Source organism: Elephas maximus, chromosome X, assembly GCF_024166365.1.
Source record: "Elephas maximus indicus isolate mEleMax1 chromosome X, mEleMax1 primary haplotype, whole genome shotgun sequence".
NCBI lineage: Eukaryota > Metazoa > Chordata > Mammalia > Proboscidea > Elephantidae > Elephas > Elephas maximus.
Genome location: NC_064846.1, coordinates 48939655 through 50093087, shown reverse-complemented (window position 1 = coordinate 50093087; position 1153433 = coordinate 48939655). Strand labels below are relative to the sequence as shown.

The 1153433-nt window shown below is 40.0% G+C and overlaps 10 protein-coding genes and 1 long non-coding RNA gene across 22 annotated transcripts; 8 read left to right on the top strand and 3 right to left on the bottom strand.

The window, feature by feature from the left end:
- The first annotated feature begins 1740 nt into the window (after positions 1-1740).
- Positions 1741-2313, top strand: NCBP2L (nuclear cap binding protein subunit 2 like). The gene has a single exon (XM_049872850.1). The coding sequence runs from the start codon at positions 1741-1743 to the stop codon at positions 2236-2238; it is 498 nt and encodes a 165-aa protein (XP_049728807.1). The 3' UTR covers positions 2239-2313.
- Positions 2314-36225: 33912 nt separating this feature from the next.
- On the top strand, positions 36226-143876 carry MID2 (midline 2). Of its 5 annotated transcripts, none has more exons than XM_049871745.1 (10): positions 36226-36431; positions 50576-51291; positions 66567-66662; positions 119619-119726; positions 121113-121261; positions 131558-131685; positions 132925-133158; positions 140574-140735; positions 142198-142405; positions 142975-143875. In XM_049871745.1, exons 2-10 carry the CDS (start codon positions 50632-50634, stop codon positions 143375-143377), a joined length of 2148 nt encoding a protein of 715 aa, XP_049727702.1. In that variant the 5' UTR covers positions 36226-36431; positions 50576-50631; the 3' UTR covers positions 143378-143875. The 5 variants fall into 5 exon arrangements, with proteins under 5 accessions (XP_049727702.1, XP_049727703.1, XP_049727704.1 ...); XM_049871746.1 differs by having other exon boundaries at positions 132925-133068; positions 142975-143874; XM_049871747.1 differs by lacking the exon at positions 36226-36431 and adding an exon at positions 36504-36577 and having other exon boundaries at positions 142975-143876.
- A 9898-nt stretch (positions 143877-153774) lies between these two features.
- LOC126069651 (NACHT, LRR and PYD domains-containing protein 12-like) lies at positions 153775-209187 on the top strand. Of its 2 annotated transcripts, XM_049873262.1 has the most exons (15): positions 153775-153859; positions 155813-155880; positions 176057-176085; positions 184225-184312; positions 185610-185654; positions 189089-190748; positions 192182-192271; positions 198156-198326; positions 198441-198611; positions 200322-200501; positions 201150-201320; positions 201428-201598; positions 201890-202060; positions 202181-202351; positions 206695-209187. In XM_049873262.1, the coding sequence occupies exons 3-15, from the start codon at positions 176080-176082 to the stop codon at positions 206774-206776; spliced, it is 3177 nt and encodes a 1058-aa protein (XP_049729219.1). In that variant the 5' UTR covers positions 153775-153859; positions 155813-155880; positions 176057-176079; the 3' UTR covers positions 206777-209187. The 2 variants fall into 2 exon arrangements, with proteins under 2 accessions (XP_049729219.1, XP_049729220.1); XM_049873263.1 differs by lacking the exon at positions 176057-176085.
- A 74039-nt stretch (positions 209188-283226) lies between these two features.
- VSIG1 (V-set and immunoglobulin domain containing 1) lies at positions 283227-320166 on the top strand. The gene is made up of 8 exons (XM_049871432.1): positions 283227-283278; positions 296939-297102; positions 300593-300700; positions 306970-307168; positions 313086-313241; positions 313594-313713; positions 316438-316579; positions 319776-320166. The coding sequence occupies exons 1-8, from the start codon at positions 283227-283229 to the stop codon at positions 320164-320166; spliced, it is 1332 nt and encodes a 443-aa protein (XP_049727389.1).
- Positions 320167-321243: 1077 nt separating this feature from the next.
- Positions 321244-333257, bottom strand: PSMD10 (proteasome 26S subunit, non-ATPase 10). Of its 2 annotated transcripts, none has more exons than XM_049873267.1 (5): positions 333016-333257; positions 330305-330403; positions 329017-329163; positions 328757-328923; positions 321244-326390 (listed from the first exon to the last, which is right to left on the bottom strand). In XM_049873267.1, the coding sequence occupies exons 1-5, from the start codon at positions 333127-333129 to the stop codon at positions 326237-326239; spliced, it is 681 nt and encodes a 226-aa protein (XP_049729224.1). In that variant the 5' UTR covers positions 333130-333257; the 3' UTR covers positions 321244-326236. The 2 variants fall into 2 exon arrangements, with proteins under 2 accessions (XP_049729224.1, XP_049729225.1); XM_049873268.1 differs by having other exon boundaries at positions 326303-326390; positions 328836-328923; positions 333016-333256.
- On the top strand, positions 330422-393491 carry ATG4A (autophagy related 4A cysteine peptidase). Of its 3 annotated transcripts, none has more exons than XM_049873264.1 (13): positions 330422-330544; positions 370445-370555; positions 374150-374221; positions 376308-376406; positions 378834-378935; positions 379116-379188; positions 383040-383119; positions 384023-384210; positions 384332-384410; positions 388528-388673; positions 389968-390024; positions 391840-391948; positions 392445-393491. In XM_049873264.1, the coding sequence occupies exons 1-13, from the start codon at positions 330523-330525 to the stop codon at positions 392513-392515; spliced, it is 1209 nt and encodes a 402-aa protein (XP_049729221.1). In that variant the 5' UTR covers positions 330422-330522; the 3' UTR covers positions 392516-393491. The 3 variants fall into 3 exon arrangements, with proteins under 3 accessions (XP_049729221.1, XP_049729223.1, XP_049729222.1); XM_049873266.1 differs by lacking the exon at positions 330422-330544 and adding an exon at positions 333324-333442; XM_049873265.1 differs by lacking the exon at positions 330422-330544 and adding an exon at positions 341279-341397.
- Positions 393492-394618: 1127 nt separating this feature from the next.
- COL4A6 (collagen type IV alpha 6 chain) lies at positions 394619-753497 on the bottom strand. Of its 2 annotated transcripts, XM_049873259.1 has the most exons (46): positions 753230-753497; positions 752985-753036; positions 580599-580682; positions 465961-466095; positions 465250-465294; positions 456262-456378; positions 454278-454346; positions 452557-452592; positions 448930-448992; positions 448077-448112; positions 447858-447899; positions 446761-446853; positions 444254-444307; positions 437567-437626; positions 436335-436379; positions 435781-435834; positions 434861-434930; positions 433690-433800; positions 432611-432769; positions 431583-431687; positions 429658-429818; positions 428377-428556; positions 427654-427837; positions 424841-424894; positions 421943-422014; positions 421569-421676; positions 420232-420453; positions 419704-419865; positions 417658-417828; positions 416795-416938; positions 416233-416358; positions 415596-415777; positions 413593-413656; positions 412868-412942; positions 412266-412373; positions 412063-412170; positions 411379-411450; positions 410930-411055; positions 406406-406522; positions 405936-406097; positions 405656-405754; positions 403983-404129; positions 403158-403274; positions 401584-401775; positions 400613-400899; positions 394619-396265 (listed from the first exon to the last, which is right to left on the bottom strand). In XM_049873259.1, exons 1-46 carry the CDS (start codon positions 753238-753240, stop codon positions 396005-396007), a joined length of 5142 nt encoding a protein of 1713 aa, XP_049729216.1. In that variant the 5' UTR covers positions 753241-753497; the 3' UTR covers positions 394619-396004. The 2 variants fall into 2 exon arrangements, with proteins under 2 accessions (XP_049729216.1, XP_049729218.1); XM_049873261.1 differs by lacking the exon at positions 424841-424894 and having other exon boundaries at positions 394620-396265.
- Positions 671024-671624, top strand: LOC126069654 (60S ribosomal protein L17-like). Its single transcript, XM_049873269.1, has one exon. It carries the CDS (start codon positions 671061-671063, stop codon positions 671613-671615), a length of 555 nt encoding a protein of 184 aa, XP_049729226.1. The 5' UTR covers positions 671024-671060; the 3' UTR covers positions 671616-671624.
- A 1991-nt stretch (positions 753498-755488) lies between the features above and the next one.
- Positions 755489-1056933, top strand: COL4A5 (collagen type IV alpha 5 chain). The gene is made up of 51 exons (XM_049871358.1): positions 755489-755846; positions 873808-873867; positions 898360-898449; positions 904197-904241; positions 909696-909740; positions 909826-909888; positions 912215-912268; positions 912603-912629; positions 914348-914428; positions 916473-916535; positions 918800-918835; positions 918924-918965; positions 919136-919228; positions 928181-928234; positions 928330-928386; positions 928666-928710; positions 930249-930302; positions 932069-932110; positions 934363-934495; positions 947325-947498; positions 947853-947936; positions 952240-952332; positions 953802-953872; positions 954151-954342; positions 955214-955382; positions 957357-957449; positions 957540-957644; positions 958591-958688; positions 960104-960254; positions 974594-974707; positions 992124-992291; positions 993022-993111; positions 993759-993908; positions 998314-998412; positions 1000247-1000336; positions 1000902-1001041; positions 1017490-1017616; positions 1025270-1025350; positions 1029040-1029138; positions 1029676-1029726; positions 1031082-1031267; positions 1040073-1040206; positions 1044248-1044320; positions 1044454-1044525; positions 1045232-1045360; positions 1045931-1046029; positions 1047512-1047724; positions 1052174-1052351; positions 1054248-1054362; positions 1054709-1054881; positions 1055706-1056933. Exons 1-51 carry the CDS (start codon positions 755766-755768, stop codon positions 1055785-1055787), a joined length of 5058 nt encoding a protein of 1685 aa, XP_049727315.1. The 5' UTR covers positions 755489-755765; the 3' UTR covers positions 1055788-1056933.
- Positions 1056934-1068090: 11157 nt separating this feature from the next.
- On the bottom strand, positions 1068091-1086496 carry IRS4 (insulin receptor substrate 4). Its single transcript, XM_049871359.1, has 2 exons — positions 1082587-1086496; positions 1068091-1070541 (listed from the first exon to the last, which is right to left on the bottom strand). The coding sequence occupies exons 1-2, from the start codon at positions 1086494-1086496 to the stop codon at positions 1070537-1070539; spliced, it is 3915 nt and encodes a 1304-aa protein (XP_049727316.1). The 3' UTR covers positions 1068091-1070536.
- On the top strand, positions 1086028-1091410 carry LOC126068633 (uncharacterized). Of its 3 annotated transcripts, none has more exons than XR_007515749.1 (5): positions 1086028-1086518; positions 1087423-1088067; positions 1089358-1089400; positions 1090494-1090607; positions 1091211-1091410. It is a non-coding gene; the product is annotated as an uncharacterized LOC126068633 (long non-coding RNA). The 3 variants fall into 3 exon arrangements; XR_007515750.1 differs by lacking the exon at positions 1086028-1086518 and adding an exon at positions 1086682-1086746; XR_007515748.1 differs by lacking the exon at positions 1086028-1086518 and adding an exon at positions 1087231-1087295.
- Positions 1091411-1153433: the final 62023 nt, after the last annotated feature.

Below are 1153433 nucleotides of genomic sequence, written 5' to 3'. Positions count from 1 at the left end.
TTTCTATTGTTTTATTTTCCTTTGATTGTGTTCTGCCCTTGCACATGTTTTCTCGGCCTGGTTCATTCCCTAAACTCCTACACCCCCCACCCACAACACACACACACACACACACACACACACACATCTCTTTGTCCTTTGAGAATCAGTACATATAGTTCCTTCTCCAGAAACCTTCTCTGATGACCCAAGGTGGATTGAATGCCTCTCCTCCTGTGTGATGTAGTGGAAAGTGCACACAGTGCCTGTCACGAAGTAGGTCCCCAATAAATGTTAGTTCACTTCTCCCTTTCTCCCATGCATACTTCTAAAATAGTATTGATCATACTATATTGTGTTTACTTGTCTGGCTTTATTAGTAGATTTTGAACTCATTTGTTCATTCATTCAACAGATATTTATTGCATGTCTACTGGGTGTGCAAGGTGCTGTTCATGCTAGGTGCTGGGATACAATGATTTCTGAAAATCGTACTTTCACTGTGACTTTTTCATTGTTGTGTTCATAGCACCTAGCATGGTGCTTGGCAAATAAAGAGTACCCACTAAATGTTTGAGAAACTTGAACTAATGCCTGTTTTTGAATAGTGCTGCTAAACCAATTGAATCCCTTTTTAACGTCTCTGCCTGCTGTAGAAAATTTAGTAAAAGCAAAAGGGGCATTAGTTAAAATTCCCAGAGAAGAGTTTAAAAATAGGCTTGGAATAATCAATTCAATAAAATTCCTTCAAAGGGCAGTGGTGGTTCAGTGGTAGAATTCTCGCCTTCCATGCGAGACACCCAAGTTTGATTCCCGCTCAATGCACCTCAGCACAGCCACCACCCAACTGTCAGTTGAAGCTATGATAATGAACAGGTTTCAGCAGAGCTTCCAGACTGAGATGGACTAGGAAGAAAGGCCTGGTGATCTACTTCCAAAAATCTGCCAGTGAAGACCCTATGGATCACAATGGTCTGATCTCATTGTGCCTGGGGTTGCCGTGAGTCATGGGATGACTCAAGGGCACCTAACAACAACAACAAAGTCTAAGAAAACAGGTTGAATTATTGCTGATAAAATCCAATCTTAATTTAGGTCAAACTTATGATAGCACAGACTTGATTTTTATAGAGCTACTTGTATACTTGATAGTATATACGTATCCTTTGTCTAACTTAACAGTGCAATATATTGATTCCCACGTTATAAACTTGAATCACACATTTATTGTTTTAAACTGTGAAAGTGTGTCATAGCTATATTTGTGCTTGGACACTGATTTTATATGTGATTTATCTGATGCCTAGTCCTTGGTCAGGAATGGCAGTGCTGGTTCTCCATGAAAACTTGATCCATTTTACTGTTTTATGACATGTTTTCCAAGAGCAAGCTGTTACTAAAAGTGATCTTTGGTAATCAATTAAGTATAAAAGATCTGAGTCAACCAGATACAGCCCAACTTCCCTTTCAGGAAGATTCGAAAGGTTGGATTTTATGATCACGTTCCTGGGGCCCAGAACTATCCGTTTTTAGAGCTTGCCTTGACATGATCCTCATGGTCAAGAGCTGAGGTGATTCTTACTGGTGATCCTTGCATCTGGACACCAACGTCTTAAATATCCACAGGTTTGTACTTCTGTTTCCCTGTTTGTAACTTTCCTTTTTTTACGCCCCCCCAACTTATTTTAGGGTTTTGTTGTTGGTGTCACTGCTGCCAAGCTGGACCACGAGCTGTATCCTCCACACCGCCCACTTGGCACCATGTCTGACGATCTGAGAATGCTGAGAATGCTCCAAAGCGACTCTGCTCTGGAGCTGAGCGAGTACCGAGACCAGCAGTTCAATGGCAATAACGATGAGCAAGAGAAGTTACTGAAGGAAAGCTCTACGTTGTATGTGGGAAATCTTTCTTTTTATACAACCGAAGATCAAATATATGAGCTCTTCGGTAGATGTGGTGATATCAAGAATGTATTTATGGGCCTAGATAAAATAAAGAAAACGGCATGTGGTTTCTGCTTTGTAGAATACCACACTAGAGCTGATGCTGAAAATGCCATGCGGTTCCTCAATGGGACCTACCTGGATGACCGTATTATCCGTACGGATTGGGATCTAGGCTTTAGAGAGGGCAGACAGTACGGCCGAGGCCGATCTGGAGGCCAGGTACGAGATGAGTTTCGTGAGGACTTTGATGCTGGCAGAGGAGGCTTTGGAAAACAGGCTCAGGCCTGTAATAGGAAAGGAACGCACCAGTGAAAAAATCTTCAGTGTTAGCTCCTTGAACACCAGGTCTGCAAATATGCCATTTCATGACGAGTTCAAATTACTTCACTTGAGGAGCAGAAACCCTTTTGATGCATTTTTCTCTCTGAAAAGTTATTAAATGGCAAAAGAAAAATTATTTTGTTTTTGTCTTAATTTTGAAGCTGTTTGTCAGATTACCAGTATGACCATCATGCAGTTAAAAGCAGTGTTCTTTAGAAATAAATTATATTTGTAAGATCCGAGCCAACCAAGGCACAACTTCTCTTTTAAGACTTGAGTTGGATTTTATGACCGTGTTTTTCTGGGGCCTGAAACTATCGTTTTTTTAGAGCTTACACAAAATAAAGCTGAATAACTGAAATTAAAAAATATATATGTATATAATCTCAAAGGAATAAACCAAAAAAAAACTCACTGGCATTGAGTCGATTCCAACTCATGGCAACCTCATAGGGTTTCCAAGGCTGTAAATCGCTATGAAAACAGACTGCCACGTCTTTCCGCCGCGAAGCTGCTGGTGGTTTCCGACCACCAGCCTTTTGGTTAGCAGTCGATTGCTTTAACCACTGTGACACCAGGTCTCTTATCAAAGGAATACAAGCATATTATTTTAAAAAAATATGGAAGAGTTTATAATGAAAGTGAAAATCCTGCTTGACCCCTTCCTACTCCAGGCAACAACTTTTAATTTTTTCTTAGCATTTTTTTTCTTTCTTTCCTGGTAGCTATCTCCACATCTTTAAATAACATTCATGCTTATAACACTATTTATTTTCATTTTAAATATTATCTATCAACTTCCTGCTATGGTAAATGAGGATTTATCTCATTATACCTCTATTTTTATGTCTCTCCATTCAGTTATAACACTTTAATTTTTCTATTGTTACATAACACAGATTAGGTTATGCTGCAGTAACAAACAACCCAAAACACTTTAGTGGCTTAACATAACTCAACTCTAGCCTTCACACTACATTCTCATTGCTGATTGCCTGGGTGGGCTCTGTTCCACGCCATGATCATGGGCAGACATGACTGTGGCAGCATGCTTGTCCCTTTTCCCATTCTTGCCTATTCTGTAATATTCTCTGGACTCGGGCAGACATGGCTGTGGCAACGTGCTTGTCCCTTTTCCCTTTCTTGCCTGTTCTGTAATATTCGTTGGACTTGAGCAGACGTGGCTGCAGCAGCGTGCTTGTCTGTTTTCCCATTCTTGCTTACTCTGTAATATTTCCTCAGATTCGGACAGACATTAGCTCTGGTGGCATGCTTGCTTGCTTCCCACTTTTGTCTTTTTGCATATATGCCAAATAGAACTTTCTTTTCTCTTTATTAAAATAATAATAATAAAATTAATAGAGTATTTTATTATCGTGGCTATGTAAATGTTGTTCCCTGCTATGCTAGGAAGAGTCCAGTGATTACACCCCCGCTCTGGACTTTTGATTGACTTCTCTATTTCTTAAACTAAGGAGTCCTGATGGTGTAGTGGTTAAGTGTTCAGCTGCTAACTGAAAGGTCAGCAGTTTGAACCCACCAGCAGCTCCGTGGGAGAAAGATGTGGCAGTCAGCTTCCATAAAGATTACAGCCTTGGAAACTCTATGGGGCAGTTCTACTGTCCTATAGGGTTGCTATGAGTCAGAATCGACTCAATGGCAAAGGGTTTGGTTTTTTCTGTTTTTTTTTTTTTTTTTTAGACCAAGGTTTATCAACTTCAGTGGCAATTTTTTTCTTGTTGGGATCTTTTCTGTGCATTATAGAATGTTTAGCAGCATCACTGGCCTCATCTACCCATTAGATACCAGTAGCAATGCCCCCCACCACAACTTCTGACAACCAAAAATGCCTCCAGACATTGCCAAATGTTTCCAGAGTGGGCGGGGGAGGGAGGCAAAATCACCCTAGATTGGGAACCATTGCTCTGTATACACTTGTCATCTTGGAACTTTACTTCACTGTGGTCCTAGGTGGGACTGACTGTTTCAAAGATTCTGTTTACTCACTTGTTTTGCTGGAACGCATCATCAAGGAGCTTTCTAGGATAAGCTAGGTGGTAAACAGATTTTCTGAGTCATCTTTATTCTGCCCGCTTTCTTGATAATTTGGATTGGTATGGAATTCTAGGTTGAAAATTGTTTCCGTTAAGACTTTGAGTTATTGCTCCATGGTCTTCTAGCATATATTGTCCATCAAATTTTTCTTCCTGTTTTTTCTCTGTGGGAACTTTCAGTCTTCTCTTTATTACTGATGTCCTGAAATTTCACAACAATGTTCCTACGGCTGTGTTGTTTTGTTTTAATTTACCATGATGTTCTCTCAAGGGATGATTTCAATCTGGAGATGTGTGACCTTCATTTTGGGGTAATTTTCTTGTATTGTTTATTTGTAATTCCCTCCCTTCCATTTCTCTGTTCTATCTTTCTAACCACTATTAGCTGGATATTGGACATCTTGCATTGATTCTTCAATTTTCTTGGGCCTCGATTAGTGTAAATCAGTTATGGTAATCCCCTCCTTCTTGCTGGTGATTGTTTCCAGAACCCAGATTAAAGACAATCTGGGGTCGATGATCCCATGATAGTTATTATTTCAAGGGTGGAAAATGACCATTGTGAACCCCAATAAGATTGAAATGAAGACTTTTTAGTTTATGCTTGGGGGAGAGGCTGTTTCTCCTATTGGTTGTAAAAAAATATGTGTATAGTGATTATCACAAGTAGCCTTCTTACAAGCATAGGGGAAACCAGCCCTTGGGTGCATCTGACAGTTTAGCTGGCAAATAGAGGTACTAAAAGAACTTGTGCCCTTGATGAGATTATTGAGTTGCTGAATCAACTAAACTTCTAGCCCACACTATATCTAGATGTCCTGTGCCGTAATACATTATTTTACCATTTAAGCCACTTTGAGGCAGGTTTTCTATTAATGTGCAGCTGAAAACACTCTGATACAAAGGTTATACTTTTCCCTCTTAATTCCATCTTTGTGTCAATCCATCTCCTTAAAGATCTTCCCAGCATGACATCCTTCTCCAGGGACTGCTCACTCCTGACAACATGTCCAAAGTATGTGAGACGAAGTCTCACCATCCTTGCTTCTAATAAGCATTCTGGCTGTACTTCTTCCAAGACAGATTTGCTCGTTTTTCTGGCAGTCCATGGTATATTCAATATTCTTCGCCAACACCATAATTCAAAGGCATCAATTCTTCTTTGGTTTTCCTCATTCATTGTCCAGTTTTCATATGCATATGAGGTGACTGAAAACACCATGGCTTGGGTCCTTAAAGTGACTTCTTTGCTTTTAACACTTTAGAAAGGTCTTTTACAGCAGATTTGCCCAATGCAAGCTGTCATTTGTTCTTGACTGCTGCTTCCCTAGACGTTGATTGTGGATTCAAGTAAAATGAAATTCTTGACAACTTCAATCTTTTCTCCATTTATCACGATGTTACTTATTGGTCCAGTTGTGAAGATTTTTGTTTTCTTTATGTTGAGATGTAATCCATACTGAAGGCCATGATCTTTGATCTTCATCAAACAGGCACATGTTTCTTGACTTTAAACCACGCAGTATCCCCTTGTTCTGTCCAAACAACTGCCTGTATAGTTTCCTTATGAGCACCATTAAGTTTTCTAGAATTTCTATTCTTCGTAATGTTATGCATAATTTGTTATGATCCACACAGTTGAATGCCTTTGTATAGTCAATAAAACACAGGTAAACATCTTTCTGGTATTCTCTGCTTTCAGCCAAGGTCTATCTGACATCAGCAATGATATCCTTGGTTCCACGTCCCCTTCTAAATCCAGCTTGAATTTCTGGCAGTTCTCTGTCGATGTACTGCTGTAACCACTTTTAAATGATCTTCAGCAAAATTTTTCTTGTATGTGACATTAATGATACTGTTAGATAATTTCCGCATTCTGTTGGATCACCTTTCTTTGGAATGGGCACAAATATGACTCTCTTTCAGTCAGTTGGCCAGGTAGCTGTCTTCCAAATTTCTTGGCATAGGTGACTGAGCGCTTCTAGCACTGCACCTGTTTGTGTGAAGAAATTAAACTGATCCCTCATGAGGCCAAGTATTTATCTCCATGATTCATGATCCTTGACTTGGAAAGCTAGATAAAATTACCTTTTTGTTTCTGATTCCTTCACCCTGTGACCTGAGGTCATTCTCTCTGGGCAGTATCATTCCTTCCTGAATGGGGGAGAAAAGGGAATGACCATTTTATAGAGTGTCTATAATGCACTGGGCACTTTGCTAGAGGCTTTTAAACACAGTCTCATTTACTCTTAACAACAATTTTGTGCCTGTTATACAGGTGAGGAAACTGAGGATGGGAGAGGTAACTCATTCAAGGTTACCAAATAATAAATGGGAGAGCTGGGTTTCAAATCCCGGAAATCTACACCAAAGCTGGTGCCCTTAATCAATGCACTCCATTGTCTCTTTCTCTTACTTTCACTCAGGCCACTAAGTTCAAATCTCTTTTTGAGGTTCCCTCTCCTCGGGGAATCATTCCATTGATTGCATCATGTCCGAGCTCTCCCTCCCTCTAAACAGTTCAAGTACATTCTCTTTTCTGTTTTGACTTCCAGGATCACTCAGACTCCACATCTAATGCCATTCAGTCATAGTTATCTTTATTGTCTGGGGGAGAGTGGGACATCTGACATGTTTCTCTGACAAACTTAGCTTGCTCTGCATGCAGCATCTCCTCTCTGCAACTTTCTAAAAATATAAAAATGGGTTTTTTAAGGGATGGGATTAAATTTTATTTATTTTTATCTTTTATTACATGATGTTTCTTGAGCGGTACCTCAGAGTATCTCTCAACCAGTCCTCCAAGTACCTGCCCACTTGGCCCGTTCCCAAGGATACCTTTTTCTAGGCTCAGAAAAAGAATTAAAGCATGTCTTGTGAAGCATACTTTCAGTTAACTAAAGGGACTTTCATACTGTATGGCAAGATGACTCCTCTAGTAGTTCTTACAACATATTCCTCAAAATAATGCTGAATATATCAATAGAATAAAGGATAAACACCACATGATCATTTCAATAGACGCAGAAAAAACATTTGAAAAAAATTCAGCACCTTTCACGATAAAACACTCAACAAACTAGGAATAGAATGGAACTTCCTCACCCTAACGAAGAGCATCTATTGAAAATTTCACAACTAACATCATACTTACCGGTGAAAGACTGAAAGCTTTCCCATTAAGATCAGGAACAAGACATTTCTATTTAACATTGTGCTGTTTTTTTTTTTTTTGGAGGTCTAGTCAGGGCAATTAGGCAAGAAAAGGAAATAAAAGGCATGCAGTTTGGAAAGGAAAAATAAAACTATCTTTATTTGCTGATAACATGGCCTTGTCTATAAAATCCTAAGGAATCCACAAAAAAGAACCTTTCATGCTAACAACAAGTTCAGCAAGGTTCCAAGATACAAGATCAGTAATCAAAAATCAATTGTAATTCTATGCACTAACAATGAACAATCCAAAATGAAATTAAGGAAACAATCTGTGTGGGACAAAGAACTTAGTTAGGACTTTGCTTTTGGTTTCTGAAAATAACCCAAGCAATCAAGATGTCTTTGTTTTCCAAAATAGCCAGGCAAGCAAGGGCTACACAGGCCCCATGCCTAGGGTACTAACTTTGGAAGGAAAGGTAGTACAATGGATTGATCATAACTATGCATTAAGGCCCCAGTCATGCATATTCACTGAGGCCTCAATGACTATAGGACCCAGGACCTTAGAGCTTTCTCTCTGGTGACCTTCTGGATTGGTGAGAACATCTGTGCATGGGAGAGCATGGCACTTGCCTGGGGACAATTGAACAATGGGAAGTCTTGTGCTGTGACTTCTCCCGGACCTTGTTTGATGCCTGTCTTCGCTTGTGTTCTTTCTGCTTATAATAACAGAGTAACTGTAAGTATAGGTAATACTCTCTGTGATTTTTATGAGTCTGTATAGAGAATTGGAAACCCTGGTGGTATAGTGGTTAAGAGCAACGGCTGCTAACCAAAAGGCCAGCAGTTCAAATCCACCAGGCACTCCTTGGAAACCCTATGAGGCAGTTCTACTCTGCCTTGTAGGGTCATTATGAGTTGGAATCCACTCGATGGCAACAGGTTTGGTTTTTGGTTTAATATAGAGAATTGGAAACCCTGGTGGCATAGTGGTTAAGAGCTCAGGCTGCTAGCCAAAAGTTCGGCAGTTTGAATCCACCAGGTGCTCCTTGGAAACCCTATGGGGCAGTTCTCTGTCCTTTAGGGTCGCTATGAGTCAGAATCGACTTGATGGCAATGGGTTTGGTTTTGGGGTTTGTTTGTTTGTTTGTTTGTTTAGAGAGAATTAGTGGACCCACAAGAGGCAATGGGATTCTGACTTAGCTCTCAGGGTGGCTAATTCAGAGGAGGGCTGCTCAGAAAGTTGTAAAGACAAAGTCCTAACTTGTGAGGAACCAGCTTTGGGTGGCTGGGTGACAGAAAAAGCCTGCACAGGCAGTCAATGAAGAAAGACAGGGTCTTTCTAACTTATGATCTAACCTCAGGGGACTAGAGAGAAAGAGAGAGAGAGAGAGAGGGAAGGAGGGAGGCCACTGTCTGAAGCGCAAGGAGTTGTGTAGACTCCTGAGCCTATGGCTGGCACAAATAGACGGGCACCCCAGACAAGATATATAAATGGCTGAGAGAAATAAGTCAGGCACAAAAGGAAAAACATCGTATGATTTCATTTGGATGAAATGTCCAGAAGAGGCAAATCTGTAGAGACCGAAAGATTGATTAGTGGTTGCCAGGGGCTGAGGATGGGGAATGGGGATTGATCACTAATGGAAATGGTTTATTTGCGGGGGGAGGGGTTATGAAAATGTTCTGAAATTGACTGTGATGATGGTTGCGCAACTCAGTGAATATAGTAAAACTGTTCAAAAAATTGTATGCTTTAATTGGGTGAATTGTATGGTATATGAATTCTGTTTCAGTAAAGTCATTAAAAATCATGCTGACTTCTGTTGGCTCAGGACAGGAACCATTCCCGAAGACAACTCATCACAAAATGGAAGGGACTGGACAATGGGTTGGAAAGAGATGCTGACGAAGAGTGAGCTACTTGTATCAGATGGACACTTAAGACTGTGTTGGCATCTCCTGTCTGGAGGGGAGATAGGAGGGTAGAGAGGGTTAGAAACTGGCAAAATTGTCACGAAAGGAGAGACTGGAAGGGCTGACTCATTAGGCAGAGAGTAAGTGGGAGTATGGAGTAAAGTGTATATAAACTTATATGTGACAGACTGACTTGATTTATAAACGTTCACTTAAAGCTCAATAAAAATTATTTTTAAAAAATCATGCTGAATAAAAAGCCTGTGCAGGAGGAGAGGGGAGGACAGAGACAGGGAGAGGTGGACACTTTTATCTCTGTGTCTCCTGGTAACACTGAAGGCTCGCCTCGATTTAAAAAATTGTCACATGGACTTGCCTACTTATAACACCACTTTCACCCCCAACCTATCTCCTCCCAATTTGTGTTCCCAGATGAGTTTTTCTATGGTCTGTTTTAAAGCAGCACAACCCGTAGGCAGCTGACTTTGACTCTTTTACCATTTAATCAGCAATAATAAATAAATAAAGTGGCTTCTAAGGCACTGTCCAAGCACCGGGTTAAAGCAACCAGGATATGCTGAGGAGCCTGGAGAGATGTTCTCTACTGTCTCAGACTGGTGCTGGGGGAAGCAGCAGGAATGTTCTGACATACTTCTCAGCACTCCCACCACTTTGCTATAGGTTGTACGTGGCAGAGTCAAGACAGCATCAAAATGCCAACTCATTTAAACATGTTTAGGTTGTGTACACAGCCATCTTCTGCTCAAAATGAGTAAAGAAATACATAAATAACTACGTTATTGAGATTTTAGTATGTGCCAGGCATTTTGCTGATCTCATTTTATCTTCACAATGACCCTATTGGCTGGGTACTGTTGTTCCCATTTTACAGCTGAGAAACCGAGACTCGGAAAGGTTAAACTAGTGTGTCCATCATATAGTTAGTAATGATGTAGCCGAGATTCAAGCCTGGGTCTGAGTGGCTCCAGAGCCCATGCTCTTCCCTGGCAGGGCACACTGCCTCACTGTATGAATCAGCACCCCTGGGGACGGCAAGGAGAGCACTTACCGGATGCGCTTTCTAGTGCCACAAACGCCTTCCTTGGTGGGGAAGGGCATCTTGTATTAGTCAGATGTTTGGATTCTTTACTGTGTTCTGTTGTAGAGGAGCTGTCTTTTTGTCTAGGTAAGGATAGGGCACTGGATTAATTTCTGTTTCAATCCAGGGGTGACTGGAGTGGACACATAATACTACCCTTAACTCACCTCATCTCTAAAGGACAAATTCTCTTGTCCTCTTGTTGCTTTGGATTTCTTTTTGCACCTGGCCAATGAAATTTTCATCTTCACTAAATTTTCAGATTAAAAAAAAAAAAAGGAATTCCTCTGGAACTTTAACCAGTTGTTCCTAGCTGGTGCTAATTGGGTACAAGGTACAAAATAATGAGGTGAAAAAGGCCTTGCCAAGTGACCCAAAAGACTTCTCTAAACTCCCTTAATGAGATAATCCATGCTTTCCTACACAAAGTTCATCGCTTTATTATATAGGTTCATGCTGTTGGGCAAATAGGACCTGCAAATAACAACTTGTTCAAGGCTTACCAAGACATCAGTGAAGTGAAAAGTGGAGAAAACTAGTGAGTTAGAAAACCTTTACTATGCTCATAGTAGGTATATAAATACTTCAAAATAAACAAAGTGGTTCCTTTATTTTCGAACTCCTATTCATTAAATAAATAATTATTGAGTGCCTACTACGTGCTAGCCACTCTTCTAGGAACTGGGAATATGGCAAAGAAAAAAATGGACAAAAATGCCTTCCTTCATGCAGCTTGCATTCTAGAAGGAAGAGGTAGATAATAAATACATAAATCATATATCAGATGATGATAAGCCCTGTATAGTTAAAATAAAACAAAGTAGAGGGGTAAGAAATGTGTGAGGTGGGATTACAAGTGGTAAGGATAGGCTTTACCAAGATGGTGTCACTCGAGCAAAAATCTGGAAGAGGTGAAGGAATCAGTGTTTGGATATTTGGATGTGGTAGAGTGTATAGCTGTAACAATTCTGAAGAGGTGTAAGTTTTTTCATTTGTTTTTTTCTCTACTTAAGTCTGGGTTTGCCCTGTGATTTGTTTTGACTAATAGAAAGTGACAGAAGTGATCTTGTATAACTGTTGAGGCTAGGCCTTAAGAGGACTTGCAGATTTTTGTTTTCACCCTCATGGAAAGCAGCTGCTATATAAAGTAATCCAAGCTATCCTGCTGGAGAAAGGGACCCTGTTGAGGAGAATTGAGGTGCCCCAGTTGACAACCAGCACCAAGGCCCCAGTCATGAAACTGAGGCCATCTTGAATCCTCCCATCTTAGGCAAGCTGCCCCAGCTGACACCACATGGCAGATAAGTCATCCCTGCTGAACTCTGCCCAAAGAAGAGACAAACCAAAAAAGGTAAATAAATAGAATAATTATAAACACTAGTAAGTCCTACAAAGGAAATAAACAAGGAGCTAAGAAGGAGAATAAAGAGGGGGCTTACTTTAGATGGACTGACCGGGGGGCAGATCTCTAAAGAGCTCACGTTTGAGTTCAGATTACAGGATATAAAAGAATGATTCTAAAAGAATTCTAGGCAGAGAGAAGAGCACATACGAAGACTCTGACTCAAGAGAGAACTTAATGTGTTTCAAGCACTTAATTAAGGAACACCAGAGAGGCTAAAACAAGGGGGAGAGTGTCCTGACATGAGGCCAGAGATAAACAGGGACTAAATTACACAACATCTAGCTAGTTGGTAAAGAATTTTTATTTTTTCTTAGGTGCACTGAAGGGCTTTAAGAAGTGCAGTGACATGATCTTTTCATTTTAAGAAGCTTATTTTTGCTGCTGTGGGGAGAATAGATTGGAGGGGTCAAGAATACAGGTGGAGAGATCAGATTATATAGCAATCTAGGCTAGAGATGAAAGCAGCCAGGTTAGAGTGATGGCAATGAAAATGGAGACACGTAGTTAGCTTTAACATATGTTTTGAAGATACGACCTGCTGATGAGTGAGATATGCAGGACAAGATAAAGGAAAGGGAAGAATCAAAGATGACACATATATTTCTGGATTAGGCAATAGGATTAATGGTGGTGCACTTTACTGAGGCTAGGATGGTCTGACGGACGTAACTGGGAGGATTCAGAGTTCAGTTTGAATATATGTTGTTGCTGTTGCTGTTAGCTGTGGTTGAGTCGGCTCCAAGTCATAGCGACCCTATGCGCAATAGAACGAAACACTGCCTGGTCCTGCGCCATCCTTACAATCGTAGTTATGCTTGAGCTCACTGTTGCAGCTGCTGTGTCAATCCACCTCGTTGAGGGTCTTCCCCTTTTCCACTGACCCTGTACTCTGCCAAGCATGATGCCCTTCTCCAGGAACTGATCCCTCCTGATAACATGTCCAAAGTATGTAAGATGCCATCTCGCTATTCTTCTAAAGGAGCATTCTGGTGGTACTTCTTCTAAGACAGATTTGTTCGTTCTTTTAGCAGTCCATGGTATATTCAATATTTTTTGCCAAAGCCACAGTTCAAAGGCATCGATACTTCTTCTTCTGTCTTCCTTATTCATTGTCCAGCTTTCACACGCATATGATGCAACTGAAAATACCATGGCTTGGGTAAGGTGCACCTTAGTCTTCAAGGTGACATGTTTGCTCTTCAACACTTTGAAGAGGTCCTTTGCAGCAGATTTACCCAATGCAATGCATCTTTTGATTTTTTCACTGCTGCTTCCATGGCTGTTGATTGTGGATCCAAGTAAAATGAAATCCTTGACAACTTCAATCTTTTCTCCGTTTACCATGATGTTGCTCATTGGTCCACTTGTGAGGATTTTTGTTTTCTTTATGTTGAGGCGCAATCCATGCTGGAGGCTGTGGTCTTTGATCTTCATTAGTAAGTGCTTCAAGTCCTTTTCACTTTCAGCAAGGAAGGTGGTGTCATCTACATAATCCAGGTTGTTAATAAGTCTTCCTCCAATCCTGATGCCCTGTTCTTCTTCATATAGTCCAGCTTCTCATATTATTTGCTCAGCATACAGATTGAATAGGTATGGTGAAAGAATACAACCCTGACGCACACCGTTCCTCACTTTAAACCAATCAGTATCCCCTTGTTCTGTTCTAACAAACTATGGATAACATTGTGAAGAATGGGAACTCCAGAACACTTAATTATGCTCATGAGGAACCTTTCTCTCCCCCACGTGTCTGTCAGTTTGTCGTACTGTGGGGGTTTGCATGTTGCTGTGATGCTGGAAGCTATGCCACCAGTATTCAGATACCAGCAGGGTCACCCATGGAGGATGGGTTTCAGCTGAACTTCCAGACTAAGACAGACTAGGAAGAAGGACCTGGCAGTCTACTTTTGAAAAGCATTAGCCAGTGAAAACCTTACTAATAGCAGTGGAACATTGTCTGATATAGTGCTGGAAGATGAGCCCCCCAGGTTGGAAGGCACTCAAAAGATGACTGGGGAAGAGCTGCCTCCTCAAAGTAAAGTCGACCTTAATCACGTGGGTGGAGTAAAGCTTTCGGGACCTTCATTTGCTGATGTGGCACGACTCAAAATGAGAAGAAATAGCTGCAAACATACATTAATAATCGGAACCTGGAATGTGCGAAGTATGAACCCAGGAAAATTGGAAATCGTCAAACATGAAATCGAACTCATGAGCATTGATATCCTAGGCATTAGTGAGCTGAAACGGACTGGTATTGGCCATTTTGAATCAGACAATCATGTAGTCTACTATGCTGGGAATGACAACTTGAAGAGGAATGGTGTCACATTCATGGTCAAAAAGAACATTTCAAGGTCTATCCTGAAATACAACGCTGTCAGTGATAGGATAATATCCATACGCCTACAAGGAAGACCAGTTAATACAACTATTATTCAAATTTATGCAACAACCACTAGGGCCAAAGATGAAGAAATAGAAGATTCTTATCAGCTGCTGCAGTCTGAAATTGATCCAACATGCAATCAAGATGCACTGATAATTACTGGCGATTGGAATGCAAAAGTTTGAAACAAAGAAGAAGGACCAGTAGTTGGAAAATATGGCCTTGGTGATAGAAACAATGCCAGAGATCGAATGACAGAATTTTGAGAGACCAACGACTTCTTCATTGCAAATACCTTCTTTCACCCACATAAACGGCAACTATACACCTGGACCTCGTCAGACAGAACACACAGAAATCAAATTGGCTACATTTGTGGAAAGAGATGTTGGAAAAGCTCAATATCATCAGTCAGAACAAGGCCAGGGGCCGACTGTGGAACAGACCATCAATTGCTCATATGCAAGTTCAAGCTGAAACTGAAGAAAATCAGAGCAAGTCCATCAGAGCCAAAATATGACCTTGAATATATCCCACCTGAATGTAGAGACCATCTGAAGAATAGATTTGACGCATTGAACACTAGTGATCGAAGACCAGACAAGTTGTGGAATGACATCAAAGACATCATCCATAAAGAAAGCAAGAGGTCACTGAAAAGACAGGAAAGAAAGAAAAGACCAAGATGGATGTCAGAGGAGACTCTGAAACTTGCTCTTGAGCGTTGAGCAGCTAAACCAAAAGGAAGAATTGGAGAAGTAAAAAGAACTGAACAGAAGATTTCAAAGTGCCTCTCCAGAAGACAAAGTAAAGTATTATAATGACATGTGCAAAGAGCTGGAGATGGAAAAACAAAAGGGAGGAACACTCTTGGCGTTTCTCAGGCTGAAAGAACTGAAGAAAAAATTCAAGCCTCAAGTTGCAATAGTGAAGGATTCCATGGGGAAAATATTAAAGAACGCAGGAAGCATCAAAAAGAAGATGGAAGGAATACACAGAGTCATTATACCAAAAAGAATTAGTCGATATTCAACCATTTCAAGAGGTGGCATATGATCAGGAACCCATGGTACTGAAGGAGGAAGTCCAAGCTGCTCTGAAGGCATTGGCGAAAAACAAGGCTCCAGGAATTGATGGAATATCAATTGAGATGTTTCAACAAACAGATGCAGCACTGGAGGTGCTCACTTGTCTATGCCAAGAAATATGGAAGACAGCTTCCCGGCCAACTGACTGGAAGAGATCCATATTTATGCCTATTCCCAAGAAAGGTGATCCAACCGAATGTGGAAATTATAGAACAGTATCATTAATATCACACGCAAGCAAAATTTTGCTGAAGATCATTCAAAACGGCTGTAGCAGTGTATCCACAGGGAACTACAGAAATTCAGGCTGGTTTCAGTAGAGGACGTGGAACCAGGGATATCATTGCTGATGTCAGATGGATCCTGGCTGAAAGCAGAGAATACCAGAAGAATGTTTACCTGTGTTTTATTGACTATGCAAAAGCATTTGAGTGTGTGGATTATAACAAACTATGAATAACATTGGGAAGAATGGGAATTCCAGAACAATTAATTGTGCTCATGAGGAACCTTTCTCTTTATAGCTGAATAATATTCTATTGCGTGGGTTGTTCCCACCTTTTGGCTATTGTGAATAATGTTGCAATGAACATTGGTGTACAAGTACCTGTTTGAGTCTCTGCTTTTAATTCTTTTCAGTATGGCTGTTTTGAGTATACAGTACTTTCCAAATTAGGTACTTCATCATCTCTCTTCTCACACTTTGTAGATGATTTTGCTCCCTATTCCACAAAGAAAATAGGCATTCATTAGGAAAAATCTTTCTCCCCAACCCCTTACATACAACCTTACATACATCTGCAGTGTTCCATGCTTTATTCCTTCTTAAGTGAGATAGCTCTGCGTTCTTCTGTCTAAGGCTAACGCTCCACCAATGTGGTGATGCTTCATGCCATCAATCTGCCCTCTCTCTTGTATCTTTACCGTATTTCTACTGGGTGTTTCCCCTGAGGGTATAAAGAGGAGCAAGTTTATTTATAAAACAGCCATGACTGTTCTTCTGGACTTCCCTTCACAGTAAAACTTGTTGCAAGAACAGTTTTCTTGATGTCTCCACTTCTTTACCTCCTATTCACTCCTTTTTTTCTTTTGAAATAATTTCAGATTTATATAAAAGTTATAAGAAGAGTAAAAAATATTTGCATTTTGCCTTTCACTACCCCTCCCCCAAAATCAAGCCAGTTGCTGTCTAATTGATCCCTACTAATGGCAATCCCATGTGTTTCAACGTGTTTCAGAGTAGAACTGTGCTGAGATGTTTCAGAAGTAAATAGCCAGGCCTTTCTTCTGGGGTGCCTCTGGGTGGATTTGTGACTGCCATCCTTTCAGTTAGTAGCCAAGGGCTTAACTGTTTGCATCACCCAGGGACTCCCAACCTTCACCCAAATTCCCCAAATGGTGACATTTTACCACATTTGCTTTATCTCTCTCTCCGTCCCTCCCCTCCCCCCACCTATCCAAGGACGTTGGTGGTTCCATGGTAGAATTCTCACTTTCATGCAGAGGACCCAGGTTGGTTCCAGGCTAATACACCTCATGTGCAGGCACCGCCCATCTGTCAGCAGAGGCTTGCATGTTGGTATGATGCTAAACAGGTTTCAATGGAGCATCCAGACTAAGACAGACTAGGAAGAAAGGCCTCGAAACCTACTTCTGAAAATCAGCCAATGAAAACCCTATGGATTACGATGGTCCAATCCCATTGTGCATGGGGTTAACTCAACAGCAGCTAACAACAACAGCACACACAGACATATACACATACACACACACTCTCTCTCTCTCTTTTCCTGAACCATTTAAGCGTTCATTGCAAGTATGATGCCACTTACCCTTAAATACTTCAGCATGTACTTCCTAAAAATAAGGACGCTCTTATATAACCAGAGTACAGTTATCAAAATCAGGAATTAACATTTATATACTAATATTATTTAATCTACAGACCTAATTCAGATAGCAAATTCATTATCCCAATAATATCCTGTATAGCCAAAAAAATTATCAGTTCATGAATTGCATTCTGCTTTTGTGTCTCTGTTGTCGTTGCTGTTAGGTGCCATGGAATCCATTCCTACTCATAGTGACCCTATGTAAAACAGAACAAAACACTGTCCGGTCCTGTGTCAACTTCGCAATCGTTGTTATGCTTGAGCCCATTGTTGTAACCACTGTGTCAATCCATCTCATCGAAGGTCTTTCTCTTTTTCGCGGACCCTCTGCTTTACCAAACATGATGTCCTTCTCCAGGGGCCGATCCCTCCTGAAAATGTGTCCAAAGTAAGTGAGACAAAGTCTTGCCATCCTTGCTTTTAAGGAGCATTCTGGTTGTACTTCTTCCAAGACAGATTTGTTCATTCTTTTGGCAGTCCGTGGTATATTTAATACAATGTTCTTTGCCAACATCAAAATTCAAAGGCATCAATTCTTCTTTGGTCTTCAGTTTTCTTTAATCTGGAATACTTCTATGGACCTTGTGTTTCATGAAATTGACATTTTTTAAGAGTACAGGCCAACTATTTTGTAGAATGTCCCTCAATTTTGGTTCATCTGAGTTTTCCTCATGATTAGATTTAGTGTATGTAATTTTGGAAGAAATACCACAGAGGTGATATTGTGTCCTTCTCAGTAGGCACATGATGTTGGTTTGTTCTATTACCGGCCACATTAACTTTAATCACTTGGTTAAGATCCTGTTTGCCAGGTTTCTCCACTGTAAGGGTATGTTTTACAAAAAATGTTTTTCATTTTGTATTAATAAATATCTTGCAGGGAGACACACTTTGAGACTACATAAATATCCTGTTACTCCTCAAATTTTCCTTCACTAGTTTTAGCATCTACTGATGAGTCTTCAGTGAGTCCCTGGGTGGTGCAATTGGTTAAGCGCTTGACTATTAACCAGAAAGTTGGCAGTTTGGTCCACCCAGAGGTACCTTGCAAGAAAGGCCTGGTGACCTGCTTCCAAAAGGTCACAGCCTTGAAAACTCTGTAGAATGCAGTTCTACTCTGTACACATGGGGTCATTATGAGTCAGAATCAACTTAATGGCAACTGGTTTGGGTTTGGATTTTTTTTTTTATGCTTTTTGACTGATTCAGTTATTATTACGATGGTTGCCAAATAGCAATTGCTAATTCCATCGTTTCTTCTACATTTATTATTAGTGTAAGGACAGCCTTTCCCTTTCTCCCATTTGTTTATTTCTATCAGTGTGTTTTTTTTTTATCAGTGTGTATTCATAGATACCTATATTATTCAATGGATCATAATCATTTATTTTGATTCTTTATTTTAGTGTTCAAATGGTTCCAGATTTGGCTGGTGGAAGCTTCTTGAAGCTGGCTCTTGTGTCCTTTTGACATGCCCCCATCATTCTTTGAGCACTTTGTTACTTTCTTGCACAAAAAAGATATTTCAGACTCTGGGGTCTTAAAAGCTTGCAAGAGGCCATCCAAGGCACAATTGTTCTCTGATTTCCTGGAGCATCAGAGGAAGAAGGAATAGGAGGAGGATATAGAATGTGTGGCTAACTGCCTCCATAAACTACTGCTTCCTTTGCCATTGGGCCCAGAAGAAGTGGGTGGTACCCAGCTACCATTACTGAACATTTCAATGAAAGATTCTGCAGAAGAATCCTGATCAAAAGGGGGAAACGTAGAACAGAATTTCCAATCCTCATGGACTCCAGACTTCCTGGAGCCATGAAAGTTGGATGGACCTCTGAAATTATTGCCTTAAGATAACCTTTAAACCTTAAACCAAAAATATTCCCTGAAGTCTGATTAAAACCAAGCAATAGTTTAGTTTAACTGGTAAAAAATACCTGCCTTGAACATTATGCTCTTTTAAGATCTGTCCATATGGGATCAAACTGACAACAGCAACTTGGAAGATTAGATAGGAACCAAAAAATATCATTAATATCACATGTAAGCAAAATTTTGCTGAAGATCATTCAAAAGCTGCTGCAGCAGTACATCGATAGGGAACTGCCACAAATTCAGGCTGGATTCAGAAGAGGCCGTGGAACCAGGGATATCATTGCTGATGTCAGAGGGATCCTGGCTGAAAGCGGAGAATAGCAGAAGGATGTTTACCTGTGTTTTATTGACTATGCAAAGGCATTAGGCTGTGTGGATCATAACAAATTATGGATAACATTGAGAAGAATGGGAATTCTACAACACAAGAGGCAGTTGTTCAGACAGAACAAGGGGATACTGAATGCTTTAAAGTCAGGAAAGGTGTACGTCAGGGTTGTATCCTTTCACCATACCTATTCAATCTGTATGCTGAGCAAATAATCCGAGAAGGGGGACTATATGGAGAAGAATAGGGCATCAGGTTTGTACTCTGCTTTCAAGGCTGAGCTTTTCCTGACTTTCCCTGACTACCTTTCGCCCACTTCTAATGCTTATTAGGATCCCATTCTACATGCTCCTGTAGCAGCCTATATTTATCATATCTCAGTATTGAAGACAAAAAAAAAAAAAACAACCTTGCTGTTGAGTCGGTTCTGACTCATAGCAACCCTATAGGACAAGGACTCTAGAATAATTAGTTTAATTTACATAAGACACAAATGAAAATCCCCTACATTGCTTTGTAGTCACAGACTTGTATCTTATTTTATTGTATAGGTACACATTGGCAATTTGTTGAAACAAAGTATAAGATTTATATGTTAATTGTCATATCTTTTTGCTACATTTGTTGATCTTCTCGTCCTGTCCATTTGGACTCCTTTTTTACTCCTTGAAGCTTCTATTTCCTTAGAAGAAAACTTGAAGTCTCTTCAAAGTGATTATCTTCAGTGACCAGGTACGTAATTTTCGACAGTTGCACATAACTAAGTCCTTCATCCTCTCCTGGGTAAGCAAATTTATCAGGAATTAGAGACTGTAAGGGTTGAGGAGACTTTTATAAGTCCCATTTTCCAATGGTTCCCAACCGTGACAGCTCATCTGAGAGAGCCTGTTAATATACAGATTCCCGGGCCTCACTATAGCAGTACTATTCAGTATAGTCTGAGATTCAGACCAGGAATCAGTATTTTCTAAAAATTTTCCTCAATTAATTCAGATACCTGAGTATTGGCAGAGCATAAGCAATTCTTTTCAAACCTTAATGCACAATCTCATTCAATATATCTGAGTATGGGCCTGAGATTCTGTATTTCTAGCAAGCTCTCCTATGATATGTTGCTGCTGTTCCTTGAGCCACACTTTGAATAGCATGGGTGTTAAAAGCGTGTAGCTGGGGAGTCAGAGATACCTGAGTTCAAATTCTGTTTCAACTACTTACTAGATGTGCAACTTGGGACTATTTGTTTTACTTTTCTAATCCTCAGTTTTCCCATTTTTAAAATACTTATGCTAGTGCCTCATTCATAAGGTCATCCTGAGTTGAAGTTGACTCGATGGCAGCTAACAACAATGGTGCCTCATTGGGCTGTTGTGGAGATCAGTTTTTTTTTTAATTACACTAATTGAAAGACATGATTGCATGTGATATTAATGATATTGTTCAGTATTTCCACATTCTGTTGGATCACCTTTCTTTGGAAGGGGCACAAATATGGATCTCTTCTAGTCAGTTAGCCAGGGAGCTGTCTTCCAAATTTCTTGGCATAGACGAGCGAGTACTTCCAGCACTGCATCAGTTTGTTGAAGCATCTCAATTGTTATTCCATCCATTCCTAGAGCCTTGTTTACAGTGCAGCTTGGACTTCTTCCCTCACTAGCACCGGTTCTTGATATGCTGCCTCCTGAAATGGTTGAATCTCAACCAATTCTTTTTGGTACAGAGACTGTGCATTCCCTCCGTCTTCTTTTGATGCTTCCCACCTTGTTCAATATTTTGCCCATAGAATCCTTCACTATTGCAACTTGAGGCTTGAACTTTTTCTTCAGTACTTTTAGCTTGAGAAATGTCGAGTGTATTCTTCCCTTTTGGTTTTCTAACTCCAGGTCTTTGCACATTTCATTCTAACACTTTACTTTGTCTTCTCTAGCTGCCTTTTAAATCTTCTGTTCAGTTCTTCTACTTCTTTGAACAATATCATTAATACCACATACAAGTAAAATTCTGCTGAAGATAATTCAAAAATGGTTGCAGCAGTACATAGATAGAGAACTGCCAGAAATTCAGGCCAGATTCAGAAGAGGACATGGAATGAAGAATATCATTTCTGATGTCAGATGGATCCTGACTGAAGGCAGGGAATACTAGAAAGATGTTTATCTGTGTATTGTTGACCGTGTGGATGATAACAAATTATGAATAATTTGCAAAGAATGGGAATTCCAGAACACTTAATTGTGCTCATGCAGAACCTGTACATAGACCAAGAGGCAGTCCTTCGAACAGAACAAGGGGATATTGCATGGTTGAAAATCAGGAAAGGTGTGTGTCAGAGTTGTATTCCTTCACCATACTTATTCAATCTGTATGCTGAGCAAATAATCCAAGAAGCTGGACTATATGAAGAACGCAGCATCAGGATAGGAAGAAGACTCATTAACAACCTGTAATATTCAGATGACACAACTTTGCTTGCTGAAAGCAAAGAGGACTCGAAGCACTTACTGATGAAGATCAAAGACTACAGCCTTCAGTATGGATTACACCTCAACATAAAGAAGACAAAAATCCTCACAGCTGGACCAATAAGCAACATCATGATAAACAGAGAAAAGATTGAAGTTGTTAAGGATTTCATTTTACTTGGATCCACAGTCAGTGCTCATGGAAGCAACTGCCAAGAAATCAAACGTATTGCACTGGACAAATGTGCTGCAAAAGACCACTTCAAAGTGTTAAAAAGCAAAGATATCACCTTGAGGACTAAGGTGTGCCTGACCCAAGCCGTGGTATTTTCAACAGCTTCATATGCTTGCGAAAGCTGGACAATGAGTAAGGAAGACCAAAGAAGAATTACGATGTTGGTGAAGAATGTTGAATATACCATGGACTGCCAGAGAATGAACAAGTCTGTTTTCGAAGAGGTACAGCCAGAATGCTCCTTTGAAGGAAGGATGTCGATAGTTTGTCTCATGCACTTTGGACATACTATCAAGAGGGACCAGTCCCTGGAGAAGGACATCATGCTTGGTAGAAGGTCAGTGAAAAAGAGGAAGACCCTCAATGAGATGGAATAACACAGTGTCTACAATGTCCTCAAAATTAGCCACAATTATGAGGATGGTGCAGGACCATGCACGTTTCATTCTGTTGTTCATGGGGTCACTATGAATCGGAACCGACTTAATGGCACCTAACAACAACAAGAACAATTAAAAGACATAATCTTTTAAAAGTTCAAGCAATACAAACAAATGGAACTCTCTTCATCTTGAGTATAACAACTATTTTGGGGAAAAAAAAAAAACCCGTACAGGAATACATATATTTATGTAGTCTTTTTAGGTTTAATTTAGGTAACATAATGCTTTTTTTTTAATGCTTTGAAAGCACTTAACATTGTTCCTGGCAACTCATTTATGCTCAGTACATGGTAAAACCCCAAAACCAAACCCAGTGCCATTGAGTCGATTACGGCTCATAGTGACCCTATAGGACAGAGTAGAACAGCCCCATAGAGTTTCCAAGGAGTGCCTGGCAGATGCAAACTGCCGACCCTTTGGTTAGCAGCTATAGCACTTAGCCACTACGCCACCAGGATTTCCCAGTACCAGTACATGGTAGCAGGTAGCTTTTTTTTTTTAAGTTACGTTTGCTTATAGAACATTTCAAAAACACTTGAAGTAAAGATGATATAATGAACCTCCATGTACTCAAACCCAGTTTCAACAATTATCAACACATGGCCAATCTTATTTCATTTTCACACCAAGCCATCACTCCCTCCTCTGGATTATTTTCAAGCAAATCCTAGATACTCATAGCGTTTCCTTCAAAAACACTTCAGTATGTATCTTTAAAAGATAAGGTCTTGAGGAGTTAAAATTATCCCTTTTTGAAGATGACATGATTCTATATATAGAAAACCCCAAAGATTACACACACACACAAACCTATCAGAGCTAATAAATGAATTCAGCAAAGTGACAGGGTACAAGGTTAACATGCAAAAATCGGTCTGGTTTTTTACATCAGCAACAAGCAAACTGAAAAGAAAATTATGGAGACAATTCCATTTACAGTAGCATCTAAAATAATATGGTACCTAGGGATAAATTTAGCCAGGAAGGTGAAAGACTTGTACACTGAAAACTATAAAACATTACTAGAAGATATTACAGAAAACTTAAATAAATGGAAGGACATTCTGTGTTCATGGATTGAAAGGCTTAATATTGTTAGGATATCAGTACTACCCAAAGCAGCCTATGCATTCAATGCAACAACCATCAAAATTTCAACAGCCTTCTTTGCAGAAATGGAAAAGCCAATCTTCAAATGTCTATAGAAAGGCAAGGGGCCCAAATAGCCAAAGCAATCTTGAAAAAGAAAAATAAAGTAGGAAATTCATACTCCTTGATTTCAAAACATACTATAAAGCTACAGTAATCAAAATAGCCTGATACTGGAACAATGACAGACATATAGACCAATGAAATGGAATTGAGAGTCCAGAAATAAACCCATATATCTACGGTCAATAGAGTTTCGACAAAGGTGCTAGGTCCATTCAGTGGAAAAGAAAAGTCTCTTTTAATAAATGGTGCTTGGAAAACTGGGGAAACCCTGGTGGCGTAGCGGTTAAATGCTACAGCTGTCAGCCAAAAGGTCGCCAGTTCAAATCCACCAGGTGCTCCTTAGAAACTCTATAGGGAAGTTCTACTCCTTCCTATAGGGTCGCTATGAGTTGGAATCAACTCGATGGCAATGGGTTTGGTATGGGTTTTGGGAAAACTGGACATTCAAAAGAAAGAAGCAAGATCCATACCTCACACCATAAACAAAAATTAATTCAAAATAGGTCAAGGACCTAAATATGAGAACTAAAACCATAAAACTGTTAGAAGACACAACTGTCAATGCACAAACAGCAAAACACAAATGAGATAGCTGGAACCTCATAAAAATAAGCAGAGAATATCAGAAGGATGTTTACCTGTGTTTTATTGACTATGAAAAGGTATTCAACTGTGTGGATCATAACAAATTATGCATAATATTGCGAAGAGTGGGAATTCTAGAACACTTAATTGTGCTTATGAGGAACCTGTACATAGATCAAGAGGCAGTTGTTCAGACAGAACAAGGAGATACTGCGTGGCTTAAAGTCAGGAAAGGTGTGTGTCAGGGTTGTATCTTTTCACCATACCTATTCAATCTGTATGCTGAGCAAATACTCTGAGAAGCTGGACTATATAAAGAATGCAGCATCAGGATTGGAGGAAGACTTGTTAACAACCTGCGTTATGCAGATGACACAACCTTGCTTGCTGAAAGTGAAGAGGACTTGAAGCACTTACTGATGAAGATGGAAAACAGTGTGGGGCTTCCTCAAAAGACTAGAAATAGAACTACCTTATGATTCATCAATCCCGTTTCTAAGTATATATCATGGAGACCTGATAGAAGTGACACGAACAGACATATGCATACCTATGTTCATTGCAGTACTACTCAAAATAACAAAAAGATGGAAACAACCTAAGTCCCTCTCTATGGGTGAATGGATAAACAAAATGGGGTACATGCATACATGGAACACTATGCAGCCATAAAGAATAATGATGGGTCCTCAAAGCATCTTATAACATGGATGAAGCTGGAGGACATTATGCTGAGTGAAATAAGTCAATCAGAAAAGGGCAAATATTGTATGATCTCGCTTTTATTAAAAAAACAAGAATAAGTATACACACAGAAACCAACGTTCATTGGTGGTTATGAATGGGGGAGGGGGGAGAGGGGGACTCACTCTCTAGATAGTAGACACTTGTTATTTTTGGTGATGGTAAAGGTAACACCAAATGTGGAGGAGGTGTGCACAGCTTGACCAAGGTAAATGATGTCATTAAGAAGTGCACAAGAACAAGGGATCTTTTTGGTAAATGATGCTGGCTCAGTGGTTAAGAGCTATGGCTGTAGCCACAGGATGGCAGTACAAATCCACCAGCCACTCCTTGGAAACCCTATGGGGTAGTTCTACTCCGTCCTATAAACCAGTGCCTACCCAGCGCCCTTGAAAACCAAAACCGTCGCCGTCAGGTTGATTTCAACAAATACCGGCCCTATAGAACAGAGTAGGAACTGCCTCAGAGAGTTCCCAAGGAGCACCTGGTGGATTTGAACTGCTGGCCTTTCGGTTAGCAGCCATAGCACTCAACCAGTACGCCACCTGGGTTTCCGTTCCACACTACAGGAGACATTAAAGGAGAATGTGAAAGCTGAATGTAATGTGTGTTCCTAGCTTGATCCTGGGTGGGGAAGGAAACAGTTATGAAGGACACTATTAGGACAAATGGAGAAACTTGAATATGAAATGTCCATTTTTATTAGATACCTTATCAACATTGAATTTCCCCGGGTTTTGATAATTATACAGTGATTATATAATAAAAGGTCCTTTTTCCTAGGTATAGATATTCACATATTAATAAACAAAAGTATAAAACTTTACAAAGTAAATATGACATGTACAGAGAGAGTCCTATAGGGTTGCTATAAGTTGGAATCAACTCAACAGCAACAGGTTTGGTCTTTTTTTTATAACATAAATAATTTTGCGACAACAACCAAAAAATATGTGTGTGGGTACATATGTTGGTATGTATGCATGTATGTGTATAGGTAAAATAGGTAGGTATATATATATTAAAAAAAACCCTTAGACGTGTCCCATAGGGTTTCCAAGGAGCAGCTGGTAGATTCGAACCGCCGACTTTTTGGTTAACACCTTGAGCTCTTAACCACAGAACCACCAGGGCTCCATATGTGTGTATATATGTGTGCATGTACGGGTGTATTGCTACCTGATTAGGGTCCATGCCCTGGAGCAGTCAAGCCAATGAAACATACTCCAACTCAGAAAGAGTGAGGAAGTTGATTCAGGAGATGCATACCTCACCGGGGACCCGGCAGCAACACAGCCTGTTTCTATGGAGTCCCGAAGAGCAATATTACATTAGAGTTTATATAGAATCTTACAAGTGTCTTTGTAGTCACCTGCCAGAGATTTCTTTATTAGGCTAAAGATATACATATCAGATACCTGGGCTTTGAATTTCCTGTGGGAGTTGTAGGCCACAGGCAGTTGGACCTAACAAAAGGTTATTTGCATCAGTTTAAAACAAAAAAGTCATTAACATTTAGTCAAAACAAAGTCATTAACAGAGGTATGTGAAGAAGGAGGCAGGCAGGCTGAGCAAGGAGAAGAACTTAAAGGTTCATCATGGCGTTAGTTATGTCAACCTCTGAGTCACCCATTTTGAAAAAGGAGAAAACATGCTGGGGAGTATTGGGGTCACAGTATCTATAACCAAGAAACCAAAAGCAAACCAAACCCACGGCCGTCGAATCGATTCCGACTCATAGCGGGCCTATAGGACAGAGTAGAACTGCCCGATAGTTTCCATGGAGCGGCTGGTGGATATGAACTGTGACCTCTTGGTTAGCAGCTGTAGCACTTAACCACTACGCCACCAAGGTTTCCATAGTGACCCCATAGGACAGAGTAAAAGTGCCCCGTAGGATTTCCAAGGAGCAGCTGGTAGATTCGAACTGCGGACCTTTTGGTTAGCAGCTGAGCTCTTAATCACTTTGCCACCAGGGCTCCAACCTTTTGGCTAAATGACAGATTGGCACATAAGATTAACAATACCACCCGTAAGTACTGTGCTCCTTTAAAAAATCATCTGTATGAGATCAAGTGGTCAACATTTATTCTAAAGCAAAGATGAGAAGGTAAGGGGGTGGGGGCCAGAGACTCTAGATTACTGGAAACAGAACAACCAGAACAGAAATAATGAAATTTTGACACATCATGAAAAATGTGACCAACATCACTAAAAACTTGTAAATTTGTAGAGAAACGGTTAAATGGGAACCTAGTAGCTTTAAACAATTCTAAGCTGGTCAAGACTGGGTCAATGTTTAGGTATGGGGGGGCGGTGAGAGAGCATGAGGAGGTAAAAATGACTTTCAGGTTTCTGGTGTGGGGGCAACTGGGTGATGCTGTCTGTTGAGACAGGGAACATAAGAAAATTAATAGGTTTGGGGAGGAGATAGTGAGTTTGGTTTTGGACATGTTAAACGTGGGATTTTTCAGGTGGCAAAGTTGAGCATAATGTTGGATATCCTAGTCTGAGGCTTGGAGTAAAGTTCTGACCTGGAAGTATAGATTTGGGTGTCATCAGCATGAAGGTAAAAATGGAAACAATGGGAATGGATGGGATCATCCAACAAAATTTGGAAACTGGAAAGAGCCAAGGACCGAGGATAGAAAGCTGGGGAACATCCACATTTTAGGGATTGATGGAGGAGGAAGATGACGTGAAGGAAAAAAATAAAGAGTAGTCATAGAGGTGTTTGGGGAACTAGGAAAGTGTGGCGTTATGGAAACCAAAAAAGAGGGAGAGAGAGAGAGAAAAAGAGCATCAGCTTTACGTGAAACTGAAAGATCAAGTAAAATAAAGGTCTCAGGAATACCCTGGTTAATGCTTTCAAAGAAATCTAAAATTCTGTTCCCATTTCCTTGTTCTTCATATCCATTAACCTCATTAAAGGAGAAAATCAGGTTAACCTGAGTCATTCTTAGGGAACAGTGTTTCCTTACAGTAATCTGTGTGTGCCCTAGAATTTTTATTAAATCAAGAAATACTTACGGAGCACCTACTATGCACAAGGCATTTTTCTAGCCTCTGTTCTGGCTTCATCAGTAAACAAGACAGACAAGATCCCTGCCTAGGTCCAAATCCTGGGATCACCACCTGCTAAGCTACATGGCCTTGGACAAGGTACTTAGTTTCCTCATCTATAAAATAAAATTGGAATAACAAGGATTATTGCCAGGAGTTTATATTAATATTGAGTTAATACACGTTAATTGTTTAGAACAGTTCCTGGCACATAATAAAACCTCGGTAAATTCTTTTAAACCAAAAACACCAAACCCATTGCCCTCAAGTTGATTCCGACTCATAGCGACCCTACAGTACAGAGTAGAACTGCTCCATAGGAGCAGCCTGTGGATTCGAACAGCTGACCTTTTGGTTAGCAGCGAATGCTTAACCACTGCACCACCAGTAGATGTTACTTATTATTATTCTGGTGTATGTGTGTGGGGGAAACCCTGTTTTTATGTGTGTGGGACAAGTCAATAAATCAGAAAATATTAATGATATTTGCAATGGATATCATTAACAATAGGGAGATTTGAAAGTAATTGAGTACTTTAGGTTGGGTGGTGGTGTAATCTGAGACAATGAAGTTTGAGCTGAATTCTGAATGACAAAAAGGAATTAGCCATGTAATGATCTTGGTGAATTACATACATTCCAGGCTCCGCAGGCCTACAATACGCATCCTGTTTTTGTAAATAAAGTTTTATTGTATTATCTATGGCTGCTTTTGTAATACAATGACAGAGCTGAGTAGCTGCCCAGACTGTATGGCCCACAAAGCCTAAAGTAATTACTGTTTGGCCCTTTACAGAAAAAGCTTATCCACCCCTGCTCGAGGTTGTTGTTAGGTGCCACGGACTCATAAAACCAAACCAAACCCATTGCTGTGGAGTTGCTTCGGACTCATAGCAACCCTATAGACTGCCACATCTTTCTCCTGGAGAGAGGCTGGGGCTTTCGAACCGCAGATCTTTTGGCTAGCAGTCAAATGCTTTAGCCACTGCGCCACAAGGGCTCCTCCCATGGACTAATAGTTATCCAATATGACAGAGCAGAACTGCCCCATAGGGTTTCCTAGGCTGTAATCTTTACAAAAGCAGATCATCATGTCTTCCCCCCTGCCAGCCCTGTGGAGCCAAACTGGGAGGGTTTGAACCACCAACCTTTAGGTTAGCAGCTGAAGGCTTAACAATTGTGCCACCAAGGCTCCTTGCTGTAGGCAGAGGGACCAGCAAATGCAAAAGCCCTAGGCAGGGATGATCTTGGAGAGTTCAAGTAACAGAAAAAAGTACTGAAATCGGTGAGAGAAAGAGTGATATGAATTTTGCCACAGTTAAATATTAAGCCCACTGGTCTCTAGTTTGCAGAATTCACCTTCTTTCCCCTTTTGAAAATTACTTGGGAGATCTGATACTGATACCTGGCCCATTCTGTATGATTTCCCAAAGACCGCTGACAATGGTTCATTGATCTTATTTACATGTTCTCAGTAGCCTAGGGAGAAATTCATTCAGGCCAGGAAATTTGAAGTAATTCAGAGCAGCTCTCTTAATCTCTGTAGGCCAGTACCCTCCTAATAAGTTGATATTAACAGAAGACTCTATCTCAAATCATTGCCCTATTTTAAGCTTGAATCCCACCCTACCTCATCTCACTGACATCTTTGAGTTTGAATTTATGGTTATGGATCTAATTTAATGCTGATTAATAGCCATGATACGTATCTATATCTATATCTTATCTGGCAGTGTTTCCAAAACTATATTTTCAGAGACATTAGTGCCCTGTGAGATATTAATAGGTGAGTAGAACATAAAAGTTCCACAGTCAAATGTTTGGAAATGCCAGATAAAGCTTAAATAGATTTTATTTCTGGCAGGACTTCTTAGAGCCTTAATATGCTAATATCTGCTCTGAGCCTCTGTGAGGGAGATTCCGTAGGCTGAATTTCCTAAACTTATTTGATCAAATATCCCTTTTTTCTCAGAACTCCAGTTAATATCTTGAGGGACACTAGTGTTTCTCAAATCAATTTGAAAATTGCTGGCATATAGGCAGTTGAGGCCCTGAGAATGTGCCTGGCCTCCAGCGTGGACCTGCTATAAATGAACTAGTTCTGTCAAGATGTCCTCTCCGTGTATGATATTCTCATTGCGGGTTGAAGATTGAGGTAATTCTTTATCAGAGCTGTGAAGGTCGTCTCTGAACCACATTCTTTCTTCTATTTATTGCCATTTATTCAGCAAATATTAGCATTTACTGTGAGCCAGGCCCTGTTCTAGGTGTTGGAGATACACCAGTGATGGAGACAGATAAGGTTCTTACTCTCATGTGTTGCTCTCATATATTCTAGTGTCTGTGTTGGGGAGGGGCATACAATAATACATAAGATAATTTTTAGCTAAGAGTAAAAGTGCCCTGAAGGAAGTCAATAGGGCATTATATTAGAGAATAACGTGGAGGGGTTACTTTAGATACGGTGGTCTGGAAAGGTGATTTACGTAACTTGAGACCTGAAGGATGAGAAGGAGCTAGGCAGCCATGTGAAAAGTGGAAGGATGAACACCTCAGGAAAGGGGAAATAACATGCAAAGTTCCTGGATGGCTAAGAGCTTAGTGTGGTTTCAAGGAGGGTCAGAAGGCCAGTGTGTTTAGATTGTAGTGAACCAGCTAATGCCAGGTCTTACTGACCATGACCATACTAAGTGGTAATTATGCTCATGAACCTCTACATAGATCAAGAAACAGTTGCTTGAACAGAACGAGGGGATACTGCATGATTTAAAATAAGGAAAGGGTGTGCATCAGGGTTGCATCCTTTCACCATACTTATTTAATCTGTATGTTGAGCAAATAATCCAAGAAGCTGGACTATATGAAGAACAGGTATCCGGATTGGAGGAAGACTCATTAACCACCCACGTTATGCAGATGACACAAACTTGCTTGCTGAAAGTGAAGAGGACTTGAAGCACTTACTGACGAAGATCAAAGACCATAGCCTTCAGTATGAATTACGCCTCAACATAAAGAAAACAAAAATCCTCACAACTGGACCAATAAGCCATATCATGATAAATGGAGAAAAGATTGAAGTTGTCAAGGATTTCTTTTTATTTGGATCCACAATCAACAGCCGTGGAAGCAGCAGTCAAGAAATCAAATAACATATTGCATTGGGCAAATCTGCTGCAAAAGTCCTCTTTAAAGTGTTAAAAAGCAAAGATGTCACTTTGAGGACTCTGGTGTGCCTGACCCAAGCCATGGTGTTTTCAATTGCCTCATATACATGCTAAAGCTGGACAGTGAATAAGGGAGACCAAAGAAGAATTGACACCTTTGAATTATGGTGTTGGCGAAGAATATTGAATATAGCATGGACTGTCAGAAGAATGAACAAACCTGTCCTGGAAGAACAGCCAGAATGCTCCCTAGAAGTGAGGATGGCAAGACTTTATCTCGTGTACTTTGGACATGTTATCAGAAGAGATCAGTCTCTGGAGAAGGACATCATGCTTGGTAAAGTAGAGGGTCAGTGAAAAAGAGGAAGACCCTCGATGAGATGGATTGACACAGTGACTATAACAATGGGCTCAAACATCGCAATAATCCTGAGAATGGTGCAGGACTGGACAGTGTTTCATTCTGTTGTACATAGGGTCGCTAGGTGTTGAAACCAACATGACGGCACCTACCAACTACTGAACAAAAAGTGTTAACCTGACTGTCCCAAAAAATCCTTTGCCTTCGAGCTGATTCTGACTCATAGCTACCCTACAAGACAGAGTAGAACTGCCTCATAGGGTTTTCAAGGCTCTAATCTTTATGGAAGTAGACCACCACATCTTTCTCCCAGTGTAGTTGGTGGGTTCCGACCACCCACATTTTGGTTAGCAGCTGAGCTTTTAACCGTGGAGCCACCAGGCCGGTGACACAGAAGGAAAACATGGAGGATGTGGTGCCATGGAAACCAGACTCCAGGTGACCTGGTGCTGCTGGTTAGGAATGTATGGTCCACGGTAAGGTTTAGGGTTGGGCCTAAATACTAATTAAAGCTGCAGGAAAATATTTTACCAATGTAATACAGATAGCAAACGTACATTTTTATTGTAACAGACACAACAATTCAGACAAATTACAAAGTCGATAAAAGCATTACTAAATTGAGACTGTGTTGGCATCTCCTGTCTGAAGGGGAGATGGGAGGGTAGAGAGGGTTAGAAACTGGCAAACCGGTCATGAAAGGAGAGGCTGGAAGGAGGGAGCGGGCTGACTCATTAGGGGGAGAGTAAATGGGAGTATGTCCTAAGGTGTATATAAGCTTATATGTGACAGACTGACTTGATTTGTAAACTTTCACTTAAAGCACAATAAAAATTATATTTAAAAAAATTAGTAAAATATAGGTCAAAGGAGAATAAGAAGTACCAGAAGCTTGCTACCTCTCCATTCTGGGAACATATTTATTTTGAATCACTCTCTTAGGCAGCCTACATGGCCCATTCACAACTAGTTTTAAAACAATGTGCTATTGATGACTCCATGCCAAAAATGCTTTTCTTCTCACCATCCTGTTAAGAGCTTCTCAGTTAGAAAAGCCCTTGGTCATCCTCTTTGGATTTCAGACAACTAGCTGCTTCTTTTGAGAGCCGTCTGAAGGTTCCCTTTTGCAGAAGCAAGGATTCTCTTGTGCAACAAAATCACCCTTCTGTGATTTTTTCCCTTCTGAAACAGACTGGTCTCTGTGCTTCTCTCTGTAGAAAGTATCTGGAGCCGTCCCCCCACCCCCGACATTCTTAGCTGGAAAAAGTAGCCCATGAGCTGTCCCTTTCATACTGTAGGCCTGTGGTGTGGCAAGTCGGCCTCAGATTAATTCAATTAAACACCTCAAGCCGAAACTGTCAAAAGTCTTTTTTTCATGGGCCAGGTTTGTTAATACGATTAACATGTTGTATACAAAGGTAACCATTAAATAATTATAAACAAATAATTTCATCACATAATCCCAGCCGATTTTACATTGCCTGCCAGATACAAAACATTTACTTTAATAAATTTAGTCGGTAATTTACATAAAACATCTGAAAGTGAGGATATTTTTCAAAGCAGCTGCTTATGTGATGTGACTAGTAAAATCTCCCTACTCTCCACCCCTACCCACACACACTATTAGTCATTCTTTTGACTTAATATATTGAAGGCCTCTGTTAAAATTAAAATACCATCTACTAAGGGGGAAACAATGCAGCTATTAAGGTGTTAGGTTGAATTAGTTGACTGAATTCCTTAATTATTTAGTAAGGTCCTGTGTGAAAGGGATACGGAAGCAGGTAAATTTAGGGGAGGGAAAGGAAAGTTTCAAAGAATGGATTGCTGCCTGGGGACGACAGGGCGGGTAAGGCATCCAGGATAGATCTGTGGAAAGCCAGGGGCTATCTTGAAAGCACTGGAAGCTCAGGTCGAGGCCAGACTGCTAACAAGTGAGGGATAGGATGCTTTCTAAAAGACGATAAAGATCATTAGAAGGGAATCTCTCTACTCCCAGTTCTAGCTTTGTTCATGGGTGTTCATGATGAAAGCAGTTACTTCTTCCCATTTTAGAAAATTCTCCAGCTTTCTGTGGGAATCATACCCAGTGAGCTTCAATAAGAATTCTCAGAATTCTGACTCAAGTTTGGGTTCAACTTCTGTCTTGGAGAAGTACCTTTTTCTGATTTTTAAAAAATTAAAAAGCAATGCATGAAGAAATTCTCATTATAGAATATTCAAATAATTACAAAATATATAGAATTAAAACCAAAAGTCCCCTTCCACACGCATTCCAATTCTAGGGTCGCACCATTTACAGTATGCTGCCAGGTTCTTTTCTTTTTTTAAATAATTTATTTTATTTTTGTAGTTGTCGTTGAAAATATACACAGCAAAACACAGACCAACTCAACAATCTCTCCATGTACAATTCAGGGGCACTTATTTTCTTCAGGTTGTGCAAAGATTCTTACCCTTCTTTTCCAAGTTATTCCTCCATCATTGACATAAACTCACTGTCCCCTAAGCTTCCTATCTACCGGGTTATTTTCTATGTATTTTCCTGCATATGTATACATATATATGTGTGTGTGTATATATATATATTTTTAACATGGAGTCCGTGAGTGGTTCAAAAGGTTAGGTGCCTGACTGATAACAGAAAGTTTGGTGGTTCAAACCCACTGAGAGGTACCTCAGAAGAAAGGCCTGATGACTTGCTTCCAAAAGGTCACAGCCTTGAAAACCCTACAGAGCACCAGTAAAACTGAGTACAGAGTAACACATGGGGACATTATGAGTCCAAATGGACTCGATGGCAACTGGTTTGGTTTTGACTTTCTTATTTTACATGAATAGAATAACCTGTATTTGTTGTTCTGTATACTTCATTGTTTTTTAAAAAAAATTTTGAAAAGATAATACATGCACATCATAAAAATTTCAAACAATATAAAAGAGCATATACAATGTGAAGTATGTCACCCTCCTGTGCTTAACCCCCAGGCAAGCAATATAATCCATTTCTTAGAGTCTGTGCATATACAAGCAGATAGGGACAGATCCTCCCCCCTTTTTCACACAAGTGGTAGCAAACCATACACAGCTTTGCACCTTGCTTTTTTTCATTTAACAATATTTCATACATATTATAAATATATGTGTATAAATATATGTGTATGGAGCCCTGGAGGCACAGTGGTCAAAAGATCAGCTGCTAATGAAAAAGGTCAGCAGTTCAAATCCACTAGCCATCCCTTGAAAACCCTCTGGGGCAGTTCTACTCTGTCCTATAGGGTCACTACGAGTAGGAATCAAGTCAAGGGCAACTGTTTTTCTTTTTTTTTAATAAATCAAAATCGGCTCTAGGACAATTTTTTTTCTTTTTTGAATCTTTATGAGCAATGATCACCAGTTCTTTTCTCCCGCGGACCGGCTGGGTGGGTTCGCACTGAAAACCTTTGGGTTAGCAGCATTGCGCCACCAGGGCTCCATATACGAGGAAAGAAAAAAAAAAGAATCTTCGTATTATAATATATATATTGTAATATATATGTAATTATAATATATATATTGTAATATATATGTAATAATATAAACATAACCTTCTTCAGAAACGACAATATTTATTTATCCATCCCCTGTTAGGCTGCATCAGCTGACTTCTGACTTACTAACTTTTACTTCTCTTAGGGCTGGACTTTCATCAGGAGGATAGCTGGCTGTGATTTTCCCCTTGGTTTCCACCTTAGTGTTCTCTAGAACATTGTTTAACAGAGGTATTGGCTGATTACTATTGGTCCCTGACGGGATACACCCAGAGCTACCTTAACTTCTCTGGACTTGTTCCCATCCATGTACAGTAGTGGGAGGTCTATGTGTGTGGGGGTTGTTTCCTTCCATTTTCTCTCCCCCCCTTCTCATTCTTTTGTTCCTTCTTTTTTTTTTCTTTGTCATGTTAAGAGTCTCCTCTTCCTTTCCTCTCCTATCCATCCGGTGAGTGGGGGCAGCATCACTGAACCAACGACAGGTCAGCGGAGACTCTGACTGCAGACCAATGGGGTACTCCCAGGTTCCAGATGGACCAATCAGCTTATTAGGGACATCAAATACCTAGATAGCTGGCATCTGCCCCATTGTCCTCTGAGTAACGACCCTCTTGTGTTGATGGTCAAAGATTTGAAGGTGCAAAAGAAACTTTTTTTTTTCTTTTTCCTTTGGTGGCTTTAATCCATCTCCACAACTTCTGCCCAAGGCCAATAAAACACAGCCATTCTCCCTTTGTAAAAAGAAAGAGGGGTTGGGTTTCCTTCAATTGTCTGCTCCTTTCTGTCTCCTCCACTATTTTTGTTTTATGTACTTTGTAGTTAACTTTACATAGAGCAGCTTCATCCGTGGACCTGTGCGGTGGACCCCATACACTTTCTTCTCATTGCCCATTGCAACAGCCTTTTTGTTCTAACCTGGGGGGTGCTTGTGGGGCAGGGCGGGGGAGAGGGGGGGTGGTGGCGGGTGGGAGAAGAGTTTGGCTGTTGACTTCCTTTGGCATTCCTCACACATTCTGCTCTCTCTCTGTCTCTCTCTCTCCCTCTCACACACAGACAGACAGACAGACAGACACACACCACACACCATACACACACACACACACGCCCGCCCGGGCCCCTCTCGGTGTGTCTTCCTTCAAGATGACAGGGCGCTGGAGAAAAGGCCGCTGGAATCAGCTGGTAGGTACAGTAGTAACCCGAACCCCACCTACCCGCCGCCTTTGCTCGCTCAGGTTTCACCGGTCACTCCTACCTGGGGAGAAAACATATAAATGTGCCTCCAGAGGAGGGGCTGGGGGAGAAGGGAGCGGCGAAGGCGGCGGAAGGTGAGCCTGGGAAGGTGGCCGGGGCCCTGCTTGGTCCTCCCTCGGGGCGTTAGCCCCAGCCCTGTTTGCCCCCACCCACTCCCCTTTTCGAAGGGATTGCCTTTCTCTCTCTCTCTCTGCGGCGGCGGAAATGACAGTGTGGTGCTGCCGTGGTGTCATGGTGCTGCTCCTGGACTGAGAAGCGAAAACTCTTTAAGTTTGGCTCGAGAGATTCAGCCAAGGCAGCGTTGCAGCCGCCGTGCTGTCCCCTGCCGGGCGCGCGGGCAGGCGGATCCCGGCTGCTGCGCGGCGGCGGCGGCCAAAGCGAAGGCGGTGAAGGCGGGCGGCGGCCTAGAGCAGCGGCGGCGGCGGCCCGGGAGCTAGCGCCGGAGCCCGAGCGAGCGCTGCCGAGAGAAGCGAGCGGCCGGCGCCCTCCGTCGCGCCGCCTAGGAGATGGCTGGCACCCGGGAACGCTCTGGGTAAAACGTGCCCCCTAGCCACCGTCCCTGGGGCTGAGCGCCGCCGCCGGCGCAGGGCTCGGCCCGGGCTCCGGCCGCCCCTCAGGTGCCGCCGTGGCCGGGTCGGGCCAAGGGCTCTGGGGCTCGGTGGGGCGGGCTGATCGGGCCGAGAGGCTCGAGGCGGCGGCGGCTCCGGCCCAGCCCTGCCTCCTGGTTGCGACACTGGGACCCGGGCTCCTGCCACTGCCCTCCTGGGACGGGAGTTTGCACTCGGGTGCGGGGCGGGGGCGGCCGAGGCCTCCCGCGCAGCCCGGCTGAGTCGGCTCGGACAGTGGAGCGGCTTCCCCGGCGCCCGGGCGGGAGTCTGGGAAAGGGCACCGCCGCCTTCCCACGCTCCCGCTGCCGGCAGCCTCCTCCGCTCGGGCGGCGCCCCTTGGACGGCTGGCTGCCTGGCGGTGGCTGCCGCAGCAGCCGGGGATGCTGCGGACACCCTGCCGGCGGGAAGGCCAGGCGAAACTTAATCCTTTTTCTGCCAGGGGAGCGAGCAAGCGTCTAGTCTCCGTATGGATGGTTCATTCTTTATGGCCTAGCTGTGAGACCAGGTCTTTAGGGGAGAAGGAAAACTTACATATGTCCACAGGACAGGCTGAGACTGAATTGGAGAGAGGTGGGGTTCTTCCATTCCTGTCTCGTAAGAACTAATAACAGCGGAGTAGATTTACAGAAACATTATTTGTGATGATAAGGTTTAGGCTACTTAGCTTAGCACTTCGTGAGCGGCACATTAGTTTTCGGAGGCATTTCTTCCCAGAGCAGGAAATTGGGATCCTGGGGTCGCTTGGTTCTTCATTTTCCCTCTTCTACACTCCCCTACCTTCCTTCGAGCTCAGTCAGTCACCTTCTTACGTTGTCACACACCAATTTGTCCACCCAAATCTCTCAAATCCAGCGCCCCCCACCCCAGCCTTTCCACATCACCCTGTGCACTCAAGTAACCTCCCAGCCGTGCAGCCTCTTGTTTCTCAACCACTTTGTCTTTTTAAGGATCTCTGACGTGAGGGGTGGATGGTAATAGTTGTGTGCCTCTGAGGTTAAAATAAGAGTTGTTGTTAGTAGTCACTTAGTAGGTTCCCACTCATGGTGACCCCATGCATGTTAGAGTAGAACTATGCTCCATAGAGTTATCAAGGCTGTGACCTTTTGGAAGCAGATGGGCAGGCCTGGAACAGTCAAGTTTCTAGCTACTAGTTGAGAGCTTAACCGTTTGCGCCACCCAGTTGTTGTGGTGGTGTGCTGGGTACTCGATTCCAACTCATAGCCACCCCATGTGACAGAGTAAAACTACCCCATAGGGTTTTTCTAGGCTGTAATCTTTATGGGAGCAGATCATCAGGTCGTTCTCCCTCAGAGCCGCTGGGTGGGTTCGAACCACTAACCTTTCAGCTAGTGGCCTAGGGCTTAATGGTTTCACTACCAGGACTCCCAGAGGGGCCCTTAAAAAGGAATATATTGAAACTGTACATAAACAAGTGCTGTGTGTGGGTTGATTCTTTGGGTTCTCAAATTGAGCCATAAGGGCTGCCTTTAACCCCATTCTGTTCCCTCCCAGAACTGTAGTCAGTTCTCTGGCAATGTTCCAATAATAGTAGGAAGAATGCTGAGTGGGGAGCCCCCCTCTCTTTTCTTCTGTTTCGGGAGCAGTGTTGGGCGGTCCCAGCTGGTTAGCCCCCCCATCCCCTTTACATCGCCTCTCCTTGCACCGAGGGGGAACAGTCTTTGCCATTTTTATATAGATTGCTACCCAATCAATTGACTTAATACAGATATATAAAGTAAATTAGATTTCTCCTGATTACTCCACACAATTTGATTTATGTAGTTGAAATACAGGTCTAGGAGCCAAGAAGATCAGAGAGTTCATCCCAAATCTGATGTTGCATTGGCTTTTATGGCATCCCTGTGACCTTTCTTTCATAGTTGGTGCACTTATGTAAAAGGCATAATATTGTGTACAGAGTATTGTGAGTCTTGGCTGGGTCTTTTGAAGATGAAAGGGTTCTATAAACACTCAGCATTGTACTTTTCGAAGAAAGTACTCCATTTACCTTTTATTGGGATAGTGGCTAGACTGGGTATAAGTAGGAACCCCAGTTTACTGGAAACCATACCTTGGCATTATTAACGCCCTCTGGGAGACACACCTACTGTACTTAGGTCTGAAGTCTTTTTTTTTCCCAATGAGCATACAACTGAATGGAAACATACCTAAAGCTAGACATACAGAGTAATGCAGATTATTTTAAGACGTGGTTTGAATCATTTCTAATGTACTCTGACCCGACAATCTGAGTCAGACTCATTTGAAAACATAACCTCCCCCATTTTTAGCCTATATGGGGGCAGTTAGTTTCTACTGAAAAGTGGCATAAGTAATTTTAGGCATGGCAATATACACATGATTAGCACCTAGCAGTGGTGAGTCAACCATGTTTATTAAGCACCTACAACCTGCAGCCTTCTGCTGACTAGGCTGAAGCCTCAGACTTGGCCCAATGTTTTGGTCTCCTGCTTGTTCGGGACCTACCTCCATGTTTGCAGCCTCCAGACTAAGACAAGGAGAGGCTGTGCAGGGTAAGGATAGAGGCTAGGGGCAAGAAGGGCTGATTCTTTCCCTCCCATTTACTTTCAGGACGACTAGAATTCTCATCTAGCATGTTGTACCTTGGAAGAAAGCCACCTCCAGGAAGTTCGGCTGCAAATCAGCAACTTGGGTGCTTCAAGAACATATATATCTTCTGAACAGTACAAATTGATTTAGGTGAAATTGGTTTAGTTAATCCCTGCTCTAAGTGCAGGCAACTTGCTCCAACTTGCAGATCTTAAAACAGTGCCAGTGGAGTCTCATAATTGCATCCAAAAATTGCTCTGGGTAGTGAGCCTGTCCGTTCCCTCATCCCTCCTCCCGTAGAATCTGCCAACACCATAACAACTGAGAAAGAAACTACAGAAGTGCGTCTTTCACCCAGCAAACCTTATTGGCTTGGTGAAGAGGCGAGAATGTCGTCTTTTTACCTTATACCTCAGCACTCAGGTTCCCTCTCCCAACAGGAACCCAGAGCCCTAAAAAGGAGGCAGAGCCAAGACTGAGGCACAGAATGTGTCTCCAATGGCTGTTTCCTGGAGGTTCCTGTTGGCCTCTTGTGTATGTCTGTCATTCAGTCTATGGATTCTGGTGACTTCCTAGCTGTTAGCCTATGGGACTCAGCCGCTAGTGCAAAACGAAGGGGGTGCTTCATTTCTGCTTAGCGTTAAGTTTTTGTCCTTTCTTCTGTGCCATGGGAAAAATGAGGCACTGTGTTTGCAAAGCACTTCTTTATTTAGGCTGGATGTATTGACTTAGAGCACTGCCTCATCAAAATATGAGGTGTAACATGTTGATACTGGATGCACAACAGTTCAGGGAAGTTCAAGACTGTACACTTTTTTTAAATTGTGCTTTAGGTGAAACTTTACAGCAAATTAGTTTCTTATTAAACAGTTAATACACAAATTGTTTTGTGACATTGGTTTGCCAACCTGCGGTGTGTCAACACTCCCCCCTTCTCCACCCCAGGTTCCCTGTTTCCATTTGTCCAGGTTTCCTGTCCCTTCCTGCCTTCTCATCTTTGCTTTTGGGCTGATGTGCCCATTAGTTTCCTATACATGTTTGAACTATGAAGCATGTTCCTCACTTGTGTTATTGTTGGCTCTGTAGACCTGTCTAATCTTTGGCTGAAGGGTGAACCTCATGAGTGACTTCAGTACTGAGTTAAAAGGGTGTCCAGGGACCATACTCTCAGGGTTTCTCCAATCTCTGTCAGGCCAGTATGTCTGGTCTTTTTTTGTGAGTTAGAATTTTGTTCTACATTTTTCTCCTGCTCTGTCCGGGACCCTCTATTGTGCTCCTTGCCGGAGCAGTTGGTGGTGGTAACCAGGCATCATCTAGTTGTGCTGGATTCAATCTGGTGGAGGCTGTGGTAGTTGTGGTCCATTAAGACTGTTCACTTTTTGATGAATGAAATTTTGATACCAAGATGGTGTTGCTCTAATGTACTTCAGGTCTCTCAAATACATTGGTTCAGCGTAAGTGGGTTAGCAAAGTGCCATTTGTAAGAGCTGTCCTACTTGAGTTCTTGTCTCCCTGCCTGGCCTTGGCTTTGTCTCAGTCTTTTTCCTGCAGGTCAGACTTCTCTGGTTGATGAACAGTATCCTCAGTCTCTGAATCTCCCTTTTACTGAGACCAGACGATCTGATAACAAACCTATTATATAATCTAAAATCCTACTGAAACATACCATCCCAGCGTTTACCATTTGCCCTGGTAGAAGCATAATGTATGGGTATGGTAAACAATGCTCATACAGCCAGTGCAGTGTAAGAATGTATACAGCCCAGAGATGGAAAAACTGTTTATGGTCCAGAGTCCTCGATTGGATTGTCTATAGCCCTTTGTTCAGTGCTGCTAGGATCACTGTGGTTGCGCGGAGGAGAAGCTTGATGTCAAGTAGGCCTCTGTTTTCTGTCTCTTATTTCTGACCTGAACTTGTGGTCCTCTCAGCCTAACATTCAACAGCATGCCCTACATCCATATATTGCCTGTTTTATTCTGTAGAAGAAAAGATGACTGCCTTCCAGGTGTGCCACTGAACATTTAGAAATTTAGTTATTCCATCGGATAGCAGAGGTTGGGAAAGCTGTACTGGTAGCAGTAGGTAAATTAAGCTTGTTCTTCATTTGTTTCCCCAACCTCACAACTGCCAGTGTAATCTGCATGAAGATAAAGGTGTTGTGAGTTGTACTTAGGATTCCTGTCAATTAGAACGTGTGTTACCTTGGCAAATCTGTTTCTTGGTTACTTAATCTTTTGCTTTTATGGCAGATTTAGAACTTTTAGTTCTGCTATTTTGGTCTTTGTTTTAATATTTATGATGACTATGTTGTATAAAATACCCAATGGTTAGATTTAGGAGCTAATTATTATAGAGAAAAAATAGTTCTACATATAAACTATTAAGTAGATTTTAATAACCTATTAGACAGGAACTGGCTCTAGCTCTTTCTCAGCTGGTAATCAACCTCTAGTCCTGAGCTCTCTGTGCATGATGAAAGCTTAGGAGAAAGGAAGAGAGACGGTTCATTCCTTAGGGGGATCCCAGCCTAATGGGAGAGACTTACGAGCATAAGATACATCCCAGTCAGACCCATTGTCCTTGAGGAAACTTGTGGAAAAAAAGTGATTGTCCTCCATTATGTCAACCATGCCTGAGTGAGTGATGAATTTCCAAACATTTGTGGCTTTCCTTAATAATTTGTCTTCCATCTGTCATCTGCAAATATATGATGGTAGTGTCTGTATTTTTTAAAGCAGGCTAATAATTTTATTTTATCGTCATCTGCTCCTTCTAAAAGCCTGTGAGATGGGTAGGGTAGGTATTATTGTTTCCATTTGACGAATGAGGACGCTATGGCCCAAAAAGTTTAAATGTCTTAACCTAGAATTGCTCAGCTGATTTGGTTTAGATCTAGGACTACAATTAGACTCCAGTGTGAGGATCAAATGAGATAGTGACTTTGAAACCATTTTGAAAAGTATAAAATGTTACACAGGTGTAAGGTGACTGTTATTGTTAATTATGATTACTGACTCCCTAGCTTTTTTTTTTTTCCCCGTCTTTCCGGTTTTCTATTTTCAATCCTTATCCTGTAGGGTGAGAATTCTATGCATTGGTTGCCTTTTATGTTCCCAAATGATCTTTTTGAGTTTCAAGGGGTCCTTTTTTTTTTTTTCCCTAATAATGGTGTTCTGGGATTTGATTGTCTTCCTTCTCAGTTCCAAAAGGTGTTCTCATTAGTTTATAAACCCATGGGACTCCCCCTCCCCTTTAGCTGTCCTCCGGATCATCCATTATAGCTTCCTTTGAGGTACAACAGGCAAAATCATCCACTGTACATCAGCACCTTGGTTTAGCCAAGGAAAAGCTAATACATTTTATGTATTTCCAGTTCCTTTGGTGATGATGCCCATTACTTGGTAGCCTTTCTAGTCACACTAATGAATAAGGTGTTTCTAGAAGCTTTTTTTTTTTTTTAGAAGCTAGTTTACAGTAATCCAGGGTAGCTTTCCTGTGGGGTAACAGACAGCAAGAGCTTTAGAATTATAGAATGTCAGAGCTGGAAAGCACTTTACAGAGATAGCTCATCTGGTGATTCTAGTCCAACTTGAATGGCATTTAACAGTTGAGAAAACATCAGACTAACCCAGGACTCACTCACTCACCCCCAAAGGCAGGGAAAGAATTTCTAATGTTTTAAGGAAGACTCTTGAGCATTAATGTTAATATCCTGAAGACTGTTTGTTTTCTATTAATTTGTTTTACAAAACCTACAACTCAGCTCAGTTCTCAATCTGCCAGCCAGAGGTCCAGCTTGGTTTCACTCACACTCATGGCTTTCTGTGAAGAAAGGAGACTGTGGCTTCCCAGGGACATAGTGAGAGCCCAGAACAATGCCCTGTAGACCTGGAAGATGAAAACTAGATAGAATTTTTAACTATTGAAATAAGTGGGCATTTAATCATGCAAACATTTGAAATAATAGAATTCCAACAAGTACCCATCATGCCTTTTCAATGCTGCAATCGGTCTTTCATTTTTGTAAGTGAAAAATGTGTTATTGTTTATTGTAAGCACCTGCACTGAAACTCAGCTTTTGTATTTCTGCCTACTCCCACAGCCTTCTGATACCTTCCTATAAGTTTATTTTCATCGACTTATTTTTTCAGGGATCTCAGCCCAAAGGGAGGTATGGAGTGAAGATAAGCCACACAGAAACAGTTTAATAGTAGAGTAAGGGCAAATACATAAACATACATATTTTATCTCCCTCTGTACATGACTATAGTCTGACTACACGGCAGCAGCCAAATGATTTAGAAGGGAACTAATCAAGTGTATGTGGACATGGGCATTTGTTTCTTAACATGGTACCTGGCTCTGCCCTCCCAGGCATTTCATCAACGCATTTTTGTGGCAAACCATTGTGTTTTGTGGCAAAAGCTTCGTGCTTACCTGACAATAGGTTACACCTATCAGATTCACATCCTGTCTTTTTCCATAGCACACTCTCTAATTCTACATACATTAGTGAATCACAAACTTTTTTGAACTTGCAACACTCTGCTATTTTTTAATTTTTGTCATACCACTTCCTCCTGCTAAAAGTAGTTTGTGAAGTAGAAGTCATTATTTTAGGACTCATGTTTTTTAAGTGAATAAAAATTGGGAGGTGAGAATTTTTGAAACCCATTGATCATTATAGATCTATCCCAGGGTGTTGTAAAACCTAGACAGGAAATTACCGACCTAGATAAACAATCGAAAGGAGTAAGCAATCCAATACAGTTTAGAAATACAGCATAATTATACACAGTTGCCAGTATGTATAGTGGTTAACTGTTTACACTCTGTGGAGTCAGACAGACCTGGATTTGAATTTTTTTCACTGCGATATATTTTAGATACCATAATATTAACTATTTTAAAGTGTACAATTCAGTGACATTTAGTATATTCACAAAGTTGTGCAGCCACCACCACTACCTAATTCCAAAACATTTTTATCACCCCCAAAAGAAACCCCACACCCATTAGCAGTAACTTCCTATTTCTCCCTCTCCCAAGCCCCTGGCAACTACTAACCCTCTTCCCATCTCAATGGGTCTGCCTATTCTTGACTTTTCATATAAATGGAACCATACAATATGTGGCCTTTTGTATCTTTTATCTTAGCATACTGTTTTCAGCATTCATTCAGGTTGTAGCTCGCATCAATACTTAATTTCTTTTTATAGCTGAATAGTATTTCATTGTATGGATAGACCGTACTTTGTTTTGTGTTGGAATCTGCAACTAACAACAGCGGGTGTGGTGTCTCTTTGTGATTTGGATTTGCATTTCCCAGAAGAACTAATGCTGTTGAGGATCTTTTCATGTGATTATTGGCCATTTGTGTGTCTTCTTTGGAGAAGGGAACCCTGGTGGCATAGTAGTGGTTAAGCGCTACAGCTGCTAACTAAGAGGTCGGCAGTTCGAATCCGCCAGGCGCTCTTTGGAAACTATGGGCCAGTTCTACTCTGTCCTATAGGGTCGCTATGAGCCGGAATTGACTCGATGGCAGTGGATTTGGTTTTTGGTTTTTTTTTTTCTTTGGAGAAAAGTCTTCAAATCCTTTGCCCATTTTTAAATTGGATTGTTTTTATTACTGAGTTATATGGGTTCTTTATATTTCCAGATACAAGCCCCTTATCGGCGATACGGTCTACAAAAATTTTCTTCCATTCTGTGATAAGCTGCCTCTTCACTTTCTTGATGGTGTCCTTTGAAGTGTTAAAGTTTTTAAAATTTTTATGATGTCCAATGTTATCTATATTTTCTTTGGTTGCTTGTGCTTTTGGTGTCATATCTAAAAACCACTGCCTAATCTAAGGCCACAAGATTTAGACCTGTTTTCTTCTCAGAGTTTTAGGGTTTTAGTTCTTAGATGTAAGTCTTGGATCCATTTTGAGTTAATTTTTGTATATGGTGTGAAGTAGGGATCTAATTTATCCTTTTGCATGTGGAGATACAGTTGTCCCAGCATCAATTATTGAAAAGACTATTCTTTCCTCATTGAATTATCTTGACATCCATGAATATATGAGTTTATTTTTGGACTCGCAGTTTTATTCTGGGTTTGAATGTTAGCTTTGCTACTTGCAAACAGTGTGACCTAAGACAAATCCCCATTTTTGTAATAATAGTACCTATGTCTTCTTAGAGGGTTGTTGCAAAAATTAAATGAGACAATGCATGTAAAGCATATTGTATAGTGCCTAGCACATAGTAAATGCTCAGTATCTTAAGGGGAAAGGTGCTTATATAATCAGGGAGGTAAGGAAAATGTGGGATAGTTGAAAGGATGCTGAAATATTAGTGAACAGAACAACCCATTGCTATCGAGTAGAACTTCCCCATAGGGTTTCCAAGGAGCAGTTGGTGGATTTGATCTGCTGACCTTTTGGTTAGCAGCCGAGCTCTTAACCACTGCGCCACCAGGGCTCCTGAATAAGGTGGCCTCATAAATGAGAGACGAGATGAACAGGTGTTTGAAGAAGTTGAAAAAATTGATCAGTTCTTCAAAATTGAGTAAAACAGTTACTATATGAAATCGAAAAACAGAAATGGTATAGAAAAGCTACTTAACATAAGCTATAGACTGTAAAAAAAAATAGACTGTAGCCACCTTATATTATTCTTCAGAGAGCTAAGATCAGTTAAAGTAGTTGCATTTATAGAAACTGACACAAGGCTAATTTCCAAAATGCTAAGATAACTCATATCCCCACTTTGCCATTTCTCCATCTTTGACACCAGCCACCCACCCACATGGCATTTTCTGTCTGCCCCCGTGGGTTGGATAAGTCTCTAGAATGACTCACAGAATTTATGGAGACTACTTATACTTACAGTTACCCATTTATTATAACCAGAAAGGATACAAGTGAAGAGATGCATCAGACAAGGTTTGGGAGAAGTCCAGGCACAAGACTTCCATTGTCCGTAAGACATACTCGTCCCTGCACGGCCATTCTCACACCCAAAAGAGATAGACCCAGGGTCCTTTAGTCATTGAGGCCTCAAAAAATTTGCATGACTGGGGCCTTAATATATATGCATGAACAATAAATACCTATGATTGAGCCCATCTTGCCCTCCTCCCTTTCTGAGGGTTGCTGCCAGGGTTGGGCCTGTGCAGCCCCTACTCATTTACACATGTTTAAGCATTGCCTGGCTGTTTTAGAAAACAAATAGGCAATCTTGATTGCTGTTAAATTCTAAGAGCTATTTTCAGAAACCAGAGACAAAAGGCCAAATCGAGTGTTTTGTCCTGTAGTAGGTTATTTTAGACAACTGATGCTTGACTTTTTTTTTCTTTTCTTTTTCCGTTAAGGACTCTTTTGAGAATTTTTGAGAGCTTTGAACAACCTTCTTTCCATGAAACATATGTGGCATACAACATTCTGCAAATAGTCCTAGGAGGTTCTGAAACCCCTGGTTAGAAAAATCCCTGTTTTGACCTTAATCCAAGGCAATCCTGACCCATAGCATGCTTTCCCATGCTAATTTCATAGTGAAGTTCAAGTGTCACCTTGACTCATGAACAATTTTTAGGGCTGCAGGAAAATTGAGGAGGAGCCCTGGTGGTGCAGTGGTTAAAGCGCTTAGCTGCTAACTGGAAAGTTGGCAGTTCTAGCCCACCAGCTGCCCCCTAACTGGAAAGTTGGCAGTTTGAGGCCACCAGCTGCCCCTTGGGAGAAGGATGTTGCCACATCTGCTGTTGTAAAGATTTCAGCCTTGGAAACCCTATGGGGCAGTTCTACTCTGTTCTATAGTGTCGCTGTGAGTCAGAATCTACTCAAGGGCAATGAGTTTTGGTTAGGGAAAATTGAAGAGCTTCTCCTCTGCACAGAAGAATTTATATGGGTACCCTCCTAAGAGTTAGGAAAGTGTGGTATTCTAATTGTTTTTGTACAGGTTTCAACACAGAGACATGTCTTTCAGCAATGCTCCTGACCTACTGTCATTTTTGCAGGATGCCTTACTCAAACCTCTCAGGTAGCTTCCAACACAAAAGCTGAGGGAATGAAGCTGTGCTGCTCTGGGAGAGATAGTAATAAGAAATGCAGTGTGAGGTGGAGATGGGCCTAGAAGTCATGTGATTCTGGAAACTACTCAGAATGAGATAGGCAGATTCAGAGAATCTCTGAGGGACCCAGAGAGACAAAAATAGAAGCGGAAACATGCTGCTTAGAAGCCCTCTTGTAAATAGTCAAGATAAAATTTCAGTGAAGGAGTGAGATGATTGAAATAAAGGTGTAGGGGGAAGAGCACAGGCACTGGCATTAGATTGACCCAATGCACTGCCACTTACTAGTTGTATGTCCTGGTTGATTTATTTGACGACTCTGAGCCCCAGTTTCCTAACTATAAAGTGAGTATAGTAATAGTACCCTCCTCACACACAGGCTTCCTGTAAGAATTTGATGAAGTAATGTGTGTAAAGTGCTTAACGTAATATCTGGTATATAGCAGGTGCTAGCTCCCTTCTTCTTTTAGCTTAAGGAACAATTATTTATTCCTAGTTTATGTGAGGAAACCCTGGTGGCCCAGTGGTTAAGAGCTACAGCTGCTAGCCAAAAGGTCGGCAGCTTGAATTCACCAGGCGCTCCTTGGAAACCCTGTGGGGCAGTTCTACTCTGTCCTATAGGGTCATTATGAGTCAGAATTGACTCGACAGCAGTGGGTTTTTGGGTTTAGTTTATGTGAAGCACTGTGCTATAGATAAAAGTAGGAAATAATCTATGCCATTGCGGAGCAGGGAGAGGTTGCTGGAGAAGCAGATATGTAAATGAAATAAAACAGAATGTTCTGGAAGGCACCAGGGGTTGAGTTGATAACATGTAAATGAGAGAACTCCTAGGTTTCTAGGCTTGGATGGTGATACCCGATAGTGAAAATAGGAAGAAGTGCAGATTGGACTGAGAAAATAATGAGTTCATTTATGGACATGTTGAATTTGAGCATCTGAGGGACATCAGGTGGAGTTGTTTAAGACAATATTCCTGTCGAGTTGAAATCTGGAATCTATGAAAGATTCTATGAAATATGTACATCTTAATTGCATTATTTTTTAGTCCCTCTAAATGTATGCTGATAGATGTTATAAGCTACAAAATAGAATTTCAAGTATTTGTGACTTACAAAATAAGAATACCATACGTTTCACTTTTTAAAAAGTGGCTATACAAACACCCGAACCTACTAAACCAACTGGCAGTGATTGTTCTACAAAAAGATCATGTGCTTTTACAGCCCAATTTCCTATAGATTTCCGTTAGTAAATTTAGCCAGTTACATCAGTGCACTTGAAAGGTTTTATTTAGAAACAGCTTTTAGGGATACATCTGTTATAACTATGCACAAGGTATAATTGTACTCAGTATTTAAGTATCCTGTAAGAGAGCTATGAGATAACACTGATAAATGATGATATCTGAACAAGTATCAATTACAGAATCAAGTTTCCAAGCCTTGATGAGGGTCTCCAGTGATACAGAAATGATAAACAAAGTTATTCAAAAACAAGAGATACCTTTCTTTCTTAAATAGGATTAACATTTTCAGTCAATAAGATATATCTTATACTTTTCCTCAGTGAAGGCTGACAGAATATTTATGTGCAAAGTTATTCAAAAACAAGAGATACCTTTCTTTCTTAAATAGGATTAACATTTTCAGTCAATAAGATATATCTTATACTTTTCCTCAGTGAAGGCTGACAGAATATTTATGTGTGTAGATTTTAATTAATTGAAGATATGTTCAGCTCAGAAATGCCTGTGGGAGAACAGATGGATTGATCGACTAAGAGTTTAGTCTCCTGTCAGTTGGGCGACTTCTTTTCCTCTGTGATGCACACTAAAGTGAAGGCTGCTAGCTCTGAAAATTTTTGGCTGTCAGAAATTTTTGGATGCTCACCTTGCTAGTTAATATGGAGATCTTGATAGGCATCCCGTTTTTGATTTGTTTCCTGTTTTAGGAAGTAAGAAAAGTCACATGGGGTGATGAGCTTCATAGCAGACTTGTGCAAATTCAGCAGGTGTTTAATAATAAAACCAAACTGAAGCCACGAGGTAATATGTCTTCATTTATCAGCAACTATTGTTGAGTAAGTCAAAAAGTTGAAATCATTTCCGATTCAGCTTGATGAAATGAAGGATTTTCTGAGGGCAAGGGAAGAAAGTGAAAGTAAAAACGATCATCTTTTGTCCCTAGTAACTCAGTTTACTAGAAAGGAGATGGAACAGAAATTTCCATGAGTGGAAATGGGAAGTAATTCAAGTACACACTCTGAAGAACTTATTATCCTACACTAAGAACTGCATTTTTCTAAAGCTCTCTCTGCTTTTTTTACACAGGCTCTCAGAATGGAACTTATTTCAAGAACTAGAGAGTTATTTTGAAATATGGCCTTGTTTTTCTTCCATTGGATGCGAAATAGGAACAACCCCTATATTTTACTTTTGAAGTGAAATAGAGAACAACATTGGAGAATGGAGATTGGTAATTTTTCAGGGCCTCAGGATCATCATAGTCCAGGACGAGATGTCAGTGGACAATATGTGAGAGAATGATCCATACCAATGTTGTGAGCTGGAATAGGACTGTTAATCAGTAAACTGGGGTTCATAAGTGGCCACTAGGTTCTATTTATTAGTGCAGGAAGATAAATTCAGGCATTTGTCAAAAACAAGGTTTGAAGAAGGTAAAAAGGCTGTCTGATTAATCCCCAAAATTGCCTTCCTATTGCTCAAACATCCCTGGGGAGTCCAGCATGTAAAGCCCCCATTGGTTGATGTATAATTATGCTACATCTACTTTTCCTTTGGAAATGCTTAATACCTCTTGCTTTGTATTCCTTGCAGGTGAAAGCCCAGCCTCTGTGGTTCTTAATGCCTCAGCAGGATTATTTTCACTAAAGATGGAAACACTGGAGTCTGAATTGACCTGTCCAATCTGCCTAGAGTTGTTTGAAGACCCCCTTCTGCTCCCGTGTGCTCATAGCCTCTGCTTCGGCTGTGCCCATCGCATCTTGGTCTCCAGCTGCAGTTCTGGTGAATCCATTGAACCCATTACTGCTTTCCAGTGTCCTACGTGCAGGTATGTTATCTCACTGAACCACCGGGGGCTGGACGGCCTCAAGAGGAATGTGACCCTGCAGAACATTATTGACCGCTTCCAGAAGGCTTCAGTAAGTGGGCCCAACTCCCCAAGTGAGAGCCGCCGGGAGAGGACTTACAGGCCCAGCACCACCATGTCTAGTGAGCGAATTGCTTGCCAATTCTGTGAGCAGGACCCTCCCCGGGATGCAGTGAAAACATGCATCACCTGTGAGGTCTCCTACTGTGACCGTTGCCTGCGGGCCACGCACCCCAACAAGAAACCTTTCACCAGCCACCGGCTGGTAGAACCAGTGCCAGACACGCACCTTCGAGGGATCACCTGCCTGGACCATGAGAATGAGAAAGTGAACATGTATTGTGTATCCGATGACCAATTGATCTGTGCCTTATGCAAACTGGTGGGGCGTCACCGAGACCATCAGGTGGCATCCCTGAATGATCGATTTGAAAAACTCAAGGTAAGGGATCTGGGGAATATCCCTTGCACCACAACTTTGTTCCTTTATGTGCAGTAATATAGTTAGCAAGTTCAGTAATAAAATGGGTCACTTTTCCTATATGTCAAGTGAGTTAATGCCAAGTTGTTTTCATGAGGAATAACCTACCCATCTGAAAGCTGTCACTGCAGCCTGTTAATCTGTTGCATAAATTTGCTTGCATTCATACACTTCTGGCCAGTTCTGGGGTGGGGGAAGAGCCCGTGGCCCACCACATCAGTAGTCTGAACGGGGAAATAGCACCCTTTCTCCTCTGTCAGTGACATATTACACACTACATATCTTTGCTATGATCTTTCCACCTCTTTAAGTGTGTGAGTACCTGTGTAGGTGTACTGCAATTAGCATATGTGCTGATTTGCATATGCATGTGTTAGCAATGGAAAGATTGGGTGTGTCTCTGTAGGTGTGGGTGGAGGTGTCTGAGTAGTATATCTATGTAGGTGAGAGATTTTTGTGGAGGATATTAGTTTATGTTTGTGTGTTTACTAGGTACGTCAAAGAAACAAAGGTTTGGCACTGGCCACTTATAAATTGCCATAAGCACTTAACAGAAGAGCCCACTACCATCGAGTCGATTCCAACTCACAGTGACCCTGTAGGACAGTAGAACTGCCCCATAGGGTTTCCAAGGCTATAATCTTTACAGAAGCAGGCTGCCACATCTTCCGCGGAGCAGCTGGGTGGGTTCAAACCACTGACCTTTCAGTTAGCAGCCAAGTGTTTAACTACTGCGCTACCAGGCCTCCTCATAAGCACTTAACAGGGGGCTAATTCTAAGCCTGCCTTAAAAACAAAACCAAAAACAAAAAAAGAAACATCAGTGTACCACAAAGTCAGGAGAGATAATCAAATGCCTGAACTAAAAATTTTAAACTGAAGACAATAAATATTTAATTCAGTATAATGTTTTGTGCCAGCGTTCGTTTTTGGGGGTTATAGACTGAAGCACTTGCTTGCAGTCCCTGTCTTGAAAGTCTTTTATGCGTGTTCAGTGGACACTGTTTTTTTTTTTTGGTATGATAATTTATTTTGTTTAGCTACATCTATCCCTCTTTAAAAAGAGCCCTGGTGCCTCAGTGGTTAAGCACCCAGCCACTAACTGAAAGGTTGGAGGTTCAAACCTACCAGCCACTCTGGGAGAAAGATGTAGCAGTCTGCTTCTGTAAAAATTACAGCCTTGGAAACCCTATGGGGACAGTTCTACTCTGTCTAGGGTCACTATGATCAGAATCTACTCGACGGCAACGGGTTGCAACAGATTCCCTTTAAATCAAAAGTTACTTGTAGGTGAGGCCCATGTCTCACTCTTCCTTTTCCGGTAGACAGTTTTTTTGATGATCAGTTGATTTGTGGTCATTGTTGTTGTGCGATATAATGTTTATATGCAAGTCTAAGTGCCTATATTTTAAAGCCCTGCTTTAACCTCACAATGATGTTAACAAATGCGAGATCCAGCAAATTGCTGTATTCCCATTGCCTACCTGCTATGTGGTATAAAATCTCTTAAGAAGGGATCTATTTAACAGAGATTCCAGGAAAATAAAGCGTTTAAATGAATAATATGATTACCATCCAAAAATCAGGCAGGAGTGTATAGACAAAACTAGAAAGAAGACCCAGATGGGGAGGTAGGAGGGCAAGACAGGGGTGGAAATTTTCTTCCTGACATGCTCTGGAAAATTCATTGTAACTTTATGTAAAATTATAATGTTGATAAGGGTAGCAATATTCAGAATATGATAGTTTCCTTCTGTGGTTTGTTGCAAGCAACACTGTAGTTTGTTGTTGAGGGGAGTCACACTGACAATGGTTTGTGCCTTTTTGGTTATCATTTATATCTAATATTTATAAATTTTGTACAGAATTCAGTATGGTCTGATGATTTCACTTGAAGTGATACTCTCATTCATATCCAGAGTTGAAAAAAAAAAAGAACAAACCAGTTACTGTTGAGTGGATTCCAACTTGTGGCGACCCCATGTGTGCCAGAGTAGAGCTTCGCTCCATAGGGTTTTCAGTGACTGATCTTTCAGAAATAGATTGCCGGGACTTTCTTCCAAGACACCTCTGGGTGGACTCAAACTGTTAGTAGCCGAGTGCTTAACTATTTGCAGCACCCAGGGACTCCATCAGGGCTGCAGAGAGGAATAATCTCATTGATTTCAATTCTTAGAATCATAAAATATTAGAGCTTGGACTTGGTCTAGTCCAAGCCCTACATACACTTTAAATTTGGGTAAACTGAGACTTTGATGTTAAGTGATTTGGTCAAAGTCACAGAATTGGTTAGTAGGGGAACTGGAAATAAGCCTCTAGACCCTGAGTTTTGTACCCTTTCTACCTGCCGCCTGCTAGCTATATCTTGCTGCCTCTTTGTTTTGAACCGAAGTTTTCCACATGAAATGTGATTTGAAACTTAACCTTATGCTCTAGCAACTGCACATTTCATGGGTCATAGATAGACAATAACAGCATCAAGAAAGGACATATTGTATAAACTTACAGCTTCATAATGACAAAAGATAGGGGCGGAGTTGTGGGAAGAGTGGGGGGACATGGAGAGAATGGAACAACCTCTGCCAAGTATTTGCAGGTGTTGGGACTATAATAAGACAATGGCCTTGAGAAATATTCCAAACAGAAAAATCTGTATCCATATGTACTGTTGAGATAACACAAAAGACGAGATAGAATAAGCCTGTATCTACAGAACACCAGCGATTTGAAAACATCTGAAATCATTGAATGATATTTGGCATCAAGCAGATACAGCTCTCATCTCCAGCAACGGATGGAATACACAAGTATTTTACCAAAAGATACCTTACTGAAGTCTGTAACTAATCAGTAATTTTTGGAGAAAGGAAGGCCAGATTTTAAATAGTTCCCCTTTAATTTTTTAGGAAATGTACAGATAATTCTGATTATAAATTAAGTGGGAACTTTTGTGTTTTTTTTTTTTTTTTGCTCATTTTTGGACAGAGAGTGGAAACATATGAATCATCCCTAGCCGTGTGGTTTGTTATGTTGTCTGGAACATCTTGGACTTTGGGGAAGGAGAGGGGAGGTGCTGCTTGTGTGTGGAGGTCACTTTGGTTTGTTGCCAGATGTAAAAGGATATTGTTGGTGTTGTGTGCTGTGGAGTCGATTCCGACTCATAGCAGCCCTATAGGACAGAGTAGAACTGCCCCCACAGGATTTTCAAGGAGCAGCTGGTTGATTCGAGCTGCCGACCTTTTGGTTAGCAGCCTGAACTCTTAACCACTTCACCATCAGGGCTCCAAAAAGATATTAGTTCTCCCCATTAAGCAGAGAGGAAGTCTGACTTTTAGCATCACATACACTCATTTCTTTGGATTAATTTTAAGTTACCCAAAGCAGTTATCCCTCAATTTGCTTGATTCTTCCCCGAGGAGAAAGCCATCTGTCAGAAGCTGTGGGAGAGCCTGCCTGAGCATACTCCCCTGGCCCTGAGAGATGCATAGGAGTCCTTCAGGAGAAAGGGAAGAGTGATAGTATATATCTGGGGGTTTGACCTTCTGGTCAGTAACTGACACTGTTTTATTTCTACTTTCTGGTTCTGGAGCTTCATTGTTGGGTTTTATAATTACTCTTTATGTACTAATCTCCCTGATTAAACACACAAAAAAACCGATTGCCTTTGAGTTGATTCTGACTCATAGTGACCCTATAGGACAGAGTAGAACTGCCCCATAGGGTTTCCAAGGGGCACCTGGTGGAATCGAACTGCCGACCTTTTTGTTAGCAGCCAAGCATTTAACTGCTGTGCCACCAGGACGCCTTCTGATTAGGATTAGTGGCCTCTAATATTTATTTGTTCAGTAATGATGATAGGTCAGGATAACCAGAAATCAGCCTGGCTTCTTAAGCAATACTCTAAATGGATTAGAGGGTTTGGGGTACTTAGTATAGTTTCATGCTTTTTATTTCGCTGTCAAGTCTACCTGTAAGGTTGAAATGCAGGACACATGTCCTTCAGAAGTTTACCAGTGAGTCAATTAATTCTTAAATGACAATGAATTCTTGTGTTCCTGACAGTTATTACATAGTATAAGGCCTAGCAGAGTACATTTTTTTTTCTCCATTGCCACTGTTCTCTTTTACCTTACTAGCCCCAGTGTGTGCGTGTGTGTGTGGAGTCCTGCTGGCACAGTGGTTAAGAGCTCAGCTACTAACCAAAAAGTCGACAGGTCAAATCTACCAGCCACTCCTTGGAAACCCTATGGGGCAGTTCTACTCTGTTCTATATAGGGTCACTATGAGTCGGAATTGACTCGATGGCAATGGGTTTCATTTTGTTTTATATATATGTGAGTGTGTGTGTATATATGTATATATATATCTCAGTCGATGATATGTGCTGTGTTTCCATAACACTGTTTTACGCTTTAGAATATTATCACGTGAGTTCCTCCCCTTAGAAAATACTGATATAATTGTATTAATAAATATTTTTAAAAAATTAGCTTTGTTAAAAACAAGTCAAATTTCAGTGGCTCTCTATTTCTGACAGACTTCAGCTCAATATTCAAAGGCCTCTACAACCTCACTCTCATTCTATCTTTTCCCCCTACTACTCTTAAACATACTACCTTCGTCTACGCACATGAGCCTCCCAACTGTCTGCAAAATAGACCATTCTCTTTGTATTCTTTTCTTGGCCTGCTTAGGAATCCTACCTATTCTTTAGTGGTCAGTTCAAAGCCCATGAGGCCACTCCAGCCCACCCCAAATATACCGTAAATTTCTTGAGGGCAGGCTCTATGTCTTTTATTTCTTGAGTATCACCCCCCAGTGTAATTTATTACTATAAATAATTCTTAAATGCAGTTACATTTACATCTGTGGGATCTTGTTGTTATAAAGTCTTCATAATGAATTTGAGGAAAATATACCAGCACCTATAACTTGCTTCGTTTCTTGTTTTCTAAGATATAAATCTGTCTTGCCACTATAAATACTTTAGAAATCTGAAAAAAAAAAAATCCTGTAAACTACTAACAACGTTAAAAATCAGAGTGTTAGCAAAAGTATGGGCATGTCCTTAATTTTAAGTGTGTATTCATTTTGATAGCTGGGTTTTCCAACTGTCTAACCCTATGGTGACATCTGTATAAATCAGATGTGATTATTATAATTCTCTTTCAGAGTCATGTCTTCACATTTCCATTGCCCACAGCCTGCCAAAAATATAGCTGATGAAAACCAGGGGGAATTGAGGAATTTCCTGAAAGGAATAAACAAGCACATTTTCTTTTTCTTATTACATTTCCACAAATTCATTGCTACAAATAATTCTTAAATGCAGTTACATTTACATATCAAGGGTCTTGTTTTAAAATATTACCTGGCACTAGAGTAAGCTTTCTGTCACAGGAAAGTAACACACACACACACAGAAGAAGAGTGACTGACTGAAACAGAGAGCTAGAGATCACCGGAGAAAGAGGAGAGATATGAGCCTTGGAGAGAATATTCAAAGGAAAGCCAAAATGAGAGTTAAAAGATTGGAAAATATGATATTCTAGAACCTTATCATTGTTGATTGTTGTCCTTCTTCCTACTCAATCACTCCCTGTCATCCACACACCTATTCTCACTCAGTCTCCACCTTCTCCCAGTCATCTGCCCTCTCACCCACTTGACACCCACTTATGTCTTCCAAGACAGATACCCTCTCAACTTATCTACCAATGGGCATTTGACTGTTTCTGAACCGGTATGAGTATGAATGTGAAAGAAAGAGAACTATCTTTATGAAAGACTAGGTTGAGAGAGGGTACATTTGCATACATATGTAAGTATCTATATATACACAAGTGTGCGTATTTCTGCATGGATAAGTGGCTGAGAATGACTATGTGTCTGTATATCTAAGTGTATCTATAAATGTGCGTCACAGTATCTGAGAATGAGAAAGCCTTTATGTTAATCTTCTGTGAGCATATCTGTAGATAAGTTGGGTGCTGGGGGCCATGAGTGTAATACAAGCTTTTTGTAGCCACCCCTAGGGAGGGTTAGAGCCTCAGTAAAACCTATCCTGAGCCTAGGGGATTCCCTACTTAAATGAGCCAGGTTACAAATCTTGATGATAAGAAAAAGTCTTCAGTGGAGCCAGGGTGGATTATCAAATATCACACCCTACCTAGGTAAAGGAACAGAAGAAGTTGTTTCCCACTCCCTTCTCCACCTAGGAAAAAATCACAGTACGTGAATATAATAGCACATTCAAGTAAAATTCTGCTGAAGATAATTCAGAAATGGTTGCAGCAGTACATTGACATGGAACTGCCAGAAATTCAAGCAACATTCCGAAGAGGACATGGAAAGAGGGGACATCACTGTTGATGTCAGATGGATCTTGGCTGAGAGCAGAGAATACCAGAAAGATGTTTACCTGTGTTTTATTGACTATGCGAAGGCATTTGACTATGTGAATCATAACAAATTATGAATAACATTCCGAAGAGTGGGATTTCCAGAACACTTAATTGTGCACGTGAGGACCCTGTACATGGATCAAGAGGCAGTTGTTCAGACAGAACAAGGGGATACTGCATGGCTTAAAGTCAGGAAAAGTGTGCATCAGGATTGTATCCTTTCACCATACTTATTCAATCTGTATGCTGAGCAAATAATCCCAGATGCTGGACTATATGAAGAATGCAGCATCAGGATTGGAGGAAGACTCATTAACAACCAGTGATATGCAGATCACTCAATCTTGCTTGCTGAAAGTGAAGAGAGCTTGAAGCACTTACTGATAAAGAGCAAAGACTACAGCCTTTAGTATGAATTGCACCTCAACGTAAAGAAAACAAAAATCCTTACAACTAGACCAATAAGCAACATTGTGATAAACCGAAAATATTGCAGTTGTCAAGGATTTCATTTTACTTGGATCCACAATCAACACCCATGACTCATTGCATTGGGCAAATCTGTTGCAAAAGACGTCTTTGAAGTGTTAAAAAGCAAAGATGTCACCTTGAGGACTAAGGTGTGCCTTGACCCAAGCCCTGGTATTTGCAATCCTCATATGCATGTGAAAGCTGGACAATGAATGAGGGAGACAGAAGAATTGATGCTTTTGAATTATGGTGTTGGTGAAGAATATTGAATATACCATGACTGCCAGAAGAACAAACAAATCTTATCTTGGAAGAAGTACAGCCAGAATACTCCTTAGAAGCGAGGATGGCAACATTTCATCCCATCTCGAATACTTTGGACATGTTATCGGGAGGGACCAGTCCCTGGAGAGGGACATCATGCTTGGTAAAGTAGTGAAAAAGAGGAAGACCCTCAACGAAATGGATTGACACAGTGGCTGCAACAATGGGCTCAAATATAGCAATGATTGTGAGGATGGCACAGGACCGGGCAGTGTTTCATTCTGTTGTACATTGGGTCGCTATGAGTTGGAACCGACTCAACAGCACCTAACAATAAAATATAATAAGAGTAAAACATTTGAGTGCAGATTTGAGCTCTCATAAGGTGGTGGTAGTGATGGGAGTGGATATGTGTGTATGGGGGTGGCGGCAATATCTTTCATAGGGTATCTCAGCTAAACAGGCCTTCAACTAATGATCATAAAATCATTCTTGCTTTTAGATCTGGTTTTTCTGTGGTCTCATAACTGTTCGAGACTTCTGCCCCATTACTTATTTATTAATTTTTAATATAATTTCCCCATTCCTTATAATATGCATAAATCTGCACTTTTTTCTGTATATGTGGGTAAAAATGTGTTTTATTCCATCTTTACTAAAGCTGTGGCTAAGACTGCCTTGAGCTCCTGTTTTCCCTCCAAGATTTATATTGATTCTCTGGCTTTGCTCTCATAGTATTAAAAGGTCCCATAGTCATTGAGAGCTCTGCTGTTAACCAAAGGGTTTGGCAGTTCAAATCCACCAGCTGCTCCTTGGAAACCCTATGGGGCAGTTCTACTCTGTCCTGTAGGGTCACTATGAGTTGGAATTGACTTGATGGCAATGGGTTTGGTTTGTTTGTTTGGTGTTGGAAGAGGAGCCCTGGTGGCTCAGTGCTAACCAAAATGTCAGCAGTTTGAATCGACCAACTGCTCCTTGGAAACCATCAGGCAGTTCTACTGAGTCAGAATTGACTCGATGGCAATGAGTTTGCTTTGTTTGATGTTGGAAGAGGTTTTCTATTGTTTCTGAGTTTGGGGAGCAAGTGTTGTTTTTGTTGTTGTTAGTTGGCATCTAGGTGATTGCTACTCTTAGTGACCCCATGTGTGCAGAGTAGAACTGCTGCATAGGGTTTCTAAGGCTGTGACCTTTCAGACACAGATTGCCACCAGGCCTGTCTCCAAGGTGCCTCTGGGTAAGTTCGAACTGCCAACCTTTTGGCTAGTAGTCAAGTTTAACTATTTGCACCACCTAGGGAGCAAGTTGAGGAGCCTTGGTGGTGCAGTGGTTAAGAGCTTGGCCGCTAACCAAAAGGTCAGCAGTTTGAATCCACAGCCACTCCTTGGAAACCCTACGGGGGCACTTCTACCCTGTCCTGTAGGGTTGCTATGTGTCGGAATAGACTTGATGGCAACGGGGTGTTTTTTTTTTTCTTGTTTAATGAACATTTACAATTTAAGACATTGTGGTGGGGACCTGGGCATATAGGCAATGAGGCACGGTCCCTGCCCTGAAGGGCTTTGCACTTAGTAGAGAAGATAGGCAAATAAATAGAAAATTCCAGTTCAGCATCTTAAGTGCCATGACAAAGGTTTTTGCACAGGATGTTCTGAAGCATGGAGGAGGGGTCAAGGAAAGAAACTCATTGAGCTGAAAAAACAGGAATAGATTTGTTGGAGAAGAAGGGTTAAACTGGAGAAAGACTGTGAAGAAAGAGTTGATGGAACTTAGTGAGTACTTATATTGGTTATAGAAAATGAAGAAAAAGAATTTAAAATGATTTTTGAGTAGGATGTCTTGAATGGTGGTATCAAGGACAGAAATAGGGAAACTTGGAAGGGACATCAGTTTTGGTGGAATGATTTGACTTTAAATGTGTTGAGTTTGAAGTGAATGTGGGTCATCCAACATTCTCTCATTCATCAAACATTTACTGAGCATCTATAAGGTGCCGGGCACTAGGATAGGTGTTGGGGTTACAATGATAAAGGCAGACACAGTGCCAACTGGAGCTCTCAGTTTAGCGTGGGGAGACAGACAACTAAGGACATAGTTACAAACCAGTGTGGTATGTACTATGATGGGGGAATACATGGTGTTGTGGGAGTGCATTGGATAGGAGGGACATTAAGAAAGTTGGGGACAGGTTTTTGAAGGCCCATTCAGGGAGGGGGATGGGGTGGGGTGTGTGTGTGGCGGGGAGAGTGTTCTGTGCAAAAGAAAATAGTTCAAATCTCCGGAGGAGAGAAAGCATGGGATACTCTCAGACTGAAAGGCCAAGTCCTAAAAGGAGTTGAAATGCAGGCCTTTCCAGTGGTGGAAAGGTCAGTTAAGAGAAATAGATTTGAGTGTATCTCGAGCATGAAGGTAGAGCCACGTGGTAGTGAGCTGCAGAAGGGCCAAGGAGTGAGCCTTGCAGTACACTGATGGTCTAGAAGTTAGACGTGATAGAAGAGCAGGTAAAGGAGAAGGAGGAGGGGATGTGTATGAGAGGCAGGGACTGAAGAATAGTGCAAATGGAATACAATACTGAGGCCTCCAGGAAAGTGGAGCTGGCTTTGGTTTCCTATCCTGAGTGTTATCAAAATAAACACTGGGTTTGGGTTTTTGGTACAGATTTTCTTTTAGAAGTTTCCAGTAATAATTTATAAAGCTTTAGTAATGCTGTGTACCTGAAAAGATGGAAAAGCAAAGGATGAGAGACAGTTTGTATAGCATTCCTGATAAAGGGAGGAGGAAAAGCGTGGGACTGTGCTAATTGTTTCAGAACCTTCTGAAAAGAAGGGGGGTGGCAACTAGTTTCACTTAGCTGTGCTTCAGGGTCTTATGTTTCTCTAACAAACCCAAGTAAAATAGATCTTATACATCCAGCATATCACCTGCCTCTCATTCTGGGATATAGCCTGTGTCTGTCTATGCTACAGCAAATAAATGTTTGGGGAAGGAATAAACTCTGGCATAAGGGTGTGGGCTTCAGTTTGTGGACCAGATGGTGTGTTCTGCTGTTGAAAGGCCATATGTAATTGATACGTAAAGTGACAGACTGAAGTAAAAGCAAAGTAAGTATTTTAAGACAAGCAGTTAAGAAAAGAAGGCAGAATGTGACCCTAAAAGCTTGTGAAAATTCTGGCTGCTGGCTTTTGGAAGAGCTGGGAATGTCAGTGCGTGATGTCAAAAATGGCATGTCCATGAATAGTAATGGGATCACTGGCTCAGATTATTTTTAAAGATAAAGTTGACTTATGTCCATTGGAAAACTCGGGCTTGGGATGGGTTGTCCTTTCTTTCCTTCTTCTGTTCTCCCATACCCCCACCCCCGCCACTATCTGGTTTAAGGATTTAATGCCATAAGCTCCACAAAGTTCGATTCCCACATCAGATGTCTAGGTTTAGGTAATGTTGTCCATGTATTCATACATGTGTCTTCATGAAACATGAGAAATGGAAATCATGGCCGGTTTACACCATAAGGAGAATCTCCTCTGCTTTAAAGAAGAGCTGGTGTTTTAATGTATAGCTAAGGTCCTTGAGGGAGCCAACAAGAGAGTTACCTGAAATAACCCATGTCTATGCAGTGAAAATAAATCAGCAATTATTTAAGAGGGTTAGAGAAGCCATTTCTTTTTATGGGATGCTGTCTGGATGAAGAATAGCTTGTGCCTGGTTTTCTCAGAAATGGCTGAACATTTTCCTCATTGGGAAGAGCATAACAAAACTCAAAGAGGCCGAGTCTATACAACACGAATAAAGTGGAACTGGGGTAAAAATTGAATCAGCGTAGGCTGCCAATTTAGCGAACTCAGGCCTTTTAAAATCTCAATTATGGAAATCAGCCAAGTCTTCCCCTCACTTTGTGCTGTTCAGACATATGTGCAGTTTTGTGAGAGCTATAATGATGTAGTTATCTAGATGGAGGTGAAGGTCTCGCTATTTCATGAAATAAAGTGGCTGCTCTAACCCTCACAAAAGGGGAAACACAGAAGGAACCAGAGGTAAACTCCTATAGCAGGAAATGGAAACTTCATCCTGCTCTCCCTGCCAACCGCCTGTCCTCTGTTTCCTCCCTGGCAGATTATCTCCATTCCAATCTCCCCTGCCACTTTGCCGCTCTCGTTGTCACAGTTCAACTGTTCTGAGGAAGTTAGATTAACTGGGCTTGGGCAGAGGGAGCCTTGCCCAGACATTAATTGGGCTGTACAAGAAAAGAGCAAAACAAACTAATTTTCAAAACAAACAAACAAAAAAGGGACATGCTTAGTTTTACATACGGACAGTTTGTACACACACATGCATAATACATGCTCTTTGTTTGTTCAGCCAGAGTATAGACAAGACAATTACTTGGCCAAATCAAATCATTCAAACCTAGAGTGGCCTCACATTTTTAGTTCTAAATGATTCATCAGTGCTAGGCATGATAGAGAAGGGGGTGAGGAAATAGACTGCGTAATTGCTTCAATTCTCTGCTTCCCTTTGCATATGTTCATTATTGAGAATCAATTCCAATTTGAGAGGAGGCTTTAGTTCCTTGTAAATGAATAGGAAGTGAGTAAGTAAATGTTCGGTGTTTTCCTCAAATTATGTCTACTAGTGTAAGAAAACAGTGGCAAAAAGCCATCAACAGATGGTGTTTTCATTAGCCAAAGATCTATTTTTCAAAGCGTTTTCATATTAATGAAGTAAGGTTGGAATTAGAGTCATCTTGTCAGTTCGAATTCTGTGTTAAAATGTGTTGGCATTCCGCAAATTGCTAGGGGGTCAGAGCAAAATAACCATTTGCCACTGTTTTGTGACAGTATAACTCAAGTTCCGTAGTCTCCACAGACCCAAAATTATGCATTCAGCAGCTTAATTTTTTGTTTTCAGTGGCTTTATAGAAGCCACTAGTCTCCGTTCTGGGCCATAAATGAGTAACACACAGCAGGGATCTTAGCTCTGCTTTGCAGTATGAATTATTTATAAGATATCAGCTTCATGACAAGTGTTGCAACAGGTTGTATGTGCTTGTTAGAAAACATTCTCCCCATGGAATCCCATGCTTTTACGGAAAAACATTATAGTTTGAAACAGATTTCTAAAATAGTTTCTGGTCTTGGCTCATCAATCTACATTATATTTACCTAATACGTCAATATAGTCATTTGTGATACCTGGAATTTCCATTGATCTAGAATCTGGACTACTCTGGCTAGAGGTAATCACTAACTGATTGGGTCCATTCCAATTCCCACTCTTTAACTTAAGCTGAACCTTTTCATTAAACTGCAGCTCTGACATGTTTAAGGCCAAACTTTTGAAGAGGAGTCTAGATTTGCAGCCCCCACTTCTGTCACTATCTACTTATTCTTTAAACCCAAAACCAAACCCGTTGCCAGCGAGTCGATTCTGACTGTAGAACTGCCCTGTAGGGTTTCCAAGGAGCGGCTAGTGGATTTGAAGTGCCAACCTTTTGGTTAGCGGCCGAACTCTTAACCACCATGCCACCAGGGCTCCTCTCTTTAACCCTGTACAATTTGACATTTGCTTCTAAAATTTTACTGAACTTCTTTTTTGAAAGGTCACCCGTGACCTTTAATGACCAAATCCAGGTGCTTTTTATCAATCCTCGTACTTCTTGCACTCTCCGCAGATTTGACAATGACAAATATTATATTCAAATCCACCTTTCTCTTGATTATCCTCGTAGCTTTGCCCGGATCTTTATTACCAACTGCCATGAATATTGCAACTGACTTCTAACCAGTGTTCCTGTCCCTGGGCTCTCCTGTTTCATTCTGTCCCACATATTGATGTTAGGTTAATCTCCTAAATACAGCCCTGATTATGACATTACCTTGCTCAAAAGCTGTGGGTAAACGCCCATTCCTTAAAGAAGTGTGTATGAATTCCTCACCTAGACATTCAAGGACTTCATAGCAGGTCTTCTATTTGCATTCCCATTGTAGTCTCCCAGCACCCTCTGTTTTAGCGAGATGAAACTGCTGTTCCCCGAACGTGTCCTGTACTTATTTCAAGTTCGCTCATGATCTTCCCTGAATGTGGAACACCCTGTGCCCCTGCCTCCATCCCTATCTATTAACATTCCAGTTAGCCTTCAACACCTATCTTAATTTCACCTCCTCTTTATCTGTAAATTTACTCTGCCTTGAATACATTTTTTGTTGTATTAAATCTCTGAACTTTCATTTCTTTCTTTCCTTACATCTGTTTAGCTTAGAGACCTTGTCCCAACCAATGTTTGCTACTCTTCTTTTTTCCTTCTTTACTCCCTTTGTCTTTGCTAAGGAGAAGGCCACAGATTAAGATGGTAGTAGGGTTAAAGTAGTTAAAAGGAGACACTAGCCCCAGGCAGAGGAAAATGGAATAAACAGTGAAAAATCACTTCCCCTTCCATGGGGATAAAGCCAGAAAAACTTAAGAGAGATATGGCAAGAAGGGAACCAAGGGTTAAGCTCATCCCCATAATTAAATTTGAGAACAAGTGAAATCAGACTACCCATTCTAGAAATACATATATCCATATAAATACATCCTCTGAGATATATTAATGGGAAAGTGCCAAGGAAATTAAGGAGCCACAGCTACTTGGTAGACAAGAAAGGTGCCAAGAGAGTTCTTTTCCCCTACCCCGGAACCGAAAGCATGAACTTTGAACAACCACAAACCATAAGAATCATGGAGACAGCAATGAAGCAACGGACATGACTAAGGGTAGGAATGCTAGCAGAGTATGGGCCAGGAAGTTGGGATATATTACATTTGGAACAGACTGAGTACTACTACGCCCACTCTTGATTTATCAACTATCTCGTTATCCAACATTTTTCATTTATGACAGCAGTAAAAATAATTTTACTATATGACTATTTTGTGCATTAACGATGTACATCTGGTAGTAACTAACGCCAAGGTTGGAGGTGAGAGTAATGCTGGCTGTGATGGTTAAGGTTATACGTCACCTTGGCTGGGCCATGATTCTCAGTGGTTTGGCAGTTATGTAATGATGTGATTTAGCAGTTATGTAGTGATATGATTTGGCAGTTATGTAATGATATAGTCATCCTCCATTTTGTGATCTGATGTGGTCATCCTCCATTTTCACACATAATGCTGATTTTTTGCTTAATGACCTGGTCTTTGGAACCTAACCATGTTGATAAGTGAGGAGTGGGTGTATAACTACATTAAATAAAAGATTTGCAAGCTGCTTCTAATATGTATCTTAAAGGACTATGTACCAGTAAGCAATGTTAAGCAGTAGACAGTTTATCTTGATACAGTCAGGCTTTGTGTTTTGAAGTCTGGCTTCTCCATGGACCATTCCTTAGTGCCAAAGAAGGAAAGCTGTGAGATACAATGCTAGATTTTTATTAACTTAAATACTGTCTTTTTATTTCTGAAGGTACCTACCGATAAATATGAACTTTTATTAGCAAAAACGTGGGATACTTGGGTAAAGCTGTGACCGACGGCTAGAGACCTGGGTTCCAGTCCTAGTTTTGCCACATACCAGCTATATGACTATGCAAAACACTTTACTCCCACTCTGAAGCTTAGTTTTTCCATCTGGGGAATGCTGACGTCACCTACGTCATGATTATTAAACTATTAACTGAAATTGCCTAGTATAGTGTCTGGCAAGTTTTAATCTTTTAAGAAATTATAGTTTTCTTACTTTACTTATCTTTATAAGAGATAATAATACCTGTTCTCCGTATGTCATAGGATTACTACGAGGGCAAGATAAGATTGACTATGAAACACTTTGAAAAGTTAAAAATATTGTAGAAAACATAGGATTGTTTTAATGCCATTAAATCCCTATATTCACAAAGTCCTGAATGCAATCTTCCCCTAATAATGACTGTCAGGAGCAAATGTACAGCATTATTAATTCTAGAACAGTGCTCGGCACGTCACAAATGCTCAATGAATATTTGAAATATTTGTCAACTAATTGACTAATCTCCACATGATGCTGGTTCTCGAGCTCATTGAATGTTTGTTCTTTTTTCCCCTATTCCTGTTTTCCTCTGGCTTTATACTTGATGATGGCAGCAAACCCTGGAGATGAATCTCACCAACCTGGTTAAGCGCAACAGCGAACTAGAAAATCAAATGGCCAAACTAATACAGATCTGTCAACAGGTTGAGGTATGTAACAGAAATATTTGTGATTCTTTCAGATGACTGGGATTCGGGCTCTCTTTTGGGGGAACTTGAGTTTTGCCACAGTGTAGCTTAGCCATTTGGAGTAAAGGACTGAATGGTACTTCTATAAGTCTCATTCCTCTAGGATGCTTGTTCTAAGTGGCAAATATCTATTGTTTAAAAAAAAAAAAGGAGGTGGTGGTGATAGGTTGGGGAGACAATAGTCCAAGGGGGCAATCCCTTCTCTTTTCCAAACAACAAGCAGACATGTGAATCAGACATGAAGTGTGTTTCTTCCTTCATCAAACTGGATGTTATTGCTTCTTAAAGAGATTACTGTTTTAGGGAAGTTGGGAAGCCTGAGTTGTTGGGGTAGAGATTTGTTCAGTGAAATATTGTTATCTGTCCCGATATTATGCTTCTCTCTCTTTTTCCTATCCTGTCCTCCCTTCATCCCCTGCCCATGGTCCTACCTATTCCATGCACCCTACCTGGTCCTTACTCATTAACTTTCCACTTCTTCTCATCATCCACAAAATAATATATATGTCAAAGTTTTCTGTGAATTGTAAAGTGCTATACCAGTGTAAGGTTTTCAAAAATTGTTACCTACATCAAATCTTAGAGCATAGCGTAGGAAAGGAGTCATCCTCCTCTTAAGTGAGTGTAATAGGAGAAAAAGGTTGTTATTCTTCTCTTCTTCTCAAGAGCATGAAACTTCAGCTGTAACATTTGGTTTTGTGTTGATTTTGTGGCAGAGGTGGTGATAGAGTGTAAACAGGACTGGGTAAGTTATTATAAGACTCCTCATGGTCAGTGGTTGGATAAAAATGTTTGTAATTCTATTTACAACAGTACTAGTTTAGTTCTAATCTTACACATCTGACAGATAAGTATAAGGATACAAGTTTATTTTAAGCAATAATTTAATTAGGATCTCATATCTTAATCCCACCTGGAACTTTCTATTTAAGAGACTATGGAGAATCTTTTTATAAGACAAAGAATCCTCTTATTATACGAGTAAGCACTCCTTGATTGTATTTCTTAAAAATATTGGATTTCTTTCCGTAGGGCGTACTTCTGTGATGAACATACTAGAGCAATTTAATCTGTGATGGACATTACATTTGTAGAAGAGAGAAGTGCTATACATAGGGTACATAGGGTAATGGTTAAGCTAAGGTTTGAGACTGTGGAATGGGGTGGAGGAATTAGGAAGAAGCATAAGAAATGAAAACAAAGAACACTGGAATGTGAGTAGGACAACTGGCTTCTATACTTGACCCTGCAAGTAACTGGTAATATGAATTTGAGTAAGTCATTTAGCCTCTTCGGTCAGTGTCCTTACCTATAAAATGAGGGATTGAACTGACTACATGACTTTCAGTGTCTCTTCCAGATTTCACAGGCCATGAATTTGTGAATGGTTACCTTTATTTTCTTCTTTTTTCCCTACTGTCTCTTCTCCAAAAGGGGAGAAAAAAAAATTTAGTTTTCAGCTAACCCAGATCCCTCTGTGTTCTGCTCTATCAAAGCTTCTGATTATGCTGTTAGATTACAGTATAGGAAATCCACACTGGTTGACGAGACAAGGGAGTATTGTAAGCAGGAGACAAAATAAGGGATCCTTTGGTTTAGAATTTACATGATGGAGGGTGGGGGTAAAAGCAAATAGAGAATAAAATGTGGTTAGAAATTATAATTCATCACCTTCTACATTCTCATCAAAAAGACCCTATGGTACAGAGCACGTTGTAGTCAAAATAGTGAAGTAAGCAGTTTATCTTCATTGCTTATTCATTTAAGGGCCTCCCTAACATCTCCCCATCTCTGGGAAGCTTATCACTGTGGACAGCCTCATCCAATCATAGCCTAGTTCCAGCCTTTCCCAGCTCATCCCACCAATCAAACCTTTATATTCTGGGCATTACTCTGTTCGGTCCATGATTGTGTTAGTAGAGGAGGACTCATTTTGGTCCTCTTGATAACAAGTGATATTTTAACAGTGCCTTTCTGAGTTAGTATTCCTGCATGAACTCTTAAGAAGTTACACTAGTGCTGCCAAGTAGAAGTAAAATAGGAGGGAAGAGTAGCCTCATGATGAACCAGTAAAAGAGGTTTTTAAGAGACACCCTTAGGAATACTTGTTAGATTCTATCATATAGGTCACTGTCTGCTGTGGCTACACAAATGGTCAGCCTTTAAAAATACCTATTTACATATGGCACTGTAGCAGGCACAAAGAAAATAGCATAGACGCAGTACCTGCCCTCTGAGGGCTTCCATGATACAAAATCCACCTGATGTAGATACACATATGCAGGAAATATAGACCATGGGGTAAACGTATTAACTGATGCATGAATAGTGAAATATGGCATTACTGGTCAAGTACAAGAGTGTATTTTGGGAGTTAGCTCCATAGTCTATTCAGCTTAGGATTTCTGTCTTTGACAGGGGCCCTAAGGGATGGTTTATGGAAGACCATGGCTGTCTTCTATGACATCATCTTTTCTGAAAGGTGAGGGATGTGCCCTTAACTTACTCTTAATAATAGGGTGAATCCAGGGTACTTAATATACTCATTCAACACAGAGCCTGTGTGTCCAGAAGGCTTCAGGACAAGCCCTGGGATTAGAAATGCAGTTAAAGAAGGGATTTGAGACTTCATAAATACTTAATAAAATGAAATTAACAGTAGGGTACTGCTGTCATGAGAACCAGACACTGAAAGGTGATTTGAAGTTTTCTGCCTGTATCTAATCCAGATTTGTCTACAGGGAATGACTATATTCACAATGTAAACCAGCCACTTCAAATTGGGTGGAGATGGAGGATACCAGTTAAGGCACTTCTGATAAACTGCAATGGGCTATTTTCCTGCCAAACCTGTTCCCCTTCTTTATTGTCTGCAAATGTTTTTGTCACAGATTGACTTTTCAAAAAGAGGCCGTAAATATTGCTTCTCTATCCAGGCTCTTTTCTCCCTGTCCTCTATTTGCCTCAGAAAGTAAACAGAACTGCAGTCTTCCTATTATTACAGAAACAGAGATTAGAATCACCACTGATTCGTTAGCTGAATTCGATGTTAATGTAGCCTGCTATAGTTGCTGTCCAGCTTTCAGGATCCAGTAGATGGGCAGCTGGAAAATATTTTCTGTCAGGGCTAGAGAGCATGGGAAGATGGTAGAGGCTAACCCAAGACTCCCTTTAATCTGGTTAAGGAAGGTCATGCTTTGACCTTGCTACTCTGGCCAATTGATCTCTATATATAGTTCTTTGTCCTGTCTCATTAGGCATCCTTTGTTTATATTTCTAAAGGAAATATCTGTATAATGCATAGTCAAGGGAAAATGTATACCAACAGATGGATACTTCCTCTTGGCTTCCAAGACTCCACTGTTTTATGAATAATAATCATTCCTGAAAAACACTGAGGAGAAGAAAAATAGTTAAAACCTTGGTAGCCAGTATGTCACTGCATTTCTTTTTTTTTAATAATTTTTATTGTGCTTTAAGTGAAAGTTTACAAATCAAGTCAGCCTCTCACACAAAAACCCATATACACCTTGCTACGCACTCCTATTATTCTCCCCCTAATGAGGCACCCTGCTCTCTCCCTCCACTCTCTCTTTTCATGTCCATTTCACCAGCTTCTAACCCCCTCCCCTCTCTCATCTCCCCTCTAGGCAGGAGATGCCAACCTAGTCTCAAGTGTCCACCTGATCCAAGAAGCTCACTCCTCACCAGCATCTCTCTCCAACCCTTTGTCCAGTCCAATCCATGTCTGAAGAGTTGGCTTCGGGAGTGGTTCCTGTCCTGGGCCAACAGAAGGTCTGGGGGCCATGACCACCAGGGTCCTTCCAGTCCCAGTCAGACCATTAAGTCTGGTCTTATGAGAATTTGGGGTCTGCATCCCACTTTCTCCTGCTCCCTCAGGGGTTCTCTGTTGTGTTCCCTGTCAGGGCAGTCATTGGTTGTAGCCAGGCACCATCTAGTTCTTCTGGTCTCAGGCTGATGCAGTCTCTGGTTTATGTGCCCCTTTCTGTCTCTTGGTCTCATAATTACCTAGTGTCCTTGGTGTTCTTCATTCTCCTTTGAACCAGGTGGGTTGAGACTCATTGATGCATCTTAGATGGCTGCTTGCTAGCCTTTAAGACCCCAGACGCCACTCTTCAATGTGGGATGCAGAATGTTTTCTTAATAGATTTTATTATGCCAATTGACTTAGATGTTCCCTGAAACCATAGTCCCCAGACCCCTGCCCCTGATACGCTGGCCTTCGAGGCATTCACTTTATTCAGGAAACTTCTTTGCTTTTGGTTTAGTCCAATTGTGCTGACCTCCCCTGTATTGTGTGCTGTCTTTCCCTTCACCTAAAGTAGTTCTCATCCACTATCTAATTAGGGAATGCCCCTGTCCCAACCTCCCTCCCTCCCCCCTCTCGTAACCACAAAAGAATGTTTTCTTCTCAGTTTAAACTATTTCTCAAGTTCTTATAATAGTGGTCTTATACAATATTTGTCCTTTTGCAACTGACTAATTTCACTCAGCGTAATGCCTTCCAGGTTCCTCCATGTTATGAAATGTTTCACAGATTCCTCACTGTTCTTTATTGATGCGTAGTATTCCACTGTGTGAATATACCATAATTTATTTATCCGTTCATCCGTTGATGGGCACCTTGGTTGCTTCCATCTTTTTGCTATTGTAAACAGTGCTGCAGTAAACATGGGTGTGCATATACATCTGTTCATGCAAAGGCTCTTATTTCTGTAGGATATATTCCAAGGAGTGGGATTGCTGGATCATATGGTAGTTCTATTTCTAGCTTTTTAAGGAAGTGCCAAATCAATTTCCAAAGTGGTTGTACCATTTGACATTCCCACTAGCAGTGTAGAAGTGTTCCAATCTCTCCACAGCGTCTCCAACATTTATTATTTTGTGATTTTTCGATTAATGCCAGTCTTGTTGGAGTGAGATGAAATCTCATTGTAGTTTTGATCTGCATTTGTCTAATGGCTAATGATCGTGAACATTTCCTTATATATCTGTTAGCTACCTGAATGTCTTCTTTAGTGAAGTGTCTCTTCATATCTTTTGCCCATTTTTTAATTGGGTTATTTGTCTTTTTGCAGTTGAGTTTTTGCAGTATCATGTAGATTTTAGAGATCAGGCACTAATCAGAAACGTCATAGCTAAAAACTTTTTCCCAGTCTGTAGGTAGTCTTTTTACGCTTTTGGTGAAGTCTGGATGAGCATAAGTGTTTGATTTTTAGGAGTTCCCAGTTATCTAGTTTTTCTTCTACGTTCTTTATACCGTTTTCCATACTGTTTATGCCATGTATTAGGGCTCCTAATGTCCCTATTTTTTCTTCCATGATCTTTATCGTTCTAGATTTTATATTTAGGTCTTTGATCCATTTTGAGTTAGTTTTTGTGCATGGAGTGAGGTATGGGTCTTGTTTCATTTTTTTTGCAGATGGATATCCAGTTCTGCCAGCACCATTTGTTAAAAAGACTGTCTTTTCCCCATTTAACTTGTTTTGGGGCCTTTGTCAAATATCAGCTGCTCATATGTGGATGGATTTATGTCCGGATTCTCAATTCTGTTCCATTGGTCCATGTATCTGTTGTTATGGATAGGTATGAATTTAGTGCTATCATTTTGATGTCTTTTTTGTGTGTTGACAGCTTCTTTTTCCCACTTGATTTTATGTGCTGAGTAGATTTTCTTTGTATATTGTCCTTTCCTCATATTTTTTGTTGTTGATTTTGTTTCTGCTCAGTCTGCATTTTTCCCTTGTATTTTATTTTGATGAGTAGGATAATTTGTCTCCTTTGTGGTTACCTTATTATTTACCCCTATTTTTCTAAATTTATAACTAACTTTTATTTCTTTGTATCGCCGTATCTTCCTCTCCATATGGAAGGTGTGTGATTACATTTCTTAGTCCCTCTTTATTGTTTTGATGTTGTCGTCTTTTATATAATAACATCGCCGTTACCCTGTGTTGGGCTTTTTTTTTTTTTTTTAATCTTGCTTTTTTTTTTTTTTTTTCCCTGTCTGGGTTGACTTCTGGTTGCTCTGCCCAGTGTTCTAGTCTTGGGTTGATACTTAATATTGTTGATTTTCTAACCAAAGAACTCCCTTTAGTATTTCTTGTAGTTTTGGTTTGGTTTTTACGAATTCCCTCAACTTGTGTTTATATGGAAATGTCTTAATTTTACCTTCATATTTAAGACACAGTTTTGATGGATATATGATTCTTGGCAGGCAATTTTTTTCCTTCAGTGTTTTAAATATGTCATCCCATTGCCTTCTTGCCTGCATGGTTTCTGCCGAGTAGTCCGAGCTTATTCTTATTGGTTCTCCCTTGTAGGTGACTTTTCTTTTATCCCTCACTGCTCTTATAATTGTCTTTTTATCTTTGGTTTTGGCAAGCTTGATTATGATATGTCTTGGTGACTTTCTTTTAATATCTACCTTACGTGGAGTTCGATGAGCATCTTGGATAGATATCTTCTCATCTTTCACAATATCAGGGAAGTTTTCTGCCAACAAATCCTCAAAAATTTTTTCTGTATTTTCTGTTATCCCTCTCTGTTCTGGCACTCCAATCACTGGTAGGTTATTTCCCTTGATAGAGTTCCACATGATTCTTAAGGTTTCTTCACTTTTTAAAATTCTTTTATCTGATTTTTCTTCAAATATATTAGTGCCAAGTGATTTATCTTCAAGTTCAGAAATTCTAGCTTCTACTTGCTCAATTCTGTTCCTCTGACTTTCTGTTGAGTTATCTAATTCTGTAATTTTATTGTTAATCTTCTGAATTTCTGATTGCTGTCTGTCTATGGATTTTTCCAGCTTATTAAACTTTTCATTATGTTTCTGAATAATCTTTCTGAGTTCTTCAGTTGCTTTATCTGTGTGTTCCTTGGCTCGTTCTGCGTATTGCCTCATTTCCTTCCTGATGTCTTGAAGGGTTCTGTATATTAAACTTTTGTATTCTGCCTCTGGTAATTCCAGGAATGCACTTTCATCTAAAAGATCCCTGGTTTGTTTGTTTTGAAAGCCTGTTGAGGTGCTCATGGCCTGTTTCTTTATGTGACTTGATATTGACTGTTGTCTCCGAGCCATCTCTAAGTTATTGTATTAGTTTATGCTTGCTTACTGTGTTGTAGCTGCTTGCTTTGTTTTGTTTTGCTATACCCCCATGGGTTGCTTGAGTGAGCTAGCTTGATTATTTTCGCCTTTAGAGCTCTGGTGGCCTGTCCCCAGCTGGCTAGAGCTGTTATCCGATATATCAGTCTAGGAGTCCATTCAGTTTTCTGGCATGAATTCAGCTCAGGTTTCCAGGTAGGTGATATCAAGTGTGGTACAGGCTCTGTCTTACAGTCTTAGAGGGGCGGGGGTGATTGGCGTATATACCTGTATCTGATTGCAGCAGGGGGTCACGCTGTGAACAAGGCAGGGGGCTGAGAACTGACCCCCAAGTATCTCTGAGGAAAATGCATCTCTGTTCCCTAGAGTGTGCTGGTGGGTGGGCTCTGCAGAGGGACCATGGGCACCCAAAGATTTTGCTGTAAGGACTGGATGGTACCAGTTATCCCTGGATCTCTGTCGCAGGTGGCTGGGCGGCCCAAGTGGAGCCACCAGTCCTTAGGACCCTGTTGTGGGTAGGTGAGGGCCTTGTTTAATAGGCAAAGCAATATCAAACGTCAAACACCGCCTCTCCACCGCACCGCTGAAATGGTTGGAGTTTGCCAACAAGGGCCTATTCTCCCGAAATAGGCCCACACAGGTCCATGCAGAAGGGAAAGGCAGGTGCTCAAGGTCCTGGACAGGGGCTGCTTCTGTCTTCAGTTCCCCCATTTAATGGAGGTAGCAAATTATCTTTTCCCCTAGTTGCAAATTTTTTCCTTCCCCAAGGCCAGGAGGATGGCTCCAGGTGCTCACCAGGGTCTATCTCAGGCCTAGGGATTCAGCCGCTGAAGTTGGCTTGGGGGTGTGGGGGGGCCTACGCAAGTACTTGGCTTTTGCCGAGAGCGCCCTTCTCCTCAGGTTCCGGAGGTATGAGTGGGCTGCGTGGCTGGCTGCTTCTCCCTGAGCAAACTGCGGCCAAACGCTAGGACCAGCCCATTGCCGCTGCCGCTCTGGGAATGGTACCTGAGGGTTTCCCACGATTCTGGTCCGGTGACTCCTCTCCGCTTCTGAATGGTCTCTTCCTTCCCCTGCCCCTCAGTTCGTTGTCTAAGCTTGCCTTTGATGCTCAGGGCTCCCGACCTGTCACAAATATACTCCTTTCACTTTTTTTCGGGTCTTTTTTGTAAAGAAGGCTTGACGGAAGCGTCTGTCTATTCTGCCGTCTTGGCTCCACCTCCTCAATGCATTTCTTGAACATACACTTTGTACTCAGTATGATAGGAAATTTGGGGGCTTTCAAATAAATACACATGGTTGATGGCATCCAGGGACTTTAGTCTCCCAACCCAACCCACTGCCGTTGAGTCAATTCTGACTCACAGGGACCCTGTAGGACAGAGTAGAACCGCCCCATAGAGTTTCCAAGGAGCGCCTGGTGGATTTGAACTGCCAACCTCTTGGTTAACAGCTGTAGCACTTAACCACTATGCCACCAGGGTTTCCTACTTTAGTCTAGCTAATGAAAACACAGTGTCTAGTGAGAAAGAAGGTTCTTGGGTGACACAAATGATTTGTGCTTAGCTACTAACCAGAAGGTTGGTGATTCAAATCCACCCAGAGGTGCCTCAGAAGAAAGACCTCGTGATCTGCTTCCAAAGAATCACAGCCATTGAGGATCCTATGGAACAGTTCTACCCTGAAACACGTGGAGTTGCCATGAATGGACTTGATGGCAATAGGTAAAAAAGAGAAAGAATAGGAGCATTTATAAAGCAGCATACAGTACAGGGAACACAAATGAATTAGTGAAGCCCTTCCAATTTTAGTTATTAGTCTCGTTCTTAGCTTTTAGGGCACTGAGCATTAAAGAACTTTCATGGATATTTTATATGTCACCTTCTTTTCCTCCCTTCCAGAAATGCTGCAATAAAATGGGTTAATCTATCCCAGAAGTTCCATGGGCAAGTTGATTTCTTTCTGGTTCAGGTGACACTGCTCTTCAGCATTAAGAGAAAGAAGAAAGAAAGCAGATGAGTTGGTAGAGAGGGAGAGGTTTCCCTTAGTTTGGGGAATTTCAGCTTTCTGTCTTAGTGTAGACAGATTTCAGAAATCTTTTTCTTTAGAGTTCACACTTTAGCTGGCTTGGCGTTCTTCTCTTTCTGCTGTTGTTTTCTCCTTTCTGCTGTTATCGCTCACTGGAAGAGTATTGGATTTGGGCAGGAACAAATCAAATACAAGACTATTAGATTTGGGCAGGAACAAATATTTGATTTGGAATTTATGTAAATAGATGTCTGTTTCTCCAAGCATAAAAAATAGGTCTTTTAACAGGAATTATTTTTATTAAACACTGCTATGGATGATTTCAGCAGATGATCCTTAAATGTTTTGAAGTGGTAGAACTAGAAGGGATGGAATCAAAATCATCAAAGCACAAATATGTTTGTTGGAAGAAGCCCTCTACAAGCGGGGAGGGCATGATAAAATACAGGAGTGATTAGAGTGAAGTTAGTGTAATCAGGTAAAATTTAAGGGAGAAAAATGCATTTTTAGGCAAATGTTGAAGGAGGAAAAATAAATTAACTCCCCTGCAGAGACAGAGCAGAGTATCAGTGGAGGTGAAAATGAGCAAACTGTATGGGCAAATTGGTAGGCTAAGCATTAGGTATAGAGTGATAAATAGGAATGGTTCCTGCCCTCGAGGACTTGTAAATAGGCTGAAACCCTGACAGGTAAAATGTCAAATGTAATGTCAAGTGGTAATTATTGGAATGAGAAGGTAAATGCAAGATGACAAACCAGCGTAAAGTTAGGAACACTCAAGTGTGCCTAAAGAACTTAGGAAAGGTTCAGAACAGAAAGAAAAATTGAGTTATCTGGAAATATGAGAGACTTTTGCCAACAAAAAACTGGATAATGGAGTGAAGAGGACGACATTCAAGAACACAGAAAGGTGAAACAGCATAGAAATGTTCAGGGAACCACCAGAAGTTTGATATGGCCAGAATGTAAAATGTGAAGACTGTTGCAAGAGGCATCTGGAGAAGTAGGTAGGGTCCAGATAAGGAAGGGCTTTGTATGCCATGGGTAGGTGTTTGGACTTTATTCTGAGGACTCTGGAGAGCCATGGAAGGATTTTAAACAGATGAATAACAGGATAAGTCTGCATTTTAGAATGGAGGATGGATTGATGGTCAAAGGTCAAAACGAAGGCAAAGAGACCAGTTAAGAGGCTTTTAATAATCCAGGGAGAGATGATGGCCCAAACAAGGTAAGGCAGGGGCAGTAGGATTGAGAAGGAGGGATGAAATCAAAGCATTTTTAGGAGGTAGGATCACTATTACTTGATGATTAGTTAGATGCAATGGGCGAAGCGGTGAGAATACCTGGAGGATTCATGAGTTTCTGATTTTGGTGACTGAATGGATGTGTTGCCTTTAACTAGGTTAGGAAATACAGAATATGCTCTTTTTAGTAATGCTAGGTTTCTTATGCTGAGGTCAGAGAGCCAGATAGGAAATCCCTAGCAGGCAGCTGGCTGGATGGGTCTGGAAGTCAGGAGGGAGATCTGGGAAAGGACTAAAGGCTTGGAAGTCATTAGCCAATAAGTAGCACTAAAAACCATGGAGAATGTGTAGGATGAGAAGAGAGCCTAGGACAGATTTCGGGTCCAATTGTTGGTTAGTCAGAATGCAACAAAAAACCAGCTTTCCAAGAATAAATAGAAAGATTGAGGTGCTTTAATGAGATTACTAAGGGATGGTGGACATTTTAAAAATTACATAACAGAGGTCAGTTATTTAGTTGTTGAAAGAAACAAAGTTTTAGGCATTATCTTAAAGACTATAATATTAAGTAACACTTACTGAGGATTTCCTATGGTCCAGGTAAGAAGTTTTTTATGTATTAACTTGATTTTCACAGCAACTCTATGAGGCAGACTTTGTTATTATTCCTGTTTTTCAGATGAAGGACTACAGACAGAGATTTAAGTGATTTACCAAGGTTAGGCCACTAATAATTATTTGAGTTTAGGCAGTTTCTCTCCAGAGCCTGTGCCCCTAACCCTGTTAACTTCCTTTTGTTAGTCCAAGGTACACATCACTTGGATGTCTCTTTTTTATAACCTGTAGTCCCTGAACCCATTGTAAGAATGATTTGTGATAAATAAGGGTTATGAGACAGAGATGGGATTTCTGGAGGAGTGCAAAAGGCAAATGCAAATAGCAGTCAAGGGTAGGAGGAAAACCAACAAAACACAAGATCAAAGTATCAAAGGAAGAGAGACCTTCAAGGTGTAGAAGATTTGATAGAGTCCAGTGGAGCAGAGACATCAAGCAGGAAGATATCATTAGTGACCTTTGAGGGAGAAGGTTCAGTGTAGGGGTGGGGAGGGAAAAATAGATTCAGAGAGGTCGAAGAGAAAGTAAGTTTTAAGGAAACGGGGGCTGCAAGAAGTTTGACCATGAAGGTTAAGAGAGAAATAGGGTGGTAGTTATTATTCTTTTGAAGTGCAGAACAATCAGACTCACAAACACATACATAATGCTGAAGTTGTTTATTCTGTTACTGAGTAGCTAACAATAAGTCACTAGATCCACTGACTCCAACCTCACATGCTTCATTTTCCTTCCTGACTTGGCTTCCAGCCACTTCTCCAACCCAGGGCCCTCTTGCCCGGCTCCAAAGCTTCAGTTTTTACAACTTGCTCCTATTAGAGATGCGATATAGGTTCTGGGAGGCAGTGTGTTGTGATAGCTTTGGAGTTGGACAGATAAATGTCATGCCAGCTTTACGACCTTGAACACATAACTTCATCATGTATAACATTTGAACTAATAATACCTTGTAGGGAAAAATAATGCATATAAAGCACCTGGTACTGTGCCTGGCATACAATTGAGGATCAATAAATGGCGGTACCAGTAATAGTACTAGTAGTATGGGAGAAGGGGCACTTAAAAAAAACCCGTTGGTGTCAAGTCCATTCTGACTCATAGCGACCCTATAGGACAGAGTAGAACTGCCCCATAGGGTTTCCAAGGAGCGCCTGGTGGATTCAAACTGCTGACCTTTTGGTTAGCAGCCATAGCACTTAACCACTACGTCACCAGGGTTTCTGCAGGGTACTCGTTGTTATTAGTAGTAGTACTAGTAGTATTATTTATGGGCATCACACCTTTTACCAGAGTTTTCTAGCCCTGACCTCAGTACTTCCAAAGTGTTTATCATTATCTCTGAGGGTGGGGAGGACGATCATTTCCAAATGCTCACAGTCAATTTCAAATTTAACATACATGAACTAGAACTTTCCTTGGAAGTGGGGAGCAGTAATGAAATCAAACACACATCAAATTGCAATACTAAAAATGTTGGGAATCTCAGCCATATGATGCTGTTTGATAACGCACCAGTAACTTTGCAAAGGTGATACACGAAAAAGGGTCATTATGCTCAATGTGCAGTTGGTTTTCAGTTACTCATCCAAACAAATTTTACTTGGTAGGAAAAAATTCACTACAATTCTACAAGAATATGTAAGGGATTCTTTAAGCTGATACTTACATGAACTTGCCTATTATGCTGTGCAAATTTCTCTTGATTACTGCCTTTAAGCAAGGGCAAGAGGAAGGTTTTAGAGAAGGACGCATGCTTTCATCTCTAACGGTTTTTTAGAGAGAGAATTCTTTGGGACTTTTAAATGTTTATTAGCCAAAATGTCCTGTGTGTATTTTTGTGAGAAGTAAAAGAGCAAAGGGAGCAGACTCAATAGTTCCTGGGGAGGATTTGGGCTATGAGCACTTCATAAGAATAAAATACCTATTTTGAAACAAATATGGAATTATAGGTAGAGAAAATGGTTCTCATGCACAATGAGAAATAAGTACACAGTGACCTACTCAGTCTATTCATTTATACTATCGTAATGACTAATTCAGACCATTACATTCAGTCCTGTTAAGTGTATGGCACTTGACATTTAATCTAGATGAAAAACCTAAATCAACTGTGCAGTCCAAAGCGTGGGCATAGCCTATTTTTATACTAGAAAAGAAAACGCTCTATAATTTTTAACACACCTAATGCATTTAATTCTTTTTCAAAAATACTTTGTGACAATTCTTGATATGCTCCTGTAAAAGAAAATTTTGAGAGCATTAACTGCTGTATTTGAAATATTTGCAGAGTGTGGACCCATGGCAGAGTGGTAAGGATAAAATGAGTTAGAATCAATATTGTCTTCCTTCCCCCTCACACACACGTATGTATAAAGACATAAGAGCTTTCATTTACAGCCATGTCTTCACAGCCAAAACAGTTCAGATAGACATGCACTCATATTCCATTTTTGTACCTCCTTTGGTGCAGTGGGAAACCTTGGTAGCATAGTGGTTAAACGCTACGGCTGCTAACCAAATGGTCAACAGTTCAAAGCCACCAGGTGCTCCTTGGAAACTCTATGGGGCAGTTCTACTCCATCCTGTGGGATCACTATGAGTCAGAATCTACTCTACAGCAACCGGTTTGGTTTGGAGTTTTGGTGCAATGAAACTCATCTTATAGCTTCCTTTCCCATCCATTGCTGTTGTCCTCCAGTCCTCATTTCTCAGTGTTAAAATTCCAGGTTACTCACTAAATGGCCATAATACCTGCCTAATTTTGACTCCTCTGCTTGGTTCACTGCTTTCACAATCTGCCCAAGTTCCCCATTTCTTATCTATTCCTGGGAAGTTAATGGAATTCTAATAATTCAGATAAAACCCTGTCAATACTGCCCTGCACCTTTAAATATTTCCAGCTCCAATCGTACCTCCAATCTCTCTTGCCAACAATCCAACAACAAAAACCAAATAAAACTAAAACCGCCATTGTCACAACAACAGCAGATATCCACACGGACTGAAATGTCCTTTCTGTTCCTGCCTGTCTAGAGGAGACAAGCTGTGTGGTGTGGTGAGCAGGGATTGAGAATGGGAGAGAAGCCTATTTGTAGAGGAGCACTATGTGCCAGGCACTGTGCTAGAGGCATTCTTGTTTCTAATCTCACTCAGTGATTATGACAGTGTATGATACAGTTGGTGAATTCCCATTCTACAAATGAGGAGCCTGGGCATCAAAGAAATTAGGTGACTTACACAAGGTCACACATAGGGTAAGCTGGGACTCAGTCCTGCATTTCTCTGACTGCAAAATCCATCTTCTTTCCACTCCACTATGGAGCCTACTGGAGTCCTGGTGGCACAGTGTTTAAGAGCTTGACCGCTAACCAAAAGGTCAGCAGTTTGAATCCACAAGCCACTCCTTGGAAACCTTATGGGGCAGTTCTACTCTGTTGTATAGGGTCACTATGAGTTGGAATTGACTCGATGGCAAGGGGTTTGTGCAGCCTACTGGAAAAACTTCTTTACTTGCTACATACCGATTCCTATGTGTTCAGATAGTAAGGAGACAGCTCTAGGATGCCCACCGTTTCTCTCCATTCCCAAAATAGCTCTAGAGGAATAAAAACCAGTGGCCAATGAGTCAATTCTGACTCATGGCGACGCCATGTATGTCAGAGTAGAACTGTACTCCACAGGGTTTTCAAATGGCTAATTTTTCGGAAGTAGATTGCTAGCCTTTCTTCTGAGGCACCTCTGAATGAACTTTAATCACCAACCTTTCGGTTAGCAGCTGAACTTGTTAATCATTTGCACCACCCAGGGGATCCTCTAGAAGGATAGATGGCATATTTTGGGGCTTGGAATTTCGAAGTCCACCGGTGAGCCTTTTATGTACCCCTGCCATTTGCCTGTTCTTGATAGCCCAGAGAGGGAGGACTACTGCTAGGTTTGGCGGAAGGAAGCAGTAGTGCCCACTCCCAGGCACTTGTTTGCTCAGATGGTTTTTGACATGGGATCCTTTTGGGGGCATGGTGAAAATAGGGTGGGCAGCACTGATCCCGGTCATGCAGTTTACTGTGAGACCAACACTTCCTTCCTGAGACTGCCTTGCTGGGTGCTTTCTCTAGAGCTGTGTGTGACCACATTGCACTATAAAACTAGTCTCAATGAAACATGATGTTGTCTGAACAGTTACAAAGAGTTTGGCACCAAAGATTTACGCTCAAAAGTAAATTTCATGCAATCAACATTTAAAACAGGCTATAAATGATACATGTAATACTATAATGCTTGCAGATATATAGATTGGCTTAGAAAAAGAGTGGGTACTTTGTTACTATTAATGGTGGACCCAATTTCCTCTGGTGGAATGATTATTGGGAAGTGAATGTATACCTAACCCAAAACGCAGTGCCATCGAGTCGATTCGGACTCACAGCGACCCTATAGGACAGAGTAGAACTGCCCCATTGAGTTTCCAAGGCGTGCCTGGCGGATTCGAACTGCCAACCCTTTGGCTCGCTGCCATAGCACTTAACCACTACGCCACCGGGGTTTCTGAATGTATACCTAGGAACCAGATATCTACTCCATCGGGACAGAAACCCACACCCCAGTCCAGTCCCATTACCTCCATTCTCACCTAAATCAAATCTCGGATCCAAGGTTTTACCCCATCCCAGGTGGTTCTAGGAAACTTTCATTACTCCTAAGAGCTTTATATATATTAGCTCATTTAACCCTCACAATAACCTTTTTTTTTTTTATAACCTTACACAGTAAGCACTATTATTAGCCACATTTTACAGGTGGGGAAACAGGCACAGCGAGGTTAACTAATTTGTACAAAGCCACACAGAGAGTAAGTGACAGAATGAGGGTCTTCATTCAGTTTGACTCCAGAGTCCATGCTTTTAACCACTATGCTATATATATTACAAGTGATAGACAAAGCTAACAAGGTTCATAAAGAAATGGCTCAATGTGCAATGTTTTGCAAGTTGTTGATCACTGGGCCTACGTCTGTGTAAGAACAGATGTCCATGTGATCAGTCTTGGTGGGTTATGTGAGTGTGTTCAGTGTGGGGATGGCAAGATGTGTGTCTAGAGCAGTACTGGGGCATGGCTTTCTGTGCGGTGGTAACGTCTCCATAGACATGCATCTTAATGTCCTTGCACGGGCTATGCCTCTGCCTATCCACTTCATAGGTGGCTGCCTGGATGTTCATATTCATATATGTGGAGGTGTGTATATGTGAAAAGAAAGATGTATGTCCAGTGAGAGACTTATTGTTCAAACCTGGTCATGAGGACTGCTTTGACCTTTTGTTCTTTTTCCAGACAAAGATTCTTTTCAGTCCCTTGATATTTTCCCCACATAAGGGTAGAAACTGGAACACAACTGGTGGAGGAGGTTGCCTTTTTTTCCCTCTGATTAGAAACATTGTCTCTTCTGTTCAGGGCAGGTTCTCCCTCTCTTTTCCTCCATATCCCAGGCCTGCTCAAGCTTCTCCTTAGTAACATCAAAGGCACAAGACAATCATTGGCTTTGGAATAATTTTTAAAAAATATTTTATTGTTCTTTAAGTGAAAGTTTATAGAGCAAATTCGTTTCCCATTCAATAATTTGTACATAAAGTGTTCCATAACATTGGTTGTACTCTCTACAGTGTATCAGTACTCTCCCCATTTCCTCCCTGGGTCCCCTGTTTTCTTTTCATCTGGTTTCCCTGCCCTTTTCTGCCTTCTCCTCTTTGCTTTTGGTCTCATATAACTGATTGTTCTAAGGAGCACCATTCCTGTAAGGGTGTTACTGTTTATTTTATAGGCCTGTCTATAATTTGGCTGAAAGGTGGTCCCTGGGAATGGCTTCAGATTCAAGTCAGAAGGGTGTCTGTCTTAAGACCATAGTTTCAGGGGTTCCTGCAGTCTCTATCAGACCAGTAAGTCTAGTATTTCTTTTATGAATTTGATTTTTGTTCTGCATTTTTCTCCTGATCTATCCGGAGCCCTCTACTGTGATCCCAGTCAGCCGTCAGTAGTGGTAGCCGGGCACCACCTAGTTATTCTGGTCTGGGGGTCTTGTAGGCTGTGGTTCATGTGGGCCATTAGTCCTTTGGACTTATTGCTCCCTTGAGTCTTTGGTTTTCTTTACTCTCCTTTGTTCCAGATGGGAAGAGACCAATAGTTGTATTTTACGTGGCTGCTTGCAAGCTATTAAGACCCCAGATGCTACCCACCAAAGAAGGAGAGAACATTGTCTTTATGAACTGTTATGCCAATTGACTGAGATGTCCCCTGAGCCTATGGTTTTTAGCTTTCAAGCCCAGTGATTTCGTCCTGTGAGATTTGGTTATGTCTGAGAGGTGTTTCCATGACTGTGCTCCTTGTGTACTCTGTTGTCCATATGAATATACATGCAGCATCTACAAAATATGTATGTAGAAATAGCCACTCTCAAACCTATATATGCAGGTGGGTGTGCTCGCATGCACCTTCCCACACCTCTTTAGCATACATATATACCTATGTATCTACTCGTACATTATTGTTTGTTAATCCTATTGTTGCAGGATTGTCCAGGTTATAGTAACTTCAATAGTTGCCCTTTTGTTCTTGCATTCCTCTACCTTTACCTTGGTCATGTTGTGCTGACTTCCCCCATTATTGTGTATTGCCTTTCCCTTCACCAATGTTAACACTTACCTTCTATCTAGTTAGTAAACCGCCCCCATCCCTGATAACCATCAAAGAATTTTTTTTTCTGTGTGTAAACCTTTTCTCAGAGCCCTGGTGGCGCAGTGGTTAAGAGCTCGGCTGCTAAACAAAAGGTCGACAGTTCATATTCACCAACTGCTCCTTAGAAGCCCTATGGGACAGTTCTCCTCTGTCCTATAGGGTCACTATGAGTTGAAATCTACTTGATGGCAACAGGTTTGGTTTTTCATTTTTTAAAACTTTTCTTGTTTTTTTTTAATTATAGTAGTCTCTTAAAACATTTGTCCTTTTGTGATTGACTTATTTTGCTCAGCATAATGTCCTCCAAGTTCATCCATGCTGTGAGATGTTTCGTGGATTCATCGTTATTCTTTATCACTGCATAGTATTCCATTGTCTGTACGCACCACAGTGTGTTTATCCATTCATTTGTTGGTGGGCACTTAGGTTGTTTCCATCTTTTTGCTATTGCAAAGAATGCTGCAATGATCATAGGTGTGCATATATCTATTCGTGTCATGGCTCTTATTTCTCTAGGGTATATACCTAGGAGTGAGATTGCTGGGTCATATGGTATTTCTATTTCTAGCTTTGTAAGGAAGTGCCATACCATTTTTCATAGTGGTTGTACCATTTTATGTGCCCACCAGCAGTGTATAAGTGTTCCAGTCTCTCCACAACCTCTCCAACATTTATTATTTTGTGTTTTTTGGATTAATGCCATCCTTGTTGGAGATGAAATCTCATTGTAGTTTTGATTTGCATCTCTCTGGTGGCTAATGATCGTGAGCATCTCTTCATGTGTTTGTTAGCCACTGGAATAACTTATAAACCAACAACTTCATTTAAAAGATTGTATTGTACCAGTGAGAGTCCAGGTCACACAGAACCACACAATTCCACCTTTACCACCTCCGTCCCCAATCTATATACAGGTAAATGTGCACTGGCACAGAACAGTAGGCTTATGAATGCACAAAGATGTCTTATTAGAAAAATCTCAGGTGGAAGGGCAAGCACAGACATAAGAGGGATTAGAGAAGAGGGTGAGAGAACTAGACAGGAAAGGAAAACAATAGTAGATGGAGAGAATATGAAAAGCAAGGCAGAAACAATCACAAGATTCCGGTTTACTATATAGTGCATATACAATGAAATTCTAGCCAAATTTATGGGGTGTTCTGGCATCCAAAGAGCTCTGTAACGTCCTGGAGGCTATTCTGAGATTCTGGTTGCCACCCAGCCAAGAAATCCAAACCATTTCAGGAGGATTCCACTGGCTTTGAAATGAAATGAAATTTACATTATATTGGTAGCACAGCGAGAATATTTATATTTTAGAAAAATCTTATCTCATAGGTGGATAGGCAAAATTACACATTGTCTGCATGCCAGAGAGTAGAATTAAACACCTTCATGCTTTTGCATTCCATTTCTGTCAAAAACAGGATACTGGCAGCAAACCATCTGGAAAAACAAAACACTGACCTACAGCAAGCACTGCCAAGTCCAATGCTTAACGCCAGCCCACTGTACAGCTGCTAACCTAGTGACACATCATTAGCTGGGAAGGTAGAAGCAAATTGTGTTCCCAGGGTTTTGGTGTTTATTGTTCATGGTCTTTAGGAAAAATAGTAACTACTCTTCGAGTCAGTGAAACCTCTGTCACTTTGTCTTCGGTAGACCTTTATCAGAAGGTATTTATTTAGCTCCTCTGTGTGCTTAGCACCATGCTAAGTGCTACAGGGGAATATAGAAGGTATATAAATCACTGTCCTTGTCTTCAAGGACTTCATAGTCTACTTGGGGAAACAGAACCAGTGGTATAAAGCAACGGCAAGCAATACAAAATAAAATAATTACTGCTAAATTGTGTGATGCTAACTAACTGTAAGTGCTGTAGGATTTCAGATGAGAGCGAGGTCAAAGAATCCTATCATTATCATCATCAACAATAGCTAACATTTTTGACACTTAACATGTGTCAGGTATTGTGCTAAGAGCTTTTCATGTATTATTTCATTCTCCCAACTCCTGAGATCAGCACTATTATTTTTCCCGTTTTTTTAGATGAGAAAACTTAGATATCTAAGTGACTTATTCAAGGAGAGTGGTGAAGATGAGATTAGGGAAACAAGGAGGGATGTGATCACAAAGGACCTCAAGAGTCATGTTAAGAAGTTTGAAATTTATCCTAAAGTTTGGAGGAAACCAATTGAAAGTTAGTAGGAAGCCCTTTTAAGCATGGGGCAACGTGCTTTTTAAAAAGATACGCTGCCTGGTGACTGGATTAAGAATGGATCAGGAGAATGTAAGACTGGAGACAGAGGACCAGTTAGGTGACTGTTGTGGCACAGAGCCTGGCACATAGTAGGCATCCAATACATATTTGTTAGATGGATGGATGGACGGACGGGTGGGTGGATTTATCTAGGGAAGAGATTATAGTGAACATAACTAGTGACGTACTAAAAGAAAGGATAGAAAGGGATACGTTTGAGAAGTATTTAGTATGTAAAAATATATTTAAAAAAAAACCCATCGCTGTCGATTCCCACTCATAGCGACCCTAAAGGACAGAGTAGAACTGCGTCATAGAGTTTCCAAGGAGCACCTGGTGGATTCGAACTGCCAGCCTTTTGGTTAGCAGCTGTAGCACTATGTCACCAGGGTTTCCAATGTAAATATATGGGACATGATAATTAACTGGATGTGAGTGTTGAGAAAGAGAGAAGTTAAGGGTGATGCCCAGGGTTGCTGAGGGGCTGGTGGTACTATGCAATCATTTGGGTAACATTAAAGAAGTACATATTGAATTGAAAGGGGTAGGAAGGAGGTGGGTTCAGTTTTGGAAACACTCAGTTTGTGGTACCTGTGGTTATGCAAATGAAATGTCCAGTAAGCAAGCAGTGAGTTGTTTTTATATATATATGGGTCTAAATCTCAGAAGAGGCATTTAGGATGGTGATAAAGATAATAGAGGCAAATAGGCACAAGGAATCATTTTGGACTAATGGAATTATTCTGAAATTAGATTGTGGTAATGGTTGCACAACTCTGTAAATCGAATAAAAATCATTGAATTCTCCACTTAAAACAGGTGAATTGTATGGCATATAAATTATACCTAATTAAAGCTCTTAATAAAAAAAAAGATAAGCAAGGCACTGGCATATAGGCAGTAATTGAGCCTTAGAAATGGATGAGATCACCAAGACCGAGTATTACAGAACTCTCAGGAATACTGGCATTTAAGGTACAGGCTAAGGAGATGGAGTGATCAGAAGGAAAATTAGGAGAATAGTGTTGTTCAAGCCAAGGGAAGAGAGTGCTCCCAGAAGAAGTCATTGATTTTGTTGTTGTAGTTTGTTTGTTTTTAAATGATAGGAGAGATTTAAATATCTTTAAGTGTTAATGGAAAAGAGCCAGTTGAAAGGGAGAGGGATGGGAAAATTAATCAAGAGAGGACCCCAAGAAGGCACAGACACAGGGAACTTCGTAGAGGAAAAGAGATACCACTCCTTTGTAATAGGAAAGATAGAAAGTTGAGGATACAGGTATGCTTGTTTGTTGTTGTTGCTTTTTTTTTTCTTTTGTGAGATCTTGAGGGAATTTGTGAAGAAGGCAGTAAAATCATTTCCTACGATTTTACTGAGTGAGGAGGGAGGTGGTGGGGTTGGAGCCTTGAGGACTGCAGAGAAGATTTGAATTAACTACTGCGGAGATATGGAGAAAGCTGTTAAGAGAGGAAGATAGGAATGGTGGGAAACATTAAAAGCCTGGTTGACACTACCCACTATAATACCCACTGCTGACCAGTCAATTCCAACTCATAGCGACCCTACAGGACAGAGTAGAACTGCCTCATAGAGTTTCCAAGAAGCACCTGGCGGATTCAAACTGCCGACCTCTTGGTTAGCAGCCGTAGCACTTAACCGCTATGCCACCAGGGTTTCCTGGTTGAAACTAGACACCAAGAATTTAAAGGGGAATCAATCTATGCTTGTGTGGTCAGCATATACATAGGTCACAAAACCAAGAGAATGGATGAAATTGCCCAGGGAGAAGATGTTGACTGAGGTGAGAGGAGGGACATAAAACCCATAGCCATTGAGTAAATTGTGACTCCTAGTAACCCTATAGGGCAGAGTACAACAGCCCCATAGGGTTTCCAAGGAGTGCCTGGTAGATTTGAACTGCCGACCTTTTGGTTAGCAGCCATAGCTCTTAACCACCAGGGCTCCATTTTGATTACAGAGGCTTCATAATAAGCATTTTTTAATTGTGATAAAAAATATATATAATTTTCCATTTTAATCATTACTAAGTGCACAATTTGGCAACCCTGGTGGCGTAGTGGTTAAGTGCTACGGCTGCTAACCAAAGGGTTGGTAGTTTGAATCCACCAGGCGCTCCTTGGAAACTATGGGGGTAGTTCTACTCTGTCCTATAGGGTCGTTATGAGTCAGAATCGACTCGATGGCACTGGGTTTGGTTTTTGGTTTGGTTAAGTGCACAATTTAGTTGCATTAATTGTATCCACCATGTTGTGCAACCACCATCACTATCCATTTCCAAAAGTGTTTCATCACCCCAAAGAGAAACTCAGCACTTCCTAAGCAATAACTACCCATCCCCCTCGTACTCCAGCTACTGGTAACCACTAATCATTTTCCTCTATGTATTTACCTTTTCTAGATATTTCATATACGTGGGATCACACAATGTTTGTCATTTTGTGTCTGGCTTGTTTCAAGGTTCATCTGCGTTACAGCACATATCAGGACTTCATTTTTCTTCATGGCTGAATAATATTCCATTGTACATTTGTACCATATTTGTTTATTCATTCATCTGTTGATGGATACTTGGGTTATTTCCAACTTTTGTTGGAGCGAACACTGGTGTACAATATAGTAGGTTTTAGAGTTTAATAATATCTAGTATTTTCTTTTTTGTAATTTTTTGCTGTTCTTGGACATTTAGTTCTCCATATGAACTTTAAAATAATTGTATCCACTTATAAAATACACCCAATTTGGATTGTGGTTATCACTGTGTTACAGTTATATATTTTGAACAGAATACATTTTTATGGTGCTAGGTGGTGTAGTGGTTAAGAGATACGGCTGCTAGCCAAAAGGTCGGCAGTTGGAATCCACTAGGTGCTCCTTGAGAACCCTGTGGTGCAGTTCTACTCTGTCCTTTAGGTTTGCTATGAGTCAGAATAACTTGGGGGCAACGGGTTTGGTTTTTCGTTTTTAGGTTTTTCCATCCAGAAACATGGTCTATTTTTGCATTTGTTCAAGTTTTATTTTAGGACCTTCTTTTTAATATTTTCTTCAAATAGGTACAGTATCTTTTGTTGATTAATTCCTAGGTAATTTGTAGTCTTGTCCTTGTTGCGAATGGGCTATTTTTTCTGTTTCTATTTAAGTAAGGCATCCAGAGAAATTTTATGTATTTTTTATATAGTCATCTTACCAAAGTAATAATTTTAGTTATTTTTAGCTAGAGTCTCAGGTTTATCTGAGATATTTATATCTCTTCTTTTTTTAATTGTGCTTTAGATGAAGGTTTACAGAGCAAATTAGTTTCTCGTTAAACAATTAATACACATAGTGCTTTGTGACATTGGTTGCCAACCCCACGTTGTGTCAACGCTCTTCCTTTCTTGACCTTGGATTCCCTATTTCCATTCATCCAGCTTTCCTGTCCCCTCCTGCCTTTTCATCCTTGCCCCTGGCCTGGTGTGCCCATTTTAGTCTCACCGAGCTATGTGTATTATCGTTTGCTTTATATGCCTACCTAATCTTTGGCTTAAGGGTGAACCTCAGGAGTGACTTCAGTACTGAGTTAAAAGGGTGTCCAGGTGCCAGACTCCAGGGGTTTCTCCAGTCTCTGTCAGATCAGTAAGTCTGGTCTTTTTTTGTGAGTTGGAATTTTGTTCTACATTTTTCTCCAGCTCTGTCCAGGACCCTCTGTTGTGATTCCTGTCAGAGCAGTCAGTGGTGGTAGCAGGGCACCATCTAGTTACATCTCTTCTTTACTAATATTTATACCAATTATTTCATGTCTCTCTTTTTTTTTGCCTTAGCTAAAACGTTCAAAATTGAAAACACTGTTGAAAAATAGTGGTGATATCAGACATCCTTGCCTTGTTCATAAACTTACTGGAAAGTGTCTTAGCATTTTACCATTTAGTATATTTGCTATTTTCTTTGATAGTTTTATTTTATTTAGAGTTTTTATTAGAATTGGTTGCTGAATTTTGTTTAAAACTCTTTTAGAATGTATTAATATAACCCTACATGTTGGTATATTTTCTAATGTTGAATCATCCTTTTATTCCTGCAATAAACCCTGTTTGGTTATGATATTTTATTCTTTTGCTGCCCTCTTGGGTTTCATTTTCTATTTTATTTAGGGTTTTTCTGTATACATTCAGAAATGAAATCGATCTATAGTTTTCTTATTTCTGATGTATTTTTTAGGTTTTTGGTATTGTGGTTATACTAGATTCATTAAATGCATTTAGGATCTTTTTTATTTTTTTCTGTAGTTTCCAGCAGTTTAAATAGGATGAGAATGATCTGTTCTTTTAAGGGTATATTGAACCGAACTCTAAAACCATCTGGACTTGGAGTCTTAAAAAATATACTGTAGATCTTCGGTCACCTTTCCAATCTTATCAGTCTCTTGAGGTTATGTTTCTTCTTGGGTAAAATTAGGTAATATTTAGTAGATTTTTCAACTGTATGTCATAGGTTGCACATAATATTCTTGTATAATTAACTTAATGTCATCTCTCCAGTGGCATGTTGGAACTGACTTTCACCAGCTTGCCAGTTGCGTGCACTTCTTCCCAGCTTTGGGTTCAGTGACTACACATTGGTAGCTTAAAATCCACCATGGTAGGAGTATTTACACCATGGAAATCAGCAAACAGTACAAATGGATTTTTTTTTTTTTGAACAGCCAGTTGTCAAACATTTCCCAGAACAGTATATAGTGCCTAAAATTGGGATTGTATCTCCTTTTCTATTGTTAATATTTTAGTTTTTGTTTTGTTTTCTTTTTCCATAATCAGGATTTTCAAAAAAAAAAAAAAAACCCAGGTTTTTATTTTAATTATTTTTTGTATGATAGTTTCATTTCGATTTCATTAATTTCAGATTTTAAAAGAATTAATTTCCTCCTCTTGATTACTTTTGGTTTATTTTATTAAATTTCTATGTTTGGAATTTCTTGAGTTGAATGATTAAATAGTTTGTTTTTAATCTTTATGTGTTTTTCTGAGTAGAGCTTTAGCTGTTATCGTAGATTTTGGTATTAAGTCTTTGCCTTTTCATTATTTCCTATAAAATTTGTAATTTGAGTTTTGATTTCCTCTTTGATTCCAAGGCTGCTTTGCAGTATGTTTCTTAATTTCCAAGTGATTAAAGATTTGGGATTCATCTTCTTGTTGTTTTATTCTTACTTTACTCAATGATATTCAGAGGAAATGGACTATAAAATCTCTTTTTAAAATGTATTATGTTGCTTTTTGTGGCTAGTACAAGATCAGTTGTGGCTATTCCATGAACTTAAGAGAAGGATGTATATATTTCCAGTAGGGTACGAAGTTCTACATGTAACTATTACACTGATTTATTGATTGTTTTCAAGTCCTCTATATCTTTGCTTACTTTTTGGCTACGTGATCTCTTACAACATAACTGTATTAAAAAAAAATAATTTGTCTTTCTATTTTTAAGAATTATACTTTCTAAGAAGTACAATTTCGAGTTTAAAGCAAAGACACATTTTTAAACCTCTTGATACATATTGTCAACAATCTGCATTCTTCAAGGCAATTTACACTCCCACCAGAAACGTTTAAGGGGACAGATGGGATTTCCCTGTATGCTGTTGCAGAATGCTACTGAAATCAGTCACCTACACCTAGCTTTCTGGATATTTCTCTGAGGAAAAAATTCTTGTATACCAGTCAGTAGGTGGTGATCAGGACCTCCCACTGGATTAAAAGCAAAACCAAACCTGTTGCCCTGCAGTCGATTCCAACTTATAGAGACCCTATAGGCCAGAGTAGAACTGCCCAATAGGGTTTCCAGGGAGCACCTGGTGGATTCAAACTGCTGACCTTTTGGTTAGCAATTGAAGCTTAACCACTGCACCACCAGGGCTCCCCCACTGGGTGAGGATCCCACAAAACTGGTGAATGTGACTTCATCCAGTGGGCCTAGTACACTGTTAGAGATAAGTCTGTTGAGTCTTTGGGACTTGGATTGCTTCAGTGCAAGAAGAGCTAAGAGAAATCAGACGCAGGAACAAGCAGAGCATTTGAAGGTCACTGGTGGCACAGTGGTTGAGTGCTCCAGCTGCTAACTGAAAGGTAGGTGGTTTGAACTCACCAGCCCACTCTTCGAGAGAAAAGACCTGGCGATCTGCTCCCATAAAGATTACAGCCTAGGAAACCCTGTGGGAAGGTTCTACTCTGTCCTGTAAGTCAGAGCTAATGGCTCACAAAAATACCACCACCACCTTGGTCTTAAAAGGAGCCCTGCTTGCGCAGTGGTTAAGCGCTACGCTGCTGCCTGAAAGATCTGCAGTTCAAACCCATCAGCCGCTTCCCTGTAGGGTCGCTATGAGTGAGAATCTACTGGACAGCAACAGGTTTTTTTTTTTTATGTTGGTCTTAAGTATCCACAATTCCTGCCAACTCCCTCCTTGACTTCCTCACTGTCTTTGTTCTACCCAGTAATGACCTTTTTTTCTCTCCAATATCTCCTTCAAAACTTGTTTTCTGGGAAACTGAAATTCACAGCCTTGTGTGGATGAATGAAAACCACTCGACAGGGATCTGCATTCAGGACATAAATTCTTGAAGGCAGAATTTTAAGCATCAGTAATTATGTAGGAGGTGCATAGTTCCTTCGTTTATTTCACTATGAAACAATAGTATTTAACTACACACTAGAAATATACATGGCCTTGAAAAATCAGTTTTAAATTTCTCCTCAAAACGTACCCAATTCGAACAAATCAACTGTACAAATAATTTTTTAAGCAATAGAGGACATTTAAATATGAAACAAGCATTAGATGAATGATATTAAGGAATTATTCTTAATCATTGTGATTATGTAATAAAATGCCCTTTCATTTTTTTGAGATGCAAAATGAAGTATTTAGGGGTGAAATAACATGAAGTCTTGGATTTGCTTTAAAATAACTCCCACAAAAAAAAAGGGGGTGGGGGAGAGGGGATACATTAAACAAGTATAGCAAAATGTTGATGGCTGTTGAAGCTGGGGATGGGCTCATGGGGCTTCATCATACTCTCCAATTTTAAATACGCTTAGAAAATTTCATAGAAAAATGTTTGTAAATGATAATAGTAACATATGTTCACTGCAACCAGGAAAACAATGCTAAAATGTGTAAAGAAGACGTTTTAAAATATTCCCTGCTATCTCTTCAGTCAAAAATCTTTTATGGTTGGGCTTACTTTTTGTCTGTCAGATGCATTTTGATCAAAATTCTATATCCCCACTCTTCAGGACTAGCTCAGTTTTTTCTCCCGTGCCCAATTTTTCTTCCTTTTTGTCACATTCCTTGAAGCTGCTCAATGAGGAGAATGAGACAGCAGGGAAAGATCCAGGTGTAAGATGTAACCCACATTACTATCCAAAGACAGCCTACGAGAAATTGCCTCCTAGTAGATGATGCATCCTTTATTAGAAAATGTATTTGGAATCTGGGGCTGAGGATGTGAGGTCTGAATCCTAAGAGACCATAGACCTGAATTGCTACAGATATTCAGCCCAAAATAACTGAGTAATTGAACTCACGATCCAAATATGGGCAACCCCAGCCTTTTATATTCTAGATGAGATTATTAAGAAGGGAGATTTATCCAGATTTATAGAATGGAAGGCATTTCTGGTAATAACTTAAGCCTTTAAATTACTTTAAAATGCATTTGTTTGTATACAATTCACATATACACACAAGTTAGACATTCCAAACTCATCACAAGCATAAACCAACAAAAGATGGTGGAAGTATCAGTTGTAAACAACAAACCATCAGGAGTTGAAATGTCAGCAGTCCTACTTTAGAGTAAGATGAGTAAGTATAGACATAAATTAAAGCCTGAATTTCAGTTTTCTGGGAGAGAAGTACTGCATGTTTCCAGACTGGGATTAAAAGTTTGGAGGCAGGGGAGGAAGAAAATCAGTGTTTATTTAACTGCTCTACTATTTTTGGTCCAATCTGCACCTTATCGTGGGGATGGCGCAGAACTGGGCAGCGTTACCTTCCGTTGTGCCATGGGGTCGACCCCAACTCAATGATTTGCTTCTCACCTCAACCTGCGAGATAAGTAGAATTGTTTCTATTTTACCTATCACAAAGATAAGCTCAGAGATGTTAAGTGGCTTGTCTGAGGTCACTCAGCTTATAAATGTCAAAGCTGAAATTCAGGCTCAGTTCTGCTTTACTCCAAATCCAGTGCTCTTTCCACTCTACTATTTTTCTTCCAGGAGCCCTGATGGCACAGTGGTTAAAGTGCTCGGCTGCTACCCAGAAGGGTGGCCATTTGAACTTACCAGCCACTCCACGAGAGAAAGATGTGGCAATCTGCTTCCATAAAGATTATAGCCTTGGAAACCCTATGAGGCAGTTCTACTCCATCCTGTGGGGTCCCTGAGTCAGAATCGATTCCACGGCAATGGTGTTTTTTTTTTTTTTTTTCGTATTTTGTTTCCAGGAAGAAAAAAAAGTGCTGGGAAGAAACAGAAACTTTGTGCAAAATAAAATAAAAAACTCAGAAGAAAGGGAGAGTATATTTCCTCCAAAAAAATAGTTATAGCTACAAAACGTGACCTCATGCCTGCCTTATCTATCTCACCAGGGCTGTTGTGAAGATATATTAGGGACATATTGAAAACGCTTCCTAGTCTAAACCATAACAACTTTACAGCTATAATAGCTATGCACCTGTAATTAATTTTTTTTTTTATTATTAACAAAACAAAAACAATGTATTAAGATGGTCAGCTGTTTGGAATTTTCCAGCAGGTTGAGATTCATTCCTCTTTGCATTCTATTTTCTCTAGAAGCTACTGAACTTCCCGAAGTGAGGGATTGAGTCCTGAGCCATAGGCAGAAAATAAAGACCCAAAGCAAATCACACTTTGCCCTCCCTTACCCTCACCATTTTTATATAGGTGAGTCAGGTTAAGAGAAATATCCGGGGCAGCTCTATATGGGAAAAGAAGCTCCAAAAAAGGTAGCCTTTGTCTAACAAGGAACCCTGGTGCACAGTGGTTAAAGCGATCAACCGATAACCGAAAGGTCAGCGGTTCAAAACCACCAGAGGATCCGTGGAAGAAAGGTATGGCAGCCTGCTTCCGTAGAGATTACAGCCTTGGAGACCCTCTGGGGTTGCTATGAGTCGGAACTCAGTGGCAGTGGGTTTGGTTTTGGTTATCTGTCTGAACACAGACCTACCTGCTTTGCCTTAGTGACTGTGGAGAAAGTTTATGACTTACAGGTGTTATTATACACAACACACATACATGCAGACACACACAGGCACTCATTCACACAGATATGAGCCTCAGGGCTTTTCACCCTAAGGCAGCGCCCATCAGGTTCCCAAGATAAGCCAGGGTAACCTAGGGCCATCTCTGACTCCAGTAATACATTCCTAATAACATACACTCTGTTGATATTTTTGGCAACTGCCTCTCGCCCCCTCCTCATCAATACCAACAGACAGGCTAACTGCGGATTCCCTGCTGCACAGAACAGGGACTGCATCTGGGAAGGTGCACATTCATCAGTGCATTAACAAGTATTTTAATGAGCCTCCAGGGTATAGAGCTCTACTCTGCTTGGAGCTCACAGTACGGAACAGATGGGGTCCTCTCCCTCGGGGAGCACTGTGGAAGAGACGAAAACGGAATATAACTATGGTATTATACAAGTGAGGGAATGTATTGGATATCATTCTTGATTACCCACCTATTTCTTCTTGACTTAACCTAATATCTTTGGGGCTCTGAGCCCGGGGGATTATGTTAATTATGGGGGAGGCCAAAGCAGAAAAACAGAGTGTAAAAAGCTGGGGCCTGCCAAATTCCTTCACAGCCAAGAATGTGAAATGTAATTGGTGCTTTGTCAGAGATTAGCAGTAGAACTTCCTCCTGGCATCAGCTTTCTGCTCTGAGTGGAAAGAATAGGTGATGAATTGGCTCCTGGTAGGAAGAGAGGCCATCTTACCTTCAGGGACAGTACTAATCCTCCTGTCCAACAATGAGGAGGTAACTACATTTGGGAATAAGGTGTAAGTACTTAGATGCAGGAAGAAGAATAAGAAAAAGGACACGGCACTTATAGGAAGCAATAAACCATGACCTAACACATTCCAGAAAGCAAAACAGACTATATTCATAAACAGAATAAAAATAAACCCAATGATAAAACAGTGCTTGCTTCTTTGTTCTGCAGAAAACCACAGAAGACACAGTGGTTGTAGCAACAGTAGTCACAGCCATCAACAGCCATAGTAGTTGTTGTTAGGTGCTGTCGAGTCGGTTCCAACCCATAGTGACCCTATATACCACAGAACAAAACACTGCCCAGTTTTGCACCATGGTCACAATCGTTGTTATGCTTGAGCCCATCATTGCAGCCACTGTTTCAGTCCATCTCGTAGAGGATCTTCCTCTTTTCCACTGACCCTGTACTTTACCAAGCATCATGTCCTCCAGGGACTGATCCTTCCTGACAATATGTCCAAAGCATGTAAGATGCAGTCTTGCCATCCTTGCTTCTAAGGAACATTCTGGTTGTACTTCTTCCTAGACAGATTTTTTGTTCTTTTGGCAGTCCATGGTGTGTATTCAGTATGCTTCACCAACACCACAATTCAGAGACATCAGTTATTCTTCGGCCTTCCTTATTCATTGTCCAGCTTTCACATGCATATGATGCGATTGAAAATACCATGGCTTGGGTCAGGCACACCTTAGTCTTCAAGGTGATATCTTTGCTCTTCAAATGCTTTAAAGTGGTCCTCTGCAGCAGATTTACCCAGTGCAATGCATCTTTTGATTTCTTGACTCCTGCTTCCGTGGGCATCGATTGTGGATCCAAATAGAATGAAATCCTTGACAATTTCAATCTTTTCTCTGTTTAGCATGATGTTGCTTATTGGTCCAGGTGTGAGGATTTTTGTTTTCTTTATGTAGAGGTGTAATCTATACTGAAGGCTGCAGTCTTTGATTTTCATCAGTAAGTGTTTCAAGTCCTCTTCACTTTCAGCAAGCAAGGTCGTGTCATTTGTATAACGCAGGTTGTTAATAAGTCTTCCTCCAATCCTGATGCCCCGTTCTTCTTCATATAGTCCAGCTTCCCAGATTATTTGCTCAGCATACAAATTGAATAGTTATAGTGAAAGGATACAACCCTGATGCACACTTTCCTGACTTTAAACCACGTAGTATCCCTTTGTTCTGTTTGAACGACTGCCTCTTGGTCTATGTACAGGTTTCTCATGAGCACAATTAAGTGTTCTGGAATTCCCGTTCTTCGCAACGTTATCCAGGATTTGTTATGATCCACACAGTCAAATGCCTTTGCATAGTCAATAAAACACAGGTAAACATCCTTCTGGTATTCTCTGCTTTCAGCCAGGGTCCGTCTGACATCAGCAATGATATCCCTCATTCCACGTCCTCTTCTGAAACTGGCCTGAATTTCTGGCAGTTCCCTGTCGATACACCCCTGCAGCTGCTTTTGAATGATCTTCTGCAAAATTTTACTTGTGTGTGATATTAATGATATTGTTTGTTAATTTCTGCATTTGGTTGTATCACCTTTCTTGGGAATAGGCATAAATATGGATCTCTTCCAGTCCAATGACCAGGTAGCTGTCCTCCAAGTTTCTTCACATAGATGAGTAAGCACTTCCAGAACTGCCTCCATTTGTTGAAACATCTCAATTGATGTTCTGTCAATTCCTGGAGCCTTGTTTTTCAGCAATGCCTTCATTGCAGCTTGGACTTTTTTCCTTCAGTACCATCGGTTCCTGAGCATATGCTACCTACTGAAATGGTTGAATGTTGACCAATTCTTTTTGGTATAGTGACTGTCATGGATTGAATTGTGTCCCTCCAAAAATATGTGTCAACTTAGTTAGGCCATGATTTCCAGTATCGTATGATTGTCCTCCATTTTGTGATTGTAATTTTGTGTTGAGAGGATTAGGGTGGGATTGTAACACCAGCCTTACTCAGGTCACCTCCCTGATCCAAGGTAAAGGGAGTTTTCCTGGGGTGTGGCCTGCACCACCTCTTCTCTCTCAAGAGATAAAAGGAAAGGGAAGCAAGCAGAGAGTTGGGGACCTCATACCACCAAGAAAGCAGTGCTGGGAGCACAGCACATCCTTTGGTTCCGGGGTCCCTGCGCCTGAGAAGATTCAGGACAAGGACCTTCCTTCAGAGTCGACAGAGAGAAAAAGCCGTCCCCTGGAGCCAACGCCCTGAATTTGGACTTGTAACCTACTAGTCTGTGAGAAAATAAATTTCTCTTTGTTAAAGCCATCCACTTGTGGTATTTCTGTTATGGCAGCACTAGATGACTAAGATAGTGACTCTGTATTCCTTCATCTTCTTTTGATGCTTTTTGGGTCGTTTAATATTTTCCCCATAGAATCCTTTACTATTGCAACTTGCGGCTTGAAGTTTTTCTTCAGTTCTTTCAACTTGAGAAATGCTGAAAGTGTTCTTCCCTTTTGGTTTCCTATCTCCAGCTCTTTGCATGTGCCATGATAATACTTTGTCTTCTCGAGCTGCCCTTTGAAATCTTCTGTTCAGTTCTTTTACTTCATCATTTCTTCCTTTTCCTTTAGTTGCTTGACGTTCAAGAGCAAGTTTCAGAGTGTCTTCTGACATCCGTTTTGGTCTTTTCTTTATTTCCTGTTGTTTTAATGACTTTTTCTTTATGTGTGATGTCCCCTTGATGTCATTCCACGACTCATCTGGCCTTCTGTCATTAGTGTTCAACGTGTCAAATCTATTCTTGAGATCTTCTCTAAATTCAGGTGGAGTATACTCAAGGTCATACTTTGGCCATAGTAGTAGCAAAAACAATAACAAAACACACACGCACAAAACAACCACAAAAAAATGCACTACTATTTGGCTACCTCTTTGGCATGGATTGAATTGTGTCCCTAAAAAATATCTGTCAACTTGGCTAGGTCATGATTCCCAGTATTGCATGATCGTCTACCATTTTGTCATCTGATGTGATTATCCTATGTGTTGTATGATGTTAATGAGATGGATTAGTGGCAGTTATATTGATGAGATCGCCAAGATTAGATAGTGTCTTAAGCTAATCTCTTTTGAGATATAAAAGAGGGAAGCAAGTAGAGAGATGGGGACCTCTTACCACCAAGACAGCAGCACTGGGAGCAGAGTGAGTCTGTTGAACCTGGGTTTCCTGTGAGGAGAAGCTCCTAGACCAGGGAAGGATTGACGACAAGGACCCTTTTTCAGAGCCGACACAGAGAGAAAGGCCTCACCTGGAACTAATGCCCTGAATCTGGACTTCTAGCCTACTGGACTGTGAGAGAATAAACTTCTGTTTGTTGAAGCCATTCGCTTGTGGTATTTCTGTTGTAGCAGCAGTAGATGACTAAAAAAAAAAAAAGATGACTAAGACACTATCATATACTGGAAAATGTATTAGGTGCTTTCTGTTATTTAATTTAATAAATATACACAAGACTCTAGGAAGGTAAATGCTACTATTTTCCTCATTTACCTAAGAGGAACTGAGCCAAGGAGGGGCTCAAGTCACTTGCCCAAGACCAGAGAGGTGGTTGGTAGGCAGTGGAGCCAGGAGGCTAACTTTGGGTTGTCTGATTTGAAAAACTATTCTTTTAATTATTTCCAGTTTTAATTTTGGTTTCTGATTCAGTAAGGATACGTTCCATCATGCATCTCTCAGTTTGTCACACTATGGTGGCTTGCATACTGCTGTGATGCTGGAATCTATGCCACCAGTTTTTCAAATACTAGCAGGTTCACCCATCGTGGACAGGTTTCAGTGGAGCTTCTAGACTAAAACAGACTAGGAAAAAGAACCTGGCAAATTACTTCTAAAAATACTGGCCAGTAAAAACCTTATGAATAGCAGCAGAACGTTCTCTGATACAGTGCTGAAAGATGAGCCGCCCACGTTGGAAGGCACTCAAAAGACGACTGGGGAAGAACTGCCACCTCAAAGTAGAGTTGATGACATGGATGGAGTCAAGCTTTCAGGACCTTCATTTGTTGATGTGGCATGACTCAAAATGAGAAGAAACAGCTACAAACATCCATTAATAATAGGAATGTGGAATTGCAAAGTATGACTCTAGGAAAATTGTAGGTTGTCAAAAATGAAATGGAGTGCTTGATGATAGATATCTGAGGCAATAGTGAGCTGAAATGGACTGGTATTGACCATTTTGAATCATATGGTCTACTATGCTGGGAATGACAAATAGAAGAGGAACAGCATCACATTCGTTGTCAAAAAGAAAATTTCAAGATCTATCCTGAAGTACAATGCTGTCAGTGACAGGATAATATCCATTCACCTACAAGGAAGACCAGTTAATACGACTATTATTCAAATATACGCACCAACCACTAGGGCCAAAGATGAAGAAATAGAAGATTCTTATCAGCTGCTGCAGTCTGAAATTGATCGAACATGCAGTCAAGATGCACTGATAATTACTGGCGATTGGAATGCAAAAGTTGGAAACAAAGAAAAGGGATCAGTAGTTGCAAAATATGGCCTTGGTGTTGGAAACAATGCTGGAGATCAAATGATAGAATTTTGCAAGACCAACGACTTCTTCATTGCAAATACCTTCTTTCACCAACATAAACGGCAACTATACACATGGACCTCACCAGATGGAACACACAGAAATCAAATTGACTACATCTGTGGAAAGAGACGATGGAAAAGCTCAATATCATCAGTAAGAACAAGGCCAGTGGCCGACTGTGGAACAGACAATCAATTGCTCATATGCAAGTTCAAGCTGAAAGTGAAGAAAATCAGAGCAAGTCCACGAGAGCCAAAATATGACCTTGAGTATATCCCACCTGAATTTAGAGACCACCTCAGGAATAGATTTGACACATTGAACACTAAAGACATATATGAAAAAGGTAAATGCTATTAAAAAATGTTTTAAAAAAGAGGAAGAACCACAACAAGATGGATTGACACAGTGGCTGCAACAATGGGCTCAAACATAGCAATGATTGTGAGGATAGTGCAGGACAAGACAAGTGTTTCGTTCTGTTGTGCATAGAGTCACAGTGAGTCAGAACTGACTTGAGGGCACCTAACAACAACTACAAAGTTGCATTCTCACCCCACATCTCCCAGGAAACTTTTCCTTCCTGTACTTAGAGAATTTGTCCTTAGAGCCCCTGCCCTTTCTCGCTCCCAACCCCATCCCCACCGAGATAATATGACCAAAGATCCTTCTTAGAAACCGTTTCCTCAGGACTCTCAGCTCCTTGGGCTTTCCCCATAGAAAGGCCTTAGTTCTAGTTACTTTCCTAACTTATAAGGTGTTGGGATCCCTGAAAAAATGTTACCTTTGTTACTTAATCACAGAGCTGGATATTGTTCTGAGGTGTCCTTTCCCATTGATGCTCTCATACAGAATTCTCCAGGTCCTTGTCCTCAGGGCTATTTCCTGGTTCTTTTCTGTATTCTTTCCCTACTCCCTAACCCTCGACCTCATTCCCCCACAGAATATAGAAGTAATATAGGCTCTTCTTCAGTGCTTTTTGCTCTTTCCCTTGGGTCCTTGCTTCTTCAGGTGACCATCTGCCTTTTCTGAATGTGGAACCGGGTTTTTATCCTTTTGTCATCAAAAGTCCTGTTTCAGGATAACTTCTTTCTCAGAACAGTACCCTTCGTGGCCTTAGCTGTCAGTTTTGATCCCCTCCCTCTCCTAGCAGAGATTCCTTGCTCTGTATGTATACAGCGTGTGTCAGAATGCTGAATCCATCTCCCAGAAAGAAAGGTCTTGGAGAGGAATGCTTATGTCAAACTTGATTTTCAAAAGGGGCTAAATGTGCCCTGAAGTCTGGCCTGATTCTAAAGAAGGCATTATCTTTCACTGGCTTGCCCTCCACCCTTTCCCCTTACATAATCTTGTGGTTGTGAAAGGCAGTGAAAAGCCCTGGACTAGGAATCGGGAAAGCTGAGTTCTAGTACTGGCTCTGCCATCCATTAGCTGCATAATTTGGGGCAGAGCAGCCTTTACATGCCTCTATTAACGCTGCCTACCTTTACGATAAAGGCTAATAACTGACTCTGCATGTTCCTCTCTTGTTAGTTGCTGTCTAGTTGATTCGAACTCATGGTAACCGCGTGTTTTTCAGAGTCCCACAACGGCAAACATGGCACTTGCCCTCACAGAACTTACACTCCCCCCACCCCCTTTCTACTGGCTGACTACTGCTTGTCCCTTAAGATTCAGCCCAAGCATCTCCCGCCTCAAGGAAGCCATTACTGACCCATGCTCTAGGCTCCAGATGACTTGGTTCAGGTGTTCCTCCTCTCTGTACTCTGAGCATTTTGTTCATACTTTCATCATAGCAGTTCTGTGTAACCATCAGGCTCCCCACCAAACTGTAAGCTTTGAGGGTGGGTGCTGTACCCTGTTCATTTTTTCTTTTTTATACCCAGCACAGGGCTTGGTACACAATAGTTATTGAGACAAAATAATTGAATAAATAGTACCCTCTGGTGGCTAACAGTTATAAGTACAATCTTCGATACATCATAAGGGTGAGAAAATGACAACCAGGAAAGATAACTTTTTTATCTTTTAACATTGCTAAAGAACCATTCCAGAATATGTGGTTTCCTAGGATCTAGGAGCAGCTTTCCAAACATTTCATAATACAAGCCAATATTTAAATAACAGAAGAGATAAAAGAAAGTCATTTTTAGTAATAGTGTAAAAAGAAAAATGTAAGGGAAATTTGCTTCATGTAATGAAAAAATGCTACATGGTACGCAGTTTTTCATTATACCTTTATTTCGGGGCCGACCCACATCTATTTATTCATTCATTCAACAAATGATTATTGACCATCTACAGTGATGGTGTGTCAGGCACTGTTCAGGTGTTAGGGATACTGTAGTGAACAAAACAAAGTCCTTAACCTCAAGAAGCTTACATTCTAATGGGGGGAGATGCACAATAAACAAACACACATATATATGGGGATGATAAGTACTATGGAGAAAAGTAAAGTCCAGTACAGAGTAGGGCATGTGTGTGTGCACGCGCACGCGTTTGTGTGTTGAGATGACATTTCAGCAAAGGCCTGAAGAACATTTTAGTTATAATTTTGGAAAACCTCAAAAATGTTGATTCACAAGACCTGCCTAAAACATGGAAACTCTTATCTCCAGAGAGTTTTATATCTTTCTAGGATTTATAAGCAAGTGCTATGCTTCACAAAAAAGCAGCAGAGTGAAAAGAGCCCTGGACAGGAAGTCAAAAGATCTGGCTGCAGCCCTGTCCTGTCTTTTATTAATAACATGATTTGGGAGGAAGCCCTTCCCCTCTCTAGGCCTCATATTTCCAACTGAAAAATAAGGGGGCAGGACTAAATGATTTCTTCAGTCTTTTACAGCTCCAATAATTCCATGGCTCTGAGGAGATGGAAAGGTTGTTTCTGGCTCATTTCATGTAGAATTTATAGCTATACACACAGAATAAACCAAAACCAAACCCATTGCCATCGAGGTGGTTCATACACATAGAATACTGGGCTCAAAACCTACATTGTATTTCTGCCATTTTTTCTTTCATGTTCTAAGCAGTTACCTTGTGAGGAAAGAGAACACGAGAGATAGAGTAACCTAACCCCAAGGCTATAAAAAGACTTGGAGGTCTGATCTCTGAGGAGAAAGGACTCTAAAACCAATACAGAATTGTCACATGGCACACGTTCGTTCCTAAGCCATGCGTATTGGCCAAATCATCCTCTCCTTCCCTCTTCAATATTTTCATTGGTTCGATCCAGGCTGACGCATAGAATATATGAGTGTGTGCATACACATATGTGTAAATGTGTGTATTGTCTATATTTTCTAAATATCTTACATCATCTGCATTTCTATTTTTTTTTTCAAAAGCCATGCAGGAAATACTCAAAATGTTTGCAATGCTTAACTCTAGGGAATGTGATTATCTTGAGAGGATACTCTAAGAGGAAAATAAGTACGTTTGTGAGCACGGTCTCTCTCTCTCTCTCTCTCTCTCTCTCTGTAAAATAGTGGTTAAAATGATGGACATATGGCAGACTGCCTGGGTGCAAATCTTGGCTCTGTCACTTACTAGCTGCATGACCCTGGGCAAGTTACATAACCTCTATGTTTCTCAGTTTCTTCTGTAAAATGGGAATGATAATAATAGCGCCTATCTCACAAATGTAAACGAGGGGGTTGTATAAAATATAGCTATGTAAAATGTTCCCTAATATGTAGTTTTTCATTATACTTTTATTTCTATATTCCCATAGTGAAATACAGTGATTCCACTAGCACAGAGCATAGTACCTAGCACATCACCAGCACTATAAAAGTGTTAACTAGTATTTAGTCTTCCCACAACTTGATGGGAAACTTGTCAGAAGTCAATGTCTATCAAGTCAATGATTTGGGTGGGGAGGCCTCTGACAGCATGGATCCCTGAACCCAATTCATTAGGATTCTTTACTCCTAGAGATGGCTTTCCTGCCACTTCCCCATCCACACTACTTTTCTACCTTCAACACTTCCATCCCCCTCCTACCTCCATCTCCCTACCTCTTCATCCCACCTACTCCAAAAAAAAAAAAAAAAAAGCACTCAGGCAGTAGAGCGGCAGGTTGTTTAACTATGTCTCTGTAATTTTTTTCCACCCAAGCTGCAGTTACTTCAGTACTAAGCCCGTTCCCGTCGAGTTGATTCTGACTCATAGCGATCCTGTAGGACAGAGTAGAACTGCCCCATAGAGTTTCCAAGGAGCACCTGGTTAAGCAGCCGACCTCTTAACCACTACGCCACCAGGGTTTCCGTACGGGGGAGTAACAATACTACTAGTACTTTCATATATCTCTTAGACATTTAAGCGACCATCTTCTCCCAAATCAAACGGATAAAATCCATTAAAAAAAACCCAGTGAAGCTTTATTTACTTTTATGTAAAGCTGGTGGTGTAGTGGAAACCTTGGTGGCATAGTGGTTAAGTGCTACAGCTGCTAACCAAAAGGTCGGCGGTTCACATCCACCAGGCACTCCTAGGAAACTATGGGGCAGTTCTATTCTCTCCTATAGGGTCACTATGAGTTGGAATTGACTCAATGGCAGTGGGTTTGGGTTTGGTTTTGGTTATGTAAAGCTAACAGGAGAGTCTTTGAAATGTTGCAGTGTTTTGCTTTGGGAAAAATAAAACAGATTGTCTCTTCTTCCTTTTATGTACTTGAACTTTCCTGATACAACAGGGCTGTGTTATAGTATGGTGCGTGTGGTGGTGATGGTGTGTGTGTGTGTGTGTGTGTGGCGGTGGTGTGTGTGTGTGGCGGTGGTGTGTGTGTGTGGCGGTGGTGTGTGTGTGTGGCGGTGGTGTGTGTGTGTGGCGGTGGTGTGTGTGTGTGTGTGTGGCGGTGGTGTGTGTGTGTGTGTGGCGGTGGTGTGTGTGTGTGTGTGGCGGTGGTGTGTGTGTGTGAGAGAGAGAGAGATTGCCCTTAATGTGTGACCTGGATTAATACCTCAGCTTTGATCTTTATATACCATGCCAACACAGTGGGTGCAATGTCTCTTTCACAAACATTGCACTTTTTTGAGTGCATCATTATAAGAAAGCAGTGAATTCTTTGCAGCTCAGGAAGGATTTACCCCTGACTTTTTCTTCTCATCTCCTTTGCACAGAAAGTGACTGCATGTTAAATGAAGCCCAACTCAGCCTCTTTTCTCTGATGTTATCCAGTCTGAAGGGGTCCTGGTGGCACAGTGGTTAAAGCACTCAGCTGTTAGCTGATAGGTCGGTGGTTCGAACCCACCAGCCGATGTGGCAGTCAGCTTCCGTAAGGATTTACAGCCTTACAAACCCTATGGGGCAGTTCTACTCAGTCCTGGGTCGGAATAGACTTGATGACTTCAGTCTGAGGAGGTGAGATAGCGATCACCTGAGTGGCCATGGGCAATGATGGGAAGTGCGAAGTTTGTTGTGTCCTCCCACTTCTTTGAGTACTGTGCCTGCCTTCTCTCTCCACCTTGTTCTTGAGTAAGGTGTTAAATAACAATGCCAAGGGGCAAAATGGACTTGATGGCAACTAACAATAACAAGGTGTTATTAGCAGTCCCTGGGTGGTGGAAACGACTAAGAGCTGAGCTATTAACTGAAAAGTTGATGGTTAGAATCCACCCAGAGGTTCCTTGGAAGAACGGTCTGGTAATCTCCTTCTGAAAGTTTACAGCCATTGAAAACTCAAACCCCAGGGAGTGCAGAACTACTCTGAAACACATGGGGTTGCCATGAGTCAGAATTGACAGCAACAGGTTTCGTTTTTTGTTGTTGTTGTTTAAGGTGTTATTAGTATTAAGATACCGGAAAAAAAAAAAAAAAACAGGGCTTCAAACTCCTGCTGAGAATTTGCACTTCTAACAAAGCTCCCAGAAAGCTAGACTTAAGAATGATCCAGGGATCTTGTTAAAATATTGATTCTGATTCAGTATATCTGGTATGGAAATGCAAATTCCCAGCAGGGAACTTGTTAGAAATGTAAACTCTCGGCAGGGGTTTGAACTGGAACTGGTCGGTCTGAAGCCCTGAAAGAAACCAAACCCATTGCCATCAGTTGATTCCAACTCATAGCGAACCTATAGGACAGAGTAGGACTGCCCCACAGGGTTTCCAAGGCTGTAATCATCTGTCAGGCTGATCTGCTTTACCCAAACATGTTCTCTACTTTCCTGCCTATGCTTTTGCTCACGCTACTCATATCATTCCCTCTACTTGGAATTCACTCCCTGTAAATTTCTGTCTAATTTGGCTCATCCTTCAAGACCAGTTCAGCTTCAGGAAACCTTCCACAGTTCTCTTACGGTACTTTTCCACAGGCAGAAATAGTTTTCCCTTCCCTATCCCCAGAGGCACCTTGGTAAACAGGCCTGGCCATCTGCTTTGGAAAGGTCACATTCTTGAAAACCCAAGGAGTAGTTCTACCCTGCACACATGAGTTGGATTCGTCATGGGTTTGAATTGACTCAATGGCAATTAACAACTACAACATGCTCTCTTAGACCTTTGTTTGTATTTTTGTTGCATTACATTCTACAATATTCCTTAGATTGTAATCTTCTCCACTAGATCGTAAGTGCCTTGAGGGCAGAAGCTGAAAATATTTGTCGTTGTTGTTAGGTGCTGTTGAATCGGTTCCGACTCATAGCAACCCTATGCACAACGGAACGAAACACTGCCAAGTCCTGTGCCATCGTTACAATCCTTGTTATGCTTGGGCCCGTTGTTGCAGCCACTGTGTCAATCCATCTCCTTGAGGGTCTTCCTCTTTTCCGCTGACCCTGTAATTTACCAAGCATGATGTCCTTCTCCAGGGACCGATTCGTCCTGACAACATGTCCAGAGTAAGATGCAGTCTCGCCATCCTTGCTTCTAAGGAGCATTCTGGTTGTACTTCTTCCAAGACAGATTTGTTTGTTCTTTTGGCAGTCCATGGTATATTCAATACTCTTCGCCAGCACCTCAATTCAAACACTTCAACTCTTCGGTCTTCCTTATTCATTGTCCAGCTTTCACGTGCACATGATGAGATTGGCAATACCATGGCTTGGGTCAGACGCACCTTAGCCTTCAAGGTGACATCTTTGCTTTTCAATACTTTAAAGAGGTCCTTTGCAGCAGATTTGCCCAATGCAATGCGTCTTTTGATTACTTGACTGCTGCTTCCGTGGGTGTTGATTGTGGATCCAAGTAAAATGAAATCCTTGACAACTTCAGTCTTTTCTCCATTTAGCATGATGTTGCTTATTGGTCCAGTTGTGAGGATTTTTGTTTTCTTTAGGTTGAGGCGTAATCCATACTGAAGGCTGTGGTCTTTGATCTTCATTAGTAAGTGCTTCAAGTCCTCTTCACTTTCAGCAAGCAAGGTAGTGTCATCTGCATAACGCAGGTTGTTAACGAGTCTTCCTCCAATCCTGATGCCCTGTTCTTCTTCATATAGTCCAGCTTCCCGGATTATTTGCTCAGGATACAGATCGAATAGGTATGGTGAAAGGATACAACTCTGACGCAAACCTTTCCTGACTTTAAACCACTCAGTATCCCCTTGTTCTGTCCGAACAACTGCCTGTTGATCTATATACAGGTGTCTCATGAGCACAAGTAAGTGTTCTGGAATTCCCATTCTTTACAATGTTGTCTATAATTGGTTATAATCTATGCAGTCAATAAAACACAGGTAAACATCCTTCTGTTATTCTCTGCTTTCAGCCAGGACCCATCTGACATCAGCAATGGTATCCCTGGTTCCACGTCCTCCTCTGAATCCAGCCTGTATTTCTGGCAGTTCCTGTGGCTATACTGCTGCAGCTGCTTTTGAATGATCTTCAGCAAAATTTTACTTGAGTGTGATATTAATGTCGATAATTTCTGCATTCAGTTGTATCACCTTTCTTGGGAATAGGTATAAATATGGATTTCTTCCAGTTGGTTGGCCAGGTAGCTGTATTCCAAGTTTCTTGGCATAGACGAATGAGTACTTCCAGCGCTGCATCCTTTTGTTGAAACACCTCAGTTGGTATTTTGTCAATTGCTAGAGCCTTGTTTGTCGTCAATGCCTTCAGTGCAGCTTGGGCTTCTTCCTTGATCATATGCTACGTCTTGAAATGGTTGAATGTCGACTAATTCTTTATCATCATTATATCCCTCTCAGGGAATATAGTGCCTTGCAAGTGGTTGTTGTCGTTGTTAGTTGCTGTCCAGTTGATTCCAACTCATAGGAACCCTATGTACGACAGAATGAAACACTGCCAGATCCTGCATCATCCTCACAATTGTTGCTATGTTTGAGCCCATTGTTGCAGCCACTGTGTCAGTCCATCTCATTGAGGGTTTTCCTCTTTTTCGCTGACCCTCTCTTTACCAAGCATGATGTACTTCTCCAGGGACTGATTCCTCCTTATAGCATGTCCAAAGTATGTGAGACATAGCCTCACCATCCTTGCTTCTAAGGAACATTCTGGCTGTACTTCTTCCAAGACACATTTGTTCATGGTAGGCACTGAATAAATGTTTGCTTGAAATAAAAACTCTTTCAAATGATCTTTAATGCTGGAATTGCAGAATCTCCTAGGTGAGAGGAGAAGGTCTATTTGGGCAAAAGATTTCAGGGAATAAACTAGGTTGGCATTGACTATGTAAGGAGTGGAAGAACTAAGATGGAGAAGCCAATGAGGAGTTGCTACATAAATGAATCCCACTTGAGCCTGGGCATAGGGCTTATCAACATATATATCGTTCCACCTGAACAGGAAATCTACAGTCCCTTGTGTCCTCCTGCAGAGGACTATTGGATGTTACTGAGCAGAGGGGCGTGTGTGAATGGGGAAGTTTCTCATGGGGTTGGATTGGAGGGAAGGCTGATGAACTTTAAACTCAGGAATAAAAGTCCTATGGAATAAGAGTATGGGAGATTTCCCCAAAACTATCAAATACAACTCTTTGAAAGAAGCTAAGGGTAAAAAAAAAGGTCTAGTCCATTTACATTTCAATATGTAATAGAAGCAATTACCAGATTACTTTTTGTGGCTTCTTAAACCTTTGTAACTTGTGGCTTTTGACATCTCCTACATATTTATTTCCTTGTACTGACCCTCAGTAAAACCATAAAACAGGGGACTTGTGTGCTTGTATTAGGGAAGTATGGAAATTGGGGAAGACTGGGTCTTACTTTGCAGTCTGTCTTTGGGCTGGGAGAAGAACTTCGGGAAATAGGATGGGCAGTTGGAAAAAAAATTCAAGTGAAATTCTTGCTGCCTTTGGTAAGAAAGTAAAAAGCACAAAGCAGAGACGAGGACCTGGAGACCTAACAGGAAGGTCTATGTTCCCTAGTGCTTAGGCCTTGGAAGATGGGGGTTGAGACCCTTAGTCATAAAAGTCTTTTGGGATGGGTAGATTTACACAAGTAGGATGCCAAGATTACCCTAAGGGTATTTTCAGGGAGGATAAATTTTTCCACAGACATAGAGACATTTAGTCAAACCCACTATCCCAAAACAAAGAACAAAGGGCAAATAAACAGCCGTGAAGTCTTCCACAAACCAAATGAACAAAGAATGCTTATCAAGGTAACTCCAGTTTTTTTCTACTAAGGGTTAATAAGTAAGTCAAATAACTCACTGTATTTTAAAACAAAACTGCAGGCAAATAACACGGCTTTCAATTGTCTTCCAAGCAATTTTCGCTGTTTTATTCACATCATGAAGACAGTTTTTCCCTGGAGTATTTCCTGTTCAGAAAACACTTAAGGATCCTGATCTTTTAGGCTATTTCTTGACATGGAAAAACTTTAATGTCACTGCTTTACCTTTAGTTTGGGGTTTTGTCTCTTCAACTAACTTTTCACTCTGCTAGTTATGTCTGGTTGTTTCATCTCACCCAAGGTGACTGTCCAAACCCTTCCCACCCTAGCTCCGTCACATCAACCTACATTTTTCTCTACAAAATACATTTACTATAGAATATTTTCTAATGTTTAGCATTCTTGTTTTGATTTTTTTAAATTGCTAAATCAGTCAATAATTATTTGTTAAGTGTAAGGCAATGTGCCAGTTACAGTGGGAGGTATAAAACCTTTGCTGAAGGAGCTTGTAGTCAAAGAGTTTTGAACAAGGAAGTGCTTCTCATATTTGAGCTTTCCTTTCTATTCTTGTTACCTACTTTGCTAGGCCCTGATCACTTTTCAGTAGTCTCTTAAATCATCTCTGAGCTTATTATTGTTGTTAATAGCTGCCTTAGAGGCCCTAACTCATGGTGACCACATGCACAACTGTATTGGACTGTTGTGATCCATAGACTGATTTTTTTCCAGTAGATTGCCAGGCCTTTCTTCCTAGTCTTTCTTAGTCTGGAAGCTTTGGTGAAACCTATTCAGCATCATAGCAACATGCAAGCCTGCATTCACAGACAGGTAGTTGCTGGTCCTGAGCTACCTTGGCTGGGAATCTAACCCACATGGAAGGTGAGAATTCTACCACTGAACCACCACTGCCCTGAGCTTACTATTACAACCCAACCACAATCAAAAATAATTCCAGTTCATCCTAAAACAAAACAATTAACTATGGTTATTTTCCCACCACCTGCCCTCTTTTACCCCCTAAATGTTTTCTATGATACTATATTGCCTAAACAATAAGCTGCAGTCTTGGTAAGCTTGGCTTGAAATGTCCCTTTTCCCATTTTGTATGTGTTAGACAAGCCCCACCTCATTCATACATCTCCACTTTCCCAAAGAAAGTGATCTTTCCTTTCAATTTTCTGTAGATTATAGTTTATATTACTCATTCAATATTTAATTTATGCTACTTTGACTTGTTTGTCATTTTATTTGCCAGATGCCAAATTTTTTGAGGACTGGACCTTAGCATAATGCTTTGTACACAAAAGATGCTTAACACATGTTTGATGATAAAGATGGTGGTGATTTCTCCTGGCTTCAGGGTAGAGGAGGAAGGATTATGAGGTTGGGTGGCAAAAGAAAGACTGTGGAAGTAGGGAGATCAGTAGTCCAAAAGGGTTACCAGAGGTCTCAACCTATCATGGGTTCCTTGGTCCAGATCCTTACTGAATTCCCGGAAAAACTTTAAAAAGACTGAAAGCAGGAGTTTGGAACTGATGTAAATTTATGCGGGTGATGAGGGAGAAGTAGAAGTCACAGTTAACTAAAGTCTGAACCTGAGTAACTGCAGTGATGATAATCACATTAGCAAAAGGTTAGAAAATCAGGGGTGGAGGTCAGGTTTGAAGGGAATATGATCAGCTTGTTTTTAGGCATACTGAGTTTAGGGTAACTTAGGTAAGCAAGTGGACATGTTTAGCAAGCAGTAGGAGATACTTTTATTTTCATTCAATTAAATTCAACAAATATTTACTGAACCTCTACTATGTGCCTGTCACTATGCTGTAGATAGGTACAGTCAAATAAGATACAATCTCTGTGAAACCAAATGGTTAATACCTACCCTAGACCACAAATGAGAAGGCTGGGGGTGGGGTGGAGGGAGGGAAGGTAGATTAATGGAAACAGAATAACCAAAATGGAAATAACGAGAATGCTGATATATCATGAAGAATGTAACCAATGTCACTGAACAATACGTATAGAAATCGCTCAATGAGAACATAATTTCCTGTGTAAACTTTCACCAAAAAATACAATAAAATCTTAAAAAAGAAAGATATACTCTGGCCACCAGGAACTTATGTTTTAGTGGAGAAAACAGAATAATAAATTACTATGACATAAAGCCTCACAACTGGACCAATAAGCAACATCATGGTAAATGGAGAAAATATCAAAGTTGTAAAGGATTTCATTGTACTTGGTTCCACAATGGACACTCATGGAAGCAGCTGTTTAAAAAACCAAACGACGCATTGCGTTGAGCAATCTGCTGCAAAAGATCTCTTTAAAGTGTTGAATAGCAAATATGTCACTTTGAAGACTAAGGTGTGCCTGACCCAAGCCATGGCGTTTTCAATCACCTCATATGCTCGTGAAAGCTGGACAATGAATAAGGAAGACCGAAGAAGAATTGATGTCTTTGAATTATGGTGTTGGTGAAGAATATTAAATATACCATGGACTGCCAAAAGAACGATCAAGTCTTTCTTGGAAGAAGTAAAGCCAGAATGATCCTTAGAAGCAAGGATGGTGAGACTTCATCTCATATACTTTGGACATTATCAGGAGAGACCAGTCCCTGGGGAAGGACATTGTGCTTGGTAAAGTAGAGGGTCAGTGAAAAAGAGGAAGACCCTCAACAAGATAGATTGACAGTGGCTACAGCATTGGGCTCAAGCATAACAATGATTGTGAGGATGGTGCAGGACCTGGCAGTGTTTCGTTCTGTGGTACATAGGGTCGCTATGAGTCGGAACCAATTCGATGGCACGTAACAAGAACAACATAGCATAAAGTAATAAACACTATAATTGAATTAAATATAAAGTGATAAAGTGCTTGGGAATACAAATAAGGGGTTGCCATCAATGCTAGAGGCCGTAATACACGGTATAAATAGCATATAAACCCTAACTAGCAATACAGAAACACCAGAAGATAAGCTAGATAACTGGGATCGTCAAAAGGCTTCACCAAAAGAGTAAAAAGAGAACCTACAGATTGGGACAACAAAGGTCTAATCTCTAAAATCTATAGGAAAATCCAACACCTATAAAATAAAAAGACAAATAATCCAATAAAAAAAATGGGCAAAGGATATAAACAGACACTTCACCAAAGAAGACATTCACGCAGCTAAAAGACACATGAGGAAATGCTCAAGATCACTAGCCATTAGAGAAATGCAAATTAGAACTAGAATGATATACCACCACCGACCCCCCACCCCCCTGCATTACTGGCACTAATTAAAAAAAAAAAAACAGAAAGTAACAAATGTTGGAGAGGCTACGGGAGTTTGGAACTCCGATGCACTGCTTGTGGGAATGTAAAATGGCTCAACCGTTTTGGAAAACGATATGGCACTTCCTTAAAAACCTAGAAATAGAAATACCATATGTTCCAGCAATTCCACCCCTAGGAATATATCCTAGAGAAATAAGAGCTGCCACATGAATAGATATGTGCACACCCATGTTCACTGCAGCATTATTCACAATAGCAAAAGATGAAAACAACCTTAAGTACCCGTCAACAGTTGAATGGATAAACAAACGCACTATGGAATGCTACACAACAATAAAGAACAATGATGAATCTGGGAAACATCTCACAACATGGATGAATCTTGAGGGCATTATGCTGAGTGAAGCAAGTCAATCACGAAAGGACAAATATCTGTATGAGACCACTATTATAAAAACTCATGAAAAGGTTTACACACAGAAAGAAAAAATCTTTGATGGTTACTAGGCAAGGGAGGGGTGTAGAAGGAAAAACACTAACTAGACAATAGATAGGTGCTAACTTTGGTGATGCAGATGACACAACCTTGCTTGCTGGAAGTGAAGAGGACTTGAAGCACTTACTGATGGAGATCAAAGACCACAGCCTTCAGTATGGATTACACCTCAACACAAAGAAAACAAAAATCCTCACAACTGGACCAATGAGCAACATCATGATAAACGGAGAAAAGATTGAAGGTGCCAAGGATTTCATTTTACTTGGATCCACAACCAACAGCCACGGAAGCAGCAGTCAAAAAATCAAAAGATGCATTAGATCGGGCAAATCTGCTGCAAAGGACCTCTTCAAAGTGTTGAAAAGCAAAGATGTCACCTTGAAGACAAAGGTGCATCTGACCCAAGCCATGGTGTTTTCAGTTGCCTCCTATGCATGTGAAAGCTGGACGATGAATGAAGACCGAAGAACTGATGCCTTTAAATCCCGGTGTTGGAGAATACTGAATGTGCCAGGGACAGCCAAAAGAATGAACAAATCTGTCTTGGAAGAAGTACAACCAGAATGCTCCTTAGAAACAAGGATGGCAAGACTACGTCTCACATACTTTGGACATGTTGTCAGGAGGTACCAGTCCCTGGAGAAGGACACCATGCTTGGTAAAGTAGAGGGTCAGCGAAACAGAAGAAGACCCTCAATGAGCTAGATTGACTCAGTGGCTGCAACAATGACCTTAAGCATAACAATGATTGTGAGGATGGTGCAGGGCCCGGCAGTGTTTCATTCTGTTGTATATAGGATCCCTATGATTTGGAACTGACTCGATGGCACCTAACAACAACTTTGATGAAGGGTAAGACAGTACACAATACTGGGGAAGCCAGCACAATTGGACCAAGGCGAGGTCATGGAAGCTTTATAGACACATCCAAACTCCCTGAGGGACGGAATTACTGGACTGAGTGCTGGGGACCATGGTCTCAGGAGACATTTATCTCAGTTGGAATAGCATAGTTTATAAATGCAATATTTTACATCCTACTTTGGTGGGTAGTGTCTGGGGCCTTAAAAGCTTGTAAGCAGCCATCTAAGATATACTCCACTGGTCCCACCCCTTCTGGAGCAAAGGAGAATGAGGAAAGCCAAAGACACCAGGGAAAGATTAGGCCAAAGGACTAATGGACCACAACTACCACAGCTTCTACCAGACTGAGTCCTGCACAACTAGATGGTGCCTGGCTACCATCATTGACTGCTCTAACAGGGGTCATATTAGAGGGTCTTGGACAGAGTTGGAGAAAAATGTAGAACAAAATTCTAACTCATAAAAGGAGACCAAACTTACTGGTCTGCCAGAGACTGGAGAAACTCCTAGAGTGTGGTCCCCAGACACCCTTTTAACTCAGTACTGAAATCACTCCTGAGGTTCACCCGTCAGCCAAAGATTAGACAGGCCCATAAAAGAAAACTAGACTAAATGGGCATACCAACTCAGGGACAAGGACAAGAAGGCAAGAAGGGGACAGGAAAGCTGGTAACAGGAAACCCAAGGTCAAGAAGGGAAGAGTGTTGACATGTTGTGAGGTTGGCAACCAATGTCACAAAGCAATATGTGTATTAATTGTTTAACGAGAAACTAATTTGCTCTGTAAACCTTCATCTAAAGTACAATAAAATGCTCGTAATAAAAAAACAAAAATAGGGGACTGCCAAAGAGTAAGAACGCATACTCTGTTAAAAATAAAAGCTAAGAGATTTATTGAAGTTTTAAGACGGTTTGGACCAAGGACACATTTGATCTCACAAAGTTGAAATCAAATGCTCCAAAATGGTAGAGTCACAGAGGTGTATTTATGAGGTAAAGATTAGGTAAGCCGGAGGCAGGATAGCTGGGGGGGGGGGGGGCTTTACAGTGATTGGTTGGAAACACGAATGTGGGCTATTGAGATTAGGCAGTTTAAATACATGACTAAGGGAGGTTTTAAGGGGTAGGCCCAAGATAATTATGTTAAAACATTTCCTGAGGGCCGCTGAGGGGATTCCTGATAAAGGTCTTTGGTCAAGACCCTCCCTCACGAACATTCTTTCCGTATCTTCAGTTTAACCACAGAGAAAGATGTTTCTTTTGTTATGTGCTTAAGTCCCTATAAAGGCTGGACGGTTGTATGGGAAATAAGCAGAAGCTTGGACCTGGGGCCAATCATTCTGATTCCAGTCAGGTGCCTTGAATTTTGGAACTCTCACACAGGACCAAATTAGTACGAGCCTAAATTAAGTTCAGTGAGCCCTGGTGGTGCAAACGGTTAAGCACTAGCTGTTAATGGAAAGGTTACTGGTTCAAACCCGCCCAGCAGTTCTGCGGGAGAAAAACCTGGAAATCTGCTTCCATAAAGATTACAGCCAAGAAAACCTTATCGGTCAGTTTTACTTTGTCACATGGAGTTGCCATGAGCCAGACTCTACTCTACAGCACCCAACACAAGAATAAATTAAGTCCAAGCACCAAATTCCAAGAAACAAGGTACTATACTATTGTATACTGCACCATCATCAGCTTAAAAAAGAAACTACAAATAGTAAGTTTCTATATTTCCAGATACTCTTAAGTAAGGACATAGGGAGAACTAGATGAATCTCATATTCTCAGCTGAGTGGGTGTTCTTTGAGAGGGTAAGAGCTGGTAAATTAGATTCAGTTTAGTAAAAAGGCCAGAATGTTCAATCCGAATAAGTACTTCTGTCAGAATAATAAGCTCCCACTGTGGCGTTCCCCTGGAAAGTGAAAGTAAAGCAAAATAAGGTTGTCCTCAGCAAATGTATTTTATTTCCGTTAAGTAAGAAACAGAAAATTAGCAAGCAGAAACCTTAGAGGATGAGAAAGGAGGCTGCAGAGACCAGTATTTTGCTGGAGTTGGAGTATGCGGAGAACACTTTGGGGAGGGATCCCATTGCCGTCTATTCTGACTCATAGTGACCCTAGAGGACAGAGTAGAACTGCCCCATAGGGTTTTCCAAGGAGCGGCTGGTGGATTCAAACTGCTGACCTTTTGGTTGGTAGCCAACCGCTTAACCATTGCACCACCAGGGCTCCCTGAGGAGGATAGCAATTGGAAATGGAGTCCTACCTTGCAAATGAAGCACATTTAGCTGGGTTTTGCTGCTCTCAAATCCGTTCCTCAGCCTTCTAGAGCTGTGCTCAAGTGATTTTTGAATAGACACTTAGAATGATTGTGCTTCCCTGTGTGACTGCTCTGTGTGCTGCTGAAATGGAACTGACCTCGTCCACACACTCAGCCAGCCCAGGAGTTTCAGTTGACAGAACTTGGTTTGAATTCTGGTTTTACTACTTATTAACTGTGTGATTTTGAGCAAGCCACTAATTCTCTGAGCCTCAGTTTCGTTATCTGTGAAATGGGAATAATAATGTTTCCTATGTCATAAAGTTGCTATTGATAATTAGATGAAATAATGTGAAGTGCTTAATTTTCACTTTATGCTTCGGCAACCCACCGATTGCTTGCTCTCATTTTAGTCCTTCCTGGGTGCTTTGTGGAGCCCTGGTGGCGCGATGGTTAAGAGCTCAGGCTGCTAACCAAAAGGTCGCCGGTTTGAATCTACCAGCAGCTCCTTGGAAACCCTATGGGGCAGTTTTACTCTGTCCTATAGGGTTGATATGAGTCAGAAGCTACTTGACGGCAACAGGTTTGTTTTGTTTTGTTTTTTTGGGTGCTGAGCACCATCTAATATCAATAGAGATGAGAAGAAGGAGAAATCAGTAAATTGAAAAGACAATGAGGAATGGTGGCTTTTTTCCCCCTTACATCCCACCCTGACTGTCTTGGTCATCTAGTGCTGGCATAACAGAAATACCACAAGTGGATGGCTTTAACACAGAGAAATTTATTCCCTCACAGTCTAGTAGGTTACAAGTCCAAACTGAGGGCATCAGCTCAGCTCCAGGGGAAGGCTTTCTGTCTTTGTCAGCTCTGGATGAAGGTCATTGTCCTCAATTTTCCCATGGTCGAGGAGCTTCTCAGGTGCAGGGACCTCGTGTCCAAAGGACGCACTCTGCTCCTGGTGCTGCTTTCTTGGTGGTATGAGGTCCCCAACTCTCTGCTTGCCTCCTTTTCCTTTTATCTCTTGAAACATAAAGGGTGGTGCAGGCCACACCCCAGGGAAACTCCCTCCACATTAGATCAGGGATGTGACCCAGGTAAAGGTGGTGTTACAATCCCACCCTAATCATCTTAACATAAAACTACAATCACAAAATGGAGGACAACCACAGAACACTGGGAATCATGGCCTAACCAAGTTGATACACACATTTAAAAAAAAAAAATTTTAGGGGGGCATAATTCAATCCATGACACTGACTTTGCAGTAGAGATATTTTGATATAGGAAGTATCTCAAAATAGGAAAGGTGAGCAATATCAACTATACAACTTTATAAGAATGTATTCACACATTTGTGTATCTGAAGATTAGATGGGAACAATGAAACTGAAAATATTTTTGTTAGGGTGGTAGAGATATGTTGCTGTAATGTTATTCTAATATTATTGTGCCTGTGGAGGGGAACCCTCTTTCCTTGACAACATAAATTTTAGGCTTTTTCCAAAAAAGAACAGCAAGGGGACAGGCTGCTGACATAATGGGAATCGCACAGTGGGAATAACGTGGCCCCATCTCATCTGTCCTTCTGCCCAGCCTTCCATTAACCATCACGATCTACCAGAGGCCTGGAGAGCTTCCTATCTGTGATGCTTCAATGCCCTTGCATCATTAATATCACCATCTCTACCCTTCTTCTAGGAGTGGATCTTATGAGGGAGGTATGGAAGAAGTTGTGCATGCTTAGCTGTCAGTCAAACCTTTTAGAGCCAGCAGGGAACAAAGGCAGCAGTCACTGTGTAATATTCTGGACTTTCTTGGCAGGTGAACACTGCTATGCATGAGGCAAAACTTATGGAAGAATGTGACGAGTTGGTAGAGATCATCCAGCAGAGGAAGCAAATGATTGCTGTCAAAATCAAAGAGACAAAGGTAAAGCACAGCACTTCAGTGAGCCCAAGGAAGAGTTGACTTTTCAAATGTCAGAGTTTGATCTTGGTGATCCCACTTTAAACTTTAAATCATAAAAGCAAGAAGAAATGAGGTTGTAGGGAAGTAAGGCAAAGAAACAACATTTGGCCTAGTTCTGTGAAGCCAGTAAAAATGATGGCATTTCTGGGGTATTGGAAGTGTTTTATATCTTTACCTGGTTGGTGGTTACATGTTACATTCCGTGTGCAAAAATTCATTGAGTTGCATGCTTAAGGTTTGGTTGCTTTACTGTATGTATGTTATAAGTCAATAAAAAAAGAAAAAAAGATAACGGTAGACATGTGGACCAGCATTATGGAAGAGCCATGAATGACAGTATAAGGATGTTAGGCTTAATCTGAAAGGTGTTGGGAAGCCACTCTAGTTTCTTAGGGAAAGGAGAAGACTGATAATGGCAGAGGTATTCAGGGTAGATCAGAATGGAATGATACCAGAGTCAGGGAAACAAGCTATAAGGCTTGTGGAATGATCCTAGAAATGAGTTGAAGAAGATCTAAACCAGGATAGTGGAAGCACAAATGCAAAGGGAGAACATAGCAGGCATTGCTAGAAAGGAACGGTTAGGGATCACCAGCTGACTAGATGTAAAAGATGAAGGAGAGAGAGAACAGTCAATGTAGACTTTCAGGTCTCTAGCCTGGGAACTGAAGAATCATGGTCAAAAGGTCAGGTTTGAGCCTCCATGCATCTATATAGTTTTCGGCTTTTGGCCTGCTGGTCAGTGTTAGTGATTATAAGCTCATGCTGTTATGAGAAACTGGAGTTTGCATTACAAACCCTGTGATGACCACTATTTTGTGCCATGCTGGGTGGTTCCAACTAGCACAGGAATTAAAGTTTCCAAGAAGAAATATTTATGTTCTTAGAGATATAAAATACATAGAAATGTAGATACTGTAAAGAAAAAGCAAATACTTTTTATTAACCACAAATGTGAATATATATTGACATTAAAATGTAAACAATGGTGATCTCAGGGTGGTAGGGGTTCTTTTTATACTTTTTGTTTTCTAAATTTTCTATAACGAACATGTATTGCCGTTATAATCAGAAAAGGTAATGTTATTAATAAAAAGGGGAGGTACAGAACTGAAAGTATATGACTGAGTGTGTAGTTTCCTAAGTGAATGGGCAGTAGGTGGGAGGAGAGGTTGGCAAAAGAGACATAGGGGTTAGGGTGAGAAGGTGAGTGGTTAGTACAGAGACCATGGGATATTAATAAGCCTTAATTTTAGAATCACTGCAGATCTCCTTCATGTTGTTTTATTGTTTTTAATGAAGCACTGTACATTTTATCTTATTTTCTCTTTTACTAATTCCTTTAAGGTTATGAAACTGAGAAAGTTGGCACAGCAGGTTGCTAATTGCCGCCAGTGTCTTGAAAGGTCAACAGTCCTCATCAACCAAGCTGAGCATATCCTGAAAGAAAATGACCAGGCACGGTTTCTACAGTCTGCAAAAAATATTGCTGAGAGGCGAGTTCCTTATATTCTTTTGAAATGCCTGCTTTTATCAGAATGGGCCAGCTTAAAGTCACTTAATTCTGTTCAGGCATGTATGTAGTAGCTGCCACCTGAAGATTTTACCAACGAGATAGTTATTAAGCCTCCGTGGTAGGTTGCCCTGTGGATTTCTGGAACCCTTATCTCCATCTCGTTAGTCCACCAGTTCTTCTAATGCACAGCCAAGCATACGGTTCAGCTACTGCCATAGCTCACAGCTGCTCATTCAGGGCTTGAGCTTTCTATGCTGGCGCTGGTATGGGGGCAGAGAAATTCTGCGTCACATTGATAGGTGTGTGCATGTCCTAAATCTACTTGCAGTTTCTATTATTTTCTTTTAGTTTTTCCTCATAAATCCTTTAAAGTAGTAATTCTTGGGCTTGTTTTGTTTTGTTTTAATATCACAATCCTCTTGGGAAATTTAATGAAAGTCACGCATCCTCTTCTGAGAAAGAAAATGCACGTTAGGCATATACACATAGAATTTCATTCAATTTCAGGGAACTTATAGATCCTTAGAAGCCCATATACAAACCATTTGCAAAGAATTGGTGATCTAAAGTGAAATATTGTCTAGTATAGTCACCAAGGTTTCAAGGGGCTACTATGGCCGAAGAGACCAGACTTAATCACTTTATCTCTGCCTTTCATTCATTGAAGACTTTGGCTACAGGTTCACAATCTTCCTTTGTCATTCTATGGCTGATCCATCAAATACTTTAGCCACCTAGTGTCCTGGGCCCTTGACGTTCCCTCCTCCAGTGACCCTCACCTCCACTCCACCCCACTCCATCCACCCAGTTCCACGGCCCACGTGCTGAACCTTACCATCACTCCCAAAAAACCAAAACCCATTGCAGCTGAGTTGATTCTGACTCATAGCGACTCTATAGGACAGAGTAGAACTGCCCCATAGAGTTTCCAAGGAGCACCTGGTGGATTTGAACTGCTGACCTTTTGGTTAGCAGCCGTAGCTCTTAACCACTGTGCCACCAGGGTTTCACCATCACTCAGTCACTGAAATCAAAAATGTAACCTTCCACTTTCTAATTACACCCTCTGTCCTACAACTCTCTTTTCTTCAATACAGCTCTCTTTTTTCTTCATTTCACCTTCATTGGGACTTCTAAGTCCTCTATTTTCTTTCTACCTTCCAGCTTCCTCTCTTTGGTTCTCTTCTTAGCCTATTTAGGGTCCGTGATTTCTCATTTCAGCCACTATCATTGCAATATCCCCAACTCCTTTGCTCCATTGTCATTTCGTCACACCAACTGATAAAATCCCATCCCTGAGTCAGTTCACCAGGAGCCCTGGTGTGCAGTGGTTAGAGTGCTTGACTGCTAAGCGAAAAGTCTGCGGTTCAAACCCACCAGCCGCTTTGCAGGAGAAAGATGTGGCAGTCTGCTTCAGTAAAAATTTACAGTCTTGAAAACCCTATGGGGCAGTTCTACTCTGCCCTACTGGGTTGCTGTGAGTTGGAATCAACTCAAGACAGCAATGGGTCTGTTTGTTTGTTTGTATCCTTACCTTTCTCATGCCTATATTTGAGTTGCAGAACCCTGCTGTAGAAAATCACATAACCAAAGAGATTGGTGCTACTGAGTTGCAAATTTTTTGCTTCTAATCTCACCTGGGCCCTTGGTACTGATTTGAAATTCTTTGTTGCTTTGGTCAGCTTTCTTTTTACTCATCTCCATAATGGCTATTTCAAATCTTCTATCTTCACTTCAGAATTGCAACTCCTCTACTTTCCCTCTCATGCTCAGCAAATTGACCTTACCTCTTATTCTACAGAGAGAACAGTAGCTATGAAATGATAAATTCCTCGACTTCTTATACCAACTACTGGGCAACCTACATCCATATCCATCACTTCCTCTTTCCTTCTGGTTATAGTGGAAGAGTTGTCCTTTCGTTTGTGCTTTGGCCACATACCCCCTTTTCCCCATAGCTTCAGTTTCTTCTTCTCTGTAGTTGATTTCACATCCACTTTTTAACCCATTTCTGTCCTTCAGGGACTCAAATTAAATGTATATTAGGATGCTGGAAGTAGTCCTACAGCTAACTGATGCTCTGTTTTTTTTTTTGGCTTTTTTCTCTGTGTGTTTTATTTTGGATGGTTACGATTAATAATGTCTTCAACTTCACTAGCATTTTCTTCTGTAATGTCTAATCTACTGTTAACATCTCCAATGTATTTTTCATCTCAGACTTTGTAGTTGTCATCTCTAGAAGTTCAATTTCATTTTTTGTATCATCCATATCTTTAACATATTAAATCTTTCCACTAGCTTTTTTAAAACACATTGAATATAGTTGTAGTAACTGTTCTAATGTCCTTGCCTGCTAATTCTAACATCTCTGTCAGTTCTTGGTGAGTTAAGATTGGTTGCTGTTTTCCCTATTATGAGTTGTATTTTCTTGCTTCTTTACATGCCTGGTTATTTTTGATTGGCTGCCAGGCATTGTGAATTTTACCCTGTGGAGTGTTGTAGATATCTGTATTCCTATAAATATTCTTAAGCTTTGGTTTGGAACACAGCTAAGCCACTTGGAAATAGCTTGATCCTTTTAAGTCGTGCTTTTAAGATTTGATAGGTGAGATCAGAACAGTGTTTACTCTAGAGGCAATTTTTCCCCGCTACTGAGGCAAGATCCTTCTGAGTACTCTACCTAATGCGTCATTCATAATGAGGTTTTCTAGTTTGACTGGTGGAAATAGGCACTATTCTTGGCCCCATGTGAGCACCAGGAATTATTCCCTTTAATTTTTTGAGGTCATTCTTTCCTCAGCATTGGGTAGTTTTCTCACATGCATGCACTGCTTAGTACTGTGTTGAATAGTAGAGGGGGACCTTCTGAAGATTTCTAGGATTCTCTTTCTGGGCTTCTTTTCTCCTCTCTGGTACTCTAGCCAAATTAGTCTCCCTGGTCTCTCAGCTCTGACTCCTTAGTTAGGAAGCCCGTCAAGTCCTGCCTGGATTTGCCCTTCCTGCACTGTTATGTATATTCCCTTAATTTTGCTGGAGCAAATTCTCCTGCAGCTTCCTAAAAAAGGGCACATGGGAAGTAAATTTTTGAAAACTTTTTGTCTGAAAAATATTTAATTTATTTCCACATTTGGTAAGTTGGAAATAAGTTTCCCTTTACTGTATTTTTTTTAATAACTTTTATTAAGCTTCAAGTGAACGTTTACAAATCCAATCAGTCTGTCACATATAAGTTTACATACATCTCACTCCCTACTCCCACTTACTCTCCCCCTCTTGAGTCAGCCCTTTCAGTCTCTCCTTTCTTGACAATTTTGCCTGCTTCCCTCTCTCTCTATCCTCCCATCCCCCCTCCAGACAAGAGTTGCCAACACAATCTCAAGTGTCCACCTGATATAATTAGCTCACTCTTCATCAGCGTCACTCTCCCACCCGCTGACCAGTCCCTTTCATTTCTGATGAGTTGTCTTCGGGGATGGTTCCTGTCCTGTGCCAACAGAAGGTCTGGGCCTTTACTGTATTTTGAAGGCATGGCTCTATTGTCACCTAACTTCCAGCATTGTGTTGAAGAGTTCACTGTCATTTTGATTCCTATCTTTTGAATATGACCTGTGTTTTAAAAACTGGAATCTTTTAAGATTCCATCTTTAACCCAGTTATTCTGAAATTTCATCATGATTTGCTTTGGTATGGGTCTTTTGTCATTCATTTTATCTGGGCACTCAGTGGGTCTTATCAATCTGAAGACTAGTGACCTTTAGTTCTGGGAAATTTTCTTGTATTATTTGCTAATAAATAATAATGCTCCCCTTTATTTTCTCTCTTCTCTTTTTCTGAGATTTTAATTAGTCAGCTCTTGGGTGTCCTAGATTTTTCCTCTAATTTTTTTAAATCTTTTGTTTTCTATTTCTCATGTCTTTGTCTTCTTGTTCTACTAACAAAGAGATTTCCTTGATTTTTTATGTAAAAAATTTTAATCTCAGCATTCGTGTATTTATTTACAAGAGCTCTTTCTTGATATTTGTTTATTTTTTGCATTCTGTTCTTGCTTTGTGGATGCCAGGTAGCAAACTATTTATCTTTCAGAAAATATTATCATTTTAAAAAGTTTTCTTCTAAATCCTGCATTATCTTGATTTTCTCCAAGTTCCTTTTCTCTGTTAGATTGTTTTGGTATCTGTCTTTCCTTAATTGTTTGGTAAACTCTTGGCTGCCTATTTGAAATTAAGCACTAAAAGGATACTGGAAGCCCTGAGGGTTGGGGGCTGAACTGTGCTATAGGATTATAAGCTGAACATCAGCTTTTTTATTGAGGGGGTCCTAAGTGTCAGTTCTGTAGGTCGTTTCTCTTGGAATTCTCCAGTCTCCTGCTTTTGGTGGGGCGTGGGGGGTGGAGGGGGTTGGCTGCCAGAATTCTGGAGCTAACCAGAGAAAACTAAGAGTTTTAGGACTGCTTTCAGTATAGTATCAAAGCTCTTTGGAAAGTAAATCTCACATCTCCTGCCAGGAGGAAAGAAGGGTAGCCTCTGGTTGAGTGGATCCAGGGGTCTAACTGTTCCTTATGCAAACTTTCAGCTTTTTATGGCACTAAATCAATTTGATGTTGTTGACTTCTTGATCCAGCTTTCTCTGGCCTGTTGCTGGGTTACCACACATCCATCCTTTTTTTAGTTTCCAAACATTTGTTGACAATCTCTTACTTGCTGACATCTCTTTTTCCATTCTCTTTGTCCTTGGGAGTTTATAATGTGTTATTCTTTGACTGCCATTTTAGTGGGATTTCATGACAGCAGAGATAACACTATATTAAAAAGCCATCGTGTTTAATTGTCCCCACTCATTCTTCAGCTGTCTGAAATCTGTTTTCTACCACTACCACACCATTGAAAGTGTTCTTTTCAAGGTCACCAAATGAATACTTTGTTGCTAAATATAATAGACACTCCTTTGTTTCATCTTACTTAATCTTTCAGTAGCATTTGTCCCTGCTGACCAATTTATTTGAAATTTCTCTGCCCTTAGCTCTGTGAACACTTCTGGTTTTCTTTCTACCTATCTGATTTCTTTTGCCTTTATGAGAAACTCTTTCCTGACTGTTCCTTTAATGCTGTTGTTCTTCATTATTCTGTCCTAGGCTATTCTCTTCTCTCACTACACACATTCTCTGTTGTAAGCTCATTAGTTCCTAGGACTTCAGTTAACATCTAAATGTTGATGATTTTTCAATTCTATATCTAAATCTTCTTTTCATAGGCTCAGAGATAACCTATGGTATAGGCGGAACAGATGGCCATCTATGTGATATGATTTGACAAACATCTATCCCACTGCTGTATCTACCCAACCTAAATTTCTTTCTCACTAGTCTCTAATAGTGTCTGAAATTCCTCCCCACCATTATTCATTCTGTTGTGTTAAGGCATCAAGACTTCAGTTAAAATGAGAGAGCTGGGAGAGGTGTCCCCTCCCCCTCACAAATGACATTCATTATATTTGCTCTAATAAAGATTAGGGCCTGGAAAAAGATAGCTAATGTGTGTTTTGCTTAAATGCAGAAACACAAACAGACGCACAAACACATACTCTACAATATCACTTTTAATTCATACTTACCCTGCCAGCCACTAGTAACACTTTGAAGTATAGGAGCCCTTGATTTTTCTTTGTATATTTTACAAACATAGGGTCCAACAAACATTTGAGTCCACCCAGAGGTGCCTGGAAGAAAGGCTTGGTGATCTCCTTCCAAAAAATCAGCCTTTGAAAACCCTATGGAACACAGTTCTACTTTGACACACATAGGGTTGCCAGAAGATGGAATCAACTCGTTGGCAACTGGTTATCCTACATTTGAAATTTAACAATATATTATAAACTTTTCCCATGACATTGGATATTATTGTATAACTTGATTTCTAATGGTCTCTCATAGTATTTCATCTTTTGATGTACATTACTTAACTCAACCCTCGGTTGTTAGAAAATTAGGTTATATACAATGTGTTGAGTGCCCTTGTGGCTGTGTCTTTGCATACGTCTCAATCATTTCCTTAGTATACATTTTAGGAAGTAGAACTATAATATAGAATTGAAAATCATCAACACTGAGATGTGAATTGAAGTCCTAAGAACTAATGAATTTACAACAGGGAATGTGTGTAGTGAGGGAAGAGAATAACCTAAGGGTATTTACACCTTAAAATATTTTGATATTTAATGTTAAATTGGCTTCCAAAATTTGTATCAATTTACAGTCCTAATAAAAATATGTAGGCATTAAAAGTGCCTATAATATTGTCATTATCCGTCAACTAAATGCTATCCCATTTTAATTTTTTTGATTTCTAATGTAGTGAACTTTTTAAACTTGTTTATTGGCCAATTGTTTTCTTTTTTAATTTTATTTATTTTGTTGTTGTCGAGAAGATACACGGCAAAACATACACCAATTCAACACGTTCTACATGTACAATTCAGTGACATTGATTTCATTCTTTGTGTTGTGCAACCATTCTCACCTTCCTTCCCTGAGTTATTCCTCCTTCATTAACATAAACTCACTGCCCCCTAACGTTCCTTTCTAACCTTTTGAGTTGCTGTTGTCAGTTTGACCCCGTATAGATAGATCTTAAAAGAGCATAATGTTCAGGGTAGACTTTTTTTTTTTTACTAGTTAAGCTAAACTATTGTTTGGTTTTAAGAAGACTTTAGGGGATATTTTTGGTATGAGGTTTAAATATTATCTTGGGGCAATAGTTTCGGGAATTTGTCCAGCCTTCATGCCTCCAGAAAGTCTGGAGTCCATAAGAATTTGAAATTCTCTTCTTCACTTTCCCCCTTTTCATCAGATTTCTTCTATAGAATCTTTGACCAAAACATCCAGTAACATTAGGCAGGCACCATCCAGTTCCTCAGGTCTCATGGTAAAGGAGGCAGCTGTTCATGGAGGCAATTAGCTACACGTTCCATTTCCTCCTTTTATTCCTTACTCTCCTTCCTCTGTTGCTCCAGGTGAATACAGACCAATTGTTGTGCCTTGGATTGCTACTTACATGTTTTTAAGATCCCAGGCACTATGCAATGAACTAAGAGGTAGAACAGAAAACTAAACACATTATTAGGCCAATTAACTGGTATGTCCCATGAAACTATGACCTTAAACCTCCAAACCAAGGAACCAAATTCCATGCGGAGTTTGGTTGTACACAAGCAGCCTCAGCAGCTACTCTTTTTTTGTTTTCATGTTTTTTTTTTTGAGTTAGTTTTTTTCTGTGGTGCAATGGTTAAGCACTTAGCTGATAACTGAAAGATCGATGGTTCAAATCCACCAGTGGCTCTGTGGGAGAAAAGAGCTGCCTGTCTGTTCCAGTAAAGATTACAGCCTAGAAAACCCCATGGGGCTGTTTTACTCTGTCCTATAGGGTCACTGTGAGTTGGAATTGACTCAACGGCACACAACAACAATCATCCCTGTTTTATTTGCCTACATTCTGTCACCACTTTACTTTCTGCCTATTCCTGGACGCATTAAAATCTGATTTGCCTGACTCCAATTTTGACCCCTTTCAGTCCATCCACTGCACTTGGAATACTCTTGTTGAAACATAAACTTGAGCATATCACTCATCTGCCTAAAATACTTCGGTGGCTTCCTATTGCTCTTAAGACAAAGTCCAAAGTTTGTAACATGGCCAGCAAGGCTCTGCATGACTTTCGCCTTGCCTAATTCTCATCTATCAGGCAAGAAAGAACATACCCACACACACATAGTCTTTACTTAGCTAACTCATCGTGTAGGTCATGGCTTAAAATTAACTTCCTCCAGGGAAACTTTCCTTAGCTCCCAAGTCCATGCTAAGCGGCTCTTGTATATGCACTACTCCCTTTGTAACAGCTCTTCTATTGCCCGTTTAAATGGCTTTCCTCTCCATGATCTGTGAACTCTGTGAGAGCAAGGAACACAACTAGCTTGTTCTCCCCTTGTATCTCCATTGCCTAGCTCAGTGTCTGTAACATTAGACTGTTCAATAAGTGCTGGATGGATGGAAAGAAGAGATGGCGAAGGCTAGACAGAAATTTCATGAGCCAATTTTCTGATATAACTCTTGCCCTAAAGAGGTTGTTGTCTTCTTACTCATAATATCCTGGAAGACTGGCTATTCAATGTGAGACTATAAGATTATACTGAGTTAGTCTTTCATTTGTTTATCCTGGCCTCCGGTTTATTCCTGAAATGTCTCTATTTTCAAAAACAGCCAAGAGATACTGCAGGATATACATGGATGAGGCTGTGTATTTTTTCAATCCCTCTTCTGCTTATAACAAGTTCACCATAAAAGCTTCCTCTCTGGTCTTCCTACAACGCAGTGTCTCTTTCCTTCACTCTAACATGCATATTGTTGTCAAGTTAATGCTTCTTTTCATCCTGTCATTTGCATGCTCAAGGTTTTTCATTGACTCTGATTCAGAAGGTCTGGAATAAGGCTTAAACGTGCATATTTTGATAAAATCTCCCCCAGATAATTCTGGTGTGTAACCTGGTTAAATTGCCAAAATACATAACATAGTTTATAAAGAAAATGTTCTACATTGTACTTTGGTGAGTAGCATCTGGCGTTTTAAAAGCATATTAGCGGCCATCTAAGATACACCACAGGTCTCATCCCTTCGGGAGCAAGGGAGAATGAAGAAAACTAAATATACAACAGGAGATTAGTCCAAAGGCCTAATGGACTGCATCTACCACGGCCTCCACCTACAACTAGGTGCTGCCCAGCTACCACCACTGACTGCTCTGACAGGGATCACAATAGAGGGCCCTGGACAGAGCTGGAGAAAAATGTAGAACAATATTCTACCTCACAAAAAAAGAGCAGAGAAACCCTGAGAGTATGGACCCTGGACACCCTAAAGTAACTAAAGTAACTACTGAGGATCATCCTTCAGCCAAAGATTAGACAAGCCCATAAAACAAAATGAGACTAAAGGGGCACAGAAGCCCAGGGGCCAGGACTAGAAGGCAGGAGGGGACAGGAAAGCTGGTAATAGGGGACCTAAGGTCGAGAAGCGGAGAGTATTGACATATCATGGAGTTGTTAACCATTGTCACAAAACAATATGTGTACTAATTGTTTAATGAAACTAATTTGGTCTGTAAACCTTCATCTAAAGTATAATAAAAAAAAAAAGAATTGCCAAACATACCTTTTTTTCTTTTTTTAAGAAAGGAACTGCCTAAATGGTTAAGTGGTACTGACCTTGGGATTAGATGGACATGGGTTCAGTTACACTTATTACCCTTACTGGCTGTCTGACCTTAGGCAAGTTACTTAATCTTTCTGTCAAGTTTCTCATTTACAAAATGGAGGTAACATCTATTACACAGGTTTATGGTGAGGAGTAAATTAAATAATATCTGTGGAGTGAATGCACAGTAACATATATAAAATAAGCACTCAAACACTAGCTATTGTGTTGTTGTTGTTGTTATTCATTCATTCATTCATTCATTCACTTCGCAGTTATTTATTGACTATGTGTCCTGCACTATGTTAAGGACCATGGAAGATAGAGGAGGTACAAAGTATGACCTCTGCTCTTGAAAAAAAATTGGTTTGGGAGGTAAAACTAGCATAGCCTACAACTAGAGAATAATAAAGTGAAATATAAACCAAAACCAAACCCATTGCCGTTGAGTCAATTCCGACTCATAGCAACTCTATAGGACAGAGTAGAACTGCCCCATAGAGTTTCCAAGGAGCGCCTGGCGGATTCGAACTGCCGACCCTTTGGTTAGCAGCCATAGCACTTAACCGCTATGCCACCAGGTTTCCTAAGTGAAATATAAATGTTATAAAAGATCAAATAAAAGACAATAAGCACGCTAGCTTATTTTTTAGCACAAAAAAATAGAGGGGGAGGAAAAAATATTTTAAACTGCTTTTACCAAGCCTTCAGAAGTCTAGTTTTGATGCTGCCTGCCAGATGGAAAATGATGCAGAGAGGAAAAAATCCTGTATTTACTTCTCAAAATTAAGACAGGATGGGGGAGTTTGTTTGAGGGGGGAACATATGTGAACAAATATGGTATAACCCTTAATTGGTTCCTGATGATTCAAACTTAAATGGTTTCTGTTGGAGAAGCGCAGATACATTTCTCACTTAATGAATAAACTTCTACAAGTCATTTGTTTTCACCTTGTTAAACTGGAACTCAAACACTGGGATGAAGGTTGCAAAGGTATTTTGATGTATCTTGATGTATTTTTCTGTCTTTCAGGGTCGCTATGGCAACTGCATCCTCTCAAGTTCTGATTCCAGACATCAATTTTAATGATGCCTTTGAAAATTTTGCTTTAGATTTTTCCAGAGAAAAGAAATTGCTGGAGGGGCTAGATTATTTAACAGGTGTGAATAGACTGTGCTGTCCTTCCGCTTGAATTGTTTTTTTCTTTTGGTGTGCTTTTGCTTCAAAATAATCTGAAAAGGTCAATCAATATTTATAATAAAATATTTTGTAACCTTTAAAATTATACATTCATCTTTCTCGATAGAATATATTTTAGTTCATGTAACAGAAAAAAAAAGGTGATTTGTCAAATATTTCTGGGTGCAGAATTGGTATACCATCCATACTTGAAGGTAAAACACAAAAAATTGCTAATGGGTTTCCTTTTATGAGCCTATCATTAATAATTTGTTGCATATGATGGGGGTAGACCTCAGGTGGCAATTAAGGAATATTACAGTGATGTCCCACATGGGTGCAGATGTCACTTAAATGTTTTTAAGGAAATTTAGGAATTAGCAGATTGGGAATAAAAATTTAAGAAATATCTGGTTTGCAGACAATTTTAGAAAATGAAGGATGCAACCAGCCTGTTGAAAATGCTGGCTACCAACAGGAAATCTGGTAATAGGGAACCCAAGGTTGAGAAGGCAGAGTAGAGTGTTGACATGTCGTGGGATTGTTAACCAATGTCACAGAACAATGTGTGTACTGAGTGTTTAATGAGAAACTAGTTTTGTTCTGTAAACCTTCATCTAAAGCTCAATAAAAAAAAATTTTTTTTTAATACTGGAAAAATATACACATACAATGTGTTTGTGGCTATTTTTGTTACTATGTTAAAATAACTATCATTTATTGAACACTTTGTGCCAGACCTTGTATACTGATTTTATATAATTAATCCCAACAGCAAATCTATAAATTATCATCCCCATTTTACTGATGAGGAAACTCACATTGATTTGATTATACTACCAAAAATGACTTGATTATACTACCAAAAATATGAAACTTATTTTGAAATAGAAAGAAATAAATTAAGGACCATGTAATAAGAAAACCATGTGACCACTTTGCTCTAATACCTACATATGTGTTTATACGGCAATTGTCTCAATAATTTAGGCTTATATCTTTGCTTAAACTATATTTACTGTGTTGATGCAAAAGTGGTTTTGAAGAGCTTGAGCTCTAAGCATTCTGCTTCAGGTTTTATGGTACATGCAATCTAAAGCTTTTCTATTAAGAAAACTTCCTTTCCAAGAGATGTCCAGTTAGACAGGAAGCATAACTATTGTAAAATTCCAGATCAGAGATTGTACTTTCCTTACCTTCTTTTCCATCTTTCTTTACAGCCCCAAACCCACCATCTATCCGAGAAGAACTCTGTACAGCTTCCCATGACACCATTACAGTCCACTGGATCTCAGATGATGAGTTCAGCATCAGCTCCTATGAGCTTCAGTACACCATATTCACTGGCCAGGCTAACTTCATCAGTAAGTCATGGTGTAGTTGGGGCCTGTGGCCAGAGATAAGGAAATGTAAGGAAGCAGTAAGCTGCTCAAGATTGGCCGGGGCGCCACGAGGCAAGTGTTTGTAAGACATGTTAGGTTCTTTAGTATAGTGTTGCATAGACAGTGTAAGCTCGCCCAGGGCGTTGCAAAGACCTTACTGATGGGTGACAAACCAAGTTGTGTGTTTCCTTGCTGGGCAGTCACTGGGGCCACTCCCATTTGTTTATGTAATCCTTAGATTTTCTTCAGTTAATCCATGTCACTTTACTCTCCCAAGTCAGAACACAGCTCAGAATTTGTTCCTGGGTAGCTAAGCCACCATCATTGCTGATTCTATGTGCGTGAACATCTCTCCACTTGACACTTCTTCCAATTCATTATCATGGTAAAATATATTATTTTCAAGGACTACTACTTCTTTTACTGTACCTATTTGTATCAGTGAACGTGGTGACAAGCCTCCTGCCTCTGTCTCTATCTCCTTTACCCTTTCTCCCCTTTCACCAAGAATTACACCAAATATAAAAGTATGTAAGTGGGCAACAAAATGAAAGATGTTAAAAAGCAATCATTTAGCTCGCATGTTACAGTTTCACCTTCTGGTGAAATGAAGCAAGGTAAGGCAGAATAGAAACCTAATTCATCGATTGCCAGTCAAGAGGAGTCGAGCTGAAAGTTTCCTTCAGTGGGCTGGGGAATATTGGAAATGGAAGCGGAATTAAAGCTGGATTCAAGACTGGAACTGATTTCCACCCTAGTATTTTCTTTTACCTTTGTGTTTGTACTTCTGTGTCTGAGCTCACTGGTCACACTAGAGGAGTTTTTCTGACTTAACCTTCTTGATAGGCTTCTTTTTCCTATTTTGTGACAATTCTGGGCCAGATGGTGAGATGAGAAGACATTTGGGGTCAAACTCTTAAGGAACACTTGCCTCGTGCAGCTCCAACCTAAGTCACTTGGCCCATGTAGCTGTGTTCCTGATTGTTACTTCAGGTTGTGAAGTCACAAACTCTAAGGCCTCACCAACATTCTTTTTTGCACTTGTCTGCCGCGCTCTGAAAAGTCTTAGAGCCGGCAACTGTGCTTCGCCTTCCTGATATGGAGTAAGCAGTCATCTCCTGGGAGTTGAGTACAAGTTCAAGAAGTGACAAAGAGCTAAAGGTTGTCACCTTTGTTTTCAAGCATATATAATCCTTTGTAAAGAAAAGCTTAAAGTCTAATTCTTCACAGCAATAGAATCATAACATCTTAGTATTGGAAGAGACCTTATAAGTCATATAATCTAATCTTCATGCCTTCTACCAGAAACCCAGTAAATGATCAACTCAATCTCTGCCAGAACATTTCCAGTGATGGAGAGCTTACTTCTAGCAAAATACCTCATTCAATTGTTCTGCAGCTATAAATAATTGTCAGCGTTTCCTTATAAGAAGCCTAAATCTTCCCCTTTGTAAATAAATAATAATGGCATCTCGATATCAATTTGACTCGCATTGTTGATGCTAATTTTGATCACCTGTTCAAGGTACTGTCTGATTTCTTCACTGTGTAGTTACCATATTTTCCTTACATATGCTTGGTGCTTTGCCTTTAAAAGTCTCCCACATATAGTATCACATTTAGTCCCCTCATGAGTTCTTATTTAGCCTTATGAAAGAGTTGATATTGATTCTGTTTTATAGATGAAGATGCTGAGGCTCAAGTTAAGTGAGTTGTCCAAGGTCACAGAACTACAAAATGGTGGAGTCAAGATTTGAACCCAAGCCTATAAGACTTCAAGCTCAGCACTCCTTGAATTAAACCACAGCTGCCAGTTAGTCCTAGTTCTGACCTTTTGTGCCACACTAAGGAACCTAACCCATCATCCACAAGACAGTTCTTCAGATAATTTTAGGTAGCTTTTCTCTTTTCCAGTCTAAGCATCATCAGTTCCTTCAATTACTCTTCATATTACATGTTTTCAGACCCTTTACCATTCTGGTATCCCTTATATGGACACATATTTGTTTGTCAAAGTGCTTCATAAAATGTGCTGTCAAAAAAAAGTGAATATAGTACTCCAGAAATGGTCCGACCAGCACAGAGGATAGCTTGATGATTTCTCTTGTACATTACCTGGTGTCCTCTCACACCCTTTTTTGGCAGCCACAGAACAGATTGTTGTTGTGTGCTGGCAAGTCGATCCTGACTCATAGTGATCCCATGTCACAGAGTAGAACTTCCTCATAGAGTTTTCCTGTAATCTTTATGGGAGCAGATCACCAGGTCTTTTCTCCTGAGAATCCGCTGGATAGGCAGTTAGCAGCTGAGTGTTTAACCCTTGCACCACCAGGGCAATTGAAATCCCTGGGTCTTCCAAATCCTGGACTTAAGAAACTGAGTGCCTAAACTGAAATACGACAGCATGAATTTATCCCTCTTATATTTTGTCTGGTTAGCTTTGACTCCTCATTCCAGTCTGCCAAAATCCATTTGAATCCAGCTTCTGCCTTCCAATGCATTTGCTTTCACTCCCAGCCTGCCTTCTATGTCTTACTCTAATCATTGATAGAAAAGTTGGAAAGGACAGGGACAAGGGCAGAGCCCTGGAGCGCAGTTTTGTATGACAATGGGAAGATAAGATGAAACTGTTTTACTATGAATAAAAATGAAGGTTCAAGGCCTATGTCCTCCCTGCTGGTCTGATCTGCCTGCTGTTGACTAAACCCTGAGAGCTACTTCGCATTGAGGTTTTACCACATTTTCTTTACCAGAAATTTCTTCCTTGTGGGTTAGAATTAAGTCTGGAGAAGTGGTTGCCTTACTGGTTTTTTTTTTTCCAACTTTCTCCCCACCCCTTCTAAGATTTTAAATGATCACAAGCCAGCAATACCTCAGATGGTGCTGTTAGCTGAATGAGAATTCCAGCAGATATCTGGATGTTTATCTTCTCGATTGCTGTATTGTTTTGCCACTGTTTCAGTTTTGCAATTTGCATTACGAAAGCATTGGCCATAACCTCTGTCTGGCAGGGCAGCCTGTAATAATACTGCCACAAAGATATAACTTTTATTTCCCCTCTTTTTTATTCTCATGTAAATGCTCTCCACCACACATTTACACTCAGGTTCATGGATTCACATTTTGTGGTCTTTCCCCTTTTAACAAGATGTATACTTCCATTACCGTAATTTAACCATCAATCCTATCTCAGCAAGTCTCAGTGATACGCAGAGGGTCGTATATACTTAAAAAAAAAAACTTACATCCCCCCTTTTAAAAACTTAGAAATATTTTCAAAATTACAGAAAAGTTGCAAGACTAACACAAAGAATGTCCAGATATCTTTACCCATATTCAACTATTGTTAATATTTTGTCCCATTTCCTTTATCACTTATTAGCATTCTCTTTATATATACATATATATTTTTTCTGACTCATTTGAAAGTAAATTGCATGCGTCATGGCCTTAATCCCTAAATACGTTGATGCATCTTTCCAAAGAATAAGGAAATTTTCTTACATAAACAACAGTTTAGTTATCAACTTTGGGAAATTTGACATCGATGCAATACTTTTTTCTAATCTACCATTCATACATTGGTATTCCAATTTTGACAGTTGGCCCAGAAATGTTCATTATAGCATACAAAGGACTCAATAATGTCCTTTATAGTCTAAGAACAAGTATTCCTTTAATGTGGAACATTTTCCCAGCCTTTCTTTGACTTTGGTGACAACGGCATTTTTTAAAGTTCCCTCTTATTTCGTTATTATATTATCCCTCATTTTGGATTTGTTTGATGTTTCCATATGTAGCCTTGGTTGCAATACTACATAAGTGATGTCGTGTCCTTCTTAGGGCATCATGATATCAATTTGACTGTCATTGGTGATGCTAATTTTGATCACCAGCTCAAGGTACTGTCCGATTTCTTCACTGTATAGTTACTGTATTTTCCTCTGCAACTAATAAGCATTCTATGGGGTGATACTTTAGGGCCATGAAAATATCCTATCTCTCATCAAACCCTTCTCACTCCCACCCCTATTTTAACATCAATTGATAATTCTTTCCTGCTCCAGTCTTCATTATGATTGTTGCAAAATAACGATTTTCCAACTGGGCATTCTGTCCAACATCAGGAGTTGGCAGTAAGCAAGAGCCCTCCCTTCTTCCCCATTTGCATATTTATTTATCTACTTTTTTCCAGTATGGACTTGAGAATTCCCCTTTTTTCAGTGGTTTCCAATTCTTTAGTGCTTTGTTTATTTTGGTACTCAAAATCATCCAAGTTTGGCCAGTGGGAACGTTTCAAGCTGACCCCTGTGCCCCCCTCCTTTTTTAGAAATAATATTTTATTGTGTTTTCAGTGAAGGTTTACACAGCAGTTTAAGTTCCTATTCAACAATTTCTACACACAGTGTTCAGTGACATTGCTTACATTGTTCACAATGGGTGAACATTCTCAATATTTCTGTTCTGGTTGTTGCGTTTCCATTGATATAGTTTCCCTGCCCTCTTAACAGTGTCTTTTGTTTTCAAGTTATTGTTGACCATTTGGTCACATGTAGATGACTTTTTAAAGGAGTCCTTTGACCTTTTGATATTGCTCCATAATATTTTTGAGCACTTCCTTACTTTCTGGGAATAACAAAATGTTCTGGGCTTATCTTGACCTTATTCTGCCCCAGCCTTGAAATCAGACATTTTTTCAAGGAGCTCTGATTCTTTTTCATGGGAGAAGAGATTAGAGACAAAACTCTGGGTGATAGACACACATGCATTCACATATGTATACGTATGCATAGACACATAATATACAGATATGTACTTACATGTACATATATACATATTTAGCTCACTGTAGCTCTTAACCACCGTGCCACCAGGGCTCCAGAAATCATGAGTTCACTCCAATACTTCCAATCCAATCCATCCCATAGGTTCTTTCTTGCTTTCCCCCATTCCATATTTACATGTTCCTTATACCACAATGGAAACCCTGGTGGCATAGTGGTTAAGAGCTACAGCTGCTAACCAAAAGGTTAGCAGTTCAAATCCACCAGGGGCTCCTCGGAAACACTATGGGACAGTTCTACTCTGCCCTATAGGGTTGCTATGAGTCGGAAAACTCAAGGGCAATGGGTTTGTTTTTTTTATTATTTTTTGGAGAACTCTGGTTCCCAACAATATCAACACATGTATTCATTTTCTCAATCCCGTAATATGTCTAAAATAGTTTCAAAATTGCTTTTCCCATACCATTACAAAAACAAACCTATTAGCAATAGTTCAGGATTTGTTTTCAGTTCTCTTCCCACTTCCACCTCTTTGGTGTGATTAAGTTATTCACCTGAAATGCAGTTGGGTTCCTTTGTTTCAGCTTACCTTCAGTTTAAACTCTGCCTCCATGCCCATCCTTGTTGATTTTTTAAATTAAAAAAATTTTTTTTTAATTTGTAGAAAAACAATGTGTTTCCAAGAGGCAAAACTATGCAAAAAGGTATACTCAGAGAAGTGCTATTCCCTTTCATATCATTTTCACCATGTTCCCTCATCCCCACCCCTTGTAGGTAACCAACATCATTATTTTCTGGTTTATCATTGTTGTTGTTTTGTACATACAAATATATGTATGTGTTCTTGTTGGCCTTTCTTTCTTACATAGAGGGTAGAATACTACATGCTCTTTTGCTATTTGACTTTTTCGATTAACAACATATTTTGGAAATCACTCCATATCAGTTCATAGAGATCTTTATTTTTTGCAGCTGCATAGTACTCCATTGTGAAATTTTGTTTTGATTTTTGTATATTTGGAAGTGTATATGGAAGATCATTTTCTTCTTTGTAATAAAACTTTATGTGCAGTTTGTCATCCATATTATGCATCGGTACGTAGGCTGCCAAAGCCTTAAGCATTGTTTCTGGCCCTTTTCTGTTCATAAGCCTCACTAGGCATCTTCGCCAATTCCTCTTCTGTCTATAGCATATCTGTCTGTCCTCCATTATGCTTTTTTTCCTAGTTTTTAATTTAGACTTTTTCTCTCTCCCCCACAAATTAATATAAAATCCCCTTAATCTGTTCTCTTGCAAAACATTCATGGCTTGTTATTTTCAGTGTTCAGCCTCACCTTTTTACTAGAGCAGCGTAAAGGTGACTAAATTGACTAATCATTTTCCCTGCCCTTTCCTTTCCATACTCTAGTAGAATTGTGGTTAAAAAGCAGTAAACTGACTGAAAAACAGTTAACGGAAGAGAGAAGAAGCCTGGATAACTCACAAATTAGAACGCTTTTCCCTCTTTTACTGAAAATTAGTCAAATACATGTTTTTAATTATGTGCATTTTTCACTATATAAGTCAATGTTTATGGTCTAAAGACTTTCAAAGGCAGAAACCCAGATCTCTGATCCTTCTCCTTTCTTGGAAGGGAAAAAACTTCCAGACAACAATGTATTCCAGGATGACCACCCAGCCCCAAATAAAGATGGGGATCAGAACCAGGAAGGGGTAAAAATGAGTAGTGTCAGTGAGGAGATGACATCTTGCTTTGGTTATCATGTCATCTCTTTGGCTTCCCTATTCTATCTTGGAACCTACATAGTTTTGGACGTAAGGGTGAGGATGGGATGGGAGAGTTGAATCATAAGCCCTGAAAGCCTCACTACATTGGAGTACATTGTTGTTCACTCCCATGAATTGTGGTGCAGTGGACAGAACACTGAACTAAGATTAAAGATATTAGGGTTATATTTTTAGCACCATCTCCAGCTATCTGTGGTCTTAGGCAAGTCACATTTCTTCTCTCGATCTTAGCTTCTCACTTGTAAAATGAGGGAAATATGAGCTTTAGATGTCCTTTCAGTGCTGAGATTTTATGTTTCTGTGCATAAGGCTGTTCCATCCATAGAAGGCCAAACTCAGCTCTGAGAGGATTAGACATTTGGGGAACAGACCAAAGACTCCATAAAAGTGATGATTCTGTGATTAGTATAGGTCATTCCTCTGATGTTTGGCAGAAAATTAAAATAATCTAACTTTTTAAAAATAATTTTTATTGTGCTTTAAGTGAAAGTTTACAAATCAAGTCAGCCTCTCACATAAAAACTTATATACACCTTGCTACATACTCCCAATTACTCTCCCCCTAATGAGACAGCCCACTCCCTCCCTCCACACTCTTTTCGTGTCCATTTCTCCAGCTTCTAACCTCCTCTACCCTCTCATCTCCCCCCAGGCGAAGTAATCTAACTTTTGCTAGTGGTTGCATTCAGTTGCCAGAAGTGAGGAGCCTGGCATAAGCCTTAGCTTCATAGAACAACAACAACAACAACAACAAAAAAAAACAGGGAAGGTTGATCTCATTTTGTCTTCTAGGACTCAAAAGAAAACAAATTAAATTCACATTTGTTTTGGGGCTTATGATGAATTTTCAGTGTGCTATTCATCCCATCTCTAGTACCTGCTGGTTAATGTCCTTGTCTTTTCCCACTTTACAGGTCTATATAATTCAGTGGATAGTTGGATGATCGTGCCCAACATTAAACAGAACCATTACACAGTACATGGACTCCAGAGTGGGACACGCTACATCTTCGTTGTTAAAGCCATAAACCAAGCAGGCAGCCGGAACAGTGAACCTATGCGACTAAAAACAAATAGTATGTCGTGACAATTCTAAAAAGAAAGATCTGGGTCCCGGACTGAGCTGGAGAAAAATATAGAACAAAATTCTAACTCACACACACAAAAAAAGACCAGAATTACTGGTCTGACAAAGACTGGAGAAACCCCAAGAGTATGGCCCCTGGACACCCTTTTAGCTCAGTAATGAAGTAATTCCTGAGATTCACTCTTTAGCCAAAGATTAGACAGGCTCATAAAACAAGACTAAAGGGCACACCAGCCCAGGAGCAAGGACTAGAAGGCAGGAGGAGACAGGAAAGCTGGTAATAGGGAACCCGAGGTCAAGAAGGGGAGAGTGTTGACATGTCGTGGGATTGGTAACCAATGTCACAAAACAATATGTGTACTAATTGTTTAATGAGAAGCTAGTTTGGTCTGTAAACCTTCATCTAAAGTACAATAAAAAATAAAAAGAAAGATCAGTTTCCCCTCCATGCCAGGGGAGTACACTTAACCTGAACAGGTACCTACAACCATGCAAAAGAGCAGTGGCACTGGGTAGAGCAGCTTTACTGTTGTCGTTTGTGCTTTGGGCAGTGGGTTTGTTGTTGCCCCTGGGAGATTAGTGAACACAGACATACATAAAGTAGCTATAATAGCTTGGGGGAGGTCACAGCCTTGAAAACCCTGTGGAGCAGTTCTGCTCTGCCCACAAAGGTTTGCCTTGAGTTGGAATCAACTGACAGCAACTAACAACAGTGGCAAAAGAGGCTCGGAGATTGAGTATTTAGCTTTTCTAGCCTCTGTCCCGAAAGCAGGTAAGAAGAGAAAAGGTTGGGAATGGGTGTTGTGTTAGCCAACAGTGTCTGTAACAGAAGCATTTTGTAGCGTAAAGCTATTTCCATACCTAGCAGTTGACCCCCAATAAAAAGCTTTTGTCATATGGTTATAAGGAATTCTCTGCTGTGAATGATCCTACACAAAAGTTTTCTCTGATCATTAATGATGTAACAGGGCAAAACTTGTCTGTTGCTCAGCTTCTCAGCTTTTTTGTTCTGTCACCAAGCAGCAATTGTTCACCAATTCCCCTTACTTTGTCTTACCTCAAATATTGTAACACCTGTCTCAGTCAGGGTTCTCTAGAGAAACAGAACCAGTAAGGTGTGTGTGCGTGTGTAGAGAGAGAGAGATTGACTGATTTTAAGGAATTAGGTTACACGATTGTCGAGGGCTGGCAAGTCAAAAGTCTGCGGGTCAGATGCCAGGCTGGAGATTCCTATAGTCTTTTGTCCCCAAATCTGTAGGTCAGGTGTTTGACCTCTGTTCTTATTTTATTGAAAACTGGGGTTTCTGCCCTGCTTCCTAAACAGTAGCCAACTTGCACTGGCCCAAGAATGACCATTATACCAAGATTCCCCTGGTAGTGATGGTCCTGGAGGACAAAGATAAAATTCTTAAATATTTCATTGTGCTCTTTCTTTTTTCTACTTTTTTCAGGCCAACCCTTTAAACTGGACCCGAAAATGACTCACAAGAAGTTGAAGATCTCTAATGATGGATTGCAGATGGAAAGGGATGAAAGCTCTCTGAAGAAGAGCCATACTCCAGAGAGGTTTAGTGGCACCGGGTGCTATGGGGCAGCAGGAAATATATTCATTGACAGTGGCTGCCACTATTGGGAGGTGGTCATGGGCTCCTCAACATGGTGAGTGTATCCTACTTTTCTCTTCCCTCCCCTGTTGTTAGGTTCCTGAGAGATTCAATTCTATAGCACAAGCATAATAACTGTAAGTCAAGGTTAAAAGGTACGTGATAGAAAAACCCTCCTGGGTGGAGATGAGAGGGTAGGGGGGTTACAAGCTGGTGGAATGGACACAAAAAGAGAGAGTGGAGGGAAGGGAGTGGGCTGTCTCATTAGGGGGAGAGCAATTAGGAGTATATAGCAAGGTGTATATAAATTTTTGTATGAGAGACTGACTTGATTTGTAAAGTTTCATTTAAAGCACAATAAAAATTTTAAAAAACCCTCCTGGAAAAATTTAACAGCTTCTTTATAATATGATGGAAAATATACTGGGCTAGGAGTTGGGAATCACTGCATCACTTTAATTGCAAACTTTTAAAAGCTCCAGTGATGATATCAACATTATGCACCTAGATGTAAACTATTTAAGGGAGAAACATGTATTCTATGTTTTGTATATTCTGTATGGGGTCTGGCAGAATTTGGATCATTCGTTAATGTTTATTTCTATCTTTTTTGCACTGTCTCAGGTATGCTATTGGTATTGCCTACAAATCAGCTCCAAAGAATGAATGGATTGGAAAAAATTCCTCTTCATGGGTCTTCTCTCGCTGCAATAGTAACTTTGTGGTGAGACATAACAACAAGGAGATGCTTGTGGATGTGCCCCCGCAATTGAAGCGTCTGGGTGTCCTCCTGGATTATGACAACAACATGCTGTCCTTCTATGACCCAGCTAATTCTCTTCATCTCCATACTTTTGATGTGACCTTCATTCTTCCAGTTTGTCCAACATTCACAATCTGGAACAAATCCCTAATGATTCTGTCTGGCTTGCCTGCCCCAGATTTTATTGATTACCCTGAGCGGCAGGAATGTAACTGCAGGCCTCAAGAATCCCCTTACGTTTCTGGGATGAAAGCTTGCCATTAAGTTTCAAGAGAGCATGTAACTCACTGGCTCTCCAGTCTAGCAGTCTTTTTCCCTCCCAAACCTCAGTTAGTGTTCAATATATGCGATACAAAATAAAGTTTGTTTGAAGCATCCAAAATAACTAGATATTATAGATTTAATTTTTGTGCATTAAAGCTTGTATCTGAATTAATGTATTGAGTTTCTCAGAATAAATTATCTGCATAGTCTGGTTTCAAGCCACTGGAGAAGTTTAGGGACTGCCTCTCTTGTCATTGGAGAATTAAAAATTCCCAGTGATTTAGGAGTATAAATGATATTGGAAGGAATTAGGGTAATTCTAGGTAAAAAACATAGGAAGGGGTTCTGAGCAAAGGGCTAGCCAGCTGGGGGTAGGTGGGAGGGAGGTCAGGCTTTTTAGTCCTGGCCAATTTGGCCAAGTAGAATTTTGAACAATGTCAAATTATAACATGTTTATACATAGCTTTTGATAAAAACCTACAATCGAGGGTTTATTATAATGAAAACATGTATGTGTATACATAATATATAGTGAATAAATAATATATGATATATTCATTATATATATTATATATACATAATAAACATTTTAATTTGCTCATTTGAGTGAGAAATGTACTGAAAGGGAAAATAAACCATCCATTTTTGTCCCCTAAAGAGAACAACAAAATCAGTCAACATCTCTCATTTTCCTTCATCCATCCCTTCTTCCCTCCTGTCCCAAACACATACACAAACAATCATGACGTAGGTAATGGGAAGAGCTCTAGGTAGGATTAGAAGTGATTTGGGGGGCAAGATTGCACAAGAGATGCTATTATTAGAAAATTGATTCAGGTAGAAGTGTTTGTAGCAAAACTTCACTGATGATGCTACTTAATGGAGAAGGTCAGTCTGAATTGCTGAAAATTCTGTTACAGAATATTTTAAAGAAAAACTGTTTTATGACTCTTGAATATATACAGTTACTAGAATTAGGTTTAAAAAAGTTTACATAATGGAGTTTCTTTAGGAACCTGCTTTAATTAATCAGTAAGAATGGAGCACTATATATGCAACAACTATTTGCATATAAATGTGCGTATATTTACTGATAAAACACTTCTGAAGTGCTTGAGAATGCCTGCAAACAATTTGTGTTTTCTTAAGTAGATTAGATAATCATTCCTCTTGCAATCTTGTTTACACTATTCATTGGCTTAGCCAAACCTGCGTGACAAATGCAGAGGTAAATTTCATCCCAGTCCTCACCAGCATAGTTGAAGTGAATTGAGCTTTATGGTGTGGGCTTTTGCCAGTTCCGTTTCAGGGACTGAGGATGTCTGAGAACCAGAGCCTTCTCCTTTCCAGGAGCTAAATCTGCTTCATAGAGTCTACTCTTTGGGAACTGTGAAAATATTACTGCTGTTACAAAGTGGTAGCTGTAACAACTCCCCAGATTGGCGCTTCTCCCTTCTGCATTTCCACCAGGTGGGCGAACATTCATTTATTAATTCATTCAACAAACTACAACATGCCAAGTACCGCACTACTTCTGTGGGAGTGCACATAGTACTATTCCGTAGAAGAGAAAAAGTAAATGTAAATCCCCCAAATAACAGCTATTATTAACAATGTTTATTTCTCAAACAGAAAGCAAGAATGAGGTAGATATAGAAGGCTAGATCAGACTTACATATCTAGTGACAAGGCAAGGTTTTGGGTTTCAAAGACCATGTGTACTTACTGTTAATCAGGAAGTTAACAACCTCAGTAAGATTCAGCATGATGGTAAGTAGTGTACTGTGATGGAAAGCTCGTTGCCTTTGGACTGAAATAATCTCAGTTCCTCCACCATTTACTAGTGGTGTGGCGTAGGGCAAGTCACTTCACTTCTCCGAGCCTCAGTTTCCTCTTCTGTAAAATAATACCTACCTCACAAGGTGGTTGCAAAAATTTAAAAAGACTGCATATTTAAACTGCCTAGCACAGCACCTGGCACTTGGTAAGTGTGCAATACATATTAATCCCTTCTCCCCCCAGCCCCAATACAGTGTAGTGGTGCTTCAAAAATTGTGTGTCCTTCGTTTCTAAGTTACCCTGGTTTCTCCCCTAGGGCCTATATAAAAATTCTTAAACACAACAAATGTTGCTTTTCCCTTTCATAAAATCATTCACCGCCTTCCATAAGTAGAAGGTATCAACTCCCTAGTGTCTGGCTTTTCGAGATCCTGCTTGCTTTCCCAGCTTCATCTTTTGCTACTTTCCCTTTCAACTATTTATATAGTTGTTTTCTGGGCCTGGATCAAAGATATTTTTAAATTTTTTGACGCCCAGGGTAAATGGTAGGACTTGTCTTTAAAATAAGGGAAGATTATGAAAATGCTGGAAGCACAGAGCACCCACACCCTAGTCCAATTTCTTTTCCCTTGCCCTTAGACCTTCCACACCCATGTTTTGTACCCTTTAGACTTTAGTGCCCTGGGGCAAAGCTCCAATTTCCCCACCCTTTTGGACTACCATTTCCTACCCCCACCCCTCTCAACCAGGTTAACTCCTGACTCCCTAGACTGGTTTATGTGGCACCCTGAGCATCCCCTCATCTCTGGTAGTAACTGTATTGTATAGCAGCATTTTCCAAAGTGTGGTCCTTAGACCACCTACATTAGAATCAGCTTTGGTGTTTGCTAAAACAACAGATGCCTACCCCCTTCCCTGGCCTTATTTAATTTAGAGTAGGAATTTACATTTTTAACAAGCTCCCCAAGTGATTCTGAAGCACACAAAAGTTTAATGTATATTAATTATTTTCTCTATTGGACTGTTAATTCTTTGACGGCAAAGATTGCGTGTTTCATTGTTATTGTTGTATTTTTAACACCTGGCATAATGTCTGTAACAGAGTAGTTTCCTGGCTAATGTTTATTGAATGAATGAATGATCAAGGCTTCCTCTTGTACTCTGATGTCCATGCTGGTCTTTGTTATTTCCTGGGCAGAAAAGCTCGGTTACCCCTTCATTTGGCCTGCATTAAGACTATTTCACAGATACACCAGGGCTCATACATATAAATGACCATTGCCTCCCTCAAAAGCCCTTTGGAAATTATCTTGGGGAATTGTCTTTGGAGCATGTGGCACCATTCTTTTCAATCTTTTCAAATTTTGTCTTTGAAGGTGGATTTAAGTTTTGGTTATAGCCCCCATTCAGAGCAAAGCCTATTAAAGTGGGAAATTAAACAGGATTTGGGATAAACAAGTTTGACTCAAGTCCCGGCTTCTGAGCCAAATAATGAAAAGTGCATTCCAAGATACAACATGGGGGCAAAGTACTCAGTAGGGGTGTGGTGAGTCCTAGATATATACTTCAGTAAATATAAGACTTTCAAAGAATCCTAGTAATGCCAAGGACCTTAAGAGTAGTCATTGACTACTTCTTGCTAAACCCAGTTAAACAAAGGGAATAGGGCCTGTATTTAACATCTTCAGGGAATATGACTTGATAAATATTTTTTGTTATTGCTCTACTCAATCCACTACCCTACAACCTTTCTTCTAGCAAAGCATTCTTTTCATCTGCAATTTATTTTCACCTTTTTATATTGTCTTACTGAAGAAAGCACAAAAATAATAAAAATAAACTTGTTTTGAGAATATGAAAGAAATTTTAATGCCACATTGGGGTCCTGACTACTTGTAAGAGTTACTGCATCTGGATGTGTTTTTGTCATGTAATTCCATCGTGCAATTTTGGATGCAGTGAAATTCAGATTGCAGCAAAATCAGTTATATTTTCTTTTCAGCTAAAACACATTAGGTGAATTTTTTAAAGTTTCATGGTGTGTGTGTGTGTGTGTGTATATATATATACACATCTGGCTGGATCTATCCATGGATGGATTTTTTGATAAGCTCAAATATTTGATACCTTTTCCTCCAAGGAATGGGTGAATGTGAGGCATGTATATAAGAATATATAAGAACCACTCCCACACTTATTTCTAGCTCCTGAAGCCAACTTACAGCCTCTGAGCCACTGGGCTGTATTTGGCCATGGTATTACAGGTTGTCCAGATTGGCTGCCATCAGATCAGGTAAAACTGAAGTTGGCCTGCCAACTTCAGACATATGCTGTATTGTTATTGGCTGGACTATTTATTTGACTATTGTTGGATTATTTTTTACCAAATGCTTTACCCCTTGTTTGTACTGGGAGTTTTGGTTTCTCCTAGTGACAGAAATCTGAGTATATGCGGATTACACAGTCTCACCCCTCTCTAAAATATCCCAGACCATTCAAAATGCTATATTATGAATTAAATAAATATATATGTATTCATGAGTTCTTGATTGTCTCTCACTGGATTGTAATTGGGGGAGGATTAAAAGGAAGACAGCCATGAGTTACTTGAATTGGGTAAGTGACGGGGGAAATCATCACCTAATAGGTAAAAATCTGGGTGGAGACTGTCCAGGATGTCTGGAAATTGAGATTCAGTCATGAAGACTTACAAGACCCAAGGAAACATAACATGTTCAATTTAAAGCATCGGGAATAAGAACAAATAAAATTCCACTGTTGGAACCCATTGGTTAAGGTCGGGGTAGGACTGGAAGCAAGTAAGCTGACTTGTTAAATACCTGGCCTGTAAGAGGATCTTGGAAGGTTAGGACATTCCTCAGGGCTGGAGTTGGACATAACTTAATCAGAGTTCTTTGTGGTTGTGCTGAAACTAAAGAGAATGAAGTGAAGAAGGGCAGGTCAACGGTGATACCTAGAGAAGTGACTTGAAACAGCTTGTCAGACCAAGGGCCTATAGGACCTATATAGCACAAAGCCAAAGGAATTAAGACGTAAAGGAGACAAGAACTTGGAATATAAGGGGTATAGTGGACTAATGGAGCCCTGGTGGTGCAGTGGTTGAGAACTTGGCTGCTAACCGAAAGGTTGAAAGTTTAAATCCACTAGCCACTACTTGGAAACCCTATGGGGCAGTTTTACTCTGTCCTTTAGGGTCACTATGAGTTGCAATCAACTCAACGGCAAAGGGTTAGTAGACTAATTGGAGAATAGCGTGGGCAAATGAATATAGAGGCTATTACTCACAATTAAGATTTTACATGTTTGTTTTGGATGTGATACTTGGGTAGCCAGCTCTCTTTGATGTGTCAGGGTAGAGCAGGCATAGGTTTTTTTTTTTATGTTCCCTTACCTAGGAATAGGATTGGTCCCAGAGTTTCCGGGGAAGGTAAGCCTATTGATAAGTGAGAGCTGGTCTCACTAACAAAGGTTAGGGGTAACAGGGGCCAAGTAGGTTATTACACAGATTTTGAAATGTATATAGCATGATAGCTAATGAGAATGACGCCTTCCCCACCCCCCACCCCGTGAATTTCTAGGAGGGGGAGATCAATGTGATCTGCCTATAATTTTGGGTACATATACAAATTATAATTGTTACTGTTCTGGCCTGGTCATTCATTAAGCATTTATTGATCACTCATTATGTTCCGAGTACTCTTATTTATGTGGGGCTACAGTTAAAGTATTCCTAATGTAGACAACCTAGCAAAAAAAAAACCAAACCTGTTGCCGTCGAGTTGAACTGCCCCATAGGGTTTCCAAGGAGTGGCTGGTAGATTCAAACTGCCAACCTTTTGGATAGCAGCTGAGCTCTTAATCACTGCATCACTAAAACCAAAAAAAGCCAAACCCAGTGCTGTCTAGTCGATTCCGACTCATAGCGACCCTATAGGACGGAGTAGAACTCCCCCGTAGAGTTTCCAAGGAGTGCCTGGCGGATTCAAACTGCCGACCCTTTGGTTAGCAGCCATAGCACTTAACCACTACGCCACCAGGGTTTCCACTGGCTCCAAAATTTACTCAAAGTGGCCCTCTAGGACAGAGTAGAACTGCCCCATAGGGTTTTCAAGGGGTGGCTGGTAGATTCAAACTGCCCACCTTTTAGTTAGCAGTGAAAATGCTTAACCACTATGCCACCAGGAGATTATAATCCAGTAGGGTACCCAATTTGCCAATTCTTCCCAAATAGTTTTAGATCCACGAACTCAGTGAGGTACTAATGATAGCTGAAAAGGAAGTCTTTACTAGAGACCCAGGGGTAAAAGTGGAAGCTATTACCAGGCTCAGCATGGAGACTTGTAGATGCTCAGTGTCTTAGTCATCTAGTGCTGCTATAACAGAGATACTACAACTGAGTGGCTTTAACAAAGAGAAATTTATTTTCTCACAGTTTAGGAGGCTAGAAGTCCAAATTGAGAGTACCGGCTTTAGGGGAAGGCATTCTCTTTCAGCTCTTGAGGAAGGTCCTTGTCTCTTCAGCTTCTGCTTCCTGGTTCCATGGAATCTCTATGTATCTTTGTATCTATCTTACCCCATCTCTCCTCTGCTTGTCTGTTTAATCTCTTTTATATCTCAAGAGAGATCGACTCAAGATACACCCTACACTAATCCTGCCTCATTAACATGACAAAGACAATCCATTCCCAAATGAGATTATAACCACAGGCATAGAGGTTATGATTTACAACACATATTTTGGGGAAACATAATTCAATCAATAACACTCAGTAAATTCTAGTTGAATAGAATTAGGACCTGACAAGCAGAATGAGAGGAGCCCCAGTGGCGCAGTGGTGAAGCACTCGGCTGCTAACAGGTCAGAGGTTTGAACCTACCAGCTGCTCCTCAGGAGAAAGATGTGGCAGTCTGCTTCTGTAAAGGTTTCAGCTTTGGAAATCCTATGGGGCAGCTCTACTCTGCCCTATAGGGTTCTTTGAGTCAGAATAGACTTGATGGCAACGGATTATTTTTTTTTCCTCTCTAAATTTTATTTATAGTCATCCCTTGGTATGGAGAAGGGGATTGGTTTCAGGACCCCCACAGTATTCAAAATCGTAGGATGCTCAAGTCCCTTATATAAAATGGCATAGTATTTGTATGTAACTTATGCACATCCTCCTGATACTTTAAATAATCTCTAGATTACTTATAATACCTAATACAATGTCAATAGTTGTTACTGCTTACATTTAACACTTAATGCTTTCTCAGTCTTTGCAAGCACTTTATCACAAAGCGGAGAGACCTCCACACCCTCCCCCCCAGTATTTTCTACGGCAGTTGGTTGAATCCATCGATACGAAACCCACTCATACAGAGGGCTGCCTGTATTTTGCTGTTGCTGTTGTAAATATACACAGCACACATGAGTTTGGATCGTGGTTTAAGCAGCATGACAACCAGGTCATCTTGTACATTGTGAGGTTTGTCTTAGATGAACTCCTCACCATCCTTTATAATCCTGCTCAAGTATGAGGTGGCCTGCCCTGGCCCAGCATCCCCACAACTGCTTCTTCATAACGAGCCATTGTTCCTTAAGGCCAGTCTCCTTCAAAGGAAACAATCAGAAGAATTAACAAATTAGCTATCAATAATGTGCTAATGGAGGAGTGTGGGCAAAATTCACACCCCTCCCAACCCCTCAATCTACCTCTTCCTTCCTTCTCAGAAAACAAGAAAATGTTAACAAAGACCTTTTAAAGACAATGCCCTTGTTGTCTAACTGGGGAGTGGCAAGGGGGGTAGGGCAAGCTTCAGATTTTCAGGCTTGGGAGAGTCAGCCAGCAATGCCATGGCAGGGCTGTAGGGGATGTATTTTGGACCAAAAGGACTCTTTCAAATAACAGAATACAGATGCAGGCTCTCTCAGTAGGGCTGGCCTTGTGCACAGAAACAATGAAAAGAGGATCTGTTACTCCTCCAGTCATATTGAAAGTCCCAGAAGATGAAATTTGGGCCAATTTTCACTTTGATGTACAGTGGCAGGAAAAAAACATTACAATCTACATATATTTTTATCCAGCTCAACTGCCTTAGTGACAAGGGAACTGGTCGCCTTCAAGTCTCGATTTTGACTCATGGTGACCCCAAGTGTGTCAGAGTAGAACTGCGCTCTGTAGTTTTCAGTGGCTATGACCTTTTGGAAGTAGATCACCAGGCCTTTCTTCTGAAGCATCTCTGGGTGGGGTCAAGCTGTACCACCCAGTGACTCCTAGTGATAAGGGAAGGTGATGTGATATACCAGAAATGTGAAATTCATAATAAGCAGCTGTCAAGCACACAAGATAAGGCAAGACCATGACCAAGACCAAGGCCTGATTGATTCATCCAGTAATGATAAAATGAGTTACTTTCAGATTCAGACAGTTCATTATTTACACAGCAAAAGAAAAAGTAGGCAAAGGTTCCAGCTCCTTGTGGTCCTTGTCTCGCACATCAAAAAAGACAACACCAAAAAAAAAGGGGGCAGGATAACTGCAACATGAGTTGTGGGACATTCCTAAGAAGGCAATTCTAGATCACAACTGACTGACTTTAAAGTCTGTAGCTCTATTCTGAGGGGGGTGAGGCATGGAGCCTCAGATTTCACCAGAACTGGGAGATAATGAGAATCTGTCTCATGACAGCCTCCCAGGGGAGATAAGGAGGCGAATGGGAGATGGCCTCAAAGTATTTCCTCACAGGCTTCCCATCCTCCTGTGATCCGGGAGGATCAAGGCATTCTGCCAAGACTCAGATTAGCTGTTGTTCAAGCCTTTGCCTGCATGGCCTTTGTGGATAGTGCAGTCTCTAGGGTGCCATGGTGGAGTGTTCTCTACAGCAACTAGCTGAGGGTCCAGGTACCTTCCCCTGGAGGAAGGAAAAGGAAGTGAAATCAATTAGGGTCTATTGAGGAATCTTCTCCCGCTCTCCCTTCTGCCCTGTCCTTTCATTCTTCTCAGTCTCTTTGAGGTTAGGGGGAGGGCAGGGATTAATGGAATAATGGAATACACAACCACCAGTTCAGGCCTTGCAAGATTCAGTACCAAGGCCAGAGAATTCCAAGGCCCAAGTCCTTTGCTACCTCAGGCTCTTAGTTTTTCAACTATGAATTTAAGTGTATGCTAATTTCTAAGGTCCCTTCTAGCCCTAACAGTATGTATTTCCATAAATGAAAATTTAGTGAAGGTAGTGGTAGAAGTCTGCATACTTACCTCAAGAATATTGGACATCAGAGTAGACCATCAGGAATCCTATGACTGGAGCAGAGAGGTGAATGGCATTAATGTTACTTTAGGACCACCATCAAATTTCCTTTTTACATGAGTTGGAATCAATTTAATGGCAACAGGTTTGGTTTTTCTGGTATCCTCAACCACACACACTTATTAACTTCACTAAGAACTCCCCTGCCAATCTTCCCCACTTATAGTTGCCACCATTATTTTTGAGCTTTCCACTTCAACCCTCTCCCTCTATCCTGTTGCACTCACTCACTGTGTTGTTGTGTGCCATGGAGTCACTTCCAACACATAGTGACCCTATAGGACAAAGTAGAACTGTCCCATAGTGTTTCCTAGGCTGTAATCTTTACAGGAGCTGGTCTTCAGGTCTTTTCTCCCTTGGAGCAGCTGATGGGTTCGAACTGTCCGCCTTTCAATTAGCATGTGAGCTCTTAACCACTGTGCCACCAGGGCTCTCTCACTAACTGTTCGAGATGCAAATACTGCTCTAGTCATCCATGTCTCAGTTTCAAATTTCAGGTCAGCTGTCTAGCAGTATTCCATGTGTTCATGTAGGGATTGCCAAAGACATTCCATTTTTCAAGGGCAGAGCAGGTCACCTGATACAGCAACCGGCAAGGGTCCTGTAGGCCATTTTTTTCCCATTCATGGCCTTTCTAAAACTCCCACAAAGCATCCCTTATATGGCAGAGGAGAGGCTCTTGGTATAGCCACGAATCCAAGTTATCATTCAATCGTTTATTCATTCATTCAACAAATAATTTGATAGCTTCTTTGTATCAGGTGCTAGGGTTGTGTTATGAATTAGATATAGTCTCTACCCTCATGGGACTCATAATTTAGAGGGAAGACAGTCAACAAATGAACATGTCCCTAATAACAGGAGTTATCACTGATTGATTGCTTACAGTGTGCCTGACACTATGCTAAAAAATGCACGTGAAATGCAGTTATTTATTTAATCTTCCCAGCGACCCTATGAGGTAAAGACTATTACAGCCTCCATAGAACAGGAAGGGCTAATCCCTGAAACTGTGCCCAGACCAGCAGAGTCCTTGAAGCTTGGCGAGCTACTAGCAAGGGTCTTAGCTATGTCTACCTTTGGCGCGGGACAAGCTAGCTCAAAGCCCAGAACGGAAGAAGTGACCTAGCCCGACGGCTCCTGGAGTTGGGGCTTGGTCAGGAGGAATTTCTAGGTCTGCGCTAGACACTCTCAAAACCGCCACCACCGCGGTTTTGCCACCCTCATTTTCCCTCCCGCCCCACACTGTTCCCCTTTCCAGCCCGGCCCCTCCCTCTGGGCCGCCTCCTCTCTGAGTCATTTCCCCTTCTCCGCCCCAAAGACCTTGGCTGTCTCTCACAGTCCCTTTCCCACTGGCAGGAAGTACAGGAAGAGCAAACTGGCTTCAAGAACCAGGTGAGTGCTTTCCCCAGCAAGGATGTGACCCCCCCCCCCACTCCGCTCTGATTCGGAGGGACGGGAAAGCGAGGGAGTTCCTTCAGTCTGAGCGGCTAGCTTCTCTCTCATCTGAAGGCCCTGGTGGCCGAGCGCGGTGGCGCCACACCCCGCCCGGTGTCTCCTGGGATGTGAGGAGGGAAGCGGCGGCCCAAGTCGGAAGGGCCCGCGGGGCTGCAGCGAACTCAGACCGGGCGGGCTCAGCGCGCAGGAGAGGTTCCTCACTGCTGAGAAGCTGGGGGGCGGGGGAGGGCCTGGCCCGCCGGCAGAGAAGCCAGCCTTAGAGAGGGAAGAAAGAGAAAAGGCTCCGGAGGGTGTGTGGTGTGTGTGTGTGTGTGTGTGTGTGTGTGTGTGTGTGTGTGTATGCGCGCGCGCGTGCGGGTGTATACGGGTTGGTGCCTGTGGTAAAGGGAGAAGCGTGTGTGTAGAGGGGTGTATGAAGGTGTGTATGTGGGGAGGTGCTTGTGTATGGGAATGCTTGTGTGTGTATGTGTGGAGATGCCTGTGGGACATGCATGTATGTGGTGATCTAAAGAGGTGTGTATGTGTGGAGGTGCGTTGGTGGTGCGTGTGGGGGGGATGCGTGTATGTGGCGACTTATAGAGGTGCATGTGTCGAGGTATGCATGTGGGGTGTGTGAGTGTGGAGGCGCGTGCGAGGGAATTAGTGTGCGTGTGCCTGTGGTGATGCGTGCTTGGGTGCGTGTGCGTGAGGTGATGCGTGCGTGGGGATGCTGCGTGCGCGAGTGGTGCGTGTGCGGCGGAAGGGAATGCTGACTGAGGAGGGTGGGGACTGACACTGCATGCGGGACTGAGGTAAAGATGTGAGAGAATCCCTTGCTGAGGAAGCTTAAAGCCACGATTCTTAACCTTTTTTCCTGGGCCTGGGGTGGGGGCGGTGGTGGACCTGGGCCTGTTTGAAAATCTGAGGAAAACTAGTAACCACCTCCTTTTAAAAAAAGGCACACGATTGCACGTAATCATAGAGGGTTCTTAAGCCCACGGATGGCCATCCATGGACCCCAGATTATGGTTTTAAAAAAAAGAAACCCGTTGCCGTCGACTGGATTCCGACCCATATCGACCCTATAGGACGGAGTAGAACTTTCCAAGGAGTGGTTGGTGGGTCCAAACTGCCGACCTGTTTGTTAACTCTTAACCCAGCGCCACCAGGGGAGGGCCAAATCCGTTACTTTGATATTTGTCATAGTGTCTTTTGATTCTGAGAGAGGAAATGGAACAGGTGACCGAGCTCTTGCCTAATCGTTCTATAGGCTTGTCCTTGGCTTGGTGTAGCTTTGAGGCTAGGTTTGCTGTTCCTCTGGGAGATGGTGCCCTCAGAGTGGTGTGTATAAAACGGGATCACTTCCCTGTGCAAGATCCGGTAAGGGAGCCCATCGCCTTAACAATATACAGCCCCCTCACTGTGCTTTGAGTCCAGGGTCCCTCCCTAACCTCAGATCTTGCTAGTTAGCTCCTTGCTGAGGTTGGAGCACAGAGATTTGTAGTGGTCTCATTCGCATGCTTATGTGATTTTTTTTTTCCTCAAGGGTTTCAACAGCCTTGTGTAGTGTGGGGAGTATGAATCTAAGGTTGGGACTAGTTCCGATCAGTGGTTAGAAATTGACTAGCAGACTTGGGCTCTGATTTCATCTTTATCGTTAACTGTGTGACCTTGAGCACTTAATCCTCCTGTGCCTCACTTTCCTCTTTTATAAAATGGAGATAGTACCTCAGAGGGTTGTTGAAGGTATAACAAGACTATATAAAATTCCAAGCGCATGGGAAATATTTACTACATGGCAACATACATAGAATATATACATATATGTATATATTTCTAGAGAAGGCAAAGTAAAAAGATGTATTTGGAAACAATGTATTAAACTGCTGATTGATTTTTGGTCTCTTCTAGGCAGGGCTTAGCTGTGCGGTCACCAGCCCAAGCCCACGGAATCCATCCTGTGAAGTCACACACCTGAAGTAAGTAGGACTTTTTTCTTTCTTTTTTTAATTTTTATTGTGCTTTAAGTAAAAGTTTACAAATCAAATCAGTCTCTCATATAAAAATTTATATATACCTTGTGATATTATATACTCCTAGTTGCTCTCTCCCTAATGAGACAGCACACTCCTTCTTTCCACCCTCTTTTTCTGTGTCCACTCAGCCAGCTTCTGTCCCCCTCTGCCTTCTCATCTCCCCTCCAGACAGGAGCTGCCCACATAGTCTCATGTGTCTACTTGATCCAAGAAACTCACTCCTCACCTGTATCATTTTCTATTCTATAGTCCAATCCAATCCCTGTCTGAAGAGTTGGCTTTGGGAATGGTTCCTGTCTTGAGCTAACAGAAGGTCTGGGGACCATGACCTCTGGGGTCCTTCTAGTCTCAGTCAGACCACTAAGTCTGGTCTTTTTATGAGAGTTTGAGGTCTGCATCCCACTGCTCTCCTCCTCCCTCAAAGGTTCTCCGTTGTGTTCCCTGTCAGGGCAGTTCATCGGTTGTAGCCGGATGCCATTTAGTTCTTCTGGTCTCAGGCTGATGCAGTCTCTGGTTTATGTGGCCCTTTCTGTCTCTTGGGCTCATAATTACCTACTATCTTTGGTGTTCTTCATTTTCCTTTGGTCCAGGTGGGTTGAGACCAACTGATGAATCTTAGATGGCCGCTTGCTAGTGTTTAAGACCACAGACCCCACTCTCCAAAGTGAGATACAGAATGTTTTCTTAATAGATTTTATTATGCCAATTGACCTAGATGTCCCCTGAAACCATGGTCCCCAAACGCCCATCCGTGCTAGTCTGGCCTTTGAAGCCTTCAGTTGTATTCAGGAAACTTCTTTGCTATTGGTCTAATCCAGTTGTGTTGACCTCTCCTGTAGTGTGTGTTGTCTTTCCCTTCACCTAAAATTGTTCTTATCTACTATCTAATTAGTGAAAACCCCTCTCCCTGCCTCCCTCCCGACTCTCGCAACCATAAAAATATTTTCTTCTCTGTTTAAACTATTTCTTGAGATCTTATAATAGTGGTGTCATACAATATTTGTCCTTTTGCAACTAATTTCACTCAGCATAATGCCTTCCATATTCTTCCATGTTATGAAATGCTTCATGGATTCATCATTGTTCTTTATCGATGCATAACATTCCATTGTGTGAATATACCACAATTTATTTATCCATTCATCCGTTGATGGGCGCCATGGTTGCTTCCATCTTTTTTGCTATTGTAAATAGTGCTGCAGTGAACATGGCTGTGCATATATCTGTTCGTGTAAAGGCTCTTATTTCTCTAGGATATATTCCAAGGAGTGGGATTGCTGGGTCATATGGTAGTTCTATTTCTAGCTTTTTAAGAAAAAGCCAAATGGATTTCAAGAGTGGGTGTACCATTTTATATTCCCACCAGCAGTGTATAAGTGTTCCAGTCTCTCCACAACTTCTTCAACATTTATTATTTTGTGTTTTTTGGATTAATGCCAGCCTTGTTGGAGTGAGCTAAAATCTCATTGTAGTTTTGGTTTGCATTTCTCTAATGGCTAATGATCGTGAGCATTTCCTCATGTATCTGTTAGCTACCTGAATGTCTTCTTTAGTGAAGTGCTTGTTCATATCCTTTGCCAATTTTTTAATTGGGTTATTTGCCCTTTTGTAGTTGAGTTTTAACAGAAACATATAGATTTTAGAGATCAGGTGCTGATCAGAACTGTCATAGCTAAAAACTTTTTCCTAGTCTGTAGGTAGTCTTTTTACTCTTCTAGTGAAGTCTTTGGATGAGCATAGGTGTTTGATTTTTAGGAGCTCCCAGTTATCTAGTTTTTCTTCTACATTCTTTATAATGTTTTGTATACTGTTTATGCCAGGTATTAGGGCTTGTAACGTTGTCCCTATTTTTTCTTCCATGATCTTTATTGTTTTAGGTTTTATATTTAGATCTTTGATCCATTTTGAGTCAAATTTTGTGCATAGTGTGAGCTATTGGTCTTGTTTCACTTTTTTGCAGCACCATTTGATAAAGAGACTGTCTTTTCCCCCATTTAACTGACTTTGGGCCTTTGTCAAATATCAGCTGCTCATATGTGGATGGATTTATGTCTGGATTCTCAATTCTGTGCCATTGGTCTATGTATCTGTTGTTGTACCAGTACCAGGCTGTTTGACTACTGTGGGGTATAAAAAAAACTAATAGGTTCTAAAATCAGGTAGAGTGAGGCCTCTCACTTTGTTCTTCTTTTTCAGTAATGCTCTACTTATCTGGGGCCTCTTTCTCTTCCATATGAAGTTGGTGATTTGTTTCTCCATCGCGTTAAAAAATGTTGGTGGAATTTGGATTGGAATTGCATTTTATCTCTAGATGGCTTTTGGTAGAATAGACATTTTTACAATGTTGAGTCTTCCCATCCACGAGCAAGGTATATTTTCCCACTTATGTGGTCTCTTTTGGTTTCTTGCAGTAGTGTCTTGTGTATAGATATTTTACATCTCTGGTAAGATTTATTCCTAAGTATTTTACCTTGGGGGCTACTGTAAATGGTATTGATTTGGTGATTTCCTCTTCGATGTTCTTTTTGTTGATGTAGAGGAATCCAACTGATTTTTGTATGTTTATCTTGTATCCTGATATTCTGCTGAACTCTTCTATTAGTTTCGGTGGTTTTCTTGAGGATTCCTTAGGGTTTTCTGTGTATAAGATCGTGTCATCTGCAAATAGAGATACTTTTACTTCTTCTTTACCAATCTGGATGCCCTTTATTTCTTTATCTAGCCTAATTGCTCTGGCTAGGACCTCTAGCACAATATTGAATAAGAGTGATGATAAAGGGCGTCCTTGTCCGGCTCCCGATCTCAAGGGGAATGCTTTCAGACTCTCTCCATTTAGGATGGTGTTGGCTGTTGGCTTTGTATAAATGCCCTTTATTATGTTGAGGAATTTTCCTTCTATTCCTATTTTGCTGAGAGTTTTTATCATGAATGGATGTTGAACTTTGTCAAATGCCTTTTCTGCATCAATTGATAAGATCATGGGGTTCTTGTCTTTTGTTTTATTTATGTAATGGATTACATTAATTGTTTTTCTAATATTGAACCATCCCTGCATACCTGGTATGAATCCCACTTGGTCTTGGTGAATGATTTTTTTGATATGCTGTTGAATTTTATTGGCTAGAATTTTGTTGAGGATTTTTGCATCTAAGTTCATGACGGATATAGGTCTGTAATTTTTTTTGTGTGTGTATGGTGTCTTTACCTGGTTTTGGTATCAGGGATGTGCTGTCTTCATAGAATGAATTTGGGAGTATTCCGTCCTGTTCTATGCTCTGAAATACCTTTAGTAGTAGTGGTGTTAACTCTTCTCTGAAAGTTTCGTGAAACTCTGCAGTGAAGCCCTCCGGACCGGGGTTTTTTTTGAGGGGGGAGTTTTTTTTTGTTTTGTTTTTTATTAACTTTTATTAAGCTTCAAGTGAACGTTTACAAATCCAATCAGTCTGTCACATATAAGTTTACAAACATCTTACTCCGTACTCCCACTTGCTCTCCCCCTGTTGAGTCAGCCCTTTCAGTCTCTCCTTTTGTGACAATTTTGCCAGCTTCCCTCTCTCTCTATCCTCCCACCCCCCCTCCAGACAAGAGATGCCAATACAATCTCAAGTGTCCACCTGATATAATTAGCTCACTCTTCATCAGCATCTCTCTCCCACCGACTGACCAGTCCCTTTCATGTCTGATGAGTTGTCTTCGGGGACGGTTCCTGTCCTGGGCCAACAGAAGGTCTGGGGACCATGGCCACCGGGATTCCTCTAGTCTCAGTCAGACCATTAAGTTTGGTCTTTTTATGAGAATTTGGGGTCTGCATCCCACTGATCTTCTGCTCCCTCAGGAGTTCTCTGTTGTGCTCCCTGTCAGGGCAGTCATCGATTGTGGCCGGGCACCAACTAGTTCTTCTGGTCTCAGGATGATGTAGGTCTCTGGTTCATGTGGCCCTTTCTGTCTCTTGGGCTCTTAGTTGTCCTGTGACCTTGGTGTTCTTCATTTTCCTTTGCTCCAGGTGGGTTGAGACCAATTGATGCATCTTAGATGGCCCCTTGTTAGCATTTAAGACCCCAGACGCCACATTTCAAAGTGGGATGCAGAATGTTTTCATAATAGAATTATTTTGCCAATTGACTTAGAAGTCCATTGAGGGGGGAGTTTTTTGACTACCTTTTCAATATCTTCTTATGTTATGGGTTTATTTAGTGGTTCTACCTATGTTTGTGTTAGTTTAGGTAGGTAGTGTATTTCTAGGATTTCATCCATTTCTTCTAGGTTTTCAAATTTGTTTGAGTATAGTTTTTCATAGTAATCTGATATGATTCTTTTAATTTCAGTCGTGTCTGTTGTAATATCACCCATCTCATCTCTTATTTGGGTTATTTGCTTCCTCTCCTGTTTTCCTTTTGTCAGTTTGGCCAATGGTTTATCATTTAAAAAATTTTTTTTAAAGAATCAGCTTTTGGTCTTGTTATCTCTTTCAGTTGTTTTTCTGTTCTGTATTTCATTGAATTCTGAGCTAATTTTTATTATTTGCTTTCTTCTGGTGCCTGAGGGTTTCTTTTGTTGCTCTCTTTCTATTTGTTCAAGTCGTAGGGATAATTCTTTGATTTTTGCCCTTTCTTCTTTCTGTATGTGTGCATTTATTGATATAAATTGACCTTTGAGCATTGCTTTCGCTGGGTCCCAAAGGCTGTGTTTTCATTCTCATTGCATTCTATGAATTTCTTTATTCCATCCTTAATGTCTTCTATAATGCAGTCTTTTTTGAGCAGGGTATTGTTCACTTTCCAAGTGTTTGATTTCTTTTCCCTGCTTTTTCTGCTATTTGATTTCTACTTTTATGGCCTTGTGGTCAGAGAAGGTGCTTTGTGATATTTCGATGTTTTGGCTTCTGCTCAGGCTTACTTTATGACCTAATATGTGGTCTATTCTAGAGAATGTCCCATGTGCACTAGAGAAGAAAGTATCGTTGGCAGCTGTTGGGTGGGGTGTTCTATATATGTCTTTGAGGTTGAGTTGGTTGACTGTGGCATTTAGATCTTTTGTGTCTTATTGAGCTTCTTCTTGGATATTCTGTGCTTCACCGAAAGTGGTGTGTCGAAGTCTCCTACTATTATTGTGGAGCTGTCTATCTCACTTTTCAATGCTGTTAGGGCTTGTTTTATGTATCTTGAAGCCCTGTCATTGGGTGCATATATGTTTAATATGGTTATATCCTCTTGGTATATTGTCCCTTTAATCATTACAAATCCAACCCACTGCCATCGATTCCATCCGACTCATAGCGACCCTATATATATTATATGTGTGTATATATATATATATGGCACTGGATATATATATTATATATAATCATTATTAATCATTATATAGTATCCTTTATTATTCTTTGTGGTGGGTTTATCTTAAAAGTCTATTTTGTCAGAAATTAATATTGCCACTTCTGCTTTTTTGTTGTTGTTGTTTGCTTGATATGTTTTTTTCCATCCTTTGAGTTTTAGTTTATTTTTGTCTCTAAGTTTAAGGTGTGTCTCTTGTAGGCAGTATATAGACGGATCTTTTTTTTTTTTTTTAATCCATTCTGCCACTCTCTGTCTCTTTATTGGTGCACTTAGTCCATTTACATTCAGCGTAATTATGGATAGGTATGAGTTTAGTGCTGTCATTTTGATGTCTTTTTTTGTGTGTTGTTGACAGTTTCTTTTTCCCACTTAATTTTTTAATAATATTTTATTGTTTTAGGTGAAAGTTTGCACAGCAAATTAAGTTCCTCTTTAACAACTTTTATACAAATATTTCCATGCCTTTGGTTACAATATTTACAATGTATCAGCATTCTCATTATTTGCATTTTGTTTGTTCTGTTTCCATTGATCTAGCTTCCCTTCCCCTCCTTGCCTTCTCATCTTTGCTTTTTGGGTTAACTCTTGACCATTTGGTCTCATTAGTTAATTGTTTAAGGCAGCACATTACCCATGGATTATATTGTGTATTTTATAAGCCACTCTGTTATTTGGCTGAAGGGTGACCTGCAGAAATAGCTTCATTTCCAAGCCCAAACAGTATCTTAGACGATAGTCTTGGGCGCTTCTCTAGCCTCTATCAGTCCAGTCAGTGTGGCCTTTTTTATGAATTTGAGTTTATTCTGTATTTTTCTCCCATTCTATCTGGGACCTTTTATTGAGTCCCTGGTCAGAATGGTTGGTAGTGGTAGCCGGGCACCATCTAGTTCTTTTGATCTCATGTTAGAAGAGGCGTGGTTCATATGGGCTGACAGTTTTTTTTAAATAATTTTTATTGTGCTTTAAGTGAAAGTTTACAAATCAAGTCAGTCTCGCACAAAAACTTATATACACCTTGCTACATACTCCCCATTACTCTCCCCCTAATGATACAGCCCACTCCCTCCCTCGACTCTCTCTTTTCGTATCCATTTCGCTAGCTTCTAACCCCTGCTACCCTCTCATCTCCTCTCCAGGCAGGAGATACCAACATAGTCTCAAGTGTCCACCTGATCCAAGAAGCTCATTCCTCACCAGCATCCCTCTCCAACCCATTGTCCAGTCCCATCCGTCCATCCATGTCTGAAGAGTTGGCTTCAGGAATGGTTCCTGTCCTGGGCCAACAGAGGGTCTGGGGGCCATGAGCACCAGGGTCCTTCCAGTCTCAGTCAGACCACTAAGTCTGGTCTTTTTATGAGAATTTGGGGTCTGCATCCCACTGCTCTCCTGCTCCCTCAGGGGTTCTCTGTTGTGTTCACTGTCAGGGCAGACATCGGTTGTAGCCGGGCACCATCTAGTTCTTCTGGTCTCAGGCTGATGTAGTCTCTGGTTCATGTGGTCCTTTCTGTCACTTGGGCTCATAATTACATTGTGTCCTTGGTGTTCATCATTCTCCTTTGATCCAGGTGGGTTGAGACTCATTGATGCATCTTAGATGGACGTTTGCTAGCGTTTAAGTCCCCAGACACCACTCTTCAAAGTGGGATGCAGAATGTTTTCTTAATAGATTTTATTATGCCAATTGACTTAGATGTCCCCTGAAACCATGGTCCCCAAACCCCTGCCCCTGCTACCCTGGCCTTCGAAGCATTCAGTTTATTCAGGAAACTTCTTTGCTTTTGGTTTAGTCCCATTGTGCTGACTTGTGTGTTGCCCACTTAATTTTTTTGTGTTGAGTAGTTTATATATTGTCTTTTCCTCTTATTCGTTGCTGTCGATTTTGTTTCTGCTGAGTATTTTTTTCTTGTGTTTTATTTTGATAAGCAGAATTGTTAGTCTCCTTTGTGGTTACCTTAATATTTACCCCTATTTTTCTAAGTTTAAACCTAACTTTTATTTCTTTATATCACTTTGACTTCCTCTCCATTTGGAAGATCTATGACTATATTTCTTAGTCACTCTTTCTTGTTTTCATGTTTTCTTCTTTTACATAATGACATGGCTGTTTCCCTGTTTTGAGCTTTTTTTATCTTGATTTATTTTTGTGATTTTCCTATCTGGGTCGATATCTGTTTGCTCTGTCCTGTGCTCTAGTCTTGGGATGATATCTAATATTATTGGTTTTCTAGCCAGAGAACTCCCTTTTGTATTTCTTGTAGTTTTGGTTTGGTTTTTACAAATTCCCTAAACTTCTGTTTATCTGGAAATGTCCTAATTTCACCTTCATATTTGAGAGACAATTTTGCTGGATACGTGATTTTTAGCTGGCAATTTTTTTCCTCTAGTGCTTTATAGAAGTCATCCCATTGCCTTCTTGCCTCCATGGTTTCTGCCGAGTAGTCCGAGCTTATTCTTATTGACTCTCCTTTGTAGATGAATTTTTGTTTATCCCTAGCCACTCTTAAAATTCTGTCTTTATCTTTGGTTTTGGCAAGTTTGATTATAATATGTCTTAGTGACTTTCTTTTAAGATCTACCTTATGTGGAGTTTGATGAGCATCTTGGATAGATATCTTCTCATCTTTCAGGATATCAGGGAAGTTTTCTGCCAACAAATCTTCAACAATTCTTTCTGTATTTTCTGTTATCCCTACCTGTACTGGTACTCCAATCGCTCGAACGTTATTTCTCTTGATAGAGTCCCACACGATTCTTAGGGTTTCTTCATTTTCTAAAATTCTTTTATCTGATTTTTCTTCAAATATATTGGTGCCAAGTGTTTTATCTTCATCACACCAATTCTGTCTTCCACTTGCTCAATTCTTCTCCTCTGATTTTCTGTTGAGTTATCTAATTCTGTAATTTTATTGTTAACCTTCTGAATTTCTGATTGCTGTCTCTCTGTGTATTCTTGCAGCTTATTAAATTTTTCATTATGTTCCTGAATAACCTTTTTAATTTCTTCAACTGCTTCATCTGTGTGTTCCTTGGCTTGTTCTGCATTTTGCCGGGTCTCGTTCCTGATGTCTTGAAGAGCTCTGTATATTATTCTTTTGTATTCTGCATCTGGTAATCCCAGGAAGGCACCTTCATCCAGAAGATCCCCTGATTCTTTGTTTTGAGAGCTTGTCGAAGTGATCATGATCTGTTTCTTTATGTGATTTGATATTGACTGTTGTCTCTGAGCCATCTATGTTATTGTATTAGTTTATTTTGTGTTTCCTTACTGTATGCTAGCTTCTTGCTTTGTTTTGTTTTGATGTGCCCAAATAGGTTGCTTGAGTGAGCTAGCTTGATTATTTTCACCTTTGAAGCTCTAACCTCTTGTCATCAGATGGCTAGGGCTCTTATCAGGTATACAAGCCTGGGAGCCCATTCACTTTTCTTGTATGGATTCAGCTTGGGTGTCCAGGTAGTTGGTCATCAAGTGTCTGGTACAGGCTCTGTCCTACAGTCTTAGAGGGGCAGGGGTGATTGGTGTAGTTACTGGTATCTGGTTGCAGAAGGGGGCCAAGCTCTCTGAACAAGGCAGGGGCCTGAAGACCATCCCCCGAGTGTCTGTGAGGAAAGTGCATCCCTGTTTCCTAGAGCACACAGGTGGGTGGGTTCTGCAGATGGACCATGGGCATGCAGTGTTTTTGGTTGTAAGGACTAGGAGGTACCATTTATCCTTGGACCCCTGTCATGGTTGGCTAGGTGACATGGGTGGAGCCACCTGTCTTTAGGCCCCTGCTGTGGGTAGGTGAGGACCCTGTTTAATAGGCAAAGCCAATGTCAAACATTAAACACCCACCTCTACCGCATAGCTGAAACAGTTGCAGTCTGCCATCAAGGGCCTATTCTCCTGAAATAGGCTCACACAGGTCCATGCAGGGGGGAAAGGTATTCAAAGTCCTTGGAGCTGGTAGATCATCTTTTCCCCCAATTGTGAATTTATTCCTTCTCCAAGGCTGGGAGAATGGCTCAGGGCACGCAGCAGGGCCTGTCTCAGGCCCAGGAAAATCAACAACCAGTGAAGCCGGCTTGGGTGCTGGGGGTGTGGTAAAATAAATGCAAGTACTTAGCTTTTGCAGACAGCACCGTTCTTCTCTGGTTCCAGAGGTGTGAGTAGGCTGTGTGGCTGACTGTCTCTCCCTGAGCAAACCACATCTGGAACACTACTACCAGCCCACTGCAGTCGCTCCAGGGAAAGGTGCCTGAGGGTTCCCAGCGATTCAGGCCCTGTAACTCCTCTCCACTTCTGAACCATCTTTCCCTCTCCCTGCCACTCAGTACATTTTCTAACTCTGCCTTTGATGTTCAGGGCTCCTAGCTTGTCACAAATATAATCGTTTCACTTTTGTGGGGGGGAGTCTTTGTTGTAAGAGGGATCACCAGAAGTGTCTGACTACTCCACCATCTTGGCCCTGCCTCTGGGACTTTATTTTTGAATTCTTTGTGATGTTCAGGTAGAGAACAATCCATCATCAACTCTCACCTGGATTACTGTCTTGGTCTCCAAGCCTTCACACTTACCTGCTTCTTTTTCCCTTCATTCTCCAAGTTGTAGTCAGAGCTATCTTTCCCTCTCAGAAACAAAGTAATCTACTGGTTCAGAGCCCCGACCTTAGAGTCAGAAGATCTCATTCAGATATCAACTGCACACTGTTCCACTACTTTCTAGCTATGTGACCTTGGACAAGTTACTTCACTTCTTTTAAGAGTCCTTTTTCTTATCTGTAAAAGGGGATAATGGTGATAACTACCTCATATGGATGTCATTTCGTTCTGTTGTCCACAGGGTCACTATGAGTCAGAACCAACTCGACGGCACCTAACAACAACAACAACATGGATGTTGTAGGGAGTTGCAGAGATAATGCATGTAGAGTAGCACACAGTAGTTGCTCAATAAATGGTAGATTAAAAATACTAAGAGCAGTGAGACTGCTAACAAGAGAGTGGTTGAAGTGATGCACCAAGGTGTCTAGACTCGATAGGGAGTGAAGCCATGAGTGGGTAATGAGCTGGAGAAAGGGAGAAGTCAAAAAGTGGGAGTTTTTAAAAATAATTTTATTGTGGTAAAAAATATATAACAAAAATTTGCCATTTTGTCCATTTTTAAGTGTACAATTCAGTGACATTCATTATATTCACCCATTGTGTAACCATCAGCATTATTTCCAAAAGTTTTTCAACTTCCGAAACAGAAACTCAGTACCACGATGGGAAATCTTGATGAGGATGTTGTTGCTGGGTGCCGTCAAGTCGATTCTGACTCATAACAACCCCATGTGACAGAGTAGAACTGCCCGATAAAGTTTTCTTGGCTGTAATCTTTACAGGAGCAGATCACCAGGTCTTTCTCCTGCAGAGTCCCAGGTGGGGTCAAACTGCCAACCTTTCAGTTAGCAGCCAAATGCTTAACTGTTATGTCACCAGGATATTCTGAAAGCCAAGAAGTATTGGGGATAGGAGGTTGTAGCCAGAGAGTGGGATAGTGGAGTTGAGAATTTCTGAAGTGGAGCAGCTCCATGTGATGGGTGGCCTAAGACACTAATGACATGTGGCCAGAGGTTGCTGGAGGAGAGGAGATCAAGGTACAGTGAGGCTAGAGTGTTGGGTGAGTCATCCACAGACATTGAGGTTGCTTATAAATGGCAAGGGTTAGAACCGCAGGGGTTAGTTTTGGTTCAAGGTTTAAAGAGTATCTCAGGGCAGTAGTCTTGGGGAGTCCTCCAGTCTCAACCAGTCGAGTAAGTCTTTTTTAATTTTATTTGTTTTAAGGAATTTGAGGTTCTGTTCTGCATTTTTTCCCCATTCTATCAGGATCCATCTACTGTGGCCTTGATTGGGATGGTTGGTAGTGGTAGCCAACACCATGTAGTTCTTCTGGTCTCAGGGTAGATGAGGCTATGATTCGTGTAGACTATTAGTCCTGTAGACTAGTTTCTTCTTTGAGTCTTTGGTTTCCTTCTTTCTCTTTTGCTCTGGATGGGTAGAAACCAATAGTTATATCTTAGATGGCTCCTGGCAAGCTTTTAAGACCATAGACATCACTCACCAAACTAGGATGTAGAATATAACTTTATGAACTATGTTATGCCAGTTGACCAAGGTGCTCTACTAATTTGTTCACTTTTTTAAAGATAAAATTTATATACAGTGAAATATAAAAATATTGTTTTATTTGATGAATTTTGACAACTGGTGTAACCTAAACTTTTATTAAGATATAGAATATTACCTCCACATCAGAGAGATCCTCATACCCCTTTCCAGTCAATCCCCACTTCTATTACCCACCAGGGACAGGACTGTTCTGATTTTTTTTTATTCAAGTTCTTTTTTTTTTAATTTTTCTTGTGCTTTAAGTGAAAGTTTACAAATCAAGTCAGTCTTTCATACAAAACCTTATATACACCTTGCTATATATTCCTAGCTGCTCTCTGCCTAATGAGATAGCACACTCCTTCTCTCCACCCTGTATTTCCGTGTCCATTCAGCCAGCTTCTGACTCCCTCGACCTTCACATCTCCCCTCCAGACAGGAGATGCACACATAGTCTGTTCTGATCTTTTTTGTTAGATTAGTTTTGCCTGTTCTGAAACTTCATATAAATGGAATTGCACAATATATACTTTTTCTGTAAAGCTTCTCTCTCTCTGCATAATGATTCATCTACATTATTGCTTGCATCTGTACTTCATTCCTTTTTAATGCTGAGTAACATCCCATTGACATCATTGCTGATGTCGGAAGATCTTGGCTGAAAGCAGAGAATACCAGAAAGATGTTTACCTGTGTTTTATTGACTGCAAAGGCATTCAACTGTGTGGATTGTAACAAATTATGGATAATATTGTGAAGGATGGGAATTCCAGGGCACTTAATTGTGTTCATAAGGAACCTGCACATAGACCAAGAGGCAGTCATTCGAACAGAGCAAGGGGATACTGCATGGTTTAAAATCAAGAAAGTTGTGCATCCTTTCACCATACTTATTCAGTCTGTATGCTGAGCAAATAACCTGGGATCCTGGACTGTATGAAGAAGAACGGGGCATCAGGATTGGAGGAAGACTCATTAATAACCTGTGATATGCAGATGTCAACAACCTTGCTTGTTGAAAGCAAAGAGGACTTGAAGCACTTACTGATAATGGTAAGTAGAGTATCAGCGAAAGAGAGGAAGACCTTGAGTGAGATAGATTGACACGGTGTCTGCAATGATGGGCTCAAGCATAGCAATGATTGTGAGGATGGTGCAGGACCGGGCAGTGTTTCGTTCTGTTGTACATAGGGCTGCTAGGAGTCAGAACCAACTCAATGGCCTAACAACAATAACAACAAACAACATTCCATTGTATAGGTATATCACAGTTTGTACATTCTGCTGATGGATACCTGTTCTAAATTGGGGTTATTACTAATAAAGCTTCTATAAACATTCTTGTGTAAGTCTTTTTTGTGGCATGTATTTTAAATTTTCTTGGGGTAAATACCTAGGAGTAGAATTGCTGGATCATAGGATAGGTGTATGTTTTGTTTTATGAGAATCTTCCAGAACTTTCTCAAAGCGATTGTACCATTTTACTCTCCCACCAACATCCTCACCAACATTTGGTAGTATAAGTCTTTTTAATATTAAACATTCTGGTGGGTTTGAAGTGGTATCACATTGTGATTTTAATTTGCATTTCCCTAATGACTAATGTTTCTGGGTGGCACAAACCATTAAGCTGTCAGCTGTCAGTTGAAAGGTTGGTGGTTTGAGTCCTCAGAGGCACCTTGAAAGAAAGGCCTGGCGATGTACTTCTTTCTAATAAATCAGCTGTTGAAAATCCTATGGAGCGCAGTTTTACTATGATACACATGGGATCACCATGAATCAGAATCGTCTTGATGGCAACTGCTTTTTTTGTCTTTAATGACTAATGATGTTCAGCGTCTTTTAATGTGCTTGTTGGCTGTATATCTTTTTTGGAGAAATGTCTATTCAAGTCCTTTGCCCATTTTTTAATTGGGTTGTTTGTGTTTTTGTTGTTGAGTTGTAAGAGTTGTTAATATATTCTGGATACTAGACCTTTATAAGATACATGATTTGCAAATATTTTCTACCATGTCGTAAGTTGTCTTTTCATTTTCATGATAATGCCCTTTGATGCACAAGTTTTTAATTTTAAGGAAGTCCAAATTATCTGTTTTTTCTTTTGTTGCTTATGCTTTTGTTGTCATATCTATAAACCACTGACTAATCCAGTGTCATGAAGAGATTTACACCAATGTATTCTTCTGTGAGTTTTATAGTTTTAGCTCTTGGTTTAGATAAGATCCATTTTCATTTAAATTTTTTAATTTAATTTTTGCACATGGTGTGAGGGAAAGGTCCAACATCATTTTTTCGCATGTGGATATCCAGTTGTCCCAGCCCTATTTGTTGAAGAGTCTATTCTCTTCCCATTGAATGATATTGACACCCTTATTTAAAATCAACTGACCAATCTCTCACTGTGTATACTTTCACCAAAACAGCAACAACAAAAAATTGGTAAAAAAGAAAATCACTGACTTATCTCTAGTCTCTCAATTCTATTCCATTGATCTACATTACTATCCTTATGCCAGGACCACACTGTTTTGATTATTGTAGCTTTGTAGTTAGTTTTGAAATCAGGAAGTATAAGTTCACCAACTTTGTTCTTTTTTGTCAATATTGCTTTGTCTATTTTGAATCCCTTGAAATTCCCTATGAATTTGAGGATTGGCTTTTTCATTTCTACAACAAAACTGTTGGGATTTTTATAGGGATTGCATTGAATCTGTAGTTTGCTCTGGGGAGGTATTAGCCTCTTAATATCATTAAGAATTCCAATGCTTCCAACCCATGAACGAGGAATATCTTTGTATTTATTTAGGTCTTCTTTAGTTTCTTCAGCAATGTTTTGTAGTTTTCAGTATACAACTCTTGTACCTCCTTGGATAAATGTATTCCCAAGTATTTAGTTTAAATTTTATTATGCTTTAGGTGAACGTTTATAGCACAAACTAGTTTCCCATTCAAAAATTTATACAGAGATTATTTTGAGACATTGGTTACAATCCCCACAATATGTCAGCACTCTCCCTCTTTTTTACCCTGGGTTCCCTGTGTCCATTCGTCCAGTTTTCCTGTTCTTTCCTGCCTTCTCGTCTTTGCTTTTGGGCAGGTGTTGCCCTTTGGTCTTGTATACTTGATTGAACTAAGAAGCTCGTTCCTCACGCGTGTTATTGTTTGTTTTATAGGTCTGTCTAATCTTTGCCTGAAAGGTGGACTTTGAGAATGGCTTCAGTTCTGAATTAGCAGTGTGCCTAGGGGCCGTAGTCTCAGGGGTTCCTCCAGTCACCCTGAGACCAGTAGTTCTGGTCTTTTTTTGTGAATTTGAATTTTGTTCTACATTTTTCTCCAGCTCTGTCTGGGACCCTCTATTGTGATCCCTGTCAGAACGGTTGGTGGTGGTAGCCAGGTATCATCTAGTTGTGCTAGACTCAGTCTGGTGGAGGCTGTAGTTCATGTGGTCCATTAGCCCTTTGGACTAATATTTTCCTTGTGTCTTTGGTTTTCTTCATTCTCCTTTGCTCTGGACAGCATGGGACCAATAGCTGTGTGTTAGATGGCTGCTTGCAAGCTTTTGATACCCCAGATGCTACTCACCGAAGTAGGACGTGTCGAACATTTTCTTTATGAGCTATGTTATGCCACTTGACCTAGATGTCCCCTGAGACCATAGTTCCCAGCCCTCAGCCCCAGTAACTCGGTCCCTCAAAGTGTTTGGATGTGTCTAGGAAGCTTCTATGACTTTGCCTTGGTCAAGTTGTGCTGACTTCCCCTATATTGTGTGTTGTCTTTCCCTTTACCAAAATTAACACTTGTCTACTAGCTGGTTAGTGGTTTCCCCTCCCCACACCTAATCTCCCTAGTAACAATCAAAGATTGTTGTTGTTGTTTTTTTCTGTGTGTAAACCTTTTCTTGAGTTTTTATAATAGTGGTCTCATACAATATTCGTCCTTTTTTGATAGACTTGTTTCACTCAGTGTAATGCCCTCCAGATTCATCCATGTTGTGAGATGTTGTTCAGATTCATCATTGTTCTTTATCGTTGCGTAGGATTCCATTGTGTGTATGTACCATAGTTTGTTTATCCAGTCATCTGTTGATGGGTCCTTAGGTTGTTTCCATCTTTTTGCTATTGTGAATAATGCTACAATGAACATGAGCGTGCATATGTCTATTAGTGTGACAGCTCGTATTTCTCTAGGGTATATTCTGATGAGTGGGATTGCTGGATCATATGGTATTTCTACTTCTAGCTTTTTAAGGAGGTGCCATATCGTTTTCCATAGTGTAGTACCATTTACATTCCCACCAGCAGTGCATAAGAGTCCCAATTTCCCTGCAACCCCTCCAGCATTTGTTATTTTCTATTTTTTTTGATTGGTCCCTATAATGTTGAGGTAAGATGGTATCTCATTATAGTTTTGATTTGCATTTCCTCATTTGTCTGTTAGCCACTTGAATGTCTTCTTTGGTGAAATGTTTGTTCATATCCTTTGCCCATTTTTTAAATGAATTTTTTTTATCTTTTTGTTGTTGAGGTGTTGAAGTATTTTATAGATTTGAGAGATTAGACCCTTGTTGGATATGTTGTAGCCAAATTTTTTTTCCCAGTCTGTAGGTTCTCTTTTCACTCTTTTGGTGAAGTCTTTTGATGAACATAAGTGCTTAATTTTTAGGAACTCCCAGTTATCTAGTTTATCTTCTGGTGTTTGTGCGTTGTTATTTTTTGCATTCTATTTATGCTGTATATTAGGGCCCCTAGCTTTTTTTAGCATTGTCCCTGTTTTTTTCTTCCACAATCTTTATCGTATTAGGTTTTATATTTAGGTCTTTGATCCATTTTGATTTAGTTTTTGTGTATGGTGTGAGGTATGGGTCCTGTTTAATTTTTTTACAGTTGGACATTCAATTTTGCCAGCACAATTTGTTAAAAAGACTCTGTTTTCCCCCATTTAATTGACTTTGGTCCTTCGTCAAAGATCAGCTGACCATAGGTGTTGGGTTTACGTCTGGTTTCTCCATTCTGTTCCATTTGTTGATGTGTCTGTCATAGTACCAGTACCAGGCTGTTTTGACTACTGTAGCTGTATAAAAGTTTCTGAGATCAGGTAGTGTGAGGCCTCCTACTTTGTTCTTTTTCTTCAGTAATGCTTTGCTTATCCAGGGCCTCTTTCCTTTCCATGTAAAGTTGGTGATTAGATTTTCCATCTCATTAAAGAATACTGTTGGTATTTGGATTAGGATTGCATTATATCGGTAGATCACTTTGGGTAGGATTGACATTTTCACAATGTTGAGGCTTCCTGTCCATGAGCATGGTGTGTGTCTTAGTCTCCTAGTACTGCTATTACAGAAATACCACAAGTGTGTGGCTTTAACAAAGAGAAGTTTATCCTCTCACAGACGAGTAGGCTACAAGTCCAAACTCAGGGTATCAGCTCCAGGGGAAGGCTTTCTCTCTCTTTCAGCTCTGGAGGAAGGTCCTTGTGATGCAGCATTCATTCTTCCCTTGGTCTGGGAGCATCTCAGTGCAGGAACCTCAGGTCCAAAGGACGCACTCTGCTCCCAGCACTGCTTTCTTGGTGGTATGAGGTCCCCATGTCTCTCTGCTTGCTTCTCTCTTTTATATCTCAAAAGAGATTGGTTTAAGACACTATCTAATCTTGTAGATCTCATCAATATAACTGCGGCTAATCCATCTTATTACTTCATAGTGATAGGATTTACAACACATTGGGAAATCACATCAGATGACAAAATGGTAGACAGTCATACAATACTGGGAATCATGACCTAGCCAAGTTGACAGATACTTTGGGGGGACACAATTCAATCCATGACAGTATGTTTTTCCATTTATGTAGGTCTCTTTTGATTTCTTGCAGAAGTGTTTTCTAGTTTTCTTTGTATGTCTTTTATGTCCCTGGTTAGAGTTTTCCTAAGTATTTTTTAGCTTTTTAGGGGCTATTATATTGGTATTGTTTTCTTGAATTCCTTTTCAAAGTTTTCTTTTTGATGTATAGGAATCCAACTGTTTTTTTTTTTATGTTGATCTTGTATCCTGCTACTCTGCTGAATCTGTTGGTTCCAGAGTTTTCTTGTTGCATCTTTGGGGTTCTGTATGTATAGTATCATATTATCTGTGAATAGGGTTAGTGTTACTTCTTCCTTTCCAGTTCAGATGCCCTTTATTTCTTTTTCTTGCCGTACTGCTCTACCTAGGACTTACAGCACAATGTTAAATAGCAGTGGTGATAAAGGGCATCCTTGTCTTGTTCCCATTCTCAAGGGAAATGCTTGCACCCTCTCTCCGTTGAGAATGATGTTGACTATTGGTTTTATATAGATGCCCTTTATTACGTTGAGTAATTTCCCTTATATTCCTATTTTATTGAGAGAGTTTTTATCAGGAATGGGTGTTGGACTTTATCAAATGCCTTTTCTGTGTCGATTGACATGATCGTGCGATTCTTTTCTTTTGTTCTATTTATGTGGTGGATTACGTTGATTGATTTTCTAATGTTGAGCCATCCTTGCATACCTGGTATGAATCCCATTTGGTCATGGTGTGTTGTTTTTTTGATACGATGCTGAATTCTGTTGGCTAGAATTCTGAGAATTTTTGCATCTATATTCATGAGCGATATTGGTCTGTAATTTTCTTTTTTTGTGGTGTCTTTGCCTGGCTTTGGTATCAGGGTTATACTGGCTTCATAGAATGAATTTGGGAGTATTCCTTCCTTTTCTATGCTCTGAAATAGTTTGAGTAGTACTCGTAAATGCTTTCAGCCTCTCTCTGTTGAGAATGATGTTGGATGTTAGTTTTGTATTAAAAAAGTTTTGTATAGATGTCCTTTATTATGTTGAGGAATTTCCCCAAGTATTTTTGATGCTAATGTAAGAATTGTTTTCTTGATTTCATTTTCAAATTATTCATTGCTAGTATATAGAGACACAACTAATATTTGTGCTTGATCTTATATCCTGCAACTTTGCTGAATTCCTTTATTAGCTTTAAAATTTTTTTTAAAATGGCTTCTTTAGAGTTTTCTATATGTAAGATCATGTTATTTGTGAGTAGAAATAGTTTTGCTTCTTCTTTTCCAATTTGGATGGCTTTTATTTCTTTTCTTTGCTTGGCTGCTTTGGCTAGAAATTCCAGTACAAGGTTAAATAGAAATGGCAAAAGCAGGCATCCTAGTCTTGTTCCTGATCTGAGGGGGAAAACTTTCAATCTTTCACCATTGAGCATGATATTAGCTGTCGGTTTTTCATAGATGCCCTTTATCAGGTTGAGGAAGTTCCTGTCTATTATTAGTTTGTTGCGTGCTGTTATCATGAAAGGGAGTTAGGTTTTGTCAGATTCTTTTTTTACACCAAAGGAGATAATTATTTGTTTCGTTTTGTTCTTTATTCTCTTGGCGTGGTATATTACACTGACTGATTTTTGTATGTTGAAATACCTTTGCATTCCTGGGGTAAACTGAACTTGGTCATGGGGTATAATCCTTTCTATTAAAAGGATTCAGTTTGCTCTTATTTTGTTTAGGATTTTTGCATCTATATTTATAAGGGATATTAGTCTGTAGTTTTCTTTTCTTGTGACGTCTTTGTTTTACTTTGGTATCATGGTATTGCAGGCTTCATAGAATGAGTTAGGAAGTATTCTCTCCTCTTCTATTTTTGAAGAGTTTGAGAAGGCTTTGTGTTAATTCTTCTTTAAATTTTGGTAGTATTCACCAAAGAAACCATCTAGCCTTGGACTTTTCTTTGTTGGGAGGTTTTTGATTACTGACTCAATCTCCTTACTTGTTATGAGTGTATTCAGACTTACTTTTCTTGAGTCAGTTTTGGTAGTTTGTCAGTTTTTAGGAATTTGTCCATTTCATCTAGTTTATCTAATTTGTTTGTGTACAGTTATTAATACTCTTCTTTATAATCCTTTTAATTTCTTTAAGGTTGAATTCTGATTTTAGTTAGCTCAGCCTTCTCTCTTAGTCTAGCTAAAGGTTTGTCAATTTTATTGATCTTTTTGAAAACCAACTTTTGGTTTCATTGATTGTCTCTATTATTTTTCTATTCTCTACTTCATTTATTTTCACTCTAATCTTTAGATTAGTTTAGAATTTATTTAGATTGTAATTATTTCCTTCCTTCTGCTAGCTTTGTGTTTAGTTTGCTCTTCTTTTTCTACTTCCTTAAAGTGGAATTGCTTTGAGATCCTTCTTTTTTAATGTAGGCATTTACAGCTATAAATTTTCCTCGAGCACTGCTTTCACTGCATCCCATATGTTTTGGTGTGTTGTATTTTCATTTTCATTCATCTCTAAATATTTTCTAATTTCCTTTGTGATTTCTTCTTTGATCCATTGGTTGGTTATGAGTGTGCTGTTTAATTTGCACATATTTGTGAATTTTTAAATTTTCCTTCTGTTACCGATTTTTAGTTTCATTCCACTGTGGTCAGAGAAGATACTTGATATGATTTCAGTCTTTTTAAATTTATCGAGGCTTGTTTTGTGGCCTAATATATGGTCCATCATCGAAAATGTTCCACGTACATTTGAGAAGAATATATTCTGCTGCTGTTGGGTGGAGTATTCCGTATGCGTCTGTTAGGTTATATTTTCTTCTAATACTTGAATTTTTTTTTTTCTGTTTTAACTTTTAGTTTCTTAATTCTTCTGGAATCGAATGATGGTATGTATCTTCATTTAGTTTTTCCAGATGAATGTCTCAGCTCCTTTATTTTTTAGTCTGGTCTTTTAAATATCATTTTTATCATAAATCAAAATCTCATCTGTCTGTGGGTCTTTTTATACACTTTGTTTTTTTAAATCAGTTTATCTACTCCTGTGAAATATACACTGCTTTAAATACTATTGCTATACAGTTAATTGTTTTTATATTTGGCAGCACAAACTCATGGGCAGCCCAAATGAAAACCCTTGTTGATCTGACAGCATATACTGGTTCTCATTGTGGGAACCTACCTATGGTTAGATATGCACTTGGATGAGCTGTATAGGTAGCTTTCCTTTTAAGTGTCTTAGCTTCCTGTCTCTCTTGTTGCATATAAATTACCTGGGGCACTGTTCTGCTTCTCTAATCCCAGTGCTTACTATGGTAGTCCCCATGTCAGAATTCACTTCTCTTATCTTGACCCTGAGAGCAGAGCCAGATTCATCTACCGTAATAGTGAGAGGAATGCCTAAAATGTTCTACTCTTTGATCTTGGGATTATTCCAGGGTTCTGCCAGGAAAATTTATGTGTTTGAATGTCTTCTCAGTTATTTGTATTGAGTTCTGGGTTTCTCAATTTTGTTATGTTAGACCTCAATTTGATTGCCCTGGAAATTCTTTATTATTTATAGGTAGGATATAGTCTAATGCTGCTGTAACAAAAAGACCCCTCAAAATACCGTGGCTTAAACTAGATAGAAATTTATTTCTCTCTCATTGAAAAGTCCAAGTAGATAGTCCAGGGCTGGTATGATGGCTCTACAATCATCAGGTAGACAAGTTCCTTCAGTCTTGTTTTGATGATTCAGTTTATAGCCTTCTTCTTGTGGTCCAAGAGTTGCTTTAGCTTCCTCTGTCATGCATCGCATCTATATTTCAGCTAGCAGGAAGGGGAAAAGGAGAAGTGGTGTGTACTCTGCTTACATCTAAGAACACAAACTACAAATTGAATAAAGAGCTTCTACTCACCTTTACCAGAACATAGTCATATGGCCACACACTAGCTGCAAGGGAGACTGGAAAATGTAGTCTTTAGCTAGGCAGCCATATGCTCGGCTAAAATTTCTATTCTGTATAGTTCTATAAACTTCTATATCATAGATGAAGCATGGATGTTGAAGGATATGTGGCAGCCTCTGTTACACTCTTCTGGTTTGCCAGTGATATCCAGTGGAAGCAATAAAAGGTGGCTTGGGGTGGTAGCCACCCTCTTAAACTTCCATCCAAGTCTTCCTTCTAAAATGAAAATGTTCATATTCTTTCATATGGACTGTTGTAAAATGGGAATAAAAGAATCTTGAAAGCAGCAAGATTGAAGCAACTCATCATGTGCAAGGGAATCCTCAATAAAATTAACCAATTTCTCATCAGAAATCAAGGAGGCCATAAGGCAGTGGGATGACATATTTCAAGGGCTAAAACAACCAAAGCGAAAGCAAAGAAGTTTCGTAGACACATCTGAACACTTGGAGGGACAGAGTAGCTGGGACTGGGACCTGTGGGCCATAGTTATGGGAGACATCTAGGTCAATTGGCATAACATAGTTTATAAAGAAAATGTTCTGGGGTCTTAGAAGCTTGCAAGTGGCTATCTAAGATACATCTATTGGTCCCATCCTACTTGGAGCAAGGGAGAATGAAGAAAACCAAAGACACAAGGAAAATACTAGGCCAAAGGACTAAAGTGCCAAATGAACCAGAGACTCCACCAGCCTGGGACCAGAAGAACTAGATGGTGCCTGGCTACCACCAATGGCTGCCCTGACAGGGAACACAACAGAGAGTCCCGGACAGAGCAGGAGAAAAATGTAGAACAGAATTCAAATTGACATAAAAAGACCAGACTTAATGGTCTGACAGAGACTAGAGGAATCCATGAAACTATGGCCCCCAGATGCTCTGTTAAAAAAAGAAAAAGAATAAAGGGCTGAAAAAAAAGTCAACCAAGAATTCTGTATTTACCAAATCTGTTCTTCAAAAAAGAGGGAGAAATAAAAACATCCCCAGGTAAACAAAAGCTGTGGGAGTTTGTTACCAGTAGACCTGCCCTACAAGAACAACTAAGGGAGTTCTTAAGGTTAAAATGAAAGGATGCTAGAAAGTAACTTGAGGCCATATGAAGAAATAAAGACTTTGGTAAAGGTAACTGCATGGACAAATATAAAAGCCAATATTATTGTATTTTTGGTTTACAACTCCACTTTATACAGCCTACATGATATAAAAGATAATTGAATAAAAAATATTATAAATTTATGTTATTGGGCACACAGTGTGTAAAGATGTAATTTGTGACAACATAAACAACTGCCTCAATATGACAAAAGGCATTTATGAGAAACTTACAGCTGACATCAAAGTCAATGGTGAAAGAAATGAAAGACTGAAATCTTTCCCCTAGGATGAGGAACTAGACAAGGATACCCATTTTACCACTGCTATTCAACATTGTACGGGGAGTTCTAGCCAGAGCAATTATGGAAGAAAAAGAAAAGACATCCAAATTGGGATGTAAGAATAAAAACTACCTCTACCCACAGATGACATAATCCTATACATAGATTTCCACATTAAAAAAAAATAAAGTTTGATTCCAAACCCTGTGTGCTTCACCAATACACCATCTTTCCTCTTTAAAAAATAACCAAATCTTAGAATAGTGGCTCTCTTCCCTGGCTGTGTATTAGAATCGCCTGGGAGCTTTTAAGAAAAAAAAAAATAATGCCCAAGCTTCATAAATACTTTTTTTTAATTTAATTTATTATCAGCGTGGACTAGACATTGGATTTTTTTCAAAAAGCTTCTATTTATTCATTCAGTAAATACTTAATGAATGTCTACTCCATGCCAAACAGTTTCTAAGCATTTACATTCTAGCAAAGTGTACCGGTCAGCTATTGCCTCAATGATATGTAACAACCACAGAAATCTCAGTGGCATGAAAAAATTAAGCACGTATTAAGCACTTATTCTCCCAGATATAAAGGTCAACTGGGGCTGAACTGACTAGACAGGGCTCTGTTGGGCAGTTCTAATTGAGGCTTGGGTAGCTCTGCTTCATGTATTTCTCATTTTCCTATGACTAGTGGACTAACTGGGCCTTGTTTTGCCAATGGCTCCTATCACGTTGGTGGCAAAATCACGAGAGGGGATGTATCCAACCATGCAAGCACATTTTAAGCCGTTGCTTGAGTCACACGGTGGCATAGTGGTTAAGTGCTATGGCTGTCAACCAAAAGGTTGGCAGTTCGAGTCCACCAGGTGCTCCTTGGAAACTCTATGGGGCAGTTCTACTCTGTCCTCTAGGGTTGCTATGAGTCGGAATCGACTCGATGGCAACGGGTTTGGTTTTTTTGGTTTTTGAGTCACGTATGTGTACACTCCATTAGCCAAAGCAAATCTCATGGCTGAGCTCAAAGACAAGGTGTGGGAAAATAAGCTTTACTTTCTTGTAAAACTGCAAAGTACACCCATTCCTCACTTATTGACATGGTTAGGTTTCAAAGACCAGGTCATTATGCGAAAATCAACATTATGCAAAAATGGAGGATGACCACATCATTACATAACTGTCAAAATGCATAATTACATAACTGCCAAATTACATCATTATGTAACTGCCAAACCACTGAGACTCACGGCCCAGCCAAGTTGACACATAATCTTAACCATCACAGCCAGCGTTACCCTTGCCTTACACCTCAGCATTCATTACTGCCACACATATGTTGTTAATGCTCAGAATAGTCAGATAGTAGATTTTTTACTATTGTAAATGTAAAATGTCTGATAATGAGATAGTCAATAAGTGAGGAGTAGGTATACATGGCAAAGGCTGAGAATTGGGGCCAATGATTCTAGTTTACCACATGATGGGAAAGATTGACAATGAACAATAAACATAATACAAAAGTAAATTATCAAGTATGTGAGAAGGTGATAAATAGTATTGCAAAAAAGGAGAAAATTCTGGAGGGTGGTGTGGTGATGATTCTGATGTGCAGCTAGGATTGAGGACAACCGATTTTAGTGTTAAATCTGGAAAGAAACCTGATCTAACATTCCCTCAGCCATTTTAAAAATGATAAAACAAACTCAGAAAGGAGAAAAATATGCTTAAGTTTCATGGGTAGTTAGAGAAATGGAACTAGAGGTAGATCGACTTCTGGAATGACTATGTGACAATGTGAGGAGCTCCACGGACCTGCTCACCAGTGAAACTGTTGAAAATTATATACATATATATATATATATATACACACACACACGCACACACACACACACATATATATATTTTATATATCATTTAAAGCCTCTGGAAATGGTCCTAAGGGCAAACAGCAGATCAAGAAACATCTATTCAAGAAAATTTGTGAAAATTTGGTAAGAAAGGCAAGAGGCTGTGGTATGTGGACTAAGACTGCTTCCTCCCCACCACCCTCAGCTCACTGAGGAGGAGACTCCATTCCAGACTGCTGGAGCCAAGACACAGGGCTTCCTCTCTCCCCTATCTCCCAGCCAGAGAGCTCTCTTCCCAGGAGGAGCAGGATTTCAGCATATCTCATCCTGCTCCCAGCTACCTATTGCTGAAGTTAAGTCCTGGGTGATTGCAATAAAGAGGTGGGTCTTACCTTCTTCTGTCCAGCCCTCACTTGTGGAATACAGGCTCTGACTTGTGTGTGGCTTGCTGAGAATACTGAGGCCCTGATTGTCATCACCCCGGCTCATGAGGTGGTGGTTCCATGCCAGCAGGGGCCAGCTGAGAGGACCTCAGGCTTCTGCCTTCTCTCCACTGAGCACTGAGTTCCTAGAGTGGGAGAGCTACTCAAAGAAAAGCTTGCCATTGTCCCTACTCCCGGCTCTAGAGCCATGGCTCAGAGCTTTTGCATTAGGGAAGCAGGCCACAAAACAGATAGATCCTAATCACTTCCAAAGAAACTGACTTAATTTGAAACATAACGTGGAGACGTTAAAGCTTAAAGACACTCTCACGAACAGTGGGGGTTGTGGTGAAAGGCAGTTGGGAGGAGATTGTGGATTTAATGGATACACTTTAGACTGTACCCTGCTAATTTGCAGGAGCGCACTAGAAAATAAGGCAGCTGGGAAAGGCTCTCCTGCAGTCAGAACAAGTATCAAACACTGACCTCAGAAACTGTTCCTTCAATGGAGCCACAATTTGTTTGGGTTAGTTTGTAGAGCAATTTATGCCCCAAGTCTTTGTTGAAAGCACTAGAGCAATCAGCTGGCAATTGGAGTTTAACAGCAGGCTGTGATCAGAGGAAGACCATGAGAGCTCTAACAATATCAGTGTCATCCCAGGGTGACTGTGGGCATATCCAAAGTTACACCTTTCTGAGGAGCAAATAACAATAACAAGCCCTGGAGTGGGGTGTGGTATAAGGCCTGAAATTAAGATTCAGTATTGTGTGCTTGAGATCTGGTAAAATCATGAGAGCCTCGAATGGTCTAACGGCAGGCCTTCCTACTCACTCTGCTCCCCCAGATAAGGTACCCTATCCAAACAGCCCTCCTTATCACAGGGACTGGGCACCAAACCCACTGCTGTTGAGTCAATTCCTACTCATAGTGACTCTGTAGGACACAGCGGAACTGCCCCATAGGATTTCCAAGGTTGTACATATTTACAGAAGCAGACTGCCACGTCTTTCCCCTGCGAAGAGGCTGGTGGATTTGAACTGCTGACCTTTTGGTTAGCAACCAAATACTTAACCACTGCACCGCCAGAGCTCCTGAGACCAGGCACAATGCTTGCTTGTTTCTGAGCAGTGGGCTTCCATTCTCTGCCAGCCCATGGAATTATTCAAACAATCCAATCACATTCTCCCATGGGAACTAGGGACAGCCTACGCTTTTGTTACTACAAAACCTGATTTCCAGAGCACTTGCTTGTTCACTCTTTTCCTGAATGCAACCCTCATGTGTCCCTGTGTGACACAGTGCCCTCCTTCCCTGGGCTGTGAGTATATGTGACTGACAAATTGCTGTTGATCTCATCTGACCAGTGTCATGTGTTTGGCCATCCCCATAACCTTAGGACAGGAATCCCTCCTCCACCAATGGGGTTAAGAGGAGGTAATTAAAATGGGAGGCAGGGAGGCAGTACTAGTACTCAGAGCTGCTACAATATATTATCTAAACTATTTAGTTTCCAACAAAGTAAATAATGAAGCAGGTAAGGAAACAGGAAAGTATGACCTGTACAGCAAGAAAAAAATTAGGCACCAGAAACTGCCCATGAGATTGACCAGATATTGGATTTAACGTTAAAAGACTTCAAAGTAGCCATTAGAAATATGTTCACAAAACTAAAGGAAAGCATTATTAAAGAAGCAGAAGAAAGTTTGATGACAGTGTTCCATTAAATAGGGAATATAAATAAGGATAAATTATAAAAAAGGACCAAATGGAAATTCTGAAATTTAAAAGCACAATGACTGGAATAAAAAATTCACTGGAAGAGCTTGACAGTAGATTAAAAAAAATTTTTTTTATTGTGCTTTAAGTGAAAGTTTACAAATCAAGTCAGTCTCTCATACAAAAACTTACATACACCGATGGTACTGGGTTTTTTTTATATACTCCTAGTTGCTCTCCCTCTAATGAGACAGCACACTCCTTCCCTCCACTCTCTGTTTTTGTGTCCATTTGGCCAGCTTCTGACCCCCTCTGCCCTCTTATCTCTTCTCCAGACAGGAGCTACCCACATAGTCTCATGTGTATACTTGATCCAAGAAGCTCACTCTTCACCAGTATCATTTTCTATCCCATAGTCCGGGCCAATCCCTGTCTGAAGAGTTGGCTTTGGGAATGGTTCTTGTCTTGGGCTAACAGAAGGTCTGGGGACCACGAGCTCTGGGGTCCTTCGAATCTCAGTCAGACCATAAAGTCTGGTCTTTTTATGAGAATTTGAGGTCTGCATCCCACTGCTCTCCTGCTCCCTCAGGGGTTCTCTGTTGTGTTCCCTGACAGGGCAGTCATCGGTTTTAGCCAGGCATCATCTAGTTCTTCTGGTCTCAGGCTGATGTAGTCTCTGGTTTATCTGGCCCTTTCTGTCTCTTGGGCTCATAATTACCTTGTTGACAGTAGATTTTAACTGTCAGAAGAAAGAATTGGCAAATTTTAAGATAGATCTATAGAGATTACATAAGCCAAACAGAGAGAAAAATAAAGAATAAAAATGAACAGTGCCTCAGAAGAATGTGAGACACCATTAAGTACACCAATATACACATAATGAAAAACACATAATGGGAGTACCAGAAATAGAGGAGAAAGAGAAAAGAGAAGAAAAAATATTCACAGAAATAATGGCTGAAAAGTTCCCAAATTTACTGAAAAACAATAACCTACACATCCAGGAAGCACAAACTGTAAGAAAGATAAATGCAAAGAGATCCACAAACATACATTATAGTAAAAATGCTGAAGGTCAATAACAGGAAGAAAATTTTGAAAGCAGAGAAATGACTCATTACTTACATGGGAACCCCAATAAAATGAACAGCTGACTTCTCACCTGAAACAATGGGGGTCAGAAAGCAGTGGGACATTTTTGAACTGCTCAAAAGAAAAAAGGCAATCAAGGATCTTATATCCAGCAAAGCTACCTTTCAAAAATGAAGGTGAAATAATGATTTTTCTAGCTAAATAAACTTGAGAAAATTTGTTGCTAGCAGACCCACTTCACAAGAAATACTAAAGGAAGTTCTTCAGGCTAAAAGCAAATGACCCCCGATGGTAGTTTGAATCTACGTGAAAAAAAAAAGAGTAAAAGTAATTATATAATTATAAAAGAAAGTCTGAATGCATATTTTTATCCTTTCTTAACTGATTTAAAAAGCGACTCTATAAAATAATATGCATGTCGTATAAAATAATATGCATGTAATGCATTGGTCTGTCTTTATGTGACTGTCCCCTCCCTCCTGTCTCACCCCCATTATCTTCTTGGTTATTAGGCTTTCTCTTTTCCCTAACTCTGTAATGGCTTAAGTGAGTAGTCTTTCTTGAGTTACTTTTTCACTCTGAGTTTCTGCTAGATCTTACAATCATCATTTCTGTTTTGGATTATAGTCTTCTGAATTCACCAGGATGAACAATCAGAAGAAAAGAAAAGACATGGAACCTGCTTGTACCTGGAGTTTATTATCTTCACAGAAAAGTGAGTAACTGAATGAGGTAAAAAAAAAAAAAAAAAAAAAAAAAAAAGAGGGGGGTGTAATCTAGATAATCCTGTTCATTCTCTTTCCTCCCTTCTTTTCCCCATGGCCTTTGGGATTCTTCTGAATCTGTATGATTTTGTTGGATGTGTATGTGTGTGTATATTAATATATTAAAATGGGTACAGTATTTACCCTTTTAGAATACCCTAAAACTATCCATTACCCAAAATGAAGAAAAAGACAGAAAGGAGAAGAGCTGTGGTTTCTGCTGTTTTCCGTACTCTCCAAACATTTATAGCCATAAAAGACCTTACTTCTCTCCCTTCGCTGTGACCACAGCTTTTCACAGAAGACAGAACAGAAGAGCACAGAGTGAAGAGTTGCTGGAGGCCTTGTGGCTATTCCTAAGCTCCAAGGATGTTTAAATGTAGGGTATAGAAACTGGTTATTATCAACAAACCCCTCGCTTTCCTGCCCACTTTTGTGACATTCTAATATCTGCCTTTCCAAACCCTACTTTCCCCACCTACTTGTTGAGTTAGTACCCATCTAGTCACACCTTCTCCCAAGTCTCACTTTTGCTTTAAAAGGTGTGCAAATATTTAAAAGAAAAAGGAATGTGAAGTTATGTGTGTGTGCTTGTATATTTTGTAATCTATAACCCTGGTGGCATAGTGGTTAAGAGCTACAACTACTAACCAAAAGGCCGGCATTTCGAATCCACCAGGCACTTCTTGGAAACCCTGTGGGGCAGTTCTGCTCTGTCCTATAGGGTCACTAGGTGTTGGAATCGACTCAACAGCAACGGGTTATATCTATATTTGTAAATGTGTGAATTGAGGGTGTATGCCTCTATATTTGAATGTAGGTCATTGTATATATCTGTTCAGCAATACCTATTCTATCCCATTAACAAATTAGGTTCAATAGAAGCCAGAATAATGGGCTAATATTCAATGGAAAGCAAAATACCAGAAAACAGTCACTTCAAATAATGTACACACCTTTAAATTCATGCCTAGAATTTTCCTTATTGACTATGTAAATTAAAATGTTGACACCCTAAATATATGTATGTGGGAAGTTCTTATGTTTACTTTATATTGGACGTAAGATGTAAAATATGTTTGTGGGTAAGAATAGGTGTTAGGGAGGTGTCTTACTTTCTTCCTTGTATGTCTGTTTGGGGACCAGCATGAATGACTCTATCAGTGTGGATGAATTTCTGTATATTTCATGTTTGAGTATGAATGTATATTTGTGCTACTATTAATGCAAGCTCTTTTACTCCCACAGCTGCTCCAAGTTCTCTGGCTTCATTTTCATGGAGGGAGCTTGCAGGTAGATGTCTTTTCTCTTTTATCCCCTTTGCTGTTTGGGGAATAGTGTCTCTCCTAAAACCAGCTACTCATCCCCACTCCTCTCCCACTTCCTCCCCCATATTCATTGGGGCAGTAGTCATTGATTTTCTTGGCATTATCTATGAAGCTCAAAACTGTCATGGCAGATAGGACTTCTATATTACCATTGGGGTATTGGAATGCTGGGAGGACTGCTGATGGTGGTGGTCAAGATGTAGTGACCTTCATGGCTAGAACAGACAAATCTGCTTCTGGAATGATCTAAATCAGAGGTCAACAAACTATAGCTCCATGGGCTAAATCAGGTCAGCAGCCTGTTTTTGTAAGTAAGGTTTTACTGGAACACAGCCATACCTGTTTGTTTACATATCGTCTATATCTGCTTTCATGCTACTAAGGCAGAATTAGGAAACCCTGGTGTCGTAGTGGTTAAGAGCTACTACTGCTAATCAAAAGATCGGCGGTTTGAATCCACCAGGCACTTCTTGGAAACCCTATGGGGCAATTCTGCTCTGTTCTATAGGGTTGCTATGAGTCAGAATTGACTTGACAGCACCTAACAACAACAACAACGTGGCAGAATTGAGTAACTGCAACAGAGAGACCCAATGGCTCACCAAGCCTAAACTATTTACAAACTTTCACAGAAAACATTTGCCAACTCTGATCTAGGTCAGCATTCCAAATTGAGTTGTACAGAACAGTATTTTCCAGGAGTTAATAATTGCGCTTTTGGAAAAGGATTCTGTTGTAATTTAAGACCAGAAAATACAGGATTAAACAAAAAAAATTATTTTATTGTGTGACATCTCAGAGCCCTTCATATGTTAATATGCATTGAGAAACTCTAAAAGGGGATTTCTCTAACTTATTTAACCACAGAATACCTTTTTCACAGCTGTCCTATTAATATCTTGCAGAGTAGTATTCCAAGATACTCTTATTTGGGAAATGCTGTCTTAGACATTCACTTAATAGAAGTTTGAACTTGATGACTAACTCCTTGGGTTATTTTTTCTAGTTATAGAAGGCGAAAAACTATGTAGTATAATGTGTAAGCACATAGATCGTGGCTTCAGACAGACCTGAATCTAAATTAAGGCTCTGCCACTTTCTAGCTGTCAAACCTTGGACAAGTCATCTAATGCTATAAGCAGGACCTGACAGGTAATTTGTGGGGTGTGGTGCAAAAATAAAAATGTGGAACTCTATGTTCAGATATTATTAAGAATTTCAAGATAGTAACAGAACATTAAACCACGCATGGGGTCCTCCTGAGTACAGGATCTGTGTAAACTGCACAGATGGCACACCCATGAAGTCAGCCCTGGTTATAGGTTTCGGTTTCCTCATCTATAAAGTGTGAATAGTACCTACTTCATGGAATTGTTGTGAGAATTAAGTTAGATAATGTGTGTTAAATGCCTTGGCTGCTAACCCAAAGGTCAGCAGGTCAAATCCACCAGGTGCTCCTTGGAAACTCTGTGGGGCAGTTCTACTCTGTCCTATAGGGTCGCTATAGTCGGAATCGACTCGATGGCACTGGGTTTCTGGGTATGTGAAGGACCTAGTACATGGCTAGACAATATGTAAACAAAAGGGCGTGGCTTTACTTACAAAAACAGCTACTGACCTGATTTAAGTCCATGTGGCTGTAGTTTGTTGACCTCTGATTTAAATCATTCCAGAAGCAGATTTGTCTATTCTAGCCATGAAATTCTGTACTAGGCACAGAATAAAAAACCGGAAATCAAACCTGTTGCTGACAAGTCGATTCAGACTCATAGCGACCCTACAGGACAGAATAGAACTGCCCCTATAGGGTTTCCAAAGCTGTCAATCTTTATGAAAGCAGACTGCCACATCCTTCTCCTGTGGAGCAGCTGGTGCGTTCGAACCACCAGCCTTTAGGTTAATCAGCCAAACACTTAACCACTGCACCATCAGGGCTCCTAGGCACAGAATAGGCAGTAATAAATGACTTGTTTTTAATTCAAAGACATCTCTCGTCATACCCAATAAATATTTATTGTGTCTACTATATACCAGGCACCATGCTAGATTCTCAGGGTACTTGGTGAAGAAGACAGATGTAGATGATAGTTTAATGGGAAAGGCAGACAATGAACACGTAAACAAGCAAACAAGACAGTTATAAATTGTGATAAGTATTGTGAAGGGAAAAATAGGGTGCAGGGATGGGGAATTGCTTTAAATTGGATGGTTAGGCAAGGCCCCTTCCAGAAAGTAATGTTTATGTTGAAATCTGAAGGATGAGGAGCTATTCCTGAGAAGAGCAGGAGGAAGAATGTTCAAGGCAGAGAGAATAACTAGTGCAAAGACCCTGAAGTAGGAAAGAACATGGCATTTTTGAGAAACTAAAAGTAGGTCAGTGTATGTTTTGTTCTGCGTATTTCCATAACAAAAAATAAAAATAGCCTAGTGTAGCTTTAGTGTAGGGAGTGAGAAGGAGAGTGATATAAAATGAGGCTGGGGAGGTAGGTAGGGCTCAAATGATATAATGCTTTGTAGGATAAGGTATAAGGTAAGGATTTTGGATTTTACACCAAGTGCAATGGAAAGCCCTTGAAGGGTTTTGGTCACGACGGTGATACTTTTAGAAGATCAATTTGGCTGCTACGTGGAGAAGAGCCAGTACATGGGCAAGAGTAGAAGAGTAGAAGGCTATTTCAACAGTCCAAGAGAGTTGATAGTGCTTTGGAGTTGGGTGGTATTTAGAACATAGTGATAAATAAATAGATATGAGGGGTTTTTGGAGGTATAAATGATCCACATTGCCATCCCATAGGGTTTCCAAGGAGCGGCTGGTGGATTCGAACTGCTGACCTTTTGGTTAGCTGCCAGATGCTTAACCACTGCACCACCAGGGCTCCAGGTATAAATGATAAACCCATCGCTGTCAAGTCAATTCTGACTCATAGCGACCCTACAAGACAGAGTAGAATTGCCCACAGGGTTTCCAAGGGGTGCCTGGTGGACTTGAACTGCCAACCTCTTGGTTAGCAGCCATAGCTCTTAACAACTACACCACCAGGGTTTCTGCACAAATGATAGGCGTTGCAAATTGATTGGATGTGGAGGATTGAAGGAAAAAAGAGAATGGGTCCTTACAGTTCCATAAGTAACTACGTAGCACCATTTAACTGAGATGAGGTACTTGGGGAGAGAGTTTTTTTTTTTTTTTAGTTATCATTGTTGTCAGGTGCCATCAAGTCCACTTCAACTCATAGCAACCCAGAAGGATTGTAAAAATCAAGGGTTCAGGTTTAGAGTTGTAAAGTTTGAGGAGCCTGTGAGATATCCAAGTGGAGATCGTGGTGATGGTAGTGTTATAGTTGTTTGTATTGCTGTCTAGGATTCTGTGATTACTAATTCTTGGTGTCACCTCATTAGATTACCAGGAAATATTTAGAAAACATCTAAAAGAAAAATACCTAAAAATAGGAATTGATAAATGTTATCACCATGGCAAGCATATAGAATTACGACTGCTTCTTGTAAAGGAACACGGAGTATCAGAAGAGACACCGTGTGGAAGTCCTCAACAAGAACATTTTATTGAGATGGAACATGTTTTTGATCCTGATGAAGAGGGCTCCAGCTCATCCCGAACCGTGGTGCTTCAAGGGTGTGCTGGGATTGGGAAAACAGCTGTGGTGCACAAGTTCATGTTTGACTGGGCAGCAGGAGTCGTTACTCCAGGCAGGTTTGATTATCTCATCTACATCAACTGCAGAGAAATAAGCCATATTGCTAACATTAGTGCTGCTGACCTGATTGCTGACACTTTTGAAGATATAAATGGACCAGTCTTGGACATTATTCTGACATATCCAGAGAAGCTTCTGTTCATTCTTGATGGATTCCCTGAGCTGCAGTACTCTGTAGGTGAGCAGGAGGAGGATCTTAATGCTAACCCCCAGGAGAAGAAACCAGTAGAAACCCTCTTGTGCAGTTTTGTGAGGAAAAAACTGTTTCCCGAATCCTCCCTCCTGATAACTGCCCGGCCTACGGCCATGAAGAAGCTACACTCTCTGTTAAAACAACCTATCCAGGTAGAGATTCTATGGTTTACAGAAGCTGAAAAGAGAGCGTATTTCTTGAGTCAGTTTTCAGGTGCTAATGCGGCAATGAGAGTCTTTTATGGTCTGCGAGAAAACGAAGGCCTTGACATCATGTCTTCTCTCCCCATAGTCTCCTGGATGATCTGCAGTGTCCTGCAGTCACAGGGAGATGGTGACAGGGCTCTTATGAGGTCACTTCAGACCATGACCGATGTGTACCTGTTCTACTTTTCCAAGTGCCTCAAAACCCTTACAGGCATCTCAATATGGAAAGGACAGAGTTGCCTGTGGGGCCTTTGCTCTTTGGCTGCAGAGGGACTGCGGAACAAGCGGGTTCAATTTGAAGTTAATGACCTCAGAAGACATGGGGTAGGAGTGTTTGATACCAACTGCATTTTTCTAAATCACTTTTTGGAAAAAGTTGAACGAGGTGTCAATGTCTACACTTTCCTTCACTTCAGTTTCCAAGAGTTCTTGACGGCCGTGTTTTATGCCCTGAAGAATGACAACAGCTGGATGTTTTTGGATCAAGTAGGGAAAACGTGGCAAGAAATATTCCAACAATATGGAAAAGGTTTTTCATCACTAATGATACAGTTCTTATTTGGCCTCTTACATAAAGGAAGTGGAAAGACTGTGGAAGCTACTTTTGGAAGAAAAATCTCTCCAAGACTTCGAGAGGAATTATTGAAGTGGACTGAGACAGAGATAAAGGATAAAACTTCTAGGTTACAGCTTGAGCAGATAGATTTGTTTCACTGTTTGTATGAGATTCAGGAAGAAGGATATGCAAAAAGGATAATTGATGATTTACAGTCAATTATACTGCTTCAACCTACCTATACAAAAATGGACCTTCTGGCTATGTCATACTGTGTAAAAAGCAGTCACAATAACCTGTCAGTGTCTCTGAAGTGTCAGCACCTACTTGGATTTGAGGACGAAGAACGAACCTCAGCATTCAGGCCCCCAGCCTTGATACCTAAGCAGTGAGTATATTCATGTCTTTCCTCTAGTTTTTTGGCCTTCAGAACCAATGGGCCTATTTGTTCATTTCAGGTATTTGGACACATAATCATTTATAGCATTGCCAATAAATAAAATTAATCATATCAGCTTTCCCTATTTTATGTCAATAAACACAATAAGGATTTATTGAATACACTAAGTCCCTGGGTTGTGAATGTCCAACTTCTGAACAACTCATACTTGCCTCACTTCTTCCCTCACTGAAACGATTGAACCAACCCCTGCTCACGACAAATTCATCACAATCACCTTCACTTGCTGCATGTGCAGTTTTTAAATCATTGAAAAGGCTTTGAGCCTTTTCTTGCACTAATTAAAAACCAAACCTACTGCTGTCAAGTCGATTCTGACTCATAGCAACCATACAGGACAGAGTAGAATTGCCCCATAGGGTTTCCAAGGAGCGCCTGGTGGATTCCAACTGCCGGCCTTTTCGTTAGCAGCTGAATGAACGCTTAACCAATGTGCCACTAGGGCTCCTTTCTTGCGCTTAAAAAAAAAAACACCTTGCCATCAAGTCAATTCCAACTCATAGTGACCTTACAGAACAGAGTAGAACTGCCCCCTAGGGTTTCCAAGGAGTGACTGGTGGATTCAATCTGCCAACCTTTTGGTTAGTACCCAGGCTCTTACCCACTGGGCCACCAAGGCTCCTCTTGCACTAAAAAACGAAACAAATCCATTGCTGTCCACTCGATTCCAACTCATAGCCATCCTATAGGACAGAGTAGAACTGCCCCATAGGGTTTCCAAGGAGTGGCTGGTAGATTCAATCTGCCAACCTTTTGGTTAGCAGCCGAGCTCTTACCCACTGGGTCACCAGGGCTCCTCTTGCACTAAAAAACAAAACAAAACAAATCCATTGCTGTCGAGTAGATTCCAACTCATAGCCACCCTATAGGACAGAGTAGAACTGCCAGATAACGGTTTCCAAGGAGCGCCTGGTGGATTCGAACTGCTGACCTTTTGTTTAGCAGCTGCAGTTCTTAACCACTACACCGCCAGGGGAAAAGAAAGTAAGGCTAAATAAGAACCGTATGCTTGGCCAATTTAATTGACCTCTCTGAGCACCTGCAAAATGGTGATTACTATCATTAGATTAAGGACTGAATAAAATAATGTGTATATGTAAAATGCTTACCTCATGCCTGGCACATAGTAACATGGCTTTACAGTCAGACAGACCTGGGTATTGACCTTGTTCTTGTACCTACCTATGTGACTCTGGGCAAGTTAACTTTTTTTGTGCATTAGTTTCCTTTATCTGTAAAACGAGGTAATACTTCCCAAGGCTTTTGGAAGAGGTACATAAGTGCTAGCATGAAAATAAAAGCCAAAATAAGCCTTTTGGAAAAAAAAGTTTTAAATTGTTTTTGATTCTTATCTCTTTTAGGCCCTTCAAGATGCATAATTTGCCAGTGTCTCGGCTACACTTCCTCTGCCAAGCACTGCGTAATCCGTACTGTAAAATCAAAGAGCTGAAGTAAGTTGAACTGTTTAAAACTCTTTGGCATTTGCAGGTAAAGACTGGATTGCACTCCTAGATGATCAGACCTGAAAACAAAGTATAACTAGTGCTAAGCTTCCCCATAGCAGAGCAGCAAATTAAAAGATATGCTTCAAGTCTAGAAGGGGAGGAAGGTACAAATCTCTGCCCTTCCCTTCTTATTATGTGCTGTTTTTGCTATGATGAGTGGGTGTCAGGTCATAGCACCTGAGAGATGTGTGTGGTGCCCCTTCTGGAAGTACACCCCATTCCTTTTCTTCCCCGGCTCCCACTGCCCTCCTTCTGCATTTTCTTTCAGTTGGGTCCTATCCCACTCCATGCAGCTTGATGATCCTTTTCTCTCCCTCCTCTATTCCCCATCCCCACCCTCATAGTTATTCCAAAAAGTGCCATTGCCCAATAGCCTCCACCCCACCCTGACCTCCCGTCCTCACTCTCTCAGGTGCCTCATCTGTCTACATCACGGACACGCAGGCAGGAGTCCCCTCGGTTCCCCGCCCCTGCCACACAGATCAGTGTCTGTTCTCCCAGAGGTAGCCTTTCCAAAACCACCCAAGGCAACAAATTCACTTTTTTTATTTTTGTGAACATTTAATTATTTCACTTTGCATAACACAGAATTATATAAAGATGTAAAAGCCCTCCACCCTTCTGCCCCCCTACCCTACCCAGCCTCCCCCATCACCCCACACCCTACCACTTCCCATCCCTGACCCTGATCCCACCCTCCCTTGGTAATATCTTGTGTAGTAAATGTCTTTCCAGATCTTTTCCTATGCTTAAAAAATTTTTTTTTTTTTACTCAAACATAAATCTATAATTATACATAATATATCACTTAAAGAACTTTTGGGCATTTTGTTTGATAAAAAAAGAGAGAGATCCTATTATGTGATTTTTTTCTTCTTATTTAACAACTAGTGGACATATCTCCAATACAGTATGCAGGATTTACCTCATTCTTTAACATATTCTTGTATTTTTGAGCTTTCTTCCGCTATCTCCTTCTCCATGGTTCATGTTTCTCCCGTATTAAAAATAATGCTCTTCTCAACTGTTTCCCACCTTAGTCCTTCCCTTCACAGCCAAAGGTCCTTGAAGAACAGCCTCCCCCCACAGACTCCACTTCCTCACTTCCCACTCACTCCTCAGTCCCCTTCTGCCTGGTATCTGCTCTAAGATCAACAATAAACACCAGGCCCAGTGGACACTTTCCAGCTCAAGTCTTATGGGGCCTCTCTGCAGCCCTGGGGCACTGTGGAACATGCTTTTCTTAAAAGTCTTCTCCTCAGCCTCTGTGACGCTCCCTCTTCTGATTCTTCAGTCCTGACTGCTCCTTCAGTCCCTCATTGCCTCTGTGGTTCCTGACCAAAGGTGATTTTACACACACACACACACACACACACACACCCGCTTGTTTTGATTGTTGCTGGTGATAACAATTCCCTCAGAATGTGAATGAGCTTTCCATTCAATTAATTCCTGAGGATTTTTGGGATGCAGAAATCCCCACTCCCTGCCACTCCTGATGCACATCTCCAGCCAGTTGCAACATTTTCTTTGATAGTCTGCTGTTTGCAGCTGCTCTCCTGGTACCAATTTCTGACTTGGAAATAATCTGGCTGCCCCGAACAAGAACCCACTCGATCCAGCTTAATGAAAAGGCGATCTATGTAAAGGGCATTTTCATGAAGCATAACTGTAGGAAGTGGAAAAGTGGTCAGGCAGCCACCTTCTCTGGGGTCATGGGATCAAGTTCTGCTTTTTTACACCTCTCTGTTCCCTGGGACCTCATCCTGGCATCCTCTAAGACACTTGCCTCTGTAAAGTACATGGTTCTCCTCCCCTAGTTAGGGCCAGGCCTCAGCATCCATGGCCTGGACCCTGGCCCCAACACCAGGTGCCCAACACCATCGTGACTATGGAATCTGCCTCTAGTGTGAGAATCTGCTAGGCTCAGGGTGGGTCAAATATCCACTCCTGGTCTAATCCTCTAAGGCCTACATGCGGGTGGGTGTTAATAAACAGGCCTGCCTAGGTCCACCAAAGGCTGGAGTGGCAAGGAGACACTTACACAAATAGAAGCTGTAGTAGTTCTGGACTGGCCAATGCTAATGTCCTGGAACACAAAAGGGTGGTCAAAATACAACTGTCTCTGCTCTCTCCCCCTAACCTCTGGATCTACACCCTCCCAGGCCCCCCCACCGTCTGCCCCACCTGCTACAGGTCACCCCACCCCCACCCCCACCATCCACCCCACTTCACCTCCCTGCTGCCTTCTTTACCCCCACTCCCCCTCCCTCGGAAAACTGATTTCCCATTAGGATATGTTTCTGTTCCAGCTCACATTTCCGCATTCACTCAGACTTTTGCAGCCAGATTCCCCTCCCACAGCGGAAGCAAATTTTCTGCTGTGAAAAATTCACAGCTTTACACCAAGAGCAGACCCAATCTCCCAACCTGCGCACTAATGGAGCCCTTCTCTGCTTATGGAATTTGAGGTCTCTCCTGCTTCTTTGGGGTTCTTGAGGATCTATTCCCTGGGCACCCCCCTCAGACCAAAAGCTAACATCAGAGGCCCCCCGATGGGGAGCCATCTGAGGTGGAACTGATGCTGTGAACGTGGCTGTTCGTGGGGATGGTGTGGGTGCGGGTGGGACTGGGAATGAGGATGAGGGGCAGGGGTATGAGTATGTGAATGAGGCAGGGAGTTGGACAGGAAAGTGTGCCGGCGAGGCTGTGGGCCCAGGTTTCACAGCCCCAGAGAAATAAACCTTGGCTGTTCCCAATGAACTGGGCTCGCCCTCCCGCTGCCCTTCGGAGGTGAAATTTTTCGGGTTCACAGCTCCAAGAAGCTGCAGGAAGCTTCCGCTCAGCTCCTGTGTCACCTCAGTAGCAGGGATGGTGGTAGCGCCTGCTGCATCCGTCTCCTCTCCTCCTGTGGCAGCAGCAGCAGCAGTGGTAGCAGCAGCAGTGGTAGCAGCAGCAGCCGTAGCAGCAGCAGCCACCACCTCCTCTTCCTCCTGGCCCTCTCCTTCTGTCCCAGCCCCATTGGCAGTGACCACGGTTGGCCACCATGTGGCCAACTCCTTTTCCTCCTTGCCTTCTCCTGTCCCAGCCAAACCGGCAGTGGCCACGCTTGGCCACCCCGTGGCTATGGTCTCCTCTTTCTCTCCGCCTTCTCCTGTCCCAGCCCCACTGGCAGTGGCCAGGCTTGGCCACCCTGTGGCCCGCTTCTGGGGCTGCTGCAGTTCCTGGGAAGGAAGGGGACAGAGTTGAGACCCGTTCTGGGGGTGAATGGAGGGGGCCGAGGGGTGGTGGTAGTGGGTGGGGCTAGAGGGCGGAAGAGGAGGGACTTGCGGGGCCAGGGGAGTGGAGGACCCGAACTGGAGCAGCTCTTACAGCCTGGAAGAGCTTCCACCTCAGCCAGTCCTGCTCCTTCTGCACTTCCGCCAGAGAGGCCCGGAGCAGCTGCAGCTGAGAAGCCGCGTCCTTCCGCTCCAGTTCCTGCTGCGCAGTGAGCACCTTCAGGTCTGCAGCCAGGGACTGCGCGGCCGACCTATGCAGCTTGGCGAAGTCGTGCAGCCACTGCACCCTGATCCCCTCTAAATGGCTCTGCCTGCGGGCGAAGCGCACGCTCAGGGCCAGGCCGCCCCAGGCGCAGGCTTCCTTGGCCTCGCTGGACACAGTGCTGTTTTCCAGGATGGCCCTGAGCTTGCCCTCCACCTCCTCCCAGGACGAGGACATATTCTCGATGTAGAACTCGGGGCCTTTCACGTGCCCAGCCATCTTCTCGTTGATGAAGTCCGCCACCTTGGCATGGTGGAACCCACCACAGGGGTCCTCAGGGTTCAAGGCCATGAGAGTTGAGGCCCTTAGCGGCTTTGCCGGCCCTTCGGGGAAGGATCAACCTGTTACTTTCTCTCCTCCCCTCCCCCTCCGCCACCCACCCGCCACCCACCCTTGGAGTGACGCTCTGACCAGATTGCCTCACCCGAAGACACCTCCCCCCAGCCCTCGCCTCTCCGGGCCAGAGGAGGTGCAGGCCAACCACGCCCCACCTACCACGCCTACAGAGAGAAGACACCTGTCTCTTTCCAAAGCCTCCGGGGGAAAGGAAGCCTCAGGGCCAAACCCCTGAGGCGGCTACGCTGGGACTGTTCCAACTTCCAGAGACTGCGGGGGTGGGTGGGAGTGCATGAGAAAAGCCCCCTCCCCCATCCCAGGACTTAAGAGAAGCGGCTGCCGGCCCAAAAGCTCTAGAAGTCAGAAGGAAACAAAAGTGATAGAAAAGACTTAGAACCAAGAAAATAAAGTTCTTGTAATCAAATAAATAATACGCCCCCCCCACGTAATGGTTTGTTCCACACAAAGGGGGGGGGGTCCTCCTGTTTTTGGAATGTTCCAGAACAGGAAATAGTCCCAGCCCCTCAGGGACCTCTGACAGCCCCTTGGAGAAAATAGGTGGAGCCAGGGGATAGCCCCATCCTTTCATTGGCTCAGGATTGAACACTACAGTCATCCTAAATGGTCATAAATCCTGGCCATTTTGTCTTGAATCTATTCATTTCTGCCCTTCTACACCCGCACCAGTCCAGCCGTCCTCATCTTTTCCCTGGAACACTGCCGCACCCTAACATCAGATCTGTATCCTGCCCCGCCCCATCAAAAAAGGAATCTGACCATGTCTCGTACAACCTTCAATGGCTTTTTTGAGGCATATAGAATAAACCAGACAGACCTCGGGTTGAATCCTGTATTTGCCACTTTCTATGACCTTGTGTATAACTGAATCTATCGACCTATGATCAGGACTGAATGAGAAAGTGCGAGCAAAATTAGTCATAATTTTTATGATCCTATTTGTGTAAAATGTAAAAACAAATCATATACATGTATGTATATATATATATGCATATTTTTATAATCTTGGAGAAAGGCGTGGGAGGATATATATCGGACTATTAACACTGCTTGTATCTGGGAGGTGGGGTTGGAGGGGAGGTCGGGAGAAAGTTTGTGACTTTTAAAAATACATGTTTCTATGATTTTATTTCTTATGATGGACATATAACTATATGTACGCATACATTAAAAATCTGGAAAGATACACCAAATTTTTAACAGTGATTGTCTCAGGGTGACGAGAATGTAGGGCTTTTTTTCCACCCCCCCTCTATTTTTTACGTTTTTTCTCTTGTGAAAATGATGTATTATGGTTTTCAAAATAAAAAGGAACTTTTTTCTGATAACATCTAACCTTTAATTTAATTAATTATATGTTTTATGTCCCCCTATAATCCCACCCTTCTGCCATCCTGGGAGATAACCTTGTTAATAGTTTGATATTATCCTTCTAGCCTCTTTCAGTAGGCACTTGGCTCCTGGCCATTGCACAGGCTTCTTGGTGTAGGATTTGCCCCTCAGCCCCTCCCCCTTTTTTTGCTCCCATTTTCATCATCAGCCTAATTCAATTTCTAGTTCCCTTTCATGACAGCACTCAAGCATTTCTTCCTTTTGTGATTATTCTTGATCCTCCAAACCTCACCCCAAGGTAGGCTGAATTATGTGCCACTTTTCTGTGGCCTCGTAATACCTGTGCATACCAGTTGCAGCACCTTTCACACTGTGTTATTATCCATGATTTTCTCATTTTTTTTTCCCACTGATGGCATTCCTTGAGATTAGATTCTGTGTCTTAACTACCTCTGTTTTCCCAACGTCTGGCGCAGTGGGAAGCACTCGATTAATAATTGTCAAATAAACTGAAAGGATTCATGACATCAGTAAGATGCAAACAAGTACATTCAAAGAGAGCCTCATTTTCTTTCTTTTCTGAAATGTCTTTTTCTCCTCACAGACTGATTTTCTGCCACCTTACAGCTTCTTGTGGTAGGGACCTCTCCCTAGTATTTGAAACTAACCAGTATCTGACAGATTTGGAGTTTGTAAAAAATACCCTGGAAGATTCGGGAATGAAGCTTCTGTGTGAAGGATTGAAACAGCCAAACTCTGTATTACATAAACTGAGGTAACTGATAGCTGGAGAGTTTGATGCCTGTGTTCATATCGTTTTTTGTCAATTTTTATTTGTTGGGGGGAAAGCATAAATAAAGTGATGAAGTCATTTTTCTGTTCTCTGAAGCTTCTACAGATGCCTTATTTCTCCTGCTTCTTGTGGGGCACTAGCAGCTGTTCTTAGCACCAATCAGTGGCTCACTGAGTTGGAATTTTCTGAAACAGAACTGGAAGCTTCAGCTGTGAAATTTCTCTGTGAAGGCTTAAAAGATCCAAATTGCAAATTACAGAAGCTCAAGTAAGTTTTAACTGTTAGATTCCATTCTGCAAGAATATTTTTTAAATTATGTAGCTCAAAATGGATGTTGTATGACGACACATTGCAAGGAGTCACGGAGAGGGAGAATGCAAGTGACAGTACCCAAAAAGATCCCTATGCAACAGGCTTAGTAAGAGAATTTTCATTTTAACTGTCAGTAACATCGGTGAAAGTAATAACCCAGACTTCCTGCACACTTACTTTGTACCAAACATTGTGTTGAGTGCTTTGTATACATGATCTCCTTTCCTCTGAACAACACCTCTGAGCGGTTCAGATTATTACCCACATTTTCGCAGATGAGGAAATTGAGGCCCAACATCATCAGGCTAAAAAATGACAAAGGCACAGTTTGAAACCTAGAAGTGTCTAACTTCAAAAAAAAAACCTATGGTAATTACCGTAACCAAAACTTCGTTATCATATGTGTGTGTGTGTTTAAACAAAAGCTCTTTAGGATTAACGTTTCTAAAATCACCCCGCAGTGATTTTAGAAATTGTTTTGTGATAGGGATCACAATAGAGGGTTCTTCTGGACAGAGCAGGAGAAAAATGTAGAACAAAATTCAAATTCACGAGAAAAGACCAGAGTTATTGGTTTGACAGAGACTGGAGGAGCCCCTGGACACCGTGCTAACTCAGAACTGAAGCCACTCATGAAGTCCACCTTTCAGCCAAAGATTAGACAAGCCTATAAAAGAAACGATAACACACGTGAGGAACGTATTTCTTAGTTCAGTCAAGTATACAAGACCAAATATGGCAACACCTGCCCAAAAGCAAAGATGAGAAGGCAAGAAGGGACAGGAAAACTGGACAAATGGACACGGGGAACCCGGGGTGGAAAGGGGGAGAGTGATGACACGTTGCTGGGATTGCAACCCATGTTACAAAACAATTTGTGTATAGATTTTTTAATGAGAAACTAATTTACATTGTAAACTTTTGCCTAAAACACGATAAAATGGGAAAAAAAGTCTTCTAAAATCCACTTTGAAAACTTATTTTATGCAAAGTGCCTCTATTTAAAACTTAAAGTGGGAGCTATAAATACATCTCCTCATGAGCCCCTTTCAAGACTAAATTTGGAGCCTGGTAACTCAAGAGAAAATTGAGAAATCAAAGCTTGTAGTATCACAATGATTATTGAAAATGATTGCAGAAAAAATGGATGGGAAATGGTTCAATGAATTGAACTACTTAATATGGAGAAACAAAGGTTGAGAAGACAGTAAAAACCTCTCTTCATGCCAATATTATGTAGATGATGGTGATGGGCTGGATCTCTCTAGGGATGGCAAATTAATAATGGACATTTAGCTAAGAGAAAAGGAAAGATGTTTTGACTGTAAATTTTTTTAAGGATGATTATAGAATTTTCTCCCTGGGATTTAAGAGGCTAAATTCATGCAGGGAATTGAAATGCGATTAGGTCAGCTCTATGTTTCTTCTCAAACCTTTCTTCTCTCAGGCAGTCAGTTCACATTTATTGAGTTCCCGCTGTGGGACACATTGTTTTGGAAGCAATACACAAGTCCCTCCCGTGGGGGTGAGGAATCTGTGACATACACAAAGTTGGGGACCTTGTATCAGTGGGTCTTTATTTTCTCTGCTTGTGTGGTATTATTAGTAGGGAGTTAGTGAGGCACTAAAGTGGCCAATTCTATCTCTGTATATCTTTCCTTCCAGGTTGTGTGCTAGCTTTCTCCCAGAAAGCTCAGAGGCTGTTTGCAAGTATCTTGCCTCTGTTCTCATGTGCAACTCAAACCTCACTGAGCTGGACCTGAGTGAAAATCCCCTGGGAGACACAGGGGTGAAGTATCTTTGTGAAGGTCTCAGGCATTCCAACTGTAAAGTGGAGAAGTTAGAGTAAGTCTCTTAGAACTATCTGGCATCATCTTATGACTGTTGAACTGGTTGAGTGCCTACTATGTGCCAGGCTCCATGTTTGGTGCTTGTCAGAAGTCATATCACTTCATTTACTCCTTACATTAACCATATAAAGTGGATTTTTTAATCCCCATTTTACAGATGAGGACACTGAGGCTCAGGAGAAGAACGTGACTTGTCCAAGGTCACACAGCTAAGTGGTACAGTCAGGATATAACTCCAAAACCTGTCTCCAAACCTCATGCTCTTTCCAGTATACCACAGCCCTATGTGTTTATACAAATGATACTAATTAAATATTAAATATGTGTAGAATACCTACTATACACACAAGACTGGGTGGTGAAGTACCACAAGTGACAAGGCTGCCCTTAAGGACACACAGATATGAAACAATCAAGTGCCAAACCACTGTGGAATCATTTAGAAATGCCAGATGAGCCAAGGGCAGAGGAAGAAGTCACTGTGGGCTGGGGACCTCAGGAGGAGGCTCTGTGAAGGAGGTGGGGCAGGAGCTGGCACTTTAAGGATGGCTAGGACTTAGCTAAGTGGGGAGGCTGGGAGAACATTCTCAAGAAGCCAAAATGACAGCAGTGGCTGATTTTTCTTCTCTTTTTCTCTGTGTAGCTTGAGCACATGTTCCCTCACAGATGCTAGCTGTGTGGAGCTCTCTTCTTTCTTGCAAATGAATCAGACTTTAAAAGAGCTATTTGTGTTTGCCAATGCCCTGGGGGACACAGGAGTACAGCATCTCTGTGAAGGTCTGCGACATGCGAAGGGTATAGTTGAGAATCTCGTGTAAGTGTTTTCTTGTTCTTGTCCTTCTCATGGGCCTTGGCATTAGGGTCCAGTGGGACTCCCTGCTGCCATTGTTAACAGCTACCTTTTTTTCCCCATCCCTGCAGGCTTTCTGAGTGTTCTCTCTCTGCCACTTGCTGCGAGCCACTTGCCCAAGTCCTAAGTTCCACCCGTAGTCTGACAAGGCTGCTTCTAATTAATAACAAAATTGAAGATTTGGGACTGAAACTGCTGTGCGAAGGATTGAAACAGCCTCACTGTCAGTTAAAGGATCTGGCGTAAGTATCGTGGACTAGAGTCGCAGGCAGTTTTCTGAAGTTTCAGCAAAATCCTAAAATTAAGTGAGTATTTTGGTCTGATGATTTGCATCTCCCGAGGAAGCAATAAATAAAGAGCTGAATAATTTAGGGGGAATAAAGCTTACCCTCTATACTCTGACCCAAGGGTTTGGTTGTTGTTTTAACGTGACACTGCTTTACAAAGTGCTTTTCTAATGGGCAAACACAATTGCTAAAGGGACCCTGTACAGATGAAATAATGCCAGCCTTCTCTACCTTACTTTCCGGCAGATTGTGGACTTGCCACTTGACTGGAGCGTGTTGTCAGGATTTGTGCAATGCACTCTACACCAATGAACATCTGAGAGACCTTGACCTCAGTGACAATGCCTTAGGGGATGAGGGTATGCAGGTGCTGTGTGAAGGGCTGAAACACCCCTGCTGCAAACTACAGACCTTGTGGTAAGTTCACAGGACCTCTGTGGCCATTGGGTTCTTGCTCCAGGTTATATGTGAAATGGAGGGCCACTGTGGAACTTGGGGTCAAACGGATGTTTTTCTTGAATCCCCAATCCCTCATAGGTTAGCAGAATGTCATCTCACAGATGTGTGCTGTGGAGCCCTCGCCTCTGTCCTCAACAGAAATGAGAACCTGACGTTGCTAGACTTAAGTGGAAATGACTTCAGGGATTTGGGAGTGCAAATGTTGTGTGATGCACTGATTCATCCGATATGTAAACTACAGACCTTCTAGTAAGTCACTGTGATGGGAGGAGGGGCAGGGAGATGGTCAGGGCAGGCATATTGGGTTTGGTCATAGCCCACTGCAATGGGGAAGGAGAGGAAAAGCTGAGGGCAGGCCAAGCTTAGGCAAAATAGCAAAGTAAGTGAAATTACCAATAGGCCTTTCCTCCTTGGACACGGGAGCAGAGAGAGGAGAGAGGCAGAGAACAGGCAGTGCTCTATCTCATTGCTAAGGGAAGCAGCTTGGTGTAGGAACAAAAGAGATCTAGATTCCACTAGGCCTGGTTCAAATCCTAGGTCAAGCGTTTACTAGCTACATGACCATGGGCAAGTTACTTAACCTCTCTGAACTTCAGTATCCTTGTCTGTGAAATGGGGCTAATACTAGTAACGGATCACCGGGGTTAATATGGAGACTGAATTAAGTGACACAGCAATTGTGAATGTACCTAGTACAATCCTTGGCACATAGTGGACGCTCAACAAATGTTAGGCCGGTTTCCCTTTTCCTCTTCTAACATCTGCTAAAGGACTTAATATGTGCATTCTGAGAGTTTTCGAGACTCAAAGGGATGAAGCTGTAATGGCACAATTACAGAAGGTGGCAGTTTTGACCCTCTCTGGTCCATGTCCACCTGCCAGCTCAGCAGGCTGGCATGACACACAAAGTAATTCTTAATTAGGATACAACTGTGCTCTGTAGGCAGCTAACCAGTGGCCAAATGACCATTTGTTTCTGGCATCCAGAATTGGAACACATAATGGAAAGTAAAAGCTGAGTGCAAAAATTCCACATTCCAAAGCCAATTCAATAGATTGAAGCTTAAATGAAAACAGCATCAAGGCCTGATTATGAGTCTGGCTGAAACAGAAGCTGGGTCTCTACTAGCTAAGTGAACTCTGTTTGTTTCAAATGCTCAAGAGTGCAGTGATTACTGCTCAGCAGAGGGAATTATTCACAACTTGATAAGCCTCAGAAGTCAGGGGCCTCCATGGTGTCTTTCTCAGAAAGAGGCAGCTGGAGTTTGTGTCGTCAAAAGGTTGAAACCAACTCAGCAGTCAACCCTAACGTTTCTTTAAAGGGAGAGTAATTTATTGTTCTAGCACTCCCCGGTATGCGTGCTGCAGCAAAGTTCATAAATGACAGCAAGGAGAAATTATTTTGTTCATCATGGCATGCCATTATTTGTTGTTCTATTGTAAATTGTCGCACCATTTCCTATTTTTCTGGATCTCTCTTTGCCTTTTAACCAGTATGCTTCCGTTGTATTTTCAGGCCAACCCTCAAACCCTGTCAATAGCAGTGGGCAGTAATAGCTTACAAACACACACATGCACACACACAGACACACACAGAGAGAATGAGTGAGAATAGACACAATTCACTGACCACAAATAAATTTTGAATGTTAGAATGTATATGTACGATAATGTAATCAATAAAAATATATATTTACACAAGTAAAGGTAAGAGAAAGATATGGGTCGATTAATGTGACGGTGGGCTGAAGAGTGGGTAAATCAGGAGAGCCTCCTGGAAGGGGTAGTCTTCTCTGGAAATTGAAAAGGCTTGAGGAAGGTTATTTCTTAAGAGCTGCTTGAGTATGGGCTCTGAATCTTATTCTTCATGGCATCTTGCACTGTAAACTTCCTGGCACAGTGCTTTGCATATTATAAGGACATATAGGAGAGCAGTAAGTAATGTAGAGCATCTGGGGGCAAGGCAAGGGGACAGCTAATAGTATGTTCAATAAAGACTAGATGTCCAGACATTCAAAATGTCAAGGGAAAAGAAGAGTTGTGTTCTCAGAGTGACAAAGCTTACCTTCATTCATTCAGCAGTACTTGTTGAATACATAATATGTGCCAGGCAATTGTGCCAGGTGGTGGGGAGACAAGGACGAATAAGATATGAGATGTGATCTGTGCTCTTGAGCTAGTGGGTCTAGCGGTAGCGACAGGCACAAATACCGATTATTCTAATACAATGAGGTAATCACAGGTTCTTAAGAGAATCATGGCAGGGGATGCTTAACCTAGCCTGAGATGGTCAGGAAAAGCTTCTTGGAGGAAGGGCCACCTGAGTTGAGTCTTAGGACTATTGCCAGGGAAAATGGAGGTAGGGATGGAAAAAGGTAGTTCAGACTTAGGAGATAGCATGAGCAAAGATACCCAGACAATGAACAGCATGGTTTATGGTATGCGACGGGGATAAGGGTGGGAGATCGCCAAGCAGTTTGGTGTTGTTGGAGCATAAAGTGCAAAGCAGGGTGTGTCGGGGAGGGAGAGGGAAAGGGAGCGTCATTATTTGGGAAGCATTGAGCTCCTGTTTATGGTGATAGAAAATTTTGCAATGCTTGTTGGTAATGGTTGCACAGCATGGTTAATGTAATTGGTGTCACTAAATTGTACACATGAAAAACATTGAAGTGCAAATGTTGTGTTAGGTATCTTTCTACAACAATTTACAAAATAAGACTGGGGAGGTAGGCAGTGCTATGTATACCATGTGTAATAAGAAAGACTTGCTAGCAGAATTCTGGGTGTAAGTTCAGTCATCTCTCTTTCTCTCACATACTCTATTATAGTACAATTTTGGGCCTCTCCCCACTCTACCTTTTCAAAACTGGCCCCAAGATAGGGCCAGTTTTGATTCCAAAGTTGGGTGCAGAATCAGTCCACTGCTGTCGTTTCTCACTGTCACATGGGATTGATCTTGAGAACTGATCCTAGTCCAGATCCCTGCCAGCCCTGCAGTGCCGTTATACTTTGGCTCCAAGGTCCTCTTAGCCCACACCCAAATGTGCAGCCATTGTTCTCTAAAGTACCATATATGTCATGATGACTGGGTGTAAAGGAGTTCCCAGAATCAGCCACAGGCACATGTGTGCTAAAACCTGCCTTTATCTACAAAGATGTAAGCCCTTGTGTTGATCCAGGAGCACCACTTAAGATTTCCCATTTCTTCAAGGTAATTTAATTTTAGGGGCTTTGGTACCTTTCCCAGGCACTGGGCCTTGGATAAAGCCAGCCTAGCTCACCCTGATACATATTCCTAATTCTAAACTTGGAAAGAAAGGTAACTGGCCTCTTAACTCCCAGGGGACCTCTGGGCTCCTTAAGCATATTGGCTCACTACCTCCCTAACAATGAGTTCTGCATATCAGAAGGTAACACAGCTTTTGCCAAGTCACTCAAGAAAATCTAAAAACTCCAGTTATACACCACTTCCAAGGCATTAAAAGCCTACTTGCCCTATAATTGAGTAAATAATAGGATCACTCATTTTACTTTAATAAAGATTAACTTTTCTCCATTAAAACTAAAAACTGTACCTTACTTCACACTTGAAAGACCTTCAGCCTTCTTTTGTTATCATTGGGTTTTAATCAGGGATTAAACCGAAACACATATTGAGTTTGAAGTGCCTGTGGGATGCTTTTGAAGTTTTCTAGTATGCAGGTAGTTGGCTATAGGAAGAGATCATCTATGTAGAGGTGATAGCTAAAGCCGTGACAATGGCTGAGATCCCCTAGGGAGAGTGAGAAGGGAAGAATCTCTGAGGAATATCTCTGGGGAGTAAGTCCTGGGCAATACCAACTTTTAAGAGGTGGGTGTGGGAAGGAAAACCCATGAAGTATACCAATAAGAAGGAAAGGTCAGGATGCTGTGGTGAGAACCAGGAGAGAGTGGTGTCCTGCAAGCCAAGAGAAAAGAGAATATGGAGGAAGAAGTGTTCACATGTAGCAGAGAGGTTCAATCGAATAAGTACTGAAAAATATCCATTGGATTTAGCAATTAGGAGACCATCGGTGACCTCTTCTAGTGCTGTTTTAGTGGTGTGGTGGGGCCAGAAACCAGACTGCAGTGACTTGACGAGCTAGGAGATAAGGAAGTGGAGAAAGTGAGCCGAGACTATTTTTTCAAGAATTTTGTGAAAAGGAAGAGAGATGTGGGATTGTAGCTAGCTAGAGTAAGTTGTGGGACTAGGGGAAAGAGGGAGTTGTTCTTTTTTTTTTTTTTTGCCTTTGTTTTGAGATAGACACATTTGTAGGCTGAGAGAAAAGAGACCGTAGAGAGGGAGAGGTTGCAGATACAGGACTGGGAATGAATGAACTAATGGAGCAGGGCCTTGGTCAAGGCAGGAGAGGATAGGAGTGAGAATCCAAGAGGAGACTATATATTTTAACTTCTGAGACTCAAGGAAAAGGACTAAGGATGAAAGAGGAGGCCAATAACCGAGTGGATGAAATAATTGAGTGGTGCTATGGATCTTATCCTGAAGAGCAGGAGAGCTAGTGCAGGCATCTGTTGGCTTGGCTTGACACAGACTTTTTTTTCCTTTTTTATAGCATTGACACGGATCATTTACATGAAGAAACATTCAGAAAGATGGAAGCTTTAAAAATGAGCAAGCCTGGAATCAACTGGTAATTTCTAAGGAAAGCTCCAAAAGAATTGACTGCATATACACCCCCTCTGTCTGGCACCATCTTTAACAGTTGTACAGTATTCCTGTTTCAAACCTGTTAACCTTTGCTGAGAACACTAGTGTGAAAAAAGCAGTAGTGATTTCTATTTCTTACATAGAACCATCCACTAAGTAGGATGGCAGAAGCACCTTAGCTCAATTGTCCTCGGCAATAATAACACCTTATGTTTCTATATTGTGTTAAGTGTTTATTATGCTTTTTGCAAGAACCTCTAAGGTGGTCAGATGAGGCTCAGAGAGGTTGTGACTAGCTGCAGGTCACACAGCTAGTTAGTGGGAGAGTTGGGACTGGAATCCAGCCAGATCTCCCAAGTCCCAGATCATGCAGGGGGAAAAAAAAATAGAAAAAAAGAGACGTGAATGAGTCCACCTAAGAAACAAGCTACTTGAAATGATTAAAGAACAAGAGAGTATACAAACACACACTACATCTTATGGTGCTGATTTTAAGTTAAACTAAAATTTGAGAAAGAAAGAAAGGAATGAGCTGGATTAATAGGGAAAGGCTTCATGGAAGAGGTGAAACTTGAGTCGAATTGAGATAGGTAGAGATATACTGGCCAGGGGCTTTAAGACTGTGGGGCAGCAGGGCTGTGCTTGTGCGCAGCCCACCACAAAGAGCCTAGGGAGAGAGAAATGTTTGCATCAGAATTTCTGGAGAATGTGTTTTTCAGTTTCCAGTCTCAACTCCCTTTCTGAACTTTTGGTACCACCCCAATGTGTTTGTATTTGTTCATGGTCACTCATGATTGACTGACTCCTCATGCCTGACAGCACCTCGCATAGCTTAGCAGGGATCCTACACGACCCTTTGTTTATATCTTTGCCTAGCTTCCATGAAACACCAAATGAGACAAGTGGAGAAAGGGAATGCCAGGCAAGGAAATTAGCACCGTTGGTGCAATAGGGGAGCTCTGGTGGCACAGTGGTTAAGAGTTCAGCTGCTAACCAAAAGGCCGGCAATTTGAATCCATCAGCTGCTCCTTGGAAACCATAGTGGGCAGTTCTCTGTCCATTAGGGTCACTGTGAGTTGGAATTGACTTGATGGCAAAGGGTTTGGTTTGGTTTTGGTTAGTACAATAGTAGTGCATGTAGTGTGGAATCAACAGAAAATAGGTTGACCTGATTCAAGTGTAGAGTTGCCTCTGGAAACTACTTAACTATCCATGTAACCCTGAACAAGTTACCTGGATCCTTGGAACCTCAGTTTTCTCCTCTATAAAATGGAGATAAATGACATTAAGTTTGCAGGGGCTGTTGTTGCCAACATGGTGCCTACCACACAGTACCCAAAAACACCCACTGCCGTCGAGTCGATTCCGACTCATAGCCACCCTATAGGACGGAGTAGAACCGCCCCATAGGGCTTGGAAGACTGTAAATCTTTGTGGAAGCGGACTGCCACATCTTTCTCCCACAAAACGGCTGGCGGGTTCAAACTGCCAACCTTTCATTTAGCAGCTGAGCACTTTAACCACTGAGCCACCAGGGCTCCTTTACCACACAGTAGGTACCGATTAATGGTAGCTGTTTTTATCAGTGTGCACCTGTACTATAACTCAACTGTGTAGCCTTTCAGCTCCCAGATTTTCTTCCTGTGTAGTCAGTGTGAATTGTCCATTTGAACTAAATATGTGTGCTGGAGGCAGTGAATCTAGTTGGGGAAGAGACACATGGTGAGAAGTTATTGCAGGTGAGAGGTTGTAGAAGAGCCCAGCTGCTACATTTCCTCACCCATGTTGTATATCATCGTGTATTGTTCCTCATTACCCTGGGAGATGGTAATTCTCACTAAAGAGACCAGGTCTGGCCGGAGAAGAATGGTTAAGATAGATGTTTGTCTCCAGTTTTCTCAAGTTCTTCTTTCCCTTCAGTTACTTAACATATATTTATTGAGCATTTATTATGTGCCAGGTTTTCTGCTAAGTGTTGACTTTACAGAGATGAATATGCCTTTTCCTGTGTACTTTCCCTAGTGTGTTCTCTGACTGCCCTGGTCCCTCTATCAGACTGGAAAGCATCTGATAACACTCCTTCACATTAAAAACTCAAAGATATGATGTTAAGTGAAAAATTGTAGAACTCTATGTGTGTGTGTGTGTATCCTGTTTGTGTACAAAAGGACGTATATGCATGTGTATGTATGTGCCCAGAAAATGTATGAAAGGCTATAAACAAGAAATTGCTAAATGTGTTTCTTCTGGCAAGAGGAATTTGGCAAGTAGGGGTGGTGGGGAGAAGAGGAAATGAGTTTTTCATTTTCATCCTGTAAACCTCCGTTCTATTTGATGTTTTTACCTTGTGCATGTATTACTTTTATAATTAATTAACTTGATGTTAAAAATAAAAACTCACTCAAATTAAAGTTATTTTTCTTCTTTTAAAAATGATGATTTAGAAGAAAATATAGGGTAGTCATTTATAAACATGGTATAAACCCCAAAGGAAAAGAATGAAAGATTTGATAATATCAAAATTTAAAACTTTTATGAAAAAATGTACCACAAATAAAATTAAAAGATTAGTGCTAAAGTAGTACATATATGGCACACATATGAGAGACAAAGTTAATGTCTATAATATAAAGAAGAACAAATTAGTATGACAAACACAAAACATGGAGGACCTAGCAATGATGGAGTTATAGTGAGTGGATTGACCCTTCCAGCTTAACAACTCAAAAAATAGGAAATATATATGAAACAATGGTTTTCAGACATTGGATAACAGGCAGCAAATGATAATGATTCCTAAAAGAAGGAAGACAAAATAAGGTGAGCCCTATGATGGCCCCAGCTTACTATCTGGATAGAATTTCAAGGTTATAGTGCAGGGAGAGAAACCCAAGTCCCTGAGTTTAGGAGACACAGAGTAGAATATTCAGGGATGCCAAGGCAGCTAGAATTCACAGGGAAGAGAACCACAGAGGAGAGGGCTAAACAAAGAGCTCTGGAGATCTGCAGAGGGTTCCTTTGAGTCTTTAGCTGATTACTGGTCTGTGCATGAATGTGAGGAAATGACCCATGACTGGAAAGGGGTAAGTGGAACAACCTCTGTGGCTCACACAACATTAAGGACAGTTCATGTTGCCACCAACCAGAGTGGAAAAACCTGGTTGAGAGGGGACAATAGAAAAATACTTGAAGAAAATACAGACAAAACTTTTCCAAATTTGATGAAAGCTATAATCCCATCAGTTTTAAGAGATAGTTGACTATTTAAAGCAAAAATAATAATGTATTACAGGGTTTAAGACATATAGAAGTAAAATGTATGACAATAGAGCAAAGATAAGGACAGCGGAAACAGAAGTGTAATGTAGGATTCTTAAACTATACATGAAATGGTATGATATTATTGGAAGGTAGATTGTGATAAATTAAAGATGTTTACAATAAACCTTAAATCACACACACACATACACACAAGACATATAGCTAAAAGCAAGGAGAAAAAAGTAGAATAACGAAAATACTCTTTATCCAAAACAAGGAAGAAAAAGAGGGGAAAAGGAGCGAAAAATAGATGGACAAATAAAAACGAATAGCAAAATGGTAGATTTAAGCCAAATTATATCAATATAAAAAAAAATTAGACATATTAAAATTAGTGTTCTTACAGCAACCCAATTAAAAAACTGAGATTGGAATATTGGGAAAAAAGGCTTAAAGACCCAACTATATGCTTCCTGTAGGAAACTCACTTTAAATGTAAAAATACAAACATAGATTAAACATAAAAGGTAGAAAAAAGATAAACTATGCTAACAGTGGAAACCCTGGTGGCATAGTGGTTAAGTGCTATGGCTGGTAACCAAAAGGTCAACAGTTCAAATCCACCAGGCACACCTTGGAAACTCTATGGGGCAGTTCTACTCTGTCCTATAGGGTCGCTATGAGTTGGAATAGACTCGATGGCAATAGGGTTTTTTTTTTTATGCTAACAGTAATTTTTAAAAAGCTAGAGTGAATATATTATCAGAAAAAGTAGATTGCAAAGCAATAAATATTACCAGAGATAGAGGGATTTTCATAATGATAAAATGCTTAATTCATCATGAGAATATAATGATCCTAAATACATATTTGCCTAATAACCAAAAACCAAAACCAAACCCAGTGCCGTCGCCTAATAACAGAGCTTCAAAATACAGTAAAACCTGTGTACGGTGGAAACCTGTCAGAGAAGGAAAACTTAAATATTTTCCACTAAAATGATCTATAGAAAAGTGGTACAACGGCACCCTGTCAAAGGCGTAAAACTTTCCAGACCCAGAAAAACAAGGCAGCCCTGTCAAGTTCCAGATCTCACAGGTTTCACTGTACATGAAGCAAAAAGTGAACTTCAAGGAGAAATAGACAAATATCTAATTTTAGTCAGAGATTTCAAAACCCCTCTGTCAATAATTGATAGATGTAGGAGACAGGAAATCATTAAGAATATAGAAGAATTGAACAACAATGACAAGAAGCGACCTAATTGACATTTATATAACACTCAACCCAACAGCAACAGAAAACATAGTCTTTTCATGTGCACACTGGACACTGTGGGTCATATAACAAATCTCAGTGAAGTCATGCAGAGTATGTTCTCTGACTACAATGGAGTTAAATTAAAAATTCATGACAGATATATGGAAAATGCTCAGATATTGGAGCTAACTGTTAAGTGCTTGACCACTAGTGGTTTGAATCCACCCTGAGGCACCTTGAAAGAGGGGCCTAGCAATCTGCTTCTGAAACGTCACGGCCTTGAAAACCCTAGGGACAAGTTCTACTCTGCTCACTTTAGGTCCCCATGAGTTGGAATCAACTCAACGGCAACTAATAACGAAGACAAAATAATCTATGAGTCAAATAGGAAGTCTCAAGGGAAATCAGAAATGATTAAAAACTGAACGAAAATGAAAACATGAAACAAAAATTTGTGAACTATCGCTAAACCAGTGTCAGAGGGAAATGTATAGCACTAAACAGCTATATTAGAAAGTAAAAGTCTTAATGACTTCAGCTTCCACAATAAGAAATTAGAAAAAGAACAAGTTTAGCCTAAAGTAAGCAGAAGAAAGGAAATAATAAAGCTAATGGCAGAATCAATGAAATAGAAAATAGAGAAAATCATTGAAACCAAAGGCTAGTTCTTTGAGAAGATTAATAAAATTGATAAACATCTAGCCAGACTGATCAGGAAAAAAGGAGAGAAGACACAAAATGCCAGTATCAGGAATGAGAGGGGGCACCACTACAGATTCTGGAGACATTAAAAGAATATAACGAACAACTTTATGCCAATAAATTCTATTGCCAAATTCCTTGAAAGACACAAATTCCAAAGGTCAGTAAAGAAAAAATTGAGAGCCTGAATATCTCAATATTTAGTAAAGAAATTGAATTTTTAGTTAAAAACCCTCCAGCCAAGGAAACTCAAGGCATAAATGACTTCTCTGGTAGGTTCTACTAAACATTTAGGGAAAAAATACCAATTCTACAGAAAGTCTTGCAGAAAAATGAAGGAAAGGTAACATTTCCAAGCTTATTTTATGAGGCCAGCATTGCCCTGCTACCAAAACCAGAAAAAGGCATTAGAGTAAAAGAAAACTGTAACCTAATATCTCTTATGGATGTAGAAACAAAAATATTTAACAGAATTTTAGCAATTCAAATTCAGCAACGTATAAAAAGAATAACACCTTATGTCCAAGTTGGGGGATTTATCCTGGAAATGCAAGAATGGTTCAACATTTAAAAATTAGTCAATATAATTCACCATTTTAACAGACAGAAGAAAGATATATGACTATCTCAGCAGGGACAGAAAAAATATTTGACAGACTCCAACATCCATTACTGACAAAAAATTAAAAACTAGAAATAGAGGAGAACTTTATCAACCTGAGGGAGCCCTGCTGGTGCAGTGGTTAAGCACTTGACTGCCAGCCCAAAGGTCCTCAGTTCAAACCCACCAGCCACTCTGTGAAAGAAAGATGTGGTAGTCTGTTTCCGTAAAGATTACAGCCTTGGAAACCGTATGGGGGAAATTCTACTTGTCCTACAGGATCGCTGTCTTAGTTACCTAGTGCTGCTATAACAGAAATACCTCAAGTGGATGGCTTTAACAAAGAGAAGTTTATTCTCTCACAGCCCAGTAGGCTAGGAGTCCAATTCAGGGCACTGGCTCCAGGGGAAGGCTTTCTCGCTCTGTTGGCTCTGGAGGAAGCTCCTTGTCATGAGTCTTCCCTTGGTCTGGGAGCATCTCAGCTCAGAAACTTCAGGTCCAAAGGATGCGCTCTGCTCCCGGCACTGCTTTCTTGGTGGTATGAGGTCCCCCCTCTCTGCTCACTTCCCTCTCTCTTTTAACTCTTGGGAGATAAAAGGTGCTGCAGGCCAGCTAACAGATACATGAGAAAATGCTCTCGATCATTAGCCATTAGAGAAATGCAAATTAAAACTACTGTGAGATTCCATCTCACTCCAACGAGGCTGGCATTAATCCAAAAAACACAAAATAATAAATGTTGGAGAGGCTGCGGAGAGATTGGAACTCTTATACACTGCTGGTGGGAATATAAAATGGTACAACCACTTTGGAAATCTATCTGGCGTTTTCTTAAAAAGTTAGAAATAGAACACAACCCAGAAATCCCACTCCTCGGAATATACCCTAGAGAAACAAGAGCCTTCACATGAACAGATACATGCACACCCATGTTTATTGCAGCTCTGTTTACAATAGCAAAAAGCTGGAAGCAACCAAGGTGTCCATCAACGGATGAATGGGTAAATAAATTGTGGTATATTCACACAATGGAATACTACGCATCGATAAAGAACAGTGACGAATCTGTGAAACATTTCATAACATGGAGGAACCTGGAAGGCATTATGCTGAGTGAAATTAGTCAGAGGCAAAAGGACAAATATTGTATAAGACCACTATTATAAGATCTTGAGAAATAGTATAAACTGAAAAGAACGCATACTTTTGTGGTTATGGGGGGGGGGAGGGAGGAAGGGTGGGAGAGGGTTATTTACTGATTAGTTAGCAGATGAGAACTACTTTAGGTGAAGGGAAGGACAACACTCAATACACGGAAGGTCAGCTCAACTGGACTGGACCAAAAGCAAAGAAGTTTCCGGGATAAACTGAATGCTTCAAAGGTCAGCGGAGCAAGGGCAGGGGTTTGGGGACCATGGTTTAAGGGGACTTCTAAGTCAATTGGCAAAATAATTCTCTTATGAAAACATTCTGCATCCCACTTTGAAATGTGGCATCTGGGGTCTTAAATGCAAACAAGTGGCCATCTAAGATGCATCAATTGGTCTCAACCCACCTGAATCAAAGGAGAATGAAGAACACCAAGGCCGCATGATAACTATGAGCCCAAGAGACAGAAAGGGCCACATGAACCAGAGACTTACATCATCCTGAGACCAGAAGAACTAGATGGTACCCGGCCACAACCGATGACTGCCCTGGCAGGGAGCACAACAGAGAACCCTTGAGGGAGCAGGAGATCAGTGGGATGCAGACCCCAAATTCTCATAAAAAGACCAAACTTAATGGTCTGACTGAGACTAGAGGAATCCCGGCGGTCATGGTCCCCAAACCTTCTGTTGGCCCAGGACAGGAACCATTCCCCAAGACAACTCATCAGACATGGAAGGGACTGGACAATGGATTGGAGAGAGATGCTGATGAGGAGTGAGCTACTTGTATCAGGTGGACACTTGAGACTGTGTTGGCATCTCCTGTCTGGAGGGGAGATGGGAGGGTAGAGAGGGTTAGAAACTAGCAAAATCGTCACCAAAGGAGAGACTGGAAGAAGGGAGCGGGCTGACTCATTAGGGGGAGAGTAAGTGGGAGTATGGAGTAAGGTGTACATAAGCTTGTATATGACAGACTGACTTGATTTGTAAAAGTTCACTTAAAGCTCAATAAAAATTAAAAAAAAAAAGGTGCTGCAGGCCACACCCCAGGGAAACTCCCTTTACATTGGATCGGGGATGTGACCTGGTAAGGGTGTTACAATCCCACCCTAATCCTCTTTAATATAAAATTACAATCACAAAATGGAGGACAACCACAGAATGCTGGGAATCATGGCCTAACCAAGTTGAGACACACATTTTTCGGGGGACATAATTCAATCCGTGACAATCGCTATGAGTTGGAATCAACTCAATAGCAATAGGCTTGGCTTTGGTTTCTTATCAACCTGAAAATGGGCATCTGCCAAAAACTTACAGCTAGCATCCTACTTAATGCTGAAATACTAAGACTGGGAACAGGGCAAGGATGTCTGCTTTCATCACATGTAACCAACATTCTACTGGAGGTTCTAGCCAATGCCAGAAGGGGAAAAAAATTAAAGATATACAGATTAGAAAGGAAGAAGTAAAACTGTCTTTATTTAAAGATGAAGTATTGTATGTAGAAAGTCCTAAGGAGTCTATAAAAAAGCTACTAGAACTAATAAGTGAGTTTAACAAGCAGGATACGAGATCAATATACAAAATTAATTGAATTTCTATATATTAGCAGCAGCCAACCAAAAATTAAAAGTAGTATCAAAAAAATTACAGTAGTATCAAGAAATATGAAATACTTAATGATTAACCAGACAAAAGGTGTACAAGACCTGTACACTAAACACTACCAAAACCTTGCTGAGAGAAATTAAAGACCTAAATAAATGGAACCATATGTTGTGTTCATGGATAGGAAGACACAATATTAAGGTATGAGTTCCTTATTCATCTCTAGATTCATAGCAATCCCAAATAAAATTTCAACAGGCTTTTTTTTTCCTGTGGAAGTTAACAACCAGAATCTCAAATGCATATGGAAATGCAAAGAACCTAGAATTGCCAAAATAACTTTGAAATATAAGAACACGGGATTTACACTACCTGATTGCAAAACTTATTACAAGCTACAGTCATCAACACAGTGTGATGACGGTGTAAAGATAGACATAGATCAATAGAACAGAAAAGAGAGTCCAGAAATACATTCACACCTACATGATCAATTGATTTTCGACAAAGATGCTCCAGCAAATTCTGTTGGGAAGGGATGATATTTTCAACAAATGCTGCTGGAACAATTGGATAGCCATTTGCAAAAGAATGACTTGCAACAAAAATTAACTGGAAATGGATCATAGACCAAAATGTAAGAGCCAGAATTATGAAATGTCTAAAAAAGAACACAGGAGAAAGTTCAGTTACCTTGTATTTGGCGAAGACTTCATAGAACATTAAAAATAAAAAAGCATGAACAATAAATCGATAAATTGGGTTTCATTAAAACAAAAAAATAAAAATAAAAATAAATTTGCTCTTCAAAAGGCCATGTTGCAAAAATGAAAAGGCAAGCCAAAGACTGGGAGAAAATATTTGCAAAACATATATGTAGCAAAGGACTTGTATTTAGAATATATAAACAGCTTTTGCAACTCTATAACTGATAGACAAACAATCCAATTTTTTAAATGGGCAAAAATTTGAACAGGGACTCCACCAAGGAAGATATATACTCAAAAATAAGCATATGTTATGTGGGGATTTATTTCTGGACTCCATTCTGTCCCATTAATCTTTTTATCTTTATGTTAAGACCACACTGTCATGATTGACTATAACTTTATGTTAAATCTTGAAATCAGCTTTTGGCTATTCTAGACCCTTTGTATTTCCATATGAATTTTAGAACCAGCATGCCAATTTCTATAAAAAGTCTGCTTGAATTTTTATTGGGATTGCATTGAATGTATAAATTTGGAGAAAATTGACATATTAACATTATTGAGTCTTCTGACCTATGAACATGCTATATTTCTCCAATTATTTATGTCTTTAAGCTTTATCAGCAATCTATATAGTTTTCAGTGTACAGACTTTTCATATCCTGAATCATATTTATCACTAAATATTTTAGTTTTTTATGCTATTGTAAATGGTATTGTTATTTCAATTTCAGATTGTTCATTGTTGGCATATAGAAATACAATTATTTTTCTTATGTTGACCTTGAGTCCTGCGACCTTGCTGAACTCAGCTGTTAGTTCTGGTAGCTTGTTTATAAATTCCAGTGGGTTTCTACATAGACCTTTAGGTCACGTGCAAAAAAAAAAAAATTATATGGGAAGATGCTCAACAACGTTAGTCCTTACCAAAAACCAAAACCAAACCCAGTGCCGTTGAGTCGATTCCGACTCATAGTGATCCTGTAGGACAGAGTAGAACTGCCCCATAGAGTTTCCAAGGAGTGCCTGGTGGATTCAAACTGCTGACTCTTTGGTTAGCAGCCATAGCACTTAGCCACTAGGCCACCAGGGTTTCCCATTAGTCCTTAAAAAATTAGGGAAATGCAAATTAAAAGCACAGAGAGATACCAATAGACACCCACCAGAACGGCTAACATTAAAAAGATTGACCACTTTAAATGTTTAGAAGAATGAAACTCTCATATGCTGTTGGTTGGGAATGTAAAGTTGTACAACCACTTTGGAACAAAGCTTGTCATTTTTTCACAATGTTATAGACCCACCATATGACGGAGCTATTTCATTCATTCCTGGGTATTTACCAAAGAGATCTGAAACACGTGTTCATAGCAGCTTTATTTGTAATACCCAATAATCGGAAACAACTCAAATGTCCATCAACAGGTGAATGGATAAGCAATTTGTGCTACATTCATACAATGAAATACAGCAAATAAAAAGAAGCACACACAGTAACATGGATGAATCATAGAATAAATATGCTGAGTGAAAGAAGCTAGACAAAAAGAGTAAATACTGTATGATTCAATTTTTATCTTTTTTATTGTGCTTTAGGTGAAAGTTTACAGCTTAAGTTAATTTCTCATTCAAAAATTTATACACATATTGTTTTGTGACATTGGTTGAAATCCCTACAATGTAACAGCACATTCTCCCTTTCCACCCTGGGTTCCTATGTCCATTCGACGAGTTCCTGCCCCTTCCTGCATTCTCATCCTGCTTTTGGACAGGAGCTGCCCATTGGGTTTCGTATATCTGATTGAACTAAGAAGCTCATTCCTCAGATGTATTATTTTTTGTTCTATAGTTCTGTCTAATCTTTACCTGAAGAATGGGCTTTGGGAATGTTTTCAGTTCTGGGTTAACAGTTCTTCCAGGGGCCATAGTTTCAGGGGTACCTCCAGTCTCTGTCAAACCATCAAGTCTAGTCTTTTTACATGAATTTGAGTTCTGTTCTACAGTAAAATTCCAGAAAATTCCAAGTATTCTGTAGTGACAGAAAGGAATGGTTACTTAGGGTCAAAGCTGGGGAGAGGAAAGGATGCATTACAAGGGGCACAGTAAAACTTTCGTAGGTGATGGATATGCTCATTATCTTGTTTGTGGTGATGAGTCCAGTCAAAACTCATCAAATGGTAGTCTTTCAACACATCGCCTCTGTCGTATATCTATTATAACTCAGTAGAGCTGTAAACACACGTATGTACACACACCTATACCTACACACACACACACACACACACACACAGATTCACTCACAAATTTGTCTTAAAGGGTCATTTAACAATGCCAGTCATCTAACCCCCTTATTCTACAGGCGAGGAACCTGGAATTCAAAGAGGCCAGGGTCACATAGCCAATTCATGATGAGATTGGTATTAGAACTTAAATGTCCTTACTCATGGTTTTGCTCTTCTGAGTATACCAAAAGCAGAGCTTGGAGCAAAGGAATAAATTGTAAACGGTGAAATTTCAGGTTTTGTGGCATGCCAGCGAGAAAGAGAGAGGTGCATGACAAAAAGGGGAGACTTTCCCAGGACCCCTTCAGTAGCGTGCTGGAGCAAGCTTGTATTGGCTCTTGATGGTTAAATTTCTAGGAATTTTGAAAGGCAGTTGTTAAACAGAGCCATTATTAAAAATTAAATCATTTAAATTTATGGACATCCAATTTGGTAATGAAGAAGTAAAATTGTTCCTATTTGCAGATAATATGGTACTACGGGAAACCCTGGTGGTGTAGTGGTTAAATGCTACAGCTGCTAACCAAAGGGTCAGCAGTTCAAATCCGCCAGATGCTCCTAGGAAACTCTATGGGGCAGTTCTACTCTGTCCTATAGGGTCGCTATGAGTTGGAATCAACCAGACGGCACTGGGTTTGAGTTTTGGTTTTTTATGGTACTAAAAAAAAAAATTTTTTTTATGCATAGAAAACCTAAAAGACTCCAGGAGAAAACAACTGGAACTAGTAGAAAGATTGAGCAGAGTATCAGAATACAAGAAAAACATACAAAAATCAGTTGGATTCCTATATACCAATAAAGAGAGCTAAGAAAAGCAAATCAGGAAAACAAAACCATTTATAATAGCCCCTAAAAAAATAAAATACTTAGGAATAAATCTAACCAGGGATGTAAAGACCTATACAAAGAAAACAACAAAACACTACTGCAAGAAACCAGAAGAGATCTACATAAAATGGAAAAACATACCATGCTTATGGATAAGCAGACTCAACATTGAGAGAATGTCAATTCTACCCAAAGCAATCTACAAATACAATGCAATCCCAATCCAAATACCAACAGCATTCTTTAAAGAGATGGAAAAACTAATCATTAACTTTATATGAAAAGGGAAGAGGCCCCAGATAAGTAAAGCACTACCGAAGGAAAAGAATATAGTAGGAGGACTTGCACTACCTGACCTCAGAACCTACTATACAGCTACGATAGTCAAAACAGCCTGGTACTGGCACAACAGATACATTGACCAATGGAACAGAATTGAGAATCCAGATGTAAATCCATCCACCTATAGTCACCTAATCTTCATCAAGGGCCCAAAGTCTATCAAATAGGGAAAAGACAGTCTTTTAAACAAATGTTGTTGGCAAAACTGGATGTCCATTTGCAAAAAAAAAATGAAACAGTACTTATACCTCACACCATACACAAAAACTAATTCAAAATGGATCAAAGACCTAAGTATAAAACCAAAACTATAAAGATTATAGAAGAAAAAATAGGGTCAATGCTAGAGACCCTAATACATGGCATTAACAGGATACAAACCATAACCAACAACACACAAACTCCAGAAGACAAACCAGATAACTGGGATCTTCTAAAAATTAAATCAAAAGACTTCACCAAAATAGTAAAAAGAGGACCTACAGACTGGGGAAAAAAAATTGGCTATGACAAATCCGACTAAGTTCTAATATCTAAAATCTACAGGAAAATCCAACACCTCTACAACAAAAAGACAAATAATTCAATTAAAAAGTAGGCAAAGGATATGAACAGACACTTCACCAAAGAAGACATTCAAGTGGCTAAAAGACACAAGAGGAAATGCTCACAATCACTAGTCATTAAAGAAATGCAAATCAAAACCACAATCAGATACTATATTACCCCGGCATTACCAGCAGAAATAAAAAAAAAAAAAACAGAAAATAACAACTGTTGGAGAGGCTGTGGGGAGATTAGAACTCTTAGGCACTGCTGATGAGAATGTAAAATGGTACAACCATTTTGGAAAACCATATGGCACTTCCTTAGAAAGCTAGAAACAGAAATACCGTATGATCCAATCCCACTTCTAAGAATAGATCCTAGAGAAATAAGAGCTGTCACACAAACAGGCATATGCACACCCATGTTCACTGCAGCGTTGTTCACAATAGCAAAAAGATAGAAACAACCCTAGATGCTCATCAACAGATGAATAGATAAGCAAACCATGGTATCTACACACAGTGGAGTACTACACAATGATAAACAACAATGATGAATCTGAGCAACACACAAAAAAGAAACACACAAAAAGAAACAATCTTTGATGGTTACGAGGGAGGGGAGGGGTGGGGATGGAAAAACACTAAATAGAAAATAGATAAGTGGTAACTTTGGTGAAGGGTAAGACAGTACACAATACTGGGGAAGCCAGCACAATTTGTCCAAGGCAAGGTCATGGAAGCTTCATAGACACATCCAAACTCCCAGAGGGACCAAATTACTGGGCTGAGGGCTGGGGCCCACGGTCTCAGGGGACGTCTAGCTCAATTGCCATAACATAGTTTATAAAGAAAGTGTTCTACGTTCTACTGTCGTGCGTAATACCTGGGGTCTTAAAAAGCTTCTGAGTGGTCATCTAAGATACTTCCTTCACTGGTCTCACCCTGTCCGGAGCAAGGAAGAATGCAGAAAACCAAAGACACAAGGGAAAGATGAGTCCAAAAGACTAAAGGGTCACAACTACCACAGCCTCCACCAGACTGAGTCCAGCACAACTAGATGGTGCCCGGCTACCACCACTGACTGCACTGACACAAATCACAATAGAGGGTCCTGGACAGAGCTGGAGAAAAATGTAGAACAAAATTCTAACTCACAAAAAAAGGCCAGACTTAACTGGTCTGACAGAGACTGGAGAGACCCCGAGGGTATGGCCCCTGGACTCTCTTTTAACTCAGTACTGAAGTTACTCCTGAGGTTCACCCTTCAGCCAAAGATTAGACAGGCCCATAAAACAAAAGGAGACTAAAGGGGCACACCTGCCCGGGGGCAAGGATGAGAAGACAGGAGGGGACAGGAAAGCTGGTAATGGGGAACCCAAGGTCGAGAAGGGGAGAGTGTTGACACGGGGAGAGTGGGGTTGGCAACCAGTGTTACAAAAGAATATGTGTATTAATTGTTTAATGAGAAACTAATTTGCTCTGTAAACCCTAATCTAAAATGCAATTAAAAAAAACATTATTCACCGTTAAAAAAAATTTCAGATTGTATCAAATGAGAGGTAAATTCCCCTTCAATGCCCCTCAACTTCCCTTTTAGGGGGTGGTCATTGTCCATAGTGTGTTTCCTGCACTTGTTTTTTTTTTTGTATCCTTACATTCGCTTATATAGTCTTGGGGATTTTAAAGAATAAATTGTATCATGATATAGACATAAAAGAAAAAGACAGAAAACCGATCGCCCTCGAGTTGATTCTGACTCATGGTGACCACCCACATGTTGCAGAGTAGAACTGTTCTCCATAAGGTTTTCAATGGCTGATTTTTCTAAAGTAGATTGCCAGGTCTTTCTTCTGAGGTACCATTGGGTGTGTCTGAACCTCCAATCTCAGTTAGTAGTCAAGTGTTTAACTGTTTGCACTATGTAGGGACTCAGATAAAGATAATAGATATAAACCTCTTCCTTTTTTCATTCACTAATATTTTCTGGAAATCTTTTCACTTCAGTACATAGAGATTTACCTATTCTTTTAATATCAGTTAATATCAGTATGGCCACTGGACATCCTTTTAGCTCAGTACTGAAGTCACTCCCGAGGTTCACCCTTCAGCCAAAGATTAGACAGATTCATAAAATAAAACGAGATTAAAGGGACACATCAACCCAGAGACAAGGTTAAAAGGCAGGAGGCAGGAAGGCTGGTAATAGGGAACCCAAGTTCAAGAAGGGGAGTGTTGACATATCGTGGGGTTAGTAACCAGTATCACAAAACAATATGTGTACTAATTGTTTAATGAGAAGCTAGTTTGTTCTGTAAACCTTCATCTAAAGTACAATAATAAAATAATAATAATCATATAAACTTGCAATTAAATAAATTATATTAAAATTATTAAAATCAAAGGTAATAAATACTCAAAACTCATCAGTTCTTAATTATTTTACTACATTTTACTATTGTCCATGATTTTTTTTATGCTTGAGGCTATTTACATCTATTGTATACATTTGATGGAAATATTATATAATGGTGTTTTATTCTGCGTTTCTTTTTTTTTCCACATTAAGTGACATCACTTTGATACCTTGAAATTGGTCATGGCAAGGGTACTTAACACCACAGAAATGGGCAAATGCTACTAATGGGGGCTTTTTTTGCCCTGGAGAGCTGGTCGTTAAATGCTTACCAGCACATCCCTGCCTTAAAGTATCACGTGGTCTCGCATTCATTTTAAGCTAGCCTGGAAGGCAACTCATCAGTGTCTAAGTGTGCAGTCAGTAAGTGTTCTAGAGTAACCAGCTATCCAACTTTGCCCAAGAGTCTCCTGGTTTTAGCCCTGAAAGTTCCAGGAAACCTCTCAATCTCGGGCAAGCCAGGATAATTGATCACCCTAGTGTTTGCACACTTTCTGGAAAAAAAAGAGATGGGCCAGGTGGCTGTATCCAGGTGGGTAAAACAATTGATACCCACCAGCTTTCTTGGAAAAATAGCCCAAATATGTCTCCTTCTGTGAGACAACCAGTGGCACCCTTTTGTGTAAAGCCCCATATATTATACAGTCTCAGTAGAAGCCAGAAGAGGAAGACAGGGCCTTACACACGGTAGGTGCTTAAAAAGCCTCCATTGATGGCAGATGGTTGGAGAGAGGCAGGCTTGCAGTAGAAGTCAAGGTCTAAAGATGATGGAAAGCTACAGAGAGTCCGGTCTATGAGCTGATGAGAGGGAGGGCGGTAAAGACCTAGAGATGGAACAGGGCACCCCAAATAAATGCCATCCACTTCCAAGTTTTATTTATGGGTGATTCAATTTCTCTTGCTAGCTTGTTTATTTCTTGCTTTTCCAGCTCTCTCCTCCAGGAAGTCTCCTCCAGGAAATCTTTCTTGAAATAGTTCCATTCCCTATAGTGTGGTAGACACAGATCAATAAAACAGGATTAGGAACCTAGAAATAAAAAAAAAAACAACTTTTTTTTACCCACACAAATACGCTAAACTTACTTTTGACAAAGGTGGAAAAACAATTCAATGGAGGAAGCATAGCCTTTTCAACAAATGGTGCTGGAACTATTGCACATCCATAGGCAAAAAATGAACCTTGACCTAAGCCTCACACCTTAAACAAAAAGTAACTCAGAATGAATCATGCACTTAAATGAAAATCTTCAGGATATATGGCTAGGCAAAGAATTCTTAGACTTGGCACCAAAAGCATGATCCGTAAAAAGAAAAATTGGGCCCCACCAAAATTAAAAATTTTTGACCTGTAAATGTTCTGTTAAGAGAATGAAAGATAAGCCACAGACTGGGAGAGTATGTTTGCAAACCACATATCCAACAGAGGACTTGTATCTAAAATATAGAGAGAACTTTGAAAACTCAACAGTAAAAAAAAAAAAATTAGAAAATAGGCAAAAGACATAAACAGACATTTCACCAAAGGGATACACAAATGAGAAATGAGCACACAAAAAGATGTTCAATAATGAGCTATTGCTACACACCAATCAGAATGGCTAAAATAAAAAATAGTGACAGCACCAAATGCTGGTGAAGATGCAGAGAAACTGGGTCAATCATACATTGCTGGTGGGAATGTAAAATGGTAGAACTACCCTGAAAAAGTTAGGTAGTGTCAAGGGCTGAATTGTGTTCCTCCAAAATAAGTGTCAACTTGGTTAGGCCATGATTCCCAGTATTGTGTGGTTGTCCTCCATTTTGTGATTTTCCTATGTGTTATAAATCATAATCTCTGCCTGTGGTTAAAGAGGATTAGGGTGGGATGTAACAGCCTTGCTCAGGTCACATCCCTGAGCCAATGTAAAGGGAATTTCCCTGGGGTGTGGCCTGTACCACCTTTTATCTTACAAGAGATAAAAGGAAAGGGAAGCAAGCAGAGAGTTGGGGACCTCATACCACCAAGAAAACAATGCCAGGAGCAGAGCACGTCCTTTGGATCTGAGGTTCCTGTGCTGAGATGCTCCCAGACCAAGTGAAAAGTGATGACAAGGACCGTCCTCCAGAGCTGACAGAGAGAGAAAAGACATCCCCAGCTGACACCCTGAATTCGGACCTCTAGCCTACCGGACTGTGAGGGAATAAGCTTTTCTCTGTTAAAGCTATCCACTTGTGGTATTTCTGTTATACAGCTGCCCTAGATGACTAAGACAGGCAGTTTCTTATAAAACTAAACATGAAACTAACATACCACCCAGCAATTGCACTTCTGGACATTTATTGCAGAGAAATGAAAACTTATGTTTACATAAAAATCTGTACACAAATGTTCATAGCACCTTTATTTGTAATAGCCAAAAAATTGGGAACAACTCAGAGGTCCTTCAACGGGTAAATGGTTAAACAAACTATGGAACATACACACTCTGAAATGCTACTCAACAAGGAAAAGGAAAAATATGTTGATACAGGCAACAGCATGGATGAATTTCCAGAGAATTATTCTGAATGAAAAAAAGGAAATTGCCAAATGTTTCATATTGTATCATTCCATTTATATATGGTTCTCGAAAAGATAAATTTTAGACATGAAGAGCAGATTAGTGATTGCCAATAGTTAAGAACAGGGGTGGTGGGTGGGATCTGGTAGAGAAGCAAGTGTGTTTATAAAAGGGCAATATGAGGTATCCTTGTGGTGAGGAAATGTTCTGTATCTTGACTGTGTCAATGTCAATATTCTAGTTATAATATTGTCCTATAATTTTGCAGGGGTTTGACAGGAAGATACCATTGGGAAGGGGTGGTCTTGGCTGCAAATCAAAAGGTTGGAGGTTGGAGCCCATCCAGAGGCACCTCAAAAGAAAGGCCTGGCTATCTACTTCTGAAAGGTCATAAACGTTGAAAACCTATGGAGTACAGTTCTACTCTGTCACACATAGGGTTGCCATGAGTCAGAATCAACTCTACATGAACTGTTTTTTTTTACCATTGAGAAAACTGGGTGAAGGATACTTCTTATAACTGCATGTGAATTTACAATTATCTCAAAATAATAAGTTCAATTTTAAAAAAGTCAAGGGAGGAGAACATTTCAAGAAAGAAGAAGTGATTAGCTGGGTCAAATGTTGTTGAGAAGTCAAGTAAGATGAGAACTGAAAAATGGCGCTAGGTTTGACAAAATGGAGACTATCCTGACCTATACAAGAACTATTTTATGTAGTAGAGGGGGCAGAAACTAGACAAAAGTCAGCTGAGGGGTAAACAGGAGGCAAGGAAACAATGACAGCCAAAAGAGACAACACTTTCAAGAAGTTTGGCTATGAAGAAGAGGATGGTTAGCTTGAGGGAAGTAAGCGGTTAAGCGAGTTTTGTTTTCTTTTTTAGGGAGACACTTCAACATGTTTTAAACCTGTTGGGATAGATCCAACAGAAAGGGAAAATTTGAACAAACTGGAATCGTCAGGGGTCATCAATACTGTAAGTCTCCTAAAGATAGGAGCCAATGAGATCCAAAGTACCCCTAGATGGATTGCCATTAGAGAGAAATAGTAACACCTTTTCTAATAGGAGAGAATAAGAAGAGGATGGGAGCAGACGTAGGTGGGTTTATAGGTTTAATATCAGGAAGCCGAGGGAGTTCCCATCTGATGGCTCTACTTTTCTCTGTGATGTAGGAAGAAAGGTCTTTGGTGAGAGCAGGTGTGGATATGAAGGAAGAAGGGAGGTATATTAGGGATGACTGGGGTCTGAAGAAAGAGAAAAAGATTTGAAAAATTTGTTCTGAAGAATGAGTTAACCAAAGAAACTTAGGATTGTCTGGAAGTGTCTGGTCCCATTTAGGGTTGATGACCTTGACTGTCTAGTTGTGTAAATTTTTCTAGCGGTGTTCAGGTGCGGGTACAGAGAAAACAGAGATGGGTTTAGTGGGGTAGGAGATTTACAAAACAAGTTTGAGGCGAAGGACCTAAGAGTACTGGCAAGAAAGCTATTGAAATGCTGGACCATGGCATATGAGCTAAATGACGAGGGAGATTTTAAAAAGCAGAGACCTGATAGTTTGGAAGAAAGTGGAGGAGTCAGTGGACTTGAGGAGTAGAAGAATGATCATAATGTCAGTAGTTGAAAAGCTGGGAATAGAGGGTTGTGGTAAGAGATTAAAAAAAAAAACTCAAACTCATTGCCTTCAAGTCTATTCCAACTCACAGTGACCCTATAGGACAGAGTAGAAGTGTCACAAAGAGTGGGAGCACTGGTGGTACAGTGGTTAAGTGCTTGACTGATAACCAAAAGTTGGCAGTTCAAATCCACTAGCTGCTCCGTGGTAGAAAGATGTGGCAGCCTGCTTTTGTAAATATTTACAGCCTTGGAAACCTTGTGGGACAGTTCTCTGCATTATAGAGTCACTATGAGTCAGAACTGAGTTACCTCTTGGTTTTTAATCTTTACAGAAGCAGACTGCCACATCTTTCTCCCACAGAAGCCTGGTGGGTTTGAACCCCCGACCTTTCGGTTAGCAACTGAGCACTTAACCACTGCACCACTAGAGCTCCTTTGATTGGAGATTAAAAAAGAGATTAGGATGCTTGAATTAGTGCTTTTGGGGTGAAGCAGTTTCAGTTACTAACAAACTCCTGGTTGTGGCTGTGGGTGTGTGTGGCCAATTTAAAAGAGAAGGTCACTTGAGATGAGGAAATCAAGGAACTGAGTGACAAGATGTTGGCTGAGTTACCCTTGAAGATGTCAAAATCACTAAGGATAGTGACAGAGTTTGGATTGGGAAGAAAGGCTGTGAGCTAAGAGCCAAAGTCATTGATAAACAAAGGATAATGGTCCAAAGTTAAGTAGAATAGTGACTAGGAGGGGAAGAAGGGATGTAACTGAATGGCCTCAAATGACCAGGTTTTTTTTTTTTAATTGTTGTTTTTATTTTAAGAGTTTAGAGAAGTAATGGTCTGAAAGCAGAAATGCCACCCAAGCAGAACGCCAACCCCACCCAAGGAGAAAAGACAAATTCCAGAGGGCTGCAGCAATGGGAGGTGATTCTGACTAGGACAGAGCTGAACTACCCCCACAGGGTTTCCAAGGCTGTAATCTTTACAGGGGGCAGATCATCAGGTTTTTTCTCCTTCAGAGCTGCTGAGTGGGTTCAAACTATCAATATTTTGGTTAGCAGCTGAGGTGCTGCTTAACCATTGTGCTACCAGGGCTCCCGCAGCAGTGGCTACCAAGTCTCAATTATGGTTAGGAGATGAAAGGAACACTGCATGAAGAGGCTAAGAATATAGAAGGGTTTGCTGAATACAGTGGTCCCTAGGTGGCGCAACGGGTTTGTGCTCAACTACTAACCTAAAGGTTGGCGATTCAAACCCACCCAATGGTACTGTGGAAGAAAGACCTGGTGGTCTGCTTCTGTGAAGGTTGTTGTTGTTGTTAGGTGCCCTTGAGCCTCCTAGCAACCCCACATGACAGGGTACAGCTGCCTCATAGGATTTTCTTGGCTGTAATCTTTTTTAATCTTTACTGAAGCAGATTGCCGGGTCTTTTCTCCTGTGGAGCTGCTGGTTAGGTTCAAACCACCAACCTCTCAGTTACCAGCTGAGTGCCTAACCATTGCACCACCAGGGGTCCATTTTGTTAAGATTTAAAAAAACCAAACCCGTTGCTGTCATGTCGATTTCAACTCATAGAGACCCTATAGAACAGAGTAGAACTACCCCGCACAGTTTTCAAACCTGTAAATCTGCAGACTGCCACATCTTTCTCCTAAGGAGCTGCTGTTGGGTTTGAACCTCCAGCCTTTTGATTAGCAGCCAAGTCCTTAGCCACTGCCCCACCAGGGCTTCTTTCTGTTAAGATTACGGCCTTGAAAACCTTGTGGTTTTCTGTAACACACGGGGGCACCATGAATCGGAATTGACTCAATGGCAATGGGTTTGTTCTTGGTTTTGGTTTATTTGCTGAAGGTGGTAAAGCGGTTCCAGAGAGTACAGAGGAAAATTTCTGGAGGTGGGAGAGGGTTGAAGAGCTGGAGCAGGAGCAAGGAAGTACATGGCATTATGGGGATGGTGGTGGCATACAAGATAGCTAACAGGGTGAGGAGGAGATGACAATAAGGATGAGGGGACTGGTGGATTTAGTTTCCACAGGCTCTTTGGGTGGATACTAGGCCTAATGGCCAGAGTTCCCCCAGCCTAGTATCCATAGTCTCTGCCTATATGAACTAACATGTTCCAAACCTAGACATGATAGTCTCTGCGCTGGCATGGCCTGGGATGGCATTGGTCCTCGATAAGATGACTTCAGTTTCAATCACTGCTGCCTTGACGTAGTGGCATCCCTGGTGGCTAGAATCTCATTTTTCTGACCAAAATCTTGTCTCTCTCTAGTGTTTATGTATTTATTCTCACTATAGCTATTCTAACTCATGGAACCCTCTACTCTTTTGATCCCTCCATTACCTCCCAAGTAGTCTATCAGCCCTCTCTTCTTCATTTCCAGTCTAAGACAACTAAGTTAACAACATTTTCAACTGCCTTGCCTAGTAGCAGAACCCGAAACCCAGATAAAACTCAAAATGTCTACCTTCTATGCATGGGAATTGCTTCAGCCTCAATGGGGCTTTCAGTACTGCTGTGGATCGTTTGTGTGCTCTTGATCAGCATTCTCTCTCATTCTCCCAAGGAGCCATATCAGCCCTTTACTGGTGTTCTTAAACCCCCTTCCCCCTGTTTCTCAGCAGATAACCTGGACTCCCACTTCCCTAAAAATACAGAGATCAGAAATGACCTCAACTTCCTACCCCTCAGTCTCATATACCCCTTACAAACTTTATAGACATTGGTCTAAGGTTAATCATGACTCCAGTGCTCTGTATCCTCTTCTTCTTAGGAACCTTGAGCCATTGTTTGCCAACACTCTCTTCCCACTCCCCAGCTGTGCTTCAACCTTTCCCTTTCTACTAGCCTCTTGTTGTCTCTGAGGTATGTGTGTTTGTATTGCCTATATGTTATATACCCTGGTGGCATACTGGTTAAGTGCGGCTGCTAACCAAAGAGTTGGCAGTTTGAACCCACCAAGCGCTCCTTGGAAACTCTATGGGACAGTTCTACTCTGTCCTATAGGGTCGCTATGAGTCGGAATCGACTAGACGGCACTGGGTTTGGTTTTGGTTATATGTTATAGATGTTCTATACATAAATTGTTATTTATAAATATGCTCAAGTTCTCTTCAAAAAGTGTTTCTCTGATATTTTCTTCATTCGTCATTAAGTCCATTTTGACTGAATTAACAATTTTTCCTCTGCACAATAGCTTGTGTGTGAAGGAGAGGGGAGGTAGAGGAGGAGAAAAGGGAAAGGAAGGGAGGAAAGCTGAGGGGATGGGAAGAAGGCAAGGGAAGAGAGAGGAGAAGAGATGGGTGTTAACAATGAAAGAAATGATGTTTCAATATGGCCTGTAGGAATACAAAGCAGCAGCTATTAGAATGATGCTTACGCAGCACATTTATTATTGTGGGAAAGTGTTCACAGCGTACTGTTAATCAAAAAACAAGATTACAAAAGTATGTATGGTTTGATCTCAATTTAAAAAAAAAAGTGTGTGTGTGTAGGATAATGATGAATCAGAACGAAAAATACCAAAATGCTGCTCACGATTATTTCTGATTTGTGGGATACCTTTTATTCCCCAATATCTCCTAATTCCTCTACATTAAGCATGTTACTTCTGTAATGAGAACAACAAAAACAAATCCCTATCTAGATACTAGATTATTTCTTCCCCCTACCCTCTGCTGTAGCTACTACCTTATCTCTCTCCTTCCCTTCAAATAGAAACTTTTTGAATCATCTTCATTCACTGTTTCCACTTATTTCCTCCCCATTCTCTCAAGATTTTGCAATCTGGCTTGAGTTCCCACCGCCCACCAAATCCGTCCTCACCAGGGTCACCCATGACATCCTTGTCGCTAATCTACTGGACAGTTTTGTGTATTTATCTGGGCTGACCGAGCTGTTGGACTGGATGTGGTACTACACTGTGGGTCACTATGTTCTTTCTTATACTCCCTCATTCCTTGAGTCCCAGGACCCCACTCTTTCCTAGGTCTCCTGGAAGCCAGTGTGTGAACTGCAAAGGCAGACAAATTTGGGCTTGAATCCCGCATTTGCAGTTCACACGCTTGTGGATTAATCATGAATCAGAAAGAAGAACACCAAAATGGTACTTATGAAAACTTAGGCAGGTACTTTCACCTTGCCAAGCCTGTTTCCTTCTCAGGAAAATTGGCATAATACCTACATCATTAAGTTTTGTTCAGGATTAAATGAGATGTACTTAGCACAGTGCATGGTAATTGGTAGTAAATGGTAGGAGTAACGTTAGTAAAAATATTATTTCTATTTCTCTGAAGTTTTGGATTCTTCTTAAATATCAGTGCTCTCTAGGGTTCTGTCCTGGGCCCTCTTCCCATCTGATGCTATACAATGTCCTTGGGTGATCTCATCCATGTTCATGGCTTCAACTACCACCACGTGCTGATGAACTGTCAAATCTGTACCCCCATTTACATGTCTCTTTTGAGTTCTAGAACCTTCTATTTATTTACCTGAGGTTCATTACCACTTGGATGTCCCCTACCAGAAAGTCAGAGTTGGGAGATTTTGTGTAGACCAGTGGTTCTCAACTGGGAGTCATTCGACAATGTCTGGAGGCAATTTTGGTTGTTATAACTTGCAGGGGAGGGGGTTGATGCTCCTGGCATCTAGTGAGTAGAGGCTAGGGTTGTAGCCAAATATATTATAATACACCGAACAGCCCCCCACCCCACACACAAGAATTACCCAGTCCAAAAGCTCAAGAGTGCCATTGTTCGGAAACCCCAGCCTAGATAATCTCTAAAGGCTCAGCTTTGACATTCTTGTAGGGGACATCCAAGTGATGATAAACATGGACTCTGAGGTTTAGAGAAGAAAGTGACATGATTAGGATCACAGAGGGATTTTAGCACCAAAGTGATTCTTGGCCCCATCCTCCTCTCTCCTAATTTTCCTTCTACCCTTCTGGCTGCTCTTCCTCTTTCTCCTGTACCCAGTTCTTAAAACAGCTGCCTCTGCAGTCTTTTTTCCTCATCTCTGCCCTCTTTAAAACTCTGATCTCATCTAGTCCTGTGCCTGCAACTCCAACCTATATGCTGATGACTTTCAGGTCTATATTTCTAGGCTACGCTTCTATCTCTTGAGCTCCAGATACACATAGCCATGTAGCCACCTGCCTCCTATTGTTTGAAATCATTCAGAATATCTTCTGAACATAATTTCTGCACTTACATCCAAGGCTTGAGGATTTTGAAGGACTGTAAACCCTGGTGGCATAGTGGTTAAGTGCTATGGCTGCTAACCAAAGAGTCAGCAGTTCAAATCCACCAGGTGCTCCTTGGAAACTATGGGTCAGTTCTACTGTGTCCTATAGGGTAGCTATGAGTCGGAATCAACTTGACAGCGATGGGTTTGGTTTGATTTTTGGATATAGTTCTCTGTTTTGCCTTCTGCCCTCTGCTTTATTCACTTAAGCTGCTCATTGCCTCATTTTCCAGACCAATTTTTCATTTATTTTTCCTGTCTATCAAAATGTCCCTTTCCAGGGTCCCACTTCTTGGAACCCTGACAGGAGGCAAGTGCTAATCTTATTAATTCATCATACAAGTATTTGCTGAATGACCTAGCATGTTGGACACAGAGCATTGCCCATGGGAAATTTAATATAAGGCTGTTGTGGGGATGTTAGTGATCAATCTTTGTCCTGGTTCTGAAACTAACTGGCTGTGTGACCTTGGATAAATCAGTTCCCTTTTCTGGGTCTCAGTTTGCTTATCTGTAAAGTGAGCAGGTTAGACTGGAACAGTTTCTGGAATATGCCTCATCATGACCATCACCAGAGCTGCTTGTTAGAAGTAAAAATTTCCACCACTTCAGACCCATTAAGATGGTATTATAAACAAACAAACAAAACAAAACAAAAAACAGCAAAAAATAACAAGTGGTGAGGATGTGCAGAACGTGGAATCCTCATGCATTGCTGGTGAGAATGTAAAATGGTGCAGCCACTGTGGAGAAAAGTTCAGCGATTCTTCCAAAAGTTAAACATAGAACTACCATATGACCTAGCAATTCTACTCCTGGGTATATGCCCAAAAGGCTTGAAAGTGAGGACTCACACATGTACACCAATATTCATGGCAGCATTATTCACAATAGCTAACAAGTGGTAACAGCTCAAGTATCAATCAACATATGAATGGGTAAAAAAATGTGGTATATACATACAAGGAGATATTATTCTGCCATAAAAGAGAATGAAGTTTTGATACAAGCTACAACATGGATGAACACTGAAAACATTATGCTAAGTTAAATAAGCCAGACTCAAAAGGACAAATACTGTATGATCAAATTTATATGAAATACCTAGAAGAGACAAATGCATAGAGACAGAAAATAGGGTAGTGGTTACCCTGCGTTGGGGAGAAAAGGGGTGGGAAGTTTTTGCTTAGTGGCTACAGAATTTCTGTTTGGGGTGATAAAAATGTTTTGGAAACAAATAATGGTAATGGTTGCACAACATTGTGGGTGTGATTAATGTCCAGCATTGTACGCTTAGAAATGGTTAAAATGGCAAATTTTATATTGTGTGTATTTTTATCACAGAAGTCCCTGGGTGGCACAAATGGTTAAGCACTGGACTACCAGCCAAAAGATTGGTGGTTCAAACCCACCCAGAGGCACCTCAGAAGAATCACAGCCTTGAAAACCCCATGGAGCAGTTCTACTCTACACACAAAGGGTCGCCATGAGTCGGAATTGACTTGAAGGCAACTAATAACAGCAGCAACGTATTTTACCGCACACATGCACACAAATTCCAGGCATCTCTCTCCAGAGTTGGGTTCAAAAGGTTCAGTATGAGTTACCATGCCATGGATTCCCCTCCTCCATTATGTATATTTATTTAAACATTTAGACATATGCTACAGTAGTATTATGTCATAGATTTTTAAATGTCTAAAGTCCCCTGAAGCAACCTCAACTGCAACAGGACAAACTCGAAAATCTCCATGTGCAAAATTCTTATCCCTCCTTCCAGTCCAACTCTATCCTACCCCAGAGCACCCAACACTCCCTGCACCCAAGCACAAATGCCTTCTCTTATCCCTCCCCATCCCTGCCCCCCCCCAGGTCACAGGAGAGGTCCCATCTGTTGGGGTTAAGAGAGGACATGAAATCAGGGAAGGCTTCATGGAAGAGGCTGCATTTGGGCAGGATTTCCCCCAGAGATGGAGAGAAAGGACTTTCCAGAAAAAGGCTGTGGTTTGAATACATTCATTCAAACTATGTGTACTGACATCTACTACGTGCCAAGGTCAAAGAACCAGGTCATGAAGGGCACGGGGTTTGAACCTGGGCTCCAAATACCTGTGGTACCCTTACCCAACCCATCCCCCTCACTGCCAAATCCTTGCTCTCACAGCCTGCCCTTCCCCCCAGCTGCATCCCTTCAACTGCAGCTATTTGTTCTGGCGGCAGAGGCAACTCTTTCCCCGGCAACCCCCAAGAACCACTCTCACTGCTCATGTGCAATTGTCTAATGGGTGGCTGTTTTGTCTCAATCTTCATCTCATTCTGCTCTCCAGATACACTTTCTAGATGGCTGGAATTCCCTGCCCTGATAGGGACTTTGGGATCTGTGTGAGCAACTTCAACTCAAGTATGGAAACTCAAGAGCAAACCTTCAAGTGCCTCCCCCTCCTCAGGAAAAGCCCCTGAGGGGCGTTTGCACATGCTCATCATGCCTCAGTCAGTATGTGCAGCCATCTGTGGTGGCCATGTTGTCTCCCTTTTCCCTAGGTGTACTTGTGGTCACATGGTCATCATTTCTCCTCAGGGGGCTTCACGTGTTTGTGAGGTTCACTGTTTAAATTCATTAGTATTAATGTGAGAAGGCTTATAGCGAGGGTGACCCTGTAATTTATTGTCCCAAACCGGCTGTGAAAGCGGCACTATTAATCACTATGCTGAGACAAGAGCGACCATAAATCACAGTTTACCTTGGGTAGTAAGTCCAAGAAGTTTCCAGAGCAATCCATGGTGTATGGTCACCTTATTTATTCCCTGGTTGGAGTCTCAACTACAGAAACAAACAAACAAAAATCGGGGTGAAAATCTTGTTATGCAAGCAAGAACTTGTGGATGATAAATCTGAGTATATTGCATTAGTTTATTGCAGTATTGGATCATATCTGCTTGCAACAAACTAGACTCTAAAATCTAGGTGTAATGCTCAGTCTCGCTGGTCTGCCCCCCATATGTTCGTAAGGTGACAATCTGTATTTGCCAGACGGAGGGGACCAGATGACCAAGGTAGTTGCAAATACTCAGAGTTTAGCAAGTTTTAATTTTAAAATATCGTTAGCTCTAGCCGGTTCCCTGGAGCTCTGACCCTGGACCCAGGGACCCCCAGGCAAGATGATCTGCGAGCTGTAGGCCCCAGTCCTGCAGAGAACCGGAGCTCACTGGACCGGCTTTGGTCCTGAGGCAGCAGTGACCGCCCTCTCCCATAAACCCTGGGCCTGATAAGGCAACAGCCTCCCTGGGCCTAGCTGGCCTGACAAAGCCTTTGGATAGCTGATATGGTGGGGCCAGAAGAATGGCTATGACCCAGAAGCAAGGAGGGTGGGGAGGGGCCTTGAAGGCAGGAGAAGGCAAGTCAATATCAACGGTAGCTCACCAACCCCACTTCAAACCATGGAGCCATGTAGATCCTAGGACCTGGGGTGACTACTATGTCCCAATAGTATAAGAAGTCACCCCGTCCAACAACAATGGACAAAGAAATTGCTGTGTCCAGTGGGTGTGTGATGCCTTGGACAACACGTGAGTCAGAGGTCATCTGGCCTTAATCCGGGAGGAGAGAAAGGGTAAAATAACCTGCCACATTTGGCCGATTGTAAGTGTCCACCACCCATTGGGAAGTTTTACTGGCCCTTTATAAAAGGCCTGTGTACGTAATTTGATTGTTTGAAAAGGTTGCTTTCAATTTCCCTGAACCTTTTGAAAGAAAATTTATGTTGTTACACCGAGGGCTTTAGATGTAAAGACATCTTGCAAATGCCTCCATTGTTTCTCTTATTTTATTTTATTATTTGAGATAAAATTAACCATAATTTGTTTATCCATTCATCCACTGATAAACATTGGTTTGTTTCCACCTTTTGGCTATTGTGAATACTGCTTCTACGAACATTCATATACAAGTTTTTGTTTGAATACTTGTTTTAAATTCTTCTGGGTATCTACCCAGGAGTGGAATTGCTGGGTTATATGGTAATTCTCTGTCTACCTTTTTGACAAACAGTGAAACTACTTTCTACAGAGATGGTACCTTTTACTTTCTCACCAACAACAGTGCAGGAGGGTTCTAGTTTCTCTACTTTCTCTCCAACACTTGTCATTTTTTTATTTCTTTGATTTTAGCTATCCTAAAAATTTTTTTTTTTTTTAGTATGTGTGAAGTGGTATCTCACTGTGATTTTTATTTGCATTTGCCTAATGACTAATGATGGTGAGCATCTTTTAATGACTTTTTTTGTCATTCATATATCTTCTTTGGATAACTGACTATTCAAATCCTTTGCCATTTTAAAATTTATTGAGTTGTAAGAGTTCTTTATAAATTCTGGATACTAGACCCTTGTTAGGTATATGATTTGCAAATATTTTCTCAAATTCCGTGGATTGTCTTTACACTTTCTGGATAGTGTCCTTTGATGTGCAAAAGTTTTAATTTTAATGAAGCCCAGTTTGTTTTTTCTTTGGTTGTTCATGCTTTTGTTGTCATATCTAAGAATCCATTGCTAAATGCAAGGTCTTGAAGATTTACCCCTATGTTTTCTTCTAAGAGTTTTATGGTTTTAGCTCTTATATGTACATCATTGATACATTTTTGGTTAATTTTCATGCATGGTATGAAGTAGGGATCCAACTTCATTAATCTGCATGTGAAAATCCAGTTGTCCCAGTACTGTTTGCTAAAGACGCTATTCCTTACCCCCTTGAATGGATTTAGTACCCTTGTTGAAAATCAGTTGACCATAGATTTATGGATTTATTTCAGGACTCTAAATTCTATTTCATTGTTCTATACGTGTATCCTTTTATCAGTGCCATACTATTTTATTATTGTAGCTTTGTATTAAGCTTAAAAATCAGGAAGTGTGAGTTCTTTGTTCTGTTTCAAGACTGTTTTGGGTTTTCAGGGTGCTATGCTTTTTTTTTTTATGCAGGAAGCTGCAACAATGGGCTCAAACATAGCAATAATTGTGAGGATGGCACAAAACCAGGCAGTGTTTCGTTCTGTTGTACATAAGGTGGCTATGAGTCGGAACTGACTCAGCCACACCTAACAACAATAACATGCATTTGCATATGAGTGTTAGGTTCAGTTTGCGCATTTATGCAAAAAAAAGGCACTTAGAATTTTCATAGGAATTGCTTTGAACCAATTTGATAAGTATTGCCATCTTAACAATATTAAGTCTTCCAATCTGTGAACACAGAATGTCTTTCCTTTTATTTAAGCTTTCTGTAATTTCATTCAGCCATGTTTTGTAATTTTCAGTGTACAAGCCTTGTATCCTATTAGCTAAATATATTCTCTAAGTATTACATTCTTTTTGATGTTATTGTACATTAAATTGTTTTATTGATTTTATTTTCAGATTGTTCATTGCTAGTGTATAGAAATACCACTGATTTTTTGTACTTTGATTTGTATTCTGCAACTTTGCTGAATTTATTAGCTCTGCTAGTTTTTTGTGGATTCTTTAGATTTTCTGTATATAGGATCATGTCATCTGTGAACAGTGATATTTTAAATCATTCTTTTTCAATCAGGGTACCGTTTATTTCTCTTTCTTGCCTAATTACCCTGTCTAGAACAACTAGCACAATGTTAAGTAGTTCTACATGCACATTTTAAGTAAAGTGCTTATGTTCATTGTGGACAAAGTTCATCTAAATTTTTTAGATGGCTTGAGATCACAATGTATGATAATAATAGAACTAGCAAATTAACCAATTTGTAAATCTATTTTTGTTATAATTAGTAGAAAAGAAGCATCTCGGATACATAATTGTTAAACCACTTCTCAGTAGACTACATAAGGACTTGTTCATGGGGTTGGCAGCAGAGGGGCAGAGGAAGTACAAGGAAAGGGATGTACGAAGATGTATTCATATCTACATTTTGATTATAACAACTGATGAATGTTTATGTCTCTTTTAACTATATTATATGAATACTTTGTTAAATAATTCAATGGAAACATGCCTTCTTGCTAATATTTTAATAATATAAATCTAATAATTACCTGTAGTCCCCAGATAGTGCAACTGTTTAATGAGCTCACAGCTAACCAAAAGGTTGGTGGTTCAAGTACACTCAGGCATACCACATAAGAAAGGCCCAGCGATCTCAGTGTATACTTAGTTCCATGTATACACACACAAAAACTTAGATACATCATATATAAACTGCTTATGATTGTGGATGATTTTGTGTTCATTGCTTCTTGTGTTTTTCTTTTTTCTATAATGCACATATTCACTCATAACCCCCCCCCAAAAACCATTACCGTAGTTGATTCCAAATCATAGAGACCCTATATGACAGAGTAGAACTGCCCCATAGACTTTCCAAGGACCACCTGGTAAATTTGAACTGCCGACCTTTCGGTTAGCAGCCAGAGCTCTTAACCACTATGCCACCAGGGTTTCCCATCCACTTATAAAAGTTGGAAAAAAAATAAATGTTATTTAAAAGCCATTAGCTCTTTCCATTTTTCCTGAATTATTGACGTTGGTAAAGACAGTATAACTTCTGGCTATCAGACAACACCTTACAAATTTTCTTAATCAAAACACCTGGTGTCATGGATTGAATTATGTCCTCCCGAAAATGTGTGTATCAACTTGGTTAGGCCATGATTCCCAGTATTCTGTGGTTGTCCTCCATTCTGTGATCATAATTTTATGTTAAAGAGGATTAGGGTGGGATTGTAACACTCTTACCAGGTCACATCCCTGATCCAATGTAAAGGGAGTTTCCTTGGGATGTGGCCTGCACCACCTTTTATCTTACAAGAGATAAAAAGGAAAGGCAAGTGAGCAGAGAGTTGAGGACCTCATGCCACCAAGAAAGAAGCACTGGGAGCAGAGTGTGTTCTTTGTATCTGGTGTTCCTGTGCAGAGGAGCTCCTCGACCAGGGGAGGATTGATGTCAAGGACCTTCTCCAGAGGCAACAGAGAGAAAAAGCCTTCCCCTGGAGCCAGCACACTGGATTTGGACTTAAAGCCTACTAGACAGTGAGAGAATAAACTTCTCTTTGTTAAAGCCATCCACTTGTGGTATTTCTATTATAGCAGCACTAGATGACCAAGACACCTGGTATCATAAGTACCTCCCTGGTAGCGCTGTGGTTAAAGCATTCAGCTGCTAACGGTAAGCTCAGCACTTAGAACCCACCAGCCGCTCCATGGGAGAAAGATGCGGCAGTCAGCTTCCATAAAGATTTACAAAACTCCCAACAATAACAAAAAAAACCTGGCCCATATGACTTCACTGGAGAATTCTAACAAACATTTGGAGAAGAGCTCACACATGTGCTACTCAAACTATTTCAGAGCATAGAAAAAGAAGGAATACTCTCAAATTCATTCTATGAAGCCAGCATAACCCTGATACCAAAGGCAGGCAAAGACAGCACACAAAAAAAATTACAGACCTACATCGTTCATGAATATAGATGCAAAAATTGTCAACAAAATCCTAGCCAATAGGATTTAGCATCATATCAAAAAAATAACACACCGGGGCCAAGTGGGTTTTATACCAGGTATGCAAGGATGGTTCAGCATTAGAAAATCAGTGTCATTCACCATATAAATAGAACAAAAGAAAAGAATCACATGATCATGTCAATCAACACAAAGAAGTCATTTGACAATGTCCAACACCCATTACTGATAAAAACTCTCAATAAAATAGGGATAGAAGGGAAATTCCTCAACATAATAAAAGGTGTCCATATATAACCAACAGCCAACAAACATCATTCTCATCAGAGAGAGGCAGAAAGCATTCTTCCTGAGAACTAGAACAAGACAAGGATGCCCTTTATCACCACTCCTATTTAACATTGTGCTGGAAGTCATAGCTAGAGCAATAAGGAAAGAAAAAGAAATAAAGGACATTCGAATTGGAAAGGAAGAAGTAAAGCTATTCATATTTGCAGATAATATGATCTTATACATACAGAACCCCAAAGATTCCACAAGAAAGCTACTGGACCTAATACAAAGATTCAGGATACAAGATCAACATACAAAAATCAGTTGGCTTCCTATATGCCAAAAAGAACTTAGAACAGGAAATCAGGAAAACAATACCGTTTATAATAGCCCCCCCGCAAAAGATAAGATACTTAGGAAAAATCTAACCAGGGATATAAAAGGCCTATGTAAACAAAACTACAGAACACTACTGCAAGAAACCAAAAGAGACCTACATAAATGGAAAAACCTACCATGCTCATAGAGAAGAAGACTCAAAATTGTGACTATGTCAATTTTATCCGAAGTTATCTACAGATATAATGTAATCCTGATCCAAATACCAACAGCATTCTGTAATGAGATGGAAAAACTAATCACCAACTTTATATGGAAAGGAAAGAGGCCCTGGATAAGCAAAACATTATTGAAGAAAAAGAACAAAGTAGAAGGCCTCACACTACCTGATCTCAGAACCTTCTATATAGCCAAGGTAGTCCAAACAGCCTGGTACTGGTATAACAACAACACACACATAGACTGATGGAACAGAATTGAGAACCCAGACATAAATCAATCCACCTATGGTTAGCTGATCTTTGGCAAAGGACCAAGTCCATTAAATGGGGGAAAAGAGAGTCTTTTTAACAAATGGAGCTGGCAAAACTGGATGTCGATCTGTAAAAAAAATGAAACAGGACTCGTACCTCACACCGTATACAAAAACTAACTCAAAATGAATCAAAGACCTAAATATAAAACCTAAAATGATAAAGAGCATGAAAGAAAAAAATAGGGACAACACTAGGGACCCTAATACATGGCATAAATAAATACAAACCATAACTAACTATGCACAAACACCAGAAGATAAATTAGATAAATGGGAGCTCCTGAAATTGAAACACTTACGCTCATCAAATGACTTCACCAAAAGAGTAAAAAGAGAACACACAGGCTGGAAAAAAAAAATTGGCTATGATTTATCAGACAAGGGTCTAAGTCTCTGAAATCTATAGAATACTTCAACACCTGAACAACCAAAAGACAAATAACACAATTTAAAAACGGGCAAAGGATACAAACAGACATTTCAACAAAGAAGACATTCAGGCAGCTAACAGACACTTAAGGAAATGCTCACGATCATTAGAGAACTGCAAATCAAAACTACAATAAGATACCATCTCACCTTGACATTGTTGGAACTAATCAAAAAAACAAAATAACATGTTGGAGAGGTTGTGGAGAGATTTCAACTCTTATGCACTGTTGGTGGGAATGCAAAATTGTACTACTACTATGGAAAATGATATGGTGGCCCCTTAAAAAGCTAGAAATAGAAACACCATACCATCCAGCATTCCCACTCCTAGGAATATGTCCTAGAGAAATAAGAGCCATCACATGAATAGACATATACACACCCATGTTCATTGCAGCGTTATGCATGATAGCAAAAAGATGGAAGCAACCTAAGTGCCCATCAACAGATGAATGGATAAACAAATTATGGTACATACACACAAAGGAATACTACTCAACGATAAAGAGCAATGACAAATCAGAGCAACATCTCACAACATGGATGAATCTGGATGGTATTATGCTGAGTGAAATAAGTCAGTCATAAAAGGACAAATGTTGTAAGAGACCGCTACTATAAAAACCCAAGAAAAGGATTACACACAGAAAAAAAAAAACCTTTGTTGGTTACTAGGGGTGGAGGGTTGGGGAGGGGAAATGACTAACTAAATAGTAGATAAGTGTTAACTTTGGTGAAGGGAAAGACAACACACAATATAGGGGAAGTCAGCACAACTTGACCAAGGGAAAGTCATAGAAGCTTCCTAGACACACGCAGGCACCTTGAGGGGCTGAGTTACTGGGACTGAGGGCAGAGTACCACCATCTTGGGGGACATCTAGGTCAATTGGCATAACATAGTTCATAAACAAAATGTTCTACACATCCTACTTTGGTGAGTAGCATCTGGGGTCTTAAAAGCTTGTAAGTGGCCACCTAAGATACATCTATTGATTCCAGCATGTTTGGAGCAAAGGAGAATGAAGAAAACCAAAGACACAAGGAAAATATTAGTTCAGAATGCTAATGGACCACAAGAACCACAGCCTCCACCAGCGTGAGGCCAGAAGAACTTGATGGTGGCCAGCTACTACCACCAACAGCTCTGAAGGAGATCACGATAGAGGGTTCTGGGCAGAGTAGGAGAAAAATGTAGAACAAAATTCAAATTCACAAAAAAAGACCAGACTTACCAGTCTCAGGGTGACTGGAGAAGACCCCAAGGCTATGGCCCCTGGACACCATTCCTAACTCAGAACTGAAGCCACTCCTGAATTCAACCTTCCAGCCAAAGATTAGACAGGCCTATGAAACAAACAATAACACATGCGAGGAACATGGTTCTTAGTTCTATTAAGTATATGAGAACAAATGTGCGACACCTACCCAAAAGCAAACATGAAAAGCCAGAAAGGGACAGGAAAACTGGATGAATGGACACTTAGAACCCAGGGTGGAAGGGGAAAGGGGGAGAGTGCTGACACATTGTGGGGATTGCAACTAATGTCACAAAATATTTTGTGTATAAATTTTTTTTAATGAAAAACTAAAATTTGTGTTGTAAACTTTCACCTACAACATACATACACAGAAAAAGACTTACAGCCTGGGAAACCCCATGGAGCAGTTCTATCCTATAGAATCGATATGAGTTGAAATCTACTGGATGGCAATGAGTTTGCTTTTTTGTTTTGTTTTGGTCCCTAGGAAGGTAAGAAGGGATTTGCCAAGTATGAAAGATCAACTCTAATGATTATTTCACCACAGTAAGAGCTGTTGACTTTCAGCAAGGGAAAACTAGATATGCAGAGAGAAGGAAGACAATATTAAGCACATACAGGTGACTGTACACAGGGACCTCACCAGATGGATCACACAGGAATCAAATCGACTACATCTATGGAAAGAGATGATGGAAAAGCTCAGTATCGTCAGTCAGAACAAGGCCAGTGCTGACTGTGGAACAGACCATCAATTGCTCATGTGTAAGTTCAAGTTGAAACTGAAGAAAATTAGAACAAGTCAACAAAAGCCAAAGTATGACCTTGAGTATATTCCACCTGAATTTAGAGACTATGTCAAGAATAGATTTGACATGTTGATCACTAACGACCAAAGATGAGTTGTAGAATGACATCAAGGACTTCATACATGAAGAAAGCAAGAGGTAATTGAAAAAACAGGAAAGAAAGAAAAGACCAAAATGGATGTCAGAAGAGACTCTGAAACTTGATCTTGAACATAAAGTAGCTAAAGCAAAAGTAAGAAACGATGAAGTAAAAGAGCTGAACAGAAGGTTTCAAAGGGTGGCTCGAGAAGACAAAGTAAAGTATTACAATAACATGTGCAAAGAGCTGGAGATAGAAAACCAAAAGGGAAGAACATACTTGACATTTCTCAAGCTGAAAGAACTGAAGAAAAAATTCAAGCCTCGAGCTGCAGTAGTGAAGGATTTTATGGGTAAAATATTAAACAATGCAGGAAGCATCAAAAGAAGTTGGAAAGAATACACAGTTGCTAGACCAAAAAGAATTGGTCGATGTTCAACCATTTCAGGAGGTAGCACATGATCAGGAATGGATGGTACTGAAGGAGGAAGTCTAAGCGGCGATGAAGGCATTGGTAAAAAACAAGGCTCCAGGAATTGATGGAATACCAATAGAGATGTTTTAACACACGGATGCAGCACGGGAAGTGCTCACTCGTCTACACCAAGAGATTTGGAAGACAGCTACCTCACCATCAGACTTGAAGAGATCCATATTTATGCCTATTCCCAAGAGAGGTGATCCATCTGAATGTGGAAATTATCGAAAAATATCATTAATATCACCTGCAAGTAAAATTTTGCTGAAGATCATTCAAAAGTGGTCTCAGCAGTATATCAACAGCTTCAGAGGAGGGTGTCAGATAGATCCTGGGTGAAAGCAGAGAATACCAGAAAGATGTTTACCTGTGTTTTATTGACTATGCAAAGGCATTTGACTGTGTGGATCATAACAAATTATGGATAGCATTGTGAAGAATGGGAATTCCAGAAGACTTAATTATGCTCATGAGGAACCTGTACACAGATCAAGCAGCAGTCATTTGAACAGAAAAAGGGGATACTGCTTGGTTTAAAATCAGGAAAGGTGTGCATCAGGGTTGTATCTTTTCACCATACCTATTCAATCTGTATGCTGAGCAAATAATTCGAGAAGCTGGACTCTATGAAGGACTGGGCATTAAGTTAGGAGGAAGACTCATTAACAACCTGCATTATGCAGATGACACAACCTTGCTTGCCGAAAGTGAAGAGGACATGAAGCACCTACTGATGAAGATCAAAGACCACAGCCTTCAGTATGGATTACACCTCAACATAAAGAAAACAAAAACCCTCACAATTGAACCAATAACCAACATCATGATAAATGGAGAAAAGACTGAAGTTATCAAGGATTTCAATTTAGTTGGATCCACAATCAACACCCATGGAAACAGTCAGGAAATCAAAAGATGCATTGTATTGGGCAAATCCGCTGCAAAAAACCTCTTTAAAGTATTGAAAAGCAAAGATGTCACTTTAAGGACTAAGGTGAGCCTGACCCAAGCCATGGTGTTTTCAATACCCTCATATTGCATTATGAAAGCTGAATGATGAATAAGGAAGACTGAAGAAGAATTGACACATTTGAATTGTGGTGTTGGCTAAGAATATTGAATATATCATGGACTGCCAAAAGAACTAACAAACCTGTCTTGGAAAAAGTACAACTAGGATGCTCCTTAGAAGCAAGGATGGCAAGGCTACGTCTCACATACTTTGGAAATGTGTTCAGGAGGGATTATCATGTAGAGGGTCAGTGAAAAAGAGGAAGACCCTCATGAGATGGACTGACACAGTGGCTGCAAGAATGGGCTCAAGCATAACAACTCTGAGGATGGCGCGGGACCGGGCAGTGTTTTGTTCTGTTGTATACAGGGTTGCTATGAGTCGGAACCAACTTGACGGCACCTAACAACAACAACATAGTTGTCCCTCATTATCTCAGGAGAATTGCTTCCAGGATCCCCCGTGAATACCAAAATCTGTGAATGCTCAAGTCCCTTACATAAAATGGCGTGGTATTTGTGTATAAACTATGCACATCTTCCCATGTAAATACTATGTAAATAGTTGTTTCATTACAATTGAAGACTTGCTCTGGAAGGTAGCCTTTCTCTTCTGTGAATTTCTTGAGCTCTTCTGGGAGCACTGATGTTGCCTCGGCATCAGGTGATGCCGATTTTCCCATTATCTTTAAGTTCATGAGGCTAACCGCCCATCCCTTACTAACCCTAAACTCCTTCCTCTTCCTCTCCTCCACCCCCTCACACTTTGCCTTTGAGGGATTGCTTTAATCACTTAATTGCTCTTTAGGAGCAATTTTTTTCTCAGAAACAAAGGGTGCCCACAACATAAGTAGCGAACGAACTAGACAAGAGGCAAACAATGTTCAAACAATGAGTGCTGGAGAGAGACTAAGGATCTGTGAAACGGTGGGAGGCTACAGCAGGGTATGGAACCCACGGATACAAAGGGCTGGCTGTATTCAAATCCTTGTGATGTAGGGATTGATACAAAGTCATTTTTAAATGTTCAAAGGATCCCTAAGGCTGTAGTTCCTGTCCATGTCCAAACTTCACAGTTTTTCCGGGGTTGTGAGTTGACAAGTGGAACTTTCGCTGGAGACCTTCTGTACTACCTGATTAACATTTACCCACCAATATTGTCCCAAGATAGGTTTTTTTTTTAATTTTTATTGTGCTTTAAGTGAAAGTTTACAAATCAAGTCAGTCTTTCATACAAAAACCCATACACACCCCGCTATATACTCCCAGGTGCTCTCCCTCTAATGAGACAGCACACTCCTTTCCACTACTCTCTATTTTCCTGTCCATTCGGCCAGCTTCTGACCCCCTCTGCCCTCTCATCTCTTCTCCAGACAGGAGCTGCCCACATAGTCTCATGTGTTTACTTGATCCAAGAAGCTCACTCTTCACCAGTATCATTTTCTATCCCATAGTCCAGTCCAATCCCTGTCTGAAGAGTTGGCTTTGGGAATGGTTCCTGTGTTGAGCTAACAGAAGGTCTGGGGACCATGACCTCTGGGATCCCTCCAGTCTCAATCAGACCATCAAGTCTGGCCTTTTTATGAGAATTTGAGGTCTGCATCCCACTGCTCTCCTGCTCCCTCAGGGGTTCTCTGTTGTGTTCCATGTCAGGGCAGTCATTGGTTGTAGCCAGGCACCATCTAGTTCTTCTGGTCTCAGGCTGATGTACTCTGTGGTTTATGTGACCCTTTCTGTCTCTTGAGCACATAATTACCTTGTGTCTTTGGTGTTCTTCATTCTCCTTTGCTCCAGGTGAGTTGAGACCAATTGACGCATCTTAGATGGCCACTTGCTAGCATTTAGGATCCCACACGCCACTCTCCAAAGTGGGATGCAGAATGTTTTCTTAATACCTTTTATTATGCCTAGATGCCCCCTGAAACCATGGTCCCCAAACCCCCGCCCCTGCTACGTTGGCCTTGGAAGCATTCAGTTTATTCCAGAAACTTCTTTGCTTTTGTTTTAGTCCAGTTGTGCTCACCTCTCCTGTATTGTGTGTTGGCCTTCCCTTCACTTAAAATAGTTCTTATCTACTATCTAACTAGTGAAAACCCTTCTCCTTTCCTCCCTCCCCACTATCAATACCATCAAAGAATATTTTCTTCTCTGTTTCAACTATTTTTTGAGTTCTTATAATAGTGGTCTCATACAATATTTGTCCTTTTGCAACTGACTAAATTCACTCAGCATAATGCCTTCCAGATTCCTCCATGTTTTGAAATGTTTCACAGATTCATCATGGTTCTTTATCCATGTGTAGTATTCCATTGTGTGAATATAATAATTTATCCATTCATCCACTGATGGACACCTTGCTTGCTTCCATCTTTTTGCTATTGCAAAGAGTGCTGCAATGAACATGGGTGTGTATATATATCTGGTCATGTAAAGGCTCTTATTTCTCTAGGATATATTCCAAGGAGTGGGATTGCTGGATCGTATGGTAGTTCTATTTCTAGCTTTTTAAGAAAGTGCCAAATCGATTTCCAAAGTGGTTGTACCATTTTACATTCCAACCAGCAGTGTATAAGGGTTCCAGTTCTCCACAGCCTCTCCAACATTTATTGTGTTTTTTGGATTAACGCCAGCCTTGTTGGAGTGAGATGGAATCTCATTGTACTTTTGATTTGCATTTCTCTAATGACTAATGATCATGAGCATTTCGTCATGTATCTGTTAACTACCTGAATGTCTTCTTCACTGAAGTGCCTGTTCATATCCTTTGCCCATTTTTTAATTGGGTTGTGTTTTTGTAGTTGAGTTTTTGCAGTATCATGTAGATTTTAGAGATTAGACCCTGATCAGAAATGTCATAGCTAAAAACTTTTTCACAGTCTGTGGGTAATCTTTTTACTCTTTTGGTGAAGTCTTTGGATGAGCGTAAGTGTTTGATTTTCAGGAGCTCCCAGTTATCTAATTTTTCTTCTGCATTGTTAGTCATGCTATATACTGTTTATTCCATGTATTAGGGCACCTAGCGTCCCTATTTTTTCTCCCATAATCTTTATCATTTTAGATTTTATATTTAGGTCTTTGATCCATTTTGAGTTACTTTTTGTGCATGGAGTGAGGTATGGGTCTTGTTTCATTTTTTTGCAGATGGATATCCAGTTATGCCAGCACCATTTGTTAAAGAGACTGTCTTTTCCCCATTTAGCTGACTTTGGGCCTTTGTCAAATATCAACTGCTCATATGTGGATGGATTTATGTCTGGATTCTCAATTCTGTTCCATTGGTCTATGTATCTGTTGTTGTACCAGTACCAGGCTGTTTGACTACTGTGGCGGTATAATAGGTTCTAAAATCAGGTAGAGTGAGGCCTCTTACTTTGTTCTTTTTCAGTAATGCCTTATTTATCGGGGGCCTCTTTTTCTTCCATATGAAGTTAGTGATTTATTTCTCCATCGCATTAAAAAATGTCGGTGGAATTTGGATTGGAATTGCATTTTATCTATAGATGGCTTTTGGTAGAATAGACATTTTTACAATGTTAAGTCTTCCCATCCATGATCAAGGTACGTTTTTCCACTCATGTAGGTCTCTTTTGGTTTCTTACAGTAGTGTCTTGTGTATAGGTCTTTTACATCTCTGGTAAGATTTATTCCTAAGTATTTTATCTTGGGGTCTACTGTAAATGCTATTGATTTGGTGATTTCCTCTTCAATGTTCCTTTTGTTGGTGTAGAGGAATCCAACTGATTTTTGTATGTTTATCTTGTATCCTGATACTCTGCTGAACTCTTCTATTACTTGCAGTAGTTTTCTTGAGGATTCCTTAGGGTTTTCTGTGTATAAGATCGTGTCATCTGTAAATAGAGATACTTTTACTTCTTCTTTACCAATCTGGATGCCCTTTTCTTCTTTATCTAGCCTAATTGCTCTGGCTAGGACCTCCAGGACAATGTTGAGTAAGAGTGGTGATAAAGGGCATCCGTGTCTGGTTCCTGATCTCAAAGGGAATGCTTTCAGATTCTCCATTTAGGATGATGTTGGCTGTTGGCTTTGTATAAAAAACCAAAAACCAAACCCAGTGCCATCGAGTGGATTCCAACTCATAGGCTTTGTACAAATGCCCTTTATTATGTTGAGGAATTTTCCTTCTATTCCTATTTTGCTGAGAGTTTTTATCATGAATGGTGTTGAACTTTGTCAAATGCCTTTTCTGCATCAATTGATAAGATCATGGGGTTCTTGTCTTTTGTTTTATTTATATAATGGATTACATTAATTGTTTTTCTAATGTTGAACCATCCCTACATACCTGGTATGAATCCCATTTGGTCACGGTGAATTATTTTTTTGATATGTTGTTGAATTCTATTGGCTAGAATTTTGTTGAGGATTTTTTCCTTTAAGTTCATGAGGGACATAGGTCTGTAATTTTCTTTTTTTGTGGTATCAGGGTTATGTATCAGGGTTATGCTGGCTTCATAGAATGAGTTTGGGAGTATTCTGTCCATTTCTCTGCTCTGAAATACCTTTAGTGGTAGTGGTGTTAACTCTTCTCTGAACTTTTGGTAGAATTCACCTGTGAAGCCATCAGGGCCAGGGCATTTTTTTTGTTGGGAGTTTTTAAATTACCTTTTCAATCTCTTCTTTTGTTATGGGTTTATTTAGTTGTTCTACCTTTGTTTGTGTTAGTTTAGGTAGGTAGTGTGTTTCTAGAAATTCATCCATTTCTTCTAGGTTTTCAAATTTGTTAGAGTACAATTTTTTGTAGTAATCTGATATGATTTTTTTCATTTCAGTTGGGTCTGTTGTAATATCACCCATCTCATTTCTTATTTGTGTTAACTGCTTCCTCTCCTGTTTTTATTTTGTCCATTTGGCCAATGGTTTATCAATTTTATTTTTTTTCTAAGAACCAAATTTTGGTCTTGTTAACTCTTTCAATTGTTTTTCTGTTCTCTATTGAATTCTGCTCTAATTTTTATTATTTGCTTTCTTCTGGTGCCTGTGGGTTTCTTTTGTTGCTCTCTTTCTGTTTGTCCAAGTTGTAGGGATAATTCTTTGATTTTTGCCCTTTTTTCTTTTTGTATGTGTGCACATATTGATATAAATTGACCTCTGAGTACTGCTTTCTTTGTGTCCTAAAGGTTCTGATACAAGTATTTTCATTCTCATTGGATTCTATGAATTTCTTTATCCCATCCTTGATGTATTCTATAACCCAATCATTTTTGAGCAGGGTATTGTTCAGTTTCCAAGTGTTTGATTTCTTTTCCCTGCTTTTTCTGTTATTGATTCTACTTTTATGGCCTTATGGTCAGAGAAGGTGCTTTGTAATATTTCAGTGTTTTGGGTTCTGCTAAGGTTTTCTTTATGACCTAATATGTGGTCTATTCTAGAGAATGTTCCATGTGCATTGGAAAGAAAGTATCCTTGGCTGCCGTTGGGTGGAGTGTTCTGTATATTTCTATGAGGTCAAGTTGGTTGAAGCATAGGATGGATTGTGTTTTTTAACCCATTCTGCCACTCTCTTTCTCTTTATTGGTGCATTTAGTCCATTTGCATTCAGCGTAATTATGGAAGGGTGAGTTTAGTGTTGTCATTTTGATGTCTTTTTTTGTGTGTTGTTGACAGTTTCTTTTTCCCACTTAATTTTTTTTGTGCTAATTATCTTTATATATTGTCTTTTCCTCTTATTCATTGTTGTTCATTTTGTTTCTACTGAGTGTCTATTTTTTTCTTGTATTTTATTTTGTTGAGTAGGATTGTTAGTCTTTGTCGTTACCATAATATTTACCCCTATTTTCCTATGTTTAAACCTAACTTTTATTTCTTTATATCGCCTTGTCTTCTTCTCCATATGAAGGATCTATGACTACATTTCTTAGCCCCTCTTTATTGTTTTCATGTTGTCTTCCTTTAGATAATGACATCGCTGTTGCCCTGTTTTGAGTGTTTTTTTAATCTTGATTTATTTTTGTGATTTCCCTATCTAGGTTGACATCTAAGTGCTGTGTCCAGTGCTCTAGGCTCAGGTCAATATTTGATATTGATTTTCTAACCAGAGAACTCCCTTTAGTATTTCTTGTAGTTTTGGTTTGGTTTTTACGAATTCCCTAAACTCCTGCTTGTCTGGAAATGTCCTAGTTTCACCTTCATATTTGAGAAACGGTTTTGCTGGATATATGATTCTTCGTTGGCAATTTTTTTCCTTCAATGCTTTATATAAGTCATCCCATTGCCATCTTGCCTGCATGGTTTCTGCTAAGTAGTCTGAGTTTATCCTTATTGCCTGTCCTTTGTAGGTGACTTTTTGTTTATCTCTAGCTGCTCTTAAAATTCTCTCTTTATCTTTGGTTTTGGCAAGTTTGATTATAATATGTTTTGGTGACTTTCTTTTAAGATCTACCTTATGTGGTGTTCAATAAGCATCTTGGATAGATATTGTCTCATCTTTCACGATATCAGGGAAGTTTTCTGCCAACAAATCTTCAACCATTCTCTCTGTATTTTCTGTTATCCCTCTCTGTTCTGGTACTCTAATCAGTCCTAGGTTATTTCTCTTGGTAGAGTCCCACATGATTCTTAGGGTTTCTTCATTTTTTTAAATTCTTTTATCTGATTTTTCTTCAAATATATTGGTGCCAAGTGCTTTATCTTCAATCTCACTAATTCTGCCTTCCACTTGCTCAGTTCTGCTCCTCTGACTTTCTATTGAGTTGTCTAATTCTGTAATTTTGTTGTTAATCTTCTGAATTTCTGATTGCTGCCTGTCTATGGATTTTTGCAGCTTATTAAATTTTTCATTATGTTCTTGAATAACCCTTTTAATTTCTTCAACTGCTTTATCTGTGTGTTCCTTGGCTTGTTCTGCATATTGCCTGATCTCCTTCCTCATCTCATTCCTGACGTCTTGAAGAGTTCTGTGTATTAATCTTTTGTATTCTGCATCTGGTAATTCCAGGAAGTCACCTTCACCCAGAAGATCTATTGATTCTTTGTTTTGAGAGCTTGTTGAAGTGATCATGGTCTCCTTCTTTATATGATTTGATATTGACTGTTGTCTCCAAGCCATCTATAAGTTATTGTATTAGTTTATATTATGTTTTCTTACTGTATGCAAGCTTCTTTCTTTGTTTTGTTTTGATATGCCAAAATAGGTTGGTTGAGTGAGCTAGCTTGATTATTTTGGCATTTGAAACTCTAACGTCCTGCCATCAGATGGCTAAAGCTCTTATCAGGTACATAAGCCGAGGAGTCCATTCACTTTTCTTGTATGGATTCAGCTCAGGTATCCAGGTAGTTAGTCATCAAGTGTATAATACAGGTTCTGTCCTACAGTCTTAGAGGTACAGGGAGTGATTGGTGTAGGTACCAGTATCTGATTATAGCAGGGGGTCATTGTCTGAACAAGGCAGGGGGCTGACAACCTTGCCCTGAGTGTCTGTGAGGAAAGCACTTCCCTGTTCCCTAGAGTGCACAGATGGGTGGGTTCTGCAGACCGACCATGGGTACCCAATGCTTTTGGTTGAAAGGACTGGGAGGTACCAGTTATCCTTGGATCCCTGTCATAAGTGGCTGGGCGACCTGAGTGGAGCCACCAGTCCTTAGGCCCCTGATGTGGGTAGGTGAGGAACCTGTTTAATAGGCAAAGCTGTGTCAAACATGAAACACCCACCTCTCCACTGCACAGCTGAAACAGTTGCAGTCTGTCAACAAGGGCCTATTCTCCTGAAATAGGCCCACACAGGTCCATGCAGACGGGAAAGGTATTCAAAGTCCACAGACTGTTTATGCCTGGATAGGATTTGCTTCTCTCCGGATCTCCCTGGGTTAGTGGAGCTGACAGATTATCATTTCTCCCAGTTGTGAATTTATTACTTCTCCAAGGCCTGGAGAATGGCTCAGAGTGCCCAGCAAGACCTACCTCTGGCCCAGGGAAATCGGCAGCCACTGAAGCCTGCTTGGGGTCTGGGGGACCAGTAAAATATACGCAAGTACTTAGCTTTTGCCTAGAGTGCCGTTATTCTCTGGCTCCAGAGGTGTGAGTCGGATGCGTGGATGGCTGTTTCTTCTTGAGGAAACTGTGCCCAAATGCTACCACCAGCCCACTGCAGTCGCTCCAGGGAATGGTGCCTGAGGGTTCCCAGCAATTCGGGTCCAGCAACTCCTCTCCGCTTCTGAACTGTCTCTCTCTCCCTGCCACTCCATCCGTTTTCTAACTTTGCCTTTGACGTTCAGGGCTCCTAGATTGTCATACATGTAATTGTTTCATTTGGTTTTTTTTGGGTCTTTGTTGTAAGAGGGTTCACCGGAAGCATCTGACTACTCCACCATCTTAGTCCACCTCCCAGGATAGTTTTTAAGTTTTCTTGACTATGATGGGTCATAGTGTGCAAAAATTTCACCAACAACCCTTTCAGCGAGTCTGGAGAGCCCAAGCTGCTGTTATGGTGTCTCTATAACCCATCTGATTGGATTTCTTCCAATACATTTTTTCAGAATCTGATGCTTATGACTGCAGTTTGCTCATGGTTTAGTAGAAGTGATCTGGAGTAACTAGATCGTCTTTAATTTGCTGAACCAATTGAACTTGTATGAGAGCATCTTGTTTTGCATACTGGTTAGCCAAGGAATTTCCTTCTGCCTCATGTGTCTGTTCCCAAGTATGAGCTTTGTCTTTAATTACAGCTACTTCCTTGACAAAGTATCTAATAAAGCTCACATTGCTTATTGGAAGTACCAGCAGCTGTTAGAAAACCCCAATGTTTCCAAAACATACCAAAATCTTAAACCAAACCAATGGCATATCTGCTGCCTGTTTATATGTTAACCCTTTTATTCTTGTTGGCTGGCAGGCTAGAATCAAGCCTATAAGTTCAGCTAGATCTGCAGACTTGACTTCTAGACTGCGGTTGGATGCATAATCACATGGGAAGTGGTGACAGCATACCCACCTTGAAAATATGCTTGTTCACTCAACATATGACCTGTCTATAAAGAATTCTGGAGTTTCCAAGTAATGCAAACAGTTAACATGCTCAGCTGCTAACCAAAAGGTTGGAGGTTCGAGTCCATCCAGTGGTGCCTTGGAAGAAAGTCCTGGTGATGTACCTTAAAGAAATCAGCTGTTGAAAACACTCCGGAGCACAGTTCTACTCTGACACACGTGAGGTCACATGAGTTGAAGTCAACTTCATGGCAACTGGTTTTTACAGAAAATTATAAGTCTGGATTTTGTAGACAAGTTCCAAGGAGATGAGAAGAGAAATAAAGTTAGGTTACAATTCAACAATCATGAGGTTCTCCCTCCTCTGGAAGGGGAAATAAGGTAGCTGGATTAAGAGTATGACACCAATAAAGAAGATATACACGTGACCAACACGCACATGAAAAGATGCTCAACAACATTAGTTATTAGAGAAGTGCAAATCAAAACCACATGAGATAACACTGAACACCCACTAGGATGGCTAGAATAATAATTAAAAAATGGAAAAGATCACACGTTGACAAGGATGTGGAGAAACTGGAACTCATACATTGCTAGTGGCAATGTAAAGTGCTGTAGCCACTGAGGCAAACAGTTTACAGTTTCTCAAAAAGTTAAAAATAGTTACCTTATGACCCAGCAATTTTGCTCCTAGGTATATGCCAGAGATAATTGAAACCATACATTCATTCAAAAGTTTGTACACAAATGTTCATAGCAACATTTTTCTTTCTTTTTAATAATACTTTATTGTGTTTTAGGTGAAAATCTGCATAGCAAATTAGGTTCCCAATTAACAATTTTTATGCAAATTGTTCCATGCCATTGGTTACAATTTTCACAATATGGCAGCATTCTCATTATTTCTATTCTGTTTGTTTGTTTCCACTGATCCAGCTTCCCTGCCCCTTCTTGCCTTCTCATCTTTGCTTCTGGGTAAATGTTGACTGGTTGGTTTCATACAGTTGATTGTTTAAGGAAGCACGTTACTCCCAGGTGGTATTGTTTATTTTATAAGCCAATCTATTATTTGTCTGAAAGGTGACCTCTAGAAATAGCTTCAGTTCCAAGTTCAAAGGTTATCTTAGGGTAATAGTCCAGTAGGCCTGGCATGTTTCAGGAATTTGAATTTTGTTCTACATTTCTCTCCCATTCTATCTGGGGCCTTCTACTATGTCCCTGGTCAGAATGGTAGGTAGAATAGCCAGGCACCATATGGTTCTTCTGGTTTCAGATTAGAAGAGGCTGTGGTTCATGTGTGTTATTAGTCCTGTGGACTAGTTTCATCTTTGAGTCTTTTGGTTTCCTTCTTTCTCTTTTGTTCTATACAAGTAGAGATCTACAGTTGTATCTTAGATGGCCAGTTGCAAGCATTTAAGGTCACAGACATTACTCACTAAACTAGGATGTAGACCATTATCTTTATGAACTATGTTATAACAATTGACTAAGTTGTCCCCTGAGACTATGATCCCTAGCCTGCAATGTTATTCTTAATAGTCAAAAGGTGGAAACATCCTAAATGCCCATCAAATGATGAATGTTTCCTAGGGCTGCTGTAACAAAGTACCACAAAGTAGATGGCTTTAAACAACAGAATTTTATTGCCCCACAATTTTGGAGGCTAGTAGTCCAAATCAGTGTGCCAGAATGCTCTCTCCAAAGGACCTAGGGATCTACATATTGGATCAAGGTAAAGGAACAGGGAAATTGTAAATCTTGCCGGTTATCGTTGAGAGTCTGAGAGAAGAATGAGGGAAACTCGGTGAAGCCTTATTGTTTTTTCCATGTGAATGTGAAAATGTATTGAAAGTTAGGATGTAAGAGAGCAATAAAAAAGGCTGATTTGAAGTCTGCAGCTGTGAATTGTGTTGAATTTTGAGGTATAAAAGCCAGGATGGTATTTGAATCAGGGTCCACAGGGGTATGTGGGCATACTATGTGATTTATAGCCCTCAGATCTTGTACAGAGTGGTATCCACATCTATTAGGCTTTTTTTTTTTTTAACCAGGTGGATTGGAGTGTTGCAGGGACTAGTAATAAGGCATGATTAAGTCTTTAGCCTATGAGATCTGCTCCAGTGATTCATAGTGCCAGTAGTGATTCAGGTTTTAGGGAATACCGGTGGTAATTTAGGCAGAAGCATTGTGGGGTCAATGTTGACTCATAAAATTCTGTGTTCTTTATTTTCCCCACATCTGTAGATGAGGTATCCCAGAAGACATTGGATACTGAAGAAATTAAATCAGAAAACTAAGGTAATTTAAGAGGAAAGTGAGTGGGGACACAAGAATGCATGGTAGTCAAGGGAAGCCACCATAAGATGGAGTCCTGGATCATCAGAGCCTGAGAGATTAAGAACAAAGCCGTTCAGGTGTGCACCTAATAGTAACTTCCCATTGAGCCGAAAGGTCCCTTCTAATAAGTTGGGGTGGTGGTAGAGAAACATATGAGAAGTTAAAGGTCCCAAAGAGACAGGCAAAGGGGTAGATAAAGGGAGAGAATGTGTTTGGTTGGTAAGTATCGCCACTGATAACTTTTTGTTACTCCTAGGGTGGATGGTGGGAGACTGAGAGGAATTAATGGTGAAGAATGTGGCTCTAGTGTCTACTAAAAATGAGGTTTGGTGGCCATTTATGAATAAATAGTGTTATCTCTCTTTGCTGATCCAAAGGCAATTGGGGAGACTGGAGGCTGCCTTTCTCAGAGGAAGAGAATCATCTTGTTTCTGCTTGAGCAGCCTGTGTAGGGTTGACAGTTAAAATACAGGAAATCCAGTTAAATTTTAATTTCAGATAAAAAACAAATAGTTTTCAGTATAAGCATGTCCCAAACATTGCATGAGACACACTTGCACTAAAATATTACTCAATGTTTATCTGAAATTAAAATTGCATGTTGCTGTAAAAAATAATTAGCATAGTGCACTTATGAAAATACCTCAAAGGGGCAGGGCATGGTTGGCAAGAAACCTTAGAACATGTGGGTTGTTTGTGTAAAAATACGGTAACTAGGCATTCTGTATTTTTTTTTTTGCTAAATCTGGCAACTCTAGTTGAGTGACTAGTTTCCTGACCAAAGCAAAAACAATTATGGGCCCAGTGTTTTTTTCTCTGCAAGTATCCTTGACGTTCTGCATTGTATTTGTGGAGGGCCTTTTATTTCCCTCAAGCTGTCTAAGTTGCAGTAACATAAAATTTGTGGTATGTGGTCTTCTCCTTGTTTTTTTATGCTACCCTCAAAATGCTGGACTAAAACGTGCTGAACTCAACGTGTTATAACATGAATGGGTGTGGTCTGCCAGCCCATTTTATGCTTCTGAACAGCATCTGATATTTCAGGCTTCAGGGCATTATCAAAAAAGGGCAGATTGCAGTAGAGGTGTCAGCATTAATGCCCAGCCTTGTATATTCCTTAAAACTGATTTTTAATTGGTCCCTGAAATTAAAGACAGATTCATCGTGCACTTGTTGACAGGATTGGATTATTTCCCAGTCAGCACAAAGGGGAAAACCTTCAGGGATTGCCTTTAAAAGACTCTTTCTATGACTTTTGCATATCCAGAAAAGTTCCAGGTCTAAAGATTAGAGGGAACTGGGAAAGGAAGGAGGAAGAAAAAGAAGGCAGAATAGAGCACAGGGAGCAGGAGAGGAGGACGGTTAGGAGGGAGTGAGGTTATAAGGGACAGGAACTGAGTTAGACAGAGAGAAGAGGTCTTTGGGTAGGGAGAAGGCTAAAGTTATTTTAAAAGGGCCTCAGTAGATTGGAATCTTTCTCAATTGTTTCTTTTAGAAACTTCTTAGTACCAGTTAAAGAAGCTACCCTTTGTAAGTTAACTATCTTATTTCCTTTTTGTACTAAACCAACCAAAACCAAACCCAGTGCCTTTGGGTCGATTCTGACTCATTGTGACCCCATAGGACAGAGTAGAGTTTCCAAGGAGTTCCTGGCATATTTGAACTGCTGACCCTTTGGTTTGCAGCCGTAGCACTTAACCACTATGCCACCAGGGTTTCCTTTTTGTACTAAGGTGCCATGCAAATGCATGAGTTCCAAGAAACCCACATCAACCACTTCAATTCAAAATTGTCTTCTTTGAAGTCACTCCACCTAGCCCATAATAAAAGAGGTCCGAGGTAGAAGAAGGGGAAAAGACCTTGTTCTGCCTTAGGAGCATCATCTAATTCTCTGCTCCCAGAAAGCCCTGAAAAGCCATAGAACCCTGCGAGACAAAAGGAAAATAGAGGCAGTGTCTTCAGTCAGATAATAGGTTAACACTTTCAAAGAATCAAAGCCTGCAACTTCTGCTCTCCAAAAAGCTGGTGCACAGGAAAGAGAATAGGACTTACATTTGACCTGACAAGGGCTTCCAAGAAGGGAGAAAGCCAGGATTCCTAGGCTTACTCTGTCCCTGTTTGAAACCTTACCACGTGTGAGGATTCATCCAGACATGATCCGAGTCATAACACCATGCCAATGACAAAAATAGTTAACGTGATTCAAATAGAGGTTATAGGCTTTATTAAGTTGATGTTCTTCAGCGAGCACCTCAACATTAGGTAACTCCCTGAGCTGAAGTAGGATTGGGGTTGTTATAGGGCAAAGAGAAGAGTGGAGTATGTGACCATTGTCTTATCCCAGGTTGCAGTTTTCATTATCTGCAAAGCTCGCAGTTAGAATGCTTGGAGATTGTTTAGGCATTAAAAAAAAAAAAAAAACCTTTTTTTTTTTTAATATTTTTGTGATTGTTGATGCAATCTCATTTTGGCTACTGTCAGAACAGTTCTTTTGAGAGCTATCTTTGTAAGCCTGCAGGTTGTCTTTTAACTGTCTGATGCCAGTTAAGGTTCAGGAGACAGAGAGATAAAAAAGAAAAAGGGAGAGAGAGAGAAAAGAGAAAATAAAAGGAAAGGAGACAAAGTTCCAAGCAAGGAAAACTGGGGTCTATTTTAATTCTTTTATGGTTGACACTTGGCTTCCCATCATTTACTCAATCTCCATTCAGAGGCACATACACCCAAGTTCAAACTTCAGATTTTTCCCTCCATCTACAACCAAGCTCTAGCCATCCCAGTGCTCCCCAATATTCCTCTGCACCCTGGATTTGTTGTCTCCATATCCTCCATGCCATAGCCACAGGAGAGGTCACATCTACATGTTGGGGTGGGGAGCATGAAATCTGGGAAGGCTTCACAAAGGAGGCCACATCTGAGCTGGGCCTTGAGAGATAGAGCAGGATTTTCCCAGGCAGAGACTGAGGGAAAGACTTTACAGTAGGAGGCAATGGTATGAGTTCATTCATTCTTCAAGTAGAGTATTTATTGAGTACCTTCTTTGTGCCAGACCTTAATTGTGTACTGGGCTCTGAAGCTGAGTCTTACCACTTCCTGCCCATACTAGCGGTTAGGGATCAGCCGTAACATAATCAGTGAAGCAGGTTGAGTGGAAAATGACAAATTGGAGAGCAAAAGCACTGTTTTAAAGGGGACAACTGTTACTCAGATGCAGCCACTTACAGCCATGTGGGCCTTGTAGGGTATGATATTCTGATATTTCAGGAAAAGCTAGAATTCTGGATTTTTAAAAAATTTTTATTGTGCTTTAAGTGAAAGTTCACAAATCATGTCAGTCTCTCGCACAAAAATTTAAATACACCTTGCTACATACTCCTAGTTGCTCTCCCCCTAATGAGGCAGCACACCCCTTCTCTCCACCCTCTATTTTCGTGTCCATTCAGCCAGCTTCTGACCCCCTCTGCCTTCTCATCTCCCCTCCAGACAGGAGCTGCCCACATAGTCTCATGGGTTTACTTGATCCAAGAAGCTCACTCTTTACCAGTATCATTTTCTATCCCATAGTCCAGTCCAATCCCCGTCTGAAGAGTTGGCTTTGGGAATGGTTCCTGTCTTGGGCTAACAGAAGGTCTGGGGGACTATGACCTCTGGGGTCCCTCTAGTTTCAGTCAGACCATTAAGTCTGGTCTTTTTATGAGAATTTGAGGTCTGCATCCCACTGCTCTCCTGCTCCCTCAGGGGTTCTCTGTTGTGTTCCCTGTCAGGGCAGTCATTGGTTGTAGCCAGGCACCATCTAGCTCTTCTGGTCTTGGGCCAATGCAGTCTTTGGTTTATATGGTCCTTTCTGTCTCTTGGGCTCATAATTACCTTGTGTCCTTGGAGTTCTTCATTTTCCTTTGCTCCAGGTTTTCCAGGTGGATTGAGACCCATTGATGCATCTTAGATGGCCACCTGCTAGCGTTTAAGACCCCAGACACCACTCTCCAAAGTGGGATGCAGAATGTTTTCTTAATAGATATTATTATGCCAATTGACTTAGATGTCCCCTGAAACCATGGTCCCCAAACCCCTGTTTCTGCTACTCTGGCCTTCGAAGTATTCAGTTTATTCAGGAAACTCATAGAAGTAATATTTTAATGTGTGAAGCCACTAAACAAAATATTCATATAATGCCAGATAGTAATAAATGCTGAGGAGAAAATTGAAGTTAAGGGGTTAGACCATGACAGGGGTACACTTTCAGTCAGGGTAGTCAGGGAAGGAATCTCTGAGCTGATGACATTTGAGCAAAGAATTGAGAGGGGAAGGAACAAGCCACACAGATAGCTGGGGAAGAGCATACCAGGCAGAAGGAACAGAAAGTGCAAAAGGCCTGAGGTAGGTGTATGATCAGCATGTTCGAGGAACAGCAAGGAGGCCAGAGTGACTACAGAGGAGTGAACAAGGGGAGGAGACAATAGTGGAGATGAGGTGAGAGAAACAACAGAGGGCCAAACCATGTTGCTAACAACCCACTCAAACACCCATTGAACCCACATCTTAGCTGAATGAGGTAAGGAATTTCAGCCTTGCTGGCATGTGTGGTGGCAGTACTGGGGGAAATATGCATATGCAAACCAGCTTTCCCTCCAGATATATGCTTCCCTTAGTTCTCTCCTTACCCAGAACCTTTCCCACTAGACTCTCAGATGCAGGTCCACCTGAGACCAGGCACTGTTTGCCTTGGGAGGGTCATGAACTGGTGGAGATTGACCAAAGTTGTTTCCTGCTGGTTGGAGCTGGGACCAGGCTGCGCACCTCCGCCCAGTTGGAAAGGGCTCTGTAGCTGTTATTCATCAGATACGCTACTGTTTAGAACAAGTCCCAAGTTTCCCACCACCTTTTCCTCACCAGGAAGTCATACAAAAAGTCAGGAGACCTATGTTCTATCCACTGCTCTACTTCTAAAATAAATTTTGCCATTCAGGGCATATTCGGCACTCTGAGAAATGAAAGACTTGGACACAATGTTCCAGTGCCGTCATGTCACAACTATGCCTTGACTCTCTATGAACTGTGGGCAATCTGATTTCTAACCTTAGAACTGGGCCTTCTGTGACCTCCTCGCATAGCTGTACCCATGTGTAAGAACAGCTATGATGCTCATTCAAAAGTAGTGGAGATGGCAGAATTTGACCGAAGCCCCAAGGTCTCTTCTCTTCTCCCAAACATCTCCCTTTATCCTCCATTGCTTTTTCTCTCTTGCATACCCTGGCATTCCTACCATTAATCATTCTCCACAAACAAAGGTGGGAGGCCGCCCCCAGGGTGACATCTAGGAGCCAGCAGGCCTGCACACACACTCCGCCCAAGCAGGGCTCAGTCATCATCCTGGAGAGCAGAATGAAGGCCCTAAGGGGGAGAACCAACGGCTCTGAGATTGTCAGAAATGCACTAGGGAGGCTCCCCAAAACCCACTGCTGTGAGTCGATTCTGATTCATAGTGACCCTATAGGACAGAGTAGAACTGCCCCAAAGGGTTTCCAAGGCTGTAAATCTCTTAAGGAAACATACTGCCACATCTTCCTGCCAAGCAGGTGGTGGGTTCGAACCATTGACATTTTTTTCAGCAGCTGAGCATTTTAACCATTAAGCCACCAGGGTTACTTTTAGGGAGGCTCAGGTGGGGCTTACTACAGAGTGGCCCTGAGCAGCTCTAAGAACATGAAGAGCCAGGGGAAACCAAGACGCTCACAGGCTGGGAATGCTATAGCCAACGGGTGACTCTGAAGAAAACTTGGACTATCTCACAGTTTGGTTTGGAGCTAGCTGCTGTGTAAATTATTCCTTGAGCTGTAGATGTTTTTAGACCTTGGTGTACTGTTTACTCCACCCAACAGGTTGAGGAGGAGGACATACACTACACAATTTGTCAAGGCCTGGCAACTCAGGGTAAGCCTGCACATTCCTGCTTTGTTGATCTCAGCAATATGATTTCCCCAGAGTTGCTGGCACAAACCATTGTGGGAACACAAAGTCCCCTTCCCATCAGAAGTGTTCATCTGGGCAGGGAGGTTTGAGGCAGTGGAGACGGCTTTGGGGGTTGGGGTGCTTATGTAGCCCAGAGGCCCAGCCCCTGGGACCAAGTAAGGGCACCAGCTTGGGAAGAGGACAGACACTTTCTATTAGACCCTAAGGGCTGGAGCCTCCTGGGGAGCTCAGACATGCCCTGGGTACCAGGCCCAATGTGCTTTCTTTACAAGCTGACTTTGTAAATATCTGAGCATAGTAGGAATTAGGATATTCCTTCCACTTTAAATCCGGAGTCAGAAAACCACATGAAGTAGGCCAAGTGTAAGCAATTGGGGGTGGTGGAGACTGTGGCAGTTAGAGGGTGTATGCCCCATCTTAAAGGCAGCAGACACTACTCAGCTTTTTTCAGTTGTTGCTATGCTGTGATCTGCCTGAATGGCCCTATCTACCAGTCTTTAAAAAAAATTTTTAAAAGCACTTTTAGGTTTACAGAAAAATTGTGCAGAAAGTACAGAGAACTCTTATATACCCTTGCTTCTCCCTGTACACTTATTATTGTTGTTGTTTGCTGTCGAGTCGATTCCAACTCATAGTGACCCCATATGACAGAGTAGAACTGCCCCATCGGGTTTCCTAGGCTGTAATCTTTATGGGGGAGCCCTGGTTGCAAAGAGATTAAGGGCTCAGGCTGCTAACCAAAAGCTCGGCAGTTCAAATCCACCAGCTGCCACTTGGAAACTCTACGGGGCAGTTCTACTCTCTTATGGGGTTGCTATGAGTTGAAATCTACTCGACAGCGTACAACAACAACAATATTTACAGAAGCAGATAGCCAGGTCTTTTTTCCTGCAGAGCAGCTGGTGAGTTCGAACTGCTGACCTTTTGGTTAGCAGTCGAGTGCTTAACCATTGCACCACCAAGGCTCCTTACACTTATTGTTAGCATTATTAGCACATGCATTCTTGTGGCACATTTGTTACCATCAATTAACCAATATTGATCCATTACTATTAACTAAAGTTCATAGTTTCCATTAAGCTTTGTGTTGTAGAGTACTACAGGTTTTGACAAATGGGTAATATCCTGTGTTCACCATTACAGTGTCATACAGAATAGCTTCACTGTCCTTAAAATGCCCTGTGCTTCACCAGCGATATCTTTTTTTTATGGTGGTAAGTATATGCATAATAAAACATTTGCCATTTTTTCAACATTTCTACATGTACAATTCTGTGACATTATGTTCATTAATTATGTTCATCACTGTTTCCAAAATTTTCCATCACTCTTAACAGAAGCTCAGTGCTATCTAAGCAGTGACACCCTATCAGTTTTTTAAGAGGAAGATTTTTGCACAATAATTTTAGAAATTTCTCACATTTGTAAATGTTGGTGATGAATTACGTTTGTATTTACATGGCAAACACATCTCTAGAGCTTACTATGTGCAGGCACTGTTAGAAGAACTTTATAAATAATAACCTATTTCATTATTATAACAATTCTATGAGGTAGGATCTATTATACCTCATTTTATGGATAAGGAAAATGAGGCACAAAGAAATTAACTTGCCTGCAGTCACTGAACTGCTAAGTGGCAGAGCCAGGATTTAAAGCCAAGCGGTCTGACTCTAGAGTCCACACTCTTTATCACCATGCTATGCTGCTTCTCATTAAAACAAGCAAACAAAACCCAGAAAAAAAACAAAATAAAGCACACACGAAACACCATGCAGTACAAAAACCAAACAGACAAAAAACCAAAAAAGCAGCCCTGTAGTTTGCTTCCTCTGTTTTAAACCAAATCCAACAGAATTTGTCACCTTTGCCATTTCCTCCTGATTTTTTTTGTCTGTCTTCTTTACAAGCTCCTTGATGCTTGAACTCCATCTTAACAACTCTTTTAGATATTTCCAGCACTGATTTCTTTCCAGCCGTTTCATACAAACAACATTGTTTCTTTGCCTTGTTTTCATTCTTGCCCTTCAAAAGGTTTCTTCTCTCTTTTCATTGTCCGTTCTAGATCTTCACCTTCAAAAATTCTGCTAAAGTGGGTGAAGGCAACATGGTGCTATAGACAGAAGCACCACACCGACCCTTCACTACAAAGACCTAAAAAACTAAGTAAAATAGAGAAAAACGTCAATCCTGGAACCCTGAGTGTCAAATGAAGAGATAAAGAACTCAGTCAAGCACCTAATGGAATAAGAAACTGACAGAGAACAGAGAGTGAGGAGAGATACAAGCAGAGGTCCCCTATCAGCATGGATTTGCCATCATGGACACTTGTTGGAGACCAGCTTCACGGAGCTCCCAGCATGAGACAGAGCACCTGGTAACCAGCGGTATATACTTTCCCATTCCCCCACCCTTCATATCCCTAATCGACCTCCGCTGCTTCCCACTGGCAGCAGCCTCTTGTCTGGGAGGAACCAGCTCTGGCTCCATGCCACTTGGATTCGCCCCGTCCATACTGGCTGGCTCCCTCAGTATCATTTCTTTGTTGCTGGTGTTGCTTTTTTCCACTTCTTTTGGTTAGTTCCCTGCCTCTCACCTCTTCCTTCTTTCTCTCAAATACCTGGCTCCATGTGCCATGTTTGCTCCTCCTTAAAAGGCTGTGAAGTGCTGCTTGGCTGAGAAACTCCTTCCCTGTCAATGCTGCCACGCTGGTGGGATCCCTGGGTCCTTTTTTTTTTTTTTTGTCTGTTTTGTTTGGTTCTGTTCTGTTTTGTTTGTTTTCTTGGCTTGGGAGCCTCTTCTAAATGGACTGTACTGTGCAGCTTGGAAGACACTTCCCCGGGTAGTACAGCCACACTGGTGGGATCCCTAGGGACTTTTTTTCTTTCTTCTAATATTTATTTATTTATTTCTCTTTTTGTTTTTTCTCCATTTCTCAGTTTCTTGTCTCTCCATTCCAATGGCAAGCTCTCTTAGCACTCTTTTTTGTTGTTGCAGTTTTGGGCTCCTGTTTCTCTCTCCTCTCTCTCTTCTTTTCCTTACCCATCTTAGCTCCACACATCACAACCTGCCCCCTCCTTCCTGACTACCTGCACTGTACACTTAACATCACATCCCTGAGCAGCATAGGCACGGCCTACCAGAACCTGCTCTGTACTGACTCCTGGCCCACCCTGTCAGCCCTAGTATGTGCCACAAACAACACATCCCAGCCCCTCCCCTTCAGCTTGACCTGCCCTGCTGCACCATAGCTGAACAACTGGCCTTGCCCATTGGACAAGCAGGTGAAAAGTATCATGTCCACAGAGAAGCAAACAACAAAAAACGCACAGCCCTTCTGTTCAGACATAACCAAATAAAACAAAGAAGCTGGAAGAAACAAATCTACAATCAACAAATGAAGAAAATAACTACTGACTGTCCTGAAGACAGCACATAATATCAAAACATTAAAAAAAAAAACAGGACAGGATGGTTCCAGTAGGCATCCAAAATAAAACACCAGGTAACTTTCCAGTAGGAGAAAAAGCACTAGAACTACCTGATAGGGAATTGAAATCTATAATATTCAGAGCTATCCAAGAGTTGAAGCAAAAAGCAGACAGAAATAAGGGGAAAATAGACAAATTCATGGAGAAGGCAGACAAATTCATGGAAAATACAGACAAAAAATGGAAGAATTCAGGAAAGTAATACAGGAGCAAAATGCCCAAATATATTCACAACTAGAAATCATACGAAAACAATTAGAAATCCAAAAGATAAACAACAAGATTACAGAAATGGACAGTGTCATAGAAGGGCTGATGAGCAGGTTTGAAAACAATGGAAGACAGAATCAGTGAAACTGAAGACAAACATTATTTTTGAGGAAAAATCAGAAAAAAGAACCAAGAAAATGAAGAAATCTTGAGAATTATGTGGGATACAATCAAAAGCAAAAATTTGTGAGTGATTGGAGTTCCAGAACAGGGAGAGAAAATGGAAAAACCAGAGAGGATCATTGAAGAATTACTGACAGAAAACTTCCCTAATATCATGAAAGATGAAAAGCTGACCATTCAAGAAGCTCAATGAACCTCATATAGGATAGACCCCAAAAGAAAATCACCAAGGTATATCATAATCACACTCGCTAAAACCAAAGAGAGAAAAAGAATCCTAAGAACAGCTCAGGAAAAATGAGAAATCACACACAGAGGGGAACTGTCATGAGTTGTATTATGTCCCCCAAAAATGTCTGTATCAACTTTGTTAGGCCGCAATTTCCAGTGTTCTGTGGTTGTCCTCTATTTTGTGATTGTACCTTTATGTTTAAGAGGGTTGTGGGGGGGATTGTAACACCCTTACCAGGTTACCTCCCTGATCCAGTGTAAAAAGAGTTTCCCTGGGGTGTGGCCTGCATCATCTTTTATCTCTCAAGAGATAAAAAGGAAAGGGAAGCAAGCAGAGAGTTGGGGAACTCATACCAGCAAGAAAGCAGCACCGGGAGCAGAGAACAACATTTGGACCTGAGGTTCCTGCTCTGAGATGATCCTAGACCAAGGGAAGACTGATGACAAGGACCTTCCTCCAGAACCAACAGAGAGAAAAAGCCTTCCCCTGGAGCCAGTGCCCTGAATTCGGGCTTCTAGTCTACTGGACTGTGAGAAAATAAACTTGTCTTTGCTAAAGCCATCTACTTCTGGTATTTCTGTTATAGCAGCACTAGATGCCTAAAACGGAAATATGAGACTAAGCTCTGATTATTCAGCAGAAACCATGTAGGCAAGAAGGCAATGGGATGACATATGAAACATTGAAAGAAAAAAATTGCCAACCAAGAATAACATATCCTGCAAAACTCTCATTCAAATATAATGGTGAGATCAGGACATTTCCAGATAAACAGAAGTTTGGAAATATGTAAAAACCAAACCAAACTTACAAGAATTATTAAAGGGAGAACTTTGGTTTGAGAACAAAAAACATCAGACTACAGCCTGAATCTAGGACACAAGATGGTACCAGCCCGATACCAAACTAGGAAATGAACCCTCAAGGACTATCTAAAACCGAAAGAATTGCAACAGAGAATCAGAGAGATTAATCTGTAAACGACAACAACATCAGAACAATAAAAGAGGGAATAAACAGTGTAGGTATAGAACTTCCTAATGGAGAGTAAGGCAAGGCAATACCAAATAATAATAGACTAGTTTAAACCTAGGAAGATAAGGGTAAATTTCAAGGCAACCACAAAGAAAGTTAACAAACCTAATCATCAAAATAAAGAAGAAAAACATAAAGTCTCAGTAAAAACAAAATCCACGAAAACAAAAGAAATGGAAAAAAAATCCACAAACAAAAGGAATTCAGCACAGGAGAGTAAGAGGAGCAAACAAAACATCAGTATCACAAAAAGAAGCACGACAAAATGACAGCAATAAACTCACACCTATCAATAACTACGCTGAATTTAAATGGCCTAAATGCACCCATAAAGAGGCAGAAAGTGACAAAATGGATAAAAAGCAGGATTCATCAATGTGCTGTCTACAAGAGACACGCCTTAAAAACAAAGTTGTAAAATTTATTAAAAATCAAAGGGTGGAAAAATACATATCAAATAAAAAGCTATCAAAAAAGAGCAGGAGTGGAAATACTAATCTCAGATAAAAGAGACTTTAAAACAAAATCCACCATAAAAGACAAAGAAGGACACTATGTAATGATTAAAGGAATGATCCATCATGAAGACATAACCATAATAAACATCTACACAGCCAATGACAAGGCTTCAAAATACATAAAACAATGTCTAACAGCACTGAAAAGAGAAATTGACAGTTCCACGATAATAGGAGACTTCAACACACCACTCTTGGTAAAGAACAGAACATCTAGAAAGAAACTCAACAAAGATACAGAAGAGCTAAAGGGCACAATCAGCCAACATGACCTCATAGACATATATAAGACACTCCGCCCAACAGCTGCAAAGTACACATTCTTTTCCAATGCACATGGAACTTTCTCCAGAACAGACCACATCTTAGGCCACAGAACAACCCTCAACAAAATCCAAAACACTGAGATAATACAAAGTATCTTCTCTGACCACAATGCCACCGAAGTAGAAATTAGCAACAGGAAGAGCAAGGAAAAAAATCAATTACATGAAAACTGAATAACACCCTGCTTAAAAACCACTGGGTAATAGAAGAAACCAGAGATGAAATAAAAAAAATTCTCAGAATCAAACAAGAATGAAAACACATAGTACCAAAATCTTTGGGACACAGGAAAGGCAGGGCTCAGAGGTCAATTTAAAGCAATAGATGCACACATCAAAAAAAGAAGAAAGGGACAAAATCAAAACATTATCTACACAACTCAAACAAATAGAAAGAGAACAGCAAAAAAAAAAAAAAAAAAAAAAAAAGCCCACAACCACCAGAAGAAAGGAAATAATAAAGATCAGAGCAGAAATAAATGAAATAGAGGATAGGAAAACAATAGAAAGATCAACAAAACCTAAGTTGGTTCTTTGAAAGGATTGACAAAATTGACAAACCACTGGCCAAACTTGAAAAAAGAAAAATAAGAGAGGGTGCAAATAACCCAAATAAGAAATGAAATGGGAAACATTACAACAGACCCAACTGAAATATAAAAGATCATAACAGAGTATTATGAAAAACTATACTCCAACAAATTTGAAAACCTAAAGGAAATGGAAAAGTTTCCAGAAACACACTACCTACCCAAACTAACACAAAATGGTGTTGAAAATCTGAACAAACCCATAACAAGAGAAGAGATTGAAAAGGTAATTAAAAACAACAAAAAAAAAAACCAACTAAAAAAAAAAAAAAGCCCTGGCCCAGACGGCTTCACTGGAGAATTCTACCAAACATTCAGAGAAAAGAGCTTACACCAGTACTACTCAAAATATTCCAGAACATAGAAAAGGAAGTGATATTTCTGAATTCATTCTACGAAGCCAGCATAACCGTGATACCAAAACCAGGCAAAGGCACCATAAAAAAAGAAAATTACAGACCAATATCGCTCCTGAATATAGATGCAGAAATTCTCAACAAAATTCTAGCCAATAGAATTAGTATCATATCAAAAAAATAATACACCACAAGCAAGTAGCATTCATACCAGGCACGCAAGGATAGGCCAACAGTAGAAAATCAATGTAATCCACCACAGAAATACAAGGAAAGAAAAGAATCATATAGTCATGTCAGTTGACATAGAAAAGGCATTCAACAAAGTCCAACACCGATTCTGATAAAAACTGTCAATAAAATATGTACAGAAGGGAGATTTCTCAACATAATAAAGGGCATCTATGCAAAACCAACAGCCAACATCATTTTTAATGGAGAGAGGCTGAAAGCATTCCACTTGAGAACAGGAACAAGACAAAGATGCCCTTTATCACCACTTCCATTTAACATTGTGCTGGAAGTCCTAGCTAGAGCAATAAGGCAAGAAAAAGAAATAAAGGGCATCCAAAATGGTAATGAAGAAGTAAAACTGTCCCTATTTGCAGATAATATGGTTTTTTATGGGGCAGCTCTACTCTGTCCTATAGGGTTGCTATGAGTCAGAATCAACTCTATGGCAGTGAGTTTGTTTGTTTGTTTGTTTTTAATGATACTATACATAGAAAACCCAAAAGACTCCATGTGAAAACTACCGGAACTAATAGAAAGATTCAGCAGAGTAGTGAGATACAGGATAAACATAAAAAATCAGTTGGATTCCTATACACCAATAAAGAGAGCTAAGGAAAGCAAATCAAGAAAACAGTACTATTTATAATAAAAAAAAAATAGCCCCTAAAAAAAAAAAACAAGAATAAATCTAACCAGGGATGTAAAAGACCTATAAGAAGAAAACTACAAAACACTATTGCAAGAAACCAAAAGAGATCTACACGAATGGAAAAATAACCATGTTCATGGATAGGTAGACTTAATATTGTGAAAATGACAATTCTACCTAAAGCAATTTACAAATACAATGCAATCCCAATCCAAATACCAACAGCATTCTCTAAAGAGATGAAAAAAATAATCATTAATTTTATACAGAAAAGGAAGAAGTACTGAGTAAGTAAAGCCCAATTGAAGAAGAAGAATAAAGTAGGAGGACTCGCACTACCTGACCTCAGAATGCACTATACAGCTACGGTAGTCAAAACAGCCTGGTACTGGTACAATGACAGACACATTGACCAATGGAAGAGAATTGAGAATGCAGATGTAAATTTATCCACCTATGGTTACCTGATCTTTGACAAGTGCCCAAAGTCCATCAAATAGGGAAAAGACAGCCTTTTTAAAAAGTGGCGCCAGCAAAACTAGATTTCTGCCTGCAAAAAAATGAAACGGGACCCATACCTCACACCATACACAAAAACTAATTTAAAAATGGGTCAAAGACCTAAATATAAAGCCAAAAACTATCATAGAAGAAAAAATAGGATCAACGATAGAGGCCCTAATACATGGCATTAACAGGATACAAACCACAATCAACACACAAACTCCAGAAAATAAGCTAGATAACTTGGATCTTCTAAAAACTAAACACTTAGAAAAAAATAAATAAACACTTATGCTCATCAAAAGATTTCACCAAGAGAGTAAAAAGAGAGCCTACAGACTGGGAAAAAAAATTGGCTATTACAAATCAAACAAAGGTCTAATCTTTAAAATCTACAAGAAAACCCAACATCTCTACAACAAAAAGACAAATAATCCAATTAAAAAATGGGAAAGGAAATGAACAGGCACTTCATCAAAGAAGACATCAAAGCAGCTAATAGATGCATTAGGAAATGCTCATGATCCCTAGCCATCACTAGCCATTAGAGAAATGCAAATCAAAACCACAATGAGATACCATCTCACCCTGACATTACTGGCACAAATCCAAAAAACAGGAACTAACAAGTGTTGGAGGAGCTGCGGGGAGGTTGGGACTTTAATGTACTGTTGGTGGGAATGCAAAATGGTGCAACCATTTTGGAAAAAGATATGGTGCTTCCTTAGAAAGCTAGAAATAGAAATACCATATGATCCAGCAAACCTAGGAATATATCCTAGAGAAATGAGTCATCATTCGAATAGACGTATGCACACCCATGTTCATTTCAGCATTATTCACAATAGCAAAAAGATGGAAACAACCTAGATGCCCATCAACAGATGAATGGATAAACAAACTATGGTACATACACACAGCGGAGTGTTATGCAACGATAAAGACCAATGATGAATCTGCGAAGCATCTTATAACATGGGTGAATCTGGAGGGCATTATGCTGAGTGAGATAAGTCAATCACAAAAGGACAAATATTGTATGAGACCAACACTGTAAAAACTCATGAAAAGGTTTACACACACACAAAAAAACAATTTTTGATGATTATGAGGGAGGGGTGGGATGAGGATGGAAAAACGCTAAATACACGATAGATAAGTGGTAATTCTGGTGAAGGGTAAGACAGTACACAATACTGGGGAAGCCAGCACAACTTGTCAAAGGCCAGGTGACAGAAGCTCCATGGACACATCCAAACTATCTGAAATGACCAAATTGCTGGGCCGATGGCTATGGGGACCATGGTCTTGTGGAACATCTAGCTCAATCAGCATAACATAATTACAAAGAAAATGTTTTACATTCTACTTGGGTGAGTAGCCTGTGGGGTCTTAAAAGCTTGTGAGCGGCCATCTAAGATATTCCACTGGTCTCACCCAGTCAGGAGCACAGGAGAATGAAGAAAACTAAAGACACAAGGAAAAGATCAGTCCAAAGGACTAATGGACCATAACTACCACGGCCTCCACTGTACTGAGTCCAGTACAACTAGATGGTGCCTGGCTACCATCGACTGCTCTGACAGGGATCATGACAGAGGGTCCTGGACAGAGCTGGAGAAAAATGTAGAACAAAATTCTAACTCACAAACAAAGACCAGACTTGCGGGCCTGGCAAAGAGAGACTAGAGAAACTCTGATGGTATGGCTCCCAGACACCCTTTCAGCTCAGTAAGGAAGTCACTCCTGAGATTCACCCTTTATCCAAAGATTAGACAGGCCCATAAAACAAAAGGAGACTAAAGGGGCACACCAGTTCAGGGGCAAGGACTAGAAGGCAGGAGGGGACAGAAAAGTTGGTAAAAGGGAACCCAAGGTCGAGAAGGGAGGGTGTTGACATATGGTGGGATTGTTATCTAATGTCATAAAACAATATGTGTACTAACTGTTTAATGAGAAGCTAGTTTGTCCTGTAAACCTGCATCTAAAGTACAGTTAAAAACAAAAAAAACTTTAAAAAAATTCTGCTAAAATCCTCCCAGAATCTCTCTCCTCAGCCAGGTGGACGCTGTGGAACTCTCATCATTCCTTTACTCAGCAGTGAGGATTCGGGGCTCACAGTCTTCTCTTGCAGTGGCCCACACTTCCTTTTCTGGACTTGTATGTATTTGTTGACTGTGCTGCATAATGTAGCCCTTTATAATCATGTAATCCCCAGTATTAGTCTCTGTTTTGTGCATATTGGTATTGTATTCCCAGCAAAAGTGTAAACTTGGTGAGCAGGAACTGTGTTTTCTATGTATTCAACTGTCCCTTGACAAATGCTGGGAGGTTCTACCACATAATGAGCAAGGACACGGACTTTGGAGCAGTCACACCTGGGCCCAAATCTTCGCTCTGCCAGGTACAAGCTGTCTGGCCAATGGCAAGTCATTTCACTTCTCTGAACTTCATTTTCCTCATCTGTTTTTTTAAACATGAGAATTATACAGAGAAAACTGTGAGAACCGGAACTCGAAGGGACTGCCTTGTTTTCCCGGGTTTTGCAAGTTTTCCACCTTTGACAGGGTGCAGTCACCGCTTTTCTATCACTCTCTATTTAGTGGAAAACATTTGAGTTTTCCTTCTCTGGCAGGTTTCTGCCTTGCACAGATTCCTAATTTCACAGGCTTTACTGTAACTAATACCTCCTTCATAGGATTATTTTGAAACAATGCATATAAGGAAACCTTGGTGGCGTAGTGGTTAAGTGCTACGGCTGCTAACCAAAGGGTCGGCGGTTTGAATCCACCAGGCACTCCTTGGAAACTCTATGGGGCAGTTCTACTCTGTCCTACAGGGTCGCTATGAGTCAGAATCGACTCGACGGCACTGGGTTTTTGCTAGGTTAATGCATACAAAATGCTTAACCCAGGGCCTGCCCGTCACCTAGAAAGCCTTCAGCATTTGGTCGCTCTTATTATTATGTCAGGAAACCCTGGTGGCGTAGTGGTTAAGTACTATGGATGCTAACCAAAGGGTCCGCAGTTCGAATCCGCCAGGCGCTCCTTGGGAACCCTATCCTATAGGGTCGCTATAAGTAGGCATCCACTCCACGGCACTGGGTTTGGTATCACTATGTCACAGGTGCCATTACCCAGTTTGGACAGCTGTGAAACTCTTCAGTCTCTTGACTCCAAAAGGATCTCTGGTTTTTACGGTTAATTTCACTCTGGTATGGCATTTTTAGGAAGTGTTGAATAGGATTTGTTTAAAAAAAAAATCAGGACCCTGCAATTATACCATTAGAATGTGGTTTTTCTTGATACAAATCAAGTTGGGCCTCTCCCAACTGCAAGGAATTGGAGGTGTGTGTGTATGTTTGCATACGCATGTGGTTTTTCCAAAGCAGAGTCTATGACATGTGTTTGTACAGTGCGTCAACATCAATTGCCTAGGAGTAGGCTTCCCCAAACACTTTAATGTACACAGCACGTTGAGTCACACTATCGGTTAACATAGAGTTCCTGGTACTAACCCTTTCCAGCCTCCCTACTATCGCTAGGTAAGCAATCCCAGACTACTCGACACAAGCTGACTCATACTTATTGTTAAAACACAACTTGCCAAAGGAGAACTTTCTACCTGATTCTTCCCTCCAAGACATGAAACAAAACTTTCCCAAATTCAAGAAGATACGAAGTTCCATGCCTCTGCCTAATATACCCCTGAATAGCCCCTGCTTCACAGCCTTACTGAGGACCACTTTTGGCATTTCTCTGGAGGCCTCTGAAGGACTCCCAGCAAGGTGCCCAGAGAGCACATCTAACAACTGATGCCACGTTCACATCAAGTTGATCGCTGAGAGAAGTTCCAGTCCTTATACCGTGGATATGAGGGGGAAAGGGGTCTTTCTCACTGCATAGCATCACGGAGTTCACTTGAGAGTTTCCCTTTCTAGAGCCTGTAATCTGGGACTCCCAATGTCTTGGCTTGGAAAATTGTAGACTTATGTATCTTTCCTCTTTTTTTTTATTATTATTTTTAAGGCAACTCAGTCTTAACCTAAAGTAAGGAAGCTTTTTGTTGTTGATGATGATGATGTTATTCTAGGTTTGTTTTTCAACGAATAGATCAGATGCATCCAAACTTGTGCTACCTTTCAAAGTAGTCACTCTAAGGCATCATGAACTTGCAAAAGTCAATTCACTAATCATCTATTAAGCATCTCCTGTGTTGCCGATACCAAGCCAGGTCCTTAAAGCAAAAGGATACCATTATTTAAGAGCATGTGCTCCAGAGCCACCAGACTCGGTCTGAGGTCCTGGCTCTGGAATTTACTGTGTGATCTTTGGAAAATTTCTCTCTGAGCATCAGTTTCAGCAATAAGGTGGGCACCAGGGACTGAGGCTTTGACCAGTAACAGTCATAATTGTGAAGCAGGTGAGTGGTAGCCATTTCACAACGGGCAACTGGTAAAGCAAGATAAAAAGGATTGCTCACCAGACATGTGCAATCAAGGAATGGGAGGGGAGGCGGGAACCAATAGGTACCATGCATTGAAGAGAACTGAAAACCACCTAACTGAGCGTGTGAAATAGGAAGTGGGTTATATAGCAGAAATATTTGAAGGCGTTTGAGAGGGGTGAGAATATGAATCCTGAGTCCACCAGTTGCTATGTATGAGATTTGTGCAAATTGCTTAATTTCCTTAGGAGTCCCTGGGTGGTGCAAATGATTCAAACACTCAGCTGCTAACTGAAAGGTTGGAGGTTTGAGTCCACCCAGAGGTGCTGTGGAAGAAAGGCCTAGCAATCTGCTTCCAAAAACTCAGCCATTGAAAAGCCTATGGAGCATAGTTCTACTCTAACACATGGGTCACCATGAATCAGAATCAACATGACAGAAACTGGAGGGGTTTTGTTTGCTTGTTTTAGTTTCCTCACCTATAAAATGGGGATAATAATACCACCTTCCTCATAAAGCTGTTAAGGATTAAGTGAGCTAATGCAATTAAAGTGCCTAGTACAATGCCTGGCCCACAACAAGCTCTGTGTGTGTATGTGAGACCTGTTCTCTCCAGGAGCTTGCAGTCTCATAGGGCATGAAGAGGACCAGTACATAAATAACTATGACATGCTCTAAGCACTGTGAGAAAGGCATTTGCTAATGCCATGAGGGGCTCGGAAACCCTGGTGGTGTAGTGGTTAAGTGCTACGGCTGCCAACCAAAGGGTCGGCAGTTTGAATCCACCAGGCGCTCCTTGGAAACTCTATGGGGCAGTTCTCCTCTGTCCTACAGGGTCGCTATGAGTCAGAATCGACTCGATGGCACTGGCTTTGGTTTTGGTTTTTTAGTTATGAGGAGGTTGAAAGTAGGTGACATCACGTAGGAATCACGTGACTATCTACGGAGGAGTTAGCATTTGTGGTGAGGTTTGCAGGATGGGTGGATTTTTGACAAGTGGACTTGGTGGGGTGGGTGCTCTAGGAAAAGGGAATAGCCTATGTAAAGAGCCAGGGGTGGAAAAGTGAGGCATGTGTTCAGGAAACGGAGTATTCAGTTTTGTTTAGAGACTACCTTTAAGACTTCTGCCAGCTCTGACATTCTTTGGTTATACAAATAACAGAAAACAGACAGGAAATGTAGGCTGGGTACCTATTGGATGCCAGATATAAATGTTTGTGTCTAGACAAAGAAGTGATGAGGAGTCATGGGAGATTTTCGAGCAAGAGAATGACATGATTAGGTTGGACTTTAGGAAAACTTATCTGGCACAATTATAAAGGATGAATTTGAGAGCGAGAAAGATTAGAAGCCAGGAGATAGGTTAGGGGGCCACTGCAATGGTCTAAATGAGAGATAACAAGGGTGAACTAGAGTATAGCAGAGGAGATGGAAATGAGAAGATAGGCTGGTGGAATGGCAAGGTTGAATAAAAGTAGCAGTCTACGAATACTCCAGTGAAGAGTTATAACGGGGCACCAGCAAGAGTGGTTGGGAAGTGACACAGGATGAGAAACAGAGGTTGATGTGCGTGAGGCTGAGTTGGAAGTGGCAGTCATATATATAAGTGGACATATGTGGCAGGAGTGGGAAAAAGGACTAAAGCTTTAATGGTGCTGTTATTGCTCAAGGAATTTTTGGAACACCTTTGGAGCCATTCCAAAGGGAATGAATTAAAATTGCTAGATTCTAAACACTGACTAGATTATATGCTTCTATATGTAATTAAAAAAAATTTTAAATCATATGAAACCAGTAAATAAGTGTAAGGAAGTCCAGCAAATTCTGATTTTCCCATGGTGGCTACTTCAGTGATCAAAAATATGTATGAAAAGCTTTACCCCGAGATTTCTCTATTTGTCTGTCATGCTTGTGCCCTATGAATAGCCCTTGGTCTGCCTTTTGAATGAGCTCCCAAGCCACACAAAGACAGCAGGCTCATTACATTGTAATTAAACCTCATTTCCGGGCCATAAAACAGCATTACTGAATTGGATCACCCACCTTATTCATTAGACTTAGCCCCAAATGGCTTAGCTGTTTCAAAGAGCAAATCTCCCCTCAAATGATAATGATTTGTTTCACCCTGTCTCACACAATACACAAAAACAAACTCTAAATGGATTAAATCCAGGTTCATAAATTCATTCATTTAGCAAATATTTAGTGAGTGCCTGCTATATGTGAGGCACTGTTTTAGGTCCTTGGGATAAATAGAAAACAAAGGAGATGGAAATCCCTGTTCTCCTGAAACTTATATTCTAACTGGGGGGAAAACAATAAGTAAACTGTATAGTATGTTAGAAGGTAAAGTAGTTGTTGTTAATTACGTGCCATTAAGTCCTTTCAACAGAGTAGAACTGCCCCACAGGGTTTTCTAGGCTGTAATCTTCACGGGAACAGATCTCCAGTTCTTTCCCCTCAAGAGCTGCTGGGCAGGTTCGAACAGCCAACCTTTTGATTAGCAGCCAAGCACTTAACAGTTGCGCCATCAGGGCTCCTTTAGAAAGTAATGAGTGCTATGAAAAAAGGAAAGGTGGGGAGATTGCAAGGGCTAGAGTGAAGAAAGCTGCAGTTTTAAGCAGTGTCAACAAGGGAGGCCTTATTGAAAACTGGTATTTGAGAAAGGAAGCCCTGGTGGTGTAGTGGTTAAGTGCTACAGCTGTTAACCCAGAGGTCAGCAGTTCAAATCTGCCAGGCACTCCTTGGAAACTCTATGGGGCAGTTCTACTCTGTCCTATAGGGTCACTATGAGTTGGAATCCACTCGACGGCAGTGGGTATTTGAGAAAAGACTTGAAGAAGATGAGGGTTGGTCCTGCTGAGATCTGGGGGAAAGATGTCACAGGCAGAGGCGACTAAGCCAGTGCAAACTGCCCTAAAAAGTGGGAGGGTGCCTAGCTCACTCAAGAATCAACAAGGAGACCGGTGTGGCTAGAGCAGAATGAGAGGAAAAAGAATGGCCAGAGAGGAGGTGAAGGGGGCAAGACAGATCATTTTGGTATCTTCTGAGCTATTTTAAAAACTGGCTTTTATTTTGAGAGAAATTGGGATCTGTTGGAGGATCTTGAGTGAAAGTGAGACATGATCTAACTTGCATATTGAAAGGATCATTCTGGCTGCTCTGATGAGAAGACTCTAAGTGGGCAAGGGTGGAAGCAGTGAAGGTGGGAAAAAGTAGTCAAAGTTTGGATACATTTTGAACATGGGGTCCAAAGAATTTGCTGATAAATGTGGAAGGATAGAGTTGCCATAACTGAGATGGCAAGAGACAAAATTATAGAAGCATTAGAAGAAAATATAGAGTAAATTTTCCATAAATGTGAAACTCAGAAGCAGCAAAGAAAAAATTAATAGACTAAACTACAACAAAATGAAAAGTTCTTTATGATGAAAGACAAAGTTAAAAAGAAAAATGATGAACTGGAAGAAAATATTTATAACATATATACCAAACCCAGGATTAATATTAATAATACATAAATAGTACTTCTACAATATCAAAAAAAAAATCTACAATATTAAGACATATAAAATCCAATAGAAAAGTGGGCTAAGGTCACAAACAGGAAATTCACAGAGAAAGGAATATTTGACCAGTAAACCTACGAAAAGAGGCTTAACCTCAGAGAAATACAACTTAAAACAATGAAATACCAGCTTTAGACCATGATACTAGTAAAAACAAAAGGTGGATAATTTTTACGGTTGACAAGGCCGTGGAGAAGTGGGCATTTTCATACACTCTTTTTTTTTTAATTGTTGTAAAGATATATATAACACAAAAAACCAAACCAAACCCGTTGCCGTCGAGTGGATTCCGACTCATAGTGACCCTATAGGACAGAGTAGAATTGCTCCATAGGGTTTCCAACGAGCCCCTGGTGGATTTGAACTGCTGACCTTTTGGTTAGCAGACGAACTCTTAACCACTATGCCACCAGGGTGTCCATATATAACACAACTTTGCCAGTTCAAGATTTTTTATGTGTACAATTTAGTGACACTAATTACATTAGTCATGTGCACCCATCACCAATATCCATTGCCAAATTTTTCATCACCATAAACAGAAACTGGATGCTTCCTAAATAATGATTCCCCCTTTCCCCTTCCATCTTGCCCCTCGTAATCACTAACAGTGGAAATACAGATTTGTAAAGAATTTCTGGTGGACAGTATTGCAGAATATATAAAAAATTAAAATGTTCATACCCTTTGACCCAGTAATTCCATTTCTAAGTACCTAAGAAGGACAGTGGTGGTTCAGTGGTAGAATTCTCACCTTCCAAGTGGGAGACCTGGGTTCCATTCCCAGCCAATGTGGCTCAAGCACAGCCACCACCTATCTGTCAGTGGAGGCTGCATGTTGCTATGACGCTGAACAGGTTTCAGCAGAGTTTCCAGACTAAGACAGACTAGGAAGAAAGGCCTGGTGATCTACTACTGAATATCAGCCAATGAAAACCCTATGGATCACGATGGTCTGGTCCTGTTGTGCGTCGGGTTGCCATGAGTCACGGGCCGACTCAATGGCAGCTAATGACAACAATCTACAGAAATAATCACACAAGTGGCAGAGATATAAGTGAAAGAATGCTAGTCTCACCATTGTTTGTAATAGTGAAAAACTGGAAATGTCCTAAGAATTCACCAATAGGAGGATAGTTAATTATTAATTAAGTCTGGTTAATTAAGTTTGGAAACCCTGGTGGTATAGTGGTTAAGTGCTACAGCTGCTAACCAAGAGGTCCGCAGTTCGAATCCGCCAGGCATTCCTTGGAAACTATGGTGCAGTTCTACTCTGTCCTATAGGGTCGCTATGAGTCGGAATCGACTCGATGGCAGTGGGTACTGAATATATACATAGTATGAAATACTAGGCGATGTTAAAATGGATAATGTAGATCTATAGATATAGTTTACATAGTGACATAGAGATTTAAAATACTTTTTCAAGGGAGAAAAATGCAAGTTATGGAACAGTATGTATAGTATAATATTCTTAATGTTACCAAAAAAGCGAGTGTGTGTGTGTGTGTGTGTGTGTGTGTGTGTAAACGCATAGAAAAAGGTCTTTTAAAAATGCTGGACCCTTGTGGCTTGTGAGCATGGGCGTGGGATTACCCATGTGTGTGAGTAAACGGGGACTTGATTTTTTTCTCTATGTACGTCTTTGTTCTTTAAAATCTTTTTTAAAAATCAAACTGTATTACTTTTGTAATTTTTAAGTAAAAAAAAAGAGAACTAAAGTAGATATCACCAGTTTCTGAACGTTCCCAAGGAAGAATCCTGGGAGAAGTAGCGTGTTTGTTACATTGCAATCACACTGTGTGATGTGATGGGAGGAACAGCTTCTAACGCTAGCTATATGGCCTTGGAAGAGACACAACGTTTTGGAGCCTCAGCTTTCTTACGTATAAAATGTAGATAATGCCTGACCTATTTATTTTAGTTGAGAAGATAAACTGGAAAAGCAGTTTGAAAATTATGAAGGTCTGTAAAAACGTGAAGGATATTTAATAATATTTCACGTGCTACCTAATGGCCTACTTGTTTTGAGCAACAGTCAATGACATAAAAATTCAGTTTCAAGCAGAAAATTGAAGTTATCTCTTAGAGTTTAACAGAATTCTGTCTGTTTCAGTTAGGAACAACATTGCAGCAATGTAAGCATTTTAGTTAAATGTTCCAGAGGGTTTTTTTGTTTGTATGAGAGACTCTGGTGCAGATGAGTTTGAACAATACCCTTAAATCCTACCCTCCCACTTAGATGTATTGAATCAATTAGCAAGTTCTTACTTAGCACCTTCTCTGTCCCTAACACTGACCTGTGGGTAGGTGGCCAGATGCCCAGGTTTGCCCGGGACTGTTACACTTTACACCTTCTGTTCCATGTAATTGCTAATAAAATTCCTCTCACTCTCAAAAGTGTCTTGGCTTTAACAATCAATTTTGTTGTACCTTACCTATGGGGCATAGAAGGAAACATAGGAAGCCTCTAGTTTACAAACACCGGATTTACAACTTCAATTCCAAGTTCCCTCTCCCCACCACTGGAAATGCCAGTATTACTTCCAGGGGAGCCATTGTGAAAGTCTTGGGTCTTTTGGAGACTCGGTGGACTCAGAGGTAAAGGCAGAACCAAGGCTGAGAAGAGCTGGTATGGATCTCCAGAGGCCACCCTACAAGCTGTCCTCCTCTGTAAAACCTCTTCCCTCGGACCATTTATCTTTATTGCCTTACCTGATACTCCCAGTCAGAGATTTAGCTGGGGAAACAGAATTATAGTTTCAATAGTGCAAACAGATAGGGGAATGAATGTTCATGGGAATCCCTTTGAGTTGGTTTTTCCCACTCCTAACATGGAGCTGATATCTGCTTGCACAGAGAAGGGAGAGTGTTTCTGGGAGGAATCAGGATGGAAAGGAAAAAGTAATTTTGGAGCATGGAATGTTCCGGGTAGTAAGACCCTCCCTTAGGGCAACCTACTGGAACATGGGGCCAGGAGACCTTAGAGGGGGTAGAAAAGAAGATAAGTGTCAAAGACATGTCATAGTTATTTGGGGAAAATACATAGCCTTGGGCTCAACCCATGTCTTGGGAAAGGGAAAGGAAGTTTTTTCTCTGCCATCTCCTGCTCCTTCTCCTCTTCCCCTTTCCCATGTGGCCCAGCACTCCGAATTCAAGCCAGTGCTAGACTATGTACTACGTAAGTCTGGGAATGAGACTTCTGTTTATAGCATTGTTTCTGAAGGAAAGTGTATTCTTGAGTCCAATCAACGGGCTTACCAATACTTTTTGGGACATACCCTTTCTTGAATTAGGAATTGTCTATATAAGACCCGGTCCCTGACCTGGAGGGGCTCATAGTCACTGTGTTTAGGGGAAACCTATTTAATCAATAGAAAACTACTGGAGCGCAATCAAGTGCCATTTGCAAGGTTTTGGCTCTAAGTGCTCTGTGGATTTATCCAAGGGGGAGCCCAGAAAGGACTGGTGGGATTTTTGTGGCTCAGTGAAATATTCACATAGGAGACCATGGCTAACCAGCACTAAGACTATGCTTGAATAGCAAGAGGAGGAAGGAAGAAATTCTAAGTGAAGATCAAAGTCCCCTGGAGCCAAGGTTTGGCATCAGACATGAGCATGGAGGGGTGGGCTGCAGAAAGGAACCAGGCCTGATGGGGGCAAAATATCTTTCTGAGAAGCAGTGGAAAATTGGCTTGGCTAAGATAGGTCAAATATTTCCTGTAAAGTTCATAAAATACATCACTTGACAAGTGCACATCTTTCATGTGACAGAACACTTTGAGGCAGTAAATCTTGACAGCATTTTTCAGGTGGATGATTTAATGTGACTAAAGTTCAGGTGAGGTGAGGACCAGGTCTTGGAGGGCCCAGGATCCAGACTAAGGACTTGATGAAAGAGGCCATATAGGGTATTATTGAAGATGCTTAATCAGGGGTAGAAGAGTGGCCTGTGCCTTCACTACACAGAGTGAAGGAGGAAGAAGTGGGGAGACTATTTAGGATGCTGTTACTGTAGGGATGGGAAGCTGAGTGCCTGGATCAGGGTGGAAGCATCAGATTGGAGAAGCAGCAAATCTGAGAACCATTGTAAAATGGAAACAACAGGAGTTAGAGGTCATATAGGAAGAGCCAGAGGTGGCCCTTATGTTTCTTAGGGTAACTTAAGCATAAGAGGAACTCTACTAGAAATTCACATACACATGAAGACTTCTTATCTGTACAGCCTCTCATGGCCTGCTAGTGAACCCCCTTTCCAAGGGAACCCTATAGCACCAATTCAGTAACCTAATTCTGCAAAAATTCAGACTCATCCAATGGAAGTCTTAAAGTATTTATTTATTCACTAACCTGATTTTGCAAAATTGGGTTAGGGAATAAGTATTATAAGGTTTCTAACCTGGAGGACATAAGCATGCAAGTAATTCTACTGACAGTTTTGGTGAAGGGCAGTGCTTCAAAAAAGGGTGACATGTCCAAAGTTGGTTCACACAGAAATGAATGTTTTTTCACTTCATAACTCTGTGCCCTTCCTGTGAACCCCACCTCTTGAGGGAAACCTTATAGTACCAATTTACAAACCTAATTTGCAAAATGAGCCTAGTGAGTCAATACTCTAAGACTTCTATGGAAATATTTGAAATTAATTAGCCTTGTCAGCTTTTATTTGCATAGATTCTCTTCAAGTATAGCTTTTCCCCTCAAGCATAACTTTTTAATAAGACAGTTTTCAAACACTAAAACTTAGAGAATCTGTGTACAAAGAGCTTGAAGAATTTAAATACGTGGGTTTATTATTAACACAGTAGCAAATATATCAAGGATACACGCCCCATGAAAAGCGTTTCAAAGAAACACAAATCTGCTCTGAGAAAGGTCTGTACCCAATAAGTCGGCTCCAAGAGGCATGTTTGCTTGGTGATGTCCAGCAGATAAGCCTGGCAAACCTCAGTGTGATTGAAGAAGCCAGTCTGAGACACAGCCTCGTCCAAGCAAGCTACTGGCACCTGGCTCCTCTCAACTAACCTCAACATGATGGTCTTTGAATTTTGGAAGGTCTTCCTGATCCTAAACTGCCTTGCAGGTAAGGAAAGGATCTCCAACCACCAAAGATAATTGGAAATGGAGTTTCCTTTTAAACTGAAATTGCAAAATTTTCCATAGAATCTACCCCCCGCCACGTGCTTCAAAGTAATTGTGAGTAGCATGCTGAGTAACAAGAGTTTTCAGAACTCTTTCTTAGCGACTGTCTGCCAGGCTGATGTGTTTTGGGAGGGCCAGTTCTTATTAGGATTGTTTTATATAGCTTCTGAGTTAAAATTTCTCAGAAAGATCAGTCTCTACTTAGTTTGAAAGAAAAACAGATGAATTTACGAAAAAACTGACGTTTGTGCTAAGGATAATTTTTTTGTCTATTTTACTTTAGTGTTTCCTTTAATCTCACCGTGATTGACTTGCTTTGCTTTAGCAGGCAGAGCTAGGGCTGGAGGGCCTGCGTTGCTTACACATGGGAAAAAACAGAGATTTACTGAGTTGTTTTACTATCTAAAGAAGCCCCGGTGGTTCAGTGGTTAAGTGCTTGGCTGTTAACCAAAGGGTCAGTGATTTGAACCCACCAGCCACCCGAGGGAGAAAGATGTGGCTGTCTGCTTCTGTAAAGATTACCCAAAAAAACCAAACCCACTGCAGCTAAGTTGATTCTGACTCATAGCAACCCTATAGGACAGAGGATACTCAAACTGCCCCATATGTGAACTGCCCCATAGGGTATCCAAGGCTGTAAATCTTTACAGAAGCGGAGCCACGTCTTTCTCCTGCAGCCAGCTGGTAGGTTCGAACCTCTGACCTTTTAGTTAGCAGCTGAGTGCTTTAATCACTGCGCCACCAGGGCCTTGGAACCCGTATGGGGCGGCTCTACTCTGTCCTATAGGGTCGCGAGGAGTTGCAATGGACTCAACAGCAATGGGTTTAGTTTGGGGTTTGGTTTACTAGCTAACATTTTTTTAGGGAGTTTCCGTTGTTTAAATCTAAGTCTGTATTTTGGAAAATTCACGAGTGATTTATTGTTGTGCATAATATGGGTGTTTTTAGGGATTTGAGCAGAACAAAATCATTTTAGAGTCAAATGCCTCAGGTTGGTTAGACACAGGAGAGATCATTAATTCAGAAAATCTCTTGGCTAGTCTTTCAAATACCAGATACATTTTGAATCCGTTCTTATGATAAATTATATCCATGGTAGATACAATAATATTATTTACCAAAAAAAAAGATTTCTTATGCCATCAGTAATACTAAGCACTCAGTATGCTTACAAAGCATATTTAATGACATAGGAAAATGTTCATGATAAACTATTGAACAGTGAAAGCAGGGTACAATATATAGGATAATCCCAATTTTATAAACCATTACACACACACACACCTAGAATAAATTACTAGGTTATATACCAAAATGCTTATGGTGGTTACCTCTGGGTTATGGAATTACAGATGATTTTGATTTTATTACCTGGCTTTTCCGTATTTTGGGGGTTTTCTACAAAGAATATTGTACTATTTTTAATAATAAGAAAAAAGTGTTACTTTTCAAAACTGTATGGTGTTTAGTAATAGTTCTTTAAATGTTCATTACCAAACATTTAAATATGTGTTGTATGGAGTCAAACATCACCAGAGGGCAATACTGCATTTATCTGGTGACCTAACTAGGCCTTAGAGCTGGAAAAAGCCGCCTTTCTCAGTTGTTTCCGTCCTGGTGGGGACACATGTTACTATTTTCCATGTCCCCCAAGAATATTCATTTTAAACCTCAACTCTAGAAAGTGAAAGTCTTTGTCATTTCTTAAAGGGCTTCCAATCATTAGCTAATTGGGCCGACCCCAGGGCCTTCCACACCAACCCTCTGAAATCGTTCCTGTAGTCAATACACACTTCCCTGTGTGAGAATTTCCCCTGGTCTATGTACTATCGATGGTACTAGTTTTTTTTTTTTTTTTTTTTTTTTATACACCCAGTTTCTGAATAGTTGCAAGAATGGTTTTTACTGTGTTATATGTTTTATATATATATGATTTTTACCAATTATAAATGTATGTACGGTTATTGTAGAAAGTTTGGAAAATATGTAAACGTATGAAAAAGAAGCACCAGAGATTTGGGTGAATTCCTTATCGTTTTTTCCTTTGCAAATGTATCTATTACATTGCTAAATTGAGTTTATACCTTGTATAAAATGCTTTAGCCTTTCAAAAGTTATGTAACATAATCTCATAATCCCATTTGATTGTGACTTTTATAACAAGGCTCACTCAGGGTGATCAACAAATACTTCAGAGCCTTTTTGCTTTTTATTTACTGCATTACTTTTTGTTGATGTATAGCATATACTCTTATATCTCTACATATATGATCTAGCTGCCCAAAGCAATATATGGCACTGCCACTCCGGTAGATGGAATGGAAATACGGTATAAATACATTGTCATTTGCTGTGCTTTCATACATATGGAACTCTGAGAAAGGATGATTTCAGTAATCTCCACCTGGCATTAGCCATGGCCCTCACTGGCTTTTCTACTAAGTTTATGACCAAAGAACACTTTAGTTTAAATAGTAAAGAATGTCTGCCTTGAGCATTATGCTCTTTTAAGAACTATCTGTATGGGATCAAATGGACAGCGGTAACTCAAAAGATCAGATAGGAACCTTAGGGAGCAGTGAATTTATGTTAATGCAGGAAGAACAACTCAGAAAAGGAGGGTGAGAATGGTTGTACAACTTAAAGATTGTAGTCAGTGTCACTGAATTGTACATGTAGAAACTGCTGAATGGGCGTATGTTCAACATTGGCAGTATCCATCAGTTGATCCAGCAAACCCGTGCTCCTTCTCAACCAGGTGTAGAAATTTTGGAAATTTCCAAAGCTTGGTTTAATGCAATATTGCTACAGCTTCTTCTTCAACTGATACCATTTTCTCTAGTAATCTACTTATCACCGTGCCGTACGTATGGAGCTGGCTTCCTGGCATTACCAGCGTCCATCAGTTGATCCAGATAGGGCTCTGGGACAACTGATAATGTTTCCATCAATGTGCAATTTGATGTGCTCCCTGGACTTGTTTCCTGGTCAAAGAGAACGTAACTTTTTGGTGTCAAGCATGGTGCCTGCACGTTGTAGGCATTTAGTAACGTTTGTTGAAAGAATGTATGATCATCCCCAAATCTAATAATCCAGAAATGGTTTTCATATATATATTTAAAATCAATTTGCTACAGAACTAAGTCGGATGGGTTTTATTTTCATCAAAATCTTTCTAATGACTTCTCAGGAAGTCTTAGGTTAAATTCTAATTCAGGAAAATGAATTTTAATAAAGTTTCTTGTGCAAAATGTTCATGCATATTGTTTCAGGTACTTGTAGTATATATACCTGTTGGAAACAGATGCCAATGTCGTTTTTGTTTTCAGGAGGTAAATGTACATTTTAAAGCAGGTATATACTTGGACTTGGGTTTTGCAGTCAAATCCAAAAAAAGTAAATATCATTTGGTTATATTATTTCCTATCTTAAAAATGAAGCAGTTTTATGTGAAACCGCTGGAAATCAAATCACGTTAAATACATCAGGTTAAATATTGTTATTTGGGGATTGTTTTTTTTTTGCTGTAGTATATTAAGAGAATAATAATTCCCTTTTTTTTTTTATAAGCAAAGTGCCTGGCACATTGTAGGCATTAAATAAATGAATGAATAATCATTACCAATGCATGAGACATTTAAACATCTTTTTAAAAATGTTGATTGTAATCAATGTGTATACCTTGGATCATTTTCCTTTAACAATAAGTACTAATTTTTAAAAGCAGCCACACATATTCCTATTACATAATCATTTTTGTTGCTGTTGTTTTTTTAAACTTTGCCAGGCCATTAAGGGAAACTGCAATCCTAGATTTTGTTTGAATCAAGTTCTAATCTTTCTTTTGCTATTTATTCAGTCATGTTAATTTAGAGATTTTTCTGACTTTTTTCAATATTTAAATACTTTCTTAATTTAGAATGAATTAATACAAAAGAAGGAGACTTTTCTTCCTGACACTCACAGAAGCCTCTTCAGTTTAAGTCTACATTTGCATTGTCCACCAACCACATGTGGCTATCTGAATTTAAATCAATTAAAACTAAAAATTCAGTTCTCCAAATAGGAATCCTCACCCACTGCTGGTGGGATAGTAGAATAGCACAGCCATTGTGAAGAACAGTTTGGCAGTTTCTCAAAAAGTTAAACGTAGGATTACCATAGAACCCAGTAATTCCACTTCTAGGTACATACCCAAAAGAATTGAGAGCTGGAACTCAAACAGAAACCTGTATACCAATGTCTATTGCAGCACTGTTCATGACAGCCAAAAGATGGAAACAATCCAAGTGTTTATCAAGAGATGAATAATTAAACAAAATGTCATATATACATGCAGTAGAACACTACTCAGCTGTAAAGAGAAATGAAGTTCTGGCACAAGCTACAACATGGATGAACCTTGAAAACATTATGCTGAGTGAAATAAGTCTGTTACAAAAGGACAAATACTGTATGATCCCACCTATATGAAATATCTAGAATAGGCAAGTGTTTAGAGACCAAAGTTTATTAGTGGTTACTAGGAGTGGGCGTGGGGGGGGGCGGGATTCATTGCTTAGGGGACACTGAGCTTCTGTTAAGGATGATGGAAAAATTTGGAAGGGAATAATGATAATAGTTTCACAAGATGACGAATACATATAATGTCACTGAATTGTACATGTGAAGAATTTTGGAACAGCAAATTTGTTTTCACATATATTTTTACCACAATAAAAAAATTCACTTCTCCAGTCACACTAACCACATTTCAGGTGTTCAACATCCAAATGTGGGTGTGGGTAGTGGCTACCAAATGGACAGTGCCGAGATAAAACACTTCTGTGATTGTAGAATGTTCTGTTAGATAGCGCTGGGCTAGAGGATGATCTTAGAGGTTTAAATAATGTGCACTAATTGAAAGATGTGATACTTTAAAAGAATATTTTATTGTGTTTTAGGTGAAAGTTTACAGAGCAAATTAGCTTCCCATTCAACAAATTGTACACAAAGCATTCCATGACATTGGTTGCAATCTCCACACTGTGTCAACACTCTCCCCATTTCTGCCCTGGGTTCCCCGTTTCCTTTTGTCTGGTTTTCCTACCCCTTCCTGCCTTCTGATCTATGCTTTTGGGCAAACGTTGCCCTTTTGGTCTTTTATGATTGTTTGTTCCATGGAGCACCTTCTTTTCTGGTATTATTGTCTGATTTTATAGGCCTGTCTATTGCTTGGCTGGAAAGTGGTTTCCTGGAATGGCTGCAGTCCCAAGTCACAGGGGTGTCTTAGGGCCATAGTCTCAGGGGCTCCTCCAGTCTCTATCAGGCCAGTAAATCTGGTCTTCTTTTTTTATTAATTTGCCTTGTTGTTCTGCATTTTTTGCCAACTCTGTCTGTGACCCTCTACTGTGATCCAGGTCAGAGTGGTTCATAAGATGTGAAATTTGTTTACAAGTTCTTTTGGAAATTTACAACTCTTAGCTCTGAAGTATATTGCCATTATATTAGTGGTGGACAATTTCTGAAAACCTATCTTTTCTTCAGAATTTAAGGATTGGTTAAGGATTCTTTCTTCAGAATTGGTAAACTGAGGAATAAAATGGTCTGGAGAGTTTGCTTTGCCAGTTGTTATTTATTTACGGATATTGTGTAGTATACTTAAAAATATATTCTGACTTTGAAATTTGAGATAACAACCCTAATTCTGAGGTGATATTATTGGGCTTTTGCAGATCTCAAATTTGTTATGCATTTATATGTCTTCTAGTAAAAAAAAAAATATTGAAACTGCTTAAATCAGGTTTATGGTTCCCAAATCCTTGATTTGTATTTGCCTTTATTCTGTTTATTCTGGTCTGTGCTGCATGTGACTTTCTGCTGTCTTGACATGGTAGGCAGGGATCATGTCTGCCTTGGTCATTATTGTTACCCCATGCTTAGTACTATTTCTGGCACAAAATAGGTGCTCAACAAATATTTGTTGCTAGGCACCATGGCTTTGTCCATGGCTGGCTTTGTGTGAGAACTGCGCTTACTCCCCTTTCAAGCACTTTGCTGAGAGTGGCCCTCAAAGACTTTGCCTTACCTGACCATAAGTTCCCACCATTAGCCAATCCCACAACAGGTATTGAGACCCAAACTAGAGAACAAAAATATGGTCAAATAATACCTCCCAAATCTCTGGTTTTAAGGGAAAGCTTCTGGAAAGCTTTGATGGCCACCAAATATCCAATTCTATCTTTTTTATCCTGGATACTTTCAAGACATTAGTAAGTCATCATTTCAGCCCAGACAGAGTTGTGGCTAACTTCCAAGAGAAATGAGATGGGCAGGAGGGGGGCACTTAGCTTTCTCCAAAGAAATTTTCATTGCAAAGAGTAGCTGCTTTCTGAAGGCCAATTTTCTCTTTTTGGGGACGCTTTATGGGAAGTGAGAAAGCACGGGGAGGAGAACATTGGAAAGAGGAAAATGGCATGGAGTTAAAGGTGCTGTGTTTGCGTCTACCCTAAACCACTTCTCTCAATTCATCAAGACATCAGTTTCCAGGTAAATGGCCAGCTTCTGGCAGGGAAACAGGTGGACCAGGTGTCCTAGCTGTGACAGAGAACACAGCTATTGAACCCAGGAAACCAGGGATAATCATTTAAAGGTTTGCTTTTTCTTTTAGTTTTTCAAAAGGTTTTTTTTTTCACCAATCTACTGAGTTCCTTTTGCCTGACCACTGTCATTAAGTAGAAAAACAAATAAATCTTAGGATATGCAAAATTGGGAAGGAGGATAGGGATTTGTCTTTCTGTACTATGTCTTCTGGTCCTCTCAAGATGTCTGTGTCCTCATCCCACCCTTACCCCGACCTGTAGCCTTTCAGGCAACTAAGGCTCTCACTCCAGTTTCTCTGCAGCATAGACAGCATCTTTTTTGTATGTGTATGTGAAAATATACACAGCCAAAGGTACACCATTTCAACAATTTCTACGTGCACAATTCAGAGACATTAGTTACATTTTTCAAGTTGTGCTACCATTCTCACTATTCTTTTCCAGATTATTCTACCACCATTATCTTAAACTCACTGCCTCTTAAGCTTGCCGTCCAACCTTTCAAGTTGCCATTGTCAATTTAATCTCACACATAATTCTTTTTTCTTCTGAATTTTTTTTTATTTTGTTGTTGTTGAGAATATACACAGCAAAACATACACCAATTCAACAATTTCTACATGTACCATTCAGTGACACTAATATATTCTTCTAGTTGGGCAACCATTTTTACCCTCCTTTTCTGAGTTGTTCCTCTCCATTAACATAAACTTACTACCCCCTAAAGTTCCTATCTAATCTTTCAAGTTGCTGTTGTCCGTTTTATCCCATATAGACAGTTCTTAAAAGAGCGCAATGCTCAAGGGTAGCATTTTTCACAAGTTAAGCTAAACTGTTGTTTGGTTTAAAGAAGACCTCAGGGGATATTTTTTGGTTTAAAGTTTAGGCTCATTCCTCCACCAGATCAAATGACAGTCCCTCTGACAACACCGGGTTTCTTAATTATCTAGTGCTGCTATGACAGAAATACCACAAGTGGATGGCTTTAACAAAGAGAAGTTTATTTCCTCACAGTAAGGTTGGCTAAAAGTCCAAATTCAGGGGTCAGCTCCAGGGGAAGCCTTTCTTACTCTGTTGGCCTTCTCATCAATTTTGCCTCAGACTAGGAGCTTCTTAGAGCAGGGACCCCAGATCCAAAGGACGCGCTCTGCTCCCAGCACTGTTTTCTTGATGGTATGAGGTCCCCCAGAGTCTCTGCTTGCTTTCTTTTCCTTTTATCTCTTGTAAGATAAAAGGTGGTGCAGGCCACACCCTAGGGAAACTCCCTTTACATTGGATTAGGGATGCGATCTTAGTGAGGGTGTTACAATTCCACTCTAATCCTCTTTAACATAAAACTACAATCACAAAATGGAGGACAACCATACAATTTGGCCTAACCAAGTTGACACATATTTTGGGGGGACACAATTCAATTCGTTACACCAGGTGAGCCTAACACTACTAGCAAGGGGAACTTATCAGAAGTCCCAACAACAATAGCAAACAAAGGAAGCACCCGCCTTCCCTGCTGAGCATAAAACTCCCTTCTTTCACAAAATGGGAGGTGGATAAGGTAAGAGAGATGCAGCCACAGTACTGTATTTTTACACAAATAATGATTCTGTTTTGCCAACTGCACCCTCTTCCTCCCAGGAGTTATTTTCATAAGCATGCTATGCTAATTCTTTCACATGTTGCCATAAAAAATTAGCATAGCATGCTTTAGAAAATACCTGAGGGGGCTGGGGGAGAGCTTGGTTGGCAAAACAATGTAGAATATGCACGTTATTACAGTAAGTGGCCCAGTTTGGGAAATCTCTTTGTCTCTGAAGTCCTGAGATACTCCTCTTTTGTGCAGAGACTTTGGGGTACCCAGAGGATTGAATTGTGGATTGAATTGTGTCCCCCCAAAAGATGTATTGGGGTCCTAGCCCCTGTGCTTGTGAATGTGACTCTTTGGAAATAGGACTTTTCTTCTGTTACATTAATGAGATCATTCCAGAGTAGTGTGGGTCCTAAACTTAAACTTTTGTGAGTGGTGTCTTATAAAAAGAGCAGAATAGACACAGAGATACACACAGGGAGAAGAAACCATGTGAAGAACCACCTACAAGCCAAGGAATGCCAAGTAACACCCAGGGCTACTGTCTTAGGCTGGGTTCTCTAAAGCAGCAAAACTAGAAAACCACTTAAATATATATAGAGAGAGATCTATACCAAGGAGTTGGCTCACATAGTTGTAGAGGATGGGAAGTCCCAAATCTGTGGGTCAGGCTGGAGGCTTCTCCTTACTCACTTAAATATAGGGGCTGGCAAACCCCTGATTCACAGGCCAGACAGCAGGTCTCTGGCTCATAGGCTGCAGAGACCAATGAACCCCAAGATTGGCAGGCAAGACCACAGGTAAGCTTTTAGTTCAAGTCCCACTAACAGGAGGTCAGATGAACAGGAGCCAACAGCAGGATCCAGGGCTAGTAAAAACCCATGAGCCCTGCTATGAAAATCCACCTATATTGGATGCAGACCCAAGGAAACTCCCTCCCAACTGATTGGCTACTCACAGCAGATCCCATCATGGAGGTGATCACACTATATTAGATCTAATCCTGGAGGTGATTACATAGTTACATGACTGCCAAACTACATCACAACTGCCAAACCCCTGAAAATCATGGCCCAGCCAAGTTCACACATGACCTTAACAATCACAGCTACCAAAAACGAAGGACCCTCGCCTTCTTAGTTTCTTAGTGCTGCTATAACAGGGGGGGGAAAAAAAGCCTCACCAGAAGCACATTTAACGTCCACATTTCTGACAACATTCTGTTGCTGGCGTCATATATATTCTCTAAGACAATAGACTTTCTCTATAGCAATCCTCATGTCCTTCTGAGCCCTCACCAGAATTGCCTTTGACACCCATAATTCTACCAACAGCCTCTTCAAGGCAATCTAGGTTTTTACTATTAGGCACCTTAAAACTCTTCCAGCTGCCATCCATTACCCAATTCCAGAACCACTTCCACATTTTAGATGTTTTTTAGAGCAGCACCCCTACTTCTCAGTACCAAATTCTAAGATATCTAGTGCTGCTATAACAGAAATACCACAAGTGGGTGGCTTAAACAAAAAAATTTATTCTCTCACAGTTTACCTGCTGACCCACCGCCGGCGAGTCGATTCCGACACATAGTGACCCTGAAGTACAGAGTAGAACTGCCCCACAGGGTTTCCAAGGAATGCCTGGTGGATTCGAACTGCTGACCTTTTGGTTAGCAGTCATAGCTTGAATTGCTGACCTTTTGGTTAGCAGTCATAGCTGTTAACCACTGTGCCACCAGGGTTTCCTTCTCACAGGTTAGGAGGCTAGAAGTCCAAATTCAGAGGTCCGACTCTAGGGGAAGTCTTTCTCTGTCAGCTCTGGGGGAAGGTCCTTGTCTCTTTTCAGCTTCTATTGTTCAGTTCCTTGGTGATCTTCATGTGGCAGGTATGTCCCCCCCTTCCTTCTCTGTGCCTAATCTGCTCTTTTCATGCCTCAAAAGTGATTGGTTTAAGACACACCCTACACTGATAATGATCTCACTAACGTAACAAAGAAAATTCTATTCCCAAATGGGATTACAACCACAGATACAGGGCTTTAGGATTTACAACACGTATTTTCTGGGGGACTCAATTAAATCCATAACACTCAACTAGAACGAATGCCCTGATTTGGACTTCTAGCCTCCAAAACTGTAATAGACTAATTTCTGTTCTTTAAAACCACCCACTTTGTGGTATTTTGTTATGGCAGCACTAGGTAATAAGATATCCACCATACCAGTACCTCCCCACTGACAGACACCCCATACCCCAACCTAGGGAAACCCACCCCCTCAAAGAGCATGATCAGGTGTCACCAGTGACACCAGATAAACCAAATGGACCAAAACAATACCACAAAGCTCTGAAAATTAAACTGCCATTGGAATCACAGCTCACAAACCCTGTGTGCTAAACATAAACAGGGTGACTGTTAGCTAAAATAAAATATTTAAATAGGAGTTTTCTAACATAACATACAAAATGTTCAATAAAAAAAATCACCTATCATCCCCCAGAAACCCTTTTAACTCAGTACTGAAGTCACTCCTGAGATCCACCTCTCAGCCAAAGATTAGACAGACCCATAAAACAAACAATACACGAAGCTCGACCACATATACAAGACTAAACGGGCACACCCACCCAGGGGCAAGGATGAGAAGGCTGGAGGGGACAAGAAAGATGGATGAATGGAAATGGGGAACCCAAGGTTGAGGAGGGCAGAGCATTGACATGATGTGGGGTTGGCAACCAAAGCCACAAAACAATTTATGTGTATTAATTGTTTAATGAGAAACTAATTTGCTCTGTAAACCTTCATCTAAAACTCAGTAAAAAAAAAAAAAAAGGAAAAAATCACCTGTCACACGAAGAACTGAGAAAAACACAACTTGGATGTAAAAAGATAATCAACTGATTCCAACACTGAGACGAATCAGATGTTGGAATTGCCTGAAAAGGATTTAAAAGTGGTTGTTATAAAAATTCTTCAACAGCTCATTACAAATTTTCTTAAAACACGTGAAAAAATAGAAAACCTCAGCAAAAAAAGAATTTATAAAAAAAACCAAATGGAAGTTATAGATCTGAGAAACATAATAATAGAAATAAAAACTCTCTGAAGAGCTCAATAGTAGAGTGGGATGACAGAGAATAAAATCAGTGAACTTGAGGTCAGATTAATAGATTTCACCCAGTTTGACCAACAGGGAGAAAATAAACTGAAAACACTTTCACAGAGCCTCAGGGACCTGTGGGACAATAACAAAAGATTCAACATTTGTATCATTGGAGTCCCAAAAGGCAGGGAGAAGGAGAGTGAGTCTCAAAGAATATTTGAAGAAATAATAGTTTAAAACTTTCTAAATTTGGGGGAAAGACCTAAACCTGAAGATTCAATAAGTTGAATGAACCTCAGACAGGATAAACCCAAAGAAATCCATGCCAAGACACGTCATAATTAAACTCCTGAAAATTAAATACAGTGAAAACAGTCAGTAATAGCCAACACATTGCCTATAGGGGAACACCAATTTGAATGACAGCTAATTTTTCATCTGAAATCATAGAGGCCAGAAAGAAATAGCATATCATTTATCAAGTGCCGAAAGAAAAAAATAGTCAATTGTAAATTCTGTATCTGGAAAAACTATCTTTCAGGAATAAAAGGAAAATAAAGAAATTTTTATTTCAGACAAAAGAAAACAAAAAGAATTTGTTCCTAGCAGACCTACCCTTAAAGAATGGCTAAAGGAAGTTTTCTAAACAGAAAGTAAATCTTCAAGAAGAAAGAATCTTGGAGCATCAAGAAAGAGGGAACAATGGGAAGAGCAGAAATATGAGTATACATAATAGAGTATCCTCTAACTCAAGAATTTTATAAATCATATTTGATGGTTGAAACAAAAATTATAACACCATATGATACCCAAGGCAATGATATTTGAAAGTGGAGAAAGTAAATAGGCCTAAATGGAAGTGAGACTAGCAGTAGACTGTTACAAGTTACAAATCTATATAGTAACATCCAGAGCAACCACTGTGAAAACTATAACGGAATATACTAAAGGATTTAAAAGTAGTATGGGTAAATCAAAATGGAATCATAAAAAAAAAAAGTTTAAGTTATCCACAGAAAGGCAAGAAAAGAAAAACAGGAAGAAGAGCCAGATCAAGGAACTAGAAAAAGAAGAGCAAAATAAACCCAACAAGCAGAAGGAAGAAAATAATAAAGGTAAGAGTTGAAATCAATGGGATCAAAAATAGGGAAACGACAGAGAAAATCAGTGAAACAAAAATCTGGTTCTTTGAAAAAAATCAATAAAATGGATAAACCTCTTGTAAGCTGACAAAAAGAGATAAGACACATATGATCATATCAATCGATGAAGAAAAACCATTTGACAAAATCCAATACCCATTTATGATAAAAACTCTCGGCGAGATAGGAATAAGGGTATATTCATTTCCTAGGGCTGCCATAACAAATTACCAAAAACTGGGCGACTCAGCTCCCACACATCTATCATTTAGTCATACTGTGGCTGATTTAAAGCAATAAAAATTTATTCGCTCGTAGTTGTAGAGGCCAGGAAACCTGGAGAAATATGAATAAGATTGGTGGATTGTATCAATGTCAATGTCCTGGGTGTGCTGGGTAAAATGTACATGGGATCTGTCATATTTCTTAGAACTTCAAGTGGATCTACATTTATCTCAATAAAAAAATGTTAAATTATTAAGGGCCTCAAAGAGTTTTTTCTATGTGGATTATTTCTATTTACTATATTAGAAGTTAAAAAAAAATTAAACACAAGAATATGCAAACACATTCCATTCCATTAGCTGCCAGAGTGATGACATCTTTACTTGTCATGTAGCTTCTGGAAAACTTCACTGTATACTCATGAGAGGATGAGATTGAAAAAGAAAAATAGCATCTTAGTATTATTCTGAACATAGTTTTGATCTTATAGCCCCCAAAATGGTCTTGGGATAGGATGACCAACTCATCCCAGTTTCCCTGGGACTTTCCTGGCTTTAGCACTGAAAGTTCTAGCAAAAATGGAAGGTTTGCCTGAGATTTTTCAGGTTTTAAAACTGAAAGGCTCACACCCCTGAAACTGAGATGGCTGTTCACCATATTCGGGTAACTTTTGGGGTCCCCAGAAACCTTTGAGTACCTCTGTGTAAGGCGTCCTTACACAGAAGGAATACCTAGTTTAGTATTCTTACCTCAACATCATGTAAAATTTGAGTAACTTCACATTACAATTTGCTATGGCCTCCCCTACTACTACCCCAATTGCTTGTTCAACTTTCCTATGTGGTTCGTTTTACCTTCTTCTCACATTGGATTCCTTAAATGAGATGTTGTTGAAAGTGCTTTATAATGTAAAAAACGTGTCATCAGAATGTGTATACTATTGTTTTTAATGATTATCTTTTCAGGTCAGGTTAGCGTGGTGCAAGTGACCATCCCAGACAATGTGGTGAACGTGACTATTGGATCTGATGTCACTCTCGTCTGCATCTACACCACCACTGTGACCTCCCTGGACAAGCTTGTCATCCAATGGTCTTTCTTCCATAACAGGGAGTTGCAGCCAGTATCCGTAAGTACTCTTTTCTCAAACTGTTTCCCTTTGGTAGTTTGGACTGAAAACTGTTGGGGTCAGTGTCTGAAGGACTAGTAAGCCAGCGACAACAATGGCACAATCTCAGATAAAACAAGTGAAGAGAGCTGTTTAGGGAAGAGCATCATCTTAACGACTTGGACTTTATTTTCTCTTCATATTTGGTTATAGCCCATTCTCTCAATTCTGTGTAGATCAACATCAAGCACACCATGCATTCTGGAGCAGACAAAAATGGGCCTCAGAGGTGAAATGAGCAGCAGCTCTGAAACGGCTTTTCCCCCAAATATCTCCTTGACTATGATTTCCAGAAGAGCCCAGTTCAAATGCATGTGCTAATTGACCTATAGGTCTTTGTCAAACTTGATATCATGGATCTGCCTGTCAAGTGAGCTAGCAATTTGTGCCAAACCAAGTCCTGGTGGAATGAGACTCCCCAGATGGATGGAGAAGGGCCATGGGAGTGACAAACCCTGTGTAATCGAGGGCAGCACAAGGCTAGAGGATAGGGGATAGGGTGGGTAGGCATAGCATCTGGAGGAAGAAGTTGCCAGAGGAGGGTGGGTGAAAGTCAAAAGAGGAGGATGATTCTACATACATGCTGCCTGCTTCCCAGATTTTCTTCATCTGGCCGTGAGGGTAATTCCTTCTTTAAATTAGCCCAAGTACTCAAATTGGATGCTCAAAAGTGTGTGTGTGCATGCGTGTGTGTGACACATTACATGCACACCTGTACACATTCTTTGGAATTCAAAAGAATCTGTGACCCAAAACAGGGAGTTAAGAGACAAATCAATGTGGTTTGGAATAGTTGAATGCAGTTGAGTTGGGCCTTGAAGGAAAGAAGGGTTTTGGTTTCTAGAAAGATAGAGGGAGAATTGAGTGGGCTGAGGAGACCCAGGAGCAGAGGTGGAAAAGAAGGAGGTGTTAGCTTGGAGGAGCCACACCATAGCTACTGTCACTTTACTGTGTTACTAGTTCTCTGGGGGCACTCAGTCCTCTCTTTGCCAGAAGCCCTAAACATTTGTTTAGCAGGAAATCCCGTGAAGGAGGAGATGCCATTAATACCACCAGCCTCTAGCCAAAGTTAAACAATTTTTCTCAGTACTACTTAGCTCGGGCAAATACTTGACTCTCTCTGTGCCTCTTTTTAAAATATGGTAGGACAGTAATTCTCTCCTACATTTCTCATGGAGAATCAACTGACACAATGCATGTGAGAACACTTGGAAAAAATAATGCATAAAGACAGTCCTCTATGTTTTCTCATTTCTAAACACTTATTATTATCATAATTATTCTCCTCCTCATCATCATCAGTAGCAGCAGCACCAGTAATTCTAACTATTTCCATCACGCAAAATGCCCCAAGACCTTGCGTGTTGGATTTAAGTAAGAAGTCAACCCTTTCCTTTACGGGTTGCTCTGTTAGATTGGGAAACCCTGGTGGCATAGTGCTCAAGAGCCATGGCTGCTAACCAGAAGGTCAGCAGTTTAAATCCACCAGGCGCTCCTTGGAAACCCTATGGGGCAGTTCTACCCTGGCCGATAGGGTCGCTATGAGTCGGAATCAACTCGATGACAATGGGTTTGGTTTTTTGGTCTGTTAGATTGTGGATGGCAATACTCACACAACCTTTCTCCCATTTAAATTCAATTTCCTGACTTGTTTCTTCAGTCATCTTCATTATCTCTGGGTTTGAAGTACTCATTTTACTACTAGGGGCTGAATTTAGAAAAGCCTTGCCAATATATTTTGAGATTTTTTTTGTGCTTGGTACTCAAATCAAGACATCCTCAACTGCTTGGAAGCCAGACCAGGCCAGGCTGAGTTTAAAAACACAAATATTTCCTTATGCCTCCTCTGCCACTGGAATGAATAAGACTCCTTCTTGGTTGAACTATGTAGTTGGTGAGGAGTTGGGAGCTGCAGGGCCAAAGAATCTTGTGGCCAGCGATGAGCTTTTTTCTAGATCTGGAAATGCAGATGAAGAAAGTGTATGTAATGGAACTAAGTGTGGCTTGAGCTCAGTACATCTCTTGAAAGCAATTTAAAACGAAAATCTATTACCAAATAAGTATTTATTGAGCAGCTGATTTAGTTTCCATTTGCCTTATTCTCCAAAATGTCACGTCCAGGTGGGGCAAGTAACTTAAGGTATCCGTTCTTTTGGAATGTGCAGATCAAAGGAGGTCTTCAGCACTGAGGTGCTGGATCAGTGAGAATGTGCTCCTTGATTTTAAAACATTCCAGATGCTTCTCCAAGTGCATGAGACCTGTGTTATGCCTGTGTCTTGGCTGCATAGAGAACAAGGTGAAGTAAGGCTGGCTCTTGGCTTGGGGACAGTGAAAATCACCCCCACAAAGCTAAGCTTCTCCTCCTCTCCTCTCTTCCTGTCTTGCTTCAGCTTGCTCCAGCTGAATCCCCATTATAACCATCTTCAGGCCTCTACTACAAGAGAACTGGAGCATCCCCCCCTCCCCCCACCCTGTACCCCGCAGGCCTGTGCTTCTCTCTGCTTTGCCAGATGATTCGGAAGCCCAGTGGAAACCTCCTGAGCGGTATTAATTCTACTCCTTACTCTGCCACTTACTGGCTTAGAAAAGTCAGTCTTTCAAAGGTTCAGTTTTCTCATCTGTAAAATGGGGATATTTACCCACCTAATTTTTTTAATAGCTTTACTGGAGCCTGGTGGCGTAGTGGTTTAGAGCTTGGCTGTTAACCAGAAGGTTGGCGGTTCGAATCCTATGGGGGAGTTCTACTCTGTCCTATAGGGTCTCTATGAATCGGAATTGACTCAACGGCAATGGGTTATTTTTTTAATACCTTTACTGTGAAGATTAAATGAGATAATGCTTGTCAAGTGCTTAGAAGCCTTTTACATAATTAACAATGAATGTGAACTATTATCATTACTAGCACCACTACTCACAAAATGATGATTTTGCACAATCCCTATCCCATCCATACCCATGGTGTTCCAGAAAGACTGGGTCATGGACACTGGAGAGCCCAGTCCAACAGGGTACACTTAGTTGTAGTTGAATCACTTTTGGGGGACATCTAGGCCTCTTCTTCCCTTCCTGCATGAGCCTGCAACTAAAGAGACATGTCAGGCCTCTCTGTCTGGTCCTCATCCTGTGTGGAGCCCCAAACAGACATCCTTGGTTGAGATGGCATTTTTCAAAATGAAATTTGGCTTCCATTTCCAGTTTGTTTCCTGTTTGAACACACTCATGAATTCAAACTTCTGCAGGGTACATTGTGTGTCAATCTAGGAACTGCTAGTGGGACGTTTTGGGGTATGCTAGAAAGAGACTGCTGTGCTATGAAACAGTTCTCTGATTTACGGGAGTAAGATGCTGCCACACTGACCACTGAATAATTTAGTTCAACTCCTGGTTTGATGTGGCAGTATGCCATATAGCATTCGGCTCTCAGATCCACCCATTTCTGCTCAAACACAGCACAGCCCGTGCCTCAATACTGAGGGTTTGGAGGAAAAGGCAGTCAGTCAGTGTCTAGACATGGCGCATGCAAGAGACGCTCGGGGAAGATGTAGCTGGACCTCTCAGGTAAGAATCCCTATTGGTGTACTACTAGACTCCTACTGGTGTACTACTAGAGTCTCTAAGACAATGACACTAGATGTAGGGGTGGGATGGGAAGGTCTGAGTTTGGTAACAATCCAGATCAGGATAAACCCCTGGCAAAACTGGAGCCATAGTGAATTTGCCTTCTCACACCCATGTCTGGAACTCTTTTCACCCGCCTTCAAAAGGCTGAGGTCACTAATTCTGCCCTGAGTAGGGCAGTGGACAGCTCCTGCCATGGGTCATCTTCTTCTCCTACCCAAAGTCATTGCATTAAGCAGAAATGGACTCCAAGGCCTGGTTTTTCTCAATACCCAGAGGAGGATGTTATCTCTTACTGACAATACCAGCCAAGGGAGTCCTTTGGTGAATGGAGACTGGGAGACCACAGAAGTTTCCTGCAAGTCTTATGACCAGGGGGCCAGAGTATTCATTAGCATGATCTTTCTCTCAGAGGAGTCCTCATCCCAGAAAACAACAATAGCTTAGCATGGGTCTCTTGGACAATACTTACTCTTCTAGGACATCTATAGTGGAAAAAACCCTCTGCTATCCTCATCTCCCCAACACACACATAGCTTGAACAACTTCTTTCCCAGGACCTAGTGGCCTCATGTTTTCTAGCTGTTCAGATTCCCACCCTGCCTTGTCCTCTAGGGGTAGCATTTTATCAAATGTTTTCAAATGAGGGAGGGGAGATGCTACCTCCTCAGGTACATTTGAAAATGTGGGGAGGGGTGTTGGTTTGATTGTTATGACTGGAAGTCACTACTGGCATTTAGTGGGTGGTGGCTACACATGCTAAGGAGGCCTGGTGGCTCAATGGCTAAGCGCTTGGCTGCTAACCAAAAGGTCGCAGCCACCAGCCACTCTCCCGAAGAAAGATGTGGCAATCTGCTTCCATAAAGATGAGAAAACCCTATGAGGCAGTTCTACTCTGTCCTGCAAGGTCGCTATGAATCAGAATCCACTCAATGGCAACGGGTATGGGCTATTCATGCTAAATGTACTGCAATACATAGAACAAAACCACACAACAAGGAATTGTCTGTCCAAAATGTCAGTATCACCCTCATTGAGAAGCACGTTAAGATCTTCCCTTCCCATCCTCCTCCCATCAAAGTTTATGTATACTGTGTCCCATTCACTCAGATGTCTACTCTTGCTGAATCTGATAAATTTAGTATCATGCTAAGGTGTTAGGGACAGGTAATAGTTCATTTTGTTCACTTATAAAGAAATACATTTAAGCAGGGATTTTCTATGCCATCACCCAAAGTAGCGACTCAAATAGTGGATATCCTAGGCCAATGGCAGGCTGGTAAGAGAGTGGTTTGCAGGCAGGAGAGTCTTCCTTTTGGTGTCCTATTCCTTCCATGTGCAATCCCAGCCCCTCTAGTTCAGTCAGGAGAAAATTCTGGGCTTAAGACCACTGCTACGCTGAACCTCCCCCCGCCCCACACATGCACATGCCTAATCCCCCTCATGAGTGGTACAGGAAAGCAAGAAGGTAGAAGGGAAAGGATGGATGGTGTTCTGTGGATTTCCATGCCCTCTACATCCCCAAAAGGAACCTGGAAAAGCAGCTCTGGAGGCTAAAGACTCAAACAGAAAGCAGACTGAATTCTTTCAATCCTTCTTGTTTATACTCCAACTTTCTAGTTAGAAAGCAGTGTCACAAAACTGAGGAAAGATCTTTTGGGGCAAATCTAGCTTCCAACTGCACGGCTTCATGTGAATAAGAGCTTGGCACAGTACAAGGGGAAAGGCTGCTATGCAGAGAACCAAGTGGCCTGCAACTGTAGCTGGCAAACATTGAGGGTATCAAGTGCTGAACTCACGCAACATGAGAATCAACACGCCAATTGGCAGGAGAAGGGCCAGACTGGAATGGGGGTGTGGAATAGCCCCAAGGGATGAAAGTTGTCTGGGGATCATATTCCTCACCTAAGGCAGGAACATGAATAGAATCTTAATATATTCTATGGGAATCAGGTCTGGATTCTAGGTCTGACTGTAAATTTCTTGTATGACCTTGGGAAAATCACTTCCTTTATTGAGGCCTGTGTCCTTTTCTGTGATAGAAGAGAATGAATTAGAGGCTGCAAACTGGAGCCTCTGGGCCAGATTTGACCAGTAGATGTGTTTGGGTTGGTCAATCCAGTATTTTGCTGGTTTGTCTGGACACTTTGAATGCCTTGTTCTCATTGGCTCTCCAGTTCACTGCAGTCCCCATTGTCCTCCGTGATCTCACTACCCACCAGCCCCTTTCAGCCATTTTCTGTATTTCCAGTATCCATCTGGCTCCTAAAGACTCTTTAACCTTAGAAACCATGAACTAAGTGATCTCTCAGGAGGTCTTATAACTAATGTGCTATTATGGTTCCATACGTCAGCCTCTAATGTCACCAAAGGGGTGGACGGAGAGGACCTTGGGGGAAAGAAGGGCTGTCTGCCATGAACACAGCCACAAAGGGCAAGTGGGTAAAAATTAACAAGCACCACCTAAGGGAACACTTGGATGGATTTTCTTAAAGCAGGACCCCATCCTACAAAGGATGTGGTCTGTTGAACATTTATGACTTTTCCTGGCCCTCAATGTCTTTGATCATTAAAACTGACAATATTCTTTCTTTTAAAAGTGTACAAGCCACATAGGATCACGGGCCCAGCCTTGGCTATGGTTCTGCTTTGATTTTTAAACAAGTTATTCTTTTGTGGAAAATGGAACCAAGTTGCAGTCCTTCCTGTGTGATTAGATAAGCAGTTTCAGGGGAAACATTTTGGTTTTATTTATTTTTTTCTTTGCAAGGACAGTGTGACAGTGTGAACTTCCCCTAACAGAAAGCCCCTCCTAGCCCTGGGAACTTTTCTTCTTACACAGCACCCTGAGGCAAAGGTCTTTCCCTTTTAGGTCTCCAATGTCATTCTTCCTCACCCCTATTCCTGCTGTTACCTGGTAGAAACCCCAGGTTCTTACCCGACATGACTCATATTGGCCAATAAATGAGAGATGAAGTGGGAGAACAAGAAAGGCACTTTTATTTTGTTGTACAAGGAAATGGAGTCAGTGGGAGCTACTGCTGCCAAGACTGCTCACCAAGGGTGGGCAGCCAACTTACTTTCAAAGTGGTTTACAAGTAAGGAGTTCATACAAGTTACATCAGCAACGTTCTTAATCATACTACGCAGGTGCAATGGGGTTTACATATAACCTCCAAGCAAAAGGAGGATTCAGATGCAAAACTAAAGAGGGGGGAGCCCAGCAAAGGAAACCTTTTTTGTAATACAACACTGTAGGGGAGGAAGCCAGGTAAAGAATACAGCACTGCAGGGACTCTGTCTCACGATCCCTGGTATCATATGTGAGAGAGCAAAAAATTAGACTACAGTGTGAAGAGCTAAGGTGGTGAAGGTTCTTTTTATACATAAATTATGAGTCCAGAGCCTCAATGCTTATTTGCTCATTTCACCCTGATTCATGCCCAACTATAAGACTTTTCCAGTGACTGTGTTCCATGTCCTAGAATACACTCTGTTGGCCTCCGAGCTCTGCAGAAACAAGGTCCTTTGGACCCTCTGGGACTTACTGTGGGTGTTTTAGGCAGGACTGGGTGCTGTGTCTCATTGTGATGTCATCAAGAATTAACACAACCAAAGCTGCCCTCTCCCCAGTCTTACTGAGAGCAGGGGAAGTGGCCAGATGTTTAGGTTTTAAAGGGCTTTTCAGATGGACATCAGTCTGTATTCCAGGTAAGAGTCAACAGGACCTCAAACTTTCTCTTAGTAAATAAGAGCGGTACTGGGTTGTGAAACTGAAAGCTGGATTTTGTGGGTGTCAGCTCAAATGAAGGTGATAGACCTTTAAGGAGTTGTACCTCCTCCTGTCCTACTCATATACCTTGAGTTAATAATACTGGCTTTTAGGTTAGTTAAAGTCAAACAAGATCCCTCTGGAACAAACTTTATGGTTTCAATAGGTGTGAATAGATGAATTCTAAATCGGTGCCTTAGGGCAAGAAAGAAAACAGGTTGATGTTAGAAAAAGCAGAGGAAAAAAGTTTTCTCCTTAAAAATACTCTTTTCTTTGAGTTTTCCCTTACAACCTACCTTTCTGCCTTAGTTTAAAAATGGATTGACTTTCTGCTTAAAGGATAATATATTTTAATTCATCTAGACACTGTCTTTTGGTTTTCTGATTGCCTTTCCTCTTTCATTGGGCTAATGAGGAAAAGAACACTGGACAAGTCCAGGAATTAGGAGAACTGGGTTCTAGAATTGTCCCAACTGTTAATTTTGTGTATGTCTTTTTTACCTCTCCGGGCCTCAGTTTCTTCTGTAAAGTGAGAGGAGTGAATTAAATGAACCTTAAGTTTCCTCTTATAGATTTTATGAAAATATTAATTAGATCCACTGGACTATGACGATATCAGTTTATTGAATAATAAACAATAATCACTTGAATTACACACATTTGTATGAAATTAACAAAGTGTGGACATAGTGTATGCAGCATGAAAAGACCTCCAGGATTACCTAGTTCAGTGATACCCATGCTTCAGTCATTCATGTGTCACCTTCATGATTTTTTGTCATAATTTTGTATCACCTTCACTATTAATTACTTAATGTTCTCTAAATTGAATACCTTGAGTTAACACTGGCTTTCAGGCTTGTTACGTCAAACAAGACCTATTTGGGGGAAAAGTTTGTGGTTTTAAACTTGCCCTAGTCCAGTCGATCTAATATTTTCATAAAATCTACTAGAGAGACCTTGGTTTTTTTAAATCTTAAAAATATCTCCCTCATTCTCACCCTTAGCAATGCTATCCATGGAGTCACAGGTTTGATATGCTAGATAGATCTCTTTCTAAAATTTTCATTAATGTACCCTTAAAATCAATTTGTGTACTCATACTTGGAGAATGCATATTATACTTCAGAGAACATTGCTCTGGTCCCTCACTTTCAGATGTGAAAACCAAAGGTTGCAGAGATTACATTACTTGTTTCTTTTCACAAAGCAGGTTGCTATGGAGACATGAGTAGAGGCTACCTCCCCTGACTGTGTGACAGTTAGTCAGAGGCAGAGCTGTGGCTAAAATCCAGATCATCTGACTCCTAGGCCACGGCTCTTTCCACCACATCATGGTGCCCCTACAGTTGCTATTATGATCTAAGTGTCCATGTCCTTTAATGGAGATGGAACTAGAATCCAGGTCTTTCTTAAATCCAGTAAATTAAAATAATAATAAATGAATTCCTATGGCTTTGGACAAGTCATTTAATCTCTCTGGGCCAGAGCTTTCTTATGTATCTAAATGATAAACTAGTTCCAGTTCTGACTCCTGCCACGTGGGGAGAAAATAGTAGCTACCACTGAGAAAGCATTTACTAGGTGGTGCAAACCGCTGGTAATCAAAAGTTTGGAGGTTTGAGTCTACCCAGAGGCACCTCAGAAGAAAGGTCTGGTGATCTACTTCTGAAAAAGAAGCCACAGAAAACCCTGTGGAGCACAGTTCTACTCTGACACACATGGCGTCGCCATGACTTGGAATTGACTCCGTGGCAACTGGTTTTTTCTTTTTCACTAAATTACTTTGTTTCACCCTCATGACAACAACTATAAGTGAATGGGACCAGATGAGTTTTCAGGGATCTTTCTTCTCTTAAATATTACTCTTCTAACAAAGAGAATGAACCCAAGTTTGCTTACCCAAAGAAATATGTGTGTATGAAAGGAGAATAAGCGTTCTAACTTTTAGGGAAACCAGATAATCCAGACAGTCCCAGAGAATCTCAAATCAAGTTTATAAAGTAGTAAGAAAAGAGGGAAGGGGCTTTGGCTTTCCCATTAGGCATTTGTGTCTTATACAATGAGTTTCCTCCAGATAAATTCAACAGGTGAGCATATTGATCTTCTAGTCTAAGGTTAGGAGTTGAATCCGGTTAGCTCCAGCTGTCTGCTCATCTGTAAGCTAGGCTTAAACATCCCTGCCCCATGACATCACAGAGCTGCTTTGAGGCACAAATGAGGTAATGACAGTGAGCAGCTGTGAGAAAACTAAAGGGCCCCACTAAGTTGAGAAATCTTTGCCACATGGACTTGCTTCCCATGGGAAAAAATGCTTCTTTTTATCAGAGAAGGTAAGGTTGGGTAGAGGGAGCTTCCTTCCAGGTAGCTTATCCTAGCTCTGGACATTCTCGAGTTCTCATTTCATGCAACTGTCTGTTATTTTTTTCTGTCCTAGATTTACTACTCTGAAGGTGGACAAGCTGCAGCCATTGGGCGATTTAAAAATCGAATTGTAGGGTCTTCCCAACCAGGTAATGCGTCTATCACCATTTCTAACATGCAGCCAGCAGATACCGGAATTTACATCTGTGATGTTAACAACCCCCCAGACTTTGTTGGCAAAAACCAAGGCATCCTCAACGTCACTGTGTTAGGTATGAACAACTTTTTCTGCCTTTTTCTCTTCTTGGAGTAACTCAGGACATTGAATGAGCCAGGGCAGCGATTTATGGTGCCAATTCAGTCCCTGGGGTAAACATCCTTCCTGCTCCTTTTATGAGTCAGAATCGACTCGACGGCACTGGGTTTGGTTTGGTTTTTTGGCTCCTTTTATTATCAGGGAGATAGAGATATACCACCAGCACAACCCATATCCAGATGCTGCGAAATCACTCATAAAACTTGTTGAAAAAATTGCCATACCAAAGGGACTGCCAAAGTGATAGACAGCAGTAGATGAGCGGGAGTCCAGGGGTCTCTATCCCTGATGGACAGACTGGGAGCAGATAGGACGGCCCCTAGTCTCGCTAAATGATTACTGGCTACTCTTTCAGAGGAAGCTTCCATTTAGATCCAGTCCTACCTGAGAGACAACTGTCAGCTTAGTGGAATTTAAGAGATAACAAAAGGGCCTTCATCAACCTCACCCCACTCCACCCTCCACCAAATACTTCTTCTAAGCCTGCCACAATTCCCCCCATTGAATTATTCTTTTGAACAAAGGCAGGAAGCTCCTTTTTAAAAATGCTAATGCTATTTGGAAAAAGGACTACACTTTAAGGCTGTGTTGATGATTCATTTATTTATATGCAAATATTCAATAGGTGACCTTGGGTAAGTCATACCCCCTCTTAAAATGAACCTGGAGTAGTTCATTTATTCAACCAGTATTTGTTGAGTGCCTATTTTGTGCCAGGGGCTATGAGGTTTACAGTGATGGAGAGATGTGGTTTCTGCCCTTAGGGAGCCCACAATTCAGCAATTTTCAGGGCTCCTTCCAATCTCTGGCTATGAGTGAGCAATGGAAGCTTAATTCCTGTGTACAAGTACTAAAGGGATGGGTGAGAAAGCTGCCAAACTTCAGCGACTAACCAATTGAGCTAAGGGTTATCCTACTTCTAAACCAAACCAAACCAATTGCCGTTGAGTCATTCTGGCTCATGGCAACTCCATGTGTTGTAGATCTGCACTTCATAGAGTTTTTAAGGAAAAAAACCTTTTGGAAGCTGATTGCCAGGCCTTTCTTTTGAATCTCCTCTGGGACAGTTTGAACCACCAACCATTCAATTAGCAGTCCTGTGCTTAACCATTTGCGCCACTCAGGAACTCCTGCCGAGAGACTCCAACTTCTAAGTAACCCAAAATGGAATGGGTCTAGTCATTGCTCCTCTTGAGCCGTGTGTATACATCACAGGAAAAGAGGAATTAGATCCAAACAGCAATTGAGTAGCTTGGAAAAGCAGCAATTGGTAACAAGGTACACACCTAGGAGAACAGTCCAGACTTGTCTTGATTTACTGTCCAGGTGAGGCCAAAAATGAACCAGCTGACATTGACTATGAGGTTTGCCACTGCATCTACTTTCTTAGCAAAGACGGAAAGGTACCTAAAAGTTAATTGTTAAGAGTGAGGTAGCTCAATCAATCATGTTTTTATTCTACTGATCCCTGTGCTAAGCACTGGGATACAAGGGAGGAAGACAGGAGAAGTATACACAAGCCCCTTATTGGAGGAGTTTATATTCCTGTTGGGAAGACTAGCCATGCACACGGAAACTAGATAGTGTGGGATAAGGCCAAAGCACCAGGCTGGGGGCTGGAAGATCTGGGTCCTCGCACTTATTCCGCTACCTTAGGCAAGTCAGCCTACCTTTCTCTGGCCATTGTGAGATGAGGTTGTAATTCCTGCCCTGTCTTACTTACAGCTTTGTTATGAGGATCAAATTCGATACTGGAAACTAAAGGGTTTTTAAATGTTCAAAGAAATTGAGGAATTAGTCTAATGCTTTTCTATTTTTCCTTTGCTCTGGGGTATTCTTCTGACCAGGAACAACCTAAATAGGCCAAGCCGCTTTATCTCAGGACTTGGAAATAGCCTTGAGATAGGCAAGAAGGCTAATGTTCTTAAATTTAAAGTTGAGAGGATCCCAAATCAACTTCCATAAAAAGTTGAGGGTCATTTCCTCTCCTAGTTGTTCTTTCCCATGAGGCTTTGGGTCAGGTTGTTACTGCCATGACTGTGTCATGGCTTTTTCTTAAGCATCCAGGACCCAGGCAAGGTAAGAGGCAGAAAGGGTCTATGGATTTCCTTTTGTCTGGGAGCTCACAAAAATTCTATTTTTATTCATTGCAATTGTGCTAAGAACAACAGCAGCAGCAAATTCTACAAATTTAGGGGGGTTTTTTGGAGAGTTCGAGACTGCAGTTCTCAAATCCCATTGCACATGAGTGCTCATTCTGCTTGCCCTAACTGGGGGGTGGGGCATGGTAGGGTGGGTAGGTAAGGGAGGCCAGTGGTGGGGGAAAGTGTTGCTCTTTCCTTAAAGATGGCTCTTCCTAGCAATGTATCTTTCAGAGGAATTTCATTACGTAGTGATAATTGATCCCAGGCATTCATTTGTTTATGTATGGATTCATTCAACAAACACTGAACATATGTACCAGTTGCTGTACTAGGCAATGAAGATGGAAAGACAGGGTCCCAGCCTTCCCAACATTCAGAATTAGTGACAGAGGCAGATATATAACGTGAAATCTTACAGTAGAGGCAGGAGAGGAGAGCTATGAGAGCACAGGGGAAAGCCGTCCAAAGGCAACTGGGCAAAGCTTATGGGAGAAACTGACTTTTGCTCCAAGTACTGAGGTGGCAGGATGCAATTTAGGCGAAGGAAACAGTAATGAACAGAGGCAGCAATGAACAAAAGACCAGGTGGTTTGGATGACCGTTCATTTGAGAGATTTCCATTCGGTATGGCAACCTTGGAAAATTAATCTCTGAAAATTACCAAGATGGAAGTTTGATTCATTATGTTGTGTGCGTTTGGGATGAGCATCACCTTCCTTCTGCAATTTGGCACATAAAAAGAATTCATTTAGAGAAGGTTTGAGAACACACTGAATCATTGTCATTTATCTTCTGAGGTGAGGCTTTTCCTCCTACCCCAATTCTGTTGAAATCAATAAAGCTAAATGGTAGGATCTGTGGCTTTGCCAGTAAAACATCCAAGTTCTACTAGGAATTTTAACGGGATGAAATGTCAATTCAATCCTGACTCAGTAGTTTTAGAAAATATATAGGTTTGGGATGTGATTCAAAGTGATTCACTAAGTGTTTTGTTAATAAAAGGGAAAAAAATGTTTAGTATAAAAGCGCCTATCTGAGTTTGATTCTGGACTCAAGAAATAAGTGCAAGTCATTCCAGGTTTTTGTCCATAATTTAGTTCAAGTCCTAGTGTCCCACTTTGTGGTAAGACAGCCCCATTTAGTTTTCTGTTTAAATTGGTGTGTTTTGCTGTAAAGGCTATAAAATCTCCATTTTAAGCAATTTTAGAGGGGAATAAAAGGCAATATCTAAATCCAGTGATAGTTGCAATGGACTTGTGGTTAAATTACCTAGTTTAGGGTCAGCGAATCCAACAAGTTGCTCCCATCTGACAAAATCAATGGTAAGGAACAAAAAAATAAAGAGTTGAGTGCAAAAATACTTCTTTTAACTAAAAGATGCCTATTTAAAAGATAGGGACAGTGAAGTGCTTCCATGAAAAAGCTACAGCTATATCCATCTCTTTTCTCACTCACATATACAGGCGTTTGGTTAGAGTCTGAGATGGGCGAGTAGAGCAGAAATCAATAGAAGATTAATTTCAGTGACAGGTTATAAAATGTGGCAGCAGGCATTATTAGTTCTACCCATGGCCAACAGTAATTCAACATGCAAGACATTGTATATATTATTTTATTTAATCTTTGGATCAGCTGGAAGTTAGATAATCTCTTGTTCACATTTTACAGACTCACCTCAACTGAGGCTTGGTTGAGATGGTAACTTGCCTAAAGACATCTAGGGTGAAAGTTGCAGAGCCAGTCCGTACTCTGTGTGGACCCAGAGTTGTGCTCTTAACTGCTGCATCCCGAGTAAGAGCTGGAGAGCTGAGCAGTCTGGAGACATTTAAGGTCTAACTAGCCGAACAAAGTTAGAGAACCTAAGCCTTGGAAAGGTTTTGTATCGAAATTAAGAAGGGCGAGTTGGAAAGTGTAGAAATTCAGATCATTATCTGAAGCTGTGAAAAGTAAGATGAGTGAGGAGATGCAAATTCCCAGCTTCCTACTCCCTTCTCCACTGAAGTGTTTCATAAGCAGCTTGTGTGCTGTGGAGTCTATTCCAACTCGTAGTGACCCTATATGACAGAGTAGAACTGTCTTTAAGGGAGTAGGTGGCCAGATCTTTCTCTTGTGGCAGCATGGTGAGTTTGAATCACTGACCTTTCGGTTAGCAGCCGACTGCTTAACCATTGCACCACCAGGGCTCCTCATAAGCAGCTTAAACTCAGTATGCCCCAAACTGACCACATCATCATCCCGTTCTCCACCTCACCCCTTTCCCTAAAACCTGCTCTTCCTCCTGTGTTCTTTTTCTTCGAATGACAAAACCATGTACCCAGCTGCTCAAATCAGATACCTGGGAACCATCACTGGCCCTACCCTCTCCCTCATCCACCATATCCGGGTGGTCACCCAGTCTTGTTTCCACTTCCTTAATAACTCTTGAATCTGTCTCCTCCTCTCCCTTAGTTCAGGCACCCCCAGACTCAGAGCAATCCATTTAAACCTTAAAATGACCATCATCACTCTCCTACTTAAAATCCTTCCATGGCTCCCATCTGCTCTCAGTATAAAAGTAAACCTTCTCAACTGGAAAAATACTGAGAATCTGAATCTCCTCACTAATCCTACTTTTCACTGCTTCTTCTAACCTTAATCTTAAAAGGTCCTCCAAGATAAAGCCTCTGCTGTTCTTTAGCCTCATCTCTCATCACTTTCCCCACCCTACTTCAGAACTGTGTTAAAGCAACTTTGGAATTCCTGGCGCCTAGTCCAGTACCAGGAGCCCTGGTGGCGCAGTGGTTAAGAGCTTGGCTGCTAACCAAAAGAGCAGCAGTTCAAACCCACCGGGCGCTTCTTGGGACCTCTAGGGGGTGGTTCTACTCTGTCCTATAGGGCCACTATGAGTCAGAATTGACTTCAGGGCAACGGGCTAGTCCAGTGCCAAAGAGCCCTGGTGGCACAGTGCTTAAGTACTTGGCTGCTAACTGAAGGGTAAGTGATTTGAACCCACCAGCCACTCTGAGGGAGAAATATGTGGTAGTCTGATTCTGTAAAGATTACAGCCTTGGAAACCCTATGAGGCAGTTCTCTTTGAGGCACCAGGTTTTTGGTTTAGTCCAGTGCTGGGCACACAGAAGGCACTCAGTCAATGCTCGTTGAATGAAGAATGAATCAAGATTTCAGCACTGTCTAACACACTTGCCCAAAATGGGCTTTCCCTATCCATAAGGGACACGGGCAAATTCAAACCCTTCTGTCGTTTTTATGTCACCCACAGATGAATGAAGGTTTATGAAAATGACTTATGAAGGAAAAGAGAAAAAATAAACATTAATAAGATATTTAAAAAAATAAAATAGCGAGTCCTTAACGTATTAAGGGTTCTAGTTTCCTTTAAAATTGTGCTTTAAAAGTATAAGCTATGTTCATAGTCGTTTAGTGTTTGCTTACATTTGGCTGTTTTAAGAAAGGCGTATTTTAAGATACAATGAGAGAAGTCATGGTTATGAATCTCGAGAGGAGGCAGACAGAGGAAACACTCTTTGAATCTTAATGGCCTTGTGACTAGAAGCTTCCTGCTGTTGAAGTGCTATACCTCCACCTGGTGGTATAACCAGATCATTGTCGAAATAAGTTTTTTATAGGTTTTTAAGATAAACACATTCTGCAAACAAAGTGAGGAAGTGACTGTAACTGTCACAGACTGCCATTCATCCTGCATTTTCACTCTCTGTCATTGCCTTACAGTCAAACCTTCTAAGCCCTTTTGTAGCATCCAAGGAATACCAGAAACAGGTCACCCTGTTTCTCTCTCCTGCCTCTCTACGATTGGAACACCTACGCCTGTGTATTACTGGTATAAACTTGAGGGAAAAGACATCATTCCAGTGAAAGAAAGCTTCAGTAAGTATAACCTTTAGCAGCCCCACGCAAGCATGAGTGTGCTGGCTGCTTGTCTTTAAGTGTCAATCTAAGTTCCTTGGGATGGTATAAAAAGTATGTCTCCCACTAATTGTGGTCTGGTCTTCCCTCCAGCTTCTAGAAGGTAGCTCGTTTTTGGTTCAGAGGTGCTGTGGGTATGGAAGAAATAGGTATGGCCCCAAATGGACTACATTTAGAACTGTCCTGAGGGCTCTGATTGGACCCTGGACTTGGGAGGCCAATGTGGGGAAGTGGGTGGGCACTGAATGATCTCCTACACCGACATGATCTGTACCCCTGTAAGAGATTTGAAGTCTATTTCCTGCTTTGACAGATCCAGCCACCGGGATTTTGGTTATTGGAAATCTGACAAATTTTGAAAAAGGTTATTACCAATGCACAGCTATCAACAACCTTGGAAATGGTTCCTGCGAAATTGATCTCACATCTTCACGTGAGTTGATTATACAACTTGAACAGTTTCTCCTTAAGTCAAATATCCTCAGCCAGTTAGCTAGGAGCCCTGGCTAGGCCTTTCTGCCCCGCTGGGAATTTTTTGTGTTTTATTTCTAGGTTGATAAGGCGAATGATCATCTGACAATAACTAATGCTCACATAATATATGGGTCACATAAAAGCGAATTCATTGAAGCCTCACGAAATCTCCGGAAGGTAGTTATTATTACTCAATAAATAAAACAAAAGCCTCACTGGTAGTATGCTGGCTGAACTTCTCTTTCTGATTCTGTTGCTAAACCCAGGTGAAACTATAGCTATCTATGTCAAACACGTAGTTCCCAAACTTTTCTAGTTATTAACTCATTTGTTAAGATCTGCCTCTAATAAAAGCAATAACACCCTCACCCATTATAGGCACAGTAGCTATTGTTTCGGGAGTACAAACTATGTGCCAGGCACTCTGCCAGGTGCTGAGTGAGCATTCTCTCACTCAATCCCGACAACCACTCCATCTAGGTGGTAGGATGTATTGTTAGCCTCATTTGGCCATGAAAAAGAAATGGAAGCTCAGGGAGGTAAGTGACTTGTCCAGGGTCATCTAGTTGGTAACTGGCAGAGCCTGATGCCTCTAAACTTCAATTTTCCTGTTGAAAGGTGCCTAATTACTCTCTGGAGTCCCTGTAGGGCAAACGGTTAAATGCTCAACTACTAACCAAAAGGCTGGCAGTTTGAACCTGCAGAGGTGCCTCAGAAGAAAGGCCTGGTGATCTGCTTCCAAAAGGTCACAGCCTTGAAAACTCTATGGAGCGCAGTTGACTTCATGGCAACTGGTTTTAATTACTAAGCATAATACTTAAGGGCCCCGGAACTGTCAAATTGGGCCAATCCAGGGCAAGTCTTCACAATGTATGTCTCACCAAACCTCTCAAGGATCACATAAGAACACCCAGGATCTTGTCATCTACTCATTTTACTAGCTTACTTTGAATCTGGGGTTTTAATGCACATGCAGTCCCTGGGTTACGAATGTCTGACTTATGGACAATTCCTACTTGCCCTTTAATGTTACACAAATTTGCTCTCACTGTGAAACGGTTGAGACAGCTACCCTATTTACAACAAATTCTTCATCACAATCACCTTCACTTGCTGCACCAAAAAACTAACACCAAACCCAGTACCATCGAGTCGATTCCAACTCATAGCGACCCTATAGGGCAGGGTAGAACCGCCCCATAGAGTTTCCAAGGAGCGTCTGGTGGATTCAAACTGCCGACCCTTTGGTTCACAGCCGTAGCACTTAACCACCACACCACCAGGGTTTCCGATAGAGCTTTAAATCACTGAAAAGGCTTCCAGCCTTTCCTTGCACTAAAGACTAAATAAGAACCGTATGCACCTGTTCGGACTTACCTACAAATTCTTAAAGATACACTCAGGAACAGATCTCGTTTGTAACCTGGGGACTCCCTGTATCCAGGAGTGTCAAGTTTCACTGGCCTGTTGCTCTTTCTCTATGTGAGGGGTGTGGTGTAAGGGAGCTAAATCTTCAACTTCAGAGTAGGAAGTCTATAGAAAATGTCTAAAGTTGAAAAAGGCAAGACACATCAGAACAGAGTTAAAGATGGTTGCCTCATGAATGGGACTCACAGATGGAGAGCAGCAGGGCAAGGGATCAATGTCTGTTTTTTTTTTTTTTTATCATAAGCCTAGTAAAATGATTTAATTTTTCCAATTATTTGCATGTGTTCCTTTAATCAAAAAATTAAAGGAATTAGCAGGCAACTCAACGAGCCTTTTGTCTCAGGATATAAAATGTCCAACCCTGCTTGAGGGGAGGCAGATGGAGATGGGTCCCCTTATAACTTAGACAATGAATGGTCTCTCAGGGACAGCACCTTGGTGCTCAAAGGTCTGGTGCTCAGCTGGATCGTCTTGTACTCATTAAGTTTTTCCACAGACTGATGTAATAAACCAGATGCCTGTTTATTGAAATGGGCAGATCCTTTTTCTGGGGCCAGAATGGACGAGGCTGCTTGATGCATTCCACGAGCATGGAATCTGGCAAAAGAGAAGGTTTTTAAGGATCTGTTTCACCTATGTTCTGGGAAAGCTTGGTGAAATGTCCCTGCCTATAAGAGAGATCAAGGAGCCCTGGTGGCGCAGTGGTTAAATGCTCAGCTGCTAACCCAGAGGTTGGTGGTTCGAACCCACCAGCAGCTCTGTGGGAGAAAGATGTAGCAGTCTGCTTCCGTAAAGATTTACAGCTTTGGAAACCCTGTGGGGCAGTTCTATTCTGTCCTCTAGGGTTGCTATGAGTCGGAATCAACTCAATGGCAATGGTTTTTTAACAGAGGTCATTTCTCTGGTGACCAGATTGCAGCCCCATGGTGTCTCTCTCACTAACCAAGAAAATACACATGGAACACTCACTTCTAGAAAACTCCTTTAGAAAGTAACCCAGCCTCCCTGCAGTCAGTATATTTTTTTATTTCGGTGTGTAAATATCAATGGTTAACTTACACAATCAAACCAGTCATCTTATCTTCTCCCACTCTGAGTCCAACTGGCATAGTTCTAGGAGTTTCCATTCTCCCAGCCTATACATGTCACTTCCCCACTGTGTGAATGGCCCAAATATTCCCCACTCGTCACCCATGCACATGTATGCACATGTATGCTCCACTTTACTAATCAGCTGCTTGTGTCCTCCATCCAGAACCAGAAGTTGGAATCATTGTCGGGGCCTTGGTGGGTAGCCTGGCAGGTGCTGCCATTATCCTCTCTGCTGTGTGTTTCGCGAGGAACAAGGCAAAGGCAAAGGAAAGAAAGAGAAATTCTAAAGCCACCACAGAGCTGGAGTAAGACCTTACTTTGTTGTCTTGACTTGGATACAGACATTTCTCAGGCATAGCTCTTTCAGTCCATTCTTCCTAAGCACTCCTTTTGGCATAAAATATCAGAGATTCTCTTCCTGCTCACTCTCACGGCTTTTAGAAAAAGAATGATTACAACTATCAATTACTGAGTGCCAAGAGCCACACCCTGTTTTAAGTACTTTATGTATCTTTAATCTTCACAACAACCTTATGAGGTAGGTACTGTTTTTAGTCTCATTTTAAGAGATGAGGAGAGGAGCCCTGGTGGTGCAGTGGTTAAAGTGCTCGGCTGCTAAACAAAAGGCTGGCTGTGGTTCGAACCCACCAGCCACTCTCCAGGAGAAACATGTGGCAGTCTGCTTCCGTAAAGATTACAGCCTTGGAAACCCTATGGGGAAGTTCTACTCTGTCCTATAGGGTCGCTATGAGTTGGAATAGGTTCGACGGCTGTTGGTTTGGTTAGAAATGAGGAAACAGACATTCAGAGAGGTTAAGTGACTGCACCAGGTCACACAATGAGTAAGCTGCAGAGCTGGTATTTGATTTGGGGTTGGAGAGAAGAAGAGAACAGCCATCAGGGAAGGCCTTACTTGTTGGGCAACTCAGAATCAGGTAGGACAGGCTGGCATCTCCTTCAGAATGAACCCTGGGCCAGAGTGCAGAGGGGCTGGCCTTTGTCTTCCAGATACGAATTCAGTGATGTCATGTTGCTCTTCAGTTACCAGAGGTCTGTCAGTGTGGCACCTAGGCCCCAAGCACAGGCTTTTTTCTCCTCTCTTGTCATCTCACCTCCCATCCCCTCAGGGCTCTATCCTCCACTCCAAAGTGGAAGCCAGTTACCTTAGAGACCAACTAATGTCAGTAGTAAGGACATTAATTAATGTCAGTAATAAGAGATAACATTCATTGAGTGCTTGGTCTGTGCTAAGTACTTTATGTGTATTATCTCATTCAATCCTAGGAGGTGGGTATCATCATAGGTGAGGAATCTTAGGCATAGAGAGGTTAACTAAAGTTCACTCAGAGCAACCCAAACCCAGATCTATGTCCAATGGCCATATACTTAATCACTATAGTGGCACAGTGGTTAAGAGCTTGGCTGCTAACCAGAAGTCCCATGGAGTCACTATGAGTCAAAATCGACTCAACGGCAAGGGCTTTTGGTTTTTTATAACTCCTCAGTTCTTGGGAATCTTGGAAATGCTGGGTTTACATAGGAAAGTATGTCTTCTTGACCTGATTTTGAGTCACCTCTGACTTCTATTGGCTAGCTATGAGACCTTGGGCTCATCTGAGTCTGTTTTTCAACTTACAAGTGGGGATGATTTCTCCTCACCTTCCTCAAAGGCACTTATACTTCCTCAAAGTAGATTATGAATATGAAATCACTAGGCTAATTACTGTCACAGGGACATTATAGAGTCAGAGACTCTTCAGACCAGGAAAGGTGCTGATCTTGAACCTTTTTGTGTAGCATCGTGAAAGCTCCACCTCTTGGGCTCAAGAGAATTGTCATTGAACCAATCCAATCTATGTAGCATTATTCCTCTTTGGAAATGGAGTGAGGTTGGTGGGAGAATGGGATGAAGTGTTGTGCTTTTTCTTAAGCCAATAATAATAACTGTAAAAATCCTAATTGGTAACACCTTCCAAGGAAAAGAGAAGAAACAAACAGCACCAGTAGTCTTCTAAAGGGTGAGAGGCAAGCCAATGAGGATGAGATGTGCAGGTAGGGCAGCCTCTGGGACACTCCTTTGTCCCATATCACAGAGAAGAACTGCCCCATAGGGTTTCAAAGACTGTACATAGAAAGCAAACTGCAGTTTGGAAGCAAACTGCCACCTTCCTCCCACAGAGCGGCTGGTGAATTCAAACCACTGACCTTTCAATAATAATAGCCATCATTTATTGGGCACCAGGCACTATGTTGAGTGCTATTCATATGCCATTTCATACAACTCTCATAAGAACCCCAAAACGGTCAGTATTTGTATCCCCATGTCACAGAAGAGAAAACTGAGGCTCAGAGAGGTGAAGCAATTTGCCAAAAGTCACAGAGGATAGTAAGTATAAAAGGAGGAATCGAAACCCACAACGTCTGACCCCACATCCAGGGCTGACTTAATGCATCAGGCAGGGGAGGCAGTGCCTGGGCCCCACAACACTTTTTAGGGGCTCATGAAAATGTTTTCTTTTAAAATCAGAAGAAAAAAACAAACTTTCAGGTTGAATAAAATGCTTTCATATATTAATATAGTTATATTAATAATTATATATTATATTATTATATTAATAATACCATCTAGTTGTCTTTATACCAAAACCAAAAAAACCCAAACCCACTGCCGTTGAGTCGATTCCAACTCATTGTGACCCTGTAGGACAGAGTAGAACTGCACCATAGAGTTTCCAGGGCTGTAAATCTTTATGGAAGTAGACTGCCACATCTTTTTCCCATGGAGCAGCTGGTAGGTTCAAATCACTGACCTTTCGGTTAGCAGCCAAGTGTTTTAATACCTGGGCCAGCAGGGCTCCTTCTTGATACTGACACAGTTATAAAATATAATCTTTAATATTTTTTATGGAGGACAGGGGCCATGAAGGCAAAAGTGTCTAGGGCCCACAGAAGTCAGCCCATGCCCTTAACCACTATTCTATTTTTTTCTCTAGTGTATATCACACTTGTTCATTTGTTCATCCCTCCTTCCTCAACTACATACTAGGTATGAGGATGGTGCAAGACTGGACAGTGCTTTGTTCTGCTGTACATAGCATCACTATAAGTTGGAACTGACTTGAGAGCACCTAACAACCACCACCAACCATGTACCAAGTATTATGCTAGATAGAGTGGGAGACAGAGATGCAGCAAACCATGGTTTTGACCCTCAAAAACCTTATTATATCCTTTGACCCCTTCATTCTGATATCAATTTTCCCACCCTTTAAACACTGCTCTGTCCCTCAGGAACTCTCATTATATTGATGGGATCTAACCTTTCTGAACCCAAAATGGAGACACATAGTCTGCTGGTGGGTCACGATATTTGAAATCACTGATGTCCTGAACAGTCTAGGACCTGTGGGCATTGAAGCTACAGAGCCTGTGGCTCCATGTAAAGAAACTTGAAAGTTAGCATTTCCCTAACTTGCTCTTCCCTGACCTTTCTTCCTGCAGACCAATGACAACGGTAAACCAAAGTACAGAGTATGAGTCGATGCCACCTGAAGTCATCCAGGTAGAAACAACTCAGCCACCTTCCACCCTTGACATTGACCCTGCTACTATCCTGGAGCCACACCATGAGCCTGAGCCTGAGCTAGAACCTGCCTCGGAGCCCGGTTCAGGGGCTAAGCCTGCTCCAGTCCCTGAGTTTGAGATTGAGCTTGATCTGGAGGAGCCGGTGCTGGTGCCGGTGCCGGAGCTGGAGTCGGAGCCGGAGTCAGAGTCGGAGCTGGAGTCGGAGCCGGAGCCCGAGCCTGAGCCCCAGCCCCAGCCCCAGCCCGAGCCGGAGCCCGAGGTTGCAGTTGGGCCCTTCTGTGATGAGAAGGGAGTGGTTAAGACATAGGCTGGTGGCCTAAGATATAGTGTTCATCACTAAGGAACCCACCACTGGTGTTTGCAATTCACTTGATATAAGCGACTCCCCACCACCCCCCTCCATTCTAAACAACCTCTTCTAACTGTGTACTCACAGGCTCCTAATAAGTGGGTCAAGATAACTACTAAATACATTCAAGGGTTCCTACATTATCAGTATAATGTACTTATAATTTTACTAACATGTAAGCATAACAAATGACAAGGCAAGTAATTTCTAACTCAGTTAAAGGGATTTTGTAACAGCATTTACATTTCAGAAAGCCTTATTTCTCTATTTTTAGCTACTCTTCATTATGTTCCACATGCACACATGACAAGGTGGCATTAAATAGATTCAATCTTTTTTCTAAGGTTAGTTGTCAGGGTTTCCCTATTCATTTTTATACTGACCACTAAGAAAAGAATTCACCAGCATCATCTCATAGACTGGAAGGAAAAACAAATTCTTCAAAACTTCCAGAGGAGAATATGGAAAGGGTACATATTAATTGGTAAACAGCATTTAAAACCAGGTCTTAAAATTAATGCTTAATTTGTCATATTAGATTTCCCAAGGAAACACCTGTTATCCAGTATCCGAGCACAGCAAATTAAAAAAAAAAAATCCAATTTTTAAATGCAAAATAATGTACAAGCAAACAATTCCAAGTAACATTGTCCTTCAGTGAATACAAAATGTTGATATCATAGGTGATGTACAATTAACTTTCAATGAGCTATTATGTTATCACTGTACCTGATGCTATCTGCTTTGGAAGGACCAGACCAGGAAACTGTTCTAAATGAACACTTCAGAGTTATTTTAGATAATCCGAACTAATTACTCAAATAATCTGTTCTACTATCGATATATTTCACGTTAATAAAGCATTATCACCCTTGTATAAATGTTAAATGAACTAAAATGCATAGATACCACCTCTTCTTCACCTATTAAAAGATTTTTAATGATCGTATTTTCCCCACACCCCACCTTGGAGAAATTTACAGGTAACGTTTTCATTTGTGTAATCGATCGTATTTTAATTCTTACTTTAAGGCTCAATAAATAATGCTCAATAAAATCGTATTTTAATGAATCGTAAGTTGAATCCTTTTATAAACAACTTTATTGAGGTATAAGTTATGTACAGGAAACTGCATCCATTTCAAAAGTACAACTTAATGAGTTTTGACAGATGTATGTACCCTTGAAGCCACCACAACAATCTGGAAACAGAACATGTCTATCATCCCAAAATGTTCCCTTGTACCCCTCTGTGCAGTCAATCCCACCATCACCCTGGACTTCGGCAACCACTGATCTGCTTTCCATCACTAGCTTTGCCTTTTTATTTATTTTTGGCTTTTACACCTACAGTATGTACTTTTTTGTGACTGGCTTTTAAGGTGAATCATTTTTAAATGAAGTAATGGATCTCTGATTTACCACATCCAGAGTTTCAGGTAAAGGGTTTTCTTAAACTGGGACCCCCTTTATATATGGATCATATTGGAAAGCTTTTAAAATACAGTGATTGAGGTAGAGTCTTCGTAGGTTTTAAGGTGGGCTGAAATTGAAATTAACACTACATTTGTCCAGGGTCATGGAGAGAAGAGACAGCAAGCTTTTACTTATGTATTTTCTTTGCTGTTTCTATGTTCAACCAGGGATTTTTGAAGCATCTGTAATTCCGTTCATAGACTAAATACAATACTATGATATATGATGTCTGATGTAATCCTGTAAAATCTAGGACACAAAATGATGAAGGGCTTAAGAATGACTATACTTGGCAATTAAAAACAAAACATCTAAATTACTAGAATGCCCAAGTAGCTGGGACGCGTTTTTCCCTTCCACTTTCATGATAGAGGCAAATCACAAGTAAAGAGACTAACATCTAATAGTCAATCACTACACTCAAAAATTTCTGGTGGATCAGTGCTGATCAGGGAGGAAGGAAGGCACTATTGGGGGATCTCTTAGAGCTCTGTCCGTATTAGCATCGTTCTGTTTAAAATACTGATGAAGAGTTAGATTAATGGTCTTTAACATTTTTGGGGTCATGGACCACCTTGAGAATCTGCTGAAAACTCTGGACCCCTGTCCACAGATAAAAGCTTATATACACATAGTGTCACACACAGTTTTAGGTGAATTACAGGTCTTCTGACTCTAACATTATGAACCAGTGACTTAGATAAAAACAGAGAAGGCACGCTTAAATTTATGGATGACTTGTTTCTGGAGGGGATGACTACTATGCTGCCTGACAGAATCATGATTCAAAATGATCCTGATAGCCTGGAAAGCTGAGCTGAAATCAACACAACGAATTTGACAGGAATGGATAGAAAAGAACAATTTTTTTTCTTATCCATTACTGCATCAGAAAATAATAGAATAGACCATTACCCAAATATTCTAATTAGTTGAGCATAATTGTGATTCAGAGAGCACATTACCTGACTGATTTTGCCATAGTTAGTTAAAATTTGACCTGACTCAGACAGGAATTACAACAAGAGATAAAATTTAATTGGGTATCCCCATCTAAATCCCAAATGGCTTTGGGCTTCTTAACCATTTACTTCTCAATACCCAAAAGGATTTCTAAAACCTTCCCTCATCTCTGTTTCAGCTTTAGCAAGTAGAACATGCTAAAGTCAACAGAATGGCTTTTTGGTTGAAGGCCCTTATTCTCCCCAAATTCACTTGTTTATTCGGTAACCCATCAGACATTCATGAAATGGCTGCTAGGCACTGTTGCTAGTGCTGGTGATAGAATAGTGAGCTAGCCCTTATCCTTATGCAGCTTTGCTAACTATGACTAGTTCTTACGTGCTATCAACAATGTGTTACCGCAGAGGAAAGCTGGATTTGTACTAGGTAAGGCTTCCAAATTATAGTGATCTATGATAAAAAAAAAAAGGTACTAAGATATAGTAATTTATGACAATAGCTAAGAAGCCACGTATATTGATAACTCTTGTGGCCATTAGAGTACCAGGTGACCTTTTCTTCCAATATTATGTGCTGAGAAATTAATGCTTGCAGCTATTACATTGGCCTATGGGTAAATCTGCTTTGAGGAACCTTCATTAAGAATTTCAAAGCGAGAAGAGAGCTTTGAGATCAATAATATTCAACTTTTTCCAACCCTACTACACCTGATGGGGGTGGAGGTGGGAGATGATGAGCATTATAAGTAGGGGAGGCAAGAAAGGGTGAATGTAGTTTAAAAAATCAGGGTCATTTTTATATATTCCTACCTAGCCCCCCAGAGGAGAAGCTCTGAATGAAGAGACGTAAAATAATCTGCCTGAGATGACACAAAGTCTAGACCCCAAGTTTCCTGATTCCCAGTGCAATGCTCTTTCAACTGCACCAAACTACCAATTTCAATTAAACAAAACTCACGTTTTACTGACAAAAGGTTATTTTTTAAATGTATACATGCAGGAAAACAGGTTTGAGGGCCTCAAAACAGGTCTAAACCAATCAATACTCAACAATTCCACTTCTCTTCGAAGTTGTGGCTTAAAAACAAAATTAAACCAAGAATTCATAGATGATATTGAAGGTTCCAGGACACCAAAAAAAAAAAAAAAAAAAAAACCACACACACACAAGCCAATTTAAAGATGAAAGCACCAAAGTGCGTGTTAAAACTAATGGGTCATTATCAAAATGCCAGAGTACCTTCCATTTGGTCCACAGTTGTTGAGAGGCAAAAAGAAAAGGGATTAGGGTCCAGGAAAGCTAGATATTAGTACTGGCTGTTTCCTTTAACTAGTTCTGGAGTCTTCTCATCTATAAAACGGAGATGATTTCTGCCTTCTAAAAACTTGTAAACTGTGAAGTGGGGTAGAACTATGATGTAGAATCCACATCTCCTGACAATTGATTCAGAATTCTTTTTTCTCTTGATCAAAGATTCTTAATCTTTTTGACAGTCAGACTCCTTTGACAATTTGATGGAAACTATTGAACCCCTGCCCCAGAAAAAGGCACATACAAATTCCTGCATTCAATTTTAGACACTCCATGGAACCGTAAAGATGCAACCATAGATCCCCAAAGTAAGGTACCCCGACACTATACAAAAGCTTGGAAACAGGAAGCTGCAGTACAGCCAAGAAATAAATTCATTGTAGCTGGTATAGTTGAGAAATTGGGTAAACAGAACACGGGTCATACAGACAGCTAAATTCTATAAAGTCACAGATTAAGTAGTAAAACACAGATCTACCTTGAATTTCATAGAGTCTCGTTGAAGTTGTGGATTCTCTACAATAGATACTAAGAATGTTTCCAGTTGCCCTATTTCTTCCATCTTATCTCAGCTAAGATTTACAATTACAACTATCATCTATCTTGTTAGTTCATTCTGGAAGCAACTGTAAAACTTGCTAAACTTGAATCAGCTTCATCTCTATCAAGTTTCCTATAGGGAACAAGTAACAATTTGATCAGTACCCAAGGCCATAGAATCCTTAGTCTTTACAAATCAGTGATTTAAATACTGTAAATAAGCCATTTCGTTTAAAATGTCAGTAGCTTACAGACCACCTGAGGCTTGGTTCCATCTGTACTATTTACTGAAGAACGAGAATGAACTTTCTTCTACACCCACAAATCCTATTACCTCAGACAATAAATTCTGTATTTATGAAGGGTAAATGTCTTCAGTCCTGCAGGTCCTATTAGACACAACTTTATTTTCTGATCATGCTAAAAAATATTAGAAATAATTTCCCCTGCCATCAATTCTATCCCCAGCATTAAATACAGTTTAATTCCGTAAAAAGATGCTTCCCTGATTAATATCTGTAAAGATTAGCACTCAAAATATTTATGTAAAAAGGGTCTGTATAGCAACAACACAGTTCACGTTTACAAAACTCATTTTAGCTACTGGTCATTAAGTCTTTGACCCAAAATTAATACAAATTTGTAGGCTCACTTCAAGCAATTATTTGCAGCATGAAATTCAAATTAAAAAAAATTTGAAGAGTCACTTGGAGTTCATTAGATTTTATGACTAGTAATTATTTAAGATGCTTCCCTAAATTGAGCTCAAGTTTACACTTATTAATTTCCTTTGCTCCAGACTTAATTAGCAATTCAGAAGATTACTATTTTTATCTAGCTGCAGTCTAAGCTTCACTAATTTTACTGACTTTATAGCTACTAAAACTGAGAGATGTCTTTATGAAGTATAAAAAAAAACTTAAAAGGGGTATCTGACTACTTGAAAAATAAAATTAGTAGATTTTTTCAACTTTTTTTTCCTGAAATACAAATCAAAATATATTTTGTGTCACATATTTTAATAAGCTTGATATTCTTTTTAATACAGGATGGTTTAATATAGGTATTTTAAAACTTCCTGTTTTATTTTGGAGGAAGATAGCTCATTAAAAAGATACATGGGTACACGGACTATTATTTTTTATTATTTTATTTTATTTTGGTTATTTTAGTGTTTATGAATGCCAAACTTGGATTAACATGCTCTCCAACTTAAAATTTGGCCCACAAAAATATGTAAGTATTCCTCCTATAACAAAAATACATTACACCTTAGAGTTGAAAAAACAGAAAATTTTGGCATAGGCCTGACTAAGCTTGAAAAACAAGTTAGGATGTGTTTCAACTTATGGAGGACCATTCTAGAATCCAACTAAAAATACTTGGTGGAATAATTGGCCTGGTGCTATTGGTGTTGCTCTGCCTTAGGGGGGATAGAGAGTGAGTGGGAGGGTACTGAAGACTCGCAACAGCCACAGAATCATTTACTCAAAATTAACCAAGATTCAATACAGAATAATACACACCGAACAGCAGAACAATTTCAACAGTTATTCAATGCCTGGAAAGCAAGTTGTAAGCTTAGAACAAGTCCCTCAGCATGAATAATATTCAACATGTTTATAAGACTTTGAAGGTGAGAAAACATCATTCATAGATGATGTCTTGTGCACAAGTACTTTAGTTTCCAGGACACTGAGAAAAACCACAAAACATACAAAGAATAAATCCAAGTTGCTTAACCCTCCACCATTCTTTTGAGTATTAAACCCAGGCCACCTTTAGCCACTTGTAGGGGTGTCTTTTCTTCTTTATTCTCAATGTAAATGCTTGCTCCTTGGGACACCAGCAGCTTTGCTTCTTCCACTCTTTCCTCATCACAGGCTAAGTGTCTGAAATCAGGGACCATGAAGACCATTAATCACTACCAAGTCTATGTAATGGTTAGCATTACCGGCTAGGCAGTCTAAGTTGCATATTACGAAGGCAATGGTAATGTCTTAAAGTTACTTAATCAGAAAAGGAAAATCAATCCACATGGGGAAAGACTGTTTATAAGTTAAAAATCAGTAAAATAGCCTTATGATAAAAAAAAAAAAAATACCAGATCATAAATCGTAATTCTGGTCCTACTACAATAGAAGGAATTTAAATGCCAGCCTACGAAAGAGCAACATCCTTATTTTATGGAGATTAGAAGTTTTCCCAAACACATGTAATAATTGAGAGTTAGAATTTAGAAAAGCCCCAATTCATAATCTGTCAATAACAATACTTCGTATTTGTGTGGTTTAAATTTTAGAAAAGCAGTTTAAAAGATTTTATCTCATTTGGCTCTTATTCCTACCCTTGGCTAGCAAGGCATCATTATCACCATTTTAGAATTGTGACAGAGGTTAAATTTTCTGCCTATGATGACATGACTGAGAAGTACCTGAGCAGGGAAAGAAACTAACCTTTGTTAGGCACTTACAGTTTGCCAGGCAGGGTAGTAGGCACTGTACATATTATTTCATTTAAACCTCTCCACAATCTAGTGAGGAAGGCATTATTACCCTCACATTACAGGTGGGAAATTAAGACTCAGGAAGGTTAAATAACTTCCCTAAGTTCACAGAACTGTCAGGTAGCAGGACCTGGATTGGGTAAACAGCAGCTAAAAAAAAAAAACCCCAAAAAACAAAAATAAAAGCCTGTTGCTATTGAGTTGATTTCGACTCATGGCAACCCCATGTATTCATAGTGACATACAGAGTCACTATTCCTAAATCTTATGCTTTTTTCAGAACTCTATACTGCCTGACTCCTAGATTTCCTCTAGGCAATTCTGCCCTTCCAGTTATGGAGAAAAGAGCTAGAATGTGCAGGTCTTTCTGAAGAGAGTCACTCAGAACTACAGAAAAGATTTTTACAACTAAGAGTTAAGAAAACAATACTCTAAAGTTGGCTTAAGGTTAAATAGGGAAAAAGGTTGAACCTCACTTTCGACTAAACAGAAGATTCATAGAATTTCTGGTTCAAAATAACATTGCCATTCAACAAATAAGAAACGTAGGCAAGTACTGAGGAAAAAAAATTCAAAGCAGAAGCTGGGTTCAGGTCATACACATAAATCAATTCCAGGTGGATTTAAGAGTTAAATGCAAAACAATAACTATCACTCTCCAACGAAACCAATGAAGCATTTAAAAAAAAACTGCTATAATACAAGTGAATATTTAACTAATTGCAAGGTGGGGAAGGACTTTCTAGTCATGAAAGAAGATTAATAGGCTTGACTACATAGAAATTTAAAACTTGTATTATTTTTAAAAATTCATGAACAAAATGAAAAAGCAAACTGGAAAAATATTTTCAACTAATTGGACAAAACATTAGGATTTTTAGTATGTCAAGTAAAGATCACTTAATCAGTAAAAACAAGTTAATTCCCCAAAAGGAAACAGAGAAAGTGACACAAAAAGTCACAGTTTAGAGAAGAAATGTAATCAACCACAGATGTTTGAAAATGTTCAACTTCACTGAAAATAAAAAATGCAAATTACAACTATGAAATGTCATTTTTCAAATAACAAAAGGATAATTTCAGTGTTGGTGTGGGATACTAAGCACTCTCAAATTGATCTTGGGAGGGCACAATGATACAACTCCTCTGGAAGCAATTGTAATATATGTCTATAGTCTTAAAATGGATGTATTTGTTGACCCAGCAGTTCCACTTCTAAGTGTCTATGCTAAGGAATAATCCACAATACATATGGCCAATTTTTTTTTGTACAAAGTTGGTCAATGTAGTGTTATTTACAATAGTGAAAAACTCAAAACATTTTATAAATATACAGTAATAGACGAATGATTAAATTATGCTACATCCACAAAATGGAATTTTATATAGCCATTAAAATTTTTAAAAAATATTTAATGGCATTAGAAAATGCTCACAACATACCACTGGGTGAAAAGAACAAGATATAAAACTAAATACAAAGGATGATCCAAGTTTTTGTAAAATATACTCATTTGTATATAAAAGTCTGAGGGGAAATATACAAAGATGCTACCAGTGGTTATTTCTGGGTGGCAAAATGGTTGACAATTCTTATTTTTATCTTTATAGTTTTGTGTATTTTCCAAAAAATATTTTTGCCATAAACATATATTACATTTACAAGCAGAATAAAAAATAAATCATGTGTAAGAATTACTGCAAGAGGGCTAGTGTCATGTAAAATATAAATGACCACTACTTGTCACTTACAGAGGAGTGTTACCCTCAGTGTCTTGGATATTTGTGGATGCTTTGTAGTACAGAAGGACATGAATCATCTTCAAGTTACCCTTGGCTGCTGCCCGGTGCATTGCTGTAGCCTCCAAATGGTCCTTAGCATCTGGATTAGCTCCGCCTTCCAGCAACATGACAGCAATCTGGAAAGAAGCAGAAGAAAACAAATGTAAATATCTATTTGTTTGTGTATACATTTATATCTCAAAAGTAGTAGTCTAGGAATGGGACCATACCTCATGCCTATTTTTGGAAGCTGCATAATGCAGGGGAGTACAGCCATTTTGATTGACAGCATTCACTTGAGCACCTTTTCCCAGAAGGGCTTTTACAATCTCATCCCGGCCAGCGGAAGCAGCAATATGAAGAGGAGACCAACCTGCCTATAAGATGCAGGTAGTACGAAAACCAGGAAGAAATGGCAGAAGTATTAATGATAACATTATAGGCAGTGTTCACAAAAAGCTTTGTGCAAATGGTTTTAATAACATTCTTCATTTTTTCCTTATTAAGCACCATAGAAAATTGGGAAACCAGAATATATAAAAAAGAAAAAAATTTCATAACCCATAGCAGAGAGATGATTCTGTGTAACTGCAATTTTAATGTGTTTTCCTTCACATATTTTTTAAAATAAAAATTGGGATCATATGATCAAAAGTTTGTGAGCTATATTTTCCACTTATTTTGTTCTAAGCATTTTTTTCGTTCTTTGGAAACAAAACTTTATTGGCTGCATATTATTTTATCATATGGATATACCTTATTATGTTCAACCATTCCTCCATTAAATTACTTTCATTTCTTTGCTATTATAATTATTATTTCAGTGAACATCCTCAAAAAGGAAACTTTAACTACAAAAAGTGTTCCATCCTTTTTCTTCCCAAGCTTAATTCTAATATGCCCAATACCATTACAATCAATCTCTCTATACAACAAAAAAGATATCTAGGCCCTCATTATTCAGGCAGTAGTCACCAAAAAAACAAAAAACAAAAACCACCAACATAATAGAAAGGGTTTATAACCTCTTAGAGTTCACTGTAGTAGCCCTTGATCTCTATCAGAAATTCATATCTATATATCTTGGCTAGGGGAAATAAGGCAAAAAGAAGTTACATTGTTTATCTTAAATCACCAAAAAAAAAAACCCCAAAAACCAAACCCAGTGCCGTCGAGTCGATTCCAACTCATAGCGACCCTATAGGACAGAGTAGAACTGCCCCACAGAGTTTCCAAGGAGCGCCTGGAGGATTTGAACTGCCAACCCTTTGGTTAGCAGCTATAGCACTTAACCACTACGCCACCAGGGTTTCCATCTTAAATCACAGAGTGGCAAAATTAACATTTTAAAATAGTGTATCTGCTAATCCCAGTGTTGGTCACCAACGCCATGTTGCAGCTTCCTATTCATAAAGGATACAATTTTGTTTATGAGTGAAACAAATACTCAGCCTTCAGTAAATACCAGTCTGGAGTCTAAAGATAACAGCGAATTTATCAATTCTGCCTAGTACTTACATCATCTTTATCATTCACTGACACTCCAAGTTGCAGCAAGAATTCAACGATTTCTGTATGTCCTGCTGAGCATGCCCAATGCAGTGCAGTTCTGCTGTCCTACACAGGAAACAGAGAAGCAATATGATCAATATTCTTGAAGAGAAATAGATAAACTGAGACAAGAAAGCAGAAAAAATTATATTGGGTCTAGACAATCTATAGTTTGGAAACAAGAAATGGAGAACACTGGATCCTCAGGTAGGAAACCTTGAACCATATTACTTATTAGTATAAGAGAGAACAACTATTATTAAATCTTATTAGTAAATAACTATTAAATGTTACCAGACCATAATGAAAGTAAACCAGGTAATGGTGGGGCCATTTTCAAGTTGAGTAATAAAGGAAAGTACCAGAAAAGAAAAAAGTCTCCTGATTTCCAGGTTTTAGTAACACAGGGGTGGCGGGGTGGGTATGTTACATTGATGAATTCTGGGCAAAATACAACAATGAAAGCACTAGAGCCAGAAACCAATTTCAACGACGCTTTAGCAGAAATAGGGCTTTGGCTGTTTACTATTATATTATTTATGTACTTTTTTAAACAACATGTATGTTTGTGCGGACAAAAAAAGAACGACTGAGTATTTTACTATCATCGTTATCAAAAGAAAAGAGGACTAAACATGTCAGGCACTGTGTTAGGCATTTTATATACACTCTCTCATTTAATCCCCACGACACTATACAGTGGATATTATTCCCATTTTACAGATGAGGAAACTAAGAATCCTCAGGGTAAGCAACTTGGCCAAGGTCACAGAGTTAGTAAATGGTGCAGCTGGGACACAAACCCCGGTCTACTATGGCACTGACCCCCAAGTTAAACGTTCCAGAAAGAACATGAATTTATGGGGATGAAATAGTCATAAAATCAGTTGAGCTTTTATATATTCATTTAAAAAACACACCACACAGAATCAGCAGGCAACAAAATTATGTTGTTTTCTTAGTAAGAACCTAGGAGTTAGTCACGTTTCTCAGTTTGCAGTGACTGTTGTATTTCTTAGTCAAACCTATATTAAGAAATATTATTTTAAACTTCATTACAAAAATTTCAAACACACATAAAAATAGAAAGGATATAGTAGGAACCCAAATGCCAGTCACACAGTTTTAATAAGTAATATTCTGCCATATTTACTTCATCTACTTTTTTCTCTATGCTGAGGTTTTTATTAAAAAACAAATTCCAAATATCATGACTCTTCACCCCTAAATATTTCAGTGTGCTTCTCTAAAAAAATGATGTTTTCTTACATTAACTACCAGACCATTATTACAGGTATTAAAATTAACAAAACTCCTTTGTAACATCTAATACCCAGTCTGTACTCAGATTTTCTCAACTGTCCCCCAACTGTCTTTCTGCAGCTGGTTTGCTTAAATCAAGATTCAAACAGGGTCCATAAATTGCATTTGACTGTTAGGTTTCTTAAGTCTCTTGATCTTGAATAGCTCCCTCTCTTTTTACGCCACTGACTTGATGAAGAATCGTTAAAATTTTCAAAGATTATTAAATCTTAATAGTCAATTATTAAATATTACCAGACCATAATGAAAGTAAACCAGGTAATCGAACCGAACCCGTCGAGTCGATTTCGACTCATAAAAAAATTTTTTTTGACTCATAGCGACCCTATTTTCAGGTTGAGTAATAAAAGAAAGTTCCAGAACAAAAAAGTCCAGATTTCTAACCATCTTCCAAAAAACATAAATTGGAGATATGTGACACTCTCTCTAGTGCTCAGCACCCGAAAACCCGTTGCCATCGAGTCGATTCCGACTTATAGCGACCCCACAGGACAGAGTAGAGAACTGCCCCGTGGGCTTTCCAAGGAGCGGCTGGTAGATTCGAACTGCCAACCTTTTGATTAGCAACCTAGTCTTAACCACTGCGCCACCAGGGGTCCAGCACCTGTGAAATAGGAGGCGATCTTTAAATATTTGTTGGCTTACTGGGCGCACCATTAATCTTTCTAGAAACACAGGGTGAAAGCATGAGGGTCCTCTGAACAGAACAGCAGAAAGAAACACTTCTCAAATGTCCATTCACTTTTGTTCTGTCTCTGCTTAGAATGACGTTCATCCCACCTGGAAATGCCACTCATCCTTCTAGTTCTAACGCTCCCTCCTTTACAAAGCCTTTTACAGTTACGGCAATATTCAGCTCTTACAAGGGAAATTAAATCAGGCCCTCTCCTGTAAGCACCATGTAAACAATTTGTAACCATGCATATATTTTGTAATTATTTTATTAATGTCTCCTGCTTCCATTCAACCGCATCCCCAGCGCTTAGCAAATTGGGCACAGGCGTTCGGTTACACGTGTCTATCCGAAAACAATAGCTAATGAAGGTAAAGAAAGGCAGATTAAGAGCTTTCCTCCGCAGGGATATCTCAAAGATAGGGCAATGCTGCAAAATTCTGTAGACGTTCTAGAAACAACCAAAACTTAGCAAAATGCTGGGCAAAAAAGTATTCGAGGCCTGTAGGGCTAGTTCCCGCGGCCCGGCTCTGAGTTCTGAAGAGACCGGGTGAAGCATGGGGTGGCGGAGGCGGGAACTCCACCCCACACAATGGGCTTGGGCTTGGGCAGGGCCTGGGAGGCCACGTAGCGCTTGGCTGCCACCGCTGCCGCCTGGGGAAAGGCTCTACTGCTGCTTTACCTGGTCAGTTCTAGTAGCCAGAGATTTATCAGCGAGGATCCTCTCCTTCAACTCCTCCAGCTTTCCACTGTAGGCCAGGTTGCACACCATTAGGTTAGACACAGACCCCTCCATTTCGCTTTCTTCGGGATCTCGGGGAAGCCGGACCTACAACCGCCTCACGGCGCTGGCTCCGACTGCCAATCAAAAGGGTCTGTAGCGCTCCACCAATCAACAATCTTTCTCGTTCCCCCCGCTTCTTTTCCCATCGCGGGGAACCTCTGGGAGTTGCAGTTTGAGAGCAGTTCCGGATAGGGAAGATGCCTTTGCCTCCCCCGCCGCTCTACCTCTAGCAGCTCTGAACTACAAATCCCAGGGTCCCTTGCGGCTGCCGCAATCAAGTGGTCGGTGGAATTGGCCCAGGATGACAGCTGGAGAATGGAGTCAGGTACGGGGAGCGGCTTCGTGAGGAACCCTGTGAAAGAGCCGGGGTGGATGGTTGCCCATTGAGTCGGCTACACAGAACGGGTGTGGGGTCAGGGCAACAGAGTTATAGGACCCTAAAGGCTTTGTCCCCCGGGGGCCCTGATCTGCAGTGCTAGGCGGAAGGGAGCTGGGAACTACCTCCTGAGCTCGTACCGGTGACTGTGGCTACCCTCCCCCTCCTTGCCACTGCCAAGGGAGTGGAGGAGAAGTGGGGAGTAATTACTCTAACATCTCGGCGGAGTGACATCAGGGCGGGATTCTGTCACAGCAGTGATAGCATATGATACCACAGTAAGGTGATGTGCCAGGGTGATGCCAACAGCAGAGTGTGATACCATGGGAGTCACTTGATACCTAAAAGACCTCGGTGAGTCCACGTCTTGGTGACATCACAACCTAATGAGAGTCATCCTAGGGATACTGTGGTATGGTGTTACTTTAATATCATGATGATGATGACATCAAGGTTTTGGTAGAACGTTTTGTGCTATGAGTCGGAATCAGCTGGATGGCAACGGGTTTGGTTTTTTTTTTTTTTGAAATAGTGCAATAGAAGAAGAGATGCAAGGCTTACCCTTCACAGGGCATGTCTGGAGGGGGCATTGTGCCAAAATTAGGTAATGGTAAAAATACACTCAAGAAAGAGACTGATTATGTGTATATTTATCCTGTTACGGTGTAGAACAGAGGTTGGTAAATATTTTCTGTAAAGAGCCAGATATTTAGGCTTTGTAGACCAAAAGGCAAAATTGAGGATATTATGTAGGTACTTACATACTACGAAAGAAAACTAGTTTCAACAAATATTTATTGATGAAAATAAAATGTAATAATAATACTTTACTTTTTGTAATACTTAATGAGAAGAATGGAATTCTTTCGGGGGGGATAACATTTTGGTAGCTCAGTGGTTAAGAGCTCTGCTACTAACCAAAAGGTTGGCAGTTTGAATCCACTAGGCGCTCCTTGGAAACCCTATGGGGAGGTTCTACTTTGTCCTATAGGGTCGCTATGAGTTGTAATTGACTAGGCCACAACGGGTTTGATTTTTTTTGTTTGTTTAGTTGGTGTTCAAAGTTAGTGTTCCCTATTGTAAGAATCATTTCCAAATTTTCATCTGTTAATGCTGGTCTGTAATAATATTTTACATATTTCATCTTTGAAAATGTCTTTGTACACGGATAGGTACAGCCAAATACTGATATCAGTCCATGAACCTATGTCTTTTTATTTTAATTTTTTTATTTAAATAATTTTTTTAAATTTTAGAATAGCTTTAGATTTATAGAAAAGTTGCAAAGGTAGTACGGAGTTCCCATATACCCCTCACTTAATCTCCCCTATTGCTTATTTTATATATTTCAAACAGCATTATTGAGGTATATTTTACATATCATAAAATTCACCTGTTTTAAGTGTACAATTCAATGATTTTTAGTAACTTATACAGAGTGGTGCAACTATCATCATAAATCAGTTTTAGAATGTTTTCATTCCCCCAGTAAGATCCCTCATGCTTGTTTATAGTTAATCCCCATCCCCACTCCCAGCCCTAGGCAACCACTAATCTACTTTCTGCCTCTAAAAATGTGCTTATTCTGAACATTTCATATAAATTAAACCATACAATATGTGCTGTTCTGTGTCTGTCTTCTTTCATTTAGTATAATGTTTTTGAGGTTCATCTATATTGTAGCATGTATTAGTACTTCATTACTTTTTATTGCTGAATACCATTCCATTGTATGGCTAGAACCCATTTTGTTTATCCAGTCATCAGTTGATGGACATTTGGAATGTTTTCACCTTTTGGCTATTGCGATTAATGTTGGTAAGAACATTTTTGTGCAAGTCTTTGTGTTCTCTTGGGTAGATACCTAAGGGTGGAATTATTAGGTCATACGGCAAAGTTGGGAAACCCTGGTGGCATTGTGGTTAAGGGCTACCTACGGCTGCTAACCAAAGGGTCGGCAGTTTGAATCCACCAGGTGCTCCTTGGAAACTCTATGGGGCAGTTCTACTCTGTCCTATAGGGTCGCTATGAGTCGAAATCAACTCGACGGCACTGGGTTTGGTTTGGTTATGGCAAAGTTGGGGCCCTGGTGGCACAGTGGTTAGGAGTTATGGCTGCTAACCAAAGGGTTGGTGGTTTAAATCCACCAGGCGCTCCCTGGAAACCCTATGGGGCAGCTCTGTTCTGCCCTGTAGGAACGCTATGAGTCTGAATGGTCTTGAAAGCAACAGGTATTTTTTTTCTTTTATGGCAAATTTATGTTTAACTTTTTGAGGAACTGCCAGACTCCTTACAAAATCGGCTGCACAATTTTACTTTCCTACCAACAATGTATGAACATTCAAATTTCTCTACTTCTTTAGCAATACTTTTTAATGTCTATCTTTTTTAAGTAGCTGTTCTTGTGGGTGTGAAGGAGCCCTGGTGGCTCAGTGGTTAAAGCGCTTGGCTGCTAACCGAAAGGTCAGTGGTTTGAACCCACCAGCCGCTCTGCGGGAGAAAGATGTGGCAGTCTGCTTTTGTAAAGATTCACAGCCTGGGAAACCCTATGGGGGCAAGTTCTACTCTGTCCCACAGGGCTGCTTTGGGTTCTAATGGACCTCACGACAATGGGTTTCAGTGGGTGTGAAGTGGTATCTCATTGTGGTTTTGTTGTTTTGACTTCGAAGCATTGGAAGTATATAAGGCATGTTGAGGTTACGTGTGATTTAAACAATGTTCACTGATGAAATAACTTTACTGCAGAATAAGTTTCACATATAAGTACTGTTCTGCCTTGTAATTTTAGGTTGAATTAATTAGACATTATCGAGTCTTCAGCAAAAGCTAATTTCCAAAGCCATTTAGTGTTTGATAATATCGGTTGTAGGATGTTCTTCCAATCATTTAAAAATGTAAAAATTATTCTTACCTGGCTTACAGTACAAAAACAGGAGGTGGCTGAATTTGGCCCACTGACTGTAGTTTGCTGACCCCTGGAGTAGAACAGAAGTGCCCTGTATGTAGTAGATGTTCAGTAAATATTTATCCAGTTGATTACAGAGGTACGTAGGCCTGTTGTGTGGTATTCACATGTGATTGGGCATAGTGACATTTTACCATAATAACACATCAAGGAATTTGATCTGATTGTTAGAAACAGCTAGAAAAATAATTCCAAGTGCCTCTCCTACTGATCGACTTGTTTGGGTAATTTTCTTTTATAGACAGTATGTTTTGCTATTGTACCGTTTATTTTGCTTGACATGACATGGCGGTTAACTTTTTAAACCTGAGTCACATTAGAGTACCCTTGCCCTTTGATTGTTTGAGAGATGCTAGACAAATCTTTAGGGGAGAAGGTACCTCCTCCTTCTTTGCTGGCCTCAAGTTATGGAGGAATTACGTGCTTGCCACTTATGTCCGTGGAAAGTCAAAAGGGATCCTGTTAGGGTTTGACTCCCTTGCTGCTCATATGATTGCATGTTCCCTATTGCCATTTCTGTTGATCACCTAGATTCTAGGTCCTAGAGCAAGCCAAGTTCGTCTTCTTAAGCTTAAAGAATAATGCCAATAATAAATAGCATTTATAGATCATATCTGCCAGATATTGGGCTAGGAGCTTTACATGGGTTTACCTCATTTAATCTTTATAACAACTCTATGAGGTAGGTACTACTATTCATTTTTTTTTAAATGAGAAAACAGGCGCAGAGAAGTAAAGTAACATGCCTAAGGTCACACATACAATTTAGTAAACTGGAGCTAAAATTGAAATCCAGAACTATTCTACCCCAAAGCCCTAGCACTGCAACATATTGCTAAATATTGCTGTGCTAATTCCTGTCAGAATTCTTTGGGCTGAAGCTGCACCTATGATGATGGGAAAACGACCTGTTTTATGTGCTCTAGGGCAGCCCTGTCTGATAGAACTGTTTGTGATGATGGAAATGTTTTATATCTATGCTGCCTAGCATGGTGAGCACTAGTCTCATAAAGCTATTGAGAACTCAAGATGTGCCTAGTGTGACTGAGGAACTGAATTTTAAAATTTTGTTTAATTTTAACTATTTTAAGTTTAAATAGTTTCATGTGGTTACCATTTTGGACAGTGCAGCAAGAGGTAATTTTTTCCCCCACCTGTTACCTTCTAATTATCATGGAATACTTTACTCAGCATGAATATTCTTATCGAAGCACAACTGGGAATGAATAGTGAAACACAATTTGAGGATACCTTAGCACAAAAGGTGTATGCAAATCAACTAACTATATGACAGTCACAGGAATAGGGTTCAGGGTTATTTAGAATGAAACTTCTCCATTCGTAACATACTAGAGAAAGTCTGAACAGCCGGCTTGAAGACCCTTTGCAAATGATTTTTCATTGTTTGCAGATGTATTTTGCCTATGTGTTTTATTGCAAGCCCTTCACACTTGCCAGTTTGCCTGGTTTAAAATGAGATGTATTAATTTGTGGCTGTAATATTTTCTTAAATCATATTTTGATACTGCTGTTAAATGTTCTTCGTATTGTATGTCACGGGCCTATACAAACTTTTCCCAATTAAAAGCTACTCCTTCATAAAACTGCTATACCATTGTAGGCTATTATAATTAAAATATTTTATTTATTTTTTACTTCCTGAGTTTTAGCCCCCGCATTCTTGTTCCTGAGTTATTTGCTTTATAAGAGGGTTCATTTTTTTTTTAACTTTTTGTTATAAATACTCAAAGACTCACAAGAAGCTGCAAAAAGATTACAGAAAGGTCTCTGTATCCTGTTAAACCAGTGCCTTAGTCATCTAATGCTGCTATAACAGAAATACCACAAGCGGATGGCTTTAACAAAAAGAAGTTTATTTCCTCACAGTAAAGTAGGCTAAAAGTCCAAATTCAGGGCATCGACTCCAGAGGAAGCCTGTCTCTCTCTGTCGGCCTTCTCATTAATGTTCCTCCCGGACTAGGAGCTTCTTCACGCAGGGAGTCCAGGTCCAAAGGATGCGCTCTGCTCACAGCATTGCTTTCTTGGTGGTATGAGGTCCCCCTGTCTCTCTGCTCGCTTCTTTGTTGTATATCTCGGGAGATTGCCTCAAGACACAATCTAATCTTGTAGATTGAGTCCTGCCTCACCAATGCAACTGCCGCCCATCCTCCCTCATTAACATCACAGAGGCAGGATTTACAACATATAGGAAAATCACACAATACCAGGAGTCATGGTCCAGCCCAATTGATACACACATTTTTGGGGAGACATAATTCAATCCATGACAACCAGTTCCCCCATTCCTTACAATTATATAACCATGGTACAATATCAAAACCAGGAAATCGATTAGAATGAGTTATATGATTTCATCACATGTGCAGATTCAAGTAACCATCACAGCATTCAAGATACAGAGCTAATCCATTACTACAAAGATCTTCCTCATACTACCCCTTTATGGTCACACACACCACCTACCCCCCACTATCCTTGTTGTTGCTAGGTGCCATCGAATTGGTTCCGACTCATAGTGACCCTACGTACAATAGAAGGAAAAGCTGCCTGGTCCTACGCCATCCTCACAATTGTCGTTTGAGCCCATTGTTGCAGCCACTGTGTCGATATATCTTGTTGAGGGTCTTCGTCTTTTTTGCTGACCCTACCTTACCAAGTATGAGGTCCTTCTCCAGGGACTGGTCCCTCCTGATAACAAGTCCAAAGTATGTGAGATGAAGTCTCACCATCCTCGGTTCCAAGGAGCACTCTGGCTCTATTTCTTCCAAGACAGACTTGTTCATTCTTCTGGCATTCCATGGTATATTCAATATTCTTTGCCAACGCCATAATTCAAAGGCATCAATTCTCCTTCGATCTTTCTTATTCGTTGTTCAGCTTTCACATGCATATGAGGCAGTTGAAAATACGGTGGCTTGGGTCAGGCGCACCTTAGTCTTCAAAGTGAAATCTTTGCTTTTCAACACTTTAAAGAGATCTTTTGCAGCAGATATGCCCAATATAATACGTCCTTTGATTTCTTGACTGCTGTTTCCATGGACATTGTTTGTGGATCCAAGTAAAATGAAAGCTTTGACAATTTCAATCTTTTCTCTGTTTATCATGATTTTGCTTATTGGTCCAATTGTGTGAATTTTTGTTTTGTTTATGTTGAGGTGTAATCCATGCTGAAGGCTGGGGTCTTTGATCTTCATCAGTAAGTGCGTCAAGTCTTCGCTTTTAACAAGCAAGATTGTGTCCTCTGCATTTCACAGGTCGTTAATGAGTCTTCCTCCAATCCTGATGCCACATTCTTCCTCTCGGAGTCCACCTTTTTGGATTATTTGTTCAGCATACAGGTTGAATAAGTATGGTAAAAGGATACAACCCTGACACACACCTTTCCTGATTTTAAACCATGCAGTATCCCCTTGTTCATTTTGAACAACTGCCTCTTGGTCTATGTACAGGTTCTGAATGAGCACAATCAAATGTTCTGGAATTCCCGTTCTTTGCAATGTTATCCATAATTTGTTATGATACACAGACTTGAATGCCTTTGCATAGTCAATTAAACACTGGTAAACATGTTTCTAGGAAACCCTGGTGGCTTAGTGGTTAAGCACTACAGCTGCTAACCAAAGGGTCGGCAGTTCGAATCCGCCAGGCGCTCCTTGGAAACTATGCGGCAGTTCTACTCTGTCCTGTAGGGTCGCTATGAGTCGGAATCGACTCGATGGCACTGGGTTTTTGGTTTGATTTAAACATCTTTCTGGTATTCTCTGCTTTCAGCCAAGATTCATCTGATGTCAGCAATGACATCCCTCGTTGCATGTCCAGTTCTGAATCTTGCTTGAATTTCTGGCGGTTCCCTGTCGATGTACTGCTGCAACCATTTTTTAATTGTCTTCAACAAAATTTTACTTGTATGTGGTATTAATGATATTGTTTGATAATTTCTGCATTCAGTTGTATCACCTTTCTTTGGAATAGGCATAAATATGGATCTCTTCCAGTTGGTTGGGCAGGTAGATGTCTTCCAAATTTCTTGACATGGACAAGTGAGCACCTCTGGTAATGTATCCGTTTGTTGAAACATCTCAGTTGGTATTCCGTCAATTCCTGGAGCCTTGTTTTTTTGCCAATGTCTTCAGTGCAGCTTGGACTTCTTCCTTCAGTACCATCGGTTCCTGATCATATGCTACCTCCTGAAATGGCTGAATGTTGAACAGCTCTCTTTGGAACAGTGACTCAGTATTCCTTCCATCTTCTTTTGATGTTTCCTGCATCATTCAATATTTTCCCCATAGAATCCTTCAATATTGTAACCCGAGGCTTAAATTTTTTCTTAAGTTCTTTCAGCTTGAAAAATGCTGAGTGTGTTCTTCTGTTTTGGTTTTCTAACTCCAAGTCTTTGCACATTTCATTATAATACTTTGTCTTGTTGAGCTGCCCTTTGAAATCTCCTGTTCAGCTCTTTTACGTCATTATTTTTTCCATTCGCTTCAGCCACTCTACGTAAGAGGAAGCTTCAGAGTCTCTTCTGACATCTATTTTGGTCTTTTTTTTCTTTCCTGTCTTTTTAATGACCTTTTGCTTTCTTCATGTATGATGCCCTTGATGTCATCCCACAACTCATCTGGTCTTCAGTTAGTAGTACACAATGCCTCAAATCTCCAAATGGTCTCCAAATTCAGGTGGGTTATACTCAAGGTCATATTTTGGCTCTCGTGGACTTGTTTTAATATTCTTCAGCTTCAACTTGAATTTTCATATGAGCAGTTGATGGTCTGTTCTGCAGTTGGCCCCTGGCCTTCTTCTGACTGATGATATTGAGATTTTGCATCATCTCTTTCTACAGATGTGGTCGATTTGATTACTGCGTATTCCATCCAGTGAGGTCCATGTGTATAGTCGCTGTTTATGTTGTTGAAAAAAGGTATTTGCAATGAGTAAGTTGTTGATCTTGTAAAATTCTATCATCCGATCTCTGGCATTGTTTCTATCACCAAGGCCATATTTTCCAAATACCAATTCTTCTTCTTTGTTTCCAATTTTCGCATTCCAATCACCAGTAATTACCAATGCATCTTGATTGCATGTTTGATCAATTTCAGATTGCAGAAGTTGGTAAAAATCTTTAATTTCCTCATCTTTGGCATTAGTGGTTGGTGTGTAAATTTGAATAATAGTCATATTAACTGGTCTTCCCTGTATGTATATGGACATTATCCTATCACTGACAGCATTGTACTTCAGGATAGATCTCAAAATGTTCTTTTTGACGATGAATGTGATGCTATTTCACTTTCAATTTGTCATTCTCGGCATAGTAGACCATATGATTGTCCGATTCAAAATGGGCAACACCCGTCCATTTCAGCTCACTAATGCCTAGGATATAGATCTTTATGCGTTCCATTTCATTTTTGATGACTTCCGATTTTCCTAGATTCATACTTTGTGCATTCCATGTGTCAATTATTAATGGATGTTTGCAGCTGATTCTTCTCATTTTGAGTCGTGCCACATCAGGAAATGAAGGTCCCAAAAGCTTGACTCCATCTACATCATTAGGTCAACTCCACTTTCAGGAGGCAGCTCTTCCCCAGTCGTCTTTTGAGTGCCTTCCAACCTGGGGGGCTCATCTTCCAGCACCGTATCAGACAATATTCTGCTGCTATTCATAAGGTTTTCACTGGCTAATGCTTTTCAGAAGTAGACTGCCGGGTCCTTCTTCCTCATCTGTCTTACTGTGGAAGCTCAGCTGAAAAGCTGTTCTCCATGGGTGACCCTGCTGGTATTTGAGATACTGGTGACATAGCTTCCAGCATCACAGCAACATACAATCCACCACAGTACAACAAACTTACAGACACACTGGTGGCCATGATCCCTAACCCCTGATAAATATGAAATTTGTTTTCCATCTCTATAATTTTGTCATTTCTAGAATGCTATATAAATGGAATCATGAAGTATATGACTTCTTCAGGTTGATGTTTTTTTTCCCACTCAGCAAAATGCCCTTGAGATCTAGCCACATTGATTAGCGTATCATTAATTTTTATTTTCATTGCTGAATAGTATTCCAAGGTACGGATATACCATGATTTGTTTAACCATTCACATATTGAGGGACATTTTTGTTGTTTCCAGTTTTTGACTGTTACAGATAAAACTGTTATGAACATTCATATACAGGTTTTTATATAGACGTAAGTTCTCATTCCTTTGAGATAAATGCCCAAAAAAGCAATTGCTGGCTTGTATGGTAAGTGTATGTTTGGCTTTTTAAGAATCTGACACACTATTTTTCCAGAGTGGCTGTAGCATTTTACATTCCTACCAGGAATGTATAAGGAATCTGGTTTCCCCACATTCTTGACAGCATTTGGTATTGTCATTATTTTTTATTTTAGCTGTTTTAATAGGTATGTAGTAACATCTCATCATGATCTTAATTTGCATTTATATAATGGCTAGTGGTGTTGAAAATCATTTCATGTGTTTATTTGCCATCCCTATATTTTCTTCAATAAAATGTCTCTTCTTGGCCTTTGCCCATTTTCTAACTGGATTGTTTGTTGGTTTACTGTTTGGCTTTGAGGATTCTTTATATATTCTCAATACAAATCCTTTGTCAGATATGTAGTTTGCAAATATCCTCTCCCAGCCTGTGATTTGCCTTTTCATACTATAATAATATGGTTTTTTCACAGAGCAAAAAATTTTCATTTTGATGATGCCCAACTTATCATTTTTTTTCTTTTATGTATTATGCTTTTGGTGTCATGTCTCAGAGCTCTTCACTAAGTTCTAGGTCTTGAAGATTTCCTCCTATGTTTTCTTTTAAATGTCTTATAGGTTTACATTTAAGCCCATGATCCGTTTTGAGTTAATTTTCATATAAAAGTGTGAAGTTTAGGTCAAGGTTCTTTTTTTTTTTTTTTTTGGACTATAGCTACCTGATTGCTTTAGCTCTACTTAATTGCTTTTGCACTGAAAAAAAAAATGAATTTGCTGTACTTATAAAGGTCTACTTCTGGGTTCTCTATTATTTTTAATTGATCTGTGTGCTATGCAGAAACCCTGGTGGCTTAGTGGTTAAGTGCTACGGCTGCTAACCAAGAGGTCAGCAGTTTGAATCCACCAGGCACTCCTTGGAAACTCTACGGGGCAGTTCTACTCTGTCGTATAGGGTCGCTGTTCGTTGGAATTGACTCGACAGCAATGGGTTTTATGTGCTATGCCACATAGTCTTGATTGTTGTTGTTGTATGCCATCAAGTCGAGTCTTAAAGTAGGGTAGAGTCATTCCCCTTACTTTATTATTCTTTCTCAAACTTGTTTTAGCTTATTATAGTTTCTTTGCCTTTCCGCATAAATTGTAGGATCCAAAAAAAATTGCCTATATATATATATATTTACGTATATATAATATACTTAAACACATATGTATATGTGTATAATATATGTAAGCATACATGCATTAAAAAAACCAAACCCATTGCTGTCAAGTCGATTCCAACTCATAGAGACCCTTTAGGACAGAGTAGAACTGCCCACAGGGTTTCTAAGGAGCGCCTGGTGAATTTGAACTGCCAACCTTTTGGTTAGCAGCGGTAGCTCTTAACCACTATGCCACCAGGGTTTCCGTATATGTATGCATATATATATCCATACATACATATATGTATTTGTTGGGATGTTGATAGGAATTGTGTTAAACCAGTATATACCTGTATATCTATTTGGGGAAGAATTGACATCTTTCCTGTGGTGAATCTTCTAATCCATGTACATGGTATGTCTCTCCATTTATTTAGATCTTCTTTTATTTCTTTCATCAGCAGCTTGTAGTATTCAGCATACAAATCATGTACATATTTTGTTAGAACAATACCTAGGTATTTCAATTTTTTGAGTGATTGTAAATGGTATTGTATTTTTAACTTCAGTTTCCATGTGTTCACTGGTACTATATAGAAATATAATTGCATTTTATATGTTGATCTTGTACCCTGCAACCTTGCCAAATTCACTGATTAATTCTAGGAGTTTTTTGTTGTTGTTTTTGATTTCTTGGCATTTTCTAAGCTGACGATTGTGTCATGTGCAAGTAGGGAAAGTATTATTTCTTCCTTCCACTCTGTATGCCTTTTATTTTTGCCCTTATTGTGCTGGCTAGTACTTCCAGTACTCTGTTGAATAACAGTGGTGAGAACTATATCCTTGCCTTATTCCTGATCTTAGTGGGGAGGCAATCAGCCTTTCACTTTGAAGTATAATGTTAGCTGTAGGTATTTTTTGTAGATATTCTTTTACAAGTTGAGGTTATTCCCCCTCAATGCCTAGTTTTCTGAGTTTTTATCATGAATGGGGTGTTGAATTTTGTTAAATAGATTTTCTGCATCAATCAGTATGACCATGTGATTTTTCTTCTTCTGTCTGTTAGTATGGTGGATTATATTGACTGATTTTTTCGTATTGAACCAGTTTTGCATCCTTGAAATAAACCCCACTTAGTCATATACATGCAGACCCCAGATTACAAACAAGTTCCAGTTCTAAGTCTGTCATTAAGTCAAATTTGTACATAAGTCAGAACAGTTAAGTACAGTTCGTATCTAACATCAGTTAGTCAAATGTTTGTCTTGGTATATAGTATATAGTGTACCTTTCTCTGCATAAAAAGTAAACATTTCCAGATACAGTAAAACATCTCTAACATAATAATACAGTAATAATAATAATGTTTTGATGCACATCACAAAGTAGCACCTATTTGTTATTAAGAACCATTGTATGTACCTTGAATTTTTAATATAATAGGCTTTATGGGGATTGATTCGTAACTACGGGTTGTACATACGTCACACGTTTGTAACCCAGGGATTGCCTGTAGTGTGTAATTCTTCTTATATAACACTGGATTCTATTTGCTAATTTTTGTTAAGGGTTTTTGTGTCTCTATTCATTGATCTTTGTTTTATTTTGGCATCAAGGTAATATTTGGCTTATAAGTTGGACAGTGTTCCCTTCTATTTTCTGGAAGGGATTGTGTAATATTGATGTTAATTCTTTTTTAAGCATTTGGTAGAATTCTCCAGTGAAACCATCTGGACCTAGATATTTCTTTTTTGGAAGTTTTTAAATTATGAATTTAATTTCCTTATTAGCTATATAAAAAAAATAGTGCTATTCAAATTGGCTATTTCATATTGAGTGAGTTGTGGTCATTTGAGCTTTTCAAGGAATTGGTCCAATTTATCTAAGTTGTCAAATTTATATGTTTAGAGTTGTTTGTAGTATTCACTTATTATTCTTTTGGTGTCTACAGGGTCTATAATGATATCCCTTGTTTCATTCCTGATATTGGTCATTTATGTCTTTTCTCTCTTTTTTTTTCTTTGTCAGTCTTGCTAGAGGTTTGTCACTGTCACTGATGTTTTAAAAAAACCAGCTGTTTGTTTCATTGATTTTCTGTATTGATGATCTGTTTTCAATTTAATTTATTTCTGCTCATATCTTTATTAATTTCCTTGCATCTGCTTGCTTTGCATTTATTTTGCTATTCTTTTTCTGGTTTCTTAAGGTGGTAAATTAGATTTTTAATTTGAGACTTTCTTTTTTTTCCCCCTAAGGTAAACATTTAGTACTATAAATTTGCCTCTTACCACTGCTTTAGCTGCATGTCACAGATTTTTGACTTTTTTTTTTTCATTTTCATTTAGTTCTATGAACTTTTTTTTTACTTCCTTTGAGACTTCCTCTTTGATCAATGGACTCTTTAGAAGTGTGAGTTTAATTTTCAAGTGTTTGGAGATTTTCTTATTTTCTTTCTGTTATTGATATCTAGTTTGAGTCCATTACAATCAGAGAGCATACTCTGTATGATTTCAGTTCTGCTAAATTTGTTCAAGTTTGTTTTATGACTCAGGATATAATCTAACTTGGTGAATGTTCCATGAGTACTTAAAAAGTATACTCTACTGTTACTGGGTGGAGTGTTCTATATATGTCAGTTATATCCTGTTGGTTGATTTTGTTGTTTGATCTATATTCTTGTTGATTTTCTGTCTAATAGGTCTCAGTTTCTTGAGAGAGTGGTATAGTGGATTTGTTCATTGCTCCTTTAAACTCTATCAGATTTTGCTTCATGGATTTTGAGCTTCTGTTGTTTAGTGCATACACGTTCAGAATTGCTATGTCTTCTTGGTGGCTGACCCTTTTATCATTATGTAATGTAATTCTGTCCTTGGTTATTTTCTTTACTCTGAAGTCTACTCTATCTGATATTATATAACCACTCTTGCTTCATAAAAAAAAATGTTTGCATGGTGTATCTTTTTTCATCCTTATCCTTTCATCCTAACTATACTGTTATTTTTGAAGTGAGTTTTTTATAGACAGCATATAGTTGGATCATGTTTTTAATCTACTCAGTCAATGTTTGTCTTTTATTTGAGGTATTTAGACCATTTATTTTTAATGTAATTATTGATAGGTTAGGATTTAGTTCTGCCACTTTACTTTTTGTTTTCTGTTTGTTCTCTCTGGTCTTAATTCTCTGTTTTCTTTTACTTGGCTTCCTGTGGGTTAATCACACCTTTTCTAGAATTCTATTTTGATTTATCTATAGTGTTTTTTAATTCATCTGTTTTTATGTGTATTTTAGTGGTTGCTCTAGGTATTGCGTTATAATTAAATAACTTATCACAGTCTCCTGTATTGACATTTCATCAGTTTGAGGGAAGTATAGAAATCTTACCTCCTTTTAAGTCTTTTTACCCTCTCACATTTGTCATATTATTTTCTTAAATATTTTTAGAACCACATCAGACAATATTATGATTTTTACTTCAACCATTAAACATAATTTAGAAAACTCAAGGAAAAATGGAAAGTCTATTGTATTTACTCATATTTTCACTCTTTCTGTTGTTCTTGATGTTAAAAAATTCCTTTTTTTTTTTTTTTTTGCTTGCCTTTGTATTTCAAGACTTTTTAGTCATTTTTTGGGGGTACATCTGCTGGCAACAAATTCTCTTAGCTTTTCTTCATCTGAGAACATCTTAATTTTCCCTGAAATCTTGTAGGATATTTTCACTGGATATAGAATTCTGGATTTATAGTTCTTTTCTCTAGCATATGAAAAATATTGTGCCACTGCCTTTTGGCCTGCATGATCTCTAAGAAATCTGCTCTCATTCAAATTGTTTTTCCCCTATATGTAAGTTGTCATTTCTCTGTCATTCCTTTCAAGATTTTTTCTTTAGTTTTCAGGAATTTGATTATGATGTGCCTTGGTGTGGATTTCTTTGGATTTATGCTGTTTAGGATTCATTCAGCTGCTTGAATATGTATGTTTATGTATTTTACCAAATTTGGGAAATTTTCAAACATAGTTTTTTTTAAAATACTTTTGCAGCCCTACATTGATTCTCCTCTTCTGGGACTCCAATGATGTGAATGTAATCTATTGTTATAGTCTATCACATGTCCCTGAAGCTCTGTTCACTTTTCCTATTTGTTTTTTCTCTGTTGTTCAGATTGAATGATTTCTATTACTCTATCATCAAATTCACTACTTTTTTTCCCGTCTGTTCTTTTCATTTTGCTGTTGATCCCATCCACTGAGTTTTTTCATTTTGGTTATTATATTTTTCAGTTTTAAAGCTTCCATTTGCTTCTGTGTCTATTTCTTTGCTGTCTTAGTTATCTAGTGCTGCTATAACAGAAATACCACAAGTAGATGGCTTCAACAAACAGAAGTTTATTCTCTTGCAGTCTAGTAGGCTAGAAGTCCAAATTCAGGGTATCAGCTCCAGGGGAAGGCTTTCTCTCTATCGGCTCTGGAGGAAGGTCCTCATCATCAATCTCTCCCTGGTTGAGGAGCCCCTTAGCTCAAGGACCCCAGGTCCAAAGGACTCGCTATTCTTCTGGCTCTTATTTCTTGGTGGTATTATGTCCCTATATGTTTCTGCATGCTTCTCTCTTGTATATCTCAAAAGAGATTGACTTAAGACACAATCCAATCTTGTAGACTGAGTCCTACCTCATTAACATAACTGCCTCTTATCCTGCCACATTAATGTCAGAGAGGTAGGATCCACTACACATAGGAAAATCACATCAGATGACAAAATGGTGGACAATCACACAATACTGGGAATCATGGCCTAGCCAAATTGACACATACTTTGGGGGGACACAGTTCAATCCATGACATTCCACCCTTTGGCCCCCCAGAATTTGTGTCCTTTACACATGTAAAACATTTTCATCCCATCATAGCATAGCAAAAGTCTTAATTCAACTCCAAGTCCAAAATCCAAAAAATTCCTCTTCATCTGTGAAATCTAGAGTACAAGTTATCTGCTTCCAAAGTACAGTGGTGGAACAGGCCACAAGCTAGACATTTCCATTACAAATGGGAGAAATTGGAGGGAAAGATAACAGGCACTAAGGAAGTCAGCAGAACACATTACATTAGCCCTCAAGGCTTAAAAATAATCCTCTATTCTCTGAGACCATTTACACAATGGCCCTGCCCTCCAGACTCTAGGTATTGGCCATACTCTCTGGATTCTGGGTGGAGACCCTTTGGCCCTGGGCTTCACCTCTGCCTTCCAGGCCCACTGTAATAGCAACTGTGCTCCCTTGGCATTACGTGGCCCCATTCTCCTAGTTCACCTGACTGGCGACTCCACTCTTTGAGAACAAGGCAGCTCTGCTTCCCACATTCCTTGTCTCTTTAGCTGTTGCTTCCTGGTTGCTTGGCCTCTTGGCCCCTTGGGCCTCTTCTCCCACATCTGCCCTGCTGGGGCAAGTGTTCCAAACCTCTGTAGTTTTACAGATAAGTGCCTGGAGGCACCCCACTTTGCCAGTAAAGTTCTGCCAAAAGGCACTCAGCTCTCCTGCTCCATGGGCTGGCAAGCCTAGCTTCACCAATAAGTGTCTGGAGGCAGCCCACTTCACCAGGAAGCCTCCTGCACAAAGTCACTCAGCTTTCTCACTCTATGGGTCAGCTCTAGTCCTGTCTTGTGCTGGTCTTCTGGTTCTTCTGCTCCCATTTCTCTACTGCTACTTCTTGCTGTCTGTGCCATCTCCAGTGTAACAGCTGTCCTCATTTCCTTATGAGTTCTCTATCCATTCACAGTTTCAAAACTGCTTCTATATTTTTGGTGTCTGTTGGCGCAGCACCCCACTCTCAGTACCAAATTCTGTCTTAGCCATCTAGTGCTGCTATAACAGAAATACCACAAGTGGATGACTTCAACAAACAGAAGTTTATTCTCTTGCAGCTTAGTAGGCTATAAGACCAAATTTAAGGCATCAGCTCCAGGGGAAGGCTTTCTCTCTGTCGGCTCTGGAGGAAGGTGCTTGTCATCAATCTTCCCTTGGTCGAGGAGCTTCTCAGCATAAGAACCCCAGGTTCAAAGGACTCACTATTATCCTGGCTCTTGTTTCTTGGTGTTATGAGGTCCCTATGTCTCTCTGCTCATGCCTCTCTTTTATATCTCAAAAGAGATTGGCTTAAGATACAACCTAATCTTGTAGATTGAGCCGTGCCTCATTAATATAACTGCCTCTAATCCTGCCTCATTAATATCATAGAGGTAGGATCCACAACACATAGGAAAATCACATCAGATGATGAAATGGTAAACAATCACATAATCATGGCCTAGCCAAGTTGGCACATATTTTTGGGGGACACAATTCAATTCACGACATTTGCTAAAATTCTCTATTTTTTAAATTTGTTTCAGGTGGGTTTATAGTTGTTCATTGAAGCATTTTTATGATAGATGATTTAAAATTCTTGTCAGATAATTTCAATATATGTGTCATCTGGGTATTGGTATCTATTGATTGTCTTTTCTCATTCAAGTTGAAATTCTCCTGGTTTTTTATATGATGAGTGATTTTCTATTGTATTCCAAACATTTTGGGTATCATGTTATGAAAGTCTGGGTATTATTTAAATCTTCTGTTTTACCAGGCCTCCTCTCACACTATGGTGTCGGGGATAGGGATGTTGCCTCATTACTGGCAGGTGGGGTGTGAGTCAAGGTTTCACACTTAGCATTCATTGATACCAGGGTAGGGGTAGGGACACCTCATTATTGCTAGACAGGGATGGAAGTTCAAACACCCCACTAGGCCTCCACTGATACCAGCCTGTCTTGGAGGAGGAGGAGCACCTCATTATTGCTCCTCAAATGGTCTCCATTGTCATTGTGGACTGAGGGCCTCATTACTGCCAGGTGGGGATGAAAGTCCCAGATTATGTGTGCTGTTTGGCTAGAGTAGAGCAGTTGTTGTCTAAACATTTTCTGTCTTGCTAGGCTGCAACTTTTTTGTTCCTTTGGCCAGAGATAGTTGGCTTTTTTTTTTTTGTCTGCACCCATTGGCATATCTGGGTTGCTGGTCTCTCCATCACCTGATCCAGGATATATTAGTCAAAAATAAAACTTTTTCTGTATTGTTACTTGGGTCTTCAGGTCCTTAGCTGATCTGCCTTCATCTCTCCACCCTTCAGAATCATATGCTTGTTGTATATATATAATGCCCAGTGTTTTTAGCTGTACTTACCAAAAAAACAAACAAACAAAAAAAACCCATAGCCGTCCAGTTGATTTCAACTCATAGCACCCTATAGGTTTAGTGGGAGAAAAAAAGAAAGGTATGTCTACTATATCTTTTCCTGAAACTTGAAGTTCTATAAGTGGTTATTTAAAGAAACCATGGATGATGTATTAGTTATAGCCTTTATCCCACTAAAAATATAGATAAGAAAGGACTCACCATGCCCCCCATATTGGTGTACTTCTATATACTAAATAAAAGTTGACTATCAAGTAAAAATTGCTGACTAGAACCTTGCTTTTCCAGTAATTTCAGGGTACAGAGTTGTAAATGTGATACCATTCATGAGGCCCACAAATTCTTTGGTACTTGGCACAGTTACTGCCTATGCCAGAGGCTCTTCTTATTCAGGCATTGAAGCCTTAGATGGCTCCTTATATGCTACAATATTGTAGGGCCAGGGTCTGTATCCCATGTTTTTCTCTATCCGAACCCGTTAAAAACCAAACCCATCGCTATCAAGTTGATTCTGACTCATAGCGACCCTCTAGAACAGAGTAGAACTTCCCCAGAGGGTTTCCAAGGAGTGGCTGGTGGATTCGAACTGCTGACCTTTTGGTTAGCAGCCTAGCGCTTAACCACTGCACATTTCACTGAAAACTAGTCTCCTTTAGTGATTCTGAACCTGAGGCCCTTTCTTGCTGCTGTCAATCTATTTTTGCAAAATCAGCCCCCATCCTCAGCTCAGTAGTGGATGTGCAATAGGCTCAAAAAATACTTTTTGATTGGAGCTTGGTACCCGAAGAGAATGCTTCTCAAGGATCATGAGAGGTTCAAGGATTTATCTTCTCTAGTCTGTTTTGTTTGCTTATCTGCAGGCTTGCTCTAGTTTGGAGAGCTTAGTTGTGGAACTAAGAACTAAATTTCCAGGAACAAGGACAACTGCAGACTTTGAAACCAGATTACCTAATTTTGCATGCTTCTTTCACACTGCGTTGTTCTCTAACCAGGGGTTTCCTGCTGGGGTTGCTGGAAAGAATAGGCGGTGACAGGAAACATTTGAGGCAACTCGGGCCTGTATCACTTCCTCTCATCGAGAAACAAGGCTTCAAAGGGTGACACAAGATGAAGGCTCACGATGTGTGGCAGAAGGCAGAAATGGAACAGTTTTTAGGGACAGTTATTGTGAAATTCAGAATGGAGACAGGAAGTATGGCACTGTATATACCGTATGGATGTTACAGAAGCAGTTGAAAGTTCTGGAAGTGTGAACTGAATGTAATGGTTATTACATGGCTAGAGATGCCTCTAAAAGTTATAATTGGGAAGAGCAAGGAAGGAAGTCATTGATCCTACTTCCTTTTACACATCTATTTCCAGAATGCAATTTAATAGAATTGTTTCAACTTCTCAGAGATGTTAGAATTTGAGTATACTTGCTGATCCTGACTCTCTGGTGAAATGGTAAGTAAGATATGTGAAATTGAAGACCAATGCTTTGAAATTTAAGTATGTTTTCTATTGGCCACACCCAGGTGCAAGTTCTCATTAAACACTTAGGTTTGGGGATATTAAAGACTAGCTAGCAACTAACAACAACAATAAAGTTTGCAAAGCACTTTCACGTCCATGCTCTCATTTGAGCCTCATAATAGTCCTGTGGGGAAGGTGTTATCTTTATTTTATGGATGAGGAAAGGGGATTTGAGAGAGCTTAAGAGACTAGTGAATTGGCCAGTAAAGGTAGAACAGAAATAGAACTCAGCTCTTCTAATTCTTAGGCCAGTGTTTTATTCAGCCTACTATGTTGTTGTTGTTGTTGTGTGCTCTCGAGTTGATTCCGACTAATAGTGACTCTATAACCCAAAACCAAACCTGTTGCCATAGAGTCAATTTCGACTCACAGTGACCCTATAGGACACGGTAAGACTGCCCTATAAGGTTTTCTAGGCTGTAATCTTTGTGGCAGTAGATAGCCAAGTCTTTTCCCTTGTGGAGTAATATTCTAAGGCCTATTGATTTACCTTCTTTAGTCTGTTTTATTTGTTTATCTGCAGGCTTGCTCTAGTTTGGAGAGCTTAGTTGCGGAACTAAGAACTAAATCTCCAGAAACAAGGACAACTGGGGACCTTGTAACCATTGTGCCACCAGGGCTCCATCAGGCTACTATATTTTCCTTAATAAGATTTGGGGAAGAAATTGAATATATTTCTCTGCTGAAGACCAGTTAATGCTGTAGTAGAAAAGAACAAGTAATAAGTTCATGAATTTGTAATTCAAGTGAGTCTATAAATTTAGGTTTCATTTTGAAATACTATAAATTAAAGAGGGAGTCCGTGAATGGCACAAACAGTTAAGCACTTGACTATCAGCCAAAAGGTTGGTGGTTCAAACTCACCCCAAGGCGCCTTGCAAGACAGCCCTGGTGATCTGCTTCAGAGAGGTCACAGCCTTGAAAGCCCTGTGGAGTAGCTCTACTCTGCACACGTGGAGTTACCATGAGTCAGAATCGACTTGACAGTGGCTAACAACAACAACATAAATGAAAGAATCTAATAAATTATTCTTGCAGATAATATATGAAGCTCCAAACTGCTTACATTTGAATTTGAGGTGTGTGGGGATAAATTCAGAATTATATCTCTACTCCCGATAATGAAAGAAAATTTTGTTGTTACCATAATTTTGATCTGTAGTGCCAGTCTGTACCAGACATAAATCCAGTACACAGACTTTCTTTTTTCCTTTACTTAAATTGAGGTATACCATACAGACACTAAAGTATACAAACCTTAAGTGTATAGCTCAATGAAATTTTACATAAATGTAACCTCCACCCAGATCAAGATGTAGAACATTTTCAGCACCCTGAAAGGTTCTCTCTTGTCTTCCCCTAGTAAACACCCAAGCATAACAACTATTCTGACCTCTGTCTAGGAGTGCAATTGCTAGAGGTAAGTGCAATGAAAAAGATGTTTTTAACTTATATAAGTATTAATTAGAAAGCTGACAGATGAGCATCTTATAAGAAAACCCATTTTATGAAGAGCTACTCTTGGAGATAAAAATGGGTCTGTGTTTTGTTTAGCAGGTCAAGACTTTGCTGCCAGACATTAGAGAGTATGTTCCACTGTGGTTGATGGGCTGGGCCTTTTACTCTTGTGGGTAGATATTTCTTTTCCTGGTGTCTGGGAGATAGAGTGCACATCAGGTATGAGGGCCATTTTATTGCAAGCTGTATCTTTTTTTGGATTGGGTAAAATTGGCTTTTCTTGGGCAATGCGGCTCAAATGATCATAAAATAACATTGGAAAATTAAGTTTACAGATCTGTGCCTTAGGATTACTTGGAACGCATCTTTTTTTTTGTTGTTGAGAGTGAAGGTACGCATGTAATTTTATGTAATCCAAAAACTTAACTCCAACAGTATAATTTTACATTACTTCGAAGGTAAAGAATTTTTAAACATCATATGTCTGCTGGCAGCATATACTAATGAAGTGCGACGTTGAAAGGGGATGGGGAAAATTCTCGCGGTCTGGGCAGAGGGTGAGGTAACTGTAAACAAAGAGAAAACTGGGGAAGCGCTTCAAATGAAAAAAGTACTGCTCCTGGAAAGGGCTCAGTGCTTCTCCCGTTGCACTATAACCCTTAGCACACAGCGACACAGGGGCCCATCTTAACCCCTTCTCAACCAAGATGGTCGCTTCAGGTCTTTTGTTTTGTTTTTTAACAAAATTTAATTTGATAATGAAAGTCAGAAAAATTTGCATTTGCTATACAGGCAATTTCTTGTCGCTCCACTTCTGTAAATTGTGGAATACGCTAGACTTAGTTCTGGGTATATTTGAAACCCCAGTTAAGTTCAGAGTCCTTACCAAGGCTTCCAAGGCTGGCAATCTCCTGGCCCCGCCTACCTCTCCAGCCTCAAGCCTTGCCAGTCCCCATGCTGCATCACTCACTGTTCCAAACTCTCTCAGCCCTTGTTGTTTTGGTACAAGCTTCTCCACTGCCTGGAATGCCCTTCCGCTGCCCAATTTGCTTAACTCTCACTTGTCCTTTAAGGCAGAGTGCTGCCATCATCTTTCTTTTTTCTTTTTTTTGATTGTGCTTCCAGTGAAAGTTTACAGTTCAAGTCAGTTTCACCTACAAAAACTTATACACACATTGTTATGTGACCCTAGTTGCTCTCCCTATAAAGTGACAGCACACTCCTCCTCTCCGCCCTGTATTTCCTGTGTCCACTCAACCAGCTCCTGTCCCCCTCTGCCTTCTCATCTCACCTCCGGACAGGAGCTGCCCACATAGGCTCACATGTGTGTCTACTTGAGCTAAGAACCACACTCCTCACCAGTATCATTTTAAGTCTTATAGTTCAGTCTAAGCTTTGTCTGAAGAGCTGGCTTCAGGAATGGTTTTAGTTTTGGGCTAACAGAGAGTCGGGGGGGCCATGTCCTCTGGGGTCCCTCCAGTCTCAGTCAGACCATTTAGTCTGGTCTTTTTACTAGAATTTGAGGCATGCACCCCACTTTTCTCCTGTCCCATCAGGGAATCTCTGTTGTGTTCCCTGTCAGGGTGGTCATTGGTGGTAGCTGGACACCATCTAGTTCTTCTGGTCCCAGGCTCTTGGAGTCTCTGGTTCATGTGGCCCTTTTGTCTCTTGGGTAATATTTTCCTTGTGTCCTTGATGTTCTTCATTCTTCTTTGCTCCAGGCGGGTTGGGACCAATTGATGCATTTTAGATGCCCACTTAAGAGCTTTGAAGACCCCACGCGCCACTCCCCAAAGTGGGATGCAGAACGTTTTCTTAATACCCTTTGTTATGCCAGTTGACCTTGATGTTCCCTGAAACCATGGTCTCCAGACCTCCACCCCTGCTACTCTGTCCCTCGAAGTGTTTGGTTGTATTCAGGAAACTTCTTAGCTTTTGGTTTAGTCCAGTTGTGCTGACTTCCCCTGTATTGTGTGTTGTCCTTCCCTTCACCTGAAATAATTCTTGTCTACTATCTAGTTAGTGAATAGCCCTCTCCCTCCCTCCCCACCCTCGTAACCATCAAAGAATGTTTTCTTCTGTGTTTAAACCTTTTCTTGAGTTCCTGTAATAGAGGTCTCATACAATAGTTGTCCTTTGGCGACTGACTAATTTCACTCAGCATAATGCCTTCCAGATTCATCCATGTTATGAGATGTTTCATGGACTCATCGTTTTCTTTATCTTTGCTTAGTGTTCCACTGTGTGAATATACCATAATTTGTTTATCCATTCATCCATTGATGGGCACCTTGGTTGTTTCCATCTTTTTGCTATTGTAAACAGTGTGGCAGTGAACATGGGTGTGCATATATCTATTTGTGTGAGGGCTCTTATTTCTCTAGGACATATTCCAAGGAGTGGGATTGCTGGATCATATGGTAGTTCTATTTCTAGCTTTTTAAGGAAGTGCCAAATCGATTTCCAAAGTGGCTTCACCATTTTACATACCCACCAGCAGTGTCTAAGTGTTGGCATCATCTTTCTTTCCAGAGCCTCCTTGGTGCCTCAAATGGGATAGATGACCCTTTTCTGTGCTCCCTTAGTTCCCTTATTCCCCTAAACCTGTCCCCCTCCAACATACACATAATTATGGTGTTCCCCTCATCTGGAATATTTTCTCCTTTTATCTTTGCTCATCCAAATCCAAGCAATAATTTAAGGCCCAGTTCAAATACTACTTCCTCCTTGAAATATTCTCTGATGACTCCAGTGCATGTTGATTTCCCCTTTTCTGAATCTTGACAGCACTTAGTTATTACCACTGACCATATTGCATCAAAATGAACTGTTTCCTTCTCTTTCTCACTCTCTCTTCCCACTGGACTTGAAATTGGTTAACATATTGCTGTTCCTGGCACATAGTAGGCCCTCTTTAAAGGGTTGTTAAATTGATCTTTGGGTGGACATATAAATCAGCTTTTGGACTTTTTTTTGTGCCTGTTCATTCAATAAACATTTGATGGACCTTAAAGTCTGCTGCCGTCAAGTTGATTTTCAACTTATAGCAACCCTATAGGATACAGTAGAACTGCCCCACAGGGTTTCCAAGGCTGTAAATCTTTAGGGAAGCAGACTGCAGCATCTTCCTCCCAGAGAGCAGCTGGTGTGTTCAAACCGCCTACTGACCTTTCGGTTAGCAGCCAACCACTTAACTACTGTGCCACCAGGGCCCCTGATGGACCTTAGAGGGTGATTTATTGCAAGACAGTATGATCAGAGCTGTAACGGATACAGAGATGAACAAACAGTACATGGACTGAGACTTCAAGGAATTATGTCTAATAGCAGAGAGATGACATGTCCACAAATAGCTCCAATCTAAAGTACAAAGTACTCAATGCTATAAAAGAGATATATAAAAAAAAAAAGAACTATAGAGGTTCAGGAGCCCTGGACAGTCTGCTTCTGTAAAGATTACAGCCTTGGAAACCCTATGGGGCACTTCTACTCTGTTCTATAGGATCGCTATGAGTTGGAATCGACTCCGTGGCAACGGGCTTTTATAGAGGTTTAGAAGAAGGAGTGAGCACATCCTGTTGGGAAGATTAAAGAAGTGGGATTTGTAGAGAAAGTAATGCTTGAGCTAGGACTTAAGGGCAAGTAGGACACAAATGAGCAAAGATAAGAGCCTCCAATGTATCATATGGTTTATTTTAAGTGAAAAGAGCTCGTAGATATCAGGGTATGTAGATATCATGAAGGAGTAATTAAGCAATGGGAAACAAGAAGAAATATAGGAAGTGGCTATATTGGAGAGGGCCTTAAATGCCAGGCCGATGAGTTTGTATTAAATCCCTATCAGTTGGAGCAGTCTTGGAAACCTGTGGAAGTTTTTGAGTAGTTTAGTGTCAAGAGCAGAGATACCCTTTAAGATTAGTCTGACAACAGAATATTTTAGTATCTTCTTAGTGAAATCCTTATTAACTAATTAGTTGCTAAGCTGATAATTAGTTTTACCAAATAATGTAGAAAAATTCCAAGGCCTTTAGCTCCTTGACCTTTTTGCACTAGTCTTTTCTCACTGAAAATCTAGATGAGGTAACAGATCATGTGACCAATTAGTTCTGAGCCATGAAAATTGGAATTAGCAGAGGAGAAAACACTACCAAGAGAGAAATGGCCCATAAAAATGCATCGACATATAGTGTTGTTTGCTTAGGAACCATGCCCCAAACATTTCCTTCAGCTGTCTGGAAAAATCTGGACATAGCATATGAATTATATTGTTAATATTTATTCCTTTGGGATAGTTTAGATCACTTCCAATTAAAAATAACTACAGTGTTCTAACCTCAGACGTTCTACTTTTACTTTCCCCTATAAAAAGTGGTAACTGCATTGCCAATTTGTTTTATAGTTTGTTATATAACCAGAGCATCTGGTTTCTTGCCACCTTAGGCCAGGCCTTCAATACTCCATGCCTGGATTATTGCAACAACTTTCTCATTGGTCTCCCTGTGTCCAGTGCCTTGAATCCTGCATTGATTATATCAGCAAGGTATAGTGGGAAGATCACTGGATGGAGGTCAGAATAACCAGGTTTGAATCCTAGTTCTGGATTCCAAGTCACGTCAACGCAGTTCCTTCAGCTCTAAAATGGGGGCAATGATCTCTGCCCTGCCTATCTCAAGGGCCTGTTTCAAGGATCATGTGAAAACCTGCTGAAAACTGTCAATGGCTTTACCAAACCTTAAACTGGCTGACTTTTACACCCTCCACAGTCCAGTCCCATACCACCTCTCTAATCTCATATTTCTCAACATTCCCCCAAACCTATCCCCCTCCACCATACACATAATTATGATGTTCCCCTCATCTGGAATATTCTGCCTTCCAAGTAATAATTTAAAGGCCAATTCAAATTCTGCTTCCTCCTTGAAATGTACCTTGATGACTCCAAGGCTCATTGATTTCTGCCTTTTCTGAATCTTGACAGCACTTAGGTATTATCAACATTGTACATTGCCCTTTATTATTAGCTTTTTACTTATATAAGGCTCATCTCTTTAACTGGATTATACTTTTATGATGCCTTAGCTTGTTCATTTAACAGTAAGCAAATGTTTTATAGGAATATTTCCTCTGTATTCCTCACAGAACTAAGTACAAAACTTAATAAATACTTGTTAGTTTATTTATTCAGAAATCCACATAGAGACGGACTGTCTTGAGACAAGTTAACCCATCTGCTCTTCCTTGAAGTTGGAATACTTCTAACAACCCACCCTATCCTTATCTCTTACAGAACCATAGGAAAGCCCTTAGAAATCATCTAGCCCAGTGCTGTCCAATAGAACTTTCAATAATGATGGAAATGTACTATACCTGTGCTGTCCAGTATGGCTACCACTGGCCACATGTGGCTATTGAGTGCTTGAAATATGGCTAGTGCAACTGAGGAACAGAATTTTTAATTGTATTTAATTTTACTTCATTCAGATGTAGACAGCTGCATGTGGCTATTGGCTACTTTATTCGACAGTATAGATTAGTGGCTTTCTAACATCTTTCATTATAACCCAGTTTATACACACACAAAATGCTGATTACAACCCACTGTATAGATATCACAATCCACTGATGAGTTACGATTTGCTGTTTGAAAAACACACTGTTTATTTGAGAGACGGAAAATCTGAGGCCCAGAGAGGTGCAGTAAGTTCTCCAAGGTCACATAGTTAGTGGAAAGGTGGGACTAGAGCCGAAATTTGGAGATTTCTAGCCTAGAGCTATTTCCAAGAGGAGCATGCGTGTGTGCGTGTGTGTGTGTGCGTGTGTGTGTGAGGGGGTTTCCTTTTCCTCCTTCTCCTTACCATGCAAAAAAAATTTTTTGTTTCCTTTTTGATGTTGGAAAAAATCATTTGGCATAATATTGATTTTAACTAAACATTTTCATGGTGTATTGATCCCTATATGAGGCATTAGCTCTGTCTTTTAGTATTGCTGCTTTTTGGTTTGGTTACTGTCTAAAATCAGAGATACAACACTGCAGAAGCTTACTGTTGACCCACTGCATGATTTGGCAGTGGCAGTAATGTGAAAATGTCTCCTTGGGAGTACAACCACAGCTTGATTCTGAAGAACAACAAAACCTGATCATGAAGAATCAAGGTGATTCTTGCCTTAGTTTGTGGAAGAGTGGCCTCAAGCCTTAAATTATAAAGCCAAGCAAATATTTCTTTCCATCAGTCCAATGTGCTACCCTCTCTGTATGCCTTCCCAACAAAGATGATAACCATTCTAAAGGCGAGAACTCCTAAGCAGTGCTTCTTATAACAGAGGCATCGAGGTTCTCCTTTCAAAGCTGAACTATTTATATTCTTCTGAAAAAAGCATCTTCAAGAAGAGCAGAGTTATCTTAAATATCAAAAGCAAAAAGAGGCAGTAGTTTCAAGGTACACTGGTCTATGTGTTCGATGCATTCCTAACCGTGGAATCCCATTTTCTTATGGTAGTTTCCAAATGCATTTCAGTCAGCAGACAGTATATGGCTGGCTGTTTGTCCCCAAGTGAAAACAAAAACAAAAAATGTATTTATAGGGCATTAAGCTTTTCAAAAGTGTCAATTTAAAGGAAAAATGGAAAGAGCCCAATTTTACATTGTATTTGATTCTTACTCCCATTATATCAACAGGATGAATTGACTGAAATCCCTAAGAAATGTTTTATTTTCTGGGGCCAAGTTATCTATGGCCTGCCTTATTTTTCTACCTGAAAACTAAAGGGTCTTATCACTTAACAATGGTCCCTTGCCAACTGGACATGCTATCCTTTTACTGACTTGCCCTGAAATTTGTCAGGTGCATCCCCTATGCTCCACCACAGCTGGCACTAGCCAGGTAAACAGAATCTGATAAAGTCCTCTCTAGCTGAATGATAACCCTATGGTCAAGAGTCTCTAATCAAAGTCTAAAAATGACATTGTTCTCTTAGGGTGTTAGGATTTATATTGTCTGTAGAGAAATTATTCGTGTCTTTTGCATTATTGGACAACCTAGCACTGATGGGCATGACTTGCTCAGTAAATTTAAGAAAACTTCAAGTTTTGGATGTGAAAATCTATTTGAAATGCAAGAACTGTCCAGTTTTCTGTTTTCTAAGTTCTTGGTTGTCAAGAAACAGGGCACTAGAAGGAAGACAAATGAAAATGGGACAGGGTTGGTCTACAGGTGAGCAGAGATTGGGGAAGAACAGGGCACTAAGTGGAGCCAGGAGGAAAGGGGTGAAGGCTGTGCCAGAGCTTTGGTCTTCTGGAGTTCTCCCTGTGTCTGTAGTCTCTGCTAATCAACCTACCATCTACCATGCCCCTCTTCAAAATCCCTGTGCAGGTTGACTTCCCCTTCACTTGTATTTATTACCTCTCCCAACTCCATCAACCAAACCTATGAGTCCAATATATTCTGGCTAGACCAAGCTTATCATCCCTCTAACCCTTCTTGTCTCAACAACCCTCCTGTTTTTCTGCTATCATTTCATCACCCACACATGAAAACTGCAGGTTATTTTTGACCCTCTTTTTTTTTTTTACTCTATCAGTCTTTCCCCAACTTACACTTAGTTGCTTGCCAAGTCCTTTTGGTGTTCCTTCAACCAATAATTTCCTCCCTTCCCCCTCATCACTTGTATCTTACTTCCATTGCGGCTCAGCTCTGATGCCACTTTTTCTGGGTTGTGGAAGGCCCATTCACCCTCAGTTGGAATGAATCATTTGTTTCTTTTCCTTCCCTTGCCTTCCACATTACTTTCCTTTCTTATACCAAAAACCAAAAAACCCACTGCCATCGAGTTGATTCCAACTCATAGCGACTCTATAGGACAGAGTAGAACTGCTCCATAGAGTTTCCAAGGAGCTCCTGGTGGATTTGAACTGCCGACCTTTTGGTTAGCAGCCATAGCACTTAACCATTACGCCACCAGGGTTTCCTTTCTTATAGCACATATTATTATTAGTTGTTTCCAGACATATCTTCTCCATTAGGTTAAAAGCTTTTTGAAGATAGAGGCTATATCTCACTGATGTTTTATCCTCTGTGCTTAGCACACAGTAGGTACTCTGTAAAGCTTATGGAATGAATATATAAATGATTATTCAGCCCTTACCATGCCTATCATCCTATGGACATTTTCTTATGTTTATGAAGATGTGACAGGATAGTATGTTAAATATGCATGTATTGCTGAGAAGGCTGTTTTGGAACCAGAGTATCCTAGAGTGCTTTTAGAATCTGGTGACCTACAAGGAAGATACCCTATGGTATCTCAGGCCTCTTCTGGCTCAGAGATTTGATGGCCTTTTTATTTCACTGTAGAGAGTTTGTGGTGTTTCTTAAGTAAAAACCTAATAGAATCTAGAATCCTTGATATACAAATGTCTTTGTTATTTCCTATCAGAAAATTTGTTTTTCAAAAGCTAAATTTTCTGAGTTACTTGCATTTTTACAAAATAACTCTTAGAAATGTAGTCAATCACTGGAAAGCATATTATTAAACTAAGACATCAGCAAAAATTGCAAAGTAAGGGACTCTGAAAATTCTTTCCTCCATGAAAGCAATGAGAAAACTGACAGGAATTGTCAGAATCAACTCTTTCAGAACTCTGGAAATTAACCAAATGTTTGCAGCAATCCAGGGAGCATTTATTCAAGAAAAATGGCTAAATTTGTGTAAGAACAGCGAGCTTTGTGGTGTTTTTAAGTTTCCCTAGTCTCATCTCTCACTCTTCAGCTGTATGGTAGCCTTGAAAAATCAATAGTCTGCAATCACGGTGAAAACCAGCAGTCTGGGAGCCAACAGAGGAGGCAGAATGGAATTGGAGCTCTTCAAAGCTTTGTTCCCAGAGAATTGTTACTATTCGGCCTGTCTAGTGGTTCCCTGGAAGACCCCACTTGGCAAGGCTGTATTTATTGGATCTGACTCAGAGCTCTCTGAGTACAGAAAGCCTTTCACCTGGGGACTTCTGTCAAAAACAGAGGCAGTTGGTTAACTTCACAGTTGCCTGAGGTGGTGAATAACAGTTGGGGCTAACAATAGGCAACCAAAAAGCTTAAAAGGAAAAACTGGGGAATGCAATGTCCATAGGGAACTTTGAAAAGCTTAAATATATTCCTGGGACTCTAGAAGGCCATGTGCATGCATAGGGCCGTGCACATTTCCAGGGCTATGCATATGCTAAGGAAAGACCTGAGAAGGCCCTAAACTCTCACCTCTCTGGCTGACCTTGAGCTCTACACAAGCAGAAAATGAAGGCTAAGGCAGACTTGTGAACTGCCTGGCTGTGTGTTGAAGGCATGCTCCAACCTGCATACAGAGCCCCTTGCAAAGACTGGGAGATTTTTTGGTTCCAGGTGTTTAAGGAAATCGTTGTGCAATAATTAGCTGACCACTAAGCTAACTGTACAGAGACTTCAGTAGCCACACACAACAAAGAATAAAGATTTTATAGAATTAGCTTAGAAAAGTCATTAAGCCAACAAACAGCAACAACAACCTTGGGGAGGGGGCAGAATCTGATTTCTGGAGTTTCCACATTACATTATTTAAAATGTCAAGTTTATAACAAAAAAGTTATGAAGCATGCAAAGAAGCAGGAAAGTATGGCCCATATACAGGAGAAAAAGCAGTCAGTAGAAACTTTCCCTGAGAAATTCCAGATGTTGAACTTAATAGACAAAAACTTTAAATCAGCTATTTTAAATATGTTTCAAAGAGCTAAAGGAAACCATGTCTAAAGAATTAAAGAAAGGTATGAGAATGATATCTTACTAAATAGAAAATATCAATAAAGAGATGGAAATCATAAAAAAGAACCAAATAGAAATTCTAGAGTTGAAAAGTACAGTGATGGAAATGGAAAATTCAGTAGAGGGACTCAGCAGATTTGAGCAGGCAATAAAGAATCAGTGAACTTGAAGACAGGTCAATTGAGATGATCCAATCTAAGGAATACAAAGAAAAAAGAATAAAGAAAAATGAACAGTGTCTCAAATATATGTGAGACACCATTAAGCATACCAATATATATGTAATGGGAGTCCCAGAAGGAGAGAGTGGGCAGGAAGAATATTTGAAGAAATAAAGGCTTAACATTTCCCAAATTTGATGAAAAACATTAATTTACATATCCAAGAAGCTCAATGAATTACAAGTAGGATAAACTCAAAGAGATTTATACCTAGACACATCATATTCAAACTGTCAAAAGCCAAAGACAAAGAGAGAATCTTGAAAGCATTAAGAGAGAAGTAACTCATGAAGTATGAAGGATCCTCAATGAGACAAATAATGATTTTCATCAAAATCCATGGAGACTAGAATGCAGTTGGGTGACATATTCAAAGAGCTGAAAGAAAAATACTGTCAACCAATAATGCTGTATCTGACAAAACTACCCTTCAAAAATGAAGGAGAAATTAAGACATTTTGAGATAAACAAAAACTGAGAGAATTTATCACTGGTAGACCTTCCCTACAAAAAATACTAAAAGGAGTCCTTTAGGATGAAATCAAAGGACACTAGACAGCACACTGAATCCACCTGAAGACATAAAGAGCACCTTTAAAGTTAACTACATAAGTAAATATAAAAGGATAAATGCGTTTTTTTTTCTTGTAACTCTTCTTTCTCCTATCTCATTTAAAAGACAATTGTATGAAGCAATACTTTAAAAAATTTTTTTTATTATTTTGTTGTTGAGAATATACACAGCAAAACATACACCAATTCAACAGTTTCTACACGTATAATTCAGTGACATTGATTACATTCTTCAGGTTGTGCAAGCATTCTCACCCTCCTTTTCTGAGCTGTTCCTCACCCACTGACATAAACTCAAAAAAAAAAAAAACCCAAACCAAATCCAGTGCCATCGAGTCAATTCCGACTCATAATGACCCTACAGGACAGAGTAGAACTGCCCCATAGAGTTTCCAAGGAGCGCCTGGCGGATTCGAACTGCCAACGCTTTGGTTAGCAGCCGTAGCACTTAACCACTATACCACCAGGGTTTCTGACATAAACTCACTGCCCTCTAAGTTTCCTATATACTCTTTCAAGTTGCTGTTGTCGAGTTGATCCTATATAGATAGTTCTTAAAAGAACATAATGCTCAAGGCAGACATTCTTTACTATTTAAGCTAAACTATTTGTTTTTAAGAAGACTTCAGGGGATATTTTTGGTTTAAGGTTTAAAGATTATCTCAGGGCAATAGTTTCAGGGATTCATCAGCCTCCATGGCTCCATGAAACTTTGAAATTCTGCTCTACATATTCCCCCTTTTGATCAGAATTCTATAAAATCTTTGATCAAAATATCCAGTGATGGTAGCCGGGCCTCATCCAGTTCTTCTGGTCTCATGGCAAAGGAGGGAATTGTTCATGGAGGCAATTAGCCACACATTCCATATCCTACTCCTATTTCTGACTCTCCGTCTTCTTCTGTTGCTCCAAGTGAATAGAGACCCATTGTTATGCATTGGATAGCTGCTTGCAAGCTTTTAAGATCCCAGGCACTACACAATGAATAAAAAAGTAGAACAGAAGCACTAAACATATTATTAGGACAATTAACTGGGATGTCCCATGAGCCCATGGCCCTAAATATCCAAACCAAGGAACCAAATTTCATGAGGTGTTTGGTTGTACATAAGCAGCCTCAGCAGCTACTATTTGTGGTTGTTGTTGTAAATATATCTATCACAACTTTTGGAAGCAATATTTATTATTAAAGTGAAATGGAATAGGGTGAAACCTGTTGTCCATCAGACCTTGTGGAAGCTAAATCTTGGTCCACCAAACTGGAGTATTTCCAACTCTAACTGTATCGGCCCTATCTCTTAGGTAGGCCGAAAAGGCAGGGAACTCATATCAGGCTGATATCTGATTTGTTAATCTTATAAGGCAAGACAAAATATAGTTTGTAAAAAATAAAGAAAAGGGTTACTGTCAGAACTGATTGTGTTGGAAAAGAGATTTCACTTCTGCACCTCAGCCACTTCCCAGATTGCTTTTTCACCTCTCTGAGGTCTCCTTGTATAGGACCTACTTCTCTTTCCTCCTCAGACCTGCTGTATATAATCTCCCCACCTCACTGCTCTTTGCGCCTGTTAATCTCATTTTCCTATTCTGCCTTTCATTTGTTTCATACATGTGGCTTTGACTCAGGGCTGGCTATGGCCCGACATGCTGCATTCTGGGAGTCTACTTTCTAAGAGGAGAATCAGGAATGATAGCTAGGCCTGAGAAAGGATTAAGAGCAAGAATAAAATTCTTTGGCTACCATTTTGGTCAGAGCCATCCCAAATGAAGCAGGGCAGCTTTCACAGGCTTTAAAGGGGCTGTCCTAATTTGACCAGATAGCTGGGCAATGACTCACTGGGACAGGGTTGGTAATACAGAAATGGTGTTTTTTGGCCAGTACTAAAAAAAGCCCAAGGCTTATATGCATACATGCTGTACATTCAGCCAATGCCACCCTTCGACTCCCCACCAGGTCAATGCCAGAGAGGCTCCCACTTTCCTCCATTCCTCTCAAGCTACTTATTTTCTGAATTTCTTTCTCTTTCTGGGCTATACTTAATGTTCATTTTACCCTATCTTCTTCTGACCGTGAGGGGCAGGGGGTAGAGTGGGGAGGTACACAGCGTGCCTTTCCCTGCCTGGGTCCATCACCTCCTGGGGATGGCCTGACCTGGGTGATCATTTTTAGCCTGGTATTTCCTGGGCATGGGCCAGGAACTGAGGCCAGCAGCAGAGAGGCTAAGACAGCACAGACTCCCTGGCAGATTCAGTAGTGATGAATTTTCACAGGGGCATGAAATGGCCGTCTCATTTATAACGTCTTTAGGTTTGAAATATTGCGGAGACTGTAACCTTAATAATTAAAACTTATTGAGGAGAAAGGCTACTTAACACCCCCTTCCCCCTGCTCAGAGATTGGAATTCTGTAATATGTTTCCAAAAAGGCAGTATCTCTGGGATTTTTAAAGTGCTTTGTACAACTCATAATGTCAACTTCCAACAAAACATTTTGAGCAGGTGGACTTGTTTTCATGATCAGATGAGACTCATTTTATATATAGGGACATTTATTTCTATGACAACAACATACTGTAACCTAAGAGAACAAAAACAATTTGTCCTTTCAAGTGAGTTAAGCATATCCCACAGTGCCATTTATTTGCCCAGGGCTCTTAGGTTCTACTTTGGGAGAGTCCATACAGCTACTCATAGCCACTCTCTCTGAACTTCCCTCCCCATACCATCTGGGGAGCCTCCAGAGCTGGGAGGAGAAAATGTGTGCTACATGTCTTAGCTTAGAACTTGAAATATGTTTTCTCATAGAAAGGGCACCATAAACTATGAAATATACTACCATTTTTGTTTTTCTGGTTACAGGTTAAGATAGGCTTTTGTGGGCTGTCTTGCGAGCTTATTTACTACCTAAAATATTATTTCTTTTAGAAAATTACTAATAAAGAAGTTCTGAAATAGAACCCCTTCATAAGTCAGCGTTGATTCTTTTAGCAGGCCCTTTCCCCCACAGGTGGTACACATTAACCAGTTGCCATTGAGTTGATTCTGACTCATGGTGACCCCATCTGTTCCAGAACACAACTGTGCTTCACAGGATTTTTGATGGCTGTGACCCTTTGGGAATAGATCTCCAGGCCTTTCTTTAGAGGTGCCCCTGGGTAGATTAGAACTGCCAACCTTTCCATTAGTAGCCAAGCGCTTAACCATTTGTGCCACCCAGGACTCCCATATTACATGGTCATACATCCTGAAAGTGTGGCCTGTGAATTAATGGGGTTTAATTATATTTATTGGGTTACTTTATCTTGAGAGATAACCATAGTCAGTTGTGAATCTGAAAAACAAATGATCTTTATCATTAGCCTCAAGATCTTTCTTTATTGAAGCCATATGTGAATAAAGTGGCAAATAGAATTACTGTGAAAAATATTTGGTATTCATCTAAAATATTGCCATTTTCACAGTTGCATAATATTTCAAGCTTTCAATGCACTGGCTGCTATAAACCTCACAATACTCCATGTGATGTGGGTAGGAGGCAAGTATGCAGGTGTTATTATATCACCTTGATACACCTGTGCTAGAGATGCTAGGTAAGTGGCTATTTACAAAGATGGCCACATGAAAAAAAAAAAGAAAGACTTAAAGTAACTGTGGTCAAATCATTATTTAGATATAGTGACAGTGAGAAAGAGAAGATCAAAAGAGATGGTCAAACGTGATTAATATAAGTTTTTAAAATTTTACTTTGTTGTTGCGAACATACACAGCAAAACATATACCAATTTAACTGTTTCTACATGTACAATTTAGTGACGTGGATTACATTCTTCTAGTTGTGCAACCATTCTCACCCTCCTTTTCTTAGCTCTTCCTCCTCCATTAACAAACTCACTGCCCCCTAAGGTTCCTATCTAATCTTTCAAGTTGCTGTTGTCCATTTGATCCCATAGAGATAGTTCTGAAAGGAGCATAATGCTCAAGGCAGATATTTTTACTAGTTAAGCTGAACTATTGTTTGTTTTTAAGAAGACTTTAGGGGATTTTTAAAAATAATTTTTATTGTGCTTCAAGTGAAAGTTTACAAATCAAGTCAGTCTCTCACATAAGAACTTATGTACACCTTGCTACATACTCCCAATTACTCTCCCCCTAATGAGACAGCCCACTCTCTCCCTCCACTCTCTCTTTTCGTGTCCATTTCGCCAGCTTTTAACCCCCCCCACCCTCTCATCTCCCCTCCAGGCAGGAGATGCCAACATAGTCTCAAGTGTCCACCTGATCCAAGAAGCTCACCCCTCACCAGCATCCCTCTCCAACCCATTGTCCAGTCCAATCCATGTCTGAAGAGTTGGCTTCGGGAATGGTTCCTGTCCTGGGCCAACAGAAGATCTGGGGGCCATGACCACTGGGGTCCTTCCAGTCTCAGTCAGACCATTAAGGCTGGTCTTGTTATGAGAATTTGGGGTCTGCATCCCACTGCTCTCCTGCTCCCTCAGGGGTTCTCTGTTGTGTTCCCTGTCAGGAAAGTCATGGGTTGTAGCCGGGCACCATCTAGTTCTTCTGGTCTCAGGCTGATGGAGTCGCTGATTTATGTGGCCCTTTCTGTCTCTTGGTCTCATAATTACCTAGTGTCTTTGGTGTTCTTCATTATCCTTTGCTCCAGGTGGGTTGAGACAAATTGATGCATCTTAGATGGCTGCGTGCTAGCGTTTAAGACCCCAGGCGCCACTCTTCATAGTGGGATGCAGAATATTTTCTTAATAGATTTTATTATGCCAATTGACTGAGATGTCCCCTGAAATCATGGTCCCCAAACCTCTGCCCCTGCTACACTGGCCTTCGAAGCATTCAGTTTATTCAGGAAACTTCTTTGCTTTTAGTTTAGTCCAGTTGTGCTGACCTTTTTAGGTGATATTTTTGATGTAAGTTTTAAAGATCATCTCAGGGCTAATTAATATAATTGATATCACTAAATTGTACACGTGAAAAACATTGAATTGGCAAATGTTGTGTTACATGTATTTTTACAACAACAAAAAATAAAATTGTAACAATGTTACCTGATGAAAGGTCCGTGCCCTGGAGCAGTCAAGCCAAGTCGGAAAGAGTGAGAAAGTTTTTTAGGAGATGTGTACATCACCGGGGACTCGGCAGCAACACAGGCTGTCTCTATGGAGTCCCAAAGAGCAATTTTACATCAGATCTTATATAGAATCTTACAAGGGTTAGAAGTGTATTTGTAGTCCCCAGATGGCTTGGCCAGAGGAGTTGTTCATGACAAAATAGTGACAAAAGGCTCTTTATCATACTAAAGAGATACATGCCGGACATCTCTTTATCAGGCTAAGGATATACCTGTCAGACACCTGGGTTCTGATTTTCCTGTGGGGGGTTGTAAGTCACAGGTGGTCAGACAGAACAAAACAAAGCTATTTGCATCAGATTAAAACAAAGAACGAAGTCATTAACATTTGGTCAAAAAGTAATTAACAAAATTATGTGAAGGAGGAGGCTGGCAGAGGAAGGAGAAAAGCTTATACATTCATTATGGCCTTAGTTATGTCAAGCTCTCAGTTGCCCATTTTGAAAAGGAGAAAACATGCTGGGGAGTATTGGGGTCACAACAACACCAACAAAAGAGATGGTCAAGAAGAAATCCCTCTACTAAATAATTTTGAGGCCTTGTCTTTGTTCCTCAAGGCTAAGGATTTGCTTCCATTACAATTTGAGCTGATGACCTTTCATACTCAAGACAAAGTAAACCACAAAAGTAAGCCCCCTTTCTATTAAATTTTGCTTAAGTTTCTTTCCTCTCCTTTCAGTTTTATCCAAGTATGAAAACCAGATTACTATTTTCACTGACTACGTAGAAGAATTTCCAGATACAGATGACCTGGTATGGATTTTAGGGAAGCAGCATCTCCTGAAGACAGGTAAGGTTTGGTAGGATTTGATTGTGAGAACCCAAATGAAGTGGGAGCCTGAGGTTAAAGTCCTATTCTTTTTTCCTCCTTGGATTGTCAGAGCATTGTCTTGATCAATGGTAATGCTACTCAGAGGTGGATTTACCTTGCAACCAAATTAGCTTAAGCCTGAGGCTTGGCGCTTGCATGGGCCCCTTCAAAGGCCCTGAGAGACCCTAAAAGTATGTTTACATGGTCATAGATTTTTGTACAGTTTGTAAAAGTAGGATATTTTTATTGTTTTTCTTAAAGGAGAAGCCCCAATTCTTTTAAATTAATTTATTTATTGTGCTTTAAGTGAAAGTTTACAAATCAAGTCAGTCTCTCACACAAAAAGTTATACACACCTTGCTATGCATTCCCAGCTGCTCTCCACCTGAGACAGCACCCTCCTCCTCTCCACCCTGTGTTCCCTGTGTCCATTCAACCTGCTCCTGTCCCCTTCTGCCTTCTCATCTCACTGCCAGATAGGACTTGCCCACATAGTCTTGTGTGTATACTTGAGCCAAGAAGACAAGCCCCAAATTTGATGAGCCTTGGGTTTCAGAAAACATAGATGCACTGCTGGTATCACTAATCTGTATCTAGTTTTTGTTACTGGGCTACATACTGCTCATGCCTCTCACATTCATTTCTGTGCAGATAAAAATGTTGCCACCCAGGGGACTTCCAAACAGCCCAGGGCTGTCAAAAACAGTATCAAGATTGTAAAGTCTGAGAAGTTTGAGCTTTTTTGCTGGGTGTAGCTCTTAGTTTATTCTGGTTTTATGTAGAACTCTTAGCCAATGCAGCTAGATGGAAAGGAAGCTGGAATTGTCTTCTCTTTCCCTCACATTCTTATAGATTGGGAATGACCTTTTAACCTAAAACTACTAGTGACCTCAGCATCCATATAAAACCTGAGCTTGGGAAGAGGCCTCTCTGAGGTTTCTATCGTTCTGAGGAGAGACCTTCTTTAGAGGCCCTAGCATGGAGTGAGAACAAGAAGAAGCTGATCAAAAGGGTGGGAGAGCCCCAGACAGACCTGGAGAAAAATGTAGAGCAAAATTCTAACTCACAGAAAAACACCAGACTTACTGGCCTGACAGAGACTGGGGAAACCCTGAGAGTATGGTCCCTGGACACCCTTTTAGCTCAGTAATGAAGTCACTCCTGAGGTTCACCCTTCAGCCAAAGATTGAACAGTCCCATGGAACAAAATGAGACTAAATAGGCACACTAGCCCTGGGGCAAGGACAAGAATGCAAGAGGGGACAGGAAAGCTGGTAATAGGGAACTCAAGGTCGAGAAGGGGAAAGTGTTGACATGTTGCGGTGTTGCCAACCAATGTCATAAAACAATATGTGTACTAATTGTTTAATGAGAAGCTAGTTTGTTATGTAAACCTTTATCTAAAGTATAATTAAAAATAAAAGGGCAGGAGAGGAAGCTAGACATTTTCTGGTTCTCCTGAGTCTAGCTTCATTAATGTGTACAGAGAATTGTGAATAGTGGAGAGAGCCCAGGGCTGGCAATTAGGAGACCTACATTCAGATTCTTCCATCTCAGAATAGTTACTTTATCTTTCTGGGTCTGACTTCTCTCACGAGTATATCAAATGAGGGGATTGGAGATCAATTCTTCTAGTTCTGCAAGCCATGACGACATGAATCCCCAGGTTGCCAAATATGCTCATATTCAAATGCTATGTTGGGGATTTCTTTCCAAAGTGAAATTATTGTTAAAATTATTCCCCCAGCCTTTCTAGCCTATGGGCAAGCTGGAAGGAGTAGAGAATGTCAGAGGAAGGAGTGAGTGGTGTAAGCGTTTGAAGGAGGGGTATGGAATAGCACCTAACATTGATCACAAGTTTACTCTGTGCCAGGTGCCATCTAAGCACTTTACATGTATTATCTTGTGGAATACTCACAACAGCTCTATGAAGTAGGTATTATTATTTGCCCCATTTTACAGATGAGGAAACTGAACCTCAGAGAGGTTAAGTAACAGGATTACACAGCTGGAATTCTCATGAACTCCAGACTTGATAGAGCCCTGGAGGCTGGATGAACCCCTGAAACTGTTGTCCTGAGATAATCTTTAAACTTTAAACCAAAAATATCCCCTGAAATTTTCTTAAAACCAAGCAATAGTTTAGCTTAACTAGAAAAAAAGAAAGGTCTGCCTTGAGCATTATGCTCTATTAAGAACTGTCTGTATGAGATCGCATTGACAGCAACAGCTCAAAGGGTAGACAGGAACGTTAGGGGGCAGTGAGTTTATGTCAGTGGGGAAGGAACAACTCAGAAAAGGAGGGTGAGAATGCTTGTACAACTATAAGAATGTAAACGGTGTCACTGAATTGTACATGTAAAAACGGTTGAATTGGTATATGTTTTGCTGTGTATATGCTCAACAACAACAACAAAAAATAAATTATATATATGTGTGTGTGTATATATAAAAGATTACACAGCTGATAAGTAGCAGAGGCAGGGTTCAAACCTAGGCAGAGTATGACTCTGGAAGTCTTACTCTTAACCATTATACATCTGCTTCCCAATATGTGATAGGCACTGGGAATGAGAACCCCAACCCCACTGCTGTCGAGTCGATGCCGACTCATAGCGACCCTGTAGGACAGAGTAGAACTGCCCCATAGAGTTTCCAAGGAGTGCCTGGCAGATTCAAACTGCTGACCTCTTGGTTAGCAGCTATAGCACTTAACCACTACGCCACCAGGGAATGAGAAGTGGAGGGGAAATACAAACAGATCAACTTTCTGATTTGTTCAAAGGAAAGACAGGCAAGGAAATAAATTTAATAAAATAATTTAATAAATTATTGGTAAAATTTTAAATTTCCCTCTCTTCTTTTAAAGTGCAGTGGCTATAAGTTCTATATAGAAGAGTAAGAAAAATAGAACCACATCAAAGAGCAGATGAAAATGCAGAAGTCATATTTGAGGCCTTCAAAGTAAATTTTTGTCATAAAATACAAGAAGGCATGCTATAAAAAAAGACAGAAAATCATTTGTGATGTTCTGCATCCATTTAGATTGCAGATGCCAGTTCTACTAGATATCATGGATTAATTTTTTCTATATTTCATTTGCTTAGCAGAGAGATTTCCTTTTAAGTTGCACACACACACACACACACTTACACAGACATGCATCTAGTTTTAGATAACTAACAATGGGTACCAATAAGAAATCCAACCAACAGTCATCATTCAAGAACTGATTGCCTTATTAGTAGATCATCCAGGACTCATGCTTTTCCTATTCCTTGTCTTTTGGTTGTGACCCCAGTATTAGTACCTGCCAGTGCAATGGAGCTCAGTGAGAAGGAGACAGGAACCACCCAGCATCACTGTACGAGTCAGTAGCTCTGGTCAAAACATATGTGGGGGGAACTACTGAAATTCTTTGGCTAAAATGAGATTGGGTTTCCTATGATTTTTCCTGGCCTCATACCAATGGTTATTTGAAAATGAGTTAATTTGTCGTTGGCCCAGAAATCAAAGGCAGATATTCTTAGTTGGAATCTGGTGATTTAACTTTAATTTCACATTTAATTACAGAAAGATCTAAGCTGTTGTCCGATATAAGTGCTCGTCTATGGTTTACATACAGAAGGAAATTTTCACCAATTGGTAGGTATATCATTTGTTGTACTGGGCTTTCTTCCTCATAAATACCTTGTCTGAGGTATCAGTGACTTCACAGAAACCTCAGAGTTACCAGCTCACTATGGCAGTTTGATTTAAGGGAGCAAGTCAGTCTTATGCTTCATCTAAAAGGTTCCATTGCTGATGTAACTCATCATGTGTGGTTCTGTAGTGTTAATGTGCAATGCCCGTATATTTTTGAGCCCACTTCCAAGTGTTCAGGCACTAGATGGTATTACTTGTTTTATGTTAGAGAGCAAAGAAAAAATTCAAATAAACCTTTAATTTGGATAAAAACCTATTAAATTACAGTGTACTGCTTTGTGGGGTTACTTGATTACTATTGTGCCTTGAAAGAAAGGAAATAATTCCTTTTTTTCCCCCTATGAAATGAAATTACTTTGCCACTGGGGGATAAATTATGATAGATTTCCTTGGAATTAATTCTAAGTTGTTAGAGTACCAGCTGCCTTCTAGAAAAACGACAGCTTAATAAACTAAGTGAATATACTCCCTGTAGAGAAAACTTGTAAAATGTTTACAAGTAGGATGGCTTCTTCCTAGTATTATAGCCCTGTTGGAAAAGGTCAGCAAATTCAAATGGTGGAATCTACACTGCACAGTGGAAATCTGTTTGACTCATTTTGATGCAGAACTGGACCTATTAACTGGAGTGAAATCAACCTTTCTAATAACTGCCAAAAATGAAATCCACACAGGCATTTTTTGTTTTCCACAGGAAGTACCCAACAGTAAAGCGAATGAATAATATATTGCCTACTGGTTCTAAACTGTTAACTTGCTTTGGGTAAGGAGCTCTTTGCAAAGCTGGAAACCATTTACAGTTCATCTTTGCCAAGATTTTGGCAATAAATGATGTCTTCTTTATATGGGCCTCATTGCATCTTTTCTATGCTAACCTGGCCTGTAATTCCATCATTAGCAAGAGCCAAAGGGCTCCCTTTCCAGCTCACAAATTGGCTCGGTCTTCCCCATCTTGCGGTAGCAACTCTTCTGACCCAAAACAGAAGGAAAGGGGCCACCTTGGTCCAATTGTCTTACAAGGTTGCTGACCCCCTTTAATGTTAGTCTTTTCTCAGACCGTGCTTATATCATACTTTTCCACTTCTATGTTGGGAGAAGAAATCCATTACAGCAAAATATCTCCTCTGCCATCCAGTTTATCTGATTTCATTGGTGACTTGAGAAAGAATACTGAACTCACTCTGGCCACATGCATGGGATTTTCTTTACATGAACTATCCTTAAAATGGAACCCTTCATCTTATTTATTAAACTGGTTGTGCACCTTCTAAGGTATAATGCATTTCTAATTTATTAATATTGTTTTTAATTATACCCATACTTGTAGTACCAAATATTTGTATCATCCTGTGTGGCTTGTAGAATACTTTCACAGGTATTCTGTACAGCACCTACTTGTAGTAGGCAGGATATATGCTATGAATCCCAGTCTATAGATGAGACCTGGATTAGGTAACTGGAGCTTGGTCTTCTGATGCCTAATCTAGTGCTCTTCCCTTTATTTTACGTTGCCTTTCTTGCTGTTCAGATCTTTGTAATGTATTCTAGAACAGTCAAGAGTCTTCCAAATAGTTTTGACCATTTTGATGATTATCTTTGATAGCATCTGTTCTCTAACTAAATTGAGATGGGCTTCCCTGAGAAGTTCGGGGTTGTGGAAATGAGCTGTGCAAGGCAAGGTTGGTCAGACAGATGATGAAATGGGATGGACTAAGTGATGGTAGCCACACATGGCAGTCATCTACCAAAATTGCATGCATACCAAGGAATCTCCAAGCAGAAAACCTAAGGGGCAAGTGTTGTTTGTTTCTTTTGTCTTTAGCCCTAGCACCCCTTTTGTTTAAGTCAGCATTATCTTTGCAAGTTCCAACTCTGTACCTAAATTCTCTTTGATCTCTGGGTATATCTCTTGCCTCCCTTTTCAGAATGTGTGTTTGCATGTCTTGAATGATTCCCAAATATGCTGATGCTTAGGGGAAGGGCAATTAAAGGAATCCATATTCATTCTCATCCCTTTTGCCAACAGGGGGAACTGGCCCTTCCTCTGATGCTGGCTGGGGATGTATGCTACGCTGTGGACAGATGATGCTAGCTCAAGCCCTCATCTGCAGACACTTGGGAAGGGGTGAGTTACATTTGTCCTCTAAACTGCCTCAAAGGAGTCTGAAGTGTCACTTGCTGCTGTCAGTTTAACATTGATGATGAGCTTTAGAAACACTTAGTAACAAAGCTGCAGGTCCCCAAATGTCCTCTGAACACTCAAGTGGCTGGCCTGACAAGTCAACAAAGCCCCTCATAAGAGGAAACAGCTGGTATTTCTTTGTGACTCACCAGGGCAGAGAGAGTTCTTATTCTGGGACAGAACTAAACTTTGAGGCAGGTGTGTCATTAAGAGTTTCCATCTATGCTATTGTTCAAGTGAATCCTTAAAAAATCAGATGACAAAGTAAGCAGGAAGAAGGGTGTGGTGGTGGTAAGTCTGTTTCTTGACCTCATTTAAAATATATGCCTGGTGAAGGATGTAAGTGACCTAAAGGAAGTGCCTAATGAGGGAGCTGGTGTTATTTTGGTTTTGGTTCACTAGGGATGCTCACTTGATGGGAAGGAATCCTTAAATTAACTTCCTTAGGAGGCCACTTCATTAAAAACCTTTTGGTTCTTAATGAAACTCTTGAGTCTTTGCTTTCTTAAGAAATGTGCGTGCTTCCCTGTTGGCATCTGAAGGATGACCTGGGCTGGATACCAGTTCAAGCACTTATCCATTTTAGCTTGGGAATGAGAAAGTGAAAGGACACCTTGGATAAGACTGGGCTGCTGAACTTATTGGCTGTTGCTAATTGAGATTTAGAAGTATGGAAACGTCACTCCCTTTTCCCCACTGTGCAACTTCACAGATCCTGCTGCAGTTATCAGAGAGGATTGGAAAGGGGTCTGGGGACATTGGAGGGCTTATTCCCTTCCTTTCAAGGAAGCTAAGAAACGTTGAGATCACCTTAGTCCCTCTTTAAGTCTTGGTGCCACCAAATATCCTATGTCTGCTTCCACTGGGCAGTGTTACAATTTCTATTCTACAGATGAGGTAACCGAGGCTCAGGGAAGTGAGGTGATTTTGCCCAGGGTCAAAGAGCCAGAGAGTATAGATTTGGGCATAGAATTTAGTTTTGGTTTCTTGTCCAGTGATTTTTCTACTGTGCACATACTGCTTTGTGCAGATCCAGTCTTCCTGTAACTTTTTCTCATTTATAAAACACTTCAAGATGATTATTCTGGAACGAGTTTTGTGGGGACCAAACTGGACAAAAATCCCCACAGTCAGCAGTCTCAGTTGTTTAAATATAAAAACAAGTAGCAGGAAGAATTTGGAAATAGATCTTATAGCTAAGATGAAATATAAGATGTAATTTTATAAAAGAGGTATCTTGGATCGTTTCCCGTTCAGTTATTTTAAAATTGAGGTGGGGTGTTCACTTATCACTGTCATCGGTAAATATTATTTAGTGGCACTTAGCAGCTAAGCAGGACTTCCCCAGACTTGGACAATTCCGTAGCTAATGAGAAGAAGTTGGATGTCATTCACCCTCTGAAGATTGTGCTGGATATGACATTTAAAACTTTGGTTTCTGAAATGCTAGAGGCAAAAGAAAACTGAAGACTCTGGAGATAATGGCCTTTGGCTTCAAGTATATTTCAGCCATTAATTCAAACTCTCAAACCTCAGAAGAGAAATTTATATCTTGGAAACAAACTAAACCTCAGAGTTATACAGAGTTCCTTGAGCTGAGGGAATAGGAGTAGTGCATCCTGTTCACAGCAGTGATTATGTAGAGTTTTTTTTAGTTATCGTCAGTAAGTGATAAGTGGCCTCTATAGAATTTGAGGGGCTATACCTAAGGCATGGATGGGGTCCCTATAGATGTAGTTATTTTGGCTTTGGTCTTGAGGAAGCCTTGTACACTTGATAGCAAAGGTATTTGTTTTTCCAAAGGTCAGTGTGAACCTTTTAAAAGGTGGTATAAAAATGGTAGCATGCATTTTTTTTTAAAGCTTCTTTAGTTATAAATTACGTACAGTTCCCTGTGAACTGTTGTGTGTCAAAATATCACTTCCCCCCATGAGAGGCTTTTGGCAATGCTGCCAGAATATAAGGACAAAAGCCATTGCTGTCTGTGTAGAGATGAGACGCCATGACGTCTGGATTATATATGGATATACTACGGGGCTTTGTGGTGACCTCCTGTTTACCGAGTAGCTGACTAGAAAGGCCTTCGTGATGCAGTGTTTTCACGTTATAGTTATCCAGCTCCAGCCCTTGGGCTGAGTCAATTCATTGGTCAACTCCTTGTTTTGCTTTTACTTTATACCCACTGGGCCTTTGAAGGTAATCAGTTTCCCAATGTCTTTGTCATCAAATTAAAGGTACTTTAGGAATGTTCTAACTTGATTATTCTTGAATTCTTTTGTTTTCCTTCTAACTTCGTAGTTAAACAAAACAGCAGAGAGGTAATAAATACTTATAAAAATAATTTATTAAAACCATTTTTTTCCTAAAAAGACTGGAACTGGGCGAAACAAAAAGAACAACCCAAAGAATACCAACGGATCCTCCAGTGCTTCTTAGATAGAAAAGACTGTTGCTATTCTATCCATCAAATGGGTAAGGCTATATAGATCAACAGTTTAAAGGCAATACCTATACCTGCTTCTCCTCTTCCCCTGCCTTGTATGTGGCTCTACTGAGTTACCTATCTGCTTGGCTATTTATGCAAAAAAAAATTTGTGGCTTACTGGAAGTTCTTTGGCTAACATGTTTATTTTTTTCCCCACATAAAAACAGCACAAATGGGTGTAGGAGAAGGGAAATCAATTGGTGAATGGTTTGGACCAAATACAGTTGCACAGGTGTTAAAGTAAGTAAAACAGTTTGATGTCCGCCTTATTCTCCTGTCTCCTATACTTCCTTCCCCAGCCAACTCTTCTCTCATCAGCCTAATTATTCTTGCAATCCCACTAAGCCACCCCTACTGCTAAGCCATCAAACATCTGTACCATTTTCCTCGGCCAGTTCTTTGCAATGCGTACGTGTGAACATCTATCTTGGTATATCGGGGTTGTACTCATTTGTACCAGCATATGTGGACGTCCACCAGGAATCATTCAGTATTTCACCCTACAGATTGCTGCTCACTTGCCAGGGAGCCATCAGCCTGGGGGTCACTTTGAAGCCAAAGAGTTCGTACTAAGAGGTGGAGGCTGAGGTAGCCTAGGCAAGAAATGGACTCCCACCCTGTATAGTATAAAAAAATGATTCACTTATTCAGTATATACTGAGTCCCTCCATTTTGCTAAGTGCTGGGCAAATAGAAATAAACTAGACACAGTCCTTGCCTCAAGGAGCTCACTGCCTATTCCAGGAGACAGAGTCTACCATGATACTTTTGCAGTTGTCCTGTTAAACTCCAGAATTCACCTCCCACAACCAGAGGTGAGGTAGAGTGGCCAGAACTAACATTTTGAAAGTGAATAGGGTAAGTGGCACGGGCACCTTCACTCCCAGCCCACATCACCTGTGGTTACTCTCTTTCTTGATAGCCTGTCCCTGAAGGAAAACTCCATTAGGGCAGAAATTGTATTTGTCTTGTTCACTCCTGTAACACTAGCATATAAAACTGCCTGTCACTCATAAGTTCTCAATAAATATTTGATGAAGGAGTGAAAATGGCAGCCAAAATCTGGGGCCAGATTTAGGGATAAGAAGATTGAAACCAATCTGGACTCCTTTGGTATAGCAATTCCTGGGCACTCTGGAGCGCATAATTATAGGAACTACAGGTAGTGTGCGATTTACATAATATTCGAGTTACTCTGACTACACTTAAGACCATCTGAGGTTTTTTTTTTTTTGGTACATCTTATCATTAATAATATGTACTACATACAAGGTTGCAGTGTGTAATTTGCTGATGTTATCATTCACAGATGTTCAATGTTATGATTTATAAAGATACTGATAATAAAAGACAATAATAATAAAAACTAAAAAAATGAGATATTCGACTTATGTCAGAGCCAACTTCTGCTGGAGTTTTTGAAACGGAACCCCGTCTTAAGTCGGGGACTACCTGTACTGCATGCAAAGTACAGATGAGGCACTGTTTCAATTATTTGCCAATCTGCAATAAACTAGAATGCTTTGGAAATGTGTATGTGTGAGGGGAGTAGTCTGAATTTTCTGGGTACTCAAGTAAAACCTATATCTTGGTTTTATTCTTTTCTAGCTACAACATCTCTGAGACCACTTTCTTGCCTTTTTAAGCAGTGCCTTTGGGCATCATGGATTTGCTCTTTGCTAAGTGAGAATCTGGAAACCCTAGTGGCATAGTGGTTCTGTGCTACGGTTGTTAAACAACAGCGTGGCAGTTTGAATCCACCAGGCGCCCCTTGGAAGCTCTGTGGCGCAGTTCTACTCTGTCCTACAGGGTCACTATGAGTCGGAACTGACTTAACGCCAATGGGTTTGGTTTTTTGTTTTTAAGTGGAAATCTGGCAGGATTTGAGGGAGCACCGTAGGAACCCATGGTAGAAGGTATTAAAGCGTAGAATAATTGTGCGGAGCCCAAAACCTGGCTTGATTTTTAAGTGACATCTCTCAGAATTTGCTTCTTCACAATTTTGAGGTTTCCAGCAATGAACAAATAGAAATATAATTTTTTATTGTATTGTAGATGAAGGTTTACAGAGTAAACTAGTTTCTCATTAAACAGCTAGTACACATATTGTTTTATGACATTGGTTAACAACCCCACGACATGTCAACACTCTCCCTTCTCAAACCCGGGTTGCCTATTACCAACTTTCCTGTCCCCTCCTGCTTTCTAGTCCTTGCCCTTGGGCTGCTGTGCCTCTTTAGTCTCATTTTGTTTTATGAGCCTGTCTAATCTTTGGCTGAAGGGTGAACCTCAGGAGTAACTTCAGTACTGAGCTATAAGGGTGTACGGGGACCATACTCTTGGGGTTTCTCCAGTCTCTGTCAAACCAATAAGTCTGGTCTTTTTTCTGTTTTTTTGTGAGTTGGAATTTTGTTTTACATTTTCCTCCAGCTCTGTCTGGCACCCTCTGTTGTGATCCCTGTCAGAGCAGTTGGTGGTAGTAGCCGGGCACCCTCTAGATGTACTGGACTCAGTCTGATATAGGCTGTGGTACTTGTGGTCTGTTAGTCCTTAGGACTAATCTTTCCCTTGTGTCTTTGGTTTTCTTCATTCTCCCTTGCTCCAGACAGAAAGAGACCAGAGGAGTATCTTAGGTGGCCACTCACAAGCTTTTAAGACCCCAGACGCTACTCACCAAAGTAGAATGCAGAACATTTTCTTTATAAACTATGTTATGCCATTTGAGCTAGAGAAACAAATTTTTTATGATTGTACTCTATCTTGTGGAGCCCCAGTGTCACAGTGGTTAAGCGCTTGTCTGCTAACCAAAAGGTTGGCAGTTCGAATCCACCAACCACTCCTTGGATACCCTGTGGGGCAGTTCTACTCTGTCCTGTAGGGTTGCTATGAGTAAGAATCCACTCAACGGCAATGGGTTTTTTAATGAGTACTCTATCATTATTATGGGAAAAAGACGATATGTTAAAAAGAATGAAATAAAAGTGTAATGGTAATTAACCCCTTCCTGGAAGCTACTTTGGTTTGGGAGACAATGTGTTTTTCTTTTGTCCAGTGGAGACTGAGCTTTACACAAGAATCCCAGCAGTAGTCAGGTTAAATGTATCTTAGACTGGCAAGAAGAGAAGAAGGTAAAGGCGAATAAGCAGGGTATTTCCCTTAAAAAACATCAGATAATCTCTCTTTTAAAAGGATTTTTTTTTTCTAATCTCCCATGAAGTCATACAGTTCAGCATGTTCTCTCTTCAGTAGCTGATCAGTCAGGCCCTACAGAGAGTCAATCTTTAACCTAAGTCTCCTTGAGCAGCAGTCTCACTGCATTTGGGGAGGGGTGGAGGAGATCATACCTCTCTGCATTTTCCTGGGGCTTATTCTCCACATTCTCTATGCTCTGAAGCAGACACACACACACACACACACACACATGCTTATTTATTTATTGTTGCTGAAAATGTACACTGCAGAACATATACCAATACAGCAGTTTTTACAGGTCTGATTCAGTAACATTGATTACATTCTTCAAATTGTATGACCATTGTCATCTTCCTCTTCCAAATTGTTCCTCCCCACTGACATAAACTCACTGCCCCCTAAGCTTCCTATCCAACCTTTTGAGCTGCTGTTGTCAATTTGATCCCTTATAGTTCTTTAAAATGTACACAATGTTCAAGGCAGATGTTCTTTAGTAACTACCAAATATGTTTTTTATGATAGTCCCCCCCGCCTTTTTTTTAAAAGCAGTGAGCCAGAATGTCTTCTATTTAAGAAAACAAACTCTCTTGGGAGGAGATGGATTCATAACTCCGATTTCATCCAGTAGGAGTAAGGTCCTTTTGGGAGGTAGACTTTCTATTTTGTAAAGCAGAGCAGTCTCCTTTTTGAGGTTCAGATCCAGTGACTGTGGCATTCTCTAGGTCCCTGGTCAAGGAATGTCTCAGAGCTCTGACAAAGGAGCCGGCGCTGAGGTGAACACCGGCCCCTCTGTGGCTCAGCATTTGGTGACTTTAGGGACATTGGGCATAAATTGTACTGCTTCCTGCTGATATTTCCATCTTCCCCAATTGTGACTTCATTGTGTGTTGCTTTTGCAGAAAACTTGCTTTATTTGACGAGTGGAATTCCTTGGCTGTTTATGTTTCAATGGATAACACGGTGGTCATTGAAGATATCAGTGAGTCCCAAGCCTGTTTACCTTCCCGGTTGGTGGGTGAGGAGTTCCTTCCTCACCGCTCAGAGAGCCGGGGCCCTGGAGAGACTCTCTGGCCTGCCACACCAGAGCATCAAGCTTAAGAGAGCACGAACAAACAAAAAACAAACCAGTTGCCATCCACCCCATATGTTTTAGAGTAGAACTGTACTCCACAGGGTTTCATGGCTGTCATCTTTTGCCAGGCCTTTCTTCCGAGGTGCCTCTGGGTGGGTTCAAACCACCAACCTTTCAGTCAGTAGCCCAGTGCTTAACCATTTGCACCACCCAGGGACTCTTTAAGGGAGCAAAGGGCTCTGGTTAGTCATTCCCTGTGCCATTTTTTTTCTCTTCACTTTCAGCTTTCTGACAGGGAGAAAACAATGAGAGGGCCCTTGCTGCCCCTTAGTGAGGTGTCAGACCTTTTCCCTGAAGGGACCCAAAGTGCATAGCATCAGTTAAACCACTAATAGGTCTTTGATGCAGGCCCCATGAGTCAGAATTGACTGGGCAACGCCTTTTTTTTTTTTTTTTTAATCTTTGTCCAGCCTTGGGCTCCATGCCCATGGAGGTTAGAGAAACTTAAAGATACAGTCCTGTCTCAAAGGCCCTTGCAGACTAGTTGAGAAATGAGATTCTCTCTATAAGCTCATAATATCTGACGGAACTAAACAAGTGTTTAATGAAGACTGAAGTGGGCAAGGGCTGAAGGAGTGGCCTGGGTCTCATGAAAGAGGTGGGAACAGCCGCTCCCTGGTTAGCAGGGTGGAGGACATTCCAGGCAGGGCATGTCATGTGAAGCCCCCCCCCCACTTAGTATTACCTTTGGAGTCTCTTCTAGGGCTGGATACCCCCTATTTACCCAGCTGTCTTTTCTTCTGTTTCTAGAAAAAATGTGCTGTGTCTTTCCCTTGAGTGCTGGTGCAGCTGGTGAAAGCCCCCCAGCTTTTCCGAGTGCTTCCAGCCAGAGTAAGGGCACTTCTGCATGCTGCCCAGCCTGGAAACCCCTGCTGCTCATTGTGCCCCTTCGCCTGGGCATAAATCAAATCAACCCTGTCTATGTTGACGCATTCAAAGTAAGTCGCTCCTTTTCCCAAGCCCACTGCCACCTGTCCATCACACCTCCATGTGAGCACAGAGATCCGTGAGCAGCAGTCCACAAGTGAGTTGAGAATCTTGCATTCTCTTTCCCTCTAGGAGTGTTTTAAGATGCCACAGTCTTTAGGGGCATTAGGAGGAAAACCAAATAACGCCTATTATTTCATAGGATTCTTAGGTAAGAAAAGAGGAATCACAAGTAAGTCATTGGGGGCCAGGGGAGAGGGGGGTGAAGGTTTGCATGGAAGCCCAGGCAATTCCGTTAGTGGGCCCCCATCTAGCCCAGGGATGGATGCCGCGGTCAGCCTGCTCTGTCTCCAACCTGATCTAGGGAGAGTAACACTTGTGCGTGCCTGATGGAGAGCAGATCCCCTTTCAGTGCCTCTACTTCCTTGCTTCTTGATCAGATGGTTCCACAGCTCGCCCCAAGGTCACATCATTGCCCCAGCACATCTCTCTTCTTCCTGTGGGGCCAGGGCAGCACTTTCACTCCCTTAGCCTTGTGAACACCTCATTGATTGGCCAGGAGCAGTTCTCTGGCTTCCCAGACCCATGCAGCTGGGCCTGCTGGCTCATTATCCTGCATGGGAATTAGATGAGGCAAAGACTAGGTATCCCTCTCCTGACAATGAGGAGTACGTCTTAAAACCACTAACTTCCTAATGCGGGTCCTAATGAGCAGCCTGGCCTTTGCTGCATGGTTTGGCGCCTCTGGCAACTCAGCCACCTTACCCACCAGCTGTGACCAGGGACATTTAAGGCCCTAGGAACAGGAGGTGAGCTAGCCCAGTGCTTCTCAAACTTTAATGTACACACGAATCTCCTTGGGAGCTTATTAAAATGCAGATTCAGTAGGGCTAGGGTGGGGCCGGAGATTCTGAATTTCTAACTGGGTGGTGCTCTTGCTGCTGGTCCTCAGACCACTCTTGGAATCACAGCAGCCTAGAGATCTGGTTAGTGCTGAAGGAAGGACAGGAGTAAGGGAATGAGGTAGCTGGGGAAGGCTGGTACACACACCTCTTACAGGAGTGGAATGGTCTGAAACTGGTCCGCTGGAAGTTATGAGTGTAGATTGGTTGACAGTGAGGGAGAGCCAGAGCAAGGGTGGGGGGATGGCCTGAGGGGGTGTGCAGAGGACAGGGTGGAGATTGGCTTGGTCACCGCCGCCCCCCCCATCTCCTCATTGGAGATTCAGGGAGGTGAGGTGACACGGATACAGACGGCCCTGGGTTGGCATGCGTGCCCCTTCTCCCCACAGTTGCTAGCCGTGTGACCAAAGGAAAGGATTATACACTCTGTGGGTCTCAGGTTCCTTTTATGTAAAATAGGGCTAACACCTGCCTCAGTGTGGTCATCTCACAGTAGAGCACTCAGCAAAGCCAGGCGTATATAGTATGCAGTCGGTAAAAGGTGGCTCCATCCTGCCTGACCTACCACATCTCTTTGCTTGCTCCTTCTTCCTCACTTTAGTGTGCGTATGGGGGGGAAGGCGGCGGCGGGGGTGGGGGGTCCACACAATTGTTGCAGCTCTCTAATGCTGCCATCTACTGGTCAATTGTAAGAACTACAGTTTAATAGAAAATCTGGAGATTGTGGTGGAGGCTTTTCTTTTTCTAAGTACAAAATCCAGGAGTTAGATTTATATAAATTTTGACGTTCCCTGTTTCTACGGTTTTAGGTTCTTGTCAGTGAAGGCTGCAAAATTATATTTCCTATTGTTTGTGCCTGAGGATGAGGTGGACATGGATTGAACAGTAATTTGGGAGGGATCTCAGTGTATGTGTTTCTCTGGCCCCCCTGGCTTCCCTCATTACAACTTACCCAGAGAGAATTTGCTTAGCTGGCATAGCCCTCCTGTTCCCTGAAGCCGCTGGGTTGGGGTGACTTTTGTGAAGTCTGACTTAAAGAGGAGTGAGGCAAGCCTCAGTTGTTTAATAAATAGCCCAAGATAGAGGTCCACACAGTACCTATTTGCCTGTTAACTTTTATAAATCCTTCGCTTGTGACCCCACAGTCTCCCCAGGACCCCTTTTCTGACTCACTCCATACTGTATGAGGTTCGGAGGTCCAGACTGGCAGAATGGCTGAAGGAATGGGAATTGTCATTTACTGAACAGCTTATCTTGTGCCAGGCACTCTGCAATGCGCCTCACATATATTACAGCATTTAATCCCATGCAACACACCTGTGAGGTAGAGATTGTTATTTCCATTTTACAGATAGTGAAACTAAGATTAAGAGAGGTTGTTTCCAGCTAGAAAGTCATGAAGCTGGGATTCAGTCCCAGTGTGGCCGTCTCTGCCTGTCACACCACATGACTCCCCTAGGGCCCTCCTGCCCAGTAGGAAGCTGGAAGAAGCTCTAGGTGTGCATGAATATGGCCAGGGTGAGACTCTGGCAGTCAGATTTTGCCTGCTTAGAGAGAGGGAGATGTTTGTTCCCTGCACCTGGGTATAGGTTGCCACTTTGAGATCTGTTGCTTTAGCCCTGTCTCTGAGATGGTTGAGTAGCCTGTCTCTTCTCCTTGGGCCTCATGAAAGACCTTTGTTTAGTCCTCACATCATCTCTAGGAATTTTTACATCTTCTACTACATCTCTTACGTGCACTCTCAGAAACGGGGCAGCCTGCAAAGCTCCAGTATACACACCCCCTGCCCTTTGGAAAAGGTCCTGGCCAGAGTCAGAGAACGCGATGTTATTACTCCTAGCACCTTAACTCAGAACACTCTTGGCAGACTGCTTGGTTGTGAGCCTACTTTTACTTTCCATTTCCTTGTCCACAACTCCCTTTTCCTCTATGTTCTTTTGTAGGCGGTCTTCTAAACAACGTGGTTCTTGCTTTTGGTTGTGACTTGAGGGATTTTTTAATATATAACCGATCCCACCCAGCTCTCTGAGGATGGTGACTTCTCTTAGTATGAGAGATGTGATCTAGGGGAAAATGTACCTTGACTTTTATAATGCAGGTCTCGTTGGGGTATTGATTTGTGTGTGCTCTTGGACATGTATCTGTAGAACAATGAATCTAAGCAAGATACTTCTATGACCACCTTGTATGTATGTGCATTATGTCTTAAGCATTTCAAAGAGGCAAAATCTTCTGTTTCTTATAATACCCTGTGAGGTAACTAGAACAGGCTCAATGACCCCAGTTTACACAGAGAGAAATTAAGTCAGAGAGTGAGTTCAGTGGTTTGTCCCAGATCTATGATAAGAGAAAAGTTAAGCTTTTCATCAGACTTCAGGAACATATTCTTTTCCAGCAGAAGCATTTAGGGGTGCCCAACACAATCCTGGATGCCATTCCAGGGAGACTCTTTGGGGCCCCCTTCCTACCCTGTTCTATCACAGGTAGAACTCTCTTGGTTGCCGGACACAGTCTAGGACACAGAAACTCAGATGGTCCCCAGGCCTGGACAGTGAGGTTGGGGTGCCCCCTTAGGAACTTTTGTATACCTAGTATGCCTCTGATAAGCATTAGGGGAACTCTCAGCCCTTTAAGTATCAGATAAAAGTAGAAATCTTATTATCCCAAACTCCTCCCAGTACTTAGGTCATTTTTTGGATAGGCTTTTTCAGTTTAATGAAGCATGGCTTTTCTTTCATTTGTAAAGGGTTGATCATCTCAAAGTGAATTTTCCCAGTGGGATGCATCTGTACTGATGTTTATGTGACAAAGGCAGTGCTTCCCCCCTCCCACAGAAATTACTAACTTGCTGACATTTACTAACTTGGTAACTAATCAAGACCAGAAGTCAGCTCCTTGGTATCTCACCTATAGCAGTTAGCCTTCCCATTCTGTCTGGGTAGCATTTCTGTTGGAGGCCAAGGTCATCTGCCTGGTCAGAGGTGCTTTCTGACCATAGCTCTGGGAACCAATGGTCTAGCGAGAGATGCTTTCCAATGTTAAAAGAGGCAGAAAGCCCCTTAATGGAACCTGGGCTTAGGGCCTGGTGATTCTACCAACCACCTCGTTGATACTGCTGCTCACAGAGCCTGCCATGTCATCTGTGGTTTCTCATGCCCACCTTTTCCCAAACCTGTTGCTTTCCATTTTGGGACTTGAACATTGAGGACATGTAAACCCTAGGGCAAGTCTTTTCATTGAATGATTGAATTTGGGCTCCGGTAGCTTCTTCAAGCATGCTTTCCCTGGCTTCAGGCTTTCTGTCATCCCATTCTCATTGTCACCAAAGGCAGGGTTAAGAAAGCCCCAGAGTGCCTTCTCCCGAGGGCAGCAATGGTGTCAGGGCCAGCAATTCTTGGAAGGTTAAGCATGTCTCATCCAAAACAGGTGATGAGCTCATCTTCTTGGACCCTCACACAACCCAGACCTTTGTCGATACTGAGGAGAATGGAATGGTTGATGACCAGACTTTCCATTGCCTGCAATCCCCACAGCGAATGAACATCCTGAACTTGGATCCTTCTGTAGCATTGGTGGGTATCTGAAGGTTGGATGGGCCAAGATATGTCACCCTGTTATAGATTGGTTCGCTAGGAGTTATCTAGGTTGCTAGGTGGGGTGGCAAGAATATGTTCTCTTATCACCCCCATGAGAGGTAGTGTAGTATAGTGGGTAAGGAATGGACTTTGAAGTCAAACTGCTCGAGTTGGAATCCAGGCTCTGTCACTTATTAGCTACGGACTTAGGGGGACTCAGTTAACCTATTTGAGCCTTGATCTTTTCATCTGTAAAAAGGAGGAAAATAATAATTCCTTCCTTGTAGGGTTGTTGCGAGGATTGCATGAGGTACGATCTGTGTAGAGCACTTAGCACAGTGCCTGGCACATAGTAAGCATTCTATAAATGTTAGCTATTATCTGCATTATTATCTTTCCCCCTTTTCCTGCCTTCTTGCCCTCTAATAATTGCCGCCTGGGCCTATGGAAGAAGGTGGAGCCTAGCTAGGGAAAGATAAGGAGACAAGCCCCCCTGGGTAGACCATGCCCATTTTTCTGTGCACACAATCCAGGAAGTTGAGGGGTTTTTACCCCCCTGGAAATATGTCTGTTGTCTACACGCACTGAAGGGCCATCTTTTTGTGAAGTAACCAGTGGCCCCGAGGCCCATCTACATCTCCTTTTCTGGTTTAACCCAACTGTCAGAGCACCAGTAACTGAGAACACACAGTCTTCCTCTTGGTTTGAACCATTATTTCACCATTGTAGGATGGCTCTGAGAAGGAGGCTGATTATTCTCTTTATTCTAATAGCTATTTTCTTAAGGTCAAAGCCACCTTATTAAGTAGATCCTCTAGCTAAAAGTACTTCTTGACTTTTGATTGCTGGCTTATCTGTGTACTGAACATAATGGAATTAACCCCACACTTTGGAGACTGCCTTCAAGTTACTATATCTCAAAACATGAGAGGGACGGGGAGGGAAAGGGACAAGGAAAAAGGGAGATGGACAGAGAACTAGAGGCCGAGAGAAAACGAGAGCGAGCAACCGAGTGACACAGAGAGACACAAAGAAAGAGTGGGGGCATGTGTGCGCACACATGCACTCGAGAGTGAGCATTTGCACAAATGTGCGTGTATTGCCTAAGTAGGGCAATAAGCCCCGCCAATCTTCCTCTGTATCTCTGGGAAGACATATCCAAAGAGAGTGGTCCACATCCTAATTCTGGGCCCACAACTCTATCTTCTAATACCAAAGTCCTGCCTTGCTTGGTACCTCTGACCAATTCTAAGCTGTGTTCTTTTGCTTCCTCCTCCCCCTCATCACCAAGGGATTTTTCTGCAAAGAAGAAAAAGATTTTGATAACTGGTGTTGCCTTGTTCAGAAGGTAAAGATGTTTGTCTTTTAAAAAATGAACGTTACTTTTTTAAGACTGTTTTTCATAGTAACACAAACCTAGTCTGATATGACTTTATAGCAAATAACAAAGAAATTATGAGATGAGAATTTTGCTTAACTTTTGGGGAACTGAAGTAAAATTTCTGTTTGAAATATGCTTAGTATGTCAAGTGAGCACTTACTTTTAATTACTTAATGTTTCATCTGATTAAGCTAACGAGTCATATGAAATACTGAGTCATAAAATATTCAACTAATCATCTACCTCTTTAACCTAAAACATGCCAATTTCATGTAGCTCAGCCTAATACTTCCTTACTGTTTATAACACTGAGGTGGTTGAAGAAGCTACACTACTTCTCTATTCGTTTAGCGGTCCATTTACGGTTTAATACATCCTATCATGGTTTAGAGGGCTTGCTTGTTTATTAACTGTCTAATTAATATAAGATATAGACACACTAGGGAATCCTTAAGTGGTACAATTGGTTAAGCACTGGACTACTAGCCAAAAGGTTGGCGGTTCAAAGCCGCCCAGAGGTACCTTGGAATACAGGCCTGGTGATCTGCTTCCAAAAGGTCAGAGCCTTGAAAACCCTGTGAAGCAGTTCTACTCTGCACACGTGGGGTCACCATGAGTCTAAATCAACTCAACAGCAACTACCAACAACGTAGGCATGCTACCACTTAAAGGAAACGATTTGCATAAATCCTTGTGAATACTAAAGCGAATTATTATTTCTTTTTGTATCTATTGTGTAAAAGGGCATTATTCTCTGGCTTACCAATCACTGTATCTGCCTTCCTCAGTCTCAACCTCTAACACGTGCCTAATATACGGAAGACATTGATAAATGTTTATCGGAAGAATAAAGGGAGATCACAGGGGGTAGTTTAAAGAGCTCTGGATGGGGGTAGCAAGAGACATACTGTTCTATCTGTAAAACAAAGGGATTGCAAAGATGGGAGCCTAGAGCCCTTTGTAAATGTAAGGATGGAAGATCTGTCTTCACAAGTGAACAAATAATTAACACTAGTGTCCCCATCTGAATCAGAAACCCCAATTAATAATTAGCTGAGAGAGAATAGAGAATTATTTTCTAAAGGCAATATTTACATTTTAGAATGCAGTAAAATTGCATTTATATCACATTTAAAGTTAGAATGAGAGTTTTCTGATAAGACTACCAAAACCAAACCAAACCCTCTGCCGTCGAGTCGATTCCAACTTATAGCGACCCTGTAGGACAGAGTAGAGCTGCCCCATAGAGTTTCCAAAGAGCGCCTGGCAGATTTGAACTGCCGACCCTTTGGTTAGCAGCCATAGCACTTAACCGCTACACCACCAGGGTTTCCCTGATAAGACTACGTCACTTAAATTAGAGCATATATCATAAATGTTGGACTAAAACTGAAACCAAGCCAAACTTACAACAGAATTCTCTTGGGACAGGTTCAGTTTGATTAACCAACATTTTCTTTGGACCAACACGTCAGGAACATCTCGCCCCTAAACTGAGGTGGGCCTCTACAAGTGGCATGTGGCCTGAACCTCACAATGGGGCATGTGCAACGAGTACTGGCTTTCCATCAGATACTACTCCCTCCAATGCCCTTCCTTCTGGACTATCTAGAATTGAAGGGGGCTGGTCCTCTGATGGGTCAAGTAGGCCATAGGCCGTACCTTTCAACAGCTAGACTATTCTCTTAGGCTTTGGGGTCATAGATTGCCAAATAGATAGAGGTTACAAAACAGAAATGTAGTGAATCTCCAGTGCTTACAGCTGTTTCTGTGTCCCCTCAGGAAATTCTAAAGGAGAATTTAAGGATGTTTGAATTAGTTCAGAAACATCCCTCACACTGGCCTCCCTTTGTACCTCCAGCCAAGCCAGAAGTGACAACCACTGGGGCAGGTAAGCTGTTGTTCAGGGGCAATTGTGGCTTATGCTTTCCATGGAAAAGAAATTTTCTGCTCAGCTAGACTGTTCAAGGAATGCTATTTCTGAGTGTTGTCATCTTCTGATGAACTAATATTTAGCAATTTCAAGAATGGTAATATAAGAAAATAGGTCCAGTGCTCAAGTTCTACGTAAAATCAAATGACTTGAATCGCCCCCCTCCCTGTTGGGTTCAGAAGAAAAAGCCAGAGGCCATGGGTGATTCAAAGGCACCTCAGAGGTCGTGCAGAGCTTCAGCCTCATCATCATGAATAGGAGTATGTAACAAGTCCAGTTATTTGGATTCTTTATGGAGGATTGCTAATACTTGGCAGTGCTCCTATCTGTAAGTTTCCTCCAGACATGTTTTTCTTTAGCAAAGTGATTTAAAAATTCACAGTCCTAAGCTACTGAGTAATGTACTAACTGCCTCAACCTGTCAAACTTCTTTCTCTTTTCTGTATTTTGATAGAATTCATTGATTCTACTGAACAACTAGAGGATTTTGACCTGGAGGAAGATTTTGAGATTTTGAGCGTATAGAAAAATAGTGGGAACTCAACTCGGAGATCTGTCTTCCATCTGGCAGCACACGAACATAACTCATTACCGACAACTTTTCCCGTCAGCAAGTGCCTGATAGCCCAACAGCATACAAACTCAGTAGCGATCATGACTGAGCCAATCACCGTTTCTTAGAAAAGAAAAGGAAAGCCCTTCCCCCGGAAAGAAATGCAACAATCGTGGAGCCCAGGAGCAGAGAAATTAGGAGGAGTCCATTGCTTGCCAGCTTGTCGTACACGGCTACAAGAAGTCTTCAGTAACTGAAAGGCGAAGATGGACATCTGGAATACAGACAGCAGTTCTCATCTTGCCTCAGACACCAGCAGATGAGAGAAACTCACTCAGTTTTCTTCACCCTTTCAGGTGTGACTTCTTTTGGACTAAGTACTAAGACGCAATCTGTTCTCTTGCTCTAATAATAAAGTGACCAAATCAGGGAGAAAAAAACAACTCTTGTTAAATTATTTGAATGTGTATTTTAAATAACCACAATTGGTATCTGAAAGTTTGTCAAAGGAATTATGTCAAATGTACCCTTCTTGATCTCCTTCCTATTTGGGGGAATCTTCTTATTAATTGATGGGTCACTGTCACTGTCCTTTCTGAAACTTTGTCAGAAGTCACCCTGTCCTTAAATCATGATTGCTTAAATCAGGGGTCAGCAAACTTTTTCTGTAAAAGGCCAGACAGTTTATATTTTAGGCTTTGCAGGCCACGTGGCCTCTGTCACAACTACTCAACTCTGCTGTTGTAGCGCAAAAGGAGCCATAGACAACGTGTACATGAATGAGCGTGGCTGCGATCCAATAAAACTTTATTTACCAAAAGAGGTGTTGGGTTGGATTTGGCCTGTGGGTCGTACGTTGCCAGTCACTGACTTAAATTGTTGACTTTTTGTTTGTTTGTTTGTTTGAGAAATTAAAAATAAATTGTGTTTGAATTATACTCCATTTTGGTTGATGGCCATATTTAGAAAGAATTATTCATGTGGTGACATTTTATCTGTGCATCAAATACAACTCCAAACCACTTAAGAACTAGCAACTTACTAAGTTTTAGAACATTTACATATCAAGTTTTCTTTGCTAACCACTCTCCTGTGGGGCTGCACCTCAAGTCCCGGTAATATCTTCCTATTTTCCTTTCCTTGCTTTCTTAGCTTGTATGGATTTCACCTCCTCCTCAACCAAGTCCCGAGGAAGCCTAGAAACTGGGGTTTGGAAGCTAGCACCAAGCCATTTTGTGGGTATATTTAGGAATATTAAAACATTTGGTTCCTTATATTCCATGCTTTTCTCTTTTTTAGGAGGTAATTTTTTTTAATACATTCCAGGGGTTCAAAACTCAAAAGGTGCAAAATGGTATTCAGTAAAATGCCTCTCCCGCCCACACACCAGTTTCCTTCCCTGAAAGCTCCCAATGTTATTAATTTCTTGTTTGTCCTTCTGGAAGATATATTTTATGCTACTAATCTTCAGGTGAGGCACTCTGGTGGTGCAATAGTTAGGCATTTCAAACTCACCTTAGCGGCTCCATGGGAGAAAGACCTGACAGTTTGCTCCCATAAAGATTACAGCCAAGAAAACCCTATGGGGCAGTACTGTTCTGTCATATGGTGTCGCTAAGAGTCAGAATCGACTCAACGACACCCAACCACAACAACCTTTCAACCTTTAGGTTAGTAGCTGATCGCATACTGCTTGTGTTAACCAGGATCTTTATATATCTCTATAATATACGTGTATATATTATAAACGTGTAAAAAAATATATTTGATTTTAGTGACTTAAACATTTTTCTACTTTTGACTTATCTGTAAATGATTCTGAGGTGACAGAAGTATGGAAACTCCTTTCTTGAGCTCTAGCATATGCTGGGGATAAAAGTAGTTTAGGCTTATTTAAAGCAGGACTCTTTAAGTCCTTTTGACTTTGAACGTTTTCTAAATTTTTTCCTGCCTCAATCTTTTGTTATAGAACTTGACTCGCAGCAATAAGAACCACCAAGGCTCTGAGGGGGACTCATGAATTGTGGTGTGAGTTGGGCTTTAGAAAAATTTTCATCAAAGAATGTCAAAAGAATCAAATGTTCAGATTTAATTCCTTTTATTTGCTATGTACAAAGCCAGCACCATACTTATTACTCAAATAGGAGGTGAAAGTAACAATAATTCAGATTATGATGATTATGGTTTGTCTGTGTTGGCATGGTTTACATAATACTTAAGGAAATAAAATCACCTGGAAGGAATTGCCTCTTGTCAACTTAGCTAAGAGTCTTCTGGGAAACTCATAATTAAAAGAAAATGGTTAAAACAAATCCCCCCAAACAGAATACAATACACTTTACGGCCAACTCGGGCTTGCTTTAGGTCTGCTAGCTGCTAAAGAGAGGAGTGTGCCAGATTTTTAGGAGGTTTTAAAAATGTATTAAAATAGTTTAACAGGCTATCTGTGAAAGAACGATTGAATGAACATTTTAATGGGAAGTCTCTAACAGCCTCAGAATGCAGGGGAACCAATACACTGCAGCTTCCATTTGCCACAAGGCACACATCTGGATGGCATTTGGAATAAACAGGGACTTCTGAGAATTTGGGACAAGGGATTTACCTTTTTGTTCCTGGAGTCAAACGCAAAATTCACACCTCTTTACCTATCCACTCCACCACCCTCAGCCCAGGAAAAAGGGCTGTAGCTCTCTTTTCCTTTAATGGGCTTGGCCACATTTGTTGCATCCTCCGCTCTACTTTGGACCAGGCCAAGCCCTCTCTGTCTCTGACTGGTGAGACAGCCAATAAGGAGGAAGTGATTTGTCTAGGACCATCTGAAGTTATGAGCGCCTCCTGGCTGCTGGCCTTCAAGCTTCCCTAAGCAATATGGGGGCTCTCACTCTGGAAGGAGTCACAGCTCACTCTAGGCTACTGGTGGGTACCTCATTCTAGTTCTGTTGCCTGCCTAGCACAGGGGGTCTCCTTGAATGGTTAGGGCTTGGCTGATGCAGACGTGAGCTATCCATGAATGTTCAACCAGACAATTATTATTTTAATTGTGGAAACATGGGATTCTGGTTTAATTCAAATTACGTGTGGTGACCCCTGGACATGAAGACGCGACTTATTAGATATTATGAAGAGCTTTCTGATCAAGACAGTGAGGAAAGCTAACGGTCTAAGAGAGTGGTGTCCCAACAAGTCTTTCTGAGGTAGCCACGAAGAGTCATGCAAACATCCAAATTAAGGGTAGCACCAGTTTGAATGAAATGGGATAGCAGATCTCAGTGGGGTGGCCTCATCTGTTGGGCCTGAGGGTTGGGGTAACCAGAGTCCAATAGTCCAGCCCATTTGAGACTCCAGAGTAAAACTTGACAGATGGACAAAAGGGTCTTCCTTCTTCAGATCATTCAGGTTTGTGAGGTGACCGCTGTGGGGAGGAAGGGAGGGCAAGGGGCAGAGTGGGAGGCGCTGCCTTACAGACTTTTCATACACACCTGGCAGCGGCTGACCCGAGTATGGAGCTGTCCGGCTTTCAGTGTTTCAGACACAGGTTCCTCCCCAAACTGCTGCCTCTCCTCCACTGTCGTCAGCCAGAAGCTGTACTTGTTGGCAAAGTAGTGACAAGTGCCCCGGGCACCACTGCACTCGATGAAAGGAGTGGCCCGAAAGTCCTCTAGGCAGGAGCCAGGTGAGACCAGGGACTGGCCTCCACCCTCGGCCCCAGCAGCAGTGTGCTGAAAGAGATAGCAGGGTGGTGTTAGAGCTGTGCCTGCCAGAGGCTGGCATGGGGAGACGATGGGACACTTGGCTACTACAGGAGGATGTGTGCTTCTGTTTCTAAGCACTGGTTCCTTGGTTCATCTCCAGTATCTAGCCAGGAGACCAAAAGCTCAAAAGCTGTATTTTAGGGCAGGGGCTTCTCATGCTCCCTCATAGCAGCCTCCAGAGCCAGGAGGGCCCCCTCCAAGCTCCCTAACTAGTTGCTGTTGAGTTGACTCCAACTCATGGCAACCCCATGTGTGTCACAGTAGAACTGTGCTCCATAGGGTTTTCAATGGCTGATTTTTGTCAGAAGTAGATCGCCAAGCCTTTCTTCCAAGGTACCTCTGGGTGGACTTGAACTTCCAACCTTTCAGTTAGCAGCTGAGTGCATTAACTGTTTATACCACCGAGGGACCCCTTCCCCCAAGCTCCCTAGTGCCCTCCTAACTCATTATGCATGGGCAATGGCTACATCTAAACCTGCGTTTCTCAAACTGCTGTATTGGAGGTGTGTTAGGTGTCAAATTTTTTCCCCCATGGACATATAAATCTGGGGAAATCTGGATTCAGTAAGTTCCTGAACTTGAAATTTTTCTCAGAGCTTATTGTCTAAGTGTATTGTATGCTAAGCTGGGGAAAGAACATGCAATACTTCACAAAATGGTGAAACCATAGATGCCCCCCCAGCATACCTCGCAATAGCTCTTACTCTGAAAATACCCTTATTAGAATTACTTTGATCTTCAACCTGTACCCCATCTTTTAGGGTGACATACAGTGTTTATTTGAGACCGGGTGGCATAGTGGTTAAGAGCTCAGCAGTTCGAATCCACCAACCACTCCTTGGAAACCCTATGGAGCAGTTCTACTCTGTCCTGTGGAGTCACTACGAGTCAGAACTGACTCAACGGCACCTAATAACAACAACATAGTGTTTGTTACCTGCTGAGTAAAAGTGGCCTCACTGTATTTGACCTCAAAGTCTTGGTGGGCCTAGCTTCAGAGGGCTCCTTCTGCACGAGATTTCAGGATTTTTGCATCGGTCCCAATCCTGAGCCTAGAGTCTCCAGTCACTTTACCCATAGACAGCAGCCCCGTCTCTCCACACCCCTGCCATGCTCCCTTCACCTTAGCTGGACCTCAGAGGTGGGGAAGAGGTTATTATCTGGACCTCAAAGGTGGGGAAGAGGCCTAATGCACACCCAGGTCAGCAAAGGGCCAATGCCCGATTTGGACACACAGGGAAACTTCACTTTGCAGAACTCTGGCAGAGTGAGTCTCCATATAAGTGACTTTTCCCGATAACTGACGCATCCAAGCTTTCCTCATTTTGACCCTCGGATAGTAAACTCCCTAAAATGAACGACACATTTCTCTGCCTTATTAAATCCAAACGCAGTGTATTTTGAACTTCACAAGATGAGTCAGGGTTGTCATCACGAAAGCCAGTTTTTGTGTCAGGTGATTATGCAAGGGCCTCATACCAAAGGCCATAGTTTATAGGGTTCTTAGACTTACTTGCATTAGTTTTCTCCCTCTTTTCTCCATTTTAGCAGGCATGTCTCATTACTTCAAGATGCCTTACTAAGCAGTCCAACTTCCCACCCTTTCACATTTTCAGGAAAAATATTCTAGTACATTAGAATTATGTGTAAACTAAGAGTAAAGAGGTTCTGAACAAAGGCTTAAGAGGTCTCCCGTGAGCTAAGTACATGAGATTTAGCACATGGCTTTTGGTGGAAGCACACGGGCTTTTGTTTCTTATTCCCTGGTCTTGGTGATAAACAGGAAAGAATGCTAGCAGAGGTGATTCTGTATTATACTGGGATAAATTGCCCAATTCACAAACACAGGGCAGAACAAGGAAGTACCTTACTCCACGCTGTGGGTTGAATTGTGTCCTCCCAAAAGATATGTTCAACTCCTAACCCCCAGTACCTGAGTGTGACCTTATTTGGAAATAGGGTCTTTGCAGATGTAATCAAGATGAGGTCATCTTAAATTAGGGTGGGCCCTCATCCAATGACACGTATTCTTATAAAAAGATGGAAATGACGCAGACACAGAGGGAAGAATGCCACGTGACGACGGAGGCAGAGACTGAAGTGATGCATCTACAAGCCAAGGAACACCAGGGACTGTCAGCAGCCACCAGAAGCTTAACAAGGCAATGAAGGTGTCTTCCCTAGAGCCTTCAGAGGGAGCATGGTCCTGCTGACCAGACTTCTAGCCTCCAGAACTATGAGAGAACAAACCTCTGTTGTTTTAAGCCACCCAGTTTGTAATACTTTGTTATGGTATCATAACAGGTAACTAGCACACCCAGGTAGGCTCACTAACGTGAGGAAGTCTGAAGCTTTGGTAATTGTTCAAAGATACCCCCTCACTGTTATACTCCTGGCCTTGTATCCTTGGTCAGAAATGCTGCCCTGAGGATTCAGGGTCATGATCCTTGGATTCAGCAAAGCAGTTCAGAAGAGGCAGCGTATTTCAGGGAGTATATGATGGTTAATGTTATGTGTCAATTCGGCTAGGCTATGATTCTCAGTGGTTTGGCAGACACTGCGTAGTCATTTTCCATTTTGTAATCTGATGTGAGCAGCCAATCAGTTGGAGTGGGAGTTTCCTTGGGGGTGGGGCCTGCCTCCAGTATATATATGGATGTTCTGGCAAAGCTCATGCTCACTCTTGACCCTGCAATCTTCTCGTCGTCTTGATCTCCAGTTCTTGGGACATAAGCCAACAGAGGTCTCTAGCCTGCTGCCTGACCTGCAGATTTTGGGTTCATCAGCCAGCAGAGGTCTCGAGCCTGCTGCCTAACCCACAGATTTGGGACTTGCCAGCTGCCACAATTGTGTGAGCCATTTCCCTGATGTAAATTTCTCCCTCCATATATCTATATACAAACCCTGGTGGTGTAGTGGTTAAGAGCTATGGCTGCTAACCCAAAGGTCGGCAGTTTCAATCTACCAGGCCCTCCTTGGAAACTCTATGGGGCAGTTCTACTCTGTCCTATAGGGTCACTGTGAGTCGGAATCGACTTGATGGCAACGCGTTTGGTTTTTGGGTTTATATCTATATATACTTCACTGGTTTTGCTCCTCTTAGAGAACCCAGACTAAGACAGGGTGTCACACTGGTTTTCCCTGGGAGTTGTTCTGGCTGTAAATCTGACCTTCATCTGATGAAATATCCCCAGATATTCACTGGATCTTTTGTGAGGGACTGTTAACATAAATGAGTCAAAATGGCCTCTGTATATTGCCCCAAAGTTATTTACTTTGTAGCAAGCTAAGGCCTGTTAGCCCTTAAAAGCCTGCCAGTGCCAAACTCAAATGTGTGCACACATCTAGTTGTTTTAAAAATAGCCGAAATAAGTAGATTTTTAGCCACTTAGAGCCTGCCTGTTTAACATACCCCATGAGACTACACCCAACATCTGCTAGCCCTAGATAAGATAAAACCTTGTCGTTATAAGGACCCTAAGGTGCTGCTGCCTTCAGAGTTCTCTGATCCACAGATTCCCCACCTTGCTGCAGAAAGACCTCACCTAGGGACACCTAAGCTTCCCCCCTTCTCCCCTTCCCCAGGGTTTGTCATGCTCTCTTCTCCTTCTGGTGGCTCCCTGCGCCCCTTGCCTTTGACAGACCTCCTGCTGTGAGGGACCACACCCTGCATGTCTTGGTCCCAATAGCATGGTCATCTTTTTCCTTGGTCAGTCCTAAATTCCCATAAACTCACTCCTTGGGCTTACAGCTGTTCTAAGCTCTGTCTTAGCAAGACACACGGCACTCCTGGCCACCGCCTTCCCACCAAAATGGAAAGGTAGCAAAAATTCCAGCAAAGACATAGAGACACTGAGACTCTAGGGAGGAGATGGCAGTGGCTAGAGGGGCATGAAGAATGGGCAGAATGCTGGGGCATGCTGTGCCCAGTCTGACCAGTGTGCATGAGGCCCTGAGTGGGGACAGCCTCTCCCTCACTGCCCAAGCAGATCTTTTTGTGTTTCTATCTTCCCTTGGTGGAAGCAAGCATAAAGATGTTAGGGTCTTTGGCTGTGATTCACAGATATTCTTACCCTGAACCACCGGGTGCAAAGTGCTTCCTTTCACCATACCCACGATTACCTGGCATTGATGCAGAACTGGGCTTTCTGGTCTTTAGCCAAGCCCAGGCCAAGCACTTTCCTCCCTTTCAAACTCCCTGCAGGTCATATTATGACTGCTATGTCCCTTGAGGCTACGAACCAGTCCGATGAATGCTCCAGAGCTCCCTGCCCACTGCTTCTCCACTGAGGGAGAAGCAGTGCCAGGTCTTACCATGAGGAAGGAGTATCCGATCCAGAGGCTGCGCCAGCCCAGGGGGCACTGTGGGATGGTGATATCCTGGCTGTGCACAGCAATGGCTTGCGAGGGTGCCTCACACACAGAGCAGCGGCTGATGTACCGGGGAATCTGGGTCTGGCCGACGGGCATCATAGGGATAGGGGCAGTGGTGGAGAGCCAATAAGATTTATCATTGCGCCTGGCATAGTGGCACACTTCATTGATGTTGCAGTAGATGAAGGGCATGGTGCTGAAGCGGGGCAGGCAGGAACCAGCAAACCCTGGCAAGGAGAGAAGGTGGGAGGGGCAGGTAAGTTCTGGCCGAGGGGCAGGGCTGGAATTATCTCCAGGGCCACTAGGACTGGACTAGATGGTGGTTTGAGTTTATATCCAACTGCATCTACGAGACCAGGGTCCTCCTCAACACTCTACACATGCTGAAGTCTGTTGATCAAATCCTCTTTTAAATGAAAAGAATCTTTTTAATAAACTGAATAATGCCTCCCTAATTAATCTGTTTTGTAAGACCTGCATTGAATAGACTGCATCTAAGAGTCAGCACACCTGTAGACTGTACAATTAATTCCTGGATAATCATCATTGCCCTGCAGGTCCTATTATTACTACTAATAATCTCTCACATTTAACAGATGCTTAATAGGTACCAAACATTGTCCTAAGCATTTTACATTTGTGATTCATTTTATTCTTACACCATCCTATGAGATAGGTGCTAGGATTAGCCTTGTTCCATCTCGGAGGAAGCTGAAGCTTAGAGAAGTTGAATAACTTGCTCAGGGTACAAGGTGGTAGAGCAAGGGTTTGAACCCAGATCTGCTTGACTCCAGAGCTGGGGCTCGTAATGTACTCACTATATAACAGTGGGCCCACCAAGGGGTTGGAGGTTGCCTCTTGGTCCCTGTGGGGACAGATGGCCAGGGCTGGCTGCCAGAGCCAGTACCTACCCAGGTCCTGGTTGTGGGCTTTCTCCTGCCCCTCCACGAACAGCAAGCTGTAACCCACCCACAGCTGGCTCATCCCGACAGGGCACAGGGGCACCTGCTCCGACTGGCTGTGCTTCACCAAGGTGTAGCCCACGTTCACGGTCTGGCCAGGCATTCCAGGCCTCCCAAAGGGGCCCTGCTTCCCTGGAGCTCCTGAGAGGGAGAGAGCATAAAAGCAGTGAGCCTGGTGCCACCAATAATATCAGCTACTCGCTGTGTGTCAAGTATTGTGCAAGACACGTTCTATACATGAATTATCTCACTCAGTCCTCAAGACAAACCTGAGATGGTACTATTACTACCCCAATGTGTAGATGACAAAACTGAGGCTCACAGGTCACATTGCTAATAAGTGGCAGAGCTGGGATCCAACTCAGATGTATCCTAGCTGCAGAGTTCCTTTTAACAAGTACGCTACCCTGCTTTCCTCCCACAGCCACCTGGCCCTGGACTCTGAGTGGAGATGAGGGGCAGAGTGAGCTACTTTTCAGGCCCAGCCCTGCAGGCCTCTTAGAGGAAAACGTGTTGTTGTTCTTATTGGGTGCCATTGCATTGATTTTCAACTCATAGCAACCCCATGTGACAGAACAGAACTACCCCCATAGGGTTTTCCAGTCTGTAATCTTTACAGGAGTAGATCACCAGGCTTTTCTTCTGCAGAGCTACTGGGTGGGTTTGAACTGCCATCCTTTCAGTTAGCGGCCAAGCACTTAACAGTTGCGCCACCAGGGCTCCTAGGGGAAAACTAACAGCCTGAAAACTGAACCAGAGGAAAAAGCAGAGCTAAGATTAAAACCCAAAAGCAGTTACCAAGAGTTGACTCCGACTCATAACGAACCTATGTGTGTCAGAGTAGAACTGTGCTGCATAGGGTTTTCAACAGCTAATTTTTTCAGGAGTACATCGCCTGGACTTTTTTCTGAGGCACCTCTGTGCAGACTTGAACTCCAAACTTTTGGTTAGCAGCTGAGCATGTTAAGATGAACCATAACCCATTGCCGTCAAGTCAATTCCACAGTGGCAAAATCACGCTCTCCTCTCCTGCCCATGGCAGACATGCCTAATCAATCACAACACTTTCTCACGGAGCCTCAGAACTGTTCTCTTCTCAGGACAATTGATTAGCCATCCTGGATGTAAAATGGGAGCTAAGTAGCAGAGGTATGAGTAGCAATACCGTACCTCAGATTCTGTTATCCCTTGAACCACCCCCCTCCCATCCATGTCAGAATCCCTGGGTAGAAACAGGGAAGTGCAGGGCAACAGGCCATGCTATAATACGGAGTCACAGCTCTTAAGAGCTGGAAGAGAACCCAGAAAAGGATTTGGAGCAGTCCTTTGCCTTCCAGAATGTAGAGTACCCTTTCATAGGCTTAGAGGGTGGTGGTGCATGAATGGGTTACAGCCCAGTTTTCTAGCCTCCTAGTGTCCAGCTGTACCACTAGGTTTATTAATTCTCAGATTTGAGTTTTTGACTCCTCAAACCTCAAGTCCTTACAGAAACCCTCTGCCCCCTAGCGCTGACATCACCAGACCTTCAAATCCTGGAGGGCCTTGCAGTCCAGGGACACCAGGATCACCAAGAACCCCAGGTGGGCCTGGGAGCCCACTGCGGCCATCTTTGCCAGAGATGCCAGGTAAACCTTTGGAACCTGCAAGGAGAGAAGGTGCACAGAGCATACTCAATGTGAAGAATCCTGAGGAGCCCATTCCAGAGAAAGGGGCCTTGTGTATCATGTCCATGACTCACCAGGAGAGGGCGAACTGGCTGTCAAAATTGGTGTGCAAACTGCGACGCAGGCAGGCTGAAGCCAGCCTGGACTAGCCCTTAGCTCACGACCTAAGCATCTCTGGGCTGGGAAAGCACTCTGAGCCCCTTGACACCATTTTCTTCTCCTATCCTCTCATCCTCCAAGGAACCCTGGGAAGTGCGCAGGGCAACTGCTACCGTCCCTTATCAGGAATGAGGTGCCCAGAGAGGCAATTAACATACTTCAGTTACTGCAAAGCTAGGATGAGAAGCCAGATTTCCTGTCTTGCAGCCCAGGGCTTTCTCCACTGCTTTATGTTGCTCTTTATCTGCCACCCGCTCCTCCCTCCATCTGCTCAGCAGCACTTAGAGAGGGACAAACATCAGGAATAGCTCCCATGCTCTGTAGGCACACTGTCTGCAGCCAGGTGCAAACACTGTCCTGCTGGCGCTGCTGATCCTTCTCTTCCTGCCGAGAAGCTTGGGAGCTTCATGAAGGAACAGAGGAAATGCTTGTGGAAGGTGCCCCCTTGAAACAGGTTCCAAGCTGCTTGCTTCAGCAAAGGCCATCTCGGCTCCCCAAGAAGCCCCCCTCTGGCATTTCCCTCACCTTGTCGGCCTACAGGACCTTGAACCCCAGGGTCCCCCACAAGGCCAGGGATGCCATCGATGCCTGGTAGACCCAAAGGTCCAGGGGGAACCTGGATGGCTTCTGCGATTGGTGTTTGCCCAGGAACACCTCGGGGGCCAGAAAAGCCTGTGGGTAGGTGGGGAAAATGAAAATGTCAGGCTGAGGCCAGGAGGAAGCCACGGGGAGGGGGGGTCCCAGTGCCTTCCTTTCTGCCTAGCAACCAGAAGCTCTCTGCCCTTCCTGTTAGTCCCCACAGGATAGCCCTCACCACCCTTTATACAACGCCCTCCCTACCCGTGTATCTCCTGAGTGGATTGGTAGCTTCTTCAGGGCATGGACTGTGTCATATTCATCTTGTCTCCTCTGAGTTCAGCCTGATATGTGATAGGCAGTAGGGAAGTGTTTGTTGTAGATATGGCAGGCTGAGCCTTTGCTCAGGACTGGGGCAGGTGGTTTGTTCACTTACTGGTCAAAATGCAGTAGCAAGGACACTGAGGGGATGTGTCCAACCCCAGAGGTTCAGTTGGCATCACAGCCTAGGATCCCAACCCCTGACAGCTGGCTTACTAATGGAAGCCAGACATGCCAGTTTGCTTTCTAATTCATTGAACAACTAAATGCCTACTACGCACCAGACCCTGATACACTTGACAACAGAGCTGTGATTAAGACAGGCCCTTGTGAAGATTATGGTCTAGACATAAAGATGGAAAACACATAATCTGACAAACGCCATAAACTTACTGCAAGTTGTGAGAAATGCTATGAAAGAAACAGATAACGTAGTGACAGTGGAGGACGGGGAGCCAAGGCGGGTGTGAGGTGGAGGAACCTGCTTTAGAGAGGGTGATCAGTGGCCTCTCATAAGAGGTAACATTTAAGCTGAGACATTTAAAGCATTAGAAGGAGCTAGCCACTTAAAGAGTAGGGCATGAGAGTATTCCAGGAGATAGAATTAGCATGTGCAAAGGTCCTGTGGCAGGAACACAGCACCAAAGGGAGAAGGCCAGCAATGAAGATTAAGAGGAAGGCATCATAGAGGGCTTTGTGGACCATAGTTTATTCCTTTGACAGGGAAGCCATTGAGTGATTTATGTTTTTACAAAGCTCTCTTTGGCTGCTGTGTGGAGAAATGATTGTTGGGGAGGCGGGAAGCTGGGAGACAAGTTAGCAGACCATTGCAGTGATTCACATGAGACATGACGGTGGCTTGGACCTAGGTGGTAGTGCTGGAGGTGAAGAGAGGTGTGTGGATGCGAGGCACTTTTAGGAGGTAGAACCCTCAGGACTTGCTAATGGATTGGATGTTTGTAGGGGGTGGTGGTAAAGGATGGTTCTTCATTTCTGGATTGAGCAAATGGGTGGCTGGTGATTTGAGCACAAACTCAACCCCCACGAATGCAGAAGTATCACAGAGAGGTGAGGTCAGTGGCAGGATGCGTGGCAACAAAGCACCAGTGGCCTTTAGTCCTGGGAGCTGATGGAGGCAGGAGTCTCCCCAAAGTGGAGAAACCTCCTCCCCAGAGGAGCTTGATCTGGCTGCTTCAGGCATCCAGGCTTTCTTGGTGAGGTGAGCAGTGGCTCCCAAAAGAATCTTACCCCACACCCTTCCCTCAAGCTCAGGGCCAGCCCAGCACACGCTCTCAACTCACCTCCTGGCCCTGCCTTCCCCTTCATCCCGGGAAGTCCTGGGTCTCCAGGTGGCCCAACCTTGCCTGGAGTCCCCATGACGCCAGGCTCACCTCTCATGCCTGGCAAAGTCCAAAGGTTAGCAAGTCAGTGTCTGGCATGTTGGGGGGAGTGCTCTGAGAGTGGGTGGAGGCGAGGTAGGGAAGAGTATTATCAGCTGGTCTCTCTTCACAGGGCTGCAGGAAGGGGCCAGCTCTGACCATGGAGTGGGGAAGGGCCCACCAGCCAACCAAGCGGCCATACCTTTCAGTCCTAGCTCTCCAGGGAGACCAGAGAAACCTGGGATTCCTTGGTCTCCCTTGGGCCCTTGAGGGCCAGGAATTCCAGGGAAGCCAGGGTTTCCAGAGTCGCCTTGATCCGAGGATGGCCCAGGGGGACCCCGGGGCCCAGGAGAGCCTGGGCGGCCTAGGGATAAGATCAGTGATGAGGAGCAGGTGAGCAGGAAGTGGCCACTGATAAAGGCCTCAGGACTGAAAGGAAGCCACAGCCACAGCCCACAGGCAGAGAATATGTCTGTGGGATCCCAGAGCCCAACCTTCCGAAAACAATGCAGTCAGTTCCAGTCCCCTGCATCCCTGCTGGGGGCAGTGATGCGAGGCCAAGCAGGTCGATGCATGTCCAGCAACAAGGACTCTGCTGGACTGTATACAGGGCCTCCCCAAGCTCCAGGCCAAAGGTCTTGGCCATCCCTCTTTTGGGCTTCCTGTCTTTACCTCGTTCTCCATCTAGGCCTGGTCGCCCGGGGTCACCAGGCTGTCCTGCTATGACTGAGGGCAAGGAGATGCCTGGGGCACCAGGGAGACCAGCAGGGCCTTGGACACCTGGAAAACCTGCAAAGAATAAATAAAATGGGCTGGATGGGCTTTGTGTATCCAGGAGAGAGAGGGCCAGTTCTCTCAGAGAAAATGGAAGTTCACAAAGAGAAAATGGATGCTGTTAGGTAGGCGCCAGACCAGAGAACACCAGCAGAGGGCTCCTGTCCCCTTCACCCCACCTTACTTCTCAGCAAGCACGCAGACACAACTGACAAGGGCTCAGGGACACCTCCTCTCCTCCCAGCAGGAGCTGCTTTCTATTTGGGTAGAACTGGGGAAGGTTCAGCTCCCCAGTGTCACTGGCAGCAGATATATTTTAGGCAGTAGCAAATTTCCCCCAAATCAGAAAGAAGTAATGACTGCAGTACTTGGAATTTAAATTTCCCCAAAATGTTTTTAGACCTATTGTCATCATCAAAACACATTTCTTAAGTTAGCCTGTTATGTTTGATGCTGCACAAAGAAAATTACAGATAGTGGTAGGGCACAGGCTCCAACCAGTCAGAACAGACACCATCCCAATCAAAATGGAGGCCAGCAAGGGCCTTGTCTCCTGGCATCTTCTAGAGATAGTGGCAAACTGGAAAACAATCTTTTATAGATAATTCACGATATTAGCTGAAGGAATGCTTTCCAGGAAAGTTACCTATAAAACGAATTTGTCTGTACTCTATCTCCTTTTTTGGCAAAAGAGAATAGCCATTTATTAAAGTAGATACAGAACACTTGTTTGCTCAAATTTTAATACTGCTCTACATGTTTTTTCTGTTTGTAGAACTATTTCTACTGTAATATGTTCAAAAACAAAAATTTCAGCAGATTACATAAAATTTATTTAATATTCATATGCCAAGTACATAGATGATAATCCTGATGGCAGAATACATCGAAGCTATATATACAAATGTGGAAGTTCATATTATCCATCTAGCATGGGGACAAATCTATTTTATGCTTTCTAGATGATATTCAAATGAAGAAAAATAGATTCAAATTGATAAGCTGTTCTGATGGTTGAAATTCTCATTTTTTCTTTGTGACAAGAAAGTTCAAAAATATTACTGTTGAATTTTATTTTTTTGTGGCAAGAAAATCCAAAAATATGTTGAACTTCTCATATTAGTCTAAGAAGTAAATCCATGAAAACTTGTACAGGAAGACAGTAAACTGGTTCAATTCAGGTGTTTTTTAAATAGCTCATGATCTAATTAATTGACTTCTGAAGAAATGTAAAAAATACTTTTGGAGAAAATACTCTCAGTTATCCAGTTATTTAGGTCAGGAAAAAAATTAAAAAAGAAAAATTAGTTGTGAAGCTGCATGATGCTATTTATAGCATGGTCAGTTATATCTTGGTGAACCTTTGAAGAATTTTTCTTTTTCATAAAGGTTAAAATCTGAAAAGAAAGACATATTATATGTTTTTCTCCTGAAAATATAGCTTTATACGTATATATATAATACATAAAACCAAAACCCAACCTGTTGCCATCGAGTCGATTCCAACTCATAGAGACCCTATAGGACAGAGTAAAACTGCCCCAGAGAGTTTTCAAGGAGTGCCTGGTGGATTCAAACCGCTGACCTTTTGGTTAGCAGCCATAGCACTAAGCCACTACGCCACCAGGGTTTCCAGAGACCCGATAGGACAGAGTAGAACCGCCCCATAGGGTTTCCAAGGAGCACCTGGTGGATCGAACTGCCAATCTTTTGGTTAGCAGCCGAGCCCTTAACCACTACACCACCAGGGCTCCATATAGAATATATTAAAAACCCAGTATATAGAGAAGCTAAAATTATGCAAAACTAATAAACAAGACAGAGTAAGTGTGGGCCCCAGAGAAATTATAAAAAGTTCCCATGGCAGTTTTTGGAGTCTCCTCTTTCCCTTACCTGTTTCTTGATTTTATAATTGCACTGGAATAAAGATACTACTAACATCAAGTAGTGCAAAAAGCTCATGTTTTTCTGTAATTAAGAATAAAACACTATACACTGAGCTCCTGTTAAGGATGGAAAAAATAGGGAAATAGATAATGGTGAATGTTCCACAACCTGATAAACACAAGTAAGGCCACTGAATTGTACATGTGAAGAACGTTGAAATGGCAAATGTTTTGTTACATATATATTTACCACACACACACACACAATAAAACACTTCAAATGAGTAGATGCAAAAGCAAGATGCATTTTTCCAACTCGTTCCAGTGTTAAAGCATAAAAACCCTAAATATACAAATGTACCTTCTCAATATTTAGTGAAAACATGAAAATTAATGGCATAATTTACAGTTTAGATAAAGATATTGTAAGGACAGGGATTGCTCGATGGCGTTTTTTAGGGGTAAATCTACTTTTTACACTGACTTCCATCAGCAATTCAGAGCTAGGTTCCGATTGGGGAGGTATGATACTTGCTGTATTTGTAAATGGATTGTATTAATTAGGTATTGAGAGGAAACAACATGTGTAAAGAATAATCCAGATACAATGAACACCTATGTTCCCTCCACCAATTTCAGAAAAAGAAGCTAGTGTTACCCTTTGAATTTCTCTGCATGCTCCTCAGAGATCCCACCCTATTCTCTCCCTCTCAGAGGCAAATAATAAAATAAAACCATTGCTGTCAAGTCTACTCCAACTCGTGGTGACCCCACGCGTGTCAGAGTAGAACTGAGCTCCATGGGGTTTTCAATGGTTGTAATCTTACAGCAGTAGATCGCCAGGCCTTTCTTCTGTAGCACTTCTGGGTAGATTTGAACCACCAACCTTTTTTGTTAGTAGCCAAGTGCAAATTGTTTGCGTCACTCAGGGAGCCACTCAGAGGCAACCATGCCTGAATTTTTGTTTTCATCATTCCCTCCCTTTTCATCATAATTCAACCACGTGTATTTGTAACCCTCAACAATATATTGTTTGCTTTTGCTTATTTCTGAACATTTATGACTAGAATTATATCAAATGTATTCTCTGCAGCTTGCCTTTTTGGTTGTTGTTGTTCAACCGTAAGTTCCTGAAATTTACCCATCTGGACATGTAGTGTTGACTGTCTTTGTAATTGTGACTTTATTATGTCAGATAGCTAAAGCAAATGAATAATTTAATGCCCAGACATTCATAGTCAGGGTTTGAAAATGGAAAAGGAAATGCCCTTGACTTTCTATCTGTTCCTCTTTATCTCCTGTGAAAGAAACCACACAGCTCCCCCCCAACCCCCGGCAGGCTTGGGCCCTGCTTCGAATCCTTCTTCTGGAGAAGCTGCTGGCTTTCAGAAAAAAAAAAAAAACAACAACAGGTTGGTTCAGACCAAAGGAAAGAGTAAACACAGAAACAGCAGATGCACCAATTCAAAATGCAGCAGGAAATGAAGTAATGTTTGAATACAGTTCCTGGAAAATACGCGCATTACACAAGCACGCATATAAACAAATAAAGTATGGCGGGCTCTCAGGGCCCAGAGCTACAAGGTACAGAACATTTTACAAATATGATTTTCCAGGTAACCTGTAATAATATAGTAGTCAATACTTCTTGAGCAACTATTACGCATCAGGCTGTGCACTAAGTGTTTTTACATAAATTATCTCATTCCTCATTGATTCCTCATATATCCTACAAGGTAGGTTCTCTTATTATGCTCACATTACAGAAAAGGAAAACTAAGGGTTCATTTGGGACAGACGGATAAGTTCCTTGTTCAAGGCCATATCGGTAAGTCAGAGGCGAAACTGGAATTTGAACCCAGCTGGTCTGACTCCAGGACCCACCCTCTTAACCATGCCGCTATGCTGAATTCATTACATAGAGTGAGATGTATATGGGTCTTCAGAACATTCCTAAGGAAAGAAAAATAATCAGAATTTATCCCTGTGATTTGACAGGTGGGAAACGGAGGCTCAGAAAAGGACTTCAGGCATTGTGTGAGTCAGGGGCAGAGATTAGGGTGGACCCTGCTTTCCAGAAAATCCAATAAATACCAGTGTGTCCTGTGTGCCTGTCCTGGGGAGACATTTGTCCTCTTAGTCATGGGTTCCTTCTAGCAGCCACAGTGTTTTCCCAGGGCCCAGGCCAGTGCCATCTACACTAGACACTGAGCAAATTCTGTCAAACTTCTCAGTAAATGGACAAGCCCTGTTCCTCAGGACAATTAGGCCCAGGCTCTGCCCAAGAGAACAAGAGAGGCCCTGAGGTTAATAAGGAAGAGTGGGAGTGAATTTGGAGGCTAGAGGCGACTTGTTACTGCTCTCTGACACTCCTCGCAGCCCTAGGCACAGCCTACCCTCTTGTTCGCCACAGGCGGTCAGTCTTACTGGGTTCTGACACTCCCAGAGATGTGAAGACATCCTGTGAGCCACATAACCCAGGTGACCCCACCCCTGGCTCCCTCAGCATCTACAGACCTGACTTGAGCGCCCTTACCTCGGCCACCTTTTTGTCCTCTCACACCTGGTTTCCCTGGGGCTCCAATGCCAATTCCTGGAGAGCCTTTTTCCCCTTTGGGGCCAGGCAGGCCAGCAGGCCCAGGCACACCGGTTATACTGGGTCCTAGGAGGAGATGCAGAGGGAGGGGGATAGAACTCAGTGTGGGTGAGGCCCTCAGGCCTAACTCACTTGCCTGGGGCCTGAGAGGGAGGCCTGCCCAACAGACACCAGAAGTCTGAGTACTGAAATAACAGGAAGAAGAGCTTATTTGGGTAGGGCAAACCCTACCCTCCTTCCTTGCCACATCAAGGGACCCCCAGTTGGGGGGCTGGCAAGGAGATCTATGAGTCCAAGCATATGGGATACACTTCAGTGGAGAATTCATGGCTAGCCAGGCTTCTGGAAGAGCTACTGCCCTCCTTCTCACCCTTGGGGCTCGTCCTTACCTGGAGTGCCGTGGGCACCCTTAGTTCCTGGAAGCCCATTTAATCCATGTAAGCCAGAAAGTCCAGGGAAGCCTAGGGGAGAGAACAGCAGAAATGGCTTCAACAACTCTGAGTCATAAAGGGGCAGCAAGTGGTAGCAACCTATCCCCAAGGGCACCGCAACATTCTCATTTTAAAAGTTATGGTCTTTCCTGAGGGATTACCTAGTATCCTAAGGGAGAACAGACCACCTCTCAACTATAGCCCCCCACCCTAGATTTCTCAGGACATTTATCAGAGACTAATGCAGCATCAAAAGTAGCGTAATAGCTAATTAGATATCTGTAAGAACTCAGACTGCAATGCTGAGACCTTGAGTTGCCAGTTCTCAGAGACTGGTTCTAGAAACTCACTCCCTGATCTCTAAGGCAGGAAAAGTCTACATATGTTGAAGCAATGACCTTCCTGCTAACTTTTCTCTCCATGGATTCCATGTTCTTCTCTTCCCACTCGTTCTTGCCCTCCTTTCTTCTTCTTCATCCTCCTTTTCTTCCCTGCCCAATATCCCTCGTGTTTTTTAGTCCAGTCAATGATTTCCCTGGGTATGGCTTATCCTCAGCTAGTGTCTCCAAAAATAAAGTAGTTGATGTCCTTTTTTGAGGGAAGGATATTTTCCCCCATTGCCTTACTCCCAAATACACACACCTTTAGGTCCTACTAGGCCAGGGTGTCCCAAGGGTCCAGTTACCCCTGCATGACCAGGAGAACCTGGAAGCCCTGGGTCTCCTCTCAGTCCTGCAATCCCGGGGAATCCTGAAAGTGAAACCAAGGCAGAAGATCAGAATGGGGCATAGCTTGAAGCTAATCCTAACCTTTCCAGAATAAAGGATGGTCATGTGGGATGGTACCTGGAGAGCCAGGAAGGCCAATGTCTCCAGGAACTCCATCTTTTCCATCTTCACCTTTATTTCCTGGGAAACCCACATCACCAATTGGGCCATCTTTTCCTTTGATACCTAGACCAAGAAGAATGCTGAAGGACCAGACCACATTTCAGGGAATGTTCCTCCATAGGAGGAGGTGAGCAGGAAGGTGAAACCACCTTGAACTGAGGGTGCTAGATCTAGGGATATTCAGCCCAATGAAGGAGCTCTGAAAAGGACTGAGGCAGCTGTCTTCACATCTGGAAGGTGCCACCCAATTGAAAATTAAGTGAACTTGTTCTGTGTGTTCCCCAGTGGGTGGAAATGTTCAAGAAGCACAGTTTAGATAACTGTCTATTAAACTAAGGGGGTGGATGCCATTGTCCCAAAGGTCTCTGCTCTCAAGAGAGAGCAGGTAGGTTTGCTTGGGAGAAACGGTGGGCTGCCTGTTAGTGAACACGTGTGAGGTAGGAATCTTTTTGCGTTGGATGGAAGCTGTAGAACTTGGCGTTGATCCCAAAATTCCTTCCATCCCTTAGCTTGGAGGAGTGTGTGAAACATGTGAGACAAAAGTATAGCTACCTTACCTTTAAAACCAGGCTCCCCAGGTTGTCCCTTGGGTCCTGGGGTACCAGGAATTTCAAGTGACTGGCCTGGATCTCCTGGGGATATCGAAACATTGTTCCAGTCATTGGGAGAAGCTATAGCTCATTTTGTACCAAAGAAAGCCTTTGAATGCAAAATCTTTTTAGACTCAATATGGCCAGAGAAACTCCTCGACAAAATTACCCATGGGTTAAGAGGTAACCAATCACCAACAAGATGCTGGGACGCTGCCAGCTGATTAGCATGACATGTGGCTACATGCAGCCCATCTCCATTGGGAAACACATCACTAGGCTCATTACGGGCAGAGAAGAGGGGCCCTAACACATCATCAGAATGAACAGTGATGACAGCAAGGGTAGGAAATTTTCCTGCCCAGTGGGCTGGGTTCAGGAGGGAAAAAACTGTCTAGAGGTCAAGGCTCCCCTCTGCTGCTGAACCTAGAAGGCAGATGGGTCAAACCACACAAACGACAGCCTTTTCTTTAGCTCTGAGAAAGCTGCAGAGAGAGAGACAGCTTGTTAGGTACTACTGTTTGTCGCATTGTCTTTGAGGACCAAGAGCTGCCAAGGAGCTTTGGCCAAAGTGGAAATGTAAATTAATTCACTTTCCCCTAAACATAGTCTCCCCCAAGACAGTCCTGGGCCTGCTAGAAATCTACCTTACTCTAAAAAAAAAATACATTAAAATAGAAAATGCTCCTTACCTTTAGAACCTGGGAGACCAGCTACTCCTGGGAGCCCTGGAGCTCCATTAAGACCCCGTATACCCTGCAAAGCAATATGGGAATCATTATTTCTGCCCAGAGCTCAGGGCTTCCCACCTTCTGGTTCACGCTTCCACTCCCTGAGCCATGTCTGAGAGATGTATATCATATACTTTGTGGCAGGGGTGGGGTGGAGGAGTATAGCTTGCAAACAGGAAGGTAATAAGCAAAGGGCAGAGGCACACACTTAGGGTTTTTAGGGGAGGGACTGGATCTGCAGATTAATCCTGGTCTTGTCATTCATAACTTCCCACTGCCCATCAAAATTGTAATCTTGGGAAATCAAAGTCTGGCTGCTCTAGCAAGTCTCTTAGAAAATACAGAGATTGACAGGTCAAGCACTTGGTGTGTTCTGCAGACAGTCTGCTACCACCTCCCCTGCCAAAGTTTTGGGGCCATTCTTCATGCACAAAAAGAAATGTCGCTCCACCATGCAGGGCTAGCCCTCCACTGCTGGTTCTGCAGAGAACAAGAGCTCTTTCTTGTACCAGGTAGCAGGTGGTACATGTGCAGGTGCTGAAATCTCAATTTGGGCTGTTACTGTTTTCACAGGAAAAGCTGCCTGCACTGTCTAATGTCCAACATACTATCCAAGTCTGGGAAGTGAGCATGTTTGCTGCCATCAGCACAATTCTTCCCCTGGTGTGGTTTTGACTAATTTTGAGATGCACCCAGCAAAGACAAATGCCATGCAGTGCCATGGGCAGGAGGCTGGGTTCTGGGCTCTGTCACTGTGCTCACTGGACCACGATTCTGCCACCACTACCCAGGACACTGGCTCCCTTCCACCTGTTCCCCCTCCTGGTATTTTCCTACACATTGCCATAAAATACTCCTAGTTCTGAGCCTTGCTCATGCTGTGTAGTCCTCCCAAAACACCTTCCCACCTTTCTTCCCCCCTCCTAGTGTGTGGTAGTCAGGACCACCCAGTTTAGAACTATTTCTTTGGCAACTGCTTCAGGCACGCATGTGCATGTGCGTGTGCGTGTGCGTGTGCGTGTGCGTGTGTGTGTGTGTGTGTGTTCTCTCCACCAAATTGACAGTTACTTCTAAAGGACAGGCACTTTGCTTGCAGGGGCAGTACAGGTGTTCTGTGACCCAATTCATTTAGACCCTTCAACACTAGTACTGTCATTGCTACAATTTATCCAGAGCCTGCTATGGGCCAGAAACAGTGCTAAGTGCTTTATACATACCGTGTGAAGGAGGTTTGAATATTATTTCCAGTTTTTACAGATGAGAAACGTGATGCTCAGGGAAGTTAAGCAACATGCATATGATCACAGTGCTAATGGGTGATGGAGCTGAGATTCACACCCTGGTCTGTGTCCTTCCTAAGCCCATTCTACTGCCCTGCCTTTTAAGAGCTCAGAGAAAATGGACTTGACTCTCCGCCAGTTTTTGCTTCTTATGGAGCTTCAAAGACCTTCCTGTCAAAACATCAAGACATCTGTACTGAATTCTTACAATGTGCCTGACTCAATGTGGGATGCTGGCAGTGGGGCACAGGCAAGAAAGCATGTAAGGGAGTCCTTGTTCTCAAGCTCTACTGATCTTGCTGAGGAAATCAGACCCGCACAGACCCAACTCGGATCGATACAGGCAGTGAGAAGTACAGAGGGGCCAGTGTGGTAGGAGCTTATGGGTTTCTGAGGACATGGGGCCTGGGCTGGGCCTTAGGGATGGCAGGTATTAGGCAACTTCAGAGAAGGGAGGAAGCCCCTGTCTGTGGAGGAGATAGCATGAACAAAGGCATAGAAGAGGGGGTGCTCAGGAAAGGATGAGAAGACCCATCAGACTCAAGGAGAGGGAGTTGTCTGAGGACATCTTGAGTGAAGGGGCTGGGAAGTAGGTTGGGGTCAGAACGGTGGAAAAAAGGGGCATTTCCTCCTGCTGTGGGAGGCCCTTCCCTGGTGGAGAGACAAAGAGCTGGGTACACTTACAGTTTCTCCAGGCATTCCTGGGAAGCCTGTGATCCCAGGGGCTCCCTTCAGGCCAGGCAAGCCCCGTAGTCCCAAGGAGCCAGAGGGGCCTGGCCTTCCAACAAGTCCTTTGATAGAGCTGGCAAGTCCAGGAACTCCAGGGAGGCCTGTTGGCCCAGGGCGGCCAGCCTCTCCTTTGTCACCTGGGGAAGAAGAAAAAGGGCATGGAAATAGACTATGGGAAAGAGAAAACCAGCTTGCTAAGGTGCAGGTTCCCAGAATCACAGGCACAGTACACGCTTGGGAGCAGGTGGAGGTGGGGGTGGGGGGGGTGCTTTTCAGCCTTAGGGAGCACTACTCAGGCAACCCAGCTCCAGCAGTGGGAAAACTACGCTCAAGTCCCACTATCTGCCAGGCTCCTCCAGGGGTGCCATGGCCTGCGGGTCAAAAACTCAGCTACCCAGTGGCAATAACAAATGGCAGCCTTAAAGTCCAGGCACCCCTCAGGCCCAGGGAAGGCAGCCTCCTTGCAGCCCCTGCTGCCACCCACTGCTGCTCTGAGGGGCCTTGTAATGGAGAATTTCTCTCAGGAAGGAAGTCAAATTGGGTCATAAAACCTTTCTTGGGCTTTTTTCCTGCCCATTCCCTGCCCCAGCACCTCTGGGCCCTGGAAATCCGTCTGATCCAGCTGAGCCCCGGGAGCCTTTGTCTCCTTTGAACCAAAGATTCAGCATTGGGAGTCTTGGGCCAGGTATTCCGACTGGCCCTGGGTTGCCTCTGTCTCCTGCAGGGATGGATATCATGAGATCAGGGTGAGAGAGCTTAGACATGGGGTCAGGCATGGGCTGACCTGGCATATCAGTTCTTCTCACGCCAGCCCCTGGCCCACTTTCTGGGCCCTTCCATGTTCTTTCCCACTCTATTCTCCCAATGTTGCATTTCTATTTATGCCCTCTCCTTCTACAAGCCCAAAGTCCATCAGCAACTTTTGATCATACTCAAAACTCTCCTCCCATGATCATGTGAAAATGTATAGGCAAGGCCTCCAACATGAAGTGCTAAGTGATTAGGTCTTTTAGTTTCAAAGGCCATAATTCAGAAGCCAAAAATCTTATTATCTAACACAAGTTTGGTTTAAGCCACATGAACGACAAAGTCCATAAACAAAATGTACCTTTGAAGTGTGGGTGGCAGTTCTAGAAATCAATTCCCCAGCTCACCTTTTTCACCAGGGCTACCAGCAGGTCCAGATGTTCCGATTCTTCCTGGTGACCCAGGAATTCCCTTTAATCCACTTGCACCAGGAATACCAGGGAGACCTGGTATCCCTGGAAAACCTATCAGTCCAACGGACCCCTTCTCACCTGTTGAGAGACAAGAACTTCTATTATCCCTGTTTTATATACAAGGATACTGAGGCTCAGAAAAGTTAAATAACTTACCCAAGGTTACACATCTAGGAAGTTTCAGAGAAGGGATTTAAGTCCAGGTTTCTCTAATACCAAGGCTCATGCTCTTAGTTATTATACATTATGCTACTTCCCTGTGCATGGCACTAAAGAAGACAAGAGGTGGGCACCTGTCTTAAGATTCACCAAGTTTAGAGCTCATATGTGGCACAGGAAAAAAAAAAAGCCTAGGGCCAGGAGGCAGGGAGCTGAGCTCTAGCTCTGGCTCTGCTGCTAACCAGTTGTGCGTCCTTGGATCAATTACTTTTCCCTGTATAAAATGCGGAAGTCACCTATCCAACCTCTGACGGATATCAGAGCAATCACAGGAAGTGAGGGCTAGCAGGCTCCATGGTAGGGGTTGTACAAATGAGTAAACCCAATCTGGCTGTTATTGTCCTGGGCTTACTGACTGTGATATTCCACCCAGTGTTCTACCCAGCAGGCAGCGAGGGTGATTCACCTTGGCTGGGGGTCCTTCTTTACGCTATCCTTGTCTAAAGAACTTGCCCCCAAAAGCCCTGCCCATCTCCCTCCCCACTCTCCCATCCCTTGGCAGAGAGGGAGGGGCAAGCTGGGCAGCTTGGATGCTCCTTGTTGGCACTCACTGGTGTCTTGGTGATCACTTTACTTACCCTTTGGGCCTGGGAGACCTGGCAACCCTGTGGCCCCTGGCAAGCCTGAGCTCCCCAGGAAGCCTATTAGGCCTGCAGATCCAGGAAGGCCTTTGAGCCCAGGCAGACCTCTCTTTCCAGTTGATCCTGGGTGACCTGCCTCACCTCTCGAGCCTTTCTTTCCAGGACGTCCTGAATCAGTACAGGAGAGAACACAGAACAGCCATCAGGTGAGGCTCTAGTTCAATCTGGGCCACTGCCCATTTCCATGGCTTCTGGTTGGTTGCCCCGCTGGGTTTTGTAAATGGCCCTTTACACTCGCATATGCAGGTTGCTAGTAGGCAAAGTTCTTAGTTGGCTGAAGCATTAGCACCTACCACCCGGAGTGCCATGCCAATGGCTATTACCTCCAGCACGGCATAGTAGCTGGCAGGGAGAGCAAAACCCCTTCTGATTACACTTCTTCATCCTCTATGAATGTGGTTCACACTTCAGCCTCTGAATGGAGCTCTGGGAAGCCAGGGTGGCAACCGAGCTCCAGTTTCCTAGTACTTCCTGTCTGAATCATCCCACAATGGCTGTTTCCTGAGCCAATCGGTGAAGGAGAGGTTAAAGCTGAGCTGTTGTTTCAGCCTCCCAGGGAGCCATGGATTCAGGGCTGCCCTTTTAATCTCTCATGCAAGCAGTTAAATCAGCCGGTTCCTTGGCATTAAGGTTGAAAGACCCCCTAGAGCCAAATACTGTAGAAATCCCCAAGGCCCATTTGGTCTCCTAGGTATTCGGAGACTTTAACCATGCTTTAAATTGGTCAATGGGATTAACCTCCTGAGCTGCTGCCAAAGTGGAATGTTCAGGTACAAAGCAAGGAAATTAAAAAACCAAAGGATTAAATCAATGACGGCAGAGGTATTTGGGCCCCCAAGGGCCTAAATGAATGGCTGACTTGGCTTTCTAAGGACTGAAAAGCCATCAAGTAGCTGCAAGCCCCAGGATTCGAATGGAAGGCTGTGAAGGGGATCCCGCCACAAGGGAAGGAAATTCAATAGAAGCTAACCCCACGGCATGAGTTCAGGGATTCCTGGCCTTGCAGGCCACACCAGGTTATAGCGTATGGTCAGACAATTCCCTGAGCGGCAAAACTGGCGAGGTGTTAGTCTGTGAGCTTGTGTGCTGTGTTTTCTCACCTGGACAGCCTATGTGAAGACCCCAGAAACATAGAAGGACAAAGGGGAGAAAAAGGATATTAGTGGCTCTGCAAATAACTCCAGTCACTTGGCCAGGAGTAAGGGGAGGAAGGGTAATGTAGTTGCTGAGGTAAGTTGAGGAGAGTGGTGCTAGAAAGAGGCAAGCTGTGCACACTAGAACCAGGGTGTGGCAGGCCCCACCGCTGAGTGAAGGACACTTTGGCCATGGATCCTCAGGGGCATGCTCATCTGAGAGGCAGGTCGCCAGAACAGTCACACTCTGCTCAAGCTCCTCCTCCAACCCAAAGCAGGCTCCCCACTGCCCCAGCGAAGGCAATGGAGGCTGGGCTAGACCTACCTCAACAACAAGGGTGACTTCTCTAATTGGGGAAGGCAGGGAGAGGCTGAAGCATGAAAAGGGGATGTGAGGATATGGGGGAAGGAAAAACCAAAGCAAATCAGTTGCCATCAAGTTGTTTTGGACTCATGGCAACCCCGCGTATTGCAGAGTAGAACTGTGCTCCATCGGGTTTTCATGGCTGTGGCCTTTCAGAGTGTCAGGGCTTTCTTCCAAGTCACCTCTGGGTAGGTTTGAACCACCAACCTTTCTGTTTACAGCCAAGCACTCAACTCTTTGTGCCACCCAGGGAGTCCTTATGGGAGAGGGAGGTGGGAATTATTTGTTATAATATTGTGGGAGCTAAACTGCAGAAGCCTGCTCTGCTTGGAACTGCAAGGGTGACTTGAAACTTGAGAGATTAGGAAAGTCAAGTCTCATTTCAAATCTGACCGTGGCACACTGCTGCCATTGCCCCTCCGGACGCTTGGGCCCAGAGCCGAGCTGAAGTCTGTCAAACTGGGGTTCCTCCTCCAAAGGACCTACCTGCCAAGCCTGGAAAGCCCACTGTTCCTGGGAGACCAGGTTTTCCCTTGATGCCAGACAGGCCACCTGGCCCTCGGGGGCCTGGCTTTCCCGTGTGTCCCGGTGCTCCAGGGCTGCCCCGCTCACCTTTGGCGCCCAGCATGCCAGACTTCCCAAGCAAACCTAGTGAAAGGAAAGGGCAGATGATCACAGCCTAGACTGATAGCAGGGGCCGGGTCACCAAAGCAACTTCCAGAGAAAGAGCTTGGCTCAGGATTCATCCCAGGCGCCACTATTTTCTCAGCAACATCCTTGTTGTTATTCCTGGCAGTGAACCAGAGGCTTTGCAAGAAATTATGGTCACTTCTAGAATTATGAAGATAGGAAAATGGACTCAGGCCACTTAAGGAAATTTCCAAAAAAGGAGGGACAGAACAAAATGGTATTTTATTTTAACCCCCTAAGTAATCCATCACCCCAGAAGCCCCCATTCATGCAAGTATACCAGTTATTGAAAGGTTTTTCTGTAGATTTTTAGATAAGAGTCACCCTTGGGTCCTGGAAAGCCAGAGTCTCCAGGAAATCCTCTGTCCCCTGGCAATCCTTGGAGGCCTTGCTCTCCTGGAGCACCATTTTCAGCACCAAAGATGTCACCAGGGGCTCCCTTGGGACCTGGTAAACCTGGACTGCCAACGTTCCCAGGCAAGCCATCTTTTCCAGGGAGCCCAGGAAACCCAGGCAAGCCCTTCTCCCCACGAGGTCCAGGAAATCCTAATGTAAAGAGGCAAAAATAAAGGCCATGGATGTTTCGAAGCAATTTGTCTGGGTAGAGATGTCATAAGAAGCTACCATATTAATAACATGTGTCACTTCTCTTGAGGATCAGGAATCTCTGGTCCTAGGAGGCCTAGCCCTGAGGCAGGGGCTGCACCATGTGACCTGGAAGAGTTTCTGCTTCAGTGAGGCCTGGCCCTTGGGCAGAGCTCAGCAGCCTGCTCCTGGGGCTCCTACAGTTGCCGAACAGCACAAGCTACCCGCCCCCCAGACCTCTTGGCAAGAGCCCCAACCTCTGGAGTTGTCTAACTGCTGCTAGGATTCCTCCCTCACCTCTGGGTGGGGGAGGGAACTGAGGCACCAATAAACCCCGAGAGCACGTGGCCCCGAGGTGAGCCCATGCTGTAAGGCGCTGGTGGTTGTCTCATTTGAGCATCAATGGAATCACCTGGGGTGGGGAACGCATGTTAAAACACAGATTGCAGGGCCCCACCTCATTTGTTTCTGAGCAGTAGGTCTTGGAGAGGGGCCAAGAATTTGCTTCTCTAACAAGTTTCCAGGTGCTGCTGAAGCTGCTGGCTGAAGCATCTCACTCTGAGAACCACTGGTGTAGTTAGTGTTAATGAAGCACGGGTTGGAACAGGGTATGAGAAAAGGGATAGAAATGGACAACTTTCCTCTAACTGATCTGAATCTCTTTCTCTGGCCTTTAAGGAGCTGATTCAGGAACCTGCCATAGAACTGGCAGTCAAACAACCTGGCTCTTAGTCCTAACTTGGTCACGAGTGATCGAGCTTTGTGATCTCAGGCAAGTCATTTTCTATCTAGCTTGGTCACTAGTGATCAAGCTTTGTGATCTCAGGCAAGTCATCTTCCACTGGGTGTGAGTTTCCTCATCTGAAAGTGAAGGGGTTGTCCCAGTTGATCTCCAATGGCCCTTACAGCTCTGATACGCTGTCATTCTATGGCTCTAAACTCTGTCTTGCCTGGGTATGAAATCAAACCTTCTCACCCACCCCAGAGAGCAAACTTAGCTTCCTGTAATTGGCAGAGGGCTACCACAATCCAAACACACACAAAAGGAGAAGCAGGCGAGAAGTGCCTTTCCTAACCTGGCAATTCAGGGAGACGAACTAATCCAGCACTTCCAGGCTCTCCTTTAGCTCCACGTACTCCAGGCTGGCCTGGAGTCCCAGGGTAGCCACGGATTCCTTTAGGGCCTGAAAACCCAAACATAAGTAGTGAGGGGAAAGGAAAGTCAGTGTGGCTAGGTATGACATCTGATGTTCAGTCAAGTCTCCTAGTCTCCTGGAGGGCCTCTCCTATCCTCACCTCCCCACACTGCCCTCTCCAGCAGCCATTCTATTGCCTCAATGCCCCAAAGCTGCCTATTCAGGAAGGATGTGAATCTGTACTGTGCTCTGCTTCCTTAGGCTCATAGCTCTTATAGCTGTGCTCAGTGGCTTCCTCTGGCCCTATTACATACCTGGGACTCCGGGAGCTCCTGGGAGGCCTGATGGACCGTATAAGCCAGTAATAATACATGGCAACGTGATTCCTGTAAATGGTAACATGTAAGCATCTGGTGAACCCACTCAATCAAGGAAGATTTCCTGCTAACATACTCCTTAGCTCCCATCCCATTCTACTTTATGGAATGACCATGTTCTTCTTCCCATCCAGTAGCTGGCTGCCCATACGGAACAATGTTGGCATCAGAAACTCTTGGGAGTTACCCCTAGAGTACAATAGTTTACAGATGCAAATGTCCTCAGTGTCCAAGTGCCAAGATCTTCCTTCCCAAACCATTGGTGCCTGGTGAACAGTCACGCAGTAGCTGTTACCTAACAAGGCTTCCTAGAGGTAGCCTACACAGGAACAACAGCAAATGGCGACTGACTACTCACCCTACTCTCAGACAGAGTTTCTCCCTAGGGTGGGGGCTTGGGGTTAGTCCTAAGGGCCTATTATACCCACATGACTAAACTGGAGGGTTTGAAGTCGAGACTCCTCAGGTTTACATGTCTGCCCTTTTCTTGGAATGAGGCTTTTCCCAAACCATTGAGTTTTTTTTTTGACACCTCATGTGGGATCACTAAGACCTATTTAATGTCCTTGGTCAGATGAACCTGTAAGTCTGTACCAGGTGAACACCGAAGGCCACTCTCTTGTCCATGACAGACAAACCAAGACCTTTCCTTCAGCTCCTCATTTGAAACTGTCAATTCTGCTGCTCAGGAAGAAGGGGCAGTCACTTTCAATATTTGAGACTTTGAAACAGACATTCATAGCCTTTCCCCTAGCAAATTCTTTATTGCTCATTTATAATGCAAATAAAAAGAGTCTATAAGATCACAAAGGGGAGTCTTAATAAAACACTGGTGAACAAATTGTTTGTTGGCTCCCTCAAGTGCCATTTACAAACAATTGCTATGCTAATTAAAATTAAGTCTTGCCTATTCCTTAAAACAATTCCCCAAGTTCTGCTTTTAAGCCACAGAGCCAACAGTTGTAATGAACTGCTTTCGCCTGTACTTAAAATACATCACAAACTGCATTTCTTATTTTTTTTTTTTTATGTATACAACCTATGATTCAGACTATTCACTCAACTGGCTGGCACTCATGCTCCAACCTCACTTCTCTTTGCAAATATAAACGCTTCATGGCATTTTTAGCCCACTCATTCTATTCTTAAATCAAGACTGGCAATGAACAGCAGAATGTATCTGTTATGAGGATGGACACTGAGTTTGTATCCTAGTTCTGCTACTAAGTAGCTGTGTGGGCAAGACACTTAACCTCTCTGAACTGCATGTGTAAAATCCGAACTACCTACCTTATCTGGTGTTTGTGTGGATTATATGAAATAGTGCTAACGGCACTTAGCACAGTGCCCTGGCACAGTGCTGCTGTTGTTAGGTGCTGGCGAGTCGCTCCCGACTCATAGCGACCCTACGTACAATAGAATGAAACACTGCCCGGTGAGTAATAGTTCTTATTATCTTACTTGAGAAATATTCAGAAAAGCTAGTGCAAGGGCATCTCCTAGTTTCTAACTCAGTCATTTTGTAGCCTGAGCAGAAACTTTCTGCCCTATATACCTTAGGTTTCTATAGTCATATTTCCACAGGTGGAGAGATTGCCCCAGGCCTGGATCCTCCTCAGTAGGTGGTCATACCCACCTCCATCCAGCTAGATATTGAGATGATGGAGCTATTTTGAGGGTAAGGTCTATGGGCGAGCACCTCATGGTAACATGCTTCACTTGGAAAGGGCTCCTAACCCTGTGCTCAACTCTGGCGGGGGTCCTTTGGACTAGGCTGAAGAACTGCCTCCATAAATGGTACCATGAAAGGGACCCTGCAGAAGATTCTTCTGCCCTCAAATATCTCAAAAGCTCATTGGCTTCCATGTGCCAGTCTCCACCATTGCAGGTTCATTGCTTTATGTCTTAAACCAAGAACTGGGTTAAATACATATATCTCTGGGCTGGGTCCAAACATGAAACCATCCATTCTCAACTTGTCAGGTCAGTTTAATAGATTCATCTGCGACAGCCAGATAAAAACAAAGCTTTAGAGGACGGGGCCAATGACAGGCATTTGAAAAGGCTCCAGGACAAGAAAAATAATGATAAAAGGGAAGATGAGTAGAAACCAGAAGGAATAAAAGACATGCTTCCCTTCATAATTTTGCTGCAGGCCATTCCTGTACACCATACCAAATGTGTGCATCATAAGCTAAGGGTCAAAATAGCAAAAAGGTAAAAAGTCAAGTAATACTGCTACTGAGCTCTTTTACGTTACATCCCTGTCTTCTACTTTACATCCTTAAATTCATAGCCTTCTCAACAAAGCAGAGATCAGCTCTACTCATGTTCTGTTTTAGAAGAATAATAAATAACCTAATCAGAATTCCCCATTAACCCAAAAATTCATCTTCAGAATAAATAAAAAGGATCTTTGGTTATCAAGATGCTGACATCTCAATTTGCTCTACATCCAGTGACTCAAGATCAGACGAGTGTGGATCTTTTCAAGTACCTCCCAAAGCAAGTTACAGCCCCAGTGAAGTTGGGAAAATGAAGGTGCTTAAGGTAGAGATCAGCCAAGCCAATAACATGCATGGTGAAGGCAACTGGCCACTCTCAGAGGCTGCATGCCCACTTACTCCCGCACTTCCCCCAAGAGGTATGTGTCCAGGAGTCTCCAAAGCAGTGTCAGTGTTAGCCTTTGCACCACAGGCTCAGGATCACTCCTCCCCAACCAGTGGCTCCAGTGTGGTGCTCAAGCCATTGCGAGTGTCTGAGACAATGGTGAACCAAATGAGGGGGGGTGCTGACACTGGTGTCTGAGAACCTCTAGACCTAGCTAGCTCTCACCTCCCTCTGTGTCTATGACTCCTTTACCAACCTTCTCCCTGCAGCAGCAGTCACCTAGACCAAGCAAGTAAAGAAGAAAATTAAACAAGGACCTTTGGGGACCCTTGGTCCCAGATATGTCCAACAATCAAATTCTCTGTCGGGATTGAGTAGAGAGGACTAGCACCCACACAGGATCAAGCACACAGTAGCACTTCAGTAATAACCAGGATGATTGATTACTACCAGCATCTGGAACAGAACCTCTTTGGAAACAGCCAGTTGTCTGCTTGTCCAGGGTTTGTAACATTTCACAATATGAGGCCAAAAGGCTTCCGATGATTACACTGGCAATGCAGCTGTCCTAGCCTAGCTTGGGCCCCCAGTGGTTGGCGTAGGTGCATTTAGGAACAGCATCTCAATTTTTCATGGCAACAGCAACGACTACAATGCAAATGTCTGGGGCCCACAGGTTATTTGTTTTTAAAATTATGTGGAAAGAAAGCTAGGTTTGAGGGGTTACATTTGATTGCAGCATAGAGCAATAGAAAGCTCATGCTTTTAATTAAAATAATTTTTTTTTTAATTCTTGGTACTGCATCAAGAATATTTCTGGCATAAGGTATCCCCCAGACTTTAGCTTACTATATCACTATATTCCTAAGAGCTTTCTGTGCCCAAGGACTAGTGAAGTTTTGGGGTAAAAATGGTCCCATGGCCTCCCTTCTGTGAACTCAGCCTGTTTTTAAGCAGTTGGAATGTTGATAACATCCAGAAGATTTAGGGTGTGTGTAAGTGTATAAAACCAAAATCAAACCAAACCCGTTGCCGTTGAGTCAATGCCAACTCACAGCAACCCTATAGGACAGAACAGCACGGCCCCATAGAGTTTCCAGGGAGCACCTGCTGGATTTGAACTGCTGACCTTTTGGTTAGCAGCCACAGCATTTAACCGCTATGCCACCAGGGCTCCGTGTAAGTGTATAGGTGTCATATTATTATAATTCAGTAGAAAACTTAGTTGCCTACAAAATAGGTTGACCTAGAATGATGACCCAGTTGAAGGAGGGGCACTAGGCATGGTCATGAGTAACGTCTCTGGGAACAGAACTGGAAGCAAAGCTATAGTGGTCACCAGGATTCCCAAAGGGGAGAATGATTTCATTTGATAAAATTCCTCACAGCCCTGATAGAAATTTGTGAAATGAAATACTGACTTGATTTTAAGAATCTTGAATCACAAAAATTTTAACCTATACCATCATCTTTATTGCACACACAAAAAAAAACAGATTTTAAAACAAATAAAATCTTATAAGACCTAGTATCCTATCATCTTCTTTTTTTTAAATCCTTCAAGGTGACAAGGTGGAAAGTGGAGCAATGGATCTAAGAAATAGTCCCCTGGTTATTAGGAAAGTCCTTTCTTCTGAAAATATGTATGTCTCCCATGGAACATTTTATTACGCTAGGCATGTTGAGAAACATTGCGAGGTATTACTTGCCTTCTCTGCTATCCAGAGGTTTACAGTGTAATTGGAAAAGTCAAAGCATTAATGGAAGGAAATACATAATTAGGTGGCAAGAACATACCACGGAGGTCAAAAGAGGGCTTAATGGAAGAAGTGGAACTTACGTTGAACTCTAAAAGATGAATAGGATGTGACTACATACAGAAAAGAGGAAGGATATTCCAGAAAAAAAGACAACATGGGCAAAATACTGGAGTTGGAAATGTGTTTGGGGACAGTGAAGACTGATGTGATAGGTTTTTTTTTTAATCATAAAGTATACATGATATGGTTGTAAAAGTTGGTTGCACCCATGTTTGGAGACATTTGAATTCCAGACTAAGGAGTTTGGATGTTATCCTCTATAAAGTGGTGGACACTGGTGGCTTTGGATTAGGGGTTACATGATGAAAACTGACACTTTACGGATATTAAATTGGCAGTAATATGCATAGTAGAATTGAGTGGGAGAAAGTTTGGAGGTAGGAGATGAGAAACTACTTAGGAAGTTGTCATTCGTTCACTTATCCATCCATCTATCCAAACATCCATTTATTCAAACAAGCATACAGGCATTTGATAAGCTAGGCATGAGATAATGAGACCTTAGGAGCAAGAAGAAGGGAAGAAAGAATATGAGGCATTGCAATGAAAGAATAAGAGATAAATTTCAAGTTTTCAAACTTTAGATGACTAGAAGTGTGACACTGCTAAACATAGAAGTTTGGATAAAGAGCTGTTCTGGTTGTATGAAAGAAAAGTCATTAGCACAGCACCTTCACGACCTATAAGCAGGATCATCACACATTATAAATCCTGATATTCCAGTAGAATAAGAAGTTATATAAAAGGGGGATCTAAGATATCAAATGGGGTTAGACTAGGTACAACTAGGGTCTCTTCCCATTGTGACACTCCACAAACTGAAGAAAGGCTCCTCCCTGATGGAATGATATAACCATACAACTTAGAGGACACCTTGTTCAATCTCCCACTCATAAGTTTCATGGCATTCATAGTAAATGGTCATCCAGCTCCTGCTTGACCTCTTGATTATGAGCTCCCAAGGCAGCCTGTTACATTTTCATACAGCTGTTAGGAAGTTCTTCACTAAGTAGAGCTGAAATCCTTATTGTTCTGCCCACAAAGCTTACCCCAATACAATTATGATCTTTTTTCCACATGAAAACCTTGAAGAAAATGAAAAGTAGTGACTAGAGTCAGCCAAATCACTTCTTATCACGTTTCACATACTTGGGTCACAGCTACATCTTACAAGGGGTCAGTTTTACAAGTCCAAAGACATCTGATTCCCTGACTCACCTGGAGGCCCAGGAAGACCTTGTTGTCCTGGTAATCCATCTATTCCTTTGTCTCCTGGAAGCCCACGAGGTCCAGGAGATCCTGGCAGCCCAATTCCTGGGAGGCCAGTTAGACCATGCTGGCCTTTTCTACCAGGAAGTCCTGGGAACCCTTTTTCTCCAGGAAAGCCCTGTCCAGCATCACCCTAGACAATATACAAAAAAGAAAGAATACCCAACTCAGAAACTTAGCTGGAGAGTCCTCTGACCGTAGGAAAGAGGTAATCAGTGTGACTGATGCTTTGGTTTTTCTGAAAATTCTTTATCACTCTAGTATATCAGTCAACCTCCCCTGAGTTTAGTTAGTGCATCCTGGGTGATCTGATGATGCAAAAGGTTCTAGATCTGGAGGGAAAGAAACAGGATAGCAGCAACTGTTGAGGTCACAGAGAGCAGCTGGATTACTTGAGGGGAAGAGCCACAGAGAAGCTGAAGCATTTTCAGTGATGTGGTCAATTGTTACCAGCGTATATCAAAAGAGACAATGACCCAGTCAGAGAAAATGATTCCCATTTTACAGAAAGGAAAACCACAGAGCAAAAAGTGCCCTGGGTGCCTCAATGAATCAGTGGCAGAGGCAGGAAGAGATGTTTCAGGACTGTCTCTATTCTGCCCTGTGTTATGGTCCATTGGCCAGCAGAACCCCTAAATCAGGTGCGAGGATTTATAGGAATGATCAACTTACCAGAGGGCCTGGCAGACCTGGTAAACCTGGTACTCCGTCCTTGCCTGGGACTCCTGTCTCACCAGGGTGCCCCTGGGGACCATCATCACCCTGCTCTCCTGGCATCCCTGGTCTTGTACTTTGAGTTGGTTCTCCCTTCTCTCCTTTGGGGCCTGCAGGACCTGGAGGCCCAAATAAACCCTGACAAAGAGACAAAAGGGAATATTCAGGAGATATAGATTTCATAGAATTCTGGCACTTAATGTAAGTTCTGACCTAAGGCAGGTCCTTGGGTTCATTTTGACACCACTCTGGGTACTTCATTATGTTGCAGTCTTGTTTTATAATTGCCCAGTTATTTACTGTAACCTTTCTAAATTTTGTGGTCTTTGAAGATAGGAACCTTGTCTTTTTTTTTTTTTTTAATTGTACTTTGGGTGAAAGTTTACAGCTCGAATTAGTTTCTCATTCAAAAATTCATACACAAATTGTTTTGTGACATTGGTTGCAATCCTCGCAATGTGCCAGCACTCTCCCCCTTTCCACCTTGGGTTCCCCGTGTCCATTCGTCCAGTTTTCCTGTCTTCTCATCGTTGCTTTTGGGCAGGTGTTGCCCATTCGGTCTCGTATACTTGATTGAGCTAAAAAGCACGTTCTTCATGTACATTATTGTTTGTTTTATAGCCTTGTCTAATCTTTGGCTGAAAGGTGGGCTTTGGGAGTGGCTTCAGTTGAGTTAGCAGGGTGTCCAGGGGTCATAGTCTCGGGAGTTCTTCCAGCAAGAGCCTAGTCTTAATCCCAGTTTTATCTTCAGGATCCAACACAGTGTTAGGCAAATGTAAACAATATATATTTTGTGGGGAGAAGGAAGGGAGGGAGAAAAGGATGGAGGTAGGTAGGTTAAAGTAGAAAGGGACTTTAGGGAACACCTAGACAGACCTCTTCCTACTAAAGATTGAAAAGCTGAAGCTTTGCTTTAGCTCCTTTTTTTTATGTAAGTAAGCCCTGGTGGTACAGTGGTTAAAGCACTTGGTTGCTAGCCAAAAGGTTGGCAGTTCGAACCCACTAGACACTCTGTGAGAGAAAAATGTAGTAGTCTGAGTCCATAAAGATTTAAAGCCTATGAAACCCTATGGGGCAGTTCTACTCTGTCCTGTAGGGTTGCTAGGAGTCAGAATTTACTCAATGGCAGTGTGTTTTTTTTTTTCTTTTAAATGTACTTTAGAAAAGTGGTAAGTGGGGCGTGAGAGGTACTTGAAAGCTCCTGTTGCTCCCTCAGGGCCAAAGTTTGGCAAGACTTACTGGAGACCCAGCTGGGCCCTCTGCACCCTCAGAGCCTGTATCTCCTCGGATTCCTTTGAGGCCTGGAAGACCCATGAGACCTGGTGGCCCAGGCAGGCCTGGTTCCCCGGGTGGTCCAGTGTTGGGGACGCCACCATCACAAGCACAAAAACCGGAGTCCCCTGGAGGAAAAAAAAGAAAAAGATCATAAAGCAGGCCATCTTTCCAAGAAAAAGGAAGATCTGATAGTAGTAATTTGTGACTTAGACAACTAACTCCATGGAGGGAATCAAAAAGTCATCAGAGAAGAAAGCCAAATGAAGCAGGTTCACTATCCATCCAAGTATGTCTATACTAGTGATTTTGATTTCACTAGTCTGGGGTGGGGCGCAGCCATCAGTGAGTCCAATGTGCAGCCAGACTTGAGAACCACAGACCTACACTAACCAACTGAGGGTCTGGAATCCAAACCACTCCAAGGTTCTCATCACCAAAATGTCTTTTCCCCTGAATTTTGTACACAGGAGACAACTGCCAAATAAATTGATGATGGGGATTTCAGAAAAGCACCTTTAAAGAGGTGTCGGGGAGTCACTAGCACTACATCCCAAGCGCCTACACCTTCCACACCTATGGTCTGGAAAATGAGAACTGGTGCCCACACAGGCACCTCTGAGATTCCCTCAGGCCTCTTCTTACTTTAGAAATTGATACTCCCTGAAACTCTGAGAGAAAAGTCAGTTCTCTAGATTAACATTTCTCAAAGTGCTATCCATGGACCTCCTGTATGAGTCAGCTGTGATGCTTGTTTACAAGGCAGATGGCTGGGCCCCATCTCAGTCCTGGTCAATCAGATGCTTGGGAGGCTGGACCCAAGAATCTGATTTTTAGTAATTTTTCCTAGGTAATTCTCATGTACCATGAAGAATGAGAATCACTACTGTAGACTTTGGGGAAACTTTCTGGTCTAATGGAAATATAGAAAGGGAGCATTAGAGTTGCCCTTGTTTTAGGAGTGAGAATGGTATGGTATGGAGAAACACACGAGCTCTGTAGTGAGTCAGGAAAGGGCCAAGAGGAACACACTAAAATTCAGCCTTGCAATGTAGTGCTCTTTCTCCTCAAATAGTTGTCCTTGGATCTGAACTGCAGAGACTGAGCTTTCAGAAACTTCTAAACTAGCTCCTGTGCCTAAGTAGTGAGATTTTACGACAAGATAATGAGAAAGGAGTGGAGTAACTAGGACTTCTCTGTTTGGGGCTGAGGAAAAGCTGTTAATTCCTTGAGGGAAGAGGAGAAATCTCAAATACCTGAAACCCTGAGCCCATCCCCAAACCTCTCTTCAGCCAGTAGTTTTTCCCCTCTTCCTCCACCCTGACCTGGGCTGCAACCATAATGAATTATCTAAGCTTTAGCATCTTCCCCTCAGAGCAAGGAATGGGGAAACGACCTAAAGGCAGTAAGAAGACAGAGAGAAGCAGTACAGTTGAGGGCTTGGGTAATCAATCAGTCCTTCCATGTCAGTGGGGACTCAACTGTTTTCCTGCAGCAAGCTGACTGTTTTGGAGTGCTAGGTCTTGACCTATTTCAGAGCCCTTTTTTTCAGGCTGAAGATAATGATTAGTGACTTTCGACCTTAGCCTTGTAAATGGGGAAGGGCTAGAGCTTCTCCTTTCTCAGGCTGTGGTTAACACCGTAGTTTGCCAACACCAGCTTTTGCAAGTTGAGGGGGTAAGAAGAGCAGCCTGTAAACCACTTTTCCTATGTGACTTCAATTGCCAGCCTCAGTCTTAAAGCCCCAAATACAGTACTTGCAATAATCCTATATGAAATCCTCAATCAAGATCCAAGACTGCTTTTGTTCAGGTTCCCAAGGCTTTTGGTTTGCTCATAAAGCCTTCTCTGAGGAGTCTGGGGGACAATGAAACCCAAGGGAACAAAATCACCTTTTACTCCTTTGAGGCCTGGGTTTCCTTTCGGGCCTCTTTCTCCTCTGAGGCCAGGGTACCCTGCCTCAGCATTCTTTAGGGGCTCAGTCTCAAATGATGGACCTACAGGAAAAAGAAACATAAAAGATTGGCACCTTACATGAGCTTGATGACTCACACAACTCAGCAGAGCAGTTCAATTGCCAAGGCCTGGGTCCTTGAGACCCAAAAACTACAGCAGAGACAAAAATAAACAAACAAGACACAGACCCCAGTAGGATCCCCTGCTGGCTCAATTAATTCTACTAATACTTATATAATGCTTACTATGTTCCAGGCACTGTACTAGACACTGGGGATACAGGAATGGACAAGGTAACTTCAGTAACTCAACAGTCCCTGCACCTACCTTGGAAAGTTCCCATAGGACAGAGAGGAAATGGTACAAGCTGCAGTGGTCGTGGGATTTAGGTTACAAAGAAACATGCTGGGGAAATAGTTCCAACGTCAATGATGACTAGTCTTTCTCTCTGAATCTAGAACCCCATACTCAGGTAGAAGATCTAAGGAGAATAAGCCCTTGGTAGGCTCACGGCAGCCACTTTCCACCTTGAGGATACAGGCTTGGCTTCTCCTTTCTCAGCCCACCCCATTGGAGCCCTGTCTACCAGAAGAAGTTTGAAAGTGCCAATGCTGCTTCTTTAGGAGCTAAAAGACCTGAGGCCTGTGGACTGAGAACAGTGTAGAAAGGAATGTGAACAAGAACAAAATCAGAAGCATTAGGTAGTGTTTGATTATCAAGCTGGCCCTGGCCTGTTTGTTCCTTGACAAACAAGAAAAAACTTTGACTGTTACAGTTAATAACCTGTAGAGGCAAGGCTCTGACTGAGAGAGGATGGGGCCTTTGTCACTCACGCACTGCCCCTCTGCAGTTACCATGTGTCATAGTTTAGCTGTCTCACCTGTGAGATGTTCCCTCAAAAATGTAACTATTATGCAGTCTGAATCACAGCTAAGTCTCAAGAACAAAGAGAGAAATAGCTTACCAGGTGGGCCTGGTGGGCCTGGTGGGCCTGGTGGGCCTGGTAGGCCTGGTAACCCAATTCTGCCTGGGAGACCAGTTGCCCCAACTGTGGTATGGCCTGGGTCTCCTCGGTCCCCCTTCAGGCCTGGAACACCCTGAGAGCCCAGGGAGCCTGGGGCACCTAGATGGATAAACCCACACAAAAATGCTCATTATAGCACCCTACTTTTCAGAAGTATTCCAAATCAGTGGCATATGTTGACAACTATTCTCCAGGGAAGAATTTGGGAAAACATTTGCCCTTGTTTTGCATCAGATTTAAAAGGGTCCTTAGGGATCCTCTGGCCTAACCTCTTGGGAAACTGAGGCCCAAAGAAATGAGGAAACATGATCAGTGGCACAGAGTTTATTGGCAAATTTGATGGGAAACCTGGGTCTTCAGCCTCTCATTCCTTGATTTTTTCCACCTTGGTGTTAGGGCCAGCTATACCTCCTCCCAGTGACTACTTTAAAAGACTACAGTTATCCTTAGAGAGGCCCATCTCCAAGGAGTTTTGAAACTGGTGCCTTTAAAAGTAACATCTGAGGCTTTGTATCTGTGACATGGCTGCCTCTCTGACTTTGGCATGCCCTTTCTCCACTTGGTACCATAGAATGGCATTTGGGTATTCCCCTCTGGTGATTGGTTTGAGTGTCACCCATAGGATCCTGGGGTCATTTAGTACCTGAGTTAAACATAGATTGAGAGCCTAGGTACAAATTTTCCTCCAGGCTTTTTTAGCATCAGGTGGGATGGCACATTCACAGTAGAGGGACAGGATTCTAGGAGCCCAACCCAGACCTCTTCTGGTTACTGCAAACCTCCATGGCAGCCTGGGATTGCCTATCTGTGTTATTTAGTCCAAAGGAAAGCTACTCACCTGGGACCCATGCCCACATACATTAGCCTTGGGCTGGCAGGGGGGAACCTAATGACTATATAGTATCTTTCTTTTGACTTTGCCAAGATGTTTGCGCAGCCCTAGAGGTATAGAAGGGGATTCTGGACACTAGAGTGGATAGGGGAATGATATTTGCAGGGGGTGGGCTAGTTTATTTCACCTCGTGAGATTGGTGGGAGGCCAGGGGTGCCAGAAGGGCCAGGTAGGCCCTGGAAGCCTTCATCTCCTTTAAGACCCGGGAGGCCTGGTACACCAGGGTCTCCAGGATAACCTAGCATGACAATGAAAAAAAAAGCAGTAAGCAAACCCAGAGGAGGGCCACAAATGGCACAAAGTGCCTAGGAAGAAATGAAGGGAGTTGCCTGGAGTTAGAAGTGCCTTTCTTACCCTTCCCCGGTCTCACAGATGCTAACGGCTTCATATGATAATGGGCCTACCAGAGCCAAGGCTCCACTAGTGTTCAGAACTGGTCTGGCCAGGGCCTAGCTTCCATGGTAAGATCTGGTAAGTACTAGGAGAATTTTTCTACTGCTGTAATGCCTCAAATGCCCACTATTTGTGTTAAGGTGTGGAAGTCCACCATTCATGTTTTAGACATAGGCTTCCTGGGACTGGAACATGGGACATATCTGTCAACCATTAATAGCTCTGTTTGAATGAGTTTACAAGACAGGGCATGGGCCTGAGAGGATGAGAGGAGAGGAATAAATTACTGAGACTCAGGTGGAGGAGACATTATAGTAGAAGCCTTTGGTCAAGCAAGAAGTAGCTGGAGACACTGGGCATTTGGATATTTAAGGAAGGCAAAAGGAAGAGTTGGGTATACAGAGTAACTAGGACAAGGAAAGGTGAAGACAAGTATCGTGGTATTGTTGAGGTATCAACAACTTGCCCCCTAGCCAAAGATACTTTTTTTCTATTTCCCTTGAAATTGTCAAGCTCAAGCACTCATAGGACCATCTATATGAGACCTTGAGTGTCCTACAGCATCAGGCTTAAGTCAGCCCGTCTGAGGAGGATATCAGTTTTTCCCTAAGCATCACCAGGAGAACCATTTTACCAATATCTAGGCCAAGGCAGATCCAAATCTCCGTAGACCAAACCCAGAAATGGAATGCTGGACTTGGCCTCTTTTCCCAAGAGATGAAAGTTAGCTTCATTCCCCAAGCTCGGAACCCAGAATCTTCCCTTGAAACCGCATTTGGGTCACTGAGAGTGTCAGGTTTAGCAGCAATCCAGTGGCTGCCAAAGTATTCTCTTAACAATTATAAGGGATATAAAATTTAACTCCCTGCCTTTTCTTCTTCACTCAAATTAATGAAAAGTTGTACCTGAGATTACAGCTCCTTCTGTATCAATGAAAACATCTGGACCTGGCAGTCCAATGCCACCTTTGTTACCCTGCAAAGATGAAATACATTAAACACAAATATTTCCATGACCTCATCACTCAAGAGCTATGTGCCCTCAAAGCCAATCTCCAGAAAAGTGAAAGATATCTTCTTTTGTAACTTCTGATTTCAAGGGTCAACTAGTCCGTAAGTTAATTTCAAAGTCCAATAAATTTAATATGGAGGCAAGACAAGGCAGACCAGAGACCTGACACTCAATTACAAATCTGTCAAGGATAAGGGATTCCAATTTCACTTTGCAACCCTACTACAGGACAATCTCCTTCTGGACTTGGAAAACATATCACAAGCTTAGACAATATGGATCCACCCAAGAGCTGCTAATACGGAGGGAGCAGAGTTTCAACTATTTTTTTACTCTCAGCAGCCCTGGAACTCTGTTACTGTCACTGCACGACAGTGGATGATGTCAGGCAGAGGAAGTCAAAGGAGTCCTAATTCTCCCAAAAGAAGGACTCAGGTATCAGAATCAGATACAGTGACATACCAAGGGTGGGGTGGTAGGAGCTGTCCGCCCCAGATACTACAGAGAATTTAAAAACAATAATAAAATTAAAAAGTTGGCAATTATAAACAATTATCAGTAATAAAATAGTCCTCGTCATAGGGATGGACTCGCTCCCACCAGCCCCCACCCCCTTGGTCTGCCACTGATCAAGTAGCATCTATGTAATCAGTTTTGTGTGTTCAAAGTAGCTTGCACGTACATTTCTTGAGAAAAGAGCGACATCTAAAACCTCAAAATATTAAAAATACTTCATCTCATCCGTAGACATGCATGGTAATTTTTTACCCTTCCACCTCCCCAACCCTGGATTTTCACTTCCCAGCAACATTACCTTAATTCCCGGGAATCCATTGAACCCAGGTAAACCAGAGGACCCCTTCTTGCCCTGTGATAGAAACATAGTTACCACTAAGTTGAATGTCTAAAATCATAGCAGGGGGGCTGGTCTCTGGGTTAGGTCAGGGCAAATGACTTAGGGATCTTGCCTAGCATTCCAGGGTCTGGCTTCTACTTGACTGTAGAAGCTGTAAAATCTTCCAGAAGGGAACATAGCAATAGGTAGCCAACTTGCAACGTAAGGAGGTACAAGTGCCACAAGGCTAGAGATGGATATAAATAGGTTGGCCTCGCTAGGCCCTAATAACATATCAAAGTAGTATGATCACATCATGGCATGCCACAGGGCCAGACTGAACACTGGCTACCCATTTTCTTGGGTGAAAACAAAAGAAGAGAGTGGCTAAGACTATATCCATCAAAGGGAGGCAGACAATTTGCATTATAAGCAATGTCTCCCTTTGGATTTATGGCTATGCTAAGTACAGCATGATGATCTCTTGATTAGGGTTTTGTACACCAAGCCTTTAATGATCATAAGTAAAATACCTGACTTCCTGGAGGGCCTTGGACTCCTTCTGAACCTATGGGACCCTGTAAAGAGAATAGACACACCTAAGATTAAGAGCCTACACTAGAAAAAGCCACTAGATTTACATAACAAAGCTATTCGACTGAGTTGAGGATTTAGCAGCTCCTAAAATCAGGTTAACTATGAGTCAGAATCGACTGGACTGGCAGTGGGTTTGGTTTTTTTTTTTTTTTTTTTTCGGTTAACTATGAGTCAGAATCGACTGGACTGGCAGTGGGTTTGGTTTTTTTTTTTTTCAAATCAGGTAAGAAAATGTTTCTAGACCTGGCTTAATGACTTCTTTCTAAGCACTAATCCACTAGTTTGAATAGCCACATGGAGCATTTTTAAGAGCTAAATAAATGGAAACATTTTAAGTACTAGGCGGAATTTGGTGGAAGGACTGGGTGGTATTACGCTTAGTTTGCATTAGTTCCAAGTCATGAGATTTTTAAATAGATTATGGGAGGGCTCCTTTTCTCCCACCCTAAATGCATTCTTTGTTGATGATTATGTGTTTTCAAGACAAGGGTGTAGGGAAAAATAGAGAAAGAAATGGCAGGCTAATGGATAAATACAGCTAAATACTTAAAGGACCCTTAACAAGCTTCATGGCCAAGCTAAAAACACAACTCTCTAAAATGTTACTTCTTTAAGGCTAAGATTGGCCAGCTGCTTATAGCCCAAGACCTAATAGATATTTCTCCATTTGAAGTGAGATGGTTAAAAACTGTCGACTCCAAACATCACTCACCGTGTTCTAGAACTTCCCGGGCTTGTTTATGTCCTATCAAGATTGCACTTAGCCCTCTTTCTTTCATTCCTGAAACACCTTCCCCCATCCTTGCATTCCCTTGGAGTAGAATGGAAGGAAACAAAGCAAGACAATACTAATTGTCATTCTTAAGGCCAGAAGAGGGCAAGGAGAGTAAATAACCTGAGGAGGTACCTAGGGTCAAACCAAACCAAGTCTGCTGCCGTCAAATCGGTTCCAACTCATAGAGGATGCGTAATTCCTTACTCAAGGGAGTCACTGAGCCAAGGGAATGGAGCTAAGTGGCAAGTACAAGGTTTTCGGGATCTGCCAGAGGGTTGAGAAACAAGAGACATTTAGTTTGCCATCAAGTTACATAACCGAAAGAAGCAAACAGGGAAGAAAATGGACCAGGTGACTTGAGAAAACCAGGCAAGCAACATTCTAGGTTCATACCCTAGGTCCTGGCAAACCAGAGATTCCCTTTTCTCCTTTTTCTCCGGTAGCTGTAGATTCCTAAAGTTAAAAAAAAAGCCATAAATTAAAACATTCATTTCCTTATAGGCCTCCTGCCTCTATCTAAAACAAGGAGGTAATTTCAAAAGGCAATAAACCAGCTCCACTGAGCTATTTGGGAGACTTGCCTTGCTGAGGCTCTTGTCATTGCCTGAGAAGCACCTAGGGCCTGAAAGTAATTTAAAGCATACATTCAAGGTTCCCCTTTGGTTCTAGAAAAGATATCTCCCTCCCAAAACCTTATTACATGCATTTATACCATCATGTACTAACAGCATATGAATTATTACATATCTAACCTCCTTAATTTTACAAATTAACCCCAGAAGGATTAAGCATCTTGTATGGGCTCTAGAGGAGTCCCTGGGTGGTACAAACGGTTAATGTGCGTGGCTGCTAATCAAAACACTGGAGGTTCAAGTCCACTCAGAGATGCCTCAGGAGAAAGGCCTAAAATCAAGCCACTGAAAACCTTATGGAGCACAGTTCTACTCTGACACACATGGGGTTGTCATAAATCAGAACTGACTCCATGGCAACTGGCTACAGAATCGATGAGAGTCAGACCTTCTGATTTCCATTCCAGGGCCCTTTCCATGTGAACACACTGCCTTGCACAATCTGGGAGCTTGATTCTTTAACCCCCAAAATGGAGAGTTGTGTAAATCCTTGGGGGTTGACACTGGAGGAGGATCTTTTCCCTTTGGAGACATGATGATTGCAACATCCTCTTCAGTGGAAAGGAGTGTTTCTATCGAGGCCTGGCCTGGAGCCCTGCAGCTCCTTTACTGGGACTGCAGGGCTCCTGCATGGCCCTAGGAGCATTCCAAAGGAGACTGAGATGGTCACCAATCCCTCATGCCATGCTCACAAGAGGGAAGTGATTACGGCCATGGATATGACTTAGAGATTCTCTAGGGACAGGCAAGGAATCCAAGAAGCAGAGGGAGAGAGTTTTCTCCCTGCAAGTGTATTCAGGGTACACATAATAAAGACAATTTCACTACCAAAGTGGATACAGTCTTTCATGGCAAACTTAATTGAGGCCATTTTGTTGGTGCTGTTTAAAATTGTACTTTCTGGCACATGGATTTGGCAAAAAACATTTTGAGCTATTGTGAGAGTAAAGGGGGCAGCGAAACTTTCTCAAACATAAGCTTATGAAAGACGCTCAGTGTGGTCATGGCACATCTCCTGTTGTCCTCTTGATGTGCCCTGGCTCAGCTGGTGTGAGGGCACTGCTCCAATCTCATTTGTAGCTTTTTCTTCCTCTGACATACTCTGTTCCCATGAGGACTGAAAGCTGTCTGAATGGCCCCTAATTTTCTAGGACCAAAGTTTTTTTTTTTTGTTTGTTTTTATTTTAATGTGGGTTTTCTTTTAGTCTTTTTATTGTGGTGAGTGTGTGTGTGTGAGAGAGAAAGAGAGATGGAGAGAGGGAGAGAAGGGCCCAATTCAAAGCAGGCTGTGGTTCCTACTTGCCTTTTCTTTTTTCTACATCTATAGTTTTTTTTTTTTTTATAGTTGGTGAGCATTAAATAGCTCAGATCTCATGCTGAATAGGATTTCGATTTGAAAGTCCCATGGGTTAAACTGGATGTAAACTTATTGAAATTTTAGTTTCTGCATCTTAAATTGGAAACCAAGGCGTGCTGCCACCTGGTGGAATGTGCCCATTGGCCTCTGAAATCACAGTTTGAGTGGCCTTCCCTGACCTGTCCATTAAAGCTACGGATTCCCTGTGACCTCTCCTTTCCCCAAACCCTTAAAACACTAAGATTGGTTGTATTTGGAAGTTTGTAAGCAGAAGTCTATATCACATTCTTTTCTGTCTCCCTGCAGGCTGAACACATACAAAGTGGTCCAGTAAGTACTTCTTGAATTGAATACAATAATGACTCAGAAAACAAAACCGTTTCAAATGGTGAGGGAAAGCGTGTCCAGAAACTGTCTCATGCCCCCCAGCTATGTTGCCTAACAGTTCTAAATACAAGGGAGCCTTGTACTCCTTCAGAAAGCAGAAAGAATCTCTAGACTCTTACTTTCTTAGAGAGTGCCTGAGAGCTTGTGCTACGGTGTGAAAAAAAAGTAAATTTTTTTAAAAAAGGAAAAGAAAGCTGCGTGTGTGGGAAGGGGAGTGGTCAAAGCCAAAAAACCATAAACACAGAACACTGTGCTATAGGCTCAGCTTGCTTCCCAGTGCAGAGGGGCTCTGTACAGGCACCTGCTGAATAAGCTATTCTAATAAAATATCCCCCAGACCTGGCCCTGTCACAGTCAGTCCTTGTCGTGGCCATCCCTTCTCATCCATGGCCAGGAAAGCTGGGTGCTAGCTTAGCTGTTCCCAGGCCTGCCCCTCTGGGCTCTGGGCTTCTGGTGTTTTCTGGTTCTGGAGAGGTTCAATTAAAGAAAACCCCATCCACCTAGTAGTTAACCTCAGATCCACCCAATAGCTACCTTAGGATTTGCCAGTTTCTTCTCTTCTACTTCCCCTCACCTCTTCCATTTTGCCTTACCCTGTGTTTGCTGGTCTGTTGAACAGAGGCACACAGACACATGATTCTCTCTTACAATCTCCATGTGAGGCCCTGTGGCCTACAGGTGTGCGTGTGCTGAGGGAGACAATGGGATGAAACCTGAAATAGACTGAGTCAGATAATCAGGGATGTTTGGTCACTGTAGAGGGGGCAAGAGCAATACGGTGAGGCGTATCTGTCAGGTTGGCTACTTGTCGGCAACTCCTGCCAAGATTTGGGTACCTTATGTGCCCTCTGACAGGAAAATTGTGACGAGAAAGATGGTAATGTATTTGAGGTACTCTGGGCTTAGGATTTGAGAAGAGTATTCCCTCTGAAAAGCCCAGAATACCTTAAATACGTTTCCACCTTTCTTCTCACAACTCTGCTGTCAGAGGGCACAAAAGGTGTCTATGAATGTTCGCATTAGGCAGACAGAGATATCAGGACTGAAAGAGTTAACATGATTTGGCCATGGTCACACATCGAATCTGTGATGAAGTGGGCTGAGAACGCTGGTTTCTTGATTCCCACCCTCTGAAAATACTCTGTTCTTATCTAAAGGAGGTATTTTCCACCTTTGATGTTTTTACAATCAACTGGTGTCTCTGTTTTTCAGCCCATACTGTGAAACACTGGAAATACTGGTCCTGAAACAATATTGCAATTTATCACCATGCATTCTCATCAGTCACTTTCTCTCTCTATTTTGCAGGACAAAAGGGAATGAGTTGAAAGTGCAGCAGAGGAAATCCTCCAAAGAGGAACATGGAAGGGAAGGGGAGTTAGGGAGGGAGTATGAGCCAGTAAACCCAATAACACCAGAGATCACAAAATCTTTTCTTAGCCATTTTAGAGATGAAACTACCACTGCCACTGAAACAAGAATGAACTGGACTGTAGAGGGCAGTATGGTATAGGGAAAAAGCCCATGAATTGGCTAGAACTCAGGAAAGCTGAATTACAGTCTCAGCTCTGCTAATTAACTAGCTGTGTGACTCTGGACAATCCTCTTCATCCTTTTGTGCTGTGGTTTCCTCATCAGTACAAAAAAGATGATGTGAGGTGACCAGAATCTATGTGAAAATACTCTACAAAGAAAGGTGCCAGTCTTATTCCCAAACCCATTTGCGAAGTATGTCAGTGTTGTCTGATAGCAATACGTTTTCTAGTAGTCACATTAAAAAAAAGGTAAAAATAAATAGGTGTGATTAATTTTAACAATATATTTTATTTAGCCCAATATATCATAAATGTTATTCCAACATTTAATCAGGTGAAAATTATTAATGAGATATTTAACATTTTTTTTTATATTAAGCTTTGGAAATCCAGTATGTATTTTATACTTATAAAAAAAAATTTTTTTTTATACTTATAAAAAAAAAAAAATGTCTCAATTCAGATGAGTCACATTTCCAGGACTCAGTAACCACATATGGCTAAAACCCATTGCTGTTGAGTCAATTCTGACTCATAGCGACCCTGCAGGACAGAGTAGAGATGCCCCATAGGGTTTCCAAGGAGCGGCTGGTGGATTCGAACTGCCGACCTTTTGGTTAGCAGCCATAGCTCTTAACCACCAGGCTACGCCACCAGGGTTTCCACATGTGGCTAGGTGGTTACATATGGAACAGCACAGCTTTATACTTTGTAAAGAGATGAAAACACCACTACCACAGTGACAAGAACAAACTGGACTGTAGGGGGTGGTATTCAGATACATTGTCAGTTGGGCTTCAAAACAGTAGCTATGACCAGGGCCATATTACAGATATACAGAGGTTCAGTGACTTGCCCAAAGTCCCAGAGCTGGAGCTGGGCCTAAAGTCCAGGTCTCTTGTCTCCAACACCAGAGTTCTCTTTCTTTCTGATTCTTTAGCTACAGAGCTAATTACAATTGACGACATTCAACAGATGATTCTCTACGCCTCTTTGTTTCTACGGAGTAACAGGGAACATCACAGTAGTAACCTGTGCCACTGGCTCCATTGGCTCTGTCTTCTGGCCACCTGGCAGAGCCAAAGTGTTCCAAAGAACTGTAGGGAAGCATTGGAGTCATCTATCCCATCATGCCAGGAAGCAGGGGCAGGCCTAGTCATCTCTGACTCATTACTCGACCCCTACACTCCACCCATCAAAATCTTGTCAGCACTCCCTTCAAAGCACATTGCAATTTAAGAAATATATCAGCCAAATTCGATGTATGGGCCTAGTTTGGTTTCTGACTCAAAGAAACCAACTGTAAAAACATATATTCATGAGATAGATAAATTTGATTATTGATTTATTAACTGATATTAATTGCTGATAATTAGTTACTGTGATGATATTATCATTATGTTTTAAAAAGTCCTTATCTTTTAGAAATTCAGAAGTGTTTATGATGAAATAATGTCTATTATTTGCTTCAGACTGACCATGAGTTGATAATTGTTGAAGCTGGGTGATGGGCACACAAGGGGATCATTATGCCATTCTCCCCACTTTTGTACACATTTGAAGTGTTCTATAATAGAAAGTTTTAAAAACTTACATTTTGAATCCATCCACTTCTCTCCATTTCCACTGCTATCACCCTTGTCCACCTCTCACCTGGATTGCCACAATAGCCTCTATGCTTGCTGCCCCACCCCATCCCCATCCCCTGCAGCCAGAGAAATCTGTTTAAAACTATAAGTCAGAACCTTTGAATAGCTTTCCATACATTTAGAATAAAAGCCACTTTTGACCTACAGAGGTCACCATGATCTGGCCCCTGCCTCTGTGTCTGGGTCTTTTCCTCACTCACTCCGTTCCACCACACTTACCTTCTCGTTGTTCCTCCAAAATGCTGAGTTTTTTCCAACCTCAGGGTCTTGATACTTACAGTTTCCTCTACCTGAGGCACTCCTCCCAGTCTTCACATCCCTGCCTCTCTTATAATACTCAGGTCTCAGCTTACACATCACCTTCTCAGAGAGACCCTTCTTCACTACTCTGTCGAAAGTAAACCAACCCACTCCCCATGCACACTCCCATCATTTTACCCTTTTTTTTTCATCTTCTGTATATCATTTGGAGTCCCTAGAGTGGCGCAAATGGTTAAAGACTTAACTACTTGACTACTAGCTGAAAGGTGGGTGGCTCGAACCCACCCAGATGTATCTTGGAAGACAGGCCTGGTGATGTTTCCAAAAGGTCACAGCCTTGAAAACCCTACGGTGTAGTTCTAACCTGCACACATGGGGTCTCCCTTAGTTGGAATCAACTCGACGACAACTAATAACAGCAACATGTCACTTACCACTATGTGAAATTGTTATTAACTCTTTTCTTTACTTGTTTATTGTCTGTCACTCCCCTTTCACTACCATTAGAAGTTCCTTGAGGACAAAAATTTTGACTTATTTACTGTTGTAGCTTCAGAGTCCAGCACAATGCCTAGCATATGCTGCTGTTGTTAGTTGCCCTCCAGTCAATTCCAACTCAAGTCAACCCAATGTGCATATAAAACAAACCACCCCCCCATCCAGTCTATTCAAACTCAGTGACCCTATAGGAAAGAGCAGAACTGCCCCACAGGGTTTCCAAAGAGCAGCTGGTGGATTTGAACTGCTGACCTTTTGGTTAGCAGATGAGCTCTTAACCACCACACCACCAGGGCTCCAATATACATGTAATAGTCCTTAAAAGCTATTTGTTGAATGAAAGAATCTAAGATACAAAAGTAGATATGAAAGTGAAGATAGGATTACTAAGATTAGATAACATTTACTGAATGATAAGTGCCAACATGTACTAAGCTCTTTTCATGCATATTGCCTCATTTAATCCTCATAACCACCCCCATTATCATCTCTCTCTCTCTCTTTTTTTTAAGTGAGGAAACTGAAGCTCAGAAAAGTTAATAATTTTATCCAAAGTCATAGCCAGAAACTGGCGAAAGAAGAAGTCAAGCCTAAGTCTGTTTCCTCATGGAAACAAGCTAATATTCTCATGGGATTGAAAAACAAGAACATTTCCTTAAGTGTCTTTTAATAATGAAGATGGTGGAATTCTCTACAATAACCATAGGAAGAGGTGTCCAATTGGGCCCTTTAATACATGTTGGCCAAGTAGGGAGACTTACCGGGATGCCTGGAGGACCAACTACACCTGGGAAACCCTGGGGCCCTGGTTCGCCCTGGAAAAGTCAATCAAAGATTACTGAGTAGCAGCAGGAAACAGTGAACATAAAGTAGGATGGCTCCCTCAAGCTACTTGGGTATCATGCTTGGAGTGGTGTAGATTTCCCAGGCACCGTGACTAGTAACTGCACCAGGATGTCTTAGTTTAGGGAGCCCTTTGTGATGTAGTAAGGATCATGGCACGTGCAGGGAAAGAAAATTTTCTAAAACAGAATCTGAAATGCCAGGCTAATTGGAAAATAGAAAAAAAAATGATCATTTGTTTTATTTCTAGTGGAAAAGCTGCTGAGTACGATTTCCTATAGAAAATTACAGGTTGCAAAGAAACCAGTGATTTTGGAAAAAGGGTAACAATTACAATTTGGGTAGGGATACACATAGTCTAACCCGTCTTCCCCTGATAAGCTAATTTATCTATACATGCCATGGAAGAGCTCCCTAAGGTTTGAGAATGATCAGGGAGGCAAACAATGTCTCATCTGCACTCAGACTGTTCCTAAACCAATGATTACTTCCTGTAAACCTGGAAGGGGCCTGGAGCTGTTCCTTCCACAAAGACAAAAGTAAAGAAATGGGATTAAACACATTCCCCTGCATGGGTCCCTTGGACATGGGAACAGAAATGCAGAGTTTAAGGGAGACCTACGAAGGAAGGTAACATAGGTTAAAGTAACACTCATTGTTCAGGTGAACAGTACATGAAAGATATCTGCAAACCATGTGCTAGCAAACCTCTAAAATTAAGGCACTTGGCATAATAAAATGGCTGACATGAGATCTGAATCGAAACTCCATTTTGTTACAAGCTCCTGTTTCTGCATTCCTGAGAATGTAGCCTTGGCTTGTTCCCATTCATATGCATGTGGCCTTGGGCCTCTGGGTGGGTGGGACCAGAAGACCCTGGGCCCCTGTCAGTCATCTTGTTTAACTGGCCTGGTTCTTGCACCAAACCGTTCTTTTTTTTTTTAATTTTTATTGAGCTTCAAGTGAACGTTTACAAATCAAGTCAGTCTGTCCCATATAAGTTTATATACACCTTACTCCATACTCCCACTTGCTCTCCCCCTAATGAGTCAGCCCTTCAAGTCTCTCCTTTCGTGACAATTTTGCCTGCTTCCAACCCTCTCTACCCTCCCATTCCCCCTCCAGACAGGAGATGCCAACACAGTCTCAAGTGTCCACCTGACACAAATAGCTCACTCTTCATCAGCATCTCTCTCCTACCCACTGTCCAGTCCCTTCCATGTCTGATGAGTTGTCTTTGGGAATGGTTCCTGTCCTGGGCCAACAGAAGGTTTGGGGACCATGACCGCCGGGATTCCTCTAGTCTCAGTCAGACCATTAAGTATGGTCTTTTTGTACCAAGCCATTCTTAAGTACATAAGGGTGGGGGTCAGGAATGTGATTGCAGGAGAACAAGTTTACTCAAGATGTTCCAGGGAGAAGGCGGTAGAGAGTAGAGTTGATGATGACCCACCTCGTGACCATCATGCATTCCCTTTCCCCATCTTTACTGTAAAAGTACACCTCTCCTTCCATGCTTTGGAGCACTTGGTAGATTCCTCTCAGCCCTGTGTTTCCCCAATTCCCCAACTGTATTACCCTCAATAAATCTCTTTGCTTTTACTTTAACAAAGGAGTGTTCTTATTCTTTGACAACCTTAACAACATACAGTCATTCAAACACAGCCTTTCTCACAACCATGTACATAATATACATTCACTCACGTAAGAGTATAGATTATAAAATATCTCAGAGCTTCTTGGCTCAAGTAGACACATGAGACTACGTGGGCAGCTCCTGTATGGAGGTGAGATGAGAAGGCAGAGGGGGACAGTAGCTGGCAGTACATAGCAAGGTGTATGTAAGTTTTTGTATGAGAGACTTGCTTTGCTAACTTTCACTTAAAGCACAATATAAAAAATCTCAGTTAAATAGTTCTACAGCTTAAGCCTTGGTAATTCAGATCAGGTGAATGAGGACATCTACTGCTACTTGGTGACAGTATACTCTATTTTCAGGATTAAGTTTTGAGAACAAATAATTTAAGAAAATAACTAAAAAGCAACAGTTTATACCCTGTATGTCGTACCACAGTTCTTTGAGGGCACCATACATAATGAGAGGATTGGGAGCTAGGAGGAAAAAAACAACTAATTTTTTAAAAGTTATTCAGCATCTTGAAAATTGAATCTGCAAGACAGAAACAAAGAAAATAGCACTTAAATACTCAGAAACCCGGGTATGCATACTCACACCCACATGCCAGAAAACATACTCAAGACTTTTTAGAAAGCTTTCCATGAGGGACAAAACAAAGATGGCTTTTAACCTCACTTCTAAATAAAAATCTATTATTATTCAGAATCCTCTAGTATAGTCTGGTTATTTGAGTCGAGTATCAATAGGAAAAGGCTTACTGACTTTTCCTATTCTTTGTTCACTTACTTTGGATCCTTTTTTCCCTTTTGGAAATCCCATAAATTCCAGCTCTCCCGTAGATGGTGGTGGTCCCGCAGGTCCGGGGAGGCCCACATCACCCTGTAAGACCAAAGGGAACATTGAGCAAAGCATAAGCCTCACAGACTATTTCCCCAGAGGGGAAGATTATCCTCTGTATGTAACTGACAAGTAAACTGTCCATCACTTTGGCCTCTTCATGCTCACCTTTGCATCAAGGAAACACAGCTGTCACTGCCAAGGGGTGAGAAAAATTTTAAACCTGACCAAATGCACCTGCATCACTAGTGCAGAAGGAGGATGTGAGATGGATGAAAGGAAACCACAGGTTCGTGGTTGCCACGTCATGCACAAAATGGCATTTAGAAGCAAGTATAAAAAGGGGGTTTGAGAAAGGTGAATGGCTACGTCTCGGCAACAGAGATCAAATGCTAACAAGTCCAATCCCTGCCAAGAGCACAAGCAGAGGCAGTGAAGTCCATGTTGGAACATTGGAGGCTAGCCGTGTTCCTTCAGAGGGCAGTGCAATCCACAAAAGACAGCCATGAAGGGTGGGGAGGACAAGCTCCCAGCCTCCCTTGAGGCTGCCCCAAATCACCATACAATTTGTACAGAGGGAAATGAGGGAAATAAAAGGGAATGATGGAAGAGAGATAAGAAAGGGTGAGGGACAGAGAAGAATAAGGAGGCAGAGAAGGAGGAGAAGGGATGGATGAAAGGAAAAAAGCAAAGAAAAGGAAAGAGAAGGTGACACAATACACAAAACACGAGGGAAATATCCAGGTGGAAGGACGAGAACAAAGATACTTCGAGAGAGTGTGTTTGTAAACACATACACTTCACAGGTGGGAAGCAGGGATACTATAAAGTTTTGAAGGAAAAAGAACAGTAGCCTACGTGTGTCATGTGCACAAGCAGCCTTTAGGGGATCCCACAAGAGAACCCATGTGGGCTGGGAAATGCTCATTTTCCACAGCAAAGATACAAATTCCCTTAACACAAGCAGGCACGTGCATATAACCAGAGACTTTTTTTTTTTTTTGGAACATATAGAATGTGGATTATATTTTCCAAAATCTATTTACCTTGACTCCTTTCTCTCCTTGGAAACCTAACCCCATATTCCCCTGGGGCACAGGGATGCAGGGAGAAAAAATAAAATCAATTACTAAACAAGCTCCAGGAACTTAAATCATTGGAAAAAAGTCTTTTTCAACAGAGAGTAGGTTTAACCAAACCAGTATCTCCCTGGGGAAGGCCAGAACACTTAGGGGTAAGAGGCGAAATTCCCCAAGTCTACTTACATCAGGACCAGGGAGACCCGGGGGACCTGGAGGACCCTAGATTCAAAAAGAAAAGAGTTAGTACTTGGTATTTCAGCCAAAAAGGACATGCCCATGTTGAGAAGCATTGGGGATAAGCCTCTCTACCACTTAGGGTAGCCTGGCTTTGATTTAACAGATTCTAGTTCCTCTTCCCATGGTTCCTTTTTCTCTCCTCTGAACTCTCCCCAACTGACATGGTGACTACATTCATGCTAAGGTAGTGGAGCTCTCATGTGTCATCCCTCCCAATCGGCCAGAAATTTTAATATGATGATCCTTGGTGAAGCTAAGCCAAAATAATAAGAGGTGGGATTTTATGCACTGGAGGGAGAAAAATCTGGGGATAGGGTTTTCCCAGAACCGCACAGATGACTGGCTATGTTCTTCCTATACCTGTGATGGCAAAAGGCTTGGTCTCAGAAAGATAGGTAGGTAGGAAATGCTCAAGCACAGTGTTGAAAAGGATTTTGAAGTTCTTCCTGGGTTTGGGGTAGGTGGTGGTGATGGTATGATTAGTTAGCAATGTTTGTCACGGGTGAAGGAGTAGAAGGAGGCAATAGATGTGCCAGATATCTGCCATCCTGGGCTATACTTTAGGCTGAGCTAGATTAGGAGGCTTTGGAAGCACAGATTGAATGGTCAGAAAGATTCTGATAAAAAAAGGCAATAAATAGCCCCTAGCAAGAGCATGTTTCACTTTGTTCCTCCAAGAATGGAGGCTTCCCTTCTTGACTAAGAGGGTCTACATTTATATAGGCTTACATTTAATCCATGGTGGGGAAAGCAGACATGTGAAAACTATGATCACATATTAGGCTTAAGTTAGTCTTACTTGAAGGCCTAGGTATCCTGTGGGTCCTGTAACTCCTGGAGAGCCGGGTGCTCCTTCTGGACCCTAGAAACACAAGTTTTACTGAGTTTAAACAGTAAGACAGTTGCCCAAGGGAAACGAAAATATGTATGTCCATCAGAATTGCACAAGAATGTTCGCAGCAACTCTGTTCAGATAGTAAAAAATTGGAAATGCCCCAAGTATTCATTGATATAAGGATGGACAAATAAAGTATGATACATCCACATAGTGTAATAGCTACTCAACAATAATAACAATAAAAAGACACAAACCACTGATACATGCAACAATGTGGATGAACTTCAAAAACATTATATTCTTAGTTCAATCAAGTATAGAAGGCCCAATGGGCAACACCTGCCCAAAAGCAAAGACGGGAAGGCAGGAAGGGGCAGGAAAACTGGATGAATGGACACTGGGAACCCGTGGTGGAAAGGGGGAGACTGCTGACACATAGTGGGGATTACAACCAATGTCACAAAACAATTTGTGTATAAATTTTTAAATGAGAAATTAACGAGCTGTAAACTTTGACCTAAAGCACACACAAAAAAAATCATGGTAAATGAAAGAAGTCAGACCCAAAAGGCTACGTATTATATTATTCCCTTTATATAAAGTTCTAGAATAGGCAAAACTGCTCTTTGGTGGAAAAAAAAGTCAGAAACAGTGGTTGCTTTTGGGGTGGGGTGGTGGCAGGGATTGACTGGGAAGGTGCAGAAGGAAACTTTCTGAAGTGATGGTAATGTTCTATACCTTAATAGGAGTTTGGGTTACACAGGAGTATGCATTTGTCAAAACTCAGCAAATGCACATTTAAGATTTGTGCATTTCATTGTCTATAAATTTTATATAAAAGGAAAAACTGTAAGCAAATATTGAAGTCTAGCTAACTATAGGCATGCTCTAGTATTTAGGGAAAGGGGACTGTTGTCTACAATTTATTTTGAAATGCATCAAAAATAAGATGGATTGATGGACGGAGAAAGGGATGGACAGATGGAAGTGGAATAGAGCAAGCACCTTAATGATATGGGTGTTCACTGCAAAATTCCTTCAGCTTTGCTCTATAATTGAAATTTTATATTAAAATGTTGGAAAAATAAAACTTAGAAAAGAAAGTAAAACATTTATATTAATATCGGATAAAGTAGACTTCAAGACAGAATGTTATCAGAGACAAGGAGGAGCGTTTCATAACGATACAGTAGGTCAATTCATCAAGACGACGTAACAGTTGTAAATGTGTATGCACCCAATAATAGAGCTTTAAAACAAACGAAGCAAAAACTAACAGAATTGCATGGAGCAATAGACAAATCACAATTATAGTTGGAGATTTTAATACCCGTCCTACAGTAATTAATAAAACAAGTTGACAAAAAATCAGTAAAGGCACAGAAAATCCAAAAAACCTTATCAAATACCTTGGCCTAATGAATATGTTTTAAATTAGCGTATCCAACGACAGCAGAATGCATATTCTTTTCAAGTGTATATGGAACATTCAACAAGATAGACCATTTGTTGGGCCCTAAAACAAACCTCGACAAATTTCAAAGGACTGAAATCATACAGAGTGTTCACTCCATACACAATGAACTCAAATGAGAAATCAAAAACAGGAAGATATCTGGAAATTTGCCAAGTATTTGGAACTTAACAGTATACTTCTAAATACCCCATGGGTCAAAAAAGAAACCAGAAAATAATTTGAACTGAATGATAACAACAATAATAAAAGCAAGATGGTGAAATCTGAAGATAAACATGATATGGAGAAATGTATGGCCTAGTTGAAAGAGGGGAGTAATAACAGCGTAATATGGAACCCTGGTGGCACAGTGGTTAAGTGCTCGGCTGCTAACCAAAAGGCCAGGGGTTGGAACCCACCAGCCGCTCGGCGGGAGAAAGATGTGGCGGTCTGCTTCCATAAAGATTACAGCCTAGGAAGCCCTGTGGGAACAGTTCCCTTCTGTCCTACAGGGTCACTATGAGTCAGAATGAACTCGAGGGCAGTGAGTTTTTAACACGATGATATGTGCCTAGGTAAGGGATGGAGGAGCTAAGAGAGGTCTAGACTTAGAGAGGTAGAGAAAGTAAGGGTTCAAAGGTTCCCCAGGAACATATGATGGGATGAACATTGCTTTAGAAAATAACTAACAACCTTTGGTCTCTTTATTGATCACGAATTTATCAGCCACCAAACACACTCTCCCCAAATCTAAGTGGTTTGTGTATCATGCCTGTATATGTAGATGAACATTGTACCTCTGTGGGCTGGGAAATGAGTCTCTAAGAGAAACTATGCAGCGATTATAGTAGAAATGACTCTACAAATTTAATTAACACACCATGTAAGCCAATTTTGTTTAGCTCTAGGCAACCTGTATAGCCTTAGCCCTTAGTCATCTCTGTTTTCATGTGTGCTTGTATATATCCTGTTTACACCCACCTTTTCTCACACTACTCTATTTACAAAGCCTCCTTCCACTTCCAGCCAGTCAAAACACCATCCACAGTGCTCAGAAACTACCTTCTCTGTTTTCAATACAGTCTCCTATAATCTATCCTTAGGTGGACAGCATCTCTTCCTCTAAGCTGCCGTGGAATTCTTATGCCATATTCCTAATAGTTTTTCACGTTCTTGGGGGCAGGGACCATGTCTACATTGCTTCAGGGATCACTCATAGCATTTTGCTGATAGTTGGTGCTCAATACCTGTTCAGAAATGGAGAAAGGAAGGGGGGAGAAAAAGGAGGGAGTGAGGTAAGGATGTAGGGTTGGAGGAAGGAAGAAGAGAGGGAGTAAGGAAAACAAGAAAGAAGGCAGGCAGGCAGGCAGGCAGGCAGGCAAGAAGGCAGAAAGGCAAAAGGGGCTTTTCTTAAGCTACTTCAAAGGGAAGCGATGACAATGTGGAATTTCAAGGGGGAAAAAAAGCTTTTATTAATACAACTTGTGGCCTTTCATGGACTCACTATTATCAAGAGAGTCCGTAAAAAGAATTTCTGAATGGAATACTTTTTCAAGAAACATATTCTACTTCTTTTGTTTTACCCCCAGCACTCTGAACTCACAGAAAACTTAGTAAATGCTTCCTGAATGAAAGGCAAAATTCTTTTCTAATACATCCTAGGGCACACATGTAGTCCCTTGACTAAAAAGTCTGAAAGCTTGTCTGTCATGTGGCTTGAGGTGGACAGTCCATCCTCTCAGTTCCCTCTCATCTGGAAAACGTCAATAGCATGACCCATTCCACCTCGACTCTTTAGATTTTCCTTTGGAAGGTCTAGAAAGACCTTTGAACACCATGGACCAAAATCAAACCAAATCCATTGCTGTCGAGTTGATTCCAACTCACAGCGACCCCACAGGACAGGGCAGAACTGCCCTGTAGGGTTTCTAAGGCTGTAATCTTTATAGAAGCAGACTGCCCCGTCTTTCTTCCGCGGAGCAGCTGCTGGGTTTGACTGTTAGGTTAGCAGCTGAGCCTTTAACCACTGCGCCACCAGGGCTCCTCTTGAACACCATGGAGAGAATGAAACAGTTCGATCAGTGACTGCTGACTAACCATTGAGAGCTCCACAACATAAATAAACAACTTACAGCACTTCCATCCAGTCCAGGCAGCCCAGGATCCCCCTAAGAAACAGACAAAGAAAGGCAGGACACTGAAGAGATAAATAAATTAAGCCTTTGGTATTCTATAAACAATTGACCCAAGATGCACAGGGATAGAATCTCATTGCTGAAGTCTGGACTCCTCTGTCAAGATCTTGTGTTTTAAATGATGCATAAACTGGACATATTCAACCATTTACTTTTTTCTCTAAGAAAAATCTAGACACTAGAAGACACACATTATGGCCTTGGTTGTACAGGATTTCATATTTCACTTGGATTAATTAATTTCCACCTTTGCTAGGAACTTATCAATTAGAAACCGCTTCTGCAGGCTGGTGATTCTCCTGCTCTTTTTGAAGGAAAGCAAAGCTACCTTCCCGTGTTCCTTCATCCTCAGAGAATCGGTGCCCATATGTATACAATGCAAATCAGACATTTAAAGGGAGAACCAACAGAGCATACAGTCTCTGATTAAGTTTTAATTACATTGCAGCATCTCAAGTCACTGTATGAATCTGTAATATAATCATCTTGTGAAAAGTGCTGTGTTCCATTGGATCCAGCATCTTGTTGATTTTTGGCAAAACCATTTAATCAATGCTTGTTAATGGCCATATTTCGATACCTATTACTCTACCCTCCTTGGCTTATGTTAAAAAAACAAACAAACGAACAATTCTCAGTAGCACGGAAAGAGCACTGCCTAGGTTTTAGCTCTTTGGTGAATTGGCTGCATGACTCTGAGCAAGTCACATAATCTCAGTATATTTCAGTTTGTCTATCTGTAAAATGAGCAATACGAATCTGACAATCATGAGGTCCTTTCCAATTCTAACATTCTATCTTCTGTGATGGAATCTATAGCCATGAACCCAAACCCTGTACCTTCTCTAGTTCTTCAGCCACCCACCCCCATCATCACCTTCCAAAGTGATTTGCAATGTCCCTGTCTCTGTGCATGGATGAAAGACAGAATGGTGCCATCAATTAGCAAAGTGGGCTTACTTTACTGTAGTGTCCCCCTCAGTCAGCAGGCAGATAGATTCCCATCTGCCACCAGGGCAATGATGGCCTGGCTCCCTTCCCACTCTGCAAGTGAGTAGGGTCAATCACTTGGAGCCACAGTTTACTGAGGCCCAATAGAATACCAGGCAGCATACACCGAGAGTACAGTCACACAGAACATAGAAGGTTCTTGTCAACTCTGGGAAAAGATCAAAGTTTCCAGCCAGCTGCAGAGCTGATGGGCAATTTTTATAGACAGCCAGGGAGCCATCTAGGGTGATGGGCTGGTATGCAGGGACAAAGAAGGGTGGGGCCTGGGTCTGGGCTGGTGGCCATGCTGAGGTAGGCAGAGACATATATGGCTTCAAACCAAGGTATGCAGACATCAAGGATTCTAAAGTAGACAAAAGTTATCTGCCTCTAGGAAATGTCTCAGCTTGTCAAAGGAAATGATACCCATGCAAGCTGTTTGTTTGGTGATCTGTCTCCTATTTTTTATATATATCCTACAAAGCAAGCATCTTTGACAGTATAGTTGCAAACATTTCTGTCAATGTTTCCATCACAAAAAGCTCCAGACCCTTTTAAATTCAGCTTGGTCTGCTCCTAGTTCTGGAAATATTTTCACTAGAGGTGGGGCCCAATCCCAGGGAACTGAGCATACAGCCTACTCAGCTGTCTGCTTTAGAGGCTCTTACCTTCATTCCTTTAAGAGTACCGTGGGCAATAACCGGATCACCTTTAGTCCCTTTCTGACCAGGGATACCCTGAGTGAAATAATAAGAAAAATTTGTGAAGAAACGCACACACATATAGCTTTGTTAATAGTATGATATGGTCACCTAGAGGATGGAACAGCAGGAGCCTGAAATTATGTAGCAGAATTGGCTGTGCTAAGGGGCAAAGCACACCCTCTGAAAAGGTGTCCTGTCTCAAAGCTGTATGCCTGCTCCCCAGCCCCCAAACTCAGGGGTCTGTAAAGAGATGGGGGTTAGAAAATAGGAGACTGCATCTTTCAGAGTATTGTTCTGAACATCCACATATAACACACATTTTATTCATGTGCCTACAGCTTATCTGCTCCACAGACAAGTCACTGACAGGGCCTTTATCTAGGACCGAAGTCAGCAAACCTTTTCTGTAAAGAACCAGAGAATAAATAACTTAGGCTTTGTGGGCCACATTCAGTCTTTGTCCCCAGTTCTTCTTTTTTACTTTGCAACCTTTTAAAAACATAAAAACAGGCTACAGGCCGCAGGCCCATAGTTATGGGCCATAGTTTGTAGACCCCTGGTCTAGGAGATATCTACACCACCGTCTCTACCCTGTGCTTCTACCAGGCAACTTCAACTTCCACCCTATCTATTGAGGCAAGTGTGTCTCATTGCTAACATGAAAAAAAATTTCAAAGTACTCCCAATGCCAGTCTTTCAACCAGATTTTTTGTTGTCTCAGTGGCAAATGCTGGCTTATATCTGCTAGATTTTATCTTCCTGGGAAAAATCAAAGTCCTTACGCCTAACGGGAAGTCAGTGATAGCATTGGGGGTAGGGATAAGCTTCGGGGACTGAAGTATTCATTGAATGATTGATTCCTTGAGTTCAGGGAAAGTAAGTGTAATAAAAGAACAACATGGCTCCAGAAACACAAACCCGTTTCTTTCCTAACACTGCCTGTTTCCCCTTATTCTTACGGCCACTTACTCTTGTCCGAAAAGCTTTACAGAAGCCAACTGAATGGAGGTCAGCTCAGGATTCAGCAAAGGGTAAGGTTCAGCTTAGTAAAACAATATCCCAGTTCCTATTTAGGCTTTTGGTGAGGTTTAGGGACAGGATTAGGTTTCTGCCCTTGTTCTTTGTCTATCAGGGGATGTTGATTACCACAAGACTTCTTTTCTCTCTCTGGGGGGGCAGCATCTTACTGCTTTGCTGAATTCCCATTCTCTTAGCACAGATGTGCTTATCCTCCTCCCCTGTTGCCATGGCAGTGGTTGGAGGCCTTTGTGACTCACACAGTTCATTCTGTTAGGAACACATCTTTCTCCCCACCCCACCCCTGTCACATATTGGTTCAGTCCTTAGATGACAAGGTCCTTTATGCCAACCTGGGACTTGTGCTTGTTTTGTCTTTCTCACTTTCTCACATCTATACCCGCATTCATACCCACAACCTGGTCCTTGAAGGGAGTGTTGCTGCTTTTTCAATAAAGTGTCAATTGATTCATGTAGCTATGGAATCTGTCTAATGGATAGTGTTACTTCTAGTGAAACAGTCTCACATAAGTACCCTCATTAGTTTAGATTATTTCAAATGAAGTTAGGAATGGGCTTGAATTATGTCATTTTTCTCTTTCCAGCCACTTGTAACAACAGCCTCGAAATGGTATGGTATCTACTAGAGATCCTTTAGATCCAAATATCTGAACCCTGTCTAGAATGAATAGGATTAAATAAAAGTGGTGACACCAGGGTCTAATAAAGGTCTTATTAATCCCAGTTCAATGGTGTTTCCTCTTTAGACTTTTCATGTTAGAGTGCTGCAAGTACAGACTCCCCTGCTGGACATGATGCTTTAGTGGCTGTCCCACAGATGCTTAATGAAGTTTCCAGATAAGTGGTAAAAGGGTACGCCTGGAGGCCAGCAAAGCCATTTGATATGATGCACAAAGATTTGACAGCATACAGGTGGTCCGAGAAGCCCAGGGTATCCATCATGGCCTGGAAATCCAGCAGCTCCTTCAGTTCCATTACAGCCATCCAGACCAGGTGGGCCTCTGGGCCCTGGCTGTCCAGGGTGGCCCTGTTCAAAGAGAAAAGAAGGGATCAAGTCAGCACAGGACTGTCAAGTCCACAATGAGAGAAGTCAAGTATGCTGTCAAATTCCAGCTCTTTGTTCACTCTCTCAGCCCCAAAACATGTGCTCTTATATCTTTCCTTTATATTCCGGTATATATGGCTGATGATAGCTCAGTGTTATCGCTCTCAAAAGTATCAACAACAGGATCCAAGCCAAAACTCAAGGGATAAAGCATGAACAGATGGGACACCCAGGCTGCGGCAACTTCACCTTCCCTGAGTACAAAGATGTACTCAGATGGGGCTTAGCTGTCTGGTAGCTAAGCTACTACTAATAGGGAGTCATGCCAGGCCTTGGGATTCCTTGGCCCAGAATGGAAACTGGGCAGCCTGGCATGGATTTCTGTACTGGAAGCTCTGCATTCTGGATTTTGGTCAGCAAAACAGGAGCAGTTCCCACAGTACCTCCTCTCCAGGGATTCTAGTCCTAGGAAAGTTGCTCAGTAAAAAATAAGCAAGTCTTGGAATAACTACACTCACTTTGTCATGATCACATGTCAGGCTATTGCTTTAAATGGGGAACTCTATCTTCCCCATACTCCACTACTAAGGCAGTTGTTTAGCTCGGGAATTAGTAATCATTCTATATATAGTTGGTCTGAGTTCAATAGTTTTCCAGGGTCAGGCTTCCTTGGTGCATAGAGTCTGCCTTTTTGTATGGTAGTACATATTTAAAAAATTTTTTTTTAATTTTATTGTGCTTTAAGCGAAAGTTTACAATTCAAGTCAGTTTCTCACATAAAATCTTATACATACATTGTTATGTGACCCTAGTTGCTTTCCCTACAATGTGACAGTACACTCCTTCTCTCCACCCTGTATTGTCCGTGTCCATTCAGCCAGCTCCTGTCCCCCTTTGCCTTCTCATCTCACCTCTGGACAGGAGTTGCCCACATAGTCTCATGTGTCTACTTGAGCTAAGAAGCACACTCCTCACCAGTATCATTTTATGTCTTATAGTCCAGTCTAATCTTTGTCTGAAGAGTTGGCTTCAGGAATAGTTTCAGTTTTGGGCTAACAGAGAGTCCGGGGGCCACGACCTCTGGGGTCCCTCCAGTCTCTATCAGACCATTAAGTCTGGTCTTTCCTATGGTAATACATATGTTTCATTGTATCAAAGATGGGTTGTGTGTTGGGTTTGGAGCAAAGGGATGACCTGAAAGAACAGAAATCTAGACTAGTCAATAAAAGGTAGATATTTTTTCCTTTTTTTAAGCCAGGTACACATGTTTAATGATTTGAGGGAAACATGCCATGTGTTCAAAAGTTTACTTTGCAAATCACCAGGGCAAGCAAACTTTTGTCAGACACTTATTGAGAAAATGCTCCATAGAATTCTGTTTCATTGTTATTATAGTTGTAGGAGGTAAAGGTACTGTTGATACAAAAGTGTGAGTCTTGGATGCTTGCTAGAGGTTAACTAGGGGTTATTTCTCAGCAGGTTAACAGGGGTAAGTTAAGGCAAGACAACAGGCTGGATTAGTACCAGGGATCTTCCTTACTCCTGGGGCCTTGGTTTTGTTTTAAACCAAAAACTTTGCCTGGGGTCTTACCCTTTGATGCCCACAGCTTTTACTTAAGTCTGATCTTTCTCTGGTTTTCTTGCCTGCAGGATTCCAGAGGTACCTGTTTAATCTCTTCTACTTTACATGAATTCTCTGGAATTAACCATTGATTTCTGACTTATACCCTTTCCTGCAAACACCGTGGGATGGTGGATAAATCATGTTTTGAGCCAGTCAGACTTGTGTTCCAATCCCAGCTATGCACTCCCCAGTTTGAGCCTTGGTTTCCTCATCTGTAAACTTGAGATGAATTATATCTACCTCATAGGTTTGCTGTCAACATTAAAAGTGAATAAGGCCTATCTTACTGGGTTATTGTTAAAATTAAATGAGATTAGATTTACTAAATGGTACGTCTTCTTCTCCGAGACAAATGAGTAAGCAGAAACCACAGGGCTGAGTTCTACCTCCTCTCAACTCTATGTATCACAGCATTTCTAGCCCATGCCCTTTTCTGGTCATAGCTAATCATTTCACATATGTGTGTGCCAGGTGTTCGCGAGGTGCATAGCTCTTTGAGGGAGGAAACCACGGTTCTATATAGCCACAAGGGACTGAGCACACAGAATAGGAAGATCTGCTGTATTCCAGAAGAGCAATGTTCCTCAGAACCCAAATTCAAAGGAAACATTTCCATTTGGTGTGTGGTACATGTTCATTCTGAGGATATAAATCTGGTGTGTTCGTTTACAAGTCTTCAGGCAGGGAAAAGTTTAAGATTGACTCCATAGGAAAAGCTAAACATAAAACGTAAAGGACAACTTGAAAACCTCTGCTCCCATTTATCTGAACTGGAAACAGTCGATAAACATATATGTCTTGCAGACACCAAGAGCCCCAACTCATAGCTGTGATACCATTAAAAACCACAGCTCTACCATCCCTGGTCTGTGTTGTTCTAATGTTGAATATCTTGATGAATGCTTGTTTGCTCATTCTCACGAATGGCTATTGCACCACTTAGTGCAAAGACTTAGCTTATCATAAAATGACTATTTGCCCATTCATGTTGAAACTGTCTATATGACAGCAAAAATGGAGTTTAGGACCAGAACAAGTGACACATATGTTAATGATCACCCAATATTAAGAGGGGAACCAGATATGTACAGTGATCCAGTTTAGTAAGATATGTTGGGAAAGCTGTTGGCTTCAGCCAAATTGCTTCACAAGCGCTGCTAAAAGTTGAACAAAATAGTCTCACTGGGCCTGGGGTGTCTGTGTTTTCCTCTGTCAGAGGGAGTTTTGCCAGTTTGAAAACTGTTGCTTTATAGGCACTAGAGGTTGAAATAAGACCCCCAAATATTGTTAGAGCTCTTACCACACACCAGGGTGCTGTGGTGGTTCAGTGGTAGAACTCCTACCTTCCACGTGGGAGACCTGTGTTAGATTTCTGGTCAATGCACCTCAGGCACAGCAAGCACTGATCTGTTGGCGGAGGCTGGTGTGTTGCTATGATGCTGAAGAGGCCTCAGCAGAGCTTCCAGAGTAAGACAGATTAGAAAGAAAGGCCTGGCAATTTACTTCCAAAAATCAGCCAATGAAAATCCTATGGATCACGATGGTTAGATCCCATTGTGCTTGGGGTCTCCATGAGTTAAGGGCCAACTCGATGGCAGCTAACAACAACTATATAACAAGTTCAGTTCTAGGGGTTCTGGAACCTCTGAGAAGACCAGAAGACATAATCTGTGCTTTCAAGGAGCTAGTATTCTAGTCAGGGAGATAAGACTATCATGCAAGACAATCAATAAATACCATGGGGCCATATGTGATGTGAAGTTAGACAGCGTGGTACAGATAGCAGAGGTTCCTGGGAGATTAGAGATAGAAGAGAGAGGGAAGTGTTGAACAGAAGGTGTTCAATACATATGTCTTTAATAGCTGGAAAAGAGGGAAGGAAGGAGGGAGATGGATTTCATGGAGGAAGTCAGGCTTGGAGCCTGAAGCTATAGCAATCAAAAAACAAAAGAAAACACATACAACCTTTGGTCAAAGGATGGATCAAGTGGGTGAGGAATTCTACACGGACCAGTAAGCTCATTTGGAGGAGTCTGGGTAGCTGAAACTCATTCTACCAGGCAGTGAAGCTCCCAAAACAAGTGATCAGTTCCTGCAAGCTCTAGGACTTTCTTGGCCACAAGTTAGAGGCAGTAGTCTTCAGCTGGACTCTGGGGTAGTTTCCAGCTTAGAACTGGAAACAGCCTCTGCTTGACAGGATTCACTTCACTACAGCATCCATTAAAAAGAGACTGCAGGAGGAAGAGCACACTCCCACTGCAGGCTCCAAATCGCCCACTCATCTCCAGCAAAGCCAGATCCACAGGATGAATGGAAGAGGCTGCCTCCAATTTGGCTCCCAGATGACACCCGCTCTGAGTGGAAACTCTGGCTACAAAGTGGCCAGAGGAACACAGCCACGAGAAAATGCCAGGGAAGCCATAAAAGGATAGCCAACACGATCCACTTATTTCTCCACTGGTTCATTTCTCAGCATTTTGAAGATTCTGCAGTTAAATAAATCTGACAGCCGACTTGTTGAGTAAATCTGACAGTGGCTTTGTTGATACATGTAACAAATATAAGGTAAGTAAGCCTTCTATTCTCTAAATCCACAAATGTCTACTAGATCTGGGAGGAAAAAGGATCAAATGATAATATCTTTGAGGGCAGAGCTATATGCTTCATCTGTGTGCCCCACAGTAGAGTGTGAGCACATATCAGGTGTTCAAGAAATACTTATAGGTTGGCACAAAGAGATTTGAACCCCCTTCCCTGATACTAGATGAGAAATCTAGGGCTTACTAATCTGTGCTTGGATAAGGTTCAGAAGAACCCCTCGGAGGCTGTGGGAAGGATAAAATCAGGCCCTAAGGACCTTCCCTGAAACAAAGGAGCTTCACTTTTTCTCTGTTTTATATGCTGAGCTTCCACACAAGATTCTGTTCTTTTAAACAAGGTTTTGAAAAGGACCGCTATAGATAAACACAGTCCAGGTTAAGGATTAAATATATAGAGAAGTAGAAAAGGGCATAACTAAAAAGTGATGAATGAAATGGAACGCATAAACATTGATATCCTAGGCATTAGTGAGCTAAAATGGACTGGTATTGGCCATTTTGAATCTGACAATCATATAGTCTACTATGCTGGGAATGACAACTCGAAGAGGAATGGTGTTGCATTCATCGTCAAAAAGAACGTTTCAAGATCTATCCTGAAGTATAACACTGTCAGTGATAGGATAATATCAATAACGCCTATACGGAAGACCAGTTAATACAACTATTATTCAAATTTACGCACCAACCACTAGGGCCAAAGATGAAGAAATAGAAGATTTTTATCAGCTGCTGCAGTCTGGAATTGATGGAACATGTAATCAAGATGCATTGATAATTACTGGCGATTGGAACGTGAAAGTTGGAAACAAAGAAGAAGGATCAGTAGTTGGAAAATATGGCCTTGGTGATAGAAACAATGCCAGAGATCGAATGATAGAATTTTGCAAGACCAGTGACTTCTCCACTGCAAATACCTTCTTTCTCCAACATAAACGGCGACTGTACACATGGACCTCACCAGATGGAACACACAGAAATCAAATTGACTACATCTGTGGAAAGAGATGATGGAGAAGCTCAATATCATCAGTCAGGACAAGGCCAGGGGCCGACTGTGGAACAGACCATCAACTGCTCATATGCAAGTTCAAGCTGAAACTGAAGAAAATCAGAGCCAGTCCACGAGAGCCAAAATATGACCTTGAGTATATCCCACCTGAATTTAGAGACCATCTCAAGAATAGATTTGACGCATTGAACACTAGCGATCGAAGACCAGACGAGTTGTGGAATGACATCAAGGACATCATCCATGAAGAAAGCAAGAGGTCACTGAAAAGACAGGAAAGAAAGAAAAGACCAAGATGGATGTCAGAGGAGACTCTGAAACTTGCTCTTGAGCGTCGAGCAGCTAAAGCAAAAGGAACAATCAATGAAGTAAAAGAACTGAAGAGAAGATTTCAAAGGGCATCTCGAGAAGACAAAGTAAAGTATTATAATGACATGTGTAAAGAGCTGGAGATGGAAAACCAAAAGGGAAGAACACGCTCAGCGTTTCTCAAGCTGAAAGAACTGAAGAAAAAATTCAAGCCTCGAGTTGCAAGAGTGAAGGATTCCATGGCGAAAATATTAAATGACGCAGGAAGCATCAAAAGAAGATGGAAGGAATACACAGAGTCATTATACCAAAAAGAATTAGTCGATATTCAACCATTTCAAGAGGTGGCATATGATCAGGAACCGATGGTACTGAAGGAAGAAGTCCAAGCTGCTCTGAAGGCACTGGCGAAAAACAAGGCTCCAGGAATTGATGGAATATCAATTGAGATGTTTCAACAAACAGATGCAGCGCTGGAAGTGCTCACTCGTCTTTGCCAAGAAATATGGAAGACAGCTTCCTGGCCAACTGACTGGAAGAGATCCATATTTATGCCTATTCCCAAGAAAGGTGATCCAACCGAATGTGGAAATTGTAGAACAATATCATTAATATCACATGCAAGCAAAATTCTGCTGAAGATCATTCAAAAACGGCTAGAGCAGTATATCGACAGGGAACTGCCAGAAATTCAGGCTGGTTTCAGAAGAGGACGTGGAACAAGGGATATCATTGCTGATGTCAGATGGATCCTGGCTGAAAGCAGAGAATACCAGAAGGATGTTTACCTGTGTTTTATTGATTATTCAAAGGCATTTGACTGTGTGGATCATAACAAACTGTGGATAACACTGCGAAGAATGGGAATTCCAGAACACTTAATTGTGCTCATGAGGAACCTTTACATAGATCAAGAGGCAGTTGTTCGGACAGAACAAGGGGATACTGATGGGTTTAAAGTCAGGAAAGGTGGGCGTCAGGGTTGTATTCTTTCACCATACCTATTTAATCTGTATGCTGAACAAATAATATGAGAAGCTGGACTACATGAAGAACGGGGCATCAAGATTGGGGGAAGACTCATGAACAGCCTGTGTTATGCAAATGACACAACGTTGCTTGCTGAAAGTGAAGAGGACTTGAAGCACTTACTAATGAAGATCAAAGACCACAGCCTTCAGTATGGATTACACCTCAACATAAAGAAAACAAAAATCCTCACAAGTGGACCAATGAGCAACATCATGATAAACAGAGAAAAGATTGAAGTTGTCAAGGATTTCATTTTACTTGGATCCACAATCAACAGCCATGGAAGCAGCAGTCAAGAAATCAAAAGACGCATTGCATTGGGTAAATCTGCCGCAAAGGACCTCTTCAAAGTGCTGAAGAGCAAAGATGTCACCCTGAAGACGAAGGTGCACCTGACCCAAGCCATGGTATTTTCAATCGCATCATATGCATGTGAAAGCTGGACAATGAATAAGGAGGACAAAAGAAGAGTTGACGCCTTTGAATTGTGGTGTTGGCGGAGAATATTGAATATGCCAAAAGAACGAACAAATGTGTCTTGGAAGAAGTAAAACCAGAATTCTCCTTAGAAACAAGGATGGTGAGACTGCGTCTTACATACTTTGGACATGTTGTCAGGAGGGATCAGTCCCTGGAGAAGGACACCATGCTTGGCAGAGTACAAGGTCAGCAGAAAAGAGGAAGACCCTCAACAAGGTACATTGGCACAGTGGCTGCAACAATGAGCTCAAGCATAGCAACGATCGTAAGGATGGCGCAGGACCGGGCAGTGTTTCGTTCTGCTGTGCATAGGGTCGCTATGAGTTGGAACCGACTCGACAGCACCTTAGAACAACAACAAAAAGTGATAGCCAGCAAGTTCCAAATATTCTATTTCAAAGCCTGGCAAAATGTTACCATGGGATCTCCAGAGTGGGATACAGGACGGAAATGGAGCGACTAAGGGATCGGGCTGGATGGAATGGGAAAAGGAGATGTCAGGTGCCATCTTTAGAGTAGGTACTTTGTCAAAACTAAAGGGAAAGTTACTCTGAAATGAGATGGGGCTGAAGAGAAAATATTACTGGAAGGAAATGTACCAAGATGTCACTAATGGTTGTCTGGATAGTACAATTATTTTTCCTTCCTTATACTTTCACATACCTTCTTAATTTTCCTATAATGGGCATGTAATCATTTTCAAGTAGAATGAAATGTTATTATTTATGTTTTTAGAGAAGAAAGAAAAACATTAGGGCAAAAGAGCAGGAGGTGAGATGAAAGAAGCAGACCATGTTTGGTTTTGGACAGAGTCTGTAGTCTATTGCCTTGTCTTCATGTAACATGGATCCACTGGGAGCTAACATGTGATAGGCCCTGTACACCATCCAGCAGACAAAGAAGAGTGTGGCTCCTGTCTTCAAAGGCCTCACCATCTAATTAGGAAGCCTGTGAAATGACCACATATGTTTTGCCCCCACTGTATCATCAGTGCCTGGCAGTGTGAGGCACACAGTAAGTGCTCAATAAATGTTTGTCAAAAGAATGGATGAGTGAAACACATGAGAAATTGCCCAGAATATAAGACAGAATAGACATTAAGTTCTACATTCCATGGCACAGAATGCTGTATGTATAAGAATGTGTCCCTGTGTGTGTGTACGTATAAAACAGGGCTTGGCTGGAACATAACAGGAGAAAGCAACGTCTTAAAAGTCTTTTATCACCTTTCCATCTTCCTTCTCTCAGCACTTCCCTTTCTTGAAGTGCCCTCATGGGTCCCCTGGAGATCCAGGCTCTAATGTGACATTGTCTCTACACTTCAAAACCAGTCCCTCATCCCCAGCCAAAGCTCCCCCCAACCCACAAGACGTAACTTATTTTGGCGAAGATATTGATGGTTTCTTATGGCTGCACATGTCCCCTCAGCCCCCAACTATCTGATTCAGGGCTGCCCATACCTCAATCTGGAGGCCTGGTGGTGCAGCCGTTAAAAGCTCAGCTGCTAATCAAGGGTCAGGAGTTCGAATCCACTAGCTGCTCCTTGGAAAGCCTAGGGGGCAGTTCTACTCTGTCCTATAGGGTTGCTATGAGTTGGAATCAACTCGACAGCAATGGGTTTGGTTTGGTACCTTAATCCAAGGGAAACTGTGTGACCACTGCCCTTCAAATGTCACCATGTACATCACTTGACCCCATGCATGCTTGCATGAGACAGGCTGTGGCTAAGGCCAAAGTACTTGAGCTAGGAGGCAGAGCCTAGATGATATTAAAAATGCCTCTGTGGACACACTCACCGGAATCCCATTGATGCCAAGAAAGCCAGGAACTCCCATGGGACCCTAAAGAAAGGGGTAAGAAAAGGAATATAAGAGATAATCTAATTGATCTGCATTGGATTCAGTGCGTTTGTTCCTGTGATTCAATGACCCAAGTTGTTAAGGAGTGCTTTGTACCCCCTTCCCCACACAACATTGTGCTGTTCCCTACTCCAGTTCCAAACGATCACTTGCCTCTACTTGTGGTCTTGGGTATGTCTGTGTTCTGAGGCAGGGAACATAAAGAGCTGCTAAACTCAGCCAGCCAGCCACCACAATATTATCCATCTCCTTTCTTGCAGCTCTGTCCCTATATTCATGAACCAAATTGCTTCTAAGCATTCTGACCCCTTGCTTCCCAGTCTCCTTGCTTGGATTCTTGATCTCTACTGCCCAGCAGATGGAACTTCTGACCCATGCCTGGCCTAAGCCCACATGACTTCCTACCACAGTGAGCCCATTTGTTTAACAAGTAGCTAACACATTCACTTTATGGCTTTGCCTGCCATGGGAGTCACTCCCCAAATGGGCAAAAATTAGCAGCACATCACCCAGCCCATTTCTTATTAAACTATGTAGCCTGGTACTAAGGTTTTCAGGAATAGTATTATTTCCATAAACGAGCAGAACTGAGATTTAGCATACTTGTGTCCCATGCATCAAAGGATAATTAAGCCTTGTCGTACTTACCTTGTCTCCTTTGGGTCCATATGGTCCCAGAGAGCCCGGGGAGCCCCTTTCTCCTTTCAACCCTGATAAACCAATAGGGCCAGCAAATCCTTGAGGGCCTGTTGGACCTTGAATTCCAATTGGTCCAGGTCGCCCCTGAAATGGACAGAAGGAGTGTAGTTAGTCAATAGTGGACTTTGCATCAACATTTCCCATTTTCCCATGCACAAAGAACACTGTCATCACTTTACTAAATAATTTTGGCTTAGATATCTGTGAGTCATGCCAAAGTTCCAGACATGGATCAGAAAAGGCTATTTTAGGGGCTGCTAAGCTTATTTGGATAGAACACGTTTTATAAGCACATTTAATAAGATTCATGTGCACCAAGATCCTTCAACTTTGTACTTCTTAGGAGATTAGTTATTCAGACTGGATGATATTGCCCTCTTCCTAGTTAATGCCAGGCCATCCATCAGATTGTCAAAATAGTGAACAAACAGAACGCTGGAGAGCATCATGGCATTTTATAACACGTGTTCAAATGGCCAACCACATGCTTGCAGTGAAGCCCAGAAAAGGCTGTGCCTAAAGAACACTGCCCCAGGGGCCCAGAGAGGGGAGAACCCAGAAACCCACGAGCTGACTCTTTCCTGGACCCCATCAGTACACCTGGCAAACAGACACTCACAGGGCATACACACACTCACATACATACACACACCTATTGTTTATTTGCTCTCTTTCTCTCTCCTTTCCTTCTCTTTACCCCCCTTCCCACATCTGTACAGTTTGAATGTGTAAAATACAAGGAGCCTAAAGAGTATCCATTAAGTATCAATTATGATAGCAAGAGGGAGCAACCTGAGATTTTGAAAGCCCTGGTTGTAAAGTGTCAGGTAACAATTAAGTCTGAGAGTTCAGGCTGACATTTTAAAGCCGACTGAGACAGTGAATTAACTCCAGTGGGTGCGACAGAGGCGGACTAGTCTATCATTTAGAACAAATCCCAGTAGGGACTGAATTTTTCTTGGCAGAAAAATGAAAACCATTAGTAATATGCATTACCTGTCAGAGACCACAACACTATCTCAGGTAGAAAGCCTATTTTCATAAACGCTTCTCATCTCTACCTCTTGGCCCCTTTCCTGACTGTCCCCAATCTCCTACAGATCTGTGAAAAACTCTGAAGAAAGCCCATTAAATATGCCCTTTAATATCCACTCACCTTCAAGGTTTACTTTTTAAAAAGGTTGAAAGCAGGACAGACGCTTTATGTGGTAGCTAGAGTCACATAATGGTGGGGTCAAACAGCAATGATTGTGAGGGCTAGACAGTGTTTCATTCTGTTGTACACAGGGTTGCTATGAGTGGGAAATGACTTGATGGCCCCTAACAACAACAGCCACATACTGGAGATGCAGGTGGCCACCAGGTGTGCCAGTCCCTTGGAGTACAAATTTCAAGTGTCAGTCAGGTCCACGAAGACCTAGGACTCTTGTAAAGAAGTAAGAGACGCTCTGCCCAAGGAGATGTAATTCTCTGGGGCAACACTTACCACTCAACCTTCCCCAACACCGAACCTGCAACCTATAGGCTGCAGACAGAGAAGTGAGGAGTGAGCTTTTAGTCTTGACGCTATTACTGCCCATTTTGTTTATAATGATTCTGTTATTATCCTTGTAATTTTTACAAAAGTCAATCTATAGAAAGACACAAATGAAAAAGAGAAAGAACAAGACTTTTAAATAAATAGTGCTGGGGTGCTGTCGAGGGTTAGTGAAGACATCTAAAATGTGGGCCTAGCTTTCAAGACTAATGTACATAAAATGACAGCAAATAGTACAAGTCCAGAACAGACTGTAAGTGCCGAAGGAACACAAAGGAAGGGTTGGCCATGGCGGGTTTGTGGAATGCTTACTTTTTGTCCATGAGTGGCGGGGGAGGGGGGGAGGCAGAGAGTCATGGGTCCAGCTGGAGATGCTGAGTGGGCCCTAATTGAAGTGGGCCTGGAAAGCAAGGCAGGAAAGTTGAAGACCTGATATGGTAGGAAACAGGGAACCCATAGAGGTTTGGGAACAGGGATGCAATGTGGGGAAAGCACTGTTTCAGGGCTGAAACTCATCAAGAAGCATTCAGGAGAACATGTGTGTGTCAGCATGAGGCCAGGGCAGCCTGCCTGAGGCTGGAACAAGGGAGGCAGATACGAACCAGCTGTTGGGGAGGAGGGGACTGCTCGGTGGGAGGATGAGGGCAGGAGGGGGTTGCTGAGGCCATGTTATTTCTAGAAGAGAGGATCCAGTCAGGGCACTGAATGACCCAAATCTGAGCCCTGCCAAAAGTTTTCCTGCATCAAAGGAGGGGGTGGAGAGCATGATAAACCATTTAACAGCTACTGAGAGAGCGGATTGTGGGGTGGCCCAATTCCCATCCTGCTCACAACACAAGAGGAGCCTGAGTAGTGCATGGGGTGGGGACAATGAGGGGCTGGAACATTCCAGCTCTGGTCTCTTGCCTTTGAGAGCACATGCTGAGAAAGGGTAAGCAAGGAGTCTTAAGAGTGAGGCAATTCTAGGGCTGGACTAAATAGGAAATATGATTACATCCAGAAAAGGCAAGGTTCCATGGCCTGCTTCCCTTCTCTTGGCTGGTGTGGTGGTGGTGGTGGGGAGGCGTGCTGAATTTGCCACACAGTCTCACAGCAGATTCTTCTGTTCCAGCCACAGGGCTTAAAGTGAGTCTCTTAATAGCTCATGGATTTTTTTTTTTGTATTCCAACTCTTTTCCCAAAGGGGCACTTGAAAGAATGGGTGCCCCTTGGAGGAACGTGTACTTCTAGGCTGGCCCCAGGTGTTTGGGTTTGTGGACATGTCATCAGCCTGGCTAGAAACCTCTGGGACTGACCTAAAGGCCAGAAGCAGGGCCTGTGGGATATCTCAAGGCCTCTGAGGCATTGCTGGCCCAGAACTGCCTCCTCAGCATGGTTCCAGGCCCATTTAGAGCCCGCAGTCATAGGATACAAAGTCCTTTCATACAGTGGCACAGAGTATTGCAAACAAATGAAGATGACAAAGGGGTTGTGGGTTGTTTTGTCACCCATCTCTAGATCTGCTTACTCTGTGCTTATAGCTGTGTGAACTTTCTTCCCTTGGGTTCCTGTCTCAGCACCCAGAGTACTGCTGCAGCTTAATACTAAATCAATGATGACCTGCTTGTTTTTTTCCCTCCAAAGAAGTGACCTGTGACACTTTTCATAATGGCCAGCAGAGGTCAGTGTGAGAACATAGAGGCTACAGATAAGCAGGTGGATGGGTGGGCCTCTCCCATCACAGGGAGAAAGAAATCAAACTAGTGTCAGCAAAGTCACAGCATGAGTGAGCTGGAAGGGCTCTTCTCAGAGATCATCCCATCCAGGCTTTATTTTAGACAAGAGAGGAAAAAAGAGGCCAAGAAAGGGGGAAGGAATTGGTTAGGTCACATAGCTGGTGGGGAATAGTGTGGGACTCAAGCTAGGCAGCCTGCTGCAAGCACCTGACTGTATTCCTGTTTGCCAGTAGCAGATGTCTTAGGGGGTCCTCAAGGCAACCTGCCCACCCTGGGTCCGCCCCTGGGACTACCCTACAGCAGCAGGCTGCAGTAGCCAGATGCTCACACATCATTTCTCTTTCCCTAACCCTCATCATTTCACAGAACCAATCTGAAACACTGTCACTGTTTGGACTGCTAGCAGAATATCAATGGGCTTGGACCAATGCCCTGCCCTGATACATGTCATTTATTTTGGCAAATAGACCCAGACAGGGCAGAAGGGACTACTCCAAGTCTTTCTAACAAGCTATCCTGCCTCCATCTGCTTGGGATTTTAAATATACACACCAAGGTCTAATTCTCAGGGGAATGACCTGGGCCTTGTGCTTAAGGCCAAGAGCTACAGGTTTGTAATTGTACCCCAGGCTGGCTGCCTTTTGTTGACCACAGTGGGTTGGGGTCAGTATATACTTTAAGGTCATCTTTTTTCAGACCATACCCACAACCCCAGCCCCAGATGAATAAGAAAGAAACAGCCTGTATATAAAGTAGTATATATATGCAGAAATGGCATCTAAGAATCTTAAAAGCACAGATATCAGACTAGGTAGGAATGTGAAATTGGTAGAAGGGCTAACTTTTCATTGCTGGGCTCCTTTTCTGCCTTTTCATATGTTCCTCAAGGTTCCAGTATCCTTTCTTCATAAAATTAAAATTTATTTGTTCCTAAGGAAGAACCTGGAAACCCCAATGGCATAGTGGTTAAGTGCTATGGCTGCTAATCAAAAGGTCGGCAGTTCGAATCCACCAGGTGCTCCTTGGAAACCCTATGGGGTAGTTCTACTCTGTCCTATAGGGTTGCCATGAGTCGGAATCGACTTGACCACAATGGGTTTGTTTTTTTCTTTTTTTAAGGAAGAACCTGAAACTCATTTTCACTGAGGCATAAATGACTAACAACAGCTTAGAGCATTACTTCCCTCAAGGGGATTTGTATTTTAAAGGTGAACAAAGCTTTAAGCTAAGGGATGAAAATGATATTCATGAAGCAAGGAAAGGAGAGGGCATGCACAGGGCCTTCTGAAGGATCCAGTTATATCCCAGGAGGTAGTGCAGTGCTGTTGGGTGGTATCATGGTGCAGGCTCTGGAGACAGACCAACCTGGAGGCAAATTTTGTCACTGCCATTTAACAGCTGTGTGATGTTGGACAAGTGTCTTAATCACCAGAGGTTCAGTGGGGACAATGGTAGCTTTTGTATAGAATTATTGTGAGCATTTAAGTGAGTCAATGAATGTAAAACACTTGGCAGATAACACTAAAGCCAGAAACCCAGGAGTCATCCATGCCCCCTCCCCCTTCCTTTATCTCCCACATCCAATCCATCAGCAAGGACTGTCAATTCTGCCTCCAAATATATCTCAAGCTTGTCGCTATGAGTTGGAATTGACTCAGTGGCAACAGGTTTGGTTCCTAACTGGTCTGCCATCCTTGATCTTGCTTTACTCTCTCCTAGCATCCTGCCCCAGGGCCTTTGTACATGCTGTATCTACTCTACTATCCTGGCTAACCCCTATTCATCCTCCAGGCCCCAATCAAGATATCAGCTTCTCCAGGGAGCCTTCTGTGATTACCATTTACCCCATTGTGTAGACTAGGTTGTCTGTTTACAGGCCCATATCCCCCAACAGATATCAGCTTCTCCAGGGAGCCTTCTGTGATTACCATTACCCCAAAGTGTGGGCTAGGTTGCCTGTTAACATGCCTATAACCCCCAACAGACTGAGATCCTTGATGACAGGGCCTCTGTCTTGCTCCCTATTGAAACATCTGTGCTAAGTACAGTACCTGGTATACAGTAGGAACTCAGTAATTGTTTGGTGAGTGAATGGAGAATGGATGAATGAATGAATATACACACTGAGAAGTCAGTGGCACAGGTATAATGACATCTTCTTTGGAAGTCTAGATAGTCACACCAGAGTGCAATCAAGAACCATATGATCAAAGGACGAGAGAAAAGAGAATTGCACAAGACATTGGAAATCATGTACTTCACAGTGGGAAAACTAAAGTCCAGAAAGGGAAAGAGACCTACCCAAGTTCATACAAAATCAACTTCAGACCTTCTATAACACACTTTAAAGACAGAAATGGTCTTCATCTGATGTAGTTTCTTGGCATTTTCTGTTCCCTGAGATCTGAGCGAAACTGCTTTTGTTCCTATCCTGACTGGCATCTATCTGTTCAACAACTACTTATTGAGCACCTACTCTGTGCCAGGCCTGGGGTAAAAGATAGTGAATAAGACAGACAATCCCTGCATTCATGGAGTTTAGTCTTATTGTCCTTTGAAAAGGGATGATGTATGGCCTATCACCAGCTTAATTTGAAACTTTTTATCTTATACTTAGTTTGGAGCTAGGCAAGTATGCAAATATATATATGTGTGTGGGGAGGGTAATATACAAAGAAAACATGCTATACGACCCATGCCCTCAAGGAGCATTTATAGCTTGTTGTGGAAGATAAGACCACATCATAAGAAGCAATTGGAGATAAGGTCATATGCAATGATTTTCTCAAATTGTACTGTATACACCATAAACCAAACCCAAACTCATTGCCATTGAGTAGGTTTTCAACTCATGGCAACCCTATAGAACACAGTGGAACTGCTCCATAGGGTTTCCAAGGATGTAAATCTTTACGGAAGCAGACTGCTACATCTTTCTCTCATGGAGCAGCTGGTGGGTTCAAACCACTGACCCTTTGGTTAGCAGATGAGCACTTAACTACTGTGCTGCCAGGGCTCCTTGTATATACCATAAGTGTAAGAGGAATTCAGGGATGTGTGAGCTCACAAGGGGGCAGCAGAATAAGAAAAAGGCTCATCAAGAGACCAAAAGGGCCACATAAACCAGAGACTACATCAGCCTGAGACCAGAAGAACTAGATGGTGCCCGGGTACAACTGATGACTGCCCTGACACGGAACATAACAGAGAACCCCTGAGAGAGCAGGAGAGCAGTGGGATGCAGACCTCTAATTCTCATAAAAAGACCAGACTTAATGGTCTGACTGAGACTAGAAGGACCCCGGTGGTCATGGTCCCCAGACCTTCTGTTAGCCCAAGACAGGAACCATTCCCAAAGCCAACTCTTCAGACAGGGATTGGACTGGACTGTGGGATAGAAAATGATACTGGTGAAGAGTGAGCTTCTTGAACCAAGTACACACATGAGACTGTGTGGGCAGCTTCTGTCTGGAGAGGAGATGAGAGGGCAGAGGGGGTCAGAAGCTGATTGAAAGGACATGAAAAGAGAGTGGAGGGAAGGAGTGTGCTGTCTCATTAGGGGAGAGTAACTAGGGGTATACAGCCAAGTGTATATAAATTTTTTGGAAACCCTGGTGACATAATGGATAAGTGCTATGACTGTTAACCAAGAGGTCGGCAGTTCGAATCTGCCAGGTGCTCCTTGGAAACTCTGTGGGGGCAGTTCTACTCTGTCCTATAAGGTTGCTGTGAGTCAGAATAGACAGCACTGGGTTTTTGGTTTATATGAATTTTTGTATGAGAGACTGACTTGATTTGTAAACGTTCACTTAAAACACAATAAAAATTAAAAAAAAAAAGGCTCATGAAGTGTTACGGAATGCATTTCAAATATGGAAAACAACATGTTGGTGGGAATGAGCAACATATGTAAGCAATATCCAGTCAGAAGCTGGGATTGGCAGAGGCGAGAAGGCAGTGAATGGGTGAGAAAGGGCAGGTGAGGCTAGCAGGTGAAAGCTTCTGGATGCTAAGATGACTACTCTAGCTCACTAGCTATATTTGTTTTAAACTTTAGTTTGGCTGCCAGTTTTGTTCAGAATTTAGTCAGACAGCCTCTTGTAGCAGCTAAGTGTGCAGGATTCATAGGCAAAAAGTCCTGGATTCAAATTCTCACTCCAGGGCTATAGGACTTTGGGATGAATGGCAGCCTCAGTTTCCGTATCTATCAAATAAGGATAATAGTATCTACCCCCACAGGATAATTATGACGGGTGAATGGGATAATTCACGTAGACTGAGACTCTTTAGCATGCATCTGAATGTACTGGAGGTGATGTTAAAACACAGATCTCTAGGCCCCACTCCCAGAGTTTCAAATTCAGTAGGTATGGATCAAGTTCGAGAATATGTATTTCTATCAAGTTCCCAGGTGATGCTAATGCTGTAGGGTCTAGGCTCACACTTGGAGAATCAGAGCTAATGAATCCTTTAGCACAGTGCCTAGCACACAGTAAGTGTGCAACAGAAGTTATTTATTGTTATTGGCATTATTATTTAGCAAATGATTGGGGCTTGTGCAGGTTTGGGGTTCACAGTTTGATAAAAGCCCTTAGCATTCACTTCTCACTATGGCTATGTCGATATACTGAAAATTCCCTTGAGGCCTTTGGGGAAGGGGAGCAAAGGTCTCTGACCTCCAACTCAGGGACTAACAAAAAGCCAAACCAAACCCGTTGCCATCAAGTTGATTCCAACTCATGGCAACCCTGTAGTGCAGAATAGAACTGCCCCATAGGGTATCCAAGGAGTGGCTGATGGATTCGAACTGCTGACCTTTGGGTAAGCAGCCAAGCCAGGGGCCCGCCCAAGGCCTGGGTGGCTTGAATTCTACAATTCCTCATTGCTTTACAACTGGAATTCCCATCTTTACTATGGAGGGAGGATGCAGGAACTTAACGGTCGCTAGCCTAAGAACCTGGGGGTTCTCCCCTAGCTATGGAATAAGTGGTAAGAAATCTTTCTTACCACTAATGATAACACCCCCAAAGTCAGAATGCTGTACTTAAGAAACTTTAGAACACTTCTCCTTTTGCTGTTCCTTCAGAGGAAACCCTGGTGGCATAGTGGTTAAGTGCTACGGCTGCTAACCTAAAGATCGGCAGTTCAAATCCGCCAGGCGGTCCTTGGAAACTCTATGGGGCAGTTCTACTCTGTCCTATAGGGTCGCTATGAATTGGAATTGACTCGACGGCAACGGGTTTAGTTTTTTGGTTTGGTTCCTTCAGATCATCACAATACACCTGTGAGGTAGGCCCGGTAGAGGCAACTACCCCAATTTCACAGCTAAGGGCATCAAGCTGCAAAGAAGTTAGCGAATGGGGCCTGCCTAATGTCACACAGCTTGTCAGTGGCATTGCTGGTATCAGGGCCTCACAATCTACTCTATGCTCCTTCCGTTGGAACAAATGGGGACAGCCATCCATACAGCCCTACACTCCTGTCTCCTAGTAACAGCACTAATGGACTAACATTTTCTGCAGAAGTAAATAAGGGAGAGAGAACACTGGTAGCTGAAGAATATGTCTAGAGTATGGTAGATAAAGAGTCATATCATGAGGATATACAGATCCATTTTCTGGCCTGGCTCAGCTTGATAATGTTAGTAGCATCATCTACAATCTGCCAGCAAAGGCAGTGACCCTTTCCATTGACCAAAAAAAAAAAAAAAAAGTAATCAGTGTCTAGCATAGAGTGAACTCCCCCAAATTCTCAGCACCTGCCAAAGCTAAGAGGTAGTATCAGAGGCCCCCCCCCAAACACACATATGAAAACACCCTTCTTTTCTAGTTCTTAAGCTATAATCAGTGTTTGAAGCAGACATCTCAGGCATGAAGACATGCATCTACATGTTTTGTTTGCAAAGATACACACACCCATCCCATTGGCTATTGTCAGCATGTTGAAACTTTTGGAAAAACACCTCCCAGAGTGCTAAAGTTAACTCTTGCTAGACAACACTTTGCATCCCTCCAACCTACCTGTTTATTCATATTTCTCTTCTAAAATGTAATTGTGACCTCCTTTCACACACACACGCAAAAAAACCTGTTGCTGTCGAGTTGATTTTGACTCATAGCAAGCCTATAGGACAAAGTAGAACTGCTCCACAGGGTTTCCAAGGAGCACCTGGTAGATTCGAAATGCCAACTTCTGGTTAGCAGCCGCAGCTCTTAACCACTATGCCACCAGGGTTTCCTCCTTTGACCAAGTACTTACTAAATGCCAGATACTATATACAAGTCATCTCCTTCAATCTTCTAACAGATCCAACAGGTGGGTATTAGCCTGATTTTACAGTGGGGAAATTGAAAACAGAAAAGACGGGGGCAGTGGTGATTCAGTGGTAGAACTCTCGCCTTCTATGGGGAAGGCTCTGGTTTGATTCCCAGCCAATGCGCCTCAACTGTAGCCACCACCTGTCCTGTATGTTGCTATGATGGTGAACAGTCTTTAGTGGAGCTTCCAGTGTAAGACAGACTAGGAGGAAAGGAAGGCTTGATGATCTTCTTCTGAAAATCAGCCAATGAAAACCCTAGAATCACAACAGTCCCATCCCATTGTGTGTGAGGCCGCCATGAGTCCAGTTCAACTCCACAGCAACTAACAACAACAGCAACAAGTAACTTGTCTGAGAGCACGCAGCAGTTAATTGGTGAAGCCAGAGGCCAAACCCAGCTCAGTCTGATACCAAAACCTCTATTCTTCCACCTATCTAACACTACCTCTCTGTGTTGAAGAATGCTCTGAAAGTAGCACAAACCCACTTGGAGGCAGTAAGAGCTACTTTGAGCAGGAAATATCATTATTTCCACAGATACCAAAACAACTGATCTTAATCTGACCAAAATTTTCACAGGAACAGGTACTATTCAATAGAAATTCACGCAATGGAATTCATAAATTAAGTCATAAATGCACTTCAAGGAATGGCATTCTCAAGAATTTAAAAAGATGGGGAATTTCTTACTTTTTATTCCACAATTAAAGTGACCTCTGTAATCAGTTTATGGGCAATGGACACTTTTAAAAAATACATATTTTAGATGAAAGTTTACATAGCAAATTTGGTTCCCATTTAACAATTTTTAAACAAATTGTTTTGTGATATTGGTTACAATTTCCACAACGTGTCAGCATTCTCATTATTTCCATTCTTTTTGTTGTTTCGGTTGATCTAGCTTCCCTGCCCCTCCTTGCCTTCTCATCTTTGCCTTTGGGTAAATTTTGACTATTTGGTCTCATATAGTTGATTGTTTAAGGGAGCACATTACTTACGGGTGATATTGTTTATTTTATATGCTAATCTATTATTTGGCTGAAAGGTGACCTCCAGGAGTGGCTTCAGTTCCAAGTTCAAAGGTTATCTTAGAGTGTTAGTCTTGGGGGTCCCTCTACTCTCTAATGGTCCAGTAAGTCTGGGCTCTTTTAGGAATCTGAATTTTGATCTATATTTTTCTCCCATTCTATCCAAGACCTTCTATTGGGTCCCTGGTCAGAAAGGTCGGTAGTGGTAGCTGGGTACCGTCTAGTTCTTCTGGTCTCAGGCTAGAAGGGTCTGTGGTTCATGTGGGCTATGAGTCTTGGTTTCCTTCATTCTCTTTTGCTCCAGTCTAGCAGAAACCAATAGTTTTATCTTAGATGGCTGCTCATAAGCATTTGAGACCCCAGATGCTACTCACCAAACTAGGATGCAGAACATTATCTTTATGAACTATGTTATGACAATTGACTGAGTTGTCCCCTGAGACTATGGTCCTAAGCCTTTGAGCCCAGTAAACCAATCCTGTGAGGTGTTTGGATATGTCTAGGAAGTCTCCGTAACTATGCACTCTATGTGGGCAATGGACATTTTACTGGGCTCTAATGTGCTGTGAGTCTCTAGTGCTAGCATATTAAGTTAGGGGCAGATGGGGGAATACAGGCACAGTATACAAATTCAATGACCATTGTGCTAAACAGAAATTAGAAAATTCAGACTTTAAACGTGTTATATTTTCCCTTGCCCCTGGAAATGGCAATCATTTGTTAAAATCGGATGTTGTTGCTGTAGTTGATTCTGACGTCCCATGTGACAGAGTAGAACTGCCCCATAGTTTTCCTTTCTTGGCTGTAATTTTTATGGAAGCAGATTGCCAGGTCTTTCTCCCACGGAGCAGCCGGGTCAGTTTGAACTGCTAACCTTCCGGTTAGCAGTCAAGCGCTTAACCATTGAGCCACCAGGTCTCTTAGAGATGTCTAGATAGAGGCATATAAGTTGATAAGCAATTTTCAGGTTTCCCTTTTCTCCATAACATGTTCATAAAACTACCTTACAAATGAGAACACACTTTCCTTTTGTGGTAATCTTATAATTGGGGGCTGGTGGGTGGCTATGAGTTGTAATTGGCTCTATGTCAACTTTTTTTTTTTTAACCAACCAAGGAGCCCTGGTGGTACAGTAGTTAAGAGTTCAGCTGCTAAACAGAAGGGTGGCAGTTGGAATCTACCAGAGCTGCTCCTTGGAAACCCCGTGGGGCAGTTCTACTCCGTCCTACAGTGTTGCTATGAGTTGGAATCAACTTGACGGTAATGGGTTTGTTTGTTTGTTTTGGCTTTACTAACCAAGCACCAAAAATCAAATACAACTATAACTGTGACTAATCGTTGGCAATAAAAACAGAACTAGAACAACCAAACACCTCTGTGACCATCACAAATGGCTGAATGAAGCCCCCATATCCCTTCGAATGGGCATACAGTCTATGCAACTGTTATGCAAAGAGCCCTGAAGTACTATAAAGTGTGTGCTGAGTTTTTAGACCACGTGAGAAAATATATAGCTTTACTTAGGATGAATTTGACCTAAAACTAACATACCTGATGTACAAGCATTGAATATTTAATTTACCATAATTTTGCTTTCCTTCTTAGACTTTAGAAGTGCAACCTGAGATTGGTTTGATGCTTCTCAGAAAATTCTCCTATTTGAAGCAGAATCATAAGGTTTAGGTTCTATTCCCACTTCTAGCTGTGTAATCTTGACAAAGCCAATTAATCCGTAGGCCTTGGCTATCTTAACAGCTAAATGGGGATATTACATGCCCTGTCTATTTCTTGGGTTGCTTTGAGCACCAGTTGAGAAAATGTACAAGAAAAGAGGCTACGGAATCATTCCATTGACAACGCTTTGCTTTTGGGGAAAAACCACAAAACTCCAATTTTCAAAAAAACCTTAGTTTGCTGGGCTCAAGGCAGTAAGTTCTCAAATGAATAAAAGCTCATGAAGAGGGGATTTCAGTAGGAAAAAGAAAATGAATGAAATGAGGAGCAGAATTTAAAGCTATGAAAGATAAAGGCAATTGACTGTTGAGCACAGGATTTTCATTACAGTTTAAAAATGATTAGGCCAACACTATTATCCCATTATTATAGTTTAAAAAAAATGTGAGGTTCATTTTCAAATACGTGGTTTAATTACAACCTGTAGCCAATCTTTTTCTTTCAGTTTTTCTAGCAAAACATAGCCATGGTGTTATAATAAAAATCAAAGTGAAATAAAACTTGCCAGAAATTCACTTTATAGCAATTTTTGCTGTAGTGTATCTATTCCATTGACAAGGAATACTTGCAGTGTTTCCCTCTGACACGATAAATTACCCAGCATTGATATACTGCCCAGCTGCTGGTCTAATACTGAGCTGGTGTAAGTAGATCACTTCTGGATCAGTGTTGGCTTCCCTCATTTTCTGGTGAGAAGCCATCAAATTTTGGGAATGGTAGGTAACAGGGAGTAACCAACTACTGCTCCTTAAACAGAAAGAGAAACAAGTCTCTTGACTTGCTGACTGACAAAGAGAGGTTTCTTTGTTAGTCCAGTTTCAATCAGTTTCCAGAACCCATGAGAAGAAAAAAAAAAAAAGTGAGGGGGTCTATAACGGAGAAAAAAAGCTTTCCCAAAGGCAAAGTGAAAGAGCCCTATTAGGGGGAAGGGTGTAAATAAAGGTATAAAAAAATAAACACAGGTATAAAAAGAGATTCCCTGTTACGACCCCATTGCCAGAGAACTCAGGGAAGCTCTGAGAAGGGCAGGAAAGATGGTGAGGGGAGGGAAACAACTTACCTAGTTACAATGCTGTTCCTATGCAAACCCACACTGCTGTATTCATTTAGAACCAGAGGAATATTCATATCCACACCTATGCAGATAAATAGACACACATTCCAACCTAAATACACATGCCTACTGGTAAAGGGTTCTGCTAAACTGGTAGGGCCCACTAGTACTCCACATACACTTCCCAGCCAGCCATGGATTTAAATTCAAGAAGGGGTGACTCACAGCCCACCCCATGCTCAAATGTACACAGTAGTCACACAGAGACATGCAGACCAAAGAGACAATAGGAATGGGTCTGGAGAACAAGGTCTCCACATTTCTGTTATCTTTTTCCTTTTCATGATGAACAGTTGGAAGCCAAGATGAAATCAAGCTCTGTGTGCAACAGGCAAGATGGGCCGTGGTGGCAGCAGCAGCTGTGCTGTAGATGAAAAGTAAACGTCCCTGAGCTATTACTGGCATTAGGAATAAGAGCTACAAGCTTGCATTGAAGAAGTACTTCAAATTTCAAAGTGCTTTCACACCCATGACTCAATTTAATGCTCACAATAACCCTATCCTCAACGTACTAGAGGAAATAATTGAGGCCTAAAGGTTAATTAACCCATCCATGGCCTCAAGGCTTATGAGTGATAGAGCCAGATCTTTTTATTCCTAGTCTAGTGCTTTATCCGCTACTTTGTTTATAAAGTGACAGGTCAATTTCAGGTCAAAAATTTCTACTAAAATGTCATGTAACCCCACCAAAAATCCCAGATCTAGAGCTTATTGAATCCTCTGGTTTCTTCCCTTCACCCTTCTTGCTGCCCAGTGGCACCCTAATTTACCAATTAAGCAGATAGACAAAGGACAAAAAAATCAAATTGATCTTCTTGGCCCCTCATAACTCATTAATTGTGTGATTACTCTGTGTGCCAGCCGTAGTGCTACATGTTGAGAACACAGAGATGAGTGCAACATGGGCTCTTGGTCCAAGTGGGAAAGGTAATGTACTATACATATGAGTATATCATAAGGCAGAGGAAGGCAGGAATGGTATACGATTCTGAATTCAACAACTGTAGCTGGATTTGCCTTGGGGATAGAGGTTGTTGCTGCCTTGGAAATGGAGGTGCTGTCTTGGACATCTAGTGCTGCTATAAGAGAAATACCACAAGTGAATGGCTTTAACAAAGAGAAATTTATTCTCTCACAGTCTAGTAGGCTAGAAGTCCAAATTCAGGGCATCAGCTCCAGGAGAAGGCTTACTCCCTGTGTCAGTTCTGGGGAAGGGTGCTTGTCATCAATCTTCCCCTGATTGAGGAGCTCCCCTGTACAGGAACCTTGGGTCCAAAGGATGCACTCTGCTCCCGGGGCTGCTTTCTTGGTGGTATGAGGTCCCCATGTCGTTCTGCTTGCTTTTCTCTTTCATATCTCAAAAGAGATTGGCTGATCTCATCAATATAACTGCTGCTGATTCATCTCATTAACATCATAGTGATAGGATTTACACCACATAGGGAAATCGCATTAGATGACAAAATGGTAGACAGTCATACAATACTGGAAATCACGACCTAGCCAAATTGATACACATATTTTTGGAGGACACGATCCAATCTATGACACATGCCATTGAATCAGTTCTGACTCAACGGCCCCATGTGACAGAGTAGAACTGCCCTATAGGGTTTTCTTGGCTGTAATCTTTACTGAAGCAGATCTCTAAGTCTTTCTCCCACAGTGTCGCCGGGTGGGTTCAAACCACCAACCTGTTAGTATGCAGCCCAGCGCTTAACTGTTGTGCCACCAGGGCTCCTTCAGAGATAGAGGAGTGCCTTTATTTCTCTGAAGTAGGTTGTATAAAGGAAAAGACCCAGAACAACTTTGGCAAATTAAGAGGAAAGTAGAGAAAGTCCAATCAGAATGCTCCTTGGAAGCAGGGATGGTGAGACTACATCTTACATACTTTGAACATGTTATCAGGAGGGACCAGTCCCTGGGGAAGGACATCATACTTGGTAAAGTAGAGGGTCAGTGAAAAAGAGGAAGGCCCTCAACAAGATGGATTGACCCAGTGGCTGCAACAATGGGCTCAAGCATAACAACAATTGTGAGGATGGCACAGGACTGGGCAGTGTTTCTGTCTGTTGTGCATAGCGTTGCTATGAGTAGCAACCAACCTGATGGCACCTAACAACAACAACAACAAATTCCATTTCGAATTGACCCCAATTTTCTGAATAAGTATAGGAAGTGAGGTCACGGGCAGAGAGTGAAGGTAGCTGGAGTTGAGGAAGACTGGAAAGGCCAGAAGGAGATGCTGTGGAGGACACGGCAGGAAGTCAACAGTTACAAAAGTGTGAAGGAGCACTGAGAGCTCAGGGGAGAATGGAGAACATGTTTTTGTGATGGAACCTTCCTCAAACAATACTTGGCAGCCCTGCAGCAGGAGCAGGAGTGGGCAAGCAGGTGGTGGGGTTTTCCCAGGGTTGGGCACTGGCAGATACATCAGAAGTACTAAGGGTGATGCAGAGATAATGGTGCTATCTCCCAGATTAGTGTCAGTGGCATGTGTAGGGAAGGAAGCAGGTAGCGCACATGTTCACAGCTCTCTGAAACCTCATGCTGTGTCAGAGTTCTTGGCCCCCTATACGTTCCCTACTTCCATACCGTCATTTACATTTGTGTTATATCTTACTCCGCCTGTGTTCTTACAGTTAGTTGCAATGAAAACACTTTAAACAACTTAGATGGCCAGTCCAGGGGCCTGGTTAACTGGGGAGGTTAACTCGGCAGGAGGCCCCGTGTCCCCCATACCTCCTTATCCATTTTCCCATTCTCTGGTTTTAGGAAGATTTTAAAAGCTTCTAGATCTGGTGCTGGCGATCTTTCAGAAAAAAAGTCAACACAGAGAATTCTGTAGAAATAAGGGCCCCCAATAAAGCCTACCACAGCCAAGAGGAACAACAATTGTCCCCTAAGGCTGACTGGTAAACAAATCTTCCTTCGAGTACTCTCCCCTTCAAGGCTTTGAGTGCTTTGAGTCCTTTGGCTTGAGAACCAAGTACCTAATTGCTTATCTAGACTTGCTGACTGACAAAGAGAGGTTTCTTTGTTAGTCCAGTTTCAACCAGTCTCCAGAATCCAAGAAAAGAAAAGAAAAGAAAAAAAACGGGAGGGGACATAATGGGGGAAAAAGGGCTTTCCCAAAGGCAAAGTGAAAGAGCTCTATTAGGGGTAAGGGTATAAATAAAGGTATAACAAGGCTGGCTTTCAATGAGCATCACTAAATATGCTGCTCCACGGCTCAGAGGAACCCTTGGGATCCTAACCCAGTAACTATCTTCCCTCTCCCTTATATCTTCTGGACTAGTTGCTTTTCTTTGGTCTTCAAAACATGCTCTTGTGTGCCTGATGCTAAAAAATAAAACAGAAATCCTTCCTCTGACCCCTGACTGTCATTTCCCACAAGCTGCAATCTCTCCAACACCCTTCCAGAACAAACTTCTTGATAGACTAGCCAGCACTCACTGCTTCCACTTCCTCTCCTCCCATTCTCCCCAACCCCTGTCAATGTGGGTCTACTAATACCTGTCTCTTAAAAGTACTTTCTGGAGAGTAACCAATGACTTCTGCTAAATTCGAGTCCCATAAACCTCTGCAATATTTGTCATAACTGAGCTCTCCTCTGAAACCCTCTCTTTGACTTTCCTCGCACTATTCTATGCGCTCTTCAGCCTTTTGTACTCTCACATTCCTTTTCACTGGCCTCTTCCCTTTTACCTAAAGGTTCTCTTACCTCTCTCTTGATGATCTCAACCATCTGCCACAGCTTCTACCACCTCCTCTACAAAGGTGATACATCCATTTAATTTATTTCTCAGGTCCTATCAATTTCCTGACTCCGTGCCTACACCACTCTTATTGGTCCCTAGCTCAGTCCCTTACTAGCTCTCATTTGGACAGTGACATCAGCCTCTAGACTTCTCTCTGTGTCTAGTCAAACATTGCTATACTTTATCTAACACTCTGTGGACAGATTTGATCCTACTACTGTCCTGCTCAGAAACTGTAAATCACTCCCTATTATCTTCAAAATAAAACCCACACTCCTTAACCAGGCATTGAAAGCCCTTCACCATTTAGCTCCCACCTGTCTTTGCAGTTTGTTTTCTACTAAGTACCCCTACCTGCCTTAGACCCCAAGAATAACAGTCTGCTTGCTGATACTACATTCCATCCTGTACTCTTCCATCACATTGCTTCCAACCAAGTTGTTCCCTTGACAAAAATACCCTTCTCTTCTAGAACTCTCTGCTAAGGTTCAAACCATCCTTCAAGGCTCAGCTCAAATCTGACCTCTTCCAAAAAACTTCCCAGAATCCCCTGATTAAAGTTAATGTCTCCCTTCCCATAGCACTTAAACAACAACAACAACAAAAAAAAATTTGGGAGGGGGGGAAGAGACTCAGCTGTGGAGAATTGAGTTAATTGCACTCCTCACTTCATGGCAAAATATCATTAGTCCACACAAGGCCCCTCCTTTTATTTATTTATTTAGTATTTCCCTTCCCCCCACCTTTTATTTTCCTTCATTCAAATCCCCACTCCCATTCCTGTTCCTTCACAGGTCCCTCTCAAATACATTTGATACAAAGCCAAACCAAACCAAACCCAATGCCGTCAAGTCGATTCCGACTCATAACGACCCTATAGGACAGAGTAGAACTGCCGCATAGGGTTTCCAGGGAGCGCCTGGTGGATTCGAACTACTGACCTTTTGGTTAGCAGCTGCAGCACTTAACTACTACACCAACAGCGTTTCCACATTTGGTATAGGTCTAGGATATGTATGTATCAATATAGAGAGTTGTGTGTGTGTGTTTAAATTGGCAAATTTTGGGGGGCTATGGATTTCATTCTATTTCTTACTTTTTCACGAGAATGTTTTCAAGACCTACGTTGCTATTTGGACAAATACTTTATGGCTTCTAACCCTTGCATAATATTCCACAGTATGCATTCACCACACTTTACACATATATTTCCCCAGTGATGGACACCTTGACACCTAGTTTGTCTCCAATGCCTTACTTCCAACAAACAATTCTGTGATAAACATTCTCGTAAGTGTCTCATTTTAGAACTACCAAGAGGTTCTCCACTATATATACTCAAGAGTGAGGTCCCTGGGTTACAAGAATATATACATAGTTACTGTCAATAAGTCCTGTCATATTACTCTTCGAAAGGCTGTAAATCAGTTTACACTCCCACCAGCAATACATGGGAATTCCCTTTTTCCTACATGCTCACCAACACTGGGTATCATCTGACCTTCTAATTTTTGACAATTTGATGGGTATAACTTGGTATCTTACTGTTATTTTAATTTGTATTTCTGTGAACACTAGTGAGATCAATCATCTCTCATATATCTGCTAGCCAATCTGGTTTCTCCTTCTGGTGTTGTCCATTCTGTGAACACGCATTGTCAATTTTGTAAATTGTGTTTCCTGCCTTTTTCTTGCTAATTTGCCAGAGTTGTGTGGACATTCTCAATGTCAATGTCTTGTCAGTTTTAGAGATTGAATGGAAACAGAAACAAAAGGACTTAATTGTTGTGGGTAATAATTTGTTGTTGTTAGTTGCTATAGAGTCTGGGAGGGGGCATATGTGAGACTTCTGTAATGTTCTATTTCTTGAGTTGATGGATAATTACACAGGTGCTCTAACTTTGTAAAAATTCTTTGTACTGTACACTTATGATTTGGGCACACTGTGTATATAATTTTAAAGTTTATAGAAAATTAAAGTGAGGCTTATTATAGGGGGTTCACAACATACTACCTGGAACATAACAACAACACATAGTACTTTCTGTATGCCAGGGCTGTGCTAAGCACCTCATAAAGACACACACACACAAAAAAATACCCATTGCCATCGAATTGATTTGAGTAGAACTGCCCCATAGGGTTTCCAAGGAGCGGTTGGTGGATTTAAACTGCCAACCTTTTGGTTAGCAGCTGTAGCTCTTAACTACTACACCATCAGGGCTCCTCATAAAGATAGTCTCATTTAATGCTCAGAACAGCCTTATGAAGTAGGTACCACTATCATGTCCACTTTATATATGAGGAAAATGAGCCAAAGAGAGGTTAAGTACCTACCCACAGTCATACAGTTGGAAAGTGGTAGAAGCACCATTCGAACCCAGTCTAACTGTGAATTCTGCACTCTTAACCACTATGCTGAACTACCACTCAGTAAATGGCTATTATGATTCACTGTCCTTAGTTTTTACAGCTTAGAACCCTGAAAGAAAATCACCCTCTGACAAGGCCATATCTTGGTGAGAAGGGCACTGTTGATCCCTAGCTGCCATCATTTCCAAGGGGCTCAACCTGGAAGCTCTGGAGAAGAAAAGGCTCCTACCTCTTACTGTCTTCTCCCAGATTGTCCTTCTGGTCCTTCATATTTCCTTCCCAAAATAGTGGGTCAGAACAGAATTCTTTATATATATATTTTTATTTTTTAATCAACTTTTCTTTTGGAATGATGTTAGATTACAGAAAACTTTCAAAGATAGTACAGTGAGTTCCCATATACCTGTCAGTTGGTTTCCCTTAAGGTAAAAAAATTTCACATCAGTATGATACTATTAAAGGAGCCCTGGTGGCACAGTGGTTAAGCGTTTGAACCCACCAGCTACTCTGCAGGGGAAAGATGTAGCAGTCTGCTTCTGTAAAGTTTACAGCCTTGGAAACCCTATGGGGTAGTTCTACTCTGTCCTATAGGATTGCTATGAGTGGGAATCAACTCGACTGCAACAGGGATGATACTATTGAGGTCCCTGGGTGGCACAAACAGTCTATGCTTGGCTGCTAACTGAAAGCCTGGAAGTTCAAAGCCACCCGACAGTGCTGTGGAAGAAAGGCTTGGTGATCTGCTTCCATAAACATTACAGCCAAGAAAGCCTTATTTTAGGAGGATATCAGTTCTATTTTGTTACACATGGAACCAACTCTATAGCAATTTAAAAAATATAATACTATTAACTAAACTGTAGACTTTATTCAGATTTTGCCAGTTTTTACACTAACGCCTTTTTTTTCTGTTCCAGCGTCCAAACCAAAATAACAGATTGCATTGAGTTAAACACATTTTTGCAGCAAAAAAGAAAACTTGTAGTCCGGAGTAGCTGGAGCCAAAAAGAAACATTTACTACCATGCAATTAACGACTAAGTTGTAATAAGACTAGATGAAGAGGTTGATTTCTATGGAAACAGGTAATTAGGAGTGGTACATATAGCAAATCTCTAGATTGAGTTAATGGTAAACGCTCTAAATAAGTAAAAAAAGGTGGCAATAATAAACTAAGCAATCCATTTGAGTGAAATCCATAACCTGAACAAACAGTAATAGGTGGAACAGCTGTGAGTAGTAAGAAGCTGCAGATAGTTTTGACAGGAGGCAATTCTGTGACACTCCCCAAAAGCAAACACATCACCAGGCAGTAATGTAACAATGTGCATGGCCCCTTAGTGAGCAATATTACACACAGCCTGGATATCTCTCGTGGCCCTCGCAAACCTACCTCATGTACTCTGTACCACAAGCAACTGTCAGAATTCAGCACAATCAAGTACCTGGTATTATGAACACTCCAACAGTAGGTAAAGATCTGCCTATTATACAACATAGGCAGGTTGCTGTTGGTTGCCATCGAGTCAATTTCAACTCATAGTGACCCCATGTGACAGAGTAGAACTGCTCCATAGGGGTTTTCTTGGCAGTAATCGTTAGGAAAGCAGATTGGCAAGTCATTCTCCTGTGGCACCACTGGGTGGGTTTGAACCGCCAGCCTTTTGAGTAGCAGCCCAGCACTTAACCACTGTGCCACCAGGGCTCCTTAACATGGCTATACGACATAGCTATTGTTGCACGTTATTTCACTACATAAGGAAGGAGGAAGACCCTCTGGAGTAGAAACACGTTTGATGCCCTCAATCAGCTCTTCTCATACTGTAATAGGTATGCTATTAAAATTCAGGTTCTGATTTAGTAGGACGTGACAGTCGCATTTCTAACGACTCCCAGGTGATGTTGATGCTGCTGATCTGTGGACTGCACTTCGAGAAACAAGGCTCTAAATTGGTAGTCCTCAACTTGGCTACACAGGAATCGCCTGGGAGCTTTAAAAAATACTGATGCCTGGGTCCCACTCCCAGAGAGTCTGATTTAATTTATTTACAGAATGGCCTGGGCATTGGGAGTTTTCAAAGCTCCCCAGATGATTCTAATGAGCTTCCAAGGTTGATAACCTTTGCTCTGAAGAGTAGTTGGACCGAATTACTTCCAAGTTGCATCACCCATGCACCTGTGTGAACACAAAAGCTATTGCATATGCTTGGAGAAATATCAACTCACATCAGCAATTCATTATAGGACAGACATGAGCCCCTTTCCTGCTCAAACAATTTAGTCATATCCATCAGGAGCATGAGTTCTCTCACAAAAAAAGACCAGACTTACTGGCCTGACAGACTGGAGAAACCCTGAAAGTATAGCCCCCAGACGCCCTCTTAGCTCAGTATGATGTCACTCCCGAGGTTCACCCTTCATCCAAAGATCAGACAGGCCCATGAAACAAAACAAGACTAAAGGGGCACACCAGCCCAGGGGCAAGGACAAGAAGGCAGGAGGAGACAGGAAAGCTGGTAATAGGGAACCCAAGGCAGAGAAGGGAGAGTGTTGACAAGTCGTGGGGTTGTTAACCGATGTCATACGACAATGAGTGTACTATTTGATGAGAAACTAGTTTGTTCTGTAAACCTTCATCTAAAGTAAAGTACAATAAAAAAAAAAGCATAAGTTTCTTACCAAAAAGTTGGGGCAGCTTATGTGACATTTATGAAATTACAGCTCTCAAATTTTCTCTTTTAGGTCTCTTTAGGAGAAAGGCTGTGGACAAGGGTATGATTTGTACTTTCTGTCTGTAGATGTAACTGAGGCATGTGATCCTCTTATCTGGGTGGGCATATGGGAAACCCAGTAAAGAATGGACTTTTCAGATAATGTTCATCAACATGTTTTTCTTCCTTCACAGGAGCATGATAGGAGAGATTCAGCTATCAAACTGGTTGCTCTTCAACAGAAAGGGCCACATAAACCAGTGACGACATCAACCTGAGACCAGAAGAACTAGACAGTGCCTGGCTACAAATGATGACTGCCCTGACAGGGAACACAACAGAGAACCCCTGAGGGAGCAGGAGAACCGTGGGATGCAGACCCCAAATTCTTATAAAAAGACCAGACTTAATGGTCTGACTGAGACTAGAGTAATCCCGGCGGTCATGGTCTCCAGACCTTCTGCTGGCCCAGGGCAGGAACCGTTCCTGAAGCCAACTTATGAGACATGGATTGGACTGGACAATGGGTTGGAGAGAGATGTTGATGAGGAATGAAAAAAAAAAACTATTCTTATTTTTCTTAATCTTTTATGCATGGTCATATTGCTTTGGACTAATTTTTTAAACCGAATGCTTCAAAGGCCAGCATAGCAGGGGCAGGGGCCTGGGGACCACGGTTTCAGGGGACATCTAAGTCAATTGGTATAATAAAATCTATTAAGAAAACATTCTGCATCCCACTTTGAAGACTGGCATCTCGGGTCTTAAATGCTAGCAAGCAGCCATCTAAGATGTATCAATTGGTCTCAACCCACCTGGAGCAAAGGAAAATGAAGAATACCAAGGATACAATGTAATAAAAAGCCCAAGAGACAGAAAGGGCCACATAAACCAGAGACTACATCATCCTGAGACCAGAAGAACTTGATGGAGGATGCTGGTGAGGAGTGAGCTTCTTGGATCAGGTGGACACTTGAGACTGTGTTGGCATCTCCTCCCTGACAGGAGATGAGAGGGTAGAGGGAGTTAGAAGCTGGCGAAATGGACATGAAAAGAGAGAGTGGAGGGAGGGAGTGGGCTGTCTTATTAGGGGGAGAGCAACTGGGAGTATGTATCAAAGTGTATTTAAGTTTTCGTGTGAGAGACTGACTTAATTTGTGAACTTTCACTTAAAGCACAGTAAAACCTAAAAACAAACAAAAAGAAAAAGAGGAAGACCCTCAAGGAGATGGGTTAACACAATGGCTGTCACAATGGACTCAAATATAAGGATCGTGAGGATGGCACAGGACAAGGCAGTGTTTAATTCTGTTGTGCGTAAGGTCACTCTATGGCACCTAACAGAAGTTCCTGGCAGATAGTAGGCATTCAGTAATTGCTAAATGAATAGGCATATAGCTATCCTATTACTTTGATCAAATCCACATATTTGTCATTTCTTCAGGTTTCAAATAATAAAACTAAGGTTTATATGGGAAAAAAAAACTGGTTGCTCTTCTCTGATTGCACCAAGCATGGCTGCAGTGTCATAATGTGTTATTTCGTGCTCATTTTTAAGCAACATTTTTAGGTTTAGGGTGCTCAGAACCAATACTGACTTTGATCAGAAAAGAATGGATTTAATTTGAAAGGCTTTTACAGCAAAATCAAAGGGTCAATGTCATTGTTGGTCAACTACTGTGCACTGGTGACCACCAATCATAAGAACAAACGACTTTAAGCTCAGTTTCCCAAGTCCCAGGCCTAGGGTGCCTGAAAACACACAAGCAAGCCACCTGCAAACGCATAACCAAGCCAACTGCCAAATGGCACAGTTGCTGACCGTTTATCTATAAGGCAGCCCCTAATCACTGATCTTCCACTGGATTGTTTTAAGGGTTAAATGAGAATCTTAGATGAGAAAGTGCCTTGGAAAAAGATTAAGTACTAGGTGAACATGATCATAGCCTGGTGATTAGGTCGTGAGAATGTTTGAGGGTACTGAAATGGTTGGGATGAGTGAACCGTAGGCTGGTTCAACACTCCTTACCCACATGCAGATAAGCAAGAAATACTAATGAAAATTCCTAGTGGCTTCCCTGGGTTCACTCTTTTGCTACTTAGTTCCAGGCATTCATCCAAAAGAGAGCCAGCTCAGATGGTTAAGTTGGGTTTAACCCAGAGCAAAGGGATGTCTGTTTTTGGACACCATTCAAATGTTCCCTGAGCGCATTAGCAGAGAGTAAAAAGAAGACATTCCTGGGGGGACCAGTCATGTGCTACAAAATACGAGACCTTTATAGTCTCTCCCAATCAACAACTTGGCAGAAGCAGACTTTTCTTCTTTAATTGGCAGAGAGAGAAGTTTGCTGGGGGTAAAATCACAGAGTTAAACACTTGATCAATACAAGTGACAAGACAATAAAGAAACCCACAAACTTTCCCAAGTAAGAAGTGGACAGTTCTAACAGAAGGATGGTGTGTGCATGCGCACGCGCGCACACACACACACGTCACTCCAATAACACCCCAAGAAGCCTCCTTCCCTAGTTTGCATTTTGACCTTCCCTCCCTTCAGGCCCTTCCAACAGAATGCTCACTGTTGTGAGATGTCTGTCATTAATTAACTCAATTCAATGGTGCACTGAGCAGAGGGAACCACGCTATCGTCGGCATTCACAGAAGTCACACCAAAGGAACTCTGGGCCCAGTGGGCAAGGCTGAAAAGCTGGATGTGACCAAACCTCTTCCCACCTGCCTCCCCCACAACAGCTGTGACTCATTGGATAGTATGTTCTGCATTTAGCTAAGCAAAAGCTCCAGAATGCTGAGATTAGAGTGAAAGTGGTCATCTACCCCAGCCATACTGAGTAAGCTTTTGTGGTCATCTGCACATGAGCTGCCTCGAAAGAGGGCACAGACTGTAGATTTCAATCAAATCACTTCAATTCAATATATAGCAGGAGCCCTGGTGGTGAAAACAGTTAAGTGCTCCACCACTAACTGAAAAGTTGGTGGTTCGAACCCACCCAGAGACTCCATGGGAGAAAGACCTGGTGATTTGTTCCTGTAAAGATTACAGCTTAGAAAACCCTGTGGGTTTGTCATATGGGGTCACTATGAATCAGAATCAACTCTAAGGCACCTAACAACAGAGGTGTTATAATATGCCAGGTGTTTATGTGGAATTGGCGAGCGAGCCTTATGAACAGTCCTTCGAGACTGCACATTTTAGCAGGGGGAGCAACGTGGTACTCTGGTTACTGTCATCTGGGTCAAATGTAGGTCCCAGTGATTTGGAAGAGAGAAATCAAACTCCATAGCCTAGTATAGGTCTGGGCTGCAACTTGAACGTATTCTAGATTTCTTAGCAGGCAAAAGGCTGGCAGAGGATCCAAGTTCCAAGAGGTCAGAGGAACTCTTTGACAGAGGCTCAAACCCACACTTTAATAGACTGCATAGACACCACCAAGAGGGAGATAAACACATCAAACTCAAGCTGCCGCTATTTCTTCCTCATTCCTCTCTGTTTCCATGGCATGGATCACTTTGGTGTCTCTGAACAACTGGGAAAAATGATTTTCTTTCCTCTTCTACCTCAAAACAGTTCTGGGACCACTAACTGCTCCATTTCCATTTTCTTCACTTCTTTCATGTATGATGGAGGCAGACAGATCTGGGTTTGAATTTCAGCTGTGTTACTTACTAGTTGTGTGATCCTGGGCATGTATCTTAACCCCTTTGTGTCTCAGTTTTATTATCTTCAGTGTGGGGTCAACAACAGCACCTACTTGTCAGGGCTGCTGTAAGGATTAGATGAGAGAAACCATTTGTATAGGTCAAGGTTCTTGTCTGCAACCAAAAGGAATCAACTCTGCATACATCAAGCAAAAAAAGTGGTGGGCAAACTGTTTTCTGTAAAGGACCGAATAGTAAATATTTTAGACTTTTAGTCATTTGATTTCTGTTCTAACTATTCAAATTCTGCTATTGTAGCACGAAGGCAGCCATAGACAATAAGTAAACAAATGGCTGTGTTCCAATTAAACTTTATTTAAAAAAACAGGTGGCAGGCTAGATATATAGTTTGCCAATGCGTAATATAAAGATTTCCAGAACAGATGAGACCGGATGAGACTTTGGAGGCAAGTTAGCAGGAACAATTTGGTCAGGGTACCATAGCCGGAGCCACTGACTGCCACTGTGATTGGATTCTGTCTTGTCATCTTAGCTTCAGTTGCCCTAGACAGAAAGTGTCCTGTTGACCCAGACTAGTTCCTGCACCCACACTCTAGCTACTGATGGACAGGGAAAGGGACTGTTGGGCTCCCTTTGGCATCCACAGTGAGAGATGGAGCCCTGCCTCACCCAATACTCATACTCCAACTAGAAAAGGTATGTGGATGCTGAGTGATTAAAAAATGACAAATATTCACTCATACTACCCGTTCCTGTTGAGTCGATTCCGACTCATAGCAACCCTATAGGACAGAGTAGAACTGCCCCAGAGAGTTTCCAAGGAGCACCTGGTGGATTCGAATTGCTGACCTTTTTGGTTAGGAGCCATAGCACTTAACCACTACACCACCAGGGTTTCCCAAATATTCACTATGCCCAATAAAGTGCTTGCAACAGTGCCTTGCACATAGAAAGCTGTTGGTGATTATAACTACAATGATGATGATGCTTATTATTACAGCACTGGCACAGTGCCCGGTCCATGGTAGGCGCTCCATAGTTGCTATTCCTTCTCCTGATCCTCCTTTCTCTTCTCCCTTGTGGGCTTTTCCAGCCACTCGCTTCCCACCCTTCTACTCTTGCGAGGTGGTATAGCATAGAGCTCAGGGGCACAGATTCTGGAGACTGCTTGCAGTTGAATCCTTACTCTGATACTTCCTACCTGTGCAACCTTGGGCAAGCTGCTTCATCTGTTTTCTGTTTGTAAAATGAAATGATGGTTATAATAGCACTTACCTCATCAATTTCTGTAAGGATTAACTGAATTAACTAATGTAAAGTGCTTAGAACAATGCCTGGTACATAAATAAGTGTTTATTATTGTTATTCTTTCTCTTCTCATAGCTGCTCTACTCCCATTGTTTGAACTCCCCAATCTGTTTCTCTTGTCTGATTGTTCTCCCAAGCTTTATCTCCACCTTTCTCACTGCACTCAGACCACTTCTGTTGGGATATCCTGATGTCATCTCAACTGGTTTATAAATTCTAATCATTGTCCTTCCCCCACTCTCCCAAACTTGAGGCCTCGGAGTTGCCATAGATTCTGCTATTGATCATTGAGGCCTGCCTGTGCTTTCTGTGAAATGCCATTTGCATCTGTCCTCTCTTTTCTATTGTCAATACATTTGCATTTCAGGCATGGGGTTTTGAAATAGCCTACTAACATGTCTCTCGGCCTACCCCCACCAATTCATCTTGTACACAATGACCAGATTCCACTTCCTAAAAGATTAAAGTCTACAAGCCACTGAACTACTCCAAAGCCTTCAGTGTCTTCCTTACACCTAGAGAAGGGATTCTTAATCTGGATGATTCCTTGGGGTGTAAACATAAAATATGAGAACTTTTTTATTTTATTACACTATCCTTTATAATTTTTGTGGATGCTTCATAATGCATTAGTGCATTAGTACAAGTATATAATTGATAAATAAATATACGTATATTGGGGGGTATGCTAGTGTATTTTTCTAATGGGGTGTATGATCAGAAGGGTTTTGAGGATACTGCTGTAAATGATCAAATCAAAATTCTTCTGTTTTTCACACTCTGGTCTGAAGTTATTTTTTCTGCCTTATCTCCTTTATGTGAACCCTCCATACACATTATAAGTGCATTCCCATCTCTGGTCCTTGGTGCATGATCTTTTCTTTGCACAGACTGCCCTCTTTCTTCTTCTCTCCACATTCAAATCATATTCATTCCTCAAGGCTCCAGGAAAAGTTCCACCTCTATCAAGAAGCCTGACTGGTCTAATCCATCTGCTATACCACTACTAAACTCCCTATCTGGAGTACTCATTATATGTCACTTAAGCAGATGGTTCCTAAATGTAGTTGTTATATGTTTTATTGACTTGTCTCCCTCATCTAGAAAGCAAGCTCCTCAAGAGAGGACTACAAAGGTGTTTTCCATACCGTCCATAAGATCTAGCATAGTGCTGGAACTGTTGTTGTGTGCTATCAAGTTGATTTCAACTCATAGCAACCCCAAGTGACAGCATAGAACTGTACCACAGGGTTTCCTTGGCTGTAATCTTTAACAGAAGCAGATTGCCAGGTCATTCTCCCACAGAGAGGCTGGGTGGGTTAGAACTGCCAACCTTTCGGTTAGCAGTTGAGCGCTTAATGATTTGCACTACCAGGGCTCCTTTAGTGCTAGAACTAGTGTTTACAAAAGGTTTCCAAAATGAAGACAAAGCAGAAAAACGTTTGGGGTGCATTGGATGTAGAGTCCTCTGATGGTTTTACCAATGATAAAGCTGTTGGCCAGCAGATGAGTGAACTCACTTGAAGCAGAGAATATTTAGTACTTCCTGATGATCTAGAAACCAGAGGTCAAAGTGTAAAAAGCCTGAGCCTGTACAGTCACCCCAGAAAGCTTTATACTTCCAGTCTATGTCCCCAGGGAGCCCAATTTTCTGTTGAGACTAATGTGGTAAATGTATCTGAGGGGTAAGGTATTAATGATTGATAATACATTTAATGCATGACCATATCCCAGATAATGGCTGCACTCAGAGACTTTTAATGGAGTCATGAATGATTACCAGCGTAGGCGCTAACGGGATCGGCTAGAGAGGTCTTCCAAGATTGTGGTTTCTTCATGTCCGTAACATCTTCCCCCAAAATGAGTACGGAGAACAGGGAAAATGGGACATTGAGCTTTTTTTTTTTAACCATACAAAGAGGTGAAGCGCCAGCCCAAGGTCAGAGTAGGCACTACAGCCCTGTTCTCTCCATTCCTCTCCATTGTTACACGCCTTCCATGACATTCCACCTCCTCCCTTCAAGGCGCCCACAGTGTATAACATACAATTGCAATTAAAATGCCCTCCATTGCAAAGGTCAATGTAGGTTTCAGTGACATGAAACAAACGAAGCTTGAAACACTTCAAAATCCAAATCACTCTAATTTTGAGGCTAGATTTATTGCAATGGTATCAATCCCCTGAGGCTGTGGAACTGTGCCAATGAAACTCCAGGAACACAAAATGGCATCCCATTCCCATCTCTGTTCAGCAGGAAGTCCTGAGGATCAGAGAGAAAGCCAGCTGACCAATCCAGGAAACCGTAAATTTCCAAACAACTTTCAATTAGCTTTAAAGTATTGGCTCTCTATAGAGCACTGCCTTTTACTTCAAAAGTCTTTGGGTGGTGGTAAAGGAGCTCTGACAGCTGGAGGCCAAAAATTAAGACCCCCACCAATTCCCTGAGAAGTGGCCTAGGGGAAAAATGGCCCTTGGAGGCTAAATCTTCCCTTCACTACAAAGTGGCGGATGTTCAATGGGCAAACATTCTGAGATGAACTCTTTACCTATCTCAATTCCTCTTGGCTAAAATCTATGAAATAATTAATTCCAGCCCCGTTGTCATCACTTACATGATCTAGAGAAGTACACAGGCATTGATGACAAGGCCATGTCAACTCTCTCCCTAAAGCACCATTCCTTTGTGTGCACAGGCTCCCCTTCCAGTCTGCTCACTCTCTGGAGGACAGGGGCTTTGTCTAGAAAATCCCTCCCTCCACAATACAATCAGGGCTTAAGTGACTCCCTGGGCCTGTAGAGCCAGTCACAATGCCCCACGCTTCCTGCCCTGAGAGCCCAGAATTCATGACAGTGCAGATAAACGAATTATACACTTGGCCAGAGATTAAGCCTGGTTCTTTGTACAGCAACCTCTGAGGTCTGGGGGAAGATTTGACCTGTCAGGATCTGTGTTCATTCTGCCTTGATGAGAAGCAGAGCAAAGCGATCCTGGCTGTACAATCCCACACCCCGGGGTGTGATAATCAGCAAATTGCAGACAAGGAATTGGCTATTGCTTGATTCTCATTGTCCAGGACCCTGGTTGAACTGTGCATTGGTTGGCAGGCTGTTTTTCTGACTCCAGATGGCAGACCCATCTCTTGCCAAGCAAGCCAAGGAAGATGAGACTCCTACACTGAGATGCCAGCCAGGAAGGGTTACAAAGGAGTTTCAAGGGGCCAAACACACTGAGCTCAGTCTATCCAGAATCCCACACAGAGACTAAGTCAGGAGGGAAACTTGGCTCTGAACTTGGCTTCCTTAAAACCCAAAGATTTATATGTAATTGGGAGACAGAAAAAACTTTTGAACAAGAAAAACACAAAAATCACCACTTCGTACTGATTTTCTAACATGTTAACTGAGCAGCCCACAAACGTAAAGTCACTTAAAAAACCAGATGTCTTCAGATTTCCGGAAGCTTTTGTATGCCAAATGTGAGCTGTCTGTTGTCTGAAAGGTAACACTCTTGTCTTGGCTCACTCTTCATGTTTCCCTCATGTCTCTGCTTAAATGTCTCAGAGAGACCTATCCCGATGCCCCAACCTACATCAGATTCTCTTGCTGTACTCTGTAATCATACATTTTCATTGTATTTATCATAATTTTACATGATCTGTATTTACTTTCTGGAGTCCTTGGGTAGTGCATATGGTTTGTGCTTGGCTACTAACCTAAAGGTTGGTAGTTCAAACTCACCCTGCGGTGCTTTGGAAGAAAGGCCTTCTGTAAAGATTACAGCCAAGAAAACCCTATGGAGCAGTTCTACTATGTAACACATGGGATTGACATGAATCAGTATTGACTTGATGGCAGTGGGTTTGGGTTTGTTTGTTTATATACGTATACATATATATGGAGTCTCTGAGTGGTTCAAAGGATTAACATGCACGAATGCTAACCGAAAGGTTGAAGTTCGAGTCTACTCACAGGCTCCTCAGAAGAAAGGCCTAGCAAGCTACTTCCAAAAAGCAGCCATTGAAAACCTTATGGAATACAGTTCTACTCTGACACACATGGGGTTGCCATGAGTCAGAACAGGCTTGATGGAAACTTTTTTTTTTTTTTTACTTTACTCACTTATTCAACAAATACTTATTATGCATTTACTTGCTCTGCTCTAGACTCTGGGGATACAAAAGTGAATAAAACAGACAGAAATCCTTGCCCCCATATAGCTTATAATAGGGCAGATAGATAATAAATAAAAGAATGAGGAAAATATGCAGTGTGTTATCTGTAATAAGTGCTACGGAGAAAATGAAAGCACAAATGAGATAAAAAAGGGCCAGTCCACTGTGTGGGTGTGTGTAAGTTCGATTTAAAATAGGGTAGTCAGAATTGATCTCAATGAGGAGGGGTCATTTGAGCAAATACCAAAGGAATAAGGGAGTGTAAGCCATGCAGCTATCTAGCGAAAAGTGTTCCAGGGAGAGAAAACACCAAATGCTTCGTAAAGTGCCTGGTGTGTTTGAGGAACAGCAAGGAGGCCAGAGTGGTTGAAGGGGAGTGAGGCAAGAGGAGGTAGGAGATACAGCTGGAGAGGTTAAGACAGGACTAGAAGATGTAGGTTCTTAAAGGCCAACATAAGGATTTTGGCTTTTGCTGTGAGATTGTCGCTTTCCTTTAAGGACATTGCAGAAGATCTAACCTAATAAAAGGGTGACGCTGCAGATAAAACTGTAGGGGGCAAGGTGAGAAGCAAGGCATTAAGTCTGGAGGCTATTGCAATAATCCAGGCAAGTGACTGTTGTTTGGATCAGAGACATGGTGGAGGTGGTGAGCAGTGGTCAGGTTCTGGGTGTATCTTGAAGGAGCAAGCCTAAGGATTTTCACCTAGAATGGATGTAAATTATAGGAAAAAAAGAAAAGTTAGGGATGACTTTAAAGTTTTTGGCCCAAGAAACCAGAAAGATGGAGTTGCCCTTTAGTGTGCTATGCTTACTTTATTATCTGTGCGCCCTCCCACACCCAAACTGGAAATATAAGCTCCATTTGAACAGCAACCTTGCCTGTCTAGTTTATCACTCTATCTCCAGCATCTAGCTTGATGCCTGAAGCAGAGCAGGCATTTGATATTTATTGTAATGCATAAATGAATGATGCCTGGGAGAGCAAGAAAGTCCATTTTGCTCGAAATACAAAATTAGGGAATGGAAAGAGGGTATTTGGGAGCAGGGCACACCTTGAAGCGTTTTGGAATGGTATGGTCTATTAGAGTTATGCTGACCCCTGACAGCATGCGACCAGTCTACTTAACATACCTCACAGAACAAAGGATGAGTCAGACCCAGGTCATGTATCCATTCATTCATCGGAAAAATATTTGGGCACCTACTATGTGCTTGGCACCAGGGATTCAGTGATGAGCAAAACCAGGCAGGAACTCTGCTTTCCTGGTGCTTAAGGTCATTTGATCTTATGACCACCAAGTTCTGTACTATAGAATTAAGCCTTCTAAAAGTTAAAAATTCCCTTCTGAAATTTAGTCATCTTACATGCTGGGAATGAAGACAAAAACTTGTAGGACTCTATTGCCAGAATCTTTGTACTCCTAATCCTTGTCCTGAGCAGTTATAGCCCAACCAATGGATAGTACAAAGGAACAGAGAACCAGTAAGGCATCATCTCCAATTAGATATAAGATCTACTTCTCCTACAGGGACAAAGTGATATTATACAGCAAATGCCCAAACATGAATTTTCATGCTGAAATGTTTTCGTATCAAGTTTTACATTGGTCATTGTACAATGGATGATAGTGAATTAACTATGTTTCCTTCTCTTTATCTAGTTCAGATAAATCTGATCTTAACCCATAATAACAAAGTGGTCATCAGCAAAGGAAATAATCATCCTTACAGCTAGTTCCAGTATCTGTTAAATCAACAAATCACACTGCACTTTGTGTTGTGATTGTTCATCTCCTGGTCTCTTTGTATCGTTGGGTTGTGAACTGCTTGAAAACAGGGACTATGTCTTATTCATCTTTGCATCCTTAGAACTCAGCCAAGTGTTCAAAAAATATCTGTTGCAATGAGAATCCTGGAGCCTTATCATAGGTACTGAGACCAATAACTGATTTGAATGTAAAAGCCCAGGAACCAAGAAAGAATAGAGGGTGCATACAGTCCCACGGAGTCCAGGCCTGACTGGAACAGAACAGGACCTCCTAGTTCTTTCTCAAGCTGTAGAAAGCACCTTCTGATTCACAAGCTCTTCCTTGGTCCTCGGGAGTTTCGTTCTAGGATTTGCGGGTTACTGTGACCCCGTATTTCAGAAAGTCCATTAATTAATGACATTTATTAGAGATTACAGGAAGTCTTTTAGGTAATGGGGACTCTTGGGGGGAATGGACTGTGCAAATTTATAGAACTGTTTGGTCACTGAGGCCTAAAAGAGAAATCTTTATTAGTGAAAATCTTTGTGAGTTGTCTGTCAACCTTCCTGCCTCACAAGGTACATTCGAGTAGAGATGATGGAAGATCTTTCTTTGATGCTTGGTGATTAGCTGGGCCTCTGAGTTATTTTCCAGTAGGTTATTTTCCACTATCTGAGACTATAGGTGTAGGAAGTGTAGGAGATGGACTAAGTGAGTGGAGATCCCAGGACACTACCTGGAGGCTGCTTTGGTTTTTTTTTTCTTAGCTAACTCCCTGATCTCTTTTCAGCTCATTTTTCCTATCATATATGATTCTTGCTAAAAGAGTAGTGCCACAAACATCCCAGATAGCAAAGGTTCTGTCCTATTAAGATTTTACCGAGCATTTCAGTGGGATATCTGTAATCTTATACCAGTTGCCATGTACTCAATTCCAGCTTACAGTGATCTCATGTGTGTCAGAGTAGAACTGCGCTCAATAGGGTTTTCAGTGGTTGATTTTTCATAAGCAGATTGCCAGGTTTTTCTTCCCAGGTGGTCCCGGTGAACTCGAACCACCAACCTTTCCATTAGCAGTCAAGCGCATTAACATTTGTTCCACCCAGGGACCCCTATAATCCTGTAGGTACACTTACTTTAAGGGAAATGACTTTCACTCTAAAACCATCTTCCCTAAAATGGGATTTCAACAAAAGTACTACTGGACAGTTGGCATCAGGGGACTCTTGCAGTTCTTTTGATTTAACACACACCTAGCTGGAATCCACTCAATAGCAATGAGTTTTTTTGTTTGTTTAGTCCCAAAGAACTCGACATGTTTTTTTGCTGATATGCAAGGAGAATAATTAGTTACTGTTTGGAAAGCAAAAAAGTATAAGCGGCCAATTGTATATGTTAAATGCACTTTAATTTGAGGTTAGAATGTCCATTTTATACAATTCATGTACTTCCCAATCTTTTATCAATAGATGTGGTAACACCAAGAGGTACTATGAATACACCTACCTCTGTTAGTTCTGCTTATCTTGGGAGATTGTACAAAATAGAAGATGGGTCAGAGGAGGGTATGTTCCAGGATTATGGGGGTGAGATGGAGGGATGGGGGTGTGTGGTTAGAAGGGAAGTTAGGCTTAGAGAAACCACCAGTGAGGTAGAACATTTTGTTTACTTTTCCTTATCCAGGCAAATTGTGAACTTCTTAACTCTCCCAGCTCTAAAGGTAGAAAAAAGCAACAATGGAAAATGGTGCCTCTGGGAAAATGTAAACCCTGACCAAGTTTTATATAAACTCTTCCCTAGATTGGCCAGGGAAGCTTTCCAAAAGTTGGAAGCCTTAGGAAGGCCCTATTTCTCTTGAGAGCACACTTATAAAGAATCCCTGGTGTTGGCTTTGCTGATTGCTCAAGCCACTCTAAGTCCCACAGGGAAAAAGAATAAGGAAGGGCACCCCTGAATAGAGTTGGGGGGAGGCTACTTCCTGAAAAGAGTTGTCTGCAAAGTTCTGCTCTGAGGGCCTGTTGTTTGAATTGGACCAAAGAGAGGATCGATGTTATCTAGAAGAGTCTGTGCTGGTCCCCACTTATACTTTGTTGTGGTTGTGTGTCGTTGATTCCAACTCATAGCGATCCTATATGACAGTAGAACTGCCTCATAGCTTTTCCTAGGCTGTAATCTTTACAAGAGCAGATCAACAGGTCTTTTCTTCCCCAGAGCCACTGGTGGTTTTGAACCGCCAACCTCTCAGTTAGCAGCCCAATGCTTAACCGCTGTGTCACCAGGGCTCCTTCACTTACACTTCAGTAACTTTAAAAAGTACAGCAGCTTTTCCCAAAGTGAGGGCCAGAATGCCCTTGGGGACTGAAGGAATTGGAGAGAGGACTGATGCTTCAACAGACTCAGTAGCAAAGACATACTTCTCCCTTACTTGCCCAAGGCCTATCACATACAATATAGCATTCAGAGGTTCTTTTTTCCTTCCCTTTATTCTCGTCTCTTTTCATGAACTTTGTTCGGATTCAAGCTCTGTATGTACCCTAAATTTGCTTTTTCACTTCTCTCTTGTTACTAACTCTACCAATCTCAACCTGGTGACAAACCCTGACTCTTTGCTCGCCCACGTTCTTTTTTCACAGCTGCTCCTAATTATCAGGCAGCCTGCACTTTTGGCCTCCCTTTCAACCCTAAACTCCTATGACAATAATCAACCACGGCAAAAACCCTTAAGATATGACAACAGATGTCTTCACAAAACCTATAAAATTAGGTTAAATGACAAAGCCTTGATAGAAAATTAAGTAACTTCAGCATTAGAGATAGAGCTGCTGTAAAGTCATTTTAGGCAGGAGGAGGCAGTAATGGGGCATTTCTTCTAAGAGGTAGTATGAAACGTATACTAGCCAGGGAGCTAGGAGACCTAGTCTCAGCTCTACCATCAACTTTCTATGATCATAAGTGAGTTTATGATCTTAGTTTTCTCATTTTGAAAAAAAGAGAGTTGTGAAATCAGTGCTTTGCCAAGAGGGATATCCAAAGCACTGGTGGTTTGAGAAAGTTTTAGGTGATATATGGATAAATATTTTTACCCTAAGAGTTTGTATTTATTCTGTTTTATACTAGAAAAACACCATTTTCCCATTTCTAGTTTCATTTTAACAAATTCATTTAGGTAAAAATGTGAACCAAACTAAAGAAAAATATTGAGTAAAATAATAAGTACTACAGGTAGTACGCATGTATACTACAGGTATATACAGGAATACAACAAGAATGATGGTGTTATGCAAATTGACTTAGGTCTAGTGAACAATAGGTTAAATGATTCCTACTGGCTCTAGCATTCTAACACTTTACAGCATCTATTATGTGCCAAGTACTGTTCTAAGCACTTTATACATATTAAATCATGTAACCTTCACAATAACCTATAAGGTAGACACTATGATCTCTATTTTACAGATGAGGACACTGAGAAATAAAGAAGAACAAGTATAAGGTCATACAACTTCAATGTCAGAGCTAGGATTTGAACTTGGGTAGACTGGATCCAGAAGCCATATCCTTTATCTGCTATATCAGTGCTTCTCCAAGTATGGTTCCCAGACCAGAAGCCTCAGCATCACCTGGCAACTTGCTAGAAAAGCACATTCTAAGGCCCCCACTCTACACTTACTGGATCCGAAACTCTCAGAGTGGAGTCCAACAATTTCTGTTTTAACAAGTCCTCCAGGTGATTCCGATGCATATTCAGGTTCAAAAGCCACTGAACTACACTATAGGGAGCCCTGTTGGTGCAGTGGTTAAGCACTCAGCTGCTAACCAAAAGGTTGGCAGTTCAAATCCACCAGCTCCTCCACGGGAGAAAGATGTGGCAGTCTGCTTCCGTAAAGATTTACAGCCTTGGAAATCCTATGAAGCAGCTCTACTCTCTCCTATGGGACCACTGTGAGTCAGACTCAATGGCAACAGGGTTTTGTTTGTTTGTTTTGGTACTACACTGTTCTGAATCAATGGCAGCAAGTGTGGAATGATAGGAAAGTGATTTGGATGGCAAACTGAGGTTGAGTGAAGGTTTATGTAAAACTGGAGAAACTTGGACATGTCTGATAGCAGAAGAGAAGGAGGAGCTAGTTAAAAATTAGGGAAACAGGAGAAAAGGAAGCGTTGTAGCTTGAAATCACAAAGTACAACGAACACAGCTAAATCTCAAAGGACTGAAGAAGATAGAGTTTGTCTTAGTTATCTAGTGCTGCTATAACAGAAATACCACAGATGGGAGGCTTTAACAAACAGAAATTTGTTTTCTCACAGTTTGGGAGGCTAGAAGTCCGAATTCAGAGCACCAGCTCTAGGAGAAGGCTTTCTCTGTGCACTCTAGGGGAAAATCCTTGCCTCAGCTTCTCTGGCATTCTTCTTGGCATTCCTTGAAGATCTCCATGTGGCATCTATCTTTCCCCTATTCGTGCTTGCTTCTCTCTGTGTCTATGCTGCTCCTTATATCACTCAGAAGTGACCTGGTTTAAGACACACCTTACACTGATACAGCTTCATTAACATAACAAAGAACCCCAATCCAAAGAGCATTACTTCACAGGTATTAAAAAAAAAAAACCCGTTGCCGTTGAGTTGATTCCCACTCTTAGAGACCCTATAGGACAGAGTAGAACTGCCCCATAGAGTTTCCAAGAAGCGCCTGGTAGATTCAAACTGCTGACCTCTTGGTTAGCAGCCATAGCTCTTAACCACTACGCCACCAGGGTTTATAGGGGTTAGGATTCTAACACCTATTTTGGGGGGGACACAGTTCAATCCATAACAGAGATAGACCCAGGAAAGAAGCTAATGGTTTGCATTTTTCACCCATATGACGAAAGACTGACCAACAAACAGTTCTTAGTGGCAGTGGAGGGGAACTGACCAGAGTTTGAGGAAAGAGATGACCAATTCAAGCAAACCACAACACTGACATGGGGAAATAATACTTTCTTACAGTGCTTAGGTCAGAGTAGCAGCTAGAGATGAAGATTTTCTAATGAGCCAATCCCAGTTAATATTAGGATTTTGTGATAGCCACGAAAATGTGCCACTCAGATCTCCTGCTGTGGGGAGTACAACTGACAGATGGCTCCAGCTGCTGACCCTCAGAATCTATTACTGCGTTTGAGTAAAGGCCACACTTCCAAAGGGCTGTTCCCACCCAATGACTGAGCATGGCAGGACTACAAAGGGAGGCCCATTCCTGTGAGACAGGGGACTCCTCTGATGGGTGATATTGGCTTGAGAACTCCTCATTGGCTAGGTTGAAATTTTCTTAAAAGTGTGCTGCAGTCTGAGACTCTGCTTAAACAATCCTCTTTCCTTTCCTTTCTCCTTCACAAGGGTCAAGACCTGCACCACAATCTGACAGCTCTATCACCTACTCTGGCTTCCTTCCCACTTCACCTCAAAGTACCTCCTCCAATAAACCTCTTACATGTCTAATGCCATCTTGGCATCTACTTTACAGAGGTTCAGAATTAATACATAGTTCATATCTGACCATGATTTGCTGTATAGGGACTCTGGAAATATTTCAGGGCTGGATGATTTAAGGTTAAGAGTAATATCCATGTGATCAAAAAATCAAACCTGATGCCATCGAGTCAATTCAGACTCATAGCAACCCTATAAGACAGAGTAGAACTGCCCCATAGGGTTTCCAAGGAGCAGCTGGTGAATTCAAACTGCTGACCATTTGGTTAGCAGCCAAGCTCTTAACCACTGTGCCACCAGGGCTCTGAACTTCCATGTAAAGGGAACTAGAAATGGAGATTTCCGGCAGCCTTAATCCTGGACCCTTAGAACAGGGGACCTGCTTCGCTCAGATTCCCTCAGTACTGAAGAGAAAATGGTCAGGCATTTTAAAATTAGCATTTGTACAGCTTGCCTTTACACTGTTTGGTTCTCTACATGGTTCCATAGGAAAAGCTCAGACACAAGGTTTTCAGCCTAGTAGTGTGGAGAGAGTCAATGATCTGAATGAAATGGGTGGATCCTAGTGTTTCATGAGGTACTGTCACCCTTGAATGATTGGTAGGTATCTAATTCCATGTAAAAATGAGGATGGTAGTGACATTGAGGCTGGGTTCTCTAGAGGAGCAAAACCAGTGAAGTGTATACACACACACACACACACACACACAGAGAGATTTATTTCAAGGAAACGGGGCTCAGGCTCACACAGATGTGGAGGCTGGCAAATCCCAAATTCGTGGGTCAGACATCAGACTGGACATGGTTGCAGGAGCTGACAAATCCCAAAATTTGCAGGTCACACGGCAGGCTGCTGGCTCACATCCCAAGAACCGGAGGTCAGAAGATGACAAGTCACATGCAGGATCCAGAGAAGGCAAGCTTTGCCATAACATCTATATGTACTGGCTACCAGCCACACTCCCAAGGAAACTCCCCTTTCAACTGATTGGCTGCTCACATCAGATCACAAAATGGAGGATGATTACACAATATCTGCCAAACCACTCAGAATCATGGCCTAGCCAAGTTGACATAGAACTTTATCCATCACAGACAGCAAGATTAAGAAGAATGATTTATCAAAAGCTGGAGGGGTTAATGTTGACAGTCTGATTTTCCTTTCTAAGAGTGTACCGTTAAAATAATACACACACTCTTTTACAGGGGCTTCTGCCACACCAGATATCCCTGGGAAGACTAGCCATCTTCTGCCACACCAGATATCCCTGGGAAGACTAGCCATCTTAGGAATCAACATCTGAAAGGAGACCACCTGCAAACAGAATAGAGCTCCTAAAGGATGAGCCGTAGATCTCACTGAAAGAGATGATGGGAAAAAACCCAAACCTTTTCCATTTTGGACATGGTGGGGAAGACATTCACACTCTCTTCTCTGCCAAGGAACCCTGGGTGTCTGTCCGCTTCTTTCAAGACTTCAGGGTATGGCAGGAGGCAAGCCAGTCTTGGAAAGGAAATCATAGGTGTAAATCACTAGCTGAAGGGCGAGTCTTCCAATGGATGCTGGGAGATTAGGCCTCTCTTACTCATGCCTTCAGAAGAGCTGAGCTACTTCAAACACACTGAAATACAGTTTACTTAAAGGATTATAAGGAAGCAATTGAAAGGACAAGAATGGGGTCTTGAAGACACAACAAAAAGTTAAAAAAAAGGAGGGAGGGTAAACTATCCTAATACAACTTGCTGCTTTACTGAGGATGTTGAACAGCAGGGGAAACTTTAGGATATAAACACATTTTCTAAACAGAGGCACTGCATGTTTGTTTAGAAACAAATGCATCTGGCAATTAGATGATAATGCCATTACCTACAATTATACTCTTCTCCTGATTGCTCATTTGCAGTAATTACACTATTTAATAAATAATAATAGTATTGCCCCCTTTGCAAATCATTTAACTTAGGTCACAAAGAAAATCTAAGGAACTGGTAACCAATGCTCCTAGGTTCCTGCTGCTACTTCTGATTAGAATAGCAGGTTTCTCTTCCCTCTACTGAAACTGTGAGGGCAAAACTCTTAGCTATTGCCTGAAAATTTTATCAATGTTATCAGACTAATCAAACATCATTTTGGCACAGGAACAACCCCTATTGAGAGCAGAGGTCATGAGGAAGAGGAGCAAGTTATTAGGTGGAGAGAAACACATTAACAAAGGCAAAAATCCAGGAATTTGCTAATGATAACAATTTGTTACATTACAGTTTGTTACATTTGTTAATCGGCACTACACATTTCAGCAGATCCTACTAAGCTAGGGTTGGTCATATCAATTAACGGGCTGCTATTTCTTCCAATCAGGTGACACATGATACAGGTGTCTGGAAAACATGTTAAGTTTGACCCATGGGGAAAATATGCCAAATAATCTGTTTGGACATGGCCATCCTAAAATCAACTGTTTGATTTAGTTTAATAGCCAGGCCTACCCAGCCTCAACTGTTCAGGTAAGTAGACATCCTTTCCAGTAAACTCAAGACTGACGTTAATCCTGCACCAAACATCCTAGGTACAGTTACCCTGTGGCGCACTAGAGATGGTATTGTGCTAAACGCTGAGTCAGTGTTTTAGTCATCTAGTGCTGCTATAACAGAAATACCACAAGTGGATGGCTTTAACAAAAAGAAATTTATTCTCTCACAGTCTAGTAGGTTACAAGTTCAAATTCAGGGTGTCAGCTCCAGGGGACAGCTTTCTCTCTCTGTTGGCTCTGGAGGAAGATTCCTTGTCATTGATCTTCCTTTGGTCGAGGAGCTTCTCAGGCACAGGAACCCCAGGTCCAAAGAATGCACTCTGCTCCAGGGGTTGCTTTCTTGGTGGTATGAGGTCCCCAGCTCTCTGCTTGCTTCCCTTTCCTTTTTATCTCTTGCGAGATAACAGGTGGTTCAGGCCACTCCCCAGAGAAACTCTTTATCTTGGATCAGGGAGGTGGCCTGAATAAGGGTGGTGTTACAATCCCACCCTAATCCTCTCAACATAAAATTACAACTACAAAACGGAGGACAACCACACATGGCCTAACCAAGTTGATACACACATTTTTGTGGGGACATAAATCAATTCATGACAGTCAGTAGGCTGGGATTTAGTCCCATTTTTGCTATCAACTGACTGTGTAACCTTGGACAACTTCCTTCCATTCTTTGGTCCTCAGTCTTCTCATCTATAAAACAAGGTTGACAGATTGAGTGCTCTCAAAGGTTCCTTTCAGCTGTAGAACTATATGTATTTTATTGTATTTTTGTTTCTTACAAATTGATCATGTCCACATTAGCAAAGATTAAAGAGGGCAAATATGTTTCATCTTAAATGTTGTTATGTAATTGACTTAGCTGCTCTTGAAAGTGGCTGCTTGGAGCATTGTATTGAGAGGAATTCTGAGGCTAGGCCCAAGATCAGCTGGAAAGAATGCCAAGAGCAAAGAAACTGGTGGGGGATGATAGCTTTCATGCTATGAATTTGCCATCCCACACATAGATATTACTTTTTGGGTTGTTGTTGTTAGTTGCCACTGAGTTAGCTCTGACTCACGGTGAACTTACATATAACAGAACAAAATATTGCCTAGTTGTGAGCAATCTTCATGATCACTGGTATGTTTGAGTCCATTGTTGTGTCAATCCATCTCATTGAGGGTTTCCATAGTTCTCCCTGACTTTCTACTTTACTAAATATGCTGTCCTTTTCTTGCAATTGGTCTTTCCTGATGAAGTGTCCAAAGTGTTAAGTGAACTGAAGTCTGACCATCCTCACTTCTAAGGAGCATTTTGGTTATATTTCTTCTAAGGCTGATTTATTCATTCTTCTGGAAGTCCATCATGAATATTAAATTTTCTTCGCCAACGCCACAGTTGTAATGCATCAATTCTTCTGTCTTCCCTTTTCATTATTTAACTTTCGAATGCATATGAGGAGATTGAAAAGACGATGTCTTGGGTCAGACTCACCTTAGTCATCAAAGTGACACCTTTGTTTTTTTTAAAACTTTAAAGAGGTCTTTTGCAGCAGATTTGCCCAATGTAACATGCCATGTGATTTCCTAACTGCTGCTTCCATGAACGTTGACTACTCACTCAAGTAGAATGAAATAGTTGACAGCTTCAATTTTTTCTCCATTTATCATGATACTGTTTATAAGCTCAGTTATGAGGATTTTCATTTTCTTCACATTCAGGTGTAATCCATACCGAAGGCTGTAGTCTTTGACCTTCATCAGTAAGTGCTTCAAGTTGTCCTCAATTTCCACAAGCAAGGTTGTGTCATCTGCATATTGCAGTTTGTTATTGAGACTTCCTCTAATCCTGATGCCGTGTTCTTCTTCATATAGTCTGGCTTTTTGGATTATTTTGTTCAGCATACAGATTTACAGATTGAATAAGTAAAGTGAAAGGATACCACCCTGTCATACACCTTTCCCAATATGAAATACACAGTATCCTCTTGTTCTGTCTGTACAACGGCCTCTTTGGTCCATGTACAGGTTCCACATGAGCACAATAAAGTGTTCTAGAATTCTCATTTTTTGCAATGTTTTTCATAATTTGTTACGATCCACACAATTGAATGCCTTCACATAGTCAATAAAATACAGGTAAACATCTTTCTGGTATTTCCTGCTTTTGGCCAAGATCCACTTGACATCAGCAATGATAGTCCTCATTCCACATCCTCTTGTGAATCCAGCTGGAATTTCTGGCAGTTCCCTGTTGATGTACAGCTGCAGTCATCTTTGAATTATTTTCAGCAGAATTTTGCTAGCATGTGATATTAATGATATTGTGTGATAATTTACACACTCTGAACAGGTCATATTAGAAGCCTCTATTCTAAAACCAGTTTATGAATCCAGAGTTTAATATTTTTTAAAGTATTCCCAAAGCTTACCATGATTGCTACATGCTCTCTAAGCACTATGATAGAAAAGTCTTGACTAAATAATAAGTAACACTACTATTACTAATATTGATAATTAATTATAACAATTATTATTATTTACTATACTATTACAAATAGTTCGAATCCACCAGGCGCTCCTTGGAAACTCTATGGGGCAGTTCTACTCTGTCCTATAGGGTCACTATGAGTCAGAATCGACTTGACGGCAGTGGGTTGGGGTTTTTTTGGTTATTTACAAATATAGTAAATTTGGAAGAGGGAAAGGTAAATCCAGGAACAGCATTTACTCACTGGTCCATAGCTGATTTTCAACTCAATGAGTTGTATGATGAGGACCTTCTTGTGTCTATCAGTACATTTGCTACCATTTTTAATTCAGACAGGTTAATAACTCTCTGCAGTTAATGCTATGGGATATAGATAAAAAAAACTATTAAATGACAAAGAAACATTTTGTGAATTAAGTAAACAAGCTCTTTTTTGTATGAGAAGTGTTTAATTAATGTGGTATGATGGAAGTTGACTCATTGTGCAATCTGCTGTGTATGTCTGAAAATGCCCTGCGGTGACATTGTTTTCCTAGCATAACATAGTGCTGTGAAAAGCATACTAACATTTCAAGGGGGGAAAAATGATACTAGTTCAATTGTTTGCTATACCCTTCTACTTTTCAGTGGAACTAATTAGAACTCAGGAGTTGGGCCTCTTGAAAACTTAACACATCTAGAATATTTGATTGGGTCCTACCACCTTTCCATATTTGGAGGAAAAGCATTCCTACTGAACAGTGGTTACCAACCACTTCTTTAATCTTCCCCAAGTTGGAAGTCATCATTAACACAGATAATGTCGTCTGCGATGAGCTGGCCAACACTACTACTAATCATTTAGAATTGTGCTGTCTTGGTAGGCATTAACTATATATGACTGTTAAATGTAAGTTAACTAAAATTAAACTAAAAATTCAGTTCCTCAGTCACATTAGCCACATGCCAAGTGCTCAGTAGCTCTATGTGGCTAGAGGCTACTATATTGGACATCACAGATATAGAAGATTTCTTTCACCACAGAAAGTTCTACTGGATAAGATAATGACGCTCTAAAAAGCACCAAGTGTTATACCTGGAATGGGTAGAGGTTCCAAGATGATTTAGAGTGGGCTGCTAGGAAAGTTCAGAGCTGGAAGATGTCTTAGAAATTCAACTCCCTTAATTTACAGATGAGGAAACTAAAGCCCAGAAAAAGTCACACAGCTAATTTGTAGCAGAAATGGGACTAGTATCCAGGTTTCCTGATTTCTGAGGCCTCTGCTCATTCCACGATCCTGTTAATATACCTAAAGCATTTTCTTAGTTACTCTACTAGTGCAGGGCCACCTTCCACCAGTATCAGCAGCTCTAGTCCAGTAGTCAGATGTTCCTGTCATCTCCCCAGCACCACCACCACCACTGTTTATATAGTTTAGAAAGAAAACATCAGGAGAACACTGGATAGGGTTGTAGGTGGGGAGAAGTATGCAATTATGCAAGTGAATACCTAGCTCCAGAATTAAGAGTAAACATTGTAACTGATCTATAAATATTTAACCAAAGTCATACATCTGGGCCCCAAAAAAGGGGGTTTGTTCTTGGCATTTACAATTAAAATGGATTAATCCCCTGACACAATGTTAGTACTAACTTTTCTTGACTATAAACACGTCCCAGAATACTCTGCAGTGAGTATAAATGTATAGGAACAGATTATTCACTGGATAGCCAGTTCCTGGCAAAGACACAATAATCTATTCTCAGAGCACAGGGATGGGGGCATTCATCAGCGAGGGTTTTGTTGGATCCTGTTTTCCATGGGAAGAAAAGAAAATGGTCTTGTTTATAAGGACAATTAAGCTGTCCTCCAGAGGTCTGGCTGTTGGGTCTCATTTGGATAGGTCCAAGGATGAATTCAAAACACATGGCAGTTCCAGGATTTTATACTTTTATTGGCCACCATTACCTTGACTGCCCTGAACCAGGTACTGTGTGAGGCATTGGGGCTACAGGGATGACTAGGCCTCCGTTCACTGCCCTCACATTGCATCTTTTTAAAAAATATTTCGTTGTGTTTTACACAATTCATGCTCTCATCATTTCCACCCTGCCTGCTCTGTTTCCATCCATCCAGTTTCCTTGCCCCTCCTTGTCTTCTCATCTTTGCTTTTGTGTAAATGTTGACTGTTCGGTCTCGTATAATGGATTGTTTAAAGGAGGACATTCCTCATGGATGTTATTATTTATTTTATAAAAGGCCAATCTATTATTTCCCTGAAAGGTGACGTCCGGGAGTGGCTTCAGTTCCAGGTTAAGAGGGTATTTTAGGGCAATAGTCTCGGGGGTTTCTCTGGTCTCTATCACTCACATTGCTTTATAACCAGACTAAACCTTGAACTGCAAGATTCAGAACATGTTATCTCTCCAAGGAAGTTCTGAAATGGGAGGGGCAAGGAAAAAAAAACTTGTATTAACAGAAATTGGTCCTCTAAGCCCCAGGGTTTCTTTGGGAGACCCTTTTTACCTCCCTCCTTTGGAGGCCCCCACGTGTTTGTCAGTTTGTCATACTGTGGGGGCTTATGTGTTGTTGTGATGCTGGAAGCTATGCTACCAGTATTCAAGTACCAACAGGGTCACCCATGGTGGACAGGTTTCAGCTGAGCTTCCAGACTAAGACACACCAGGAAGAAGGACCCGGCAGTCTACTTCTGAAAAAAATTAGCCAGTGAAAACCTTATGAATAGCAGCAAAACACTGTCTGATACAGTGTGGAAGATGGGACCCCCGGACTGGAAGGCACTCAAAAGACAACTGGGGAAGAGCTGCCTCCTCAAAGTCGACCTTAACGACATGGATGGAGTCAAGCTTTCAGGACCTTTATTTGCTGATGTAGCATGATTCAAAATGAGAAGAAACAGCTGCAAACATCTATTAATAATTGGAACATGGAATGTATGACGTATGAATCTAGGAAAATTGGAAATCACCAAAAATGAAATGGAACCCACAAAGATTGCTATCCTAGGCATTAGAGAGCTGAAATAGACTAGTATTGACCATTTTGAATCAGATAATCATATAGTCTACTATGCCAGGAATGGCAACTTGAAGAGGAATGGCGTATGCATTCGTTGTCAAAAGGAACATTTCAAGATCTATCCTGAGGTACAATGCTGTCAGTGATAGGATAATATCCATACACCTACAAGAAAGACTAATTAATACAACTATTATTCAGATTTACTCACTAACCACTAAGGCCACAGATGAAGAAACTGAAGATTTCTACCAGCTTCTGCAGTCTGAAATTGATCGAACATGCAATCAGGATCCATTGATAATTCCTGGTGATTGGAATGAGAAAGTTGGAAACAAAGGAGAAGGACCAGTAGTTGCAACATGTGGCCTGGATGACAGATGCAGGAGAGCACATGATAGAATTTTGCAAGACCAATGACTTCTTCATTGCAAATACCTTTTTTCACCAACATAAACGGCGACTACACACATGGACCTCGCCAGATGGAAAACACAGGAATCAAATTAACTACATCTGTGGAAAGAGACAATGGAGAAGCTCAATATCATCAGTCAGAACAAGGCCAGGGGCTGACTGCAGAACAGACCATCAATTGCTCATATGCAAGGTCAAGTTGAAACTGAAGAAAATTAGAACAATTCGACAAGAGCCAAAGTACAACCTTGACATAGCGCACCTAAACGTAGAGACCATCTCAAAAATAGATTTGACGTGTTGAACACTGATGACCGAAGACCAGATGAGTTGTGGAATTACATCAAAGCCATTGTCCTTGAAGGAAGCAAGAGGTCATTAAAAAGACCAGAAAGAAAGAAAAGACCAAAATGGATGTCTGAAGAGACTCTGACACTTATTCTTGAACGCTGAGTAGCTAAAGCAGATGGAAAAAATGATGAAGTAAAAGAACTGAACAGAAGATTTCAAAGGGTGGCTCGAGAAAACAAAGTAAAGTATTAAAATGGCATGTGCAAAGAGCTGGAGATAGAAGGCCAAAAGAAAAGAAAACGCTTGGCATTTCTCTAGCTGAAAGAACTGAAGAAAAAATCCAAGCCTCACGTTGCAATAGTGAAAGATTCCGTGAGGAAAATATTAAATGACACAGGAAGCATCAAAAGAAGATGGAAAGAATACACAGAATCATTATATCAAAAATAAGTGATCGATATTCAACCATTTCACGAGGTAGCATATGATGAGGAACTGATGGTAATGAAGGACAAAGTCCAAGCTGCAATGAAGGCATTGGTGAAAAACAAGGCTCCAGAAATTGATGGAATATCAATTGAGATGTTTCAACAAACAGATGCAGCGCTGGAGGTGCTCACTCATCTATGCCAGGAAATATGGAAGACAGCTTCCTGGCCAACTGACAAAGAAGAGATCCATATTTATGCCTATTCCCAAGAAAGGTGATCCAACCGAACGTGGAAATTATAGAAGAATATCATTAATATCACATGCAAGCAAAATTCTGCTGAAGATCATTCAAAAACGGCTGCAGCAGTAATATCGACAGGGAACTGCCAGAAATTTAGGCCGGTTTCAGAAGAGGATGTGGAACCAGGGATATCATTGCTGATGTCAGATGGATCCTGGCTGAAAGCACAGAATACAAGAAAGATGCTTACCTGTATTTTATTGACTATGCAAAGGCATTTGACTGTGTGGATCATAACAAATTATGGATAACACTGCAAAGAATGGGAATTCCAGAACACTTAATTGTGCTTCATGAGGAGCCTGTACATAGATCAAGAGGCAGTTGTTCAAACAGAACGAGGGGGTATTGCATGGTTTAAAGTCAGGAAAGGTGTGCGTCAGGGTTGTATCCTTTTACCATACCTACTCAATCTGTATGCTGAACAAATAATCCGAGAAGCTGGACTATATGAAGAAGTACGGGGCATCAGGATTGGAGGAAGACTCATTAACAACCTGTGTTATGCAGATGACACAACCTTTCTTGCTGAAAGTGAAAAGGACTTGAAACACTTGCTAATGAAGATCAAAGACCACAGCCTTCAGTATGGATTACACCTCAACAAAAGAAAACAAAAATCCTCACAACTGGACCAATGAGCAACGTCGTGATAAACGGAGAAAACATTGAAGTTGTCAAGGATTTCATTTTGCCTGGATCCACAATCAACAGCCACGGAAGCCACAGTCAAGAAATCAAGAGACACATTGCATTGGGCAAATCTGTTGCAAAAGACCTCCTAAAAGTGTTCAAAAGCAAAGATGTCTCTTTGAGGACTAAGATGCCCCAACCCAAGCCATGGTATTTTCGATCACATCATATGGATGCAAAAGCTGAACAATGAATAAGGAAGACCAAAGAAGAATTGATGCCTTGGAATTGTGGTGTTAGCGAAGAATATTGAATACAGCATGGACTGCCAAAAGAATGAACAAAACTGTATTGGAAGATGTACAACCAGAATGCTCCTTAGAAGCAAGGATGATGAGACTACGTCTTACATACTTTGGACATGTTATCAGGAGGGACCAGTCCCTGGAGAAGGACATCATGCTTGTTAAAATAGAGGGTCAGCACAAAAGAAGACCCTCAAGAAGATGGACTGACACAGCGGCTGCAAAAATGGGCTTACGCGTAACGATTGTGAGCATTGTGCAGGACTGGGCAGTGTTTTGTTCTGTGTATCACCACATAGGTTTGCTATAAGTTGGAGCTGACTCAATGGCACCTACCAACAGCAACCACTTTTGGAGTCATTTCTCCACCAAGACAATCATGGCTCTTCCTTCCTGAGAATATCGGAGGTATTAGGGACTTGTGCTACTTCTGTTTATTGCTTAAAAACAAAGATCTAAAGAGGGAATGTTTAAATCAAATATATTAATCACTGAGGCAGGAGAAGGTGGAAGCCAGAGGTGAGCAGATTAGGGAGATCTATCATCTAGCTACATCTACTGCCCAGTGAAACACTTTCAATCCGAGCTTCTGCTACAAGTAGAAAGCCTTACGCAGAACAATTTATTTATTCATATTGGTAATAGATGGCCTCTGCATGACCTCCTAACACCAGTGTACACGAAAGGCCAGGCGTGAAGGGGAGTTCACTCAATGTTTACCCAAACTCCTGATGGAAGGTCTTGTTTGTACATCTCATTCTACTTTCCATAAACATTCTACCTATTGATGGTTGCCTTATACAGGGCCATACCCAGTGCACTGAACCTTTGTCCCAGGCTATGGTATGCAGGAGAGCACTTGAGCTTCAGAATTAAAGTCGCTGCTTGCTGTGCTGCTTCCTGCTTTGGAGGAGAAGAAGGGCCAAGTGAGCCAGAAGTTTCAGCAATTTCTTCCGTAGCTGATAATTAAGTTGGTATGTGTGGAGGGCAGAAAGAACATACTTCTTTCTTCTAAAAAAAGGGCCTCTTTCCCTGGGGCCTGTTGTTTCACCAAATGCAGAGTAAAGAACTGCAGGAAGACAGGGTTTTTTTCCATTGGTAATTTGTAATAAAGTACCTTTAAAGGCAACAGATCATAATTCTGATTACGACTGGGGAAGTAAGTGCGCACTGAGCATGCCAAGGACCCAGAAGTTTGCAAATGAGGAAAACTCTGTGGGAGCCAGGCTGCCTGGGGTTAAGTGAAAGAACAGGGACTTTGAAGTCAGAATAAGTTGAGTGGCTCTACCACTTATTAGCTATGTGACTCTGGGCAAATTACTTACCTTCCTTTAGCCTCAGTTTGCTCACCTGCAAAATGGGGGGTTAGAATAACACCTTCCTCATAGGCTGGTAAAAAGGATTAAATTAGATAACAATGACTTTGATAAAGCCTCTTAGATCAGTGCCTGGCAAATCATAACAATGAATCATAGCTAGTGTTATTATCTGAGCAGGTTACTACACTGCTTTGATATCCACTTCAAAATCCGTTTTAGGGTTCCTCAGAAAGTTAAACACAGAATTACCACATGACCCGTCAATTCCACTCCAAGGTATGTTATGGATTGAATTCTGTCCCCCCAAAACGTGTGTCAACTTGGCTAGGCCACGATTCCCAGTATTGTGTTATTGTCCACCATTTTGTCATTTGATGTGATTATCCTGTGTGCTGTAAATCCTACCTCTATGATGTTAATAAGGTGGGGTTAGAGACAGTTATATCAATGGGTCAGGACTCAATCTACAAGTTTAGGTTGCATCTTAAGCCAATCTCTTTTGAGATATAAAAGAGACAAAGAAGTAGAGAGACATGGGGATCTCATACCACCAAGAAAACAGAGCCGAGAGCAGAGTTCGTCCTTTGGATACAGGGTTCCTGCACTGAGAAACTCCTAGACCAGGGGAAGATTGATGACAAGGACCTTTCCCCAGAGAAGACAGAGAGAGAAAGCTTTTCCCTGAACCTGGCACCCTGAATTTGGATCTAGCCTCCTAGACTGTAAGAGAATAAATTTTTCTTTGTTAAAGCTATCCACTTGTGGTATTTCTGTTATAGCAGCACTAGATAACTAGGAAAGTATACATGCCCAAGAGAAATGAAAACATGTCCACACAGAAACTTATGCATGGCTGTTCATAACAGTATTATTGATAATAGTCAAAAAGTGGAAACAACCCAAATATCTATCAACAGATGGATGGATAAACAAAATGGGGTACAGTCATACGATGGAATATCATTCAGCCATAAAAAGGAATGAAGTCCTGATTCATGACATCACGGATGAATCTTGAAAACATCATGCCAAGTAAAAGAAATGAGATATTTAGAATACGTAAATCCATAGAGTCAGAACACAGATGGGTGGTTGTCAGGGGTTATGGGGAGGGGAAAATGGGAAGTGACTGCTTAAATGGGTACAGGGTTTCCTTTCGGGATGATGGAAATGGTTTGGAACTAGATAAGTTGGTGGTTTCACAGCATCATGACTGTAATTTCATGTTATGCAAATCTCACCTCAATAACAAAAAATCCATATCAGCCTTTCCCAAAGCATGATTTCTGGACAATCTGCCTTAGAATCACCTGGGGAAGCTTGTTAAAAGTAGATTCCTAGGTGATATTTTAGATCTAAAGAATCAGAACTTCTTGGGCTTGGGTTTGGGAATCAGTCATTTTAGCAAATACTCTGGGTGATTCTGCTTCACATTAAGAACCATTCATCCATGTAATAGGGCCAATTATACCTGGCTTGTTTGCCTTATAAAAAATAAATAATTCATATGTGGAAAATTGTGTACATTACTTGAGGCAAATGATGTTATAGACATTCTAAGTGTTATTAACTAACATTATTTAGATATCAGGAAAGGATATGGACTGAAGTGCACATTCCAGGTTCAGGGAGAATCCTGAAACACAGGGAACATCCTCTGCCTTCAATGCTTCCCTCTTTGTCCACAAGGGGTGTAAGAATTAGCAAAGGTGTGCCTTGACTGGATTCCACAAAGATGGAGTAATAACTTTTGGGTGTACTATGAGCCAGGGACTGTGTTAGACATTGGTGATACGGCAGCCTTCATTGAGCTCATAGTCTAGTTGGAGGAGACAGGCAGTAAATGATTTAAAAAATTACGAATTGTAATAAGTGCTATAAGGAAAGAAAATATAATGCAGAGGTAAGAGAATAATGGAGGCCTTTATTAGAGAGCGTATTTCTTCTGAGACTAAAGGATGATTCATTCATAAATTTATTTACTCACTTCTTTTTTTCCCAAGAAAAATGGAGCTTATATCTAGAAAACCCATTGTTGTTAAGTCGATTCTAACTCATAGTGACCCTTTATCTAGAGGAAGACAAAAAAAAATCCAAGTAGTTACAAGTCAATGGGTGCTACAGAGAAACGCATAGTGCTAAGGGATTATGTGTCTGAGGGAAGATGTTATCAAGAGAGGCCCAATACAGGGGTGACCCTTACAGAAAGTGATGCTTGAGCTGTGAACTGGAGGGTGGGTAAGCCAGGTGAAGATGGTGGGGGTAGGAGTGGGCGTGGGAGGGGAAACAGTTGATGAGCATTTCAGAAAGGTGCAATAACATGTTGAAGGTCAAGAAGTTGAAGAGAATATGGTGTTTTTGAGGATGTCAGAATGGCTGCTGAGGGTAGAGAGAGGGCACTAGAACAAGGCGGAGAGGAAGACAGGGTCACCAGATCATGAGCCCCCAGAATGCCATAATGAGGAGTTTGGACTTTATCCTGAGGGCAGTGGGAAACCATTAAACTGGTTTTTAGTCAGGGAAGAAACAAAATGCATAAGCCACACATGATAACCAGAGAACAAAATGGCATAGCAAATAATGCTGTTGTTGGGTGTTGCTGAGTCGATTCTGACTCATAGCAACCCACGTGACAGAGAGGCACTGCCCCCATAGGGTTTTCTTGGCCATAATCTTTATGGAAGCAGATTGCTAGGTCTTTCTCCCATGCAACTGCTAAATGGGTTCGAACCTCCAACATTTTGGTTAACAATTGAGTGCTTAACCATTGTGCTACCAGGGCTCCTTAAGGAGCAGGAATGCATGGCTCAGAACTATATGTACTATATATGCAAGGTTAAGTTGCTAGGGCTGGAAGGGCATCATGCAAGGCAAATGCGAGCTGGACCTGATAAATGGGAGAGACTTGGATTGGAGGAAATGGTTCATTTTGAATGGAGGGAAACATCTGAGTGGAGTGGAAAGTTTAAAATGAGCATGGCCACTTGGGAGGATGGAGCATGAGGGAACCACCCTTCTCTTTCCTTAGTGGAAATGTCAGTTTTGTTGCTGGTATTTTGATGTTGGAAGACTATGACAGTATTCTGGAAAATCACTTTGTGAAATGAGTGACAGGGGAGATACCAGGGTCACAAATTAAAAGCAATCTGAAGAAAAGGGTTAAAGGAAGAATGGAGTTAGTAATCGCTCAAATATTCTTTGTTTTCCAAATGAGAAAAAAAAAAAAAAAACTAGAGGTGCTCCTCCACCCAGAAACAGGAAGGTATTGAGAAACCCACTCTCAAAGATACAGGTTTGAGATGGGAAGAGATAATGAAAATAGCCCAAGCGCTGTATGAAGGCAGACCCTATAACTGTGTTGCTCCTGATGAGGCCTCAGCATTTAGCATACTGCCTGGTAAATGGTAGGGACTCAGTAAATATTGAATGAATGAAAAAAAGATTAAAGGAAAGGAGGGTATCTTCTCTCAAGATAATATGAGTACTACTAAGACTAGACCCAGATGTTAGTGTAAATCTTGTGTCCAGGGTACCTCAAGGTATGAAGGGCCTGGGTTTCCTATGAGCACAGTTGGGAAGATTGTTGTTGGTAGCTGCCATTGAGTTGACCCCATCTCACTAAGGGGGTTCCATGCCCTCGATGGCCTTCTACTTCACTAAACATGATGTAATCCTCTAACAACTGATCCCTCTTGATAACATGTTCAAAGCGAGTGAGTTGGACAATGTTCTATTATGATCCATAAGATTTTCCATGGCTAATTTTTGGAAGTAGATTGCCAGGCCTTTTTTCTTAGTCTGTCTTAGTCTGGAAGCTCTGCCAAAACCTGTCCATCATGGGTGACCCTGCTGGTATTTGAAATACTGGTGGCATAGGTTCCAGCATCACAGCAACGTGGAAGCCACTACACTACGACAAACTTACAGATAGATGATGGTGAGGGAGGTAAAGGGGTAGAATTTATTGTTTATTATCAGTTTGGCTCAAGCTCTGTATTAGTTTTCTATTGCTGCTGTAACAAATTACCACAGACTTAGGAGCTTAAAACAACATTAGTTTATTATATCACAACTCTAGAGGTCTGAAGTCTGAAACAGGTCTCATCAGGTTAAAATTAAGGTGTTGGCAGGGCTGAGTTCCTTTCTGGGGGCTCCAGAGAAGAATCTGTTTCCTTGCCTTTTGCAACTTTTATGGGCCACCCCCATTCCTTGGCTTCTGGCTCCCTTATCTATCTTCAAAGCCAGCAATGTTGGACCGAATCTCTCTCACTTCACATCATTCTGACACATTCTCTTCTGTCTCCCTCTTCCACTTATAAGGACCCTAGGAATTACATTGGACCCACCTAGATAATCCAGATAATCTTCCCATCTCAAGTTCATTTGATTAGCAACCTTACTTCTATCTGCAACCTAATTTCCCCTTGCCATGTAACCTGCCTATTTATAGGTCCCAGAGATTAGGATGTGGGCTTCTTTGGGAGGGAGCATTATTCTGACTACTACAAGCTCTAATCCATAAAACTGATAAATATTCTCTACTGGACAGTGCTCCTTTCCTGCAAGCCCACAGCATACAAAATACTTAACACAGCACATGGACCATACGGTAGAAGCTCTCTTGTATTCTCTTGTATAACACTATCAGAACAAGCAGTTGGTTGATTAAAGCAGAGAATCACACAAAATAATACAGACAGTCCGTAAGCATTTCATTTCAACTTAAAACATACAAACGTACATTCATTCACCAATTTGGTGATGTGATATAAGGCCTAGGCTTTTTGAGTGTGGATCATCTGATTGGAATTTCACAATCTGTCTCGCGTAAGTTGCAACCCTAATACACTCCATTTGATTTCCAATTTCAGGGTTTTCTTTTTCCCTCTTTTTAAACAACAGACCAGTTTTTAAAAGCAACTATTCTTTATCAAGTCTTTTCAAAACATCAAACTTAGTTTTCATGGAAACAGTAGCTTCCTTTTTATACTCATATTTCATAAATTTACATTAAAATTACCTACTTAACAATAGCAAGTACAACTTGCATAAATGGGTTTGGGAACAAACATAACCAATTCTTGGTAAGCTTTCAATTCAAGCATGTGAGAAGTGCCCACTAGCTCAAGGGCAGTAACTCAGTGCCCATGAGCTTTCAATGTGCCTTGAGCACTGATCAGTATATATTCGGTAGGAATGAAAAGCATCAACTTAATCTATCAAGTCAGTTGAGTGAAGGTCAGTGACGAGAGCTTTCACTATATTTAAGAGTTCACTAAAATGGAACAATCAATAGAGACTACATAGTCTCAATGTACTTTTATAATCAATTCATCTTCTAAGTCTCCCAAAATGTACACCATCTAATATTAATGTTGTTGTTACTGTTAGGTGCTGTCGACTGGATTTCAACTCACAGCAATCCCATGTGACAGAGCAGAACTGCCCAATAGGGTTTTCTAGGCTGTAATCTTTACAGGAGCAGATTGCCACGTCTTTCTCCCGTGGAATCACTGGGTAGGTTCAAATCATCAACCTTTTGGTTAGCAGCCAAGTGCTTAACCATTATGCCACCAGGGCTCCTTAATATTAATAAAAAACCCACTGCCAGTGAGTCGATTCCAACTCACAGTGACCCTATTGGGCAGAGTAAAATTGCCCCATATTGTTTCCAAGGCTGTAAATCTTTATGGAAGCAGACTGCCCATCTTTCAGCTGCTCTGCTGGTGGGTTCAAACTGCCAAACTTTCAGTTTATAGCTGAGCACTTTAACCACTGAGCCACCAGGGCTCCTAATATTAATAATAGCTAATACTTAGTACTTACTATGCATAAGGCACTGTACCAAGCACTTCCTAAGTATTATCTTATTTAATCCTCACATCAACCACACGAGATAGGAGGTATTGTGCCTATTTTATAGATGAGATATCTAAGAATTAGAGTTAAGAAACCTGCCAAATGTCATACATATAACGACATTCAAGACAAGGCAGTCTAGCTGTAGAGCCCACACTTACTACTATTATAACATGTTGCCACCCAGCAGGCAAGTAAGGCAAGAGTCATACCCCAGGGTGCCGTACTTCCAACTGCCTCCTTGCTTCCTCTTCATAGACCAATGGTAGAATGTTCCAAAGCAGGAGGCACAATATCTATGGCAACTTCCCTAGCCAGTCTTCTCTGCTTCCTTACTGCCTCTGACATGGTAGCTGTATAGCTGTCTCTTCGTAAGGATGAGCCAGCAAGACAATCAAGGGCCAAAAGTAGATCCTGTTAGAATTTACTGAGGTTCTTTATCATCAACAATTGTTTTCAGCAGTAACTTTTTTACAACCTTGTGTCTATTTACTTTCCCTCTGGATTTAGCTTAGAGTGCTGGAGGTTCATACACAACCATCATCCTCTCTTGGTTCTCCAACTATAGACATATTACCTTGTGCCTCTAGGAATCGCTGCAAGTAATCTGTCTTCCAGTCTTCTGGGGGAGAGATGAGGAAGGAGAAGATCAGAACTCAGCCTCTTTGCTGTGTCTGAGCCACACTAGTCCTTAGAACCAAAAGAGGGTAAAGTAGAGCCTCACACAATGGTAGTGTCAGCCATCCATATCAATTAGCAGCTGGAAGTTATACTGCAGTAAAAAGTCAGAAGAGAGAACTGTGCTAAGAAAACCAACCCCCGCACCCCCCAAAAAATCAAGCCCGATGCCGTCAAGTCGATTCCTACTCATAGTGATCCTAAAGGACAGAGTAGAACTGCCCCACAGGGTTTCCAAGGAGCGGCTCGTGGATTTGAACTGCCAACCTTTTGGTTAGTAGCTGAGCTCTTAACCACAGGGCTCCTTAGGAGTGCAAGTCTATTGAAATCCAGAGGCATAGGGTTGCCATGGAGACTTATACCTGAAAAAAATCTCTGGCTGTACCAGAGATATCAGGTCAAAGCTTTCCAGGCTAGATTTGGGCAGCTTGGTTTAAAATTCTACCCAGAAAAAACTGGGCAGAGTGGGTCAGATTCCTGATATAAGGGCCACTGAAGAAACTCTCTACAAAGGTAGTCAGGGAAGGGCTAAGACAGAACCAACCTATTTACATCTAAGTGAAGCTCAGAGTCAGCTATAAGCACATTGACAGGTTTTAGGTGATTATAATATTCCCATTCTTCAAAGAACCATAATATGTGGGAGTTTGAAGGGATTCTAAGAGGTCATTTTGATCAACTCTCATGGGATGTTCAGATTAAAAACAAAACAACTCTATCTGTTTTTCTTAAAACTGTAGAGAGACAAACGAGAATGTTTCAGGGACAAGAGAGTATATATATGTCTGTGTGTGTCAAAGGGGGCCTTCATCCATCCCCTCTCCCCAACCACCCCACACTGCAAACAGGTCCAAATGGAAGAGTAGGTGGTGAAGGAGGCAAATGGGATTTCTGGGGCATAAGAAAGGAGAAAAAAAGGGACCAGGTCACAGGGAGTCATCCCTAAAGAGAAAAGAAACATGGACCTTTATCTTGCTGATAGGGCACATGTTACATAGAATCTTAGACTTCAGTGTGGAAAAAGCAGAGTGTATTAGAAGTCATGAGAATTGGGTTTGCATTTCAGGACTGCCCCAAATTTTCTGTGTGACCTTGGGCAAATCATTTCAGTTCTCTGGGTCTCAGATTTATCACATTCTTTGCCCCTTCCTCTATCTATGTCATTTGACTTGTTTCTTCCATAAGAGGAGCCGGTTACAGTGAAACCTGTGAGAACCAAACTCGATGAGACTGCCTTGTTTTTCCAGGTCTCACAAGTTTTCTACCTTGACAGGGTGCAATCTTATTACTTTTCTATCATTCTCTACTAGTGGAAAATATTTGAGTTTTCTTTCTCTGACAGTTTTCTGCCCAGTCACATCAGTAAAGTTAGCGTCACCAGTGCAGTAACTCATGGTATTACCCCTCCATGCTAATTACCACAATATTGTAGCTAAAACACCAGAAAATCTGACAAAATCAGAGACTATAAAAACATCAGCAGCAAAGAAAACAACAGTGCATGCTTGTACTATGTGCAGACAAAACCACATGATTCGAACTGTCATTGTAATTGGATAATAATGACTGCTCTGACCAGAGCATATTAGAAGGTTCAAAAGTAAATTCGCATGGAGTTTTACCCTTCTAGGCATACTGATACACGTAAGCTTGGCTTATGAAAAAATTTTTTGTTGTTATAACTTTTTTCCCATTCCCATCAAGTTGAATCGGACTCATAGCTACCCTATAGAACTGAGTAGAACTGCTCCATAGGGTTTCCAAGACTGTAAATCTTTATGGAGGCAGACTGCCACATCTTCCTTCCATGGAGCAGCTGGTAGGTTCGAACTGCCAACCTTTTAGTTAACAGCTGAGTGCTTTAACCACTGCACCATAAAGTTTCCTTATATAACTACAGGGATATTTTTATAAAAAATAATAAATTTCTGTTGAAACACTGCACAAAAATTTTATAGACATTTTGGTGTCGTCCCCTCTGTCAGTGTCACTCAGTGTGGTCCACTACAGACACCACTGTTTCTGCCTTACGCAGGTTCTGGCTCTCACAGGTTTTACTGTCTATTTTCCGTTCATTGAGTCTGTCTTCAACCATGTAACTGCTTTGGCAAACAGAATAATGTGGAAGTAACAGTGAGCCAGTTCTTAGTCCAGGCCTTAAGAGGCTTTATGTGTTTCCATTCACTCTTGCCTCTCTGCCTTAACCATTAAAAGAACATGCTCAGGCTAGCCCATGGGCCCTAGGAGGGGGATGAAGAATACATGAAGTAGAGACACACCCAGTCTATATCAGTTAATCCCCAGTCTGTCACAGACTCATGACTGAGAACAACCTGGATCAGTCAATGCCCAGCAAACCTGCAGACCAGTGAAAAATAATAAATGTTGTTTTAAGCCACACAGTGACAGCTAATTGATACACTACCTAATAGAGGCGGTGCAGGTCTCAATGAGATAATATACATGAGAGTACTTTTTCAAGACTTCTAAGGTTTATACAAATATAATGGATGGTTCTGAGAGTAGCTATGTAGCTTGAATGCTTGGAATGCTAGGGTAAAGTAGAATTTGGTCTTGTTCTGCTACTGCAGGTTTTAATTGAAAGGGTCATCTTTGCCACAAGAAAGTCAGGGGAGCTAAGTCCCAAAGTTCCACTCCAGTGACCTCATCCTGAAGCCATGGCTGCCCATAAGTCCCTGTTTAGGCACTTAAGGAAGGTTAGTTAAAACAGAGCCTAGAGCAAAAGAGGGAAATAGAAAAAGGATCGCTTAATGAGAAGACTTTTAGACTTCTTCGGTTGAAGCAGAACGGGATGCCAACAACTCTTCACTCTGCCTCTTGTTCTGTTCATTGAATCAGTCATAAAATTCACCAGTGCTGGTGGAGTCTTGTGGGTTGTGGCCGGCAGGCTTGCTGGGCAATAATTCTTTCAGCAATCTATTCCAAGCAACTGTCTCTGAGAGTTCCAAAAGCTAAACACAGGAAAACCACACCAGCCACAGGCCTCATTAACCAATAAACCCTTGATAGAAAGCAGGATCTCATGCAGTTGTTTCTGGTACAAAACTCTCCCAGGGGAGGGGAACAGTTGTAGTTAAAAATCCCATTGGGCTGACTAAAGATGCTCCTATCCTTCACAATTTACTTCTGAGTTTGGGTCAGGTCAGTATTTCTACCAATAAAATAAATATCAGAAGGGATATTTAGAAGATATTGGCAAGAAAAGTTTAAGTAAATGTAAGAACACAGGCAAGAGTATTTTGAGAAATAATACTAACTGGGCTCAGTGGAATAGAGAGTAAAGTATTTACACTCCTAAGGATTCAGGGCAGACTCAACCATTTAAGGGAGGGAGGAACGACCATCTGCTGCTCCAGCTACAAGTGACCAGCTTACTTGTCACACGCCAAGGCTTGAACCGCAGCCAAAAATACAAATCACAACCAGATATAAAACCCCAGAAATTCCACCTTGGGGTCTATAGGGGAAAAACACTGTGTTCTCTCTTTATTGGCAGCCGGGGTTACTTGTAGTTCTTACTTATGCAACTGTCCAAAGGGAGTTCTGTCCTTTAGAGGGTTAGAAGCAAGCCAACTATTTTAAACTACTTTATTTCCACCATATTTTCCTTGCAAAATCCATCTCTCATCTGTCCACCCTGGACACGGGAGAGTCTACCGTAAACGAATTCTTTTATTACCCTACTGCCTAGCTGCCTTCAGGGATACCCAAGAATAACGGAAATCTATTTAACCAATTTACTATTCCTCTCACCACAAAACCAAAATATATACCTTTTGATAAAATTCCTCATTACCATTCTACCAAGCCCAAAGCTTGCAACCTTCCCCATCCATCACCCCACATTCAGTCAGTCCTTTCAATTTGTCTTTTCTTCTGGTGCATCTCTTGATTTGTCCTGATCCTCTCCCCTTCCACTGCTCTGCCCTAGGCTAGGCTCTCTTTCCTCATGCTTTGCTTACTGTAACTGCCTGTAAGCTTCCTGGCCTCTAGATTTTTTTTAACTTTCCTTCATGTTGCACTTAGGTTACTTTCCTCAGCCTCCATTTTGAAAAATCAGTTCATTCCCCTACTTTTCAAGGAATAAGAATGGCCTCTGGTTTCGATAGCATCATAGCCTCTATGTGGCAGCCCTACAACTCTAATTTCACTCCCCGTGCCAACCACCAATTTCAGACTGGTGCCTGGAACACTAATTCTCACCTTTTGGACTTTACTTAAACCATTTCCTTTGGCTGAAAAACTCCTAAAGGACCTCTTTAACACTCTTACTACCCCATGTATGCACAGCTGGCCTCAAGTTTCTATCTGCCCATGAAAATTTTCATAATAATACTAATGAGTGGAAACCTAATTAAAAACAAAGTGAACAGCAACAACAAAGGCAAGAGGGGCAGGTGGATTCCAGTCTTCTTGTCGCTGGATTATTGGTGGCTTCCTCAGCAATTCCTTCCCCCCACACCCCTCCATTTCTATTTCAATGGAACCACTTTAATTCAAGATGGCACTCTCTACCTCTATCTGCCAATGGTTCTCAGCCTTGGCTGAGTGTTAAAATCACCCAGAGAGTTTTTAAAATTCAGGACACCCAGGTTGTACACCAGACCAATTAAATCAACATCTCTGGCAGTGGTGTGTCCCAGGTATCAGTATTTTTTATATTGTTCCAGGAATTCTAAGGTTGAGAACCACCAATCCATATGACCACTATACCTTCTTGCTAGCTTTTCCCCACCTCTTGCTGCTCTCATCCATCCCACATTTTGTTGTTGTTTTTGTTGCTGTTAAGTGTCATTGAGTCAGTTCTGACTCAGAGAGCCCCTGTATACAACAGAACAAAACACTGCCCCATCCTGCACCCTCCTCACAATCATTGTTATGTTTGAGCCACTGTTGCAGACACATTTTACTGCTGTCTAAAGGCTTATCTCCAAGTATGCCATTCCCCTACTCAAAATCTTTTAATGATATATGAAATGGATAAATAGGTTAGAGAATAATAATAAAAAAACCCACTGCCGTCGAGTCAATTGAGTCAATTCTGACTCATAGTGACCCTATAGGACAGAGTAGAACTGCCCCATGGAGTTTCCAAGGAGCACTTGGTGGGTTTGAACTGCCAACCATTTGGTTCTACTCTGAAATACATGGGGTCATCAAGACTCAGAAGCGACTCAATAGCAACTGGTTGGGTTTGGTTTTTTGGCATAGGAAGGGAATGGGAATTCTGCCTACCACAATATAGAATCATATACATATATATATATACACATGGGGGAAAAGTCTGAAAGTCTATATATGGAGAAGTTAACACTAATCATCTCTGTTGAGGGCTTCCAGATGGTGTTCTTTCTAACATGATTAAATTTTATTCTAGAAAACATATGTATTATTCAGAGAAAAGGCAGGAAAAAGAGGAGGAAAGAAAGGAAGGAGGGAGGAAGAATGGGAAAAAGGAACAAAAAGGAAAAGAAGAAAGAAAGGAAGACCCTTCAGTTGCTTTACTGAACTAAGCATAAATTCATTCTGTCAAAACGGGTTCTCCATAACATAATCCCAACTATGTTCCCGGAGTCTTCTCCCAATACTTCCTTCTAGTGATCCCATATTCAACTCAAACTAAGTACCCTGGGCCTGCATTTACCCTATGCTTATCTACCCGTATGGCACATTCATATTATTTGTTTCACCTCCACTGTTTCATTTTAGTCAAAATCCTATCCATCCTTCAAGGCCCGTTGTTATCTCCTCTACGATGTCTTTCCTGATCCCACCAACCATGCAGTGTTTCCTCTTGCTTTCGAAATCCCTAAGCAGTAGAGCATAGGTGTTTAAGATGACAGGTTCTAGGGTCATATTGCCTAGGTTCCATGCCCAGCTCTTGCCAGTTTCTAGCTGGGTAATCTGGTGTAGGTGGCTTGAACTTTAAGCCTCAGTTTCTTCATTTAAAAGGTGGGGATAACAACATTATCTGCTTCATAGAGTCGTGGTGAGGATTAAATAAGATCATATGTAAACCTTTTGAACAATGCCTGGCCTGTATATAATTCACTCTTAATAAATGGGAACTATTATAATAATCCTATTCTATCTTAGACTTATCTGTATAGTTGACTTATTTTCTCTATAAAACTTTATGCTATTTAAGAGTAATCACTATGCTTTATTCATCTCTGCATTCTCTCTAGTGCCTAGTACAGTGCTTGGTACATAGTAGGCAGCTCATACTTTGTCAAATGAAATGATTCTTTGTATTTGTCTCCTCGTTCCTCCCCAAACCCCAAAAGCCAGGGTCTATTTGGGGATGTATAAGATAAGAGTTGGTTTGGAAGGCAGGCTGACTGGATTTCAACCTGTTGCTATTGTGTGGAAACCCTGGTGGCGTAGTGGTTAAGTGCTATGGCTGCTAACCGAAAGGTCAGCAGTTTGAACCTACCAGATGCTCCTTGGAAACTCTATGGGGCAGTTCTACTTTGTCCTATAGGGTTGCTATGAGTAGGAATTGACTCGACAGCAAAGGGCCTGGGCTTGGCCACTGTGTGTCCTTTGTCAAGTTATTTAACCTCTCAAGACCTCAGTTCCCTCATATGTAAAGTAGGATTATTGACAGCACTTATGCTATTTTCTAAGGAATAGACGAAAAAAAGAAAAAACATCTAGCATGGTCCCTGGTACCTAATAAGTCCTCAGTAAATCTTCATTTCTTACGTATAATCGAAGTAGATGACTATCTTTTTGTTAATGGAAATGTCACTTTTCCTACATCCATCTGGCTTATAGTCAGAGCTTCATTCCTCTCAGCTCTTCCCTGCACCTTCTTCTGTAATATGCCACAGGGCAGCAAACACTGGCTACTTTGTCTTCTTGGTATGGTTGGTGGCATCTAAGGAGACCTGCTTCTGACGTGAGAATGCTGCCAGGTACTGTGTAGATGGGCCTACTGTAAGTTGGGACTGCTGCTCGGAGGAGATAAGTCAATTGGGAGAAGGAGGGGGTGGAGGCTGTAATTCATAATCACGGGGAACTAGTAGAGTTGTGTATTAGTTTCCCAGAACTGCTGTAACAAAGTACTACAAACTGGGTGGCTTAAAACAACAGAAATTTACATATTCTCTCACAATTCTGGAGGCTAGAAGCCTGAATTCAGGGTGTCAGCAGGGCTATGATCTCTCTGAAGACTCCAAGGGAAGATCCTTCTTTGTCTCTCTCAGTTCTGTAGATGTATCTTCACATGGCCGGCCTTTCTTCCTCTGTCTCTCTGTGTCTCTTCTCTTTCATAAAGACACCACTCAGATTGGATTAGGACACACCCTAATCTGGTATGACCTCATGTTAACTGAAAGATCCTACTTCCAAGCAAGGTCATGTTCATAGGTACGAGGGGTTAGAACATCAACATAAATTTTGGGGGCGCACACGTCAATCCATAACAAGTGAGAACACCGGAAATGAAATCTCTAAGTCAGAAATCGAAAGAAGACCACACATGCCTTCAGAAGGAAATCAACTATGTGGGACTGAGATGAGGATGGGAGTGTAAATGAGTGGAGCTTTGAAGTTCAAGCCCAAAACATAACCTTTGCCATGTAAAATTCCCCAGCCAAAGGCACAGACACTAAATAGGAAGCAAATGCTCCATTAAACAAGGCAATGCCATCAATGATGCCTCCCAGGCCATTTCTCCAAAACACTGGATTCCTCCTTTTTGGGTTTCTTTGTAATGATGTATGAGTATGTTAATTCTAAGTGAGGAAATTTCATTTGTGATTTCTTAAGAACTGACTTTATCCAAGGAAAACCACCACCCTTTATGACAAATCTCTCCTCCAATTATGCCACTCAGATTATGCCAGTCAAATTTCCAGTCCTGTGCTTAAAAGAAACCCAACACTACACTCTGTTTAGCTTTGTTTAGCTCTCTGTCCTTGCACAGTGAGGCATGGTGAGGCACACTAGGATTGCCAACCCCTGCCAGGCTCCCTGGGAAGTTAAGGCTGTGCCTTGACCCCACCAAATGACATACTGAATTGTCATTCAGCTAGTAAGCCACGTTACCTCACTGTGGACCTGGATTCTGAGTCATAAATTCTCATTTCCTTTGCCTGTATAATAATAGGTCGCCACATTGGTAAAAGATACCAATTGATGTTCCAAAGAAATAGCTATAATATTAAGAGCTACCATTTATTTAGCACCTACTATGTGCCAGATGGAGCACTGGTGGCCAGTGGTTAAGAGTTTGGCTGCTAACCAAAAGGTCGGCAGTTCGAATCCACCAGCCCTTGGAAACCCTACGGGGCAGTTCTACTCTGTCCTATAGGGTTGCTATGAGTCAGAATTGACTTGGCGGCAATGGGTTTGGTTTTACGGGTTTATTGCCAGATGCTTTGCATGTGTGATCTCAGTTAATCCTCACAACAACTGCTAGGTACTCTTATCCCCTTGTAAAGAATGAGGACATATGGGGGCAGCAAGGTGGAAAGCTGAACAATATCTCCTTTTGTTGACCCCCACTTGGCTCAGGACACCCCAAAGCAATGTTTTCTTGTTCCTAAAACAAGTGGCTCTTTCTAAGACAACATTTTAGAAGTGACTGCTACTAGACTGATAGGTGGCATGGAGAAGTGGGTCACCAGAATGGAAGCAGAAAACTGAGGGCTCCAGCTTCTAATTTGCTAGGGACCCTCAGAAAAACACCCTTGCCTTTCTGGGGCTCTGTCTTCTCATCTGTAACATTATAGGATAGGACTAGATTAATGGCTTGCAAACTTTTGAAAGCCGTGGAACCTTTGTTCAAGCAAAATCTTACAGAAGCCCAAAGTAGTGCCACTGGTTGAAAGGAGGTGGAAGCAAGAAGGGCAGGGAGGCAGATTTTGAGGCACTCTCCTGAACCTTAGGGCTCGAGGGTCCACAGTTTGATAATAGTTAAACTAGGTGATAACTAAAGGTCCTTCCCAGCTCTAACATTCTACAGCTCATAAACTGGGTAATTTATCCCTAGACTTTGCAGTATATTCTCTCTTCACCAAGGAGAAAATGGAACATCTTCCAAGATGGAGACCATGCCTTGACAGTCTCATATTTTTGCTCAATGCTGAACACATAAAAGGTGTTCGGTAAATATTTGTTATGTGCCAATTGGTTCAAAGAGAATGTTTGCCTTGGAGTAGCTCCTCAAGATGAACATTCTCCTTTAGCCACAGGGTGGCCCTCTAAAGTTTCGGGAAGCAAGGAGTCTCAAAGACTATCATTCTATTCTCTTCAGTACCTAAAGCTGACCATTGTGAGATCTGACATCCTGATTACAGGGAACAGCAGGACATAGTGCTTTATAGCTGAAGCACTTAAGAAAGCCTTTAAAATCTACCATGACAATGGCATACAAGGTGACAAGAATGTATTAGACACGGCTTCCAAGAAAAAAGAGGGCTTGGAAAGAAGGTAGGGGCTCTTTAATAGAGGGAGTTGGGGGAAGGAAGATTGTTGGATACTAATTTGCTGTTTGAAAGAGGTTCCGGTGACAGAAGTCAACATCTGAAGAAGGGCCACACTTGAGAACTATAAGCGAGATGAGGAAGCCCAAAATATAGAAGCAGAACTGTAACACGTTCAATAGGATTTAGTGTTTTATTTATTGATTTGGTAATACTACTCTATTGCCCTGCTTGACTGGTGGAAGACAGACAGCTCTTGTGCTTGCAGTTTAATCCACTGAAAAGAAAGATACAAAGACCTAAAGCTGAATTGTCCTTTTGTATATTGGTGAAACTCTCAACGAGTTTTTTTTTTTTCTTAAAGACCACAAAAAACTCTTTGATTTGCCTCATCTGGGGCAATTCACTATTTGGATCCAGACAGCTCACAGATCTGGAGTAAACCAGTTCAAAGCATGTTATGTTTTCTAAATAGAAAAAAAAAAAGTGGGGTCAGAAAGACAGGTGCTCAGCTAGCAAATGTTTGCAATTTACAGTATTACATTAACAGTCATCGACAGTTCAAGCTTTCACCCCAAATTTGATAGTCATGGTTAATGAAAGATTACTCAAAATAAATGGAACCAAGTTCTAGCTTTCTGAGCTCATGAGGCAGCAAATTTCAAACACATCCCCAAGACTAACAAAGGTTTACTTCTCACTTTCACCTGGAAAACAATTTAACCTTTTTTTTAAAATAATTTTTATTGTGCTTTAAGTGAAAGTTTACAAATCAAGTCAGTCTGTCACATATAAGCTTATATACACCTTACTACATACTCCCACTTACTCTCCCCCTAATGAGTCAGCCCGCTCCCTCCTTCCAGTCACTCCTTTCGTGACAATTTTGCTAGTTTCTAACCCTCTCTACCCTCCTATCTCCCCTCCAGACAGGAGATGCCAACACAGTCTCAAGTGTCCACTCTTCGTCAGCATCTCTCTCCAACCCATTGTCCACTCCCTTCCATGTCTGATGAGTTGTCTTCGGGAATGGTTCCTGTCCTGGGCCAACAGAAGGTTTGGGGACCATGACCGCTGGGATTCCTCTAGTCTCAGTCAGACCATTAAGTCTGGTCTTTTTATGAGAATTTGGGGTCTGTATCCCACTGATCTCCTGCTCCCTCAGGGGTTCTCTGTTGTGCTCCCTGTCAGGGCAGTCATCGGTTGTGGCCGGGCACCATCCAGTTCTTCTGGCCTCAGGATGATGTAAGTCTCTGGTTCACGTGGCCCTTTCTGTCTCTTGGGATCATAGTTATCGTGTGACCTTGGTGTTCTTCATTCTCCTTTGATCCAGGTGGGTTGAGACCAATTGATGCATCTTAGATGGCCGCTTGTTGGCATTTAAGACCCCAGACGCCACGTTTCAAAGTGGGATGCAGAATGTTTTCATAATAGAATTATTTTGCCAATTGACTTAGAAGTCCCCTTAAGCCATAGTCCCCAAACCCCCGCCCTTGCTCCGCTGACCTTTGAAGCATTCAGTTTATCCCAGAAACTTCTTTGCTTTTGGTCCAGTCCAGTTGCTCTGACCTTCCGTGTATTGAGTATTGTCCTTCTCTTCACCTAAGGTAGTTCTTATCTACTAACTAATCAGTAAATAACCCTCTCTCACCCTCCCTCCCTCCCCCCCTCGTAACCACAAAAGTATGTGTTCTTCTCAGTTTATACTATTTCTCAAGATCTTATAATAGTGGTCTTATACAATATTTGTCCTTTTGCCTCTGACTAATTTCGCTCAGCATAATGCCTTCCAGGTTCCTCCATGTTATGAAATGTTTCACAGATTCGTCACTCTTCTTTATCGATGCGTAGTATTCCATTGTGTGAATATACCACAATTTATTTAACCATTCATCCATTGATGGACACCTTGGTTTCTTCCAGCTTTTTGCTATTGTAAACAGAGCTGCAATAAACATGGGTGTGCATATATCTGTTCGTGTAAAGGCTCTTATTTCTCTAGGGTATATTGCGAGGAGTGGGGTTTCTGGGTTGTATGGTAGTTCTATTTCTAACTTTTTAAGAAAACGCCAGATAGATTTCCAAAGTGGTTGTACCATTTTACACTCCCACCAGCAGTGTATAAGAGTTCCAATCTCTCCGCAGCCTCTCCAACATTTATTATTTTGTGTTTTTTGGATTAATGCCAGCCTTGTTGGAGTGAGATGGAATCTCATTGTAGTTTTAATTTGCATTTCTCTAATGGCTAATGATCGAGAGCATTTTCTCATGTATCTGTTAGCTGCCTGAATATCTTCTTTAGTGAAGTGTGTGTTCATATCCTTTGCCCACTTTTTGATTGGGTTGCTTGTCTTTTTGTGGTTGAGTTTTAACAGAATTATATAGATTTTAGAGATAAGGCACTGGTCGAGATGTCATAGCTGAAAATTCTTTCCCAATCTGTAGGTAGTCTTTTTACTCTTTTGGTGAAGTCTTTAGATGAGCATAGGTGTTTGATTTTTAGGAGCTCCCAGTTAACTGGTTTCTCTTCGTCATTTTTGGTAATGTTTTGTATTCTGTTTATGCCTTGTATTAGGCCTTCTAACGTCCCTATTTTTTCTTTCATGATCTTTATCGTTTTAGCCTTTATGTTTAGGTCTTTGATCCACTTGGAGTTAGTTTTTGTCCATGGTGTGAGGCATGGGTCCTGTTTTATTTTTTTGCAAATGGATATCCAGTTATGCCAGCACCATTTGTTAAAAAGACTATCTTTTCCCCAATTAACTGACACTAGGCCTTTGTCAAATATCAGCTGCTCATATGTGGATGGATTTATATCTGGGTTCTCAATTCTGTTCCATTGGTCTTTGTGCCTATTGTTGTACCAGTACCAGTCTGTTTTGACTACTGTGGCTGTAGAATAGTTCTAATCAGGTAGGGTGAGGCCTCCCACTTTCTTCTTCTTTTTCAGTAATGCGTTACTTATCCGAGGCTTCCTTCCCTTCCATATGAAGTTGGTGATTTGTTTCTCCATCACATTAAAAAATGTCATTGGGATTTGGATCGGAAGTGCATTGTATGTATAGATGGCTTTTGGTAGAATAGACATTTTTACTATGTTAAGTCTTCCTATCCATGAGCAAGCTATGTTTTTCCACTTACGTAGGTCCTTTTTAGTTTCTTGCACTAGTACTTTGTAGTTTTCTTTGTATAGGTCTTTTACATCTTTGGTAAGATTTATTCCTAAGTATTTTATCTTCTTGAGGGCTACTGTGAATGGTATTGATTTGGTGATTTCCTCTTCGATGTTTTTTTTGTTGATGTAGAGGAATCCAAGTGTTTTTGTATGTTTATCTTATAATCTGAGACTCTGCCAAACTCTTCTATTAGTTTCAGTAGTTTTCTGGAGGATTCCGTAGGGTTTTCTGTGTATAAAATCATGTCATCTGCAAATAGAGATAATTTTACTTCCTCCTTGCCAATCCGGATGCCCTTTATTTCTTTGTCAAGCCTAATTGCTCTGGCTAGGACCTCTAGCACAATGCTGAATAAGAGCGGTGAACAATTTAACCTTTTAATGTCCATTTTCTCATTGTGAAAACACACACCCAATTCCATGAGTTATCTTCCCTTTTATGTCAACTCTCTATCCTTTCCCTTTATTTTATCAAAACATCAGAGCCTTACTGAAAACAAAATCGCACTTGACAAATCAGGGCTTAAACTGGTTCATTCTGGTTGGAACCCCTGGTTTACAGTAGGAGAGCCCAAAAGGCACTCAACCCCTGAGGCCACAGTCTGGGGCCCAAGTCAGCACTGGAAGTTCCATCCCAACCTCTTCCACCAAAGCATTTCTCCAGGTTGCTAGTTTGCTATAAAACCCTTCCATGAATGTTATATTTTGAGAATCACTGTTACTTGGTACTATGGATTGAATTCTGTCCCCCAGAACTGTGTGTCAACTTGGCTAGGTCCTGATTTCCAGTACTGTGTGACTGTCCTCCATTTTATGATCTGATATAATTTTCCTATGTGTTATAAATCCTAACCTCTATGATGTTAATGAGGCAGGATTAGAAGTAGTCGTGTTAATGAGGCAGGATTCAATCAACAGGATTAGGTTGTATCTTGAGTCAATCTGTTTTGAGATACAAAAGAGAGAAACAAGCAGAGAGGAGAGGGACCTCACACCACCAAGAAAGATGAGCTGGGAGCAAAGTGTGTCCTTTGCACCTGGAGTCCCTGTGCTGAGAAGCTCCTAGACCAGGCCCCTCCACCAGGACTGACAGAGAGAGAAAGCCTTTTTCTGGAGCTGGTGCCCTGAATTCAGACTTCTAGCCTCCTAGACTATGATAGAATACATATCTGTTTGTTAAAGGCAACTACTTGTAGTATTTCTGTTTCAGCGGCACTAGATAACTAAGACAGAATTTGGTACCAGGAGCGGGGTGCCACTCTAACAGATACCTACAATGAGGAAGCAGTTTTGGAATTGAGTAATGGGCAGTAGCTGGAAGAGCTTTAAAGTGCATAACAGTGAAAGCCTAGATTGCCTTGAAGAGACCATTGGTGGAATTATGGACTTTAAAGACAATTCTGGTGAGGGCTAAGAAGGAACTGAGGAGAGCTGTAACACCACAGATGACACAGATAGTGAGAAGCAGCAGCGGAGGAACAGCAACAGCAGAACCAGTAGACTGGCACAAGACAGCACAGGAGCTGACCCATGGAGAAGAGAGATTTCCAGCTGAGGTTTTTTTGTGGTGCCTCCAGGTACTTATTGGTAGAGCTAAAGAGCTTTGGAACACTTGCCCGAGCAGGCAGACACTGGGCCAGCCCAAGAGGTCCAAGGGGCTGAGGGCTCGAGGGGCCAAGAGGCCAAGGAACCAGGAAGCAGAAGCTGAAGAGACAAGGAGCACAGGAAGGAGAACTGCCTCAGTCTAAAAGTGTAGGGCCACAACCTCTGGGGTCTCCAGGGATGGGACAATGGCCTGCTGGATCTCAAAGGTGGGGACAAGGCCTCTTCGGTTTCAAAGAGTCAGATTTTCACCAACTCAGTTCTGGAGTGTGGGGCTGCCATTCATGAATGTCAGCAGAATGGGGCCTGACCTGATGCCCAAAGCTGAGGAGGTGAGGCTGCCATGACCAAGGGACAGAAGAATGGGGCCTGCAAGGGCCAATGGGGTATGGTCACGACTCAGATGGACTAGGAGAATGGGGTTGCCCAAATCCAAGAGTGCAGAGTTGCTGTCCCAGTGGGCCTGGAAGGTGCAGCTGAAGCCCAAGGCTGAGGGACCTTCACCCAGAATCCACAGAATGTGGCCAATACCCAGAGTATGGAGGGCAGGGCCATTGCTTAGATGGCGTCAGGGAACAGAGGATTATTTTCAAGTCTTGAGAGCTAATGTAATGTGTTCTGCTGGTTTTTTTTTTTTACTTGATTGTGTGGTTGTCCTTCATTTTATGATCTGATGTAATTTTCCTATGTGTTGTAAATTCTAACCTCTATGATGTTAATGAGGCAGCATTAGAGGCAGTTTTGTTAGTGAGGCAGGGCACACTCTAGAGGATTAGGTTGTATCTTGAGATATAAAAGGGAAAAGCAAGCAGAGAAAAGAGGGACCTCATACCACCAAGAAAGAAGGGCCAGGAGTGGAGCGCATCCTTTGGACTCAGGATCCCTGTGCTTAGAAGCTCTTGACCAGGAGAAGATTGATGACAAGGACCTTCCCCTAGAAATAACAAAGAGAGAAAGCCTTCCCCTGGAGCTGGTGCCCTCAATTCAGACTTGTAGCCTTCTAGACTATGAGAGAATACATTTCTGTTTGTTAAAGCTATCCACTTGTGGTATTTCTGTTACAGCAGCACTAGATAACTAAGACGCTTGGTGTAAAGAATTATAATGGTGGTGATGCTAATGTTAGTGAAATAGCATGATTACAGGAGGAAAAAGCTTGGGGGGGGTGGAACTGTCATACTGCAATGTCTGAGCAGGAGGTTGTTAAAGCAATCAAAGCAATTAGCAACTGGAAAGCTCTCAGCCCTGATTTCTTGCAGATTTTTTGGTTTGAGTTGCTCAAGATAGCACACGGAGTTAGTGTAAAATGCTCTGTAGGAACACCCAGTGAGCCAGCCAATACACTTGGTTTGTATGGCACCTCGAAGGAACTGCCTTTCTCAGCACACTTTCTTGCCTGACAAAAACAGATCACCTACCATCCTTGAAAAGAATGGCATCCATTTTGGTACTTTGAGAGTAATAATACCACTAGAAATACTGAAAGACTGTTCAGAATGACCAAAGAGTTGTAATGACCAGGTGATTTGAGATTTAGGCCAACAGAAAAAAGCTTGGGTAGGAGTTAGATGGTCCATAGAAAAGATTATATCCATCATGTGCCAAATCTTTCTTCACCAGGAAGAAAGTACTGGATTACAAGGCATGCAACGTGGATGCTCCTCTGGTAGATAAAAAAAAAGAGTTTTGGATTTCAGCTGCAGGTATTAGTGACTTTATTAGGAAAGAAAGCAAGTGAGCTGCTTCAGGACTAGGGCATAAACACATTCAGTTACCCTGGTTTCTTGGCCAGGATAAACATAGGCATAAGTCAAACAAAATGTTAAATGCCACCTCTGGCTTGGTGTCTTTGATTGGAGAAATGGAGCAACTCTGGCAGTTTGTTTGAGATAAGCTCAAAATTAAATGGAGGTGTGGGGGTTGGAAGTCAAACAGCCTTAGACCAAATTACTCAGATTTTTAATTTCTGGGTAACAAAAACACTAAGGCGAAACCTCAATCTGATTATTACCAGCTAGAGGTAATGTTATTTGAACTGTATCAGGAGCTCTCTTGCACTATGACAAGGCACTGAATTAAGAAGTGATGGATAGTTGTTCCCCTATTTCAGTCCTCCCATTCCTCACTAAGTGATAGAGCTCTGACATTTTAGCTAGGCACATAACAGCCCAGAATAAAGACTACAATTTTTTACATCACTTTCAGATGAGTATAAACTTGGGACTTAGTTTTGGCAAAGGGGATGTAAACAAAACTGATTTCATGTGATTTCTACGAAGTAACTTTAAATGGAGAGGCTCTTTTCTCTTAGTCTCTCATCCTGCTGGTTGAAATACAGATATGATGTCTGGAGCTAGAGCAACCATTTGGACCACGAACTGGAAATCATATGTTGAGAATGGTGGAGCAACAAGACTGAAGGAGCCTAGGTCCCCAGTGACCCTGGAGCTTCCATACAAGCCCTCAAGGAAGCATCCATTTCAGGAGGTAGCATTTGATCAAGAACTGATGGTACTGAAGGAAGAAGTCCAAGCTGCTCTGAAGGCATTGGCAAAAAACAAGGCTCCAGGAACTGACGGAATACCAGTGGAGATGTTTCAACAAACGGATGTAACATTGGAAGTGCTCACTAGTCTATGCAAAGAAATTTGAGAGACAGCTACCTGGCCAACTATCTGGAAGAGACTAATATTTGTGCCCATGCCAAAGAAAGGTGATCCAACAGAATGCGGAAATTATTGAACAGTATCGTTAATATCCCGTGCAAGTAAAATTTTGCTGAAGATCATTCAAAAATGGTTGCAGCAGTACATTGACAGGGAACTGCCAGAAATTCAAGCTGGATTCAGAAGGGGGCATGAAACAAGGGCTATCACTGCTGATGTTAGATGTATCTTGGCTGAAAGCAGAGAATACCAGAAAGATGTTTACCTATGTTTTATTTACTGTGCAAAGGCATTCGACTGTGTGGATCATAACAAATTATGGAAAACATTGCAAAAAATGGGAATTCTGGAATACTTAACTGTGCTCATGAGGTACCTCTACATAGACCAAGAGGCAGTCATTCAAACAGAACAAGGGGATACTGCGTGATTTCTAAAATCAGGAAAGGTGTGCATCAGGGGTGTATCCTTTCACCATACCTATTCAATCTGTATGCTGAGCAAATAATTTGAGAAGCTGGACTGTATGAAGAAGAACAGGTCATCAGGATTGGAGGAAGACTCATTAACAACGTGCAATATGCAGATGACACAATTTTGCCTACTGAAAGTGAAGAGGACTTGAAGCACTTACTGATGAAGATCAAAGACCACAGCCTTCAGTATGAATTGCACCTCAACATAAAGAAAACAAAAATCCCCACAACCAGACCAATAAGCAACATCACGATAACTGGAGAAAAGATTGAGGTTGTCAAGGATTTCATTTTACTTGGATACACAATCAACGCCCATGGAAGCAGCAGTCAGTAAATAAGAAGATGCATTGCACTGGGCAAATTTGCTGCTAAAGATCCCTTTTTTATTATTTATCTTTTAATTTATTGTGCTTTAAGTGAAAGTTTACTAATCAAGTCAGTCTCTCATACAAAAACTTACACACACCTGGTACATACTCCTAGCTGCTCTCCCCCTAAGGAGACAGCACACTCCTCCTCTCCACCCTGTATTCCCCATGCCCATTCAACCAGCTCCTGTCCCCCTCTGCCTTCTCATCTCACCTCCAGAAAGGAGCTGCCCATATAATCTCATGTGTCTACTTGGGTCAAGAAGCTTACTTCTCACCAGTATTATTTTCTATCCCATTGTCCAGTCCAATCCGTGTCTGAAGAGTTCGCTTCGGGAATGGTTCCTGTCCTGGGCCAACAGAAGGTCTGGAAGCCATGACCACCGGGGTCCTTCTAGTCTCAGTCAGACCATTAACTCTGGTCTTTTTACGAGAATTTGGGGTCTGCATCCCACTACCTTTCTGCTCCCTCAGGGGTTCTCTGTTATGTTCCCTGTCAGGGCAGTCATCAGTTGTAGCCAGGCAACATCTGGTTCTTCTGGTCTCAGGCTGATGTAGCCTCTGGTTTACGTGGCCCTTTCTGTCTACTGGGCTCATAATTACCTCGTGTCTTTGGTGTTCTTCATTCTCCTTTGCTCCACGTGGGTTAATACCAATTGATGCATCTTAAATGGCCGCTTGCTAGCACTGAAGACCCCAAATGCCACTCATCAAAGTGGGATGCAGAACGTTTTCTTAATACATTTTGTTATGCCAATTGACCTAGATGTCCCCTGAAACCATGGTCCCCACACCCCTGTCTGGCCTTTGAAGCGTTCAGTTGTATTCAGGAAACTTCTGCAAAAGACCTCTTTAAAGTGTTAAAAAACAAGGATGTCACTTTAAGGAATAAGGTGCACCTGGCCCAAGCCATTGTGTTTTCAATCGCCTCATATGCAAGTGAAAGCTGGACAATGAATTGATGCCTTTGAATTATGGTGTCTTCAAAGAATATTGACTATATCATTGAGGGCCAGAAGAACAAACAAATCTGTCTTCGAAGAATTACAGCCAAAATGCTCCTTAGAAGCATGGATGGCAAGACTTCATTTCACATACTTTGGACATGTTATCAGGAGGGACCAATCCCTGGAGAAGGACATTATGTTTGGTAAAGTAGATAGAGGGTTAGTGAAAAAGAGGAAGGCCCTCAACAAGATGGATTGACACAGTGGCTGCAATAACGGGCTCAAATGTCGCAACGGTTGTGAGGCAGGCGTAGGGATGGGGCAGTGTTTCGTTCTGTTGTATATAAGGTCACTACCAGTTAGTACTGACTTGACAGCACCTAAGAACAACAATTGAGGCAAACTCTTCTGAGTGCTCCATGTGATACACTATGAATTAGGAAATTTTTCACTCTGGCTGGTGAAAACAGGCACTATTCCCAGCCCTGTGTGATCTCCAAGGTTTGTTTCTTCTCCTTCTTTTGGGTGGTTCTTCTCTCAGTCTAGGTTAGTTTCCTCATACATATGTGCTGATCAGTAGTCAGTGAAGATTTAAGGGGGTTCCTCTGAGATCTCTGGAGTTCCCTCTATGAGTGGGTGTCTCTTCTCCATTGCTCTATCCTTCAAATTCTAGCTACCTTGGTCTCCCCAGACTCCTAGCTCCACCTCGTCATCACAAAAAGTCTGTCAGACTCTGTTTGGATTCTCACTCCCTGTGTCACTACCTGGAAACCCTGTCTAGACTGTAACCTGGGGCAATCATAGGGCTCTCCTCCTTTGTTTCCCATCTCTCAGGGGGTCAGTGTTCTTTGTTGCCTGGTGTCCAGTGTCTGAAAGCCACTGTTTTCACTTGGTCTGTGTTTTTCACTTGTTTCGGGCAGGAGGATAAATCCAGTCCCTGTTACTCCATCTTGGCCAGAAGTGGGAATTTTTATATCAGAGAGAAATAAATGATTATGTTGTTTAAGCCACTGTTATTTTGGGTTTTCTGTCATTTGCAGCCAATTCTAACAAATACTTAATCTATTTAGAATAACTTCTGATTTTAATATAGAGAAGCTAAGATCTTTAGAACAGCCAGAGACTTAAACAGCATCTGAGTAAGGTCAAATACCTGGAAGAAAACCGAAAACCCTGTCATTTCCATGAAAAGTGTAGTGCTTAAGCAGCCAAATCAATTCCAGCTGGTGCCAGTTGACTACAGTACATTTTTTAATTGAGTGTAATTAATTTTCATTTATGGAGACAGTGGTTCCAAGTGGACAGAAATTTATTTAACAAACTTTTCTTGAGCACCTACTGTAGCCTAGGCACTTGGCTAAGTTCTGGGGATACAGGTATGTATAGACTGGAGCATAGTCCTCCACCAGCAGTTCATAATTTAGATAAGGAACTCTTAAGGCCCCTTGTCATGTAAAAAGCTCAAGAATTTGGCTAAGAGGCTTAGTGCCAGCTTATTTTTTTAAAATAAATTTCACTTTTTTCTCTTTTAATTAGGGATAATGCCTTTTCAACTCCTGACTCTGCAGTGAACCAAGTAATTTATACTTTCAGCATAAAGAAGTTTCTCCTGGAATAGGATATTCACACAAACTCAGTGTTTTACTGGTATGATTGCAATAGAGAAATGTGTTAGACTTCACCCTAACCAAATGATTAAGCTTAACTTTGCCAATAATGGGAAAAACGATATCATGTTCCTCCTGAGGTGAGGCACTGAGGACATAATACTGTAGTCAACAAAAGGTTTAAACTGAAAATACTTATAAGCAAGTATTTAATAAACCCTAATTTTGTTAATGGAGGAACATTCTGTAAAACTGCCCTGGACGCTTCAAAAATGTCAATGTAATAAAAGACAAAAAGAAGAAGAAGATGGGGACTGGGGAACTGTTCTAGATTATAGGAGACCGAAAAGACTAACAACTAAATACAATACATAATCCTTTATTGGGTTATGAATCAAAAGAACAAAGCTATAAAGACATTATTGGGACAACTGGGGAAGTCTGAAAACAGACTTTTTACTTGTATATTGTATCAATGTTATATTTCTTGAGTGCGATGACTGTATTGTAGTTACACAAGAGAGTGCCCTTCTTCTTAGGAGATTCATACTCAAGTATTCAGGGGTAAAGAATCAGTCTTTAGTGAGTTAGTCAACTAACTCTTGAAACATTCAGAAAAATTAGAGAGAGAGAGAGAAAGGAAATGTGAGGAAGCATTTAAAGACTGGTGAATCCAAGAGAAGGACATATGGCTGTTCATTGCACTACTCTTGCAACTTTTCTGAAGTTTTGAATTTCTTCCAAATAAAGAGTTGGCAGGTAAATGAAGCTTGCAAAAAGTAAAAAAAAAGAAAGAAAGAAAAAAACTCTAATCCCTATTATAGGTGCTAGCTTTAGCTTTACTGAGAGGTTTCATGAGGGGCAAGACATGGACTTACAGGCAGCAACCAGAAGCTCCTTCGATTCTCTGGGCTTTTCCTTAATTTGAACCACTTTCTGGATTATCCTAACCCATTGCCTGGTGCTTGCTTCACCCTCCCTTTTTCAGTTATCAAAACCAGGATCCCTGAGCAATTGTTGTTGTTAACTGCTGTAGAGTAGGCCCTGATTCATGTACAGTGAAACAAAATGCTGCCTGGTCCTGCGCCACCTCCATAATTGGCTCAGGATTGGACCACTGTGCTCCATAGGGTTTTCCCTGGCAGATTTTCAGAAGTAGATCACCGGACCTTTCTTCCTAGTCTGTCTTAGTCTGTATGCTCTTCTGAAACCTGTTCAGCATCTGGGAACCCAGGTCTCCAGTGTGGGAGGCAAGAATTCTACTACTCAACCACCAAGGGTTCCTCCCTGAACAGGGCCCATACTTTAATTCTCACTGAATTTATATAAACTCAGGAAAGTGATGGACTCAAAGTTAGAATTCTGCTTCCAGTGGTATGCTGGAGCTGGCTTGCACTTGCTTGCCTGGGAGAGCTGGAACCAGACAGGACTGCCTTGTTTTTCTGGGTCTCACAAGTTTTCCACCTTTGATAGGGTGTAGTCTTACCACTTTTCTATTGCTCTTTAATAGTGGAAAATATTTGAGTTTTCCTTCTCTGACAAGTTTCCACCTTACACAGGTTCCGGCTTTCACAAGTTTTACTGTACATTGGTAGTTTGAAATCAATCACAGTGGGACTATGTATACAAGGGATATCTGCAAATGCTTCAACTCAAGGCCCCTCTCTCCTAAGAGCGGGTTGTAAACATTTACCAGCATACCACTGACTTCAACCCTTACCCTGTGAGGGGTGATCTGAAGACACTGTGTTTTTCAGTCTTTCTAAAGGACCCTAAAGCTCTCCGAAGTTTGCTAAAAAACTATCTCATAGAAACCTTCCTGGTGGCCTTTATTTAGCCCAAAAGAGTAGGCCTTGACTAAACTGAAGATGTGGCTAAGAAAAAGGCAGTCTACAGTAGAAAGAAAAAAAATGTTGGTTCTGCCCTCATATTCAAAAAAAGGCTTCTCAGTGGATGACAATTTAATGAAGTGGAAAAGAGTGTTGGACCAGGAGACAAACAGCTCTGTCACTTAGTAGATGTATAAACTTTAAGCAAGGCACTTAACGTCTCTGAGCCACAATTTTCTCATCTGCAAAATGGAAGTACGATTGGTAGTATCCAGTCTCATAGGATTGTTATTAGGTAGTATGGGATTCTTATACCTATATTCTCAAGTTGAGACAATCATATAATCATAAGAGCTAACACTTAATGAATGCTTTCTAGAAGACAAGCATTGTACTAATTTATTTAGACATATAATCTCACTTATTCCACACACAATTTTATGAGTTTGGAATTATTAATTACTCCCTTGATCTTGGTACTGTGACCAAAATAGCGTCATGCATGCCTACAGTAGGTTTGTTATATCGTGAATTAATGAATTTAGTCTGTATAACAACCCTATGAGCAAGCAAGGTAAGTGCTTATAGCCTTAACTAAGCCCCAAATAAAAATCCAAAAGCCAAACCCATTGCCACTGAGTCGATTCCAACTCATAGCAACCCTATAGGACAGAGTAGAACTACCCCATAGAGTTTCCAAGGAGCACCTGGTAGATTCAAACCACTGACCGCTCTTTAACCACTACACCACCAGGGTTTCTGAATAAAAAAAAAAAAACCACTTTTTTTTCCCCAAATAGTGTCTTGCTAATAAGCAGAAGAGCAGGGAGTAGAACTAAGTCCTCTGAACTCCCAGTTTAGTGCTCTGATACCTGTGTGACTTTGGTCATGACACTACCCATTTTCTAGTCTTAGCTTCTTCATCTGCAAAAGAAAGGGGTTGAATTTGAAGATCACAAAGGGCCTTCTAACTCAAATATGTCTTGAGTCTGGGGTGACCAGTTCATCATAGTTTGTCCGGAAATTTCCCAGTTTTAGCACAGAAAGTCCCATTTCCTGGGAAACTCCCCCTCCGTCCTGGGCAAACTGGGACAGTCGGTATCCCTACTTGAGTTTGCCCTCTCATTCACAGAACACAGAGCCAGGCCTCTCTCCAAGAAGACCTGCCCGGCTCCAGTTACCTTCTGCCCTCAGCTCTCATTAGCACTTTATTAACTAATACTTTCTCAGTCTCGTTTGTGGGCTCCTATTCCTTTGCCTGTCCAAGATTTTTCTCGTAATCCTACCTTCTGGTGATAATCATTGATAACTTTTTGGTGTATGTCCTTTCAGTCTTTTAGATAAAAAATCGGGCCAGAATTATAATTTATTATCATTACAAAATCATGATCATATTGTATAAATACTTGTTTTCCATATTTTTCACTTAACATCATAAGCGTTTCCCCAAGTCATTAAATATTCTTCAAAGAAGCATCATTTTAATGGCTATATGATATTCCCCTGCAAGGGACATACCACACTTCTTTATTTAACCATTCCCCTGTTTTAAGATATTTAGGCTTTTCTCATTTTTTTTTACTATTATAAATAAGGCTCATATGAATATCCTCAACATAAACCTTTCTTTATTGCTTTGATTATTCCCTTTACTAAAATTCATAAGAGTAGAATTACTGGGTCAAACGCTATAAACATTTTTAAGGCTATTGATGCATATAGCCAGAGTACAGAGAGGATTAATTGGGAAGGGAATTTTCCAGTATTATTTTTCAGAGATACATTTGGAAATGGTTTGAGCAATATCTGGATGGTTATGGAGCTTCATTTAACAAATGGCTCTGTGGAGAGATTAAGTTACTTGGGAAACCATTTTAAAGCTAAACTATAAGAATGCGAACAAAATTGTTAATGAAATATTAATCAATGTGTATTGTACTGTTTACTGTAGATGACATTTTAAATTTAGATAAAAAAGATGACACAGCAGAAGTCCCTTTTATAATCATTGTGTAGAGTATATGTATGCCCATTATGTCATATGGCTTAATTTTATAATTTAGAATTATTATAGTACTACTGTTAACTAATAGGACAATTGTTTGTTATATTTTTTAAATAATTTTTATTGTGCTTTAAGTGAAAGTTTACAAATCAAGTCATTCTCTCACACAAAAACTTATATACACCTTGCTACATACTCCCAATTACTCTCCTCCTAATGAGACAGCCCGCACTCTCCCTCCACTCTCTCTTTTATTAGTTATATTTTTAATTTATTTGATTCAGTGTCCTTGATCTGAAACACATCTCCAATTATAACATTGTTCTTCAGGAAGTGGGCTTCTTTGGATGTCACTTCCAGGATTGTATTTACAGTAAAAAGCAGGCAACTCTTTTTTTTTGTTTTTGTTTTTTTTAAATAATTTTTATTGAGCTTTAAGTGAACGTTTACAAATCAAGTCAGTCTGTCACATATAAGCTTATATACACCTTACTCCATACTCCCACTTATAGTCTCTCCTTTGGTGACAATTTTGCCAGTTTCTAACCCTCTCTACCCTCCTATCTCCCCTCCAGACAGGAGATGCCAACACAGTCTCAAGTGTCCACCTGATACAAGTAGCTCACTCTTCATCAGCATCTCTCTCCAACCCATTGTCCACTCCCTTCCATGTCTGATGAGTTGTCTTCGGGAATGGTTCCTGTCCTGGGCCAACAGAAGGTTTGGGGACCATGACCACTGGGATTCCTCTAGTCTCAGTTAGACCATTAAGTCTGGTCTTTTTATGAGAATTTGGGGTCTGCATCCCACTGATCTCCTGCTCCTTCAGGGGTTCTCTGTTGTGCTCCCTGCCAGGGCAGTCATCGGTTGTGGCCAGGCACCATCTAGTTCTTCTGGTCTCAGGATGATGTAAGTCTCTGGTTCATGTGGCCCTTTCTGTCTCTTGGGCTTATAGTTATCGTGTGACCTTGGTGTTTTTCATTCTCCTTTGATCCAGGTGGGTTGAGACCAATTGATGCATCTTAGATGGCCGCTTGTTAGCATTTAAGACCCCAGACACCACATTTCACAGTGGGATGCAGAATGTTTTCATAATAGAATTATTTTGCCAATTGACTTAGAAGTCCCCTTAAGCCATAGTCCCCAAACCCCCGCCCTTGCTCTGCTGACCTTTGAAGCATTACAGTTTATCCCGGAAACTTCTTTGAAAAAGCAGGCAACTCTTATACTCTCATTCCTTCCTCCTGCCACTGGCCACCAAACCAAACCCAAACCCATTACCATCGAGTTGATTCCGACTCATAGCGACCCTATAGGACGGAGTAGAAGTGCCCCATAGGGTTTCCAAGGAGCAGCTGGTGGATTCAAACTGCCGACCTTTTGGTCAGCAGCCAAATGCTTTAACGACTGCGCCACTAGGGCTCCCTGCTGTCCAGTAGAAGGGCAAAAATATTCTGAGGTAGCTCACAGTGTATCTCCATCCTCCAAAGGGAACAACGTGGTTTCCCACAGAGACTGTACACTTATCACTGTTTTCCTTCTTGATCTGTTTCCTGCTAAGGGTATTTCTATAGCACCCAGATGCTACCCTTGAAAAATGAAGTCACTCCTTAGAAGAATGTCAGCTTTTTAAGGGAAAAAAGGCCATCTCCTCTTGCTTCTTGTATTTTCCTTTATAGATCAAGAGAAATTAAAACCAAATCAGTTGCTGTCAAGTCAGTTCTGACTCATGGAGACCCCATGTGTTACAGAGTAGAACGGAGCTCCATATGGTTTTATTGGCTGTAATCTTTACAAAAGCAGATCGCCAGGCCATTCTTCCATGATGCCTCTGGATGGATTTGAACTGCCAACCTTTCGGTTAGTAGCAGAAAGCAAACCATTTGTACCACCCAGGAACCTTAGATCAAGAGAAAGAGATAAAAATTTAAAGGTGGAGTGACAGAAGCTATTATTCTATCTGTGACCACTGAAAACTAGAATATATGCAGCAATCAAGACAAAATTTCCAGGACACACCTATACGACAAAGCAAATTTGTGTATAAAAGCAAGAGAAACAAACCCCTCAAAATCACTGCAGTAAGAGGCCTCAGTTCAACTCACTATTAGTCTTTGCCCTTCACCAGTGGTCTCAAACTCCTGGCTTACTCTTGCTTTCACACCATGGAAAACAACTTTCACTTCAATAACTCTGGCTAAGCAGCAAATTAGCTTTATTCACTTTATCCCTGTGTTTCAGGCTCTAAGTGTGTGGCCTGTGGTTGCCAGCAACACTCTAGTGTTTTGGGAGGCACTGTTATAGTACAGTGGTTGAGGTTGTATATGTTGGAGCCAGACAGGTCTGGGTTTAAATCCAAGTTTCTCCACTTTCCAGCTATGTGATCCTTTGTTTCCTCATATAAAGAAAAATGGAGAGGATAATACTACTTACTCTCCTGAGACTGTAGTAAGAATTAAATGAGATAATCCATGCATAGTGAAGCCTTTAGCAAAATGCCTGGCATAAGGTAAGTACTTAATTAATGGCAACTATTTAGTTGAAAAATATATATATATATATATATATATTTTATTTAGGAAGCTCTGGTGGTGCAACAGTTAAGCACTCGGCTATTAACCGAAAGGTCGGTGGTTCAAACCCACCAGCTGAACTACAGGAGAAGAGACCTGGTGATCTGCTCTTACAAAGATCATAGCCTAGGAAACCCTATGGGGCAGTTCTGCTCTGTCATATAGGGTTGCTATGAGTTGGAATCAACTTTGTGGCACACAGTAGCATTACTATTATTAGGAGTCCCTAAGTGGCACAAATGGTTACTAACTGAAAGGTTGGCGTTCTGAGTCCACCCAGCGGTGCCCCAGAAGAAAGGTCTGGCAATCTACTTCAGAAAGATCACAGCCATTGAAAACCCTATGGAGCGCATTTCCACTGTGACACACATGGGGTCACCATGAATCGGACTCCACTTGAAGGTAACTGGCTGCTACAATTATTAGTCATTTGAGTCTCTGATACTTTATCTTAGATTGTAGAGGGGCAACCTGCTCTTTGGACCTCTGCTAACCACTCACCCTGCCCATGATTGGGCTGAATGCTGAAATCTGCTTAAGACCAAAACTGGTAACCTGGCTTGAAATGTATATTCCAAATTACCATCCCAACCTGCTAACTCTAAAATGGCTCATGGGTTATATTCTAACCTCCATTTGGGCCTTTGGCCTCTACCCAACCACCTGGGTCTGCTAGGACAACTGATGTAGATCTTCTCAGGTAGATCAGCCCCAACCTGACACTGTACACGTCCAGGTTATGCTAAGTATCCTACAGATCAAGTGAAGTTTTGCTTTTTGATGACAACAGAGGAGTCATTGTAGATTCTTAAAGAGAGAAATGATGAGAGGAAAGCAGTCAGAAATTTAATGCCAAAAGTGATCATTATGCTTTTAGTAGATTAAACTGGCAAGAATGTGCAGGAACTATTGAACTTGACTGGTATACTACCTGGCATAGTATCATGCAGTTGCTTGCTTAACAAATGGTTTTTTATCAAAGCTTGCCCTGTGGGTAGATTATAGGCTATGTAACTTGATGGCTGTTCTATATAGTTCCCCATTGTACCCATTCACTGAGGCCACCAAAATAACTAATGCCATTTATTCAGCATGTACTCTATTTCAAGGCATTGCATTAAACACTTAGCATTTATATTTAATTTGTTCATGACTAGCAGTCCTGTGACATATGTACTATTATTATATCCATTTTAAATTTGAGGAAACTGAGGCTTACGAGGGTTAACTGCCCAGGGTAACATATTTAGCATGGGAAAACCAGACCAGACTTTAAAACCCAAGTTTCATGTCAAAATTCTATTTTTACCACTACTTTAAATAGGGTGGTGCCACTGAATAACACGATCAGATGCTAACTGAAAAGGTTAGCAGTCTGAGTCCACCCAGACAGAAGCTCCCTGGAAGAAAGGCCTGGTGATCTACTTAAAAAAAATAAAATCAGCTATTGAAAATTCTATGGAGCATAGCTCTATTCTGACACACATGGGGTCGCCATGAGTTAGAATTAACTCTACAGAAACTGGGTATATAAATAATGATTTACTATTAAGCAAAAGTAAGCCTAAGAGGGTGTAACAAGTTAAGATTTTAAAGTCTTTTAGATTGTCAGTGTAAATTAATATCACTAGTTGAGAGCAGATTTTGACAGGGGAATTGTATGCTGTATGTAAGTGTATGTATGAGGGGGAGATGCAGGCAGGAGGGTGGTTGTGAAGGGCACCAAAGCAATCAATCCCTTAAGGGACAAAGGAGAGGAGGGTGGGAAGTGCTAGACAGAAATATGAAAGTTACATTTTTTCCTTTGGATTCCCTATTAATGAACAGAGCAATGCACCACGACACAAATAAAAGACCATTAGGGTGGTAGAAAGAGATGCATGGGCTTGAGGGCCAGAGAAATCTGCCTTTGAATTTCAGTTCCGCCACTTACATGCTGTGGAAACTTGGCATATCACTTAACCTCTCTAAATCTTTGTTTCCTCATGTGTAAAATGTGGTTTAAAGTACCTACTCCTCAGGTTGTTGTTGTTAGGTGCTGTGGAGTCAATTCCGACTCATAGCAACCCCATGTGACAGAGTAGAGCTGCCCCCACAGGGTTTTCTAAGCTGTAATCTTTATGGGAACAAACTGCCAGGTCTTTCTCCTGTGGAGCCACTGGGTGGGTTCAAACCACCAACCTTTTGGTTAGCAGTCAAGCACTTAACCATTTTCGATACCAGTGTACCTTAAGGCTACAGCAAAAATTAAATGAGACAGGGCGAGGAAAATGTTCTAGAATTAGACAGTGGTGATAGTTGTGCAACCTTATGAGTATACTAAAAACCACTAAACTGTACTTTCAAAAATGGTGAATTTTGTGGTATGTTAATTATATCTCAATTTAAAAAATTAGAGACCACATATGTAAAATATCTAGCACAATGCCTGGCACAGAGTAGATACTTTAGAAATGACAACAATCTATTACTGTGATTATTATACTACTCTCATTGTTATGTGTTATTGTCACTTTTATAAGGATGATGATGATGAAAAAAATGAGGATCGATCCCTGTATCTCAGTAAGAAAAATACGTCTCTGTGAGCACATTAGTCATGAGGAGGACATGAGCAGGAGGTTTCTGGATACATTTAGATCACAGATGGGATTACTGGGCCAGGAGCTCATTTGGCATCTACAGGAGGCTCAAGGGACTCAAGCAGCTGGGTCACCATTCCAGAATGAATTACAACTTCCCCCTTGGGCTCTATCAACACTTCTTTCAGGAGCCTTGGATTTCTGTGAGCCCAGATGGATATTAGGGGATCTTTGACAAATCATAGTAGAATTGCCAAAAGCTACCTATAGCCCAATTGGTTCGAAAATCAGGGTGGTCTCCCTGTCATTTATGTATTCATTAAGCACTAACTTGAAGGCCTAAAAACAAGACTCAAAAACAAAAACAAAACAAAACACATATTTAAGAAATTTAGAAACTAAGTTAATTTTTAGAAGAACTTTGAGTTGATGGCAAGTTCAAACTCAAAGGAAAAAATGTTGATTTGAAAATAAAGTTGTATTAACATAATTCCTTCTGATGTCCATGGTTTGCGTATTGTGGATTAAAAAAAATTTTTTGGTTATTTATGTAAGCTCAATTTAAATTTTTCCTCACACTTGGGCAGGTCCCATCTGACAATTTACAGGCAGGCTGACCCATTTGCAAAGCCGGTTGGTTACTGCATATGGGCTGAACCACAAGTGAACAGGAGTGTAGGTTTTGGATGGTCAAGGACTAGAAACATACGGGTTTTATTTAATACTATTTCTAAGTCAGGGTCCAAGCTGTGGACATTTTGTTAGGAGTGAGTGGTGAAGGGGAGAAGGGAAAGGCTAGCCATCATTTACTGCCACACTTGGCAGTAGTTAATGGCATGAAAATGATTAAAAAAAAAAAAAACTAGACATTCCATTTTCAATGGAAAAAAGAAACTTGGTTCAAAGAGTTTATTTGGTTATTACCTCATTTTCATCAAAATGCTGCCAAATCACACTATTAGAATGATCAGCAACACCTAATGGATGTTTTGAATGTCTACAAGTTTTCTAATAAAATGTGGGATATATGCTTTTTCTAATGGCTTTCCCTGAGGAAGCAGATTCTCAGGGTAATATAAATGCCACTTGCAAATTTGTAAAGATGGTGGTAGGAGTTAACAAGTGTACAAAGTTGCTCAGAGTTCAAGAGGGCTGAAAATGAAGTTAAACCAGTACCGTGAGAAAACTGAACTTATGTTACTTACTCTGTCAAACCCAACAGATAAGCTCTGTTCACGCTAACATTTTGGCCACAGTCCCACTTCTCTCCCTTAACTGGGAGAGAAGGTATTGGGATGATTAACGGATGAGAACTGCTGCTTCCCCCCTCCCCCAGCTTCTATGGTCCCATCATTTATGGAGAGGGGAGTGAAAATGGCTAGGGTGTAACTCCCTCCTGGATGTCCATTCCCAAGAGCCTCAAATATCCCCATTCCCTAAATCAAGCTCTTTCAAACCTTTCTCTCCTCTAAGGCCCTACTCCAGGCTTATGCCCTCATCAACTACTCCTGCCACAGTGAACTGTTTTTTCTGGCTTGTGACTTGGGTATGTACTCTGTGATTGATAAGGCCCTATTTATGGGAGGACCAAGACAAACTGAACATTAATCCTGTTATCAGGTGGCTCATAGTTCACTAGGGAAAAGTAATAATAATAACAATAGCAATAACATCAATGGTAGGAGTTGTAGTGGTGGTGACGACCATTTATTGAATGCTTATAGTATGTTAAGCATAATGTATGTAACATAATGTATGTACCTTTACATACATTATCTCATTTAAGTCTCAAAACAAATATTATTGATCGATTTGATTCATTCATGCATCTATTCATTCAACAAAACCAATCAAACCAAGTCCCTCTCCTCTTAGAGCAAAGAACATTGAGAACTTCTGTCCGCTGAGATAGGAGGAGAATCAAAGGAGTAGTATCCTGGATGTCAAGAAAGTTTTTCAATAAAGAGGGTGTGAAAAGTGATCTTGAATGCTAACGGTAGTTTAAGTAAAATGAGGACTGAAAAAACGAGCATTGGAATTAACAATGTGGATGTTGCTGTGACCTTTATAAAAGAAGACTGGTGGCAACAATGAAAGCTTGATGAGGGTAGGTTCAACAGAGAATGGAAGAAGTGGAGACTTTCAGTATCAACTATTTCAAAGAGTTTCGCTGTAAGGAGGGCAGAGAAACAGGACCATAACTAGAGGAGAGGGTGAGGTTAAGGGGGGTTTTGATAATACTAATGTTGTTGTTGTTCTTAGGTGCCATCGAGTTGGTTCCAATTCATAGTGACCCTATGCACAACAGAATGAAACACTACCCAGTCCTGCGCCATTCTCACAATTGTTGCTATGCTTGAGCCCAGTGTTGAAGCCACTATGTCAATGCATCTATCTTGTTGAGGGTCTTCCTCTCTTCTGCTGACCCCGAACTTTACCAAGCATGATGTACTTCTCCAGGGACTGGTCCCTCCTGATAACATGTCCAAAGTATGTAAGACGCAGTCTCACCAACCTTGCTTCTAAGGAGCTTTCCGGTTGTACTTCTCCCAAGACAGGTTTGTTCATTCTTTTGGCAGTCCATGGTATATTCAATATTCTTCACCAACACCACAATTCAAAGGTGTCAGCTCTTCTTCAGTCTTCCTTATTCATTGTCCAGATTTCACATGCATATGAGGTGATTGAAAACACCATGGCTTGGGTCAGACACACCTTAGTCTTCAAGGTGACATCTTTGCTTTGCAACACTTTAAAGAGGTCCTTTGCATCAGATTTGCTCAATGCAATGCATCTTTTGATTTCTTGACTGCTGCTTCCATGGGTGTTGATGGTGCATCCAAGTAAAATGAAATCGTTGACAACTTCAATCTTTTCTCCGTTTATCATGATGTTGCTTATTGGTTCAGTTGCGAGGGTTTTTGTTTTCTTTATGTTGAGGTGTAATCCATACTGAAGGCTGTAGTCTTTGATCTTCATCAATAAGTGCTTCAAGTCCTCTTCACTTTCAGATTATTAATGAGTCTTCCTCCAATCCTGATGCCCCATTCTTCTTCATATAGTCCAGCTTCTCAGATTATTTGCTCAGCATACAGATTGAATAGGTATGACGAAGGGATACAACCCTAACGCACACCTTTCCTGACTTTAAACCATGCAGTATCTTCTTGTTCTGCTCGAACAACTGCCTCTTGATCCATGTACAGATTCCTCATGAGCACAATTAAGTGTTCTGGAATTCCCATTCTCCATAATGTTATCCATAATTTGTTATGATCTACACAGTTGAATGCCTTTGCATAGTCAATAAAACACAGGTAAACATCTTTGTGGTATTCTGTTTTCAGCCAGGATATATCTGACATCAGCAATGATATTCCTGGTTCCAGGTCCTCTTCTAAATATGGCTTGAATTTCTGGCAGTTCCCTGTCGATACACTGCTGCAGCCACTTTTGAATGATCTTCAACAAAATTTTGCTTGCGTGTGATATGAACAATATTGTTTGATAATTTCTGCATTCAGTTGGATCACCTGTCTTGGGAATAGGCATAAACAAGTGAGCACTTCCAGCACTGTATCTGTCTGTTGAAACATCTCAATTGGTATTCCGTCAATTCCTGGAGCCCTGTTTTTCACTGATGCCTTCAGTGCAGCTTGCACTTCTTCCTTCAGTACCATTGGTTCCTGATCATATTCTGCCACCTGAAATGGCTGAAGGTTGACCAATTCTTTTTAGTATAGTGACTCTGTCTATTCCTTCCATCTTCTTTTGATTCTTCCTGTGTTGTTTAATATTTTCCCCATAGAATCCTTTAGTATTGCAACTCAAGGCTTGAATGCCTTCCTCAGTTCAGCTTGAGAAACGCTCAGCATGTTCTTCCCTTTTGGGTTTCTATGTCCAGGGCTTTGCACATGTCATCATAATACTTTACTTTGTCTTCTCGAGCCACCTTTTGAAATCTTCAGTTCAGCTCTTTTACGTCATCATTTTTTCCTTTTGCTTTACCTACTTGATGTTCGACAAGTTTCAGAGTCTCTTCTGACATCCATTTAGGTCTTTTCTGTCTCTCCTGTCTTTTTAATGACCTCTTGCTTTCTTCAGGTATGATGTCCTTGATGTCGTTTCACAACTTGTCTGGTCTTTGGTCATTAATGCTCAACATGTCAAATCTATTCTTGAGATGGTCTCTAAATTCAGGTTGTACTTTGGCTCTTGTAGACTTGTTCTAATTTTCTTCAGCTTCAACTTGAACTTGCATATGAGCAATTGATGGTCTGTTCCACAGTCAGCCCCTGGCCTTGTTTTGACTGATATTGAGCTTTTCCATCGTCTCTTTCCACAGATGTAGTCAATTTGATTCCTGTGTATTCCATCTGGTGACGTCCATGTGTATAGTCACCGTTTATGTTGGTGAAAGAAGGTATTTGGAATGAAGAAGTCACTGGTCTTGCAAAATTCAATCATGAGATCTCAGCATTGTTTCTATCACCAAGGCCATATTTTTCAACTACCAGTCCCTCTTCTTTGTTTCCAACTGTCGTATTCCAATCATCAGTAATTATCGGCACATCCTGATTGCATGTTTGATCAATTTCAGACTGCAGAAATTGGTAAAAATCTTCAATTTCTTCATCTTTGGCCTTAGTGGTTGGTGTGTACATTTGAAAAATAGTCGTATTAAATGGTAGGCATATGGATATTATCCTATCACTGATAGTGTTGTACTTCAGGATAGATCTTGAAATGTTCTTTTTGATGATGAATACAACACGACTCTTCTTCAAGTTGTCGTTCCCAGCATAGTAGACCATATGATTGATTGTCTGATTTGAAATACCAGCCATTTCAGTTCACTAATGCCTAGGATACCCATCTTTTGGGGTCCATTTCATTTTTGACGATTTCCAATTTTCCTAGATTCATACTTCATACATTCCAGGTTCTGACTATTAATGGATGTTTGCAACTGTTTCTTCTCACTTTGAGTCATGCCACATCAGCAAATAAAGGTCCCGAAAGCTTGACTCCATCCACATTATTAAGGTCGACTCCACTTTGAGGAGGCAGCTCTTCTCCCAGTTGTCTATTGAGCACCTTCCAACCTGGGGAACTCATCTTCTGGCACTATATCAGACAATGTTCTGCTGCTATTCATAAGGTTTTCACTGGCTAATTCTTTTCAGAAGTAGACAACCAGGTCCTTCTTCCTAGTCTATCTTAGTCTGGAAGGTCAGCTGAAACCCGTCCTCCATGGGTGACCCTGCTGGTATTTGAATATTGGTGGCATAGCTTCCAGCATCACAGCAACACACAAGCCCCCATAGTAGGACAAACTGACAGACGCATGGGAGCTTATAATTAATGGAGCACTTATTACATGCCAGGCACTGCGGTAATTCTTTTATATGTAGTATTAGCCTATTTAAGTATATCAACTCTGTGAGACAGGTACTATTACTCTTAGGTCATATATGAGGAAACTGAAGCTCAGAATGGTTATGTCCTTTGTCTAACACAGGGTTTCTCAACCTTGGCACTACTGACATTTTGGGCTAGATAATTCTGTGTTTTAGGAGGCTGCCCTGTGCATTATAAGATGTTTAGAAACATCCCTATCCACTCGACACCAGTAGCATCCTTCTCCCCAGAGTTGTGTGAACCAAAAGTGTCTCCAGGCATGGCCAAGTGTTCCCTGGGGGACAAAACTGCCCCTGGTTGAGAACTGCTAGGTAAAGATTATACACCTAGTAAATGGTAGAGAGAGGTCTTAAAAGATTTGCCTGACTCCAAAGACCATGCTCTAACCACTGCACTAAGAGTACTATCAAGATGGCAATTTCTTCCACTGTGTTTTGGGTACCTGTGGGACCCTGGGAAATAGAAGAAATATCTGTATACTGGGGTAAGGGCAAATTGGACTCAACAATTCTTTTATTTGTCCTCTAACGTGCATTCCTGCTCATGAGCTCTGTGGCTCCTCTTGTGCATGCAGGCCCAGAATTGAATGTGTTCTCTCTCTCTCTCAGTCTCTCTTTCTCCCTCTCTCACACACACACACCTGCCCTTCATAATCAAGGGAAGATTTAAAAAAAAAAGTCCTTAGAGACTCATACTGGCTGATTTTAAAACATATTATACCACTACGGTAATCAAAACAGCCTGGTACTGGATAACAATAGACACATAGACCAATGGAATAGGTTTGAGAGTCCAGAAATAAACCCACAAATCTATGGTCAACTGATTTTTGACAAGGATGTTAAGTCCATTTGATGTTAGAAAGAAAGAATCTCTTCAATAACGGTACTGGGAAAATTCAATTCCCACATGCAGAAAATAAAACAGGATCTATGCCTCACAGCATACACAAAAACAACTCAAAATGGACTAAGGATCTAAATGTGAAAACTAAAACCATAAAAGTCTTAGAAGAAAATGCAATGGCAAAGCTGTCAGTCTTGGCTTTTCACAATGGATTATTTAATGTAAAAACAAAAGCACAAACAGCAAAAGACAAAATAAATAAATGGGCCCTCATAAAAATTAAACTTTTGTTCATGAAAAGACTTTACCAAAAAAGTGAAAAGACAAGCTACTGACTGAGAGAATATCTTTGGAAACCACCTATCCGATAAAAATCTAATAACCAAAATATATATAAAACTTTGAGAACTTAACAAAAAGACAAATAACCCAATCATAAAATGGGCAAAGGACTTGAATAGACACTGTACCAATGAGGACATTCAAATGGCCACCAAATACACGAAAAGATGCCCAACATCATTAGCTATCAGAGAGATGCAAATCAAAACCACAATGAGATACCATTTCACTCCCACTAGGATGGCCAAGATTAAAAAAAAAAAAACAGAAAATAACAAATGTTGGTGAGGATATAGGGAAACTGGGACCCTTATCCATTGCTGGTGAGACTGCAAACTGGTACAGTCTTCTGGAAAACAATGTGGTGGTTCCTAAAAACAGAAATACCATATGACCCAGAAATTCCACTTCTAGGTATATGCCCAAAAGTATTGAAAGCAGAGACTCAAACAGAGACTTGTACACCAATGTTCATTGCAGCACTACTCACACAGCCAAAATGCGGAGACAACCTAAATGTCCACCAACAGATGAATGGATAAACAAAATGTGGTACATACGTGCAATGGAATACTATTTAGACAGTAGGAGAAATGAAGTCTTGATATATGCTACAGTATGAATGGAACTTGAAGACATTATGCTGAGTGAAATACGTGAGTCACAAAAGGGCAAATACTGTATGACCTCACTTATATAAAAAGACAAGAACAGGCAAATGCATAGAGACCAAAGTTTATCAGTGGTTACCAGAGGTGGAAGGGAGGGGAAGAGAGGGTGGTATTGCTTATGGAGTATTGAGTTTCAGATTATGGTGATGGAAAAATTGCATTGATTAAGGATAGGTTTGCATAGCTGATTAACGTAATTGCTGTCATTAAGTTGTACACATGTAAAAAGTTGAATTGGCAAAAGTTGTTTGATAGACACATTTACATGACAGAAAGAAAAAAAAGAGAGAGAGTAGAACTAGAAATTCTGGAGTAAGAGGGTGGGAAGCCTAAAGGGAGAAAGGAAAAAATTAGAGACCGGAGAAGAAAGAGGTGAATAAGGAAAGAGAGAATATGCCCCACGTTGACATACAAGATGCTCATCCATGTCTTGGTATCTGTCTCTGACATATGCATTATCAGGGCCAGCCCAAGGAAAGCTGAGCAATCCCTAAAGATTTGTGGACAAAATTCCTCCCCAGATATGCAGGGGCCTCATACTGAGCTTGCCTCTTAAGAGAGAGAGAGAGAGAGAGAAATCAGATAAATACCTCTACAGAAGAATCTTGATCAAAAGGGGGAAAGTGCAGAACAGAATTTCAAATTCTCATGGACTACAGACTTTCTGGAGCCATGGAGGCTGGATGAACCCCTGAACCTAGAGATAATCTTTAAACTTTAAATCAAAAATATCTCCTGAAGTCTTCTTAAAACCAAACAGTAGTTTAGCTTAACTAGTAAAAAATATCTGCCTTGAACATTATGAACTATCCTTTAAGAACTATCTCTATGGAATCAAATGGACAACAGAAACTTAAAAGATTAGATAGGAACCTTAGGGGGCAATGAGTTTGTTAACAGTGGAGGAACAACTCAGAAAAGGAAGATAAGAATGGTTGCCCAACTCAAAGAATGTAATCAATGTCACGGCATTGTACATGTACAAACTGTTGAACTGGTGTATGTTTAGCTGTGTACATTCTCAACAACAACAACAATAACAAAAATAAATTATATATATATTTAAAAACTCCTCAGAGTTGAAGCCTCTGCCCCACTCTGGGCCTCAGTTTCCCCATATGTAGGATGAAATGGTTGAACTAGATGATCCCTAAGATGCCTCCTAGCTTTGACATCTTGTGAGTCAAAGTGTCCTCTTTAAAAAAAATTTTTTTTTTTTTAGTCAGGTAAATGCTTTTTGTTTGTGGAAAAATGAGGCACCTTTGAGACTTTCAGTTTGGAAGCTGGCCCAAAGTTCCCAGGCTGTGTTTGCTTTTGTAATGTGTTTGCTTCTTCCAAACTGGTTTCTCTCACCCCTAAGGGCCAAAGACGGCTCTGGTTTGGGCCCACAGGCGCCAGTGGGCCAGTCGTTAGTGGCTGCCCTGAAGCCCCAGAAGCCCTGAGCTCTTCACTGGGGGCAGCTGCCTCTCCCAGGGCTGGCAGGAGGGAAGTTCTGTTGCTTCTGCTTCAGCCACCATTTCCTGCCAGGCTGGGGAGGGCTTGACGGCCAGGCCTTCTTGGCAGCATTGGGAATGACCCTGAAAGGTCCCCTCTGATACACTGGCAATGCTGGCACTGTGGGGCTGGCTGTGGGTGGGAATGGGTGCTGCTCTTGGGGCTCCCAAGAAGCAGGGGTTTCTTGGGGATGATTAAAGAGCCTGTGCTGATCCCTGAGTAGGATCAAGTTCCCCTCAGGAATCTGGGAAACTTCGATAGAGGCCCTGTGGGGGCTTGTCCAACTGTGGGCCTGGGAGTGTTTTGTCACTTGGCTGTAAAGGAGCCTTAAGGGAAAAAAAGGAGGGGAGGGGGCCCTGCCACAGGGACATGGAGGCCTTCAAGCCTGACTTCTTGTTTTACAGGGGAGTTGGAGCAGTGGAAGACAGATTTTTATCTCTTAGAGCTCAGTTTGGAATTGATTTTGAAGGTACAAACTCAGAGAGAAGTTAGTTTTACTCTGGTGCCAATCACTGGAGCCATGGGCGCCCAATTCTGACAATGGATTGCATGAGGTCACTAACCCCCCAGCCCATGCCTCAAAAACCAGCCCATGTTAGCCATTGCAGAACCCTGTGGGTCTTTGTGCTGTTGAGCCTCTCTGAGTTGTGTTTCTATCTGTGCAAGGGTGGGTGCCTTTGGAGTCTGTGGGGATCCATATTAGTATCTACACGGATATACAGGTTTAGGTACATTTCTGAGTTTGTGGAGCGTCTGAATCAATTTTAAGGATAATTAAAAGTTGCTCTATGTGAGTACGTTTAGCTTTTCTATGTATGCTCAGTTAATAATTATTCAACTAAATTGCAAAGACCATGTTTAACCCCTGGCTCTCTTTCCTCCCTGTGCTTTGTGAAGTTGAAGGCTCTGTTCTTACAGCAAAGGGGCCCTGTCTGGGGAACCTGTTTAGACCTGTCTCTTCCTTTTGTTTGCTTTCTTTTTGTCTCTCAGGGGAAACCTGGCTCCTAAACCCTGGTTACCCCTCATTCTGTTTCAGGCCTCGTAGCATGTTTCTCCACAGCTCCCTCCTTTGCTCATAGCTTTACTGGCATTCCCCCAGCAACCTGTGAAGGGAGCAGAAATCTTTGACTGGTGTCAGCTCTGAGAGACAGCCCAATGAAAGCAGTGGAATGCCAAGTCACTACAATTATTAGAACTAGCAAAGACATGTGACAGGGACGGAGACCATGGCTTCTTTGATATGGATGATAACCAAACATGTACACTAACCTCCCTGTCCAAAGGAATAAGCATTTTTCATTGAGTTTTCACAAATTAAAGAGTACATGGCCACACAACTTGAAGAATGTACTCCATCTCACTGTATTGTACATGTAGAAATTGTTAAATTTGTGTATGTTTTACTGTGTTTATTTTCAACAATAATAAAATTTTAAAGAGCAAAGCTAAACTTGTAAAATTGAGGATAAAAGTTATAAAAAGGCTTAGCTAAGTCCACAGTATGAGCCTGCTATATCACAGCAAGTAATTCAGGATAAGGGTACAACTCTAAGGTACTCTGCTGAGCTCTCCTCTGACCAAGTTTTAAAATCTGTCCTAGGTGAAACATTGACTTCCTTCTTTCATGACTCCCCAAACTCTGCCTTTCACCCACAACAAAATATGTCACGTAGAAGACAGATGCTGTTCCAGAACCCATTTAGTTAGCCTTTTTCACTGGGCTCCATAGTAACTGCAGGAGCTTTTAGCATTCCATGGAGAAAAGCATTTCATACTCCTATGTGAAATCAAGAGAGGGTCACCTCAATGTTGCAGATTCCGCTTGGTTTTAGGAAGGATTTTTCTCAATGGGGATCAGTAGTACCTAACCAGTGGAGATAACTGGTTTCCAAGGAGTTAAGAGGAATGTTAGGGAAAGGAACTAGCACTGTTTTCCAGCTAATTAAAAAAAAAAAGGTGATAAATTAATCTAAAATGAAGATAAGCCTCCATCATCAAAGAAAAAAACAAACCTCACTAGTTTAGATAAATGAGAGTGTATGTGGGTATGTGTGTGTGTTAAAGAATGGAGAGAACCATTAAAAATTTTGGATCTGAGCAACAGAAAATGTGAACTTCCCATCTGTTGTGGTAGGGGCTTTTGGACGTGCCACTTCACCTCTCAAAATAGGGAACATCATATCTGCTTATCATGTCTCTCCCTCCAATCCACCCTACGAAACTTTCATCAAATTAATCTTCCTAAAAAAGGCATTTTTGTTTTAATGTTTAAAAATGAGTTTGTTTAATCACTCCAGTCCATGCCATTCCTCCAAAAGGAATCGTAGAGTTCTTTTGGAGCTTTTCCTCTCTGCCATTCAGACTTTTAATTGATATAGTGCTGTGTAGTTAAGTGCTCTGTGTGTGTGTGTATGCGTGTGCGTGTGTTTGTATGGTCTTCCTAACTAGAAGTCTAGCGCTTGTAATACGCTTGCATTCCCCACAGTGCCTGCACCAATCTTTAGACCCCAGAGTGCTTTCTCAAAATGTTTGTTGAATGGGCTTGAACATCACATAACACAATGAGAAAAATAAAATACAGAGAATAAGATCTCTATTTTAAAAGTAAAGATGGTCATTAAAGAAATGGCCATGTGCCTCATTACTTAAAAGCTCTTTTGAAAAGATGATAATGACGCAAATTTCTGCAAAGCAATGTACATTTTCCCATCAACTTCTACTATAGCTTGGGAGAGATGCCATGTAATTAATTTTTTTTAAACATTCTTGGAAGACTTTCATTAATGCAGGTCTTCTCAGAGTAGACACCAAATTACTTCCCTGATATAAACTTGGTAATTTCATCTTCACACTTTTCTAACTCCATTGCAGTGAACTTCCATATAGTGAATGGCCTACATAAAGAGACAAACCCCCAACCCAATTAAACAACGGGCAAAAGATATGAACAGACACTTCAGCAAAGAAGACATCCAGGCAGCTAACGCACATATGATGAAATGCTTGCAATCCTTAGCCATTAGAGAGATGCAAATTAAAACTACAATGAGATATCATCTTACCCCAACATTACTGGCACTAATCAAAAAACAAAAAATAATAAATGCTAGAGAGGTTGTGGAGAGATTAGAACTCATACACTGCTGGTGGGAATGTAAAATGGTATAACCACTTTGGAAAACGGTATGGTGCTTCCTCAAAAAGCTAGAAACATCATATGACCACCAATCCTACTCTTAGGTATATACCCTAAAGAAATAAAAGCCATGATATGAATATACACACCCATGTTCACTGCAGCATTATTCACAGTAGCAAGATGGAGACAACCTAAACGCCCATCAACAGATGAATGGATTAACAAACTGTGGTACATACACACAAGGGAATATCATACAACAATAAAGAATAATGATAAATCCATGAAACATCTCACAATACTGATGAATCTGGAGGGTATTATGCAATGTGAAATAAGTCAATCAGAAAAGGACAAATATTTTATGAGACCAATATCATAAAGAAACAAGAAAAGGTTTACACTTGAAAAAAAAAAAAAACAAAAAACTCTCTTTGATGATTAGCAGGAATGGAATGGGGTACATTTTCAAATAGAAAGACGTGCCTTAATTCTGGTGAAGGGAAAGGCAATACACAATATGGGGAAAGCCAGCAAAACATGACCAAGGCATGGGAGGACACTGAAAGAGATGTAAGGACAAAGGACAACAATGGTAATTACTATAGCATAAACAATCTGGCAACAATAGTATTAACAAATACTAAAATTTACAAATGGATACATAGCTAAATAGATACGACAAGAGGTGTGGGGAGGTATAAGGGAACATACCCATCTACAGATATAGGTCTGGTGGTAGATATCGCTACATACATAACTGGTGATGCTTATATATCAATACAGACCATAAAGCACACAAGGGCCACAGTCAGGTCAACTTCTTAGATGTAACCAAATACCTCACGGGACGAAGTTCCTAAGCTCAAAGGCAAAGAACCATAGACTTGGGGGACTTGTACGTCAAATGGTACAACATAGTTCATAAAGACAAATTCTGCATCCTACTTTGCTGAGTAGCATCTGGGGTCTTAAATGCTTACACGCAGCCATCTAAGATACAACTATAGATCTCCTACCATTGGAGCAAAAGAGAATTAATAAAACAAAAGACTCAAAGGAGCAATCAGTCCAAAGGGCTAATGGACCACAGGAACCACAGCCCACGCAACCCTGAGACCAGAAGAACTAGATGGTGCCTGGCTACCTCTACCCAACCACTCTAACTGCGATCACAACAAAGGGTCCAAGACAAAGCAGGAGAAAAACTGCAGAACAACAACAACAACAAAACAAATTTACAAAAAAGACCAGACTTACTGATCTGATAGAGATTGGAGGAATCCCTGAGACTATGGCCTTAAGACACCCTTCTGAGCTGGAACTGAGCCATTACTGAAGATTACCCATCAGCCAAACCATAGACAGACCCATAAAATAAAAACACATGAGAGGAAAGTGTTCCTTAGAACAATCTATTATATGAGATCTCCCTGAGGGACCGAATTACTGGGCTTACAGTTGGGGACAGTGGTCTTGTGGGACATCTAGCTCAATTGGCATATCACAGTTTATGAGGAAAATGTTCTACATTCTACTTTGGTGAGTAGCGTCTGGGGTCTTAAAAGCCTGTGAGCAGCCATCTAGGATACTGCACTGGTCTCACCCCTTCGGGAGCAGAGGAGAATGAAGAAAACCAAAGATACAAGGGCAAGATTAGTCCAAAGGACTAATGGACCACATGTACCATGGCCTCCACCAGACTGAGTCCAGTACAACGAGGCGGTGCCTGGCTACCACCACTAACTACTCTGACAGGGATCACAATAGAGGGTCCTGGACAGAGCTGAAGAAAAATGTAGAACAAAATTCTAACTCAAAAAGAGAGACCAGACTTGCTGGCCTGACAGAGACTGGAGAAACCCTGAGACTATGACCCCTGGACACCCTTTCAGCTCAGCACGGAGGTCACTCCTGAGGTTTCACCCTTCAGCCAAAGATTGGACAGGCCCATAAAACAAAATGAGACTAAAGGGGCATACCAGCCCAGGGGCAAGGACTAGAAGGCAGGAGGGGACAGGAAAGCTGACAACAGGAAACCCAAAGTAGAGAAGGGGAGAGTGTTAATATGTTGTGGGGTTGGCAACCCATGTCACAAAACAATATGCGTATTGTTTAATGAGAAACTAATTTGCTCTGTAAAATTCACCTAAAGTACAATAAAAAAAAAATCTATTATATGAGAAATTGTTGAATGAGAACCAAAACTGCTGTGCAAACCTTTGCTGAAAACATAATAAAACAGTATCAAAGCAAAACAAAAAGGAGACAAACCCATATTGGAGATGTGAAAACTGACGTCAATCCTCACCAAACTTATAATCACCGGTGGAAAACAGGCTTTTCTTAACCATGGGTTTTATTTCTTTAACATTTAAAAGACAGGGATATTAGGAAACATTTTTAAATCCAGACAAGGATATAAACAGATGTTATGCATGCAGTCTGGAGTTACTTCTTATTCACTAGGACAGGGGAAGAATGGTGATTGATTTTTTGATACCTGGTCTATGTCTAGGGAACCCTGGTGCTGCAGTGGTTAAGTGCATGGCTGCTAATAGAAAGGTCTGCGGTTCTAACCAACTAGGCACTCCTTGGGACAAAGATGTGGCAGTCAGCTTCCGTAAAGGCTTACAGCTTAGGAAACTCTACAGGACAGTTCTACTCTGTCCTATACGGTCACTATGAGTCAGACTCGATGGCAACAGGTTTGGTTTTGGTCTACGTCTTATTAGCAGATTTTCTCCACTACAGGTGTTCCTCCATTCACAGTTCAACCACAATGAGGCGTACAGGGAGCTCAGCTGATTATGGTCATGGGACTAATAAGCCATTTCATATGGTAGAAAGAACACCGGGCAGGAAGATGGAAAACTTGGGGTCAAATCTCAGCTATGCCATTTATAAGCTGTGCTACTTTGGGAAAGTCTCATAACCTCTCTGAAACGATTTCTTCTGAGCATCCTCATATTTAAAGTGAGAAAAGAGCATTCTCAGGCCTTTTGTCACCACCGATGTGCCATAGCAGCCACACACACATAATATACCATTCCCCAGACCACCTCGGGTTGGATCCACCCTCTCAGGATTGAGATTTTGTGATTTTTAATTTCTTTTGCAGCCTCACTTCTTCCAACTTATGAGATCTCCATTGCTTTATTTTACATATAGTTGTCAGGGTGAGGCTCTAAAGATGGTTGCATGGCTATCCTACAGAGAAAGAGCAAGGGACCTTGAAACAGATTTTTTTTTCGCTCATCTGGAGTTCATTTTCCTCTGCTTGTGGATCCCCATCTATTTTCAGTATGGTCTAGACCAGTGGTTTCTAAATCCTTTTGATTGTGTGCCCTTTTCAGTTAAAAAAAAAAAAAACTTTGAGCAAGCTCCCTCAGTACATATATATTTATAAAATATATTATTTTATTAATAATTATATAAATTGTATATCTCACATGCACATAATGAAACACGTACAAAAATAAAAATGTAAACGAGATAAAGGTGAAACAAATAGCATTTTAAATGTCTTGTTAATCTTGGTGGCTTTGTCACATTATTAGCTAATATTTCGAGACACAATATACAGTTAGGGCAAGTTCTTTCATTATTGAGAGTGGATATAAATCCGTATTTCATATAGTCTTTTTAATTATTCTTACATTACTTTTTTGTCAACCACATGTCAAATGTAATTAGATTGCCATGTTTTTTTATCGAGCCCAAGGAAACAGCAATGTCTCCGAGTAAACAGGAAAAAAGTGAGGGGCCTAGGGTCACCTTGTCCATCTTGTGGCATTGCACTCTTCCCTCAGGAAACCTTACAGAGCATATGCAACATGAAAGCTGAGGAAAGACCCGCTTGGGCAGGGTGCCAGTCACAATACATCTATTCCATATTCAAAAGGCTTGCTAATCATATTAATTATAGGCAGGGGCAGATTATCCAATAGGTGAAGTAAGCATGGCGCTTACATTGCTTACCAGATCATCTGTAGTCAACAATTTCACGTTTTTCACCACATCGAAGATTCTGGTTCCAGGTATGGCTGGTATCTGTTTCTCTTCCAACCCCACAGCACCCTTCTACTGAATCAAAGCCTCTTTTCAAATTTACAATCCCTGACAGGGGTGGATGACCCAGTAAGCAAGGTAAGCATGGGTTTGATGTTGTGAAACTCACGTGAAATTGTTCACTGCAGATGATCTGGTAAGCACCGTGCTTACCATGCCTATTAGATAATCTGTCCCTCATTACAGGTGATACATAGTGCTTACAGGGTACCACATACTGCTCCAAGAACTTTGCATGAATTAAATCACTTAACCCAAATCTTAATTTCTTTCTTGTTTTTTTCAATTTAAATATAAAAAGGAGTTACAATATTTTCTTCATGCATCCCAATGGATTGACTTACATGCCTCCCCCTAGTTTTGAAGACACTGATCCAGGCTCTGAGATTAAGGCTCTCTGGAAAAGTGGGTGCATCTATAAAGTACATCACAAAAACTTCTCCTTGATATCCTGCTGCTGCAGTTTTCATGCCTGCTGATAGCTGACTTGAAAAGACAGGGACTGGAGCCAAAGATAGGTAACATAGGAACCAACCTCAGGAGAAACTAGGTGAGGAGGCCACGGTGGGAAAAAATAGAAGTGAGGAATGGAGAACTAGAAATTCTGGAGCAAGAGGGTGGGAAGCCTAAAGGGAGAAAGGAAAAAATTAGAGACCAGAGAAGAAAGAGGTGAATAAGGAAAGAGAGAATATGCCCCACGTCGACATACAAGATGCTCATCCATGTCTTGGTATTTGTCTCCGACATATGCATTATCAGGGCCAGCCCAAGGAAAGCTAAGCAATCCCTAAAGATTTGTGGACAAAATTCCTCCCCAGATATGCAGGGGCCTCATACTGAGCCTGCCTCTTAAGAGAGGGAGAGAAAAAAAATGAGATAAATACCTCTTAGCAACGAAATAAGGACACTTAGCGGCATAAAAGGATAAGCACTGAGCTGCTAACTGAAAGGCTGGCAATTCAAACCCACCCAGCGTTCTACAGGAGAAAGATCTGTCAATCTTCTTCCATAAAGATTACAGCCAAGAAAACTCTATGTGACCACTCTGGAAAACAATATGATGCTTTCTCAAAAAGCTATAAATAGAAATATCATATTATCCAACAATCCCACTCCTAGGTATATACCCTAAAGAAATAAGAGCCATAACACGAATAGACATAGGCACACCCACGTTGATTGCAGCATTATTCACAACAGCAAAAAGATGGAAACAACCTAAGTGCCCATCAGCAGATGAATGGATTAACAAACTGTGGTACATACACAGAATGGAATACTACCCAACAATAAAGAACAACAATGAGTCCTCAAAATATTTCACAACGTAGATGAATCTGGAGGGCATGCTGAGTGAAATAAGTCAATCACAAAAGAACAAATATTGTATAAGACCACAATTATAAAGTAACAACACAAGGTTTACATACAGAAAAAAACAAAACAAAACATTCTTTGATAATTGCCAGGAATGGAAGAGGGAGGGAGGGAAAATTACCAAATAGAAAACCAAGCCCGCTGCCATGAAGTCAATCTTGACTCATAGTGACCCTAGAGGACAGAGCAGAACTGCCCCATAGGGTTTCCAAGGAGCGGCTGGTGGATCGGAACTGCCAACCTTTGGTTAGCAGCCAGAGCTCCTAACAGGTAGAAGAAACAAAACTTATTGTTGTCAAGTTGATTCCGACTCATAGCGACCCTATAGGACAGAGTAGAACTGCTCCATGGGGTTTTCAAGGAGTGCCTGGTGGATTAGAGCTGCTGACCTTTTGGTTAGCAGCTGTAGCTCTTAACCACTACGCCACCAGGGTTTCCAACAGATAGAAGACATGTGTTAATATTGGTGAAGGGTAAGGCAATACACAATATGGGAGAAGTCAGCACCACATGACCAAGGCAAGAGAGGACACTGAGAGGAACACAAGAATAAAGGGCAACGGTAACTACTATAGCATAGACAATCCTGCAACAATAGTATTAACAAACAATAATTTACGAATGGATATATATAGGTTGATAGATATGCCAAGAGGTGTAGGAGGGTGTAAGGGAGCACACCCGTTGGCAGATACAGGTTTGGTGGTGGATATTTCTACAATACATGACTGTAGATGCTCCTCATATATTAATATAGACAATAGAGCACACAAGGGGCACAATCAGGGAAACGTTTTAGATGTAACCAAACAGTTTGCAGGGTGAAGTTCCTAGGCTCAAAGGCAAAGGACCATAGACTTGGGGGATATCTACGTCAACTGGCACAACATAGTTCATAAAGACAAAGTTCTGCGTCCTACTTTGGTGAGTAGTGCTTGGGCTCTTAAAAGCTTGTGAGTGGCCATCTAAGATACAACTATTGGTCTTTTCCCATCAGAGCAAAGGAGAGTGAAGAAAAGAAAAAGCTCAAGGGAGCAATCAGTCCAAAGGACTTATGGACCACATGAACCACAGCCTACACGACCTTGAGACCAGATGTGCTAGATGGTGCCCAGCTACCACTACTGACCACTCTGACTGGTATCACAACAGAGGGTCTTGGTCAGAGCGAGAAAAAATTGCAGAACAAAAAATCAAATTCACAAAAAAGACCAGACTTACTGGTCTGAAAGAGACTGGAGGAACCCCTGAGACTATGGCCCTAAGACACCCTTCTGATCTGGAACTGAAGCCATTCCTGGAGGCCACCTTCCAGCCGAACCATAGACAAGCCCATAAAACAAACAATGACACTCGAGAGGCATGTGCTCCTTAGAACAATCAATTATATGCGATTGAAAGGGCAATATTTGCCCCAAAGCAAAGATGAGAAGGCAGGAAGGGGGAGAAAATCAGGATGAAAGGAAACAGGGAAACCAGGGCAGAAATGGGGAGAGTGCTGACACATTGTGGGGAATGAAACCAAGGCCATGAAATACTTTATGTACAAACCGTCAAATGGGAATCTAAATTGCTCTGTAAACCTTTACCTAATGTACATGCACACACACACCAAACCCGCTGCCAGTGAGTTGATTCTGACTCATGGCGACCTTATAGAATACAGTATAACTGCCCCCGTAGAGTTTCCAAGCAGTGCCTGGTGGATTCAAACTGCCAACCTTTTGGTTAGCAGCCATAGCTCTTAACCACTATGCAACCAGGGTTCCCCCCCGCCCACACAAAACACTCTATGGGGCAGTTCTACTCTGTCACACGGAGTTGCTACAAGTTGGAATCAACTCGAAGGCACCCAACAACAACAAAATAGCAACGAACTATATTATTTCCACTAGAGACATTTGCAATTTATTCCAGCAATGCAGGGATAGGACAACGCTTAACCTAAAGTGTGAGTTTCCAAACCTAGAACCGTAGGCAGAATGATTCCTAGGCAAGGCAGGGAGTACTTCATGGGTTATCAGTGGTGAGGAGCAATCTCTGTGACTCTCTTCAAATCCCCCCATCCAGATGATCAAGGAGGGGCAGCATTGCACATTCCTTCAGGAGCATAACTTCAGCTGTCAGGAGCTTCCAGCATCAGCAATAAAGAAGCCATAGCAGTGATTTATGTCTGAGGCAGCTGCCAGGCCCCACTCCAGAGGTTAGAACACTGTCAAACATCGCCCTCCATATCTCACTGCAACACTAGAAAGCACGATAAGACACTCTAGGGGCAAGGGACTACCATGGTACAGTAATGTGGCGGCTGACTCTGATCATCAGAGCTGCCAGGTCCTTTGCAGTCACACAGCCCAAACCTCTCATTTTACTTATGGGTAAACTGAGACCCTGAGAGGGGAAAGCCTCACTTCAAAGTCATCCAGTTGGCAAAATTTAGGCATGGCACTTAGATCTCCGGATATCTAAAGCAGTATTCTTACCTCCACAGCTGTGTATTTACCTCCTTCTCTAGCTCCTTGAAGGTGCCCGAGCCCTGGTGGTGCAGTAGTTAAACAGTCAGCTGCTTAACTGAAAGGTCCAAGGTTTAAACTCACCAGTTGCTCTGCGGGTGAGAGATGTAGCATTCTGCCTTGGAGATATTATAGCCTTGGAAACCCTATGGGGCAGTTCTATTGTGCCCTATAGGGTCGCTATGAGTTGGAATTGACTCGAGGGCAATGAGGTTTGGTTTTCCAGCTCCTTGAAGGAGCCCTAGTGGCACTTTGGTTAAGCACTTGGCTGCTAACTGAAAGGTCGGCGGTTTGAACCTACCAGCAGCTCCATGGGAGAAATACCTGGAGATCTGCTTCTGTAAAGATTACAGCCTAGGAAACCCTATGGGGCAGTTCTACTCTGTCATACAGGATTGCCATGAGTCGGAATCAACTCAATTGCCCACAACTACAACCAGCTTCTTGGCTCTAACAGAAGCCTCCTTTACTAGTATGGATATAACATAGTCTATAAATTCCATAACGTTCTGATATGATCAAAGAATTATTAAGGTAACCATGGACATCTGCTAGGCTATGACTGTATCTTGATTCAGTGCAAAAACACTAAGTTTTAACATTATCATTAATTATCTGGGACTTGAGTCCGTGGGTGGCATAAACTGTCAAGCACTCAACAATTAGTCAAAAGGCTGGTAGTTCAAACCAACCCAGAGATGCCTCAGAAGAAAGTCCTGGCAATCTGCTTCTGAAAGGACTCAGCCTTGAAAACCCTATGGAGCATAGTTCTACTCTACAACATGTGAGGTCACCATGAGTTGTAATCAACTGGACAGTAGCTCGGGTTTTTTGTTTTTTTTTTAATCCTGGATCTAAATAACCACATTTTAATGCACAGGGACCCTTGATTTTCTATCTCCCTCCCCTACTGCCACCCAGTGGCTACTTCCCTGCTCAATTGCTACTCCCCCGACTCCCTGCTCCCCACAGGGAAGAGGAACAGGGGAAACTCGAGACCATCGACTTTGATTAAGGTTAAGAGGCTTTAAGCAAAAGATTTGGTGGAGATGAGGGTAGAATCAACACCGAAAAGAAAGTTAGGGATTAGCTATGACTCATAATTATTCATGAATGTCCTCACTTGGAGGAAGAACAGAGCTGGTAGTAAAAGAAAAGCATTTTGCTAAGTTCCTTGCTTTAACTTATGGCCTCTTGTTGCATTGGTAGACATCATTGTCAGAGAGTACAGGCCCAGAATAAGAAGCAGTCAGGCAAAAGAAGAGGCCAAGGTCAAAAACTCAAGGGAGTTCCATGGAGCAGAATCTCAAAGTAAACTATAAGAACCATAGTGCAAGGCAAAGCTGCGGCCCTTATAGATAACAGGTTCTAAAAGATGTAGCAATCACTGCCCTGGCTCTTTGCCTTCTTTAAGCAGAAGTGATTACTCGTCTCTTAGGTGTGACAGGGACCAGGAGGTGGAGAGCAGGGCTGGAACCATACCTGTGCAAAGGTAGTTGGTCAGTTGGTCAATCCTTCCTGAAACAGTTCAGAGTGATTACTGTGGACCTGGCACAGTAAACTATGCAGAGTTTAAGACAGACCAGTCTCTGCCCTTTAGGAATTCTTAATATAGTGAGGAGCAGACAAATGAACAGAGTATTGTAGTTCGGTATGATAGGAATGATGACAAGAGAGATAACCCAGCCTTGTAGATCCTGGGAAGGTTCACCAGGAGGTGAAGTCTGTTATTTTAAAGGATGGATAAATACAAGTAAGTTAGCTGAGAAAGGGCAGAGCAAGTGGAAGGATAGTATATGTAAAGGAAGTAGGACCCGCTGCCATCTAGTCAATTCCAACTCACAGGGAACCTGGAACTCATTAAAGAATGTGGCAGGTTCTGAGAACTGTAAATACTTTGGTGTATATGCATTTTTTTTTTAAGTTTTTGTTTTGTTTTCTAAAGCAGGAGCAGGGAGGGTTCCTAAAGATGAGAAATAATGTTGAAGAAGTAGTCAAGGACCACGTTATGGAGGACTTCTTTGTATGCCAATTGGAGTTAAGATTTTATCCTGAAATCTGTGAGGAGTCATTGAAGGATTTTAAGCAAGAGCATCATGATCATATTTATGTTTTGGGAAAATTAGGGCAGCTGAGTGGCAAATGGATGGGAAAAAGTGAGATTGAGGCTGGGAGACCAGTCTGGAGGTTCTTGTACTAATCTAGGCAAGAAATGATACAGGCCCTGATAAGGGGTATGGAGAAAAGTGGATGGATTTGAGTTCTGTCTAAGAAGATAAATGGACAGGAATTGATGATGAACTGGATGTGGTGGTGGGGAAGGAAAAGAGAAAAAAGGGATGATTCCCATGCTTCAGGCTTGAGCAAATAAGTGCTTGCTAGTTTCATTTGCTGAGATGGGGAACACAGAGGTAAGACTTAGGAAGGAGCACGTCTGGTGAGGGTTGGTGGGTGAGTTCTGCTTGAGACATGTTTGTGGTGCCAGTGAAAATTCAAGCAGAGATATCCAGCAAGAAATTGACCTGAAGCTAAGGAGAAAGGTCTGTGTTACAGAAAGAGCTTTAATATTTATCATTATATGGGTGGTAGTAGCTGAAAACTTTGGGATAAATGAAACCATCCTGGAAGAAGCCTACGGTGAGAAGAGAAGTGGGATGAGGACAGAACTCTGAGGAGTCCCAGCTGAAGCAGAAAAAGAACTAGGAGATAAAAGTATTATGAAGTACAAGGGAACAGCTTTCAGGAAAGGAGGTGTCTTGTCACGCTGGGAAGTCAAGGACAATAAGGACTAAGTATTGGATTGACAACAAGCAGGCCATTGGTAACCAACATCAGCAGAGATATGGGGGTGAGGCTAGCCTGCAGAGGGTTGAGGAGTGAGTGGGCAAGGTAGGTAAAGAAGCTTAAGGGCAGGCAGCTAGAGCAAGGCCTGGTCACCCAAGGAGGTCAAGTATAATATGAGCTCTTACTTTGGAGCAGTTGAGGACAAGGACATTGGTGTGTGTGGTAGTGGCTGGTCAGGGTGGAAGTGTGTGGGGATCACAGGGAGGAGGGAGAGATATACACAGGAATTGCCCAGTTCATGGAAAGGCCTCTTGGTAGCCATGGCACCAGTCAGCTGACACAGGGAATGCCAGCTGTTTGCAGAGGAGAGTAAATTAAAGGACTAGTTGTTAATGCATTCGCGCTCTGGAATTCATGGGAAACATACTTTGTGACAGTGAAGTAGCAGGACGCAGGCATGAGATAAGGACTTAAGAAACCTGGGCTTCATTTCACATGAAACTCAGGCTAGCCTCGTAAACTCTCTAGCTACAACATAGCTTCCCAAGCCATAAGACAGGGGCAAAGAGCCATTTTCTAGCAGGGTACTCAAACATTCCCTGCTGTTTTGAATTATCTGCGATAATGCTCCTTTAGATGGCATGGGTAATTAAGAGCCCACCATGTTGTACATAAGCATGAGAACACTGTTAGTTAAAACAGGGAAAACTCCAGATAGTGTAAAGGAACGCTAGCCATAGAACAAAACAAACAGATCTCCCCACCTCCAGACAAACACAGACTCATGAGTATAATGCAGAAATACCTTTTAAATTCTGTAGCGATGAAAGAGGTGGCGCAAACATCTAAGCACTCCGTTACTAGCCGAAAGGTTGGCAGTTCGAACTCAACCAAAGGCACCTAGGAAGACAGGCCTGGTGGTGTGCTTCCGAAAGTCACATCCTTGAAAATCCTATGGGACACAGTTCTACTCTACACATGGGGTTGCTCTGAGTCAGAATTGACTCCATGGCAACTAACAACAACAACAACAATAGGGATGAAATAGAAGGGATGCAAATATCAACCTGAAAGGTTTTGTTAAAAAAAATCAAGGAAGAGAATAACTCAAAAGAATGGTTCTTCCAAATCATAAAACCTGCCCCAAAGAAAGAAAACAGAAAGTCAAACATTATATCCAAACTGCTAGGCATGTCATTTTAAAAAGCTGACATTCTCCTAAAGTAGACTAAATATAGTTTAGCCACTAACAAGCTAGTGACCTTGGGCAAGTCACTCATCAGTTTCTTTATTTGCTGCACACAGATAATAATACAGATCCTGGGAGAAGATGCTTAGGAATGTAAAAAAGCACTGCACCAAGGATAGGCAAGGACTTTTACCAGGCAGAGCATACCTCTGAGAAATCAGTTTGTAGTCGCTGAAGCCATAAAGAGTTAGACCACAGGTTTACAGGAGTATTAGGTGTTGTGTAAACGTCCTAGTCAATTCAAGAGGTCTTTGGCAAAGGGAAAGTACACGCTGCCCAGCAAGCTATGTGCTTGATGTCTCCCCAAGGCAGGAAGTGAGCCTGCCAAGGGCTGTAGCATATCTCGGGGCTGACCCAATGTTCTGTTTCCCTCCCAACTAGTAGAGCTCGAGAAGAACAGCTTGAAATACAAATGGGGCACTCTGCTCAGCTAAGGAAAACAGTCTCAAATCTTTCTGACATCTGCACAAAAAGGGGTACCAAGGGGCTGTCCTGCAGGGTCAATAGTGCTGGGGCCAGTTTAAACAATCTTGGTTGGCCCTGGGAATGCTAGAGGGAAGGGAAAATGACTAAACAGGGCCTGGCTGGGCAGGCGACTTCAAGCATTCATGTTCACAAACAGTTTGTCCCATGTGTACTGGCCTCTTCATCTATTTGGGAAATAAGACATTCCTGCTCTTGACTTATGAAATATAGCTTGGTCTGGTTCAATAAACTTGAAAAACATCCTCAGGAACTTCGGGTTTACAAATAAGGCTTTAGGAACATGTTTAATTATGTGGACTCTGGGCCTTTTACATATTGATGTAAACAATCTATGTGGTGATATTCTATCATCCTCCACCCCACACCCCTTCGACCACTCAGATGTTTTCACAGGAGAAGCAGGACTAGGGTTCCAGATGTTTGGAACCAAAATGAGCACTTCTTAGGAGGGACTCCACTGCCCTCCATCTGCAAAGACAAAAATCTCAGCCAGGGGCTAAACTATGAGGTCATCGTAGGTATGTCTGCATTAGTGTAAGACTGACCTCAGTTCAGACATATAACAAGATTTTCTACTTTCAAAGGCTCCCCAACCCAACAAACAGTCCAGCGCTTCTTCTCATTTCCCTGGCTGTTGGGTCTGATCGACTGCCTCCCACCCTCCATGACCCATCAGGAAATGCCCCTTTGTGTCAAACTTCAAATCTCATCTGCTTCCACTAGGGTATTTCATTTGCTGTGTCTTTGCAGAGGTTCAGAAGAATGACTCTTCCTCAAGTCAACTATTAGATGCAGGCCCAGGAGACCCTCAGAGTCACTTACAGTGGCTGGGAGAGACCAGAATTCAAATGCCAGAGAGGAGAATGGAGGAAGAGCCAGAGAGCCTGACACACTCACTCTTTTAATAGGGACAGAGGGACAACTAAGGTAGAAAAGTACCTCCTTACAGAAGAATGCCAGCAGAAAAGATGGCGAGACTACATCTCACATACTTTGGACATGTTATCAGGAGCGATCAGTCCATGAAGAAGGACATCATGCTTGATGAAGCAGAGGGTGAGCAGAAAAGAAGAAGACCCCCAATGAGATGGATTGACACAGTGGCTGCAACAAGGGGCTCAGGCATAACAACGATTGTGAGGATGACGCAGGACTGGGCAGTGTTTCATTTTGTTGTACAGAGAGTCACTATGAGTTGGAACTGACTCAACGGCACCTAACAACAACAAAAACAGTTGAGCCAGCATTTACAAAGAACAACTCTAAAACAATAAGAATAATCCCTTAGAAATGCGGGTAGAGGATATGTTCTGGTAATTCACAGAAGAAATACACATGTCCAATGAATATATGAAAATACACTTAAACTCACATGTAGTTAGAAAATCAGGATGATTTTTACTCATCAGATTAGCAAAAATATCAACAGCCAACAAGACTGTAGAAACATGGGCACTTTGGTACAATGCTGGTGGGCGTGTAAGATGGAACAGACACTTTGGGGAGCGATTTGGCAGTAGCTTTTAAAATTAAAAATGTCTTTTTTTTTTTTTATTACCCTAGTGGGGCTCTGGTGGCATCGTGGTTAAGAGCTTGGCTGCTAACCAAAAGGCCGGCAGTTCGAATCCACCAGCAGCTCCTTGGAAACCCTCTGGGGGCAGTTCTACTCTGTTCTATTGAGTCGCTATGAATTGGAATCTATTTGATGGCAAATGGGTCTTTTATTACCCTAAAACCTATAACCTACCGCCATTGAGTTGATTCCCACTCATAGCGACCCTGTGTACAACAGAACAAAACACTGCCCAGTCCTGCACCATCCTCACAATCATTATGCTTCAGCCCATTGTTGCAGCCACTGCGTTAATCCATCTCGTTGAGGGTCCTCCTCTTTTCCACCGACCCTCTTCTGTAAAGAGATGATTTTCTACCTTAGTTGCCCTTCTGTCCCAATTAAAAGAGTGTCAGGTTCTCTGACTCTTCCTCCACACTCCTCTCTGGCTATGAGTTTATTACTCTAGTATCTGGTAATTCTAAACCTTAGTATCTATGCTAAAGATAAGCACGAGAAGGCCTGTTCAAGGATTCCACTGTAGTATTGCTATTTTGGAAGCCCTGGTGGCATAGTGGTTAACTGCTACGGCTGCAAACCAAGAGGTCAGCAGTTCAAATCCACGAGGCGCTCCTTGGAAACTCTGTGGGGCAGTTCTAGCCTGTCCTATATGATCGCTATGTGTCGGAATCGACTCGATGGCAGTGGGTTATTGCTATTTTACAAAATTGCAAAAATTTGGCAACAACCTAAGAGTTCATCAAAAGGGGAAATGCTGAATTCAACTATGGGGTAGATGAAAAGATCCTCAGGACATATTAAGATGGGGGGAGTTGTGAAATATATGTTTATGATTATATTTTAGAAAAGAAAACCAGAAAATGAAATTATTTTTATATATAAGTGGACATGTCTCTGATACATATGGAAAGTGCCAGAAAGACAACAGAGGGACTTAGAGAGCATCAAGGGAGATTTTCGCTTTGCCTATACTGCTTGTATATTGTTTAAGAATGTATTCATATATTTATTGTAGACTAATTTTTTTTCTAAGATATTTCCTGATTTTAGGTCAGAGGCAAGGGCATGGGCTTTGGTGGCTACCTTGAACATAGCTTCCCTGGAAGGCTTCCTTGGAACACCTTCCTTTCCTGACATTTTATGATTCTCTAATTCTATGTCTATAATTTACAATAAATCTGTTCCCTTTTGATGAGGAGATGGCTTTTTATTCTCTTCCCTCAAATTCTGGCATAGTTTGACATTTCACTTTATTCTAAGTGGGGGATAATGAAAGACAAAAGTGGAGCGGTCACTCTGTTCTCTGTTTGGCTATGTTTGGGAAGGTTTGCTTGACCTATTTATGCCACTTTCCTTTGACAGTGTAAGCTCTTAGGCTTGTTGTATGCGATAAAAGTGCAAACAGTGCTGAAAGTCAGAAGATCTGAATTCTACAGGGTAGCCATAAATTCTGAAAACAGATACTTTATTTTTTTGCAGACTGGAACCCCTTGAAGACTTCTTCTGGGTTAGGCAAAAGATTTTGGTTTATTCAGTGAAAATCAGGAAGGCAAATCACCTGGGGTGACGCAGCGCATATGCATATACAAGGATAGCTGAAAAAGCTGCATCAACGCACTGTGCATTGTGTGATTTTGCACAGCAATTTAAACTATGTATTACTAAAAAAAATGTATTACTAACGAGGGATAATACAGTGAATATATCACACAATGTTATTAATTATGCCTTAATGTAATATCTATAAACCATTTTTCATGTCTACATTTTCAGACTTCACAGTTTTTCTGTACTCTTGATTCTATCACTAACAAGCAGGGTGATTTTGGACAAGCCACGACCCCACTGTGCAGATAACAATTGGGGCACCTATTTCCCAGAGTGGTAGGGAAGAATCAAGTAGATATAAATGAGTTATGAAAATTTACACATATATATACCCATTGCCGTCAAGTCGATTCTGACTCATAGCAACCCTATAGGGCAGAGTAGTACTTCCCCACAGAATTTCCAAGCAGCGCCTAGTAGATTTGAACTGCCGATCTTTTCGTTAGCAGCTGTAGCACTTAACCACTACGCCACCAGGATTTCCACAGATATATAAGCACATCATAATCTGGTTCTGCAGAACCTAATTGGCTTTTGGAAATACTCCAGATGAAACCTTGAGAAAAGTCTGGCATTAAGTCAACAAAGGAAACCTCTTCCTGGTCCCTCAGAGGCATTGCCTAGCCTGGTTCTGCCTATCTATCATTAGTTAGAAAGCTCCATCAGCTGGTCTTCATCACTTTGCTTGTTCCATGAGGTCATGAGAATAAATTCTAAGCAGTCTAAGTCTAAAGAAAACACACACACTTCAGATAACAGCCCCTGTGACGATCTGTCTTTCAACAACGAAAGAAGCAACTTACTCTCGTCCCTTTCTCAGGAAAGCATTTACAGCCCCCACTGCAGTCTTGGCCCCCGCATAGCTTTCCATAGGACCTCTTCTCTCCCTATTAAAAAAAAAAAGAAGAAAAAGTTAGTAAACCGTGTGAACCAAGAAGCAGCGTTGCCCCAGGAAACATAACCCTTAGCTATACCTCTCTTAACCAAGTGGCTTAATGATCTCATCTGATGGTGTCATGAATCACATGAAAGAGAATCTTAAGCTAGCACACTTTTAAGATCAGGTCTATACCTTACCAAATAGAGGATCTGGTTTGGAAACTATGACTCATATGCCATTTGTTGTTAGAAATTCCAGTCATAAAATGGAGGAGAATTTCTTTACGGGGTACTGGAAACAGGTCCTAGATATACCCTTGTGTGAAAGTAGGTGTCCACTGACTTATGTATTCGTACTTATTGAGAGAAAGCAGTAGCTGAAGCAGAGAACGTGAGAGAAATTCAAGTGCTAGAAATGTAGTGACAGATGAAAATGGCCATGGTGTACTCTGCTCTCAAAACTGTGCTCTTTGGGCTCCATTTTCAGCACAACATCCAAACCCTGTGGTTAAGTGCTGTGCTGCTAACTGAAAGGCTGGCAGTTCGAACCCACCTAGCGGCTTCAGGGGAGAAAGACCTGGTGATCTGCTTCCTTAAAGATTACAGCCAAGGAAATCCTATGGGCCAGTTCTCCTCTGTCACACGAGGCCGCTGTGAGTTGAAAATCGACTCGACAGCACTTAGCAACAACAACATACAAATCCTACAGATTCCCCTTTGGCCAGTTACTGCAAAAAAATAAAAATTAGCATAACGTGCTTATGGAAACACCTTGCCGGGGGAGGGCACAGTTGGCACACAAACTTAGAAGTCACGTATTATCTGTGTAAAAATACGGTAGATCCAAATTCCTAAGGTGGTATTGTACAGTAGCTCCAAAATGCTCCAACCTCTTACCCCTCTCCTCTGCTCGAATATTATTATGATTATTATTACAAGCTAAATTTCTACAAGGCCCCACAGGACCTGACACATGCAGACCCTCTCTGACCTCATACCCTCACTCTCCCCCACCTCACTCTGCTTCAATCGCGCTGGTGTTCATTCTGTTCTTTGAAATCAACAAGCCTGTTCCCGTCTTAGGGCCTTTGTCCTAGCTATTACTTCTGCCTGGTATGCTCTTCCCTTAGATTTTTTTTTTTAATTGATGGTCTCTTTTCATCATCCCTTCTCAGAGAAGTCTTTCCTGACCATCCAACCTAAGGCAGTTCCCAGTTACTTCCAATCATATCACTCTATCTTTTCATCATTATTCTGTCTTCCCCCACTAGAATGTAAGCACTATGTAAGCAGGGACCTTACTGGTCTTGTCCAACATTGTATCCTCAACACCTCAAACAGTGGATGGCACTGAGGAATATTTGATGCACACATGAATGGAGCTGGGATTTGAACCCAGGTCTGCCTAAGTCCAAAGCCTTGGCCTTAACCACGCCTTTAGTGTTTTCTAAATCCTCTGCCTACCAGAGCCTCAACTGGAGAACTCAAAAAATGAAGAAACTGGATCTGACCCTATCATCTTGGAAAAAAAGCAAAACATAAATTCTAACTATTATCTGTAACAAAAACTTTACCTCTGGGATGAATTTAGTATCATCCAACTTTTTTGTTTAATGCTGGTTTTTTGTTTCCAAGAGAGAGGCATATTTATGAGCCATCCTCACACTTAATCCTCCTTACCTCTTTGTATTATGAGCCTTTTCCTAATTCCCAGGGAGTGCTGTGAATTTCTCTTATCTCTTTAGACATTCCCACAGCACTTTATCACCACAACACCTCAGTAATAAGGTAGTGATGGCAGAGCTATGACAAAATATTGCTATTTTAGATTCCAAACACCTTCCTGATATGAGATATTTTATCTCTCTTATATGCCTTTGACATGGTAAGTGCTATTGTACACTTTCCAGTTTGCCCTCCATTTTACGGTATAGAGGACAGACAAGTTTTCATAAGGGTAAGATCAAGAGGTGCTGTGGGAGGTGAAAGCTGGGGGCTGGTGTAGAATAGAGAACAGAGAGAGAGAGCAACGCTGAAGTCAACCTTTGCCTATGCTGTCACTTTTGTCTAATGCTGAGTACTATATTTCTTGGGATTATGTATGATTTGTATTTGCATTTCTATACATTTCTGTATTTTTCCAGTCTTCAATGAGCATGTATAATTAGTAAGAAGAAAAAAAATACATAATTATTAAATTTTAAAAGTCACCCCCTTCAAAGGAGAGAACTCAACAGGCCTTGCCAAAGTTGAACTGGCATCTGTTGGGAGCTGTGGCTTGATTCCAAAATCCAGTGCCTGTTTGGGTGACCTGTCAACTTTGTATATCATGGACCAAAAGTTTCCAGAGCTCTAGCATGGAACAGTTCTATTCTGCACACTTGGGGTCACCACGAGTCAGAATCGGCTCAACAGCAACTAAATAATATCAGCATGGCGCAAGGAGGCCCAAGGCAGGAAAAAAATCCCCCAAATGGGAGCTGAACAAAAATGTAAGGACCAAAAGCTAAGGTTTCTTAGGAACTCAGCATAAGGAGGCAAAGACACCTAGCCCATAAAGACAGGAAGCCATCACTCTCCTCTGACACCCAGGAAAGTAACCAGAGAAGCCCTATTGGCTACAAGGCAGTTTCCTGTAATGTCAGCCCTGGCAGTTCCCCCAGGAGTTTTCAATTACAGTGAGGTGGGAGGAGTGAACGGAGTGGCTACCAGTAACATGTCAAGACTAGGCCCTGAGGAAGCCTCTGCCCTATCCTGGCTTGTCTGGAGACATTCCAACCCCTGCTCGACCAGGTCATGTCTCTGGTGTCATTCCCATCCTGGAATGCTCTCCCTCTTCCTTTCGAAATCCAACCCTTCTTACACCCATAGAAAATCAGAACTGGAAACTCATTGCCACTGAGTCAATTTCAACTCATAGTAACCCTATAGGACAGAGCAGAGCTGCCCCAAAGGGCTTCCAAGGTTGTAATCTTTATGGAAGCAGACTGCCACTTCTTTCTCCTACAGAGTGGCTAGTCGGTTCAAACCACCAACTTTTCAATTAGCAGTGGAGTGCTTAAGCACTGCACTACTAGGGCTTCTTATGAATGTCCAGAGCCTTTTAAATGTAGGGCAGGAAGCAGGACAATTCCTAGTCTGCAGAACATTGGTCACTCCTGGCTCCCACCAAGTCCCTCCAATTATTGTGACATTCAAAAATGTCCACCCAATCCAAAATACCCTGAGGGGATGGGATACTTCTGTTAAGAACCACTGGTCTAATCCAAATTCCTCATTTTCCAGGTGAGAACACCGAAGGAACTTACTTTGCCTTGGGTCACACAGCTAGCGAATGGACCCTAGCTCTTCTGATACTAATTCTTTCCACTATCCCATATCTCTCAAGGCCTAGTCCAATGTTCACCTGTTTCATGAATGGTCTAGCTTGCAGTGAAAAGCCACATTCCCCACTCATTGAGCAGGTGTCACACATTGCTGCAAGATAGCCCTTACAATGGTAGTTAGGTTGCACAGCTGAGAGTTAGGCTTAGTTAGGCTGCAGGTCTGTCTGCTCAATCAGACAGTAATGTCTAGAAGGTGAAGGTCAACCTATATTTACCTTTTATACCCCCACAGTGATAAAGGGGCAACCTTTATGCTCTAGCCACCACCTGAGGCAATACATCTTAGTTATATCTACACAGGTCTGCATTCCAGCTCTAACAGTTCTTAGTTTGGTGACCTCAGGCAAGTGACTTAATCTTTCTGATACGTAATTGGGGGTGGGCAACAGTATGTACTGATGAGGGGATGATAGGATTAAAATAAAGCATTCGAACACTGTGCCTGGCTCATAGTAAACACTCAGTGCCAGCTACTATTATTACATTAATATTAGTTACACGAGACCAGTCAGCATTTCTGCAACACTCTGGTTTCTCTCTGGAGGTGATAATCACGTAGTATGCACTGGTATCACTATGCCAGTTGTCTCTGGCTGGTGTTCATTCTGATTGGTCAGGACAATCATTCTGATTTGTTGATGTCTAGGAAGAACCAACTGTTAACTATTTTCAGTATCACCTCTGTCTCATCTATCTGTCCCTTAGCTGATAATGGTTCCTTTGTCTAGAATGCCTTCCTAGTCACTTTTCCCATTCACCACAATCTGAACTTCTACTCATTCTTTAAAACCCAGCTCAAACACTATCTTCTTGGTGAAGATGCTGAAAAACTTCCTCCTCTCAGCAATTTCAGGCAGAAGCTCTTAATCCCTCTTCTTTGTTGATGGTCCTTCTTTGCCATGTTTTTACTCAACTGATTCTATACGGTCATCAGACTTGGAACAGGGATATGCCTTATTTTTCTCTGTAGCCCTTACATAAGCAGGCACTCAGCGAAGAGCTGTGGAATAATAGTTCTCAGAATAATTGAGAGTTAAAAGTGTTAGGTCAGCTTCACCTAAAATTCTGCCTCTTCCCTTGGTTTCCTGAAAAAAAGGGCTATATCATAGTGTCTCTTCCCAGTCAATATGCTTTTCCAGGCATCATCAGTGCTTTCTGGCATGGGTAGTGGCAAGAATAACACAAAAGGCAACCCAGGAAAAGAGAAATGGGATGTAATAGGGGCTTAGGTGAAGTGAAAAATGGTTGGCAAAGGTGAATTATCTCTAAGAACATTTTTTCCAGAAGCCTGGGTCACAGAGGGCTGACTCTGCAATATTTTAACCATTCATTTCAACGAACATTAAGCATCCCCGTTTTCATGTGCTAGGTAAAGAGCCCTGCCAGTGCCGTGGTTAAGCGCTCGGTTGCTAAATAAAAGGTTGGTGGTTCAAACCCACCAGCCACTCTGTGGAAGAAAGGTGTGGCAGTCTACGTCCATTAAGGTCACAGCCTTGGAAACCCTATAAGGCAGTTCTGCTCTGTCCTATAGGGTCACTATGAGTCGAAATCAACTCAGTGACAATGGGTATGTGCATGTGCTAGGTACTGTGACACACATGGAGGATAGAGGCTGTATCACACAGTGATAGTTAAACAAAGTCCCTGCTATCATGGTGTTTACAATCTAGGGAGAAACACAGGCAGTAAACAAATAGACAAGTATTACATGCTTATTTGCCAGCTAATGATATGTGCTATGGAGGAAAATAAAGCAGAATAATAAAGGAGGAATGCGTTACGGAGGAAAATAAAGAGTTATGAAGTGTTGGGGTCAGGTTGTTATTTATACAGAGAAGTCAGGAAAGGCTTTGTTTATGAGGTGACTTTTAAGCACAGAAAGGTCATCCTCGAAGTGCAGGACCAGCAACACTGGCATCACCTGGGAACTTGTTAGAAAAGCAAGTTCTTCCCCCACCATCATGAGACCTAAAAAAAAAAAAAAAAGTTGCCATCGAGTCGATTCTGACTCATAGCGACCCACGAGACCTACTGAATCATAAGCTCTGGAGGTGGGACCCAACCAGGGGCAGGTTATCCAATAGTCAAGGTAAGCACTGAGCTTACCTTGCTTACCAGCTCATCTGTAGTGAACAATTTCACTATAGATTAGTAATTAAGTACAAGTAAGCCCATGCTTACCTTGCTTACTGGGTCATCTGCCCCTGGACCCCGTGATGTGTGTTTTAACAAACCTTCAGGTGATTCTGATGCACACTAAAGTTTGAGAGCCACTGCTGCAGAAAATGAGAGAGCAAGCTATGTAGATATCTGGGGGGAAAGAATGTTCCAGACAAAGGGAACAGCAAGTACAAAGACAATAAAAGGGAGAGCATACTTGATGTTTTGGATGAACAGCAACGAGGCCAGAATGGCTGATGTGGAGTGATAAGAGAAATGGGTAGATGATGAGGTCCGAAATGTAGCAAAGGATCAGATCATATAAAATTTTATAGACCACTGTAACAATTTTGTCTTTAAAAAAACATTGAAGGGTTTTTTAATACAAGAATAACACCAACTGATTTAGTTTTTAAGAAAGGATCACTCTAGCTGCTGGTCAATGTGAACTGTAATGGGACAAAGGTGGAAGCAGGAAGACCACCCAGGAGGCTAATGTGGTAGTACTGCAGAAGGATGATAGTAGCTTGGACCAGAGGAGCATTTGTAGAGATTGGCAGAAGTGGTAGTATTTTGGATATGTTTTGATGGTAGAGCTGCCAGGATTTGTTGATGAATTACATGTGAACTGTGACTGAGGAAGAGTCAAGGATTTCTGTACTAAGCAATGAGAAGGATGGGATTGCCATTTATTCAGATCGAAAAAAACTGTTGGAGTAGCTGGCATGGGGGGCCTCAGGAATTTTGGCTTGACTTATTAAGGCTGAGATATCTATTAGACTTCTAGGGAGAAGTTGAGTAGATAGCTGGCTATGGCAGTCTGGAGTTCAAGGGAGATGGCTGCCTTGAGATGTGCATGTGATACATTTGGTCAGTATAAACTCAACTATGTTGTGGTAACAAACCCAAACTCTCGATGGCTTAACACAACAAAGAATTATTTCTCACTCACATCGCAATCCGATGAGAGCCAGGAAGCCCTCCTTAGTGGCTTTCTTCCAAAGATGTCTTGGATTTCCAGCCTCCTTTGTCTAGCAACTCCACCAACTCAGAAGCCCATACCTGCTCCTAACTACCCACAACTGGAAGTGGTGCATCTCTTCTTCTTACATTCCCCTTAACAAGGGCTAGACACAGGGACAAATTAATACTTGGGAAAATAGGAGAGCGCAGGAATTATTAGGTGAGCACCATCTCTGCCACCAGTGGTATATAAACCCACAAGATTAGATGGGATTACCAAAGGAGTGAATGTAGATAGAGAAGATATTCTAGAATTGAGCCCCACGGCACTTCAATTTTGAGGAAGTAGCAAAGAAGGAGTCTGAGAAGGAAGAGCTAGTGAGGTAGATGGTAAACCAACATAGAGAAGGGCCCTGGAAGGCAACTGAAGAAAGTACAAGTATGCATCTCTTAATGTCCACTGTATGTTCTGTGAAATAGGACATTATGTTATGTGATTTGGAGCCCTGGTGATGTAGTGGTTAAGAGCTACGGCTGCTAGCCAAAAGGCTGGCAGTTTGAATCCACCAGCCGCTCCTTGGAAATCCTATGGGGCTGTTCTACTCTGTCCTATACGGTTGCTATGAGTCGGAATCCACTCCACAGCAACAAGTTTGGTTTTTGGTTTTCTGGTTATGTGATTTGGACGTTGTAGAAACACCTGGGTCTGAGGGGAGCAGGGCTCCCAGGTGTATGGGGCGGGGGGTGATGTGCGGGACCAGCGCAGCTCCTGCTGCAGACATCTCCCGTAAGCACTCAGCTTGGTCCCACCCAGCGCAAGGCCCCACAGCCCTGTGAAGGTCACGGTGGGGAGTCTCTTGGTGCAGGCCTGCGCAGCAAGGGAGCGGTCTCAGTGACCCGACACCCCCGCCCCAACCAGGAGGTGCCTGCCAATCCTGGGTGCTGGGATGCAGAATTAGGCACCCACTCCTTCCAGCGCCAGGGGTGTCTGTTCCCACAGGTAGTGGTTGGTAGGGTGGGCTCACTGCCAAGTGGGGCTGTGGGAAGGTGTTAAAAATGTAAGTAGTATGTTTAAACTGTCAGGGAGCCAAAGTGTCACCTTAAAGCAAAAACAAAGCCCGGGGAAAAGGAAGAAATAAAAAACCACTCCAAGCCAGGGTGGCCTCATGCATACCAATGGTTTTTGTCATTTATGGCTGGGCAAGATTTATGACTCGGTGCCCCAAAGCTGTAAACAGAGCACAAAAACAGCAAACACTTGCTCCTTATGGAATATTGTGGCAGCACAACATGAAAGGGGTAGCAGGGCCGCGTAGGAGGAGAAAGCCAGCTGCAAAAATCCGCTTGCTGGCATTTTCTCTTCAAATTGGCCTTGTCGGATGTGGCATTTGAGGAAAGACGGCATAGGTCAATAATCAACCTGCACTTTTTCCTCCGAACTGCTGACACTACTGTCATTGCCTTTTCTGCTAAGCCAGTTACAGGGGAGGCCAGCTCACCCACGAGAACCTGTCAGGGGAGGGGATGGTGCGGGCCAAGGGAGCTGAGGGCACCCAAGTCAGAACTGGGGTGCCTGGGCTGCGTACCTTTCCATTGCATCCTATGGGACCACACCGGGCAAAACTCGGTGACTAGACTCACTGAGTCACAGGAGCTGAGGGAGACTGTGGTTGGGAGTTTGGGCCTGGGCCTCCATCAACGCAGACTAGGTGGCTTCCAGGCTGTGCACAGCAGCCAGGCAAAAGTGGGGCTCCGACCTCAGGACAAAGGTCTAGTGTCCCGGCACTCATACACCTGGGTGCCTTAGCACATGGACATATATGCGGACAGACGTTGCCTGAACGTTAAGCAACGCATACCTGTATTTCAAGGAGGCAAGGGTGATAAACTGTGTTAAATTGTTGACAGGTCAAATAAGATGAAACACGAGGATATACCAATGAATTTATCATTACCGTGACCATACCAGAGCAGTCTTGGTGGTTTGGTGGGGCTAAAAGCTGGATTGTAATGGGTTCAAAGAAAAATGGGAGATGAGGAACTGGAAAACACTAGCACAGCTAATCATCTCAAGGAGCAAAGGGAAGGGAAGAAATGGTGCTGTAGCTGGAGAGGGACATGGAGTCAAAAGAGTATTTTTACTTTAAATTTAAGATTGGAGATATTGAAGTGTTACAGTATTTTGAGGGAAGATGTGTTGACACAAGAGAAAGGGGGACAATTACTGGAGAGGAAGACTTAAGTGGAACGGAGAGGATGAGATCTCATACACAAGTTGATGTAACATCCTTAGATACAGGCATGGGAAGTGCATCCACAGTGACAAGTGGGAAAGCAGAGGACCTGGATACAGATGCAGACGCGCAGGTCAATGCTGTGGTGAGAGTGTATGTAAGTGCTCTTCTTTATACTTTTTTTTCCCCAGCAAACCACAAATCAAGGTTATCAGCTGAGATTAAGGAAGGGTAGGAGGAATTGAGAGATTTGAGAAAAGATAACTTGCGAAATGGCTGATTAGGAGAGTAGGAGAATGCATGAACTGGGAATATGTGGTAGGACTTCGAGGCAGGATCAAGGGCCCACTTGAGGTTAACGGTCATGACGTTAAAGGAAGACCAGTTAGCACAATTGTCGGGTTTTCTTCAGCCTTGTTCATGTGCGTGTGCACAGATGAAGATTAGAGAAACAGCTGGATTTAACCAGGGTTGGGTTCTTCTAGGAGCCCTGGTAGCGCAGTGATTAAGCATTCGGCTACTAACCAAGAGGTCGGCAGTTCGAATCTATCAACCATTCCTTGGAAACCCTATGGGGAAGTTCTACTCTGTCCTGTAGGGTCACTATGAGTTGGAATTGACTGCACGACAATGGTTTTTTTTTTTTTTTTACGGGTTCTTCTAGGTGAGAATGATAAAGGTAAAAAGGGACAAAGGAGTCAAGGGTACAGGAAAAGGAGTGATTATCATGACGGACCATGCAATTTTGGCTGCCTTAGGGAACGAAGAAGTCCTGGTGGCGCAGTAGTTAAGCACTCGACTTCTAACCAAAAAGTCGGCGGTTTGAACTCACTAGCTGCTCCACTCTGCAGGAGAAAGATGTGGCAGTCTGCTTCTTTAAAGATTTAAAGCCTTGGAAACTCTATGGGGCAGTTCTACTCCATCTTTTAGGGTCATTATGAGTCGAAATCAACTCCACAGCAGAGGGTTTGGTTTTTTGGTTTAAGGGAGGAAGAATGAGCCCTCGTGGCACAGTGGTTAAAGGGTGTGGCTGCTAACCCAAAGGTTGGTGGTTTGAACTCACCAGTTGCTCTGTGAAAGAAAGGTGTGGCAGTCTGCTTCCATAAAGATTTACAGCCTTGGGAACCCTACGGGGGCAGTTCTACTCTGTCCTATAGAAACCAAACCAAACTCTTTGCCATCAAGTCAATTCCAACTCATAGCAACCCTAAAGGACAGAGTAAAACTGCCCTATGGGGTTTCCATGGAGCACCTGGAGGATTCGAACTGTCTACCTTTTGGTTAGCAGATGTAGCTCTTAACTTCTACACCACCAGGGTTTCCTCTGTCATACACAGTCACTAAAAAAACCCATTGCCATTGAATTGATTTCGACTCATAGTCAGAATTGACTCCATGGCAACAGGTTTGGTGATTTTTTTGGTTTTAAGGAAGGAAGTGAGAACGGGTAGTGGGTAGCTGTTGTTGTTAGCTGTCGTTGAGTTGGCCCTGACTCATGGTGACTCCATGCACAAGGGAACAAAATGCCCCCAAACCTGCACCATCACCATGATTGGTTGTGGATCGAACCATTGTGATCCATAGGGTTTTCACTGACTAATTTTTGGAAGTAGATCATCAAGCCTTTCTTCCTAGTCCATATTAGTCTAAAGAATCTGCTGAAGCCTGTTCAGCATCATAGCAAGGTCAGGGCGGTAAAAAGATAGTAGGATCAATGGATGATAGGTCCTGGTGGGGATGAAGAATTGTGGGGATGTGTCAACTGGTTTTAGAATTGTGACCATGTCTTCTTGGAAGAGAGAAAGGGTAGGGTTGTAAAGAGGCTGTTGTTAGCTGCTGTTGAACTGTCTCCAGTTCATATCGACTTTATGTATAACAGAATGAAACATTGCCTGGTCCTGCACTGTCTTCATGATCGCTAGGATGTTTATGTCCATTGTAAAGAGGCTAAGGGCCTGTTAATACTCTATCTAGTACAAAGCATGATAGCCCTGAGAATATAATAAATATTTTTTGAATTAGCTCAGTGAATGGTTGCTGAAATAGCTGCTCATTTCTGGTCTTCAGACAAAATAACAAAACAATCCTGTTCTAATAACTTCATGTTTCTTCAAAATACTCTTTGTCTTTATTATTCTCACTTGATCCTTTACCACAAATCTGAAATAGGTATGCCAGATATATGGGCATGTGTAGAGACAAAAACCCACACATGGTATCACAATTATTAATTTCTACTTCTGCCTACTCTTCTGTGAGATGAAGATCTTGGTTTGTTCACCATAAGGCAAGTCAATTTAAACCCTCTAACCCCTTATTTCCTCAGCTATAAAATGCAATAATAATATTTCACTTCACAGAGTTTTATGAGATAATGGATATGAAGACCCTAGCAAAGTGTCTGGTATACATAGCATGCTCAGTGTTAGCTGGTATTATATCTATTTCCAGTACCTAGTACTGTGCCTGTGGATACCTAATAGGTGTTCATTCAATAGCTGATTCTCATGTTAAAGATGAGGAAATGACGGCTCAGTTGTTATGTGATTTTCCCAAATTCACACAGGAAGAAAGCAGAGTTGGGATAAAAAATCAGGTATCCTCATTCTCTGCCTTTTTCTTTTTTATCCGACCTGTTGCTATTGGTTTGAGGAATTAACCAAAAACTGTGAAGTCAGGAAAAGAAGGATGAATGTAGAAAGAGGTGTTTTTTTAAATAACCTTCATTCCCTGCTAGTGGTCTCAGGGTCTAAAAACCCAGAAATGACTCTTTGGCTACATCAGATCTATTCCTGGGGATGCATTCATAACAATGGCTACCACACACTGAGTACCAGCCGTGTGTCTGCCTAAGTACTTCATTTTTGTTCTCTCACTGAACTGTCCCAACAACACTGTGAGGTAGGAATTATTACCATCATCATTTCAAAGATGACGAAACTGAGGCATAGAGGGGTTAAATAGTTTGCCCAAGGTCATGCTGCTAGGGAGTGGCACAATTTCAAACCCAGGTTTGACTCAAAATCTTAAGCATTCTTCCACTAAGCCAGGCCCCTTTATCACCATCCTAGGTTTCTGAACTTTGGGCTAATAGCACAGTGAGGCTGGCTTTACTTTGAACAATTTGAAAACAAAGCCTGATCACTGAAATCTAAACACATACATGCACACACACGCTTATGAAATCAGGTTGAGTTCTGTCCCATGTTTAATGTGAAACTCTTGCCTGTGAAGAATAGCTCCCTGAGTTTATGAATGAAAGAATCTGGAAGGGGAAAGAAGTTATCTGTGGGAGCTGGCTCCCTACCGGGTAAGACTTGTCACCCACACTTTTATTTTAGGGAAGAAGCTGACACCAGACATTGCTAAGAAGTTCAGAATGGCATTTCCCTCCAATGTCTGCCCAACTGTGTACACATACATACAAACACATATACACAAACACAACTGATGGGCTCAAGGGGTAGGGAGAGCAACAGGCATCTTGGATTTCACTTGAAATAGGCCCAAGCCAGCCAGAATGAACCCAAGGCCTGAGGGATAAACTGCCCACTTAGATCTTAAAGTGAATTTGCCAAGCAAAATATTTAGACAAACTAAAATATTGCCTAAAACATTCTTAAAATAGATGCCTCCCTCTTCTCTGTTGGTAAGTACTTACAGCCACCACCCATCTATCTGTTTGTCCTACTGTGGTATGTTACTATGATATGAAAAGCTATGCCATTGGTATTTCAATTACCAGCAGGGTCACACATGGTGGACAAGTTTCAGTAGAGCTTCCAGACTAAGACAGACTAGGAAGAAAGGTCCGATGAGCTACTTCCAAAAAGCAGCCAATGAAAACCCTATGGATGACAACAGATTATTATCTGATACAGTGCTGGAAGATGAGCCCCCTAGGTAAGAAGGCACTTAAAATACACAATGGCCAAAACAACAGACTCAAGTATAATGATCATGGGGATAGCACAGGCCAGGCAATGTTTTATTCCGTTGTACACGGTGTTGCCAGGAGTTGAAGCTGACTTGAGGGCAACTAATAACAACAAATACTTATGGAGCAGCTAAGAAAAAGCAACATTTCCTAAAACTAGACATTGGGGGCAGGTGAGGAATGCTTGAACTTTAAAGCTAGAAGGGTCCTGAGGATCAGTAGTCCCCCAGTTCACAAGTAGTGAGGGTGGCCAGATTTAGCAAATAAAAAAACAAGAGGCTCAGTTAAATTTTTTTTAATAATTTTTACTGTGCTTTAAGTGAAAGTTTACAAATCGTCAGTCTCTCACACAAAAACCCATATACACCTTGCTACACACTCCCAATTACTCTCCCCCTAATGAGACAGCCTGCTCTCTCCCTCCACGCTCTCTTTTCGTGTCCTTTTCACCAGCTTCTAACCCCCTCCACCCTCTCATTTCCCCTCTGGGCAGGACATGCCAACATAGTCTCAAGTGTCCACCTGATCCAAGAAGCTCACTCCTCACCAGCATCCCTCTCCAACCCAATGTCCAGTCCAATCCATGTCTGAAGAGTTGGCTTTGGGAATGGTTCCTGTCCTGGGCCAACAGAAGGTCTGGGGGCCATGACCACCGGGGTCCTTCCAGTCTCAGTCAGACCATTAAGTCTAGTCTTAAGAGACTCAGTTAAATTTGAAATTTCAGAAAAAGAACAAATAAATTTTAGGATAAGTATGTCCCAAATTAGCATAAGTATATCCTATGCAATATTTAAGGTATGCTTATACAAAAAACGGAAACCCTGGTGGCGTAGTGGTTAAGTGCTACTGCTGCTAACCAAAGGGTCAGGAGTTCGAATCCGTCAGGCGCTCCTTGGAAACTCTATGGGGCAGTTCCACTCTGTCCTATAGGGTCGCTATGAGTCAGAATCGACTCAACAGCACTGGGTTTGGTTATACAAAAAAATTTTGTTGTTTATCTGAAATTCAAATTTAACTGGGTTTCCTATATTTTACTTGCAAACCATACAAGTAGTGTTACAATACACTGTGACAAGTTCAATTGTGAGGTGTGTCAAAAGTAATTGTTAGTAATAAAAGTACAAACTCTGCAACTTGTTTATTTTCTAGAAATCTAAGAGAGGATTCAAGTTTCTTTCTGTAATTGAGTCACTCTTACTAATCTGCAATCTAATATGCTTTCCAAAGTAGGAGAGAAAGGTAGAGTTACAGCTAGCATTGTAAGGACTAAATTCATTCACTTACTCAACAAGGATTTGAGTGCTTGCTGTGGACCAGGCACTGTACTAGGTGCTGGGGATATGGCAATAAAAAAATGAATATGACATGTACATGAATGCTCATAACAGCTTTATTCATAATAACCCCAAACTGGGAAGTGTCCAACTGTCTATCAACAGGTGGCTGGATAAACAAGATGTAGTAAATTTGTAAAATGGAATACAATTGAACAATAAAAAGAAACAAACTCTTGATACATACAGACACAAAAGAGCATATTCATTGTGGTTCCACTGATACAAAGTTCTAGAATATGTAAAACTACGTACAGTGATAGAAATCAGGATAGTGGTTATCTCTGCAGGGGCAGGCTGATGACTTGGGACACAAAGGAACTTTCCGGGATGATGGATGTGTTCTATATTTTAAACATGTAATGTTGACATGAATGTATGCATTTGTTGAAATTCATCAAATTGTACATTTACAATTTGTACATTTTGTTTGTAAACTATATCGCAACTAAAAAATAAATAAATACACTCTTTGCCATCATGGAGCTTAAATTCTCATATGAGATACAGAATAATACTTACACAAATACTTCAAGAATAATAATCGTCATAAGTGCAATAAAGGAACAAAAAAGCCCAGGATGCTAAGTAAGTTTACAATGTTTAAGTCATTAAGGCACGAGCATTCATCCCTGATTCAACAAATACTTACTGAGTGCTTACTCTGTGACAGGCACTAGGAACATACTGTTAAATAAAATAAATTTGGTCCCCTACTCTCATGGAGCTTATAATCTTGTAGAGAAGACAGACATTAGTAAAGTAAATAATAATCTGTTAATTATAACTGCTATGTGACACAAAGGAGACCAAAGGAAGAATATGAGAGTCTAGAACAGGGGGACCTGGCCTCCTTGGTGGGGTCAGAGAAGGTTTATCTAAGAAAGTATGGTTTTAACTGAGGTCTGAGGAATGAGAATGTATTAATGAGATCAAGGAGTGAGGGTGAGTCAGAGAATCTTCCAAGCAGAAGGAACAGTCTATGCACGTGCCCTGTGGTGAGAGAGAGCATGGCCCTTAGGGAGAACTAAAAGAAGGCCAGAGTAACTGAAGCAAGAAACTGAAGCGAGAGGGACTTGAGAAGATGTTGCATAGATAGACAAAGAGTGGCTCACGTGGAGTGTTGTAGGCCATGTTAGGGAGCTGGTTCTTATCTTTAGGGCCATAGGGCATCACTAAATAATTTTAAGCATGGAAGTAACATGATCAGATTGGTGTTTTAGGAGCATTTTCTGGAGACAATACGGATAATGGATAGGAGGGGGTGGTAGTGAGGTGGGAACACTGATTAGGAGACTGTTTCAATAGTTCACGTGAGAGAAGATGGTGGCCTGGCAGTTGGGATGGAGAGAAGTGAACAGATTTAAGACACATTTAAATAGAGGGGACAAAACCCAGAAAGAGACAAGTCTAGAACCAAGGCTTTCTCATGCCAAGTCCATGTTACTGATTTGAAGACAATCTTTAAAGCACACCTGCTATATATAAAGCACTGTGCTGGGCACTATGACAAAAGAAAAATATTTAGAAAACATATTCTTGCACTCAAGGAACTTAAAACCTGATAAAGGAGACAGCCATAATCAAAAGAAGAAACTGAGAAGTATAATTGGAGAAGGTAAAGAGATATGTTTCTAAAATTCAGATTGATTATATCTGGTCTTCTCTCAAAAACCTTTCATGACCTGCAAAATCCAAAATCCAAAGATGACATTTAAGGGTCCCTACAAATCAGGCTCAACATACCATTGCATTCTCACCTATTAGCTCGAATGTTGTAGTCTTACCCACTGCCATCGACACCATTCCAACTTACAGCAACTCTATAGCACAGAGTGCAACCGCCTCATTGGGCTTACAAGACTGTAAATCTTTACAGAAACAGGTTGCCACATCTTTCTCCCACAGAGCAGCTGGTGGGTTCAAACTGTTGGCTTTTCAGTTAGCAGCTGAGTGGTTAACCATTGCACTAGGGCTCTTGATTTGTTAGAAGTCTATTTATCTAGTATTCCATTCTCCTGGAATGCCTTTCACATCACATCCATTTCTCTGGAAATCCTAGTCATATCTTATGACGCAGTGAATTACTGAATATGGCACATTTAGCCACGTTAAAAAGATTAGGAAGAAGGACCTGGCGGTGAAAAACTTATGAACAGCAGCAGAACACTATCTGGTATAGTGCCAGAAGATGAGCTTCTCAGGCTGGGAGGCTCTCAAAATACAACTGGGGAAGAGCTGTCTCTTCGAAGTGGAGTCGACCTTAACGACGTGGATGGAGTCAAGCTTTCGGGACCTTCATTTGCTGATGTGGCTCGACTCAAAATGAGAAGAAACAGCTGCAAACATCCATTAATAATCAGAACCTGGAATGTACAAAGTATGAATCTAGGAAAATTGGAAATCACCAAAAATGAATTGGAACACTTAAAGAATAATATCCAGGGCATTAGTGAACTGAAATCGACTGGTATTGGCCATTATGAATCAGACCATCATATGGTCTATTATGCTGGGAATGACAAATCGAAGAGGAATGGTATCAAATTCATCATCAAAAAGAACAGTGCAAGATCTATCCTGAAGTACAACACTGTCAGTGATACGATACTATCTATATGCCCACAAGGAACACCAGTTAATACGACTATTATTCAAATTTACGGGCCAACCACTAATAACAAAGATAAGGAAATTGAAGACTTTTACCAATTTCTGCAGTATGAAATTGATCAAACATGCAGTCAAGATGCATTGATAATTACTAGTGATTGGAATGCAAAAGCTGGGAACAAAGAAGGATTGGTAGTTGGAAAATATGGCCTTGCTGATGGAAAAGACACTGAAAATTGTGTGATAGAATTTTGCAAGACCAACGACTTTTTCATTGCAAATACCTTTTTTCAACAACATAAACAGTGACTATACACATGGACTTCACCAGACAGAATACACAGGAATCAAATCAACTACATCTGTGGAAAGAAACAATGGAAAAGCTCAATATCATAAGTCAGAACAAGGCCAGGGGCCAACTGTGGAACAGACCATCAATTGCTCATATGCCAGTATAAGGTGAAAAAAAAAATTTTTTTAAGCTAAAGAAAATTAGAACAAGTCTGAGAGAGCCAAAATGTGACCTTGAGTATATCCCACCTGTATATAGAGACCATCTCAAGAATACATTTAATGCATTGAATACTAATGACCAAAGATCAGACAAGTTGTGGAATAACATCAAGGACATCATACACAAAGAAAGCAAAAGGTATTTAAAAAGACAAGAAAGGAAGAAAACATTGAAATGTATGTCAGAAGAGACACTGAAACTTGCTCTTGAATGTCAGTGGATAAACCAAAAGTAAGAAATGATGAAATAAAAGAACTGAACAGAAGATTTCAAAGGGCGGCTCCAGAAGACAAAGTAAAGTACTATAATGAAATGTGTAAAGACCGGGAGTTAGAAAACCAAAAGGGAAGAACATGCTCAGTATTCCTCAAGCTGAAGAACTGAAGAAAAAACTCAAGCCTCGAGCTGCAATACTGAAGGATTTCTAAGGGGAAAATATTAAACGACGCAGGAAGCAACAAAAGAAGATGGAAGGACTACACAGAGTCACTATACCAAAAAGAATTGGTCAACGTTCAACCATTTCAGGAGGTAGCATAAGATCAAGAATTGATAGTTCCTGTCATGGATTGAACTGTGTTCCCCAAAAATATGTGTCAACGTGGTTAAGCCATTATTCCCAGGACTGTGTGGTTGTCCTCCATTTTGTGATTTTCCTATGTGTTATAAATCATAATCTCTGCCCATAGTTAAAGAGGATTAAGGTGGGCTGTAACACCCTTGCTCAGGTCACATCCCTGATTCACTGTAAAGGGAGTTTCCCCAGGGTATGGCCTGCACCACCTTTTATCTTACAAGAGATAAAAGGAAAGGGAAGCAAGCAGAGAGTGGGGGACCTCATACCACCAAGAAAGCAACGCCGGGAGCAGAGCAAGTCCTTTAGACCTGGGGTCCCTGTGTGGAGAACCTCCTAGTCCAGGGGAAGATTGACAACAAGGATCTTCCTCCAGAACCAACAGAGAAAGCCTTCCCCTGGAGTTGATGCCCTAAATTTGGACTTCAAACCTACTAGACTGCGAGAAAATAAATTTCTGTGTTAAAGCCATCCACTTGTGGTATTCCTGTTATAGCAGCACTAGGTGACTAAGACAGTACTGTAGGAAGAAATCCTAGCTGCATTGAAGAGAATGGAGGAAAACAAGGCTCCAGTAAATGACGGAATAGCAATTCAGATGTTTCAACAAACAGATGCAGAACTGAAGGTACTCACTCATCTATGTCAAGAAATTTGAAAGATAGCTTCCTGGCCAACCACCTGGAAGAGATCCATATTTGTGCCCATTCCAACGAAAGGTGATCCAAGAGAATACGGAAATTATAAAACAGAAATCATTAATATCACACATAAGTAAAATTTTGTCGAAGATCATTGCAGCAGTACATCGGCAGTGAACTGACAGAAGTTCAAGCTGATTCAGATGGGGACATGGAATGAGGGATATCACTGCTGATGTCAGATGGATTTTGGCTGAAAGCAGAGACTACCAGAAAGATATTTACCTGTGTTTTATTGATTATGCAAAGGCATTTGACTGTATGGATCATAACAAATTATGGATAACATTGTAAGAATGGGAATTCCAGAGCACTTAATTGTGCTCATGAGGAACTGTACATAGATCAAGAGGCAGTTGTTCGGACAGAACAAGTGGATAGTGACTGGTTTAAAGTCAGGAAAGGTGTGCATCAGGGTTGTATCTTTTCACCATACCTATTCAATCTGTACGCTGAGCAAATAATCTGAGAAGCTGGACTATATGAAGAAGAACACAGCCTTGGGATTAGAGGAAGACTTACTGACAACCTGCAATATGCAGATGACACAACCTTCCTTGCTGAAATTGAAGAGGACTTGAAGCACCTGCTGATGAAGATCAAAGATTACAGCTTTCAGTATGGATTGCACCTCAACATAAAGAAAACAAAAACCCTCACAACTGGATCGATAAGCAACATCATGATAAATGGAAAAAATATTGAAGTTGTCAAGAATTTCATTTTACTTGGATCCACATCAACACCCATGGAAGCTCACCCATTGCCACTGAGTTCATTCTGACTCATAGGGACCCAACAGGACAGAGCAGAACTGCCCCATAGAGTTTCCAAGGAGTGCCTGGTGGATTCGAACTGCCAACCTTTGGTTAGTATCCATGGCACTTAACCACTACCAGGGTTCCCACTGAAGCAGCAGTCAAGAAATCAAAAGAAACACTGCACTGGGAAACTGTGCTGCAAAAGACCTCTTTAAAGTGTTAAAAAGCAAAGATGTCACCTTGAAGACTAAGGAGCTCCCGACCCAAGCCATGGTATTTTCCACCACATCATATGAATGTGAAAGTTGAACAACGAATAAGGAAGACCAAAGAAGAATTGATAGCTTTGAATTGTGGTGTTGGCAAAGAATACTGAATATACCATGGACTGCCAGAAGAACAAACAAATCTGTCTTGAAGTACAGCCAGAATGCTCCTTAGAAGCAAGGATGACGATACTTCATCTCATGTACTTTGGACATGTTATCAGGAGGGACCAGTCCCTGGAGAAGGACATCATGCTTGGTAAAGTAGAGGGTCAGTGAAAAAGAGGAAAACCCTGAAAGAGATGGACTGACACAGTGGCTGCAACTATGGGCTCAAGCATAACAATGATTGTGAAGATAGCCTAGGACTGGGCAGTGTTTCATTCTGGTGTACATGGGGTCGTTATGAGTCAGAACAGATTTGACGGCACCTAACAACAACAACGAATTCATATGTGGTCTTGTAACTCCCACACAATGATGGGTGGGACTATACAAATAAAGTGCTTGTGGACTACCAAGGAGACTAGACAGCTTGTTAACAACACAAATAAGGTGCATGGTGCATGGAACCCTATGATAGTAGGACCATGTGAATAAGGTATATGGAATCCTAACAAGGGAATTGGTCAGTTTTGCCCTTCTGCTAGGCTTACAATGAGCCATCCTAGTAGGGGGAAGAGGGGACCTCACTACCATCAAAAAGAAAAAGATCCAGGAATGGAGCGCATGCTTTGCTGTGCTGAGAACCTCCCAGACCCAGGAGAGAGAGCTGTAATATTGGAGATAGCGTGAGACCGTAAGAAGCGGCAAAAAGTACAGCAGAGAAGTGGCAACATCAGAACCAAGTGACTGACAGGAGACAGTGCAGTGGAAACACAAAATGGAAGAAGAAAATGAAGGAAAACAGAGAATGAGGAGAGATATGGAGTAGAGGTCCCCTGCCAACTAACATGGCAGAGACGCCATATTAAAGCACAGTCAGCAACAACCCCAGACAGGGCGTATGGGTAGGCAACTTCATAGAGCTCCCAACAGGAGACAGAGAACCCAGTAACCAGAGAAATACACTTTCCCACACCGTTCTGCTGAATACATCACCCCCACATTCCCAACAAGTCATGCTGCACTACTCAGCTAGAGAACTATCAACAAGCTGTCACCCCAAGTCTGTCCCCCCTCACCTGCTGGCTCCTGCCATGACATTTTTTTCTTTCTTCCTCCCACCCCTTCCTGATGGAACATGCTGTGACACTTGGCTGGAGAGCTACAGGCCCATTCGTCACCCCAGGTCTGAACCACCCCCACCCACCAGCTCCTGCCATGTCATTTTTTTCCTTTCTTCCTTTTCTTTCTCCCTCACACATACCCTTGTATGCCATCTCTACCCCTTCTCACTGGGCCACAGTGCACTGCTGCAGGTAGAGACCTATCAACCTGCCACCAACCTGAGTCCCCCCAGATCCTACTCACTAGCTCCTGATGTGCCATTTTTTATTCCCTTTCCTCCTTTTCCTTCTCCCTCCCACCTAGCACTGTACCCCACCTCCACCCTTTCCCACAGGATGATGACACACCACCTTGGCTAGAGAGCCACTGGCCCAACACGAGCCCATGTCCACTCCGCCCCCACCTACCGGCTCTTGCTGTGCCATTTTTCTCTTTTGTTCCTTTTCTTTCTCCCTCTCAACTATCCCCATATGCCACATCTACCCCTTCCTTCCAGGCCTTGCTGCACCACTGGGGGTAGACAGCTACCAGCCTGTCACTGCCCTGGTTCCCACCTGCTCCCACACACCCTCACCCACCAGCTTCCACTGCTTTCTCCCCCCACAATCTAGCTCCATATGCCACCTCTACCCCTTCCCACTGGACCATGCCACACTGCCATGGGTAGAGTGCCACTGGCCCACCAGCAGACTGGTTCTGTACCACTCCTACTCCTCGGCTTCCACTGTGCCATTTTCTTTCTTTTCCTTTTCCCTTTCTTCCTTTTCTTTCTCTCTCTCACCTAGTCCCACACACTGCATCACTGCAGCTAGAGAGCCACTGGCACAACGCCACCTCAGGTCCACCCTGGCCCAACCCACTAACTACCCTTTTTTTCCTATCTCTCTCTTTTCTTTTCTTCCTTCACCCCACCTAGCAGCATACACCACCTTTCCTTCACGCTGGCACTCTCTGTGCCACTGCGGCTAGAGTGTCACCAGATCAGGCCCATTGCTGCAGGATGAAACAAAGGAACATACAATTAATAATTAAAAGAAAATAATACCTTAAGTCTCGGAGACAGCAGACAATGCCAAAATGTAAAAATGCAGGACAAGACGGCTCCAGCAAATCACCAAAATAAAGAATCAAATGACCTTCTGATACAAGAAAAAGCAGTGAAACTACCTGATATGGAATTCAAAAGACTAATATTTAGAGCTCTCCAAGAGATTAGGAAAGAGATCAAGGAAAGCACAGACAAAACCAAGGAAGAAATAGACATAATCATGGAAAACACAGACAAAACCAACAAAAACACTGCCAAAATCAAGGAAAACAGGGAAAGCAATAGAAGAATTCAGGAAAATAATACAAGAACAAAACATCAAATTAAATAAACAATAAGAAATCATACTAAAACTAGAAATCCAAAAGATAAGCAACAAAATTTCAAGAAATGGGAAACTCAAAAGAATGTTTAAGGAGCAAATTTGAAAGAACAGAAGACAGAATCAGCGAGATTGAAGACAAATACATGGATGCCACTTCACGTGAGGAAAAATCAGAGAAAGAATGAAGAAAACCTAAGAATTATGTGTGACAAAATCAAGAGGAAAATTTGCATGTGATCGGAGTTCCACAACAGTGGGAGGAAACGAAAAACAGAGAAGATTATTGAAGATGTGCTGGCATAAAACTTCCCAAATATCATGAAAGATGAAAAGCTGACCATGGAAGAAGCTCAACAAACCCCACATAGGATAAAAAAAAAAAAAAAATTTACCCCCCCAAAAAGGCACCAAGACATATCATAATCACACTTTCCAAAACCAAAGAAAGACAAAGAATCATGAGAGGAACTCAAGAAAAAAGAAACATCACTTACAAAGAAGAAACAAGACTAAACTCTGATTACTTGGCAGAAACTATGTAGGCAACAAGGCAATGGAATGACATATATAAAGCCTTGAAAGGATAATATATGCTATGAAACTCTCTCTCAAATATGATGGTAAAATGAAGACAATTCCAGATAAACAGAAATTAAGGTAAGGGAATTGGTAAAAACCAAACCAAACTTCCAAGAAATATTCAAAGGAAGTACTTTGGTTAGAGAACGAGCAACATTAGATAATTAGAGTCTAGGACACAGGACACCATCAGCCAGAAACCAACCTAGATAAAGAGCTTTCAATAATAATTTTTTAAAAAGCTAAAAGACATAAAACAGGGAAACAGAGACATCAATCTTTAAATGATAAAAATGTCAAAACAATAAAAGGAGGAATAAACGATGTAGGTATAGAACTTGAAACTGGAGAGGAAGTCAAGGGTCTAATCTCTAAAATCTACAAGATACTGCGACACTTCAACAACAAAAAGACAAATAATCCAATGAAAAAATGGGCAAAGGATACGAAGAGACACTTCACCAAAGAAGACATTCAGGTGGCTAACAGACATGAGAAAATGCTCATGATCATTAGCCATTAGAGAAATGCAAATCAAAACCACAATGAGATACTATCTTACCCCAGAAATAATGGCACTGACCAAAAAAGCAAAAAATAACAAATTTTGGAGAGGTTACAGGGAGATTTGAACTCTTATGCACTGCTGGTGGGAATGCGAAATGGTACAACCACTATGGAAAACTATATGGTGCCTCCTTTAAAAGCTAGAAATAGAAATACTATATGATCCAGCAATCCCACTCCTAGAAATATATCTGAGACAAATAAGAGCCATCACATGAGTAGACATATGCACACCCTTGTTCACTGCAGTATTATTCACAATAGCAAAAAGAGGGAAACAACCTAAGCACCCATCAACAGATGAATGGATAAACAAATTATGGTACATACACACAATGGAATACTACACAACAATAAAGAACAATGATGAATCCGTGTAACATTTCACAACATGGATGAATCTGGAGGGCATTATGCTGAGTGAAATAAGTCACATATGTATGAGGCCACTATTATAAAAAACCCAAGAAAAGTTTACACATAGAAAAAAAACAAGCTTTGATGGTTATGAGGGAGGAAAGGGGTGAGAAGGGGAAATCACTAACTAGACAGTAGACAAGTGTTAGCTTTGGTGATGGGAAAGACAACACACGATATAGAGGAAGGCAGCACAATTTGACCAAGGCAAAGTCACAGAAGCTTCCTAGACACATCTAAATACTCTGAGGTACTGAATTACTGGGGCTAAGGGCTGGGGACCACGGTCTCAAGGGCTATCTAGGTTAATCGGCGTAACATAGTTCACAAAGAAAATGTTCTACATCTTACTGTGGTGAGTAGTAGGGGTCTTAAAAGCTTCGTCGCGGCCATCTAAGACACATCTATCGTTCCCATCACGTTTGGAGCAAAGGAGAGTGAAGAAAATCAAAGACAAAAGAAGAATATTAGCTCAAAAGACTAACAGCCCACAGGAACCACTGCTTCCACCAGCCTGAGCCCAGAAGAACTAGATGGTGCCTGGTTACTACCACTGACTGCTCTGACAGGGATCACAATAGAGAGTCCCAGATAGAGCAGGAAAAAAAACAAAGAACAAAATTCAAATTCATAAACAAAGACCAGGCTTACTGGTCTGACAGAGACTGGAGGTACCCTCAAGTCACCCTTGACACCCTGCCAACTCAGAACTGAAACCACTCCCAATGTCCACTTTTCAGCCAAAGATTAGACAGGCCTACAGAACAAACAATACCACATATGAGGAACCTGTTTCTGAGTTCAACCAAGTACACGAGATCAAATGGGTAACAGCTGCCTAAAAGCAAAGATGAGGCAGGAAGAGTCAGGAAATCTGGATGAATGGACAAGAAAAACCCAGGGCAGAAAGGGAAAGGAGGAGAGTGCTGACACGTTGTGGGGTTCCTACCAATGTCGCAAAACAATTTGCATAAATTTTTAAATGAAAAACTAATTTGTGCTGTAAACTTTCACCTAAAATACAACAAAATTAAAAAAAGAAAAATTACTCCCAGTTGAAAACAAAATCATTTTGTTTTTCTATTTGTGGGCCTAAGACTCAACTAGCTCTCTAAGAGTTGAACCTACAGGAATAGGAAGGATTGGGATGCCAGGACAGAAGCTGTGGCCTTCTGGAAATATCTGAGACTGTCTCATCTATTACACTGCCATTCGTTTTTATACTAAGAGGAGGGAATCTAACAAATGCCGAGTTGAGATGGACAGTGAGTAAATGTGGAGTCCATCAGCAGTAGCAACTATTAGAAGGAGCCAGAATGGGAGACAAATACAGGTCGTTGCTATAAAGGAAACTACTAACTAGATAATACTTAGCTCATGCTGTATGTAGACAGTCTCTAAGGTCTAAGGTGACAACGGTGAAAAACGTTCAGAGATGGAGAAAGAAGACATGGGGAGGAGGCTCAAAACAAGGAAAACAGGATGGATCACAAAAAACCCATCCTTTATGACTAGGTGGGAAAATGAGAGGGAAAAATAACCCTACAAAGTACAAATACCAGTAAATAGCAGACCAGGACTTCTGTCTTCATTTGCCAAGAACAGCATGTTACTTTTACTTAATTTTATGGCTGTAGTTTTAAGCTGTAAATCCGTTCAGAAATTAATTTTCATTTTGCTTGCAGGGTGAGCAAGACAAACTGACCTGTCATGTATGCTTGCGTATCTAAAATTAGGAAAAACAGCCCTAATCCCTTCTCGGATGCAGAAAATAGAAACTAGTCGACTAGTCTACTTGGTTGGTGGGAACGGACTTTAAAAAGTATCATGTTAAAAAAAGAAATGAAGTATCACATGCCTTCAGGAAAGTTCAAACTCCAGTGCGGACTTTTTGAGCTTAGCCAAAATCCACAGGCAAAGAAGTGGTACAGTATTTCTGTCTGATTCCATGTTTTATGGCTTCGATACTCATGTACTTTTCTTTTTGTTTATTGGCAAAGTGACAGCAAAACTGATTTCAGAAAGCCCCTCCGTGGCAAGGCCCAGTTATCTCTATGGTGATTCCTTTGTAAGACACAAACTACCAAAGCTCACTGAATAAGAAATAGATCATCTGAACAGTCCTTTATCTATCTAGTAAATACGTTGAATTTATAGTTAAAACCTCTCCACAAAGAAAATTCCTGGCCCAGGTGGCATCACTGGTGATTTATACCAAACATTTAAGGAAGAAATATCAATCCTATACAAACTCTTTCAAAAAATTGAAGATTATAGGTTACTTTCTGACTCATTCTATGAGTCCAGCATTACCATTACAAGAATTCCTGGAAGGGACTGGACAATGGGTTGGAGAGAGATGCTGACGAAGAGTGAGCTACTTGTATCAGGTGGACACTTGAGACTGTGTTGGTATCTCGTGTCTGGAGGGGAGATGGGAGGGTAGAGAGGGTTAGAAACTGGCAAAATCGTCACGAAAGGAGAGGCTGCAAGGAGAGAGCGGGCTGACTCATGGAGTAGGGTGTATATAAGCTTATATGTGACAGACTGACTTGATTTGTAAACTTTCACTTAAAGCACAATAAAAATTATTTTTCTAAAAAGAATTCCTTCAGGAATATAGATAGGAAAATTCTTAACAAAATTTTAGCAAATTAGAATCCAACAATACATAAAAAATACGGTATATCATGGCCAAGTACAGTTTATCCCAGGAATGGCAGGTTGGTTGAATATTCAAAAGTTGATCAATGTAATCAACCATATCAGCAGACCAAAAAGGAAAACCCATGTGATTATCTCAGTAGTTGCATGTTACAGATTGAATTGTGTTCTCCCCAAAGATATGCTGAAGTCCTAGCCCCTGTACTTGTGAATGTGATCTGGTTTGGAAATAGGTTCTTTCTTTGAAGCTGTTACCAGTTAAATTCACAAGGTCATACCACAGTAGGGTGGGCCTAATCCCTTATGAGTGGCCTTTTATAAAGAGGAAGACAGACAGGGAGACAGGGACACACATAAAAAGGGGGAAGTCACCATGTGAAGATACATCCACAAGCCCAGGAATGTCAAGAGATGCCTGGGGCTACCCAAGCTGGATGAGACAAGGAAGAATCTTCCTTTATAGGAGACAGAGAAAGTATAGCCCTGCCCACACCCTGAATTAGCCTCCAAAACTGTGAGACAATAAATTTCTGTTCTTTAGAGCCACTCACTTTGTGGTATACTGTTATGGCAGCACTAGGAAACTACGATAATGTAGAAAAAGCATTTCACAAAATCCAATATCCATTCCTGATAAACCTCAAAGCAAACTAGGAATAGAAGGGAACTTCTTCAACCAGATAAAGGACATCTACAAAAAACCTTACACGTAACATTACGTCTAATGGTGAAAGACTGAAAGCTTTTCCCTCCTAAGACTGGGATTGAGGCAAAAATGTACACTTTTACACTTCTATTCATCATTTTACTGGAGGTTCTAGCCAATTCAATAAAAACATTGGGGGTGGAAGAGAAGGCATCCAGACTGGAAAGAAGTAAAACTATCTTTATTTGCAGATGACATGATCTTCTATGTAAAAAATACTATGGAATCTATAAAAGGACATGAGGAAACTTTTGGGGGTTATGGGTATGTTCGTTATCTTGATTGTGATAATGGTTTCATGGGTATATACATAAGTCAAAACTTATCAAACTGTAAGGGAACACACCCACCTGCAGACATATCTTTGGTGGTGGATATTTCTACATACGTAACTATAGGTGCTCCTTATATATTAATATAGACAATAGAGCACACAAGGGCCACAGTCAGGCAAATTCTTAGATGTAACCGGACACCTTTTGGGATGAAGTTCATAGGCTCAAAGGTGAAGGACCATAGACTCGGGGGATATCTACATCAACTGACACAACATAGTTGATAAACACAAAGCTCTGCATCCTATTTTGGTGAGTAGTGTCTGGGGCCTTAAAAGCTTGCAAGCGGCCATCTAAGATACATCTCTTACCATCCAGAGCAAAGGAGAGTGAAGAAAACCAAAGACTCAAGGAAGCAATTAGTCCATAGGATTAATAGACCACATGAGCCACACCCTACAGAACCCTGACACAGAAGAACTAGATGGTGACTAGCTACCATTACTGACCACCCCAACTGGGATCACAACAGAGGGTCCTAGACAGAGCAGAAGAAAAAGGTAGATCAAAGAAACCAATTCACAAAAAAGACCAGACTTACTGTTCTGAGAGAAACTGGAGGAACCCCTGAGACTATGGTCCTAAGACACCCTTCTTACCTGGAACTGAAGCCATTCCCAGAGACCACCTTTCAGCCAAACCATAGACAAGCCCATAAAATAAACAATCACACCCGAAAGGAACGTGCTCCTTAGAACAATCAATTATATGAGATCAAAAGGGTGACATATGCCTGTGAATGCAAAGATGAGAAGGTAGGAAGGAATAGAAAATCAGAAGGAAAAGAAATAGGGAGGGGCGAGGCCAAGATGGCGGAGTGGTCAAACACTTCCTGTGGTCCCATTTACAAGAAAGACCTGAAAAAACAAGTGAACTGATTATATATAACAATCTAGGAGCCCTGAATATCAGAGGCAAAGTTGAGGAATCGGACTGAGCAGCAGGGGGAGGTAGAGATGGTTCGGAAGCAGCAAGGAGCTCCCAGACTTGACCAGAAAGGAACCAGCATCCTGCAGGCCAGATCGGCTGGCGTGCGCAGTGAGGCAGGCAGTGGCACTTGGGATGTGCTTTTCACAGTGGGAGAGGCTGAGCAACAGACAGTCTGCTCAACCCTCCAGAACCAGCGAGAAATGGCACTCCATCAGCAAAAGATAAGTACATGTGCCCAACCTACTGTGTGCAGCAAAAAAACACCCACTTTGGGAAGAACCTCTCTCCCATTTACCTGCACCCTACCCACTCAGTACCCGGCTGGGCCAACTTCAGTGATTACTGCATCCCCTGGGCCATAAGTAGGACCCATCGTGCTCCCTGAGCCATTCTCCCAGCTTTGGAGAGGGAACAAATTAACAAACAGGAAAAAATAATCTGCCAGGTTCCCTAAGCTGGGAACTCAGAGAAGACATAGCCCCTTTGCCGAGGCCCAAGCTTAAGTGGTCCACAAAGTCTGAATGCCTTTCAGCCTTGCATAGACCTGTGTGGGCCCATTTCAACAGTGTAAGCCCTCATTAGCACAGTATAACAGGGTATATGCCTGAGGCCTGTTTTCAACTATATCAGCTACAAGGGGGAGTGGCAAATTCTTGACATTTGGCACTACCCTGCCCACTAAGCAGGGTCCTCACCTACCCCCACCAGGGTCCAGAAGACTGGTGGTTCCACCCACACCACCTAGCCACCCACAACAGGGGTCCAAGAATAAGTAGTGCCCCCCAATCCTTACAAACAACAGCATCGGGTGCCCATACTACAGATGCAAAACCCACCTACCTAGGTGCTCTATAGAGCAGGGACATGCTTTCCTCCCAGACACTCAGAGGCAGCTGTCAGCCCCCTGCATTACTCTGTGCATGACCCCCTACTACAACAAGATACCTGTGCCTACTCCAATCACTCCTGCCTGTCTAGGACTCTAGGTGACAGCCTGCACCACACACTTGTTGACCGACTACTTGGACACATGAGTTGAAACTATATTAGAAAAGTAAACAATGTCCTGGGCTCAAATACCTCATAAAAGCTCTAACCACCTGGTGACAGGATGTGAGAACTTCAAAGACGACAATAATCAGACTAGCTCACAAGTCCAGCCTATTTGGGCAAATCAAAACAAAACAAAACAAGAAGCTAGGACATAGTAGATTAACATTAAATAAATAAATACAAGAATTTATTGATGACTCAGGGACAAGAGTCAATATCAAATCACATAAAGAGGCAAACCATGATGGCTTCATCAAGTACCCAAAACACAGACTCAAGAAACCTTCCAGAGGAAAAAACTTTTTGGAAATACCAGAGGTAGAATTCAAAAGGTTAATATACAGAGCTCTTCAGGAGATGAGGCAAAATGCAGAGCAAGCCAAGGAACACACAGATAAAGCAAAAGAGGAACATAAGAAGGTTATAGAAAGACAAATTTAACAGGCAGCAGGAATCCACAGAGACAGCAAACAGAAATCCAAAAGATAACAATAAAATTTCAGTTTTAGACAACTCAATAGAAAGTCATAGGAGCAGAGCTGAGGCAATGGAAGTCAGAATTAGTAAGACTGAAGATAAAACACTTGCCACCAATATATTCGAAGAAAAATCAGATAAAACCATTTTAAAACCCTAAGAATTCTGTGGGACTCTTATCAAAAGGAATAACCTACGAGTCATTAAAGTACCAGAACGGGGTGGGAGGGGGGTGGTGACAGAAAATACAGAGAGAATTGTTGAAGATTTCTTGGCAGAAAACATCCCTGATATCATGAAAGATGAGAAGATATCTATCCAAGATGCTCATCAAACCCCACACAAGGTAGATCCCAAAAGAAAGTCACCAAGACATGTTATAATCAAACTTGCCAAAACCAAAGATAGAGAATTTTAAGAGTGGCTAGGGATAAATAAAAAGTCACCTACAAAGGAGAGTCAATAAGACAAAGCTCGAACTACTCCGCAGAAACCATGCAGGCAAGAAGGCAACGGGATCACATATATAAAACCTTGAAGGAAAAAAAATTGCCAGCCAAGAATTATATATCTAGCACAACTGTCTCTCAAATATGGTGGTGAAATTAGGACATTTCCAGATAAAGAGAAGTGTAGGGGATATGTAAACACCAAACCAAAATCACAAGAAATACTAAGGGAGTCCTCCAGTTAGAAAATCAGTAACATCAGATAACAATGCAAGACTAGAACACAGGACAGAACAACCAGATAGCAACCCAGATAGGGAAGTCACAAAAATAAATCAAAGTTAAAACACTGAAAATACAGAAACAGAGATGTCAATATATAAAAGATGATAGCATTAAAACAAAAAAGAGGGATTTAATAATGTAGCTATAGATTTTTCATATAGAGAAATCAAGGAGATATAAAGAAATAAAAGATTGGTTTAAACTTAGAAAAATGGGAGTAAATATTAAGGTAACTACAAAGGAAACTAACAATCTTACACGTCAAAATAAAAAACAAGAAGAACATAAAGACTCAGCAAATACAAAAACAACAACAATGAAAAAGATGAAAAGAAAATGCATAAAGAAAAATGACTCAGCACAGAAAATCAGGTGGAAGAAAGAAACTGTCAATAACACACAGACATACAAAAAATACATCAAAACGACAGCACTAAACTTATACTTATCAATAATTACGCTGAATGTAAATAGACTAAATGCATCAATAAAGAGACAGAGAGTGGCAGAATGGATTTTAAAAAACATGATCTGTCTATATGCTGCCTACAAGAGACATACCTTAGACTTAAAGACACAAACTAAAACCCGAAGAATGAAAAAAATATATCAAGCAAATAACAATCAAAAAAGAGCAAGAGTGGCAATATTAATCTCTGACAAAATAGACTTTAAAGCAAAATCCACCACAAAGGATAAGGAAGGACACTATATAATGGTTAAAGGGTCCATACGCCAGGAGAGTAGAACCATAATATTTACACCCCAAAAACAGGGCTTCAAAATACATAAAACAAACTCCAACAGCATTGAAAAGAGATATATACAGCTCCAAATATTAGTAGGAGACTTCAACACAGCACTTTCAGTGAAGGACAGAACATCCAGAAACAAGCTCAATAAAGACATGGAAGATCTGCATACCACAATCAGCCAACTTGACCTCACAGACATATATAGAACACTCCACCCAACAGCAGCCAAGTATGCTTTCTTTTCCAGTGCACATAGAACATTCTCCAGAATAGGCCACATATTAGGCCACAAAACAAGTATTAACAGAATCTAAAGCATCGAAATATTACAAAGCATCTTTTCTGACCATAAAGCCATAAAAGTAGAAACCAATAACAGAAAAAGCAAGGAAAAAAAAATCAAATACAGGGAAACTGAACAACACCTTGCTCAAAACTACTGGGTTATAGAAGAAATTACGGAAGGAATAAAGAAATTCGCAGAACCAAATGAGAATGAAAACATATCCTACCAGAACCTTTGGGACATAGCAAAAGCAGAGCTCAGAGGTCAATTTATAACAATAAATGCACATATCCAAAAAGAAGAAAGGGCCAAAATCGAAGGATTATCCCTACAACTCAAGCAAATAGAGAGCACCAAAACAAGCCCTCGGGCATCACAAGAAAGCAGATAATAAAAATTAGAGCAGGATTAAAGGAAATAGAGAATAGGAAAACAACTGAAAGAATTAACAAGATGAAAAGCTGGTTCTTTGAAAAGATCAATAAAATCGATAAACCACTGGCCAAACTGACAAAAGAAAAACAGGAGAGGAAGCAAATAACCCAAATAAGAAATGAGATGGGTGATATCACAACAGACCCAACTGAAATTAATAGAATCATAACAGAACACTGTGAAAAATTGTACTTCAACAAATGTGAAAAGCTAAAAAAAATGGAGAAATTTCTAGAAACACACTAACTACCTAAACTAACACAAACAGAAGTAGAACAACTAAATAAGCCTATAACAAAAGAAGAGATTGAAAAGGTAATTAAAAAACTCCCCCCCCCCAAAAAAAAGCCCTGACCCTGACACCTTCACTGGAGAATTCTACCATACTTTCAGAAAAGAGGTAACAACACTACTACTACAGGTATCAGAGTAAAGAAAAAGATGGAATACTCCCAAACTCATTCTATGAAGCCAGTGTAACCCTGATACCAAAACCTGGTAAAGACACCAGAAAAAAAGAAAACTACAGACCAATATCCTTCATGAACATAGATGCAAAAATACTCAACAAAATTCTAGCCAACAGAATCCAGCAACATATCAAAAAACTAATTCACCGAGACCAAGTGGGATTCATACCAGGTATGCAGGGATGGTTCAACATTAGAAAAATAATCAATGTAATCCATCACATAAATAAAACAAAAGACAAGAACCACATGATCTTATCAATTAATGGAGAAAAGGCATTTGACAAAGTCCAACAACGATTCATGATAAAAACTCTTAGCAAAATAGGAATAGAAAGAAAATTCCTCAACATAATAAAGAGCATTTATACAAAACCAACAGCCAACATCATCCTAAATGGAGAGAGTCTGAAAGCATTCCTCTTGAGAACGGGAACCAGACAAGGATGCCTTTTATCACCAGTCTTATTCGACATTGTGCCAGAGGTCCTAGCCAGAGCAATCAGGCTAGTAAAAAAAATAAAGGGCATCCAAATTGGAAAGGAAAAAGTAAAAGTATCCCTATTTGCAAATGATATGATCTTATACACAGAAAACCCCCAAAGAATCCACAAGAAAACTACCAGAACTAATAGAAGATTTCAGCAAAGTATCAGGATATTAGATAAACATACAAAAATCATTTGCATTCCTCTACACCATCAAAGAGAATGTCGAAGAGGAAATCACCAAATCACTACCATTTACAACAGTCCCCAAGAAGACAAGATACATAGGGATAAATCTAACCAGAGACATAAAGGACCTATATGAAGAAAATTACAAGACACTACTGCAAGAAACCAAATGAGACCTATGTAAGTGGAAAAACGTACCATGCTCATGGATAGGAAGACTCAACATTGTGAAAATGTCTATTCTACCCAAAGCAATCTACAGATACAATGCAATCCCGATCCAAATTCCAAGGGCATTTTTTGATGAGATGGAGAAACAAATCACCAACTCCATTTGTAAAGGGAAGAGACCTCAGGTAAGTAAAGCATTGCTGAAGAAGAACAAAGTGGGAGGCCTCACACTACCTGATTTTAGAACCTATTATAGTCATAACAGCCTGGTACTGGTATGACAACAGATACACAGACCAATGGAACAGAATTGAGAATCCAGACATAAATTCACCCACCTATGAGCACCTGATATTTGACAAAGGCCCAAAGTCTGTTAAATGGGGGAAAAGACAGTCTCTTTAACAAATGGTGCTGGCATAACTGGATATCCATCTGCAAAAAAAATGAAACAAGACCCATACCTCACTCCATGCACAAAAACTAACTCAAAATGGATCAAAGACCTCGATATAAAATCTAAAACAATAAAGATCACAGAAAAAAAAAAGGGACAACATTAGGAGCCCTAATACATGGTAGAAGCAGAAAACGAGAGATTACTAACAATGCACAAATACCAGAAAAGAAACTAGATAACTGGGAGCTTATGCTCATCCAAAGACTTCACCAAAAGAGTAAAAAGACATCCTACAGACTGGGAAAAAATTTTTGGCTATGACATATCCAATCAGGGTCTAATCTCTAAAATCTGCAACAACAACAACAAAAAAAAACAAACCCACTGCCGTCGAGTCGATTCCGACTCATAGCGACCCTACAGGACAGAGTAGAACTGCCCCATACAGTTTCCAAGGAGTGCCTGGTGGATTTGAACTGCCGACCTCTTGGTTAGCAGCTATACTGCTTAACCACTATGCAACCAGGGTTTCCTAAAATCTAAAAGATACTGCAAAATCTGAACAACAGAAAGACAAATAACCCAATTAAAAAATGGGAAAACATCAAAGGATGAATGGTTAAATAAATTATGGTATATTCACACAATGGAATACTACGCATCAATAAAGAACAACGATGAATTCGTGAAACATTTCATAACATGGAGTAATCTGGAAGGCATTATGCCGAGTGAAATTAGTCAGTTGCAAATGGATAAATGTTGTATGAGACCACTATTATAAGAACTCAAGAAATAGTTTAAACAGAGATGAAAATATTCTTTGATGGTTATGAGAGTGGGGAGGGAGGGAGGGAGGGGGTATTCACTAATTAGATAGTAGACAAGAACTATTTTAGGTGAAGGGAAAGACAACACACAATACAGGAGAGGTCAGCACAACCTGGACTAAACTAAAAGCAAAGAAGTTTCCTGAATAAACTGAGCGCTTGGAAGGCCAGTGTAGCAGAGGTGGAGGTTTGGGTCCATGGTTTCAGGCGACATCTAGGTCAACTGGCATAGCAAAATCTATCAAGAAAACATTCTGCATCCCACTTTGGAGAGTGGCGTCTGGGGTCTTAAATGCTAACAAGCAGCCATCTAAGATGCATCAATTGGTCTCAACCCACCTGGAGCAAAGGAGAATGAAGAACACCAAAGACACAAGGTAATTATGAGCCCAAGAGACAGGGCCACATAAATCAGAAACTACATCAGCCTGAGAACAGAAGAACTAGATGGTACCTGACTACAACTGATGACTGCCCTGACAGGGAACACAACAGAGAACCCTTGAAGGAACAGGAGAGCAGTGGGATGCAGACCACAAATTCTTGTAAAAAGACCAGACTTAATGGTCTGACTGAGACTAGAAAGACCCTGGAGATCACGGTCCCCAGACCTTCTGTTAGCCCAAGACAGGAACCATTCCCAAAGCCAGCTCTTCAGACAGATTGGACTGGATGATGGGATAGAAAATGATACTGGTGAAGAGTGAGCTTCTTGGCTCAAGTAGACACATGAGACTATGTGGGCAGCTCCTGTCTGGAAGGGAGATGAGAAGCAGAGGGGGTCAGGAGCTGGCTGAATGGACATGGAAACAGAAGGTGGAGAGAAGGAGTGTGCTGTCTCATTAGGGGGAGAGCAACTAGGAGTATATATCAAGGGTGTATATAAATTTTTGCATGAGAGACTGGCTTGATTTGTAAACTTTCACTTAAAGCACAATAAAAATTTTTTTTAAATATGGCCAAAGGATATGAACAGGCACTTCCCCAAAGAAGACATTCGGGTGGCTATGACATTTCCAATCAGCATCTGATGTCTAAAATCTAAATGATACTGCAAAAACTCAATTACGAAAAGACAAATAACCCAATTAAAAAATGGGTGAAGGACATAAACAGGCACTTTACCAAAGAAGACATTCAGGTAGCTAACAGATACATGAGCAAATGCTCATGATCATTAGCCATTAGAGAAATGCAAATCAAAACTACAATGAGATTCATCTCACCCCAACAAGGCTGGCACTAATCCAAAAACACAAAATAATAAATGTTGGAGAGGTTGTGGAGAGACTGGAACACTTACACACTGCTGGTGGGAATGTATAATGGTACAACCACTCTAGAAATCTATGTGCTCCTTCCTTAAAAAGCTAGAATTAGGACTACCATACGATCCAGCAATCCCGCTACTTGGAATATATCCTAGAGAAATAAGAGCCATCACAGGAATAGATATATGCACACTGTTCACAATAGCAAAAAGATAGAAACAACCTAGGTGCCCATCAATGGATGAATGGATAAATAAATTATGGTATATTCACATGAAGGAATACTGAAAAAAAAAAACCACTGCCATCGAGTCAATTCTGACTCATAACGACCCTATAGGTCAGAGCAGAACTGCCTCATATATGGAATATATGGAATACTACATATATGGAATACTACGCATCAGTAAAGAACAGTGATGAATCTGTGAAACATTTCATAACATGGAGGAATCTGGAAGGCATTATGCTGAGTTAAATTATTCAGTTGCAAAAGGAGAAATACTGTATGAGACCACCATTATAAGAATTCAAGGAACAGTTTAAACAGAAGGAAATATTCTTTCATGGTTAGACAAGTGGGGAGGGTGGGAGGGAGAGGGGTTTTCACTAATTAGATAGTAGATAAGAACTATTTTAGGTGAAAGGAAATACAACACATACTACAGGGGAAGTCAGCACAACTGGACTAAACCAAAAGCTACAAAGTTTCCTGAATACAACAAAACACTTTGAGGGACAAAGTAGCAGGAGTGGGGGTCTGGGGACCATGGTTTCAGGGGACATCTAGGTCAATTGGCATAATACAGTGTATTAAGAAAACTTTCTGCATCCCACTTTGAAGAGTGGCATCTGGGGTCTTAAAACCTAGCAAGTGGCCTTCTAAACTCGCTGCTGTGGAGTCGATTTCGACTCATGGCGACCCTATAGGGCAGAGTAGAACTGCCCCATAGAGTTTCCAAGGAGCGCCTGGCGGATTCGAACTGCTGACCTTTTGGTTAGCAGCCATAGCACTTAATCACTAGGCCACCAGGGTTTCCAGTGGCCTTCTAAGATGCATTAATTGGTCCCAACTCACCTGAAGCAAAGGAGAATGAAGAATACCAAAGACACAAGGAAAATATTAGCCCAAGAAACAAAAAGGGCCACATAAGCCAGAGATTCCATCAGCCTGAGACCAGAAGAAGTAGATGGTGCCTGGCTACCACTGACAACTGCCCTGACTGGGAACACAACAGAGAATCCTTGACAGAACGGGAAAAAAGTGGGGTGCAGAACTCAAATTCTGGTAAAAAAAAAAAAAAAAAAAGAACAGAGTTAATGGCCTGACTGCGACTGGAGAAACCCCACAAGACATGGCATCTGGACTAAAACTATTCCTGAAGTCAACTCTTCAGACTAAGATTAGACTGAACTATGAGACATAAACGATATTCGTGAAGAGTCTGCTTCTTAGTTCAAGTAATTACATGAAACTAAATGGGCAGCTCCTGTCCAGAGGCGAGATGAGAGGGCAGAAAGGGACAGGAGCTGGGTTAACGGACATCGGAAATCCAGAGTAGAAAGGAGGAGTGATGGCAACTAGGGTCACGTAACAATGTGTATGTAAATTTTTGTATGAGAAACTAACTTGAGCTATAAACTTTCACTTAAAGCACAACTAAAAAATAAATAAATACATAAAGCACAGGTTTAAAAAAGAAAAAGAAACGGAGAGCCTAAGATGGAAATGGGGAGAGTGCTGACACATTGGGTGAAGTGAAACCGATATCATGGAACACTTCAAGTACACACTACCGAATGGGAAACTAATGTGCTCTGTAAACTTTCACCTGATGCACGGTAAAAAATTTAAAAGCAACTTATCAAATTGTATACTTTAAATATCTGCAGTTTACTGTATGTCAATTATACTTCAATGTACTTGCTAAAAAATTATTAAGGTCACTCAAAAGGACTCAGGAGCCAACCTCAACAGGCTCCCATTGGCCAAATAAGTGATGCTTAAAGCATTAATAAGGATGATTCTGCAGTGAATGAAATACGCAAAATATCTAAAAACCCATGAGTTCATAACAGTAGTCTTCCTTCCCTCTTTGCTTCCCCAAGAAAACAACCCTTGTTCGTCACCTTCAGAGGATGGTAGGGAAACAGCAAATTATTTTAAAAACTGATTGTAAAAATAGAGGAGGTGATAAAACAAGCAATTAACTATGTTGCCTTTCCTAAATGAACTCAGGGTAACAAAAAAACCTAATGAAAGGATGGCTCTCCTAAAAGAAACATTCAAGCTGATGCATTCGTAAGAAAAGATTTTGCGCTTGACTACTAACCTATCTTGGAGGAAGTACAGCCAGAATCCTCCTTAGAAGCAAGGATGGCGAGACTGCATCTCACATACTTTGGACATGTTATCAGCAGGGACCAGTCCCCGGAGAAGGACATCATGCATGGTAAAGCAAAGAGGGTCAGCGAAGGAGAAGAAGACCCTCAATGAGATGCTCTCTCATTAGGGGGAGAGCAACTAGGAGTATATAGCAAGGTGTATATAAGTTTTTGTATGAGAGACTGACTTGATTTGTAAACTTTCACTTAAAGCACAATAAAAATAAATAAATAAAGGTTGGTGGTTTGAACCCACCGAGCAAGGCCATGACAGAAAGGCCTGTGGATCTGCTTCCTTAAAGATTTGTTGTTATTGTTGTTGTTAGGTGCCATCGAGTGGGTTCCGACTCATAGCGACCCTATGCACAACAGAACGAAACACTGCCAGGTCCTGAGCCATCCTTACAATCATTGTTATGCTTGAGCTCATTGTTACAGCCAATGTGTCAATCCCCCACATGTCTGTCAGTTTGTCGTACTGTGGGGGCTTGCATGTTGCTGTGATGCTGGAAGCTATTCCACCGGTATTCAGATACCAGCAGGGTCACCACCCATGAAGGACAGGTTTCAGCTGAGCTTCCTGACTAAGACAGACTAGGAAGAAGGACCTGGCAGTCTACTTCTGAAAAGCATTAGCCAGTGAAAACCTTAAAGATTACAGCCAAAAAAATCCTATGAAGCAGTTCTATTCTGTAACACATGTGGTCGCCATGAGTAAAAATCAAATTGACAGTAACAGTTTTTTTTTTTTAATAAAGTAACAGATGGAGGTAATGAATATCGACGTCTGCTAACATCACAGAAGGAAAGACAAGCAGGCATTGCAGACATTTGTGCCTACTGATGGAAGAACAAAACACCACAGGATGAAAGAGAGAGGGAAAGAGAGAACAGAATCTTGTCAGTCTATTTACCACTTTGTCATTACACTCCACGCAGAAAGCCAAGATTCAATAAGTGTTTATTAAATTAATAAATTCAACTAATAAATTTAATCAATCAGGCTAGTCTAAATGGGGAAGAGGAATCTATTTTTGTCTAGTAGCAAGGTTTCTTCTTCTGAATTAAATAAACTGTTGACTTATAAGGTCTGTGTCATTGGTATTATCAGGTGTCTAGATCTAACTACCAATAGTTTATAATTACGTTATAGTAAATACAGGGGACAGAGAATAGCAACCAACAATTTAGATTATGGGAAACTCTTTTTTTTTAAATAATTTTTATTGTGCTTTAAGTGAAAGTTTACAAATCAAGTCAGTCTCTCACACAAAAACCCATATACACCTTGCTACACACTCCCAATTACTCTCCCCCAATGAGACAGCCTGCTCTCTCCCTCCACTCTCTCTTTTCATGTCCATTTCGCCAGCTTCTAACCCCCTCCACCCTCTCATCTCCCCTCCAGGCAGGAGATGCCAACATAGTCTCAAGTGTCCACCTGATCCAAGAAGCTCACTCCTCACCAGCATCCCTCTCCAACCCATTGTCCAGTCCAATCCATGTCTGAAGAGTTGGCTTTGGGAATGGTTCCTGTCCAGGGCCAACAGAAGGTTTGGGGGCCATGACCACCAGGGTCCTTCTAGTCTCAGTCAGATCATTAAGTCTGGTCTTTCTATGAGAATTTGGGGTCTGCATCCCACTGCACTCCTGCTTCCTCAGGGGTTCTCTGTTGTGTTCCCTGTCAGGGCAGTCATCAGTTGTAGCCGGGCACCATCTAGTTCTTCTGGTCTCAGGATGATATAGACTCTGGTTCATGTGGCCCTTTCTGTCTCTTGGGCTCGTAATCACCTTGTGTCCTTGGTGTTCTTCATTCTCCTTTGATCCAGGTGGGCTGAGACCAATTGATGCATCTTAGATGGCTGCTTGCTAGTGTTTAAAACCAATGGGAAACTCTTACAGGACAAATGACCCAGTTTCTTCAATAAAAAATTGTAAGAAGAAAAAGGAGAGATGGAGGAGAAACTATAGATTAAAATGACGTAAGAAATATCCAACAGCAATGTAGGGACTTTAAATACTCAAATACATGGAAACAAAACCATTTATAAAACAATGGGGAAATATGAACACTGACTGGATTATTTGGCTATATTATGAATTATTGTTAATTTTGTTTTCAGTGTGATAATAGGATTTTGTATGTTTTTATCATCTATCTTTACGGAATGCAAAATGAAATGAAATGGTGTCTGGGATTTGTTTCAAAATAATTGAGGGTGAGAAGAAGTGGGGTAGATGAAACAATACTGTCTATGAATTGGTAATTTTTAAGCTGGAAAACTCGAACACTGGTGTTTCATTGTACTGTTCTATTTTGAATATGTTTGACATTTTCTTTAATACAAAGCATTTTAGAAAAAGAATTTAGATTTCTGAGTTGATGAATGGATGGATATAGGAGATAAGGGAGAAAGAAGGGTCAAAGACGATTCGATTCCTTCAGCTTGAACAACAGGGAGGATGGTAGCACCATTTGCTAAGATGAGGAAGCATGGAATAGAATCACTTTGTGTATGTAGAAAAGGAGTTCAGTTTCGGACACACTGAGTTTGAGCTATCTGTGAACAGCCAGAGAGACATGTCTAAGCAGTCAGATATATGGGTCTGGAGCTTCGAAGAGAGGTTTGGGCTGAAACACAGAATTGTGCAATGATGAGATTGCACAGATTGTATTTCTTCTTTGATAAAATGTCTATTTAAGTCCTTTGCCCATTTTTTTTTATTGGATTGTCCTTTTATTGTTAAGTTGTAGGAGTTCTTTATATATTCTGGATATTAAACCCTTATCCAATATATGGTTCCCTAAAATTTTCTCCCATTCTGTAAGTTGTCTCTTCATTTTGTTGAGAGAATACTTTGATGCACAAAACTTTAAATTTCAATGAAATTCAATTTATCTATTTCTTCTTTTGTTGCTCATGCTTTTGGTGTCATATCTAAGACTACATCGTCAAAAACAAGGTCATGAAGCTTTACCCTTATGTTTCCTTGTAAGAGTTTCATGGTTTTAATTCTTATATTTAGGTCACTGATCCATTTTGAATTAATTTTTATATATGGTGTGAAGTATGGGTCCAACTTTGTCCTAGCACCATCTAGTGAAGAGACTCTTCTTTCCTCAGCGAATAGACTTGGCATCCTTGTTGAAAATCAATTGGCCATAGATGTGTGGATTTATTTTTGAACTCTAAGTTCCATTCCATTGGTCTATGTCTATCCTTATACCACTATCAGACTGTTTTTATTACTGTCACTTTATAGTGTATTTTAAACTCAGGAAGAATGAATCTTCCTACTTCATTTTTTTTTATTTCCCCCAAGATTGTTTTGGCTATCTGGTGCCCTTGCAATTCCATATAAGGAGTCTACCACATTTTAAGGACACTAAGCCTTTCCTAAATACCCAGGGCCAGCTTTTTTGATGGATGGTGTATGCAAAGTAGGCACTGATAGAGCCTGAAAACTGAAGAGACGATCCTAGAAACCGGGAGGGGAAAGGCTAAGGACAGGTCACTGTCCCAGTACGTAGATGCACTGACTAATTTGACCCAAATCAAGTTGTCAGAGAAACAGGTGGACTCACCAGGAGCTTCCATGTGCTTGGTTTTCACTCTATAGCTACATCAAGCAACTTTTCCATTCCTAGCTTGGGTTCCAGAGATTAGGCCAATATACCTTGGCAACTGAGGCTTCTCATGCCATTACCACTTTGTCATTACATTCTGTACACAAAGCTAAGATTCAATAAATGTTTACTAAAATGTTTATTAAATTAATAAACACAATCAATAAATTTAATCAGTCAGGATAGTTGAAACTGGGCAGAGGAATCTATTTTTGCCTAGTAGCAAGGTTTCTCCTTCTGAATTAAATAAACTGTCCACTTATAAAGTCTGTGTCATTGGTATTATTGTCAAGGGTCAAGAGTACCAAGAAATTTGCTTTAGTGCTTTTCTTGTGGCTTTTGTTTTCCCACTTGTTCTACCTTTGTCAGTGTGCCTTGTCACATTTTCCTACATTGCGCAAATCTCTGTATACAGGAATATCTTCTCTGTATTCCCAGAGCCTAGCACAGTTACTGATACATTAGTAAGTGGCTGCTGTTGGATAGAACTGAAATCACCTGTGGACTGCCTGAATTTGCACATCTATGTGTGAATATCAAGTAGCGAATGCTGTGGGCACACAGACATTAGGAAACACCAGGTCACTGGTTCCTTTTCAACTAGACAAAACAGTCTTTCAATAAGGCCTGTGAAACATGAAATGGAAGTAATCAAGGTACAGGTGGAATTTATTTTCAGATTCACTCCAATCTTTTAATTATTTTTTAACCGATGAACCATGGCATTATTCATTCATTCCAGGGGCAATAAAGTATCATAAGCAGGCAGTCTTGGAACTGGTTTCTAGTCCCAGCTTTATCATTACCTGGTTCAGTGACTGTGGGCACCTCACTTTACCCCTCTTGGCTTCTGCTTTACGAAACAGCAAAACAAAATCTCAGAAACACTTTAAAGCAACTGTGGGCTCTGCATTCAGAAAGATCTGGGTTCAAATCTTGATTCTGATGCTTACTAATTCCGAGCATGTTGCTTCTGAGCCTGTTTCTAGAGCTCCTAAATGGAAATAAGAATAATTACTTCACAACAGAGTTGTTATGAAGACTAAATAAGACACCAAATACTCAGTACACCAAAGGTATTAATTCTTTTTGCTGTCCCTTCCCCTTTCAGTTCAAATACTATATGATTCTGTTCTGTGCAGGCGCAAAGTTAATCCCTCTTCGGGATTACAAGTTCCAACAGAGACTAATCATCAACAGGAAACTCAAAAGACTCATTTGAGATTACACAGAGTCTTGAACTACTTTTGTTATGGTGGATTTTCATTTCAGTTGGAAAGAATATTTAGGGCCATTTGATATCCTTTCAAGTCTAGCTAAAAATTCCTTGGCTCTTTAACTCCCATGGGCCAATTTGATGGTTTGTGAAAAAGGAAGGAAGGTCAGAATCTTGGGTATCTCTGTACCGATAGACAGAGGGACAGCATTTTACTTGAAAAAGCCAAGGATGGACAATGGTGCCCAAAGCTTCTCGGCTATGTGTCTTTTTTTTTTTTTTTAATAATTTATTTTATTTTATTCTTTGTTGTTGAAAATATATACAGAAAAACACATACCAATTCAACAATTTCTACATGTATAATTCAGTGACATTGATTATGTTCTTAAAGTTGTACAACCATTCTTACCCTTTTTCTGAACTGTTCCTCCCTCATTAACTTTTTTTTTCATTAACATAAATTCACTTTATCTAACCTTTCCTTCAAGCCACCATCACCTCTTTCCAGAAGGGATGCCTCCATCCAAAGTTTTAAGGTTTTTTATACCAACTGAATGACTCATCACAAATTCACTTGCATTGTGGCCATCTGTGTACCCACCCTATCTCTATCGCCAGGCTGAAAGTGCTTACGCCACATATCCACTTCATACTTGCTATCTCCACAAGAATGTCTAATACCCATTTTAAAGCTAACATGTTCAAAACCAAACCCTGGATCTTCTTCCTGCCAAACCTGTTCCCCTCTCAGTCTTCTGCATCCACTACTGAGTTAGTTGTTCAAGCACGAACCTAGAAGTCAGCCCTTAATTCCAAGTTTTCCCTTCATCTCACCTCCCACTCCTGCCATTGGATACATTAAGTCTGTTCTTAACTCTGGAACCCATCCTTCTCTCCATCTTCCCTGCCACCATAATCTTTCGCTTGGACTACTACAATAGACTCCTAGTAAGTCCCTCATGTCCACTTTTAGCTTACCACTTACATCTGTGGGTGAGCTGACTCCAGACTAACTCTCCCATCTCATTGCATACCTCATCTCCACTGGCCTCCTTTCAATTCTCAAATACACCAAGCTCTTTTCCGTTTCAGGGACTTCACATGTATTGTTTCCTGATCTGTTTTTTGCTTTGCTGGCTTCTTTTTATTAATTTAGAGAGGTCTTTTTTTGGGGGGGGTTTCCCTGACCACACTATCTAAAGAAAGCTTTTTCTTCACCTATTATTCTTTCTCACAGTACCTTATTTGTTTTCTTCATAGCACTTATATAATTTTAATTAAATTATATATTTATTTGTTTACTTGATCATTGTTTATCTCCTCCCCCCACTAGTCTGTGAGCTTAATTACAGCATAGGTTGTACAACTGTTTTATTCAACAGTTTACACCCAGAGCCTAGAGCAGTGCTAGCACAAAATAGGTACTTAATAAACATTGTTTGGATTTATTAACTATAATCCAATAAACATTGTTAAACAGGCAAATAAATGAATGACTGAACGTGAAGGGTAGAAGCCCAGTTTGGCTAAAGTTTAGGGTATATGTGAAGCATGGTTGGAGATGATACTGGAAAGAAAGAATGGAGCCAGACTGTAGATATCATGGTAAGGAATTTACAATTGCTTTCTGCAGTCAATGGGGAACCATTAAATATTTTCCAGAAGGGGACTGACATGATAGGAACTGTGTCTGAAGAAGTAAACTCAGAGGACTGACTGAAATAGGAAAGACCAGAAGCTGGAAAGTCAGTTACCATAGCCTTCAAGTGAAATGATGGCAGCCAGAAGCAGAACAGTAGCAGCAAGAATGGGAAAATGGGAACATGTTTCAGAGATACTCTGGGGTAGATTTGCTAGGTATTGGGAAATCGATTAAGGGATATTTAGATTCACTTATTCTTCTGTCACCTATAGGAACTTAGCTTTATTTAAATAAAACCAGCTAGAAATACATGGAAAAATGTAGTGCCCATTATGATTTGAATGTTGGTCCATCTGAGATCAAGGGAGTTAGGCCTCAGTAAGTGGCTGGAATTCCCTTTAGATCAGTGGTATGGTCCACCATCATGAAAAACCACCTGGCAAATTCCTGCAGTAATGAAGTAGCCACAATTTGGAAGCAATTAGCAACAACTTAAGGAGCCCTGGTGGTGCAACGGTTAAGCATTTGGCTGTTCAAACCCACCCAGAGGCTCCACGGGAGAAAGACCTGGCAATCTGTTCCCGTAAAGACTACAGCCTAGAAAACCCTACGGGGCAGTTCTACTTTGTTACATGGGGTCACTATGACTCGAAGTCGACTCGACGGCATCAAACAACAATAGGCAGAACTTGGGAATCAACCAACAAGGAAAGGACGAGCACCAGTTTAACTTCTGCAGATTCTCTGGTTGTCTGGGTTTTAAAGTTTTTTCAGTTGTTATTTGAATTTTATTAAAAACAAACAAACATAGGCTTTTGACATTTTAAAGTCGAAAGTCAGTTACAATAGCCTTGAAGTAAAAAGTAAAACCTCATTAGAACAATTAGTATGCGTGTGTGTGCGTGTATCTGTGTATGTATATATATACATAATATGTACAATTCAAATAATTAAAGATTTAAAATAAATAATAACAATTAAAAACTGAGAGGGTTAAGGAACCAGGGCAACTCATTTTTTTCCGGAGTTTCAGAACACTTTCTGGGCTTTACAAAGAGGGGCACAGAGAAGCAGTAAAGTCAATAAAAGGGTTGTGCCTCTCTATTTCTCTGTGATGTTTTGCTGTACACCACATTCTGCATGAGATTTGTACAGGATACTACTAGTAGCTGCATATATCTGGAGTCCCTGGGTAGTGCAGTTAACACACTGGGCTGCTAACTGAAAGGCTGACAGAGTTCACCCAGAGGCACCTCAGAAGAAAGGTCTGGCAATCTACTTCTGAAAAATCAGCCACTGAAAACCCTATGGAGCACAGTTCTACTCTGACACACATGGTGTCGACATGAGTCAGAATCAATTTGACAGCTACTGGTGAACCATGTATTTGGTGCTTACTTTACGTGCATTATGCCATGTGATCCCCAAAACAACTCTATTCAACAGATGAGAAAACGAAGGCTCCGAGGTTATATCACTTGCTTAAGATTATGTGTATGGAGCACAACCAGGAATTAACCCAAACTCCAAAGCCCATGTTTTTAGCCACTATCCTAGATTTCCATTAAAAAAATGGATGCAAATTGTAGAAGTTTTCAAGTTGTATCAAAATAAAAATCCAGATTGGTAAGTATAGAATTGACCGAAAAATTCACTGGTCCCTAATTTTCCCTAAGCCTAAATTTGTGAATTCTGCCCCTTAAAGTGTTGATGAGGATCTTCTTTTTGTTGGCTCATAAAAACAGAACCTTTGAGGCAGAGGTTCTTCCTGCCTCTCTGGCATAACTCTTATGCTGCACTTTTCCGTTTCCTCATTGGACCTGGAGTCTCCTCCCTCCTCCTCATCAATTCAAATTTTAATCCATCATTCACAGTTCAGCTCTTCCATGGAGACTTCCTAGTCATATCTTCTCTGCCTCTAATCAAGAAACCTACAGTGAACTAGGAAAAAAAGAAAACCTGTTGCCATCGAGTCAATTCTGACTCACAGCGACCCTAGAGGACAGAGTAGAACTGCCCCCATAGGGTCTCCAAGGAGCACCTAGTGGATTTGAACTGCTGACATTTTTGGTTAGCAGGCGTAGCTCTTAACCACTATGCCACCAGTGTTTCCAAGAGTGAACTTGGTAGTCCCACTTTATTTTTAAATTAACAGTAAAAGTTAGCATGACTCCAAGGCACAGCAATTGGTCTCTATTTACCTGAAGCAACAGAGGAAGAAGGAGAGTCAGGAATAGAAGGAGGATATGAAATGTGTGGCTAATTGCCTCCTTGAACAACTGCCTCCTTTACCATGAGACCAGAAGAACTAGATGGTGCCTGGCTACCATTACTGAATATTTTGATCAAACATTCTACAGAAGAACCCTGATCAAAAGGTGGAAAATGCAGAACAAAATTTCCAGGTCTCATGGACTCCAGACTTTCTGGAACCATGGAGGTTGGCTGAACCCCTGAAACTACTGCCCTGAGATAATCTTGAAACCTTAAACCAAAAATATCCCCTGAAGCCTTCTTAAAACCAAACAATAGTTTAGCTTAACTAGTAAAAAATGCCTGCCTTGATTGGTCTCACACTATTGGGAGCAAGGGAGAAGGAAGAAAACCAAAGACACAAGGGAAAGATTAGTCCAAAGGACTAATAGACCACAGCTACGACACCTTCCACCAGATCGAGTCCAGCACAACTAGATGGTGCCTGGCTGCCACCACTGACTGCTCTGACAGGGATCACAGTAGAGGGTCCCAGATAGAGCTGAAGAAAATGTAGAACAAAATTCTAACTCACAGAAAACAAACAAACAAAAGAAACAGATTTACTGGCCTGACAGAGATTGGAGAAACCCTGAGAGTATGGCCCCTAGACACCCTTTTAGCTCAGTAATGAGGTCACTCCTGAGGTTCACCCTTCAGCCAAAGATTAGACAGGCCCATGAAACTAAATGAGACTAAAGGGGCACACCAGCCCAGGGGCAAGGACTGGAAGGCAGGCGGGGACAGGAAAGCTGGTAATAGGGAACCCAAGGTTGAGAAGGGGAGAATGTTGACATGTCGTGCGGTTGGTAACTAATATCACAAAACAATACGTGTACTGAGTGTTTAATGAGAAGCTAGCTTGTTCTGTAAACCTCTATCTGCAGTACAATTTTTAAAAAGTCTGCCTTAATAAACATTATGCTGTTTTAAGAACTATATATATGGGATCAAACTGACAACAACTCAAAAGATTATACAGAAACCTTAAGGGGCAGTGAATATGTTAATGGTGGAGGAACAACTCAGAAAAAGAGAATGACAATAGTTGCACAACATGAAGAATGTAATCGATGTCCCTAAATGGTACATGTACAACAACAACAATTTTTTTTTTAAGTTAACATTACACAACTATTTCAAAAACAACATTTCTTGGTTCTCAGGCTAGTCCTTTCTATTATACCTCACTGTCTTCCACAGCACTTAGAGTTGGCACACAAGTTGGCATATTATTTGCATATATTCTAGAAGGGGTTCCTGTGTTGGGCTTATTTCTCTGGTAAGACACTCGCTCATTGATGGTAATACCTGTTTCTTACACTTCATTGTGTAACCACCTAGCACATGCTGGCACATAATAAATGCTCCATATTTACGATGCATGGTCTATAAATTTCCACAATGGGCCTCAAAACCATTGCTAACATGGAAAATAGGATAGTGCAACCCATCATTTCATCATAAAGGAAACATTTGCTTATTCTACTGTATTTTCTGTTCCTATCAAAATCGGATGAGCTCTTGCTAGCGAAGCAAGGGGCAGACGCTTTCCAAGAAGAGGCAATGGAATATAGCAGTCGTTAAGACCATATGTTCTTAATCAAAACAGACATGGGAATAAAACCCAATTCAGTGTTCACTAGCTATGTAATTTTAGGCAAGTTACCTCATTTTCCTCATCTGTAAACACAAAGATATTAATAATAGTACCTACACTTGTTGGTTTGTTGAAAATTTCACATGCGATAAGGTAAGCATAGTTCCAGGCACAAAGCAGGCACTCAATATATGTTAGTATTTATGATTATCATCAGGCACTTCCCCAAACCTCCTTCCTAAGGAAACAGTTTATTTATAGACCTATATAGATAACGGCACTGGGTATAGATAGAGAGACAGGCAGACAGACAGATAGACAACTGCCATAGAGTCAACTCTGACTCATGGCGACCTTATTTACAATAGACAGAAATGTTGCCTGGTCCTGTATCATTCTCACAATTGCCAGCATGTTCGAGTATGTCATTGTGGCCATTGTACCAATCCATCTCACTGAGGATCTCCCTTACCCTCATAGGTCCTCTACTTCCCCAAACATGATGTCTCCCTCTTGATGTGTCCGAAGCAAACAAGTGGGATAATGTTCTGTCGTGATCCATAAGGTTTTTGTTGGCTAATTTTTGGAAGTAGATTGCAAAGCCTTCCTTCCTAGTCTGCCTTAGTCTGGAAGCTCTGCTGAAACTTGTTCACCATGGGTGGCCCTGCTGGTAAGTGAAATACTGGTGGCATCACATTCAGCAGCAGAGCAACATGCAAACCACTGTAAGTGCAACAAGCTACAAGATGGGTGGTGGATTTGTTCAGCTCAGACTCAGAGAATCATTCGGTCTAGTCTTCTATAGTATGGCAGGTTCAGCCATTGGGTCCTAAGTGGTGGCATCTGAACCCAAAGATAGACATTATGAGATTTAATAATCAAATTCAATAAAATATAGGCTGATGCTGTGATACTGTAATTATGACCTAATAAGTCTAATTACCTGTGCCAGTCAGATTCCTTCTGGAATAACTACAGCATTCCTAAGCCTGAGAACAAAAGTGAGACTTGAAAGAAGGGCTAGTTTGCATCCTGGCAGATGAACAAGGGATCTACTGGTGGCTTTCCAGCTGATAATAGAGAAATCAGTGGACAGGAATGAGATGGCATTCCCAGTGTTTAACCACAAGAATAAGCTTTTTAATTCCCTAAGCCCTATGGATCTCTTGGACACATGGTTATTCATCAATTTTCTTCAAACATCTGATTGCCCTTGCATGCCAAGACAGCTGTCCACGTTTCAGTAGGCTAGCTCACGCCTGGGCATAGGGATTTGAGGCTGAAGAGTGAAGGTACATGAGGTGGAAAAAAGTAGGGATGTCAGAACAAGAATTGGTCTTGGGAGTTAAAGAGCTGTAATCTTTGCAAAGGGTTAGCAATGCACACACACAGCCTTTTTCAGAGTGGTCTTGCTCTGGAATGCAAACCTCTGTCAGTACTGCTAGAAGGCATAGAAAGCCATGGGGAGAGACTTCTGGGATTGGAATTAAGTCAGCAAACCCACTGTTGGTAGGCAATTGGCTGCTCTCATTAATTCAGTTTCCACTTAAAGGATTATTTTCCTAAGGTCAGATAGAGTGGTTTATTTACCCCTCTGGGTAAGCCGTCTCTAGGCCTTCAGCAATATTCTGTGATTCTCAAAAGTCATGATTAAAAATGAGATTGCACTATTTTAAGCAAGCAGACAGACAGGGCTTTGTTCAGTCTGGTCCTAGAATTAGATGCCCTGGTGGTGCAGTGGTTAAGAGCTATAGCTGCTAACGAAAGGTTGGCAGTTCAAATCCACCAGCCACTCCTTGGAAACTCTATGGGACAGTTCTACTCTGCCCTAGAGGGTTACTATGAGTCGGAATTGACTAGATGGCAACAGGTTTTTATTGGTTTTTACTTGTTTTAGGAGTCCCAGGATGGTGCAAACAGTTAACGTGCTATGCTGCTAACAGAAAGTTCAGTGGCTCTAGTCCACACAGAGGTGCAATTGAAAAATCAGCCATTGAAAATGCTATGGAGCGCAGTTCTACTCTGACACACAGAGTTGATGGAATCAATTAGATGGCAATTGGATTTGTTTTAAAGGTAGGCACTAATCCTCTTCCACATGTTGGTGTAAAAAAAATAAGTATAGCACACTTACAAAAATACCTGGGTCGGGAGGAGGGCAAGGCCGGCAAACACACACAGAAGGTGTGCGATATTTACGTAAAAATACAATATTCAGTTTTGAAAATAACAACTGAAAGTTTAACTGAGTTTGTACTACGTAAATCAAGAGAAGGGGGGTGGGAGAGAAAGGATTTCACCACCAGGTTGAGTCCCAAGATATCAGAGAGTGACATATCCTGCTTGACTCATGCACTTTAAAATTGGTGTTTCCGACTATATTAGCCTGAGACCAGAAGAACTAGATGTTGCCTGGCTACAACAGAAGACTTCCCTGACAGGGAACACAACAGAGGACCCCTGAGGGAGCAGGAGAGCAGTGGGATGCAGACCCCAAATTCTTGTAAAAAGACCAGACTTAATGGTCTGACTGGGACTAGAAGGACCCCAGAGGTCATGGTCCCCAGACCTTCTGTTTGCCCAAGACAGGAGCCATTCCCAAAGCCAACTCTTCAGACAGGGATTGGACTGGACTATGGGATAGAAAATGACACAGGGGAAGAATGAGCTTCTTGGATCAAGTAGACACATGAGACTATGTTGGCATCTCCTGTCTGAAGGGGAGATGAGAGGGTAGAGGGGGTCAGAAGCTGACCAAAGGGATACGAAAAGAGAGAGTAGAAGGAAGGAGTGTGCTGTCTCATTACAGGGAGAACAATTAGGTGTATATAGCAAGGTGTTTATAAATTTTTGTATGAGAGTCCGGCTTGATCTGTAAACTTTCACTGAAAGCACAATAAAAATTTTTTTTTTAAAAAATGGCTGTCTCTGATTTCGCTCATATCCAACTTCCCCTGTGGCCACACACCTGCTCCCTCTCCACTAAAAATTGTGGGAGCCAGACTTTTTAATCACTACCTGTGACTTTGGAAGCCTGGTAGTATGACGGTTAAGAGTTCGGCTGCTAACCAAAAGGTTGGCAGTTCGAATCTACCAGCCACTCCTTGGAAACTCTATACGGCAGTTCTACTCTGTCCTATAGGGTTGCTATGAGTTTTTTGTTCTCTGGCTTTGGGAGCTCATGGGGGTTAGGGAAACCCTGGAGAGGCTTTCAGGAAACCAGGACCAGGCTGTGAAGCAGCTCAGAAAGCTGGGTAGTAGGTGGTTCAAAGCCTGGGGCTAGAGCTCTTGTACTTTCTGGCTAAATCAGACGAATAGCTTCCAAATCCCACGCTGCATTCCTGCTTTTTTTTTTAATTTATAGAAAGAACTCTACAGTTAGCTGAAAACTGATATTAAGACCTCTGCAATGTCCCCTCTCATTGTACTCTGTCTTCAACTGACCCCTGCCCTTTCCAAACCCGTTTCCTTTTTGATTTGTTCTTCTTTTACCACACTTGCTCCCTCTCTGGTCTCTTACCCTTCCTAGAGTAATTACTTTCTCAGAAATTCACTTCTTAGCAGCCAAGCCCTAGCCCTACCCTCACACATCCAAATTCTCACAGCTACTCATCGTGGGAACCAAACCTTATTTTTCCTCCACAAACCTACAGATAACCCTTCTCTGACCATAGCTTCCACTATAAGTAGATGGGCCTCCCCTACTGTGAATGATGGGAATATATTTAGGAAATGAACAGATTTTGATCTCCAGGATGAAACTTTACTCAGTCCTCAAAGCTCTCAGCATAGGCTTCAGATACCCTTCACTTTGTTCACAGCCTCTGTCCCGAACTGCTCTCTCTGACCTGCCTTGCACTCCACCTCCTGGCCTCCTTTTAATGTTTTTGGCTTCTGACCTCATGAGTCATTTTCCCCCCTCACAGACTTGCCTTGGATTTCATTCTTGCCACAGCTTCTCTGGTTTTGAGCTATCTGATTTCGTCCGTAACAATGATTCCAACTCTTTCTCTTGCTATGCTGCAGTTAACTGCCCAGGATAAATATTTAATTCTCTCCCAAATTCATGCATAAGATTCTGCTTGCTCAAATCCCACCTATTTTAAACTCCTAGCTATTACTCTTGCAACTTATTTCATGCCTACCATATATAGCCTTATAATCTAATATTTTCACATCCATCCATCCATTCATTCATCCCACAGATAATGAGTCCTTTTTATGTTCATGGAAACCCTGGTGGCATAGTGGTTAAGCATTCAGCTGCTAAACAAAAGGTCAGAAGTTCGAATCCACCAGGTGCTCCTTGGAAAGTCTATGGGGAAGTTATACTTTGTTCTATAGGGTGTGGTGTTGGCGAAGAATATTGAATATACCACGGACTGCCAAAAGAACGAACAAATCTGTCTTAGAAGAAGTACAACCAGAATGCTCCTTAGAAGCAAGGATGGCGAGACTGCGTCTTGCATACTTTGGACATGTTGTCAGGAGGAATCAGTCTTTGGAGAAGGACATCATGCTTGGCAGAGTATGGGGTAAGCGGAAAAGAGGAAGACCCTCAACGAGGTGGACTGACACAGTGGCTGCAACAATGAGCATAACGATTGTAAGGATGGCTCAGAACCGGGCAGTGTTTCGTTCTGTTGTGCATAGGGTCGCTATGAGTCGGAAGCGACTCAACAGCACCTAACAACAACAACACAGGGTTGCTATGAGTCGGAATCGACCTGACAGCAACACATTTGGTTTTTTAGTTTTATGTTCATGGTATATTGGGAATATACAAATATTGTCCAGGGCAGCACTGTCTCTGTTACGATAGAAATGTTTTAGAACTATGCTCTTCAATACAGTAGCCACTAGCCACATGTGGCTCCTGAGTGCCTGAAAGGTGGCTAGTGTGACTGAGGAAGTGACCTGTTAACTTTAATTAATTTAAATTTAAATAGCCACGTGCAGCTAATGGCTACCATATTGTACAGTACAGATCAAGTGTATATACTTAAGAATGGAACTGCTTGGTTGAAACGTACGTGCATTTCCAACTTTACTAAAACCCAAAACCAAATCCATTGCCGTTGAGGCGATTCTGACTCAATTTTACTAGATATTGCCAAATGTTTTCCATAATGGTTGTCTGAGCTACCCCCAAAATGGGAAAATAACTTAAATATCCAACAAGAGAAGAAAAAAATAAATAAATCGTGGTATATGCATACTATAGAACACTACAAAAAAAAATAGAACACTAGATGAGGTAAAACGAAAGAAACAGAACTACAGCATAGATGAATCTTAAGACATGACATTGAATGAAAACAACGAGCTGTAGAATGCTGTATCCAGTATCCTTCACATAAAGTTTTAAAACATGTAAAACAATACTATATATTTCTTAGGAATGTAGTAGAAATATAAAAACCCGTTGCTGTTGAGTTGATTCCAACTCATGGGGACTCCATGTGTGGCACAGTTTGTGCTCAACTACTAACCTAAAGGTTGGCAGTTTGAACTCACCCAGTGGCACCATGGAAGAAAAGCCTGGTGATCTGCTTTCATAAAGATTACAGCCAAGAAAACCCTATGGAGCAGTTCTAGTCTGTAACACATGGGGTCACCATAAGAAAATTAAAGATGTGCAGAAAGCCAATTATAGTTTTTTTCTCTGACTCATGGTGATTCCATTTGTTACAGAGTAGAACTGCTCCATAGAGTTTTCCTGGCTGTAATCTGTATGGGAGAAGACTGCCAGGCCTTTCTTTTGCAGCACCGCTGGGTACATTATGAATAACAATTATTTAACATAAAAAATATAGTTCATTAAAAAATGAAGTTCTACATCAGCCTGAGACCAGAAGAACTAGATGGTGCCCAGCTACAACCGACGACTGCCCTGACAGGGAACACAACAGAGAACCCCTGAGGGAGCAGGAGAGCAGTGGGATGCAGACCCCAAATTCTTGTAAAAAGATCAGACTTAATGGCCTGACTGAGACTAGAAGGACCCCAGAGGTCATGGTCCCCAGACCTTCTGTTAGCCCAAGACAGGAGCCATTCCCAAAGCCAACTCTTCAGACAGGGATTGGACTGGACAATGGGATAGAAAATGATGCTGGTGAAGAGTGAACTTCTTGGATCAAGTAGACACATGAGACTATGTGGGCAGCTCCTGTCTGGAGAAGAGATGAGAGGGCAGAGGGGGGTCAGAAGCTGGCCGAATGGACAGGAAAATAGAGAGTGGAGGGAAGGAGTGTGCTGTCTCAGTAGAGGAAGAGCAACTAGGAGTATATAACAAGGTGTATATAAGTTTTGTATGAGAGACTGACTTGGTTTGTAAACTTTCACTTAAAGCACAATAAAAATAAATAAATAAATAAAGTTCTTTCTCTTCCAGGAACTTGTAGTCTACTAGCAGAGGGGATTGGAAGGAGGGCAGGTCAAACATATATTTATACAAATAACTATACTTTATAGAGGCCATGACAGGAACAAAGCATTTTAGAAGCTTTTGGGGGAAGGACTCTCATATCTGTCTTTGCATACTTAGGGACAAGACAGACTTTGAAAGTTCAAGGGTTAGAAAGGACTTGTTTCAGAAGCAGTAATAGTTATTACATCCCAGGCTCTATAAGGCTGACTGAGAGTCACAGAACGGGGGATGTATCTGAGTTCTCTGCCATCAAGCTCCTTGTGGGCTGTGTTTTATTCATACATAACATTGTCTTACAGTAAGCAATAATATCTTAGTTATCTAGTGCTGCTATAACAGAAAGACCACAAGTGGATGGATTTGACAGAAATTAATTCTCTCACAGTATAGTAGGCTAGAAGTCCAAATTCAGGGTGCCAGCTCCAGGAGAAGGCTTTCTCTCTCTGTTGGCTCTGGAGGAAGGTCCTTGTCATTAATCTTCCCCTGGTCTAGGAGCTTCTCAGTGCAGGGACCCCAGATCCAAAGGTCACGCTGTGCTCCTGGCACTAGTTTCTTGGTGGTATGATGTCCTCCTGTCTCTCTGCTCGCTTCTTTCTTTTATATCTCAAAAGAGACTGACTCAAGATGCAACCTAATCTTGTAGACTGAGCCTTGCCTCATTAACAGAACTGCCTCTAATCCTGCCTCATGAACATAATAGAGGTAGGATTTACAACACGTAGGAAAATCACATCAGATGACAAAATGGTAGAAAATCACACGAAACTGGGAATCATGGCCTAGCCAAGTGGACACACATTTTGGGGGGCACAATTCAATCCATAACAAACATTTACACAAGTTGTTCTCTTTACCTGGAAATTACCATATTCTCTACCCCACCCCCAAAAAGTTCTGTTATGAGATTCAGATCTAACGTTACCTCCTCTGGAAAGCCTTTTCTAACTCCCCAGGACAAAATTAACCACTCCTACCATTGAACAGGAAACCCTGGTGCTTAGAGCTATGGCTCTTAACCAAAGGGTCGGCAGTTCAAATCCACCAGGTGCTCCTTGGAAACTCTATGGGGCATTCTACTCTGTCCTATAGGGTCGCTATGAGTCGGAATCGACTCGATGGCAATGGGTTACCACTGAATAATATTTCTTCCTCCTGAAAAAATGGTAGTAACTCTTGGGTCAGAAATATTATTTTGCTCTTCCATTAGGGAGTTGACTAGATTATATAAAGAATTCACAGAGGACCCAGGCATACCCCACCAAACTCTAAGAATTTGATGAATAAAATTAAGATAGATTAGATAAGACCAGAGAGATGCAAAGTCACCTTAAAAGAGACAGTAGAGGTTCCAGGTTGAGAGCTGGTTCAAACAGTAACTCAATCAATGTTATTATCATGTCTAAAGAAAGAGCCAGTCCATTGGGAGGAAGGAGATCAGGTGGAAATACAGAAAATTAGGATTTTCAAAATGAAACCCTTGGCAATGCAGCACTGCCAGGGCTAGGAAGAACCTCTGCCTCAAAAAATCCACTTCCCATTCCCTGAGGTCGGCACATCCCCATCCTGAAGATGGATGGACCAGCCCATTAGAGCTAGCTGCCTACAAATATTAGGATTATACAACCAACTCCCCTTGCTGTGGTGCCATGCACACCACGTAATCTTCCTGTTATCTTTTGGCTTTCTACATGGATTTTCCTTTCTGGTTTGTCTCCACAGTTATTTTTTCTTATGCTAAGCAAATAAATTAGTATTCTAGTTTAGGTGTCCACCTCTTGTGAGCTTGGCTAGTTTGGTTCTGTTCAAAGAAAATGATCTACTTCCCTTGGGCTCAGAAAATAAAATTCCCAAATAGGCAAAGTTTAGAGCCAGACCCAAAATATAGGAAACTAAGTAAGGTGTCACACAAAGGGCCTTGAAAACACTTCTAAGCTATCACTCCTTTTGAACCAAAAATGTAGTGTCTTCAGTGTTTGAGAACATCAATGGATCATTCTATGGATAATTTTAGGCAGAAATCCAAATAGCAATGCAAGCCAAACCTGTGCAGCAAGATTTCTGCCTAAAATTATCCATAGGTTTGGCTTGCATTGCTATTTGGATGACAAATTTTTCAAGGGCAGGCATCTTGTGTTAAAATCTTTGAGTCTGCAATAGAGCAGAGCACAATGCTTGACTAGGTAGGTTACCTGATGGATATTTATTGAATGAACTTTGATTATGCATGCCCTATAAATCGTGGAATTAGAGAGTTGTATGGGGCTGGTTTCAGGGGAAGGGAGGAGGGTTTGTTTATTTACTCAAAGACTAAAGAGTGCCTGATATGTGTTAGACACTATTATACAGCGGGGATACAGTGGAAACATGATAAAACATGGTCTTTGCCCTCATGGAACTTACATGACTCACAGAGTTGTTCCAAGTGACCAGCACATAGAAAGGTATATTTGTACGTATACAGATCGGTAGTTAGGTTTCTACTGATCTAAAAATTTAGAAATTATAAGTACTATGAAGGAAAAGAAGCCCTTGTGGAGAAGTGGTTGCTTAACCAAAAGGTCGGCAGTTCAAATTCACCAGCCAGTTCTTGGAAACTCTATGGGGCAATTCTACTCTGTCTTATAGGGTCACTATGAGTCAGAATTGACTCAACTGCATACAACAATGACAACAACATGAAGGAAAAGGAGCCCTGGTGGCTCAGTGGTTAAGGCACCAAAAGTGGGCAGTTCGAACCCACCGGATGCTCTGCAGGAGAAAGATGTGGCAGTCTAGTTCTGTAAAGATTATAGTCTTGGAAAACCCTATGGGGCATTTCTACTCTGTACTACAGGGTTGCTATGTGTTGGAATCGACTCCATGGCAATGGGTTTGGATTTGGTTATGAAGGGAAATGTCCCTGGGTGGTGCAAACGGTTTGCGCACAATTACTAACCTAAAGGACAGCAGTTCAAATCCACCCAGCAGTACTGCAGAATAAAAGGCCTGGCGATCTGCTTCCATTAAGATTACAGCCAAAATAACCTATGGAGCAGTTCTACTGTGTAACACATGGGGTTGCCATAAATCAGAAGTGACTTGATGGCAAGTAACAACATGAAGGAAAAGAGTGCTATGATGCTATGAGAAAGAAGACTAGAGAAATTAGATGAGTATTTAGGGACAGATGGCCTCCTGAGTAAATGTCATTTAATCTGATATCTGAAGTAGTAGTTAGCCACAGAAAGAAAAGGAGCAAGAACATTCCAGGCAAAGGGGACAGCACTTACAGGTAGGTCCTAAGTTTGAAGACAGTTTGGTGAATGTAAGAAATGACATGCAATTTTAATTAGAATGTAATGAGTAAGGGAAAGGGTGGGCTGAGCTGAGGATGGAGATGCAGCCAGATTAGAGTCTTGTGAACCATACTGAGAACTGTAGGAAGCAAACGGAGCATTTTAAGCAGTAGCATCGACTTGATCGTATCTGCATTTTGGAAAGATCGTTCTTTATTACCCTGCAGAGAATTCACTAGAAAGGGCAGTGGATAAGGGAGACCATTAGGAGGCTGCTGCAGTAATTCAGGCTTGAGATGATGGTGAACTTGTACAATGGGTAGAGATAGAGAGACGAGGACATATTAGAGATATAATAAGAGATAACAATCAACAGGATTAGGTGAAGAATTTGATATGGGGGCAAGGGAGAGGAAGAAACAGATGGCGTGCAGGCTTCTGCTTGAGCAACTGAGTAGATGGCAAAACCATCCACTAGGACGGAGAACACTTGATGAGAACCATGTTGGATGTGGGGAGGGGGAAGGGGGAACAGATTATGTTGAGTTTGAGATACCTTTATTATGTCCAAGAAGAGCTATCACATGGAGAGTTGGACTGCAATTATTTCCTAACTAGTCTCCCTCCATGCATCTTTGGCCCCCTACAGCAGCCAGTGATCCTTTTAAAACATAAGTCAGATAGCATCCAACCTCTGCTCAAAATCCCCCAAAGGCTCCCCATTTTATACCGAGTAAAAGCCAAAATCCTTATAATGGACTACAAGACTCTACGTGGTCTGCCCACTCCCCTTTTTAACTCTACTTCCCATTCATTTCATTCTAGCCACACTAACTTCCTTGCTCAAACACACCAGTCAAACTCCCACCTCTAGGCCTTTACGCTGGCTGCTCCTTCTGCTTGGGATACTCTTCCTCTATATATCCACCAGGCTGACTTCCTCGCTTCCTTCAATTCTCATCTTCTTAATGAAGCTTATCCTGACCACTCTATTTAATAGTGCAATACCCCTCCGGGTATTCCATTAACTCCTTACACTGCTTTACCTTTTCTTTGTTCCATAGCACCTAAGACCTTCTAGCACACTATATAACTTATTTATTATGTGAATTGTCTGTTTCTGTCCTTAATGTAAGCAAAGTGAAAATTATTGTTTTGTGTAGTGACAAAACCAAATTTTCTACAACAGTGTCCAGCACACAGTGGACACTCAATAAATACTTGTTGAATGAGTGAATTAAAAAATGCATTCATCTGGCGCTCAGAGCAAACGTCTGGACTAGAGATATAAATTTGGAAGTCATCAGTATTCATGGGATCACTAAAACCATGGAAATGCAGAAGATCAGACAGAGTATAACAAACACATGAAGAGATGCTCATGATCATTAGCCACTAAAAAAACCAAACCCGTTGCCGTTGGGTCGAGTCCAACTAATAGTGACCCTATAGGACAGAGGAGAACTGCCCCATAGAGTTTCCAAGGAGCACCTGGTAGATTCAAACTGCCAACCGTTTGGTTAGCAGCTATAGCTCTTAACTACTACGTCACCAGGGTTTCCATTAGAGAGATGTAAATCAAAACTACCATGAGATGCCATCTATCCCTGGCAAGAAAGGCACTAATCCAAAAATCAGAAAACAACAAATGCTGGCAAGATCGTAGGGAGATTAGAACTCTTACACACTGCTGGTGAGAATGTAAAATTGTACAACCACTATAGAAAACAGTATGGCACTTCCTTAAAAAGCTAGAAATAGAAAAATCATATGATCCAGCAATCCCACTCCTAGGTATACATATCCTAGAGAAATAAGAGCTATAGCAAGAATAGACGTGTGCACACACATGCTCGTTGCAGCATTATTCACAATAACAAAAAGATGCAAACAACCTAAATGCCCATCATCAGATGAATGGACAAAAAACTGTGATCTATACACACAATGAAATACTATGCAACAATAAAGAATAATGACGAATCTGCAAAGCATCTCACAACATGGATGAATCTGGGGGACATTATGCTGGGTGGAATAAGTCAATCAGAAAACAACAAATATTGTATGAGACCACTATGATAAAAAGTTTAAAAAAGGTTTACACACAGAAAGTAACATTTTTGGATGGTTACCAGGGATGAGGGAGGAGGGAGGGAAAACCACCATCTAGACAGTAGACACATGTTAACTTTGGTGAAGGGAAAGGAATATACAACATGAGAGAAGTCAGCACAACATGACCAAGGCAAAGAAAGACATTGAGAGGTATGCGAGAATAAAAGGCAACTATGCCTTTTTTTTATGCTAAATACTATAACATATACAGCCCTGCAAAAACAGTAATAATAAACAATAATTTACAAGTAGATATACAGGCAGATATGTATGCTGAATAGGTATGGAGGGGGGTGTGGGAGTACACCCATTTGCATATACAGACTAAGCTGTGGATGTTTCTACACACATATTCGTATGTGCTGCATGTATAGTCATATATACAATGGAGCACACACGGAATATGGCCAGGGAAATTTCTCAGACATAACCAAACACTTTGCTGGACCAAGTTACTGGGCTTGAGGGCTGGAGACCATAGTCTCGGGGGACATCTACGTCAACTGGCATAACATAGTTCATAAAGTCAGTGTTCTACATTCTACTATGGTGAATAGCATCTGGGGTCTTAAAACGTTGCAAGTGGCCATCTAAGATGCATCTATTGGTCTCTTCCCACCTGGAGCAAAGAAGAGTGAAGAGAACCAAAGATTTGAGAAAACAATTGGTCCAAAGGACTAACGGTCCTCACAAACCACTAGCCCGAGACCAGAAGAACTAGATGGTGCCTGGCTACCACTACCAACTTCTCTAACTGGGATCACAATAGAGGGTGCCAGACAGAAAAAAAAAAAAAGCAGGTGAAAAATGTAGAACGAAATATAAATTCATAAAAAAAGACCAGACTTACCAGTATGATAGAGACTGAAGGAAACCCCAAGACAATAGCATTAGTCACCCTTCTAACATGGCAAGACAGAGGTCTCCAGGCTGCAGAAAATTCCACTACCTCAAGCAGCTTGCTTGGCATGTCCTGTAGCTTTACATTAAAATCCTGGTTCCTCTCTCCTTAACTGCTGCCCAAAACTAGAGCAAATTGGTGGAAACCAGTTTAGGCACCATGTTGACATTCAGGGTACCCTTTTCATTCATTAAATACCTTATACATAGTAACTTCCCCACCTCTGGATGGAGTTTAACTGCTATTTTCTGAACACGCAACGCATGAAATTATACGTAAGCCCCATTGCACCTGTGTAATATGATTAAGAATGTTCCTGATGTAACTTGTATGAACTTCCTACTTGTAAACTCCTTAAAAGTAACCCTCCCCCTCACCCTTGCTGAGTAGTCTTGGTGGCAGCAGCCCCGACTGTTCCTTTTCTTGCACAACGAAATAAAGGTGCCTTTCTACTCTCCCACCTCTCATTTATTGGCTGAGATGAGTTACACCAAGCAGAACCTGGGGTTTCCACCCGGCAACGTTTCAACTGAAGTCACTCCCGGAGATCACCTTTCAGCCAAATAACAGGCAGGTCTACAAAATAAACAATAATACCCATGAGGAAAGTGCTCCTTAGAATAATCAACTGTACCAGACCAAATGGACAATAGTTGCCCAAAAGCAAAGATGAGAAGGCAGGAAGGGGCAAGAAAGTCAGACGAATAGCAACGAGGAACTCATGGTAGAAATGGGGAGAGTACTGACACATTGTGAGGATTGCAATCAATGACACGGGACACTTCGTGTACACATTTTTGAATAGGAAACTAATTTGCTCTGTAAATTTTACCGAAAGCACACACACATGCACAAGATTGAATAGGGTATAAACAAAAGAGAAGAGGGCCAAGCCCTGGGGGACTCTAATAGTTAGAGGTCAGAGGAAGCTAAAACACTAAAGTAGGAAGGAACATCCAGAGATCTTTTGAGTGATGATGAAGAGTCCAATAAAAAGATATATGAGAAGTTCTCATTGGATTAAGGAACAATTTATTCACTGATAGTGCAGGCTCCTCATCCCTTGCCTGTATCTTTGCAGTTGCTTTGCAGCAACACCCTGACCTCTGACTCTCCCTTTTCCTTTATCATCTCTAGACTAAAATCAGACTAATATTCCTACAAACAAATCATTCAATATTTACTAAGAGATAGTATGGAAAGAATACTAAAATTAGAATCAGAAGAATTTTCAATTAATAGTAGTATGTTCCTGGGCAAGCCAATTAACCTTATTATACCATCTATAAAATGGGGATAAGCGATCAAACGAAACGATGAATGTGTAATACCTGTGTCCTACATCAGTGCAATCTGACGTTATTTCATGGAATATAGATTGGCCTAGGCCTTCCTTCCTTCCCTACCACTCTTTGGGGTATCTAAAATACAAGCACTTGTTTTTCCCACAGACTGGCATTACTGGGCATAATTAACAAAATACCATACAATACACACAAATACGAAGCAAGCAAACTGCATAAGGACCTTGGGAATTCCCAGGCAGTTTTACCCTTTACAGGGCCCCCATCCCTTTACCATCTACCATTTGTCATGTTGGCACGGGCTGGCCCGTAAGACCTTAGGATGTGGTAGCTTCTCTGCTCACAGCCGCTCAGTTTGCCTGGCTAAGACTTCCCTGAAAGAGCTGACTTTGACTCCTTCCATGACCCCAAATTGGGTTGTAGTTTGTTTTTTGTCCAGCTCTCCCTAACAACAGACACCAGATCTTACAGGCAGGCAGGAAATACCCATCTCCTTTCCACTGCCGCAGGCCAAGTTGCCCTGGTTGTGAGCAGAGGTTTGAATGAGGTGAAGGAGTTGGGACTCAGACCTGCTCTGCTTCACCAGGCCACAGAGAATTTATGGTTGCCATCAGCCTTGCACAGGCCTCCTAACTTATTTTCAAGCTAAGGCTTACAGGTAGCAAACCGTCACAGATTTCTCCAGAGGAAACGAAGCTCATACCTTTTCCCTAGCAGTTGTCCCTTTCTTCTCTTCCCTGATTTGGACTGTGTCACAGCCTCCTCTGGGAATCATCTCTCTCCAACTCCTGACACCTCCTATAAATCCTGGCCTCTGGCTTTCAATTTATATTGACACTAGGGTTAACATATGTGATAACCCGTTGAAAAATAAGAAGTTCTATTTAAAGGCATTACTACTGGCTCCTTATTAGAGACATGGTACTGTGCTAGGTGCTGTCTTAAATGACCAAGATTCACTTGAACACAAGAAGTACACATCTCATGGGAGCAAAATATATATATATGTGTGTGTGTGTGTGTTTGTCTGTATATATATTCATTCAACAAGTATTTATTGAACACCTATTACATACTGGGCATTGTTCTAGGCTCTGGGGATATATCAGTGAACAAAACAAAGAATCTTACCCTCATGGAGCTTACATTCTGTTGGGAAGATAATTATAATATACATATTAGACTACAGAATAATGTGCCAATTAGCATAAGCTGGGTACAAAGAAAATTCTGTGTGTTCAGATTTAGTGGTAACTGGAGAAATAGCAAAGAATCCTGGTGGTGCAGTGGTTAAAGCGCTTGGCTAGCCAAAAGGTCGGTGGTTTGAACCCACCAGCGGCTCCATGGGAGAAAGATGCAGCAATCTGCTTCTGTAAAGATTTACAGCCTTGGAAACCATGTGAGGCATTTCTAATCTGCCCTATACTGTTCCTATGAGTTGGAATCGACTTGACGACAGGGGTTTGGCTTTTGGTCGGGAAAAATAGCAGCACACGACAAGTGAAAGAGCACATGTTTTGGAATTGACCTGGATCCAAGTACCCCTTTATGCCACTTTAATTCCTGTATGCCATGGATAAGTAACCTAATTTTGCTGATACTCACCTTAAAATGAAGATACATGACACATACCTTACAAGGTTTTGGGGAGAATGATACGTGATAAAATCATGCAGAGTAGGCACAGAACATTTAGTTTCTTTCTCATTCTAGAAAACTAACTCCAGCCCTATCTCATGTCTTTAGAATTTTCAGATTCTTGAACAAAAGTCTGAAAAATAAGCTAGATTATTTAACAGCTCTTAGTCTCCGTTTCTTTATCTATAAATTAGAGAAGCAGAATAATTATTTCTTAGGGTTCTTTTGAGGGTTAAATGGAAACATCATATGAAAAGATTCTAGCACAGGGCCTGACTCATGGCAAGTGAACAATAAATGGTCACCGGGGTATAGGGTCGCCATGAGTAGGAATTGACACTGGGTTTGGTTTGGTTTCTTGGTCGGCTTCCTTTATTCGTCCTCTGCCTTGTCCAGGTCACCTACATAGACTCATATCCAGTGTCCAATTTCTACAATAGTTATGTTCTAAAAAAAGTGATTTAGAAAACTAAACTATCAGGTATTTGCTGAAAAAATCTTCTTGGCAGGGATATTGAAAGATTAAAGGAGACAACTCATGTGCCTGGCCTAATATTCACACATAAAAAAAGCTCATGTTCCCTGTCCCCAAGAAATCTAACCAAAAAAATATCCAAGCCCAGGAGCCCACAATGAGTGATTCAGAAGGATTGGTCACACTGCACCAAAAACCACAAGAGTCTCTCTTTTTTGAGGAAGCAACACAGCAGAGTAGAAGAAACCAAATGAAGGTGTAGTAGGAGAGAATGCAAGACAAACTCAACGAAACCAAAAAACCAAACCTGTTGCCATCAAGTCGATTCCAAATCATAGCAACCCTATAGAACTGCCCCAAAGAATTTCCAAGGAGCACCTGGTGGATTCGAACTGCTGACCTTTTGGTTAGTAGCTGTAGCACTTAACCACTACGTCACCAGGGTTTTCAAGACATACTCAGTAAGCAGAAACTGGAGAGGTTTGGAAAATAATTAATATCTATCTTTCAAAATAAATATACCATTGTTAATTTTTATACATGTGATAATAGTATTATGCTTATGTAAAAAAGAGTCCTTATCTTTTAGAGATATATACTGAAATGTTTATGAATGAAATTTTTTAAAGTTATTGGATGTATTCTTTTAAGTTGCATTAAACTTTTAAATTTGGGGATATGAATATCTCAGAAGTACTCAGGTTTTCTAGCATATATGGTCCTGTTAATACCTCCTAAGCACATTTTTTATTTTTAAGCACATAAGCTTATTTACAAAGTTATACTGTAAGTGAGGTTATTCTCTAAGTCCTACACTATCCCAATCCAAACAAAACAAAATCCATTGCCATTGAGTCAGTTCCAACTCATAGTGACCCTACAGGAAAGAGCAGAACTGTTGCATGGGGTTTACAAGGAACGGCTGGTGGACTTGAACTGCTGACCTTTTGGTTAGCAGTTGAGCTCTTAACCATCGCACCACCAGGGGGCTCCCCAAACCAAACATACACTATTAATTCATTTCAAGATTTATTGAGTACAAATACTCGACAGCACTGGGTGGGATATATGTGCAAAGGCTGGGGGTTGTCCCACAAGCTACAAGGTAGACTCAATTCAATGTAACAAACATCTGCTATGTGTTGTTGTTAAGTGTCACTGAGTTGATTTTGACTCACAGCAACCCTATGCACAAAAGAATGAAACACTGCCTGGTTTCATGCCATCCTCACAATCGTTGAGGGTCTTCCTCCTTTTCACTGACCCTCTACTTTACCAAGCATGATGTCCTTCTCTAGGGGCTGGTCCCGCCTGATAACACGTTCAAATTACATGAGACAAAGTCTCGCCATCCTTGCTTCCAAGGAGGATTCCAGCTGTACTTCTTTCAAGACAGATTTGTTCATTCTTCTGGCAGTCCATGGATATATTTAATATTCTTTGCCAACACCAGAATTCAAAGGCATCAATTCTTCTTCCATATCCCTTATTCATAGTCCAGCTTTTGCATACATATGATACGACTAAAAACGCCATGGCTTGGGTTAGGTGCACCATAATCCTCAAAGCGATATCTTTGCTTTTGAACACTTTAAAGAGGTCGTTTGCAACAGATTTGCCCAATGCAATATGTTGTTTGATTTCTTGACTACTGCTTCCATGGTCATTCATTGTTGGTCCAAGACAACTTCAATCGTTTCTCCATTTATCATGATGTTGGTTACTGGTCCAGTTGTGAGGATTTTTGTTTTCTTTATGTTGAGGTGTAATCCACACTGAAGGCTGTAGTCTTTGATCTTCATCAGTAAGTGCTTCAAGTCCTCTTCACTTTCAGCAAGCAAGGTTGTATCATCTGCATAACGCAGGTTGTTAACGAGTCTTCCTCCAATCCTCATGCCCCGTTCTTCTTCATATAGTCCAGCTTCTTGTATTATTTGTTCAGCATACAGATTAAATAGGTATGGTGAAAGAATACAACCCTGACACACACCTTTCCTGACTTTAAACCCATCAGTATCCCCTTGTTCTGTCCGAACAACTGCCTCTTGATTTATGTACAGGTTCCTCATGAGCACAATGAAGTGTTCTGGAATTCCCATTCTTCACAATGTTATTCATAATTTGTTATGATCCACACAGTCAATAAAACACAGGTAAACATCCTTCTGGTATTCTCTGCTTTCAGCCTGGATCCATCTGACACCAGCAATGATATCCTTGGTTCCATGTCCTCTTCTGAAGCCGGCCTGAATTTCTGGCAGCTCCCTGTTGATATATTGCTGCAGCCATTTTTGAATGATCTTCAGCAAAAGTTTCCTTGTGCGTGATATTAATAATATTGTTAGATAATTTCCACACCCTGTTGGGCCACCTTTCTTTGGAATGGGCACAAATATGCATCTCTTCAGTCAGTTGGCCAGGTAGTTGTCTTCCAAATTTCTTGGCATAGGCAAAGTGAGTGCTTCCAGCTTTGCATTTGTTTGTTGAAACATTTCAATTGGTATTCCATCATTTCCTGGAGCCTTGTTTTTCACCGATGCCTTCAGTGCAGCTTAGACTTCTTCCTTCAATACAGTCGGTTCTTGATCATATACTACCTACTGAAATAGTTGAAAGTTGATCAATTCTATTTGGTACAGTGACCCCGTGTACTCCTTCCATCTTCTTTTGATGCTCCCTGCATCATTCAATATTTTGCCCATAGAATCCTTCAATATTGCAACTCAAGTCTTAAATTTTTCCTTCAGTTCTTTCAGCTTGAGAAATGCCGAGCATGTTTTTCCCTTTTGGTTTTCTAACTCTAGTTCTTTGCACATTTCATTATAATGCTTTGTCTTCTCGAGATTCCCTTTGAAATCTTCTGTTCAGCTCTTTTACTTCATCATTTCTTCCATTCAGTTTAGCTGCTGCTATGTGTAAACCACTAAAATACAGATCCTCTCTTCATGCTATATAAACCTGAGACAGCATTGTGGGAAGATCTGGGATTTATAGACAGCAACTAGGGCAGCCAAAAATTGACTGAGGTTCTCAAGATCTATTTTTGGTTTGATGGGGTGTCTGATTACAAAAGGAAAGTTGCTGCTTATAAAACAGCCCCTCTTTCAAGAAAAACATAACAAATAAACATTGCAAAACAAGAATAAATATCTCTAGCAATAGTGGCATACAGTTTGGGATCAGAGATGTACAGGATTTGGGGATCAGAAGGGACTTTAACTTGAAATTTTATTTTGGTGATGAATTAATTAACTCTTGGTTGAAGTAGAAAGCAAAGCATTAAATATCTTGACAATAAATGTTCAGAGTGAATGAATGTCAGAAGTGACTGAAGTTGTTTTATGAGGCATCAAAAAGATTGCACCAAAATTTTGGTTTTACCCTTGGATTTCCAATTAGGATGAAGAGGAACACAATTTGACAATGATTTCCGGCTGTACAGGCAAAAAGCCAAAAGGTGGGGGGTGTCTGGGAGGAGTCAAGCCTGCTGCCACTTAAGTACACCTAGTCATCAACCAAAGGTGGCTCAATCAAGCAGCATGGAAGAGTTGTTTTTGTTGTTGACTTTGACTCATAGTGACCCCATGTGACAAAACAGAACTTCCGCCATAGGGTTTTCTAGGCTGTAACCTTTATGGGAACAGATCGCCCAGTCTTTCTCCAGCAGAGCTGCTGGATGGGTTCAAACCACCAACCTTTCAGTTAGCAGCTGAGCGCTTAACCACTTGCAGTGAAACTGATTAGACAACCTTAACTGTCTATTATCAAATGATAGGGATAATGTAGAATCACTTGATATTTGCTTTCTTTTTCATGAATGCTCTGTCAGTAAAGATCCACTCAACCAACTGTAGCTAGTAAGTACAGTATACATTTTTCAACCCACAAAAATAAAATCGATGCCATCCCAAAAAGTAATGTTTCTTACAGGCTCAGATTTGCATTAAAAGTTGCAGGACAGTACTCTACATCTAATGACAGCCTCTTGAAACAGCCAAAACATTAGTTTCCACTTAGAATGTACTCAGAGTAAAAAGCTGCCTCTGCCTCTCACTTCAAGGAAGCAGACTAATGATTTCAAAAACCCTTCATCTGGTAAGGTAGTGATTCCTGCCAAAGAACAAAGCAACCCAGGATCTCTCTCCTGGCCACCAAGAATAAACAAGAAAGCTGGGAACAGCTTTATAAACAATACAAAAACAACTATTCTCCCCTTCTGCTTTCTTCATCCTACTTGGCAGAATCTCAGAGTTTTGGGGAAGATTTTGGAATAGAAAAGATTTGTGCTTAAGATAAAACTTGAGTTTTGCTGACGCTCAGCATGAAGGCCTTTCCAGATGATATTTTTTAATTTTTATTTGTCTTGCATTTCAAAAAACACTTTTAAACTTTTTTTGAGCAGTTTAAGTCACGTATTGACAACTGTATCACATGTATCAATATTAAATGTATCAATAATTCATTTCCAATGAGTAATTATGAGAAAAGAATGCTCTAAATTTAATACACTATTGCATGATTGACCATCATTTGTTTTTGATGTAAGTCCCTTTGATTTCAAACTGAGAAATTTAATTGCAACTAGGCTTTCTGGGGTTCACAAAGCTGCTTTGTAAATCATGTTCCTGTATAAAAACATACCAATTTTTCTCCATCAATAACAATGAGACCTTTATAGGCAAGAATCCAGGCATAAATACAAGTATTTGAGTGAATATGGTTTATATTTCCATTTTACATACAAATTAACTGCCAACTGTGCCTGTTACCCAGATGAATACTAATCATGGGGAAGAGGTGGGAGATTAAAGTGCCTTAACAAATCTAATAATAGACCCCGCCCTCGATTAAGTAGCTAAACTAAGCTAGAATACATCATAGACAGGGTGGAGACCTGTTCCTAACTGCTGCCCTCTCAAGGTAAGTTTTTGTTACCTGGCTTTCAGCCCTCCAAGCACATAAAAGTCGTCCTACTTGTTTTTAATCCATACTTGCTAAAAACTCAAGTACTATGTTCTTTCCCCCACCCCTCACCCTTTAAGACTTCATTAACCAAACAAATGTTTTAGATGATTTTTAGTATGTAATAATGAAGAGTGGATTTTACCACTTATCATCCACAAATGGACCAAAATTACCAAAACAGTTGAAAGTCGGCATAATTACAGTTTATCTAAATAGAACACATGTAGTCATCTTCTGGAACTGACAGAAGGGCATGAGTTATAGCACCATCTGGAATTGTGGACAAGGCAGATACATGTTGAAGCCTAAATTAATAAAAACTGAGCAATAGCTTACAGCCAAGCATAGGAGATCAGCATTAATGAGATTAACTCTAAGACTGCCAGACTACCGCTGTAGATTTTCCCAACCTGATTACAAGGACAGGTGTGAGCTGTTTGCCCCTCCCTTATGCAAACTGGACACATTACATGGGGAGGGATATAGTATGACTTGGGGTGACATCTGGTACATACAGGTGGTGCCAGTCAATGCAAATTTGTGGACTGATGATCATTTCCCTGGGTCAAGAGATTTGGGAGGAATCCATGATCAAGGCTGTAGTGGCACACTGTTGCCTTCAATATGCCTTCAATAGCACGATGTTAATTTTCATCATCTTTATCACAGATGTGCAGCATATGCCTAAAATCAAGCAGTTCTCAACTTAAGCTGTGCATTAGAATCACCTGGGGAGCTTCAAAAACTCATTGCCTAGGCCCCATCCCAGGCTAATTCAATTAGAATCTCTGGCGGTGGGGCACTGGCATCAGAATTTTTGAAAGTTTCCCAGGTAATTCCAATGTTCAGACAAGGCTGAGAACCAGAGATTTAAATGTTGTGATTCAAATGGATTTAAAGCAACACAATAGGGGAAACCAGGCCCCCTGAATGGCACCAACATTTAACTGGAGGTGTTTTACTGAGGAGGAAACTGAGACACAGAGAGGCACGTATCTACTGAAAACAGTGCCTATGGCAATTAGCTTTACATTGCTTAGCGACCTCTCACAGCTGGTGCTGGAAACTTCGATGGCCAAAAGAAACTGCTCGTTAGCACCTCTCCTCAAGCAGTGCCCAGTGCCCTACCTGCCATACCTTAGTTACGTCTCTGATGAGGGCCAGTTGGCCCCTGCCTTTGGCTCCCCACCTTGCTACTCTAGCCATGAGGGCACTGCCTTCCCCTTGATGAAAATGGCTAACACTTCATGAGTATTTATTGTGTGCCAGGAACTGTGTGTGAAGCGTTTCACCTGCTCTGCCTCATTTAATCCTTGCAACATCTCTAAGAGGTATGCACTATTGTTACTGTGTTTTTACTGAGGCACAGAGAGATGAAGTGATATTCCGAAGGTCACACAGCCAGTCCTCTCAACACCTCTGAAACTAAAAAATACTGTTTCTCACAAACTGTCCAAAAGCCTTAGTCACACTGTTCTCCCAACTAAAAAGATTTCTTCTCTAAGGAGGTTGGCTGGCAATCACCCCTTACCAATAAATAATGTGCTATAACAAAAATATCAGCATAACTCTACCAAATACCACCCATATATATATATACATAGATATACAATTTGCCACAATTTTAAACAACTCCTAATTAAGAGTTGCATTTCCCAAAACATTTTGTGGTTATCCGTCTTTCAACTTTGGCCTTCAACAAGGGAATCAAACTCAGGAAACATGTCAGAAGAGAAATTCGTCAAGAAAATCCACATTTGAGACTAATAGCCAAAAGCAAAGATTCCAGAGAGGTCAGCTACCTTACCTTGCCCTTTGGTAAGGCCTACTGGCTACCATTCTCAAACTTAATAGTGAGCATTCATTTCAGAAAGAACCTTATTAATTTCCCAGAGTCAGTCAGCTAGCATTGTTATTATGACTGTTAACATTTCTAGAGTATTGTTTCGCTAAAATCAAAACGGAGTTGAGGGATGAACAAATTCCATTTCGAACAGCGCCCCACTGGGCTGGACATGTGTGAAGGATGGATGGCCCCAGGATACCAGATCAGACTGTTGTATGGTGAGCTGCTGTGAGGCAACCCCAAGCAGGGAGGGCAGAAGAAAACCCATTAAAGCGGCTCTGAAGCCCCACTTCAAACAATGGGGCCAAGCTGCAGGCAGCAGGAAACAAGCAGCAGGCCGGCCAGGCTGGCTATAGCAATAAGGGATTGCAGGAGGGGGTTGTTTTCGGAGCTCCAGGATGACCTCAGGTCTCAGAGGCAGAGCCCCAATCAACCACCAGAGCAGCACAGCTGCAATTGTAACTCAAAAAACAGCCTTTGTGTGTACAGTGGTCTACAGAGTGGAAAGGGCTGAGACTATTCCCCTGGTCTTTTAGCCCTACCTGTCCTCAGCGATAACAATCCGCATTAGTAGTATTATCTTCAAATACGCGTTGAACATCAGCATAAATATGGCTAACATACCATTTCCGTGAATACAAATAGAGTAGCAGGACCTCTACAGGGAGGATAATAATCTGTGGTATCTTTTCATTTTCTAAATGGATTTCTTTTCCAGTAAAGCCATTAAAAAAAAAAAAATCTCTGCCTACATGAAGATTTAAAAATTTTATTTTTTTTTACATGAAGATAAAAAAATAATAGACGTACTAGGTACACTAAATGTTAACCATGTTTATCTCTGGATGTTGGAATCACAGGTGATTTTTACCTATTTGCTTCTTTTTGTTTGCCTGCATTTTCCAAAGTTGCTACAAATAAACATGTAGCCCTGGAGTCATTTTGTAAATTTTAAAAAGGATTTTTTTGTTGTTGGTGTTGAAATGTTTTTTAATGCAAACAAACCAACGACTTTTTATGACAGCTATAATTTATCTGCAGTCTCAAAGATAGCATCTGAGACAAGGGATTGGCATTTCTAAAGATAGAGCATGACAAAATATATTCATGTACCCTTTGGGAAAAAAAAAAGGTTCTATAAATAAGTCATAAGAGGCCCTTGGCCGGGGCTCAATCTCAGTAGTAGAGCCAATCCTAAACTCTAATAGGAGAGTTGGCCAGAATATTAATTCTACTGAATTTCAGAATCCTGGCATATAAGAAACACCCCCTTTTTTTTTTTTTCCTTGACTATCAGAATCTTACCTTAATACTGAGGGTTTGGTTTGTCATTTTCTGCAAGGATAAAGACAGTGGTGTGCTAGTTCACACCAGATCCTGGAAACTGTAGATTGTGTCCCTCACTTCCCAACTCCACATTACATTGATAGATTGAATCAGCCTTGGTGGGAATATTTATACCATGAAAATTGGCAAATGCTACAAATCGGGGCTTTCCTCTCCTCCCCTAGAGAGCTTGGGGTTAAACATTTACCAGCACACTACTAGATGGGAATATCTAACTTCCCTTGCTATTCAGCAGAGCCATTGTTTGTCCAATGCTTGAAGTGGGGAGTGAAAACTTTTTGCAACAAAGCAAAACTACATTGCTGTAAAAACTACAGATGTTGGTTAACTCTGGGCTCTGCCATTAGTGAGTTGGGGTATCTCACTCCCTCTCCTGGACCTCAGTTCTTTCATCTCTATAATGGAAGGACTAGACTATGATGTCTCAGGTCCCTTCCCGTCTGAACTGCCTATGATTCTAAACTGCACAGGCAGTGATGTGCAGTGGTTAAAAACCCGTTGCCATCAAGTTGATTCCTACTCATAGCGACCCTATAGTACAGAGTAGAACTGCCCCATAGGGTTTCCAAGGACCAGCTGGTAGATCCAAACTGCTGACCTTTTGGTTAGCCTCCAAGCTCTTAACTGTGCCACCAGGGCTCACGCAGTGGTTAGGGATTCGGATTTTTGGAGAGAAGACAGTCCCTGGTTTAAATCTTAGCTCAGCACTTGTTAGCATCTGTGTGACCTCAGGCAAGTTACCTAACCTCTCTGAGCCTCTATTTTCTCATCTGTAAAATAAGGATAATAATAATAGTACCTTCATTATAGGGCTATTGTTAGGATTAGATGAGATCACTCTCAACAATCATAGTAGTAGGCACCAGTATATGCTAAATATTATTATTAAACCTGTTCCCACTTGCTCCCGACACAAAAACGCCTTAGAATTATAGGGAAAACTTGATTTGCTAAGATAGCTAAGAGACGTTGCCAAAGCTCCATTAATTATTATAACCTATTACAGGTTATACAGCACTGGAAACAGTGGTAGAGCATCATTTGCACAATAAGTATAAATAATAAAAGGGAACAGGGCCTAACAGTTACTGCGCACTCTGCTAGGCATTTATGCGCTCTGTATTTTGTCTAATGCTCACACTCCCTAGATAAGCCCGGTTTTGTTTTTTTTTTTTTTTTGCCTCTTTGTCCTTTTTACAGATGTGGACACTGAGGTTCAGTGATAGTAGGTAACTTGCTCAAGGATCTACAACTAGTAATTGCCAAGCAAGAAATTCTCTCCAATAAGAGACCAGCTCATGTACCAACTGAAGCTACTGGCAGAAACACAAACATGGGAGCAATTCTGTTGATTAGAAAGTGGAGGAATGCAAATTCCTTAAAAAAAAAAAAAAGACCTACCGGACTGGTCGAGACTGGAGGATTCCCAGAGACTACTGCCCTGAGATACTCTGCAAACCATGAACAAAAACTAACCCCTGAGGTCACCTTGTAGCTAAATAACAAATTACCGTGCTCCTTTAAAAAGGGCACCTATATGAGACCAAATGGTCAACAATTACTTTAAAACAGAGATGAGAAGGGACATGGAAACTAGATTAATGGAAATGGAATAACCAGAACAGAAATAATAAGATTGTTCACACATTGTGGAGAATATAACCAATGTCACGAAACAACTTAGGTTGAAATTGTTGAATGTGAATCTAAATTGCTGTGTAAACCTTCACCAAAAACACGATAAAGTATTATTTAAAAAAATAGAGGGACAGATTAAAAGAAACTCTGGAACAAAAATGTAGTCATAGATCTAAAAACTAAAATCTGCAATAAAATTAAAATGGCAGAGTAGTGGTGACTAAATTAAATAATATTCTATAAAAATTAGCCTAAATTAGGAACAGTATTTTGGAAAATTCAGTTTCCATCTTATCCCTAAATATTTTGTGATAGAATCATTCCTATATATACTTGTAGGGCAGTGGTTCTCAAAATGTGGTCCCCACGCCAGCCAGCAGCATTCGCATCACTTAGGAATTTGTTAGAAATGCAAATTCTCAGGCCCCTACCCCAGATTTGTTGAGTCTGAAACTCTGGGAGCAGCCCCCCACTCCATTCCCCAAGCCCTACGTGTGATTCTGAGGCACACTGCAGTTTGAGAACCACTATTGTAGGAAGAAATCAAGAATTCAATTCAGGTATCTAAAGAAATCTTTCTATGTAAATATATTGCCCTGACATGCTTATGGGCGGTGAATATTTAAAGTGCTTCAGCTTCAAGACAAGATTTAAATCATCCCTATTTCTGTAAGTAACAACTTAATCTTGCAGAACACTGAGCTTCATGTCTGTTTGCCACACGTCCCACTCTTTCAAAAAGCTCCTTTAATTGATTTTTTTTTTTTAAGAGCAGTTTCTGAAAAATAAATGATATTCAAAGACCCTTGGTCCTTAGTACTGACTCCTTTCCTGGTTTGGGAGCAGTTAGGGGATGGAGAGTGGTAAAGAGTGTGCAGTTCACTGTCAAAATCCAACCCTTTCCTTCTCAAGACCTAGAACTCAGGGTTTTAGCCAGTAGTGAACAAGGAAGGTTTTCCTTATGATACATAGTCTCAGTAAGGACAGTCAATCCCTCAGAAATGGCTTCTGCTCTCTGTTCTTTCCACAATGAATTCTGCTCCAGTCAAGCTTAACCTTGGGAGTCCCAATCAGTTCTTAGGTACACATGCTACTACCCTGACATTGCTTGATTTCAAAGCCCATCACTGTCACCCCAAAGGAAATGTGCCCTGTTGACAGTCTCCTTTTCATTAAGGTGAAATTAAATGCATTTGTGTCCTATAAAGATAAAGATTATAAATGTTAAAAGTGGCTACTCTGGGGGATGGGATGATCTTTTTTCTTTTTTATAGCTATCTGCGTTTTCTCATTTAAAAAGAAATTATTTTGCAATATAGGTTGCTTTATTTTTTAATTTACATTTTAAATATAAAAAATAAACAGTATTTTCAAAAAAGTAGATGACTCTATGTGTATACACAAGTGCCTGCGTATACATTGTTATGTGTGTTGGAAATGTAGCTGGGGAGAATCTCACGGCCACACCATGAGAAAAAAAAACTGTGGCTGTCATTTACTGTGAAGGCAATATACACATGGTTGCATTGCTTCTGTGACAGATCTCAGATGGTAATATCCTCACAAGACTGTACCCTGATTTTCAAGATTCAAAATGAAGTTTTGCTTCTAGAGAGGCAGAAAGGAGAGAAAAACAAGAGCAGAATTAAATTATTTTCAACTGGGGATAAATAGTAACGTTATGTGCAAAGGAAAACCACTGAAGCTGTATCTCTTCAGGCAGCAAGAAATAAACACACACACACACAAACACGCATGCAAGATAGTGAAGCAAGCCATCTATATATTTACTGTACAAGACTTGTAATCAAGGATCATTTCTGCCAGAGAGTACAGCATCATATAAAATATCCTTTGCAAATTGCCTGGATAATTGCCATCATAATGCCAAACCTCTTCTTCCCCAATGAATGTGGCAAGATCTTTGGGAAATAGGCAGCTTCATCAGAATGCTCCTGTTTACAGCCCTTGCTTTGGAAACAGACAAATGCAAGCATTTGAAGGAGTACTTGTAAGGCTGTTGTGAAGTGTGTGTGTGTGTGCATGCACGTGCGCACACACACACACTGCTTACCTGGCTGCTGCCTCCATTTTCTTCCTTCTATATCCAGATAGAAAGAGAGGGACACACCTGACCCATAAGAAATAAATTTTAAAAATGTGTTTAATGTGAATAACAACCTGACATTTTACTCTGGAAGGTGTGAATAGCAATGCTCTCCCCTCAAAAGTGAGATTTTACCTTGCCAGGAAGCAAGGAGTCTGTTTGCTTTGCATCTGTGCTTTGCAGAATCGTCATGACAAACCTGCGAGAATAATATTAATCTCATCTAATGGACAAAGATGGCACTGGGTTTTTTGGGTAATGGACAAAGAAACTGTACTCTGAGAGGAATTAACTACAAACAAGTCCCGTTTATTGCACACTTACTGTGTGTCTGGCACTGGGCTGTATGCTCTCTCTGTATATTATCACATTTAATCCTCACCACATCCTATTAGAGCTGAATATTCTTGGGCTATTCAGTGGTGTGCCAGGTGCTCCTTGAAAGCCACAGCATAAACCTGGTACACATCTTTGGAGTATCAACTTTAACCTAATACATTATTTTAAATATTGAACAAACTCAATTATATCATAAAGGACAGTACAAAATAGGTCTGAAATTTTAAGATAAAGCATGAGAATCAAACTTATGGTGGGTGGTTTGGATGACCATGCTATGGTCTCTAAGGGGTTATGTGCTTACTGCTCTTTGCCATTACCACTAACTACACTATACCATACCAGCTGCCCTCGACTCTGACTCATGGCAACCCCATGTGTGTCAGAGTAGAACTGTGGCCCATAGGGTTTTCAATGGTGGATTTTTTTGGGAAGTAGATTCCCAGGCCTTTCTTCTGAGGTGCCTCTAGGTGTACTCCAACCTCTAATTCTTGAGTTAGTTGCCAAGTACTTAACTGTTTGCATCACCCAGGGACTACACACTATACCATAGTGCTTTTAAACAAGGTAGCAGGAGATTCTTGTCTATCATCTTATGAGATCTGTAAAACTTTGGGGTTCCCTATGGGAATGTCTTAATTAAGGAAATATATACTGGTTTTCTTTCCTCTTATCAATTTCCACCAGTGAAATCCCACTATGTACTCTCATTGGCATCAGGGTGATAGGCCATTCATTACAGAGGTGATGGTGAAAGGCACTGAGCTTTTGGACAAGGTAGCTGAGCTACACAGGGTAGTGGTGGCAGGAAATAAGAAAGGCCAACCAAGACCACAGTCCTCAGTGCTTTTAGGTCCCAATGTCCTTCCCCCTAATGCTGGGGTTCTGCTCCTCAGTGCAGTGAAAAGTAAGGTCTCCTCAGATTTTTATTTCCAGTAAGCCTCTTCCCCCCACCCGCCCCTGCCCCAGATGATCACTTACCAAATATTCCCCAAATTCATCTTCTCATTTTAATAATGGAAGACAATGAGAAAACAGGCTTCAGTATACAGAATACCTGTTGGCCAATCTTGCTAGAGGACCTTCATTTCTGCCTCTATGGCCTGGGGATATATGTGAATCAATCTACAATTCATTTATGATGTTACAAATATTTGAACACCTATACAGGAAGCTTTGTGTTAAGGCTCAGGAGATGAAAAGAAGATTAGAAGAAAAGGCTAAAGGAATTCACAACACCAAAAGATCACTTCCCACTGAGGTGGCATTTAAATGAGCATTAAAGGATGGGAAGAATTTCATTAGCTAGAGATTACAGGGTGAGGGAGAGACATGCCAGAGGGAAGGAACAGCATAAGCAAACACTGGTAGGGGGAGATGGTGGGAAAGATCGAACCAAAAAAGCACAGGGTATATCCAGGAAAAGCAAGATAAGTACTCCAGGATGTCAGAGGTTAGAGTACATTATGGAAGTGGTGGGAAAGTAAGCTAGAAAGCTAGATCTTGAAAGGGTTTTAGTGGCAGGTTAAGGGTTTGACTGTATTCAACTGGCAGGGAAGCACCATTAAATGTTTTGATAGGAAGTAATGCTATAAGAGAAGTTATTTAGAAAGATTAATTTGGTAACAATATGTAAGAGAAAAGAGAGGGAAAAGAAGAGAGATCTTGCAGATGAGACAGGTTAAGGTGCTACAAAAGGAAAGTTGAAATGTGGTCTCTTCCCTCAAGAAGCATATACTCAGATAAACTAAAACTAACACCATGGCTGCTCAGTACAGTTCTGTAAGTACTTTATTATACGACGCTGACTATAATAACTTTGGAACACACATTTCACTTTTCACAAGTGTTACTTTCTGTGCCAAGAAATATTACCAGCATGTTGTAGACCTGAATTCTGAACCCTGTGACCTGGAACCCTTCTTCCTTTCCTCATATTAACACATCCGCATTCAGAGGAGGGAAAAGAAAGCCTTCCCAACAATAGCCTTTTTCTTAGGATGGTCTTTAAATTCCTTTTCCTCATTTCATTTAGCAATCTAGGCCTTTATAGGGTAACAAGGCCTCTAAACTCCTAAAGCCACCTCCTCCCCACTCCCCAATCACCTGTGCTAATTTGCTGAACAGACTTCTGAGATTACAAGCAAATATCATTTAGGAAGAAAAACATGCCATCTCCATGGCAACCTGAAAGTCTGACAGGGAGCCCACCTTGAAATCACCAAACAAAGGTCTCTTTGAGAAGTCTCTAGGGCCTGGGTTAGACATTCTATTATTAAGAGGTTGGCTGTTTTTAGTGTATTCACTTTTCAAACCCACAGCTATAAGTCCTAACTCTTGAAATTGCTATGCAACTGGTCTCTTTTCTTTACATACCTTATTGATATATAAAGTTGAGATGCTGCAGGAAAAGAGAAAGTTCATTCATATACCCATTGCTGTCAAGTCGATTCCAACTCACAGTGACCCTCTAGGACAGAGTAGAACTGCCTCCATAGAGTTTCCAAGGAGTGCCTGGTGGATTTGAACTGCCGACCTTTTGGTTAGCAGCTGTAGCATTTAACCGCTATGCCACCAGGGTCTCCATTCATATAGTGGACAATTACTGAGCACCCACTGTGTGCAAATCACTGTGCTAAGTGCTTGAAACCTGTTGCCACTGAGTCAATTCTGACTCAAGGGGATACCATAACAAAAATGACAAGGTCATACCTTTGAGATGTCAAGATCCATCCAGGGAGACTCATGGGAGCAGAGGAGGAAGTGACCAACATTACCTGGTACCCATTTTACACTGACCATTGTAGGAGACACTAGTATTACAGAGATCATATGCTTGAATTTCCCAGGCCAGTCTTGATAAATTTTCTGTCCTATCCCCACCTAAACCATCAGAAATGTCCAAGAGATTTCAATATTTTAGGATCTAAAGTACAATCTTCCAATTGTTTCTTACACCTAGAAGCATATAAAGGTTCTTTGACAGATTAGGTGTTCCAGTTTTTGTGTCAGAAAATGGAATCACTGCATTTGTTAATTCATTCAACAAATATTGAGTACTGTTATACGGATAAAGTGGCAAACCCTGGAGTCATGAAGCTTATGCTCTGGTGAGGGTAGTCAGATAATACATAAATAAAGAAACCAGATAATTTCAGAGAGTGTATACAAACAATGAAGGAAATCACAGGGTGATGTGATAGAGCTTATCAGGGAGGAACCTACTTTAGACTGGGGAAGGCTTCTCGGAAGGTATAGCATTTGAACTGACACCTGAATGATGGAAAAGAGTTAGCCATGCAAAACTCTTAGGGAAGAAAGTTATGAACAGAGAGAACAACAAGAGTTTCAGAGGCAGAGAATAGTAATACCAAACAGTTTTTACAGTATTAACTATGTGATAGGCACTGTTCAAACGCTTTACATATTGAAATCACTTAATTCTCATAACAGCCCCATGTCGTATATAATAGCCTCATTTTCCAGCGAGGAACACTGAGACCAAAGGTTCTAAGACTTGCCTGAGCTAGGAAATGGCAGATCTAGCATTCAAACCTAGGCAATCTTGCTCCAAAATCTGTATCTTAACCATATGGGGAGAAGGTGTCCAAACAATACAAAAATCTATCCTTAAGAACTCAAATTTGCGTAACACACACTGAAAAGTCCTAAAAAGTAGCCTAACCAAAAGGTTTGCAGTTTAAACCCATTCAGCAGCTCTTTAGGAGAAAGACGTGGCGATCTGCTCCCGTAAAGATTATAGCCTAGAAAACCATATGGGGCAGTTTTATTCTGTCACATGGGGTCGCCAGGAGTTGGAATCCACTCGACGGCATCTAACAATAACAACAGGAAGTTATGGGGCTGACTCAGTAGTTAGGCTTCTATGAAGCAAGTAGGTCTGAGCAGTGAAAGGAATCGCTTCATACGGAACCATATTTGACACATGGAATTTTGATCTTCGGAGCTGCAGGTTGCCTCTGAGCTGAGTTGCTGACTTACCTTTTATATAACATTCAGAGTGTTAAAAAAAAAAGGCAGGAAATACCATCATGTAGGAATATTAGCCCTCCTCATAAACAATGACCATAAATTCAAGTTTCCATCACCAACCTAAAGAGCTTTCCAAGAAAAACAATCTGATTAAATGAGATAAGTGTGAAGAAGCTGGCAACATGTCATCAATACAGTCAGTTCAGAGGTGTAATCATCATTCTTCATTTCCCTGGAAGTTTTCATCTGCAGTACTTATCTATTAGAATAAAAATAGCAGAAGTAGCATCTTTCATCTGAAGAAAAGAAAAAATTCTCAAAATGCCTGCAAACATTAACTCATCATCCTCATTATATAACAACGGAGAGTAAAAAAGTCTTTTCAATTCCTTTTAAGGAGAAAAAAGAAGGGTTTTGAGCTCTAAAAAGTTTTTGTCTGTACCACTGACCTCATTCTAGACTGTCCTCTATTCCTTTTTAGCTGTTTCATGTTATTTAGTATTATCTTTTCAACATACAACATACATACAAAATGTATATACAAGTATAGATAATTTATTCAGTGACCCTTACAAAGACGGAAGATAGCTGGTTGAGCTTTTTCATTATACACACTGGGAATGGGACTATCCAAGATCCAAAAGCCTGCAACTAACAGATTAGGCCACCTCAGCCTGCTGCTCCAAGGCAGAAAGATGAGGCAGTCTGTTTCCATAAAGATTACTGACTTGGAAACTACGGGGCAGTTCTCCTGTGTCCTATAGAGTCACTATGAGTCAGAATCGACTCAATGGCAACAGGTTTGGTTTGGTTTTTGTCCATCCGTCCATCCATCCATCTATCATTTAACCTCTCTATATCTCAATTTTTAGAAGCCCTGGTGGTGCAGTGGTTAAGGCGCTCAGCTGCTAACCAAAGGTCCATGATTCGAGCCCACCAGCCTCTCTGCAGGAGAAAGATGTGGCAGTCTGCTTCTGTAAAGATTTACAGCCTTGGAAACCCTACCGGGAAGTTCCATCATGTCCTACAGGGGCACTATGAGTAGAAAACAACTTGATGACAATGGGAGCCCAGAGGTACGTGGCTTCTCAGTTAAAATATGATGAAATGATTTGTGGCTATCACAGCTTTGGTCATAAAATGTCATTCCAACCAGGAATTTGGTCAAATTCCACTTGCATCCCTTGCCTCAGTTTCCCTACCTGACAATCACTGACATAGGACAATGACAGCACATATATGGCCACTTATACATAAAACTGTTTCTGTGGCTCCTCATTACCCTATATGATGATGTCTAAATTCTATACCAATAGCGTACATGACCCTCAGTGTCTGGTCCTCTGACATTCTCTTGTCACTTCCATTACATTCCCTTTCACTACAAATTCCCCTCTCCCACCACCTGCCTTTCACATACTTTGTTACTTCTTCCTGCAATGCCACCCCTCTTCCTCAGCTTCTCTCTATTCCACTCTCTTGAATAACTCAAGTTGCCAACTCTTCCTTAGGGACTTTCAGTACAGTAACTCTGGTAGTTAACTACAGGATGGCCCAGAATAGGGTTAGTTAGGAACTTGGAGCAGTTAGGAAGGTGTTTTATTGTTTTGGAACTCTTAAAACACATGGCCTTGTTTACTCATTGGAGGGCTCTATCCAAATGGCATAGTGGTTAAAAGTTACGGCTGCTAACAAAAAGGTTGGCAGTTTGAATCCACCAAGCTCTCCTGGGAAACCCTATGAAGCAATTCTACTCTGTCCTTCAGGGTTACTATGAGTTGGAATCGGCTCAAAAGCAACAGGTTTGGTTTTATCCAAACAATTTGTTATAAATAATTGTTAAAGTACCAAAGTTAGCAAATGTTTGAAACCAGATGCAAGGTTATTTCTATATAGCATCACTAGCACTCAGGTTCCCAAGAAGACATGCCTGAAACCTGCCCCCAGCAACCTAGGGTGCTCTAGACACCCACAACATCCCTATGCACACCACTTATAATTCTGGGTTGCAACTGTTCATTTTCTTGTCTGTCTCCCCTACCAGACTATGAGTTCCTAGAGGGTACTATTCATTTCTGTATTTCCTTTGCCAGGCACTACACTGGTACAGAGTAGGCATTTGTTGAATGCAAGCATGAATGGACATTGACAAGTAAAGTAAGAAAACAGTAAGAATTCCTCTGAGGACTAGTATGACTCCACCTTGTTTTACCTGTAACATCTAAGCAGACCTAAGTTCAATGGATAATGGCTATTAAGAAATTTTCTCATTCTATAGTTGTGATAGTGAAGATTGTGTGTCTACTTCGCTGGACCATGATTCTCAGTGTTTATACTTGATCACTCCCATGATGGGATCTGCTTAGAGTAGCCAATCAGATCCAAGGGAGTCTCCTTGCATGTGTAGCCTAAAACCGAATGTAAGTGGATGTTCTGGAGTTTGCCACCTGCCAGCTGCTGTTCCAGATGTAGTTTCGTTGCTTGAGCAAATTAATACATCTCCTGGTACCTGTATGCAGCTATTCACCTGGCTAATGTCTTTTTCTCCATACCTGTTTCAAAGGATCAGCAGAAGCAGTCTGCCTTCAGTTGGCAGCAATACACCTTCACTTGCCTACCTCAGGGTTACATCAACTCTCCAGCCCTATGTCATAATTTAGCCTGCAAGGACCTTGATCGCCTTTCCCTTCCACAAGACGTCACACTGGTCCATTACATTGATGACATTGTGCTGATTGGACCTAGTAAGGAAGATGCGTCAATGACGCTGGACTTATTGGTAAAAACATTTGTGTGCTAGGGGGTGGAAAATTAATCCCGCAAAAATTCAGGCACCTTCCACCTCAGTGCAATTTCTAGGGGTCCAGTGGTATGGGGCATGCCAAGATATTCCTTCTAAGCTGAAGGATAAGTTATTTCATCTGGCTGCTCCCACAACTAAAAAGGAGGCACAATGCCTGGTGGGCCTCTTTGGATTTTGGAGGCAACACATTCCTAATTTGGGTGTGCTACTCCAGCCTATTTATGAACTGACTCGAAAAGCTGCTAGTTTTGAGTAGGGCCCAGAACAAGAGAAGGCTCTGCAACAGGTTCAGGCTGCTGTGCAAGCCGTTCTGCCACTTGGGCCATATGATTCAGCTGATCCAATGGTGCTTAAAGTATCCATGGCAGAGAGAGATGCTGTTCGGAGTCTTTGGCAGGCCCCTATTAGTGAATCACGGTGAATCACAGCGCAGACCCTTAGGATTTTGGAGCAAAGCCCTGCCATCCTCTGCAGATAACTACTCTCCTTTTGAGAAACAGCTTTTGGCTTGTCACTAGGCCTTAGTACGGACTGAACTGGTCTACCAAGTCACCATGCAGCACGAGCTGCCCATCACGAACTGGGTGTTTTCTGACAGAGTCATAAAGTTAGATGTGCACAGCAGCACTCCATCATTAAACAGAAGTGGTATATTTGAGATCAGGCCTGAGCAGGACCCGAATGCACAAGTTGCATAAGGAAGTGGCCCAAATACCCATGGTCTCCACTCCTGTCACATTACTTTTTGTCATGAATTGAATTGTGCCCCCTAAAACATGTGTTAACTTGGTTAGGCTGTGATTTCCAGTATTGTATGGTTGTCCTCCATTTTGTGATTGTAATTTTATGTTAAAGAGGATTAGGGTGGGATTGTAACACCCTTACTAAGGTCACATCCCTTATTCAAAGTAAAGGGAATTTCCCTGGGGTGTGGCCTACACCACCTTTTACCTTACAAGACATAAAGGGAAAGGGAAGTAAGCAGAGAGTTGGGGCCTCATACTACCAAGAAAGCAGTGCCCGCAGCAGAGCGTGTCCTTTGGATCTCGGGACCCTGTGCGGAGAAGCTCCTAGTCTGGGGGAAGATTGATGAGAAGGCCAACAGAGAGAGAAAGCCTTTGTCTGGAGCTGATGCCCTTAATGTGGACTTTTAGCCTACTTTATTGTGAGGAAATAAATTTCCCTTTGTTAAAGCCATCCACTTGTGGTATTTCTGTCATAGCAGCACTAGATGACTAAGACACCTTCCATCTCCCAATCTGCACCTATGACCTCATGGAGAGTTCCTTATGATCAGTTGACTGAAGCAGAGAAAACTCATGTCTGGTTTACAGATGGTTCTGCGCGATATGCAGGCACCACTCAAAAGTGGACAGCGGCAGCACTGTAGCCCCTTTCTGGGACCTCCCTGAAGGACAGTGGTGAAGGGAAATTCTCCCAAGGGGCAGAACTTCGAGCAGTACACCTAGTTGTTCACTATACTTGGAAGGAGAAATGGCCAGATGTGCGATTGTATACTGATTCATGGGCTGTGGCCAATGGTTTGGCTGGATGGTCAGGGACTTAGAAAGAACATGATTGGAAAATTGGATACAAGGATTTATGGGGAAGAGGTATGTGGATAGACCTCTCTGGATGGGCCAAAAAAGTGAAGATATGCATGTCTCATGAGAATGCTCGCTAAAGAGTGACCTCAGCAGAGGATGATTTTAACAATCAAATGGATAGGATTATGTGTTCTGTGGAAACCAGTCATCCTCTTTCCCCAGCTAAAGTCATTGCTCAGTGGGCTCACGAATAAAGTGGCCATGGTGGCAGGGATGGAAGTTATGCATGGGCCCAGCAACATGGACTTCCACTCATCAAGGCTGACTTGGCTACAGCCACTGCAGAGTGCCCAATCTGCCAGCAGCAGAGACCAACACCCGGGTCCTGATATGGCACCGTGCCTTGAGGCAGTCAGCCAGCAACCTGGTGGCAAGTTGTTTACATTGGACCACTTCCATCATGGAAAGGGCCGCGTTTTGTCCTTACTGGAATAGACACTCTGGATATGGATTTGCCTTCCCTGCACACAATGCTTGTGCCAAAACTACCATTCGTGGACTTACAGAATGTCTTATCCACAGTCATGGTATCCCACACAGCATTGCCTCTGATCAAGGGACTCACTTCACAGCAAACGAAGTGTGGCAGTGGGCCCATGCTCATGGAATTCACTGGTCTTACCATGTTCCCCATCATCCTGAAGCAGCTGGCTTGATAGAACGATGTAATGGCATCCTAAAGACACAATTACGAGGCCAGCTAGGTGGCAATACCTTGCAGGGTTGGGGCAATGTTCTCTAGGAAGCTGTATATGCTCTAAACCAGAGGCCAATATATGATGGTTTCTCCCATTGCCAGGATTCATGGGTCAAGGAATGAAGGGGTGGAAATGGAAGTGGCATTGCTCACTATTACCCCTAGTGACCCACTCTCAAGATTTTTGATTCCTGTCCCCACAACCTTATGCTCCACAGGTCTAGGAGGTCTTAGTTCCAAAGGGAGGAATGCTCCCACCTCAAGACACATTACTGATTCCACTGAACCAGATGCTAAGAATGCCACTGGGCCACTTTGGGCTCCTTATGCCTCTGGATCAACAGGCCAAGAAGGGAGTTACCATACTGGCTGTTGTGATTGATCCTGATTACTGACAGGAAATCAGATGGATATTACATAATAGAGGTAATGAGTATGTCTGGAATGCAGGAGATCCCTTAGGGTGTATCTTAATACTACCATCCGCTATGATTAAAGTCAATGGAAAACTACAGCAATGCAACTCTGATATGACTACTAATGGCCCAGACCTTTCAGGAATAAAGATTCAGGTCACTCCACCAGGCAAAGAACCATGACCAGCTGAAGTGCTTGCTGAGGGCAAAGGGAATACGGAATCGGTGGCGGAATAAGGTAGTTTTAAATACTAGTTACAACCACGTGACCAGTTGCAGAAATGAAGACTGTAATTGTTATGAGTATTTCTGCTTTGTATGTGTGCATCAAATATTTTTGTTTTCTTCACTTATAAACTATAAGTTATAAATGGGGCTAGTGTGTTTTAGGTTGTGCGTGTGTTAGTTGCATCATGTTAGGTGTAGGTATGACTTTGTATTTGTCCTTCTCCAGAGATTATGTGTGGTTCGGGAAAATGTGTACGGGTGCCAAGTTGAGAAGGGGGGGACTGTGATGGTTGAGATTGTTTGTCATCTTGGATGGGCCATGATTCTCAGTGTTTATATACGAACACCCCCATGATGGGATCTGCTGTGTGTAGCCAATCAGTTGAAAGGGAGTTTCCTTGGCGTGTAGCCTGCATCCAAATAAAAGTGGACATTCTGGTTTTGCTCTCTCTGGATCCTGTAGCTGCCTACTGTTCATCTTACTTCCGGTTCTTCGGACTTGAGCTAGCAGCTTACCTACTGATCTTGGGTTTCGTTTTTCTTCACAGCATATGAGCAAGAGCCCTGCTCTCTGATCTGCCGATCTTGGGTTAACCAGTGCCTGTGGCTATGTGAATCAAGAGAAGCCTCTATCCTGATGCATGGACTTGGAATGTTCCAGCCTCTACAATCATGTGAGCCGTTTCCTTGATACAAATCTCTCTCTCTCTCTCTCTATATATATATCTATATTTATATGCTTTACTGGTTTTGCGTCTCTAGAGAACCCAGCCTAAGACAACACTTTACCAAAGAACTCAGTTGATATTCTTTTTGACTTAGGAGACTACAGACATAATAGAACATAAGGCTTTCTTCAGTTCAAATTTCTTTTCAATTCTGTCTATAAGTTGGTAACACAGAATAAGGTAAGGTGGGGTGGAATGAAGTAGCTGAAACGGAAACCTGGGAATCTGATCCCTTTCCAGGGGGCAGCATTTCTAGATAAGGGTGTATAAGTAGAAAAGAGCTTTCGAATCATAGGGATTGGATAGACACTAGAGAAAAACAGTCTGAACAGGGTTCAAAACAGAGCAGAACCCCAAACCATTCTGGAAGGAGATCAATTAATAGCATTCAAAAGATATTATCTTCAAGTCAGGGGCAGATTAACCAGTAAGCAAGGTATGCATGGGCTTATAGTAAGCAAAGTACACACAGGATTAATTTTATTTACTAATCTCTAGCATACATATCAGTCATCTGTCAGTTTGTCATACTGTGGTGGCTTACGTGTTGGTGTGATACTGGAAGCTATGCTACTGGTATATCAAATACCAGCAGGGTCACCCATGGTGGACAGCTTTCAGTGGAAATTTCATACTAAGACAGACTAGGAAGAAGGCCATGGTGATCTACTTCTAAAAAAAAATGGCCAGTGAAAACCTTATAAATAGCAGAACATTATCTGGTATAGTGGAAAATGAGCCCCTCAGGTTGGAAGGTGCTCAAATTACAGCTGGGGAAGAGCTGCCTCCTCAAAGCAGAGTCAACCTTAATGACGTGGGTGCAGTCAAGCTTTTGGGACCTTCATCTGCTGATGTGGCACGACTCAAAATGAGAATAAACAGCTGCACACATCCATTAATAATTCGAATGTGGAAGGTACAAAGTATGAATCTAGGAAAATTGGAAGTCGTCAAAAATGAAATGGAACTCCTAAAGACTGATACCCTAGACATTAAAAGAAAAAAAAGTGAGCTGAAATGGACTAGTATTGGCCATTCTGAATCAGACAATCATAGTCTACAATGCCAGGAATGACAAATTCAAGAGGAATAGTGTCACATTCATTGCAAAAAAGAACATTTCATGGTCTATCCTAAAGTACAACATTGTTAATGATAGCATAATATCAATACACATACAAGGGAGACCAGTTAACATGACCATTATTTAAATTTATATACCAACCACTAATGCCAAAGATGAAGAAATTAAAGATTTTTACCAACTTGAAAGGTTTTTACCAGCCTGAAATTGATCAAACACACAATCAAGATGCATTTATAATCACTGGTGATTGGAATGCAAAAGTTGGAAACAAAGAGGAAGAATCAGTACAGTTATCCCTCGGTATCCACAGGGGATTGGTTCTAGGACCCCTGTGGATGCCAAAATCTGTGCATGTTAAAGTACCTTATATAAAATGACATAGTGTTTGCATATAACCTATGTATATCCTCTCAAATACTTTAAATCATCTCTAGATTACGTATAATACCTAACACAATGTAAATGCTATGTAAACAGTTGTGATACAGCACTGTATTGTTTAGGGAATAATGACAAAACCCGAGGTGAACAATGTTGAAAGGAGGAATGCTGGAGAGAGACTGCGTATCTGCAAAATGGTGGGACCTGCTACACATCATTTCATTCGCGTGGATTCAGCATAGTGCTCGGTGTGCAGCAAATTCAAGTTTTACTTTTTGGAACCTTCTTTTTCTAAATAGTTTCCATCTGTGGTTGGATGAATCCACAGATGCAGAATTCATGGATATGGAGGGCCAACTATAGTTGGAAAATACGGCATTGGTGACCGAAATAACGCCGGAGGTTGCATGATAGAATTTTACAAGACCAATGACTTATTCTTTGCAAATACCTTTTTTCAACAACGTAAATGCAACTATATGTGTGGACCTCGCCAGATGGAATAGGAAGGAATCAAATAGACTATATCTGTGGAAAGAGACCATGGAGAAGCTCAATATGATCAGTCAGAAAAAGACCAGGGGCCGACTGTGCAACAGACCATCAATTGCTCTTATGAAAGGTCAAGTTGAAGTAGAAGAAAATTAAAACAAACCCACAAGAGCCAAAGTACAACTATCAGTATATCCCACCTGAATTTACAGAGCATCTAAAGAACAGATTTGACACATTGAACACTAATGACTGAAAACCAGGTGAGTTGTGGGATGACATCAAGGACATAAGACATGAAGAAAGCAAAAGGTCATTAAAAAGACAGTAAAGAAAGAAAAGATAAAAATGGATGTCAGAAGAGACTCTGTAACTTGATCTGGAATGTAGGGTAACTAAAGCAAAAGGATGAAATGATGAAGTAAAAGAGCTGAACAGAAGATTCCAGAGGGCAGCTCGAGAAGACAAAGTATCATAATGAAATGTGTAAAGACTTGGAGTTAGAAAACCAAAAGAGGAGAACATGCTCAGCATTTCTCAAGCTCAAAGAGTTTAAGAAAAATTTAAAGATTCGAGTTGAAATATTGAAGGGCTTTATGGGTAAAATATTGAGAGAAGCATCCAAAGAATATGAAGGAATACACAGACTTACGCTGTACCAAAAAGAATTGGTCGACATTCAACCATTTCATGAGGTAGCATATGATCAAGAACCGATGGTACTGAGGGAAGAAGTTCAAGCTGCACTGGAGGCACTTTTGAAAAACAAGGCTCCAGGAATTGATGGAATACCAATTGAAATGTTTCAACAAACGGATGCAATGTTGGAAGCACTCACTTGTCTATGCCAAGAAATTTGGAAGACAACTATCTGGCCAACCGACTGGAAGAGATCCATATTTGTGCCCATTCCAAAGAAAGGTGATTCAACAGAATGCAGAAATCATTGAACAATATCATTAATATCACATGCAAGTAAAATTTTGCAAAAAATCACTCAAAGCTCTTCCCGTAAGCGGCCTGAGGTGATCTTGCAAAATGGCTCGCTACTCACTTGACCCAGAAAACCCCACAAAATCATGCAAATCAAGAGGTTCAAATCTTCAGGTCCATTTTAAGAACACCCGAGAAACTGCCCAGGCCATCAAGGGTATGCATATCAGAAAAGCCACCAAGTATCTGAAAGATGTCACTTTGCAGAAGCAGTGCGTGCCGTTCAGACGCTATAATGGTGGAGTTGGTAGATGTGCCCAGGCCAAGCAGTGGGGTTGGACACAGGGTTGGTGGCCCAAAAAGAGTGCTGAATTTTTGCTCCACATGCTTAAAAATGCAGAGAGTAATGCTGAACTTAAGGGTTTAGATGTAGATTCTCTGGTCATTGAGCACATCCAGGTGAACAAAGCCCCCAAGATGCGCCGCTGCACTTACGGAGCTCATAGTCGAATTAACCCATACATGAGCTCCCCTTGCCACATTGAGATGATCCTTACTGAAAAGGAACAGATTGTTCCTAAACCAGAAGAGGAGGTTGCACAGAAGAAAAAGATATCCCAGAAGAAGCTGAAGAAACAAAAACTTATGGCTCGGGAGTAAATTCAGCTTAAAATAAAATACAAATTAAAGCAAGAAAAAAAATCACTCAAAAATGGTCGCAACAGTACATCAACAAGGAACTGCCAGAAATTCAAGCTGGATTCAGCAGAGGACGTGGAATGAGGGATCTCACTGCTGATGTCAGACGGAGCTTGCCTGAAAGCAGAAAATATCAGAAAGATGTTTACCTGTGTTTTATTGACTATGCAACAGCATTTGACTGTGTGAATCATAACAAATTATGGATAAAATTGCGAAGAATGGGAATTAATCGTGCTCATGAGGAACCTGTGCATAGACCAAGAGGCAGTCGTTCAAACAGAACAAGGGATGCTGAATGGTTTAAAAACAGAAACAGTCTGTGTCAGGGTTGTATCCATTCACCATACTTATTCAATCTGAAAGCGAAGAGAACTTGAAGCACTTACTGATGAAGAGCAAAGATTACAGCCTTTGGTATGGATCACGCCTCAACAAAAAGACAACAAGAATTTCTCACAACTGGATCAATAAGGAACATCATGATATACAGAGAAAATATTAAAGTTATCAAGGATTTCATTTTACTTGGATTGGCAATCAACATCTATGGAAGCAGCAGTCCAGAAATCAAACGATGTATTGCATTCGGCAAATCTGATGCAAAAGACCTCTTTAAAGTGTTAAAAAGCGAAGGTGTCACTTTGATGACTAAGGTGCGCCTGACCCAAGCCATGATATTGTCAATTGCCTCATATGCATGTGAAAGCTGAACTATGAATAAAGAAACCCAAAGAATTAATGCCTTTGAATTATGGCGTTGGTGAAGAATATTGAATATACCATGGACTGCCAGAAGAACAAACAAATCTGTCTAGGAAGAAATATAACCAGAATGCTCCTTGGAGGCAAGGAAGGTGAGATTTCATCTCGTGTACTTTGGACATGTTATCAGGAGGGACCACTCCCTGGAAAAGGACATCATGCTTGGTAAAGTAGAGGGTCAGTGAAAAACTGGAAGACCCTCAATGAGGTGGATTGGCACAGTGGCTACAACAACGGGCTCAAACATCAATTGTGAGAATGGTGCAGGACAGGACAGTGTTTCGTTATGTTGTAAACAGGGTCGGTATGAGTTGGAATTGACTTGACAGCACCTAACAGCAACAGTGCACAATTTCACATGGGTTTCACCACATTTTTGACTAGTAAGTAAGCACAAGTAAGCCCATGCGTACCTTGCTTATAAGTTAATCTGTCTCTGCTTCAAGTCCTTGCCCATCATTTATCCCCTCCCTTTCCTATGTCATTAACCTCTTATTCTCCATTGTTTCCTTTCCCATCTTCTAAAAATTGCTGAAGTCTTCTGTATCATCTCATTTGATCCTCAAACTAAACCCATGAAGTAGGTAATACTATTGTCCCCATTTTAGAAATGAGAAAATTGAGGGCCAGAGAATGAAGTAAATTACTCAAGGCCATACACAGCTAGTAAATGACCAGAGCCGAGACTCTAACCCAGATATGTCTGACACCAAAGTCCCTACTTTTCACCACAATGCTAATACTGCCTTCTTACCTAACACAGGCTGGCTGAAATTACAGGTTTTCTCCTATTATCCTGTTCTCTGTAGTAATGGAGGACAACTATCTACACTATCCATGGAATACTCTACTCTGTACAAGGAAATTTATGATTATGTCCACCCCTAGCCTTTTCTTCTTAAAATTAGACACAGCTGGTTTAGCCTTTAGAATGTATTTAGCAGTTCTTTAATTAAGTCAGCCAAACCTGGAAAAATTTATTAAGTGCCTACTAGGTGCCCATTCAGTGTTCCAGGAGTCAATACAAGTCCTTGGCTTGAAGTGGAAGGAATGTATCAATATGGAATGTCAGATAGGGAGGAGTAGCAGAAGTGAGCAAGTTTATACTATTCATTTTAAATACTCACATGTTCCAGAAAGTTACAGGATAGGGGCTGTCATCGTTTGCCTTTGGGAAGTACAGGATTTGGGGAAATATCACCTGCATAACATAGTCATAGCTAAGGAAATAAAAAAGAAGTCTCAAGTACATATCTTATTCGTATAGAGTCAACTGATGTGATCCGGAATTGCTATATTCATAGCACCTGCTAGAAGTCTGGACATAGCTGGACAAAAGTAATTAACTTCAAGGGAGAAGTATTTTCTGAGCATATCAACAGCTGTGTCAATCATACTTGCCAGTATCCTTTCATTCATGCCAGTATCCAATTGCAAGTCTCCCTTTCCCATTCTGTTCAACTAAGACTCTCCTTAACATGAAATTATCAAGCAATTAATTTACTCTCTACTATGCAGAAAAAAAAATTTTTTTTTATGCACATGGTGCTGTTAGGAACACAAGGACATTTCATCTAAGACAGCTATGGTCTCCGTCTCTCAGGAACTTGCTAACTGCTAATATTCAAGAGACAAGAAGGACCCACATGAGAAGATTACTAGAATTTACTGCTTTAAACTGGGATGTGGCAAATGAAGGCTACAAGATTTCAAAAGAGGGAAGAGAGAGACTGATGATTTGAGGTTAGCATAGTCAGGGCACTTTCATGAAGGAGTTGCCACCTGGCATTTAAGCGGGGGGGTGACTTTATAAGCAAAGAGTAATGGGAAAGATTCATTGGAGAAAGAAGGACTGGATAATTCTGGAAAACTAGCCTGGGGCCAGATCAGTGAGGACTTGTGTTCCCAGTAAAGAGTCTGACTGTCATCTTATAGGAACCTTGAAGCCAGAGCTATTATGATGATAGTCTACAGGATATTACAAACATTGATTTTCCATTTTTAATTTTGTAGAAACCAGTCCCCATACTCCTCCATGCGATATTTAATTATTCTTCTGCTATCACTTTTAATTCTGCTTTCAAGGTTTTTTCCCCCCCTCTGGTTGATTAAAATAATATATTCATGGTACAAACCCCCAGTTTCAATACCTTTATGGTATGAACCCCCAGCTCCAATGCCTTTATCCCTTAGCCGTAACAACCTGAAAAGTCACTAACACCTATCACACTGCACTCAGCTTAATTAACTGCACAAATAGATTGTTTCTCTAACACAATAATTATCTAGAGAGAGAAATAAAAGGACAAGGAGGGAAACTATGAGAAGCAGAAGCCAGAAGACAAATTTATCTCACTCAGGAAGCCATACTGGTTATCATAACAATAACAAATATTTATACAGGGCTTTCATCCTGAAGAATCCCAGAGCCCCAGAGCAATGAACACTTTGGTAAATAGATTAAAGGAGCTACTCAACTATCCAAGAGAGGAAGCTCTCTCTCCCAGGTCCACTGCACTAAGTCATTCTTGGGACAGCATTCGGTTTTAGCCAAAGGATTTTAAAGGAAGCTAGATGGAACGAACTTCCAAGTCATAAAACCTGGACAGCACACATAAAGAACATCCCAGAATCTTTTTACAACACAGATCCTGAGAGCACCAGGCATACCAAGTCTTCTGAAGTCTCATGCACTAAGATTACAGGCTTCAGAGCCCAGTGAAATCTCACTGATTAGAGATAAAACAAGTCAATAACACCAGCAGATATGGTTTATATCTTGAGACCATAGATTTACCTTGCTAACACACAAATCTAAATAAATGAATTCAGTAAGTATTTACTGAAAGTATATTACAGGAGAAGAAGGGTTTATAATCTCTTCAGAAATTCAAGCCAAGCCATTAATAATGAAGAATGTGATGCTCTGGTTCCATTCCTGCATCTATCATTAAGTAGTTGTATGATCTTGAGTAAGTCATTTGGCATCTCTGGATCTCAATTTCGTTAAACTGAGGTGTGTGTGTGTATGAGAGAGAGTGTGTGTGTATACTATATAACTCTAATAACTCTTTTGCTTGTGTGGAGTGCTTGAAGATCATTTGGCTCAAAGACCCATTTGGAAACTTGAGAAATATAATCTACTAGGCAGCTCAGAGCTACCCACTTACAACAAGTTTAATTAAAAAAAAAAGTTACAAAAAAAATAGCAGCAGGTTGCAAGAGGGTAGAACTTGAACAAACGGGTCAAATCTACAGGCATAAAAAAAAATGACGTATAATCACAGAGATAACCTGGACGGTAAAGATCACGCAGTTCAGTGGTTTTTAAAATATCATGGAGGAGCTCAGGGTCCAACAAGGGAGTCAAGAGGACTGGACTCCCAATCCAAGGCTGAAATTTCCTCTACAACATCCTTTCTATTTTTGAAAAACATCAAGCCTATATTAGAATGACTTCAGTTAATGGGAACTCCTTCCCTCTCAAGGTGGCCTTATTGTACCTTTGGAGAGCTCAGACTATTTGACAGCTTTTAATCATATTGAGCTGAAAATTATTTTCTGTAGCTTCAGCCCATTGATCTTAGCTCTAGTTCTTGTGGTGATACAGAATAAGGCTAATCCTTTTCCTCATGACAGCCCTTCAAATGTTTTAAAGACAGCCAGTCTGCCCCAGAAGTCTCTTGTCCAGTTTCAAGAGTTTCCCTTTCTTCACATGTGCCTTCACTTCCCAATCCACTCTCTTCTGAACACAACTCAATTGCCTTACATATGTGTTAAACCTCACGGCCCAGAACTACCCTTAAAATTTCAGGTCTGATCTAACAAGTACAGAAGAATGCATGACAATCAAGTCATTTGATCTAGAGACTATGCTATATTTACTTTTATTTATGCAGTGTATGATTAAAGTAGCTCAAAACAAGGATGAACCTCTTTAAACTCAGAGCTGGCTGAAGTGATTTGCCCAACCTCAGGGGACAGTGAACTGCAGCTGGAGGTAACACAGAGTACTGGAGAGCATTAACATGAAGTGGAATTATTATTTGGTAGGGATATTACAGACAGGGTTTGGTAGGCTAAATTGGTACTTTTCCCCATTCCTTTTGAGCCCTAAAAGTCTATGATTCCATGAATCAACTGACATCCTACAATCTCTCATAAATCTCTGCATCTGGGATGATCAGAACCTCTTAGTAGAGATTCCTCAAAAACTGAGTCAATAAAGCAAGTTCTTATCGGGAATCTGGCGGGCAGCTGAAGGAGCCCTGGTGGTGCAGTGGTTAAAGCACTTGACTGCTAACCTAGAGGTCAGCAATTTGAACCCATCATTCGCTCCGTGGGAGAAAGATGTTACCAGTCTGCTTCCGTAAAGATTTACAGCCTAGGAAGCCCTATGGGGCTGTTCTACTCTGTCCTATAGGGTCGCTATGAGTAAGAATAGACTTGACAGCAATGGGTTTGGTTTCTTAGTGGCCAGTAGGAGTGTAACACCACAGCTGCCCTGCTGGTTTCATACAGGAAAATCTTACCTAAGTGGGAAAGCAGGTGATAAAAATAAAGTGTTATTGTTGTTAGGTGCTGTCAAGTCGGTTCCAACGCATATTGACCCTATGTACAACAGAATGAAACACTGCCTGGTCCTGCACCATCCTCACAATTGTTGCAGCCACTGTGTCAATCCATCTCATTGAGGGTCTTCCTCTTTTTCGCTGACCCTCCACTTTACTAAGCATGATGTCCTTCTCCAGGGGACTGGTCCTTCCTGATAACATGTCCAAAATATGTGACATGAAGTCTCATCACCTCGCTTCTAAGGAGCATTCTGGCTGTACATCTTCCAAAACGGATCTGTTAGTTCTTCTGGCAGTCCATGGTATATTCAATATTCTTCACCAACACCACAATTCAAAGGCCATCAATTCTTCGGTCTTCCTCAATCATTGTTCCAGTCCCAAAACATAGGCATAACTTGTGCCAAAGTCACACCACTAGTAAGTAGAAGAGCAAGGCTTGGAAGCTACATGTCCAGGCCCCAAACCACAAGTTTATTCTTTTACCCTTCACAGCTGCTAGCTTATCAATATTAGCCACATGTACTTGCATCTTCACTTTCTAGATACCTGCATACCTGCTACCTGTAAAGGAGGCATTCAAGGGGTCTTCACTTACATCAGGCATTCTGTCTGTGACTGGATACCATAATAACCTGGACTTTATTCCAATCGATTGGTTCTGAGCCTTTAAAGTTGTGCTTTGACTTTGCCATTCTGATAAGGAGGTCTCTTCAGTCAGGTCCATTTCCATCCCTCACCACACTAGCCTCTTTACAATCCTAATCAAGATTTCAGAATCCAGTTTAAATTAAAGGATACTTTGTCTACCCCTTGAAGAGACCTTTTTCTCCCCTTCCAGAATCAATTCAAGGAGGTTTTGTTGAGCACCTGCTATGCAATAAACCCAAAAAACCCATTGCTGTCGAGTTGATTCTGACTCATAGCACTCCTATAGGACAGAATAGAGCTGCTGCATAGGATTTCCAGAAAGTGGCTGGTGGATTTGAAGTGCTGACCTTTTTTGTTAGCAGTCAAACTCTTAACGTTATGTAATAATAAACAAATGTATTACTTTGTGATGCTCATGAAAACACTGTGTGGATTAGAAGTGTATCTTAAGTGTTTTATATGCATACTGAAACCAAACCCGTTGCCATGGGGCTAATTACAACTCATAGCAACCCTACAGGACAGAGCAGAACTGCCCCACAGGGTTTCCAAGGAGTGGCTGGTGGATTCAAACTGCTGATCTCTTTGGTTAGCAGCCAAACTCTTAACCACTGTGCAACCAGGGATCCAAAAATCACTAAGAGCTCCCCATTGACTACTGAAAGAAAATGGAAACAAAACAACCATTAACAAAAAACAAAAAAGTTCCTCAGAGCCATACATGTTACATAGGACTTTTTGTAATGTGACTTCCAGCTTAATTTTCAGCCTTATCTCCAACCACTCAAACCCCCTAGCATGCACATACATCCCATGATGTATCCTGACTACTTGCCATTCCCTAAACATACTGTATATTTTGTGTGTGTGTTTGCATGAGTGTGTGCACTCATGCTATTCTCTCTGTGTGGGAGACTTCTTATCTACCTGGGGACTCTGACTCAACTTTCAAAATTCAGCTCTAATTTCTTTCTGTAGCCTTTCCTACCTCCATGTTTATTAAAGTTACTTGCATATGGTCACACATATTCGTGCTAGACTTGAAAGTAAAGGCTTTGTCTTGGCTATCCTCATATTCCCAGTGCAATGCTCAGAACAGAGTAATGCTCAGGAAATGTTGAAGGAAGGAAGGAAAAAAGAAAGGAAGGAAGGGAGAGAGAGAGAGAAGGCGGAAGGAAGGTCCTTTATTTACTCACTTTTGTACCCATAAAACAAAACAAACAAAAAAACCCGTTGCCCTCAAGTCCACTCCAGTTCATGGCAACCCCATGTGTGTCAGAGTAGAACTGTGCTCCACAGAGTTTTCAATGGCTGATGTTTTTAGAAGTAGATCACCAGACCTTTTTTCCAAAGTGCCTCTGGGTGGACTTGAACCTCTAACCTTTCAGTTAGTTGCCACGAGCGTTAACCATTTGCACCACCCAGGGTCTCCTTTGTACCCATAGTGGCCTATATATACCAGATCCATAACAAACTTCTGTGGAATTGAAACCAGGTAAAAGAAAAAAAGATTTCTAAAACCAGAAGAATTAGATATGTAGCCACTCTTCAAGTGCTTACAATCTCAAAGTTGGAAAGAATAGTTCAAATGGAAAGCAACTGGATAACAAGATAGACCACCCCAAATGCTCTAGAAGCTCAGAGAAGGGAGAAGTGAATGTAGACTGGGGCTTTGTAGGACAGTACTTCTCAAACTCTCAAGTGCAAAGAAATCACCTGGGGATTTTGTTGAGCTGCAGAAGCTGATTCGGTAGGTTTGGGAGGGGCCTAAAAATCCTCATTTCTAACAGGCTTCTAGGTGATGCTGATGCTGCAAGTGTAAGAAGTAGTGAGGATGCAGAAAGGTTTCTTGGGGGGGGCACTTTTTTATTGTACTTTACATGAAGGTTTACAGAGCAAACTAGCTTCTCATTAAACAATTAATACATATATTGTTTTGAAACATTGGTTGCCAACTCCACATGTCAACACTCCCCTTCTTGACCTTGGGTTCCTCATTACCAGCTTTCCAGTCCCCTCCTGCCTTCTCGTCCTTGCCCTTGGGCTGATGTGGCCATTTAGTCTCATGTTGTTTTATGGGCCTGTCTGATCTTTGGCTGAAGGGTGAACCTCAGGAGTGACTTCAGCACTGAGTTATAAGGTGTCCGGGAGCCATATTCTTAGGGTTTCTCCAGTCTCTGTCAGGCCAATAAGTCTGCATTTTCTTTGTTTTTTTTTTTTTTATTAACTTTTATTAAGCTTCAAGTGAACGTTTACAAATCCAATCAGTCTGTCACATATAAGTTTACATACATCTTACTCCGTACTCCCACCTGCTCTTCCCCTAATGAGTCAGCCCTTTCAGTCTCTCCTTTCGTGACAATTTTGCCAGCTTCCCTCTCTCTATCCTCCCATCCCCCCTCCAGACAAGAGCTGCCAACACACTCTCAAGTGTCCACCTGATATAATTAGCTCACTCTTCATCAGCATCTCTCTCCCACCCGCTGACCAGTCCCTTTCATGTCTGATGAGTTGTCTTCGGGGATGGTTCCTGTCCTGTGTCGACAGAAGGTCTGGGGAGCATGGCCACTGGGATTCCTCTAGTCTCAGTCAGACCATTAAGTATGGTCTTTTTATGAGAATTTGGGGTCTGCATCCCACTGATCTCCTGTTCCCTCAGGAGTTCTCTGTTGTGCTCCCTGTCAGGGCAGTCATCGGTTGTGCCCGGGCACCAACTAGTTCTTCTGGTCTCAGGATGATGTAGGTCTCTGGTTCATGTGGCCCTTTCTGTCTCTTGGGCTCCTAGTTGTCATGTGACCTTGGTGTTCTCCATTTTCCTTTGCTCCAGGTGGGTTGAGACCAATTGATGCATCTTAGATGGCCGCTTGTTAGCATTTAAGACCCCAGACGCCACATTTCAAAGTGGGATGCAGAATGTTTTCATAATAGAATTGTTTTGCGAATGGACTTAGAAGTCCCCTCAAACCATGTTCCCCAGACCCCCGCCCCTGCTCTGCTGACCTTTGAAGCACTCATTTTATCCCGGAAACTTCTTTGTTTTTGGTCCAGTCCAATTGAGCTGACCTTCCATGTATTGAGTGTTGTCTTTCCCTTCACCTAAAGCAGTTCTTATCTACTGATTAATCAATAAAAAACCCTTTCCCTCCCTCCCTCCCTCCCCTCTTCGTAACCACAAAAGTATGTGTTCTCAGTTTTTACTATTTCTCAAGATCTTATAATAGTGGTCTTATACAATATTTGGCCTTTTGCCTCTGACTAATTTTGCTCAGCATAATGCCTTCCAGATTCCTCCATGTTATGAAATGTTTCACAGATTCGTCACTGTTCTTTATCGATGCGTAGTATTCCATTGTGTGAATATACCACAATTTATTTACCCCTTCATCCGCTGATGGACACCTTGGTTGCTTCCAGCTTTTTGCTATTGTAAACAGAGCTGCAATAAACATGGGAGTGCATATATCTGTTTGTGTGAAGGCTCTTGTATCTCTAGGGTATATTCCGAGGAGTGGGATTTCTGGGTTGTATGGTAGTTCTATTTCTAACTGTTTAAGATAATGCCAGATAGATTTCCAAAGTGGTTGTACCATTTTACATTCCCACCAGCAGTGTATGAGAGTTCCAATCTCTCCGCAGCCTCTCCAACATTTATTATTTTCTGTTTTTTGGATTAATGCCAGCCTTGTTGGTGTGAGATGGAATCTCATCGTAGTTTTAATTTGCATTTCTCTAATGGCTAATGATCGAGAGCATTTTCTCACGTATCTGTTGGCTGCCTGAATATCTTCTTTAGTGAAATGTGTGTTCATATCCTTTGCCCACTTCTTGATTGGGTTGTTTGTCTTTTTGTGGTTGAGTTTTGACAGAATCATGTAGATTTTGGAGATCAGGCGCTGGTCTGAGATGTCATAGCTGAAAATTCTTTCCCAGTCTGTAGGTGGTCTTTTTACTCTTTCGGTGAAGTCTTTAGATGAGCATAGGTGTTTGATTTTTAGGAGCTCCCAGTTATCTGGTTTCTCTTCGTCATTTTTGGTAATGTTTTGTATTCTGTTTATGCCTTGTATTAGGGCTCCTAAGGTTGTCCCTATTTTTTCTTCCATGATCTTTATCATTTTAGTCTTTATGTTTAGGTCTTTGATCCACTTGGAGTTAGTTTTTGTGCATGGTGTGAGGTATGGGTCCTGTTTCATTCTTTTGCAAATGGATATCCAGTTATGCCAGCACCATTTGTTAAAAAGACTATCTTTTCCCCAATTAACTGACACTGGTCCTTTGTCAAATATCAGCTGCTCATACGTGGATGGATTTATATCTGGGTTCTCAATTCTGTTCCATATGCATTTTCTTTTTTTGTGTGTGTGTGAGTTAGAATTTTGTTCTACATTTTTCTCCAGCCCTGTCTGGCAATCCTCTATTGTGATCCCTGTCAGAGCAGTAGGTGGTGATAGCCGGGCACCATCTAGTTGTGCTGGACTCAGTCTGGTGGAGGCTGTAGTGCTTGTGGTCCATTAGTCCTTGGGACTAATCTTTCCCTGTGTCTTTGGTTTTCTTCATTGTCCCTTGCTCCAGACGGGGTGAGACCAGTGGTGTATCTTAGATGACCTCTCACATGCTTTTAAGATCCAGACACTACTCACCAAAGTAGAATGTAGAACATTTTCTTCATAATCTATGTTATGAGAGTTGAACTAGATGTTCCCCAAGACCTCAGCCCACAGCCCTCAGCCCAGCAATTAGATCCCTCAGGGAGTTTGGATGTGTCTATGGAGCTTCCATGACTTTGCCTTGGACAAGTTGTGCTGGCTTCCCCAGCATTGTGTACTGTCTTACTCTTCACCAAAGTTACTGCTTATCTATTATCTATTTAGTGTTCTTCCCTTCTTACCCCTCCCCTCTCTCATAACCATCAAAGATTGTTTCTTTTTGTGTTTAAACCTTTTCGTGAGTTTTTATAACAGTGGTCTCATACAATATTTGTCTTTTTGTGATTGACTTATTTCACTCAACATAATGCCCTCCAGATTCATCCATGTCGTGAGATGCTTTGCAGATTCATCATTGTTCTTTATTGCTGCGTAGTATTCCATTGTGTGTATGTACCATAGTTTGTTTATCCATTCATCTGTTGATAGGCGCCTAGGTTGTTTCCAACTTTTTGCTATTGTGAGCAATGCTGCAGTGAATATGGGTGTGCATATGTCTATTTGGGGGGAGGCATTTCTTAAGCTAGGTGTATTTTCTAGCCCTTTTAGTTAAGCAAAAGAGGCAACCTAGGTAAAAGGACAGCATAAGTAAAGAAACAGAAGCAGGAAAGAAAACATTTTATTCCCAGAACAGTGAAGGGGATCATGTAAATGGAGTAGACAGGTCTTAAAAAGGAATAATTTGTAGTAAGGCTAGAGATTAGCTGGGGCCAGACTATTAGCTGCCTCAAAAACTCTGAGGAGTTTGGACTTTCCATTGTAAATTCTTAAGCAAGAACTCGATGTATCATCTTCACATCTTATATTGTTACAGAAATGTTCAGTTTATAAAAGATATTTTCTATGCGTTATTGTCATCTGATCTTCACAAAAACCCTGAGAGTTAGGTCAGGTGTTTCCATTCCTACTCTACAGGATGAGGAAACTGAGGTTTGCAGAGTGAAGTTGCTTTTCCAAGGTTGCTCAAACTTGGATTACAGACACAAATCAAGTTTTTATGACTCCTACTTCAAAATGATTATTCACACCATGCTGCAGATTACCTCTTTAAACCAGAGAGTCCTAAAAAGGGGTACTTGTGAAATTATCTTCCCATTATTGGAATCTTGAACTGCAGCTCATTATCAGGCTAAGGAAAATCTGCCTTTATAAGTACAATTCCCGGACCCAAAAGGATTTCAATTTCTTTCTATTTACTCATTGAGGGGTTTCTCCCTGCCCGTCACCCCATTCTCATGTTAAAGAAGAATAAAATTATTGGAGTAAAAAAGAATATGGGGAGGCAGCTGCTAATCTATATTGTCTGGGGAAATTAAATGGAACCAGTTTGAGTTTCTTAATGATATCATCAGAGCCTCATCCCAGAGGCTTTGCTATTGTAGTTTCACTTCTGATTCACCTTTCATTTCTATCTCCCAGTCTGGAGAATGGATCACTCTGTTATTGCCTACTGTGATCCTGCAGAAGTGTATTGTTCCCCAAATTGCCCATCTTTAGAAATTCTTTTTTTGGAATCTGCAGGGCTAGGGGATTGATAGTGTATGACCCTGGTGGTGTAGTGGTTAAGTGCTACGGCTGCTAACCAAAGGGTTGGCAGTTTGAATCCACCAGGCACTCCTTGGAAACTCCTTGGAAACAAAGCTTCTCACATAGGGCAGTGCTACTCTGTCCTATAGGGCCGCTATGAGTTGGAATTGACTCGACGGCACTCGGTTTGGTTTTGGTTTTTGGACATCAGTGTCATACTTTCTGATGCTTTCTTTTTAGCGGCAAGCAACATGCTTTACCACTTTAGGGTTTTAAAAAAACAAACTCCCTGCCTTGGAGTAGATCCAAACTCACAGTGACCCTATAGGCAGACACAGATTACCCAATAAACAAGGCACACAAGGGCTTACTTGTGCTTACTTACTAATCTGTAGTTCACAATTTCACTTGTTTTTCTTACTGGTTAATTTGCTCCTGCCTATAGGAAAGAGTAGAACTGCCTCATAGGGTTTCCAAGGCTGTAATCTTTATGGAAGGAGGCTACCACACCTTTCTTCCATGGAGCAGCTGGTGGTTTAGAACCTCCAACCTTCTGGTTAGCAGCCAAGCACTTTAACCACTGCTCCACCAGGGCTCCTTTGAAGTTAACTAAACCAAACCCATTGCCATTGAGTTGATTCTGACTCATAGAGACCCTACAACAGAGTTGAACTGCCCCATAGGGTTTCCAAGGAGTAGCTGGTGGATTCGAACTGTCAACCTTGTAGTCATCAGCCCTGGCTCTTAACCACTATGCCACCAGGGTTTCCAATTTTGAACAAGGACTTGCTAATTAATATTCTGTTTCATTTTCAGCTCTGCCAGGGACCTGCCAGATGGCAAAAGCAAAAGCTCCAGAAAGATCTGTTATATGAATAATATATAGATAGGACCTCTGTAGCATTTCCAAACTTCATGAAAGGCTCTGGAGGTAAACCTAATGGTCTCACACATCAAGACTTTAGTGGTACAGACATCACAGTAATGTCAGAGGTGGAAGGGGCCTTACGCATCAATTAGGGGTCTGCAGATTTTTTCTCTAAAGAGCCAGATAGTAAATATTTTAAACTTTGTGTGCCATATGGTCTCTGTCAGAACTACTCAGCTCTGCCGAGGTAGCACAAAAGCAGCCATAAACAATACTTAAAAGAATGGTCATGGCTGTGTTCCAATAAAACTTTATTTACAAAAACAAGTAGCAGACTGGATTTGGCTGCAGTTTGCTGGCCCTAACTAACCCTAATGCAACCCTAATTCAACTCCCATGTTTTATAGATGAGACTACTGACGTCCAGAGAGGGGAAATGACCTGTTCAAGGTCACACAGCTAATAAATGTCAGAGTAGGAACTTTGAACTCCCAACTTCAATTCTCGTAACACCACACAGCAACCTATTTTAGTCTTAGTGTTGGTACTATGCTGTCTTGTTCATTGAGGCTAAGGGCTTCACCTTAAATTTGATTTGTGTTGGTGGCTTTTTATTTACATTTTTTATTTTATTATCCATGTAGTCTACAAAACTTGGGTGTAATCAGCTTCTCAAAATATATGGCTCCTTCTATCTTGTTCAGGTTCTTGGAGTTTTGCCTCTTCACATATTCAGAGGGGGTGTCTACTAGATTCTCTTAGGCAAAATGTTCTGATTTATTTGATATTCAGAGCTGGATGGGGGAAGAGGAAGTGAGAACTTCATCATGTCATGTCCTAACATATACCATACCCAGTTTTCTCACATTCAGTAGCAGGGATTCACTGAGTTCCTACTGTATATGTAGAACTAACATTGGTTTTGGAGGGAAGGAATGGTAAAAATGTGAATATTAATAGCAGGTATCTTTTTTGAGTGCTGATTCTATGTCAAGCATATTATATACAGTTTTCCTAAACCTCAATCCAGCCTCTTAAAGAAGGTTCAGAAAGACCAAACTGCTTGGATTGAAACCCAATCTGGTCCACTTCCAAACTCTGGGCTGTCTCTACCACACTATTGCTGTTCTTGAGGCCATAGACTCCTGACTTCTAAGGACTGGCAGTGAAGATTACCAGTATGGGGCCGAAGGAGTCCTGGTGGTGCAGTGGTTAAGCAGCTCAGCTGCTAATCAAAAGGTTGTCGGATCGAACCCACCAGCCACTCCATGGGAGAAAGATGTAGCAGCCTGCTTTCATAAAGATTTCAAAATCAAAACCAAACCCATTGTTGTCCAGTCATTTTCAACTCATAGTGACCCTATAAGAACCAAGTGGAACTGCCCCCATAGGGTTTCCAAGGCTATAAATCTTTACAGAAGGAGACTGCCACATCTTTCTCCTGCAGATCAGCTAACAGGTTCAAACCGCTGACCTTTTGGTTGGCAACTGTATGCTTAACCACTGCATCACCAGGGCTCTCTTCTGTAAAGATCACAGCCTTGGAAACCCTACGGGCAGTTCTACTCCATCCTACAGGGTCACTATGAGTTGGAATCGACTCGTCAATGGGAAAAAAAAGTATTAAAAAAAGTACAAAAATGTATGGGGTCTAGCATATGATATACACTCATCTGTTCCTATTACTCACCACTGTCCCTCACGTGCCCACTCACAGACACATACGGTGTTTCTGACCACACCAAACCTCTTGACTCTCCCTGAACCAGCAATGTCCCTCCATACTGCTATGCCTTTGCATGGGCTGTTTATCCTTCTTGGAATGCTTCCCCCAAAATGTCCTCGGCTCTACCAAGACTCAGCTCAAATGTCACCTCTTCTGTGACACGTTCCTGATGCCTCTGGAGAGACTGAATAAATTTCCCCTCCATGCTTCCCCCAGAACTTTGTTTTAACCTCTATTATTGGAACTAGTAAAGCATCTGTTCGCTGGTTCATCACACTCACCATGAACCCTACTGAGACAGAGGCTGTCTTATTGATTTCCTTTTTAAAATAATATCTATTGTGTGTTTTTTAATACAGAGAAGTATAAAAAAAGGAAAAAAGGAACCCTAATTTTTCTTTAATTCATCTCCCAGAAACCCCTTTTGGCCTTAAAAAAAAAAAAACAAAGCAATACATGAACATGGTAGGAAAACTCAAACTGTACAAAAAGATATAAAATGAAAAGTAAATGTCTCCCACTAGTCAACCTTCATCCCAGAAGAAAACTTTGATAACAGTTTCTTGCATATCCTGTCAGAAAAATATTTGTATATATATGTCAGTATATACTATGTATACACTGTATCTTATTAAAGCATTGCTTTTGCACAAAAGGTTTTTGAAACACAATGTAACACACCTTCATTTTTTTCATTTAATTATATATCTCAGACATCTTTTCAAATCATCATGAACCAACCTCATCCTTTTAAGAAGCTGCATTGGATAGTATTTGGGACGCACGTGATTTAGTTAACTAGTCTCCTATCCATGGACATTTAGGTTTTTCTCCATTTTACTGTTACAAATGACGCTGCAATAAAAATTCATGTAGTAACTCATTGTGAATGTGGACAAGTATCATATTTCATTGAGTCAAGGACACATCCCAATTTCTGATTTATTAAAATGTGAAAAAATACCTCTTAGAACTGATTAAATATGGCATATTTGTGGGACAGTCCTTGTCAAGTGGAACTGATGAATCAAAGAATATATGAGCTTAGTTTTTTTTTTTTACTTTTTAAAAAATTTTATTGTGTTTCAGGGGAAAATTTACAGCACAAATCAGTTTTTCATTCAAAAATTTATACACAAATTGTTTTGTGACACTGGCTGTAATCCCCGCAATGTGTCAGCACTTTCCCCCTTCCCCTTCCTACCCTGGGTTCTCCATGTCTATTCGTCCAGCTTTCCTTTCCCTTCCTGCCTCGCGTCTTGGCTTTTGGGGAGGTGTTGCCCATTTGGTCTCATATACTTGATGGAACTAAGAAGCACATTCCTCAGGTATGTTATTGTTTCTTTTACAGACCTGTCTAATTTTTGGTTTTTTTTTGTGTTTTAGATGAAGGTTTACAGAGCAAATTAGTTTCTCACTAAACAATTACTACACATATTGTTTTATGGCATTGGTTGCCAACCCCAAGACGTGTCAACACTCTCCCCTTCTCAACCTTGGGTTCTGAGTTCAAATTTCTGACATACACCACCAAAACAACAACAACAAAAAAGTTGCTATAGAGTCAATTCCCACTGATGGTGACCTCATGTGTTACATGGTAGAACTGCACTTCCTAGGGTTTTCTTGGCTGTAATATTTAAGCAAGTAGATCACCATGCCTTTCTTCCACGGCACCACTGGGTGGGTTCAAACCACCAGTCTTTAGGTTGGTAGTCAAGCCAAAACTGTTTGCACCACCCAGGGACCTTTTGTTACCAAATTGCCCTGCAAAAACACTGCATCACTTTCTACTCCCACCAGCAGGGTAGGAGAGCAACCATTTCCCCCATACTTTTGCCAATGCTGGGGAATAGCCAAGTTTTTAACTGCCAAAGAACAAGATCGTACCGCACTTGCACTCATAAAGTACAGTCTGAAACTCATGGCACTAAATTCCCCCTCAATCTTTCAGCCTCGAGATGCTCTGATTTCTCGTAAAATTTCAACAACTGGCCCCAGAAAATTAGGAGTTTTCATGTAAAAGTTCATTCAAAGAGAAGGTTTTCCACTCACAGTAGCATCTCCGAGCCAAAGCAAAGAAAGAGAGACAACAAGGACAGATGCAGTGTTGGAGATTTATAAATAAAAGAAAAACACTCCCTCCTCCCACAAGAGCAGCTGAAAACACTCAGATTAGAAGCAAGAGTTCAGCCGTCTCTGCCCCTGTCCTAGCTTTGCCTAGCTGATTGCCTTCTTAGGTTTCTGGACTGTTGTTTCAGCCATCCCCCAAGTCTGTCCCAACTCATGCATCTTCTAGGGAAAGATCTGTATCTTCTTAGCACAACATTGTCTCATTTTATACCCGCTGATCTTGACATCCTGACAACAAAAACCCACACTTGACAGCAATGCACTTTTGGCAGACTTAATAGCTTTTAGTTGTTGTTTTTCCCTTGATGTTGGGGTGGGCGATCCCTCACCTTCTTATAGGTTCTATTGCTACTAGTAGTGAGATGGTGGCCTGATGCAGCTCCTCCCTTAGGAGGAGTTAGCTGGTGGGATCTTAGAGTTCCGCTTAATCAAATGCCCCAGAAAAGAGCAGACAGACAATAAGCTACTTAATTTATTCAGCAAATATTTATTGAGCACCTACCAAGTGTCAGGCACTATCCTAGGTGCTAGTGGAACAGCAGGAACCCTGGTGGTGCAGTGGTTAAGCTCTCAGCTACTAACCAAAATGTCAGCGGTTTGAACCCACCAGCCACTCTGCAGGAAAAAGATGTGACAGTCTGCTTCCGTAAAGATTTACAGCCTTGGAAACCCTATGGGGGCAGTTCTACTCTGTCCTATACGGTCTCTGTGAGTCAGAATGAACGTGATGGCAACAGCTAGTCGTACAGCAGTGAACAAAACATCCAAACCTCCTGCCTCTGTGGAGCCTATATGGGGATGTGTGGGGAGGTAGGGGGCAGAAACATAGAAACTAAATAAAATATATAGTATGGTAGATGGAGATTAGTGTTATGAAGAAAAATAAATCAGGGGCAGGAGATAGGGGGTAGTTTAGCTATCATTTATTTAGCACCTATTATGTCAGGCCCAGTGCCGAGTATATTCCATACATGATGAAAGGAGTGGGAAGGACAATGAGAACAAGAAGGGGGTGGGGAGAGAAGCTCTACTTAGCTTAAGCTTGTCTTTAGAATCAGTTGGAGGGCTGACACTATCCAGCTTCACTGCAGAGTAGAAGACAGATGTAGAAGGGAGCAGGCAAAGTGAACCACTTCTCAGGTTTTCATGCTTTTAGGTCTACCTCATAATATGTCTTGGGGATTTATCTCAGAGGTTATTTCAAGATCAGACACATTCTATTCTGATATTAAGCAGAAAACAGCACCCAAAGGATAATCTATATAGCTCTTCTGCTTCTAATCACACAAGGAACTATGTGTACAAAGGAGACAAGTTTGAGTGCAGGGAGTGTATGCAGTGATAGGGGCTGCATATGTCAAAAAAGAAATAAATAAAATGGGTGAGTGCTACAGAGGTATGGGTTAGATCAATGTAGACCATGACAGAAACACTATTTGGGGGGGAGGGCGGGGAAAAGACCAGAATGGGAGGCAGGGAGGAAGAGTGTGTGACTAAGTGTAAAAGATGGAAAAAAGTGAAAGAACAAAGGCAGGAAAAAAAAAGTTTTTGAGCTACAGCTGAGATCATGGGAAACTAGTGAAAACTAAACCTCCACTTTGCTTCCCCTGCACACTTAAACCCCCACCCTCAAACAAGCATTATCTAAGCTAAGGAATTGGTTAAAGTGCTTTTCAAGTGCTTTGCAAAATCAAGGAAACTAACAGTCATTTTTCTCATTGGAGAAGGCTGGGCCTCTGGACATCAAAGAATGGCCCCTCTTTTCAATGGGCCAGCTTCCCACAGCAGTACCTGGCTCCGTTAATCTCAATAACTACAATAAATCCACAAGCCCCCTTTTGTGCAGAACTCCTATCCAATCAAAACTAATCGCCAAACAGATCTTTGCCTAACATATCTGAGTAACGGAGCTGAAATCTTTACCAGAGCCAAGGCCTTCAATAAGCTCCTCTGAATGAGAGGCAAGGTGGTCGGGGTTGCCTGGCTATGGGAAATGGTTTCCTCTGTATTCCCTGAAAACTCTATGTTGACAGGAATTAAATCAGATCACTCAAAGGCATTTGGAGAACAAGGATACAGAACTAGTCTACATCTAGATTGACTGGGACCAGGCAGATCCAGATGCTGATAAATTGAAAATAGCGGAGATGCCTCAAAACCTGTTTTCTGGGACGGAAGCTGAGGTCCAATGGCGTGGTAGTAGGGGGTTGCTGTGTACGCTGACGCGGAGGCCCTCAATTTAAAGATGATAAACCTCAGTCTCCAAGAAGGAGCTAAAGAGGTCCCTTTGTGTGTAAGCTAACTTGTCTAGCAAAATAGTCAAGACAAACCAGGACTCCAGTAATTGGAAGCTATAAATGGCTACTCTTTATTGAGTGTTTATTTATAGCAAGCCAGATGAGGTACAAAGTGCTTTGCTGGGATTATCTCATTTAGTCTTCAAAACAACCCTATTAAGTACATAGAATTATTATTCCAATTTAATAGAAAATTCTGCCTCTGAGAGGTTAAGGAACTTGCCTGAAATAACTAAGTGGGTAAATTGGGATTCAAATCTTATCCAGGTCTATTCAGTGCCAAAGCTTGTGTTCTTTCTACTCTGTGATGCTGCCTCCCAAGAAATTTAATGAGTTCATATAGAATTTTATCTCTTACATATTTTTTCTGTCTCCATGATTGGCTTCTTCCTCATCCTGGTCCTGAGCCTTAATGGAGGGGTCTTCATAAGGTTCATTCCTGTCCCTGTGATCTCTCCCTCTTCAATCCCAACAGCCCGTTTCAACCATGAGAATCTGAGTGGATTTGAAAGCTTTCAAATCCTAGAATGCCCTGGTTGGAAATCCCTTATGTAGTCCAACCCCTGCATTATGGAGAAAGTGACCTAAAGTTCTGAGAGGGGAAGTGACAAGCCAAAAGTTAAATAGCTACTGAATGGCAAAGCCAGGTCTGCTGAACCCCGGTCCAGCACTCTTTTCCATACAGCCTCCCTCTCCCTGTCTTCCCACCTCCAACCTTGATTAAACTCTCCTTCTCTGATTAAGCTAGTTATACCCACACCCCCAGTTCATTTTGCATACTTCATTCTGCTCATTACTACCTAAAGCAAGGCCTCTATATCAGTCAAGCCTGTCACCTTAAATGCACTTCAGTACTCATTTACTGGAGAGCCCCTTCACACATATGCATAATGTTTTTGCCTTACAGTTTTCTTTTTCCTATAACTAGCTTAACTTCATTAGATCCATTGGCTCCCTTTAAAAATTCTTTAATACTCCTTTGTATCTCTCATAGCCCTTAAAAGTGTTTAATAAACACTTGCTAAATTAAAAATATTGTCTACATGGGGGAAAAAAAACCCCAAATGTTTGCTAAAAGAATATATCCTTCCCCAAGAGAAAATAAACAAGGTAAAAAGACTCCTTATCAGTTCTCATTAGAATTTGATAAAATATATGCTAGTTAATTAGTCTTTACTAACAGCCTGTGAATGCTAATTAACCCTAAGCCCCACACAAACCAAAGGCAAAGTGGGAAAATATTGTAAGCAAATTTTGTTTTCAAGAGAGTATGGTTACGTGAAAACCAGACATGGCATATTTATAATATTATATGTTCAACTGCTGTAGCAACTGAGCCAGACTAGAAGCAAAGGACCACAAAAACTTGGCAGTTCATCCAAAGCAGCCTGCCCATCACTTAATTCTCAAAACACCTCTTTAGGTAGGAAACTATTATTACCCTACTTGAACAATGGAGAAACTGAGACAGCCAGGGTAAGTGACTTGTGGGGGCCTGAAGTTGTCCAAGGTATATGTACCTGGAATGGGTGGATATTCCACTTATTTGTTTACTGTTCATAAACCACTAAGAGGATTGTCCTTAAAATGCAGGTGTGTCTGACATTTTAGGCTTTGAAGGTATGTTTAAAAGGGGCATAAATCAAATCCTATTTTCAATGCAGAGAGAAGGTTCCTAGTGGTGAGTGAATCCTTTGGTAAACAACCTCCTTCCTCACTTATCCATTTGCTAAATAACCTCCGGCCTTTTTCATCACAAAGTCCCCGGAGAAGCAGTCAGACCAAAAAAAAAAAAAAGCTAGAATCTACCAGTATAATTCACAAAAGGGCAGCAATTAGGGTGGTTTTTTTCTTTCTCACTTTTTGGAAATGTTAATAACTACTTCATTCATTATACTGATTAGAACTTCACACTTGCTTTAACGGTGGGAGTAAGGGTTGACCATCCATGACACAGAGGGGTTGTTATTATCAGCACTTGGCAGAATTTCATTCAGCTATTTAAAATCAGGGAGAGAGCTCTCTGATCCATTTTTTAACGGCTTGCAGCCTCTTTAATAAAACTTACAAAAGTATTTTCAAAGCATTTAGGAGGTAAACTGGAAAGAAAGTGCAATGAAGTTATCTTTTCTGAGTTGTCTGTCCCCTGGAAACCATCACCGTCCATCTAAGTTAGCTCAAGGATTTAGTATCATTTTAAGTAATCAAGGGGAAGGCTCCAGGCTTTCTAATCTAATTGCCATCTCCAGGGAAGTGCCTTCTTCACTCAGCTGGGTTGAAGGGGAAGCACATTTCTAGGGAATAAGAAGTGAGTGATTTGGACTGCAGATTTTTCAATCATTTTGATGGTGCTTGTCTCAGGAATTAAGTGTTTTTTGTTTTTTCAAATTTCGCATTCAAAGAAAGATGCCGGTCTGTGTGGGTATGTGTAACAATCTACCTCTTTGGTGAACAGCACTAATCTGTGAGGGCTGGTATTCTTTCTCCTTAACATTTCAAGAGCTGCAAATTGCTGATCTAAAGAACCTGGACTCATCTGACTAAAAGATGAAAGAAAGTAGTATCATCCTAAAAGATATTTTTCTGAGCTGCTTGGAGAAGGGGCATTTTATGTTCAGAAGCAATGAGTGTAGAAACAACATGATGTCTGCAATTCTTGGAAAATGCTATCAATGCCTTGCTTTTAACACCCTTCTGCATATTCAGGTACAGAATAGGCGCCCTTATTTATTCCAACACAATCTTTTGTCCCAGTATCTTAACATACCAGTTAGGCCCCTAGCTGGTTTCTAGCCTTTGCAGTCCTCATTTCTGAGCCTATTTGCTTCCTACTTGCAGCCTTAACTATGCTCCAACCCTAGGATAAATCTTAATAATAGGTGAGGGGGGAGTATTTAAAGAGCTCAACTGTCTAGAGTCCCTGGGTGGCACAAACAGTTACGCTCTTGGCTACTAACCAAAAGGTTGGCAGTTCGAATCCACCCAGAGGCTCCTGGGAAGAAAGGTATGCCGATCTATTTCCAAAAGATCAAACCAAAAAAAAAAAAAAAAAACGAAAAACCCACCAAATCCATTGCCATCAAGTCGATTTCAACTTATAGCAACCATATAGGACAGAGGGTTTTCTATGCTATAATCTTTACAGGAAGGAGCCCTGGTCGCATAGTGGTTAAGCATTTCACTGCTAACTGAAAGGCTGATGGTTTGAATCCACAAGCTGCTCCGCAGGAGGAAGATGTGGCAGACTGCTTCCATAAAGGTAACAGCCTTGGAAACCCTATGGGTCAGAATCCACTTGAAGACAATTACTAAAATAATAAAAATTACTAAAATGAGGAACTCTAAAAAATAAGGAACTTAGTCTCTTTTGTTCTTCACTGGTGCCTAATAAGCTTCACATGCGTATTTGTGTATTTGAATGTATAATGTTTGAATGTGTAACACTTGAGTTTTTTTTTTTAAAGTTTCAGGTTCCCTGACCCATCCCCAGAAATTCTGGTTCTGGAAATCTGGAAAGTCTACATCTTTTTTATTAATTGTGTTTTAGATGAAAGTTTACAGTGCAGATTAGTTTTTCATTCAAAAATCTATAAACAAATTGTTTTGTGACATTGGTTGCAATTCCCACAATGTGTCAGTACTCTCCCCCTTTTCTGCCCTGAGAGCTCTGTGTCCATTCGTCCAATTTTCCTGTCCCTTCCTGCCTTCTCATCTTTGCTTTTGGGTAGGTGTTGCCCATTTGATCTCTTATACTTGATTAAAATAAGAAGCACTTTCCTCACATGTGTTACTGTTTGTTTTATAGGCCTATCTTATCTTTGGCTGAAAGGTGGACTTCAGGAGTGGCTTCAGTTCTGAGTTAGCAGGGTCCAGAAAATTTTTAAGTCATCCAGTTTTGGAAATAACTGCTCTATACAATCGGCTGTCTTTGATGGTAAGCTAAATAGTGTGACCTAACAGGAGGATGCCTGGAACAAGAATTGACCATCCAGATGGGAAGTAGAGAGAAAGAGAAGGAGGGAGGTTCGGAGGGAAGGAGGCAGGGAGAGGGAGAAAGAGAGAGAAAAGGTTTTACCTAGCTGCAAGTAATAAAAGGAAATCTGCAAAACAAGATTTCTTCATTTATGCAACAACTACTTATTGAGCACCTACTACGTATCAGTCAGTATAATAGGCATCGGATATCTCTGGGTGGTGCAAATGGTTAAGCGTCTCGCTACTAATCAAAAGGTTGGCCACCTGAATCCTCCCAGAGACACCTTGTAAAAAAGGTCTGATGATCTACTTCTGAAAGGTCACAGCCATTGAAAACCCTATGGAGTGCAGTTCTACTGTGAAATACATGGGGTCACCATGAGTCAAAGTTGACTCAATGGCAATTTTTTTTTATTATTATGTACCAGTCAGTATTGCAGGCATTGGAGATACCACAGTGGTGGATGAAATGGACAAAAGTCCCTGGAACCATATAATTTATATTCCAATAGGAGAGTTGAAGATGAGGCAGCATAAGGGACAGCATGCCAGAGGCGTGAGGCAGAGCATGGCAATAGGCATACAAACATACAGAAATTGAAGTAAGCAGGAAATTGGTCTAAGTGGTAGGAAAGGACTGGAATAAATTATCTTTTTTTAAACTATGCGCACATACTGTCCTTACAATTAAAAAAAAATTTTTTTAAGTTTATGTGCACGAGGCACTCCCATGAGCATATCTGGGATCACAAATAATTCCCCAGCACTACCTCTAACCCCACTCCCTCCATCTCCCACTCATTAATGCAAGTAAGCACCAGTGACTTTATTATAAAATAGCATTTACTCTAGTTTTTTTTTTTTAACACTGCAGAGTTTTTCAGAGCCTTTAATATGTTAATATGCACTGTGACTCTCAATGTGGAAGAATCTAGTAAGCAAATTTTCCAATCTTATATGGCCTCAGAACCCACTTTTTAATTTTTCCTCAGAAAATCTCTAGGACATGTGTTGCATGTATAGAATTCCTTTTGGGCGATGTTGGCTTAGAGTAAAGTTGGAAGGGTAAGTAGCAGAGATGTGGTTAGATTTACGAAATTTGTTTCCTCTTCTTTACAGGAACATTGATTACGTTCTCCAGCCTCACTTGAAGTTAAGCACAGTGTGGTAACAGTTCTGGCCAATGGAATGTAGGCAGAATTCTTGCATGCCGCTTCCAGGTGTGATCCATAAAAACCTCTCACGCAATGCTCCACCTGCTCTCTCTTCCCTCATCTGTCCTCTGATGCAGGGGACTCCATGGAAGACATTAGTGCCTTAGGGCCAGGGTTGGTAAACTGTGGCCCATGGGCCAAATCTGACTGCTTTTTATTTTTGTGAATAAAATTTTATTGGGACACAGCCACACCCATTCATTTAAGTATTGTTTATGGTTGCTTTCAAGTTGTAACAGCACAGTTGGATAGTTGCCACAGAAACCCTATCGCCTGCAACACCTAAAATATTTAGTATCTGGCCCTTTATGGAAAAGTTTCTGACCCCTGCCTTTGGCATGGCAGAAACATGATGGAAGGAGTTTGGGTCCCTGAATGACTGCATGGAACAGAAGCACCTATTTGCTCTATGGACTCACATTGGACCTTTATTATGTTAAATTTTGGGTTTGTTTGTTACAGCAGTTGGACTAACATATTGTCAAGGGACATGCTGGACATTCTTGGTTCGCCCCTCCAGATCCACTCACAACCTTTTTTCCACCCTGGTTGGGGCCCAGGGAGAGTTCCTTCAGTAAGCTCTCTTTAATTAGTCTTTTGAGTGTACCATCTGTTTCCTGCTGTGATCCTGACTGATACAAAGGATAACCTTGACTCTGCTTTATTTACATAAAAAACATCCACAAAATTTTGTTATTTTATTATTAACATGTTATGTGCTGTACACCTCACAGCTGATGGAAACACACTAGTAGTATTATAACACACTGGTGTTGTAAGTTGCCACCAAGTTGGTTCCAACTCATGGTCACCTTATGTATAAAATAATGAAATGTCGTCCAGTCCTGTGCCACCTTCATGATCACTGATATGCCTGAATTTACAGTCAGGCTATTGCGTCAATCCATCTCATTGAGGATTTCTCTTGTTTTCGCTGACCCTCTGTTTTACCAAACATGATGTCTTTTTCTAGCTATTGGTCTTTCCTGATGGGGTGAAAAAGTGCTGGATTTGCCTTTATATCACATTTAAAACAAATTAATATTTTTTAAAAAGCCCTAAAGGCTGGGTAGTACAGTAAGAAGAACATTTGCCCCAGAAGTTGGAAACCCAGAGTCTTCCCTTTGCTCTGCCCATGACTCCTTTCCTGTCCTCTCCCTCCACTGTTGCCAATTCCAGGCACAACCAGAGCTCTTCAGAAGTCTGGGCCTGGTGGCCTGTCTACTAACCCTTCTGCCTCCAATATTTGAATAATTCCAAGAATCTACTAACTAACCCAGCGCTCCTAGGATTCAGCATAAAATACCCTGGGTTTTTCAAGCATTGAGGTTTTCAGTAGAAGAATTTCTGTTTTACACTCAGTTAACCAGGTAATGCCATCAATCCACTACTTCAAGAACACAAGCTAATGGAGATCTTAGTATATTTAATTAACACAGATTAAATTTAAGAAGGCTATTTTTTACCTCTTTAAAGTGTTGAAAAGCAAAGATGTCACCTTTAAGACTAAGGTGCACCTGACCCAAGCGATGGTGTTTTCAATCACCTCATATGCATGTGAAACTGGACAACGAGTAAGGAAGACTGAAGAAAAATTGATGCCTTTGAATTGTGGTGTCGGCGAAGAATATTGAATATACCATAGACTGCCAAGAGAACAAATAAATCTGTCTTGGAAGAAATACATCCTTAGAAGCAAGGATGGTGAGACTACACCTCACATACTTTGGACATGTTATCAGGAGGGATCATTCTCTGGAGAGGCACATTATGCTTGGTAAAGTACAGGGTCAGCAGAAAAGAGGAGGACCCTCAATGAGGGGAACTGACACAGTGGCTGCAACAATGAGCTCAAGCATAACAATGATTGTGAGGATGGCGCAGGACTGAGGAGTGTTTCTTTGTGTTTTACATGGGGTCACTATGAGTTGGAACTGACTCGATGGCACCTAACATCAACAACATTTACCTGTGTGAATCAAGAATGTTGTTGGTATTCTTTCCTATGTAAATTGCTCTCTACAGCTCAAGGGGGTTATCTCAGTAAACAACCTTAAATGAATTACTATTTACGAAAAAAAGTTTAACTGAATCACTTATTGGAAAAGAGATTTCTTCAGTGCTGGAGGCATAGATCATGCACTGGCCAGAGCGAATAGTGAGGTCTCCATTGGCTCACAGGTTATTTATTGAGCTTTGTAATGGACAGGGGACTGGATACACATGGACCTAGGAGCTTTGCCAAAAGGTAATAACATCAATTCCAATCCAGAACAATCTGTGGTATTGATTAACTTTTGGGATCTGTTTTACCACTACTTATTTGCCTCATCTTTTATTCAACAGCTTCCTGAAAGAAATTTAAAGACAACTTTGGAACTACCTGGAGCCCTGGTGATACAGTGGTTAAGAGCTTGGCTGTTAACCAAAAGGTTGGCAGTTTGAATCCAGCTGCTCCTTGGAAACCCTATGGGGCAGTTCTACTCTGTCCTAGAGGGTTGCTGTAAGTTGGAATTGACTTGACGGCAACAGGTTTGTTGGAACATGTGAGGCAAATCCTGATCACAATGCTTTGCAACATTAGTATCTCCTCAGTTTACAAGCTGTCCATAAATGTGGAAACTGTCCAGGTACTTAGTTTTTTACTATAAAGGACACTGAGCCAGCAATCAGGAGACCCGGGTTCATAAGCCACTAAGTAGCTTTGTGTCTTTGAACAAATCACCAAACTCAGACTGGCCTCAGTTTCTTCATCTGTAAAATGGGGACAAAAATCATATCTACTTCACAAGGTTGCTGAAAGGATTCAAAAAGACATATGCATGTAATATACTTGTTACAATGCCCTGGATATAAAGAGCACTATTATTAGAGTATTATTTTCCATAAAGTAAATCAACCCACCTTTATGATTTTATTTTCATCCACTCTTCAGTGTAAACCATTTGCTATAAAAATGACCAGGTATCACTCTCCCTTAAAAATGTTGTGTATCTTCACACAATGGAATACTACGCATCGATAAAGAACAGTGACAAATCTGTGAAACATTTCATAACATGGAGGAACCTGGAAGGCATTATGCTGAGTGAAATTAGTCAGATGCAAAGGGACAAATATTGTATAAGACCACTATTATAAGATCTTGAGTAATAGTATAAACTATTACTCAAGGGTTATGGGTAATAGTACAAACTGAGAAGAACACATTCTTTTGTGGTTACGAAAGGGGGGAGGGAGGGAGGGTGGGAGAGGGTTATTTACTGATTAGTTAGTAGATAAGAACTACTTTAGGTGAGGGGAAGGACAATACTCAATACACGGAAGGTCAGCTCAACTGGACTGGACCAAAAGCAAAGAAGTTTCTGGGATAAACTGAATGCTTCGAAGGTCAGTGGAGCAAGGGCAGGGGTTTGGGGACTATGGCTTAAGGGGACTTCTAAGTCAATTGGCAAAATAAATTCTATTATGAAAACATTCTGCATCCCACTTTGAAGTGTGGCGTCTGGGATCTCAAATGCTAACAAGTGGCCATCTAAGATGCATCAATTGGTCTCAACCCACCTGGAGCAAAGGAGAATGAAGAACACCAAGGTCACACGATAACTATGAGCCCAAGAGACAGAAAGGGCCACATGAACTACAGACTTACATCATCCTGAGACCAGAAGAACTAGTTGGTGCCTGGCCACAACCAATGACTGCCCTGACAGGGAGCACAACAGAGAACCCCTGAGGGAGCAGGAGAACAGTGGGATGCAGACCCCACATTCTCATAAAAAGACCAGACTGAATGGTCTGACTGAGACTAGAAGGACCCTGGTGGTCAAGGGCCCCAAACCTTCTGTTGGCCCAGGACAGGAACCATCCCCAAAGACAACTCATCAGACATGGAAGGGACTAGACAACGGGTTGGAGAGAGATGCTGATGAAGAGTGAGCTACTTGTATCAGGTGGACACTTGAGACTGTGTTGGCATCTCCTGTCTAGAGGGGAGATGGGAGGGTAGAGAGGGTTAGAAACTGGCAAAACGGTCACGAAAGGAGAGACCGGAAGGAGGGAGTGGGCTGACTCATTAGGGGGAGAGTAAGTGGGAGTATGGAGTAAGGTGTATATAAGCTTATATGTGACACACTGACCTGATTTGTAAACTTTCACTTAAAGCACAATAAAAATTATTTAAAAAAAATGTGCCTTCAAATATGGATTTATTATTAAACCCAGAACTAAAACCTTTCCCAAAGCCACCTCTTCAAAGATTAGACTGCAGTATAAAACAAAAAATAATACTCCTGAGAAGTGTGCTTCATAGTTCAATCAGATACACGAGACAAAATGGGTGGCTCCTGCCAGGAGGCAGGATGAGAAGGCAGGAAAGGACAGGAACTGGATGAATGGACACAAAAAATCCAAGCTGTCACATTATAGGGACTGCAATTAGTGTCACATAACAATGTGTGTATAAGTTTTTGTATGAGAAATTAACTTGAACTGTAAACTTTCACTTAAAACATGACAAAAGAAAATGAAGTTGGGCCCTTATCAACACACTATATACAGAAATTAACTCAAAATGGATGGAAGACATAAAAGTAAGTTAAAACTATAAAACTCTTAGAAGAAAACATAGGGTTAAATCTTCATGGCTTGGATTTGGCAGTGGATTCTTAGATATAACACCAAAAGCAAGGATTTGGAAATGGATTCTTGGATATGATGCCAAAAACATGAGCAACAAAGAAGAAAAATATAGATGAAGGGAACTTGGTCAAAATTAAAAGCTTTTGTGCATCAAAGGACATGATCAAGAAAATGAAGAGATATCTTGAGGGACTGAATTACTGGGCTGAGGTCTGTGGGGACCATGGTCTTGGGGAACATCTAGCTCAATTGGCATAACATGGTTTATAAAGAAAATGTTCTACATTCTACTTTGGTGAGTAGCGTCTGGTGTCTTAAAGCTTGCGAACAGCCATCTAAGATATATCTACTGGTCCCATCCTGGCTGGGGCAAAGGAGAATGAAAAAAAAAACCAAGACACAAGGGAAAGATTAGTCCAAAGGACTAATGGACCACAAGTACTACAGCCTCCACCAGACTCAGTACAGCACAACTAGATGGTGCCTGGCTACCACCACTGAGCGCTCTGACAGGGATCACAATAGAAGGTCCCGGACAGGGCTGGAGAAAAATATAGAACAAAATTCTAACTCACAAAAAAAGACCCGATTTACTGGCCTGACAGAGACTGGAGAAACCCTGAGAGTATAGCCCCTGGACACCCTTTTAGCTCAGTAATGAACTCACTCCTAAGGTTCACCCTTCATTTAAGATTAGACAGGCCCATAAAACAAAATGAGACTAAAGGGGCACAGGAGGCCAGGCGCAAGGACTAGAAGGCAGGAAAAAAAAAAAAAAAAAAAACAAAAGGCAGGAGGGGACAAGAAAGCTGGTAATAGGGAACTCAAGGTTGAGAAGGGAGAGTGTTGACATGTCGTGGAGTTGGTTGGTAATCAATGTCAGAAAACAATGTATGTACTAATTAATGACAAGCTAGTTCTGTAAACCTTCATCTAAAGTACAGTAAAAAATAATAATGAAAATGAAGCGACAATCTACAGAATGGGAGAAAATATTTCCAAATCATATATTTAATATAAGACTGTGGGTTTGATTTTTTGAAGGTGTAGCTACAATATACATGAATAAGAAGGAATGCAGAAGAACTGATGCCTTTGAATTATCGTGTTGACTGACGAAAAATATTAAACATGCCATAGACTGCCAGAAGAACAAGGAAATCTGTCTTGGAAAAAGTACAGCCAGAATGCTCCTTAGAAGCAAGGATGATGAGACTTCATCTCACATGCTTTGGACACGTTATCAAGAGGGACCAGTCCCTGGAGAAGGACATCATGCTTGATAAAGTGGAGGGCCAGCAAAAAAGAGGAAGACACTCAATGAGATGGATTGACACAGTGGCTGCAACAATGGGCTCAAGCACAACAATGATCGTGAAGATGCAGCAGGACCTGGCAGTGTATCGCTCTGTTGTTCATAGGGTCACTAAGAGTCAGGACCAACTCTAGGGCATCTAACAACACAATATATAAAGCATGCTTACAACCCAACAGTAAAAAGACCAGGGCTTTGAACCAGTTTGTTCTGGTTTGAGCTCCAGCTGAGAATTTGCATTTCTAACAAGTTCCCAGGAAGTTATATGTAAGAATTGCCTGGGGATTTTGTTAAAATACAGATTCTGATTCAGTATATCTGGGGGTGAAAATACAAATTCTTAGCAGGGAACATGTTAGAAATGCAAATTCTCAGCAGGGGTTCAAATGAAAGAACTGGTTCAAAGCTCTGAAAAAGACAACTAAGCCAATTAAAACATAGGCAAAGGATCTGAATAGATTCACCTCCAAAGATGATATACAAATGTCCAATAAGCACATGAAAAGACACTCAACATCATTAGTCATTGCAGAAATGTAAATGAAAATCACAATGAGATATTTCTTCATACCCACTAGGATGGCTATAATCAAAAAGTCAGATAATAACAAGTGCTGGAGAGAATGTGGGGAAATCAGAACCCTCATACACTGCCAGTGGAAATGTAAAATGAAGTAACCACTTTGGAAAAGTTTGGTGTTTCCTCAAAAAGTTAAAGCATTGAGTTACCATTTGACTCAGCAATTGCACTCCTAGGTATACACCTAAGATAAATGAAAACATACCTCTACACAAAAACTCCTACATAAATGTTTACAGCAGCATTATTTTTAGTAGCCAAAGGTGAAAACAACCATTAACTGATGAATGGATAAACAAAATGTGGTATATCCATACAATGGTATTTCATTGTACGTACACACACACAAAACCAAACCCTTGCCATTGAGTCGTATGAACCATGGTACGTATGTATTCCATTTTTCCAGTCATAAAAAAGGAATGAAGTACCAATACATGCTACAATATAGATGAACCTTGAAAATATTATGCTAAGTGAAAGAAGCCAGTCACCAAAGACCACATATGATTATATTAAATGTCCAGAATAGGTAAATCTGCGTATACAGAAAGATTAGTGGTTGCTTAGGGCTTGGAGGATGGGGATATAGGGAGGTGATAAACAAGGGGCACAGGGTTTCTTGTCTTTTTTTTTAATAGTACTTAGGTAAAACTTGCCATATTTACCTGGTATGTAAGACATACAATTGCTTGATATTAGGAGAAAAGGAGTTTGATGCGTTTTTGTTTGGAATTCATTCATTCAATGGACATGTGACTGTTGGTTTGTGGTCTCAGTTCTGGGTCAGGTTCCTGCACTGGTGCAAGGCAAGGAGGTCGGGGGGAGGGTTGGGACCCAATTCTGTTCTTGAGGGGCTCACAGTATAAATTAGAGCTTGATGTGTGATATATGCTTTTGTAAAATGAACTTGTTGCTTTTAAAAATTTTACAGAAAAATCGTAAGGCGGGTAAAAATAGTTCCCTCATATCCCACACCCGATCTCCACTGTCATTAACTTCTTACCTTAGTGTGGTACATCTGTCACAACTGATGATATACATTGCTTTATTTTCTTTTATTTTTTTTGTGTGTGTGTTTTAGGTCAAAGTTTACAATGCAAATTAGTTTTTCATTCAAAAATTTTATACGTAAATTGTTTTGTGATATTAGTTACAATTCTCACAACATGTTAGCACTCTCCCCCTTTCCCTTTCTACCCTGGGTTCTCAATGTCCATTTGTCCAGTTTTCCTGTCCCTTCCTGCCTTCTCATCTTTGCTTTTGGGCAGGTGTTGGCCATTTGTTCTCATATACTTGATTGAACTAAGAAACACATTCCTCACATGTATTTATTTTATAGGTCTGTCTGATCTTTGGCTGAAAGGTAGCCTTCGAGAGTGGCTTCAGTTCTGAGTTAGCAGTGTGTCAGGGACCATAGTCTCAGGGGTTCCTCCAGTCACTGTCAGACCAGTAAGTCTGGTCATTTTTTGTGAACTTGAATCGTGTTTTATGTATTTCTCTCACTGTGCCCAGGATCCTCTACAGTGATCTCTGTCAGAGCAGTCGGTGGTGGTAGCCAGGCACCACCTAGTCCTTCTGGGCTTGGGCTGGTGGAGGCTGTGGTTCATGTGGACTAATATTTCCCTTGTGTCTTTGGTTTTCTTCATTCTCCTTTGCTCCATATGTGCTGGGACCAATAAAAGTACCTTAGATGGCTGCTCAAGAGCTTTTAGGACTCCAGATGCTACTCACCAAAGTAGTATGTAGAACATTTTCTTTAGGAACTACGTTATGCCAGTTGACCTAGGTGTCCTCTGAGACCGTGGTCTCCCTCCCTCAACCCCAGTAACTCAGTCCCTCAAGGTGTTTGGATGTGTCTAGGAAACTTCTGTGACTTTGCCTTGGTCAAGCTGTGCTGACTTCCCCTATATTGTATGTTGTCTTTCCCTTCACCAAAATTAACAATTGTTGTTTTCAATTGCTTCATATGCATGTGAAATCTGGACAATGAATAAGACAGACTGAAGAAGAATTGACACCTTGAATTACGGTGTTGGTGAAGAATATTGAATATACCATGGACTGCTAAAAGAACGAACAAACCTGTCTTGGAAGAAGTACAACCAGAATGTTCCTTAGAAGCGAGATTGACGAGACTTCACCTCACATACTTTGGACATGTTGTCAATAGGCACCAATCCCTAGAGAAGGACACCATGCTTGGTAGAGTAGAGGGTCAGCGACAAAGAGGAAGACCATCAAGCAGGTGGATTGACACAGTGGCTGCAATAATGGGCTTAAGCATGACTGTGAGGATGGCGCAGGATTGGGGAGTGTTTCATTCTGTTGTACATAGCGTCGCTTTGCGTCAGTACCAACTCGAAGGTACCTAACAACAGTAACAATAACTATCCAGTTAGTGATTTGCCCTCACCATCCCTCCCCTCCCTTGTAACCATCAAAGATTGTTTTTTTTCTGTGTGTAACCTTTTCTTGGGTGTTTGTAATAGTGGCCTCATACAATGTTTGTCCTTTTGTGATTGACTTATTTCACTCAGCATAATACCCTCCAGATTCGTCCATGTTGTGAGATGTCACATGGATTAATCATTGTTCTTTATCATTCAGTAGTATTTCATTGTATGTATCATAATTTGTTATCATAATTTGGTTCTCCATTCATCTATTGATGGGCACTTAGGTTGTTTCCATCTTTTTGCTATCGTGAATAATGCTGCAATGAACATGGGTATGCATGTGTCTATTCGTGTGATGGCTCTTATTTCTCTACGGTGTATCTCTAGGAGTGTGTTATGGACTGAATTGTGTCCCCCCAAAATGTGTGTCAACTTGGCTATGCCATGGTTCATTCCCAGTATTGTGTGATTGTCCACCGCCTTGTCATCTGATGTGGTTTTCCTGTGTTGTAAATCCTGCCTCTATGATATTAATGACGCAGGATTAGAGGCAGTTATGTTAATGAGGCAGGACTCAATCTATAAGATTAGGTTGTGTCTTAAGTCAATCTCTTTTGAAACATAAAAAGAGACAAGTGAATGGAGAGACAGGGGACCTCGTACCACCATGAAACAAGAGCCAGGAGTACAGCATGTCTCTTGGACTCAGGGTCCCCGTGCTGAGAAGCTCCTCAACTGGGGAAGATCGATGACAAGGACCTTCACAAAGAAGAAAGACTTCCCCTGGAGCTGGGACTCTGAATTTAAACTTCTAGCCTCATAGACTATGAGAGAATAAATTTTTCTTTGTTAAAGCCACCCACTTGTGGTATTTTTGTTATAGAAGCATTAGATAACGACGACAGAGTGGGGTTGCTGGATGGTATGGTATTTCTTTTTCTAGCTTTTTAAGGAGGCTGCCATATCATTTTCTATAGTGGTTGTACCATTTTACATTCCAGCCAGCAGTGAATAATTTCCAATCTCCCCACAACTTCTCCAACATTTGTTATTTTCTATTTTGATTAGTGCCAGTAATGTCAGGGTGAGATGATATCTCATCGTAGTTTTGATTTGCATTTCTCCAATGGCTAATGAGCACCAGCATTTCCTCATGTGTTTGTTATCTGACTGAATGTCTTCTTTGGTGAAATGCCCGTTCATATCCTTTGCCCATTTTTAAATTGGGTTATTTGTCTTTTTGTTGAGTGTTGAAGTATTCCACAGATTTTACAGATTAGACCCTTGTCAGATATGTTTTAGCCAAAATTTTTTTTCCCAATCCCTAGGTTCCCTTTTTACTCCTATGGTGAAGTCTTCTGATGAGCATGTTTAATTTTTAGGAGCTACCAGTTATCTAGTTTCTCTTCTGATGTTTGTACAGTGTTAGTTACGGTTTGTATTGTATTTACGCCATATATTAGGGCCCCTAGCATTGTCCCTATTTTTTTCTTTCATAATCTTTATCCATTTAGGTCTTTGATCCATTTTGAGTTAGTTTTTGTGTATGGTGTGAGTTATGAGTCTTCATTTTTTTTCAGATGGACATCCAGTTTTGCCAGCACCATGTTAAAAAAACTCTTTTCCCCTGTTATAAACTTGGAAATCTTAACTCTGGAAATGGTGCCTATCAGTGTGGCTATTGTAAAAAGTGCAGCAATGAACACTGGTATACAGGTTTCTGTTTGCATTTCTGCCTTCACTTCTTCTGGGTATACCTATGATTGCGATTGCTGGGTTATACTATAGTTTTACGTGCAACTTTTTGAGGAACTACAAACTATTTTCCACAGTGGCTGTACCATTTTACATTCTCACTGATGTGAGGAGATTAAAAAAAAAGCTAGATATAAAAGAGTACAGTGATAGTGGTGAGATGGAAGTGAGTCTGCTACAATGCTGAAAAAGTACTTTATCTTCATCTAGGTGGTTGTTTTTGTAAAACCGTGTGGGAGCAATGTATGACCTCCTCTAATTCATGAGAGGGAAGGAGACAACAAGACCAAAAGCCCAAGGCTGATTCCTACGAGGAAGAGGTCAGACATGCCTCCTCTCTCTATCATCTTTACCAATGCTGATACCAACTGTCCCTCCCACGGCACTCTCTATTTCTCTGCTGAGCTCAGTAATTCATTGCAGTGGCCACAGAGAATTCATAGACAATACTCACAATTGAGTGTATTAGGGAAGTAACAGGTTAAAATTCAGCTTCAGGATGCTCAGGATATAGTTCTTCCATCAGGATAGCGTTTTCTCAGCTGCCTCTCTCTGGCCCCTCAGCCTCTTCCCTGCTCAGGCAAGTGTTAAAAGCTCTTTAACTCCACCCCACTGGTAAGCCTTAGCTCAGCTCTAGCTCAGTGGGTCATCACCAAAGTATCCAGGGGCACCCTTCTCCACTAGCAAGCCACCTGCCCAAAGGCACTCAGCTTTCTCGCTCTGTGGGCTGTGAAGCCCACCTTGCCATCTCCTGCTGTCTCCTGCCAGTATCCTGGTTCTGCTGCCTCTTTTGCTGCCCTTTCTTTGCCGCTGCTTCTCACTGTCTTTGGTGTTACAGGTCAGCTCTGTCTCCTGAGTCCAGGAGAGTCACAGCACAGGGATCCCAAGCCCAAATGATGTGCTCCATTCCTGGCTATTCTTTCTTGGTGCTGGGGAGGTCCTCTCCATCCTGCCACTGGGATGGCTCATCTTAAGCCTAGCAGGATAGCAAAACCGACCAATCCCCTTGTTAGAGTTCCACAGACCTTATTTGCATGTGATTGGGTGGGAGTTATAAGACCATGGCGAGAAAGGCCACACAAAAGCGTTCCAGCACACTGCATTTTGTATATTGAACTGTACACTTAATGGTTGTGTAATTTATTGAATGAGTATTATTCCTCAATAAAAAAAATTAAAATTAATAGTAAATATGGCCTATATATTAGTACAGGCTCTGGGGTTCTCCGTTGTCATACATCACTTTCTCTAGGATGGTATATTTATGTAGGTTACTGAGTGAAGCTTATTTTTATGTTAATATCACCCCTACCCCAACCCAATCTCAGCCAGCTTACCACTGCTTGCCTTTGTAACTTAAGGCATGACAGGAAAAAAAAAAAAAGAGGGGGAGAAGAATACCTTTCCTGGCAAAGTCTATAAACAGCTCTTCATCAGAGAGTAAACGTGTATGGCCTTTCACATGCTACCTCTGGAACATCAGATTCGGAGTAACAGTTTAAAGTGGATGAGCTTATCAGTTTGGGGGTTGAGGGAGACTATTCTCCATGACAGCAGATCCTATGTACACTGTGAAATGCACCCCCTAAAAGGGTCATTCTTTTAGTGAGGAGCAAAAGGCCCCATGACAGTACTCATCAGTTTCAAAGGAAAACTACTATACAGGGGAAATCACAATGAGTGGATAGTATCACTGTCAAGTATTTCATGGTTTTTCCTTAACCTAACATCTAGAAAGCACCACATCTGATAAAGACAGAAATGACTTTGGTTTATTCCGTTAGTCCAATTAAGCACAAGAACTCACTTTTCACATTTCCTTCTATCTTTCTACATGCCCTGAATTATATTTTATATTTGCCCTTACAGATTACATGACAACTTGAACCAATGTACTATGCCTGCGCCAGCAGATGTTTTGCGTATTCTGAACCGAACTTCTGTCCCAAGGGTCTCTCACCAAAGAAGTCCAAAATGCATTTAGCTAGCTTTTCCAACAAATTCAATAATCAGAGGGGCTGATTCTCTTCCATTTAGCCATCTTGAAGTTTTATGTTGAATCCAAGAAACATGATTCGTGTTCCTCATATTCCTCTCTTAGACATGACTGATTCAGAAAAGCTTTCACTAGCATTAAACCATTTGTGTTATCATCTCTGGGCATTCTCATAGCCAATTGCTTCAGTGTGTTTAAGTCTTTTAAAATGTTAATTCTCTTGTTTTTCATGAGCTCCCCCCGCCCCCCGCACCTTCTCATTCCCAAAACTCTGGAAACCAGGCAGATGAAAATACTAATTCTTTGTAGTAAACTGCCAGCCATCTATGGAGTAATGGGAGTTGGATGAAAACTGCTTTCCTCAGGTATGCGAGAGCACTAGCCTGTACCTGTGCCTCTCACTGTTCACACATTCCTCGGTGGTGGAATTCAGGCCAGAAACTCTGTATCCCCCACCTCCCGTCCTCCTCCTACTCTTTCCACCCTCCCTTCTCAGGCCTCCCAAGAATGAATTCACAACTTTGGAATGAAGAAGGTGAACAGGGCCTTTTCTTTTTTTTTTTTCCAACTTTTTATTGTGCTTTAGGTGAAAGTTTACAGAGCAAATTAGTTTCCCATTCGATAGTTTGTACATAAAGTGTTCCATGCCATTGGTTGCTTTCCCCACAATGTGTCAGCACTCTCCCCATTTCCGCCCTGGGTTCCCTGTTTCCATTCGTCAGGATTTTCTACTCCTTCCTGCCTTCTCATCTTTGCTTATGGGCAAATGTTGCCCTTTTGATCTCGTATAATTGATCGTTCTAAGGAACACGTTCCTCTCGGGTGTTATCGTTTATTTTATGGGCCTGTCTATGATTTGGCTGAAAGGTGGTCTCCGGGAATGGCTTCAGTTTCAGGTCAGAAGGGTGTCTTAGGGCCATACCAGTCTCTGTCAGACTAGTAAGACTAGTCTTTTTGTGAATTTAACTTTTTTGTTCTACCTTTTTCTCCCACTCTGTCCAGGACCCTCTGTTGTGATCCCAATCACATCGGTTGGTAGGGGCCTTTTCTTTACTCATCTTAACATCTGTGCACTGGCCTCGGTTTTCCCAAATTGAGTGAATTCATCAAATGTGTCGGGGCAGTGGTGCTCTCTCTCATTAAGTGCACTCTAGCACAAAGGCATTTCTCTTATCTGAAGTCTGTGGCCCAGTGCCTGAACTCCTGGTAGTGAGATACCTATAGAAGCTCTGTTAACTCTTTCAGGACCAAAATGAGTGTATGATCCAGCACTACCTCCCAATAAGAAATGATCATTCAACAGGCTAGTTGGGAAGACAAAGATTATAGTCCAAAAACAATTCAAGGCAGTATCCACTTAAGATTTACAAAATGACATCATTCAGAAAGTGAGTCACAGGAACAGACCTCAGTGTTGACTGGGAAGTCAGGGAAGGCAATCAATATAATTCTACCTGGGCTCCCTCTTCTCTTTGCCTACCCAATTTCCTTGTCTTCTTCAAAGCCTAGCTCAAATTCTACCTGATCCAGGAAGCCTTTCCTGACCACCAGGATCTATGGTGAGCTCTCCCTCCTTTGATCGTTTATTGCCTGTATTTGACACAATTATCTTATAGTTCCTTGTATTCGTATTGACTTTCCATGCATGTATGTCCCGCCTTTCCATCTAGGTTGCAACTTTCTTGAGAATAAGAGCCTTGTCTTATAAATCATACCCTCCACAAAGGCAATTATACAGTCAATTCTGAATTCTCAACCAAGAAGATCTCTCCTTTACTAAGCTAGGTCCCAACTATTTTCTTCGAGATTCGCTACAAATAAACATATAATGCACATAAGGAAGAGTGTGCTTGCTAATGTAAACGCAGCTTCAAAATAAATCCCTCAGTCCTCCCTTCTAATCAGATTGCCATGCCCTAAACCTCTCCTATACAGACATTCTGAATCAGCCACAGTGATGATGATCTGCTCTTTGAGGCCTTCCCCAAGCACCCCAAAGGGAGGTTAATCACTTAACATTCCCTAATTTTTATTGTCTTTATCACCCATTATTGTTGTTTAATTATTATCAGCCTTGCACTTTTCTTTAGCTTTTTTTTTTTTTACTATGTCTTGTTTCTCACACTAGTTATTCAATTACTGGATTATTGGAATCAGTGTGTTTCATTTCTTTTTCATCTATCACAGCTCTTGAATTCAGTGGTGTGTGCATAGTACCAAAACCAAAACCAAACCCAGTGCCATCGAGTCGATTCCAACTCATAGTGACCCTACAGGACAGAGTAGAACTGCCCCATAGAGTTTCCAAGAGGCACCTGGTGTATCCGAACTGCTGACCTTTTGGTTAGCAGCCGTAGCACTTAACCACTACGCCACCAGGGTTTCCTGTGCATAGTAAGCATTCAAAAAAAAAATGACATCGAATAGGTGGAGGATATTCACGACAAGAAAACTCTAGGCAAAAAGTAGACAAGGGCCATCTAACTCCCTAAGCAAAGCAAATGGAGAGATGTACCGATGCATTCGGGTCACAAAGACACTGTAGGAAACTTCTCCTTTGCAGCTTTTCCTGATTAGGTAGATCAGTCTTACTGCCTATACTTGGTGGTCCCTGTAGTATTCCTCACCCACCCTTAGTGCAAACATCATTGTCCGACTGCTACCCACCAAACAGATTTTATTGAAGTCTGTTAAAAACTACCAATTAGACAAGGTGTGCCTTTTCTAAATTAGATGACATTTTGATTCAAGATAGCCAACTGAGACACAAAAATAAGCAGATATTTATTGATCTTCTACATGTAAGACTCTGTGCTAGATGTTAAGTCCACAGAACAGGCGACTATTCTTAAAACTATTGTGAAAGAGAAAAACACGAAGCCATGAGCAATACATGACAAAACAGTTAAATAAAGCTCATTTTGTTCAGTCAAAAACGGGCAAAAGTACTATCCCCACCCTGTGCTCACAGCAAGAACTGACTAACCCTGAATCAATCTTTGCAAACCGTTGGCACTGCCCATCTATTTTAAGCATTATCAGATTCTGAGTCACGTTACCTTTGCAAGTTGTTCCGCAAATTTCCCCTCACTTTATGTAAGGAAACAGACTCAGGAATCCTAGGTTTGGTGGCTATGAGTTGAAATTGACTCGACGGCAATGGGTTTGCTTTGGTTTGGTTTAAGATGTTGTCTAGGGGTTCTTAACTTTTTTACACCAAGGACTCATTTGGCAGTATGGTGAGCCCTTTGGAAACCTTTTAAATGAACAAACTAAGATATGTAACAGTGATTCCTATTATTTCTGTTCAAGAACAGTCAAAACTAATCTATGGTGTCAAAGTCAGGATAAGTGTTAGTCTTGGGGGTTTGTGACCGGAAGGGGACATGAAGGGGCCTTTTGGGGTGCTGTCAACACCCTTGTTTCTTGTTCTGGTGCTAGTTGTGCAGTTATGGTCACCTTGCAAAAAATTTATTGAGTTGTACACTTATGATTTGTGTACTCTCCTGGATGCATGTTCTACTTCAATGAAAAAGTTCAGAAACAAAATAAGATATATAAGATTACAAAGAAAATCTATTACATTTAAATACATTTCTACCCACAGACACTTAAGGGATCCCCTCCCTAGGTTAAGACCTTAGGCTAAGAATCCAGGAAAAAGAGATAGGGTATACAAAGAGATAGGAGACAGGAACCCTTCACTTCTAGGAGTTGATCATCTGGTTGAGAAAAAAAGGCTGACAAACCTGAAATTTGATGAAGTAAGTATACTTGATAAGTGCCAAATGAGAGGGAAAGTCCAGTGAGAAAAGGGAGAATAAATACTTTGGAGCAAGAGTGTCCGGGATGTAGAACTCATGCTGTAAACAGAACGGTATGAAGGGTCCGGATAAGTTGAAGGGAGAACATTCTTCTTGTAGTATGGCCAGTCAAATGCTTGGGAGGTTTTGCATCTATTTGACAATGATGAAGGAGGCAGGTCAGGAGGTAGTATTGAAATAAAGCTGTGACTACTGTTAGGTACAGAATGGGAAGAGGAATTTGAACTTGGAAATAGGAATATTAATAGAAAACTACTGAATGGGAATGCAAAATGGTACAGCTGATTTAGAAAACAGTTTGGTGGTTCCTCAAAAAGTTCAACATGGAATTACCTTATCACCCAGCATAAAAATGGTGTGACAGGGCACCCTCTGATCTCCTGTACCTTCACAAGGGGAAAGAAGACTCAAAATCAACAACACAAGGCTGATGCCTAGAAGGTGGAGGTGAGACATGCATCCTCCCTCTTCTCTTTTCACCAAGTCTGACACCAACCGTCACTCCCATGGCACTCTACTTCTCTGCTGGGTTCGATAATTCGTTGCAATGGCCACACAGAACTCGCAGACAATGCTCATGATTATGGTGTTTATTAGGGAGGTAAGACGTTACAATTCAGGTTCAGGAACACTCAGGAGGCAGTTCTTTGATCAGGGCAGGCTCTTCTCAGCCGTGCCCGCAGGCATACCTCTAGATGGCCCTCAGTCCTTCACCCTCTGTCCTGCTCAGACAAGCATTACAAAGCTCTTTTAGCTCTGTCAATAAGTGTCCGGAGGCATAGCACTCTGCCAGTATGCCTCATGCCTGAAGGCACTCAGCTTTCTGGCCCCATGGGCCAGGAAGCCCCACCACAGCCATCTTGCACTGTTGTCATTTCTTGCTGTCTTTCATGTTACAGCTTCTTTGTTCCTTGAATCTAGGAGGTCCTTAGTGTAGGGAGTCCGGGTCCAAAGGATTCACTCCACTCCTGACTCTTCTTTCTTGGTGGTGTTGAGATCCTCCCTTACCACCTCTGGGATGGCTCATTTTAAGCCTAGCAAGATGGCAAAACTGATCAATCCCCTCCACAGAGTTTCATACACCTTATTTGCATGGTCTCAGCCCCCACCCAAGGGTGTTATGTACCTTATTTACATTATTAGCAAGCTATCCAATCCCCTTGGTGGCCCATAAGCACCTCATATGCACAGTCTCACAGAGTCATTTGGTGGGAGTTACAAAGACTGTGGCTAGAAAGGCCGTATTAAGCAATTCACTGCACCGCACCCAGGAATTCCACTCCTAGTCAAGAGACTTGAAAGCAGTGACACAGACAAATGTACACCAATGTGCATTGCAGCAGTATTCGCGATAGCCAAAAAGTAGAAACAACCAAATGTCCATCAACAGATGAATGGATAAACAAAATGTGGAACATACACACGATGAAATACTACCCCAAAACCCATTGCTGTTGAGCTGATTCTAACTCAGTAGCAATCCTATAGGACAGAGTAGAACTGCTCCATAGGGTTTCTAAAGCTGAAAAATCTTTAAGGAAGCAAACTGCCACATCTTTCTCCCATGGTGCTGCTCGTGGTTTTGAACCACTGACCTTCTGGTTTGCAGCTGAGTGCTTTAACGGCTCAGCCATAAAGAGAAATGAAGTTCTGATACATTCTACAACATGGATGAACCTTGAAAGCATTATCACAAAAGGACAAATACCATATCATCTTACTTATATGAAATATCTAGAATAGGCCAATATATAAAGACCAAAGTTTATTAGTGATTACCAGGGGCAAAAGGTAGGGGGAAAGGGAGAGTCATTGTTTTGGAAGCACTGAGTTTGTTTATGGTGATAGAAAATTGGCAATGGATAGTGGTCGCACAACATGATTAATGTAATTGGTGTCACTAAAATGCAAACATGAAAGTGTTGAATTGGCAAATCTTGTAGCTATATATATTTTTAAAAAATAAAAAAGGAAAAAAAAAATAGGAAACCACTGAAAATTTTTTAGCAAGACAGTAAGAGAGAACGCTGTTTTATGAATTCATTCAGTTCAACTTAGCAAACGTTTATTAAATGCCTACTAGGTTCAAAATAATATGGTAGGTTTTATCCTGGTTGATTTTGAATAGTCCCTAAGATTCTGTTTTGTGCCTGTTGTAAGTAGTACCTATTTAATTAGTAAACTGCCCAGTTTAGGTTGGTCTAAATTAGACTGCAGTTTATGCAAAACTGCAACCTTCAGATAGTACTGATCAAGCAAAACTGGGGCAAAAAGACAATAAGATATGTTTCCGTCTGGGTCAGAAACATGCCTCAAAGTTTTTAGTTGGATTGTTTCCAGAAGTACTGTTTGTCCAAGTGTTTTCCCTTCAGGCAATGTTCTTTTCAACACATAAAATGCTAGGGCTGGAAGGAAGATGAGACACCCAAGGAAGGCAGCAGATTTTAATAACCATTGAATAACCCAGTGATTCATCCTAGTATCTTTCATTATTAACTATTTTGAAAGTTTGACATTGAAGAACCATGGAAAGGCCCATTCAAGTGCATAAACCCAGATGATGGTAAAGCTTCCAAACTCCCAGCCCACTTCGGTTTTCCTACTTGTCTAACGTGATGATGGCACTGAGTTGTAAGTCAGGGAATGTCAGTTTCACATAGAGAAAGATACTGGAGATAGCTGATTTCAGGGAGATTACTGTGTTCCTTTCAGTGCCTGAAAGCCATTCTATCTTTGTCATCCTGACTACCAGTCGAGACATGCTTTATGATTAACACATGCTACCCAGGCTACATGGCTTTCAATAAAATATTAACTTTCTGAAGACCAATATTAAGCCTCTTTTTTTTTATGAGGTAAAGGTTAGTAAAAATTAGTATTTGTTAAGAAACTGCATTTAAGACCATCCTCTAAGAAGCGGTTTCTCTGCTGCATTTACTGCTGGGCTAATATTTTGTTGTTACTACCCCAGGAAACAGAAGTCCCTAGGTTCTTAGTTAAACTCTGTTCTCTCTCTGTCTCTGTTTCTTTCTCTCTCTCTTTCACAGTCTTTTAGAATATAAGACTTCCTTACTAGAATGTGTAAAGACCTTGGTCATACAAATCACATATGGGTGGTAATAACAGTACTTCTTAATAATGAATATAAAGTGCTTCTTTATATTCATTAATATAAAATGAATTCGCTATTCATTTTATATTGGCATAGATTTATTTAATTATCAACATTTCAATAGTCACATTCGGATTTTTATAGCCCACTTATTTTTGCCCTTAGCTCAGGGGTAGAGCTGCATTTGAGAGCAATAATGAAAGGAGTATGTCTCCTATCTGGGCCCCAAATACAGCAGAGTCAACCTGCTCTATCTAATCCCTCCGGAACCCCAGAGTGGAAACCTTTTGTAATTTCCATTCTGGTCTCAGAAAATCTGTTTTCCAATCCACAGCTTGAAAAAGGCCAAAATAGAAACTTTGACTTCTTTTTCAAAGGCCCAAGTATGTGTGTATATAAAAAAAACCCGCCTTGTGTGTGTGTGTGTATACATATATATGATATACATATATGTATTTTTTTATATATATAAAACTTTCAGCTCTTTATATAGTAATGAATTAAACTTTACTTGCACATGTTGTAAATATGTTCCTGCATGTGCCATTAATGTTTTCATGATTTTTTTGACATAAAAATGTTTTGAAAGTGATTCAATGAATCAATATTTTCCTTTATGCTTTCAGATTTTTATAACATCCTTTAAAAGTCATTCCCTACTTCACACTTGAGAATATTCTGCTACATTCTACTCCAGGATTTTTGTAGTTTTTATAACTTACATTTAAAACTTTAACATACCTGAAGTATATTTTGGTGCATGTATGAAATGGAGATGTGACTTTTTTCAAAATTGTTAGTCGAGTATCTCCAAAAAACTGATTTGAGATGATACTTTGACTCTATCTTACATCCATATATGTACTTGGATATTTTTCAGAAATTGGAAATATCTTGAGAGTCTTCAGAAATGTAGCACATCCTTTGACCTAGCGATTTTATTTACAGTTATATATCCTAGGGAAAATCATGGATACGTATAAAGCCGCAGCTATACGAATGTTAATCACAGCATTGTTTATAAGAACTTATATTGAGAACAATTTAAAATGTCTAACAATAGGGAATAATTGAATAAGTCATGGTATATTCATTTGATATGATACCATGTAGCCATTAAACAATGATCTATAAGGCTGTTTAGGGATATGAAACATGTTTATGGTATTGACAAGTGAAAACAGAAGGTGATAAAGTCATATGTACAATATCGCTGCATTCCTGTAAATTACAAAAACACACACATGAACAAAAATATCAGAAGGATATGCACCAAAATTTTAGAGATTGTGGGTTTGTGGGTAATCTTATTTTCTTCTTTGTGCTGTTCTGTATTTTCCTATTTTCAACAATGAAGATATTTTACTTTTATAATCAGGGAATTATAAATGTTATGTTTTAAATAAAATTTCAGCCAAACTGAAAAATTGAACATAAAGCTTTTCGTTTATTGCTTAAATATATTTCATTCTACAGAGGCCAAACTGTTAGGGAGTTATCCACATACTACTGCATGAAAAATCTCTACTTAGAAGAACATGTTTTTTTCTCCTTTAATATATTCATATGGTAAATCTACATTTATATTTATTCTAAAGTTAAGACCAGCACCGTTGCATTCCTAGGATTAACCCAACATGTTGTGATGGTTTTCTTTTTCATATTCTGATTTAGTTTATACCCTGATAACTTTGTTTAGGATTTTCACAGTTACATCCATAAAGAAATTGGTTATTAATTTTCCCTTCTCTTGTTGCCATTATCTCTCTCTCTCTCTTTTTTTTAAGTTATCCTGATCTTATAGAATAGGCTGGGGGTGGACTTCTACTTTTTCTACTCTCTGAGTTTCTATAAAGGTTGGGAAATCTGTTTCAGGAAGATTTGGTAGAATTTACCTGCAAAACCATCTGAACCTGGCATTTTGTTTGTGAAAAGATTTTAACTATGGAATTAATTTCCTTAATAATTATTTTTCTAGCAACTTGTCCACTCTAAAGTCAAAATTTATTGGCAAAAAATTATTCACAATATCCTCTTATTATATTTTCAGTATCTGGAGCAACTTAATTCTTGATACGGATTATTTGTGATCGTTTTCTTTTTCTTTCTTGATCAATCTTATCAGAGGTTTGTCAATTTTATACTCTTTTCAAAAAAACAACTTTGACTTTAATGATACTATCTACTGTATGTTTGTTTTCTATTTCATTAATTCCTGCTCCTACCTTTATTTTCTTCAGTTTTCTTTAGATTTATTTGATTTTTCGTTTTCCAGCTTTTTAAGTGCCTAGCTGATTAATTTTCAGCCTTTCATTTTTTAATGTAAGCATTGAAAGCTATACATTTTCTTCTATAAATACCATTCACCAAATCCCATTAAGTTTGGATAAGTAGCATTCTCATTACCATTCCGTTCTAATGTTTTCAAATGTTTACTATGATTTCTTTTTTGACGTATTTTTCTAAATATCTAAATTACGGGGATTTAAAAAATTATCTTTTGTTATTGACTTCTTACTTAATTGCAGTGTGGTTAGAGAACATGTTCTGTAGATACTGATTTCTTTGAGTTCTGTTGTAACTTGCTTTATGGGACAGTGCATGGTCAATTTTTACATTTGTTGTATGTGTGCTTGAGAGGGATGCATATTCTCTAATTGTTGGGTACAGCATTCTATAAACATTCATTATATAAACCTCGTTAATTAGGTTGTTCAAATATTCTATATCTTTGCTAATTTTTAATCTGCTTGAAGTATCAATAATTGAGGGATTTATGAATTTTCTCTTGCATTACTATCAAATTTTGCACTCTACTGTTACTGGTGAGTAATCTGTTATCAGTCTAACTGTTGTTCCTTTGAAAGTGATCTTTCTGCTTTTAATATCCTTTTTCAATGGTGGCGTTTCACTACAAATGTTTAGGCTAGAATTCTATTTCACCTATCTTGGCTGGTATATGTTGTGCTTTCTGAATTTGAGAATTTATGTCTTTTATCAGTTTTGGAAAATTCTCCATCATTATGTTTACAAATAGTGCCTCTCCTCAATTATTTCTATTCTGTCTTTCTAGGGCTCTAATTAGATATAAGTTAATTGTTCTCCTGTACTGCATATCTCTTAATTTTTATATTCCAACTGCTTGTCTTTTTGTCTACATTGTAATAATACTTTTAGATTTTTCTTCTTCACCTGTGATCTAATATGCCATTTTTAATTATTCACTGCATTTCTAATTTCAATAAATATACTGTTCTTTCTAGAAATTCCACTTAATTATTTTCATGTCTGCCTGGTAACTCCTCATAGTTTCTTGTTGCTTGCTCATTTTTGTGATATATCCTTTAGTTTTTCAAATATTTCATACACAGGTATCCTGAAAATCTGAAGTCCTTGGTATATAAATCAGTTCATTATTGTTTCTGTTGAATCTCGCTTATGGTGGCTTGCTTCTTCATGTGCTTGGTGATCTTTGATTATTGTGGATTCTTATCTGCTTGACCATAATTTGTCGTCAAACTGCGAACCTAAATTGGGGATTTTTTTTCCAGAGAGTATTCTTTTCTTATCTGCTTCTGCTGGGGGCAGGGGCACTACCAACTTGGAAATGCCTTAGTCCCTTCATCTGTCCTGGTTTAACATGGGAGTCCCAGGTTCAGAGCCCCCTTCCCGGTCCCCTGAACCTTGCTGCTATTCCAAGGCTTAGTGAATTGAGAGCAGAACTGTTATAGGCATTTCTCCTCAGAGCAACTCCTAGCTCCTATATTTCTGGCTTGCTTACTGTTCTCACTCCTAGATCTCCAGTTTCTTCCTTTTAACTTGGGGGGTTAGAGTGGTTCTTGGAATTTCTCTATCCCATTTCCTGTGATCCCAGAAATGCGTAAAAATAATATTTTATCTAGGATCTGGTTTTTCAGTTGAAGAATCCCCCCAGTATGTCTGTCTATTACATCATATGGCTGGAAGCAGACGTGTCTAGGCAATGTTACTTTTTATGCTCAACCACTATATTAAATTCTTTGACTCTTGGGCTCAGATTAAAAAAAAACCATCGAGTCAGTTCTGAGTCATAGTGATCCTATAGGACAGAATCGAAATGAAAACCCTGGTGGCATAGTGGTTAAGAACTATGGCTACTAACCAAAAGGTCAGCAGTTCAAATGCACCAGGTGCTCCTTGGAAACCCTATGGGCCAGTTCTACTCTGTCCTATGGGTCACTATCAGTTGAAATCGACTTGATGGCAATGGGTTTGGGTTTTTGTTTTTTTTTTGGTTATAGGGTTTCCAAGGCTGTAATCTTTACAGGAGCACACTGCCACATCTTTCTCCCCTGGAGCAGCTGGTGGGTTCAAACCGCTGACCTTTAGGTTAGCAGTAGAATGTTTCACCACTGCGCCACTAGGGCTCCTCTTGGGCTGAGATAGCCCTTTTAATTAAACTACCACATTCAACACCAGTAATAATTTTCTAAAATATATAACTCATTTACTCTCAGCCTAGTGTGAATTACTACACTTAAAGAATTGATAAATCAGCAACAAGCTTGCTCTGCCTGACCTGGACATTTGGTTTGGCAAAGACATAGTCCCATAAAGGTTGTTTGTTCTAAGATTATCAAATTGAAGCAAGTAAAAGTTTCTCCTTTTTCCAGCTGCTGGGAGCTGATTCCCTTCCCCCACTCCACCTCAACATTCATGGCCCCATTCAAGGTCTCCCTCCACTCCTGCTACAATGTTTGATCTGTGGAATTTCATTTCACAGCCAAATTGGCTAGAATACAAGTTTTCTATATAAATGGAGGGAGACCTGGAGGCTTTCCTAATACAATAATACAAACGTAATTACTTTTTCAATGGAGCAATTATAATTTATTTTATTAATAAAAACAATGATTTGGCCATACTACTTCATTTTTCACTTTTTAAATATGTAAACTTAGTTAATTTAATCCTATCAGAAAATTATGACATTGATTATCCTTATTTGTTAGGCTTCCAGGGATTTATTTCCTCTACTGATAAATCCTACACCTGATATAAGTTTTGTTGCTTCATTACTGGAGTGGAATAGAGATGAGACAGAGGCCATCGCCCCTTTTAAAGATCATTCTTTTTCCCGGTTTCCAGTAGAAACATGCACCACTCTCCCAGTGGAAGTTTTAGTTGGTAGAAATTTCATCATTTAGGAATGGAAAATCTCATTTCACCTCATGTATCATATGTGATCAATGATACGATTAAAATGGTAATTCTAAAGCACACATAATGGCAGACGTCTAGTGGAGAACGACATCTAATTGTTCATCTGATCATATCAAAGTTCAGTGGCATAACTCTTAAGAATCTACATTATTTGGCCCTGCCTCATGTACCTAATACCTCATCTGGCAAGACCCCCCCTCAAAAAATATGTACTCTACCTTCCCCTCCATTCTTTCAATTTGGTATGATGATTTCATGATGTTATGTGTGATGATTTAATGATGTCAAAGTGAATGAAACAGAACTGGCAATCAGCCATGTATCCTTATCAATTTTTTTTAACATTGGTGTAATCTCTCTTTTTTTTTTTCACCAAAAGCAAAGTTTGAATGACATATTCATTCCATATATTTTGGGTTTTGAATATATTAATCTTTTAGAGTAGTGACTGCCAAACTTCTATTTTTAACAGCACAGTCCTCACCTATCCCCACACGAACCAAACTTAAAATGAAAAAAGAAACATACACACACAGTAGAAGTTTCTCTGGTTAAAGCACGGGTAAGGGAGTTAAGGGAGCTGCTCAGACTCTTCCTTGTCCCTTACAGCAGCCTAGGCGGTACCTCCTCAGAACTCTGGCAACAGTTTGAAATTCAGGATCATCCTTAACAAGGTTATAATGTGTTTGAGGTCAGAGCCCTCCTACATTTAGCACAGACATTCAGAAAATATTTGTTAAATATTGGTGTTGATCCAGGATTCCAGTCTCAGATCTTTTTATTGTACATATTCTTCTTAAGTAAGCTCATCCACCCTTGTAAGGTTCAACTACCATCAATAAGTCCGTCATTCCTGTATCCACACCTAGCCCAAACTTCTACCAAGAACTAGTATTTCCAACTGCCCTATGTTTATCTCCAGTAACATGGACCAAGTGTGTGTATGGGGGGGGGAATAAGGGAGGTATCTCAAATTTAACACATCCAAAACTGATTTCAAGTCTTTCCTTTTCTTGTACTATCCACATTAGTCATTGTCAACACCAAGCTAGAAACGTGGGATGAGTTTTCCTTAACAGCTCCCGTTTTCCTGGCCCCACATGCAGTAAATCATAAAATTCTGCCTATTTTACCCTCTAAATCTCTCTTGAATCTGTTTTTCCACTCCAGTTCTACTATCCTTGCCCTAGTTCCTGCACTTATTAATTTTTACTCATGGGACTACATACCAAACTTGCCACCCATTCATTCTAATCGCCTTCCAGTAATCCACCCTTATACTAAAATGTTATAGTAGATCACCACTTACATGATAAATTTTAGGCTTCTTGTGTTATCCAACATCCTCCTTGATCTGGTGCCCGCCTAATCTGGCCTTGATTTTCATCAATTTCTACCTGGCACTTCAGGTGCTTCCCTCTTTAGTGCCTTCATAATATCCTCTGCATATTTCAATTAGAATACCATTTAGTAAGTGCAAAAGAAATCTGTTTGTGTGTCTGTTTCCCCTGTTACACGTCTAACTCTTTGAAGGCAAGGAGTGAAAAATAAAATAAATATTATTATTATTAATTTTTTTTAATTCTGGTGGTGACACAAGGTTTGTGGAAGAAAAGGAAGCAGAAAACAGGGGTCCTATGACTCTTTAAGCAATGGAATTCTAAATTTGTCCTGCTCAGTTATAAGAACAGGGTGCATCAATATCAAATTGATGGGATTAGGGCATCTGTGAATTTACCACCAGAAATTTCAACTCTGGGAGCAAATTATATGTAGTTGAATGGCTTTGCTATGACTACATTAATGAGTTTTAAATGCTAAACGTGACTTTTATAACCAGAAACTGTCAAGTCTAAAATCAAATGTTTATTGCTTCTCCCAAGAAAGAGTAATGCTAGATGACAAACCCTCAGAAGGGTTCCAAACTGTGTTTTGGCAAGCAGGACCAGGGACCTCTTAGAAACTCGTAAGTAGGACTAACCCACTTTCCTTCTTCAGAGGAAATCAAGGCCTTCAAAATCTGGAGGTTTCAGCTGAGGAGCTGAGGAACTCCTCACCTCCAAAAGGTTGTGACCCTCGATTCAGAAGACAATTAAAAAATTACAGCAATGTTGGAGAAAATGGAGATGGGGACCAAGAAGAAATTTTGATTATAAATGGAATGATGTTTAGGGGAGATGGAAAGCTTCTTCAAAATCCACAGAAGTGAAGTTGAACATAATTCAAGTAATATTTTTTCAACATCTCCTGTCCCAAGCACTACAAAAAATACACAGGTAAATAAAAGATAGTTCCTGTTCTCAAAGAACTCATAATTTACTAGATGAGGATTTTGTAGAAAACTAGTCATACATCTACATCCATGGTTTCGAAATCATGTAATGTGGAACCTAGAGTTAGCATCTAACAGGGATGGGCATTTGAGATTAAACATCTTACAATGTTGTAAGATATATTTGAAAAAGTATTTCACACCAAACATCGAAGAGCAATGAGGTAAGGAATCTACTTACCAACTGATTTAAGGAATTCAAATACGCTGCTGCTGATGGTGGTGGTGGTGATCATGACATTAGCAGTTAATATTTGTTGTGTGCCTTCCAATTGACTCTGGGTCACAGTGATTATATATGACAAAGCAGAACTGCCCTACAGGGCTTCGTAGCCTGTAATCTTTTCCGGGAGCAGATTGCCAGATCTTTTCTCCTGTAGAGCAGCTAGCAGGTTTGAAAGACAGATCTTTAGGTTAGAAGCTCAGCGCTTAGCTGTTGAGCCACCAGGGCTCCTCAGTTAATATTTACTGATTGCTTATTATGTGCTACGCATTCTGTAAAGCATTTTACATACAAGATTCTACCTAATCCTCACAACCCTTTGAGGTAGGCACTATTATGATCCCTATTTTACAGAGAGGGAAACCAAGGCTTATTTTTTCTTTTATTATTCCTTGCGCTCCTGTGTAAGTTATTAAAAGAAAAAACTCTGCAACTATTTTCAATTACTACATCTATGTGACTTATATTGTTCTCAGTACTGCGTTAGAAAACAAAATGTAGAAACTGGATTATTAAAAGACTACAACTGTAATCCTTAGCAACTAATTTCAATTTGTTGCACTGCAAATCATTTATAAATAAAATACATATGAGTCTATGAATAATTTTATACTAATAAAATACTACTTTTATATGCTTTATGCATTACCATTCTGTTTACAATTTGGGGAAAAGGGTGCAGGTTGTTGTTGAAAAGATTTGGAAACCACTGGTCTAGACCACTGAAGGGCTGGACTTTGGGAATTAAGGAGAGATGCAGCCTAAATGAAATGCTCAGAATCTTTGGTCTCCATGGTTGGGCACCTTGTGGTTGCAATGACTAACTTGCAAGCAGTTTTTACTCACAGAGGACATAATTACTGTGAGTAGAAGCAACTTGCCCCGAGTAGGTGAGAAGAATCTAGCAAAGGGTCCTCTCTATGCTGTTGCCAAAAGAGCTTCCCAGAGACCTCTGAAAATAACCACAAAGACAGGAAATTGTTATTAATTATAACAACAATGGTAATGAAACTATGATGCTGAGAACAAGTACCAGGAGTAATCAAGTGATTACTATGCTAAGTGATTAGTATAGGAGGTGATTTAAATGTATTATTTCACTTATTACTCAAAAGAACCCCAGGAGATAGGTACTATTATTATTCCTATTTTGCTAATGCAAAAATGCAGGCTTGGGGAAGGGACTCATTCACTAGTGCAATGTCTCACTGCTAGGAAGTGGAAGAGCTGGAATGGAATTCAGGTCTATCTAAATCTAAACCCTGTGCTCTTATGCAAACAGCCTCCCAGTCAGCTACATAAAAACCCCATTATGCCACGCTCTTTCATTACATCCCTCAAAAGTAGTAGGAGAAGATGGGAAGGCATCAGGCAGAAAGTTGGTTGATTGCCACATCTGTTGCTGAATCTGTGCCCCTCTCAAAGACAATAGTAGCACTGTATGATCAAGAGTGGAACCCAGTACCCAGTGCCAATCAAGAGTGGAGGACAGTCTTTTTCATTGACTATCTAATGAGATTGCCCCAACAATGTGTATGCTAAACTGGGCATGATGGAGCCTTCTCTGTTTTGCAAGCAGCTCATTCTAGGATTGTCTCTTGAATTCTTCCCTAGGCTCTTCCTCCTCAACCTGGAGAAAGATCCCTGGGGAAGATAATAAATTTAAGAAAAGGGCGGGGGGGGGGATTTCTCAAGTGTCTGTCAAAAAGCAAGTCTGAGGGCATTTGGGAAACGATCTATTTTCCGAAGGTTCCCATCTCAAATGCAGGGTCCCAAAGTCTTGGAACTAATGAAATTCCCTCCAAACGTGGCCTAGAAGTGGAGAAGACAGAGGAAAATATAATTGTATAGCCACTAAATCAATGGGCCTTTTATCACTTCAGAAACCCTGGCGGCGTAGTGGTTAAGTGCTATGGCTGCTAACCTAAGGGTCTGCAGTTTGAATCTGCCAGGCGCTCCTTGGAAACTTTATGGGGCAGTTCTACTCTGTCCTATAGGGTTGCTATGAGTTGGAATCAACTTGACGGCACTGGGTTTTTGGTTTGGTTTATCACTTCATACCCTTTCTGATTTCTTAACTTCTCTGTAGTGTTGACTCCCTGACCAATCAATTTCACATGTATTGAATACCTACTCTGCACAAAAATACTTTGGTGAATGCATAGGTAAAACAGTTCAGGCTCTCAAAGAGGTTTTCAGTTTAGATGGAAATGGTATCACTGATGCCTGGATGGTTGGTCTTTACTAAGGTTTTCCAGAAAGTATTGATATATAGAGGAGCTCTGGTGGTGCAATGGTTAAAGTGCTCGGCTGCGAACCAAAAGGTTCGCAGTTTGAACCTACCAGCTGCTCTGCAGGAGAAAGACGTGGCAGTCAGTTTCTGTTAAGATTCAGCCTGGGAAACCCTATAGGGCAGTTCTACTCTGTCTTATAGGGTCACTGAGTTGGACTGGACTCAAAGGCAGTGGGTATTGACATACATAACTTTCTACATTAAATAAGCACACAAAATTTGATCATAGGTATTGACATATATAACTTTCTACATTAAATAAGCACATAGTTTCAGCATAAAAGATGATCCAAACCCACTGCTGTCGAGTCGATTCCAACTCATGGCGACCCTATACGACAGGGCAGAACTGCCCAATCGAGTTTCCAAGGAGTGCTTGACAGATTCGAACTGCCGACCTCTTGGTTAGCGGCCGTAGCACTTAATCACTACGCCACCAGGGTTTCCAAATCAAGAAATCTCAAAGTTGAAAGATAACTTAAAGATCATCTCTAGTCAACTTTTTTAGGAGAATAAGGACTGCGTCGCATATTACTATTTATAAATAATTAACCCTACGTTCTAATCCTTTTTTCATCAATACATAATTAATATCATTGATCAATAAATATCTCTTGGGCAACTGATTATCACCATTTTAAGGTGAACAAACGCTTGCTTCGCATCCTCCCCAGCAAGACTCCAAACATTCATGATACTTTACCACCAAATATTTCCATCTTCTCAGTGCCTGTGTCATTCCCACCAAGAACTCAATTTCCATCTCATATGAATAACAAGTGAGCTTGTTGCTGTTATTGTTGTTAGTTTAAACACAGAATGTTTACTCTTACACAAGCCCTACACCAGCCCACCTAGGACAACAATCATTTTCCAACCTTTTAATATCTGTTATCTGTCTAGACATCAACTCATATAAAAAGGGTAGAAACAGTTGTCAAGGGCAAAACAATCAACATCTGCAAAGATAAAGAATATGGGCATAGCAGAGGTTGATGAAAAACAAATAAATTGCACTTTGATATGGTGATTAATGCACAAGAAAGATAAGCTCAGAGGTGGGCCAAGGCTGCACTAGTTAATGTATTCTCTTAAAATCTTGCCAGTAAATCATGATTACATACTGGGATTATAGTCTTTTTGAGGGGCTGTCTTTTATCTGGAAAGTGGGTAAACCAAAAACACCAAACCCAGTGCTGTCCAGTCAATTCCAACTCATAGCGACCCTATATAACAGAGTAGAGCTGCCCTATAGAGTTTCCAAGGAGTGCCTGGTGAATTCGAACTGCTGACCTTTTGGTTAGCAGCTGTAGCCGTTAACCACTACACCACCAGGGTTTCCAGAAAGTGGATAGTATTTTAAAAATAAAACAAAACTACAGGCAAGATTGAGGGTTATGGTAATAGGCTTACCCTTTAATTTATTTTCAGTTACGGTTGATGGGACAAGTACCAGTAGCTGGTTGAGTCGATTCCAACTCATGGTGACCCCATGTGGGTGACAGTAGGACTGTGCTCCATAAGGTTTTCAGTGGCTGATTTTTGGCTTGTAGATCGCCAGGCCTTTCTTCTGAGGCACCTCTGGGCAGATTTGAACCACCAACCTTTAGGTTAGCAGCCAAGCCTGTTAAAAGCCTGTTAACCATTTGCACTACTCAGGAACCCAGTTGATGGGAAGAGGTAGGCAATTTTGTTGCTGAAAGAATATGACTTATTGAGCTGTGTGGGTCCTTGTCTACTCATCCGCTATTATGTAGAAATTTGGTCACAACCCTGTGAGGTGAGCAGCACAGATACTGCTATCTCCATTTTATAAATGAGGCAACTCAGGCATAGTTGAAATGAATTGCCTAAGGCCACAGTAACATTGAGCGCCCGTTCCCGCCAAATATCACTAACCCGTTGCCTTCCAGTCAATTTCTGACTCATAGAGACCTTATATGGCAGAGCAGAACTGCCCCATAGGGTTTCCAAGGAGCCCCTGGTGGATTCAAACTGCTGACCTTTTGGTTGGCAGTCACAGCTCTTAACCACTATGCCCCCAGGGTTTCCAGGTTTTTTTTAAGGCCACAGTGGCAAGGCCAGAACTATGCCCAAGTGGTACCCTGTGAGTTTCTATTACCCCTAACCCCGCCCCCCACAAAGGATTAGATAAGGGTACTTGGTTACCTGTAAATTTAATTTATCCAGGATATTCTAATCTAACAGCAGAAAAAACAGAGTGAGATATACTTCAACCATTTAAAACCGTAAGTGTCTAAGACACGTAAATCCAGGGAGCCTGTGCAAGTCAAAGTTGATGTTCAGAACATTAAACTTTATTGCAAAACTTGCAGGCGTTTCAAGTACATTTCTTCAGTTTCATTTTTTTTTTCACCTAGTGATATTTGGAACAGAGCCCTGTTGGTACAGTGGTTAAGAGCCTGGCTCCTAAACAAAGGGTCAGCAGTTGGAATCCACCCACCACTCTTTGGAAACCCTATGGGGCAGTTCTACTCTGTCCTTTAGGGTCGGTGTGAGTCAGAATCAACTCAGTGACAATGGCTTTGGCAAAAATGGGTCAGTATAAAAAAAAATTTTTTTTATATTCAGAGGTGGGGCACTCAGTGTTGGGGATGGGGTAGGGGTGGATCTGAGGGAAGAAAAGTGATTTATGGAAACTATACAAGGGAGGCAGTGGGGTGCCTATTGTACTGGGGACTGCATTTCACATGCTAAAATTGGCATTTTCACAAAAGCATACCTTAATGAAGGGGAGCAAGAGATAAGCCTTATCAGGGAAAAAGAGAAGAGTCACAGGAATACCATTAGTGGTTGTTTTAATAGAAAAGCAGGAAATGTATCTTGGGATCCATCCAAAATGCCTGCCCAGCAAAATGAGTGAAAGATGGTGTCAGTAGATTTGTAGGCTTATCTAGCTTTCCAAAAACAAGCACTGTATGTAAATGCGGGTTTATTACTACACACTATAATTTAGGAGCCCTGGTATAACAGTGGTTAAGCACCCTGCTGCTAACTAAAAGGTCAGTGGTTCGAACTCACCAGCCGGTCCAAGAAAGAAAGATAGGGCAGTTGGCTTTTATAAAGATTACAGCCTAGGAAACCCTACGCGGCAGTTCTACCCTGTCCTCTAGGGTCACTGTGAGTCGGAATTGACTCGAGGGCAACAGGTTTATAATTATGTTAATTAGAGGATCTGGCACAACATAGACATTTATATTCTCAAAAGCATTTAGATTCTCTCAAAATATATCAGGTATAATACAGCACACTGGCCAGTTTCTATATCCCTCTCACTGGAAACTTGAAAATAGAGATAACTTAAGCCTAGTGTATGAAGGAGCACTGCCAAAAATGCAGAGTGAGGAAGCAGAGGTGAGGGGAAGTGTCAATTATGATGCCCTGTTTGAGGCACCATTCTCAGTTTTTAGGAGATCTGTGGAGATACCACTCCATTCCATCCCCACCCCCATTAATTCTACAAAAGCACCAAATGTTTTTGCCTCTCCTGTGATCTTCTGGCACCCAATCCTATCAGGTTACCAACTCCACTGAATAAAAAGGGAGCCCAACTGACATAGGAAAGGTGGGATTCTGTAGCCAGTGAATAATGATCCAAACGGGTACACACCTGTTAGCTGAACAACTACTGCATAACAAAGACATTTCCCAGACCCAGGGAGACAACTCACTTAACTTCTTGTTATGCCTAATTCAATAAACTTCTGGCACAATGGAAAAAATCAGCACAGCCAGGAGTCCTGGGAAATTGATTTGGCATATGCATGCCAAAGAATGGAGGCTGAGGAAGTGACTTTTTTCCGGAAAGTTCTTGTTAGCCATTGCTCTAAAGAGGCTGTTGTATCATTTGACTCATTTGCTCTTGCTTGGAGAAATCTGAAGGTTGGTAATACATTTTTATGGAATTTGGATGAGTAGGTTATACACTGTGAACCTTTAGTCTTCTTAAGGGCACACAGGAGGATTGCTACACCAGTTAAAGTAATATAAGGTAAAAACGCTTTATTTGGCGATCTTCATGCTAGAGGGAACCCTGGTGCCACAAGAGCTTGGCTGCTAACCAAAAGGTCGGCAGTTCGAATCCACCAGCTGCTCCTTGGAAACCTTACGGGGCAGTTCTACTCTGTCCTACCGGGTGGCTAGGAGTCAGAATTGACTCCACAGCAACGGGTTAGGTTTGGTTTTTTATTTTCATCCTAGAGAGTCAGCACCATAGTTTCACACAAAATTACTGTATAAAAAAGTGAATCTCCAATGAAAGTACTAATTTAAAATTCAGGTGTAAGCAGATGGAAGGTTTAATCTTAACACATTATGTAAGAAAGGAAATAATCTATTGGATGGAATTGGGCCAATTGAGAGGCTTACAAAATTAACATTAATACTGGAGGCTAGGGTCAGTCCAGTCCATCTGAGCTGATCCAATGTGCTCAGTAGGACCCCAAAGGGAACACCTGACCTGACCTGCTATGCTTCTTGCGGCATCCATTGCTTTGCTGGAAGGAAATAGGATGCGCTTGTCTTGCCTGGCTTCTAGACAGTCTTGTCAGAACTGGTTTCTCAGCCTAGGTTAATGGTACCCTGGAGGTTCACAAAGGCTGATGGCGATGTAGGTGTTAAACATCTATTATTACTGGTTTTCAGGGACAACGTGGATAATATCTAATGGTTCTCATCTATGCAAAACTGTTCAGAACCACCACATCCTCAAGAGACACTAATTAAAGGTTTCATTCTCTCCCCATCTCATTTGTTACAAAGTGCAGGGGCTGAGAGTTAAGCCTATGACCCCCGCACAGAGCAAAGGGAAATTCACAGAGATACAGAAAATGCAGTGTATGACAATTTTTGATGGAACTCTAATCAAACCTCTCAGAGTTATGCTCAGTAGTCAGTGACTAATAGGTTGAGGAGGAAAAGATTATTTTCAATCTGCCTGTTAACTACAAGACTTTAATCAATTTCAGCAGAAAATGCTCTGAGGCAGAAAGAAATATAACAGGGCAGTGATCTAATCTCTCAGAAAGCTTAATGCCATTTTCTACTTTTTATCTTCAATCGGAAGGATGCTAATGATGAGACCATTCTGTATCAGTGCTGAGGAAGAAGAGGGTCATCTTGCTCAACAGACCACACATGTCCTTAGCTATGAAATGTTTAAAATCTGGATCTCCCAGGATAGCTACATTTCATCACATCAGAGTATCTAGTCTTGCTAGGGGAGTTGTGGCAAACTTGTGGGCTTAGAATCCTACCTAGGAGTCCTCTCTAAGGAAGCCAATAATGCAGCACTAGTGAAAACAAAACACATCTTTGAACCAGATTTGGATCACGGGTCACCAGTTTGTAACCTCTAGTCTAGATTACAATTATTAGAGGATTTCAGACAAACGGAAGATTCATGACGGCCAGAATGGTCATAGCACGCTTTGCAGAGGTACTGCGATCTGACTGGACCTTGGCAAATGGGTAGGATTTCTCTTCTCTCCAAGTACTCCATTTTTTATAAACACACCTTTTTTTCAGAAATCAATTTATTTTAAACATTTAGCCCAGCTAGCTTGGCCAAAATTTAGTATTACAGGATCTTGTACTGTCTTCTTCACAAATGTAAGAGAGTCTTCAGCCCTTAATCTCATGGTTGCAGCATTGGTCATTGGATGAAAGTACATCTTTTTCATGTCTACCTTCCAAAAAAGCAGAATCCAGAACAAATTTCACATCTCCGTCATCAGAGAAGAGTGCTAGGGGTATGGCACAGCCTGGGCCAACTTTTGGTTTTTCCATCATGACTGTTTCATCACCAAACCTCAGATTTCTACTCTTAACACCCAACTGTTTGGCAAGATCATTTAAATTAATTTGTCTATCATGAACATATCACCAGCCAATAGCCTTTTTTCTTTCTGTCTTTTAAGAAATAAGTTCTTACTAGGTGCTCCTTTCAAATGTTTGATATGTGGCATCATTTCTTCAACTGTAAACACCTTGGGGTACTCGAAGACCTCCATGCAGGTGGCCAGAGCAGATGGCGAGGGTGCCGAGCTAGTGCTCGAGCTCCACTTGCAACTCAGCACCCATCATGCTGCTGTAGTTGTGGCAGGTAGTAGGGACTAGGCGTGGGGCGGGGGGGGGAGGGGGGCCTTGCATGGCTTCCAGCCTCTGCACAGATGTGGATAAACATACTTTTAAAAGGTCTAAAAATATCACACCCCACACCCACAATTCTCTATCAGCAGAAACCTATACCCCCATCAATTTAGAACCAGGAAAACATATCTCTTTCCTATCTCCAGGATTTGTCAAAGAATGAGGGAGGCTGGCAACCAATCTTTCATGCTGCAAATCAAATTTCACTTCCTCCCAGAAAACTTGCCTGATTACCCTCATACCAAATGGCTTGTCCCTCAACTATCCCAACCTACCACTCTAGGACTCAATGCCTGTACCAATTATTTAGTTCACAGAAGAGGCTTACAATAAAATAGCAGAGCTCTTTTTAAGATATGATGTATCAAGTCACACGATGGGGAGAGAAGCAGGCAATGTGGGATTGTTGGAAGACCCTCCGGATTCAAGTTGTGGCTCTGTAAGTGGCTTGTCTACCTATCAGTCAAGTGACCATTTAATATCATTAAGCCTCAGTCTCTTTCATCTATAAAATGGACCCAATAATCTCTACCTATTTCATATAAATGGTGAGTAGCTCAATTCAGATAACATATATGAAAGCCCTAAACACAAATGTAATGCCATCATCATTATTATCCACCATTCCAGCCTGTGAGGATGGTTGTTTAAAGTTCATTCTGGAAGAATAATCAACTTCTCGGTTTAGTAGTTGCAAAAAGCAACTCTCATTATGTTTTATTCATTGCTCCTAGTAGCCTTGAATGATCAAGATTTATAAGTAACACATTTTGAGCTGCACATTGGAGATAAGACTTCTACACAAAGGATGTTTGACTATATTCTTCAGCCTCCACCTGGGAAACAACAACAACGTAGACCAAAGAGGGTAACCGAAGCACAAGCAAAGGCAAAGCGGCCAGTAATGCTAAATTAAAGAGCAGTAATTACCTAGAGGAGTCCAGGCCAACATACCTGCCATAGAACTTGAGCCCACAGTGATTTAAGTAAATGCTTGCCTTGGGTATCTTCCTAGTAACCATATGTACGTCTTTTTATATTCCCTGCCTCTCTTTACTTTTGCTGATCAGGCAGTGTGGGGTAACGGTTAAGAACTGGAGATTTGGGCTTAGTCAGATCTTGGTTTAAATCCCAGCTCTGACACTTGCTAGTCTTGTGGCCCTCAGCAAGCTATTTAATTTTTCTGAATCTCAGGTTTCTTATTTGTAAAATGGGGGTAATAATAATATTTATGGCATGAATATCTTCAGATACTATTTTCTAGTGGTGTGAATAAATTCTCTTTCCTTATATAAAAACCTAGCATTTGTACCTACTGTTGCCATAAAAACAAGAAGGCATTCAAAAGTAGTTCACAGCCACAGAATATGAATTATTATGATAATCTTCAGAAAGGTTTAGTAGCAGATTGGCCATGAGTTGATAATTGTTGAAGGTGGGTGATAAGAACATAGAGGTTTATTATACTGTTCTCTCTGCTTTGTTTATGTATAAAATTTTCCATAAAGAAAAAAAAAGGGCCTGGTAGATAAATGACTAAAACAAAGGACTTTATGAGAAAATATTATGGAAGATATCTCTATCACCACAGATATATCACAAGCAAAACTTACTTCAATTGCACCAATGGCCAGTGTCCTCAGATTCCTAGTGCTGAGCTAGAATATACGATAATAATTCCAGGATTTAGCATCAGAAGAGTAATCAGGATCACCTGACGCCAGAAGACAAACTATTGGAACAATTCAAAACATGATTCTAATGGTTCTTGTGTGGCATTCTTTGAAAAGGCTCCTTCTTACTAATCTACAATTTATATTACTAAATTTATATAAAAACTTAATGATGTATTCTTCTACTCCAGCCTTGGCACAGGTTGGTCTATCTGCAGATATTCTGGACCACCCATGTCATTTTTAATTGATACCTTGATAAAAACTCTGTGCCTGTGCATTAAGCCTTGTCTTTATATTAGAGATGTTTCTTTTATTATCTATGGTTTTTAATGATAATCTCATTGGCTATGGCCTTTTCTTAAGCTGTTATCAATAATAAATTTGGTTAAGTCAAGAGGCATCATTGAAGAGCTTTATTGTAAACTATACATGAGAAGAGCCCACAGCATGTCATATAAAAACTCCAAGTTGAGAGAGGTTCGCAGTGTCATGGGTTGAATTATGTCCCCCCAAAATGTGTATCAACTTGGCTAGGTCATGATTCCCAGTACTGTGTGATTGTCCACTATTTTGTCATCTGATGTGGTTTTCCTATGTGTTGTAAATCCTACCTCTATGATGTTAATGAAGCAGGATTAGAGGCAGGTATCTTAAGGAGGCAGGACTCAATCTACAAGATTAGGTTGTATCCTGAGTCAATCTCTTTTGAGATATAAAAGAGAGAGGCAAGCAGAGAGAGAGGGGGACCTCATATCGGCCAGGAGCCCACATCCTTTGGACCTGGGGTCCCTGTGCTGAGAAGCTCCTAGAGCAGGGGAAGATTGATGACAAGGACCTTCCCCTAGGGCGAACAGAAAGAGAAAGCCTTTCCCTGGAGCTGGCACCTTGAATTTGGACTTCTAGCCTCCTAGACTGTGACAGAATAAATTTCTCTTTGTTAAAGCTACCTGCTTGTGGTATTTCTGTTACAGCAACACTAGATAACTAAGACATAGCAAGTGGAGTAATGGCTTTACCAGGCTATTGATTCTACTTCTAATTTTTTTATCTCTGAACACTGTCTCACATTTTAAATGCTTATAAGAAATGAACCTGTAGCAACACCAGAAGTATATACAATGCCTTATTCTATTTCTAGATTGAGGTGCAGCAAAGGTGGTGAGACGCCACTGTTTAAGTCTTACATATAGTTAGGATCATGCCACTGCTCTACTCAGGGCCAGCTATTGGTTTGTTTCAAGAAAAAGTATAAGCTTAGTGGCACAGGAATCCCAAGAATCTGATTTTATGACGTGGAATTCATCAAACTACTCAAAAGGAAACACTTGAATGGAAAATTCCTTCTGTTCAAGATTAAAGACCACATTCTGTTGTTACCAGTTGTCTCTAAAAGTAAATTACACCATTGTCAGTTATACAACTTTCTTTATAACAGGACCTGGCATAATAAAAAGAAAACACTATGAGTCAGAAACCTGAGTTCTAGTCAAGCTTCTCTAATACCAGCTAGCTACATACCCCTGGGCAAGTCATTTAATCCCAACTTTACAGTCAGAGGATCACAGAATTATAGCTATTCTGTTACCATAGCAGTAAACACCAGGAGGTGGGGAGGAGTCCAAAAAAGGGCATTTTATTGAAACACAGCTATTCTAAGATAATACATCACTATAGTATACAATTGCAGGAACACTAAAGAAGCAAAGGGAATTCAAACCAAGGGGACAAAACTACCTGACACTGCACAGAATCTACACCATGCACAAAAATTATCAAACTAAGAAGTAGCCTGGTTGCTGAAAAAGAAATAAGAATGGGTGAAATTGAAAGGAAGTGACTTAACAAGAAGTTCCAGTGAAAGGGACAAGGCTAGAGAGACCAATGAAATCTTTTTACAGGGAGTATTAAGTACCCTTAGGTGTGTGGGGGTCATTAGTTCTGCTTACTGAGTATTTCCAGCTCTCCACCTTCAGGACACATGGTAGGATTGCACTCTCTGGCCCTCAGTTGGTCTCTGACCAAGTCTGACCAAAGGTATCTGAAAAAAAGTGACAAGTGTCACATCCAGAAATAAGATCGAATTGCCAGTGCAAGATCCTCCAGAGCTCTTGTTCCCTCTGCCACAACAATCAGCAGTGTTTCAGATGGTGGCTGCTTGGTTTGTGGCCTAGACTGAGGACTACATAATGTCTCCCACGTTACCTATGATAGACATGCGGTGTAGACAAGAAATAAACTTTTGTTATTTTAAGCCACTGAGATTTGGGAGTTGTTTGCTAGAGTAGCATAACCTACCTTGTCCTAACGGAGTAAATGGCAGTCATGAAGTCAGCACTCTACCTAACCAAACCAAAAACCAAACCCAGTGCTGTCGAGTCGATTCCGACTCATAGGGACCCTACAGGACAGAGCAGAACTGCCCCATAGAGTTTCCGAGGAGGATCTGATGGATTTGAACCACCGACCCTTTGGTTAGCAGCTGTAGCACTTAACCACTACGCCACCAGGGTTTCCACTCTACCTAACAGAGGACAAGAATAACTTGGCTGTTTTTCTCTGGGTAGATGAACCTCAGAAAGGGCTTTGGTGTTTCCCTGAGCTTGTGTCCTAGAATATTGTAAGGTTCCATTATGAATATGAATGAAAGTATATCACTGTTACTGGCAGCTAACAGTGGACACAAAAAATAAGACAGCTTAGGACAAAGTAGGCTCAGGGGACTAGTAACTTGATATAAATCCTTCCTCTCATTCCATTCCAAGTAAGCGCTAACTGAAAGTCATATGGCTTTTCAGTGGCCTGTCCAGAATAACTGGCCCCAGGCCAGTTTGAAGCAAGCAGGTGCCCTTCATAATAGAACTGGCACCTCCATTTGTCAGTCTATTTAGTAGCAGAGTGGGCAAAAAGCTGAATAAACAACAAAGAGAGGACTAACTTTTTACTCTGAGTCCCTTAAGGTGACCAGGTGGAGAACTGTGGTATACGATTTGAAGGATGAAGTTAAATATGTATCTATGTATAATTTAAGGCTATCTAGTCTTCACCTAAATTATTTTTTTTCCGGAAGACTCTAGGGATCAATGATAGTGCCCCAATCAAGCTTACTAGTAGGTAGAGAGGTACTAATAGACTAATGAATAGCACTGCAGGAAGCTGAGGCAGTAATTACAGGCTGTCTTGTTCGCATGACCTCTGCCCATTAGCCACAGGTAAAAAGGGGGTTGGGAGATAAGATACATCACAGTGGTATGAGAATAAGCTTCCAACGACAGCTGTAATATATTGAGTGCATACAGCCATCAGACACTTTAGAAATATTATTGCTAATCCTCACAACCATATGGGGTAGATATCCCTATTTTCCAAATGAGGAGACTGAGGAATATCAAGAGAGTGCAGAAGCCAAGGCAAGGGAAAGAGTCAAAAAGAAGTGAGTCCAGAGTAAGAAGCTGCAGTTAGTTCAATGAGGATAAGGGCTGAGAAGAAGCAATTTGATTTGTTGATTAGCAGGTGATCTTTAGGAAACTAATCTCAGTTAATGGGGTGGACAGAAAGCCAAAATACAAAGAAGTAAGCAATTAATGAGTGTCAGAGAAGTATACACAATAATTGTAGGCTATTCAAGAAATCTGGTACTTCACACACAGTTTACCTTTATTCACGTGAATCTCAACAGAGCTATGGACCATTTCTCCAGAAAAATGCACATACACACCAAATTTTACACACAATTTCAGGGAGTTTGAAGGCCCACCTGAAGCCCACTTAGGGACCCCAGCTTATGAATAAATGACATATACCAAATGCAAGATGGTGGATGTGAGGCTGTGGGAGTAGTACATGGGTGGCTTCAAGTGTCCCGGTAATATTTTACTTCTTAAGCTGGGTGATGGTCACACAGGTGTTCATTATATTATTTTAATATAATATATTTACGTATTTTATAACTTAGGTTGCCTAAAATATCACATAATTTTCTTTAAATAGAAAAAAATGGTTATGTAGTAGAATATCCTTGTTTGTAGGCAATACACACTGAAGTATTTGGGCGTGATGTGGCATAATGTTAGCAATTTACTCTCAAATGATTAAAGGAAAACATTTTTTGTGCTGTATCTAAAACTCTTCTGCAATTTTGAGATTGTTTCAAAATTTAAAAAGACTTAACACTAGAAAGAAAACAAATCGACAAACCAACCTCCTTAAACAAACACATTCTTTCACAGGTCTACAGGAAGACATAACCAAACTTGTAGCGATATGTTGTCGATTTGACTCTAAAGTACAACCTTTTATGTCAAAAGTCTCCTTTTCCCACTGACTTATACTCTGACTGAATACTGGGGATCAGCGGACAAAGCAGCAGCAATTTCCTCGGCACCTTTGGCTAGCACAAGTCTTTAAGGAGAATGGGAGCCTCAAGACACTCTCAAGGCTTCAAGGATTGGAGAACTCGTGCAGAGCGCTTGATACAGGTGCTAGACATCAAAACAGGAAAAGCTATGGATCTCTTTCAACTTGACCATTGGGCCTTCAATTCTTCCAGTAGTCCTAGGGTTGGGTGCGGTGTGGGAGTCTTAGAAGGGGGAAAGGAACAGAGGAGTTGTGAAATTAAAGGGTTGACACAGAATATACTGTTGCAAGACTCTTCCATTAAGACAGAAATGATTTTTTTTCTTGCCTTTAGTCTGAAAATTCTTTAAATCTTCAGACGGCAACACAAATCAAAAATCCTAATAAATTTGTTGCCAAATTTTGCCCTCCTAAGTGGGAAGGATACTTGTACAAATGACAATTTACAAGGGCAAAAAGTTAAGAGACTTGGTGGGTGAGAACTGGATCGGGCCACTGATTAGTTAAAAAGCAGAAACGTGCCTCCGATAGAAGAGAATAAATTGGCTGGTGTTAAGTTCTTAACAATAACCACCAAACCAAAAAAACCAAACCCGTTGCCGTCGAGTCTATTCTGACTCATAGCAACCCCATAGCATAGGGTAGAACAGCCCCATAGGGTTTCCAAGGAGCGGCTGGTGGATTTGAACTGCTGACCTTTTGGTTAGCAGCTGAACACTTAACCACCGTACCACCAGGGCTCCATAATAACCACATCAACAACAATAATGTTGTTGTTGAGTGCCTCCAAGTCAATTCTGACTCATAGTGACCCCATGTGACAGAGTAGAAATGCCTCATAGGGTTTTCTTGGCTGTAATCTTTACGAAAGGGTGGGTTCAAACTGCCAACCTTTTGGTTAGCGGCTGAGCATTTAACCACTGTGCCACCAGGGCTCCTTAACCACAATCACAGCAAGTAAGATTAATGACACTTACGGGGTCGCTGTGAGTCGTTTTTTTTTTTTTTAACTGGGTCTCAGGGTGTTACATGCATTCTCATTTAAGCCTCTCAATGACTCAACAAAGTAGGCAAGATCAGGTAAGGGGCCAAAAGAAATGAGGGAGATGGGTTTTGATGACCACTAGGGCTATAGACAAGAGCCCTGGTGGCACAACAGTTAAGTACTTGGCTGCTAATGGGAAGGGAGGAGGTTCAAACTCACCCAGCAGCTCAGCGGGAGAAAGATCTGGTGATTGCTTCTATAAGGATTACAGCCAAGAAAACCTATAGAGCAGTTCTACTCTGTCACATGAGGTTACTCTGATAGTACCTAATAACAATAGGGCTGAGGTGATGATTGTTCACAGGGTTCACTGAAAAAGAACAGTTAACTGAGGGGACATCTGGGAGCTGAAATCAAGCCTGCTCGCTGTTTACCAAGGTGTGCGTTGTGTTCTCCTCAGAGGAAAGGGTGCCTTTTTCTCATTTCCTCAAATACTTTGTGTGGGCTGGCAGCACCCTGATACCTCATGTTTTTGTTCATGCTATCTAATCTGTTTGTTTCCCCAATATTTAGTAGGGTCACAACTTTAAAAATCAGATGAATCATCTGTCCTGACCTAGAGAAGATTTCAAATCAGTGATATCCTTGAAAACACATAACATCCACATTTATCACCCATTTTCTACTATCCTCTTCAAGGCCCAGCACAAATCCTACTTCTGTGAAGTCTTTCCTCACTACAATGCAGCTAACCTCTTCCTTCTCTCACCTTCAATAGCAGTACTTCATTCTTTCCTAAGAAGTTGAACACCAGATTACTGTATAATTCAATGTTTTAAAATTGTGGAGGTATTTCAACAGTTCCACAACATTTGATTTTAATTTCACTAAAAATATATTTTAAATTATTTTAAAACTGTAATAAAACAGCATGCACTCAAATGGGTTACATACCAAAACATTAACAAATTGAAAACCACCACTGGCTCTGTTAATGTGTGCTGCAAAGTTAACTGTGTGTGTGAGTCTGGGGGCGGGGGGGGGGAAAGTTTTGTGTGTGGTTTGGGTAAATTAGAATTTTCTCAACCCTGCATAACCAAAATACAACAGAAATAAACTGGAGACTAAGATTGCAACTGTCATCTATAGCTAGCCTTCAATTTCAGATTTTTATGTCTTCCACCTCTTCATTCTTATTGACTTTACAAATAATTAATTGTTAAGAACTTTAACTTTAAAACAAGTTTATATTAGCAAAACACTGATTTTGATCTCATTTTTACACTGGAGTTCCATATGAGATTTTGATTGGGGAAAAAAGGGTCTGGTGCTATAAATTTTGAAAAACGCTTTCATTATTTTCTTCGTCATTATCAATGTCAACATCAACAACAGTATCTGTAAGCATGCTCTGAATGTCTATCTAGTTGCTTGGTAAAAGGTGCTATGAAGTATTTAGGTATCTTAGTCATATCTCAAAGACATAGTCATATAAATCTTACAATCTTCTACACTCACAAACAGAATTTCAAGAAGATAGATCCCAGGTATTTTAGACTTTTCTACCTCAACCCTCTTCCCTCTGGGTAAGAAAAAATGGTAACTCAAATCTTTACAGAACAAGGAAAAATGTCATTTAATTTTTATTCCCTTTCTTTTTTTTTTTTTTTCCAATAGAGAATTTGTTTCCCACAGGACGAATTCAGCCTCATGGACAGAGGTCCCAGACATTTCTGAGAAAGCTGATTTTTCTGAGGTAAAAAAAAAAAAAAAAAACTTTTTTTTTTTTAATGTTGTAGTGAGCTTTATGGGAAATTTTCACTGAAGAGCAAGTACCAACTCCCTGGTGGTGTAGTGGTTAAGTGCTACGGTTGCTAACCAAGGGTTGGCAGTTCGAATCTGCCAGGCGCTCCTTGGAAACTCTATGGGGCAGTTCTACTCTGTCCTATAGGGTCGCTATGAGTCGGAATCGACTCGACGGCACTGGATTTGGTTTGGTTTTTTTAACTCCCCCTCAATACAAGCAAACCAGATTGAAAGATAATGGCAAGCTAGCCATACTGTTGTTAGACAAAGGGGGAACTAGGACTTCAAAGATGCCTGGGGAGGTGCCCGCAGGCATAATCTGGTTGGGACCCAGGCCTCCAGAGGAGGTCACAAAGGTAGGGCAGGAGAGGTAGCCATAGCTTTGAGATAACTGGAAGAAATATAATAATACTAGCCCCCCATGAAGCTTGAGAAACAAGCTCAACAAATAATTAAGTAATACTCTCTAAAAATCCAAAAACCTGATGCCATTGAGTTGATTCCGACTCACAGCGACCCTATAGGACAGAGTAGAATTGCTCCATAGGTTTTCCAAGGAGTGGCTTGTTGATTGGAACAGCTGAGATCTTAACCACTGCTCCACCAGGGCTCCAATTTTCTCTCAACTGCCACCAAAATTGGCTCACTACTCTTTTCTAGTAAGGCAATTTCAAAGACTGACAGGAGAACAAGAATAATAACAATAATAATTTTACAGCTAATAACGTATTTAATGATTTCTCCTAAGGCCAAAGTTAGTGGTGGAGTCTGTATCTGAACCTAGGAATATTTGTCCCCAAATTTGGACCTCTTTTTGTTACAGCACTATACTCCCTAAACAAATACAGTACAAGGGAAAAAAGGTCATGAAATGGATCTCCAGACTTAAACATGGAATCCAAAAAGAGCTTGAGAATAGACACATACCTCATGACTTGCCTACGTTTTATAAACCTGGAAGCGGCAGATGTGTTGCATGAGTGGCATCTGAGGCCATGGCACACGCGTCCTCCATACATAAGTGGCAATGGTGTTACTAGGTGGGTGCAAACCACACCCCCTGACACTGTCGAAGGGGGTGACACCAAAATAACCCCAGGGTTCCAGGCGGCAGCAGAGGGTGGGCCAGCACCACCACCACCACTGGGGGAGGGGCCGCCAAGGCAATGGCATCACTAGGGTCGGTGTTACCCATCAACCAGTGTGGTAACTCATCACCTCCGTGCCCCGTCACCCACCAGTGACTAGGGTTTTGTCACCCAATGTGGTAACTCGTCACACCTCCTCCCACTCTCACCCGCCAGGAAGGGTGCTGGCAGCTGGGCCACGGTACCCACCACTGGTAAGAGAAGAAAGTCTCTGCTACAGAAGGGAGGAGCCGTGGGTGGGGGGGGGCAGTGGAGGGGTGGGCCATCCTGCAGCAGGTAGCTGGGCCTTGACTGGGGTGGGCAGGGATGAGCTGCTCCTTCCACTGTGCGGGGGGGGTGGGTGCTTTATCTCACACAATGCTTTGACCACCTCCCTCCACTCCAGCCTCTCCATGCTCCAGCCACACTGGCTTAGTTCTTGCCATGGTCTTCCCACAACAGGGGTGATCACAGTACCGGAACATAGTAGGCACTCAATAAATATTCATTGAAGGAAGGAAAGAAGGAAAAGGTAGAGACAGAAGAACAGAAAGAAGGGATACTTCAGAAAGATATTCACTCAACTGGGCCTTGAGGGAAGACTAAGCTATCCATCCACAGAGACAGTAAAAGGGCAGAGGATAGAAAAGCAACAGGAGTGAGTATGCATATCATGTTGAGCCAACATCAAATGTATAACTGTGATCTAAATATCGGGTACGTGAGGAAAATAACAGATGGGGTTGGATGGGTAAGCAGGGCCTGATGATGATGGCAATGGGGAGCTTTCATGAATGTTGGAGTGGCAAGATCATATTTGTGTTTTAGAATAGGCCCTTTGTTTGCAGAGAAGACGAATGATAGGAAAAGGGGTGAGGTAGCAGGAGAAGACTGAAATGAGTAGAACAGTCAGGCCTATTACAGGAGTCCAGGTAAGAGATATTAAAAAGCCTGATTTAGGGGGCAGCATGAAAAAAAAAATTTTTTTTTTATGGTATAGTGGGTTTTAACCCAAGATGTGCCATTTACTGAATTTGTGACCTTGGATAAATCAATTATTCTATCTGGGATGAGAATACTTGCCCTACATGTTTCTAAGGGTTGTCTTGAGCAACTAATAAAGTAATATATAGAAAGTGCCTTGTAAACTTAAAGCACTAGAAAATACATATTATTATAGTGGTGGAAGTAGAAAAAGAGATAAAGGGGACAATTGAGAAATATGACCATTCTTCCAGGCACACAATCTACAAATGAGAATCATCTCTGACATCTTCCTGTCCTTCATCCTGTCATATATCAGTTGTCAAAATTGGAAAAGGATTTTCAATTTTCCCTTTACATTAAAAGAAATAGGGAGAAAGTGAAAAGGCAACCTGCAAAATGGGAAAAATACTTGCAAATCATATACAAGACAAGGGTCTAGTATCCAGAATACATAAAACACTCAACAACAATAAGACAAACAACCAAATTGAAAAACGGGCAAAGGACTTGAACAGACATTTCTCCAAAGAAGACAAATGGCCAACAAACACATGGAAAGATGCTCAACATCATAAATCATTAGGGAAATGCAAATCAAAACTACCACCCACTAGAATGGCTATAATAATAAAAACATGGAAAACAATGTGTTGGTGAGAATGCGGAGAAATTGAAACCCTCATACATTGCTGGTGGAAATGTAAAATGTTTCAGCTGCTGTTGAAAAGTTTTGTGGTTCCTCAAAAAGGTTAAACACAGAGTTGTCATGAATTCATTGCCTCTGAGTCTATTACAACTCATAGAAACCCTACAGGACAGAGTAGAAGTTTCCCATAGGGCTTCCTAGGCTGTAATCTTTATGGAAGCAGACTGCCACATCTATCTCCAACAGAGCATCTGGGATGCTCAAACTGCCGATCTTTTGGTTAGCAGTCGAGCGCTTAACCACTGTGCATACCAAAAAAAAACCAAACCCAGTGCCGTCGAGTCGATTCTGACTCATAGCGACCCTATAGGACAGAGTAGAACTGCCCCATAGAGTTTTCAAGGAGTGCCTGGCGGATTTGAACTGCCAACCCTTTGGTTAGCAGCCGTAGCACTTAACCACTACGCCAACAGGGTTTCCAACCACTGCGCATATGACCCTTCAATTCCACTCCTAGGTATATATTCAAAAGAACTGAAAACAGGTATTCAAACAATTACATATACATGAGTGTTCATAACAACATTATTCACAATAGCTAAAAGTTAGAAACAGCCCAAATGTTCACCAACCAATGAGTGGATAAACAAACTGTGTTGTGTGTGTGTGTATATATATGTATATAAAACCCATCACCGTCAAGTCGATTCTGACTCATAGCAATCCTACAGGACAGAGTAGAACTGCCTCATAGGGTTTCCAAGGAGCAGCTGGTAGGTCCAACTTTTTGGTTGGCAGCCAAGTTCTTAACCTCTGTGCCACCAGGGCTCCGTGTGTGTGTGTGTGTGTGTGTGTACGCATAATGAAATGTTATTCAGCCTTAAAAAGGAATGAAGTACTGATACATGCTACAACATGGATGAACCTCGAAAACACTATGCTAAATGAAAGAACCCAGGTGTAGAAAGTCACATATTGTATGATTCCATTTACATGAAATATCCAAAACAGACAAATCCATAGAGACAAAATGCAGATTGGTGGTTGAAAGAGGCTGGGGGGAAAAAGTAGGGGAAGAAACTGCTTAATGTACAAGGGATTTTACTTTGGAGTACTGGAAATGTTTGGGAACTAGATAGAAGTGGTGGTTACACAACATTGTTAATGTACTAAATGCCCTGAATTTTCTACTTTAAAATGGTTAGTTTTATGTTATGTGAATATAGTCTCAATTAATTATAAAAAAAGAGAGAGAGAAAGAAGTAGGGGACACTTATGTGTGGATAAGGTAGGAGAAGAATGGGTATTAAATTGTATTTAGCACCTACCTTGTGTGTGGCATGTTCACGTGCATTCTCTCATCTAATGCAAACGACACTCTCAGGAGAAAGGTAGTATTATCCTTCTACTTTTTTTAACTTATGAAGAAATTGAGTTACAGAAAGGTAAAATGAGTTGTCCTAGTTCACTCAGCTAATAAGTGTCAGAAGGCAGAGCCAGCATGAAAACAAAAGTCTGATTTGCATCCTATCTTTTAAACATTTCACCATTGAATCAAGTTGTTATTTTTTCATCAAAACAATCATTGCTGGTCTTATTAGTAATTCTTTTTCTTTTTTTAGTAATTCTTAATACTGACAAGGAAAAGGCAGTTTTTGCAGGCCGTTAAGAGTAGATCTGCTTATTTCAAAGTCATCTATTGATTGCCTGGGATGTATGTCTGGTAGTACCCTGGATGCTGAAAGTACAAGGTCAACGAAGGTGACATAGACATATAAGCACAGTGATTTCATCACCAATTGGTAAGTGCTAGCAAAGAGACCCAAAGAGCCTTGGAGGCACAGGGAAGGAAGAATGAATTCTTTCTGAAGAGGTCTGGGACTGTTTCATAGAGGAAATGACATTTGATCTGGGTATTAAAGATTAGGTTTTAAAGGTGGAAGTGGTGAAAGTGGAAGTGGTAGAGAAGGATATTCCAAAGAGGGGAGAACATATGCAAAAGCAAAGAATTGTGAAAGAACATAAGCGATTTCGGAATGGTGAGAAGTTCAGTTAAAATGGAGTCTAATATACACTGTGAGTTTGGGAAGAAATATACAGACATGAGGCTCGAAAGGTGGCCAGATAATAATGGTCCTTAAATGTGCCAAGCCAAGAAGTATTCTATCCTGGAGCAGACAGGAAACCAACAAAGGTCTTAAAGCAAGAGATAACATAATTGGACTTGTTGTTAGTAAAATAACTCTAGCGACATTGCAGGGCTCAAAAGGGAGTCAAGAGGTAGGAAAAACAGGAGGCTATTACTGTATAATGAGGTTTGGAACCAACAGAATATGAATGGAAAGGCCACCTTCTACAGTTTAGGCAAAACTAATGGAACTTGGTGAGAAGGATGGAGATAACAAGTATTGGTGGCTAACTCTGTAGTTTCTTGCTTGAAACTCAGTGGATGGTGATGATATTTAACAAAAATAAATGATTAAAGATCATAGCAGGTTGGAGTGTCATGGAGCTAGAAAATAGGTTCATCTTTGAATACACTGTATTTGTGGCAAGAAAAATAATAATAGCTGGCATTGATTGAGTGCTTATACTAAGTTCCAGACGCTCTTTTAAGTACCTTGTATATATCAACTCTTTGAAATACAAGTGCAAGGGCTTACTAGACAACTGGGAATATAGGTTTGGAGCTCAAAAGACATTTCTGGGCTGGAGATATAAATCTGATAGTCATCAACGTAATGGAGGGGTAGTTAAAACCACTGATGTAAGAAGAGGGCAGGAAAAAAATGCTGAGAAAGATCACAATTTAGGTCCAGGGAGTGATGAAATGATAAGCTCCATGATGACAAAGATCATGTCTGACTTCTTCATCATTGTATCACTAAAGCCTACCATATGTACCGCTTGGAATACAGTAAGTGTTCAATAAATATTTGTTGTATGAATAAAATAAAAAGATCAAATAAGAGTAGGTAGAACCAATGAGGTATAGTATCCTGGAAGCCAAAGGGGAAAAGGAGGTTTTCAGAATGACTGGAAAATGCAAAATACTACCGTAGGGAAGTCAAATAGAATGATGACTGAAAAGAAACCACTGGGCTTGGCAGTTAGGTGGCCATTAGTATCTTGAGTGGCAGTTCTGGTGGAACAGACTCAGTCTATACTGTAATGGATTGAAGTGTAAAATGGCTGTTGAAGAGTAGACCAAAGCAAAGATAAAAACCAAACCCGTTGCCAAGTCGATTCTGACTCATAGCAATCCTACCAGACAGAGCAGAATTGCCCCATAGACTCTTCAAGGCTGTAAATCTTCATGGAAGCAGACTGCCACATCTTTCTCTCACAGAGCGGCTGGTGGGTTTGAACCGCCAACCTTCTGGTTAGCAGCTGAGCATTTAACCACTGTGCCCCACCAAAGCTCTTTTGAAGAGTAGACAGTGACCAGAAATTTGGTGTTAATATGATTGAGGGGGTTAGCGTTATGGAGGAAGATGCAGACAAGGCTTTTTTGTTTTGTATTATTTTTATAGTGGGGGCAACTTCAATACGTTTATAGAAGAAAAGATGAAACCCTATAGATTAAAGATGATAGAGAGTGGATAATTGCTCCTAGTTAATTTTTCCATCGTTATTTTCCCTTGGGCATGCTTACCAGGTCTTCTATTTACATTTAGTTAGTTAGACTTTAAAACAAGTTATAGCCCTATGATCTCCCTCACTGGGACATTCTGTCAGCTCAAAAACACTTGATAGTTTAATACAACATTGTGCTTCCCTAATATGTTCTTTCTATATGTGCATGTAATGTACTGTTACCTAAACAGCAAAAAGCAATACATAATGAGAGACTGACTTGATTTGTAATCTTTCACTGAAAGCACAATTAAAAAAAAAAAAGTTAAATGTAGAAATACCATATGACTCAGCAATTTCCATCCTAGGTTTATACCTAGAAGATGTGAAAGCAAGAATGCAAACAGAAACCTGTACATCAGTGTTCACTCCAGCACTTTTCACACTAGCCAAAAGGTAGAAACAACCTAAATGTCCATCAACAGATGAATGGATAAATAAAATGTGGTGTATGTATATATATATAAAGGAGTATTACTCAGCCAGAAAGAGAAATGAAGTCCTGATGCATGTCACAACATGGATGAACCTTGAAAGCATTATGCTGAGTACAAAAAGTCATTCACAAAAGGACAAATACTCTATGATGTCACATATATGAAATAAGCAAATACGTAGAAACCAAAGATTATTAGTGGTTACTAGAGGCGGGAGGGAGGGGAAAAGAGGGAGTTTTTGCTTAGTGGGCATTTAGTTTATGTTAATGGTGGTGGAATAATTTGGAAAACAATAGTGATAATGGTTGTATAGCACAAAGAATGTAATCAATGTCACAAAATTATACACGTCAAAATTGTTGAATTACTGAATGCTTCATTGTATATATTTTCACAATAACAAAATTCTTAGATAAAAAATAATAAACAAATAACCTGGAAAAAAAAACCAAGACATATTTGATAAGTAATCTATTTGCTTCGTTTTTATATTAATGGGTTAATTAGAGCAACAGCATACTTGCTCCTGTGATTTGGTTTGACTGTAATAAGCCTATAGAACATAGGGGCATATTTATTGGAGACTCCATACTATGCTTAAAATCTAAAAGATTGTAGGGATTCATAGTCATTACAAATACTCTAAAGCCTGAAAAGCCTTAGAAAGTGACGTCAGCTAGGGATTCTTAAGCTTTTTTAATGCCATGAACTATTTTGGCATTCTGATGAAGCCTACGGGCTCCTTTTCAGAATAATATTTTTAAACGTATAAAGTAAAATACATGGGATTACAATGGAAACCAATTATTTTGAAATATAATCATCAAAATATATGATAAAACACATGTGTGATATGGTAATATATCTACTCTTTTAGTAGCACATTAAATAAAAACAACTAGTAGTGGGTCTAATGACTACCATTAATTCTGAAGATGAATGCAAATGTTATTTTGAGATCTATAAAACTGTATTATTACATGCAACGATCTGAGATTTACATTTGTGACCTCAGAAACCAAAATCCACTGCCGCGGAGTCAATTCTGACTCATAGCGACCCTACAGGACAGAGGAGAACTGCCCCATAGGATTTCTAAGGCTGTAAATCTTTATGGAAGCAGACTGCCACATTGTTCTCTCCCCAAGCTGTTAGTGGTTTTGAACCGCTGACCTTTTGATTAGCAGCCAAGTGCTTTCGTAGTACTAATATCACTGTGGTTTGTGGCCTAGATTCATAATCGAAGATGTTAAATTTCAATTAGAGACTTTCCCTATCCAAGTTCACAGACTTTCTAAATTCTATCCATGGACCCTTTGGTGGTCCATGGACCTTAGATTAAGAACCCCTGGTTAAGCAGATCTGACTTTAGCATTAGAACTGAAATTAATCTGCGTACATGCCTATGACCCAGTTCTGCTCAGAGGTTTTTCACTGCAGCTGGCATGTGACATAGAATGTTACAACTACCATTATGTATGTAGTCCAAGAGGCACATAGAAGTAAATCACTCTACATCTCTCTGTACCCTATACCCTATCTAACTCTCTTTTCTTGGCTCAGAATCAGTTATGAAAACCCCTTCATTTCTCATGCACTCTCAACTCAGAATTTTCATCCAAAAAACAGCATGTCTAGTGTCTCTTCCATTTAAGCCAACCAAAGATGCTTGTTCTAACTCTTTAAATATCTCATAAGAGATATTTATGAGTTATTTACTAAAGGTATTTCCTACATAATCAGAGTAGTTGCCTGTCTCCCCCTAGTTTGCAAGGTCTATGTTATAAATTTCCATGGTATTCCTCACATCTTTACCATGTCACTCATTTTCCCCTCTCTTGTCTTAAAATAAAGAGCCCTGGTGGCACAGTGGTTAGGCACTCAGCTGCTAAAGGAAAGGTCGGTGGTTTGAACCCACCAGCCGATCAGCAGGAGAAAGTTGTGGCTGTTTGTTTCTGTAAAGATTACAGCCTTGAAAACCTATGGGGCAGTTCTACTCTGTCCTATAGGGTCGCTATGAGATGGAATCGACTCAACGGCAGCAGGTCTTGTCTTAAAATATACTTTTATTTGACTGGTCAATGATACAAATATATTATCATCCACATATTATTCATTTATGTAGTCATCTGATAATTCATTTGATGAGTTATCTGTATCAATATCATCAGTCATCCCAAAATATGTATTCTATGTACATAGACATACACATATATATATAATATATAGTACTATAATTATTCATAGCTAGCTGACATGAGATATTTGCTAGCAGGCAAAGCAGAAGGCTACTTTAAGAATCCATGGAGACACAGCCTCAAACAAGGCAAATACTCCTGTTGATCTCTAGAGTAGAAAGAGATTTTTCTCCATCTCTTAACTCCTGTAACACTCTATTCATACTCTGATGACCGCGAAACTTTAATAACTGTAGAAATCACAATGGAGAAGACCAAGGTGGGCAAGTTACAACTTTAAAGATGGAAATTTGTATTCTATGAGACCTTAATTTGAATATGGCTAAAGACATCTTATCTATTGTCTCTTCAGAAGGGACAAAAGACATGTTTTATCCTCTCCCACCCCTCTCCACTCAAATAAGTCTCCCACCAGGCTTTTAACCCTTAATTATGCTTGATTGTATTAGGGCCTTTCTTAAAAGCAGATTTGGATGGGAGCAAAGTGGGAAGAAAACATAAGGACTCTGACCACTTTGAGACACATCTTATCTCCTAGGCATACTAGCCTATGATCAGCTTTGAATCTTTCTAGCCTTTTTTCTAAGATGCTGCAGGTACATGCAGATAATTATTTATCATTAAATATTCTATTTTTAAAGCAACATAATGACCACCATTGTCTGAGAACATAAACTCCTAGAGAGCTAGGCACTATGTCTAAATAAGCCTTTGTGTGCTGTGCCTAGCCTAGCACAGCACTTTAAGTAGTTAGGCACTTAAAAATGAAAGATGATTACAGATATTCTGAAAACCCAGGCTCTATCTTATGCAGATAGATTGTGCAAATACTTCACGTGAATGAAGATCATCAGTCCTTTAAAAGGAATTTAATGGAAAATCATTCTTTAATCCTGGGTTTTAACATTTAGCTTTTCATTCCTGTATATAGAATTGCTTTATAAACTCTCACAGAGAATTCACAAGCACTTAAATGGTCCTACCTTTAAAGGCTCACCAATATTCCGTTATTGGCTCTTTAACATTCACAGTGAAGTGACTCTTTCATAAATGAAGTGCAATGTAGTTCCTGTCCATCTACTTATAATAGTTATTTTTCATTAAAATTAGATAAATCAGGTACAGAGAATTCAAATGTCTAAAGCCACCTGAAAAGTGAACGACACTACAAACCCAGCAGATAAACTAGAATTGTGAGTACAAGATGAGAACTAGCCAACATAGATGAGAATCTACTGCAAAGACTGCACAGGAAAAAAACTTTCCCTCAGAAAAGGCATCTTCTGAGAACTTACCCAGTGATTCTCCTCTGATCCATCTCCTCTTTGCCATTTTTTGAAATAAAAAGGTGTTATACCATCAAAGATACTATGCAGAAGTAAAAAACAGATGAAGCTGCTGCGGACTTAAATAATGCAAAAAATACGGTGATATCTGCGTATCTTGAGGATTATTATAGTCTTACCAGGGTCAATCACACTGATATAGCAGGAGACATTGTAAAGCAAAGAGACAGAGCCTAAAACCCACACACTAAAGCAGTACTTTCATTTGGAGACACAATTAAATACTTCCAAGAACTGGAGAAATCATCCTCCAGTGGCTTTATTATTAAGTGATGGTATAACAGTGTTTTAGAAAACAGTCACCTATCTGGAATAATCTGTTTAGCACTTTCCCCAAAAGTACACTGAACAAGATCAGCCAAAGTCTGAAAATAAGGGTTTTGCTGGAGGGTAGTCTGCCCAAGCATGGCTCTTACAAGTAGCAGAATTTCCAGACAAATTGTTAACCAATCCAAATCTGGCATTTCCAATAAATGTAGTATCGAGCCTCAAGGTAAACCATAACTAAACTTTTATAATCAAGGAATAGAAGAATTGCGCAGAGCTCCACATCAATATTTCCTGCTTGCAAGGTCTAGAATTTACTTATGTAAGAACTGACGTTCTGAGTTAAGGGGTCACAAGATACTGGAATTCAAGTTTTCTGGCACACTCCACTTTTCATAGGAGAAATCATTTCACTTCATTCTGGTATTTTCTTAAAGATATCATATGCCAGGTTAAAGTAATCCATTATTTTCATAAATGTCATCAGGTAATTTTATTATTTTGAATTGAGTAAAAAAAATTTTTTTTTAGGCTCTATAAATAGTATTTTGAAATATTTAAAGTATTTGAAAATAGAGTCAGTCAGTTAAAAATATCTAAACCCACAAGGTAAATATTTGGAACATTATATTCATCTGTCATCTACATAGTGAATGACTTTTGCTATTATTAAGAGTTCTTTTGAATAGAGCAGAGAAACGTTGCTCAATAGTTGAACAACTTCGTGTTTAAACTCAACAGTTAACTTTATTTCTGCCAGCATAAATAGCTAGCGACACCAGAAAACTGCAGCATCTCTGATTATTCGGGTTGCTCCACCTTTGGTATATTTTCCTAGTAACTCCATGGGAGGTCTTAATCAAACCTTTCTTGACCAGATGTCAGCACAAATTCCTTTGCTTGTAGTCCCTAGATGATTTGATGAATGATATTTAAACAACCTATGAAATGTTAACTTTTAGATAGTTTGTTTTTCTGCCCTAACCCCTTAAACTTTTAACTTCCGGATAACACAGAAAACCAGTAAAAGCAAACATCAGGGAGAATTTGAACATCATTTGGTGGTATCAGTTCAGTTTAGGTAGTTTAAGGAATTCAGATGTTGTCACCTGGCACTGCCAAAGAACTCCCAAGTAAATACTTAAATTTAACTCCCGTAACGTCCGTAGCACTTTCAGGTCCCAATCTTGCGTACACCTCCCACTCTCAAACTTATGTGTCAATTCATGTTCTTGCAGACCAGCGAAAATTACATTTCTTCTACATTGGTGATCGATGCATAGGAAAGCATCAGATGCTATCATGTAAGTTGTCCGGGAAGAGGCTCAGAAAGTGTGCATCTCGTGTCTTCTACTTTTATTTTCCCGGCCCGTTATGAAATTTTTGGACAGAAAAATGCCTGGATCCCAAAGACATTAGCTTGACACTGTGCTATTCCTTTTCCAAGAACCCCATTAACCCCCATTAGAAACCAGAGTGGTGGGAACTCTGTCGCGGTGCAACCCTCGGTAACCCTCTAACACAAACACAAGGGGTGGGAAAAGGAGGAGGTTAAAGGAGGAGGAAAAGGGATCGGGAAAAGAGACTCACCGCTAGTGCCAGTTCCTCGGTCAGGCACAGCGTAACCAGGAGCAGCCACAACCTAAAACGGGAGGGAGGGTGAGTAACATGGGCTCCCCAGGCTCCGGGATCCTGCGTCTGCCGGTAGCCCCCTCCCCCGAGTACTTTTTGCTAACTGCTCCCACGTTCTCTGCAGAAGTACAACTATAGTCCCGGCCGGGTAAAGTAGCCCGAAGTAGGAAAGAGGAGGAAAGCTCGGGGCAGCAACAGCTCACCCAGCATGCATGTTTGCTGCTGCTCCGGAGCTGGGTCCAGGGAGACTGCTAAGCGGCTCCGTAGCCTCGGCTCATCCGGGCTCAGCTGATGCTTGGCGGCTGCTTCCTTACTCAGGAGGACGGGGTTACAGGGGCGAAACGGCCCACTTCAGAAGAAACTAAACTCAGCTTCTAGATAAGAAGTGTCCCAAAGGGAAACACGCTCAGCGGTGCCCGTTACAACTTGCCGTACTCAGGAGATAGTCCCATGTAGTAATAGAGAAAGGAATGGAGGGGAAGGGGCGGGGCCGCCTGCTGTCAATCATCCCCCTACCTTAGGCAGCCGATTGTCTTTCCCACTTTCAGGGACCTTGGGTACACGTAACAGCCCCACGTATCTCCGCGGCTTCACGCACAGGCCGGTAAAGACCGATACGCTAAACCTACGCATCAACACACCATACACTTCCTTAAGCCACTGTTAACTGTTACACATATATAGGCTTAAGCATACAAGTCCTACATAGACATATGGTCCCAAAAGTAGCCTTGTACACATGCTCAAATACACACAACCCTTGTTCAAACTGTTTATAACTGAGCTGTGGAAGCAGGCGTGGAGGGAGTGGGCTGACGGCGGGTAGTGGTGGTTCTGGAGTTGCAAATCTACTCTAAGCTGAATAGGACCTAAGGATAAAGGGACCCCATGAAATAGGTCCAAAGCCTTGAAAGACTACTAAACCAGTGGCCTTGGAGGCTATTCTGACTTATGGTGACCCCATGTCTGTCAGAGTACAACTGTGCTCAATAAGGTTTTGAATGGCTGATTTTTCAGAAGTAGATCACAAGACCTTTCTTCCCAAACCCAACCGCCAATCTTTTGGTTATCAGCAGAGTGAGTTTAACTATTTGCACCACCCAGGGACTCCTGAAAGCCTTTGTTGTTGTTAGCTGCCATGGAGTCAATCGATTTTCTATTCATACCTATGGGGCAGTTTCACTCTGTCACATGGGATCTCTATGATATGAAAGACCCTAAGGGGTAAATTCTAGGGTCTGAGATAACAGAAATGTTCTGATATGAAAGACTCTAAAGGGGTAAATTCTGAAGAATTCTTCAGGAAATTCCTGAAAGATTCTCCAAGGAGGCCACATATTTTCTGGGCCTGCTGGTGCTTTTAAAAATTCACATATCAGAATTACCAAAGTAATGTTCAATCTACTTTATTTTGGAGACATCAATTCAACTGCCATTAACTCCATATAAATTTTTCCAAGTAGGTATTTGTGTTAATTAAAGGAAAACTGCACTAAAGTTATTTAATCCCCTGCCCTAAATCCCTCTGAAACACAACTACAAGGACAGTCAGTACCTTTTACCTAAGCTCAATATTAAAAAAAAAAACAAAACAAACCCGTTGCTATCTAGTAGATTACGACTCATAGCGACCCTATAGGACAGAATAGAAGTGCCCTACAGAGTTTCAGAAGGAGCACCTGGTGGATGCCTACCGCATACCTTTTGCTTAGCAGCTGTAGCACTTAACCACTATGCCCGCCACCAGGGTTTCCAAGCTCAATATAGGAAGTCAATATTAGTTATGGCATTCAATGTAGCTTCATAAAGATATATGAATGTATTATGACAACATTCAAGTATATGATAAACACTAATATCTACTGAATGCTCCCAAATTTCATAGAACACTCATATCTTACTCACACACATATACTATACATATGTGCAATTTCTTAGTTCTTCAACTATAAGGAAATATTTAATTATACATACACATATTTTTCTAATATTTTCACATCTTCTGCTACGATGTAGAAACTCTCTGTCCTGCAAGCAGTTGGAAGGCAAACAACACCATCAGTCCAGGGAGCAACGATCAAAATTTGTTCCTAATGATTAACACTAAAAACGCAGCGACCTCTGAGATCTATCCGCTAAAAAAAATAGTCCCAGCTCAGGTCTATTTGTATTGGCTTTGGTGCTCACACCAATGAGAGTGGGCCTGGGTAGGGAAGAGTAGTATCAACGGTGGGTGAAAGTAAACGAATAGAAAAGCTTCCTGGTTGGATTCGTGGTGCTCAGTCAACTGGTCTGGAAGTTTCCCTCCCTCAAATAACTGAGCGTCACTCCCTCACAGGTTGCTGGTGCAGTCTAAAGCTGTGGCGGAGGGATACTCAAATTCCCAGCGCTGGTGGGGAGGAGGGCGGTGCAGGGGAAGAGAGGGAGGAAAGTAGATCTGTAGTACTTGAGTGAGGGAAAAAGTTTGCAAGTCTGGACAGAAGGGAAAAGTGCTCCGGAGAGACCGGCTTTGGGGAGGGGAGGGGGGAGGGAAGAATAGCTTCTTTTTGTAAATTTTTTTTCCTCCCTTCTTAAAGAGCTTCTTTCTCCTGACCCAAAAGGACCAGCACAATTGGGACACCTTCGCTGTCCCTCCTGGCTCTAGATCTCTTCCAATAAACCCTCAAGATTATGTCAGTTGGTCAGAGCCAGCCGGGGATTTCGTGTGGGTGCTGAAGGAGCTGCGGAAGCAGGAGAAGAATGAAACTGCGTGGAGTCAGCCTGGCTGCCGGCTTGTTCTCACTGGCCCTGAGTCTTTGGGGGCAGCCTGCAGAGGCTGCGGTAAGTCCTTCCTTCTATCCCCCCCACCTCCCGGCCCATCACCTCACGCTGAAACCACTTTTTGTCTTTTTACCTTCTTTTCTCCTAGGTCTTGGCTAGGGAATTCATATTTGCCTTCACTTGTTTAGAAAAAACATTTACAACGCCGGTAACTCAAGCCTTCTGAAGTCCAAGGGAGAACTTTAAGTGTTTAAAAATAGGGCTGCTTGCTTCCCTGCAGCTAGCTGCTTTGGGGGCAAGAGTAGAGCCAGGGCTAGGAGACGCTTGTTAATTGTTCACTGAGCTTTGGTGAGTATTTAAAACTTTGCCTCCGCACCCTCCACACTCGGGTGTTTCCCTGCCTGGCGGCTAACTTTTTCACTGCTTGTACGCAGCCCACGCACTCTTTAAACATTGTGGCTTTTAAACTTTTAATATTATGGCTTTTTTAAAATCCAGTTTCCATCAAAATGTTTAGCGCCCCGGAGTTTCTTCCCTTATGCTCTTTTCCTTTAGCAACATGAAACTCCCCTACCTCAGGTTAGTAAAGCCGCTGTAGAGACTGTATGCCCCTTTTGACATCCTTGTTATGAATGCTGAGGTAACACACCAATAAGGTGAGGTGTATAGATGGATGGCCTCAGGCTTCAGGTCTTCAGCGTCTTTATTATTATTATTTTTTTTAAGTTCTGGGTTTTTGTTTGTTTTAGTTTTTTTTTAAACTCACCAAGGCACTTGAACAAATCGAGAATTTGTCTATCACCTATTTAAAGGGAAAGACCTCTTTTCAAAGGAGAATGCTTGTTCTGCTTTAAAGGAGCGTGGGGGAAGACTTAATGTGAAATCACAGAGCAAAGAGTTCCACTCAGTTTTAGAAATGAAGGATTAAAACCCTGTGTTGTATCTCCTAGAAAGTACCTGAGTAGTCCCACCCACTACCCTTCTGGGTATAAGAGGCAGATGTAAAGGAATGAATGACTTTGTCAGAGAAGATGTTCTCCAGCCTGATGCCCATGGTCCTTAATTTTCCTTAACCTCTAAAGAATAAGTTATTTGACAGTTGATTTAAATGTTATATTTGAGTGATCAGAGTATGTGGCTTTAAAAACACTTTAAAATGAGGTCATGGTTTAGGCCTTCACATGGTTGAACGACTAAAAATTCTTCATATGCAGCTGCTATGTTACAGTTTATTTGGGTCCCCTTTCAAGTTCGCTATCTAGCTTCCTATCTTCCTTCTATCTTCAGGAAATGTGTACTTAAGGTATAAAAAACTAATTTTCGTATTACTCTAAGCATAACGTAATTATGATGGCAATCTGCTGAAAAATGCATATCAAATATTTTTAACTATGCATGCCATAATTTGCTTCCATCAAAGTAGGTGAATGATTTGAAATTGCTTTTTTGACACACAGCATCGGGGTGAGATTTAGTCACTTAACAGGGCTACAGACCATGGAATACAGCTACAATTATGCTGTTGAGAATCGTTAATTTTAAGATCATATTCTTGGTGCTTTCTGCGTATGGTATTTAACCCAGGAGCAAAGATTTTGTGGATGTTTGATATTTCTCAACTTTTTTCTTTCTGACATTGCTTTTAATAAATGTGCATCAGATACCAATTATACAGGTAGATATACCAACACTATATATCAAAAAAAAAAAAACTAGTGCCAGTTTCTATCAAATCGATTTATATTAAAAGTGAGATTTATTTTTATGATTGACAAAACTTGGAAACAAGCTTGTTTTCTTGGACTTTTAAATCAGTGGTTGAGTTTTCATGAGAAAATTACAGAAGACACCATACAGTTTTTTTCCTCCTATATAATTTTTAAAGTACATTCTACATCCCATTTTCCTATCATTAGGATATTATGCCTCTAATAAAACAAGGGTTTGTTTTTCTTGCTTCATACATCAATATCCTAGTCAGATGAATGTTTTAATCATCTAAAAAATATGAATGGTATCTGCTCTCCATACTAGTGCTGGGGATATTGGTGACCTTCTCTAAAGCAAAACTGACTGGTAGTAGGACTCATTGTTGACTGAAGTAATCAGGAAGAGCATTGCTACTTAAACTGCTTTAATATTTCACAGCTTAAAAAGTGATTTCTTTATCTCTGAAACCATGCTAAATTATTGGGATACGACAAATATGTGGAAGATTTTGACTTTAGGTATTTATTAGGTGGAATAATGTAACCTTTCTGCTGAAAGCTTAGCAATAAGAAAAAAAGGCAGTTTTAGGTTGGCAATGTCATTTCTAGTCATGGAAATAACATGTTTTTATGTAAAGGTAGTTATACCTGTATTGAGTAACTGTCAACAGGATATAACCTTAAATTCATGGATAGGGTATGTAAAATTATGCCTCTTCTACTATACAAATATTAGTAAGTTGCGTGTGTGTATGTGTACAGTAGAGTGTATTTAAAAAAAAAAACATTACCATCGAGTCAATTCCGACTCATAGCAACCCTACAGGACAGAGTAGAACTGTCCCATAGGGTTTCCAAGAAGGGCTTGGTGGATTCAAACTGCAGACCTCTTAGCAGCCGTAGCATTTAACCACTACGCCACCAGGGTTTCCATAGAGTGTATAAAAAAAAAAAAACCTAGTACTGTGGAGTCGATTCCAACTCATAGCGACCCTGTAGAGTGTATAGGTGTCTCTAATTTAACTGTACTATCTTTTTTTTTTATCTTTGTGGAACTCCTGGTGGCATAGTGGTTAAGTGCTACGGCTGCTAACCAAAGGGTCGGCAGTTTGAATCTGCCAGGCGCTCCTTGGAAACTCTTTGGGGCAGTTCTACTCTGTCCTATAGGGTCGCTATGAGTCGGAATTGACTTGATGGCACTGGGTTTAAGTTTTTGTTTTTTTTTTAATATCTCTTTGTAGGAGCCCTGGTAGTGTAGTGGTTAAAGCGCTCAGCTGCTAACTGCAAGGTCAGTGTTTTGAACCCACCAGCCACTCTGCAGGAGAAAGATGTTGCAGTCTTCTTCCATAAAGATTATAGCCTTGGAAACCCTATGGGGCAGTTCTACTCTGTCCTACAGGGTCACTCTGAGTCGGAATCTACTCAACAGCAATTTTTTTTTTTTTTTGGTATCTTCCTTCCTTTGTAACCAGTGCCAAGAACCTATCAAGGATAAGAGTGTGGTTGGTGGCCATGGAATGATTTTTCCTCTATGATTATCCTAGGCCACTGGAAGAATTTGTCATCATTGTCATGATCATTGTCATGATAGCTTACATTTTTGAGTGTTAACTATATGCTAGGCATTGTGCTAATATGGTAATATACATTATCATTTTTTAATCTTCACAACAATCCTGTTAGGTATATATCATTATTTTCCTAATTTTCACAGATGAGGAACCTACAGGTTTTAGAGGTTAAGTAACTTGCCAAAAATCACATAGGTAGTAAGGTGTGGAGCTGAAAAACTGAATTTAGGCAGTTTGACTCCAGATTCTTTGCCTATGACACACTATCTTTGCCCTTGACTCTTTCGTATGTGGTCTATAGGGATTTATTTGCTGTTCAGAGTGTTGGAATTTCTGGTACTTTTTTTTTTTTTACAGAGGAGGTGAAATGGGAATGATAATGGGGATTACATCTCTTCCTGCTGATGTTAGGAGAAGCAGCATGGTATAATTGAAATAGCTTTTGGCTTAGAACCAAAAGATCGGAATTTGATTTCTGTATGTCTATGTACAGAGAGAGAAATTTTAAAACAATCAAAATGCAATTGCTTACTGCAATTTGTGTGGTTTTATGCAATCATAATATATAAAAAGTTAGATTTATAAAACAGTTATCATTTGGGGTAGACAATATATTTTGAAGAAATATTTGTCTTATGATTGCTTTAATTGGTTCATTTCCATAGTAATTTTAGATGCACCTAACTTTTTTTTTTTTAACTTTTCAGCAGCTTGTCTATTGTGAAAAAACAGGGTACGTGTGTATGGTGGCACACTTTGCTTGAGCTACTCAATCATTTAACAACGATTGTAAGGATGGCACAGGACCGGGCAGTGTTTCGTTCTGTTGTGCATAGGGTCGCTGTGAGTCAGAACCAACTCGACGGCACCTAACAACAACAACTCAGTCATAGGGTTTAGTTTTGATTTTGTTGTTTTTACCAACTTACCTACCCATCGTATCCAATTTTATTGACTCAACTACTTATATACTTTTAGTCTGGTGCATATATTTATTTACGTATTTCTTTGTGACTATGTAAGACTGTATACTTTTTTCCTATTTTTCCTTGGCTTTTGACGTTTGTAGATGCAACCCATGAGATTCTTTACCATGGATGATTAACCTTGATAACTTGGTTAAGGTGGTGTCTGCCATGTTTATTCCCTATAAAGTGACTGTTTTTTCCTTGCTCACAAAGTGAGCAGATCTTGTGACACTGTGAGGGGCAATACTGTGAGACTATGTAAATATCTTCTTTCTCATCATACTTGTATCCATTAATTTTAGTATCCATTGATAATTATTGCATGAATAATTATTACTGTGACTTTGCCAAATGATGATTTTCAATTTGCAACATTTTCCTAAATGTATTAAATGAATTCTACCGTATGGGGCAGTTCTATTCTGTAACAAAGAACTTTCTCTTCTCCCTATTTATTCAGTTGTTTATATCTGTATGGACTTATAAATATTTGTTTTATTCTATGGGTTATAATTAATTATACTATTGTTACTATTTTTTTTTTTTGCTCAAATTCTCCCCAGTTTGGACAACAGGAACCCCTTCAAGTTGACTCCTGTGTCCTTTCAATATATCCCCATCTTTATGTGAGCACTGCATTACTTTCTGGCACCACAAAATGGTCCAGGCTCATTTTTGTACTTTCCCTGTCCCAACCCTGGAATCAGCTACTTCTCCAGGGAACTCTTATTCTTTTTATTGAAGAATTGTATTTAAAAACCAAGATCTGGGTGCTAGATGTGTTCACTGCTAGTGGGGTGCCATTACTGCTACACCCTCTCAGCAAACAGAACTAGAATATATACAGATACATGCCCACATCTATGTATATTTCTTTCTGTCTCGATGTATTAAAAATCATGAATTCATACTGCTGCCTCTGATTTTAGTCCAACACCATAGGATAAACATATCTCTGATGTAATGGAATCTCACCATTTTCTGGTCTTTCTCCTGAGAGATGTTCTGTGGTCTTTGTAGGGGTCTTATATAGAGTCTTTGTTGTTTTTGTTAGTTGCATTCAAGTTGGTTCCAACTCATGGTGACCGTATGTGTAACATAATGAAATGCTGCCTGGTCCTGTGCTATCTTCGTAATCGTTGGTATGTTTGATTCCATGGTTGTGGTTTCTTGTGTCAGCCCATCTCACTGAGGTTTTCACTTGTTTTTACTGACCTTGGAATCTGACTAGTAGATGTATGGGCTTTAGCAAAGTAGTAACCTGTGAGCCTTGGTTTTCTCATTAGCAAAAGAAGGACAATAGTACCTATCTCACAAAGATTTTTTACACAAAGATTATTTTGAGAGTACATTGAGAAAAGTTGTGTAAAGCATTTAGGATAGCACTTGACACATTGTAAATGCTCAATAAATTTTAGATTTCATTATTGTTGTTAAAAACTATCTATTGATTCTCCATTTCTTATTACATTAACTCTCAAATTCTTTGCCTGGTTTTCAAGGCTATCATGATCTTTCCCTTCATCCGACCTTATTTTTCATTACATTTTACAGCATCCTCCCTCCATTCAGAAACCCTGGTGGCATAGAGGTTAACTTCTGTGGCTGCTAACCAAAAGGTCAGCAGTTCGAATCCACCAGGCGCTCTTTGGAAAATCTATGGGGCAGTTCTAGTCTGTCCTGTAGGGTTGCTATGAGTCGGAATTGGCTCAACGGCAATGGGTTTGTTTGTTTGTTTTTTGGTTTCCCTCCATTCTAGTCTAGGTGAGCTTTCTTACAATCACTTTAGCACTGCATACATATTTCAGAGTCCCTACCTTGATTAGAATCCTATGGATGTAAGTCTTTGCTCAATTCCAGCATAATGTTTACATTCATTCAACAAGTGTTTATTGAGCAATCTTTAAGTAATCAAGAATTGTTCTTATATTGTTCTAATTCCACCCTCATGGATATGTACTGTCCACAAAATCATTTTCTGCTAGACAATATAGATAAAACTGAATAAGACAAGGTCCCTGCCTTCATGGAGTTTACCTGCTAGTGGAAATAGATAAATAAGATCGTTCCCTTACTATCTTATAAATTGCCGATTATACCCTTCTTTGAACACTTGTAATATTTAGCCTTGGCCAGTCTAGTATCTAAATGTATTTGGTCTGACAAGAATTTTATTTCTCAAAAGCAAAGACTAGAAGGCAGAAAGGGACAGGAAACCTGGACAAGTGGACACAGGGAACCTGGGTGTAAAGGGAAAGTGGGAAAATGCTGGCACATTGTAGGGATTGTATGCAATGGCACAAAACAATTTGTGTATAAATTTTTGAATAGCAAACTAATTTGCATGTAAACTTTCATCTAAAAAACAAAAAAATTAAAAAAAAAGAATTTTGTTTCATGGGTTTAATCTGGTTTCCCTATTAGATTATAAACTCTTTGAAGGCAAGAACTGTGTATATTTGTTCATTCAGTCAACCAACTTACATGTTGTTTTTGTCTGATAACAAGAGTAGTACATGCTCAACTTTGGAAAATTGAGACATATAGAAAAGTATAAAGAAGAAAATAAAAACTTGTTCCCAGTTCTACCAACAATACAGAAATAATCTCTATTATTGTTCTGATGATTTTCCTTATAAAACCCAAATAGCTAGTCTTTTTTCTTTAAAAAAATAAATTGGTTAAAATAAGGAAAAACAAGTTAAAAGTCATCGTATATACACTTTTGTATCTTACTTTTTCACTTATCAAGCCTTTTTCTATGTTACTAAAATTTTTAGTTTTAAAACATTATTTTTTAATTGTGGTAAAATATGTATAACAAAACATTTGCCAATTCAATAGCTTTTACAGGTTCAATTCAGTGACATTGATTATGTTTATCATGTTGTGCGACCATTGTTGTTAGTTGCCTTTGAGTTGGCTCTGACTCATGTGACCTTGTGTATAATAGAATGAAATGTTGCCTGGTCCTGTGCCATCTTCATGATCTTTGGTGTGTTTGACTCCATTGTTGTAGTTTATTTTGTCAATCCGTCTCATTGAGGGTTTCCCTTGTTTTCACTGATCTTCTACTTTACCAAACATCATGTCTTTTTCCAAGTACTGGTCTTTCCTGATGAAGTGTCCAAAGTAAGCAAGCTGGAGTCTCACCATCCTCACTTCTGAGGAGCATTCTGGTTGTATTTCTTCTAAGACTGATTTGTTCATTCTTCTGGCAGTCCATGGTATTTTCAGTCTTCTCGCCAGCATCACAGTTCAAATGAATCAATGTTTCTGTCTTCCTTTTTCATTGGCCAGCTTTCACATGTCTATGAACTGATTGAAAAGACCATGGTTTGGGTCAGGCATACCTTAGTTATCAAAATGACATCTTTACTTTTTAAAACTTTAAAGGCGTCTTTTGCAGTAGATTTGCCCAGTGCAATACATCATTTGATTTCCTGACTGCTGCTATCGTGAATGTTGATTTTTGATCCAAGTAGAATTAAATTGCTGATACCTTCAATTTTGTTCGAACATTTTACTGTTGTATAGGTGAAAGTTTATAGAGCAAATTCATTTGCCATTCAACAGTTTATACACAGCTTGTTTTGTAATATTGGTTGCAAACCCCTGAATGTGTCAGCACTCTCCCCTCTTTCTCCCTGTGTCCATTCACCCAGCTCTCCTGCCTGTACCTTCTTTCTAAACTTTACTTTTGGGCAAATGCTGCCCTTTAGATCTCCTACAGTTGATTATTCTGAGCTGTACACTCCTCATTGGTGTTATTATTCATTTTATACCTGTCTCGTGTATGGCTATAATGTGATCCCCAGGAGTGATTTCAGTTCCAAGTTTGAAGGGTGTCTAATGGCCATAGTCTTGGAAGTTCCACCAGCCTCTGTCAGACCAGTAAGTCTTGCTAATTTATGAGTTTAAATTTTGTTCTAAATTTGTCTCCCACGTTGTCTACGACCTACTATTTTGGTGCCAGTCAGAGCAGTCAATAGTGGTAGCCAGACACCATCTGGTTCTTCTGGTCTCAGGCTAGTGGTGGCTGTGGTTCATGTGGTCCATTAGTCCTTTGGACTAATTGTTTCCTTTAGTCTTTGATTTTCTTTACTCTTCTTTGCTCCAGATGGAAAGAGAACAATTGCTGTATCTTAGATGTCTGACAACTTCAATTTTTTTCTCCATTTCTTGTGATGCCGTTTTATTGGTCCAGTTGGAAGGATTTTTGCTTCTTCACGTTCAGGCATAACTCATGCCAAAGGCTGTAGTCTTTGACCTTCATCAGTAAGTACTTCAAGTTGTCTTCATTTTTGAGAAGCAAGGTTGTGTCATCTGCTTATTGCAGGTTGTCAATGAATCCTCCTTCAATCCTTATGCTGTGATTTTTCTTTATTAAGTCCTGCTTCTTGGATTATTTGTTCAGGATACAACCATGTGCAACCATTACCACTATCTTTTTCCAAATTATTCTGCCACCATTAACAGAAACCCAGGCCCCCAAAGCAATGACTCTCCCTTTCCTCCTCCTTTCCACTCTTAGTAACCATTAATAAGTTTTGGTCTCTATACATTTGCCTATTTCATATAAATGGGATCATACAATATTTGTCCTTCTGTGACTGATATTTCACTCAACAATGTTTTCAAGGTTCGTCCTTGTTGTAGCATGTATCAGGACTTCATTTCTCTTTATGGCTGAGTAATGCTCCATTCTGTGTATATAGTCCAGTTCCAGTTGCTGTGGAGTTGATTGTGACTCATGGCGACCTGATGCATGTCAGAGTAGAACTGCACTCCATAAAGTTTTCATGGTTGTGGCCTGATGGAAGCAGATCACCTGGCTTTTCTTCCGAGGCACCCCTGGATAGGTTATTTCCAACCTTTTGATTAGTAGCCAATGACCACTTAACTGTTTGTGCCACTCAGGAACTCCCATTTGTTTATCTTTTCATCTGTTGATGTACATTTAGGTTGTTCCCACATTTTGGGTATTGCGTATAGTACTGTAATGAACTAAACATTACTTTTAAATGATCGCATATGATTTATATTTATACACACCACAGTTTATTTACCTGTTCAGTTTTGTAGAATATATTTAAAATTTTCAAGTTTTTATAACTGTTATAAGTAATGTTGCCATGAACATTTCTTATGTCATATTTTATTAAAATAATTATTTTATTCAAATTTAGTTAAATTTACTATTATTCAAATTTACACACCAACCACTAAAGCCAAAGATGAAGAAATTGAAGATTTTTACCAATTTTTGCAGTCTGAAATTGATCAAACATGCAATCAAGGCACATTGATAATTAATGGCAATTGGAATGTGAAAGTTGGAAACAAGGAAGAAGGATTGGTAGTTGTAAAATATGGCCTTGGTGATAGAAACGACACTGGAGATCGCATGATAGAATTTTACGAGACCAACAACTTCTTCATTGCAAATATCTTTTCTCAACAACTTAAATGTGGACCTCACCAGGGGGAATACACAGGAATCAAATCAACTATATCTGTGGAAAGAGATGATGGAGAAGCTCAATACCATCAGTCACAACAAGGCCAGGGGCCTACTGCAGAATAGACCATCAATTGCTCATATGCAAGTTCAAGTTGAAATTGAGGAAAATTACAAGTCCACAAGAGCCAAAGTGTGACCTTGAGTATATCCCACCTGAATTTAGAGACCATCTCAAGAATAGATTTGATGCATTGAGCACTAATAACCAAATACCAGATGAGTTGTGAAATTACGTCAAGGACATCATACACATGAAAAAAGCAAGAAGTCATTAAAAAGACAGGAAAGAAAGAAAAGACCAAAATGGATGTCAGAAGAGAATCTGAAATGATGAAGTAAAAGAGCTGAACAAAATATCTTGAAGGGCAGCCCCAGAAGACAAAGTAAAACATTATAATGACATGTGCAAAGACCTGGAGATAGAAAACCAAAAGGGAAGAACATGCTCCACATTCCTCAAAGCTGAAAGAACTGAAGAGAAAATTGAAGCCTCGAGTTGCAATATTGAAGATTTCTATGGGGAAACCCTGGTGGTGTATTGGTTAAGTGCCACGGCTGCTAACTAAAAGGTTGGCAGTTTGAATCCACCAGGCGCTCCTTGGAAGCTCTATGGGGCAGTTCTACTCTGTCCTACAGGGTCGCTGTGAGTCGGAATCGACTTGACAATGATGGTTTTTTTTTTATGGTGAAAATATTAAACGACGAAGCGTGAAAAGATGGAAGGGATACACTAAGTCACTGTACCAAAAAGAATTGGTCAGCTTTCAGCCATATCAGGAGGTAGCATATGATCAAAAACTGATGGTACTAAAGGAAGAGGTCCACGCTGCACTGAAGGTATTGGCGAAAAACAAGGCTCCAGGAATTGACTGAATAGCGATTGAGATGTTTCAGCAAACAGATGCAGCACTGGAAGTGATCACTTTTTTATGCCACGAAATTTCAAAGACAGCTACCTGGCCAACCAACTGGAAGAGATCCATATTTGTTCCCATTGCAAAGAAAGGTGATCCAACAGAATGCGGAAATTACCAAACAATATCATTAATATCACACCCTAGTAAAACTTCGCTGAAGGTATTCAAAAGCGAATGCAGCAGTACTTTGGCAGGGAAGTGCCAGAAATTCAAGCCAGATTCAGAAGAGGAAGTGGAACGAGGCATGTCATTGCTGATGTCAGATGGATCCTGGCTAAAAACAGAGAGTACCAGAAAGATATTTACCTGTGTTTCATTGACTATGCAGAGGCACTCAATTGTGTGGATCATAACAAATTATGGATAACATTGCAAAGAATGGGAATTCCAGAACGCTTAATTGTGCTCATGAGGAATCTGTACATCGATAAAGAGGTAGTTGTTAGGACAGAACAAGGGGATACGGATTGGTTTAAAGTCAGGAAAGGTGTGCATCAGGGTCGTATTCTTTCACCACACCTATTTAATCTGTATGCTGAACAAATAATCCGAGAAGCTGGACTATATGAAGAAGAACGGGGCATCAGGATTGGAGGAAGACTCATTAACAACCTGCGTTATGCAGATGACACAACCTTGCTTGCTGAAAGTGAAGAGGCCTTGAAGCACTTACTGATGAAGATCAAAGACTACAGCCTTCAGTATGGATTACACCTCAACGTAAAGAAAACAAAAATCCTCACAACTGGACCAATGAGCAACATCATAATAAACGGAGAAAAGATTGAAGTTGTCAAGGATTCATTTTGCTTGGATCCACAGTCGACACCCACGGAAGCAACAGTCAAGAAATCAAAAGACCCATTACATTGGGAAAATTTGCTGCAAAGGACCTCTTTAAAGTGTCGAAAAGCAAAGATGTCACCTTGAAGACTTAAGATGCTCCTGACCCCAAGCCATGGTGTTTTCTTTCGTCCCACATGCATGTGAAAGCTGAACACTGAATAAGGAAGGCTGAGGAAGAATTGACACATTTGAATTATGTTGTTGGCGAAGGATATTGAATATATCATTGGCTGTCAGAAGAACGAACAGGTTTATTTTGGAACCGAGGATGGCGAGATTTCCTCTCATGTATTTTGGACATGTTTTCGGGAGGGACCAATCCCTGGAGAAGAACATTGTGCTTGGTAAGGTAGAGAGGGTCAGCAAAAAAGAGGAGGACCCTTGACATGATGGAGTAACACAGTGGCTGCCACAATCGTCTCAAACATAGCAATGTTTGTGAGGATGGTGCAGGACTGGGCAGCGTTTTGTTTTGTTATATGTAGTGTCACTATGAGTTGGAACTGACTCCAAGGCACCTGCAACAAATGTTAGTGTCTACTGCATGTATCAAGAATATTAAAAATACTGATAATCTTTAAGCCATTATTTCCCATGAAGGATGCAACAGTAATAAAATAATTAAAAATATGAAAAAAGAAATGTTCATGGCAACATTACTTATTGTCGTTAGGTGCCATCCAGTCGATTCTGACTCTTAGTGACCCTTTATACAACAAAACAATGCCCAGGCCTTTGCCATCCTCACAATCATTGTTATGCTTGAGCAAAGCTTGAGAAATGTAGAGCATATTCTTTCCTTTTGGTTTTCTAACTCCACGTCTTTGTACATTTCATTATAATACTTCCCTTTGTCTTTTTGAGCCATCCTTTGAAATCTTCTGTTCAGTTCCTTTATTTCATCATTTCTTCCATTTGCTTTAGCTGCTCTACATTCAAGAGCAAGTTTTAGAGTCTCTTTTGACATCCATTTTGGTCTTTTATTACTTTTTATTGACCTTTTGCTTTCTTCATGAATGATGTCCATGATGTCTTTTCACAACATGTCTGATCTCCGGTCATTAGTGTTCAGTGCGTCAAATCTGTTCTTGAGATGGTCTTCAGATTAAGGTGGGATATACTGAAGGTCATATTTTGGCTCTCTCAAACTTATTTTTCTTTAGGTTCACCTTGTACTTGCATATGAGCAGTTGATTGTCTGTTCCACAGTTGGCCCCTGGCCTTGTTCTGACTGATGATATTGAGCTTCTCCATCGTCTCTTTCCACAGATGTGATTGATTTGATTCCTGTGTTTTCCTTCCAGTGGACAGTGAGGTCCACGTGTACAGTCACCATTTATGTTGTTGAAAAAGGTATTTGCAATGAGTAAGTCTTTGTCCTTGCAAAATTATATCATGCAATCTCCGGTATTTTTTCCATCACCAAGGCCATCTTTTCCAACTACAAATTCTTCTTTGTTCAAACTTTCTCATTCCAATCACCAGTAATTATCAATGCATCTTGACTGCATGTTTAATCAATTTCAGACTACAGAAGTTGGTAAAAATCTTCATTTTCCTCATCTTTGGCCTTAGTGGTTGATGCATAATTTTGGTTGTGTTAACTGATCTTCTTTGTAGGCACATGGATATTATCCTATCACTGGCAGTGTTGTACTTCTGGATAGATCTTGAAATGTTCTTTTTGACCATGAATGTGATGCCATTCCTTTTCAATTCATCATTTCCAGCATAGTAGACCATATGATTGTCTGATTCAAAATGGCTAATACCAGTCCATTTCAGTTCACTAATGCCTAGGATATTGCTCTTTATGTGTTCCATTTTATTTTGACTACTTCCACTTTTCCTATATTTATACTTCGTACATTCTACATTCCAATTAATGGACATTTGCAGCTGTTTCTTCTCATTTTGAGTTGTACCACATTAGCAGATGAAGGTCCTGAAGACTTGACTCCATCCACATCGTTAAGGTTGACTCTGCTTTGAGAAGGCAGCTCTTCCCCAGTTGTATTTTGAGTGTCTTCCAACCTGAGGGGCTTATCTTCTAGCTCTATATCAGACAGTGTTCTGATTCACAGTTTTCACTGGTCAGTTTTTTTAGAAGTAGACTGCCAGGCCCTTCCTCCTAGTCTTAGTCTTGAAGCTCTGCTGAAACCTGTCCTTTATGGCTGAACCTGCTGGTATTTGAAATACTGGTGGTATAGCTACCAGCATTACAGCAATGTGTAAGTCACCGTAGTACAACAAAGTGACCGATGAGTGGTGCCTCATTAACATAACTGCCTCTAATCATGCCTCAGTAACATCACAGAGGTTAGGATTTATAACACACAGGATAATTACATCAGATCACAAAATGAAGGACAACCACAAAATACTGGGAATCATGGCCTAGCCAAGTTGACACACATTTTTGGGGACACAATTCAATCCATAGCATTCCATCCTTTGGCCCTCCCAAAATTCATGTCCTTGCCACATGTAAAATACATTCACCCCATTATATCATCTAACATTTAGAAAGCCTATATAAAAAGTTAAACTATGATAGTGAACTTTTTGGTTGGACTCGACAGCAATGAACAACAGCATTAAAACCACGGTTAGATAGATAATGTTATTTTCATTTTTATTTATAAGGAATCTGAGGCCCACAGGGGTTAAATGACTTTTTGCCCAAGGTTGCCTATTTAAAAGTAATTGGTACAATATTTGAGCCAAAGCAGTCTGGCTTCAGAACCTGTTCATAAGATTTTCCTTAGTCCCCATTTCATACATGACAGATAATAGAGAAAAATAATGTTGAAAAATTGAATAATTCCCATATCCCTTTACTTTAGTCCTTCCTACAACTGGTCACTTGACTTGGTTCAAAAGGTAGGCTCAGCACCCACCTCTCTTTTAATAACTCTTTATTATAAGTGCCTAGGCCATTTATCCAAAACTTGAACTTTGTGAAACATGTATCCCCCTACATTTCTCCCCTGGATGAAAGGTACAGCCTGCCCTCCAGAAATGCTTCCTGCACTGACTTCTTCCTTATGTAACAAGGGCGTAACATAACTCCAAACCCACTGATATTTTGCCTCTCCTAGGAGAGTTTTGTGAATGCATCTGAAGTAGGAACCCCTTTCTGCCCTCTTTCCCCACCCCCACCACCAGCCCCTAACAGCCTATTAGCCTCATACTTAAATGACTGTGCCTGCCTAGTGGTGTCCCGTGCTTTCATTTCTCCCCTTGTAATACTCTAAAATCTACCCCCCATTAATTGCTGATCTATTTTTCCACTTCAGAATGATAATATCCCCCATACCCATCTCCTTCCTAGGAAATCAGACTTGTAAGTACATATGAAATTAGAGGTTCCCATCCATCTTGTGGAAACCCTGGTGGCGTAGTGGTTAAGTGCTACTACGGCTGCTAACCAAAAGGTTGGCAGTTCAAATCCACCAGGCACTCCTTGGAAACTCTATGGGGCAGTTCTACTCTGTCCTGTAGGGTCACTATGAGTCGGAATTGACTCGACGGCAACGAGTTTTTTGGGGCTTATCCACTTTGTACCTCTTCCACTTTACTTTTCTTCCTGTTTTTCCTCAGACTCTAAATATCTGTTTATTACTTTGTAGCTTGTGTAATTCAAATGTATTCCTCTGCGAAATCACAAACTGTTAAGGCTTTTCCAGGAATCTGCTCTTGCCAAATTACTTTCCAGAATGGTTTTACAGATTATACTCCTCTAAGTAGTGTATAAGAGTGCCTGTGAGACAGTTTTAATTTTTTATTTGTCTGCTACAGTGAGTATGGAGTTTATGCTCAATTGATTGCCAGTTGGTTAGTTGATTTGGTCTTATTCTCTAGCGATTTTCTTTTTAAACTTAATCGTTCCATCATTTCATCCTCTTCTGACAGTAGCAGCCATGGAGCAGAAATAATTTTTGAAAATATGTCCTTTCTAATTAACATATTACAAATTTACCACCCAGTCACTTAGCTAAATCTTCATTATAAATATTTGTTTTTAAAAGCAGTAATTCTTGAGGTTTTTTGGAGAGACCTCTTTAGTGTGATATCTTATACCTACGCTCCTTTCATGTTAAGAAACCAGATTCTCATTTTATGCATCAATGCTTGAGTTTATTTACCTTCATTATCTGTCCAGATCCAATTGCCCTTTGTTCCTTTTGCAGCTTCTGTTGGCCTTTAACCAGAAGGGTAGTCTGTGATGGTGCCTGTTACCTTGTTGAATGGGCACCCTAAATCCCTTGTTATTTGCGAGTTAAAGACAGTCAAAGGAAAATGTTATAGAAGAATCAAGCTTTTCCTTAATTAATTTTTAACTTTTTTTTTAATGACTAACTGTGATATATATGTACTGTATTTACTTAATAACTTGTGGAGACACTTAAGCAGCATTCATGAGCAAGTGCTAGTCTGTTTAATGGAATTGGTTTTTTGACAATGAATAATAAAATAGGACTCTGAGAAATTGTGTTAGGGCATTTGTATCATATATTTCAGTCTAATAATACTCTTCTTATATGTTAGGAGAACTGGCTTCGTTGCTTCTAAAACTTATTATAGTATGTATGATATTACCAGTGAACTTGAAGTAGGTACTGGGAACTTTGGGGCAAAAAGTGGTATTGTTAAGAGTGGGACACTAGTGAGAAATTCTTTAGTGTAGTCTGTATTTACTAGCCCTCTAGGGAATGGGGTTTTTTTTTTTAGGACCTTGCTAAAGAAAGGCCCTTGTCTGTCCATAATGTCACAACAAAATTGATGTAGTGAAATGTTGCTGCGTATGGAAAATAGGCACAGTAGTGCCTGTTTATATCAGATAGGCTGTTTTCTGTTGCAAATGGTAAGAAATACTAGTTCAACTGTCTGAAATAATAAAGAAAATTTTTAGCTCACGTGACAAGAAGTTTGGAGGTAGGTTGGTGCTGAGGTTAATTAATCCACCCAAGTAATGACACCATGAAGGGCCCGAGGTCTATCTTTCTGATCTCCTATACTCTGCCTGTTCTCTCAGACTAGTGCTCCTCCTGCTCACAGGTCGCTGCTGCAGCCCCAGGGATCACATGACGACACTACAGTGTCCAGTAGAAGAGTGTGTACTGTTTCTTTTCGTTACTATTTCCAAGGAGTCGCACACCTCCACTGCGAAAGATCTCTTAAATCTAATTGGCTAGAATTGTGTTATATGCGTATGCCTAGACTAGTACATTGGCAAGTGGGATAGGACCGTCCCTGTACAGTTAGGCTACTCACTTACCTCTCTCCCCGCCAAAGCACATTACTGCCTGAAAAAGTTGGGGGTGGATAGAAAACAGGAGTAAAATCTTTTAGGAAGGTAGAAACAGCTCCTGCTTTACAATCTTATGAATTTATCCTCAGGATTACTTAAGATTTGTGAGAACTTGGTGTATTTGTTAAACATAAGATGTGTTATACAGGAAAACTAATGTTTTTTAGAGCTTTAGAAATAAAAGATGTCTGATTTTTAATTACATAATTGTAGATGCTTTAGAACTGATGAGACATTAGAAGAAAAAAAAAAAAACCCTGATGCTATCGAGTTGATTCCGACTCATAGTGACCCTATTGAACATAGTAGAACTGCCACATAGGATTTCCAAGGAGCAGCTGGTAGACTCAAACTGCCAATCTTTTGGTTTGCAGCCAAGCTCTTAACCACTACGCCACCAGGGCTCTATTAGGCATACTTAGTCAGTGGGCCTCAGAGTGTAGTCTGTGAACCCTTACGGTTCCTGAGGTCCTTTCAGGAGGACCATGAGGTGCAAATATGACAATAAGATGAAGTCTGCTTTGCATTTTTCCTTGTGATGACATTTACACTGATGGGAGGTAAAACTGCTGGTGCAGTGTACCAAAGAGCATTGGTAGTTGTTGTATTCTTCACATTAGTAGGGGGAAAACGAGCAAATTTTACTTAAGAATATCCTCAGTGTACCATTTTTATTAAATCTCCACCCTTGTGTACACATTTTTAATATTCTATATGACAAAATGGGAAATACACACAAATCACTTCTCTATTATGAAGTAAGATGATTGTCTCTAGGAAAAGCACTTGTACATTTGTTCGCATCGTGAGCCGAACTAGCTGCTGTTTACTTGGAATACCACTTCTACTTGAAAGAACAATTGGAACAGATTTGGTTATTTACACTTGAGTATTTAGCAGGCGTTTTCTTTCTTTCTTTTTAATTTTTATTGTGCTGTAAGTGAAAGTTTACAAATCAAGTCAGTCTCTCATACAAAAATTTATATAAACCACCCATAAAAAATTTATATACACCTTGCTATATACTCCTGATTGCTCTCCTCCTAATGAGACAGCACACACCTTCCCTCCACTCTCTCTTTTCATGTCCATTCCGCCAGCTTCTAAGCCCATCTGCCCTCTCATCTCCCCTCCAGACAGGAGTTGCCCACATAGTCTCATGTGTCTACTTCATCCAAGAAGCTCATTCTTCACCAGTATCATTTTCTATCCCATTGTCCAGTCCAATCCGTGTCTGAAGAGTTGGCTTTGGGAATGGTTCTTGTCTTGGGCTAACAGAAGGTCTGGGAACCATGACTACCAGGGTCCTTCTAGTTTCAGTCAGTCCATTAAGCCTGGTCTTTTTAGGAGAATTTGGGGCCGGCATCCCACTGCTCTCCTGCTCCCTCAGGGGTTCTCTGTTGTGTTCCCTGTCAGGGCAGTCATTGGTTGTAGCCGGGCACCATCTGGTTCTTCTGGTCTCAGGCTGATGTAGTGTCTGGTTTATGTGGCCCTTTCTGTGTCTTGGGCTCATAATTACCTTGTGTCCTTGGTGTTCTTCTTTCTCCTTTGCTCCAGGTGGGTTGAGACCAATTGATGCATTCTAGATGGCAGCATGCTAGTGTTTAAGACCCCAGATGCCACTCTCCAAATTGGGATGCAGAATGATTTCTTTATAGATTTTATTATGCCAATTAACTTAGATGTCCCCTGAAACCATGGTCCCTAAACCCCTGCCCCTGCTACGCTGGCCTTTGACACGTTCAGTTTTATTCAGGAAACTTCTTTGCTTTTGGTTTAGTCCAGTCGTGCTGACCTCTCCTGTATTGTGTGTTGTCTTTGCCTTCACCTAAAATAGTTCTTGTCTACTATCTAATTAGTGAAAACCCCTCTCCCTCCCTCCCCACCTCGTAACCATCAAGGAATATTTTCTTCTGTGTTTACACTATTTCTGAAGTTCTTATAATAGTGGTCTTATACAATATTTGTCCTTTTACAACTGACTAATTTCAGTGAGCATAATGTCTTCCAGATTCCTCCATGTTATGGAATGATTCACAGTTTTATCATTGTTCTTTATCAATGCGTAGTATTCCCATTGTGTGAATATACCATAATTTATTTATCCATTCATCCGTTGATGGGCACCTTGGTTACTTCCATTTTTTTGCCTTTGTAAACAGTGCTGCAGTGAATATGGATGTGCATATATCTGTGCATATATCTTATTTCTCTAGGATATATTCCAAGGAGTGGGATTGCTGGATCCTATGGTAGTTCTATTTCTATATATATATATATATTTTTTTTATGGTAGTTCTATTTCTAGCTTTTTAAGAAAGTGCCAAATCGACTTCCAAAGTGGTTGTACCATTTTACATTCCCACCAGCAGTGTGTAAGTGTTCCAGTCTTTCCACATCCTCTCCAACATTTATTGTTTTGTGTTTTTTGGATTAATGCCAGCCTTGTTGGAGTGAGATGGAATCTCATTGTAGTTTTGATTTGCATTTCTCTAATGGCTAATGATCATGAGCATTTCCTCATGTATCTGTTAGCTACCCGAATGTCTTCTTTAGTGAAGTGCCTGTTCATATCTTTTGCTCATTTTTTAGTTGGGTTGTTTGTCTTTTTGTAGTTGAGTTTTTGCAGTATCATGTAGATTTTAGAGATCAGACGCTGATTAGAAATGTCATAGCTAAAAACTTTTTCCCAGTCTCTAGGTAATCTTTTTACTTTTTTGGTGAAGTCTTTGGATGAGCATAGGTGTTTGATTTTTAGGAACTCCCAGTTAGCTAGTTTCTGTTCTGCATCGTTGGTAATATTTCATATACTGTTTATGACATGTATTAGGGCTCCTAATGTTTTTTTTTCCCTTGGTCTTTATTGTTTTAGATTTTGTATTTAGGTCTTTGATCCATTTTGGGTTTGTTTTTATGCATGGTGTGAGATAAAGGTCTTGTTTCATATTTTTACAGGTGGATATCCAGTTATGCCAGTACCATTTGTTAAAAACACTGTCTTTTCCCCATTTAACTGACTCTGGGCCTTTGTCAAATAGCAACTGCTTATATGTGGATGGGAAACCCTGATTGCATAGTGGTTAAGTGCTATGGCTGCTAACCAAAGGGTCGGCAGTTCGAACCCTCCAGGCGCTCCTTAGAAACTCTATGGGGCAGTTCTACTCTGTCCTTTAGGGTCGCTATGAGTTGGAATCGACTCGACGGCACTGGCTTTTTGGTTTTATATGTGGATGGGCTTATGTCTGGATTTTCAATTCTGTTCTATTGGTCTATGTATCTGTTGTTGTACCAGTACCAGGCAGTTTTGAACACTGTGGCCAGCATGATAGGTTCTAAAATCAGGTAGAGTGAGGCTTCCCACTTTGTTGTTCTTTTTCAGTAATACTTTACTTATCCGGGGCTTTTTTCCCTTCCATATGGAGTTGGTGATTTGTTTCTCCATGTCATTAATAAATGTCTTTGGAATTGGGATTGGAATTGCATTGTGTCTATAGATGGCTTTTGGTGGAATAAACATTTTTACAATGTTAAGTCTTCCTATCCATGAGCGAGGTATGTTTTTCCACTTACGTGGTCTCTTTTGGTTTCTTGCAATAGTGTCTTGTAGTTTTCTTTGTAGAGGTCTTTTACATCTCTGGTAAGATTTATTCCTAAGTATTTTGTCTTCATGGGGGCTACTGTAAATTGTATTGATTTGGTGATTTCCTCTTTGATGTTCTTTTTGTTGACGTAGAGGAACCCGACTGAGTTTTGTAAGTTTACCTTGTATCCTGACACTCTGCTGAACTCTTCTATTAGTTTCAGTAGTTTTCTTGAGGATTCCTTAGGGTTTTCTGTGTATAAGGTCATGCCATCTGCAAGTAGAGATACTTTTACTTCTTCCTTACCAATCTGGATGCCATTTATTTCTTTATCTAGGCCAATTGCTCTGGTGAGGACCTCAAGCTCAATCTTGAATACGAGTGATATTAAAGGGCATCCTTGTCTGGTTCCTGATCTCAAGGGGAATGCTTTCAGACTCTCTCCATTTAGAATGATATTGGCTGTTGGCTTTGTATAAATGCCCTTTATTATGTTGAGGAATTTTCTTCCTATTCCTATTTTGCTGCGAGTTTTTATCATGAATGGTTGTTGAACTTTGTCAAATGCTTTTTCTGCATTAATTGATTAAATCATGTGATTCTTGTCTTTTGTTTTATTTGTATGATGGATTACATTAATTGTTTTTCCAATGTTGAACCACCGTGCATACCTGGTTTGAATCCCACTTGGTCATGGCGAATTATTTTTTTTTTGATATGTTGTTGAATTCTATTAGCTAGAATTTTTTTTGAAGATTTTTGCATCTAAGTTCATAAGGGGTATAGGTCTGTAATTTTCCTTTTTTTCTGTGGTGTCTTTACCTCGTTTTGGTATCAGGGATATGCTGGCTTCATTGAATGAGTTTGGGAGTATTACATCCTTTTCTATGCTCTGAAATACCTTTAGTAGTGGTGGTGTTAACTCTTTGAAAGTGAAGGTGTTGGGGCCATAGCTTTTTTTTGTTGGGAGTTTTTCGATTACCATTTCAATCTCTTCTTTTGTTATGGGTCTATTTAGTTGTTCTACCTCTTTGTTAGTTTAGATAGGTGGTGTGTTTCTAGGAATTCATTCATTTCTTCTAGGTTTTCAAATTTATTAGACTACAATTTTTTATAGTTATTTGATATGATTCTTTTAATTTCAATTGGGTCTGTTGTAATATCATCCATCTGATTTCTTATTCGGGTTATTTACTTCCTCTCCTGTTTTTCTTTTGTCAATTTGGCCAATGTTTTATCAATTTTGTTAATTTTTTCAAAAGAAAGAGTTTTCGGTCTTGTTAACTCTTTCAATTGTTTTTCTGTTTTTTATTTCATTTTATTCTGCTCTAAGTTTTATTATTTGCTTTCTTCTGGTGCCTGAGGGTTTCTTTTGTTGCTCTCTTTCTGTTTGTTCAAGTGGTAGGGATAATTCTTTGATATCGGCCCTTTTTTCTTTTTGTATGTGTGCATTTATTGATATAAATTGACCTCTGAACAGTACTCTTTCTGTGTCCCAAAGGTTCTGATAGGAAGTGTTTTTATTCTCATTGGATTAAATGAATTTCTTTGTTCCATCCTTAATGTCTTCTATAAACCAGTCTTTTTTGAGCAGGTTATTGTTCAGTTTCCAAGTGTTTGATTTCTTTTCCCTGCTTTTTCTGTTATTGATTTCCATTCTTATGGCCCTATGGTCAGAGACGATGCTTTGTAATATTTCAATGTTTTGGATTCTGCTAAGGCTTGGTTTATGACCTGGTATGTGGTCTATTATGGAGAATGTTCTATGTGTGTTGGAGAAGAAAGTATACTTGGCTGCTGTTGGATGGAGTGTTCTGTATATGTCTGTGAGATCAAGTTGGTTGTGGCATTTAGATCTTCTGTGGCTTTGTTCAGCTTCTTTCTGCATGTCCTGTCTTTTACCAAAAGTGATCTGTTGAAGTCTCCTAGTATAATTGTGAAGCTCTCTATCTCACTTTTCAGTGCTTTTAGAGTTTGTTTTATGTATCTTGAAGCCCTGTTGTTGGGTCCATAAATATTTAATATGGTAGTATCGTCAGGGTATGTTGTCCCTTTAATTATTATACAGTGTCCTTCCTTATACTTCGTGGTAGATTTAACTTTAATGTCCATTTTTTCAGAAATTTGTATTGCCATTTCTCCTCTTTTTTGATTGTTGTTTGCTTGATATATATTTTTCCATCCTTTGAGTTTTGTTTTGTTTATGTCTTTAAGTCTAAGATGTGTCTCTTGTAGGCAGCATATAGACAGATCGTGTTTTTTTTTAATCCATTCTGCAAGTCTCTGTCTCTTTATTGGTGCATTTAGTCCATTTGCATTCAGCTTGATTATGGATAAGTATGAGTTTAGTGCTGTCATTTTGATGTCTTTTTTGTGTGTTGTTGACAGTTTTTTTTCCCACTTAATTTTTTTTGGTGCTGAGTAGTTTTTCTTTATAAAATTTGTTTTCCTGTTTTGTATTGTTGTTGATTTTTTTTTTCTTTCTGAATCTTTATGTTTTTCTTTCATTTTATTTTGATGTGCAGGATTGTTAGTCTTCTTTGTGGTTACCTTATTATTTACCCCTGTTTTTCTAAGTTTAAACCAAACTTTTTCCATGTATCACCTTGACTTCCTCTCTATATGAAATATCTCTGACTACATTATTATAGTCCCTCTTTATTAAATTAATGTTGTCATCTTTTACATAAGGACATTGGTTTTTTCCTGTTTTGAGTTGTTTTTTTTTTTTAAATCTTGGTTAATTTTTGTAATTTCCCTCTCAGGGTTGATGTTTGGTTTCTCTGTCCTGTGTTCTACTTTTGGGTTGTTATCCAGTGTTATTGATTTGGTAACCAGAGAATTTCCTTTAGTATTTTTTATAGTTTTGGTTTGGTTTTTGCCAATTTTCTAAACTTCTGTTTATGTGGAAATGTCCTAATGTTGCCTTCATATTTGAGAGACTTTTTTGCTGGATATGACTCTTGGCTGGCAGTTTTTTTTCCTTCAAGTCTTTATTTATGTCATCCCATTACCTTCTTGCCTGCATGGTTTCAGGTGAGTAGTCGAGCTTATTCCTATCCACTGTCCTTTGTAGGTGAGTTTTCTTTTATCCCTAGCCACTCTTGAAATTTTATCTTTGGTTTTGGCAGGTGTTATTATAATATGTCTTGGTGACTTTTCTTTTGGGATCTACCTTGTATGGAGTTCTGTGAGCATCTTGGATAGATATCTCATCTTTCACGATATCAGGGAAGTTTTCTGCCAACAAATCTTCAACAATTCTCTGTATTTTCTCTTTTTCCTCCCGTTCTGTTACTCCAGTTACTCGTAGGTTATTTCTCTTGATGGAGTCCCTCATGATTCTTAGGGTTTCTTTATTTTTTTTTAATTATTTTATCCGATTTTTCTTCGAATATGTTGTTGCTAAGTGTTTTATCTTCATTCTCACTCATCCTGACTTCCACTTCTTCAATTCTGCTCTGCTGACTTTTTATCGAGTTGTCTAATTCTGAAATTTTATTGTTAATCTTCTGAGTTTCTGATTGCTGGCTTTCTATGGATTATTGCAGCTTGTTAAATTTTTCATTATGCTCTTGAATAACCTTCTTAATTTCCTCAAATACTTAGTGTTTGAGTTCCTTAGCTTGTTCTGTGTTTATTTCTTGAAGAGTTCTGTATATTAAACTTTTGTATTCTAAAAAAAAAAAAAAAAATTCTACATCTGGTAATTCCAGGTGTACCTCTTCATTAGAATTGTCCTTTGTTATTTTATTTATTTATTTATTTTGGGAGTTTGTTGAAGCGATTGTAGTCTGCTTCTTTATGTGATTTGATATCGACTGTTGTCTCTGAGCCATTTATAAGTTTTTTTTTGTTGTCTGCAAGCCATTTATGAGTTATTGTATTAATTTATTTTATGTTTGCTTACTGTGTCCTTGCTTCTTGCTTTGTTTTATTTTGATATGTCCAAATAGACTACTCAATTGAGCCAACTTGATTATTGGAGCCTTTGAAGCATTACTGTTCTATCATCAGATGACCAGAGTTGTTATCAGGTATATGAGCCTAGGAGTCCATTCACTATTCTTGTATAGATGCCACTCAGGTGTCCAGGTAGTCAATCACTAAGTGTGTGGTGCAGGCTCTCACCTACAATCATAGAGGAGTCATGGTGATTGGTGTATGCACAGGTTTCTGGTTGCAGCAGGGAGTTACAGAGTAAGGCAGAGGGCTGACAACCTGCCCCCAAGTGACTGTGAGGAATGTGCGTCCAGAGTGCACAGGTAGATGGGCTCTGCAGCAGTACTATAGGCAGCCAGTCCTTTTAAGTGTAAGGACTGGGAGGTACCACGTATCCTTGGATGCCTGTCGCGGTTGGCTAGGTGGCATGGGTAGAGCCACCAGTCCTCAGGCCTGAGATATGGGTAGGTGAGGACCCTGTTTAATAGGTAGAGTGGTATCAAATGTCAAAAACCCTGCCTCTCCACCGCACAGCTGAAACAGTTAAAGTCAGACCTCAGGCACATACACCCTTGCAGTGTTACAGGATCCTAGCTGCTGAAGTGAGGCCACCAGAGTTGATGCAGGGGTGAAAGACATTCACAGTCTGTGGACTCCTTGTGCCTGGACAGGATCCGCTTCTGCTCTGAATTCCCAGATTAGGGGTACCGGCAGATTATCTTTCTTATGTTTGTTAATTTGTTCCTTCCCCAAGGCTGGGAGAATGGCACAGTGAGTGCAGCAGGACCTATCTTAGACCCAGGGAAATAGACTGTCAATGAAGTCAGCTTGGGGGCAGAGGAAGGAGGGATCAGATAGATGGGAGATTTCTTTCAAAGTGGGGAGCAATTAGAGCCGTACAGTAAATTAGACAAAATCACTTATCTTGGGGAGCACTTAGAGCCGTACAGTAAATTAGACAAAATCACTTATCTTGGGCTGAGAGCGCTGTCTTTTTGCTAATTCCGGAGGCATACATAGATTCTGTGCCACTGGGTTGGCACTGCTGCAGTTGTACCAGGGGATCAAGGCTGCACTACTTCACTCTCCTTTTGCTGAAGTAACTGTGTCCCGAACGCTACTGTCAGCCCTGCCATAGTCATGCCAGGGGATCTGGGGTGTACCACATCACTTGCCTCCTTTCGCTGAAGTGACCGCATACCGAATGCTACTGCCCTCCTTGCTGCGGCAGCGTCAGGGAATCAGGGATGAGAGGATCCGGTTCCCACCAAGTAATGTCCGGCACCTCCTTGCTCCTTCTGCACTGTCTCTCCCTCTCTCTGCCACTCAGTCTGATTTCTTAACTTTGCCTTTGGTATTCAGGGTTCCTAGCTTGTCATACGTATAATTGATTCACTTGTTTTTTGGGGGCTTTGTTGTTAGAGGGACCACCAGAAGCATCTGACTACTCTGCCATTTTGGCCCCACCCCCTTAATGTATATAGTTTTTGATGTTGTATAAAAAAATACATCAACTTTTGGAAGTTCTGCATAACTCAGTGAACTGAAATTTTCCACGTTACTAATACATGATGTTACAAACTTATGCATATGTAGACAATCCATTAAAAGGGTGAGATAGACATGGGTTTTAATGTGTCAGAGAATAAACAATAGAGCTTCAGAAACTGCGCTGTAAATAACCTTGAAGAATCTACCACTTGTCGTGTTTTGGTGTAGTAATAAAGAATGTACACTTACCTGAAAAGATTATTAAAATACTCCCTTTCCCAACTATTTAACTGTGTGAAGTCAGAGTTTCTTCATATATTTCAAGGAAGACAACATATTGTAGCAGATTGAATGTAGAAGTAGATACAACGATCCAGCTCTAGCAAGGCAGGGACTAAGGAGATTTGCTAAAAACAAATAAATAAATAAAACAATCCCACTCTCTCTTCTCACTATTTGTTTTGTTTTGGAAAATACAATTATTTTCCATAAAAATATGTTAACATATATATGGCATATATCACTAGGTATAACCCACATAACAGAAGATCTTTGGGGTCCTTAATATTTTAAGAGTGTGTAAGTGTCCTGAGACCAGGAAGTTTGAGAACCACTGCTCCATAGAGAGCAACTCCAACATCGTACAAGGAAGTGAAGTGATTGATGAAAGGCCATGTAGCTAGTTAGTTACGGAGGCAGAGATGGAAGTCATTTTCCCAGAATCTTATTCCAGCCCTGTCTCCTGTGATACCCCATTGGTTTTGGGATTTTGTAATTTTATTCATCTTAGTAGATGTAGTTACTACTAAGAAGAAAATAGAAATACTAGATTGTTCTTACCTTTCCTACCATCTTCTATCCAGTTGCCAAATAAGAAACATTCTCACTATACAAACCACAGTAGCGGAGATACTAGTGAAGAAAAACAAGTAGTGAAGTTTACAGTTATTTTTATGTACTAGATTGGAAAATCCATGAAACTAGAATCCTTGTCTTACATTTCTTTGTATTCGCCATAGTGTATAGACTGGTTCCTTTTATAGTTGGCTCTCAGTAGTTATCTGTTGAATAAATGTTGAATTGAGGGGAGTTGATTTATTTGGGAGCTCTGGAGATTTATTTGGATATCACCAAAAGGCAAAAGCTAGAATCAATCGGTCAAGTTACAGGAACTCTGTAAGAATTTTCTAATAATTAAGCTATTTAATGTTAGAGGTGAAATACTTTGGAATGTGCCCCATTCCTGAAAGTGCTGAAATAGAGGCTGGATACTACCTTGTCAGCAATACGCGTGAGATTTCTTCCGTTCTGGTTGTTAGAAGGAAAGTTCTTTCTTACTGAGCTTAAAACTGCCTCAATAATTTCGAAACAACTTTGACGTATAAATGATATACAATAAAGTGCACGTAATTAAAGTATACACTTTGAGGAGTTGGGACAGTCAAGATAATGTAATATCAATCACTTCCAAAAGTTTTTTATTCTCTGAAGAAAACCAAAGACACAAGGAAAAGACTAGTCCAGAGCACTAATGGACCACAAATACACGACCTCCACCAGACTGAGTCCAACACAACTAGATGGTGCTCGGCTACCATCACTGACTGCTCTGGCAGGGATCACAAAAAAACAAAATTCTAACTCACAACAACAACAAAAAAAAGACCAGACTTATCCATCTGACAGAGACTGTAGAAACCCTGAGATTATGGCCCCCGACACCCTTATAACTCAGTAATGAAGTCACTCCTGAGGTTGACCCTTCACCCAAAGGTTAGACAGGCCCATAAAACAAAACAAGACTAAATGGGCACACCAGCCCAGGGACAAGGATGGGAAGGCAGGAGGGGACCAGAGAGCTAGTAATGGGGAACCCAAGGTCAAGAAAGGGAGAGTGTTGGCATGTCGTGGTATTGGCAACCAATATCACAAAATAATATACATGATAATTGTTTAATGATAAACTAGTATGCTCTGTAAACTTTCATCTAAAGTATAAATAAAAAAAATTTTTTACAAAAAAAAGTGTTTTTTATTTTCCTTTGTAATGCATCTCTCACTACCCCCATATCCTGTGTAACCTGCTTTTAGTTTCATTTTCTATAGTTTTATATAAATGGAACCATACAGTAGGTATACTTTTTTTGGTTCTGGCTTTTTTTACTCAGCATAATTATCTTGATTCATCCATGTTGTGGAGTGTATCAATAGTTTAATAGTTTTTCTTCTTGTCGAGTAGTCTCCCATTGTATAGATACACTGCACTTTATTTTTCCATTCACCTTTTTATGAACATCTGGGTTGTTCCCAGTTTGTGGCCATTATAAATAAAACCAATAAAAATGCAAACCCATTGCCGCCAAATCAATTCTGACTCATAGCGACCCTATAGGACAGAGTAGAACTGCCTCATAGAGTTTCCAAGGAGAGCCTGGTGGATTAAAACTTCGGACCTTTTGGTTAGCAGATGTAGCTCTTAACCACTATGCCACCAAGGTTCCATTATAAAAGCTGCTGTGAACATATGTGAACAAGTATTTGTGTGGACATATTTTTCTTGGATGACTACAAAGGAATGGAATTGTTGGGTTGTGGCTTCTTTGATTTTATCATTACAGGAAACTACCAAAAGTTCTTTCCCAACATGGTTGCACTGTTGTACGTTCTGCCAATGTATGAAAGTTTTAGTTGCTCCTGATCTTTGCCTGCATTTGCTATTCTCACTTTTTTAAAAAACTTAATCACCTTAGTGTGTATGTATTGCTATCTCGTAGTTTTCTTATAGTAGCCTTATATACAGTAAAAATCAGTATCTTCGGTGTACAGTTCTATGAATTTTGATAAAAGCATACAGTCTTGTAATCACTACCTTAATCAAGATTCAGAGTGGTTCCATCACATCAAAAGAGCTTCTCATGCTGCCCCTTTGTAATCAATCGCTCCTGTACCCACGGTTCCCGGCAATCAGTCACTGATCTGTTTTCTGCTACTATAATTTTGTCTTTTTTTTTTTCAGAACGTCATATAGGTTGAATCATAGAGTATGCGACCTTTTGAGTCTAGCTTTTTTTATCTTAGCATATTGCATGTCAGATTCATCCATGTTGTTGCATGCATGTATCAGTAGGCCATTTGTTTTTTATGCAGTTTCTTATAATTCAGTGGTAATTATATCCATACACCTACAAGGAAAACCAGTTAATATGACAATTATTCAAATTTACACACCAACCACTAAAGCGAAAGATGAAGAAACTGAAGATTTTTACAAACTTTTGCAGTCTGAAATTAATTGAACATGCAGTCAGAATGCACTGATAATTACTTGTGATTGGAATGCAAAAGCTGGAGACAAAGAAAGATTTGTAGTTGGAAAATAATGATCTTGGTGATAGAAATGATGGTGGAGAACATATGATAGAATTTTCCTAGACCAACGACTGTGTGGATCGTAACAAATTATGGATAACAGAATTCAGAATTTAATGAACAATATCATTAATATCACACGTAAAAATTTTGCTGAAGATAATTCAAAAGAGGTTGCAACAGTACAGCAACAGGGAACAGCCAGAAATTCAAACGAGGACATGGAATAAGGGATATCATTACTAATGTCAGATGAATTTTAACTGAAAACAGAATACCAGAAAGGTGTTTACCTCTGTTTTATTGACTATGCAAACGCATTTGGCTGTGTGGATCATAACCAGTTACGGATAACATTGTGAGGAATGGGAATTCCAGAACACTTAACTGTGCTTATCAGGAACCTCTGCATAGACCAAGAGGCAGTGGTTTGAATGGAACGAGGGGATACTGTGTGGTTTAAAATCAGAGAAAGTGTGTGTCAGGGTTGTATCTTTTCACCATATTTACTCAGTTTTTATGCTGAGGGAATAATCTGAGGAGCTGAGCTATATGAAGAAGAAAGCAGTATCAGGATTGGAGGAAGACTCATTAACAACCTGCAATATGTGGATGATACAACCTTGCTTGCTGAAAAAGAAGAGGACTTGAAGCACTTACTGGTGAAGATCAAAGACCACAGCCTTCTGTATGGATTACACCTCAACATAAAGACAACAAAAATCCACACAACTGGACCAATAAAGCAACATCATGATAAATGGAGAAAAGACTAAAGTTGTCAAGGAATTCATTTTACTTGGATCCATAATAAACACCTTTGGAAATAGCAGTCAGGAAATCAAAAGACACATTGCATTGGGTAAATCTGCTGCAAAGTGTTAAAAGGTAAAGATATCACCTTGAAGCTAAGGTGGGCCTGACCCAAGCCAGGGTGTTTTCAGTCAACTCAGATGCATTTGAAAGCTGGATGATGAGTAAGAACGTATGAAGAATTGATGCCTTTGAATTGTGGTGTTGGAGAAGAATATTGAATATACCATGCACTGCCAAAAGAACAAATAAATTTGTTTTGGAAGAAGTATGACCAGAATGCTCCTTAGGAGCAAGGATGGTGAGACTACATCTCACGTACTTTGGACATGTTATCAGGAGGGACCAGTCCGTGGAGAAGGACATCATGCTTGGTAAAGTAGAGTGTCAGCGAAAAAGAGGAAGATCCTCAACAAGATGCATTGACACAGTGACAGCAACAAAGGGCTTAAGCATAACAATGATTGTGAGGGTGGCACAGGGCCGGGTAGTATTTCGTTCTCTTGTACTTGGAGTCGATATGAGTTGGAATCGATTTGACAGTACCTAGCAACAGCAACAACTACAAAGACTTCTTCATTGCAGATACCTTTTTCAACAACATAAATGGAGACTATACATGTGGACCTCATCAGGTAGAATACACAGTAATCAAATAGACTGCATCTGTCAGAAAAAGGCCAGGGGCCAAGTGTGGATCTGAGCATCAATTGGTCATATAGATGTTCAAGTTGAAGCTGAAGAAAATTAGAACAATCCCACGAGAACCAAAGTACGACCTTCAGTATATTCCTCCTGAATTTAGAGACCATTTCAAGAATAGATTTGACACGTTGAACACTAATAACCAAAGACTAGACACGTTGTGGAATATCAAGGACATCATAGATGAAGAAAGCAAGAGGTCATTAAAAAGACAGGAAAGAAAGAAAAGACCAAAATGGATGTCAGAGGAGACTCTGAAACTTGTTATTGAATGTCGAGTAGCTAAAGGAAATGGAAGAAATGATGACGTAAAAGAACTAAACAGAAGATTTCAAAGGGTAGCTCGAGAAGACAAAGTATTATAATGACATGTCCTAATAAAGTGAAAGGGACGAAAACTCTCCACGTTTTGCAAGCTGAAAGAACTGAAGAGAAAATTCAAGCCTCAAGTTGCAATACTGAAGGATTCTATGGGGAAAATCTACACGTGTCTGTCAGTTTGTCGGACTGTGGAGGATTGCGTGTTGCTGTGATACTGGAAGCTATGCCACTGGTATTCAGATACCAACAGGGTTACCCATGGTGGACAGTTTTCAGCTGAGTTTCCAGACTAAGATAGACTAGGAAGAAGGACCTGGCAGTCTACTTCTGAAAAGAATTAGCCAGTGAAAGCCTTATGAATAGCAGCAGAGCATTATCTCATATACCGCCTGAAGATGAGCCAGTCAGATTGGAATGCATTCAAAAGACGACTGGGGAAGAGCTGCCTCCTCAAAGTAGAGTCTACCTTAATGATGTGGATGGAATCAAGCTTTCGGGACTTTCATTTGCTGATGTGGCAATACTCAAAATGAGAAAAAACAGCTGCAAATATCCATTGATAATCAGAACGTGGAATGTACGAAGTATAAATCTAGGAAAATTGGAAATCCTCAAAAATGAAATGGAACGCCTAAACATTGATATCCTAAGCATTAGGGAGCTGAAATGGACTGGTATTGGTTATTTCGAATTGGACAATCATATGGTTAACTATGCCAGGAATGACAACTTGGAGACGAATGGCATTCCATTCATCATCAAAAAGAACATTTCAAGGTCTGCCCTGAAGTACAGTGCTGTCAGTGATGGGATAATATTACATACGCCTACAAGGAAGACCAGTTAATACAAATATTATTCAAATTTATGCACCAACTACTAAGGCCACAGATGAAGAAATTGAAGATTTTTACCAGCTTCTGCAGTCTAAAAGTGATCGAACATGCAATCAAGATGCACTGAGAATTACTGGTGATTGGAATGTGAAAGTTGGAAACAAGAAGGATCACTAGTTGGAAAATATGATCTTGGTGATAGAAACTATGCCAGATGTTGCATGATAGAATTTTGCAAGACCAACGACTTCTTCATTGCAAATACCTTTTTTTCACCAACATAAACGGCAACCACAGCCGTGGAACTTGCCAGATGGAATACACAGGAATCAAATCGACTACATCTGTGGAAAGAGACAATGGAAAAGCTCAATATCAGGAGCCGACTGTGGAACAGACCATCAATTGCTCATATGCAAGTTCAAGCTGAAATTGAAGAATATTAGAACAAGTCCACAGGAGCCAAGGTACGACCTTGAGTATGTCCCACGTGAATTTAGAGACCATCTCAAGAATAGATTTGACGTGTTGAACACTGATGACCGAATGCCAGGCAAGTTGTGGAATGATATCAAGGACATCATCCACGAGGAAAGCAAGAGGTCATTGAAAAGAAAGAAAAGACCAAAATGGATGTCAGAAGAGACTCTGAAACTTGCTCTTGAACATCGAGTATCTAAAGCAAAAGGAAGAAATGATGAAGGAAAAGAACTGAACAGAAGATTTCAAAGGGCGCCTCGAGAATACAAAGTATTATAATGACATGTGCAAAGAGCTGGAAACAGAAAACCAAAAGGGAAGAACACGTTCAGCATTTCTCAAGCTGAAAAAACTGATGAAAAAATTCAAGTCTTGAGTTGCAATAGGAAGGATTCCGTGGGGAAAATATTAAACAGCACAGGAAGCATCAAAAGATGGAAAGAATACACAGAGTCATAATACCAAAAAGAAATTGTCTACATTCAACCAAGAGGCAGTTGTTCAAACAGAACAAGGAGATACTACGTGGTTTAAAGTCAGGAAAGGTGTGTGTCAGGGTTGTATCATTTCATCATACTTATTCTGTCTGTATGCTGAGCAAATGATTCAAGAAGCTGGACTATATGAAGAAGAATGTGGCATCAGGATTGGACTCATTAAGAGTCTGTGTTATGCAGATGACACAGCCTTGCTTGCTGAAAGTGAAGAGGGCTTGAAGCACTTACTGATGAAGATTAAAGATCACAGCCTTCAGTATGGATTACACCTCAACATTAAGAAAGCAGAAATACCCACATCTGTACCAGTAAACAACATCATGATAAATGGAGAAAAGATTGAAGTTGTCAAGAATTTCATTTTACTTGGATGCATAGTCAACATCCATTGAAGCAGCAGTCAAGAAATCAAAAGACACATTGCATTGGGCAGATCTGGCGCAAAGGTTCTTTTTAGAGTGTTAAAAAGCAAAGCAAAGATGTCACCTTGAAGACCAAGGTGCCCCTGACGCAAGCCATAGTGTTTTCAATTGCCTCATATGCATATGAAAGCTGAACAATAAATATAGAAGACTGAAGAAGAATTGCTGCCTTTGAATTCTGGTGTTGGTGGAGAATATCAAATGTACCATGAAGCGCCAAAAGAACGAACAAATCTGTCTTGGAAGATGTCCAACGAGAATGCTCATTAGAAGCAAGGATGGAGAGACTTCGTCTCATATAGTTTGGACAAGTTATCAGGAGGGATCAGTCTCTGGAGAAGGACATCATGCTTGGTAAAGCAGATGGTCAGTGAAAAAAGAGGAAGACCCTCAACTAGGTAGACTGACACAGTGACTACAGCAATGGGCTCAAGTGTAACATTTGTAAGGATGGTGTAGAACAGGGCAGTCTTTCGTTCTTTTTATATGGGTTCGCTATGAGTCGGAATGGACTTTACAGCACCTAACAACAACCTTTGTGGTATTTTTTGTAGCAGCCCTAGGAACTAAGACATCAGTTTGGCAATATTATAAATTACATTGCTGTGCAAATTTTTTTTAAACGTAAGTCTTTGCATTTCAGACTATTTCCTTTGAGTAGACTTATAAAAGTAGATATTGTTATCTATATATATCTGTCTGTCTCTGTAGTATGACGGTTACCTTAAGAGCAGTGATTGTATTTTATACTTCTATACCTTACGTCATATTGCAGACAGCTTTTCATTTAATGTATGGAAAGTAAAGTTTTTATTCATTAATTTTCTCATGCCTTGAATATACTTTTTTCTAAATTTTTTTGTTGAAAATGTACACAGCAAAATATACACCAATTCAACAGTTGCTACATGTACAGTTTAGTTGCATTGATTACATTCTTTGAATTGTGCAACCATTTTCCACCCTTCTTTTCCGAGTTGTTCCTCCATCATTAACATAAACTCACTGCCCCATAAGTTCCCTGTCTAATCTTTTGAGTTGCTGTTGTCAAAAATCAGTTGACTATGGTTGTGTTGTGTGGGGTTTTTTTCTGGACTCTCAATTTTATTCCACTGGTCTATGTGTCTATTGTTATACCAGTACCAACCTGTTTGATTACTGTAGCTACATAACTGAAAAACCAAACCCATTGCCATCAAGTCAATTACGACTCATAGTGACCCTAAAGGACAGATTAGAACTGCCCCATAGAGTTTCCAAGGCATGCCTGGTGTATTTGAACTGCCAACATTTTGGTTAGCAGCTGTAGGTCTTATCCACTACACCAAATGGGGTTTCCAAAAAAACCCAAACCCTTTGTCGTTGAGTCGATTCAGACTTACAGTGACCAAATAGGACAGAGTAAGACTGCCCCATAGAGTTTCCGAGGAGCACCTGGTGGATTTGAACTGCGAACCTTTTGGTTAGCAGCCGTAGCACTTAACTACTATGCCACCAGCGTTTCTGTTGTAGCTGTATAGCATGTTTTAAAGTTCTACTTTGTTCTTCTCTTTCAACATTACTTTAGGTATTTGGGGCCTCTGCCCATTCCATATAAAGTTGAGAATTGTAATTTCTTTGAAGAAGGCTGTTGAAATTTTGATTGGGATTGCATTGAATCTGTAGATCGCTTTGCATAGTTTTGACATCTTAACGATATTGTCTTCCGATCCATTAACATGGAACATCTTTCCATTTATTTAAATCTTCTCTAACGTTTTTCAGCAGTGTTTTATAATTTTCATTGTATAAATCCTTCACATCCCTGGTTAGATTTATTCCTAGGTATTTTATTCTGTTAGATGCTATTGTCAATAGAATTGTCTCCCTAATTTCCCTTTCAGATTTCTCATCGGTGGCATATTGAAACCCAACTGATTTTTGATTGTTGACCTTGTAGTCTGTAACTTTGCTAAATTCCTCTATTAACTCTAGAAGTTTTCTTGTGGATACTTTGGGATTTTCTATATGTAGATCATGCCATCCACGAATAGAGATAATTTTACTTCTTTTCCAATCTTGATGCCTTTTATTTCTTTTTCTTATCTTATTGCTCTTGCTAGGACTTCTAATAGAATATTGTATAAGAAGAGGTGGGAGTGGGCACCCTTGTGCTGTTCCTCATTTTAAGGGGAAAGCTCTCAGTCTTTCTCCCTTAAGTGTAATTCTGGCTTTTGGCTTTTCATGTATTACCTAAATCATAGTGAGGAATTTCTCTTCTATTCCAATCTTCTTCAGGGTTTTCATCAAGAAAAGGTGTTGAATTTTATCAAATGCTTTTTCAGCACCCATAGAGATAATTATGTGGTTCTTTTCCTTGGTTCTGTTGATGTGGTGTATTATGTTGATTGATTTTCTAATGTTGAACCATCCCTCCATTCCTGGAATAAAGCCAACTTGGTCATGGGGTATGACTCCTTTAATACGCTGTTGGATTCTGTTCACTAGTATTTTGTTGAGGATTTTTGCATCTATATTCATGAGAGATATTGGCCTTTTGTTTTCTTTTCTTGTGTCTTTGTCTGTTTTGGGTATCAGGGTTATGTTTGCTTCATAGAATAAAGTAGGGTGTATTCCTTCCATCTCTATCTTTTGGAATGGAATATAACTTTAATTATAGGATAAAGGTATTTCTGATTTTGCCTCTGAAGTTTAAGGGAAGAGAAGACTGGGAACATTTCCATAGTTTTTATTTTCTGTTACCTTACTTTGGCGTAGTGGTTAAGTGCTACAGCTGCTAACCAAAGGGTTGGCAGTTTGAATCCACCAGGCGCTCCTTGGAAACTCTATGGGGCACTTTTACTCTGTCCGATAGGGTCACTATGAGTCGGAATCGACTTGACGGCACTGGGTTTGGTTTGGTTTTTTGATTACCTTACTTAACTTTATTTAACTTTTGTTTATCTTGGGTAATGTTGTAGGAAACAGGGAATTAAACTGTATGTAGATGTCAGATTTTGCCATTGATAAGAATATTTTAGAAAAAAATAGTTTGGTTTATTTTGATAGAAGAAGACTTTTTCTATCGTTCCTTTGTTTTGACTTAACTTTATAGGATCATGCTTGAACAATGAACATGTAGGAAATGGGCCTTATACGCTTTGAATTAATTTAGTTTCAGGAAGCCTTCTGAGCTATTTGTGAAGAATTTATGTAAGCTTCGGTGTCCCTTTTGAGTAGTTTTCCTAACTGGACGTAAATAAGCTAATTTGCCCTTCTTCAAAGGTCGTGTTAATTTTCATTGCTTTAAAATAACAGGGTAATTTTTTTTTTGCATCATGATTTTTAAAATACAAGCAGTGCATTTTATTCACATGCGGGTATGTTGAAGAGTTACCTAGTCAGGCAAAATTTATCTCCCTAGGTTGTGGATTTTTTTCCTCTACCCTCTCTATCCCAAAGACAGTAAATATATTTTGGAAGAAGAGAAATAATGGCTTTTTGCCTCCAGTTTTTCTGATCAGTTGAGTGCCTGGGATTTTAAATTGAAAAAATTTCAGAATGAGTGTGCTCAAGTTATAGTAATTTGGTTAATACTTTTTAGCTCTAACCTCTCTCAATTCTATTTGCTTGCTTATCTTTTATAGCCTATTTAGACATTTCATTTTTCTCCATAGTTGCAGTAAAGACTTATTTTTGTTTTAGCACAAGTTTATTAGACCTTATCACAGCCTTCATGCCTACATTTGCTTATACTGTATAATGGAAAAAGCCACAGACTGATGTTGTAAAATAACAAATGAGATGAAACTTAGAAAGTTGACCTTTCTTAGAGACTGAAGAAGAGGTTCATCTTCAGGGGCTTGGATTTATTTTACTCACTCATTTGACTACCACTTTTGAATTTGCAGATTAACAACTCCTATATTAAAAACATGGATTTATAAATTCTAGGTATCCTGATAGATTTTCACACCTGTATTATCATTTTTTTCTCTGCTCCTTCATGCCCATTAGGGAAAGGCAGACATCTTTTTTCTTCAGATAGTTAAACTGTTAAAATTTGAAATTTGTAAAATGCTAAAAAAAAAAAAAAAGGTGGGTTCAAAATCAGGCCTTTATGATATTCATGAGGCATTGTCAACATTATGTTACCCAGGTTTTGTTTGAAAATCAAGCCCTAATTTAATTTGGAAAAACGGAAAATCTTCAGAGGTAAGAGATATTAAATTATTTCAGATTATAATCTCTCATTAGTTTTGCTCAAATGTTGACTTTTTCATCAGCGTGACACAAATGGTTAAGTGCTTGACTACTAGCCAAAAGGTTGGCAGTTAAAACCCACCCAGGGGTGCCTCGGAAGACAGGCCTGGCAATCTGCTTCCAAAAGAACACAGCCTTGAAAACCGTATGGAACATAGTTCTACTCAGCACACGTGGGGTGGCCATGAGTCAGAATTAACTCAATGGCAGCTAACAACAACAACATTCTTCATAGCACTTAAAAATTTCTTTGAAGAATGGGGTTAAACTTTAATAATACAGTGGGAAATTATAGAAGACAACAGTATTCCATGTGGGTTCTCATTAAATTACAAGTACTTGAAAGTTGATAGTATATTCATAGGAATAGTAACTTGGTTCATTTCAGGTAGAATAATCAGGGGCCCGAAGTGTCATTTCCTATCCCTACCATTGTCCTTAAAATGCAAGATTAGCCTAGAAATGAGTTTTTATATTAACCTAAGACTTTTCTATGGTAACGGTTTATTCAAAATTAAATGGAGTTAGAAATAAGACTGAGGGTGATATATACTAATATATTACCATCGTGATTAAATTATATAGAGTTAATTTTTATTCTTTTTCCTTTGCATTTTCTAAGTTACCTTTGCAATAAAAGCATTTTAAGAGTGTTGAATATCAATTTAAAGCTCTGTATAGAAACTTTTTTATTTAAACAGTTTAGCAACATATCTTATAGTTTACTATTTTTATGACATCCATTGTACTTAAAGGAAAAGAAGGCTAGATGAATTAATAAAAACATTTTTTTTGAAAGAGCAAGTTTTATTAAGTAATCTGTAGAGCAAAACCTGAAATGGTCATATGCACCATATGATGTGGTAATTGCCTCTTTAACATTGGTCTGGTATAAAATAGTTTTGAATTAGATCCTTAGGGAAGGAGCTCTGTGTTTGGAACAGGAGTTTTTACGTGACTCCCAGACTCTTTAAATTTTTTTTCTGGCAAATTTTGCACACATATGACTATGCACATTTTTTTTTTCTGGGTAGGAAGTTCATCTCTTTCAGTAGGTGCTCAAAAGGGTCCTTTACCCTCTAAAAAATTTAAAGGCCTCTGATTTTGAGGTTGTTGTACAATGCCAAGATATATCCCATTTTTAAAATATCTTATTACCATGTCTAGGCCAGGACATCAACTTCACCTCTCTCCCGGTGTTCTTCCCAGTTGCAGATCCAGGGAGATGTTAATAGAGAGTCTCCTCTATTACAGAAGGTACAGTTCACCAAACCTCCCCAACCTATCAGGCCAATTCCCTTCTCCCAGAAAGTCATCTCATCGTGATGCCAACAAAGCAAAACAATGGGTGTCAACTGAAAAAAAAACTAAAGTAAACCCATTGCCATCTAGTCGATTTCAACTCATAGTGACCCTACAGGATGGAGTAGAACTGCCCCATAGAGTTTCCCAAGGAATGCCTGGTGGGTTTGAACTGCCAACCTTTTGGTTAGCTATCTATTCATTAACAGACCCGGAGCACTGCATCTCTTCCAGGTACTTTCCTATGACTAAATACTTTGTGTAATTTGATCCTCACTACAGCTTTAAAAAAAATTTTTTTTTATTGTGCTTGAAGTGAAAGTTAACAAATCAAGTTAGTCTCTCTCACAAAAATTTATATACACCTTGCTATGTACTCCTAGTTCCTCTGTCCCTAATGAGACAGCACACTCCTCCTCACCACCCTGTATTCCCCGTGTCCATTCAGCCAGCTCCTGTCCCCCTCTGCCTTCTCATCTCCCCTCCAGACCGGAGCTGCCCACATAGTCTCGTGTGTACTTGAGCCAAGAAGATCACTCCTCACCAGTATCATTTTCTGTCTTATAATTAAACCTGTTGCCTTCGAGTTGATTCCGACTCATAGTGACCCTAGAGGATAGAGTAGGACTGCCCCATAGAGTTTCCAAGGAGGACCTGGTAGATTTGAACTGCCGACCTTTTGGTTAGCACCAGGGTTTCCTTCTGTCTTATAGTCCAGTCCAGTCGCTGTGTGAAGAGTTAGCTTTGGGAATGATTCCAGTCTTGGGCTAATAGAAGGTCTGGGGACCATGGCCACCAGGGTCCTTCGAGTCTCAGTCAGACCATGAAGTCTGGTCTTTTTATGAGAATTTGAGGTCTGCATCCCAGTGTTCTCCTGTTCCATCAGGGATTCTCTGTTGTGTTCCCTGTCTGGGAAGTAATCGGTTATAGCCGGGCACCATGTAGTTCTTCTGGTTTCATGCTGATGTAGTCTATGATTTATGTGGCACTTTGTTTCTTGGGCTCATAATTACCTTGTGTCTTTGGTGTTCTTCATTTTCATTTGCTCCACGTGGGCTGAGACCAATTGATGTATCTTAGATGGCCGCTTTGTAGCGTTTAGACCCCAGACGGCACTCACCAAAGTGGGATGCAGAATGTTTTCTTAATGCATTTTGTTATGCCAGTTGAGCTAGATGTCCCCGGAAACCATGGTCCCCAGAACCCCGCCCCTGCTACTCTGGCCTTTGAAGCATTTTGTTGTATTCGGGAAACTTCTTTGCTTTTGGTTTATTCCAGCTGTGCTGACCTCTCCTGTATTGCGTGTTGTCTTTCCCTTCTAGGTGAATTAATAAAATTTTGGGTTAATTTTAGAGTTTTCTTTCACCTGCTTTTTAAAGAAGAATTTCATTTTTTAAGTAAAAAATTCCAAAAGCTTCCAGAATAAATCTAATGACAGTACTAATTCTGTCATTAAACACAACCAAGAAGAATCATCTTTAATCTGTATGAACTTTGTTCATATAAAGTGTAATGTGTATTCTCCTTAATGTTTTCCCCCACTGGGTAACAAGCAGCTTTCCATTTTGTACTTTACCACCACTAAAAAAGGTGATTTGGAATGCTAGATCTACCTTTTTAACTTACCATATTTGGAGAGAAATGTGTAATGCATGTATGAAAACGTGTGATTTTATTCTAAGGTTTTGTGCATGTATCAAAAATCTTTAGACAAATTGACACAAACACTGCTATAAAATATAAATTCCTTTCTGGTAAGTGTTCAGTAAATTTTAACTATAATTTTTCATAGTATTTGTAGTCTCCTCTCTCCAAATACAATTAGTTCAATCTTCTTGTCTTTCCTTGGGTCTAGTAATTTGTTTTTCTTTCTGATCAACATTTTTTTAGTGCTGGTATTTGCCATAGAGTGAAAAGATGTCTTAAAGCACGTTTTAGTTTATTTCTGGAAGTATTGGCTAGATTTCTTGTCTCATTATGTCAGTTCTATGCAGGTACCAATATTTGATATATTGGAAAACATGTATAATGCCCGGAATAGCGTTGTGTGACTTGAGATGAAATAATCCCAAAAGAAAGAATCGAAAATGGGGGAATGGGAGAAAATTAAAACTAATGTGTAGGGAGAAAATTAAAACTAATGTGTAAACAAGAAAGCAGGTTTGTCTGCAGCCCTAGGAAACTGTTAAAACTACTTTGCCCACTTTGATTTCCTTGGAGTCTTCTTAATATTTTTAATTAAATTGTTCAACTATTTATTGAGTTGAATTCAGTATTTAGATAACTGCAGTATAGCTATGTATATTTACATGTTGAATATATGTAAGTTTGTTATTCCTTAAACAGTTTGGGGTATTTCTCCTCATCCAAAGGAAATTTAAATAAATACTTTGAATATTTCAGTAAATACAGCATGCCATTTACCAAATTTAAGGGAACAAGTGAATAACTTAGCTATTCCAACAATGTTTTGCCTCCGCATTCCTTGGCACAAACAGGGACCTCAGTGAAGCATCTCTCATGGGAGTTGCCTGTGGAAATCTTACTGAACAGATCTGTCCCAATTCACCTTCCCAGTTCCTTATATATATATATTTTTTTAAATCAACTTCATTGAGGTATATTTTATATGCACTAAATTGCACCTGTTTTAAGTGTACAATTAAATGAGTTTTGAGAAATACATACACCCACAACAATCAAGATGTAGTACATTTTCATCTCTCCAATATGTTCCTTTGTGCCCCTTTCCAGTAAATGTCACCCCATCCTTGTATTCTAAAAGCCACTGCTCTGCTGTCACTATAGATTATATTTGCCTTTTCTGGAATTTCACGTAAATGTAATCATACAGTATGTATTCTTTTCTGTCTGGCTTTTCCATTCAGCATTACGATTTTTGAGATTCATCAATGTTGTTGTGTCTCTCCATAGTTCGTCCATTTTTGTTGCTGTGTGTAATTGGTTGTATTCATTATCACAATTACTTTATTCACCTTCTGAAAGGCATTTGGGTTGTTTCTAGGTTTTGGCTCTTATGAATAAAGTTGCTGTGAACATTTGTGTACAAGTCATTTTGTGGACATGGTTTTTGTTTCTCTTGGGTAAGGAAGGGAATTGTCAGGCCGTGTTATAAGTGTGTAATGTATTTAACTTTATAAAAAACTGCCGAAGTGTAATTCACTATTTTGAATTCACACCAGCAGTATATACCCAAATAAATAGCAAACCCATTGCCTTTGAGTTGATTCCAACTCATAGCAACCCTATAGGACAGAGTAGAACTGTCCCCTAGGGATTCCAAGGCTGTAAATCTTTACGGAAACAGACTGCCACATATTGCTCCGACAGAGCAGCTGGTGGGTTTGAACCGCTGACCTTTTGGTTAGCAGCAAGCACTTTCACCGCTGCTTCACCAGGGCTTCTTCCAGCAGTGTATAAGATCTTTGAAATTATAGCAATCCTAGTGGGTATGAAGTGGTATCTCATTGTTTTAATTTGCATTTCCCTGATGATAAATAATGTTGAGCATCTTTTCATGGGGTTATTGGCCATTCAGATATCTTCTTCTTTGAAGTATTTTTTCAATTCTTTGCCCATTTAAAAAACTTTGACTGCTTGATTTATAATGTAAGAGTTCTTTAAATATCCTGAATACAAGTTTTTTGTTATATATATATGTGTGTATATATATATAATTTTTCCCATTCTGTGGGTTGTGTCTTTTTCTTAACTGTTTTGATTAGCGGAGGTTTTTGATTTTGATGAAGTACAGTTCATCAGTTTTTTCTTTGATTATTGCTTTTTGTGTCATGTATAAAAAGCCTTTGACAACCCCAAAGTTGTGAAATTTTGCCTGTATTTTCTTCTAGATGTTTCCTCTTTTGATTTTTGATTCACTTAGTTATTTTTGTGTACAGTAAAGTTCCTGGCTTAATTTTTTTTTTTAATGCGGATATCCATTTGTTCTAGCACCTTTCTCCATTCAATTACCTTGTCACTTTGTTGAGAGTCAATTGATTTATATATGTGTGACTCTATTTCTAGGCTCCCTACTTTGTCCTATTTATCTACATGTCTGTCCTTATGCTAATATCATACTGTTTTGATTATCTTGGCTTTATAGTAAGGCTTGAAATCCAGCAGCGTAAGTTTATTTTGGCTATTTTAACTTTAGTGTGTTTCCATATAAATTTTAGAAATGGTTGGTCAATCTCTAAAAAGCTTGCTAGGATCTTGATTTGGATTTTTTTAATCTGTAGATAAATTGACATTAACAGTATTGAGCCTTCTTAATTGCATTCATGGTACTTCTATTTTTTCAGGTCTTTAATATTTCTCTACAACGTCTTGTACATTTCAGTGTACCATTTTATTAGTTCTAGTAGTAGCTTTTTTGTAGATTCTTCAGGATTTTTGATGTGCACAATTCATGATGTCTTAGAAAAGAGACAGTTTTCCTTCTACTTTTCCAATTTATATGCCTTTTGTTTTCCTTGCCTGGTTGCCCTGGCTAGGACTTCCAGTATAATACTGAATAGAAATGGTGAGAGCAAAGAGGTGAAATCAGGTATACTTGCCTTCCTTTTGTTATTAGGGGAAGGGCATTCAGCCTGTTACCATTAAATGTGATATTACTTCAGTGGTTCTCAATAGGGTAGGGAGGGTAGTTTGTTCCCTAGGGGATATTTAGCACAGTCTGGAGACATTTTTGGTCTTCACAGTTGGGGTGTGCGGCTGCTATTGGTCTTCAGTGGGTAGAGGCCAGAGATGCTGCTAAACATCCTACAATGCAACAGGCAATCATCTTGCCCAACCTGTCAGTAGTGCTGTTGTTGAGAAACCCTGTGGTTGTTGTAGGTTTTAAGAAAAAAAAAAGTTACCTTTTATTCATAGTTTGCTGAGAGTTTTCAGCATAAATGGCTAGTGAATTTTTGTCAAATATTGTTTCTCCAGTTTAGAGAAATGATTATGTAGTGTTTTCTCCTTTGTTCTATTAATACAGTGAATTACCTCAAATGATTTTCAAATGTTAAACCAACTTTGCTTTCTGGTGTAAGCCTCACTTGGTCACGATATATTATCTTTTATACATATTTCTGGATTCATTTTGGTAATATTCTTGAATTATTTTTGTGTCCATGCTTCAGAATACCAAAACAAAAAAACCCATTGCTGTCGAGTTGGTTCCAACTCATAGCGACCCTATAGGACAGAGTAGAACTGCCCCATAGGGTTTCCAAGAAGCAGCTGGCGGGGGATTCAAACTGCCCAACTTTCGGTTAGCAGCCGAGCTCTTAACCACTGCACTCCCATGACTCCATATTGGTCTGTAATTCTCCCTCTCTTATCTTTATTTTTCCCTGGTCTTTGGTAATAGGGTTCAGCTAGCTCTGTTTTATTGACTATGCAAACGCATTTGACTGTGTGGGTAACAAACACTGCAAAGAGTGGGAATTCCAGAACATTTAATTGTGCTCATGCAGAGCTGTACATAGACTAAGAGGCAGTAGTTCGAACAAAACAAGGGGATACTGTGTGGTTTAAAATGAAGAAAGGTTACGTCAGGGTTTATCCTTTCACCATAATTACTCAGTCTATATGCTGAGCAAATAATCCCAGAAGCTGGACTATATGAAGAATGTGGCATCAGGATTGGTGGAAGACTTAACAATCTGCAATATACAGATGACACAGTCTTGCTTGCTGAAAGTGAAGAGGCCTTGAAGCACTTATAGATGAGGATCAAAGACCACAGCCTTCAGCATGGATTACACCTCAACATAAAGAAACCAAAAATCCTCACACCTGGATCAATAGGCAACTTTATGATAAACGGAGAAAAGATTGAAGTTGTCAAGGATTTCATTTTACTTGGATCCATAGTCAATGCCAATGGAAACAGCAGTCAAGAAATCAAATGATGTATTACATTGGGCAGATTTGCTGCCAAAGACCTCTTTAAGGTGTTCAAAAGGAAAGACATCACTTCGAGAACTAAGGTTAGCCTGACTCAAGCCATGATATTTTCAGCCACCTTATATGCATGTGAAAGCTGACAGTGAATAGGAAAGACTGAAGAAGAATTAATACCTTCGAATTATGGTGTTGGTGAAGAATATTGAATATACCATGGACTGCCCAAAGAATGAACAAGTCTGTTTTGAAAGAAATACAGCCAGAGTGCTTCTTGGAAGCAAGGATAGTGAAACTTCATCTCATATACTTTGGACAAGTTATCAGGAAGGGCCAGTCCTTGGAGAAGGACATCATGCTTGTGTCTTTTGTTTTCTTCATTCTCCCTTGCTCCTGAAGCGGTGAGACCAGTGGAGTATTCTCGATGGCCGTTCACTGGCTTTTAAGACCCCAGATGCTACTCGTAAAAGTAGAATGTAGAACATTTTCTTTATAAACTCTGTTACGCCAATTGAGCTAGATGTTCCCTGAGACCATGGTCCCCACAGCCCTCAGCCCAGCAATTTGGTCCCTCAGGGAGTTTGGATGTGTCTGTGGAGGTTCCATTACCTTGCCTTGTACAGGTTGTGCTGACTTCCCCAGTATTGTGTAGTGTCTTACCCTTCACCAAAGTTATCACTTATCTATTGTCTATTAAGTGTTTTTCCATCCCCACCTCTTCCCTCCCTTGTAACCATCAATTATTGTTTCTTTTTGTATGTAAACCTTTTCATGAATTTTTACAGTAGTGGCCTCATATAATATTTGTCCTTTTGTGATTGACTTATTTCACTCACCATAATGCCCTCCAGATTCATCCATGTTATGAGATGCTTCACAGATTCATCATTGTTGCATAATACTCCATTGTGTGTATGCACCACAGTTTGTTTATCCATTCATCTGTTGATGAGCATCTAGGTTGTTTCCATATTTCTGCTATTGTGAACAATGCTGCAATGAACATGGGTGTGCATATGTCTATTCTTGTGAAGGCTCTTATTTCTCTAGGGTATATTCCTAGGAGTGGGATTGCTGGATCGTATGGTGCTTCTATTTCTAGCTTTCTAAGGAAGCACCATATCATTTTCTAAAGTGGTTGTATCATTCTGCATTCCCACCAGCAGTGCATAAGAGTTCCTATCTTCCTGTAGCCTCTCCAACATTTGTTATTTTCTGGGTTTTTTTTTTATTCATGCCAGTTAAGTCAGGGTAAGATGGTATGTCATTGTGGTTCTGATTTGCATTTCTCAGTTTTCTCATATTTTTGACTAATATGATAATGATATTGAAATAGTGTAGACTGGTGGATGAAATTTTGGAAGTTTCAGGTACTTTGCAAGGCACTGGGGATATCTAGCTCCTTTTCATATTGAGCTTACAATCTAAAGAGGGAGACAGACAAAAAGTGTTAACATTTATGCTGAAATTTAAATAACTTGTCCATTTATTTTGAAACTTTGTTATTGTGCTTAGAATTGAGGATAGTCTGGTGGACAGCATAGACAAGGTCCCTGCTCGCATGGAACCTTTGATTTAACTAAAGAGACAAATGACTTCTTGAACCACCAGTGAAACTGAGGTCTAAGCATGGTTTGGACATCAACTTATAATTGGTAGTTTTAGCACTTGTCAATGAATGATAATATGGATTTTAAAAACATAAGGTTTTCTTTTTTTTTTCTTTTTTGATTTACACTAAAATGTTTGGCTGTGATCCCAATTAAGGTCATTGGACTGAGCTTCAAAGATACTATCAAATTTACTGGTATTGTCTGAGAGTTAAGTAAGAAAGCACATTTCTTGTTTTATTGCATTCTTAGCTTAAAATCAGCACAATGTTATTCATCAGTAGATTAATCATAACTTCTAAAAGGAGATAATTTGATGTTTTGCAAAATGAATTTTCATATCTTCATTTAAATCATTGATTCAGGGGTGACTTTGGAATTGGACAAAAAATTATTAGAATTTCTTCTTAAGAAACGTTTTACCCAACCCCAAAAAAAACCGCCGTCGAGTCGATTCCGACTCATAGCGACCCTATAGGACTGAGTAGAACTGCCCTATGGAGTTTCCAAGGAACGCGTGGCAGATTTGAACTGCCAACCCTTTGGTTAGCAGCTGTGACACTTGACCACTACGCCACCAGGGTTTCTAGAAATGTTTTAGATGATCATTAAAGGGAAAAATTCCTGTGGGCACTAGTTGTTGAGGAAGGCATCCATGGAATAGGTGGAACCAGAACTAGGGCACAGATTGGCCAAGTGGGGTGATGAAGTATTTGGGAAAATATGGGGAAGAAGATGAACAGTTAGAACAAAACCTGGGTCCAGGAATGTTTATAATCCCTTAATTGGGATTTGTAGGACTAAACTAGCTAAGTGAGAGCTTTATGTTGGGAGATGTAGAAAATAGTTTTTACCCCTGTATTGATTATCTCAGTACATTTGGGCTGGAAAATACTAGAATGTTTTTAGAAAGGTGATGCTAACATTAGTTAACAATTTCATTTTACTTGGCATTGACCATTTACTTTCCATGCATAAGGAAATATTTATACTTTCAAACGACACCTTGAAAAATATTTTCATTTTAATGTATTTTGGCCTATATAAACCAAAAAGCAAACCCAGTACCGTCGAGTCGATTCCGACTCATAGCGACCCTATAGGACAGAGTAGAACTGTCCGATAGAGTTCCCAAGGAGTGCCTGGCGGATTCGAACTGCCAACCTCTTGGGCAGCAGCCGTAGCACTTAACCACTACGCCACCAGGGTTTCCAGTATATACCAAACATAAATAGTTTTATGTGCAAATGATCAGATAGATTGTCCAAGGTCAAAGTAGAATTTCCCGAATTTTTGAAAAAGAAAAAAGCAAATGTAGAGGGACATGATATCAATGTTATTTTTTCTCATTTAAACTGATCAGAGTCAAGCAAATGATGATTATATTAGAAAGTATTTGGGAGAGAAAATTTGTGAGACATTCCTCAGACATTTATATTGCCATTATGCATGTGCTAGGCTGAATAGTGGCTATTCTTATCCTCAAAGAGCTCACAGTACTGTACTGTTGAGAGACAAATTACAGTATACTGTTATGAGTGCTATAGTAGAATTATACATAATGCATAAGAAAACACGTACATAAGGCATAGAAAGAAATAATTGCCTGAATTGAATTCTTAAGAACAAAAAGATTTACCAGGAAAATAAATTCTATATGTGTGTAGTTAACTAATAAGTTTTGAAAGTGAAAAATAAGTAAATCAAACAAGGCCCTTTATTCCACTTAGACCAATTCAGTGTTCCGCTGCTATTCATAAGGTTTTCACTGGCTGATTCTTTTCAGAAGTAGACTGATGGGGCCTTCTTCCTAGTCTGCCTTAGCCTGGAAGCTCAGCTGAAACCTGTCCTCCATAGGTGACCCTGTGCTGGTATGTGAATACCGGTGGCATAGCTTCCAGCATCACAGCAACACACAAGCGCCCACAGTACAACATACTGACAGACACATGGGGGCTTCACAGGACATCATGCTTGGTAGGGTACGGGGTCAGTGAAAAAGAGGAAGACCCTGGACAAGATGGATTGACACAGTGGCTGCAACGATGGGCTCAAGCATAACAACAATTTTGAGGATGGCGAAGGACTAGGCAGTGTTTCCTTCTGTGGTATATAGGGTCACTATGAGTTGAAACCAACTCCATGGCACCTAACAACAACAACAGACCAGTTCAAAAGTAATGACCCTCACAGTGTGGTTGTATAGTTGCACTGCCCATATATCAGACTTCTACTACTTATTTGTTCCCAAATAATGATTCTCTGACTAAGTATTGTCCTTTAGAACTGGAGGGTCTGCTAAAGGTAAAGCTCTCTTACAGCTAATGAGGAAATTTTAATAGGGAAAACTTCCCATAAAACCCTGAAACAAGCATCAGCCTGATTTCTGATTTCGAGACTGAAATATTTTTTTGGTTATTATCCTGCCCTGAGGTGTTTTTTAGACAGGGGAAATTAGTTGTAATCGTTTCTTCTGAAAGATGAGCTGTGCTACTTTGGGTTGTTTTCCTTTTTTCTCCGTTACATTTAATTTTGATTACGTAATACATTCGTGTGGTTCAAAATTTGCAGGTAAGAAAAGTCTCTCACCCTTTGTTTCCTGCCTTCTCCTTCCTGGCGGTAACCAGTGTTAACATTGTTTTTTACTTCCAGAGATATTTCATGCTTATACAAGCAGGGGCTCCAGTAGATACGCACACACATTATATTTTTCCTTATTTTTACACATATTTCTCTACTTTGCTTTAAATAATTTCATTTTGGTGCATAACTGATTACATGAATGTGCCATAATTTATTTAACCAATCCTCTATGGATGGGTATTTAGTTTGTTTCCTATCTTACACTGTTGCATTTCTGCAGTGAATAACCTTGTAATAGGTCATTTTGCAAGTGTGCTAATGTACCTGTAGGATGAATTTCTAGAAGTGTAATTGCTGGGTTGGAGTGTTATGTGCATTTGTCATTTTGATGGATATCGCCAAATTGTCCTCCACAGAGGTTGTATCAATTTACACTTCCACCAGCAATGTTTCCTTTCAACCCTTACCAACACATCGTGTTATCAAACATTTTATCTTTGCTAATATGATGGATGAAAAATGGTATCTCAGTGTAGTTTTAGTTTGCATTTGTGTTCTGAGTAAGGGTGAGCATCTTTTTATATATTTAAGACCCTGTGATATTTATAAAAAATATTTTCCTTATTATGATGGCTGGGATGCCACTGGATTGATGGACACAGTGTCTTTTCTCCTTAACTAATACCTGTGGGCATGTTCTTTTATAAAAAAAAAAATTATACAACAGGAAAAAAAGGTAATTCCAAAGAATGTGTTTGGGTGAAAGAAACCCTAAGCCAGGAATACTTTGTGTTTTAAAAATGCACTAGCTTTTTATAATTCACTCTTTATGTAGGTTAACATATCATAGTTGATAAACAACTGAACCAGCATCCAGTAGTAATTTAAAATGATTTAAATTACGTGTAAGAAACTCAATATTATTGTTACTTCTTAATACACATCATACTTTATAAAGATATTTTGTCATATTCCAGGAAAAATAGAGTTATCTTTTACTTAGAAATTTAGCAATGTGACAAATTTATGCAGAATGATTTAAAATCATGATATGTTTACATATGAAGTGTGTATGTACAGTTTTCTTTCTCAATACTTCATCCACATCACAGAAAGGTTAGAAGGTCAATGTATATTTAAATGTGCTGTCTGGTTCATAAATGGCCATGGATTCTTTTGTATCACACACCAGTTGTTCTCAGAGCTTTGTCTATGGCATGGTAGATCACCTCTATTATAGCACTCATCATAGTTTGCCATGTATCTTCATTAGTTATTTATGTGTCTGCCCTTCTCACTAGATTGTGAACTTCTAGAGGGTACAATTTGTATTCCCCTCCAGCACTGGTTTAATGCTTTGCATATACCCGTACTCATAAAAGGTTCGTTGAATTGAGTCACATTTATATTGGGTGTTCTAAAGTCACATTTTCATAAATAACGTTTTCTTTTTACATGTTGTTTGATGCTATTTTTTATGTCAAGTCTTACTCTAAAACTGCCCAAGTTTGCTTTCTGTTAATACTGAAGGAGAAAAAGACCATTTATTGAATTTGTATTGAGAAGAATCATACAAAGCGCTCCTCTAGTAAATATTGAAGTAGTCTTCTTTACCTATTTATTTCCTTTCTGTTCATAATTTTTCCATCCTGCTTTTAAAGTATTACTTTAATTCTAACCACAGGCAGTTATAAATATTTACGGAACAGTAGTGAGTAGATTGGAAACTTTGGTAAGGTATATTAATTGTTTCATGTCACAAAGACTTCCAATTTTTATAGGTAATATGAAATGTATAATTAAAGGTCTCGTCCTTGCTAGCTATATTAAGTAATTTAGAAAGTTCTGTAGCAGAGTAAGCAGCTTCTCAAATGGCTGCGGTTTTTTCTTAAATTGAAATTTTTACTGAGATAGTTATAGATTCACATGTAGTCCTTAAGAAATATTAGATGTTTTATACACTTTGCTCAGTTTCCTCCAGGGGCAACATCTTGCAAAATTACAGTATAACATCACAACCAGGATATGGATATTAATAAAATCCACCAATCTTATTCAGATTTTTCCAGTTTTACTTGTACTCATTTGTGTGGATGTATATATTTAGTTCTATACAATTTTATCACACGCTAAGTTTCGTGAACCCACCACCACAGTTACAATACTGAGAGGTTGTAATAAAATAAGGATCACTTTTTTTCCCTTTAAAAACACACACATGCACACATGCACCATCCCTAACTCATGGCAACCACTTCTCTGTTCTCCATTTCTAGAATTTTGTCAGTTTAAAAATGTTAATAAATGGAATGTAACCTTTTCATATTGGCTTTTTTTGATCACCATAGTTCCCTGGAGATTCATACAAGTTGTTGCATGTATCAAAAGTTTGTTCATTTTACTGCTGAATAATATTACATGTTATGTATTACCACAGTTCGTTAAATCATTCACATGTTGAAGAACATCTGGGCTTATTCCAGGTTTTGGCTATTACAAACAAAGCTACTATAAACATGTTTGTTTATTATTTTTTAACATTTAATTTAAAAGATTTTATTTGGTAAAATACACATAACATAAAACTTACCATTTTAACCATTTTAAAGTGTGCAGTTCAGTGGCATTTAGTACATTCACAATGTTATGGAACCATCTCCACTACCTAGTTCCAGAATATTTTCATCACCCCAAATGGAAGTCCTCTACCCATTAAGCAGTAACTCCCCATTCCCACCACCCTCTAGTCCTTGGAAACTACTAACCTATTTTTTGTCCCCATGAATTTGCCTTTTCTGGAAATTTTATATAAACAGAATCATGTAACATATGATTTTTGTGTCTGGCTTTTTTTTGCTCATCGTAACCTTTTCAGGGTTGATCCAGGTTGGAACATGCATCGGTACTGCATTTGGCTGAATAGTATTCCATTATATGGGCATAAGGACATTTTGTTTATCCACTCATCCTTTGGTGGATATTTGGGTTGTTTCCATCTTTTCACTATTGCAGATGGCACTACTATGAACGTTCTTGTACACGTTTTTGTTTGAACAGCTGTTCTCAGTTTTTTCGGTTATATACATAGGGGTGGGATTGCTGGGTCCTATCATAATTCTGTTTAGCTTATCAAGGAACCACCAAACTGTTTTCCGCGATGAATGCACCATTTTACATTCTCATCAGCAATGGATGAGGGTTCCACTTTCTCTACATCCTTGCCAACGCTTACTTTCCTTTAAAAAAAATTTTTTTTTAATTTTAAATTTTAGCCATTCTAGTGGGTGTGAAGTGGTATCTCATTGTGGTTTTGATTTGCATTTCCCTGATTACTAATGATATTGAGCATCTTTTCACATGCTTATTGTCCTTTGGTATATCTTCTTTGGAGAGATGTCTTTTTAAGTCCCTTTGCCTATTGTTTTTTTTTTTTTTTTTTTGACTGATGTTCAATTATAGGAGCTCTTTTGTATATTCTGGACATTAAACCCTTATCAGATATATGATTTGCAAATATTTTCCCATTTTGTAGGTTGTCTTTTTTACATAGTATCTAATGATGTACACAAGTTTTAAGTTTTATGAAGTCCTATTTGTTTTTTCCTTTGGTGTTTGTGTTTCTGGTGTCATATCTAAGAAATAATTGCCAAATCCAAAGTAGTGAAGATTTACCCCTATGTTTTCTTCTAGTAGTTTTATAGTTTTAGCTTTTATATTTAGGATTTTTGTCCATTTTGAGTTGATCTTCGTGTATGGTGTGAGGTAAAGGCTTCATTATTTTGCATGTGAATATCCAGTTGTCCCAGCACCATTTGTTGAGCCTATACAGGTTTCCTGTGAATATAAGTTTTCATTTTTGTTGGATAAATTCCTAGGAGTGCAACTGCTAGATCATATTGTAGTTGTATGTTTAGTTTTATAAGAAACTGCCATGTTGTTTTCCATAGTGGCATTCCCACCAGCAATGTATGAGTGATCAAGTTTCTCCTCATCCTCACCAGCATTAACTGTTGTCACTGTTTTTTATTTTAGTCATTCTGATAGATGTATAGTGATATCTCATTGTGGTTAATGGCTAATGATGTTGAATACCTTTTGATGTGCTTATTTACCATTTGTGTATCCTCTTCAGTGAAATGTCTTTGGCGCATTCTCTAATTGTACTTTTTTTTTTTCACCATTGAGTTTTAGGAGTTCTTTGTGTGTTCTAGATACTAGTCTTTTGCCAGATACGTGGTTTGCAAAAATTTTCTTCTATTCTGTACCTTGTCTTTTCTTCCTCTAAACAGGCTCTTTTGCAGTGAAAAAGGTTCTTAATTTGATGAAGTCCAGTTTAGCAATATTTACTATTGAGTTTCGGTTTATGGGAATGGAAAATATGTCAATGGATGTTGGTGATGGTTGCACAACATGATTGATATAATTGCCTTCACTTAATTCTACAAGTGAAAAATGTTCAGTTAGTAAATGTTGTGTTACTGTATTTTCTTTTTAAATATTTTTTATTGTGCTTTCAGTGAAAGTTAACAAATCAAGTCAGTCTCTCACATAAAAACTTATATACAACTTGCTACATATACCCAATTAATACCCAATTACTCTCCCCCCCCCATGAGACAGCCAGCTCCCTCCTTCCACTCCCTCTTTTCGTGACCATTTTGTCAGCTTCTAAGCCCCTCTACCCTCCCAGCTCCCCTCCAGGCAGGAGATGCCAACATAGTCTCAAGTGTCCACCTGAACCAAGTAGCTTACGCCTCACCAGCATCCCCCTCCAACCCATTGTCCAGTCCAATCCATGTCTGACGAATTCGCTTCGGGGATGGTTCCTGTCGTGGGCCAACAGAAGGTCTGGGGGCCATGATCACTGGGGTCCTTCTAGTCTCAGTCAGACCATTAAGTCTGTTCTTTTTATGAGAATTTGGGGTCTGAATCCCACTGTTCTCCTGCTCCCTCAGGGATTCCCTGTTGTGTTCCCTGTCAGGGCAGTCATCAGTTGTGGCCGGGCACCATCTAGTCCTTCTGGTCTCAGGATGATGTAGTCTCTGGTTCATGTAGCCCTTTCTGTCTCTTGGGCTCGTAATTACCTTGTGTCCTTGGTGTTCTTCATTCTCCTTTGATCCAGGTAGGTTGAGACTCATCAATGCATCTTAGATGGCCACCTGCTAGCGTTTAAGACCCCAGACACCACACTTCAAAGTGGGATGCAGAATGTTTTCTTAATAGATTTTATTTTGCCGATCGACTTAGCTGTCCCCTGAAACCATGGTCCCCAAACCCCTGCCCCTGCTTTGCTGACCTTCAAAGCATTCAGTTTATTCAGGAAACTCCTTTGCTTTAGGTTTAGTCCAGTTGTGCTGACCTCACCTGTATTAAGTGTTGTCCTTCCCTTCACCTAAAGTAGTTCTTACCTACTATCTAATTAGTAAATACCCCTCTCCAACCTTCCCTCCCTCCCGCCTCTCGTAACCACAAAAGAATGTGTTCTTCTCAGTTTAAACTATTTCTCAAGTTCTTATAATAGTGGTCTTATACAATATTTGTCCTTTTGCAACTGACTAATTTCACTCAGCATAATGCCTTCCAGGTTCCTCCATGTTATGAAATGTTTCTCGGATTCCTCACTGTTCTTTATCGATGCGTAGTATTCCATTGTGTGAATATACCATAATTTATCCATTCATCCGTTGATGGGCCCCTTGGTTGCGTCCATATTTTTGCTATTGTAAACAGTGCTGCAATAAACGTGGGTGTGCATGTATCTGTTTGTGTAAAGGCTCTTACTTCTCTAGGATATATTCCGAGGAGTGGGATTGCTGGGTTGTATGGTAGTTCTATTTCTAGCTTTTTAAGGAAATGCCAAATTGATTTCCAAAGTGGTTGTAGCACTTTACATTCCCACCAGCAGTGTGTAAGTGTTCCAGTCTCTCCAAAGCCTCTCCAACATTTATTATTTTGTGTTTTTTGGATTAATGCCAGCCTTGTTGGAGTGAGATAGAATCTCATTGTAGTTTTAATTTGCATTTCTCTAATGGCTAATGTTTGAGAGAATTTCCTCGCATATCTGTTAACTGCCTGAATGTCCTTTAGTGAAGTGCCTGTTCATATCCTTTGCCCACTTTTTAATTGGGTTGTTTGTCTTTTTGTGGTTGAGTTTTAGCAGAATCATGTAGATTTTAGAGATCAGGCGCTGGTCAGAGATGTTGTAGCTGAAAATTTTTTCCCAGTCTGTAGGTGGTCTTTTTATTCTTTTGGTGAAGTCTTTAGATGAGCATAGGTGTTTGATTTTTAGGCGCTCCCAGTTATCTGGTTGCTCTTTGGCATTTTTAGTAATGTTTTGTATTCTGTTTATGCCTTGTATTGGGGTCCTAATGTTGTCTCTATTTTTTTCTTCCATGATCTTTATCGTTTTAGACTTTACGTTTAGGTCTTTGATCCATTTGGAGTTAGTTTTTGTGCATGGTGTGAGGTATGGGTCCTGTTGCATTTTTTTTTTGCAGACAGATATCCAGTTATGCCAGCACTATTTGTTAAAAAGACTGTCTTTTCCCCATTTCACTGACTTTGGGCCTTTGTCAAATATCAGCTGCGCGTATGTGGATGGATTTATGTCTGGATTCTCAATTCTGTTCCGTTGGTCTTTGTGCCTGTTGTACCAGTACCAGGCTGTTTGGACTACTGTGGCTGTATAATAGGCTCTAAAATCAGGCAGAGTGAGGCCTCCCACTTTGTTCTTCTTTTTCAGTAATGCTTTACTTATCCGGGGCTCCTTTCCCTTCCATATGAAGTTGGTGATTTGTTTCTCCATTTCTTTAAAGAATGTCGTTGAAATTTGGATCGGAATTGCATTAAATGTATAGATCGCTTTTGGTAGAATAGACATTTTTATAATGTTGAGTGTTCATATCCATGAACAAGGTATGTTTTTCCACTTACGTAGGTTTCTTTTGGTTTCTTGCAGTAGTGTCTTGTAGTTTTCGTTGTATAAGTCTTTTACATCTCTGGTAAGATTTATTCCTAGTATTTTATCTTCTTGGTGGCTACCGTAAATGGTATTGATTTGGTGATTTCCTCTTTGATATTCTTTTTGTTGGTGTAGAGGAATCCAACTGATTTTTGTATGTTTATCTTGTAACCTGATACTCTGCTGAACTCTCCTATTAGTTTCAGTAGTTTTCTGGAGGATTCCTTAGGGTTTTTCTTTGTATAAGATCATGTCATCTGCAAATAGAGATACTTTTACTTTTTCCTTGCCAGTCTGGATTCCCTTTATGCTCTATTGCAATTTATAGGTGGTATTTTATGTTTGGAAACCCTAGCAGTGTAGTGGTTAAGAGTTCAGCTGGTAACCTAAAGGTAGGCAGCTCAAATCCATCAGGAGCTCCTTGGAAACCCTATGGGGCAATTCTACTCTGTCCTAAAGGGTCACGATGAGTCAGACTCAACTCCATGGCAATGGGGTTTTTTTGTTTTGTTTTTTATTTTATGTTTAGGATATAAATATTTGTTTTGAAGTTTATAATCTGGTAAGTGGAGGAGAAATTGACTGCACTGTGGAAAGAACATTCGTGTTGTAGACTAAGAAATATTTGTAATATTTATTGAAAACATCTTTTTACCTCTATGGTACTGAATAAATATGGTAGGGATGAGAGAGAGGATACCAACTAAAGGAATAAGAAAGTAAGAACTTATTGGAGGGAGGATCTAATCTTTGAAAACTTTTTCATTTAGCAATTTTGATCCCAATATCAAAAGAAATTGTTTGAGATTACAGGAAAAAATCAACACAGGAGGTGGGAATAAGTTATTCCTATTTTTTAATTCTTATTAAAAAAAAAAAGAAAAATTTTCTTTTTTTAAGAGACAGTAAATAGGTAAGCTTGGTCTGGAGATGGGGTTGTAACTGCTTTAGGTAGGAAATATCTGAAGAACAAAGCTTGAATCATTCATTCATTAATTCAGCAAATATTTATGGAGCCCCTACTATTTTCCAGGCTTTTTGATGACCTCTGGGAATTTAGCTATTAAAAAGACAGTGTCCCTGACTTCATGGAATTTATACTCTGGTATGATGTATTTACAAATAACAATAGCTATAGATTTCAGCAAGAAAATGGCACAATAAATTCACTGTTTAATTTGGGGGGATTTGTTCTTGTTTTATCTTTTGGGCATTTTGGAGTCTATATATCTGAGGTTATTGATTTGATTGTGAAATGAATTAATTATGATGTAAAATAGGTATTTTCTAAGCCATTAATAGTGACTGTTTTAAATATTTTTATGAATTCAGAATGTGTGCCAAAAGGAGAATCATGTAAAGTCTTTTCTTTGAGAAATCTAATTAAATGGCTAATGATTTTACAAATACGAGTCATGTTGTGTTTTCTCCTTCATTAAAAAGCGATCAAGGGCGCTGTAAAAATTTTTATAAAGTTCATATTAAAGTAGATAATCCTGAAAGCAAAACAAGTATGCCTGCTGACATTACAGTTGAAACCAGCTTGAAGAATATAGCTTAGATTGAATGATATGTTAATAGGAATGTTTGTCCTGCAATTTGTCCAGGAATGAATATATATATATATATTTTATTTTATTGTGCTTTAGGTGAAAGTTTACATCTCAAGTTAGTTTCTCATTCCAAAATTTATACATATATTGTTATGTGACCTAAAAAGAGTAATGAACGTATTTCCAATGGGGCCAAAAATTTTGGTAAGATAGTAGTTGGCTTCTAGAGCATTCAAAACAGGTAATATAATAACTATCAACTCTGCACATTTTAGTGGAAATTAATGTCAAGAATATGAAAATACAGAATTATTTTTCTTTATTAAGAAACTCAAAATTTCTAAGGATTTAGTCAGCTAAATTTGTGTAGGTATAATTCCAAATATTTTAATTATGGAAGCTTAAGATTTTCACTTACCAAAACAGCAGATGTTTATGGTAACATTACTGTATTCAAGGTAGTATACCAGTTTTCTAATTTACAAAATATATTTGAGCATTGGAATTTTGGGAAGATAAGCACTCAGCAAATCACTTTAACATTTGGCAAGTACCAGAGTCTGTGTCTAAAGATTATTTTTAAAGAATAGCAATTATTTGAAAACTTAACATCACTCTAAGCTGAAAATACTATAAGTCTTTTACCCTAAACAATAACAATTATTTACATGGGTTTTGCTGAAAATCCATCTTCTGTTTTTTTTTTTATTGTGCTCCAAGTGAAAGCTTACAAATCAAGTCAGTCTCTCATACAAAAATTTATATACACCTTGCTATATATACTCCTAGTTTCTCTCTCCCTAATGAGACAGCACATTCCTTCCCTCTTTCTTTTCATGTCCATTTGGCCAGCTTCTGACCCCCTCTACCCTCTCACCTCCCCTTCATCTTATGTTATTTTTAAAACCTAAACTAAGATTTTTGGTCAAAGGAACTGAACAAAAAAGAGGGATGAAATCCTTTCTTAGCCACAAAATATTAATGTTTGTTACAAATTCATTAATTGGATTTGAGTTTCTAAGGACAAAAAGAAGAAAAGAAAAAAAGTTTGAAAATAAGAGTGTTGTGTGCATGCATGGTTTATACCCTTCTTATAATAAGAATGTGGACATGTCTATAAATAATGGTATTCTTTAATCTTAGCAATTCTCTGTATTTCTTGTCATTGAGTGTACTGAGAGTACAGGCCAGTTATTTTGTAGATACCCTTTAAGTTTGTCTGATGTTTCTTCTTATTAGATTCATCTTATGCTGAATACTATGGAAGTGATGTTGTGTTCTTCTCCGTGCATCATATCAGGAGATACATGATATCAATTGGGGCAAATTATTTGTCCTTTGGTGGACAACATGTGCATTAAACACATAGTAGAGAATCTGTCATTACTTGTTGATTGATAATGCTCCCAGGAAAAGAAAAGTTTGGTTTATGTCCATGTCTCTGAGGGAGAATTCTAGGCAAAATGATCTCGTAGCTGTGTGATGTAATTGATTAAATGATTAAACAGTCATGCCCTACAGTTGTAAAAAGACCATTGATAATGTTTTATAGGAACTGTCATGGTTTCATGGCATTCACATTTATGCCCCATAGGGGATCCATTCCAATTCTAGTTCCAAGAAAGAAGTCCCCCATACCCACAATGCCCTGCATTGCCACAATATTACATAGAGAGTTATCCCAGGGAAAGAATTAGACAATGAAGAAAACCAGAGATCCACAGAACATTTTGGTTAAACACAGGGTTTGGTGTATCATGGAGGCAACCTTTTGCAAAGCATATAATAACAAAGACTTCTGGAAAAATCAGGTAATAAAGGATCAGTGTTTGAACATACTTGGTAAAGGGCTTCAGCAAAGGCTTAAAACTATCAATAAGAGACTTGAATAAGAAAAGAAGCATTCTAGAATAGATTACATTACATAGAATATAGATTACATGGTGTAACAATTGTGCAGCAGTGTCAGACCTCGTCTAACATCAGGTGGAAGAGAAAGAATCAAGATTATCAGCCCAAGGCTGATTCCTGTAAGGTGGAGGTCAAACATACTTCCACCCTCCAACCTTTTTACCAGCTCTGACATCAGTCGTCCATCTCACAGCACTCTGTACTTTACCACTGTATTCGATAATTCATGGCAATGGCCACGTAGAACTCACAGACTATACTCACAGTTGTGGGGTTTATTAGGGAAGTAACAGGTTACAATTCAGAATCGGGAACAAATCAGAATCCAGTTTTATCAGTCAGGACAGTTTCTTGGCTCTGCCTGCAGGCGGGTCTCTGCCGCCAGGCCCTGTTCAGGCCTGGCCTCTCACCCTCGGCCTAAGCCCTCGCACTCGGCCTAGGCCCTCGTGCTTGGCCTCGGGCATGTTACAGAGCCCATTAGCTCTGCCAGTAAGTGCTTGGAGGCACCCCATTCCACCTTTTGCTCTGTGGGCTAACATACCCACTGTAGCCGCCAAGTCCTGTGGGCCTAGAAGCCCACTGTGCCATCTCACACTGGTCTCCTGGTTCTGCTGCCGCCGATTTTCTGCTGCCGTTTTGTGTTGTCTCCAGTATAACAATGCTCTCTGTCTCTTGGGTCTAGGAGGTCCTCAGCACAGGGACCCCAGATCCAAAGGACATGCTCCACTACTGGCTGTTTTTCTTGGTGATAGTGATGTCCCCCCTCTGGCTTCTGGAGTTAGCTCCCTTTAAGCCTAGCGGGATGGCAGAACTGACCAGTTCCCTTGGTAGGGTTCTATATACTCTTTTGCATGGTCCCACCCCCACAAGGATTCCATGCACCTTATTTGAATTATTAGAAGGATGTCCAATCCCCTTGGTGGACCATAAGCACCTTATTTGCATAGTCCCACACAATACTTTAGAGGAAATCACAAGACCATGAATGGCTAGAAGAGCCATATTAAGTAATTCACTGAACCGTACATAGGACACTGGTTTATTCACTTAACTCTGGTTATCTCCAGTTCTTTGATAAAGAGGAATGTCAGAACCCATTCTAAATTGTTTAGAGTTCATTGTATGTAAATGTGAATAGTAAATTATATCCTTTTTACAGCCATTGTTAACAGAATCCTTTTGCTTTCTTCCTGAAGTCCTGAGTAACAAAGAATCTCTTCATGTATTCATAATTGTAGTTTAATTGAGTGGGCACTGCCTAACTCTTTTGTGACCCCGGCGGACAAACCCAGTGGGCAGTAAGGAGACCATGTGGTATGGTGATGAAGTACAAAGGCTTTGGACATAGAGACAGTTAGGTCTGTAATCTGATTTTAACACCTCATAACTCTATAATTATTGAACCTCTCCAGGCTTCCACCTCCTCATTCTTAAAATGGGGATAATAATAGTTTAATTTTCTAGAATTTTTATTAAGAAAATATCTGATAATGTAAAGAAAGGAAGTTTCTAGTACAGAATAATTGTTAGTATGAGTACTGTATGATGCCATTCATATGACATTCAAGAGCAGTGAAGACTAATTTGTGGTAATAGAGGGCAGACCAGTGGTTTTCTGGGGTCAAGGAAGGGAGGATATTGGTTGGAAAGGTTAAGAAGGAACTTTATGTTTTGATTAGGGTACTAGTTAATATTTGTCATACGTATGTCATACATACATTTGTCAAAAGTTACCAAAGTATACACTTAAAAATGCATGTATTTTATTACATATGAATTGTACCTCAGTAAAGTTTTGATAGGGAGTGTGATGAAGATTAGGCAGTCAATGTAGGGCATTCATTCAGGAAGTTTAATTATTCAAGGAAAATCATTGAAAGGGATGTTTATATCACAATAATTATGTTTTTATTTTGAAAATGTAATGTAATACTCATCTTAAAAGGCAAAAGCAAAAAAAAAGGAAGGAAATTGTAGAGTGGTAAAGATTTAACCCACTATATAGCTATTTGGACAAGTAAAATGATTCTTAACACAACTGAAGGGGGTTCCCATTTGTTACTAAAATTACTGTTACAGAGATTGATAGCTGTTCAAAAATGGCCATTTTATTGCATTATAATCAGTAATTAAATTTTGGGTGAGCAAATGGATTAGTAAGTTTTGTTACACTGTGGAAAACCATTGTCTTTTACAAGATTTTTGGTTCTCTCATTCTAGGTAGAATAGTATGTATAAACCCTTTTCTAAGTACTACCTGGTTCTGCTATGTTTGTTTTTCTTCCAAACAGAGAAATTCTCAAAGTCTGACTGTCTCACTTGCACCTTCTGCTGGATATTTTTATTTGCTCAACATTATGTTAATTACAGCTGACTATCATTTTCATCTTTATGTAGAAAATACTGTTTAATTAGTTTTAGTTTTAAAATGGATCATTTAGTTCAATGCCTCTTTAAGCTATAGACTTCTAGTAGCTATAGAGACTTAGCAAAAGGCCCAATAGTTTAGAAGGGAAGGGGGAATTCAGTGAGTGAGCCTAGAATTGTGCATCCATTTTAGTGAGCTTATTTGTTAGAAAATAGAGAACAGTAAGGGGAAGATCCCTCAATTTTGGCAACTAAGTATGCTTTATGCATGCAAAGCAATTTGAGTAGAATTAGTTTAAAGAGAAAATGAATGATGTTGTAGAAAAAGGCAACTGTATTACTTCGTAAGCTATTAACACAAGTAATGATACTTTAGGAATTGTACTTGGATAGCTTGTACATGAGTTAATGTCTTTTATTAATTAAGCCTTCTGTGGAAGAGATGAATGTGATGACTAAGATGCTTTTATATAGTGTTTTTATGTTGGTTTCTATATATTTTTTATATTCACATTGATGAATCATATTTTTAGTAGAAATCATAAGGCAATAGATGTGCTGTTATTTAACTCAGTCTTGTTTTTCTAAAAATAGAATAAATGAGTGAACAGTGTAGCTCCTCTGTTACCCCGGACTTATAGGGACCTAAACCTAGGGTCTTCATAGCCATCAATGAAACACTGTGTTTCACACATGGCAGAGACTCAGTTGCTTGGGGAATTAACCAGCATTTATAGGACTTACCTTGTATTTCCAACCTTAAAGATTAATATGGTGTATGTATGTATGCAGATATGTGGATAGGTATGTATATGTGTGTGCACATACACGTGTATGTGTGTATGTATATACATGTGTGTGTACATGCATATATTCATATATATAATAAAGCACATGGGGGTATGGTTACAGATACTTCTTAGACATAACCAAAAACCTCGCAGGATTGATTTTCTGGGTTTGAAGACTTAGGACCATAGTCTCATGGGACAACATATGGTACAATATAGTTCATAAAGTTTATGTTCTACATCCTAGTTTGGTGAGTAGCGTCTGGGGTCTTAAAAGCTTGTGTGCAGCCATCTAAGATTCAAGTATCATTTTCTTCTTGTCTGGAGCAAAAGAATGAAACCAAAGAAGAAACTAGTCTATAGGACTAACAGTCTTCAGGAACCACAGCCTCATCTACCCTGTGACCAGAAGAATTAGATGGTGCCCAGCTACTGCTCATGTCCGTTCTGATCAGGGCCACAATAATGGACCTGATAGAATGGGAGAAAAAATGTGGAACAGAACCTCAGGTTCCTTTAAAAAAAAAAAAAAAAAAGCAGACTTCCTGGACCTGTTGAGACTAGAGGACTCCTCAAGACTATTGCATTAAGATACTCTTTAATCCTTGAACTAAAACTAGTCCCTCAGGTCGCTTTTTAGATAAATAATGGATTGACTCACAAAATAAAGAATATCACCAGTAAGTACTGTGCTCCTTTAAAAACTCATTTATGTGAGACCAGGAGCCCTGGTGACACAGTGGTTAAGAGCATGGCTGCTAATCAAAAAGGTCAGCAGTTCCAATCCACAACCTGCTCCTTGGAAATCCTGTGGGGCAGTTCTGCTCTATCCTATCATCTCAACCAGTGAGTCCCTATGAGTACAAATCGAATCAACTCGATGGTAATGGGCAATATGAAACAAAATGGTCAAAAATTACTTTCAAACAAAGATGAGTATATAAGGGGCAAGGAAACTGGGTTAATGGAAATGGAACAATCAGAATGGAAGTATTGAGAATGTTCACTGTGAAGAATATAATCAATGTCACAGAACAATTTGTGTAGTAATTGTTAAATGAGAACCTAATTTGCTGTGTAAACTTTCATTTAAAGCACAATAAAATATTATTTAAAAAATTAATACGGAGACTAACCTGTTGCCATCGAGTCGATTCCAACTCCGAAGCGACCCTATAGGACAGAGTAGAACTGCCCCACAGGGTTTCTAAGGCTGTAAATCTTTAAGGAAGCAGACTGCTGCATCTCTCCCTCAGAGCAGCTGGTGAGTTTGAAACGACTACCTTTCAGTTGTCAGCGGAATGCTTAACCACTGCATCACCAGGGCTGCTTATAATGTGGAAAATGCAAAAACCAAAAAAACCCAAACCCATTGCTGTTGAGTCAATTCCGACCCATAGCGACCTTATAGGACAAAGTAGAACTGCCCCATAGGGTTTTCGAGGAGTAACTACTGCGACACTAGGGCTTCAATATGGAGAATAAAAAAAAACCCGAATCAAACCCGTTGCTGTCGAGTCGATTCTGACTCATAGCGATCCTATAGGACAGAGTAGAGCTGCCCCATAGAGTTTCCAAGGGGTGCCTGGTGGATTTGAACTGCGAACTTTTTGGTTGGCAGACATATCTCTTAACCACTATGCTACCAGGGTTTCCAGTATGGAGAATAGTACCCTTTAAATGTTCTTTGAAAATTTTAGTCAATTTTCACTTTTAATGGTTTTGTAAATTACTATTTTTTTCGGAAAAAAAAAGGGGGGGGGCCTGTGCCTGAAGCTTTGCAAGAAAGCTGTGCCTAAAGCACTTTAAAATACAATGTTAAAATCTGATTATGTTTACTTTGTGATTTATTTTCTTATTTTTGATACTCAGAAGATAATAAAAAATATCCATAAGAAAATAGATTATAACTTTAAACCCACAATAGTTCGTTCTTGTCTTTATAAGTTAAATTTTAAACAGAAGGCTATAATGAAGTGCTGTTTTGACCTCAACAGTTGTAATACTGAACTTTGTATATATAGTTTTACAGAATTTCTTTGCAAGTCCAAACATGTCTAGAATTTTGGAAACTTCGTAAAAGATGCTGCTTTAAAGTGTAACAGGACCTCTACTACATATTTGAATCACTTGAAATGATGATTCTAGAAAAAAGTACTTTCACACATGGAATTGCTTTTAAGTCAGCATTTTATCTAAAGGATCCTAAGGGCAAATGGGTGATACGAAGGGCAAAGGAGGAGAAACGATATAATCAGCAGCAGTTATTACAAGGAACAGGAGGTAAGGGGACATCTGGTTCTTCTTTTTATCTTTTCATTTTGAGATGCTTAAATCTTTTATAGGCAAGAAAATATTTCAAGTTTAACACATTTATGCCCATTTAGTCTGGCATACATGGTTGAACTATGTGTGTTATTGTTTGTTTTATAGGCCTGTCTAATCTTTGGCTGAAGGGTGAACCTCAGGTGTGACTTCAGTACTGAGTTAAAAAGGTGTCTGGGGGCCATACTCAACAGCAATGGGTATGAAGCTTCTATGACTTTGCCCTGGCCAAGTTGCGCTGACTTCCCCCGTATTATGTACTGTCTGTCTTACCCTTCACCCAAGCTATCACTTATCTATTGTCTATTAAGTGTTTTTCCATCCCTTTTCATGAATTTTTATAATAGTGGTCTCATACATTATTCGTCCTTTTATGATTAATTTATTTCACTCAGCATAATGCCCTCCAGATTCATTGAGGTTTATGATTTTTGTATATGAATTTTCAGTTGTTTGAATACCATTAGTTGAAAAGACTATCCTTTCACCATTGAATTGCTTTTGCACCTTTGTCAAAAATCAGTCAGCCATATTTCAGTGGTTTATTTCCTGACTCTATTTTGTTGTATTGAACTGTATGTATATTCCTTCATCAATACCACACTGTGTTGAATACTGTATTTTTGTGTGTGTGTGTGCTTTAAGTGAAAGTTTACAATTCAAATCAGTTTCTTATACACACATTATTATATGACCCTAGTTGCTTTCCTTATAACGTGACAGCACACACGCCTTTGCTCCAGCCTGTATTTCCCGTGTCCATTAAACCAGGTCCTGTCCCCCTCTGCCTTCTCATCTTGCCTCCAGACAGGAGTTGCCCACATAGGCTCCATGTGACTACTTGAGCTAAGAAGCATACTCCTCACCAGTATCATTTTATGTCTTGTAGTCCAGTCTAATCTTTGCCTGAAGAGTTGGCTTCAGGAAATGGTTTCAGTTTTGGGCTAAGAGAGTCTGGGAGCCATGTCCTCTAGGGTCCCTCCAGTCTCAGTCAGACCATTAAGTCTGGTCTTTTTACTACAATTGAGTTCTGTGCCCCACTTTTCTCCTGCTCCATTAGGGATTCTTTGTGGTGTTCCCTGTCAGGGTATCTGTTGGTGGTAACTGGGCACCATCTAGTTCTTCCGGTCTCAGGCTGATGGGAGTACTGTATTTTTGAAGTGAATCTTAAAATCAGTTAGTGGTATTTCTCCTACTTTATTCTTCTTTTTCCAAATTGATTTTAGCTATTCTACTTTGGTTTTCCACAAACATTTTAATACCTACCTTTCTATAGCTGCAAAAATTACTCCTGGAATTTTGATTAGAATCACATCAAATGTATATTATCAATTTGGGTAGAATTGACATTTTTACTCTGTAGCATCTTTCAATCCTCAAACATGGTATGTATCTCCATTTTTTTATGTAGTAATTTTTCGTTCTAATTTTTATTATTCGTATTATTATTTTTATTTTATTATGGTAAAATATATATAACAAAATATTTGCCATTTCAACCACTTTTATGTGTACCATTCAGTGACATTAATTATATTCACCATGTTGTGCAACCATCACCATTATCCATTTCCAAAATTTTTCTTCATTCTTAATAGAAAATCAGCACCCTTTAAGCAATACCTCCCCATTTCCACTTCTTAAAACCCACTGCTGGTAACCACTAATAAACCTTTTGTCTCTATGCATTTACCATTCTAGATATTACATATAAATATACTTGTCCTTTTGTGTCTGACTTATTTCACTCAGCATAATGTTGTCAAGGCTTATCATGTCATAGCAAGTATCAGAGCTGATTTATCATCATTTTGTAGTTTTTAGCGTGTAGATCCTATGTTAGGTTTATATTTAAGTATTCCATTTACTGGAGTTATAAATGGTATTTTTTTTTAGTTTCAGTTTCCAATTGCACATTGCTAGTATATAGAAATATAGTTGATTTTGTCCATATCTTTATTTGTTTATTTACATTAATTCATTTTAAAAAAGTATTTTTGCATGTTATTCTTGTATTCTACAACCTTGGTAAACTCGCTTATTCTACAAGTTATTTTGTAGATTTTCTGGGATTTTTTCATGTAGAAAATCATGTCATGTGCAATTAGGAACATTTTTATTTCTCCCTTTCCAAGTTGTATAGTTTTAAATTACTTTTTCTCCTTTATTACCCTGGCTAGGACTTAACAGTTTAATGTTAATAGTAGGGGTTAGAGGGGACACCCTTGCCTTCTTCCCCAAAACATTCTGTCTTTCACCGCTATTTGTAATGTAGCTATGTATTTCTTTATTAGGTTGAGAAAATGCTCTTCTATTCTTAGTTTGCTGAGTTTTTATTATCAGTAAATGTTGGATATTGTCACGTTTTTACTGCACGTATTATTTCTTCTTCAGACTGCTAATATGGAAATTTGCGTTGATTGATTTTCAGATATTGAACTTGCCATGCATTTCTGGGACAAATCCCACTTTTTCATGGCATATTATTCTGTTAGTATATTGCTGGCTTCAATTTGCTAATATTTTATTGAGAATTCTTCTGTCTGTGCTCATAAGGAATATTGGTTAGTAAGTTTTCCTCTTTTGTACTATGTTAATGTGGTATTGGTATTAGCATAATTCTGGCCTCATAAAATAAATTGAAAGTGTTTCTTCCACTTCTGTTTTCCAGAAGGATTGTATGGTATTGATAGTATTTCTTCTTCAAATATTTGTTAAAATTTTCAGTGAAACCATCTTGGCTTGGAGACTTTTTTTCCAGAAGGTTTTAAATAAAGACTCCAATTTCTTGAATAGTTACAGCACAATTTAAGTTATCTGTTTCATTTGGGGTAAGTTTTATAGTATGTTGTTTTTTACGAATTGGTTCATTTCATCTAATTGTTGAATTTATGGATGTGAAGTTCATAGTATTCCATTACTGTCCTTTTAAGGTCTTTTATTTTAGGAATGATATCTCCTCTTTCATTTCTGATACTGATAATTTGTGTCTCTCTTTTTTCCTTAGCCCAGTCAGAGGCTTATCAGTTATATTGATGGTTTCAAAGAACCAGCTTTTGGTTTCATTCATTTTCTCTATTGTTTTTCTGTTTTAGTTTCATTTATTTCTGCTATAATCTTTTCTTCTCCTTTCTTTGGTTTTAATTTGTACTTTTCTCAAATTTCTTCAAGTGTAGGCTTACATTATTGATTTGAGACTTTTCTGGTATATGCATTTAATGCTATTTCTAGGAACAATTTTAGCTATATGCCACCAATTTTGACGTGCTCGATTTTCATTTAGTTCAAAATAATTTATTTTTCTCAAAAATTCTTCTTTGACTCATAGGTTATTTAGAAGTGTTTTGTTTCGTTTGCAATCATTGGAAGATCACTCCAATATCTTTATTTTATTTTTTTGCTAGTTTAATTCTATTATAGTCAGATAATATACTTTGTAGGATTGTTATTCTTTTAAATTTACTTTTTATGGTGCAGAGTATGTTCTGCCTTGGTGAATATTCCATGTACACTTGAAAAAAATGTATATTATGCTGTTTTTGGATGGAGTATTCTATAAATATCAGGTTAATATCAGTTGGTTGATAGTATTGTTCAGGTCATCATATCCTTATTGATTTCTTCCTGTATGTTCTACCAATTACTGAGACAGGACTGTTGAAGTCTCCAAATATAATTGTGGATTTAGCTGTTTCTCCTATCACTTCTGTCAGATTTTGCCTCATGTGTTTTGAAGCTCTGTTGTTAATTGAATACACGCTCATGCATTGTTTTATCACTTGGATAACTGAGCCCTTTATTATTAGGTAATGCCCCTCTTTGTCTTATTTATAATATTTCTTATGCTGGAGACTATGGTGTCAAAACTTAGTATAGCTACTCCAACTTTATTTTATTTTTTCCTACTTCATTCTTTTTTTTTAAACAGCTTTATTGAGGTATAATCCACATGCCATATACAATTCACTCAAAATACACAACTCAATGTTTTTTAGTATGTTTACAGTGTTGTACAACCATCCCTAAAATTTAGTTTTGAACATTTTCAGCACCCCAAAACTAACCCTATACCCATTAAGAGTAACTTCTCATTTCCCCCTTCCAGTTCCCCAGGCCTAGGGAATCACTAATCTACTTTCTATCTCTATAGATTTGCCTATTCTGGACATTTCATATAAATAGAATCAAATAATGAAATGTGTGGTAGCTTGTGACTAGCTAGCTTCTTACACTTTGCAGAATGTTTATAAGGATCATCCATGTGATAGCATGTACTAGTACTTCATTCCTTTATACCCACTGCCGTCGAGTCGATTCCGACTCATAGCAACCCTAGCACCAAGTAATATTCCATTTTCTGGATATACCACATTTTGGTTACCCATTGATTAGTTGATGGACATTTCAGTTGTGTTAACTTTCTGGCTATTATGAATAATGTTGCTATAAACATTATGTAACTTTTTTTGTATATTTTTATTTCTCTTGGTATATAATTAAGAGTGGAATTTCTGTCACGTGGTAACTCTATATTTAAATTTCTGAGCAACTGCCATACTGATTTCTAAAGTGGCTGCATGATTTTAAATTCCCACCAGCAATGCATGAGGGTTCCAATTTTTCTACATCCTTGTCAAAACTTGTTATTGTCCATAACTTTTATTCTAGCTATCCTAGTGGGTTTGAAGTGGTATCTCATGGTCTTGATATGTATTTCCTACTTTTCGTGTGCTTATTGGCTACATGGAGCCCTGGTGGCACAGTGGTTAAGAGCTTAGCTGTTAACCAAAAGGTCACCAGTTCGAATCCACCAGCCACTCCTTGGAAACCCTGTGGAGCAGTTCTGTTCTATCCTGTAGGGTCACTATAAGTCATAATCGATTCAGTGGCAGGGGTTTTGGTTTTTGGTTTTATTGGCTACTTGTATATCTTCTTTGGACCCAAAACCCAGTTTTTTTGAGAAATGATTATTCAGATCCTTTGCCTGATTTTATAATTGGCTTATTTGCTTTCATACTATTGCTTTTAAAAGTTCTTTATATATTCTGTATATAAATTTTTCCCTTCTCTGGGTTTAAATCAGCCTTTCCATGATTTTATTTTATCTTCCTCTATTGACATATTATTTATATGTCTTTTTAAATTTTTTCTTAGTTGTCCTATATTTTACAACATGCATTTTAAAATAATCTCATTTTACCTCTAAAATACTGTTTAACCCTTCGTGTGTAGTATATAGAGTGTATACTATGTCTTCTATTCCTCCCTGCTATTCTTCTTCCACTGTTATCATACATTCTACTTTTACCTATTCTATAAACACACAATAGATTGTCACTAATTTTGCTCTAAACAGCAATCTATCTTTTAGGGCAGTTAAAAATAAGTAAAAAACAGATTTACATTACCTTCATTCATTTCATTTCATTTCCACCACTCTTCATTTCTTTGTGTAGATTCAATTTCAAGTACTTTGATTGTTTCCTTGGCTGTGTTGAGTCTGCTAGTGAGCCTTTTGAAGGTATTGTTCATCTCTGTTACTATGTTTTTTTAAATAATTGTTATTGAGCTTTAAGTGAACGTTTACAAATCCAGTCAGTCTGTCACATATAAGCTTATATACACCTTACTCCATACTCCCACTTACTCTCCCCCTAATGAGTCAGCCCGCTCCCTCCTTCTAGTCTCTCCTTTCGTGACAATTTTGCCAGTTTCTAACCCTCTCTATCCCCCTATCTCCCCTCCAGACAGGAGATGCCAATACGGTCTCAAGTGTCCACCTGATACAAGTAGCTCACTCTTCGTCAGCATCTCTCTCCAACCCATTGTCCAGTCCCTTCCATGTCTGATGAGTTGTCTTCGGGGATGGTTCCTGTCCTGGGCCAACAGAAGGTTTGAGGACCATGACCGCTGGGATTCCTCTAGTCTCAGTCAGACCATTAAGTCTGGTCTTTTTGTGAGAATTTGGGGTCTGCATCCCACTGATCTCCTACTCCCTCAGGGGTTCTCTGTTGTGTTCCCTGTCAGGGCAGTCATCGGTTGTGGCCGGGCAGCATCTAGTTCTTCTGGTCTCAGGATGATATAAATCTCTGGTTCATGTGGCCCTTTCTGTCTCTTGGGCTCATAGTTATTGTGTGACCTTGGTGTTCTTCATTCTGCTTTGATCCAGGTGGGTTGAGACCAAATGATGCACCTTAGGTGGCCGCTTGTTAGCATTTAAGACCCCATCCGCCACATTTCAAAGTGGAATGCAGAATGTTTTCATAATAGAATTATTTTGCCAATTGACTTAGAAGTCCCCTTAAGCCATAGTTCCCAAACCCCCGCCCTTGCTCCGCTGACCTTTGAAGCATTCAGTTTATCCCGGAAACTTCTTTGCTTTTGGTCCAGTCCAATTGAGCTGACCTTCCGTGTATTGAGTGTTGTCCTTCCCTTCACCTAAAGCAGTTCTTAGCTACTAACTAATCAGTAAATAACCCTCTCCCACCTTCCCTCCCTCCCCCCCCTTGTAACCACAAAAGTATGTGTTCTTCTTAGTTTATACTATTTCTCAAGGTCTTATAATAGTGGTCTTATACAATATTTGTCCTTTTGCCTCTGACTAATTTCACTCAGCATAATGCCTTCCAGGTTCTTCCATGTTATGAAATGTTTCAGAGATTCGTCACTGTTCTTTATCGATGCATAGTATTCCATTGTGTGAATATACCACAATTTATTTACCCATTCGTCCGTTGATGGACACCTTGGTAGCTTCCAGCTTTTTGCTATTGTAAACAGAGCTGCAATAAACATGGGTGTGCATATATCTGTTTGTGTGAAGGCTCTTGTATCTCTAGGGTATATTCCGAGGAGTGGGATTTCTGGGTTGTATGGTAGTTCTATTTGTAACTTTTTAAGAAAACACCAGATAGATTTCCAAAGTGGTTGTACCATTTTACATTCCCACCAGCAATGTATAAGAGTTCCAATCTCTCCGCAGTTACTATGTTTTTTATTTATCACTTGATTCTTATAATTTCTGTTTCTTTGCTGAAATTACTTATCTGATCTTGAATGTTATCTAACTTTTCCATTAGAGCCTTTAGGTATAAATCATTGTTATTCCAACTATGCTGGCTGATAGACCCAATATCAGTGTCATATCTGAGTCTGATTCTGGTGTTTCCTTTGTCTCTTCAGACTGTTTTTTCTTGTGTTTTTGGTATGCTTCATAATATTTTGTTGAAAGCTGGACATGTTCTGTAGGGCAGTAGATATTGAGGTAAATATTTTTGTTGCTAGGCCTTTAGTATAGTGATGTGTGTTAGCCTAGTCAGGAGTTGGGGTGTGTTTGAAGTGTATTGTTGCTATGATTACCAAAGTTGAGATTTGTCATTGCTGTGCATGATAGAGCTTTCAGATTTTCTATTGATACCTTATTTTTGTCTCTTCTCTTGGTTTTGGGTCTTCCCTGTGCTCTGTGCATTTCTCTCTCCTGTATTTCACTGTTATTTCTACTTGAGGCTTATTAGTGTGGTAGTGAGGTACTGGGTAGGGGCTGCATCCACGGGTGTTCTGATTAATCTTTATTCTTTAGCACACACTTTGCATATGTGTCTCAGAAGTATGGCCTTTAAAAGTGTTCTTCTTCCTCCTCCAGAGCTTAAAAAACAAAAACAAACCAAGCCCATTGTTGTCAAGTTGATTCTGACTCATAGCGACCCAGTAGGACAGAGTAGAACTGCCCTATAGTTTCCAAAGAGCACCTGGTGGATTCAAACTGCCAACCCCCTGTAGGACAGAGTAGAACTGCCCCATAGTTTCCAAAGAGCACCTGGTGGATTCAAACTGCCAACCTTTTGGTTAGCAGCCGTAGCTCTTAACTGCTACACCACCAGGATTTCCAGGGGTAGAGCTCTTTTTTTCCATTTTACTTTCCCCAGCTGTAATGGGTCTCCACCAGTGTCCTTGGGTTATGGTTTTGAAAGCCCTTCCCCCTACAGTTTGTCTTTTGTTCCGTAAAGGAGATAAAAAAAAATTAATTTGTTCTTTTCACCCAGCCAGCACCACTAGCAGTACTTTCTATAGATTCTTCCTAATCCTCCCTGTGAGAGTCTGGTGGGGTTCCTAGAGGAAAAATCTGTAACAATTTGGGAATTCCTCTGCTCGACGGCATTGGGTTTTTTGGGTCTATGTTTGCAGCTCACAGAAGTTTCACACTCTAATGGTTGCCGACACTTGACCTTTAGAAATCAGTTAAAATTTCTAATTTAATATTCATACCTGCTTACATGGAGTCCCTGGGTAGTGTAACACTGAATGTGCCTACTGCTAACCAAAAGATTGGAGGCTTGAATCTACCCAGCGACACCTTGGAAGAAAAGCCTGGTAATCTACTTCTAAGAAAATCAACCACTGGAAACCCTGTGGAGCATAGTTCTATTCTAACACACGTGTGGTGCCTGTGAGTCAGAACTGATTCAATGGCAACTGGTATCAGTGTATAATACCTGTTTACATTGTGTTCACCATAGTCTTCCTCAGGTAAGCAAATACTCTATGCTTGTTTTTCTTTGGGTGTTTGGCCTGGTCTTTTGCCCTGTGTGATCTCTGATATCTGGGAAAGTTATTAATCAGCAACTTGCTTAGCTTTTCTTGTAAGTTTAAGAGTAATGTCTTTCCAGCTTTCTACATCTCCAAGCTTAAAACATTAGTTAACATTGAATTTTAGCAATTCTGGATACCGGTCCTTTCTTATATATATGCTTTGCAGAGGTTCCCCCCCCCCCCAGGTCTACGGCCTGTCTATTCATTTTTTAAATGGTGTTTTTGATGAGCAGAAGTTTCTAATTTTGATGAAATCCAGTTCATGAATTTTTTTAGTGGTCTGTATTTTCTGTATCCTAAGAAATCTTTTTATACTTTAAGGTCAAAAAAAGATAGTTTCCATGTTTCTTCTACAAGATTTAAAGTATTATCTTTTACGTTTAAGGGCATTATTAGTCTTGCATTAATTTTCTAATGATGTGAGGTAGTGGATTTTCTTTTTTAAAATATAGATATCCTATTTTCTCATCACAATTTATTGAATGATTTTCTTTTCCTGGTCGGCTTTTTGGTACCCTTATCAAAAATCACTTGATTTTATCTATATGAGTATAATTTTGGGTTCTCCATTTTGTTCCACTAATCTATATACATCTTTCCATTCATCAATAGTACGCTGTCGTGGTTACTGCAGCTTTTATAGTGCATCTTAAAGTCAGGTAGAGTAACTCTTCCAACTTTCTTCCATTTTTAAGTATTATTTTGGATTTTTTTTTTTATTCCCATATACATTTAGAATCAGCTTGTCAATTTTTACACGAAAGTCAGCTAGGATTTTGATGGGTGTTGTATTGAATTTATAGATCAATTTTGGGAAAATTAATAACTTAACAATATTGGATACCAATCCATAAACATGGCATATCTTCCCATTTATTTAAGAACCATTTCATTTTTTAACAGCAATGTTTTATAGTTTTCATTGTTTTGGTCTTCTACATCTTTCATTAATTTTATCCCTAAGTAATTTGTGCCTGTAGATACCATTGTAAATGTTACTATTTTTAAAACTTTATTTTAACAATGATTGATTGTTAGATTTTTGCTAATAACTTTTTATTCTTTGAAACTACAAAAATTCACTTATTTAGATTGCATGGTTGTACTGATACTTTGGGGTTTTCTGCATTAACAATCATGTTATCTTCAAATAGAGACCATTAGACTTTTCTGATCATATTTCCGTTTATTATTATTATTCCAATGGCTAGGCCATATGACAGCATGTTGAATAGAAGTGATGAGAGAGGATATTCAAGTATATTTTCCAATCTTAGCGATATAGCGTTCAATACTTCATTAATAAGCTTAATGTTAAATGCACTTTTTTTTTAGATGCGCATCATCAGATTGAGGAAGTTCCCTTCTATTTGTAGATTGGTGAGAATTTTTATCATTAATGGGTGTTGAATTTTGTCTAATGATCATATGATCCTATACCTTTAATCTTTTATAATGTATAAGATCATATTTATAGATTTTTGATTGCTAAACTAATTTTACAGTTCTGGGATTAAACCCCATTTAATCAAAATGTATTAGCCTTTTTATATATTCCTGTATTGAATTTGGTAATATTTTCTTAACTATTTTTACATCTGATTGTTAAGGCTATATTTGTCTATAATTATATTTTCTTACGATGTGCTTGTCAGACTATGTTGGCATCTCCTGTCTGGAGGGGAGATGAGAAGGCAGAGGGGGACAGAAGCTGGCTGAAGGAATGGACATGGGGAATACAGTGTGCTGTCGCATCAGGGGGACAGCAACTAGGAGTACATAGCAAGGTGTATATAAATTTTTGTATGAGAGACTGATTTGATTTCTAAACTTTCACTTAAAGCACAATAAAAAAAAATTTTTTTAAGTTCTTTGAGTAGAGGGAGGGGGATGAGAAGAATTACTTTGAGTCCTGTTGAACCTGGTTAATGTACGCAGTGATAGGATACAGTAAAAGTTTTAGACCATGTAATCCGTTTTGATTGCCCCAGCTTTCTAGGACAATTAAAAAAAAAAACTTTATTGCTCAGAGTCCCAAGAAATGCTGGAAAAAAATTCATGGGTACTTCATTAAAAAAAAAATTCGTGGATATAAAATTATTAAATGGATGACGATTTAGGAGTACCGCCTAAAAAATTTAACTTATGTTTGAATTTGTACAAAAGGACATTGACCAGTTTTAAGTTTTGGAAGATACATTGAGAATACAAAAAAAGAAAAAAAATAGAGGATTGTTTTAGGTACATGCATATATGCAAAGGTCTAGTGTTAACTCTCCCTTTCAATAAAATTGTGAGAATTTATTATTAAAGATTAGAAGTTTAAGTTTGCTTAGGCAGTTTCAGATCAATCAGTGAAGGATGAGTGTAGCAGGAGGAATGAGGCCAGGGGACCAAGGAAGAAAGGATATTGGGAAATGGAGAGACTGGAAGCAAAATAATTAGTGAAAGATCCAGAAGGATGTTAGGCATATGGCGAGGAAATTTTCTTAATCTCTAAATTTGGATTACTTAGAGTGGTCCCATCGGTATCTGTACCTAAAATATGTTATTTTTAGGTCAGTCTTAGACTGAATGTTGCTAATAACAAATAATTAGACAAGAAAATGAAGAAAGAATGAAGAGGGAGGAGAAATATCTTCTTTATTGACCCTGTTTTTCTAGCTCTGTATTTCTCAGTGTATAATCCGAACACTACCTGTCACTTGTGATGTTTGTTAAATAAAATACAGATTCCTGAGTCCTACTCCAGAAATAATGAATTTCTGAGGGTTCAAACCCATAATTAGCATTTTAAAAACAAGCTTTCCAGGATCACAGCTGATTTATAGGACAGAAAAATTTGAGAACCACTACTGTATAGTTTAGCTTTTATTTACAAGGCTGACTTGTTCCCGTTATCTCCTAATCTATAACTCCTCCTTTTCTACACCATCACCCCCACCCCAAAATACACATGTGGATCTTTTTTTTTTTTAATTTAAAATGGCTGTCACTTCTTTGAAAATTGCTTAACTTTATCACTTTTGTTTCCACTTCCAAACTAAAAGGTCATTTACTTGTAGCTGTTTGTTGTTTTTTGCTGAGGTACCAAATTGAATAATGCACCTTTGGGCTAGAAAGCAGTATACAGTAAGTCACTTAGTTTGATAGCGAGTCTAGGCAACTGCTTTTCCAACATCTGTATCTTCTTGAGCCTTTATGTCCTCTGCTCATTATTAGATACATTGTAATTCTTGTGAAGTTATAAATAGTATTTAAAAAAAGAAATTCCAATCAGAAAGATAGTGATGGAAGTGAGGTAGTCTGATAAAGTTATCTTTAGCCATACCATATGTATATGATTGTATAAATGACCTTTCAGTTAATATTTCTGTATTTTGTGGGGGATATTACATATTTTAGTGCTTTTAGTATTTAGATTTGGTAGTTTGAAATTTTATGTAAAGCATTTTACCTTCTTTTCTGTTTCCAGGAGGTATTCATCAATGTCTTGACTTCCTCATATATCCTTATTATCTTTTGATTATTTGAGAGGTTCACCACCAAGGGAGAAGGAACTGGGGCTCCTACAGTGGGGCCAATTGGAAGTATTACCTTTGTATTTTTGCAACCAGATGTGCAGACCTGGAGAGTAGAGATTAGAACGAGGATATGGGGTAGATCTCAGCAGGAGGCAATTTGTTAGTCCAGGTACCTGGATAGTCAGCATGGTTTAGAGTGTGGTCAGTATCCTTCACAGGTGAGTTGAGTAAAAGATCCAAGATAGCTGTAGCAGGCAATATGCAGAGATCCAAGTCAACATTATAGCTTTGGTAGTATTAGAGTTCATGTTACTCTTTCCACATCAGATGTACTGGAAGGCAATAGTTTTTGGTACAGTCCTTTGTCTTAAATTTCTTTAAAAAAATGTTTGCTTTAATTTAAAAGTAAAGACAAGTTCAGAAAAGCACACAAAACAAGTATATAGCTTAATGAATAAAATGGTGAATACCCTTGCAACTACCACCCAGGTCAGGAAATAAGAACTATGCCAGCCACTCCAAAAGTTCCTTTCATGGGCCACATCTCAATCACAAACCCCTTACTCCCTTATAAGTAATCACCATCTTGACTTCCTTTGGATTTTTTTATAGTGTTATCACATAAATGTGCATTCACAGACACTATATCTTTAGTCGTGATCAGTAAAAAAAAAAAGATATTTCTTTTAAATTTAATGTATTGGTTCCTCTTCCATCCCTTTCTTTTCTACAGTTTATCTGTTGAAGAAACCAGGCTATCTGAGTCGCAGAGCTTCCTACTGTATGGATTTTGCTGACTGCACACTCATTATGCAGTCTGACATTTTTCTTTGCCCTTTGTATTTCCTGCAAATTGGTACCTGGATACAGAGGCTTGATCAGAGTCAGTTTTGATCCCTTTGGTAAGACTGTAGTTATGTTTGACAATACTATAAACCCACTGCTGTCGACTTGATTCTGACTCATAGCAACCATATAGGACAGAGCAGAGCTGCCCCATAGGGTTTCCAAGGCTGTAAATATTTATGGAAGCAGACTGCCTTATCTTTCTCCCATGGAGCAGCTGGTGGGTTCGAACTGCCAACCTTTCGGTTAGCAGCCGAGCACTTTAACCACTGTGCCATCAGGGCTCCTTTGGTAATACTATAAACCAAAAACCAAACCTGTGCCATCGACTCGTAGCAACCCTAAAGGACAGAGTAGAACTGCCTCATAGGGTTTCCAAGGAGTAGCTGGTGGATTTGAACTGCTGACCTTTTGGTTGGTAGCTAGGCTCTTAACACTGTGCCACCAAGTCTATTGGCAGTACTATAGGGACCAGATAATGTGTGGTTTTCTTTCTTTTTGTGATATTAGCAGCTATTGATGCTTAATGATTATATCTATTAATTCAATTTGAAAAGTGGTAATTTAATTTTTTTTTCCTCATTTATTAGTTGGAATACTATTAAAAAGAGACATTTCACCCTCAACTACTATTTTGTTATCAAGTGGTACAGTTCATACAGGAAAGACAGGATAAAGGTGCTTTCTGTTTATTTACCAGTTTTTAAGATTTACCCTTCAACAGGTTTCTCAATATCCTTTCAAGATGACTAATTCTTTTATTTTACAAAATCATTATGAACTCTTGTACTTAATCGTATTTGATGGTTTCAGTCCATTATATATATTTTCACCAGTGAAGCTCAAATTGTCTCATCTTTGGCTAAGAGAAATATCTTCAAGATGGCTCCTTAATCCTTTAATAGTTTTTTGAAGCTTCCTTGCTATCTGGTATGACAAAATGTTTCAGGCTCTTCTTGTACATATCCTGACTTGGACTTGGAATCAGCCTTTCTCCATGTAACCCTAATTTCCAATATCTGCCTCCATCGTCATGTGGCATTCCCCTGTATGTCTATTTCTGTGTCTCTTTTCCTTTTCTCATAAGGAAATTAGTCATATTGAATTTAGGGCCACTCTACTTCTTCCATATAATCTCATTTTAACTAATTGCATGTACAGAGATCTTATTTTCAAATAATATCACATTCTGAGGTTCCAGGAAGGACACGAACTTTTGAGGGACACTAGTCCACCCAGTACAGTGTATGACCCATCTCAAGTAATTTTTCTGTTTGGTATGAGGTAGAGAGTGAGCCTCATGGAGTGAATCATTACTGTGTACTAGGGAAATTGCTTTAATTATATGAATAATTTGTGTAGTAATCCTCAGGAATATTTGAGGCTAGCATTAGGTAACCTTTCCTGAAACTCTTAGTAGGACACAGGCATCCAGGGCCACTGTACTAGTTTTGCACTACACAGTTCTAGAGGGTGACATTCACACAGGCATAGTTAGTAGTCGACAAGTAAATAAAAGCAAGAAAGAGATTAGGAGAACAAAGAAGAAAGATAAGGAAGGAAATAACAGAAATATATGTGGTAACTAACCCCTCTGACAAGAATCACAGTAGAGGGTTCTGGGCAGAGCAGGAGAAAAATGTAGAACAAAATTCAAATTCACAAAAAAGATTAGACTTACTGGTCTGACAGAGGCTGGAGGAACCCCCAAGACTATGGCCCTTTGACACCCTTCTAACTTAGAACTGAAGCCTCTCCTGGACTTTACCATTCAGCCAAAGATTAGACAGGCCTATAAAACAAACAATAACACACATGATGAACGTGCTTCATAGATTAATCAAATATATGAGACCAAATGAGCAACACCTGCCCAAAAGCAAAGACGAGAAGGCAGGAAGGGACAGGAAAACTGGATGAATGGAAGCGGGGAACCTGGGGTGGAAAGGGGAGAGTGCTGACACTTTATGGGGCTTGCAACCAATATCAAGAAACAATTTGTGTATAAATTTTGAATGAGAAACTAATTTGCTCTGTAAACTTTTGCCTAAAACGCAATAAAAAAAAAAAAAAAAAGATTGTAGCCTTGGAAACCCTGTGGGGCAGTTCTACTCTGTTCTCTAGGGTCCCTATGAGTAAGAATTGACTCCATGGCAATGGGTTTATTTTCAATACAATAATAAGAAAGAAAGAACAGGGAAATCTATAGAGGCAGGAAGCAGAAAAGTTTTTTCTCTTTTTTTTAGTGCTTGGGGGGAAACTCTGGTGGCGTGATGGTTAAGAGCTATAGCTGCTAACCAAAAGGTTGACAGTTCAAATCCACCAGGTGCTCCTTGGAAACCCTATGAGGCAGTTCTGCACTGTCCTGTAGGGTCACTATGAGTTGGAATCAACTAGCTGGCAACGGGTTTTTTTTTTTTTTTTGAGTGCTTGGGGAATTGGGGAGCTATGGGACTGATAGCTAAAAGGTATAGAGTTTCTTAAAGTAATAAAAATGTTCTAAAACGCATTGTGGTGATGGTTGCAGATATCTGTGAATATACTAAAAACCATGGAATTGTATACTTTAATTGGGTGAATTGTATGATAGGGAATTATAGCTCAATAAAGCTGTTTTTTTTTTAATAAAAGAAATATGTGGTAAAAAAAACAGTAGATCATCATGTGCCCAGTATCCTTTATTTATTTACTTCCTCACATGTTTTTCTTGTCAGCTCTGCCAGTGCTTTATCAGTTTTGTTGATCTTTTCAAAGCACCAACTTTTGATCTTGTTGACTCTTCCAATTGTTTTTCTATTATCTATTTCATTTATTTCTGCTCTAATCTTTATTATTTCCTTTCTTCTTATGCCTAAGGGCTTCTTTTGCTACTCTCTTTCTATTCGAGTTGTAGGGTTAATGTTTTGTTTTTTGGCCCTTTCTTCTTTTTGGATGTGTGCATTTATTGGTATAAATTCATCTCTGAGCACTGTTTTGCTGTGTCCCAAAGGTTCTGGTAGGATGTGTTTTCATTCTCATTGGATTCTATGAATTTCTTTATTCCGTCCTTGATTTCTTCGATAGCTCAGTCGTTTTTTAGCAAGGTGTTGTTCAGTTTCCACGTGTTTGGTTTTATTCCTTGCTTTTTCTGTTATTGATTTCTACTTTTATGGCTTTATGGTCACAAAAGATGCTTTGTAATATTTTGATGTTTTGGATTCTGTTAAGGCTTGCTTGTGGCCTGATACATGATCTATTCCAGAGAATGTTCCATGTGCTTTGGAAAAGAAAGTATTCTTGGTTGCTGTTAGGTGGAGTGTTATGTATACATCTATGAGATCAAGTTCTTTGATTGTGGCATTTAGATTTTCTGTGACTTTGTTGAATGTCTGTCTAGATGTTCTGATCTCACAGATGTATACGGAACACTTCACCCAACAGCAGCCCTATATCCTTTAGATAGACTTACTGTGAGGTGCCATCAAATCGGTTCCAACTCATGGTGACCCCATGTGTGCAGAGTAGAACTGCTCCTTAGAGTTTTCAAGGCTGTGACATTTCAGAAGCAAATCATCAAGCTTGTCTTCCAAAGTGCCCATGGGTGGGTTCAAACAACCAACCTTTCAGCTAGTAGTCCAGGGCGTAACCATTTGTGCCACCCATGTACTCCCTTAGATAGACTGTTGTAGTTGTGTGCCACTTGAATTGATTCTGACTCATAAGTCCATTTCAGACATTGATTTTAAATATATCAAAAAAGTAAAGCAGAAATAGTGGAGATTCTCTGGCTAAGGCATGTGTGTATAAGATCCTAAGAGCTTAGCACTTTCACGTCTCCCCTAAAGCTGGAATCCAGCATACTAAGTTATTCTGTTGCATGCTGCGGTTTGGACACTTAGAAGTTATGGTAAAAGGTATTGTGTTGTGTGCCAAACTTGAAACTACATATTTACAATCCTTTGAGCTTTTTGCCACTAAAGCAATTGTTTCATGGTTATCTACAACTCCAACTAATTTTGACCAATGAGAATCCCATGTATAGGATGGATTTACTTAATAACATTATATACACTTTGAGGTTTGCTAGCTTATATCTTGTTAAATTTACTGTAATGAACAAAGTACAGTTTTGCACATTATTGTTGTTTACATATTTTTATTCATGTATGTTTGGGCTAATCAGTTGTACAGTTGGAGGTTTTACAAATGTTATCTCCAGTGATATAACAGGCACAACAGAAATAGTTTGGCTGATTAAATTCAATACCAGTGAAAATACAGAAAGCACACTCTAATAGTAATTATAGAGGTGATATATATCATAAATAATGGATCTGGTATTGAAGCTAATACAAACGTAAAGGAACTGGCCATCTCATTGTGTATTCAAGAAACTAGACTGAAATAACTGGATCAATAGCACTTTAGTGAAAAAAAAAAATAGTTGACCCACATGTATTTGGGCTTATTGTTTTCCTTTAAATCATGAAAGCCTTTTTGAAGTGGTAGTTCATATTTTGTGTTGTTTTCATTAGAGATTTTATCTGGTAGTCTTTTATCAAATGCTTTTCTATAGAATTTATATCAGTTTTTCTTCTGAGAATTTTAGAGCCTAGCAGGCAACTCAGATTTTAGAATTGGCTAATCCAATGAGGTATCATAAATTACAGGGAAGCCGTAATAGTCAGGGAATGCTTCCAGATTGCATTGGCGGTCTGACACATATGAAAGGAGATAGGGAAGGAAGGATTGAGTAGGAAGTATGTCAGACTGCAGCATAGTTCTAACAAAGTTTTTGTCAAACCAACTTGAAGTCTTTTAGCCAAAGTCATCAGTTAGTAGAGTCTCTCATCCTTCAGGAATACCTCTGTACTTGCAGCCCTGCTATCCTCAGTCATTGGCTAAAAGCAACCTGGAGGAATCATGACCCTGATGTGAGCATGGTGGTAGATCTAGAGGGTTGGCAACTTAGGTCGTCAATAGACCATGCTCCGGCACATTTCCATTATTTCCATGGCTCCTACAGTTCCGTGTGCTACACAGATCTGCCTCTCCACGCAGGTTTGGGGAGCAGTTCATCCATGCCTCCTGTGGTCCTGTTCTCCTGAGAGGAAACTTAGAAAAGAGAGGTTATTGGGATGAACCATTGCCTCCCATTGTTGCAGATAGTTTTGGGGCCACTATCTTGACAAGGTGGTTGATGCTAATCAGGAAAAGGAGGCTGAGCTGCTTTCACACAGTGAGGTCAGGAAAGAATACATGTGGAACCCAGCTGATTGACTTGATTGTCTTCTGGTACTCTCTTGCCCCAATTTAGCTGTGAATGGTCACCTGGAGCAGCTATCAAGGGATCAAGCCCCTAGGGAATGAAGATTTTGGTCACATTTTTAGAAAGCTACGAGTATCTGTAGAGGTGATAGCAGAGGGTTAGAGGAATTTAAAATGGCTATTTTTTTTTTTTAATGGAGGGGGGAGAAAATGAATTCCACTGTTTTAGACCCTGTGGATTTACTGATGAGCAGAATAAACTCATTACCTTCATGAAGGTTCCATTCCAGTGGAGAGACAGAGAATAACATAATATGACCATGCAGTGATAAATACTTGGAAGAAAAATAGAAAATAGTGATAGTTTTGCTCTTTTAGATAGAGTGGTCAGAGAACTCTCTGAAGAGATCACGTTTGAGCTGAAACCTGAGAAGTGAATGAATGAGTGAACCAGCTACATGAATTTATGAGATTGGGGCATTCCAGGCACAGGCAAGAGCAAGGTCAAAAGCCCTAAAGCCTGAACACTGTTCACATGCTTGAGGCAGTTTAAGGAGGCCAGTGCATAGGATCATGTTAAGAAATAAAGTGAGAGACATAGGGGAGTCAGGCACTGTGAGACGTGGAAAAGACTTTTGGGGAATCCATTGGACTGAATTTTAGTTTTATCTAGCCATATTTCACCATTTGATCTATAAGCATATTCTGTGAAACGCCTTGATGACATTAAAATCGACTGTCTATTCCATTTCTCTTGTCTAAAAACTATTCTCTTATTTCACCTGGCGTTTATGTCATATTGACTTTTCTGTAGTTCCTTTTGTTACCCTTTTTTGAAAAATATTGAAAAATTTCCATTTTGAGTCATCTAAATGTCTTTTCTACTTTCCATATTTTTAAGAAATTTCCCAGCAGTGGTTATGAGAAAGCTTGCATTAGCTTTCTATTCCTTAGTGTGCGATTTATTTGAACCTGGAAATGTGAATACATTCAACAGCTAGGTTGCCTTCACTTAGATTGGCTCTCAACTCCTGTATTGACTAATTTGAAGACTACCTTTCTTGTTGGAGATAAAGGAAACAAAATGTTCCCTGAATACCAGATTCTTAATTTTCTGTTTTTGTTTTCTTAAGCATTTTTCCCCATAAGCTTTCATTCCCTTCAGGTTTTCCTGTGGTAATTCTTACAGGTTTATATTACTTGTTTTGTGCTTGTTTTTATTTCTGTTTCCTGTTTTTCCATTTCTTCACATGTTTTAAATATCTAAGTTAATTAGAACATTCCCTTTATTTACATGTCTCCCTATTTTCTTTCTCATTGAATTCTCATGATTGTATGATGGAATTGTACTTTTTAGAATTGCCCATAATTGCTATTCTTTTAAGACTCTTTGACCATTAAATCACAGTTATAATATCTGTAACTTTCAGAAATCTGCTTTGTAAACTTAAAAGCTATTCAACTGACTGCTCAGCTTTCTCTTCCCTTGCTATTAACAACCCCAATATAACATTAAAATTTTACCCTTAGGCTCTTGTAACTGCTTAATGTCAACCAATTCAACTTTTTTCGTTAGGCTTAAAGACCAGAATGCTTTTGTTGGAAATAATCTGATTTCAACCATATTCTTGACACTATGAATCTTCTTAATTTTTTTTTTTAATTCAGTGGTTCTCAACCCTGAGTACACATTACCCAGGGTGAGGCCTAGACAGATTGAGGACCACTATTCTAGAGGAAATCCTGGTGGCTAGTGGTTAAGAGCTACGTTTGCTAACCAAAAGGTCAAACCAAAAGGTCGGCAGTTTGAATCTACCAGGGGCTCCTTGGAAACTCTGTGGGGCAGTTCTACTCTGATGTGTAGGGTTGCTGTGAGTCGGAATTGAATTTATGACAATGGTTATTCTAGTGGAAAAGGAGCCCTGATGGTGCAAGTGTTAAGAGCTCAGCTGATAGCTGAAAGGCCAGAGGTTTGAATCCACGAGCCGCTCCACGGGAGAAGGATGTGGCAGTCTGCTTCCGTAAAAATTACAGCCTTGGAAATCCTACGGGGCAGTTCTACTTTGTATTATAGATGGGGTCGCTGTGAGTCAGAATCGACTTGATGGCACTGGGTATTCTACTGGAAAGGGAAATTGTATAGAACTTTTCCTATTACGCAAATGATGAAAAGAGCTTTTTTTAAAAAAAGTCTGGATCATATTCTTAATATTTGCTCTTACCATAGATAGGTTTTTTCCACCCACTCTGCATCATTCAGTCTTTTTGTCTTCACTCTTTATATTGTCTAAGAATGCTTTATCCTCTAGAAGAATAAATCTGTGTACTTACAGACCAAATATATCTCGAAGGTACCCAACACAGTTGTCATTATTTTTTGTTTCCTAGATCAGCACTGTTGAAAAGAAATATAATGCATACCACATATATAATTCTAAATTTTGTAGTAGTGTCACTAAAAAAGCATAAACAGTTGAAATTAGCTTTTGTTACGTTTATTTAATCCAGCATATCCAAAATATTATTTCAACAAGTAATGAAGATATAAATTATTAATAAGATATTTTATGCTCTTTTTATGTATTAAGTCTTTGAAAGTTGGTGTGTATTTCACACTTATAGCATATCTCAATTTGGACAAGCCACATCTCAAGTGTTCACTAGGTACATGTGGCTAGTGGCTAATATAGTGGGCAAAATAGGTCTAGATGAATAATTGTCCACACTATTATTTTTTTAAATCTGCTATAGAAAATGCCTCTTGACTGTTCTTTTTTTTTTTTACTGTGCTCTAAGAGAAAGTTTTTTTAAGTGAAAGTTTACAATCCAAGTCAGTTTCTCATATAAAAACTTATACGCACATTGTTATGTGACCCCAGTTGCTCTCCCTACGGTGTAACAGCACACTCCTCTCCACCGTGTATTTCCCATGTCCGTTCTACCAGCTCCTCTCCCCCTCTGCTTTCTCATCTTGCCTCCAGACAGGAGCTGCCCACATAGTCTCATGTGTCTGCTTGAGCTAAGAAACACACTCCTTGCCAGTATCATTTTATGTCTTATAGTCCAGTCTAACCTTTGTGTTAACTGTTCTTTTGTCACATATCCTTCTTAATTTGAATTAATCCTTTCTCTTTTCTCTTATAGCACTTTGTCTTATTTCATTCCATCATAGTATTTAATTCCTTATTGCTTTTATTACATTACAGTAACTGATTTGCATGTGTGTTTCTCCAACTAAATTACAAGGTATGTGATGACAGGTTTATCATATTCATCTTTATGCCGTTTTCTTCCATCTCCAGCAATTTTCATTGCTTTTGGGATAGTAAACCCAAATGAGCACCAGTTGCCATGAAATAGATTCTGACTCAGAGCAACCCTATGTGTGGCAGAGTAGAACTGTGCTCCATAGGGCTTTCAAGGCTGTAACCTTTTGGAAGCAGATTGCCAGACCTTTCTTTGGAGGCACCTCTGGGTGGGTTTGAACTATCAACCTTTTGGTCAGTAATCAAGTAGTTAACCATTTGTGCCACCCAAAGCATGCAGTAATGCTTATGGAAGTGAATTATATACAACGCATCTCTTAATGTGTGTAAATATCGTAGGGGGTTAGTAAATTAGGAATGTGGTCAGTACTCCATAAGAACAGAGAAAGATTCTATTTTCGCAAATCTAGTCACAAGTCAAGATAGTGTACATTCTGTTATAATTTTGTCTACTCCCATCTAGTTCATCCAGATGCACCATTTCAGTTTCCTTTTATTATTTTCTAATATGCAGTATTTACTTCACTCTCAGTGTTGAATTATGTTTGTGTATGATTACTTAGGTAGTCTTTGATTTCTAAAATTTGTGTTGCTAGCTTATATATGGTTCTTACAGCTTTTAACCCCAGCACTACAGTATTTGTTCACTAAAATGGACTGGCAATAGAAATAAGATATAATCTCGTGTTAACAAGCTTGATTGAATAGCAGATTGCAAGGTTGTTGCTATTTTTATTAAAATAAAAGCTCATTGATTATATGTATATAAGACATATCCTAGAATCTTTCTGCCTGTACAGAATTCTCCCCACTCATCTCCCTGATCTATTTGTCAAATCGTCTCTTTCTCACCTGTGATTTCTCTGCTCTAGTATGGGCTAAGTAAAGGATATATTTTTATCATGGCAAGAGCATAAAGTGGCAATAGATTTTCAGTAGTCTATAAATTGAAACTGTTTGAAAATAATTGCTCTGTTTGAATGATAGTTATTATAAAAGCACTGCCAGCTTTAATATTAGAGGAAGTCGTTAGTTTTCTAAATGTTAACTTGACAATTACCAGCCAAGTACATGGAACTGGACCTGTTGTGATTTGGGGTGGATGTTGGTGGTAGTAGTCCATTATTTCCCACCCTTAATTTGTGATTTTATGTAATCAATGTCCCAGAGTCGAGAACATTATTGAAAATGCATTGTTTTTTCGTATTAAATACAAGTAAAAAACCTGAACTGAAGCATTCCTACTTTTTGTAATTGTACTAGAGTTTTCCTGATTTTTGCCCATATTGGAAAATGCCATGGTAGCATTCATGTGGAACACTCGCCTTACAGAAAGTGGTAGCAGAGCTTACAGCTTTGCTGCCTATGAAATAAAGATCTTATTAGCTCCTTCTACCACGAATACCAGGGAGCCCTGGTGGCTCAATGGTTAAGTGCTTGGCTGCTAACAGAAAGGTCTGTGGTTTGAACCCATCAGCTACTCTGTGGGAGAAAAGACCTGATGATCTGCCTTGGTAAAGATTAAAAAAAAACCTTGGAAACCCTATGGGGCAGTTCTGTTCCGTCCTATAGGGTTGCTATGAGTCTGAATCTGCTCAACAGCATACAACAACAACCATGAATACCAGCTGCTGTGATGATCAGCCAGTAATTCTGTTAGAAATACACATGAAATGCTGGTCCACTCAGTATAAGGGCAAGAAACAATTTCTTCTCCTTATTACCTTTTTGCCAGCAGACAACAGAGAGGCCTCAGGCATTTTAGTTCATTTTTACACTGGCATGTAGCCCTGGAGTTAGACTCACTGAGTCTTAAATGCACTTAGAACACAGATTTTGACTACTTCATAGGAGACATTCCAGACATATTTACGCTCAGCACCGCTCTGAAGTTTTTATTCTTATTATCATGATACTGTGGTCTTTTGCTTGCTTCTTTTATTTGTGATGTTAGTACTTTTCCAAGGCCAAGTTAAAACAAATAACTACAGATAAGTTCAACTTGTACTAACCTCTTTACATTTCTGGAACCGTTTTCCTACGATTCTGAGAAAGATGTTGAAATTCAGGATATGTCTGTACAGGCCTGGTGGAATGGAAAACTGTGCTGCTGTCAATAGGCAGTCCACAAAGATCTTACCATAAAACCAAAGTCTATCTACTCAACTTTCATTTGTCATACCTGTGGTTAAATCATTTGTAAGTAAATTATTCTATGTAGTGTTGAAGTTTTCATTATATCCAAAAATAAATTATAACTTAAAATCTACTCGTTTTATTGCATTACTTGTGTTTATCACGCCATCATCCTGAATCACTAATTTGTAGTTGTACGTTTTGAATACTTTCTTCCAGAGAAATTATGTAGTAGTGGATGAAGCATGGTATTCGGAGGTAAAAGACACAAACCTAACTACAAGCTTTAGCCTACTATGTGGTCCAAATAAAGATATTTAAGCTCTCTAAACCTCAGTTTCTACATATAAAACCTTAGATAAGTATACCTGCATACATGACAGCATTATTACTGAGAGGACCAAATAAGATATATGTTGTATCATTTGTAAGTGGTAAAGAGCTATACAAGTGTTAGTTGTCATTTTTGTGGTTTTGTAACATTTTCACCCCAAACTTCTTAATGCATCTATTCCATGCATATAATTCTTTTTGTGTCAGGTTATTATATGATAAGTACCACTTAAGAATGTATGTTTTATTTTATTGCTCAAATTGTACGTATCACAAGATTCCTTATGAAGGCTTCATGTTAGAAATGAGTAATCATTACAGCTGAAGTAATTCATCTATAAGCCCTGTCCATCTTCTTGCCTCAGACAAAAGTAATTAGCTGCTTTAATTTGAGTAAAAAAAAAAAATTAGGGATATTAAATGTTTTCTCTGATGCTTATTTTTTTTTTAGTTTTTATTGTGCTTTAAGTGAAAGTTTACAAATCAAGTCAGTCTCTCGTACAAAAATTTATATATACACCTTGCTATATACTCCTAGGTGCTCTTCCCCTAAGGAGACAGCACACTTCCTCCCTCCACTCTCTCTTTTCGTGTCCATTCGGACAGCTTCTGACCCCCTCTGCCCTCTCATCTCCCCTCCAGATAGGAGATGCCAACATAGTCTCAAGAGTCTACTTGATCCAGGAAGCTCATTCTTCATTTTTTTCTATCCCATTTTCCAGTCCAATCCCTGTCTGAAGAGCTGGCTTTGGGAATGGTTCCTGTCTTGGGCAAACAGAAGGTCTGGGGGCCATGACCACCACGGTCCTTCTAGTCTCAGTCACACCATTAAGTCTGGTCTTTTTACAAGAATTTGGGGTCTGCATCCCAGTAGTCTCCTGCTCCCTCAGGGGTTCCCTGTTGTGTACCCTGTCAGGGCAGTCATCAGTTGTAGCCGGGCACCATCTAGTTCTTCTGGTCTCAGGCTGATGTAGTGTCTGGCTTATGTGTCCCTTTCTATCACTTGGGCTCATGATTACATTCTGTCCTTGGTTTTCTTCATTCTCCTTTGCTCCAGGTGGATTGAGACCAATTGATGCATCTCAGATGGCTGCTTTCTAGCGTTAAAGACCCCAGACGCCACTCTTCAAAGTGGGATGCAGAATGTTTTCTTAATAGATTTTATTATGCCCATTGACTTAGGTGTCCCCGGAAACCATGGTCCCCAGGCCCCCATCCCCACTACTCTGGCCTTCGAAGTATTTGGTTGAGCTAGGTATGTTTTTCCACTTATGCAGGTCTCTTTTGGTTTCTTGCAGAAGTGTTTTGTAGTTTTCTTTGTATAAGACTTTTACATCTCTGGTAAGATTTATTCCTAAGTATTTTTCTGATGTTTATTTTATAGCTTTAAAATCATTACTGAATGTTTTGATCAAAGATTCTGTAGAAGAATCCTGATCAAAAGGGGGAAATGTAGAACAGAATTTCAAATTCTCATGGAATCCAGGCTTTCTGGAGCAACTGAGGCTGCATAAAGCCCAGAAACTGGTGCCTTGAGATAATCTTTATACTTTAAACCAAAAATATCCCCTGAAGTCTTCTTTAAAGCAAACAATAGTTTAGCTTAATTAGTAAAGAATGTCTGCTTTGAGCATTGTGTTCTTTTAAGAACTGTCTATATGCGATCAAGTTGACAACAGCAACTGGAAAGATTAAATAGGAAGCTTAGAGGGCAGTGAGTTTATGTTAATGGAGGAGGAACAATTTGGAAAGGAGCATGAGAATGGTTACATAGCTTGCAAAAATGTAATCAGTGTCACTGAATTGTACTCATAGAAATTGTTGAATTGGTGTATGTTCTGCTGTGTATAGTATCAACAGCAACAAAAAAATAAAATTCAAAAAAATATTAAATGACTCATGGTGTTTATCTCATTTTAAGATATTTTAATCAATTTCTTCATTATGTTTCTATTGTTGAATTTTCTTTGGAGTATATTAATTTAAATATCAGCTGCAGGAGTGTCTTAACTCTTGGTAGTATGGGCTGTTTTGTCTGGAAGACCAGAAAACTTTTAGGTGGATATCATGGATTATATAATATAGGACCGGAAAACTTCTAATTCTACTATGTTGTGATCCTAACTTGTGTTTATTTTCAAATTTAAATCATAATAACATGTATATATGTGTGTGTGTGTATAGTGCCCAACTTATGATGTATTTGAGTTACAACAAACCACACTTACCGTAATGTTTTTTTTTTTATTGTGCTTTAGATGAAGGTTTACAGAGCAAATTAGTTTCTCATTAAATAATTAATACAGATATTGTTTTGTGACATTGGTTGCCAGCCCCATGACGTGTCAACACTCTCACCTTCGAGAGCTCGGGTTTACCAGTACCAGCTTTTCTGTTCCCTCCTGCCTTCTCGTCCTTGCTCCTGGGCTGGTGTGCCTCGTTTCGTTTTATGTGCCTTTGTTTTTTTGCTAAAGGGTGAACCTCAGGAGTGACCTCATTACTGAGCTAGGTATAAAGGTCTCTGGGGGGCATGCTTTTGGGAGTGTTTGTCAGAGCACTAAGTCTGGTCTTTTTTTTTGTGAGTTAGAATTTTGTTCTACATTTATCTCCAGCTCTGTCTGGGACCCCCTATTGTGATCCCTGTCAGAGCAGTTGATAGTGGTAACCGGGCACCATCTAGTTGTGCTGGACTCAGTCTGGTGGAGTCTGTGGTAGTTGTGGCCCATTAGTCCTTTGAACTAATCTTTCTCTTGTGTCTTTGGTTTTCTTCATTCTCCCTCGCTCCAGACGGGGTAACAACCATCTGTTTTTTGTTTTTTAGGTACTACATACAATGTTGTAGCGCATAATTTGCTGATGTTATCATTCTCAGATGTTCACTCACAGATATTTATATGTAATGTTTCCAACCCCCAAAGACAAATAAAGATCAAATTTATAAAAATAGTAATAATAAAAGGCGATAATAATGAAAAAAGAAAGGAGGTATTTGACCTACGTCAGAACCAACTTACAATGGAGTCGTAGGAATGAAACCCTGTTTTAGTCCCTGACTTATGATGGGGTTTCATTCCTACGACTCCATTGTAATTATGTATATATGTGTGTGTGTGTACACACACACACACACATACATATACACACACACACACACACATATACGTACATATATATATATATATGCTTTTTTCCTTCAAATAATGTTTGTTTCACTTTGGGAATGCTTGCTAGGAAAAAAATCTACTTGAGCAGCACGCAAAGACAATACATTGTGTGTATATTGCCCATTTTCTAAGCATTTCTTTCTTCTTTGAATACTTGTAATATTTTGTTTATGTTTGGGATTGACTGAAGGGCAATGGGTTTGTTTCTTTTTGTTTCAGTATATGCCAGAATAGTTTCCCTGCCTGATGGCTGATGTCTTTAAATCTTTGGGCTCATTTTTGTCAATGTGAGTTTGTGAGCATCCTTAAAGAATGACATACTTCTTCTGCCTGGTAACCTTTGTAGAACCATCACCTCCTTTCCCCAACCTCTTTTCACCACTACCAACCCCCAATTTAAAAAAACCAGGATTTTGATTGAGTTGTTTATCTTATTAAGTTGTGGTGGTGTTGTTGTTGTTAGGTGCCATCAAGTGGTTTCTGACTCATAGCGATCCTATGTACAACAGAACATAACACTGCCCAGTCCCGCGCTGTCCTCACAATCATTATTCTTGAGCTCATTCTTTTAGCCATGTCAGTCCATCTTGTTTAGGGCCTTCTTCTTTTTCACTGATATTAAGTTGTAGGAGTTCTTTATATATTCTGGATATTAAACCCTTATGTATGGTTCCTAAAGTTTTTCTCCAAGTCTGTAGGTTGTCTGTCTGTAGGTTGTCTCTTCACTTTGTTAATAAAGTCTGTTGATACAGAGAAGCTTTTAATTTTTATGAGACTCAACCTATCTGTTTTTTTTCTTTTTCTACTTGTGTTTTCAGTGCCATATCTAAGGATCTGTTGTTGAAGACTAGGCCCCGAAGCATTACCTTCATCCTTTCTTCTAAGTGTCTTGTGGTTTTAAGTTGTACATTTAGGTCTTTGATCCATTTTGAGTTAGTTTTTGTATATGGGTCTTACTTCATTCTTTTGTACATGTAAATCCAGTTGTGTTAACACCATTTATTAAAGAGACTATTCTTTCCTTCGTTTGATGGGTTTAGCATCCCTGTTGAACATTAATTGACCATATATACGTGCACTTGTCTCTGGAGTCTCAATTCCATTCCATTGCTCTATATGTCTATCATACCAGTACCAGACTGTTTTGATTACTGTAGCATTATGATACGTTTTGAGATCGGAAAGTTTGAGTCCTCCTATTCCTTTTTTTTCAAGATTGGTTTAACTATTTCAGGCCCTTTGCAGTTCCATATGAATTTGAGGATTGGTTTTTCCATTTCTGCAAATAGTAAATCAATCACAAGAGGACAAATATTGCATAATCTCACTAATATGAAATACCTAGAATAGGCAGATATATAGAGATAAGAGTTTAATAGTGGTTACAAGGGGCAGGAAGGTAATGGGAAAGAGGAATCGTTGTTTAGGAAGTATAGAGTTTCTGTATATGGTGATGGAAAATTTGGCAACAGATACTGGAACAGATACATGATTAATGTAATTGATGTTACTGAATTGAACATATGAGAAATGTTGAATTGGTAAATGGTGTGTTGTGTATATAATTAAAACAATAAAGAAAAATAGAATCTTGAAAACTAAATGAGTATATCTTCATTCTTTCATTATCTTAAAAATTGCAATTTTTTAAGTCAAGAAAAACCATTAACTGAGGTAGAGCGAATATGACACTATAGACAGAAGCACCATGCTGTCCCTCCACAGCAAAGACCCAAAAAACTTAGTGAAACAGAGACAAACATCAATCCCGGAAACCTAAGCATCAAATGAAGAGATAAAGAATTCAACCAAGCACCGAATGGAATAAGAAACTGACAGAGAACAGAGAGCGAAGGTCTCCTATTAGGTAATACAGCGTGGATTCACTATCTTGGACTCCTGTGAGAGATTGACAGGAAAGCATCTTCACGGAGCTCCTGGAAGGAGACAGAGCACTCTGTAACCAGCAATACATGTTTTCCCGCCCCCCCGCCATTCTTCCCCTTGCTCGGCCTCTGCCATTTCCCAGCCAGCTGTAGTCACTCGGCCAGCAGGTACTGGCTCCATGCCGCTTGGATTTGCCCCACTCACACCAGCCAGCTCCTTTAGTGCCATTTTTTTGTTGTTGTTGCTGGTGTTCCTTTTTTTCAGCATCTTTTGATTTCTTCTCTGCCTTTCACCTCCTCCCCTTCCTTTCTCTCAAAAACCTGGCTCTGTATGCCATCTTTGGCTCTTCTTGCCAGGCTCTGAAGCGCCATTCAGCTGGGGAACTGCTTCCTCAGTCTGTACCACCACACTGATGGGATCCCTGGGACCTTTTTTGTTTGTTTTCTGTTTCTTTTTTCCTTTTTGTTTTTCCACATTCCTCGGCTTATAGTCTCTACTTACCTTCTTTTCCTGTCTGCTGAATGCCTAGTGCTATGCGCCATCTCTGCCCCTTCTAACCAGGCTGCCCTGCGTGGCTTGGGAGCCACTTCCCAGGTCTTCGCAGCCACGCTGGTTGGATCTCTGGGGTCCTTTCCTTCTCTCTCTCTTTTTTTATTATTTTATTCTTACTTTTCATTATTATTTTTTCTTTTTTCCTTTTTGTTTTTCTTCATGTCTCAGTTTCTTGTATCTCTCTACTTTCCTTCTTTTCCTGTCTCCTGAATACCTGGAGCTGTGTGCCATCTCCGTCCCTTCTAAATGGGCTGTGCCCCAAGGCCTACAAGCCACTTCCCTGGTCACTGGTGGGATCCCTGGGGGCATTTCTTTCCTTCTCTTATTTTTCTTTAATTTTTACTTTTTTCTCTTTTTTACTTTTTGTTTTTCTTCATTTCTCAGTTTCTCATCTCTCCAGTCCAATGGCAGGCTCCCTCAACACTTTTTTTTTGCTCCTGTTTCTCTCTCCTTTTCCATACCCAACTTAACTCCAGACATCATAAGCTCTCCCCTCCCTCCTGTCTATCTGCACCATGTGCTGAGCATCGCACCACCAAGCAGCACAGTTACGGCCTACTGGAACCTGCCCTGCACTGACTGCCAGCCAGCCTTGTCAGCCACAGTATTTGCCACAAACAACCCATTCCTGGCCTCTCATCTTCAGCTGGACATGCCCTGATGCACCATAGCTGAGCTACTGGCCCTGCTCATTGGACAAGAAGGTGAAAAGTATTGTGCCCACAGATAAGCAAACAACAAAGAACACACAGCCAGTCTGCTCAGACATAATAACCAAATAAAACAAAAAAAGCGGGACAAAACAAACAAATCTACAATCAATAAATGAAGAAAGTAACTATTGAATGTCCCAAAGACAGCAGACACTATCACAACATATTAAAAGAAAAAAAAAAAAAAAACAGGACAGGATGGTTCCAATAGGTGTCCAAAATAAAACACTAGATGACTTTCCTGTAGAAGAAAGGCCACTGAAACTACCTGATAGGGAATTCAAATCTCTAATATTCAGATCTATCCAAGGAAAAAGCAGCAAAAATGAGGAAACAATAGACAAATTAATGGTAAAGACAGACAAAACAGTGGAAGAACTCAGGAAAATAATACAGGAACAAAATGTTGAAATAAATTCACAGCTAGAAATCATACAAAAACAGTTAATAATCCAAGAGATAAACAAGATTTCAGAAATGGACAGTGTCATAGAAGTTCTAAGGAATAGGTTTGAAACAATGGAAGACAGGATCAAGAAAATTGAAGACAAATACTTGGATACCACTTTGCTTGAGGAAAAATCAGAAAAAATGAAGAAGAAAAATGAAGAAACCCTGAGAATGATGTGGGTTGTAATCAAAAGCAAAAATTTACGAGTGACCGGAGTTCCAGAACAAGGGGAGAAAATGGAAGACACAGAGAGGATCATTGAAGAATTGCTGACAGAAAACTTCCCTAATATCATGAAGGATGAAAAGCTGACCATCCAAGAAGATCAATAAATCCCATGTAGGATAGACCCCAAAAGAAATTCACCAAGGCATGTCATAATCACACTTGGTAAAACCAAAGACAAAGAAAAAATCTTGAGAGCAGCTTGAGAAAAACGAAAAGTCACATACAGAGGGGAAACAATAAGCCTAAGCCCTGATTATTCAGCAGAAACCATGTAGAAAAGATGACAATGGTATGGCATATATAAAACCTTGAAAGAAAGAAATTGCCAATCAAGAATAATATATCCTGCAGAACTCTCATTCAAATATAATGGTGAAATTAGGACATTCCCAGATAAACAGAAGTTAAGGGAATATGTAAAAACCAAAGCAAACTTACAAGAATTACTAAAGGGAGTCCTTCCATGTGAGAACAAACAACAACATCAGACCATAGCCTGAATCTAGGATGCAAGATCACACTAGCCAGATACCAATTTAGGATATTAAGTCTTAAGGGCTATCCAAAACCGAAAGATTTACAAAAAGAAACCAGAGAGGTTAATCTGTAAATGACAATGTCAGAACAATAAAAGAGGGAATGAACAGTGTAGGTATAGAACTTTCTAATGGAGAGGAAGGCAAGGTGATACCAAGTAATAATAGACTCATTCAAACCTAGGAAGATATGGGTAAATTTCAAGGTAACCACAAAGGAAGTTAACAAACCTACTCATCAAAATAAAGAAGAAAAACATAAAGTCTCAGTAAAAACAAAATCTACAGAAATGGAAAAAAAAAAATTCACAAACAAAAGGAATTCTGCCAGGAGAGTAATAGAAAGAAAATGTCAGCACCACAAAATGTCAGCAATAAACTCACACCTATCAATAATTACACTAAACATAAACAGCCTAAATGTACCCATAAAGAGACAGAGAGGCAGTATGGATAAAAAAAACAGGGTCCATCAATATGCTGTCTACAAGAGACACACCTTAGAAACAAAGATGAAAATTTATTAAAAATCAAAGGATGGAAAAAAATATATCAAGCAAAAAGCTTCCAAAAAAGAGCAGGAGTGGCAATACTAATGTCAGATAAAATAGACTTTAAAGAAAAATCATTAACTATGTTAGTATTGGTGAATTAAATGTTGGAGTCATCACAGTTTAATTAGTCTCCTAATATTTTTAGGTCTGGGTTTGTAGAAAGTGGTAATTGTCACTTTGGTTAAAAGGTTTTCAAGCTGATAAATGTTTTCATCAATAATTTGACTTTTTCAGAAGAGTTTTATGATAGTGAGAAGTATTTCCTCTTAATAGAAAATCTGGCAAAATATCTTGGATTTTGCTCTGAATGTGAAAGTAGATGGGAATCAGTTTGAAATATTGGAGACGTAAAGAAACTAATCCTATCCCTGGCTCTGTCATTCACCCTCCGTGTGATTTTAGAGAAATCACTAGCAAAAAAAAAAAAAAAAAAAATTTTTTTTTTAAGATGAGGGGGTTAGATCAGGTAATTTGTAAGATCTCTTTTAACTCTGCTGACATTTTTTAATTGCTAGATAGCATTTATTAGAAAGGAATAGCAACATCTGTTTATGGAATGTAGATAGGAGATCAAATAAAGGAATGCAACAAGGGATTCTAAAATTTTATCCTTGGACTATAAAGAAATGGTTAATCTGTGTTCTCCAAAATGGAGGTTTTGTGTTAAGGGTAGCTAGGTAGAAGATGACTTCTGTTTTGATATGTTATATTTAAAGTAGTATCTTCCAAGGGTTTATAATATTAAGCTAACCGAAGTGGTCAGTGGGTGGTAATAGCATGGTATTATATGCATATGGCTTAAAAAATACAGGTAGTACTTTTTATATATTGAAAAAATGGTTCCATCCCTATCCCTTTTGACTTCCTAGATCTGTTCTCGAAGGGCAATAACTCATAAATATGTTTTGCTTTACCAATACGTTATCTATATGCTCTCTGCTGTTAAAGATGAAGGGCTCTTTATCCTACCACCCCTATCTCTCTTCCTCCATCCTCCCAATATGTTACACTGCTTTCAAATAAATCAATAAACAGTACTTAAGTTGTTTTGAATATGTGAATGTTATGAATATATTCCTTATTGTAGACTGAGGTAGAACTCTATGATTATAATTATTTTCTTGTGTAGATCTTTTCCTTGAAGTCTCTTATTACATTTTTTAAAATTATTCTAATTGTGTGGTAAGGATTAGCAGGAGTCCATTCCCAAAGATGACTGGAGGTGGTTCCAGTCATCACATTCCAGCTTCTCCATTCTCTTTGTCAGCTGCCTCTGCAGTATTGTTTCTCTCTGACCCTAGCTACCAGGAGCTCACAAGTTAAAAGGACACTGACCCTCAAACTGCCAAATAGGCGGATGCTAGCCAAAAGTTTGGGGAGTCCACACAGCACCCAAACCTTCTTACTTGCCGGCCACCAATTTGGGGCTGTTTTCCCATTACCCCTTCAGGATCCCAGCCCCAAGCTCTGGAGTCCACACAGCACCTTTACTTTCTGATCGCCTGGCTCCTACTGAACTTTTGGGTTCGATAATTTGCTGGAACAACTCACAGACTTCACAGAGAGTATGCCGTACTCACGACTACCGATTTATTATAGCCAAAAAGAATAAAATGGAGAGACATGCAGGGTGAGGTTTGGGAGGGTTTCCAATGCAGAGCTTCCATGTCCTAAGGGATGTACTACCCTCCTGAAAGCAAATGTCCTTATCAACCAGAAAACTTTCTGAGCCTTAGTGTTCAGGGCTTTTATGGTCCTGTCCTACATAATAGGCTAAATCATGCCTGCTGAGGCTAATTGATATTGGCCTCCCTGGTGAGTCTTTTCTGGTCTAGCTCACCACTCACCAGCACAAATTCTCAGGTGTGGCCTGGAAGTCTCAGAACAAAGTACCCCAGTTACTCCAAGGGTTATTTCCCTGGAACTAAGTACAAAGGTCACCTTACTCAGGGTAAAACTAGGTCCTACCAAAACCAAAAAACCAAACCCATTGCCGTCGAGTCGATTCCAACTCATAGCGACCCTATAGGACAGAGTAGAACTACCCCATAGAGTTTCCAAGGAGCACCTGGTGGATTCGAACTGCTGACCTTTTGGTTAGCAGCATTTACGCTTAACCACTACGCCACCAGGGTTTCCAGGTCCTACACCCCAGATGATGTGATTGCATAGATAGAAAATTCAAAAGATAATGATATTAATTAAAATTAGCAAATTTAGGAAAGTTTGTGGATATATCAACATATTAAAATTGATTATATTTTATACACCACAAACAAAATTGAGAAAGAGTGGCACCACGTATGATGGTCTCCCCAGTATATTCTAGGTAAAAAGTGAGAGAATTAAATATGATAGAGCTTTTGGAAAAACAAAGAATATATTACTATGGGGTGTAGGACCTATAATTAGAAGACCTTCCATTAGATTGATTGACACAGTGGCTGCTACAATGCGCTCAAACATAGCAACCATTTCAAGGATGGTACAGGACTGGGCAGTGTTTTGTTCTGTTGTACATGGGGTCGCTATGAGTTGGAACCAACTCGACAGCACCTAACAACAAGTTCATTGGATGGGCAACTGTTTTATATATGTCTGTTAGAATAAGTTTGTTCATCACATGGAAATCTTTGTACGTACTTAGATTATTTTCTGTACGTGTTTCAGTTATCAGAGATCTGATTAATGTCTCCAGATAGGATTGTGGATTTGTCCATTTTTCCTTGTAGATCTGTTAGTTTTTACTTTCTATATGTTGAGGATACTACCAGTACATTGAAATTTTTTTTGTTTTTGTTTTAGTATCTCCTTTTGAACCAAACCTTATATCATTCTGAAGTGATCCTGTTTTATCTTTCCTAATGCTTTTTGCTTTAAAGACCATTTTGTCTGAAATTAATATATCTATGCCAGCTTTTTTTGGTTATTATTTGCATGAAATAAGTTCTTCCATCTTTTTTTCCCCTAATCTTTCAGTATACCCTTACATTTTTGATGTCTCTGATAAATAGCATATATGTTGAAATTTGCCTTTTTTTCTTTGAAGTCAGAAGATATTTGCCTTTTACATTAAGCATTTTTTAATGTACCTATCTTCTTTATTAACAGAATTTCCAAAAAACAAAAAGTTGAAAGAAAATGTAATGAAAATCAATGAATTTTACCTTTTAGATTCAATACTTGTTAGCATGTTGCCATATTTTCTTTATATCTTTATGTCCCTTGCTTTCCAGTGTGTGTCTGTAATGACTGTGTGTGTGTTGTTGTTGTTGCTGTTAGGTGCTGTCGAGTCGGTTCCAACTCATAGCGAACCTGTGCACAATAGAACAAAACACTGCCCGGTCCTGTGCCATGCTCACAATCGTTGTTATGCTTGAGCTTATTGCTGCAGCCACTGTGTCAATCCTCGTTGAGGGTCTTCCTCTTTTCCGCAGACCCTGTGTACTTTGCCAAGCATGATGTCCTTCTTCAGGGACTGATCCCTTCTGACAACATGTCCAAAGTATGTAAGACACAGCCTCACCATCCTTGCCTCTAAGAAGCATCCTGGCCACACTTCTTTCAAGACAGATTTGTTCGTTCTTTTGGCAGTCATTAAAATGAATAAGGAAGACCGAAGAAGAGTTGACGCTTTTGAATTGTGGTGTTGGCAAAGAATATTGAATTGTGTATTTTTTTATACATGTATATATATGTATGTATGTGTGTATACACACACACACACACACACACAGAGGCATTCTTCCCTGGGTTAGGAACGAGATTCATTACTGTGTTTTTAAGGATTTGTAGGTAAGTTGGAACAGGTGCATATGGTTCTTAGGTAGCCTTACTTTAGTGCAAGAAAAGGCTCCATGCCATTTCAATGATTTAAAAACTGAACGTGCAGCAAATGAAGGTGATTATGTTGAAGAATTTGTTTAAGTATGGTTGGTTTAATTGTTTCAAAGTGAGAGCAAATTCACAGAACATGAAAGGGCAAGTAGGTGTTGTCCAGAAGTTCCTAACCCAGGGACTTATTGTGTGTATATATGCATATATATAGTTTTTCTAAGCCATTTAAAATAAGTTGTAAACATCATGACACGTTATAAAAAAAACAAAACCTTTTTTTTTGTTTTTTTTTTATAACGTTATACTATAGCCTAAGTACCACATCATGCATCAGCTGAGGAAAAGGACGTTATTCTGCATAAACATGATATTATCACATTTAAGAAAATTGACAATAATTTTAAAGTTGTTGTTGTTGTTAGGTGCCGTCAAGACGGTTCTGACTCATAGTGACCCTATGCACAACAGAACGAAATACTGCCCGGTCCTGAGCCGTCCTTACAATTGTTGTTATGCATGAGCTCATTGTTGCAGCCATTGTATCAGCCCTCCTCGTTGAGGGTCTTCCTCTTTTCCGCTGACCCTGTACTCTGCCAAGCATGATGTCCTTCTCTAGGGATTGATCCCTCCTGACAACATGTCCAAAGTATGTAAGACGCAGTCTCGCCATCCTTGCTTCTAAGGAGCATTCTGGTTGTACTTCTTCTAAGACAGATTTGTTCGTTCTTTTGGGAGTCCATGGTATATTTAATATTCTTCGCCAACACCACAATTCAAAGGTGTCAATTCTTCTTCGGTCTTCCTTATTCATTGTCCAGCTTTCACATGCATATCATGCGATTGAAAATACTATGGCTTGAGTCAGGCACACCTTAGTCTTCTAGGTGAGATCTTTGCTCTTCAACACTTTAAAGAGGTCCTTTGCAGTAGATTTACCCAATGCAATGCATCTTTTGATTTCCTGACTGCTTCCTCCATGGCTGTTGATTGTGGATCCAAGTAAAACGAAATTCTTGACAACTTCAATCTTTTCTCCGTTTATCATGATGTTGCTCATTGGTCCAGCTGTGAGGATTTTTGTTTTACGTTGAGGTGCAATCCATACTGAAGGCTGTGGTCTTTGATCTTCATTAGTAAGTGCTTCAAGTCCTCTTCACTTTCATCAAGCAGGGTTATGTCATCTACATAACGCACGTTGTTAATGAGTCTTCCTCCAATCCTGATGCCCTGTTCTTCTTCATATAGTTCAGCTTCTCAGATTATTTGCTCAGCACACGGATTGAATAGATATGGTGAAAAAATACAACCCTGGCGCACACCTTTCCTGACTTTAAACCATGCACTATCACCTTGTTCTGTCTGAACAACTGCCTCTTGATCTATGTAAAGGTTCCTCATGAGCACAATTAAGTGTTCTGGAATTCCCATTCTTTGCAATGTTACCCATAATTTGTTATGATCCACACAGTCAAATGCCTTTGCATAGTCAATAAAACACAGGTAAACATCCTTCTGGTATTCTCTGCTTTCAGCCAGGATCCATCTGACATCAGCAATGATATCCCTGGTTCCACATCCTCTTCTGAAACTGGCCTGAATTTCTGGCAGTTCCTTGTCGATATAGTGCTACTGCCATTTTTGAATGATCTTCAGCAGAATTTTGCTTGCAAACTAAAAAAAAAAAAAAATTTTTTTTTCTTTTAGTGATATTAATGATATTCTTCTATAATTTCCACATTCTGTTGGATCACCTTTCTTGGGAATAGGCATAAATATGTATCTCTTCCAGTCAGTTGGCCAGGAAGCTGTCTTCCATATTTCTTGGCATAGATGAGTGAGCACCTCCAGCGCTGCCTCGGTTTGTTGAAACATCTCAGTTGATATTCCATCAGTTCCTGGAGCCTTGTTTTTTGCCAATGCCTTCAGAGCAGCTTGGACTTCTTCCTTCAGTACCATTGGTTCCTGATCATGTGCTTCCTCTTGAAATGGTTGAAAATTGACTAATTCTTTTTGGTATAATGACTCTGTGTATCCCTTCTATCTTCTTTTGATGCTTCCTGCGTCATTTAATATTTTCCCCATAGAATCCTTCACTATTGCAACTTGAGGCTTGAATTTTTTCTTCAGTTCTTTCAGCTTGAGAAAGGCCGAGCGTGTTCTTCCCTTTTGGTTTTCCATCTCCAGCTCTTTGCACACGTCATTATAATACTTTGTCTTCTCGAGCTGCTGTTTGAAATCTTCTGTTCAGTTCTTTTACTTCATCAATTCTTCCTTTTGCTTTAGCCGCTCGACGCTCAAAAGCAAGTTTCAGAGTCTCCTCTGACATCAATCTTGTTCTTTTCTTTCTTTCCTGTCTTTTCAGTGACCTCTTGCTTTCTTCATGGATGATGTCCTTGATGTCATTCCACAACTCGTCCGGTATTCAGTCACCAGTGTTCAATGCATCAAATCTGTTCTTGAGATGGTCTCTAAATTCAGGTGGGATATACTCAAGGTCATATTTTGGCTCTCGTGGACTGGCTCTGATTTTCTTCAGTTTCAGCTTGAACTTGCATATGAGCAATTGATGGTCTGTTCCACAGTCGGCCACTGGCCTTGTTCTGACTGATAATATTGAGCTTTTCCTTCGTCTCTTTCTACAGGTGCAGTCAATTTGATTTCTGTGTGTTCTATCTGGCTAGGTCCATGTGTATAGTCGCAGTTCATGTTGGTGAAAGAAGGTATTTGCAATGAAGAAGCCATTGGTCTTGCAAAATTCTATCATTCGGTCTCTGCCATTGTTTCTATCATGAAGGCCATATTTCCCAACTACTGATCCTTCTTCTTTGTTTCCAACTTTCGCAGTCCAATTGCCAGTAATTATCAATGCATCTTGATTGCATGTTCGATCAATTTCAGACCATAGCAGCTGATAAAAATCTCCTGTTTCTTCATCTTTGGCCCTAGTGGTTGGTGCGTAAATTTGAATAATAGTTGTATTAACTGGTCTTCCTTGTAGGCATATGGATATTATCCTATCACTGACAGTGTTGTACTTCAGGATGGATCTTGAAATGTTCTTTCTGACGACGAATGCAACACCATTCCTCTTCAAGTTGTCATTCCCAGCACAGTAGACTATATGACTGTCCAATTCAAAATGGCCAATACCAGCCCATTTCAGTTCACTAATGCCTAGGATATTGATGTTTATGCGTTCCATTTTAAAGTATCAATATTCAAGTCCTATTCAAATTTCTCTAATGGTTATAAAAAGTATTTTGTAGCTGTTTATGTATTTCCTTTGTCTATTGTATCAAATCTTTAGAAATCTGGAATGTTTTGGGAGAAAATTTTCCACGGGATTCTTGTGTCTCTGCACATCTTGACAGGAGAAGCACTATCTTTGTTCTGGACTATCTTTTCAAGGATGTTTGTATAGTGAACAGCTTTGAAAAATAGAGGTAGTATCTCCCTTGGAGGAAAGGACAGGTATGTTTACTGTCTAGTAAAATGAAGGTATGTATTGGTTTTTTTTTTTTTCTATCTCTCTAGAGCAAAGGTCAAGCAAGCTTGCTCCCTTTGTAGAAGATGTGGGCTCCCTAAACTTCAGATTTCTCTCCTGTGACAACAATCATTGCATCTGCAGACATTGCCTGGTTTTCTTCACATCATCCTGTAGGAATTAGGGTTCAAGAAACTGGCTATTGCTCTGAGTTGTAAACTGTTGTCTCTGATTACAAAGTCTTGTATCCTCTGCCAGCATCCATGAAACTGTGGCAGGGTAAATTGTTAATTGCAAATAGGGAAAAATTTCAGAGTCTTGGCAGTTCTTGACAGAATGGTCTTCTTAAATAACAATAGAAAAATAAAAATAAAATTGTCCTTTTATTTCAAGACTGATTTCTAATAGCTTTATTGAGATGTAATTCACATACCATACAGTTCATCCTTTTTGAAGGGTACAATTCAGTTTTTAGTATATTCACAGAATTGTGCAAACATCTCTGAAATCAATTTTAGAATATTTTTATTACCCCTAAAGTAACCTTGCATCCCCTAGGCATTACTCCTTTTCCTACCAACCCTCAGCCCTAGGAATCCACAAATACACATGCTATTTCTATAAATTTGTCTATTTTGGAAATTTCATATAAATAGAATAGTGAAATATGTCGGTTTTATAACCAACTTCTTTCACTTAGCATAGAGTTTTCAAGGTTAATTCATATTATAGCATGCTTCAGTACTGCATTGCTTTTAATGGCTGAACAGTGTTCCATATGGGTGGAATGTACCACATTTTGTTCATCCATTTCTCAGTTGTTGTACATTTGGGTTGTTTCTAGTTTTTGGCTATTATGAATGATACTGCTGTGAACATTTGCATAGAAATTTTTATGTGGATATTTTTATTTGCTGGGTCACATGATAACTTTTTGTTTAATATTTGAAGGAACTGACAAACTGTTTTCCAATGTGATTGTATAACTTTGCATTCCCACCAGCAATGGCCAAGGTTTCCAGTTTCTCCATATCCTGCCAGCACTTCTTATTACCTGTCTTTTTTTTTAAATTCATGCTACTGTGTGTGAAGAGATATGTCATTGTGGCTTGGATTTGTATTTCTCTGATGGCTAATGATGTTGAGCATCTGTTACTGAGTTTAGTAGTCATCTTCTTTGAAGAAATGCCCATTCAGATCCTTTGCCTATTCTTAGATTGGATTATTTGCATTTTATTGAGTTTTAAGAGTTTTTTTATATATTTTGGATACAAGTCCCTTATAAGATATATGATTTGCAAATATTTTCTCCTATTCTCTGTGTTGTCTTTTCACTTTCTTGGTAGTATCCTTTGAAGTACAGTCTTTTAATTTGATGACCACTTTATTTTTCTTTTGTCGCTTGTGCTTTTAGTGTCATATTTAAGAAGGATTTCACTAACCAAAGATTTAGAGAGTAATACTATGTTTTCTTCTCAGAATTTTATAGTTTTAAACCTTGCATTTAGTCGATATGTGTTTTGAGTCAATTTTTTGTGTGTGGTGTGAGTAAGAGGTCCAAGGTCATTCATTTGCGTAGGGATAACCGTTTGTTCCAGCATTATTTGTTGAAGAGACCGTTCTTTCTCCATCGAATGGTCTTGGCATCCTTGTCAAAATTCAGTTGACCATAGATGTTAGGGTTTATTTCTGGTGTCTTTTCCTAGGCCAGTACCATATAGTCTTGATTACTATAGGCTTGTACTAAGCTTTGGAATTGTAAAGTGTGACTCCTTTAATTTCGTTCTTTGTCAAGAGTGTTTGGCTATTCTATATTACTTGAATTTTTATATGAATTTTAGGATCAGTTTGTCTATGCAAAAACGCAGTTGGAATTTTTATATTGAATGCAAAATGCATTGAATATATAGAAAAATTTGATGATTATTGCCATCTTAACAATATTATTAAGTGTTCTGATATATGAACATGAGCATTATCTTTCGATTTATTTAGGTCTTTAATTTCTTTCAACCATGTTTTGTAGTTTCAGAGCATAAGTTTTGCACTTCTTTTGTTAAATTTATTTGTAAGTATATTATACTTTTTGATGCTATTTTGAATGTAAATGCTTTCTAAATTTCATTTTTGGGTTGTTCATTGCAAGTGTGTAGAAATACTGTTGATTTTTTTATATGAATCTTGGATTCTGTAACATTGCTGAACTCATTTATTAGTTGTAATACTTTTTGGTGGCTTTATGGTTTTCCATTTATAAGATCATGCCATTTATGAATATAGTTTTACTTTCTTTCTAATCTGGATGACTTTTTTTTTCTTTCTTGCTAATTGCGCTGCTTATAACCTCCAGTGAAATGTTGAATAGAAGTGGCAAGAGCAGGCATCCATTTCCTGTTCCTTGTGGTAGAGGGAAATCATTAATTCACCATTAAATAGGATGTTAACTGTGGGCTTTTCATAGATGCCCGTGATCATGTTAAGGAAGTTCCCTTCAATTCCTGTTTTGCTGAATGTTATTGTTATGGAAGGGTGTTAGATTTTGTCATATTTGTTTTCTGTGTCCATTGAGATGATCATGTGATTTTTCTTTTTTATCCTGTTGATATGATGTATTACACTAACTGGTTTTTGGATGTTGGTTAACCTTGCATTCATGGGATAAACTCTACTAGGTCATGGTGTATAGTTTGTTGTTGTTGGTTATTTGTTCACTAGCAATTTTTTTGAGAAATTTTATGTCTGTATTCATGAGAGATCCTGGTTTCTAGTATTTTTTTAATTTGACATCCCTAGATAGTTCTGGTATCAGGGTAATAATGGCCTCATAGAATAAGTTGGGAAGTGTTTCTCTTCTGTTTTTCTGGAGTTTGGTGGCTCTACTTCCTCCTTTCCAATCTGGATGCCTTTTATTTTACTTTCTTGCCTGTAATCCTGAATAGAACCTTCAATATAATACTGAATAGAAGTGACAGAGCAAGCATCCTTGTCATGTTCTGATCTTTTAGGAAAAACAGTCAGTCTTTCACCATTAAGTTTGACATTAGTTGTGGGTTTTTCATAGATGTCCTTTATCAGGTTGAGGAAGATTCCTGCTATTCTTTCGTAGGTAGTACTGTTCCTCTTTCATTTCTGATTTTTAGTACTTTGAGTCTTCTCTCTCTCTCTCTCTTCTTTTTTCTTGGTGACTCTCTTAAACATTTGTCAACTTTGTTGGTCTTTTTAATAATCACATTTTAGTTTCATTGATTTTCTTTATTTTTTAATTTCATTAATTTCCTCTGAAGTCTATTATTTGCTTCCTTCTGCTTGCCTTAAGTTTAGTTTGCTCTCTTTTCCCAGTGTTTTAAGGTGGAAGGTTAGTTTCTTTATTTGAGATTTTTCTTTTTTTTTCTTGCTAGGGGGAGGATCCAAAAAGTCATCTCTTTCATGGCATGGCATTCACTTCTTGGAAAGTATACTCTAGTATTTTTTTTAAATAATTTACCAAATTTCAGACTTGTCTGATTGGTTCATCATACTGTGTCAATTTACACTTAATTTCATTTAATGTAATTACCGTATTTTTACACAAATACCACGTGCCTTCTAGGTTTCTTTGCCAACTGTACCCTCTCCCTGCAAGGTATTTTCATAAACACCGATATTCCAGCCTTTTTTCTTACATGTAGCTATAAAAATTTAGCATAGTGCATTTATGAAAATACCTTGTGGGGAAAGGATGTGGTTGGCAAACAAATGTACAGACACATACTATTTGCATAAAAATATGGTGTTGATAGATTTGCTTTATTTGTCCTGACTTTTCTAAGTTATCTTCTTATCTGTATCTCTCTGTCTCTTACCTCCTTTTTTGAATTTACTGAGTATTTTCCTATTCCACTAGTTTGGAGTTAATACACTCTATCAGCTTTTAAGGCTAACACTAGAAATTATAGTTTGTATACTTTTCAAGGTCTAAAGTAACCAATATTCATACTTGTTTTCCTCTATTCATCACCTCCTGACTTCAGTTGTATCATTGCTTTGCTTTTCTGTTAATTCTATATTTTTTACCCCTACAGCTATTTTTGTAATTTTTTTTATTGTGCTTTAGGTGAAACTTTATAGGTCAAGTTAATTTCTCATACACAAATTTATACACATATTGTCATGTGACACTAGTTGAAATCCCTGTAATGTGACAGCACACTCCCCCTTTCCACCCTGGGTTTACAGTGTCCCTCCAACCAGCTCCTGTCCCTTCCTGCCCTCTCATCCTGCCTCCGGACAGGAGCTACCCATTTGGTCTCGTGTATCTGCTTGAACTAAGAAGCACACTCTTCGAGAGTATTATTTTATGTTCTATAGTCCAGTCTAATCTTTGTCTCAAGAATGGGCTTTGGGAATGGTTTTAGTTCTGGGTTAACAGAGAATCTGGATGCCATGTCTTCTGGGGTTCCTCCAGTCTCAGTCAGACCATTAAGTCTGGTCTTTTTATGTGAATTTGAGTTCTCCTTCATGCTTTTCTCCTGCTCTGTCAGGGACTGTCTGTTGTGTTCCCTGGCAGGGCGGTCACTGGTTGTCGCTGGGTATCATCTAGTTCTTCTGATCTCAGGCTGATGGAGTCTCTGGTTTATGTGGCCCTTTTGTCTCTTGGGCTGATATTTTTCTTGTGTCTTTGGTGTTCTTCATTCTCCTTTGTTCCAGGTGGGTTGGGACAAATTGATGCATCTTAAATGGCCACTTGCTAGCCCCAGACACCACGCACCAAAGTGGGATGCAGAACATTTTCTTAATACAGTTTGTTATGCCAATTGACCTAGATGTCCCCTGAAACCATGGTCCCCAGACCACTGCCCCTGCTACTCTGTCCCTCGAAGTGTTTGGTTGTATTCAGGAAACTTCTTAGCTTTTGGATTAGTCCAGTTGTGCTGACTTCCCACTTATAATGTATTGTCCTTCCCTTCACCTAAAATAATTCTTGTCTATTAGCTACTTAGTGAATACCCCTCTCCCTTCCTCACTACCCTTGTAACTATCAAAGCATGTTTTCTTCTGTGTTTAAACCTTTTCTTGAGTTCTTATAATAGTGGTCTCATACAGTATTTGTCCGTTCATGACTAATTTCACTCAGCATAATGCCTTCCATATTCCTCCATGTTATGAAATGTTTCACGGATTCGTCATTGTTTTTTAATGATGCATAGTAGTGCATTGTGTGCATATACCATAATTTATTCATCCATTCATCCGTTAATGGGCACCTTGGTTGCTTCCATCTTTTTGCTATTGTAAACAGTGCTGCAATGAACATGGGTGTGCATATATCTGTTTGTGTAAAGGCCTTTATTTCTCTAGGATATATTCCAAGGAGTGGGATTGCTGGATCCTATGGTGGTTCTATTTCTAGCTTTTTAAGGAAGCGCCAAAGCGATTTCCAAAGTGGTTGTACTATTTTACATTCCCACCAGCAGTGTAGAAGTGTTCCAGTCTCTCAACAGCCTCTCCAACATTTATTATTTTGTGTTTTTTTGGGTTAATGCTACCCTTGTTTGAGCGCAATCGTATCTCATTGTAGATTTGATTTGCATTTCTCTCAGTTTGTTGTAATGTGGGGACTTGTGTGTTGCTGTGATGCCGGAAGATGTGCCACCAGTATTCAGATACCAGCAGGGTTGCCTGTGGGACACAGGTTTCAGCTGAGCTTCAAGACTAAGACAGACTAGGAAGAAGGAATTGGTGGTCTACTTCTGAAAAGAATTAACCAGTGGAAAACCTTATGAATAGCAGCGAAACAGTGTCTGATATAGTATCAAAAGATGAGCCCTTCAGGTTGGAAGGCACTCAAAATAAAACTGCTTAAGAGCTACCTCCTCAAAGTAGAGTCCACCTTTATGATGTGGATGTAGTCAAGCTTTCCGGACCTTCATGTGTCGATGTAGCATGACTCAAAATGAGAAGAAACATCCATTAATAATCACTAGCTGGAATGTACAAAGTATGAATCTAGGAAAATTGGAAATCATGAAATATGAAATGAAGTGGATTCCATAAAGATTGATATCCTAGGTATTAGTGAGTTAAAATGGGCTGGTATTGGTCATTTTAAATCACAATCATGTGCTCTACTGTGCAGGGAATTATAACTTGAAGAGGAATGGTGTTGCATTCATCATCAAAAAGAACATTTCAAGGTCTATCCCAAAGTACAACGCTGTGAGTGATAGGATAATATCCATATGCCTACGAGGAAGACCAGTTAATAAGACTATTATTCAAATTTACGTACCACCCAGTAAAGCCAAAGATGAAGAAATTGAAGATTTTTACCAACTTCCGCAGACTGAAATTGATCGAATATGAGATCAGGATGCACTGAAAATTACTGGTGATTGCAATGCAAAAGTTGGAAACGAAGAAAGATTAGCAGTTGCAAAATATGGCTTTGGTGATAGAAACGATGCCGGAGGTCGCATGATGGAATTTTGCAAGACCGATGACTTTTTCACTGCAAATACCTTTGTTTCACCAACATAAATGCAACTGTACACATGGATGCTGCAAATAATCTGAGAAACTGGATTATATGAGGGACGGGGCATCAGGATTGGAGGAAGACTCATTAACAGCCTGCGTTATGCAGATGACACAACCTTGCTTGCTGAAAGTCAAGAGGAATTGAAGCAGTTACGAATGAAGATCAGAGACCACAGCCTTCAGTATGGATTTTATCTCGACGTAAAGATAACAAAAATCGTCACAACTGGACCAGTGAGCAACATCATGATAAACGGAGAAAAGAAGTACAGCCAGAATGCTCCTTGGAAGCAAGGATGGTGAGACTGCATCTTACCTACTTTGGACATGTTGTCAGGAGGGATCAGTCCCTGGAGAAGGACATCATGTTTGGTAAAGTAGAGGGTCAGCCAAAAAGAGGAAGACCCTCAAAGAGGTGGATTGACATAGTGGCTGCAGCAATGGGCTCAAGTGTAGCAACAATTGTGAGGATGGCACAGGAGTGGGGAGTTTTTCATTTTGTTGTGCGTAGAGTTGCTATAAGCCAGAACCGACGCGAGATCACCTAACAGCAACAACAACAATGACTAATGATTGTATTTCCTCTTGTATGTGGTAGCCGCCTAGATGGCAAATTGACCATTATTTTTGCTTTTCTTTCTTTTTAGTATTTTAGGCCTTCCATCTGATATCCTTTTTCATTCACATAGAATGGAAGACAATCAAAAGGTTTACATTTCCTTTTGTGAGGTTCTTCTGGGTGGCACAGAAGGTTAAGCGCTCAGCTACGAGTCTAAAGGTTAGCGATCTGAAGCCACCCAGAGGTGCCTCAGAAGACAGGCCTGGCACTCTCCTTCCAAAAGGTCACAGCCAAGAAAACCCTATGGAGTAATTCTATTCTACACACATGGAGTCACCATGGTTTATAATTGATGGATGGCAATCTACAACAACAGCTGAGCACGCACTGTCTCGATTTCTTTTTGTCTGAAATTGTATTTTTACTTATTCCAGAACGCTGTTTTCACTGAATAAAAAATTATGGTTTGGCAATTCTCTCTCAGTATATTAAAGACATCATTCCACAGTTTTATGGCTTCCAGTGTTGCCTCTCACAACTAATCTCTAAGTTGTCATTCCCTTGAAGGCAGCCTGTCTTTTCTTTCTTGATGTGTTTAAGGTCTTGTGTTTGCTTCTGTGTTCTGCAGTTATACTGTGTTACATGTGGCTTGAGGTTTTATTTTTCCTGCATTGGATTTTTGGACTTCTTTAACCACAGATATCTTTAATTATTTCTTGAAAAATCTCAGTTATTATTTCTGTAACTATTGTCTCTTCTCCATTCCCTATTTCCCCTTTTCTTCTGAAATCTCAACTGCATGTATGTTAGTCTTCTCACTCTTTCTTCCATGTCTCTTAACTGGTCTTTCACATTTTCATGTTTTTTCTTTATGCCACAGTTTTTATTTTTTTTTAACTTTATCACGTCTCTCTTCAATTGCATCTAGTCTGCTGTGAAACCCATCCACTGAGTTTTAGATCTCAATTTTTATGTTTTATTTCTAGAATTTTTATTTTATTTCAATTCAGCTATATCATTTTTTACAATCCTGGTCCCTCTGTTATTTTCAAGTCTTTTAAAATGTCTGTTTATTGTAAGGGTAGTTATTGTATATTCTGTGTCTAATAATTCTAATATCAGAAATTTTTGCCAAGGACTTTCTGCTGTCAAATGGTTTTCCTGATTCTTATAATATTTTACTTCCTTGTATGCTTAATGATTTTTATCGGTTCATCTCATTTTCCTTCGAAAATGATTTATTGAAATTCTTTGAAGTTCAGTATGGTGATACGTTTGTCTGTATATGATTTGTATATGTTTCCGCCAACCCTCTGTAGATCAAACCAGTCTGGGTCCACTTTAAACAAATTCACAGTTTGAAATTAGTTGTCCACCCGAAATCAAACCAAACCAAACCCGTTGCTGTCCAATTGATTCCAACTCATAGCAACCCTATAGGACAGAGTAGAACTGCCTCATTGGGTTTCCAAGGAGTGGCTGGTGTATTCAAACTGCTGACTTTTTGGTTACTGGCTGAGATCTTAACCACTACATTACCAGGGCCCCAGTTGGCCACCCAGGTAATGTTAATTTGGACTACAAATTGATCTTAGGGCCAGGTTGTGGTTATAATTACTCAGGGATCTTTTTTCCTGTACGTCTCTGCTGAGAGCCTTGATATCTTTCCTTCCATTTCCCTGGGGATAGGATTGTGGAGTTGGTTTATTGTTTGTAAACCCTTGCACTGAAGAAATTGTAAAACAAGTACCTCAAATTTTCCATGTTTGTCAAATGCTGTCAGGTCAGTACTAGTTTACTGTTTGTTGTTTGTTTTCCTAAATTTTAGCTTGATAAATTCTTATTATTATGCTTTTCTTGGTGCTTTTGAGATGTTTTTATATTTTTTAAGCATTTGTAGATTTTTAAGTAGGTGTATCAGTCTACATACCTAACCAGCCACATTACTGAACTCTATCCTGTTTCTCTGTGCTTTTAGTTCGTAGTATATGGCTTCTTGGAACACTTGAATTAGAATCACCTAGAAATGCTTGTTCAAATAGTAGATTGTGGTATCCAACCTCAGGCGTACTGGAACAGAATCTCTAGGATGGGGTCCTGGTATCTGCATTTTTGTGAAGTTCTTTTGACAATTCTAGCGCACACAGAAGTTTGCTTTTATTTGTGCTTCTATGTACTTTTAAGTCTAATGTTTTGTAATTTTGAATTGTTGTAGCCTGAGATCTAAATTTATTTTTTCCGTAGTTGTTCTAGCATCATATGTTGTACAATCCATTATTTTCACATCTAGTTGAAATACCACCATTTGTCATTTTACTAAATATTTGGGTGTGTGTGTATAGATCTATTTTGGGCCTTTTTGTTTTGGCTCACTGAGCTGCCTATTCTTTGAGTAATAACGTATTACTCTAATTACTGTAGCTTTTTAATGTGTTCTGTGTGATAAAGCAAAACTTTATTCATTTTTAATATTTTCTTCCATAATAAGAAAATAATACAGTAGTCTGTCATCATTTCCTTCTCCTGAAAATTTTCAGTTTGTTTTTAGCCTGTATTAGTTTTTGAAAAGACATCTTTTTGGCCGTATCTCCTGTGTGCCTTTTGCATGTGAACTGAGGAATCCTTTTAGACTGAGCTACTTAATGTTAGTATTATCTGCCTCTTTGCCTACAACTAATTTAGTGTTTTCATCTTAGTGCTTAGCATGGCCATTTTTTTTCCTAGAATCTTTCTCTCCATCCTTCAAAATTGAACAACAGGTATTCATTCACCTTCTTTACAGAGACTTTATTAACACCTCCAGGCTCAAGGGAACTCTCTTTCTTAGCGCTGATAGCAATTATGGAGCATACCACTCATTTTTTCACTTAATGAATCCTACAGATCACAGACTGAAAGCTGGAATAGCTTAAGGAGATGATATTGTTTTTCTCAGTCATTTTACAAAAGAGAAAACCGAGCGCTTAAGTATAAGACTGACTTGTCTAAGGTCTCCTAATGATTTAATTGCTGAAGTAAACTCTGGAAATATTTGTTATATTTCAGAGCTCTTTACAGTACCATTGTCTGCCATATCATTTTTCCATTGTATTTTGGTTTTCTTTTTTAGTGTTTGCCCCCGCCCCCAACTTTTTTAAATTAGATTGGAACTTACTTAAAGGCAACACCTATGTCTAACACAGGTTTTGTACAATTCATAGATCTAATATTGTGCTTTATGCTTATTGGTCACCTAGCCAATATTAATAGATGTTGGTTTAAAAAGTAAAATTCCGTTAATCAGATGTCAAATTGAGACTATATCCTTGAGGACTCCACTCTTTGACTGTATGGAAAGTGGCATCTAGTGGTTGGTGTATGTATTACAATTGCCTAGTTTTTTTTTTTTGTTTTTAATCCATGAGTACCAGAGTCATTCTCATAATCTATGTGTGATAAATATGATATAAATTAAAATATCAAATTGAATTCAAACAAGTTTGCCTGTAATACCCAAATTTTTCTGTAGTGATTTCTCAATTTACTACATGTTAATTAAGAAAGAAGTGCAAAAAACTGAAATTACTAATTTTTCTTGTGTAAAATAACTTGAAACATGATGTACAAGAAGATTAAAGGTTGTTTGTTATAAATTATATTAGGAGTGGGGTAAGAAAACATTTTTATTACACTCAAGATACTGGAGTGGGAATATTGTTGGGTAAATCAGCAGTCAAAAATACAATAGCTCTTAGTGTATCTTCCGTTGGTGCTATGCATTATTCTCAGGAACTTAATTTATATTTATAGCAGGAGGATCTCTTAGCAAAGGCCAAGGACAGTAAGTTACACCATCTTTAGCTTACAATATTAAAAGCCCATACACATATATTAAATATAAATTCCAAAGTCAAATGTTAATTATTCTTAGATTAACAACCATTTGTGTTGTCAGTACCCCTGCCCTCCCATTAATGTATGTAATTGAGTGATGGCGATATGCACAATCTAATTCAGTGAATATGAACATTGACTGTTCTTACCTTCTGAATCAGTGTCTTCTAAAATGTGTAAATTTGTAGTTTGGAATCTAGAATTTATGTTTGCACAAAACAATACTACATATTTCAAATTAACCTTTATTGCTGTAACATTGCAATGTAATTTTTTGTGCATGAGCTTATCCTGCACATTAAAGAGCAATAATGTACTGTCTTCTTTGTATTTCTACCTTCACCTAACATAGTGCCTAGCACATAATAGATGATCAGTAAGTATTTGTATTGCAATAGTTAAATATGTTGAAAGGGGACTGTGTTTTATCCATCTTTATAGTCCTAGTGCCTGACAAGTTTTCTGGCCTCTAATAACGCTCCATGCATGTTTGATGAATGTGTAATTTTGAATAAGTCTGTGTAACTTGTGGTATAGTTGATCTATAGTACTAAAATCAGTGAATATAACCTAATCACCTCTGTATAATACATAATGGCCACATAACAGACTTTAAATTTGAAATGCCAGGAACATAATTTTTTTTTTCCTTTTTATTGTGCTTTAAGTGAAAGTTTACAAATAAGTCAGTCTCTCACACAAAAACTTATATACACCTTGCTACATACTCCCAATTGCTCCCCCCCATGAGACAGCCCGCTCCCTCCCTCCACCCTCTCTTTTCATGTCCATTTCGCCAGCTTCTAACCCCCCCTACCCTCTCATCTCCCCTCCAGGCAGGAGATGCCAACATAGTCTCAAGTGTCCACCTGATCCAAGAACCTCACTCCTCACCAGCCTCCCTCTCCAACCCATTGTCCAGTCCAATCCATGTCTGAAGAATTGTCTTCAGGAATGGTTCCTGTCCTGGGCCAACAGAAGGTCTGGGGGCCATGACCACTGGGATCCTTCCAGTCTCAGTCAGACCATTAAGTCTGGTCTTATGAGAATTTGGGGTCTGCATCCTACTGTTCTCCTGCTCCCTCAGGGGTTCTCTGTTGTGTTCCCTGTCAGGGCAGTCATCGGTTGTAGCCGGGCACCATCTAGTTCCTCTGGTCCCAGGCTGATGGAGTCTCTGATTTATGTGGCCCTTTCTGTCTCTTGGGCTCATAATTACCTTGTGTCTTTGGTGTTCCTCATCCTCCTTTGCTCCAGGTGGGTTGAGACTCATTGATGCATCTTAGATGGCTGCTTGCTGCCGTTTAACACTGCAGACACCACTCTTCAAAGTGGGATGCAGAATGTTTTCTAAATAGATTTTTTTATGCCAATTGCCTTAGTTATCCCCTGAAACCATGGTCCCCAAACCCCTGCTCCTCCTACACTGGACTTCAAAGCATTCAGTTTATTCAGGAAACTTCTTTGCTTTTGGTTTAGTCCAGTTGTGCTGACCTCCCCTGTATTGTGTGTTGTCTTTCCTGTCACCTAAAGCAGTTCTTATCTACTACCTAATTAGTGAATACCCCTCTTCTACCCTCCCACCCTCCAGCCTCTCATAACCATCAAAGAATATTTTCTTCTCTGTTTAAACTATTTCTTGAGTTCTTATAATAGTGGTCTTATACAATATTTGTCCTTTTGCAACTGACTAATTTCACTGAGCATAATGCCCAGGAACATATCTTAATGGAGCATTCTTTGGCAGTGTGAGTGAGAGATTGTCCCAACATTAAACCATTTTGTTTATTATAATCTGGAAAAGGGGCTCCAGCATAAGGGTGGTTTGTAGTTGTAGCTGAATGCGGTCGGAGTTCTGACTAGAAAAAATGAGATCAGTACTTTGATAAGGATTAGGAAAGTTACTCTAGTAGTGACTGGGGTAAAGGAAAGCATGGAATGTTGGATGATAGGCTAAAGTAACTTTAAAGCCATAGATTCTCAAGGCTGAGTATTGATGAATACTAATTGGTATTTATATATCATGTTAAGATTTCAGTAATTCAGTCTATTTATTTGATGAAAGGCATGCCAGCTTTTTGTATATAAATGCTGAGCTATCCACATATGCTAAAATAATTACTATTTGATTTTCTAAGTGTTTCTGCTTTGTGCCAGAGTAAAGGATAGTTCTGGTTGGCAGAAGTCACCTACTTTCTTCTTATCCTCTCTAGTTTCTTATTTTAGAGGGTTTTCTCTGACTTCAGGACCACAATGCTTAATGTGACTGAATGAATTTGTGGTAATAGCTATTGAGACTATCTAGGCTGTGGGAACAGTATTTGTGGTAAAACTTTGGGCTTTTAGATACCGAACTACTGAGGGAGTTGGGAGCAAAGAAAAGAAAGGTAATAAAAGGTCATATTGTATATTTTATGCTCCATGGTTGCTCCTGAATGCAGATAAGCATAGAATTAAAATAGTAGGCATTCCTGGCAGTACCTAGTTGCCAAGTTTGTTGGTGAAATAGATGGAGAAGTAATTTCTTACATGTGATGTTAGAAGAAAAAGGGGAGTTTCCAAGAGCTTGGACAAGTGGCAAATCACTTTACAGGGCAGTTAAAGTCTTTCCTAAAAATGTATTTTTTTTTTCATTTTGAAATTATAAATTTACACTTATTCATTGTAAAAAGTTCAGACAGAAAATGTATTCAGTGAAATATGAAAAACTTGCCCAGAGGTAACCATCATTTGGTATGTGTACTTTTAGATATTTTTCTGGTGTTTGTTTTATAAAGTTGGATTGCTAAATTCAGATGAGCTGAAAGTCAGATTTTCAGGTTCATATTTAATGATTTCTTCCCCTCTTTCTCTTCCTTGTAGGCTTGTTATGGATGTTCTCCAGAATCAAAGTGTGACTGCAGTGGTGTAAAAGGAGAAAAGGTAAGAGCTGAGGTGGAGCTTTGCAAGCTTAGTAAATCCATTAAAATACTGCTATTAATATGTATTTTACTTATAGTACTTTTGTCTCTACATGTAAGTAAAAAAAATGAATTCTGCTATACTGCTTCTTTTGGACAGTTGTAAGATTTAGACTGTTTTAGGAATTAGCAAATATTTTCTGTAAAAGGCCATGGAATAAATATTTTAGATTTTGTGGGCCATGTAAGGTCTTTTTCACTGCTTTTTTTGTTGTTGTTTTTTTTAAACAACCGTTCAAAAATGTAAAAAAAAAATCTTAGCTTTTGGGCCATACAAAAATAGACCTCTGACTTCATTTGGCCTAATAAATGAAGTTTGTCAACTCCTGTTAGATCTTGTAGAAGTCACTGACTTAATAGGCAAAAAACAGGGGTAAAACACTTTAGAAGGAAACCAAACATTTATCAAACTACTCTCTGCTGGATACAATGCTAGGTACTTTCATGTATTTTATCTAGTCCATACACCTTAATCACTGATGAAAATCTATTTTTCTCTCACTTTTTCCACAACAGCATCTCCTATTATATAAACCAAACCCATTGCCATCGAGTCAAATCTGACTCATAGCAACCCTATAGGACAGAGTAGAACTGCCTGTAGGACAGAGTAGGGTTTCCAAGGCTGTAAATCTTCATGGAAGCAGACTACCACATCTTTCTCCTGCAGAGTGGCTGGTGGGTTAAAACCGCAGATCTTTCACTTAACAGCTGAGGGCTTAACCACTGTACGACCAGGACTCCTTCTCCTATTACATAGATATTATAATTACAAAGTAGGTGAGGCCTAAATTGTGTAATCCTAACCGTTATGAGTCAGTGACTGACACTGAACTTAGAAAATTAAAAAAAGATTGTAAATTGTGACCTAATAAAATTTGTACTAGGAGAAAAGAGATCATACTGTAGTCCCTACTTTTTGTTTTTTGCTTTATTGTGCTTTAGGTGAAAGTTTGCAGAGCAAATTAGTTTCTCATTCATCAATTTATACACAAATTGTTTTGTGATATTGGTTGTAATCCCCATGATGTGTCAACATTCTCTCCTTCTCCACCCTGGGTTACCCATTTCCATTCATCCTGTTTTCCTGTCTCTCCCTGCCTTCTCATCTTTGCCTTTGTGCAAGTATTGACAATTTGGTCTCATTTACATGGTTGAGCTAAGAAGCACAGTCCTCCTGTGTTTTACTGTTTGTTTTATAGACCTGTGTAATCTTTGGTTGAAGGGTGAATTTAGGTAGTGAATTCATTTCTGAGTTGAAAGGGTACCCAGGGGCCATAGTCTTGGGTTTTCTCCAGTCTCTGGCAGACCAGTAAGTCTGGTCTTTTTTGTGAATTTGAATTTTGTTCTTAATTTTTCTCCCACTCTGTCTGGAGCCCTGTGTTGTGATCCCTGTCAGAGCGGTCCATGGTGGTAGCCAGGTACCATATAGTTGTTCTGGGCTCAGGGTGGTAGAGTCTGTGGTAGTCGTGGCCCATTAGTCCTTTAGACTAACATTTCCCTTGTGTCTTTTGTTGTCTTCATTCTCCTTTGCTCCAGATGGGATGGGACCAATAGATGTATCTTAGATGGCTGCTCAGCCTCTATTCTTTGGGGCTCAATAAACATTTTTGAACGAATCTTACTGATTATATACAAAAAAGTTTAGAACAGTCTCTAACATGTATTCCATTTAGAGATATGGAAGGTCCCTTAGCATATTAAGGATATTTTTAAAAAGTCCCAGAGTAAAGAAACCAATTTATTTATGTTTGTTTTATAATGCCTCAGTTACCTTGTAACCCATTTTCTCCCTAACAAAGCATTTATTAATATTAATTGAATAGTGTTCTACAGAGCACCTATTTGAGTAATGTTAAATTGATGGGAGCAGTTTTGAAAAATTTTGTTTATTTTGTTGTTGTTGAGAATATACACAGCAAAGCATACACTGATTCAGGTTTCTACATATACAATTGAAAAACATTGATTACATTCTTTGAGTTGTGCAACCATTCTCATCCTCTTTTTCTGAGTTATTTCTCCCCCATTAACATAAACTCACTGCTCCTAAGCTTATTAACTAAACTTTCGGAGTTGCTCTTATCACTTTGATCCTGTATAGATAGTTATTCAAAGAGCATAATGCTCAAGGCAGACATTTTTTACTAGTTAAGCTAAACTATTGTTTGGTTTTAAGAAGACTTCCAGGGATATTTTTGGTTTAAGGTTTAAAGATTATCTCAGGGCAATAGTTTCAGGGGTAAGGGTTGCAGTTTTGTAGCAAAGGTGCTTTCTGTACTAGTAAAAATACCAAGAGGGATTCATTTGTGATAATGGCGGAGTGACTTTTATCAGACTGATAACTTTTCTTGAGATAACAATACTCTGGACAAATATAACAGCTATTTGAAACCACAGGAAAGTTACAAAAGTAGGCAGGAAGTGGAAAGTATTCTACTCTTGAAAGAGGGGATTATAATTGGTAAATTTGCATTTATATGGCTTTTCTCCTTAGTGTACCCCTCAGTCTGTATAAAAAGGTGGTTAGAACTCAGACAGAAAGGCACGGTCTTACTGGTTTGAGAAGTCAGATGAAAGGTTTGAGGATGCCTTAATAGATGAAAAGTGAGAGAAAACCTAAAAATCTGCCTGTAATCTTCACCCAAATTCTTGGTTGACCTATGAATTCATATGCATAGAAGTTGATCCATGTACCCCAGCAAAAAAGAACAGCTAGAAGGCTGAAATAACTTAGCATGGATTTAGCTGCTATCTATTGATGGGATGACAAAGTTTTGAGTTTGAGTTCAGCTGAGTTGACTGTTTGCTAAAACAAAAGATCAATACTAGATAATAGAATCCAGAATCTCTACATGTTGCCTAGAATATCCAGTATACAATCAAAACTTCCTACACATGAAAGGTAACAGGTAGGAGCGAAGCATAGTCACGAAAAACACCAATCAGTGAAAACCAATTTTGAAGTAACACAGATGTTGGAATTTGCAAAACATTTAAAGCAGATATTATGGACATATTTGATGATTTAAAGAAAAATATGCTCATACTTTGCAAGCAGATGGGTAGGTAATTAAAACAGAGCACTGGAAACTATAAAAAATGGAAAATACTGATTTGAAAACTAGATTTTAGAAATGAAAACTCACTCGATGGGCTTAACAGCAGAATGGAGACAACACAAGAAAGGATAAGAGAATTTAAAAATAAATTAAAAGACGTTATCCAGTCTGAAGAATACCCGTTCCCGTCAAGTTGATTCCAACTCGTAGTGACCCTATAGGACAGAGTAGAACTGTCCTATAGAGTTTCCAAGGAGTGCTTGGTGGATTTAAACTGCCAACCTTTTGGTTAGCAGCCATAGCACTTAACCACTACACCACCAGCGTTTCAGTCTAAAGAACAGAGAGATAAAAAATGAACAAGGCCTCAGTGACATGTGGGATGACATCAAGTGGTCTAATTCAAATGTAAATGGAGTTATAGAAGGGCATGAGAGAGCAATCGTGGCATTAAAAAATAATTATTATTAATGGGGAGTAATAATGGCCAAGAATTTCCGACATTTCATGAAAAATATAAATTTACAGATCTAAGAAACAATTTTTTTAAAGAAACTCAGCAAATCCTAAGTAGGATAAAAACAATGAAAACTGCACTTATGCACATCATAGTGAACCTTCTGAAAAAATAGAGATAAAAAAGAAAATCTTGAAAGATGCTAGAGAAACAATAGGCATTACACACAGGAGAAAAATTATACAAATGGTGACTGACTTCTCATCCGAAAGAATGGATACTGCATCCAATGTCAAAACATTATTAGGGAGTTAAAAAAAACAACCTGCAAACAGAATTAAAATATAAAGCAAAAATATCTTTTAAAAACGTAGGCAAAATGAAGACATTTTCAGATAATAAAAAAACGAGAGAATTCTTCACTAGCGTACTCGCACTAAAGAAATACTATAGAAAGTTATTCAGGCTAAAGGGAAATGACACTAGAGGGAAATGTGGATTTACAGGAAGGGATGAAAAATGCTAGAAATAGTGTGTATGCAGGTAAATACAAAAGACCATCTTTTTTCTCCCTTCAAAAGATTGTTTAAAGATATATAAAACAAAACAGTGAATTATGGAATATATACGTAGATGTACCATATACGACAAATATAGTACAAAGGATGGCATGTAACAATGGAGCTCTACTGTTGCAGTGTTCTTAGATTTTACATGAAGTAATTCAATATTAACACTATGTAGACTGTGATGAGTTATGCATGTATATTGTAATCCTGAGACTTAACACTAAAACATTTATGTAAAGTGGCATAAGAATAAAGCCAATGGAGAAATTTAAAAGTAATACTGGGAATACTCAATCCAAAGGAAAGCAGGAAATGAGAAACAGAGGAACAAAATACAGAAAAGGCAAACACAGAAACAAAGAGTGAAACTGCAGAAGGTGGGGCCAAGATGCCAGAATAGACACACGTTTCCGGCCAGCCCTCTTACAGCAAAGACTGGAAAAAACAATTGAACGAGTATATTTATGACAAGCTAGGAGCCCTGAACATCAAAGGCAAAGCTGGAAAACGAACTGAGTGGCAGGGGAAGAAAAAGATGGTTCAGAAGCAGAGTAAAGTTACCAGACCTGAATCGCCAGGAGCCCTCAGGCACCATTCTCGGGAGCGGCTGAGGCGGGCTGATACTAGCCTTTAGCTGCAGTTTCCTGAGGGAGAAGCAGCCAGCCACGCAGCCTACTCACACCTCCTGAACCAGAGAAGAACAGTGCTTTTGGCAAAAGCTAAGTACTTGTGTTTATTTTATCACGCCCCCACCCTCAAGGTGGCTTCAGCGACTGTTGATTTCCCTGGGCCTGAGATAGGCCCTTTTGAGCACCTAGAGCCTTGGAAAAGGAATAAATTCGCAATTGGGAGAAAAGATAATGTGCCAGCTCCACTAACTGGGGGAGCCCAGGACAGAAGCGGCTCCTATCCAGGCATAAATGGTCTGTGGACTTTGAGTATCTTTCCCACCTGCATGGACCTGTATGGGCCTATTTCAGGAGAATAGGCCCTTGTTGGCAGACGACAACTGTTTCAGCTGTGCTGTGGAGAGGTGGGTGTTTGGTGTTTGACACTGCTTTGCTTATTAAACAGGGTCCTCACCTACCCACATCAGGGGCCTAAGAACTGATGGCTCCACTCAGGTCACCCAGCCACCCACGAAAGGGGTCCAAGGATAACTGGTACCTGCCAGTCCTTACAACCAAAAACATTCGGAGCCCATGTTCCGTCTGCAGAAACCACCCACCTATATGCTCTAGGGAAGAAGGACATGCTTTCCTTAGAGACACATGGGGGACAATTCTCACCCCTGCCTTGTTCAGAGGATGACCCCCTGCTGCAACCAGATACTGGTACCTACACCAATTACCCCTCCCCCTCTAAGACTGTAGGACAGAGCCTGTACCACACATTTGATGATCAGCTACCTGGACACTTGAGCTGAATTCATAACAAGGGAAGTGAATGGACTCCTAGACTTATATACCTGATAACAGGTCTAGCCACCTGAGAACAGGACGTCAGAGCTCCAAAGGCAAAAATAATCTAGCTAGTTATCTCGAGCAACCTATTTGGGCATATCAAAACAAAAGAAAGCAAAAAGCTAGGATACAGTAAGCAAACATAAAATAAACTAATACAGTAACTTATAGATGGCTTAGAGACAACAGTCAATATCAAGTCACATAAAGAAAGAGACCATAATCGCCTCAACAAGCTCTCAAAACAAAGAAATCAAGGGATCTTCTAGATGAAAGTGCCTTCTGGAATTACTTCAGAATACAAAAGATTAATATACAGAACCCTTCAGGACATCAGGAAGGAAATCAGGCAATACACAGACCAAGCCAAGGAACACACAGATAAAGCAGCTGAAGTAATTAAAAAGGTTATTCAGGAACATAATGAAAAATTTAATAAGCCGGAAAAATCCATAGACAGACGGCAATCAGAAACTCAGAAGTTTAACAATAAATTTACAGAATTAGACAACTCAGTAGAAAGTCAGATGAGCAGAATTGAGCAAGTGGACAGCAGAATTTCTGAACTTGAAGATAAAGCACTTGGCACCAATATATATGAAGAAAAATCAGATAAAAGGATTTTTTTTTTTTAATGAAGAAACCTTAAGAATCATATGGGACTCTATCAAGAGAAATAACCTACGAGTGATTGGAGTACCAGAACAGGGAGGGATAACAGAAAATGCAGAGAGAATTGTTGAAGATTTGTTGGCAGAAAACTCTCCTGATATCGTGAAAGATGAGAAGATATCTATCCAAGATGATCATCAAACTCCACATAACGTAGATTTTAAAAGAAAGTCACCAAGACATATTATACTCAGAGTTGCCAAAACCAAAGGTAGACAATTTTCAGAGCAGCTAGGGATAAACAAAAAGTCACCTACAAAGGAGAGTCAATAAGTATAAGCTTGGACTACTAGGCAGAAACCATGCAGGCAAGAAGGAAATGGGATGACTTATAATAAGGATTGATGGGAAAAAATTGCCAGCCAAGAATCATATATCCAGTAAAACTGTCTCTCATATATGAGGGTAAAATCAGGACACTTCCAGATAAACAGAAGTTTAGGGAATTCGTAAAAACCAAACCCAAACTACAAGAAATACTAAAGGGAGTTCTCTGGTTAGAAAATCAATAATATCAGGTATCAACCCAACACTAGAACACTGGACAGAGCAATCAGATATCAGCCCAGGCACGGAAATCACAAAAATAAATCAACATTAAAAAAAATGCTTAAAGCAGGGAAACACCGATGTTGTTATGTAAAAGAAGACAACATTAAAAAAATAAAGAGGAACTAAGAATGTAGTTATAGGTCTTTCATATGGAGAGGAAGACAAGGGGATACAAAGAAATAAAAGTTAGGTTTAAATTTAGAAAAATAGGAGTAAATATTAAGGTAACCACAAAGGAGACAAACTAGCCTACACATTAAAATAAAATACAAGTAAAATAAATAGAGCCTCAGGAGAAACGAAATCAATAACAATGAATATGAGGAAAATACAATATATAAAGATAACTACTCACCACAAAAAATTAAGTGGGAAAAACAAACTGTCAACAACACACAAAAAAAGATATCAAAATGAGAGCACTAAATTAATACCTATCCGTAATTACGTGGAATTTAAATGGACTGAATGCACCAATAAAGAGATAGAGAGTGGCAGAATGGATTAAAAAAACATGATCCGTCTATATGTTGCCTACAAGAGACACACCTTAGACTTAGAGACACAAACTAAAACTCAAAGGATGGAAAAATCTCAAGCAAATGTCAATCAAAAAAGAGCAAGAATGGCAATATTAATTTCTGACAAAATAGGCTTCAAAGTTAAGTCCATCATAAAGGATAAGGAAGGACACTATATATAATGATTAAAAGGACAATATACCAGGAGGATATAACGATATTAAATACTTATGCACCCAATGACAGGGCTGCAGGATACATGAAATAAACTCTATCAGCATTGAAAAGTGAGATAGACAGCTCCACAATAATAGTAGGAGAATTCAACGCACTACTTTCCATGAAGGACAGGACATCCAGAAAGAAGCTCAATAAAGACATGGAAGATCTAAATGCCACAATCAACCAACTTGACCTCATACACATATACAGAACACTCCACCCAATCACAGCCAAGTATACTTTCTTTTCTAGTTCACATGGAACATTCTCTAGAATAGACCACATATTAGGTCATAAAACAAACCTTAGAATCCAAAACATTGAATTTTTACAAAGCATCTTCTCTGGTCATAAGGCCATAAAAGTAGAAATCAATAACAGAAAAAGCAGGGAATAGAAATCAAACCCTTGGAAACTGAACAATACCCTGCTCAAAAAAGACTGGGTTATAGAAGACGTTATGGAATAAAGAAATACATAGAATCCAATGAGAATGAAAACACTTCCTATCAGAAACTTTGGGACAGTGAAAGCAGTGGTCAGAGGTCACTTTATATCAATAAATGCACACATACAAAAAGAAGAAAGGGCCTAAATTAAAGAATTATCCCTACAACTTGGACAAATAGAAAGAGAGCCACAAAAGAAACTCTCAGGCACCAGAAGAAAGGAAATAATTAAAATTAGAGCAGAAATAAATGAAATAAAAAAAACAGAAAAACAACTGAAAGAATTAGCAAGTCCAGAAATTGAGAAAAATTTAAAAAATTGATAAACTTCAAAAAAACTACTGAAACTAATAAAAAAGGTTCAACAGAGTGTCAGGTTACAAGGTAAACATACAAAAATCAGTTGGATTCCTCTACAGCAAGAAAAAGAACATCGAAGAGGAAATCACCAAATCAGTACCATTCACAGTAACCCCCAAGAAGATAAAATACTTAGGAATAAATCTAACCAGAGATATAAAAGACCTATAAAAAGGAAACTACAAGGTACTACTGCAAGAAACTAAAAGGGACCTACATATGTGGAAAAATATACCTTGCTCATGGACAGGAAGACTTAACATTGTAAAAATATCTATTCTACCAAAAGCCATCTATATATACAATGCAATTCTGATCCAAATTCCAATGACATTTTTTAATGAGATGGAGAAACAAATCACCAACTTCATATGGAAGGGAAAGAGGCCCCGGACAAGTAAAGCATTACTGAAAAAGAAGAACAAAGTGAGAGGCCTCACTCTACCTGATTTTAGAACCTATTATACCCCTACAGTAGTCAAAACAGCCTGGTACTGGTATAACAACAGACACATAGACCAAAGGAACAGAATTGAGAACCCAGATTTACATCCATCTGCATACGAGCAGCTGATGTTTGACAGAGGTCCAAAGTCAGTTTAACGGGAGAAAAGACAGTCCCTTTAACAAATGGTGCTGTGATAACTGGATATCCATCTGCAAAAAAATGAAACAGGACCCATACCTCACACCATGCACTAGAACTAATTCCAAATGGATCAAAGACCTAAACATAAAGTCTAAAACAATAAAGATCATGGAAGAAAAATAGGGACAACTTTAGGAGCTCTAATACATGACATAAACAGAATACAAAACATTACTAAAAATGCTGAAGAGAAACCAGATAACTGGGAGCTCCTAAAAATCAAACACCTATGCTCATCTAAAGACTTCACCAAAAGACTAGGAAGACCACCTACAGACCAGCGCCTGATCTCTAAAATCTACATGATTCTGCTAAAACTCAACCACAAAAAGACAAACAACCCAATTAAAAAATGGACAAAGGATATGAACAGGTACTTCACTAAAGAAGACACTCAGGCGGATAACAGATACATGAGGAAATGCTCTCGATCATTAACCATTAGAGAAATGCAAATCAAAACTACAGTGAGATTCCATCTCACGCCAACAAGTTTGGCATTAATCCAAAAAACACAATAAATGTTGGAGAGGCTGTGGAGAGATTGGAACACTTATACACTGCTGGTGCGAATGTCAAATGGCATAAACACTTTGGAAATCGATGTGACGCTTCCTTAAAAGAATAGAAATAGAACTACCATGAGACCACTATTATAAGAACTTGAGAAATAGTTTAAACTGAGAAGAACACATTCTTTTGTGGTTACGAGAGGGGGGAGGGTGGGAAAGGGGTATTTACTAATTTGATAGTAGTTAAGAACTACTTTAGGTGAAAGGAAGGACAACACTCAATACAGGGGAGGTCAGCACAACTGGACTAAACCAAAAGCAAAGAGTTTTCCTAAATAAACTGAATGCTTCGAAGGTCAGCAAAGCAGGAGTAGGGGTTTGGGGACCATGGTTTCAGGGGACATCTAAGTCAATTGGTATAATAAAATCTATTAAGAAAACATTCTGCATCCCACTTTGAAGAGTGGTGTCTGGGGTCTTAAAGGCTAGCAAGCGGCAAACTAAGATGAGTCAATGAGTCTCAACCAACCTGGCTCAAAGTAGAATGAAGAACACCAAGGACACGAGGTAATTATGAGCCAAAGAGACAAAAAGGGCCACATGAACCAGAGACTACATCATCCTGGGACCAGAAGGACTAGATGGTGCCCGGCCACAACTGATGACTGCCATGATAGGAAACGTAACAGGGAACCTCTGAGGGAGCAGGAGAACAGTGGGATACAGACCCCAAATTCTCATAAAAAGACCAGACTTAATGGTGTGACTGTGACTAGAAGGACCCTGGTGGTCATGGCCCCCAAACCTGTTGGCCCAGGACAGGAACCATTCCCAAAGCCAACTCGTCAGACATGGATTGGAGTGGACAACGGGTTGCAGTGGGATACTGGTGAGAAGTTAGCTACTTGGATCAGGTGGACACTTGAGACTATGTTGGCATCTCCTGCCTGGAGGGGAGATGGGGGGGTAGGGGGGTTAGAAGCTGGCAAAATGGACACGAAAAGAGAGAGTGGAGGAGGGAGTGGGCTGTCTCATTGGGGGGAGAGTAATTGGGAGTATGTGGAAAGGTGTATATAAGTTTTTATGTGAGAGACCGACTTGATATATAAACTTTCACTTAAAGCACAACAAAAATTATAAAACAAAACAAAAACAAATTGATAAACCATTGTCCAACGTGACAAAAGAAAAACAGGACAGGAAGCAAATAACCTGAAAAAGAAATGAGATTGACAATATTACAATAGACCCAACTGAAATTAAAGGAATCATATCAGATTATTATAAAAAATTATACTCTAACCAATTTGAAAACCTAGAAGAAATGGATGAATTCCTAGAAACACACTACTGACCTAAACTAACAGGAAGAGAGGTAAAAAAAAAAAAAAAAAAAGAACAACTAAATAGACCCATAACAAAAGAAGAGATTGAAAAGTTACTAAAAAAATTCCCAACAGAAAAAAAACCCTGACCCGGAAGGCTTCACTACAGAGTTCTACCAAACTTTCAGGGAAGAGTTAACACCACTAATACTAAAGGTATTTCAGAACATAGAAAAAGACGGAATACCCCAAAACTCATTCTATGAAGCCAGCATATCCCTGATAACAGAACCAGGTAAAGACACCACAGAAAAAGAAAATTACAGATCTATATCCCTCATGAACTAGATGGAAAAATCCTCAACAAAATCCTCGCTGATAGAATTCAACAACATATCATAAAAATAATTCCCCATGACCAAGTAGGATTTATACCAGGTATGCAGGGATGGTTCAACATTAGAAAAACAATTAATGTAATCCATAAAACAAAAGACAAGAATCACATGATTTTATATATTGATGCAGAAAAGACATTTGACAAAGTTCAATACCCATTCATGATAAAAACTCTCAGCAAAATAGGAATAGAAGGAAAATTCCTCAACATAATAAAGGGGATTTATTCAAAGCCAACAGCCAAGCTCATCCTAAATGGAGAAGGTCTGAAAGCTTTCCCCTTCAGATTGGGAACCAGACAAGGATGAGCTTTATCACCACTCTTACTCAACATTGTGCTGGAGGTCCTACCCAGAGCAATTAGGCTAAATAAAGAAATAAAGGGCATCTAGATTGGCAAGGAAGAAGTAAAAGTATCTCTATTTGCAGATGACATGATCTTATACACAGAAAACCTTAAGGAACCCTCAAGAAAACTACTGAAATTAATAGAAGAATTTAGCGGAGTATGAGGATACAAGATAAACTTAAGAAATCAGTTGGATTCCTCTATACCAACAAAAAGAACATCAAAGAAGAAATCACGAAATCAATACCATTTACAGTAGCTCCCCAGAAGATAAAATACTTAGAAATAAATCTTACCAGAGATGTAAAAGACTTATACAAAGAAAACTACAGTATACTTCTGCAAGAAACCAAAAGAGACCTACATAAGTGGAAAAACATACCTTGCCCATGGATAGGAAGGCTTAACATTGTAAAAATGTCTATTCTACCTAAAGCGATCTGTAGATTTAATGCAATTCTGATTGAAATTCCAATGACATTTTCTAATGAGATGGAGAAACAAATCACCAACTTCATAGAGAAGGGAAAGAGGCCCTGGATAAGTAAAGCATTATTGAAAAAGGAAAACAAAGTGGGAGACCTCACTCTACCTGATTTTAGAATGTATTATACTGCCACAGTAGTCAAAACAACCTGGTACTGGTACAACAACAGATACATAGACCAATGGAACAGAATTGAGAACCCAGACTTAAATCCATCCACATGTGAGCAGCTGATATTTAACAAAGGCCTCAAATCAGTTAAATGGGGAAAAGACAAATGGTGCTAGCATAACTGGATATCCATCTGCAAAAAAATGAAACAAGTCCCATACCTCACACCACGCACAAAAATGAACTCAAAATGGATCAAAGACCTAAATATAAAATCTAAAACGATAAAGATCATGGAAGAAAAAATAGGGACAACGTTAGGAGCCCTAATACATGGCATAAAAAAGAAAACATTATAAAGAAAGTCGAAGAAAAACTAGATAACTGGGAGCTCCTAAAAATCTGACGCTTATGCTCATCCAAAGACTTCACCAAAAGAGTAAAAAGATTACCTACAGACTGGGAAAAAGTTTTAAGCTATGACATTTCTAACCAGCGCCTGATCTATAAAATCTACATGATACTGCAAAAACTCAACTGCAAAAAAGACAAATAACCCAATTAAAAAATGGGCAAAGGATATGAATAGACAATTCACTAAAGAAGACATTCAAGTAGCTAACAGATACATGAGAAAATGTTCACGATCATTAGCCATTAGAGAAATGCAGATCAAAACTACAATGAGATTTCATCTCACTCCAGCAAGGCTGGCATTAATCCAAAAAACACAAAATGTTGGAAAGGCTGTGGAGAGATTGGAACACTTCTACACTGCTGGTGGGAATGTCAAATGGTACAACCACTTTGGAAATCGATTTGGCGCTTCCTTAAAAAGCTAGAGATAGAACTACCATACGATCCAGCAATCCCACTCCTTGGAATATATCCTGGAGAAATAAGAGGCTTTACATGAATAGATATATGCACACCCATGTTTATTGCAGCACTGTTTACGATAGCAAAAAGATGGAAGCAACCAAGGTGCCCATCAACGGATGAATGGATAAATAAATTATGGTATATTCACACAATGGAATACTACGTATCGATAAAGAACAGTGAGTATTCCGTGAAACATTTCATAACATGGAGGATCCTGGAAGGCATTATGCTGAGTGAAATTAGTTGCAAAAGGACAAATATTGTATAAGACCACTATTGTAGGAACTTGAGAAATAGTTTAAACTGAGAAGAAAACATTCTTTTGTGGTTACGAGAGGGGAGAGGGAGGGAGGGTGAGAGAGGTGCATTCACTAATTAGGTAGTAGATAAGAACTACTTTAGGTGAAGGAAAAGACAGCACACAATACAGGGGAGGTTAGCACAATTGGACTAAACCAAAAGCAAAGAAGTTTCCTAAATAAACTGAATGCTTCGAAAGCCAGCATAGTAGGGGCAGGGGTCTGGGAACCATGGTTTCAGGGGACATCTAAGTCAATTAGCATAATAAAACCTATTAAGAAAACATTCTGCATCCCACTTTGGAGAGTGGCATCTGTGGTCTTAAACGCTAGCAAAAGGTTATCTAAGATGCATGGATTGGCCTCAACTCACCTGGAGCAAAAGAGAATGACGAACACCAAGGACACAAGGTAACTATGAGCCCAAGAAACAGAAAGGACCACATAAACCAGAGACTACATCAGTCTGAGACTAAAAGTACTAGATGGTGCCCAGCTACAACCGATGACTATCCTGTCAGGGAACACAACAGAGAACCCCTGAGGGAACAGGAGAACAGTGGGATGCAGACCCCAAATTCTCATAAAAAGACCAGACTTAATGGTGTGACTGAGACTAGAAGGACCCTGGTGGTCATGGCCCCTAGACCTTCTATTAGCCCAAGACAGGGACCTTTCCCAAAACCAACTCTTCAGACAGGGATTGGACTGGACGTTGGGATAGAAAAAGATGCTGTTCAAGAATGAGCTTATTGGATCAAGTAGACACTTGAGACTATGTTGGCATCTCCTATCTGGAGGGGAGACGAGAGGGCAGAGGGGGTCAGAACTTGATGGAATGGACTCGAAAAGAGAGAGTGGAAGGAAGGAGCAGGCTGTCTTATCAGGGGGAGAGCAATTAGGAGTATATAACAAAGTTTATATAAATTTTTGTATGAGAGACTGACTTGATTTGTAAACTTTCACTTAAAAGCACAGTAAAAATTTTTTAAAGTGAAATTGCAGATATAAATTCAATTATATCTATAATTTTATTAAATGTAAGTAATATAGAAACTCCAATGTGATTATTAAAACGAATTAATAGGAAGACTCAATCATAGGCTTCTTCCATAAGAAATACACTTTAAATATGAACATAGAGATAGGTTGAAAGTAAAAAGATGTAATAGAATATACCATGTAAACAATGAGTATAAGAAAATTAAAATGATAGTATTACTATCTGATCAATTACTCTTCAAGAGCATAAGTATTACCAGAGACAAGTGGGAAAACGTTGTAATGATCAAAGGGTCAATTTGTTATGAATCAATATTAGAAATGTGTTTGTCTGCAGCAATAGAGCTTCAAAATATACGAAGCTAAAACTGACAAAATTAAATGGAGAACTAGAGAAATCCACATAGTTTCAGATTCTAATGCTCCTCACTCAATCATTGATAGAACAACTAGGAAAAAATATATACTAGAAGCATACGTGATTTTTTTTTCAAAAGCACATGGCGTATTCACCAGAATAGATTATATGATGAGCCATAAAATGAGATGCAGTAAATATCAAAGTTTGAAAACATCAGTGTATATTCTCTGACCACAATGGAATGAAATAATTAACAATAAGATATGTATAAATTCCTCAGCTGTTTGCAGAGTAGAAAACATCCTTCTCAATAACTGATGGACAAAGGAAGAAATTACAAGGAAAATTAGAAAAATATTTTAAATCACATAATGATGAAAATGCAACATCTCAAAAGCTATGAAATGGAGCTAAAGCAGGACTTAGTTGGAAATGTATAAATGCCCGTGTTAGAAAATATGAAAGATTTAAAATTTGTGATCTAAGTTTTTTCACTTCAGAAGCTAGAAATGGACAAGTGAATTAAATTAAAAGTAAGAGAAAGAAATAATATAGGCAAAATAGAAACATATGAACAAGAAAAAGCTTACATAACCAAAAATTGGTACTTTGAAATGATTAATAACATTAATAAATACCTAGTGTCTTAGTTAACTAGTGTTGCTATAAGAGAAATACCTCAAGTGGACGGCTTTAACAGAAATTTATTCTCTCACTGTCTAGTTGACTAGAAGTCCGAGTTCAGGGTGCCAGCTGCAGAGGAAGTCTTTCTGTCTCTGTCGGCTCTGGAGGAAGGTCCTTGTCATCAATCTTCCCCTTATCTAGGAGCTTCTCACCATGGGAACCCTGGGTCCAAAGGACGCTGTCACTCCCAGCTCTTGTTTCTTGAGGTATAAGGTCCTCCGTCTCTCTGCTCACTTCTCTCTTTTATACCCCAAAAGAGACTGACTTAAAACACTACCTAATTTTGTAGATTGAGTCCTGCCTCATTAACATAACTGCCTCTAATCCTGCCTCATTAACATCATAGAGGTAGGACTTAAAACACATAGGAAAATCATATGACAAAATGGTAGACAATCACACAATACTGGGAATCATGGCCTAGCCAAGTTGACACGTTTTGGGGCGTACAATTCAACTCATGACACCTAGCGTGACTGATAAAAAAATAGAGAGAAAACACAAAATACCAATATCAGGAATGATCCTACTGACAGTAAAAGATGAATAAGGGAGTATTATAAACAACTTTATAATGGTACATTTGACAACTTAATTGAATTAGATAAATTCCTTGAGAAACATACATTAATAAAAACAAAATAAAGAAATAAAATCTGAGTAGCTGTATATCTACTAAAGAAATTGGATTTTGAACCCTTCCCACAACAAAAAAAATTCTATGCCAAGATGGTTTTACTGGTAAATTCTGTGAAAGAAATATGTCAATTCTGTATAAATTCTTTAAGAAAATAGTGGTATGTGGAATGCTTCCCAACTAATTTTATGAAAGGAGCATAGCCTTGATACTAAAATCAAAGACATTACAAAAAAGAAAACTACAGTTAAATATTAACATGTCATGGATTGAATTGTATCCCCCCAAAGAATGTGTTGTAAACCCTAACCTCTATGCCTGTGGTTATAGTCCCATTTGGGAATGGGTTGTGTTTATGTTAATGAGACAGAATTAGTGTAGGGTGGGTCTTGAGTCAATCTCTTTTGAGATATAAAAGAGATTAAACAAGTAAGCAAGTGAGCAGAGATGAGGGAAGAGAGATGCCAAGATACATGGAGATCTCTAGGGTGCCATGTATCCAAGCAGAAACTGAAAAGACAAGAACTTTCCTCCAGTGCCAACAGAGAGAAAGCCTTCCTTTGAGCCGGCACCCTGAATTTGGATTTCTAGCCTTCTGAATTGTAAGAAAATAAGTTTCTATTTGTGAAAGCCACCCACTTATATTACTGTTATAGCAGCACTAAATAACTAAGACAACATAGAGAAAAATTCTTAACAAAATTTTAGCAAATTGGATTCCACAATTTATAAAGTAGATAATGTGTCATGACTAAGTGGGGTTTGGAACCCTGGTGGCGTAGTGGCTAAGAGCTTGGTGGCTAAACAAAAGGTCATCAGTTGGAACCCACCAGCCACTGCATGGAAACCCTATGGGTGAGTTCTACTCTGTCCTGTAGGGTCACTATGAGTCAGAATTGACTCGACAGCAACGGGTTAAGTGGGGTTTATCCTTGGAATGCAAGGTTGGTTTAACATTCAAAAATCAAAAAATGTGATTCATCATATAATCACCTTAATAGATATAGAGGAAAATTTAACAAAATTCAACATCCATTCCTGTTTAAAAAAAAAAAAACTCTCTGCACACTAGGCATAGAAGGTATTTCCTGATCCTAATAAGGGGCGTGTACCAAAAACTTACAGCTAAAATCATACTCAGTGGAAAAAGACTGAATTCCTTCCTTCTATGGTAAAGAAAGACTCACGGGTATCTGCTCTTTCCACTAATATTCAACACTGCCAATGCAGTAAGACAAGGAAAAAAAAAAAGGAAAACGATCCAGATTGTAAAGGAAATAAAACTCTTTTTTTTTTTTTTTTGTCTACTTGGAAAATACTAAAATGCAACCAAAATTAATAAGGGAGCTTAAAAAGTTTGCAGAATAAACAAAACCAATGAACAAAAATCAGTTGCATTTCTGTATTCCAGCAATGAAAAATAGAATATTGGCCTTTTCCAGTAGCATCAAAAATTTGAAATAGGAATAAATTAGACAAAAATATGCAAATTTTGTACAGTCAAAGCTATAAAAATATTAGCAAGAAAGATTAATACCTGAATAAATGGAAATCTATAACACAGATGGCTTAGGAGGCTCAATACCATTAAGATGCCAGTTCTTTCCAAATTATCTGTAGATTCAATGCAAGTCCCAAGCAAAATCCTTGTAGGGTATTTTGTAGAAATTAACAATCTAATTTTAAAATTCAGTTGGAAATGCTAATATAGCCTTAAAAAGAATAATGTTGGAGGATTTATGATATACAATTCCATTATAGAACTACTGTAAATAAGATGGTATGTTACTGGCATAAGGATAGACATAGATGAATGGCACAGGGTGCAAAGGCAATTCAGCAAAGAATGGATAGTCTTTTCAACAAATGGTACTGGAAGAATTGGACATGAGTATGCACAAAAGTTAACTTTGACACATACTGTGTACCATATACAAAATTAACTCAAAATGGCTCATAGACCTAAATATAAAACCTAAAACTATAAAATTTTAGAAGAGAAAATAGGAGAAAATCTGTGTGACCTTGGGTTAGGCAAATAATATGACACCAAAAAGTATGATCCATAAAAGAAAATACTGATAAATTGGACTTCATCAACATTATGAGCTTCTGCACTTTAAAGGACTCTATTAAGAGAATTAAAATATATCCACAGACTAGGAAAACATGCTTGCAAATCACATATCTGATAAAAGACTTGTATTTGGAATATATGAAAAACTCTCAAAATGCAGTAAGAAAACGAATAACCCAAAATAAAATTAAATTAGAAATAAATTGGGAAAAGATTTTAAGACATTTCACAAAAGAAGATATACAGATGTCAAATTAGCATATGAAAAGATGCTCAACATTATTGACTAGAGAAATGCAAATTATAATAATGTTGAGATACCACTATAAATTTCTTAGGATGTCTAAATATTAAGAAAATGACCATACCAAGGACTGGAGAGGATATAGAGCAACTGAAACTGTCATAGATTGCTGCTGTGAATGTAAAATAGTGCAACTACTTTGAAAACAGTTTGGCAATTTCTTAAAAAGGTAAACATAGACTTTTATATGGCCCTGTTCATTTCTAGACATTTGCCCATGAGGAACGAAAGCATATGAGCATACAAAGACTTGTACATGAATGTTCATAGCAGCTATATTTGTAATGGCCAGAAACTGGAAACATCCTATCTATCCATCAGCAGGTGAATGAATCAACAAATTACAATGTATCTGTATTGGAATACTACTCAGCAATAAAGAAGTATAAATTATTGATACCTGCCACATGTTTGAATTCCAAAATAAATATGCTGAGTTAAAAGTTAAACAAAAAGAATAGTATGATTCCATTATATAAAATTCTAGAAAATGCCAAATTAATATATAGTGACAGCAGATTTGTCGTTGCCTGGGAAAGGGGAGTAGGACATGTAAACCAGTGCCGTTGAGAGCATATAGGAGATATTATAAAGGGGCACAAGGAAACTTTTGTGAGTGATAAAACCCATCAAGTAGGTTCTGACTCATAGTGACCCTACAGGACAGGGTATAACTGCTGCATAGGGTTTCCAAGGCTTTAAATCTTTACGGAAGTAGACCGTGCCACATCTTCCTCCCGAGAGTAGCTGGTAGATTCGAACCACCAACATTTTGGTTTGCAGCTGAGCACTTTAACCACTGTGCCACCAGGGCTCCTACTTTTAAATGATAGATGTTAATTATTTTGATTGTAGTGATGGTTTCACTGGTGCTCTCTCTCTATATATACACACACACACATATGTCAGAACTTCAAATTTTATACTTTTAGTTTATTTTTATTAAATAAAGCTGTTTTTAAAAAAGGATTTTTAACACAGAAACAACAAAACATCTAGATTCTCCTGAAGGAATGTGTCCAAGTCCATACTACTAAAAACAAAACTGGCCAAACTCTCAGTGAGAACAAGAAGTTGAAACCCAGTTGAGAACCGAAAAGGCATGTCTCAGTCAAATTTTACCTAAACAAAGTGTGCTCTTCTACCAGCAGCATCAGCAGCTACTGCAGGCTTGTTAGAAATGCAGATTCATAGGCTCCACAGCTGACCTACTTATTCAGACTCTGGGGATAGGACCTGTAATCTTGGTGGGCAAGCTCTCCAGGTGATTCTAATGCAAGTTAAAGTTTGAGAACTTCTGACCTAGAATACCTCTATTTTGACAGTTGCGAAAGACCAGCCTTCTTATTCTCCTACTTATATTGCTGCAAATATTTCTTTGTGGTATATAATTACAAAAACAAAAGAGAAATTGCATTACCTAATTAAGTCATTGTTTTCATTTGTCTATTGAGGGTCTTGCCTTACCCAAAAAAAAAATTTTTTTACATTTTACATATTATAATCCTACAGAATTTTGATCTTAGTTATCAGTTTGCCCTAATTTCTCTTTTTCCTGTTTTTGGAAATCTAACATTTTCCTTTTAATTTTGTATCTTCCTTGAAAAATTATTCTTAAAATATTCTTTTTATTCCCATGGTCATGTTACTTTCTTAGTTTGATTATGAAGTGCTGTTCCTGTAAACTGATAACATTTCTGTGGATGCCTTTGGCTCACAAACTGAGGCTCTGCTTCTAAATAAATCAGTCTATTATCTTTTTAATATTAACTTGTGATAAATAAACCTGTTTTATCAGAAAAAAGTCACACTTTTTATAATTTCTCCTAATCCTAACTTTTTCTTGGCGGGGAGGCAAAAGCGTGTGTCATGAATTTTATGTAACTCATCAAGGAAGTTTATTAATGAATACGTGTTTACTGAGTATTCTGTTGGGCCCTAAGAATAAATAAGATGGTGGAAAGGCATGATTGCTTACATTGCAGGGGTCAAGGTTATTACAGATTTCTGGTTGGGGCAGCTGAGTTGTGCTCTTTTCTGGAATAGGGAAGAGACCAGAAAGATAATGACTTCAGTATTGATTATATTGAGTTTGCTATGGGAAAATTATATAACTTCTCTTTGCCCTGATTCTTCATCTGTAAAATGGAAGTAATAGTACTATCTACCTTATATTATCGTTAGGAGGATTAAATAAGATAAAATATGAAAAGACTTTAGAGCCTGAAAAATATTCAGGTGGAGACATTTAGTAGATACTTGATGTTATGTGAGCCTGACCAACGACTTCTTCATTACAAATACCTTCTTTCACCAACATAAACAGTGACTATACACATCAACCCAGCCAGATGAAACACACAGAAATTAAATTGACTACATCTGTGGAAAGAGATAATGGAAAAGCTCAATATCATCAGTCAGAACAAGGCCAGGGGCCGACTGTGGAACAGACCATCAACTGCTCGTATGCAAGTTCAAGCTGAAACTGAAGAAAATCAGAGCAAGTCCACAAGAGCCAAAATATGACCTTGAGTATATCCCACCTGAATTTAGAGACCATCTCAAGAATAGATTTGACGCATTGAACACTAGTGACCAAAGACCAGACGAGTTTTGTAGAATGACATCAAGGACATCATCCATGAAGAAAGCAAGAGGTCACTGAAAAGACAGGAAAGGAAGAAAAGAGCAAGATGGATGTCAGAGGAGACTCTGAAACTTGCTCTCGGACGTCGAGCAGCTCAAGCAAAAGGAAGAAGTGATGATGTAAAAGAACTGAAGAGAAGATTTCAAAGGTCCTCTCGAGAAGACAAAGTAAAGTATTATAATGACATGTGCAAAGAGCTGGAGATGGAAAACCAAAAGGGAAGAACACGCTCGGCGTTTCTCAAGCTGAAAGAACTGAAGAAAAAATTCAAGCCTCGAGTTGCAATAGTGAAGGATTCCATAGGGAAAATATTAAATGACACAGGAAGCATCAAAAGAAGATGGAAGAAACACACAGTCATTATACCAAAAAGAGTTAGTAGATATTCAACCATTTCAAGAGGTGGCATATGATCAGGAACCAATGGTACTGAAGGAAGAAGTCCAAGCTGCTCTGAAGGCATTGGTGAAAAACAAGGCTCCAGGAATTGATAGAATATCAATTGAGATGTTTCAACAAACAGATGCAGCACTGGAGGTGCTCACTCGTCTATGCCAAGAAATATGGAAGACAGCTTCCTGGCCAACTGACTGGAAGAGATCCATATTTATGCCTATTCCCAAGAAAGGTGATCGAACTGAGTGTGGAAATTATAGAACAATATCATTAATATCACACGCGAGCAAAATTTTGCTGAAGATCATTCAAAAACGGCTGCAGCAGTATATCGACAGGGAACTGCCAGAAATTCAGGCCAGTTTCAGAAGAGGACATGGAACCAGGGATATCATTGCTGATGTCAGATGGATCCTGGCTGAAAGCAGAAAATACCAGAAGGAAGTTTTATTGATTATGCAAAGGCATTTGACTGTGTGGATCATAACAAACTATGGAGAACACTGCGAAGAATGGAAATTCCAGAACACTTAATTGTGCTCATGAGGAACCTTTACATAGATCAAGAGGCAGTTGTTCGGACAGAACAAGGGGATACTGCATGGTTTAAAGTCAGGAAAGGTGTGCGTCAAGATTGTATTCTTTCACCATACCTTTTTAATCTGTATGCTGAGCAAATAATCCGAGAAGCAGGATTGGGGCATCAGGATTGGAGGAAGACTCATTAACAACCCGCGTTATGCAGATGTCACAACCTTGTTTGCCGAAAGTGAAGAGGATTTGAAGCGCTTCCTGATAAAGATCAAAGACCACAGCCTTCAGTATGGATTACACCTCAACAGAAAGAAAACAAAAATCCTCACAACTGGACCAATGAGCAACATCATGATAAACGGAGAAAAGATTGAAATTGTCAAGGAGTTCGTTTTACTTGGATCCACAATCAAAGTCCGTGGAAGTAGCAGTCAAGAAATCAAACAATGTGTTGCATTGGGCACAACAGAATGAGACACTGCCCAGTCCTGCGTCATCCTTACAATCGTTGGTATGCTCGAGATCATTGTTGCAGCCACTGTGTCAATCCACCTCGTTGACCCTGTACCCTGCCAAGCAGGATGTCCTTCTCCAGGGACTGATCCCGCCTGACAGCGTGTGCTTATTAGCCACCTGTATATCTTCTTTGGGGGAAATGTTTGTTCAAGAGCTTTGGCTACTTTCTTCTTTTTTATTGTGCTTTAAGTGAAAGTTTACAGTTCAAGTCAGTTTCTCATACAAAAACTTACACACACACATTGTTATGTGACCCTAGTTGCTCTCTGCAATGTGGCAGCACACTGCTTCTCTTCACCCTATATTTCTCCTGTCCATTCAACCAGCTCCTGTCCCCTTCTGCCTTCTCATCTCGCGTCTGGACAGGAGCTGCCCATTACTTGAACCAGGAAGCACACTTCTCACCAGTATCATTTTATGTCTTATAGTCCAGTCTCATCTTTGTCTGAAGAGTTGGCTTCAGGAATGGTTTTAGTTCTGGGCTAAAAGAGAGTTCGGAGGGCCATGTCTTCTGGGGTCCCTCCAGTCTCAGCCAGACCATCAAGTCTGGTCTTTTTACTAGAATTTGAGTTTTGCACCCCACTTTTCCCCTGCTCCATCATGGACTCTCTGTTGTTTTCCCTGTCAGAGTGGTCATTGGTGGTAGCTGGGTACCATCTAGTTCTTCTGGTTTCAGGCTGATGGAGGCTGCGGTTTATGTGGTCCTTTATGTCTCTTAAGCTCATATTTTCCTTATGTCTTTGGTCTTCTTCATTTTCCTTTGCTCCAGATGGGTTGGGACCAATTGATGCATCTTAGATGGCTGCTCACCAGCTTTGAAGACCCTAGATGCCACTCACCAAAGTGGGATGCAGAACATTTTCTGAATAAACTTTGTTATGCCAGTTGACCTAGATGTCCCCCAAAACTATGGTCCCCAGCCCTCCTCCCCTGCCTCTCTGTCCCTGGAAGTATTTGGTTGTATTCAGGAAACTTCTTTGCTTTTGATTTAGTCCAGTCATGCTGATTTCCCCTGTATTGTGTGTTGTCCTTCCCTTCACCTAAAATAATTCTTGTCTACAATCTAATTAGTGAATACCCCTCGCCTTCCCCCCCCATAACCATCAAAGAATGTTTTCTTCTGTGTTTAAACCTTTTCTTGAGTTCTTATGATAGTGGCCTCGTACAATATTTGTCCTTTTGCGACTGACTAATTTCACTCAGCATAATGCTTTCCAGATTCATCTATGTTATGAGATGTTTCAGAGATTCATCACTGTTCTTTATCATCGCATAATATTGCATTGTGTGAATATACCATAATTTGTTTACCCATTCATCTGTTGATGGGCACATCAGTTGTTTCCATCTTTTTGCTATTGTGAACAGTGCTGTAGTGAACATAGGTGCGCTGCATATAGCTATTCGTGTGAGGGCTCCTTTGACCATTTTTTCATTGAGTTGTTTGTCTTTTTGTTGTTGTTGTAGGAATTCTTTATATATTTTGGATATTAAACTCTTATCAGATATACGATTTGCAAATATTTCTCCTGTTTTTGTGGGATGTCTTTTCTCTCTCTTGATAGTGTCCTTCATCCCTGCTCTATACTTATTCAGTGTAAACCTTGCAGACATGGCTTCCTGGCCTTGTTACCATCTTCCCTATTAAATGCTTGACATTGTTATGTCTAAATCTTGCTTCATCTGTGATGTGCTTTTTACTTTTACAAGAAAGCAAAGTATTACAATGCCATGTATAAGGTAATATAAATTCAGGGTGGTTTGTGTTTTTCTCCTGGCATCTTGCATGTTAGTGGATACATGATAGTGGATACTGTGAACACTGTGAATTAATTATTATTAAACTAAATTAGTTTTGTCTATGTAGTTTTTGAATCTTTTTGTATCTCCAATCTCCTGATGCCTGAAAATTAATAAATGACCATACCTTTCATTCTTGTTCAATTCCAGGGAGAGAGAGGATTTCCAGGTTTGGAAGGCCATCCAGGTTTGCCTGGATTTCCAGGTCCAGAAGGGCCTCCAGGACCTCGGGGACAAAAGGTATGTGCCAAGTTGCAAACCAATAATACCAGAGGAATTAATTCATCTCAAATGTGGGAATAAGTGTGAAATCAACAAATCAAAGTTATTGAATCATTTCCAGAAGCTCATATTTAAATGAAACAATAGCATGATCAGGAGTCTATTTATATTTTTTGTTGATTTTTAAAAAACTGAGTATTACTGCCATATTTAAATATTTTTGGAAGATGCTGTTAATGGTATGTGATTATTGGGATCCTTAACAAAAATTCAGTTCCTTTTAAGATAGGGAATAGGAAGAGATGATAGTGAATTTTAAGACTGAGAGAAGTTTCTGTTTTGTTTTGTTTTTAATTTTTATTGTGCTGTAAGTGAACGTTTACAAATCAAGTCAGTCTCTCATGTAAAAATTTATATACACCTTGCTACATACTCCTAGCTTCCCTCTAATGAGACAGTGCACTCCTTTCTTCCACTCTCTCCTTTCATGTCCATTCAGCCAGCTTCTGTCCCCCTCCACCCTCTCATCTCCCCTCCAGACAGGAGCTGCCTGCATAGTCTCTATATGTCTACTTGATCCAAGAAGCTCACTCCTCACCAGTATCATTTTCTGCCCCATAGTCCAGTCCAATCCCTGTCTGAAGAGTTGGCTTTGGGAATGGTTCCTGTCTTGGGCTAACAGGAGGTCTGGGCACCATGACATCCAGGGTCCTTCTAGTCTCAGTCAGACCATTAAGTCTGGTCTTTTTAGGAGAATTTGAGGTCTGCATCCCACTGCTCTCCTCCTCCCTCAGGGGTTCTCTGTTGTGTTCCCTGTCAGGGCAGTCATCGGTTGTGGCCAGGCACCATCTAGTTCTTCTGGTCTCAGGCTGATGTAGTCTCTGGTTTATGTCTCTTGGGCTCATAATTACCTTGTGTGTTTGGTGTAGAAGTTTCTGTTTTTGTTTTCAATGGCTTCTTTGGTTCAGTGCCCTTTTCTGTCTGAATTAGGTAGATTTTTGAAGCTATATGTAAAAATGCTAGTTCTGTTCATTTACCTGGAAAGGAAAACTGGTTTAAAAACCTTTCCTTCCTAATTTTATTATTCCAGGTAATGGCAGTATATCATATCGTTATAGTATTAAGGAAATCAAATGGATGCTCACCAAGTAGCCATCTGTATAAAGGGAAGAAATTGATTTAAATGCACAAATTCCTTTTATCACTTAACTGCCCCAGAGCCAAGATTTTTTTGGGGGGGGGTGTTGAGCCTGATCTCTGAGGAGATGGCAGTACATCAAAGTAGTTTTGCTGGATTCAAGAGCAGATGGGACCCATACTAAATTTCCTGAGTTGAACTTTAGTGCTGAAAAAACAGCAAAATCTTAAATGACTACATAGAATTTAGGTAGAGGGGGTCTTCAACTGAATCTCCTGTGTCTAATGAGGTACAAGAGCAGCAGGATGATTCTTGTACACCCAGGAAATGGCACAGAAGTAGCAGAAATTTGAAAGAGTCAAATGGATGAAAGTGAGCACTAACTCATAACAATCCATGCAGACTGTTGGCATGGGACATCTCAGTGAGGAGCACACTTTCCCACCCCTTGACAACTTGAAACTGCTTAATCTCTCCATAATTTATGCACAACCTTGTGAAATTGAGGAGGGAACTCCAGTAGACTGAGATGTTTGTGAAATGTTTGCCATGTTTGTGGAATGAGTGCTTTGAAATGGAATTTATGTTGAGCTATAGAAAAGTGAAGTCAGATTTTAAAAAGCTAGCTACATCAGAATTTCTTTGAAATAATTTATCATTAATTAGGACTATTCTACAGTATTATGGCAGTTTTAAAAAATGTGATTGTATGCAGTTTAAGTTTAGAAAGCAGCTCAATCTTTTGTTGCGATTCCATTTCAATATCCATAAAGAGAAAAGGTCAGAATGTTTTATAAACTTTTAAAATTCTGAATTTTAAGTACTTTGCACTTCTATCTCCAGTATGACTTCAGTTTCCCAATATAACTTAATTTATACTTGTTATGCAGTTGGGTATTTTGGTACATGTGTATATGTTAACATATATACTATATGGACTAAGTAAAAAATTGTGTAGGTTCATTCTTTAATCTGTATACTCATATATAAAACACATACACACACATTATATATGTATATATACACATATATATATTTCCAAGGGACTTCTTTATTCTTTTGGGGGGGGGACTTCTTTATTCTTACAAACAAAATTTAACAATTTAATTTTGATAGTTAATATATTCATTTCATTCAAAAATAAATTCACATAAGAAGGTATACAACGAAAACCTCTCTCCTTCCCACCCTTTTTCATTAGCTACTGAGTTTCACATATCCCTAGTAGGTATCCACATATGTTAGCTTCTTGTGGATACTTCCAAGGATTTTTTTATGGATATGCTTACAGATACAAATATATATGAATACACATACACACACGCACACATGCATCACAGTAATGCTAAAATATATAACTTTGAATAGGTATCCTTTCACCCAGAAGGTATTATATCTGCAAATAAATCAGTAAAAGTGATATTACGACATTGGAGGCTACATGTATGTATGTATTTGTATAGATATTGTCAATTTGCCTTTCCCCCCCAACCAAGGTTGAATGATTTATCCTTGGACTGACAGTCTACGAGAAGATTTGTTTCCCTATAGCCTCACCAACACTGTCTATTATGAAACTTTTGGATTTTTGCCAATCTCTGGTAGATGAAAAATGGTCTTTCAATGTGCTTTTAATTTGCATTTCTCTTGTTTTGAGTGAAATTGAGCATCTTTTCATATATCTATGCATCATTTGTGTTTTCTGTGAACTGCATTTATATCATTTGCCTAATATTCTACTGGATTATTGGTATTTTCTTATTTCAGTGAGCTATTTCTATATAAGGGAGGTTAGCCTTTTGTCTGTACTGTGAGTTGCAGTTATTTTTCCTCAGTTTGTCGTTTGTCTTTGCTGTGTGTGTGCATGTTCATTTATGTGTCTGTGTATCTGTGTGTTTTTCAAAGGTCTTTTCCTTTATAGTTTTTTAATTTTGATTAAGAAAGGCATCCCGCACTATAACATTATAAAAATTCTTCATTTGGAATTTATCCTGGTGTATGGTTTTGAACATCAGAAGTGTTTAAAACTTTTCTTATGAATCATTTCTTGTTAATCTCATTTCTAGATATTTTCTTTTCTGTTGCTGTTGTATATTTGGTATTTTCTCCCATTATGTCTCCTAACTGGTTGCTGTTGGTACATAAGAAAGCTATTGATTTCTTTGTATTAATTTTATACACAGTTGTCATGCTGAATTATGTTATTGATTGTAGTATTCTATGTTGGTTAGTACTACCAGTACAATATTAAGGCATCCTTGTCTTGTTTTTGCCTTTAGTGGGAATGTACAAAAAGATTCCCTTAAACAAAGGACCTTCTAATTGTTTTAAAATAGAATTTGTTTTGATTTAGTTTGACCTCCTCAGAGATGCATCTGTTGTAGAAACGGTTTATTAAGCTTTTTTAAAAGCAGGATGTGGTAGGCAGAAAAATGGCCTTGTCTTAGTTATCTAGTGCTGCTATAACAGAAATACCACAGGTGGATGGCTTTAACAAAGAAAATTTATTCTCTCCCAGTCTAGAAGGCTACAAGTCCAAATTCAGGGTGCCAGCTCTAAGGGAAGGCTTTTTCTCTGTCGGCTTTGGGAGAATGTCCTTATCATCAATCTTCCCCTGGTCTAGGAGCATCTCAGTGCAGGGACCCTGGGTCCAAAGGACTCCCTTTGCTACCATTGCTTTTTTTCTTGGTGGTTTGAGGTCCCTCTGTCTCTCTGCTGGCTTCACTCTTTTATATCTCGAAAGAAACTGACTCAAGGTGCAACTTAATCCTATAGGTTGAGTCCTGCCTCATTAACATAACTGCCTCTAATCCTGCCTCATGAACATTATAAAGGTAGGATTTACAACACATAAGAAAATCACATGAGATCACAAAATGGTGGACAACCACACAATAGGTGGGAATCATGGCTTGCCAAGTTGATACACATTTTGGGGGGGACACAATTCAATGCATAACAGTCGCCAAAGATGTATACCTATAAGTCCCCAGAACCTGTGATTAAGTTAGGTTACACGGCAAAGTAAAATTAAGGTCGTAGATGAAATTAAAGTTTCTAATCAGCTGACTTTAAAATAGAGATTATTCTGGATTATCCAGGTGGGCCCAGTGTAATCACAAAAACCCAAACCAGTTGCCATCGAGTCGATTCCGACTCATAGCGACCCTTTAGGACAGAATAGAGCTGCCCCATAGGGTTTCCAAGGAACGCCTGGTGGATTCAAACTGCTGACCTTTTGGTTAGCAGCCACAGCTCTTAACCACTACGCTACCAGGGTTTCCAAGGGTCGTTTAAATGTTGAAGAGGGATGCACAAGAGTCAGTGTCAGAGTGCTGCAGTGTAAGAAAGACTCAGCCGGCCATTCTTGGCTTTGAAAATGGAAAAGAACTTCAAGTCAAAGAATGCTGGTGGCCTCTAGAAGCTGAAAAAGGCAAGGAAATGGTTTCTCCCTTACAGGCTCCAGAAATTAACACAGCCCTGTGGACCCCTTGATTTTAGCCCAGTGAGACCTGTGTTGTCAAACTTCTGACCTTTAAAACTATAAGATAATCAGTTTGTGTTGTTTTAAGACACTAAGCTTGTGGTAATTAGTTACAGCAGCATAGGAAACTAATACACAGGGTAACCCTTTCTTCAAATGGAACTTTACATGGAAGCCCTACATAAAACAGGTAAAAACAGCTGCCCTGATCGAAGTAGGGCTGTGAGATAGGTCCTGAGGCACGGAACCTCTGGGGTTGTGAATTGAGCACGTTGCAAACCACTTATGTAAAGCAAAGTGTTGTGTACCGTCAAGTGGATTTCGACTCATAGAGACCCTACAGGACAGAGTAGAACTGACCCATAGGGTTTCCAAGGCTGTAATCTTTATGGAAGCTGACTGTTACGCTTTTCTCCTGCAGTGCAGCTGGTGGGTTCGAACTGCTGACCTTTCAGTTAGCGGCCCAGCACTTTAACCACTGTGCCACCAGGGCTTCTTGGTCTGCTGTGTGTTCCACTGATATTCCTGTCCCTTGGAGCAGAATTAGGTTTTTATTCCATTATTTTTAATATAAATTAAAAAGAAAAACCTTTGTTAAGGAATATTTTAAATTCTTAGCAATGCAACTGATACTAGAAATAGGTAAATGGATTAACACACAGTGGGCAGCCTCTTTTGCTTGGAGTCTATAGCAGAAGCTAGAAAGGAAACTTCATGGTTCTCTCCTGTTCCTTCTTAAGCTCTGCCTGTAGGAAGTGCCTTTTAAAACAAAGCACAGGTTTAAAACAGCAAACGTAAGAACAGCACATATTTGGGCTCAGAGGTGATGTTTGTATTTTGTTCATACCTAAATGGTTGTGGAAATATCTGTACCACTATTTCATCTTTGTTTTCTTACATAATTCATAATTAACTTTGCCAGTATAACAGATATAAAGTTTCTTCTACATGTCCTTTCTCAGTGAATGAAGACCTTTCTTATTTTTTGTCATATGACTTACCTCAGTGATTTCATCCTGAATAATAAATACTTCTTCCTTTGGTATATGAGTTTCGTATCAACTTTCACAAAGGTTTACAATGTTTTAGTTATTTAAGGACTTTTTAGGAAAGAAAAAAAACTAAGTACTTTGTATTTTTCAGGGTGATGATGGAATTCCAGGGCCACCAGGACCAAAAGGAATCAGAGTAAGTGATATATCAAATGCTTTGTCGGTTGAAACAGATAAAAAATAAATGAAATGTTATAAGAACTGGAAATGACCCATATGGAAATGAAAGAAAAAAAGGCAATCTTTAAAGAGTTAAATTTAAGAGTTGATATTATATATCCATGATTAGCCTTTCTTTAGTACTTTGATAATTATCTTTTGTATCTAGTTGTCTATTTAAATATTAGTTTAAATTTAATTTAAATTAGTATAAATAAATTAGTTTAAGAGGATTTTAAAGTAAGTTATGATTAAGAAATATGAAAGTGCTAAATTCTAACAACTTACTAATTTTTTTTTAATTTATATAGTACAACTGATTTAAACCAGAACTTCCCATGCTGTTTGATCTCCTCTGCTCTGTCAGTTTCAGAGTGCTGGTCAGCTCAGTCTGAGTAGCCTTCTACTGTCCCATGTTCAAATATTATAATTTCCTTTGTGTATCTTGAGAATAAGGTTGGGAAGCACTGGTTTAAACCACTTTTGAAAGAATACCTTGATTTTTCATGATTTTAATGTTCTCCAAATCAGGATGTATCTCAAAGTGTACATTTAACGTAGTTTTTTTTTTTTTGAGAAGCTTTAGGTCGACATATATCCTACAGAGTTTTAGTATTGAGGGGAAACTGCAATTTAAAAATAGTAATGGCTTTTGGTAAAACATATTTCAATTTTCCAAATCTCAGTTTCTTAATTTCTTAAATTAGAAAGCTAAACAGCATGATCTCCAAAGTTCCTTTTAGCTCTGAAATTCTGTATTTACACATTGGTGAGGTCCTTTGATTTGAATAGAAAATATATAGGTGGTGATATAGCATGTTTATGTATGTACTCTGCACACATGGAGTTGCCATGAGTCAGAATCTACTCCAAGACAATAACAACAACAATGTAAATGACAAAAATAATCAAACACTCTGATGCTTGGATCTTTGGCAACTTACATAAGTATTAAAAACATTCTGTTTTGCTGTATGCTTCTTAAGAATACATAACTTGCCTTATGTGCTACTTTTGACTTGTACAGATAAGAAACTGGAAAAGCAGGGAAAATACTCAAAACCCCTACTTTATTTTAGCAGCTATATTTCTTTGTTTTTCTGCAAGAACTCAACATACTATTAAAGGTCTTTATAATAATCATATATATATCCATACCATAATAATAACTATAGTTACCATTGACTATGTCCTAAGCACTGCCCAAACTAATAAAAAGCTGTGTATTCTATCAATTTCCACCTGCAATTGTCTGGGAGTACCTGGATAGTCTATGTCCCTTGACATAAGATTTTCTGAAACTTACTGATAGAAAATTTGAAACATATATGTACAGAGAATAGTACAATGAACTCCCATGTACCCATCACCCAACTTCAAAAATTAACATTTGGATAATCTTGTTTCATCTTTACCCCACCACTTAATTTTTGGAATATTTTAAAATAAATCCCAGGCATCATGTCATTCTACCTGTGAATACTTGAGTATGTCTTTCTGATAACCACATAGCCACTATACCATTATTACACCTAAAAAAAGTAGCAATAATTTTTCAGTGTACTCAGGGGCAGATCTTTGATGTGGTGAAACCCATGTGAAATTGTTCACTACAGATTAGTAAGCACAGGTCAGCCCGTGCTTACCTTGCTTCCTGGGTCATCTGCCCCTGTCAGGGATTGTAAATTTGAAAAGTGGCTTTGATTCTGTAGGAAGGTGCTGTGTGTGGAAGAGAGACAGATGCCAGCCATACCTAGAAGCAGAATCTTTGATGTGATGAAAAAATGTGAAAGTGTTCACTGCAGATGATCTGGTAAGCAAGGTAAGCACTGTGCTTACCTTGTCTATTGGATAATTCACCTCTGAGTATACTCTAAAACCAAGTACATACTCAAAATTCCTCAGTTATCTCAAGATGTCTTTTTACAAGTGGTTTGTTCAAAGCAGGATCCAACAAAGTCCGTATATTGCATTTGGTTGCTATGTTTCTTAAGCCTTTTTATTATGCCATTGGGGAAACTGGGTCGTTTGTATTGTACAGTGTCCCACATTCTGAATTTTATTGATTGCTTCCTCATGATGACATTTAAATTGTTCTTCTGTCCCCCATATTTCCTGCAAGTTAGAGGTTGCTTGGTAGAGAAACTAGGGAAATTTCTGGAGCTACGGAAAGAATTGTACTCTTAAGATTTATTAATTTTACTTTAGTAAACTATACCTTAGTAAAAGAAAGAAAGAAAGAAAAGAAAAATTAAATGGAATCCCTGGGTGGTACAAATGATTAATGTGCTCAGCTGCTAACCAAAAGGTTGGAGGTTCAAGTCCATCCAGAGGTGTTTTGGAAGAAAGGCCTGGCAATCTACTTCTGAAAAATCAGCCATTGAAAACCTGTGGAGCACAGTTCTGCTCTGACACACATGTGGTCCTCATGAGTCAGAATCTACTTGACAGCAACTGGTTTTAAAAAAAAAGAAAAAAAGAATATTTCATGGGTAGTGCTGTATACTTTCTGTTGAATTGTATCATGGGACATGTATTTGCGTGATTCACTTTATTGATGCTAAGTTTGATCGGTAGTTTCAGGTGATGTCATACTGATTCCTCCATCAAAAATTTCCCCCCATCAGGAAACTAGCACAGCTTGTATAAGGCAAGGTCACGGAAGCCCTATAGAGGGGTCAAATTGCTGGGCTGAGGGCTGTGGGGACCATGGTCTCAGGGAACATCTAGTTCAATTGGCATAACAGAGTTTATAAAGAAAATGTTCTACAATCTACTTTGGTGAGTAGCGTCTGGGGTCTTAAAAGCCTGTGCGTGGCCATCTAAGATACTCAACTGGTCTAACCCCTTCGGGAGCAAGGAAGAATGAAGAAAACTAAAGACACAAGGGAAAGATTAGTCCAGAGGACTAATGGACCATATCTACCAGGGTGTCCACCAGACTGAACCCAGTACAACTAGGTGGTGCCCAGCTACCACCACTGACTGCTCTGACAGGGATCACAATAGAGGGTCCCAGACAGAGTTGGAGAAAAATGTAGGACAAAATCCTAACTCTAAAAGAGAGACCAGACTTGTTGGCCTGACAGAGACTGGAGAAACTCTGAGAGCCTGTCCCCCAGACACCCTTTCAGCTCAGTAATGAAGTCACCCCAAGGTTCACCCTTCAGCCAAAGATTAGACAGGCCCATAAAAACAAAATGAGACTAAAGGGGCACAACAGCCCAGGGCAAGGACTATAAGGCAGGAGGGGACAGGAAAGCTGGTAACAGGGAACCCAAAGTCAAGAAGGAGACTGTTGATAAGTCATAGGGTTGTTAACCAGTGTCACAAAACAATATGTGTACTGTTTAATGAGAAACTAGTTTGTTCTGTAAACCTTCATCTAATGTACAGTAACAATAAATAAATAAAAATTTCCCCATCAACTTTTCACCTAATGGTTTTACCATCTATTGATGACCATTGCCTAGATTCATTCTTTGATTCAGAGTTGCAAAATGGTGATTTTTAAAATTCAATAAACCCTTCTTCCTTTATTAGTTGGGATTCTAATTTATCAGCTCAAATTCTAATAGGATAATGAATTGCTACAGTAGCAACTTCCAGTGGCAGTCGAAGTAGGCTTTTTAATTTTATGTCATTATAAGCACAAGGAATTTATGTGTTTCAATTGGTGGTCATTTTTCTTTTTGATGCCAAAATTGTCCCATCTTTGGCCTGTGAGGGCCCTTTGAAATTGGCTCCTGTCCTGTGCCTTTTTGACAAAACTCCAATGGTCTTTGATAACTTCCTTGCTTTCTGGCACAAGACCTTTCAGGCTTATCTTGTACATTTCCTCTCCAGACCTAGAATTGGCCATTTCTCTTATTCTAGGTTCCTTTTAGTGAAGAAGATTATTTAGATACCACAGTCTAAGTGTTAGGTGTGTTCATTGCTGCTGTGTTTGTCATTGTTTCAGTGTCTTTTCAGTGGACAGTTAAATAAATACATATTTTTTAACAGAAAAAAATCGTGAGGTTCTGCTATTCCAATTTAAAGTAACAAGGTTTTACTTAACTTTCGGAATTGTATATACATCTTTGTGTGAGCATGCACACACACACGTGTATCTATGTATACACTCATACACATACTTTTATGTAACAGTATTTACTGGAGATTGACCTCTTTAAAGCGTTATAAAAAGCAAATATGTCACTTTGAGGACTAAGGTGCGCCTGACCCAAGCTGTGGTATTTTTCAATCGCCTCTTACGCATGTGAAAGCTGGATGATGAATAAGGAAGACCAAACAAGAATTGATGCCTTTGAATTATGGTGTTGGCGAAGAGTATTGAATATACCATGGACTGCCAGAAGAATGAACAAATCTGTCTTGGAAGAAGTACGGCCAGAATACTCCTTAGAAGTGAGGATGGCGAGACTTCCTCTCATGTACTTTGGAGATGTTATCAGGAGGGACTAGTCTCTGGAGAAAGGACATCACGCTTGGTAGAGTAGAGGGTCAGCGATAAAGAGGAAGACCCTCAAGGAGATGGATAGACATGGTGGCTGCAACAGTGGGCTCAAGCATAACAGTGATCATGAGGCTGGTGCAGTACCAGGCAGTGTTTCATTCTGTTGTACATAGGGTCGCTGTGAGTGGGAACAGACTCGACAGTACCTAACAACAGTAACTGAGATCACTCCATATCAATGTACAGAGATCTTCCTCACTCTTTTTAACAGCTGCATGGTATTACATTGTGTGAACACTCATGTCCCTATTAGTGTACATTTGGTTTATTTCTAATCTTTAGCTATAACTAATGATGCTGTAATAAATAACTTTGAATTTCATGTTCCATTTAATAATTTCCCAGTCTGTCTTTGGGATAGTGTCTTAGAAGTGAGTTGCTTGGTCAAAGGGTAGATGTATATGTAATTTTGTTACGTAATTTCCAAATTTCCCTCCATAATATTTGAATCCACATTAACAGTGTATGAGAGTGCCTTTTCTTCATAACCTCACCTATAGAGTGTTGTCAAACATGTATTTTTGACAATCCTGACAGGGAAATTCGACTGAAGAATTTTCTGAATGGCCACACTGATGTTTTCAGGTGCAGATATTTTTGCCACTTTCCCATCCTCTGCCGAACCTGGGAGAGCCACTTTATCTGTTAGAAGAGACACTTCATCCTCTAATTTGCGTGCTACTACTAACTGCAGTGAAGACTAAGCTCCCTCAAAGAAGTTTCTTCTATGTGTATAGAAGAAAATTTTAAACATTATAGGAGATTTTTCTATAGTGTTGAAGAGAACTACAATGAGTGGTAATAATAAGACACATTTTGTCAATTTCTAGCCTAAATATAATTTTCATAGTACCCTTAGGCCAGATGTTATTTTATTGTTATTTGGTTCAAGTAATTTATTTCTTCTTATAGGGTCCTCCTGGACTTCCTGGATTTCCAGGGACACCAGGTCTTCCTGTAAGTAGAATTTGGCTTTTTATTTTAAAAACCTTTAAAAAGTAATCTAAAAAATAGTTTACATGTGTTACATGTCTTTTCAAAGGGAATGCCAGGCCATGATGGGGCCCCAGGACCTCAAGGTATCCCGGGATGCAATGGAACCAAGGTGACATTTCTTCAACTTTATCTTTGGTAGTATGCTTAATAATAAATAATAGGGTTAAAAATCAAAGAAATCAATATGAAAAATGTTGAAGAAGAGATACAGTAACTTCACGTCTAGTGTACACATAGGGTGTGTTCTACAGCGTTTTCAATGTATTGGAACATCAGTAATTTCTTTAAGCATGTGTAATTAGTTCGAATATTTCATTGGGTTGAAAATTACTCACCAAATCCTTTTTTGGAATTGGTGTATAGTAGAATTAGGATATGTGTGTATATATATATATATATATATTCCAACATTACATTTGTTGTTAAAAGTAATACTTGTGACTGTGATTCATTAACTTTGCCTTTTTAAAAACTTTTTTAAGTTCTATGTTTTCAAATATTTCATGTTTTAATTTTTTTTACCTTGCCTAATAACTTAAGATAAATCCTAAAATCTTACCTGTAATACAGTACATCGCTTTTTACTATAAACTATTTTTTTTTATTAGTATGAGGGAAACCCTGGTGGTGTAGTAGTTAAGTGCTACAGCTCCTAACCAAGAGGTCAGCAGTTCAAATCCACCAGGCGCTCCTTGGAAACTCTACGGGGCAGTTCTACTCTGTCCTTTAGGGTCGCTGTGAGTTGGAATCGACTCGATGGCAGTGGGTTTTGGATTAGTATGAAACTTGAAACTATTCTCCATTAGCGAAAATGATACATTTAACAATTTAAAAAGAAAAACAAAAACTTAGATACTTTGAACATTTTTTTCCTGCCCGCTTTTCTACTGTTTAGTCTGTTTGGATTAACATAAAGCGATAGCAATAAAAATGAGGAAAATTTGCTCTTTTTGAAAGCTTTCATATTATAGCCTCTGTTCTCATTCCCTCACTTTTCTCCTCCTTTAGGTTAATGCAATATATTATTATTTTTGGTATAGCTTTTTTGCATTTTCCATCTTGTCTGTTATATTCTGTGAAACTATTCTTGAATTATCTTAGATGTTTCTAATTAATGGCATGTGTCAGATTTTATAGTACGGGATATATTTGAAATAACTTGAACAAACTGTTTTGTGTTATGAAGACCAAATTTTGTGACAATTACTGTAGTAGTATGTACTTGAAGATAATACGATTCTTTTTACCACCAACATTTCTCCAAATCAATCCGATCCTTGCCTAAAGTTATTATTTTGGGTTTGTGAGGTTTATGGAGGTTTTTTATCTCAGCTGGGGCCAAGGTTTTAAAATTTGAAGAGCAAATGTATGTATAATGAGTATAGTATACTCTAGTTAAAGGCGTCTTTTTTTTTTTTTTTCTGAAAAGGGGAGCCTTTGTAGATCTAATGATTAGTTTGTATTTATGGCCCCTCAGTTATGTGAGCAACAAATATTAAAGAAATTAAATGGATTTATTATGGATGCTTTCAGATTAAATGGAACTCTTAGGTTTCTTACTATTTAGGTAATAGAATGAATCCTAGAGATGGAACAGAATATATGGGCTCTTTCTGGTTTTGTTCTTAAAACTTGATATACAGGCCACTTCCTTTCTTCTGGGCCTGCTTTTCCCATGTGTAAAAAGTCACGGGGAGGGATATTGAACAGTAACTCAAAGGCACGTTGCTGTAATAAACTCACTCTTTTAAGCCTTTTGACAGGGATGTGTCTAGGATTGCTATGGCATATAGGTATTTGAAGGCAGGTTGCATCTGGGGTTCTTCTACAGCAAATGTCTGTATTAGTACCTTAAAATAGTGAGTGAGAAAAACTGGGTGCCTAGAAAACATGACCTGAAATTGCTAGGACTATTGCTATTATTGTCCTCTTAGTGATATTAATGGCATTCTTCCCTACTATCTTTTCCTCCTTACAAAAATAATTTAAAATAGTTTGCAATAAAAGGAAAATGCAATAAATAAAAAAAAAATAAAAGGAAAATGCAATAGAGCAGTTAAAATAAGAATTTATATAATACATGAGCAGGAAATTGGTACAAATCATTAACTATTACATGCGATGATGGCTAGGAATCTGTGGTGTGATTGTCTTAAAATGGATTTGTCAGAAGAAAATAACTGGGATAGAAGTTTTTTTTTCTTTATTTGTGATTGGGATTGATGAGTAGGGATAAAAGTATCTTAGACGATTGAATTGATATGGATAGTTGATGATGAGATAATTGTTAAGTGAAGGCGAATGAATTTTTGGCAGTTTGGTATGTTTCAAAATGGCTTTTACAGAAGTCTTTTCAGTATGTCATCATTTGTTGGTAGAGTTATGCTTTGTTTCTTGTTCTTCTGTGCTCTTTTTTTTTTTTTAACCCTTTCTAGGGAGAACGTGGCTTTCCAGGCAGTCCCGGTTTTCCTGGTTTACAGGGTCCTCCAGTAAGTTATACAGTTTGGGATCAAACTGAAAATGGGGATTAACAGAAGAAACAGAAGTGGTATAAAGTAAACTCAGTGCAATCATATGGATCAAAGTAATGCATCTTAAAGTAGTGAACTAGATTGTAAAAGAAAAGAGATAATATAGCTTTCTGCTGGGAAAAATCAAGACTTATAAGATATTTACTATAAATGTCATCATGAAGTATTCTAAGATATGTAATACTCAGAAATGACCCTACAGCGGTCTATTCAATTTGGACTCTAGAAAGGATTGCATTCTTTTGCTTGCTCCTATTTTATGTATAATAATCCTTTTTATTTTTAATAATAGGGTCCTCCTGGTATCCCAGGTATGAAGGTAAGCATCTCCTGCTGGGAAGGTAAATGTTTTGAATAAAATATTTGGAAAGCATGCAACTTCAGTAAGTTAATGACTTAGCCTTCTGTCTTCAAATAGGTATTTCTAGGATTTGTTCAGGTACACACCAAAAAAACTCTCCCCGAGTGGTCACCTCTGTTCCCTTGGCTTTAAATACCTTCTGTATGTTGATAAACTTCCAAACTTCTCAAGTTTCTTTTCTGACACCTTTCAGCCTTTATCTTATTACACCTTGAAACAGTTGACCACCCAGTCCCTCTAGAAATGCTCTTTGGCCCTGGCTTCTGTGGTACTACCATTTCCTGATCTTTCTTCTGCATCTCTGGTCATTCTAGTCTTCTACCCAGCAAGTCTGTCAAGATGCAGTCCTGATCTCTGTTTCTTTTCTATACCGACCAGTATTAATGCCCATAGTATTTATTGCTATCTAGTCTTTTTTTTTTTTTTTTAGTCTAGTCTAGTCTGGGTTAGTTACTGAATACACAAATTTCTGCCTCCAAAACAGACTTCACTTTTGAGTTAAATGAATGTATTCAGGTAATTGTCTTATATCTGCACTCAGATATCTCCCAGACATGCAAATGAACATGTCCAAAATTAAACTGTCCCCTACTCCCCCAAAATAAATTTGCTTCTCCCTCTGGCTTCTTCATCCCTAAAGTTTGCATCTCTGTACCTTGTGTACACTTTTGCGTGAGCCCATTCCAACATATATCTCCTCATTTAATTCTAATAATAATAATAAATACTGTAAATTCTACCTGTAAAATATATCTTAAATCCATCCACTTTTCTCCATCTCCACTGCCACCAGATGTCTTATTTGGACTATTGAAATAGCCTCTTAACTAGTCTCTGTATTCACTATTACACCCCACCTGCCAGCCTGATGAGTTCTCTGCAGAGCAGCCAAGAATGATATTTTAAAAACTTAAACCAATCATGTAATCTCCCTGCTTATAAACCTTCAGGGGCTTCCCGTTGCATAATAAGATAAAGTCCCTATTCCTTTTCATGGCCTGTACTATTTTCTTTGTTACTTGCTGTACTTTTTTTTTTTTTTTTTTTGGTAGCCTTTAAAAGAATGTATTGTTACGGTATTTGTTAACGTGTTAAGGTCTGCATTTCCCCATTATACTGTTAGCTCCATGAGAACAGAGGCCTCAATTATCTTCTTCACTTCTGAGTATCCAGATCAAAACTGTTGAGTTGATTTTGACTCATGGCGACCCCATATGTGTCAGAGTAGAACTGTGCTCCATAGAATTTTCAAGGCTGGGATCTTTCAGAAGCAGATTGCAAACCATTTTCTGAGGCGCCTCTGAGTGGATTCGAACTGTCAACCTATGAGTTCAAAATTGAGCATTTAACTGTTTGTTCCACCCAAGGGCTCCGTTCTTAGTAGCCAGAGCCTAGAAATTCTTAGCATATACTTAAAATTTAATAATCTTTTTTTTTAAATGTATGAGTAGGTGAAGATACCACAGGCTCTTAATGAATCTAATATATTTCAGTGTACTCTGGCCACTTCCCCATTTCCTTTTAAAAGGCAAATTTATTCATTTTGATTACTGAGATGATCTAATCTTCCAGGACATTTATGTGACAAATTGAATCCTCAGATCATTTTATTGTGCTTTTGTGGGTTTTCATGTGTAATAACTATTACTTACAACGCCTATGGATGGCTTTTTTAGGGGGAACCAGGTAGTATAATTACGTCATCACTGCCAGGACCAAAGGGGAATCCAGGATATCCAGGCCCTCCTGGAATACAAGTAAGCATTCGGGGATTTCCTTCTTTGTTATACTGCTTAAGTCAGACGGTCACAGTGTCACTTTTTTTGTCTTTAACCTTTGTAACCTCTATTTTGGTCATAGAAATTATCATCTGAAGTTTGCTAGACATTGTATGTACGTTGTACCTGAAAATAAAAGCAGACTGGACCAGAGAGAATCTTAACAAGCACTGCTTTGTTCTTTTGCCTTTCTGTCTGGTTTCCATGGATATTTTTGTTGGTGGGATTGCCAACAGAAACAGGCTTTTATTTTCTTATTCTTGTACTGAGGGGAGGAATAGGGCAGTGGGAGTAGCCTTGACTTGTAAATGGTCTGATAAAAATAAAAATCCCGTTTAAGAAATTAAAAGACATCATTTGTAACACTATCGGTTATGCCTTACACATGAACATATTTTGAAGACTGAAGGAATAAAATTTATGCATGGTGAACATTAAGTATAATCTTAAGAGAAAAAAAGTAATGTTAGCCTACAAATATCGTGCATAAAGACAGCAATGACTTTTGAGTATTTATAGATTAGAAGATAAATTTCTTGGGGGTTGTATTTCACAAGAATTGATTCCTTTGCCAAAAAAAAAAAAAAAAGTCAGTTGTTTCTAATATTTAATCACTAAGATACAATGTTAGGGACCTTTTTCATGAGCTACCGTCTCATTCCTTACTTGACATCACCTGTTTATACTGTAAGTACTCTGAATCTTGCCCTTTATCTTTTATAATTTTTTTATGTAATATTTTAAAAATACAGGAGAGTGCATGCAAAATATATGTAAATTATGAAGCATAACTACAAAATGAACACCTACAAACTAGAACGTTACAAATAATTTTAATCAATCTGTATTTCTTTGCTGTCACATCCTTCTGCATTACACTAAGATATAACTACTATCCTGAGTTTTCCATTGCTTCCTAAAACTAGTTTTATTACATACGTTTATAACTCTAAACAATATTTAGTTTTGATTTATAAAAATAATATGTGGCTTTCTGCAGCTTTTTTCTACTTATTATGTTAAGATTCATCTGTGTTACTGTATATGGCAAGAGTTCATTCAATTTCACTTCTGTATAATATTCCATTGTGTAAACATACTACAGTTTGTTTCTTTGAGATCCTATTTTTGGAACTTTTGGTTGATTTTAGATTTTTTTTTTTAGTTAAAAAAAAAATCCAGGATTTATACATAGGATTGATAGATTTCAGAGCAGGCAAATGTTCAGCTTTTTACAATGCCAATTTATGTTCCACAACAGTTGCACCATTCTCTTATCTTTTTTTCAATTATTCTACGTCTCTCTTTGTTGTTAATCTTACATACATGTATATTTTTTTTATTGTTCTTTAGGTGAAGGTTTACAGATCAAACTAGTTTCTCATCAGATAGGTAGTACATGCATTGTTGTATGACCCTGGTTAAAAACCCAACGACATGTCAACACTCTCCCTTCGCAACCCTGGTTCCGTTTTACCAGCTTTCTTGTTCCCTCCTGCCTTCCAGTCACTGCCCCAGGGCTGGTGCACCCCTTTAGTCTTGTTTTGTTCCATGGGCCTGTTCAGTCTTTGGCTGAAGGGTGAACCTCAGGCGTGACCTCATTACTGAACTGAAAGGGTATATTTTTATTTTGAAATTAGAGAAAACACCTTGGAAGTAGTAGTCTTTTTTTTTTTTTTTCATTTCTACCATAAAAGCCCCCACTAAGTAAACATGCTAATCTCTTTATTTTGTAAAACTTCCTTATTATGTGTTTGTGACACATTTGTTATCTACCACTGTAAACTTTCTGAAAGCTGCATTCATCCCTGTTTAGTTTCATTTTTTTTATAATTACTTAATCCTTTTGCATTTTACGTTCTGCTTATAATAATGCAGAATTATAGGATTGTAGAACAGAATTCCGCAATAACTTAAATTTAAATTTTATTCATATTGTTCTTTGTAAGATACGGTGAGAAGACATACCTGTGTATGTGTGCATATGTGTGCATTTTATCATTTTCTTTACTTCTTTTAACAGGGCCCAGCTGGTCCCACTGGTTTACCAGGGCCAATTGGTCCCCCAGGACGACCAGGTTTGATGGTGAGCTTCCTTTTGTTATTTCATTTCTCCTTTTATTTCTGACTTCTTTCACAAATATTATTTGTATTACTTGAAAAGTACAATGCATTTTCAACATTCGTAATCTATAAATTTCTCATTTAAGGGAACATTTACAATGTTATGGTGAACAATATATGTGCTGTATCTCCATTTTATAGATGAAAAAATGAAGTATATAAAGAAAAGATTTAAAGTATTTTGTTATATGTCTCTCTTTGTGACAGTGTTGAAGTCGATTCTGGCCATCTCAAGAAGTCATCAAAGACAGTTCTTTATCACTTGATGCAGCATGCTTCTTCAAATTGCAGTTTGCTGTTTAAGAACAAAAGCAGGGATTCACATGAAATATCAACTCTCATTTTTCAGGGACCTGGGACAAAACAAAGGAGCCCTGGTGGTACAGTGGTTAAGCACACGGCTGCTAACCAGACCACCAGCCACTCTGCAGGAGAATGATATGGCAGTCTGCATTCGTAAAGGTTACCAAACCCAAAAACCCACTGCCGTCAAATCGATTCCAACTTATAGCGACCCTGTAGGACAGAGAACTGCTCCGTAGGGTTTCCAAGGCTGTAATCTCTATGGAAAGAGATGGCCACATCTTCCTCCTACGGAGCAGCTGGTAGGTTTGAACTGCTGACCTTTTGCTTAGCAGCTGAGCACTTAACCACCGTGCCACCAAGATTCCGTCTGTAAAGATTACAGCCTCGGAAATCCTATGAGGCAGTTCTATTCTGTCCTATAGGGTGTCGTTATGAGTCACGATTAACTTGACAAAACCGGGTTTGGTTTTGGGTTTGGGAACAAAACAGGATTGGTGAAGTGAGTGGGTCACTCTGCAATGGGTGAATGGATTTGTGTACCCCAAGAGGGAAGCAGCAACCTCCATAGACCCTGAAAGTGTAATCAGTTCCCTTAATAGATTCTATGGCTTCCCATATTTTCCACCCTAATAAATTCTAAATATTTTTACCCCTGAAATGCTCGGATTTCATTCAAGTCATGTTTTAGACTTAGAGCTTTGCAGTTACCCTCTTAAAAGGGAAAGAAAATTGTACTTGAGTCAAAGTAATTTCTCACGTGCCACTCTATCTCTCATCTACCATATATTTAAGTGACAATTTTCATTATACCTTTATAGATTGTACACTTTTGCTTGTGACAGTTGGTCCTCTACTCTTGAATGAAGGAACTAAGGTTAGGTAAATATTAAAAGAAGATACCAGAAAAGACTGTGATTTCTGCTTTCTAGGGTCGCTATGAGTCGGAATCGACTCGACGGCAATGGGTGGGTTGGGCAGCGCTTTAGGAGAGGATTACAAAACTCCTTTGTTTAGTTTGCTTTAGGTGTAAACCTCCTGCAAAACATGAGACTGAACTATGGCCCTTTTTTCTAACTCTTTTGTTACAACATTGGTATACTCTGGGTGTGTTATTACACTTTGAATTTCCTTAACATTTGTAGCCATTTAACTAATTCACTGTACACTTCTGAAAGTCCCTTTACTTAGTGCTGATTCAGTTTAAAAAAACCCATTGCCATTGAGTCAATTCCAACTCATACCGACCCTATAGGAAAGAGTAGAACTGCCCCATAGGGTTTCCAAGGAGTGGCTGGTGGATTCAAACTGCCGGCCTTTTGATTAGCAGCCATAGCTCTTAACCACTGAGCCATCAGAGCTCTGTTGATTCCATAGGTGAAGCAAAATGTTCGAAAAGCTACCAAAGTGCAATATGTGAATAAATAGACCCATTGAGATTAAGAGGCAATATATTTGGGCAGACAATTGGCTTTTTAATTTTTCATACCTTGAAACATTCTCAAATGCGCAAAATCAGATTGTATAAAAATAAAACTGGGTTAAGTAATAAACCTCATGCTTTTTTATATCTGGAGAGTTAATTGCTTTATGGTATCTAAATTTACCTGTAATTCTGATATGAGAAATTTGGTGTGTTTCTTGAGATTAACTTTTGTATTGATTTTTGACATTGGTGCTATTTCTTTTCCTCTCTCCATCCTTCCATTTCTTCCCTGCCCTGTCACCAGAGATCTCCACATTCGTCTCGTTTACTTTAATCAATTCAAATGTGTCTGTGACCAAAAAACACTGGGGGAAAAAAACTGGAAAATATTATTTGAAGGGCTTTTTCAGTCCTCACTTTTGGAAACTAATGCATTTTTTTCATAAACTTATTATTTTTAACCCTTTGTTTTCCTATTTTATATCTTCTTTTCTTAGGGCCCTCCTGGTCCACCAGGACTTCCAGGACCAAAGGTATTTTTCTTTTTCTATATATCTTTTATTTGGTTTGGATTCTTTTTGTTATTGTTAATAAGATTTAAACTGAAACTTCTCTCTTCAGGGGAACATGGGCTTAAATTTCCAGGGACCCAAGGGTGACAAAGTGAGTAAAGAAAAAGAATTAGTTATTCAGCCCTCAGCTTTCTCCTTTCACAGTCATTTGGACCTGTCTTTTTCCTTCTCTTGCTTCTTTCAACTGACTTAGCTTACATGTTTTATTATTTTCTGTTGTAGCTTATGAAGCCTTATTCCCTTATTTTATCTTGAAAACAGGGTGAACAAGGTCTTCAGGGCCCACCTGGGCCACCTGGGCAGATCAGTGAACAGAAAAGACCAATTGATGTAGAGTTTCAGAAAGGAGATAAGGTGAGTAGATAGGGAGGAAATCAATGAAAATCTTGCTATGAAAGCAGCATTCCATTAAAGTTCATTATAAGCTGGAATGTGGTTTTATATGAGGGTAATTTAAAAATAAGGAGCCCTGATGGTGCGGTGGTTAAGCACTTGACTTCTAACCAAAAGGTTGGTGGTTCAAACCCACTAGCCGCCTTGCGTGAGAAAGATGTGGCAATTTGCTTCCGTAAATATTACAGCCTTGGAAACCTTATGGGGATAGTTCTACTCTGTACTATAGGGTCACTATAAGTTGGAATCAACTCGATGGTAATGCTGTAATTTAAAAATAGCAAGGATTTGAGATCATTGAATTATTTAAAGAGCTTTATTTTACTGGGTTTATTGAGATATAATTCTCATGCCATACAATTCACCTATTTAAAGGGTGTAATTCAATATTTTTTAGTATATTCACAGGGTTGTGCAACCATTACTACTATCTAATTTTAGACCATTCTCACTGCCCCATCACTTTCCTAACCCCAAAGAAATCCATATCCATTAGCTGTCATTCTCCATTTCCTATAACCTTTCCAGCCCCAGGTAACCACTAATCTATTTTCCATCTCTATAGATTTGCTTGTTCTGGACATTTCATATCAACAGAATCATATAATATGTAGTTTTCTTTGGCTTCTTTAATTTAGTGTTATGTTTTCAGGTTCATCCATGTTGTAGCATGTATCAGAACTTTACTTCTTTTTATGGCTGAGTAATATTCTATTGTATGAATATACTATGATTATCCATTTATCATTTCATAGATGTAAGATCCATTTCATAGGATTGTTTCCATTTTGGGCTATTATGAATAATGCTGTTGTGAACATTTGTGTACATGTTTTTGTATGGGCATGTTTTCAATTCTTACAGATATATAACGAGAAGTGTAATTGCTGGGTCATATGCACTGGGGGGAGGGGTGATAACTCTGTGTTTCACATTCTGAGAAACTGCCAGACTGTTTTCATAGTGCCTGCACCATTGTACATTCCTATCAGCAATGAAGGAGCGTTTCAATTTCTCCACATCCTTGTCAACACTTGCTATGGTCCACCTTTTTTATTATAGACATCCTAGTGGGTGTAAAAGTGGTATCCCATTGTGTTTTTTATTTGCATTTCCCTGATGACTAATAATGTTGAAAACATTTTCATGTGCTTATTGGCCATTTGTGTATCTTCTTTGGATAAATGTCTATTCAAATACTTTGCCCATTTTTAATTGGGTTATTTATCATATTATTGTTGAGTTATATTAATTCTTTATGTATTTTGGATGTTGTTGTATGTAGTCAAGTTGATACTGATTCAGGGACCCTATATGACAGAGTAGAACTGCTCCATAGGGTTTCCTAGGCAGAAGTCTTTATGGGAGCAGATCACCAGGTCTTTTCTCACATGGATTTGCTGATAGGTTCAAACCACCAACGTTTTGGTTAGCAGCTGAGTATGTAACCATTGTACCACCAGGGCTCCTTATATTCTGGATACTAGACCCTTACCAGATATATTAATTGCAATTTTTTCCCGTACCGTAGGTTGTCTTTCACTTTTTTAATAGTACCCTTTGATGCACCAAAACTAAAAAACCAAACCCAGTGCCGTCAAGTCGATTCCGACTCATAGCGACCCTATAGGCCAGAGTAGAACTGCCCCATAGAGTTTCCAAGGAGCACCTGGCAGATTCGAACTGCCGACCCTTTGGTTAGCAGCCGTAGCACTTAACCGCTACACCACCAGGGTTTCTGCACAGATGTTTTTAATTTTGATGAAGTCTTGTTTAACTATGTGTCTGTCAGTTTGTCCTCCTGTGTTGGCTTGCATGTTGCTATGATACTGGAAGCTTTACCACCAGTATTTCAAATACCAGCAGGGTCACCCTTGGTGGACAGGTTTCAGCAGAGCTTTCAGACTAAGACAAGCTAGGAAGAAGGACCTGGTAGTCTGCTTCTGAAAAAATTGGCCAGTGAAAACCATATGAATAGCAGTGGAACATTATCTGATATAGTGCCGGAAGATGAACCCCTCAGGTTGGAAGGCACTCAAAATGCAACTGGGGTAGAGCTGCCTCCTCAAAGTAGTTGTTGTTCTTAGGTGCTGTCAAGTCAGTTTCTACTAATTGCGACCTTAATGACATGGATGGTCAAGCTTTCAGGACCTTCACCTACTGATGTGGCATGACTCAAAATGAGAAGAAACGCTTGCAAACATCCATTAATAATGGGAGCATGGAATGTATGAAGTATGAATCTAGGAAAATTGAAAGTCATCAAAAATGAAAGGGAACGCATAAACATTGATATCCTAGTCATTGGTGAGCTGAAATGGAGTTGTATTGGCCATTTTGAATCAGACAATCATATGATCTACTATGCTGGGAATGACAAATTGAAGAGGAGTGGCATCACATTCATTGTCACAAAAAACATTTCAAGATCTGTCCTGAAGTACGCACTGTCAGTGATACGGTAATATCCATACGCCTACAAGGAAGACCAGTTAATACGGATACTGTTCAAATTTGTGCACCAATCACTAATGCCAAAGATGAAGAAATTGAAGGTTTTTATCAACTGCTCCATTCTAATATTGATCAAACATGCAGTCAGGATGCATTGATAATTACTGGTGATTGAAATGCGAAAGCTGGAAAAAAAGAAGGATTGGTAGTTGGAAAATATGGCCTTGGTGATAGAAACAGTGCCAGAAATCGAATGATAGAATTTTGCAAGACCAATGACTTCTTCATTGCAGATACCTTTTTTCAACAATCAAACTGACTATACATATGGAGGACACCCTGGTGGCAGAGTGGTTAAGAGCTACAGCTGTTGACTTAAAGGTCATCAGTTTGAATCCACGAGGTACTCCTTGGAAACCCTATGGGGCAGTTCTACTCTGTCCTACAGGGTCACTATGACTCAGAATCGACTCAGTGGCAACGGGTGTTTTATACACATGGACGTTGCCAGATGAAACACACAGGAATCAAATCGACTACATCTGTGGAAAGAGACGATGGAAAAGCTCAATATCATCAGTCAGAACAAGGCCAGGGGCTGACTGCAGAACAGATCATCAATTACTCATATGCAAGTTCAAGTTGAAGCTGAAGAAAATTAGAACAAGTCCGCAAGAGCCAAAGTACAACCTTGAGGATATCCTACCTGAATTTAGAGACCATCTTAAGAACATATTTGAAGTGTTGAACACTAATAGCCAAAGGCTAGAAAAGTTGTGGAATGACATCAAAGACATCATACATGAAGAAAGCAAGAGGTCATTAAAAAGACAGGAAAGAAAGAAAAGACCAAAATGATGTCAGAAAGGACTCTGAAAGTAGCTCTTGGACATAGAGTAGCTAAAGCAAAAGGAAGAAATGGTGAAGTAAAACAGCTGAACAGGAGATTTCAAAGGGCACCTTGAGAAGACAAAGTATTATAATGAAATGTACAAAGACCTGGAGATAGAAAACCAAAAGGAAAGAACACAGTCAGCATTTCTTAAGCTGAAAGAACTGAAGAAAAAGTTCAAGCCTCGAGTTGCAGTGTTGATGGATTCTTTGGGGAAAATATTAAATGATGCAAGAAGCATCAAAAGAAGATGGAAGTTATACACAGAGTCACTGTACGAAAATAATTGGCTGACGAGTCCACCATTCAGGAGGTAGCATATAAAGAACCTATGGTATTGAAGGAAGAGGTCCAAGCTACAATGAAGGTATTGTCGAAAAACAAGGCTCTAGGTATTGACGGAATACCAACTGAAGTGTTTCAACAAATGGATGCAGCCCTGGAAGTGCTCACTCTTCTGTGCCAAGAAATTTGGAAGACAGCTACCTGGCCAAGCCACTGGAAGAGATCCATATTTGTACCCATTCCAAAGAAAGGCAATCCAACGGAATGCAGAAATTATTAAATGATATCATTAATATCACACACAAGTAAAATTTTGCTGAGGATCATTTAAAAGCAGTTGCAATAGTAAATGAACAGGGAACTGCCAGAGATGGAACAAGGGATATCATTGCTGATGTCAGATGGACCCTGGCTGAAAGCAGAGAATACCAGAAAGATGTTTACCTCTGTTTTATTGACTGTGCAAAAGCATTCGACTGTGTGGATCATAGCAAGTTATGGATAACATTAGGGATAATGGGAATTGCAGAACACTTAATTGTGCTCATGAGAAACCTTTACATAGACCAAGAGGCAGTCATTTGAACAGAACAAGGGGATACTGCAAGGTTTAAAGCCAAGAAAGATGTGTCAGGGTTGTATCCTTTCACCCATACTTATTCAATCTGTATGCTGAGCAAGTTGCCCGAGAAGTTGGACTATATGCAGATGACACAACCTTGCTTGCTGAAAGTAAAGAGGACTGGAAGCACTTACTGATGTAGATCAAAGACCACAGCCTTCAGTATGGATTACACCTCAACATAAAGAAGACAAAAATCCTCACAACTGGACCAGTGATCAACATCATGATGAATGGAGAAAAGATTGAAGTTGTCAAGGATTTCATTTTACTTGGATCCACAGTCAACAGCCAAGAAAGCAGCAGTCAAGAAATCAAAGGATGCATTGCATTGGGTAAATCTGCTGCAAAGGACCTCTTTGTTGAAAAGGAAAGGTGTCACCTTGAAGACTAAGGTGCGCCTGACCCAAGCCATGTTATTTTCAGTCACATCATATTCATGTGAAAGCTGGACAATGAATAAGGAAGCCTGAAGAAGAATTGATGCCTTTGAATTGTGGTGTTGGTGAAGAATATTGAATATACCATGGACTGCCCAAAGAATGAACAAATCTGTCTTAGAAGAAGTACAACCAGAATGCTCCTTAGAAGCAAGGATGGCAAGACTGTGTCTTACATACTTTGGACATGTTATTAGGAGAGACCAGTCCCTGGAGAAGGGCATCATGCTTGGTAAATTAGACGGTCAGCAAAAAAGAGGAAGACCCTCAACAGGATGGATTTACACGGTAGCTGCAACAATGGACTCACACATAACAACGATTATGATGTCGCAGGACCAGGTGGTGTTTTGTTCTGTTGTACATCAGGTCACTGTGAGTCAGAAATGACTCAATAGCACCTAACAGCTAACAACAACAATTTAACTGTTTTTCTTTTGTTGCTTGTGTTTTTGCTGTCATCTGTGAAATCATTGACCCCTAAAAAGAAATATTACCTAACTCAATGTTACGAAGATTTACTCCTGTGTTTTCTTCTAAAGTTTTATAATGTTGGCTCTTACATTAAGGTCAGTGATCTATTTTGAGTAAATTTTTTAATATGTAGTGACGTATGGGTCCAGCCTCAATCTTTTGCATGTGGCTCTCCTCTTGTCCCTGCATCATTGTTGAAGAGACTACTTTTTTGCCATTGAATGGTCTTGTCACCCTTGGAAATCAATTAAAAATAAATGTAAAGATTTATTTCTCAGTTCTCAAATCTATTCCATTGACCTATATGTCTGTCCTCATGCCAATACCACACTGTCTTAATTACTGTAGCTTTTTAGTACGTTTTAAAATCATGAAATGTGGGTCCTCCAACTATGTTCTTCTCTTACAAGATTGTTTTGGTAATTCTGGGTCCCTTGAATTTACATGTGGATTTTAGGATTAGCTTGTCAGTTTCCCCGAAGAAGCCAGCTGGGTTTTGTTGATTCTGTATATCGCTTTGGGTAGTATTGTCGTTTTAACAATACTAAGTCCTTCAATCCATGAACATGGAATATCTTTCCATTTATTTACATCTTTTATAATTTTTTTTTCGGGTTTATAATTTATTTTGGAAACCCTGGCGGCGTAGTGGTTAAGTGCTACGGCTGTTAACCAAAGGATCGGCAGTTCGGATCCACCAGGCGCTCCTTGGAAACTCTGTCAGGCAGTTCTACTCTGTCCTATAGGGTTGCTATGAGTCGGAATCAACTCAATGGCACTGGGTTTGGTTTTTGGTATAATTTATTTCAGCAATATTTTGTAGTTCTCAATGTACAATTCGTGTACCTTCTTGGTTAAATATGTTTCTGAGTAATTGTTTTGTGCTATTTTATTATAGATGGAGTTATGTTATTATCAGTTTTGGATTGTTCATTGCTAGTGTAGAGAAATACAGTATATTTTTAAATTTTTTATTGTGGTAAATATATGTAACAAAACATCTGCCATTTTAATCATGCTTCAGTGTACAATTCAGTGACATTAATTACATTCACCATGTTGTACAACCGTCATTACCATTATCTGTTTCCAAAAGTTTTTCTTTGTCCCAAACTAAAACTCAGTACCCATTAAGCAATAACTCCACATTCCCCCTTCTCCCTAGCCCCTGGAAACTACTAATATATTTTTTCCCTTAAGTAGATATTTATGTAAGTGGGATCACACAATATTTCTCCTTTTGTGATTGACTTATTTAACTTAGCATAATGTTTGCAAGCTTCATCCATGTCATAGCAGTTATTAGAACTTCATGTCTCTTATGCCTGATTAATGTGGCACTGTATATACATGGAAACCCTGGTGGTGTAGTGGTTAAGTGCTGTGGCTGCTAACCAAAGGGTCAGCAGTTCAGATCCACCAAGCGCTCCTTGGAGACTCTATGGGGCAGTTCTACCCTGTCCTATAGGGTCTCTATGAGTCAGACACGACTCGACAGCAACGGGATTGGTTTTTGGTTTTTTTCGTATAGAAATACTGCATTTGTTTATCTATTTATGTGTTGATGGACATTTGGGTTCTTTCCAGCTTTTGGCCTTTGTGAATAATGGTGCAATGAACATTCTTATGCAAGATTTTGTTTGAAAACCTGTTTTCAGTTCTTTTGGGTATATACCTAGGAGTGGAATTGCTGGGTCATATGGTAACTATGCGTTTAACTTTCTGAGGAACTATAAAACTTTTTCCCACAGCAGCTGCAGTATTTTATATTCCCACTGGCAATGGATGAGGGCACCAATTTCTCTGCAGGCTACAAGTATTTTTGTATGTTAATTTTTGTACCCCGCAACCTTGTTCTGCTTGTTTATTAGTTCTACTATTTTTTAATGGAGTCCTTAGGATTTTTTATATACGTGAGTATGTCATCTGCAAATAGAGATTTAATCACTCAAGATACGTGCAGAAATAGTAGGGGAGAAAAGTGCAGCTCCAATATACGTGATTTTAAATCCTGGCCCACACAAAGTGCATCCTAATGTACATTGTGAGTCATTTGCAGTTGTTGTCTCACAACCACTTATAGTATTCTTAGAAAAATTGTGGAGACCTGTGACATGAAGGAAATGGGCATATGTTACATATTTTTAAAAGGACAAAATACTATTTATTTCAAAACAGTAAAACAATTGTCACATGTAAATTGGATTGTTTCAGTCTGTGCAACCTGTATAGTTCCAGGCAACAGAACTAGGACCAGTGTGTGAATTTACTCCATGTGAGGTTCAGCTTTGTAACTATTGGAATTGTCCCAAAATGTAAAAACTGTCTTATGAGGTTATGGATAGAAGTGTTCCAGTGAGATGCTACCATTAGTTCTCAACTTTGGCTGCACATTGTGATCACCAGGGAAACTTTTAAAAATCCAATTGTTCATGCTGTACTACAGACCGATTACGTTTGAATCTCACTGTGTAAGACTGAGAATCAGTATATTTCAAAGCTCCCAAGGGATTTCACTTGCAGCCAATGTCTAGAAACCCTGGGTTAGATGGTCACTGAAGGAGACATAATAGAACGTTTTTCAGTATTAGATGAAGAACTCCCTATCATTTGAAATCAGAAGATGTTCTTACTGAACTAAAAACACAATCTTACATAAGGAGGAAAATTTTTAGTATAGTTTTGAAGGGTATGGTAAACTGATGGGGAAATGACTAGGGAAAATATCTAAGAAATAGGGACTAACTGAAGCAGAATGGACATCTTTCTGCTATCTGATCAGTTTGGTGCGTGAGAAAAGAGATCTATACCATGCCATGATGTGTGAGTTGCTTGAAGAATTAGCAGACCAGGCCAAGAGAATGTGAGGTGTATATATTATTCACTGTGTGGTGTTGAAGACCAAAATGATGGAGCCAGTGAGTGGGTAAAAATTATAGACGTTAGAGCAAGGATGAGTATGAAAGCAAAGTTCCTTGTGAAATAGGAAGCATTGTGATTTAGACAGTAAAAAGTAAAAAGGTCATAGGTTTTGAATTACAGGATTTCTCTTCTTGGTCTAATGCAAAATGGTGAGAGAATGGATGCACAATTAGGTCATTTTAAGGTAGATTCTCATTGTCTTAAATGACTGTGTTCTTTTCACTGGTACGCAAGGAGGAAGATGATATTATCCTATAAACTCTTGTTGTGTTTAGAAATAATTATTTGATACCTTGCTTCTCCTAGAGTAGATGGGGGAGGGGTTTTAAATATATCTTTTTGAGCATACTGCCTACCCTTGGACAGTGTGTGCACTTTTGTTTCACTTAAAAGCTGATAAGACAGTTAAGAAAAAAGGACAAATAATTGTGTTGAAACTCTACCACCAATATCAGTTGGGCTGTTTAATTCTCTGCAAAATATATTTGCTGTACAGCCCAAAAGTCTCCTACTTTTAAGTACTCTTGCTTGTTATAAAAATGTTTTATAAGAATGAAAAGTGATAAGTACTTTAATTTAAATATTGTTTTTACCACAAAGCTTGGTTTTGCATATGCTAGAAATTTACTGAAGTGAGCAAAGATGGCTCCAGGTTCTTTTGCCTAGTAGATTTCAACTGTGAATTAGAAACATCCTATTTTCTCTGATTATACTACATGAGTCTAGAGTTCAGCTTGTTAAAGCTTTCTTAACTATTTCTAATAGCTTGAAAGAGATATGTATGTTCCAGTATTAATATTGCTTTCCTTTCCCCTACTCTATAGGGGCTTCCTGGTGACCGAGGGCCACCTGGGCCTCCAGGGATACGTGGTCCTCCAGTAAGTAACCTGAAATGCTTCAGCATTATTAATGTAAATTGGTAGTGATACAAAGTATCCGTTGAACTAATATAAAACTCCTTTTGTGTGTACAGGGTCCTCCAGGTGGTGTGAAAGGTGAGAAGGGTGAGCAAGGAGAGCCAGGCAAAAGAGTAAGTCTTATCGTTACTAATATTGTTTTCTAAAAATTGTACACGTATCTACATATATATGTGCATAGATATGTATGTAATTTTATTCTTTCCTCATAAATAGGGCTTTCATTGCCTCAAAATGTCATTACCAACATGTTCATGTATTATAACATTGAAATGTAAAAAGTCTACTTAATGTAGTCCAAAACAGGAAAAACATTCATTATATTCTCCAACCTCAAACTTCCTAACTAACAGATTTGTGTTCTTGCCCCATTATTTGTTTGTATTTAATAGGGTAAACCAGGCAAAGATGGAGACAATGGCCAACCAGGAATTCAAGTGAGTAGCAAAGGTCATTTTCCAAAAAAAATTGGCATCATTTGTAGATGGTGATAAAGAATTAGGATGGCAAAGACACTAGGGTTTAGAAATAGTTTAAGTGAATGAAAATTATTCTTTCTTTCTATTTTAAATATAAAGTTGAGATTCCGCTATGATTTTTTAAGTCAGATTTATTGAGATATGATTTACATACAGCAAAATCGCCCTTTCTTTAGTGTACAGTTTTGTGCATTTTCACAAATGCATACAGTTGGGTAGCCATCACCATAATCAAGAACAATTCTGTCACTACCAGAATTCCCTGTTCTTTTTTGCTAACCTCCTCCTTCACCCTGAGACCCTGGCAACAACTGATTTGTCTTCATCTCTATAATTTTGCCTTTTCCAGAATGCCATATAAATGAAATCATACAGTATGTAGCCTTAAAGAATCAGGATTTTTTTCACACAGCATAATGCATTATAGTGTGTGTCAATAGTCTATCCATTTTTATTGCTGAGTAGTATTCCATCGTATGGCTGAAACATGGTTAATTTATCCATTTACCCATTTAAAGATATTTTGATGGTTTATGACTTGAGGCCACTATGAATAAAACTACTATAAATACAAGTTTTTGTATAAACAAAAATTTTTTTGTTCCAGTAAAAATTTTGACTGATAGTTTTTCTAATTACTATAAAAACATGCAAGTCTGGGAAGTTTATTTCAAGCAGCCTCTCTTCAAGCACAGAGTATACACAGTAGGTATAAAAAAAAGTTTTTGAGTGCATTTAGAAAACTTGAGGAAGTTTAAAGGTCATCCGAAAGGAAAAGGGTAATTCTTACAAAGCTAGGAATTAAAATAAAATCAGATGAATTGATTTCAAGATGATTTTACTAAACAAGAAGCCCTCAACTTACAAACTCTATATTCACAAATGTCTTAAACATATAAAATGGTATAAGGGGAGATATGTTCAAGAGGCTTCTTTTGGAACAATTGATCTTTGTTTCATAATTCAGGCATCCACAGTGTTGAACAGTTGCCTCTGATTGTTTTTGACAAATGTCCCTGGAGGGTGGGGGAGGGAGACTTTTTCCTATTTGTGCTGGGTGAGCTGGAATCTGGTCAAATAGACAGCACTATGAGCAGGTCTTCTAGGGAACCACCACGCAGGTCAGTCAGATAATGACATTGCTCTGGGTATGAATCTTTGGAGGTGCTCCAACCCTGCTCCCCCTCTCCAGCGGCTGCTAGGTTGTTGATTTCGCCATGATACAGACTGTTGTCAAGTCTATGGCGGAGTTGGGAAGGAGGCGATGGGAATAAAACAAGTCAAAACGCCACGAAGCTCACTGCTTTTACCAAGATTCAGCCATGTTCCTTGAACAAATGCTCCCCAGATTGTTACAAGCCTTTGATTAATTTCCAGAGTTCTGAAAAAGTTGATTCTGACCATTTTTGTCCTTTCATTGCTTTTATGGAGGGGAGAATTTTTGGAGTTCTTTATTCTGCTGTTTTCACTTATGTCACCCTGTCTATGTTTTAAAGGGTTTGCCTGGTGATCCAGGTGATCCTGGTGAACCAGGAAGGGATGGTGAAAAGGTAAGAATTTTTATATTTTGAGGTGGCTGGTTTTCTTTTAGTTAAACAGAATCCTTTTCTCTCCTAAGGTTTAGTTCTAAATGAAGAAGTTGTAAATAACCAGCTTTTGTATTGAAAACATGCCTTCCTCATCCATTTTTTTTTTCCTTACCGCTTCCTCTAAATTTTCTTCATTATCCTAAATCACAGCCCATGTGGTGGAAATACACGAAGGATTATTTAACTTTAAAGCATTCCCACTTTGACAAGTTGGTCACTTTATTTTAAGCATGTATCTGCATAACTTTTGTTCTCCAGAAAGAGTATTAAGCATTATTTTAGTGAGGTCCTCATACTACAAAAAGCTTACGTCTGTGAATTTAGAATGTCTCCACTAAACATTACCGTTCTTTATGCAATTATTGTCAGTAACTCTATGGCTAATTCTTTGTCGTTTTTTTCATCTGGCTATCCAGCCTGATTGAGGTCATTTATTTGGTTATCTATTTTAAAAGTGATTTTGAAAGAATGTAGGAGGCACACAGTTACCCTATTTTTAGCAAGATACAAAATATGCAGTCTTCCATTCCCTCTGGTCTCTAATGCCTTGGTATTAAAACTGAAACTGAAAAAACGTTGTTTTGCCAGAAAGGAGGAAAAGGCGTTACAAACTTGAATGTACCTAGAGGGCACACGTTTAAATGGTGATTTGTCTCTGAACTAGTTCCAAGTTCTAGCTTGGCCTTAAGAGGCACAGCTAGAATAAAGGAATATAGTAAATACTCAGAGAACAAGATGTTTTGTTTTTTTCAAGTTCAAGTAGTAACTCCTTAAACTAAAAGGAGCTTATAGATAGATGAAAGATTTCTATGAACAAGTCTTAAACCAAAAAAGGAGTGTGCAGGAGACATCTCTTCGTATGTCTTGGCCAGTAGACTAATAGTTAAATACTATGTTATTCTGTGCTGTTGTAGCTGCTGGTTAAGGATAAAAGTTTTGTCTCAACATGTCTTTCATTAGCTTCCACGAGTAAGCTCACAAAAGCAATTATGATTAGCTGTCCCTGCTGATAGTTAAGTCCATCACCTCCAAATATCTTTTACTAATGGAAATGATAGTAGATTTACACCTTTGACCAATTTTATATAAAGGAACATGTAATGGTTTTAACTGATTTTTTTTTAATGGTGCCAATTATTTCATCGAGTATTTACTTTATAAGGTACCTGGGTGGCACAAATCGTTGAGTACTCAACTACGAACCAAAAGCTTGTTGATTTGAACCCACCCAGAGGTGACTCAGAAAAAAGGCCTGGCAGTCTCCTTCCAAAAGGTCATAGCTTTGAGAAACCTAAAGAGTACGTTTATGCTCTGACACACATAGGGTTGCAGTGAGTCAGAATCAACTCAGAGACAACTGGCATGGTTTTTTTGGTTTATTTACTTTATAGGATACTCGCAATTAGCTAGAAAATAGGAGCCTTAAAGGATATTAGAGCTAGAAAGACTTAGAAGCCTTGTCCAACTTCTTCACTTTTATATATAAGGTAGAGAGAGAGAGATCAATTAATTTTATCAAGATCTCATAGCTGGTAAATCTGAAACAACATTATAGGTCTTCCTAGGCTTAGTTCAGTATTGTTTCATTACCTCATGTTGTATTTCTCATTTGAGGTACTTCATTATGAATTTCTGTCTTTGTGAAATTTAATTATCTCTTATCTTCGTGAGGAAATTGATATTTTCCTGTGATTTTTACTAAAGTATTTTATAATTTTATTGAACAGGGCCAAAAAGGTGAAATTGGCCCAACTGGGCCTCCTGGACTTGTAAGTGTTTTTTAATCTTCATTTATTCAGTTTATTAATGCATTGTCATTTTTGTACCTTAATTATATCCTCCCTACCTTCTCTCATAAAAAAAATAGAACATAAAATTCCAAATCATTGTCAAAAATCACTTGGCTGAACTTTTGCTGGCTCAAAAGTCTTGGCATCTAAGAACTTCAGTGAAGATGACCTTAAGATCTTTGTGGTATTCTGTTTGTGTATTACTTATTCATAGTAAAGATCCAAAATTATGGCACTGAGTTGCTTTGCATCAATGATTGCCAAAATCATCTCTCAAGCAACCAGCAGGTGGTGCAAGTGTTGCTTACAAAGGCTCAATAGAAGAAACGGGGAACTGAGGAAAGGTCCTTTCCCCTTCAGAGCTCAGAGGAAAAACGGATTTGGTCCTAATAGGCTTTCTCAATTTGTAATTGTCTGGTTTATACCTCTTTCTTTCCTGAGTGTGTGCTTTCTAGGGGCTCTTAATAACAAATGTAGGAAACTGTTCCATAAAAAAATAAATTGAGGGGTTATGAATTTTGTCATTTACATTTACCATGAAATTTAAGTCTCAAAGATATTTCCAATCTTATTAAAAATAAAATATTATTACTGAGGTTCTACACATTGGTTTTTCTTTGGTTGAAATCTGGTAAGGGTTTAGACTGTATTGAAGCCACAGAGGAGAGAATGCTAGAAAACCTATTCTGTATGTTTGAAAATTTTAGTGAAAGTTATGTAATGCTTTTAGTCCATAGTGAGTCTCAGGTGTTGATACTTAGGATGGTTCTAAATTTGATGAGGAGCTATTTTTAAAAGATCTTAGACAATTTCTGTTCACTTTCATTTTAAAATCAGAGTTTTCATTTTCTAAGAAGTAATCTCTAAAAAATGACACAGTAAAATTTGGTTGAGTATCAGAAAAAAAATGGGAATTTTGAGAGTACAGCCCTATCCAGCAGCTCACTTTCCCTTTTGAACCAGCATCCCAGTTCTGGGTCCCACAACTTTCAGTCTCCTTTTGTCTGAATATTTATTATATCCCATAGAGCCAGGATAAATATCACACTTGATCAGTAGGCGTTGATTTTTACCTCAGATTGACGATTTCTTAAATCTGAGGCTTATTTACCTTTGTGGGTCTATGAGGTGAATTTCTTTATATTTAGTTTATTTAATATGAAATATCTTTAGAACGGCCTTACGTGCTGAGGGTCTAAGAAGACAGAGAGAAAAGGAATGATCAGTTGGTTGGGTTTAATTAATAAAGCCTTTCTCGAAGAGAGGAAACCCTGGTGACATAGTGGTTAAGTGGTATGGTTGCTAACCTGAAGGTCAGCAGTTCAAATCCACCAGGCGCTCCTTGGAAACTCTATGGGGCAGTTCTACTCTGTCCTATAGGGTCGCTATGAGTCAGAATTGACCTGACGGCAACAGGTTTGGTTTGGTTTTTTTGGTTTTCTGGAAGAGATGAGTTTTCTTTTTTTTTTTAAAGAGGAAAAAAGTACAGATTGGTAAAGAGAAAGATGGAGGAGGGCATTACAGATGTTTGGAATGGCATGTGCAAAGGCATAGACAAGAATGTGGAAGTTGCATGAAGTGGTAATAGTCAGACCTCACTCTAATAGAAACTCATTGCTAGAAATAACAGGAGATGAAATAGATGAGAGAAGTATTGGGAGTGAGAAGTGACTTGAGAGAGTCTAGGGTTAAAAGTAGCATCAGATAGTAAGAAGAAGTGAGCAATTTTGAGTCCTTAAGCAGGGTAGTTACCAGAGAAAAATTGGTTTTTGAGGTTTTTTTATTCTAGCAGTAGACTTGCATTCAAAGGGACGAGATCAGTGGTGCTTCTATTAGTCCAAGTGTGAGGTGAGGATAGTAGCTGTAGCAACAGAAGAGAACAAATTAGAGAGACGTTTTCAGTAAAGAATTCTCAGGCTAAGCTTACTGGAATGAATTGAATGTGTATTACAAGAGAAGAAAAGTCAAAAATAATTCTAGCTTTATAAGCATGGGGCTCAGGAGGGTGGTAATATTGTTAATGGCATTGGAAATTTTCTAATTGGTTGGAATATGGGAATAATATAAAATGTTACTTATAATCTGATAGTTGTCTTAGTTTTGCATCTGAACACTTTACGAAAATGATGACAGTATAATCATATGTAACTGCTATATTATTTTCAGGACAACAAGCCTCTTCCTCTTTGAGTTCCTTTATTAGTATTTGTTTTTTTTCTTTCATGATAAAGGTACTACCAAGGCCTGGGACTGGTGTAACTGTGGGAGAAAAAGGAAACATTGGATTACCGGGCTTGCCTGGAGAAAAAGGAGAGCGAGGATTCCCTGGGATACAGGGTCCACCTGGCCTTCCTGGAACTCCAGGTAAAAGATGCTATACTTATGTCTTTGTGCTTATAGCATCTTTACTAATCCATGTATACAGTATTACGTTAGTTTTAGGGTAAGCAGTAAGCATAAGAGTAGAAGACATGGGTATTTTTAATTGACAGATACTTCTCAATTCTTACTATAGTTTTTTCTTTCTCACCAAATTTCTTACCTGTACTTAAAAAAAAAGCTAAATCATTTGAGTAGTGACTTTTTTTCCTAAAATCCCATTTCTACCTTTTATTATTATTAATTTACACCAAACAATTTTGTGATCCGATAAATGAATCATCATATTTTCATGCTCTTATGGAAAGAGATACTGTCCTACTAATGCCTGGTTTTGCAAGATTTTCTGTATAAAAATGGTAAGCAGCACTGTCCACTTAAACAATTCCAGAAACATGTACCTAGAAATCTCAATGGTTATTTTGCTACGCCATAAAATCTTAGGGCTCAATAATGAGTCTTATCTCATTATTCACTACATTGTGGAGATATACAATGTAGTGAAGCATTTCTAATTCGGCCACAAATTAAGCACTGTCCTTGTTTAGCATGTTTATTTAGATGTCGAGTAAGATGGAGTGTAGTAGGGATTTATGTAAAATTTGCAAAAGCATCCAGTACAGTACCTGGTACATACACATTCAATAAATTCTGGTTCCTTTCTCTTCAAAAGTATTTGGCTAATGAGATATTAACATTATAAGATGAGAGACTGGCACTGATCCTTCCAAGGAGAAGGAGAATAAAATGTGGATTCTGTTATGCTCTAACGAAGTGTGCGCTTTGGATTTCTGATTTCAAGATAGTGGACTAAACACATACTTTGTCTGGAAAATGGGGATAAAGAATTCCCCCAGGATACAGCAAAAGAGTTAAAGATTTAGAAAGTACAAAAGAAAAAGTTGAGACATAAAGAATAAACCTAAAATTTCTAAAATCTATCATGAAGGAGTTCACAGAGGAGAGAATGGGATGAGAGGCAATATTTGAAAAAAGTAATGCCTGAGAACTTCCTGTATTAAAAACAGACATAAGTTCCAGTGAAAGGACTCATGAAGTCCTTTAAAAAACCCAAAAAACCAAACCTGTTGCCATTGAGTCAATTCCAACCCATAGCAACCCTATAGGACAGAGCAGAACTGCCCCATAGAGTTTCCAGGGAGCACCTGGTGGATTCAAACTGTTGACCTTTTGGTTAGCAGGTGAAGCTCTTAACTACTATGCCACCAGGGTTTCCATGAAGTCCTTAGCAGGATTAAAATAATAATAATAATACAAAAATCAATAGCAAAACATGTTGTAAGACATTTCAGAATTCAAGGGTAAAAAGAAATTCTTAAAAACTATCTGAGACCTCTGTAATAATTACTAGAGGTTTTACTCCAAAAGGAAGAAAAATGAATGCAGGATGAAGTAGGAGGGGGAACTAAGGTATAAGAACCAATGGTTAGGAAAGCTATTAATAAAGCATGTTAAGTTTAAATAAAAAGTATTGCTTATTAAGAAAATTAAGTAACATCCTGAAACTGTAATTGTAGACATTATAAGATGACAAGAATAAGTTGAAATAAGTAACTACAATTCATGTGAAAGGAGTAAACACCAATTAAAAGACAAAGACAAAGACTAAAATAAAATTGGAATATAAATATCTATTTTTTTTATGTAAAACAGGCATAACTAAGAAAAGGACACAGGAAATTTAAAAATAAAGCAATGGAAAGATGTACTAGGTAAAAGGTATCAAAAAGAAAACTGGTTTAGTAATTCTAATATAATATGAAATAGAAATCAAGGCAAAAAAACGCATTACGGGGACAAGAGAAACATTTCATATGGATAAATAGATAAATTATACCACAATAACACAAAAGTCATGAAACTTTATGCATTTAACAGTATAACTTTGAATATATAAGTGAAAACTGATAAGCTGTAAGAAAGAAATTGGCAAATCCCTAATATATCAAATAGGTGAAACATAAATGATATAAATACTTTGAGCAACACAATTGAGCTATATATGGGGGAAAGAGATGAGCTGTGTGCAGCAGAGAATACACATTGGAACATTTACAGAAATCATACCAGAAAAAAAATCAAAAAAAATTTATATGTAGTTCATGCTCTGTGACCAGAGTGAAGAAAGTTAGAAATTAATAACAGACCACCCCCAATATCTTTACATTTGTAAATTAGGAAGCACATTTATAAGTAACTCCTGAGGTAAAAAGGAAATAAGAAGCCACTGAAAGCTAAACAACCACAAAAGCACTGCATATCAAAACTCTTTGACTATGGCCAAAGTGACACCATTACTTTATCACAAAGTTGGAAAGACTAAAAGTAAATAAGCTAAGTTAAAAAGGGAAAACTAGAAAAAAGATAAGCACAAAGAAAGTTAGAAGGGAGAACTTGGTAAAGACTTAAAAAAAATAAAGCGGAAGACAAACTAAAGCAAATACAGTTTAATAAGAAAAATAAATGATGTTACTTTGAAAAAAAGTAAGAAATGAACAAGACTTTGACAAATACAATCAAGAGAAAAATGAAAGAAGTAACAAATAAAAAAGAATTAGTAAATAAAAAGGAATTATTGCCATAAATACAATTGAAAATTTTAAATTATATAAATATATCAAAATATTTGAAACTCTAGATGAAATAAATTCCTCATAAAAGAGAAAACATAAACTACTAAAATTGTTCTGAGAAAGTAAGAAACCTGGATAGATCAATTACTATAGAAAAATTTGAAATAGTAATTAAAGATCTTCATGAAAAGTATTTATGGGTGCTTTTTTAAGGATTCATGAGTGAATTCTGTGAAACTATAGAATAAATAATTCCCATACAGATAATTCCCATGTTTTTGTAAACTATTTCAGAGCGTTTTAAAAAAAAGAAAATTCAAATTCCAGGATGTAATGTTATAAATAACTATGTCAATCTCATTTATGAACCTAGAAGCAACAATCCTAAGTAAAATATCAAATCAATTCAGAAGTATATTAAAATAATGTTAGACCAAGTAGATTTTACCCTAAGATTGCAAAGATAGTTCAACAGTACTGTAAATGATATACTAATAGATTTAAAAAGAACAGACCTGTGGGGAGATTGGAACTCTTACAGACTGCTAATGGGAACATAAAATGGTACAACCACCATGGAAAATGGTGTGGCACTTCCTTAAAAAGCTAGAAATCGAAATACCATATGAACCAGCAATCCCACTTCTATGTATATATCCTAGAGAATAAGATCTGTGACAAGAACAGACATATGCACACCCAAGTTCATTGCAGCGTTATTTACAACAGCACAACATGGAAACAACCTAAGTGCCTAAAAAAAAAAAGTACCTATCAATGGATTAATGGATAAACAAACTGTGGTACATACACAAAATTTAACACCACGTAACGAGAAAGAACAATGATGTATCTTCGAGACACCTCATGACATGGATAAATCTGGAGGACATTATGATGAGTGAAATAAGTCAATCACAAAAGGACAAATATTGTATGAGACCACTGTTATAAATAGTCAAGAAAAGGTTTACACACAGACAGAAACATTTTTTGTTAGTTACCAGAGATGGGAGGGGGAGGGAGGGAAAAGTCACTAACAAGAGAGTAGACACATGTTCACTTTGTTGAGGGGAAGTGCAATATGGGAGAAGTCAGCACAACATGACCAAGACAGAGGAAGACACTGAGAGGTACACAATAACAAAAGACAATGCTGGTAAGTAATTATAACATATATAATCCTGTAACAACAGTAATAACAAACAAGAATAAATGAGAGGATACATAGACAGGTATGCTGAACAGGTGTGGGAGAACGTAGGGGAGTACACCCCACGTGCATATATAGGTTTGGCTGTGGATATTTCTACACACATATTTGTATGTGTTACATGTGTATTTATGTATATAACAGAGCACACAGGGGGCACAGTCATGGAAACATCTTAGACATAACCAAACACGTTGCAGGACTATGTTACTGGGCTTGAAGGCTAAGGACCATAGTCTTGGGGGACATCTAGGTCAACTGGCATAACAGTTCATGAAGACTATGTTCTATTTTGGTGAGTAGCATCTAGAGTCTTAAAAGGTTGCAAGCAGCCATCTAAGATAAAACTATTGGTCTCTTTCCATTCTGAGCAAAGGAGAGTGAAGAAAGAAACAATTAGTCCAAAGGAACCACAGCCTGCACTACCCTGAGACCAGAAGAACTAGATAGTATCCAGCTGCCACTCCTGACCACTCTGAGCAGGATAACAATAGAAAGTCCAGGTTAGAGTGGGAAAGAAATGTAGAACAAAATTCAAATTTGTAAAAAAGACCAGATTAACTGATCTTAGACTAGAGGAACCCCTGAGACTATGGCCCTTAGAAACCCTTCTAACCTCGACCTTAAGCCATTCCCAGAGATCACCTTTCAGCCAGATAATATGTTCTTGTTGTTGTTAGGTGCCATCGAGTCAGTTCCAACTCATAGCGACACTATGCACAACAGAACGAAACACTGCCTGGTCCTGAGCCATCCTTATAATTGTTGCTATGCTTGAGCTCATTGTTGCAGCCACTGTGTCAGTCCACCTCATTGAGGGTCCTCCTCTTCTCTGCTGACCCTGTACTCTGCCAAGCATGATGTCCTTCCCCAGGGACTGATCCCTCCTGATAACATGTCCAAAGTATGTAAGACACAGTCTTGTCATCCTTGCCTCTAAGGAGCATTCTGGCTGTGCTTTTTCTAAGACAGATTCGTTCATTCTTTTGGCAGTCCATGGTGTATTCAGTATTCTTCGCCAACACCACAATTCAAATGCGTCAATTCTTCTTTGGTCTTCCTCACTCGTTGTCCAGCTTTCACATGCGTATGATGAGATTGAAAACACCACGGCTTGGGTCAGGTGCACCTTAGTCTTCAAGGTGACATCTTTGCTCTTCAACACTTTAAACAGGTCCTTTGGAACAGATTTACCCAATGCAACGCGTCTTTTGATTTCTTGACTGCTGCTTCCATGGCTGTTGATTGTGGATCCAAGTAAAACGAAATCCATGACAATCTTTTCTCCATTTATCATGATGTTGCTCATTGGTCCAGTTGTGAGGATTTTTGTTTTCTTTATGTTGAGGTGCAATCCATACTGAAAGTTGTAATGTTTGATCTTCATCAGCAGGTGCTTCAATTCCTCTTCACTTTGAGCGAGCAAGGTTGTGTCATCTGCATAACACAGGTTGTTAATGAGCCTTCCCCCAATCCTCATGCCCCGTTCTTTGTATAATCCAGCTTCTCGTATTATTTGCTTAGCATACAGATTGAATACGTATGGTGAAAGAATACAACCCTGACGCACACCTTTCCTGACTTTAAACCAATCAGTATCCCCTTGTTCTGTCCGAACAACTGCCTCTTGATCTATGTACAGATTCCTCATGAGCACAATTGAGTGTTCTGGAATTTCCATTCTTTGCAATCTTACCCATAATTTATTATGATCCACACAGTCGAATGCCTTTGCATAGTCAATAAAACACAGGTAAACATCCTTCTGGTATTCTCTGCTTTCAGCCAGGATCCATCTGACATCAGCAATGATATCCCTGGTTCCATGTCCTCTTCTGAGTTTGGCCTGAATTTCTGGCAGTTCCCTGTCGATATACTGCTGCAGCCATTTTTGAGTGATCTTCAGCAGAATTTTGCTTGTGTGACATTAATGATATTGTTCTATAATTTCCACATTGGGTTGGATCACCTTTCTTGGGAATAGGCATAAATATGGATCTCTTCCAGTCAGTTGGCCAGGAAGCTGTCTTTCATCTTTCTTGGCATAGATGAGTGAGCACCTCCAGCGCTGCATCTGTTGTTGAAACATCTCAATTGATATTCCATCAATTCCTGGAGCCTTGTTTTTCGCCAATGCCTTCAGAGCAGCTTGGACTTCTTCCTTCAGTACCATCGGTTCCTGATCATATGCCACCTCTTGAAATGGCTGAACATCGACAAATTCTTTTTGGTATAATGACTCTGTGTATTCCTTCCATATTCTTTTGATGCTTCCTGCGTCATTCAATATTTTCCCCATAGAACCCTTCACTATTGCAGCTCGAGGCTTGAATTTTTTCTTCAGTTGTTTCAGCTTGAGAAAGGCCGAGTGTGTTCTTCACTTTTGGTTTTCCATCTCCAGCTCTTTGCACATGTCATTATAATACTTTATTTTGTCTTCTCGAGAGGCCCTTTGAAATCTTCTCTTCAGTTCTTTTACTTCATCAATTCTTCCTTTTGCTTTAGCTGCTCAACTTTCGAGAGCAAGTTTCAGAGTCTCCTCTGACATCCATCTTGGTCTTTTCTTTCTTTCCTTTCTTTTCAGTGACCTCTTGCTTTCTTCATGGATGATGTCCTTGATGTCATTCCACAACTTGTCTGGTCTTTGGTCAGTAGTGTTCAATACGTCAAATCTATTCTTCAGATGGTCTCTAAATTCAGGTGGGATATATTCAAGGTCATATTTTGGCTCTCGTGGACTTGCTCTGATTTTCTTCAGTTTCATATTGAACTTGCATATGAGCAATTGATGGCCTGTTGCACAGTTGGCCCCTGGCCTTGTTCTGACTGATGATATTGAGCTCTTCCATCATCTCTTTCCACAGATGTAGTCAGTTTGGTTTCTGTGTGTTCCATCTGGCGAGGTCCGTGTGTACAGTCGCTGTTTATGTTAGTGTAAAGAGGTATTTGCTATGAAGAAGGCATTGGTCTTGCCAAATTCTATCATTCGATCTCCGGCATTGTTTCTATCTGTCACCGAGGCCGTATTTTCCAACTACCGATCCTTCTTCTTTGTTTCCAACTTTCGCATTCCAATCGCCAGTAATTATCAATGCATCTTGATTGCATGTTCTATCAATTTCAGACCGCAGCAGCTGATAAAAATCTTTAATTTCTTCATCTTTGGCCCTAGTGGTTGGTGCATAAATTTGGATAATAGTTGTATTAACTGGTCTTCCTTGTAGGTTTATGGATATTATCCTATCACTGACAGCGCTGTACTTTAGGATAGATCTTGAAACGTTCTTTTTGATGATGAATGCACCACCATTCCTCTTCAAGTTGTCATTCCCAGCACAGTAGACTATATGACTGTCCAATTCAAAATGGCCAATACCAGCCCATTTCAGCTCACTGACGCCTAGGATATTGATGTTTATGTGTTCCATTTCATTTTTGACGGTTTCCAATTTTCCTAGATTCATACTTCATACATTCCAGGTTCTGATTATTAATGCATGTTTGCAGCTGTTTCTTCTCATTTTGAGTCATGCCACATCAGCAAATGAAGGTCCCGAAAGCTTTACTCCATCCACGTCATTAAGGTCAATTCTACTTCGAGGAGGCAGCTCTTCCCCAGTCATCTTTTGAGTGCCTTCTAACCTGGGGGGCTCATCTTCCAGCACTGTACCAGACAGTGTTCCACTGCTGTTCATAAGGTTTTCACTGGCTAATACTTTTCAGAAGTAGACTGCTGGGTCCTTCTTCCTAGTCTGTCTTAGTCTGGAAGCTCAGCTGAAACCTATCCTCCATGGGTGACCCTACTTGTATCTGAATACTGGTGGCATAGCTTCCAGTGTCACAGCAACATGCAAGCCCCCACAGTACGACAAACTGACAGACGCATGGGGGGCCAAATAATATACAGGCCTATAAAATAAACAGTAACATCCATGAAGAATGTGCTTTTTAGAACGATGACCTGTATGAGAGCAAAAGGGCAACATCTGCCCAAAAGGAATGATGAGAAGAAAGGAAGGGGCAGGAAAACCAGACAAGTGGAAATGGGGAACTCAAGGTGATATAGGGGAGAGAGAGTGCTGACACATTTCAGGGATTGCAACCAATGTCACGGAAAAATTTCTGTATAAACTTTTGAATGGGAAACTAATTTGCTCTGTAAACCTTCACCTAAAGCACAGGAAAAAATAAAGGGGTCACTTGATGCAGAGAAAGCAGTCAATAAAATTCAGTACCCATTCATTTTTTTCTCTAAGTTTTATTTATTTTGTTGTTATTGAGGATATACACAGCAAAATATACACCAATTCAGCAGTTCCTACATGTAAAATTCAGTGACATTGATTATATTCTTTGAGTTGTGCAACCATTCTCACTCTTCTTTTCTGAGTTGTTCCTCCCTCATTAACATTAACTCACTGCCCCTTAAGTCTCCTATCTTTTGAGTTGCTGTTGTCAATTTGACCCCATATAGATAGTTTTAAAAAAGCATAATGCTCAAAGCAGAACTTATTTACTAGATAAGGTAAACCATTGTTCAGTTTTAAGATTTCAGGGGATATTTTTGATTTAAGGTTTAAAGATACTCTCAGGGCAGTAGTTTCAGGGGTTCATCTGTTCTCCGTAGCTCCGGAAAGTCTGGAGTCCATGAGAATTTGAAAATCTCTTCTGCATTTTCCCCCTTTTGATCAGGAGCCATTTATGGAATCTGATCAAAATGTTTAGTAATGGTAGCTGGGCACCATCTGGTTCTTCTGGTCTCATGGCAAAGGAGGCGGTTGCTCATGGAGCCAATTAGCCACACATTCCATATCCTCTTCCTATTCCTGACTTTCCTTCTTCCTCTGTTGCTGCAGATGAATAGAGACCAATTGTTGTGCTTTGATGGCCACTTGCAAGCTTTTAAGACCCCAGGCACTACACAGCAAACTAGAAGATGCGTTAGAAGCACTAAACACATTAGGCCAATTAACTGGGGTATCCCACGAAACGATGACCCTAAACCTCCAAACCAAGGCACCAAATCCCATGAGGTGTTTGATTGTACATAAGCAGCCTCAGAAGCTACTGTGTTTTTTTTTTTGTAAATATATCTACTACACAACTTTTGCCAATTCAACTGTTTACAGGTGTACAACTTTTATTAACAGCAGCTACAATAATCAGCTGTGCAACCCTACCCTTAATGTGATTTTTCTATCATTGTTAACCCCCCTTTTCCTCTTCCCTCCTGCTTCTGGTAACCACTAATAAGCTTTGGTCTCTGTACATTTGCCTTTTCTTCTCTTTTTATATAAGTAAGGCCATACAGTAGTCATTCTTCAGTGACTGGCTTATTTTACTCAGCATGATATCTTCAAACTCTCTCTATACCATAGCGAGTATCAGGACTTCATTTCTTCTACTGGCTGAGTAGTATTCCACTGTATGTATATACCACATTTTGTTTATCCATTCATTTGCTTGTCGGTGTTTAGGTTGTTTCCACCTTTTGGCTATTGTGGATAGTGCTACAATGAACTTCTCCATTTGTTTTTTAAAGAAAATAATTACTAGAATTAAAAGAGGACTAACTTGACGAAGCCTATCTACTGGACCATACAGGAAATGCTCTACTTCGTGATGAAGCATCAGAAGCATTCTCATTCAAGTAAAAAAATGAGATAAAGATACCCAGAATCACCGATACTGTTTGTTATTATACTAGAGATCCTAGCAATGAACTAAGGCTGAAAAAAAAAAGAAGTATAAGGACAGAAAGGAAAGCAAATTTTTGTTATCCATAGACCATATGATTGTTGTTGTTAGGTGCCATTGAGTCAGTTCCAACTCATAGCGACCGTGTGTACAAAAGAACGAAACATTACCTGCTCCATGTCTTCCTCACAATCATTGCTATGTTTGAGCCCATGGTTGCAGCCACTGTGTCAGTCCATCTCATTGAGGGTCTTTCCTATTTTTTGCTGACCCTCCACCAAGCATGATGTCCTCCAAGTATTGGTCCCTTCTGATAACATGTCCAAAGTATGTGAGACATAGTCTCACCATTCTTGCTTCTAAGGAGCATTCTGGCTGTACTTCCTCCAACACAGATATGTTCATTCTTTTGGCAGTCCATGGTACATTCAATATTCTTTATCAACACCATAATTCAAAGGCATCAATTCTTCTTCAGTCTTCCTTAATCATTGTCCAGCTTTTGCATGCATATGAGGCTATTGAAAATGTCATGGCTGGGGTGAAGCACACCTTTGTCCTCCAAGTGACATCTTTGCTTTTTATAGCATTTTAAAGAGAACTTTTGCAGCAGATGATGCAGTGCATCGTTTGATTTCTCGACTGCTGCTTCCGTGGCTATTGATTGTGGATCCAAGTAAAATGAAATCCTTGACAACTTCAATCTTTTCTCCGTTTATCGTGATGTTGCTCATTGGTCCAGTTGTGAGGATTTTTGTTTTCTTTATGTTGAGGTGTAATCCATACTGAAGGCTGTGGTCTTTGATCTTCATCAGGAAGCGCTTCAAATCCTCTTCACTTTCAGCAAACAGGGTTGTGTTGTCTGCATATCGAAGGCTGTTAATGAGTCTTCCTCCCATCATGATGCCCCAATCTTCTTCATACAGTCCAGCTTCTTGGATCATTTGCTCAGCATACAGATTGACTCAGTGTGGTTGAAGGATACAACCCTGACAGACACCATTCCTGATTTTAAACCATGCAGTATCCCCTTGTCCACTTCAAACGACTGCCTCTTGGTCTATGTACAGGTTTTGCATGAGCACAATTAAGTGTTCTAGAATTCCCATTCTTTGCAGTGTATTTCACAATTTGTTATGATCCCCACAGTCGAATGTCTTTGCATAGTCAATAAAACACAGGTTAACACCATATGATTATCTACTCAAAAATGTCATCTACTCTGAAAACCTAAAAGAATCAAATTACAAATTATCAGAACTTAAATAGAAAGTTTGCAGGATGATCAGATGTGAGTAGCACACATAAATAATTTGCCTTCCTCTACGTCAGTGATAACAAATCAAACATAAAATAGGAAAAAATCTAGTTTACAATAGTGATATTAATAGTAATTAAATTCATGACAGTTGTAAAGCTAACCTGTGAATAAACTCACCAAGAGATGTGCAAAACCTTTTTACAGAACTTCGTAAAATATTATTAAATCATTTAAAATCACTGAATAATTGGAAATACGTATCTTATTCTGCAATGGAAGAACTCAGTGCTGTAAACATTTAGTTCTACAAAAAAAAAATCCCTTTACATTTAAATTAATCTCACTCAGAATTCCAACAGGGTTTTTTTTTTGTAACGAAACTGGCAAGCTGATTCTAAACTTCAATTGTAAGAATAAGTGTGCAGTAGTAGTATTAAAGACTTCTAAAAAATTTTTTTACTGTGTATAATGTGAAAGTTTACATAGCAAAGTAGTTTCCCATTCTATAGTTTATACATAAAGTGTTCCATAACAATGGTTTCATTCCCCACAGTGTGTCAGCAGTCTTCCCATATCCACCCTAGGTTTCCTATTTCCTTTTGTCCTGACTTTCTATCCCTTCCTGCCTTCTTCTTGTCTTTGCTTTTGGGCAAATGTCGCCCTTTTGATCTCGTATAATTGATTGTTGTAAGGAGCACATTCCTCTCAGGCATTATTGTTTCTTTAATGGGCCTGTCTATGATTTTATGGAAACCCTGGTGGCGTAGTGGTTAAGTGCTACAGCTGCTAACCAAAAGGTCGGCAGTTCAGATCCGCCAGGCGCTCCTTGGAAACTCTATGGGGCAATTCTACTCTGTTCAGTAGGGTCGCTATGAGTCGTAATCGACTCGACGGCGATGGGTTTGGTTTTTGGTTCAGTCTATGATTTTACTGAAAGATGATCTCCGGTAATGGCTTCAGTTACAGTTCAGAAGGGTGTCTATCTTAGGGCCATAGTCTCGGGGGTTCCTCCAGTCTCTGTCAGACCAATAAGTCGGGTCTTTTTTGTGAATTTGATTGTTTGTTCTACAATTTTTTTTCTCGTTCTGACTGGGACCCTGTTGTCATCCCAGTCAGTAGTGATAGCTGGGCACCGTCTAGCACATCTGGTCTCAAGATCATGTAGGCTGTGGTTCATGTCGTCCATTAGTCCTTTGGACTGATTGCTTCCTTTAGTCTTTGGTTTTCTTCATTCTCCTTTACTCTGGAACAATAAAAGACCAACACATGTATCTGAGATGGCCACTTGGAAGTTTTCAAAACCCAGATGCTACTTATCAAAGTAGGATGTAGAACTTTATGAACTATGTTGTGCCTGTTGATGTAGGTGACCCCCAAGTAAAGATGGTTTTTAAAAACGAGAAATATGAGCATATTTTCCTTACCAGTTTTGAAAACATTATAAAGCCATAATAATTAAAAAGTGTGGTACTGGTGCAGGAAAAAAAAAAAAAAACAATGGAACAGAAGAATGTCCAGAGACAGAGCCATGTCTGTATGGGAGCCTCAGAAGGCTTCTTTTTCTCTTGCCAATGGCTTTCCAGTATTTCTGAGATTAAAAGATCATAGTGTCAAAGAGGAAACCCTGGTGGCCTAGTGGTTAAGTGCTGTGGCTGCTAACCAAAAGGTCAGTAGTTCAAATCCACCAGGTGCTCCTTGGAAACACTACGGGGTAGTCCTACTCTGTCTTATAGGGTCGCTATGAGTCAGAATCGACTCGACAACAGGCTTTTAGGCTAGGCTAGTGTCAAAGAAGAGTAGATAGTTATTAGTACATTTGCAAAAGTAATAAAGTTACCTTAAATTCTTTCTTATACTTAAAATGGTAGTTACATTATTTGAAAATTTTTATCCCTTTGCCAGATGTTGATTCTTATAGAAAAAATAAGAACATAACCAGCCTTTTACATTAAAGGAAGATATTATCGTTACTTAGTGTCTCATTGATAACCAAAATAATTTCTCTCAAATCATTTTGATCACTTTAATGGGTACATTTTCTTATCTCAGGGACTGCAGTTGTCGGTCCTCCTGGCCCCCCTGGTTTTCCTGGAGAAAGAGGCCAGAAAGGTGATGAGGGCCCACCTGGACTGTCCATTCCTGGATCTCCTGGACTTGATGGACAGCCTGGCGCTCCTGGCCTTCCAGGGCCTCCTGGGCCTCCTGGCCTGCACATCCCTCCTAGTAAGCGATATTTTGTCTCCTCCTAAGTTCTATAGTTGTTTTTGTTTCTTTCATTTATAAGTGAATCTTGCTGAAGGTTGGCGTCGTTCTTTTTGTATCTTATATCTAAGAAATCCTACTGCTGCTTTTACTTTTGGATTTTTGGTGAATCTTTGATGGTTAAATTTATTCTTCAAATAATGCTTATTGTCATCAATATTCTATCTTCCTTTTGCACATAGCTAGTTGTATTTCTGTAGAGCGGTAACTGAATATAAGTCCTTTCTTATTCTAGCCTGCCAAGATTTCTTTTCTATTCATCTTCTAGATATTTCACAACGATTAACTTGTTATCCTTTCTTTCTCTTATCTCAGGTGGTGAGATATGTGAAGCAGGCCCCCCAGGCCCTCCAGGATCTCCAGGTGATAGAGGATTTCAAGGAGAACAAGGAGTGAAAGGTTTGGTTCCCAACCATATTCATTCCTTCATTATTTCAGATCATTGGCAAAACCTCCTGTTATCCCCCATCCCACCTCACCCACCCACTCACTCCCGTGGTCATACCCCAAGACCAGCACAGTACCATTAGTGAACACCTCCATAATCTTGATTGCATGAATCCCATTTTCTGACCACCATCTTCTATCTCTCTAGCTCACCACTTCTAATAATCTGACTCCAAAATTACTTTAACCCCACTGAGAACTAACAACTTTAACTATCCCTCAACCCTTTGATGTCCTTTCATCCCTCTTAAACCAGCTAAAATTCCATGATCAATCATCGACTTCTTTGCCTTTCTGTCACTTCATTGTACTCACTTAGAACAAAATCATAGTCCTGGTTAATTCTAATTTCCACCTCTTTTGAGCCTGCTTCTTCTCTTGAAACTTCTAACACCTCTTCCCCCATTCTTATTTTTTTAAGTTGTGCTTTAGATGAAGGTTTACAGAGCAAATTAGTTTCTCATTAAATAGTTAATACACATACTGTTTCGTGACATTAGTTGCCGACCCCATGACGTGTCAAAACTCTCCCCTTTTCAACCTTGGGTTCCCCATTTCCATTCGTCCAGCTTTCGTTTCCCTTCCTGCCTTCTTGTCTTTGTTCCTAGGCTGGTGTGCCCATTTAGTCTCACATACGTGGTCGAGGTATGTGTATTATTGTTTGTTTTATGATGTTGTCTAATCTTTTGCTAAAGGATGAGCCTCAGGAGTGACTTCAGTACTGAGTTAAAAGAATGTTCAGGGGCCCCATTCTCACTTTAAGCTGCTGAACTTACTTTATCCTTCATTAACCAATTGAAGCAATAACAAGAGAATTTTCACAAATTGTCACCACCACATTTACCCACCTACCTACATCTGTGCCCGTGTACTCTGCCTTCCTGCCTATTACTGTTACTGGTCTCCCCAAGGACTTTATTCCAGAAATTCTTGCCTTTCCCACATCATTAATTTTTCCCTTTCTACTGAGTCATTCCCAGCAGCATACAAATATACTTTCTTCACCCATCTTAAACATACTTCAGTCAGGATTTCACTTACCCCCTCCCTCCCACCACTCTATACATTGCTGCTCTTATGAAAGTCACCAGTGGCCTATTCCCTGCTAATCTAAATGCCAAATCTCAGTCCTCTTCTGACTTGATAATTACCTTCTTTAAACGCTTTCTTCACTTAGCTTTCAGTACCTTTCCTGTTTTTCTTCCTACCTTGCAGGCTACTACTGGGTTGCTGGTTTTGCCCATTTTTCCCAATTTTTTCAAAGGTACTGTTTTCTTTAGATGTAAAACACTAAGTAATGATAAGATTTTATTTACATAAGCACACGAATCCTCAATGTACACCTTAATAAACTTTTATAAATGTATATTAAAACTATGTAACTACCATCCAGATCAAGATTTAGAACATTTCTAAGATCCTAGAAGATTGTCTTTGTGCCTTCTAGTCAGTACCCCTTAAAGGTACCTACTATTTTATTCTCTATTTATTGTAGATTAGTTTGTCTAATTTTGAACTTTGTGTAAATGGAATCGTACGATACAGACTCTTTTGTGACTGGCATCTTTTGCTCAATATTATATCTGGGGGATATTTCCATATTTTTGTGTATAAAGATATTTTTTCACCGCTGTGTGGTATTCCATTGTATGGATTTACCGCAATATCAATTCTAATGTTTATGGACATTTGGTGTGCGGCTGTTACAGATAAAGCTGCATGTTTTTTAAGGCTTAAAAACTCATTTCTGTGGCATATATACCTGGGAATGGAATTGCTGTGATATAGAGTAGGTGTAGGTTTTGCTTCCATAGATATCAGCAAATCGTTTTCCAGAATGATTTTAATTTGCATTTCCCTGATGACTTATTGATGCTGACCATCTTTTCTTATGCTTTGGACGTGCCCTTTTGTAAAGTGTCTATTCAGATCTTTTTCCCATTTTTAATTGAGTTGTTGGATCTATCTTTTCCCTTTATGTGACTTTTTTCACTGTGTCTTTTGCTGAACAGAAGGTTTTAAGTAAATGAAGTCCGACTTATTAATGCCCCAACTTTATGGTTAGTGCTGTTTATGCCCTGGTTTAGAAATCTTTGCTTATTCTAAGGACCTGACAATATTCCTCTATGTTTTCCTCTAGAAACTTTATCGTTTTACCTTTTGTGTTTGAATCTTTGATCCGTCTTCAGTTAATTTTTGTGTATAGTGTGAGTCAGGGATGGAAGTTCATTTTTTCCCACATGGATATCCAGTTGACTCAGTACCATAGTACAAAAGGCCATAATTACTGCACTGGATTGCATTAGCACTTTCGTAGTAAATCAGATGACTGTCTATTTGTGAGTCGGTTTCCAACCTCTGTATTTTGTTCAGTTGGTCTGTTTGTCTCTCCTTGGGCCAGTGTCAGACTGTGATTATTGTAGCTCTAGAGTAAGTCTTGGCTTTTTAGGTACTTTGCATTTCCATACACATTTTAGAATTATCTACCCAACTTTTAATTTTGGAATGCCCCAAGATTCAATCCTTGTTCCTCTTCTCTTCTCTAACTCATTCGTCTCATGACTTTAAATGCCATCTACTTGCCAATGACTTCTTAATTTATGCTTCTAGTCCAAACATAATTCTTTGCCTCTGGATTTGTATATCCAGCTGTCTACTCAACATCTGTATTTGGATCTCTTTATTTGAATACACATTTTGAACTTGACATCCTGATCAAGTTAAAGTCCTGATCTCTGCTACCTCCTTCATAATCACTCCACTCATAATATTCCCCTTCTTACTTGAAGGCAGGCTGCTCTAGCCTTCCAGTTACCTGGGGAAAAAAACCTTGGATTCATCCTTGATCCCCCTCGTCCTTTGTATTCCAAATATGATCTGTCAGAAAATCCCAGGGGCTCTACTTTCAAATATGTCCCAAATCTAAATAATTCTCATCACCTTCATTGCTATCACCCTGGGATTAGCTACTGTAATCTCTCTCCTAGATTACTACAGCAGTAGCCCCCTAACTGGTCACCCTTTTCCATCATTGTCTTCCTAGTGATGCTTCTTAACATAGCAGCATCCAGAGTCATCCTTTTAAAACTTAAGACATGTCATGTTGATTTTCTGTTTAAAATCCTCTGCTAGATTCTCATTTCACTCAGAGTAAAAAATAGTCTTTACCATGGCCTATAAAACCTTTCATTATCTGCCACTCATTATAACCTGTGAGCCCTCTTCCTCACTTTACTTCAGCAGTTTGGTTTCCTTGCTGTTCCCTGTATGCTCCAAACTTGGCTATTCTCTCTGCCTGGGATACTATACACTCATTATGCTTGTGTCATTTCCTTTAGAGTTTTTTTTTTAAATCATATGTCATATTCTCAATGAGTCCTATCCTGACCACACTATTTAAAATTGCAACCTTCGATCCACCCTGGCATACCTAATCCTATTTAACCATTTGCCATCAAGTTAACTCCAACTCATGACCATGAGTCCAATCCCATTTATCTAGCTCTAATTTTTTTCCTATAAGCACAACACCTTTTAATGTATATGTAGTTTAATAATTTGTTACCTTCATTGTTCATTATCACTCCCCACTGGTAGACTGTAAGCTCTGTGAAAGCATGGATTTGTTGGTGGGGCATGGGGGCTGGAAGTCTTTTTCTTTTTTTAATATTTTATTGTGTTTAAGGTGAAAGTTTACACAGCCAATTAGATTCCCATTTAACAATTTCTACACAAATTATTCAGTGATTTTTGGGGAAGGGGCTGCAATTCTCATTATTTCCATTCTGGTTGCTCCATTTCTAGTACTCTAGTTTCCTTGCCCCCTTACCTTCTCGTCTTTGCTTTAGAGTAGTTCTTGACCATTTGGTCTCATATAGATGATTTTTTAAAGGAGCTCATTACTCACAGGTGATATTCTTTGTTTTATGAGCCAATCTGCTATTTATCTCAAAGGTGGCCTCAAGGATAATTTTGGTTTAAGATTTAAAGAGTATCTCAGGGTGACAGTCTCAGGGGATGGCATGGATTTTTGTCTGTTTTGTTTATCAGTATATCACATGCACTTAGAACAGTGCTTGGCACACAGTAGGCCCTCAGTAAATATTTGTCACATGAATTGATTTCTAGAAATAGACTTCTCTAACCACAGTTAGATAGGGATGTTGTCCCTTAGTGCTAACTTCTTTAGAATCTATCTAAAGAAGGTAGATATACCCCTTACAGTAACATTTGCTTTCATTCTTATTTTCTTCAGGTGACAAAGGAGACACCTGCTTCAATTGTATTGGAACTGGTATTTCAGGGCCTCCAGGTCAACCTGGTTTGCCAGGTCTCCCAGGTCCTCAAGGTAAAACAGGAACATTTTAAAATACTTCTTGGCTAGATTTTGGTGAGCTTATAGTTTTAGAATGTTGCCAGTTCTCATTTTATAGCTAGCCACACATATCCATAACTAATTAAATAGGAAATGCCTCTATCTGCTACAAAATAAATTGTGCTCTTGTTTCTAATACCTAAAGCTACTGACATTTTTCTGTTAAAGCATTTTGACAGTATTATTCCAGGAAAAATATCTTTTTATTTTTCATAGGGAGAGGAAAATAACTTATACAGAGTCAGAATTTTTTCTTCCAGCAAGCTGGAGGAAAAATTCATAATGCCTGGCCCCGGAGTATAGTTTCCAGTGGCAGAGCTTCTAGTCATTGGGGTTGTATTGCGTGTTGTCATTAAGAAACAAGGTGTTTATTGGAGTTTGGCAGCCAACTGCAAATATTCCTGTATATATAATCCCTCCCTCCCCATTTCTAATCAAAACCAGATTTGATATCCATGAGGACCTAAAATATTTTGCTCAACTTCCTCTTGGAATATTATATTGTTTTTGAATAACACTTCATATCTAAGTCAGAGCTGAGAATAGATACTAGATCTCTTACGTTTCTCTCTAGTGTGTCTGTCAAGGAGACCAGTTCCTTTAAAGCTTGGAAACAGATTTTCAGCAAGTCTGATAGCTGCTACTGCAGTTTCTGGGTAGTGTAAATGGTTAACTTGCTTGGCTGCTAACAGAAAAGTTAGAGGTTCAAGTCCACAGCATCTGGTTTTTGGTTATACCTGTCACGAAAAATCAATAACCTAGCCATGTACCTGTAGTCTGGTGGTTCTAGAGCTTCAGCAAGCATTGGAATCACCTTGGGAGCTTGTTAAAATTTGGATCCTTAGGCCCCGTCCCCAAATTTCCTGATTCGGTAGGTCTGGGATGGGGCCCAAACATTCACATTTCTAACCGGTTCCCGGATGATGCTGGTACTACTGGTCCAGCGGCCCCATTTTGAGAACCGTTACTTTGATGATGTTTCCTCTACTTTTTGGTCACCAAATGTTTCTCAAAAACTAAATTTGAGGGCATGACAAATAAAAGAAAGGATTGGTAAAGGCCTAGGAAGATGTGTAAGTCAGAACAAAGAAAGATATGTAGACTTTATCTTTATCACATTCTTCTCGCCTTGATTATTGGATGATTATGGGAACCTGGGCACCTCTATCCATAGTGCTTAGTAGCTGCAAGCTTTGAAAAAGGCTTTGGATTTGGAAATACATAAGGATAGAATCTTGTAACATGAAATTTTAGGTTTATCTAAAAGAAGGGATTATTTCCTCATTTTGACATCATAAAATATGGAAATTAAAATGTCAATCGTTAAATGGGATGGAGAAGGATTATTTTAAAACTTGACTTTCTGACTTGCTGATAGCTATATGAGCTTTGTCAGGGTTTCAAGCTCAAAACTTACATTATTGTGTGTGTGTGTGTGTTAGGATCTCTTGGTCTCCCTGGACAGAAGGGAGAAAAAGGGCATGCTGGTGCAACCGGACCCAAAGGATTACCAGTAAGTTTTGAGTATATTATATAACAAAAAGAAATTATATGTATATATCCTTATATATACACAAAAATTGTCATATAATTTTTCTATTAAATCGTGATTTGTTTGATTTCATCTCTCTCCCTGTCATACATGCTTCATTTGATTCAATGCTGTGTACACTAAAAGATATAGGATGGGTGGATGAGGTAAACTGGGAAGGGGACAGTGTTAGAAAAAAGAATCTGACTTTCTTTTGTCTCTTTCTCCTTTTCCCCCTCATTCTTACTGTTTTTCCTCAGGGCATACCAGGTGCTGGAGGTGCTCCAGGCATCCCTGGATCTAAAGGTGAACCTGGTGACATCCTCACTTTTCCAGGAATGAAGGGTGACAAAGGAGAGTTAGGTTTCCCTGGAACTCCAGGGCTTCCTGGTTTGCCTGGCACCCCTGGACAGGATGGATTGCCAGGGCTTCCTGGTCCCAAAGGACAACCTGTGAGTTGGTTTGATATTCTTGGTTTTGTGATATAAAATTGTCACTTAGGAATGTTTCCTAAATTAGTGCAAAGGATGGGCCTGCTGCTGAGATGAACAATCAATGCTTAAAAGAAGGTGGTTATATATAGTAATGGCACATTGTTATTGACTATGTAAGGTTTCTTTACCACTCCTTCTCAGTTCTTTTATAACCTTCTCCTTCTTAACCCATTGCATATTTAGTCATATTGGCTGTGAATAAGTAGGTAGGAGGTTAAGATGCTTATTTTGTAATGATCTCTTATGGGTCAGTGTGATGTTCCCTCTCTCTTACTCTGTATTTCCTTGTCTGGGTTTATTTAGACCTGACAACTAGAAATCTAACTTGGTTTTCATATATAGTAAGCTTGAGCTGGAATTGACTCAACAGCAATGAGTTGAACTTAGAGATTAGTATGAGTAGATGACCATGCTAAATGAGGCACAGAGCATAAACATTGAACATAAATGAGCAATATCTTATTTCGTGCACAATACACATCCTGGAATATTTAGGTTGTAAGTTATATTTTATAATTTGTTAGCTAGACTGACTGTAACTTTCTTGACTTATAATAGAATGTAAGGTCCACGAGGATGAGATTTATGTCCATTTTTATTCTCTGCTGTATCACCAGTACCCGGCATATAGTAGGAGTTCAGAAATATTTGATGAATGAATAAATGACTGAGTGGAGTGATCACAATATCATCCAGTAATATCCCACACTTTATAGCTTTTAGGAAGAATATTTATGGCTGAATTTTTAACCTAGTTGTAGTCATTAATTCCAACCTGTACGTAGCTGTTATATCTACTTGTTTCTGTACTAAACTTTTCACTTTCCAGGGTGGAATTGCTTTCAAGGGTGAAAGAGGTCCCCCTGGGAGCCCAGGTTTGCCAGGTCTTCCAGGGGATAGAGGGCCCATGGGCCCTCCTGGTTTTGGCCCTCCAGGCCCAGTAGGTGAAAAAGGCACACAAGGTGTGGAAGGAAACCCAGGCCAGCCAGGAATACCGGGTGAGTTTACTGTGGTTGTTTGTTTTGTTTTGTTATTAGTCTGGTGCTTAAAATCTGAAATGTATTATCTTTTGGCCATTCTTGCTTTCCTTTGCTGAAAGATGTGTTTCCTTGGCCATTTATGGTTGTGCCCTTCAGAGCTTCTGAGCAAGGGGACACAATGTGCTTTTTTAAAGGGAATTTTTCTTTGAGTTTTTTTGGCAGTCTTTGTTGCCGTTGTTCTTTTTAAGTGCACGATAAATAATGCAAAGTTTAACAAATACTTATAATGGAAACATGCATGTAACTACCATGTATGTAGGTCAAGAACTGGAACACTGACAGCATCCTAGGAACCCCTAACCCGCCTTCCCCTTTCCTTTCCTGATCTCAACCCCCTTCCTCTCTCCTCCAGAGTTAAGCATTGTCCTGACTTTTTCTCCTTTCCATTTCCCCCTTAGTTTATCACCAATGTATGTATTCTTAAACAAAGTAATTTTGCCTGCTTTTGAACTTCACGTTTATGGAATCATTGGGCAGATACTCTTTTTGTTAACTTTGTAGGAGTCAGCCATATTGTGTGTAGCTACAGTACATTTATTTTTATTGCTTCTACATTATATCGTTGTAGGGGTGTGTGTGTGTGTATTGCAATTGATTTATCCATTGTATTGTTGATGGACAATAGGATTATTTAGAGTTCAGGCCTATTATGAATAATACTTCTATGGACATTAATGTGTGTGTGTGTATATATATGTATGTATATGTATATCCTGGTACACATATGTACAAACTTCTCTAGGGCAGGGGTTGACAAACTACAATCCACAGGCCAAATCTAGCCTATCACCTGTTTTTATAAATTTTTGTTATAACACAGTCACGCCCATTCACCATTGTCTATGGTTGCTTTCCCGCTACAACAGCAGCGTTGAGTAGTTGTGACAGAGATCATATGGTCTACAAAAACTAAAGTATTTACTATCTGGTCCTTTTACAGAAAAAGTTTGTCAACCCCTAGGCTAGGGTATATATTTGAGATTGGCATTTGGAGGCATAGGTTAAGTGCATCTTCAGCTTTACTAGAGAATTTCAAGCTGTATCCAGAGCGATTATACCAATTTATACTCTGTCTAGCAGTGTAGGAGACTTCTGTTGCTCCAAGTCCTCACCAACGTCTTGTATTGTCAGACTTGTACATTTTTGCCAATCTGTTGACTATGATATATCTCATGGCAGTTTTATTTTGCATTTCTCCGATTTCATCAAAGTTTTACATCTTTTCATATGTTTGTTGGCCATTTGAATTTCCTCTTTTGTGAAACATTTTTGCATTTTTTATTGCCTTGTTTCTTTTTTTTATTGATTTAGCATTCTTTTATATTCTGTGCGTGAGTACTTGGTTAACTATTTATTTTGCAAAAATCTTCACCCACTGAGTGGGTGTCTTTAATGAACAAAAATGAATTTAAACGTAATTAAATTTATCAGTTTTTTTTTCCCCTCATAGCTAGTGCTTTTTGTGTCATGTTTAAGAAATCCTTCTCTATTCTGGGCCCTTTTCCAGTTCATATTTCCATTTATGAGAAGTAGGTATACTTTGACTTTTCACTCATAAAGTCTTGAAATACCATACCATTAGTTATCCAAAAAAAAGTATTTTGCTTGTTTACTACAGTTTAATGTTTTTTTCAGGCTCTTTAGACCTACATTTTCGAAATATTTTTATAGATGCCATTTTCAATGATAGAAGCTCTCAAAGCTGTCATCTGCTTTTTCTGTTCAAAATTTCATCCTGCTCTTTAATATTTTCCTTGAATATATAATGTGAGGTTGTTTTTCCTGTGGATTTTTGTTAGTTTGTTTGAAGTTTTAGAAGATTGTCAAGGATTTTCTTTCTTTCCTTTTTTTTTTTTTTTTTGCTATTAATTAAAGGATATCTTTAGTCACGTGAACAGTTCTCATTCACCACTAGTTTCCCCTTGTTCTCAGGTCCTAAAGGTGATCCAGGTCAGACCATAACTCAACCAGGGACTCGTGGCCTGCCTGGTACCCCAGGTAGAGATGGTGAAGTAGGTCTTCCAGGTATGCAAGGAATTCATTTCATCACATATTCAGCATTCGTTGGCTTCTTTCTTTGATAGTTCCCCTTTCAAAACAAATGTTTCTTCGTAGGTGACCCTGGACTCCCAGGCCAGCCAGGCTTGCCAGGAATACCTGGTAGCAAAGGAGAACCAGGTATCCCTGGAATTGGTCTTCCTGGACCACCTGGTCCCAAAGGTATGTAAGACTCAGTAGTGGACAAGGTAGGTTACCTGATATAGTATGATATTCTTTGATATAGTTCACTTAATATATTAGTCGTACCTTTTTCTATGTGCTATAAAAAATGTAAATGAAAAGTCACAGCATATTACACTATAAGCTCATTATATTTATCTAAAACACTCCAGACAAGAAAATATCTAAATCATAGATATGTAAAAACTATATGTAAGCTCAAAAAAAGGTAGAGATTATTATCTGCTGTGTTCATTGTTATATTCTCAGGCCTTAGAACAGTTTCTGGCACATAGTGAGTAATCAATAAATATTTGTTGAATGAATGGATTGTGTTCAACAAAAACAGACTTATTGTACACTTATATTCAAGCAATGCGTTATCCTAGATCATATTCTCTTGAGTTACTGAAATTTTTAGGACTGTTGTTTCACTTTAGCTTTATTCCTTACATTAGTCTAAGGACAGTTCTCAAACATCTCCGTACTCATCTCCAATAAATGACTTAGAAAGTGTCAGATTTAATTTTATATGTATATGTGTGTGTAATATCTGCAGTCATTTTTAGCTAATTTCCAGAATTATGTGGTGGTCCCTTTATTATTCTATATCCAGATGGAGACAAAAGAAGAGTTTCTGTGTTTTTGTGTGGAATCCTCCTTATCTTTAGTCCCATCTTATTATATAATAGGCCCCATTTCCTTTATGAAGGGTATAACTTCCACACATGAGCCCTGTATGAAAACGATAAGATCATAATGTGATTAAGAGGGAATATTAGGTATGTGTAAGACATGATCGCGAATACTCATCTAGAATGTCACTGTGCTTTTACATCTTCTGTAGTCACTAACCATGATTGAATAAGTTGAGAATGTGTGTTTGGGATTTTAGATAAAGTGTCTTCTCTTGGGGGATTAAAGAAAAAAATGACTTATTTTACAGGTTTTCCTGGAATTCCAGGACCTCCAGGAGCACCTGGGACACCCGGAAGAATTGGTCTAGACGGCTCTCCTGGGAAGCCAGGCTTTCCGGGACCAAAGGTCTGGGACATTTTAATTTAATCCTTCTTTTCCTATCTTCCCTACTTTCCTTAACCTTAATTTATTTTGACTTTGATGTCATCCCAAGTCCTCACTGTATACATAAAACTTAACTGATTATATTTAAAAATATATATTTAACCCAAAAATGTCTTTATATATTTGGAGCAAAAAAAAAAAAAAAAAACTTTTTTTTTCTCAGTCTATTTAGAGTAACTAGTTGTCTGATTAGATGAGAGAATACAATCATCAGCTGTGCCTGTGCTTCTCTGTAGAATCACCATCCCAGCTAATCTCTACAGATGCCTGTGTGATTATTAGTTGAAATGGTATTGGATATGATGTCAGCAACATCTTCTAATACTGTTTCCCTCTGTCCTAATTCCACCATAGATACATAATGTGAATCACTGCTATTGACTTGGTAGTAATAATAATAATAACACCATGCTTGAAGTACTTTCCATTTATTTTATTATATATTAGAAAATCTAAAACTTTCATCACTCAACCTTCAGCAAACTCCTGGGGGTATGTAATTATCCTGACTGTCCATGTATTTTCTCTGTGCTTAATTAATTTAAACTTCCTGTTTTCCATAATTACTACTTGTTTTCCAGGGGAAAAACAGTTGACCACAACTCCAGCTCTCATGAGAAAACCACCCCTCCATTTTTTTATTTCAAACATTTTCAAATAAACACAACAGTAAAAGAAATAATACAGCAAACTTTCATATATATCTATCACCCAGATTCAAAATTTTACCACATTTGCCTCATCTATTCCTTGTTTTCTTTGCTGAAATATTTTAACCCAAATCGCAAAATTGTCATTACTCACAGAAACTGTAATGCCATTATCACACTGAGTCAAAAATAATTATGTGGTGTCATCTAAAACCAAAGCCAAACCCTTTGCCATCGAGTTGATTCCGACTCAAAGCAACCCTCTAGGACAGATTATAGAACTTCCCCATAGGATTTCCAAGAGTGTAAATCTTTACAGAAGCAGACTGCCACATCTTCCTCCCGTGGAGCAGCTGGTGCGTTTGAACCACTGACCTTTCGGTTAGCAGCTGAACGCTTAACCACTGCGCCAGTACTCAGGCTGTAATCACATTTCTTCACTTGGTTAGACTGTTCTTTAATCTCACTTTCAGTTATCACTTTCTTGTCTTGAAACTAGTCCAACTCATTTAAAATTTGTTTTTACTAAACCACGTTTCTCATCCTTCAAAATGTTCTTTCCAACATACCAATTACTTTTTATTATTTTATCCTACCCTCCCACACGGAACAAAAAAAAAGAAAGTATTGCCTTGTATTTTCTGCTTTAAATTCTCTACAGTCACCAATAAACACCAGGAAAAGTCATGGCAGTTTTTGTTGTGTTTTGTCATGTGTATGTTCAAGGGAGAACCAGGATTTGGGCTACCTGGGCCACCTGGGCCTCCAGGACTCCCAGGTTTGAAAGGAACACTTGGTCCAAAAGGTGATCGTGGTTTCCCAGGACCTCCAGGTCCTCCAGGACCCACTGGCTTCAATGGCATACCTGGACCTAAAGGTATGAAAACTGTTGTTATTTTTTAATTTGCTTTAAACTTTTCTAGAAATCTGAAACTGTAGGGAAAATTTGTAGATAAGCACAATAAACTGGAAACCTATGCCATCACTCTGTCACTGCTGTACTTTTGTTTTCATGCTGCATTGATTTTTTTGTCTTTTATTTCATTGAATAATATAATGTAATATAATATAATTAATATAGTAATCACTGAGAGTCTTTCTCCCACCCCTATACTCCATCAGCTCTGTTCCTCCCCATCCCTATACGTAGCCATTTTTTAGTTTCTTATTTATCTTTCTAGTGTTCCTTTATACAAACACAAGCCAATAAGAATATATATATATATTTCCCCCTTTCTCAAAAGATAGAATGCTATCTTTTGACTTTTTGCACTTATTTCACTTAATATGATATCCTGGACATCACTCCATATCCGCACATAGAAAGCAGGGCTTCAGACCAATTCGAACTGATTCAGTCATGGCTGACAAAGCAAAACCAGGAACAGACCCAAATTTTTACAGTTTGGGCAATCTGGAACTATACTGGAATGGGAAGAATTGTGGTTGAATTCCTGGGATGGGAGACTCGGAAGAGGCGTAGTGAGCCCTTTCAGGAGCCTCATGCATGAAATTGGATTACTGGCAAGACTGTGGAGAGTGACAGACATTTATAGTGGCACGGTTGGCCTCCATCTTTGAGCGGGACACTGCTGTTTCCAACTCTGTTCAAAATCCAGCGGGCAAGAGATTTGGTTGCTATGCCACTTGCATTAGGTTTCTAGCAGGGCTTCAACCCGTAATTTTTCCCATTCTAGTCATCATTACAATTCACCCAAATTTTAAAAATTCAGGTCTGTTCCAGTTTTGTTTCCTTGGCCATTACTGAACCGGTTCAAAGCCCTGATAGAAAGCTTCTTCAGTTTTTAAAATGACTAGTATTCAGTTGCAATCTTTTTTAGTATTCAGTTGCATAGATATATAGCATAATTTATTCCACCAGTTGGTATTTGCTATATTGGAACTTTACCAATCTTTTCTTATTACAAATAATGCCACAATTAATTATCTTTTATATATATTTCATATGCTTGTGAGTATAAGCGAATAGTAATAAAATTGATTTTTTTGAATTAAAGGGTACATGTATCCTTAGATATTGTCAGATTCCTCTCTATCTGCACCGTGCTACAACTCCACCAGTAAAATATGAATGTGCTGTTTGCCCACAGCCTTGCTAAATTAGTACATTGGCAAGCCCTTAGATTTTTGCAGATCTGATAGAAGTGCTATATTTTTATGCAGATAACTTGCGCCATCTACATTTGTTTGCCAGCCACACCCTCCCCTCACAAGGTATTTTCATAAGCATGCTATGCTGATTTTTTTACAGCAACATGTAAGGAAGATTAGCATAGCAGTGCTTATGAAGCTGCCTGGGGAGGGGGCACAGTTGGCAAGCAAACATAGGTGTGTGTTATTGCATAAAAATACAGTGAGTAAGAATCTCAGTATAGTTTTAAAACATTTTATTATGAAAATAGTCAAACAAATAAAAATTAAAAGAATCATACAGTGAATACCCTCTACCTGGGTTCTACAATTAATATTTTGTCTCTCTGTCAATATTTATTTAAAAATTTTTCAAATAATAAGCAAAACAGAAAAATTTACAATGACTACTATATACCCATCACCTATATTCTGCTATCAACGTTCTACTATACCTGCTTTGTTATTGTCTACCCCATCTATCTGTCCATCCTTCTTTCCAGTCATTGATCTATCTTTTGATGTATTTCAAAGTAAATTGCAACAGCAACGCACTTCCTCCTAAATATTTTAGCATGCATATTGTAACTACAATTTTGTAGTTAATTTTTTTCTTTTGATATAAAATTGATATGAAATGAGACACACAAATCTTAAGAGTACATTTGCTGGACTTAAATAAATGCATAGACTTGTGTAACCAAAACACCTATCAAGATATCACAGAAATTCCGTTTATCCCCTTTCCAGTCAGTCCCTACCCCCATATCCACAGTGGCAATTATAGCATTAGTTTTTTTTTCCATCATAAATTAATTTTGCCTATTCCTAGAAATCTATATAAGTAGGATCATACAATATGTTAAGAACATTCTTTTACAAGTCTTTTCATGGACATGTGCTTTCATTGCTCTTGGATAAATATCTAAGAGCAGAATTGTTGGATCATGTGGTATATGTATGCTTAGTTGTATAAGAAATGACTAGGGCTTTCTTCAGAATTATTGTACCACTTTAAACTCACACCAATATGATATGAGATTTTCAGTAGCTTTACATTCTCTCCAACATTTCGTGTTGTGTCAGTCTTTTTAATTTTGGAATTTTTTTTTATGTCTGTGTTGGTATCATATTGTGGTTTTATTTTGTGTTTTCGTGATGACTAATGATGAGCTCTTTTTCATGTGCTTGTAGATGTTACTTTTCATTATTTTGCCCATTTAAAAAAGATAGGTTGTTTCTCTTACTGTTGTTAAGTTGGAAAAGTTCTTTATATATCCTGTGTACTAGTCATTTGTCAGTATTTTATTCCTGTCTGGCCTGCCTATTCATTTTCTTATTAGCATATTTTGATGAACAAAAGTTATAATATTAATGAAGTTTCCTTTATTTTTTCTTCTTATGTGGTTGTTTTCTCTGCCCTGTCTAAGAAAAAACCTTTGCCTCCCTCCAAATTATAAAGATATTCTGTGTTTTGTTTTATAAGCTTTATACTTTTATATTAAAGGGTATTATCCATCTCAAATAATTTTTGTTCAGCATCATTTGTTTAAAATAGCCCTCTCCCCATTGGATTACTTTGCCACCTGTTTCAAATATCGAATGACTATATATGTGTGGGTCTGTTTCTGTGCTCTCAATTCTGTTTTACTGATTTAATTTTTTATCCTTTATCCAGTACCACACTGTTTAGATTACAGTAGCTTTAAAATAATACTTAAAGTGAAGTAGTGTAAGTCCTCCAACTTAGTTCATTTAAAAAATATCTCTGAGTATCTAGGTCCTGTGCTTTTCCTCTCAGAGTGGTTTAAATTTGTATTTCCCTTATTATGTCTGATATTGACCACCTTTTCATATGTTTAAGGGTCATATGTATTTTTTTCCTGTGAACTGCTCATGTCCTTTGCTCATTCCTCTATTGGTTTCATCTAACTCCTTGATTTTGATTGCCCTAATTACAGGAGTCAGATTAGCATAGTTTGTTTGGCAATTTATTTTTCCTTTTTGGTTTGCAAGGAACTGGACTCCCCTGGTTAGTGATTTTGAGTCCCCAAGTGTAATCTAAATAGGTCCATGCTCATGAAACATGTTGTATTGGCTCTTATTTCCCTTTAAAGCAACAAGACAGCCCTGCTCAACTTTTGCCAGGAAAAGCCCCAAACTAGCCTAATACAAACTCTACTAGATAAGCCCATCTAAAAATACCTTTGTATCTTTGATTAAACAATTCTGACCAGCTGTAAAATCTCATGCTCAAACTTACAGATAATGTTTTTCACCTTTAACTCCCCTGGCTGTAGACCCGTGACCCCAAAAATGGCGGATAGAGACATTCCAATGATAAGCAATATGGTAAATACCTCCTTGTGTGAATTACCCACTTGGTGTATTTTGTTTATACATGTCCTTAAGACAGAGATTGGGAAGAAGTGGGTTGAAGCCCACTTTAAACTTGAACTTCTTAACAGACATTTGCCTAATCTTTGGAAGGAAATATGGAATCCCTGTGTCCTAATAGGAATCATTCTCAAATACTAAAACCCCAGTACAATTCTTAAGGTGCAACAATAATAAGAATTTGGGATTTTCCAAAATGCAATTCCTTCCATCCCCTCAAACGTTTATTATGTTCCTACCCTGTGCCAGATACTACTTGAATCACTAGAAACACAAAGGCATAGACTCTACTCTTGAATATCTCAGAGATTTCTCTGTACTTAAGACAATCTAGGTGATTTCACTATGCTGGTGGTTATCTCAATGTGAACTTTTGTGAATATATATCACTAATATTTTAGATCAGTAGAAAACAGTGAAAACTCAGCAAGAAGATCACAATAAAAGTTCATCCGGGGGGCGGGGCCAAGATGGCTGACTAGGTAGAAGCTACCTCGGATCCCTCTTGCAACAAAGACTCGGAAAAACAAGTGAATCAATCACATACATGACAATCTACGAATACTGACCATCAAACACAGATCTAAAGAGTTGACCTGAGTGACAGAGACTGAGAACGAACAACCACGGGGAAGCAGCGACGGTTTTTGGAGCCTGGAGCCAGGGTCCCAGTCAGAAAACCTCGGTGCTGGGCTTTGGACTGGGCGCAGGGGAGCTGAGCACGGCATCCTGTGATGGTGCAAACACGGGACGCAGCCCTACCCCCCATAACTGACCTCAGGGGAAGCCCACCCAGTGCACCAGGCAGTGCAGCGACGTGGCTGACAGGAGAAGTCACCGGGAGGCAGCGACTGGTTTTGGAGCCGGGAGTGCGGTGTCCCAGCCGGGGAGCCTTGGTGTGGGGCTTTGGACTGGGAGCGGAGGAACTAACCACAGCTTCTGAGACAGCATAAGCACAGGACGGGGCCTGACACTCCGGGGCAATTTCTACCCAGCCAGCACACACAGTGGACGCGGCCCTCGGGAATCTCAGATAAAACAGTCATCCCAAGCAAGATAAGTAACTTTGGCTATATTCTGGGGTGCTACTCTCTCCTGTTTATCTGAACCCTCCCCTCCCCTTCCCAGGCGGCTTCATTAACATTGGAATTTCCTGAGCCAGAGAGTGAACTGCTCTGCGGTTTTTTTTGTTTGTTTTGTTTTTTTTGGTCTTTTCCTAACCCATTCTCCTGGCCTGAGAGAATGAGAGAAACAGCTACAAAAAACCCAGGGACGAAAAATCCTTCCCTAATTGGACTAAAAACACAGAACCAGCTCCAGCCAAGTGTATGTGATCCACAGTCTTGGGCTTTCATCCCTGCAGGGAACAAGGTGGCTATTATAATGCAAAGGCATTTCTGATAGGGATCTGACTATAATTGTTTTAGCAGATTACTGGAAAGACAAGTTGTATTCAACAGAGCCCTCACTGACCCACATCAGGGAACTGAGGACTGAAGCTCCCGCCAGACCACCTAGCCTCTGGCCTTAGGGGTCTAAGGAGGGTGACAACTACCAATCTGTAGAGGTACTTGCATTGGGGGCCTAAGGTACAGCTGCAGAGCCCACCCACCAAAGTGCTTTAGGAATAGAGAAACACCTACCTCACTGGCACTTGGGGGAAGCCTGTCAGCATCCTGCCCCCGCCCCCGGAGTGTGAAACCCTGCTGCTACTAGAATCTGGTACATACAACAATCACCACTACTTCTCTAGGTGGATAGGTGACAGTCTGCACCACACACTTGATGACCCAAAATCAGATTCTACTTAAGAATAGTGAATGGACTCTTAGGCTTATATATCTGGTAACAGCCCAGACCAGCTGGTAATAGGACATAAGTGATTCAAGGGCTACAACAATCAAGACAGTGCAATCTAGTAGCCCATCTACGTATATTGAAAGAAAACAAAACAAGATAAGACTCAGTGAGCAAATATAGAATAAATCACTACAATATCTTAGAGATGGCTCAGAGACAGCAGTTGATATCAAACCACATAAAGAAGCAGACCATGATTGCTTCTACAACTCCCCAAATTAAAGAATCAAAATCTTTCCCAAATGAAGATACAATCCTGGAATTGCCAGATACAGAATATAAAAAACTAATTTACAGAATGCTTCAAGACATCAGGGATGACCTCAGAAATGAAATAAGGCAATCTACAGAAAAAGCCAAGGAACACACTGATAAAGCAGTTGAAGAACTCAATAAGGTTATTCAAGAACACAGTGGAAAAATTAATAAGTTGCAAGAATCCATAGAGAGAGAGCATTCAGAAATCCAAAAGATTAACAGTGAAATTACAGAATTAGACAACGCAATAGCAAGTCAGAGGAGCAGGCTCAAGCAGTTGGAATGCAGAGTGGGAAATCTGGAGGACCAGGGAATTGACACCAATATAGCTGGAAGAAAATCAGATAAAAGAATTTAAAAAAATTAAGAAACCCTAAGAATCATGTGGGACTCTATCAAGAAGAATAACTTGCGTGTGATTGGAGTCCCAGAACAGGGAGGGATATCAGAAAACACAGAGAGAATAGTCGAAGATCTTTTGGCAGAAAACTTCCCTGACATCATGAAAGACGAAAGGATAGCTATCCAAGATGCTCGTCGAACCCCATTTAAGACTGATCCAAAAAGAAAATCACCAAGACATATTATCATCAAACTTGCCAAAACCAAAGATAGAGAGAAAATTTTAAAAGCAGCCAGGGATAAAAGAAAGGTCTCCTACAAAGGAGAATCAATAAGAATAAGTTCAGACTACTCAGCAGAAACCATGCGGTCAAGAAGGCAATGGGATGACATATATAGAGCACTGAAGGAGAAAAACTGCCAGCCAAGGATCATATATCCAGCAAAACTCTCTCTAAAATATGAAGGCGAAATTAAAACATTTACAGCTAAACACAGCTTAGAGAATTTGCAAAAACCAAACCAAAGCTACAAGAGATACTAAAGGAAATTGGTCAGAAAATCAATAATATCAGATACCAGCACAACACAAGGTCACAGAACAGAACATCCTGATATCAACTCAAATAGGGAAATCACAAAAACAAATGAACATTAATTTTAAAAAGAAAAAAAAAAACGCTCAAAACAGGGAATCATTGAAGTCAATATTTAAAAGATCACAATAATCAAAAAGAGGTACTAAATACAGGTGGCATAGAACTGCCATATGGAGAGGGATACAAGGCGATATAGGACAATACAAGTTAGGTTTTTACTTAGAAAAATAGGGGTAAATATTAAGGTAACCACAAAGAGGTATAACAACTCCATAACTCAAAATAAAAACCAAGAAAAACATAACGACTCAGCATACATGAAGTCAAATGCTATGAAAATGAGGAACACACAATTTACAAAGAAAAACATCTCAGCACAAAAAAGTAAGTGGAAAAATGAAATTGTCAACAACACACATAAAAAGGCATCAAAATGACAGCACTAAACACATACTTATCTAAAATTACACTGAATGTAAATGACTAAACGCACCAATAAAGAGACAGAGAGTCTGAGACTGGATAAAGAAACACGATCCATCTATATGCTGCCTACAAGAGACACACCTTAGACTTAGAGACACAAACAAACTAAAACTGAAAGGATGGAAAAAAATATATCAAGCAAACAATAAGCAAAAAAGAAGAGGAGTAGCAATATTAATTTCTGACAAAATAGACTTTAAGGTTAAATCCACCAGAAAGGATAAAGAAGGACACTCTGCATAATGATTAAAGGGACAATTGCCCAGAAAGATATAACCATATTAAATATTTATGCACCCAATGGCAGGGCTGCAAGATACATAAAACAAACTTTAACAGAACTGAAAAGTGAGATAGACACCTCCACAATTATAGTAGGAGACTTCAACACACCACTTTCGGAGAAGGACAGGACATCCAGTAAGAAGCTCAATAGAGACACAGAACACCTAATTGCTACAATCAAACAACTTGACCTCATTGACTTATACAGAACACTCCACCCAACAGCTGCAAACTATACTTTTTTTTCTAGCACACATGGAATATTCTCTAGAATAAACAACATATTAGGTCATAAAACAAACCTTTGCAGAATCCAAAACATCAAAATATTACAAAGGGCCATAACAGTGGAAATCAATAACAGAAAAATTAAGGAAAAGAAATCAAATACTTGGAAACTGAACAATACCCTGCTGAAAAAAGACTGGTTTATAGAAGACATTAAGGAGGGAATAAAGAAATTCATAGAATGCAACGAGAATGAAAACACTTCCTGTTAAAACCTATGGGACACAGCAAAAGCAGTGCTCAGAGGTCGATTTATATCGATAAATGCACACATACAAAAAGAAGAGAGAGCCAAAATCAGAGAACTGTCCCTACAACTTGAAGAAATAGAAAGTGAGCAACGAAAGAATCCATCAGGCACCAGAAGAAAACAAATAATAAAAATTAGAGCTGAACTAGATGAGTTAGAGAACAGAAAAACAGTTGAAGAATTAACAAAGCCAAAAGCTGGTTCTTTGAAAAAATTAACAAAATTGATAAACCATTGGCCAGACTGACTAAAGAAATACAGGAAAGGAAACAAATAACCCGAATAAGAAACGAGATGGGCAACATCACAACAGACCAAACTGAAATTAAAAGAATCATATCAGATTATTATGAAAAATTGTACTCTAACAAATTTGCAAACCTAGAAGAAATGAATTCCTAGAAGAACACTACCTACCTAAACTAACACGATCAGAAGTAGAACGACTAAATAGACCCATAACAAAAAAAGAGATTGAAACGGTAATCAAAAAACTCCCCCCCAAAAAAAGCCCTGGCCCGGACAGCTTTACTGCAGAGTTCTACCAAACTTTCAGAGAAGAGTTAACACCACTACTACTAAAGGTATTTCAAAGCATAGAAAATGACGGAATACTACCTAACTCATTCTATGAAGCCAGCATATCCCTGATACCACAACCAGGTAAAGACACCACAAAAAAAGAAAATTACAGACCTATATCATAGATGCAAAAATCCTCAACAAAATTCTACCTGGTAGAATTCAACAACATATCAAAAAAATAATCCATCACGACCAAGTGGGATTTATACCAGGTATGCAAGGCTGGTTTAATATTAGAAAAACCATTAATGTAATCCACCATACAAATAAAACAAAAGACAAAAACCTCATGATCTTATCAATTGATGCAGAAAAGGCATTTGACAAAGTCCAACACCCATTTCTGATAAAAACTCTCAGCAAAATAGGAATTGAAGGAAAATTCCTCAACATAATAAAGGGCATCTATACAAAGCCAACAGCCAACATCATTCTAAATGGAGAGAGTCTGAAACCATTTCCCTTGAGAACGGGAACCAGACAAGGATGCCATTTATCACCGCTTTTATTCAACACTGTGCTAGAGGTCCTAGCGAGAGCAATTAGGCTAGACAAAGAAATAAAGGGCATCTGGATTGGCAAGGAGGAAGTAAAATTATCTCTTTTTGCAGATGGCATAATCATATACACAGAAAACCCTAAGGAATCCTCCAGAAAACTACTGAAACTAATAGAAGTGTTTGGCAGAGTCTCAGGTTATGAGATAAACATACAAAAATCACTTGGATTCCTCTACATCAACAAACAGAACATCAAAGAGGAAATAACCAAATCAATACCATTCACAGTAGCCCCCAAGAAGATAAAATACTTAGGAATAAATCTTAACAAAGATGTAAAAGACCTATAAAAAGAAAACTACAAAGTATTACTGCAAGAAACTAAAAAGGACCTACTTAAGTGGAAAAACATACGTTGCTCATGGATAGGAAGCCTTAACATAGTAAAAATGTCTATTCTACCAAAAGCCATCTATACATACAATGCACTTCCGATCCAAATTCCAATGACATTTTTTAATGTGGTGGAGAAACAAATCACCAACTTCATATGGACAGGAAAGAAGCCTCGGATAAGTAACGCATTACTGAAAAAGAAGAACAAAGTGGGAGGCCTCACTCTACCTGATTTTAGAACCTATTATACAGCCACAGTAGTCAAAACAGCCTGGTACTGGTACAACAACAGGCACATAGACCAATGGAACAGAATTGAGAACCCAGATATAAATCCATCCACATATGAGCAGCTGATATTTGACAAAGGACCAGTGTCAGTTAATTGGGGAAAAGATAGTCTTTTTTAACAAATGGTGCTGGCATAACTAGATATCCATTTGCAAAAAAATGAAACAGGACCCGTACCTCACACCATGCAGAAAAACTAACTCCAAGTGGATCAAAGACCTAAACATAAAGACTAAAACGATAAAGATCATGGAAGAAAAAATAGGGGCAACGTTAGAAGCCCTAATACAAGGCATAAACAGAATACAAAATATTACCAAAAATGACGAAGAGAAACCAGTTAACTGGGAGCTCCTAAAAATCAAACACCTATGGTCATCTAAAGACTTCACCAAAAGAGTAAAAAGACCACCTACAGATTGGGAAAGATTTTTCAGCTGTGACATCTCCAACCAGCAGCTGATCTCTAAAATCTATATGATTCTGTTAAAACTCAACCGCAAAAAGACAAACAACCCAATCAAGAAGTGGGCCAAGGATATGAACACGCACTTCAGGAAAGAAGATATTCAGGCAGCTAACAGATACATGAGAAAATGCTCTCGATCATTAGCCATTAGAGAAATGCAAATTAAAACTACTGTGAGATTCCATCTCACTCCAACAAGGCTGGCATTAATCCAAAAAACAGAAAATAGTAAATGTTGGAGAGGCTGCGGAGAGACTGGAACTCTTATACACTGCTGGTGGGAATGTAAAATGGTACAACCACTTTGGAAATCTATCTGGTGTTTTCTTAAAAAGTTAGAAATAGAACTACCATACAACCCAGAAATCCCACTCATCGGAATATACACTAGAGAAATAAGAGCCTTCACACAAACAGATATATGCACTCCCATGTTTATTGCAGCTCTGTTTGCAATAGCAAAAAGCTGGAAGCAACCAAGGTGTCCATCAACGGATGAATGGTTAAATAAATTGTGGTATATTCACACAATGGAATACTACGCATCGATAAAGAACATTGACGAATCTGTCAAACATTTCATAACATGGAGGAACCTGGAAGGCATTATGCTGAGTAAAATTAGTCAGAGGCAAAAGGACAAATATTGTATAAGACCACTATTATAAGATCTTGAGAAATAGTATAAACTAAGAAGAACACATACTTTTGTGGTTACGAGGGGAGGAAGGAGGGAGGGAGGGAGAGGGTTATTTACTGATTAGTTAGTAGATAAGAACTACTTTAGATGAAGGGAAGGACACTACTCAATACAGGTAAGGTCAGCTCAACTGGACTGGACCAAAAGCGAAGAAGTTTCTGGGATAAACTGCTTCAAAGGTCAGCAGAGCAAGGGCAGGGTTTGGGGACTATGGCTTAAGAGGACTTCTAAGTCAATTGGCAAAATAATACTATTATGAAAACATTCTGCATTCCACTTTGAAATGTGGCGTCTGGGGTCTTAAATGCTAACAAGTGGCCATCTAAGATGCATCAATTGGTCTCAACCCACCTGGCAAAGGAGAATGATGAACACTAAGGTCACACGATAACTATGAGCCTAAGAGACAGAAAGGGCCACATGAACCAGAGACTGACATCACCCTGAGGCCAGAAAAACTAGATGGTGCCCGGCCACAACCGATGACTGCCCTGACAGGGAGCACAACAGAGAACCCCTGAGGCAGCAGGAGATCAGTGGGATGCAGACCCCAAATTCTCATAAGACCAGACTTAATGGTCTGACTGAGACTAGAAGGACCCCAGTAGTCATGGTCCCCAAACCTTCTGTTGTCCCAGGACAGGAACCATTCCCGAAGACAACTCATCAGACATGGAAGGGACTGAACAATGGGTTGGAGAGAGATGCTGATGAAAAGTGAGCTACTTGTATCAGGTGGACACTTGAGACTGTGTTGGTATCTCGTGTCTGGAGGGGAGATAGGAGGATAGAGAGGGTTAGAAACTGGCAAAATTGTCACAAAAGGAGAGACTGGAAGGGCTGACTCATTAGGGGGAGAGTAAGTGGGAGTATGGAGTAAGGTGTATATAGGCTTATATGTGACAGACTTGATTTGTAAACGTTCACTTAAAGCTCAATAAAAATTATTAAAAAATAAAGATCATCCACTAGGTGTATTTATACCAGTGTCTGAGTATCAGAACGTAGGGGAGGTTAATGCAGCACTTTCAAAGCTATGTAGGGATCGGTAAATAATAAGGTTAACACTCATCAGGGAATATCTGTATGAGGAAGAAAATGTGCTTAAGGCTGAACTTTCTAATCAGATTATACAGAAAGAAAAAGGAAGGCCACATTGGAAGCGTTCCATTTTCTTCATATATTACTTTTGTTCAGGGCCTCATCTAAGGTGTCTGAGGAGGTTTAATATAAGAGGTGACATTGGAACTGAGTCTTTAGGGAAGGTATTCCAGGAGGCAAGAATAACGTCAAGAAGTACCATTGTGACAAATAGAGTGGTGTAATTGGAAATATGAAAAAACAAAATATAATTTGCAGTGACAACAAATTTTATATCATATGTAGAAATTAATAAAGCAAAATGTGCCCAAATTATTTGTAGAAAAAATAAAATTCTATTATTAACAACTTTATTAAATTGAATTAATTCATAAATCATGTATATGGATGGGAAGACTCAAAGATGTCAATTCATCCCAAATTAATCTATACATATAATGCATTTGCAATGAGAAAGATTTTCTGAAGCACTTGAAAAACTGATTCTGAAACTTAAATAGGAGAATAAAAATTTACACATAACTAAAACAGTTTCCGGAAGCCCTGGTGGCATAGCGGTTAAGTGCTACAGCTGCTAACCAAAAGGTCAGCAGTTCAAATCCACCAGGCGCTCCTTGGAAACTCTGTGGGGCAATTGTACTCTGTCCTGTAGGGTCGCTATGAGTCGGAATCGACTCGATGGCAATGGGTTTGGTTTTTTTGTTTTAAAACTGTTCTCAGCAAAAAAGAACAAAGAAGGAAAATTTGCCAGCCACACGCTAAATTGTATTAAAAAGCCATGGTAATTATAATATTATGATCCAGTGCGAGAACAAACAAGTAGATCAATGAAATAGAAAAGAATTCAGAAACATACCCAAGTACATATGGAAACTCAGTGTTTCACAGAAGTGTCATCGTTAGTCAGTAGGGAAGAGTGTATTCTTTAAAAGTTGGTGTTGAGAATGGACTTACTAAATGGTACCTAATTCACTCTAGATATCAAAAAGAACTAGAGTCATAAATACAAAAAGTAAAATTTAGAAAATATGGAAGACAAGGAATAGTAGATTTTTATACCACTTTAAGTTTATACAGTTTTGGTGGTTAAGTGCTACGGCTGCTAACCAAAAGGTTGGCAGTTCAAATCTGCCATGCGCTCCTTGGAAACTCTATGGGGACAGTTCTACTCTGTCCTGTAGGGTCACTATGAGTTGGAATTGACTCAGTGGCACTGGGTTTTTTTTTTTCTTTAATAAAAAGGAGCCCTGGTGGCACAAACTAGTAAGTGCTCAACTGCTAACTGAAAAGTTGGTGGTTAACCCACCCAGCCTGTCCAAAGGAGAAAGACCTAGCAATCTGCTTCTGTAAAGACAACAGCTCAAAAAACCCTATGGGGCAGTTCTACTGTGTCACATGGGGCCGATATGAGTCAGAATCGACTTGAGAGCACCCAACAACAACTGGAATAAAAGAATAGACATTTACAAATAGAAAATCAATAACAGAAAGGTATCTGAGGAAATCCTGAAACATTTTGAAAATAAAATGCTCCTATATAACCCATGGATCAAAGGGCAAATCACCAGGAGAATTAGAGTTTTTAATTGAATGATGAAAATGAAAATAAACCTAAAAATTTTTGTGATGGAAATAAAGCGGTGATTAGAAGGAAATTCATAGATTAAAAGCTTACATTAGAAAAAAAAAATCTCAAATAAATTATCTGAATTTTCACTAAAGAAAGCAGAAAAGCAAACTAAGCCAAACACGAAGTAGGATATAATAACAATAAGAGTAAACAGTAAATATCAATGATATTAAAACTGAAAAACAATACAAAAATACTATGAAACCAAATGAGGTTCTTTGAAAGTGTCAGTAAAATTGATGTACCTCTAGCCAAGCTGATCAAGAAGAAAAAAGAAGATACATTAGGAATGAAGGAGGGGACATTGTTACAGACCCTACAGGCATTAAAAGAATAGCAAGAGAATATGACAGAACAACTCCATGTTCATAAATTTGACAACTTAGATAAATTAGACCAATTCCTTGAAAATCACTATGTAGTGAAGCCCACTGAAGAAGGAGGTAATCCAATTAGTCCTGTATCTATTAAAGAAATTGGGTACTTATGTATAATTTTATTGCTCAGTAAGTGGCCAGCTTTCTAAAATCCTTGCTTAACATGATGTGCTTTTTACATGGGTATTGTGGCTCCTAAGAACTAGTGACACAGTTGTTTTTAATATCTAAACCATGTTTATTTCTTAAAGGTGATCTTGGACCAAGTGGGCAGCCTGGGCCAATGGGACCTCCTGGGCTTCCAGGAATAGGTGGTCAGGGGCCACCAGGACCACCAGGGATTCCTGGACCAATAGGCCAACCCGGTAAGATTGAAATAAATGTGCATTTTGTACTACTCATGATATATACAGATTCGTTAACTCATCGATAAAGAGTAACCTACTTAACAATCTTCCAGAAAACAGATTTGAGAGGTAACATGTCTACTTGTATACTTTTGTAAAGATGAAAAAGTATAGGTCAGAGCCTAAAAGCTACTTTGTTAGTGCTGTCAAGTCAATTCTGACCCATAGCGGTCCCATGTACAACACAATGAAGCACTGCCCGGTCCTGCATCATCCTTACAAACGTTGCTGTTTGAGCACATTGTTGCAGCCACTGTGTCATCAGTCCATCATGTTGAGGGCAGTCCCCATTTTCACTGACCCTCTACTTTACCAAGCATGATGTCCTTCTCCAGGGACTGGTCCTTCCTGATAACATGTCCAAATTATGTGAGACGAAGTCTCACCATCCTTGCATCTAAGGAGCATTCTGGCTGTATTTCTTCCAAGACAGATTTGTTCGTTCTTCTGGAAGTGCATGGTGTATTCAATATTCTCCGCTACTTTAGTCCCTGGTATTTCCCCTCTCACTTGATCTAAAATTGACCTATTTCCAATAATACAGTCCAACATGAAATCATTGAGTTAGAAACAGTCTTGGAATTACAACATCTAAGAACTTCTACCGCTGATCATTTCAGACTTGAGTAGCTGTGCGACACTAATAGACCTCTGTCTATGAAACCTCTTAACATTTCTTAGCGTATGGGAATGAGAGTTATGGTTCAGGAAAAATTCTGTTATAAATATATTCTAGGCATCCTCGTTTCTTTTTGTTTAAAAAAATAAGTAAGTTGAATTTTTTCCTCTTTTGCCTCCGAAACCAGCAATCACTTTGTAACTCATAAGCACTCTAAAGTTTCTTTTTTTGTATTTTTTGCTAGGTGCTCCAAAAAAAGTTTTCTTAATGTGTAACCTTAATAGGTTTGCCTTGGCTACATAGATAATCATATGGTTCACCTACAATCATTGTTTGTGTGAGAGCTTACTTGAGTTTTAGATGTTGGGCCCTCAGATAATGTGAATTTTTTTTATCTTAAGGGCCATCCTGTGGCAGCATTGTGTTATTGCAAAGCACTGTAATAATTGATAAAATTAAAACAAATATGAAACATTTAATAATTCCTTAAGTCACATGAATGCTTCAAGTGGCTTAAACACAAGTTCAGATGTGCATGCATCTACTCCTCACTTATCAACTATCTCATTATCCAACATTTCACATTTATGACAGCAGTAAAAAAAATCTATCCGACTATTTTGCTCATTAACGACATACATCTGACAGTAGTGAATGCCAAGGTGAGAGGCAAAAGCAATGCTGGCTGTGATGGTTAAAGTTATGTGTCAGCTTGGCTGGGCCATGATTGTCAGTGTTTGGTAGTCATGTAAGGATGTAATTCGGCAGTTGTGTAATGATGTACACATCCTCCATTTTTGTGATCTGATGTGGTCATCCTCCATTTTCATGTAACTCCGATTTTTGCATTAACAACCTGGTCTTTGGAACCTAACTATGTTGATAAGTGTAAAGTGGGTGTACGTTGAATTGATACGATGGAAATACATTTTCTGATCTTAAATGGAAATAGGTATTTCATTATTTATGCCAAACATTTGGAAACAACAGTTAAGAATATAAAAAGCATGGAAGGTAATGATTACTTTTATTTATGTCTTATTTCAAAAATTTAATTTTATGGCAACATTGTACCTTTTTTTACAGCCCAACAGGTCGCCGATGATAAAAAAAAAAAATAAGAAAACTTATAGTATTGCTTTTAACGAGTTCCTTTCAAAGTAGTTACTTCATCATTCATGAAAACAAAATCTGTCCAACTAGCATACCAAAGGGATCTTGAGAAAAAGGGATGAATTTTTAGGTTTGGCCACTACAGGCATGGCCTGCACTTCCAAAAAAGATAATTAAAATGAATTTACCACTTCTGCTGTGTTTTGTCATTTCTTTATTTCCCAAAATTGCATGATGTTTTCTGGCCATTTTGAATTCTTTTTCATTTTTTTTAATTGTACGTTAGATGAAGGTGTGCAGAAAAAACTAGTTTCTCATTAAAGTTAGTACGCATATTGTTTTACGGCATTGGTTAACAATGCCGCAATATGTCAACACTCCCTTCTCAACCTTGGGTTCCCTATTACCAACTTTCCTGTCCCCTGCTGCCTTCTAGTCCTTGCCCCTGGGCTGCTGTGCCCCCTTAGTCTCATTTTGTTTTATGGGCCTGTGTAATCTTTGGCTGAAGGGTGAACCTTGGGAGTGACTTCATTATTGGGAGCTAAAAGGATCTCCAGGGGCCATACTCTTGGGTTTTCTCCAGTCTCGGTCAGGCCAGTAAGTCTGATCTTTTTCTGTGAGTGAGAATTTTGTTCTACATTGTTCTCCAGCTCTGCCGGGACCCTCTATTGTGATCCCTGTCAGAGCAGTTAGTGGTAGTAGCGGGGCACCATCTAGTTGTACTGGACTCAGTCTGGTGAAGGCTGTCATAGTTGTGGTCCATTAGTCTTTTGGACTAGTCTTTCTCTTGTATATTTAGTTTTCTTCATTCCCCCCCTGCTCCCGAAGGCATGAGACTAGTGGAGTATCTTTGATGGCCACTTACAGGGTTTTAAGACCCCAGACGCTACTCACCAAAGTAGAATGTAGAACATTTTTAAACTATGTTATGCCAATTGAGCTAGATGTTCCCCGAGACCATGGTCCCTACAGCCCTCAGCCCAGCAATTCGATCCCTCAGGGAGTTTGGATGTGTCTATGGAGTTTCCATGACCTTGCCTTGTATAAGTTGTGCTGGCTTCCCTAGTATTGTGTACTGTCTTACCCTTCACCAAAGTTACCACTTATCTATTGTCTATTTAGTGTTTTTCCATCCCCATCCCTCCCCTCCCTCGTAACCATCAAAGATTGTTCCTTTTTGCATTTAAACCTTTTCATGAGTTTTTACAGTGGTGATCTCATACAACATTTGTCCTTCTGTGATTGACTTATTTCACACAGCATAATGCCCTCCAGATTTATCCACGTTATGAGATGCTTCACAGATTTATCATTGTTCTTTATCGTTGCGTAGTACTCCATTGTGTGTATGTACCATATTTTGTTTATCCATTCATCTGTTGATGGGCGTCTAGGTTGTTTCCATCTTTTTGCTATTGTGAACAATGCTACAGTGAACATGGGTGTGCATATGTCTATTCATGTGATGACTCTTATTTCTCTAGGATATATTCTTAGGAGTGGGATTGCTGAATCATATGGTATGTCTATTTCTAGCTTCTGAAGGAAGCGACATACCATTTTCCAGAATGGTTGTATCATTTTACATTCCCACCAACAGTGCGTAAGGCTTCCAATCTCCCTGCAGCTTCTCCAACATTTGTTATTTCCTGTTTTTTTTTTTTTTATTCGTGCCAGTAATGCCTTGTGAGATGGTATCTTATTGTGGTTTTGATCTGCGTTTCTCTAATGGCTAGTGATTGCCAAGTATTTCCTCATGTGTCTGTTGGCAGCTTGAATGTCTTCTTTGGTGAAGTGTCCGTTTATTTTGCCCATTTTTTAATTGGATTATTTGTATTTTTGTTGTAGAGGTGTTGGATTTTCTGGTATGTTTTAGGGATTAGATCTCTGTCGGATTTGTAATAGCCAATTTTTTTTCCCAGTCTGTAGGTTCTCTTTTTACCCTTTCAGTGAAGTCTTTTGATGAGTGTAAGTGTTTAATTTTTAGAAGACCCCAGCTATCTAGCTTATCTTCTGGTGTTTGTGTGTTGTTGGTTATGGTTTGTGTCCTGTTAATGCCATATATTAGGGCCTCTGGCGTTGATCCTGTTTTTTCTTCTATAAACTTCATAGTTTTTGGCTTTATATTTGGGTCTTTGATCCATTTTGAATTAGTTTTTCTGTATGATGTGAGGTATGGGTCCGGTTTCATTTTTTTGCAAATGGACATCTAGTTTTGCCAGCACCATTTGTTAAAGAGACTGTCTTTTCGCCGTCGGATGGACTTTGGGCCCTTGTCGAAGATCAGGTGACTGTAGGTGGATGGATTTACATCTGGATTCTCCATTCCGTTTCGTTGGTCAATATATCTGTTGTTGTACCAGTACCAGGCTGTTTTGACTACTGTAGCTGTATAGTAGGTTCTGAGGTCAGGTAATGCAAGTCCTCCTACTTTATTTCTCTTCTTCAATAGTGCTTTACTTATCCAGGGCTTCTTCCCTTTCCATATAAAGTTAACAATAAATTTTTCCATCTCTTTAAAGAATGTTGTTGGTATTTGGATGGGGATTGCACTGTATTTGTAAACTGCTTTGGGTAGAATTGTCATTTTCACAATGTTGAGTCTACCTATCCATGAGCATGATGTTTTACCATTTATGTAGCTCTTTTTGGTTTCTTACATTACTGTTTTATAGTTTTCTTTGTATAGGTCTTTTACGTTGTTATGAATGGCATTGTTTTCCTGATTTCATTATTCTCTTTATGGGAACCCTGGTGGCGTAGCGGTTAAGTGCTACGGCTGCTGACCAAAGGGTCGGCAGTTCAAATCCACCAGGCACTCTTTGGAAACTCTAAAGGGCGGTTCTACTCTGTCCTATAGGGTCGCTATGAGTTGGAAACGACTCGACGGCACTGGGTTTTGGGTATTCTCTTGGTATATAGGAATCCAACTGATTTTTGTATGCTCATCTTGTATCCTGCTACTCTGCTGAAACTTTCTATTAGATCCAGTAGTTTTCTCGTGGAGTCTTTTGGGTTTTCTATGTACAGTAAAAAATATCCGTAAATAGGGATGGTTTAAGTTTTGAATGCCCTTTATTTCTATTTCTTGCCTTATTGCTCTGGCTAGGACTTCCAGGATAGTGTTAAATAGTAGTGGTGATAAAGAGTGTTCCTTGTCTTGTTCCTGTTCTCAGGGGGAATGTTTTCAGCTTCTCTCCGTTAAGATGATGCTGGCTGTTGGTTTTGCATAGATACCCTTTATTATGTTGAGAAATTTCCCTTCTATACCTATTTGATCGAGAGTTTTTATCAGGGATGGGTGTTGGACTCTGTCAAATGCCTTTTCTTCATCGACTGAGATGATCATGTCATTCTTTTCCTTCATTTTATTATGTGGTGTGTTACGTTGATTGATTTTCTAATGTTGAACCATCCTTGCATTCCTGGTATGAATCCCACTTTGTCGTGGTGTATTTTTTTTTTTTTATATGATGCTGAATTCTATTAGCTAGAATTTGTAGAGAATTTTTGATTCTATATTTATGAGACATATTTTATTGGCCTGTAATTTCCTTTTTTGTGTGTGTGTGTGGTGTCTTTGCCTGGTTTTGGTATCAGGGTTATGTTGTGTTCATAGAATGAATTTGGAAGTATTGCTTCTTTTTTTTATGTTCTGAAATAGTTTGAGTAGTACTGGTATAAGCTCTTCTCTGAATGTTAGAATTCTCCAGTGAAACCATCTGGGGTAGGGCTTTTTTTGTTGTTGTTGTTGGGAGTTTTTTTTATTACCTTTTCAGTCTCTTTTCTTGTGATGAGTCTGTTCAGATTTTCAACATCGTTTGGTGTTAGTTTGTGTAGGTAGTGTGTTTCTAGAAATTTGCCCTTTTCCTCTAGGTTTTCAAATTTGTTGGAGTATAGTTTTTCTGTTATGATCCTTTCTGTTTCAGTTGAGTCTGTTGTAATGTCCCCCATTTCATTTCTTATTTGGCTTATTTGTGTCTTTTCCTGTTTTTCTTTTGTCAGTTTGACCAGTGGTTTGTCGATTTTGTTGATCCTTTCAAAGAACCAGCTTTTGGTTTTGTTGATTCTATTATTTTTCTATTGTCTATTTCATTTATTTCAGCTCTGATCTTTATTATTTCCTGCTTCTGGTAGTTGTGGGCTTTTTTTTTTTTTTTTTTTGCTGTTCTCTGTTTGAGTTGTGTTGCTAAGGTTTTGATTTTGTCTCTTCTTTTTTCATGTATGCATCTATTGCTATAAATTGACGTCTGTGGACTACTTTTTCTGTGCCCCAAAGGTTTTGGTATGATGTGTTTTCATTGCCATTTGATCCTAGGAATTTTTGATTCCATCTCTGATTTCTTCTATTACCCAGTGGTTTTTCAGCAAGGCATTATTCAGTTTCCATGTAATTGATTTATTTTTCTTGCTCTTCTGGTTGTTAATTTCTACCTTGATGGTGTTGTGGTCAGAGAAAATACTTTGTATTACCTCAACATTTTAGACTTTGTTGAGGCTTGATTTGTGGCCTAAGATGTGGTCTATTCTGCAGAATGCTCCATGTGTGTTGGAAAAGGATGTGTACTTTGCAGCTGTTGGGTAGAGTGTCATATATGTCTATGAGGTCAACTTGGTTGGTTGCGCCCTTTAGCTCTTCTGTATTTTTGCTGAGTTTCTTTCTAGATGTTCTGTCCTTCACTGAGAGTAGTGTGCTGAAGTCTCCTACTATTATTGTGGAACTGTCAATTTCTCTTTTCAGTGCTGTTCGAGTTTGTTTTGTGTATTTTGGAGCTCTGTCATTGGGCGCATAGATGTTAATTGTGGTTATGTCTTCATGACGGATCATCCCTTTAATCATTATGTGGTGTCCTTATTTGTCTTTTGTGGTGGATTTTGTTTTAAAGTCTATTTTATCTGAGATTAGTATGGCAACTCCTGCTCTTCTTTTGGAAGTTGTTTGCTTGATATATTTTTTCTATCCTTTTATTTTTTAAGAAATTTATGTCTTTGTTTCTGAGGTGTGTCTCTTGTAGACAGCATATTGATGAATCCTGTTTTTTTTTTTTTTAATCCATTCTGTCACTCTCTGTCTCTTTAGGGGTGCGTTTAGGCCATTTATGTTCAATGCAATTATTGATAAAGGTATGAGTATATTGCTGTCATTTCGTAGTGCTTTTTTTGTGGTGCTGACATTTTCTTTGTTCCTCTTATGCTCTTGTGCTGAATTCCTTTTGTTTGTGGATTTGTCTGTTTATTTCTTTTGTTTTTGTAGATTTCATTTTTACCTAGACTTTGTGTTTTTCTTCTTTATTTTGATGAGTAGGTTTTTTAACTTCCTTTGTGGTTACCATGAAATTTACCCTTATCTTCCTAGGTTTGATCCAGTCTATTATTACTTGGTATCACCTTGCCTTCCTCTCCATTAGAAAGTTCTATACCTACACCATTATTCCCTCTTTTATTGTTCTGACGTTGTTGTCATTTACAGATTAACCTCTCTGGTTCCCTGTTGTAATACTTTTAGTTTTGTATAGTCCTTGAGAATTCATTTCCCAGGTTGGTATCTGGCTGGTACAATCTTGCATCCTAGATTCAGGCTGTGGTCTGATGCTCTTTGTTCTCACACGGAAGGACTCCCTTTAATAATTCTTGTAAGTTTGGTTTGTTTTTCACATGCCTCCCTTAATTTCTGTTTATCTGGAATTGTCGTAATATCTCCATCATATTTGAATGAGAGTTTTGCAGGATGTATTATTCTTGGTTGGCAATATTTTTCTTTCAAGGTTTTATATATGTCATCGCATTGCCTTCTTGCCTGCATGGTTTCTGCTGAATAATCAGAGTTTAGTCTTACTGTTTCCCCTCTGTATGTGACTTTCGTTTTTCTCGAGCTGCTCTCAAGATTCTTTCTTCGTCTTTGGTTTTAGCGAATGTGATTATGATATGCCTTAGTGATTTTTTGGGGGGGGTCTATCCTATATGGGGTTTGTTGAGCTTCATGGATGGTCAGCTTTTCATCTTTTGTGATATTAAAAAAAAATATGTCGGCAGTTCTTTAACGATCCTCTGTGTTTTCTGTTTTCTCCCCCTGTTCTGGAACTCCGATCACACACAATTTTTTCTTTTGATTGTATCCCAAATAATTCTCAGGGTTTCTTCATTTTTCTTTGTTCTTTTCTCTAATTTTTCCTCAAACAAAGTTGTATCCAAGTGTTTGTCTTCAGTTTCACTGATCCTGTCTTCCACTGTTTTAAACCTGCTCCTCAGCTCTTCTAGGACACTGCCCATTTCTGAAATCTTCTTGTTTATGTTTTGGATTGTGAATTGTTGCTTTTGTATATCTAGTTGTGAATTTATTTTGACATTTTCTTACTGTATTATTTTCATGAATGCTTCCATTTTTTGTCTGTGTTTTCCATGAATTTGTCTTTGTTTACCATGAATTTGTCTATTTTCCCCTCATTTTTGTCTGTTTTTTGCTTCAACTCTTGGATAGCTCTGAATATTGTTGTTTTTGTTGTTGTTAGGTGCCATTGAGCTGGTTCTGAATCATAGGACCCCATGCACAACAAAACAAAGCACTGTCCAGTCCTGTGCAATCCTCACAATTGTTGCTATGCTTAAGCCATTGTTGTAGCCACTATGTCAATCCATTTCATTGAGGGTCTTCCTCTTTTCCCTCACACTCTACTTTACCAAACATGACATCCCTCTCCAGGGACTGATCCCTCATGATAACATGTGCAAAGTATATGAGATGTGGTCTCGCCATTCTTACTTCTAAGGTGCATTCTTATTACACTTCTTCCAAGACAGACTTGTTTGTTATTTTGGCAGTGCATGGTATATTCAGTATTCTTTGCCAACACCACAATTCAAAGGCGTTTATTCTTCTTCAGTCTTCTTTATTCATCATCCAGCTTTTGTATGCATATGAGGGGATTGAAAACACCTTGGCTTGGGTCAGGTGCACCTTAGTTCTCAAGGTCACATCTTTGCTTTTCAATACTTTAAAGAGGTCTTTTGCAGCAGATTTGCCCAGTGTAATACGACTTTTGATTTCTTGACTGTTGCTTCCGTGGGCTGTTGCTTCCGTGGGCATTGCTTGTGGATCCAAGTAAAATGAAATCCTTGACAACCTTAGTCATTTCTCCAATTACCATGGTGCTGTTTATTGGTCCAGTTGTGAAGATTTTTGTTTTCTTTATGTTCAGGAGTAATCCATACTGAAGGCTGTGGTCTTTGATCTTCATCAGTAAGTGCTTCAAGTCTTCCTCACATTTACCAAGTGAGGTTGTATCATCTGCATAATATAGCTTCTTAGATTACTTGCTCAGTACACAGATCAAATAGGTACGGAGGAAGGATACAACCCTGGCGCACACCTTTCCTGACTTTAAACCATGCAGTATCCCTTTGTTCTGTTTGAACGTCTGCCTCTTGATCCATATCCATATTCCTCATGAAAACAATTAAGTTGTTCTGGAATTCCCATTCTCTGCAGTGTTACCCATAATTTGTTATGATCCACACAGTCAAATGCCTTAGCATAGTCAATAAAACACTGGTAAACATCTTTCTGATACTCTCCACTTTCAGCCAGGATCCATCTGACATCAGCAATGCTATCCCAGGTTCCATGTCATCTTCTATATCCAACTTGAATTTCTGGCAGTTCCCTGTGGTTGTATTGCTACATTCTCTTTTGAATGATCTTCAGCAAAATTTTGCTTCCATGTGGTATTAATGATATTGTTTGATAATTTCCACATTCGTTTTGATCATCTTTCTCGGGAATAGGCATAAAAATGAATCTCTTACAGTCGATTGGCCAGGTAGCTGTCTTCCAAATTTCTTGTTGGCATAGACAAGTGAGTGCTTCCAGTGCTGCATCTGTTTGTTGAAACATCTCAAGTGGTATTCAGTTAGTTCCCCACTAAAAACAAAAATCAGTTCCCAGAGCCTTGTTTTTTGCCATGCCTTCAGTACAGATTGGACTTCTTCATTCAGCACCATCAGTTCGTGATCATATTAACCTCCCGAAATGATTGAATGTCAGCCAGTTCTTTTGGTATAGTGGCTCTGTGTATTCCTTCCATCTTTTGATGCTTTCTGTGTTGTTTAATATTTTCCCCATAGAATCCTTCAGTATTGCAACTCGAGAGTTGAATTTTTTCTTCAGTTCTTTCAGCTTGAGAAATGCTGAGCATATTCTTCCCTTTTGAGTTTCTATTTCCAGCTCTTTGCATATGTCATCATAATACTTTACTTTTGCTTTTCAAGCCACCCTTTGAAATCTTCTGTTCAGCTCTTTTACTTCATGGTTTTTTCCTTTTGCTTTAGCTACTCAGTATTCAAGAACAAGTTTCAGAGTCTCTTCTGACATTCATTTAGGTCTTTTCTTTCTCTCCTGTTGTTTTAATGACCTCTTGCTTTCTTCATGTATGATGTCCTTGACATCATCCCACAACTCGTCTGGTCTTCAGTCATTAGTGTTCAGCCCATCAAATCTATTTTTGGGATGGTCTCTAAATTCAGGTGGGACATACTCAAGGTCATACTTTGGCTCTTGTGGACTTGTTTTAATTTTCTTCAGTTTCAACTTGGAGTTGCATATGAGTAATTGATGGTCTGATCCACAGTTGGCCCCTGGCCTTGTGTTGACTGGTGGTATTGAGCTTTTCCATCATCTCTTTCCACATATGTAGTCGATTTGATTCCTGTGTATTCCGTCTGGCGAGGTCCATTTGTATAGTTGCCGTTTATGTTGGTGAAAATGGTATTTTCAACGAAGAAGTTGTTGGTCTTGCAAAGTTTACTCATGCAATCTTGGGCATTGTTGCTATCACCAAGGCCATATTTTCCAACTACCGATCATTCTTCTTTGTTTCTAGCTTTCACATTCCAATCACTAGTGATTATCAGTGCATCCTGATCTCATGTTCAGTCAATTTCAGACTGCAGAAGTTGTTAAAAATCTTCAATTTGTTCATCTGTGGCCTTAATGGTTGGTGTATAAATTGGAATAATAGTCGTATTAACTGGTCTTCCTAGTAGGGGTATGAATATTATCCTACCACTGACAACGTTGTATTTCAGCATAGATCTTGAAATGTTCTTTCTGACAATGAATGCAACGCCATTCTTCTTCAACTTGGCATTCCTGGCATAGTAGACTATATAATTGTCTGATTCAAAATGACCAATATCAGTCCATTACAACTCACTAATGCCTAGAATATTGGTGCTTATGCATTCCAATTCATTTTTGATGATTTCCAGTTTTCCTAAATTCACACTTTCTACATACCAGGTTCCTTCTGATCAATGGATGTTTGCAGCTGTTTCTTCTTATTTTGAGTTGTGCCAGATCAGCAGATGAAGGCCTCAAAAGCTTGACTCCGTCCATGTCATTAAGGTTGACTCTACTTTGAGGGGTTAGCTCTTCCCCAGTTGTCTTTTGAGTGCCTTCCAACCTGAGGGGTCTCGTCTTCCGGCACTATATTAGACAGTGTTTTGCTGCTATTCATAAGGTTTTCACTGGCTAATTCTTTTCAGAAGTAAACTACCAGTTCCTTCTTCCTAGTCTGTCTTAGTCTGGAAGCTCAGCTGATACCTGTCCGCCATGGGTGATTCTGCTGAGATTTGAATATTGGTGGAATAGCTTCAAGCATCACAGCAACACACAAGACCCACAGTATGAGAAACTGACAAACGCATGGGTGAGCTCTGAATATTAGAGATTTAATTTCTTTTTCAGGTAGTTCTGGTGCATTTTCTTCTACTGGAAAGTCATCTCGTGTTTTATTTTGGATGCCTACTGGAACGATTCTGTCCTTTTTTTATATGTTGTGATTTTTATCTGCTGTCTTCGGGATATTCAGTAGTTATTTTCTTAGTTTATTGACTGTAGGTTTGTTTGTTTCGTCGTTTTTTTTGTTTTGTTTTGTTTTATTTGGTTATATCTGAGCAGGCAGGCTGTGCATTCTTTGTTGTTTGCTTATCTGTAGTCATGATACTTTTCACCTCCTTGTCCACTGGGTAGGGCCAGTCGCTCAGCTATGGTGCAGCAGGGTAGGTCCTGCTAAAGAGGAGGGGCTGACATTGGTTGGTTGCAGCATGTACTAGGACCAACAGGGTGGGTCGGGAGTCAGTGCAGGGCAGGTTCCAGTGGACTGTGCCTGTGCTTCTCAGTGGTGTGATATTCAGTGCATGGTGCAGGTAGGCAGGAAGGAGGGGAGGTTGTGATGTGTGGAGCCAAGATGGGTATGAGAGGGGAGAGAAACAGGAGCAAGAAAAAAAAGAGTGCTAAGGGAGTATGCCAGTGGAGTGGAGAGATGCAAAACCGAAAAATGGATAAAGAGAAATAAAAAAATAATCAAATAAAATAAGGAAAGAAAAGAAAAGCCCCCAGGGATCCCACCAGTGAGGCTGCGAAGACTGGGGAAGTGGCTCCCAGGCTATGCAGTACAGCCTGGCTAGAAGGGGCAGAAATGTCACATGGCTCCAAGTATTCAGGAGATAGGAAAAGAAGATAAGTTTAGAGAGACAAGAAACTGAGAAATGAAGAAAGACAAAAAGGAAAAAAGAAACGCCCCCAATAATTCCACTGACGCAACTGCGAAGGCTGGGAAGTGACTCCCAGCTAGAAGGGGCTCCCAAGCCGCAAAAAGAAAAAGAAAATGAACAAAGAAACAGAACAAAACAAAACCAAAAAACAAAAAAGTCCCCGAGGAGCCCACCAGCATGGTGCAGACCGGGAAAGCAGTTCCCCAGCCGAGAGGCATTTTATAGCCTTTAGAGGAGAAGCAAAGATGGCATACGGAGTCAGGTGCTCAAGAGAAAGGAGGGGGAAGAGGTGAGAGGCAGGGAAGAAACCAAAAGAAGCGGAAAAAAGCATTTCCAGCAAAAAAGGAATGACACTTAGGGAGCCGACACAGAGCCAGAGCTTGTGCCTCCTTGCCAGGAGACTGCAACTGGTGGGAAGCGGCGGAGACCATGTGGGGGTGGGGGGTGGGGAGAAGGGTGAAGGATGGGAAAGCATGTATCACTGGTTACCAGGTGTTCTGTCTCCTGTTGGGAGCTCTGTGAAGCTGTTTTCCCTGTTGGAAGCTCTGTGAACCTGTTTTCCCATACTCCTCTTTCCTGATCTCTGATGTGGATGTGGGTGGGGCGAATCCAGGAGGCATGGAATCTGCACTTACCGGCCCACGGAGTGACTGCAGCCAGCTAGGAAGTGACTAAGGCCAAGCACTGGGGCATCGATGGGGGGGTGGGAAAGCATCTCTCTCTGATTACCAGTGTTCTGTCTCTTGCTGAGAGCTCCTTGAAGCTGCCTTCCTGTACTCCCTATCCACCACTCTTCCATGTGGGTGGGGCAAGTCCAAGCGGCATGGAGCCAGCACCTCTTGGCTGGCCAGGTGACCTCATCCAGCTAGGAAGCAGCGGAGGCTGGGCAGGAGGGAGAAGAATGGAGGGTGGGAAAGCGTGTGTCGCTGGTTACCAGGTGCTCTGTTTCCTGGTGGGAGCTCTGTGAAATTGCTGTCCCTACTCCCTGACGATCTCTGACAGGAGTCCAAGATGATGAATCTGTGCTGCATTAGCTGATAGGGGACTTCTGTATGCATCTGTCCTCACTCTCTTTTCTCTGTCAGTTTCTTACTCTGTTCAGTGCTTGGCTGAGTTCTTTATCTCTTCATTTGATGCTTAGGGTTCCAGGATTGATGTTTGTCACCGATTTACTTAGTTTTTCAGATCTTCGCTGTGGACGGATGGCGTGGTGCTTCTGTCTATAGTCCCATGTTGACTCTGCCTCCCATTTTGAATTCTTAAGTCACAGTTGATCAAGAGTAAAGAGAGACCATAGTTAATACTAATCTGAACAAAATACAAAAAAGTTTAGATGTGTTTTATGCTTTTTCGAATTTAGCTAATATCCTGCAATGTCTTTGTCTAATGTACTCCTTCTCTGTTTTTTTAACCAATAATATATAAAAAAAATTTTTTTGTATAGATATATTGATTTATAAAGTCTAGATACATTGATTTATAAAGTCTAGATAAGATCAGCAGGGGAAAAGTAATGGTGCTGAATTCAGGTTAATCTTTGTTCTGTAAATACATGCTTTGCAATAGAATTTCAAGATCTTAACTAGTGTGGTCAACAAACAAATGTAGTTAATAGTAACTGGCATGAAAATGTACTGAATGTAGTACTTTTTTAATATTGAAGTGTTCTGAAATCACAATTTTTTTTTAGTACAAGATGGGCTACATTTTATATTTAGCCGCATATTTAAAAAAAAAAAAACAAACCCTTTGCCGTCTAGCCAATTCTAACTCATAACAACCCTATAAGACAGAGTAAAACTGCCCCATAGGGTTTCCAGGGAGAGGCTGGTGGGTTCGAACTGCTGACCTTTTGGTTAGCAGCTGAGCTCTTAACCACTGCACTACCAGGGCTCCTAGCCACATATCATCACTTTAAATGCATTTTATTTATAACACCAAAGCAGGATAATAAATAAGGCCATTTCAAAAATATCAAAATGACAGTTTAGATGTCTCAATAAAAAGATGATGAGCAAGGCTACTACTAGTATCATACAAAGTATTCCCTATTTTCATCTTTCCAATGTAAAATGTTCACATTATGCTTTCAAGCTTTTAGCTCCAGTTTTCTACCAATATTTAATTAAGCTTTACTCTTTGCCATTCTCTAGTCCAAGTCAGCTATACAGTTTGATATGTTTATAAATTAAGATCTTGTTGAATATCAATTCTTCATTTGACAGCAGGGAAATAAAAATTACCAAGGGACAAGTAGAAAAATGCTTCTCATCCTATGACCTTCTAACCCACACAGAAATGGAGGCTGTTGATTCTTGTTATTTGATTTAGCCATTGCCTAGAAGATGACTGCTATAATGAATATTTTTAGGGGCTAGTTAAATATACTCTGCTCCATGAACACAGACCATACTCTTACCCCAACCTGAGCCAAATGTGTTGTAATGCTTGCCCAGTCTCAGGAAAAAGTATGTGGCTGGATCAGCTCAAATTCATCACCACTAATGTGATTCAGAAAACAAGGGATCCATTGTGTCATTTTCATAGAGGACATATACTATATTACACTATTCTAATTTTTTTTTCCTTTGGCTATGAAGCTCTTGAGCAGTGTGTGTGTATAAAGTTCTCAGAGATAACACTTTTTTATTTCTTTTTTTTTCCATTAACTGGTTCCATTTGGGTGCCCTTAGTCTCTGTAGATACATTCATATAATTCCTATTATTATATAAGGAGATTTAGCAGACCTTTTGAATTTATTTTGACTTTCTTTGTCCTGGAACCCTGGTGGTGCAGTGGTTAAGAGCTCAGCTGCTAACCAAAAGGTTAGCAGTTCAAATCCACCAGCCACTCCTTGGAAATTCTATGGGGGAGTTCTACACTGTCCTTATAGGGTCACAATGAGTCCAAATCAACTTAATGGCAACAGGTTTGGTTTTTGACTTTTTTTTTCCTTCATCCTGGATCTTACTAAGATGCCTATTCCTGACAGTATTTATGGAAAAGATCTATGCTGTGAAGAGTACAGCACAGTGTATGTTATTACTAATAATGATAACAATGAAGAAATAAATCCTTGCCTAGTACATGTAAGCTGTTTAATCGTAGTCGTCTACTAATAATTATTGAAATATCTATACTTATCCTCTTACAATCTAAAATCAAGTTAATTTTCAAATTCTAACCAACCTTTAGGAGCTCAAATTCCAAAATAGTAAGTAATATAAAGGTCAGAGAGAAATAAGAGTACAAAGCTGACCTGTATCAAAGAGTAAACCTTTTTGTGGATTTAAATACTTTATCGTGTCTTTATTGGCAATAGATTTCATTTATACAACAACTGAGAGAATGCCTAAAATCAGTTTCTTTACTCATTCCTAATATAGTAATGAATTGATGTCTAATAACTTCTTTTTGTAGACTTTCTGTTCTAATCTTTACATGCTTAGTTTTGTTTCCTAACCTAATGAATCTTTTTGCAACTTACTTCTGCTTGGGTGGCTCAACTTGCTGCTGAACTGTAACTCCCTGCGTCTTGAACTTCAGGTCTACCAGGTACTGTAGTTCTTTCTCAAAAGCCATAAAGTAAAGCTTTATATGTGGAAATCAAACAAGTTTTCTCGAGATTTAAGTCTTTGGTTTCTTTGTCATTATTTTGTATAACTGCTCTCTTGGAGCATATTTTAAATCACAAATTATTTATATTGAAAATTTGGCTATTCAGAAACTACTTAAGCTATAACACTAGGCAGTGATCCATGTAGGGCTATAATAGTGCTCATTATTAGGTATCTCGTCATTGTTATTGGTGTTAGCTGCTGACTCATGGCAACCCCATGTGCTTCACAAATATAATAATATAGAAAGTCTCTCTCTCATTTTTATAGTATTTTACTATGAAGTGACTGCATTGAAAACACCATCACTGTGCCAACTAGGTGGAATTCTCTCATCTTCAACGGAATTTTTTTTTTTGAGTAGATGATTACTTTGCTTATAGTCAGTTTAAGGGCATGCTTCAATATGACATCAAACAGAACTGAAAATCCCAGCATCTTTTTCTCTTATAAAAATAATTACCTATAAATCTTCAACAATAAAATTAGATCTTACTGTTGAATGAACACTAGAAGTTATCATCTAGCTCAGTCCCCAACTTGCAGTCACTTATGGCGTTGTTATCCCCATTTAGCAGATGAGGACCAACAATATTAAGTGATTCATTTAAGTCACACAGTTCATAAGTATTGGAGTAGGAACTCACATCATCTTTTTAGTGTAATTCTTCTCCCATAAACATAGGCATTTTTAACCACCTTGTTTTTCAAAATAGTTTAGTCTTATAGAAACTTACTAAGGTGAAATATTTTGTAATGTCATATTTTTTGTAAAATCCCAGTTGGAATACTGAGAAACAAAAATTTAACAACAACAAAAACTAATAGTAATGTATTATTAAAACAATACATAAAATAAAGCAAAATAAATCAATCGAGCCCATGTAACTGACTTATCAATAATTATTAATTTTTAGGGACTATATAGTAATGTTTTCTAATAACGCATACTACCTTAAAAAAAAAAAATTAGAGCAAGGCAAATCCAAATGTGGACACTGGTCAGCAGACCAGTATCATCAGATCACAAACTGTTTGTTACCAGTCTGCAATGGGATGAAGACAGGAATTGAGAGTAAGCATGTAGAAACTTTTATAGCAATTAGAAAGTATAATTTTATTTGTTGAATATAATAAACAGAAAAGTAGGTTTATATTTTGTGTCTTTGGTTTTTTCACTTTTTTTTATTTTTTATATTTTACAAAAATATTAGTTCATGATGAGTTGGGAATTAAAGAAAAGATTGGTTTTTCACCAGAATTTGATAGACACTGTCTTAAAGCAGTATGCTTGAAAATCCTGGAGCTTAAGTATTAGATCATCTACGTATATGATGCTGAAATTTTTTCTGACTCATGCTTAGGTTTATTATACACAGGGTTCTATCACTTTTTTCCCTAAAAAAATAAAATAATCAGGTACATTTTTTTTAACTGCTTCAGTACTTATAATATTGGTGTTGTATTACCTAGGCTTGCATGGAATACCAGGAGAGAAGGGGGATCCAGGGCCTCCTGGATTTGATGTTCCAGGACCCCCTGGTGAGAGAGGCAGTCCAGGGATTCCTGGAGCGCCTGGTCCTGTAGGACCTCCAGGATCTCCAGGGCTTCCAGGAAAAGCAGGTCCCTCTGGTTTGCCAGGTAATTTGTTTAAAATTCTCTCTGATTTTGGTTTCAGGAAAATAAAGCTAATTTGATTTTAGTAGATTATTTTCATGTTGCACTTTTCTGGATTGGCAGTACCCCTTAAGGAAGAGCATTACACATCTTTGATTATAGGAAACCCACTTTACTAGTTGTACTACTTTCTCTCTGTGAGTGTTCTCGTTATCTATTGCTATTTAAGAGACCACCTCAAAACTGAATGGATTAAAACTACCTTTTTATTTGGCTCAAGGTTTTACAGGTCAGGAATTAAGGGGTGCATTGAGTGGATTGTTTATCTCTGATCCACATGACACCAGCTAGAGTGGGGCTGGAGAATGTACTTTCAAGATGGCACTTGTCTGACTCTTGAGTATTCCTTGGCTTCTTCACATGGCCTCTCATCTTCCATGGTGCCTCTGTTCACATGACATGGGTTTCTCATGGTATCAGGATAGTTGCACTTCTTCCAGGGCAGCTAGTTTCTAAGAAGAATACTCCCAAATACTGAGAGATGGGCCATCTTTGGAAACAGTGAATTTCTTTATCCATGGGTTAAAAACATCAGCAATGGTGGTCACTAAGGTTCTAGCCGGTGAAAAGGTCTGAAACTTAACAGTGCCTTCTTTCCAACTCTCAATAGTTTGCCAGTTGACACCTTAAAACTTACCTTTTGTCTTTCCAAGATCATGGAAAGGAAATAATTACCTACTGATATTCTTTAAAGGTGCCAAAGGTGAAATGGGTATGATGGGACCTCCAGGCCCACCAGGACTTTTGGGAATTCCTGGCAGAAGTGGTGTTCCTGGTCTTAAAGGTAATATTCAGAGTTTGCTGGCAGACACGTGTGAGAGAGAAAATTAAACATCGCTTTATGTCAACAGAGAATATATTTATTTGGTTGCTTTAAAAGGAGCAGTGCTTAGTTGTGTTTTGTTTCTAGGTGACATGGCACATAAATCGGTCCTGTTTTCAATTTCATAGCATGCTTAGATTGGATACCCTGAAACATGGTGACTGCTTAGCTCAAAATATATGGATCAAACTTTGAAATTTCTTTTACAGTCACTATCATTGTTAAGGAGCCCAGGTGGCATAGTGTTTAAGAGCTCAGCTGCTAACCAAAACATCGGCAGTTCAAATCCACCAGCTGCTCCTTGGAAATGCTATGGGGCAGTTCTACTCTGTCCAATAGGGTTGCTATGAGTTGGAATTGACTCATCGGCAATCAGTTTGTTTTGTTTTGTTTTTGGATCATTGTTAAGGAATCCCAAAAGAAAAAGGGATTGTTATTTGAATTCAGTAATGTTTGACCTCTAGTTATTCATAGACAGTAACTAAGCTGCATAACTTTTTTGAGCAATCAGCCAACTACCCAAGTATGAAACATGAATAATCTTTATATGAATTAGCCCTGGATGAATGAATCTGATCTGTGGTCTTCCCCACACATGCTGGCTATAGGTGATGATGGTTTGCAGGGTCAGCCAGGACTTCCTGGTCCTGCAGGAGAAAAAGGTGGTAAAGGAGAACCTGGCCTTCCAGGCCCTCCTGGACCAATGGATCCAAATTTGCTCGGCTCAAAAGGAGAGAAGGGGGAACCTGGCTTACCAGGTGAGTGAATGAATTTATGAGTGGGTTTTCTGATATATCTGTAGTTTACTTCTTAAATGGCATAAAATGTGACTTGTGTTACAGGATTACCAACAAAAAAACACTTAGATACATCAAATTTTGGTAATGAAAATTAATTTCTATTTGATTTGCACTGTTCCACTGATCAACTTTTGCTTAAGTGTTTTTTTAGTAGTTTACCTATTATAAGCTATGAGGTTTGAAAATAAACTTAGGCAGTTACCCTCACGCATTCCAGAAAGTAGTACTGGATGTGATAGAGAGAAAAGGATATATAGCCACAATCACTTGGAAAATTGATTTCAGTGTTGGGAAAATTTGCTGGTCCTTTGAAAAAAATTTTTCCTTGAAACCAGATAGGTATGAATGGTACATTGTCACACTGCAGTATTTTTTATTTCTATTGTGCTTTCAGTGAAAGTTTACAAATCAAGTCGGACTCTCATACAAAAATTTATAAACACCTTGCTATATATACCTGATTGCCCTCCCCCTAAACAGACAGCACACTCCTTCCTTCCAGTCTCTATTTTCGTGTCTATTCAGCCAGCTTCTGACCCCCTCTGCCTTCTCATCTCTTCTCCAGACAGGAGCAGCCCACGTAGTCCCATGTGTCTACTTGATCCAAGAAGCTCACACTTCACCAGTATCATTTTCTATCTCAGTCCAATCCCTGTCTGAAGGGTTGGCTTTGGGAATGGTTCCTGTCTTGGGCTAACAGAAGGTCTGGGGGCCATGATCACCGGGGTCCTTCTAGTCTCAGTCAGGCCATTAAGTCTGGTCTTTTTACTAGAATTTGGGGTCGCATCCCACTGCTCTTCTGCTCCTTTTGGGATTCTGTGTTGTGCTCCCTGTCATGGTAGGAGCTCAGCCATGCAGTTAAAAGTCCAGCTTTTTTGTGTTCTGATTTGCCATCCTCCAAGTATCAGCTTTGACCTCCATCCAGCATCTTAGCCTTCAAAACACAAAAGACAGTGTCCAGAGGAATAGAGCCTCTCTTTTTTTTTTTTTAATTTTTAATTGTGCTTTAAGAAGGTTTACAAATCAAGTCAATCTCTCATACAAAAATTTATATACACCTTGCTATATACTCCTAGTTGCTCTCCCCCTCATGAGACAGCACATTCCTTCCCTCCACTCTCTCTTTTCGCGTCCATTCGGCCAGCTTCTGACCCCCTCTGCCTTTTCATTTCCCCTCCAGACAGGAGATGCCCACATAGTCTCATGTGTCTACTTGATCCAAGAAGCTCACTCCTCACCAGTATCATTTTCTATCCCATAGTCCCACACTGCAGCATTTTGATATCATATCATATTTGGCTTTTAAATACGGTTTACTGTTATTCTACTTTGGCAGAATAAACAAGTATTGGATTATGAAGATCCAAGCTCAGCCCTGAGGGAAGTCACTGAAAGTAGACCTAGGGAACAACTGTGTTATTAGAGTCATTTTATTAGCAGCAAGTAAGGTGTAAAGTATAGTAAGGATTTTTTAATTAAAAAAAACTTTTCTTTTTATAGAAGTATTACATATTCATTATAAAACATCAGAAAGTACAGATAAACATAAATAAGAAGTTGTGAAGTATTTATAATCTAATCTGTATAGAATAGCCTTTCAAACAATGTGAAATTTTTTAATTCTTTTTATTTGCAGCTTGTTAAGTTTGTGGCTCTTTTTGTGTTCTAAGCATTAATATTGGTAGCCCATGTGTGTGTGCGTGTGTATGTGTGCTCATGTATGTGTGTGTGAATGTGTGTGTACTCAGATAAGTTTCCCTATGAGCAGAGTTTGGTGGGATTTTCCCCAAAAAAAGAGTTGAAGATATTATTGCATATTAAGATATTATTGTGTATAGTCATGAAAGAGGCAGGCCCACCTAATTTTTTTAATTTCTAAACTATACTTGGCCTCTAATATAGTGTTATAAAAGATAGTCATACCAATGGTACAGAATTGAGAACCCAGATATAAATCCATCCACGTATGAGCAGCTGATATTTGACAAAGGCCCAGTGTCAGTTAATTGGGGAAAAGATAGTCTTTTTAACAAATGGTGCTCGCATAACTGGATATCCATTTGCAAAAAAATGAAACAGGACCCATACCTCACACCATGCACAAAAACTAACTCCAAGTGGATCAAAGACCTAAACATAAAGACTAAAATGATAAAGATCATGGAAGAAAAAATAGGGACAACGTTAGGAGCCCTAATACAAGGCATGAACAGAATACAAAACATTACCAAAAATGACGAAGAGAAACCAGTTAACTGGGAGCTCCTAAAAATCAAACACCTATGCTCATCTAAAGACTTCACCAAAAGAGTAAAAAGACCACCTACAGACTGGGAAAGAATTTTCAGCTATGACATCTCCAACCAGTGCCTGATCTCTAAAATCTATATGATTCTGTCAAAACTCAACCACAAAAAGACAAACAGCCCAATCAAGAAGTGGGCAAAGGATATGAACACACACTTCACTAAAGAAGATATTCAGGCAGCTAACAGATACATGAGAAAATGCTCTCGATCATTAGCCATTAGAGAAATGCAAATTAAAACTACGATGAGATTCCATCTCACTCCAACAAGGCTGGCATTAATCCAAAAAACACAAAATAATAAATGTTGGAGAGGCTGCGGAGAGATTGGAACTCTCATACACTGCTGGTGGGAATGTAGAATGGTACAGCCACTTTGGAAATCTATCTGGCGTTATGTTAAACAGTTAGAAATAGAACTACCATACAACCCAGAAATCCCACTCCTCGGAATATACCCTAGAGAAATAAGAGCCTTCACACGAACAGATATATGCACACCCATGTTTATTGCACCTCTGTTTACAATAGCAAAAAGCTGGAAGCAACCAAGGGTGTCCATCAACAGATGAATGGTTAAATAAATTGTGATATATTCACACAATGGAATACTACGCATCGATAAAGAACATTGACGAATCTGTGAAACCTTTCATAACATGGAGGAACCTGAAAGGCATTATCCTGAGTGAAATTAGTCAGAGGCAAAAGGACAAATGTTGTATAAGACCACTATTATAAGATCTTGAGAAATAGTATAAACTGAGAAGAACACATACTTTTGTGGTTACAAGGGAGGGAGGGAAGGAGGGTAGGAGAGGGTTTTTTACTGATTAGTTAGTAGATAAGAACTACTTTAGGTGAAGGGAAGGATAATACTCAATACATGGAAGGTCAGCTCAACTGGACTGGACCAAAAGCAAAGAAGTTTCTGGGATAAACTGAATGCTTCAAAGGTCAGCGGAGCAAGGGCGGGGGTTTGGAGACCATGGTTTAAGGGGACTTCTAAGTCAATTGGCAAAATAATTCTATTATGAAAACATTCTGCATCCCACTTTGAAATGTGGCATCTGGGGTCTTAAATGCTAACAAGTGGCCATCTAAGATGCATCAATTGGTCTCAACCCACCTGGATCAAAGGAGAATGAAGAACACCAAGGTCACACGATAACTATGAGCCCAAGGGACAGAAAGGGCCACATGAACCAGAGACTTACATCATCCTGAGACCAGAAGAACTAGTTGGTGCCCGGCCACAACCGATGACTGCCCTGACAGGGAGCACAACAGAGAACCCCTGAGGGAGCAGGAGAATAGTGGGATGCAGACCCCAAATTCTCATAAAAAGACCAGACTTAATGGTCTGACTGAGACTAGAAGAATCCCAGCCGTCATGGTCCCCAAACCTTCTGTTGTTCCCGGACAGGAACCATTCCCGAAGACTACTCATCAGACATGGAAGGGACTGGACAGTGGGTAGGAGAGAGATGCTGATGAAGAGTGAGCTATTTGTATCAGGTGGACACTTGAGACTGGTTGGCATCTCCTGTCTGGAGGGGGGATGGGAGGGTAGAGAGGGCTGGAAGCTGACAAAATTGTCACGAAAGGAGAGACTGGAAGGGCTGACTCATTAGGGGGAGAGCAAGTGGGAGTATGGAGTAAGGTGTATATAAACTTATATGTGACAGACTGACTTAATTTGTAAACGTTCACTTGAAGCTCAATAAAAATAAAAAAAAAAGATAGTCATAGAATTTAAGAGATAGCCTAGAGATCATCTGGCCCAACTTCTTCATCTTACAGTGTAAGAAACTAGGGCCCAAAGAAGAAAGAGACTTAATTATTGAGTGCTCTGAATTTCTTGGTGGTAGATAAATGAAAAGTGGAAGGTTTTAGCATAAGTCCAGTGCCTATGGTTCATAATAAGTCAGAGCATCACCAGTTCCTCCCTCTGTTTCACTCATAGTTCCGTATTCGGGCAGCTTGCTTTGCCAAATTTATTTAATGGATTAATGATATCAGCCTAACTTGCTCTCTTCTACTTATCCTTGAAAGGTATTCCTGGAGTTTCAGGGCCAAAAGGTTACCAAGGTTTGCCTGGAGACCCAGGACAACCTGGATTGACTGGACAACCTGGATCACCAGGACCCTCAGGTAAATATGATGACCACCTTTAGTAATTGAATGGCTGACCCTGAACCCTGGAAAAGTAATTATTTATGTATCTTGTTTGATGATACTTTGGAAACCCTGATGGCTTAGTGGTTAAGTGCTACAGTTGCTAACCAAAAGGTCAGCAGTTCGAATGCACCAGGCACTCCTTGGAAACTCTATGGGGCAGTTTTACCCTGTCCTACAAGGTCGCTATGAGTTGGAATTGACTCAATGGTAACGGGTTTGTTTGGATAACACTTTGAATCTGGTCATGGTAATATGCTTGTGTAGCTACTGAGATATGGAGTTCACCTTTGGCAAAAAATGTTACCATTTGGTTCAAGCTTCAAAAGACAAGATTTTCAGGGTATTGTGCTTTTCTCAGTCTCTTATTTTTGTGGCAGCCAGGATGTACACAGAATTAAAGTAAGGCGCTGTTTTATTTACATACGTTGCCACATATGTAAATAAGACAATTCTCTGGTAGGAGCCTGAAGAGTTCACGTTTTCTAGTTTTTGCCTTCAGACAAGTTAGTCATTAAACCAGGTAAAACAGATGGCTGTTGATTGCATTTTTTTTTTAATTCCTAGGGATGAAATTTCACAGTGTCTTTTGGTACTCTCTTACAGTGTTGGTCACCTTTACGGTCAAAATCTTTTTTTCTTATTCCTTACAAAACTGTTTTTTGCTGCTTAAGTCATTTTTCCTTAAGTTGGGCCCCTAAGGAAATAAAAAATAGCTGGTCCCCATCCTCGTAATAGCCCTTTAGGCCAGTTATTCTGCTGTAGACTCCTCTCCACATTGCCCTGATATAATTGGAAAAAGAACTTTCCTTCTCTCTTCGTCACATTTTCTGCATTCACTCCCCCAAGCTGGAAGCAAGTATACAAGAAAAAATAAAAGAAAAATGTTTAAGGAGCAACACTGTGGTCTTTGGAAAATACCCAGGTGAATCCACAGAGCTCAAGCACCTATACTGGCCCAATGTATTAGGGGTATATTATGACAAGTTATCATTTTTCCTCCTCCTGGTCTCATATAATTGGGGGCTACACAGTCAAGCCATTTCTTAATCTTTTAAAAACAGACTCATTATAATGGATTTATCTGTGATAAGTTCAGTAAAGGTGGTTATATACATACAAAAACTAAGACATCACCCCAGACCTTCTGTTGGCACAGGACAGGAACCATCCCCGAAGACAACTCATCAGACATGAAAGGGACTGGTCAGTGGGTGGGAGAGAGATGCTGATGAAGAGTGAGCTAATTATATCAGGTGAACACTTGAGATTGTGTTGGCATCTCTTGTCTGTTAGGGGGGATGGGAGGATAGAGAGAGAGGGAAGCTGGCAAAATTGTCACAAAAGGAGAGACTGAAAGGGCTGACTCAACAGGGGGAGAGCAAGTGGGAGTACGGAGTAAGATGTATGTAAACTTATATGTGACAGACTGATTGGATTTGTAAACGTTCACTTGAAGCTTAATAAAAGTTAATTTAAAAAATTACATTTTAAAAAAAAAACTAAGACGTCAGATGATTGGAATTGTTTTAGGGCAAGAAACAAGTTTTCCTGGTAAAATTTTTGCATTTATTTATAATGTTGTGTTAGGAAACCTCCATAACCATGGCTATATTTTAATGTGTTCCTGAGGAGATTTCTTAGATACTTCTTGCCTGTTTTATGCTGAGTTCGACCTGTGGACCTTAACCATATATTAAGATTTGACCCATCCAGTCCCATGCTTACATTTTAAATATGACCCATTCCAAGAAACCAGGAAGCCTCAGTATTGTTATCTTCTCTTAATTTACCAATTTGACTTTTCTAGGTCCCAAGGGTAATCCTGGTCTCCCTGGGAACCCAGGACCTACAGGACCTCCTGGACTTAAAGGAAACATAGGTGATATGGGTTTTCCAGGTGAGTGATGAAAAGCTCCCAAATATTTTGTCCCATTAATGCAAGGCAGTCCATTATTTTTGTTACCAGAAAAGACACTGGTGTTGACAGAATCGGACTGAGACATTGTCTAAGGTCATCAGTGGGTTGAGTCCCCTTATTTTACAAATATTTGACATAGAAATTAAGGGATGAAGCTTTAGAAACCTTAGAAGTGAGAATTCACAAACTTACATCTTTTCTCCATCTGTACCCCTCTCATTTAAACTTCCTTAAAAAAAATAGGCTGTTATATAATCTTAGTCGTGAAGATCATTATTATATAATGCAGAGTTTGCAGAGTTCTTTTTCTTTTTACTTGGTTATATGTATCATTGGAAACCCTGGTGGCGTAGTGGTTAAGTGCCATGGCTGTTAACCAAAAGGTTGGCAGTTTGAATCCGCCAGGCACTCCTTGCAAACTCTACAGGGCAGTTCTACTCTGTCCTGTAGGGTCGCTATGAGTCAGAATTGACTCGATGACAGCAGGTTTTTTAGGTATATGTATCATTGAAATGCTACTAATAAAGAATATTTTGTAAAACAGGTCCTCAGGGTGTGAAAGGGTCCCCTGGACCTCCTGGAATTCCTGGACAACCTGGCTCCCCAGGATTCCCTGGTCAGAAAGGAGACAAAGGAGATCCTGGTGTTTCAGGCATTGGTCTTCCAGGTCTTCCTGGCCCAAAGGTAAGCATGCTCTAGGCAGATGTGATTTTTCTGTAACACTGTGCTGGTTCCTAATTATTCATTCAATAAACTATAGACTGACATGGTATATTCTGGGTAAGAGATTTGTTCCTTTTCTCTAAAATTGTAAGATTTTAGGGTTTTGGGTCAGTCTAAAAAAGGGAGAAAATTTCTGATTTCTTTGTTTTCCCCCCATTTTAATCTCTAAATATGTTTCAATAAACCAAAGGCATATTTCTCCCTGGTTTGGCTTTCCCTTTTTAGCAATAGAGTTATTATTATTATTAATTTGAACAAACTTATAAACTAAGTAACTAAGCCATTAATGAAAATTGAGTAGTGTTATTAAACTGCATATCTGATGTAGTTATCTGGTAGCCAGGATCTAAAAACAGTTTTACATATCCCCCTAGTCAATATGAAAACTGGTGGTGTTACTTAAGTATTCAAATTTAGAACTTGTTTTAGAATCGTTAGATATAACAGGTGCTTATTAATAACTGCTTAATTCCATGTAAAAACATAATAACTTCTTTAATCATACAGTCAGATCACAGAGCCAGGGAGTTAAGAAAATTGTTATTCAAGTTCCATGGAATTAGTGAAAATTCCCACTGAAATGATAATTTACTGAATTATACTTTAATGATAATTTCCTTTAATAGTATACAAAGACACTATCATTGGATTGCCCAGTTAATCAACTTATTTGAAAAGATAATCAGAAGAAATTTCTGCAAGTTGACAGTGTAAAGTTATTGAAGTCAATTTTAATTGTTCCTGTTCTGCTTAAATTTTACCGGTAATACATTAATATAAACTTTTATTAAAAAATTAATAATATAGACATATAAAGGGTAAAAGTGAAAATCTCCTTTATACTCTAGCCTCTTTATCCCAATCCCTTCCCCAAAGAGATTCACTGTTAATGATTAGCATGTCAATTTCAATCTCTTATTCTAACATTTATATATCTATACACAGAACTTTGTATTTTTGTGTATACACTGTGTATATGTAGCATCATTGTATAGATACTCTTTTTTACCTTGCTTTATAATTTACATATTTTTATCTTTTTTCAATATAATACAATTTTCTTTGTCACTTTACATATAGATCTAGACCTATTGTTTTTAAGGACTATGTGATACTCCATTGACTATTGCAAGTAATATCATAATGAACATCTTTATACGTATCTGTGGATCATATTGAAAAGATTCCTAAAAGCAAAATTGCTGCATCAAAAGACGTTCCTTCAAATTTTTGTCTTTTAACATTTTTGTAATAATAGTAGCATATGAAACTGGTTTTAAAATACAACATGTATGAAAAGTATAAAGTCTTTTTTTCACACTTTCATGTACTCCAAATCCCTAGTTCTTCTTCCTCAAAATAACCACTTTTAGCAGTTTCTCATGTACTCTTTCAGAAAAGGCTTTTTATGCACATACAGGCACGTGTATATGATATTTCATCAATTTTAAGACTCAATTTTTTACATTATAACATCTCAGAAATTGAGGTTCAACTAACAGTGGAAAGCATCTTGAAACTATAATCAGATACATTTTCTCTCAGTTATTGATAAAAGAAATGATGTTACCTCTTCCAGATTTAAATGTTTTCTTTAATTTGCACACGTGAAAAAATAGTATATACCTGTTCTGTGCTGAGCTGTCAACACTTAATAAATCTTGACAAACTTTCTTTATCGGCCCATAAATATATGCCTCATTCTTTTTCATAATTACATAGTATTTTTTGTATGGTTGTACCATAAATAGTTTATGGATGAATACTGAATTATTTCTATATTTTCATGATTACAAACATATGCTGCATGAAAGATACTTACACATATCTTACATACATATCTTAAAATTCTTTGGCAAATATATTCATAGAATAAATTCTAAGTCGCTAGTACAAAGCATATATATGCCTTTTTAATATTAATAGTTACTACCAAATTTTTCTGTTAAATGGGTTTTCCACTTTATATGATAATGACTAGTGTAAGAGATTTCTTACCTGCTAAATTTTTTCAGTCTAATGGGTGAAAGCAGTGTATCATTGTTTAAATTTGAGTTTTCCTGATTACGAGTGGGGTTTCATATGTTTATATCTCATCTGCAAGTTGTTCATACTCTTTGCTTCACTTTTTATGAAAGAGTTTGTCTTTTTCTTACTGATTTGTAAAAATACTTCATAAATAGTGAAGATGCATGCATTGTCTGTTATATATGGTACAATTTTTTCCCAGTCAGTTGTGGTCTTCTAACTTTGTTTACTATGGATTTCATCATATAGAAGTTTAAATTTTTTACATAGTCAAATTTTTTACTCATTAATTCATTCAGCTAGTACCCATTGAGTAAGTACAGTGTGCCAAGTACAGTGGCAGGTGCTGGAGACATAGCATGAATGAAACAGACAAAAATCCCTGCCTGCTTATATCCATGGGTGGTTATATCTAGTCAGAGAGACGAACAATAAGTTTATAGTATATTAGAAGGTGATAAATGTCACAGCAAAAAGTAAAGTGAGAATTGGGGATAGAAATTGATGCAAGTTTTTATGTTTTGAAATAGGGTAGTGAGGAAAACCCTTTCAGATAAAATAACAATTGAGCAGTGACCTCAATACAGTAATAGAGTGAATCATGCAAAGACCCTGGGGTGTAAATGTACCTGACACATCTGAGGAACGTAATGTGGATTAAGCAGAATGAGTGAAATGAAACAAAGTAAGAGATGAGGTCAGGTTGGTAATGGGGCCAGATCATCTGGGGCCCTTGTAAGTCATAGTAAGGGCTTTTACTCCTGAGTGAAATGAAGAGTGACTAGAAGGAGTAACATGATTGAACTTTTATATACATATGTATATATATATATTCATTCAAAAGCAGCTGCTGCAGTATATCGACAGGGAACTGCCAGAAATTCAGGCCAAACTCAGAAGAGGACATGGAACCAGGGATATAAATGCTGATGTCAGATAGATCCTGGCTGAAAGCAGAGAATACCAGAAGGATGTTTACCTGTGTTTTACTGACTACGTAAAGGCGTTCAACTCTGTGGATCATAACAAATTATGGGTAATATTGCGAAGAATGAGAATTCCAGAACACTTAGTTCTGCTTATGAGGAATCTGTACATGGATCAAGAGGCAGTCATTTGACCAGAATAAGGAGATACTGCATGGTTTAAAGTCAAGAAAGGTGTGCATCAGGGCTGTATCAATCTGTATGTTGAGCCAATAATCTGAGAACCTGGACTATATGAAGAAGAACGGGGCATCAGCTTTGGAGAAAGACTCATTAATAACCTGCATTATGCGGATGACACAACCTTGCTTGCTGGCAATGAAGAGGACTTGAAGCACTTACTGATGAAGATCAAAGACCATAGCCTTCAGTATGAATTACACCTCAACATAAACAAAACAAAAATCCTCACAATTAAACCACAGTAAGCAATAAGCAACATCATGATAATTGGAGAAAAGATTGAAGTTGTCAAGGATTTCATTTTACTTAGATCCACAGTCAACACCCATGGCAGCAACAGTCAAGAAATCAAAAGATGCATTGCATTGGGCAAATCTGCTTTAAAGGACCTCTTTAAAGTATTGAAAAGCAAACATGTCACCTTGAAGACTAAGGCGCACCTGACCCAAGCCATGGTATTTTCAGTTGCATCATATGCATGTGAAAACTGGACAATGAATAAGGAAGACTGAAGAAGAATTGACACCTTTGAATTGTGGTATTGGCGAAGAATATTGAATATACACCATGGACTGCCAAAAGAATGAACAAATCTGTCTTAGAAGAAGTACAACCAGAATGCTCCTTAGAAGCAAGGATGGCGAGACTGCGTCTTACATACTTTGGACATGTTGCCAGGAGGGATCAGTCCCTAGAGAAGGACATCATGCTTGGCAGAGTACAGGGTCAGCGGAAAAGAGGAAGACCCTCTACAAGGTGGATTGATACACAGTAGCTGCAACAATGAGCTCAAGCACAACAACGATTGTAAGGATGGCTCAGGACTGGACAGTGTTTCATTCTGTGGTACATAGGGTTGCTATGAGTCAGAACCGACCTGGCGGCACCTAACAGCAACAGCATGCATGCATGCATGCATGCATACATACATACATACGTACATCACAACTCCTTTTCTGAAAATAGAAGAGCAAAGATGAAAGCAGGGAGACCAGTTATGGGACTATTTAAATAATGCATGCTAGAGATTTTGATGCCTTGGATTGGGGTGGTGGCAATGATGATAAGTGATGAGATTCTGGATATATTTTCCAGGTCAAGCCAGCAAGATTTGCTGATGGATTCTATATTAAATAGGAGAGAAAGAGGTGTCAAGGATGACTTCAAAGATTATATCCCAATAAACATGGAATAATGGTGTTGCTATTAGGAAAGAATTAGGGGCAGTGAGTGCAGACAGCTGTTTTGAGGATTTTACTATAAAAGTTAACAAAGAAATAGATTGAAAGTTGATGGAGGATGTGGGATAAAGAAAGGGTTTTGCTTAAGGGAGGAATGTTTATATGCTGATGGGAATACTCTAGTAGAGAGAGAAAAATTCGTGATCTAAGAAAAAGAGGGGAGAATTGGAGTTATATTTCTAAAGGTGAGAAGGGATGGGATATAGAACATTTAGATAGTGGATGGTTCATTGACAGTACAGAGAGAAGATGGAGTATGTGGGTACATGTTCAGGGTAGCTGAGTAGGATGTAGTGGTGGGAGTCTATAAGAAGTTATTTTCTGATTGTATCTATTTTATATCTTAGTAAAGTTGTTTTAAAATTCTAATTATGTACATTATTGGAACAACCACAAGGTTGCTACTTACTAGCAAGGTAATGTTTTCTTTCGTCCTACAACTACTATCTTCACTTTAGGGCTGATTTTTTGTTCTAGGATCCAGAGATTTCTTCTTCTTTTTTTTTTTTTTTTTAGTTTTTATTGTGCTTTAAGTAAAAGTTTACAAATCAAGTCAGTCTCTCACACAAAACCTTGTATAGACCTTGCTACATACTCCCAATTGCTCTCCCCCTAATGAGACAGCCCAATCCCACCCTCCACTCTCTATTTTCGTGTCCATTTCGCCAGCTCCTAACCCCTTCTATCCTCTCATTTCCCCTCCAGGGAGGAGATGCCAACATAGTCTCAAGTGTCCACCTGATCCAAGAAGCTCCCTTCTCACCAGCATCCCTCCCCAACCCATTGTCCAATCCAATCCCTGTCTGAAGAGTTGGCTTTGGGAATGGTCCCAATCCTGGGCCAACAGAAAGTCTGGGGGCCATGACCACTGGGGTCCTTCTAGTCTCAGTCAGACCACTAAGTCTAGTCTTTTTACGAGAATTTAGGATCTCCATCCCACTGCTCTCCTGCTCCCTTGGGGTTCTCTGTTGTGTTCCTTGTCAGGGCAGTCATCTGTTGTAGCTGGGCAGGATCTAGTTCATCTGATCTCAGGATGATGTAGTCTCTGGTTTATGTGGCCCTTCCTGTCTCTTGGGCTCATAATTACCTTGTGTCCTTGGTGTTCTTCATCCTCTTTTGCTCCAGGTGGGTTGAGGCCACTTGATGCATCTTAGATGGCCGCTTGCTAGCGTTTAAGACCTCAGACGCCACTCTCCAAAGCAGGATGCAGAATGTTGTCTTAATACATTTTATTATGCTCATTGACTTAGATGTCCCCTGAAACTATGGTCCTCAAATCCCTGCCCCTGCTTTGCTGAACTTCGGAGCATTCAGTTTATTTGGGAAACTTCTTTGCTTTTGGTTTAGTCCAGTTGTGCTGAACTCCCTGTATTGTGTGTTGTCTTTCCCTTCACCAAAAGTAGTTCTTACCTACCATCTAATTAGTGAAACGCTCTCCCTCCCTCCCTCTCCCCCCTGTCATAACCATCAAAGAATATTTTCTTCTCTGTTTAAACTATTTCTCAAGTTCTTATAATAGTGGTCTTATACAATATTTGTCCTTTTGCAACTGACTAATTTCACTCAGCATAATGCCTTCCAGATTCCTCCATGTTATGAAATGTTTCACTGATTCATCACTGTTCTTTATTGATCTGTAGTATTCCATCGTGTGACTATACCATAATTTATTTATCCATTTATCTGTTGATGGGCACCTTGGTTGCTTCCATATTTTTGCTATTGTAAACTGCTGCAGTGAACATGTGGTTGCATGTATCTGTTGGTGTAAAGGCTCTTATTTCTCTAGGATATATTCCAAGGAGTGGGATTGCTGGATCGTATGGTAGTTCTATTTCTAGCTTTTTAAGGAAGTGACAAATCGATTCCCAAAGTGGTTGTACCATTTCTCATTCCCACCAGTAGTGTATAAGTGTTGCAGTCTCTCCACAGCCTCTCCAACATTTATTGGTTTGTGTTTTTTGAATTAATGTCTGGCTTGTAGAAGTAGAAACCCTGGTGGTATAGTGGTTAAGTGCTACATCTGCCAACCAAAGGGTCAGCAGTTCGAATCCACCAGGTGCTCCTTGGAAACTATGGGGCAGTTCTACTCTGTCCTATAGGGTCGCTATGAGTCGGAATCGACTCGATGGCACCGGGTTTGGTTTTTGGTTGGTTCTTGTTGGAGTGAGATGAAATCTCATTGTACTTTTGATTTGTATTTCTCTAATGGCTGATTATTGTGAGCATTTCCTCATGTATCTGTTAGCTACCTGAATATCTTCTTTAGTCAAGTGTCTGTTCATATATCACCTTTGTCTTCTCCATATGAAAGGTCTATGACTACATTTCTTAGTCCCTTTTTATTGTTTTAATGTTGTCTTCTTTTACTTAATGACATTGCTGTTTCCCTGTTTTGAGCATTTTTTTTCCTTGATTTATTTTTTTGTGATTTCCCTCTATGGATTGACCTCTGGTTGCTCTGTCCTGTGCTCTAGTCTTGGGTTGATACCTGATATCATTGATTTTCTAACCAGAGAACTCCCTTTAGTATTTCTTGTAGTTTTGGTTTGGTTTTTACAAATTCCCTAAGTTCTGTTTATCTGGCAGTGTCCTAATTTCACCTTCATATCTGAAAGACAGTTTTGCTGGATATATGATTCTTGGTTGGCATTTTTTTTTCCTTCAATGCTTTATATAAGTTATCCCACTGCCTTCTTGCCTGCATGGTTTCTGCCATGTAGTCCAAGCTTATTTTTATTGACTCTCCTTTGTACGTGACTTTTCATTTATCCTTAGCTGGCACTAAAATTCTCTGTCTTTGATATTGGCAAGCTTGAATGTCTTGGTGACTTTCTTTTAACATCTACCTTATGTGGAGTTCGATGAGCGTCTTGGATAGATATCTTCTCATCTTTCACAATATCAGGGAAGTTTTCTGCCAACAAATCTTCAACAAATCTTTCTGTATTTTCTGTTATCCCTCCCTGTTCTGGTACTCCAATCACTCGTAGGTTATTTCTCTTGATAGAGTCCCACATGATTCTTAAGATTTCTTCATTGTTTTAAATTCTTTTATCTGATTTTTCTTCAAATATATCAGTGCCAAGTGATTTATCTTCAAGTTCACAAATTCTACCTTCCACTTACTCAGTTCTGCCCCTCTTTCTATTGAGTTGTCTACTTCTGTAATTTTATTGTTAATCTTCTGAATTTCTGATTGCTGTCTATGGATTTTTCCAGCTTATTAAATTTTTCATTATGTTCCTGAATAACCTTTTTAATTTCTTCAATTGCTTTATCTGTGTGTTCCTTGGCTTGTTCTGCATATTGTCTCATTTCCTTTCTGATGTCTTGAAGGGTTCTGTATATTAAACTTTTGTATTCTGCCTCTGGTAATTCCAGGAATGCACTTTCATCTAGAAGATCCCTGGATTCTTTGTTTTAAGAGCTTGCTGAAGCAATCATGGTCTCTTTCTTTATGTGACTTGATATTGACTGTTGTCTCTGAGCCATCTATAAGTTATTTTATTAGTTTATTTTATGTTTGCTTACTATGTTGTAGCTTTGTGCTTTGTTTTGTTTTGATATGCCCAAATGGGTTGCTTGAGTGAGCTAGCTTGATTGTTTTCACCTTTGGAACTCTGACATTGTGTGCTTAGATGGCTAGAGCTGTTATCAGGTATGTCAGCCTAGGAGTCCATTCACTTTTCTTGTATGAATTCAGCTCAGGTGTCGAGGTAGGTGATTATCAAGTGTGTGGTACAGGCTTTGTCCTACAGTCTTAGAGGGGCAGCTGTGATTGGTGTAGGTACCGGTATCTGGTTGCAGCAGGGAGTCACACTCTGAACAGGACAGGGGGCTGAGAATCTTTCCCCACATGTCTCTGAGGAAAGCTTGTCTCTGTTCCCTAGAGTGTACAGATCGGTGGGTTCTGTAGATGGACCATTGGACCCAGTGTTTTTGGTTGTAAGGTCTGGGAGGTACTGGTTATCCCTGGACCCCTGTCATGGGTAGCTGGGTGACCTGAGTGGAGCCAGCAGTCCTTAGGCCCCTGCTTTGAGTAGGAGAGGACCCTGTTTAATAGGCAAAGCAACGTCAAATATCAAACACACACCTCTCCACCGCACAGCTGAAACATTTGGAGTCTACACCTCTACTCCAGATTTCTCCTTGTTCACTGTTTTCACTCAGTTTTTTTTTCCAACTGGTGTTTGATCCAATTCTCTGTCCTTTGATTTGATGCTCAGGGTTTCAGGATTGTCCTCTGTATCTGTTCTATTTGGTTTCTTGGGCCTTTTCTATAGAGGGATGGAATGGTATGTCTGACTAAGCTGCAATCTTGGGCCACCCCCTAGAGGTTAGGATTTACAGCACATACTTTTGGGGGAAACAGTTCCATTCATAGCATTCCACCCTCTGTTGTTGTTGTTGTTAGGTGCCGTTGAGTCAGTTCCTACTCATAGTGACCCTATGCACAACAGAACAAAACACTTCCCAGTCCTGAGCCATCCTTACAATCATTGTTATGGCTGAGCTCATTGTTGCAGCCGCTGTGTCAGTCCACCTTGTTGAGGATCTTCCTCTTTTCCGCTGACCCTGTACTCTGCCAAGCATGATGTCCCTCTCCAGGGACTGATCCCTCCTGATAACATATGCAAAGTATGTAAAACACAGTATCACCATTTTTGCCTCTAAGGAGCATTCTAGCTGTACTTCTTCTATGTCAGATTTGTTCGTTCTTTTGGCAGTCCATGGTATATTCAATATTCTTTGCCAACACAATTTAAAGGCATCAATTCTTCTTTGGTCTTCCTTATTCATTGTCCAGCTTTCAGATGCATATGACGCGATTGAAAATATCATGGCTTGGGTGAGGCGCACCTTAGCCTTCAAGGTGACACCTTTGCTCCTCAACACTTTAAAGAGGTCCTTTGCAGCAGATTTACCCAATGCAGTGCGTCTTTTGATTTCTTGACTGCTGCTTCCATGGCTGTTGATTGTGGATCCAAGTAAAATGAAATCCTTGACAACTTCAATCTTTTCTCCATTTATCATGATGTTGCTCATTGGTCCAGTTGTGAGGATTTTTGTTTCCTTTATGTTGAGGTGCAATCCATACTGAAGGCTGTGGTCTTAAATCTAAAAGGATAAAATACCTAGGAATAAGTCTAACCAGGGATGTAAAAGACTTATACAAGGGAAACTACAATACACTACTGCAAGAAAACGAGATAGACCTATGTAAACTGGTGGCGTAGTGGTTAAGTGCTATGGCTGCTAACCAAAGGGTCAGCAGTTTGAATCCGCCAGGCGCTCCTTGGAAACTCTATGGGGCAGTTCTACTCTGTCTTATAGGGTCGCTATGAGTCAGCACTGGGTTAAATGGAAAAACATACCATGGTCATGGATTGGAAGGTTTAACATTGTGAAAATGTCAATACTACCCAAAGCAATCTATAGATATAATGTAATCCCAATCCAAATCCTAACAACATTCTTTAAGAAATGGAAAAAATAATCTCCAACTTTACAAGGAAAGGAAAGAGGCCCCAGTTAACTAAAGCATGATTGAGGAAGAAAAGCAAAGTGGGAGGCCTCATGCTTCCAAATATCAGAACTTACTAAACAGCCATGGTCAAAACAGCCTGATGTTGGTACAATGACAGACACATAGGCCAGTGAAACCGAATTGAGAACCTAGAAGTAAATCCATCTAGTTATGGACAGCTGGTCTTCGACAATGCGTCAAGGTCCATTCAATGGGGGAAGAGATAGTCTCTATAACAAATGGTGCTGTCAAAACTGGATATCCATTTGCAGAAAAATTAAACAGGATCCATACCTCACACCATACAGAAAAACTAACTCAAAATGGATCAAAGATCTAAACATTAAACCTAAAACTGTACAGTTCCTGGAAGATAACATAGAGACAAAGCTAGGCATCCAAGTGTATGGCATAAATACACTATGAAACTTAACTAAAAGTGCAGAAACAACAGAAGATAACTGGGACCTCCCAAAAATTACTGATGCTTATCAAAAGACTTTACCAAAAGAGTAAAAAGAGAGCATAAAGACTGGGGAAAAAAGTTGGCAACAACAAACCTGACAAGGGTATAGTCTCTAAAATATATACAACACTTCAACAACAAAAAGAAAAACAATCTAATCAAAAAATGAGTAAAGGACATGGGAAGGCACTTCAGTGAAGAAGACATTCAGGCTGCTAATGTACATATGAAGAGATGCCTTGCAATCATTAGCCATTAAAAAAAAAAGAGAGATGCAGATCAAAACTACAATGAGATACTGTCTCACCCCTGCAAAAGTGGTTCTGATGAATAAAACAGAAAACAACAAATGCTGATGAGTTTGTGGGGAGTTTGAAACTCTTACACACTGCTGGTGTGATTGTAAAATGGCACAGCCACTATGGAAAATGGTGCGGCATTTCCTCAAAAAGCTAGAAATAGAAGTACCATACGATCCAGCAATCCCACTCATAGGAATATATCCTAGAGAAACAAGAGCAGTGACACGAATAGACATATGCACACCCATGTTCATTGCAGGATTATTCACAATAGCAAAAAGATGGAAACAACCTAAGCGTCCATTAAGAGATGAGTGGATACCAACAAAATGTGGTACATACATACAATGGAATACTACAGAATGATAAATAATGATGAATCCGCAAAACATATCACAGATAAATCTGGAGGACATTATGCTTTGTGAAGTAAACCAATAACAAAAGGACAAATATTGTATGAGACCACTTTTATAAAAAGTCAAGAATAGGTTTACACAAAGAAAGCAACATTTTTTGATGATTACCAGAGATGGAACAGGGAGAGAGGGAGATAGTCTAGCTGATAAAAAAAAAAAAAAAGATAATAGACCCGTGTTAATTCTGGTAAAAGGAAAGACAATACACAATACGAGGAAAGTCAGCACAAACGTGACCAACATAAATGAAGACACTGAGAGGTACACAAGAATAAAGGATAACTATGATAAATGCTGTAACATATATAATTGTGCAACAACAGTAATAGCAAACAAAAATTTGTGAGTCATTACATATGCATATATGTATGTTGTATATGTGTGGGAGGGTATACTGGAGTACATGCATGTGCATATATTGGTATAGTTTTGGGCATTTGTATATACATATTTATATGTGCTGCACGTGGGGGCACAGTTATGAAAACTTCTTAGACATGTCCAAACACCTCATGGGAATGAGTTACTGGGCTTGAAAGCAAAGGACCATAGTCTTGGGGGACATCTAGGTCAATTGGCATAACATAGTTCATAAAGATAACGTTCTACATCCTAGTTTGGTAAGTAACGTCTGGGGTCTTAAAAGCTTGCGAGTGGCCGGGTAAGATACAACTATAGATCTCTTCCTATCTAGAGCAAAGGAGAATGAAGGAAACAAAGACTCAAGGATGCAATTAGTCTACACTAACCACAGCCTCCTCTACCTTGAGACCAGAAGAACTAGATGGTGCCCGACTACCACTAAAAACCACTCTTACAAGAGCACAATAGAAGGTCCCGGTTAGAGTGGGAGAAAAATATAGACCAAAACTCAAATTCATAAAAAAGGCCAGACTTACTGGACTGATAGAGACTGGAGGAACCTTCTAGACTATTGCCCTTAGAAACCCTTTTAACCTGGAACTGAAACCACTCCCGGAGGTCACCTTTCAGCCAAATAATAAATTGGCCTATAAACAATAGCACCCATGAGGAACGTGCTCCTTAGAGCAATCAAGTGTATGAGACCAAACAGGCAACATTTTCCCAAAAGCAAAGATGAGAAGGCGGGGGAGGCGGGGTGGTCAGGGAAACCGGAGGGGTGAAAATGGAGAGAGTGCTGATACATTGCAGGGATAGCAACCAATGTCATAGAACAAACTGTATAAATTGTTGAATTGAATGGGAAACTAATTTGCTATGTAGACTTTCACCTAAAACACAATAAAATGTTTTAAAAAAATCATAACCTCTATGCCTGTGATTATAATCCCATTTGGAAATGAGTTGTCTTTGTTACGTTAACAAAGCAGGATTAACGTAGGGAGTATTTTGAATCAATCTCTTTTGAGATATAAAAGAGATTAAACAAACGAGCTGAGGAGAGATGGGATAAGATAGATGCTAAGACACATGGAGACTCCTTGGAACCAGGAAGCAGAAACTGAAGAGACAAGGACCTTCTTCCAGAGCTGACAGAGAAAGCCTTCCTTCCCCTAGAGCCAGCACTCTGAATTCAGACTTATAGCCTTTTAAATTGTGAGAAAATAAGTTTCAGTTAAAGCCATCCACTTGTGGTATTTCTGTTATAGCCAAAAAACCCATTGCCATCAAGTCGATTCTGACTCATAGTGGCCCTATACGACTGAGCAGAACTGACCCATAGGGTTTCCAAGGAGGGCCTGGTGGATTTGAACTGCCAACCTTTTGGTTAGCAGTCAAGCTCTTAACCACTGTGCCACCAGGGCTCCTCTGTTATAGCAGCACTAGATCACCAAGACAAAAGGCTCAGAAAAAAATGCATATATTCCCAATCTAATACTTGTAATTGTTTTGAAAAAATAGGTTGGAAGAAGAAAAAACATTAGGTAAAAAGTTATTACCAACATAAAGACTAAAACGATAAAGATCATGGAAGAAAAAATAGGCACAACATTAGGAGCCCTAATACAAGGCATAAACAGAATACAAAACATTACTAAAAATGACAGCCTGGTACAGGTACAACAACAGGCACATAGACCAATGGAACAGAATTGAGAACCCAGATATAAATCCATCCATGTATGAGCAGCTGATATTTGACAAAGGACCAGTGTCAGTCAAATGGGGAAATGATAGCCTTTTTAACAAATGGTGCTGGCATAACTGGATATCCATTTGCAAAAGAATGAAACAGGACCCATACCTCACACCATGCACAAAAACTAACTCCAAGTGGGTCAAAGACCTAAACATAAAGACTAAAACGATAAAGATCATGGAAGAAAAAATAGGGACAACCCTAGGAGCCCCAATACAGGGCATAAACAGAATACAAAACATTACCAAAAATGATGAAGAGAAACCAGATAACTGGGAGCTCCTAAAAATCAAACACCTATGCTCATCTAAAGACTTCACCAAAAGAGTAAAAAGACCACCTACAGACTGGGAAAGAATATTCAGCTATGACATCTCAGACCAGCGCCTGATCTCTAAAATCTACATGATTCTGTCAAAACTCAACCACAAAAAGACAAACAGCCCAATCAAAAAGTGGGCAAAGGATATGAACACGCACTTCACTAAAGAAGATATTCAGGCAGCTAACAGATACATGAGAAAATGCTCTCGATCATTAGCCATTAGAGAAATGCAAATTAAAACTACGATGAGATTCCATCTCACTCCAACAAGGCTGGCATTAATCCAAAAAACACAAAATAATAAATGTTGGAGGGGCTATGGAGAGATTGGAACTCTTATACACTGCTGGTGGGAATGTAAAATGGTACAACCACTTTGGAAATCTACCTGGCGTTTTCTTAAAAAGTTAGAACTACCATATAACCCAGAAATCCCACTCCTCGGAATATACCCTAGAGAAATAAGAGCCTTTACATGAACAAATATATGCACACCCATGTTTATTGCAGCACTGTTTACAATGGCAAAAAGCTGGAAGCAGCCAAGGAGTCCATCAATAGATGAATGGTTAAATAAATTATGGTACACTCACACAATGGAATACTACGCATCGATAAAGAACAGTGACGAATCTGTGAAACATTTCATAACATGGAGGAACCTGGAAGGCATTATGCTGAGTGAAATTAGTCAGATGCAAAAGGACAAATACTGTATAAGATCACTATTATAAGTTCTTGAGAAATGGTATAAACTAAGAAGAACACATTCTTTTGTGGTTACGAGAGGGGGGAGGGACAAAGGGTAGGAGAGGGTTATTTACTGATTAGTTAGTAGATCAGAACTACTTTAGGTGAAGGGAAGGACAATACTCAATACAGGGAAGGTCAGCTCAACTGGACTGGACCAAGAGTGAAGAAGTTTCTGGGATAAACTGAATGCTTCGAAGGTCAGCGGAGCAAGGGCAAGGTTTGGAGACTATGGCTTAAGGGGACTTCTAAGTCAATTGGCATAAAAAACTCTACTATGAAAACATTCTGCATCCCACTTTGAAGTGTGGCATCTGGATCAAAGGAGAATGAAGAACACCAAGGTCACACGATAACTATGAGCCGGAGACAGAAAGGGCCACATGAACTAGAGACTTACATCATCCTGAGACCAGAAGAACTAGATGGTGCCCGGCCACAACCGATGACTGCCCTGACAGGGAGCACAACAGAGAACCCCTGAGGGAGCAGGGGAACAGTGGGATGCAGACCCCAAATTCTCATAAAAAGACCAGACTTAATGGTCTGACTGAGACTAGAAGAATCCCGGCGGTCATGGTCCCCAAACCTTCTGTTGGCCCAGGACAGGAACCATTCCCGAAGACTACTCATCAGACATGGAAGGGACTGGACAATGGGCTGGAGAGAGATGCTGATGAAGAGTGAGCTACTTGTATCAGGTGGACACTTGAGACTGTACTGGCATCTCCTGTCTGGAGGCAGATGGGAGGGTAGAGAGGGTTAGAAACTGACAAAACGGTCACGAAAGGAGAGACTGGAGGAAGGGAGCGGGCTGACTCATTAGGGGGAGAGTGAATGGGAGTGTGTAGTAAGGTGTATATAAGCTTATATGTGACAGACTGACTTGATTTGTAAACTTTCACTTAAAGCACAATAAAAATTATTAGAAAAAAAATAATGGATCAAGTTTGGTAGTCCCCCAGTAACTGGAAAATAAACCATTGGAAGTGTGAAAAAAAATTATTACCATAATGCAGAAACACTTTAGTTACAAATATAAGATTTTATTCACCTGGACAAACATAAGCACTTAAGTGAAGAAGGTATCATTCAGTAGGCAATGCTAACACTTTGTGGGAGAGATCATGATCCCCATGACTAGAGCAGTGAGCATTGTGGTAGAGATTTAGAGTTAAGGTGTATTTTATTCATTGTTACTGGTAAAAACTTATTTTAATTGTTCAAATGGGTATGAATTCTTTTAAGGCTCTATTAGAAGAAAACTCAATACAGATGTTCATTGAGGAAAAAATGGTTATATGTGAATTATCTCTGACCCCCCAAAAAAACTTTCAATGTAGTTGAGGAGTCAAAGCTTGCATATATGAAACCATTATAGACATGACAGAATAAGAGCCTACTTTAATTAAGCTCTTAGGGTAAGCTTTCTATCCAGGAAGTCTTCATGGAGGAAGTGGGATTTGAGATGTATACTGAAGAATTAACCGGCTTCTTCATGTTAAGATAAACTTTACCTCTTGCTATAGAACAGGTGGTTTGTTTGTTTTTTTTTATAGAACCAACTGTAGCTATTGGTTGACATGCTTACTGGTTGAACTGCACTGTCGTATACTAAGAATGTTGAGCACAGCTTCTGAAGTCAGAATGCTTGGATCCAAATTTGGATTCCACCACTTCCTAGCTGCATCACTGTAACATGGGGATATTAATAGTTTCTTTCTTATAGGGTTGTTAAGGATTAATGAGAGTAATGCATCTACAAGTAGTAGGAACAGCATGAGCTCTGGATTTTGACAGACCTTGGTTCAAATCCCAACTCTGCCACTTGCTAGTGACCTTAGGCACTTGACTTCTCTAACCCTTGGTTTTCTTATTTATAAATGGAGATAATAAAGCCTAACTGGTAGGGTTGTTCTGATGAGTAAATGAAGCAATTTATGTAAAGCACTTAGCAGAGTGCCTGACATAGTAAAAGCCCTATAAATAATGACATGTTGTCATACAAATTAAGTCATGTAGCAACTTCAGTTTTATCTTTTTATTTATGATTTCAGGGCGAACCTGGCCTGCCTGGATACCCAGGCAACCCTGGTATCAAAGGTTCTGTGGGAGATACTGGTTTGCCTGGCTTACCAGGGACCCCTGGAGCAAAAGGACAACCAGGCCTTCCTGGATTCCCAGGTAACATTCCTTTTCTTAAATTCTAACTTTCTTGGAGTTATTTTTTCTTTCCTTATCTACTCTAGCCAGGACCACAGAGCAACTTCTTATTTGGCAGACTTGTATTCTATTTCCCAGATACTGACTGGCAACAAAATCTTGAACTAGTTCTTTATCTTAGCCCAAATTTCTTTCTGTATAAAATAGAATGAGTATTACCAACTCAGCAGGACAATATCCTGTGGGCAGAGAGACTGTGTGGTGGAGAGTTTTTCAATCTTTGACCGCTAGCCACAAGTCAATTAGAAGGTCTTACTATTTTTGTAGGTGATAATATACACTGCCAAGCCCTAGCCTGCTGCTGATTCTCTTAGCAAATTGTACTCAGGCACACAGCTGGTGGCTGTTGGTAGAACAATGGTACAGTTCATTCAAATGGCAAGGACTGAGTCATTCAAGTAAAAGAAATTGGCACTATAGTCAAGCAGGTAACCTGAACTAGATTATTATAGTATCTGCTGTGTTCATGCTTGTATTTAGTTTTTTTTTTTTTTTTTTGTATTACACAGTGGAATGGATGAATGGGATTTTGGTTATATTTTTCTTTCTTTTTTTTTATTGTGCTTTAAGTGAAAGTTTACAAATCAAGTCAGTCTCTCATACAAAAACTTGTACACACCTTGCTATGTACCCCTAGCTGCTCTCCCCCTAATGTGAATTGACTCGACAGCAATGGGTAATGGATTATTGAAGAAATACTTGTGTACTTAAGGCTATGGAAATATTCTCTTATATTTTTTCTTACCACATTTAATGTTTAGGCCTTCACATTTATGTTTATGATATGTCTTGAATAAAAATATTTTTATGCTATTAGGTAGGGGCCAAGGTTCATTTTTTCCTTAAAGAGCATGAGTTCCCCCAATAAATTGCAGTGGCTTCTTGTCAGGAAATCAGATTACCAAATATACACCAAAAACCCAACCCACTGCCACCAAGTTGATTCTGACTCATAGCAACCCTATAGGACAGAGTAGAACTGCCCATAGTGTTTCCAAGAGTGTAATCTTTACAGAAGCAGACTGCCACATCTTTCTCCCACAGAGTGGCTAGTGAGTTTGAACTGCCAACCTTTTGGTTAGCACCTGAGCGCTTTAACCACTAGCCACCATATATATGGAGACCTACTTCTAGACTCTATTCTGTTCCATTGGTCTAATTTTCCTATTCTTGCTTCAACAGGACACTGTCCAAATTACTGTAAATCTATGTTAAGTCTTAAAATATGATAGTATAAGAGCTACAACTTTGTTCCAACTTTTTTGATTTGTCTTGGCTATTCTAGGTATTTTCAATAAATAAATTTTGGGAATCAGCTTATCAATTTCCATGTGAAAAAAAACCTACTGAGCTTTCAATTAAAATGGAATAAATCTCCAAAGGACTAATGGGCCACATCTACCACGACCTCCACTAGACTGAGTTGAGTAAAACTAGATGGTGCCCGGCTACCACCACTGACTGCTTTGACAGGGATCACAATAGAGGGTCCCAGACAGAGCTGGGGGAAAATGTAGAACAAAATTCTAACTCAAAAAGAAAGACCAGACTTGCTGGCCTGACAGAAACTAGAGAAACCCTGAGAGTATGGCCCCCAAACACCCTTTCAGTTCAGTAACGAGGCCATTCCTGAGGTTCACCCTTCAGCCAAAGATTGAACAGGGCCACGAAACAAAACAAGACTGAACGGATGCAGCAGCCCTGGGGCAGGGACTGGAAGGCAGGAGGGAACAGGAAAGCTGGTAATAGGGAACCCAGGGTTGAGAAGGGAGTGCTGACATGTCATGGGGTTGTTAACCAGTGTCATAGAACAATTTGTGTACTGTTTGATAAGAAACTAGTTTGTTCTGTAAACCTTCATCTAAAGTACAAAAAAAATTACAATTAAAAAAAATAAAAATAAAATGCAATAAATCTCTAGGTAACTTTGGGAAGAATTAATATTTTAACAGTATTTATCTTCCAACCCATGAACATGTTATCTGTTCATTTATTTAGGTATTTAACTCAACAATGTTTTCACTTTTCATATTGGAGACTTTGAACATCTGTTGTTAAATTTTTTCCTGGAAATTTGATGTTTTCTGATGGTATTTTATATGGTATTGCTGTTCCAAGCTCATTTTTCAATTGTTTGTAGGTAGTGTATAGAAATAACAATTGGCTTTGAAATATTAAACTTGCATATAGGAAAATTGTTAATTTCACTTATTAATTCTAAGAGTTTGTTTATAGAGTTTTTTTTTTTGTTTTATTTTCTAAACTAACATATCACCTCAGTCATTTTTACTTCTTCCTTTCAGTTCCTTAGGCTTTTTATTCTTTTTCTTGCCTAATTACACCGATTACACTGATTAGGACTTCCAGTACAATGTTTAGTAGAACTGGTGATAGAACATGATATCATTAATCTTTTTCCTAACGTTAGAAGGAAAACGTTCAATATTTCTCCATTAAATATGTGTTAACACCAGGGTTTTTACACGTATACTTCTTAAATTAAGGCAATTCCCTTCTATTCCTTGAATTTACTGAGAATTTTTGTTACGAATGGGTGTTAAGATTTATTATATTCCTTTTCTGAATCTACTGACTTGCTGTTGAGTCGTTTCTGACTCACAGCAACCCTTTAAGACAGAGTGAAACTGCTCCTTAGGGTTTCCAAGGAGTGGCTGGTGAATTCGAACTGCCGACCTTTTGGTTAGCAACCAAGCTGTTAACCGCTGCACCACCAAGGCTCTGAAATCTACTGAGATGTTCATAAATTTGTCTCCTTTACTCTGTAAATATGGTACATTATACTGATTGATATTTGATGTATTTGTATTTTTACGGAAACCCTGGTGGCATAGTGGTTAAGTGCTACGGCTGCTAACCAAGAGGTCGGCAGTTCAAATCCGCCAGGTGCCCCTTGGAAACTTATGGGGCAGTTCTACTCTGTCCTGTAGGGTCACTATGAGTCGGAATTGACTCAACGGCAGTGGGTTTGGGTTTGTATTTTTACAAAAATTTAAAAAATGCAAAAAAAAAAAAAACCCTTGCATCTTGGGGATAACCCTCACTGATCATGATGTATTATTATTGTTAAGTCTTGCTGGATTCAATTTACTAATATTTTAAAAAATCTTTTGTATATGGTCATGAGAGATCTTGACCTGTAAATTTTCTTTCTCACAGTACGCTTGACAACATTTTGGTATCAGGAACTTCCTAGCCTAATAATATGAGCTGGGAAATTATAAATCTTACAATTCATTGCTACTCTTGCAGCTTTAAACAATCAGTTGACTTCTAAAGAATGTAATACAAGAAAAAATGTAATTTTATATTGACCTACATATTTTTCATTTCCAGTACTCTACCTTCCTCTAGATTCAAACATCTATTAGGTATCATTTCCCTAAAGCCTGAAGAACTTCCAGTATCTTCTGTAAAGTGACTTTGCTGGTGACAGATTGATTTACCTTTTATTTATCTGAAAGTGTCTCTGTTTTGCTTTCATTTAAGGAAAAATTCCCCCAGACTTAGAAATCTATTTTTTATATATTTACTTTCTTCATTATTTTAAATATTTAAATATTTCTTCCACTGTCTTCTAGCCTCCATGCTTTACTGATTAATAAGTCAGCAGTAATTCTTATTTTTTTCTCCTTTGTGTTATATCTGGTTTTTCTCTGGACACCTTTAAGATTTTCTGTCATTGGTTTCCAATAGTTTGTCTTTTTTGTGAATAATTGTGTTTGTATTTATTTTGCTTGGAATTCATTGTCTTCGTCAGAGTTCTCTAGGGAAACAGAATCAGTGAGATCTATTTATCATCTATCTATCTGTCTGTCTGTCTATCCATCATCTATCTGTCTATCTATCTATCATGAGAAAGAGAGAACAACAGAGAGATTTACTTCAAGGAATTGGTTCACGCCATTGTGGGGGGCTGACACATACCAAATCTGTAGGTCAAGTCACAGGCTGGAGACACCTACTGGCTGAACTGATTGTGGGGCACTCCAAGATCCATAGGTCAGGTGACAGAATAGAGAAGACATCCTGTAGGCTTGCATCCCCCACAATTCAGGTGACAAGAAGAGCGAAGAGTAAGAGCGTTCTGGCAAAATGTGTATGTTTAGTCTGGAAGCAGAACAAACTCTAGGGAAACTTCTTCTAAGGCTTTCAACTGATTGAGGCCCACCCACATTATGGAGGGCAATCTGTTTTCCTTGAGGCCAACTGCGTTAATCACATGTAACTACTTTATAATAGCAACTAGGCTAGCATTTTACCAAACAACTGGGCACCATAACCTAGCCAAGGTGATACATAAAATTTGCCGTTACTCACCTCCACAATAATTTTGATTTCCGTTAGGTTCTTTTTAGTTACCGTATTTCTGAAATTTCAGGGTTTTTTTTTTGCCCATTATATACATCTGCCTGTAGATTCTTAACGTATTTTTTATGATTATTTTAAAGCATATTTTCCGTTTATTCCAATATTGTAGGCATCTGTGGGTCTATTTCTGTTTGTAGTTCTTTACTTCTGAATAAGAGTTACATTTTCCAATTTCTTTGCTTCTATTTAATATTATTATGATATATTGAATGTTGTGAATAGTATAATGTAGCAATTTTGCTTTCTGTTATATTCCTGTGAACGGTGTTGAATTTTGTTCTATCAGGCAGTTCAATAACTTGAGAATCAATTGATCTTGCAATGGTGGAGTATTAGGTTTTGTTAGAGCAGAGCTATTTCCATTTTGCCGTTACTCTTAGACCTGACATGTGAAGTTTATTAGTAAGGTGTGGCCTTTGCAGTGTCATTTCCTTTTACACTGAAAATTTTCCTTTTGTATTTTTTTATAGTGGAATCTGTTAATGACAAATTCTCTCAGCCCTTGTTTGTCTGAAAATGTTTTTATTTTGCCTTCATTTGTTATTCAGTTGTTATAGGCAGAATTCTAAGATCCCCCCTACCAAGATTTCCAGCTCCTGGTTATTCAGTCAAACACTAATCTAGGGATTTCTATGAAGTAATTTTGCAGATGTCATTAAAATCTCAAATCAGTTGATCTTAAAACATAGCAGTTATCCATTTGGGCTGAATCTAATCACAAGAGCCCTTAAAAGTGGAGTTTTCTCCAGCTAGTGGCAGAAGCCAGAGAAATTTGAAGTATGAAAGGGATTCAGCACAAAGGAGGATATCTATTACTGAGATGGAGAGGCCCATGCAAGGAAAATGTGAGTGGCCTCCAGGACCTGAGAATGGTTCCCAGCTGATAGCGAGCAAGGAAACAGGGATCTCAGTCCCACAACTCCAAGGAACTGAATATAGCCAATAGCATGAATGAGCTTGAAAGCATATCCTTCCCCAGCACCTCCAGATAAGTGCCCAGCTAAGCTGTGCCCAGACTTATTACTGACAGAAACTGAAATAATAAATGGGCATTGTCTTAAGCCACTAAGTTTGAGTTAATTTTTTATGCAGCAATAGAAAAGTAATGTACTGCTCCTCTGGTCATTCTTTAAGTTTTTACTCGCCTCCCCAATATGGCTGCTAAGTGTTTACTTTGAGTCCTTGAGTAGTTGCTTTCTGTATTGTGTCCAGAATTTTTTATTGTAATCAATGGGAAAGAGGGCCTTACTGCATCTTGGCTGACCTCAGAAGTGTTTAGGTATAAATTTAACAAAACCTGCTATGAGAAATTTTAAAATACCTAAATTAATGGAGAGATATATTCATGGACTAGAAGACCAAAATTGTTAAGATACCAGTTCTCCCCAAATTGATCTATAGATTCGAAGTATTCCAATTAGTAACCTAGCAGATTTTTTTTAGTAACAAATGATAAGCTGATTCTAAAATATATATGGAAATGAGAAGAACCTAAAATGTCCAAAGCAATATTGAAAAGGAAAAACATAGTTGCAGAACTTACACTGATTTAAAGATGTACTGTAAAGCTACAGTAATTAAAACAATGTGGTACTGGCATAAGGATTGGCAAATAGATCAATGAAGCAGAATAGGTAGCACAGAAAGAGACTCATATTTGTAATAATTTGATTTTTGATAAAAGTGCCAAAGAAATCCATCAGGGAAAGGAAAGTCTTTTCAACAAATGGTCCTAAAACGTCAGGATATTCATGTGGAAAAAAATGAAATTCAAACCATACCTCATACCATATAGAAAATATTATTTGAGTTGAATCTTAGTCCTAACATAAAATCTAACACCATGAAGCTTTTAGAGAAAACATAGGTGAATATTTTCATGACTTAGGGCTAGGCAAGGTTTTCTTAGGACACAGAAATCAATAACTGTAAAAGAAAAAATTGATATATTAGGCTCAATAAAATGAAAACTTCTGTTTATCAAAAGACAGCGTTAAGAAAATGAATAGGAAAGCAACAGACTAGGCGAAGATATCTTCAAAATATATATCTGACAACAGACTAATATCTGGGTTATGTAAAGAGCTTCTGCAACTCAATAATAACAAGACATACAATCCAATTTTAAAAATATGAAAAATTTTAACAGACATTTCACCAATGAAGATATATGAATGGCCAATCAGCACATGAAAAAGTGATCAATATCATTAACCATCAGAGAAATGCAAATTAAAACCACGATGAGATAGCTCTACATACCTTCCAGAATGGCAGTTATTAAAACAACTGACATCACCATATGTTGTGCAAGGATCTACAGCAACTGCAATTTTCATATATTGTTGTGAGTGCAAAATGGTTTAGCAATTTTTCATAAATGCTAAACACACAACTACACTCTGACCTAGCAATTCTACTCCTAGGTGTTTACCCAAGGTAAGTTAAGACATATGTCCACAAAAAGACTTGTGCAAAAATATCCATAGCAACCTTATTTCTAGTAACTAAACTCTGGAAATAGTCCAGGTTTCCATAAATAGAAGAATGGATATTTTTAACAGCTAAAATCTGGCAACAACCCAAATGTCCAACAATGGGTGGGTGGATTTTTAAAAAATCGTGGTATATACATACAATGGAATCCTACCAATTCTACTGGTATAATATGGTGGTAGTTATTTTTATGTTTATAGATATATAATTGTGCCCATAATTTTCACCATCCATATGGAAGACTCAGATTCAATTCCCAACCAGTGCACCTCATACACGGCCACCACCCATCTGTCAGTGGAGGCATGGGTGTTGCTGTGATGATGAACAGGTTTCAGTGGAGCTTCCAGCCCAAAATGGACTAGGAAGAAAGGCCTGGTGATCTATTTCCCAGAAAATCAGCCAGCGAAAGCCCTGTGGATCACAAAGGTCTGATCCGCAACCCATCATGGGGATGGCTCAGGACAAGGCAGCATTTTGTTCTGTTGTGTGTGGGGTCTCGCCATGAGTTAAAGGCAGACTTAACTGCAGCAAACAACAAAAGCAACTGGATAAATAAATTTAAAATTTAAATTTTTTCTTAAAAATATGCAGCAAATATCGGCATCTTTTGGGTTCCCTTTCTGTTTTTCACTGCTTATATGCCAACGCTATAAATCATACCTCTGAATTGTAGCCATCAAAATAATGCAGTTTTTCTTTTGTTTTTAATTGCGCTCTTTACCCTAGGAACCCCAGGCCTTCCTGGACCAAAAGGTATTGATGGTCTTCCTGGGAACCCTGGCCTTCCAGGAGAACCTGGTCTTATCGGTAAGCATGTTATGTAAAACTAAAGCTCATGTTCAATTTGGGAAAGTCACATCTTTTCTGTGAGCTATGAACATCTACAAGGCAAAGAAACATGGTGATCCTTCACTTAGCTCTGCTTGTTTGTTAGGTGCAAAGTGAACAACTGTTAATAAAAGTTAAAATTATTATGGGATCTTATTTTCTGGGCTTCGTTTCTCTGGGGAGTTATTTCAGATATCACATAATAGCAGATAGAAGTTCTGATTTTTAGAACTGCAGGGTGTAGCAGTTTTTTTTGTTTACCAGCTTCTAAAGGAAATCACTTCTCTTGGCCTCGTATCAGGCCTATAATGCCGCTCCTTCCCACCTTACTGTCTTGGATATCCTAAAGCCATTTATTTATTTATTTAGGCATACCTCTTTTTATTGCGCTTTGCTTTATTGTGCTTCACAGGTATTGCATCGTTTTACAAATTGAAGGTTTGTGGCATCCCTTCATCAACCAAATCTATCAGCACCATTTTCCAACAGCATGTGCTCACTTTCTGTCTCTGTGTCTCATTTTGGTAATTCTTACAATATTTCCAACTTTTTCATTATTATATCTGTTATGATGATCTGTGATCAGAGGTCTTTGATTTTACTATTGTAATTGTTTTGGGGACCACACACCCCCCCCATATAAGATGGTGAACTTAATAAATGTGTGTGTTCTGACTCCCCCACCGACTTGCCATTCCCATCTCTCTCCCTCTCCTCGGGCCTCCCTATTCCCTGAGACACGACAGTATTAAAATTAGGCCAGTTAATAACCTTACAATAGCCTCTAAGTGTTTAAGTGAAAGGAAGAGTTGCATATCTCTCACTTTAAATCAAAAGCTAGAAATGATTAAGCTTATTGAGGAAGGCATGTCAAAAGCCAAGACAGGCCAAAAGCTAGGCCTCATGTGCCAAACAATCAAGCTGTGAATGCAAAGGAAAAGTTCTTGAAGGAAACTGAAGGTGCTACTCCAGTGAACACACGAACGGTAATAAAGTGAAACAGCCTTATTGCTGATATGGAGGAGAAAGTTTTAGTGGACTAGATAGATCAAACCAGCCACAACAATCCTGTAAAAACGACATGGGAGCAGTGCCTGACCTCCTCCAATCCCACAAAGGGGAATGAGAACCATGATCAACGGTCTAAGGCTGGTTCCTATGAGGTGGCGGTTAGACATGCCTCCTCTCTCCACCATCTCTACCAGCTCTGACACCAACTGTCCCACCCATAGCACTCTCTACTGGGTTCGATAATTCATTGCAGTGGCCACACAGAACTTAACCACCATAATGACAATTACGGGATTTATTAGGGAAGTAACAGTTACAATTCAGGCTCAAGAATACTCAGGATACAGTTCTTCCATCAGGATAGTCTCTCCCCACCTGTGCTCAGAGGCACACCTCTCCCTGGTCCTCAGTCTACCCAAAGGCAGCCAACTTTCTCTCTCTGTGGGCCGGGAAGCCCACCGTGCTGTCTCCTGCTGCTAGGTCTCTCCTTCCCTGGTGGTGGTGGTGGACTCCTCCTCTCTTCTCTGGAATTGGCTCTCTCTTAAGGCAAAACCAACCAATTCCCTCACTGGGCCACAATTATCTTGTTTGCACAGCCCTGCCCAATCACCTGGGTGACAGTCACAAGACCATGGCTAGAAAGGCCACACACAAAATTAATTAATTGCACCACAACTCCCTTAAGCCAAAGCCTAAGCCAGAGCAAGGACCTAACTCTTCAATTCTATGAAGGCTGAGAGAGGTGAGGAAGCTGCAGAAGAAAACTTTGAAGCTAGCTGAAGATGGTTCATGAGGTTTAAAGAAAGAAGCCGTCTCCATAACATAAAAGTACAAGGTGAAGCAGTGAGTGCTGACATAGAAGCTACAGCAAGTTTTCCTGAGGATCTAGCTGAGATAATCGATGAAGGTGGCTACACTAAACAACCCATTTTCAATGTAGATGAAACAGCCTTGTATTGGAAGAAGATGGCATCTAGGACTTTCATAGCTAGAGAGGAGAAGTCAATACCTGTCTTCAAAGTTTCAAAAGACAGGCTGACTCTCCTGTTAGGGGCTAATGCAGCTGGTGACTTTAAGTTGAAGCCAGTGCTCATTTATCATTCTGAAAATCCTAAGGCTCTTAAGAATTATGCTAAATCTACTCTGCCTGTGCTCTATAAATGGAGTAACAAAGACTGGATAACAGCACATTTGTTTACAACATGGTTTACTGACTATTTTAAGCCCACCGTTGAGACCTACTTCTCAGAAAAAAAGATTCCTTTTAAAATGTTACTGCTTATTGACAATGCACCTGGTCACCCAAGAGCTCTGATGGAGATACACAAGGAAATTAATGCTGTTTTCCTGCCTGCTAACACAGCATCCATTCTGCAGCCCATGGATCAAGGAATAATTTCAACTTTCAAGTCATAATTATTTAAGAAATACATTTCGTAAGGCTCTCGCTGCCATAGATAGTGATTCCTCTGATGGATCTGGGCAAAGTAAATTGAAAACCTTATGGAAAGGATTCACCATTCTAGATGCCATTAGGAACAGTCATGATTCATGGGAGGAGATGAAAATACCAACATTAACAGGAGTTTGGAAGAAGTTGATCCCAACCCTCATGGATGACTTTGAGGGGTTCAAGACTTCAGTAGAGGAAGGAACTACGGATGTGGTAGAAATATCAAGAGAACTAGAGTTAGAAGTGGAGCCTGAAGATATGACTGAGTTGCAACAATCTCATGATAAAACTTTAACAGCTAAGGAGCTGCTTCTTATGGATGAGTAAAGAAAGTGGTTTCATGAGATGGAACCTACTCCTGGTGAAGATGCTGTGAACATTGTTGAAATGACAACAAAGTATTCAGAATATTAGCTAAACTTAGTTGATAAAGCAGCAGCAGGGTTTGAGATGATTGGTTCCAATTTTGGAAGAAGTTCTACTGTGGGCGAAATGATGTCAAATAGCATTGCATGCTACAGAGAAATCTTTCATGAAAGGGAGAGTCAATCGATGAGGCGGACTTCATTGTTATCTTATTTTAAGAAATTGCTACAGCCACCCCTACCTTCAGCTCCCTGATCAGTCAGCAGCCATCAATATCGAGGCAAGACTCACCACCAACAAAAAGATTACAACTCACTGAAGGCTCAGATGATGGTTAGCATTTTCTAGCAATAAAGTATTTTTAATTGAGGTATATACATTGTTTTTTTAGACACAGTGCTATTGCACAGTTAATAGACTACAGTATAATGTAAACATAACTTTTATATGCACTGGGAAACCAAAAATTTTGTGCCACTCACTTTATTGCAGTGTTCAGAACCGAACTTGCAGTATCTATGAGGACTTGGAACCGACTCGACGGCAGTGGTTTGATGCCTGTATATCAGTAAATAAAGCCATTTAGGATATCTTAAAAATGAGAAACTGAAAAGTTTGGGATAATGAGGGAATGATTAGGCTATTCCTTATTCTCATTATATCCCTTTGTTTATTTTATGCTTCATTTCCACAAAATTTCATGATTTAAAGGAGTGTCTCAGAAGCTCTTTGTGTCTTTTAGATAAGACTAGCTGAAGGTAGTGTGTAGAGAATGGGAAATATAGAAGGAAAAGGGAGTTGAGAAGATGGGTGTAAACTGATGTGCTCTGTTCTTTAGGTGGTGGAGGTCGTCCTGGCCCACCAGGGCCTCCAGGTGAAAAAGGCAAACCAGGTCAAGATGGTATTCCTGGACCAGCTGGACAGAAGGGTGAACCAGGTGCTATATATTTTTTTATTCTTTCTAGTTTTCTAATTTCCTCCTTTTCTACTTTAACTTTTGTCCTTTTTACCCACAATGAAAGTTTATCTTTTTTCTTACCTTTTAAGCTGCCACAGACTTTTCCCTTCCAAATTATCTTCTTCCTTAACTTACTAAGGATATTATCTCACATCTGCATTCTTCTTATTAAAGACTCCTTTGTGGCCCAGTTCTTCACATCAAGAAGTTACCCAGCTTTTTCAAACTTCTGTGGATGACCTTTCCTTATGCAATCTATATTCCATTTATATATATTCATATGATATGTGGATATAGGGGCATATTTAACACTCATCACAAATAGAATATATATTTATTCTATTCTCATGTAGTTTTCTCATGTTAGATTTGTAGTTCCATGTTGGAATAAGTCTTCTCTCAGTTCCATGTAACTATACATTGTAGCAATTAATAAAAATCTTAATGATCTGAAAATAGTTTGTCCTTATTTCAGTTGCTTTATCCTTTTGAGATTTTTGATTTGCACCCTGACAGGTCAACCAGGCTTTGGAATCCCAGGACCCCCTGGACTCCCAGGACTTACTGGTAAACTTTAATAAAACATGCTAAATCAGTCCATAAAAAGAATATTCTCTAGTATGCTTATTTTTCCATTTGTACCATTTACTGTAAAGAATGCACATGCAAACCCAGAAAACACAAAGCTAGAGTTATATCTCAAAGCATTTCCTATTTAGCAATTTAGTGTATAGAGTTAACCTGTATAAAAACATGCATCCTTAAGGAAATTTACGTGTTGGTATCTCTTCATTAACTTTATAAATAAATACTGAGGAAATGCTAAAGAAAGAAGACAAAATTATAGGGAGATTTCACTACAATTTTTTTAGCCTTTTTAGCTGGAAAATAAAACACTCTTTTCCCCCTATGGAAGCAATATTGAGGTAATATAAGGAAATTCTGTGGAAATATGTATCAATCAATAAATCAAGAAAGTATCTCTTAGAAACTCAATCTGAATTTACTTCTTGCATATTTGGATGGATGTGTGCACGCATACACATCTACCTTCCCTCACTTGTGCTTACTGTCATTGGTAATCACGCAATAGTTAATCACATGACTAAATGTATAGCAGCCCTATAGGACGGAGTAGAACTGCCCCACAGTGTTTCCAAGGAGTGGCTGGTGGATTCAAACTGTCCACCTTTTGGTCAGCAGCCGTACCTCTTAACCACTGCGCCACCAGGGCTCCTAAATGTATATAGATATATGTAATATATATGTTTATGTTCTGAAATTACCATTGGCTATTCTATGGAGGCTTTTCTCAAATACACCCATATCGCCCAGAAATTCTGATATCCTTTCCATGATTCCAATATGAAAATTATTGCTTTTAAGTGCCACTGTTATATACCCCCCAGGAATGTTGGTGGTGCAGAAAAAATACTGAGAACAGTTTGTCTAGATTGTTATTACAAATCTTGAGTAGAATGGTCTTCAGGGACACACAGCAACCATTAAAGATCCACATCTTCCATTAGACTCAAAATATTGTTTCAGGAATTTCTTCCAGCCATCTCAAACCTATTGTTGCAGATACTGTATATATTTCCTTTTTTTATTTTTCCTCACAGGTACTGGTCATATGATCATTGCACTATGTAGTAATACAAAGGGTAGCTTTCAAGATGCAAGCTACTATTGTTTCTACCTTTCAATTTATACTGTAATGATGGTTCTGATAACAGATACATATGTTTAATGGGAAGAATTTTTTTTGAGTGGGTTGGGGATTCACAGTAACCATAGTAAATACCATTACTTGCTCTAGTAAGTGTAAGTAGCTTTCACTTTGTAGGTAAGTCTTTTTTAAAAAAAAAAAAAGTCTCTTAGTATCATTTAGTGTGTTCTCTAATGTCACTTTGTTTTCATAGGTCAAAAGGGTGATGGGGGATTACCTGGCATTCCAGGAAACCCTGGCCTTCCAGGTCCAAAGGGCGAACCAGGCTTTCAGGGTTTCCCTGGTGTGCAGGGTCCCCCAGGCCCTCCTGGTTCTCCAGGCCCTGCTCTAGAAGGCCCTAAAGGCAACCCCGGGCCCCAGGGTCCTCCTGGGAGACCAGGTATGTACATCAGTGGTAGGAAAATGGTCTGTTTATTAGTCCATTTATTGCATTTTGCTGGTAGGTTATTCAGTCTTTAGTACTTTTGAATTTGTCTTTTAAGAGCTTGCAGGTGGATGGCTTGGCTTATACCTATCTCTGTCAATTTCTATGGCATCTAATATTTCTTTTCAGTAATATATTTTATCATTTATCAAAGTTGAAGTAAAACAAAACAGCTTGGAAGAAAACAAGGAAGTAGCAGTTTTATTAGTCTGTTTATTAAAGGTAAAACTATGCTGATAACCTGGCAGCAAAATGCCATCTGCATTTTTAAATGTGAGCTTCTCAGCATGACATCACAGAAATCATTTTAGTGGTCACCAAATAGATGCTTGTGGTCCATACCAAAAGTGTTTCTATGGTTCTGTCATGATCAACAGATGTCACCAGGCACAATAAACAAATTTTATCTTCCTTAGCAACTAGGCAATCAAATTTATCTTCACCATCACAGCATGATCAAATTGAATAGTAATCTCTTCATACCAGCCTCATGTCTGTACCGCATTTGTCCTGTGTAAACTGCTTTAGTAATCTCAACTTTGCATCCAATGTTCACCTTTTCATTTTGTGTCTGTGCAGTGTCATTTCATTTTACTAATTTTTTGGAAATGCTCATTTTCATCCTGAGTTAATTTTGCTGAGTCCAGTCACTGGTGATATGTTATGAGTAGATTTTTGAGGCTTGGTCTTTAATTTTTATGTTTCTGGTAATTGAGAACTTGGCCTTTGTTGATTTAAAAAAAGATAAGAGAAATCTAAAATTAAAGAAACAAAGCAATTACCCTTTTACTCCTTGACAATCTCTGACTTTTTTTTTCAAATGCATTTAAAAATGAAGATTGCCATTTAAATTACAGTAGACTCTAAAGTGACGGGAGTTAATTTTAATAAGATATGCTCTAAAAACATGAATTAAATGGAATCATGTATTGTGTTCAGAAGATCATTTTCAAAACCAGATTTTATTTGCTCTGATTTGATTGTTTATAGAGGTTACGATTTAAGGTTTTACTTTGGTTTACTATTGAAGAAAATCAGTGACAATCTCCTCAGCCAGGTTAACTCTCTTGCATGTATTGTAAAGAATTGAATTCCTTGCTTGGTTATGCATGCCATAATTCAAATAAACCAAACTATTACCCTTTTTATATTTTAATCCGCACTGTGGTTGTTTGTTCTTACTAGTAATGGTTGAACATTACTTTAAGATATTTCAACATAAAGCAATTAGTCACAAAGGCTATTAAAATTTACTATTAAATCACAAAAGCTATTAAAAGTACCATTTCTAAGGAAACAATAACAAAAGTAGTCAGAAGATTAACGCACATCTCATGAGTGTGTGTAACTTCTTAATTTGTTCATAAACTGCAAATTAAAATGGAGTTTTAAACCCAGCTACTGTTAGAATTGATTGTTCTAGTCTGAGCTCTTAGTGATGATTATTATAAAAATGATTTCTGGCCTTTCAAAATATGTAACATGGTATTTTCATTTTAGTGTTGTCTCTAAGTGGTGATAATTTGGTTTAATTTCAGATGCATGAATATGAACTTTCAGAGTATTCTTTTATTGAAGTAAATTTTAACTTGGAAGAGTTTAGCGTAATGCTTTTAGTTTCTTGATATTTCTAACAGTTTTGATATTTTTCCCTTTTGCTAATGATGACATTGGACCTTGGTGAACTCTGATCCCTATCTAGGTCCTACAGGTTAGCTCTTTAACTGCAAAATAGTTAACTGCATGAAGTTTGAAACTTTTCTTATATATTTATATACATATGTTTATATATGTGTATATATAAACATATGTGTGTGTATGTATGTATATGTGTAAATATATAGACACCTAATTTTTTTATAGCTAATGTTTTCAAGTATTCAAATATATTTTAGAGCATATATGTCAATTCAATTCTTACATGTTGGCTTATTTCTGCAAGTTGTCAGGAACTTGTAGAGTCCAGCGTTTCTGTCTGTCAGAATGACCCAAAATGATATAATTAGGAAATCTAATGTAGCATGTCAAAGTTCATATGTTCATGTCTCTTTTGGTTGAAAATTATAGTACCCAAAACAGGATTGTATACTATTTTACCCTTACCTTCAGAATAGAGTGTATTTTGTGTCATTGCTGTCTATGTTAATAGAAATGCAAATGAATTGTCCTTCAAGAAGGCATTCATTTTTAAAACAATAATAGCTATTATACATAATTCTTGTAAAATATGTAATTCATGACTTGCCATACTGCTTGTAGGTTTTCACATCATCCCATCTAGCATTTTGGGCTGTCCCAAAGTTCTGAATTCTGTTGCTGTAAAAATGGCCAAATAGACACAGAGTAAGGGGGAAAAAAATCAATGCAATCAGCTCAGATTAGGAGCTTCTTAATCTTATTTTCATTATTCACGTGTAAACGCTACACACCAAAGAACAATTACCAAGAACTATCCAATGGAAGAAACCCTGGTGGTGTAGTGGTGGTTAAGTGCTACGGCTGCTAACCAAGAAGTCGGCAGTTGAAATCCACCAGGCACTCTTTGGAAAATCTGTGTGGGGCAGTTCTACTCTGTCCTGTAGGGTCGCTATGAGTCGGAATCGACTTCAACGGCACTGGTTTTTTTTTTATCCGATGGAAAATTGCTGATTCATAGGGAAAAATGTTCACTTAATCAGAAGAAGAGGGACACATATCGGAATGCATTTATTATTATTCAAGATAAGTAGCGTTTTTCAAATTTCTAAGGAGGAACTAAAAGGGAGAGAAAAAAAAAGTGTACTCCTAAAATCTGGTCTGGGGAATGTCAGGAAATTTTCTATTTCTATAAATTTAGAATTCATAATTTTTCAGGATGCTTCTTAGGAAGCCATCTATCTCCCTATCTGAACTGATCCCCTAGTTTCTTACTCGCCTTCGAATCTATTTCATAGAGCCATAGAATATCAGTTATAGAAGGGACGAAAGTTTTATATAGGAGAAAACTGAAGCTCAAAAGCTTTTAAGAAGATTGCTGAAAGTCATACTGCTAGTTATTAGCATAATTGAGTCCTTCCTGTAGGCCTCCCCAGTGCTTAGTTAAGTACCTCTTTGACTAGTAATATTATATCATCCTTCCACAAATGCAGTTGGATGCTTATAATCTGGCCTCTTATTCTAGTTATAAATATGAGTGATGGAGTAAAGCTACTTCTGTCATTTAAAAGACTCTTAGCATGCGCCTGGGCCCTCCCTCCACTTTCTTGTTTCCTGTTACTTCAAAAACTCCGTCAAACCCTTAGTAACTGTTTCTGTATTCTTTCTAAATGGATGGCATCAAAATATTAAGACAAGTGCAGCCTATTTAACTATTACCAACATAAAAGAGAAGACTAGGATGTACTTTGAAGGAATTTGGAGTCCTACCTTGTCTGACTTTTGTAGAATTCTGCTGCCTTGATCACTGACAGACTTTATTGTCGTCTAGAAGGAAGACTGCTTTCTTCTCAGACAACTAGATATATTCAAATAAGAGAAAGAAAAGGAGTTACATTATTTTAAATCTGATTTAACAACTTCTTGTTTACCAGATGTGCTCTAAATTGCATAATAATTGAAACCTGGTCTCTGCAGTGTTCTCTGCAGCAGTTGAAGACTACATGTTAAGTGGAAATGGATTCAAAATATGCTGATCAACTCATCAGTTTATCTTTAGTAATTACCAATTATGTATGAGACTAGGTTTTTACTTTATTTTTCAGTTAAACTTTGTTAGGTGGTTTGAAAAATAATGGATTGAGAGCCTCATGAACAAAATTGACTTGACATATAACTCATTAAAGTGTTACCTTTCAGAAATTGATATCTTAGAAGTTTTGCTATGATGTGATCCCAAGTTTTCCTTATTACTCACTCAGGCTGAAGTATCTTACATATCAGTGAATTACTTTTCTAAGAGTTCTTGTTACTGGTTTTTCTGTACCAAACACACATATGAAATATCTGTTCCCAAACTCTGAATCATCTTAGATAGGAATTCTGATTATTTAATTAATTATATGGTCAGACTGCTTTAAGCAATGCCTTGAGTTAGTTTTCTGGATGTGGTTTAGAAACCATTTAAACAAACAGGCTAATTTTTAGTCTTCTGAATTTCAAAGCATCAAATGCTTTAAAAGTGTTACTTATTACTGGGCAGCAATGGTAATGTTTTATATTTATATGGTTTGCCGTCATTTACGTCATATAACATACTTTTACTATAAGATCCTTGAGGGTAGAGTTTGGGTCTTGCACATAGCAGACATTAGGTCAATATTTAAAAAATTGAGTTTTATCTTTAAAACAACCCTTTGAGCAAGGTTAGGGCACATAACACTATTCCTGTTATATGGGTGAGAAAACGGACTCAGAGTGATTGACTTGCCCAAAGTCACAGAGTTATTAAATAGTGGAACAAAGAATATATCCTATGTCTCCTAATTCCTAGGATTTGGTGCTCCAGCACAATTTATTCTCTCTGCTAACATTCAGTGTTTTATAAATCATAGCAAGACTTGTAAGAAAAGGAAATTGTATTTATAGTCAATTAACACTAACCAAGAGGTATCTTATTTGTAGGCTTTTTATCTTTTTATTTAATGATCCTTTTTTTAAATAATGAATAGTCTGGCTTAATATGTGCACTGAATAATAATAAAGTAAATGTGAAATTTTCTGTGGTTTGGGATGGGATATTGCATGCCTAAATATATTTTAAAGCATCCCTTCACTTATGGTCTTCACTTCTTTGGGAAATTTGAATCTTATTTCCAAGTTCAGTGGTGAACAATATAGATTCCATTTTTCTCTTTAATTACTTATTCTAAGTTATAATGAGGAATTCTGAAAAAAAAATCAGAATGTGGCTTCCTGGAATGGTTTTCTATAAGACAAACTGTTTCAAAGTACAGTTGGTAATGGGCATTGTATACTCGTCTTTTACTTTTTCTCTTCAGATCTGTGATCTTTGTTTTTGTTTTTTTGCCCACGAGAACTTTAAAGTTAACAGTATCTCTTTGGGGCAGTCTGAACATATAAAAAACATTTTCATCTTGTGTTTTCACTAAAGGATGGTAGAGGTCAGGATACACTTAAATAATTATCTAAAATTACCCTTTCGTGAAAGGAACTGAAGGCTGTCAGTGAAGTGTTTTGAAAAGCTACCTTTTGGAAAGCCACCGTAGCAGTGTTTACATGATGTCTTCGCTAGACCTTTTCATTTTTTGGATTAATAAAGGCCAGCAGCTTATTTTCTAGAATAAGCTCTATTTGAAAAGGTTTGGCTGTCCATACTCCTGTGTGATCTGTTTGCATACTGATTATGCTGTAAGTATAAGAAGTGCTGACAAAGAAGATTATTGTTTAACTTCTGCTATAATGTAAACCATTTCTAACTCATAATCTTATTTTGTACTGTGTGGTGTCTGATACTGCTAACATCGATCTTTGGGCTTTGGTGAACTCTGATCTTCCCAGGTTTTCAAGGTTAGATTCTTCACTGGTCAATTCTTTTCTTTTTTTTTTTTTTAATGCTTTGTATGTGTGATAAGAGAAATACACTTTTTTGCTATAATTCAGAAGGCATTGAAGAGTGCTGTTACCCTCTGATACTACCTGCTCGGGTTGTAACATTTTGGTGAAGGTAATGTGACTTGTTTAAAATTGAGTTTGAAATGACATTCAGTCTTTGTGGTTTCAATTGTTCATTATAGGTAATCCATACATAAAGACATGTTGAATATTAAATGAAAGTGTACTTATTTTTATTCAATACTGCATTAATATATTTAAACAAGCATATGGCCCATTTGTAAACTCTACATACTAATTTTATTTTCTTGATTTTTTTTGTTGCCTGAGATTGCACTAATCCATGTACTCATGGCTACATTTAATGGAAAAGGTGAATACTGTTAAAAATAAAACTTAATGAGTCCCTGCGTCCTTAGTGGAAACCCTGGTGGCCTAGTGGTTAAGAGCTACAGCTGCTAACCAAAAGGTCAGCAGTTCAAATCCACCAGGCGCTCCTTGGAAACTCTGTGGGGCAGTTCTACTCTGTCCTATAGGGTCGCTATGAGTCGGAATCAACTTAATGGCAACGGGTTATGTCATTAGCAACTCGTTAATTTAAATTTGAGGGACTCTAGAACAGCAGGTCCGAATTACTGACATATTAATTTTTCAGTATTTCCTTTTAATTGCAAAAAGAACAGTGCCCATAACAGGCTTAGCTTTTTGGTTTTTTTCCTAAATGACACAGTGTTCTGATAACTTTTCAGACTGGAAGAGAGAGCCATAAAAGGTTCCCTCTTTTTTTTCCCATTTTAATCTTTACTTTGTCCTCTTACCAGGCTGATTCACAGATAGTTTCTTTTTCTCTTAGTAAGCTCATTTGCTACATGATTTCTAGTTCAAATCATGTATTATGAATGAAACTTAGCAATTTTGCTTAGAAAACCCTAACCAGTTGTTTGGAACTCAACAGTTGCTTTTTTAAAATACGAAGTACCCCAACCCTTTCTTTATGATTACTCATCACCTGTGAGTTGATTCTGACTCATAGCAACCCTATAGGACAGAGTAGAATTTCCCTATACTGTTTCTAAGGAGCAGCTGGTGGATTTGAACTGCGGACCTTTTGGTTAGCAGCCAGGCTTTTAACCACTGTGCCACCAGGGCTCCTCTTTATGATTGGGAAGGGAATTTCAGAGTATGTTGCCTGGTTGCTGGGCTAGGGGGACTATAATAATTAAATTGTTTAAAGATAAAATGATTTTTCTACTGTTGTGAGCCTGCTTTCTCTATCTCACATGCCAGGTAGTGTTATATTATGAAATCACATAGAAATACCTGAGAGATTAAAAACTGGCTCATTTTTTAAAGATATGTTTTTACCTTCAGTTACAATGACAACAATAATAATCCCTTACATAGTTTTTACTATGTGCCAGGCCAGTGATTTATACATGTTAATTCATTTTACCCTTGGCAACAACCTGATATGGTAGGTACTATTCTTATTTCTATTTCATAGAAGTGGAAATTGAAGCCAAAGACAATAAACTTACTAAGGTCAAACAGCTAATGGTTAATGGAGCCGGGATTCAAACCCAGCATTCTAGCGCCAGAGTCCAGTGCACTTACTCACTATGCCATGCTGCCCTGTAGCATTGATTCTGGGTCTTAGAGTATTGGAAAGGGAACTAAAGTCAGAATCTTATCACTGATCAAAAGATAACCCCTTGCCCATATGTAAGCATGAACATAGCATTGTAAATTCATATGCCTGTGATACTTCCTTCAAAAATATCCTTACATGTCTTTCCTTTTTGTCAAAATCAATGAAAAACTAAGGTCACCACAAGAGAGAATGTATAAGTCTATTGGCGGTTATTTAGGGGTTCGTAATTATTTTCTTGGGAGCCCTGGTGGCGCAGTGGTTAAGCGTTCAGCTACTAACCAAAAAGTTGGCAATTCGAATCCACCAGCTGCTCTTTGGAAACCCTATAGGGCAATTCTGTTCTGTCCGATAGGGTCGCTATGAGTCAGAATCAACTCGATGGCATCAGGTTTGGTTCTTTTGATTAATTATTTTCTTAAGGCAGGACTACTTAGTCTCAGCCTCAGCAGCTACTTAACACTCTGCAAGCAAGTAACAGCTATTTCCCACCTAGTGACTAAAGACTTGGCCAATGATAAGAGCTCCTTGGTTGCTTAATGGACCTGATGTCTTTATTTAGAAAGAAAGGTTAAAAACGTGGTATAGAGAAAAGAGCATAGCAAAACTCCCATTTTAGATTATTTTTTTTGTTCACAGGATGCGTAGAAAATTTATTATTTTCTTCAGAAATATTTAAAATGTATAGAATATGAAAACATATAAAAAATAAGTTTTGAAGATACTAGATTAAACCAGTAACTCTGATATTTTTAAATACTCCCATGTATCAAACATATCACTAAAATGAAATTAAGCAGTTAGTTTGCTTAAATAACTATCTAGTTTACATAGTAAGAAAAACTGAATAGAAATTTTATTTTAATCACAGTTAGACAAATTAATCTCTGATTGCCTTACCATAAACCAAAACTAAGCCTGTTGCTGTCAAGTCGATTCTGACTCAGAGCGACCCTATAGGACAGAGTGGAACCTCCCCATAGGGTTCCTAAGGAATGCCTGGTGGATTTGAACTACCAACCTTTCGGTTAACAGCCATAGCTCTTAATCACTATGCCACCAGGGTGGTCCTGGAACCAACTGCTTCAGCATTAACAGGGTAGTTGTTAGACTGCAAATTCTTGAGCCCCTCCCCAGCCATGCTGAATCCAAAACTCTGTGATGGGGCCCAGCAGTCTGTGTTTTAACAAGCTCTCCAAGTGATTCTGATACATGCTTCAATTTAAGAACAGTGTCCTACAGTATGTACTTTATTTCACTTTAAGCTATACACTTCAGTAAGGGTTACAGAAGCAAACTTTATTCTGTCCTGTATCTTTTCTTTAGATATGAGCCTAGTGGATTTAATGCATAATAAAATGCAAACCAGAGTCTGAAAACTAGTGTTAATAACAACAAAAAATTTTTTTACATTAGAAAGAGCGGCAGCATATCTCTGTTTTAATGTAGTCCGGGCTTGTGTTCTGCAAACTAGTAGAAGATCAGTATTTTGAAAGGCTGACTCTTATGCTACTCACTCTTATGCCATACTGAATTGTGGTCATTTGTTGTGCGTTATCAAGGTCTACCAGGTCCAGAAGGTCCCCGAGGTCTCCCTGGAAATGGAGGTATTAAAGGAGAGAGGGGAAACCCAGGCCAACCTGGGCAACCCGGCTTGCCTGGTTTGAAAGGAGATCAAGGACCACCAGGACTCCCGGTAGGACATGGGAGTAGATGTTTGACGAGAGAGGGATGAGGGCGTTTACATTCAAAATGAGAATTCTAAGGGACATCATTTTAATTAGTACTTACTTACTAGACAAAGCTCTATGAATGGCTCACTGATGAATTACAAAAGAAAGTAGAAGGCAAGTTTTCTGTTGAAGGGTTGCTTACAAATTACTTTACCTGGAGTATTTGGTATATATAGTATTTAGGTTTGAGAAGACTTGTTTTTTCAGTGAAAGCAAGTTTATGCAAAGGAGATAGGTATAACAGAGCACTGGGTGTGGATGAGTGCGCCAATAGGGAAGTAATTATGGTGAGTGGGCATATTTTAGATTTTGAAATTAGATAGAGTTAGGGTCAAATTTCAGCTCCACCACATGTCTGCTTTGTGCCTATGAGAAAGGCAAATACCGTAGACCCTGGGTTTCTGTCTTCACTTATAAAAAAAGAATAATAGTATATCCCCACATCTATGTGCATGCACTTTCCACCTTGGTTTGAGTGACCCAGAGAGTCACAGGCTTCGTTATGTACCCTCAAAGCTTCCTCCATTTATTCCAGAGGATTGTTGGTAGATTCGACAGCCAACAGAGTCTGGTATCAGTCTTTTAACTCTGACGGCTGTTTTACAGCAGACAGAAAAACAAAAAATCTAAAGTTGTTGTTAGGTGCAATGGAGTCAGTTCCAACTCATAGCAACCCTAATGTACAGCAGAAGGAAACACTGCCCAGTCCTGTGCCATCCTCATAATTGTTGCTATGTTTGAGTCCATTATTGCATCCATCTTGTTGAGGGTCTTCCTCTTTTTTGCTGACCCTCTACTTTACCAAGCATGATGTCCTCCACGGACTCGTCCCTCCTGATAACATGTCCAAAGCGTGTGAGATGAAGTCTCGCCATCCTCGTTTCCAAGGAGTATTCTATTTCTTCCAAGACAGATTTGTTCATTCCTCTGGCCGTCCATGGTATATTCAATATTCTTCACCAAGACCGTAATTCAAAGGTATCAGTTCTTCTTCGGCCTAAAGTAGTGACTCTTAAAGCTTTCCAACATCTAACCTCTTCTCCCATGGCATCACTATTTTCCCAGTCACCTAGACTTAAAATTTTAGTCCTATCCTTATTCAATCTCTATTCACCCCCTCCCTCATTCATCTCCCATATACCTTCACTTCACATGTCACTATACCTGATTCAAGACTACTGCGTGATACCAACATTTTATAAACCTAGTGTTACCAAATTTTATTCATTTTCTTCTGTGCAAATTAGTTTTTATATTTGCACCTTTTCTAACTTTTTATTTGAAAATAACTTTAAACTTATAGGAAAGTTGCAAGAATGGCGCAAAAAACTCCCAAGTGTCATTTATTCAGATTTACCAATTGTAAATATTCTGTCCCATTTGCTCTTCTCTGTATATGTATGTGTATGTGCATATGTGTGCATATACACACATACATAATTTTTTATATATATATAATACATCTGTCATGTATTTTTATCCCTAAATACTTCAGTGCAGATTTCCTAAGGATAAAGATTTTTATATATATATATAACCACAGTACAGACAATAACTTCTGGAATTTCAACATTGATATGATATTTTTATTTCTACCTTCCATATATCAATTGTATCATTTGACCTAATGTCCGTTATAGTACTAGACTAGATGATGTATTGCATTTGATTGCCTTATTTCTTTTGTTTTTATTGTTGTTGTTAGTTGCCATCTAGTGGGCTCTGACTCATAACTACCTTATGTGAAACAGACTGAAACGTTGCCAGGTACTGCACCATCTTCATGATCATTCATATCTCTTTAGTCTCCTTTAATCTAGAACAGTGCCTAAGCCTTTTTTTTTTTTAATTTCTTCATAACCTTGATCAGTTCCTATACATGATGATGCCACGTGTGTAGAGTAAAACTGATCTACAGTGTTTTCAAGGCTGGAACCTTTTAGAAGCAGATCGCCAGGCCTTTCTTCCGAGGTGCCCCGGATGGGTTCGAACCTCCAAAGTTTTGGTTAGCAGCCAAACACGTTAACTGTTTCCACCATGCTGGGAGAATTGTAGGCCCCCCTATTGGCTCATGTTTCCTCGTAATTAGATTCAGGTTATGCATTCCTAGCTGCAGTACTACCTGAGTGATGTGCCCTTCTCAAGGTGTCAGATATGGAGGCCTGCGATGTCCATCTGCCCCTCAGTGGTGATCTTAATTTTGATCACTCAGTCAAGGTATTGTCTGATTTCTCCACTGTATGATTACTCTATCCCTTCTTGCAACTAATAAGCAAAACTGTGGGAAGGCACATCAATATCATGTAAATATACAGCTCTCATCAAAAATTCCCCTTAGATTTAACATCTATTGATGATTTTTGTCTCAACCAATCTATACTGAGTTAGTTGCAAAATGATGATTATACAACTTTAATGTGCCCTCCATATTTATCAGTCAGTTCGACTGTAAACAAGAGCCCTTCCTTCCCTCTCTATTTACCAATTTATTTCAGTATGAAGTCATGGATTCCCATTTTTCAGTGATTTACTTTGTTGTTAGGTGCCATTGAGTCAGTTCTGACTCATAGCGATCCTATGTACTACAGAACGAAACACTGCCCAGTCCTGCGCCATCCTCAAAATCGTTGTTGTGCTTGAGCCCATTGTTACAGCCACTGTGCCAGTCCATCTCGCTGAGAGTCTTCCACTTTTTGCTGACCCTCTGCTTTACCAAGCATGATGTCCTTCTCCAGGGACTCATCCCTCGTGATAACATGTCTAAAGTATGTGAGATGAAGTCTTGCCATCCTTGCTTCTAAGATTTCTGGCTGTACTTCTTCCAAGACAGACTTTTTCATTCAGTGATTTATATATTTTTAATGGTCATTACTTGTTTATATGCTTGAATTGTCCCCGACTGGGCAATGGGAACACCTTCAAGTTGGATCCTATATCTCTTAGACATATCTCCCCTCTTTTTTAGCACTTTCATACTTTTTGGCATAACAGGATATATCAGGCTTGCCCTTTTGTTTTTCATTCCTACTAGTACAAGCTTCATTGTCCCACATTTGGACTAGTGCAGTAGCTCCCTAGATGTTCTTGTCCTTCCATATTCTTCCTTTCTAGACTTATTTTCAATGCTTTTTCTTCCTATACTTTTCCGCACCTTCAAACTCAATTAATTACCCCAAACCCACTGCCATCGAGTCGATTCTGACTCATAGCGACCCTATAGGACAGAGTAGAACTGCACCATAGAGTTTCCAAGGAGCGCCTGGCGGATTCAAACTGCCAACCTCTTGGCTAGCAGCCGTAGCTACTTAACCACTACACCACCAGGGTTTCCAATTAATTACCAGGCCCTACTATATTTTTGCTAAGACTTTCGGAAGTACCTACACTCATTTTTGCATGTGTGATTCTAATCCAAACACCACAGGTAGTGTAGACCAAAAAAGAAGTGTGTTAGTGATAATAAAACAATAGCTACTACAGTGAAGCCTATGAGAGCTGGAACTCAACGGGACTGCCTTGTTTTTCTGGGTCTCGCAAGTTTTCTGCCTATGACAAAGTGCAGTCTTACCACTTTTCTGTCATTCGTTTTAGTGGAAAATATTTGCGTTTTCCTTCTTTGACAGGTTTCTGCCTTACGCAGGTTCCAGCTTTCACAGGTTTTACTGTAGTTCTTAAGCACACGCCACATGCCAGTCAGTTTTCTAAGCACTTTATATGAATTATCTCATTTAATCCTCATAACAACTTCATGAAGTAGATACTATTATTTTCTCCAGGTTACAGTTGAGAAAACTGTGGCTCAAAGAGGTTAAGTAATCAACTCAAGGTCACACAAGGTAATAACCAGAGAGATTTAGATTTGAATCCTGAAATTTTGCCTCTAGAGCCAGTGCTGTAAACTAAAAAAAAAATATGCAATAAATACCCACCTATACCCTCATCCCTGTCCCTCCTCCTTTTTTTTTTTTTTTTTTTGGTAACATTAATGATTTTTATTTATTCAGGGGAATCCTGGCCGGCCAGGTCTCAATGGAATGAAGGGAGATCCTGGTCTCCCTGGTGTTCCAGGATTCCCAGGTATTTAAAGGGATGTTTTGGGATTCCCCTTTACATTAGACTCTTTGTAGCAAGATATCCATTTTCTGATTTGGCTGGGTAAAGGATGTAGCCTTGCTGCTTCACTGTGCAATTGTGTATGCTTTCTTTGTAGGCATGAAAGGACCCACTGGAGTACCTGGTTCAACTGGCCCTGAAGGGGAACCAGGACCTATTGGCCCCCCAGGTAAGACTTATTTCTGGAGCTAGTTATACCTGATACTTAAACACACTGAAGTATTTGAATGTTTACAATCCATCTTTCAGCCCAACTGTCAGAGTCTAAGTCCCCAACAAGGGGAAATAGCCAGGACTCTTTTTCTCCATCTATCTACTAATTTCTCAAGCTCCCTTTTTAGTTTTATTAATGCAATATTCATAGCAGACCTTTTTAATGTAAGATAGATTCAGGGTAAACGAGAATGCCTCATTGAGATTTTTATTGACTATTACACTAACTTTCCCATCTTCAGTTGAATGGATCACAGGTCACATATGTATATGCTCGTGTATTTTCTATATGAAAACAGTTCTTTTTGCTAAGGGGCTTAACGGGATTTCATGTAAACTGTGAAACTGTGCATCTGCTAAATTCCCCTACTAGTTCAATGGATTCCTTGACAAGTACAACGAACAAGAACTACAAATGATTGAGAAGAAGGAAGATATGCATGTTTTGTAACCATTGACCCAAAGAAAATTATTTTTCTGAGTCTGGGTGAGATAATGGTACAGTTTTCCCAAACAGATTTCTGTTGGGTATGATAACAATCCAGTACATGTAATTTGTTTCTCTCACAATGATTCTTACTCTGACCGTATGTGACTTTGGCAGGTATTCCTTCTGGTATTTCTTTTAACCCACCTTCAAATCTGTGTGTTTTGACTCTCAGGTCCCCCTGGATTACCTGGTCCTTCAGGACAGAGTATTATAATCAAAGGAGATGCTGGTCCTCCAGGGCTCCCAGGCCAACCTGGATTAAAAGGTCTACCAGGACTACCAGGACCTCAAGGCTTACCAGGTATCTTTGCAGATCATCTATTTTAAAATAAATAAATAAATTAAATAAAATAAAATTAACATGCATTTAAGATCTAGTGCTTCCTCTGTCCCATCCATCTGAAAGATAGGAGGCTGATTTGATAGGCTATCAATTCTCCACTGTTAGGACTCATGGCTACTAAACTAAACCATATCTAGTTAGCCATTTGACTATATGCTTGCAGCCAACTTTGATTATAAAATAAAGCTAAAAAACCAACTTCAGATTTTTTTTCTCTTATTAAGTGATTGAGTGGCAGTCTTTCCATAAAGTATATCAGGTAGTAATAGTTATACCTGATGAAGGTTGGACCCTGAGGTCCCATCTGATACTGAAGGCAAAGGGGGCATAGCTACCATATTAAAGGAGTCTTCTCAGAAGCAAATGGAATGTTTAATGATAAATCCTTACGTGATTTTTCTGTCCTTGACTTGAGCTTTTCCTTTATTTAGCTGGGCTCAAGACTCCCAAGGATCTTAGGTCTCCCAGATCTGTCTGGATATAGAAATTCTACCCACATTTGTAAACTCCATTTCTTTTTTCCTTTAGGTGCAAACGGCCCTCCAGGAGATCCTGGACGCAATGGGCTCCCTGGTTTTGATGGTGCAGGAGGGCGCAAAGGAGATCCTGGTCTGCCAGGCCAGCCAGGTGAGTCAAGTAAGGCAATGATGCCAATACCGGTCTTTAAATCTGTGAAACCTCTGGACATACAGCCTTCACAGCCTCCTCTTGGGAGAGGGCAGCTAGCTGGTGAACCTGGAACTGGGGGGAAATAGGAAGGCACATTCAAAGAGACTTGGAACTACAAGAGAAACATAGAAAGGTTGTTTATAGTTTGTTTATATGTTTAGAGCGCTGGAAACCCAATGCTCTAAAGATGGGGGTTTTCCAGGTACTTACTGTACTTACCTGTTTAGCTAATTTTCAATATATTGATATAAATCCCTCGACTATCTTGAAACTATTGTGAACCCTTCTACATTTGAAAATATCACAGTAGGATGTAATTTCCCTCATAAAATGCAGTAAAGGATAATTGAAAAGTTTAAGTGGTTCCCATAGAGTGTTAATGAGAGTCAAGTTGAGGAGAATAGAACAAATCCATGCTGAGATGACAAATCGATATGCATATTTTTGAGGCCATTCATCACTAGGTACTCCTGATAATATTGAATCTGTTGTCTACTAGATTTCTAATCTATACTCAACCTACTTGGAAAAATAATTTTTGCAATAAAAACATACACTAAAGTAAGATTGTTAAAATAGAAATAGAAGATTATAAACGAAATAGATTTTCAGTATATGTTAGCAGTTCTAGATATATAATAAAAAGAGTGCGTTTTGGCAAAAATATCAGTGGTATTAAGGCAGAGGGGTGACATATACAGACAGCTTAGAACCAACACCGTGTCATTTTATTAGCTGTATTTCTAGGCAAGAAACAAGTTAGCGTCATCCTCATCACATACAGGCATTGCCGTGAAGTTTCTTTAAAAAAATCTATACAGGCAGTAGCCTAAGGCCTGTATATTAAGAGAATTTTAAAATGGGCTTAAATCAAGAGGCTAAATGGGGAAGGGGAATCAGTGGTAGATTGAAAAGAAGCATTTTGAAAAGGCTTCTTCAGAATGCCCTGCCTAGTCTCTAAACAAAAAGGTATGCCTGAAAATAATTCCCCAGAAAGATTCAAAGGAAAATGTTGTTCAGCATTGAAGCTAGCAGACTGATGGCAACCACACCCTTCTTTTCTCATTGATTAACAAAACAGCAGCCTGGGATTTGGTCATGGAGCTTCTACTCCTTTAGTACAGTAGGAGACTAGATAATGTGTAAAAGATAATGTGTAGGCTCTCCAAATAAGCATCACTTCTTCCCACCTAAAATTTCATTCATCCAGTATTTATTTAGTACCTAATGTCTTCAACCAATTCCAGAAGGAAAAAAAAAAAAGTATCTGAGGGCAGGGATTATATCTTATCTCTACAGCCATGATATCTGACATCTGACAGTCTGTAGATATTCTAAAAATACTAAATTAATCTAGTGAGGCCATAGTGTTTTGTCAAAAGCCATAATAATGGATCAGAGTTTACTTAATCTTGCATCCTGATAATTCCATGGAAATAGGTACTCGTGGTTTGGATGGTCCTCCCGGGCCAGATGGATTGCAGGGTCCCCCAGGCCCACCTGGAACCTCCTCTGTTGCCCATGGATTCCTCATCACACGCCACAGCCAGACAACAGATGCACCACAATGCCCTCAGGGAACTTTCCAGATCTATGAAGGCTTCTCTCTTCTGTATGTGCAAGGAAATAAAAGAGCCCACGGTCAAGACTTGGGTGAGATAACTGGCATCTTATTTCTGACTGTACAATTTGCTTTTGTTTTGAAAATCCTGTTAGTCAAAGAGTACATCTATTCTTTTGGCGCTTCTAAGTTGAAGACCATGTCAAGGGCAATTGAACATATTTACAATGATATTTAAATGAATAATATTTAACCTGAAAAGCATTATTTAACTAGTGTGAGGTACAGTTGTTGGCCTAAAGCAAGACATTTGGAAATGGCCACATTTACTTTTAGTTAGCTTAGTTATAAAAGAAGAGTCCCTGAGATCTCTAGAGTATAGCAGCTGCTTGAGTGGGCAGCATTTATAACTCATGGGAGATAGTTCCCTCTTCCCTGACACTGGCCTTCAACAAGTTGAAAGATGAATTCTGAAGAGAATCTTGGTTCCTAGATCAAAGAATGTAAGGTCAAGTTCTTAATTATGCTAATTATAGTTCCTAAAATAAGTGTCTTAGCTTTCTAAAGTATTATCAGTGTACTTTAAAGCTATACAAAACACCGTATTTTTTATACAAAATCCATTTCACTTAATGTGTTCCCGTGCATTTTCTCTATACTTGAGTGGGCAGTTTGGTTAATACAACGAGGCCGAACTGGATGACTCTCAAGACCTCTCCATCCCTAAGATTTGAAGATTCTGTGCTAACGTTCCTTTTATAGCTTCCAAAAACTGAGAGGACCTGTTCTGGAATTTTGACTTTGATGCTGGAGTCCCGGATTTTGGCCTGGGACTGCCTATTTTAGGGGTCACTTTTGGCCTCCATAAAGCCATTTAAGAAGATAGTCTAGTCTTCAAGTTTCTGGGATCTTTGTAGTGAGAGGTTTCCTGAGGTCCCCTTGGCTAGGCCATTCTGTGAAAACAGTTCTGTAGCAGCAGAGATCCTCAAGGGTCTGCCCTGCTCACTATGTTCCCAGACAGCTCTGGCCCACTGGAGTAGGCATGTCACCTTGTGTGGAGGCCAGTGGTCACAGACCCGTTTATGAATCCAGATAAAATAGTTTACCCAACATCACTTTTCTCCCTCTTCTACTTCTCTTTTCTTTTTCTCTTTTTCATCTTTCTTCTGCTACCTTTCTTTCTTTCTTTTTCCTTTATGTTACATTGTTTTTCCCTTAATTTCACAACTGATATATTTTCATTGTGAAAATATTTTTTAGATAACTTTCTCTAGTTTTTTCTTCATAAAATTCTTCTCCTTTTTAGTCCATTCTGTCTTCATTGTCAAAGCCTTACTTATACCCAGAATCAAACTTGTAAACTTCAAATCCCTTCTCTCTCTTCCATACCTCTATCAGGTCAATGAGAACCATTATAAGTTTTTGAGAACTATGAAACTCAGAAATGTAATGCAAAGAGAAAGTAGGGTCAGCTATTTAAATGTTCCACTCTAACTTTTCAGAATGTAGGTATTTGGTCAATCAAGAGCAGCCAGAATATGCATTCCAACTTGGAGGCTACAAATTGGCCCTGACTCTGGTAAAGTTTCAGCCTCAGACACAGGAAGCCCATGATTGGGCCCAGGATCCCAAGAGTGGTCCTATATTTCAGGGGCTCTGCTAATGCTCACACAAGGATCAAATTAGAGATATCTTCATGAATAAGCAAAGAATAGAGGCAGCTATAGGTTTGATGTTAAAGAAACAACCACCTGAGAGAGTAAACAGTCTATGCTGGACTAGTGGAAGGATTATGGTAGAGATAGAAGGAAGATTAAAAAAAAAAAAACAGTGCCATTGAGTCGGTTCTGACTCATAGCGACCCTATAGGACAGGATAGAACTTACAGAACGAAGATAGAATACTAAATTGTTCTGGCTGGGAGAAAAATCATACTGAGAACCATTAGTCTCTTGAAGCCTTATAATTTTAGGGTGTGGGACACACTGAGAGTACATGGGATCAATCTCTCTTCGAGAATTCATAGACTGTAACCCAGGACTCTGATTTTTTGTGGGCAGCCTGCACCACAGATGCAACCAAGCACACCTGATCTCATTGTTATTGGTCTTCGTCTTATGTACCCTTCCTTGTCTCATTTTGGTCAGACCAGGAGTATTCCCAGCTCTGTTCCTAATTAGTGAGTAATATTAGTTTCTCTTTGTAAATTACTTTACATTGTACAAAGCACTTTCACATTCCTTATCTAATTTGGTTTTCATAATTATGATCAAGACTGATACAGAAAAAGTATTGTTGTTTTTTCCATTTTACGCACAAAGAAACTGGCTAAGAGGTTAGGTGACTTAGTCAAATGACCTTTTGAAAAGATTTTAAAAATCTTTTTTGAAGTTTTGGAAAATCTTCAAGGGAAGCTTTTGAAAAGATTCCTAGGCCCATACTAGACCTAAAAAACAAAAACCCAAACCTGTTGCCATCGAGTCGATTCCAGCTCATAGCGACCCTATAGGACAGAGTAGAACTGCCCTATAGGGTTTCCAAGGAGCGGCTGGTGGATTCGAACTGCCAACCTTTCAGTTTGCAGCCCAACTCTTAACCACTGTGCCACCTACTGCATCCTACTGTATAAAAATTCTCACTGATGATGACGATCCACCAGGTTTAAGAATCATTGGTCTTTTATCGGTCATCTTTAATATGAGGTAGACATACCCCTTCGGGTACGTGAAGGATTGCCAGGGGCTCCACAACATAGTTTTAAGGGAATCAATTTTCAAAGTTTCGGTTTTCGTAGGTACTTTCTCCTAAAGTTGTTCTGCCCGTGGTATGCTTTGGGTATTCTCCTTTCCCGCATCTCCTTTCGCTATCACTCATCTCCCACTTTATAAAAGAATTATACTATGGCACATTGCCTTAAAGTGTGGGGAACAGATTGAAAGGGACAATTCAAAATAATGGTTTTGTTAAAGGCTCCATTAACCCAGGCTCTATAACTCATATATCAAATCCATTGCCAAAAAAGTTTACTTTTATGTTTAATACTTATAAATTTTATATCTATATTTTTATTAATTGTGAATTAATAATAATTATAATATTGACTCAGTTCATAATAAAATATTTAACATGTAAAACCTTATGAAAACAACATTCTAAAAAATTATTTTAAATTTTTGTTTCAGAGAAATATGACAGGATGGTCAATAAGAGTTTCAAAAATAAAATTATATTACAATGAAACTGTGTGGGAAATGGAATGGAAATATAATTTCCAAATGCCAAAGGAACAATGTAAAATTTCCATCTGTTCAGTATGAGTTTATGTATTTTTTTAAATGCTAGTTTATGTACAGGAATTTTTTTAATGGTTATTGTTAGGTTTCAAATAATTACATTGGATACATTTAAAAGAATGATGTAAAAAAAATCCCATTGCCATTGAGTCGATTCCGACTCATAGCAACCTTATAGGACAGAGTAGAACTGCCCCATACAGTTTCCAAGGAGCGGCTGGTGGATTCAAACTGCTGACCTTTTGGTTAGCAGCCATAGCTCTTAAGCACTACATCACCAGGGTTCCATAAATAGAGAATAGAAAGGTGATTCTGAGCTGAGAGACAAGAACCAGTATCTTAATAACTGGCATAGTATAAATTTGAACTTCTAATTAAAAGTTTTAGATGTCAACTTAAAAATATATGAGGAGCTACATCATTTTTCATCATCCTTTTGTGAGTAAATGAGGGAAAAAAAGACTTGATCACTCAGAGATAACCTCCATTACCCCTGCTAGTTCCTTTTCATTCTTTTTTTGGTCACATCCTTTATTCCTCTCTTAGTTTTTCATTTTTTCCTTCTTAGTCTTTTATTTACCTCTGAACCTGTCCATGGTTACTATGGGTATTGGTTAGCACTACTGTTATCTCTAGGCTTAAACAGATTGCAGACCGTGCAAGATATATGTTGTTGTTGTTGTGTGCCATTGAGTCGATTCCAACTCAGAGTGACCCTATAGGACAGAGTAGAACTGCCCCGTAGGGTTCCTACCTGTAATCTTTATGGAAGCAGATTACCAGGTCTTTTCTCCTGTGGAGCCACTGGTGGGTTCGAACTGCTGACCTTACAGTTAGCAGCCAAGTGCTTAACCACTGCACCACCAGGGCTCCTTCACAACATATATATTGTGGATATTCTGGAAGAAGAGAGTGCAGCCTGGAGTAGGAGATAGTAATATAATGTTGTAAGGACGCAGTGTACGCCCTTCATTTGTCCACAGTAAATTATTAAATATTCTCCATTTGAAGACACCATTGTTTATAGTATGTATTACCAGTTTAAAAAACCTGCTTTGGGGAATGCATAATGAGCTACCACAGTAAATGTCCACATAAATCACATTCTGATTTTAGAAATTTTAAAATAAGAGTAAATGTGTATCTTAGATTTGAAGAAATAAAGTATATTATCCAAGAAATAGGGCAAGTTGTTTTTTGTGTCATCACGAGGCAGCCCTTCAACTTTTTCTCTCCAATTCTTCCTAGGGACGGCTGGCAGCTGCCTTCGTCACTTCAGTACCATGCCTTTCATGTTCTGCAACATCAACAATGTTTGCAACTTTGCTTCAAGAAATGATTATTCTTACTGGCTCTCTACCCCAGAGCCCATGCCAATGAGCATGGAGCCCCTGAAGGGGCAGAGCATCCAGCCATTCATTAGCCGGTGAGGCATTGGTGTAACTTTTACTTTTACCAGTCCCCAGTTAGTTTAGTCAGAAATGAATCCAGTACTAATAATCTGATGATATTCCTCCCAGGTTGGGTAGAACAGATGTGCCTTTATAATATTCAGTTCAGTATTTTGTTTGAGCCATATTTATTGGTATCTGCTTTTGACCAGGCCCTGTGGTAGACACGGTGTAATATACAAAGAGCCCACAGTCTTGTCATTAGGAAAATACATGTAAATGAATCTAATATAAATCAGGCTTGGGCTAAGTGCTACAATGGATCTAAAAAATATTATGAAAGCTTAAGGAAATGGATATTTATTTCCAACTGGAGAAATCTAGGATAGCTGTACGGAACAAATGTATCTTGAACTGGTCAATCTTAAAAGATTGGAAACACTTTAGACATAAACAGTTAATAAAGGGGAAGGGCATACTAGGAAGAGAAAATGGAAATGGGTAGTAGTTCTGTGTAGCTAGAATGCAGGGTAAAAGCGGCATGGGGAGAAAAGATTGGAAAGTTAGCTTGGGCCCAGATGGCAGAAAGCTTCGAGTACCAGATTGAAGTTTGGAGTTTAATTGGTATATAATGGGGAACCCTCAAAAGTTTTTGAACTGTGCTTCAGGGAAGATTAAAAAGGCATCAGTATGTAACATGGATTACAAAGGAGATATCTCTGAGATAGGGATACCAGTTACAAAGAAAGATATTACTGTAGTCCTGGTATGAGTAGACTGGGAATCACAGCAGGGGGCATTTGAGATATCACATTGATAGAATAGATATGTTTTGGCAGTTGATTAGCTACGGGGAGGAGGGAGTGATAGCTGAAGTTTTGAAGCACGAGTAACTAAGAGGAAGGTGATACCAGTAATAAAGATATCCTCGGGTTTTGCCACATTGGAATCCTAGTTTAACTCACTCTCCTAGGAATATTGAATATTGCCGTTTTCAGTCTGAACCATGACCTGATTGATCCAAGATTCCAGTGACCATAAAGAAGAAATGACTGGGTAGTCTAGTTTCTTTGATATTGAATGTAGAGGTTAGACCTAGTTCAACTTCTCTTAGTAGAAAATTTATAGTGCTTTTTTTTTTTAAATACATTTACCCAGATCCATTGGGCATTCTTTTGTTTGTTTGTTTTTGTGAGTCCACCACTTAGGAGTAAAAAGTCCCCTAAATGTATTCCATCTTATGTGAGTAAAGCGTTTGTGCCAAACTGAGCTCAGTCATATTTCAAAGAGGTCCCCTCATGTACTTTATTGAAGATTTGGTAGACTCAGCTGTATTTACTTCTCTTTTGCTCTTTTACTTGATTTTATAGATTTCAGTCACATCCCCAAGTGCCTTGGGTAGTACCTTCCCAGCATTCTGGATATGTTGCACTTCTCTAGATATGGCCAAATGGTTAATGAATGTCCTTTGGACCAAGAATAATGAGTGAGGATTAAGAATGTGTCTGTTCTTTATCTGTTCCAGTTTACCAAATGTTGTTCTTACCACAGTTTCAGCGTTACTCTGGATGGGCATATTGACAGCAAGTAGTGTGCACAATATCCTAAGCCAAACTCTTAGAGCAATTGTGGCATTGACTATAGCAAGTCTGAATACAAATTTAAGGCAGAATGGAACATGAAAATGCTATAGCAGTGGTTCTACCGTTTCTTGAAAAAACTTACTATTTTAGTTTATAACTTCATTTATGTATATTGAGAGACAGGGCTTATGTAAAAGGAGTTCTCAAAGTACATTTTTCTCCTCCTTTTCTGAGCATTGAAGACAACTTAATGGGCCTCTATGTCAGGAAAGCTTCCAAAGAAGAGGGGCTGTTATTTCCCACATACTTACTTTGTAGATTACGTTTCCTCTCCCTTTTCCTTACCAGATGTGCAGTATGTGAATCTCCAGCTGTGGTTATTGCAGTTCACAGTCAGACAATCCAGATTCCTCGTTGTCCTCAGGGATGGGATTCCCTGTGGATTGGCTATTCCTTCATGATGGTACGAAACATTCTTCCTTGCCTTTGTCATCATAGCTAACCCTCTGTCAAATCTACATTTCTCCCCAGCATGAGAAACCCCTGACATTTGCATAGTAAGAAGCTTGAACCTCAGATAGCTTCTGTCCAAGCGCGATGTTTCTCTCATACATTTTCTGGAACATATTTTCATAATGTGCCCATTGCTTTTACTGACTCCCTTGGTGTAGACCCTGTCCCCTGTTCCCTGATCTTAGTTCCTTCACAGGATTTTAATTTTGGGCCAAGCTTAGCATGTATCTTTTGGGTATTCACTAAGATATTATGACACCTGGGCATTGTGGCATATTTTTCCGTGTCTTTTCTAGCACACAAGTGCAGGAGCAGAGGGTTCAGGTCAAGCCTTGGCCTCCCCTGGTTCCTGCTTAGAAGAGTTTCGCTCAGCTCCTTTCATTGAATGTCATGGGCGGGGTACCTGCAACTACTATGCCAACTCCTACAGCTTTTGGCTGGCAACCGTGGATGTGTCAGACATGTTCAGGTAAGGTGTTTATGGCTTTAGTTCAGGTCCTCAGCTTCCTTCAGAGATGCTCGAGAAGAGAGATCCAATTCATGGATGATTTATACCCAACAAATGTTAGGAATTGGTTGGACTGTGTTCTTTATTCTTGCTTTTTCTCCTCATATACCTGGCTCAAGTCAGAAAAACAGACTTGACTAATATTAGTTAAATGTATTTTGAGATGATTTGGTAGTAATCCTTCAATAGCAAATCAGATAGAGTTAAGGAAACCTGCTCAATAGCAAATCGGCAGCTGTTCAGCTAGATTGAGGCCACTCCAGGAATTGAAGCTATAGTCTGTATTCTCTCCCCTAGCCCTGTAATTTCCTTTTCCAGGATGTCTTCAAGGTTCTCCTCCACGTGTTTGAATGAGTAAAACCACATATAATCCATGTACCTTAGGATTTTTGCATTCATTTGATTTTTTTTTAGTTTAAATTCATTTTCATTTGTTTCTTTTGAGTTATTACTTCATATTTTCCTTATATTCCTTATTATGTATTCATCTTCAGTTGCCCAGATCTTCGTCATTCTAAGACTATTAGAAAACTGTGTGAGAGAAAGAGAGACGAATAGACAAAGATAATAGTGATGGAGAGAAGAGTCATAAAAATACCCAGGACCACTACTAGCTCTCAGGCCATAGCAGTTGCTGCATTTGAGCATGCTGCTTAAAAGTAAATCATTAAGTTATTAGGAGAGCCGCTAAACACAAATGGAATGTTTGAGTTTGAATTTGAACCAATAATAGAATTGAAATACCAGAAAAGGCTCATCTTATTGTCTTGGTTCCTTTTTCCCAGCAAACCTCAGTCAGAAACGCTGAAAGCAGGAGATTTGAGGACACGTATAAGCCGATGCCAAGTGTGTATGAAGAGAACATAACATTTTGAAGAATTTCTTGTGTTCCAATGTGAGATATATATATATATAATTCCCAGGATGCAATGTCTCACTGTACCCAACTTTACCACTGCTGCCACCAATGGTGCTACTATATATGACCAAGAGAACATGCTGACTAGTAACCATGAAGATTCAGATGTACCTCAGTAATGTGCCAGAGGAAGGTCTCTGTTATGTTGCTACAAAAGAAATGAGGAAATGAGTTTACTTTTTGGGTCCAGAATGACTTTCTCCAAGGATTATAAGATGAAGATTATATATTTTGCCCAGTAACTAAAATGGCACGTTAAAAATTCAATTAAGAGAAGAATCACACTGAGTAAAATAATAGACTGCAGTTTGGGAGAAGAATTATTTTTCATGGTGCTACTAATCCTACTGTATCCCAGGTTTTTAATATAAAAGTGTTTAAGCTTATTTTGTCCTGTAAGTAAAGAATGTGTATATTGTGTAAACAGCCTTTTAGTTCAAAATGTTTAGTCATTAGATGTGACCCGGCATGAATCATTCTTCACAGAAAACATAGGAACGCCTAGAGTACAGACAGTAAGATTTTATATCCATGTTTATCAAAGTGGGAGAATTTATACTCTTGCATCAAGTTACTACTGAGAGTAAATTTATTTTGAGTTTTATCCCCTATGTTCTTACTCGGCTTTTTAAAAAATAGATTATTTTTTAGTCGCAGTTATCAGAATTTTAAATGTTCATGTTATATACCGAATTATAATGTCCATAGAGCAATTTATCTTTTGCTGTATTATCCAAGACACTCTTAAGATCACATGCCCCCTATTTCAGTGTTTTTTCATCTTGTGTTTACTCATCCCTGACTAGGCAGAGCTCCCTAAACAATTTTGTAAAACAAAAAAAATCTACAAAAATACTGACTATTACTTTCTTGGTGCTTGTTATATAAGAATTATTCTCTTGTGGTCTCTGCTCGTATAAGAACTGGGAAGATTGATTTGTCTTCCCTCTTTAATTACAAAAAGCCAATTGCCGTTCCTTACTTTTTTAGGTTTTAAACATTTTATCATAAATAGTCATAGCATACCTTATTTCCCTAGCTGTCATCTTCTCATTTAATGTCTTTTAACCTGTCGATATCAACTTAATTAAAGATGCCATATGTTGTAAAGATGGTTTGTTGTGTATTTCTTCAGCCTATATGCTTAAGCCTGCGTGTTTACAGATAGGCTATTCATCTGAACATCAGCAAGTAGTTCCTTCTCGGAGAATCATTTTTAACAGTTCTAAACCAAAAGATATTTCTGCAGACTTTTATTACTCAGATAGGTGATAGAGAACATATAGTAATGTAAACTATTTCTGATGCGAAAACCACTCAGTGGAAGGTATTTGTGGTAATAAGTTTATTGACAATATTGTGTTGATGGCTAGGAAAGGAAACAGATCTAGCTTCTATTTGGGGAAGAATTTATTAATACTATTTAAGCAGATTCCCTGCTGCCCGTTGCCATCGAGTCAATTCCAACTCATAGCGACCCTGAAGGACTGAGTAGAACTACACCATAGGGTTTCCAAGGAGCGCCTGGTGGATTTGAACTGCCAGCCTTTTTGGTTAGCAGCCATAGCTCTTAACCACTACGCCACCAGCGTTTCTTGAAGCAAATTAGTGAGTTACTATTCCTAATGATTAAGAATGAACATGCAGCTCTCTAACATAGTCCAGGGTTTGCTAAAAGTAAGAGACATTAAAAGCCGCTATGATAAAATGTGTGTTGCATCTAAAATACAAAACTACCAAAACAACTTTGAGAACTTTAGACCCTATTGTGAACTGTGTAAAATCTAAAGGTTACAGTGGTAAAATTTAGTGTCTAAACAATGGTAATTATCTAATAATTCTCTTGATTTCAAGGCTAGCCTGTTGTAAATTTTAGCTTTATTTTTCCATATAGCCACATGCATGAAAACAATAATGGGTAATTGTAACTGAAAACACCAAATTATATCCCACAGATTTTTCCACATGGTGTACACACAAAGGTTGCTCCTTGATGTACAGTTTCCAACACTAATTCCAGAGATTTTTGCTGTTTGAGGCTTTCCCTCACATTTTTTGCTGGCTGAAAACCTTGGCACAGAAAGAACCTCCTAACTTTTTGTCCCTGCATGTGCAGCTAAGTCTATGTGTTTCTTAAATCCTCTATCACCAGCCCTGCTCTGTTGTTTGAAGTACAGGAACGCAATCCATTCCGGGACCTTAATGTCGTTGACCTTGCCTTACCGCGGAATATTGAAAGATTATTCTGATGTAGCTGCTTTAATAGTTAACCTATGGTGAGTTTTGCAGTCATACATAATTAATGGTTTTTCCGCATGGGCAATGAATGAGCTGTTCTTCTTAATCAGTACTTTGATTACCAAATAGTTATTAGGTGTTCCAAAAGTGGTTGTACCAGATGTCAATTTTTCCCAGTTCAGAAGTTACTTAAGGACCAAATTCTTAATTTCCCATAGCTATATGGGAGAGTAGAGCCCTGGTGGCACAGTGGTTAAGCATTCGGCTGCTAACCAAAAAGTCAGCAGGCAGTTGAAATCCACCAGCCACTCCTTGGAAACCCTATGGGACATTTCTGCTTTGTCCTGTAGGGTTCCTGTGACTTGGAATCTACTCAACAGCAGTGGTTTTGTTTTTTTTTTTTTTTGGGTATATGGAAGAGTTGGTGTCTGGAGCCATCCACCTCCTAATAGTCCACATATGAAAGTGTGTAGAAAAGCGTACAGTCCCATTGCTTTTATGCTTGTTGGGTTGGTCTCCAGTCTGATGCCATGTTGCCACACACATAACTACCAAGCTTCCAAAGGAAGTTTTGTTGGACACCTTATGATTGTACAGTGGCTTTTCCTACCCAGCCAAATTCAAGGAACAACTTCGAATTCTTGTGGTACCAACGAGGTTCTTTGCCTCAATCAGTATGGTTAATTGAAAACTCGCTGGTCATACCAAGCCATCAAAAGTTAATCCAGAAGAGGGCACTATTGCCTATAAAAATGAATCAACATCAGTGATGATTTGTGGAGTTCAACTGATGGTAGTCCCTGAAGCCCTGCCTCCAGATTCCTTGTTCTGAGCTTCATGTATTCTTTCAGCTTCATAACGATCAGTAGTAAGTATTTAAAGAGGTGGTCCGGTGTCCCAACGTCTGCATTCTAAATGAAGGGACAGCTTTGCTGTCAAAGATTCTCTTCTTAAGAGCCTAATTAGGAGTTGGCTCTGGTATCACTTCCCATGCCTCTCAACACGGTAGCAAAGAGCAATCACTTTTGTTTGGCCAGGACTTCAGTTGGCTTCTTTAGCAGAGAAGCTTGGTTCTCAGGCTGGACTATACAAACACTTTAATCCCTAGGCAGCTCCAAAATAAATTGAATAATATTTTTAAATTATATCTTTTCCATATTAGAGCAGTGGTTTCTAGAGTCTGTTCAGGGTGCTTGGAAGGTTTGTATGGGTGGAAATACTCAGAAGTTGGAACATTAATCAAATCCAGATAGGTCTGTGTCCCGAGTTCCACATCGGTGAAAATTTATTGGATGTTTACTAGCTATAGAGCACCATTCTAGGTGGCAATCCAAAATTGACTCAGCTAGGAAAATATGTATTTACCATACTATATGCTCTGGTGAAGAAATATGCTATTCTATCTTTAACTACCAAATCTGGCCTAACTCTAGGCCAGATCATGAGGCTTTTTGCCAACAGTAACTGTCCGGAGGATGCTGGCTCACTAACCTGAGGCCCAGTGCATGGACAGGCAAAAGTCACTTTAATGTTACCTTAATTCTCTATAAGTAGGCAGCATGCCCATCACCTGACCCCACAGAATGATGAATTACTGGCATCTTACCAACTTACACTAGATGTCTTCTGTTTTCCCCTACATATTCACACTGCATCCTTCACCCTGCTTTCTGCCCCAGAGGGTTCCTGTGCCCTCCGGTTTCTTGTTAGGGTTTGACCAATGGGAGGCCACAGCAGACTGTAGAGGGAGGGATAAGAGTGATGATGGGTCAGGGTATTTATTTTAATGGCTCCATCTCTGCGAGGTTACCTCAGGTTCACTTATGTCCCTCAACTGAATATCTCTGCTCTTCTCAAAGTGACCATCTCTTCATAATTATCTTTCCTTCTGGTTCCAGTAACCTGTCCTTTTCCTCATACCTTTAGGCCTATGGATAGAGACAAGTCTGCTGTTGCTGCGCTGCTAGCCCTGGATTCGGACACTATCTTGTAGTCCTCCTAAACACCACCTAGATCTTTGTAATTAGTGTCTTCAGAAACTCTCCTCAGATTGTCCTAACTTAAGAGTGTTGTTTGTTTACTGCTGTTACCCTGATGAGTACACAACTGTTCTAGTTTCCAATATCTAGTGGAGGGGCTTTATTCCATACATGGCAAAATGAGAGTGAATTGATTAAAAAAAAAAAAAAGACATGCACGATTAAGCATCTTACACTTGGATTTGGGGGATAGGAGAGTAGAAAAATGACACCACCGTTTAAGCTAAGACTGAGTTTACCAAGCTTTATTGAAAGCTGTGTTCCAAAATTCATAGGGTAAAGTGAGGCAACACATTTTCATTATCATCCTAAATTATCTAGCATTTTCCAAATATTGTCCCACTGGATCTCTAAAGAATGTGCTTAAACTTCTCCCAGGTGCCGCTCAGTTGGCTTGCCATCTCCTACTCCAAATGAAGAATCTCGGTTGCCTCATTGCAAGATGTCTGGACTAGATTCTAAGCACCCATCTCTGGAAGTTCTAGAAAGATAACTCCTGGTAGTACAACTTTCACCAGAGGAATCTGCCAAACTAGGTGTTATTAGAGCAAGGAATAGGCAATCAATTTATTAGTGGTTTTCTAGCCTTGAGCCTTTGTGAAAGGTGAGCCTGCAGCATCTCTTCAGATCTGCTTCCCTTCTGTTCATCAAGGGTACCAGAATGGGCTCTTAAGACTGGAGATACCGGAAGATCAGACAGGTTGTAAAGCCAAAGGCAGTCTGAGACTACTTGCTAATTTCAAGCAGGACCTCATGGAGCCTACCAAGAAGTAGATACGCTTTGCTTTTAGCTGAAATAGATTTCTGGTTGATTTCCTCAGGGCCAGTAAAGTGCTTGCCATTGTCACTCTACCACAAGACACAGTGGTAAATCCAGATACCAGATCTTTGTATCTTTCTCTAATGCAATAATGTGACCTCTAATGCCTCAGTAGCAACAAGAGTAATTCCTTACATTTGTGTTTTGTTGTTAGTTAATGTGACTCTGCATACATTATTTAGTCTGAGCCTTAAGCCCTCTGATGTACTCTCAGTGAAAGGATTGGTCTCCATTTTACAGATTTAGAAGCTGAGCTGTGGTCCCAAGATCCCAAGGTCACAAGACAAGTTATTAAATTCTTTTCATTCAAAATTAATCATTACCTTCTAGGCATGAAGGTGCCTATATCACAAAATTCAGAATCCTGAGTGATAGAGTCATAGCACTAGAGCAGTCTCTGCCTTATGAGAAGTGATAAGCTGCATGTTTTGGAAATTTTGTTTCCCAGTTAGGCTGAGTGCTTTGTCCAGCACTATAGCAGCACTTGGAGCCCTGATGACACAGTGCCCAGGAGCTACAGCGAGCTATGGCTGCTAACTAAAAGATCAGCGGTTCGAATCCACCAACCACTCCTCTGAAATCCCATGGAACGGTTCTACTCTGTCCTATAGGGTTGCTATGAGTCGGGATCGACACGATAGCAATGTTTTTTGTTTTTTGTTTTTTTTTACCAGCAGCACTTGAGACCCATTGGGATCAGCCTTTGGGCACAGGGACTTCCGGTGTGTCCACTGTACCTCAAGATACTACTCTTGTCTGTCCTGCCTGAGCCTCTGTAGCTAAAGAAAACCTTATGTGAACTTTCTCAGGGTTCCTGAATCCAAACTGTGAACTTTCTCAGGGCTCCTGGAATTTGAATGTTCTCTGGTCTGCAAACTGGAAAACCTGGTGGTGTAGTGGTTAAGAGCTATGGCTGCTAACCAAAAGGTCAGCAGTTTGAGTCCACCAGGCGCTCCTTGGAAACTCTATGGGGGCAGTTCTACTCTGTCCTATAGGGTTGCTATGAGTCAGGATCGACTTGACTGCAATGGGGTTTTTTTTTTTTTTTTTTTGAAGGTCTGCAAACCCTTCGGTGCTACTAGTGTCCAAGTGAGGACCAGTTTGTCTTGATTGTTATGTAAACATGATCGAGGATCCAGATACTATCATCTACTATAGACAATTGTAGAAAGTACTCTGTGGAGGGGAAAATTTCTTGAGTTCCAACAGGAAAGTTCGTTATATTTTATTTATACACAATATACATAAGCACACAGAAGCAACTTGAGTTTGCTAAGCATACCATCTACTGGTCATACTTCACATGCAGTAGCTTTCATTATTTGGCTTCCTTCAGAAATTTAGGCTGGGAATCAGATGAGCAAACATCAAGCCAACTGGGCCAAGTAGTATGTAGTTATCAGATCAGAGAGGCAAGAAAGCTGAAAGACAAGTTGGAAAACTAGGCTGAAATGGAATCCTGCTTAGTTTATAGTAATCAGGAAATAAGGAGTCAGGCTTTGAGGTTACTGGTTTTAACTATGTTGTTACATTGACTTTCAGATGTGGCATCTGTTGCCCACCTTAACGCCAGCAGCAGCACAGAAAATTTCCCCGGTGGAGTGTATAGTGATAATAGCCTGAAGCCATTTTTACAAACGCTTCCTTCTGCTCTGGGAAGCCTGTATTTTCTTTAATCCTTTCTGAACAACCCAAAGCAGCCACAGGTGTATGAAAATGTGCTTAAGTTTCTCTTCTTGCAATTCCATCAGTTTTTGTTTCATCTCTTTTGAAAATCTGTTATTAGGTGCATAAACATTTATGATTGCTATGTTCTCTTGATGAAGTGATCCCTTTTATCATTATGCTAATGGTACTATGGTAAAGAATATGTTAATCTTTGCTCTGAAACCTGTGTTGGTATCAACATAGCTATTCCAGCTTTCTTTTTATGAGTGTTAGCTTTGGTACATTTTTTCCATCATTTTACTTATAAAAATTTTCCTCCATCATTTCTTGAGATATTTTTCTTCTCTTCCTCCTTTCCTTCATGGACTCCGATTATATATATTAGGCCATTGAAGTTGTCTCGAGCTCACTGATGCTCTGTTAAATTTTTTTTACTTCTCTTTTTTTATTTTCTCTTTGTGTTTCATGTTGAATTGCCTCTATGGCTATGTTATCAAGTTGACAGATCTTTTCTTCTGCAATGTCTAATTTCTCATTAATCCCATCTAGTGTAATTTTTCATCTCAGACATTGTAGTTTTCATTTAGAAGTTGCATTTGTGTCTTTTATACATCTTCCATGTCTCTACTTTTTTTTAATTTTTATTGTGGTTTAAGTGAAAGTTTAAAAATCAAGTCAGTCTCTCATACAAAAACTTATACACACATTGCTATATACTCCTAGTTGCTCTCCCCCTAATGAGACAGCACAATCCTTCTCTCCACTCTCTATTTTCGTGTCTGTTCGGCCAGCTTCTGACCGCCTCTGCCCTCTTATCTCTTCTCCAGGCAGGAGCTGTCGACGTAGTCTCATGTGTCTACTTGATCCAAGATGCTCACTCCTCACCAGTATCATTTTCTGTCTTATAGTCCAGTCCAATCCCTGTTTGAAGAGTTGGCTTTGGGAATGGTTCCTGTCTTGGGCTAACAGAAGATCTGGGGAGCACGACCTCTGGGGTCTCTCTAGTCTCAGTCAGACCAGTAAGTCTGGTCTTTTTAGGAGAATTTGGGGTCTGCATCCCACTGATCTCCTGCTTCCTGAAGGGTTCTCTGTTGTGTCGCCTGTCAGGGCAGTCATCGGTTGTAGCCGGGCACCATCTAGTTCTTCTCTACTTAACTTTTTAAATGTAATGAATATAATTATAATTACTGTTTTACTACTAATACTAATTATATCATCTTTGTCATTTCTACGTAGGTTTCAATTGATTTCTAAAAATTCATTGAGTTATATTTCTCCATTTATTTGTATGCCTGGTAATTTTGTATTTGATTCCAGACATGGCACATTTTATCTTGTGTGTTGGGTAGTTTTGTAATCCCGTAAATATTCTTTAGTTTTTTTTTTTTTCTAGAAATACAGTTAAGCTGCTTGCAAATACTTTGTTCCTTCCTGCTTGTATCTGTTTTGGTAGGTCTGAAGTACTCTAGGACTAAAGAGCTATGGCTGCTAACCAAAAGGTTGGCAGTTCAAATCCACCAACCACTCTTTGGAAACCCTATGGTACAATTCTACTCTGTCCTATAGGGTCACTATGAGTCGGAATTGACTCGACAGCAACAGGTTCAGTGGGACTAAGGGAAGAACTTTCTGTGTACTCTACCCAGTGTTCCATGAATCTTGAGGTTTTCTGTTCCGGCTAGTGGGAACAGACCCTATTTCTGAGCCTGTGTGAGTCCAGGTACTGGTACTTCTAATCCCTTCAGGTACTCCTTTCTCTGGCCTCAGGCAGTTTCTTCATGTGCACAGGCTGATCAGTATTCTGCTGAGTATTCAAGAAGAACACTCTGCAGATATCCAGAGTTCTCTCTCAGTGAAGCGTTCTTCTGACACTCTATCCTGTGAACTCTAGTCACTTGGGTCTCCTTGGACTCTGAGCTCCATTTCCTCAATTCAGTAAGTCTTCCAGGTTCCACCTGGGTTCTCCCTCCCTGCACCATGGGTTGAAATCTCTCTCAAGGTCATAAGCTGGGGCAATTTTAGAGCTTAGGGATCTCTGTCCTTTATTGGATGATGTCCAATGTCTTGGAAATACTTTTTTCATATTTTCTGTTTTTGCTTTTGTTTGGTTGTTCAGGTTGGAAGGTAAATCTGGTCTATCTTGGCAGGAAGTAGAAGCTTTGCTAAGGCTCTTTATTTTTCACTAATTGCAATGCCTTGGCGTTAACACAAGGTATATATTTACTACAATATCAGGTCAAAATCATTGCAGAGGATTTTGTTTCCTATGCAGCACATTGGGTTTTCAATGTGGGCTTCTCTGGTGTGTCTCTTGCAAGATGAATATCTGTATTAGGATGGCCTCATCTTTTGTCTCAGTTGTGATTTAGTAATTGGATCTTCAGTTAAGATGTTTTTCTCATTAATTCAAGCAAGATGGAGTTTTTCTTTATCATAAGTGGGGAAAGTAGAAAAAGTCTCTGACTATACAGAGTTGAAAGATTGTGAGCACTGGTGTAATGAAGTCACTTCTTGTTGGGGGTCAGGATGGGTAGGAAGAAGAGAAAATCCTCCTTTCACATTGTATATAGCCAAACAAAAAAACCCAAACCCACAGCTGTCGAGTCAATTCCGACTCATAGCGACCCTGTAGGACAGAGCAGAACTGGCCCATAGAGTTTCCAAGGCTGTAAATCTTTATGGAAGCAGATTGCCACATCTTTCTCCCACAGAGTGGCTGGTGGGTTCAAACCACCGACCTTTTGGTTACCAGCCAAGTCCTTTAACCACTATGCCACCAAGGCTCCTTTGTATCTAGCAAACTCTCATATTTTATGGGGCATTATGGGTTATAAAACTCTAGACTAAGAAGAAATCTTGCCATTCATTTTATCCTATTCCCCTACTAGACTTTTTTTTAGAACTTTAATAGCTAGGAAAGATGATTAATATAACTTATCCAAGAGAGAGGACTGGATGAACAGAAAAACCGTTGAAAGGCTGATAGGGCCCAGTCTACACCACCTGTAAGATTGCTTGTAGTTCTAAACCCAATTCCAGAATATCAGCTCTACGCAAACCAAGAGTTCACCATTGTTTTACATGGTGTTAAGGAACCAAACTAGACCTCTTGGAGACTAAAATATTGACCTAGTGTCATTGCCACACCTTCACAAAAGGATGTGTTGGCCTTGCAAAAAAGTGTCTGTATGTTACACAGGTATATCCGCTGTGTAATTAATGTGATATATTTTTACTTAGGCTATAAATCTAAGCATTGTATTCTCTGCCTCTCTCCCCTCCCCTCCATACCGTCTGTCTTCCTGGAATGAGCATAATCTTAATATAAAGAGGAAAAACAGTGGATTAAAAAAGCAAGGCCAGAAAGATGATTCCTCAATTGCTTCTGGGAAAGTTAAAACAATAACCACCACCACCACCTCAGCATGGACAGATTTAAAATGGCCTACATGCATTCAATTTCCTGAAATTGATGGGGAAAATGCAAAAATATTAAAAAGCTTCTTGGGGATTACAAGTGTAGAAATTCAGAATGAACCCTAAACGTCGCATTTCTTTCTGTAGGCACTTAAGAACCTGCTTTACATTTCAGTATTTCCTTACTCCTTTTGTTATTGAAATACTTATTAAGATTATTGCCAGTAAAATAGAAGACATTATAATGGATATTCTGAGATTGAAAAATCAAGGAGATTGCCTCTAGTTCAGTGCTATGGACCCAAATGTTTGAGATTAAGTAAAATCATTGGTCGCCTCCTAAATTCTCAGGACATTATTCTAAAGTTCCCCCACCCTTACAGAGCACAGCACTGACGTTGCTGACAAATTCCAATATAGTATGCAACAGTGGTTCCTAATTGCTTTAGCATTTATCATGCACATGGTTCTGCCTTTTGGCAGTTTTGTTTTCAAAACATTAAAAAAAAAATCATTTTGGTGCATTTCCAAGACGCCCTTTGGGGTCAATTAGCACCTAGTAATATTTTTCTAAGCAGTCACTGGAGGTTCTTAACTAGTGTGGACTTAGGCATGTTTTACCTGAAAAGTCTTCTGAACAGGTTTTATGTTTTAAAGAAACAATACCCCTTCACATTCTACACTGAACATTCATACATTCCCTTCAGTGTAGATCTTTCTAGCTAGTGAGTTCTGCTGATTGTACAAACAGCCACACTATAACTACCGTTAGAGGATGTGCCTATTTGAGGGGCTGTTTAGAATGAAAAAAACATATTTGGGCTGTTGTTGTTAGTGGCCATAGAGTCAATTCCACCTCACGTCTACCCCATGTGTGCAGTGTAGAACTGTGCAGATGGCCAGGCCTGTCTTCCCATGTTCCTCTGGGTAGATTTGAACCTTTCGGTGCTTAATAGTTTGAGTCACCCAGGGACTCTCATATCTGGGTTATGTCCTGACAAAACTACACCACCTTCTTGAAGTGAGGATTAATTCTTAGTAACATATATTTTTAATTGCACAGCTCCTAAAATTGTCTCTGTCGTGGACAGCTTCGAATTAAAAGGGCAGTCTAATTACACCTTCCATTGTGGTATTCTTTTACACACAACTTCTCAAGGGCATTAAGTGAGGTCAAGCAGCATAAGCAACTCAATTGTCTGCATACAGACACCCCATGTAGCTTGTGGATTATGTACCTGATTTTAGAACTGCCTGTCTACACTGTGGCCCATCTGATTCCACAGATGCTTCTCCCCACCCCCACCCCCCCATTGGGGGAAATGCTTGGTCAGGCATTGTTCCCAAAGTCTTATTTACTTTCACAGCCCCTGGGTGTAACAAAGGCTATTTGGTAAAGGGAGGGCTCAGGGAGGCAATTTTTTTTTTAATGTTCCTTTAAACCTTTGGTTTCTGATAAGGCTGATGATATGCTTTACTACTAAATTCTTGATACTCAATCCATCCATCCTTCTATATCCCATCGACGCAAAAAATGTTTTCTGTTTGTTCTTTAGTATATTTTGTACTCATATATACTTTCCCAGTGGTTAAAAATAAGGAAATTAAAAGGGGGTCACTTAAAGGGCAAGAGTGACAAGGGAGATAGAAAATTGTAAATGATTACCTTAACCTCTTCAACTAGTAAATACAGAATTCACACTGTTACCAGTCAACAGAAACACTCAGCTGTTTTATAAATTGATATAAAAATTATAAATTTTATGAATCGATACTAATATGCATCACCTCTAGATTTGGAGATGCAAGAGGTGACTGTATTAACTCCACTGAAAAACCTGGCATAGTAAATTTAAGCCAAACCCTAGACTACCACAACTCCTTCATTCTGAAGCAGATCAACTGCAGTCAATTCTACCCACAAAACCCACAAAGCTGGGAAATATATAATGGAGTAGAGACAACAGGATTCAGGGGGGGAAAAATGAGCCTTCACACCAAGAGCTGGCATGAACACATTTATTGCAAGCAGCTCTATGGAAAGGCAGGTCAGATATATATATAAACACTATACAGAGTTGCAAGTTTGTCTCCCAAAACTGCAAACAAGGTGTTTAAAAAGAAAAGAGTATAACAGTATTTACAAGGGAAGACAAAGCCAGAGCAACTCAAAGCGGATCTGTGAAGCAGAAATAGCAAATGTAATGAACTGTCAGAATTTTAGTTTCAATTTTTACTGACCAAGTGACTATGTCTGACACCAAATTAAATGTAGAGATCACATACGTGCACGCGCGCACACACACATACACAAAGTCGTTCCGTCATTGGTTTTTCTTAACAGCAGCATAAACTGGTAGCTGGAAGGTAAGTGATATGTTGGTACACATATTCTTAAAAGATTCTTCCAGCACAATACTGAATAAATTAGTTATGTCTGTAAACTAAGTAGTGGAAAAAAGGTTGCATATTTGTTATGCCGTACCTGCGACTATTTGTATGTACTGTTGTGTATGAGGTTTCCCATTCATTTATTCAGCAAGTGTTACATCTGTGCTGTACCCTGTCTGCTGGCAGCCTCTGAACCTAATATGTAAATAAAGTGAGATAACTTTTTCCCACAAATAATCTTTCTTTCCACAATCCTGAATGACTTCCCTTAACTTGAAAATAAAATGGTGACAGAAGGCTTGAAGAAAGACTGCCTATAGAGCGCGTTGTTATCATAAGGAACAAAAGCCACACTGCATTACTTGATTAGGTTGGAAACCAGAGGGGTGTGAAGGAACTGATGAAGTCAATGCTCTAGCAGTGACCAGTAACTGGAGTAGCCACTGGTACTGCAGCCACATTCTCTCCTCAGCACCACTCACAAGGGTTAAAAAAAAAAAATCAACTCAGTTCTTCAGAAAACTTAGTTTAGCAACATGTACTATAGCCTGCTCAAAGATAGAAGTACACGCGCTAAGATGTCAAAACTGAGTGGCAAAAAACTTTAGGCAAATAACAACACCACTTCTTCAAAAGTTGCACATTAAATGCAAAGCAATTTTTTTTCACAGTTACACACAACGGGTACATCTATAATCACATGTACACAGGTACACAAAGGTGTGCATACACACAAATATGTGCTCGTACACACACACCAACATTTGCACACTGATACACTCATACACTCACACCCATCTGTGGTATGATGAGGTTTGCTAGTGATGGTACGACAAGCCAAGATTTGTGTGCCATCACGTAACAAAGCTCTAAGCAAACTTCAAGACCTTTGTACCTATCCTCTGTGGTCACCACCTGTTGGTGTCATGTTCTCAAAGGTCCAGGTTCCTAAAATCTTAATTCAGTTTCCATCAGAGGCAAGCAAAAAAAGGAAGGGGGAGCTTGCTCTGATGGTTGTTTTTTTTTTTTTTTTAAACTTGATGCATCTTATATAGGCTCATTGTCCAAAGGGAAACAAGGCTATATAAGAGGCTCCTTTTGGCTTAAGTTTTAATCAGAATCTTTATTAATAAGTACACACTAAGTTCTTGAATACGGGAAACTGATCTCTTTATAGGAGCCCTGGGCATAGGAGGGAGAGAATGTGTTGGGGAGAGGGCCAGAAAGAGGGGAAGAAGGGAGTGTGAAAGGGGGAAGGCCCAGAGAGGCAGGAAATGGGGCTTGTGAGAGGGAGACTTCGAAGAGCCTTACTCCTCGTAGGAGAAAAATGTATACTTCTAAATAAAATAAAAAATAAATTTGGAAATGTTTAATTGGTTTGCAAGCAGAACATCACAATGTTGTATATGAACAAATAGAATCTTACCTATTCCATAGTTCTGCCTTTAAAATGTTGGAAATGCTCAAGCAAGATGTCAATTTAGGTGACACTTGCTATAGACAGAATGTTGCAGTTTTGCTACTGGGCAAAAACTGAGATAATCTGCCCTTTGGTTCTGCCTTTAAAATATTAGAAATGTCCCATCAAGGTATCAGTTCAGTTGACACTGAATTCCTCGATCAAGAAATGTTTTGTGTATGCACTACTCAGAAAAAAATTCCAGATCATACCTACCTTCTCATGAACAGTATTTTCTTTATCTGCACCTGTTTAAATGTTTTTCAACTTTAAAATCTAAATAGTATACGTGATTAATATTGGTACTGGCCACATCTTATGAAAACTTTTTTTTTTTTTTTAAAGAGCGAAAGGAAAAAGATGCTCACTTTTATAGCACTTGTTTCCTTTCAAAGAGAGAGATCGGGGAAGGGGAACCAGGAAACAAAAACAAAGCACAGTGTGAATATCCTTAGTGCAAAACCAGCGGATTCGTAAACCAGCAGTGTGAATGATCTGGGTAGACTGGATCATCCAACTGCCAGCATCAAAGTGTAGACTCGTAGAAACTCAGGTGTCTTTCTATTCAGAAGCCTCGGAATTTTCTTGTAGGCAGATCTGGAGTAGATTAAGATGAAATTCCATAAACATCATTTTTCTTCTAATGTGTTTTTATGGCAATGTAATTACTCTAGAGAAAAGATAACAAAACAAAAATTAATTTAGCATTACAACATGAAGCACTTTCACCCCCACCCTGTTACCAAACCAAACCAAGCCAAATCTAACCAGTAATTTTTAAGAAATATATTCAGGAGACTGCCTTGGCATGAAGGCACCTGAGTGTTGCAAAGGGCTAAATGTTCGACCACTAACCAAACGGTTGGCAGTTTGAATGCACCCAGAAGTGCTTTGGAAAACAGGCCCAGTGATCCGCTTCCAAATGGTAACAGTCTTGGAAACCCTGTGGAGCAGTTCTACTCTGCACACATTGCACACATGGGGTCACCGTGAGTCGGAATCAACTCAACAGCAACTAACAACAGCCTTGGCACGCAACTCTGCAAGCAACCTGTGATGAACACCAGTACAAGCCCAGCAAAGACAGAAGGGCAGTTACTCCTTTTGGCCCCAGGCTGCCACTCCGATGTTTCTGGTATATAACAGCTTTGCTCGTGCCTACACTGTTAGACTTCCTCCCAGTGGCACCAGCAAGTGAGCCAAGCATTGGGCAAAGGGATTTTTTTTTCCTTCTACATGGCTGATCGTGTCTTCACCTGGTTATGTGGCACAAATCAAAGGTTTTACACACAGCCTTGGTGGCAGTCTCCAGACTCAGTCCCTAAATTTCTTCTAAAACAGTAGTCATACCTGCAAAAGGGATTTCACCAAAATCCCAAACTAATAAAAAGAGGTCCCACCAAAAGCAAAAAAGTTTCCGGGATAAACTGAATGCTTTAAAGGTCAGCTGAGCAAGGGTGGGGGTTTGGGGACTATGGCTTAAGGGGACTTCTAAGTCAATTGGCAAAATAATTCTATTATGAAAACATTCTGCATCCCACTTTGAAAAGTGGCGTCTGGGGTCTTAAATGCTAACAAGCGGCCATCTAAGATGCATCAATTGGTCTCAACCCACCTGGATCAAAGGAGAATGAAGAACACCAAGGTCACACGATAACTATGAGCCAAGAGACAGAAAGGGCCACATGAACTAGAGACTTACATCATCCTGAGACCAGAAGAACTAGATGGTGCCCGGCCACAACCGATGACTGCCCTGACAGGGAGCACAACAGAGAACTCCTGAGGGAGCAGAACAGTGGGATGCAGACCCCAAATTCTCATAAGACCAGACTTAATGGTCTGACTGAGACTAGAAGGACCCCAGTGGTCATGGTCCCCAAACCTTCTGCTGGCCCAGGACAGGAACCATTCCCGAAGACAACTCATCAGACATGGAAGGGACTGGACTATGGGTTGGAGAGAGAAGCTGATGAAGAGTGAGCTACTTGTATCAGGTGGACACTTGAAACTGTGTTGGCATCTCCTGTCTGGAGGGGAGATAGGAGAATAGAGAGGGTTAGAAACTGGCAAAATTGTCACAAAAGGAGAGACTGGAAGGAGGGAGCAGGCTGACTCATTAGGGGGAGAGTAAGTGGGAGTATGGAGTAAAGTGTATATAAGCTTATATGTAACAGACTGACTTGATTTGTAAACGTTCACTTAAAGCTTAATAAAATTAAAAAAAAAAAAAAAAGAGGTCCCAGTATCGCTCCCTTGGCCTTCTGCTTATTTTGAGGGTTCATGACTGGAGGGGTTGGGAAGGCACTGGACTGGAGAAGAGATGGGGATAAATGGCTAGCAAATTGATTATGGGATGCCACTGTTACTTTAAGATTGGGCCATATCCAAGTACCAAGTATTCTACTTCATTTGTGCCAACCTATGGAAAACATCCCCCAGAACAGGCTTCAGGTACCAGGTCCTGTATTAAACCGGCAGTATACATTTTAACTATTCATTCTTTCATCCAAGGTTTGAAAACTATAAGGTCCCCGATTCCCTTCCCACCTACTTGTGGCCATTAGTCATGATTGGTCTGTTCCTCCACATTAAAAGGTTTAACAAATAATCATCTTAAATTAGTACAGATGTTGTTTTCTTGTCAGCAGTAGGTTTAGGAAATTTTAGATGCTGATGTAGATAGCTTACCTAGGATGAAAGGAGTCTTTGATGGCCAGAGGTTCACCTTAAAAGAGTACATACTAGTCTACCGCAAAATTAGGCTAGACTACCATCACAGAATTTTGCAGATACTATCAGCTAGAAGCAGCCCTGCTGGCGCAGTGGTTAAGAGCTCGGCTGCTAACCAAAAGGTCGGCAGTTTAGATCCACTAACTGCTCCCTGGAAACCCTATGAGGCAGTTCTACTCTGTCCTACAGGGTCTCTATGAGTTGAAATTGACTCAACTGCAACCGGTTTGGTTTTTTGATTTGGTATCAGCTAGATGTTTTCAACAGAAATTTGAGTTTAAAAAGTATCTGACCTAATTTAGTTTAATTTGCCGTAATATGAAAATATATTCAATATGTGTAAATGATAGCCCACTGCATGTGCTTTAGAGGGAATTTCTTACTGTCCTATATGATGCACTACATTTCGTATGTATATTTTCCGGAAACATACAAATCAAGCTCTATGTAACTACTCCATCAACATTATACTAAGTCTGAAATTCAGGGGCATTTGCTGCTATTCAAGTTGTTTTTCTTCCTCCTTTACTTTTTTTTTGAGGAGCCCTGGTGGTGCAGTGGTTAAGTGCTCAGCTGTTAACTGAAAGTTTAGTGGGTTGAACTCCAGTTGCTCCCCGGGAGAAAGATTTGGCAGTCTGCTTCCTTAGAGATTTACAGCCTTGGAAACCCTATGGGGCAGTTCTACTGTCCTATAGGGTTGCTCTGAGTTGGAATCGACTGGACAGCAGTGGGTTTAGTTTTGGGGTTTTACTTTTTTTTTTTAATGACAGAAGCCCTACTAAAATTTTGATTATTCATGTTACCACTGCTTTCCTGTAACACCAGTATTGAGTGAATGCTTGATAACTTACTAAAATCTAGCAAAAAATGGAAGAGGGAGCTTGCTCTGTTTTTTTTTTTTTTTTAAACTTGATGCATCTTATATAGGCTCATTGTCCAAAGGCTCCTTTTGGCTTAAGTTTTAATCAGAATCTTTATTGATAAGTACACACTAAGTTCTTGAACATGGGAAACTGATCTCTTTACAGGAGCCCTGGGTATAGGAGGGAGAGAATGTGTTGGGGAGAGGGCCAGAAAGAAGGGAAGAATGGAGTGTGAAAGGGGGAAGGCCCAGAGAGGCAGGAAATGGGGCTTGCGAGAAGGAGATTTTGAAGAGCCTTACTCCTCGTAGGGGAAAAATGTATACTTCTAAAAAATGGTGCAGTTTCAAGTTTACAGTATACATTGGTCAACTCTTGATCAACCATGCTAGTGCAAAGGAATAATGCCATCCAAAACAAGATAATCCAAAAATAATTTACTTTGCTTTTGAAATGCATTATGGGAACTTGAACCACAGATTTGCCTTTATAATCCTGTTTTACTTGGGCCAATATTAAAATGAGTTTGCATTCCCTGAGCACATTCCAAAGAGCAGCATAAGGAAGTAACTCAGAAGCTTTCTGGGTGGCAGGATTAAAACTCAGTTGTTAAGAGTCTGCAAAACGAGTATCAGTGGGTTGACAATCATACCTTTAGCATCTATCTCCTGTTCATTTTAATACCATTTCATCACCGAAAACATAAAATGGTGATGGTTTTCATAATGTAGTCCATTTTCAGTGTATAATTCCTACTCAGCACTAACAGGTTATAAATAATTGCTTTATGGGGTATTCTTCCTTTCTAATTAATCAAAGATCTCTTTAATGATGAGTTAATTCCATTTCTTTTAATGGGAGGTATACTTTTCAAGTACTTTTTCTCCATAATAGAAAAAATCTCTATGAACTCTGATGGGTCAAAACATTTCCCTATTCGTCCCCCCAAAACCTGCCAGGTATCACTTTTTTCTCAAAAATAGATGAGGTAAATTTTTCTGTTTCACTTTGTATAATGATATAAACCCACAGTAATCATTAATATACTAATTAATAATGCACACATGACTTCTGTATCACTGGAAATTTGTAGGGTGAGCCAAGAAGGAAGTTCCTCCAGGTCATTCCAGACCTCTTTATATAAATCATAAACATGCCTCTATTACTAAATTTGAGGTCCAAAACAGCAATGGTTCCCCTTCCCAGAGAAATGTGAAACTATAACAATATAGCCAGTCATTCTCTCATTCTCTTTCCACCCTCCTCAATCTTACTGCCTCAGTTGTCTTTTTAACTCCAATCTTCCTATGCTCAAAAATATTTTTTCAAGCTCTTTTGAAGGTTCCTCACTCTGTTCTTTAGTCCACATGCTATCCCTGCAATCAACTGGCAATCACACAAGCAAGGGTAGCCAAGTAAAGCCTCAGAAGTAAAAACAAAATAAAGGAAATGAAGAGAAATAGAAGCATACACCCCAAAGATGAACGTGTGATGATGCAATTATATTATTCTGCTTAGCATTGCCTCTGGCTCATATGTAGGTTTGTTTTTTCATCAACTTTTTTTTTTTTTACATTTTTCTTGTCAATAAGAATAAATCCCCCACACCTTTTGGTGCCCTGTTGAATGTATTGGGGATGATTACCTAGGACCTGATATAAATCTAAGTGCTGCCCTTCAAGGTGAAAACTGGCAACAATTGCTGCTCCTCTGAACAATTGCAATTATACCAGACTATTGTCTCCTTCCTAGGTCAGAAGATCAAACGAGTTTCTCCTCATGGTAGCAACAGTTTTGCAACAGAATAATCAAAAGAATGTATAAGGGAAAGAGATAACACTTGTAAATCTTCACCTCCTCAAAGGTCAGCTCAATTGTTTCATATCTGCTCTTTGCTAGTAGCTGCTGGGCCACATATGCATGTCCATCATAGTCTTGATTATCTGGATAGGAGCAGAGAAGCAGCTACAGGATTTTCATCCCAGGTCAGCTTCTCTGCTACCTCCCAACACACACTGGGGCCACTTCACTCTGCTGCCTAGTTACTGCAAACTTAAAGAATGCAAGTTGCTAAAATTCTAATATAGGCTGTCTCTAATTTACAAGACAGTCATATTCCAAAGTTCATTGTTTAACTGAGGCTCAGCATAAATTATGTCACAGAGACAGTGTTATAAATAAGTGGTAGATTGGTTTATTGGTTAGTCTACAAATGCCTATATTTAACCTATGCAGTTCCCAGACTAACAGAGGGACTTAATTTTGATTACACCCAACCATCATTTATAACATCATTTCTGTGGGAAGATGTACTTGTAATTTCAATTTGGGATTCCAAAAAAAAAAAAAGGCATTTTTCTTCTAGCCATGGCCATAGGAATAAAATAAAAAGCCGTTGCCGTAGAGTCGATTCCGACTCACAGCGACCATATAGGACAGAGCAGAACTTCCCCATAGAGTTTCCAAGGAGCACCTGGTGGATCTGAACTACTGACCTTTTGGTTAGCAGTTGTAGCACTTAACCACTACCACCAGGGTTTCCGCAATAGGAATAAAAAAAAAAATAGTGTCCTCTAAACTCAAGCAGCTGGAATGGCTGGGGGCAGGGTGGCAATGGAAGGGAAAAGAGCTGCAGTTACAAAAGGACTCCTTCATGGGTGGCTCTGAGGGTGAAGACAGGGCTGGTATGCCTTCAAGGCTTGAGGCACAACTTATTAAAAGCAAGAGTTTAAAGTTACATTTGCTGGTCAGATTTTCAAAGGCACCATCAGTGCACATGTGAATAATTTTCAAGATGAATTCAGAGACTTCATTGATATTCTCACTAAGTTTCAAGTCTACAAGTAAAACATAAGTAATCACAGAGAGGCAAATTATATAAATTGTAAAAACTAACTAAAGTGACCACAATTTATGGGGAATTAGATATTCAATAAATCCAGACTGTCTGGCTAGCATCAAACATATCGTGGTCAATCCGACCATGAAAATAGCTTCGAACACCAGCCTAGCTTAGCTGCCTGTGTGCCAGCAAGTGAGAGTAGAATAGGCAGTGCAGCCTTGGACGTGCAGAACAGAGATCCATGCAGGGAAGACTGTTCCTGCAAGCTAAGTGCAAGCAGCCTATGGACTAGGAGCACACAACATCTGGGGGACGTGAGTCCTCTGTGGGCTTTGCAGGACTCTGAGTAGCCCTTACCTTCTCTGCCTGAGAGACTGGGAAAGGACACATTTTCCTGAAATCAGGGGCACAAGTCTGATAAAGAGCACATGAAGGTAAGATGCACAGAATACACCTCCTAAGAAAGGAGTGTCAGAAGCTGGGGTGGGGGGTGGGGGGAGGCAGTAACCTTCTCATTTCACTAAATATTTAAGTATATATTTTCCATTAATTCTATAAAAGAATTAAATCCTTAGCCAGAAGTCAAAAGGTACTCTAAAATAGAATGTAAACCTAGAACAGGATATGTCTACATTAAAAAAATTTTTTAATTCCTATTTCTGAAGTATTTAGCTAGCATTTCCAAAAGAAGATGGAAATGTAAGACCTTTAGCTGCATAACCAAGAACCAATGCAAAATTGCTAGAGAATATATTTTAAGTTCATAAGGCAAGCATTGTCATTGCAATTTTACCAATAGCTTTAGCATTAGTAATCCAATAATAATCCAATAGCTGTGGTAAAACGAATTGTGCTGTAATGTATTCACATTTCATTTTGATAAAAAGTAGTTTTGTGTTTAAATCTCTCATTTTTCTCACTCAGGACCAAGTAATGTTTTCCAGTAAATGATCTTCACCATCTAAGAGCCTGGCAGTACCTCTCAGATAAAACGTACTGCAGACTTTAATTAAGTATTTTACAAAAGCTATTTTCCAATACTGCCACTAAAACATCTGGGCTATTTTTACATCGTCTTAAGGCACTAAAAAGGTGCTAAACCAAATGAATTCATTTTAAGCAAGGATTTTTATGTCCTAAGGAGAGGATTTGATTGTCAAGGCTTCTAAAAACTACTTCCCTGACTGCCAAAAGCAAGTTCACTTTTTAAACAAAGAGCATCCATACAGTACTTTTTCTTCTACCTGTCTCATTTTATTCTGTTTTACCCACTGTGATGGTTTCGATTAGAATATCAGATTTTACACATAAGAAATTAAATGAAAAAGACTTTTTTGCTATAACTTGCGAATGTCACTGGATTATTAGGAAAACCAAGGAAGTCTAACTTCAGTTAAGAAAATGACTGTTAATGGAAGTTTACTGAATGCACCCTGATTTTACTTTCTTTCCTTTTAATATTTCTGTGCGATCCAAACAGATACACGTACAGTGGTTGGCCGGTGGGGGCGGGGGGTCAGCTAACTCCTCCCCTAGAACAGATTTAAAACATTCAATTCCAGCACAGGTCAAATTCTTTTATCCTAAGAACCGTGGCAAATAGATCACTGTAATGAAAATTACCCAAACCCTGGTAGACCGTCCATAGTTGTAATGCTTTGAATAGAGTTACTTACAACATTTGCTATTATCAAATGCAAGGACAATTTTTTTTTCCGAATTCTTGCCTATAATAATCTTTCATCAGTAGGAGAAAAACCAAAACAAAACAGATTAAACATGCAATTAAAAGACTGTGTGGTATGCTGGGTGGAGCACTGGCCCTGAAATCAGATGTATGCGTGTGATTTTCAGCTCTGCCACTTACCTTTTTCACCCCAGGCAAAGCTCTTAACACCAACTTCAGTTCTTCACCTGTTAACTTGGGTCAGTACCTACCGTCCAACAGTAAAATAATAAACGTGAAGGTGGTTTGCAAACTATAAAGCAGTATGCAATGGGAAAGCATTTCCTCATTCAACAAGTTAACAGTTTTACCTATAAACCAAAACCAAACTCAGTGCCGTGGAGTCGATTCCGACTCATAGTGACCCTATAGGACAGAGCAGAACTGCCCCATAGAGTTTCCAAGGAGCACCTGGCGGATTCAAACTGCCGACCCCTTGGTTAGCAGCTGTAGCACTTAACCACTATACCACCAGGGTTTCCAATTTTACCAATAGTCCCTTTTAAATCACACACACTATTCCCTACTTCTCCCTACGCTGGCTACCTGCATCTATTCTGACACAGAATTTTTGGAGTCACTCTTAAGAGGCCAGAGTTGGCTCCCAAAACAGCTCCCAGACAAAGACTTTGAAGTATTTCGGCCCATTTTTGGTGATGCAGGAGAGGAAAAGGCAGCAAGAGATCTCGTTTTGAGTTTTTATGCATGTGTGATATTCTGGTGTGCTTCATTCATGTTCTAGTCCTTGTGTAAAGCAGTTTTATAAGTGGTCGGAATTTTTACTCTGAAAGCATCACTCTTAAACCAGAATGAATGCAAATGGATAATAATTGGAAACAAATTTAGTTAACTTTAATTGAGTGAGGTTTTCTTTGATTGTTATAGGTCAAATGCCTCATCACTCCAAACAACTGTCTCATTTTGAAGGGTTGATTGTTGCCTAAAATAAGTGACCCATCAAGAGAAATCTTTGGTATATGGATTTTTTTATTCTAGTCATTTATAATAAATAAGTCCAATACAATGAAAATAATTTGCTATTGACACCTATAATTCACAGTAACAGGATTTGGCAGGAGCACAATGAAAAGAAGCTTATGTTGCCTTCATGTTAATGATGGCGTCCACAATTTCCAAAGTTAATTGCTACAGTGTTGTTGTTTGTTTTTGGTTTTTAATATCAAATGCTATCATGACATTACTAATTTGGCTGATCAATTAATCCTCTCACCCTTTCTAGAGCTGCCCTTCTCATCCTCCCATCTACTGAAGGGAAAATCAGTGAAAGGTTTTACCTCACATTGTTTCTAACAATGAGTTTTACATTAGCTAAAGAAGTAAAAATGCAAACATGGGTCAAAAGTCAGACAAAATTATGAGGAATTACATTCTCCTAAATTCTAATGCCTATAACCCATGGTTTTAAAATGTGAAGACTTCAATCTTCAATTAATGTTTTAAAATTATTTCATTTATAAAAAGGTCAAGTCTGGGTTATATTTTTGAGTATTTCCTTCTAACTGACTTGAACAAATGCTCTTAAAGTACTTACTTAAATGCAGTGTGACGGTAGGTAAATGAGATTATATATTAATTTTGTGCTACATGGAAAAGTTGTTTCACTGTCTTACAGCCTCATGTGTCTTAAATTATAAACAGACCCCAGCTATAAAGATTCTCGTTAAGAACAGACCACGCAAACCAATTTAAAAGAAAATAAAGACTAACTGGAAAGTGGGACTTTGAGGACAAAAGAGGACAGAGAACTTTAATTTAGCTTTGTGGTTCTAAATGTAATAATAACAGTAACAACAATGACAACAATAGCTGTATGATACTATGTGCCAGGCACTGTTACGAGCATTTTCCATAAATTAAAATTACCTTTCCAGATACCTAATTGATAAGATTGTCTTTGTCCCTCTGTCAAATTATCTTTTTTGTTGTTTGTTTCCTAACATGATCTTTTTTTCTCTCTCTAATGGTAGATAGGAAGATAAAGAGAGCTAGGAGATGCGTAGAAATTACTCTACAGCTTTGTAGTAAAAAAATTCTTGACCAGAATCATCCAGCCTACTCTTAACACTTCATGGACAATGACAATTTACCAAATCAATTTACAATAAAATGGTAACCAAAATCATTCCCTGCAATGGGTTGTTTCATACCCCCTCCCCCTATTCCTTCTGTATACCTCAGGAAATTGTGCCTGAATCACCTCAGGACCAATCTTTGTGCAAGAAACTCAGTCATGAATTTAAGCTGTTGAAACTTCACTTCAGTGTTAATCCAATAACACCATTAAAAAACCTTACATTTGTAAAGTGCTTCCACGTTCATTCTCTTACTTCAACCTCCCTGTGAGATACAGCTGTAGTCACTTAAAGTTAGGATTTTCCTCAATAAACAATATGTTTAGAGAGTTGTTAAATCTCAAAAATAGCTACAAAGTCCTTTGAAGTTATTTACAAATCAGTAACTTATTGAATTGAGATAATCCTTGGGAAGTCAGGGTTCATTTAAGCAACAAAATTTCACAATTTTTTTTTAATCTTTGCTTAAACAAACATGAGTATTGGAAAGTATAGACAAACTTCTATGAAAACTGGTCCTTTTCAAAGTGCAACAGGGGCACAGGCAACTCTATATCACTTACATCAATATAAATAGTGTCTTCAGCAGTTAGGCTCAAACAATAGCTTCAGACCAATTTTCAGGTGTACTTTACAGACTAAAATAGATTACGTTCCTGAAAAGCTGCCGATGAAGTGAATTCTTGGAAATGAAATCATTTTAAATGTATGGTTATGGCAGTAGTGGTGGTCATGGTGTGTGTGTGTTTGGGAGGGGGAGCTTACAATTTAAAGGAGCCCTGAATTGAATCCTTTGGCGAGCCAAAGCATCCTTTTGTCGTTTTAATGATCACTCTTTAATGTGTCCGTGCTGCAAATGTGAGTTTTTTGTATGGCAAGTTTTCTATAGTGGGGGAGAAAGGGGGGAGGGGCTACACCTGCACTAAATAGGGAGCTTGTTAGGTGACTGTTGTGATCGGTCCCCGACTTGTTCTGCCTGATCAAGCACAGTGGGCAGAGATCCAATCACAAAAGCATTCCACAGAGCAAGCAAAGCAAAAATCTTCACTGAACTGACTACTGGAATGAAAACTGCTGGGGTCCATCCCTTCCCTGCACTGGGAAAGCAGCACATTCTACTGAAGAGAGAAGGCAGTTGAGACTATGGAGCCATCATCCTCCACAACCATTTCCTGAGAATGTCTCAAGACACGCTCATGACAACCTTACACAATGTACATAGTAAATGCGCTCTGTTGTTTCCAAGTCTGGCAGCCCCTACTCTGCTTTATTTCTTCCTTTGGAAAAGTAGCCGTTTAAAAAAACCCTCCTCTGTTCCAGTATAGGATGCCCCTGGGGTCAGGTCTTCCTCCAGCCCTGTTATCTTGCTTTACTTGATTTCCCAGAAGACACACCAATTAGATGTTTTAAATATTTCGTAAACCTTTCAAGCAATAGTCATATCCATTACCAACTTGTCACCACACCCTCTGGGGGGGGACTTAAATGAAGAAAATGAAGCACAGCAAAGGTGGCTTGCCTGTCTCTACTTAGTGACAGAGAAAAGGAACACTCAGGGTTTCTGAGAATTTTTCCTGTATAAAAACAAAACCCTGGTGGTGTAGTGGTTAAGTGCTACAGCTGTTAACCAAGAGGTTGGCAGTTCAAATCCGCCAGGTGCTCCTTAGAAACTGTATGGGGCAGTTCTGCTCTGTCCTATAGGGTCGCTGTGAGTCAGAATCCACTCGATGGCAGTGGGTTTGGTTTTTAGGTTTACAAAAACAAAAAAATCAACACAAAAGCACAGTCCACAGCCAAATACTCTTTTCTTTGAATCACCTGCTGTTTGGGATTATTTATGTTTTGCTCTCCCTCCAGACATTCATGCTAACAACTGAAGTTTTAACCTTCCTGGTAAATCACAGCACACCAGCAGTGACAACTACTGCTTTCTAAAAAGAAACTTTCAGAGAAAGTTATCCTCCCCAAACGTTAACCCTTGGTTGTTACTGCTTAATATTCTGTGCTCTTATTAAATCCTTGCACCTACATAGTTATGAGCATATATACAAAAGCAGATTTTAATTGTCAATTTGAAAAATGAGTCGATGGGTCTCAATTTAAGATGTCCTGCTTTGCATAATCATTTAGTCATCAGGAAGGATGTTTGAAAGCATCCTCACGCTGCATGTCCTTGAGTTTTGACTACTCCTAAAAAGTAAAATCAATGTTTCAATCATAATCGGTTTTTTCCAGAGGAAAAAAAACCTTATAATTGGATTAAAACTTAAGTTTTTGCAAAGATCACAAGGTATTGCATGAATAATTATAACTAATTTCTGCCCTTCATGCCAAACACAAGTTAATGAACTATTACTCATTTATTCCTAACACTGTAAACACAATAGCATACGGATTCACTGAGCAATGCCCATTAACCTTAAGGAAAACCCACTGCGAATGGACTTCTAAAATTACCAACCTCTTTCGGGAGAGTCGAACTTCTTATTGTCAGGTCTGGCAAAGTCCATTCTCACGTAAGTGTCGTCGTCGTCGTCAGAATCTTCTCGCTCCGGGGGTCTTGGCACTGGGCGGCGGCGAGGCGGTGGCGAGGGAGCGGCAGAGGGAGCGGCAGAGGGAGCGGCAGCGGGAGCGGCAGCGGCAGCGGCAGCGGCAGCGGCAGCGGCAGCGGCAGCGGCAGCGGGAGCGGCAGCGGGAGCCCCACTCGCCTCATTTTCACCTCTGGCAGGGTCTGCAGATGGGTTTGAGCCTTCGGGATTCCAGTCATCGGCAATGTTTTGGAACCCCCTTATGGCTTCAGCGGCGGCGGCGGCAGCAGCATTAGCAACAGGTAGAAACCAGCGGGCAGAGGCGGAGTCAAATCCAGCGGTCGCTTCCAAGCCCGCGGCGGCTGCGCCGATGCCCGGGGCCGCGGCCAGGGCGGAGGCCGCGGCTAAAGCCCGGCCCACCACTAAGGTTGGCGCAGCGGCGGCAGAGGCTAAGAAGGCAGAAAGATCTCTCTCGAGGCTGTCAGTTGGAAAAGCGGAGACAGCGGCTCTGGCGCCTGCAAAGAAACTTCGGGATCGGCTTTGGGGGCGTCTTCTCTCTTGCTCTTCTTCCTGCCGCAACCTAGCCACAGGTAGCGGTTCAGAGCATCGGCTGGGGGAGAGAGAAATGTCCATACAACACTCAGAAAATGGGTCGACCACATAGATTCGACCTGTTTCAGCATCATAGCGAATGGCACTGTCAGCAAAAGGCACGGCTGGTATCATTGCTGGGTTGAAAATCACTTCAATGTACTCGCCCTCTTCCTCAGCGTTGCCACCTGTAGCACTGGGAGGAAGTGGCCACCTAGCACCGTCCAGAGATGGGGGAATGGCACCTGGAATAACTCTTATAAGATTTGAGAAGTTATTTACCGGATATGGAAATGGCACTCCGAACTGAAGATTCACATAACGAGAAGAGGCTGACTGTCTGCGGTCAGCAATTATGCCCCACGAATCTGGCAGTCTTTGAGTAGAGCGGACTGGTGTATTGCTCTCTCTTTCAGTGAAGTCAATGTTGACGTAGTCACTAGAGCTGTCAGCGCCTCTCTGCTCCTGTGTGGGCTTCTGTGGTTTTGACTCGATTTTATTTCCTTTTGTAATGAAAGAAAATCTGTTGGGTCTCTTAGCCTTGTTCTTTGGGGGTCCATCATCGGAGGGCTTTGAGGGTGACCCCCCATCTCCAGGCTCTGGGCAAAAGCCCTGATCTAAAGGCTTTGAAGGTGCATCTTTGGGGCCTCTATTAAATGAGGCTTCTTTGTCTGGCCCCCTCCCCAGGAACTTCCCAGGTAACATGGGTACATACTCACTGTGGTCATTCTGTCCCAAGGGGGAGCTCTGAAAAGGGTCTGGCAGAGAGAAGTAGGAGCTCCAACTTTTGGACGAAGAGCCACCCTGAGGACTTCTGGGGTTTTTTGGAATTGCACCAGCTCCAGGAGCCATGAACATGTAGTCACTGTCACTGTCATTGTCCTTTGAGTCATCCTCTTTATTAGGCTCAGGCTCTTTGGGGGGAGTTGGTGCAGGTGGTGGGCTCACTCTGGGAAACATCATCATGTACCCTCTTGAATCTTCAAAAGGTGATCGAGAATGGCGCTTTTTGGAGGCATAGACATTTTGAGGAGCCATTGGCATATAATCGCTGGAGCTTGCAAGAGGGGCAGCAACCCCTGGCCTCATTGGCACGTATGGGTCATCTTCGTCTTCATCAAAAGCTCTGGCTCTGTGGGGATACCGAGCTGCACCTTCAGAGGTCTCTGCCTCTTTGACATCCTTAGGTTCTTTGCGTTCTTTTGTGGCTCCTCTGTCAGCACAAAAATAAAGTCGGAACCTGCCTCCGGACTTCCCTTTTCCACCAGTTGCTCCAGGTGTTGGGGGTGGAGGTGGTGGAGGTGGTGGAGGTGGTGGAGGTGGGGGAGGTGGGGAAGGTGGGGGTGGTGGGGGTGGTGGAGGTGGTAGCATTTGCTGTTGTTTGCTTTGAGTTAATTTGCTAAAGTAGGACCTTTTTTTCAGAGATTTTCCACGTTCATCATTGCCATCTGAGCCTTTTCCACTTCTTGAGCCCTTGCCCCCTCCAGAGTCCTTGCCACCACCTCCTGAGCCATGGCCACCTCCAGGCCCCTGGCCACCACCTGACCCATGACCACCTCCAGCCCCCTGGCCGCTGCCTGAGCCATGGCCACCTGCGGTGCCCTGGCCATTTCCTGAGCACTGGTTTCCTCCTGCACCCTGGCCTCCTGAGCCCTGGCCATGACTTGAGCTCTGACCCCCTCCAGAGCCCTGTCCCCCACCGGAGCACTGGTTTCCTCCTGAACTCTGGCTACTGGAGCCTTGGCCACTTGAGCCCTGGCCACCTCCTGTGCCCCGGCCATTTCCTGAGCCCCAATTGTTCATGGGCATGTAGTCGCCTCCATTTCCTTCCTGACTTTCATTGCCCTGAGGGTTGCCTTCCTCCCCAGAGTTACCAGAACCAGATGCTTCAGAAGACAGGCAGGCTCCGTCGTTGGGGGCTTCTGCAGGGACAACCATCAGCTTACGTGGTAAGTGGCGAAAACAGCTGGCTGGCACTGACATTGCTCTCCTGGGCCTGCGCATTCTGGGCAGGTGCTGTCTTCCTCGCCTGAAGTGGGGTACAGGCTCTCTGGCTGATATGAAGCGCCTGGTGAGGAACATTTCGTCTTCCCCGTCACCAATGGCACTCAGGTGGCACAACTCAAAGCGGGATCTTCTGAGCCAGCCGCCGGGCTGGAAGGGCAGCGAATCCAGGTGCCTCCTAGCGGACAGCAGAGTTAACAGGTGGGTGCCGATGCTGTAGCTGCGGCAGCGGGCTCTGTATTCGTCTGCACACAAGGCTCTCATCTTCTCCAAAAACAGCTCGTGCATGTTTTGGGCTACCACACAGTCATCGACCTGCATCCACAGCTCCCCCGGACCGATGACCGTGGACCTGCCGACTTCCAAAAAGAAATACTGCTCCGAGTGCCCGCAGCGACGGATACTCAGGAGCTGCACGACCACACTGGCCACTTCGGTGTTTAGCCTCACGAACAGAACCTCTTCGTCGGTCAGGCAAAGCCGGAACACGCCGCTCAGCTCTTTTCTGTGCCCCAGCCCCTTGGGTTTGATTACTACCTGCCACACATCTTTGTAGAAGGGTGGCTCCGCCGCCGCTGCCGCCACCGCTAGCGCGGACCCCTCTTGGTCGGGCTCCGCGCCGGGCGTGCCGCAGCGGCGGCGCTTGCTCTGGAGGATGAGGCGGCTGAGCAGCACGCACCAGCTTTCCTGCTCCGACTCGTTCTCGGCCACCATTGCGAAGTACTCGTCCTGGGTGAAAAGGGCAATGAGGTGTCGATACCTTGCGTCGGCTCGCTGGCTCACGGAGAAGCACTGGTACAGGGTTATCACGCGTCGCGGCGGGATGAGCGCGGGCACCGCGGCGCCGGAGGCGGCCGCCGCAGCTGCAGCCGCCGCTGCGCGGACACTGTGCCGGAACTTCCTGGCATTTTCGTAGTATTCCAGCCGAGCCGGGGCGTCTGCAGTCTCGAGTTTAAGCACGAAGTATCGCCTGTGCCCATGCTTCTGCTTCCGCAGGTACCCGCGTTTGCAGACTTCGTCCCCGACGGGGAGGTCCTCCTCCTCGGACTCCGAGTCTGACCGGGAGCCAGTGGCCGCGGAGAGCCACATGGCTCCCGGACAAGACGACCCGGTCCCAATGAGTGCGGTCGGGGTTTCCGAGGAAAGAAGTGAGGTGGTCGCCGCCGCTGGTGGAGCTGCCGCTGCTGCCGCTACTGCAGCTCTCAGACTACTTGTCGCTTGGTCGCGAACGAAGGAGCAACTCGCCATGGTGATGCGCGAAGGTTTTAAGGTGAGCGAGGGGGAGTTGGGGGGGGCTTCGCGGAGGGAGGGCTGGGGGAAGAGGCCGTCTACCCTGTCCGCCCGCCCCAGCCCCCTCCCGCCTGGGCCCGCGCCCCCGCCCACTTCTCTCCTAGCGGGCGGCGGCGGGCAAAACAACACGTGACCGCCGCCTCACGCGGAGGGCGCTGCGGTTCCTGCTAGCAGCGCAGTAGAGGGGCGCGAGCCGCCGCCTGTGGAGGTGTGCGAGGAAGGGGACAGCGGGCCCGAGCGGTGGGGCCCCCTCTATCCCGGCCGGGACCCTCGGGGAGAGTCTGAGGGCCTGTGGGCAGCGGGAGGACGAACAGGAGGGGCTGGGGCGCCCTGGCCACGCTGCTTTTAATGAGGAGTCCACGAAGGCACGAGGGGGCGGGAGAGGGCTCGAAGGGGCGGAGGAGAGCGCGGTTCGCGATTTGGACCGGGCGGGGGCGCCACAGCCCAGACGCGATTGGCTGGAGGGGGCGAGAGTGCCGGAGGGGGAGGAGCGCCAACGCCACCCCGGGCTTCAGGGAGCGGAGGTGGCCGGGTGGTTGCACGGTTTGTTTGTTTGGGAAGCGGGAGCCAGGTGAAACTGATGCAAGGCTCCGATTGGTTGGAATGGGAGCCAATGGGAGAGTCTGGCAGGAAGGCGGCCCAGAATTCATTAGTTTGGGGGGCGAGAGGGGGGCTGAGGGTCGGGGGGGCGTGGCTTGGGGCCTGGAGTGGGCTCCGCTGTGTGGTTGTCCCGCGCTCAGGCGGTAAACAACTCTGGGTAAGTAGCTGTTAACGGTAGTGCTAAACTCGTGCAAATCCCAGAGCCACCGGGATCCGGGGACCGAGCCGGGGCCCTCTTTTTTTTTTCCCCTGTCCGTCACATAAATTCTCTATTCTTGTCACAGTCTGGTCTACTCACTCAGCGCACGACTACCAGAGCGTCTTGGGAGAAAGTGTCGGAACCCCCTTGAAAGCGTGTTAAAGACTCTGGCCCTCAGACCTGCCGCCCACCGCGCTGCAGGCTCTTCCAAGCCCGCTCCACCCCTGACAAAAGCCCGCGACTGAAAGGCACACGAATATAAGTGATGCCTTCAAATTGAACATAATCTTTATTCAAAGCACATCTCTAGCCTTTAAAACGCAGGTTTGTAAAAGATGACGTTTTTGGCCATTCGATTAATGGTGCGTATGAAAGCACTAATTTGGGATCCTGCAAAGTATACAGCCATGTTGAAAAACATCGGATTCGATTCTTACTGAAATACACCAATGTTGAGCTGTCCCGGTATTTCCCCATGGGAGATGCTTTGAAACGTTACCTTTAAAAGACTCTCAAAATATTAAGTTTCCCTTTCCTTGAGCTACACCGAAAAACTTTAGAAAAAAAGCTCGCATCTAAAACAAAGGACCGTGCCGGATCCACATCCTAGAATATATTTCACGTTCCTCGCGTCAAGAAAAGATCTTTGCTGAGTTTCAGTCTACACCTTGACCCCACAAAAATAAGAACTACTGACTGCCTCCCTTGTTTCTGGAAAAACTGCTGGATTGTAAGTGCAGCCCCCTGAAGTCTCAGTGTGTCTGTCTGTCTGACTGTCTTTCTCATATTTAGTGTGCCTTTTACTAGAATTTCAGCCTCCTATGTGTGGACGTGAGTCAAGATTACGTTAAGTGTCAAGGGTGATCACACTTGCCAAGGGGTACTTCTCTCTAAGAGAGTGGCGTGTCAGTTCACCCTCGCCATAGGGCAGATGCTGCAAAAGGTATGATTTATAAAATTTAACATTAAAGTAGGTAATGTATATGTCATAAAAATAGACCCCATCCCTGCTTCCTTACGAATATATTCCTCTTAGAAACAGAGCAAATAAACTTGGATGAATGGCTCTTTTTTTTTTTTTTTAATGCTCCCATTTGGGGAAAAAAAGCAGTTGGTCTTGGTTCTCCCCAAAATATTTTATGTAAACCAGAAACAGCCATTCTCTGCTGCTCTGGGTTTATAAGCACAGTATATTCACAGGTGCAAGGAGCAGCCTTAGTTTCTGAAAGAGATTGGAGGCGGAATGAGTGTGGATGCTGAGAGTTCTGACTGGGGCTGCTCCCTACACGTTTCAGCTGCCTGGTCACGTATGTAGGACGTTCCCTACATTTCTAACCAAAATGATAATGAAGAAAATCATTTGGGAATTTTATGGTAGTTTTTTTTTTTTAGTATTGAGTTTTTTTTTAGTATTAAGATATAAGTCTTTCCGAAACAGGGTTTTACTTTAGATAGAAATGTGAAAACAAATGAGGTGATGCATTTGAAAGTGCTTTGGGTAAAAACATGAATTTTAAAATGTATTGAAAAGCATGAACATGCACATTAAATAAAATTTGGAAAACACCGGAAATGAGAGATTTAAGAATGCTAATGTCCCCTTTTTTATGCATATAGAGGTTTTATGCAGTGGTAGGCTTAAAATGCAATTTTGTAATTGAATAAAGGTAACATTTTGTAACCCGTTCTTTTCATTCAATATTACATGAGAATATTTCCTGCCATCATTATGGGTCAGCCTCAACACCGCTTAAAATGTAGCGTAATGTTTCCTGCAGCTAATGTGCGTTAGTGTTCTTAATCACCTCTCTGGGGTATTTAAGTTGTTTTCATTTTTTTCCCTATCTTATAAATAATGCTGCAATGAATATCTTGTACCTATAGTTTTTTCTTTTTTGATGTTTAGAATTATTCCCTTGGGGTGGAAACCAACAAATGGAATTACTGAGTTAAAAGGAGTAAACATTTAATACATTATTTTTCAAAAATATTAATATCAGTTTTCCTTTCACCACATCAGTTGCCAGCATTGGACATTTTTATGTAAAAAAATCAATTATAAGGTGAGTGAAACAGTAGTCCATATTGTTCCAATTTGCATTTTTGATTATTAGATAAAACGTTTTTTATATATTTGCCGACAATATGTTATCTTGTGTAAAGTGTTTTTTTATGTCCTTTGCTTATCTATTGGATTCTTAGTGTTTTTTCCTTATTAATATGTGTCACTTGTTTATATAATAAAGATATTAAAACTTTATCATATTTGTTGCAAGTTTTTTCTAGTCTATTGAGGAAAAGCATCAATTTAAACCTGATTTCCTCTATTTTGGAAAGGTGTGTAAATTTGTCACGATGAGGTTTGTAGCACTGTAAAAGGGAGCTGTTGAGATACACAAATGTCATCACAATCACTTCTAACCTTCTTCTACAATATTCTATATATCTAATTTTATATGCCATTCTGAAAAGAGAACTTAATTTTCTTATGTTAACAAACTATAAAAGAGCATTCAAGCTAGTTAAATTTTATGTAGCACTCATAAACAATACTTTATAAGATTATTCTCCACTCCCGGGGGAGAAAAACTAGGGTGAATCAATGTGTTAAAATAATTTTGAAAAAATAACAGTGAAAGATTAACAGTGCTGATCAGTTTGTACCCAAGGCACATTATTTGGCTGCATGAAAATGGAATTAGAAATCTAGTGAGATGTTTCATAGAGGGATTTTACTTTGTGTTTCCTACAGTGAAAGAAGATATGGCAAATATTAGTGCTTGTGAACAGGGACAATGTCAGGCCAGAAGAACATTATTTTCTTCACATAGGTCAACCAAACCTCCTCAGTTCTAAAAGTTGTTCTAAGACTAAAGCTCTGTGAAGGAGACCATCATTACTGAATTGCACCAGATGCTGCAGCTTGTTTGACATATATTTAAACTTTCATCATCTGGACAACTTAATGATATAGAATAGTTGTTTACTTTAGGTCAGGTTTCCATAGGCAAAATAAAGCCGAGAGGTGGTACAGACATCTAGATGGGTCAAGAAAAAAGTGGAGACTTTGTATTTGGCCTGAACTCACCAGATGGTTGCTTTAATACTCTACTTATGGATTCCTATCTCTTAATTTTTTTTTATTTTTGTTTTTAGGACAAGTTACCTCAGAAAGCTAAAGTTGTTTTGCATATCCAGGGAGAGCTTCTGTAAAGTTTGGACTCTGAACCAAGAGTCCGAAATGCAGATTTTTAAAACAATGGATGAGAGGTAATAAAACCTACACTATTTCTTATTCTTTTGCCACTTTAGGAAAGGAGAGAAAAACCTAAGCATTTCAGTTGGTATTTATACCTAGAAACTAAGGTAGATATTTAAACATAGCCACAGTATCTTTAAAAAAGGGTCCATATAATAAAGAAATATGCCCTTAATGGAGTTTGCCTTTAGAAGGCATTTCCTATGAATCCTGTTTTAAAAAAGCAGTTGTTTGACTAAATTGATTAGTCTTCCCTTACATACATGATCATCAGCATTCAAACCTCAATTTGTACTAAAATAAAAATAATGGAAGTATGGTTTTATGTAGGTTAAATGTTAAACTGTTGCATTAAATATGAACAACAATTATTCAAGAGAATAAAGCCTAAGAAGAAAAAGAAACCAGCATAAAAGCACTATTATTGTTGCCCAATATTTAAATTCTTTTTTAAGTATTAAATCTAAAGTCTTGTGAGAAAACATCTAATTATGTTGGCAAAAATGTGGTGTTGCCCCTGACGTTCAAAAATGATGCTTGCAGATGATGATTGCTTTCTCTGAGTTTGGACAAAAATAAAATGCACGATGAACAATACTTTCTACACTATGCAGGAAAAAGGGCTGCCCTTTGATGTGTGGCAACAGCTACTCTTTGCAGATGAAGGATTTGCTTCTCAGATTCTTTACTTCTATGCTACTCAAAACCTCTGCTGGAGAAAGCAGCCATCGAATGCCTGACTGCTGCACACAGAACAGGTCTGTTTGCTGCTTTTGTTTCCTAGCAGTTTGCAGCAAAAGTAATTAGAGCAAATATGTGGTTCAATTAGGCTCCTAGAGCTCCCCTCTTATATTAGGAGTCAACTGAAAATTAACTCAGTTAAAAATCAAGCATTTCTTCCCACCTTCAAAAGAGAAAACTTACATTTGAAAATGACTTTTAGTATATAAACAGCAAACACTGAAATCTGCTAGGTTTCACATTAAATTTCCACAAATTCACAGCCGTATACTTTCTCTATGCTAATCTAAACGAACAATTAGAAAAATTAGCTTAATGCTGTTCATTGTTGTTATCAAACAGAAGCATTGTTCTTGGTATAAAAAGATTATCGGTTCTTACTGTCTTGTCTTCAAAAGCTAGGATTTTTACTTTGTAAATTAAATAGGATCATTATTATATGGCTGAATTTGCTATTTTAAAAGACTCAGTATTATAGACTTGCTTTTTTTATATATTTAGAAAACCAGCTATCATATTTAGGATGTGCCATTAATTATGTTTGTTGTTGATTCTTCACTCCTCACATGGTCCTGAAATATCTGTTAAATTGAATCTTTCCTTTAGTTTCTATATTTGCCACCTGATTCATGACCTAATCAATTCCACCAGGCTTATTGAAGTAGCCTGTTAAATTGGCCTTTCTCTGCTTGTTTTTTTTCTCATTTAGCCAGCAGAATATTTTTCCTCAAATATCACTTTCATCACACCATTCCTTGCCCAAAGACTTATGGAAGCCCCCATTTTTTTCCTGCTATATCAGAACTAAGCTCCTAACCATAGCACTTGAGTTCCCTCTCCCCAGTTAACCCTCTTTGTCACTCCCTTGCTGCATACAACTCATTTTTCTAAATTTACCCCACCCACCTTTTGTTATAATACATTACTACTGCCCACACCTCCAGTCAGATTGGTACCTTTATGGTATTCTGTACATAATTTATTCATTTACACCTTTACTTAGGTTGTTTCTCATATCTGAAAATGCCCTCTTCTTTCTCAAGACTAAGCTTAACACTCACTCAGAAAAACTTCCCTCACTCACATCAGTATAATCACTGCCTAATTTTTCTAAGCATTGGATGTCGGTAGAGGTAGGATTTAGTTGGAACTCATCAGTACAACCATATGGTTCTTAAAATGATGAATACTTTTCTACCAGTTGGTAAATGGCTACTGCCCCATCCCCCAAGTGCTCTAGCCCACCTGGTTTTCCTGGCTACTCCAGCCCTTCCCTCAGGACCCCCCACCTCTCCAGCATTCAGCAACTACAAAGTTAACTACTGACATAGCAGGGGACTTCCAGACCCTGCTATTGCAACTTAGCTGGCATACATCCTGATGGGTTGGCTTGCACCACACAGGTTGTTAAATAGTTTAAACGGTCACTCCTGGATATGAGTAATCCCTGAGTTGGGAACATTGTTCTAGACTTTAAACTCCTCGAGGACTGGGAGTGTGTTATATTCATCTTTGTACTATAAATTCTTAGTATAAACCAAAAAACCAAACCCACTGCCATCGAGTCGATTCCGACTCATAGCGACAGAGTAGAACTGCCCCATAGAGTTTCCAAGGAGCGCCTGGCAGATTCGAACTGCCAACCCTTTGGTTAGCAGCCGTAGCACTTAACCACCATGCCACCAGGGTTTCTAATGCTTAGTATAGTGCCTGGCAATCACCAATAAATGTTTGCTTCAAGGAAGGAAAGAAGAAAGGAGAGGGGAAGGGAAGAAGAAAAAAAATAATAAAGGAAGGAAGGATGTAAGGAGGAAAAGAAAGAAGAGAAGAAGGAAGGAAGGGAGGGATGGAGGGAGTAAGGTAAGAGGTAAGAAATGTCCAAGACAGGTCTAAATGGCCAGTACAGACTACCTCCTCCTCTGGGTCACTTCTAAGAGTGTCCAAGTTCTCTATGACTGATGGCAAGGCTTGGTGATTTCTGCGTGACTTAACACTTCTCCCTTGAAAGGGATCATGTCCATTTTTTCCCTCATCCATCTGATACTTTCCTCCATAAGGGCAGGGCTGTAGGGCCATTGTCTGCCTTGATTGCCATGTATCCCCAGTGCCTAGAACAGAGCTTGACTCATAATAGAGGTCCTCAATAAATATTTGTTGAATGAGTTACTTAAACTGGAAAATACATTTTGAAGTTAAAATAGAGATACCTCATAGATCCCTATATAGCTCTTGAAAGGAATTTGCTTCAGAATCTCCACAGAAGCCTTCATCTACCCAATTTAATTAAACATCCCTTTCTCAAGAACCAGCATTTAAAATATGTCCAGATATATTTTATAACACTATTTCATGATCAGTTGTATTTTCCAATTTTTGTGTAATCGTTAGTATTACAACACCATTACTGTCCACTATATTTACGTTGCAAATACATAAACACTATTTCCGTGTGTTATGAATTAAATGGGTTTCTTTTGGCAAACCTGTAACTCTAATCAGCATTTATTTATAATATTTCTGTTGGTAAAATGTGTTCTAAGTTCTAAACAACTGCTTTACAAACTTTTTAAATACAACCATTTTTAGTTTCGTGAGTTTCTGTATTCAGCCTGTACTTTACTATCAGACAGTTGTTTACGGTTGCAAGGACTTTGCAGTTGCTGCAGGAGCGGATGCTTTGTCTTCCCAAGTATTTTGTAAGCCCCCCTGAGGACAAGAATTTTGTTTTTCTACTTTTGTTTACCCCTTCATGGTGCCTGCTACTGAATTGAATTCAGTAACTGCTTGTTGAATGAATGACTTTACCTAAATGCAAAATACTACATAAGATGCCAAGTCCCGAAGACAATACATTATTTTTTGCAAAAGAGGAAATGTCAGTCAATGCACTCTTCTATATTTAGGGCCACCACAGTTGAGAGTCATATTAGAGACCACATTTTGTTTAGGCTTGCTGCTATCACTCCTTGTCAATAATTTTCACATGAAGTTTATAAAAAACGGCAACCAAAATAAGGGACAATGAGTAATATTTATCAAAGTATCAGCAGCGTAGGTTTAAAGTATTTTGTTCTTCATTGATTATATACATTTTTTTTTCTCCTTAAATTCATCATCAGGAGCTAATATGTTAAGAATGTAATTTCCTTTCAGCAGTTAAGAGGTAGGATGCTTGTGGTTTTTGTTTTTTTTTTAATTTATTTATTTCACAATCATTTCCACTTTTGGGAGTAATGAGTCAAAAAAGAAAAAAAGGAGGGAAGACTTTCATTTTTGATCAAGGAACAACGAGGAAATTTAGAGCGTGCCTCATAGTGAACTACTTCCTTCTGTGACAATGCATTAAAAATATCTAGGGGCATATTTCTTAACCTGAGTGATTGTTATATGGGCATTCAGCTTGTAGTTATTCTTTAAAGTGCACATATAAATTTTATATACTCTAATGTATAAATGGTATATTTTTTAATGTATAAAGGGTACATTTTACAATTTTTTAAACAAGACACCTTAAGGAAAAATCTGCTCCAAATCATTTTTCACATTCATTCAAAATCAAGAACCAAGCATAAACCATTTGTTCTTTAGTACTAATTAGCATTCAGAAAGGAATAATGATAACATTTAAGTATAGTATTTAAGAAATAGTGACTTTTGCATCAGAAAAGAGATGTCCCTAGAAAAATAAAGTTGGTGCTTTCAGGGTTAAAAAACAAAACAAAAAATTTAACCTACCTAAAAAGATGTCTTTAAAGATTGCTTCAAGGTCTGCCTAAAGACTTTTGTCATATGGTTCAGCACTTCCTTGGAATCTTTAAAGAATCAAAGCTGAGAGCACTCCAAAAAGTAAGACTTGTAAGCTGAGAATCCCTATTCAGAGCACCTAATAGTGCAAGCTGATATTTGTCATCAAAAGATTTACTTTCCTTTTAAAGTTTATACATTTTCTAGGATTTTGCCCTCTGTGGATATCTTACAATATAATTGTGGGGTTTTTTCATTGTAGATTTTTTTTTTCTCAACAGCAAGATTGTAAATTTCTTGAGGAAAGAGATAATCTATCCTCTGTCTTTCAAGCTCCCTGCATGGCCTCACTCTGTGTTAGTCACCTAATACTTTTGCTTGATTTGCAAATGCATACATGTCACATTCTGGTAGCTTGTGACTCCTTTGTCTCATCCACTTTATACCCAAAAGAATGTGGTGGAGAATATAAGGATCAGGACTCCTCTCTTACAATGCTTATGACCTGGTCTCTTCTTTTATAACGTATATGACCTAAAGACAGTTGTAACCATTGTGAGTTTTAGGATGTTTGTAGGATTAAAGTGATTGAAATATAAATTTGAAACCATATTGTAATTTGAAAATCTTTTTTTTTTAATCAGTTTTGAAAGTTTTCAAACATCCAGGTTGACTAATTGGTATTCTGACCCCCTAACCTTTAAAAAAAAAAAAAAGCTTATGCCTAAAATAAAAAGGATGACCCAATATTTGAGAAATATTTCTTTAAATTTCTATTACTTGAGGTAGAAACTGATTTACTATGCACAATCTTTCTGTAAATTGAAAGTCTAATATGTTAAAATTTAATCATCACCTGTGACATTTTGCAGTGTTACAAATTACTTTTAGCAACTATAGTGTAATACATCTCTAACTTCTCGATGTCATCATTCAGCTTTGGCTAAGTGTTACTATTTCGTGAGGATTGTACATATGTGATTTATTTTTGTTTTACAATTATAAGCACTCATCCATAGCACACCACATAATTATAAATAAAACTTATTTAAGTCCCCATGTCTCCTCACTAACTAGTAGGCTTGCCTTTTAAGCTTTGTTATGCTGTAATACCACCAGTATTTGATAATGACCAAAATATTGACGTCTAGTAACAAGAAAGATGTGGAAAGAACGACTGTACCAGGACTCTGAAGAGGTGAATTCTTGCCCATTTCTGCCACTTACTAGCCCTGTGATCTTATGCAGATCATTTTTTTCTATTAATCTTTGTTTACTCTTTTAAAAAATGAGAGATCAGGGCCAAGTGATTTTTAATGTTTCTGAGAGAGGGAGATAGAGAATAAACATATACTCTTCAGTTTCTGTATATTCAGATTGTCCCTCATTTTAAACCATCTACAGAGAGAAAGTTTTACTGTGCCCTCAGAGCAAAAATCTTAACAGTCGAATATTTTCTTAAATTATTAAACACAATTTTTTTTCATCTTTTTTCTTCCATTCACTTTTTTCAAAAGGTACTTATGGAATATCAGATACGTGCAAGATAGTGTTTTAGGTACTGTAGATATGGCAGTGAATAAGACAAAGTCCTTATTCTCATGGAGTTTATATTCTAGTAGGGAGTAGGCAAAATAGATAAAGGAATAAGAAAATATCAGGTAGTGAGAAGTGCTGTAAGGAGCCCTTCTGGTTCAGTGCTTAAGCCAGTGACCAAATGTCTGCAGTTCAAACCCACCAGCTGTTCCATAAAGATTGACAGCTTTGGAAACCCTATGGGGCAGTTCTCCTCCATCCTATACGGTCACTGTGAGTCAGAATTGACTGCATGGCAATGCGTTTGTTTTTTGGGGGGGGTTTTGGATAGCCATTAGAGAGGTATTAGCAAGAGAGCGACATGATCTAATTTATGTTTTAAAAAGATCACTCTGGCTGCCACTTGGATTGTAGGTGACCAAAATTGAAGCTGGGAGACCAGCTAGGAGACTATTTTAGTGTTCTAGATAAAGGCTGCTTGGACAATGGTGGTAGTAGTGGAGGGAGAGAGAAGCCCACAAAGTTGGGATATCAACAGAACTTGATGAGGAATTGAACGTAGGATGTGAGGAACAGAGGTGAAACAAAGATAACTCCTAAATGTTTGATATGAACAAGGTTAGTAGAGTTATTATGAACTTAAGTTAATTTTTTTACAGAAAATAAAACCCATTGAACATTAAAATCTATAGGACTTCCTTTCTTTTCCCATCTTTTAGTGTAGGCATATATGATTTTGTATAACTTTAATCAGTGAAGCTGAATGAACAGTTGGGTGTTATTTTTTAACTTAACATTATTTCACACAATTCTATGTATCAACATTGTTTGTGATCCTTGTCATTTTTAGCACTGTATAATTCTCATACATTCCTGTTATTATCCCTGTTACCACCTCAGCCTTAAAATGAATACTTTTTTAAATGCTGCCAGTTTAAGTTTTGATCAAATTCCACAGTATCTTCCCAAGTCTTTTTTTTTTAATCTTTATCAAATATTTATTAAACACCTTCACCTGCTAGTTAACTAACCTTATCCTTTTATTTTGACTTTTTTTTTAAATACCATGCAACTCTGAAGATGATTTTAGAGGTGGGTAGCTGAATGAAGCACCTGAAAGCTATTGAGGAAGTTTTGTCCTGTTTACTTTGAAATATAGTATTAAGCTACTTTATGGCTAATGCAGTCATACATAATATGAATTAACTGATAGTCGTGACTATTCTTCATTTTTGGCTCGGGTTAGAGGGCTCTGTTGCACAAAACCAGTACACATATGAAGATGGTTCATAGCTTTCTAAGATTTTTTTTTCTTATTATAGTGGTATTTGCAGTCTTGCCTCTTAGACTCCCAGTTACTCTAGAACTTTTGTTTGGAAGCAGTCATTCAGTCTCTGATAGGCTCACACACCAAGCTGACCTGTTTTCTACTGTTGTTATTTCTCGGCTGAACATAGAATTTTATATTGTTTGAAGTTAAAAAAAAAATTGTTACAATACCCTTGAAATGTTTCTTTTGTTTTTCTTACATATTTTCTCTCTGAAGATACCTGCTTTCATCCATCCTTCTCATTTACTTTGTCAAGATTCTGTTTTGCCGTTTAAAGTTAAGTGGGACTCAGAGATGACACTAATGAAAAACTCCAAAAGGGTATAGGACTCTCCATAGTAGTCTATGATTAGGGATAGCCATGAAAAAAATGTAGTGCCAATTTCTAGTAGAGGACACACCATATTCAAGGATTGGAAGATTCAACCTTGAAAGAATATCAGTTCTCCCCAAATTTGTATACAGTCATCACTTGGTATCTATGAGGGATTGATTCCAGGACGCTGCAGGTACCAAAATCCAAGGATTGTCAAGTCCCTTATATAAAATAGCGTAGTATTTGTATATAACCTACATACCTACGCCATCAGGGTTTCCTTCACATACATCCTCCTGCATACTTTAAATCACCTCTAAAAAATATAATACCTAATACAATGTAAGTGCTGTGTAGATAATTATAAAAATCTAAACCTAACGCATTGCCATTGAGTGGATTCCGACTGATAGCGACCCTATAGGACAGGACAGAACTGCCCCATAGGGTTTCCAAGGAGCGCCTGGTGGATTCAAACTGCTGATCTTTTGATTAGCAGCCAAGCTCTTAACCACTGCACCACCAGGGCTCTAATAGTTGTAACTCAAACCAAACCCTTGCCAACAAGTCGATTCTGGCTCACAGCGACCCTATAGGACAGAATAGAAGCACACCATACGGTTCCCAAGGAGTACCTTGTGGATTCGAACTGCTGACGTTTTGGTTCGCAGCCAAGCTCTTAACCGCTGTGCCACCAGGGCTGAATAGTTGCAAAGTGCTATTTAAGTAGTACTTTATGCTCCCTCTGGAAACCCTGGTAGCATAGTGGTTAAGAGCTACGGCTGCTAACCAAAAGGTCAGTGGTTTGAATCCACCACACACTCCTTGGAAACCGTATGGGGCAGTTCTACTCTGTCCTATTGGGTCGCTATGAGTCGGAATCAACTCAACGGCAACGGGTTTGGTTTTGGTTTTGATGCTCCCTCTTAGCCTTTGAGGGATTGTTTTGACCACTTCGTTGCTTTCTCGGAGCCATTTTTTTTTACAGCACGAAGGGTGCACATGATACAAGGAGTGAACAAATGAGACACAAGGCGAACAATGCTCAAACAAGTGCTGGAGAGAGACTGAAGATCTGTGAAATGGTGGGAGGCTACAGCAGGGTGTGCCTACAAATCACTTCACTCACATGGATTCAGCGTAGTGTTCAGCACCAGCAAATTCAAGTTTTGCTGTTTGAAGCTTTTTTTTCTGAATATTTTTGATCCGCGATTGGTTGAATTCCCAGATGTGGGACCTGCGGATATGGAGGACATATTTCAGTGAAATTCCAATCAAAATTCTAAGAGGCTTGTGTGAAACTTGACAAGCTGATTCTAAAATTTATATGGAAACGCAAAGATGAGCAAGGTGGTAGAAAGTGCACCACAGGATTTGAAGACTTATAAACCTACATTAATTAAGCTTGGTTTTGGTCTAGAAATAGACAAGTAGACCAAAGAAGAAAGAGTGCCTAGAAACAGACTTACGCGTATTTGGCGACTTGTTTTAGACAAAGGTGGCATTGCTGAGCAGTGGTGGAAATGACTCCCCACCTCAATAAATAAAAAACAAAAACCCAGTGCCGTTGAGTCGATTGCGACTCAAGGGAAAATTGGATAGCAGTGTAAAAAGAAAAGGTGAAATTTGATTCCTACTTTATACCATACACGAAAATTAGTTTCAGAAAGAATGTAGAACGTATGAAAGGCAAAATAATAAAGCTTCTGGAAGATAATATATAAAATCGTTTTGATCATGGGATAGGTAAATATTTCTTAAACATGTTAGGGTTCTCCAGAGAAACAGAACCAATAAGGGGTGTGTGTGTGTGTGTATACATACATAGTATATATATGCAAATCTGCTGCAAAAGACCTCTTTAAAGTGTCACTGTGAGGATTAAGGTGCATCTAACCCAAGTCGTGGTATTTTCAGTTGCCTCATATGCATGCGAAAGCTAGACAGTGAATGAAGAAGATCGAAGAAGAACTGATGCATTTAAATTATGGTGTTGGTGAAGAATATTGCATCTGTCCTGGAGGAAGTATAGCCAGAACGCTCCTTAGAAGCAATGATGGCGAGATTTTGTCTCACGTACTTTGGACATGTTATCAGGAGGGACCAGTCCCTGGGGAAGGACATCATGCTTGGTAAAGTAGAGGGTCACTGAAAAAGAGGAAGACCCTCAACGAGATGGAATGGCAGTGGCTACAACGATGGGCTCAAACACAGCAACAATTGTAAGGCTGGCAAAGGACTGGGCAGTGTTTCGTTCTGTTGTATGTAGGGTCGCTATGAGTCGGAACTGACTTGACAGCACCTAACAACAGCAATGTATGTATGTATGTATGTATATGTGTGTATAAAGAGACAGAGACAGAGAAATAAACAGAGGGATACAGATTTATTTTAGGTAATTGGCTCACATGATTATGGGGATTGGCAAGTCTGAAATCTGTCAGGTAGGCTGGCAGGCTGGAAACTCAGAAGTCGATGTTGCAGTCTTGAGTCTGAAATTTGTAGAGGAAATCTGAGGCAGAATTTTTCCTCCGGGAAACCAAAGTTTTTGCTTTTAAGGTTTCAACCAATTAGATAAAGCCCATCTATACTATCAAGGTAATCTCTTGTACTTAAAGTCAACTGAGTGTAGATGTTAACCACATCTACGAAATACCTTCACAGCAACACCGACATTAGTGTTCAATTAAATAAGTGGATACTATAGCTTAACCAAGTTCACACATAAAATTGACTGCTGCATATAATAAAAAGAGTATTAAAGGGAAAAATATAAATTTGATAACATAAAATTAAGAACATCTATTCTATTAAGTGAAAAGACAAGCCAGAGAATGTATTTGCCATACATCTATCTGACAAAGAACTCATATCCAGAATGCCTACAAACCAGTAGAAAAATTGGCAATGTGATAGTTCTACTATAACACACCTGGGTTCACATTGAGTTAGAATCAACTCGATCGCAACTGGTAAAGCTGTTATGATGACTCCTTTTGCAGAACTGCCAGACTGTTTTCCAAAGTGGCTGTACCATTTTACGTTCCTACAAGCAGTGTGTAAGGGTACCAGTTTTCTTTTTTTGTTCTTGTTTCTGTTTTCCTTTTTTTTTTATTGTACTATAGATGAAGGTTTACAGAACAAACTAGTTTCTCATTACACAGTTAGTACACATATTGTTTTATGACATTGGTTACTGAAACCACGACATGTCATCATTCTCCTTCTCAACCTTGGGTTCCTATTACCAGCTTTCCTGTCCCCTTCTGCATTCTAGTCCTTGCCCCAGGGCTCGTGTGCCCTTTAGTCTCATTTTGTCTTATGAGCCTGTCTAATCTTTGCCTAAAAGGTGAACCTCAGGAGTGACTTCATAACTGAGCTGAGGGGCCATACTCGCAGGGCTTCTCCAGTTTCTGTCAGGCCCGCAAGTCTGGTCTTATTATAATTTTTTTTTAATTTATTGTGTTTTTAGTGAAAGTTTACAAATCAAGTCAGTCTTTCATACAATAACTTATACACACCTTGCTATGTACTTCTAGCTGCTCTCCCCCAATGAGACAGCGCACTCTTCTCCACCCTATATTCCCTATGACCATTCAGCCAGCTCCTGTCCCCCTCTGCCTTCTCTTCTCACCTCCAGGCAGAAGCTGCCCACGTACTCTCATGTGTTTACCTGAGCCAAGAAAATCACTCCTCACCAGTATCATTTACTGTCTTATACTCCAGTCCAATCTCTGTCTGAAGAGTTGGCTTCTGGAATGGTTCCAGCCTTGGGCTAACAGAATCTGGGGGCCATGAACACTGGGGCCCCTCTAGCCTCAGTCAGACCATTAAGTCCGGTCTTTTTTACAAGTATTTGAGGTCTGCATCCCACTGTTTTCCTGCTCCATGAGGGATTCTGTGTTGTGTTCCCTGTCAGGGCAGTCATTGGTGGAAGCCGGACACCATCTAGTTCTTCTGGCCTCGAGCTGGTGGAGTCTCTGGTTTACGTGGACCTTTCTGTCTCTTGGGCTCCTGTTTATCTTGTGTCTTTGCTATTCTTCATTCTGCTTTGATCCAGGTGGGTTGAGACCAATTGATGCATCTTAGAAGGCTGCTTACAAGCATTTAAGACCCTAGAGGCCGCTCATGAAAGTAGGATGCAGAACATTTCCTTAATACATTTTATTATGCCAATTGACCTAGATGTCCCCTGAACCCATGGTCCCCAGACCCCTGTCCCTGCTACTCTGGCCTTCGAAGTGTTTGGTCGTATTCAGGAAATTTCTTAGTTTTGGGTTTAGTCCGATTATGCTAACCTCCCCTGTATTGTGTGTTGTCTTTCCCTTCACCTAAAATAATTCTTGTCTACTATCCAATTACTGAATACCCCTCTCTCTCCCTCCCCACCCTCGTAATCATCAAAGAATATTTTCTTCTGTGTTTAAACTTTTTATTCAGTTCTTATAATAGTGGTATCACACAACATTTGTCCTTTTGCAACTGACTGATTTCACTCAGCATAATGCCTTCCAGATTCCACCATGTTATGAGATGTTTCAGGGATTCATCATTGTTCTTAATCGTTGTATAGTATTCCATTATGTGAATATACCATAATTTATTTATCCATTCATCCGTTGATGGGCACCTTAGTTGCTTTCATCTTTTTGCTATTCTGAACAGTGCTACAATAAACATGGGTGTGCATATATCTGTTTGTGTAAAGGCTCTTATTTCTCTAGAATATATTCCAAGGAGTGGGATGGCTGGATCGTATGGTAGTTCTATTTCTAGCTTTTTAAGGAAGCTCCAAACCCACTCCCTCTCTCTCGTCTAGGAACCATGTCCCAAATGCTACCGCCAGCCCTGCCACTGTTCTGCCAGGGGATCATGCCTGAGGGGTGCTGATTCCTACCCCTTCAGGTCTGGGAACTCCTCGCTACTTCTGAACTGTTACTCCCTCACCTTGCCGCTCAGTCCTTTTTCTTAACTTTGCCTTTGATATTCAGGGCTTCTTGCTTGTAATATATATAATCGATTGACTTGTTTTCTCTGGTCTTTTTTCAGTTCTGTTCAGGACCCTCTATTGTGATCCCTGTGAGAGCCATCAGAGGTGGTAGCTGGGCACCATCTAGTTGTACTGGACTCAGTCTGGTGGCAGCCATGGTAGATGTATACCATTAGTCCTTTGGACTAATCTTTCCCTTGTATCCTTAGTTTTCTTCATTCTTCCTTGCTTCCAGTTTTACATCCTAGATGACTGGTTACAGTCTTTTAAGACCCCAGATGCTACTTATTAAAGTAGTATGTAGAACCTTTTCTTTACAAACTGTTGCGCCAGCTGAGCTAGATGTTCCCCAAGACCATGGTCCCCACAGCCCTCAGCCCAGCAATTCAGTCCGTCAGGAAGTTTGGATATGTCTATGGAGCTTCTATGACCTTGTCTTGTACAAGTTGTTCTGGCTTCCCCAGTGTTGTGTACTGTTTTACCCTTCACCAACATTACCACTTATCTATTGTCTATTTAGCATTTTTCCATCCCCACCTCTCCCCTGCCCTCTCTTGTAACCATCAAAGATTGTTTCTTTTTGTGTGTACAACTTTTCATGAGTTTTTATAGTAGTACTGTTATGCAATATTTGTCATTTTGTGATTGACTTATTTCACTCAGCATAATGCCTTCCAGATTCATCCATATTATGAGATGCTTCACAGATTCACCGTCATTCTTTATCATTGCATAGTACTCCACTGTGTGCGCGTACCACACTTTATCCATTCATGCGTTGATGGGCATCAAGGTTGTTTCCATCTTTTTGCTATTGTGAACAATGCTGAAATGAACATGGGTGTGCATATGTCTGTTTGTATGATGACTCTTATTTCTCTAGGATGTATTCTTAGGAGTGGGATTGCTAGATCATATGGTATTCCTATTTTTAGTTTTTTTTAATGGAAGCACCATATCCTTTTTCAAAATGATTGTATCATTTTGCATTCCCATGAGCATTGCATAGGAGTTCCAATCTCCCCGCAGCCTCTTCAACATTTGTTATTTCCTGTTTTTTTGATTTGTAACAGTAATGCCAGGGTGAGATGGTATCTCATTGTGGCTTTGATTTGCATTTCTCTGATGGCTAGTGATTGTGAGCATTTCCTCATGTGTCTCTTGGCCGCTTGAACGTCTTCTTTGGTGAAGTGTCTGTTCATTCCCTTTGCCCTTTTTTTAATTGGATTATTTGTCTTTTTGTCATGGAGGTGCTGGATTTTGTTATAGATTTTAGAGATTAGACCTTAGTCTGATTTGTAAAATAGCCAATAATTTTTTCCCAGTCTATAGGTTCTCTTTTTACTCTTTTGGTGAAGTCTTTTGATGAGCAAAAGTGTTTAATTTTTAGAAGATCCCAGTTATCTAGCTTATCTTTTGGAGCTTGTGTTGTTTGTTGTGGTTTGTATCCTGTTAATGCTGTGTCTTAGGGCCTCTAGCATTGATCCAATTTTTTCTTCTATGAACTTCACGGTTTTTGGCTTTACATTTAGGTCTTTGATCCATTTTGAGTTAGTTTTTGTATATGCTGTGAGATGTGGGTCCTGTTTCTTTCTTTCTTTTTTTTTTTTGCAGATGGACATCCAGTTTTGCTAGCACCATTTGTTAAAAGAGTCTTCCCCATTTGGTGGACTTTGGGACCTTGTTGAAGATCAGGTGACCATGGGTGAATGGATTTACATCTGGATTCACAATTCTGTTCCATTGGTCAGTGTATCTGCCATTGTGCCAGTACCAGGCTGTTGTGACTGCCGTAGCTGTATAGTAGGTTCTGAGGTCAGTTAGTGTGAGTCCTCCTACTTTATTCTTCTTCTTCAAGAGTTCTTTACTAATCCTGGGCTCCATCCATTTTCATATAAAGTTAATGATTAGTTTTTCCAGCTCTTTAAAGAAAGTTGTTGGTATTTGGATCTGGATTGCATTGTATTTGTAGATCGCTTTGGGTAGAATTGTCATTTTCACAATGCTGAGTCTACCCGTGCATGGGCATGGTATGTTTTTCCATTTCTGTAGATCTCTCTTGGTTTCTTGCAGTAGTGCTTTGTAGTTTTCTTTGTATAGGTCTTTCACATCCCTGGATAAACTTATTTCCAAGTATTTTATTTTTTTAGGGGCTATTATAAATGGGATTGTTTTCCTGATTTACTTTTCATCGTTCTCTTTATTGATGTATAGGAATCCAACTGATTTTTATATGTTTATCTTGTATCCTGCTACTCTGCTGAATCTTTCCATTACTTCTAGTAGTTTTCTTGTTTAGTCTTTTGGGTTTTCTGTGTATAGTATCAGAAACCCTGGTGGCGTAGTGGTTAAGTGCTACGGCTGCTAACCAAAACGTCAGCAGTTCGAATCCTCCAGGTGCTCCTTGGAAGCCCTGTGGGGCAGTTCTACCCTGTTCTGTAGGGCCACTATGAGTCAGAATTGACTCGATGGCCGTGGGTTTGGTTTGGGTTATGTATAGTATCATATCTGCAAGTAGAGATAGTTTAACTTCATTACCGATTTGGATGCCCTTCATTTCTTTTTCTTGCCTTATTACTGTAGCTAAGACTTCCTGCACAATGTTAAATAGGAGTGGTGATAATGGGTGCCCTTGTCTTGTTCCTGTTCTCAAGGGGAATGTTTTCAGCCTCTCTCCATTAAGAATAATGTTTGCTGTTGGTTTTGCATAGATGCCTTTTATTTTGTTGAGAAATTCCCCTTTTATACCTATTTTATTGAGAGTTTTTTCAGGAATGGGTGTTGGACTTTGTTGAATGCCTTTGCTGCATCGATTGAGATGATCATGTGATTCTTTTCTTTCCTTTTATTTATGTGGTAGATTACATTGATTGATTTTCTAATATTGAACCATCCTTGCATACCCAGTACGAATCCTACTGGTTGTGGTGTATTATTTTTTTTATATGATGTTGAATTCCATTGGCTAGGATTTTGTTGAGGATTTTTGCATCTATATTCATGAGAGATATTGGTCTGTCATTTTCTTTTTTTGTAGTGTCTTTGCCTGTTTTTGATACCAAGGTTATGCTGGCTTCGTGGAATGAATTTGGCAGTATCACTTTCTTTTCTATGTTCTGAAATAGTTTCAGTAATACTCGTATAAGCTCTCCTCCAAATATTTGGTAGAGATCGCCACTGAAGCCATCTGGGCCAGGGCTTTTTTTTTTTTTTTACTACCTTTTCAATCTCTTCTCTTATTATGGGTCTGTTCAGATTTTCAACATCATTTTGTGTTAGTTTGGGTAGGTAGTGTGTTTCTAGAAATTTGTCTATTTCCTCTATATTTTCAAATTTGTTGGAGTATAGTTTTTTATAATTCTGTTATGATCCTTTTTATTTCAGTTGGGTTTGTTGTAGTGTCCCCCATTTCATTTCTTATTTGGGTTTTTTGCATCCTCCTCTGTTTTTCTTTTGTCAGTTTTGCCAGTGGTGTGTCAATTTCATTGATCCTTTCAAAGAATCTACTTTTGGTTTTGTTGCTTGATTCTATTTTTGTATTGTCTATTTCTTTTATTTCTGCCCTGATCTTTATTATACCCTTTCTTCTGGTGGCTGTGGGCTTCTTTTGCTGTTCTCTTTCTATTTGTTCAAGTTGTGTAGCTAATGTTTTGATTTTGTCCCTTTCTTCTTTTTTGATGTTTGCATCTATAGCTATAAATTGACCTCTGAGGACTGCCTTTGCTATATCCCAAAGGTTTTGGTATGATGTGTTTTCATTCTCCTTTGATTCTTTGAATTTTTTTTTTATTCCGTCTCTGATTTCTTCTATTACCCAGTGGTTTTTAAGCCGGGTGTTATTCCGTTTCCAAGTAATTGATTTTTTTCCCTTGCTGTTCCTGTTGTTAACTTCTACTTTGACGGTATTGTGGTCAGAGAGGATACTTGGTATTATTTCAGTGTTTTGGATATTGTTGAGGGTTGGTCTGTGTCCTAAGACGTGGTTTATTCTGGTTAGTGTTCCATGTGCTTTGGAAAAGAATGTGTACTTTGCAGCTGATGGGTGGAGTGTTCTATATATGTCTATGAGGTCAAGTTGGCTGATTGTGTCCCTTAGATCTTCGATATCGTTGTTGAGTTTCTTTCTAGATGTTCTGTCCTTTACCGAGAGTGGTGTGTTGAAGTCTTACTATTTTTGTGGAGCCATCGGTTTCTCTTTTCAGTGCTGTTAGAGTTTGTTTTATGTATTTTGGAGCCATGTTATTGGGTGCTTAGATGTTTATTATGGTTATGTCATCATGAGGGATCATCCCTTTAATCATTTGTCTTTTATGGTGGATTTTGTTTTAAAGTCTATTTTTTCCAAGATGAGCATTGCCACTCTTGCTCTTTTTTGGTAGTTATTTGCTTGATATATTTTTTCATCCTTTAATCTTTGTTTCTAAGGTGTGTCTCTTGTAGACAGCATATTGATGGGTCGTGTTTTTTTTTTTTAACCATCCTGTCACTCTGTGTCTCTTTATGAGTGGACTTAGGCCATTTACATTCAGTGTAATTATTGATAGGTTTGAATTTAATGCTGTCACTTTGTAGTGCTTTTTTTGTGGTGCTAACATTTTCTTTGTTCCTTTTACTGTCCTGTACTGAGTTCCTTTTGTTTGTGGATTTTTTTTTTCATTTGTTTTTGTACATTTTGTTTTTATTGAGACTTTGTTTTTCTTCCTTATTTTATGAGTATGTTTGTTAACTTTCTTTGTGTTTACCTTGACATTTTCCTTGTCTTATGCCTCCCTCTCCATTAGAAAATTCTATACCTACACTTTTTATTCCCTCTTTTTTTTTCTGACGTTGTTGTCATTTACAGATTAACCTCTCTGGTTCCCTGTTGAAATTCTTTTGGTTTTGGATAGCCTTTGAGAGTTCATTTCCTATGTTGGTATCTGTCTGGTACAATCTTGCATCCTAGGTACAAGCTGTGGTCTGATGTTTGTTCTCTGATTGAAGGACTCCCTTTAATAATTCTTGTTAAGTTTGGTCTGGTTTTTATATATTCCCTTAATTTCTGTTTATCTGAAAATGTCCTAGTTTCACCATCATATTTGAATGAAAGCTTTACAGGATATATTATTTTTCGTTGGCAATTTTTTTCTTTCTAGATTTTATGTTAAGTCATCCCATTGCCTTTTTGCCTGCACGGTTTCTGCTGAATAACCAGAGCTTAATCTTATTGATTCTCATTTGTATGTGACTGTTTGTTTTTCTCAAGCTACTCTCAGGATTTTTTTCTTTGTTTTTGAGTTTAGCAAGTGTGATTATGATATGCCTTGGTGAGTTTCTTTTGGGGTCTTTCCTGTACTGGGTCCACTGAGCTTCTTGGATGGTCAGCATTTCATCGTTCATGATAGTAGGGAAATTTTCTTTCATCAATTCTTCAGTGATCCTCTTTATGTTTTCCGTTTTCTCCCCCTGCTCTGGAACTCCGATTGTTTGCAAATATTTGCTTTTGATTGTATCCCACATAATTTTCAGGATTTCTTCACCTTTCTTCATTCTTTTTTCTGATTTTTCCTCGAACAAAGTCGTAGCCAAGTTTTTGTCTTCAATTTCGCTGATCCTGTCTTCCATCATTTCAAACCTGCTCCTCAGCCCTTCTATGACACTGTCCATTTCTGAAATCCTGTTGTGTATCTTTTGGATTTCTAATTGTTGTTTTTGTATGTTTCTGGTTGTGAATTTATTTTGGCATTTTGTTCCTGTATTATTTTCCTGAATTTTTCCATTTTATTGTCTGTATTTTCCATGAATTTGTCTGCTGTTTTTCATAAATTTGTCTATTTTTTCCTCATTTTTGTCTGCTTTTTGCTTCAACTCTTGGATAGCTCTGAATATTAGAGCTTTGAATTCCCTGTCAGGTTGTTCCAGTGCCTTTTCTTCTACTGGAAAGTCATCTGATGTTTTATTTTGGATGCCTACTGGAACCATTGTCTCCTGTTTTTCAATATATTTTGATATTTTCTGCTGTCTTTGGGGTATTCAGTAGTTATTTTCTTTGTTTATTGATTGTAGATTTGTTTCATCCTGCTTTTTTGTTTATTTGATTATTCATGAACAGGTGGGCGGTGTGTTCTTTCTTGTTTGCTATTCTGTGATCACAATACTTTTCACCTCCTTGTCCAATGGGCAGGGTCTGTTGCTCAGGTATGGTGCAGGAAGGCAGGTCCAGCTGAAGGGTAGGGGCTGGGATGGGTTGGGGTACCAATTTTCTACATCCTCTTCAGCACTTGTTATTTATCTTTCCTTTTGCTTATAGATATCTCAATGAGTGTAAAATGGTTTGATATCTTATTGTGATTTTGATTTGCATTTCCCTGATGACTAAGGATGTTGTGCATCTTTGCCTGTGTTTATTCGTCATTTGTATATTTGACAAAAATATATTCAAATCCTTTATCCATTTTTATTTTTTTTGTCATTTGATTGTTGAATAGTAAGAATTGTTTATATATTCTGAATACAAATCCTTTGTCAGACATATGATATGTGAATATTTTCTCTTATTTCGTAGGTTGTCTTTTCACTTTCTTTATGGATCCTTTGATGCACAGAGATTTTTAAGTTTTAAGATGGTGACAGTGTATTTTGAAGAACAGATTTTTTAAATTTCAATAATGTTTGGTTTGACATGTTTTGAATTTTTAGTGCGCCTTGTGTTCTATTTAAGAAATCTTTGCCTATCCAAAGGTCCTGAAGTTACTCCCTTAATGTTTCTTCTAGAAGCTTTTCTTATTTTATTTTACGTTTAGATAGATGATCCATCTTGAATTAATTTTTCTATATGGTATGAGGTAGTCATCACAGTAGTCTATTTCTGGACTCTGTTTTCTTTCGTTGATCTATATCTGTCTATCCTTTGCCAATACTAAACAAAAAAAATACTATACTATCTTAATTACTGTAGCTTTATAGTGAGTCTTCCACCACCTTCCTGTAGGTTTGTCACACTGTGGTTTCTTATGTGTTGCTGCAATGCTGGCAACTATGCCACAGGTATTTCAGATACCAACAGGGCCACCTGTGGTGAGACAAGATTCAGCAGAGCTTCCGAACTAAGACATACTAGGAGAAAAGGCCTGGAAATCTACTTCCAAAAATTAGCCAGTGAAAACTTCTAGGATCACAACACTATACTGTCAGATTCACTTGCTTTAGAGACGTCATCAGGAGAGATCAATCACTGGAAGAGGACATCATGTTTGCTGAAGTAGAGGGTAAGCAAAGGCAAGGGAGACATTTGGTTAGACTGATTGACATAATAGCCGTAACTATGACTCGAACATGCCAGCAATCGTGAGGATGACGCAGAACTGGCAAAATTTCATTTTGTCTTACATGGAGTCACCACGAGTCTGAGTTAGCTTGACAGCAGCTGTCTATCTACCTGTCTATCTATCGTTAAGTTTTGAAATCTGGTAGTCTAAGTCCTTCAACTGTGTTCTTATTCTACAAGATTATCTTGTTTATACTAGATCCTTTGCCTATAATTTTAGAATTAGCTTATTAATTTCTACAAAAATACATCTGGGAGTTTGATTTGGATTGTATTCAATCTGTAGTTCAATTTGAGGAGAACTAATATCTTAACAACACTGAGAAAAACCTAAAGAAAACTACTGAAACTAAGAGAAGAGTTTAGCAGAGTAGCAGGATATAAGATAAACATGCATAAATCAGTTGGATTCCTCTACACCAACAAAGAGAACATAAAAAGGATATCACCAAATAGTTACCATTTGCAATAGCCCCTAAGAAGATATAAATATGTATGAATAAATCTAACCAGCGATATAAAAGAACTATACAAAGAAAACTATAAGACAGTACTGCAAGAAACCAGAAGACAACTACATAAGTGGAAGGACACACCTTGCTCATGGGCAGAAAGACTCAACATTGTAAAAATGTCGATTCTACCCATAGCAATCTATAGATACAATGCAATCCCGATCCAAATAGTAGTGACATTTTTTTTTTAAAAATTATTGTGCTTTAAGTGAAAGTTTACAAATCAAGTTGGACTCTCATACAAAAATTTATAAACACCTTGCTATATACTCCTAATTGCTCTCCCCCTAATGAGACAGCACACTCCTTCCCTCCACTCTCTCTTTTCGTGTCCATTTGGCCAGTTTCTGACCCCTCTACCCTCTCATCTCCTCTTCAGACAGGAGATGCCAACATAGTCTCATGTGTCTACTTGATCCAAGAAGCTCATTCTTTAACAGTATCATTGTCTATCCCATAGTCCAATCCAATCCCTGTTTGAAGAGTTAACTTTAGGAATGGTTTCTGTCCTGGGCTAACAGAAGGTCTGGGGACCATGACCTCCGGGGTCATTCTAGTCTCAGTCAGACCATTACGTCTGGTCTTTTTAGGAGAATTTGGGGTCTGCATCCCACTGCTCTCCTGCTCCTTCACGGCTTGTCTGTTGTGCTCCCTGTCATGGCAGTCATCAGTTGTAGCGGGGCACCATCTAGTTCTTCTGGTTTCAGGCTCATGTAGTCTCTGGTTCATGTAGCCCTTTCTGACTCTTGGGGTCACACTTACCTTGTGTCTTTGGTGTTCTTCGTTCTCATTCTCCTTTAGTCCAGGTGGGTTGAGACCAATTGATGTATCTTAGATGGCCGCTTGCTAGTCTTTAAGACCCAAGATGCCACTGTCCAAAGTGGGATGCAGAATGTTTTCTTAATAGATTTTATTACGGCAATTGACCTAGGTGTCCCCTGAAACCATGATCCCCAAACCCGCGCCCCTGCTATGCTGGACTTTGAAGCTGTCAGTTTATTCAGAGGAAAGTCCTTTGCTTCTGGTTTAGTCCAGTTGTGCTTACCTCTCCTGTATTGTCTATTATCTTTCCCTTACCTAAAATGATTCTTACCTACTATCTAATTATTGTGTTGCCATATTGCCCATCTCATTTCTTATTCAGGTTATTTGCTTCCTCTCCTGGTTTTCTTTTCTCAGTTTGGACAATGGTCTATCAATTTTGTTAATTTTTTCAAAGAGCCAGCTTTTGGTCTTGTTAACTCTTTCAATTGTTTTTGTTTTCTATTTGATTTAGTTCTGCTCTGAGTTTTATTTTATTATTTCCGTTCTTCTAGTGCCTGAGGGTTTGTTTTGTTGCTCTCTTTGTATTTGTTCAAGTTGTATGGATAACTCTTTGATTTTGGCCCTTTCTTCTTTTTGAATGTGTACATTTATTGATAGAAATTGAGCACTGCTTTTGCTGTGTCCCAAAGGTTCTGATAGGAAGTGTTTTAATTCTCATTGGATTCTATGAATTCCATCCTTAATGTCTTCTGTAACCCAGTCTTTTTTGAGCAGGGTATTGTTCAGTTTCCAAGTGTTTGATTTGTTTTCCCTGCTTTTTCTGTTATTGATTTCTACTTCTATGGCCTTATGGTCAGAGAAGATGCTTTGTAATATTTCGATGTTTTGGATTCTGCTGAGGCTTGCTTTATGATCCAATACATGGTCTATTCTAGAGAATGTTCCATGTGCACTAGAAAAGGAAGTATACTTGGCTGCTGTTGGGTGGAGAATTCTGTAGAGGTAGTAGATTGTGGCATTTAGATCTTCCGTGCCTTTATTGAGGTTCTTTTTGGATGTCCTGTCCTTCACCGAAAGTGGTGTGTTGAAGTCTCCTACTATAATTGTGGAGCCGTCTATCTCACTTTTCAATGCTGTTAAAGTTTGTTTTATGTATCTTGCAGCCCTATCATTAGGTGTATAAATATTTAATATGGTTATATCCTCCTGGTATATTGTCCCTTTAATCATTACATAGTATCCTTCCTTATCCTTTGGGATGTATTTAAATTTAAAGTCTATTTTGTCAGAAATTAATATTGCCACTCCTGCTCTTTTTTGATTGTTGTTTGCTTGATATATTTTTTTCCATCCTTTGAGTTTTAGTTTTTTTTTATGTCTCTAAGTCTAAGGTGTGTTTCTTGTAGGCAGCATAAAGATGGATCATGTTTTGTTTTGTTTTTTTTTATCCATTCTTTCACTCTCTGTCTCTTTATCAGTGCATTTAATCCATTTACATTCAGTGTAATGAGTTCAGTGGTGTCATTTTGATCTCTTTTTTGTCTTATTGACAGTTCCTTTTCCTACTTAATTTTAAAAAAAATTTTATTGTGCTTAAAGTGAAAGTTTAAAAATCAAGTCAGTCTCTCACACAAAAACTTATATACACCTTGCTACATAATCCAAATTGCTCTCCCTCTGATGAGACAGCCCACTCTCTCTTTTTGTGTCCATTTCACCAGCTTCTAACCCCTTCTATCCTCTCATCTCCCCTCCAAGCAGGAGATGTGAACATAGTATCACATGTTCACCTGATGCAAGAAGATCACTCCTCACCAGTGTCTCTCTCCAACCCATCGTTCAGTCCAGTCCCTGTCTGAAGAGTTGGCTTTGGGAATGGTTCCTGTCCTGGGCCAATAGAAGGTCTGGGGGCCATGACCACCGGGGTCCTTCTAGTCTCAGTCAGACCATTAAGTCTGGTCTTTTTATCAGAATTTGGGGTCTGCATCCCACTGCTCTCTTCTCCCTGAGAAAACTCTGGCCGAACGCTACCACTAGCCCGCCACAGCTGCCTCCAGGAATAGTGCCTGAGGGATCCTAGCCATTCAGGTTTGGGAACTCCTCTCTGCTTCTGAAGGGTCTGTCTCTCTCCCTGCCCTCAGTCAGTTTCGTAACTTAGCCTTTGATGTTCAGGGCTCCTAGCTTGTCATAAATATAATTGTTTCACTTGATTTTTCAGGTCTTTGTTGTAAGAGGGATCGCCGGAATTATCTGGCTATTTCGCCATCTTGGTCCCGCCCACCCGTGACATTTTTTAATGAGATGGAAAAACAAATAACCAAGTTCATGTGGAAGGGAAAGAGGCCCCGGATATGTAAAGCATTACTGAAAAAGAAGAATAAAGTGGGAGGCCTCACACTACCTGATTTTAGAACATGTTATGTGGCCACAGTAGTTAAAACTGCCTGGTACTGGTACAACAACAGATACATAGACCAATGGAACAAAATTGAGAATGCAGACATAAATCCATCCACATATTAGCAGCTGATATTTGACAAAGGCCAAAGTCTGTTAAATGGGGAAAAGATAGTCTCTTCGACAAATAGTGCTGGCATAACTGGATATCCATCAGCAAAAAAATGAAACAAGACCAATACCTCATACCATGCAAAAAAACTAGCTCAAAATGTATCTTAGATCTCAGGATAAAATCCGAAACGATAAAGATTATGGAAGAAAAAATAGGGGCAATGCTAGGAGCCCTAATACATGGTATAAACAGTATATAAAACATTACTAACAATGTGCAAGCACCAGAAGAGAAATTAGATAACTGGGAACTCCTAAAACTCAAATACCTATGCTCATCCAAAGACTCCTCCAAAACAGAAAAAGACTACCTACAGACTAGGAAAAAGTTTTTAATTATTACATTTTCGATCAGCGTCTGATCTCTAAAATCTACATGATACTGCAAAAACTCAACAACAAAAAGACAAATAACCCAATTAAAAAGAGCAAAGGATATTAACCTGCACTTTACCAAAGAAGACATTCCAATTGCTAACAGATACATGAGGAAACGCTCACGATCATTAGCTATTAGAGAAATGTATATCCAAACTACAATGAGATTCCATCTCACCACAACAAGGCTGCATTAATCTAAAAAACACAAAATAATGTTGCAGAGGTTGTGGAGAGAGCGGAACACTTTTATACCCTGCTGATGGGAATGTAAAATGGTACAACCACTTTGGTAATTGATTTGACGCTTCCTTAAAGAGCTAGAAATTGAACTACCATACGACCCAACAATTCCATTCCTTGGAATATACCCTAAAGAAATAAGTGCCTTTACACGAATAGATATATGCACACCTCTGTCGATTGCACCACTGTTTATAATAGCAAAAAGATGGAAGCAACCAGGGTGCCCATCAGCGGAGGAATGGGTAAATAAGTATGGTATATTCATGCAGTGGAATACTATGCAACGATTAAGAACAAGGGTGAACCTGTGAAACATTTCATAACATGGAGGAATCCGGAAGGCATTATGCTGAGTGAAATTAGTAAATTGCAAAAGGACAAATATCGTATGACACCACTGTTATAAGAACTCTAAATAAAGTTTAAGCACAGAAGAAAATATTCTTTGATGGTTACGAGGTTGAGGAGGGAGGGAGAGGGATATTCACTAACTAGATAGTAGACAAAATATTTATAGGTGAGGGGAATGGCAACACATAACACAGAGATTGTCAGTACCATTGGACTAAACCAAAAGCGAAGAAGTTTCCTAAATACAACCAAACACTTTGAGGGACAGAGTGGCAGGGGTGGGGACTGGAGACCATGGTTTCAGGGGACATCTAGGTCAATCGGCCTAACAAAATGTATTAAGAAAAGGTTCTGCATTCCACTTTGGTGAGAGGCGTCTGGGGTCTTAAATGCTAGCAAGCGGCCATCTAAGATGCATGAATTGGTCTCAACCCACCTGGAACAAATGGGAACGAAGAATACCAAGGACACAAGGTAAATATGAGCCCAAGAGACAGAAAGGGCCACATAAACCAGAGACTCCATCAGCCTGAGACCCAAAGTACTAGATGGTGCCTGGCTACTACCGGTCACTGACTTGACAGGGAACGCAACATAGATACCTCATGGAGCAGGAGAACAGTGGGATGCAGATCTTAAATTCTTGTAAAAAGACCAGGCTTAATGGTCTGACTGAGACTGGATGGACCCTGACAGTCATGATTCCCGGACCCTTTTATAGCCCAAGATTGGAACCATTCCTGAAACCAACTCTATAGACACGGATTAGCCTGGACTATAAGATAGGTGATGATGCTGGTGAGGAGTGAACTTCATTGCTCAGGTAGACGCATGAGACTATGTGGGCTGCAACAATGAGCTCAAGCATAACAACGATTGTAAGGATGGCGCAGAACCAAGCAGTGTTTCGTTCTGTTGTGCATAAGGTTGGTGTGAGTTGGAACCAACTCGACGGCACGTAACAACAGTAGTAAGGTTCATGGATTCTTATTTTGTTTGATAGGTTAGAAACAATTTCCATCATTATTTATTTTGATACTTAAATAGTCCTGAATTTGTCCAGTTAAGGCCCCTTCAAACTGGTACCTGTGTCTTTTATGCACGTGCACATGATTCTTTGAACAATTCCTTACTTTCTGGCGCTGCAGGATATTCCAGACTCATCTTTTCATTTCTTAGCTCCAGCCCTAGAAGAAGCCATTTTTTCAGGTTGTACAGGGTTCTGTGCATGTTCGTTGCTACTGGAGCGTCATTGCTTTTAGACCCTCTCAGTGGACAGAGTTAGAAAACGTGAACTTGCTGTCTCCACCCACAAACATAATCTGTATCTACTTCTGCATTTATTTATGTACATAAAATGTTAACTTATATTAATTAATTATAATTTATAATGTCTTTATAAAAACTGTGAGTTCACGCCAGTATGTTCCATTCCAATCCAATACCACAGGGTTATTACTAGCCTTCCCCCTTTCCGAGTTGTAACTGTCTTTTCCAGGAGTGATAAATCTGGTTCCCATTACCCACAATATATTTACTTATTTTCTCAATCATAGAATAGTTTCACAATTGCTAACTCATTCCACTGTGAAAAATAAGCCTGTAACTCCCACTCAATATTTGTTTATAGTTTTTTGGTCTTTAGTTTGAGGTTATATAGTCAAAATACTGTGTTCAAACATTATTTGGATTTAATCTCCCTCTTCTTCAGGTTGATTGTAAGTTAGGTTCATTTGTTACTTTATATTTTCCCCCATCTTGTTGATTTTAGTTTTTTTCCTGAGTATCTGAAACATTGACATGGTTACAAAAGTTAGAACTACAGAGAAAGTTATACTCAGGAATTGTATTTACCTCCATCCTTTATATGCCATTCTTATTCTCCAATCTTTCTACTGTGTACCCCTTAGGTACCAATCTCATTTCTTCTATTTTTTCCTTCCAGTGTTTCTTTTTTGCATAAATCAACAGATTAATAAACAGTAAAACCTGCAAAAGCCAGAACCTGTGTAAGGCAGAAACCTTTCAGAGAAGGAAAACTCAAATTTTTTCCACTAAAATTAGCGATAGAAAAGTGGTAAGACCGCACCCTGTCAAAGGCGGAAAACTTGCAAGACCTGGTAAAACAAGGTAGCCCCATCCAGTTCTGGCTCTCACAGGTTTCACTTTATTTTTTTATTTCCCCTTCTTTATTACACAAATGTTAATGTATAATACTCTTAGGCACTTTGCTTTTTTTCCCTGAATGATATATCCTGAAATTGATGTTCACAGAGATGTTCCTCATTCTTATTTTTACAGCTGTTTAGTACTTTATTGTATGAAGGTACTATAGCTTATTCAAGGATTCTCCTACTTAAGGACTTTTTGTTTCTAATATTTCACAGTTACAAACAATGTTGTTATTAATAACCTTGTGCATATGAATTTATGTATTGCTGGACATTCAGAGCAAATTTCTAGAATTGGGATTGCTGGGTCAAAAGATAAATGATTATGTAGTTCTGTTAGATATCTCTCAATTAATTTCTAAAAGGGTTATATCAATCTTTGACCCTTACTAGTCCTTTTAGTTCATTTACTTTTAAGTTTTTTTAAATTGTACTTTAGGTGAACGTTTGCAGAGCAAATTAGATTCTCATTAAACAATTAATACACATATGGTTTTGTGACATTGATTGCCAACCCCACGACATGTCAACACTCTCCCCTTCTCAACCTTGGGTTTCCCATTGCCAGCTTTCTTGTCGCCTCCTGCCTTCTCATCCTTGCCCCTGGGCTGGTGTACCCATTTAGTCTCGTATACATGGTTGAACTAAGTGTGTTATTGTTTGTATTACAGGCCTGTCTCATGTTTGGCTGAAGGATGAACCTAAGGAGTGATTTCAGTACTGAGTTAAAAGGGTGTCCAGGGGCTGTACTCTCTGGGTTTCTCCAGTCTTTGTCAAACCAGTAAGTCTCTCTCTTTTTTTTTTTTTTTTGTGAGTTCAAATTTTGTTCTACATTTTTCTCCCACTCTGTCTGTGACCCTCTATTGTGATCCCTGGTAGAGCATTCGGTGGTGGTAGCCGGGGCACCATCTAGTTGTGCTGGACTCAGTCTGGTGGAGCCTGTGGTAGTTGTGGTCCATTAGCCCTTTGGACTAATCTTCCCCTTATGTCTTTTGTTTTCTTCATTCTTTCTTGCTCCAGACGGGGTGGCACCAGTAGATGTATCTTAGATGGCCACTCACAAGCTTTTAAGACCCCAGACACTGTTCACCAAAGTAAGATGTAGAACATTTTCTTTATAAACTATGTTATTCCAGTTGAACTAGATGTCCCCCGAGACCACGGTCCCCAGCCCTCAGCTCAGTAACTTGGTCATTTACTTTTATTTTAATTGTTGATGCCTTTAGATTTTTTACTACATTATTAAAAAAATTTTTTTTTGCTGCTTGTGTGTTTCTTTTTCTTATTCTTTATCTTTTTTAAAAGAAGGTTTATTATTTTTCTCATTTCATTTTTTTATCTTATGCACTTAGAAGTAATACTCTATTCTTATTCTTATAGTTGTTATTCTAGAAATTTTAACATGCATTCTTAACTTATCATTATAATGTTACCCAACTCATTAACAATTCCTAGAAGACTTTAATTCCAATCACTCTATACTGACATATACCTTATTTGTTATATATTTTGATTCTATTGCTATTACTGTTTTATTCAGTCCATATTTGCTTATATTATTTATATACCCACATATTTACCACTTTATTTGCTCTTTCATGCATGTCAGAACTTCCATCTGGCATCCTTGCCCACCTGCCTAAATTATATTCTTTAGAATTTCCTTTAGTGATGAATTCCTGGTTACAGACCATTTTCGTTTTTCCTGAAAAATAGTCTGTAATCATCTTGAAAGTTATTTTTTAGGATGTAAAATTCTAGATTGACAGGTTTTTTTGTTTGTTTTTCCCCACTCTGTCCGCAAATTGAGTATTTTATTCTGTTCTTTTCTGACTTCGGTTGTTGCTATTGAGAATTCAGCTATCAGTCTTTCATTCCTTTGAAGGCAATTTGACTGTTCTAAATGCTTTTATTATTTTAACTGCTTTTATTATGACTGCTTTTATAGACCTTCTCTTTATCTCTGGAATTTTGAAGTTTCATTGTGCTGTACCAAGGTCTGGATTTTTTTCATTTGTTTTGTTTGTGACTCCTTACATTTCTTGAATCTGTGGATTGGTAACTTACCGAAAGTTCTCTGCCATTACTCATGTGTTACTTCTGGCCTAGTCTTTCCTATTTATCTACAATTAGACATATCTTCCAAATCTCTTACTTTCTATTTTGTATATTCTATCTCTTTGTTTCTATAAATAGAATTTTAGAAAATTTCTTCAATTCTCTAATCCAGTTCGCTAATTATATCTTCAGCAATTTCTAATGTTCTGTCAAATTTGTCCGTTTGGGTTTTTAATTTTAGTTATTAAATTATGATTTAGTTATTAAACTATGATTTAGTTATATAATTTCTTGAATTATATAATAACTAAAATTATAACAAAATGATGGCAACATAAGCTCAAGCATAACAATTGTAAGGATGGCGCAGGAATGGGCGGTGTTTTCGTTCTGTTATACATAGGGTCACTGTGAGTCAGAACTGACTTGATGACATCTAACAACGACAAGAGCATAATCCATTTCTTGGAGTTCTCTGATTATTTTTCAAATTGGCTTGGTCAGGATATTTTCATTTCTTGAAATATATTTAAAAAATATATTAAGCATACTTATTTCATAGTCTGTGTCTTATAATTCTGGTATTTTAATATTTAGTTTAATTTTTATTTTGTTTTGGCTTGAGCCTATTGTCTGTTGCTTCTGCTGCCTCTTATTTGTGGTACTTTTTCTATGAGCATAGTGATTTTTCTACTGTCAATTGATTATTTGCCTTGGAATTTAATCTGTAGGAATTCACTGAGCCCTAGGACGAGAGTGAGTAAGTACAGGGAAAAAAAGAAAAAAAAAGTTAAGTTTTTGAGATATCTGGAGGAACCAGTAGTCTAAAGCCATTTTAAATTAAAATTTCTACTTGAGATTTTTTAATCTCATAAGCAATAAATACCTAGTAGGTAAACCTATTTGAAGTTTTCATATGTTTATGAATTCTCAGGAATTATTTTTCCATCATCACCTAGCACCAAGGCTCAAGATAGGCAGTTTTCCTTTTGGTCTGTTTCTGGATTACTCTTTAAACTTACTGCAAACATTTAGGGTCCCAGATTTATATAGGGGCCTTCTAGTTTATTCCTCACCTTGAAGAGACCATGGACTTTGTCTACTCTTCCCTCTGTAAGTCTGCAATACCAAACCAAAACCCATTGCTGTCCAGTCGATTTCGACTCATAGCAATCCTGTAGAACAGAGTAGAACTGCCCCATAGAGTTTCCAAGGAGCGCCTGGTGGGTTTCCAACTGCTGACCTTTTGGTTAGCAGATGTAGCTCTTAACCACTATGCCACCAGGGTTTCCACAATAGTAATGCTTATTTCACTGAGTTTGACAGGCGTTATCAAGGTGAAAGTTTTGGTGCTCCACTTACCTTATTGGGTAACCATGTTTATTTAATTCCTATTTCTCACTTTTTGCCAGATCATAAAAGGCAGTAAAAATATTTTTTAAAAGTATTTGATCCATTGTTTTTGTTGTTTTCAGATGAAGGATCAGTCTGGGCACATAGTCTGTCATGTTGCTGAAAATGGAACCTAACACACTTTTGAGAATACAGAAAAGATAGTGATTTTTTTTTGAAGTTTTCCTGTACTAAAATATATATTCTATTATTTTTTGGTTGAAGATAGATTTCAATTTTGGGATGGTCATGGTTGTTAATACAGTTTATCCAAAAGGACACGAGATACACTATGTCAATAATGAAAAAAGGACATAAATTCTCTGATTATCACTATAATTAACTTTTTCTTCTTTCTTCTTGAGGATCATATTATAAGAGATAACTTATAAATATAGAATTATTCATTGCTTCTTTTAGTAAAAGAAAGCCATTAAAGAACTCTCTTAACCACTGTACTTATATTATCAACACGTTTAGCATTATCTTTTTTCATAGCTCCGATAAATTGGAGTGAGAGCCATATTGAAGCATTCTGGCAATTTCTAAGGATTATAGGGATCAGTCTTTTAAAGTGTGAAAGTGTATTGCAATGAGTTAAATATCTTTGCTATTTTTTAGAAATCTTCCTATGTTTGCAATAAGGGGAGAATCATCTTTTGTAGTGATTACTGTGAAAATATAGAATGGCCTATATTATGCATAGTTATTTTGATGGTATAGTATTCTTTAGTGATATAATAATTTGTATAGCCCTGAATTTCTCCAGTTAATAATTGATTTGTCATGTACTTATCAGATAAGACCATAATTTGAAGTAGAAAAAGGTTATTTTCAGTTAATCTACACAATTTCTGAATTTCTTACTGTTCCCTGCTTTTGTATTTATACTGAGCTTCCTAAATCCTAATAAAAGGTTTATTCAGCACTTAACACCATAAAAAAATATTTTATGTACTCTTAAATTCTAAAATTTCTGCCAACTTATACTAAGGAGAAAGAGTTGCTATCTCCAGATAAGTAACACAACAATCTTTTTGACATTTGTGGCTAGCTGTGATACTACACAGAAATGAAACTTTCTATACTCATTGAAATGCTTTTTTAGACGTAGAAGACGTAAATTTCAAAGAAAAATAATGTTATGGAAAATCCAAATATAAATGTTAGGGCCTCGAAATCTGAAACAGATACTACTATTATGTAATAGCATAATTTATATAATATGAGAGTTGAAATAAACCTTGTATTCCTTCCTGTCAGCCTCTGTGCCTACAGACTGAGGCTTTTAATACTCCTGAGAGTCAAAAGCACAGTATTCAAGAATTAGAGATTTTGGAAATATTAAGAAATTGGGGGAAAAGTTTTATTGAGGTGAATTTTATTGTCTGTCTAGTTTGAAATATGACTATCTTTTTAAACAGACTTTGAACTGGACTCCTAATTATTCTGCCTCTATGCTTTTTGAGATCTTTTTGAGTATGCATGCTTTTTGAGATCTTTTTGAGTATGCATGCTGTCATGGATTGAATTGTGTCCCCCCAAAATATGTGTCAACTTGGCTAGGCCATGATTCCCAGTATTGTGTGGTTATCCTCCATTTTGTGATTGTAATTTTATGTTAAAGAGGATTAGGATGGGATTGTAACACCCTTACCAGGCCATATCCCTGATCCAATGTAAAGGGAGTTTCCCTGGAGTGAGGCCTGCACCACCTTTTATCTTACAAGAGATAAAAGGAAAGGGAAGCAGGCGGAGAGTGGGGACTTCATACCACCAAGAAAGAAGCACTGGGAGCAGAGTGAGTCCTTTAGACCTGGGGTTCCTGTACAGAGAAGCTTCTAGTCCAGAAAAAATTGACGAGAAGAACCTTCCTTCAGAGCCGACAGAGAGAGAGCTTTCCCCTGAAGCTGACACCCTGAATTTGGACTTTTAGCCTATTAGACATCATTGTTGCCTACTGTTTCAATTCTTGATTACTCCTTTGATTGTTTTACTTCCCAGCTTAAAAATTTTCAATTACTCCTATTACTTTATCTCTATGTCACTCTCATTCTCCCATGCTACAGCCATCCATATCTTTCTGCCATACCTAGAGGACATCATGTTTATATGAATTTGGACATGTTAGCCCTTCTGCCTGGAATGTCCTTTCCCCTCATTGAAACATAGACAACTCATTCATTTTTCAAGGCCCAGCTCAAATATTACTTCCTATGTGAAGCTTTACCTGACTTTCCAGGCACAGTTAAGGTACTCCTGACTTATCAGCTCTGGTAGACTAGGCTGCAGTAACAAACATACCTCCAAGTTTTATTGCCTGAACAGTACATAAATATTCTTATTTCTCTTATAATAGTGTGGGAGAAACTTCAGTTTGGTGGAATAGCTCTGTTCCAAGTAGTCTTTCAATAACTAATACTAAGCTAAGTGAGAATTCCAGTCTTTAACATACGGCTTCCAGTTGCCCTAAACATCCACATCCTAGGCAGGCAAAAGGGGGAAAGAACAGAGGAAGTTTTTAGGATCCACAGCTAGAAATGGGATCTATTACTTCTGTTCATATTTCATTGTAGACAACTTAGTCACCTGGCCACACCTAACTACATTAGAGGCTAGAATGTGATCTAGGTGTATGTTCAAGAAAGAAAGAAAAATGTTTGTGGAGAGCTGTAATTTGTGCCATGGCTTCCCAGGGGCTCCCATAATACTTTGAATATAACACTACTTAAGCACTCTTCCATTTGTAATGCAGTTATTTTTTTATGTGTTTATCATCCTCAACAGTCTAGTCCTAAACTGCGAGTTTTTTGAGAACCAGGACTTCATCAATATTCATCACTTGTTCCCTCAATAAATGCTTATTGTGTGCACTTCGTGTGCCAGTGTCTCAGTACCTATCACACTACTCAATGAATGTTTATTAAGTGAATGAATGTATGAATTAATAAATGAATATTGATATTGCCATAATTGGGTTCTGCTGGTGCAATCCTGTGGTCCTCGCTTTCTGAAAAATTTGCCCTGTCGCTTGAATTAATATCTTCTGGTGTAAGTGGTTAAGAGCTATGGCTGTTAACCAGAAAGTCAGCAGTTTGAATCCACCGGGTGCTCCTTGGAAACCTTATGGGGCAGTTCTACTCTGTCCTGTAGGGTCACTATGAGTCGGAATCGACTTGATGGCACTTAACAACAACAACTACCTTCTACAAAAAGTTCTTTTTCAACATTATAACAACAAACTCCTGTCTGGGTTGGTGTCCATATTTCCAGAATTAATTACAATTAAATAAAAGAGCTTAAAATATTATAGTGCAGCGATTGACAAACTTTTTCTGTAAAGGGCCGGATAGTGAATATTTTAGGCTTTGTACGCCACATACATTCTCTGTCGCAACTATTCAACTCTGATTTTGTAATGTGTGGTCAATGGCAGGCTACAGTTTGTCAACCCCTGGTATAGGGTAATATGTGCTACAATATAAAATCGCTGGCTATTTCTGTGGCCCAGAAAGATGTACAAGATATCCAGTGATTTTAATGAATACTTGGAAAGCCAATTTGAAACGAAGTTGTTGGCTGGGAAAAGATGGCATAGACTCAATTTTCCCTTCTCCTTCCCTCTAAATACAACTTAATACAATCGTAAAGGGACTCTGAAGAGTGAGAAGAAGAAAGTGGACTGACTAGAGAGCTCAGGATTTGAAGAAGGATACTGCAATGAGCTCTGGGGTTTTCTTTTTATCTCGTGTACCCTGGACTGTGTGTTCCTTCAGCCCAGAAACACTAACATGTGTAAACAAAAGAAAAAATAAAAAAGCTTCCTCTGTGGCTGCAGTACAGGGGAAGGGGAAGCCTAGTGGTGGGCGTGTTCCACCCAAAGTAGTGGCACCAGTGGAACCCAGGTGAGCTGACCCACCCCATGCTCCACACCTGCCATTAGAAGTGGGCATGATCTGCCACAAGTGGTAACAGCAGAATCTGGCAGCCTGACTCACCCCAGGCCCAACATTAGGAGGCAGCAAGTGGGCCATTCTGTCTACCAGTGGTACCAGCAGGCTTGGTGTCTCTTGGTCCTCTACTCCGTGGCAGAAGGTGACCCAGATTGTCCTCTCCAGACCCTTCTTCCAATGGCAGAAAGTCATCAGACTCAGAAGCTTGTGACCCTTTCACCCAATGAAAGAAGGAGGCTCAGATAGGCACTTTCCTACTCTGGCGGCAAAAACAGACATAGTCAAAAGTCCACTGGCAGGCATCAGGTGGCAGAAAAAGAGGTCAGGGGAAATGCTCTTTATCTTGCAGGTCTGGCATCCCTCACCCCACACCTGATGACACTAGGTAGAACCAGCAAGAATACACCAGGAGCTTAGGAAGAGCCAGAAGAAGGAAGCAAACCTTAACGGTATCATAATAGCTCAGAAAACTTAATTGTCATTAGAACTCTAGACCATAGAATTAGGCCAGAACCTACATGCTAAACCTAAACAGGGTCACTGACTGATGAAATAGAAGATTTGAATAAGATTTTTAAAATCTAATATCCACAATATAATAGAAAATCACCCATCATACCAAGAATCAGGAAAATCACAACTTGAAGAGAAAAAAACAATCAACTGGTGGCAACACTGAGGTGAATCAAAAGTTGGAACTATCTGACAAAAATTTTAAAGCAGCCACCCTCAAATTGCTTCAGTAAGTAGGTACAAATTCTCTGGAAAAAAAATCTCTGAAAAGAAAGATAAGGTGTATAAGACAAGAAAAAAAAGAAAATTATGGAACTGAAGATGTAATAATTGAAATAAGAATTCACTATATGGGCTGAATAATACAGTGGGTATGACAGAAGATAGAATCTGTGAGCTACAGGACAGATTAATAGAATTTATTCAGTCTGAACAACAGAGAGAAATAGAAAATATGAACAGAGCCACAGGAACTTGTGGAAAAATAACAAAAAAAATTACCATTTATAGATGCTAGAGAATCTCTGAGTTCCAGAAGAGAAGAGAAAGAATGTAGGGCTGAAAAAGTACTCAAAGAAATAACGGTTGAAAACTTCCTAAATGTGGCAAAAGGCATAAACCTACAGATTCAAGAAGTTGAACAAATCCCATGTATTACAAACCCAAAGGAATCCATGCTAAGACACATCGTAATTAAACTTGTGAAAACTAAGAAAGACAAAAACATCTTAAAAGCAGTCAGAAATGATACATTATCTGTAGCAGAATACCAATTTGAATGCTAATGGTTTTATTTTCTGAAACCATGGAGGCTAGAAGGAAGTGGCATATTTTTCAAGTGTTAAAAAGAAAGAACTGTCAGCCCTGAAATCTATATCCAGCAAAACTATCCTAAAGGAATGAAGGGGAGATAAAGACATTCTCACAGAAAGGTAAACTAAGAGAATTTGTCACTAGCAGACCATCCCTAAAAGAATGGTTAAAGAAAGTTCTCTAAACAGAAAGGAAATTAGAAGAAAGCTTGGAACTTCAGAAAGGAAATAAGAACAAAGAAATGGATAAAATATGGGTATGTAATAGACTATCCTCCTTAGAAGTTTCATAAATCCATATTTGATGATAGAAGCAAAAATAATGACAACATCTGTTGTGGTGCTCAGTGTACAGAGAGAAAATGCTTGAGATAATTGTAAAAGGTAGTAATGTTCAATATTTCTTTCAAAGTGGTGAAACATGGATACCAATAGGCTGTGATAGATTATGTATGTATATAACTAGAGCAATCACTAAGAAAACTATATCAAGCAATATACTCAGAAACAGTATAAATAAAACAGAAGGAATACTGAGAAGTGTTCAGGTAATCCATGGGAAGGCAAGAAAAGAGAAGCAGTGGATCAAGAAACAGAAAACAAATAATAAAAGGAAAACTTAAGCCCTAATGTATCAATAATTAAGCTAGGTGTAAGCAGTCTAAATCAATTAAAAGAAACAGGAAACAAACAGAACACAAATAATAAAAGGAAAACTTAAGCCCTAATGTATCAATAATTAAGTTAGGTATAAGTGGTCTAAACCAATTGAAAGACAGAGATTCCAGAGTGGCTTTAAAAATAAAGATCCAACCGTATGCTTTCTACAAGAAACTCAGTGGAGGAAGATTTCAAACACAACATAGGTAGGCTGAAGTAAAGAAAGGAAAAAGATAAATCATGCTAAGATTTAATTTTAAAAGCAGGAGTGACTATATTAATATCAGGTAATAGACTTGAGAGGAAAAAAAATTATTGGGGCCAAATAGACACATTGCATGGTGATAAAAGGATCAATCACCAAGAAGACGTAGTAAATGTATATGCATCAAACAACAGAGCATGAAAATACATGGAAAAAAAGAAACCTGATAGAGCTAAAAGAAGAAATAGACAAATCCAAAATTATAGTTGAGGACTTCAAAACCCCACTCTCAGCAGTTGGTAGAATTACTAGACAAAATTTACCCTGGTGACGTAGTGGTTAAGTGCTACGGCTGCTGACCAAAGGGTCGGCAGTTCAAATCCGCCAGGCGCTCCTTGGAAACTCCGTGGGGCAGTTCCGCTCTGTCCTATAGGGTTGCTATGAGTCGGAATCGACTTGATGGCACTGGGTTTGGGTTTTTTTTTTTTTTTTTTATAGAAGAACTGAACAAAATCATCAGGAAAAATAGGACCTAACTGGCATTTATAGAACATTTATAGAACACTCCACCCAAGGAGAGCAGCATACACATTCTTTTCAAGTGCCCATGGAACATGCACCAAGATAGACAGCATCCTGGGTCAAAAAACAAATCTCACCAATTTAAAAAGAGCTGAAATCATACAGGGCTATGTTCTTCAACCATAATGGAATCAAACTAGAAATCAATAATAGAAAGCCAACAGAAAAATCTTCAAACTTTGGAAATCAAATAACATACTCTATGAGTCAGAATCAATTTGACGGCAACAAGTTTTTGGTTTATACAACCCATGACACCCTGGTGGTGCAATGGTTAAAAGCTCAGCTGCTAACCAAAAAAAAAGGTGAGCAGTTTGGATCCACCAACCGCTCCTTGGAAACCCTATGGAATAGTTCTACTCTATCCTATAGGGTCGCTATGAGTGGGAATCAACTTGATGGCAACGCGTTTGGTTTTTTTGGTTTATACAACCCATGGGTCACAGAAGAGTTCTCAAAGGAAATTAAAAAAATCTAAGGAAGAAAAATCACGATCATGTCATTTGATGCAGAAAAAGCATTTGACAAAATTCGGCACCTACTCATGATAAAAAATGTCCCCAAGATAGGAATAGAGATTATCTTCCTCACCTTGATAAAGAGCATCTACAAAAGATGTACAGTTAACTTCATACTTAATGGTGACAGATTAAAAGCTTTCCCTCTAAGATCAGGAAGGAGATAAATCTTCTCTATTCACTACAATAAGTCAAGAAGAGGAAATGAGAGGCATACAGATTAGAACGTAAGAAATAAAACTGTCACTGATTTTAGATGACGTGATTATCTATGTATAAAATCCCATGGAATCACTACACATAAAATGAGTTCAGTGAGGTCATGTTGTTGCTGTTAGGTGCTGTTGAGTCAGTTCCGACTCATAGCAACCCTATGTACAACAAAACAAAACACCGCCAGGTCCTGCACCATCCCCACAATCGTTGTTATCCTTGAGTCCGTTGCAGCCACTGTGTCAATCCATCTCGTTGAGGTCCTTCCTCTTTTGCTGACCCTCTGTTTATCAAGCATGATGTCCTTCTCTAAGGACTGGTACCTCCTGATAACATGTCCAATGTACGTGAGATGAAGTCTCACCTTCCTTACTTTTGATGAGCATTCTGGCTGTACTTCTTCCAAGACAGATTTGTTTGTTCTTCTGGCAGTCTATGGTATATTTAATATTCCTCGCCAACACCACAACTCAAAGGCATCAATTCTTCTTTGGTCTTCCTTATTCATTGTCCAGCTTTCACGTGCATAGGATGCAATTGAAAATACCATGGCTTGGGTCAGGTGCACCTTAGTCTTCAAGGTGACATCTTTGCTTTTCAGCACTTTAAAGAGGTCCTTTTTTGCAGCAGATTTGCCCAATGCAACGCGTCTTTTGATTTCTTGACTGCTGATTGCATGGGTGTTGATTGTGGATCCAAGTAAAACGAAATCCTTGACAATTTCGATCTTTTCTCCATTTATCATGATGTTGTTTATTGGTCCAGTTGTGATGATTTTTGTTTTCTTTATGTTGAAGTGTAGTCCATACTGAAGGATGCGGTCTTTGATCTTCATCAGTAAGTGCTTTAAGTCCTCTTCACTTTCAGCAAGGATGGTTGTATCCTCTGCATAATGCAGGTTGTTAATGAATCTTCCTCCAATCCTGTTGCCCCGTTCTTCTTCATATAGTCCAGCTTCTTAGATTATTTGTTTAGCATACAGATTGAATAGGTACGGTGAAAGGATACAACCCTGATGCACACCTTTCCTGACTTTAAACCACTCAGTATCCCTTCGTTCTGTCTGAACAATTGCCTTTTGATTTATGTAAAGGTTCCTCATGAGCACAATTAAGTGTTCTGGAATTCCCATTCTTCGCAATGTTACCCATAGTTTGTTATGATCCACACAGTCGAATGCCTTTGCATAGTCAAAACACAGGTAAACATCCTTCTGATAGTCTGTGCTTTTAGCCAGGATCCATGTGACATCAGTAATGATATCCCTGGTTCCACATCCTCTTCTGAATCTGGCCTGAATTTCTGGCAGCTCTCTGTTGATATATTGCTGCAGCACCTTTTTAATGATCTTCAGCAAAATTTTAGTTGTGTGTGGTACTGATGATATTGTTTGGTAATTTCCACATTTGGTTGGATCACCTTTCTTTGGAATGGGTACAAATATGGATCTCTTTCAGTTAGTTGGCCAGGTAGCTGTCTTCCAAATTTCTTAGCATAGACCAATGAGCATTTCCAGCAGTGCATTTGTTTGTTGAAACATCTCAATTGCTATTCAATATACCACACAAAAATGAATCACATTTCTCTGTACAACAGTGAACATGCAGAAGGAAAACTAAAAACACAATACCATCTATAATTTCTGTAAAGAAAATAAAGTATCTAGGTATGTACTTAACAAAATGTATATAGGATCTGTATGATGAAAGTTACAAAATGCTGATGAAAGAAGTCCAAGAAAACCTAAGTAAATGGAGAGACATACTATGTCTATAGATTGGAAGACAACATAGTAAAGCTGTCAATATTCCCCAAATTGACTATAGAGCTAATACAATTCCTGTCAAAATACCAGCCAGAGTGTTTTAGACATAGACAAATTTACAGGCAGTCCCCAAATTATGAACAAGTTCCATTCCTAAGTCTATGTTTACACTGAATTTGTACATTAAGTCGGAAGAGTTATGTACGGCTTGTGTCTACTGTCATTTAGTCAAATGTTTGTCTTAGTATGCAGCATGTAGTATAAAAAAATATACCTTTCTATTAATAAGACATATTAAAGAAACACTTCCAGATACACTAAAACATCTTTAACATAATAAAATGGTGTTGTTCTTGTTGGGTGCCATTGAGTCGGTTCCGACTCATAGCGACCTTGTGTACAACAGAACGAAGTACTGCCTGGTCCTGAGCCATCCTTACAATCATGGTTATGCTTGAACTCATTGTTGAAGCCACTGTGTCGATACACCTCGTTGAGGGTCCTCCTCTTTTCCGCTGACCCTGTACTCTGCCAAGCATGATGTCCTTCTCCAGGAACTGATCCCTCCTGACAACATGTCCAAAGTATGTAAGACTCAGTCTCTCCATCCTTGCTTCTAAGGAGCATTTTGGTTGTACTTCTTCTAAGACAGATTTGTTCGTTCTTTTGGCAGTCCATGGTATAGTCTAATATTCTTCGCCAACACCACAATTCAAAGGTGTCAGTTCTTCGGTATTCCTTATTCATTGTCCAGCTTTCACATGGCACATGATGTGATTGAAAATACCATGGCTTGGGTCAGGTGCACCTTAGTCTTCAAGGTGACATCTTTGCTCTTCAATACTTTGAAGAGGTCCTTTGCAGCAGATTTACCCAATGCAATGTGTCTTTTGATTTCTTGACTGCTGCTACCATGGGTGTTGATTGTGGATCCAAGTAAATGAAATCCTTGTCAACTTCAGTCTTTTCTCCGTTTATCATGATGTTGCTTATTGGTCGAGTTGTGAGGATTTTTTTCTTTATGTTGAGGTGCAATCCATACTGAAGGCTGTGGTCTTTGATCTTCATTAGTAAGTGCTTCAAGTCCTCTTCACTTTCAGCAAGCAAGGTTGTGTCATCTGCATATCACAGGTTGTTAATGAGTCTTCCTCCAATCCTGATGCCCTGTTCTTCTTCATATAGTCCAGCTTCTCATATTATTTGCTCAGCATACAGATTGAATAGGTATGGTGAAAGAATACGACCCTGACAGTAGTAATAATGTTTTGATGCACGTCTCAAAGTAGCTCCCTTTTGTTATTTTGAACCATTGTATATACCTCGAATTTTTTTTTTTGAGGGGTAACAATTTTACTGAGATATAATTCACATTCCATACAATTCACCCATTTAAAGTATGGTTTTTAGTGTATTTACAGACTTGTGCAACCATCATCACAATCCATTTTTTTTAGTCTTCCCTTTTTTTTATTAACTTTTATTAAGCTTCAAGTGAACGTTTACAAATCCAATCAGTCTGTCACATATAAGTTTACATACATCTTACTCCCTACTCCCACTTGCTCTCCCCCTATTGAGTCAACCCTTTCAGTCTCTCCTTTCGTGACAATTTTGCCAGCTTCCCTCTCTCTCTATCCTCCCATCCCCCCTCCAGACAAGAGTTGCCAACACAATCTCAAGTGTCCACCTGATATAATTAGCTCACTCTTCATCAGCATCTCTCTCCCACCCGCTGACCAGTCCCTTTCATGTCTGATGAGTTGTCTTCAGGGATGGTTCCTGTCCTGTGCCAACAGAAGGTCTGGGGAGCGTGGCCGCCGGGATTCCTCTAGTCTCAGTCAGACCATTAAGTATGGTCTTTTTGTGAGAATTTGGGGTCTGCATCCCACTGATCTCCTGTTCCCTCAGGAGTTCTCTGTTGTGCTCCCTGTCAGGGCAGTCATCGATTGTGGCCGGGCACCAACTAGTTCTTCTGGTCTCAGGATGATGTAGGTCTCTGGTTCACGCGGCCCTTTCTGTCTCTTGGGCTCTTAGTTGTCTTGTGACCTTGGTGTTCTTCATTTTCCTTTGCTCCAGGTGGGTTGAGACCAATTGATGCGTCTTAGATTCGAATTTTTAATATAATAGGCTTTATGGGGGTTGTTTCATAACTATGGGTTTTATATAAGTCAGCATTCATAACCCGGGGACTGCCTGTATTTTAAAATTTATATGGAAAGGCACAGGCCCTAGAATACCTAAAACAATCTTGAAAAATAAGAATTAAGTGTGAGGAATCACTTCACCTGATAAAAAATACAGTCAGAATGCTCCTTAGAAGCAAGGATGGTACATCTCACTTACTTTGAACATGTTATCAGGAGGGATCAGTCCCTGGAGAAGGTTATTATGCTTGATAAAATAGAGGGTCTGTGAAAAAGATTGACACTGTGGCTCCAACAATGGCCTCAAGCATAAAAAAACAATTGTGAGGATGACGCAGGACTGGGCAGTGTTTCATTTTCTTGGGTATAGGGCCCCTATGAGTCGGAACTGACTCAATGACACCTAACAACAACAACATAGGTACAGTAATCAGGAAAGTATCATATTGGCGGAGCAATAGATACCTGGATCTATGGAACACAGAGGAGTTTCACACAAATATTCCCAGTGGATTTTTGACAAAGGTGCAAAAGCAATTCAGTGGAGAAAGAATAGCCTCTCAACAAGAGAGAAGTAAGTGTGGTCATAAAAGGGCAACATAGTGATGAAACTGTGCAACAAAAACCAGGGAAGTCTGAACAAGATTGATGGATTGCATCAATATAAATATCTTGGCTGTGGTATTATACTATAGTTTTTCAAGGTGTAACCATTGAAGGAAACTGATAAAGTGTACATGGGATATTTCTGTATTATTTCTTCCGCCTGTGAATCTACAATTATCCACATGTAGAAATATGACTGTATAATTATCTGAAAATTTAACTTTCGACTAAAACAAAAAGATGTTAGTGCATAAAGAGAGGCTTATTGAATCTGTGAGAAATGAATTTTTAAAAGTTGTAATAGGGACACCATCTAATAAAACTTGGAATAGTCAAAATAGGTAATAGAATTATGAAAAGTAGTATTGTTGAAAATGGCTCTACTAATCAACTGTATATTAAAGGAAAAAAATAGAAATAAGAACATTAGTGGGAATGGCATGCTCTTATCTGCTTTGGAAATAGTGTTGAATTTACTTCTTAAAATTATAACATGTAATTTTACTGATACTCTGCTGCTCTATTTATCTGATGAAGTAATACTGAAATAAACTACCAGAAAGATGTGAATTTCCACACCTGTGAAGGATTTCAGAATGCTGAAAGGTACTCTTTACTCTGGCAAGATCATGCTTACTTGGGGGCCATGATTCCTGCTATTTAGGAAAAGCCTGCCAGCAGAAAAAAAAAAATTTTTTTTTGAGCCCCCTGCAAAAGACCAAACAACTGGCAGAAGTTTTCATCCTGGTGGAGATTATTTTCATTTGTCGGAATATTTAGTGTTCTGAAGTTCGTCAGAGAGTGTTTGTTCTATTAGATGAATCTATTCTGATAGAGGCATCACCGGACTTAGGGCAGAGGTGGAGGAATCTGGAAGGAGAAGGGGCATGTTTGAGCTACATAGCATCCATAACATAGATGAAAGATTGTTTCTCTCTCCTCAATTTCTGGAAAAAGTGTAAAAGTGTATTATATTCTTACTTATTTTTTAACCACTCTGTATATGTGTCAATTATTCATTTAAGAAGATGGCATCCTAAGTTGTCCCTAATTTTCTTTATACCTTTATTTCAGGACTCAAGCCTGTGTTGTTTATTCTGTCAGGTGGCTAATGATGGAAGTAAATTCCCAAAGGGAGTTTTTAATTTTTTTTTTAAATAGTGGATGGTGGTTATCTTGAAAATCTTCTGGTTCTGTTTTTGGCTACAGATTATGGCCTGAAACCACTGTACCACCATTTCTTCTTTGAGTTTCTTCAAAATATTTGAGTGAATGTTAATCTGGTATGTATGTAATTCACCATCAGGTCTATAAATTGCCTGCTTAACTATTTATTGGGCACGTTATCAGGAGAGACCAGTCCCTGGAGTGGACATCATGTTTGGTAAAGTAGAGGGTCTGTGAAAAAGAGGAAGACCCTCAGTGAGATGGATTGACACAGTGGCTGCAACGATGGGATCAAGCATAACAACCATCATGAGGGTGGTGCAGGACTGGGTATATTTTGTTCTGTTGTACATAGGGTCGCTGTGAATTGGAACCTAACTGCAACCTAAGTGTTAACGGTCTAATGTCTTTGATTTAGTTACTTTAAATTTAATTTGGGTTCAGGATACTCCTTAATGTCTTCCTTTGTAAAGAAAAATAACAAAAAACAACCCTTACTGGGTCTCTCTGCTGTCTTTCATGCATGATCAGAATTCTCTAGATCACTTCCCTTTTTTGATGTTTTTAAAAATCTTTTATTATTAATTAAAGAATGCCTTGTAAGGTGATCCTTGAAATTATTATTATCACTTTACTTTATCAACCACACATTTAGAGATTTCCTGTTCTCTTGGTTTATTTTTTTCGTTAAAAAAAATATACTCCCCGCTCCCTCCCCGCCCCTTCCCTAAGGCTCTTTTACTTTGTAATATAGCCATAGAGAGCTTAGATTGTGTTTATTGTGAAATTATTTTTGGTTCACTTCACATATTTTTTCTTTGGTCTTTTTGAAGTGTTTTGAAAGAGTACTCTTGTGGGCTTTTAGTTTGTAAAGGTGTGTTTAAAGAAATAACAAGACCTACATTTTACTATCACTCTCCTAGAATTGAATAGCCAAGTAATGGATAATTCTGGTTTTCTTTCTTAAGCTTATATGTGAAACTTAATTTCTATTATGCAGTAGTTCCTATGGATATTTCCTGTCCTGTACTAAAACCAAGTCTCTTTTTAATTTTTGTCCTACAATTCTCATTCTAGAAGGTGGTCATTTGTTTTATGAAAACCTCATTTCTATATTTTGTCCCATTGAAGTGTTTGAATATGAATAACTGAAGACCTTCAAAATTATAACATTACCCAGTATCTATTTTTTGAGACAAAACTGTATTATCCTGGTCAGGCAGTCTGTAAAGATTATAGGCTACCAACTTTATTAGCACATTTTAAATTTTCAAAATGGAGCTAGAACACATGTGACCTAATTTAGTCCTCTTTGCCTCCTTCTGTTTCCTTTAGTCAGTCACCAGGTACTTTAGATTCTACCTTGGAAAAGTATTTGAATAATATCTAACTTTTATGCTGGATACTCTTCTAAGCCCGTATCTCCACATTTAATCGTTATGATAACCTCAAGAGATAGGTGCTATTTTTATCACCTTTTTGCAGATGGGAAAATTTAATGGCAGAAAGACTAAGTATTTTACCCAAAGATGCATAATCTTTCTAAGATTAAAGTTTCAAAATATAAGGAAAAGATGTGAATATTTGAATAGAAGTGATATGATTGGTATCCAAAGTAGGATAATGGAGAGGATAAATAGTGGAGCCTAGATTCTAACTCAGGTAGTCTGCCTCCAGAACCCATGTTATTAATCAATACACTTGTCTATCCTTTTCTCTATATATCCATCATTGCTACCATAGACTAGGTCCTTATTTCCTCTTAAGTATTTTTTTGCCTTCTTGTTCTTTTCCTTGCAATTCGTTCTGTTCATCTTGATTAAATAGATATGCCTAGACCACCACTTCATTCATACCATTATCTTTTCCAGGAATAAGTCATGATTCCAAATTGCCTATTCAATCAAGTCTCAAATCTTGTCCCTGTTACTCAGGTTTCTCTAGAATTTGGGTCCTCTTCATTATCCAGTCTGATTTTCTACTGTTCACCAACATGAATCCTTTGCTCTAGTCAGGTGAATGGTTGGACAAAACTTGATCTCATTCATACTTGTATGTTAGTACTACTACTTGGAATGTTCTTGTATCAGTTAGGATTCTGTGTTACAAGTGATGAAAAAATCAACTTAAACTTTCTTTAACAATAAAGGGAATTTATTAGCTCATATAACTAAAAAACCCAGAGATAATACTGGCTTTAGCCAATGCTCAAACTAATGGCTTATGATATTACGAGGGATCCAGGTTCACTCTGAATCTCCCCTACTCTGCTTTCAGTGGTATCCGTAATATCTCTTAGGGACCACATAGTAGTTCTTGGGCAGCTCCAGGCTCGCCTCACCACACGTATGTGATTTGGTTTTAAATGGCTGTAAGCTTTGCATCCTCATACTATACCATTCGGGGAAGAGAGAATCTGTGTCCCAGCATTCTCATAAAATGTACAGAAATTTATGCTCATAGAATTATTTCAGTGCCTACTTCGGATGATACTGGGACCAGCGAAATTTCAGTGCAATAGTAGATTTAAACTTGGGTTGCATGCCCATCCCTAAGTGAGTCAATAGGGCCAAGAAGACAGAATATCCTGACTGACTTAAGACAATTACACTATACACCTAAGCTAGAGTCAACTGTGCCCAAAGTGCTTGGCTGAGCATGGATGATAGAGTAGTTTTCCAAACAAGAATTAAGTACTATTGCCAGAATAAGAGAGAAGTATAGCTTTTGGGAGGTACTCAGCAAATATGTGTTACAGTTCTCCTCCCTTCCTCTTCAAGAATTCGAATTGTATCTTTTCTTTGATGTACAACTTAATTTTGCTCACTGTGGCTCATACTGATCTCTTCTCTGGAGCCATATCCAAAAACCCAGTGCCATCGAGTCGATTCCGCCTCATAGCCACCCTATACCCATATAGCAGGTACCATATAGAGTACTCTGTACTTGGATTTCCCCTACCTGTTTGTCAGTTTGTTGTACTGTGGTGGCTTGGTGTTTCTGTGATGCTGGAAGCTATGCCACTGGTATTTCAAGTACCAGCAAGGTCACCCAAACTAAGAGCTTCCAAACTAAGACAAACTAGGAAGAAAGGCCTGGAAATCTACTTCCAAAAATTAGCCAATGAAAACACTATGCATCATAATAGAACATTGAGTCACTTGCTTTGGGCATGTCATCGGTGGGATCAATTGCTGGAGGAAGACATCATGTTTGGCGAAGCAGAGGGCCAACGGGGGCAAGGGAAACCTTTGACGAGATGGATTGGCACAGGCCTGCAATGATGGACGCAAAAATACCAGCAATTGGGAGATGACATTCTACTGTGCATGGGGTCACCATGAGCCAGAGTCAACTTGATAGTAGCTAACATACTTGGATTTATCCCATTTTGATGGTTTATATATTTAGAACTTGTGAACTCAACAAAATTATAAGTTTATTTAGGACACAGACTATATCTTCTAACTTTGTGTAACCCCCATAGCATTTAAGAACATTTCTGGGCATATAGTCAGTGCTAGACAAGTACTTGTTCATTTGAGTTCTTGACTTGTTAAGTATAGCCATTTTGTTCATTTTGGTCATCCTCAAGATTGATGCTGATTGCTTTGGTTCACTCAGTCATTTGACTATCCACATCAATCACGAGAATAACCACAGTAAATGGATTGTGCACTTATAGATATAGCCCTGTGGATAAATCGTACATATCTGTATGTACCCAAATCATGCTCCATAGTTTAGTGTATTTTTTTAAATAACTTTTATTGTACTTTAAGTGAAAGTTTACAAATCAAGTCAGTCACATATAAGCTTATATACACCTTACTCCATACTCCCACTTACTCTCCCCCAATGAGTCAGCCAGCTCCCTCCTTCCACTCTCTCCTTTCGTGACAATTTTGCCAGCTTCTAACCCTCTCTACCCTCCTATCTCCCCTCAAGACAGGAGATGCCAACACAGTCTCAAGTGTCCACCTGATACAAATAGCTCACTCTTCGTCAGCATCTCTCTCCAACCCATTGTTCAGTCCCTTCCATGTCTGATGAGTTCTCTTCGGGAATGTTTCCTGTCCTGGGCCAACAGAAGGTTTAGGGACCATGACTGCCGGGCTTCCTCTAGTCTCAGTCAGACCATTAAGTCTGGTCTTTTTGTTCGTATCTACTAACTAATCAATAAATAACCCTCTCCCACCCTCCCTCCCCGCCTCGTAACCACAAAAGTATGTGTTCTTCTCAGTTTATACTATTTCTCAAGATCTTATAATAGTCTTTTTTTTATAATAGTGGTCTTATACAATATTTGTCCTTTTGCCTCTGACTAATTTCACTCAGCATAATGCCTTCCAGGTTCTTCCATGTTATGAAATGTTTCACAGATTCGTCACTGTTCTTTATCGATGTGTAGTATTCCATTGTGTGAATATACCACAATTTATTTACCCATTCATCCGTTGATGGACACCTTGGTTGCTTCCAGCTTTTTGCTATTGTAAACAGAGCTGCAATAAACATGGGTGTGCATATATCTGTTCGTGTAAAGGCTCTTATCTCTCTAGGGTATATTCCGAGGAGTGGGATTTCTGGGTTGTATGGTAGTTCTATTTCTAACTTTTTAAGAAAACGCCAGATAGATTTCCAAAGTGGTTGTACCATTTTACATTCCCACCAGCAGTGTATAAGAGTTCCAGTCTCTCCGCAGCCTCTCCAACATTTATTATTTTGTGTTTTTTGGATTAATGCCAGCCTTGTTGGAGTGAGATGGAATCTCATCGTAGTTTTAATTTGCATTTCTCTAATGGCTATGATCGAGAGCATTTTCTCATGTATCTGTTAGCTGCCTGAATATCTTCTTTAGTGAAGTGCGTGTTCATATCCTTGGCCCACTTCTTGATTGGGTTGTTTGTCTTTTTGTGGTTGAGTTTTAACAGAATCATATAGATTTTAGAGATCAGGCGCTGGTCAGAGATGTCATAGCTGAAAATTCTTTCCCAATCTGTAGGTGGTCTTTTTACACTTTTGGTGAAGTCTTTAGATCAGCATAGGTGTTTGACTTTTAGGAGTTCCCGGTTATCTGGTTTCTCTTTGTCATTTTTGGTGATGTTTTGTATTCTGTTTATGCCTTGTATTAGGGCTCCTAAGGTTGTCCCTATTTTTTCTTCCATGATCTTTATCGTTTTAGTCTTTATGTTTAGGTCTTTGATCCACTTGGAGTTAGTTTTTGTGCATGGTGTGAGGTATGGGTCCTGTTTCATTTTTTTGCAAATGGATATCCAGTTATGCGAGCACCATTTGTTAAAAAGACTATCTTTTCCCCAATTAACTGACACTGGGCCTTTGTCAAGTATCAGCTGCTCATATGTGGATGGATTTATATCTGGGTTCTCAATTCTGTTCCATTGGTCTATGTGCCTGTTGTTGTACCAGTACCAGGCTGTTTGGACTACTGTGGCTGTATAATATGTTCTAAAATCAGGTAGAGTGAGGCCTCCCACTTTGTTCTTCTTTTTCAGTAATGCTTTATTTATCCGGGGCTTCTTTCCCTTCCATATGAAGTTCGTGATTTGTTTCTCCATCACATTAAAAAATGTCATTGGAATTTGGATTGGAAGTGCATTGTATGTATAGATGTCTTTGGGTAGAATAGACATTTTTACTATGTTAAGTCTTCCTATCCATGGGCAAGATATGTTTTTCCACTTATGTAGGTCGTTTTAGGTTTCTTGCACTAGTGCTTTGTAGTTTTCTTTGTATAAGTCTTTTACATCTTTGGTAAGATTTATTCCTAAGTATTTTATGTTCTTGGGGGCTACTGTGAATGGTATTGATTTGGTGATTTCCTCTTCGATGTTCTTTTTGTTGATGTAGAGGAATCCAAGTGTTTTTGTATGTTTATCTTATAACCTGAGACACTGCCAAACCCTTCTATTAGTTTCAGTGGTTTTCCGGAGGGTTCCTTAGGGTTTTCTGTGTATAAGATCATGTCATCTGCAAACAGAGATAATTTTACTTCCTCCTTGCCAATCCAGATGCCTTTTATTTCTTTGTCTAGCCTAATTGCTCTGGCTAGGACCTCTAGCACAGTGTTGAATAAGAGCGGTGATAAAGGGCATCCTTGTCTGGTCCCCGTTCTCAAGGGAAATGCTTTCAGGCTCTCTCCATTTAGAGTGATGTTGGCTCTTGGCTTTGTATAGATGCCCTTCATTATGTTGAGGAATTTTCCTTCAATTCCTATTTTGCTGAGAGTGTTTATCAGAAATGGGTATTGGACTTTGTCAAATGCCTTTTCTGCATCAGTTGATAAGATCATGTGGTTTTTGTCTTTTGTTTTATTTATATGGTGGATTACATTAATGGTTTTTCTAATATTGAACCAGCCTTGCATGCCTTGTATAAATCCCACTTGGTCGTGGTGGATTATTTTTTTGATATGTTGTTGAATTCTATTGGCTAGAATTTTGTTGAGGATTTTTGCATCTATGTTAATGAGGTATATACGTCTGTGATGTTCTTTTTTGTGATGTCTTTACCTGGTTTTGGTATCAGGGATATGGTGGCTTCATAGAATGAGTTAGGTAGTATTCCATTATTTTCTATGCTTTGAAATACCTTTAGTAGTAGTAGTGGTGTTAACTCTTCTCTGAAAGTTTGGTAGAAGTCTGCAGTAAAGCCGTCCGGGCCAGGGCTTTTTTTTGTTGGGAGTTTTTTGATTACTGTTTCAATCTCTTTTTTTTTGGGTCTATTTAGTTGTTCTACTTCTGATTGTGTTAATTTAGGTAGGTAGTGTTCTTCTAGGAATTCATCCATTTCTTCTAGGTTTGCAAATTTGTTAGAGTACAATTTTTCATAATAATCTGATATGATTCTTTTCATTTCAGTTGGGTCTGTTGTGATGTGGCCCATCTCGTTTCTTATTCGGGTTATTTGTTTCCTGTCCTGTATTTCTTTAGTCAGTCTGGCCAATGGTTTATCAATTTTGTTAATTTTTTCAAAGGACCAGCTTTTGGCTTTGTTAATTCTATCAATTGTTTTTCTGTTCTCTAATTCATTTAGTTCAGCTCTAATTTTTATTATTTGTTTTCTTCTGGTGCTTGATGGGTTCTTTTGTTGCTCACTTTGTATTTGTTCAAGTTGTCAGGACAGTTCTCTGATTTTGTCTCTTTCTTCTTTTTGTATGTGTGCATTTATCGATATAAATTGACCTCTGAGCACTGCTTTTGCTGTGTCCCAGAGGTTTTGATAGGAAGTGTTTTCATTCTCGTTGCATTCTATGAATTTCTTTATTCCCTCCTTAATGTCTTCTATAACCCACTCTTTTTTTCAGCAGGGTATTGTTCAGTTTCCAAATATTTGATTTCTTTTCCCTAATTTTTGTGTTACTGATTTTTACTTTCATGGCCTTGTGGTCTGAGAAGATGCTTTGTAATATTTCGATGTTTTGGATTCTGCAAAGGTTTGTTTTATGACCTAATATGTTGTCTGTTCTAGACAATGTTCCATGTGCGGTGGAAAAAAAAGTATACTTTGCAGCAGTTGAGTGGAGTGTTCTGTATAAGTCAATGAGTTCAAGTTGGTTGATTGTAGCAGTTAGGTCTTCCGTGTCTCTATTGAGCTTCTTACTGGAAGTCCTGTCCTCCGAAAGTGGTGTGCTGAAGTCTCCTACTATAATTGTGGAGGTGTCTATCTCACTTTTCAGTTCTGTTAAAGTTTGTTTTATGTATCTTGCAACCCTGTCATTGGGGGCATAAATATTTAATATGGTTATATCTTCCTGGTCAATGGTCCCTTTAATCATTATGTAGTGTCCTTCTTTATCCTTTGTGGTGGATTTAACTTTAAAGTCTGTTTTGTCAGAAATTAATATTGCTACTCCTGCTCTTTTTTGATTGTTGTTTGGTTGATATATTTTTTTCCATCCTTTGAGTTTTCATTTGTTTGTGTCTCTAAGTCTAAGGTGTGTCTCTTGTAGGCAGCATATAGATGGATCGTGTTTCTTTATCCAGTCTGAGACTCTCTGTCTCTTTATTGGTGCATTTAGTCATTTACTTTCAGTGTAATTATACATAATTTTTTATGTGTTTAGTGCTGTCATTTTGATGCCTTTTTATGTGTGTTGTTGACAATTTCATTTTTCCACTTACTTTTTTGTGCTGAGACGTTTTTCTTTGTGAATTGTGTGTTCCTCATTTTCATAGTATTTGACTTTATGTTTGCTGGGTTGTTATGTTTTTCTTGGTTTTTATTTTGAGTTATGGAGTTGTTATACCTCTTTGTGGTTACCTTAATATTTACCCGTATTTTTCTAAGTTAAAACCTAACTTGTATTGTCCTATATCGCCTTGTTTCCCTCTCCATATGGCAGTTCTATGCCTCCTGTATTTAGTCCCTCTTTTTGATTATTGTCATCTTTTACATATTGACTTCAATGATTCCCTGTTTTAAGCATTTTTTTCTTTTTAAAATTAATCTCAGTTTGTTTTTTGATTTCCCTATTTGAGTTGACATCAGGATGTCCTGTTCTGTGACCTTGTGTTGTGCTGGTATCTGATATTATTGGTTTTCTGACCAAACAATTTCCTTTAGTATTTCTTGTAGCTTTGGTTTGGTTTTTGCAAATTCTCTAAGCTTGTGTTCATCTGTAAATGTTTTAATTTTGCTTTCATATTTGAGAGAGAGTTTTGCTGGATATATGATCCTTGGCTGGCAGTTTTTGTCCTTCAGTGCTCTATGTCGTCCCATTGCCTTCTTAACTGCATGGTTTCTGCTGAGTAGTCTGAACTTATTCTTATTGATCCTCCTTTGTAGGAGACCTTTCTTTTATCCCTGGCTGCTTTTAAAATTTTCTCTCTATCTTTGGTTTTGGCAAGTTTGATGATAATATGTCTTGGTGATTTTCTTTTTGGATCAATCTTAAATGGGGTTCAATGAGCATCTTGGATAGATATCCTTTCGTCTTTCATGATGTCAGGGATGTTTTCTTTTAACAGATCTTCAAATATTCCTTCTGTATTTTCTGTTATCCCTCCCTGTTCTGGGATTCCAATCACATGCAAGTTATTCTTCTTGATAGAGTCCCACATGATTCTTAGGGTTTCTTCATTTTTTTTTAATTCTTTTATCTGATTTTTTTCAGCTATATCGGTGTCAATTCCCTTGTCCCGTAGATCCCCCACCGTGCATTCCAATTGCTTGAGTCCGCTCCTCTGACTTCTATTGAGTTATCTAATTCTGTAATTTTACTGTTAATCTTTTGGATTTCTGAATGGTGTCTTTCTGTGGATTCTTGCAGCTTATTAATTTTACCACTATGTTCTTGAATAATCTTTTTGAGTTCTTCAACTGCTTTATCAGTGTGTTCCTTTGCTTTTTCTGTAGATTGCCTTATTTCATTTCTGAGGTCATCCCTGATGTCTTGAAGCAGTCTGTAAATTAGTTTTTTATATTCTGTATCTGGCAATTCCAGGATTGTATCTTCGTTTGGGAAAGATTTTGATTCTTTGGTTCGGGGAGTTGTAGAAGCAATCATGGTCTGCTTCTTTATGTGGTTTGATAGCGACTGGGTCTCCGAGCCATCTCTAAGATATTGTAATGATTTATTCTATATTTGCTCACTGAGTCTTATCTTGTTTTGTTTTCTCTCAATATACGTAGATGGGCTAATAGATTGCGCTGTCTTGATTGTTGTAGTCCTTGAATCACTTATGTCCTATTACCAGCTGGTTTGAGCTGTTACCAGATATATAAGCCTAAGAGTCCATTCACTATTCTTGAGTAGAATCTGATTTTGGGTCATCAAGTGTGAGGTGCAGACTGTCATCTATCCATCCAGGGAAGTAGTGGTGATAGTTGTGTGCACCAGATTCTAGTAGAAGCAGGGTTTCACACTCTAGGGGGGGAAGGATGCTGACAGGCTTCCCCCAAGTGCCAGTGAGGTAGGTGTGTCTCTATTCCTAAAGCACTTTAGTGGGTGTGCTCTGCAGCTGTACCTTAGGCCCCCAATGCAAGTACCTCTACAGATTGGTAGGTGTACCCTCCTTAGACCCCTAAGGCCAGAGGCTAGGTTTTCTGGGGGGAGCTTCAGCCCTCAGTTCCCTGATGTGGGTCAGTGAGGGCTCTGTTGAATATGCAGAGATATCAGACCTGGGAAACTTGTCTTTCCAGTAATCTGCTAAAACAATTACAGTCAGATCCATATCAGAAATGCCTTTGCATTATAATAGCCACCTTGTTCCCTGTAGGGATGAAAGCCCAAGACTGTGGATCACATATGTTTGGCTGGAGCTGGTTCTGTGTTTTTAGTCCAATTAGGGAAGGATTTTTCGTCCCTGGGTTTTTTGTAGCTGCTTCTCTCAGGCCAGGAGAATGGGTTAGGAAAAGACCAAAAAAAAAAAAAAAAGAAAAGAAAAACCGCAGTGCACTTCACTCTCTGGCTTAGGAAATTCCAGTGTTAATGAAGCTGCCTGTGACGGGGAGGGGAGAGTTCAGATAAATTGGAGAGAGTAGCACCCCGGAATATAGGCAAAGTTACTTATCTTGCTTGGGATGACTGTTTTATCTGAGATTCCCACCCAAGGGGCGTTTTGACTGTGTGTGCTGGCTGGGTAGAGATTGCCCCCGAGGGTCAGGCCTGCGTCCTGTGCTTGTGCTGTCTCAGAAGCCATGGTCAGTTCCTCCGCTCTCAGTCCAGAGCCCAGTGCCAAGGTTCCCCGGCTGGGACGCCGCACTCCCGGCTCCAAAACCAGTCACTGCCTCCAGTTGACTTCTCCTCTTGTCAGCCGCGTCTCTGCGCTGCCTGCATGCACTGGCTGTGCTTCCCCCGAGGTCACTTCTGGGGGCTAGGGCTGCGTCCCATATTTGCGCCGTCTCAGGATGCTGTGATCAACTCCCCTGCGCCCAGTCCAAAGCCCGGTGCCAAGGTTTTCTGACTGGGACGCTGGCTCCAGTTTCCGAAAACAGTCACTGCTTCCCTGTGGTTGTTCGTTCTCAGTCTCTGTCACTCAGGTCAACTCTTTAGATCTGTGTTTGATGGTCAGGGTTCATAGATTGTCATGTATGTGATCGATTCACTTGTTTTTCCGAGTCTTTGTTGCAAGAGGAATCCGAGGTAGCTTCTACCTAGTCAGCCCTCTTGGCGCCGCCTGTAGTTTAGTGTATGTTTTTGAAGATGTATCTTTTTATTTAGCTATGCCAACTATTTAAACCATCTCTATGGAAAATGTTCTCTAATAATTTGTGACATCTGAGTTACTGGTAAGTGCTTTCCATTTTTTGGTGTTTACTTGTATTAACTATTGTACCCTATTTGGTGTGCATCTACCTTAACCTTTTTCTATTTTGTTTTATTACATTTTTCATGTCCCATAATCAAACTTCTGAAAAACAGCATTAGCTACATTGAGTGCAGTTCATCTTGTACAAATAATCCACTAGTAGCCTGACTTCCCCTAAGTGGAACACTCAAATTTTCCTGCTAATCTATGAAACTCTTATTTTCCTGTTAAGAAAATTAATTGGTTCCCAAAGAGTTGTCTTGTCCTGTCTTTTTAAGATTAAAATTTCAAATACTGATGAAAAACTGATGTAGAGTAACGGAGAGGGTAAGGTTGAAGTCAGAAGACCTCAATTAGAGTCCCGATTGTACTCTTCATTAACTGTATGATTTTTGGTGAGTTCATTTAACATTATGTGAACATTGGTTTCCTCCTTAGTAAAATGGAGAAAATGATATGTACCCAACAGGATGTGGGAGGATAGTGTGAGTCAATAGGCTTTGGAAACTTTCACGCACTCCACAAAATTTAGTATGTGTAATTATAGCAAAGGAAATTTTGGAGAATGACCTTTTAAAAAGGTACAACTGATTATGTCATCCCCTTGAAAGGTTTCTTATTGTGCTTATGGGTATCATTATATCTGTAAGGTCCAGCATGACCTGGCTGCAATCTCTCCATCTTCATTTTCCTTCACATTCCTCCCCACTCCCCACTCCATTCTAGGCATATTCCTCCTCACTCACTACATTCTAGGTTTTTTAAGCCTTTCAAGCTTTTTCCTACTTCATGAAATTTGCACAACCTAGACCTCTTCCTGGAGTAGTATTCTCTGCAACTCTTCACCTAGCTGTTGTTACTCCCCCTCAGTCTTCTGGTTGCAACTGATATTTCACTCTTTCATGAAGGCAGGGAATATGTCTGTTTTGTTCATTGCTGTATTAGGTGTTCAATAAATATTATTGCCTGACTGAATGAATGATACGTTATTTACCTCCATCTCCACTAAATTATAATTTGTCTTACATTGATATAAGCATAATTTTTCATTTTGTGTAAGTTAGAAACCAAGTCATAAAATATACCTGTTAAATAATTTTAAGGTTTTTAAAATATTTATTTTAAAGCAAAACACAGAAATCTTCAAGTTAACTGGAGGTAAGCTCAAAAGTGGCTGTCGTTAGGTGCCCTCTAGTAGGTTCCAACTCATAAAGACCCTGTGTACCACAGAACGAAACACTGCCCTGTCCTGCGCCATGCTCGCAATCGTTATGCTTGAGCCCATTGTTGCAGCCACTGTGTCATTCCATCCCATTGAGGGTCTTTCTCTTTTTTGATGACCCCCTACTTTACCTGGCATGGTGTCCTTCTTCAGGGACTGATACCTCCTGATAACATGTCACATAAAGTATGTGAGATGTAGTCTCACCATCCTTGCTACTAAGGAGCATTCTGATTGTACTTCTTCCAAGAAGGATTTGTTCATTCTTTTGGTAGTCCGTGGTATAGTCAATATTCTTCACCAGCACCACAATTCAAAGGTGTCAATTCTTCTTCGGTTTTCCTTATTCATTGTGCAGCTTTCACATGCATATGATGCGATTGAAAATAATATGACTTGGGTCAGGTGCACCTTAGTCTTCAAGGTGACATCTTTGCTTTTCAAAACTGTAAAGAGGTTCTTTGCAACAGATTTGCCCAATGCAATGCGTCTTTTGATTTCTTGACTGCTGCTTCCATGGCTGTTGATTGTGGACCCAAGTAAGATGAAATCCTTGACAACCTCAATCTTTTCTCCATTTATCATGATGTTGATTATTGGTCCAGTTGTGAGGACTTTTGTTTTCTTTATGTTGAAGTGTGATCCATACTGAAGGCTGTGGTCTTTGATCTTCATCAGTAAGTGCTTCAAGTCCTCTTCACTCTCTGCAAGCCAAGTTGTGTTATCTGCATAACACAGGTTGTTAGATGAGTCTTCCTCCAATCCGGATGCTCCTTTCTTCTTCATATAGTCCAGCTTCTCAGATTATTTGCTCAGCGTACAGATTGAATAGCTATGGTGAAAGGATACAACCCTGATGCACACCTTTCCTGACTTTAAACCGTGAAGTATCCCCTTGTTTTGTTCGAATGAGTGCCTCTTGATCTATGTACAGGTTCCTCATGAGCACGATTAAGTGTTCTGGAATTCCCATTCTTCAGAATGTTATCCATAATTTGTTTTGATCCACACAGTCAAATGCCTTTGCATAGTAAATAAAACACAGGTAAACATCCTTCTGATATTCTGTGCCTTTAGCCAGGATCCATCTGACATCAGCAATGATATCCCTGGTTCCATGTCCTCTTCTGAATCTGGCCTGAATTTCTGGCAGTTCCCTATCAATGTACTGCTGCAGCCCCTTTTGGATGATCTTCAGCAAAAATTTTGCTTGCATGTCATGTTAATGATATTGTTGCGATAATTTCTGAATTCAGTTGGATCACCTTTCTTGGGAATAAGCATAAATATGGATCTCTTCCAGTCGGTTGTCCAGGTAGATGTCTTCCAAATTTCTAGGCGTTGACGAGTGAGTACTTCCAGCACTGCCTCCATTTGTTGAAACATCTCAATTGATATTCCCTTAATTTCTGGAGCCTTGTTTTTCACCAGTGTCTGCAGTGCAGCTCGGACTTCTTCCTTCAGCACCATCAGTTTCTGATCATATGCTACCTCTTGAAATGGTTGAGCATCGTCTCTGTGTATTCCTTCCATATTCTTTTGATGCTTCCTGTGTCGTTTAATATTTTCCCCATAGAATCCTTCCCGACTGCAACTCAAGGTTTGAATGTTTTCTTCAGTTCTTTCAACTTGAGAAATGCCAAGCGTGTTCTTTAGTTTTGGTTTTCTATCTCCGACTCTTTGCACGTGTCATTATAATACTTTGTCTTCTCAAGCCACCTTTTGAAATCTTCTATTCAGTTCTTCTACTTCATCCGTTTTTTCATTTGCTTTAACTGCTTGATGTTCAAGAGCAAATTTCAGAGTCTCTTCTGACATCCATTTTGGTCTTTTCTTTCTTTTTAGTGACCTCTTGTGTTTTTCATGTATGATGTCCTTGATGTCATTCCACAACTCGTCTAGTCTTCGGTTATTAGTGTTCAAGGCGTCAGATCTATTCTTGACATGGTCTCTAAATTCAGGTGGGATATACTCGAGGTCGTACTTTGGCTCTTGTGGATTTGTTCTACTTTTCTTCAGTTTCAGCTTGAACTTGCATGCAAGCAATTGATGGTCTGTTCTACAGTTGGCCCCTGGCCTTGTTCTGGCTGATGATTGAGCTTTTCCATCATCTCTTTCTACAGATGTAGTCAATTTGATTTCTGTGTGTTCCATCTGGCGAGGTCCATGTGTATAGTCACCGTTTATGTTGGTGAAAGAAGGTATTTGCAATGAAGATGTCCTTGGTCTTGCAAAATTGTGTCATGCAATCTTCGGCATTGTTTCTCTCACCAAAGCCGTATTTTCAACTACTGATCATTCTTCATTTCCAACTTTTGCGTTCCAATCACCAGTATCAGTGCATCCTGATTGTTTGTTCGATCAATTTCAGACTGCAGAAACTGATAAAAATCTTCAGTTTCTTCGTCTTTGGCCTTAGTGGTTGGTGCGTAAATTTGAATAGTAGTCATATTAACTGGTCTTCCTTATATGTGGATGGATATTATCCTATCACTGACAGCGATGTACATTAGAACAAATCTTGAAATGTTCTTTTTGACAATGAATGCAGCGCCATTCCTCTTCAAGTTGTCATTCCCAGCATAATAGACCATATGATTGTCCAATTCAAAATGGCCAGTACCAGTCCATTTCAGCTCACTAACTCTTAGGATATCGATCTTTATGCCTTCCATTTCATATTTGACGACTTCCAATTTTCCTAGAGTCATGCTTCGTACACTCCATGTTCTGATTATTAATGGATGTTTGCAGCTGTTTCTTCTCATTTTGAGTCATGCCACATCAGCAAATGAAGGTCCTGAAAGCTTGACTCCATCCATGTCATTAAGGTCGACTCTATTTTGAGGAGGCAGCTCTTCCCCAGTTGTATTTGAGTACCTTCCAACCTGGGAGGCTCATCTTCCAGCACAATATCAGACAGTGTTTTGCTGCTATTCATAAGGTTTTCACTGGCTAATTCTTTTAAGATGTAGACTGCTAGGTCCTTCTTCCTAGTCTGTCTTAGTCTGGAAGCTCAGCTGAAACCTGTTTGCCATGGGTGACCCTGCTGGTATCTCAATACCAGTGGCTTAGCTTCCAGCATCACAGCAACACACAAGTCTCCACAGTACGACAAACTGGCAGATGTGTGGGGAAAGCTCAAGTAATAATAGTTAAAGACCTATACTGAAAAAGCTTCCTGCCTTGAAGACTTTATTTATTTTATTGTGCTTTAGGTGAAAGTTTACAGCTCAAGTTAATTTGTCATCCAAAAATTTATATACATATTTTTTTGTGGTATTGGTTACAGTCCCCACAATGTGAGAGTATGCTCCCCCTTTCCACTCTGGGTTCCCTTTGTGCATTCATCCAGTTCCTCTTCTTCCTTCCTTTTCTTCATGCTTTTGGACAGGATCTGCCCATTTGGTCTCGTGTATTTGATTGAACTAAGAAGCACATTCCTCATGTATGTTATTTTTTGTTCTATAGACCTGTCTAATCTTTGTCTGAAAGGCGGGTTTTGGGAATGGTTTCAGTTCTGGGTTAGTAGAGCGTCAGGGGCCCCAGTTTTGGGGGTTCCTCCAGGCTCTGTCAGACGATTAAGTCTGGTCTTTTTACGTGAATTTGAATTCTGTTCTGCATTTTTCTCCAGCTCTGTCCCGGACTGTCTGTTGTGTTCCCCATCAGGTCAGTTGTTGGTGTTAGCCGGGCACCATCTAGTTCTTCTGATCTCAGGCTGGTGGAGTCTCTGGTTCATGTGGTCCTTTAGTCCTTTGGGCTAGTATTTTCCTTGTGTCTTTGGTTTTCTTCATTCTCCTTTGCTTCAGATGAGATGGGACCAATAGATGTATCTTAGATGGTCACTCGCAGGCTTTTGAGACTCCAGACACTACTATCCGAAGTGGGATGTAGAACATTTTTTTAATGAACTATGTTGTGCCAATTGACCTAGATGTCCCCAGAGACTCTGGTCACCAGCTCCCAGCCCCAGCTACTCAATCCCTCAAAGCGTTTGGTTGTGTCTAGGAAACGTCTATGCTTTTGTTTTGGTCCAGTTGTGCTGACTTCCTCTATATTGTGTGCTGTCCCTCCCTTCACCGAAGTTGACCCCTGTCTACTATCTAGTTAGTGATTTCTCCTTCCCCTCTCTCCCCACACTTATAACCATCAAACAATGCTTTTTTCTTTGTGTAAACTTTTTCTTGAGCTCCTATAATAGTGGTCTCATACAATATTTGTCCTTTTGTGACTGACTCATTTCACTCAGCATAAGCCCTCCAGATTCATCCATGTCGTAAGATGTTTTGAGGATTCATCATTGTTCTTTATCATTGTGTAGTATTCCTTTGCGTGTATGTATCATAATTTGTTTATCCATTCATCTATTATGGGCATTTAGGTTGTTTCCATGTCTTGAAGACTTTAAAGGAAATAAAGCCTTAAGGCTTAAATTTGAAAGAGTTGCACAGGTTAATAAAGAACCTTTAAATACAGAGTGGAGAACCTACTTCCAAACGCCATTACACAGTAATCTTTGTTATATGGGACATGTAAGAGTCATATTTGTTTTATATTTCTCCCAAACATCTAAAGATTTCTGCTTTTTAATGCTGTACTTTCTTCCATAAAATCTTCTTGTTTCACTTTTGATATTTTACAGATATTTTTCTACAAGTATCACGCATTCATGAAAGAGAAAAAGTATGGGCAAATATAGATAAGAAAAAAAATTAAAATCACCCATAAAACTACCACCTGACATAAACCACTATTAACATTGTTGTGGTTAATCAACTGGCCTTTTAAATGAACATGTACACATATGGATAAGTATGAAATGAGATCATATTATATATAATTATTTGTGATAAGCTTTTTTGTTACTTAAAAATATATTATGTGATGCAGGGACAACTAGAATTCCAAATGCAAAATAGTGGAGACAGATCCATACCTCACATCATATACAAAAATTAATTCAATATGGATTAATGACCTAAATGTAAGAACTAAAACCATAAAACTCTTAGAACAAAACATAGGGGTAATGCTTTGGGACCTCATTTTCAACAGTGGGTTCTTAGATATGACACCAAAAACACAAGCAACCAAAATACAAAATAGATAAATTGGACTTCATCAAAATTAAAACCAAAGCACTTTATCAACAAAGTGAAGAGACAGTCTTACAGAATGGGAGAAAATATTTGGGATCTGTGTATCTGATACGAATTTAATATCTAGAATATATAAAGAAATCCTACCACTCAACAGCAAAAAGGCAAACAACCCAATCAAAAAATGAGCCAACGACTTGAATAGATATTTCTCTAAAGAAGATACACAAATAGCCAACAAGCACATGAAAAGTGGTAAACATCATTAGTCATTAAGGAAATACAAATCAAAACCACAGTGAAAGATCACTTCACCCCCACTAGGATGACTATTATCAGAAAACAAGTGCTGGTGAGGATGTGGAGAAATTGGAAGCCTCATCCAGTGCTTGTGGGATTGTAAAATGGTGTAGCCACTGTGGAAAACAGTTTGATGGGCTCTCAGAAAATTAGAGAATTACCATATGACCAAGCAATTCTACTTCTATGTATTTACCAAAAATACTTGGAAGTAGGAATGCAGACAGATACTTGTACACTGATGTTCATTGCAGCCTTATTCACAATAGCCAAAAGGTGGAAACAACCCAAATGCCAGTCAACAGATGAACGAATAAACAAAATGTGGTATATCCACACAATGGAATAGTACTCAGCCATAAAGAGAAATAAAGTTCTGATACATGGTATGATATGCGTGAACCTTGGAAATACTATGCTGAGTGAAAAAAGCCAGACATAAAACGACAAATATTCTATGATCCCATCTACATGAAATATCTAGAATAGGCAAATGCATGGAGATCAAAGTTTATTAGTGGTTACCAGGAATGGGTGAAAGAGGGTTGTTGTTGGTAGGTACCATCGAGTCAGTTCCTACTCATAATGACCTTGTGGTCAACAGAAAGAAGCACTGCCTGGTCCTGCACCATCCTCACAATCATTGCTATGCTTGATCCCATCATAACAGCCACTGTATCCATCCATCTCATTGAGGGTCTTCCTCTTTTTCACTGACCCTCTAATTTATCGAGCATGATATCCTTCTTCAGGGACTAGTCTCTCCTGATAACATGTCCAAAGTACATGAGACAAAGTCTCATCATCCTTGCCTCTAATGTGCATTCTGAGTGTACTTCCTCCAATGCAGATTTGTTTGTTCTTCTGGCAGTCCGTGGTATATTCAATATTCTTCACCAACACCATAATTTAAATGCATCAGTTATTTGATCTTCCTTATTCATTGTCCATGCATATGAGGCTTCTGTTTATCTCTTTTACTTCATCATTTCTTCCATTTGCTTTAGCAGCTCTACAGTCAAGAGCAACTTTCAGAGTCTCTTCTGACATCCATTTTGGTCTTTTCTTTCTTTCCTGTCTTTTTAATAACTTTTTCCTTCATTTATGATGGCCTTGATGCCATCCCATAACTTGTCTAGTCTTTGGTTATTAGGGTTCAGTGCACCAAATCTGTTCTTGAGATGGTCTCTAACTTCAAGTGGGATATACTCAAGGTCATATTTTGGCTCTCATAGACTTGTTTTAATTTTCTTTAGCTTCAGCTTGAGCTTGCATATGAGCAATTGATGGTCTGTTCCACAGTCCGCCCTTGGCCTTGCTCTGACCAATATGATACTGAGCTTCTACACCATCTCTTGCCACAGATGTAGTTGTTTTGACTACTGTGTATTCCGT

Bases quoted from the DNA above. Each gene is read 5' to 3' on its own strand.
- LOC126069654 (XM_049873269.1), top strand. From the start codon at position 671,061: ATGGCTCGCTACTCACTTGACCCAGAAAACCCCACAAAATCATGCAAA.
- VSIG1 (XM_049871432.1), top strand. From the start codon at position 283,227: ATGATGGTCTTTGAATTTTGGAAGGTCTTCCTGATCCTAAACTGCCTT. The intron at 297,103-300,592 runs GTAAGTACTCTT...GCTCAAACACAG, and splicing joins GGGAGTTGCAGCCAGTATCC to CACAGCCCGTGCCTCAATAC. The intron at 316,580-319,775 runs GTAAGACCTTAC...TTCTTCCTGCAG, and splicing joins AAAGCCACCACAGAGCTGGA to ACCAATGACAACGGTAAACC.
- ATG4A (XM_049873264.1), top strand. From the start codon at position 330,523: ATGGAGAACACTGGATCCTCAG. The intron at 376,407-378,833 runs GTGAGTTACATT...TTTCCTAAAAAG, and splicing joins CTGCAGACACTTGGGAAGGG to ACTGGAACTGGGCGAAACAA. The intron at 378,936-379,115 runs GTAAGGCTATAT...ACATAAAAACAG, and splicing joins CTATTCTATCCATCAAATGG to CACAAATGGGTGTAGGAGAA.
- PSMD10 (XM_049873267.1), bottom strand. From the start codon at position 333,129: ATGGAGGGGTCTGTGTCTAACCTAATGGTGTGCAACCTGGCCTACAGT. The intron at 330,404-333,015 runs GTAAAGCAGCAG...TTTCCTGTGTAG, and splicing joins TGGCTACTAGAACTGACCAG to GACAGCAGAACTGCACTGCA. The intron at 328,924-329,016 runs GTATGGTCCCAT...GCTTCTTTCCAG, and splicing joins CTTCCAAAAATAGGCATGAG to ATTGCTGTCATGTTGCTGGA.
- COL4A6 (XM_049873259.1), bottom strand. The intron at 447,900-448,076 runs GTAAGTAGACTT...CCTGTGCCCCAG, and splicing joins CGGGTCTCCCTGGTCCTGAT to GGGAATATGGGGTTAGGTTT. The intron at 419,866-420,231 runs GTGACTCTTATC...TCCTTTCACTAG, and splicing joins TGGCTTTCCAGGACCCAAGG to GTTTGCTTGGGAAGTCTGGC.
- LOC126069651 (XM_049873262.1), top strand. The intron at 190,749-192,181 runs GTGAGTATATTC...TATCTCTTTTAG, and splicing joins CCAGCCTTGATACCTAAGCA to GCCCTTCAAGATGCATAATT. The intron at 200,502-201,149 runs GTAAGTCTCTTA...TTCTCTGTGTAG, and splicing joins TGTAAAGTGGAGAAGTTAGA to CTTGAGCACATGTTCCCTCA.
- COL4A5 (XM_049871358.1), top strand. From the start codon at position 755,766: ATGAAACTGCGTGGAGTCAGCCTGGCTGCCGGCTTGTTCTCACTGGCC. The intron at 928,711-930,248 runs GTGAGTAGCAAA...TATGTTTTAAAG, and splicing joins ATGGCCAACCAGGAATTCAA to GGTTTGCCTGGTGATCCAGG. The intron at 958,689-960,103 runs GTCTGGGACATT...TGTATGTTCAAG, and splicing joins CAGGCTTTCCGGGACCAAAG to GGAGAACCAGGATTTGGGCT.
- IRS4 (XM_049871359.1), bottom strand. From the start codon at position 1,086,496: ATGGCGAGTTGCTCCTTCGTTCGCGACCAAGCGACAAGTAGTCTGAGA.
- MID2 (XM_049871747.1), top strand. From the start codon at position 50,632: ATGGAAACACTGGAGTCTGAATTGACCTGTCCAATCTGCCTAGAGTTG. The intron at 51,292-66,566 runs GTAAGGGATCTG...TGATGATGGCAG, and splicing joins ATCGATTTGAAAAACTCAAG to CAAACCCTGGAGATGAATCT. The intron at 66,663-119,618 runs GTATGTAACAGA...CTTTCTTGGCAG, and splicing joins AGATCTGTCAACAGGTTGAG to GTGAACACTGCTATGCATGA.
- NCBP2L (XM_049872850.1), top strand. From the start codon at position 1,741: ATGTCTGACGATCTGAGAATGCTGAGAATGCTCCAAAGCGACTCTGCT.